We start from the raw sequence: 1,153,433 nt of genomic DNA, 5'->3' as shown, positions 1-1,153,433 counted from the left end.
TAGGAGGGGGGCATAAAAAAGTTATTTTAAAGGCTGATCAGAGTTCAACTTTAAAAAAAAGTGTAATATAAAGGCTGATTCATGTTTGAATAAATACAAAACTGCATTAAGTGGTATTTTTTTTTTTTTTTATCTGCCTGAAATTTATGTTTAAACTCCTTTTCAGGCAATGCATCTTTTTACTTTGTTAATTTTCTGTACATGAATGGATGTTCTGCTAAGCAATTATTATTCGAGTCACAGTTGACAACAGTGTTTACATAACTATACGATGTGGGATAAACCAAGCCATTTCACACTTTTTATTTTGAGGATTAGTACAGTTTTCGTTTATTTCTTCCACTTATACGCTCTGAATGACAGTCTAGCACACAGTTGGCAAGAACCTTATATTGTTATTGTGTGTTTTGCTCAATTTGTGTTTCCTACTGGGCTACAAAAATAAAACCTGAGAATGCATAAAATGAGCAATTTCCTGGCACATAATTGTTAGTTTTATGTTTCTTAAGATAGTGCTTTTTTATATTTAAAAGACTTTGACAAGTACCTGTCTGTATATGCTTTAAATGCTGGGTTAACAAGTACATTTAAGCTTGCTTTATACTTGATAAAACTGAACACTCAGATTTGCACAAAAAAACATTTGCAAAGTGAGAATGTTTATTAGCATTTTATTGAAGGCAAAAGCTCACAAAACTTTACCTAAGGTTAAAATGAAACTTCCCCCAATAAGTGAGGCCCAGAACGAAAAAGACAAAGAAGAAGTAGTGCAGGGCCGAGCATGACAGTTAGCCAGATTCAGGTAGGGGCGCGTATCTTTAAGGCGGCGTAGCGTATCGTATTTACGCTACACCGTCTTAAGTCAGAGAGGCAAGTACTGTATTCACAAACTTGCCTCCTAACTTACGGCGGCGTAGCGTAAATGGGGCCGGCGTAAGCGTGCCTAATTCAAATGAGGATGGGGGGCGTGTTTTATGTTAATGTTTGGTGACCCAACGTGATTGACGGTTTTTAAGAACGGCGCATGCGCCGTCCGTGTACATATCCCAGTGTGCATTGCTCCAAAGTACGCCCCAAGGACGTATTGGTTTCAACGTGAACGTAAATTACGTCCAGCCCCATTCACGGATGACTTACGCAAACGACGTAAAAATGTTAAATTTCGACGCGGGAACGACGGCCATACTTAACATTGACTAGGCCAGCTATTTGTTGGAATAACTTTACGCCGGAAAACGCCTTACGTAAATGGCGTATCTTTACTGCGACGGGCGCACGTACGTTCGTGAATCTGCGTATCTAGGCTTTTACATATTCTACTCCGAACTCAACGGAAGCGCCACCTAGCGCCCAGCGTAAATATTGCACCCTAAGATACGACGGCGCAGGCCGTCGTATCTTAGATAGGTTTAAGTGTATTTCAGTTTGAGCATACACTTAAACTTAGGACGGCGCAGATTTCGAGTTACGTCGGCGTATCTACTGATACGCCGGCGTAACTCTCTCTGAATCTGGCCAAGTATGTTTAGGGGACACAACATATGGGCTAATAGGAAGTACACAGTGGGGAGGTAACTGAGAGGAAAAGACAGAGGGGGAGTGGCATTATTTAGGAGAGAGGCGGGACCAGGCAGGGGAACAGTAAGCTGGGGAAGAGAAGAGAGGAGGCAGTTTTTCCCACCACCCTCCCTATATGATGTTGGCGTGTGTTTGTGTGTTTTCTTTTTTTCAGGAGCGTTGGAAGATGGTCGTCATGACAGCTAAAGGATTAGCAGTGTTTTTGTTGGTCTTTGACGGTGGCAGTAAACATATGTGATGGAAAGGGGTGGGGGGCTCATCGGTAGTATGTGCCCCTCCGATGTATTCCACCAAAAAGGTTGATGGAATACTGTAATGGTTGCACTGCGGGACGGGGGTTGTCTCCGAGCTGATTATACGGCTGGAAGCCTATCATGCTATAAAGGCCCGCAGTGTATTGGTGGTATATATGTTGGAGTTTTGGGTGCCGTCAAAGATCAACAGACTGGGGTTAAACAAGTTGATTACAGATGTTATATTTTGTTATATTTTTGATATTGGAGATATTTATTTTATAGTGTGTTAATAAAATAGGCTGTTATGGCCATTAAAACTCCAAATTAAGGTGTGGTCTCATCATTTTAAGAGGGTAAGAAATGGGGGTGTTGGAGTGCAAGTGGTATCGCAGTAAGAGGTAGGTTGGGTACCTCTAGACACACTGGTCATGCTTTCTTTTTCTTTAATATATAGTGAAGAAAGATTATAACCCCCGTTAAAGTTTTATTGTTGTCTGTTTCTCCATTATTGATATTTCTCTTCATTACCTGTCTCAGTGTCATTTGCTGTCTTGGTGTCACAGAAAGTGAGGGGAAATTCAACATACAACAGTTGTCACTTTTTTATAAAAAAAACACTTTTATGAAAAAACAATAGAAACATATATTATAAAGGCATTGGCCCAGATTCATGTAGGGCGGCGTAACTTTGTGTGAGCGTAGCGTATCTTATTTACGCTACACCACCGCAACTTAGAGAGGCAAGTGCAGTATTCACAAAGCACTTGCGTCCTACGTTACGGCGGCGTAGCGTAAATGGGCCGGCGTAAGCGCGTGTATTTCAGTATAGGCAGGTCGTGGGCGTGTTGTATTTAAATTAAGCGTGACCTTATGTAGATGCATGGCCGAACGAACGGCGCATGCGCGCATGCTCAGTATCACATCGAATTTACACCCTAAGATACGCCGGCTCAATGCCTGTGACGTGAATGTAACCTACGCACAGCCCCATTCACGTACGACTTACGTAAACAACGTAAAAAGATACGCTTGTTCCGACGTCCATACCTTGCATGGGCTGCGCCACCTAGAGAGCAGCTTTATCTTTACGCCGGCGTATGTCTTACGTAAACGGCGTAACTAATTGCGACGGGCGTACGTACGTTAGTGAATTGGCGTATCTACGGCATTTACATATTCTAGGCGTAAATAAACATACACGCCCCTAGCGGCCAGCGTAAATATGCAGCTAAGATACGACGGCATAGGAGACTTACGCCGGTCGTATCTTAGCAACAGATAAGCGTATGTTAGATTGAGAATACGCTTATAGATACGACAGCGCCACATTCGGACTTACGACGGCGTATCTACTGATACACCGTCGTAAGTCTTTGTGAATCTGGGCCATTGTATTTCTAGTACTTTAATACAGCCTCATATCAGTTACAGGGAACTTCAAGTCCCAGTTGGACTGGCCGCTTGTAGTTCACAATTAATATAATGCCATTATAGAACATAGAATTTCTATGTTCTATAATGGCATTGTATTAATTGTGAACTACAACTGGGACTGGGCCCCTACCTTCACTAAATAAGTTAAACTAACCCACATGAGACCGGGACCCATCATGGTCACCCGGCCGTCCCCAACACCTGATACTGTCTGACAGCACAGCATACATATGATATCACTGACCTGACCAGGCAGTGCCACACCTGTGACTGTCACCACCTTGCAGGCCGGCTATACCCAGGAGTTAGGACACAACACAGAGCAGACAGACCCCGTTCTGAAACCGGCGACTCACTGTGGGAGGAGCCTGCTGCCTGCATGAGAGGAGCGACACTACAAGCGGCCCGCCGGAACCCCCCTCAGCTCAGCACCCGGGGCAGGCCCCCCCGGTTGTTACGCCACTGATGGGGAAACTTGTTTCAGAAACAACTCCTAAAGGTTGGATTTCCCCTCACTGTGACAAGAATTCCCCTCCTTTTTTGTATCCAGGACAGGAAATGAAGGGAGAGCTGTCAAGTAATAAAAAAGACAACACTATACCCAATAAAGGTTCTGAGCTTACCCTACTTTGTCTATACCTAAATTTTAATTTGCCTCCTGATTCACCTTAAAGGGGTTGTAAAGGTTTGATTTTTTTTTAATTACAAACATGTCATACTTACCTCCACTGTGCAGTTCGTTTTGTACAGAGTGGCCCTGATCCTGCTGTTCTGGGGTCCCACGGCAGCTGTCTCGGCTCCTCCCCGCCAAATCTAACCCCCTCTGGGAAGCTCTTTTCTGAGGGGGTTACCTTGCGGGCACGCTCCCATGTCATACAGTTGGCATCCATAGACGCAGAGTGTATGACTCCGTCCCACCCCCCCCCCCCCCCCCCGGCGGCTGCATCATTGGATGTGACTGACAGCAGTGGGATGCCAATGGCTGCACTGCTATCAATCTATCCAATCAACGGCCAGACTCTGTGGAGAAGAGGATGCCAGGGGACGCGCACAGCAGGTGAACGGGCTCAGGTGAACGGGACACATGACAACGAGGTGTTTATTCACCTTAATGCATAGGATGCATTAAATTGAAAAAACATGAACCTTGACAACCACTTTAAGCACACAGAATAGTCCAGTTAAATAGCTTCCATATCTAGGAAATTAACCAACTATAGACCACAGAGAAAAATTGCAAATTAGGGGACATCCCCTGGGTGGTTAAAGGATCAAAATATACATATCATCTTCTTAATATTTATATGCAAAGGAATGTGGCATTGTTATAAAAGAACATGTTCTCTCAAGAATATTTGCACCAGAACATCCAGACTCAACCAGAAGTATTTTTTTCTCGCAAACAGATGTTAATTATTAGACATGTGCACACTGAAATATTTTGTTTTTCGCAATTTCGTTTTCGTCCGAAAAATACATTTATTTAGTTACTCCCGAAATTAGTTTTTATTTATTTTGTTTTATTAAAAAATGCATTCGTCCGAAAATCCAAATTAATTAAGGTTGAATCTGTCATTGAAGGCTTATGGTGTCTGTCGAATGTTATAAGAAGATTCAACGGAGCAGCTAAACTGTATGTTGAATCGTACATTTCCGGTCGAATGTTCCGCCTACAAGCTATAGTAGAATTCTAAAGTTGTATGACACTAGTAATAATTAAATTTATAAATTATTATTACTAGTAAACCAACATTCAAATTCTTCTATAGCCTATGAGCCGAGCATTTGACTGTAAATGTACGATTGCGGCATCGTACAGTTTAGCTGCTTGTCGAATCTTCTTAGAACTTTCGACAGACACCAAAAGCCTTCAATGACAGATTTGACGTTTGTATGTTTTTCACTGCTTCGTTGAATCTTCATCGTTCATGTCGAATGGTCTACTCCAACACTGTCTCTATAATGTCGAATTCACCTTTAGCTGCTAAGTTTTATGGGATTCAAGATGTTGTAATTCATACAAGAATTTCTGATGTAGCAATATATCTCCGATGTCCCCTGAGTGTTTTTTGTTATGTTGAGTCCTCCTACTATTTCAAGTGATGACCTGACCTGTAACTGGACCTAATAGTACACAACACACCAATAGCAGCAATATGTTTTTTTAGGGCATAAACAAACCCTAGAGATGAATAATAGAAAAGCAATAGGAAGAATGATAGTGGAGCCCTTCAAACTCAATGGTGTAGTGTAGTGCTCAGCCTTCAATTGGAGGTATTAGCAAGCCAACAAGTAAAGGTCTTCAAGAAGTCCCTATCAAGCAGCTAAGTACAGACAATGAGGTCCCTTTATGTAAGGAACTACTGAGTGGTAGTACCCTCAAATTGTATAATTAACATTCAACACACAGCAGGGTTTCCAAAGAGCCTTCCACTAAACTGACATCTGACTATAGTCCACCCAAGCTTTGTCTTTTCCCTTCATGGCCCCTCCTGCGGGCCAGATGAGGGTTAAGTCACAACAGGTTTTCCTGAAGCCTTTCTGTCCTGAGTCTCTCTGAGTCGCCTCAGCAGCAGTTCCCCAATGAGGAACCCAGAGTGGGATCAAACAACCCTGATCTCTGTCTTTCTCTGGTGCAAACTGGGTTTCTCACCCGTCAGCGGCCTATACACACCTGGCTCATTTTTTGCCTGGATGCAATGGATGTGTTTGGCTGCATGGTTAGTGCCCTTGCTGCCCATAAAACCAATCAACCTTCTTGAGCTGTTCATCAACAATGGGTAGCAGGTTACATCTGATACAGTGTAATTAGATACACTATATAGCCGGATGGCCAACAAAAATTAATAAATCTGTGTTCTCTCAGTTATAACATATGTGTGTTGTAAAATGGAAATGTTACTTTTTGTTTTCAATAAAAAGACTCTGATTTAGAAAAAAAACAAAAAAAACAATGGGTAGCAGAAACAGACACAGGACATAACACAGACTTGATGATGCCCCAGGCTGGACGGTTCTCACATCATAAAGGAGCCACTAAATTCAGGGACTGTAGCCCTAAAGCTATTACATTGCTGTCAATCTACACACAGTTTTAGTAGTTCACCTACTTTCCCATTTATCTTTCCTCACAAAAAGAACAATAAGTTTGATCTGGCTTTTATTGTGAATTACAATAAAGTAAATATCCTAACTTACGCCAACTAACCAAACTGGCTTTAAAGTTTTATAGAAGTCATTTAAAGCCAAGCAACTACTGAAAGTATCAAAATAATCACAGTGATGAATGTACCGTGACTTTAGCAATCTGAGGGTGGAAAAGGTGCAAAAATGTCATTTTGCTAAATAAGACAGCAAAAGTGTGAAATTAAATCCCAATAAGGGAGTAAAGTATAACATTGCTTTTTACTATGCTGGCACAAAATGAAGCAGCAAATTACTTGATGAAAGTGATATGTTCTACTTGTCTTGTACACTGCAGAATAGTGGTGACCCAAATTAAGCCTTCTACCGCCTTATCTGCAAAATGTTTCAAACAGAAGTCTTTCTGTTAGTGACAACAGAAGTAAAGCTTAATTAAAGTAACAGAACTACAACAAAAGAACTTTCAGATGCGATATGATGATACAATTATTGACAGGGTTATCTGTTAGTAAAATTACTTTGGAATTTGGTCAGGAGAACTTACAAAAACTCCTCATTTGTTAACAAAATTATATACAGTAAACGATTTAACTACTTCACAAGCCATGTTTTGTGGGTGGCACCCAGGCTTCTTTGAATGTGTCCACCGAGAGCAGCTGGACAGTCCCCAAATACACAGGTTCTAGGGTCCCCAAGGTTCTCTGCTCAATCTGTACCATCCAGAGCATGGATGGTACCCTTTCTTGCCATTCTCCTTACTGTGTATGTATAATCCTCTCACTTCCAGGAGTGCTCACACATTAAGCCCCGTACACACAATCAGAATTTCCGATGGAAAAAGTCAGACGGACATTTTCCATCAGAAATTCCGACCGTGTGTATGCCCCATCGGAGTAATTCCGATGAATTCCATCGGAGTTTAGAAAGAGAACATGTTCGCTTTTACTCCGATAAAATTCCGTCTGAATTCCGATTTGATCGTGTGTACGGGGCTTTAGTCTAAGCACCAACTTCCAAGACTTGGCAGCCAGATTTTCTTTCCCCATCCAGGCATTGGCTCTAAATATAGGCACTTCACTTTCTCTTAAATATTCACACAGAGGTTAATTGATGTACTTAAACTTCTTTTACTTAATAACTTTAGCCATAACAGCATACAGTCCAAATGACGTCACATACGGTACATACATCAAGATAATGACCAGAACATGCACAGTTCCAAATAATAGATTGGCTAATTAATTGAATACTTCTAGCCAGGAAATGCTAGCAAAGTTCAGTTTAAATTAGGCTTTATCTATCTGTTCTCCATTAGCTGATACTTAGCTTACAGCTACTTCTTCCCTGAGGAGAGAACAAAGGGAAACACCAGCTTAGGGTTAAGAAGCTTTTCCACCCCCCAAGTGTGCTGCTCACTGTTCCTCCAGAACCTGGATATGGGAACCCCTCTACTGCCTCTTCCCTGGATAGGGGATAGCAAAAGCACCTCCAGCAGAACCCCCCTGTCTATTGGATTTCTTGGTTGTCAAGACCAAGTGGGTCAGCCCCACCTACCTTAAATAGGACCTCCCATAATGCTCCAAAAATAGGAGGAGCAGACTGTGGATGATATGTTTCTTTAAATGCAACTCTTTAGTGCATCTCTGTTGTACTTCTTCCTGTGTTGTGTTTCCTGTTCCTGCTTGGTGTTTCAGTAAACATGGCTTCTGTACAGTAACGTTGTGTTCTGTCTCCTTACATAGATCATATCAAACACAGACCTTATAGGGGGTCTGACCCAAAAACCAGCTTAAACTACCGTGAACTATGTTCCACTTGCATACAGGTTTTCCCTGTATATTGACCAAGTTCCAAGATTTTAATTACACAATCCGCAGTGCGTAGAGGATTTGAGAGTTATTTATTTCATCATGGTAACCCCTGCCATTTTTTTGTAATGTTCCTCAGCTCGAGCAATTTAAATGTGATGTTTCTCTCCTCCTATCTAGACATAGAGGTTCATTTACTAAGGGCAAATATACTGTGCACTACAAGTGCACTGCAAGTGTAGTTGCTCTAGATCAAAGGGGAAGCTCTGCTGATTTCTATCATCCAATCATGTGTGTAGCGCTCACCCCCGAAGGAGCCGCTGTTTAGTTTGGGATCGGTCTATTTAAGTTACCTTCTGACTTGGTCTAGGGGTGGTAGCTGGGAGTGTGAATAAAGAGCAAGTGTCCAGACGTCAATTGAGTTTTCAATGCTTTATTTCAAGGCCCAACATGGCCAACATCAACATGACACACAATAGAGAAAAGTTGGTGAGCGTAGAGAAACTTTAGTATCAGGCCTTGGATATGAAAGAGAGCAAGCCTGCTCTCAGCAATAATGTAACCCAATTCTTCGCCACCACAATCAGGGTGGGTAAAGTGCCCCCGGACAGGCGTCTATCACAGGCCTGGCAGCCAGAGCGCCACTTAAGGATTCACTGGGAGGAACAGGCCTCTGCCACAGGCTTGACAATTTGAGATTTGTGAAATTAGATTGAGCGAATCCTCCCAGTCAGTTCAGATAGTGTCACCCACTGACAGCTTGAGCATACCTGTCATGCAGTGTGGTGACCGGATCCCCGATGGTTCGTCTAGGCCTCCTGGACAACCTCTGATTCTAGGCTCTCCCGAGCCAATCCCCCATCACACAGCTCCCGGCTTAGGATCCTCTCAGCAGAGGGTCTGGGACCCAGCCAGCCGCTGGGGCCCCTCGCTAGGTTGGAGTGAGGCTCCGCAGGGTGCATGACCTCAGTAGAGCATGCCACGGTGGCGGGGCCAATGGATGCGCGTACCCTGAAGGTGGATACCGCACCTGGAACTCGGGCCCCGCACAGAACAGAACGGCCCACAGGAGGCTGCCCAGATATATCCCCTCCCAGCATGCCCAACGAGGGAAGAACTCCTCTGATTGGCTGCTGGGAGAAGGTGGGTCTGTCAGAACCTCTCTAGCGCCAGCTGCCGCCCGGGGGTGATAACGCACCCCCGGAGCGCAGACTGACCCACAGGACAATTCTGAAATTGGCAACAGCCTAAATTTCCATAAACTGTGAATGGGAGTAAACTAATCCTCCCATTCCCCACTAACTTTTAGCGTAGCGTCCGTACTGAAAAGTAAGAGGGCGCTACATGTGAAAAGTATATCCACCAATCCACCAAACCAAACCAAACAGGTGTACTTTTGCACTCGACGGGCGCATGTCTGGGCGTATTTATGCCCTGGGCGTAAATGGTGGGCCGGCGTAACTTAGGAATTATGCTGGGCGTAGTCGTGAGCATGCGCAGAGGGGCGCGGGACATGCGATCACGTGACGGCGCATGCGCCGGTGTTTGGGCCATTCATTTGCATGGGGTCACGGTTCATTTAAATGGATCACGCCCACTTCCTTCCTACTTTGAATTACGCCGTCTTACGCCGACGAATTTACGCTACGCCGGCGCGAAAATGCACGCATCTGATTAGAGAATACGGAGCTTGCCTCTCTAAGTTACGTCGGCGTAACGCATCTGAGACGCGCTACGCCGGCATAAAGATGCGCCGATCTACGAGAATCTGGGCCCATATGCGTTATTTCTTCATCTCAATGGACAGCATACCATTGACAGGATGTCAGCATTTGCTTACTTATCATGTCGTTCAGCATTTTGGAGAGAGAAATGGCAGCACTGTGTGAACAGCGAGTCTTGCCAGCCAGAAATACTCAGAACAAAGGATTATCTTCACATTTGACAGTGCTGTTCCAAGAACCAGTGCTGTGAAAGGTATTGAGTGAAATTCTCCTCTATAGGCTGAAGTATTATATCAGGATGGCATCAAAAGACAATGTGCGGCATGCTCCAACAGTCGACCAAAGACCTATAGTTATAGTCAGCATGCTGTGTGAACACATGGTCATGAGAACATATGGTCATGCAGTGCAGACAGACAAGCACACATGCCCAATTCTTGCACTGGCACTAGCAGGTGTATTTAAGGAGCAGAGGTGAAAAAAGGATTAGCTGGGAAATCTTCAGCTATTATTCTTAGTCCTTAATCCTGTTGTATGCTTACTCTTTGCTGTCCTGGCTTGCCTTTGGATCTTCTTCTATTCCCATCATTGCTAAACTGACTTAACTTTAGACATGTCTTTACTTGCCTGCCTGTTGCAGACCTTCCCTATCTTGGACTTGCTTCTACCTTGCCTCTCTGTTGCTGACCTGGTAAGTTTATGACTACGGTTTACCTCTACTGATTTCCCAATATGACCTTGGCCTGCCTCCTAACCAGGACTCTGTTTGTTACCTTACCTGTGTTTCTGCTGCTTGTCTCCATGATTCGGCTCTTCTCAGACTACATATGCAGCCTGCTGATCCAATCTGTACCTTGCTTTCTGCAGTGACTACTTCTGCAGCCCTGCACTTCAGGGACATCCATCAACCATTCTTGCCTCCTGTCTTCAAGATCACTTCACAGCCAAACCACCTCAAGAGCCTGATACAAGAAGTGTGCACCCATGTCACTCTGTGCTCTTCTCATCCTATGTCTACTATATCAGAGGTGTTGGAGCAGAGATGTTAGGGAGACCCCATCATCAGTTTGGCCTTGAACCAGGTGCATGATATATATTCGTAATTCCTGGTGGCTATATGAAGCTGCAGGGGAGCAAAGCAAAGGTAGGCATGTTACAAATTATTATACTCAGCGCTGCTCCAATATTCTTAATAATGAATAAATTCACCTTCCAGCAGGACAACGACCCTAAACATACAGTCAGAGCTACAATGGAATGGTTTAGATCAAGGCGTATACATGTGTTAGAATGGCCCAGTCAAAGTCCAGACCTCAATCCAACTGAGAATCTGGTTATGACTAAGGCCTTTTAGGCTGAAACGCGTCAACCTTTCCTATTGCGTTTGTCTACTGTGGCTTGTCAATAAATACGTCAATTGTTTACAGCAACTACCGGAGTGCAGATCATCTTTTCTTCAAGGTCCAGACAGACTGAAAATCTGTGGCAAGACTTGAAAATTGCTGTTCACCGATGCTCTCCATCCAATCTGAAAGAGCTTGAGCTATTTTGCAAAGAAGAATGGGCAGAAATGTCACTCTCTAGATGTACAAAGCTAGTAGAGACATCCCCAAAAAGACTTGCAGCTGTAATTACAGTAAAAGGTGGTTCTACAAAGTATTGACTTAGGGGGAATACAAATGCACGCCACACTTTTCAGTTATTTATTTTTAAACGAGAAAAGCTAAAATTTCTGGGGAAATTGTGTGAAGTGTTCTTGCCCCCACCAGTAGTCTACAACTGGAGTGCGTGGAGTAACTGGGTGGAGTGAACACTTAATAATATATATGTGAAATAACAGTAAGTGGTCTTGCTATGCAAGAAAACTTAAAGTGGAGTTCCACCCAGGAAAAAAACATTTGCCCAAAAATCTTAAAAAAAATTGAAAAAAAATGTGAAAAAAATAAATAAATGATACTCACCCGAAATACCTGTTGCTATGCAGAAGTTTGTAATCTGCCTCTTCCGTAGCCGCGGTCCGTCTTCTTCTTCATCTTCTCCTAGTGAATGGGGTGCGCTGCTTTCTGGGAACTGTGTGTGTTCTCAGAGAGCAGCCGCCCATTCACAAGTCGGCGCGAGACTCGCGCATGCGCAGTAGGAAATTGGCAGTGAAGCCGTAAGGCTTTACTGCGTGTTTCCCCTAGTGTGAATGGCGGCGCGGGACCTGCATGGGATCGGCATCGGGGGGGGCCATCAGCGTGGGCAAGTAGGACAGGTAAGTGTCCTTATTAAAAGTCAGCAGCTACACTGTTAGTAGCTGCTGACTTTTAAAAAAAAAATTTGCGGGTGGAATCCCGCTTTAATATATATGTGAAATAACAGCAATTGGTCTTGCTAAGCAAGAACACATAATAATATATATGTGAAATAACAGCAAGTGGTTTTGCTATGCAAGAACACTTAATAATGTATATGTGTATTAGTTGGTCATGGGGTGGTCATAATGTTTTGTCTGATCATGGGGGTCATACTGTTTTGGCTGATCATGGGTGGTCATCAAGTTTTGGCTGATCATGTTGTGGACATAATGATTTGGCTGATTATGGTGTGGACATAATCTTTTGGCTGATTATGGCGTGGGCATAATCTTTTGGCTGATCATGGGGCAGTCATAATGTTTTGGCTGATTACGGGGGGGGGGGGGGGTCATAATGTTTTGGCTGATCATGTTTTGGACATAATGTCTTGGCTAATCATGTTGTGGACCTAATGTCTTGGCTGATCATGGGGTGGGCATAATGTTTTGGCTGATCATAGGGTGGACATAATATTTGGCTGATCATGGGGGGGGGGGAGATAATGTTTTGGCTGATCATGGGGGGGTCATAATGTTTTGGCTGATCATGGGGTTGTCAGCTTTTGTCAGCTCCCACTCTAGTTTTGAACATTTCGCCATTCATTCTATGTAGTGTAAAAACTGTGGAAGGAGTAATGCCGCATACACACCATCACTTTATGTGATGAAAAAAAACGACATTTTCTGTGAAGTAAAAAATGACGTTTTTGAAACTTAAATTTTCAAAGACGAAGTTGCCTACACACCATCGTTTTTTCACAATGCTCTAGCAAAGCGAGGTTACGTTCACCACGTTTTTCCATTGAAGCTCTCTTCATAACTAGCTTCTGGGCATGCGTGGGTGTAAAAACGTTGTTTTATACGTCGTTTTTTGCTACACACGGTCAATTTCTGTGAAGTAAAAAATTACGTTTTGAAAAACGACACATAAAATTGAAGCATGCTTCAATTTTTTTTGGTCGTTTTTTAGAAGACATAAAACGACGTTTTCCCCCACACACGGTCAATTAAATTGACGTTTTTAAAAATGTTGTTTTTTTCCATCGCATAAAGTGATGGTGTATACGCGGCATTAGGGTGGAAATGTTGGCAATAATAAGAATAATAATATATATGTGAGATAACAGTAAGTGGTCTTGCTATGCAAGAACACTTAATAATATATATGTGAGATAACTCGCATTTTTCGAGTGGATTTTGAGGTCTTGCGAGGAAGGGATGCCTGGGAGTAGGGGGGGGGGCGAGCACCGCAGGCAGCCTGTGTGTAATGGGAGTCCTTCTCCTAGTGACCACGGAGGGGGAAGAGAGTGAGAGCCGCCCGGGTGTTTAGAGCACAGCGCGAGGATAACAGTTTATATTTAAATTGCTGTGTTTCCCGCCGCTCGCTATCAGATCCAGCCCCGCCTCCTGGTCCTGGAACTTTGATAGACCAATGTCCGATCCTGGTGACAGGTGATCTGTCAATCAAAGTTCCACAGCCAGGGGGCGGGGCTGAATATGACATTGAGCGGTGGGAACACGGCAAGTAAAATGAAAACTGTTATCCTGTGTTCCCCACACTGCATTTGGTGAACACGGGCTGCATTTGGTGGACAAGGCTGCATTTGGTGAACACGGGCTGCATTTGGTGAACACGGGCTGCATGGTGAACATGGGCTGCATTTGGTGGACATGGGCTGCATTGTGAACACGGGCTGCATTTGGTGAACACGGGCTGCATTTGGTGGACACAAGGCTGCATTGGTGGGCATAGGCAGCCTGCATTGGTGGGCATGGATACAGTTGTTGTTAATATTTATTTTTATAACTTAATTCTGCATAAAACATTTAAGTGTCATTTCATGAGATTTATGAGGGCGTGTTTAGGGGCGAAATTAGGGGCGGGGCAGGCTGGGTGGGGCAACTGGTGGCGAGTAAGCCTTGAGGCCTGGCTAGTAGCTCAGGAGTTGAAACACCTGATTATATTTTATGGCGCTATACAGTACAGACCAAAAGTTTGGACACACCTTCTCATTCACAGAGTTTTCTTTATTTTCATGACTATGAAAATTGTAGATTCACACTGAAGGCTTCAAAACTATGAATTAACACATGTGGAATTATACATAACAAAAAAGTGTGAAACAACTGAAAATATATTTCATATTCTAGGTTCTTCAAAGTAGCCACCTTTTGCTTTGATTATTGCTTTGCACACTCTTGGCATTCTCTTGATGAGCTTCAAGAGGTAGTCACCTGGCGCAGCACCCCATCACTCTCCTTCTTGGTCAAATAGCCCTTACACAGCCTGGAGGTGTGTTTGGGGTCATTGTCCTGTTGAAAAATAAATGATGGTCCAACTAAACGCAAACCGGATGGAATAGCATGCCGCTGCAAGATGCTGTGGTAGCCATGCTGGTTCAGTATGCCTTCAATTTTGATTAAATCCCCAACAGTGTCACCAGCAAAGCACCCCCACACTATCACACCTCCTCCTCCATCCTCCTCCATGCTTCACGGTGGGAACCAGGCATGTAGAGTCCATCCGTTCACCTTTTCTGCGTCGCACAAAGACACGGGGGTTGGAACCAAAGATCTCAAGTTTGGACTCATCAGACCAAAGCACAGATTTCCATTCCTTGTGTTCTTTAGTCCAAACAAGTCTCTTCTGCTTGTTGCCTTTCTTTAGCAGTGGTTTCCTAGCAGATATTCTACCATGAAGGCCTGATTCACACAGTCTCCTCTTAACAGTTCTAGAGATGTGTCTGCTGCAAAAGGTGGCTACTTTGAAGAACCTAGAATATGAAATATATTTTCAGTTGTTTCACACTTTTTTGTTATGTATAATTCCACATGTGTTCATTCATAGTTTTGATGCCTTCAGTGTGAATCTACAATTTTCATAGTCATGAAAATAAAGAAAACTCTTTGAATGAGAAGGCGTGTTCAAACTTTTGGCCTGTACTGTATATGCACATGTAATAAATATACCTGCAAAAAGCTCTCCCTGCAGCAGCAAAGAGCTGCTGTGATCTGATCTAAAAGTGTGCAGGATGAAGGAGCTGAGCTGGGGAAATGTATACATTTGACAAAGGCAGCAAAAGTATTTGCTCTACATCAGTAGAACATTAACCTAGACCTGTGACCTGCACACATTCTAAAATGTATTCATAACTCAATACATAACCCAGATATCAAGCTACTACTGAAAGTTTATATTCACTCTTGAAACTATTTTAAAACATATTTATTGGGAATGCATATCCTTTTTTTTGTGTTTCTTTTAGATATACAATAATCAGGTTGGATAAAAATCAATGAATTAAAAAAAAAAAAATGTTTGATTGAATTTAAATCTGAGTCTTTTGGATTTCTATCAAATCTATTTTAATAAAATGCTTTTGAAGTGAAAATCTATTTAACCACTTAACGACCGCGCTGTAGCCATCATTCGGCTCGATAACTCTGGGAGGGCGTACATTAACGTCCTCCCAGAATCTTGCTCCTGTGCGCCCCCTGGGGCACGCACCCGGGAGCATCACGGATCACGGTAAATGACTGCTGACAGCTGACAGGTGTAATGTGTGGTATGCATATGCTGTGTGTGAGAAATAACTTGCTAAAATAAAACATTTGTGGAGAAAAAAAATCTTGATTTTGAAAAGAATTGTGGGAAAAAATTACAACTTCAAAAAAATCACCATGCCTCTTACTTTGGAATATCTACTTTCCAAAAAGGTGTCATTTGGGGGGTATTTGTACTTTTCTGGCATGTTAGGGTCTCAAGAAATGAGATAGGCCGTCAGTACTTCAGGTGTGATCAATTTTCAGATATTGGCACCATAGCTTGTGGACTCTATAACTTTCACAAAGGCCAAATAATATACACAGATGTGGGTTATTTTTACCAAATATATGTAGTAGCATAAATTTTGGCTAAAATGTATGAAGAAAAATTACATATTTGCTAAATTTTATAACAGAAACAAAGAAAAATGTTTTTTTTACAGAATTTTCAGTCTTTTTTCTTTTATAGCACAAAAAAAAAGAAAAACCCAGCGGTGATTAAATACCACCAAAAGAAAGCTCTATTTGTGTGGAAAACAAGGACAAACATTTCATATACCGTATTTATCGCAGTATAACGCGCTCCCACGTATACCGCGCACCCCTAAAGTGGCCCCCAATCCTGTGGAAAAAAAGTTTTTTTGTTTCTTTTGTACTTACAGTTTTGGTGTCTTGCGTGGCGTCCATCGGCGGCCTCGTCGGGTCCGGCGTCCTTCTGCGGCTTCAGGTGTCCTCTTCGGCGGGTCCGGCGTCCGTCTTCGGCGGGTCGGGTGTCCTCTTTGGCGGGTCCGGCGTCCTTCTGCGGCGTCCTCCCTGCTCGTTTCCCGCGCCGAGTTTGAATACTGCGCCGACATATACCGAGCGCAGTACACTCGTGTATCGTCGGGCAGGCTCGGCAACTGTCACGCTGACGTCCTGTACGCTCAGGACGTCAGTGCCACAAAAGCGCCGAGACTGCCCGAAGATACCCGAGTGTACTGCGCTCGGTATATGCCGGCGCAGTATTCAAACTCGTGATTTTCAGGGCAAAATAGTGCGCGGTATACGCCGATAAATACGGTAGGTATAGTGATGCATGACTTGTCATTCAAAATGTGAGAGCACCGAAATCTGAAAATTGGTCTGGTTAGGAAGGGGGTTTAAGTGCCCAGTGGTCAAGTAGTTAAAGATAGTTTTCTATTTAAGATACATTAATAATTTTTTTTCAGCATGAAATGGAGCTTAGTTATGTAGCACGAGGCTGTATATTCTGCCATATTAAATTTTTTGGTAAACTTATTCAATGAATCCAAGCTCTGTAAGCTAAGATAACAACATGTATTCACACAATTTCACAGTGACCATGAGATAAAACAAAGTTCAAAAATATTCCTTTATCTCATTGTTTTTCAAATCTATGTACACTAAAAACTGTATGATTGAATCAGTTCTGATATTGCTGTTTTACTAACCCGACAGCTTATTTTTTTAAATATGAAACCTTCATTGTATTTGCAAATATTAAAGATTCTAACTACCAACAAGAATGAGTCCTTATATTTAAAGAGCACCTATCAATTCAAATCCATCATGGCAGCGCCTGTTAGCGGGCATCAACTCATCTGCTGTCACCACGTCCCTCACCTCGTTGTGTAATGGCTGCATCACCAGCCGCCCAATGAAAGTGAATGGGACTGTCGGTGAATCAACAGCGGGTCATAGGAGGAGCCGCTGCCAGACAGAGATGACAGTTGCTCTTTAAAAATTATGATTTACATTGAGTGGATTTAAACCAAGCCTTTTTACTAGTGATTTTAATCAACTTGATTTAAATCAAATCCACCCTGCAAGCAATAGAGATCCACTTGGTATCTTTATACCAAACTTTTACCACTCTTATCAATGTGTGTTAAAGCCAATCCTCTAGGCACAATATATTTTTCTTTACAAATAAACAATCTCTATTACCTTCTTTTAAATGATGCCAATGGTTGTGCTTTACTTGTTGATTGCTCATGGTAAACAATGCACTCTCCGTCTGATTTCTTATACCATCAATTGTTTACAGTGCAATTCAATGTAAATCGGTTTTATGCTGTGCGTACTTGCACATTATGGCAAACGCTCCTGTGTCACGCTGCAGATTTATTTACGCTTTAACATAAACAGAATGAGTGATGCTGAATCAAACACAGAGCTCCATCTAGTGGTCCATCTGCAAATTGCTGAATTTATTTCAATAGTAAAACTGTAAAAATGTGAAAGTCACTTCAAGGTAAAAGCTGCAATAACGCCTTGAAATGTGTGATCAGCGCAAAATACATTGTAGTTTTCTTTTAACTTAAGATCCCTGACTGATTATTTAAAAGTCTCATCTAGCCCTGTTACTCTATTTATAGATATAAAGATATGTCTATTACTAGTTAATAACCTGCTCTAAATCCATATCTCAGATTCTTGGCTTTCCAATATACAAGCCACACTCTTATCATCTCAAAAAATGTGCCCTGATTTAAAGTTTGCTTTCCATGAATATCTTTGCTGCATACACTCCACTGAATCTTATGTCTTTGATAAGCTCTGGATAAGCTTCAATCAGCTTCATATTTAAACAGATTCAACTTTAATTTTCTTGTTGTACTTAAACATAAAGAAATCAATTTCCTGTGGTAATCTGTTTGCTGCTTCACAGGATATTGAACGTTGTTCTTATTCTGCAGAATTATTTTACACGTTTCCTAGATAAGCATAAACATTGTTTAAAGAACCAGCAATCATGAAATATAAGATATTTTATATAAAATAATTATTTGTATGTAAAAGCAATGATACTATTAATACCTTCACTATAGTTTGCATTAAAATGTTATAATTCTTTATGAAGAAAATACAAAGTTGAATAAAAATGAACAAGGAAACATTATGAATACAATCCTAATAAATAATAATGGCAAATTTACAAAAACTAATTTCTTGCGTGGCCATCTGGACATGTCAGGGTGGCACTTGGGCTCCCTATATTTATCTTCAGGTCTAATTAGCTGCTGAAAAGTTTTTGTATTTATCTATGAATGGCAAATATGTTCTTTGTAGTTTTCTTTTTATCACAGCTTCTTTCTTTATTTGCCAAGCTCATTGGTTTTCTATGAGCACTATGCATGCACAACCACGCATCCAAAATTTCAAACAGGTCAGCTACATACACTATATTACCAAAAGTATAGAAAAGCCTGCCTTTAGACGCACAAGAACATTAATGGCATCCCAGCCTTAGTCCGTAGGGTTCAATATTGTTTTGGCACACCCTTTTTAGCTATAACAGCTTCAACTCTTCTGGGAAGGCTGTCCACAAGGTTTAGGAGTGTGTCTATGGGAATATTTGACCATTCTTCCAGAAGCACATTTATGAGGTCAGGCACTGATGTGGATGAGAAGGCCTGTCTCGAATTCATCCCAATGGTGTTCTATCAGGCTAAGGTCAGAACTCTATGCAGGCCAGACAAGTTCCTCCACCCCCAAACTCGCTCATCCATGTCTTTATGGACCTTGCTTTGTGCAGTGGTCCAAATCATTTGGTGGAGGAGGGATCATGGTGCAGGGTTGTTTTTTTAGGGGTTGGGCTTGGCATCTTAGTTCCAGTGAAGGGAACTCCTAAGGCATCAGCATGCCAAGACATGTTGGACAATTTTATGCTCCCAACTTGGAGGGAACAGTTTGGGGATGGCCCCTTCCTGTTCCATATATATATATATATATATATATATATATATATATATATATATATATATATATATATATATATATATATATATATATATATATATATATAAAAATGAAAATAGGTGCGCATCCAAATATATATGCAAGACAAAGTACAAATTAAGGTCTGTTAATGAATAAGCAAACTAAGATTGTATTAGTGAAAACACTAATCAAAAAATGATGTCCATATTGAACAGTGTCCATATTAAGTTAGCTGCAGACTGTGATCAAAAATGCAGGTATACAATCTTCATCAAGTACTTCCACTAGGCAGATGTGAAATGATGGAAAAGTGGCCGCTTACCGGATCAGTTGGATCTCTATCACAGAGATTATGAGGGCTCAACACACAAAGTTCACTCTAGTAATGGCAGTTGGTCTCACTACTAAGGGAGGAGTGAGCCCAAAAAATGTGGGCTAACTTTACGGGTTCGTTTTTTCCCCCAAAAAATTGTATTTGAAAGACTGCTGCGCAAATACAGTGTGACATAAAATATTGCAACAACCACCATTTTATACTCATTTACACACCAGGCCTTTGATGTAAAGGTCAAATTGTTACAATGTTTAGACTTAGGTAACACTGATAAAGAATGTTCTGATACTTGGCAGACTGGCTAGATTTTACAGTGGCTTCAGCAGAGCAGAGAGAATTCTCTGCATAGAAAAATCGGGAAATACTTTGTCAAGATCGCAATGATGAAAGAAATTGCGATAACGATTCTTGACAATTAATCGCGCAGCTCTACTTTAGGTAAGTGGCTCTCCCAGTCTGCACTAAAAATTACCACGTCATGTAATTATGCAGATGCATATGCTCGGTGGGGTTTAAGGGCGACCCATCATCCGCTGAAAAGTGGCCAGTGCCCCATGTAGGCCAAATGGCATCCTGTTATATTGCCGTGCACCTCTTTACAAGAAAAACAAGCAGCGCCAATCTAAGTGCAGCAGTATTGTAACATATTTAATTTAGTAGTAATTCACTCACTCTGAACAGGACAAAGGCAGGCACATCTTTGTGAATTTAAGATGAACAGGGATCCAAAACGATCATCCAGGCAGTGCTGTGGTGTCTTGCTCGGCGGCACCAGTGGTTTCCCATGTCACGGGCTAGAGCATACAGGGCGCAGGAGGAAGCCTTCACTCAGGAAGTCCCTGGGAGGAAGCTATGATGTGCAAGTGTTCGGAGCATGTGTGCTCCTTCATCAGGCATAGAGTATGGTACAATACTGCAGAAGTTAGATTGGAGCTGCTTGTTTTTTCTTGTATTCTTCCCAGAGGTTCTTCTACTCTTCAGTGTGCTGCCTTCTCTGTTCCAGCTATACTCCCTGTGGTAATCACACAGGCTATGGACTTTTCTTAAAAACCCTGCACCTCTATCAGGAGTCATTCCTAACATCATTTTATTAATTTATTGACTCTGCTGCTCATTTGTCAGAACTTTGGACTATATGTTCAGAATCATAACATTTTAATAATTCCTTTATTACCCCAGATGACACGGCTTTGCAAGCTGGAAATACCTTAGCACAAAAATTATTGTGTTTCGTCTTCTCTTTAGCACATTCCGTAAGTTGTATTTGCCAATACCCCTTGGTAAGATTCAGAGTGGTGATATAAAGAGCATATCCTAGATACTCAATTCGCTCATCTACCCTGGGCATTGGTTAAGTGTCAAATTTTGACACCTCATTTAGCTTTTGGAAATCGTTACAAAATCGGATGTGCCCATCCAGCTTTGGAATAAGGAGGATTGGACTACACCACTCACTATGTGATTCTTCTACAGTATTACATCAATATCCAACATCCTCCTTATTTCGATTATTTGGAGTTGAGCTTCTAGAATGCAATAGGGTTTTTTACATAGGTGTGTGTTGGTTACACCCACCAACCTCCCTTGTGCATATGCACACTGACAACTGACACTGACAAACTACTTTAATTTGAAAGTCTCTTTAGTTCACCCCAGGTCTCATTTGGTCTATGCAAAGTGATAAAGGTGTTACACTACAAGCCATAGATTCGGTTGGTCAGCAGAGTGGTTGGTGAGTTGAGCTATGGAATGTTCTGTTGTTGTCTTTGATGCATTTGCCCTTCTGTTGGAAGGCAACATGGTTTAAGATCATAGTTCTGGAATTTATATTTAAAGCTTTGTAGCATATTAGAATCTTCATAGAAAAAGGGCTTGTCTCCAGCCCACCTGGTGTGATACAAGCTTCAAAGAGAGGAGAAGGGCTATCTTGGCAATATCTGATTGGACAGAAGGCATGTGGGGGTGGTTATGGGTGAGAGGAATGGATGTTAAAAGCACACAAAGAAGAGTAAGGCCGCGTACACACCATCAGTCCAAACCGATGAAAACGGACTGAAGTTCGACCGTGTGTACGCCCTATCGGTCTGTTGTCCTTCGGTCCAAAAAAAAAGAACTTGCTTTAAAATCGAATCGATGGACGGCTGACCGATAGGTCAAAACCGATGGTTAGTACACAAAAGCATCGGTTCAAAACCCACGCATTTTCAGAATCAAGTCGACTTGCTTGGAAGCATTGAACTTCGTTTTTTTTCAGCACGTCGTGTGTTTTACGTCACCGCGTTCTGACCCGATCGGTTTTGGAAACGATGGTGTGTACGCACATCAGACCATCAGTCTGCTTCAGCGGTGAAACGATGAAAACGGTCCGTCGGACCATTCTCATCGGATGGACTGACCGTGTGTACACGGCCTTAGAGTCCTCTTGTCCCCTTTTGTTCCTGGCCTGCTCATGTGAGCCTTTGGCTCGTTCCCTTTTACCATCCTGAACCCAGTCGATGAAACTATGTGTGATAAGTATCTTTGATGTTCTTTTGTATATATACTCTGCTGTTTAATGTGCGATGTTCGTATATTCCTATTTTCTTGGGAAATAAATGATATATTGTTTTTACTAGCAGCAGTGTGTTTTTTCATAACTAACTTTACATTATTGTACTTATAATCTTAAAAGACTAGCTAATTATAGGCGTAGACAAATCAATCCATTTATGCAATAGATAGAGGGAATCCGTAAACACCTTTCGGGATAATAATTATATATCCCGTTCTACAACCTTGTATGGCACTTGCCATTTGCCAGGTACCAGCACGAGCACTCTGTCACCGTAGTTAAAGGTTCAGATCTTGAGCGAATAGTTATACACTCTCTAGGCTGAGCCTGTTGCAAGTGTGATTTAACAATGGGCATCACCTTTCCAATCCAATCCTTCATTTGAGCAATATGCTCCAGTACTTTTGAGTGGGGTTGCCTCTTGTTCCCAGGTCTCTTTTGCTACATCTAATAGGCCTATCGGATGTCGGCCATACAGCAACTCATACAGGGAAAAGCCGTGGAGGTTTGTGGTACCTCCCGTGTGGTAAACATGGGGTAGGGTCGAGAGGGAGTCCCAGTGCCTACCATCTGCTGCTATCACTTACTTTAACATTCCTTTCAGAGTTTTGTTAAATCTTTCCACTAGACCATCTGTTTGTGGGTGGTGCACAGAAGTGTGTAAATGACAAATTTTAAACAATTTACACAATTCTTTAGTAATCTTAACGTGAAGGGCATGCCCTGTCCAATTAACAGCTCCAGAGGAATACCCACGCATTAAAAAAAAATACTTTTGGCTGAGAGGTTCCTTAACGCAAAGGTCCCCAACCCCCGGTCCGTGACCTGTTGGGGGGCACGCCACAGGGCAGAGGGATGGTTGCAGCTCGATCTTTATTGGCGGCAGCTTATATTGCCGCCCAGGCTCCGCCTCTTGTTGTTTTTTCCTCTTTCCCTTTCACGGGAGCCGGTCTTCCCAAAAATGGCAATGGAGACCAAATCACCAGAGCGGACCCCGGACCTCTAGCGGCGGCTCTGGCGATACAGCAGCAGCACAGAGGTCTCATAATGGGCCATGCAGGAGACATCCTGCAGTCAGGCCACACCACATCATTCACTCAGAGCCTGGCCAAATCAAGACCCAGGCAGGCTGTTGGTCGGCAGCAGGGGCCCTGTATGTGTTTGTTGTGCCCTGGGCTATTGACAGGGGGCAGAGCTTCACTCACTTGCCCACTGCTCGGAACCCTGCTGTGCGGCAATTGAATATAATAGCTCTTCTTTGTAACCGGCAGTGGGGTGAGCAGCAGGGGAGGAAGTGAAGCTCTGGTCCTGTCAATAAGTGGCGGCTGCTCTCCTCCTTCTGATGCCCTGGGGCACAACAAACACATGGATGCAGGAGCCTGATGATCTGAGGTGCTCGGTGAGCTCTGTGCAGTGATCCACTCACTCATAGTGTTTCCATAGGAGTCTCTGTGCATTCAAACCTCTCTGCTAATGATCTGTAAATACAGATCATTAGCAGTGAGGTTTCACTGCACCGAAATTCCTGTTAAAACCCTATAAGTGAGTGGCAACAATATCACCCAGCTCCCAGCGCCACCAACCAACCCCCCCGGTCCCTGGAAAAGTTGTTCGCGTGATACCGATCCCTGGCACCGAAAAGGTTGGGGACCACTGCCTTAACGGGATTATCTCTGGGTACCGGGTGGCATAGTCCAAGACAACTAGGATATACTGGTGCCCCCTAGCGAACTTAACCAAGGGACCTACTATATCCATGGCAATCCTGTCAAAGGGCATCTCAATGATGGGTAAAGGTACCAGTGGACTCCAGAAATGTGAGACCGGAGCAGTGAGCTGACAAACTGGGCACAACTCACAATACAATTTCACATCTTTGTGTAAGCCTGGCCAACAAAAGTGTCATATTTTATCCAAAGGATATTCACAAACAAACAAAAAGGCCTCTTGCCATAAATCAGAATGTAGACTTCTGTTCTACTGAGCCTTACTGTGTCTGTAGTCCTTGGTTTAAGGTAAACTGTATCCCGACTTGGTTACAAACAGCCATGCTCCTAGTTGCCTCCTAAGATGGACACACACACACACTCTCCTCAAGAGCTAGGACCAGCTGCCTTAATCAAGACATAGGAAGAAAACATCAAACTGCGGTACATTGATTTGGAAGTTTGTCCCACCCAGAGCGCCATCAGATTCCCAGTAAAACCAGCACTTTACTAATACAGGGTAAATAACTATCTTTCTTTACCATGAAATCTTTGCTGGCATTACCTTAGATTGCAAATCTAAGAATCTGTGGAGGAACAAATATCCCATAAACCACTTTTCCTGAATTATTATTTTTTCACAGACACCCTGCTACTATATACTGTATGTTAATACTGTGTGTGTGTATATATATATATATATATATATATATATATATATATATATATATATATACATACATACATATACACAGTATATATATAAGGGCTAGGATGGATCACATTTATGATATATGTCTGTTCAATCACTTAAAAAGTGTGGACTCCAACTCTTACATTAGCCTATTCCTGACTGGTTCTCTTTAAACAAGATTTTAACTGTCCATAATATCACCTTGCCCTCAGTTTTACCCCTTTTACTGCTTTGTTGTTTTCTCTGAAAGTCTTCACACCTTTGAGACCAATGATTTTAGATAAGTCGTTCCCTTATTACTTAAATGGACTTCAGAGAATAAAAAGAAAAAGTAACAGTCAACACAATAAAAATACCTATATTTTGCAGTTTTCCCCTGTGCTAAGTAAATTGTGTATACATTTTAACATGTATGCTTTATTTTTTACTATCTTCAGAATATAGTATATTATAGGTGTAGTAAAAAAAAAGGGTAATTGTTTAAGTGTATGAAATACTTTCTTTGGGTATTTCCTGGAGGCATTTTTGTTCTCTTCCTTTTGTTTTTGTGTAGTTAACAATTATTGCTTTGAAAAACAACGTTTTATTGCAGGACATTTGTTGGCTATTTTGTTCCGTTTTATGGGGACTAGAGAGTGCTGCCAATAGCATATTAAAAAATTGCTGCCTTTTTAAAGTAAAAGGTTACATTTTTTGCTTCAAGAGTTTTGTTTCTGAGAACCAGATGATTTTATACTGTACATAAAGAGAATAGTAGTATAGTGTTGTAGAAATAAGGGCTAGGAAATAGGCCTTGATCCCAGAGAAAGTTAGGGAAGCAATAAGACCATAGCACAGTCAGCTAAGTTAGTAAAAATGTAATTTCCCCATTGGAGCATCCAAGTAAACAAAAAATGTCTCTAGTACCCTAGAAACATTAGAACGTGTCTCAATTACTGCAACCCTCTCTCGTTGGTCTACCACTACACTGGATATCCCCCTTCAGTCTGAGGCCCCGTACACACGACCGAGGAACTTGACGTGCCAAACACATCGAGTTCCTCGGCGAGTTCAGTGTGGAAGCCGCCGAGGAGCTCGGCGGGCCGACTTTCCTCATTGAACAAAAAGGAAATAGAGAACATGTTCTCTATTCGGCCCGACGAGTTCCTCGACGGGTTCCTCGCTGAAAAGTGTACACACGACCGAGTTTCTCGGCAGAATCCAGCTCTGACCGAGTTTCTGGCTGGATTCTGCCGAGAAACTCGGTCGTGTGTACGGGGCCTAACATGAATGTTGCTGCAAGACTCATTTACTTTACTAACCTCTCAGTATTTCCACATCTCTCTGCCAATCCTTCCACAGGGGTCCCATCACCCGATTAACCACTTCAGATCCCACCCATAGTCAAATGACGTCCACAGATGGGATCTCCCATCCTGGGTGGACGACATAGGATGTCCTGGGCTTCCCGGCCGTCTAGGGAGTGCGCCCGCAGCATCGCTCGGGACCCGGTGCGTGTGACCGGAGGCCGCGATGTCCACTGGGCACATGCGATTGCCCGCAATCAGGGCAGGAGCGTGGATCTGTGTGTGTAAACACACAGATCCATGTCCTGTCAGAGGTGAGGAGACCAATGTGTGTTCCCAGTACAGAGGAACACCGATTGGTCTCCTCCCCTTGTGAGTGCCCTCCCCCTACAATCATACAATATATCACTTGCAATTATACAGATCCAAAAAGAATGAGCTGTATGGTACAGGTCCAGTAAGGTGGCACGTGAAAGAAGGAGATGTACTCTGCAGTGCTACACACGTCAGTTGTATTAAGCCAACGGTCCCAGACTTTGCTATATTTTGCAGGGCACCCTCTATTGATGAAGATGAATTCTTTATAGGGCAATGTGCTATTAACGTCAGTTTTCCAGTCAGATAATCTAGGGTGGGCATCACTGAATGGTGGACCGCAGGCCAAATGCGGACCGCCTCACTCTCCTATGCGGCTTGCCGCGGTACTGCCGTTTAGCAGCCTTTTCTTCCCACTGCATCCATAATCCAGGCTCACACAGAGCCGACAGAGGGAGGCGGGACAGTTTTGAATAGAGGGTGGAGCTGCTGGAGGTAAACAAGCAGGTGATTGGCTGCTAGGATGAAGGGCGGTCTTAGCAACCAATCACCATCTTGCAACAACCCACCCTCCATCCAAGACATGCCATGTCTGCCTCCGATCTTCGGTCTGTGCAAGGTAAGTGAGGGAGGGGGCAAAGCTACAGGGAGTGAGGACAGGACACTAGTCTGAAAAGGAGGAAAGTGTGTGCTGACTCATATGAGGACATTAAAGTGGAGTTGTTGAGGGCTGTGATGTGTGGTGGGCTGAGGACATGGGGAGGGGCTGAACAGAATGTGATGTATGGGGGTGATGTGAATATTACAGTGGGGGAGATGATGTGGATATTACAGTGGGGGAGATGTGGACATTACAGTGGGGGAGATGTGGACATTACAGTGGGGGAGATGTGGACATTACAGGGGGGGGCTGAGGACTGTGATGTGGGGGAGCTGAGAAATGTAATGTGGGGGCAATGAGGACAGTAATGTGAAGGGGGCTGAGGATAGTAATGTGGGGGAATAATGTAAATGGGGTCAAAGGACAGTACTGGTGGGGGGGGGGGGGGGGTTGGTGTCAAGGAAGTGTGAGAACATTACTGGAGGAGGGTGTTATAAAGGAGGACCTGAGGACCCTCATCAAGAGGTAGAAGATTCTGATGTGCACTGGGGACTGAGGATGCTGATGTAAGAATGGGTTCAGATCTGTACATGTGCACTAGGTGCACACGTCATGGGTAGGGCAGCCCATTTTAATGGGCTGCACTACCCGCAAGAAACACGGAGAAAGACGTCTTTGATGTCTTTTCCAAAATAGTGTGGCAGCAACATGTTCAGACCTCTGCTGGAAGAAAATTTTGCTGACCAGACCTCTGTTAATTGTATTTCATTACCCCTGATCTAGGGGGAGCCTGTCTCATCCAGAGTTCAGCCATAGTTTTCCTGGCAGAAGATAGGATCTCCTGCTTAAACGTTTTGGTATATTTGTCAGTGTCAGCGTCTGGGAAAATACCCAGTAGGCATGGTTTGGGGTCTAGGAAAATCTACCACTTGTTTCCAGAAGCCCTGTATGTAGGGGCAGGACCACAGAAGGTGATAGAATGTGCCTGTTTCTCGACTACATAATAGACATGTGGAGGGTTGTCCCTGGGTGAATCTCGCTATTCTTATAGGTGTGAGGTATGCGCAGTGTAGGATATATATTTGGGTCAGTCTGTCAGAGGGCTTGGGCGAGACAGCTTTACATGCGTCTAATGCCTCACTCCAGTCCTCATCTTCCAGGTTTCCTAGGTCTCCCTCCCATCTTGATTTTATATTGTAAGCTATTTTAGTGGATGAGGGAGTATGAAGCATATTATAGAAAATTGATATTCATTTCTGGGGATCTACACTTTTGACTGTCCATTATAGGATTAGAAGTAGGGTTAGGTAACGATTCTGGAAACTTGGAGCGAATTGCATGTCGGACCTGTAGAAATCAGAAAAACATGCAATTCGAGAGTGCGAATTCTAGCTTTAATGTATCAAATGTTTTTAATGTGCCGAAAGTAAGTAAGTGTGATAGGTAGAAAATTCCACTTCTGCACCATGTTTCCGAGTCCGGTATAGTCAAGAATTCCTGTAGTGTCTTATTATGCCAGATGGGAGAATAGTCGTTATGTGTAGGTATGGCTAGTTTGATGGAGGCCAGTCTCCATATCTTCCTATAGTGGCTTAATAGGGAATTGTGTTCCTCTGATTTAGTTGTACCTTCGGCACCAGCCGCTGTAGCGCAGATGGGGTTATTTGTCAGTTGGGCCCAGGTGGGGCATAGAAGCAAAGTAAATCTTTTTCTGTCAGTCTTATCTATATGTTGGGATGCTGGGTAGTATAGAGCGAAGTCTGGTAGGGCCGTACCGGCCAGGTCAGTGGGGTTTTTAAGTAATCGCCATGCTAAGTTATGTCTATTTTTCCCCCAGACAATGGGTTTGAGAATTGCATCCATGGAGGTGTATCATTTTAATAAGGTTGATACGGCCCAGAATCTCGAGAGGGAGACGCGCCCATATTTGTGTTTTGGATTTGAACAATGGTTCCACATTGAGAGAGACATAATCAAATCAGGGGGCTTGTTAAGGCTCACCCCCAAGTATTTGATACTATTTACGCACTAGAGGCAATCGGGTCTGGAATTCAGTCAGGGGAGCAAAATCGAGTGGGAGAATTTGTGACTTTTCCCAATTAATTTTGAGTCTTGAATAGTTCGTAAGGTTTCAGCCAGGGAGGGGCCTGAATCTGCTAGATATAGTAGCGTGTCATCTGCATACATGCTTAATCATTCTTCTAGGTCGCCCACACGTAGGCCTTGTATCTCTGTATAAGGTATTTAGTTGAAAAAATTACTGAAGGTCCGCTTTAAGGAGCAGGTAAAGGGGTGAATTGAAATCCCTTCCTAAGGCACACGTTACATATATGGGCAAGCTGAATGTACCAAGTACAACAAGCCTACCGGATTTTACTTGAGATTATCACTAGCGGCTGGCAAAAATCCCTGTCTTCTTCCAGCGGGGACATCCCCCCCTCCTTTCCCAGAAAATACAATGGCTTGGCAGGAGGGATTCTAGGAGTTTTTCAGGCTTCAGGCTTGTCATTGCATACACCTATAGCAAAGGCATTATTCAACATTGGTCAAAGCTGCACATTTTGTTTTTATCTACAGGCACCCTTTACATGCATAGTGTTTTGGCAAAGGTGAATTATACTATTGAGCATCTAAATATGGTGGGGAATGCTGCTGATTTTTAATGTTCACTTTGTGTAACCTCCCTCCCCTCACCTCATTTGATGTTTTGTCATACTGTCGATTACAAGAGGTTGTAGAGGCTGAAAGGCTTATCACTACTGAACCTCAGCCCTTTAAACACATACGCACATTACAGCCAAAACAGACATACTTTAGGTCTCTTTTACATGCATTCTTGGCAGGACTGGTGTAAAGATTGTTGCCGCCCCCGGCTCCACCCCCGACCCCACCCCCTTTTCCCTGCCCAGGTATACCCCAAATGCAGCCCACCAGCGCCCATCAAATGAAGCCTCACCAGCCCCCATCAAATGAAGCCTCACCAGCCCCCATCAAATGAAGCCTCACCAGCCCCCATCAAATGAAGCCTCACCAGCCCCCATCAAATGAAGCCTCATCAGCACCCATCAAATGCAGCTTACCACTGCCCCTCAATGAATGTTTGCTTGCTTCCATTATTTTGGGAGTCGGGACACAGACACAGTCCTCCACCGCCGCTGCGCCTCTGACACTATGTGCGAACGGTGTTGTCACTGCCTGCTGATGCTGAGACTTAGTTTCTTGCTGCAGAGAGAAGAGAGTAGGAACACCAGTGGCCGGGCACCTTAGGCAGCTGCCGCCTAGTGGTAGCACCAGCCCTGATTCTTGGCCCCTCAACCTGTTGCAATAGCTCTGCCCCGACACATAATTTTAGTCCATCACCTGACTGAGAACTCCCTTAAATTTTAGCCCAGGATCCCATTTTGTCTAAAACTGCTTCATGATAAATGATGGGTTTTGTTTGCTTTTATCCATTTATATGTAAATAAATATTAGGAAATGTGGTCACGATGCCATGCATACAATAATTACAGTCTGATGATTACAACTATTTAGGAAGAGCAGCCATTTGCATTTACTGCTGCCTAATTGCAGTTTGAGAATGATGGCATTACATTTTAAATCAATTTACATTGCTGTAGATCCCAAGAAATGGATCATTAAAAGGACTTTAGAGGTTAAATGCTACCCGGAGATGAGGAACATGAGAGATTTGATGTCCTCCTAGTTGTAAACATTGCTTCCAGATGGTGCACAAATGACACTGTGACAATTCTGGATAAAGTATTTTTAGATGAGAGTGGAACAGAAATGACTGACAGCACTGAACAATACACAGGCAGGTGGTCTGCTAAATGATCAAACAAATGTTGTCTAGCTTACTAATGGTGAGCAGAAAACAAACTTGATTTAGTGAAGAATGTGCAATAAAAATATTTTAGTACAGGCAATCGGTTAGGGCTGGTTTTAGAGAAAATTGAACCATGAGCCAAAAATGGAAATATGCAGAAGTTATATACTGAGTAAGATGGTAGTATGTGCATGTGGGGGGGATTGCAACGTTGAACCAGAACGTTCCGATAAATGGCATTCCTCGGTTTGCGCTGACAGAGAGAGCCGATCGGCGGCTCTCCCTGTCAGAGGGGGATCTGTGCTGATAATCAGCACATTGATAATCAGCACAGCCCCCTCAGATGTACCAATCACCTGCCAACCAATGTAACAACATTAAATTCTGCCAGTGCCCACCACAGTGCCAATCACTGCCCACCACAGTGTAATCACTGCCCACCACAGTGCCAATCACTGCCCAGCAGTAACACCTGTCAGTATTTATCAGTACCTCATCAGTGCTGCCTATATCAGTGCCACCTGTCAGTGCCAATCAGTATCGTCTATCAGTGCAAATCAGTGGCCATCACAGCCGCCTGTCAGTGCCCATCAGTGCCGCCTATTGGTGCCCATCAATTCTACATATCAGTGCCTGCTCATCAGTGCCCGTCAGTGAAGGGAAAAACAAAATTTTATGACAAAAACTAAGAAAAACTTTTTTTTTTTTCAAAAATGTTGGTCTTTTTTAGTTTGTTTAGCAAAAAATAAAATTCCCAAAGGTGATCAAATACCACCAAAAGAAAGGTCTATTTGTGGGAAGAAAATAATAAAATTTTTGTTTGGGTAGTGTTGTATGACCGCACAATTGTCATTCATAGTGCTGAAAATTGTCCTGGGCAGGAAGGGGTGTAAGTGCCTGGTATTGAAGTGGTTAATGGGATAATAATGAAGCTGCTTTGCTGGTGATACAGATGTAGTTATGCCAAACGTATTTTAAAAAGGTATTTGTTTTGTAATGATATAAATAATATTAATATTATGGTTGTTGTTTGATTTTTTGGGGAAGTTACCACAACACCATTATCCCTGAGTTTTTAAGACACAACTATGTTGGTGTCCCAATGTACCGTATATACTAGAGTACAAGCCGAACCGAATATAAGCCGAGGCACCTAATTTTACCACAAAAAACTGGGGAAACGTATTGACTCGAGTATAAGCCTAGGGTGTCCATCTGCATGCCTCACTGTGTCCATGACTAGACTGATGTTTAACATATGGAAGGGGTGCCCAGCTTTGAAAAATTGGTGCTCCCTAGCCTTAGGTCCCCCAGACAACAAACTTTGCACACATGTAGAGGAGAAATTGAGCTACATGTGTGCCAAGTTCCGTGTCCAGGGGACCTACGAAAGTCCGGTACAAGGTCCCCAAATTCACCAGAGAAATGACCGTTTAACATGGGAGTCTATGGAAGGGGTGCCTGGCTTTGAAAAATCGGTGCTCCCCGGACAACAAACTTTGCACATTTGTAGAGAAAGAGTGGGGCTACATGTGTGTTTGGAGTCCAGGGGACTTATGGTCGGCCGATACCGGGTCCCCAGATTCTGGAAGATCAAGCGCAAAAAGGTGACTCAAGTATAAGCCGAGGGGGAAATTTTAGCACAAAAAAAATGTGCTGAAAAACTCAGCTTATACTCGAGTATATACAGTAACTATGTTGGTGTTTTTAGTGTAACTGCCTACTCCCAAACGGTCATTTGAAGATCATGAACGGTCTGAAAATCCCAGGTTGAATGAAAAAAATAACTAACAGATTCCCACTACAACAGTAACAATGTGATGTAAGGATCTCCCCTGCCACGTTATTTTATTCTGACAAGGGGGACTCCCCACCCCAGCAAAATAGATAGATCAGCGCTTGCAGCCATTGGCTGCAAGCAGTGATCGAAAACAATAAGGTGAACTGTCAGCGCAAAAGACTAGTGCGTAAAAAATATATAAATAAAATATGGACAGAGGATAGATCTAAAAAACACAGTCACAGTTCTTTAGTCCATGTTCTAATATGTGGTGATAACCAACCCTTTTAAAAAAAAAAAAAAAAAGGGGGGGGGGGGGAAATGGATAAGGCCCCTTTCACACCTGCGGACAGTATATCCGCACGCCCGCCTCCGATTCTGCAGACGGAGGAAAACCCTATTTTTTCCTTCCATCTGCGGATCGGATGAACACGGACAGACAGACATTACTGATCCGCCCCGTGTGAAAGGGGCCTAAGGATGATGAGAGGATGGTAGGCGGCAGCTGTCCTCAGAGAAAGCCGGCTCTGTAAGGGGAAGACAGGGGAACAAAACAGGAAGTGCCACCTAAGTGCAATCTGTTAGTTACAATTAATTGAGTTTAAACTCAATAAATTGTGACTAACATATTGCACTTAGGTGGCGCTTCCTGTTTTGTTCCCCTGCAAACAGTGATCGAATTCCGTTTTTTTTAGCATGACCGTTCAACTGACAGCAGTTCACACAGACCGAAAGTCGTCCAGTTCCTGCTTAACCGGCCGATTTTTAGTCTGTGTAAGCCGTCCAGAAAATGTCAACACCATAATAACTAATAATCTGTAGAAAAACCCTCGGACCTCATAAGTCAGTAGGTGGAGCAAGAAGAAGAATATAAATCTGGAACTTCTACCCCTCATAACAACCACCAAGTGTCACTTATCAGCTGGCTTCTGGGGATTACGTGCACGTGTCCTTATGTGGAGTCTCTCTGCTTTCCAGGATCCTCGCTGAGAGCAGGCGGCTCTTGTGCAGTTGGTCCGCGTCTGCTTATGGACTATTACACAGAGACTGTCAGTTCGCTTTATATCCAGCTTGGATTTCTGGACTCAGGAGAGCAACCACAGCCTCTATGGATGCACTTGTTTTTACCTACACAATGGGGGTTATTTACGAAAAGGCAAATCCGCTTTGCACTACAAGTGCAAACTAAAAGTGCAAAGTGCACTTGAAATTGCACTTGGAAGTGCAGTCGCTGTAAATCTGAGGGGTAGATCTGAACTGAGGGTTATCATCCAATCATGTGCAAGCTAAAATGCTGTTTTTTATTTTCCTTGCATGTCCCCCTCGAATCTACAGAGACTGCACTTCCAAGTGCACTTTCAGTGCAATTTCAAGTGCACTTTGCACTTGTAGTTTGCACTTGTAGTGCAAAGTGGATTTGCCTTTCGTAAATAACCCTCAATGTGAGTGTACTACATTCTTTTTTAATAAATGGTGTATTATTAGGGCCAGTGCGCTCCCTTTTACGCTTGCCTTGGATCTAGAAAGCAACTACCCTCACTAGCAGTATATGTAAGTGCACCTTATACTGTCAACAATTTGTAGTTTAATCAAGTGAAATAATGCTGCACTAGGATTTGCCTTGTGTTCTCTAGTGGTACTGTGTGCCCACTAGCTGACTGATGACTATCATTGCTTTAGCTCAGTGGTTCTCAACTTGGTGGCAGAGCTTTTTTGCCGAGGAAAACGGTCGTGTGTATGTTTTTCATCGAGAAAACTGTCGTGGAACTCGATGAGAAAAAAAGAGAACAGGTTCTCTTTTTCCTCGATTAGAGTCTCAATTTCCTTGTCGTGCTGGTTTTCGACGAGAAACACGTTCGTGTGTATGCTTAGAAACCCGCACATGCTCAGAAGGGTGGCGCCAGTGGAATCAAACTTCCCCTTTATAGTGCTGTCGTACATGTTTTACGTTACCGCGTTTGAGAACAACAAGATTTTGTCTTGACAGTGTGTACGCAAAGAAAGCTTGTCAAGATTCTCGACAAGCCTAACAGGGAACTCGCAGAGGAAAACGATGTTTCATTTACGACGAGTCGTGTGTACGAGGCCTAAGTCCCCTCCACTCGTACAGTATTAAAAGTCCTTATGGTATATTTTAGGATGTACCACTCTTTGTTCTCCTTTGTTTGTCTTTTATCTCTCTTTATCCTAATTTCTTGTCCCCCCCCTTTCTTGCCAAGTTCCTTATTCTTTCTCCCCCTCTTTTCCCTTCCATGTATTTTCAATTTTTTTTCCTTTTCTTACTCATTGGTGGGGGGAATGGGATGAGTGGCAGTGCTGGTGTGTGGTGGGATCAGTGGCAGTGCTGGGGGGAGTTCTGATCAGCCAACTTAGGTGCTCTTGATGAAGGTCATCTACAGATCTGAGAACTGTAGTGGGGACTTTTAATGGCAACTCTAATCACAGGTAGTGTTACTCACTGTGTCTCCAGCTCTGTGGTGTCTCCAAGTGACTCCTTTGCCAAAATCGAGATATAGGGTCTCCTCCAGCCCCTCCCACTTCACATTCCTCACCAGTCAGCTGACCTCTAGTCATGCCATGAACTAAATGGGCGGCAGCAAAGAGGCTGAGTGGGCGGCCACAGGCTCCAGGACAAGCCCAGCTGGGCGGCCGGCCACAGGCTCTAGGGACAGCCTTGCTGGGTGGTCACGAAAAGGCTGGGAAAGCAGTGCGCGCTTCAGGAACAGCCCAGGATTTGGTGACCCCTGGCAAATAGTCATTCGATCCCTGAGGGGGTCCCGACCCCCAGGTTGAGAACCACTGCTTTAGCTGATCATATTGAATGCTTTATTTAAAGAGGATCTTCGCCCCCCAAAAAATATTTTTCCCCCCCAAATACCTGGTTTGGTGGTCATGCTTATTATGATGGAATGTTGGCTCAAACTTTTGTTGTATACACACAAAATTCCGACCGTCGAGAACGCGGTGACGTACAACACTACGACGAGCTGAGAAAAATTAAGTTCAATGCTTCCGAGCATGCATCGACTTTTTTGTGCGTCGGAATTACATACAGGCGATCAGAATTTCCGACAAGAACCAGCTCTCAAATCTTTGTTGTCGGGAATTCCGATGGAGCCTACACTTGGTTGGAATTCCCAACCAAAAGCTCACATCGAACTTATAAAATAATTCTTCCCCCTTGCTTCTGCATACCCTTTGTACTTACCAGATTTTAATTTGCTCCAGTCTCATTATGTGATCCTGCAGCTCCGGCTTCTCTGTGTCAGAGAGTGGCTGCTGCAGGGGAGAAGATGGAGCTCCGAAGCATTGAGCCATGGGAGCCTAAGAGGGATGTCACAAATTTCAAGTTGTTGTTGAGCGTTTTTCTCTCATAATGTAGATTGCCAGTAGGTGATTTAATAACTCAGAAGCAGAAGATTAACTTCAGCTTTCTAAAAACAACCTTCCATCTGCGATTATTACCGTATTTGCCAGCGTATAAGACGACCTTTTACACTTAAAAATATGGCTCAAAAATCGGGGGTCGTCTTATACGCTGGATGCAGACTGCGGGCGTCCATTCTTTTAAAGCCGCGCCTCCTCCTCGTGGTGTTCTACGATGGGTGGACCACTCAGTTTCCCAGCAGAGCCTGTGTTTAGTGTTCGGCCTATGACGGACATCGTCTCGTCCTCGGACGAGAGGACGTCCATGATTGGCGGAACACTGAACACAGGCTCTTCTGGGAAACTGAGTGTCCTCCTATCACGGAACAGCTAGAGGAGGAGGCTCAGCTTTTAACAAAATGGACGCCCACAGTCTGACTCACTCTGCCAGGCATAAAGGAATGAAGATCGGCGAATTGAGGTGAGGCAATGGCACAGTAAGGCAATGGCACAGTGAGGTGGGGTTAGGCAATGGCACAGTGAGGTGAGGCAATGGCACAGTGAGGTGAGGCAATGGCACAGTGAGGGGAGGAAGGGGGTCGTCTTATACGGCGAGTATATCCCAAAAACAACATTCTAGCTGGAAAATTAGGGGGTCGTCTTATACGCCCAGTCGCCTTATACGCCGGCAAATACAATATTATTTTTGTATACTTTAGAACCTACCTTCCTACCATCTTTTCTAGAGATATAGGTATTACAAACACTAACCTTAACATATTCAGAAGACAGTCAGCTATGACATTTTCCTGTGACAGGTTTTCTTTATTTTAAGACAGGGTAACCCTTTAAATTGGCCAAGAGGAGCAAATCGTCACAATCTGGTCCTGTAAAACTGAAGATCACTCACTAGAGTCACATTGTAACAATCAACGTATCCCCTATGAATCAAAGCACATTTTATTCTACATAACCTCAGATGTCATCTGAGAACAATAATGCCAAAACCGAGTTTAACTTCTGAAGTTCATCTAGAAAAATAATTAAAGCTAAATTTTTACAAACTGCCAAAACAAAGTGTGGCATTGGTTCCCCCAAAACCAAATGAATTGCTTAATGCTACACGTCTATTTCCAGACTTCCACGGTTGGGCTTTCAGAGGAATATAATTAAGGTCGAACTCTGGTTCTGTCCTATCAAGGTTTAGAGTAGGTGGTAAAATTCGATGATAACAAGACAGAACTGTAAAAGATGCTTCAATAGCACCTGCTGCGCCCAGCAAATGACCTGTAGCACCTTTGGTTGCAGAGATTGCTAATGAATACGCATGTTCTCCAAAAAGTCTTTTGATGGCTCTGTTTTCAGCGGCATCCCCAAGAGGAGTAGAGGTGGCATGAGCATTAATGTAGGATATATCTTTGAAATGTAGCCCTGAATCCGCAATGGCTGCTTTCATGCACCTAAAAAAAAAAAAAAAAAAAAAAAAAAGTTAGGACAGGGACTCTTAAAAAAAAATATATATATATATATATAGATATTTTTCTGTGCTATATTTCCATGCCCATATTACACATAAGATTTGTAGATGCACCCTTTGGGCTTATTCTCATGGGTGGCCAAAGGGTGGTAAAAATAGGTGGCTAAGCTGCCCAGCTTAAAGTGGAGGTTCACCCAAAATATACATTTTTAACATTAGATTTAGGCTAATTAAGTGGAGCAGAATCGGGTGTTTTTTTTTAAATCAATGCCGTACTTACCGTTGTAGAGATAGATGTTCTCCCGCCGCTTCCGGGTATGGGCTGCGGGACTGGGCGTTCCTATTTGATTGACAGCCTTCCGACCGTCGCATACAGCGCGTCACGAGTTTCTAAAAGTAGCCGAACGTCGGTGTGCAGGCGCCGTCAAGAGCCGCAACTGGTGACGCGCTGTATGCGACCGTCGGAAGGCTGCCAATCAAATAGGAACGCCCAGTCCCGAGGATCATACCCGGAAGTGGCGGGAGAACATCTATCTCTACAACGGTAAGTACGGCATTGATTTAAAAAAAAAATACCCGTTTCTGCTCCCCTTAATTAGCCTAAATCTAATGTTACAAAAAAAAAATTCGGGTGAACTCCCGCTTTAATTCTACAGTTGCAGCCAGATTTGTTTGTACACATGCTGCAGCCGCCATGCTTTGCTTCTTCACCCCGGTAAAATTGAAAGCAGTTGTAAAGGCTGAAGGATTTTTACTTTCATGCATTCTATGCATGAAGGTAAAAAAAAAAAAAACTTCTGTCTGCTGCCAATCATAGCAAGTGAGCCAATGAGGAAAGAGCAGGGAGCGGGGCAGAGCCGCGGCTCTATGTGTTTTATGGACACATAGAACAGGGCTCGGGGGTGAGCATGCAACAGTGCCCCCGTGGCTTGCTATGGGGGCACTGGTCAAGGAGGAGCCAGGAGCACCAGTGGGGGACCCGAGAAGAGGAGGATCAAGGCTGCTCTGTGCAAAACCATTACACAGAGCAGGTAAGTATTAGGGCTGCATGATTCTGGTCAAAATGAGAATCACGATTCTTTTGCTTAGACTAAAGATCATGATTCTCAAAAAATTTATGCCAGAACCCCCCCCCCCCCAAAAAAAAAAAAAAAAAATAAACCTGTGATTTATCTGAAAAATATGAATATATAAAAAAAGAGACCAGTGATATGTCTATAATGTTAAAGATCAAATAACTCCTATGAAAAAAGCAGAATCAAACTTTGATTCTGCTTTTTTCATAGGAGCTATATGGTCTTTAACATTATAGACATATCACTGGTCTCTTTTTTTATACATCAGAAGCAGTACTGCCAGCAACCATTGGGTGGCGCATGGATACACACAGTTGTACAGAACTGTGAGAAGGATGAATACATCACAAGCAGTACCGCCGGCAACCACTGGGTGGCGCATTGAAAAAAACTACTGCAGGCTGCTGACGTCGGTTTTGATATCGGCGGCTTTTGCGTTCCACGCTGGTTACGTGGAACCAGCGGTGAAAACAGAAGAATCGCCGGTCATCCCGCGGGGAGAATCGAAATCGCGATTCTCTCCGCGATTAATCGTGCAGCTCTAGCAAGTATGAGTTTTTTTTTTTTAACCACTTAAGGACCGCCGCACGATGATATACGTCGACAGAATGGCACGGCTGGGCACAAGGGCGTTCATGTACAACCCCTTTAAGAACCCAGCCGCGGGACCCGATCGCCGCCGGTGTCCCACGATCGGGTCACAGAGAGGAAGAACGGGGAGAGGCGAGTGTAAACAAACGACGATCAGTGACGTCACATGTCCAGCCACGCCCCCCTACAGTAAGAAACACACAATAGGACACACTTAACCCTTTTAGCGCTCCCTAGTGGTTAACCCCTTCACTGCCATTGTAATTTTCACAGTAACAGTGCATTTTTATAGCACTTTTCGCTGTAAAAATGACAATGGTCCCAAAAATGTGTCAAAAGTGTCCGCCATTAAGTCGCAGTCACGAAAAAAAAATCGCTGATCGCCGCCATTACTAGTAAAAAAAAAAAATATTAATAAAAATGCCATAAAACTATCCCCTATTTTGTAAACACTATAACTTTTGAGCAAACCAATCAATAAATGCTTATTGCGATTTTTTTTTACCAAAAATATGTAGAAGAATACGTATCGGCCTAAACTGAGGAAAACATTTTTTTTTATATATTTTTGTGGATATTTATTTCAGCAAAAAGTAAAAATATTGCATTTTTTTTTAATTTTGTTTGGGAGCCACGTCGCACGACCGTGCAATTGTCAGTAATAGCGACACAGTGCCGAATCGTAAAAAGGGGCCAGGTCCTTTACCTGCATAATGGTCCAGGTCTTAAGCGGTTAAAGCCGAACCTTTAATACCACTTTAAATTGGCTTGCAGAATCTGACAGGTAGCCCAGCCTGTAAAATGTAGGAACATACTCCAACTTCAATTTGGTGTGTGGCGGGATATTTTAATTGAAAATTCCTCTTGAGATTAAAAAAAGTAGACATTTAGGAGGATCCCTTCTGAACACCTGGCAGTTGCTGCTCTATCGCCCTCTGAAAAGTGACCCACCACAGATTGCATTTCAAAGGATGGTAGATACTGCTGCCCATGTGAAAGCATTTGTGTGCTGTACACCAGTGCAATCAGCATCTTAGCTGAACAATGCAGGAAGAAAACTCATGTAAAGATCAACTTTTATGGAGTAATAGTGATTGTTTTGCTCAAGGACTTAATGCAGTCTGTGTCCACCTCTGTTAAACTTCATCTACATATCCTATGGATTCCGTGGTTAACTATTCACACAGGCGGCTGCTGGCAAGAGTGTGCAATTCTTTCTGATGGAGAAACTACTGCTACGCATGCTCTTTGTGCAAACAGCAATGGCCAGAAACAGCATGGTACCCTGTAGGAATCAATGGGTGGTGCCGCTGCTGCTTACATGTGATTATGGCCTCTGACCAGCCCAAGACATACAGTTTGGGGTTTATTTACTAAAGTTAGAGAGGGCAAAATCAGTCACAAGAAAAAACAATCAGCTTCCAGGTTTTATTGCTAAAGCTTAACCACTTCAGCCCCGGAAAGGTTTTACCCCCTTAATGACCAGGCCATTTTTTGCGATACGGCACTGTGATACTTTAACCAATTAAGCCCCGGACCATTTTGTTGCTAAATGCCCAGGCCAGGTTTTGCAATTCGGCACTGCGTCGCTTTAACAGACAATTGCGCGGTCGTGCGACGTGGCTCCCAAACAAAATTGGCGTCCTTTTTTCCCCACAAATATAGCTTTCTTTTGGTGGTATTTGATCACCTCTGCGGTTTTTATTTTTTGCGCTATAAACAAAAATAGAGCGACAATTTTGAAAAAAATGCAATATTTTTTACTTTTTGCTGTAATAAATATCCCCCAAAAACATATATAAACATTTTTTTTTCCTCAGTTTAGGCCGATACGTATTCTTCTACCTATTTTTGGTAAAAAAAATCGCAATAAGTGTTTATCGATTGGTTTGCGCAAAATGTATAGCGTTTACAAAATAGGGGATAGTTTTATTGCATTTTTATAAAAAAAAAAATGTTTTACTACTATTGGCGGCGATCAGCGATTTTTTTTCGTGACTGCGACATTATGGCGGACACTTCGGACAATTTTGACACATTTTTGGGACCATTGTCATTTTCACAGCAAAAAATGCATTTAAATTGCATTGTTTATTGTGAAAATTACAGTTGCAGTTTGGGAGTTAACCACAGGGGGCGCTGTAGGAGTTAGGGTTCACCTAGTGTGTGTTTACAACTGTAGGGGGGTGTGGCTGTAGGACTGACGTCATCGATCGAGTCTCCCCTATAAAAGGGATCACTCGATCGATACGCCGCCACAGTGAAGCATGGGGAAGCCGTATTTACATACGGCTCTCCCCGTACCTCAGCTCTGGGGAGCGATCGCGACGGAGCGGCGATAAACGAATAGCCGCGCCGTCATCCCGGATCGGTCCCCGAGGTAAGCCGCACGCAGCGGGGGGGGGGGGGGGGTCCCGATTGGACCTCTCACCTGCTAGAAGGCAAGGACGTATATATACGCCCATCTGCCTGTCCGTGCCATTTTGCGGACGTAAATAGTCGTGCGGCGGGCGTTAAGTGGTTAACTGACAATTGCGCAGTCGTGCGACATTGTACCCAAACAAAATTGATGTCCTTTTTTCCCCCAGAACTATCTTTTGGTGGTATTTGATCACCTCTGTCATTTTTATTTTTTGTGCTATAAACAAAAAAAAGACTGACAATTTAAAAAAAGTAACTATATTTTAGCAGGAACACAAGATCTCTCTCTTCCTGTCTTACAAAACGACGGTCTGCCTTGTTTACAGACCGCAGTTCTGTCTCTCTTCTGAACGAACCTGGGTGGCCCATTGCCGCCGCTGGACCTGCTGATTGGCTCCGGCTGTGTCCAATTACAGCGGGAGCGGGCCGCCCTGTGTGCCCCAGACCCGGAAGTTGCCAACAACATACAGGAACGTTGATTCACACAGCCGTGCCACCCTGCTGCAGTATATGTGCAGTGGACACATACAAAAGTAGTTAATTTAACAAGCTGATTGGTTTCTCTCCAGAATTGTGGCTAATTTTGCCCTCTCTAGCTTTAGTAAATAAAACCCTTTGCGTCAAATATGGAGGTTCTGGATGCATGCCAACTGGATTAAGCCAATTAGCCAGTGTGTATGCAGCCATGGTACAGAGTGCTACTGAGCCCAGATGAGAGTTTTGCCACGTCTGAATGCTGCAGTCTAGCCACCCATCTGAAGAAGACCTAGGACAAGACTTTTAATGAAGGACTCACTGCTCCAGGTGCCCGATAGGAATGTCCAACCAAGTGCTAGCCCCTGCCCGCCTCCGTGGGTAAGTAAATAAAAGAAGAAATGGCTGCACATCGATTGAAATCCAAAATGTCGTTTATTGATCACCAAGATGACATCAAAGGACACCAACACACAGGTCTTGTAGACGCGTTTCACATAGTACACTTGTGCTTATTCATAATGATTAAGCACAACTGTACTGTGTGAAACGCATCTACAAGCAAGACCTGTGTGTTGGTGTCCTTTGATGTCATCTCGGCAGGGCTTTTTTTCAGCAGGAACGCGGGGGAACGCAGGTCCGCCACCTCCAGCTCTGAATGTATGTAATGGTGCTCGGAGGTGGGGTAGGGGGTGGAACCAAGGAACAGTGCTCGGAGGTGGTTAAGGAGTGGAACCAAGGAATGGTGCTCAGAGGTGGGTAGGGGTTGAAACCAATGAATGGTGCTTGGAGGTGGAACCAAGAGATGGTGCTCGGAGTTGGTAGGAACCAAGGAATAGTGCTCGGAGGTGGGTAGGGGGTGGAGAAAAGCAATGGTGCTCGGAGGTGGGTAGGGGGTGGAGAAAAGGAATGGTGCTTGAAAGTGGGGAGGAGGTGGAACCATAGAATGGCGCCTTGGAGGTGGAACCAAGAAATGGTGCTCAGAGGTAGGTAGGGGGTGAAACTAATGAATGGTGCTTGGAGGTGGGTAGGGGGTGGACACAAGAGGTGACTCAAAAGGAGGGAGTTCCTGCACCTATTCTCTGAGAAAAAAAGCCCTGCATCTCGGTGATCAATAAACGACATTTTGGATTTCAATCGATGCGCAGCTAGGACAAGACTTTATTGCTTTACCATTCCTATCACATCCATAACTATTATTTGATGCGTACAATTGTAGATGATGATTCTAATGATCAAAGACTGATCTTTGCACATCTACACATGAAACCTGTGTAAGATAAGCTTGGGCCTGCAGTGAAACACATAACAAGGAGCGTCAGAAGAAGCCGTCCTTTCAATAAAACCATAGCTGCTGGAGGTTTTCATTAGCCTGAAAGCTTCGATTCCTGGACTATTCTCAGCATTATAGATTTATTCCTGGGTGAAAGATTGCAATCTTTTCCAAGAAATTGCTGCTTTTTGAGAACTGCATTTTGTATTCTGCTGTGGTTCAGAGAGAAGGCTCGATTACACATGAAAAGGAACAGGGCCAATTAAAACACCGCACAAGAAACTTAAAAAAAAGTGAATGAAAGTTTTGTTTCCATGGAAACAGCAGATATTTGTATGCAGTGGCTAATACACAAGACTAAGCTAGAGAATATGGATTCCACCAAGACTACAGGGCATAAGGAAGAACTGGAAGAGCAGGTGGAATCAGGTGCCCTGAGGATGAAACTATGACGGGACAGGAATCTGATGAGTTCCATCAGATTCTGCATTGATACATTTGTGCAGTGAGCTTGAACAGCTTACTATACAGGGATGGACAAGCAGCTTTAATGCGAGACAGAGCATGTCTTCTGCGTTATATCCTGCTCGTCTGTCCATTTTCATTTTGGAGCCTTAGGCCTCGTACACACGACGGGTCATACAGACGACCGAACATGTCCGACAAACAGGCTTCCAGCGGACATGTTTCTTAGAAGGCTAGGAAACATTTGTCCGCTGGAAACCTGTCCGCTCGGCCGGGAATCCGGTCCGGTCGGCCGTACAGACGACCGAACATGTCCGCGGAAACTGGTCCGCGGACCAGTTTCAGCAAACATGTTCGGTCGTGTGTACGAGGCCTAAGGTCCCACTTTAAAGTGGTTCTAAAGGATGAAGATTTTTTAACCTTCATGCATTCTATTCTATGCATGAAGGTAAAAAAAAAGCTCCCTTAGTGCCCCCCCCCCCTGATACTGAGCATGCGCCGTTCGTTCGGCCATGCATCTACATGGGGTCAAGCCTCATTTAAATACAACACGCCCCCTACCAGCCTACTTTGAATTGCGCGCGCTTACGCCGGCCCATTTACGATACGCCGCCGTAATTTAGGACGCAAGTGCTTTGTGAATACGTAGCGTAAATACGGTACACTACGCCCGCGCAACGTAGAGCGGCCGTTCCTTGAATCATAGGCCATTAACTTTAGCTCTCTGTCCGCTTTATAAACTTTAAAAGAGAAGTAAAGTTTTTTTGTATGCAGGCCAACTAATCAGCTGATCGATTATGTAAATAGTTGACAACAATTAATTAGTTGTTGATTAATCGATTCGTTGCTTTTCGGCCCTCAAAGGAAGGCTGCAGATAGGTACAACTTACACAGAGATTATACAAATCTTCCTACGTATCACCCGAGACCAGCCACTTCTCTAGGTACAGGAGACAGTTTACAACCACTTTAAAGGGGTTGTAAACCTACATGTTTTTTCACCTGCATTAACCACTTCCGGACCGCCTCCTGCACATATACGTCGGCAGAATGGCACGGCTGGGCACAAGCACGTATATATACGTCCTGTACTTGTACCCAGCCGTGGGTCGCGGGTGCGCGCCCGCGGTGCGCTCCCTGGTCCGAAGCACCGGGACCGCGGGTCCCGCGGACCCGATCGCCGCTCGAGTGCGGCGATCGGTCCCCGGAGCTGAAGAACAGGGAGAGCCGTGTGTAAACACGGCTTCCCCGTGCTTCACTGTGGTGGCGTATCGATCGCGTCATCCCCTTTATAGGGGAGACACGATCGATGACGTCACACCTACAGCCACACCCCCCTACAGTTGTAAACACTCACAAAGTGAACCCTAACTCCTACAGCGCCCCCTGTGGTTAACTCCCAAACTGCAACTGTCATTTTCACAATAAAGAATGCAATTTAAATGCATTTTTTGCTGTGAAAATGACAATGGTCCCAAAAATGTGTCAAAATTGTCCGAAGTGTCCGCCATAATGTCGCAGTCACAAAAAAAAAAATCGCTGATCGCCGCCATTAGTAGTAAAAAAAAAAAAAAAAAAAAAAATGCAATAAAACTATCCCCTATTTTGTAAACGCTATAAATTTTGCGCAAACCAACCGATAAACGATTATTGCGATTTTTTTTACCAAAAATAGGTAGAAGAATACGTATCGGCCTAAACTGAGGAAAAAAAAAATTATATATGTTTTTGGGGGATATTTATTATAGCAAAAAGTAAATAATATTGCATTTTTTTCAAAATTGTCGCTCTATTTTTGTTTATAGCGCAAAAACTAAAAACCGCAGATGTGATCAAATACCACCAAAAGAAAGCTCTATTTGTGGGGAAAAAAGGACGCCAATTTTGTTTGGGAGCCACGTCGCACGACCGCGCAATTGTCTGTTAAAGCGACGCAGTCCCGAACTGTAAAAACACCTTGGGTTTTTAGCCAGCATATTGGTCCGGGGCTTAAGTGGTTAAAGCGGAGGTTCCATTACAAAAAAAAAAAAAAAATTAAAAGTCAGCAGCTCCTAACACTGGAGCTGCTGATTTTTAATAAGGACACTTACCTGTCCTAGCCGCCAGCGATGTCGGCCCCCGTCGAGGCCGATCCTCGATCCTGGCAGCTCCAAGCACCGCCATCCACAGTAGGGGAAACAGGTAGTGAAGCCGTACTGCTTCACTGCCCGTTTCCTATTGCGCATGCGCAAACAGCGCGGCACTTTGTGAATGGGCCGGCTGCTTTCTGGGACACACACAGTTCCAAGAAATGCAGCGCTCCCCATTCACAAGAAGACACGAGTGTAGGAGGAGTAAGAGAATCCACCGCAGAGGATGAAGAGGCAGATTCGGCACTTCCGCATAGCAACAACTATTTAGGTGGAATTTTTTTTTTTCAGGTGGAACCTCCACTTTAAGGTGAAAAAACACCTTGCAGTGTCCACCAGCGCGTCCCCGCCATCCTTCTCTCCACAGAGTCCCGGCTTTGATTAGATAGATTTAATTTCTTTTGTGATTTTATGTCTATAACTGCTTTTATGATATTTCTACACCAATACATTTTTCTAGTTTTTCATATTATTTGTACCGTGTGCCTTTAAAACCCAACCTATTAGTTTCTAGCCAAATTCAACATTATCGGGGCGGTGGCACACTCAATATTGGTACATCCGTAGTATCACCCTGCGATTGATGCACGTTAAAATTAGGCTTTTTTTCTTCTCAAAGATCTTCTTTCGTTAGATAGCAGCGCAGCCATTGTCTCCCGCTGCTGTCAATCAAATCCAATGATGTGGGGGGCGGGGCAGAGTCATACACTCTGTGTCTATGGACGCCGAGTGTATAATTTCAGGAGCGGGCTCGAAAGGTAACCCCTCAGGAGAAAGCTTCCCAGAGGGGGTTATCTATTGCGGGAGGAGCCGCAAGAGCCACCGTGGGACCCCAGAACGGGTGGATCTGGGCCACTCTGTGCAAAACGAACTGCATAGTGGAGGTAAGTATGACATGTTTGTTTTTTTTAAACGCGAACCTTTAGTATCACTTTAAAGTAATATTAAAGTCTTGTATTTTTTTATTTTTTTTTGTTTAACCACTTAAGCCCCGGACCAATATGCTGCTAAATGCACAAAGGAGTTTTAATAATTCGACACTGCGTCGCTTTAACAGACAATTGCGCGGTCGTGCGACGTGGCTCCCAAACAAAATTGGCGTCCTTTTTTCCCCACAAATAGAGCTTTCTTTTGGTGGTATTTGATCACCTCTGCGGTTTTTATTTTTTGCAATATAAACAAAAATAGAGCGACAATTTTGAAAAAAATGCAATATTTTTTACTTTTTGCTATAATAAATATCCCCCAAAAACATATATAAAAAAAAAAATTTTCCTCAGTTTAGGCCGATACGTATTCTTCTACCTATTTTTGGTCAAAAAAAATCGCAATAAGTGTTTATCAATTGGTTTGCGCAAAATTTATAGCGTTTACAAAATAGGGGATAGTTTTTTTGCATTTTTATTAATTATTTTTTTTTTTTACTACTATTGGCGGCGATCAGCGATTTTTTTCGTGACTGCAACATTATGGCTGACACTTTGGACAATTTTGACACATTTTTGGGACCATTGTCATTTTCACAGCAAAAAATGCATTTAAATTGCATTGTTTATTGTGAAAATGACAGTTGCAGTTTGGGAGTTAACCACAGGGGGCGCTGTAGGAGTTAGGGTTTACAACTGAACTTGCTTACTCTAATTTCATTGCACACTGTGAGATTCTCAAATTGTGCTTTAGAAGCTGCAGCAAGTCCGATAGAGCCAAGCCCAACTCATTTCCTGGCTGGAACTTAAATACTGTGGCCCAGATTCACGTAGATCGGCGCATATTTGAGCGGGCGTAACGTATCCTATTTACGTTACGCCTCCGCAACTTAGACGGGCAAGTGCAGTATTCTCAAAGCACTTGCTCCGTAAGTTGCGGCGGCGCAGGGAAAATAGGCTGGCGTAAGCCCGCCTAATTCAAATATGGAACAGGGGGGGCGTGTTTTATGTAAATGTTATGTGACCTGACGTGATTGACGTTTTTAATGAACGGCGCCGTGGACATATCCCAGTGTGCATTGCTCCAAATACACCGCAAGGACGTATTGGTTTTGACGTGAACATAAATTACGTCCAGCCCCATTCACGGACGACTTATGCAAACAATGTAAAATTTTCAAAATTTGACGCAGGAACGACGTCCATACTTAACATTGGCACGCCGCATGTACGCCTCCATATAGCAGGGGTAACTTTACGCCGGGAAAAGCCTAACGTAAACGGCGTATCTGTACTGTGTCGGCCGGGCGTACGTTCGTGAATTCGCGTATTTAGCTGATTTACATATTTCTAGGCGTAAATCAGCGTACACGCCCCTAGCGGCCAGCGTAAATATGCAGTTAAGATCCGACGGCGTAAGAGACTTACGCCGGTCGGATCTAATACAAATCTATGCGTAACTGATTCTAAGAATCAGGCGCATAGATACGACGGCTCAGACTCAGAGATACGACGGCGTATCTGGAGATACGTCGTCGTATCTCCTTTGAGAATCTGGGCCTGTGTGTAATTTTATTTTAAACATTTATTTAGCCCATTGACTCTCCTGTTGCTGCCTCCTACAAATCTCTTTGGGAACGTGATCTCGCAAACTCTATTGACCCTGAGGAGTGGAGTAAGGCCTGGTCCTTCATTGCAAAATTCTCTTTTAACACTGCTACCCTGGAGGCTGCCTACAAGGTCCTTCTAAAATGGTATTGGCTCCCGTATAGCATGTTCAAACCTATCCTAACAGTGACAGGTGCTTTAGGGGCATCATCCATATATGGTGGTCCTGCTCTCATTTAATGAGGTTCTAGTCCAAGATTTGTGGGCTCCTCTATACCTTGTTCCAAAAGTTCTGACGGGCCTGAAAAAAAACCCTCTGTCTTAATTGCTGTGGTGAAGAGCATTTTGACTGACCTCATGGTTAACGAAAAAATGTTGAGTGTTCTACATGACTCTAGCACAAAATTTCCTAAAGTACGCTGCTGGTCTTATGCTCTCCCCACCCTGCATCCGACCAGTCTGGGCATCCTATAATTGACTTTACCTAAACCCCTTCCCTAACCCCTTTCTACTCCCCCCTCTCTTTACCTCCTCCTTCCTACCCCCCCCCCTTTTTTTATTTTTTGGCACTTGGCTTCCACCCCTGCCTCCCTATGGTACTCTCTTAATCCCTTGAACTTTGATCACCTTCGCAGACCCACGGCCTGTGCTGTGAGGTCAACATTTAGCCATCTACCCTATGCAATTGTTACGTTATCTGTGTATTAAACCCAGGGCTTTTTTTCCTCAGAGAATAGGTACAGGAACGCTCCCCTTCTAAATCACTACTTACCTCTGCCCCTACCAACCCCGAGCACCGCCCCTTTGTTTCACCCCCTACCCACCTCTCAGTACCGATCCGTTTAGAGAATACAGAAGCAAATTTTATTTTGTGGTGCTTTTGTATGGTATAGTTTGATAATAACAAGAAAAGTAATAAAATAAATCCTCTGCAGCCAGTGAAAATAGACCCCCCACCTCAGCAATAATAGATCCCCCAGCAATATAAGTTCCCATAGCAACAATAGATCTTCCAGCAATAATAGATACCCCCGTCAACATTAGACCCACCCCGTCAACATTAGACCCACCCAAGCAGCAATAGATTCCCCAGCAACAATAATAGACCCACCCCAGAAACACTAGACCCACCCAAGCAGCAATAGATTCCCCAGCAACAATAATAAACCCACCCCAGCAACAATAATAGACCCACACCAGCAACAATAATAGACCCACACCAGCAACAATAATAGACCCACCCCAGCAATAATAATTTACCCCCAGCAACAATAGACCACCTGTTACAAAATATCACCCCAGCAACAACAACAGATTTCCCAGCAGCCAGCAACAATAGACCCCTCCCTCATCAATTGTCCAACCAGCAACAATAGACCCCCCAAACAAAAATAGATTCCTGGCAGAATACCCCGGTACCCATTGCCATTACATATATTCAGTGCTAAAGGTGCCGCAACTGCGTTCCCCCGCGTTCCCGCCGAAAAAAAGCCCTGATTAAACCTATGTTACTATTTTTTGCTTTCTTATTGTGATCCCCCTGCATGGGTGACCAGTTTTGTTATCACTAATCTTTCACTAGAAATTATTGTATCAGAAACATTTTAGCATGTTGATGAGAGGGGAAAGGAAAAAACAGGAAAGGCAAAAAATAAGCAGATTACATTTTAGCTGTAGACTGCTGATTCAAAGCATCAAGGAAGTAAAGACTAAGGTATGTCTGACATCCCACATTTACCTGAATGCACCGTCACCCTCTGGACTAGGAGCAGTTATGTGACAAGCATCGCCTGACAGTCCATAACCCAGAATTTCGGCATAGATTTTAGCATTCCTCGCCAGTGCATGTTGATATTCTTCTAGTACCAGCACAGCTGCTCCCTCTCCCATAACAAATCCTTCTCTTTCAGGATGGAAAGGTCGACAAGCCTGGTCAGGAGTTGCATTAAAGCTAGTACTGAGTGCACGAGCCCTTGCAAATCCAGCAACTGACAATGGGCTGATGCAGGACTCTGTTCCACCAGCAACCATAACATCAGCATTCCCATGGGTGATAAATCTAAATGAGTCTCCAATAGCATGAGCTCCTGTGGCGCAAGCGGTTGATACGGCATGATTTGGTCCTTTAAGTTTGTATTTAATACTGATGTGCCCCGCAGCCATATTGATTAATATCCTCGGAACAAAAAAGGGACTGACTTTGTTATACCCCTTTGCTTGAAACAACATGGCAGTCTCTGTGATGTCATCGAGAGGTACCATGCCCATGCCTATCGCCACCCCAGTAGACTCTTGTTCTTCTTCAGACTTTGGACTCCAGTTTGCATCGATCATTGCTTCCTCTGCGGCTGCTAAGGCCATAATCGTTGCAGATGACATTGCCTTTGTATCTGAACGGGAAACATATTTTTCTTCACTAAAATCCCCTTCTGCATGACCTCTGGGGACACGAGCAGCTACTCTGCAAGGGATATTTTTATACGCATCTCCTTGAAGAGCGACCATTCCACTTTCTCCTAATATGAGTCGATCCCATGCCAGCTGTGTGCCAACGCCAAGAGGGGACACTATTCCAATACCTGTCACAACAACTCGACGATGACACTTTGTTGATGTATCATTACTCAAGCCTCTTTTCTCAAATAAAACACATCTAAAAGCATTACGAAGCAATGAGTAACACTGACAGGTTCTTACTCTACTTCTCAGATGGGAAGCCATGAGTGGTCTTTACACATATGCCTGAAAAAAAAAAATCACAATCAAAAAACATTTTATACAATACGGATACAGTGCATCCAGAAAGTATTCACAGCGCTTCACTTTTTCCATATTTTGTTATGTTACAGCCTTATTCCAAAATTCATTAAATTCATTATTTTTCTCAAAATTCTACAGATAACATCCCATAATGACAACGTGAAATCAGTTTGTTTAAAATCTTTGCAAATTTATTAAAAATACAAATCGAAAACAATCCCATGTGCATAAGTACATTTGCCATGACACTCAAAATTGAGCTCAGGTGCATCCTGTTTCCATTGATAATCCTTGAGATGTTTCTAAAACTTGGAGTCCACCAGTGGTAAATTCAGATGATTGGACATCCTTTGGAAAGGCACACACCTGTCTATATAAGGTCCCACAGTTAACGTATGTTAGAAGAAAATGGGGGATTTTTGGGACTTTAAGGCCCCTTTCACACTGAGGCGTATTTCAGGCGTTTTAGCGCTAAAAATAGCACATAAATAACGCCTGAAATAATTCTGCCCCAGCATTCTCAATGTGAAAGCCTGAGGGCTTTCACACTATGGCGATGCGCTGGCAGGAGGAAAAAAAAAATCTCATGCAAGCAGCATCTTTGGAGCTGGTATAGTAAATCAATGGGAAACCACGGTAATACATGCCGGCAATGCGCCTCTGCACCACCACACCTCCATTGTCCCGTGTGAAAGGGGCCTCAATGAAGCACATCTGTGCCTCCATCCCGGGTTTGTATGAAACAAAGGAAAGGAAGATTGGGACTTTGAATGAGGTTGACAGGTTAGGTCAGAGTAATAAAAACATGTTTATTAACATATTGGATATAAATGCATATCTGTCAAGTCTCTGGTGTGAGGCCGGATTGCTGAGAGGGCGCCCCTTGCGGCTAAGTGCACCGCACCCCTGGGAATGAGACAGGGAGTGCGGGGCCCAAAGGTGCACGGATTGCCAGTACTGCTGCTGACTAGGTAGATGCAGGCAAGGTAGCTGGGGTGTGCTGGAAGAGCGGACTCAGTAGCCATGCAGGGAAGGGTTCAGGTGTGGTACCATAGGTAAACCAAGAACGAAGTCTGGAGCCAGGCCAAGGGTCATACACAGGAATCAGTCCAAAGGAATTTATAAGAACAAGCCGAAGGAGCAGAAGATATAGAGCAGTCAGCCAAGCCGCGGTCAGATGCGAGGAGATAAGCAGAGTCACAGGTTCAGACATAAGCCAATGGTCAAGCCAGAGATTCAGGATACACAGGATACAGGAGACACAGGGAACCAAGGACAATCCAGCAATTTGGGTCAGACAGTGGCAGCCTTTTATAGGCCAGCAGGGGGATCCACCTGTCACATGATGTGCCTCTGGTGGCCATTTCTTCTACTGGCTATATTGCCAGTACTTCCACGGCCATTTCCCTGACACAGCCTTCGGCCATTTCTTCTACTGGCAAGATTGCCAGTACTTCCACGGCCATTTCCCTAACAATATCAATCCTTATAACGGTGCATATTGTGTATATAATAATGACACATGATATAATGCAACCAAGAAAAAATTGTCATAAATTAATGAAAGTACATGACATAATCAAATGTATAAAAAGGTAATTAGACATAACAATATGAATTCATGTATATACAGTACAGACCAAAATTTTGGACACACCTTTTCACTCAAAGCGTTTTCTTTATTTTCATGACTATGAAAATTGTAGATTCACGCTGAGGGCATCAAAACTATGAATGAACACATGTGGAATTATACATAACAAAAAAGTGTGAAACAACTGAAAATATATTTCATATTCTAGGTTCTTCAAAGTAGCCACCTTTTGCAGCAGACACATCTCTAGAACTGGTAAGAGGAGACTGTGTGAATCAGGCCTTCATGGTAGAATATCTGCTAGGAAACCACTGCTAAAGAAAGGCAACAAGCAGAAGAGACTTGTTTGGGCTAAAGAACACAAGGAATGGACATTAGACCAGTGGAAATCTGTGCTTTGGTCTGATGAGTCCAAACTTGAGATCTTTGGTTCCATCCCCCGTGTCTTTGTGCGACGCAGAAAAGGTGAACGGGTGGACTCTACATGCCTGGTTCCCACCGTGAAGCATGGAGGAGGAGGTGTGATGGTGTGGGGGTGCTTTGCTGGTGACACTGTTGGGGATTTATTCAAAATTGAAGGCATACTAAACCAGCATGGCTACCACAGCATCTTGCAGTGGCATGCTATTCCATCCGGTTTGTGTTTAGTTGGACCATCATTTATTTTTCAACAGGACAATGACCCCAAACACACCTCCAGGCAGTGTAAGGGCTATTTGACCAAGAAGGAGAGTGATGGGGTGCTGCGCCAGGTGACTACCTCTTGAAGCTCATCAAGAGAATGCCAAGAGTGTGCCAAGCAGTAATCAAAGCAAAATGTGGCTACTTTGAAGAACCTAGAATATGAAATATATTTTCAGTTGTTTCACACTTTTTTGTTATGTATAATTCCACATGTGTTAATTCATAGTTTTGATGCATTCAGTGTGAATCTACAATTTCCATAGTCATGAAAATAAAGAAAAGTCTTTGAATGAGAAGGTGTGTCCAAACTATTGGTCTGTACTGTACATCGGTTGGTGTGGCAGCGCAAGAGGACTATTCGATAAAGAGTATCAAAATATTCAGGTATGATAGTATTGAGCATCGTATCTGGGTATGAACTTGTTTAAAACGTGTAGCTACATCCTATATGCCCGACGCGTTTCGTGTTCATTAAAACTTCCTCAAGGGCGGGTGCTATCACGTATTTACATCAAGGTATGTGGTATGGGTGAGGCCAGGGTCAGCAAAATGGTCTCTCCCAGGAGCTGAGGTAGTTGAAAAGCCCCAAAGCAAAAGGGAGTACATGCACCCTCCCCAGACCATAGACATCCTATCTCCATAATAAACAGAGTATAATCGTCAAAAGATGATGATTTTGGGTGTAATCTTAGATGCGTGCAAACAGCATAGGGGCTCCATAATGTGCTGGAAACCCTGTGCTGTTTGCACGCATCTAATATTACAGGCATCGCTAATCACCTGGCCAATACCATCCCTGCAGTGAAGCATGGTGGTAGCAGCATCATGCTGTGGGGATGTTTTTTCAGTGGCAGGAACTAAGAGACAGTAGTAGTCAGGATCACCGGAAAGATGAATGCAGCAATGTACAGAGACATCCTTGATGAAAACCTGCTCCAGAGCGCTCTGAAGACTGGGACGAAGGTTCATCTTCCAATAGAACAACGACCCTAAATACACAGCCAAGATAACAAAGGAGTGGCTACAGGACAACTCTATGAATGTCTTGAGTTGCCCAGCCAATGCCCAGACTTGAACCCGATTGAACATCTCTGGAGAGATCTGAAAATGGCTGTGCACCGACACTCCCTATCCAACCTGATGGAGCTTGGAGAGGTCCTGCAAGAAGAATGGGAGAAACTGCCCAAAAATAGGTGTGCCAAGCTTGTAGCATCATACTCAAAATGACTTGAGGATGTAATTTGTGCCAAAGTTGCTTCAACAAAGTATTGAGCAAAGGCTGTAAATACTTATTGTATTTTCCTTTTTTATACATTTGCAAAGATTTCAGACAAACTTTTTTCACATTGTCATTATGGGGTATTGTGTGTAGAATTTTGAGGAAAATAATGAATTTAATAGATTTTGGAATAAGGCTGTGACATAACAAAATGTGGAAAAAGTAAAGCACTGTGAATACTTTCCGGATGCACTGTAGAAGTTAGACAGGTCTGTAGCCAGTGGAGTTCCAACAGGGGGGCGGGCGGCCTGTCCTGGGTGCCACACTTTAGGGTGGGGGTGTCAGCCTGGAGGTGTGGAGTGTGGGATGATCCGGAGAGGAGATTACAGCAAGGCTATCTTAATGAGCGGGTGCCCCTGCACTTTCCCAGCTTTGTAAATATCTATCGGGTCGGCAGGGGGCCCAGCCGTGTGGGGGGAGGGCAGCTGCCTGTCTCCCCAGTCATCCAATCAGGTCAGGCTGTCCGTGGGGGATCTTCAATATCTCCTGAGGCAGCCGGAGTTGGTGGGCGGAAATTTAAGCCGTGGCTTTACAGCCTTTTGAAGGCCCAAGCTTCCTTCTGTGACCTGGAGCCATCAGATGGTGGCCGTTGGCATTTCAAGTAAAACAGCATTTTCTAATGTGTGTTTTTTTTTACTGTTTTCACTGCCATCTCCTTCCCTCTAATTAGAACCCCCAAACAAAATTAAAAAAAGTGTATTTTCCCCCCAAAAAAGTGCGCTTGTAAGACCGCTGCGCAAATACAGTGTGACAGAAAGTATTGCAACGATTGCCATTTTATTCTCTAGGGTGTTAGAATAAAAAAATATTCATTGCCACTGCGAAGAACGGGGAAGGTGCGTTTACACACACCTCTTCCCGTTCTTCAGCTCCTGTGACCCGATCGCGGGACACCGGCGGCGATCGGGTCCGCAGGTCCCGCGGCCACGGAGCTCCGGACCTACGACTGGGCACTTAAAGGGGACGTACAGGTACGTGCCTGTGCCCAGCCGTGCCATTCTGCTGACGTAAATGTGCAGGAGGCGGTCCTTAAGTGGTTAAATACATTTGTAGAATTCCTTTGGGCTTTTCCTACTATCTTTTGCAATCTGTTGTTCGTTTGGAATTTTTGCGACCTTAATTTCCTTTTTTACATTTTGTGCTATATTCTTTATAACATTTAAATGATGATAGTGTTCCTTCTATTTTATACTTTTGCAGGTAAAAAAAAAAAAAATGCGGATTCATTTATTTTGGAGCCTGTAAAGCATTACACCTGCCATCAGTGGATCACTAATGCCGTTTAGGTCTCCTTCAGACCTGTTAGGCCCCGTACACACGACCGAACATGTCTGCTGAAACTGGTCCGCGGACCAGTTTCAGCAGACATGTTCGGTCGTGTGTACGGCCGACCGGACAGGTTTCCAGCGGACATTTGTCCAGACGACCGTTTTCCGGCGGACAAATGTTTCTTAGCATGCTAAGAAACATGTCCGCTGGAAGCCTGCCCGTCGGACATGTTCGATCGTCTGTACAGACTCACCGTACATGTCCGATCGGCCGCCATCCCTCGCATGCGTCGAAGTGATTTGACGCATGCGTGGAAGCTTTGAACTTCCAAGGCCGCGTACATCGCCGTGTCATCGTCACGGCGAGGCCACATCATCGCGTATCGTGTACGCGCGGATTTCTGTCTGATGGTGTGTACAACCATCAGACAGAAATCTCTGGGCGGACATGTCCGCTGAAAACGGTCCGGCGGACCGTTTTCAGCGGACTGTCCGTCCATCTGTACGAGGCCTTAGTGTATCTGTGTGCCCATACGGGCAAGCAGATACAATCTGACAGGAAGAATCCATAAACTATCATGGTGCTCCATAACACTGTGGTAGTTCGTTGAGAACTACAAGCCGACAGCCACAAAGGATGTTGGGGCTTGTAGTTCTTTCACACACAGAGCTGTGTGTATGTATGACGTGGAAAAGCTGAAAGCTAAAAATTGTCCTGGGCAGGAGGGATTCGGTATTAAAATGGTTAAATACTCTTCCAGCCTTCCCATAAACCTCTCCCCCAGCAGACTCCTTCCATTTAGGTGCAAACCATCTTTAGCATATAGATTGTACACCAATGACAAGTCAGTCCAGTGCTCTAGAAACCCAAATCCTTCCCTCTTACACCAGGTCTTTAGCCATGCATTCAATTCTCTAATCTCCCCTTGCCTCTCCTGTGTTGCACATGGCACAGGCAATATTCCAAAGAATATCACCTTGGAGGTCCTTCCCTTCAACTTGCAGCCTAGTTCTTCAAATACATTTTTAAAGGGCAAGTTCGCCTTTACAGATAATCTGTAAGGTGAAATTACACTGGACCCCCCCCACCCCAGTCCCACTGTACCAAAGTCCCATGATCCCCCACTGTCAGACACCGGGACACAGCTTCACCGGCCTGGGATTTGAAATCCTCCTGGCTTTCTCTCCTCTAGCGCTGGACAGGATGGGCCAGATGGTTTCTGATTGGTCAGCGCCATCCATGTGACAGTACTGACCAATTAGAATGCCTCCTATCAGTACTAAGGATGAGCTCTAGCATGTTCGCATGATACACGTGCAGAGCCCGCCAGGAAGTCTGCACGGCGCTGCGCTAATCACAGCCAGGGAGACATTTCCCGATCTCTGCAGCCGAGCATCGGTACAATGTCTCCCTGGCTGTGATTAGCGCAGCGCCGTGCAGACTTCCTGGCGGGCTCTGCACGTGTACCATGCGAACACGCTGGAGCTCATCCTTAATCAGTATACGCTGAGAAGTACAGATAGGAGATTAAGCCCCGGACCGGTGAATCGTGATCCCCGTTACTGACAGCGGAAGATCGTGGTACAGTGGGACTGGGGGGAATGGGATCACCTTACAGATTATCTGTAAAAGGAGAATTTACACTTTCCATTTAGGCTGGATTCACACATGTGCGGTGCAAATTCCAGCTCCGTTTCCTCTGCGAAGAGAAAAAACAGCTGTTCAGCGGTTCCTCTCCATTGTAGGATCAGCTGAGCAGGGGGAGGTGTAGTAAGGAGTAAGGATGAGCTCCGGCGTGCTCGCATAGAACACGTGCAGAGCCCGCCAGGAAGTGAGCACGGCGCTGTGCTAATCACAGCCAGGGAGACATTGTCCCGATGCTCGGCTGCAGGGATCGTGAAATGTCTCCCTGGCTGTTATTAGCACAGCGCCGTGCACACTTCCTGACGGGCTCTGCACGTGTTCTATGCGAACACGCCAGAGCTCATCCTTAGTAAGGAGGGGGAAAGAATGCCTGTTCACAACCGAACGTATCTGCGAATCAGGTGCGTTCCCATAAAAGAATATGTGTCTGCAATTCACACCGCACAGCCTAGAAAACCCACGTTTTTTGTGCAATGCGGAGTGCGAATGCAACGCACATATGTGAACCAGATGTGTTAAAACGAAAAGATTTAAAAATGTTACGCGAATTGGATGCGGTGTAAACCGCATAGGTGTGAACCAAGCCTTACACCTGATCGCTGGGATTTCAAACTATGCAACATGCGGGAAGCATTTGCGATGCCATTACTTCTAATGGCCCCCCAATTGCGCCACGATTTTGCGGAGATTGTTGCGCTGCAACCGCTGTAAATCGCAATGCTGTCACCCAAAAGAAGCTCATGTTCCTTTTTCAGCAACAAGCATTGCATATTGCCAAACGACAATCGCAGCGCGATTGGGATACCATTAGGAAGTAATGACATCGCAAACGTGTCCTGCAGCGATTCTGAATGCGATCAGGTGTGAATGGAGCCTGAGGGAGACAGCAAACCATTCAGTTGAGGCAAATTTGGTGGCAAATTATTCAATCAATCCTCCAGGTTATAGAATTCTCTATTATCACCAACTGTCTGGGACTTTCTGCACTACCCTTACCACCCCTACTAGATCGGCTGTTAGGGGTAGAAATAGTGACATCGAGGGCTGCCATCTCCACATCTTCACCCAACTTGAAACTCCATGCAACTATGCCATGTATACATGTAGACAGGAAGTAGCAGCAAAGAAGCTGTAGGGGACATCAGCAATATTGAAGTAACAGATGATGAAAAGAGTGTGCTTAGTTATAACAGCAAGTGAATGTGTGTGATAGACAGAGCCATAGATAAGGATGTCATGAGGTTTGGATTTCCACCTCCTATAAGGTAGCCCAGTGACGGGGAACACAGGAGATGGCAGTCCCTGTATAGAGGAGAAGGATACAGAGAAATCATGTGTGTTTACCTGGAGGAGGAAGAGGACTGCGTGCTCCGTTCTCTCATCACTTCCGCTCCTGCGCAGTGGCCGGTGTGTCGGCTCTTCCTGTTCCAGGACTCAGCCTGCTCCTCTTCCAGAGCCCAGGATGGCTTCCAATCAATCCTCCGCCGTCACCGAGCTCTGCCAGAACGGACGGCAGGTCTTCCTGGACGCCTCTCAGCTCCTCCTCACCTATGCCGACAATATACTGAGGTGAGGCGGACTCATCCCCGGACTGTGTGCGCGCTCCGGTCATCTGCCGGTGTTACCGGGCGTGCTGTGTGTCCTGACCTCTGATGAACGTGTCACTGTTCTCATTCACAATAATAACATAGGGGAAATGTCCGCATTTCTCTGCTACAGGGCTTATCAATACTGATCAATAGATACAGATCATCACCTGAATCATCCCACATCACTTCCCATAGAGGAGGATGGGGGGATCATCCCACATCACTTCCCATAGAGGAGGATGGGGGGGTCATCCCGCACCACTTCCCATAGAGGAGGATGGGGGATCATCCCACACCACTTCCCATAGAGGAGAATGGGGGATCATCCCACACCACTTCCCATAGAGGAGAATGGGGGATCATCCCACATCACTTCCCATAGAGGAGAATGGGGGATCGTCCCACACCACTTCCCATAGAGGAGAATGGGGGATCATCCCACACCACTTCCCATAGAGGAGAATGGGGGGGATCATCCCACACCACTTCCCATAGAGGAGAATGGGGGGGATCATCCCACACCACTTCCCATAGAAGAGAATGGGGGGGATCATCCCACACCACTTCCCATAGAGGAGAATGGGGGGGATCATCCCACACCACTTCCCATAGAGGAGAATGGGGGATCATCCCACACCACTTCCCATAGAGAAGAATGGGGGATCATCCCACATCACTTCCCATAGAGGAGAATGGGGGATTGTCCCACACCACTTCCCATAGAGGAGAATGGGGGATCATCCCACACCACTTCCCATAGAGGAGAATGGGGGGGGATCATCCCACACCACTTCCCATAGAGGAGAATGGGGGGGATCATCCCACACCACTTCCCATAGAGGAAAATGGGGGGGATCATCCCACACCACTTCCCATAGAGGAGAATGGGGGATCATCCCACACCACTTCCCATAGAGGAGAATGGGGGATCATCCCACATCACTTCCCATAGAGGAGAATGGGGGATCGTCCCACACCACTTCCCATAGAGGAGAATGGGGGATCATCCCACACCACTTCCCATAGAGGAGAATGGGGGATCATCCCACATCACTTCCCATAGAGGAGAATGGGGGATCATCCCACACCACTTCCCATAGAGGAGAATGAGGGGGGGGATCATCCCACACCACTTCCCATAGAGGAGAATGGGGGGTCATCCCACACCACTTCCCATAGAGGAGGATGGGGGGGATCATCCCACACCACTTCCCATAGAGGAGAATGGGGGATCATCCCACACCACTTCCCATAGAGGAGAATGGGGGATCATCCCACACCACTTCCCATAGAGGAGAATGGGGGATCATCCCACACCACTTCCCATAGAGGAGGATGGGGGGATCATCCCACATCACTTCCCATAGAGGAGAATGGGGGATCATCCCACATCACTTCCCATAGAGGAGAATGGGGGATCATCCCACACCACTTCCGATAGAGGAGAATGGGGGGATCATCCCACACCACTTCCCATAGAGGAGGATGGGGGATCATCCCACACCACTTCCCATAGAGGAGAATGGGGGGATCATCCCACACCACTTCCCATAGAGGAGAATGGGGGGATCATCCCACACCACTTCCCATAGAGGAGAAGGGGGATCGTCCCACACCACTTCCCATAGAGGAGGATGGGGGGGATCATCTCACACCACTTCCCATAGAGGAGGATGGGGGATCATCCCACACCACTTCCCATAGAGGAGAATGGGGGGATCATCCCACATCACTTCCCATAGAGGAGAATAGGGGGAGTAATCCCACATCACTTCCCATAGAGGAGAATGGGGGGATCATCCCACACCACTTCCCATAGAGGAGAATGGGGGGATCATCCCACACCACTTCCCATAGAGGAGAATGGGGGGATCATCCCACATCACTTCCCATAGAGGAGAATGGGGGGATCATCCCACACCACTTCCCATAGAGGAGAATGGGGGGATCATCCCACACCACTTCCCATAGAGGAGAATGGGGGGATCATCCCACACCACTTCCCATAGAGGAGAATGGGGGATCGTCCCACATCACTTCCCATTGAGGAGGATGGGGGATCATCCCACACCACTTCCCATAGAGGAGAATGGGGGGATCATCCCACACCACTTCCCATAGAGGAGGATGGGGGGTCATCCCACACCACTTCCCATAGAGGAGGATGGGGGGTCATCCCACACCACTTCCCGTAGAGGAGGATGGGGGGGGGGGATCATCCCACACCACTTCCCATAGAGTAGAATGGGGGATCATCCCACACCACTTCCCATAGAGGAGGATGGGGGGATCATCCCACACCACTTCCCATAGAGGAGGATGGGGGGATCATCCCACACCACTTCCCATAGAGGAGGATGGGGGGATCATCCCACACCACTTCCCATAGAGGAGAATGGGGGGATCATCCCACACCACTTCCCATAGAGGAGGATGGGGGGATCATCCCACACCACTTCCCATAGAAGAGAATGGGGGGGATCATCCCACACCACTTCCCATAGAGGAGGATGGGGGGATCATCCCACACCACTTCCCGTAGAGAGAAGTGGGGATCGTCCTACACCACTTCCCGTAGAGGAGAATGGGGGATCGTCCCACACCACTTCCTGTAGAGGAGAATGGGGGATCGTCCCACACCACTTCCTGTAGAGGAGAAGGGGGGATCGTCCTACACCACTTCCCGTAGAGGAGAATGGGGGGATCGTCCTACACCACTTCCCGTAGAGGAGAATGGGGGGATCGTCCCACACCACTTCCTGTAGAGGAGAATGGGGGATCGTCCCACACCACTTCCTGTAGAGGAGAAGGGGGGGATCCTCCCGTAGAGGAGAATGGGGGGCCATCCTAGGATAGGGGAGGAAAGAAAAGCGGGGAACAAACGAAAGGTAGACGAGCAAAGGGTAGTAAGAAAAGGTAAATTGGTAGGAGAAAGTGGGGGAGAGATAAAGAATGAGGAAAGTAAGAGAGGGGGGAGGGGAATAGAGAAGGACAGGAAATAAGAGGAAATGGAGAGGGCAAGGAAAGGAGGAAGAGTGTGAAAGAGAGAGGGGGGAGGGACAAGGGAAGAGGGGAAAACATGAAGAAGAGAGCGAGGAAGGGGAAAGGGGGTGATGATACTATGTATAACACCTGATGAAGCGGCCCATGCCACAAAACCTGTAGAGCCTTTACAGTACATCATGAATCATATGCCTTCAGCATTCCTCTGAGGCTACTATGTGACCAATCAGACATCATGTTTGTATAACTTACTGTCTGAGGTTATCATGAATTGCTGTTTTATCACACATTGTGCAACTATGTCTATTTAACAATTTTGTACAATTTGTTTTTATATTTTTTAATATCTTTGTTCAATAATTGGGTACCGAGGTAGTCCATTACTCTTCCTACTTGGGTTCTGTAGGGGTCACCCCTAGTTCCTTTTCCCTAATAGCGTTTTTACCATTGGGAGGACTAGAGTCCCCATCGTTGGTACCATTGGAAGGACTAAAGTCCCCATCGTTGGTACCATTGGGAGGACTAGAGTCCCCATCGTTGGTACCATTGGGAGGACTAGAGTCCCCATCGTTGGTACCATTGGGAGGACTAGAGTCCCCATCGTTGGTACCATTGGGAGGAATGGAGTCCCCATCGTTGGTACCATTGGGAGGACTGGAGTCCCCATCATTGATGTCAGTTGGCAGAGTAGTGTCCTTTATCAGTGGTTACACTATCCAAAATGGAAAACATGGTTTACCTTTAGCGTTACTTTATTACCACTGCTGACATTCACTTCCTTTTACTGCATACAACTTGCATGCTACCAGTTAGGCAGCTTAGGTTGGACTTTCCCTTCAAAGGAATGTGAGAGGTCTGCTTTACTACTCTACTCCAAGCACTGCCGTTATAAGGAGGGAAGGCGTGGCTTGTGTCCCTGCTGCGTGCTGACATAGGGGTTGATTTACTAAAACCGGAGAGTGCAAAATCTGGTGCAGCTGTGCATGGTAGCCAATCAGCTTCTAACTTCAGCTTTTTCAATTAAGCTTCAACAAAAAAAAATACCTGGACAGTGATTGGTTCCTAGGCAGAGCTGCACCAGATTTTGCATTCTCCACTTTTAGTAAATCCACCCCCATGCATCAAGTAAACATCCTGTATTTTAAGTTTGTGACATTTGCTTTAACTCAATTGGGTAGATTCAGTAAGATCGCCGCAACTTTGCGGCGGCGTAGCTTAAGGAATTTAAGCTACGCCGCCGTAAATTAGCGAGGCAAGTACATGATTCACAATGTACTTGCCTGCTAAGTTACGTCGGCGTAGCCTAAATCGGCGGGCGTAAAGGCGCCTAATTCAAATGTGTGTTAAGGGGGCGTGTTGTATGCTAATTGTGCTTGACCTTACGTTTTTGAAGTTTTTTTTTTTTTACTGCGCATGCGCCGGGCGACTACATTTCCCAGTGTGCATTGCGGCTAAGTATAATTTTTCTTTTATTCTAACAGGAGTCCAAATGAGGAAAAATACAGATCCATAAGAATTGGGAATACAGCATTTGCTACCAGACTTTTGCCAGTCCCAGGAGCTGTTGAATGTTTATTTGAAATGGGATTTGAAGAGGTAATTCTTAGTTGTAGAGTTTATGGCATTAATGTAAAGTGACATGACTTGTCTGCTACAGTGTCAAGAAAAAGTATGTGAACCTATTGGAATTAACTGGTCATTTGCCATAAAATGTGATCTGATCCTCATCTAAGTCACAGTGTGCTTAAGCTGATAACACACAAAGCATTCAAGTAGCTAGATTCAGTAAGAGTTAGGTCGGCGTATCAGTAGATACGCCGACCTAACTCAGAATCTGCGCTGACCTATGTTTAAGTGTATTCTCAAACAGAGATACGCTTAAACATATCTAAGATACGACGGCTTGCGCCGTCCTATCTTAGGTTGCAATATTTCGGCTGGCTGCTAGGTGGCGCTTCCATTGCGGTCGGTGTAGAATATGTAAATCAGTAGATACGCCTATTCACAAACCTACGCCCGGCCACCACAGTACATTTACGCCGTTTATGTAAGAGATAGGCCGCCTAAAGTTAAAGATGCCCCCTAGGTGGCGTAGCCAATGTTAAAGTATGGCCGCCGTTCCTGCTTTGAAATTCGAAAATTTTACGTCGTTTGCGTAAGTCGTCTGTGAATAGGGATTTACGTCCACGTCAAAATCAATAGGCCCGTGCGGCGGACATAGCCGCAATGCACACTGGGAAATGTAGGCGCACGGCGCATGCGCAGTTAAAAAAAACCGTCAAACATCTATTCAGATGAAGGATCGGCTCTACGTGATTCTTAGTCTGGCAAGGGGATACAGCTGTTGTGGCTTTTACGACTTGAGACGAGCCCGCGTCCCTGGGTCAACCCCCCCCATCTTTCCTTGGCTGTTTCTTTTTCCCATGTCTGTCTCTCTTTGTGTGCGTGTGTATATGTGTGTATATATGAGTATGTTTTTTTTCTTCCCCTTTCATTAAGACGATATGAGTATTGGACGGCCGATAGACGCGACAGAGCGCCATAACACCCCCCCCCCCGCACATTTGATGACTCTGTTGCAATGCGGAAAATATCTAAGGGGGTTATTGAACTGATGACTGGGAGCTTTAAGTTAAGGGCCTCCTAAGTTGGGTTATCTACTCCAGTCTATGAGTCCAGCTGTGTCTGAGATTTATATGTGTAAACTTTGCGTGTAAGTTTAAATTGTGTGGTAATGTTGTTATTGTATGTATGTTACTATAAAATAAAATAAAAAACTATATTTGAAAAAAAAAAAAAAAAAAAACGTCAAAAACGTCAGGTCAAGCCCCATTAACATAAAACACGCCCCCTCAGCTAAATTTCAATTAGGCGCCCTTACGCCCGCCCGCTTTAGGCTACGCCGCCGTAACTTAGCAGGCAAGTACTTTGAGAATCATGTACTTGCCTCGCTAACTTAAGGCGGCGTAGCTTAAATGCCTTAAGCTGCGCCGCCTTAAAGTTGCAGCCATCGATGTGAATCTAGCTATAAGTTCTTATGTCTTTATTGCACACACCCATTAATCATTCACATTGGTGAAAGAAAAAGTAAGTGAATCCTTGGAGATAATAGGTGCTCAACCCTCCTTTGGCAACAATGACTTATAACAAGCCTTCCAGAGGAATTTTTGACCATCCCTCTTTACAAAACTGCTTCAGCTCTGACACATTTGTAGGATGTCTGGTGTGAAGGGCTCTAGGTTTCTAATAGACCTGAAAATGTGTCAGATGCTGTGAGATTTAGTGAGATTAGCTTTTAAAGGGGTTGTAAAGGTACATTTTTTTCCTAAATAGCTTCCTTTACCTTAGTGCAGTCCTCCTTCACTTACCTCATCCTTCCATTTTGCTTTTATGTTCTTATTTCTTCTGAGAAATCCTCACTTCCTGTTCTTCTGTCTGTAACTCCACACAGTAATGCAAGGCTTTCTCCCTGGTGTGTAGAAAGCCTCTTGAGGGGGGAGGGGGCGAGCAGGCAAGTCAGGACACTCTCTACTTTGTATGTTAGTGGGCGTCCTGACACGCTTGCTCGCCCCCTCCCCCCTAAAGGGGCTTTCTCCACACCAGGGAGAAAGCCTCTCATTACTGTGTGGAATTACAGACAGAAGAACAGGAAGTGAGGATTTCTCCGAAGAAATAAGGACATTTAAAAGCAAAATGGAAGGATGAGAAGTGAAGGAGGACTGCACTAAGGTAAAGGAAGCTATTTAGGGGGAAAAAAAGAAATTTCCTTTACGTAGTGATCTATGCAACTCAACTTTCACCAGTATTGCAACAAGTCCCAGGGTTCTGGAGGGGGCTCAGCATTCTCACCATGCGGGGGACCTGACATTTAAATTCAGATGTGGGGACAGAGATATGTTGCTGTCTGATACTAGCTGCCCGCTAGGAAGAAAATAGGGAAAGTTGTCACCCAAAGTGACAACAAATTGCGCTCACCAGATGGCTCTGGCCAGCAAGTGACCGTAAAGCATAAAGTTAATCCTCAATCCCTGGAAACCATTCAACGATCTCCTCCCAAGCGATCGTTCACATGTGTGGTGAACCAGGTCGAATGAGAGCGGGAACAGCCAGATCAAATCTTTAGTATCTATCTTCCACTTCAATCACCCACATCTGCAAAGTAAGCTCTGCCAAACAAAGAGCCTGGGAAGGAAGATATAGTGTAGTATCGCTTGTTTATTGTTAAAAATGTCACTTTATGTTGCGCAACAGTCATCCCACCACAGGGGTCACTGTGGCTGAATTTGGACCAAATTTACCAAATCAACCAGAACTTGCGCTCTGTAAGCGTACAACTTGCCAGTAAAAATGTGCAGCAAATTAACAAGACTTAGGGCCAGATTTTTGTACATCCGCGTAAAATTGTGCGGGCGTAACGTATCTGATTTACGTTACGCCTCCACAACTTACACGGGCAAGTGCTGTATTCTCAAAGCACTTGCTCCGTAAGTTGCGGCGGCATAGCGTAAATCGGCCTGTGTAAGCCCGCCTAATTCAAATTTGGGGCGTGTTTTATGTAAAACTACTGTGATTGACGTTTTTGTGGAACGGCGCATGCGCCGTCCGTGGAATTTCCCAGTGTGCATTGCTCCAAAGTACGCTGCAAGGACGTCATTGGTTTCGACGTGAACGTAAGTGACGTCCAGCCCCATTCAAGGATGACTTACGCAAACGACGTAACTTTTTCAAATTTCGACGCAGGAACGACGGCCATACTTAACATTGGTACGCCGCACTTATGCCTCATATAGCAGGGGCAACTATACGCCGGGAAAAGCCTAACGTAAACGTCGTAACTTTACTACGTCGGCCGCGCGTACGTTTGGGAATTTGCGTATCTAGCTAATTTGCATACTCGACACAGAATTCGACGGAAGCGCCACCTAGTGGTCAACAAAAAAATGCAGTTAAGATCCGACGGCGTAAGAGACTTACGCCTGTCGGATCTAATGAATATCTATGCGTAACTGATTCTAAGAATCAGGCGCATAGATACGACGGGTCGGATTAGGACTTCCGACGGCGTACATGGCGCTGCGCCGTCGTAAGTCCTTTCAGAATCTGGCCCTTATAATTTGACACTGCCACAAATTTGTACAAGTTATCCTTGCTATCTGAATTACAGCCCTTTATATTCAAAGAGCCCTTTGGCATTGCCACGCTGCACAGAAAGTAGAAGACTCATCGTTGATTACTTTTAGTAAACAAGGATCTAGTATAGTAGGGCCCAATTCTACACCCCAAGTACCAATGCATGATTTAGTGCAGGGGTCTTGAACTGACGGCCCTCCAGCTGTTGCGAAACTACAAGTCCCATGAGGCATTGCAAGGTGGACAGTTACAAGCATGACTCCCTCAGGCAGAGGCATGATGGGACTTGTAGTTCCACAACAGCTGGAGGGCCACCAGTTTGAGACCCCTGATTTAGTGACTGATTTGGCAGTCTAGCAAATAAAGAATAAATAATATAGCACAGATAATTGCGACACTAATCCATATTGTAATTGCATGTTATTATCAATTACCTTTCCTGAGAGCGCATTGCAATATGGCTACCTGGGGTTGTTCTGTACATAGACTGTGTACTGACCACTCCCCGGAAACATTTCCTCATTAATGACCTGCAGCTGCCACACCTGACAGTTAATTTTGAAACCACTCTCATTGGACACACTAGTACAGAGGCACAGACAAACACATGTATTTCTGCACAATAACAAAAGGTAGAAATCTGCATCAAAGTTTGTTATAATCCTTGCAATGTACATCGATCACCCAGAGAGGAATGTTTTTTTCTCAACAAAAGTGGAGTTACACTTTAAAGTGGAGTTCCACCCATAAATATAACATTACATCAGTAGTTTTAAAAAGAAATGTCATTAGTTCTTTAAGGAAAATTTTTTTTTTTTTTAGATGCCTTCAAAGTGTTGTTGCTAGGCAGAATAGTTAATCTTCCCTCTTCCTGCACCTAGGTGCTTAAGCTTCCTAACCTACAATGCACAGACTCCTGGGAATGTAGTGGGTGTAACTTTCCAGGAGTCTGTGCACTCCCCAGTCTCAAAGAATCATGTGACTTGGACAGTACAGGTGCTGAAACCTGATCTGACACTGCTTGTGCAGCACTGAGCATGTGCGAGATCTGCAAGGCTGAAGTCATACAGTCTGGCTTCATGATGCCCACACTTAAGATGGCCCCAGTCAATTTCTATTTTATAAAGTGTCTAAATGCTGTAACAACCTAACAAAACGGACCTTAGTTTACAGACTAACTTTACTAGAATACATTAAGCTTGTGTATTACAGGGGTATTTATATATAAAAAGTGAAATTGTGGCCGGAACTCCGCTTTAAGTATTTTTTTTTCTATAGTGATCAGAGGGCTCATCTTTTCACTCTTTTGTACCCTGATGTCCAATAGTGTTATTAGTTTAGAGTTAGACCATGCTCCATGTAGCTATTTGCACACATAAGGAGTTGTAGTGGAAGTCATGGTTTTAGCTATCATGGAATCCTACAATACTGTGTTCTCTCCCCCCTCAGTCTTTGTTTCTGTACAGTAGTTCATGCCAGGTCAGGGCTTGGGAATTGGTGATTTCTTCCCTATTTTCAAACCCATCCAAGGATGGAATGCAATATCTCCATGCTGCTTGTGCCTGATCGGCTTCCTGTTGAATGGTGCCTGAGTGGTTCCAGGGCCAAGGACAATTGGGGAGCCAAGCTGCGTCAGCAATGATCTTTTTCTGCCATTTTTAAGGGTGACAATCTGACCTCCGCTGTAGGGGTTTGATCGTTCCAGCATATTGCCCACAGATGAATTTTGTATTGTTAAAGAGTTCCCAACAGCTATAACCCTGCTTTATGGTTTCAGGATGGCCTGTGGAGTCACCCTTGCATGCACGCTCCCAGGCAGTACTAGAGTTGAATGTCCTATGTTAGCATGATCCCCGACCAGAAATTCAGGGAAGCTGCACTGAGGAATCTGGAGTCGGAGCCAGGAGATAATGAAAATTGTTAGTTCTGTGGCACAAATATGAACAATATAATGTACTGGGCAATGTTTTCCTGGTTAATGGGAAATGATTTGTTAAACAAAAGTGTAGTGTGAAGTGCCAATTCAACAAGCAGTAAAGTAAACAAACTGACCCCTGTAGCTGCAAGTACTCTGAAGTGAGTAATCTTCAAAGATCACAACAAAGAATATGATGTTTATAACAAAGACTCTGGTTTCTAACAGGTTAGCAAAATCTGATGTACAAATTTGGCAGACTGCCACGTTCAGTCTGTCTTGGAAAATAAGTGGAGATAAAGTATGATTTTAGTGTGTGATGAAGTTTGAATATTAATTTCTCCACAATGTCTAGAGCTACAGAGGTCAGTGAGGACCTGTATTAAAGTGCTTTTACTGCTTATTCAATATGTAAGTATTTTAATGTGCATAGTTTGCAAATAGGTGTACTTTAAATTCTGAGACACTAGAATCTAGAACAAGTATGCAGCCAATTAAAGGGGTAGTAAATGGCCCAACAAAAATCCTGCAAGACAATAGCATAATGGGCTAGTATGTATTGCATACTAGTCTGTTATGAATTTCCTTAGAATGAAGCTCCTGCAGCTCGCCCAGTCACCGCTGAGGGGGCTGACATGTTCCTTCTGCGTTTCTTCCGGATTCACTGGCTTTGTCGCTGTGATTGGCCGAAATCACGATGACTTCACTCTCGCACATGCGCGCAGGAGTTCTCTTTTTTCCGGCAAGATCCGCCGGGACTTCAAAGCGCAGGTTTAGGAGATATTAATTTTACCTTATTATAGGCTTACCTAGAGGTAAAAATGACCAAGCGGGGCATACAACCACTTTAAGTGGGATCTCCTGGTCTGTGTACTTGTTATCTGTCAATGGTTCAACGTAATAAAAGCTGGATAATTAGCTCGACAGCCAGACAGTTGGCATTTTTAAGAGGTCCGCAATGCCAGGCTACATATTTTTGTCAAGATCGGTTATCCTTGGATGGTATTTTGCTGTGTTCCTCAGCCTTTAACAAGTCCGTTTTTAAAGACTTGCTCTAGTATAAATATTTGATGAGACATAAAATCGCATACAAAGACTGTTCATTATACAGCCATGGTCTGATAACCCAATACCTTTGTGACTTGCAGTGTCCTAGAAATTATGTAAAAACGCAGCCTTCTTGTTGCTAATTGCCAATTAAGCATGCAACTGAGCTGCCCTTGTCATTACATACAAATAACGGCCAAAACAATGATTCCAGTACAAAACCTGGTATGACCGAGATATAAAAGCTGCCATAGCAGAGCTTTCTCTCTGAAAGTCCTGGTTCACATTCATGCAACGGCACCGCACACACTAATTCCCAAAAGTAGTTTCTGTACTACGTTTGGCGATTTCATGGTGCAATTTCCATTGAGATCTGTGCAGAAAACTGCACAGATCTCTCTGAGATCGGGACTGACGTGGGAATAAAAGCGTGCGAGTTTCCTTCCCGCAGTCAGTGTGAACCTGGGCAAATTGATAGTTATCTGGTTGCCATGTTGACTTTCTTTTGGGTCAGAACAAGTACCGTATATACTCGAGTATAAGCCAAGTTTTTCACCCCTTTTTTTGGTGCTGAAATTGCCCCCTTCGGCTTATACTCGACTCGAGTCACCTTTTTGAACCTAATCTCCTGCACTTTGGGGAGTTGGTACTGGCCGGCCGTAGGTCCCCTGGACGCCAATTTTGGCACACATATAGCCCCACTCTTCCCCTACAAGTGTGCAAAGTTTATTGTTCGGGGGGCCTACGGCTGGGGAGCACCGATTTTTCTAATTCGGGCACCCCTTCCATAGACTCCCATGTTAAACAGTAATTTCTCCGGTAACTTTGGGGACCCGGTACCGGCCGGCCATAGGTCCCCTGAACTTGGCACAGATGTAGCCCCAGTTCGTTCTCTACAAGTGTGCAAAGTTTGCTGTCTGGGAGACCTACAGCTGGGGAGCACCGATTTTTCAAAGCTGGGCACCCCTTTTTTATACTCCCATGTTAAACGTAAGTCTAGGCATGGACATAGTGAGGCATGGACACAGTGAGGCATGCAGATGGACACCATAGGCCAGGCCTCGACAAAATCCGGGCGCCAGGTCGCAATTGCGACAAGAAATTGTGACCTGGCGCCTGGGGAAGCTTAGAGCTGCAAAAGGCCGCAAAGCCGCAGCCTCAATTACCGGCCAGCGCGGGGCGCGATCGTGGCTGGCCCGCGCCCGCTGGTAATTGAGGCCGCGGCTTTGCGGCCTTCACAGAAGGAAGCTGAGGCCTGCAGAAGGAATCTAGGAGTGGCCATCTTGTGGTGACCGTTGGCATTACAGGTTACATTACATTACAAGTAGCAAAAAACAGCAGTTCTAATGTGTTTTTTCACTGCCATCTCCTTCCCTCTAATTAGAACCCCCAAACATTATATATATTTTTTTATTCTAACACCCTAGAGAAAAAAAATGGTGGTTGTTGCAATACTTTCTGTCACACCGTATTTGTGCAGCGGTCTTACAAGCGCACTTTTTTTGGGAAAAAATACACTTTTTTTAATTAAAAAATAAGACAACAGTAAAGTTAACCCAACCTCACACGTGTGGTTTAAATACCGTTTACATATGCGGGCGCTACTCACGTATGCGTTCGCTTCTGCGTGTGAGCTTGGCAGATGGGGTACGTTTTTTGGCTCCTAACTTTTTTAGCTGGCTCCTAGATTCCAAGCAAATTTGTCAAACCCTGCCATAGGCTTATACTTGAGTTAATAAGTTTTACCATTTTTTTTGTGGTAAAATTAGGTGCCTCGGCTTATATTCGGGTCGGCTTATACTCGAGTATATACGGTATACAGATATGGACTTGTGAATTTTCTCAGATTTTCCTAATCTACACCCCTGTTCTTCAGTGTAACAGCATTTTCAGTTCAACAGCCCCGGTATATCTCTCGGGATAGGTTTACTGCATAGTAAAACTACAGTACCAAAATTTAGCAGACACGTACAATCTGTATTCTGAAATGAGACCGAGACAGTTCTCTTGTTTCTGAGACTCTGTGGGCTTGATTTACAAAATCTGGTGCAGCTAGCTGTGCATGGCAGCCAATCGGCTTCTAGCTTGTTCAGTTAAGCTTTGACAATAACATTTTAAAAACTCCAATTTTAGTAAATCAGCCCCATCTGTGTGCCTTCTACATTGAATGTAATTATTGGCTTGTTGTGTTTGGAGCTTTGAGCATCACATGCTTATAGCAATAGAAAACTAACCAGTTACAGCGGTATTCAACCCAAAAGCAAACATTTATTATATTGCAGCTTACCAATTCTTAGATGTGATGGCTAAATTCGTTTTCATTTTTAGGCTTTCTTTCCTTCATTTTTAACAGAACACGCTGTTCTGTGGATGTAGTAGTTACAGGGTTGCAACAATTTACTACTGACAGCGTTGCTTAATGTGGAGCTTCAGTCAGAAAATTAAGTTCCGATAAATCACTTAAAGCGGTGTTCCAGCCTTGGAAAAAAAATAAAAGCCAGCAGCTACAAATACTGCAGCTGCTGGCTTTTAATAAATGGACACTTGCCTGTCCTGGAGTCCAGCGATGTCGGCACCCGCAGCTGATGTTTACATCAGCTGTCGGGTGCTTCGCCGCCATTGCGGGTAGGAGAACCCGGCAGTGTAGCCTTTCGGCTTCATGCCGGGAAACCTACTGTGCATGCGAGAGGCCCAGCTCCTCTCTCCTATTGGCCTGGCGGCCAGGGGAGAAGGAGGGAGCCCCGCGGTGACGTCACAGCTTCGCGTCAGGGACTCCCGGAAGTGGGAAAAGATACCTGTCCATACTAAGTATGAACACCGACCGCTCTCCTCCCCTAGCCAGTCCCAACCCCCTACAGTTAGAACACACCCAGGGAACACGGTTAACCCCTTGATTGTCCCCTAGTGTTAACCCCTTCCCTGCCAGTGACACGTATATAGTAATCAATAGCTATTTTTAGCTCTGATCTCGTCCCAAAATAGTGTCCGATCTGTCCGCCGTATTGTTGCAGTCCTGATAAAAATTGACATTACTAGTAAAACATTTTTTATAAAAATGACATAAATCTATCCCCTATTTTGTAGCCGCTATAACTTTTGCGCAAACCAATCAATATATGCTTATTATTTGTGGGGAAAGAAGGACATACATTTTGTTTGGCTACAACATCACACGATCGCGCAATTGTCAGTTAAAGCGACGTAGTGTCGTATCGCAAAACATGGCCTGGTCAGGAAGGGGGGAAATCCTTCCGGGGGTGAAGTGGTTAAAAAGTGTTAGCTGGAGTCTGGATTCAATTTGTTTAGTATATCTAAATCTGCTAGTGCAACTAACACTCCCCTCCCCCTAGATTACAGTGCTGCTGTGCAAAGGTGCCCCTGTTCTCCTTCATCCAGAGTAGAGGCACTCTAATACAGGAGGTGTGTTACTGGCCAGATCACCAGGTGAAAAAAGCCTAAAAAGATTAAAGCAGCCGCCACTTCTAATGATTGGTAAGCTGCAATCTGTTACGTTTTCGAATTTGGGGTTTAATATGGCTTTGACGTCTTACCAGTGAAATGGCTAGTTCCTGTTATCTTGGCTTGTAACTGATGTAATATTTGTTGATTTTGCAGGGGGAGACACATCTTGTGTTTCCCAAAAAGGCATCGGTTGAGAAAATGCGGAAAGTCAGAGACTGTATAGAATCAGAGAGGAACAAGCGGATGGCGGGGTCAGAGCCAACTTCCCCAGCTGCTTCAAGTAAACCACAACCATCCAACCCCAACCCCCACCCCAACCTGGAAAGCAGACCCCAGCCTACAGCAGAAACTCCCTCCAACTACACGGTAATGAGTTTAAAGGGTATGCTAAAGTCTAGGTTATAACTACTACAGGTTTCGGGCATTATAATCAGATAAGAACAGTTCTGGAGGCACATTTGGCCTAAGGGTATAAAAGAATGGATTGTGTTCTCTGCCTATTTTCATAAAATGAAGATTTCTGATGGAAGTGGGACATGTAGACATTGGAGCTGCACGATTAATCATTAAAAAAATAGCGCTCTCTATTCAATCCCCCCTCACGATCTCTATGCAGCATTTCCCCGATTCATTCATGTAACAAGTGCAGAGAGTTCACTGCTCACTTATCTGTCAAAGAAAAAAACAGGCAGCCTGCGCTGGGAGAAAACTATAAACAAAGTATTATTTAGTTCTTTTAGAAATCAAAGGGATGAACTTTGGTCTGTAAATGAGAGCAGTTTACCAAATTAAAGACTAAGGGGCAGATCCACGTAGCGCAGTGCATTAATGCGCCGGGCGTAGCATATCTAAGATACACTACGCCGCTGTAACTTACTTTTTTTTGGTTTGAATCCTCAACGAATTTGCGCTGTAAGTTACGGCGGCGTAGTGTATCTTTAGCGGCGTAAGGGCGCGGAATTCAAATGGGTGTAATGGGGGCGTGTTTTATGTAAATACGTTGTGACCCGACGTAAACAACGTTTTTTTTTAACTGCGCCGTCCGTGGGGGTATCCCAGTGCGCATGCTCGAAATTAAACCGGAACCAGCCAATGCTTACGACGGTGATGTCATTCTACGCAAATTCCTATTCGCGAACGACTTACGCAAACGACGTAAAAAATTCAAAATTGTACGCGGGAGCGACGGCCATACTTAACATTGAGTACGCCTCATAATAGCAGCTTTAACTATACGCCGGAAAAAGCCGAACGCAAACGACGTAAAAAAATGCGCCGGGCCGACGTACGTTCGTGGATCGCCGTAACTAGCTAATTTGCATACTCAACGTGGATTTCGACGGAAACGCCACCTAGCGGCCGCGGAAAAATTTCAGCATAGATCCGACGGCGTACTAAGACGTACGCCTGTCGGATCGATCCCAGATGCCGTCGTATCTGAGATACGATGCGGGAAATCTAAAATTACTTTTGTGGATCTGCCCCTTAACCTTTTTCTGACACTTGTTGCTTACAAGTTAAAATCAGTATTTTTTTTTGCTAGAAAATTACTTGGAACCCCCAAACGTTATATATTCTTTTTTTTAGCAGAGACTCTAGTGCAGGGATTCTCAAACTACGGGCCTCCAGCTGTTGTAGAACTACACATCCCATGAGACATTGTAACACACTGCCATTCACAGACATGACTAGGCATGATGGGAATTGTAGTTCCTGAACAACTGGAGGGCCGTAGTTTGAAGACCCATGCCCTAGTGCAGTGATGGCGAACCTTGGCACCCCAGATGTTTTGGAACTACATTACCCATGATGCTCAACTGCACTGCAGTGTGCATGAGCATCATGGGAAATGTAGTTCCAAAACATCTGGGGTGCCAAGGTTCGCCATCACTGCCCTAGTGAATAAAATGGCGGTTGTTGCAATACTTTGTCACCCAGTATTTGCGCAGCGGTCTTTCAAACGCATTTTTTGGGGGGAAAAAATACACTTCAATAAATTTAAAAAGAAAACAAAACCGTAAAGTTATCCCAATTTTTTTGTATAATGTGTAAGATGATCTTTCACCGTGAGAAAATCTTCTAAGCAAAAAAAAATAATGGTTCTTATTTTAGGCAGAATCGTGCAGCTCTAGCAGACCTCTTCTTCAGTTTTCAAAAGGCTGTACCAAGCTTCATGCTAGTCTGCTAAGTGTTTTAGTGCCATTTCAGCCTACCTCACTATAACCTGGTTATTCTTTCTGATTGCTCCCCAAACTCTTCCCCATAGAAGCTGTTAGCAAAGAAATAAGATATAAGGATACTTTGTTTTCATAGGCTCTCGTGTTCTTTGCTCTGACTACGTGGAAAGCTTTGTGGTTCCATACAGCCCACCTTACTATTACCTGGCTGGTTAAACCTTTCTAGTGAAAACATAAATACTACTACAAATACCGTGAAGCAGGGATAAGAAACAAAGAGATCTTTAGTAAAAAGCAGCCCACGTTGTTAGACTCGCATATTTAACCCTTTGATTGCCCTAGATGTTAACCTGTACAGTTGTGCTCATAAGTTTACATACCCTGGCAGAATGTCTTTTTTTTTAAAATCATAATGGCCACAGAAAGTACCCAAATAACCCCGTTTAAAAGTTTACATACCCCAGTTTTTTGCAAAAATTAGCAAAATTGTTACATAGCAAACATCATATAGGAAGTACATTAGCCATATCTTTATGTTCTAATTGTTCAATGATTCAGTCTGGATTTACAGTATTAGTACATACCCCAGTTCTTAAAGCGCAGTTTCCTGCTTGCAGCATGTTTGGGGAGTTAGAAAAATGCACCTTCCTATTGAAAGCAATGTAAACCGCGCTCACAATGCGTTTTTGGTGTGGTTTTTGGGTCATGTGTTCTTTTGAGTCGTTCGCCCCGACTCTATGTAATCAACAGAACTAATGAAGAGAAATCTTAGCCACTGTACACCATACAAGCCCAACGTGTAATAAGTGATAACAGCCTCCATCCAGGCCATGCCCCCCCCCCCCCCGGTGCTAGTCATGGAAGTAAGATTAATTAAGTGGTAAGATAAATTTAAAATACTGCTTATATTAATAAAAATACAATATGCAATCACAAGGGTACCATTCTTCCTGGTTTTATGTCACTTCTGATCTACGATCCCTCAGACTGTTATATCTTGCACCACATGACTTCATCAGGGGAAAATGGTACCCCTGTGGATTGCATATAGTATTTTTATTAATGTAAGCAGTATTTTAATGGTAATAAAGCATTCCTTTTACAATACTACACTATAGGGGGCATCCTGTTTATTATAACATTGCATGGAAGTAACCATACATCATGTGGGTAAGACGCCCTTAAAGAACCCAGCACCCTATTACCCTGGAGCAACACCTGACTGGATATGAGCGCTCTAGTGAGTAGAAGGCCACACTACAGGTACACGGAGGACCAAGCTGGATGTGATTTTTACAGGTGTTGTATATCACTCCATTAAGGTGAGGGCACTGAGAGCACAGTGGTGATTGGGAAGAGGTGTTTTAGAAGCATATGAAGATTTTTGGATGTGAATCTCACATTATGCACTTTTGATGAACTGCCATTTTTATGAACTGATATATTACTAATAATTGGTGTGTATGAAGTACATTATTATTATTAAGTTGGTACTTGGTTGTTTTTCATTATGTTTCACATTTATAATTTTGAGAATGGTAGCGCAGCACACGTTTACTTTATTTTATTCATGTATTGTGCAAACACAATTTTGTGCAAACACAATTTTGTGCATGCAGCAACCCACAGATTATTTGGTGGATTTATTGGGTTTATGTTTATAATTTGAGGGTTGTCACTTGGTAGGGCAGAAGTTACTCACTAATGCAATTTGGTCCATGTGTATATATATATATATATATATATATATATTTGGACACAGGCACAATTTTCTTTTTTCAGGCATTTACCAAAACATATTGAAGCTATAGTTATATAATGGATATGGGTTGAAAGTACACACTCTCAGGATTAATTTGAGGGTATGTAGATCCAAAACGAACGAAGGGTTTAGGAATTACAACTCTTAAGAATAGCCACTCCCCCTTTTTCAAGGGACCAAAAGTATTTGGACAATTGAATCAAAAGCCGTTTTATGGCCAGGTGTGGGCTACTGCTTTGTTATTTCTTCATCATTTAGGCCGGTAAAAGGTCTGGAGTTGATTCTAAGTGTGATATTTGCATTTGGAATCTGTTACTGTGAACCTAAATCATGTGTTTAAAAGAGCTGTCTATGCAAGTGAAACAGGCCATTTTAAGGCTTCAAAAAACAAAATCCATCAGCACGATAGCAGCAACATTAGGAGTGACCAAATGGTACATTCTGAGGAAAAGAAGATCGCATTGGTGAGCTCGGCAACATAAAAAGGACTGGACGTCCTTGGAAGACAACAGTGGTGGATGATCACAGGATCCTCTCTATGGTAAAGAAAAACCCATTCACAACATCGACAAATGTAGGACACTCTAAAGAAGGTGGGCGTATCATTGTCAAAGTCTACAATCAAGAGAAGACTTCAGGAGAGCAAATACAGAGGGTTTACCACAAGGTGCAAACTATTCATAAGCCTGAAGAATAGAAAAGCCAGATTAGACTTTTCCACAAAAATATCTAAATAAGGCAGACCAGTTCTCGATAAGCATTCTTTGAATGGATGAAACTAAAATTAATCTGTACCAGAATTACGGGAAGAAAAGGTGTGGAGAAGGCTTGGAACAGCTCATGATCTAAAGCACACAACGTGATCTATAAAACATGGTGGAGGCAGTGTGATGGCATGAGCATGCATGGCATCCAGTGGCACTGGGTCATTGGTGCTTTTTGATGACGTGACAGAAGCAGCCAGATGAATTCTGCAGTGTTTAGCGATATACTTCCGGCCCAGATTTAGACAAATGCAGCAAAGTTGATTGGACGTGCTTTAGAGTACAGATGGACAATGATCCAAAACACACTGCAAAAGCAACCCAGGAATTCATTTGTCCAATTACATTTGAGCCCCTGAAAATGGGGGGTGATTGGGGTGCTGTGTATAAAAATGGTTGCAGTCCCTAAAATTTGTAGTTGATATTTATGTGGAACCCCTTGAATTAAAACTGAAAATCTGCACTTAAAATTCATTTGGATTGTTTAATTTTAATTTTATTCTGGTGGCATACAGAGCCAAAAGTATAAAAATTGCGCCTGTGTTCAAATAAATATATACCCTGCTCCTGTTTGGTAGGCGCTATTTGTAAATTTAAGTTATCTGAGCTGTAGTTTAGCTCGGAATGATTATGTAAAATTATTGGTTTCTGTTCCAGTTCAGCTGCGTTGCACATTTTCCACTTGACTGTAGGTGTCGCTGTCACCACAGGACAAGGTTGGAAATGCAGCGGGCTAAGTGTATTGAGTTTCTTTTCCCAGAAGCCGCCCAGTGGGCATGGTCCCCACCGCTGTGAATTCTGGGAGAGGGTACTTAAGGAACAGACACTGTTCTGGCGGAGTCTTCCGATCCTGACCTGATGGCCCTCCTGGCCTCAGGGATGTGTTAGCAGTTTTTCAGCCTCAGGGCCTGCTGGGCCGAGGCTCCGCTACTGAGAGTAGGCTCAGGAGTTTCTGGGGCCTACTGGTCCAGGGGTGGTCCTGTGCTGTCTTGCCTGTGGGAAGAAGCCGAACAATTGGGGACTTAATTGGAGGACACATCCTGGCCAATCTACCTCACAGTGCTGCCGGCTGGCTGAAAGATCCTGGTACTGTGTAGCTGTGTCTTTGGAACTTTGCAAAGTGTGTGTGTGTGTGGTTACACAGTCCTGTGGCAGAGGACTGTGCAACGACTCGATGGCACTCATCAAGTCTGTGGCAGAGACTTTTGAACGAGCTTTGCACTAGCTGCTATGTCAGTGAGAGAGGTTGCTGAATCCAGTGTGGAAACGGTTTGTTCTCTGGATCCAAGAACGTACCCATGATCCACAAAGCAAGGTACCTGAATCTCTCTTAACCCTCCATCCCTCTGTCTGAGTATGTTTAATAAAATCTTGTAAAAAGAGACTAATTGTTGGTGCAAACATTTGTGAATAACCGGTTAGGGAGGATCCCTAAGACGAACGTGGTGAACGGTAAGGTAACGCCAGGCCCGAATTCAAACCAGCGGCCCCTTCGGGGGTATTGAGATAGATAGAGATATATATATATATATATATATATATATATATATATATATATATATATAATGGTATATACAGTGTTGCATTACCATGCAATTACCAGTTAAAGTAGCCCAGCGGTAAATCGCAAAAAAATGGCCTGATTTTGAAGGGGGCAAAAAACTTCTAGATCTGATTAAAGGAGTTGTAAAGGAAAACATTTTTTGGGCTGAGATGACTGTTTACAGGGTATAGAGACATAATAGTTAACTGATTTCCTTTTAAAAATTATTAAAAATAGATAAAAAACAATCATATAATGTACCTACAGTTTAGTTTCGTTTTTGCCTGTTGCTTCCTGTCTCTCTGATGTACAGAGCCAGAGAGCCAATAGAGGGCAGTGATGGTTTGTAAAACAAAACTGGATTGGTGCTGAGGGGTTTTAGACACACAGTAATCGCACCTCCTTGATTAGTGACCACAGTGAGAAATCTCCCAGTACTGTGGTGATCAGGAAACCGACAACCAGGAAGTGTCCAGAACAGAGAGGAATTGCAGCAACATCAAAGCAAAAACGAACAATGAGGACATGAAACCAGAACTGCAGTAAGGTAAAGGAAGCTATTTAGCTAAAAAAAAAAATCCTTTAGTGACCCTTTAACTGCTGAAATACCAAATACCTGTAGACTGTGAAGTGACTTTTTAGAACAATAAAAAAAAAAATGGTTGTACGCTCCTGAAAGACGATGCTACAAGGTACTTGGATTTTAATTGGGAGCAAATTTATTGCCTATTCACCCAGGAGTAGCCTCAAAACCGGAGGTATTGTATACGTTTGGGAATCCTTATCTTCACCCAAATTATGTGACAATCCAATGTGGAATCTCTCTACTGACCAAGAAAGCTCCCAATTTGGGTTGGTCTGTGTCCATAGTGCAAGCATCATGGTAGTTTATGCCAGGGGTTGACAAATTTGCTTGGAATCTAGGAGCCAGCTAAAAAAGTTAGGAGCCAGAAAACGCGCCCCGTCGCGACGAGCTTGCGCGCAGAAGCGAACACATACGTGAGCAGCGACCGCATATGTAAACGGTGTTCAAACCACACATGTAAGGTATCGCCGCGATTGGTAGAGCGAGAGCAATAATTCTAGCCCTAGACCTCCTCTGTAACTCAAAACATGCAACCTGTAGAGTTTTTTAAACGTCGCCTATGGAGATTTTAAAGGGTAAAAGTTTGACGCCATTCCACGAACAGACGTAATTTTGAAGCGTGACATGTTGGGTATCAATTTACTCAGCGTAACATTATCTTTCATACTATTAAAAAAAATGGGGATAATTTTACTGTTGTCTTATTTTTTAATTAAAAAAAGTGTAATTTTTTCCCCAAAAAAGTGTGCTTGCAAGACCGCTGCTCAAATACGGCGTGACAGAAAGTATTGCAACGATCGCCATTTTATTCTCTAGGGTGTTAGGATAAAAAATATATATAATGTTTGGGGGTTCTAATTAGAGGGAAGAAGATGGCAGTGAAAATAGTGAAAAATTACATTAGAATTGCTGTTTAACTTGTAATGCTTAACTTGTAATACCAACGGCCACCACCAGATGGCGCCAGCTTACACATCTGGTGGTAATAACTTGTAATACCAACGGCTCACCACCAGATGGTGCCAGCTCACAAAAAAAAAAAAATTTTTTTTTTTTTTTTTTTTGCCCCCCCTTCCAAGCCAAGTCGCCAGGACCCTATTTCTAGTCGCCATGGCGACCTGGCGCCCGGGATTTGTCGACCCCTGGTTTATGCCGGTTAACATCTGAGCATTTTAAAACGCAGAAAACTAGTATTTCTACACAAAAATAAAACGGATTAGGTCACTGTGTGCAATTTGATGTGAATTTGTATGGCTCTCCAGTTTGCAATGATATTTTTATTTTTTTATTACTAGACTTCTGAGATGCGATTTTTGCAGACACTACAGTCAAATGCACATCATGTGCTTGTTTATGAGCGATCTGAACTTCAACAAAAAGCTCGAGACCAGATTCCTGTATCAGAACTGCAAGCAAGAGCTCAGGAAAAACTGCTGCAAGCGAGAAGTCTCGAATCTGGTAATACGTGTAAATGTTCATATCAATATATAGCTATAAAAATGTTGGTCTCCAAAGACATAATTTAAGAATGTTTGTTTTATTTGTAGAGTCCACTATCAATGAAGACGATTTCCTCATGTTAGAATTATTACGCTGGTTTAAAGAAGACTTCTTCCATTGGGTAAACAGTCTGCCCTGTAGCCAATGTAATGGACAGACTGAGACTAAAGAGTCGCTCACCCCATCAACAGATGATCTTCGATGGGGGGCAACAAGGGTGGAAAATCATTACTGTAATAAGTGTAATCACATCAACAGGTTTCCTAGGTGAGGATTACAGTGTCTGTGTATGATTAATCTATCTAGAATGCAGCGGTACCATGAAGTCCTCTTATTTCAAATACACTTTTTATTTCAGTTTAAAAAAAATTATTGAATATTTTCATGACATACAAAATGCAAATACATGGTGCATAGAAATAAAGATGGTCAAAACAAACCTGCACCCAAGTATATAAACTTGTAAATCACATTTGAAGGATCTAGACTAACATCGCAAACAGGCTTGATCAAAAAGAAAGTTCACATATTCACCCCACCCAGAACACCTCAGCGATAACCACACCGAAGAGTAATGAAAATTGCCAGAATGGGTCGAGGTCCGAGGTCCCAATCACCCGAGCACCCCAACGGGAACTAAATACTTATTTTTCTATCTGGTTCAGGGATGGTGGTGTTTCATTGTGAGGTGCCCTGTGCAGAGAAGAGAGTGTGTGAATATTTAACACTTGGCTCCTAAACAACTATTAAACCCCTCCCCCTACATTACATTTGAACCTTTTAGCTGCCAGGTTTGTACGGCGTACGGATCCTACAGCACCACTTCCAGCTGGCCAGGTCAGTACACAGCGTACATTCCTCCTCCTATAATCTCATGGACCTTGAGCTTATAGCAAAACTGTTCAGCATACTCTGCTGAACAAATAGCTCTGATTAGCAGTTGACAAGCCGCTGATCAGCGCTATTCACCTAAAATGTGAGCCACCAATGCCGCTGCTTCCCTGTGTCTCCAGCCTCTTCACCTCCCACTACTGTTCTTGTGCTTTTTTTTTTGTCCCCTTTCCCTGCTGATTTACCTGTTGTTCCATGCATTCCTGTGCAGGCAGTACCATTGATTTAATTTGGGATGTAGCATCTGCACAAACCCAGCCAAATGTCCCAATTTGACATCCGTGTGGATCTGCATGTCCCTGAATTCATACTTTCTGCATTCAGGATTGGCATTCTGTATCTTTTCTTATAACCCCCCCCCCCCCCCCCCCCCCCCCCAGCTGCCTTCTGGGACCTGTGTGTGTTCCAGAAGATGACGGGCCATTCAGAAAGTGCAGCGTGACTCACGGGTGTAAAGTAGCAAACCGGCAGTGAAACCTACAGGCTTCACTGCCAGTTTTCCTTTGTTGCAATGCCACCGCCTGCATGTGGGGGGGGGGGGGGGGGGTCGAAATTGCGGACTCCCTGGACAGGTTAGTGTCCAAACATTTATACTCAGCAACTACAGTATTTGTAGCTGCTGACCTTTTTTTTTATTTTTATATTTTTTTATTTTTAGAGGCTGGAACTGCCTGAGGTTCATTTACTAAAGGCAGATAGACTGTGCACTTTGCAAGTGCAGTTGCACTCATTTTCCCCAGAGCTGGTAAAGCTTAAAGTGGAGTTTCACCCTTTTTATTTTTTTATTTTTTTCGCCAAAAATCGAAAAATTAATAGAACTGCCTGTTTCCCTTAGTGAGGATGGAGGCGCCAGGACCGAGCGATCGCAGGTGACTAGGACAGGTAAAGTGTCCTTATTAATAGTCAGCATCTAGAGTGTTAGTAGCTGCTGACTTTTAAAAAAAAATAAAAAATTGCAGGTGGAATCCCGCTTTAACTTTGTAAAGAATACCCCTGAGGTGCAAAAAAAAAAATGTTTTTGCTTGCACATGATTGGATGATGGCAATCAGCAGAGCTTAACTACATTTCCGACAACAATTGTCCAATGAAGCATACAGACGGTCGAATTATCCGACAAAACACATCCATCGGACAATTGTTGACGGTATATCCGATTGTGTGTACGGGCCTTTAGAGGTTCAGTGTTAAGATAAAGGGTCCTTTCACACTAGCGGACCGTTCGTCCGCTCATTACAAGTCCGTTAACGGACTTGTAATGAATCCCTATGGGATCGCGTCCGTTAGCGGATGGAGCATCCGCTAGCGTTCGCGTCAGTCAGGATCCGCTTTTCCGAACGGAAGAAACCCTATTTTTCTTCCGTTCGGCGGAATGGATCGGATGCAGACGGACAGACGGTCCGTCTGCATCCGATCCCCCATAGGGGAGAGCGGAGCAGAGACAGGGCGGTCTCTGCACTGTGTGCGGGGACCGCCCTATCCGCCGACAGCTCAGCGGGGATCCCCGCTGAGCTTTGGCGGACACACGGAGCGGACCCAGAAACGGTCCGCTCCGTGTGAAAGAGCCCAAAGATTTACTGAGATTAAATTACACACAGGTGGATGCTATTTACTAACTAGGGGACTTCTGAAGGCAATTGGTTCCACTAGATTTTAGTTAGGAGTGTCAGAGTAAAGGGGCTGAATACAAATGCACACCACACTTTTCAGATATTTATTTGTAAAAGATTTGTAAAATCATTTATAATTTTCCTTCCACTTCACAATTGTGTGCCACTTTGAGCGTTGTTAAAATAAATCTACTAATGTGTATCCAATTTTCAGATACAATAACCCAGAGAAGCTCTTGGAGACCAGGCGGGGTCGCTGCGGAGAGTGGGCTAACTGCTTTACATTGTGCTGCAGAGCAATGGGACTAGAAGCAAGATATGTATGGGACAGTACAGGTAAGTGCCGGTAGTACGTAGCCCTTAATTTTTTTTTTAGTACTGTACCTGTTACGTAGTATGATGTAAAGGAAAGAAGTCAGTATTTCCAATGAATCTGCTTTAACAATTAAATAATCCAGTTGATATTTAACATTTTGAAATACATTTCCATAGGCACAAACCATATAAAGTGGTTGTAAACCCTTACAGACCACTTTGACCTACAGGTAAGCCTAGATTGAGGCTTACCTGTAGGTGCAACAAATATCTCCTTAACCGAAACGGTTAAGGAGATATTTCCAAGAAAAACTGCACCGCCGTAGACACATGTGCACATGTGCGGGAGTGACGTCATCGCTGCTCCGGCGAGTCACAGCGCTGGAGCAGCAATACCTGGAAGTCACTCTGGGTATCATGACGGCAACAGAGGACGACTGCTGCAGGGGCTTCGTTCTCAGGTAAGTAATTCATAATGAGCTAGTATGCTATGCATACTAGCTTATTATGCCTTTTGTCTTGCAGTTTTTTTTTTTATTTATTTTGTTATTAAAGAGAGGGTTTACTTACTCTTGAAGTCCTGTGTTTTATTGCATGGGTGGGTGTTAAGGGTTTATTATGTATTTCTTCTTTTGCCTTCAAATTTTAGAAACTTCTATTCACAAAGGATACCTAAAACAATAAAAAAAAAAAAAACTTACATTAACAGTTTTTTTAATAGGTTTGCTAAGAACTTTAAACAAAATATTAAAATGTGACCAATATAAAGTATGTGTTATAACAATTTGGCTGCAAAAGTGGAAATGCACCTTATTAACTCCTTTGTGTTTACCATAGGGCACACTTCCAAGTAAATATCGTATTTTCATTTGAAAATGAATTCTGTTTTAGTTGTATTCTATGTAAGCCAATGTGTATACTTGCAGTATTTTGCAGGACTGTTACCATGTGTGTGTTTTTTTTGTTTTGCGTTTGCCACTATTTGTGCATTGACAAAAAGTAAATTTAGTGGAATAAGACAAGTAAGTGCATATTTTTCACATCCTGCAGATCATGTCTGGACTGAGGTGTTCTCTTCATCTCAAAACAGATGGCTTCATTGTGACCCGTGTGAAAATGCTTGTGACAAGCCTCTCTTGTATGAGGTTGGATGGGGAAAAAAGTTGTCTTACATCATTGCATTCTCCAAAGAAGAGGTTTGTACAGCGGTATTTTATGCCACGGTAATCAGTTGCTTATCATGCAGTCGCTGTTTTTACATAAAGAAAAAAGTGTATCTATTTGTTAATACACTTGGAACCAAATATCACTATTCAAAGCGGAGCTCCACCCAAAAGAGAATATTCTGCTTTAAGGCCTCCCCCTTCTCCAAATTGCACTTTTTTTTTTGGGAGGGGGGGGGGGGTTCGAGCAGGTTACTGATGTTGCCTAGGCCAGTGTTTTTCAACTCCAGTCCTCAAGGCACACCAACAGGTCATGTTTTCAGGATTTCCTTTAGATGAAACGGCTGTGGTGATTACTAAGGCAGTGAAACTGATCAAATCACCTGTGCAAAATAATGGAAAGCCTGAAAACATGACCTGTTGGTGTGCCTTGAGGACTGGAGTTGAAAAACACTGGCCTAGGCTATCCGAGTGGAAGTTCTCCTCTCCGCCTCCTTCCCGGCAGTCATCTGGGAGATGGCACAGGCCCCAGAAGACTGCGGGACCATTCGCAATGTGCAGCACTGCTCATGCATGCGCTGTGAAGCCGCAAGCTGGCACAGCCAGGTGCCCACAGTTCAGATTCTGGGGACAGAAGACGGAGGGTAGGGACTGCTCGGGTGAGCACATTGCTGCTGACTTTTATTAAACACAAAACTGCCTTAAATCAAGACATTTTCATATATTCATGAATTATTGCATACAAAGTCAGAGAATCAAGGTTTAAAACCTTTGCCTGCCCAATGCTATCACATAGGGGGCTTGTTATCCTCCTAGTGATAGAAATAAAGTTAAATGGGGAAAAAATAGTAACATTTAGTACAAGTAAGTAACTCTATCAGCCTGCGCAAACCCACAGATTCAAATGCGCGGACGGGGTGTAAAGGCATTTAAAGCGTTGCCTAGTGATGTATTCCTTTTCCACCATTCTTTGGGTACACTCAGTTCTAAGGATTGACACCTTTGGTAACTGTTTATGCTACACTATATCATCTTTTATTTTGTACAAAAAATAGGGTATTAAATTGCGTTCATGTGCATAAAAATTGCAAGCTTTATTTTTTATATATTTTTATTTTTTTTATTATTCTACAGGGTCTTTCAGAAAATATATCATGTTCTGGGGGATTAAGTAATTTTATAGCAAAAAGACAAACCATATTTAAAAATATATTTACACTGATAAAATAGGGCTTTGAAAGTTTATCTAAATTGAAAAGCAAAAATCAAATACTTTGCAGTTTCCGGTCCTTGATGTGGCGGCTGCATTATTTTTTCTTTTATTTCAAGACTATTTTGTTCTTTTATTTTCCCCTGGTGATCCTGAATGTAAAATCCTTCCTATCCTTGAGTGGCTACATTTATTTAAAGTGGTTGTAAACCTTAAATTTGCACTTTTACCTACAGGTAAGCCTATAACAAGGCTTACCTGTAGGTAAAAAGAATATCTCCTAAACCTGTACGGTTTAGGAGATATTCCCCTCGCAATGCGGGCGGCGCATGCGCAGGAGGGATCCACGGCGGAAGATCCGGCAGCCGCCGGACCTTGCCGATTTTAAATCTCCCGCGCGCATGCGCGGGAGTGACGTCATCGCCGCTCCAGCCAATCACAGCGCTGGAGCGGCGCCGCTCCAGCCAATCACAGCGCTGGAGCGGCGATACCCGGAAGACACGCCGGAGCAAGATGACATCTCGCTCGGCGTGAACCAGGTAAGTGTCGTTCACCTCGTTTTGAGGTAAGTATTTCATAATCAGCTATTATGCGGTGCATACTAGCTGATTATGCATTTTGCCTTACAGGTAAAAAAAAAAAAAAAAATTATATATGCGGTTTACAACCGCTTTAATCATTTTATCTCTGAAAGGAATTGTAGCTAAACACACATTTGCCTTAGTTCATTTCTGTTAAATGGGGACTGATGTGATTAGTAGTTTACACAAGAAAGATACCATTGTATATGCTATTTTCTCAATACACAGGAAGTGACACGAATGCTGCATTTCTGGTAGGATCAAAGGGTACTTTCTGTACTTGCTAAAAATATTCTTTGCCTGAAAAATTAAAGCTAATGCAGTCCAAGGCCTTATTTTGTTGTTTGAACTTGGATACACTTTTTAAATGATGGCAGTTTGATTTTGGAATGGACAGTGTACAGAAACAACAATATGATTTTAATAATGGTGGACATATGTACATTATGGTTATACATGATATATAATCGATCTAAATAAATTTTAAAAAAATGTATGCATGTATGATATGTACTTGAAAGTCTCTGTTTTTTTAATATTATTTCCAAATCCTTTTAAAAAAAATGGATGTGATGCCTAGAACTATCCTACCAGGGACTCATTGAACTCAGTATTGCCATGGTAACCATTGAGCCCCTCGAAGAAATGTGTACGTGTGATAGAGCGCCAAATGCTTTAGATGCAGGTCATGTTATATGTTGTTTGTGACATGAAGAATTTCATGATGATTTGTGCCCAGTGACATAAAAACAGTCTGATTGCTCTGTAATCATTGCAGGTGGTTGATGTCACTTGGAGATATTCGTGTAAACATGAAGAAGTCATCTTGCGGAGGAAGGAGATTCGAGAAAGTTGGTTACGGGAAACGACTTCTGCTCTCAACAAGACGGTAATACATTTTTAAAAATTCTTTCTCTTTTACCATAAGTAATTATAGATCAGTTGAATATTGCAAGCAAATTATTGAATACAAAATAAAGATAAATAAACCATGTATTATGAATTGCTACTTTGTTGCCATTGGGATGCCACCAAAAAATGATATAATCGCACTTGGGCACCAAAAAGTCAAATGAACTAATAGGAGCTGCTGGCACAATATTGCAGAAAAACAATATGAAGCCCAAATATAACATACACAGTGTAGTGCTAAAATGACGTTATTATCACAAATGCAAAGGTATTCATATAAAATATTTTCCAGGCAAAAAATTGTATAGAAAAGAGGGAAAAGTCTACCAAAATATTAAAAATGCTCAGAGGAGGATGTGCGGAGGAGGAAGACCATCACCTTCACCCTGCCTCTTACCATAATGATTGGACCCACCCAAAGGAATGATCAAAAAATGCTGTTTAAATCCTCATTTTAACATGGGGAACATTTTAAGATTGTAAAGAATGAAGGTAAGTAGATTAGGCCCACATCCCAAATTTCGAACAAACAGAAGAAAATCCCACCTTATGGGACTTTACAGGCCTAAATAATATTATATAATCATCATAAAGAGGTAAATTGTCATATACAAAATCCATACAAAGTTTATCAAATAAATTGTTAAAGAAGCAACAATAAATAGCTGGTGTACATTCAAGTCAACAGTGCAAGGAATAAAAGTGCGTACAGTTATACATATCCCCTGGAATGCCGTGTTGGTGTAGATGGCCTGCCAACTTCTTACCTCATCAGCACTCTCTAAGAATCACAATTTAATACAAAGATTAAAGAACTCCCAGGATGATCGGAACGAGGAAAGGAAGCATCTCCTAGTGTAGCAAATTTTATAAAACCATTTATTATTAAAAGTTGAACTCTCACTTTATATTAAACTAGCATGTCATAAATGCCACTGATGTTTCCAACCAACAAAATGGCCGCTACATCCTGGTGCACGATGATGTCACATGCCATGACGCCACTCCACACGTTTTGTCATTAATGACGTTTTAAATATTATGGATTCTCTTGGTGGACTTTCCCTTTTTCTGTATTCTATACAATTTATTGGCCTGGAAATAAAATAAAATAAAAAAACAGGGACAGAAGCTAAACTCTAGGCACATAGTTAAATACGAAGCATGGACACAAACGCGTAGACTGCTTTACCTGCCAAAGGATTCCACATTTTGAGACAGTTTTGTGATCCAGACATCCATATAAAACAGCACATCCAGATTATGTTGCAGTTAAAAAGGAACTTCATCCCCATTTATTTATTTATTTTAATCCCTGCCTAAGTGATGATTTGATGAAGTGATGATTCAGATACTCCTCCACCCAGTGAATCCAGCATTTTCCTGCTGAGATCCACTTTTCTGATTACATCGCTAAGGTCCCGCACTGCCATTTTCTTTGACGTCGTTGGAAGGCTGCCATCTCTTTCAGGTTCAGACAGACACCCCCCCCCCCCTTCCTTTTATGAATGGAAAACTATGCCTTCTGGGATATGCATGTTGCACATCCCTGGAGACATAGTCTTCCATTCAGGAGCACTGCACATCGTTCATCTAGGTGAGAATGGAGAGTGGGGCAAGGGCCAAAACATGTACACGGGGGGGGGGGGGGGGGGGAGATATTTATGTAGCTGGGTAGTTTGGAGAGGAGGAAAAATAATTTTCAGGATGAAGAACAGCTTTAAGCTGTACAGAGAGATTCAGAACCCATCCCAGCCTGTAATTGGACTACGAAGAATTAGCAGCAATTTAAAGTATTCCATCTGTTCTTCTCTCCTGTAACCATGTTGACTGACAACATTGTTCAAATTAAAAAAGCCCTACGTCTCACCGGTCAGTCCAGTCATCTCTAATCATTACCCGATGCGGGGGGGGCGGAGCCACTCTGTCCCATTGGGGTGGCAGGGTTGGTGTCTGGCGTCAACCAACATCCGGGTAGGTAACTCTTTATCTTTTAGGCAGGCGACCTGGTGCTATCTTCCCACAGGTCTTGGAAGGAAAGGAATTTCTGGGAGATCTAAACCACGTGTTGTTCCAATCTGTATGATGTTCACGAGATTGGGTGGATGCCCTTCCATGATACCATTACTGTTAATACAATTGTCTGTTGCATATACGTTTATGGCTTTCTCTATACCTGATCATCTATTTGTTGGTGAGCTTTCTGGAAAAAAAAACAATAAAAATATTGAAAATAAAAAGAGCCCTACGTGGCTCAATGTACTGCCCCTCCTTGTACTTGTCTATGTGCTGCTTAACTATTAAGACAGGTTCCCATGTCAGTTGTATGTATAAAAAAAAAACAGTTTTTTTTTATTTTTTCATTAGTTTAGTAAAAAATAAAAACCCTAGTGATTAAATACCACCAAAAGAAATCTCTATTTGTGTGAAAACATATTCTAAACATTTAAATTGGGCACAGTGTTGCATGACCGGGCAATTGCCTTTCAAAGTGTGACAGCGCTGAAAGCTGAAAATTGGCCTGGGCAGGAGAAGGGTGGGGGGGGGGGATTGGAGTGCCCAATATTAAAGTAGTTAAACTACAGGTTTGCTTGAACAGACTATAGAATAATTAATATATACATTTTTATGGCCTTATTCATTGTCTTGTTAATACTTTTATCCAAACTGGAATGACATTAAATGATTACAATGCTATTGATGTCAAACATTTGTATCAAATTGATTTCAAGATGAAATAATAATTGTGTTGAAACTGTAGAGGCAGCAGTCCTTACCAGAACCCAGGAAGGAAGAGATCCTCAGGAGACTAATCGTGGAGATTGTAGAGTTTATGTCTCCGAAGACACCAAACCCTGGAGAGCTTGGTGGCAGAATATCGGGATCTGTAGCCTGGAGGGTGGCACGAGGAGAAGTTGGTGTGCAGGTACCTGTGAAATGTTTTCTTTCGTTCAAAATTGCACATTACAGCTGACCATAGACAGGCAGATGTCTCCCTGAAAAAATGATGAATAGGTGAGACCCCCCTTCCGTACTGGGTCCTACTACTGTCACTCGTGTGGCTCACTTGCAGTTCAGTATTGCTGCTTTTGGGCAGCCTAACTGAATCAATTTTTTGCAACAATATGAGGATTTATAGGCAATGCATCAAATAGACTTTGTGAATGTTAAACTTGAAGTGGATGTAAACCCGATTCATGAAATTTGAGCTGGGCACATATATCTGCAGTATTTTGTTATCTCTTTTCAATGAGCTAAGTTTTTATAGCTCTCTTCTGAATGGTTCCTCTGTTATCAGCCTGAGAACTCCTGACATACTTTTACTTTTTAGACAAAAGCAGCCTGAATGTTTTGTCAAAGGAGGTTGCTAAAATAGATTAGCAGAGAGCAGCTCCTATTACAAAACAGCTGAGAGTCTCTGCCTATGGTGAGAGGGGGTGTGTGCCTTTCCTCAAATCAGCAATTTTAGCTATCTTGGTTGTATGCCCAGACATCACACTCCGTGTTAACCAGGAAGAGAAAATCTCCTAACACAAACTCAACTTTGTAAACAGTATATAAATGTGAAGATAGCAGATATACATATAACACCTATGTAGGGTGATTTGGTTAATCTCTGTGTATCATCTGAGGCTGTTCACTTCACTGGGTGTATGGAGGGTTTACTTCCACTTTAAAGTGAACATGTGGCCAGACATTGGACATTCAAATGTTTACCTATACAGTAAGCAGTAAATCAGTTTGAAGCAAGCCCTAACTAACCTGTGTAGCTGCCGGCATTGCTGGAAAATAAAAACTTCAGAGCGGAGACACTGTAGTCATGCAAATTATTCCCTCAGTTCCCCCATACCAGAGTACCTACAGTGTGTTCATATTTGAAATTAGATGGCTGTTGAGTCACTTGCTGGGAGGGGGATCAGAGTGGGTTGAGCAACTGTGTGAATTACCCAAGTACCTCTGCTGTAAAATTTGAGGATGAGTTGCTCAACAGTGCCTGCAGGACCGAGGTCAGTAAGGTCTTGCTTTTAAGCTGATATAGAGCTTGTTAGGAATATGTAAATAGTTGAAGGTCCGAAGCGAGGCGGCAGGTTTGCGTTGAATCAAACCTTTATTTTGCCAGTGCAGGTAGTTCAATGGTACAGTAGGTTCACTTTGATGCTGCCTCCCCTTCTGTCCCACCAGCACAAACTCCTTTACTTTGCTCCCCATGCCACCATAAGCAAAGATAATCATTAGAGATGCACTGATACCGTTTCGGCGAGTACGACTCTGTGTCGGTCAAGTACCGATACTTTGCAATGCGATTTGCGTCTAATACAAAAGTAATAGAGGCAAATCGCATTAGTTTTGAACTGGACGTGGGCAAAAAAAAGGTTTAAAGCAAGTGGCTGGTTCCTCAATGCTTTACCATTTGAACCTGGTTCCCACTACACACACACACAGAAAAGAAACCCCACCTTATTTAAAGGAGAAGTTCTTCTTTGTAACATATTAAAAGCTACGCTTGTATTTAGTGTAGAACATGTAACCTGTTCAAGTCCCTACCCCTGATCCCTCCCTCCCTGTGACAGCGGACGGGGGTGTCTATCCCTGCACCTGCTGTAAATTTTTAAAAACGTCACGGCTGTGCATGGTTCTACCCACACAGCTGCATCATTCATTGACAGATTCCTGTTAATGTATTAACTATGAGTACCATCTTTTCTCACAGCAGACAGACTTTTAGTTTCATTGGGCTGTGGAGTTGCTGATGAGCGATCTTGTAGTCCACTGACGTGTCCTGTGGTTTTTAAATAGAAAGCCTGTAGACACATACAGGCTAAAAGCTGTCTGTAGGAGTCCACACTCTACAGTACATACACATGATCACATGTGCAATCCTTTCCAGGCTCCTGCAGGTAAAAATAATAAATGCACTTTTTTTTCCTGCAAAAATGTGTTTTATTTTTTTCTGTACAAGCGAATGTGACCTTTTAAAAATAAAAACGGCAGTAGAGCACACCTTTTTTAGAACCTTTTAATCTGCTGTATCCTATATGTAGATCAAACCATTGTTTCTAAGACAGTGTTTGGATCACTTCTGACCTCCCAGACGAAGAAATAGGTGAAACACTGAATCATACAAGGTTGGGATTTTGGTTAAACATGTAAGCCGTACAGAAGTATAAAAAAAGGAACAAATGGTTTCAGACACTACAACAAGAAAGTGTGTGGAAGGATCATCAGTTCTTAAGAGTATAATCAAAGTTCAGATGGATGTGGTCAGCAATTTGTAAATTGTAAATACTATGATTTTCTTGTCTTGTTACTAGACCAAGAGCGTGGCATTTGTTCCCACTGAAAAAGAAAAAGCTGCTAAACGTTTTCATCTACAGTACAACATTGTAGATGATCAGTACACACGAGTCTCAAATGGCAACGAAGTGATTGCTGGCTGGGAAAATGGAGCCTGGGTAAACGAGTCCATACACAGGAAAGTAGAAAATGACTGGAAAATGGTAAGTGTTAACTGCATACACAAGTGCTGCCATTCAGTTTGTCACCTTTTTTTTTTTTTTACAAACGCTACTATGTCACTATGGTGACATTATACTGCTCTGTCTGCTGATCAGACGCATGAACTGATGACACTATTCCAGTGCAACAGCCAATGTCTCTGTTCAAAATCCACAACAGTACTGTTATAGTGGCAGTAGGTAAAAGAAAAAAATCTGAAAACCAGAGCAAGTAGTGTCACTATAGTGGCATTGTGCTGCTGTGGCATTGATTACATAATACCGCGTCCGAACCTACAAGGTTTTACTAGCTCCCAATCTAACATGTGATCAAGCTTTATTAGTGCAGCCACTCTGATCACCTCTGATGTTGGGCATCTGTGGCTGGGCTGTAAAAGTCTTTCATGTGGGATAATTGGGAGGAGTGGCAGAATGTGTTTTGGGGTGTAATTCTAAGTATGCCTATGCTTTGTGTGTGGGGGGGGAGAGACTATGTTAAAATGGCAACTTTATGAAAAAACAAATTTTATTTAATTTCTTTATTTTCCCCAAAAGTTGTGACAAAAAAAATTACAACCTCCAAAAAAACTCACCATATCTTTTACTAAATACCGTGCACTGTCTATTTGTACTGTCCTTGATTTTTAGGACCTCAAGAATCTAGTGTCAGTCGGTACATTAGGACTGATCAATTTTCAAATGTGTGTGTGTGTGTAATATATGCACACACACAAACACAATCTCACAAAAGTGAGTACACTCACATTTTTGTAAATATTTTATTATATCTTTTCATGTGACAACACTGAAGAAATGACACTTTGCTACAATGTAAAGTAGTGAGTGTACAGCTTGTATAACAGTGTAAATTTGCAGTCCCCTCAAAATAACTTAACACACAGCCATTAATGTCTAAACCGCTGGCAACAAAGGTGAGTACACCCCTAAGTGAAAATGTCCAAATTGGGCCCAAAGTGTCAATATTTTGTGTGGCCACCATTATATTCCAGCACTACCTTAACCCTCTTAGGCATGGAGTTCACCAGAGCTTCACAGGTTGCCACTGGAGTCCTCCTCCACTCCTCTATGATGACATCACTGAGCTGGTGGATGTTGGAGACCTTGCGCTCCTCCACCTTTCATTTGAGGATGCCCCACAGATGCTCAATAGGGTTTAGATCTGTAGACATGCTTGGCCAGCCCATCACCTTTACCCTCAGCTTCTTTAGCAAGACAGTGGGCGCATGCTCTGCTTCTGTATGTCACAGTACATGTTGGCATTCATGGTTCCCTCAATGAACTGTAGCTCCCCAGTGACATCAGCACTCATGCAGCCCCAGACCTTGACACTCCCACCACCATGCTTGACTGTAGGCAGACACACTTGTCTTTTTGTACTCCTCACCTGGTTGCCGCCACACAGGCTTGACACCATCTGAACCAGATATATTTATCTTGTACTCATCAGACCACAGGACATGGTTCCAGTAATGTCCTTTGTTGTCTTCAGCAAACTATTTACAGGCTTTCTTGTGCATCATCTTTAGAAGAGGCTTCCTTCTGGGACGACAGCCATGCAGACCAATTTGATGCAGTGTAGCATATGGTCTGAGCACTGACAAAGTATAATTTCTTCAGTGTTGTCACATGAAAAGATATAATAAAATATTTACAAAAATGTGAGGGGTGTACTCACTTTTGTGACATGCTGTATAAAACGTGTGTGTATATTATATATATATATATATTTTTATTTTTTTTGTGCGAAAGTTATAGAGTCTGCAAACGACTATATTTCCCCAAAGAAATGTAGCAGAGTAGATTTTGGCCCAAATTTATGAAGAAAGAGTACAGAAGCAGATACATTTTTATTTTCTAGGCTAGTAGTAATTCTTTAACATTACCCCTTTTATAATATCACTTTATTTTTCCCTTTTATTGATTGGGAATTTTCAGTGTTTTTAACACCATTTTTAATTTTTATTCTATAAATCCTTTCTTTGGTGGAGGGATTATAGTATTTGTGTGTCGTAATATGGTTTTGACACTAGGTGACATTTATGTCGATTTTCTAGTATCCATTATTTGCCGGCGTTCATAAAGAACACACATGTAGTTAGCCCTCCATCCTATGGTGGCGCTGTTCTGTTTTTTTGTAAGGGTATTTACCTATTTTGGGCACTGCAGCCAGCAGTTAAGATGGTGCGGCCGCTCTATTTATAACCCATCCCTCAGACCATGTCATCTGTGATGAAAAGTATAGTGATGTCACCATGCACAGTGATCCTATTGGATGGTTGGGATCAAGTTTGGTGCGAGCCCTAAGGCCTCGTACACACGACCGAACATGTCTGCTGAAACTGGTCTGTGTGTACGGCCGACCGGACCGGATTCCCGGCCTAGCGGACAGGTTTCCAGCAGACAAATGTTTCTTAGCATGCTATGAAACGTGTCCGCTGGAAGCCTGTCTGTCGGACATGTTAGGTCGTCTGTACGACTCACCGGACATGTCCACTTGGCCGAAAGCCCTCGCATGCGTCGAAGTGATTCGACGCATGCGTGAAAGCATTGACCTTCCAGGGTCGCGCACGTCGCCGCAACGGCACGGCCACGTCACCGCGTTCGCTGTCCACGGGAAATTTGGTCTGATGGTGTGTACAGCCATCAGACCAAAATCCGCCAGCGGACATGTCCAATGAAAACGGTCCGCGGACCGTTTTCATCGGACATGTCCCGTCGTGTGTACGAGGCCTTAGGAATGCCTTTTGATATTACTGATTTGCTAAGCTGTTTTGACCCTTTAACAATGAGTGTGCATTTTTGACTTTATCAAAGCATGTTTTACACTATGAGAGTGCTTATCTCATTTTATTTCTGAACGCTTTGGGGACACTAGTGACTGGCTCAGACTGAGGAGTCGGAATGGTTGGAGGGACACCTTAACCCCCTATGCGCTGTATTGACCTCTGTAGTACAGAGGTCAATACTTTCTGGTAAGAAGCTGAAATACACTTTTGGCTGGGGAGCACTGCACTTTACCTTTTGTAAATAGTCCTCACAGACTTTTCACCGGGTATTTCTCATCAGTGTGTGGCAGAAGCGTCTTATTCTGTTTATTCTCTATTTTTAATTGTGGACTCTGATAATTTTTTGGATTATGGTTTCTTTTTTATTTTTTTTATTTCACATCACTTGTTGTCACTTACATTTTTTTAATCCTTGTGTTTATATATATATATATAAAAAATCCTGTTGTGATTAAATGCCACTAAACAAAAGCTCTATCTGTCTCAAGAGAAATATAAAATGTATTTGGGTACAGAGTGTTGCACGACGGAGTAATTGTCATTAAAAGTGTGACAGTGCTGAAAAATGGCCTGGACTGGGAGGGTGTGAAACAATCTGGTCTTCAAGTGAGCAAAATGTAAAAAGAAATCCGACATTCGTGCAGATTTCCCCATGTTTTGTCTTTTTGAAAACACTGCATTTACAGAAAAATTCCTTTTGATTCAGCCTAGAAATCCAGCGTGTATACAGACATACCCCACTTTTAAGTACACAGTGAGACCAGAGCATGTATGTAAAACGAAAATGTACTTAAAGTGAAGCAATCCCTTATTTCACTTTTGGGGGTTCAGGGGCTGTATTAGGGGGATCACGGCCTATAGTGGAGGGCCATGGGCTGTAGTGTGGGGGGGGGGGTCAGGGAGTGAAGTTTATAGTACTGTATAGTAATCCACTTACGTTTAGGCAGCAGTTCTGGGCTGGCTGGCAGGACTTTGCCTCTTCACTTGCGGTTTCTAGTAATAGCGACAACTTCAGGTGGCAGCTCCGCCTCTTCCAGACCATACTGCGGCTGCTACGGGAATGTCTGTACTTTCACTCACGGCTTTGTCCGTGCTCGCATGTGTACATAAAGTGAGTGTACTTAAAGCAGGGTATGCCTGTAGTTTCTGTAGTGAGCTGCCACTGCCTTTGCACTGAAATCCCAAGCAGTGTTTCAGTCCTGCTTGACTTGCCTGATGGACAATGGAACAGCCCCCAAGCAGAGGGGTTCTATTGTTCAGCTGGAACAAACTCGACAGGGCTGTTTGGGATCTGGTACCAAGGTGATATAGTGATCACCTGATTGGCTGCAATTCAGACTGGTTAACCATCATCAGTGTGGACCAATCTGTCAGTGACAGTTGGGTTTGACATCTAGCAGATGTGCAAAGTGTCAGTTGGTACTTGTTGAAGGGATAATGTAAAATAATTTCAGGAAAATAATCTACAAAATTGCAGATAGGAAGGGTTAAGGCTGCATTCACACCTGAGCGTTTTGTCGCCTGAAGCGCGACACCCCAAAACGCTAGAAGGGAAAAAATACATTATTCTCTATGGAGATGGTTCACATCTCCACTACAAAACGCTGAACACCTGAAGCCCAAACAAGTTCTGGACCCTCGAATTTGGGCGTTTGGGCGTTTTACATTGGTGACCCTAGACCTGTAAAAAACGCTGCGTTTTGTCGCGGCAAATCGCGGTAAAAACCGTTGCGTTTTGTCGCGGTGCAAAACGCTACGCTCAGGTGTGAATGCAGCCTTAAAGTATGTTGCTTATTTGGCCAGTAATTACCATTACTATATATCCTTCATATTAAGGAGACCTCTATATTTGGTGCACCAGTCTGCTTGTTTCCCAAAAATTGCGTAGGGCTACATATGTAAGAATATTGTTTATATCTGTGAAATTGTTCATTGCAGACCACTTGCTATTTAACAAAGCTTGATGTTTTTCAGGTATATTTAGCTCGCAAAGAAGGTACTACATTGGCCAAAATTGGTTGGAAGGTTGAGTGTGCATCAACTGGACTGAGAGTGAAGAGTATAAGTGTCCGGACAAGCAGCCAGACCTACGAAAGTGGTTCAATAAACTGGAAGCTGTATTCTGCAGACACGCAAGTGGATGTTAATCCTGGTAACTTTAATTATGATTCTGTTATAACAAAAAAACAAATGCATAATCATTAGGAGATGGGTATCACATTTTAGTTTAATTTTTACCAAAAAAAGCTCTGGGAGTTGCAATAAACACTCTGGATGTGCAACACAACATACGTTATTTCATAAATCCAACATTCACAATACATGTAAAAAAAATACAAAAACATTTATATACAGTGCCTTGAAAAAGTATTCATACCCCTTGCCTTTTTTTAAATGTTGTCATGTTGCAACCAAAAATGTAAATGTATTGAACATCTCACAGAGCACTGTTCAATCCATATTCCGAAAATGGAAAGAGTATGGCACAACTGCAAACCTACCAAGACATGGCTGTCCACCTAAACTGACAGACCGGACAAGGAGAGCATTAATCAGAGAAGCAGCCAAGAGGTAACTCTGGAGGAGCTGCAGAGATCCACAACTCAGGTGGGAGGATCTGTCCACAGGACAACTTTTAGTCGTGCACTCCACAAATCTGGCCTTTATGGAAAAGTGGCAAGAAGAAAGCCATTGTTGAAAGAAAGTCATAAGAAGTCCTGTTTTCAGTTTGTGAGGAGCCATGTGGAGGACACAGCAAACATGTGGAAGAAGGTGCTCTAGATCAAATCTGAACTTTTTGATCTAAAAGCAAAACGCTATGTGTGGAAGAAACCTAACACTGCACATCACCCTGAACACACCACTGTGAAACATGGTGGTGGCAGCATCATGTTGTGGGGATGCTTTTCTACAGGAGGACAGGGAAGTTGGTCAGAGTTGATGGGAAGATGGATGGAGCCAAATACAGGGCAATCTTAGAAGAAAGCCTATTAGAGTCTGCAAAAAACTTGAGAATGGGGCAGAGGTTCACCTTCCAGCAAGATGACCCTGAACATACAACTAGAGCTACAATGGAATGGTTTAGATCAAAGCATGATCATGTGTTAGAATGGCCCGGTCAAAGTCCAGACCTACATCCAAGTGAGAATCTGTGGAAAGACTTGAAGTGCTTGCTGTTCAGACTCTCCATCCAATCTGACAGATCTTGAGTTATTTTGCAAAGAAGAATGGACAAAAATGTCACTCTCTAGATGTACAAAGCTGGTAGAGACATCCCTAAAAAGACTTGCAGCGAAAGGTGGTTCTACAAAGTAGTCAGGGGCTGAATACAAATTTACGTCACACTTTTTACATATTTATTTGTAAAATATTTTGAAAACCATTTATCATTTTCCTTCCACTTTACAATTATGTGCCACTTTGTGTTGGTCTATCACATAAAATCCCAATAAAATACATTTGCGGTTTTGGTTGTAACATGACAAAATGTGTAAAGTTCCAAGGGGTATGAATACTTTTATTAAGGCACTGTATACACTATATCACCTAAAGTATTGGTACGCCTGGTCTGACCTCACAAATGCCCTTCTGGAAGACTAGTCAAACATTCCCATAGACACACTCCTAAACCTTGTGGGCAGCCTTCCCAGAAGAGTTGAAGCTGTTATTCCCAATACCGTATTTGCCGGCGTATAAGGCAACTGGGCGTATAAGACGACCCCCTAATTTTACAGTTTTTTAAAGATTTTTTGCCTGTATTAACCGTATAAGACGACCCCTATTCCGATGCTTCATATTTCTTTCTTCTGGAGCCATATTCTTCTTCATTCTTGCTGGAGCTGAAGCCAATCACGGCGAGCAATGTATTCTACTGATGAATACAAAGCCTGCTTGGATTGGCAGAGGCTGTAACATCATCAGCCCACGCTTCTCTGACTCTCAAAGCCAATCCGAGCAGGCTACTGTATGTAGGCACTCGGATTGGCAGAGGTTGTTACCCCAATCTGAGCAGGCTCTGCATTCATTTGAATACATCGCTCACCGGGATTGGCTAATCGGTATATACTGTATGTAGCCAAAGCTACATACAGTATTGCCACACATCCAGCAGGCATCCGAGCAGCTGACCCAGCGTATAAGACGACCCCTGCTTTTTGGCCAGGTTTTTTAAGTGTAAAAGGTAGTCTTATACGCCAGCAAATACAGTACTTTTGGTAATGTGTGTGTATTTAATGATATTTTATTAGCCATTCTATGTAAGGTTGGACCCTTTTGGTCAAATAGATGGTTCCTCAGCCCCCTACAGTAGCGGTGTGGAAGCACGCTTTTAATGTAGCTCTCCCGCTCTATAAATTGACCTATACTAGTCCCAACTGCCCAAGGAAATGAATCAAAACATGGTCCAATTGGATAGATGCAGAAGGAATCACTGTTTGATAATACCCATTCCTAGTCCAACACTAGTCCTTTGGGGCCATGGCTTGAAATGGATTTGGCTCCTCTATGCAATTACTTATTGTGGTATGCTGTGATATTATTGGATGTTGTCTTTTGCTTTCCCGTTTTCTTCCTTTCCTCTCCTCCCTACTTTTTTTTTAACGTAGACAGGACTTATGGAACTATCTTACTGTATTTCCTAATTGTTGATACCGCAGTACCCATTTCATGTTCGTTCTATGTATTCTGTAATGCTGGACCTGTTCTATATGTAATATATCACTAAATATTCTTGCTGGCAACAAATCTGCTTACAGAATAAAGAGAACAGGGATGAACCTATCAGTGTGCTGCTGCTTCCTGTAATGTCCAATCAGCAGGCTGAAGGATAACAGGTGACTAAAGAATGAGATCTTCTGCCGCATTAATAAAATTGAGTCACCTATCAATAACACAACTTCAGAGAAGAAGGCTGTTGGGACTGTGCACATAGGGATGCTTTCAGCCCAATGTGCAATGCACAACTAATCGGTTTCTTTTAGGACATCATTTGTGCGAGTTATTTGAATAGGATTCCAAGATTATGATATTTGCCTAGAGCTCTCTCTTTTATTAGCTGCATACAAGGAGATCATTCCTTTTATGGCTCTGGACAGCTGCAGTTACTAGTACATAGAGATCTAGAACCATTTAGCCAACCTGCATACAGGCATATAATACTTCCTCGATAAGAAAACATTGATCATGCAGTGAAAGAATATCATTTGATGTCAGCCTGGAAACTGTACCATTAAAGCGGGAGTTCACCCATTTATAAAAAAAAAAAAAATTCTCCCCTTAGCTTCCTGCTCGTTCGGTCTAGGGGAATCGGCTATTTGTATTAAAATATGAGCAGTACTTACCCGTTTTCGAGCTGCATCTTCTTCCGTCGCTTCCGGGTATGGGTCTTCGGGAGCGGGCGTTCCTTCTTGATTGACAGCCTTCCGAGAGGCTTCCGACGGTCGCATCCATCGCGTCACTCGTAGCCGAAAGAAGCCGAACGTCGGTGCGGCTCTATACTGCGCCTGCGCACCGACGTTCGGCTTCTTTCGGAAAATCGTGAGGCGATGGATGCGACCGTCGGAAGCCTCTCGGAAGACTGTCAATCAAGAAGGAACGCCCATTCCCGCAGCCCATACCCGGAAGCGACGGAGAGGATGCATCTCGTAAACGGGTAAGTACTGCACATATTTTAAAATAAATAGCCAATTCCCCTAGTAAAAACGAGCAGGAATCTAAGGGGGAAAAGTGCCCTCTAAGGGTGAACCCCCGCTTTAAGTCATACAAGGGTCAAAACTGATCTATGGGAGGCAGCAAAACAAATCCACTTTAAAGAGTGTTCACTGAGGATGCCTAGCTTAATCAACTATATGACCGTGTCATTTTTATTTATTTTTTCAGATAAAAACCTCTGCTCCTACCCAGATTTTTTAAATGCTACAGAAGTTGTGTTGGAAGCTGAATTATCTGGCGGAGAAGGAAGTTGCGCATGGCAACATACACAGCTGTTTCGGGAGAGCCTGACTGACAAAGAAAATATGATGGAAATTATTGTGACCTTTAAAGACACCTAGGAATTTTTACTTAGCCATTGTTTTTAATTATTAAGGGACTGGTTGGAAACATTTTAATTTTTGAAATTTTAAGTATGCAAGGTGTTTGAGGTTTTATTGGTTCAAGATATGCAAATTATCTTCCTAAAGGTATATTCCCCAAGAAGCGCATATTATATTACATTAACATGTTCTGAAATGTACTTTTTTATCATCCGATTATGTCTACGTCTGCCTTGTGGTAAATGGTTACAAACTGTGGCTTCATGCATGAAACTGGAAGAAGGTCTGGGTTGCCTGTAGCAACCAGTTATCTGTCATTCCTCCATTGCAGTTTATACAAAAAAAAATTCCGTGGACATCTGATTAGTTGTTATGGGCAAATGCCTCCGCTGTTGATATCCTTTTGATGTATAAATGTAATCCATTGGGCCTTTTGTTTGAAAAGGGCCTGTGTTGTCTATCACAACCAATAAGATTCATTTTTGGTTTTGGCAGTAAAAAATACGACCGCTTGAGTACCAGTGAGCTCTACAAGCCAAATAGGCTTGTTCACTTATTGCACATTTGAATGCTATTGAAGTTTAAGGGCCAGTTCACACCAGACACAGTTCGTTCAGTTCCGTGTTCTTTATTTCTGCACAAAATGCATGCACAGTGTTTTCCATGTATTCCAATAGCTCTAGTTCACACCATGCAGTCAGTTTCTACACCGGAAACTGATTGCATGGTGTGAACTAGAGCCATTGGAATACATGGAAAACACTGTGCATGCATTTTTAGTGCAGACAAATCTGTACGGAACTGCGTCTGGTGTGAACTGGCCCTAAAGCAAACTTGTACTGTACCGCTATTTCTGACCTCTGAGTTGTGTTTGTCATTTTGATGCAGTGGCTTCAGTACATTCTGATGACTCTCCTGATGGGTTACCTGGTTCTAGGTCAGTGGCTTACACTTATCAGTAAAGCCCCGTACACACGGTCGAACATGTCCGCTGAAACTGGTCCGCGGACCAGTTTCCGCGGACATGTCCGACCGTGTGTACGGCCTAGCGTACACACGGTTAAGAAACTTGTCCGCTGGAAACATGTCCGTCGGACATGTCCGATGGTTAGTACACCTAATCGGACATGTCCGCTGGTTATGACGTGTAACCAGCGTCCCGAAATCCTGCGCATGCGTCGAATTGATTCGACGCATGCGTGGAAGCATTGCACTTCCGTGTTTGAGAACGTTGGTGCCTTCTACGTCACCGCGTTCTCTGTCCGCGGGGATTTTGGTCTGATGGTGTGTACACACATCAGACCAAAAGCTCCCAGGAGACATGTCCGATGAAAACGGTCCGTGGACCGTTTTCATCGGACATGTCTCCTCGTGTGTACGGGGCCTAAGCGGTCAGATCAGGTTTACTTTAAAGCCTTGTTGAACTCTCCTGTAAAATGCTGCAAATAGAATAGAAAATGGTGAGTAATCAGACAGTCTTGCCATTCATTCATGGAAGAATTGCAGTGCTAAAAATATTTAAACACCTATAGTGTTTTAAAAAAAAACATACAAATAATGAAAAAGTCCAAAGTGAGTCTCTGTGCAAATGAATACGGTAATGCGTTCAAGGTAGTCCCCCACCTGAAGTGATTCATTCACCCAGTGTCGCCTCCACCAAAAGCAGAAAATCGCACTCACCAGATGTAATTGCTGTCTAAGGATCTAGAACAGCAATTTTTGCATATTGCAGGATCAAGATCATAAGAGGTAGGTAGTTATCCTTTCCCCATAGCTTCCAACTATGCAGTATTGGTGAATAAGCATTTAAAAACATGTATAAAAAAATTGCTGCTAGATGCACTTGCATAAAAAGCCGCCAATCCAACAAAGGAAAATGGCGGCAGGACCTCAGGCATCAAACATCATGTATGATGGTTAGTAAACACTTACGACCGGGCCCCAGGTAGTGGATAAAAGTAAACCTCTAGAACTGTTTCGCGCACACGTGCATCATCGGGAGTATACATTTTATACTAATTGCAGTCAGGGTGCCATTGTTTAGCCTGTAGAAGTCTGTGTCCCTCCATGGATATGCCTCCCCAGACCATCACTGGTCATGCTGAATGATGTTACTGGCAGCATAAAGTTCTCCACGCTTCTCCAAACCCTTTTACACTGTCTCATGCTCAGGGTGAACCTGCGCTCATCTGTGAAAAGCACAGGGTGCCAGTGGCAGACTTGCCAATTCTGGTGTTCAATGGCAAATGCCAGTTGAGCGCCACGGTGCCAGGCAGTGAGCAGAGGGCCAACTAGAGGACGTCGGGCCCTCAGACCTCCCTCATGAAGTCTGTTTCTGATTGTTTGGTCAGAGACATTCACACCAGTGGCCTGCTGGAGGTCATTTTGTAGGGCTCTGGCAGTGCTCATCCTGTTCCTCCTTGCACAAAAGAGCAGATCCTGCTGGTGGGTTTACGGCCCTGTCCAGCTCTCCACGAGTAACTACCGGTCACCTGGAATCTCCACCATACTCTTGAGAATGTTCTGGGAGATACAAAAAACCTGCTGGCAATGGCACATACTGTATTGATGTGCCATCCTGGAGCAGTTGGACTGCCTGTGCAACCTCTATAGGGTCCAGGTATCGCCTCAAAGCTAGTGTGACTTTAAAGTGGTTGTAAACCCTTACCTGTAGGTGCTCGAAATATCTCCTAAACCTACACGGTTTTGGAGATATTTACAGTTCCCGTACGAGGATTTCTTCTGCTCATGCGCCGACGTATTCAGCGCATGCGCACTTTAGAAATCCCACACCGTGCCATTCCAAGTAAAGGTGGCTCCAGTGCGCATTCCTCCACCTATAAAACCATTCCTGTTTTAGAGGTCGTCTCATTGTTGCCCATCTAGTGCACCTGTTGTTAATCAGTTTCAGCTGCTTTGATGTTACTTAACTGACCAGATGAATATCTCAGGATTTCAACTGACTTGATGCTATACTCCTGATTAAAAAGTGTTGCCTTAGATTTTTAGAGCAGTGTGTTTTTAGCGTTGCAATTCTTTCATGTTGTCTGTTTTAGTGCTAGGTGTATATCTGGACTAATTGCATGAGGCTGTTTATACCACTAAGCGCAACGCTGACATAACACCTATTCTATTTTGGCTTCATGCTGCAGAGAAGGACTGGTGCCCTGTGTGTGGAAGCAGTGGCCTCTCTGCAGCAGTCTAACACTCTTTAATCAAAGTTAGAGCTCTAAACTAAGGCATCTTCATACTCCCTGCTCAGTGGAGATCTTTAACTCTGACTACATTGGGTGTATTGGAGATGGATAGCAGTGGTCCTCTGCAGCAAGCTATTTTACTATGGTTGTAGCTTTAGTAGCTAAACAAAAGGTAAGACTTCTATTACTGAATGTTCTACTGCACCTGCAATCCATTCGCAGTGTTTCACACGGGAGTTCAGGTAGATTTTACTGACAAAATAAGAAGATATACATGTCATTTCTCTTGCATTTTATTACTTTTTTTTTTAATACAAATCTGGCAATAATGAGTTATTTTAAAGTTGTTCTATTGTCCGAAAGGATTTTTACCTTAAAGTGATTAGAGGAAGAATTAAACCACTCCCCTCCCAAAAAACCTCTCTTGCTCTGTGCAATGATGTTTTATGGACACATAGAGCAAGGCTTGGGAGTGAGCAGGCACGAGTGCCCCCATAGCAAAAAGCTTGCTGAGGGGGCATTTAGCAAGGGGAAGGGGCCAGGAGTGCTGGCAGGGGGGCCTGAGAAGATGAGGATCAGGGCTGCTTTGTGCAAAATCACTGCACAGAGCAGGTAAGTATAACATGTTTGTTATTAAAAAAAAAGTATTATCACTTTAACTAATTGGGGACCTGAGGGATTTGCCCCCTTAATGACCAGTGCATTTTTGCGATACGGCACTGCGTCGCTGTGGTATTTGATCACTTTTTTTTTTTTTGCGCTATAAACAAAAAAAGACCGACAATTTTGAAAACAAAAACAATATTTTTTACTTTTTGCTATAATAAACATCCCCAGAAAAAAATGTAAAACAAAATGTCATCAGTTTAGGCCAATATGTATTCTAATACATATTTTTGGTAAAAATAAATCGCAATAAGCGTATGTTGATTGGTTTGTGCAAAAGTTCTAGCGTCTACAAAATAGGGGATATATTTATGACAATTTTAATTATTCATTTTTTATTTTATTTTTTTACTAGTAAAAAAAACTGATTTTTAGCGGGATTGTGACGGACAGATCGGACGCTTTATTTTTTTTGGGACCAGTGACATTTATACAGTGGCTAAAAATGGCCACTGATTACTGTATAAATGTCACTGGCAGGGAAGGGGTTAACACTAGGGGATGATCAAGGGGTTAGGTGCTCCCTAGGGAAGTGTTTTTAACTGTTGGGGGAGTGTAGTTACTGGAGGAGGAGAGAGATCGCTGTTCCTAATCACTGAGAACAGCAGATCTGTCTCTCCTCCCCTAACAGAATGGGGATCTGTCTGTTTACATTGACAGATCCCCTTTCTGGCTCTCTGGAGCGATAGCGGGTGGCTGGCTGATGTTGCGGCCGCAGGCCACGCACATCGGCTCCGACGGCGTGTGCCCCCTAGAGCTCTTAAAGAGGCTTACGTACAATGACTGTGATTCGCCCCGGAAGGGCCAACCTGCCACAGTACAACTGCGGTGGCTGTTCTTAAAGCGGTTAAGCAAAACCACATTTCACTGTTTTTATTCCATTTGATTTTTGAGAGACTTTTTTATTTGGTTTAGCAACCTGTTGTTTACGGTTCTCCTTCTGTTTATCTGTCTTGGATTTGCAGTGTGTCTATGAGATAGATAGATTTTCCTTTTCTTTCTGTCTTTGCTAACCTGTTTCTCTCCAGGGGTTGCCAAACTCCAAGTATAGCCAGCCACAGACTGATTGATATTCTGCATGAACTGGCCAAACTTTGATCAATCTATGGGCAGGCTGGTTGTACTGACGTCTATCTTGAGTACAACCAGCCTGTTGAGTTTTTTCATGAGATTATAGCCGGCGGCAGCAATCATTATATTCTAATGGTCGGAAAACCTCCACAGGGAGGGATTCCCCATCAACACAATTAGTGTTGATGCGGGAAATCAAGTTAAAATTGCTTAACGTATGGCCAGCCTAACTGGTTGAAGAATCATGCTGGAAGTGCTGGACAAGAACAAGTTGCCTATTTGATCTGTAATTTGTATTTTAATGTACAAAGTAATAATTGCTGAAGGATTTTGTAAATAATGTCCACAGGTAAAAAAGTTTAACTAAGATGTTACAGACTCAATATCACTGTTTTTCGGAGCCATAATTTAGGTTCCAGCCTGGAATTTTAGGATACAGACTGCAATATCACAATAAATTGGATAAATATGCACATAGTTCCGTCTTGTATATTTAAATAAATGTCTATATTTCTACAGAGTGTAAAATGTCTTCTTTATTTTGCCCTATGTGGGCACTGCAAGGCATGAGTGCTAATTACTCTTCTGAGGTGCTGCTCCAGTTTTGGTCGAATGAAACCTTTATTGTGAACCTGTCCTTTGCTTATGTGTAGCAAAGCAGGGGTTCACATACATGCCCCTCCTTACATTTTTTAAAGCTGAACTCTAGGCACTGAAAACTTAAAGTGTTACTAAACCCAGTAATATGAAAATAGTTCATCCACAACAGTGCCACAGCTTACAATTCTTCTTTTTACATTAAAATACTGGCACTATATACCTTTTTGGCTGATCTGTATACCACGGTCATGTGATAAACTGCAGGGTCTGTCTGAGTGCAGAGTGTCCAGGTAGGAGGAGATTTCCACTATAGTTTGTGTCCATGTGCTGTCATGGGAGGCAGATCTTACATGAATTAAGATGTAACATCCCACCCACTGTGTTCTTTCTTAGTTACTGGGCATGGAGTATGAGGGAGGGACTGACTGGACTGTCATTTAGGATCTGTATACACACCCATACGTGTGATGTCATACCATGTGACCTAAAAAGATCAGCTCAACAAGGAAATGTTCTCTCCAGCAATAGAGAACAAACTGAGCATGTGCAGCAGAACTACCCTTACTGTGTCTTATCTGGCCTTGCCAAGAGAGACCCTGTAGGAGGGGGAGGATATGTCCATACAGGATCAAAGAGCCTTTTTACACAATACAGAGTAATAACTCCCTAAGTTCCACAGTGAGTATAACAAGCATGCTATTCTGCATATACGGACAGGTTTTGCTGTTGTGGGTTTAGTAACACTTTAACGACAGAGGATATAAATACATGCTGTATGCACCAAATGTCTTTGCAAAACCAAGAAATTACTTTGCTTGCAGAAAACTATAGGGAAGGGAATGGGTGCATATACGAGGTCAGGCACCTTGTGAAAGGTGAAAAGCGGCATCAGCGACTGGTCTACGTTATTAAGGCAAAGTGAACAGATCTATGCAATCATGTACTGGCAGACGATATGGACAGAAACCTTTAGGGGGCACTGATGGACATGTTAGAACTTGGGATGGACAAAGTTGCCAGCACCTTGCAGAGCTCTCCCACCCAAGCAATGGCTTTGCTGTCCAAAAGCCCAACATGCCCTCCTCCACACTGCCCCTGTCAACAGCACTGGTCAGTAAAATCGACCACTGACCAATCGAAATTTCAGTCAGTCTATAGGCAGGCCGGTTATACTGAAATTGATCTATCAGTTCAATTCAGTACAACCAGCTTGTTTATTTTTTTCAACCTATGGTTGAAGCAAAGAAAATAGTTTGATGTATAGCCAGCCTCAGTTAGAACACTGTTGGTCGATGTAATGTGCAAGGGTGCTTGATGGGCACACTTGATTCTCCAAGTTGCTGCCAACACAGGGTATTTTAAGCTTTGCTGCAGCACTTAGAAAAGGAAAAAATAAATAAATAAGATCAGCTTATTTATTACTAGCAGCCTGACTGCATTACAGTAATAAATACAAAGGCTTTAATTACACTTTAGGCAACACATTCTTTTGAAAGGGCTGCCAATGTACCAGAATGCACCTGAAAATCTGCATGCATCATTTTGATTCACATAGCCCATTACTATGCATGGTGGTGCATGTAAATGGCACCACAATCCAATATGTGGTGCATTACCCACATTTCCGCAGCAAATACATTTGGATGGGTCCATAGAATAGTGAATATTCGCTTATAAAACCATATCTCGGGGAGGAGCCTGAAAATGGTACCTGCTAGGAGCTCAGTGAGATTCTCATCTAACCCATGAAGAGAGAAGATTTATCCTTGCAAAACCCCCCGCCAAAAACAGACAGTCTCTGGCCCTTACCCTGCCCTTGGTGCCCCTGGTTCTGTGTGGAGGAGGTGGTGGATGGCCAGAAGCTCCGGTGTTCGGTGTCTTGCTCCTGAGCGGAGAAGGAGTGTGCTGGCGCAGCTGAGTGACCTGACGCTCTGACTCGGAGGGTGCAAAGGCATGAGTGAGTCGAAGGAGCCCTGAAGGTGGCTCGGAAGCAGCGAGGACCTCTGTCGGGAGACTTGGACTCGCGCTTGGGCAGAGCTTGACCCGAAGAGGAGGCGAGAGCCTAGCATCCCTGCTGCTAGGAAGACACTGAGGGCTAAGAACGAAGGAATACAAAGACCAGGAAAAACAAAAATGGCTCATATTTAAAAAAAACTAAGAAAAAACCTGTCATACTTGCCTCCACTGTGCAGTTCGTTTTGCACAGAGTGGCCCCGATCCTCAACTTAGGATGCATGAAGGTGAAAAAACATGAGGGTATAGAACCCCTTTAAGGAAAAACGCAACAGCTAATAACTTAAAAGTGTAAGTAAACACAGAGGAACCCTGGGACATTGGCCAGGAGACTAAGTGGAAAAAGTCCTGTCTGTGGATTTATAATGGACACCAATAGAGTATGTGGAGTTAGGCCCCAAAATGTCCCAGTGGATTAAAACCATATATAATTTGATTAGGGTCATTTGGGTAGTTTCTGTTATAATTATGATTTAAAAAGAGTTGATTGATAATAAATGGCTTCAGCCAAACACAAACCATGAGTGAAAGAAACGTTTTTGTGTTTTTAATTCATATTCTCTGAAAAATGGCCAAGAAAATCATAAATTCTGCCAGGGTATGCAAACTTATGAGCACAACTGTAAATTCAATAGAAACAAACTATAAATGTTTGGCAAGATGGTGCATGACACCGGAATAAGTACATAAATATGAACCAGGGAAATCCCACTTGTGTTGGAGAGGATGTAATCAAAAAGGCACGATGTCCCACATATGGTGGTAGTGCCCGAAGATAAGGGAATACTGGCATGAGATACAACAGTATGTGGGGGAGATTATGGGGTTAGAGATTCCCAATGACCCATGGTTTTATTTATTCCACAATGTAAACATCACAAAAAACAATACAAGAATGCAGTTATTCCACATTTAATAAATGCAGCAAAAGGGGTAATGCCAAGTAAATGGTTAGACCCGGAGAGACCCACAGTTAGGTATTGATTAAAAGTGAAAAGTGAAAATGTCCAAATTGGGCCCAATAAGCTATTTTCCCTCCCTGTTATGTGACTCATTAGTGTTACAAGGTCTCAGGTGTGTTAAATTTGGTGTTATCGCTCTAACTCTCTTATACTGGTCACTAGAAATACAACATGGCACCTCATGGCAAAGAACTCTGATGATCTGAAAAAAATAATTGCTGCTCTACATAAAGATGGCTTAGGCAGTGATGGCAAACCTTGGCACCCCAGATGTTTTGTAACTATACTTCCCATGATGTTCATGCACTGTGCAGTGTAACTGAGCATCATGGGAAATGTAGTTCCAAAACATCGGGGGGGTGCCAAGGTTTGCCATCACTGGCCTAGGCTAAAAGAAGATTGGCAAGACCCTGAAACTGAGCTGCAGCACGTAGCCAAGAGCATACAGCGGTTTAACAGAACAGGTTCCACTCAGAACAGGCCTCGCGGTGGTCGACCAAAGAAGTTGTGTGCACATGCTCAGCGTCATATCCAGAGGTTGCCTTGGAGAAATAGACATATGAGTGCTGCCAGCATTGCTGCAAAGGTTAAAGGGGTTGGGGGTCAGCCTGTCAGTGCTCAAACCATACGCCGCACACTGCATCAAATTGGTCTGCATGGCTGTCGTCCCAAAAGGAAGCCTCTTCTAAAGATGATGCACAAGAAAGCCCACAAACAGTTTGCTGAAGACAAGCAGACCAAGGACATGGATTACTGGAACCATGTTCTGTGGTCTGATGAGACCACGATAAACTCATTTGGTTTCAGATGGTGTCGAGCGTGTTTTTGCATGATCAGTAATCTTTTCAATACTAATGCCGAAATTTCACGATTTCTGCCAGGGTATGCAATTTTTTTAGCACATTTATAAAATAGCCAAAAAAGATTGGTTGAAAACAGAAGAAATCTTAGGTCCCAGAAAAAAAAAAAAATATATATATATATATATATATATATATATATATATATATATATATATATATATGTGTGTTAAATGCTTCCCGCCATTTTGCCATTGTAAAAAGACAGTTGGACAGGAACTCTATTGTTCTGGGAGGATGTCATATGATGTCCTTCTGAGAACGTGCCTCGCGCAGCCCCTCCAGCGTGATCTGTCACCCGCTGTGTTCGGTGGACTGATCAGTGTACACTGTCCCGCTGCCGGTACCATGTGACCAATTACAGCAGATCACATGACAGTTGTAAATAATTAATGGCTTCTATTCATGCAATTCATTGTATAGAATTGTGTTTGCTAGCTGTGATTGCTCACAGTAATCACAAGTACAGACAGGGCCAATCACAGCCCATTTGTACCTTGTAATTAACTGTGGCCAAAAACAGCTAATCACAACAATACACTGATTTGGGTTATTTCTACCAAAGAAATGTAGCAGAATAAATGTTGCTCTAAATTCATGAAGAGAGATTATTTATTTGCAAAATTGTATAACAGAAACAAAGAAAAGCTAGTTTTTTTTTTCATTTATTTATCCAAAAATAAAAACCCAGTGGTGATTAAATACCATCAAAATAAATCTCTATTTGTGTGAAAGAAAAGGATAAAAATGTCATATGGGTACAGTGTTGCATGACCGTGCAATTGTCATTCAAAATGCGACCGCGCTGAATGCTGAAAATTGGCTTGGGCAGGAACTGCAAGGGGGTAAAAGTGCTCGGTATTGAAATGGTTAAACATCCCTGCACATGTAAGGATTACCTCAGCAGCGACATCTTTTGATTAAAAAAACATAACGCCCTTGCTGTACATGAACTTACTACAAACATAATTAATGAATAAATGTTTATCCTAATACCAATATATTAAAAGCTATCTCTAAGGCCCCATACACACGATAGAATTTATCCGCGAATACGGTCCAGCGGACCGTTTCCGCGGATAAATCCTCTCGTGGATTTCGGCGGATTTTCATGCGATGGTGTGTACACACCATCGCATTGAAATCCGCGCCGAAATCCTCTGGCGATGACGTGTCGCGCCGTCGCCGCGATGATGACGCGGCGACATGCGCGACGCTGTCATATAAGGAATTCCACGCATGCGTCAAATCATTACGACGCATGCGGGGGATCCCTTCGGACGGATGGATTCGGTGAGTCTGTACAGACCAGCGGATCCATCCGTTGGGATGGATTCCAGCAGATGGATATGTTGTGCATGTCAGCAAATATCCGATCAGCTGGAATCCATCCCAGAGGAGATTTCTCCGCGGAAACAGATCCGCTGGCCTGTACACACCATAGGATCTATCCGCTGAAACCCATTTGCTGGGATTTATCTGCGGATGGATTCTATGGTGTGTACGGGGCCTAAGAAAAATTGTAAAAACACAAATCTAAAAAAATTGTCTAATATTAAATACCATCCATCATAAATAAGTAACAAAAAGGCCAAGGCATTAATAGTTTGAAATAAAACCATTAATAACGAATTTTGGACTCTTTTCTCTAATAATCCTTTTTTTTCAGCTTAATACTCGGGTCCCCTTTTAAATTCTTGCACGTTTCTCCATCACTTAAAATTCAGGACATTTCTGCATTAAAGCTTTCTTTATTGAGGACTACAATATCCCCAACTTTAGGGCAAGTAAACCACAGTTTATTTATAAGAAGGCTCCGGGACTTAGAAATAAAGTGGTGCCTAATCTCATGGACCCCCCTCAAAAAAAATAATGTTCCTAGATGTAACTTGTTTCTTTAGATGTGGCAGGTGCATCTGTTGCAAACAACTAATAGAGGTAAGAGTAAAATGTTATTGCATCAAAGAGATCCAAAATATTTCACGTTTTATGGTATAGATAAGGTCTCCCAACACTGGAGAGGATCTAACCTTAAAAGAGACATCTCACAAAGGGAAACCAGGTAGATGTAGGTGATGGATACCCTCAGCTCCAGGGGTTTCAATGTAGTGTTAGATTTGAATTGTTTTATATAAAACTATTAATGCCTTGGTCTGTTAGTTTTTTATGAATGATGGTATTTAATATTAAAGGATAATTTACATTTGTGTTTTAATCTTTTTCTTACTGATATATTTTAATATATTGGTATTAAGATAATTATTCATTATGTGTGTAGTAAGTTTATGTACTACAAGGTCATTATGTTTTTTAACCACAAGATGTTGCTGTTGAAGTAACCCTTACATATGCAGGTATTCTTAACCACTTAAGACCCGGACCTTTCGGCAGCTAAAGGACCTGGGCAGTTTTTGCGATTCGGCGCTGCGTTGCTTTAACTGACAATTGCGCGGTCGTGCGACGTGGCTCCCAAACAAAATTGGCGTCCTTTTTTTCCCACAAATAGAGCTTTGTTTTGGTGGTATTTGATCACCTCTGCGGTATTAATTTTTTGCGCTATAAACAAAAATAGAGCGACAATTTTGAAAAAAAATCAATATTTTTTACTTTTTGCTATAATAAATATCCCCCAAAAATATAAAAAAAAAAAGTTTTCCTCAGTTTAGGCCGATACGTATTCTTCTACCTATTTTTGGTAAAAAAAATCGCAATAATCGTTTATCGGTTGGTTTGCGCAAAATTTATAGCGTTTACAAAATAGGGGATAGTTTTATTGCATTTTTATTATTATTATTTTTTTTTTTACTACTAATGGCGCCGATCAGCGATTTTTTTCATGACTGCGACATTATGGCAGACACTTCGGACAATTTTGACACATTTTTGGGACAATTGTCATTTTCACAGCAAAAAATGCAATTGTGAAAATCACAGTTGCAGTTTTGGAGTTAACCACAGGGGGCGCTGTAGGAGTTAGGAGTGTAGGAGTGTGTGTTTACAACTGTAGGGGGGTGTGGCTGTAGGACTGACATCATCGATCGAGTCTCCCTATAAAAGGGATCACTCGATCGATGCAGCCGCCACAGTAAAGCACGGGGAAGCCGTGTTTACATACGGCTCTCCCCGTTCTTCAGCTCCGGGGAGCCATTGCGACGGAGCGGCTATAAACGAATAGCCGCGCCGTCGTCCTGGATCGCTCCCCGCGGGAATCCGACCGCCGCATGTAGCGGGGGGGGTCCCGATCGGACCCCCGACCCGCGGAAAGGCAGGGACGTACAGGTATGCCAATGTGCCTGTACGTGCCATTCTGCCGACGTATATCTACATGCGGCGGTCAGGAAGCGGTTAAATAACTATCTATCTACTAATTGATTAATTTGGTTCTGGTATTGTGCTTCATATAAAGTCCCACCATTCTCCCATTCCCCTTTACATTTTTTTTTTCTATATTCAGGGATGGAGACATATGAACTCTGCAGCAGTCGTTAAAGTCCCAACAATTTTATTAATGAATATTTTGATAAGGATTATATAACTTCTGTGGGACTTTACTTTTGTACATTTGTTATATTATGAAGCACTTTTTATTACTTGACACATGGATTTTTTTTTTAAAGTTGGCTATGAATTGTTTATGAGTGTGATTTAAAGAACTCTATCTTTTACTTCCCAAAACAGCAGATGCATTGTGTATGTAAGTGAATGTCAGCCACACTGTCAGTCTATGTATAATCTTCCTCCTTTAGCCGTATACAGCAAGTTTTTGTGTCTGTGATGTCACTCCTCCTCATGCCTGAATTTCAAGGTTAAACCGGCCACAACCAAGTGCTCCTCGCAAGATTTCTGTCAGAGGAGTGAAAAGAATTATCATAAGAGCCAAGGAACACTTGTGGAGAGCTTCAGAAAGACCTGGAATCAACAGGTACAATCAGAGGCGTATCTAGTGAAAATGGCGCCTATGGCAAGCACTGAAACTGCGCCCCTGTCGAAACATTTGAAACCCATCTTTCAGATAACCTTAACAAAAAAAAAAACAGCTACCAAAACTAGCGATATTTATTTACCATCCCTTGTGATACCTTTGGTAGTGACAAATCCTCTTTATGGAAAAATCTGGGGTTTATTAGACCCCTGATCCCTCCTCTGCCCTCCAAGGCCAGGTAAATGCAGAACCAATACTGGAAGTGATGAAATCTTCATCACTTAAGGCCTCAGTTTTCACAGACAGTTTTCACAGAGGAGAGGGAGAAACTGATGTTCCTCCTTCTTCTTTGTGCGCTGCCAATACGACCAGATGGAATGGGAGAGCCTGGGAGAACAGGGGAGTGCTGTGGCTGAACGCAGCAGGGATAGCACTGCCATTGTCCATTAGCAAAGGTGCTGAAAAGTAGTGTTGCTCACGAATATTCGTATTGCGAATATTCGGCTCGAATATAGCATATTCGAGTATTCGCGAATATATCGAATTTCGCGGCCAATATTCGCTATTCCGAATATTCGGATTTTTTCAATTTTATTTTTAAAACAGATCACATCCTAGTGATCTCCATCGACGTCTAAAAGCATTGCTGGTATGATTAGAGACACTGGGCCGAGTAGCTGAAGCGATCATTTTATATTGCCGAATATTCGCAATGCGAATATTCGGCAATAGGAATATTGCGCGATTATTTTCTCCGCCCTTCTTTTGCATCAGAGCCAATCAGAGTTCTCCTACCACAGTTGTCGAAATTCCGCAATCAATTTCGCATTCGCATTTTGCGAAATTTCGATAAAATATCAGGAATATTCGATTTCAGAATGAGCCAATCAGAGTGCTCCTACAGCAGTTGTCGAAATTCCGCAAACATTTAATTTCGATAAAATATCACGAATATTCGATTTTAGCTAATATTTCTCGAATATTCGGCTATATATTCGTGATATATCGCGAAATCGAATATGGCGTATTCCGCTCAACACTACTGAAAAGGAGATCCTGCCTATGCTCGGGAGGAGGGAAGAAGAGACCCTCAGACCCTGGTAACTGCCTTGCTGCCCAGCCACTTATCAGCGCCCCCTTCATATGGCACCCAAGGCACTTGCCATGGCTGCCATACCCTAGATACCCCACTGGGTACAATTGTTTCTCAAAGAACACAATAAGTAATGCACTCAATGGCCATGGCCTGTATACACGCTCACCATGCAAGACTCCATTGCTGAAAAAACAGCATTTGAAGCTTGTTTAAAGTTTGCTGCACAACATTTAGACAAGCCTGTGAAATACTGGGAGAATTTAGTCTGGTCAGATGAGGCCAAAATTTAACACTTTGGATGCCATAATACACACCATGTTTGGAGGTCAAATGGCACTGCATATCACCCCAAAAACACCATATTAACAGTGAAGTTTGGAGGTGGGAACATCATGGTGTGGGGCTGCTTTTCAGCATACGGTACTGGCAAACTTCATATCATTGAAGGAAGGATGAATGGAAAACTGTACCAAGACATTCTTAATAAAAATGTGCTGCCATCTACCATGATGATGAAGAAGAAACGAGGGTGGACATTTCAGCAAGACAATGATCCCAAACACAAAGCCAAGGAAACTCAATTGGTTTCAAAGAAAGAAAATAAAGCTGCTAGAATGGCCCAGCCAATCACCTGACTTGAATTCAATAAAAAATCTATGGAAAGAACTAAAGATCAGAGTTCATAGAAGAGGCCCACAGAACCTTCAAGATTTAAGGACTGTTTGGGCCAGATCCACAAAGAAATTACGCCGGCGTATCTATTGATACGGTGCGTAATTTCTACGATCCCCCGTCGTATCTTTGTTTTGTATCCACAAAACAAGATACGACTGAATGTGGGCTCGATCCGACTGGTGTACGTCTTAGTACGCCGTCGGATCTTAGGTGCATATTTACGCTGGCCGCTAGGTGTCGCTTCCGTTGATTTCCGCGTACAATATGCAAATGAGCTAGATACGGCGATCCACAAACGTACGTCCGGCCGGCGCATTTTTTTACGTCGTTTCCGTAAGGCTTTTTTCAGTGTATAGTTACCCCTGCTTTATGAGGCGTACGCAATGTTAAGTATGGATGTCGGGCCAGCGTCAAATTTTCCGTTGTTTGCGTAAAACGCTTGCGAATAGGGCTTTGCGTAGAATTACGTTCATTGCTGCGGGTTAATTTGGAGCATGCGCACTGGGATACCCCCACAGACGGCGCATTCGCCGTTCAAAAAATACATAATTTACGTGGGGTCAAGTATAATTAACATAAAACACGCCCACATCTTTATCATTTGAATTCCGCGCCCTTACGCCGGCAGATTTACGCTACGCCGCCGTAACTTTAGAGGCAAGTGCTTTGTGAATACAGCACTTGCCTCTCAAAGTTGCGGGTGTGTAGCGTTACTACGATACGCTACGCCTGCCTAAAATTACGACGCGCTACGTGGATCTGGCCCAATGTGTGAAAGAATGGGTCAAAATCACACCTAAGCAATGCTTGCGACTAGTTTCTCCACACAGGAGACGTCTTGAAGCTGTCATCACCAACAAAGGATTTTGTACAAAGTATTAAATACATTTCAGTTTTGATTCTCAATCAGAAATGGCACGAGACAGGGGTGCCCACTTTCACGTATTCTTTTTGCCCTGGTGCTAGAACCGTTTCTGCGCACTGCACGGGCGTACACTGATATCAAAGGACTGACAGTGGGTCCTACGGAGCACAAGCTTTCGGCGTACGCCGACAATGTGCTTTTCCATCTAACGGAACCCCTGATCTCCCTGCCCAATCTGATGAGAGAACTCCAACACTTTGGGTCACTCTCTAATTTCAAAATTAATTAAGCAAAGTCAGAGATACCGCCCATCCAGGTATCACCCTATCTGGCTGACAGGTTATGAACTGCCTTCCCATTCACCTGGACTAAATTGTCCCTCAAATATTTGGACCATAGGCGTGCGCACAGGGTGTGCCCAGGCACACCCTAATCACCCTACTGCCCTAGCACCTCCCTCTACCCCCCGCACTGCTGCCCACTTCCCTCTTCTCCCGCTGGCTGTTGTTGCTGGGATGTTTTAGGATGAATGGGGGAAGGGGCTGATAAATATGTTATTTATTGGCCCCTTCCCTTTATGAATGAAGATAGTGAGCGATCCGTAGGTAGTGTTTGAGCTTTGGGGTGCACACCCTAATGCAATAGGCTGCGCAAAATTATGATTTGGACATATGGCTGACGGACAGATATGTCTATCTGCAACGTAGAGAGTGGTCTGACTCTCCTGTAGTCCAAGGGAGGGGGCGAGCACGACACTCCACACCAGGGAGAAAGCCTTGCATTACTGTGTGGAGTTACAGACAGAAGAACAGGAAGTGAGGATTTCTCAGAAGAAATAAGGACATTTAAAAGCAAAATGGAAGGATGAGGTAAGTGAAGGAGGACTGCACTAAGGTAAAGGAAGCTATTTAGGGGAATTTTTTTTTACCTTTACCTGTGTTTTTTTACATCGGTCCATGATATGTCCGATAACCACTTCCCGACCGCCTTACGACTATATGCGGCGGCACTTTAAAGATGGATATCTCGGTAACGACAGCAGCTGCTGCCACAACCGAGATATCCATCTTTAGTGTGAGCGGTCCTGTAAAAGATAACGGTGGTCTCCGTGGCAGATTCGCCGCGAGATCACCGTTATCGGCAGCGGGAGAGGGGTCCCCCCTCCCGCCGCTCTCCCGCGCCCTCCGCCGCTTACTAGAGCCGTCGGTAGCGGCGGAGGCGATCGGGTCCTTTCACATGCTGTGTGGGGATGCGAGTGAGGGCAAGATGGCCCCCACCCGTCCCCATAGCATTGCTGGGCGGAAGTGACGTCAAAACGTCAGTCCCGCCCATGCGTCTTAAAGAGACATTTTTTTGTTGTCATTTTTTCAAATGACAAAATTTCCATTTTTTTTTATTTTTTTTGCATTTAAAGGGTCACTAAAGGAAAAACATTTTTTTGCTGAAATGACTGTTTACAGGGTATAGAGACATAAAAGTTAACTGATTCCTTTTAAAAATGATTAAAAATAGATTAAATTCTATCATATAATGTGCCTCTAGTTTCACTTTCGTTTTTTAAACTGGTTTCGTGTTCATGTGAAGTAAAGAGACCCACAGAACAAAAACAAACAAATCCAGGGCAGTGTTTTGTTTTTAAAATGAATCTGATTGGTTCTGAGGAGTTTTAGACACACAGTAATGACAGCTTAGACCACAGTGAGAAATTCCCATGAGTATTTTCATAAGGAGCCAGACAAGCAGGAAGTGTCCAGAACAGAGCAGAATTACAGCAACTTCAAAGCAAAAACGAACAATAAGGACATGAAACCTGGACTGCAGTAAGGTAAAGGAAGCTATTTAGCTAAAAAAAAATGTTTCCTTTAGTGATCCTTTAAGTCTAAATATGAGATCTGAGGTCTTTTTGACCCCAGATCTCATATTTAACCACTTGCTGACGGCCGTACGACTTTGTACGGCCTCAGCGCGGCTCCCAATTTCTAACAGGCCGTGTTTTTACGGCCTCTCCTTTACACGTTCCCCGCGCGCGCTCCCGAGCGCGCGGCGGGGAACTTCTGTACTGGCCGTGTCCCTTGGACACAGCCAGTCACAGATCGCCGTGAACGGCCAATCGGAGCGGCCGTTTCCTAGGCGATCTGTGCGGCCAATGAGAGATGATCTCATATGTTTACATATGAGATCATCTCTCATTCCCGGCTCTCGCAGACAGCGGTGCTGTCAGGGGAGAGAGGAGACAGATCTGTGTCTCTTGTACATAGAGACATAGATCGGTCACCCCCCCAGTCACCCCCCCTCCCCCACAGTTAGAACACTAATTAGGGTACACATTTAACCCCTTCCTCACCCCCTAGTGTTAACCCCTTCCCTGCCAGTCACATTTATACAGTAATTAGTGCATATTTATAGCACTGATTGCAGTATAAATGTGAATGGCGCCAAAAATGTGTCAAAAGTGTCCGATGTGTCCGCCATAACGTTGCAGTCCCAATAAAAATCGCAGATCGCCGCCATTTCTAGTAAAAAAAAAGCATTTATACAGTAATTAGTGCATATTTATAGCACTGATTGCAGTATAAATGTGAATGGCGCCAAAAATGTGTCAAAAGTGTCCGATGTGTCCGCCATAACGTTGCAGTCCCAATAAAAATCGCAGATCGCCGCCATTTCTAGTAAAAAAAAAATTTATACAGTAATTAGTGCATATTTATAGCACTGATTGCAGTATAAATGTGAATGGCGCCAAAAATGTGTCAAAAGTGTCCGACGTGTCCGCCATAACGTCGCAGTCCCAATAAAAATCGCAGATCGCCGCCATTTCTAGTAAAAAAAAAAAAAAAATAATAATAATAATTCTGTCCCTTATTTTGTAGGCGCTATAACTTTTGCGCAAACCAGTCGCTTATTGCGATTTTTTTTTTTTTTACTAAAAATATGTAGAATACGTATCGGCCTAGACTGAGGATTAAAAAAAAACGTAAAAAAAAAAATTGAGCTATTTATTATAGCAACAAAGTAAAAATATTTTATTTTTTTTCAAAATTGTCGCTCTATTTTTGTTTATAGCGCAAAAAATAAAAACCGCAGAGGTGATCAAATACCACCAAAAGAAAGCTCTATTTGTGGGGAAAAAAGGACGTTAATTTTGTTTGGGAGCCACGTCGCACGACCGCGCAATTGTCAGTTAAAGCGACGCAGTGCCGAATCGCAAAAAGTCCTCTGGTCAGGAAGGGGTTTAAGTGCCCAGTAAGGAAGTGGTTAAGAGGACCTGTCATGCTTTTTTCTATTACAAGGGATGTTTACATTCCTTGTAATAGGAATAAAAGTGATCATTTTTTTTTTCCAGTGTAAAAAATAATAAAATAAATAAGAAAAAAAATGTTTTAAAGCGCCCCGTCCCGACGAGCTCGCGCGCAGAAGCGAACGCATACGTGAGTAGCGTCCGCATATGAAAACGGTGTTCAAATCACACAAGTGAGGTATCACCGCGATCGTTAAAGCGAGAGCAATAATTATAGCCCTAGACGTCCTCTGTAGCTCAAAAAATGCAACCTATAGAATTTTTTAAACATCGCCTATCAAGATTTTTAAGGGTAAAAGTTTGACGCCATGCCACGAGCGGGCGCAATTTTTAAGCGTGACATGGGTATCATTTTACTCGGCGTAACATTATCTTTCACAATATATAAAAAAAATTGTGACAAATTTATTACTGTCTTATTTATTAATTAAAAAAAGTCAATTTTTTCCATAAAAAAGTGCGCTTGTAAGACCGCTGCGCAAATATGGTGTGACAAAAAGTATTGCAATGATCGCCATTTTATTCTCTAGGGTGTTAGAAAAAAAATATATATAATGTTTGAGGGTTTTAAAGTGGGAGTTCAGCCGAAATTTTTTTTTTAACATTAGATTGATGATTGCTCATTTTGTCAAGGGGAATCTGGTGTTTTTTTTTAAATCGAAGCAATACTTACCGTTTTAGAGATAGATCTTCTCCGCCGCTTCCGGGTGTGGGCTGCGGCACTGGGCGTTCCTATTTGATTGACAGGCTTCCGACGGTCGCATACATCGCGTCACGAGTAGCCGAAAGAAGCCGAACGTCGGTGCGGCTCTATACGGCGCCTGCGCACCGACGTTTGACTACTTTCGGAAAATAGTGACGCGATGTATGCGACCGTCGGAAGCCTGTCAATCAAATAGGAACGCCCAGTCCCGCCAACCCATACCCGGAAGCGGCGGAGAAGATCTATCTCTAAAACGGTAAGTACTGCTTCAATTAAAAAAAAACACCCCATTCCCTTTCACAAAACGAGCCTCAATCTAATGTTAAAAATTAACTTTTTGGGTGAACCTCCACTTTAAGTAATTTTCTAGCAAAAAATATGTTTTAGTCATGTAAACACCAAATCTGAAAAACACCCACAGTACTGAAGTGGTTAAGTTAAATCATTCAGGAGAGGTTGATGTACATGAAGCCTTAAAATAACAGTTGAGAGTTACAATTTAAATACTTCTGTAGAAGTTGCAACCGTCAACAAATGGATTATCGGACACACACAGTGTTTTGGGGGAAAAAAAGTTACAAAGAGAGTCTGAAAATTGAGAGATACAAAATAACATTTTTAATTTTGTATTTATTTGGTTCCATTCATCTTCTTGTCACAGCAACAAGTTTAGATCTGCATATGAGGTCAGTTCAAGCAAAACTAAGAAAACTGCAATCAGGCAGAATGTTTATTGTAGAAGAGAAATGGAATGTTTATTTGGCAATAAAATACACCTACCTGCCTGTTACAATGATAGAATGTGTACACTGAGCTGCACACTTTAGTTTACATTCACAGATAGTATGTATGTGTCGGGGGGGGGGCTGCACTCCTGCGCAGGTGTGGGGGAGACGTCATCTCATGTTGACCAAGTGAAGGAGGACTGCACTGAGGTAAAGGAAGCTATTTAGGAAAAACAATTGTCCCTTTTACAACCCCTTTAAGGCTGCATTCACACCTAGGCGTAGGCAATAGCGGCGTTTTCCGGCGCGTATTCATGCTAATATGCGCGTTTGAATACAGCGTTGTCCGACGTTTTTGTACTTTGACGTTTTTTTTTTTTAGCCAATAGGAAAAACTATCATCTTTTCATCACTTGTTGCTATGTTGGTAGATTTTTTTAATCTTCTGCATGGGCGACAAGTTCTATTGACGAAACGCCCGTAGCAAACGCCCGTTGTCGCGCAAGTCGCTTGAATCGAGTGTTTCCATGACTTTCTATGGGAAATGGAAACGCTCAAATACGCGCATATCGCGTGACAAAAAAGGGTCCGGAACTTTTATTGACTACATGCGATGCGCATCAGGCCATGCCCATAGCCTTACATGTATTTTGGTCCCTCTGGCGTTTGTGCGCGTCGCGCTACAGGCGACAAAACGCCAAGGTGTGAATGGGCTCTAAGGCTAGGTTCACACTGCTGCGAATTCAAAATCGCTATTTTACCGCAATTCGCAGAATGCCTGTCTATAGAGCTGAATTTAAAACAACAAAACCGCGCTGCCACAACACAGTCCTCAGGCAGCGGCTAGCGTGTGATAACAGAAAAAATTGTTATAGAGCTGAATTTGCATCGCACACGGATCAAACTCGCACAGGAGCCCTTTTTCCCTGCAGCTTAGATTCGCACCGCACTGATGTGAACTGCACTAATGGAAAACAATGTTATTTTAATGACTTGCAAATTTGAGAAATAGCAATAGAATTCGCAGCAGTGTGAACCGCGCCTAAAGCGGAACTTCAGTCATTTTTTCTGGTTTCCATCTATTAAATCTTCTGCCCTTGTGGTTTTAACTTTCGATAGTATTTTTTTTTTCCTGCCACTAAATACCTTTTACAGCTCACTTCCTGTTTCTTGTCTGGTCATTAGCCTAGCCGGTGATGGAGAACCTTGGCACCCCATATGTTTTGGAACTACATTTCCCATGATGCTCGTGCACTCTAGTTGAGCATCATGGGAAATGTAGTTCCAAAACATCTGGGGTGCCAAGGTTCGTCACCACTTACCTAGGCTTATGACATCATGCACAGCTCTCTCTCTCTCTCTCGTGAGAGTTTACCAGACAGGGAGTCATAAGAGGGCCAATGAGAGCTGCAGAGCTGGAGGTGCCTCTGTGTAAATCCAGGAAGTGAACAGGCAGCAACTTCAGCTGCCCACAGTTTAAATGGTTGCAGCCAGACTTAGCCAGTGGAGATTTCTGCAAGTACAGAATGACAGTATATATAAAATAATATGCAAAGTGGTTGGAGGGAAGCTTCAGAATGGCAAAGATGTTTTTATTACAAATGATGTGAGCAGACTGCAGTTCCTCTTTAACCGCTTAATGACCGCCGCATGTATATGTACGTCCACAATGGCAAGTAGAGGCATATGGGCGTACATGTACGTCCCCGCCTTTCCGCGGGTCCGATCGGGACCCCCCCCGCTACATGTGGCGGTCAGAAAACCCGCGGGGAGCGATCCGGGACGACGGCGCGGCTATTCGTTTCTAGCCGCCCCCTCGCGATCGCTCCCCGAAGCTGAAGAACAGGGAGAGCCGTATGTAAACACGGCTTCCCCGTGCTTCACTGTGGCGGCGTATCGATCGAGTGATTCCTTTTATAGGGAGACTCGATCGATGACGTCAGACCTACAGCCACACCCCCCCTACAGTTGTAAACACACACTAGGTGTACCCTAACTCATACAGCGCCCCCTGTGGTTAACTCCCAAACTGCAACTGTCATTTTCACAATAAACAATGCAATTTAAAAGCATTTTTTGCTGTGAAAATGACAATGGTCCCAAAAATGGGTCAAAATTGTCCGAAGTGTCCGCCATAATGTCGCAGTCACGAAAAAAATCGCTGATCGCCGCCATTAGTAGTAAAAAATAAATAAAAAAAAACTATCAACCTATTTTGTAAACGCTATAAATTTTGCGCAAACCAATAGATAAACGCTTATTGCGAGTTTTTTTACCAAAAATATGTAGAAGAATACGTATCGGCCTAAACTGAGGGAAAAAAATGTTTATATATGTTTTTGGGGGATATTTATTACAGCAAAAAGTAAAAAATATTGCATTTTTTTCTAAATTGTCGCTCTATTTTTGTTTATAGAGGAAAATAATAAAGACCGCAGAGGTGATCAAATACCACCAAAAGAAAGCTCTATTTGTGGGGAAAAAAGGACGCCAATTTTGTTTGGGAGCCACGTCGCACGACCGCGCAATTGTCAGTTAAAGTGACGCAGTGCCGAATTGTAAAAACGCCTTTGGGCATTTAGCAGCATATTGGTCCGGGGCTTAAGTGGTTAAGTAACGGAAAGAGCGGCACGTTGATTGGATGGTTTAGGTTTGTCAATGAGATTGTATGGTGTATGTGTGGCTGATGAAAGGGGCTCCAGTCTGATGGGATTTCTCTGATTATCTCCATGTAGAGATATATTTTCTATTTATAAATGAATGCTGATGACTGCAGGGCCAGGCCTGGGGAGGTGATCATGTCAGGGTTGTAGAAGGGACACGCCTCTCCGTTGCTCTGCTGCCCATGTCGCCCGCAGTGCTCCCTCTATTGTCCCCGCTGTCCTCCTGCTCTGTTATGGCACTTGCACTCCTTTACCCCCGCCGTGACATCACCGCACAGCTCCCGCCCCCCTCTCTCGTACAGTACGCGCTCAGTCTCCGCCCAGATAAGCGGTGACGTCAGGCGCTGGGCCGCACGCCATTGGTGGCTCGGCGTTCCCGGGCCCCCCGTGTGTAAGTGCGGAGAGCGGAAGCGGCGCTGTGTATTGTCTGCGGGAGGAAGAGGAGGGGGAACCGGGGGGTCAGCAGCACCGCACACCGAGGCTGTATACAAGCGGCCTTCGTCATTCATGCGACCCCTCCACATGACGAGCCCCCGCCAGCCGCACTCCGCCGGCCTGCTCTAGCACGGCCTTTTTTTTATCCTTATTTATTAGACCGTCCTGAGGAGCGGCGGCCGAGTCCAGGCCGGGCACACTGAGGAGAAAGCAAGGAAGGCCCCGGTGTCCTCTCATCTCCGGGGAGATACGAGCTTGTCTTCTCTTCATTCATATCCGTCTTCACTGAAATTGTCTTCCGGGAGGAAGATGTCCAAATCCAGTGGAGGAGGTGGCGGAGGCGGCGGTGGAGGAGGCGGCGGCGGAGGGGGCAGCGGAGGACTAACCTGGGTGGTAAGTGTTGCAGGCCTGGGCTCCGGGGGGATTGGGGGTTGCCCGCCGGTGAAGGGGGCCCCACCTTGTGGTGGGAAGAGGGAATGCATCATCAGATGTCTGCATGGGGTATTCCTCATCACCAGCCTAGAACAATGGGGGGATCTCCTCCATTCTGCAGTTGATGTCTGGGATCAGCCTGTGTAGCATTATAGTGATTGTAAAGGCTTTGGGACCATTATACATCTCTACTGTGTGCAACAATCTTACAGAGTGGTCCCCTACCTCCTCTACCGGAGACCCCCGCCTGTGCTTCTCCTCACAAACTGTATGCTGAGGGGGTGCATGCCTCATCTGGGCTGTGTGCATCTATATACACACACAGCGTTGCAAGCTCCTTCACCACATCAGTAAGAGCCAATGGCTGCTTGTGTCTGCTTTGAGAGGAGAGCGGGGCTGCGGTTAGGGACAGCGCTGGACTGTGAGAGGACTAGGTGTTTACGGATTGGGGGAGAACGAAGTAGCTGGCAGTTTTTTTTACCGTAAAGATGAGCTCCAGGCGCCACCCCCTAAAATAAATACTGTAGCTGCTGACTTTTAATATTAGGGCACTAACCTGTCCAGGAATCCATTTTTCAGTCGGGTGCTGGTCCCGCCATCTTGACTGAGGGAAAGCGAAGCCTTGCGGTTTTTACTGCTCTTTGTGAATATGGGGGGGGCAAACTTTCGACTGTTTTCAGCGGCAAATTGAGCCAGAAGTGGGAGCAGGTACCTGTCAAAACCAGGTAACCGCCCCCCCCCAAAGGGTGGCAAATGTGACAGCGAGGGGTTGGCGGGGTATAGACAAGCAGAGCTTTTTCTTTCGGATGGAGCTCCCCTTTATTGTAGAGCAGGGATATGCAATTAGCGGACCTCCAGATGTTGCAAAACTACAATTCCCATCATGCCTCTGGGTGTCATGCTTGTGGCTGTCAGAGTCTTGCTATGCCTCATGGGACTTGTAGTTCTGCAACAGCTGGAGGTCCGCTAATTACATATCCCTGTTGTAGAGAATGTATTAAGGTATAAAGAAAACACTTAGACTTTAGAAACACTTGGGGCCGGTTCACGCTGCTGTGATGCGGATTCCATCGCATGTTTCCCGGGCGACAGTTCACACACTCAGTTCGCACATCGCAGTGCGATCTGCAAACTCGGATAGCGTGGGTGTCCACGTTCATGCCATCCGATTCTGCTGTGGACAAAAAAAGGGTCCTGTGCGCGTTTGATGAAAATTCAGCCATACAATCTTTATGGCTGAAATCGCATCGCACAGAGATCGCATGTGATTTTGCAGTGCGAATCACATCCGATCTCTGACACCGCACCAGTGCGAACCGGCCCTGAGAATAATCCTACAGACCCGATCTTGTTTGTAACCCGGGACCACCTGTATTTACCACCTCTGTGCAGTTTTTGGATCCTCCTCTTATCTGGTCCCTCTTTGCTGCTCCTCCCGAGTGCCCTTTCAGCTCTCTATGGGGGCACCCGGGTCAGAGCTCCATGTATCCATTCAGAGACAGAGACAGAGCCCCGACCTGGACCCACCCCCTCTCTCCCCTAATTGACTGACTTCGACAGCTGCTGGAGCCAATGGCACCTCTGCTGTGTCTTAGCCAATCATGAGGAATCAACTTTTTTTATGACATTTGGGGCCTTAACCTCCCTGGCGGTATGATTCTGTCTGGAATTTTGAACCAAAAGCGGTACAATTATTTTGCAAGGAAATTCAGCGTTTTATACTGTAGGCCTGTAATTCTTAGGAATAATTCACTTAAATCTGACCAAACAAGAGTCTAGTAGGCATCCCGGGCATGAATTTTTTTTTAAAAACAAAATTATAAATTATAATATAATAAATAATAATATAATTAAAATTATTCAATAATGTAATCAACTCAAAATCACTGAAATTTGCTCAGTTGCAGAATTGTCGCTGTCATTACTTTTATTTTTTTTATGACGAATTTCCCCACAAATCGCTATCGCACAATTCTGCAAGTGATTATAATTTATTATCGCTGTTTTTTAGCTGCTCTAAAACCATTTTTGACATAAAGAGACACTTTTGGTTGCTATGGACAAGCTACAGTTTGCAGGCAGAAAGAACAGTTTTTATTATATAAAAGAACATGTAGGGCACTGGACAGACCACTAGGGACAAGGGGGGTGTGTATTTTTTACATACAGTACTGTAATCTATAAGATTACAGTATACTGTATGTAATGTGTTTGTTTACTTTTTTGAATTTGGTGCCGTTCTCCGTCCCCGTGCGTCGTAACTTCGCAGGGACCGGAGATCGGCTGCACACGGGGACACTGTGCGAATCGAGCGAGGTCCCGCTCGCTCACACAGCGGAGAGGCATCGCTGGATCCAGGGACAAGGAAAGTAACTTGCCAGGAGAAGGTAAGCCGCACCGCTGCAGGCTCTGCACAGCTACCCCGAGCGTGACTCGGGGTTACCGATAATGGCATAGAAAAACCACCCTGAGTCACGCTCGGGAACACCGCTAAGGAGGTTAAGTGTGGCCCTCGACATCAAAGGGCCACCCATAAAATTAAGTGAGTATTCAATGTCTGAGACAGAAGACACAACAGGAGATGGTCAGAGAATGAGGGCATGATATAGGAGATGGTCAGAGATTGCAGATCTGGTGCAAGGCATGGTCAGATCCTGTAAACATGCTGTAGTAGTTTAGAGACTGAGGACATGCTTCAGGAGACAGTCATAGACTGGGGACATATATGAGACCACTAGAAATCACTGCTCCAATAGGGAAACACACATTAGTGTCTGCAAGGAACCCCAGAGGCACCAAGGCTCTATGGAGTTGTCCCTTGATGACGCTGACCCATGGTTCAGCACCGGTAGTTTTCCAGGTTCAGTGACGCAATCTCACTTCCTATGAACCCAGGCGGTCATGTCACAGTCCCTGGGGGGGGAGAGGCCAATTTTATTTTTTTTATAATCAAATTTTTTTTATTGTTATTAACAACAGCATTCTACTTTCTTATGTTACATCATCTATATAATAAACAGTCAAACATTACATGAGAAAAGTTGATCTAATCAAAAGCATTATCCGTTATTTTACTCCCCCATAACAAACAAACAAAAAAAAAAATCAAAGAGAAAGTCAAAAATAAATAATTTAACATTCACCTCCCTTCCTCCAATTTTCCCATAGCTACGGTGGAGTAAGTCTGCTTTAACCCTATACCCCGGGCGAAAAGAAAAACAAAGGCAAAATAAGGGGGGAGAACGGGAGCAAAAAGAGAAAAAGGGAAGAGAAACCTCCACCATCCTATTGTCAAAGAGGCCTCTAGTGGCCATTGTGTCTGGTCTTTTTGTGTGGAAAAAGATTAAAATTGTGCCTTGTGTTTGGCTATTAATGGAGAGGCCAATTTAATGCCAAACTTGGCCCACAGAACTAGCACACGAGTGCTCACACACCATTGCATGCGCACCATTCTGTGCAGGACCATCAACACTAGAGGTGAAGAGGTAGGAAGGAGCCAGGGCCTCTTGTAAAAGGGTTTTGGGTAGGTGGTTCCGGAAAGGGGTGTTGCAGTATAGGGGGCAGGCTGGGTTTGGGCCGTAAGCTTGACATGGGTATCAGTAGATGTCTGTTGGATCCTAAAGATGGTCCTGTCCGCTGAATGATCACCAAGTCCCCAGTAGCAGTGCTACTTTTTTCCTTCTGAACAATGAAAAGGAGGTTGGTCAATGGTCATTGCCTTCACTACCCTAATCCGTGTCCGCTGGTGGCGCTCAATTCGGTTCCATTAGGCAGTATAATGGGCCAAATTACAAGGTCCTTGCTGCTCAGGTGTAAAAGTCTCCAATTATTCAGCCACACGTGCTGCTGGAGTACATATAAGATGTCTCCTAATTGCTTCTGTCATTATCTCTAGAGACATTAGGCATTCACATATGCACATTTTCTTTTGAATAGCAGCAATACCCACCTGCTCTGCAATGCACCACAGCATACAATGTGCTGCTAAAAAGCACTACATTTTTATTTGAGCTAAATTTCCGCCTGTGTATTTTGGAATGGAATGTCTAACACGGTGCATGAAAATGTGTGCACAGCAGCACGGTGTGGTAAAGTGTGAAAACCTGCAGAAACACACACTTTTCATGCAGAATGCCGACCCTTCAGTATTTTTCCTTCTATTAAATATTCTGCCCTTGTTGTTTTAACTTTGAAGAGTAAAACATTTTTTTCTGCCAGTAAATGCCTTATACAACCCACTCTCTCTTTGTCTGGTCATTGGCCTAAGCTAGGCATAGTACATCATACACAGCTCTCTCATGCGTGTGAGAGTTTGCTAGCAAGGGAGGTGTGGGATCAGGAGAATGGAGGAGGGATGAGTCATAAGAGAGCCAAGGAGAGTTGCAGAGCTGAATGAGGGTGGAGATAATGTGCAGGCAAGCAGTGGTGTGAGTATGTATGTGTGTGCGCCTCTGTGTAAATCCAGAAAGTGAACAGGCAGCAGCTTCAGCTGCCCACAGTTAAAATGGATACATCTAGACTTGGTGGAAGGAGATTTCTGCAGCATATTTGGCAAGTAGAGAAACGCAGTACAGTAAGTCCCCTACATACAAACATTCTACTTAAGAATTTTCACAGATACTAACATGTCCAATTGACCAATCGTGTAAAGCTGGGTACACCCCTTTTTTCTTTTTTTCATTCAACCCAGCGGGCTGAATGAAAATAACCTGACAGATCGCCATACCAACACAAGCAATGTTGGTGCAGTGATCTCCAATGCTGTGCATTTGTGTTCTGACAGGGCCCCCCCCCCCCCCCACCAGAACACCCTGATCAGCGTTCGCAGCCTTTGTAGGCACTGATCTTTGCTGGACTTGAGAACAAGTTGAATTTACGAACAAGCGTAAATCTTTTGTAAGTAGGGGACTTGCTATATACAGTATCTTACAAAAGTGAGTACAGCCATGGCCAAAAGTTTTGAGAATGACACAAATACTAATTTTCACAAAGGCTGCTGCCTCAGTTATTGAGATGGGAAATTGCATATACTCCAGAATGTTATGAAGAGTGATCAGACGAATTGCAATTAATTGCAAAGTTCCTCTTTGCCATGAAAATTAACTTAATCCCATAAAAAAAATTCCTCTGCATTTGTGAAGAAGGCTTCAGGGTGCCCAAGAAAGTCCAGCAAGCGCCAGGACCGTCTCCTAAAGAGGATTCAGCTGCGGGATCGGAGTGCCACCAGTGCAGAGCTTGCTCGGGAATGGCAGCAGGCAGGTGTGAGCGCATCTGCACGCACAGTGAGGCGAAGACTTTTGGAAGATGGCCTGGTGTCAAGAAGGGCAGCAAAGAAGGCACTTCTCTCCAAAAAAAACATCAGGGACAGATTGATCTTCTTCAGAAAATATGGTGAATGGACTGCCGAGGACTGGGGCAAAGTCATATTCTCCGATGAAGCCTCTTTCCGATTGTTTGGGGCATCAGGAAAAAGGCTTGTCCGGAGAAGAAAAGGTGAGCGCTACCATCAGTCCTGTGTCATGACAACAGTAAAGAATCCTGAGACCATTCATGTGTGGGGTTGCTTCTCATCCAAGGGGGTGGGATCACTCACAATTTTGCCCAAAAACACAGCCATGAATAAAGAATGGTACCAAAACACCCTCCAACAGCAACTTCTTCTAACAATAGTTTGGTGAAGAACAATGCATTTTCCAGCACGATGCACCGTGCCATAAGGCAAAAGTGATAACTAAGTTTGAGGATGGCCAACAGATGCTCAATAGGGTTTAGGTCTGGAGATGTGCTTGGCCAGTCCATCACCTTTACCCTCAGCTTCTTTAGCAAGGCAGTGGTAATCTTGAAGGTGTTATTATGTTGGAATACTGCCCTGCGACCCAGTCTCTGAAGGAAGGGGATCATGCATTGCTACAGTATATGTTGGCATTCATGGTTCCCCCAATGAACTGTAGCTCCCCAGTGCCGTCAGCACTCATGCAGCCCCAGACCATGACACTACCACCACCATGCTATACTGTAGGCAAGACACTTGGCTTTGTACTTCTCACCTGGTTGCCGCCACACGTCTCACACCATTTGAACCAAATCAGGGTCCGCGCAGAGAGAGAAAGCCGACCCACGCAGAGAGCTCGCGCGGCAGGTCCACAGAGAGCCGGCCCACGCAGAGAGAGCCCGCGCGGCGGGTCCATGCAGAGAGCTGTGGACCTGCCGCGCGCGGGGCGCTGTGTGTGTGTGGACCTGCCGCGAGCGGGGCGCTCTGTGTGTGTGTGGACCTGCCGGGCGCTCTGTGTGTGTGTGTGGACCAGCCGGGCGCTCTGTGTGTGTGTGTGTGGACCAGCCGGGCGCTGTGTGTGTGTGGACCTGCCTCGCGCGGGGCGCTGTGTGTGTGGACCTGCCGCGCGCGGGGCGCTGTGTGTGGACCTGCCGCGCGCGGGGCGCTGTGTGTGTGTGGACCTGCCGCGCGCGGGGAGCTGTGTGTGGACCTGCCGCGCGCGGGGAGCTGTGTGTGGACCTGCCGCGCGTGGGGCGCTGTGTGTGTGGACCTGCCGCGCGCGGGGTGCTGTGTGTGTGGACCTGCGGGGCGCTGTGTGTGGACCTGCCGCGCGCGGCGCTGTGTGTGTGTGGACCTGCCGCGCGCGGGGCGCTGTGTGGGGACCTGCCGCGCGCGGGGCGCTGTGTGTGTGTGTGGACCTGGCGCGCGCGGGGCGCTGTGTGTGTGTGTGTGTGTGGACCTGGCGCGCGCGGGGCGCGCTGTGTGTGTGGACCTGGCGCGCGCTGTGTGTGTGTGGACCTGGCGCGCGCTGTGTGTGTGTGGACCTGGCGCGCGCTGTGTGTGTGGACCTGGCGCGCGCGGGGCGCTGTGTGTGTGGACCTGGGGCGCTGTGTGTGTGGACCTGGCGCGCGCGGGGCACTGTGTGTGGACCTGGGGCGCTGTGTGTGTGTGTGGACCTGGGGCGCTGTGTGTGTGTGGACCTGCCGCGCGCGGGGCGCTGTGTGTGGACCTGCCGCGCGCGGGGCGCTGTGTGTGGACCTGCCGCGCGCGGGGCGCTGTGTGTGGACCTGCCGCGCGCGGGGCGCTGTGTGTGTGGACCTGCCGCGCGCGGGGCGCTGTGTGTGTGGACCTGCCGCGCGCGGGGCGCTGTGTGTGTGTGTGTGTGTGTGTGGACCTGCCGCGCGTGGGGTGCTGTGTGTGTGGACCTGCCGCGCGCGGGGTGCTGTGTGTGTGTGTGGACCTGCCGCGGCGGGACGCTGTGTGTGTGTACCTGCCGCGCGCGGGGCGCTGTGTGTGTGTACCTGCCGCGCGCGGGGACCTGCGGGGCGCTGTGTGTGTGTGGACCTGCGGGGCGCTGTGTGTGGACCTGGCGCGCGCGGGGGCGCTGTGTGTGTGGACCTGGCGCGCGCGGGGGCGCTGTGTGTGTGGACCTGGCGCGCGCGGGGGCGCTGTGTGTGGACCTGGCGCGCGCGGGGGCGCTGTGTGTGTGGACCTGGCGCGCGCGGGGCGCTGTGTGTGTGGACCTGGCGCGCGCGGGGCGCTGTGTGTGTGGACCTGGCGCGCGCGGGGCGCTGTGTGTGTGGACCTGGCGCGCGCGGGGCGCTGTGTGTGTGGACCTGCCGCGCGCGGGGCGGTGTGTGAGTGGACCTGCCTGACGAGCTCCCTCCCTGGTCGGACCTGCGGGGCGAGCTCCCTCCCTCTCTGCGGACCTGCGGGGCGCTCTGTGTGTGTGTGGACCTGCCGCGCGCGGGGCGCTGTGTGTGTGGGGACCTGCCGCGCGCGGGGCGCTGTGTGTGTGTGTGGACCTGGCGCGCGCGGGGCGCTGTGTGTGTGGACCTGGCGCGCGCAGGGCGCGCTGTGTGTGTGGACCTGGCGCGCGCTGTGTGTGTGGACCTGGCGCGCGCGGGGCGCTGTGTGTGTGGACCTGGGGCGCTGTGTGTGTGGACCTGGCGCGCGCGGGGCGCTGTGTGTGGACCTGGGGCGCTGTGTGTGTGTGGACCTGGCTCGCGCGGGGCGCTGTGTGTGGACCTGCCGCGCGCGGGGCGCTGTGTGTGGACCTGCCGCGCGCTGTGTGTGTGTGTGTGGACCTGCCGCGCGCGGGGCGCTGTGTGTGTGTGTGGACCTGCCGCACGCGGGGCGCTGTGTGTGTGGACCTGCCGCGCGCGGGGCGCTGTGTGTGTGTGTGTGTGTGTGTGTGTGTGTGTGTGTGTGTGTGGACCTGCCGCGCGCGGGGTGCTGTGTGTGTGGACCTGCCGCGGCGGGGCGCTGTGTGTGTGTGGACCTGGCGCGCGCGGGGCGCTGTGTGTGTGTGGACCTGGCGCGCGCGGGGCGCTGTGTGTGGACCTGGCGTGCGCGGGGGCGCTGTGTGTGTGGACTTGCCGCGCGCGGGGCGCTGTGTGTGTGGACCTGCCGTGGCGGGACGCTGTGTGTGTGGACCTGGCGCGCGCGGGGCGCTGTGTGTACCTGGCGCGCGCGGGGCGCTGTGTGTGTGGACCTGGCGCGCGCGGGGCGCTGTGTGTGTGGACCTGCCGCGCGCGGGGCGGTGTGTGAGTGGACCTGCCTGACGAGCTCCCTCCCTGGTCGGACCTGCGGGGCGAGCTCCCTCCCTCTCTGCGGACCTGCGGGGCGCTCTGTGTGTGTGTGGACCTGCCGCGCGCGGGGCGCTGTGTGTGTGGGGACCTGCCGCGCGCGGGGCGCTGTGTGTGTGGACCTGGCGCGCGCGGGGCGCTGTGTGTGTGGACCTGGCGCGCGCGGGGCGCGCTGTGTGTGTGGACCTGGCGCGCGCTGTGTGTGTGTGGACCTGGCGCGCGCGGGGCGCTGTGTGTGTGGACCTGGGGCGCTGTGTGTGGACCTGGCGCGCGCGGGGCGCTGTGTGTGGACCTGGGGCGCTGTGTGTGTGTGGACCTGGCTCGCGCGGGGCGCTGTGTGTGTGTGGACCTGCCGCGCGCGGGGCGCTGTGTGTGGACCTGCCGCGCGCGGGGCGCTGTGTGTGGACCTGCCGCGCGCGGGGCGCTGTGTGTGGACCTGCCGCGCGCGGGGCGCTGTGTGTGTGTGTGGACCTGCCGCGCGCGGGGCGCTGTGTGTGTGTGTGTGTGTGTGTGTGTGTGTGTGTGTGTGTGGACCTGCCGCGCGCGGGGTGCTGTGTGTGTGTGTGTGTGGACCTGCCGCGGCGGGGCGCTGTGTGTGTGTGGACCTGGCGCGCGCGGGGCGCTGTGTGTGTGTGGACCTGGCGCGCGCGGGGCGCTGTGTGTGGACCTGGCGTGCGCGGGGGCGCTGTGTGTGTGGACTTGCCGCGCGCGGGGCGCTGTGTGTGTGGACCTGCCGTGGCGGGACGCTGTGTGTGTGGACCTGCCGCGCGCGGGGCGCTGTGTGTACCTGCCGCGCGCGGGGACCTGCGGGGCGCTGTGTGTGTGGACCTGCGGGGCGCTGTGTGTGTGGACCTGGCGCGCGCGGGGCGCTGTGTGTGTGTGGACCTGGCGCGCGCGGGGCGCTGTGTGTGTGTGGACCTGGCGCGCGCGGGGGCGCTGTGTGTGGACCTGGCGCACGCGGGGGCGCTGTGTGTGGACCTGGCGCGCGCGGGGCGCTGTGTGTGTGGACCTGGCGCGCGCGGGGCGCTGTGTGTGTGGACCTGGCGCGCGCGGGGAGCTGTGTGTGTGGACCTGGCGCGCGCGGGGAGCTGTGTGTGTGGACCTGCCGCGCGCGGGGCGCTGTGTGTGTGGACCTGCCGCGCGCGGGGCGCTGTGTGTGTGGACCTGCCGCGCGCGGGGCGCTGTGTGTGTGGACCTGCCGCGCGCGGGGCGCTGTGTGTGAGTGGACCTGCCTGACGAGCTCCCTCCCTGGTCGGACCTGCGGGGCGAGCTCCCTCCCTCTCTGCGGACCTGCGGGGCGCTCTCTCCCTCTCTGCGGACCTGCGGGGCGCTCTCTCCCTCTCTGCGGACCTGCGGGGCGCTCTCTCCCTCTCTGCGGACCTGCTGGGCGCTCTCTCCCTCTCTGCGGACCTGCGGGGCGCTCTCTCTTTCTGCGCGCGGAGCCGTGCAAAGATAAAAAATTGCGATGATCGCCATTGTATTCTCTAGGGTCTCTGCTAAAAAAAAACATATATAATGTTTGGGGGTTCTGTGTAATTTTTTTAGAAAAAAAATTATGATTTTTACACGTAGGAGCGAAGTGTCAGAATTGGCCAGGTTGGCAAGTGGTTAAATACTACGTTATGTATATATTAACGGAGCCTTGGTAGCCACCCAAGCTGCATTTCAAACCCGTTCATCTCCTTTACATGCAAGATGATAGGATTCGTTTACACAGCTAAGATTGTGTTTGCTACTTGCTGTGATCTGAACTGAAAGCAGAGATACTGCATTTCTGGCAAGAACAGCAGCTATTTGGCACTCGTTGTGAAGGGCCTAGCAGATTTTTCTCAGCCCATTGCTCTCTAGGAAGATGCTGCTTGTCTATGGTCAGTCATAATCTGGTGCTCAGACTTATTGTATATAACCAAGAGTGTAGCCTTAAATGGTTTCAATGTAACCCTGCTTCTCTCCTTTGCAACCAATGCTTTTCTGATTTCAGTATTTTTTTTGAACTGCCAGGTGCTTGTTGTTTTTACTGAGTTTACATTGTATTCTCCAAGCTCTTATGCACCCACCTGCATTATTATAACTGTAGCACAGTGATTACAATATTAATTTATATGGGTACACATTGTATCTGATTTCCATTTCTTAAAGTGATGTACTGTAGTTGAGTCTGGTGCACATTCACATGTCCTTGTACGCTGAATACTCTTGTAATACCTTGGACATCAACATTCAGACTGGAAGCGGGCAGTCGGTGCAGCGATTCTTACAGATAGGTTTGCTGTTTGTAGGAAAGAACAGCGATGCCCCATCGGTAAGCAGCTGTTCCTTCATTATCCACCCCCTTACCACCTTGACCATGCTTATTGATTTGATAGCCGTCCGGTAACTTTTTCATGGTACTTGAGGACTTTAACCACTTAAGCCCCGGACCATATTGCTGGTCAAAAACCAGAGCACTTTTTGCGATTTGGCACTGCGTCGCTTTAACTGACAATTGCGCGATCGTGCGACGTGGCTCCCAAACAAAATTGGCGTCCTTTTTTCCCCACAAATAGAGCTTTCTTTTGGTGGTATTTGATCACCTCTGCGGTTTTTACTTTTTGCGCTATAAACAAAAATAAAGTGACAATTTTGAAAAAAATGAATATTTTTTACTTTTTGCTACAATAAATATCCCCCAAAAATATATATAAAAAAACTTTTTTTCCTCAGTTTAGGCCGATAAGTATTCTTCTACATATTTTTCGTAAAAAAAAACGCAATAAGCGTTTATTTATTGGTTTGGCCAAAAGTTTTTTTTTTTTTTGGCATTTTTATTATTTATTTTTTTACTAGTAATGACGGCGATCAGCGATTTTTTTCTTTCGGTAATGCGACATTATGGCGGACACTTTTGACACATTTTTGGGACCATTGGAATTTTTATAGCGATCAGTGCTATAAAAATGCATTGATTACTATAAAAATGCCACTGGCAGGGAAGGGGTTAACACTAGGGGGCGAGGAAGGGCTTAAGTATGTTCTCTGGGTGTGTTCTAACTGTGGGGGGTGGACTCACTAGGGGAAATGACTGATCGCTGTTCATACATTGTATGAACAGACGGTCAGGCATTTCTCCCCTGACAGGACCGGGAGCTGTGTGTTTACACACACAGCTCCCGGTTCCCGCTCTGTAACGAGCGATCGCGGGTGCCCGGCGGTGATCGCGACCGCCGGGCATGCGCGCGGGAGTCAGGAGCGAGCGGGGGGCGCACACGCACCCCTAGTGGCCGCTTCGCAAGGTGACATAGAGCTACGAGCTCTCGCGCAGGAGAGCCGACCTGCCGCCGTAGAACTGCGGCGGCTGGTCGGCATGTAGTTAAAAGGCATATCCTGGTCATAAATACACAGAGATTTGCCAGGATGTCTGCTTTATTTTGTGTGAATACCTAAGTAATAGGTAGTGGAAGAGCTGAAATAGTTTAAACCATCCTGCCATGTATTTGGAATCTGCAGCAATGCATACTCTGCTAAAGAAGACCATGAATTACCTTTTTCGGGCTGCCAAACACTGTTCATTCATGAGAAATGTTCTCTTGAAATGTGCTGAGATACTAATACTTGAGTGTGATCCTCTGGGTCCTCCAGAGCTTTCACTGGTTCTTCTTACCACCTTCCTGGTCATTGTAGGACACAGTGGTGACAGGTCAGCAGGGGGAGATACAGGAGACTGACACGCCTCAATGTTTGATATCCCAGCAGACTTTAGGGGATCATTTCCCACGAACAGAGTGGTATTCTGTGGTGGGACAGCTGGAAATTTAATTTTTTTTAAGGCCCCATGTACACGGGACACTGCTAAAGGTACGTGCAGTTTGACACTTTTTTCAACTGCCCCTTAACTCTTTCAATGTTATCCCCTGTGACCATGTACTAGAGCTGCACAATTAATCGTTTAAAAATCGTGATCTCAATTCAACCCCCCTGATGATCTCCAATGCAGAGTTTGGCGATTCTTTCATATAACAAGTGGAGAGACTTTATCTGCTCATTTAGCTGTCAAAAGAAAATATCTGGGCAGTCTGCCAAGTTTAGATCAAAGGAATAAACGTGTGTAAAGAAAATATCTGGGCAGTCTGCCAAGTTTAGATCAAAGGAATAAACGCGTGTAAAGAAAATATCTGGGCAGTCTGCCAAGTTTCTTAACAGGAAGCATTGTAACTAATCCCTCCTTCTTAGATCAAAGGGATAAACTTCTGTGTGTAAAGAAACAAAGTTTGTAACAACACGAAACATTGTAACTAACTTCCTTCTTGGAGCAAATGTCTCTGTGTAAATGCAGGAAGATTAACCACTTAAAGTCCAAATCTTTTTCTGACACTGTTTCTTAAAGGGGTTGTAAAGGAAATATTTTTTTTCCTTAAATAGCTTCCTTTACCTTAGTGCAGTCCTCCTTCACTTACCTCATCCTTCCATTTTGCTTTTAAATGTCCTTATTTCTTCTTAGAAATCCTCAATTCCTGTTCTTCTGTCTGTAACGCCACACAGTAATGCAAGGCTTTCTCCCTGGTGTGGAGAAAGCCTCTTGAGGGGGGAGGGGGCGAGCAGGCGTGTCAGGACACTCTCTACTTTGCAGATAGAGAAAGGAGCTGTGTGTTAGTGGGTGTCCTGACACTCTTGCTTGCCCCCTCCCCCTTCAAGAGGCTTTCTCAACACCAGGGAGAAAGCCTTGCATTATTGTGTGTAGTTACAGACAGAAGAACAGGAAGTGAGGATTTCTCATAAGAAATAAGGACATTTAAAAGCAAAATGGAAGGCTGAGGTAAGTGAAGGAGGACTGCACTAAGGTAAAGGAAGCTATTTAGGGAAAACATTTTTTCCCTTTACAACCCCTTTAAGTTAAAATCAATATTTTTTGCTAGAAAAATACTTGGAACCCCTAAACATTATATATATATATATTGCTGCAATATTTTATGTCGCGCTGTATTTGCCCAGCTGTCTTTCAAATGCAATTTCTTGTGGAAAAAATACACTTCAATGCAAAAAAAAAAACGAAACAGTAAAGTTAGGCCAATTTTTTTTGTTTTAATGTGAAAGATGATGTTACGCCACGAGAATCGTGATATATCTACTAAATAAAAAAATCGTGATTCTCATTTTAGTCAGAATCGTGCAGCTCTACCATGTACACAGTCTCGTTTATTGCCGTTTTTAGGCAGTTGCGTTTAACAGTGTTTATTTGAAAGCAAAAAAAATCAGTTCATAGGCAGATTTCCACGTGGTAACCCGCGTTTAGCCGCATTTCGTTTATAGGCGTTTTTCGTTTTTGCCCATTTAATCTATTTTTATTTTTTTATTGAAGCGCTTCTAAACGCGGCATTTAAACGTTGCAAAACGGGCGTTTTAAATTACTAGCTGTCAAATTTAATCATTCAGGCGCCATTGTAAAAGCGTCCCGTGTACATGGAGCCTTACAGAATGCATGTCTGCAGATTAAAAAAGTATATGTTTAACTTTTTCTGGTAAAATGCTGCTTTTACAGTGACTTGAAAAGGTATTCATACCCCTTGAAATTTTCAGCATTCTGTCATGTTATAACCACAAATGTAAATGTATTTTTTGTGATAGATGAACACGAAGTGGCGCATACAGTGGGGCAAAAAAAGTATTTAGTCAGCCAGCAATTGTGCAAGTTCTCCCACTTAAAAAGATGAGAGAGGCCTGTAATTGTCATCATAGGTATACCTCAACTATGAGAGACAACATGTGGAAACAAATCCAGACAATCGCATTGTCTGATTTGGAAAGAATTTATTTGCAAATTATGGTGGAAAATAAGTATTTGGTCACCTACAAACAAGCAAGATTTCTGGCTCTCACAGACCTGTATCTTCTTCTTTAACCACTTAAGGACCGCCTCCTGCACATATACGTCGGCAGAATGGCACGGCTGGGCACAAGCACGTACCTGTACGTCCTCTTTAAGTGCCCAGTCGCGGGCAAGCGCCCGCGACCCGGTCTGAAGCTCCGGGACCCGCGGACCCGATCGCCGCTGGAGTCCTGCGTTCGGTCCCCGGAGCTGAAGAACGGGGAGAGCTGTGTGTAAACACAGCTTCCCCGTTCTTCACTGTGGCGCTGTCATTGATCGTCTGTTCCCTGATATAGGGAAAGGCGATCAATGACATCCAGCCCCGCCCCCCTACAGTTAGAAACACATATGAGGTCACACTTAACCCCTTCAGCGCCCCCTAGTGGTTAATTCCCAAACTGCAATTGTCATTTTCACAGTATACAATGCATTTTTATAGCATTTTTTGCTGTGAAAATGACAATGGTCCCAAAAATGTGTCAAAATTGTCCGATGTATTCGCCATAATGCCGCAGTCACGAAAAAATCGCTGAACGCCGCTATTAGTAGTAAAAAAAAAAATTATTAATAAAAATGCAATAAAACTATCCCCTATTTTGTAAACGCTATAAATTTTGCGCAAAACAATCGATAAACGCTTTTTGCGTTTTTTTTTTTTTTTTTTTTTTACCACAAATATGCACAAGAATACGTATCAGCCTAAACTGAGAATTTTTTTTTTATATATATATATATATATATCTTTTTTGGGGGTATTTATTATAGCAAAAAGTAAAAAATATTGTTTTTTTTCAAAATTGTCGCTCTATTTTTGTTTATAGTGCTAAAAATAAAAACCGCAGAGGTGATCAAATGCCACCAAAAGAAATCTCTATTTGTGGGAAAAAAAGGACGCCAATTTTGTTTGGCAGCCACATCGCACGACCGCCCAATTGTCAGTTAAAGCGACGCAGTGCCGAATTGCAAAAACTGGCCAGGTCCTTTACCTGCGTTATGGTCCGGGTCTTAAATGGTTAAGAGGCTCCTCTGTCCTCCACTCATTACCTGTATTTAATGGCACCTGTTTGAATTTCTTATCAGTATAAAATACACCTGTCCACAACCTCAAACAGTCACACTCCAAACTCCATTATGGTGAAGACCAAAGAGCTGTAGAAAGACACCAGAAACAAAATTGTAGACCTGCACCAGGCTGGGAAGACTGAATCTGCAATAGCCAAGCAGCTTGGTGTGAAGAAATCAACTGTGGGAGCAATAATTAGAAAATGGAAGACATACAAGACCACTGATAATCTCCCTCGATCTGGGGCTCCACGCAAGATCTCACCCCGTGGGGTCAAAATGATCACAAGAACGATGAGCAAAAATCCCAGAACCACACGAGGGGACCTAGTGAATGACCTGCAGAGAGCTGGGACCAACGTAACGAAGGCTACCATCAGTAACACACTACGCCGCCAGGGACTCAGATCCTGCAGTGCCAGACATGTCCCCCTGCTTAAGCCAGTACATATCTGAGGTTTGCTAGAGAGCATTTGGATGATCCAGAAGAGGATTGGGAGGATGTCATATGGTCAGATGAAACAAAAGTAGAACTGTTTTGTAGAAACACAACTCGTCGTGTTTGGAGGAGAGAGAATGCAGCCAAAGAACACCATACCTACTGTGAAGCATGGGGGTGGCAGCATCATGCTTTGGAGCTGTTTCTCTGCAAAGGGAACAGGAAGACTGATCCATGTACATGAAAGAATGAATGGGGCAATGTATCGTGAGATTTTGAGTGCAAATCTCCTCCCATCAGCAAGGGCATTGAAGATGAAACGTGGCTGGGTCTTTCATCATGACAATGATCCCAAACACACCGCCCGGGCAACGAAGGAGTGGCTTCGTAAAGAATATTTCAAGGTCCTGGAGTGGCCTAGCCAGTCTCCAGATCTCAACCCCATAGAAAACCTAAAAAAGACTCGAGACTGGGGTGGAGGTTCACAATGACCCTAAACATACAACCAGAGCTACAGTGGAATGGTTTAGATCAAAGCATATTCATGTGTTAGAATGGCCCAGTCAAAGTCCAGACCTAAATCCAATTGAGAATCTGTGGTAAGACTTGAAAATTGCAAGCGCTCTCCATCCAATCTGACAGAGCTTGAGATATTTTGAAAAGAAAAATGGGCAAAACTTTAATTCTCTAGATGTGCAAAGCTGGTAGAGACATCCCCAGCTTGCAGCTGTAATTGCAGCGAAAGATGGTTCTACAAAGTATTGAGTTGGGGGGCTGATTACAAACGCACACCACACTTTTCACATATTCGAAAAAAAAAAAACATTTATAATTTTACTTCCACTTAAAATCCCAATAAAATACATTAACATTTTTGGTTGTAACATGACAAAATGTGTAGAATTTTCAAGGGTATGAATTTTTTTTAAGGCACTGTATATTCCTTCATGTGACCAAAAGCCTACTCCTTACTGAAGGGAACAATTAGCCAATCGGGACACTGATGCTCTCTAGGAACAGAGATCATATGATGAAATGCCTACGTTTTATCCTATGTGAACAGTGCTATAAGGAAGTTGGACCCTCATTTTCTTTAGAAACACATTCATTTTAGCTCTTGTTTTGAATGTAATGAAGCTTCATGTGTGTTGAGGGTTGTACTGTATATGTTTCTTTGGAAGTGTGACAGGAAGTCAGGTAAATCTGTGGGTGTTGTCACAGATGGGACATACATTTCTGCCTTGTTTGAGGCCGTTGAAAAACTTCAGCTGTTCAGAATGAGGCAATTAAGGCCTCTATAAGTAGTCCAAAGGATTACCACTAATGGGCTGCATCATTCCTAAGGCTTTGTGAGTAGGAGATCAGCGTACTGAAAGTCTCCTGAGAAGGTGAGGAGAGGATTGATTTTTCTGTGTGATAAAAATCAAAAGACTATTGTTTTGTGCTATATGTCCAGCACTGTCTGCCCAGCGCTAGGCTGTGTTAGACTTCATAGATAGGTTCCTGTGTGGAAGGTAGACGCCCAAAGTGGCTAGGATTTATTTTATGTTTGATTTTGTTTATGCTGTTTGGATGCTTGCAATTGTTTTCCAGCAAGATGGAAAAATAAACCAAAAACTTTGTTTTCAACCGTCTTCGACTGCCAGTCTGTGTAAATTCAGTGTGTGGTGAACCCACCCAAGGGGTCACACACCCCGCTACCGAGCTAACCCCTCACAGAAGCTTGACAGATTCCAAAGCTTCATATGCTTGTATAGCTTTTTTCATGTAGTAAATAGATTTTGTCACCTTGAGTTTAAGAATGATTACTTGTTTTCTCAATCGTCTAACTTCTGGGATGCTCTGAGGTCTTCTGAGGAAAGTGTTTTTGTTACCTGGCAACCACACAAATTCCAACTATAATAAAACCATGCTTGTTTAGTGAATTAGGAAATCTGTTCTTTCAGATTGTTTCATCTGTTATACTGTATTATCTATGGATGCTGTTACTTGGACCTCTGTAGATAAATGATCAGGAGGGAGGTGAAGTTTCTCATTTCTGGAACGCAAAAAGAAGAGTGCAAAGTGCAATTAAAAGTGAAGTATGGGTTTTGAAAAATAAAAAACAAAACAAACCTGCATACTCCAAAACTGCATCTGTCCCTCGCTGCCTTTAAGACCGAGAACCAAGTATTTAAAGACCGCTGATCGTTTGGTCTTCATTGAGCAAAGAGCAATGACTGTCAGAGCTGGTTCACACAGGGGCAACTCGTCAGGGACCCGTTCTGTACATAGGAACCGTTCTAATAGGAGAGACTCAAGTTGCTCCGACTTGGAAAAAGGTTCCTGTACTACTTTGGGGGCGACTTCCATTGACTTCAATACAAAAGTCATTTTGCAAGTCGCCTCTGAAGTTGTCCGCACGTCGCCTTGCCGAGTCGCGTGGCATGTCGTGCCGCCCCCAGTGTGAACCATCTCCAGCTCTCTGCTCTGCCCCTCTAGTACTCACTGAAGCGCAGAGCTGTGGAAAGGGCTGGATCGGCTGTTTCAGGCTCTCAGTGGCACGCACTGCCGCTCAGGTATCTGGGTGGATCCCGACATTAAAGTGGACCTTCAGAAAAAAAATTCAACTTTCCATCTATTAAATCTTCTGCCCTTGTTGTTTTAAGTTTGGAAAGTAAAACTTATCTTTTTCTGCCAGTAAATACCTTATACAGTCCATTTCCTCTTTCTTGTCTGGTAAAAAGTCTAGGCTTATGACATCATGCACAGCTCTCTCTCTCACTCTTGTTATGCCGCGTACACACCATCACTTTCTGTGATGGAAAAAAACGACACTTTCTGTGAAGTAAAAAATGACGTTTTTGAAACTTCAATTTTCAAAGACGAAGTTGCCTACACACCATCGTTTTCTCACAATGATCTTGCAAAGTGAGGTTACGTTCCACCACGTTTTACCATTGAAGCTCGCTTCATAAGTAGCTTCTGGGCATGCGTGGATGAAAAAACGTCTTAGAAAACAACGTTTTTTGCTACACACGGTCAATTTCTGTGAAGTAAAAAGTGCACTTTTGAAAAACGACACATAAAATTGAAGCATGCTTCAATTTTTTTTGGTCGTTTTTTACAAGACATAAAACGACGTTTTCCCCCACACACAGTCAATTAAAGTGACGTTTTTAAAAACGTCATTTTTTTTCATCACATAAAGTGATGGTGTGTACGCGGCATAAGAGTTTGCCAGGAAGGGAGGGGGGATGAGTCATAAGAGGGCCAATGAGAGATGCAGGGCTGGAGGTGTGCCTCCAGCCCTGCGTAAATCCAGGAAGTGAACAGGCAGCAGCTTCAGCTGCCCACAGTTAAAATGGATGCAGCCAGACTCAGTGGAGATTGCTGCAGCATATTTGGCAAGTTCAGAATCACAGTATATATATATGCAAAGTGGTTGGAAGGAAGCTTACAAATTATGTGAGCAGACTGCAGGTCCTCTTTAAAGTCAGGGTCTCTCAAGAGTCGGGACCAGCCGATTGACATCAGTTGACAGCAAGTCATAGGAGTGCAGAATGAATTCACCATGTGACCTACAGGAGAAGTAGGGCCAAAAGAGCTTTGTCTACACATTTCCTTTAACAATAATAACCTACTTTCAGTTCAGTTTTTCACAAAAAATCATTACAATTTCCCCTTAAAGTGTCACAATGTACAGTATACGATTTCCTATCATCTGTGCCCAGTCTTGCCACACAGATTTAATCCAGCTCTGAGCAATCCTCTTTTATTGTTCAGTGAAATAAAACAGACTTGCAGAGAAAAACCTTAGTCCATTCCGCCCCCTTGCTGTGAATGACAGGTTATTTACATATCTCATGCACTAGCCCCACTCCTTTACTTAAGTCATGTGGTTACCTTTCTGGATTTTGACTGGATGTTAGTGATCATAGCAGAATTTAGTGTAAGGGGAGTGTAAAGGTGGGCAGGCTTCTTTTTTTTTTTTTTTTTTTAGCAGTGAGCAGAGAACTCTCTGCACTGAATCTGGAAAATGCTGTGTTAAGATTGCGAGGGGGTTAGAATTGCGATCTCCATTCTTTAATGATTAGTGATGCAGCTCTAGATATCAGTCTGCTGTGAATATTACAATATAACAAACATGTTATACTTACCTGCTCTTTGCAGTTGGTTTTGCACAGAGCAGCGTGGATCCTCCTCTTCTCAGGTCCCTCTTTTGCTGCTCTTTGCCCCTCCCTCTTATGGAGTGCCCCTCAGCCAGCAGCTTGCTATGGGGGCACTCGAGCCGAGTCACAGCTCTGTGTATCCATTCAGACACAGATTCCCGACCCAGGACTGCCTATTTCTGGTCTGGGTTTTCAGAAGTTTGATGTTCAACTATTCTTGCGTTTTTGGTGTTATAACTTTTTAAAGAAACCACAATGGTCTGACTATCAAATTTTTTTCTATATCTTCTAGCAGGTTCGACAAAATTCGGGTGCCACGTCGCAATTGCGTCAAGAAATTGTGACCTGGCGCCCGCCGGTAATTGAGGCCGCAAAGCCGCAGCCTCAGTTACCGGCCGCCGAGGGCCCGCCACAATCGCGCAGCGGGGGAGAGGATCCTGTGTCTCTGTGCTCCCCCGCCGCGCCCGAGACTGCCGGTAATTGAGGCCGCGGCTTTGCGGCCTTGTGAAGTCCCAAGCTTCCTTCTGTGACCTGGCGCCATCTGGTGGTGGCCGTTGGCATTACAAGTAAAACAAGTTCTAATGTGTAATTTTTCACTATTTTCACTGCCATCTCCTTCCCTCTAATTAGAACCCCCAAACAGTATATATATTTTTTATTCTAACACCCTAGAGAATAAAATGGCGATCGTTGCAACACTTTCTGTCACGCCATATTTTCGCAGCGGTCTTACAAGCGCACTTTTTTGGGGAAAAAATACACTTTTTTTATTAAAAAAATAAGACAACAGTAAAGTTATCCGAATTTTTTTTTTTAATATTGTGAAAGATAATGTTACGCCGAGTAAATTGATACCCAACATGTCACGTTTCAAAATTACGTCCGCTCGTGGAATGCCGACAAATTTTGACCCTCCATGAGCGACGTTTAACAAATTCTACAGGTTGCATGTTTTGAGTTACAGAGGAGGTCTAGAGCTAGAATTATTGCTCTCGCTCTAACGATCGCGGCGATACCTCACATGTGTGGTTTGAATAGAGTTTACATATGCGGACGCTACTCACGTATGTGTTCGCTTCTGCGTGCAAGCTCATCAGGACGCGGCACGTTTTCTGGCTCCTAACTTTTTTAGCTGGCTCCTAGATTCCAAGCAAATTTGTCAAACCTTGTCTTCTAGTGCTTGTTAGCTCACCCAAAAATGGAACTTCCGCTGTCTGTATCCCCCTCCGGTGTTGCATTTTGCACCTTTCAGGGGGGAGATGGGAGCATATACCTGTCTAATACAGGTATTTGCTCCCACTTCCAGCGAAAGATTGCCATGTCTGGCCCGGCCTGTCTTCTGGGAGACACACAGGTCCCAGAACATAGCAGGGACCACTCAGAGCGTGTAGCGCATGCGCAGTAGGGAACCAGGCTGTTAAGCTGAAAAGGCTTCACTTCTTGATTTCCTTACTAGCAATGCCGGCGCCTCCATCTCGAGCCGAGGGGAAGGATCGGCTTGGGGTGAGGAAATCGCAGGCGCCCTGGACAGGTAAGTGTTCTTTTAAAAGTCAGCAGCTGCAGTATTTGTAGCTGCTGACTTTTATTTTTATTTTTTATGCGGAACTCTTCTTTAAGGAATAAACATCTAACTTCACTTTTATCTGTCTGCCTGTGTAACTGCCTGTCTTGTAAAACTGTTCTTTGAAGTAGAAAAAAAAAATACTTTGTGAGAATGCTTCTCATTGTGTCCCATTTCTGGCTTTCAGACATTGTTTGATAATCAGAACAATGCAGCGAAAAAAGAAGAAGGTGAAAACGTCAGTAACAACAAAAATGATTCTTCTAAGAAAATGTCTGTGGAGAGAGTCTACCAGAAGAAAACTCAGCTTGAGCATATCCTCCTCCGACCTGATACCTACATTGGATCTGTGGAGCCTGTCACACAGGTATATATATATATCTGCCTTTAATGTAATCTTTTGTGGTAAATCTAGAAGTGTTCCCCCCATTTTGAATATCTCTCGTCGTTTTTATGCTTTATGGTTCGTGCAATTTTTGTGCAATATACAAAGAATGAAATGTGTTTTAAAGCAGTCCTAAACCTAAAATATAAGATAACCTCTAAAACTAGAAATTGGTAGCGCTGTGATCATCAAACTTATACATTTAATTATACACATCCATCAACAGTAATAAGTCCACCACATGCCTGTGTGAATGAGAAACTCAAAATTCAGCATAAGATGCCTTTCAAATCCAATAAAGTTAGGTAAAACAGGCATATCTTCCTACATCTTCCTGTGCTTCAATGTTCCACCTCTTCCCACAGATAAACTCTCCAAACAAATATGTCTCTCTTGTTAGAGATCGCCACACTGCGCTCTAGTTATCAAAGCTGCTGATTGCTCAATGCCTCCTGGTTCTTGTACCCCAAATCTCCCCTCAGATGGGAATTCGAAAAAACAAGGCTCCAATGGAGTGATATCGTAAAAACAATTCACTCTTTATTAAAGAACAAAACTAAAATACATTATTGTAATGCACATCAACTCGGCTCTTAGGATTAAACCAAAGTGAAAAGCAGTCATTCTTAGTGCACATAGAACGGGAGCCTCTGCCCGAAGTATCGGTATCTCATCCACAACCGATACGTCATTTCAGGTATGCCGCTTATGCCTCAATCGGTTTCTGTACAATCATGCCCCAGCGCATTTCGTCCTTCCATCTTTTTCCAGGAAATAGCTGGACAGCATGGCAGCCCAATATGTATGCCCACCTCTCACCAGGTAACCCTTCCATCACCAAAGCCCTCTGCAAAAATGACATATGAACAATGTTGCTCCCCACAAATACATAAGCAAGAGGGTAAACCAAACATAAGAGATTGGCAACCCAACTACCGACCCAAATACAAACATTGATAAAACGTATACTCCATAAAAACCCAACAAAATGGTTAATCTTAAAAATGTAACCCATTCATGATTGCCTCTAATTACGCGCATATGTACTAATCACTTTATAACCTATCATTGTATCACCAAATAAAGGTCAAAAAAATCAATACAATCAACGTTCTAGAAAGTCAACAGGAGCCAAAAAGATTTCATATATTATAGAATTAACCACCAAAACAGACAGTAGATATTATTTACTAATAAAACTATTTATATTTATCTCTATATTAAATCTGTTCGGACTTAAAGCGGAGGTTCCCCCTTAAAAACAACTTTTTTTTATTCCACTGGCCCCCCACATTACAATCGAATTAAGGCTATTATTTTTTTTTTGCTGCGGTACATACCTTGATACAGCATCTTCACCCGTGCATCCGGGTTGCGAGTCCCGCGGGAGTGGGCGTTCCTCACATGTGTTTGATTGACGTTTTTCGGAAAAACGAGCTCCCCCCCGTCGCGTAAGCCACGTCACGATTGGCGAAAGGAGCCGAACGGCGATGCGCATGCGCAGTATAGCGCCGACTCGCCGTTCGGCTCCTTTCGCCAACCGTGACGCGGCTTACGCGACAGGGGGGAGCTCGTTTTTCCGAAAAACGTCAATCAAACACATGTGAGGAACGCCCACTCCCGCGGGACTCGCAACCCGGATGCACGGGTGAAGATGCTGTATCAAGGTATGTACAGCAGCAAAAAAAAAATAATAGCCTTAATTCGATTGTAATGTGGGGGGCCAGTGGAATAAAAAAAAGTTGTTTTTAAGGGGGAACCACCCCTTTAAGAATATCAGCATGTATATCCATTTAGTTTTCCTCTTTGAAGAGGTTCCTAATCCTGTTGCAACCCCTCTAGGGGGATAAACTGTCTACCCCCTAAAACTGCAAACATGTGGAGTCCCTATTGTAAAGTTCAAGGAGTCGTTATGCTGCCTATACCCATCTATGATTTTTTGCACATGCTCGGCTATGCGTTTTTATGAAGGCTGCTTTGTCCACCCAACATATTGAAAGCCACAAGGGCACTGTAAAATATTAACGGCGCTAAAAGTGCCTGTTAAAATTAAATGTGTAGCATTACACAAAATTAAATCAGAAATGAATGGTCTAGGAATAAAAAGTGCTCTGATACCTTCTATTTAATCTACAGTAACTACATCCTTTACATTTATCATATGAAGAAAAACATTTCCAATCCAGAAAGGTCATTCTCCTACTGGGAGGGTCTAATACCTTCCTAACAATCCTGTCCCCACAGTTTGGGGCTTTTCTATAAATTCAGATCTTTAGGTGGCATACACAAAATAGGCCATTGCTTGTGGAAAATGGATTCAATCTCCCTATATTGTGAATGGAAGTCAGAAATAAACTCCATTGTTGGTCTCGTGTATCCCTATCTCGTAAGCATGTCTCTCTGGAGATAGATATCATGAAGTTAGGGATACACAACGAGACCAACAATGGGGTTTTAAATGTTTTTTCTTAACACCTACATCTGAGGCCGCGTACACACGACCGGTTCATCTGATGAGAATGGTCCAACGGACCGCTTTTTTATCGGTCCACCGCTGAAGTGGCCTGATGGTCTGATGTGTGTACACACCATCAGTTCAAAATCCGGTCGTGTCAGAACGCGGTGACGTAAAACACAACGATGTGCTGAAAAAACGAAGTTCGATGCTTCCAAGCATGCGTCGACTTCTGAGCATGCGCGGGTTTTGAACCGATGCTTTTGTGTACTAACCATCGGTTTGGTCCGATCGGTCAGCGGCCATCGGTTTGATTTTAAAGCAAGTTTTAAAATTTTGGTCCGAAGGACAAAAGACCGATGGGCCGTACACGCTTTGGTTTGGACCGATGAAACTGAACTTCGGTCCATTCTCATCGGTTTTGACCGATCGTGTGTACGCGGCCTAAGGGACAGCTTCTTTTGTTGAGAAAAAAAAAACAGCAGACTTGCATTACAGCAAGATCACCTAGTGAAAATAATAGGATAAAAGCCTAAAAAAAAAGAAAATGAATGCAGCCATCACAAGAATTAGTAAGATGAAATATAATAAATGTTTGCTTTTGGGTTTAAGTACTGCTTTAATTCTAAAAAAATAAAATTGCCAGTTTTTTTTTATGTGTTGATGGATTGCTGCGATGGGGTCCTTTTTAACCTTATGTATAAGAGTTTAAATCTGTGGTATTGGGGACTTTGCAAAGTATTATGATAGTTTGAAGCACTATTTGGGAGTCATCAATTGTAATCTCTGTAGGGTGCTCCACTCTAGGCACAGTTTTTCAATAATGTGTTGCTGTCCTAACTCTGCTTTCAGCCCACCATCAGCTAGCAGCTAGCAAGGACCTGAAAAGTGGTAGTGTGCAAGAACAACATTTGTTATTCATTCTAGAAGAAACAGATATTCTATTAATTGTCCCTGTAGTGTCACAGAAGTGTTGTTGTGCTTTGCTCAAGTCTTAATTTCTTCTACTTGAAGTGGTCAGCAAGTACGTAAATTGGATTTGCTTGCTACTTTAGTATGTTTCAAAGCGCTATGGTTTGTTTTTATGCCTGTCCTTATTTTACAGTAAGCCAAAGTATGTTGTGTGTTGTCATTTAATCTGGACAATGTGTGTTGTCTTTTATTCTAGCCAATGTGGGTTTATGATGAGGACGTTGGAATGAATTGCCGCGATATTACTTATGTACCAGGATTGTATAAAATATTTGATGAGATTCTTGGTGAGTTTTATATATATCTATGAGGTTTATACCATAGATATAAATTTTACTTGAAAGGATGTTTGAGGGGATTTTTTTTTTTTTTTTACTACATCTCTTTTTTTTTTTATCCAGACGAATAAAGCAGATATTTTTTTTTTTTTACACTTGTATTAAGTGTTAAACATTGGCAGCAATTTTGCCTTTAGCCATGGAAAAAGAGTTCCACATTAATGTTCATGTTTTTTAGTACTAAAGCCAATTTTCAATTATGCATTGTGTTCTTGGGTGTATTATGTGGCGACTTTCACTGCAAGAAGTTGTTCCATTTTTCAGTAGAATAAGTAATATACAGTCAGTATACAAAAATATAGGTAAAGAACAAAACATGATGAAACAAAACCTCCACCTTTAGCAAAGAATAACAATAACAGGATCATATGATTATAATTCGGCCTGGATTTAACAAAGTTAACCTAGAATTGAGTAGATATTGAATTATGTGTATCATCTACAATAAATGTAAGATCTAAAGACAAAAAAAAATATTTTTTCTTAAAGCGGGAGTTCACCCATAAAACATTTTTTTCAAAGAATCCCCCTAGATTCCTGCTCGTTTTGTCTAGGGGAATCGGCTAGTTGTTTTAAAATATGAGCTGTACTTACCGTTTTCGAGATGCATCTTCTCTGTCGCTTCCGGGTATAGGTCTTCGGGAGCGGGCGTTCCTTCTTGATTGACAGTCTTCCGAGAGGCTTCCGACGGTCGCATCCATCGCGTCACTAGTAGCCGAAAGAAGCCGAACATCGGTGCGGCTCCATACTGCGCCTGCGCACCGACGTTCGGCTTCTTTCGGAAAATCGTGACGCAATGGATGCGACCATCGGAAGCCTCTCGGAAGACTGTCAATCAAAATAGGAACGCCCAGTCCCGCAGCCCATACCCGGAAGCGGCGGAGAAGATGCATCTCGTAAACGGTAAGTACAGCTCATATTTTAAAACAACTAGCCAATTCCCCTAGACAAAACGAGCATTAATCTAAGGGGAAAAAGTGTTATGTACGGGTGAACCCCCGATTTAAAGGTATACTTATCCTTTAAAAATGTTTATATTTTGCTAAAGCAGAACTCCTAGGCGCATAGATGAAATGCATATACAAGGGCCTTTTTACCTGCCAGAAGATTTGTATTTCTGTCTGTCAGGTCCTGAGATGTGCACAGCAATATCTAGCAGGATAGGAGGCCTTATTTTCACAAGTTTGCGACTGGAAAAAAAATAGAATCAGTCTGCTTTCCATCATCGGTATATTGCTTTATCGGCACATGTCCACTTTAGTATAACTGATTAGCTTATTGTGCTGCATGATTCCAGTCTGAGATCTGATGTATAGAGGATTGCAAAAGGCTCCTACCAGTTTAAATTTGGGTGCTTACATTGCTTGCAATAAAAAAAAGAAAAGAAATAATGATGTATGGAAGAGCTGCATTCATTTGTGTATTTTATATATTTCTGTAGTTTCTTTCCTAAAACTCCTTTAGCGCTAATGCCACCAATTGAATCTGGTGTTGGTGCAGCCTCTGATTTCCATTGGATCGCCCTTATTTTATGTTTCAATTGAAGTAACACAAATTTTGTTTTTTCACCCTTTTCCCTGTACTTTGCTTTAGAAGCATGCATATATGTAACAGCACCTACATATGCAACATGTTACATGTGCTGTAGAAGACCATATTCCATTTGACAAAATGTGAAAGTATTTACCATTTTTTTAATTACAAAACGTAGAGGCATTTTAACACTATTGTTGGACTTTCATAGATGATACCAACTGTTAATGAACAGCATTTATGACGTAACCATTTTCTTTCTTTGCGCTAAACACTTTTTTTCATTTTACAGTCAACGCAGCTGATAATAAGCAAAGAGATAAAAATATGAATTGCATAAAAATTTCTATTGATCCGTAAGTAAAGAATATATTTTCCATTATTTGCAGTGATTGGCAGTGTTGCATGCTGTTTTGACCTTCATGATTGTTCATAATGATATAAAAATGAGAGGATAAGCATTGGAAATGGGTTATGTTCAGTGTTCTAAAAATGTTTTTGTTTACTATTCAAAGCAAATTATATGATCCCTGAAACATCCTCATTTTTTATTTATTTTTTCCTTTCTCATTTAACCGCTTCCCGACCAGCCGCTGTCATTATACTGCAGCAAGGTGGCTCGATTTTGTAGGCTCGCGCGCCATTGGCCAGCGAGTCCGGCAGACTTCATGTTTGCCAGCCACCCACGATCGTTCCCCGCAGTGACAACAGAAAACAGAATGATGATCTGCCTGTGGCTTCACTGTCGGGTTCCCTTACCTTGGGGGGCCTTGCTACAGGGGGCACCCAAGCCGAGTCAGAGCTCCGTGTATCCATTCAGACACTGAGCCCAACCTGGCTCCACCCCCCCTCTCCCCCTCTCCCCTGATTGGCTGACTGACTTTGACAGCTGCGGGAGCCAATAGCGCCGCTGCTCTGTCTCAGCCAATCAGGAGGAGTGTACTGGGTGGCTGAGGGGGGAATTCTGAACATCCCTGGAGAGAGAAGGAGCTCAAGTAATTGGGGAGGCTGCTTCACACAGAAGCTTTTCAGAAACCTTCCACAGAAGGTCCTAGAATGCCTAAAGATAAAAAACATTCTGCCTTTGCAACTCCTTTAAGGATGCTGAGCATTGCATTAACATTGCAGATTTTTCATTGCAACGATAGGTCAAACTTTTTGCTTTTTATAATTCTACAGATCTCAGTTTTTTTAAAGTCTTGGTTTGTGTATTAGACAAGTCTAATTTCTGCTTCTTATTTTAGTGACTCCAACATCATCAGCATTTGGAACAATGGTAAAGGTATCCCAGTAGTAGAGCACAAGGTGGAAAAGGTCTATGTCCCAGCTCTGATTTTTGGCCAACTCTTGACCTCAAGTAACTATGATGACGAAGAGAAAAAAGTTACAGGCAAGTCATTTTATCTTAATCATGATTCTGAAATCAGTTTAGCCTTTCCAATTGAAAATAATGTAAAATGTCATCCAGCAAATTCCTTGAGCTTATTTTTTATTTTTAGGTGGTCGTAATGGCTACGGTGCTAAACTTTGCAATATATTCAGTACAAAATTTACAGTGGAAACAGCTTGCAAGGAATACAAACACAGCTTTAAACAGGTATGATTGAGTCAAAGCATGTAAAGTTTAATTTGAAATGGGGGGAAATGTATACATGATAATGTGAAAGACTATGGAAATCCCCAAAATAGATAAAAGAATGATTTTCTGTGTTTCATAATAGACATGCCCCCCTCCTCCAAAAAAAAACATTTGAATTTATATGCAAAAAAACACAACCAAATTATCTGAAAAATATAAAAGATGATGTTATGCAGAGTAAATAGATAACTCACATGTCACATGCACACCCCCCATGCAGCGGTGGCAAACAACGTACATTTTACTATCCATAGGCTTTGCTTTAAAAGCCTTTTTCAGGTTACCACTTTAGATTTACATAGGAGGTCTAGTGCTAGAATTGCTACCCATGATTTGATATTCACGGTGATACCTCACATGTGTGGGACGATCGCGTTTGTGTGCAAATGTATTCGCCTTTGCACGCAAGCATGTGGCGGGGGCACCTTCATTTTATTATTTATTTTTATTGTTTTTAATTTTACACTGTTGCTTTCATTTTTTTTTTTTTTTACAGACACAAGGAATTTAACTACTTGCCGACCGCCCACCGCCGTTATACGTCATCACTTTAGAGATGAATATCTCGGTAACGGTAGCAGCTGCTGCCACAATCGAGATATTCATCTCTTCTGTGGGCGGCCGTGTTAACGATAATGGCGGTCTCCGCGGCGAATCCGCCGCGAGATCGCCGTTATCGGTGGCGGGAGAGGGGCCCCCCCCCCCTCCCGCCGCTGTTCCGCGCCCTCCGCCGCTTACCGGAGCCGTCGGTAGCGGCGGAGGAGATCGCGACCATCCGGCAGCTGAGCGGGGACGAGACTGAAGGAAAAATCTCCTTCGCCCGTCCCCATAGCTCCGCTGGGCGGAAGTGACGTCAAAACGTCAGTCCCGCCCAGCGTCTTAAAGAAACATTTTTTTTTTTGTCATTTGAAAAAATGACATTTCCAAATTTTTTATTTTTTTTTTGCATTTAAGCCTAAATATGAGATCTGAGGTCTTTTTGACCCCAGATCCCATATTTAAGAAGACCTGTCATGCTTTTTTCTATTACAAGGGATGTTTACATTCCTTGTAATAGGAATAAAAGTGATAATTTTTTTTTTTTTTTTTTTTTCAGTGTTAAAAATTGTAAAATAAATAAAAATAAATGCGAAAAGCCAAAAAAAAATTTTTTAAAGCGCCCCGTCCCGACGAGCTCGTGCGTAGAAGCGAACGTATACGCGAGTAGCGCCGACATATGAAAACGGTATTCAAACCACACAAGTGAGGTATCGCCGCGATTGTTAGAGCGAGAGCATTAATTTTAGCCCTAGGCCTACTCTGTAACTCAAAAAATGCAACCTGTAGAATTTTTTAAACGTCGCCTATCAAGATTTTTAAGGGTAAAAGTTTGACGCCATGCCACGAGCGGGCGAAATTTTTAAGCGTGACATGTTGGGTATCATTTTACTTGGCGTAACATTATCTTTCACAATATATAAAAAAATTGGGCCAAATTTATTGTTGTCTTATTTTTTCATTTAAAAAAGTGAATTTTTTCCAAAAAAAAGTGCGCTTGTAAGACCGCTGCGCAAATACGGTGTGACAAAAAGTATTGCAATGACTTCCATTTTATTCTCTAGGGTGTTAGAAAAAAAAAATATATAATGTTTGGGGGTTTTAAGTAATTTTCTAGCAAAAAAAAATGGTTTTGTCTCGTAAACACCGACTCTGAAAAACAGGCCCGGGGCTAAAGTGGTTAAACATCCTTGTTGCAGCAATAGGTGTGTGACAAGTACTCTCTATGGAGGGATCTGGGGTCAAAAAGACCTCTTCACTTAAAAGTATTTAAAACACCAAGGTCTGTGTTTTTGAATGCTTCCGATTTTCAGAAAATGATGCCATTGACATCCGGGTAAACCAGAAGTGATGTCATGTCATCGCTTCTGGGTTACTATACTGAACAGAAGCCGATTCAGGCTTTGTCTTGCCAGCTGGGTAGTGGGGTGGGAGAGCCTGAGCAAGCCGTGGAAGGCAGTGAGGGGGGGGGGGGGGCTAGTCCCCTATCGCTGATTGTAATGGCAGTTAAGCCGCTCGCCTTGCTATTACAAGAGAGCGGACCACTAGCTCTAAAAAAGGTACCGGCATCATCCCAGTACAACCACTTGATGACCATGACTGGTTGGCAGATGGTTATTTTTAGGAGGATTTAGAAATGTTTCTTAAATCTAAGAGACCACTTCAAACAAAAGTTAGAAGACAAAGTATCAGGTAGTGTGCCAAGCTGAATCGCACAAGGTATGAGTGGCCTAAAACTAATAGGTATGACCAGCATTCCCACTTGGTGATGTGGATTCACTAGTGGTGGGTGGTTCCTGACTGTATGTCACTTCACCCACTCCACTTGACATAAGGTTATGGGCCACCAGGATGTGATATGTCTGCTCTCTGGCTGAAAGAGGGCAACTGGTTAGAATTCTTGTGATCTTTTGTATAATTTTGTTATTTTTTCTGCTTTGTTCTACCATCAACCTTCATATTAAAATGCTTTTTACAGTATTTAGGTAGGCATTTACACACTAGCACATAATATTTTAATATCCAAACTTTCTGCCCTCTATCCAGATCTGGATGAATAATATGCAGAAAACGACAGAACCCAAAATCAAATATTTTGATGGCGATGACTACACATGCATTACATTCCAGCCTGATTTGTCTAAATTTAAAATGGAGACTTTGGACAAGGATACTCTGGCCCTGTTAACAAGGCGAGCCTATGATGTAGCAGGTGCTTGCAAAGGTGTGAAAGTCATGCTCAATGGAAAAAAACTTCCTGTAAGTATCTTTCATTTATCCTAATTTGTTTTATGTATTCAAATTCATACTGATACTCATTAACCCTTCTGATGTTTTGTAGGTGAATGGATTCCGCAGTTACGTAGATCTATACGTAAAGGAGAAACTAGATGAAACTGGCGTTGCACTGAAAGTAATTCATGAAGTTGTAAATGACCGATGGGATGTGTGTCTCACACTAAGTGAGAAAGGCTTCCAACAAATCAGTTTTGTAAATAGTATAGCTACCACAAAGGTAGGTACATTCTTGTGTGCATTCACTCTAATTTGTCTTTGCAGTTTATTTCAGATGATAAATTGCAGGACTTGCTGCTGCAGTTTTCTCAGAGCCAAAGAATGTTTATGGTTGTACTTTGCAGTGTAAAGATTGCCTTCAGCTGTTCTGGCCTTCCATCCTAGTCTGTTGTAACTTTAAAAGTGGACTTTGCACAAAAATGCAAAGTCCACCCCCTGTTCAATAATCACAAAAAAAGAAAAACACCACCTTGCTTCTGGATGCTTCCTCTCACTGGTGTCAATGATCCATCCCCACAATGATCTGAATCCCAAGTCTCATGAGGATGCTATTACACTGTGCTCTTAAGAGCATGTTCTTACAGGATTTGGGATTCTCAACTTCCCTAAGACTCTGCAGGAGGACCAACTGATGTTACTACGGGAGCCTGCTGGGAGTAAATTAACTACTGTATTTATTGGCGTATAACACTCACTTTTTTACCCTGAAAATAGAGGGTAAACTGTGCCTGCGTGTTATACGCAGGGGGCTGTGGAAAGTTTTTTTTCCCCTGAAACTTCCCTCTTAAATTTAGGGTGCGTGTTATATGCCGATACATACGGTAGTTATGATTTTCTTCCAAAGGGTTTTTCTTTTCTATATTGAAGAGTTTTGACAGCAGCGTGGTGGGCAGTCACATAAGTATATCTTGCATTTAGAGGTTTTAATTTTACTTCTTCATGAAAATCTTCAAAATGGTATGTTAAGTCTAACCTAATTCTCCCTGTTAATTAAAAGAGAAGTATGTTTTTATTTTTTTCTCGCCCCATCATGCTTGCCTAGGTGGATGTTACATGTGTCCCCAGGTGCCTCTGCACTGAGAACCGAGCGATCGAACACCGCCGATGGCTCGGTTCTCACAGCTCCCCGAGCACAGAGCTTCTGACTGTCAGTCGGCAGCTCTCCTATCTGACCCCACACATCCCCCCCGCGCTTGCTCACTGGAGCGCTGAGCTGTGGATGGGCGCTTGAGCGGCCATCTCAGGCTCTCAGCGGCTCGCTGAGACTGGTGTCAGGCCAGGCACCTGGCGGATCCGGACTTTATTGTCTTGATAACGCGGTACCTGGACTGATTTCTGTGACGTCAGCAAAGAGCAAACTTCAGACCGCTCTCTGCTGAAAACTAATCACAGGAGTGCAAAACAAATTGCACTCCTGCGATCCATAGGAGAATCCCAGCCAGCCAAACGAGCTTAGGCTGGACTTTTCCTTTAAATGTTGTGTTTATGCCCCCAAAGGGTATATTACATAATACTGCTGAACTTCATGACTTTCATTTAATTTCTATTTATCTACCCTTGTTGTTCACTCTCATTTTTAAAATAGTAAGGTAAATTCATTTGCTGACATCTTAAAAATAGCTAGTGGCAGTGTTACTTAAAGGGGTGGTTCCCCCTAAAACACATTTCTAAGAATACATTCGTAAGACCCGTTACACTGCGGGTAGGCTGGCTTTTTTTTTTTTTTTAGTACATACCTCGATCTCGGCGTTTCGTCCCTTGTCAGTGGGCGTTCCTAGTTGATTGACGTTCCTCGGACGGGCGCATACGTGACGTCACGACTTTCCGAAAGAAGCCGAACGTCGCTGCGCAGGCGCCGTATAGAGCCGACTCTATACGGCGCCTGCGCAATGACGTTCGGCTTCTGTCGGAAAGTCGTGACGCGCAGTATGCGCCCGTCAAAGAAACGTCAATCAACTAGGAACGCCCACCGCCAAGGGACGAAACGGCGAGATCTCGGTATGTACGAAAAAAAACAAAACAAAAGCCAGCCTACCCGCAGTGTAACGGGTCTTACGAATGTATTCTTAGAAATGTGTTTTAGGGGGAACCACTGCTTTAATTCCTTGTGCTACACTGCAAGCAGTGGGGGTTTTGTGGTGGTATTCTTTTCCTACCCGTCCCTTCTAATTAGTTACATTATAATACATTGAATACATTGTACCATGGGGTCTTTTAGTGGTGACTACCCCGCTAGTGTTGATAAAGGAGTCATTTTATGAAGGACAGAGCCTACTCCTGTTATTCCCCAAAACTCTGGAATTCTCTTCCCAAGAACATCAGATTCTCCACCTTTTAACCACTTAAGGACCAGAAGGATTTACCCACTTTCTGACTAGGCCATTTTTTTGCGATATGCCACTGTGTTATTTAGCTGACAATTGCACAGTCATGCAACGTTGTACCCAAAGAAAATGTATGTCCTTTCCCCCCCCCCAAAAAATAGAGCTTTCTTTTGGTGGTATTTGATCACTTATGCGTTATTTTCTTCTGGCTTTAAACAAAAAAATATATTTTTCTGCTATAAAACCTACTCTATAAACATATTTAAAAAATCTAGTATCTTCATCAATTTAGGCCAATATGTATTCTGCTACATATTTTTGGTAAAAAATCCCCAATAAGGGTATATTGATTGGTAATTTTTAATGGGACTGTGACATTGTGGCGGACAGATCGGATACCTACCTGACATTTATGACACTTTTTTGGGAACCAGGTGACATTATTCCAGTGATCAGTGCTAAAAATATGCCCTGACGTACTAATTAAACTGTCGGGGAAGGAGTTAACATCAGGGGCAATCAAGGGGCTAATTGATTTCCCTGTGTGTGTTTATTAACTCTATGGGGGATGGGCTGTCTGGGATAACACACGAGATCCTGTAGCATCCCCTGTCAGAACGGAGATCTGCCTTGTTTAATTAGGCATATCCCTGTTCTGTATCAGCAGGGAACGATCATGCACACCACAGAACCTCATGCACGAACCAACATATTTCTACTGCGATTTGCACAGCGGAGCCAGCTTGCCTCAGTATAACTGCGGTGGCTGGTCGGCAAGAGGTTAAAGTAGAACTATAGGCAAAACTTAGTAAGGGAGGGTTATAACACCTGTCAGATTTTTTTGTCTTCGCCATTTGTGAAGATTTCCCTTCACTTCTTGTTCAAAACAGGAAATAAGAGGAAATCCCTGCAAACTAAGTGAATCCATTGGGGACCCCCAGGTCACCGGAACTATTGTCCCTTTTGTAACATTTCACCTCTCTTACTTTTCTGGGGACAACCCAAAATGTGGGCTTTTCTTATAATTCAATCATAATGGTAAGCAGGAAAAATGGAGAGAGTGAATCTCCTTAGACAGCAATAAGAACGGACAGGCATTCAAATCCCTCTCCCCTCTATCCAAAAACAATGATTTACCTTTATTTATACTCTATTCTCTTTAAAATCAAATGAAAACGTCCTTCTTTAGGCAAGCCTTCACATAAATGTCCTTTACTTGCTTGTGTACCACTTGTTTTTTTTGTTTCTTTTGTCAAGCGCTTTAAAAAGGTACAAATTAAAGGTGCTATATAAGATATCATTATTATGCCTTTCAATTTTGTGGCCAGGTCTAGTCATAATTGTTAATTAGTAAGGATTCAAAATCATGCCATGGAAGGTTTATATTGTGATTATGCTTTATTTCCTTTACCTACTGTCCACTGTAATAATCTGTGGGCTTTTTGAGTAGTTATTACAGTATTTATGTACAAAATCCTTTATTAATATAAAAAATGTTTGCTTTAAATGACCACCAGGTCCAACCTTTATGTATTTTGGGGTGTGTGCATGCATTATTCAGTGAATGTTTTTAGCTTGGTCTACTAAATCCACTAAAAATTTGGAATGCAAAATAATTAGCTTCTCTTTATTTATTGTTTCAGGGTGGTAGACATGTAGATTATGTAGTGGATCAAATAGTGTCTAAACTTATCGAGGTTGTGAAGAAAAAGAACAAAGCTGGAGTTTCTGTGAAGCCATTTCAGGTACGGTATAATCCCTCTGAGTGCTCCGTCTTTTAAAGCTGATTTTTATAGCATCAATTGGATGCTGCCAGGTTGAGTCTTATCTGTTTCTGCACAGGGTTGCTGTCTCCGTTAAGTCCAGTTTCTCCTCAAACTCCCCTCCCCTGAAGTTTATATCAAACTCCTAACCGCTCCTGTTAAATTCTACACTAGATAAGTTTAGAATTTTTAGAGAATTACCCCCCCCCCCCAATTAACTACTGCAGGCCCAGAAGGATTTACCCCCTTACTCTTGCCCAAAGCAGAGTGATGTCACCAATGTCATTTTTTGGGTTCCAAGAAGGCGTGTTTGTAGTAGTAGTAAGGTGTAGAACTAATGTTGCCTTTTTTTTTTTCAGGTGAAAAATCATGTATGGGTTTTTGTCAATTGTTTGATTGAGAACCCTACATTTGACTCTCAGACAAAAGAAAATATGACCCTCCAAGCAAAGAATTTTGGGTCAAAGTGTCCGCTATCTGAAAAATTTGCAAAATCGGTTAGTATGTTTTAAATATTTTATAATGAATATTAATGATAAACTCAGAACCTTATAGTGTTAGTGGAATGAACTGTCTGCTCTCAATCCACAACTAGATAGATTTAAACTTTTATATTTCTGAGCATGTTTAACCACTTTCCACCCAAGACGGTCATATGACGTCCATGACTTTGAGTGGAGATATCTGAATGATGCCTGCAGTTGCAGGTATCATTCAGATATCTTTTTCAGCCGGCGATTCCCTGTACCGTAAGAACAATCCTAGCGTTTGGTCAGCCGCTTGATTGTTTTTGCAGGTGGCGGGAGGGGACGATACCCGGCCACCACCCTCTGGTGCTGCTACCAGCTCGCCCATGCAATCGGCGAGCTGGAGAAGGAATCCACCGGCGCCAGAAGTTTACCATAGAGAATATCGGAGGCCAGATGGTCCCTGGCAGTCTCTGACCTTGGGAGGCATGGGCATGACGTGATGTGAACACTGCCTGGTACTCTGCTGGAAAGGCAGAGTCTTTCCAGCCTAAAGGAGAGATGTGGGGCCTTATAGACCCCACATCTCTCCATAAAGAGGACTTGTCATGCCCTATTCCTATTACAAGGGTTTGAATTAGATTGAATTACCTATAAAAATGTTTAAAGTGTGGCCTATGGAGATCTTTAAGTACAGAAGTTTGGCACTATTCCACGAGTGTGCGCAATTTTAAAGTGTGACATGTTGGGTATCTATTTACTCAGCGCAACGTCATCTTTCACTATATATAAATAAATCGGGCTAACTTTAGTGTTCTTTTTTTTTTTTTTTTTTTTATGGAACACATTTTTTTCCCCCCCAAATAAACGTATTTGAAGAATTGATGTGAAAATACTCTGTGACAAAACAATTTGCAATGACCGCTATTTTATTCCCTAGGGTCTCTGCTAAAAAACATATATTATGTTTGGGAGTTGTGTGTATTTTTCTAGCAAAAAAAAATCATTTTTTTACATGTAGGAGAGGAGTGCCAGAATAGGCCCGGTATGGACGTGGTTAAAGTTCATTGACTGCTATAAAGCATCAGACACCCATTATAATTTTGCGCCTTTGGATAAAAGTGGTGTGTACAGAAAACGCACGCAAAAATTAAATCCTGTGCTAGAATGTTAAAACATACTTTGTACATGTATCTTTTTGATTCTGATTATACTACAAAACGGGAGTTTATGTTTCTTTGCCTTGTTGTGTGCCTAGGCTTCCAACTGTGGAATTGTGGAAAGTATTCTGAACTGGGTGAAATTCAAGGCTCAGACCCAGCTGAACAAGAAGTGTTCGTCTGTGAAACACAGCAAAATTAAAGGCATTCCCAAACTGGATGACGCCAATGATGCTGGTAAATTAATCCATATTCATTAATGATCTTCACTACAAGTTTTAATAAAATGCCTATTTGTACCTTAGAACAAAGATTGCAGCTGGGGAATGATTTGGAATACTATTTTCAGGTGTTCTCAAATTTGTGATTTTTTTTTGCAGCGTACATTATTGTAACAAAAAGGTGATAGTACATAAGCAGTTTTCAAGCCATCAGTTTAAAGGACAAAAACGTAACTGATCTGAGCATGAAGAAGACCTTGCATTGTTGTTCCACTAATATAAAAATATTCATAAATAATATCCTGTTTAATGTTAAAGCGGCCTACGGCCAGACGTTTTTCTTAAAGTTTTAGATAAACTTGTAAGGTTTAAAAACGTATTTTTTTTTTCTTTTTCCATTTGGGAGATTTGCTTTCATGCAAAAGATTTAATTTCCAAATATGAAAAGGTTTCTTCACAGTAAGAGCTGTAAAAATGTGGAATAGACTCCCTACAGAGGTGGTTCTGGCCAACTCAGTAGATTGCTTTAAGAAAAGGCCTGGTTACTTTCCTAAATGTACAGAATATTGGTATATAATATTGGGTACTGACATTTATAGGTAAAGTTGATCCAGGGAAAAAAATGGAGGATCAGGAATGAATTTTTGTATCAAATTGGATCATGCTTTGCTAGGTTTTTTTTCGCCTTCCTCTGGATCAACTGAGGGAGAAGGATTGTGTATATAGGATTGTATGATATATATATTTTTTCTTTTTTGGTTGAACTAGATGGACTTTTTTCAACCAGACTATGTAGCTTGGGAGTTGAGCCTGAATGTGTAAAATTTTCAATAGCCATTTCTCAATACAGTTGTTATATATATATATTTATTTTTATATATATATATATATATATATATATATATATATATATATATATATATATATATATATATATATATATATATATATATATATATACAGTTGGACTTTGGATTACGAGCATAATCCATTCCAGGAGTATGCTCAAAATCCAAAGTACTCGCATATCGAAGTGAGTTTTCCCATTGAAGTCAATGAAAACGAAAATAATTAGTTTCCGCATTGACTTCAATGGGATGCAATACCGAATGGCGCCGAAAAGGTCTGAGGACACTTCGACTCGTTTCCTGCACCCCCGTACCTCAGGCCAAATGAGGTACTGCAGGCCAATGTTCGGCTTTTCTCGGCTCCTGCACCCCCGTACCTCAGGTTAAATGAGGTACTGCAGGCCTATTTAGCTTTAATTCTGCTCGTCTTGTGAGTCAACACTCACAAACCGAGTCAGAATTTTTTTTTAAAAAGTTGTTCGCAAATCAAATGCTCTCAAAGCAAGTTACTCTTAAACCGAGGTTCCACTGTGTGTGTGTGTGTGTATATGTATATGTGTATATATATATGTGTGTTTGTATATTTTATATATACAGGCATACCCCACTTTTAAGTACACAATGGGACCAGAGCATGTATGTAAAACGAAAATGTACTTAAAGTGAAACAATACCTTTTTTCACCTCTAGGGTGTAGTGGGGGGTCAGGAGCTGTGGTGGGGGTGTCAGGAGCTGTGGTGGGGGTGTCAGGAGCTGTAGTGGGGGTGTCAGGAGCTGTAGTGGAGGTGTCAGGGGCACACTGGAACAGGGTGGGGTATGCTCTCAGAGCTTCAGCTCCTTCTACTGCGGCTGCAAAATGTCTGTAAAGTACTTGTAAGGCACTTTACATACACTCGCAGGTATGTCCTTACTCGCGAGTGTATGTAAAGTGAGTGTACTTAAAGCGGGGTATGCCTGTATATATATATATATAAATACATCTCCAGTCTATAAACTTGTAAGTGAGTGAATCATTTCATGTGCAGCTACCAGATAGTTGTGTTATGTGCTGATATATATTAGGGTGGACATAATTCCATATAATAAAATATTTTAGAGGTCGTTTCATATATAAGATGGATGATTTTTTGTGCAAAAGCCGCCGATATCAAAACCGACGTCAGCAGCCTGCGCCGCTGGATAGATTCCTGAGCTTCAAGTCTCACAGTTCTGTACAAGTTTGTATCCATGCGCCACCCAGTGGTTGCCGGTGGTACTGCTTGTGATGTATTAAGCCTTCTCACAGTTCTGTACAACTGTGTGTATCCATGCGCCACCCAATGGTTGCTGGCAGTACTGCTTCTGATCTATAAAAAAAGAGACCAGTGATATGTCTATAATGTTAAAGACCATATAACTCCTATGAAAAAAGCAGAATCAAAGTTCGATTCTGTTTTTTTCATAGGAGTTATATGATCTTTAACATTATAGACATATCACTGGTCTCTTTTTTTATATATTCATATTTTTCAGATAAATCACAGGTTTATTTATTATTTTTTTTTTTTGGGGGGGGGGGGGGTTCTGGCATAAATTTTTAGAGAATCGTGATCTTTAGTCTAAGCAAAAGAATCGTGATTCTCATTTTGACCAGAATCGTGCAGCCCTAATGGACATTATTAATAGTTTCTTAGATCGCTATGTTTCTAATTCAAAATAGTCTTTGTAATCTGTAGACAACTGTTTTTTGTATATCATGAATTAATACACTGTTGTAATTTTGCTCCTTTATTTTTCATTTGATTCAGGTGGCAAACATTCCCTGGATTGCACTCTGATTCTGACAGAAGGAGACTCAGCCAAAACTTTGGCTGTATCTGGTTTAGGTGTCATAGGGCGAGACAGATATGGTGTGTTCCCTCTGAGAGGAAAAATCCTCAATGTACGAGAAGCATCACACAAGCAGGTAATTTACTGATACACCTCTACCTTCACATTAAGACCTGTCTGCACAAGTTATTATATGTACACCTTTTGTATTTGTTTTTGCTTTGTACTCAGCATTTAAGTACCCAGACCTTAAGGCTACTTTCACACTGAGGTGCTTTACAGATGCTATAGTGCTAAAAATAGCATCTGTAAAGTGCCTGTAAATCACCTCTCCCCTCACTCGGAGGGCTTTCACACTGGAGCGGTGCACTGTCAGGACGCTCAAAGTCCTGCAAGCAACATCTTTTGAGGCGCTGTAGGAGCAGTGTATACACCACTCCTACAGCTCCCCTACCCATTGAAATCAGTGGGCAGCAGCGTTTTGCGGGCACTTTTTGGCCATTAGCGGGGGTTAAAAGCGCCCCACTAGCGGTCGAAAAGCACTGCAAAACTGATGTCGAAGCCCACCCCAGTGTGAAAGTGCCCGAAATGTGCCTCATCATCGTGCTGTGCACTATATTGTCATTTATTATGTGGCTACATCCACATGTACCTTACATTTAAAGAATAAAAAAAAAGTGGTTTCCCTGGGATTATAAAGATGGCCCCTATATTCTTTTAATAAGTTATGAATTTTATTGTTACTTGGTATTTTATTGTACTTTTATCACAGATGTAATAACATATATCGTGGCTTGGCGCACCCCTGATGAAAGTAATCCTGAAACATGTTGGGTGCTTTTTCTACACATGAGTGCCAAGATGTTTGTTATGCTAACAAGTATTTATATTGACAAGTCCAATGTTGCCTGTTGGTTGTTTCATCTGTAAACCGTAAACACAAAAATATGAATATAGTGGCTTCCTTTATAATCCCAGGGAAAATAATTTTTTAATACTTTAATATAGGGATGATAGTAATGCCCACCTTACAGTGAATAAGTTATTTTTTGATAATACATTCAAAGGTCCACAATTTTTTTTTCCTCCCTAGTGAACCAAGTGTATATAACGCTTGGTTCTGTTCTGATCTGTGGCCCAGTTGTCCTATATGCTGGCTGTTGCACCACCCCCTTTTGAAGCCCAAATTATGGGCTTTGCTGTGGGGGTAGCACAGCCAGCAAAGAGCCCCACCCCCTCTAAGCTGAATGATCTGTCACTATTCTGAAGGATCAATCAGTGCTGCTTGTTTATAATAATAAAATATAATTTAGAGCTTTGGCTCTGTAAAGTATCTGCACTAATGTGTACAAACTTCTGCAGATGCATTAAACAGCTGCTAATGAGCAAGCAGCATGGTTCAATCATTTATAACCATGAAATCACTCAGAGCGGCTGCTCTCTGCAAGATCTATCAGGTCTGCTTCTTTACATACACAGCCTGACTGATGGATTAGAGTGCTGTGTGAGCTTTCTGAATAAACGATCAGCAATGTCAGGCTGGTGCCATGTATAGTACATCCCAAACATAAAGTTGAAAGTGTACACATTGCTGTGCCATCCATCAGCCAGGTTGTGTATGTGGTAAAACAGCCCAGATAGTCACAGTGCTGCCAGCTGTTTGGCCTGTTATTGTGAATGGCAACACCAGTCTTTGGAGGGGCTCCTGCTGCCAGAGACAAGAGAGGTCAATCACAAATCTGTCTCCTTTATAGCAGCATTATCGTACAGAGGAGAGGAAGCCTTCCAAGCATGCTGTTTATAAAGGAAGGACTGGATTTGATTTGAAGTACTTGGTCTACATCACATGACCCTTAAGTAAATTTCACAGACTTTCCATACCACTTCCACTGAAACTGTTTTAAAGTCACCTTGTTCTTTCCGTTTTCTGACTTACTCCAGCATGCTTATGTCAAAATAGATATTTAAATTTTCATGCTGCATCTGCCACAGACAGTGGTTAATTGGCCAACTCTTCATTGTTGATCCTGGGGTCATTTCAGAAAAAGCCTCATCTTTAAGCTGAAAACTACTACAGTCCACCTCCCTTACTTTTTGTTATTTCGTATTGGTAACCAGTATGTAATGTCTTCAGAAGCTTTGCGCCAGAACCCGCAATTCTACATTTTTCTTTTGTGCACAACTGATGCGTTGCTTTTAGTGGTCCACTACAGACCACAATTTACAGACTTGTATTATGTTAATGAGCTGACATTAACATGTTGACATTTAATTTTACTTACCCACAGATCATGGAGAATGCAGAAATCAACAACATCATTAAAATTGTTGGATTGCAATACAAGAAGAGCTATGACGATCAAGAGTCCCTCAAGTCTTTACGTTATGGAAAAATCATGATCATGACTGATCAGGTAATATTGGTGCTTCTGGAAGGATTCAATATGTTTGGGTCTTTGCTAAAAATACATCTCCCATGGTGTTGGTGCAGGAATTATTTTGAAGGATGTCGTTTCTTATATAACTCCCACCACATATTACGTGGCTCCAAGACACTCAGTTTGGCAGCTATGATCCTGAGCACTATAAAGCTTCTGTCAGCCTTCCTCTCTAGCTGAGCCAGGACATACAGTCACAATTTAATGTCATGTCCTTTTTGAGACCAAGGAGAGGGGGAAAGTTTTTAATAATGAAGTGACTGCTCTGGGCTTCAGCAGAATAGCTAGCTCCAGCAAGAAGAAATGGGAGCAATGCTGGAGGCAGTTGAGTACACATTTTATTTTGGTTCCACAATTGTTAATGTGGAATATATGTTCTTTTGTGAAAGAACATTAATTGTTATCAAACTGTTATGGGTAAGGTTCTACTTGGTTTTTACTATTGGAATTCAGAGTTAAAATACACGGTATTGTGATATCTATGAGGAAAATTAGGAGTACATTATATTTTTGGCACATCAACAGATATGTTTCTGTATTTGCTGTATAGCAGCTGGGATTATGTAAAAAAAAAGCCCTTGCTTCTGCTGACATAGGCTTTCTGTCTGTGGCAGCGAAATTGTTAAGCCCAGTGAAAGTACACAAAGCTCACTTCCTTACATCTGTAAAGTACAAAATTGGGTAACCTAATGTAAACTTTACCTTTTTTTTTTTTGCATATTATTTTGTTACTGAAAAAATGGATTGGATACACAGTTGACACTAATAACCCAAGACATAAAAATGTGTGACTACCACCTTATTTTTCTCCATGCTCTTTGCTTTCAGAAAATGTAAAATGTTTGGGAGGCTTTAACTATTCTTTAGGCATATGGTGTGCATTTTAACACAGTATTGTTCATTGACTTGCACGTTAAGATCTTGATCCCTTTGATATAATGGACAATACACATGTTATGTGGTTTACAGGACTCTTTTTGGGTTGGTTAATTCAGTACACTGATGACACTGATTATTAATTATTTTATTCTGTATACAGGATCAAGATGGATCCCATATTAAAGGATTACTCATCAACTTTTTCCATCACAATTGGCCATCCCTGCTGAAGCACAGCTTTCTTGAGGAATTCATTACTCCAATTGTTAAGGTATCTAATAAGTCACTTCCTTGATTCCGAGTGTGTGTTTTAATAGTGACTGTATTTAACATAGACAAATCTTTCTTTTAAAAGGCAACAAAAAGTAAGCAGGAACTGGCATTCTACAGTATTCCTGAGTTTGAAGAATGGAAAAAACTAATTGAAAACCAGAAACTATGGAAGATAAAGTACTACAAAGGTGTGTGCATACATTCTTTGTCTTTTTGCCTCTTTAAGTGCTTTTATTCCTTTATTTTCAACTGGTGATCGGCCAATAACACGCCTCTAGTGTTATGGTGGCTATATTCACTCCTGAGGAGCAGCAGCATAGCCATCCTTGGACCACAGCAACCTCCCAAAAGAAAACCTGCAAGACAAAGGCATAATGAGCTAGTATGCATCGCATACTAGTTCATTATAAAATACTTACCTCAGAAAGAAGCCCTGCACACCGCTGACACAGCCGACATCTTTCCTGGAGGGAGTTCTGGGTTTGCAGGCTCCGTCACGGACCCCGAAGAAACTGCACAGGCGGACATTTCTTCAGAGCGCATATATAATTTACGTCATTGGCGCAGGTATACAGTAAATATCTCATAAACGGTGCAACTTTAGGAGATATTTACAGTACCTATAGGTAAGCCTTATTATAAGCTTACCTATAGGTGCAAACAATAGAGGAAGTTTACTTCCTCTTTAACCACTTAAGGACCGCCACCTGTATATTTACGTTGGCAGAATGGCACAAACAGGCATAGGTACGTACAGGTACGTCCCATTTAAGATGCGCTCGCGACCCTGCCGCCTTCTCAGTGAGTCTGACCGCAGGTCCCGTGGACTTGATCGCTGCAGGGATACCCACGATCGTCTCCCGAATAGATAGAGCGTGGAAATGCTTATGTAAACATGCATCTCCCCGCTCTGCCTAGTGACAATGACAGTGATCGCCGCTTCCTGTAATCGGAAGCGGTGATCACTGTCTTGTCACACACAGCCCATCCCCCCCTACCGTTAGAAGCACTCTTTAGGGCACACTTAACCCCTACAGCACCACCTAGTGGTCAACCCCTTCACTGCCAGTGCCATTTTCACAGTAATCAGTGCATTTTTATAGCACTGATCACTGTAAAAATACCATTGGTCCCAAAAAAGTGTCTGTCATAATGTCGCAGTCACAATAAAAATCGTTGATTGCTGCCATTACTAGTAAAAAAAAAAAACTGCAGAGGTGATCAAATACCACCAAAAGAAAGCTCTATTTTGTGAGAAAAAAAAGACGTCAATTTTGTTTGGGAGCCACGTCGCACGACTGCGCAATTGTCTGTTAAAGCGACTCAGTGCCGAATCGCAAAATGTGGCCTGGTCTTTGACCAGCAAAATGGTCCGGGGGTTGGAAGTAGTTAATGGGAGTTAGGAAACGGTTAACTGATTGGATCACCAAGTAATAAACTGTGAGGGACTCAGAAAAACAAAGACTGTTGAGTTAATACTAGTGACAAACTATATTACTCTAAAAATTACTATAAACTGTCGTTTTTGACTTTGGCCATAGTTACACCTCAAAAAGCTTAATGTTTTCTTAAAAAAATAAATAAAAAGGTTTATACTCCTGTGCCAGTTTTATGTTTTTTTTAAATGTACACTTTATTTTTTTTATTTGGGAACACTAAAGTAACATAGCTATTAACACAGCTCCTTATTCAGATATATGCTTAATTTGATATTATGCAGCATAACATTTCATGTACATAGCATGCTTGATAAATATACATCTCTGTAAACAAGCTTAGATTTGGGTAGCCAATAGATGGACATCACATTTTTTCTCCTTCATGTGTACTATAAATAATGAAGGCAATACCTGGATTTTTTTATTTTTCTGTATGAAAGAGGTGACTAACTTTTCTTTGTTACTCAGGTTTGGGTACCAGCACTGCAAAGGAAGCCAAGGAGTATTTTGCAGACATGAATCGTCACCGTATTATGTTCCGCTATGCTGGGCCAGAGGACGATGCAGCTATTACTTTGGTAAGTGCAATGCCAGCATGTTTACACTACTGGCCTTCAGATGTGTGCATTCCTTTATGACTAATGCCCTTTCACACTGGGCGCAGGAGGTGTGCTGGCGGTATAGCGCCAATATACCGTAGTTTTTACCACGATATTCGGCCGCTAGCGGTGCGGTTTTAACCCCCGCTAGCGGCCGAAAAAGGGTTAATACCGCCGGCGCTTTCAATGTGGAGGAGCGGTAGCTAGCGCACCACTTCAGTGTGAAAGCCTATGGGCTTTCACACTGAAGACTGCAGGGCAGGAGTTTTTCAGGCGGTATTTAGGAGCTATTTTTAGCGCCAAACCGCCTGAAAAACATGTCAATGTGAAAGGGGCCTAAGTCACTTTCACCTTTTAAAATGGTTTTCCACCATCGGGGTTTAACCTGTTCTTACCTCTGCGTGAAGATTATATTCAATGTCTTTTTTTCATCCATGCCTTTACAGTTGTTCATTTCGAATTAGTTGAAATTGAAAACCTGTCAGGGCTTTTCAGAAACAAATATGATTGCAGCTTTCTATGGAAAAGATTATCCACCGTAATGTTATTCAGAAAAAAATGGGCTGTGACTTGCGTATAAAGGGTGTTAATACCTATTTAGACAGTTAAAATAAAAAACGAAGGTTCATCCTTCAGTTACGGCATACCCAGACATGGCCTATAAAAGGGCGAAATTTGACTGGCAGAGAAAAAATTAAAATATCATGTTTTGATCTGAAGAAGGGCATTATCGTCATACCCCAAAACTATTAATGGAACACTTGTTAGATTTTAACCACTTCCCTACCGAGTCATTGTGAAATGACATCGGCGGGAACCCTCCCTCTCTCCGAGTGGACGTCTTATGACGTCCTGGAAGGCTAGGGGGTGCACACGCCCGTGGCATCGCTCGGGACCCGGTGCACGCGCCCGGAGGCCGCGATGATTGCCCGCAATCACGGCAGGACCATGGCTCTGTGTGTGTGTGTAAACACACAGAGCCATGTCCTGTCAGAGGAGACCGATGTGTGTTCCCAGTACAGAGGAACACACATCGGTCTCCTCCCCTTGTGAGTCCCCCTCCCCCTACATTTAGAATCACTCACTAGGGAACATATTAACCCCTTGATTGCCCCCCCTAGTGTTAACCCTTCACTGCCAGTCAAATTTACACAGTAATCGGTGCAGTTTTATAGCACTAATCGCTGTATAAATGTGAATGGTACCAAAAACGTGTCGCGTCCGATGTGTCTGTCGCAATGTCACGGTCACAATAAAAATCGCAGATCGCCACCAATACTAGTAAAAAAAATTCAAATAAATAAAAATGCCATAAATCTATCCCTTATATTGTAGACGCTATAACATTTGTGCAAACCAATCAATAAACGCTTATTGGGTTTTTTTTTTTTTTTTAACCAAAAATATGTATAATATGTACCTGTCTAAACTGAGGATATTTTTTTTTTTAATTGTGATATTTATTAAATCAAAATGTAAAAAATATTGTGTTTTTTTTCAAAATTGTTGCTCTTTTGTTTATAGCGCAAAAAATAAAAACCGCAGAGGTGATCAAATACCACCAAACAAAAGCTCTATTTGTGGGGAAAAAACATAAAGATTTCATTTGGGTACAGTGTAGCATGACCGCGCAATTGTCATTCAAAGTGCGACAGCGCTGAAAACTAAAAATTGGTCTGGGCAGGAAGGGGGTGAAAATGACCTGTATTGAAGCGGTTAAGAATGTTTGGGATTTTTTTTTAACCTTTTCATGAAATTTTAGGTGCCATCATACCTTTTTATCTTTCTGTATGTGACCTTTAGGGAAGGCCTGCACTATCATTAACCACTTCAATATAGGGCATTTTCACCCCCTTCCTGCCCAGACCAATTTTTAGTTTTCATCGCTGTCACACTTTGAATAAAAATTGCACACGTGCGACGTGGCTCCCAAACAAAATTGTCCTTTTTTCCCCCCACAAATAGAGCTTTCTCTTGGTGGTATTCGATCACCTCTGCGGTTTTTATTTTTTGCGCTATAAACAAGAGAAGAGCGACAATTAAAAAAAAATATATATATTTTTTACTTTTTGATTTAATTAAAATCACAATTTAAAAAAATGTATATTTTTTCCTCAGTTTAGGCCGATATGTATGCTTCTACATATTTTTGGTAAAAAAAATCGAAATAAGCGTATATTGATTGGTTTGCGCAAAAGTTATAGCGTCTACAAAATAGGGGATAGATTTATTGCATTTTTATTTATTTTTACTAGGCGGCGATTAGCGTCTTCTTTTTTTTTATTGTGACCGTGACATTGCGACTGACATATCGGACACTTTTGTGCTATAAAACTGCACTGATTTCTGTGTAAATGTGACTGTCAGGGAAGGGGTTAACACTAGGGGGCGCTGACAGGGTTAAATATTTTCCCTCTGGAGTGATTCTAACTGTAGGGGGCCAAGGACTCACAAGGGGAGGAGACCGGTCTGTGTTCCTTTGTACTCGGAACACACATCAGTATCCTAACCTCTGACAGGACGGGTCCCGAGCGATGCCAAGGGCACACGCCCGGACGGCCGGGAAGCCCAGGACGTCATATGACGTCCACCCAGGATGGGAGATCCCATCTGTGGATGTCATTTGACTATGGGCGGGATCTGAAGTTGTTAAGTACTGATGTGCACTTCCCCCTCTTAGTTGTAAAATAGATATACTCACTGGCCACTTTATTAGGTACACTTTGCTAGTAGCAGTGGTTTTGCACAGAGCAGCCGTGATTCTCCTCTTCTTGGGTCCCTCACCGGTGCTCCTGGCTCTGATTTAGCAGCAGTGTGCCAATGACTCTGCCTCTCCTCTCCTCTCTCCTCTTCGCATCGCTGGATCAAGATCAGGCTTAGGTATTTGGGGGGGGGGGGGGCTGCGGGGGAAAAAACAACTAGTTAAAGTGGAGGTTCACCCAAAAACAAAATTTTTAACATTATATTGAGGCTCATGTTGGGCAGCAGAATCTGGTGTTTTTTTAAAAATCTAAGCAGTAACGTTTTAGAGAGCGATGTTGTCCGCCGCTTACGGGTATGGGCTGCGGGACTGGGCGTTTCTATTTGATTGACAGGCTTCCGACGGTCGCATCCAGCGCGTCACAATTTTCCGAAAGTAGCCGAACGTCGGTGCGCAGGCGCAGTATAGAGCAGCACCGACGTTCGGCTTCTTTCGGATACTCGTGACGCGATGTATGCGACCGTCGGAAGCCTGTCAATCAAATAGGAACGCCCAGTCCCAAAGACCATACCTGGAAGCGGCGGAGAAGATCTATCTCTAAAACGGTAAGTACTGCTTCGATTAAAAAAAAAAAACAGCCGATTCCCCTTGACAAAATGAGCCTCAATCTAATGTTAAAAAAAAAATTTCGGGTGAACTCCCGCTTTAAAGCACAAAATGAAGGCAGCTGTATTCTGGTAATTTTCCCAACCAGAAAAAAAAACATTATGAAAATCCTCATTGACCAACTTGTAAGAATCTGCCTTTAATTTCTTACAGAGTGAGGCTGAAATAGGACAATGCCAATTTCTGTTTTCCAAAATGTCCAGACACTTATGCTTACAGTTGTCCATACCCACAGTGTTTCCTTTGTCAGCAGGTTTAATGGTTATTAGTTTATATTCGCAGTGCAACCTGTTTTGGTCAGATTTGAGGAGCTGATACCTCAAACGGGAATGGCCTCAATTTCCCTGGTCATGTGTTTAAGGTAGAAATGTTAGGGTTGATACTCTGAGGGAGATTGAAAGATAAATCCCCCAAATTTCCAAGACCCGGGAGAATGGGCCAGATTCACGTAGAATTGCGGCCGTGTAACGTAACCCGTTTACGTTACACCGTCGCAAGTTTTCAGTGTAAGATCCACAAAGCACTTACCCTTAAACTTGCGGTGTATCGTAAACACGTCCGGCGCAAGCCCGCCCAATTCAAATGGGGCGTTTACCATTTAAATTAAGTGCGCTCCCGCGCCGGATGTACTGTGCATGCTCAGTTTTGAAATTCCCGCCGTGCTTTGCGCGATGTGACGTCATTTTTTCGAACGGCGACGTGCGTAGCGTCCATTCGTATTCCTGGATGTCTTACGCCAAAACAAAAAAAAAAATGAAATTCGACCCGGGAACGACCCCCAGCGGCGGCCGAAGTATTGCATCCTAAGATCCGACGGTGAAAGTCTTTTACACCTGTCGGATCTTAGGGCTATCTATGCGGAACTGATTCTATGAATCAGCCGCATAGATACGACGGTGTATCAGGAGATACGCCGTCGTATCTCCTCTGTGAATCTGGCCCAATATTCTTAGTTCACTCTGGGATGGCAAATAGTCACTTCTCTGAATAAATCTGATCTGTGAGATCAATAGGTTTATTTTTATTGAGTAGTATCACTACATCTTGCAAGCCCTTAAAGTCTGAGACCAGTCTACAGTATCACATTGAGATTGACTTTGGGGGGACTTTTTAATCATGCAACATGTATAATATCAATTTGTGTGCAAGTCAGATCTTACTCTTGGTGATAACAGTAAACATGACAAATGAAGAGAGGCACTAACAGGGACACAGACAGCAATAAAAACCTGACAGGCGTTCTAATTGCTCTCCACCCTATCCAAAACGATATATATATATAAAAAAAAAAAAAAACGTTTTGCCTTTTAGTTGCACTATTTTCCAATTACATAGGCCAACCTGCGCAAGAAGTAAATTCTCACTGCATCTTAAAGTGGGCTTCAGCATCATATACAGCAGGGCAAGTCTCTTTCCAAGTCGTTCTATTTATAACATTCCAAGCTGTAAAACTATCATTCTTCCAATTACTCAAAGGACTGTAGGTCTTAACAGGGATTATTAAAGCGTAAATTACATCTATTGATGAGACATTTCTTAGCTTGGCTCATAGGTAAAGTGATTGTAAAGACTTGTGTTTTATATATATATATAAACGGTTATACTTGCCTCCTCTGTGCAGTTTGTTTTGCACAGGGCTGTCTGGATCTTCCTCCTTTTCGGGTCCCTCTACACTGCTCCTGGCCCCTCCCTCCTGTCAAGTGCCCCCACAGCAAGCAGCTTGCTATGGGGGTACCTGAACCTAGTTGCAGCTCCCTGTGTCCATTCACACATGGAGCTGCTGTTCAGAGCCGGCCCCTCTCTCTCTCCTGAATGGCTAACTGACTTTGACAGCCGCGGGAGCCAATGGAGCCACTTCTGTGTTTCAGCCAATCAGGAGCAAGCCCTGGACATCACTGAACAGAGATGGGGCTCCATTAAGTGTTAGGGGGTGCAGGGGAGACTGCTACACATAGAAGGCTTTTTATCTTAATGCATTTAGATAGAAAACCTTCTGCCTTTACATCTACTTTAATGGTACATTTTTGATCTGTTCTCCAATCTCAACCTCTCCAGGCTTTCAGCAAAAAGAAGATTGATGACCGGAAAGAATGGCTCACAAACTTTATGGAAGACAGACGCCAACGCCGATTACATGGATTACCAGAGGTTAGTGGGGCAAAAAAATATACAGGGTACGAATGAGGAGGATACCCATTTTTCCACCTACTAAGCATTTTTTTTTTATCGCTTCCAGCAATTCTTGTACGGAACTGCCACAAAGCACTTGACATTTAATGACTTCATCAACAAGGAACTCATCTTGTTCTCAAACTCTGATAACGAACGTTCGATTCCATCTCTTGTTGATGGTGAGTATAAAACTAGTAAATTAGGTAATGAGCTGTAGAATTTTCAGCCTTTGCGTGATTGTGACAGACATGACTTCTGTAGTAGCTCATAATATAGTGCAGTTATTGAGGGTCTGACGGTAGTGTTTTTTGACCTGGTTAATGTGGAACTTTAGTCAGACAATTAAGTCCTGGTAGGCTGGCCTCTTGCAGCTATAGCAATGCAAAACGTGTAAAAATACGTTTAATGGTAGGTTTATTTTAACATTAATAACATTTATATAATTCAGGAATTATAATAAAATTCAGGAATGCGCACAGTCTCATGCTGCTCTGCACATGCTCAGTTCTCTATTCTCGGCACTGTGCCTAAAATCGCAGTCACTAGAGGCTGATCACTTGATAGTGTAATGCCCTGTACACACCATCACTTTATGTGATGAAAAAAAATGACGTTTTTAAAAACGTCACTTTAATTGACCGTGTGTGGGGGAAAACGTCGTTTTATGTCTTCTAAAAAACGACCAAAAAAAATTGAAGCATGCTTCAATTTTATGTGTCGTTTTTCAAAACGTCAACTTTTACTTCACAGAAATTGACCGTGTGTAGCAAAAAACGTCATTTAAAACGACATTTTTTCACCCGCGCATGCCCAGAAGCGAGCTTCAATGGAAAAAGTGGTGAGAACGTAACCTCGCTTTGCTAGAACATTGTGAGAAAAACGATGGTGTGTAGGCAACTTCGTCTTTGAAAATTGAAGTTTCAAAAACGTCATTTTTTACTTCACAGAAAATGTCGTTTTTTTTCATCACATAAAGTGATGGTGTGTACGGGGCATTAGAATTTATTGTTGCTGAAGGGGGAAGAAAGCAACCAGAAGGAAACACAGATTAGGGAGAGAGGAAAATGGGAGAGGTGACAGGGCAAACTCTGCTGCCAGGGAGACACAAATAAGTTCTGCTTAAGCAGCCCATAGATCATGCAATTAAAGGAAATTACTTGATTCCCCCTTTAAGCGAGCATTCCTAATCTCCTATAGTTACCTGTAAAGAAGATGCCTGGGAGCCAGAAATCTTGCTGATTGATAGGGGATCAAATACTTATTTCACTCATTAAAATGCAAATGAATTTCTAACTTTTTTAAAAAGCGTTTTTCTGGATATTTTTGTTATTCTGTCTCGCTGTTAAAAAAAAAAACTACCTTTAAAATTATAGACTGATCATTTCTTTGTCAGTGGCCATTTTTCCCTCAGACACTCCAAGTGCTTGCACCTTATGCATGTAGTAATGTTTTATTTTTTTCCCCCATTCACGGTTGAGGTCACTTCTAGTGGTTGTGGTGTTTTTATTTTTTATTTTATCTATATGCATCTATATTGTAAAACTCAGTGCTAATCTCGTTCATTTATATAGTGGGTTTTAAGGGATCTTTTTGCATTATATCACACAGGATTTAAGCCAGGACAAAGGAAAGTGTTATACACTTGTTTCAAAAGAAATGATAAGCGGGAAGTGAAAGTTGCTCAGCTGGCTGGTTCAGTTGCTGAAATGTCTGCCTATCATCATGGAGAGGTATGTTTCTGTTCAGTCTGATACTTTTGCACTAGCCATGGTTTTCACATTATAACACAACTTTTTATGCATTTCAGCAAGCTCTGATGATGACCATTGTAAACTTGGCACAGAGCTTTGTAGGAAGTAACAACGTGAGCTTGCTACAGCCCATTGGTCAGTTTGGTACACGGCTACATGGTGGAAAGGATGCTGCCAGCCCTCGTTACATCTTCACAATGTTAAGGTGATTGCCATTACAATATAATTGCCTGTAGTTGCTTTGAAAAGCCTGTGCTGCATGTGTGAGTTAATTATCTTTTTCTTGTAGCCCTCTGGCTAGATTACTCTTTCCCAATATGGATGATAACTTACTCAAGTTCCTGTATGATGATAACCAGCGAGTGGAGCCTGAGTGGTACATGCCAATTATTCCTATGGTATTGATTAATGGCGCAGAAGGCATTGGTACTGGATGGGCATGTAAACTTCCCAATTATGACACCAGGGAAATCGTGAATAATGTCAAGAGGATGCTGGATGGCCTTGATCCTTACCCTATGGTAAGCATAGTGCAGCAGCATTGATCTATGTGGTTACTCTTGTGTAGACATCTTGTTTACATTTTAGTTTGTTTACTGGGTTTACATGCATTTGTAAATTAATCTTTAAGTATATTTCCAACTACTTTAATCTTATTTAACCTTTTCATGCCTAAACCTATTTCTGACATTTGTTGCTTACATAAAATCCGTATTTTTTGCTAGAAAATTACTTAGAACCCCCAAACATATATATATATATGTATATATATATATATATATATATATATATATATATATATAATGTGTGTGTACAGGTACGTGATTGTGCCCAACCGTGCCATTCTGCCGACATATATCGGCGTTAGGCGGTCCATAAGTGGTTAAACATAGAAGGATCTGGCAGAGGATTTATAATGAATCACTTACCTAATGTAAGCATGCAAGAAATAATCGGCTTACTCTGTAGAGTTGATTTACTAAAACTAGAGAGTGCAAAATCTGCTGAAGCTCTGCATGGTAGCCAATCGGCTTTTAACTCCAGCTTGTTTAATTAAGCTTTAAAAAAATGGAAGCTGTTTGGTTTCTATTCAGAGCCGCACCAGATTTTGCATTCTCCAGTTTTAGTAAATCACCCCTGTATGGCCTTACTGTGCTGATGACTCAAAATGTGGAAACCCAGAAAGTCGGCAGTGACAACCTACATATTTTGCTTATAGCAGATTTTTATAAAGGCAGTACCAGGATAAAAATAAATATGGGAGATTAAAGGAGAAGTATGGGATGGGTTAAAGAACTAGTACATATCACATTAGTCACATATCAGCGAGTCTTTTTATTTTTAGTTTTTACAGCATGTGCACATGAACTTTCCTTCAGCTGTCAAAAACGGTCCATTTTCAGTTTGAAAAGTTTTAGGGGGTGTGTACATCTTCATTAACACACCCCCTGCCTCTGTCCCCCCTCATCTAAGAGGCGTGAATGTGCTGATAGATAGGGAGCTGGAGGAGAGAGAAGTGAGGGGGGAGCAGCTATGCTCTGTGAAGTCTCAGAAACAAGCAGAGGGAGGAGAGAGGACATCAGTCAACCAAAATGACAGGGAAGGGGGTGTATCCAGACTCTATATTCACACCATTGTCTGGCTGATGATGTATGGAAGTCTGTAGAACCTCCCACATGTATTTATCTTGATTTTAACAGACTAGGGGCACTTCTGAGAGGGCTGGAAAGGTTTATAGATATCAGCAGCTCACATAGAATAGATGTAAGCAAAAAAAGGAAACCCATACTTCTCTTTTTAATATGTGTATAGGTACATAAAGCACTATGATTTCTTCAATCAGTAGTAAATCTCACCAAAATCAAGCTTGCAGCCAGAGAAGTATTGAGGCATGCTTACTTTTGTTTCAGCTCAATGACTAGTAGTAAAGCTTAGGGTGAGGATGTTGGCCCCAGAGCGGCATCACTTATGGTTTGGTGGATTGACATGTAGACCGTTTTAGGGCTCTTTCTCACGGGACGGATCCGTAATGATCCACCCCGTGAACCTCCGCTTGCTCAGCAGGAATCGCTCCGTTGATCCCCGCTGAGCAGGCGGATCCCGCACACTGGGCAGTGACCCCCCTGTCAGATCTCCGCTCTCCCCTATTGGGGATCGGATGAAACGGACCGTCTGTCCATGTTCATCCGATCCGCAGACGGATGGAAAAATAGGGTTTTCCTCTGTCTGCAGAATCGGAGGATTTCGGACCCAGAAGAGATCGGGTGTCAGCGGATGTTCATGTGGTCAAGTTTCTGGTTGCAATGGCAACTTGGCCTGCTCTCCTCCAATGATCAGCCTTGTGCTGACATGCCAACCATTCAACCCCCCCCCCTCCCACACACACACAGCCATTCACTGGGAAGACCAGTTTGTGGCTGTTTTTCCACCTCTAGCTTACTGAGCTCCTTATGCAGTTTTACAAGGTGAGGGTTCACATATGCTTTAAATGTGTTCATTTCTGCTCTTTGACTTCTCACTGATATGTTGTGTCTTCTGCAGCTTCCAAATTACAAGAACTTTAAAGGTACTCTTCAGGAGATAGGCCAGAATCAGTATGCTGTGAGCGGGGAGATCTATGTGCTTGACCGGAACACTGTTGAAATCACAGAACTCCCCGTCAGGACGTGGACTCAGGTATGCGACACTACCTAGCATGTGGCAATGGCTGAGTACTAATTTTGGCATGTTAATTTATCTAAATAAATGAGACAATTGTGAGAAAGAGGGGCTATGCTTTGGAATTCTACATTTGGCAGTCCCATAAATACATGTATTTACCTATGTGTATTTATATATTGTTATTAGGAATGGTAATGTGTGTTATCTGTTCACAGGTGTACAAAGAACAAGTTTTGGAGCCTATGCTTAATGGGACAGAGAAAAACCCAGCTCTGATCAATGATTACAAGGAGTACCACACTGATACAACTGTGAAATTTGTTGTCAAAATGACAGAAGAAAAGCTAGCTCAGGCAGAAGCTGCTGGATTACACAAAGTGTTTAAACTTCAGGCTAGCCTTACATGCAATTCTATGGTAAGCATTCACAATGGAATCTGTAACAAACTCATTAACGCAGTAAGATTTCTATTACAGTTTTTTGGTTTTGTCTTAGTATGGCTCAGAAAGCATTACTGTGCAAATACTTGAGTATCCAGAGACGCAACATTCAATTTTTTTCTTTAACTTTTGGAAAAAGTTGGGATGGGTTAGAACCCATAACAAACTATGAGGATCTTGCAAGCGACCCTAAATAAAGATAGTGATAATGACAGCTGCTGGCACTAATCATGTCCCATATAATCATGTAGTAACATATAAATAATATAGAATTTTTGTGCTGCACTATATCCCTAATATTCTGTTTATAGCAGCAGTAAGTTTAAAGTGCCAATAGTAAAATTGTGAAAAATCAAATAAATCACGTAACTAGAGTAAAGTATACAGAAAATACTGCAGTGGCATATCCTGTGTCATGTGTCACACTAACAAAATCTCACACCTCAAATTCATAAGAGTAATAACAGCAAATACTTATAGAAATATATATATAATCTATAGTGACACAAACGTGAAACACAAAGTGCTATAGTGCATACAAATTGTGACGCCCCGATCACATAGGATCAGTTCAACATATATGATATAAAAGTCCTTATCAAACATATAATTGTCACTTCATTGATAGACGTGATCATAAAACGTGTTGCGGTGTCCACACTCAGGTGCTCCCCACCCTTGGGTAATAGCCGCTCACCTCAGAGCGTGTGACTTCACATATAAATTTGGTCAAATCACGCATGTGAATCACCTTAAGGATTCTAGGTTAGCTGCAGGATCCCAAACTGCTCAATGATGCGGTCTCCTCACATAAACAGTAAAAAGAAACTCCATAGTGTAATATCGTTTTCACCCAGTCCAGGGTACTCACATGAATTCGGTTCGTCGGTGCACCGCTCTGTATAATTATTATTATAATTCCTTACACTAAAGTATGCTATGATGACTAACATCCAGTCAAAATCCAGAAAAGGTTAACCAAAGATTTTACCCTCCATCATGAACAGGTTAAAGTACAATTATCCTTATCTCTACAGGTACTGTTTGATCACATGGGCTGTCTGAAGAAATATGAGACTGTACAAGACATTCTGAAGGAATTCTTTGATCTTAGATTACATTACTATACTCTGCGCAAAGATTGGTTAACTGGAATGCTGGGTGCAGAGTCTGCCAAACTCAACAACCAAGCAAGATTTATTCTTGAGAAGATCCAAGGAAAAATCACAATAGGTAAGAGTGTACTCTGGTTGTGGTTAAATTCTGCACCTCTACACTATGCTAATAAAAAATGTTGGTTGTTTTCAATATATTTTAAATACTGCAAAGTCTTCTGTAAGTATGCCCTATTGGGCCAGATTCAGAGAGAATCGCCTATCTTTAGGCGGGCGTAGTGTATCTCAGATACACTACGCCGCTGTAACTTAGAGCGGCAGGTCCCGTATTCAGAAAGAACTTGCGCTCTAAGTTACGGCGGCGTAGTGTAAATTGGCCCGGCATAAGCCCGCCTAATTCAAACTAGGCTGGTAGTGGGCGTGTTGTATGTAGATGAATCGTGACCCCACGTAAATTACGCGCTTTACGAATGGCGCATGCGCGCACATGCTAAGTATCACGTCGAATTTCCTCCATAAATTACTCCGGCTCAATGTTTAGTCGTCGTGAACGTTACCTACGCAAACAAAGTAAAATACGACGCTGTTCCGACGTCCATACCTAACATGACTTACCCCTGCTTTATGAGGGGTAAAGTTACGCCGGGCCGACGCCTTACGTAAACGGCGTATATAGATGCGCCGGACGCAACTACGTTTGTGAATCGGCGTATCTAGGTCATTTGCATATTCAACGCGGAAATCAACGGAAGCGGCCAGCGTAAATATGCACCCCAAGATACAACGGCGTAGGAGACTTATGCCGCTCGTATCTTGGCAACCGTGAGGCATATCTGATTCTTTGAATCAGGAGCCAAGATACGACGCCTCACACTCAGACTTACGACGGCGTATCTGGAGATACGCCGTCGTAAGTTGTTTCTGAATCTGGCCCTATTAAGTATATCTCGACATGGTTTTTTTTTTTTTTTTTTTTTTTTCCACTTCAGACTTAACCATTTACCGGAGGAAGGTAGCGAGACTTTCCCGCCATTCATTTGCCCAACAGGTCTCCTTCTGGTTTCGCATCATATGTGGGATTTTTTTTTTCTTTTTCTTTCCCCCTTTTTTTTTTCTTTTTCCTTTTTTTTTAACACTTTAGTACCTTCCACCTCCCCTTCCCTCCCCACCCCCTGTACCCCCAGTTACCTTTCTGTATCTTATATTCAATCTTATTTTCTATCTTGTTGTTTTCTTAAATTGTTTCCCGCCCTGAGAATCTAAATTATCTTACAAAATCATACCCTAAGCCCTATGCACCCATTAACTCCGCAAATACCATGGAATGTTTGAACTCTGACCACTTCGACCATGTCATTTCATATTCCTCTAAGCCATCTATGTCACTTAGCCTTAAGTATTCTACATTTTGAATGGAGTTTATTTTGTTGCACCATTCTTTAATGGGGGGGACTTTCCTTGTCTTGCCAGTGACTGGCTATCAGACTTTTAGCAGCTGTTAAAAGATGGGGTAAAAGACTTTTTTGATATTGTTTCATAGGTAATCTGATCCTTTGGTGCAAACATCCCCATGGATCATCTGGAATCTCTATATCTGTTACTTTGGTGATTAATTGTCTAATCCTTCTCCAGAACCACTTAATTTTTGGACATTGCCACCATATATGCGCCAAATCTCCGATCTGTCTACATCCTCGCCAGCACAATTCTGAGGCTTCTTTCTTATATTTATGAGCCTTGTCTGGGGTGATATACCATCTCGTCAGGCATTTGTAATTTAGTTCGATTATTTTACTATTAGCTGACGAGGTATGCACTCTTCTCCAAATTTGTTTTAATTCAAGGAGACTCAAAGAGGATCCCAATTCTTCCTCCCATTTTTTGATATATGGTGGAATGTCCAAATGACCCACTTCTATTAGACATTTATACATTTTTGAAATAACTCCTTTCCCTGAATCCCCCTGGAGACTTATGCCGCTCGTATCTTGGCAACCGTGAGGCATATCTGATTCTTTGAATCAGGAGCCAAGATACGACGCCTCACACTCAGACTTACGACGGCGTATCTGGAGATACGCCGTCGTAAGTTGTTTCTGAATCTGGCCCTATTAAGTATATTTCGACATGGTTGTTTTTAGAGCCTGTTCATTTTGTAATCTACTTTTTGAAGCAACTATATATAAAATAAAAAGTGAGTTTGAAAATAAATAAATACTTATTTTGCTGGTGCAGCAAAGGGCATTCTGATGTTGTTTTGGGATAGTGCATATTAGACTTGCATCTTTTTTTCTTTGTAATCTGTAATGAATGCATGTGACACATTCAATAACCTGTATGTTTTCCTATCTAGAAAACAAATCAAAGAGAGAACTCATTCAGATGTTGGTGCAGAAGGGTTTTGAATCGGACCCCGTGAAGGCTTGGAAGGAAGCACAAGAAAAGGTACAGCATTTTTGTAAGCATAAAATAAGTTTAACCATAAATTAAGAGCTTATTTCGTGTTAGCTGTACATAGAGTGGCACATGCATTGATATTCTTGCCATTTTCTCATAGGCTGCAGAAGAGGATGATCTTCAGGATTTAAATGACAGTGGTTCCACGAACTCAGGCTCTGTATCAGGGCCTGATTTTAACTATATTCTCAATATGTCTCTTTGGAGCCTGTCCAAGGAGAAGGTGGATGAGCTCCTTAAGCAGAGGGACGTGAAGGTATGATTATTACATGTACTAGGTCAACTGGCACACTGATTGCTTATAAAACCTTTTGGAATACCCTTAAAGGCATAGCGCACGTTGTGAATAAAAAATAAATGCACCCACCTGAATGAAAAACTGTGCCTTTAGATTATTTTTTGCATCAGAGCCTGCAAAGCATTGCATCTGTGATCGGTGCATCACAGATGCAATGCACAGGCTATTCTAGACTGTTCCCCATCCCCAGATGACTACCAAGGTTACAGAAGAGCTTCAGTTATGGAGTTGAAGGAAGTGACCTCAGTGCACTTGTGCTCCATTTAGATCTAGGAGTCCCTCTGCCACAGTGGCAAGTGTGACTTGTAATCTTCCCATTTAAAGATCCCTTAAATGGACCTGTGAATGAATAATGCAGCTCACCTAAGTGAATCATGCTAAATTTTAATGAAGAGTGCTTCCAGCAGAACCACCCTGCGATATACATAAGCGGGGGAGCTAGTTTGCAAGCGGGGGGCTGGCTCATGTTACACACTAAACATGGGTGTAACATGAAATATGGTTAGAAAGGTGGACTGTTTATTTAACTGCTTGCCGGCCAGCCGCCGCAGTTATACTTCGACAAGTTGGCTCGGCTGCATGAATCCCCATCCTGGTACGGCAGTCCGTTTACTAGCTTTTGCGGGTGCATGCCCTTAGACTGAGAGGCTAAACAAGGTGGATCCCCTTTCTGACAGGGAAGGAGAGAGAGAGATCAGCTGTTCCTAGTGATCAGGAACAGAGATCTCTCTTCTCCCAGTTAGTCCATCCCCCTGACAGCTAGAACACACACTGAGGGAACACATTTAAACCCTTGATCACCACCAGTGTTAACCCCTTCCCTGCCAGTGCCATTTATACAGTTATCAGTATACAGTGATCACTGTATTGGTGTCACTGGTCACCAAAAAGTGTCACTTAGGGTCAGATTTGTCTGCCGTAATGTCGCAGCCCCGTAAAAATCGCAGATTGCTGACATTACTAGTAAAAAAAAATAACAAGTCACTAAATCTTCCCCCTTGTAGACGCTATAACTTTTGTGCAAACCAATCATTATACACTTGCGATTTTTATTTTATTTATTTTTTTACCAAAAACATGTAGCAGAATATATATTGGCTTAAACTGATGAATCCTTTTTTTTAAATACATTTTTTCAGGATACGCATTATAGCAGAAAGTAAAATATATATATATATATATATATATATATATTTCAAAATTTTCGCACTTTTTTTGTTTATATCCCAAAAAATAAAAACTGCAGATGTGATCAAATACCACCAAAAGAAAGCTTTATTTGCGGGAAAAAAGGACATAAATTTTGTTTGGGTACAATGACGCACGACTGCTTAATTGTCAGTTAAAATTATGCAGTGCCGTATAGCAAAACATGGCCTGGTTATTAAGGGGGTAAATCCTTCCGGGGCTGAAGTGGTTTAAGGACCCATTCACTGCATTACAGATTGATGGAGGTTGCCTTACTTTTTTAATGTATGTTGCATTGCATGTCAATACACATTGATGTGTACTGGCTTGCATTTGCCTTGAATTCAATATAAATTGCATCTGTTAAATCAGAGGTATATTTCCAGCCTTCCACTTGTACTGTTCTTTCTTTTATAGCAGGATTGTTATATTTGTTATTAAAAATAAACATAGTTACAATTATAGTGATTTTTTTCAAAATTTCCAATACTTTTGGTGTCTCTACCCCATAAGCAGCAGCAAAACTTTGCTGGTTAAGTATTGATATACTTAGGCTTTTAAGACAAACAGGAATCTGTCTCTTTGACAGAAACTTCTCACATCAATATTTTTATTTTGTAAATGATATACTTGCAATGAAGTGCAAGATGGCATTCTTTTGTTTGTTTTTAGTTTTCACATCCCTATAGACTAAAATTCAAGGAATAACTTTTGGTTTGAGGGGAGCCCCAGATGAACACTCTGGGGGGTGGCCACCTACCCATTTATAGATACTGTATGTAGAGATGAAAGGAAAACAGTTATAGGTCTATTTCCCTTGGTGTTTTGATGCTGTACTGTGTAGCATCTCTTAAATATACCATTCTAATTCACAAAATTATTAGTTTATCTATCATACTGAGGGAAAAAAAGAGCTGCAGATAGGCCAGAAGGGTCTGTGAGTGAATTCATATGATTACAGAATGTCGGTTTTTTACTTGTGTTTCAGGGAAAAGAGCTGAATGAATTGAAGAAAAAATCTGCATCAGACCTGTGGAAAGATGACTTGGCAGCTTTCGTTGAAGAGCTTGATGTGGGTTTCCATTTTTCTGTGCCTTGTGAGAAAATTAAAACTGAACACCACTAATTTTTTTTTTTCTATTGAGTGAAGTAAAGCATAGCTGTGTCCCTTTTTGGTCAATGCTTTTCTCCCTGACTGGTGGGAAATCAACTGAAGTGCAACCATGTCAGTTTGTGCGGTTTTAAGCATTCCAAATAACTAAATTGTCCGTTATTACATGGTACAATTGACAATGTTGTCATCAAGTCTTTAAGGGAGTGTAAATAAGGTCACCAAAAATGTAATGGTACATTTTTATATTACAGATTTTACAATATAAAGGAGTTTATGTATATATGCAGTGCTGGGACAAGGTCATCTAGAGCCCAGGGTGAACATGCCAAACTGCCCCCCTGCCCGCATTATGTGGCCGCAAAAATCTCCCTCCCTTCCCATTAAAAAAAAAAAAAAAAAAAAAAACACCAATCTGCATGCTTATCCCCTAAACATAATTTCTCTTCCTCCCAATACAAACCCGCCCCTGCAAGAAAAAAAAAATTATACCCTAGCACAAATCCCCCCAATCATTTCAATTAGCACTGGAGCCTGGGAACACCACCAGCAAGTGTCAGGAACAGATGAATACATTTTAGGCTGCATTCACACCTCCGCGACAAGATACGCCTCGTATGCGGCGTATTTTGCCGCGAGTGTGTAACTTTTTTTTTTTTTTTTCCCACAAAGCCTTCCCATTGCTTTGTATGGCCGAACGCCAATGCCGCCTGAAAAAAAGGGTCCGGGACTTTTTTTCAGGCGACAGGCGTACGGCGTCTATGAGATGTGAACCATCTCCATAGACAGCAATGGGAATTCTCCCCTCTAGCGGGAAACAAGCGTCCGGCGTCGGGCGTTTTGTCGCCTAGATGTGAATGGGCTCTTATAGAGGAGTGTTAAAAATGTTGTAGTTTTGCTCCTGCCCATAGGAAGAGAGGGAATACTTTGTCCCATTCCATATTTTCTGACTTTTAATTCCTGTTCCCACTTTGAAAGTAATAGAGGTGATTCTGGGTATGACTCCTTCAGCAAAATCTGGTATAGCTGTGAAAAGGTGTGGTCAGGCTTAGAAGATTGGGATAACAAAGATTAAATATTAGTATAAGGTCGCGTGAGAGAGTCAAAGGACCATGTGCCCAAATATTGTTGCAATTGAGTATACTATAACCGTGTACTTGATGAGTTGTGACATATTGGGAGAATTCTGGAATAGGTGACAAGGGTTCGACCATAAAGGGTGTGGGATATATATATATATAGAGAGAGAGAGTAAAACACAAAATTGGATTTGTATCCGAAGAATAAAAAAGTGTTTATAGCTAAAGAAAGACGCATACAAAGGACTGTTAGAATGTACTACATAACAAACTATTGCCTCTGTCACTTAATGTTTGTTCTTATTTTCTTTATATATCTGTAGAAAGTGGAAGCACAGGAAAGGGAGGACGTCGCAGCCGGCTTTGCAAGCAAAGCAATAAAAGGGAAAGTAGGGAAACCAAAAATGAAGAGGCTGCAGCTAGAAGAGACCTTGCCTTCAATGTATGGCAGAAGGATCGAGCCTCAGATTACTGCAATGAAGGCTGATGTCAGCAAAAAGCTGCTCAAGAAGAAGAAGGTAAGCCTGCTCCCTTTAACCAAGTGAACACCATGCACCACTTTTTTTTAATTCTTTATTAATAGTTGTATGTTAGGATCTTTGACATTCAGAATTGATACATACTGTATATCATTAAACTTGTGAATAATCCTAGATTGTTACACATTGCTACAATTTGTGGGTAGTATCAACTATCACATGTTGGTCCCTTAGAAGCCATGCACAATTTAAAGTCACAGTAAAACAATTGACACCAGCCAGTAACTAAATGTTGTTCCTGTGCTGTAAATTGCCTTTTGGGAATATATAAGGTAGTTTTATTTTCTCATTTGCAGGGAGAAATGGATTCTTTAGCGATAAAACTGGAGTTTGATGATGAGTTTGGCACTACTCCAGCAGAGGGCGGTGAAGACTCTCAGACTACTACTCCAGTGAAGCCAGTAAAGCCCAAGCGAGAGAGGAAAGAGAGAGAACCTGGTATGCAAGACTATCCAAATATTGTCAAAAGCTTGAAGCTGGTTGTACATCTACACAAACAAGAACATTGATTACTGAAACAATAAGTGATTGACTCTGCTAAAAATTGCAGACTAGTGAAGAATTGGCTGTTCTATCATTTACCAGCTCGTTCACACAATCATTGAAATGTATAAAATGCTTACAGTGCAGTTTACATGTAGGTGATTGAATGAAAGTTATTATATAAAGAAGCACCATTTTAAATTAGATTGCCAGATAATAAATGATTAAATTAGGAAATGTGAAGAACAGTGATGATGTGTAGTAACCTATAGCAAAAAGATATCCAAAGTAATTTGTTTTCCATGGGATACCTAATGCTTGCCTTGTTCAAAAAGCCTGATGATTTTACTAACAGAGGGATATAGTCTGTACATGTCATTTAATGTTTTAGAAAGGGTGTTTTGTTCATGTTAAATGGAGATAACAGGAATCTGATGTTATTCTACAAAGTATCCAACCGTTCTTATTGTCCTCGATATTCAGCCTTTTCCAGCTGCTGCTCTTGACATATTAATTTGTGAGGTTCATACTTTTCACTCCTGTATGCTCATTGCAGGTAATGGATATTAGAGTTGTCCTGTAATTTGTAATGTTAGTCACTGGTCTCTGTCCCCCCAACACCCCACAGATTATTATTATTTTTTTAAATATTGCCATGTTTAAATGCTTAACCTTTTTTATTTTTCTGTGATCACTTTTATTAGACTATAATACAGCTATTAAAAATATAATGCAGCTTTGTGGTTATAACAAAGTTATTTTTTTTTCTTTTGTAGGATCTCGAGCCAAAAGGAACTCTCTTACTCCAAAAACCCCTATTAAGAAAGGAAAAAAGAGGAACCCCTGGTCAGAGGATGAGTCTAAGTCAGACAGTGATTTGGAAGAGGCAGAAGTGATAGAACCCGTGGTCATTCCCCGGGATTCCTCATTAAGAAGAGCAGCCGGTGAGTGTTTTAACTTTGTTCAGCGCTTACTAGTTTGATAGATACTTATTTCTCAATGATCCAATGTATACTAATTCTGTTGAAATGCCTGCCACTAGAACCTTGTGTTTATTATTGGTGAAAATATGTAGTCATTGAACAGACAATGTTTAGTTAGTTTTCTGATGGGTAAATATCCCCCTTTGTGTTCCACAGTTCTTGCATATCTCTGGTATAGAAAAATGCTCTGATGTATTTTCTGAAGCAATGCAGCTAATTGCCTGAAACTTTGTGAACAAACAATACCTGCGATTTATAGGCCAGAGTAGGACAATATAAAAGTCTGTAGGTATCTGTTATAGTCCCTTGTAAATCCAAATGTATATGCACTAGTGGCAGCCTTACATAGAGTGAGCCAGCTCTGGTGAATCAAGATAAGGAAACAAGAAGAGTAAGCGCCTTCTAAGTGCAAAAAGTGTATTCAGTTTATTAAGTCAAAGGGTTAAGAACACTCACAAGAGGTAAGATCAATACACGTTCATCATAGATAAGCACCGTTTTAGGCCATCCGGTCCATAGGAGCCACTGGTGGTGGTGAGGTTGTCGGATCTAGCAGGGGAAGTTGAGGCCACCGACTTGTGTCCCAGGAATGCCACACATCGATCTGGAGCATATCCGGAATGCAAAATACGTGGAAAATTAGACCTAAAGGGGATTTGAAAAGGCAGAAGGTTTTTTATTTTTATGCATTAAGATAAAAAGCCTTCTGTGTGCATCGGCCCTCCTAATACTTACCTGAGGTCCCTCTCTGTCCAGCGATGTCCATGAGTGTCTCAGCCATCTGCGATTCTCACTCTCTGATTGGCTGAGACAGCAGCGGCGCCATTGGCTCCCTCTTTGGTCAATTAAGTCAGTTAGTCGGGGGAGCGAGGGGGCAGGACTGTGTTAGGGCTCCGTGTATGAATGGACACAGGGAGCCGTGACGCAGCTCAGGTGCCCCCATAGCAAGCCGCTTGCTGTGGGGACACTGAACAGGAGGGAGGGGTCAGGATCACAGAAGAGGTACCCGAGAAGAGAAGGATCCAGGCTGCTCTATGCAAATCCACTGCAACAGAGCAGGTAAGTATGACATTTTTTTTATAGGGGAAAAAAATTTGCCTTCACAAACACTAAAGGGTCCCGATTATCAAATGGAAGAAAGAACCATAAGGGCCCCCTTTCAAATCAACCTAAGCAAGTCCATCCAACAGAGAAGGACAACACTGCTCCTTCTCTGTTGGATGGCATGCGGCCATTCCACTCTTTTTGTTTCCTTATCTTGCGTTACCAGTGTTGACATGGGTGACACCAGAGTAGGACATCTTACCTGTACTATTGACACCTGCAAAATATAGAGGGTTATGTATAGAAAGTCAATGTGTAGATGTCTTTAGCAGCCCTAAAAAATTTCACTAGCCTGCTCGCATTTTGCGAGTGGAATTTAGTGCAGGGCGAGTGAGGAGCAGGGACGGACCAAGCTGACAGTTTCCTGGCTGATCACTTCTGGCAGAAGCAGTGCGGCCATCAGAGCGGCCCAGAGGGGGGGGGGGGGTCCCTACCAGAATCGATCAGCCAGGAAGTTCTCAGCCAGAGGACACAGAGGGGCAGGGACGGACTGCACTGGGGCCACTTTGAGCAAAGAGCTGAGGCTGCAGCACTCCCCTCCCTCTCTCTCTCTCTCTCTCTCTCCTCCTCCTCTTGTGTATCACACACACAGCGGGCATCTCCCGCTGTGTCACGGAGCTGGGTCTGTGTTTGGCGGCAGGGTGTAACAAGGTCCTAGGACCCCCTAGACCGGCTTGCGTGTTAGATTGAATCAGTGTTCTGCCTTTCAAGCAAGCTGGTCTAAGGGGCGGGACCTTGTTACACCATGCTGCCAAACACAGACCCAACTCCGTGACGCATAGCAGGACATGCCCGCTGTGTGTGATCCATTATCCAGGGCATGGTGAGTCTGTATTGATGATGGGCACAGTGAATGCTGCATTTGATGGAGCACAGTGAATGCTGCATTTGATGGGGCACAGTAATTGCTGCATTGATGGACTGAGGCTGCGTTCACGGGCACAGTGAGGCTGCGTTCACGGGCACAGTGAGGCTGAATTTAATGGACACAGTGAGGCTGCGTTCATGGGCACAGTAAAGGCTGCATTGATGGGCACAGTGAGAGTGCATTTATGGGCATAATGAGACTGCATTCATAGGCACAGTGGGGCTGCAATGATGGGCACAGTGAGGCTGCATTCATGGGCACAGTGACGCTGCACTGATGGGTACTGATATGCCTTATGTTAATATTGTTAAAGTTGTTGTCAATATTTATTTTTGAAACTTAATTCTGCTTTAAACATTTAACAGTGTAATTTCATGAGATAATTTATGAGGGCGTGTTTAGGGGCAGGGGGTTGGGTGGGGCAACTGGTGGCGAGTAACTCTTAAGGCCTGACTAGTGGATCAGGACTTGACATTTTGAGCCCTGTCTTTAGCATTTGCACAGACACAACTGCATTGTTTTGTAAAATTAATATCTCTCATGATCGTCATCTCCATCTAGGGGCCAAAATGTGTTTACGCCCCCTAATGGCCATAATGCATTTTTTTGTGTGTTTCTTGAAGTCATTCAGACACTGCATTATGGCCACTAGATGGAACCGACGACCATAGACGATAATTATATTGCAAACAATATGGTGATGATTTGTTGTACTTTTGTGAATGCTGAAGACATTTGCTTGGGACATTTTTTAGGAGGACACCCCATGATGTCATGAACTAAAAGTAAAATACGGCCCAGGATGCTTGTTTTCACTAGAGTAGAGGAATTGGTGCACTGTGAGGGTGAAGAATATATAGACTCCGATCTGCTGTATTTCTCTGCTTATTCTGTAGAGCACATGGAAAGGATCTGTGTGAATATAAGTTTAATTTGTACAGTTGTGTTAACTTTTCTATTTTGACTGCATGTCATCATGGCATGTATTCATGCAATTCCTGTTCTCAGCAGCTGAAAGACCCAAGTACACCTTTGACTTCTCCGAAGAGGAAGAAGCAGATGATGATGAAACTATTGGTGCCAACAATGAGTTAGACGACTTTAAGCCCCAATCATCCCCGGTTCCAAATAATACAAATGATGACGACGATGCCCATTCTGACAGCCCAGAAAAGGATGAATATGATTTCTCTTCTATCAAATCATCCACAGAGTATGTATCTTCCATCATTAAGATTCTGTTAGCAGACTCAGATTAATTTGCTGTTGTACCTATCCAACCTCTCTGGTCTCTCACCTACAGAAAGACATCGGAAACTCATAAGAAAAAACAAGCCGACACATTTTCTTCTTCGTTATCTAAAAAAGTGCAGAATGGTAATTTACCTTTTTATTGTCCTTTTTATCAATCTGTTTAGTTGTGGTTTTAAAATAGTAATCGCTGCCCTTTTTACTATTTTCCTTAGAAGATAGCTCTAAGTTTAATAGCGGAGATGATGATGAGGATGATGATGAGGATGATGATGATGAACCCTTCTCAAAATACAGCTTCAAATCTACTGATAAAACATCCAGCACACCTACAGCAAAGAAAGGTAAAGATAAATTGCTAGTCAGATACTGCTTTGGACAGAAAGAGGACTCGTGTGAACCTGTTCATGACAAAGTCTTAGGGGCAGATCCACAAAGAGAGTACGCCGGCGTATCTACTGATACGCCGGCGTACTTTCAAATTTCCCACGTCGTATCTTTGTTTTGAATCCTCAAAACAAGATACGACGGCATCTGGGTTAGATCTGACAGGCGTACGTCTTCGTACGCCTTCGGATCTTAGATGCAATTCTTCGGCGTCCGCTGGGTGGCGTTCCCATCGTAATCCGCGTTGAGTATGCAAATTAGCTATTTCCGACGATCCACGAAAGTACGAGCGGCCGTCACATTCTTTTACGTCGTCTCTAGTCGGCTTTTTCCGGCGTATAGTTAAAGCTGCTATATGGTGGCGTACTCAATGTTAAGTATGGCCGTCGTTCTCGCGTATAATTAAATTTTTTTTATTTTGTTTGCGTAAGTCGTCCGTGAATCGGGCTGGACGTAATTTACGTCCACGTCAAAACAATGACGTCCTTGCGACGTCATTTAGCGCAATGCACAGCAGGAAATTTAGGGACAGCGCATGCGCAGTTCGTTCGGTGCGGGGACGCAATTAATTTAAATGAAACACGCCCCCTACTCACCACATTTGAATTGCGCGCCATTACGCCGCGAAAGATACACTACGCCACCGTAACTTACGGCGCAAATTCTTTGTGGATTCGAAGCTGGGAACAGTAAGTTACAGCGGCGTAGCGTATCTCACATACGCTGCGCCCATGCAATTGTTTGTGAATCTGCCCCTTAAAGTTGAAATTTAAGCTGCTCATCTTTAACTTGCCTGTTTCTTCCTTTTCGCTTCTCCTTAATATGCCAATAACATTTTAAAATAAGACTTCTCTGTTTTCAATTCATACAGCGGGTAAAATAAGTATTAAACAGGTCACCATTTTTCTAGGTAAATATATTTCCGATGGTGCTATTGACATGAAATTCTAACCACAGGTCGGTAACAGCCCATGCAATCCATACATACAAAGAAACCAAAACAAATACGTTCAGAAAAAAAGTTATGTGTAATAAAATGGAATGACATGGGAGTCGTGAACACATGAAGAAAGGGAGGTGCAAATAGGCATGGAAAGCCAAGACACCAGCTGAAATCTATCATTAATTAGAATGCCCCTTCTCAGTGCAAATTAATATCAACTGATGGCCTATAAAAAGTTGTCTCATTACCAAGGTATCGCACAAGAAACCTCTCATGATGGGTAAAAGCATAGAGCTCTCTCAAGACCTTCGTAACCTTATTGATGCAAAACATACTGATTTGCTTTAGTTACAGAAGGATTCCTAAACTTCTGAATGTTCCAGTGGGCACTTTTGGGGCCATATTGCAGAAGTGAAAAAAAAACATAATTTCATCATAAAACGGTGCTCCTCGCAATATTTCTGACAGAGAAGTGAAAAGAATTATCAGAAGAGTTGTTCAAGAGCCAGGGATAACTTGTGGGGAGCTTCAGAAAGACCTGTAATTAGGTACAATTGTAAGTAAAGTAATTCACTCAATGGCCATGGCCTGTATGTATGCTCACCACGCAAGACTCCATTGCTGATGAAAAAGCATTTGAAGCTTGTTTAAAGTTTGCTGCACAACATTTAGACAAGCCTGTGAAATACTGGGAGAATTTAGTCTGGTCAGATGAGGCCAAAATTGAACTCTTTGGATGCCATAATACACACCATGTTTGGAGGTAAAACAACACTGCACATCACCCCAAAAACACCCCCATACCAAGTGAAGTTTGGAGGTGGGAACATCATAGTTTGGGGCTGTTGTTCAGCATATGGTACTGGCAAACTTAATTTCATTGAAGGAAGGATGAATAGAAAAATGTACTAAGATATTCTTAATGAAAATCTGCTGCCATCTACCATGATGATGAAGAAGAAACGAGGGTGGACATTTCAGCAAGACAATGATCCCAAACACAAAGCCAAGGAAACTCAATTGGTTTCAAAGAAAGAAAATAACGCTGCTAGAATGGCCCAGCCAATCACCTGACTTGAATCCAATAGAAAATCTATAGAAAGAACTAAAGATCAGAGTTCATAGAAGAGGCCCAAAGAACCTTCAAGATTTAAGGACTGTTTGTGTGGAAGAATGGGCCAAAATCGCACTCATATGCGACTAGTTTCTCCATATGGGAGGCGTCTTAAAGCTGTCATTACCAACAAAGGATTTTGTATGAAATATAAAATACATTTTGAGTTGGCGTGTTCAGTACTTTTTCCCGGGGTCATTCTGTTTTATTACACAACTTCATTTCTGAACTTATTTGTTTTCTTTGTTTGTATGGATTGCATGGGTTGTTACCGACGTGGTGAAAATCCCTTTATCAGCACCTCTAGAAATATATTTATAAAAAAAATAAAAAATGGTGACGTGTTCAATGCTTATTTTGCTGGATTTACCTTATTTTAGACACCGATTTTTATCACCAGCTTCTCTGTGAAATGAGGACAGCTCATGGCTGACCGGGGTGGGGGTTGGGGCTAGCAGGTTGCCTTACATAACTTTCTGAAAACCTCACAAGCAACCATGCATTAGTAACGCATAGGCTCATATTAGCAAATGCTTTTGTGCAGATGTTTTTGTTTCTAAGCCATGTTAAGGTGGAAGCTGACTTTGGCTGTCAAATGCTTTTGTGCAGATATCTAAAGTCAGAATAATTCTTTCAATGTGTTTTACAGCCAGAACTTTTAGATGCTTAGCTTCTGCTATCTACAGTTCAAGGTTTACACTATGAGACCCCCATGCTAAAGCAAAGATTTGTCATTCTGAATACTATTGCATTTCAATCCTGGTGGTAAAAATTCGCCACAGGTTTCCTGTGTCTTGGATTCTCAACAGCAAGAGTTCCCTGTCCTATTTCTTGACCTTGTTCCTGTCCACCTAGAATTTTCGATTTACCCACCCATCTTTGTGTTCCATGATATTTTCTCAAAATGTAAATATGTAAAAGGTAAAAACAAAAAACGGAGGTCCAAGACCCTTTCAGGATTTGTCAGGTGATTTGGTGGGAAATTTTCTGTGAATAAGATGATGTTGCTTTGACCAATCAATATTTTTTTTTGTCTTATAACTTTTTTTTAGAAGATACCAGCAAATATAACAGTGATGACGATGAACCTTCCTCTCCCCTCTACTCATCAGCCTTTAGCTTCAAATCTACAGAAAAGACAACCAGCAAAACATCAACAAAGAAAGGTAATTTAATGCTTTGCATTTAGGCTTCCCTGTGCTCCCTTCACAATTTAATCACAGCTTTAAGAGTTTTAGCACTGGGCAGAGAACTCAAAGGGGTTGTAAAAAAATGTTTTTTTACCTTAGTACATCCTATGCGGGGGCTGACTGATACACTCGGTGACTATGGCCACCAACTGTATCACACAGGTGCGCGCCCGCAAGCTAAACCCCTTGGAAGAGCGCTTCCCAGAGGGGGGTTAGCTCTTGCGGGGAGGAGCCGAAACAGCCGCCGAGGCTGTCGGCTCGCTCTCTCCTCTCTTCCCCTCCTCTCCAGCTGATGATAGCATGAGGGCACGGCCCCCCGCCCACTGGAGCTGTGAGCCCGAGAGTAAAGAGAGCCGAGGAATCAGCTGAGCGCCGGGAGCGGAGCTCATATAGGTACAGATCAGAAGTTTTTTTTACATGACACAGGCACAGGGACACTTGTTATTATGGTACAGAGGTGATAGGATTACCGTATTTATTTGCAGTGGGTTAACAACTGTTTTAACTTTTCTTGACGGAAACCCTTGCCACTGGATGATTTTTTTTTTCCTTTAAATTAGAAGAACCTACAAAATTAATTAGTGATGAGGACGAGCCTTCCTCCCCCTTTTACTCTTCAGCAATCAGCTTCAAGTCTTCAGAAAAACCAGCCAGCAAAACATCAACAAAGAAAGGTAAGATGGGGGGCTTCAGATTTTAATACCAATGGGGGATATATTTGTGAGTAAATGTGTTAAAAATATTCTGGGAACAGCTTCATGAATTATACCAGTAGTTCTGTCTTGAGGTGTCCATTTCTCAACAGTTTTTTTTTCCGCTTTAGTGTGGTCTGGTATTAGTTTTTGGGCCCAGGGACTGAACTTGGTCGTTAGTTTTGCTCTGTAACTTACAGCTCTTTCATTTTCACACACAGCAAAAACCCCCTCAGATGGAACGCCAAAACAAAGACGACCTCCAAAGCCAAAGAAGTCTGATGTTTTTGTGAATTCAGATTCCGACTTGGAGTTTGGCTCCTCAAAGAAATCTACTACTCCCAAAGGTAACTGGCAACAAATTCTTCAAAAATCTTTGCATAAAATATGAATAGCTGTAACTGAGCCACGTTGGATGCTTTTGCTAGTTACCACCAATATCTGCATCTCTCTAAATACTAATTGAGTTAATGGTTTTAATTTCACTGAAGTTCCCCTTCTCCCCATTATTTACTATTATCTAGGGACTAACCATTTGAAGGCCTAGGTTCTTGTCTTGTTAATGCTTAGCGGTTTTATTCTCTGTTCTGGTGCCAGTTGTCCCTAGTACCCCCAAGTTACACCTGCTCAAGAAAGCACATGGACAGGTCCGTCTGAAGTTTGCTAATGGACATCTGAATGATTCAGAGGAGAACTGGGTGAAAGTGTTGTGGTCAGATGAGACCAAAATCAAGCTCAATCAATCAGTGGTCTCCAAACTGCGGCCCTTTGCGTGCCTTTATCCGGCCCTTGGAGCACTATCCCTCCCAATGATATGAGATACTAATCTGCCATCTGACACCACTAATGGGGCACTATTCCTCCCGGTGATACCAGCAATGGGGCACTATTCCTCCCCCTAATACCAGATGTTTACTCCCACTGATGCCAGGAAAATTTTCTCTCCCGCTGGCCAAAGTCCGGCCCTCCAAGAGTCTGAAGGACAATAAACCGGCCCTTTGTTTAGAGACCCCTGATGTAAATGATAGCTGAATTTTAGCATATGCCTATTGAAGTACTCCAGTAGGGTCCATGTTTTCACACAGTATAGATCAGGGGTGCCCAACCAGCGGCCCAGGGGCAAAATGTGGCCCACGGGGCCCTCTGATATGGCCCGCGACCTCCTGCTCTGGGATGGAATACAATAGAATAGAATACTGTTATTAAAGGTAAGTTTATTACTAAAATCACAGCATATATATCTGTTCTGCAGTGGATACTGGGTTGCTTTTAAACTGACTACCTGCACTGAGCCATAGACTTCTATTACCTGCAAGTTTGGTGAGCTTTCTGAAAGTGCACCACACCTACAGGATATAATAGAAGTCTTTGGTAAAGTGCAGGTGAAATATGCTACACTTGTGCGGGTAAACAACAATGCATCAGTGTGAAAGCAGCCTTAGGACCCTTTCACACAGTCAGTCAGACCCAGTCGGACCCTCCATTAACCTCTAAGGAGGGGCAGATGTAAATGGATTTGTGTCTGTTTACAAGCGCCTACCTCCAATCCGATCTACTAAAAAAATAAGAGTAGAGTGGGCACTATAGAGTAAAGTGGGCTGCCATACACCCACTCCGCTCACTGTGGCCCGCAACCGGTTACCAAGTCGCTTAAGTGGCCCTCACTCTTCAAAAGGTTGGGCACCCCTGGTATAGATGTACCCACATTACCACTCTGTATTGTATATGTTCAAATAATGAAGCCATGCTGTATGAGGAAGTGCACACACAAAACCCTTTCCTACTCCCATCCCACAGTTGCACGCCTGTTTTTTTCTAATGCTATAAATGTCACTTTCAGGAACCTGACATTTTTAGAGCTAATGAGGTGTTGTATTTCTTGTGTAGTTCTCGTGTAGTTGACTTTGAAATTCTTGCTATAGGCCACTAGGAGGCATCATTGTGTTACAGATAAGGTAATGTTGCATGTGTGTTCTTTGTTTTAAAGCAAAAGGAAGAGGGAAGAAAAGGAAAACATCAGGTTCAGAGAACGAAGGAGAATACAATCCTGGGAAGAAACCCCCATCCAGCAAAGTACGTATTCTGCTAATAAAGAATGAGCACACTTTCAGACCAAGAACACTTGTTCTTTTTGCACTGTCCTCAGCTAATCAATCACACCATCCCTTTCCGAAGATGCATATTCGCTTGACACAAATCATGTTAAGGTAGCGTCTGTGTCAGGGATCCTCAAACTACGGCCCTCCAGCTGTTGTAGAACTACACATCCCATGAGGCATTGTAACACACTGACATTCACAGACATGACTAGGCACGATTGGAATTGTAGTTCCTGAACAACTGGAGGGCCGTAGTTTGAAGACACATGGTCCCAGACTATTCTGTCAAAGACCAAAAAAAGTTTAATTGACTTTGATAGTGTTGTCTTGGGCCTCCCAAGCCTCCATAAAGCCCGATTGCAGATTTTTTTTAATTAGTTTTGTGTTTATTTTTACACCATTACAGTTACTTTACCCATTTTTTTTTTTTTTTAACATCATTCTTTATTTCAAAAGTTTAGACATTGGAGAAGAATGTAGCGGCCAAAATTAAATTGTGTGTTTTGATGTACCTTTGTACACAAGCTGTATGTTTCAGTTGTCCGAAATTGCATTCTATCTGTCCTGTTAATGCAGACCTGATGATAATGCATTATTACTTGCTGGAAAAGTCAATATTTGCACATTGCCTGCCTCTGTGTGTGGATTTGTCATTTTGCGATTGGAGGAGAGGTCGGTCACAGCTGACAGGTCACATGACCAAGCTGGCTTCATTTACCCCTCCCCCCATATTCATATTAACCACTTTACACCCGGAGTGATTTAAAAAAAAAATCACACATAAAATAAAAAATTTTGTGCCAGAAAATAGCTTAAACCCCCATACAATTATGTATTTTCTGAAAGAAATAAAATGGTATTGGTTTCAATTTTTTATGTTTGATATTTTCAGAATTAACACATTTTTAGGTAAAAAATACACTAAAATGTATTTTAGGTCACACAAACACAATATACTCTGCCCACTTTTAACTTCCGGTTCTGAGCTGGAAGTGGGAGTGGGTACCTGGCACCACTAAAAGGTGCCAAATGGCAGCGGAGGAGGGGAGAGACAGGGCAGACAATTTATGACCCTAAAATGATTGCTCTCACTCTGTTTACAGAGATAAATGTGTGGTGCAATCGCTACATATTTTTCACATACATGTGTACTCACTTGTATGCCATGAGCTTGTTTTAACCATATGGAGTCCAGGACTTATAAACAGTCTAAGGACAGGAAGTGGAAAATAGCGTGTCGGTTACTTCAAAGTCTTGAAGCTAGCAGGGTGCCAAGTTTATAAAGCACAGTGCTGCACTTTAGTAATAATATCACACTCAATGATATAGGTGCAGTAAGGTCATACCACTGCTTATTAATTGGCGCCCTTGGAGGGCATCTAGCAGTCGGAACAACTGTTTTTAGATTGTCCCTTTAAATATTTAGATCAGCCGGTTTGAAAATATCCAGGAAGCCCTGCTTTCTTTGCCTCTGATTAACTGTCTGACCAAAATATTCTAAGACCCCTTTCACACTGAGCCATTTTGCAAGCGCTATTGCTCTAAAAATATCACCTGCAAACCGACCTAAAAGAGCTGATGCGGTGCGCTAGCAGGACGGTATAAAAAGTCCCACTAGCTGCATCTTTGGAGCGGTGTGTATACCGCTCCTGCCCATTGAAATCAAGGGGACACCACGGCTATACCGCCTGCAAAGCGACTCATCGTTTTAACCCTTTCTCGGCCGCTAGTGGGGGGTAAAACCGCTCCCGGTAGCGGCCGAATAGCGCTGAAAATCAGACGGTAAAAATAGTGGCGCTTTGCCCCCACCCAAGTGTCAAAGGCGCCTAATTACAATGTGCAAATGTAATTTTTGTTGCATGAACTGGGTCTTTTACCATTATAATTGTATAATTTTTAAAACACTTCTCTGCCACTGTTTTTATTTCAGAAATCAAAGAAAACAACCGCATTTGACAATGATTCAGACGTGGACATTTTCCCACCAGAAACTGGAAAAGAAAGTGCGACACGGCAGCGTCCTGGCCGGGCCAGGAAAGAAGTGAAATATTTTGCAGAATCTGATGATGAGGATTTTGCTATGTTTTAGTTATGTGCCCGAAGAGCACCAAACTGTTTTCCAGCAAAGTATCTTGTGTAGTCCTCTCGTCCCTCCTGTTGGCGACTTTTGTACATTGTCTTATTTTATGTGATGACGTATTTGATGTTTTTTATTATCGTCGTAGGCATTTTAACATTTGTTGTTACACATACAGTTTTCTGCTCTTTTTTACTCATGAAATGTCATGTACTTGTATCAATTTGGCTTGTAGAAATGTTTTAGACTGCCGTGCTCAAGCACACATTTTAATTGTCTTGAAAAAAAAAAAAATGCAGAAAAAAAATAACAGAGCAGCCCTGCTTTTTAAGATGAAGAGAAAACATTAAAAAATGGAAATACAATAGACTTTGTTTTTTCTTAGGGAAATAGGGAAGCTGCTACAGAAAGAGTACTAAAGCAATAAGACCTCATCCTGAACACAACACTGATAATCTACCTCTCCTTAATATCTAGCTAGTTCTCTGCTGAGGAGGGCTTATCCTGTTGCAGTGCTGCAAGCTTTAAACTCATGTTTGGCTTTGGCTGACCACTTCTTCCTCCTGCTTTCTTTGGTCTGCATTTACATTAGGATCTGGTAAATGATGGTATACTGGATCTGCATGCTGGCAGTTTGGAATTCAGAAAGAAAATTCTCTAATGTCACTCAACTCCCGCAGAGACTCAGCCACAGGGACAACACATGGGTTCGGGCTCATAAAACCCCATCCATTTCAACCTTCATTTCGTGATTAACCCCACAGGGGGATCCACTCACTTGGCAATGGCAGATCACAGAAGCAAGGGAGCTCGGACAAAAGAGCCAAATGGCATCTGTTCAATAATTGACCTACAAGAAACTCAAACCACACTCTGGGTAATAGCTGCCACCTTGTCCCGGAGCAATTTTGACACTGCTCCACTTATCTGGTTCTAGCTCCCTCTCGGGCAAGCACCATGCAGCCTTTCTAGGTCTGATTTTTATTTATTTTTTTAAAACCCTCAGCACTTCACTACACATTTCTATTCCACTTGACAGGATTCTGAATTTTGTGGTTTAAAAGCCTGGTCTGCTTAAAGTGAAGCTCCACCCAAAAGGGTAAGCCACGCTTTAAGAACTGGTTACTTTGTCAATTGGCACTTTTGAGGAGTAGAAGGAGGTGGGGGATCTGGTACCTGATTTTGACAGGTACCTGCTCCGACTGCCTAGGCACTTGACAGGTCCCAGAAAGACTGCGTCCACCACTCACGATGCGCAGTGTGCATCCGGCTGTGAAGCTGCAAGCTGTCACAGTCGGGTGCCCATAGTGAAGATGCTGGCACCAAGGAAAGTAGACAGCAGGTCAGACCAACTGGGGAAACTGCTGGATCGTGGGGCAGTCAAGTGACTGTTTTTACAAGTCAGCAGCTACAGTTTTTGACTCCCAAGCTTGCCTAGAAGCCCATCTCATAATGAAGGGAAGTCTATTGGCATTTGCACTAGTCTGGATCCAAGATCCCCTCACCCCTGGGTCCAATATGTAACTTCAAAATAGACCCATCTCTGCCCACTTTTTGGCCTTAAAATCTGCCAGCTTCAGGGCCAAATGAAAGCCGACCTAATGACAGCTTTGCACAAACTTAAAGGATCACTAAAGGAAAATATTTTTTTTAGCTAAATAGCTTCCTTTACCTTACTGCAGTCCTGGTTTCATGTCCTCATTGTTCGTTTTTGCTTTGAAGTTGCTGTAATTCTGCTATGATCTCCACACTTCCTGCTTGTCTGGCTCCTTATGAAAAATCTCATGGCAGCTTTTCACTGTGGTCCAAGCTGTGTGTCTAAAACTCCTCAGAACCAATCAGATTCATTTTAAAAACAAAACACTGCCCTGGATTTGTTTGTTTTTGTTATGTGTCTCTCTCTACGTCACAGAAACATGAAACCAGTTTAAAAGTGAAAGTGAAACTAGAGGCACATTATATGATTGATTTTTATCTATTTTTAATCATTTTTAAAATGAATCAGTTAACGTTTATGTCTCTATACCCTGTAAACAGTCATTTCAGCAAAAACATTGTTTTCCTTTAGTGACCCTTTAAGGGCATAAGGAGTGTGGTTTTTTTTTCCCCCCACTTCTTTTGTAAGATCATTTTTCAAGGTTTCTTTTCAAATTCAAAAACCAAATGGGGACATTGTTCCCAAACTGGACATTTCTAAACAGATTTATTTATGTACCAAAACTCCTGACTTACAATGAGATCAAACAAAAGAAGGTAAACTGCGCCAAATGTTAGAAAGTACACATCAGTCCTTAGGATGACACAAAATTAGTGTATGGGCAGATGTATAGCATCCCAAACATACACCAGTATTAAGCAGTTAAATGAATATCCAAGGAAGTCCATAAGCTGTACAGTGGTCCGTAATAAATTCTGTGTAATGACACCTCAGTGATTATCACAAATAAAGTGCCCACCACAGTAAACAAATGGCCGCTTACCAGAAGGCAAGCACAAAAGCGCATTCGGCTATTACCCAGCCGCGGCCTTTGGCTTGGATTCAGAGAGGTTTATAACCAGAAAGCAGACTAACACCCGAGATGTTCCTTTACCAAGTCATTGGTCCTTCAACATATCATACGGTCTGTGATATAGTTTAAGTATCATGGGAAGAAAGGAGAAGGACCATAGTGTAGTACTGTCTTAGATGGTTTAATATTAAAGGTAATGTACTTACAGAAAAGTAGAAAATAAAACACAAGACGAGTCTTTGCTTCTTTCTGACAAGGGGAATATATGCCATGAGTAGACCTACAAGATGTCTATCTACACATCCCTATCTTCCCTTCACATAAACAGACCTTTTCAATCCAACATATTCAAAATGTGGAACAAGCAACTATATGCATGCTTCTGTCCAGCCAGACAAATCTCTCCCTGACATGGTAGAGCTCTAGTCTTTCCTTCACATTCCCTGGAAAGTGGTGACAGCAGATGCCAGCCTTACAAGCTGGCATGGAGTTTACTATTCCCTGACTGTCTAGGGCAGAGGTCCTCAAACTACGGCCCTCCAGTTGTTCAGAACTACAATTCCCATCATGCTTAGTCATGTCTGTGAATGTCAGAGTTTTACAATGCCTCATGGAATGTGTAGTTCTGCAACAGCTGGAGGGCCGTAGTTTGAAGATCCCTGGTCTAGGGGACCTGTGAAACTTCTTTTTACTTATCTGTAAATTACTTATCTTGCAGTACAGTACAGGATACAGATCCTCCCATTGGTGTATTGATCACTTTTATGGCTTGCTAAAAAAAAACAAATTTTTGTTTGAGGGTGGTGTTATACAAGTACACTCTAGTGAGGCATTTTTTTTTTGCTAGCTTTCTGTAGCGCTACCCCCAAATGAGCCACTGGTAAGGATGGGTACGCTCTGTTCTTGGCCTCGACCTTCTCAAAGGGCTCAGCCTCACTGACACACCAGGTTGATTGCACTACACACAACATTGTGAGAAAATACTGACAGTAACTCAAAGTACACAGCAATAATGCAGCACAGAAACTGACACCTAGTTTGTTAGTAAAAGCAAACCTAATATTTATTGGAGCACATCACGGGACACAGAACAACCATAATAATGACTATATGGGTTATATGCCACCTATAGGTGGATGGACACTGGCAGATAGTCAAACAGGAAGTCCACCCCTATATAACCCATCCTACACAGAAAGGACCTCAGTTTTTTCAAAAGTGTTTGTAAGGTGGAATGGTCACCAATGTGATACATGTGCTCTTGGAGCATACTTGGAGGTCTGGGTGGTTCAATTTAGGATCAAGGACTTCATTCGGATCCATTTGAAAAATCTATCAGTCAAAATGGATGGTACCCAAGCCTCATTGGAAGAAAAGATTCCTCAAGGTTTTGCCTGTAATGCAGCCTTATGGCGCTGGACCCTGTGTAATGGAACCCTGTGCAGTGTTTGTTCTGACCAAGGTGCTTTCCTGCAGGGTGCTATACAGGTCCAGGGCAGTGGACCCCACATTAAGGGGGACCCAGTCCCTGAAGGTCTTTTATGACAAAGCTCTCTGTGATGGGTGAATATTGGACTCCTGTTATGTTCAGAGTCCTGCAGCAGGAATGGTAAGTCTGCATTTTTGCAGTTTCTCTTTAAAAAAAAAAGAGATCTGACTGTCTGTTCTCCTAGTGGGCAGTTTGCTGTTTAATAACGCAGGCTTGCTCAGTATGGCCTATTTTATATAGGCAGGAAGTGGAAGGGCTGGCTATGGTGCCATGAGGTCCACAGCTTCAGCAGGGCCTCTTGAGACATGATACCAGTGAAATGTCAGTACTTACTATGGGAGATCTGTGTGGCCAGATTATATACTGCTTAATCCAGGGGGTCTATACAACTGTATGTCAGTACACCCCCAGCAGTGCACTTTAAAGTGTTGGGTCTCCAGAATACTGTGCATTTGGCACAAAAATAGTATGGGGCATGGTGCAGTTGAACAGGTGCCTACTTGCAAAACTTCAGAATAATGTGCATTTGGTCTGCAGGAGCTTACTTTTAGTCTGAAGCAGGAAAAGGCTGCATGACATGCATATGTATGTGCTAAACTAGTATGCGGCCAAGTGCAGTTGGGCAGGTACAGCATAGTATACATGCTTGCAAACTTGCTGCCTAAACGCATGCTTGAATAACACATGTTTTGCATAGATGTTGCATACATACATGTGGCATAAGGCATCGGTGCACTTGAAGGAGATGTGTCTCCAGAATAGCATGCATTGGGTCTGCACAAGCTTAGATTTGGGCTCTCCTTTCACACTTGAAAGTCTGACATTTTGGCCACATCTTTGATGCGATTTTGCAGTGACGTGAAGCAGTGCCTGTGTAATATTGAGGTCTATGGACCTCAAGTCGTTTCAAGGTCAGACCGGAGTGGTGCAGGGGCTGCTTTTAGGTCGCTGCGACTTGAAGACGCACAGATGTGAAGGGTACTCATTGGAAATCATGGGGTGTGACTTGTCAGGCGACCTTGCAGTCCCAAGTCACAGGACTGGTCGCACAGGTGTGGAAGAGGCCTTAGGCTGTTGAAACAGCATAGAGGTGGCATTGGATGCCTATGTACTTGGCTAATCTTGACTAAAACTAGTATGGGTCCAGGTGCAGTTGAGCAGGTGCAGCTTAGTATACATGCTTTCTTACTAGCATAGAACACAAGCCTGCATAGGCACATGTTTGCAGAGGGCCCCGTCCCGTGGCCCCTACGCCTGACAAGCGGGTGGTGGCCAGCATGAAGCCCCCCAAGGCTGGCTGCAATAACGCGTTTGCGTGTTGCGTAGACGCAGATTTTTATAAGCATATGTTTGTATAGACTTGTGGGCATAAGTGTGTATGCATGTTGCATAGATATATACGTCTTTGCGTGAATGCATGTTTGCATAAATACATGGTACATAGACACTAGGGATGAGCTTCGTATTCGAGTCTAACTCATGTTCGACTCGAACATCGTATGTTCGATCGTTCGTCGAAATACGAACAGAACGGGTCGTTCGCGCCAAATTCGAGTTATGTTTCACAGACCATAATTCACTGCGGCATCGCTGGCTGATGATTGGCCAAGCATGCACTATGACCCGCATGCTTTGCCAATCACAGCTTGCAAAAAACGGAGAGCCATAATCGGCCAAAGCCAGGGTGGCTTTGGCCAATTATGGCTCAGGGGGTTTAGTACACGCCCCACACATTTTTTGCAGGTAGATAGAGCAGGCAGGAAGTCAGTTAATGTTACAGTGTGTAGAGGATATATATACATCCCAGGTGTTGTACATATATTTATACACTGTATAGTTTAGCTAGATCAGTTCTTCCTAATTTACTGGCAGGCAGGTGATTGTGCTAGCTGCAGTATTCTTATGTGGTTTATTGCCTGTGTCCTCTGTAGTTTGTACCTAAAGCTACTTGGTGTGTACTGGCCGTGTGCTCTGTAGTTTGCACCTAAAGATTCAGGAGCAGTGATTTTAATGATGCTTAAATTAAAAAAATAATTAAAAATTCCTTTAAATATTGTACCTGCTGGGTGTCTATTGTATACCTGTGAAAACGTCTTTGAGAACCCGGGTCTTGCCCGAGGGAACATGTATCAATGGAAAAAAAGTTTTAAAAACGGTATTTTTTTCAGGACTCAGGACCGTTTTTAAAACTTTTTTTCCATTGATAGATGTTCCCTGGGGCAAGACCCAGGTTCTCAAAGACGTTTTCACAGGCATTACTATAGACACCCAGCAGGTACAAAATTTAAAGGAATTTTTCATTTTTCATTTTTTTTTTTTTTATTAAAGCATCATTAAAATCACTGCTCCTGAAAAAACGACAGTTTTTAAAACTTTTCTTCCATTGATACATGTTCCCTGGGGCAAGACCCGGGTTCTCAAAGACGTTTTACAACAATAACTTGCATATTAGGCTTTAAAATTCGAACATTCGAGTCCCATAGACGTCAATAGGGTTCTAAATGTTCGCGCGAACGTTCGGTCCGTTCGAAGGTTCTGGTGCAAACCGAACAGGGGGTGTTCGGCTCATCCCTAATAGACACATGTTTGCATAGATGCATGTTGCGTAATTCATGTTGCATAAACACCTTTTTATAAATGCATACTTGCTTATTCCGTAAATGCAGGTCTCTGTGGGCACGTATTGTGTGTTTGCATGGACACGCGTTTGTGTTTTGTCTAAACGCATATTTGCTTAAGCACATACCTACATTCTTCCATAAACTCATGCCTCCATAAATGCATATTGCTTAAACGCATGCTGGCATGTTTTCATTTGTACTGCATACGCATATGTTTAGTTTGAACTGTATGCATATGTACTTAGTTGCATTAAACTGTATTCATATGTGCTTATTTTTCCTAGAACTATTTACATATGTGCTTATTTGCCTAGAACTATATATATATATATATATATATATATATATATATATATATATATATACATATGTGCTTTTTTGCCTTGGGATACATACATATGTACTTATTGCCTTAAGCTGCATACATAGATGCATGAATGGCAAGAATACTTTTATACCTGCATGTTTGCATACCTGGTGTCATGGTCTTACCTCTTTGCAGGCTTCTCATCACTGACATGTGCTGGCGGCCATCTTGCTTCATGGGGTTCTTGTAACCTGCCTCACTCTGCGGCTCCTCCTTCCCACTGGGAGGAGCTGGCTGCTCTGCATATATATATGACGGCAGCTGCAGCACTTCCTTGCTTGGGCCTCTCGTCTGTTACCCCTTCTGTGATTGTGCTGCTTGTTCCTGGTTACCGACCCGGCTACGGACGTTACTTCTGGGTCCTGATCCCCGGCTTCGTTTCACCCCGTCTCTGGTTACAGACTCCGGCTTGGCTGACCTTCTCTGGCTATCGACCCTGGCACTGTTGGACGACTCTTCTGGCGGTTACGATCGTCAGCGTGGACTTTGACCTTGCTGTTTGGTTTTTAATAAAGATCCTCTTATTCATTTATCTGTTTTGTACATCTGATTCATGCTTCCATGACACCTAGGTACTTGCATACTTACTTACCTATGGGGTTGTATAGCGGTAGACCAACATTGTCTAGGCCTGTTTAGTACTTGAATATAAGACTGCCCAGGCTTCCCTCCTAAGTGAGGGAGGCATCTGAGGGTCTGTTCAGTGATGACCTCTCTGCAAGAGGTAGTTTGCGGGGACCATAATCATCAGGAAAAACAGCTTCATGAGCTGGGTTGTTTCCAGCCTCATCAAAGATTTCTGTAATTGCAGTGGAAAGTCAACTGTTTTCTTTTTTCTGAGGTTTACAAAGCTCCTAGCTCCGGTGCTGGACTTGCTAAAGATGCAGGGGTGTCAATCTCAGTATACCTCAATAATGTTTGCTTAGGAAGCAGTTGGTGCAGATTTTCCTTCAATACATTTTGCAGTAGGAAGCTGTATCTAGGTCGAAGCACATTCCTTATGTACAGTCCTACTCCAGGTCTTGGTAAAGGATCATTCTCTTTCTGTCGGGAACATGAAGATCAAGGCATTGAATTGCAGAAGGGCTCTGTTCTCTGGGTGTTGCACAGCTAAAGATTGGTGGTTGATGGTTTGGAATATAGAAAGATGGAATTCTTCCCTTCAGGTATTGGAAGATAATAACCACTGAGGCTGGTTTCTCCGTTTGGTTTGAGGGCGGCTACAGTTCAGTGGACTTGGTCTCCACAGGAGACTATACTGTCCATAAATATCTTGGAGCTTTTGACCAGTAGTCCTTGCTCTGGATTATGGTACAAACCAGATATAGGTTAAAAGCCTCTGCAGGGGCATATATATATATATATATATATATATATATATATATATATATATATATATATATATATATATATATATATATATATATATATATCTATACATATATCAACCACTATCGTCAATGCATATTCCAGGTATAGAATAGTGGCAGAGGGAACTCTGCAGGTGAATCTACTAGATTCCAAGTTCTACAACAGGTTGGGACAGGTTTTGTCAGGGACGAGGGTCCCACTGGCAATAGGGGTAGATGCACTGGTAATGCCTTAGGGACCAGCTCTCCCTTATTTGACGCTTTCTCTGTTTCGACTTCTATCACATCTTTTGCTAAGAATCCAGAAGGGGTAACACTGATAATAATGTTAGCCAAATTAGCCCAGGAGGGCTTGGTACACTAACATAGCAAGTCTTGCGGGGGTCGCTCCTGGGACACTCCCAGTCCAGTGGGACCTAATTGTCTTGAGTCCTGTATCTCAGCACTGTTGAGCCCCTGGAAACCAGCTTTGGGGGAACTTAAATTACAGGACTTGGAAATATTTTTTTGCCTGGGGTGAAGCCAGGAAGTGGCACCTGCAGAAATATGTGAGTGGGAGATTTTCTTTTTCTTTCTCCAATCAGTAGACATGTGCACACTGAAATATTTTGTTTCGGAATTTAGTTTTCATCAGAAAAATACATTTATTTAGTTACTCCCGAAATTCGTTTTTACTTATTTTGTTTTGTTAAAAAAATGCATTCGTCCAAAAATCTGAATGAATTAAGGTTGAATCTGTCAATTGAGGTTTATGGTGTCTGTCGAATGTTCTAAGAAGTAGCTAAACTGTACGACGCCGCAATCGTACATTTCCGGACGAATGTTCCACCAGCAAGCTATAGTAGAATTCTAATGTTGAATGACTAGTAATAATTAAATGTATTTATTAATTCTAGTCAACCAACATTAGAATTCTTCTATAGCCTATGGGCATTTGACCATAAATGTCCGCTCGCAGTGACTGCTTAGTCAAATCTTCATGTCAAATCTTTTCTATCTGTGTTGACTAATAGAGTTAGGTTAGGCACATTCAACCGCAGGTTCGATAGACACAGATCGCTATTGTCATGTCGAATCTTCTATCTATATCGAACTGTTGTCGCAACAAAATGAAAATAAAGCATTTTTTATGTCGGATCTTTCGGATTCTGTGCGTTCGTTATCGTTTGTTAAAACGAACGCGAAAATGCATTTGGATGAAAATTAATGCACATGTCTACCAATCAGTACCCGAAAGGAGATTGGCCTTAAGTACCGTTAAGGGTCAGGTTTCGCCCCTATACATTGTTTTCCAGAGGCTGTTGTTTCTCACTCCTTGATTCATACTTCATACAGCGTGTAAAGTAGACAGTCCTGCCTGTGAGGCAATTTTTGTGTCATTGGGACTTGAATTTGCAGAGGCCACTTTTTGAACCAATCAGGGGATTCTGTTGGTCCTTTATCTCGGAAAGTGACTTCCTTGGCTATGACTTCACTAAGTGGAGTGTCAGAGTTTCCAAGGAGCCGTTCTCGGTCTCACATTATAAGGTGATGTTGCATCCTCATCCATTTTTTGCCTAGAATGGTGTCTAGTTTTCACTTAAATCAAGATGATGTCTTGCCTTCTTTCTGATCCTCAGTCGGCAGGAGTTAGATCACTGCATACTCTGGAGGTAGTTATGGCTATCAGAATTACTTGATTTTTCGGTACAGGTCAAGAAATCATAGTTTGTTCTGCCAGTAGAGCCCAGGATGAGTAGGAGGCATCCAAATGAACTATTTTCATTGGATTTTCCAGTTAATTATTTGACCTTATAACTTGAAAGGGCAAGGTCTCCCACCCCTTTTTTTTGTAAAAGCGTTTGCTACAAGGTGTGTGGGGGCATCTTGGGCCATCTGCCATCAGGTGTCAGCGGCTCAGGATTTAAGGCCATTACATAGTCTTTTGTTCATACATTCACAGGATTATACCAGATAGATATCAAAGCCACGGAGGATACTGCTTTGGCCACATTATGTTTTGAGCGGCAGAAGAAGTCCTTCTCAGGTGGCAGATTCTGTGATTGTGTTTCCTTCCTTTCAAGGGCATTGCTTTAGGACATCCCATATAGTCATTATTATGGTTGCTCTGTGTCCCGTGATGTACGATAAAGAAAATAGGATTTTTCCATCATACTTACCTGTAAGATCTTTTTCTTAGAGTACATCACGGGACACAGAGGTCCCTCCCATCTTTTTTGGGATATTTATTGCTTTGCTACAAAACTGAGGTTCTTCCTGTGTAGGATGGGTTATATAGGGAAGGACTTCCTGTTTGACTATCTGCCAGTGTCCACCCACCTATAGGTGGCTTATAACCCATATAGTCATTATTATGGTTGCTCTGTGTCCCGTGATGTACTCCAAGAACAGGATTTTACAGGTAAGTATGACGGAAAAATCCTCTTATTGTCACCCAATAAAGTTGATAACAAAACAAGCAAGAAAAAAATTAATAACAATGATAATAATACACTTTAGCATAGGAGTGATTAACAACTAGGACAAGGCCTAAAACAACATTTGCCATTCAGATCAGCATAAATGGTAACAATGCCACCTGAAGTGCAGCAGTGAGCAGTATTAAGACTTGATCTATAGGCTCTGGCCTCTGGTATACACCCACAGATCTTAAGAATTGAGCTCAGTCATTTTCAAAGACTTTGTTTCTAATATTTAGGGACTCGTTAATGACTGGAATGGTACCACTGGATTGGTGTAGGTCCAATGTGGTGCCCATATTTAAAAAGAGATCAAAGTTTCTAGGATGTAACTATAGACCTGTTAGTTTATCTTCTATAGATACTGGAAAGTTTAATAAAAGACCACATAAATGAGTTCTTGCTGGAAAAAAATATTTTAAGCAACAAACGGCATGGATTCGTGAAAGACAAAAATTGTCGATCAAACCTGATTTCTGTTTATGAGGCGGTAAGTAAAACCTTGGACATAGGGGTGGCTGTGGACATGGTATACTTGGATTTTGCAAAAGCGTTTGACACGGTTCCCCATACAAGACTAATGTGTAAGGTAAAGTCTACAGGATTGGAAAAATCAATTTGTAAATGGATAGAAAACTGGCTAAAAAATAAATAAAATTTAGAGAGTAGTGGTTAATGATTCTTACTCTGAATGGTCTAATGTTATCTGTGGGGTACCCCAAGGTTCAGTTTTGGGTCTGGGAATAAATGTACCATTTCTGTCTTTGCAGATGACACCAGCTATGCAGTGGAATAACGTCCTTACAGGATGTCTCCAATTTACAAGCTGACCTTAATGCACTGTCTAATTGGGCAACTAATTAGCAAATGAGGTTTAATATTGATAAATGTAAAGTTCTGTACTTGGGGGCTGAGAATATGCATGCATTATACAGTACTTACTAGGGGGGAGTACAACTGGGGCAATACATAGTGGAGAAGGATCTGGGGGTTTTGGTAGATCATTAGTTTAATAATAGCATGCAATGCCAGCCGAGCAAAGTCCTTTCTTGTATTAGGAGAGGTATGGACTACAGAGAGCAAGATTTTATTTTCCCCCTGTTCAAATCATTAGTAAGACCTCATCTGGAATATGCAGTTCAGTTTTGGGCTCCAGTTCTCAAAAAGGATATCGGGGAACTGGAGAAAGTGCAGGGAAGGGCAACCAAACTGATAAGAGGCATGGAGGAGTTCAGCTATGAGGAAAGATTAGAGGAACTGAATTTATTATCTCTTGAGAAGAGGAGATTAAGGGGGGATATGATCAACATGTACAAATACATAAGTGGTTCATATAGTGAACTTGGTGTTGAGTTATTCACTTTAACTACTTGCCGACTAGCCGCCATCGTTATATGGCGGCAGGTTGGCTCCCCTGAGCGAATCGCCGTAGCTGTACAGCAGCCGCTTTAAGGGGTATAGGGGGCACGCGCCCCGTCGCGTGTCGTCGAAGCCGATGCATGTCTCTGGCAGACGCGATGTCTGCCGATGACCCACGATCACGCCTGAGAGAGGGAACACTTAACCCCTTGATCGCCCCCTAGTGTTAACCCCTTCCCTGCCAGTGACATTTATACAGTATTTAGTGACTATTTTCCTGGGCGAATTACAAGTGGTGTCTCTGGGGGGCCGAATTGAGCCATGGCTATGTATGGCTTAAAAATTGCACCGCATTTGCACACTCCTCCAAGCCTGAAAGAATGGCATATGTTGCTACCACTTTCCTGCAGCGGCAGCTATTCACACACCGAATCAGTACATTCTTGCAAGCGGCCACCCCTGGTTGATGCTATTTGGACTTCTGAATGTAGCCTTAATGCAATTTTCCTTTCCAAGCTTTCCCTTATTCAAACATAGTTTCCCTCCCTGATGTGTCATCACAAGGTTATTGTATAGATTAGAACACAGCTTGGGGGGAAGTGTTGGGAAAGGGGGGGGGGGATTTATCACCTAGTAAGGAGTTGATCTGTAGGGTTGCTGGGAGCAATCTACTGGTAGGCTGACATGAGGGAAAGCCAGGAAAGATATGCATGGCAAGTATATGAAAACAATTTGATTTAATTAGGGCTTGTTCAACAGGCATTTGTTACTTCTTGTTGGAAGAGTATAACTGTACATAGTAATTCCACTTTTGTTGAGAAAAAAGCATTCCCCCATGATTTATGTACTTTGCAAGGATTTTAACAAACATTGTTGCAGTTTTGTTACCTTTTGTTATTCTGAAGAAACCCCTGTGTGTTTGTCTGTGTTCATGCGGGAAAGTGAATCTAATGGGAGTGGATTCATAATTATCAATCAGCTGCAGCACCTACAGGGCACTAAAGAAGAATTTCCTATTGGGAGTATCTCACCAAAAATATATTTTGTGCTTGGAGTTTCAGTGTTTTGCTTAAAAGGCTCCTATATGATGAGACTCTCCCTTGATATAGCATATGTCCAGCTCAATTAATGCTGGTACTACTTATATTACCCAGTTTTATTTATCAGGTGAGATAAAGTCCAATTTCAGGCATCCCCCCGCAACAAAAAGAGCTAACGTCCAAACCATCTGTAAAGATAGGAAGATCTATGGTAAATCAATCCAGATATCCTAATAATACCACACCCCTAAATGAAGGCAATAGGTAAATACCCAATACCCAACAAGGTTAAAATCTTTGCGAAACATGTAGAGCTTAAAATATTGTTACATTATAGTTTAGTCATGCATGTCTATTATGACACGTTTTGACATCTATGACCAATATTGGAGACATCTAGTTGCCACTGTAGTAGTACTACAGTTTTTTAAAGATTTTAAATTTCTATGTATTAATTGTTAATTAAATTTATCATTTATTTTCTTAAGATTGGTACCTAGAAATAGAATTTTTAATCTCTATACCATACAATCACAATGATAAAAAACATATTTTACTGATAATGCTATTCACCTCCTTTGTGAGAGGCATTTGTGGGTTTTCTGACCATCCCACCTATCGTGATTGGTTAGATATCTACACAATAGCATATATTATTTTTTTTATAATTGCTGAATATTATTTCAGGTGTTTAAAATCTTGCTTATAATTTCAATGTTTTAGCTAAGTGCTAAATTATGTATGGATTGCAACCTTATTGTTGCTGTACAATGTAGATCCAGTGTTAGTATCCTGATGAAGTAAGCACCACTGAAACAAGTTGAGAAAAAGGCTTTGGGTCTTAGAAACATCTGAAGCAACAATATGCATAATAAAGATTATGTAAAATTATAAGTGAAAAAGAGTGTAAATCTCCTGGATGGTCAAATCATTAAATAATGTGAATAAAATGATCTGCAAAATATGTTTTTTTTTTTTTTTCATGAGAAAATAGTGATTGTACGATACAAAGTTCTAAAGTTATGAATTTTGTATTTGCTCCAAATATATAATTGATGTTATACCTAAAAATTCCTAATCAGTACTGTATTTGTGTGTATTTCTATATCGGGATGTTGGTACATCAAAATATTTTTTTCTCTGGGTCATAGTTTTCGTGCACTTTACTGGTGAGATCTTCTAATAGGATATTGTGGATCTGTTCAAAAGGAGGTATTTGAAGGTTCAAAAGTACCAGATTTAATGATAGCTATTGCGACAGCTTGGAAAAGCCCCATTGTAGACTTAACATTGCTAAAACGGAAATTAAACTGGATCATGTTAAATGAGAAAATAGTGAGCGTTTTAAATGACAAACAACCCCTTTTTGAAAAGACGTGGTCTCCCTGGCTCACTTACTTACAGGCCCCTGCGACATAGAGATGCCTTTTCAGTCGATCGATCAAAGATTCCCGGATGGACACACCCTTCTCTCTTCTTTCTTCTCCTGTTTCTTCTTTCTTCTATCTCTAGTGCCTTGCCCTTGTGGATTCTCTGAATTTCCCCCCCCCCCCCCATCCCCCCTCCCCTTTTTTTTTTTTTTTAAAACCTAGACCTTTTCTGTAAAGTTGGGGACTAAGGACTCCCCTACCGGGGTCATTTAGGTTTAATATATGCTGAAGGTATCTTACTTGTTATGATTTTGAGCTGCCCAGATCCTCTAGTTGTGAGTTTACTCGTCCCTGACTCCTACGAAGTGACTCAGCTATCTTAACTATCTGTAAAATGTGTTGTCTGATGGAGAATTTGGGCTCCGAGGGACTTCAATATCTAAATATTGGTCATTGATTGGCCTTCAGTATTAGTTATGTTATGTAGAGGGGCCGCAATTCAGGATCCATCCCTCAATTTGGGTCAATAATGGTTCTATATTTAGTATAGCAAGCATTTGTAGTAATGTGATATTGTCTATATGCTTGGATGCCTGCTCATATGTTACCCAGTATCATTTTCCCTCCTACTTTTGTTTGTTATGATTGAAATTATTTTTCACCCTTTTTTTTTTTTTTTTCTCTGATTGTTTTCTCCCCTTTTTTTTTTTCTTTTTATTACGACTTACTATGTGCAGAGCATGCGAGGATTGTTCGCTGCTCTCTGTGTTGACGCATATAATCTTTACTTGAAAAACAAATAAAAATCATTGAAACAGAAAAGTACCAGATTTAGATCCCAGGAAGATATCGGAGGTTGAAGTGTAAGATTAAACCATGCCACACCTTGTAAAAAGGTCTTACAAAGAGTGTGTGAAGCCACAGGCCTTTGAAACAGAAACCTGTCACTTAAGAGAACTAAGAGCCAGATGCTCATCTAGAACAGGGATATTCAATTAGCGGACCTCCAGCTGTTGCAGAACTACAAGTCCCATGAGGCACAGCAAGACTGACAGCCACAAGCAGGACACCCACAGGCAGAGGCATGATGGAACTTGTAGTTTTGCAACAGCTGGAGGTCCGCTAATTGCATATCCCTGATCTAGAACATGTTGGAGGAAGGCCAGTGTGCGAGGAATAGGATATTCTTGAGTGTTGAGGTGCCTGCTTTTGCACCAGATAAAATAGGCCTTCCAAGTACAATGGTAAATTATACAGGAAGTACATTTTCTTGCTTTGAGCAAGGTGGGAATGACAGAATCAAAATTGCTTCTATTCTTTAGGACCTGGGTTTCAACAGCCATGCCATTAAAACCAGTGACTGAGAAGCAGGTTCAAATGGAGGGCCTTGTGACAGGAAGTCTGGCCTGTTTGGAAGAGGTCAAGTCTTGTTGGCCAGGAATCTGAGTATCTCTGTTTACCAAGTTCTCCCAATCAATTTGAGGCAATAGGAATGATCGGAATCCATTCTGTCTATTTTGCAGTTGCAGTCAAGGGAGAAGCTTCACTGGAGGGAATGCATACACCAGACTGAACTGGGTCTAGGGAGTGTCCAGGGCATCTCTGGATCTGGTCACAAACCTGTCCAGTTTCTTATTGAATCTGGAGGTCATGATATCCACATCTGGTGTTCCCCACTTCTAACAGACCTTCAGAAGATCTCATGTGAAGGGACCATTCACAGAGTCTAGGCGATGGAACTCCAGGTATGTAGATGACTGAGAGTGTTGATACATGGTTCTCTGTCCAAGAGAAAGTCAAACGTGCCTCTTTTAAAGCTGCCTGACTCATGGATTCCCCATTGGTGGTTTATATAGGCCACAGTCATGGCGTTTTCTGACTGTATTCTTATTGGTTGACCATGTAGGAGAGGGGTCCAGCATAGGAGAGTCAGCTTTATGGCTCTCTGTTTCACCAGAATATTGGTGCCCTGGACAGTTAGGGAATTGTAGATCCCACCAGCCTGACTGGCTGGAGTGCGTCAATATTACCTCCCCGGGAGAGGATAAGAGCATTTTAACAGATTCTAGAGGTGAATTGAAAATGCACTATACCAGTAAAGTTTTGCTTGGCTGGACAGAAGTAGGGGTTTATCCAGAGAAGGGATCTATTTGTCCCATGTCATGAGAATGTTGATCTGCAAAGGTCTTGGAGTGAAACTGAGTGAAGGTGGCCACCATGAGGCCCAGAACCCCTATGCAGATGTGAATCAATGGATGCCTGACCGACCTGAGGGTCTGACAGTTGGACCTTAGAAAGACAATCTTTTCCTGGGGAAGAACATTTTTTTCCTGGGCTTAAATCAGTCCCAGATACTCTGGCGTCAAACTCAATTTAATTGTGGGTTGCATCAGCAGGATAGTTTCCCTCATAAGGCGGGTTATATCTGGTGTGTGCTATGAAAAGAGTGCAGGGTTCAGGAGTGTGTTTTGTACAGAGTGCAGCATTCAGGATTATGCTACATACAGTGGGAAGAGTTCAGGAATGCACTATGTTCAGAGTGCAGAGTTCAGGAGTATGTTATGTACAGAATGCAGGGTTCGGGGTGCGCTATGTTCCGAGTGCAGAGTTCAGGAGTGTGCTACGTTCAGATTGCAGGGTTCAGGAGTGTATTACATAGAGTGCAGGGTTCAAAGGTGCCCTATTTACAACAGGGATCTGTTAGATCTGGAAGCTTCTGAGAGCAAAGCTGTCCCTTGCAAGCACAAAAGGCTTCTGTGTTTACAAGTGACAGTGGGGAATAGGAGCATAGGGCAACAGCTTGAGGAGGCAGAATGGATTTCTGCCACATTCTGGCTTCAAAACTGGGTGCAAGGGCCATATGATAAGGCCTTCTGGTCTTGTGTTTGACATTTGTGCTCTGGGCGATGAAAAGGCAAGAAGCAGAGTTATTGACGTTGATTACCCATCCAAAATTTTGAAGGAGCCAGATCATTCTTTGATCGTTAATACACAAGACCATCGCTGAGAAGTCTTTCAGCAGCAGATCATATAGTATATAGTATATCATGGGATAGTAGCTATCCCATGATATAGATGGCCTAAAATCTTAGCAGGGACAGTAGCAGAGCAAGCAATTTTGTGAAGATTCTTGGTGTGGAAAAGAGCCTGAATGGCAGGGCGACAACCAGCAAAGCATAGAAAACAGTGTCTGGGAATGATGAAGATGTGAAGGTAAGTAACATGGATGTCCACTGATGTCAAAAAATTGCCGACCTGACAGAAGTGATACAAGATCTTGCAGGCTCCAAGCAAAATTTGGGGACACACAGATATCTGTTTAGAAATTTTAAGTCCAGAATGGGGCTCATACCTTTGTTCGGTTTTGGGACTGTGAATAGATTTGAGTAAAACCCTTTGAACTTTTCTTTTGCTGGAACTGGGGATTAACACTTCTCGTGCCTGAATGATTGCAAAGCAGTACTCAAGTCTGCCTGTTTTAGAGGCGAAGCTGGCAAATTGGAGGGTAGAAATTGAGAAGAGGGATGGGATAGAAATTATATTTTGTAGCCCCTGGAAATAGAAGATTGGACGCAGAGGCCTGGAACATCTCTGATCCAGACTGATGCAAAGGCCAACAGAGGCCCCCCACTCCAAACAGTGGGGGTGCCCCTTCACAGTGAAGAGGGTTTGTGAGTAGGCTCTGAAGGATTGGGGGTCCAAAGCTTGTAATGAACTTGCCTTTGATTTTGAGGAGGACACCTGGGAGAAGGGAAAGAACCTCTTTCACTGATAAGAGGTAGTAGCCATAGAAATAGTAAGCTTAGGCTGTTTTTTATGGGGTAGAAGTATAACATAGTGATGTTTTTTTATTTTTTTATTATTATGATTAATCTGATACCCCTTTTTCTTTTATCTCTGTAGTACTCAGTATGTATTGTCTTCATTGCTTCTGCCTAGGCAACACTTGAAATTAACTTTGTATGCTTAATATTCTCTTCATGAAAATTTAAAAAATATTCAGTGTGTCCTCAGCTAAAAACTGACAAGACAGCTGAGATTTGTAGTTCTGCAATAAAAAAAGCAACAGCTTATATAAGATACCACGCTTCCTGGCTATTATCTTATCTTTCCAAATGAAATAGGACATGTTCTTCCCTCCTTCTGTTCACAACCAAACTCTATGCCAAGGAGGCTACACTTCACAATCCAGACGTAGTGTGTCTCAAAATCTGAATGTGCATACATTAGAGCTGCACGTTTAATCGTTAAAGAATCGAGATCACGATCTTAAAAACAGCATTTTCTCGATTCGGTGCAGAGCCGTTCTCTGCTCACTGCTGACAGCTGTCAAAAGAAAAAAACAAAAAAAACACTGATTGGGCAGCCTTTGTTCTCCCTGTCTGACCCTCCTCCCGGAAGTGTTCCTCGGAAGTAATCACGTGACCTGTCACGTGACCTGTGAGGCTGGAACAGGCTTCATCCTGATGGCCACAGGACAGGCCTGAAGACTCCACACATTCTGCTTTCTTCACTTCTAAGCAGCCCATGGATGAGCCTTCTTTCCTTACCTTCTTGTGTGTTTTGTACAATGTGTCATTAAAAGAACCTCTAATACTGCACTTAGGTGGCGCTTCCTTTCTCTACACCTCTTTTGTTTACCACAGAGTCAGCTCTCTGAGGACAGCAGCCGCCATTGAACAGCCAAATCACCTGCATTTTTAACCATTGAACTGCCTGTTACTACTATTTCCAATAGACTAATCACCATACCCCTACCCATACATGTACTTTGTATCTGCGCTGACAGTTACCTCTCCCTTTGTGAATACTGCACTTGCCTCTCTAAATTGCGGCGGCGTAGCGTAAATAACATACGCTACGCCTGCACAAACTTACGGCCGGCTACCTGAATCTAGCCTTAAATCTTTTTCTGATACTTAAAATCAGTATTTTTTGCTAGAAACTTACTTAGAACCCCCAAACATTATATATTTTTTTCTAACAGACCCAAAAGCATGAAATAGCGATGGTTGAAATATTTTATGTCACACTGTATCTACCCAGGGGTCTTTCAAACGCATTTTGTTGGGAAAAAATACGCTTTAATGAATTAAAACAAAGACTAAACAGTAAAGTTAGCCCATTGTTTTTGTATAATGTGAAAGATGATGTTACGCCCCGAGAATCGTGATCTTTATTCTAAGCAAAGAAAATTGTGAGTATCATTTTAGCCAGAATCCTGCAGCTCTAGCATACATTATGTAAGGATTCTAAAGTGTAGCCATTATTCGGTTTTAAGGGAAATGGTATGTGCCTTTCTCCTTGTACTTGGTGATTGTAAGATATATTCTGCTATGGGACAGAAAGGAACCCCTCATTACATATCCCACTCAGCTGTAGCCTCGGCACTTTTTGGACTGTACACAATGGCACCATGTCAAAGCAGATCTAATAACATATATACACCTAGGCTGAAAAGTCGACATGACAAGACTTCACTAAGCTAATGCAACCTTCAGCAGGAAAGTATTGTAAGCTATGGTTTTTCCGTAATGTTTCTTCATCTACTGTATGTACCTGTTATTGGGATATCCAGAGCAGGACTGTGTCCTCTCATTAGCAACTGAAAAAAAGAGACCTTACACTTACCATAAAATTGTTTCATTTTGTTTCCCATATGAACCCTCTTTTTATCCGTTTCCTGAAATGTCATTGCAAGGCAAGTAGATGTGGCCTGTAATGTTTTTAGTACACAACTTGTACAGAATGCAAGTTCTCCTAGTTCTTTAGCATCATAGGGAGCAGGATCTATGTCAAACCATCTACTAGTTTCTACTATGAGCTCCATTAAAATAACAATTTTTTAATCACACTCATCAAAGAATACTTGGAAAGATTTAAAATAAATATATTTTATTCTTTGCCAGGAGACTCCATGGAAAAAGGTAAACAGTATATGAACATAGAAAGCATTGTTAAACAATCTCATGTACAAACTGAGCCAGTGAAGAATACATCACAGACTTGCTAAAATATTGTCCCCCCCGCCCTCCCAAAATTTCTACTAGTGCTTTAAATGAGACCTATGAACACTTTTTTTTTTAAATGTGTTAACGTCTACTGTGGCATCACTGTTGCTGTGATCCAAACATCGAAAAAAAAAAAAATTGGGCTTTTAGTGTTTTGAAGTGTGGGGCTGAAGCAATATACTATAGCCACATTGTGCCAGTTAAATGGGACAGCCACTGTAATGTATGTTCCATCTCCCTTGTACCTGGAAACAATGTACAGCTCAGTCCTTATGGAAATTCCTCACATACGTTCATACAATGTAGCAGCTTTAAAGCTGTGTACTGATTAAGTACTGCAAGTTACACCATGTCCTGCCATCAAAATACACACCAATCATGTTCTTGAGTTTTGCAGACTTCTATTAAGTAGAGCTGAGCTCTTAGGCACAGAAGAGATGTATCCTGGTAAATCATAAGGGGAACGTTTTATGATAAACCCACTCATAAGTAGTGAATCACACACAAACATTTTTCCGATGGCTTGTGAACAAGTAAACATGAAAAAAGAAACAGACAAAAAAAAAACAAAAAAAAAAAAACATCGTAACACTGGAAAGTGCCTTTGAGGCTACAATTACTGCAGTAATGCACCTGTAAATATCCGTCAAGACAATCACATCTGTTTGATCCACCTTCATAAAGTGACACTGACAACTCTACAATGAAATGTCTTCTAACTGAACAGGCAGTTACTCCGATACAAAACAGTCTTGAGATAATGTAGTGAGCGCTCTTCCATGTAGAGTGAAGTAGAGAAGAAACGCAATACATCGGTGGGCATGTTATGACCTAAATGACAGCGATCCTCACGTGGGTATGTTCAACAATCCATTTTGTTACCTTTAGTCTTGATCATTTTATGTATGCAAGACAGAAGGAAAGCACCAAACATCCAGCAAAGAGCATGGTAAATAGATTATGTACAAAGTCTTCCAAGATCATGCAATCTGATGATCACAAGAGAAAATAGATTTCACTTTATTTCTTGTTCTGTTAAATGGCTGCTTTAGTGTTTTTCTTTCTTTTCATTTTGTAATGAAAGAGTCCAGCGAAGTTAAGAATGTAAACAGCAAAAGTATATAGGTATATATAAATCGGAACCAACTTGGTCTTTTCTTTTTTTAGGGTTCAGAGTCTGCAAATCCAGCAGTGGGGGGAAAGTCTGCTCCTTGCTTGTCATCCCTGTGTGCATATAATGTTGGGAATGTCTGAGGTGGATGGGAGGGTCCTATTGCACCTGTGCACATTTGCTGACCCGCTCCTCATCTGCAGTGGTTGAGATGCTGTGACTGTGCTCTGGTGGACTCTCGCTGGGGCTGCTTGCTCCTGCCTCGAGTCCCTCTGAGTTCTCCAGCATTTCCTGAATAAGAGGTGGCATTGATCCAGGGATCTCCAGCTTCAGTGTGATAACACGTTCTGCACCTACGAGAGAAGACACCAATTTTATACACTGATCATTAGGATGCATATTCCTTTATGAATGACCAGGACATTCCCCTACATGTAGCAAGGTACCAGTTTTGCAGAATTTGTTGTGTCCTGACCATTACTTAAAATTGAAACTCTAATGCAGTGGTTCTCAACCGTTCTAGTGCCGTGACCCCTTGATAAAACATTTCACAAGTTGTGAGGACCCCTAACAGTAGAATTTTTGTAGCGTGGGTTTTCAGCACCTAAGGCCAGACAAGTAATTTGCGTCCCTAACCCACGGACATTTAGGGATCCCTGATGCCGCGTACACACGATCATTTTTCGGCATGAAAAAAAAACAAAATTTTTCAGCTTGTCCAAAAAACGAAGTTTTTCCAACTTCATCATTAAAAACGATGTTGCCCACACACCATCGTTTTTGAAAAATGATGAACAAAGCGTGGTGACGTACACCGTGTACGACGGCACTCTAAAGGGGAAGTTCTATTCGCCTTTGGGCTGCTTTAGCTGATTCCGTGTTAGTAAAAGACGATTCACGCTTTTTTGTCTGTTATGCCCCATACAGACGATCGTTTTTTGTGATGAAAAAAAATGACGTTTTTGAAAACGTCATTTAAAATGATAGTGTGTGGGGAAAATTTCGTTTTATGTCTTCAGAAAAACGACCAAAAAAAAATTCGAACATGCTCGAATTTTTTGTGTCGTTTTTCAAAATGTCATTTTTTGTGTCAATGAAAATGATAGTGTGTGGGCAAAACGACGTTTTTAAACCCGCACATGCCCAGAAGCAAGTTTTGAGACGGGAGGTAAAACTACCATTCATAATGGAGTAAGCACATTCATCACGCTTTAACAGACAAAAAAGCACGAATCATCTTTTACTAACAAGTAACCAGCTAAAAGCAGCCTCAAGGCGAATAGAACTTCCCCTTTAGAGTGCCGTCACTTTGTTCATCATTTTTCAAAACGATGGTGTGTATGCTCCATCGTTTTTGAAAATGAAGTTTCAAAAATTTCGTTTTTTTTCATCACTTCAAACGTCATTTTTTTTTCATCACAAAAAACGACCGTCTGTATGGGGCATTACAGCGTGATGAATGTGCTTACTCCATTATGAATGGCAGTTTTACCTGAACGAGCGCTCCCGTCTCATAACTTGCTTCTGGGCATGCGCGGGTTTAAATTGTAGTTTTTGCCCACACAGGATCATTTTTAACAACAGGAAAAATGACATTTTAAGAAGCCGAAAAATGAAGTGAAGCCCACACACGATGATTTTAAATTACGTTTTTAAAAACGTCGTTTTTGTTCATGCCAAAAAAATATCGCGTGTATGCAGCATTAGTCCCTTACACTCGTACAGTATTAACACCCATTCTGGTACATTTTCGGATGTACCACTCTCTCTATGTTCTCCTTTCTTTCACTTTTATCTCTCTATCTTAATTTCTTTTCCCCCCCATCCCTCTCTCTAGTCATCTTTCCTGTTCTTTCTCTTATTCTTTCTCTCCCTTTTTTCTTTGTTCCTCTCCCTCTTTTCCTTTCCCTTCCATGTATTCTCTACTTTTATTCCTTCTCTTACTCCTTGGGGGGGGGACTTTAAATGGCAACTCTAATCACAGGTAGTGTTACTCAATGTGTCGCCAGCTCTGTGGTGTCTCGCAGCAGTGACACCTATGCCGAAATCAGGAGATAGGGTCTCCTCCAGCCCTTCCCACTTCACATTTCTCACCAGTCAGCTGACCTCTAGTCTCTTCCCCACAGCCATGCTGTGAACTGAATGGGCAGGCAAGGGCTTCAGGAGCAGCCCAGCTGGGCGGCCACAGGCTCCAGGGACAGCCCTGCTGGATGGCTGTGAAAAAGGCTGAGAGTGCTGCAGGCTTCAGGAACAGCCCAGGATTTGGTGACCCCTAGCAAATTGTCATTTGACCCCCAGGTTGAGAACCACTGCTCTAATGCAAGGGTTCTCAACTAGGGTTCCTCCAGACTAGGAGTTCCTTTAGCAATGAGCAATTTCTGCCTCTGAGGCTCGGTTCACATCTGAGCACGCTGTATCCTGGCCTAGGCCAACAAGGCCCCGGCCTAGGGCATCACTTTGCAGGGGGGCAGCACGGAAAGAGTCCCTGCCAAATTGTGCTACACTGTTAGTGTAATGCAAACTGCTTCTAATTTTGACTGTCTTATCAGACTGGACCACAAACCTTCCTCACTGTGTTATATGTTTGTGTATTTGGCATGGTTATATCTTTTTAGTCCTCTCCATAAAATTTATATAAATGTGTGCTTAAAGTAGAACTATAGACAATTTTTTTTCCAGTTTGGATAGAGTAAGGGAGGGTTATAGCCCCTGTCAGTTTATTTTTTACCATCCCTGACCCATTGCAGAGATTTCCCTTCACTTCCTGCCCCATAGCCAAACAGGAAGTGAGAGGAAATCTATGCAAATTAAGGGAATCCAATGCCCTCCCCATCCCAGGCCCTAAGAACTAGTGTCCCCACTTGAAAATTTCAGGGTGGGTCTTAAACAGAAAGGGGTGTGGTCTTGACAGAAAGGGATGGGTCATATTTAAATTAGGGGGTGCACGAGTTTAGTCAGGCCTAGGGCAGCACAAAACCTAAATACACTACTGCATATGAGCTGCATGCGGCTCCCAGCATGGGTCCAGTGTGTGCTGGTTCACAGTTTCAGGTCCGATTTCAGGCTGAATTCAGACCAAACCATCCAGTATAAATGAAAAATACAATATATACAGTATATATAATATGAAGCACCATACAGAAGATGATATTTTTTTTTATTTTTTTTATAATAAACATTTTTAAATAAAATATATGTTTATTTGGAGGGAAACAAAAACCAGAAAGGGAAAGCAAAACCTCATGGGGGTACAAAGAATAAATTACACCTGTGGTTCCTGGCAACCTTTCATGATTATTCATTCTATATGTGTTTTTTTAAATTGGGTGAGTAAGGTTTTCATGAGATTCTCCTGGATGTCACACCTGTGGTCCCATTTTTTCATTTTCTGTCCCCCCATGAGGTTTTGTTTCCCCTTTATGTTTTTTTTTCTCTCCAAATAAACATATATTTTATTTTCCATTTTTTATTATAATATATATGTTGCTTAATATTATACTGTATATATTGTATTTTTCATTTAAACTGGATTGGTTGTATATATCATTCTTTATGTCGGAGTGTGTGTTATTCATTTCAGCTGGCCAACTTCAAGCGTGAATCCTGAAGACGCTATTTCTTGTGAAACGCGTCAATTCCAAACACTTGTCTGTAAAATGGTGTATCATTATGTCATTTGATCGAATCAGTATGTTTTTCTGATATGTTTTTAAGAGATGTTGCTACTTTTTAAAGAATTTCAATAAATATAGGGGCAGATCCACAAAGATATTACGCCGGCGTATCTCTTGATACGCCGCGTAATTTCAAATTTTGCGCGTCGTATCTTTGTTTTGTATCCTCAAAACAAGATACGATGGCATCTCGGCTAGATCCAACAGGCGTACGTCTTAGTACGCCGTCGAATCTAAGCCGCTAGGTGGCATTTCCGTCGAATTACGCGTCGAGTATGCAAATTAGCGATTTACACGTTTTTACGAACGTACGACCGTCCGGCGCATTTTGTTTACGTCGTTTGCGTTCGACTTTTTTCGGCATATAGTTAAAGCTGCTGTTATGAGGCGTACTCAATGTTAAGTATGGCCGTCGTTCACGCGTACAATTTTGAATTTTTTACGTTGTTTGCGTAAGTCGTTCGCGAATAGGGATTGGCGTAGAATGACGTCACCGTCGTGAGCATTGGCTTGTTCCGGGTTAATTTCGAGCATGCGCACTGGGATACCCCCACGGACAGCGCATACGCAGTTAAAAAAAAAACGTTGTTTACGTCGGGTCATGACGTATTAACATAAAACACGCCCCCATTACATCGATTTGAATTCCGCGCCATTATGCTGCCAAAGATACACTACGCCGCCGTAACAGGATTCGAAGAAAAAAAATAAGTTGTGGCGGCGTAGTGTATCTTAGATACGCTGCGCCCAGCGTATTAATGCGCCGAGGTACGTGGATCTACCCCATGGTATTTTCTTCCCATTTTGGCACATTTAAAGTCCTTCATCACTTTGGGGGATTGTTTTCTGGGGAATAGCCCCCCTTTCACTATCCCTTTTCCCATTTGTACAGATAGGACTATATGGGATGATGTCACAATGTGGATTGAATTAGCCTATAGTCCTGCTTGCACACTAAAACTATATTATGGATCCATAGTAAATGTTTGCTTTTGGGTTTGATACCGATTTATAGCAGCCCAGAATTTCTTTTAGCATTAGCGTTTAAAAAAGGGTTTCCTACCTGCCACACACATTTCCCAAATATCTGACACCCCATAAATTATGATTATAGCCTTGAAGCAAATCTCTGACCTAGCTTTAGCACCCCAAACGCCGCTCGATTGGCCCGCTATTCATCAGGCGACCATTGTGGTAAAATAGAATCGTGAGACCCCTGTCCCCAAAAGACGCTCCTGTACTTCTTTTGGGCAACAGGTGCCCCACAATTCTGTTTTGCATGTTTTTACCGCGATGGTCGCCCGACGAATTGTGGGCAAATCGAGCCACGTTTGGGGTGCTATTTAAATTGACCGGCAATGCTATTAATCTATCCAATCAGGACCCGAGACACTGGCTGAAGCTGGTGTGCTCATTCCCGTCACTGGAAAGACCGGGTTCATGTAAGTAAAAGGGGGGCTCCGGAGGGGCTGCTGCACCACAGGAGGGTTTTCACCTTAATGCATAAAATGCATTAAGGTGAAAAACCTTGAGGGTTTACAACCCCTTTAACATAGCATGACTTAGAAATTATTTTTTCAATTGCTGATTACCTTTAGTACTTTTTATTTGCTTATAAATCATACTTGGCATTCCCTGTGTATCTAATGTTAGGAGGGGACTGGGGTGCTTGCCATTATTACCCTGCATATTCTGTGCTGGTAGATCTATTAGTTGTAAAATAGATTTGAATGCTGTCTGTCCTGCATGAAAAACTTTCGGTGCACTTTTTAAAAATGCGCCAAAACCACAGACCATAATAGAAGTCTATGAGAAAGCGCAGCTAACCTTCACAAAATGGTGGGGATACACTGGGCTGCAACCAAAGCACAGCGGATCAGTGTGAAGCTGCCCTTACTGATTTATGCCAAAAACATCCTCATGCATTACAGTGACCTCTGTACATTAACACACAGTGCTACATTCTTTAACCACTTCAGCCCTGGAAAGGTTCTACCCCCTTAATGACCAGGCCATTGACAGATCTCCAGAAAATGATCGGTGGGTCCTGGCGGCCATTGCGTCCGCTGGACCCACTTATTGGCTTCCACTGGGCCCCAGACCCAGGATGAGGAAACAATGTACAGCTAGCAGTATATGTATGGCGGGCGGTCTGGAAGCAGTTAAAAATAATTCTTAATTTTTCAGCTGTTAATTTCATTGTCCTTCTCTGTCCTGCAGATGGCAAAACATACTGAGCGTTGGAAACTCAGGATCAAGCATTTGTCTTCAAGGTTGAGCACATGATGCATGACGCTAAGCTGTCACTCTGACAGCATGTCCAAAGTCCGGCCCGCGGGCCAAATGCGGCCTCCCTGGTGATTTATTAAGCCCCCCCTGGGGTTCTGGATATATATATATTGTTTGTGGCCCCCAGGGCCACAAAAGATGTATACCATATTTTTCGGCGCTGCCTCGGAGGGGACAGGACGAGCACCATCAGATTATATGAAGAGAATCTCCTGTTCACTCATCGGTGTCTGTAATAGGAAGTCCAGTCTCCTGGGATGCCATTGGATGACTGTTCTGTCTATCATAGGAGGCGAGACTTTATATTAAAGAGGTAACTGAGATTCTCCTGTTTGTAATCTGTCGGCAACCCTCCCCGTCCCCTCCGAGGCTGCAGATGGGCATCAATCAGGCTGCACGGATGGCAATGGTAAGGCTGCATTCATGGCACATGTGAGGCTACATTCATGGCACATGTGAGGCTGCATTGGTTGCAATGGTAAGGCTGCATTGGTTGCGATGGTAAGGCTGCATTCATGGCACATGTAAGGCTGCATTCATGGCACATGTGAGGCTGCATTCATGGCAATGGTAAGGCTGCATTCATGGCAATGGTAAGGCTGCATTCATGGCACATGTAAGGCTGCTTTCATGGCAATGATGAGGCTGCATTCATGGCAATGGTAAGGCTGCATTCATGGCAATGGTAAGCCTGTGCGTGTTATACACTGATAAATATGGTATATCCAAATAACACACCCAAGCTCATCCTTAGTCCTGAGCAGCGCTTGGGGATTCGTTGGGGCCACAAAAGAGATATATATACAGTGTATCCTAATAACACGCTCAAGCTCATCTCTTCACCACACACAGTCACAAAGGCAAGAGAATTATTGTTGGGCCGTGTATTAGTTGCTCGGACGAACACACTTAGACCGAATTTTAATGGTTCAAAGAATGTCAAGCAAAATGTTCGGCCCTCACGCATGTTCACTTCATCAAATCTGGCCCTCTTTGAAAAAAGTTTGGACACCCCTGGCTTAGCGTAAGAGAGAGAAAAAGGATGGACTGCACATGCATGGGTGGGGAACGAAGCCAAGTGCTTGAATGTGAGCACTGCATGTAACTGTACCGAGGATGCTGTAATGCCTGGGGATGCTTTTGGCAACAGTCAGTAAAGATAAACTGACCCTCACCTTTTTTACCTATTGTCATATCTATTCCAAGTCATGGCAGCTACCAATAGAGTTCTATATATATATATATATATATATATATATATATATATATATATTACTGCTCCAAAAGAAGCAAGTACAAAAGAAAAAAACTATTTAAAAAATATATATTTTCAGATATGCTGTGTTAATAGGAACACAAACATATAGCGAAGTTTCTCAAATTTGACCGCAAAGGTGGAAAAACACTTTGGGTAATGACAAAGTTATCACCATATAAACAGGCCCAGAGTGAAAACTTGCACTGGGGAAAAAAAGGTTTGACAGCTGAAGTGGTTAAAAATGAATTGCTGCACAATACCTACAGCCACAGAGGTCAGTGAGGGCTTGCGTAAAGGAGAAGTATGGGTTTAGCGTTTTTCCCCCATTATACTTACCTAGGTGGATGCAGCATCAGTCCAATCAAATCATTCTCTGCAGCTATTACCTTTTGTACCACTGTTGGCGCTATATAAATCATGTATAACCAGTTCCCGACCCCCGCATGTATATGTACGTCCACAATATGGCACGTACAGGCACATGGGCGTACACGTACGTCCTCGCCTATTAGCGGGTGGGGGGTCCGATCGGGACCCCCCCCGCTACATGCGGAGGTCGGGTCCGCTCGGGGAGCGATCCGGGACCACGGCGCGGCTATTTGTTTATAGCCGCTCCGTCGCGATCGCTCCCCGGAGCTGAAGAACGGGGAGAGCCGTGTGTAAACACGGCTTCCCCGTCCTTCACTATGGCGGCGCATCGATCGCGTCATTCCCTTTATAGGGAAGACACGATCGATGACGTCATTCCTACAGCCACACCCCCAAACAGTTGTAAACACATACTAGGTGCACCCTAACTCCTACAGCGCCACCTGTGGTTAACTCCCAAACTGCAACTGTCATTTTCACAATAAAGAATGCAATTTAAATGCATTTTTTGCTGTGAAAATGACAATGGTCCCAAAAATGTGTCAAAATTGTCCGAAGTGTCCGCCATAATGTCGCAGTCACGAAAAAAATTGCTGATCGCCGCCATTAGTAGTAAAAAAAAAAAATTAATAAAAATGCAATAAAACTATCCCCTATTTTGTAAACACTATAAATTTTGCGCAAACCAATCGATAAACGCTTATTGCGATTTTTTTTACTAAAAATAGGTAGAAGAATACGTATCGGCCTAAACTGAGGAAAAAAAATGTTTTAATATATGTTTTTGGGGGATATTTATTACAGCAAAAAGTAAAAAATATTGCATTTTTTTCAAAATTGTCGCTCTATTTTTGTTTATAGCGCAAAAACTAAAAACCGCAGATGTGATCAAATACCACCAAAAGAAAGCTCTATTTGTGGGGAAAAAAGGACGCCAATTTTGTTTGGGAGCCACGTCGCACGACCGCGCAATTGTCTGTTAAAGCGACGCAGTCCCGAACTGTAAAAACACCTTGGGTCTTTAGGCTGCATATTGGTCCGGGGCTTAAGTGGTTAATAATAATATTCACTTTGGTTAGTAATTATAAGGTGACCCTGTGTTCACTTAAAGGGGTTGTAAAGGATTTTTTTTCCTTAAATAGCTTCCTTTACCTTAGTGCAGTCCTCCTTCACTTACCTCATCCTTCCATTTTGCTTTTAAATGTCCTTATTTCTTCTGAGAAATCCTCACTTCCTGTTCTTCTGTCTGTAACTCCACACAGTAATGCGAGGCTTTCTCCCTGGTGTGGAGAAAGACTCTTGAGGGGGGAGGGGTGAGCAGGACGCCCACTAACACACAGCTCCTTTCTCTATCTGCAAAGTAGAGAGTGTCCTGACTTGCCTGCTCGCCCCCTCCCCCTCAAGAGGTTTTCTCCACACCAGGGAGAAAGCCTCGCATTACTGTGTGGAGTTACAGACAGAAGAACAGGAAGTGAGGATTTCTCAGAAGAAATAAGGACATTTAAAAGCAAAATGGAAGGATGAGGTAAGTGAAAGAGGACTGCACTAAGGTAAAGGAAGCTATTTAGGAAAAAAATTTAACCTTTACAACCCCTTTAAATTTTGCCATTATCAACAAACAACATTTTTAATTTTTTTCCGATAACTTTACAAAGTAAACTTTATAAACTCCTTGGGTAAAATCATTCTCAAGGTCATCGGCTATACTTTACCTTTTGCACTGATGCTGCGAAGATCTGTGATCTTCATTAAAATCTTTGGAAACATATGGGGCTTGTTGGGTCTTCTCTTCCTGATATAAATTTTCAGTGCTTCCAGTAATGGCTCTTGAAGCTTATCTACTTTAGCCGGCTCTTCAAGGTCCTGACGGTCTAGATTAGTAACAGAAAAAGTGACATGTTTCAAGTCGAATATCTTGGTGAATTATTAGCACTTAACATTTCTTGACATTCGGGTCAGGCTCAGGTTAGCCGCTAGATGGCAGCAGTCTATAAGCCCCGACGCCGCAAGCCCGGCCATCTGGCTCAGCGAATTGTGTTGCATTAGAAGACAGAGCTATATTTGGCCTGCTGACATCTGAGTGCCTTTCAGGTCTAATTCTTTATAAAAATATTGCTTGGATCTCTGTTACTACATATACTTCTTCACTTCAGCATGTACTATTCTCCCTTGATAGAGCTTATCTGTACTGAAACAGTTTCTATATATTACATATGGGGTTCTCAAGGTTGTAAGAGCTTTAATACATTACGTGCAGCCAACCATTTCCAGCACAAGTGGCACAGTGAACGAGCACTGATTGCCTTTCATTCTTGAGTCAGAACATAGTGCTTGGGTGAATTCTTGCTGCTTTTAATTTGTGCCTGCTACAGGAACTGCTGGTAAATAAAGTACTTGTCGTAAGCTTGACCGTGGCGCAGTTTTATGCGCTTTTAGATCTAAACATAGATATAACATTTTCAATATATTTTCAATAAGCCAGTGCAGAGACTTTGGGGCAGATTCAGGTACCTGCGCGCCTAGTTTACGGCGGTGCAGCGTATTGTATTTACTCTACGCCGACGCAAGTTACAGGAGAAAGTGCAGTATTCACAAAGCACTTGCTCCGTAAGTTGCGGCGGCGTAGCGTAAATGGGGCCGGCGTAAGCCCGCGTAATTCAAATGTGGAAGGCGGGGCGTGTTTTATGCTAATATGTGATGACCTGACGTGATTAACGTGATTTATGAACGGCGCATACGCCGTCCCTGTACATATCCCAGTGTGCATTGCTTCAAATGACGTCGCAAGGACGTCATTGGTTTCGACGCGAACGTAAATTACGTCCAGCCCTATTCGCGAACGACTTACGCAAACAATTCAAATTTCGAAGCGGGAACGACTTACGCAAACAACGTAAAAAACTACCGCCGGGCGCACGTACGTTTGTGAATCGGCGTAACTAGGTAATTTGCATAATCTACGCCGAAAACGACGGGAGCGCCACCTAGCGGCCAGCGTGAGAATGCACCCTAAGATACGACGGCGTAAGAGACTTATGCCAGTCGTATCTTAGGCTAATGTCGGCGTATCTGAATACAGAAAGAAGATACGCTGGCGCAGATTTGAATTTACGCGGCGTATCTATAGATACGCCGGCATAAATTCTCTCTGAATCTACCCCTTTCAGTCTACTGCTGTCACATGAATGATTTTCTCTGATAAGTCTTTGTGGATCATTGCACTCTGCGCATCATCCCTGTCATTCTAAAGGTCCGTACACACGATCAGATTTTCCGACGGGAATTGTGTGATGACAGGTTGTTGTCAGAAAATCCGACAGTTTTGTACGCTCCATCGGACAATTGTTGTCGGATTTTCTGCCAAAAATGTTGGATTACATGCTTTAAAATTTTCCGACAACAAATGTGTGTTGTCGGATTATACCATCGTGTGTACAGAAGTCTGTCAGACAAAAATCCAAAGTACAAACAAGCAATGCTAACCATAACACAATATTAGCAGAAGTTGCCCAAAGGGTGGCGCTAAAGAGCTGAAAAACCACATAGTTTCATGTTTGTAGGCTGACAATTCTTTGTCGTTTGTATGCAAGACAAGTTCGCCGCCAACGCCCTTCAGACAAAAGCCCTACGCTCTGTCCACAGAAAATCCGATCGTGTGTATGAGGCTTTATTAAACCTGTATGCATGTGGTGTGCTGGTTGTGTGTCTGGCAGCTCTGAATATGGGGGTCACATTGGCTGCATGTCGACATGAGAAATATACCAATTAGACCAGGGGTCTAAAACTGTTGGCCCTCCAGCTGTTGCGAAATTACAAGTCCCATGAGGCAGTGCAAGGCTTAGGCCGCGTACACACGGTCGAACATGTTCGCTGAAACTGGTCCGTGGTCAGCGGACAGGTTTCCAGCAGACAAAAGTTTCTTAGCAAGCTAAGAAACTTGTCCGCTGGAAACATGTCCGTCTGACATGTCCGATGGTTAGTACACCTAATCGGACATGTCCGCTGGTTATGACGTGTAACCAGCGTCCCGAAATCCCGCGCATGCGTCGAATTGATTCGACACATGCGTGGAAGCATTGCACTTCTGTGTTTGAGAACGTCAGTGTCTTCTACATCACCGCGTTCTCTGTCCGCAGGGATTTTGGTCTGATGGTGTGTACACACATCAGACCAAAAGCTCCCAGGAGACATGTCCGATGAAAACAGTCCACGGACCATTTTCATCGGACATGTCTCCCCGTGTGTACTGTACAGGGCCTTACAGTTATGCCCTGTACACACGATCGGTTCGTCTGATGAAACGGACCAATGGACCGTTTTCATCGGACAAACCGATCGTGTGTGGGCCCCATCAGTTTTTTCCCATCGGTGAAAAAAAATAGAACCTGTTTTAAATTTTTCTTATGGTTAAAATAATCCATCGGTCAAAAATCCACGCATTCTCAGAATCAAGTCGACGCATGCTCGGAAGCATTGAACTACTATGTTGTTGTGTAAAGGGCATAACACGCTTGACTCCCACAAGCAGAGGCATGATGGGACTTGTAGTTTTGAAACAGCTGGAGGGCCGCCGGTTTGAGACCCCCAAATTAGACAGAGGTTTATTTAGGTGACGTTAGAGCACATATTTTAGTGTTCTGTAATTTTGTGAGCTTTAATTCAAGCTGTACAGCCGCAAGTTTCTATCTTCTGTCTTTATGCAAAGCATGTGAAACTCCAAATGAAAGCCTGTGCTCAGTTGGGTAGGAAAGTCCACAAGGGACAGCATTAGCTTTACTGTGAGCCATACTTAAAAATACAATGGGGCAGATTCAGAAAGAGATACAATGGTGTATCTCCTGATACGCCGTCGTATCTCTGAGTTCTGCCGGTCGTATCTATGCGCCTGATTCAGAGAATCAGTTCCGCATAGATATCCCTAAGATCCGCCACGATACGTGACGAATATGCAAATGAGGATTTCCGCCGATTCAGAAGCGAACAACTGCCCGGCGCATTTTTTTTTTACGTCGTTTGCGTTTGGCTTTTTCCGTCGTAAAGTTACCCCTGCTATGTGCGGCGTATCCTATGTTAAGTATGGCCGTCGTTCCCGCGCCGAGTTTTGAATTTTTTACGTCGTTTGCGAATACGGATGGACGTTCACGTCTAAACCAATGACGTCCTAGCGACGTCATTTAGAGCAATGCACGCTGGGAAATTTTACGGACGGCACAAGCGCAGTTCGTTCGGCGCGGGGACGCGCCTGATTTAAATTTTACACGCCCCCTACCCGCGGAATTTGAATTCCGCCGGGGGATTTACGATACGCCGCCGCAAGTTTACAGGCAAGTGCTTTCTGAATAAAGCACTTGCCTCAAAAACTTGCGGCGGCGTAACGTAAATGAGATAGGTTACGCGAATCTAAAGATCCGCTCACCTATCTGAATCTAGCCCAATGTGACTACATTAATTCATTCTGCAAAGGGAAAATCCCCTTCTGCATTAGCTTAGAGAGATATTAGATGTCAGTAAGGTGCGCCATAATAAAATAAAAACATAAGACCACAGGCCACGTGCTTTTATGCAGGTCACGGAACTCCGAACTGACTTCTTGCATCCCAATAAACTGGTGTAGGAAGCAGATTGCCGATATGTTCAGCTGCAGATTGAAGGATGCAGATTGTGACAGACAGACATATGTTGCTAATGACCATGAGTGATCCTCATACACAATGACAGATAACGATCGAATAGTACCACATGCCTGGGTATTTTCTTAGATAAAGTAAGCATCTCTCTGCGGAACAAGACAGGCCCACCTTGGAAAGCTAGGCCCATTGCAAACCTATGGGTAAAAATGGCTAGCACTTTAAAGGGGGTGGTGTTTGCATGGAAAGTGGCTTCAACAAAACTGGTCATGAAAGAATTAGCATGTAAGCCAATTATGACCTCTTCTGTTGAAAATACCAGTTTCCTGTCTACAAAGATGATGCTTTGCATGCAATGCGTTGGGTCTCTGACCAAATGAAAGTGTAGATATACAGAATCTGACTTTAATATGCAGCATGCTTAACCTCATCAATACCAGGCACTTTCACCCCATCCTGCCAAGGACAATTTTCAGCTTTCAGCGCTGTCACACTTTGGATGACAATTGCGCGGTCATGCTACACTGTACCCAAACCAAATGTTTATAATTTTGTTTCCACAAATAGAGCTTTCTTTTGGTGGTATTTCATCAGCTCTGCGGTTTTTATTTTTTGCTAAACAAATAAAAAAAGACCGAAAATTTTTAAATAAATAAAAGTTTTTCTTTTGTTTCCGTTATAAAATTTTGTAAATAAGTATGTTTTCTCCTTCACTGATGGGGACTGATAAGGCAGCACTGAAGGGCACTGATAAGGCGGCACTGATGAGGTGGCACTGATGGGCATTGACAATGGGCACTGTTAGGTGCAACTGATGGGTGGCACTAATATGCAGCACTGATGGGCTTTGATAGGCGGCACTGGTGGGCACTCATGGGTGGCACTGGTGGGCACTGAAAATAACACAGGCATGTAACACTGTAGCTAATTTCCTGGACATCACAGTCCTGGGGGGTGCCCGATGGATGGAACGGCTGTATCTGCGTGTTTGGGGAGCATTGGTGGATTCCGAAGCTTCCTGGGTCCGTGGAATGTGCTGTCGGGCCTCCCTGACAATCCTCCTTGGGATGTGATGTATGGGTAATGGCCTGAAGAAGGAGCGCATGCTCCGCAAACGTGTCGCCATTACGTGTCGCATTTACCCACACATCAAATCATGGAGGTGATGTTAGGGAGGCCCGACAGCGCATTCCACAGATCCAGGAAGCATCAGAATCCACTGACGCTCCCCGAACATGTGGAAACAGCCGTTCCATTCATCAGGCACCCCCAAGACTGTGATGTCCAGGACCTTAGCTATAGTGCTACATTAGGGTGACCACATTTCCAAACTACCATTCAGGGACACCCCCCTTCCCAAAAATCAGCTTGTGCTGTAACGAATCACAGCAAAGTGATTGGACACAAGAGCCAGGATTTATGATTTCTCCAATCACAAGCAGGGGGCGGGACTGTGCTCTTCCAGGCATTCCCGGCCAGGACAAGTACTGTCAGTGAGTAAAGTGGTGATGTGGCAGCCTTTTTTGGGGGCATCAGATTGGCCCGGGGGTTGGCTGTATCAGTTTCATTCTGGGGCACTGTATTGTCCTGGAATGAACGTGCCCGGGACAGACCTGCAAAATGCGGGACTGTCCCGGGCAATCCGGGACATGTGGTCACCCTATGCTACATGCCTGTGTTCTTTTAACTTACATGAGTAACACTCGCTTTTATCTACATTAAACGTTCTTCATGCTGCACTTAGAAGGCGCTTGTGTTCTCTCTCTTGCAAAAAACATATGTAATATAAGGTTGATTGTTGACTGAAGGCATACCTAAGCCAATGAATCAATGTCATCTGAAGTTTCACAGCAGATTTCAGACATTAAAACACATAGAATACAAAAATAGTTTTGATTCTTAAACTGGAGAAGCACATGGGAGAGGTCCGATTACTGGTAAGTGGCTCACCTTCACAAATTAAGCAGATGGCACTGAGCAGGCCAGTTTCTGTGTCATCCATATCCAAAGGTAGGAGCTGGTTGGCAAACGTGAACACAAGGTCGGTGAGTGGACCAAACCCAGCATTGTGCATCTGAGTTCGGTTGAGTGTAAGGCCATCTGAGAAAGTCATTGTGTCCTGCTCTGGAGTATATCTTGTGCAAATTCGGAGAATCTATACAGAGACACAAAACAAGAGCAGATATAAGAAACTGAGATATTATAGTTGTACTCACACGGCAGCAGATGGGACTGGAAGAAAAACAATCTGGGTAGCTCTCAAAACCAAGACAGAAAAAGTTAAATATAATGCTAGAAATGATTTCTGTAAAGGTTGTTGATAATCGAAGCTCATTGAACATGCAGAGCTGTTGGCATACTGAGGCCTCGTACACACGACAGAGTTTCTCGGCAGAATTCACCGAGAAACTCGGTCAAACCCGGATTCTGCCGAGAAACTCTGTCGTCTGTACACTTTTGGCCCGATGGAGCCGCCGAGGAACTCGTCGAGAAAATAGAGAACATGTTCTCTATTTTCTCGTTGTTCTATGGGAGAAGGCGTCCCGCCGAGCTCCTCGGCGGCTTCATCCCTGAACTCACCGAGGAACTCGACGTGTTTGGCACGTCGAGTTCCTCGGCCGTGTGTACGGGGCCTGACAGTTCTGCTGTTGTCTTGTGGTTCAAAGTCATCTAGTACTGGGGGAAGAGAGAAGATCTGATGGACCACTTGGCCTATTCCGCCAGTAGTCCTCTATGTTGTAAACAGAAAAACAAACAAGGCGCCTCTAAGTGCAGAAATATAAAACTTTTAATATCCCCTAAAGGGGTTAAAAACACTTACAAGATGGTGGATGAAGCAGGCATGTAGCAGGTAAGTGTGTCCAGAAGATGTTCCAGTGGCAGGGCAGTCCCAGTCTGATGATAAAGCTTCCAGGGAAGTCCACAGGATAACAGCCAATTTGTGCTGTGAGTGTTTAGAGAACACAATGGTGATGGAGCCTGGGGAGGACATCATCCCCAGGCTCCATCACCATTGTGTTCTCTAAACACTCACAGCACAAATTGGCTGTTATCTTGTGGACTTCCCTGGAAGCTTTATCATCAGACTGGGACTGCCCTGCCCTGCCACTGGAACATCTTCTGGACACACTTACCTCCACCATGCCTGCTTCATCCACCATCTCCGGACCGTATCCGTGGATAAATCCTCTGGCGGATTTTGATCTCCTGGTTGTACTAACCAGGAGATCAAAATCCCCGCGGAATTCAATCCGCGGTGACGTGTCGCGCCGACGCCGCGATGATGACGCGGCGACGTGCGCGACGCTGTCATATAAGGATATCCACGCATGCGTCGAATCATTACATTTCTGCACTAAGAGGCGCCTTGTTTGGTTTTCTGTTCCCATTAGAGATCGCTTGTCTCCCTGAGTGCTGCCTAAAGTGTGTGAAGATCTGCTACCCTCTCCAACACAGACTATCTGTCAGGATTCAAATTCTTGGAGCGCCCTGGATATACACATTTTTCTGGGTCTATGTTGTAAAGTGGTTGTAAAGGTAACTATTGACAAAAGCATTTTTTAAGAGATGTTGGCAAACATTTTTTTTTTAGATAAAAAAAAAAAACTTGCCTGTAGCTCTTTATTATTCTGTTGATATGCAGGTTACAGACCTGCGGGTGGGAGGTTACAGAGCCGGGCAGACCTCATTGCAGGAAATTATAGGTGCCAGCTTTTTCAAGGTGATGAAACACAATCATGCCCGGCAGCATTGTGTCACTTCCCCCTTTCCCCAGCAAAGTCCAGGGATGCAACTGGCAATCAATGAAGGAGAGACCACTTAAACCTGACCACGGAAGGTACAAACACATTGTGCAAGCATAAAGTGCGCTTTTATTTAAATACATGATGGCAGAGGATGTAAACTGACCATGCTAGCATGGATCGGCTTCCATACAAGCGTGGTCAGTTTGCTAACAGGCCGTCAGGAAGCGGCAGGATCAACCAGGTAATCAAGAATCACTGTTAGCACAATTAAGAAGATTTTCACCGCTCCAGGTGAGCCCTATAGACAATCAGGGACGGTCGGATTACCAAGGTGCTGGCAATGCACGTAGCAGTAGCAATAGGAGGAAGGAGATGGACAGCCGCACTCCGAAATAACTTTTCAAAAAAGTTGTCTTTTATTTTCAAGCAGGAACATGCATAATCACCACAACCATAAACCAGGACAGCCGACTAGTTTCGCACTCTTGCTAGTGCTTAATCATGGCCATGATTAAGCACTAGCAAGAGTGCGAAACTAGTCGGCTGTCCTGGTTTATGTTTGTGGTGATTATGCATGTTCCTGCTTGAAAATAAAAGACAACTTTTTTGAAAAGTTATTTCGGAGTGCGGCTGTCCATCTCCTTCCTCCTATTGCTACTGTTAGCACAATTAACATTCTGTTATTATTAAACAAATAACAATACCTTAAAGTGGATGTAAAGCCACTCTCATCCTTTCTAAACTACTGCCATAGTGCTGATCTATAAGGATATACAAGCCTCCTGCATGTATCCTTACCTGTCAAATGTCTCCCCTCTGTCTGTTATAAGAACTGAAAAACTGCAGATTTTGTGGGTGGATCTGTTGTCTGGAGCGCTGTGGGTGGAGTCGTGATGTAAGTAGACTCCCCGCCCTCCTCTACACTCCCCTTGTCAACATGCATTTTTTCCTATGTATTCCTTACACTAAATTCTGCTATGATCACCAACATCCAGTCAAAATCCAGAAAAGTAACCACATGACTTCAGAAAAGGAGTGGGGGTGGGAATTAAAAAATAATGCCTGGCTCCAAGATAGTGCACGAGATATGTAAATAACTTGTCACTCACAGCAAGGGGGAGGAACGGACTAAGGTTTTTCTCTGTAAGTCCGTTTTATTTCACTGAACAACAAAAGAGGATTGCTCAGAGCTGGATTAACTCTGTGTGGCAAGACTGGGCACAGATGATAGGAAATCTTATACTCTACATTGTGACATAAATCCCCCCCCCCCCCATCCTTGTCCCATTGTCCTAAAGGGAGCACAGTCAGCAACTGATAGGTGTTATAATCCTTCTCCACTCTATCCCAATTTTTTTTTACAATGTAGAATATAAGATTTCCTATCATCTGTGCCCAGTCTTACCACAAAGAGTTAAACCAGCTCTGAGCAATCCTCTTTTCTTTTTTCAGTGAGATAAATGGACAAACAGGAGAAAACTTTTGTCCTTTCTCCCCCCTTGCTGAGTGACAGGTTATTTACATATCTCATGCACTAGCTTGAGACAGGCATTATTTTTAAATTCCCACCCCCACTCCTTTTCTGAAGTCATGTGGTTACTTTTCTGGATTTTGACTAGATGTTAGTGATGATAGCCGAATTTAGTATAAGGAATACATAGGGGAAAATGCATGTTGACAAGGGGAGTGTAGAGGAGGGCGGGGAGTCTACTGACATCACAAATCCACCCATCGAGCTCCAGACAACCGATCCACCCACAGAATCTGCAGTTTTTCAGTTCTTTTAACAGACATTTGACAGGTAAGGATACATGATGGAGGCATGTATATCCTTATAGATCAGCACTATGGCAGTAGTTTAGAAAGGATGAGCGTGGGTTTACATCCACTTTAGGCCTTGTACACACAATCGGATATATATTGGACAAATTTGTGGAATTTTGTCTGAAGGGCATTGGCCGTGAACTTGTTCTGCATACAAACAGCAAAACTTTGTCGGCTAACAAACAGAAACTATGTGTTTTTTCTGCTCTTTAGCGCCACCCTTTGGGCAACTTCTGTTAATGTTGTCTTATGGTTAGCATTGCTTCTGAGCATGCGTGTTTGTACGTTGGATTTTTTCCCGACGGAACATTATTTTCCATTTCCTATACTGGAAGACAAATTTAACATCAAGTAAAGCCATTGAGAACCGCCAGGGTGCCCAAAATGGCACTCCAGGGGTGATGTTAGGAACGAAAAACATATTGAATAGATAATAGTTGTATCGTATAAACACAGTCAGTAATACCAGCTCCATAACTTTTAGAAATTCACATACTGATATCACAGATGTAAATGCTTCAAAGAAAATAGAAAATAGCATGGAAAAATATATGTATAGAGTGCTCTGCGTCTTAGTTGTCAGTTAAACAGAGGAATATGGCGGATATATACAATTCAATAGCCTTGTTATATAGACAATACAAGTGGATAGCTGAAATACTACAGTCAGAGACTCCACTAAACTGCTAGAAGCTCAGGATTTGATTGCTGCCACAACTAACTAATTACATAAGACTTTAACCACTTCAGCCCCAGAAGGATTTGCCCCCTTCCTGATAAGGGCATTTTTTGCGATTCGGCACTGCGTCGTTTTACCTGCGAATTGCGCAGTCGTGCTAGATTGTACCCACACAAAATGTATGTCCTTTTTTCCCCCACAAATAGAGCTTTCTTTTTGTGCTATTTGATCACCTCTGCGGTTTTTATTTTTTGCGCTATAAACAAAAAAAAAGACTGACAATTTTGAAAAAAAAACACTATTTTGTACTTTTTGCAATAATAAATATCCAAAAAATAAATAAAAAAAACGAATTTCTTCATCAGTTTAGGCCGATATATTTTCTTCTACATATTTCTGGTAAAAACAAATGCAATAAGCGTATATTTGATTTGTTTGTGCAAAAGTTATAGCGTTTACAAAATAGAGGATAGATTTATGTAATTTTTATAATAATTTGTTTACTCGTAATGGCAACAATCTGCTATTTTTATCAGGACTACGAGATTGCGGCAGACAGATCAGACACTTTTGACACTATTTTCGGAACAGTGACATTTCTACAGTGTTCAGAGCTAAAAATAGGCACTGATTACTGTATAAATGTCACTGGCAGGGAAGGGGTTAACACTAGGGGGCGATCAAGGGGTTAACCGTGTTCCCTAGGTGTGTTCTAACTGTAGAGGGGGGATGGGACTGACTAGGGGAGGAGACCGATCTGTGTTCATACTTGGTATGAACACATGATTGGTCTCCTCTCCCCTGATAATAGTGAGAGGAAATCCCTGCAAATTAAGGGAATTTCTTGGGGACCCCCAGGTGTCCCCATATGAAGATTTCCCCTCTATTACTTTTCTAGAGATAACCTAAAATTTGTGATTTTCTTTTTTTCTCAATGATCATGATAAACAGGACAAATAGAGAAGGCGAATCTCCCCAACGGGGGTACAGACAGCAATAAAAACTGACAGGTGTTTTAATCCAGCACAGTGGTGCAGTGAGTAGCACTTTCGCCTAGCAGCAAAAGGTTCGCTGGTTCGAATCCCAACCACGACACCATCTGCCTGGAGTTTGCATGTTCTCCCTGTGTCTGCGTGGGCTTCCTCCGGGTACTCAGGTTTCCTCCCACACTCCAAAGACATGCTGGTAGGTAAATTGGATCTCGTCCAAATTGGCCCAGTATATATGTATATATGTGTGTATGACTGTGTGTCCTTAGCATGTCATGATCCTACGGGGTAAAAATGACCGCACCAGCCTAGCAGATACTGGCTGGAAAAAGCGCCCAGAGGCGATTCAGTTCGCATGCGTTGCGCTATACAAGTCATTCATTCATTCAATCCCTCTCCACTCTATCCAAAACTAAACTAACATCACACGTGTCTTGTATTTAGACAATATTTGCTCATCCTGAACATTACACTTAAAGTGTTTGTTAACTCAGTCCTGCAAATCACTGCCAGACCCTATATTATAGCAAAGCATACCACACTGTATAAGTGTTTTATTAAAACAAGGTATCTAAATACCTTTTTAGAGCGATCTTCGGGCTGGTCACGTGACTCACAGCTGATGTACACCACCGGTACAGGTCTACTGCAGGAGGGCCCGGGATCTCCCTCTGATGTCAGCCAGGGAGGTGACATAGCCACTCAGTCCCTCCTGCAGTAGCCCTGGAGACCGGCTGAGAGTCACGTGACCAGCCTGAAGATCACTCTAAAATGGTATTTACATGCCTCTTTTGAATAAAACACGTATACAGTTTGATATTCTTTGCTATAATAGAGGGGCTGGCAGTGACAATGTGTAAACTTGTATTTCTGCTAATCACGACCACAAGGTGGGTTGTGATAGAGACACAGACACGGAGCTGACAGCCTGGGAGGAGCGGGTGAGGGGGAGAGAGCAGAGCAGGGCTGTGAATGACGGAGGGAAGTACTCTGAACACGGTGGTCAGAGCTCAGCAGCCCTGATTATTGTGGTCAGCACAGAAAGAGGGACACAGAAAGTGGCAGGATCAGTCAGTTTTTTTTACAGTTTAGAGAGGGGCGGATTACACAGCACCACCACTGTACTGTTTAATCTGCTTTAAGGGACCTTTTTTTTAATAATTTTTTATGAATCTCGGGAGATGCTAGTATCCAAGCTAGCTGGTCTTCTAAACCCGACCAGAAGGCCACTTCATCCCTTCACAGTGTTCTGTGAATGTGAAAACTACAAGTAACAGCATTTACAGCTGTTGGCTTGTAGTTCTCAATGCACCACCAGGGCGCTGTTTAGTGTTCTATTATTTCATTGAGTCTTCCTGTCAGTCAACAGCCTGCCTGTATTGGAGGTATTGGCAGACAGCTACACAGACAGTCTGCAGGACAGTGGCATTACACCCACAACCTGCTGATCATGGGTACAATGCTTTACAGGCTCCTAACTAAAAAAAAAAGAGAAAAATTATATTTTTTACCTGCAAATTTTTTTTTTGGAAAGGTGAACTTATCCTTTAAGCAGTACTTGAACAGTAAGCACTATAACAATACATGTTTGGCATATGATCCTTGTAATTTTTTATTTCCTTAGGAGAAATCATCATGTGATAGGAATGAGTGCCAAACAACGACATACCTTTTGTTACCTTCCAGAGAGATTTGGGGTGGGACAAGGTCTTTTAGATATTTTTGCATACGTATTTGCAGTTTGCTGAGTAGTTGAGGCTTATTGACACCTTTCCACATACTGTACCATAGCCTGATTGTGTCTCATCACATAACAGGCTACGATCACTGATGTTCTGCCCTGTCTTCATTCATCAGTACTGATGGACCACTGGTAATAACAGTAACACTGCATAAAAAAGGTGGCAAGCAAGAAGGTCACATCACTAAATAATGTAAGGTGTATTGCTACACAACTTCATCTGCTGGCACAGCACAAAGAAAAAGAAAGGGCAGCAACTTTACACAGGGCAGAGGCCAGCATTAAAGAAGCAGTGCTGCCATCCCATTTACTGTGTGTGATTATTACCAACCAATAAAGCCTGCTTTCCAGAGCTCTTTTAGTCATCTTCAAAGCACATGTTCTAAATTATTATTGTAGGGTTTACTTAAAAGTAATCTTGACACGATCTTTGTGTTTTTACGTCTGCTGTCCCTTTTATCATGTTAGTATGCCATATATACAGATCTGTTGATTTTACATTTAGAGGCTATTGGCATATAAAGTATGACTGACAGCCTTTCTGATGATAACTGCTGAGATAAAATATATTACAGGATAGGTCACTTGGAGAGTGTATTGTTTTAAATGGTGTGAACAGCCTGGGTGATAAAGGAGGACAGTGCAGCACTTATAAGAAGGAAGCATAGAAATAAGCTTTACAGAACAGTAATACGTATTGATGATATAAGTACCTTAAAGTGTTACTAAACACAGGACCCTGCATTCACTATATCTGGACTCAGAACATGGGAATGCAATAGTTTTAGTAAATATAAACTGCTAAATTATTATTTTTTTGTCAGCAGTCAAAGCAGTCTTGTGACTTCTATCAGTGTCTGGTTAAAGCCTGTAGGAGGAGTTTTCTTTTTCTCCTGATTGTCCTATGAGGCTGCAGGACCCCTGTCCCTCTGTCTGGACAGTACTGATTGGCCCTGTGCTGATCACATGCACTCTCTAAAGGAAAAAAAAACCTCTCTAGCAATACACACCAAACTGAGCATGTGCAGCTTGTCCCCTGGCCTCTGTTCTATCAGCAGATGGATTGGGGACAGTAAAAGAAAGGGAGGATCAGAGAAGACATGATCAAACAGCCTTTTTACACAGTGCAGAGGATTAACCCCTTAGGTTCCACAGTGAGTATAACCAGCATGCTTTACTGCATATACAGACCGATGTTAATGTTGTGGGTTTAGTAACACTTTAAGCTTATGAAATTCTATGGTTCTATAGATCGCCTTTTAACCTACAGCAAAAGTAACCTTGTTCTACAATTTTTTATTGTGTTTCTCAAAATTGAATAACAAGGGGTGTGGAAGATTGTACATAGAGAAGCACATTGATAATCATATAGAAACGAAGGCACAGCAGTTGAGGCCGATATGAAACAACTAGCCCGTGGGAACACAAGAAAAGGTACACAAGATTTCTTCATAAACTGGAAATAGGTTCAGAGAATATACAAATCTAGTAACATTATGCCACATAAGGCAAATCAGTGGAGAAATGTATTGCCAATGTATGCCTCAAAGAAAGTGGAAATGGGGAAAAAAGCTCCAACTCCCAGGGCCGGGGTGGGGGGGGGGGGGGTAGGAAGACAGAGGAAAGGGGTAAAGGAGGGCTACCTACCAGTTTAAGTGGCCTAAGGGGAAGGAAGAACCAGGGGGAAAACCAAAAGTTACCTTGAAGACGAACAAGATAGCAAAGGTCACAATGTTGCTTTTTGGCACCAACAATAAGCAACGTTTTCTATCACATGAGGATATCATTGTGGAAACCTTCCTGCTCAGTTCCATAGAGCTGACACTATTTCTGAAATTCCTTAATCTGGCCTTTTAGTTTCTTCTTTCTATTTTAATACAGGTTAAAAATCACACTTACAGTGTTCCATAGAATATGCACCTTTACAAATTGCATCTAAGGCCTTGTACACACAGGCAAACATGTCCGATGAAAACGGTCCGCCGGACCCTTTTCAGCGGACATGCCCGCCTGGAGATTTCTGTATGATGGCTGTACACACCATCATACAGAAATCCGCGCGTACACGATACACGGTGACGAGGCTGCGGCGACGTGCGCGGCCCTGGAAGTTCAATGCTTCCACGCATGCGTCAAAGTCATTCGATGCATGCGAGGGATGACGGCCGCTCGGACATGTACGGTAAGTCTGTACAGACGACCGAACATGTCCGACGGACAGGATTCCAGCGGGCATGTTTCTAAACATGTTTAGAAACATTTGTCCGCTCGAAAACGGTCTGGCGGACAAATGTACGCTGGAAACCTGTCCGCTCGGCCGTACACACGACCGAACATGTCTGCTGAAACTGGTCCGCGGACCAGTTTCAGCAGACATGTTCGGTCCTGTGTACGGGGCCTAACAGGGCGATCAGCTTGCTCAAGGGACTCGCTTGGCTGCCACTACCTCGCATGCGTTCCACTGCTTGTTGGACGAGGCGTCACTAAAGAACTGAAATCTTGAATGTTGGCGTGTTTCCCACCTCCCACAGGGCGTTATCGTAGATTTTATTTCCTTAGTGACATCACATCCGGCAATCAGTGGAACACATGCAAGGTTGTGGCTACCAAGCGAGTTCCTGGAGCAAGCCGCCTTGCCCTGTTACATGCAATTTGTAAAGTCTTATATTCCCTGGAATACTGTTAGTGGGATTTTAACCTTTTTAAAAATAAACAGAACATACTACACTACACAAATTCTCTCCTTCCGTGTATGAGTGGTGACGATACAGACCAGTGTTTCTCAACTCCAGTCCTCAAGGCACCCCAACAGGTCTTGTTTTCATGCTTTCTATTATTTTGCACAGGTGATTTGATCAGATTCACTGCCTTAGTAATTACAACAGCTGTATCATCTGAGGGAAATCCTGAAAACATTACCTTTTGGGACGTCTTGAGGACTGGAGTTGAGAAAACACCAATATAAATCATAGACATCCATCGCCCACATAGGAATATTTCGGGGTGGGCCTGCAGTTACATCTCCGCGCTCACCAGTCTTAAGTGAAATAGATCCACATGCAGTATTGATAAGGGGTCCATACCATCTGGTGAGTAGAGGCACAAAGAGGGCTGTGTGGAGCAGTATATCACCGTGTGATCATTTGGAGCACTGCAGCACTTTAGAGTTTAAATTTTTTGCACTCCAGCACTTTGAAAGAAAATACTACTTTGATTCTTCTTTGGGACTATCAAATATGGATTTTTTTGGACTTTATAATTACATTTATTTGGAATACATGATTATCATTTATGCACAGTTGTGGCACTGAAGTTAATTGTCTATTAATGTGATGAGTATGTAAGGGGGCAAGGAGTGGTTTAAGCGGAAGTTTTTCACTTTGGGTATTGCTAAGGGGTCCATTACATTTGGTGAGTAGAGGCACAAAGAGGGCTGTGTGGAGCACATATCACCGTGTGATCGTTTGGAGCACTGCAGCACTTTAGAGTTTCATTTTTTGCACTCTAGCACTTTGAAAGAAAATACTACTTCGATTCTTCTTTGGGACTATCAAATTATTTTATTTTTTTGGACTTTTGGATTTTTTTGGAATACATGATTATCATTTATGCACAGTTGTGGCACTGAAGTTAATTGTCTATTATAGTTATGAGTATGTTGAAATTAGCAACTACTGTTTGTGTTGTGGTTTGCTGTATATAGTAGTAGACGTTCGTTCAAAACATTTCATTTCTAGAACATTCATTTGTTTTAATGATCAATTTTGGGGACAAAACAATGTTTCTTTTGGACTGCTGTGATAAGAAAATCAGAAGCAGCAGGATGGAACAGTGTACATAGTTTTCATTTTGGAAATCCACTCATTCCAAAATCAAATGTTAAATACAAATGAAAATTTAAAGCACTTTTCAACAAATTTTAGCAGGTCATTAAATGCACTTTTTCATGCAAATGTTTTGCACAAATGTTTTTTAAAGCCTCGTACACATGATCAGACTTCCATCGGACAAATCCGTGGATTTTTGTCCGAAGGGCGTTGTCCGTGAAATTGCTCTGCATACAGACGGCAGAAATTTTTCAGCCAACATACACAAAACTATGTGTTTTTTTCAGCTCTTTAGCGCCACCCTTTGGACCACTTCTGCTAATGTTGTCTTATGGTTAGCATTGGTTTGGAGCATACGTGTGTGTACACAAGATCAGATAATCCGACAGAACACATTTGTTGTCGGACAATCTGAGTGCATGACCAGTCAACATTTGTTGTCGGAAATTCCGACAAGCATACAGACGGTCAGATTATCTGACAAAACAGGTGCCATCGCCCAATTGTTGTTAAAATATCCGATTGTGTGTACGAGCTTTAAAGTGATTGTAAACCCTTTACAACCACTTTAGCCTACAGGTAAGCCTTTGATTAAAGCTTACCTGTAGGTGCTTGAAATATCTCCCAGACCTGCACAGTCTAGGAGATATTTGCAAATCGTCGTAGGGCGACATCTCATGTGCATGCGCCGGAGTTAGAAAGGGTACACTGTGCAGTTTCTATCTCGGGTCATGCCGTTAAAGCGCCACGCGACTCCGGCCCCGGAAGGAAGAGGGGTGAAGAATGTTTGCTACTAGCGAAGGAAGACAGGGACACTGCGGGCTTCTCCTGCAGGTAAGTGTCACGTAATGGGCTACTATGCGATGCCCATTATGCTTTACCTTTGCAGGGAAAGAAAGTGGAACTAATACCCATCAGGGTTTACTTCCTCTTTAATATTGCATAGCCAGCTTTACAGAGAACACTTTACATCAGTCCCTGACCCTCTACAGTAACACACATACAGGTCACATTTGTATAAAAATGTATTAACCTACCAGTATATTTTTAATTATGAAAAAAATAAATCACCTTCCTGAGAATCAAACTCCAGACCACCCTAGGACTGCACAGCCATTTAGCTATAGCATTACCTATTGGAAAGGATTTAACGGATTTGCAATAGTGAATAATGTCTGCTTTTCAATTGTAGATGAAAACAAAATGACAAGAATAAGCTGATCCTAGGCTTGTGGCTACTAGCAAGGTGTTAAATCACACAATAGCATGGCAATCAATTGCCAAACTGAACAGAACCATCTTCATTCTGAATATACTACAAAATCCAACTGTCCACACTTCCAGAGACTATGGCCCGGATTCACAAAGCACTTGCGCCAACGTATCTCCATATACGCAGCGTAAGTGCAAATATGCGCCGTCGTATCTATGCGCCGGGCCCACAAACTAAGATACGCCTAAAAACAGGCTTCATCCGACCGACGTAACTTGCCTACGCCGGGGTAGAGTGGGCGCATATTTACGCTGGACGCATTTGGCGCTCCCATTGATTTTCTATTCACATATGCAAATGAGGGAGATATACGCCCATTCACGAACATACGTGCGCCCGACGCAGTGCGCGTAAAGTCATACGTCCGGCGTAAAGTTATGCCCCATAAAGAAGGTGTAACTCAGCAGCATCCATGCAAAGGGCTGCACCAGGGAACACAAGCCAACGTATTTAACGTAGTTTATGTAGGACGTGAATATGACTAGGCGTAGGTTACGTTCACGCCGTAGGCAGTGATCCGGAGTATCTTATGGAATAGTAGCGTCGTGATACTGAGCATGCGCACTGGGATGCGTCCATGGGACGGCGCATGCGCAGTTCGTTATACATATCTGTCTGGCGCTCGGCCCATCATTTGCATGGCTCACGCCCACTTCCACCTACGCCGGCTTACGCCTAGGAAACCCAGCGCAGTTTTGGCAGCACTGGCTTTGTGAATTCAGTGCTTGCCTCTCTGCGCTGCGTCGGCATAGCGTACAGGAGATACGCTACGGTGGCATAAATGTGCGCCGCTGTCTGTGAATCCGGGCCTATCTGTTTTCTCTTTATGTAAGTGAGAGTAAAACTCTTCTTGTGACCTGTAGACTCAGCAATTTGTTTTATATTAAGAACTAGGGATTACATAGGCAGACCTACAGAAAGTGGTGTATTTTTAAATCCCATGTCTCAGACTTTTTGTTAAACTAGTGTAGCTAAAATATGTGGACTGCTGACAAGATGGAAAAATGATGGCTGTTCAATCTTTGCTTCCAGATGCGGTGTGCAGTGGAATAAATTGGATTTGATTCAAGGAATTCAGCTCTGGCAGGCTGATGAGCAGACCTGTAGACCTTGGCCATCTTCTGCTCAAATTCCAGGTAAATATTGTATGTATCTCACACAGTATCTGTATCATGGGATCACAGTTAAACGTAGGCCAATATTGAATAGCAACAAACATATATGAAATGATGTAAATTATAGGGATATCAAACTTCACTGGGGGGGTTTCTATAGTCATACAAAATCCTGCAGGCCAATTGACTTTATAGAGACCACAGACCTTCTACATACAATACATCCCACCCAAAAATACTACACCCATCTTTAAATAGCTGCTTTACTAAGGCACACACTGTTTTACATTAGGACATACATACATTTAATAACAGTTGTTCAAACACAATAGTGTCAGTCTGTATATACTGTAGGGTCTTGACTGTTTACACAGAAATATTTTACAGGGGTGCCATAGGTTTTAAATAGAGGGGTGGTATTATACCCTAGACCAGTGATTCTCACCCACCAAGCCTTGACCCAGTACCAGACTACAGTCTTCTTCTTGCTGGGCCCTGGTATCTGTTTGCCCTGATAGCTAGACTAGGCTTTTTAAACCAGGGTGGCCAGGTTTCTTCAGGGGTGCCTTGACAAAATGCCTAAAACATTGCCCAAAAGCTGTATACAAGCCAGCGGGTGGATCAAGTCTGCCTTTTTTTTTACACAAAGCTACAGGGTTTCATTGTGCACCATTACAGCCTTTAAGACACCGTCTAGCCATGACGTCATTGGTTGATAGGGAGCAGGTTGGCCACAGCATCCTTATTTGCTCCTCACCTACCCCTCTCCGTCAGCACTGGGGTGAGGGAGAAGATAAATACTGGAATACTAGTCATTACCAGTGATCAAAGGTGTGTTTTCTTTGGAAGAATACATCACCTCTAATGTTGTGTCCTACATGTGTGAATGTTGCTGCATTATGTAAAAGTATTAGTTTAATCTTTTACATTTCAGAATGGGGTGCCTCGGGATTGTGCATAATTTTAAAGGGTGCCTTGACCAAAAAAAGGTTGAGAAATGCTGAACTAGACTTTAGCTGCTGGAGCATCCTGCACTTCCACCACCTCCTGGGCTCAGCTGTTCAATTTCTCCCTTTCACGATCTCTACTCTACCCAATGTGTCCCTCACAAATAGAGGGTTGATCTCCAGGATTATTCAGCCTTACTCCTTAGATGTTCCTCCACTTCAAAGGACTTGTATGTCATGTAATCACAAACACAGCTGACATAGTGCTCTCTGCTTTAAAACGTATTATTTAAAACCGCTCGCTCACCACCGCGGCTGCGTAATGTCACAGGCTCGGATCCTCCCCTTAGCATCTGCTGAGGAAGACCAATCAGAGGTCGATACGCGTGCAGAGGGGAGGATCCAAGCCAGTGAGGTCATGCAGCCAAGGTGGTGAGCGAGCGGACGCTCTCAACACATAAGAAGGGTTTTTTGTTTTTATATCTAGTAAGTGCCTTCTTTTAGCGGGGTTTCAAATAAAACATTTTTTAAAACAGAGAGCACTATGTCGGCTGTGTTTGTGATTACATGACATACGAGTCCATTGAAGTGGAGGAACATCTAAGGAGTAAGACTGAATAATCCTGGAGATCCACCCACTATTTGTGAGGGACACTTTGGGTGGAGTGGAGATTGTGAAAGGGAGAAATTCAACAGCTAAGCCCAGATAGAAAGGAACGACGTTTGGGGGTTCATTTGAGTCTTCCTGACTCATCCTTGAGGTGAGCAGATAAAATAGCTGGTGGTGGTGTTCAGAAGCAATACAAATTATTGAGAAGCACAGTTATTTGATAACACTGGAGCACTACTATCAAGATTTATATTGATTTATGGGACATATAGTATGATTTTTTTTATGATTTTTAATATTGCATGTTTAATTAGCATTAAGTACAGCATTGCATTATCACTGTAGTAGCACTGCACTGTGTGTATGGGTATATATATATATATATATATATATATATAGATAGATAGATAGAACTCCAGTACAATATGGCATAACCCCCTTGGGGGCCTATGTATTTAAAAAAAAAAGAACCTCTAATGCCTTGTTTCCACTGAACGGAACGCTTCGGGTCAGTAGATTTGGAACGGTTTGGAACGGACCGGTCTATTCTCGTGAGCGTTTCCATTGCAAATCGGACCGTCGGGACCATACAGGATTTAGAAAAAATGCCTAGCACGTCCACCAATCAGTGGAATGTATTGCATCTCCGCCCTAATGGAACCGTTCCATTTTCTATGGCCCCACATCTGAAGCAGGACCCAGAATGGTCCGGTACGGTTCGGTTTTATGGCACACTTTCATAATGGAAACACCCAAAATAGCGTACCGAACTGAACCGTACCGAACCGATACGCTCAGTGGAAACGAGGCATTATATCATGATGCTAATCTTATCTTGAATGACATAGAACTGCATATGGTACAAATGAAAGGAAAAACTTGCAAATTTTATCAAAACATAAAAAATGATGTAGGATTGAAATGTGAGCACAAGCGTTAAGCTGGATACACGGATCAAAATTTGTCCAGTTCAGCAGTGGCCATTCATTTTTTATCTGTGTTGAACCAACAGAAAAATTCAACTAGACCATTCACATGATAATCTGATTGTACAGTCTTCTTCACAGAAAAATCAATGTACAACAAGGGCCTGCCTGACTGGATAGCTTAGGTCCCTGGATGCATGTGGCGCCTTGGTACTTGTTGCGGAGCACTTGGGCCCCAGCAGTCGGAAGTCGGAATGTCAACTTGTAAAGAGGTCAGTGGTCCTTGCAGTCTTATGTACCACTACCCCCGGAGGAGCTGCTGGATTGTTTTGGGCGGCATGTTACCTCTATATCCTCGCCGGAGGAAACCCCGGACCAACATGGTCCTGGAGCCAGGAACATTTGAACACGCACCCCTGGCCAGGAGGGCCATACACGGGGGGTGGTGGGACGACAGACCCAGGATCGACGACGACCCCAGACTAATGACGTCTGTCCCTCAAGTACTCCTCCCCAGCATGCACAGCGGGACGATCAACTCCCTCTGATTGGCTGCCGATGCGGAAAACCCAAAACGCCTTGACCTGACTGCTGCCACCCTTGGCCTGGGGTGGTAACGGCACCCGAGACAACAATAGTGGTCACTCACAGTACAACCATGGCTGGAACAGAGGCCCAAATTTAGTGGAAAATCATACAGTCTGAGTCAACTAACTCTCAGACTACCCCCTAAATTTAAAGCAGCGCCGGCTAGAAAGTAGCAGGCCGCTACATTTATAAACTATGTCCTCAGCCCCCTGTATCCTACAGCATGTACTATCTGACTGTAGCCACTTATAGTCTTCTGTAGCATTATATATTTGGAATATTACAAGCAGCCCCTTGGTGACGATAGGGGCCGTAAATTAGGTCTTCTATACATCGTAGGTTGACCGCCACTGGTTTAGGTAGGCACATAACATAGTTTTGTTAAATTTACAAAATATTGTACAGAAAGCAGGTTGTAACATGTGAGACCAGCTTTAGACAATACTCATGGCTTCCAGTGCATGCTGGGAACTGCAAGTAATCTACAATCATGGAGCCACAGCTATGTAATGCAGTCTGGTACAGATGAGAAAGTGTACAGATGACTTTGCCCTAAAATACATAGCAATGAATTATCTTGAACGTACTGTACCGTTATTAACTATTATTCTGGCACAATTGACTGGAGAAGTCTCTTCCCGCGATAATGAATAGTGGAAAATCAATAGCATTTTACACATTTCAGCACTAATAAAATTAGAAAATGTTATGCTTTAAAGCAGGCACAATGACTGTAAAGCAGCAATAGAGGGAAGATGAACAGCCAGCCACTGAATGAGAATTGACCTCATTATTATACTCACACATAGTAGAAATAGACATTTATGTTGTACATCTTGTCACATGGAAGTCAAATGCTTCATATTGCCATAAAAAGTCTTTTGTTGATAAGTCTAACATTTTTTTTTTTTTTTTGACGAAGATGAAATTTTCCCAGGCTAATTAAAAATAGCATATGGCATGTGATAGACTAGGAATGATGATAGTGCAGACAATCACAAGCATCTTGCTAAAGGGCTTTGTTTTTACCAATATAAAGGGTATTTATGAAAACCAGAGTTGGCTGGTGTCATGCCGCCAGTGACTCTCACACTAGAACGCTATAAGAAGGCAACAAAACAGCCATATATAGTACAGGAATTTATTTTCCTGATAAAGCACACATCATGCAATACTATTCATTGCAATGTTGATACATAACCGGAATATTGAGACTTGGTAGATGGCAGGTCTGGACAAAATGCCAGAAGCAAGGTAGACGATATCCCTGACAATTAATCGCAAAGATCTTTCCTCGGCATTGCGCCGTCCCTAAATGACTGCTGAGGGCACTATATCACCTTTCAAGCGAGATACTAGATGAGGACGAGTTTTATGAGATTACCACACACTTGTATTGAGAGCACATGTCTATACACTAAGCAGGCAAGCCCAGTTTAGTCTTATTTAACCACTTCAATGCCAGACACTTTCCCCCCTTCCTGTCCAAGCCAATTTTCAGCTTTCAGCGCTGTCACCATTTATATGACAATTGCGTGGGCATGCTACCATGTACCCATAATTTTTTATCCTTTTGTTTCCACAAATAGATCTTTTTGTGATATTTAATCACCTTTGGGGTTTTTATTTTTTGCTAAACAAATAAAAAATTAAAAAAGACAGAAAATGTTGAAAAAAAAAAAAGTTTTTCTTTGTTTCTGTTATAAAAATTTGCAAATAAGTATGTTTTCTCCTTTACAGATTGGCACTGATGAGGCTGCACTGACAGGCACTGATGAGGTGGCACTGATGGGTACTGATGATGGCACTAATATGCAGCACTGATGGGCACTCAGGCAGCACAGATGGGCACTCATAGGTGGCCCTGATTGGCACTAATAGGCGACACTGATAGTCACTGAAAGGCTGCACTGATGGGTACTTATGGGTGGAACTGATAGGTGGCACTGATGGTCACTGATAGGTGGGCACTGATAGGCATGGTTGGACACTTATAGGTGGCACTGGACACTGAAGAGTGGCACTAATGGACACTGATAGATGGCACTGATGGGCATCACTGCTATGGAGGCAAGGGCGTGTTCACAATTGACTACATTTCTAACGCCTAACAAATGCTCCTATAGCCTGCTTTTAATGCTAGTTTGAACTCAGCCTTAATGATGGGAATGCATTAAGGTAAAAATGTTCTGAACCACTTTAACGAATTCATAGCTGCCTTGATTTGTATAATTTCAGTATTTACATTTTTTGTTCTTGGGTTTTGAACACTAACCATGTTTATGTATACTGTACGTAAAAAAGTATAATGCCAAGACATGGCTGACCTCATGATTCATGTCCACCACATATATTATACACAGAAACAAGCAGATTTCAGGTCATATGTTAACTGGCATGGGTACATTGATGATTAAGCTGATGTTAATACATGTAAAATGCATACAAATTGATGGCCATACTGTTTTGCTACTTTCTTCAACATGCTGCAGGAAAAAAAAAAATGGCATTCAAGTGTTAAAGTAGTTTCTTCAGTTTAAATTAAATTCACTACTTACTGATGCTACCAAACAGACTGTAAATATAACCCTTTCTACTTGTAGGTGGCACATCACCAACCCAGAGCCACTAGAAGAAATGGGTGACTTCTTAAAAAGTTAGTGTTGAACCCAACAGTTAAGATTGTGTCTCTTTGATTTTGATTGCTATATCCCCATTGGAATGTGGCCATTATTCTTGTATACTTTTTTCCTCCGAGCTACGCTTGTACACAACTCATATCTGCTATGAAATTCTTGCTACTTAATTTTATCTTTTGCCACAATAAAAAAAGTTAGTGTTGACTATTAACAAATGTAACTGACTGTATGCCAAAAAAGATTTTTAAGTAAAACAATGCAATGCGCTGCAAGTGTCGTGAGAATGATACAAACTCTGCAATGTATGCCGCTATAAATATGAAAACATACTCCTGCAGTGTTTTTTTCAATTTTATTTTGTGTCTGATCATATAAGACTTCCTAACTGGCGGTGGGAGAAAAGAATAAAGTCACAGGGCAAGATGGGATGGCAAGCTGTTCATATCCAACTCAAGTGAATAGGCCCAAATCAGGTCAAGCCTGAAACTTGGCAAATCAATTCATTACTGACATGTGACATGTTTGAAGATTATCTGCAAACTATATACTGACTACATTGACTTCATATACATAAATGCATATAGATTAGTCCAAGTCTGTATACTGACTCCCAGTGGCGGCTGGTGGCAAACAGTATGCCAACACACCCCCCGCCAGCCGGTAGCATTTACCCCATCACCGGCGGCTCCCCCTGCTCGGCTGCGTTTGCCTCCCGTTCTCCTGCTCTCCACTGGTCTTCACGGCGGAGGCGGCATCCGTTTCCTCCCTCCACCTCGGCGACCAATCAGGAGTCTTTTCTTTTCGGCCAGCCGGAAAACGGGTCTCACACCCGCTTCTGATTGGCCAGATTGTGGAACAGTGTTTCAACAGCGAATATTCATTCACTGTTGTAACACACATGGGTGTGATGGGAGCACATTCTCTGTGACTCGAGCCCACCATATTTTGAAGCCTATTAGAGGCCCTGGCTTTAATCAGGGGCTTAAAAAAAAAACCTGGTCACTGTAATTCATGTGCCCGGTGCCTTGAAAGGGGCCGGACACATGAATAGGGGGTGACTGCAGTGGCCGTGGATCCATTACACATAGGGGTTGGCGTGAAGAGAGGGTGTGGGGCCCGTGCGCCCCTAATGGACGGGACGCCACTGCTGGCTCCCCTTGTGAGGCTGTGACAAGGTTGCTAAAATGTTGCCACGCTATGTTGTAGTTGATGCATATTACTGCAGTACAGCAAAACTGTTTTCTGCTGTTAGTTTCTATGGGCCAGATTCACAGTGGAGATACGACGGCGTATCTGCTGATACGCCGTCGTATCTCTGTTTCTATCTATGCGACTGATTCATAGAATCAGTTACGCATAGATAGCCAGAAGATCCGACAGGTGTAATTGTTTTACACTGTCGGATCTTAGGATGCAATACCGCGGCCACCGCTGGGGGGAGTTTGCGTCGTAAACCAGCGTCGGGTATGCAAATTAGGAGTTACTGCGATTCACAACGGATTTTCGCGTTCGCTACGTCGCCACTAGTCTAGTTTCCCGTCGCAAAGTTAGTCGTCGTTTTAGGTGCCCTAACTTTAGTCAGCAAGCGTATTGCTGTCTAAAGTATGGCCGTCGTTCCCGCGTCGAAATTAAAAAATCAACGTTGTTTGCGTAAGCCGTCCGGGAATACAGAATTACGCTACGCGTGTCGCCGTTCGAAAAAATGACGTCACGGCGCGCAATGCACGACGGGAGTTCGGAAATGGAGCATGCGCGGTAGGTCCGGCGCGGGAGCGCGCCTAATTTAAATGGCACACGCCCATTTAAATTGGCCCGCCTTGCGCCGGAGGCCGCCGGCGTAGGTTTTCATCGCAAGTGCTTGGTGAATCAGGCACTTGCGATGAAAAATTGCGGCGGTGTAACGTATCGATGATACGTTACGCCGCCGCTCTTCTATGTGAATCTGGCCCTATGGGTGTAACAATGACAGGTCCTCTTTAGGGTCTTTCCACAGAAACAGAATAGTGTTCAGTAAGCACATTTTAGGGTATATCATAATAAGATCTCTTTTTACATTCAGGCCCAGAGACGTGCTGCCGGGAGCTTCGTTACGGTCCCCCCTTCACCGCCGGCGCCTCCATTGCAATTGTGGGAACCCGGCTGTGACAGCTTTTGCGCGAATGGTGCAGCGCTCCCTGAGTGGACAGGCGATCGCCTGGGACCCGTCATGTGTCCCAGGTGATCGCCTACAGGGAGGGGCCGCTAAAAAATAATATGACGTATCGCCTTAGTGGTGCCTGGGCGGAAGGAGGAAGTGGGGAAGGAAGTCCCACTCCTACTGAAGCTCCTACTCCCCCCCCCCAAGAAAATTACATGCCAACTGTGGCATGTAAGGGGGCGAGGAGTGGATTAAGCGGAAGTTCCACTTTTGGGTGGAACTCCGCTTAGAAGTGGTTGTGAAGCTTACTTTTTTTTTCTAAAACAACAAACATGTTATGCTTACCTGCTCTGTGCAATGGTATTGCACATAGTGGGCTAGATTCATAAAGGACATACGACGGCGTATCTTCAGATACGCCGTCGTATGTCCGAATGAGCGCGGTCGTATCTATGCGCCTGATTCATAGAATCAGTTCCGCATAGATTTGGCCTAGATACGAGCGGCGTAAGTCTCCTACGCCGTCGTATCTTAGGGTGCATATTTACGCTGGCCGCTAGGGGCACTTCCGTAGATTTACGAGTAGAATATGCAAATGAGCTAAATACGCCGATTCAGAAACATACGTCCGCCCGGTGCATTGATTTACGTCATTTACGTAAGGTTTTTTTCGGCGTAAAGTTACCCCTGCTATATGAGACGTAGCCAATGTTAAGAATGGACGTCGGGACAGCGTTGATTTTCGTCGTTTGCGTAAGTCGTACACGAATAGGGCTGTGCGTAAGTTACGTTCACGTTGAAAGCATTGACTATTTGCGACGTGATTTTCGAGCATGCGCACTGGGATACGTTCACGGACGGCGCATGCGTCTTTCGTTAGGAGCATCAATTACGTGGGGTCAAGGCTCATTATAATACAACACGCCCACTGCCTGGACAATTTGAATTAGGTGGGCTTACGCCGGCCCATTTACACTACGCCTCCGTAACTTAGGACGCAAGTTCGTTGTGAATATGGTACCTGCCTCACTAAGTTACGGCGGCGTAGTGTATCTGAGATACGCTACGCCCGCCTAAAGATAGGCAATTCTATCTGAATCTAGCCCTGTGTCTCTGAACCTCCTCTTCTGGTGTCCCCCGTTGGTGCTCTTGGCTTTTCCTCTTCTCGAAGCGTCACTACAGGAAGCCGCTCTCTCCCGCTGCTCTCAGTGAAAAGTGGAAGAGAGAGCAGTGTGCTGCACTTGGGCACAGTGCTGGTTCAAGATAGGAATCAGGTAAGCATTTAGGGAGGTGATGGGGGCAATACAACATACTGGGATATTTTTTACCTTAATGCAGGGAATATATAAAGGTAAAAAAAATGTCCTGCCTTTAACAGTGTAGTGTAATCCAAAGGAGAGAAGTATTTTGCTTATCATCTAAATGTTATACCAGCACCACATCCCTATAGAGAACATTTAGACAGAAATAGGGACATTTTGGGGATTTTTTAGGTGCAAATTTACAAGATTATTTAAAAAGAAAAATATTTATTGAAAATTTTAAATGGACATGTGACATATGAAAATCTAATCATACAGTACAGATGAAAAGTGCAGACTGAATAGTTCTCTACATGTTTCACCATGAATAGTAGCTTCCTCAGGAGAATTTATTTAGTGCAGTGTAATGATAACTACTTTCAGAACATGTAAAGCATGTCCAACTGTATGCCAATCCTGTCTATAACCCACTTTCTTCAATCAATCCCCAGCAGGTCAGGGGCATGGTGCTGCACTTTACTTTCACATAGTAAAATGGGGCTGGGCGTAGGTGACGTTCACGTCGAAAGCATTAAGTATTTCCCATGTAAAGTATGTGCAAAGATGGAGAATTTTGATGGCTCATTTTCAATCTGCTGATTTTCTGGGAAATTTCATGATTGCGACCGATCAAAATCATACTTCTGATCTTTATAAATAGTGGCAAAGAAAAGTACCTTCTCTATGAAAACAAAAAAATGTTGGAATAAAAAGACATTGCTAAAAATTATCCTTATTCTTTTGCAGCTATTATGCCATACTGCAAAAACAGACTTAGCACAGCGTAAAAGCAATGTTGCAGGAAAGAGAATTAATGCTAAACCAGCTCAGCATACTAATGGCACTTTAGCCGCTATAGAAAAAAGATTCCTTCTAGAAAAACATGAGACCATCTCATGCAATGAAGTAATTATTTGTAAAGATGTATGATATATAAGATGAACAAAAGAAAATTTTGTGCAACAAACACAGTTTCACAGATTTTAAATCCAGACAGCAGCGGATCGGTATAAAGGAAAGTGACAAAATAGCGCAGTATTACAATTGCTCCATTATTATCTAATTACTTAACTCAAATAGATCATAAATGTTTAATCTCAAATTAAAAAGCAAGAGTTGCGTGTGATGGGAAGATTATTGAGCTATAAGCAAAGAGCAGACGGTAATGGAAGTGTGGCAGGCATGCAATTACAGGTAAATTAGGCAATGACATTGTTCATAAGCATCACAAGGAAATTATGCTGTATTTCCATTAAACTCTCCTCTAAAAAATGAAGAGTCATGAAAAAAAAACATTATCATTAAAAAAAACACAATCTCTCTCAAATGATTATTGGTAAATGTGGAAATGTGGACTTAACAAAGTCTAAAGGTATGCACGCAAAAAACATAAAAGATATTCATTGACCAAAACCTGCAATTTTGACAAGTGACAGATGGGCAGTACAAGAGACTGCTTCAGTTGGGCTGTTAAATTGTATTTTTCTTAAAAAATGTTTTTATCATTGCACGTAAAAGCTGGCACTCTGAACTCTTATTCTAGCTGTACGCTTTTATAATTCAATTAGAAAATGTCCGTTTGCGAAACATTTATAAAGGTTTGTGTGATCGGCTATCATGTGATGGTGAAAATCAAAGGAGAAGGATGGGAAATATTTCTTGTTTCTTATCTGACCAACCAAAATTCTAACCGTAAATGTGAATCCTGTTTAAAAGAGAAGTTTAGGATTGAAAAAAAAAGAAACAATCGCCGTGGCCGCGCCGATGATGCGGCGACGTGCGCGACCCTGGAAGGTCAATGCTTCCACGCATGCGTCGAATCACTTTGACGCATGCGAGGGCTTTCAGCCGAGCGGACATGTCCGGTGAGTCGTACAGACGACCGAACATGTCCGACGGACAGGCTTCCAGCGGACATGTTTCTTAGCATGCTAAGAAACATTTGTCCGCTGGAAACCTGTCCAGTCTGCCGGAAAATTGTCCAGTCGGCCGTACACACGACCAAACATGTCCGCGGAAACTGGTCCGACGGCCCAGTTTCAGCAGACATGTTCGGTCATGTGTACGGGGCCTAAGAGAACTGAGAGATCACAGTTGGCGCCCAACGAGTAGGGAAACATGAAGAACATGACAACCACCAATCACACTACCTAGAAGCTTTGATCCAAACTGATTTTGGATAGACTGCTGTTTCCCTCAGATAACACAAGCACAGTGTGCTTCTGCTGAGTCTGCAGACATACATGTAGGTGTCCCAGACTTCATGTCGCAATCAGATAATTTCTCAATATCTAAGTGCAGCCTTATGTCAATCTTAACATGGCCATATCCCACTATTAGCCGTCCTTATTTATCCATTTCCTTTTTAGAATAACCACATGGTACTCAGCCTAATATTATGCAACTCATAAAACTAAAGATAGAAAGTTAATGGGCTTCATTCACTTAAATGCTTCACAAGGCACATCACATGCTTCAATTACAGGGGCTATGATGGATAACATACCTTGCTGTACACTATTTGTACACCATTAAATGTGAACAGCTCAACTTTTTTTGTAGTTTTGAATTGAATGGGTAATGGTTTAAAACCTCAAATTTGTCATGCTTTCTGTGTCTCAATGGGGGAGATTTTTTTACACTTCCTGTATAGCTGCTGGGCCAGGAAACACTACAACAGAAACTTTCTCATATCAGGAAAGGGTTAGAAGCTGCAAACTCTTCCCCCCCCCATTTCATTCATTGTTTTTGTGGTCACAGGGACCGGTAGTGAGGTATACAGCTAGATTGAGAGAGAGTTACGCCGTCGTAACTCTGAATCAACTCCGTCGTAAATTTAAGCGTATTCTGGAAACCAGATACGCTTAAATTAGGCTAAGATACGAGCGGCGTAAGTCTTCTACGCCGTCGTACCTTAGGGTGCATATTTACGCTGGCTGCTAGGTGGCGCTTCCATTGTTTTCCGCTATGAATATGCAAATGAGCAAGATACGCCGATTCACGAACGTACGTGCGCCCGTCGCAATTAGTTACGCCGTTTACGTAAGAGATACGCCGGTGTAAAGATAAAGCTGCTCCCTAGGTGGCGCAGCCCATGCAAGGTATGAACGTCGGAACAAGCCTATCTTTTTACGTCGTTTGCGTAAGTCGTACGCGAATAGGGCTGTGCGTAAGTTACGTTCACCTCGTAGGCAGTGTTCGACGTATCTTAGGCATTCTATCCGACGCATGCGCATTGGGATACGTCCACGGATGGCGTAATTTACGTGGGGTCATGCTGAAACACGCCCACCTCTTCCTCATTTGAATTAGGCGCGCTTACGCCGGCCCATTTACGCTACTCCGCCGTAACTTAGGACGCAAGTGCTTTGTGAATACAGCACTTGCCTCTCTAACTTGCGGCGGCGTATCGTAAATACCATACGATACGCCCGCACAAAGTTACGCTCCCCTACCCGAATCTGGCTAATAGTCTCCATCTCAACAGGTGGTGTAATTTAATGTGATCCTATGTTCACATAACTACAACCTACCCCAGCTGCACATATTATTTTTGCACCCACACTTCTCAGTTTTACCACCAGAAAAGAAGAGAGGACAGTGCTGAGTGCCAAAGCAACCAATAACCAATTATCAATGTTGTCATGTGGGAGGAGGGGGAGCAAATCACATTCTCCCCATACTCCCCGTAGCAGGCATTAGACTTTGCTCCCAATGGCCAAACAGAGGGGGGTGGATGGAAGGCGAGTATGCTAGAATAAAGAACAGGTTCACTTTGCTTTTACCCACACAATCACATTCCAGGTTTTATGTAGGACTAGTTGGACAGCTGTATCTGCTAGTCATGCCCAAGGATGTTGCTTGTTGCACTGAGATATCCCATGCTTATCTGCAGTGAAATAGAGCACAACGGTTTCTCAAAGAGAGAATTCAATTACTGACATCTGCAGACTTGTTCGAAAAAATGACCTAATTTGCTGTACAAGCCACTTCTTTAAAAATGTGCGGGGTAAAAGAATGCTTCATTACGGGTGCACTCCTGTGTCCACTGGATAGGTATTCAATTGTTTACCCCATCATCTTCTAGTTAAAATGTACAAGGGGTACAAACATTGGTTGTGCATTACATCAATTTGCCATTAAATGTAGCACAATAAAAAATATATATATTATTTTAGGATATACCCATCTAATTGAATTGAGGGTGCTCTTTTCTATTTTCTAGTAACTATTAATGTAGTGTTAATCATTGAAAAAATGTAATTCGAATATTTGACTTTGTTGGAGGATATTAATGTGCACCTGTCATATATGAAAATGTAAGCCGCCTGTGTAGCAAGTGGCTTCACATATTTCTATTAGCATGATACCCCTCCATGAATTAATTCAGGAGCTCCTCAATCTATATAATCAATTTTAGAACTTAAAGCGGTTGTAAAGGTTTGTTTTTTATTTTCTAAATAGGTTCCTTTAAACTAGTGCATTGTTGGTTGACTTACAGTGGCGGTGCGTCCATAGGGACGCAGGAGCTCCGCCCCCTCTGGCTCGCTCACAGCCAGTATAATTTTCGCCGCTGCCGCCCACCATACAGCTGACTGACTGTGTGGAAGGGCCTATCAGGGCCAGCGGCTGTAGTCGGCTTCCTGAAGCTCATCCTCGGGACGTACCGGCCGTGCGTCCGAGGATAAGACTGACAGGCATCTCAGCCAATCAGGTAACCTGATTGGCTGAAGCGTCATCGAGGGCGGGACGAGGGACATCGAGGGACGTGGAAGCCATAAAGGTAAGTGCCAGGGGGGGTACTGGGCACGGTGGCTACAAGTGGGGGCACAGTGGCGACAAGTGGGGCCATAGTGGCTACAAGTGGGGGCACAGTGGTGACAATTGGGGGCACAGTGGCAACAATTGGGGGCACAGTGGCAACAATTGGGGGCACAGTGGAGACAATTGGGGGCACAGTGGCTGTGTTTGATGGCATAGTGGTGACAATTGATGGCGCAGTGGCTGTGTTTTGATGGCATGGCACAGTGGCTGTGTTTTGATGGCATGGCACGGTGGCTGCGTTTTGATGGCATGGCACAGTGGCTGCGTTTTGATGGCACAGTGGCTGCGTTTTGATGGCACGGCACAGTGGCTGCGTTTTGATGGCACAGTGGTTGCGTTTTGATGGCACAGTGACTGCATTTGATGGCATGGCACAGTGGTGACAATTGATAGGTACAGTGAGGCTGCAATTGTTTGCGCCCCCCCAAAAATTTTGAGCACCAGCCGCCACTGTTCACTTACCTTTTCCTTCGATTTCCCTTCTAAATGTTTTTTTTCTTTGTCTGAATTTCTCACTTCCTGTTTCTCTTCAGTAAGCTGTTCTGGCTGACTAACCCCCAGCCAGAACAGCTCGGATGATGGGGGCAAGCTTACTGAGGAGAAACAGGAAGTGAGAAATTCAGACAAAAAAAAAAAACATTTAGAAGAGAAATTGAAGGAAAAGGTAAGTGAACCAACAATGCACTAGCTTAACCACTTGCTGCCCACCGCACGCAGATATACGTCTGCAGCATGGCATGGGCAGGCAGAAGGACGTACCTGTACGCCCCCTTTAAGTAGCGGTTGTTGCGGGCGCGTGCGGAGAGATAGAACAGGGAGATGTTAGTGTAAACACAACATCTTCCCCTTCTGCCTAGTGACACTGTGAGGCCTCGTACACACCATCGAACATGTCCGCTCGGAGATTTCGGTCTGATGGCTGTACACACCATCAAACCGAACTCCCCGCGGACAGACAGCGCGGTGACGTGTTGGTGACGCTGACGCCACCACGTCACCAAACCAGAAAGTAAAATACTTCCACGCATGCGTCGAATCCATTTGACGCATGCGGGAGATATCTGTCCGCTGGTTAGGTGTACTAACCAGCGGACATGTCGGACGGACGGGTTTCCAGCCGACAAGTTTTAAAGCATGCTTTAAAACTTGTCTGCTGGAAAAACCTGTCTTCTAGGCTGTACACACGGTCGGATCAGTCGGCTGAAACTGGTCCGCGGACCAGTTTCAGCAGACATGTTCGATCGTGTGTACATGGCCTCACTGATCGTGTTCCCTGTCATCAGAAACACGATCAGTGACATGTCACAGCAAGCCACGCCCCCCTACAGTAAGAATCACTCCTTAGGGAACACTTAACCCCTACAGCGCCACCTAGTGGTTAACCCCCTTCACTGCTAGTGTCATTTTTACAGTAACCAGTGCATTTTTATAGCACTGATCGCTGTAAAAATGACAATGGTCCCAAAAATTTGTCAAAAGTGTCCGATGTGTCTGCCATAAAGTCGCAGTCACGATAAAAAATCGCAGATCGCCACCATTACTAGTAAAAAAAAAATATTAATAAAAATGCTATAAAACTATCCTCTATTTTGTAGATGCTATAACTTTTGCGCAAACCAATCAATAAACACTTATTGAGAATTTTTTTACCAAAAATATGTAGAAGAATACGTATCGGCTTAAACTGAGGAAAAAAATTATAATTTAGATCTTTTTTTGCATTTTTTTTTTCAAAATGATTGTTCTATTTTTTTTTATAGCACAAAAAATAAAAACCGCAGAGGTGCTCAAATACCACCAAAAGAAAGCTCTATTTGTGGGAAAAAAGGACATAAATTTTGTTTGGGAGCCACGTCTGTATGCAATTTCAACACACAAAAAAAGGCATAGAACTTTATTTTCTCGGCTCGTCGTAGTGTTGTACGTAATCGCGTTCTTGGTAGTCAAAAGTTCACTGAACTTTTGTGTGACCGTGTGTATGCAAGGCAGGCTTCAGAGGAATTCCGTCGGGAAAACCATTCTTTTTTTTTTCAGACGGGACGCTCATGTGTACGGGGCATTAGCCTTTACAACCACTTTAAGTTAACAAAGCTATAATATGTCACAATATGAGCTTACTTTAACCTGCCTGGCGGTATTCCCGAGTCTGACTCGGGGTTAGATTTTCCTGCTGCGAGCGGTAACCCCGAGTCAGACTCGGGCTTGCCTCGCTAGATCCACAGGCTTGGTTTACTTACCTTGTCCCTGGATCCAGCGATGCCACCGCGCTGTGTGAGCGAGCGGGACCTCGCTCGATTCACACAGTGCCTCTGTGTGACGCCGATCTCCGTTCCCTGCGACGTTACGACGCACGGGGACGGAGAACGGCGCCAAACTCAAAAAAGTAAACAAACACTTTACATACATTATACTGTAATCTTATCGATTACAGTACTGTATGTAAAAAAAAACACACCCCCCTTGTCCCTAGTGGTCTGTCCTGTGTCATGCATGTCATTTTATATAATAAAAACGTTTCTTTCTCCCTGCAAACTGCAGATTGTCCATAGCAACCAAAAGTGTCCCTTTATGTCAAAAATAGTTTTAGATCAGCTAAAAAACAGCGATAATAAATTATAATCACTTGCAGAATTGTGCGATAGCGATTTGTGGGGAAATTCGTCATAAAAAAAAAAAAATAATGACAGCGACAATTCTGCAACTGAGCAAATTTCAGTGATTTTGATTTGATTACAATATTGAATAATTTTTATTATAATTATATTATTATTTGTTATAATTATTTATTATATTATAATTTATAATTTTGTTTTTAAAAAAATGTCATACCCGGGATGCCTATTAGAATCTTGTTTGGTCAGATTTAAGTGAGTTATTTCTAAAAATTACAGACCTACAATATAAAACGCCAAATTTCCTTGCAAATAATGGTACCGCTTTCAGCATGTTTTTTCTGAAAGAATCATACCGCCAGGGAGGTTAAACAACAGACTGTATAGGATACTTTCTCAGTCTCTACAACTGATGTTTTTAATGGTTTGAAAAATGCAGATTGAGGAATGCTGGGGAATGGAAAGAACATTTTAATGAAAATAAGTGACCACACTATGAATATGGGACAGTTGGCTTCCCTCAGGAGGCTCTGTCTGCTACTATCCTTGCATGCTCTTTAGTCTGTAAAATCTGTGGAGTCCCTTCTCTGTCACCTTGTGCATGACAGAACATGCTGGCACAAATAAATGGCAGCAGTAACTCATTGATATGGGTGCTAGGAGTCTGTCTCCCTTTAGTGGTGCCATGTGGCCACTGAGGGGTGGGATGGTAAGCAGCATTTGCTGCATTCCCATGGCCGGCATAAGAATGGTGGCACAGAAGAGAATCAGCAGATCAGTCACACATTCCAGCTGGCCTGACCATGCAAAGCACTCCCTTTCTGCCCTAACAAAACTCTTCATTTTTCACCGGGGCTGTGGCGCTCCTCTCACAAGAAAAGGCCAACAAAGGCGAGGCGCAGAGATCTGTGAGATCTTGTTAGCCACTGTGAGGAAATCAAACACTGGATGTCAGACAGAGCGGCCTGAAAGAAGATGACAGTGAGGTCAATAAATCATAGGGGGTCACTGAAAGGTGCGGGCCTACGTAGAAAAATACATCTCAGTCACAATAATATGAAAGCATTCAGCCATGTAACAGCCTCATATATACGCCCCACAGCTTTTGAATTTTGGCCCTGGGAAACTAGAGCCAAGATTGACCAAATATACATATATTCTTATAGGTCAGAAAATGAAGGGCAAAATGATGTTCTTATTCCCAGGACATGGGGACATGCTTTTACATGGCACTTTTACACAATTAATTGTTTTAATATAATACCTATTATTTTCAATGCAATTTTCTGTGATTAATATTATTATAATTATTATTTTTAGCATATTTCTCTGTAATTCCGTACACACGATGAGAATGGACCGATGGACCGTTTTCGTCGGTTAACCGATGAAGCTGACTGATGGTCAGTCGCACCTACACACCATCGGTTAAAAAAACGATCGTGTCAGAACGCGGTGACGTAAAACACAACGACCTGCTGAAAAAAAACGAAGCTCAATGCTTCCAAGCATGCGTCGACTTGATTCTGAGCATGCGTGGATTTTTAACCTACCAACGATCGTTTTTTTAATATCGGTTAGGAATCCATTGGTTAAATTTAAAACAAGTTGGCTTTTTTTTTAACCGATGGTTAAATAACCGATGGCGCCCACACACGATCGGTTTTGACAGATGAAAACGGTCCATCAGACCATTCTCATCGGTTTAACCGATCGTGTGTACGCGGCATTAGCTGTACTCATAAGCTTTTTTTTTTTCTGTGGAGGGTATGATTCATATTTTCACTGTTTTGCATTTGTCTGTGTTCCAACACTGAATTACCAAACAGAAACTAGACAATTTAGGCAAATCATTTAAATACCAGGTGGGTAGTTTTATCCTAAGTGTATATGTTGTACACACAGATCCAAGCAATCAAAATTTACTTTTAAAGCGACTCTGTCAGGAAGTACACCAAATTAAACTAAGCCCTGTCTAAGGCCTTGTACACACGACCGAGGAACTCGTCGGAAAAGACACATCGTTTTCCTCGACGAGTTCCTTGTTAGGCTTGTCGAGGAACTCGACAAGCTTGCTTTGCGTACACACGGTCAACACAAAATCTCCTCGTTCTTAAACGCGGTGACGTACAACACATACAATGGCAGGGGAAGTTCGATTCCACTGGCACAACCCTTGGGGCTGCTTTTGCTAATCTCATGTTACTACGTGTTAAGTAAAAGTTTGGTAAGAGACGATTTGCACTTTTCAGTCTGTTACAGCGTGAAAAATGTGTTATCTCCATTACAAATGCTACTTTTACTCCCGTCTCATACTTTATTCTGAGCATGCGTGGGTTTCTTAGCATACACATGCTCGAGTTTCTCGTCGAAAACCAGCCCGACGAGGAACACGACGAGGAAATTGAGACTCCTGTCGAGGAAAAAGAGAACTTGTTCTCTTTTTTTTCTCGTCGAGTTCCTCGACAGTTTCCTCGATAAAAAACGTACACACGACCATTTCCTCTGCAAAAAAGCTCTGCCACCAAGTTTCTTGATGGATTCTGTTGAGTTTCTCGGTCCTGTGTACGAGGCCTTAGATGATCTATGCTTACCATTCCAGCAGCATGTATCTCAAAACTCTTCTACGTTGCAGATCTCCGACTACTGCATATATCTGACACTTCCAGGTGTGTCAAATACCTGCAAACCCTGCCGCATGCTTAGTTTGTTCCTGTTGACTCTTTGCTAGAGTGATGAACCACAGTACACAGAAAGGGGAGCAGGTATTCAACACACCTGGAAGTTCTGGATACATGCAGTGGCCAGAAATCGGCAAAGCAGTGGATTTTGAGATATAACCCACCAGAAGTTAAGTATATATTATCTTCTTTCACAGGCTGGGCTAACTTTCGTTTACTTACTGACAAGGTCTATACTGTAGAACTATAGTTCACAATCCAAAGACTGCCACTTGGAACTCATTTTTGCAGGGACATTTTCCTCTGGATCTAGACAAAAGATAACTTTAATGCAAGGCTGGCTACCAGTGTACCAGAGGCTTCCAGTGTAGTACAAGCTGAGTAAATAGGTACATAGTTAGTCTGGATGAAAAAAGACAGAAGTCTATCTAGTTCAACTCACAGAGAAAAAACAAAAAACATACGCAAATCAAAAGCCTCCATACACTCAATCCCATACCCAAAAAACAATAAAGCATGATCAATTTTCTCAAAAAAAAAAAAAAAAATTACTTCCTGATCCTCCGAGAAGCAATCGGATATTCCCTGAATCAACTTTACCTAAATATAGCCATGATCCAGTTATATAGGGCCAGATTCACAAAAGGGATACGACAGCGTATCTGCTGATACGCCGTCCTATCCCTGTTTCTATCTATGCGACTGATTCATAGAATCAGTTACGCATAGATATCCCTAAGATCCGACAGGTGTAATAGTTTTACACTGTCGGATCTTAGAATGCAGTACCGCGGCCGCCGCTGGGGGGAGTTCGCGTCGTAAACCAGCGTCGGGTATGCAAATTAGCAGTTACGGCGATCCACGAAACTTTTTCCCGTCGTTACGTCGCCGCAAGTGTTAGTTTGCTGTCGCAAAGATAGGGCACCTTTTACAAAGTGGAAAATTACTCCACCATGTAAAAGTATACCCGTCTTTCCCGCGTCGCTTTTTAATTTAAAAAAAAAAAAAACAATTCACGTCGCGATTCACAAAACGTTGGCGCGTCGTAATTTTGCGCAAAGCACGTCGGGAAATTTGCGTCGGGAGCATGCGCAGTACGTCCGGCGCGGGAGCGCGCCTAATTTAAATGGTACCCGCCCCATTTGAATTGGCCCGCCTTGCGCCGGACGGATTTAGGATACACCGCCGCAAATTTCCAGGTAAGTGCTTTGTGGATCGGGCACTTAGACAGAAAATTTGCGGCGGTGTAACCTAAATCGGTTACGTTACGCTGCGCCCGGGCTACGTGAATCTGGCCCATAATGTACATTTAGGAAATAACCCAGGCCTTTATTTAAACAATCTGCTGAGCCGGCCAGAACCAGCTTTTGAGGGACTCCATTTTTCATTTTCACAACTCTAAGGCCCCTTTCAGACGTGAGGATCCGTACCTTTCTTATTCGCTTGCTCAGCGTGAGATTGCTCCGTTGATCCTCACTGAGCCGGCAGATGACAGGGCGGTCCCCGCACACTGTGCAGGGACCGCCCTGTCAGATCTCTGCTCTTCCCTATGGGGGATCGGATGAACACGGACCGTCTGTCCGTGTTCACCTGATCCGCTCTGCAGACGGATGGGAAAAATAGGATTTTCCTCCGTTTGCAGAATCGGAGCATAGCGGACAGCGATGAGATCGGGTGTCAGCGGATGTTCATCCTCTGACACCCGCTATCTCATGTGATACATGTATGAAAAAGCAGACATAAGAGCTGCACGATTCTGGCCAAAATGAGAATTACAATTTTTTTGCTTAGAATAAAGATCACGATTCTCGCAGCGTAAAATCTTTTACATTTATACAAAAAAATTGGGCCAACTTTACTGGTTAGTTTCTTTTAATTCAGGGGTGGCCAACCAGGGGGCCACATGTGGCCCGCGAAGCCCTCTGATGTGGCCCGCAACCTCCTGCTCTGGAATGGTGGTTTGGCATGCAAAGATCACAGGTTGCCGACCTGCCATACCACAGCATCAGTGTTGTGATATGAAGCTGGTGGTAGAGGAAGAAAGTGGCTGTGGAGCTTTTGCCACAGGCGGAGTCTATGGAAAAGTTCAGCTAACCCTCAGGATAGACACAGCTGGGTAAACCGCAGCACATCTGTGTGAAAGCATTCTTGGGCCCTTTTGCACACGATCAGCCCGACCAAATGGGACCCTAAATTCACCTCTACAGAGCGACAGATGTCCGTTTTACGCCCATCTACCTCCAATCTGAAAAACATTTGTCCCCTTCCATCTGGGCAGATTTGAGGGCCTATAGAGTAGCCGGGACCTGTCATGCGTCCGCTTCGCTCATTGTGGCTCACGACTGGTTACCAAGGTGCTTAAGTGGCCCTCGCTCTTCAAAAGGTTGGGCACCCCTGTTTTAATTCATTAATTTTTTCCCAAAAAATTGCATTTGAAAGACCGCTGCGCAAATACAGTGCAACATAAAATATTGCAAGAACCACCATTTTATTCTCTAGGGTCTTTACTAAAAAACATATATATATATAATGTTGGGGGGTTCTAAGTAATTTTCTAGCAAAAGAAAAATGATTTTAACTTGAAAAGAACTGTCAGAAAAAGGTTTGGTATTTAAGTGGTTAAAGGTTCCTAATTTACATACAGAAGTCTATTCCTTTGATGTAAAAGTCAAATTGATACAATGTTTAGACTTAACATTCCACAGACTGCCCAGACTTTGACTTTTGACTGAGAGCAGAGAGAAAATTCTTTGCATACCAAAGATTGTGAAACCCTGTCTCAAGATCGCAATGGGAAAAAGATTGCGATAACGATTCTTGACGATTAATTGTGCAGCTCTGGCGGACATACAGTCCGCATGTGTGAAAGGGGCCTAAGGCTCCATGCACACTGTTTTTAAAAAAACGCCTGTTCTCTTGGGAGTAAAAAACGCTCATATAGAGCGTTTAGGAGAGTTTTAATTTTTTTGCCAGTAAGCTCCAATCAGTAACACGAACCGGAAGGGTTTTTTCCTGCCTCTAAACGTTGAGCTCAAAATATGCCTCTAAACATACTAATGTACATGGACACATAGGATAACATTGAGCTGTTACTACAAGCAGAACACAAAGTTTTTTAGCGTGCATGGAGCCTTATGCCGCGTACACACGATCATTTTTCGGCATTAAAAAAAAAAAAACGTTGTTTTTCGGCATGTAGAAAAAACTTTGTTTTTCCAACTTCATCATTAAAACGATGTTGCCCACACACGGTCGTTTTTTAAAAATGCTCTAGCAAAGCGCGGTGACGTACAACACGTACGCCGACACTATAAAGGGGAAGTTCCATGCGGATGACGCCACCCTTTAGGCTGCTTTATCTAAATTCCTGTTAGTAAAAGACGATTCAAGCTTTTCTGTCTGTTACAGCGTGATGAATGTGCTTACTCCATTACGAATGGTAGTTTTACCAGAACGAGCGCTCCAGTCTCATATCTTGCTTCTGAGCATTTTAGCCCACACACGATCATTTTTTACAACCTGAAAAACGACATAGTTTAAAACGTCGTTAAAAAATGCAACATGTCCGAAAAAAATTGTTGCCGTTTTTCAGAACCCGAAAAATGATGTGAAGCCCACACACGATCATTTTAAATGAATTTTTTTTTTAAAACAACGTTTTTTTCATGCCGAAAAATTATCGTGTGTACGCCGCATCACTGTGAAGAAGCCTCTTCGTATTTGAAGGTTAAATCTCTTCTCCTCCAGTTGTAAGTAGAATAGGGGTTGGTTTTAGTGCTAGTTCACACGGATGCAGTGCAGGAAACCGCATATGATTCGGACAGGAATCGCACTGCATTCAAGACCATTCATTTTGTATGGCTCCAATTGTACTGCACCCACATGAAAAAGGTGCATAAACCTTTTTTTCCCCGCACTGGAATTGGATTGCATGGGTGTTCAAACATTTAGCCAATCGCACTGCATTTTTGGGGTGTTGTTATTAACATTGACACCCGCAGAGGTTCACAAGAACAAAGTGTAATGCGGTGCTAAAAAAGGAATCGCTGCAAATGCTGCACAGTATCAGTGTGAACCGAGACTTTGGGCTTAATTAGGCCCAATGCAGAGGTTAGATTAGGTGGGGGGGGGGGGCTAAATATTAGGGATGCATTTTAACAGATGGCTAGGTGCTAAGGTTTAGGGTTCCCTTTATTGGTTAACTGTTAAGGGTAAAGGATAAGCTGTTTTAGAGAAAATTAACCTATTTATAGAAAAGCCACAAAGACAAGGCTATATTTAGATATAATGTTGTACTAGGCACAGCTGACTGGTGAAGGCCATTGGTGAGTCATATAATCATTTTATAAAAAAACTTTTGTTAGGCTGCTTAAGGCTGGGTTCACACTTTTGCAAATTGGAGTCCTGTGCATCTTTTGGTTCATTTTAGGTCCAAATTCAGACCAAAATTCTGTCTAAAATCGGACCTGAAACAGTGAATGGGGAGCTCCATGCTGCGTAGTGAACCCAGCCTGAAGCTGGGTTCACACTATGGAACGCACCGGCTCGCAGAAGGAGTCCGATGCATCCCTGTTCACTGTTTCAGGTCCGATTTCAGCTGAATTTTTGACTGAATTTGGACCTGAAATGGACCAGAAGATGCACAGGAGTCCAACATTCGGGCTGAAATTGGACCTGAAATGGACCAAAAGAGGCACAGGGCTCCTGTGCAATTCGCACCAGAGCCACTGCGGAGATGTGTGAACCGGCTCAATAGAGAGCCATTCACAATCTTCTGCTATGTGAATTGGATGTGGGGAAATCCAGCTTTTGTAAAGTCCCGCAAGCGCACCACCTGGGTGTGAAAGCATCCATTGCAGAGAATGGGAGGCCGTTTTCAGGTGCTTTACAGGCGGTATTTCTAGCGCTAAAACACCTGAAAACTGCCTCAGTGTGAAAGGGGTCTAAAGGGTGCAAATGTTGAATTTTTATTTTTGCTCTATATTCTATAATCTGTGTCATCCTACTATATGGCTACCAGGTCTCCCTATTACATCCCTAAGGCTCCATTCACACCTAGGCGTATTGTCGCCTGTAGCGCGACGCTATTGCAGCCTGCAATACGCTGTAGGGGTGATTTTACATTGTCGGCTATGGAGATGGTTCACATCTCCACACCGAACGCCGAAACGCCTGAAGCTCAAAACAAGTCCCGGACTTTTTTTTCAGGCGACTATCGGCGTTCGGCATAGCCGACAATGTTCATTACCCCTCCTGTGTATGTTACCGCAGCGTATTTTACCGCGTTTTGTCGCGGTAAATCGCGGGACAAAACGCTGCAATTTGTCACGTCAAATCGCGGTAAAATATGCCGCGTTCAGGTGTGAATGCAGCCTAAACAAAAAAATCTTATCTGTTTCAATATATCAGTCAGCCAGTCGCATAATGAACATTGGAAATAATTGACAATAAGGACATTTGAACCCCCCTCCTCCTCCTCCTCATCTTCTACTGAGTACTTTCTGCTATTTAGATCTATTACATTACTAACATAACTATAGTTTTGTTCCAAGCAAGTTCATCTATTGTTCCTGGGAAGTAATAACAAGCTGATCTGATTTAGTTCAACACAGTTGTGTAATCACATAATATTTGCCAGACTCTTTATAATATATCATTTTCCCATCTACACTGAAGAGGCAACTCATCCTGCATTACAATATCTATGTAGCTGCATAAAAAAGAGAGAGCAAAACATTAAACTACTATTCAAATAATCACAATAACTTAAAATGCATGAAATAAATTAGCATAAAGAGAGGTTTAGTAATAGGGTTATCTATACATCCATGCCAGCTGCTGGCACTCAGTAATCATTTCTGCCATTTCTAAAAGTACGGTATGTTGTATATGAACAGGGCGCTGCTAAATATGAGTCTTCTTTTACTACACAGTTGAATTAGTTGCACAGCTCCCCCGAGCTATCCTTCTCTGTCCAGCAGTCTTGTTACAGTTTCAAGTCAAATAGCGAATCGCACGATGCGCATTTGATGTTATGTATGATAAGGTGACGAGGAATTTATCTCTTGTATCTATTTTATTGCTTTGGCAACAGTTCCAGCTTTTTGTAACAATTCCAGGAGTCTCTTATTGGCAACAGCCTTTAATGTGATGTGTGAGCTACCTATTGTCCACCATGTCATTTGATCTGGTGATATATCAGTTTTGTATGAAGACTTGTAGACTATTACTTTCTAGCTGTCATGTCTTTCCCTCTGTGTGCAGCTGCTGACTTATCACAGAGGGGGCGCTGTCCTAAAGGGCTAGTATGCATGTTGCTCAGTATTTTAGCAATGCATCCACATAACAGCCCCCCCCCCCCATATGTTCCCTACAAAATGTTCTAGTGGTTTCCTGTGTCTCCCAGAGTGGATTCTTCTAGGGTTCACACAGGGCTGTCTTAATGAGAGGGCACACCTGGGCACTGCCCAGGGGCCCCAGCTGCACGGGGGGCCCCTGTTTCCCCCCAAAGCAGCTGGTCCTTGAGCCCACGCTGCCCAGAAATTGGGGGGCCTCATGATGGCGCTAAGAGTGATAGATACACAGGGGGAGGCCGTCTGCCTCCTACCTACTTGATGTCTGTTTACCTGCACTGTCATTGCAGGGGCCCCAGAGCATTACTTTGCCCAGGGGCCCATGATGCTATCAAGACGGCCCTGGGTTCACAGTGTCCATCCAGTCTGTACCCAGTTCATCTGTGACTCTAGTGATCAATGTTGCCAGTGATTCCAGCCTTGTGTCCCCTGTGTGCCCCAGTCTGCAACCAGCTGTGTGATCCCAGTGTTCCCCAGTCAGTATCTTGCTCTAGTAACCCCAGGGCTGGACTGGGACAAAAATTTGGTCCTGGACTTCATCCAGACTGGCCCACTTTGACAGGTCTCTCCCACAGCGGCCGGACAACTCCCGTACCCCCCCCCCCCCCGGCCACCCAAGCCCTCTCTTCACCTTCACTAGCCACTAGCCGTTTTACTTTATTAGAGTAGAACGGCTGGTACTGGTACTCTTATAGGCAGTACCAGTTGGGAAGCTAGACATTATTTCTCCCGGGGCAAAGAATCAGTTTGGTGCCCCCCCCCCCCCCTTATGGGACAAGATTAGGCAAACGTGAGAAACTCCCAGGTCGCTGTCACTGAAGCCGGCCCACTGAGCCATCGGCCCACCGGGAAACTCCCTGTAGTCCCAATGGCCAGTCCATCCCATCCCATGCATTCCTGCCAGCATCCAGTCTCTCTACCACCATGTCCCCCCCTGCTCTTGTCTGTTACCCGCTTCTCTGCACCAGCCTGTGCTTCTCCTCTGCTCATCTGTGTGTTCCTATACATCTCTGATGTGTTACTTACAGCATAGCTCCCACCTGTCCCTGATTTCGAGGGACTGTCCCTGATTTGGAGCAATGTCACTCATTCCTCCTCATTTGTCCCTCATTTTGATCTGATCTATATAGATGTATATAAAATGCACTTTTTATCTATCAAATGTGTTTGCCAGTGCTAAACCTTTCATCTGATTTCTACATTTCTGCATTTGTAAATCCCAAAAGCCAATATAAAGGAATAGTAGTGGTAAAAACAAACACTTGTGGGTTTAACCAATCTTGTTTTTTGTACAGTTCTTCTTTAAGGGGCATGACAAGGGTGTATGTACTATGCCTGCATACTTTTGCTGATAGGTGTCCCTCATTCACATCTCAAAAAGTTGGGTAGTATGCCTACAGGTTTGTGCATCCAATGCCCCAGAGCTGCAAAATGTGTTTATTTCCTGTGTGCTTTTAGAGTGGTACCTGTGTCCTGCCAGTATGTGCTCTTCAGCTCCTGTGTGATTCCCCGAATGTTTCTGCTAGCCACTTGTAGCTGAATCCACATCTTGATTCAGTGATCCCATGCATCTTTGCTTGCACCAGCTTCATGTGATCCCTGTGATTCTGTACACCTCTACCCATTCCCAGTGCCTTGTGTGCCCTCCCGTCTGCTTGGACTTTGTTACCCACTCATCTCTGAATCCTGCACACGAGCACTGCTAAGGACTCTCTCCAGTACATCTTTGCTCTCTTCCCAGTGGATTCCTGCTTAGGTAAGTCAGAGGGCAGCAACCTGGACATTGCCTGCAGCCAAATTAATACTATAATCCGGAGCTCTGGTGAAGACATGGCGGCACCTTAGACTCTGCACCTTAGTTCTTCAAATGGCTCTCACTCCAGCTGACATGTGAGCACCCTGGGTTCTCTCCATCAGTGCCTTCAGGTATTCAGCCCATCCCAGACTCCTAGTAGCTACCTGTGTCCCCTCCATGACCAATACCACTGCCTAGTCTCAGTCACTGCTACCAACTACCAGTTGCCCCGTCCGCTTCCATGTACACTAACTGTTAGGCCCCGTACACACGGTCGGACAAAACCGATGAGAATGGTCCGACGGACCGTTTTCATCGGTTCACCGCTGAAGTGGCCTGATGGTCTGATGTGTGTACACACCATCAGTTCAAAATCCGATCGGGTCAGAACGCAGTGACGTAAAACACACGACGTGCTGAATAAAATGAAGTTCAATGCTTCCAAGCATGCGTCGACTTGATTCTGAGCATGCCCGGGTTTTGAACCGATGCTTTTCTGTACTAACCATCGGTCTGGTCCGATGGGGCAGCGGTCCATCGGTTCGGTTTTGAAGCATGTTTTAAAATTTTGGACCGAAGGAAAACAGACCGATAGCCTATACACACGGTCGGTTTGGTCCGTCTCATCGGACCAAACCGACCGTGTGTACGGGGCCTTAGCATCTCCGCTTAATGGCATGGGTATCCTACAACAGTTTGCGGCTACCTAAGCCATAATAAAGGTGCCACGTTCCCAAAGTTGGACTCCCCAATTAGTGGTTTGTTCTACATTACAGAGAATGCACTGGGTGGAGGCTAACACCATAATTTAGCTATGTAAAAGCTGCAGCAGTGCCAGGGAGTAAACCAAAAGTTAATATATTACAAACGTTCATAAACCAAATAGCCCATTAAATACATAGGCATTACAAACTCACATTTGGAGACCCCAATAAGCCATGTGTGGACAGCGCTGCAATCAGTGGGAGAATATCCCGAACAGCCCAGACGAAAATAAACTGTAAAATGGTGGTGAAACAGTGGAATACCGCTGAAGCCGGAAATCGGGGTCTGGGCGTGATGCAGAGTTTCCCTTTGGTGGCCATCTTTCCCTATATAAAAGGAGTTATGACAGTAGTATAGATGCTGATTGCCTTTACTATTGTGGGGAAATGCTGCTTGGCTCTGTTATCTACAGTAGGTGTGACCTTAGTCCTTTGTTTTATTTGCATGCTACTTGTAAAACATATTTTGGGGAAGGTTTTGGCCTCTTCCGTTTCCCATATTTTAAACAAAATTTTCCCCATTTGGTTTTTGTCTGTTCTCTTTTCATAGTTGGGCCCGCCTTTGGCTTATCTCCCAGTAAAGTGCCCCTACTTTTTGGCTTTTCTGTTCTATCTATATCAATCTTTTTAGATTTAACACATGTAAGCTGTGCACCTCCAGTAGTGTTTCCTTGTCACATACATGCATCTTTACCATGATTGGAGTTTAAGTATACTACTCTTAGTAACGTCTAAATTCATTTTTATGATCCGTCAGTACTTAAAGGACCATACAAACAGAGGTTCACCGGTTTACCACCATTTTACAGCTTTTCCCCCTTTTTTTTAAAGCACTGTAAACACAGAAAAATACTTTTTGATCCTGCAAGGAACTGAGTGAATTCTATTTTTCCAGTGGTGAGCTGACAACACTACCTCTACTGCACTGAAATTGCAACATTGCCAGCCCAGTCTGAGTTCTCCTGTATTTGACTACAGAAATCTTCCCCCTGCCCTCATCTCTATAGCACGAGGGGGGTCCTGTATTAGTCTGTATTAGTATTGTCTATTAGATGCTGGCAAAGCAACACTGTGTATGTTTTATTTAAAAACAAGCAATGTAAATACTGTATATCGGCTGTCTTCAGGCCGGTCTCAACACTTGCGGTCGCTTTCCAGCTCTGATAGATGTCTTCTGTGGGAGGTGCCGTGATCTTCCTCTGACGTCAGAGGGAGATTACATGGCCACTCATTGTCTCTGCAGAAGACACTCATCAGAGCTGGAAAGCGGCCGCGAGTCATGTGACCGGCCTGTGAGAGCTGATATACAGTATTTACAGTTTTCGTTTTAAATAAAACATACACAGTGTGCTATGCCAGCCTCTAATAAAGAGGCTGGCAGTGACAAAATATATATTTTAATATTAAAATAATAGCGGTGGGGGGGGGGCGGCCTGGAGACAGACAGAGAGTGCGCTGACAAGGAGGAAGGGGGGAATGAGGGGGAGAGCAGAGAGCAGGCAGCCTATCACAGAGGGAGGTATGTCGACCACAGTGATTAGGGCGGAGCTACCCTGGTTATCGTGGTCTGATTAGAGAGGGCATACAGGAAGTGGTAGGTTTAGTGTTTTTTTTATAGTTTAGCACAAGCGCTGTGCTGTGTAATCTGCTTTAAGGGACCAGAATCGAAAAAAAATAAATTGGGTTAACAAACGCTATAAGGCTTGATTCACACCTATGCATTTTTGGTGCTTTTTGCACTACAGCCCATTTTAATGTGGAACACATTTTGTAGAGCAAGTCTGAAAAATGCAAAAAGCTCTAAAAATGCATAGGTCTGGATCAAGCCTAAATGTGGTGGCGATATTAATTTTCATTTTTATTTGTTTTTCCCAATTATTTTCACCTGGTGATCTGGCCCATAACACACTTCCTATCTTAGGCTACTTTCACATTGGGGTTGGGTGTGTGATTTCGGTAATTTTATAGCAGCATTTTTTGTCCGCTAGTGGGATGCTTTTAACCCCCACTATTGGTCGAATAAAGGGTTAAAAGCGGCCGCAAAGAGCCACCGAAGCACTGCTGAAGCGCCTCAATGGCAAGGGTGGTGGAGGATCGGTGTATTCACCGCTGCCGCACCGCCCGAAAGATGCTGCTTGCAGGACTTTTTCTTTTGTCCTGCAAGCGCATATTCCAGTGTAATAGCACTCGGGCTCTTAGACTGGGGCTGTGGGGGAGGCATTTTCAGGCGCTATTTTTAGCCCAAAAGCATCTGAATAACACCCCAGTGTGAAAGGGGTCTTAGGGTACCCCCAATAAACTGGAGGAGCAACAGAGATACCTTTGGACAGTAGCTTTAGCAATCTGGGGAGGGGATAGGGTTAGATGTACTAGCAGATTTAGATGAACTTGACCAACAAATTATAGCTGAACTCCTGCTAACACTTTTTAAAGCGGAACTAAGCCCTCCTATCGTTTACAGCGAAGAAAGCTGCCATCTTACCCTTTAGTTGCCATTAGTGCTGCACATGTGATCAGCTATGATTGGACGACATGACATTTTGGTTGAGAGCTAACATAAGTACACTAGTAACTGTAACCATTATCATTACGGCATGCCTTAAATGTAACTGTTTTGGGAAACGGTTAAAGTGGTTCTAAAGGATAGAAAAACCATTGCACAGACCAGGTAAATAGATTTTTTTTTTTAAATACAATTTTATCCCTTACAATTGCTTAAAATTGGTGGAAACTAAACCCTCCTACCCTTTTCAGGCAAGAAAGCTGCCATCTTAGCCTCTGTTTGATCTGTAACTGCCATAGTGCTGCACATGTGATCTGTTATGACACCAGCCATTAGATGGTTTAATGGTTTGGTTGAGAGCACAAGGAAATGTGACAGTTAGCATTCCCAGGCAGTTGCAGCAACAGTATTTTTCTTTCCCTTCGGGATAAAGGTGTTACAATGAATAACAGCTAGCCATTGTAAGCACCCTTGTCAGTGTTGAATGGCTTTTGTCTCTACTCTTGCTTACTCTACTCTTACTCTACTCCAGTTTTGCTGCACATCTAGGCCTGAAAAATAACAGCTTTACTGGCCAGATCACCAGTTGGAAATAAAGGGAAAAAAAGCCCCCAAAAAAGGAAACTAATGCAGCCACCACATCTAAGATTTTTTTTTTTTTAAAGTGGGTTTACACCCACTTTCAGCTGCAATATATTACATTTCTGTTTTGGGGTTTAATAGTACTTTAAGAGCTCTCTGGATTTCTAGATTTCTGCATTTTTAGCACTTTTTAAAAGTCATGGGGAAATTTACGGAATACGTTTTTTATTTTGCACAGGCATATATACACTTTAAAAACAGTCCAGTTATTTCAGGAAAATCACTTATATTGCTATGCAAATTCTTCTTCTTATATGCTTGTTTTTGTATTGATTTCTATATAGCTGCCACAAGGATCATGCAATTCTAGAAAATGTTATGCGATTCATGTGGTCTCTTGAATCAGTGATGACTTTCCATCGATGTGCTTCAAAAGTCCTTGAATGAAGATAATTAAAAGGTAGTATTTAGGTGTTTTGATACGGTTTCTATGTTGCACATGAAACGTGATATTTCTTGTCTCATGGATATAACGTCTGCTTAAATTAAACTCATCTTTAAAAGTTAAAGTGGAGGTTCACCCAAAAACTAAATTTTTAACTTTAGATTGAGGCTCATTTTGGGAAGCAGAATCGGGTGTTTTTTTTAAAATGGAAGCAGTACTTACCGTTTTAGAGATGGATCTTCCCTGCCGCTTCCGGGTATGGGCTGCGGGACTGGGCATTCCTATTTGATTGACTGGCTTCCGACGTCCGAAAGTAGCCGAACGTCGGTGCACAGGCGCCGTATAGAGCCGCACCGACGTTCGGCTTCTTTCGGCTACTCGTGATGCGATGTATGCGACCGTCAGAAGCCTGTCAATCAAATAGGAACGCCCAGTCCCACAGCCCATACCCGGAAGCGGCGGAGAAGATCTATCTCGAAAACGGTAAGTACTGCTTCGATTTTAAAAAACACCTGATTCTGCTTCACAAAATGAGCCTCAATCTAATGTAAAAAAATTGTTTTTCGGGTGAACTCCCGCTTTAAGATTTTTTTTTTTTTAAAGAGAGTGCAGGAAGTGTTAGAACTTTTGTTAGGGATTTATTACTATCTACATTCCAAGTATTTCTTACAAAAAAACAAGACAGAGCTAAAAGCCTGACAGGGGTTGTAGTAATTTCTCACTTTATCCAAAGCAAGTTTTCTGGGTTTACACTTTAAATATTCTTTGAACTCTAATTTTCCATTTTACCACCTTGACACCTAACTACAGTTCCTGTAATCTTGCTCCTTTGACTATACTCGTGCCTGTACTCTGGGCCAGCTTTTGAACAAAGTCCACGCCAGGAATCTACCACTCTGCCTTCCAGAATAATTAGAACTGAAATACTTTGCAGGTATTGGAATTGCTTTCCGTTACGTTACCCACAGACACTTTACCAATAAGGTGCCACTAAAAGATCTTGAAGGCTTTTGAAGGACATGATAGAAATGATCTGGTATAAATGCGTGACAGGTTTAGGGAGAAAACAATAAACCTCTAATGCGGCATACACACGATCGGATTTTCCGTCGGAAAAACCTTGGATGGTTTTTCCGACGGATTTCCTCTCAAGCTTGGCTTGCATACACACGGTCACACAAGTCCTCTGAACTTTCGACTGTGAAGAACACGGTGACGTACAACACTAAGATGAGCCGAGAAAATTAAGTTCAATGCTTCTGAGAATGCGTTGAATTGTTTCCGAGCATGTGTCGAAATTTTACGTGTCGGAATTGCTAGACGATCGGATTTTCTGATAGGAATTTTTTTTTCGTCGCAAAATTTGAGAACCAGCTCTCAATCTTTTGTTGGCGGAAATTCCGACAGCAAAAGTCCGATGGAGCGTACACGTAATTTCGGACCAAAAGCTCACATTGGACTTTTCTTGTCGGAATTTCCGATCGTGTGTACGCGACATAATGATCTAAATCAACACAAAAAAGCTGAATGGTGACAATATCTCACAAATATCCAGTACGACTAAGCCCAATTAGGGTGAAATGCATGGCCAGGATGCAGGTACTGATAAGGCCCTGTACAGACGAGCAAACATGTACGATGAAACCGGTCCGCCGGACCGTTTTCACCGTACATGTCTGCCCGGGGATTTCTGTATGATGGCTGTACTCACCATTATACAGAAATCCGCGCGTAAACAATACGCGGGGCGTGGCCGCGACGATGACGCGGCGACGTGGCCGGCCCTGCCAGTTCAATGCTTCCACGCATGCGTCAAAGTCATTCGACGCATGCGAGGGATGGTGGGCGCTCGGACATGTACGGTAGGTCTGTACAGACGACCGAACATGTCCGAGCGTACAGGATTCCAGCGGGCTGTTTCTAAACAAGTTTGGAAATATTTGCCCGCTGGAAAAAGGCCCGGCGGGCAAATGTACGCTGGAATCCTGTCCGCTCGGGCCTACACACGACCGAACATGTCTGCTGAAACTGGTCCGCGGACCAGTTTCAGCAGACATGTTCGGTCGTGTGTACGGGGCCTTAGCTTACCAGCAGATGTGGTTGATCTGCACTGTATTACCAAAAGTGTTAGGACACCTGCCTTTACACATACAAACTTTAATGGCATCTCAGTCTTAGTCCATAGGGTTCAATATTAAGTTGGCCCACCCTTTGCAGCTATGACAGCTTCAACTCTTCTGTGAAAGCTGTCCACAAGGTTTAGGAGTGGGTCTATGGCAGTGTTTGACCACTCTAGAACACCTTTGGGATAAATTAGAGCGGAGACTGTGATACAGGCCCTCTCGTCCACATCAGTGTCTGACCTCACAAATGCGCTTCTGGAAGAATGGTCAAACATTCCGCACTCCTAAACCTTATGGACAGCCTTCCCAGAAGAGTTGAAGCTTTTATAGCTGCAAAGGGTGGGCCAGCTCAACATTGAACCCTAAGGCCTCGTACACACGGCCGAGGAACTCGACGTGCCAAACACATCGAGTTCCTCGGCCAGTTCAGCACTGAAGCCGCCGAGGAGCTCGGCGGGGCGAGAGCTCCCATAGAACAACGAGGAAATAGAGAACATGTTCTCTATTTCCTCGCCGAGCTCCTCGTCGGCTTCCTCGGCCGAAAGTGTACACACGGCCGGGTTTCTCGGCAGAATTCTGCCAGAAACTCGGTCGGAAGCTGAATTCTGCCGAGGAAACTGGTCGTGTGTACGGGGCCTCAGGACTAAAACCGGGATGCCATTAAAGTTCATGTGCGTGTAAAGACAGGTGTCCCAATACTTTTGGTAATATAGTGTATGTGGTGTGTGCCCCCTAATTTTGCTATTTTGATTGTTCCATGGAGTGAGACGTGCTCCTAGGGGGGCTGACACCCACTGTGGGAAGAGAGCCAGTGGAAGGACGAACATGAAGCATTTGAACGTCACAATTTTTTCCCTTTAATTAATGTTATATTAATGATGATAACCATATATTGTAGGTTTGAAACAATCATAACATATTAGGTTGCGCCACTTAGTAAGAAAACTAGAGTAATAAATATATACATTGTCGCTTCATTGAAGAATCGCACAAGATCTCTATGGTTAATGCCATTATCGGAAGTCGATTAGATTACTGTAACGCTTTGTACCTGGGTTTACCTAATAACATCATGCACAAACTACAGATTATTCAGAATGCCGCTGCAATGCTACTCACGGGTGTTGGTCGTCGTGACCACATCACGCCATCGCTGAGAGCCCTGTATTGGCTACCCGTGAAGGAACGGGTTCTGTTTAAGACTGGTTGCATGGTGCACAGGGCTACCCATGGCAAGGGGCCAGTGTACCTGCAGGAAAAATTCACCAAGTATGTGCCTAACCGTACCTTAAGGTCGGCTAATTCGGAAACGTTGGTGATCCCTAAATTTCGGAAGAAAAAATGCGGAGGGAGGACGAGTGCGGTCCAGGGAGCACAGTTTTGGAACTCCCTGCCTCTAAAATTAAGGCTTGAGAATGATCTTTTTAAGTTCAGGATGCTTCTAAAAACTGAGCTTTTCAGTCAAGCCTATGGAATTACATAGGTTTTTATAGTTCTTTGATCTGCTAACCATTTTACATTTTGATCTGTTCTGCTGCCTGTGTGTTTTTTTTTTTTGGTTGTTGCTGTATTGTTGTTCTCGGCGCATCGAGGCCTACGGGTAACTGACTACGTTTTGTACCATTTTGTACTTTAAAGAATTTTAATAAATAAATAAATATATAACAGTATGAATATGACTCTCATGCTGGCATGTAAGCATGCATGTTCCTATTTTGAGAATTCTCATCCACATGCTGACCACTTCCAATAAAGTGACTGTAGAGAAGGGTGGAAAAAAGAGCAGTTTACCCAATAAATCACAGCATGCGTATCAGATTAGTAGGGAGGCGGCGTTGACTTATCGTAATAATATAATGATGACAGGCATGCAATCAGTGATATATAGTTATGTCTTGTGGGGAGAGACCACACACAGAAGGGCTGTAATAAGAGTGTACAGTATGAATGAATTCACAGGGACAGAAGACCTCAGGGCAGTCTCAATAGAACAGAACATAGTTTTACACTGTTCCTCTGTTTATGCCATATATCAATGTCAGACATGAGAGCCTATTCTCTACTGCTCCTGACTCCAGATGAAGAGGAGGGCAACATTGTCACTATGTTCTAAGAGGAGAATCTGTTTGATTTTTTTTATGTTAAACTCGGAGCATGATTAATAACAGCTACTATGAACTTTCCAGGTTACAGGATACCTCAGGGGCTGTTAATCATTATAATTATTAGGCCCAAACTAGAGAGGGTTGGTGTTTCACATTACGCTGTACTTTTTTTAAATTCAATTTCACTTGCACTGAAAGGCCCCAGTGTATAGTAAACATAACTTAATTTACTGAATTAACAAACAACTGTAATACCGTAAGAAAGAGAAGTGGAATCCAAGTCAAAACATACTTACTTCTTTAAAGGTATCATCCCAAAAACATATTTAGATCAAAGGCACCCACCAAAAATAAGGGGCCTCTAAATGTATACAGGAGGACGATTATTACTCAAAATTACAACTTTTACATACTTAAAAAATATATTCTTTAATTTTACCTTAGTAAAATAATTTTACATTTCATAAAGTACACTTCAGGTGAACTTTAATACACAATTGCAATTTGCGCAAATCATGATCCCAACTAGTATTTGTTTCAACCCTTTTTTAACATGGTCTGCCACCACTTCTCCAGGGCTGGGTGAGTGACATTGTGCATATTCAAATTCTGTTGATTTATTGACTTAATAGATTGAAAGCAGGTAGGTAATACCTTTGTCTCAAACAGCCTAAGGAGGTCCCACAAAAAAATGTAAACAATACAGAACTAAACATCTACCCGCTTGTAATCTATTAGATCATTTTGCAATTGTGTTTTTGGTTTATATTCTACCTCTTGTGTACATTTAACGATCCTGTTTATATTGTTGGTGCCTTTGATTTAACTAAAAAGCGATGAAATTCTAACTGCTTTCAAATTATGACACTGCAGTGATTTCAAAGTCCAGACAAATTTGTTTTTGGTCAAGTGCGAAAAGGTAAAAAAGATAATTATTTTTTTATTGATAAGTAAAGATATATTAGGTGATGGACCTTTGCTTCACATTATCAGAGGGAAACCAGGTAGATTCCAATGTACTGGTCGATAAGTGAGAAGAGACTAGATATAAAGTCAATATAGTGAGTGCTCAACTCCATACCTGAGGGGAAAGCCTCACTGACAAAAGCCAGAGAGATCAGTTTTGATCACTGTTTGTAGAGATGTATAGCTAAAGTGTTCCAAGACAACTACGGTGTACGAAGGGCACACTAACTGCCCAAGATGCATTGGCTATAAACGACTTTAAACAAAAAACACATCCATTAGCCACATTGATCCACCCATCTTTTGTGATTAAGATTCGCCCCTCCAATGTGTACTCTAGTGTTCCCTTTATTGATATTTTATTACATTTTTATTGATGTCCGATGTTGGAAAGATCACTGGGGCAGGTACAGAGTTGAAAAATCTCAAATAGAGACAACAACAGCAATAAAAAATACTTTTTTTAGTAGGGTGGAGCAAGGTTAGAAAACCACCATTACTCCTATCTACAGTATTTGCCAGTTTGAAAATTATCAATATAATTATCACTAAAATAGCTTTCCAGCAAGGAACACAGTTACCTACATAGATAATCTGAGGAAAAACATTCTATGAATAATGAAAGGCACCATCAGGCTTATTCTATATGCCAGCAAAAACAACACTAATCTCAAAAAAACTGAAAACATCCATTAGCTGATATGACCACAGGTAATTGAAATCGTATAACCCATATATATTAATACAGTTTGAACACAATTTTTATGCACTGCAACAAATTACTCTATAATCTCAAATTAATGGCTTCACTATTGCTATTCACTTAAACATGACACTTACACATACTATGCATAATCACCATCTTGCTTATGATAAACAATATGCATACGCAGTAGTACAAAAGCTTAACACATTTTTGCATGACACCTCAAAGAAATGTAGGTACTGGTACATAGATATGTATTAATTGCTTATTTGCGCTATAACAGTAGCAGAGTGCATAAGGCTTATGTTAGCACTCATGCTACATTTGAAACAATATCCACTTAGCATAGACAGTACCCTAAATGGAATGGAATGGACATGGGTTAAAGCGGCATTACAACTAGGAGAGAGCAATGGACAGTTGAATATGCTTGCTTGATGAGAACAGTAAGGCCTCATGCACATGGGCATCAAAATACTTGCATCTGGATGCTTCTGGAGCTAATATCTAAATGCATTTGAAAGAAGGTGACGATTTTCTGTGGCAGAATTCACACTAGACATTCAGGATCCTTGTGTGAATGAGCCTAAACAGTACATGTCTGTCTGGGGTAAGCACTAAATGGAGAGCAGTTGAACCTGTTTGCTTGATCTAAACATTGAATAAAAGGCAGCTGGACATGGCTACCTAAAGAAAGCAGTTGGACACATCTGTCTCTGGCAAGCAATGGTCTCACAGTAGTAAGACATGTCCACCTCAGGTTGTGCTGAGGGCATTGCAGTAGGACATGGTCACTTAGGAAGACGAGGAAGGTAGTTTGCTTGGTATAAAGGTTGAAGACACAGCTGCTCAATGTACTGAATGATTGGAAGGAAGGCTTTAGGATGTGTCTCCTTAACCGCTTGCCGTCCGGTGCACGCAGATATACGTCTGCAGCATGGCACGGGCAGGCAAAGAGACGTACCTGTACGTCCCCTTTAAGAAGTGGTCTCCGTGAGCGCGCCCCGAGGACTCGATTGCCACGGGCATACCCACGATCATCTCACGGAGACATAGAACGGGGAAATGTTAGTGTAAACACAACATCTCCCCGTTCTGCCTAGCTGACACTGTCACCGATCGTGTTCCCTGTCATCGGGAACACGATCAGTGACGTGTCACAGCAAGCCACGCCCCCCTACAGTTAGAATCATGCCTTAGGGAACACTTAACCCCTACAGCGCCACCTAGTGGTTAACCCCTTCACTGCCAGTGTGATTTTCACAGTAACCAGTGCATTTTTATAGCACTGATCGCTGCAAAAATGACAATGGTCCCAAAAATGTGTCAAAAGTGTCCGATGTCGCAGTCATGATAAAAATCGCAGATCGCCGCCATTACTAGTAAAAAAAAAATATTAATAAAAATGCTATAAAACTATCCCCTATTTTGTAGAATCTATAACTTTTGCACAAACCTATCAATAAACGCTTAATGCGATTTTTTTTTCTTACCAAAAATATGTAGAAGAATACATATCGGCCTAAACTGAGGAAAAAAATGTTTTTTTATATCTTTTTGGGGATATTTATTATCACAAAAAGTAAAAAATATTTTATTTTTTTTCAAAATTATCCCTCTATTTTTGTTTATAGCGCAAAAAATAAAAACCGCAGAGTGGATCAAATACCACCAAAAGAAAGCTCTATTTGTGGGAAAAAAAGGACGTCAATTTTGTTTGGGAGCCACATCGCACGACAACTGTGCAATTGTCAGTTAAAACGGCGCAGTGCCGAATCGTAAAAAAGGGGCCCGGTCATTTAGCAACAAAATGGTCTGGGGCTTAAGTGGTTAAAGCAAGCACTGAACACAAGGCAATATTACATGACCACTTAAAGCAAGTACTAAAACAGAAAAAAGGAGCACTTAACAGATTTCTCCTGAGGGAGTTCACTACTGAATACAATAGATGTAGGCACCATTCCACATCTCTGTAAGGGGCACAGAATCTGTATTTTTACCATTATTACAGTATGCAATGGCTTTTCAGTTTTTAGTCACAGTTGGGATGAGCTATTTAAACTAGAAATATAAATAACATATGATACTAAGGAACTAACATATCAAGATAACAAGTTAGGCCTTAAATAGGAGGTACAAATCTGAGTGTTAATGTTGGTTCTTTTTGTGGCAACAATCCATAAACTCCATAAACTCAAAGCCAAACCATGAAAATTCCTGCTGTTAACATATATATATATACTAATGCTATTAACATGTAGATTTTCTACTTAATCATCATGATACAATATAGAGATATGAATATAGCCAAAGATAAAACATTTTAGTACAACTAATTAGAAAAGGTAAAATAAACAGTAATACTCACCAAAATATCCAGACATGCTGCTTTTAGAAGCGTGATCTGATCTGCAATGGTCAAACTGGTAAATCCAGGTAACCTCTTTGCAAATTCCACTATTTTAATAATGCACTTTGTTGCAAGTTCACTAAATTTATCCCAAAGCCCAAGGTCTAGCCGAACACGGTGATCAGCACTGGAGTTCTGCAGAAGCAACATTTTAAGAGAGTTAGCTAAGTCATTTTTGCAGAAAAGATATATTAAGATATATACAAAGACGTCATATCTACTTTGAAAAATACACTTGAATCTAATGGTACTCTTCATTATAGGCTTGATCATTATACTGCAATTAGTCTATACCTGAAACAGTTTATGATTGCAGCTGTTATGTAATTACAGCCCATGACGAAACACGACGACGAAACATGGTGGGGTTTGTCATTCCAGGTCAACTAAATAGTTTACTCAACTGAGCTTATTCAACTCAGTTTAACAGCAACATAATCATATACAGGATATCCAGTATATATTCACCTTTTCACGTCAATTTTATTTCTACAGTACATAACACTTAACATGATCAACAAAGATTTTTCACTTCGGTTTAATTCTATTATAAAATATAGAACAATAGTCACATACAAACATATTGATGAGTATTGTGAATCTGAACAATGTACATAGTAATTACAGATATTTTTATAAATCCATACAGTATATGATTACACAAGGTTCTCCACCATCAGAACAAATACACACGATCATTTTTCGGCATGTAGAAAACAACTTTTTAAAAAATGTCATTTAAAATGATCGTGTGTGGGCTTCACATCATTTTTCGGGTTGTAAAAAACGACAAAAAAAAAAAATTCGAACATGCTGCATTTTTTAACGACATTTTAAACAATGTGGGCTAAAACGATGTTAAAAACCCGTGCATGCTCAGAAGCAAGTTATGAGACGGGAGCGCTCATTCTGGTAAAACTACCGTTCGTAATGGAGTAAGCACATTCACATCACGCTCTAACACGAAATTAGATAAAGCAACCAAAAAGGGTGGCGTCATCCGAATGGAACTTCCCCTTTATAGTGCCGTCGTACGTGTTTTACGTCACCGCGCTTTGCTAAAGCATTTTCTTTTAACGATCGTGTGTGGGCAACGTCGTTTTAACGATGAAGTTGGAAAAAAACGTTGTTTTTTCTAGAGGCTGGAAAACTTCATTTTTTACAAGCCGAAAAATGATCGTGTGTACGCGGCATAACTCTACACAGCCCCTTCAAGCAAAATTAGAAAGGGCACAAAAGACACAGGGTTTAGGATGGGGCAATAACTAGGTCATGTAATTATAAAGTCAGTCATTTATCTATGGCACAAAAAGTAACTGCTGTAATCAACAGTACAAATACGTAATTTTACATACAGGACAACTTAAGCCCTGGTTCACACTGGGTACGATTTGGAACGATTTGAGATGCGATTTGACATGTCAAATCGCATCTCAAATCGGCGGCAATTGTCGGCAATGGCACTGTCCTAATCAGTGCGACGCCGCATCTGCGATTTCAAAAAGTAGTTCCTGTACTACTTTTTGCGATTTCGGGACGCGATTTACATTAAATTGCGGCCGAAATCGCGGCAAAATCGCGGTAAAATCGCGCATTTTACCGCGATTTTGAATTCGCAGCAGTGTGAACCTAGGCTAAAGATTATAACTGCTGCTACTAATGACTATAGCTTCTACAACCACTATTATTATTTCTGTGGTTATCATTAGCATTAGTGGCTAGAAAAATCATTTCCCTTGATAAACTCATATGCTATGTCTACAGCTTTTTTTCACCATGGGACACAATTCATAATCTGAGAATCTGTACATAGAGCAAGAGAAATAATACTATTTGCAATATATATTACTTTGCTAGCATACAATATTGAGTACTAGGTGGCACTGAGCTCCAGAGTTGTCCTGTCACAGATACATAGCGAAAGGAGTCATTGAATAATGTTTAGGATCAGTTCAATAGGAACTAGTGACATTACTGTCATGGAGCAGATACCTTGGAATCTAAAGCTGAACTCCCGGAATTCAGACATTTTGAAAAATGTGCTGGATTCCTAGGTGCTAGGTCAAATGAGGTGCATGCCTCTTCATAGACTTATCTCTTTAACTTACAACTGATATTTTTACTAAGAGTTGGGAGCGCAGCTATTGCTATACTTCTGATGCTCCGGTGCTGGACCTTCTGGCTGCAGGAGTCAGATACAGCCAATGTTTCTGCCCAATCACAGAGCGCTTTGTACCATGTGAACTCATTTACAAAATACAAAGGCTTCTGTGAATAAACAGCAGAGGGGAAGGGGTTGGCTTAGATGCTGTGTGTAAGAAGCAATAACTGTAGACCTAGAGCTCTGTAAAACTGTCATATGTAAATTAAAGAGAAAAGTCCACAAGTTGCATCTCATTGGCCTTAACTCAGAGTTTGATAGCACATTTTACAAGGTAACTGAATGCCTGGAGTTCAGCTTTAATAAGAAAATCTTTTAAAAAGTACAACTGACATCTGGAGGGCCACTAAAAACAAACCTGAAATACACATATGGGAAAATTATTACCTGCCTAACTATTTGGAAATCTGTTCAGTCAATCTTGTGCAGCACAATACCTTGATCCCCACTCTACTGAATTAACAATGCTGGAGCAGCAACATACTAAGGTAGCCCATAGATGACTAGATTTTTTTCCTTCCAGCATGGGTAGAAGGAAAATAAATCACTTGATCCCCCCCCCCCCCCCCCCCTTAACACAGGCAATGTTATTGGGGAATCTCTCCCACAGCACTATTATGTTCTGTGGGTGCGGGGAGTGATCCATGTATGGCCGGCTTAACAAGGTCATCCCTAGCATTCAATCAGCACACGTGCACTGCAGTGAGTTTGATTGGCACAAATCACTCTCATTCCCAATTTGAAAAGCATTGAATAACAGGCTGATATAAGGACAAATTCAGGTTTATTAATGAATAAAAAACTGTATTCATTGGGATTTTTTATACCTGTCTAGAGTTGAGCTCTAAAGAATTTTAGCTGCAATTTGCTGTTTAGAATTACTTGCAATTCAATAATGAACTATAATACCAGATTGATTTGAAAACATTTACAGCAAGAACTAGAAAATATACCAGGTAACTATCAACTGGAAGATTCACTAGGTACATCTCTCATTCATTAGTGTTCATTCATCCCTACTTCATTATTTAGGCACAAAAATTATCGGTCGCTATTAATTCATAGCACAGTTTATAAAAACGAATAAGCAGTGCAATCATTTCATCTAAACTTTGCTAGAGCAGAGTGCAGTTGGACTGAGCTACCACACTTCAAAAAGTGATGGTGGCTATCTGAAGTGAATCTAAAGTCAAAACAAGTTGTTTCCAGTTTTGGATAGAATGTAGTAAAATGTTAAAATCTCTTCAGGTTTTCAGTTCTGTATGCGGCCTGGAAAGATTTAGTCTCTTTTTGCCCTATTGACCATTGCCATCCCAGAAACTGATGGGAAAGCCAACATTATACAGGCATACCCCACTTTTAGTACACAATGGGGTTTATTTACTAAAGCTGGAAAGTGCAAAATCAAGCTCACTTCTGCATAGAAACCAATGACTTTCCAGGTTTTATTACCAAAGCTTAATTTAACAAGCTGGGGTTAGAAGCTCATTGGTTCCTATGCAGAAGTGAGCCTGATTTTGCACTTTCCAGCTTTAGTAAATAAACCCCATTGTGTACTTAAAGCGGGAGTTCACCCATAAAACATTTTTTTCAAAGAATCCCCTTAGATGGATGCTCGTTTTGTCTAGGGGAATCGGCTAGTTGTTTTAAAATATGATCCGTACTTACCGTTTTCGAGATGCATCTTCTCCGTCGCTTCCGGGTATAGGTCTTTGGGAGCGGGCGTTCCTTCTTGATTGACAGCCTTCCGAGAGGCTTCCGACGGTCGCATCCATCGCGTCACTAGTAGCCGAAAGAAGCCGAACGTCGGTGCGGCTCTATACTGCGCCTGCGCACCGACGTTCGGCTTCTTTCGGAAAATCGTGACGCGATGGATGCGACCATCGGAAGCCTCTCGGAAGACTGTCAATCAAAATAGGAACGCCCAGTCCCGCAGCCCATACACGGAAGCGGAGGAGAAGATGCATCTCGTAAACGGTAAGTACAGCTCATATTTTAAAACAACTAGCCGATTCCCCTAGACAAAATGAGCACGAAGCTAAGGGAAAAAAAATGTTATGTACGGGTGAACCCCCGCTTTAGGTGGGGTATGCCTGTACAGTTGTTATTGGACCAGGAGGTAAGGGGAAATCTTATCTAACCCTATTGGAGACACATATTCCTGTCACAACTGTTAAAAAATGTAATAAAAAGGGATATCCCCTTACTTTGGCAAGATTTCCTCTTACTGTGGCGAGATTTCCCCTTATACCCTATTGTGTCTCTGGGACAGGAAGTGAAAGGTGAGATTTTCAATGGGACAGACAGCAAAAAAAAGCAATTAAAAAAAACTCCATACACCATTAAAAAAAGGTTTTGGCTCAATAATACTTTAAGACTTTAAACCTTTTTTATTAAATCTGGGGCTTTATCAATCTAATTCCTGGTAATTAGCTGTGCTGCATGCTCTAAATGTGCCCAGTCCAGGCTTTCATTATTCTGCAAGGCAGATATTTGCACTGCAGCAGAAACTGGACAGTTAACACTCTGGTATAGGAAACATCCATCTATGTGAGTAAGTGTTCTAGATATTGGGCCTATTATGATTATGATGGCACTAGGTATAAACTTGCCTATGTGTAGTTGTAGAGGTCCTGCCGTGTCAAGTTCAGAGCAAGATGGATGCATTGAAACAGCTTCACCAACAATTACTTTCCCCTCCTTACTGCGTATAAAGCTGTCATTTCCATCATATAAAAGCCCGGCCATGGCAGCTGATAAAAATCAAAGCTTTGTGATGAGAGTGTGCAGGTTAAGGACTCTTCTGTCACAAGATTTATCAATGCAAAGCAATGGCTTCTGAAAAGCTCTTTTTCTAGAGTCGGGGGGTAGCAGGTTAACAGTCGCCTCTGTGCCCGTTAAGACATTCCTCCCAGTAAGTGAGTCTGTACATTCTTCAGATTTATTTTATTTAATCCTGAAAGACCTGGGCAAAATGCAGCCCATCAAGAGGAAATGAGATCAGGGAAGGGAAAGAAAAATCAAGATGTGCAGTCATTCGGGCTGTAATTAAATTTAATAGCCAGTTTATCCAGTCCATAGAAATAGTGCATGGTAAAGAGATACACAATGCAGAGCCTACAGCAGGAAATCATTTGGCAATAGTTTATCCATCTGGAAAAAAGACATTGCATGAAACCAGCAAGTGTGAACAAAATATTCATCAGTATTATATGAGATTACTTTATCATGCCATTGAGTTTGACACATATTCTATTACACATAATGCACAGTGTCCCACACAAAATGCAAATGTAATAACCATACCTAGAAGAGATATGGAAAAGGGAAAATGTCTATATTCCACATAATCTGTTGTTGTAATGCAGTGTCTAATTCCAGCACATTAAGAAATATAACATATACGTGTCTGCTTATTTTAGAAAAGCCCGCTGTGGCTTGTGACACTTTAGTAGGTGCTATTGTCACAGAGAGGCTAGATGCCTTAATGGAAAGTCTTTTTGCATATATTACTGATGTATGGGTCTAGGCAGAGTAATTCAGCTTGTAGAGACATTATTATTTTGCATGGTATTACTTGACAGAGAATGTAAATACACCTCATTTCTATTAGATGGTTATTGCATCTACTTTCGCTAACCCGTGTGTTGCCAGAAAAACAGCATAACAGAAATTCTGACAAATACATTTACTTATTTGGATGTTAGAATGGTTTAAGCAATGTGGCCTAGAGGGCACCAAAAGTAGCAGTTCTTGGACCTTTCTCATTAGGCTTTTTCATGTTCTGTATATGAAGTCTGAAGATCACAGATACGAAGGTCAATTAAGTCCTTCAGTGAAATTATAATATATTAATAGTCTGTTGCTAGTGGAAAGGTTTTTCACCTTTATGTAAAAAAAATAATAATTGGGAACTATTCATACCCATTAATCATATCTGGCAAGAAGGGTCTACCTGTGAAGAACTCCTGTGATTTTGCATGCAACACTTTCTACAGCTGAGAAAATGAAAAAAAAAATCTAAAAGAAAGTATCTGTATTTGAATTGTAACAAGAATATCCCAAAAATCTGCTTTTTAAATCATTACTAGGATAACCCAATCATGTCCCAATGCTGGCTGCGCCTGCCCACCAATTTTCCGATTCTACCGCCCATCAGACCCGATGCACAAAGTCCAGAGGGGTGCTCTGAAACACCTCCTCACCTCTGTAACCGAGGTAAGCTGAACGTGTCCACTCCAACCCCTCCTGGCGTGTAATGAGATTGTGCAAGCTGAGCCCGTGGAAGGGGGTTGTAAAGGGGACATATTTAAAATGACTTGGTACAAAACTCTGGAGGGGGTTGTGGGGGCACTGGGCTCCAGTGGCAGATTTAACAGTACAGCCTGCAACTAAGAAAGCTCAGAATATGACTGCTTGTACATTGCTTCATTCTGGGGAGACCAAGTTTGGTTGCTGAACCTGAGATGAGCTGAGACTATGCCCTTTGACTGTCAGTTGTAAACACACTGAATACTCTTTGACCATTATAAATACTGTCTGGGTTGAACTTTTGTGCCATAGGCTGGAAAGGGCAGAAATTATGTACAGCTTTAGCTCATCCTTTGTTCTTCGGGTTGAAGAATTCCCTACAAACCACTGATTGTATTTAAAGCAATGTAAGTTTGGGTAGGACATTACAGTAAATTGGGGTTTCCTGTGTTGCTCTGGCCTTCCCATGCAGCACATACCTCACTTGACCATTAACTAGAACATGATTGGCTGGCCAAACTTTAGTCCCACCCACCAGATGCAGACAAGGTCTCTGACTGCCCAACAGTGGACTCAGGACAGGGCTGAGGGAAGATGGCTGTGTGTGCTGTTGCACAGCTGCCTGCTGAGAAAGCTTCAAGGGGCACATGACAGCAACTATAAGAGACTGTGTTGCAGGAGAGAGAGAGAGAGAGAGAGAGAGAGAGAGAGAGAGAGATGGACACACTCTGTTGCTCTGTAGAGGTGCTAAAATAATTGCTGCGCATTGCTGCCCCAGATAGAGGCTGACCACTGTAAGTACTGTGCTGTTGTGTTCAATGGTTCTGCTTCCACTGCTGGGGGAGTGAGCCTGCAAGACACATGCAAAACACATGCTGCTGCGGGGAGATAGACTATCTGCTGCCTGGAGAAAGCTACAGAGGACTTTGCTGTGGAGACCCATGTAATTGCAGTACAGCATTTGGGTTGACTATTCTGGAGAGCCTAAGGCCATGTGTGCTGTTCCTGTGTTACTGCTACAGAGTGAGTGGTTGGCTGCTGCACTCTTCCGAAACTGTGTCACTGTATGGGAATGTCAAAGTATGCGGCAGTTCCAGTTTCTTTGTTGTTTCAATATTCTGTTACCTACATCTGTCCAGGGACTTTGTTCTACTTTATCACCACTCTGGGGGGTAGAGTGATCTAGGGCTGGGCGGTGAACAGGAGGACTTTATCACACTTCTAGTTTGGTGACAGGCCTATTGGCCACCATAGTGTGTTACTGTTGCCATCCATGATCTGCAAGGAGTTGTGCCAAGAGGGGAGTTTTTCCTTATACATAGGATTTGTGCCCAGTTGGAAAAGAGAGCTCTTTCAAGAAGAAAGGGCCCCAACAGTTGTTAGCCAACTGCCCATTGGTTAGGCAGAGCATATTTACAGTATTTAGGCTGCACTACTGTTAATATTTCTATTGGCATTGTCACTGACATTTCACCCTAGTGATACTTTACAGTGTCAAGGTTAATGGCATTCTCTTACATTGGCCTAGTGCATTAAGGCTGGAGGGGAACAAACAGTATTAGAGTACCGTGTATTGTGATCTGATACTTAATCTGTATCACCTTAAAACGGTTGTCTAACCCAACTTCCTTTACATGGCATTGCCTTTGTTAATAAAGCCCAAACTGTTTCCAGGTGTGTCTGTATCATTCAGATCCAGGTACAGGTTAAGTTATCACAGGAGCAGGATAGGAGGACCCAAACATATCCAGTGGCTCCTACAGGCGTAGCGCTACACTGGTAAATTTAAAATCTGGGGTTTGAAATTTGCTGATCTCAGACCCTATTGTCCTTTTTAGGAGAACAGGGCCCTTTTACATTAGCACAACTATTTTAGTTTTCTTTTAAGCATTAAATGAAGAGCCCAGAATCTTTGAGTCCACAGACCCCCCAGAATGGTAAGCCAAAACAATAACACCACCAAAAGAGCTGTGACCCACCACAGGGGTGTGTCTCCAAGAACAAGTAATCTCCCCCAGAATTTGAAAGTGAATCTAATGGGGGTAAGTGAGCAACCAGAAACATGTCTAGAATCCCCCCCCCCCCCAGGTTAAAGCTTACGATATCATCATTAACAGTAAATATCTGAACCGTGGGTGGAAGTATTCCCATGTTGCTAGCCAGGGGGAAGCAGTGGACCTAATCCACAATCTGGACCATGTGTATTAGGTGTATCATCTTGCCAGCGGCCTGCAAACACTGGCGCAGCAATGTATTCACATGCCGCTAGCCAGGGGAAGTGGTGGACCTAATTTTACAATCTGGACCAAGCGTATTTGGCATTTCACCTTGCCAGCAGTCTGCAAACACTGGCACAGCAAACATAGCTTCCTTGTATGAATAGTTGTGCAGTTTACATATACTGTCGCAGGGTTTAGTAATATCACTCTTTTTAGGGACCAGGACTCTAGGGGCACTGTCAAATGCAATAGGGCAATTTGATGTGTCCCTCAAAATAGATTTCAAGATGACACTAAGTATTGGCTTTAAATCCCTTTTTCAGTGGCTTTTGGGAGTCTGTTGATTATAATGTTAGAGTGGCAGATTCTATTTTAAATAAAGTTGCAATAAAAGTTCTTCAATTTTGTGTTCCTGCCTGTTTGTTTTATCCCTAAAGGCTTGAAGAGAAGACAATAATCCCCACATTTAGTTTACAGGACAAAAACTCTCTTTCATATACAGTACTGTTTATTGTTTCAACCTAAGGCCTCTAATGGATCAATATTTGCACTGCTTTGGGATTTGGGGTACCCTATGGAGGAATTAAGCGGTGATCTGCTGTGTGAATAGTGGGGTGAAGTAAGATTCACTGCTCCTAGATCAGGGGTGGGCAATTATTTTTTCGATGGGGCCACATGAGAAACTAAAAATATTTTGGAGGGCCGGGCCAAAAGGCTAAACTCAATACTGCATAAAATCAAATTGTATTTCTTTATAAAAAGCAGTAAATATCATTGTTGGACAACTGGTACGAGTACTTGTTATAGACATGGCACAGGAGGGGGACAGAGGCTGGGGACATGGCACAGGAGGGGGACAGAGGCTGGGGACATGGCACAGGAGGGGGACAGAGGCTGGGGACATGGCACAGGAGGGGGACAGAGGCTGGGGACATGGCACAGGAGGGGGACAGAGGCTGGGGACATGGCACAGGAGGGGGACAGAGGCTGGGGACATGGCACAGGAGGGGGACAGAGGCTGGGGACATGGCACAGGAGGGGGACAGAGGCTGGGGACATGGCACAGGAGGGGGACAGAGGCTGGGGACATGACACAGGAGGGGGACAGAGGCTGGGGACATGGCACAGGAGGGGAACAGACGCTGGGGACATGGCACAGGAGGGGGACAGACGCTGGGGACATGGCACAGGAGGGGGACAGACGCTGGGGACATGACACAGGAGGGGGACATGACACAGGAGGGGGACATGACACAGGAGGGGGACAGAGGCTGGGGACATGGCACAGAGGCTGCAAATAAATTATCATATCACTTGTTCACATCATCAGTATGCTGTGTCTTCCTCCTGTGCCCCTTTCACCTCTCCACAGATCTGACCTGTGGAGAGGTGAAAGGGGCACAGGAGGAGGACACAGCATACTGATGATGTCTAGGTAGGATAGCACTTCACACTCTGCTGCTGGACTGAGGAGGACTCACCAGACAAGGCCAGGGCAGTGGCACTGAGGGCAGGCAGCAGGCGTCGCGAGGAGTCCTACTCCAACGAAGAGAGTGGAGACCAGGGTCCACTCCAGGTCCGGGCACCAGCATGGCGGCTGGCCGACTGCTACAGTCAGTCGGGCGGGCAGAGCAGGCAGGCAGGCGCACTGGTCGGTCTCTGTCTGCCTTCACTCAGTCCACTCCGTCACAGTGGGGGTGCGTCTGCAGTGTGTCCACTACATCTGCTGCTGTGTGCTATCCCGCCGGTGCCGCTCTCCACAGAGTCCACACATTCTACGATGTTCCTCAGTTTCCCCACGCTGCTCTTTTGAATAGGCTGGCAGCAGTGTTGTTAGCGCGAAAATGCGCTTTGATAATTGGCTGCGCGGCGGGTGGTGGTGGGCTGGGCGGTCAGAGAGGGCGAGGCTATGCATAATGTAGGAGGACTAGACGCTGCCTGCGCTGCGGCCCACATTCGGATCTTTTTACGGGCACATTTCCCTTATTACGGACTTTTACGAACAGGGAAAAAGTGCCTTTTATTTACGTACTGTCCGTAATTCTACGGACGGTTGGCAACACTGCCCGGGGGCCGGATTAAAAGGTCCGCCGGGCCGTATACGGCCCGCGGGCCGTAGTTTGCCCAGGTCTGTCCTAGATAGTATCAAGTTTTTCCTCAGTCCCAAGCATGTCTGAACTGGGCTGGCCACAAAATGTGACTTCACACTCCAATGGCCAGACCACACCCTTGATTGCCAGTTGTTCCATTCACACAGAGGTAAACATATAAAAGCTAACTACAATAATCAAGTGCTAAAATGATATTTAGTGCTAATGTTTTAGTTGCTATCTAAAATTTTAAGACAGGTCACCTTGAAACCTGCCCTAGTGCACACAATAATATAACTGTGATGCCAAAGTGGGCTTGGCTTGATGTTGTTCCTTTTGTATTTTATTTCTTTTTAATGTGGCAGTTCACATTAATTTCATAAAAACTCTCTCCAGCAAGCCTGCTACTTACATCATCTTAGTGTTCTGCTAGGACTATATTAAATTAATTTGACATTAAAATTCAGTAAATAGTCTTTGGTAAATAAAGGTGCTTACATTCACAGAACACAACAGTTACCGTACATTTTTGCAAACAGCAAGCCACTACTGGTCTGGCACTGAGAGGTATGGTGCCAGACTCCCAAAAATGGATGTACTTTCAAAACTGTATATGTCATTTAAAGCTAAACTCCTGATAAACAGCTAAGTACTTCATAATAAGGGAGCTATTTGATGTACCAAATAATTTGGATTTTTGTTCACCCATTTACACATCCCTGCACAACAGTCAGAGCCAGTACAAGGGGTGGGCGGGAGGGATGGGTGCCCTGGGTGGAGTGTGAGAGGGGGCGGGTTGTTAGCAGGCATAAGAGTATCATTATCCTATGCCGGGCATCACTAAATAGCGGCCCTCTGTCCGCGTCCGGCCCGAGCTGCTGCTCTTTCTGGACCGCCGCGATCATGCCATTTAATCGCCGCTTTTGTCCCCAGCCTCCTCCGCTATCATTAGCAGAGTAGAGAGGAGCGGACGGCAGGAGGCGGTACAATTCTGCACTGGGGGCAGGACCAGCACTGCATGGAGGGTGGTAGCTGCCTGTCACGTTAATCGGGAGGTGATTGGCTGCTAGGAGGTCATCCTAGCAGCCAATCACCAGTTCGCTAATATGAAAAGACAACCCTGCAGCTCCTGTTTCCCCCACCCAGTGCTGCTGTGCCTTCAGTTTAGAATTGTCCCACGGCTCCCGCCTCCTGTTCTCCGCTCTGTGAAAGGTAGGAGAGTGAAGGGAGGACAATATATGGAACTACTGTGAAGGATGGGAAGCAGGGGAATGGGGCAGTGCTGTGTGGAGGGGTCATGTAAAGGGGTAAATACTGTGTGGGGGATATGGAGAGGGATATGGAGAGGGGCAATACTGTTTGTGGGGTCATATGTAAAGGGGCAATACTTATTTCTTAAAAATGGGGGGGGGGGCAGTTTGCCATCTTCGTCCTGGGCACCAAATGGCCTTGTCCCAGCACTGACAACAGTGCAAAAAACCTGGTGACCTGATTTTCTTCACTGCAGTTGAACACATCTGGGTCATCTCCCTGTTCTTAGTCTGTTACTGGACTGCAAAGAAGTCCAGTAACAGACAGACTCTGTAATCTCTCTGCTCTCTCCTCTGGTCAAGGTTGTTCTTTGTCAGCACATGTACATGCAGAAGAGCATTGGTGACCCTCTCTCTTACAATATGGGTGATGCTGTAGGGATTAGAGGTCGCAATCAAGTCAAACTCAGGTATTTATTATTAATTTATCTATATACGTGCTGTATTTTTGAATTTGCCTGGAGTTCAGCTTTAAAGTTATTTAAAAACTTAAACCATTGCTTAGAACAGTAAATATCCATTTAGGAGATCTAGGAAATCAGTGCAGAACTGGGAAATAAAAGCATTCAAGCATACCACATTAACAAACTGATATTTTTATGGATTATCAACAGTATAAACATTATTAGGAACTGGAAAAAATTAGGAGTTAGCATATGTATATATAAAATTAGATGCCATTCTGACTTTCTATTAAATATAGCTAAGTGACTGCTCAACAGGCCCCACAAGCTTGACGCCATTCACAAATACTCTCATTTACATGTGTCCCCTGGTAACCTCTAAAGTTGCCAAAAAGTTGGTCAAGGCTTTCTGGTAATAAAGATACAACCATTAAAAAATACTTGTGACAACCAATTACATGTCAAAGCGTACTTGCTAAATATTTGCTGTAATACATAATTCAGCGGAACGTTGACCTTTGTCATACAGATAGTTAAAATCAGAAAGTCATTTGAGTCTGTCTTCACTACATGGTTTATCAGACCATCAATGTGGAATACACAAAGAGGTCCCAAGAGAAAACTGCTTACTTGGCCCCAGAATTAATTCCTGTTATTTAACAGTATGTCTATATTGATTGTTTTGACTAAAAGCAAGGGCAAGCAACGACCATTGCGAAAACACACAAAGCAAGTTTCCCTGCGCTCAGCATTTTTTCTTATTGTCACACCTCCAGTCATATTTGCATGGCTTTCTCAGAATTAGCAATCACGGGAATATGTCATTCCTTTGAAAATATAATAATCTCACTTATCAATGATAAATGAAAGACTAGAAGATCGGTCATTGTCTACATTACACAGGCTCATCTGTGTCTTCATTTAAAATCTGTAGACTGCCTGCATGTCTTCAAAGGACACTTTTTTTCCTATTTAAATAAATTATTACCCTTACAAAATAATGTTCTGCATTGCAAGAAGTGGAACTCAAGCACGGTGCTGGCATTTCACTAGCGTTTTACCTGAATAATTTAAGCTTTTAAATTCTTGATTACACCTCATGCTTACGTATCAGAGCACAATCCAGAGAGTATTATAGCTTGCAAAATGAGAATGGCAAACTCTATCTTCGACATCTATTGCTCAGTGCTTGAGCTGGAAGGGTGTAGTGTTTCCTAACGGAGGTCATTCTTTGGGCGAGTGTGTGATAGTGCCAAACCACAATCACAGCTAGGACACACGCACACTCAAACATTAGTACAAATACACATGGTTTAGGAACAGCACACTGGCAGGTCAGGACCCTGTCACAAGTTAGTAATTAAAAATTGCAGTTATGTTTTTGTATTCATCTAGTCTAGATAATAAAGGGTGCCTAAATAATTAGAAGCAGGAGGAAGGTTACTAAATGTATTGGGCCTCTAAAGTAAAATATGAATGAAGGCCCCACAAACAGCATAAACAGAAGTCTAGCCCAGTAGTGGTGGCATGTGCCTCTGGAGCCTAATGCTGTGATCATTCCCCCCAAACTACAGCATAGAGGGAACCCCTTTGTCTAGTTGTGACACAGCAACACTAGATACCAATGAAGCAAAGAGGAGGACCTGTGCTACCAAGGAAATTTATTATAATTCTGGTAGAGAACCCTCCTAGAGTATAGAGGCTCAGTTCCCCCGCCACTTCCTGTCCTGGGTTTTCCCAGGACGACGTCAACTTGTGACAAAACGCATAAGGAATTAATTGTGGCCTCTTCAATAAACTATATAATATTGAATTTAAAACAGTACCATCATCCAAAATCTAGTTAGATAAAAAAAAAGGACTCGAGGGACCCCGAGGACCCAAAAGAACCCCAGGGAAGAAAGCGGGCAGAGAAGACTATTCCGGTACAGGATGAGTAGGTAAACTCAGAAAAGGGCGGATATATCAAAAAATATGTAAATTTATTAATATAATATTAAAAAAATAAAAACATCAAACATTGAGGACAATTAAAACAATACACATATTGTGACGACCGATCAGATCACTGAAATTGCAGTCCTCAAGAGGAGAAAACGCATAAGGAGGAAGGATGTGCTGACCTCACCGCATTTGCACAGGTCCCGAAAGGACAGGCTGCTGTATTGAGCCGGCCGGCTTATCTATTACATGCGTGTTTTGGCACTTCTTGTAAGTGTAACCATTTTTGTTATAATATTAAAACGTAAAAGATTTTACACTATGGAAGCCATATTTATTTTTGTGGTTCTTATATGATTGGGTCCTTCCTGAGTGTTGGATGCGTTGCAGTGTGATCCCCCTGAATGAACCAAGGCCCTGGCTGGGTTCACAGCCACAAGTGGGAAAGACTTCCTGTAAAAGTCATAAGAAGTTGGTAGGTGGCCATTTTTTAGAGGTGGAGGCCTTCTCTGAAATACACACACCATTCTGGTGAATGTTTAAGTGCACTGTGGGATTCACTAGATTTCATATCAACATATGGACTAATTTGTTACAGTGTGTCTACATTTGTTTATTCCTTTTTTATTCAATACATAGCCCAACCTTAATTTGGGCTATATGTATATAATAGTCTGTCTCTGATGCCAGAGATGTTTCATTACTGAGGCCTCGTACACACGACCGAGAAACTCGTCGTAAAAGAAACATCGTTTTCCTCGACGAGTTCCTTGTCAGGCTTGTCGAGAATCTTGTCAAGCTTTCTTTGCGTACACACTGTCAAGACAAAATCTTGTCGTTCTCAAACGCGGTGACGTACAACAGGTACAACAGCACTATAAAGGGGAAGTTCGATTCCACTGGCACAACCCTTGGGGCTGCTTTTGCTAATTCTCATGTTACTGCGTGTTAAGTAAAAGTTTGGTAAGAGACAATTTGCACTTTTCAGTCTGTTACAGCGTGACAAATGTGCTATCTCCATTACAAACGCTACTTTTACCGAAGGTGCGCTCCCCTCTCATACTTTATTCTGAGCATGTGCGGGTTTCTAAGCATACACACGAATGTGTTTCTTGTTGTAAACCAGCCCGACGAGAAACACGATGAGGAAATTGAGACTCGACGAGAAAAATTGTTCTATTTTTTTCTCATCGAGAACCACGACAGTTTTCTCGACGAAAAACATACACACAACCGTTTTCCTCGGCAAAAAAGCTCTGCCACCAAGTTTCTTGATGGATTTTGTCGAGGAAAACGGTCGTGTGTACGAGGCCTCAGATAAAGCAGTTTCTAGATGTAATCAGATTTGTGTATGGCCAAAACCAGCAAAAACTCAGCTAAATAATGTTTTGGCCGGACTATCCTGTAAATGTACTGTTTTTGCATCCCACTGGTCTGCTTTTTCTATTTCAGGCATTTTTGTTGTACATCATTACATAATCAAAATCAAACCACACAATCCAGTATGCCCAAAAAAATTGAAAATCTTGAATTTCCAAAAACAGGAGAAGGGTGACACCTCATATATACAGTATCTCACAAAAGTGAGTACACCCCTCACATTTTTGTAAACATTTTATTATATCTTTTCATGTGAAGAATTGACACTTTGCTACAGTGTAAAGTAGTGAGTGTACAGTTTGTATAACAGTGTAAATTTTCTGTCCCCTCAAAATAACTCAACACACAACCATTAATATCTAAACAGCTGGCAACTGTGTAAATATTTTGTGTGGCCACCATTATTTTCCAGCACTGCCTTAACCCTCCTGGACATGGAGTTCACCTGAGCTTCACAGGATGCCACTGAAGTCCTCTTCCACTCCTCCATGATGACATCACGGAGCTGGTGGATGTTAGAGACCTTACGCTCCTCCACCTTCCATTTGAGGATGCCCCACAGATGCTCAATAGGGTTTAGGTCTGGAGACAGGCTTGGCCAGACCTTTACCCTCAGCTTCTTTAGCAAGGCAGTGGTCGTCTTGTTTGGGGTCATTATTATGTTGGAATACTGCTCTGCGGGAGGGGGATCATGCTCTGCTTTAGTCACAGTACATGTTGGCATTCATGGTTCCCCCAATGAACTGTAGCTCCCCAGTGCCAGCAGAACTCATGCAGCCCCAGACCATGACACTCCCAGCACCATGCTTGACTGTAGGGAAGACACACGTGACTTTGTACTTCTTACCTGGTTGCCGCCCCACATGCTTGACACCATCTGAACCAAATAAGTTTGTTTTGGTCTCATCAGACCACAGGACGGTTCCAGTAATCCATGTCCTTAGTCTGCTTGTCTTCAGCAAACTGTTTGCAGGCTTTCTTGTGCATCATCTTTAGAAGAGGCTTCCTTCTGGGATGACGGCCATGCAGTGTGCGGCGTATGGTCTGAGCACTGACAGGCTGACCCCCCCACCCCTTCAACCTCTGCAGTAATGCTGGCAGCACTCATATGTCTGTTTTCCAAAGACAACCTCTGGATATGATGCATGAACACGTGCACTCAACTTCTTTGGTCGACCATGTCGAGGCCTGTTCTGAGTAGGACCTGTCCTGTTAAACCACTGTATGGTCTTGGCCACCATGATGCAGCTCAGTTTCAGGGTCTTGGCAATTTTCTTATAGCCTAGTCCATTTTTATATAGAGCAACAATTATTTTTTTTTAGATCCTCAGAGAGTTCTTTGCCATAAGGTGCCATGTTGAACTTCCAGTGACCAGTATGAGAGAGTGAGAGCGATAACATCAAATTTAACACACCTGCTCCCCATTCACACCTGAAACCTTGTAACACTAATGGGTCACATGACACCAGAGAGGGAAAATGGCTAATTGGGCCCAAATTAGATATTTTCACTTAGGGGTGTACCCACTTTTGTTGCCAGCGGTTTCGACATTAATGGCTGTTTGTTGAGTTATTTTGAGGGGATAGCAAATGTACACTGATATACAAGCTGTACACACACTACTTTACATTGTAGCAAAGTGTCATTTCTTCAGTGTTGTCATATGAAAAGACATAATAAAATATTTACAAAAATGTGAGGGGTTTACTCACTTTTGTGAGATAATGTGTATGTATAAATATATATATATATATATATATATATATATATATATATATATATGTATACATACATAGATACACATATACACACACACACACACACACACATACAACACCTTAGATTAGTAAATTATGATATATATTGTGCAGAAAACACTATCCAGATTTGGAAGGATGGAAGGAAGGAGGGTTTAGGACAATGCTTTAAAACTATAATCAGACCTGCCAACAATATTGGCCTTACAGTAAGGCCCCTTTCACACTTGTACGATCTGAAAGTTGCGCAACTTTGACACGACTTCAAGCAATGCCTGTGTAATTTTGAGGTCTATGGACCTCAAGTCGCATCAAAGTCGGACCAAAGTAGTGCAGAAACTACTTTGAATTTGCTGCAACTTGAAGTCACACAGATATTAACGGTACTCATTGGAAATCATAGGGTACAACTTGTCATGCGACTTTGCAGTCCCAAGTTGCAGGCCAAATCGCACAAGTGAGAAAGGGGCTACCCATTGTTAATGATCAGAGGCTGGTTAAATTGACATACACATTCGATAGTCTACGGGCAGCTCAAATGTGATGAAGCCATGACTAACATATACGACAGCAGGTTTAAAGCTCAACTCCTGGTAGATATTTTTTTTTTAAAAGACACTAATGTATACACTCATTTAAAATCAGCAAAATCCCAAACTTTTTATTTTGTTATATGACATTATACTATGCATCCACTCAGGAGCATTCCAAGGCTATGTGTTGCCTTGGGGCTAATCCGAACTCAAGTGCTAAACTCAACCCACGTCCTCCATCCTTGTGCTGTATCCTTTGTTCAAAAACAGCAGGAAACAGCTGGGACTTCATGACATCAGTTAAAAACATTGCAGGGCATTTATTAATTTGTCCTGATGCAAGACAAACAGAAGAGGTAAAACATTATGAGACAGATTTACTATCAGGTTGCAGCTTAATTTATTAATTCCTCCCTCTGCTGGTTTAAAGTAAAGTACTCTGGCCCGGATTCACAAAGACTTACGCCGACGTATCTACTGATACGCCGTCGTAAGTCCAAATGTGCGCTGTCGTATCTATGCGCTGATTCTTTAAATGAGATACGCCTGAATTTTGCCAAGATACGACCGACGTAAGTCTCCTACGCCGTCGTATGGGTGCATATTTACGCTGGCCGCAAGGGGCGCTTCCGTTGATTTATGCATCGAATATGTAAATGAGCTAGATACGCCGATTCACGAACGTACTTGCGCCCGTCGCTGTAATCGACATCGTTTACGTAAGGCGTTTTTCCGGCGTAAAGTTAAACCACCAAAAAGCTGGTTTAAGTCGTTTAGGGTATGGACGTCGGAACTGCCGTCTGATTTTACGTCGTTTAAGTAAGTTGTACGTGAATGGGGCTGGGCGTAGGTTACGTTCACGTCGAAAGCATTGAGCCGACGTTTCTTAGGGAGTATTTGCGACATGATTCTGAGCATGCGTGCGCATGCGCCGTTCGTTCGGCCGTGCATTCACATGGGGTCACGCTTCATTTTAATACTACACGCCCACTGCCTTGCTACTTTGAATTAGGTGGGCTTACACCGGCCCATTTACACTACGCCGACGTAACTTAGGGAGCAAGTGCTTTGTGAATACTGTACTTGCCTCTCTATTTTACGTTGGCGTAGGGCATATGAGCTGCGCTACGCCCGCTTAAACATACGCCGCTCTACCTGAATCTGGCCCATAAAACCTGCCTCTGACCACTTCATAACTGTGCACGTTTGAAGTTAAAATCTGTCTTATCTACAGTGGTAATGCTGTTGCAGGCCTTTGAATAACTGCCATAGTTTGCTGTCTAGGATTTCAGGCAAAGAAAAAGCAAATACATACAAAATTGGTACATAAATACGAGACAGGTTAATATGAAATAGCTGTGTGTCTACTTTTGTGATAATTTGGGTAAGAAATTACTCCTGTTGTCTCTTGCCTCCGCACTGACTTTGCTATCATATTTCATTAAAAAAATGGCCTTGCATTTAGTGCTCAAGGTGTGCACTCAAAATATAACCAAGGAGTGAAATAAAGCAAACCCTTCTCTTAGCACCTGAGTTTCATAGGCTCAAATATTACTGCCTAGCCTCAGCTAATTATCACTTGCAGAACTGAAAGAGCAGTCAGGTCTTGAATTTGAACAAGCATCTTTTTATGCAAGAACTTAATGCAATACACTGAAAAATGTTATTGCATGATATAGTTTGTAGAACATTACTATACAGGTGAAACTCCAAAAATTTGAATACCGTGCAAAAGTTCATTTATTTCACTAATGCAACTTAAAAGGTGAAACTAATATATGCGATAGGCTTATTACATGCAAAGCAAGATAGTTCAAGCTGTGATTTGTCACAATTGTGATGATTATGGCTTACAGCTCATGAAAACCCCAAATCCACAATCTCAGAAAATTTGAATATTGTGAAAGGGTGCAATATTCTAGGCTCAAAGTGTCCCACTCTAATCAGCTAATTAAGCCATAACACATGCAAAGGGTTCCTGAGCCTTTAAATGGTCTCAATGGTTCAGTAGGAATCATAATCATGGGAAAGACTGCTGACCTGACAGTTGTGCAGAAAACCATCATTGATACCCTCCATAAGGAGGGAAACCTTTAAAAGGTAATTGCAAAAGAAGTTGGATGTTCCCAAAGTGCTGTATCAAAGCACATTAATAGAAAGTTATGTGGAAGGGAAAAGTGTATAAAGAAAAAGGTGCACAAACAGCAGGGATGAGCGCAGCCTAGAGAGGATTGTCAGGAAAAGACCATTCAAAAGTGACCATTTTACAAGGAGTGGACTGAGGCTAGAGTCAGAGCATCAAGAGCCACCACACACAGACGGATGCTGGACATGGGCTTAAAATGTTCACTCCTGAACAATAAACAACATCAGAAGCATCTTACCCGGGCTAAGGAAAAACACACCTGGTCTGTTGCTCAGTGGTCCAAAGTCCTCTTTTCTGACAAGAGCAAATTTTGCATCTCATTTGGAAACCAAGGACCCAGAGTATGGAGGAAGAATGGAGAGGCACACAATGCAAGATGCTTGAAGTCCAGTGTGAAGTTTCCACAGTATGTGTTGATTTGGGGAGCCATGTCATCTGCTGGTGTTTTTCCACTGTGCTTCATTAAGTCCAGGCTCAACGCAGCCGTCTACCAGGAGATTTTGGAGCACTTCATGCTTTCTACCGCAGACGAGCTCTATGGGGATGCTGACTTCATTTTCCAGCAGGACTTGGCACCTGCCCACACTGCCAAAAGCACCAAAACCTGGATCAATAAACGTGGGATTACTGTGCTTGATTGGCCAGCAAACTTACCTGACCTGAACCCCATAGAGAATCTATGGGGCATTGCCAAGAGAAAGATGAGAGCTCAAACAATGCAGAAGAGCTAAAGGCCGCTATTGAAACATCCTGGTCTTCCATAACACCTCAGCAGTACCACAGGCTCTGCCCTCTGTCGTAAATGCCACGCTACACTGAGGCATTAATTTGTGCAAAAGGGGCCCAAACCAAGTACTGAGTACATATGCATGCTTATACTTTTCAGAGGTCCGATATTGTTCTATGTACAATCCTTGTTTTATTGCTTGCATGTAATATTTAAATTGTCTGAGATTGTGGATTTGGGGTTTTCATGAGCTGTAAGCCATAATCATCACAATTATGACAAATCACGGCTTGAACTATCTTGCTTTGCATGTAATGAGTCCATCTCATATATTAGTTTCACCTTTTAAGCTGCATTAGTGAAATAAATGAACATTTGCACGATATTCAAATTTTTCGAGTTTCACCTGTATATGTGTACAGAAAACATATTCTCATCAAAAGAATGGTACCACTAGAGATCTGCAGAGCTCTCAACTCAGCTGAGTGTCAACCAAAACGTATTGAATCTTGCTTCAACATGAGCAATCAGACCAACTTGTGTATGACTTTATTAACCACTTGCCGACCTCCTCATGTAAATATACGTCAGCAGAATGGCACGGACAGGCACATGCACGTACCCGTACGTCCTCTGCTTGACGTGGGTCGGGGGTCCGATCGGGACCCCCCCACCCGGTACATGCGGAGGTCGGTAAGCCTCGGGGAGCGATCCGGGACGACGGCGCGGCTATTCGTTTATAGCCGCTCCGTCGCGATCGCTCCCCGGAGCTGAAGAACGGGGAGAGCCGTGTGTAAACACGGCTTCCCGTGCTTTACTGTGGCGGCGCATCGATCGAGTGATCCCTTTTATTAGGGAGACTCGATCGATGATGTCAGTCCTACAGCCACACCCCCCATAAGTTGTAAACACACACCAAGTGAACACTAAATGTTACAGCGCCCCCTGTGTTTAACTCCCAAACTGCAACTGTCATTTTCACAATAAAGAATGCAATTTAAATGCATTTTTTGCTGTGAAAATGACAATGGTCCCAAAAATGTGTCAAAATTGTCCGAAGTGTCCGCCATAATGTCGCAGTCACGAAAAAAATCGCTGATTGCCGCCATTAGTAGTAAAAAAAAAAAAAAATGCAATAAAACTATCCCCTATTTTGTAAACGCTATAAATTTTGCGCAAACCAACCGATAAACGATTATTGCGATTTTTTTTACCAAAAATAGGTAGAAGAATACGTATCGGCCTAAACTGAGAATTTTTTTTTTTATATATATGTTTTTGGGGGATATTTATTATAGCAAAAAGTAAAAAATATTGCATTTTTTTCAAAATTGTCGCTTTATTTTTGTTTATAGCGCAAAAACTAAAAACCGCAGATGTGATCAAATACCACCAAAAGAAAGCTCTATTTGTGGGGAAAAAAGGACGCCAATTTTGTTTGGGAGCCACGTCGCACGACCGCGCAATTGTCTGTTAAAGCGACGCAGTCCCGAACTGTAAAAACACCTTGGGTCTTTAGGCAGCATATTGGTCCGGGGCTTAAGTGGCTATATCTAGCATACCTGTGTTCAGACTTACCATTATCATCAACACTATTTAAAGGTCATCTACATTAATACCAAAGAAGAAACAGAGAAAAAATGGCTGCACATCCAGAGGTACCGATTGCCCTTTTATTGATCACTGTATTAACACCAAGGACACCAAAATAGAGTCATGTTTCACGCGTTTCACACATTCATCCTGTGCTTAATCATTACGTAATAATTCATTGGTAATGATTAAGCACAGGAAAAATGTGTGAAGTGTGTCTACGTGACTCTATGTTGGTGTCCTTGGTGTTATCAAAGTGATCAATAAAAGGGCTATGGGTACCTCTGTATGTGCCGCTGTTTTTTCTTTGTTTCTTCAAGTTTACCACGGAGGCAGGCCGGGGCTGGCACTCAGAGAGGTTCCATCTAGGCTTGATACTTCCCCCTCGAGCAGCGGTTCCTTTTATTTACATTAATACCAAAGGTCTACCCAACATAAACAATCAGATCAACTTGCATATGACTATATTAAATCCAGCATACCTGTGTTTAGAATAATTTTTTGGATTATTTTGTTGGATTGCACAGATTTTTGCCCTCTGTCGTAAACTATAGGGGTCTTAACTAAGGAGGAATATCATCCAACGAACCTAGGTTAATAATTAGCAGTGATTTGGGCAGAATATATGCACAGAGTATAAATGAGAGGAAACTCTGGTGCACATCTTCTTCATCTTCTTCCTGGAGAACAAGTAACAGGAATTTTACCATCACATTTATAAATCATGACTAGCGGTAGATGAAAGAAAATGTAATTCAACATGTGAGAACAGTGTCTTATGTGCAGCAGTTCCAAATCATTAGCAGGTAAAACCTACCGTAGTGTATTTCCCAAGCTGACATAGGGAGGGGAAGGTTTCTTGATGCGCTTTTTTGATTTTCTCTGTCAGGTCATCGAGCTCGGCTGTCATTTCGTAGTTCTCTATGCACTCCTGTTTCAATGGTTCTTTCTTCTTTTTGTTTCTGTCATTTCTGACTGCTGAAGAAGAGATGAAGAAACTTCAGACACTGGCTACTGAGCTCAAAAACTCCCTACAACTGAGCCCGAGTGTGCGTGAGCAAGGCTGTTTACTCTGTGTATTGTATAAATTTTGAAGTAGATACATAGAAAATCGTAGTAACTGTGCACACTAACATGAGCAACAAATGAGGGAAGAAGGTTAACATTTTTCTGTGCCAAGATTTGAAATTATATCTGTGAGGTCTACAGGAGGTGGTAATCCTAACCTGAAGCTTATACTCGTTCATCACTATTACTAAAGATGAAAATAATAGACAAAAACTCCTAAGTGTGTAAATTAAAAGGAAACATTATCACACATTTAGACTCTACCAAGCCAACCACCATACAACATAGTTGCCATGTTTTGGTTGGCACTTGTAACATGAGGACACACAATTTAGAGGAATGTGTAGTTTTGCCAATAGTCCCTAACAAGGAAGAAAATGGGACTGAAAGATTCCTCTGACAACGCATTGGGAAGGAGGGACACTAGCAGTCAGTATAGATTTGTTTAACTGACTGCTTGGCTTCCCCAGAACAGTCAGCTGATGGTCCTGCTTGGAGAATATAGACATGAGGTTGTCTTCAAGTCAGAATGAGAATGTCCAAATCATGTGACTGTCATATGTGTGGACAGCCTATTCCACTAAATTCGAGGCCACTTTCTCAAAATTTAAGAAACAAGTAAACACATTTAACCTAAAAATTACATAAGTGAAACATTTTCCAAAACCCTACTAATTTTAGTTTTTTTTTGCATAAACAACTTATTACGTTTTTGCAAATAATACAAAAGGAAAAAGGGTTCCATGTACCCTTCATATGAGTAGGTATTAACAGCATGGCTTAAACAAGAGAAAAAAATATATAAGAAAAAAAAAAGACATTCTGTTCAGGAATCCTTACAAGAACCTGTTAAATCGGAGTTCCACCCAAAAATGTAACTTCCGCTCCGGTGTCATATTTGGCACCTTTCAGGGGCGAGCAGATACCTGTCTAATACAGGTATTTGCACCCACTTCTGGGCATAGATAGCCTCATTATCTGCGGGTATCTACGCCACTTTCCCCCCCCCCCCCCCACTGCCTTCTGGGATACACACGGGTCCTAGAAGACAGCAGGGACTATTCGGATCGATCAGCACGACTCAGGCATGCGCATTAGGGAACCAGGAAGTGAAGCCGCAAGGCTTCACTTCCTGATTCCCATACCAAAAATGGCGGCCGAGAGATGGGTTGATTGCAGGTGCCCTGGACATGTAAGTGTCCTTATTTTAAAAGATAGCAGCTGCAGTATTTGTAGCTGCTGAAAAAAATCGGCGGACCTCCGCTTTAAGCATAAACAGCATATGTGCGGGTGATACTACTGATTTATAGTATATACTTTCACTAAAGAAAATGGCTAATGGTCACTGGTAAGTTTTTTTTTTTTTTATCCTAAAATGTTTATTAACCTGCAACAATATGCGGCTAACAATGTGAAATATCAGAATTTCTGTGCTACATATAAAGATATTTCAGTTATTAACAAGGCCATTTTTTCCATCTTGGTTAGAGTAGGCAATCCGTCTGCAATTTTTTTGCCATCTTTGTCCCACCAAGACACTGAATGTGAGAGGTAATCTCTTGAAAGTGAGAGAAATTACCTCCTAATATGATAGCCATCAGGACAAATTCACATCTGTGAATCTCCCAGCAGGGATAAATGACTTTAGATACATTTTAAGGATGCTAGGTTTTAGGTTACCAATTCATCTAATTACTTTTAGAAATAGGTCAACACAAACATTTAAATATTAATTTTTAAATAAATAAAACTGTTAGTGCCGGTTTACACATGGGCAACACGACCTCCAGTGTGACTTTGCGAGACGACTTCAGTTTATCAAACAATAATCAGCTCTGTGGGAGGGAGGGGTTTGACTGAGAAAACAATTTTCTCTTCCTGTGAAGTTGCTTCAGTTAAGACAGAGATCCGACTTTGGAGGCAACTTCCATTAAAATCAATGGGTACAAGTTGCCTTAAAGTAGTACAGGAATCTTTTCTGAATTTGGAGCGACTTCAGTAGTGTACATTAAGCCGGCTCTCATTCACTTCAATGGAACTTCTCATGTTGCGCGACTTGGGGGCGACACAAGTCGGATCCCAAGTCGCTGTAGTGTGAACCGGCACTTAAGGATAGTTTATGAATTATTTTCCATAAAGCAATCAATTCAGCTTTACTTTCTCTGTCTCAGGATAATTATTGAACCTGAAATTCAAGGTTAAGTGTGATTTAATGAGGCCATACACTGTTCGAATCTTGGCTGGTTCAGCCGAGATTCGAACCATGTTTGGGTAGGCTTAATGTACTAAGTTGATCGATAGATTATCTTGGGTACAACCAGCTTGCTGGATTTTAAATACGATGATTGCTAGTGGCTGGTATGGTTGCTAACAAAAATCATGACTTCCTCTGTGGTTGCAGGAAAGACATTTGCACCATATATGGCTGGCCTTAAAGGGTCACTAAAGGAATTTTTTTTTTTTAGCTAAATAGCTTCCTTTACCTTACTGCAGTACTTGTTTCATGTTCTCATTGCTCGTTTTTGCTTTGAAGTAGCTGTAATTCTGCTGTGATCTCCACACTTCCTGCTTGTCTGGCTCCTTATGAAAAAACTCATGGGAGCTTCTCACTGTGGTCTGAGCTGTGTGTCTAAAACTCCTCAGAACCAATCAGATTCATTTTAAAAACAAAACACTGCCCTGGATTTGTTTGTTTTTGTTCTGTGGGTCTCTTTACTTCACAGAAACATTAAACCAGGTTAAAACCGAAAGTGAAACTACAGGCACATTATATGATAGAATTTAATTTATTTTTAATCATTTTTAAAAGGAATCAGTTAACTTTTATGTCTCTATACCCTGTAAACAGTCATTTCAGCAAAACATTTTTTTTTCCTTTAGTGACCCTTTAAGTCTCACAGTTGCTGTCCTGTCAATTGCTTGACCTCAAGCTGATAGTGTGAAGGTGTATTAATCTTTTTAATAGAATTGCAAAAAAGGCTCAGCTATTTGACGATATTGTAATGCACTCCCTGAGGAGACAGCAAGTGTTACCAATGTAAGGTAATGCAACTGACAAGGATTTGACTGTGAGACCTCAGGGTCTCCTCGAATATGACTTCCAGCTTTGAGAGTTCATTATCATGCAAAGTAAGTAAAGCTAAATAAATAGTAACGTGTATGTCAACTTCTCTTTATTGCTCCATTCTGGTCTGATAAATATATAATTGAAGGTGTTCTGAAGGTGCAAAAAAAATAAAAACCTGTTAATTAATACTGAAATCCAGTGAGCTTCCTATAATCTCTGACTGTGCTGCACTGAAATTTCAAGCAGTGTTATCAACTCTGCCAAGTTCAACTCCGGAACCCCTCTCTCTATGTTATGGAGATGAGAAGAGGGGGGATGTTCTGTAACTGCAACACACCTCCTGTCTTAAAGTGGGGGTTCACCCTAAAATTAACTTTTTGGCTAACCTATCTCTAGCCTTAATAAAGGCTTGTAGCGTTGTCATTTTTTTTTTATGTGTACACTTACCTGTCTTCAGCCGTACTTCTGGGTCTTCTTCCTTGCGGGGAGTGGGCGTGTCGCTCCTTTTCCCCGATGGGGAGCTCTGCATAGATGATTGACGTGCGCGTCATCGCCTTCCGAAAATATCCGACGGGGACTCGGCTCTTTACGGCGCCTGCGCCTGCCGTGTAGAGCTGACTGCGCAGGCGCCGTAAAGTGCCGAGTCCCACTCGGATATTTTCGGAAGGCTATGACGCGCACGTCAATCATCTATGCAGAGCTTAGGAACGCCTACTCCCCGGGGGAGCGAGAACCCGGAAGCCGGTGAAAACGACGGAAAAACGTAAGTACAGACCGAAAAAATAAAAAATCCAGCATACTGTTAATGTCAGCAGTATGCTGGATATAACAGTCTATAGTTTTTTTAGGGTGAACCCCCACTTTAAGGTCCGTACACACGATCGGATTTTCCGTTGAGAACTGTGTGATGACAGGCTGTTACCGCCAACAAATGTGTCTTGTCGGATTATCCGGTTGTGTATACAGAAGTCCTACGGACAAAACTCCAAAAGTACAAACACGCATGCTCGGAAGCAATGCTCACCATAACACAACATTAGCAGAAGTTGCCCAAAGGGTGGCACTAAAGAGCTGAAAAAACACGTAGTTTTGTGTTTGTTGACAAAAGTCCTACAATTGGTCCGCGGAAAATCTGATCGTGTGTATGAGGCTTTAGGGTGCTTACGTTACACCAGTCAGGAGAGCTCTAAAAGCCGATTGGAAGAAAGAGACACCCCCCTTCACACAGAACACAGGAACAGAGCTAAGGCTGTCAATCAGCTGGAGCTCCCTCCCCTGTCTCCATTTTTACCTTGGTGTCAGGAAAACTTGTCAGAAATTACATCTTGCTTATAGGAGGAGGAAGGAGGCAGCGGGCAGAAATTACCTTTAGTGCTCAGGATTTAAAGAAGTACACACTATAGAGGGATATGCTTTGTTCCTATTTAATGTCTGAGGTTTACATTCACACTCCCGTGTTTGTAAAGAGCCACAGACAGAGACAGCCTCATCTTGAAACAGCACTCTCGCCTTCCGGCTGTTATTATTATTCACGATTTATATGGCACCAACAGTTTACGCATCGCTTTACAATGTAGAGGGAGGACAGCACAATTACAGTACAATTCAATACAGAAGGTATTGCTCGTAGAGCTTACATTCTAAAGGGAGGGGGGGTGAAATAAAAGGTAATAGCGTTAGACTGTTAGACTGACATCTGGTTTCCCTGCAATTGGCACTTGCACATGTGATGTAAGCAGTGCCCGCTCCCCAACAGGAAGTGGCACAGAGACTGTACCGCAGCTGTAATTTCTAACAAGGTAAAAAAATCATTTTGAACCAAAATTAGATATTAAAACACTGAAAGTTCTGATATAAACATTGATCTAGGAGGAACAAATGAGGGTTTAATACTACTTTAAATGTGCCCATAGTTATGTTCCTTTATGTTTAGGATATGCAATTTTACTATGCCAAGCATTTACAAATATGTGATTATTGGCCCAGATTTGTGGACTCTAAAAGATGATAATTAAGTCGTTTACAGTTTGACCAAGATATTTTGAAATGCTGGCATCCCCCACACACAACAGGATCGAAGGTTTTAATGAACTATGAAGCCACAGTTTAGGTGATTTTCATTACATTTAACTCTAATTTCCCATACATTAATATCACTATCACAGTAAGGATGTTGGCTTTTGGGATTAGAGCGTAGCCTTATTAGCCAACTGACAGCTTCCCTGAAACTACTTAGCTCAATAGCTCTCTGCTGCCTTTCTCGTACACACATTATTTAGGACAATCTTATGAACGGCTGCCAAGGACTCCCAGATACGAGGAAATGATTCACCCGGGAATCACTTTTCTGCTTGTCTGCTGCGGCTACCACTTTCCTTGCAAATCCTTTTCTGTAAAACCGGATCTGAAAATCCAAAACTCCCAAGCATATCACAAAACAAACATTTCCATACATTGTGTTCAATACTTCCAGACAACTGCTACTTGTCTCAAACTCTGATCATCTGTTCTTTCACCTTTCAGTGTATTTAGACATATTGGGCCAGATCCACGTAGCGGATCGTATTTTTATGCAGGCGTAGCATATCCTAGTAACGCTACGCCGCCGCAACTTTGAGAGGCAAATGCTGTATTCACAAAGCATTTGCCTCTAAAGTTACGGCGGTGTAGCGTAATTCTCCCGGCGTAAGGGCGCGCAATTCAAATCTATGTGATGGGGGCGTGTTTTATGTTAATACGTTGTGACCCTACGTAAATGACGTCCGTGGAGGTATCCCAGTGCGCATGCTCGAAATTAAACCGGAACAAGCCAATGCTTACAACGGTGACGTCATTCTACGAAAATCCCTATTCGCGAACGACTTACACAAACGACGTAACATTTTCAAAATTTGACGCGGGAACGACGGCCATACTTAAACATAGGATACGCCTCATATAGCAGGGGTAACTATACGCCGGAAAAAGCCGAACGCAAACGACGTAAAAAAATGCGCCGGCCGGACGTACGTTCGTGGATCGCCGTATCTAGCTAATTTGCATACTCGACGGAAACGCCACCTAGCCAGCGTAAATATGCACCTACGATCCGACGGCGTACCAAGAGGTACGCCTGTCGGATCGAGCCCAGATTCCGTCGTATCTTGTTTTGTGGATACAAAACAGAGATACGACGCAGGAACTTTGAAATTACGCTGCGTATCCATAGATACGCCGGCGTAATTCGTTTGAGGATCTGGCCCAGTATTATTAATATTTAGGTACTTATATAGCGCCGTCAATTTACGCAGCGCTTTACATATACATTGTACATTCACATCGGTCCCTACCCTCAAGGAGCTTACAATCTAAGGTCCCTAACTCACATTCATATACTAGGGTCAATTTAGACAGAAGCCAATTAACCTACCAGCATGTCTTTGCCATTAGTTTGTATATTATTACTTATGTTTAGATTAAATACTGATTTTGCAATACTGATATCTGAACTCAACCATAACTGCAAAATATACATTTCTTTAATGTCTTTATATTGTTATACTTTCCAGGGAATACTATATTGTCAAAACTTTTTTCCTTTCCAATAAATCAAAAAAAAATCTAAATTTAAAATCCTATATTAATTTCCACATTGAATTTCAATTATGTTTAGCCTATTCCAATTATTCTGAACAAGCTCAAAGTTTTAAAACGTACTTGTGGCACAGCAAAAATTAGCCACCCGTCATATTTAGCAGGTGTGTTCACCTGAATGGGACCATTGCATCCAATAGTAATTATGGTACAGCTTTTTAGGGGTTAAAACAGGCAGTGGGGAGGCAAAATAACACCCTCCTCAAGTGTCAAATGCCCTCTGAAAAGCCTTTCACCACAGATTGCTCTTCAGCAGGCAAAGCTCATGTAAATGAGCCCTTACTACTTTGAGTTGTAGTCACTATGCCCTGTGAGATTTCAGATTTCACAGAGCCTGCCTTCGGAACTGCAGAGGTGCTGAGAGGAAGAGTTTCAGGAGGCAGTCAGTATAGGAATCACATCAGCAAGGTACCATGGGATATATAGTCCTTAGAAGTTGAAAAAAGCAAAGGAAAATCTGCAAAGCATGCAGGAAATCTGGGAAGTTGCGGAAAGAGATTGGCCAGCATATAGGCAGCATTCCCAACATGAAAAGGAGATTCACAAGTAAGATTATATTGGCTCTGCAAAATAACTACTGTTTGTTTTGCTATTACAATGCTAATATATGATTAAAAGTGTATGCTGTGACCAAAGATAGCTTGTAATTTGGGCATAAACAGCCATGATCAAGGGTCAACCATTAGTCCAGATTTTAAGAGATCATTGGTAACGTTCTTGCGTTCACACAAGTCCAACTTTCTGTCTAAGTCCTACTTTATGTATACTTGTACATCTACGAGTGTGTAATTACTGCTATCACAAAGAAAAAACGTACTAGCTAAAACTAAAATTGACTTTGACAGTTGGAACTGAACTGGACTTGCTTGTAGAGTTAGGTGAACCATAGCTGGGGGAAAAAGGGCACAATGACCCACCTCAGTACAAACATTACTTTATATGAGGCAATAGGGTAGCACCCTGTCGCAAATAAAACCAGGAACGCACTAAACACCAATGTGCAATGAACTCTGTAGGTGTTCAATGACACAGTAAATCACGGTTGAGAGATCAAGACCTAAAAACAAACACACTGGTTATATATGTTCAATTGATTTGGCAACTCATTCTATGATCATCAAAAGATAAATCTTGGAAAGGTGGCTCCCTGACAGTGAACACATGTCTGCTCTTTGAAATATCTTTATTGGCTGTCAGGAAAAGTCAGTGCAACAGCAACTGAATCAAATGCAAACACACAACTGTTTTTAACATGTAGGGCAGGGATGTAAAACTCAATTTCATCGTGGGCCGCAACAGCATTATGATTGTTCTCAAAAGGGCCGGTTGTATCTGTAAGATTAGATGTCCAGCACATCCCATGTCAAGAGCCACCCCACCATCAGAAGTTCCCCACCATCAGAGTCCCCCACTCTCCCTTACATCACAGTGCACCCCCCTTTCCTTATGCTGCTGCTGGGAAGAAGTTGGATGCATTGCTTGAAAGCAGAAAGTAGGGGTGCGAGGGCCACATGAAATGGCCTGGAGGGCCGGATTCGGCCCGCGGGCCTTGTGTTTGACACCTGTGATGTAGGGTAAACTCTGGACAAATTGACAGGAGACTGAAGAAGGTAAATTCTTGAGAGACCCGCTTCCAAAAGTGCTCAAAATATATAATTTCATCAAAACACAAAAAAGTTTGTTAAGTGTCCAGTATTGTTTAAAATGAAAGAGGAAGTAAACTTCCATATATTGTTTGTACCTATAGGTAATCCTATAATAAGGCCTACCTATAGGTACTGTAAATATCTCCTAAATGTGCACCATTTAGGAGTTATTTACTGTATATGCAGTTGATGACGTCATCGGCACATGCACTCTGAAGGAACATCCACTTGTGCAGTTTCTTCAGAGCCCTGTGCTGTGACCACCAGCTCCCACCAGTCACCAGGGCTTCAATTGCGATGCATACTAGTACATTATGCCTTTACTTTTGCAGGTTAAAAAAAAAAGAACTAAAAAATAAACACCACTTTACTTCATCTTTAAAGGTTTGACTGGGTAAACCTGAATATAGTTGCCACCCTAGCAAGCAATATGAAAGACCACTGCTAGCAGTTCTGCCTTTAAATACTACTTTTAAACACTATACATTTCAGAGGCCATGCATAATGATGACCTTGTGGAACCAATTAATGGTGGACATAAATCATCAAAATCAGACTGCTACTGTAAATATTAATGGCTGTTACAATTAATTTTTCTCCCAGGCTCAGCCAAAAGTGTGTCTACGTTTACATCTCAATTATGTTCCCACACCTATTGATTTCTATGTTTCTGCCAGTTTTTCTAGCTAATCAACTAGTTATATTTGATGCAAAGATATATATATATATATATATATATATATATATATATATATATATATATATATATATATATATTCATATTGTGAATGCATATTTTTATATATGTCATTATGCTGATTCCACTGGATATACCAAAGCAGCAGCTACTTAATTATTTTGATTTACTGTACTGTGTTAGATAAGATAAATGTTTATTTTTTGCATAAACTGCCATATTTCAGTTCCCTTTTGCACACTTGCAAATAGTTTTAATAAAAGAGCGCGCCGGGGTAAATCTGTTACATTCCTGCTGGCTTCATCAGATTATTGCTGAGATTTGTAAGTAAAAACCATCCATCTGGCCTCACCAGCCTTGCTTTTACACACACTCAATACTACAGAAAATTAGATTATTCTGATTAAAACAAAAAAAGTGAAAAATGCACCAAACATTTCCAAGACTGATAATCCATCACTATTCCCAGCCCGACTGTAATAAAAATAAATCAGAAGCCGGCATGTTTGAACCTAATTTTTTAAGCATGACATTTTCTTCTGTGTTTCTTTCTTAAATGTCACCACATTCTACGAGACTGAGTGATTTTGTCCCCAGGGACAGTCAGTCATTTCAGAGTCTGTGGCTACAACTCAACAGCCAGGGCTCATTCTGTTTCTCAGACATCACTTTCATCAAAGGTACAACAGATCATCATCAAAATGTTAATATCAAAAGAAGGTAGTACATATGGCCTATTAAAGGGTCATCAACCCAGGCTAATGAAGTAGTCTAAACCTACTAGACTTTTGTCTGTTAACATTATTAAAAAAAGAGGAATGTGAGTAATGAAATAGAAAGCCAATGATAATCCGGTGGACTTAATGACCCTGAACTATCAGACTGACCCATTTCCTTTCATTCTCTCCTAAGATAAGCGGTACTGGCAGGGTATGCCATCACTGCTTATCTCCTTTCCTCTCCCCATTTCATGGACATGGGCATGTTCAGCTGAGCCAAACGTTTCTGTTGCTTGGCCAACTGCCCTTCTGTGCCCATGGTAGTACTATGTCCACGACCCTTCATCAAGAAACACCTATCAAGAGTCCACTGCCCCTGGTATGGCAAGGAGAAATGTAAATAACCTTAGAGAATTGTTGCTTGAATTCTAGGACTCCCTTCACGATTTTTCTACTTTTTAATTCTAAAGCACCGTGTCTCTTCTTGTTTGCTGAAGGCAGTAGGTAAACTAAGGCAGGCCATACAATATACACATTTGAGGTGGATGGGGGAATTACTCCCGCTGTGCTATTGTGTTCACATGGCGGGGAGCCTTCCCCGCTGTCAGAAAATAATGATCACAATTACTGATAAATCAATTTCTGTACAACCAGGGTGCCCATACATGGATCAAAATTGTATTGGTCCCTGCTAAACCAGCCAAATGTCGGTCCATGTGTGGCTGGCTTATGTGTGCTGGAAACCAGGATCAGAACCAGGATTAGTTACTTACTATTCAGGTAAGATTTGACTCAGAAATGAATGTAAGTCCATGTCTGAGGCCAGAATTCTTTACAACCCCAGTCTTTCAACAGTGTTCACTGAAAAGTGTGCCTGGGCAGAGTACCTGGCTGAATAACTCAGTTAGTGGAGGTGACAACATTTGTAGGCCACTGTCTAAATACAGTACGTTACTGAACAAATTTAACTTTATATCTGAGAACACAGACCCGTACTTCTGTTGTTCGGCCACCATTTGCTTTATTCAAAGAATCTGTATCCCATGTCACTTCCAGATTTCACATTCAAGACAATAGATGACATGAATATTTTTGTCTATACTGTTAATATTCACTTTTGCTGTCCACAAACATGCTGCCTTGATTGCTCAGCCCCTCTTAGAGCTCGTTCACACATGCATCCTGTGTTTAAATGGCGTTTAAGAAGTGTTTTTTAAAGCCTCATAAGCACCCTGCTATGAATATTACAATGGGCATCACACAATTCAGTAAACAAAGGTGCAGCAGGGTTGTGTTATGTAAAAAAAACTAGGCAGCAGTGGAAAAAAATTGGCCCTGCTTACTGCAGTCTTCAGGCCGAACACAGTGGTCCCCTGCATTTACTCCTTAGGCCCCGTACACACGACCGAACATGTCTGCTGAAACTGGTCCGCTGACCAGTTTCAGCAGACATGTTCGGCCGTGTGTACGGCCGACCGGACAGGTTTCCAGCGGACATTTGTCCAGTCGACCGTTTTCCAGCGGACAAATTTTTCTTAGCATACTAAGAAACATGTCCGCTGGAAGCCTGTCCGTAGGACATGTTCAGTCGCTGACTCACCTGACATGTCCGATCGACTGCCATCCCTCGCATGCGTCGAAGTGATTAGACGCATGCGTGGAAGCTTTGAACTTCCAGGGCCGCGCACATTGCCGCGTCATCATCGCGGCGACGGCGCGGCCACGTCCCCGCATATCGTGTACGCGTGGATTTCTTTCGGATGGTGTTTACAACCATCAGACAGAAATATCCGGGCAGACATGTACGCTGAAAACGGTCCGGTGGACCGTTTTCAGCGGACAGTCCGTCCGTCTGTACGAGGCCTTAGATGGCACTTTGATAAGGGATGGGGAGGGCATTATGCAGGCATTTGTTGACTACTACTCACACTTGTATTCTCCTATTCCCTCTATGAGACGCAGGTCCTTACTGACTTTCTGGAAAACGTCCAGATTCCAGTACTAAACAAATTGGAGAATGGGGGTAGTGGCGCTGCCTCCCCTTACAGACAAGGAGGGGAAGAGAGGGAAAGATAGGACCCTCAGAAATATGTATACAGCGAGCGGCCATAGCGGCTCACTGTATCACTCGGCCCTGCCCCTCGGCGCGCCGCGTCACTGAATGTGATTGACAACAGCGCCAATGGCTGCGCTGCTCTCAATCCATCGACTCTAGCCAATCAGCGGACAGGCTGAGCGGGGAAGAGGATCTCGGGACCACACGGGACTTTCGACGGGTCAGGTAAGTAAAACGGAGGCTCGAGGGGGGGGCGGCAACATCAGATGTTTTTTCACCTTAGTGCATAGATTGACATTTACAATTCCTTTAAGCTTTACTATAAAGCAATGACTTTGTGTGTATTGTGAACTGGAACCATTTACACAATTTTTTCATGACATACCCTCCTCGCTAAAAGCTTATAAACGTATCGTTACTCCACACCCACTGAATGCAGCTAAATGTCTTATCCTGAGGTATTGAAGACAAAATATCTGCCCTACCTTAGAAGATTGGCGGAGGGAGGTCGAGAGGCTTATGGAGGCAGAGAGATGGGTTTGTACAAGTCAGCAAAGGGAACAACAATTCTTGGACATCTGGTCTGGGTGGATGTATTATTCCTCAGAATTGGAGAAGTGTGATTAATCATCCCTGTTATATTAGAGTCCTAGAAACAGCAATGATATTGATTGATAACCTGGGAGGGCAACATTGCCCCTGTCTGCCAAGGGTCGCCCCTATATACAGCTACACATTTTCAGTCAGCATTTTGTTAGCTTGTTTTGTGACCTAGCTATTGGTTGAGACACTTGCACAGAATTTTTTCTCTTTAAAGTTCTCAAGAGTTATTGAGAGTTGCGCTTGTTTGTTGGAGGTTTCTATTTCTATCTTCCTCTCCCTTATTCCTTTTTTTTTATTATTTCTTTCCTTTGTCTTGTTCCCACTTCCCTCTTTTTTTTTCTAATTTATTTTTCAGGGGTCTGGCCTCCTGTGGCGATCAGAGAAATACACAAGCCCAGTTAGCATCACTTTCATTGTATTACATGTAAACAGAAGTGTTCTTACCCGTAAACAGAAGTGTTCTTACCCGTGTGGTCTAATCCAGGATGACTTAAGTTATGACTAATATTGCTTGAGCAGGTTTTAGCTATGGACCAACTGTAGGGGTGGGGATTCCTTTTTATAGTTATAATGAATGCACAATGTGGGGTTGATATGAACATTGTTCTTATCAATGGGCTGTACTAATGTTGTTCAGCAGTGATGTCTGCCTTACAAGTAGAATGTACCATGGTTGGTTTTACTTGTATGTTCTTGTCTTTATTTCTGGTATCTTTATTCACTTTGTATGGCTTTTTGGAAAATACTAATAAATACTGATTATACAGATGAAATATCTCTGACTGATATTATATATTTTTATTATTTATTTTCTGTATGATCCCTGCTTTTATCCTGAGGTTATTTGCACAGTTATTCCTAGAAGGAATGTATTGCCAACTTGTACTACTTCTATTGATGTTTGCTGAATGTTTTTTTGTGATGTTATGATATCTTGGTGGGGGGGGGGGGGGGGGGCAGAACATAGGAATCTTCTACTTGTCCTTATATTTCTGATATATGGGGGTATCACCTCATTAGCTTTGTCATTTACTCTTTTGCGGCAGGAGGTTTTTATAGGCCCATGTTCTGTGGGGCAAATGTTTAATTCTGTTTGTTTTTGTTATATTTTCGTAATAGTTTTGTGTTTCCGCTACAGCAGTTTTTTACATTATTGTATAATTGTCAAAACATAAATAAACTATACTTTGCAAAAAAATAAAAAAAAATTAGGCAGCGTGCCGCTTTCAGGAAGCATCTGTGTTTATCAGCTGCCTCCATAAAGTTCAATGGTAGCCCGCCATAACCGCACCTGTAGCATTTACGACATGTTAGTGAAGCATTTGTAAAGTGATAGATGGGTGCTGGGGGGGAGACAGTAGAGGTTCTTGCATCCTTGCATGCACTAAGAAATAATAGAGAACTAGGACAGAGCAGCTCCAGGCATGGCATGTTGGTACAGAGCAGCCTTGTGGTAACACCATTTGCTTCTGTGTGCAGTCAAAAATAGCAAGCCAGGCATTGAGCATTATTGTCAAAGGCAAAGATTTTTTGTGTCAGCTTAGTGTTGATTCCAGCAAGAGTCTGTGACAGAAAGCGACCTCACCAGCAAGCATAGGTACATGGATAAGACGTTGATGGCAAGTGTCACGAAGGCAGATATTAATGTATCAGTAGGCAGATTTAAAGCCTTATATTGAGACAAATATCAGCAATGGAATCTGCTCATTGCAAATCACATGGCAGGGGGCTTGACAAGGTAATCGTCTTCAGAAATGGCAATAAAGAGAAAACTTAGACATGACCTCCACAAAGTTAAAAGAAGACGTTCTTCTGCTGACAAAGGATGCCTCTCATCAGTTGTGGCTCGCGTCTTTTGAAGTCTAACAATCTCAAGAAGAGCATCAAATGCAGACACCTTCCTGCAGGTATAATTAAAAAATCTTGGAGGTACGCAAGCAATTTAAGGTAAAGGTGATGGAAATGCCCCTTGGAAATTCTCTGTGAAACAATGGAAATCACCCAATACAGGTGAAACACCCTCCTCTTTTTATGCTGGGCCATTTGTTCCTTGATTATCTTGAAGTGGACCAAGCCCAGTGTCAAAGAGGTTAGAGTATATGAACCAATCTTACAGAGAATTAAAAAAAAAATGCCTGCTATCACACTACAACCTAACCACATCACTTTTATGGATGCTTGACAAGCTTTCTTGATGCTTTTTCAATGCTTCAATAACACTGCAAAAAGGTGCTAAAAACATGTTATAAACGCTTTAGGAATGTTAATAAGTGTTACTTCGTTCTTCATAATCAACACACTTGTGAATGAGCTCTTAAATTGAAAATTATACAACTGAAATTTCACCCTACTCGTCAACAAATATATGATTTTATGGCTAATGGCCTATTGTTTTTTATATAGATAATTGTAATAAAGTTATTGTACATTTTTATTGTATTTTTGCTGATGATTTACATACATTGCCTTCAAAGTACATTGCCTCCAACCTATATATTTGAATGTACGTTTTGATTTAGGGATGGCGACAATGTAAAACCAAACCACTTTCACTATTTTTGGATTTGTAACTCTATAAATGTAATTCCTGTTCACGATTTGCCTAGTGTGCGCCTCAGATTTAAAGCATAACACAAAAAAAAGGGTCCACAAAGTGAATGCAAAAAGCAATAATGTGTGCTAATTGCAATCTAGAGCAACCATATTTTAGAATGGTAGTCAATTTTTATGTTGACTGGACTGAGTGGTAAGCATTACATTGCTTAGCTGTTTTTAAATATATTAAAAATAACAAAAAAGTATAAGCATAATATAAAAATCCAAACTTTTACAAGGTGTTTTTTTATTGCCTCGCCTACACTTGTATGACAGGTTGACTTTTCTGTTACTTGGCTCTCCTCTGATTTAGCAGAAACAAGATCATGGTATTAAATGGCAATCCACAGTAGTAATTAGGAGGTTGGCTTAAATGGTGCCTTTTTGTCAGTCAAGGTCAAACTGCCTCAAATCCTCCTTTGACCTGGGTCTCATATATATTATTTATATTACTTTCCACAGCCTTGCAGTTTTGCCAGCACCGTGAGGTTCAAATTAAATCCTTTAACATCAAGACATAAATATGATTTGGAGGGTGGCAACATGGATATAAGAGTTTAACTTGTTTCTGGGAAGTTCCTGAGATAAAATGAGGCTTTTAACTTGTGATTCAGGGAAAGGCTTGCTGGCTTCAGAGGCTGCTATTGAAGTACTTGCAGGGGAATTTCTTCTTGTGAGAGAAACAGCAGCTCATCACATGGAGTTAACTCCATAAAATAACGTTTTCTACTTGGATTAACTGACCCAGTTTTCTTGGCTCAGAAATGGAAACAAAGGCTGTAACTTGGAAGTCAGATGACGTCTGAAATGGAGTAAAGAGTTTGTGTGTTTTGCGTGGCTTTCTAGATAAGAAGCTGTCCTTTTCTATCTGATACCTTCGGGATCCATTCGGGAAAATAAATTCAAGGCTGCAAACAGTAGTAAGAGATAAACAGATCAGTATGAAGGTCACAAGAACGTTTAAATATTACAATTACCTATATTATTTTAATTTTTTTTTTGTGGCCCTTTGACTTTTGTGGTATAGAATTATAGATTAGCTATAATTACCCTATTTTACCCTCCTTGTGACGTTATCAGTCTGTGCATACAGGTATATGAATTGTATGAAGAGCTAAAGGCACATACTGTACAGAACATGCAAGCCAAATAGTTACAAGAGGATGCTACAGGCCCACATCAATCCTGCATTCAGAACCTAGCACATCTCTTATAGCGAAAGGAAGAAGTGTGGTCCAGAGTTATTAGACTGAAACATACTGTATTAGTAAAAGCATCTGAATTTAAATATTAAAGTGGTTGTGAAGATTTTTTTTTAATAAAAATAACAAACATGCCTATAATTACCTACTCTGTGCAATGGTTTGGCACAGAGCAGCACCGATCCTCTTCTTCTAGGGTCACCCACCCCTACTCCAGGCCCCTCCTCTTCATTGGGTGCTCCCAGGGAAAGGTGCTTTCCCTGGGGGTACCCATGCATGCTCACTCCCGAGTACCGCTGCTGTGTTCGTTGGCACAGACCGCGGGACTAGGCCTAGCCCCCTGCTTCAGTGCCACTGGATTTGATTGACAGCAGCAGGGGGCCAATCTCTCCCGCTGCTATCAATCTGTCCAATGAGGAGAGAGATAGCGGCAGGAGCCTCTGTGCTCATGCATATCGCTGAATCGGGCCCAGATAAGGAAAAGGCGGGGTCTGGGGGGCAGCTGCAGCAGAGAAGGTTTTTAAACCTAATGCGTATGCATTAAAGGGGTTGTAAAGGGGTATGCATTAAGGTGAAAACACCTGGCAGTGACTGGCCCCCCTGCCCCCCCCCCCGTTTTTCTTACCTGAGCCCTGGAATTTCCCACGGTGGAGAGGCGCTGTCCCTCTGCCCAGGGTTCTCGGCTCTTGATTGAATAGATTGATAGCAGCGCAGCCATTGGCTCCCACTGCTGTCAATCAAATCCAATGATGAGTGTGCCGGGGGCGGAGCTGAGTCCTACATTCAGCATCTGTGGACGCCGAATGATGGACTCGGGGGCGCGCCCACAATGTGACCCCCCGGGAGAACTTTTCTTCTATAAAATGTGCTCTTTTTTACTTCACCAAGTAAATTTGCCAACCGCTCACCATAATATTAGACCCCGATATTTCAAACGTCAAATTACACGCAGTAATTCACAGTGCAGCAGGATGAGTGAGACTCAGTAAAATGACAAACGTCCACCGCCAACACCCTATACTAATCAAGGCTTACCAGAAGGATTGACCTCAAATGCCAGAGGCCAATATTCTCTCTTGTATGGATATTTCAGAAACACCAGCCAATGCTGTATTCATGGATGATGATGTGCAAAGGATGATGTATAAATATTCTCAAAAAAAAAAGATAATCATATACACCATCTGTGTGGATTGTATGGGACAATTAATTTAAAATGTAGTAAAAACAGTAAAACACATATACAAAAAATGCCATAACAATAAAATTGAGCTTCTAAGAAGTCCACAAATAGCACCAAATAGTAAGTGTGTGCGCACGCAACCTATGTAATGTAACAATGTCAGTGTCCTAAGCTCCTACTGACGTATTCAATCACAAGAGGATGTGTTAAGGGGCAATGCAACGACCTCTTGTGATGCAATGATAAATAGGTACTTAATGTATTGAGATCTGCATTAGATACTGCTCCATGTTCTATTAAAGAATACCTGTCATTGTAGGAATATTTAGGCTGCCACTACTAACCTCCTCCTAAAAATGGCAATTCCTAATTGTTTCTGTCTTCAATAGTTCAATAACTCAGGAAAAACATGAAAGTCTGAGAAATGTCAGAATCCCTTATCTTTATACTTGTTCCGGGTCATATATTCCGAGCCTACATATTTTTCTTATGCCAGGTTATCTTTAATCTAACCCAGCCAGCCATGCAACCAGAAAATGTGTTTACAAAAAATAGTAATAATAAAATCTTTCACTCCTACAAACTTCTGAGTTGACAATGCTGAATTTACCCCATCAAAGCCATTTTCATCAGTAGAGGATCCCTGGTTACTTGGCCAAGTTTCTAGATCAAGGGGAGGCAACATTCAGCGCTCCAACTTTTGTGAAAGTACAGGTCCCAAGAGCAATGGCAAGACTCTTAAGCCTTGTACACATGACCGAGAAACTCGACGGGCAAAACACATCGTTTTCCTCGTCGAGTTCCTTGTGAAGCCTCGTACACACGGCCGAGGAACTCGACGTGCCAAACACATCGAGTTCCTCGGCCAGTTCAGCACTGAAGCCGCCGAGGAGCTCGGCGGGACGAGAGCTCCCATAGAACAACGAGGAAATAGAGAACATGTTCTCTATTTCCTCGTCGAGCTCCTCGTCGGCTTCCTCGGCTGAAAGTGTACACACGACCAGTTTCCTCGGCAGAATTCAGCCAGAAACTCGGTCGGAAGCTGAATTCTGCCGAGGAAACTGGTCGTGTGTACGGGGCCTTAGGCTGTCGAGGAACTCGACAAGCCAAGTTTCTCCATTCCCATCAAGGAAATAGAGAACTTGCTCTCTTTTTGGCTTGTCGAGTTTCTCGACACTTTCCTCGACGAAAATGTACGCACGACCGGTTTCCTCGGCAAAAAAATTTCTTGCCGAGAAACTCGGTCGTGTGTACGAGGCCTGACATAGGAATTACCCCCAGAGGAAGACATGTGATGGGATTTAAACTTTCAACACAGCTTGATTGTCAAATGTTCTTCCGCTGTTTTAGATACATCCAAACCTACGTTTGTCTTAACCGTCAAACCCAACAGAAAGGAGTGAAAAAAATGATTTGCCTCTTCAGCCTCTACATAGCTCCTTCGTGCAGCTTTCTAGGAAACCCATGTCACCTATAACAGAAGTTAGCAGTTCCTTTGAAGGCCAGAAATCACACAATATCTCACACAACCTGCAAACAAAATGACCTAAAACCAGATCATATTTTTGTCCAAAGGGTCGAACCCAACAGAAAAAAACTGAAAAAAATTATTTTCCCCTTTAAATTGTAGGTATGACCACATAATCCTATTTTGTTTATCATTGGAAATGCATACAAATAGGCTAAACACAAACAATCTTTATTTGCTATAACAATTATTTTCAGCATTGACAGCCTATGAGAGTCACGCGGTTGAAAATAATCATTATGGCGACTAACACGTGCATTATAGTGAACTGAGATCGCTATCACAAATCGGTACTAAAAACCAAAACACAAACATCATCACAAATACTAACTGAGCTGCTGTTATCGCTCCGGACTAAATGTATGGTGGTCCAATCACGGGGTCTTTGATCTTGTCGCACTAATTTCTGAAAACCAAACGAACTATGACATTGTAATTGTATGCCTATTTCATCCACAGACTCTCTCAGTAAAGGGTTTGACCTTTCCAGACCTTCTATTTGTCATTTTCCAAGTCACTCTGATTCATTATGGCAGAGTGTCCCTTCTCAAGTCAAGCATTTAGTATCAATATATTTAAATATGTATATAAAAATCATCCTTTTTGTGACACCATTAACATTTTACTACAGTATCATTTATGCCCTATTACACTGAACAGATTTTTGATAGCTACCTAAAGTGTTCCATATTTATATTCTCCTGTCACTTTCAATAAAATCTGAAGCCATTGTTTGGTGCTATGGTATCTCAAGACAGATATCCAGACGTCATCCAGTAGTACCCCTTTTAAACAATACAATATATATGTAACATTTGGAATATAGAAATACGAATATTGTGTAATTGAATGTATGATTACAGATAACCTCACTGTAAAAATACGAACTAGTTGTCATTTTGACCCTCTTTCTTCAAGATTTAGGTTGTTTCAAAAAGTATGCAAAAAGCACACAAAGACAAAAGATTAGCATAACAACCAGACAACTAGATTTTTGTAAAAGGTCTCTAAAGTGGTACAAATATAAAGAGAAACATCCATTTAAATGACGATGTACTTTTCTAATTAGTCTAACAATCCAGAAGAGACATTTACTGCATAACAAAACCAATGTAAACAAAAGCAGAAAAGGGAACATAATAATTACACAGACATAATGCTGCTATAACAAATAGTCTCAAGGATCACAACCCTTCTTACTGCTCACAGGAATTGATAAAAAATATCTCAAACAAGTGTACAAAGCTTCTCTCAGGCTTTTTTTCTCTGTGTTACATCTTTTCTAATAGCTGGTTATTTGGGAACACACAATGAAATTAACGTGTTACTAAACCTACAGCAGTAAAATCAGTCTGTATATGCAGTAAAGCTTGCTTGTTATACTCGCTGTGGAACCTAAGGGGTTAATCCTCTGCATTGTGTAAAAAGGCTGTTTGATCCTGTCTTCTCTGATCATTCCCTTCTTCCACTGTCCCCAATCTAGCTCCTGATAGTACAGAGCCGTTGGAGTCACTCTGCACATCCTCAGTTTGGTGTGTATTGCTAGAGTTTTTTTTTCTTGAGAGGGTGCATGTGATCAACATGGGCCCAATCAGCAACATCTAGACAGAGGGTCAGGGGTCCTGCAGCCTCATAGGACAAAAGAAAAATACCGCGCTAATAACAGTCAATAAATTGCTAGTAGAGCTGCAACAACGGAGTGTTAATACAAACACAACAGCATAGAACAAAGGAAAAAAGTTGTTGCGCTAAAAAATAAAAAATCTAAACAATAAAATTGAAGAAAAATTTTGTTATAAAACCAGCAACCCAAGTCAATACGGGATTAGAAAGAGGATAAGCTGAATCCTAATACATCCACAGAAATAAAGTTCAATAGGAGTAGCAATGTTGAGGAGCAAAAATTAGGAAAAACACCTTGAACCAGTGATAATTGGAGGCTTACCGAATGGCAAGCAATGTGAGCTTGCGGCTGCAAACCCCAGCCAGGGCCTTTAAACTGATCCTTGCAGGTAAAAAGGAAGAGGATTCTTGAAGTCTCCACCGAAAACCAAAATTATTGGACCGTATCATAGGAAGAAAGCATTCAATAGTGAAGTATGTTTGGTCAGCACACATAAAAGGTAAAAAGTGACTTTAAGTACCACCATCACCAGCACCCTATAAGTAGGAGGCTTACCAGAGCATGTATGAACATCAGCAAGTGGCTAAAACCCTAGCCTGGGCCTTTAATTGCTGGGCTGTATGATAGTCCTACGTATCCTCCGTATTCAATGGGTACATAAAGGGAGTGATAAAGCCCACATAGTGAAGTTCGTTTTAAACCATGCGTTTAATAGTTAAAAATTGCACTTACAGAGTCACAATGAAAATAAAACAGAGAGAAGTCGGCCGGCTCGGAACAAACGCCCGTCCACTCTACACAACACGTCCTGCGTCAGCACGCTGTCCATAGGACAGTCAGAGTAAAATGAAAACTGCTCCTACAAGGTTTAACCAGACACTGATAGAAGCCACAAGACTGCTATATACTGCTGATTAGAAAAGGTATTTAACATGTTATATTTACTAAAATAATTGTATTTCCAAGTTCTGCATACTGTGGGAGACCAGATATAAGGAATGCAGGGTCCTGGGTTTAGTAACACTTTAAGGCTCGGTTCCCACTAATGCAAATTGGATGCGAGTTTCCCCGCATCCAATTCACATATCACAAGTAATACAAGCAGTTCTTATTTACCAACAAAGACACTTAATATTAAGATACCGTAAGTCTGAATGGACTTTAAGTACACCAGTGATGAGAATTGAGCAGGCTTTTTTATCAAAAATGACATAACGCCCCATGTGCGCATGTGCTTTCTCTCCTTCTACCTTGTGAAAAATATTTTAGTTCAATGGGATAACAGTGTAGTATAGCTTTCTCCAAAAAAATAAAAAAATAAAAATAACACATTTACTACAAAAAGCTGAAAGATAATACATGACCAAAATATCCAAAAAATATATATTTAATGACTGTGCCCTTCTACCATTACCCCAAGGTGAAAACAATTAAAACCCATTAAAATATAACCAAACATGTTCATTGGAAAGAACCAAAATAGGTTGATATAGCTGCTATCTCAGAAATTGGCAAAAAGGTCTCAGTGATTAATGGAACAAGTACACTGGCCCAGATTCAGCATAGCTTGCGCTTTATTTGCGCGGGCACAGGGCAACGATTTTGCCCTGCGCCCACGCAAATATTTTGCGCTGCCGTCGATTCACGGAGCAGTAGCTCCGTGAACTGCGAGGGCGCGCCGGCAAATTTGCCCGGCGTAAGCGCGCGCAAGTTAAATGATCCCGCCGGGGGCGGGAATCATTTAAATTAGGCACGCTCCCGCGCCGAGCGTACAGCGCATGCTCCGTCGGGAAACTTTCCCGACGTGCATTGTGGCAAATGACGTCGCAAGGACGTAATTTGCTTCAAAGTGAACGTGAATGGCGTCCAGCGCCATTCACGAATCACTTACGCAAACGCCGTGAAATTCAAATTTCACGGCGCGGGAGCGGCGGCTATACTTTAGCATTGGCTGCCCCTACTATTAGAAGGGGCAGCCTTGTGCTAAAGTAGCCGTACGGAAACTCCGTACCTGGCTTGCGCGGGGGGCCCGTGCAAGCTTGTGAATCAGTGGTAGTATGCAATTTGCATACTACACGCTGATACACAATGGGAGCGCCCCCTAGCGGCCCCCGCAAGAATGCAGCCTAAAATCTGCGAGGCATAAGAGCCTTATGCCGCGCAGATTTTAGGCTGCAGCCGGTGTAACGATGTTCCTGAATCAGGAGCACTCGTTACACCGGAGCAAGTCAGCAATTGCGCCGTGTAACCTATGGTTACACGGGCGCAATTGCTTTCTGAATCTGGGCCACTGTGTCCATTTCTGAGAGTAAAACATTATACAGACTATAAACTGTGATTATTAAAGCGGTTGTAAACCCGCATATACGTTTTTTTTTTTTTTTACACCTGCAAGGCAAAAGCCATAATGAGCTAGTATGCACCGCATATTAGCTCATTATGAAATACTTACCTCGGAACGAGGTAGGAAACTTACCTGGTCCACGCCGAGCGTGTCTTCCGGGTATCGCCGCTCCAGCGCTGTGATTGGCTGAAGCGGCGATGACGACCCACGCGGGAGATTTCACTCCGGCATGGGTCCGCGGGGCCGGCCCTTCAGCCCGTACAGGTTTAGGAGCTATTCTTTATACCTACAGGTAAGCCTTATTATAGGCTTACCTGTAGGCAAAAGTAAAAAAAGTGGGTTTACAACCACTTTAAGTTACAGGGACATTGTAGACAAAAAAAAAAAAAAAACACAAGATGGAACTATATCGAACTCAATGGAAACACGAAAGAATAAAGCTGGCCGTAGATGTTTTTTAAAAAAATTTATTCCGCCTGCTGAAAATTAATAGATATTTCCATCTACACAAGCGAGGCGGGTGAAGAAATTTCCCCCCACTGAAACATTAGGGGTGATTTACTAAACCCGGAGTGCAAAATCTAGTAAAGTTCTGCTACAGTTTGTTTGTCAAAGTTTAATTGAACAAGCTCAACTTAACTTAATTAGCTACCATGCACAGCTCCATTTTTAGTAAATCAACTCCACTGTATTCTGATGGCAGAACTCTAATGATCGACATCTGTCAAACAGGGACGGCCACACATGCTGATCTGGCCAAATTTTGATCCATCTTTAGTCAAATTATCTTGACACCTATCATTTATACCGGGGATATGCAATTAGCGGACCTCCAGCTGTTGCAGAACTACAAATCCCATGAGGCATAGCAAGTCTCTGACAGCCACGAGCAGGACACCCAGAGGCAGAGGCATGATGGGATTTGTAGTTTTGCAACATCTGGAGGTCCGCTAATTGCTTATCCCTGATTTATACCTTTCTGTTGGATAATCAGTAATATAAACTAACCTAATCAAAGCAAATTAAACATGGCACAAAAACAATTGCACGTACTCTCGTCTAAGTAGAATACAGTAGTTCAGATGCAGCATACATGAGCAATAAGTGTCCTAAAGTCCCTATTAAAAAAAAAAAAAAACGCACACCAAAATACCTTTTTTTTCACATTTCTTCTGTTTGTGCCCTCCCATTTCCTTAATTCTTGCCTAGGCAAGAGTGACGTACACAGCTGATTTCAGAAACAACAGCCAATGCAGTATCCAAGGATGATGATGCGCAAAAGGATGATATTTAAATATTCTCCCAAAAATTGGATTAAAAAAAATACACCTACAGTGTGAATTGTATGAATCAATTTATTTAAAGTGTATTAAAAACAATAAAACTAATATACAAAAAATGCCATGAGAATAAAACTGAGCTTCCAAGGAATACTCAAATGGTAGCACCAACAGTAGGCACGTGCGCATCCAACCAATTTAATTTAATGACGAAAGCTCCCACTGATGTGTTCCATCACAAGCGGATGTGTTTTCGGGGCAATGCCTCTTAAGACTTCCTTTTGTGATGCAATGATAAATAGGTACTTATTGTATTGAGATCTGCATTAGATACTGCTCCATGTTCTATTAAAGAATACCTATCATTGTAGAAATTTTTAGGCTGGCACTGCTAGCCGCATCGTAAAAAATGCTAGTTTTACAGTTGTTTCTGGTTCAATAACTCAGGAAAAACATGTGAAAGTCTGAAAAAAGTCAAAATTCCTTATCTTTCTACTTGTTTTAGGTCAGATATTCCAAGCAAAGGAAGCCTACATATTTTTCTTATGACAGGTTATCTTTATTCTTATCCAGCCAGCCATGAAGCCAGAAAACATATTTAAATAATAATAATAATAATAAAAAAAGCTTTCTCCCCCACAAACTCCTGAGTTGACAATGTTGAATTTACCCCATCAAAGCCATTTTCATCAGGAAAGGATGCCTGGGTACTTGGCTTAGTGCAAGTTTCTAGATCCAGGGGAGGCAACATTTGGCGTTCCAACTGTTGAGAATGTACACGTCCCAAGAGCAATGGCAAGACTCTGACATCCATAGGAATTACTCCCAGAGCCAGATGTGTGATGGGATTTAAACTTTCAACAAAGCTTGAGCGCCAAATGTTGTACCTCTGTTCTAGATACATCCAAACCTACGTTTGTCCTAGGGGTCGAACCCAACAGAAAGGACTTAAAAAATGTATTTGCCTCTTCAGCCCCCTACATAGCTCCTTCCTGCAGCTTTCTAGAAAACCCATGTCACCTATCCCAGAAGGTAGCAGTTCCTTTGAAGGCCAGAAATCACACAATATCTCACTCCACCTGCAAACAAAATGACCTAAAACCAGATCTCTTTCTGTGAGGGAAGTGAGGAATCAGGTGCCATTAGGGGACTAGGTGCTAGAATGCAGAAGAGACAGCCAGCTCCAGATATGTATGAAACCAAGATAGTGGAATGGGACAGAACCTGTATTGGAAGTGGTGCAAAGGCAGTTTTTACTTAGTACAGTACATTTCTACTGGGACTGTAAAGAAGGCACCACAAATGATCTTACATACCATCACAATTGTCCCAGGAGTCCTAAACCAGAGGTGCTCACTTATGCAGGACCAATCAGTTCCATGCCTCATTACTGGTCAGGTAGGCTACCCATCACAGTAAGGTTCCGGTATAAAGATCCTGAGGTAGGAGGAGGCTCCAAAGGAATTATGTAAAGGTATCTGTAGGCACTTCAAGGTGTCTAACAGTATACAAAACCTGGAACAAAAATTGTTTCTGGACGGCCGCACTCTGAAAAAATTGTAGCCTTTATTAAAAGAAGGACAGCACTACAAATCACAGCAACATAAAATAAAATCCACGTCCAGGAAGAAGCTACGCCATTGGCTACGGCGAAACGCGTCGACGTCACCACCTGACGCTGCCCATGTGACCTGTCCACATGATCGAATCCAAACAGGAAGGAAAAACGGAGGACTGCATAGACGGAGACGGAGATTGAGGCATCTCTACCGGGCTATTCAGCCCACTCACTGGAACCGGAGTATTCCTAACTCCCCTCCCAACCGAGCCCCCTGCACTCTTGGGCGCATCAATCGGGAAATTTAACCAGAAGACTGCTCAAACAGGTTATATCACCCTGATCATTCGATGAATGAATGTACAGCCACACAAGGTCTGTAATCATCTCTTATCATTTACGTTCTTACTGGAGTAATATGGATGCTCATATTTTTTGAAAATTCTGCAAGCATCAACATCGCTGCTGCTATATATTGTTTAGGGGGTTTATTGCTCAATTAAAACATCAAATACAAACTCCACAATCACTGGAGATTGAGCAAACACTCTTACATAACCCTTCCTAAGTATCCTAGTAGGGAAACGCAGTAGTGCTGATATTATACTATCCAATTGAATACCTGTGCATCTCCAGGTACCTAATACTCTCTGATTAACAGCACATTGCATATTACTTATAGTGCAATCAAATTAACTGAACATATAATCAGACTGTTAAGGCTACATTAAGAGCGAGCGAATTCATTCGAATGACTGCTGACATGTTACAATCTACAACAGATTGATATTAAATACTGAGAATCGATGCCATTCCTGCAACTTTTATGAGAGGAAGTTTCCCTCACATCTACAGTGAACTTACCATCAGCTCACTAGACAATTCTCCTACCTGTCGGCACTATCAATTAACCCACTGCAGCTTCATAACCTCAAAATCCACACTCCCCTCCCGTCCCCTCCTTCCTCCCTTTTTCCCTCCCTCCCCCCTACACCTTTTCAGGGCTCAGTCATTGGTTAATACACCATTAGGGCCACAATTTGGAAAACAGTAATCACCACTCATGAATACCGTTACATTCCATACCATCTAATATACATTGTATTATTGTGTCGACAACCAATGACAGACCCCGACAGTGTCCGGACAGTGTCAAGCGTTAATGTTGTCTATTGTATGTCTTGTATGTTATGTGTGGTCATGGTCAGATATTAATTACCCTATATTATTTTTTCCTTTTAACCGTGTTGTGATATTTGAATGTGATTCTACTTTGATTAATTAATCATTTAAATAAACTTTTTGATACACATCATATGTTTATTATTATTAGGATCAGGATCATTATAGTTTGGCTACATGTAACCTCTTTTCTTTTCAAGACCTTACCTAAGGTCATTTTCTATCTCCTCTTAGCACTATACTGTTTCCCTTTAATTTTTGATATATGCTATGGTTACGGCCTCACTCCCAACATTTGACGGGCGATCCCATCTACGTTCACTATCCACTGCATCAGACTTGCATATATCCCCCTTCTCCCCCCCCTACCCCCCCCTCTTCCCAAATGTTTATATAAAATAAAACCTGACTGCTATGACTAAGCACTAGTTTCAGTGCGAAACGCGTTAGTGGTCGGGTTTTATTTTATGTTGCTTTATTAAAAGAAGGACGGCACTACAAATCACAGCTGAAAATCGCACTGAAACTAGTGCTTAGTCATAGCAGTCGGGTTTTATTTCATGTTGCTGTGACTTGTAGTGATGTCCTTCTTTTAATAAAGGCTACAATTTTTTCAGAGTCTGGCTGTCCAGAAACAATTTTTGTTCCTGCTTTGCTAAGTGCATTGCCTGCACCTGAGTTGTCTGCAACAGAGGATATTCATCTGGGTTCCCACCTGGAGCGGCTACTCCCTTTTCCCTCAGTATACAAAACCTAATATGGGCACAGGTATACTTCAAGGTGCCCAAAATACAAATTGTTGTATTACATTGCTGGACTGTTAGGGGCAGATCCACGTACCTGCGCGCAATAAAACGACGGGCGCAGCGTATCCAAGATACACTACGCCGCCGTAACTTTTTTTTTTCGAATCCTCAAAGAATTCGCGCAGTAAGTTACGGCGGCGTAGTGTATCTTTGGCGGCGTAAGGGTGCGGAATTCAAATGGATGTAATGGGGGCATGTTTTATGTAAATACGTTGTGACCCCACAGCGCATGTGCCGTCCGTGGGGGTATCCCAGTGCGCATGCTCGAAATGAACCCGGAACAAGCCAATGCTTCCGACGGTGACGTCATTCTACGCAAATCCCTATTCGGGAACGACTTACGCAAACGACGTAGAAATTCCAAAATTCTACGCGGGAACGACGGCCATACTTAACATTGAGTACGCCTCATAGCAGTAGCTTTAACTATAGGCCGGAAAAAGCTGAACGCAAACGTCGTAAAAAAAATCACCGGCCGGACGTACGTTCGTGGATCGTCGTAACTAGCTAATTTGCATACTCAACGCGGAATTCGACGGAAACGCCACCTAGCGGCCGCCGAAAAATTGCAGCTTAGATCCGTACGCCTGTCGGATCTAGCCGAGATGCCGTTGTATCTTGTTTTGAAGATACAAAACAAAGATACGACGCGCAAAATTTTAAATTATGTGGCGTATCAAGAGATACGCCGGCGTAATACTTTTGTGCATCTGCCCCTTAGTTGTTAAACAAACATCCTATGACTGAAAACTCATCTCTTTGCACCACCCTATAAACGTCAACAAGGAGAAGGAGAACATTAAAGACATAGTGATCAAACACCTTCATAGTTATTCATATCTTGAACAAGAGGTTTTAAAAAAGATAATTCTAAAGTAATTAGTGTTCTCTATACTGGCCTTTCATGTTTTCCTAACAAGAAAAAGAAGACATGCTACACAGCTAATTAAATGCAGGTCTGTAGTAACATTGACTTTCTTGTATTGATAAAGTACAAATGAAAGTGGGTCAGTCAGTTTGGCTTGGCTATTCTTCAAACCTCCATTTTAACTGTCAATCACTGTGCCAACTGGGCTTAAAATCCCTTCAATAATAAAACACATTGAATGTGTTCAGTGTAAGAAAGCTAAGATCTCATTCACTTGTAATCCCAAGATTTATGTTTACCTCCCAAAGATACTTAAGTATTATTCCTTGTTATTTAAACAAAGTTACTGTATATGTGCGAATACACAAAGCTTGTTATGTATTCAGGATGCTGAGAGAGAAATCCTGAACTTAATTAAATGCTTATTACCCTTAGGCATTGCCTCCAGGGTTCCAGTGTGTAACTTTTCAATGTCAGCCGTAGAATTTGCTTTGTACACGAGTAGAAGAATGGAGAAAAAAAAATGTTACTTCCAAAATGAATAACAGCATTTGGAGAAGATCTTATGGAGTTAAGGTTGCTATCAACATATTTCTGTGACAGTTTTGCGGCATTCATTTGGTTCAAATGTTAGGCATAAGCTCAATTACAGTGTACACTGGCTACAGGGAAATGCACCCATTTGTGTGACAACAGTGGACATTAGTAATGATCTATTTTAGATTTTGACCAGGAAAAAATTGGAATTCAAGTTTCCCTTCAGCAAAGAATAGCATAGCTTTAACATTGTATAGGGTAACACGTCAGTCTGAGAGATGTACAAATAATGACATATTTTATGAAAGTGACAGCTCTAAAGGGGACACCTTGGCAGCTATGAAGAACTAAAAAAAGATGTTTAGGTTCAACAATATGACCTTTAAGCCAGTCACATACATGGCTGCTACTTGTAAAACCTCTCTTTTTCAAAATGTCTTCAATTTTTTAAATGAAATCACTAAACCTAACATCTGATCTTGTAAATAATTATAAATTAAGGTTAACAGAGTTATTGATTTATTTTGTTCTACCTGCTATTTTATACTTAATAGCTCACAGTTCTTTTTGATCTGGGGTTTGAATTATTTGTTTTTATTATTATTATTATTATTATAATTTTTATTTGGATTGATTTATTATGGGGACCAAAACGGGACAGCTGTTTAATGTCTACAAAAGCTGAGATACACATCAAAGCACAGCCCACTTCTTATATTTACTGCTGACTGGAGACTTTGCAACACAGAAGTAAACCTAAAGTAGAACTAAAGCAAAAAATAAATAAAAAATCATATTGGACAAAGTAAGGGAGGGCTATAATTTTTCATTGGGTTCCATTGGGGCAATTTCCTTTTACTTCCTGTCCCATACTAAAAACAGGGAGAACAAATCCATCCATAGGAAGGGAATCCCTGGTTGTCACCAGGATCTCCAGATCTAATGTCCTCTATTTCGGTTCTGGGGACAACCCCAATAGGGAGGGTAAATCTCCTTAAAGGGGGCACAGACAGCAATAAAACATGGCAGGTGTTCTGATCCCTCTCCACTCTATCCAAAAAAAGTTTCCCCTTCAGTTATACATTAGGGCAGTGGTCATCAACCCTGTCCTCAGGGCCCACTAACAGGCCAGGTTTTATGTATTACCTTGGGGAGATGCAGACTAGAATACTGCAATCACTGAGCAGCAAATTATATCACCTGTGATGTATTTCAGATATCTTGCAAAACTGGCCTGTTAGTGGGCCCTGAGCACAGTGTTGATGACCACTGCTTTAAGGCACAGTGAAAGCAAATGGTCCCCTTTCTCAAAATTATACACAACTAGTACAAGAGAACCTGGCTCATCTTTAAAGCAATGACACTAACAGTACCCCAGCAAAATAGGAACTAGAGGGTCCAAAGCTTCTCATGGGAGCATTCAAAATAAAGCATGCACTTCACAAAGTTCTCAAGTTTAGTTAGCACTAGCCTGCATCTTGGTATCCAACTCAAGGCACACCTTCTCTACTGGATGCTGGAGAAAGCTATAAACATTAAAGTGTAGCTGGATATTAGGGCACAATCCAACTTCAGAATTATCTTTCTTGTGAAAGACTTTTCTGTATTCATGGCTTAGAATTGCCCAGCTATGCATCTTTATGGCAATAAAGGAGGAAAGGGGATGATAGAAGAACACATTTGATGTATTATTTTACCATTTTTTACCAGCATTGGGGCATGTGCACAAGTGTTCACAGACATAAGTAATACTGTGCTTGACCGACAATCATATCTAGGGAAACGTCTAGGAAAGATACCACAGATACCCCAGTTGCCCAAGACAGCAATTTTACTGAAAAACTGTTCACAGAATGTTGTCTGAAGCTGGCCTTATAGTAAATGCTTTACAAACATAGGTAATTCAAGCTGAGCATATGATGAACATGCAAACCCTCAATGTAACGGCAAACTATTTTGTAGATGTTCTAGTATGGGCAGCTGAAGGTTAATTATAATATTGCTAACTGTGAAAGCTAAGCTTTGCCCCAACACCTCTCTATTTGTCAATGAAGTTGATCCTTTGCATTATCTTGTTTTGGAGAGAGTAGGAAATGATTAAGAACCAGTTGGGGAGAACCAGAACTTTTTTTATCTCTTGATATCTCTTCTTTTACTCTTGTTGGAGAAAAGAACATATCTCTTCTTTACCCCAACACGTCTACCGCTCTGTTTGTCAGTAAAGTCAACCATCACATTAACATACCAATACTGTAATGAGGTGGAAGTGGACAGAGCATGCTCAGAATCATTGAACTTAATTTTTCTCGGCTCGTCGTAGTGTTGTACGTCACCGCGTTCTTGACGTTTGGAATTCCCGTCAACATTTGTGTGACCTTTTGTATGCAACACAAGTTTGAGCCAAAATTCAGTCGTAAAAAAAAACCACGGTTTTGTTGTCGGAAATTCCGATCGTGAGTATGCGGCATAAAGGAGATATTTTTTCACTGCCTGTCCAAGAGACACAGCAGAAAGCAAGAGGAGATTTCTTCAACATGAGATATCCCCTTTTGACCACTGTCATCTGTTCGGGATTCACTTTTGCAAGATTTTTCCTTACCTCCTTTTTCTGTGACAATACAAAAATCTTGGTTTTCACATTATTTTCTGTACCAAAAATGATGGTTACCTCCAATGGCAAAACTAAGAAGAGTTATTCAACGGTATCTTTTGTCAGATATATTTGGTTATAAAAATAATTAGGCCCCTTTCACACTGGGGCAGGAGGCGCAGTGGTGGTATAGCGCCGCTAAAAAGAGCAGCGCTATACTAAAAATTGCTTTCTGATTTTGATAATTATTCATGTAAGTGATTAAACCTTCACATCCCTACATACATTTACAACACTCGAGGTCCCATCCCACCTGCACACAAAACACCACTTGTATCGGTCTTCTATTATATTACAGGAGGTAAGGGGCCATCTCTTTTTTTGGGGTGGCAATATTTTTATTTCGGAAAGAAAATATCTGCAAGGGGTACCTCTTAAAAAGCCTGCCATGACAGAACTATGTAGATTGTCATAATTTACTTTCTGGGTTAGTTACTTGGAGTCAAGATTGTATAGGTCATTACCCTGAAAATTAATTAAGTAAAAAAAAATCTGAAATTACTTGCTGCGTACTTGTCTTTGGTCTGGGACCCAGAAATGAATGAAGTCAAAGGATAAGTGTGACAGGCATGAAGCTAGGTCATAAGCAACAGGTTTTGTTTAAGTTATCCATTAATGACGTTTAAAGTGGAAGAGAAGACTGACTATAAAAGGTGTAAAAATTGTTCCCTTTCCCCTCCTCCTACGTGTGTTTCCTAGCCTTTATAAACTAGATCAGTGGAAATACCTTTTCTTTTATCTGCTCCAATGCAGTCACAAAATTGAGAAACTCTGGCTCTTCTGTGTCAGGGAACATTTGACAATGCATTCCATGAGCTGTGACCTCACCTGCTGGCTCCCCCCACCCCAGTTGTTGGTGCTCCCTCCCCTGCTCTCTGACACAGGGAAGCCTGAGCTTCTGTATCTTGTGAGAAAAAAGGGTATTACCAATGTTCTCATTTTAACCTCCCTGGCGGTATGATTATTTCAGATTTTAGGTGCTGAAAGCGGTACCATTATTTTGCAAGGAAAATTGGCATTTTATACTGTAGGCCTGTAATTCTTAGGAATAACTCACTTAAATCTGACCAAACAAGAGTCTAGTAGGCATCCCAAGTATGAAAAAGTTTGAAAAACAAAATTATAAATTATAATATAATAAATAATTATACATAATTATAACAAATAATAATATAATTATAATAAAACTTATTCAATAATGTAATCAACTCAAAATCACTGAAATTTGCTCAGTTGCAGAATTGTCGCTGTCATTACTTTTATTTTTTATGACGAATTTCCCCACAAATCGCTATCACTCAATTCTGCAAGTGATTATAATTTATTATCGCTGTTTTCTAGCTGCTCTAAAACCACTTTTGACATAAAGGGACACTTTCGGTTGCTATGGACAATCTACAGTTTGCAGACAGAAAGAACAGTTTTTATTATACAAAAGTACATGTAGGGCACTGGGCAGACCACTAGGGACAAAGAGGGTGTGTATTTTTTACATACAATATACTGTAATCTTATAGATTACAGTACTGTATGTAATGTGTTTGTTTACTTTTTTGAATTTGGCGCCGTTCTCCGCCCCCGTGCGTCATAACGTCGCAGGGAACGGAGATCGGCAGCACACAGGGACACTGTGTGAATCAAGCGAGGACCCGCTCGCTCACACAGCGCGGCGGCATCGCAGGATCCAGGGACAAGGTAAGTAACTTTGTCTCTGGCTGCAGTGAGGCGAGCCCGAGTCTGGCTCGGGGATACCGCTCTTGGTACAAAAATCTTACCCCAAGCCAGACTCGGGAATACCGCCAGGGGGGTTAAAGGCTTTGCAGCATAGGTAGCAAGAGTGGGGAGGGAACATTTTCTAGCACCACTTACATTAAGCCTTTACTTTCACGTCAAGCCATAATCTCACACAAATACATAGATAAGCTTTGTATGCTTGTTGACGAGCTGAATTACATGCCAACATCTAATACTAAGAGAGAAAACTGAGAGATGGCCTCATCAAAATTCTCAGCTACAAGTGCTTTGGCCAAACAAGCCAAACAATGGTGTTCACTACCCAAATTGATTCCCTGGCCAGTTATGGCCTTATGCCGCGTACACTTGGTCGAAATTTCCGACAACAAATGTTCAATGTGTTCAACTGTGTGGGAAAATCTGACCGTGTGTATGTTCCATTGGACATTTGCTGTCAGAATTTCCGACAACAAATGTTTAAGAGCTGGTTCTCAATTTTTCCGACACAGGAATTCCCAATAATAAAATTCCAATTGTCTGTAGCCAATTCCGACGCACAAAAATCCTACGCATGCACGGAATCAATTTGATGCATGCTCGGAATCATTGAACTTAATTTTTCTCCGCTCGTCGTAGTGTTGTACGTGACCGCGTTCTTGGCGTTTGGAATTTGCAACAACATTTGTGTGACCGTGTGTATGCAAGACAAGTTTGAGCGAACACTCTGATGGAAAAAAAATCCATGGTTTTGATGTTGGAATGCCCGATCGTGTGTACGTGGCATTAGGGTCAACAAGACAGTAAAGAAACTGGGGAGCATTGAACTCATCACTGATCATGTTAAGTACTGTTGACCTTTAGAGTGCTGCATATTATTGATTACATGCCCGATGGTCCCTTTCTTGCCAAGTCCTGACATGGAAATAGCTCTTTGTCTGCCACATTGGTAGATTTAGAAAAAGTGTTGAGCGATTTCTGGGGAATCTACTGTAGTTCTTAGAAGAACACAGCACAAGAGTGTGAATGAGGGTAATGAATCGTTTTTCTATATGCAGTCACAAATTAGAGAGGAGTTCACTGAAGGAACAAGATAAAAGGCGCCTGTAAGATGCTTCTCTGTTTGGAGTTAACATCATATTAATAAAGAAAACAACAGTATTATTTTCTTTACCGGTTTATTAATTGCTCAGTGAAATACTTTTGTGAAGCACAACAAGCAGAAAATGAATTCATGGGCTATTAATCTGTCATACATGGTAGTGGAAGAAAGGCTCATTAGATGGGTTGATACAATTACTGCTATTACATAACCATCGTTACAGAACATAGAGCAAATTATGAATAATATTGTTCAATCTTTCTTTCCCTGAAAGACTTTGAAAGCCGGCAAGGGAGTGTAGTTTTGTATGGAAGAAAATGAAACCAAGCCATTGCAGATGAATGAACATATGTTCTGGGTAGTTCAGAACAAAGATGGACAACTGTACTGTGTACATCCTATGACGCTCGGATTGATGAATTTTCAGTATTTATCTTTTTGCCTTCCTTTTTCCAATATTTTTTTTTTATTGAAATTTTCACATGACACAAAACTTTGCACCAAGGGGGTTCTAAAAATGCAACCTTTTTCTAGTTATTAAGGGAAGATTGGACATTGATGGCAAACATCCCTGCTCAATGCCTAGCTTGAAAGTATCTTTAATTGTTATGCTCATGTGTATTCCTTACACATACAGTTACCAGAGAAAAACTGCTTATGTAGAATTTCATTTTATGCATTTCATGAATGGGTAGTTTAACCACTTAAGGACCGCCTCCTGCACATATACGTCGGCAGAATGGCGCGGCTGGGCACAAGCACGTACCTGTACGTCCTCTTTAAGTGCCCAGCCATGGGTCACGGGCGCGCGCTCCTGCGTCCTGGTCCGAAGCTCCATGACCGCGGCCGTGGGACCGATTGCCGCCAGAGTCCCGCCATCGGTCCCCGGAGCTGAAGAACGGGGAGAGCTGTGTGGAAACACAGCTTCCCCGTTCTTCACTGTGGCGCTGTCATTGATCTGCTGTTCCCTGATATAGGGAAAGGTGATCAATGACATCACACGTACAGCCCTGCCCCCCTACAGTTAGAAACACATATGAGGTCACACTTAACTCCTTCAGCGTCTCCTAGTGGTTAACTCCCAAACTGCATTTGTAATTTCCACAGTAAACAATGCATTTTTATAGCATTTTTTGCTGTGAAAATGTCAATGGTCCCAAAAATGTGTCAAAATTGTCCAATGTGTCCGCCATAATGTCGCAGTCACGAAACAAATCGCTGGTCGCCGCCATTAGTAGTAAAAACATTTTTTTTTATAAAAATTCTATAAATCTATCCCCTATTTTGTAAACGCTATAAATTTTGCGCAAACCAATCGATAAACGCTTATTGCGATTTTTTTTTACCCTGTCTTAACTGAAGCAACTTTCCAGGAAGTGAAAATAGTTTTCTAAGGCAAAACTCTCCCTCCCACAGAGCAGATTATTATGTGATTGGACACTGGCAAAGTCACGTTGTAAGTCGCTCCAAGTAGCGCTGAAGTCGCACTCAAGTTGTCTCGGTTTGCCCCAGTGTGAACTGGCACTAAGAGGTTTCATTATTATTTTTAATTGCACCTTATAACATTGGATGAGTTTGGGTAGGGGTGTTGTCACTAACAATTATTATTATATAAGAAGAGGTTTACAGTCCTAATATCTAATAGTGTTTTGGATGATTTATTGTTTAACTTATGTGGAGGAGGGTTCCACCACTATTCATAAGAATGTATACATTATAAATAGGGTAGCTCTACATTTTATGTACTAGACAGCATCTACATAGCACCGATGACTCCCTAATATGACCACACTGGGCAAATCAACAACCAAGAGTGCAGTCACATGAGGGAAAGGGGAGTGAGTCACATGCTCTTCCATACCTGAAAGTACCAAGTAGTGTCTTTTCTCTCTTCATGGGCTAAGCATTTTCTATAGTCACCAGCACATAAATGACCATGACAATGAATGACAAAGGATCCCCATTGATAACGTCAGCCTATGACGAAACGCGTCTGGGACGTGCATTCAGTGACGCTACCGCGCTCTATTCGAACGAGGAAGGGCTCTCGTTGCCGGCCGGGACTTGTTTTTATGCTTGCTGTTTTTAGAACAATTGTAAGTACATTCTTTTATATTTAATAAACACCCTTAAACGGTATCACACTATTAGTCTGTTTCTATTCTGGGGAACTACGTGATCTCTGAGTGGAAGGGCTGCCACTTTCTCTCTGTGTGGAGGATTGGATTCGCTGGGCAGCTGGCTCTTCTCCCCTGGATATTTTTCCCTTGGATGACTGTGATTAGGATTCCTCTGGATTGGTTATCAACATAAGAGCGGTGTATCTTGCTTAAGGCTATTCCCTCTTAGCTATCCGGTAAGAGGCTATCTATGTGGTGGTGGCTTCACTGATTTGTAATACCTCTCACTGTGGTGTCATCAGAATCCAGCTGTACAGTTTCTTGCTGCATATTCAGTGTCTTTTTTTTAATCAGGACATTTATTTTGGACTAATTCATTTACCAGTCAATTTTTCAATATCTGATTTTATGTTTTAATTTACATTGAATATTTTTTCCAGTTTCATAGCTGGCTATTAGAGTTGGCGCAGTTTTTCTTTTCCTATGTAATTTATGTGTATATGCACTGTTTATTGCTGCCTTCGGTGTTAACATACCTACATATATTTTTCTTCATTTATTTAGTTTTTGGTTAGCGCAAATTTTGTTGTTCCTACAATGAATGCACCAACTACTTTAAATAGTGAATTGCAAGCCAACAAAGTCTCACCATACTATAATCAAAGTTCTTCCCACCACAAAGTGGTGCAACTACAGAAAAAAAAATCATCCGTTCAGGAGAAGTTAGGGCTCATGCACACACAACGTTAAAAACGCCAGTGCTAGAGCAGTGCTAAAAACTCTATAAAGAGTGTTTTTAACCACTTAAGGACCAGCCCATGTACATATACGTCCACAATATGGCACGTACAGGCACATGGGCGTATGGGTACGTCCTCGCCTATTAGCGGGTGGGGGGTCCGATCGGGACCCCCCCCGCTACATGCGGAGGTCGGGTCCGCTCGGGGAGCGATCTGGGACCACGGCGCGGCTATTTGTTTATAGCCGCTCCGTCGCGATCGCTCCCCGGAGCTGAAGAACGAGGAGAGCCGTGTGTAAACACGGCTTCCCCGTCCTTCACTATGGCGGCGCATCGATCGCGTCATTCCCTTTATAGGGAAGACACGATCGATGACGTCATTCCTACAGCCACACCCCCAAACAGTTGTAAACACATACTAGGTGCACCCTAACTCCTACAGCGCCCCCTGTGGTTAACTCCCAAACTGCAACTGTCATTTTCACAATAAAGAATGCAATTTAAATGCATTTTTTGCTGTGAAAATGACAATGGTCCCAAAAATGTGTCAAAATTGTCCGAAGTGTCCGCCATAATGTCGCAGTCACGAAAAAAATTGCTGATCGCCGCCATTAGTAGTAAAAAAAAATAAAAAAATAAAAATGCAATAAAACTATCCCCTATTTTGTAAACACTATAAATTTTGCGCAAACCAATCGATAAACGCTTATTGCGATTTTTTTTACTAAAAATAGGTAGAAGAATACGTATCGGCCTAAACTGAGGAAAAAAAATGTTTTTATATATGTTTTTGGGGGATATTTATTACAGCAAAAAGTAAAAAATATTGCTTTTTTTTCAAAATTGTCGCTCTATTTTTGTTTATAGCGCAAAAACTAAAAACCGCAGATGTGATCAAATACCACCAAAAGAAAGCTCTATTTGTGGGGAAAAAAGGACGCCAATTTTGTTTGGGAGCCACGTCGCACGACCGCGCAATTGTCTGTTAAAGCGACGCAGTCCCGAACTGTAAAAACCCCTTGGGTCTTTAGGCTGCATATTGGTCCGGGGCTTAAGTGGTTAATGAAAAAACACCAAAAAACGCTGTAAAACGTGGCTAAGAGCAAAAAAAAAAAAAAATGTGTTTTTAGCACTGCTCTAGCACTGGCGTGGTGCACCCACCCCTAATGTTAGAATGCCTAAAAATGTGAAATGCGGCTAAACAGAGCTAGCCGTGTTTTTTGGGCGTTTTTACAGCTTGTTTTTACAGGCAGGTCACATGAACTAGAAGTAAGATGATAATTTCTGCTTGAATGTGTAGGCCTGGATACTATTATTTCTTGTCTATCCTGACTTTTAAATCATTTTTTTTTTATTACTATAAAGTTCACTTAGTTAGAGCTGAGTCTCTATAACCTCATGTTTTTACCTTTCTTTCCGTCTGATTTGCTCCATATCTTTGTGAGAGCTTTCTACTATCGATTCATTGTTCATGTACGATTTAGTGTACAAAACTTGCCATACTCAAAATGATCTTGATAATATTTTTTAGGGATGATTGGGGGGGATTTCTGCTAGGAGGGAAATGTGTGTGTTTAGGGGAGATTTGTGCTATGATGAGGGATTGGGGGAGATAAATTTGTTCTGGAAAGGGGGGGGGATTTGGAGTGTGGGAGGGAGATTTGTGCTTGGAGGGGAAATTTGAGAGGGAAGAGGATTTGTGCTAGGAGGGGGAATTTGTGCTTGGGTCATATGGTAAGAGAAAGGATTTCAGATGGGGGGGGCAAAGATTTGTGATGGGGGGGCAGGGGGCAGATATATACTAGAAGGGTGGGAAATTTATGCTTAGAGGGTGTGCATGCAGATTAATTCTCAATTTTATTTTGGTGGGAGGGGATTTACCCTGACACATAATGCTCATGCACAATTTGGCATGTTCGCCCAGGGATCTAGATGACCTTGTCCCGGCACTGCTCACTGGCACCATGGTCTGTCCCTTTCTGTTAGGCCCCGTACACACGTCCGAGAAACTCGACGAGCAAAACACATCGTTTTGCTCATCGAGTTCCTTGTGAAGCCGCCGAGGATCTCGGCGAGCCAAGTTTCCCCATTGACTAACGAGGAAATAGAGAACATGTTTTCTATTTGGCTCGACGAGTTCCTCGTCGGCTTCCTCGGCCAAAAGTGTACACACGACCGGGTTTCTCGGCAGAATACGGCTCCGATCGAGTTTCTGGCTGAATTCTGCCGAGAAACTCGGTCGTGTGTACGGAGCCTCAGGCTTCACTGTTTCCCCAGGTACTAGTGTGGACAGCTGCACTACCAGTTCACCCAGATGAAGCAAGTACACCCTTCTTACCCACAGAAGGAAAAAATGACTATTCATACATGAGCCAAGGAACAGTTATGTGTGGGTGAATTCATAAGCACACACAGAGATTTCAAATGGAAATTCTCAACAACCAATGGCCAATTGCTCCCTTTACACATAAAAAATATAAAATGTGTTCACCACACATGCGCTACAACAGAATGTCAGCTGGGTCAGTCATTTTTACTCTGTTGGCCTGTATTCAGGTGTGAAACGCAAGCTACTTTTTACCCTAGAAAGTCGTTAAAGTTTTATTTTAAGACCTAAAAGAAGAAACTTTTAATCACAGCTTTGTAGATTAAAGCACATACACAAAGCCATCCAACAAATCTTTTCCCACCTCTGTCTTTAGAGAGCTCAAACTGACTAAGGGCTAAAACACATTAAAATGAATTAAGCACAGCAGTTGTTTAAGTAAAATGGTGCAACATGTTAATTGAATGAGTTACCAAGGGGATTTGTTATTCGGTGTAATCCTTTGAACAGAAGTAGTCCTTTTTTCTTTCGTTCCTATGTTTGTCCTTTAGCTGGCAAAATAATTAAAATTCTGCAATTGCTCTGCTGGTAAGGATATACATTATTGGAATTGAAAAAGCCAGACCTGTAAAGAATATTTAATCAAAAGTGCTCTGTCGCAATAAGTTGCACTGCACAAATGATCCTGTACAGACACTAGAATTTTTGCATTTTAATCTCTTATGAGAAAATGTAAATAGGAATAGCCCTGGAATGTGTCCCTTGCTCAGCAGTTCCGCAAAGTACCAAGTCAATGACTGCTATAGTATCTTAAACAAAACTCTGTCAATTGCACAATATTTTGTACTCATCAGATAACTGAAGACTTGCAGCTTAGGGTGATACATGGAGCTATACAGTACTGTATATATTCAGGATAAATGCTTCTCTTTCTTAGGGTTACCACCTCAACCCTTTAAACCCAAACGCATATGAATTACACAGGTTCTTAAGCTAATTTTAATGCAGATAAGGCACCAAGTGAGTGTAATTATCACCTTAAAGCGGAGTTCCACCCATATAAAAGTCAGGAGCTACAAAAAGTGTAGCCATTGACTTTTAATAATCAGACACTCACCTGTCCCACGGTCCAGCGATGCGGACAAACAAAATCCTGCTCCTCTCTCCCTCCTCTCTGTGGCGCCTGCATCACTACTGTGGGCGTCCGGCTGTGGCTTCACAGCCGGGCACGCACTGCGCATGCACGAGGGGCGCAGTCACACAGGGGCGGACTGACCATTGAGTCACTCGGGCACTGCCTGAGGGCCCCATGCCACTAGGGGGCCCCATCAGGGTTGCCAGGCTCAGTAAAACCAGGGACAGTATGTAAAAATTTCTGTTTTTTTTGCATCTGTCTCTGATATGTCCGAAACCGACACGCTTTTGATGTGAAAATCCCGAGATTTTAGCTGCCCTGCCTCTGCACTGCCTCCTGGCGTGGTGGCCATCTGTAAGCCCAGGGGCCCCATAATCTTCTATTGCCCAGGGGCCCCATGAGTCAGTCCGCCGCTGGTGTCACAGAAGATTGCAGGGAGGGAGGGGGAGAGGTGATCTTCCTTTCGGTGCCACAGAGCCCCGGGAGGAAATGCCTCTAAAAAGAGGGTATCCGCTCCCCCCTCCCCCCCAAAAAATGACATGCCAAATGTGGCATGTCAGGGGGTCATGGTCAATTAAAGCGGAAGTTCCATTTTTGGGTGGAACTCCACTTAAATATGCCACAGAACCTGTGTAATTCATATGTGTTCGGGTTTACAAGGATGAGGTGGCAACCTTACTCTTGTTCCTACTGCTAAATTATGGCACAACATTTGCAAGCTTTCTCACTGTGTTAGCATGACTAAATAGCATAGCTCCCAACTGTCCCTGATTTCGAGGGACTGTCCCTCATTCGGAACAAAGTGCCTTTGTCCCTTTTTCCTCCTCATTTGCCCCTCATTTTGGTCTGATCTATATAGTTGTATATACAATGCACTTTTGATCTTTCAAAAAGTGTTTGAAAGATAAACCATTCATTCAATTTCTAAATTGCTGCATTTGTAAATTCCAAAAGCCAATATAAAGGAATAATATGGTAGAAAAAAAAAACAAAAAAACACTTGTGGGCTTAACCAATATTTTTTTTTGTACAATTCTCCTTAAGAGGGTTGTGGCAGCAGTGAGTGTGCCTTATGCCTACATAGATTTGCTATTAGGTGTCCCCCATTCCCTTCTCAGAACATTGAGAGGTATGAAATAGCCCTAACTTTTAAAAAAAACTCTAGGCTTTAGAAGTGTCCACAAGCAGGCTGCAATACTTTCCTTAAATCTATAGCTGTAGTCCAAGTAATTAAGACGTAAACAAGATGTCTTTGCTCAGTCTTCTGGGTTCAATAAGGTCTAGCAAAGACTGAGGACATACCGTGAGTGCAGGGTGTCTTAGGCCTGCCCCCTGAGAGGACATTACCCAGGAACCTGTATTTACTGTATAATGCTGCATATCCCACCCTTGGGGGGAAGAAGTTGAGGGAAAAAAACATTAGGTAGACAGAAAGCAGGGAACGGGTAATTCCCCATCAGATTTCTAGAGTTATGCCGCGTACACACGATCAGGCTTTTGTCCGGCCAAATCACATCAGAATTCCATCAGAAAAAAATAGAACATGCTCTATATCTAAACTCCGATGGAATTCATATGGGGCTACACACAATGGGAAAATCTGATCATGTATATGGGGCATTAGAGATATCCCACATCAGTAAACCACTGATCATGCTGGATTCAGCATGCAAATGTATTGTGCCGTACAAGTAAAGGCTTTCCACTGCAGCCAAGTCTCCCTTGCTCTAGTTTGTTAGCCATTTCCTGTCCATATACACTAACTCCAGCATCAGCTGCTCTGGAATTCCTTCCTGAGAGTAACTACATTCAATTTGCCTGCACAATGTGTACTGGCATGGCGGCTTGTAGTGTTAATCAGGAGTGGGTGTAAAGGGGGAAAGATGCAAGAGAGTTGTCACCCCAACAAGAACCCAAATAAGAAATGGGAGCACAATCTTTTATTACAAGTTAGCCATATACACCTCACCCTTTCCAATTGCCTATTATTCAAGCCTATCTCAGGGATTTCTATCCCTCACACTACAATATTAGTGTTTCCATATACTGGCTTTTTCGCCTTTCATCGAAAATCCCCTTCAGTACCGATCACCCAACTGAAAACCAGAGTAAATACTAATAATCTTATGGAAAAAAATATTCCACACATTATATAACACCATGCACTTCTATAACAAAAAAATTGGATCCTTGGTTGAATCATTCTGATGTACTATTTCGACTTTTAAAGAACTAAAATTATTATGTGACAAGAAAAAAAAAAGTTGCATACGTGAATATATTGAAAACAACATTTGAAATTATATTAATTGGTTACAACATATTATTTTAGATTTTACTAATCTGCTTAAAGTGATACTAAACACACACTGTTTAATTTCCATTGTACCTTCTATTTCTGTATGTGGATGATGGTACTGTAATTATTTTAATTTTAAGTGCATTTTTTCTAACCGATATACAGCTGCCACATGACCCAGCGCTTTCCCAGCCTGTCTGCAGGGACATTTTTAGCAGGAGGAGCTTCTAGTCCTCTGCTGCTTGTCACATGTTGGAAAAAATATATAAACAAAAAACATCCTTTGGAATGTAGAGTAAAAAAAAAACTATTAATATCAATAAACTGTTTGAAACTCTCATACACATTTATATTAACATGGTGTGGACGGATTTTTGCCAGTCACAGGCTGTCACAGCCTTCCAGCCTGTGTCTTAAGCCCTGTACACACGGCCAGGAATACCGTCGGTTTGAAAACCGTCAGTTTTCCAGATGGGATTCCTGCCAAGCTTGCCTTGAAAAGCCATGTATACACAAGGCCACACAAAAGACCCGCCGTTCTTTTGAATGTCAAGAACGCGATGACGTCAAAGACTACGACGAGCCGGCTAAATTACGTTCTATGCTACCGCGAATGCGTCAAATTGTTATCGAGCATGCACGGTTTATTTCACCTTCAGGTAAGCATACAGACGACTGGTTTTCTCGGCAGGAAACACTCTGCCGGGAATCCCGACGGGAATATAGATAGCAGGTTCTCTATTTTTTTCTGGCAGTTTTCCTGTGGAGAAAACTGCTAGGGAGCATACACACGGCCGGGATTCCCGGCCAAAAGCTCTCCTGGCAGTTTTCCTGCCGGGAAAACCGGTCATGTGTACAGGGCTTTAGAATAAGAGGCAGGTGAATCCTCCATCAATCTACATGTAATATCCTGCCCCCCATTGTATTAAGCTGGTCAGTGGGCATGGAGAAGGAGGGAAGGTGTGGACTGTCATTTACTACTGTGTATACGCCCACATGTGTGACTCTATAGTCACATGGGCTGCTTAGATGTGATAGGGAGGAAATGCTCAGCCTAGAAACTCACTGAAAACTGAGCATTTGGAGAGCAGCCAGCACTAAATTAAAGTTTATTTGAGAACTTGGACAGAAGAGGGGAATATAGAGCAGAATACAAAAAATGAATCTCATAGTGACTGAGTATGAACAGCATGTAATACAGCATTTAATGAGAGTTTTTTAAGATGTGTGTTTTAGTGGCTTTATGTTAATAACAACCTAAGGTTGTGCATTTAGAAACATTTTTGAAATGACTGCAACTACCTGATTTATAGTGCAATCTTCGCTGGCTCTGAGCACATCATGGCACTCTTATATTTATTTTAGAGAGTTACAAATGGTCAGCAAAGTGGCCAAACCTCAACTATCTGTATTTACTATAGACAGCACCGCACTTATGGTGAAATAAAGGCTCATAGTAAAACATGCGCTGCGTGCTTGGGACTGGATAAATAGAAACATACTTAGACAGAGACATCCACATCATAGCAGACTTGGAATTCTGAGCCTAGAATAATATTGCAAAGAACAAAGCAGCGTCATCCACCACTAAAACAATACACACTTACAAACAACAAATGGAACTCATTAAAGTGATAAACGTGGAAGAATCACAAATTTAAACACAGAAAATCACCAAATGCTGCCTCTCAACTGCTTTAACAATAATTAAGAATAAATTAGCTAATCAGTCAAGTATTTTATAGCAAAGGCTTCAACCACAGGGAACAAACCTCATCAGTGGTCATAACTGATCCCCAAAAAAATAGTGATACAATTTAAAATGTGTACAGGCTCTGATTTTTTTTTTCACGCAATCACTATTAAAATATTTTATATTTAAAGCTTCATACCTCCCAAATGTTCCTAAATTGACATATCTTAACACCCATAAGAGGTGCCAATTGAGTGTTGTTGTATTCCAATGTGGGCTGATTGAAGTAGCTTAGCTCAAGAAAATGTAAAAATAACACTAACTAATTCAGCAATAAATTCATTGAAATTATTAAATATGTGTTTGTAGTGGCAAAAGTACCTAAACTTTTCTTGGGATTTGTCTCTTGTAATCACTGGATAAGGCAAGAGCAGCACTAGGCCCTAAATCCCCTGAATCTGTATTGCCCACCGCTGACCACCTAAGGTTTCTAACAGGAGAAGAGATCAATAAGCTCATTAGTGTGCTGCTGTTCCATAATTGTTTAGTCACAGTCTGAGGCATATCCCATGTAGTTTAGTCTGCAGGGAGGTTACACGGAAATTGGGATCTGGCAGTGCTCAATGGCAGGGGTGACTGGATTAAAGGCATTGCTGAAAGAAGTACAAATCCTTCACCAGGTAAAAAAAGGATCTATGGGGTTTATTTACTAAAGGCAATGAGACAAGTGCAGTTGCTCCAGAGCTTAGTAAATGAGGTAAGGTTTTCCTTTACAAAGAATACCCAATCATGTGCAAGGAAGAAAAAAAAGCATTTTTGCTTGCACATGATTGGATGATGGAATTCAGCAGAGTTTCTGCTCATTTACTAAGCTCTGGAGCAACTGCTCTTGTAGAGAGAAAATGCATTTTTCAAAGTGCACACTTTAGTAAATTAAGCCCATTGCATCTTGGCTAAGATTATGGCTGCCTGCTTGGGTCCTGATTTTCGAATGGGCAACAGTGTGGGTGTATGGGCCTGCTATAATCAGTGGAGGAACAGAAGCCAATCATTGTAAATTTTCCCAACCAAATTGCTTTGATAACCTTGTATATCATTATATCACACCTAAATACAAACTACCGTATTTATTGGTGTATAACATGCACTTTTTTCCCCTGAAAAAAGGGGGCAAATCATGGGTGCATGTTATACGCCGACAGCGTACCTTGGAGGGGAAGGAGGGAGACAAGCGCTACCGCAATTCACAAGCCGTTTTTCTCGGCTCTCACGTCACACACACATAGTCCCGCCTCCACAATCGGAATTGGACCAGTGTTCTGTCTATCACAGGAACTGGTCCAAAGCCGAAGCCGATGGTGGAGGCGGTACTGTGTGTGTGACTGCAGAGTGAGAGCTCAGTAAACAGGAGTTGACGGCTCAGTGATTTCCTGCACTGTCCAGGCTGCATTGATAGTGAGGCTGCAGGTGAGCATTGAGGCAAAAAATGGGCATTGATCAGGCTGCATTGATGAGATGGGCTGCAGATGGGCATTGATCAGGCTGCATTGATGAGATGGGCTGCAGATGGGCATTGATCAGGCTGCATTGATGACATGTGCTGCAGATGGGCATTGATCAGGCTGCATTGATGACATGTGCTGCAGATGGGCATTGGTCAGGCTGCATTGATGAGATGTGCTGCAGATGGGCATTGATCAGGCTGCATTGATGAGATGTGCTGCAGATGGGCATTGATCAGGCTGCATTGATGAGATGTGCTGCAGATGGGCATTGATCAGGCTGCATTGATGAGATGTGCTGCAGATGGGCATTGATCAGGCTGCATTGATGAGATGTGCTGGAGATGGGCATTGATGAGATGTGCTGCAGATGGGCATTGATCAGGTTGCATTGATGAGATGTGCTGCAGATGGGCATTAATCAGGCTGCATTGATGAGATGTGCTGCAGATGGGCATTGATCAGGTTGCATTGATGGGAGAGGAGGAGGCTGCAGATGGGCATTGATCAGGCTGCATTGATGGGCACTGACCCTTATTTTAATTCAAAGTTGTTTATTTTAAAAAATATGTTTTTTTTCCCTGAAACTTCCCTCCTAAAATGAAGGTGTGTGTTATACGCCGATAAATACGGTAATAAAAAGAATGCATTTTACTTCTTGGGAATTTACAATTTTGTTTTTATAGTTTTGTAATATACTTTGTTCAGGTTCATTTGGGAGGTATAACACTGTTCATTGTAGAATATGTTTAAGTGTCACTGGTGGGAAAAGACTAGACGTGATCCCAAATCATTTCATAAAAGCAACATATTTTGTCTTTGTTACTGATACAATCAAGAATACCTAGCAGTCAACTTACATTCTTTGGACATTCCCACTTCAAAGCACCTCTGTAGTCTGCAGTACTGGCAGCGATTGCGTGTCACTTTATTGATAACACAGTTCTTTTCTCTGTGACACGTGTAAACCATGTTCTTCTGAATACTCCTCCGGAAGAAGCCCTGGAGTGAGACAGGCAGAAAGAGTCACATGAAACACCCATTTGCTATACTATCCACAGATTGCCCTATTTAGCTAATTAAACGTCATTAAATGGATATGCTGGATAATGTGACCCTTCAAAACCCATATGAAAAATTAAAGGCTTTGTATCGTTTTCCTTGCTGCTTAGAGTGAGCTGCTTAATTTAACACTGAAGTATATTGAACAGATTATGATGTGCAGCAAGGAAACTGATACAGGGTCTAAGTACCTGTAGAGAAACGGTATGATACCTTCTGATGGCCAGATGGAAAGGAGTTTAGGTAAAGTTTAACCTGTCCAGGAAAATGTAGGTATTGCAGCAGCATTGCCTAACGCACAGACTGATAAGTGCCTTACAACCTTTAATTCCCTATACAGAGTATTACAATGGCGTGCAACATACTCAAGCGTTTTAAATACCAGATAAGGATAACATGGCGTACATGACCATTATGGGCTAATCACGTCCATGGTTGGGACGGAAGACGTGAGTACCTGATGTCCATCCCTGCACAATCAGTAATTCAACCTACAGGGCAACAAAACTTCTGAAAACAATTGTGCCTAATACCTCCTAAAAAGATAGGGAATAATTTAGAGATCTGAACATATTTAAATATTAAGACCAAGTACCCAAAATTTTATAAAATATGAATGAATACCTACATAAAAAGATACATTGGTTTATTCAATATATTTAGAATATACTGTATTTTTGATATTTACATAAGGCAGAACTCTATTTTAGGCTTGGTTCACACTGCCGCAACTTAGGGCCGACTTGTGGGACCCCACGTCACATGACATGTGAAATCCCATGTTAGTCAATGAGAGCTGTCTTAATTAGCACTACTGAAGTCGCTCCGACTTTAAAAAAGGTTTCTGTACTACTTCAAGGCGACTTCTGACTTGTGCCCATAGACTTTTTTTCTTTTATTTCGCAAATGGTCAAGTAGAATACAGTGCCCATAGACTTCAATGGAAGTCGCCTTAAAGTCGGATATTCAGCTATATGGATCCAACATTACAGGAAGATTACCCATGCAGTGCATAGCATCTTCCTGTATGCTGTTATCTTCGCATACCTCCACAAGACAAAGTCGCTTTAAAGTAGTACTCAAGTGGCCAGCAAATGACCAGGGAGTCGCTTGGCAAAGTTGCATCGTAAGTCACATGACTTTCAGGTCGCAGTAGTGTAAACCAAGCCTAAATCTCTTGTTGTATCAGAGCTTGTTTTTTTAGTGTTCATTAGTAGAAACTAATTGCGCTTGCTCAAGAGTTTTCTCCCACTGCTCTGCTTGTTAAAAACATATATACCTAAACATCCATTCCCAACTTCTTCCTCACCCTCTCCATGCAATCTATATCCTCTGCTACAGACCTCAGATCAGCAGGCAAGGAATGGTCTACACTGGGTTGCATGAAACTTCTATTGTCCACAAGCCCACAAAAAAAAAAACAATTCAGTTTTAAGGTCTTTGCAGAAAAAGCTGTGTGCGCACACACAGTAAGATAAGACCCGCTGGCTTCATATTAGCACTTATCCATCTTCTACTAAGCCAGCGGGCATTAATGCAATGTGCACGTGCAACCATTTCTCCATAGAACCATAGAACCCTTCCTTCTTCTAGGCTTGTGGAAAATAGAAGAGCCACCTGCACCCAGTATAGAATCTTGCTGATGGATAAAGTATCTAGCTGACCTTAAATCTACAGTAGGAAGTAAAGAGAGTAAGAGACAGGTAAGAGTATAGCTATTGGGTCCTAAATTACATATATGATGTAATGTGGTCTAATATTAATGTAGGTTTGGAGCATAATATACTGATACTCTTGGCCTGGATATATATCTCATATTTTGATTTTTGATTAATATTTTTGATTAATATTATATATATATATATATATATATATTTTTTTTTTTTTCATTAAAGATTGTTGCTATTCCCTTTTTGTCCTGTGTGTGGTGCCTGGTCTAAACATGCAGTATTGTACTACAAATGATATTTTACTAACAGTATGTTGTTATAGGTAATTCAAGTACTATTGGTCATATGTCTGGGTCCTGAAGAAGCCAAGTTAATGCCGAAACATTGACCGTACAGACAACACCACATCATACCCCTATATGGACTATATTTTCCCAATTTGTACATGTTATTTTACTTGCAAACTTTTTATATATAATACTTTGTTGGGTTTTATTACAACTTTTTAATTTTTTTCTAATAAAAATTACTTTTATCTTACATGTCTACTTTCTGTGGCCGATATAATCCATCATTGTAGGATACTGCCCCCCCCCCCTGAGTATTTATATTAGTTTCATTACATCTTCATTCTCTTATATATCATCTGGCCAAACTTTGCTTAGGCATTTAGTGGCATCTATATGAGGAGAGAGCTGATGTACTTTTATAAAGCATGGTTGCCAACCATGAGAGTGGGAGGCATATTTATCTGATGAGTTATTTTCTGTTGGGAAAGGGATCACCTACACACATTAGGAGGTGTTTGTTTCGGTTTGGAAGATATCACTAAACAGGGAAGACTGGAAACACGGTTGGTCCTAGAGAATAGCATTTGGTGGATTTTACCAGCACAAGTGACACTGGGTGGACTCTTTTGTCATTCTTGTTATTTTTAGATAAAATTTTTATGTATTTTATCTCATGTAGTTTTATTTTACTTTAAATCCTGATTGCATTGATGGATACGGAAGTTTGTATATCACAGCGCTAGTGTTAGAGTGACAAATATTTTTGTTGTTTTTGTTATAATTTAGGGTAGCAGCAGTGAACAGTAATTATTTTATGGCATACTGGAATATATTAATTATTTATTAAGATATACACACAAGGGGGCAGATTCAGATAGAGATACGACGGCGTATCTCCTGATACGCCGTCGTATCTCTGAGTTCCGTCGGTCGGATCTATGCACCTGATTCATAGAATCAGGTTCCGCATAGATCTCCCTAAGATCCGACAGGTGTAAGTGACTTACACCGTCGGATCTTAGGCTGCAATTCCAGGCTGGCCGCTAGGTGGCGTTTCTTTTTTTTTTTTTTGCGACGAATATGCAAATGAGGATTTCCGCAGATTTAGAAACGAACGACCGCCCGGCGCATTTTTTTACGTCGTTTGCGTTAGGCTTTTTCCAGCGTATAGTTACCCCTGCTATGTGAGGGGCATCCTATGTTAAGTATGGCCGTCGTTCCCGCACCGAGTTTTGAAATTTTACGTGGTTTGCGTAAGTCGATTCAGAAAAGAGCTGGACATAAGTTACGCTCACGTCGAAACCAATGACGTCCTTGCAACGTCATTTGGAGCAATGCACGCTAGGAAAGTTTACGGATGGCGCATGCGCCGTTCGTTCGGCGCGGGGACGCACCTGATTTAAATTTTATACGCCCCCTAGCCGCGGAATTTGAATTCCGCCGGGGGATTTACGATACGCCGCCGCAACTTTAGAGGCAAGTGCTTTCTGAATAAAGCACTTGCCTCAAAAACTTGCGGCGGCGTAGCGTAAATCAGATAGGTTACGCGGACCTAAAGATCCGCTGACCTATCTGAATCTGGCCCAAGGAGTCAATTAGACTCTCTCTAGCGCAGAGTTTATTTGTATTTTATAAGCAGGTCATGTTTACGCACCTGTGCGAATGATTCGATTGAAAACAACGAAGCTGCATTCAGATCCACAAATTAAAAATGCTTGTATATGCATTTGTATTATGGCCATGTGAATGAAGCCTTATAGAGGTATCAAGTTGGTTGCTTTGATAAGGAAGTGTTTGTATATTTGACATCCAAGAAACGTGTTGAGCTATACCACATTCCACGGCAAAAGCCGTGAACAATATGTATGGAAAGGCATGTATTAAGCGACTTAAGCGGGCGTGGAATGATACATTTAATCCTTCACTTTGTACATATGCCTTTTGTAACTAGATTTAGCTGTACATGGCACTTTTATGTGGGTCGGGCTACACAATGCTTGGTTAAAGTTCTTCAGGATACACACACATGCATCAACTGCAAATTACATAAAATCTGAATAAATTATAAATTCACATAAAACAGATGCAGTACTAACTAAATCAGAACATAATATTGGGTTGGGCTTGGAGGAGCAAAGGTTAAAGCTGGAGATAATGATTTTGACCTGATATTAAACTAACATTCTTTATTGCTGTCTGAAGAATGTTGGGAGTGTTTTGGTAAATTGTATAAGGGATTTTAGCTCAGCTTTGGCAAAAATCCCTATTCCAATTTACATCTTATCCTCTGATATGGGATGAGTAAGGTCATTCATTTGTTCTGGAAGCCCTGACAAGTACAGGTAGAACACTGACTGTCTTATCGGCTTACGTTCTTAACAACATAACACAGCTCAGCTTCATTTTGTATTCATAGTGTTTAAACTGAGCCAGCATAACTCCTCTATTGATGAAACCATCACTGCGTCTCAGAGTGTCATATCTTTGTTTTCAGTGGAATAAATGGGAGATCTACGCTTTTATCATAAGAATTGCATTTCAGCCAACAGCTCGTGTCTACCTTGCCTTCCATGGTGACACAACCCAGCACACAGTTGCAATTTTATAAATCATTTTAATAAAGCAAAAGTGGTTCTTGGAACACCGCTTGCTGAACAAAATTTCATAATCCCTAACATTTGAAACCTGAGGCCTCGTACACACGGAAAAGACACATCATATTCCTCGATGAGTTCCTTGTTAGGCTTGTCGAGAAACTTGACAAGCTTTCTTTGCGTACACACTGTCAAGACCAACACTCGTCATTCTCAAACGCGGTGACGTACAACACATACGATGGCAGGGGAAGTTTGATTCCACTGGCACAACCCTTGGGGCTGCTTTTGCTAATCTCATGTTACTGTGTGTTAAGTAAAAGTTTGGTAGGAGACGATTTGCACTTTTCAGTCTGTTACAGTGTGACAAATGTGCTGTCTCCATTACAAACGCTACTTTTTCCGAAGGTGCGCTCCCGTCTCATACTTTATTCTGAGCATGCGCGGGTTTCTAAGCATACACACGAACGTGTTTCTTGTCGAAAACCAGCCCGACGAGGAACACATTGAGGAAATAGAGACTCCCGCCTAGGAAAAAGAGAACTTGTTCTCTTTTTTCCTCGTCAAGCTCCTCGACAGTTTTCTCGATGAAAAATGTACACACGACCGTTTTCCTCGGCAAAAAAGCTCTGCCACCAAGTTTCTTGTTGGATTCTGTCGAGGAAAACGGTCATGTGTATGAGGCCTAACAGTTTTTAAGCAAAAGACAAACCCCTTGCTGCATCTCCAACCATGCAGACAATGAAGAATTCATTGGTATATAAAACATTTTCACACATTAACAAATGGCTACAAATATCAAAAAAAGTTTCCAAAAAATACAATTACTTTTCACAACTGATTAAAACATAGGTCTACCCCTTCCCACATATTTTTGATGGGTTAAGGGTTTTTTCTCCTAATTTGTCCTTTTTTATGGAATATGTAATAAAAAACATTTATCTCTAGCAATATTCATTCTGAGAGGAGGTGTGTTGGAACTTATAAAATCCCACTTATTGACCTTGGTGTTCTTCTACTTTTTCACAACTGTTTGGTACTAGCTTTCATTCAGAGGTCCTAAATGGTGTACACAATAACTTTTAGTAGTTAAACAATATATTATTGATACAGATCTATTTATCAGATCTAAAAGAGGGACAATTATGGAGGAAAGTGGGCCTAGGGATTTGGTTCCATAGAAGGGACAGCTATTTGGGTATTACTATTTAGATAGAAAACGGCAAACTGGAATATGACCTAAGAAACTCCACCACAGCTTCCTATTATTTCAGCTACTTTTTTCACTGCAGCATTTATTGTCATTAAATATATTGAGTCCTGTGTACTTAAAGCGGAGTTCACCCAAAAGGGTGCCTCCTCCCCCCTCCGCTGACACATTAGGCATCTTTTGGGTGGTAGCGGGTACCTGGTTTTGACAGGTACCTGCTCCCACTCGCAACTGAGTATGCTGTGGCAAAGTAAGCCAGAAGTTCAGCCCCCTACTCCTTCCCCCGCAGCTGGCCCATTAACAGAGCACATGCACACCAGGAAACCGGCTGTGAAGCCACAAGGCTCTACTGCCTGTTTTCCTGAGCCCAGATAGCAGCGTTAGCACCTGAAAGATGATTCAAGAATGGGCTCAGGTGAGGACACCGCTGGTGCCTGGACAGGTAAGTGCCCGAATAGTAAAAGTCAGCAGCTACAGTATAAATCTTGGCTGAGATTTCAGAAAAAAAGGGAAGGATATCTGAAGTTATACTTTGCAGAGCTCAGTGAGGAGAACTCTGAGAGCTGATTGGAGGAAAGGGGCACACCCCCTCCACACAGCACACAGGAAGAGAGCTGAGACTATCAATCAGCTCAGAGTCCCTCCCCTGTCACCTTTATTTCTCTTGGTGTGAGGAAAACTTGTCAGAAATGATTTATGTTGATAGCAGAGGAAGGATGTAGAAGACAGAAATTACATTTAGAGCTCTTAATTGAGACAGATACACACTCTAGAGGGGTATGCTTTGTTCACATGTCATGTATAAGGTTTACAACCACTTTAATAAAAAAAAGTGCACCACTGTCTCAATAATATAATATCTCTTAGGCCTCGTACACACGACCGAGAATCTCGTCGTAAAAGAAACATTGTTTTCCTCGACTAGTTTCTTGTTAGGCTTGTCGAGAATCTTGTCAAGCTTTCTTTGCATACACACTGTCAAGACAAAATCTCGTTGTTCTCAAACGCGGTGACGTACAACACGTATGACGGCACTATAAAGCGGAAGTTCGATTCCACTGGCACAACCCTTGGGGCTGCTTTTGCTAATCTCATGTTACTGCGTGTTAAGTAAAAGTTTGGTAAGAGACGATTCACACTTTTCAGTCTGTTACAGCGTGACAAATGTGCTATCTCCATTACGAACGCTACTTTTACCAAAGGTGCGCTCCCGTCTCATACTTTATTCTGAGCATGCGCGGGTTTCTAAGCATACACATGAACGTGTTTCTTGGCGTAAACCAGCCCGACGAGAAACACGACGAGGATATTGAGACTCCCGATGAGAAAAAAATGGACATTTTTCTCGTCGAGATCCATGACAGTTTTCTTGACGAAAAACATACACACAACCGTTTTCCTCTGCAAAAAAAGCTCTGCCACCAATTTTCTTGATGGATTTTGTAGAGGAAAACGGTCCTGTGTACGAGGCCTTATACACACAAATTAATCACAAATTAATCAGATAAGGTAGCATTAAAGGAGAAGTCTAGCCTGAGTTTGTTTGGCTGGGCTTCTATTATGGGTCACAGGAGTGAAATTTGTTTTACACTCCTGTGATCCGTTTTCAGCAGAGAGCTCTCTGTGGACATCACTGGAATCAGTCCAGGAACCGCGTCATCACGACAATAACGTTTGGATCCGCCAGGTGCCTGAATTGGTGCCTGCTGAGACTGAGACATCCCCTCCCCACCCCTTCAAAGCTCAGCGCTCCAGTGAGTGTGGAGGAGCAGAGAGCAAAGCTGCTGATTGACAGTCAGCAGCTCTCCTCTCTGGGATATGTGAGAACTGAGCCATCAGCGATGTTCGATGGCTCAGTTCTTAGTGTAGAGATGCCGGGGGATAGATGCTGCATCCACCCAGGTAAGTATAAAAGGGGGAAAAAACAAAACCTTACTTCTCTTTTAACTGTGAGGCCCCGTACACACGTCCGAGGAACTCGACGGGCAAAACTCATCGTTTTGCTCGTCGAGTTCTGTGTGAAGCCGCCGAGGATCTCGGCGAGCCAACTTTCCTCATTGAACAACGAGGAAATAGAGAATATGTTCTCTATTTGGCTCGACGAGGAACTCGTCAGCTTCCTCGGCCGAAAGTGTACACACGGCCGGGTTTCTCGGCAGAATTCAGCTCCGATCGAGTTTCTGGCTGAATTCTGCCGAGAAACTCGGTCGTGTGTACGGGGCCTAATGCTATATAATTGCAAAGGGAAAATACATAAGCGGTTTTGGGAACATGCGTGATTGTGGCACTTGAATAAACAAATCAATGGCTTATGATAAAAGAGAGTCAGTACATTCAGATGAAGCACAATGACTTTGGTGAGGCTGCTCTCAAAACACAAGCTTGGTACCCTTTGACTATGGGACCCAACATTTGGTAACCACTTGTACAAAGTCCAATAAAAGTGCCAAACCTATGAACGAAGAGTCTAAAAGTTTGAAATATTTGTGTTCATTCAATGACAATATAAAACATCCAATATGTTTGGTTAGGATGAAGGAAAAAAGCTGGGACAGCCGCACTCCAAAAAAACTCCTCCTTTAATTAAAAATCACAAAATACATGCCACAGCAAAAAACAGCACAACAAAAGAAAAGCTGACGTTTCGCACTATGCCTTAGTGCTTCTTCATAGCTATGAAGAAGCACTAAGGCATAGTGCGAAACGTCAGCTTTTCTTTTGTTGTGCTGTTTTTTGCTGTGGCATGTATTTTGTGATTTTTAATTAAAGGAGGAGTTTTTTTGGAGTGCGGCTGTCCCAGCTTTTTTCCTTCATCCTAACCTGCATTTTGATTGCACTGCCTGCACCCTTGGCTCGGACCACAGTAATCAGATTACCTGGTTCTCTTTGAGCGGTTACCCACTCTCTCATCCAATATGTTTGGGGTTCAAAGAGCCCTAAAGAAGGGGGAGATCTGTGAGCCCACGAAACACCTCTGTTTTTTTATTGTTCTGTTGAATGAACGCCAATATTAAAAGCTTTTGGACTTTCAGTTCATTAGCTTGATGCATTAATTGGACGTAATATAAGCAGTCTTCAATCAGTGCCTGGCTAGTAGCACGTGCTACCTTTGAGAGTCAATGTATTACCCCACTATCTATATCAACACACATAAGATTTCCGTTATTTAAATGAGAATGGCCACTGCATGCCCTTTTTTTACTGCCATAATGCCAACATATGCAATATACCCCCCAGAATACAACCAATGTAACTTATTGGCAGCCTGGTGTGGTCAGATTAGTGTAACATGTTCTCCCAAAAAATGCCGTGGCTTCCTTCCAAGAATATCGGCAAATGTTCAAGAGATATCTCTGTCTTAAAATAATTTCCCTAAATTATGTAAAAGTTCACAATTAAGGAGACCCGTCTTTACAGCCTCTGTCAGTTCTATAGTCAAATAGTCAGACATCTTAAATAAATCACAAAAAAACTATATAATTTAAATGGCCACAATCGGTTAATGCAAGCTTTCTGTGAATGGCTTTAAACTCTCAAACCCATTGAATCAAATGACAAATGGCTTACATCTACAGCAAAATGTATTTAATGCATATTCTGTCTAACTGTATAACTTGTTCTATTATTCTTAAGTCTAAAGATAGTTTTAAAGTATACGCTATTTTTATTTTTTACGTATTTCCCATGCACAGACAATATTCAGAATAAGCCATTAGCAAATGGTAAGTACCGGTAATATCTATAGCTACTTATCTTTATTTTGCTACAAACGCTGCTTCTTTGCCGTGAAAAATAGCCACCAAAAGGTACCGATGTTGGTTTATTTTCTGGAGGCGTCCCTGATGGGCAGTAAGGAGAGTATAATTTAGAGAATATCTGCTGAAAAGTACACATTTGTTGATAACTGTAAAACCACCTGCTAAATATAATGGTACTTAGCTCTGCTAAATATTTCACAGTAAGTATCAATAAGCTTCACTGCCAAAAAGAGCTGTAAGTCATTATAAAATATAAACCAATGCATTTCATAATTCTTCACAGCTAAGGAGCAAATTGGCCTCCCGGCTTTATTGCGTGCTCCCTAGAGTGGCCTGCCTTGCATTGTCTGTGTATATCACAGTATGGATGAAGTCCGCAGTGGGCTTTCTTGCCTCTACTTTATTCGATGTATTGCCTCTCTATTCTTTAGACTATTATTATGCAGCGAGAAATCACAAAGTGCCCAGCCACTTCCTAAAGGTGTTTTTTTCCTATCATGTAAAACTAGATTAACCGTACCATTTCACACCTTTGTGGAAATACACTTTACATTAAAACATTTCTTTTATAATGCCTGAAAGTTACTTCAGGTATATATTTTTTGCAATCAGTATATCCGGTAGATTGTGAGCAGTGCAGTGGCTAGCACTACTGACTCACAGTGCTGGGATTCTGTGTTTGACTTTCATCAGGAAATGACCTACATACAGTTTTGTTTTGGAAATTCTGAGCTTGCTTTTGGTCCTCTGATTTCATTCTTAAAAACCATGGGCCAGATTCACAGACGAGATACGCCGGAGTATCTACTGATACTCCGGCGTATATTCAAATTTGCTGCGTCGTATCTTAATTTGTGATTCACAAACAAGATACGACGGCTTTTGGCTAAGATCCGACAGGCTTACGGCTTTGTACGCCTTCGGATCTTAGGCTGCAATACTTCGGCCGCCGCTGGGTGGAGTTCGCGTCGTTTTCCTGCGTCGGGTATGCTAATGAGCATTTACGGCGATCCACGACGGTTTTCGCGTTCGTTACGTCGTCGCTAGTAATTTTTTCCCGTCGCAAAGTTAAGCCTCGTTTTACATGGCTTAACTTTACACGAGCCATGTTAAAGTATGACCGTCGTTCCCGCTTCGAATTTCAAATTTTTTTTTTGCGTAAGACGTCCGGGAATACGAAAGTACGTTACGCACGTCGCCGTTCAAAAAAATTACGTCACTTCGTGCAAAGCACGGCGGGAATTTCCTAACGGAGCATGCGCAGTACGTCCGGCGCGGGAGCGCGCCTAATTTAAATGGTACACGCCCCATTTGAATTGGGCGGGCTTGCGCCGGACGTGTTTACGATACACCGCCGCAAGTTTACAGGTAATTGCTTTGTGGATAAGGCACTTACGCTGAAAACTTGCGGCAGTGTAACGTAAACGGGATACGTTACGCCGCCGCTAGTGTACGTGAATCTGGCCCCATGCACTTAGTGTAGCTAGTAGTAGTTATTTCAATTTAACTAGACATTTCATAATCCTTTCAAGTGTTTCCCTCAGTTCTAATTAACCCATTTGAACTTAGGAAGCTACTTGGATGAGTAGTGAAAGGTCTTCAACATTAGAGAACAAATCTACGTAACTATAACTACTAGCAATACCATGACCTGAATGAATTGAAGTGGACCTTGCAGTCCACAGCAACTAACTTCCATACTGTCCCCCCACCAAACTATTCTAAATCGTTAGGCAAAAAAACAAATACAAAATTATACAATATTCACCTTAGACCTGGGCTTTCTGATATCACAAAAACAAGAGCTTATCACTTAGCGCTGCCATGGGATCCTGAAAAAGCTCCTGCACTGTGCAGAAATAAATTCTTGTGAAATTTGGATTCCTCAGCTTTCTCAGGACACCGCGGGAATGCTTGGTGTCTGCTTTAAAAACCTTTGCAAACACTTAAAGCGGCTGTATACCCGCTAAACTTTTTTGTTTTTTAACCCTGTAAAGCAAAAGGCATAATGAGCTAGTAGCTCATTATGAAATACTTACCTTAGAACGAGGCATCAGTAACTTACCTGGTCCACGCCGAAGGAGATGACATCTTGCCTCGCCATGTCTTCCGGGTATCGCGGCTCCAGTGCTGTGAGTGACTAAGGCCGGGTACACACGAGAGGACCGCTTCCACGGATAAATCCTCTGGCGGATTTTGATCTCATGGTTGTACTAACCATGAGATCAAAATCCCCGCGGAATTCCGTCCGCGGTGACGTGACGCGCCGTCGCCGCAATGATGACGCGGTGACGTGCGCGACGCTGTCATATAAGGAATTCCACGCATGCGTCGAATCATTACGACGCATGCAGGGGATGGATTCGGACGGATTGATCCGGTGAGTCTGTACAGACCAGCGGATCAATCCGTTGGACAGGATTCCAGCGGATCGATTTCTTAGCATGTCAAGAAATTTTGATCCGCTGGAAATCCATCCCCGGGGACAAAAATCCGCGGAAACAGATCCGCTGGATCGTACACACCAGGGGATCTATCCGCTGGAGCCGGTCCACGGATCAATTCCAGCGGATCGATCCACTCGTGTGTACGGGGCCTAAAACTGCGATGTTGTCACTTCCCGCTCATGCGCACGGGAGACTTCTTTCCGGCAAGGTCTGGCGTCTGCCAGTGTTCTTCTGAGATGTGTCCCCCTGGCGGAAAATGCCCGCTCTGGACTGCGCAGGTGCAGCACTCTAGCTCCGAAAGTTACTGAACATGAAGAGCTGGGCATGAGCTGGAGACTGCGCAATGAACATGGCATAGTGACAGTCGTTGCCACACGCTGCCGATACTCGCTCCACTCTGCAAGGGGGGGCGTGTATATTACAATTATATCGTGTAAGGGGCGGATGCCACAAACTTGCCCATCAACAGTGCAAAACTTGCCCTACTTTTCATACACCCGCCCCCCCTTTCAGATGATATAATAGTAATACACATGCCACAGGGGGCGTGGCGTGTGTATTACTATTATATGGTCTGTAAGGGGGGCGGGTGTATGAAAAGAAGGGCGAGTTTTGCACTGTTGATGGGAGAGTTTGTGGCATCTGCCCCTTACACAATATAATTGTAATACACCCGCCCCCCTTGCAGAGTGGAGCGAGCATCGGCAGCGTGCGTCAGCGTGTGGCAGAATATTGTGCTCAATGCGCATGCGCCGTGTCCAGGCGATTGAGAGGTGTGTTGAGGTTCGTAAATTTTCGTAGGTCCGCTACGCCTGTGCAGGGCAGAGCGGGCAAAATCCGCCGGGGAACAATTCACGGCAGGACACCGGGCCTTAAGCCGAAAATCTCCTGTGCGCAAGCGTCGCTGCATTCAGCTGCTCATTGCCACTGAATGCAGGTCTAGGAGATTATTATAGGCTTACCTGTAGGTAAAAGTTAAAAAAATCCCTATACAACCGCTTTAATGGTACTACCTAGTTTAACTGGCTTGTATCTCAACTGTGCCTAATACACGGTTGTATGACTGTGCCAATGAGGCATGCTTAGTCTGATCCTGCACCAATTTAAGCACTGCCTAAAATGATTAGGCAAGGATCACATTGTACTTCTAACCTTCACAGGCAACTATTATCTCGCTAGGAGATTTTATAACTTTCTAGTGAATATATGAGTGACTTTATACATTAAAAAAGGTCAATGTGTTTTAAAATTGCAGTTAACATTTGTACATTGTACAAACTGGATTTAGATTTTATATGCTAGAAAACAATATTTGTATAGACGTCCTCATTGCTTAGAAGCCCTGCTGAGCATATGAACCGGTTCAAAAACATTCCTGCAACTTTTCGCATCAGTATTTTAAGTCAACAGAAATGTCTGTAATTATATAAAAGCAGAAGACAATGATTTTATGAAGGTCGTGGAGCTCTAAGTCATTGAACCCTGTCTATCAAACCGAAAAACCTTTATTACAATTGAACAACAGCACATCCGCTTATTGGTAAAAAGTCATAAAAGGGTAGACCTTATTGAGTTAGTAGATGGGGCTTCATCTAATTGAGGTATAGTGTTATGTCTGTATAAATGTAATGTTTTGATGAAAAGGTACGTTGCTTGGAAAGGTACAATCTACCTAGTGCTATAAGAAATTTAGGTTGCTAAAAAGGTTGCAAAAATAAATAAATAAATAAATATTACAACCTATGGTGGTTTGCAATAACCTACGCAGGGATCTCCAAACTACGGCCCTCCAATTGTTGCAGAACTACACAACATGAGGCATTGTAAAACTCTGACATTCACAAACATGACTAGGCATGATGGGAATTGTAGTTCCTGAACAACTGGAGGGCCATAGTTTGGAAACCCTTAACCACTTAAGCCCTGGACAATTTTGCTGGTCAAAGACCTTGCCACTTTTTGCGAATTCGGCACTGGGTGGCTTTAACTGACAATTGCGCGGTCGTGCTTCGTGGCTCCCAAACAAAATTGACGTCCCTTTTTTCCCACAAATAGAGCTTTCTTTTGGTGGTATTTGATAAAAAAATGCTATATTGTTTACTATAATAAATATCCCCCAAAAATATATATATATATATATATATATTTTTCCCTCAGTTTAGGCCGATACGTATTCTTCTACATATTTTTGGTAAAAAAAAAAAGGAGTAAGCGTATATTGATTGGTTTGTGCAAAAGTTATAGCGCCAGATTCAGGTACCTGCGCCGCGGCGTAACGTATCCCGTTTACGTTACACCGCCACAAGTTTTCAGCGTAAGTGCTTGATTCACAAAGCACTTGCCTGTAAACTTATGGCGGTGTAACGTAAAGGCGTCCGGCGCAAGCCTGCCTAATTCAAATGGGGCGTGTACCATTTAAATTAGGCGCGCTCCCGCGCCGGACGTACTGCGCATGCTCCGTTTTGAAATTCCCGCCGTGCTTTGCGCGAAGTGACGTAATTTTTTTGAACGGCGACGTGCGTAACATACTTTCGTATTCCCGGACGTCTTACGCCAAAAAAATAAAGTTAAGCCATGTAAAACGAGGCTTAACTTTGCGACGGGAAAAAATTACTAGCGACGACGTAACGAACGCGAAAATCTTCGTGGATCGCCGTAAAACCTAATTTGCATACCCGACGCTGGAAAACGACGCAAACTCCACCCAGCGGCGGCCGAAGTATTGCAGCCTAAGATCCGAAGGCGTACAAAGCCGTAAGCCTGTCGGATCTTAGCCAAAAGCCGTTGTATCTTGTTTGTGAATTACAAATTAAGATACGACGCGGCAAATTTGAATATACGCCGGAGTATCAGTAGATACTCCGGCGTATCTCGTCTGAATCTGGCCCTTAGTGTCTACAAAATAGGGTATATAATTATGCCATTTTTATTATTATTTTTTTTTTTACTGGTAATGGTGGCGATCTGCGATTTTTATTGTGACTGTAACTTTATAGCGACTCACATGCCTGACAAAGGGGTCCTGCGTGGCTCCGAAACATTGCACTCTCCTTGTGTTGTGATCATGTGTGCTGGCAAATATTCTCATTGCGACTTTATAGCTGACACATCGGACCCTTTTGACACATTTTTGGAACCATTGGCATTTTTACAGCGATCAGTGCTATAAAAATGCACTAGTAGTGTGAAAATGACACTGGCAGTGAAGGGTTTAACCACTAGGTAGCGCTGAATGGGTTAAGTGTGCCTTGGGATGTGTTCTAACTGTAGGGGGGGTGGGCTATGTGTGACATGACAGTGATCACAGCTTCGGATTACAGCAAGCTGTAAACACTGTCCTGTCACTAGGAAGACTGGGGAAATGATTGTTTACATTAGCATTTCCCCCTTCTTCCTCACGGTGACACTATCGTGGGTACGCCCGCGAACATGGAGTCCGCGGGTCCCGTGGTCGGAGTCATGGAGCTTCCGGCGCGTGCACGCTCACAATGTCGGCTTCTTAAAGGGGATGTATATATACGTCCTTCTGCCTGTCCGTGCGATGCTGTCGATGTGTATAGTGCGTTGGTCGGCAAGCAGTTAAACAACCCTTAAAGTGGTTGTAAACCCCTCTAACCCACTTTAACCTACAGGTAAGCCTAGATTAAGGCTTACTTGTAGGTGCAACAAATATCTCCCAAACCTAAAAGGTTTAGGAGATATTTGCAGAAATGACAGGCGCCGATGTCTACGTCACTGGCATTACCAGGGTTAATGCCGTGATTTCGCACATGTGCGGGGACCTGCCGGTCCCGCGTGCATGCGCGGGAGTGACGTCATCGCGGCTTCAGCCAATCACAGCGCCAGAGTGACGATAACTGGAAGAAGAAGCAAGGAGACATGGCGGCGGCGGAGGGGAACGAGGAGGACTTCTTCTCTGGTAAGTGCCACATAATGAGCTGGTATGCTATGCATACTAGCTCATTATGCCTTTCTCTTGCAGTTTTTTTTGTCCCTGTTTTTTTTTTTTTTTTAGGGGGGGGGGGGGTAAACTTCCTATTTAAACATCAAACAAAGAGAACTCAGACTACCTTAGCTTTCCATTCTCACTATGACTGGTGCCATGGTTAGAACAAGCCGTTTCTCTTTGCCTTGTATAATTAAATAGGCTTATTTGTCCCCCTATAGTCAGGGTGTCCCAGCCCAGCATTACAACGCTAATTTGCTCCTGTTATTCTCAATGCTATAAAACAATAAATGTATACCAATCTGACCACAACCTCTACCCCTCGCAACTAACAAGCCACGTTGCCTTCCACTCCCACTGTGTAATGCATGTTTTATCTTCCTTGAAAAGCGTGAATTCAAGCATGAACTGCACAAAGTGCCGCTTCTATTCTTCTCCATAAGTCACTGCAATGACATATTAGCTAATTAATGTCAACTGTTAGCAAATTAATTAGACATACACTTTCAGAACCATTGCAAATATTTTTCAAGATAACTACACTGACTTTTTTGTCAGACACTACCTCAGATAAAACAAGACTAATGAACACAGCGAATATCCATGGTAATTAGAGCTTCACAAAGACAAATTATGACACTGGAAAACGAGACTGAAATATATCTGGCTTTAGATTTGGCCTTAAGGTCTGTCAGAAGGTTAAAATACTGCAGCTTAATAAAAATACAACTGGGATACAGCCATAGCTAGTATGTGAAAACGAATATTGTATTACAGCTTTACAGAATCTCATTTCCATAAAGTGCTTATGTTTTCAGAACTCTGCAGTAAAAGAAAAACGGAGCAAATGAAGTGCTTGTTATAACATCCTTACAACATAGCAGAATGGCAAGCAAACAAATACACAGATAAAATACATTATTAGGTACGCCATGTTCAATTGCTTGGTAACACAGCTAATCAGCCAATCACACGGCAGCAACTCAATGCATTTAGGCATCTAGACGTGGTGAAGTTCAACCCCCGGCATCGGAATAGGGAATAGGGACTTTGTGTCCGGCCTATAGCAGAATGAAGGCCGGGTGGTGGTTGGGTTATCCTGACTGGAGGTCTTTTGACGTCCAGCAGTATAACAGCCACCACGTGCCCGTGGGGGCACGCATCACGGCGATCGGTGGTGCGGTGTGTCAGTCTGACACACCGCACCACAGATCTCGGTAAAGAGCCTCCAACAGAGGCTCTTTACCACGTGATCAGCCATGTCCAATCACAGCTGATCATGATGTAATCAGGAAGAGCCATTGATCGGCTTTTCCTCACTTGCGTCTGACAGACACAAGTTGAAAAGAGCCGATCGGGTGCTCTCCTGACAGGGGGGTCTGGGCTGATTATTTATCAGTGCAACCCCCTCTTGGATGCCGGAATGGACCACCAGGGATGGCCACCCCACTGGACCACCAGGTATGCCACCTAGACCACCAGAGAAATGCTAATCTGTGCCCTGGCAGCTGCTAATCAATGCCCAGGAAGCTGCCAATCAGTGCCCATCCACAATGCCTGCCAGTGCCACAAGGTATGCCTATCAGTGCCATCTATCAGTGCCTATCAATGCCACATATCAGTGCCCATCGGTGCCGCCTATCAGTGCCCATCAGTGGTGCCTATCAGTGCCACTGATTATTACCCATCAGTGCAGCCTTTTAGTGCCCAACAATGCCAAGCATGAGTGCCCATTAGTGCCACCTATCAATGCCCGTAAGTGCTGCATATCAGTGCCACCCATCAGTGCCTATCAGTGCCATCTCGTCGGTGCCACCGTATCAGTGCCCGTCAGTGCTGCCTTATCAGTGCCCATCAGTGAAGGAGAAAACATACTTGTTTACAACATTTTATAACGGAAACAAAAGAAAAACGTATTTTATTGGCATTCATATGGTAGATTTAGATTTTGAAGTAAACAGCATGAAAGCATGGATTCCTCCTGCCTTGTATCAACAGGTGGTGTAATGGTGTGGGGGAAATTTTCTTGGCACACTTTGGGCCCCTCAGTACCAATTGAGCATTGTTTAAACGCCAATACCTATCTGAGTATTGTTGCTGACCATGTCCATCCCTTTATGACTACAGTGTACCCATCTTCTGATGGCTCCTTCCAGCAGGATAATGCACCATGTCATAAAGCTTAAATCATCTCACCACTGGTTTCTTGAACATAACAATGAGGTCACTGTACTCCAATGACCGCCACAGTCACCAGACCTCAATCCAACAGAGCGCCTTTGGGATGTGGAACAGGAGATTCACATCATGGATGTGCAGCCGACAAACCTGCAGCAACTTCGTGATGCTATCATGTCAATATGGACCAAAATCTCTGAGGAATGTTTCCAACACCTTGTTGAATCTATGCCATGAAGAATTAAGGCAGTTCTGAAGGGAAAAGGGGGTCCAACCCGGTTCTAGCAAGGTGTACCTAATAAAGTGGCCGGTGAGTGTATATATACTTGAACTGCTTTATATTCCAATTCTGCTCAGCGAGTCTTGTGGTTCATATACTGTACCTATTCCACATTAAACAGCAAAACATGTGGGAAAAGCAGCACTGGTGCAAGTCTTATGTTTCCAGGTGGCTAATAAAGCCAGACAATATTAAGATCTGGCTGTATCAGGGCGGATTTGATTTAAATCACTCGTAAAAAGGCTTGATTTAAATCAACTCAATTTAAATCATCATTTCTAAAGAGCAACTGTCCCGCAGCGGCTCCTCCTCTGACCCGCTGTTGACTCACTGATAATCCCATTCATTTTAATGGGACGGCTGGTGATGCGGCAGTGACACAACAAGGTGAGGGGCGTGGTGGCAGCAGGTGAGTGGATGCCCTCTAACAGGCACTGCCATGATGGATCTAAAATGACAGGTGCTCTTTAAATGAAAGGACTTATCCTTGCTGGTAGTTAGAATCTTTAATATTTGCAAACAAAAATAGAATAATAAGCTATCAGGTTAGTAAAAGAACGATATTAAAACCGGTTTTAGGTTAATGACACATAGTTGGAGAGCTACTAAAATAATTTTATTTAATAAAAACAATAACATTGCCAGTTCATGTTACCTCAGCTTGCAGAGCTTGGATTCATTGAATGAGTTTACCAAAAATGTACATATTGCAAAATATATAGGGCCAGATTCACGCAGAAGTGGGGCGGCGTAACGTATCGTAGATACGTTACACCGCCGCAAGTTTTCATCGCAAGTGCCTGATTCACAAAGCACTTGCAATGAAAACCTACCCCGGCGGCCTCCGGCGTAAGCCCGCGTAATTCAAAGGGGCGTGTGCCATTTAAATTAGGCGCGCTCCCGCCCCAGACCTACTGCGCATGCTCACTTTTGAATTTCCCCGCCGTGCTTTGCGTGAAGTGACGTCATTTTTTCGAACGGCGACGTGCGTAGCGTACTTTCGTATTCCCAGACGTCTTACGCAAGAAAAAATTTTTTTGAATTTCGACGCGGGAACGACGGCCATACTTTAACATGGGCTGTGTAAAGTTAGGGCAGCTAACTTTGCGACGGGAAACTAGACTAGCAGCGACGTAGCGAACGCGGAAAACCGTCGTGGATCGCCGTAAGTACTAATTTGCATACCCGACGCTGGTTTACGACGCGAACTCCCCCCATGGGTGGACGAGATACTGCATCCTAAGATCCGACAGTGTAATTCAATTACACCTGTCGGATCTTAGGGCAAACTATGCATAACTGATTCTATGAATTTTATACCCAACATGTCACGCTTCAAAATTGCGCCCGCTCGTGGAATGGAGACAAACTTTTACCCTTAAAAATCTCCATAGGTGACGTTTAAAAAATTCTACAGGTTGCATGTTTTCAGATACAGAGGAAGAATTATTGCTCTCGCTCTACCGATCGCGGCGATACCTCACATGTGTGGTTTGAACACCGTTTTCATATGCGGGTGCTGCTCACGTATGAGTATGCTTCTGCAAGCAAGCTCAGCGGGACAGGGTGCTTTTATTTATTTATTTCTGTATTTACATGTCAAATCGATGGCATTTGCCGACAATGGCACCGTCCTAATAGCAGATACGGCACTGCACCGATTTCAAAAAGTAGTTTCTGTACTCCTTTTTGCGATTTCAGTCCGAGATTTACATTGACATCTGTGCAGAAACGGCACAGATGTCTCTGTAATCGAGGCCGAAATCGGGACTGACAAGCGGGAGTTAAATCATGTGAGTTCAGCTGAACTCACACGGCTTCACTCCCGCAGCTCAGTGTGAACCTGGGCTTACACTTAGTTGTAAACCCTGTTATGCCACTTTTACCTACAGGTAAGCCTATACTAATGCTGCATACACACGATCGTTTTTCGTCATGAAAAAAACGAAGTTTTTCAGCATCTAGAAAAAACTTTGTTTTTTCCAACTTCATCATTAAAACGACGTTGCCCACACACCATCGTTTTTTAAAAATGCTCTAGCAAAGCGCGGTGACGTACAACACGTACAACGGCACTATAAAGGGGAAGTTCGATGCGGATGACGCCACCCTTGGGGCTGCTTTAGCTGATTTTGTGTTAGTAAAAGACAATTCGCGCTTTTCTGTCTGTGAGGCCGCGTACACATGGTCGGACAAAACCGATGAGAATGGAACGAGGTTCAGTTTCATCGGTCCAAACCGACCGTGTGTATAGCCCATCGGTCTGTTGTCCTTCGGTCCAAAATTTTAAAACATGCTTTAAAATCGAACCGATGGCCCGCTGCCCGATCAGTCCAAACCGATGGTTAGTACAGAAAAGCGTCGGTTCAAAACCCGTGCATGCTCAGAATCAAGTCGACGCATGCTTGGAAGCATTGAACTTCGTTTTATTCAGCACGTCGTGTGTTTGACGTCACCGCGTTCTGACCCGATCGGTTTTTGGAACGATGGTGTGTACGCACATCAGACCATCAGGCCACTTCAGCGGTGAACCGATGGAAATGGCCCGTCGGACCATTCTCATCAGTTTGGAACGACCGTGTGTACGCGGCTCCCGTCTCATAACTTGCTTCTGAGCATGCGCGGGTTTTTAACGTCGTTTTAGCCCACACACGATAATTTTTTACAACCCGAAAAACGACATTGTTGGGCGTTTTTCAGAACCCGAAAAAACTTAATTTTTTCATGCCGAAAAACGATCGCGTGTACGCGGCATAAGGCTTACATGTAAGTACCATGAATATCTCCTAAACTTGCACAGCTTAGGAGATATTCACTGTATCCGCATGTGCCGACGTCATCGGCACATGCGCACTGAAGAAATGGGCCTCTCATGCCGTTTCTTCAGTAGCTCCCGCGCACACGCTACTTAATGCATCAGAGAGGGTATGATTTTATAGCACCAATATAATCTGAAACCTTACAACAGATGTTTTAGGAAAGAATCATTGGAATGAGAAAAAAAAAAACCATAAAGAGGTAAATGTAAAAGTTGTCATTGTGACAAGAATTATGTTACCAAGTAGTAAAAGATATAAAGTTACACAAGCTGTAAGACTGCGCCAACCACCTGCAGACATGCTAATGATCAAACAATGGCAGCATTGTCTTCAAACAGAGGTCACTTCTTATAGAGACAATAACAAGGTTTATCCAAGCTTCTATCCCAATTTAAGTCAACATGCCTTACGAAAGTCACCTGCAACCTGATCAACATTAACCCAAACACAAGAAAAAGAGGACTTATGCAATCATATGGATAATGGTCAATATTAAATACCCCGTAACAGAACACTGAAAACACTGCAAAGCGGAAGAGTGATTGTTCAATATTAATTCCCTAGAGACCATTACCTAGACCAATATTATTAATTGGTTACGTTTTGTATCCATTGCCTTTATAATCACTAAAAGAGAAATTATAGTCTTGTTTTATACTTTTATTTTATTAATTCATTACATTAGGTACTAAAAATGAGGCAGCTTAGGCTGGCCATACAAGGTTCGAATCTCAGCCGGTTCAGCAGAAACTCAGACGAGATTTGAACCATTAATAGGCAAGCTGAATGTACCAAGTTGATCGACTGATCAACTTGGGTACAGCCAGCCTGCTGAATTCTTTTAAGGTTATCGCCTATGGCTACTACCATGTTTCCCCGAAAATAAGCCCGGGTCTTATATTAATTTTGTCAGCCAAAAACACACTAGGGCTTATTTTTGGGGTAGGTATTATATGCTGTCTTCTCTCCCCCCTGCCTGTCAGAAATCCCCTGTGGAAAAACCTAAAATTTACAGCACCGCATATTGCATAATGTGTATGTCTGCAATTCAATTGTGCCACATACCTTCTTCTAGTGCTGGGCGCATCTGTAACCCTTTGAAGCTCTCTTCCCCTCTTCAAGCACTGCAGAGGGAGGGGGGCCCGAGATCCCTTGCTGACAGCTTGCAGAAGAGCAGAGCAGCCTGACATCAGCTGATCGCTGCTCGGCGATTCTGTTTCCCGCCGAGGCTCTAAGGAATGCAGACAGAGGGGGGCCCGAGATTCCCCCTGACAGCTTTCAGAAGAGCAGATCGGCGTAACATCAGCTGAGCGCTGCTCGGCAATTTCTTTGCCCACCGGAGCACTTATCCCAGCTCCAAGGAATGCAGAGGGAGGGGGGCCCGAGATCCCCCGCTGGGAGGAGAGGGGAAGAGGAGAGCAGCGCGAGTACAGCTGAGAGCACAGGGAGGTCAGCGCTATACCAAAAAGTATTTGGCACAACTACACTATATAATAGCGTAATATAGTGGACTCTAGTATTTCCCCAGCACTCTAAACTAGGGCTTATTTTCGGGGTAGGGCTTATATTGCAGCCCTTCCTGAAAATCGGGGTAGGTCTTATTTTCGGGGTAGGTCTTATTTTTGGGGAAACACGGTATAGCCGCTAGCGATAATCACTGTGAACAATGGAAAAATATGTGGAAAGGCACGGCACCTAACTGATAGTAGCTGATTCAGCTTAATACTCAGGGATCATAAACCCAATAAAATATATCAAACAAAATGCAGCAAAAAGTTGTGGGTGTTCAAGGGTGGCCCCACGGTAGGTCTCTTGGAACAAATGACATATGTATATTAAAAAATTCATACCTTTATTACAAAACATAAAAATGTTTTAATTAATCCTCTAGGCTTCTAGGGGATATGCACCTAACATGTATTATTATTATTATTATTATACAGGATTTATATAGCGCCAACAGTTTGCGTATTTGTATGTTATATTTGTAGACCTACCGTATTTATCGGCGTATACCGCGCACTATTTTGCCCTGAAAATCAGGGCAAAATCGTGGGTGCGCAGTATACGCCGATACCCGCTTTCCCGCCATGAGTTTGAATACTGCGCCCGCATATAGCGAGCGCAGTACACTCGTGAATCTTCGGCCAGTCTCGGCGCCTCTCGTACTGACGTCCTGACGTCCTGAGCGTACAGGACGTCAGTGCGAGAGGCGCCCGAGCCTGCCCGAAGATTCACGAGTGTACTGCGCTCGCTATATGCGGGCGCAGTATTCAAAGTCGTGGCGGGAAACGAGCGGGAGGACGCCGCCGAAGATGGACGCCGGACCCGCCGAAGATGGACACCGGACCCGCCGAAGATGGACGCCCGACCCGCCGAAGATGGACGCCCGACCCGCCGAAGACGGACGCCCGACCCGCCGAAGAGGACACCCGACGAGGCCGCAGAAGGACGCCGGACCCGACGAGGCCGCAGATGGACGCCGCGCAAGACATCAAAACTAAGTACAAAACAACAAAAAATCTTTTTTTCCCACAGGATTGGGGGCTATATGTAATGTGCTGGGATGTGATCTAAGTGCTGGGATGTGATCTATATGTAATGTGCTGGGATGTGATCTAAGTTCTGGGATGTGATCTATATGTAATGTGCTGGGATGTGATCTAAGTGCTGGGATGTGATCTATATGTAATGTGCTGGGATGTGATCTATATGTAATGTGCTGGGATCTGTATGTAATGTGCAGGGGGCTTTGGAATATAAAAGGGGCTGTTGAAAGTTTTTTTCCTAAAACTTCCCTCCTAAAATTAGGGTGCGCGTTATACGCCGGTGCGCGTTATACGCCGATACATACGGTAAATTGTCGATATTAGGCATCTTGTTAGATGAAGATAGTTGAAACCCTGAGGAAGTGACTGTGAAACATGTAGGAAATATCTAAAAATGTCTCTGATCAGTGCCTTAATGCTTTTACTTGTCACTTGATAACTTCTCTATTAATTGAAAAAAAAAATTAGTTTTGTAATGAAGAATTTTTTAAGGTACATATGTCATTTGTCGTAAGAGACATACTGAGAGGCCATCTTTTAGACATTTACACCATGTATGGCCTGTCTTATTAAAAATTTAAATCAGGCAAAGCCAAACAGGACAAGTAGCTACTACTATGCTGTCTCTTAAGCTAACCGATGGTACTCTGGGAATCCTTATTTGTGTATTTAATGTTCAATTATAGAAAAAAACATTGTTAAATGTTAGGCCCCGTACACACGACCGGATCTATCCGCTGGGATTGATCCGCAGATCAGTTCCAGCGGATAAATCCGGTCGTCTGTACGGCCTAGCGGATATTTATCCGCGGAGATTTCTCGGGCCGATCGATTTCAAGCGGATATAAATTTCTTAGCATGCTAAGAAATTTATCCGCTTGAATCGGGTCCAGCGGATTGATCCGGTGGTCTGTACAGACTCACCGGATCAATCCGTCCGCTCCCCTCCCTCGCATGCGTCGTAATGATTCAACGCATGCGTGGAAGTACTTACATTCCAGCATCGCGCACGTCGCCGCGTCATCATCGAACGGCCCGGCGGACCGTTTCCAGCGGAGATCCCCTCGTGTGTACGGGGCCTTAAACAAATATTAAAACATAAAACAAAATATAAAACCAGTTTAAAAACATAAATTATAAAACCCATAATTAAAATTATGTTAATGTCTTGTGCCTGGGACTGAACTTGGGTCCTTCTGTCTTTGGGCTGCAGCTCTGTTCACTTTGCCACTGGGGCACCTGAGTCTTTCAGTATACCCTTTCCATGGCACCTCTGCTCCTAATACCCTCTAGCCCCACCTGTCTTCCAGCTGCCATCAATCAACAATCAGATCAGCTAAAATTGCAGCACTTCCCATGGACTCTGCCCATTTGTTGGATTTGTTTCCCTGGATGTGTGATATTCTGCTGATCTACTAAACTTCTGGGCTTTGACCTCTGCCTGTTTCCTGGATTACTCTCTTTGCCTGACAATTCTACATTACTCTACCAGCCTGTGTATGACCCTACCTGCCTCCAACAACGCTTCTGGATTCTGACTTTGTGCCTTGCTGTCAGCCAAATCTCCACTCTGGACTTAGGGCCCTTTCACACAGTGCTTTCCGTGTGCGGGCTCTGCTTTAGCTCAGCGGGGATCACTCTGTCGATTTCCGATGAGCAGGCAGATGACAGGTCTGTCTCTGCACCCTGTGCAGGGACCGACCTGTCAGAGCGCCGCTCTCCTCTATGGGGGGATTGGATGACGACGGACTGTAGAGTCCGTTGTCATCAGATCCGATCCACAGACAGATGGAAAAATAGGGTTTCCATCCATCACACTTTTGTGGATCGGAGCGGGTCGGATGTCAGCGGTGACATCCGTGGCTCCATAGAGCTGCATGGAGCACCCGTAGAGGTCCACCTAAAAAACTGACAGGCAGACCTGAACGGTCCACCCATGTGAAAGAGCCCTTAATCTTTCACGGGTACTGTGCACCAATGCAACATATTTTACCTACTTAGAAAATCACTTTTGTAATTATACATGCTCACATGCATATAGTCAAGGGAATGTACAGCTGAGCTGTGCTAAGTAAAAAGGTTGCACTGGCAAAGCAACACTTTTAGGCATGCATGAAAAAAAGGTATGTAATGTCTAACAATGCACTTCTCTTATTTGCCCCCTTTTGCTTTGCATAGTATACCATCAAGAGAAATTTGTTATATCTGTTACATAAGTGCAAAAAAAATACCCATCAATTATGTCTGAAATTCAGAGCTATCCTGTGTGCTGTGCACACTTAAGCTGGCCCTACACTGGCCATAAGCACTGCTGTGTCACATAATTCACAGAGCCTGCATTCTGAACTACAGAGGAGTTTCAGGAGGCGGAGTCAGTATGGAATCACTGCTTGCAGGCAGCAAGGCACCATGGGATATGTAGTCCTTAGAAATTTAAAGTAAACAGCAGAGGAGAAGCTACAAGGGCAGTAAGTTTTGGAAAGAGATGGCCACCAGACATGCAGAACTCACAACATGAATTTTTCAAGTAAACATATTAAATTGTCGAAAATAGCCAATCTGTGTGTTGTTATTACAATTCCGATGTTAAAAAAAATGAAAGTGTATGTTGTGACCACACATTTTCCTTAAATTAATCAAATGATATGGGTGACAGCTGTCATGGAAAAACGAAGCAAAAGAAATAACAGGCCATTCATGTTTTACACATAGGGAAACATAGCAACCCATTAAATAAGCTTTACTGTGCTTGGCTGCCATTCATTCTATACACAGCTCTGAGAGAAAATGATGCAAAGACATTGGCAGTGGCCACTCTGCCCTCCGCTGCATGCATCACACAGGGCATCTGATAACCTGCCATCTTTAAACCAGTAAGTAAGCACTGCAAGTATAGCAAACTGTCTAATCTTCTAATCTGGTGTTCTGATCTAATGTCGGGATTCTATTCTTCCTCAAAGTCAGATATTAATTATACATTCTCCAGCTGGTAGGGATTTACTGACTGTATATGTGGCAGAAAAATCACAGGAGACACAGATTTGTGCCTGTTCAGGATAAACACCGCGACTGCTTTGTGCACTAAAGACCAACAACATGGAAGTGTATGTCTAGCTCCTATACATAGTGGGCCAGATTCACGTATCTGGGCGCATCTTTGTGCGGGCGTAGCATATTCTATTTACGCTACGCCGCCACAACTTAGACATGCAAGTGCAGTATTCACAAAGCACTTGCTCCGTAAGTTGCGGCGGCGTAGCGTAAATTGGCCAGCGTAAGCCCGTCTAATTCAAAGTAGGCTGGTAGGGGGCGTGTTGTATGGAAATGAATCGTGACCCCACGTAAATGACACGCCTAATGAACGGCGCATGCGTGCGCATGCTCAGTTTTTACGTCAAATTTTCTCCCTAAGTTACGTCGGCTCAATGCTTTGTTGACGTGAACGCAACCTACGCCCATCCCCATTCACGTACGACTTGCGCAAACGACGTAAAATACGACGCTGTTCCGACATTTCCGACGTCCATACCTTAACATGACTTACCCCTGCTTTATGAGGGGTAAAGTTACGCCGGTCGTACGCCTTACGTAAACAGCGTATATTAATATGCCGGGCGCAAGTACGTTCGTGAATCGGCGTATCTAGTTAATTTGCATATTTATAATGGGAACGCCGAATGCGTCCAGCGTAACTATGCTCCCACGATACGCCGGCGTAGGCAAGTTATGTCGGACGGCTGAAGCCAAGTTTTTGGACGTATCTCGCTTTGTGAATCGGCGTAAAGATGCGACAGCGCACATTTGAAATTACGGTGGCGTTAACGTATATTCTTTCTGAATCTGGCCCAGTATGTCTTATACACAGCATTTTTCCTGAACAGAGCTTCAGCTCATTTACTAAGCTCTGAGGAGAATACCCTTGCAAAGTACAACTTCACTTGTAAAGTGAACAGCCTATTTGCCTTTAGTAAATCAACCCCAATATCTGAGTCTATGTTTGCAGTAATGTCCTGTGCTCAGCTACATGATAACATTCAGACTGGAAGACGAGGAGACAGCATCAAAAGCCAAATCAGGATTTCAACTGTGCTGAGAGTCTATTAAATGGAGCTTCCTGATTGGATGAGAAAACACAAGGTAGCCCTAACCAGGGAGCGGCTGCTCCATTATTATCCAATCACAGCTTTGAGCAAGTTTTATTGCTTTGCCTGCAGGGGAATATAGTAACTGATCAGGTCCAAGCTATGGTAGAGAGCCTGTAAATTGAAGCACAATATTACACATATTTTGGCAGGTAAAAGTTCACTTCATGTTAATGTTATCAAATGGTCCATGCCCATATTACCACCTGCACAGTTACAGATAAGGATGATTGTGTCTCAACTTTACAGGAAAAACATTCTGTGCCAGTGCTAATGAAAACTTAACTGGTATTTTATTCTTTTTCTGCATCAACATGACATGTACTAGGCTGGCTGCCATGGATGATCTGGTTTCATAGGCATCACTTATCTGCAAGTTTATAAACTTGTCCATGCAAGCATGACATTCAGTTACATGTAATGCTTTGTTTCACTCTATGGGCTCTCTGACTGAGTATTTGGCGCTAATGTTCATCTGAGAGTCCAGCTAACACAGTGGTTATGTTGGATTTTGTATTTGCAGTACCATTGTTAACCTTAACATACATTTTACCATTGTATTTAATTTTTTCCTTAGGTTTTGTCCTGTGAAGAATTAGAAAGCCATAACATGTAAAATGTATTGATATATTATAGGTGTCTAATTCCAGTGTGTCAATTGTTATATTCATGTGGATGGCACTGTAGCAGATGATGGATGAGCATTTATTTCCCCCCTTGAAATGTTTATTATCACTGGAATCGAATTAGTCCCTTTGCTAGGATGGAGGGTTATTACTTGCTTGGCTGTGGCATTAAAATGTCACTTTGGTCTGGGCTAGGTTATGATACCAAAAAAAGGCTTTTCCACCTGTAATACATCACATGGAAAGTCACCAGCACCAAATTTTAGAAGGCTCCTGTCATGCCTGGACAGAAATCTAGCAGATGTCAAAAGGATGACATGTCTATCAACATCTGTAAGTCTCAAGAAATTCCAGAGGGATGCTGAACCTTAATAAATAAAATGTAAAGCCTACTTAAAGTGGATGTAAGCCCCCACATATACCCAGTGAAGTGAACAGCCTCAGATGAAACACAAGGATGAAACAAATCCTGCTACATACGTTTTACATGTATATCTGCTGTCTTTAGCTTTATATACTGTTTAGAAAGTTCAGATCGTGTTAGGAGATTTTCTCTTCCTGTTCAACACTGCAGTGAAACCTGGACATACAGCCAAGATAGCTGATTGGAGGAAAGGCACACACCTCCTCTCCTAGGTAGAGACTTTCAGAGCTGATCGTTGAATAGTTCAGGGATCTGCTAATCTATTTATAGCACCCTCTTCAACACAAAACTCCAGCTGCATTTATCATATGTAATGGAGAACTTGTCAGGAGTTGTCAGGCTGATCACAGAAGAACAAAGCAAAAGACAGCTACAGGACAGTGCTTTGAAGAGAGATTACAAAACACTGCAGACATATGTGCCCAGGTCAAATTTCATGAATCAGGTATGCATTCCAATTGCATCAAAAACAGTCTTACATTTTGTTTACTTTCTAATGCATCCACAGCCTGCATAGAAAAGCCTGTCCTATTCCTGCATATGTCAATTTGAACCTTTGCTTTGTGGGGATGCAGGGATTTCATTGCACACCTACTACTGAGTTAGAGACAAATTTTTCCAATCATGGGGAAACATGAGCTTTGCTGATTGCAAAGCTAAAGGTCTGATAAGGCGGATATGTAGGACCTCTGAAATGAGAGTACTGTTTTCCCACTCCGCAGTTGCTGGCAAAAGCAGGTATTTTCTACTCAGGCTGTGGCTGCTTTAGAAAGAAAACAATCTGTAATGCCGCGTACACACAACCATTTTTCATGTCATGGAAAAAAACAACGTTTTTCTCAACGTGATTCCTCTCAAGCCTGCCTTGCATACACATGATCGTGATAAAAAATGCTCGAGCAAAGCGCGGTGACGTACAACACTTACGACAGCACTATAAAGGGGAAGTTCCATTCGAAAAGGCGCCACCCTTTGGGCTGATTATGCTAATTTCCTATCTCATAACTTTCTTTTGAGCATGTGCGTTTTTGCCCCGTCGTTAAAGCGTACACACGACTGTTTTTCACGACGAGAAAAACGCGAAAAATGCTCTGGAGCCTACACACGACGTTTTTAATGACCAATTTTTCTCGTCATGAAAAACGGTCTTGTGTACACGGCATCAGACATTGAGCACCTTACGTTTATATTTCCTCTTTCAGTTATCTTTCATTTAAAGCGGAGTTCCAACCACAATTGGCATTTTTTAAATGTATGTCCTTTCATCCTGCATTTTTATAATATAAATCAGGTCACTTACTATTTTACAATCCGCCGCCGATCCGCATAGATATTCAAAAAAGATAGTTTATAAAACTATGTCCACACCGTTGCCATTTTGCTTGTGGGCATTGTGAAGCCTACAGGCACTTACTTCCTGGAAGTCTTGGATGGGGAGTGATAATTGGACAGCGCACTGCATCCTGGGAAATGATGACACACATTTCCCAGGAGCATTAGAGGGAGATGATGTCAGAATCCTAGGTGGTTTCAAAGGCAGATTTCATGGGACCGCATAGCAACAGGCATTTCCAGATGAGTAAAAAAAAAAAAATTCTTTTTTTTTCTTTTTTAGTCGTAAGCTACAGTTTAAAGCAAAATAGTTTTTTTGATGGAACCTCCACTTTAAGTCCGTAGTCCCCTCATCAGCTGGAAAGTATGATCTGTAGCTTTAGAACATTACAATGTATATTATAGCATTTTAGATAATTGGGGTCCATTGAATATAGTCAACTACTATACTAATGGCTAAAAAGTTTTACTAGTATAGTAAAGAGAGCCCTTTAAGAATTGGTTTGAAATTTAAAACTTTGCAGAATTGTGGCTAAGTGGTTAGCATACCTGCCCTGCATTTTTAGTGGCCTGGGTAACTCCTGCCATAGATTCTATCAGCATGGAGTCGTATGTTGTTGCTGTAGTTGGGTGGGATTCCTCTAGAGCACATATGTCAAACACAAGGCCCGCGGGCAGAACTCGGCCCTCCATGCCATTTTATGTGACCCTCGCACCTCTTTTGCAGCTGTAGTATCCCCCTCATCTACGCCCCCACCTTGTGTCAGCATTCAACAGCAAAGAGGAGGACAAAACTCCTCTGCCAGATCCTGTGCTTCTCTGTGCAGTAACAGAGAGGCTTATCTCTGCCCCCCCCCCCCCCACCCCGCCGTCTCAGCAGGGAAGAGGACAGAATTCCTCCTACAGATCATGTGCCCCTCTGTGCAGCCGCAGCACTCCCTTGTCTCCGCATCCCCTGGTCTCACATTTAACAGACTCCAGCAGCTGAATCCAGCACCCCCTCCTCGGATCCTCCTCCAGACCCTGCACTGTCTGCCTCCCAGCTCCACCCCTAGCTTCTTCCCTGCAGAAACACAAGGTAAAGAGGGTATAACGTAATATAAGGGAGGCTAGGGGAATCTTGACATCTGATATAGGGGGGGGGGGGGGACATCTGCTTATAATTATTATGAGAATATTACAATTTTGTGCCAGGAGGGTCGCAAACGGCTGCTATCATCCACAAGAAACTTTTTTGGGGGCTACTCAGACAGAACACCACGGCAGATACAACCACCCCTTTAAAGGCAACCATAATGCTGATGCGGCCCATGATTAAATTGAGTTTGACACCCCTGATCTAGAGTCCCCTACTATAGATGGCATCAACATAGAGTTGTATGTTGTTGCGGTGTTTGGGTGGGTTTCATCTAGAGTCTCATATTATGGATATTATCAGCATGGAGTACTGTATGTAGTTTGTGGGCCGGATTCAGAAAGAGATACGACGGTCGTATCTCTGAGTCCGGCCGGTCGTATCTATGCGACTGATTCAGAGAATCAGTTACGAATAGATATCCCTAAGATCCGCCAGGTGTAAGTCTTTTACACCGTCGGATCTTAGGCTGCAATTCCAGGCTGGCCGCTAGGTGGCGCTTCCGTATTTTTACGCGAGGAATATGCAAATGAGGATTTACGCCGATTCAGAAACGAAAGACCGCCCAACGCTTTTTTTTTTTACATCGTTTGCGTTCGGCTTTTTCCGGCGTATAGTTACCCTTGCTATATGAGGGGTAGCTAATGTTAAGTATGACCCTCGTTCCCGCGCCGAGTTTTGAAATTTTACGTCGTTTGCGTAAGTCGTTCGCGAATACGGCTGGACGTAATTTACGTTCACGTCAAAACTAATGACATCCTTGCGACGTCATTTAGAGCAATGCACACTGGGATATGTACACAGACGGCGCATGCGCCGTTCGTAAAAAACATCAATCACGTCAGGTCATCACACATTAACATAAAACACGCCCCCCCTTCCACATTTGAATTACGCAGCCTTACGCCGCAACACATACGCAACACATACGTTACGCCGCCGTAACTAAGGGAGCAAGTTCTTTCTGAATAAAGAACTCGCGCCCAAAGTTAGAGCAGCGTAACGTATCAGAGGGCGGGCCGGACAGATACGCCATTGTATCTGAATCCGGCCCTGTGTGTTTGAGATGGCTTCTTATAAGTCCTCTCTCAATCTATGTACAAGTAAAACCTTGATTTGAGAGTAACTTGGTTTGAGAGGTTTGCAAGACAAGCAAAATGTTTTAATACATTTTGCCTTGATATACAAGCGATGTCTTGATATACAAGTAGTGTCATGTCACAACTGAGTATAAAAAAGAAGAGAGGAACCTCTAAGTGTAGCAATATGGTTACATTTAACGAAGGTACAACATTTTGCTACACTAATGCCGCGTACAGACGGTCGTTTTTTGTGATGAAAAAAAACGACGTTTAAAAACATGAAATAAAACGACGTTTTTGAAACTTCATTTTAAAAAACGACGTTGCCTACACACCATAGTTTTTTCAAAATGCTCTAGCAAAGTGCGGTTACGTTCAGCACTCTTTTCCATTGAAGCTAGCTTCATAACTTGCTTCTGAGCATGCGTGGGTTTAAAAACATCGTTTTAAACGTTGTTTTGCCCACACACTATCATTTTAATTGACACAAAAAACAACGTTTTGAAACGTTGTCGTTTTTCAGAAGACACAAAACAAGGTTTTCTCCACACACGGTCATTTTAAATGATGTTTTCAAAAACAACGTTTTCTTTCATCACAAAAAACGACCGTCTGTACGCGGCATTAGAGGCGCCTCTCTTCTCTTTTATACTCTGTAGCTCCTGCTGGATTTTGCTTCTAATCCCCTTGTGAAGGCTTCCATTTGTCGATGGACATTTTATCGTTACACAACCTTGCTATAATCGTTTTATATGGACTATAAACTGAAGGAATTATGAATAAATGGTTGTGAAACGAATCATTTGAGCTTCCATTAATTCTTATGGGGAAATTCGCTTTGCTATACAAGTGCTTTGGATTCCAAGCATGTTTCCGGAACAAATTATGCTCGCAATCCAAGGTTTTACGGTACATGGATAAAATAATGTTCATGAAGTAAAGGTATCTGATATGTGCGTTAATGTCATTAGTAAAGTAAAGAATCCATCTCTGATCAATACACAACACGCGGTAATAAAGATAATACTAGCGAGGCTTTTATCTGTCAAACAGCAAAAAGCAACTCCTTGTTTGAATCATTGCCCCTCATCTTGTTATCTTAATGTGCAAGAGATCAAGTGTCATTCCTTCTCTGCTCATTTACAGATTGCAAGTAGAAAAAAAACTGAAAGTTGTGGGCATAAATTATTCAAAATCTATTGTATTAGTGTGTGTTCTTTGAACATTCGCCACTGGCAAAGGAGGCCAGATTATTTTTCACTTTTAATTGTGTGGATATCTTATCCACTTTGTGGAAAATGAAGAGCGATACCTGAAACCATAGGTGCCTCGAATCGAATAAAGCAGCTTCTTGTGGCTTTTATTTAAAGCCAGAGCAACTATTTCTAAGATGTAACTTTAATGCAGGAAGGGCGGCCCAGACCTGCCCGCTATTTACTTTTTGCAGGGCTTGTCTGTTTGTGTGTAGAACACAGGCAAGGTTAATGTGGGGCTCCATTGGCTCCCTCTTACAAGACTTGAGGTGAATGACTACAGAGGATTACAGAATTCCACCAGGGTACAATGGGACGCATTGTGTATACACTACAGTTCAGACCAGCGGGCTTCTTCCACTGTTTTCAGTGTATTACAAAGACATAAAAATCCTCTGTGATGGCTGTGCTAACACCAGCGAGATAACATGTTTAATGAGTCAACATAATGTGCAATATTTCCCGCTGGGACTGACAGCTATGTGCACAATACACTTCTTTCCAGGCTTTCTGATACTTTCTTCTCCTTTCTTTCAGATTTAGGCTGCTTATCTGCAGACATTTTTAATTACATTTTTTTTTTATCATGATACATTTACCGTATTTATCGGCGTATAATGCGCACCCCAATTTTAAGAGGGAATTTTCTGGAAAAACATTTTTTTTTAGTCCAAGTAGTAAATGCAGTTAAAATTTAACCAGCCTAAGGCCCCGTACACACGACCGGATCTATCCACTGGGATTGATCCGCGGATCAGTTCCAGCGGACAAATGCGGTCGTCTGTACGGCCTAGCGGATATTTATCCAAGGAGATTTCTCGGGCCGATCGATTTCAAGCGGATATAAATTTCTTAGCATGCTAAGAAATCTATCCGCTTGAATCGGGTCCAGCGGATTGATCCGGTGGTCTGTACAGACTCACCGGATCAATCCGTCCGCTCCCCTCCCTCGCATGCGTCGTAATGATTCGACGCATGTGTGGAAGTACTTACCTTCCAGCGTCGCGCTCAAGTGCAAAGTCAACCTTGGTAGTATTTTTGGACTGATCTTCAGTTGCTAGTTGTAAAGTACTAAGATCAACAGCAAATTGTACCTGTACACCAATTACCTCCCACACATAAGGTGTGGACAAAAAAAAAAAAAACGCCTGCAAAGGGATTTTGTAACTACTTGGTAGCGGTAGCGCGTACTTATGGCATACCATAGGGAAAGGAGGGGGACGAGCGCCCACCAGAAATCACCGCCGGAAATCACAGAGCCGTCATCTCCACTCGGCGGCTGTCACGTCACACACGCACAGTCCCGCCTCCGCCATCGGCATTGGACCATCTCCTGTGACAGACAGAACACTGGTCCAATGCTGGTGGCGGTGGCGGAGGCGGGACTGTGCGTGTGTGACGTGACAGACGAGTGAGAGCCGAGAGGAGATGACGACTCGGTGATTTCCAGCGGGCGCTCGTCCCCCTCCTTCCCCTCCGAGGTATGCTATCGGCGTTAGAGGTCGACCGATATATCGGTCGGCCGATATATCGGCCGATATTTGACCGTTTTTAAGAGATCGGCATCGGCCGATTATTGTAAAAAAATCGGCCGATTTTCGGCTGCCACACTAAGTCCCGCTCCACCTCCAGCAGCACAAGAAATGAATCCCTCAGCCACGCTGCTGGTAGTCTGCGCGCCGGCCCCGCCCCCCCCTTTACCTCGGCGGGCTGTAGCAGAAAGCAAACATGTCACAAGCCCGAGCAGCTGCAGTAGTTGTCTGTGCGGAGATCACACTTGTAATGCTTCCTGCATGCTGGGACGGTGGCGGGATTACTGAACATGGGCTCTAGGCTACAGCTCCAGCCGTAGCCTAGAGCCCATGTTCAGTAATCTCGCCACCGTCCCAGCATGCAGGAAGCTTTTGTGATCTCTTCGCACAGACAACTACTGCAGCTGCCGAGGTAGGGGGGCGGGGCCGGCGCGCAGGCTGAGGCTACCAGCAGCGTGGCTGAGGGATTCATTTCTCGTGCTGCTGGAGGCTGGCAGCCTGATACTGGGGTAATGTACAGTATTCATATTATCTATGATAGGTGCCTCGGCTCTCTAGTGATAGTACTCTACTCACGTGGGAGCTCACAGGTGTCATCCAATGGGCAGTGCTGGAGGGAACAGTGTGTACATGTCAGAGCACACCCCTCTCCTGTATACAAACTCATATACATACTCCTGTATACACACACATTTTATATATATCCATCCCCCACCCACGGCCAGCTCCATCCATCCATCCACCCCCCTCTACAAAGCATCTCGCACCCACGGCCAGCTCCATCCATCTCATCCTCCACAATGCATCCCCCACCCACGGCCAGCTCAATCCATCAACCCCCCTCTACAAAGCATCTACCCACCAACGGCCAGCTCCATCCATCCACCCCCCTCTACAAAGCATCTCCCACCCACGGCCAGCTCCATCCATCCACCCCCCTCTACAATGCATCTCCCACCCACGGCCAGCTCCATCCATCCACCCCCTCTACAAAGCATCTCCCACCCACGGCCAGCTCCATCCATCCACCCCCCTCTACAATGCATCTCCCACCCACGGCCAGCTCCATCCATCCACCCCCTCTACAAAGCATCTCCCACCCACGGCCAGCTCCATCCATCCACCCCCCTCTACAAAGCATCTCCCACCCACGGCCAGCTCCATCCATCCACCCCCTTCTACAAAGCATCTCCCACCCACGGCCAGCTCCATCCATCCACCCCCCTCTACAAAGCATCTCCCACCCACGGCCAGCTCCATCCATCCATCCCCCTCCACAACGCATCATCCACAGCCAGCTACATCCATCCACCCCCCTCCCTCCATCCACAGCCAGCACCATCCATCTCTTCCCCTCCACAATGCATCCCCCACCCACGGCCAGCTCCATCCATCCATCCCCCTCCACAATGCATCCCCCACCCACGGCCAGCTCCATCAATCCACCCCCTTCCCTCCATCCACAGCCAGCACCATCCATCTCTTCCCCTCCACGGCCAGCAACATCCAGCCATCCCCCTCCACAACGCATCTCCCACCCACGGCCAGCACCATCCATCTATCCCCCTCCACAACGCATCCCCCACCCACGGCCAGCATCATCCATCCCCCTCCACAACACATCCACCGCCAGCAACATCCAGCCATCCCCCTCCACAATGCATCCCCCACGCACAGCCAGCACCATCTTTCCCCCTCCACAGCGCATCTCCCACCCACGCCCAGCACCATCCATCCTCCTCCACAATGCATCCCAATCCAAAAATCGGCCCAAAATATCGGCCGCAAAAATCGGCATCATATATCGGCCATCGGCTGCCCCGATTTCGAAATATCGGCATCGGCATCGGCCAGAGAAAAACCCATATCGGTCGACCTCTAATCGGCGTATAGCGCGCACCCGTTTTTTCAGGGGAAAAAAGTGCGCGGTATACGCCAATAAATACGGTACTTATTTTTTGGTAAGTTTTACAACAGTTTTTTTAGGCTGGCCAATAATATCAGGAAATTGACCCACCATATTGAAGCACATGCTTGCACACATTAAAGTGACCCTCTTGCTGGACCATTCATTTTAAAGTGCTTGTGCTGTCTAATCTGCCCCCCTCTAAACTGTGAAAAACCTGCCTGATCCTGCCACTTCCTGTGTCCCCCTCTGACCACGATAACCATGGTTGTTGAGCCCTGACTACTGTGGTCAGTTTGCGTGCCTCCATCATCAGCAGCTCTCCTCTGTCCCCCTAACCCCCTCCCTGCCTGTTAGCTCCTGTCTGTGTCTCTGTCTCTGCCCCTCCAACCCTCCTCCTGCCTCTATTATTAAAAATAAAAGATTACAAATTGTCACTGCCAGCCCTCCTATTATAACTATGCAAAACACAGGGTAAATGTGTGAGCAGAGAGGGACTGTCATCCACCGGCTCAGCGGAGATCAGTGAATAGATCTGCCGCTGAGCCATCAAGAGCAGGTGGACTCCGCCTGTGTGGAAGAGGCCTAATGCCGCGTACACACCATCAGTCCATCCGATGAGAACGGTCTGAAGGACCTTTGTCCTAGGTTAACCGATGAAGCTGACTGATGGTCCGTCACGCCTACACACCATCGGTTAAAAAACGATCGTGTCAGAACGCGGTGACGTAAAACACAACGATGTGCTGAAAAAAACGAAGTTCAATGCTTCCAAGCATGTGTCGACTTGATTCTGAGCATGCATGGATTTTTAACCGATGGACGTGCCTACTAACGATCGGTTTTCTTCTATCGGTTAGAAATCCATCGGTTAAATTTAAAACAAGTTGGCTTTTTTTTAACCGATGGTTAAAAAACCAATGGCGCCCACACATGATCGGTTTTGAACAATGAAAACGGTCCATCAGACCATTCTCATCGGTTTAAACGATCATGTGTACGCGGCATTAGTGAGAGAATAGTATTCCCCTTTGCACTTACCCCCACATCTACATAAAGGTTATGTAGGGAGATGAGAGAAGGAGCAGAGGAGCTTGGCCAACACAGACATTGGCCAACACAGACATTAATTAAACCCAGGAGAGGAGAGTATTATGATCTGCAACTAGTACAGGGACTAAGCTTCCCTGGAGTAGTCAAATTTTATTTCAGGATCAAAGGGACACTGCAAGTAAATAGAAAATAAGTTATGGTAAGGTATAATACTGCAGGTAGACATATAAAATACCCGAATTTTCTGTGTTTTATCTGCAGTTTTGTAAGTTTGTGACAAGGTATCCTTAAAGGTGAACTCTGCAACTAAACAAAAATTACCCTTGCACCACTAGGATTCAATGTTTGTTTAGTCTAGGGATCCAGGGGCAGAGCTTTTTTTCTCAAAAAATAGGTGCAGGAACTCAACCACGACCCCGTTCAGATTTTACAAACAGTAGAAGGGTCTTAAATGGGCATTAAATACCAGGATTGCATTACACACAGAGTGCAGAGCTGTCACTTGTAAACACAGAAACCAGACTTCTGTGTTTACAAGTGATTGTGGTGAGCAGGCACCAAAGGGTCTGAGCCAGAGGTGGTGGAACTGAGTTCCCCCAAGTTCCCCCTGAAAAAAAGCCCTGTCCAGGGGTAATGCGTATTACTTACCCTATTCAAATAGCCTGGTAGGTTCCAGTGCTTTTCCTTTCTACCTGAAGCTCCAATTTTCGGCCAGGCTTTAGGTAGTCTCTTTGCTTCATCACATACGGTGCAAGGTTATCAATCCTGAATTGTTCGTGGAGTAGGCAAGCATGGAAAGAGCACCTTACGGAGTGCTCAACCAGGGACCCTACACAGCCAGGCATAAGGTCAAAATTACACCTTATACAAATTAGGAGGAGAACATCCAAGATTAGACGTTCTACTGTATGTTGCTGGCATGCTACAAATGCAGGATACCTAATTTATTTTCTGCTTCCAATATTAATTTATATCTACAGTCAATTTATTTATTTATTTTAACAAACAGGTCCCCCTGTGTGCTATGATTGCTTTTCTTTGTTTTCCTTTTTTATTTTTCACCTAAGTTTTACAAAGACACCTGAAACCCTCTTTGTAACCCATGTGACATCATGACGAGGGCCTACAGTGCTCTTCTGGCTGCCGGAGTGAAGAGGAGGAATGGAAGATTGTAGGGTGTTTTGCATAATTTCCTTTAGATGTAGGGCTCCCGGTTAGGCTCGGTTCACACTGCTGTGACTTGGGATTCAAATCGTGAATCGTGAAATCCCATGTTAGTCAATAAGAGATGTCTTAATTAAGACTACTGAGGTTGCTCTGACTTCAGAAAAGGTTCCTGTACTACTTCAAGGTGACTTCTATCTATACTTCTATCAAAGTAGAACTCAAGTTGCCAGCAAGTCACCTGGCAAAGTCGCACCGTAAGGTAACTTTCAGGCATTGGCAGTGTGAACCGAGCCTAAGAGCACACTCACCACTCTTCCCAGGCAACATGAACAGTACTATGCTGTCAGTCACAACACTTGGGGTTGGAACTAGAAATGACCAGCAGTGCCTGGCATTGGGAAGGAGGGTTTTCAGTGGTATCAGCACCAAGAACCCTCCTCTGCCTGTGTGATAATGTACGGCCTAACAGGGTGACACCAATGGAGTGATTTTACTGTACACCAGGGGTAGGCAACCTCGGCCCTCCAGCTGTGGTGAAACTACAAATCCCATAATGCCTTTGCCTCTAGGAGTCATGCCTGTGATTGGTAGGGTCTTCTAATGCCTCATGGGACTTGTAGTTTCAAAACAGCTGGAGGGCCGAAGTTGCCTACCCCTCTTGTGCACGGACCTGTGCTGAAGAAGATACAAGGCACTGACAGGATCATTTGATATTAATAAACATATTAATGTACAAACAGAAGATAAAAAAATATATATTTTAAAATTAATGTTTTCTGTTTTTAATGCCATATTTAATTGAGAATTTTTTTAAACTTCCTATAGGTATACTTAAATTTCTAGGGCCTGGAACTTTTTAATGTTACCTTTTTTGTAAAGAGGTAAGGTACTTTTAATAAAAGTCTCCTAACCTCCTCTGATTCCTTCCTATCCCTTGCCTATTCATCCTTATTTAGCCCCTACGCCAATTACTTCAGAAAAATAGTCACAACCTGCCCCAAGCTGAGGCTTTATTTACATCATTTGACCCCAACTGTCTTCAACACTGTCTTTTCAAGCATCCTTTGAAGATGGCCCTACACCAGTTGATGAGGCACTCCCTGTGAAGACATGACCAGTGGTAAAAAGTGTTTCAGACAAAAGATGAAAACAAAACCTTGGCACAGAGCAGGCTTACTTTATATAAGTGGATGGGAAGAGGATTATAGGACAGGATAGGTTAGAATGGCTAGGGAGGTAAGGCTATAGTACTTTAAGTTTAAGTACCCTTACTCTTTAATACTAGCTAATGCAGGCCCTTATCATTAGTAACTCCTAGTTGTTAGTTGCATCTGTTGATATATTTTAAAAGCTGTCTGAAAGTACCTGGAAGTGGTATAAATTGCTTGAAAAATGCCATGTACTTGACAAAATGTAAAAGGATCACACAGAACAGAATTTAACTAGATGCAAATGGAGGCTCGCCTTGTGCACATAACAAATACATAGACAATCAAATATTCAAAATCTCAAATATATAAACCACAACCCCACAGATAAATGTATATTATCAATCACTAATATAAAAAAATGGATTACATAAAAATATGTATAAATTGGGTATCCTTATGCAAGATAAATAATAGATATTCCATGTGCTAAAACATCTCAACATTAAATAAAATTCTCATGCTCAAATCATTAAGTCCACAAATCAGTGTGTTACCAATTATTGTGTCCATAAAAGTTAAAATGAATGAGGGTGACTATCTATTCTCCAATACCAAAAAAGTGCTGCACCACGTGCCAATAAATACTTCACTCACCAAATCAATGAGGCTGACCAGCAGCCTACAAGCGCTTTAATTTAGATCCAGGTTTTCAAAGAGACATCGTCTAATGTTTTTCTGGTACTCATTAGCAGTTCTCATATGATGGGTATGAAAAATAAGATCCCCAAAAAATGGAAAGTATATAGTGTAGTCATTTTATATTAAAGGAACTAATTAAAACCATGTCTCCACACAAATGAAAGGTGCCTTTGAAAAGGCACCAACAAAAAAGACACCATAACAACTTTTATGGACCCGGTAATTGGCAACACACGCTGATTTGTGGACTCAATGATTTGACCATTAAAATTATATTTAATTTTGAGATGTTTTTAGCACATGGGATATCTATTATTTATCTTGCAAAAAGATAACATTTATACTTATTTATATGCAGTCATGTTTTTTTTATATATTAATGATTGATAATATACACTTATCTGTGGGGTTGTGGTTTATAAATTTGAGATTTTGAATATTTGATTGTCTATTTATTCGTCTATATCAGGGATATGCAATTAGCAGACCTCCAGCTATTGCAAAACTACAAGTCCCATCATGCCTCTGCCTCTGGGTGTCATGCTTGTGGTTGTCAGTCTTGCTATGCCTCATGGGACTTGTAGTTCTGCAACAGCTGGAGGTCCGCCAATTGCATACCCCTGGTCTATATAATAGAACACATTTGCATTTAGTATATATATATTTAGGCCCGGATTCAGATACATTTGCGTATTTTTCGGCGGGCGTAGCGTATCTCAGATACACTACGCCGCCGTAAGTTACGAAACGGAGCATGCGCAGTAGGTCCGGCGCGGGAGCGCGCCTAATTTAAATTGTACCCGCCCATTCGATTTGGACCACCTTGCGCCGGACGTATTTACGATACACCGCCGCAAGTTTCCAGGTAAGTGCTTTGTGGATCTGGCACTTAAACTGAAAACTTGCGGCGGTGTAACGTAAACGGGTTACGTTACACGGCCACAATTATACGAGAATCTGGCCCAGAGAGTCTGAAAGGAAACAACTTCTGCCCTGTTCTTTCTAAACCCTATAGTTCTCTGGCAATCTAATATATAAATACTAAGGGCCGGATTCAGTTACAAGTTACTCTGAGTGTGCAGGGTCGTATCTATGCGCCTGATTCTTAGAATCAGTTACGCTTAGATTTCCCTAAGATCCGACCGGCGTAAGTCTCTTACGCCGTCGTATCTTAGTGTCATATTTACGCTGGACGCTAGGTGTCGGTTCCGTATATTTACGCATAGAATATGTAAATGAGGGGCATTCCCCCTTTCAAAGCACAGCAGCTAAGCGGGGGGGGGGGAGATCACTGTACTAACATTGCATAGTTAGTACAGTGGCTCCTTCCGAGCTTCTCTGTTTGTTTTTCGTTCAGCCTGCTGAGTTGAACAAAAAAAAAACTGAATTGTTTGTACTAGGCACTAATAATACAACCATACACCCCCCCCCATCTATAAACCCCTTTTGATTATACCTCCCAACAAAAAAGTGGCTATGGTTAAATTACACTGAATATTGGCCATGGCTTAATACAGTGATTAGAAACAGCTAATAAACACCACTTTGGAATCAGCTCAAATTAGGCCCCATTCACAATGGAGCACTGAGGACCATAAACCGTGACTCCAGCCGCCTAAACAAATGGCCAGTTCAAGGTGCCTCAGCGCCCCTCTGTGAATTAAACCTTAAAGGGTCACTAAAGGAATTTTTTTTTTTTTTTTTGCTGAAATTACTGTTTACAGGGTATAGAGACATAATAGTTAACTGATTAATTTTAAAAATGATTAAAAATAGATAAAAAAACAATCATATAATGTACCTGCAGTTTAGTTTCGTTTTTGCTGTTGTTTCCTGCTTCTCTGATGTACAGAGACAAAGAGCCAATAGAGGGCAGTGATGCTTTGTAAAACTAAACTGGATTGGTGCTGACACACAGTAATCACACCTCCTTGATTAGTCACCACAGTGAGAAATCTCCCAGTACTGTGGTGTTTAGGAAACAGACAACCAGGAAGTGTCCAGAACAGAGAGGAATTACAGCAACATCAAAGCAAAAACAAACAATGAGGACATGAAACCAGGACTGCAGTAAGGTAAAGGAAGCTATTTAGCTAAAAAAAAAAATCCTTTAGTGACCCTTTAAATTCGCTAACTGTACACACTACTTTTTTCCTTGCATGCATTGCCTCCATGTACACATCACCCCCTCCTTCCCTTGTCACCCTTGTACACATTAGTCACCTTCCAGAACACGCTGCCCCCCCCCCCCCCTATACAGACTGTCCCCATGTACACATTGCCAAGTGTACACATTGTCCCTCCTACTGTACAAATTGCAACTCCCCCTCACATGCCCCCCTACCCCCCACCCATATACATTGTCCCCCTTCCTCCTGCACACTTTGCACACTGTCACAGATAATCTGAGACACCTAGTAGCTGGCATATTGCATTTTGCATTGATTACAACACCTTGCTCAATAATACAACCATACAACCCATACAAAAATAACAATATACTATATATATATATATATATATATATATATATATATATATATATATATATATATATATATATTCTCTCAATAATATATGTAACACCTCACTTAAATAATACAACTATACCCACACTCCACTCAATAATATAGCCATACAGTCCTACAACAATTCAACCATATAATAATACAGTTAGAAAACCAATTAATGCAATGCAATAATGGGGTAGGGTAGCCGAGGCCAGGCCTAGGCTGAACACTAGAAAAGAGAAGCTTGACTTTTTTTCCCATTTGCATCAGGGTACAAAAATGCAATGGGTGTCCCCTTAGCAAGCGGCTTGCTGTGGGGGCACTTGGCAGGAGGGAGGGGCCAGAAGCACCAACGAGAGACCAGAGAAGAGGAGGATTGGAGCTGCTCTGTGCAAAACCACTGCACAGAGCAGGTGAGTATTCATGTTTGTTATTTTTAAACAAAACAACAACAAAAAAAATAAAACAAGACTTTAGTATCACTTTAATTTCATGCATTTCATATCTGGTGGTCTTCTAAATGTTACTTTACCTTACAGGCAATGCATGTTTGTGGGTATGGAATCAGAGGATGAGGCAATACAATTATTGTAAACCTGGAAGTATATGGAGGCTGCCATTAGTGATTTCTTTCTCTAAAAATGCTTTGTGCCTAGATGTCATCATGACTACAGGTTTTTGATAGCTTTGACTTAAGGCGGAACTGCACTGCATCTAAGCACCACAAACCAAATACACTATCGAATTCATGTTTAATATCCACTGATGTCTCTATGCTTTATTTTGTTGGCAAATCACTATGAAAAAAACACCTCACTAGCATTTCTGGCTGTGGCCATCTTTAGTAAGTGCAGGTGATTTATGTAGCATCTGCCCTTAGCCCAGGCATGCAGACAAGAGGGTGTGCTGAGAAAGCCCCCCCCCCCCCCCCGAAAACTTCTGGCATGTATGACAGCATTTGTCTAGGCCTGGCCAGGAGGTAACTGAAGAAATGTAAATAAAAAAGGTTTAAAACAAGTAAGTATGATATACCTTCCTATCTATTTACTAATGCTAGCAGCATAAGGCCGCGTACACACGGTCGAACATGTCCGCTGAAACTGGTCCGCGGACAGGTTTCCAGAGGACAAAAGTTTCTTAGCAAGTCCGATGGTTAGTACACCTAATCGGACATGTCGGCTGGTTATGACGTGTAACCAGCGTCCCGAAATCCCGCGCATGCGTCAAATTGATTCGAGACATATGCGTGGAAGCATTGCACTTCCGTGTTTGAGAACGTTGGTGTCTTCTACGTCACCGCGTTCTCTGTCCGCCTGGATTTTGGTCTGATGGTGTGTCCGCGGACCGTTTTCATCGGACATGTCTCCTCGTGTGTACGGGGCCGTTTTCATCGGACATGTCTGCTAGCAGATTTTGGTCTGATGGTTGTACACACCATCAAACCAAAATCCCCGCGGACAGAATACGCGGTGACGTGGCGGCGACGTGCGCGAACCCGGAAGTTCAATGCTTCCACGCATGCGTCGAATCACTTCGACATCATGCGCGGGTTCTCGGGCCAGTGGACATGTCCGATGAGTCGTACTGACCATCGGACATGTCCTGCGGACAGGCTTCCAGCGGACATGTTTCTTAGCATGCTAAGAAACATTTGTCCGCTGGAAACCTGTCCGGTCGGCCGGAAAATTGTCCGGTCGGCCCTACACACGACCGAACATGTCTGCTGAAACTGGTCCGACGGACCAGTTTCAGCGGACATGTTCGGTCGTGTGTACGAGGCCTCAGGATTAAAAATAGATTATGTTGATTGAAAGTGTGAAGTTGCACTTTAATACGGATTTTCCAATCTACTAGCCTATTCTAGTTCAGTGACTCAAAAAGGATTTTAGCTAGAGACAATCAGACAACTACCATTTTCAGGTCAGCATTGGCAGCCTCCACGTTTCTCTCTGTACAGTCTTTCCCTTAATCACAAAAACTGTGAGCAAGTTCTTTGCTAGTACATATCTGTGCTAGAAACCACACAATAATAAAGTACTGTATATACAGGGCCTTAAATATAAAACATTTTAACAGCAAACAAATCAAAAACATATAGAATATTTTAACAGCTAAATACTCAATTAACATTTCAATGCAACTATATAATCCTGTAGAAGAGGCTCAGCTTTGACTTCAGACCCAGCTTTGACTTCAGAAAGCCCATTCTGAATTATGTATAAAGAAATCTTAAAATTCAGCATTATTTTTTTTAGATGTAGACTTTTAATTAGTGAATTAGAATTTTTCTAGCAGTCAAAAGAATGCAAGTCTAATTAAAATACTTAGCACTCCCTAGGACAATCTAAGCGTTCTAAGGGTAATGCTTTACATTTTATGCAAATAAAAGATTAACAATGAAAAGGATGAAATGCAGTCTGTCCATCAAAAGTCCAAAATACATTTAAGAGTAATGCCTGCCTACTGCGAATAAAGTAACTATTTCCAATAAAATATGGATATACAGTAGTAGCAGACTAATGCAAAATGTCAAAATAAAGCAATGACTGACAACATTCGTATTTGCAATTTATGAAAACTCCAGCAAATGTATTTGGAGCATACAGTATATCAATAAACCACATAAAATATTCCCACCATCAATTTTAATTGGAAGAAAATATCAGTCATGATTTCCTTTTACTCAAGCATTTGTATACAGTTGCTATACTTTATACAGTATATTTCATAAAGCCAAATATAACTAAGGATTGAGAAAACTCTGACTTTTTTGGGCACATAATAGGAGGAAACCTTTGTTAAAAAGTTATATATTTTATTACAAAGAGATCAAAAACATAGAAAACATACAAGCAACATGCTATATGGACACAGTCAACAAATACCCAATAATGCAAGTACAAAGGGTGGATCATGTGTATAAAGGTAAGTACTCATAGATTGTAAGGCCCCATACACACGACCGAACATGTCCGATGAAACTGGTCCGCGGACCAGTTTCATCGGACATGTTCGGTCGTGTGTACGGCCTAGCGGACAGGTTTCCAGCGGACAAAAGTTTCTTAGCATGCTAAGAAACTTGTCCGCTGGAAACCTGTCCGTCGGACATGTCCGCTGGTTAGTACGTCTAACCAGCGGACCGAAATCCCGCGCATGTGTCGAATTGATTCGACGCATGCGTGGAAGCATTGAACTTCCGTGTTTGAGAACGTTGGTGCCTTCTACGTCACCGCGTTCTCTGTCCGCGGGGATTTTGGTCTGATGGTGTGTACACACATCAGACCAAAAGCTCCCAGGAGACATGTCCGATGAAAACGGTCCACGGACCGTTTTCATCGGACATGTCTCCTCGTGTGTACAAGGCCTTACTGTCTAATAGAAAACAGGTTTGATCCAACCATGCCTTCACACTTGCTTGATTATATTTTTATATATTGTAATGCATGTTCCTTTTTTTTTTTTTTTACCAGTATGACTAACGTTTTCTAGTTAACATTAAGAAAGCTACATTTTTATTTCCCCATGTCATTCTACTAGGTGTTATCAATTATCTATTGCAAAAATGACACCTCAAACCTGTTTGCTATGAACTACGCCTCCTCCCTTAGGTATTAGAAATTAGGCAAATTCTATACACATCCTAAAAGAATGTCTAAAAATGGGAAATCTAAAGAAGGCGACCAGCGTGGTCATCCAATTTCATGGACGCTTTCCCATCGGGCGTCCTTTGTGACTGTTATGTCCTTCGGGCACAGCTGATCACAGATAATGGTAAAGGGCCAATCACAGCGGCCATTTACCATGTGATCAGCTGTGTGTAACAGGCACCTTCGCACCGTAATGCGTTCCATGCTGGAACACATACGGCGACCACGCGATGACGTCATCGCCCGGCACCGCGTGCGTTACAGCCTGGAAAGCGGAAGTTTCTCCATACACCTGCCTCACACCTATAAAGAGAACAGCGTGCATATTGCATTATGTTCTATTATTGTCAGCCGTAGCCGGCCACTCTACACTACAGGCACCATCGATCCCCAAATTACAAACTGCCTTGCTGCACTCTATGTCCATTTAACTACTGCCTTCACTACATCCATGCTGCCATTGCCAGGGACACCCTAACAGATCTTCCTTGCTGACACCCTGCACTACGGAATACCTGGCTGCTAAAATACAACAAGACTGATGTCCTGCAAACGGATAAGTAGCAATTGTTTCACTTGTAGTGCTTCAGGATTAACTGCTACATATATTGCATCTAAACAATTGCTGTATTTAACTCTGGTTTGCTAAGTATTAACATACTGCTTGGGACTGTCTGTTGTGTTTTTGACTGTTTGCTGTGGAACACCTAAAAGGGACATACACTTTCAAATTAGCTGAGCTATATTTGCCTCTCTTAAGCAACTATTAGTTGTCCTCACTATTCCTATTTACTACATGCTTGACATAAGTTGTTACTTGTTTATGGGCCCATGCCCTAAGTTACTGAACATGTTCGCCTTAACTTTTCTTTGCTAAGGGTTGAGGTTTTTTTTTTTTTATACCTGCTCCCTTAGTGGCCTAATGCATTTCCTTATGTTAGAGTGATATGATGTAGAGAACCCCCAAACTCCTGTTCTCTAATTGGAGTGACGCCTGGGGTCCAGTACTGATAATCACTTGCATACAGAAGTGCATTGGAATCTTCACGTGCATTGTAAACTTTTAACGCTAGGGGTTGGATGCATGTTGTAATACGTCCTCCTTTAGTAGCTCAACGCATTCCTTTATGTGAGAAAGAGATGATGTAGAGAACCCCAAAACTCCTGTTTTCTGATTGGCGTGACGCCTGGGGTCCAATACTGAAATCTCACATAGAGAGGTGCATTGAAATCTCTACTAACCGCAGTTGTGGTTCACTCCGTTCACCATAGTTTGTGAGACTGTGTCTAATCACAGCTGATCATGTGTAAACAGACTTGCCAGTAATCGACAGTCCTTTTCTCACACGCTGTGTCTGTGTTAGGAAAGGAGTGCCGATAGCTGGCAAGGCTGTCAGTACATTGTTTACACTGATAAACAGGGCAATGATCATTAGTGCCCTGATTATCAGTGCAACCCTATCAGTGCCAATCATTACAGCTTATCGGTGGCCATCAGTGCTGCCTATCAGTGCCCATTGGTGCCTCCTCATCATGTCAGAAAAGAGGAAAAATTACTTATTTGCAATGTTATAACAGAATCTGGGAAAAACTTTTTTTTTCACCCAAAATTTTCAGATTTTTTCGTTCATTTAGCAAAAAATAAGAAAAACCCAGTGGTGATTAAAGACCACCAAAATGATAACATTTTTATATGGGTGCAGTGTTGCATAACCGCGCAATTGTCATTCAAAGTGTGATAGCGCTGAAAGCTGAAAATTGTGGTCAGTACAGAAGTGGTTAAAGTAGGTTTTCCAGGTGCTAGATAATCTGTCTCTCATGTCAAAGCTCTCTAAGCTCTTTGAAAAAAAATATTCTCAGTCTGTGTTTAGTCTGCCTGGATACAGTGACATAATTGACCCTTTCCTGAATCTCGTATGCCGCGTACACACGATCAGGCTTTTGCCCGGCCAAATCTCATTGGAATTCCATCGGAGAAAAATAGAACATGTTCTATATCTAAACTCGAATGGAATTCATCGAAATTTCCAATGAAAAAACTCAGATGGGGCTACACACGATCAGAATATCTGATGAAAATAGTCTGTCTGACTTTTTCCATCGGAAATTCCGATCGTGTGTACAAAGCATTAGTTTACTTTATTGGCTTGCGACAGCCAATAAAAAAAAAAATTACACAAGTTTTTACCCCTGCTAATTGGAGATTGTTAAAAAACAGTGCCACGGAAATAAAAAAAGCAGCACACAGATACTGTCAGAAGGGCTAGCAAGAGGAATGAGAGAGTCAGGACGCTCTCTACGTTACAGATAGAGAAAGGAGCTGTGTGTTAGTGGGCATCCTGACTCTTCGGTAGTCCAAGGGAGGGGGCGAGCACGACACTCCACACCAGGAAGAAAGCCTTGCATTACTGTGTGGAGTTACAGACAGAAGAACAGAAAGTGAGGATTTCTCAGAAGAAATAAGGACATTTGAAAGCAAAATCGAAGGATGAGGTAAGTGAAGGAGGACTGCACTAAGGTAAAGGAAGCTATTTAGGGAAAAAAAAATTCCTTTACAACCCCTTTAAGACATACTAGTATCATTCTCTGCTCATTCTAAGCAGCCTTTACTTGAAGGTTTGATGGTTCTGGACATCTGTAGCATTTTGAGCAAGCAATATATAAATATCTGTTTACGTATAAGGAAAATAAAACAGTTTTCAGTTTGCTTCTTGCACTCAGCAAGATAAAATAGGTGCCACCCAAGCCAAAAAGCAAATTAAAGAATAAAATATATATATACTAAGCTAATATCATTCCAGCACTTGATAAACAGTGGTCAGCATCATATGTGAAATTTGTAGGTTTCATTTCAACCCTGTCAAGGAAAATTTGTACTAGATGAATCAAGTAAATGCTAAAATATCTTCTATGTCACCAACCTTATTTGTTCTCCTGCTCCAGCTTTAGCTGAACTCTTGACCCTTTTGGTAATCAGTGCTGTGCTTTGATAGACAATTATGGTTTAATGCGGAAATCAAGGCACCAGAATAAAGACATACCGTTGTTTAGTTGAGACCCCTGGTACCACACGTAAAACCTTAAGATCTATGCAGTCCTGTAGTCTGACCTCTGGAAAAAGCTAACGGTCGTTCCAAACCGATGAGAATGGTCAGACGGGCCATTTACATCGGTTCACCGCTGAAGTGGCCTGATGGTCTGATCTGTGTACACAAAATCGTTCCAAAAACCGATCGGGTCAGAACGCAGTGACGTCAAACACACGACGTGTTGAATAAAACGAAGTTCAATGCTTCTAAGCATGTGTCGACTTGATTCTGAGCATGCACGGGTTTTGAACCGATGCTTTTCTGTACTAACCATCGGTTTGGACCGATCGGTCAGCGGTCCATCGGTTCGATTTTGAAGCATGTTTTAAAATTTTGGACCGAAGGAAAACAGACCGATGGGCTATACACACCGTCGGTTTGGACCGATGAAACTGAACCTCGGTCCATTCTCATCGGTTTTGTCTGACCGTGTGTACGCGGCCTAAGGTGCTTTCGGCATGCACAGGCAGCAGGGAGGCTTAAAAAGAGAAACTATACTCCATTGCCTATAGCCACCTACTGCCCTCTAGAGTTAGACCGGAGGGGGTAAAAGGCAGATGAGTACCGTATTTATCGGCGTATACCGCGCACTTTTTTACCCTGAAAATCAGGGCAAAATCGTGGGTGCGCGGTATACGCCGATACCCGCTTTCCCGCGCCGAGTTTGAATACTGCGCCGACATATACCGAGCGCAGTACACTCGTGTATTGTCGGGCAGTATCGGCTCCTCCCGCGCTGACGTCCTGGACGTACAGGACGTCAGCGCGAGAGTAGCCGAGCATAGCTGACAATACACGAGTGTACTGCGCTCTGTAAGTGTCGGCGCAGTATTCAAACTCTGCGCGGGAAACGAGCGGGGAGGACGCCGCAGAAGGACGCCGGACCCAACGAAGAGGACACCCGAAGCCGCAGACGGACGCCGGACCCGACGAGGCCGCCGATGGGCGCCGCGCAAGACACCAGAACTGTAAGTACAAAAAAAACTTTTTTTTCAACAGGATTCGGGGCATACGCGGGAGCGCGCTATACCGCGATAAATACGGTACCTAAGGCAAGGCTTTGAAACTGTTTCTTGGGAAATGTTACTGTGTTCCCTGTTTTTTGTGATGACTGAACATAAGTGCTATAAACCTTGGTAAATTATTATTATTTAGGTACTTATATAGCGCCGTCAATTTACGCAGCACTTTACCTATACAATGTACATTCACTTCTGTCCCAACCCTCAAGGAGATTACAATCTAAGGTCCCTAACTCACATTCATATATTAGGGCCAATTTTAGGCAGAAGCCAATTAACCTATCAACATGTCTTTGGATTGTGGAAGGAAACCAGAGGAAACCCACTCAGGCTCAGGGAGAACATGCAAGCTCCAGGCAGGTAGTGTTGTGGTCGGGATTCAAACCAGCAACCCTTTCACTGCTAGGCAAGAGTGCTACTCACTACACCACTGTGCTGCACACCTCAAAGCCCAATGACAGTTAACAGAAGTTCAAAAGTATTTGCTTTTTTTCTCCAAAGGGTTTGGTTTTATTTCCCAATAATGTTGATGAATTGAAAATCAGGCTGCTTTCATTAAACCAGAAATAATAGACATTTAATTATTGTGGACAATGGGTATATTTATGTACCTGTACAGTATATCTGTGACCAGGGCTTTTTTTTCTCAGAGAATAGATGCAGGAACTGCCCCCTTCTAAATCATCCTTCGTCTCTGCCCCCTACCTACCTCTGAGCACTGTCACTTGGCTCCACCCCTTACCCACCTCCCAGTACTACCTCTGTTAGAGAATCATTTTGTGCTACTAAGTAATTTGTATAGAATTTGATAGAACCCACCTCAGCAACATAAGACTCCCCCAGCAACAACAGACCATACCACAGCAAAAAAAAGATCCCCAACACAACAGACCCCCCCCAGCAACAATGGACCCCTGCAACAAAATACCACCCCAGCAACAATAGACCCTCCAGCAGCAACAACAGATCTCCCAGAAGCCAGCAACAATAAGACCCTCCAGCAGCCAACAATAGACCTCTCCCTCAACGATAGATACCTTCCATCAACAATTGACCCCCCCCCCCAGCAATATAAGAACCCCCAGCCAGCAACAATAGACCCCTACAAAAAATATAAAAAAAAAATAGATCCCCTCCAGCGACAATAGATCCCCCAGCATCCAGCGTCTGTGACCACTTGGACTACCAAACACAGCATGAAGTATTGGTCAGTGTACTTATAGGCAGTGGCATAGCGTGGGGGGTGCAAGGGGGGCCACTGTCCCGGGCGCAAAATTTAGAGGGGCGCTGTCACGAGTGTGGAGAGGAGGGAGCGCCAACAACAGATGGGACATAGGAGCATATGCACAATGTCACCACTCCAGGCTTTACCAGTCATTATCAAGCACGCTCTCCTCTTCCCTACAGCCACCGCTGTCTCACACAGTGTATCATGTGACCACACTGGAGCTAGCTGAAAATAGGCAAGTCCATGGGTCAGGGGGGCGAAAATTACTTGCCTTGCCCCAGGCACAGAAAACCCACGCTACGCCACTGCTTATAGGCCAAGGTCCTTCTATCACCCCTCTGTTTCAGGTGGATAAACGGCACAATATGCACCTAATGAGCACTTTTAACCAGTTGAATACTATACCACTTTCAACTGTCCTATCCCTCCACCATCATCATAAACAGATTTATTATTTTTTTTTACAGGTACTTATATGGCGCCATCAATTTACCTATATATATATATATATATATATATATATATATATATATATTTGTACATTCACATTAGTCCTTACCCTTGGGGAGTTTACAATCTAAGGTCCCTAACTCACATTCATACATGCACATACTAGGGCCTATTTAGACAGAAGTCAATTATATATCAGACAGGAGGCTCATATCTTATGCATTATCTTTCTTTAATAATGCCCATAGCAGAAATACAACTTTTTCAGTGATTTCAAGTACAAAAAACGTTTTAACTGAAGAAAAATAAAACTACAATACCCAGCAGCCCTCAGGCTGGGTCTGCCAATCATGAGGCAGGACAGCCGGTATATAAGGGGCTGCCCCCTTAGAACCTTCCTCTTTCTTTCTGCTCATGGCAGAGATAAGTATTTCTATGTGATATTGTTTGTTCTTTCATGCTGGTAATATCTTACTTTTATAATATCGTTTGTTCTTTCATGCTGGTAATATCTTACTTTTGTAATATCGTTGGCCCCGGGACTAGATCGACATCTCGATCAGCCTGGGAACTCTAGGTTAGGTGGTATGATCAACGACGGGTTGATCCCGTACAGGCGTCTACCGGTAGTGACCACCTATCTGGCGGATTCTTTTGTAGCCAGGAAGTCCTATAGCCCCCCTAACGTCTATCGCTCTGCGATTTCAGCCTACCGCTCCCTTGTAGACTTGCTACCGGTGGGTAAACATCCATTGGTGTATCAACTGGGAAAGGCGTTCAAGTTTCCACGCCCATCACACCCAAGGTTTCAGCACTCTTGGGAGGTGACCGAGGTCCTGACCACGCGCTCGGACTGGGGGGACAATCTCCCTCTGTCTTGAGGTTATTGTCCTTTAAGCTTACTGTCCTCTCGTGTCTGATTCCGTCAAACGTGTGTCAGGCGCCTCGGCGTTGGACATATCCAGGTGTCGGATCTCGCCTCGGAGAGTCAGGCTTTTCCGTCGTGCGTGGGACAGCGACGGGACTCAATCGGGTTCTACCCGTTCTTCTCCGCGCATCCACAACTGTGCGTGCTCCACTGTATACAGGCTTCTGAGTCCTTGACGGCCCCGCTGCGATCTTCGCATTCTCCCAACTCCTCATTTCCTACGTTAAACCTCAGCTTCCGGATTCCTTGGCTACGTTAGCCAGAGGGCTACGGTCGGTCATGGAAATAGCAGGGTTTGACATAACCCCGTTGGTTGCCCTCTCCTCCAGTGGAGCGGTGGCTACTACGGACGTCACCTCGACCGGCTCCCTCTAGGACCTACGGCTAGCGGCGGACTGGTCGTCCCGATCATCTTCCGCCAATTCTGCTTCAGACCGGAGGAACACATATCTATGTCAGTTTTGTAGTTGTTTCATTTGTTATCATTTATATATATATACATGGTTAAAGCTTTGAACTTGCATAAGATATGAGCCTCCTGTCTGATATATAATTCGAGATTTTCCTAGCTTGTGACGGAAAATATTAATTATATGAAGACAGGAGGCGAGTATCTTCCCTCCCGACCCAACCCTATCACGATGTTGTTTATCTCTTGTTCTAGGCTGTTGAATCACACATCCCGCAAGTCGGAGGCTGTTACGTCCCGGAAGTTCGTTTTTTCGCTATCCCCATTGGGATTGATGTTCCCGTTTCGATCCACGGGTTTTAGTTCACCGCAGACCGAATATGGAGGCTCCTACTGCGTTCCAGATCCGGAGTCGAGATGCCGTCGGCTGAATCCTGTACCGAAGTTCCAGTTTGTCAGGCCCGGTGTTTCGAACTGTTTGCTGTTCCAGGTTCCCTGCCGATTCGCCTCAAGAAAGAGGAAGGTTCTAAGGGGGCAGCCCCTTATATACCGGCTGTCCTGCCTCATGATTGGCAGACCCAGCCTGAGGGCTGCTGGGTATTGTAGTTTTATTTTTCTTCAGTTAAAACGTTTTTTGTACTTGAAATCACTGAAAAAGTTGTATTTCTGCTATGGGCATTATTAAAGAAAGATAATGCATAAGATACTCGCCTCCTGTCTTCATATAATTAATATTTTCCGTCACAAGCTAGGAAAATCTCGAATTAACCTACCAGCATGTCTTTAGAGTGTGGGAGGAAACGTATCCACCAAACTGATCCCAACTAAAGCCGGCCATAAACGGTTTGAATCTTGGCCAGCTCTTCAGGAACCAGCTGAGATTCGAACCATGTATGGGCAGGCTCAATGCGCCCAAGTTGATCGATTGATCAACTTGGGTACAACCAACCTGTTGTATTTTACATGCGATCATTGTTAGCGGCTATTATAACCGTTTCTTAGTGGAGATGGCTCTCCCAGCCAGGAGAACACAACAGCTTCTGACTGTGTTGATGAAGGAAAGAAATTCACTCTGTCTATGGCCAGCTTTAGGCTGGCCATACATGTTAAACATTCTTGTACAATTTTCTTTTAGATTTACCAAAAAACATAGAATATGAGGTCAAATCTAAACAACACTTTCAACTGTATCCAATTAGGAAGGCCCTTGCACTACATAGTTGAAGATAAATCTAAAGAAAATTGTACAGAAAATTGTATGAATATACTATAATGAATTGCCAGCCTGAGACTAAACTGAATGCCTCCACTGCCAAGCACAGAAAACTATGACAAAAATGGAAAACCTACATAGATGTTAAAGCAGGGCTGTGGAGTCGGTAGATAAATGTTCCGACTCCGACTCCTCCGTTTTATGTACTTCCGACTCCGACTCCCCGACTCCGACTCCTCTGTATTAATATGCGAATGTATTTTATACATTCCTTGAGTGAAAGAAACGCAACCTACCACAGGACTACTGGCTGGGAAGCCAACAGTCTACTGTATTTCACAGTTTAAGCAAAAGACAAACACAATGAAAACAATCAAGTGACTGGATAGTAGCAGCAGGCATAAACATCAGGAACAGGATCTTTACCAGTTCAAAAATACAAACCACATTATTTGGTTGTTTTAGAACAAAAACAAAGCTTATCTATAATGAACCAAAAACAAAATCTGCAAAACCTAGAAATGGTTTATATTAATCTTGAAATGTAGTTCTAGGCTTAGCAAATGCAAATAAATTCAATGTAGAGTTCTAAGGAAGAGAATTGCCTCTGCCAGATCCTCTTTCATAGAGGCTCTTAAGTCAGACTTTATTATTTTTAGGGCTGAAAATAATCTTTCGACACTGACTTGGATGGGTGGCATTGCAGTAACTATTCTGGCCACATCACTAACGATCTCTGGATAAACAAGGATGGCTTCTTCAACAGTAAGTTTTGATGAGCGATCATACTTTTCAACTTCTTTTAGTGCTTTATAAAACTCCTGTTGGAATTTTTTTATTTGGACACTTACTGGTTCTCTAACATGCGTTCCCTGTAAAAGCAGAACACAACACTATGGAAAGTATAAGTATTGCAGCTCCTAATTGTGCGTTGCGTGCCATATAGTGAAGCACATGAAAAGCATGCTTCTTCACGGTCACTTAACGTGTTCGTTTTGCGGTTACGTGAGGCACTGCATGCATTGGTCTTTATTCTTACAGTAGAGAAGTCATTAATTATAACTTTTTGTGAATTGGGACATTTAAACTTGCTTTTTTTTTTTTTTTATTCCAATCTAAATTTAGTAGGAGTCGGAGTCGGAGTCGGAGCATTGTTTGCCGACTCCGACTCCAGGTACCCAAAATTTCCCCCGACTCCGACTCCTCGACTCCGACTCCACAGCCCTGTGTTAAAGCGGAGGTCCACACAAAAATGGAACAGCCGCTTTTTAAGACAGGTATTTGCACCCACTTCCGAGCATAGACCACCACATTATCTATTATCTGCCGGAGTCTACGCCATGTCCAGCGCCCCCCCCCCCCGGTGCCTTCTGGGAGACACACGGGGGCCCAGAAGACAGCCGGGGACCAGTGGCATTGCACAGTGTGAGTTGCACATGCGCAGTAGGGAACCAGGACGTGAAACCGCAAGGCTTCCCGATTCCCTTACCGAAGATGGCGACGGCAGCATCTGAATACTGAGGGACGGATCGGCCTCGGGTGCCGACATCACGGGCACGCTGGACAGGTAAGTGTCCTTATTTTAAAAGTCAGCAGCTGCAGTATTTGTAGCTGCTGACTTAAAAAAAAAAAATAACAATTTGTCTCCCTCCACTTTAATGTAATTATCTTTTGCTTCCATTCTTGTCTACTGATTTTGCCCCTAAATATTTGCCAATGCTTCATAAGATCCACGGTGTTGGCAAATGGGCTCTGTTATTGTCAAACCTCTCCCTGATCTGTATTTCTGCATCCAGTACCTTTAGCAAGTATAATGCCGCGTACACACGGTCGTTTTTCGGCATGAAAAAAAAACAAAGTTTTTAAAAACGTAATTTAAAATCATTGTGTGTGGGCTTCAGATCGTTTTTCGGCTTCTGAAAAACGACAAAAAAATTTTTTCGAACATGCTGCATTTTTTAATGTTGTTTTTTCAAATGTCGTTTTTCGGGTTGTAAAAAATCATCGCGTGTGGGCTAAAACGACGTTTTAGAAGCACATAAGCGAGTTATAAGACGGGAGCGCTTGTTCAGGTAAAACTACCATTCGTAATGGAGTAAGCACATTCATCACGCTGTAACAGACAAAAAAGCGTGAATCGTCTTTTACTAACAGGGAATCAGCTAAAAGCAGCCCAAAGGTGAATAGAACTTCCCCTTCAGAGTGCCGTCGTACGTGTTGTACGTCACCACGATTTGTTCATAATTTTTTTTAAATGATGGTGTGTGGGCAACATCGTTTTTAATGATGAAGTTGGAAAAATTTCGTTTTTTGGACATGCTGAAAAATTTCTTTTTTTTTCATGCCGAAAAACAACTGTGTGTACGCCGCATAAGGCCTCATGCACACTGGATGTTTTTGGACAATTTTACAGCAGCTGTTTTTGGCAGTAGACGTTTTTTTCTACAGTCAATAAACTCTCCATCATGTTATCCTATGTGTCCATGCACACATAGGCTGTTATCAGCAGTTTTGGGCAGTGGCGTTTTAGAGCAGTAAAAAAAAAAAAAAAACTAGTGGGTTCTGAGAGACGTTTTTCAGCTGTAAAAACGCTCTAACGCTGATAAATGCTGATAAACGCTCAAAAGCGTCCATTGAAAAAAATAAAATAATTCTTCAACCAAAAAAGGCTAACGTGGAAAAACGCTAATAAACGCTAAAAACGCTATTGAAAAAACGTTGAAAAAAGCTGAAAAAATTCACTGCAAAGCTACTGGCGTTTTTATAACGTTATTTTAACGTCCAGTGTGCATGAGGCCTAAATATGAAAAAAAAAAAAAACAACAATAAATAAGTGTATTAAATTTATTTTGAAATAAATAACACTCTTTTTAAACATAAGAATATTATATTTGCTAAACCCAAGAGCAGGAAACTATTATTTTTGTAATAAAAGTTTCTACAGATTTTCCAATTAAAAATGAGTACCCACTCATGACGCTGATCTGTTCTTAGTATTTTGTATTTTGGTTGTTTTTTCATTGCATCAATGGATGTAATTGGGTCATGAAAAAATCCCATTATTACTGACATTACAGATTCTATTCTTAGACATTAACATAACTGCAGATGAGTTAAACAAAACGTGTGAGAACAACAAGGCGATAAAGGGCAGATACAGCATTTTGTAAAGTATTTTCTCTGTATACTCTTTGATGCCATTTTATGTTATTGTATTTAAAGAGAAACTGTCAACAATTTTTTGCTTTCTTGTCACTAAACATCAGGTTATTCGACACAATGGTCAGTTACTAATGCTCCCTCCTTTGTGCAATTTTACCTTTCAGATGTAGAGATGCTACCACTATTTTGTGATGTCTCTTATGCCCTGTACACACGATCGGTTCATCCGATGAAAACAGTCTGATGGATTTTTTCATCAGATATCCGATGAAGCTGACTTTCATCAGTCGTGCCTACACACCATCGGTTAAAAAAACTATTGTTTCAGAACGCGGTGACGTAAAACACAACGAAGTGCTGAGAAAAATGAAGTTCAATGCTTCCGAGAATGCGTCGACTTGATTTTGAGCATGCATTGAGTTCTTAGTTTTTTCACTGATGGATAAAAAAAACGATGGGCCCACACACGATCGGTTTGTCTAATAAAAACGTTCCGTTTTCATCAGACGAACCGATCGTGTGTATGCGGCATAACACTTCCAGATACACTATCTCACAAAAGTGAGTACTCCCCTCACATTTTTGTAAATATTTTTACGGGATACATAAAACACACAAAGTCAGCGCTCGATGGAAATAGCATTAAAATTAAAACTTTTATAGTCTTCAAGTAGGTAACCAAATAAATATTGCACTGGAGATAAAATCGATGTAGCTACATAAACTGTAAAAACGGTGTGAATAATACCAAGCGGTACCAAAACCAGTCATAAAAACATGTAGCCAAGTATGATATTGGTATAAAAATGTGTACAACGATTCCACTACTGAATCCAGATGAGGAGAGATTAACATCAGTCCGTCGGCATGTAGATGTCCCATGAAGGGAACTATCACAACTCCCAGTCGATGGTTGTAGAATCCCAGGTTGATAGAGGGAAGTGATAGAGGAAAGTGTAACAGCCCTTGCGTGTGGCAGATAGTAAGGTCCCGCCGTCATGGAGATATGAAGGCACAGCAAAGGAGCCCTTTAGATGGACACGGCAAGCCCCGCCGTTGTTCGTGACATTACTGGATCTCCGACGGAACTCTCTGAAGGACCAGAAGCCAGCGGAGAGGTGAGTACCAATCAAAAGAATTTTAATCGATCAAAAAGATTTTGATCGATCAAAAAAAATAAAGATTAATCGATTAATTAAAAGTTAATTTGCACAGCCCTAATCTTTTCATGTGACAACACTGAAGAAATGACACTTTGCTACAATGTAAAGTAGTGAGTGTACAGCTTGTATAACAGTGTCAATTTGCAGTCTCCTCAAAATAACTCAACACACAGCCATTCATGTCTAAATCACTGGCAACAAAAATGAGTAAACCCCTAAGTGAAAATGTCCAAATTGGGCCACTTAGCCACTTTCCCTCTCCAGTGTCATGTAACTCGTTAGTGTTACAAGGTCTCAGGTGTGAATGGGGAGCAGGTGTGTTAAATTTGGTGTTATCGCTCTCACTCTCTCATACTGGTCAATGGAAGTTCAACATGACACCTCATGGCAAAGAACTCTCTGAGGATCTGAACAAAAGAATTGCTGCTCTACATTAAGATGGCCTAGGCTATAAGAAGATTGCCAAGACCCTGAAACTTAGCTGCAGTACTGTGGCCAAGACCATACAGCGGTTTAACAGGTTCCACTCAGAACAGGCTTTGCCATGGTCGACCAAAGAAATTGAGTGATAGGAAAAGAAAATGCCACTCCAGGTGAGTGATGCAACCAGGTAAGCTTGAGAACAGACTCCTCCCAGGGGTGCTAGCCTCGGCTCACCGACAGGGCAATTTGGATAAAAAAGAATGGATGGCTGCACACCGAGGTAGTGATGAATCTCTTTATTGTAAAATCTGTGACATGAAAAACACCACAGGACAAGCAAACAGGTACAGGTAGATGCATTTCACACAGCGACGCTGCGATTATTCATTACGAAGAAGTTGAGTGCACATGTTCAGCGTCACATCCAGAGGTTTTCTTTGGGAAATAGATGTATGAGTGCTGCCAGTATTACTGCAGAGGTTGAAGGAGTGGAGGGTCAGCCTGTCAGTGCTCAGACCATACGCTGCACATTGCATCAAATTGGTCTGCAGGGCTGTCATGCCACAAGGAAGCGTCTTCTAAAGATGATGCACAAGAAAGCCTGCAAACAGTTTGCTGAAGACAAGAAGACTAAGGACAAGGATTACTGGAACTATATCCTGTGGTCTAAAGGGACCAAGATAAACTTATTTGGTTCAGATGGTGTCAAGCTTGTGTGGCTGCAACCAGGTGAGGAGAACAAAGACAAAAGACAAGTGTGTCTTGCCTACAGTCAACCATGGTGGTGGGAGTGTCATGGTCTGGGACTGCATGAGTGCTGCTAGCACTGGGGAGCTACAGTTCATTGAGGGAACCATGAATGCCAACATGTACTGTCATATACTGAAGCAGAGCATGATCCCCTACCTTCAGAGACTGGGCGGAAGGGTAGTATTCCAACATAATAATGACCCCAAACACACCTCCAAGATGACCACTGCCTTGCTAAAGAAACGGAGGGTAAAGGTGATGGACTAGCAAAGCATGTCTCCAGACCTAAACCCCATAGAGCAGTGGTCATGAACCCTGTCCTCAGGGCCCACTAACAGGCCAGGTTTGAAAGATAATTGAAATACATCACAGGTGATATCATTTGCTGCTCAGTGATTTCAGTATTCTAGTCTGCATCTCCCCAAGCTAATACATAAAATCTGGCCTGTTAGTGGGCCCTGAGGACAGGGTTGATGACCACTGCCATAGAGCATCTGCGGGGCATCCAAAAACAGAAGGTGGAGGAGCGCAAGGTCTCTAACATCCACCAGCTTCATGATGTCATCATGGAGGAGGACTCCAGTGGCAACCTGTGAAGCTCTGGTGAACTCCATGCCCAAGAGGGTTAAGGCAGTGCTGGAAAATGATGGCAGCCACACAAAATATTGACACTTTGGGCCCAATTTGGACATATTCACTTAGGGGTGTACTCACTTTTTGTTGCCAGCGGTTTAGATATTACTGGCTGTGTGAACAGATTGCTATACTAAAGCTAAGGTGGGACTTTAAATGAGGCAAAACCTAGTCTATACCTCCATCCCTGGTAAGTTGAATAAGGAGACTAAATGTTTGGGACTCAATGAACCAACTAAGGTCAACATATTTATTAATTACAAAGAAGGCATGACACACACAAATATAGAGTGGATGGAAAAAATAATGGCTGTGTGTTGAGTTATTTTGAGGGGACAGAAAGTTTACACTCTTATACAAGCTGTACACTCACTACTTTACATTGTAGCAAAGTGTCATTTCTTCAGTGTTGTCACATGAAAAGATATAATAAAATATTTACAAACATGTGAGGGGTGTACTCACTTTTGTGAGATACTGTATGTCACTAGTTTACAAGACAGCTGAACGTGAAGTCTCACAAAAGTTCATATGACAGCGCAGTTATTGTGATAGTCTTTTGGGTGATACAAGCACTTAAAGGAGTTCTCTGACCTAAAACTTTTAACCCCCGCTGTGCCCGGCTGTAAAACTATACAAAATAAACTTTCACTTACCTGCCTACGATCAGTATCTACTGATACGCCGGCGCACTTTCAAATTACCCGCGTTGTATCTTTAGTTTGAATCCTCAAACCAAGATACGACGGCATCTGGGTTAGATCCGACAGGCGTACGGCTTCGTACGCCTTTGGATCTAAGATGCAATACTTCGGCGTCCGCTGGGTGGCATTCTCGTCGTTTTCCGCGTCAGGTATGCAAATTAGCTATTTCCGACGATCCACGAACGTACGCGCGGCCGTCGCATTCTCTTACGTCGTCTCTAGTCGGCTTTTTCCGGCGTATAGTTAAAGCTGGTATTTTGCGGCGTATAGTTAGACTTGCCATGTTAAGTATGGCCGTCGTTCCCGCATCGTAATTAGAATTTTTTTTTTCGTAAGTCCTCCGTGAATCGGGATGGACGTAATTCACGTCTAAGTTAAAAAAAATGACGTTGTTGCGACGTCATTTAGCGCAATGCACGGCGGGAAATTTAGAAACGGAGCATGCGCAGTTAATTTGGCGCGGGGACGCGCTTCATTTAAATGAAACACGCCCCCTAATCGCAATTTGAATTCCGCTGCCAGAGATACACTACGCCGCCGTAACTTACGGCGCAAATTCTTTGAGGATTCAAAGCAGCCAAAAGTAAGTTACAGCGGTGTAGCGTATCTCACATACGCTGCGCCGATCTATTTCTATGTGGATCTACCCCGCAATGTCTACATGTACCTGCCTGTTCTCAATCCCCTGAACAATGTACACTGAGCTGTATATACAGCCGGAAAAAGCCAGGAAGAAGATGCCGGTGCCAGTGAGGGACTTTGTGGATGTTGGACCGTTAGAACAGAGGTAAGTATTTTCACCTTTTTTTACACTATGCCAGTTCTAAAACATGCCCTAAAATTAAGAGAGCAAATTGTTTATTATGCAAGGATTATGGTAACCTTGCTAAATTTTTTATTTTTCCAGGAGAAGCAAATAATTTTGAAGGAATTGAATTAAAAAGTGATTATAATTCCCTCTTTAATAAGGCTTTTGTTTTTGCCAACTAATGAGGGTGATAAATGTGAAATTTACAAAGATCTGTGTCCCTCTTTATAACAATTACATCTGTACTGAGGTAAAATAAAGTATTCCAGAGACATTTTACAAAAGAATCTCCCACATGTTGATATCTGGGAGGGATTACAGGGATAGATATGGATATCTTTGGAATTATTAGACATCCCCCACCTTCTATACAAAGAAAGAAATCTAAAACTTTTCCCTCTTAAGTAATAATAAATACACCAAAGTGCCCACTTTACAGTAGGGCTGTCATATACTTGTGTTCAAAATAACGAAAATAATCCCTTATAGTCCACCATAAATAGTCTAATGCCGTGTATACACAACCATTTTTAAAGGTCTAGAAAAAACAATGTTTTTTTTCGACGTGATTCTTATCAAGCCTGCCTTGCCTACACATGTTCGTGAAAAAAAAAATGCTCAAGCAAAGCACGGTGACGTACAACACGTACGACGGCACTATAAAGGGGAAGTTCCGTTCAGATGGCGCCACCCTTGGGGCTGTTTTTGCTGATTTCGTGTTAGTAAACGTTTGGTGAGAGACGGCTGTCGTGCTGTCTCCATTACAAACGCTAGTTTTACCAGAACGAGCGCTCCCGTCTCATAACTTGCTTCTGAGCATGCCTTTTTTTTTCACGTCGTTAAAGCCTACACACGACCGTTTTTTCACGACACGAAAAATAGAGCATGTTCTACATTTTTAATGCCCATTTTTCACGTCATGGAAAATGCTCTGGAGCCCACACACGATCGTTTTTAACCCCTTCCCGACCTCCGCATGTATATATACGTCGGCAGAATGGCACGTACAGGCATATTGGCGTACCTGTACGTCCCTGCCTTCTAGCGGGTGGGGGGTCCGATCGGGACCCCCCCGCTACATGCGGCGGTCGGATCCGTCGCGATCACTCCCCGGAGCTGAAGAACAGGGAGAGCCGTATGTAAACACGGCTTCCCCGTGCTTCACTATGGCGCTGCATCGATCGAGTGATCCCTTATATAGGGAGACTCGATCGATGATGTCATTCCTACAGCCACACCCCCTACAGTTGTAAACACACACTAGGTGAACACTAAATCCTACAGCGCCCCCTGTGGTTAACTCCCAAACTGCAACTGTCATTTTCACAATAAACAATGCAATTTACATTGCATTTTTTGCTGTGAAAATGACAATGGTCCCAAAAATGTGTCAAAATTGTCCGAAGTGTCCGCCATAATGTCGCAGTCACGAAAAAAAATCGCTGATCACCGCCATTAGTAGTAAAAAAAAAAAATTAATAAAAATGCAATAAAACTATCCCCTATTTTGTAAACGCTATAAATTTTGCGCAAACCAATCGATAAACGCTTATTGCGATTTTTTTTACCAAAAATAGGTAGAAGAATACGTATCGGCCTAAACTGAGGAAAAAAAAATTATATATGTTTTTGGGGGATATTTATTATAGCAAAAAGTAAAAAATATTGAATTTTTTTCAAAATTGTCGCTCTATTTTTGTTTATAGCGCAAAAAATAAAAACCGCAGAGGTGATCAAATACCACCAAAAGAAAGCTCTATTTGTGGGGAAAAAAGGACGCCAATTTTGTTTGGGAGCCACGTTGCACAACCGCGCAATTGTCTGTTAAAGCGACGCAGTGCCGAATTGTAAAAACCCCTTGGGTCATGTAGCAACATATTGGTCCGGTCCTTAAGTGGTTAATGACATTTTTAAAAAAACTTCATTTTTCACGTCATGAAAAGCGGTAATGTGTACGCGGCATAAGAGATAGTGATCATGGTGGGGCGTGGCTACATGGCGACTATTTTTGTTTAATAGCGCAAAAAATAAAAACCGCAGAGGTGATCAAATACCACCAAAAGAAAGCGCTATTTGTGGGGAAAAAAGGAAGTACATTTTGTCAGTTAAAGCGACGCAGTGCCGAATCGCAAAAAGTGGCCTGGTCCTTTAGCAGCAAAATGGTCCGGGGTTAAACAACATCTTCACAAGGAGGAACGCATTTCACGCTGATTCAGTGCTTAATCATAGCTATTGCACAATGTCTTATGTAATATATCGCATCAGATGTCCATGTAATAAAATCAAACCCATCTTCATCTATATGAACTTTATACACAGGTATTTTTTAATGAAACTTCTGTGGGTGTTGGAGTGAGCCTGAGCCCTGGCCTTGACTGAAATAAGTGACGGGATCCATGTCAAGTGTATACCCTGAGGATTTTTCTTTACATTGACTTTTTTTTCAAATACAATCCTCATATCAACAGGCTGCTTCAACAATATAAAAGTATATTAATAAATGGCATTCAATTTGCATCACATTGGTCATCGTGATTGGAGACTGATGAATGGAGTTTGGAATATATTTTCTCTCATATAATCAATAATTGTTGGAGTGTACTTATTTTCTCTCACATGTGACTGCAGACATGTACAGCCAAAGGATTGCTTGAACTGCAAATATTATTCCATTATTAATGCACTGCACTTATACTTCCCTGCTACTGCTTGGAATTTACTTTTTCATAGAATTAATAGACTCAGCCTGCATTTGATTAGAGATATATGAATGCTGTTTGGAGCCTTTCTCCATACAACTGAAAACGAATGAACTGACTGAAATATTCAGACATATAGATACAGTATTGAGTACACCCCTCACATTGTTGAACCAAAATCTGAACCAAATAAGTTTATTCTGGTCTCATCAGACCACAGGACATGGTTCTAGCAATCCATGTCCTTAGTCTGTTTGTCTTCAGCAAACTGTTTGTGGGTTTTCTTGCGCATCATCTTTAGGAGAGGCTTCCTTCTTGGAGGACAGCCATGCAGACCAATTTGATGCAGTGTGCGGCATATGGTCTGAGCACTGACAGGCTGACCCCCCCCCCCCCTTCAACCTCTGCAGCGATGCTGGCAGCACTCATACATCTATTTCCCAAAGACAACCTCTGGATATGATGCTAAGCAACTTCTTTGGTCGACCATGGCAAGGCCTGTTCTGAGTGGAACCTGTCGCTGTATGGTCTTGGCCACCATGCTGCAGCTCAGTTTCAGGGACTTGGCAATCTTCTTATACCCTAGGCCATCTTTATGTAGAGCAACAATACTTTTTTTCAGATCCTCTGAGAATTCTTTGCCATGAGGTGCCATGTTGAACTTCCAGTGACCAGTATGAAAGAGTAAGAGTAAGCGCAATAACACCAAATTTAACACACCTGCTCCCCATTCACACCTGAGACCTTGTAACACTAACGAGTCACATGACATCAGGGAGGGAAAATGGCTAATTGGGCCCAATTCTGGCATTTTTACTTAGGGGTGTACTCACTTTTGCTGCCAGCAGTTTAGACACTAATGGCTGTGTGTTGAGTTATTTAGAGGGGACAGCAAATGTACACTGTTATACAAGCTGTACACTCACTACTTTACATTGTAGCAAAGTGTCATTTCTTCAGTGTTGTCACATAAAACAGTTTTATAAAATATTTACAAAAATATCAGATACGGTGGCCCGGATTCTCAGAGGACTTACGACGGCGCAGCGCCATGTACGCTGTTGTAAGTCCTAATCCGAGCCGTCGTATCTATGCGTCTGATTCTTAGAATCAGTTACGCATAGATATCCATTAGATCCGACAGGCGTAAGTCTCTTACGCCGTCGGATCGTAACTGCAATTTTCCGCTGGCTGCTAGGGGCGTGTAAGCTGATTTACGCATTGAAATATGTAAATTAGCTAGATACGCGAATTCCCGAATGTACGCGCAGCCGACGCAGTAAATTTACGCCGTTTACGTTAGGCTTTTTCCGGCGTAATGTTGCCCCTGCTATATGGTGGCATAAGTGCGGCGCAACAATGTTAAGTATGGCCGTCGGTCCTGCGTCGAAATTTGGAAAAGTTACGTCGTTTGCGCTAATTTCTCCATGAATGGGGCTGGACGTCATTTACGTTCACGTCGAAACCAATGACGTCCTTGCGGCGTACTTTGGAGCAATGCACACTGGGAAATTCTACGGACGGCGTATGCGCCGTTCGGGAAAAACGTCAATAACGTCGGGTCACAGTAGATTTAATTAAAACACGCCCCCCTCATCCAAATTTGAATTAGGCGGGCTTAGGCCGGCCGATTTACGCTACGCCGCCGCAACTTACGGAGCAAGTGCTTTGAGAATACAGCACTTGCCCGTCTAAGTTGCGGAGGCGTAACGTAAATAGGATACGTTATGCCCGGGCAAAGATACGCAAATGTACCTGAATCTGGCCCTGTGTGTGTATATATATATATATACACAACAGCACACACACAACAGTGATCCATACTGGTGGCTTAAGCGTGGAGTGATGAACGTAGCCAAGTAAGCATATAAGTGGATGCACTAAAAGGTTACTATCTAGAAGCCCATTAGGTGTGCCCACAACCTCCACCCAATGACTTTGGAGCTTAGGGCAGAACCATAGTAGGTGTGTCAGAGACCCCGAATTACCACATCTGGAACATGCCGGCACAGATCTTAACCCAATAGCACACAAAAATTTTGAGGTCCTGTCCCTATGAAGAATGAAAAGCTGGATATAGTGTTTGTACGAAAAAAATTGTGCGACCAAGACCACGCATGCTTGGAAGCGAAAGAATACAATGCAATACATTGCTTCCGAAGTTGTATTCTGTCTTACGAAAATTTTTTGTAACTTTAGTTCGATATGTATGCAAAAAACAAACAAAAAACAGACGACCATTCGCCCGATATTCTTATCATGTGTACTAGACTTTAGATTTTTATCTTGTAATAAAATAAATCAGCAAGTTGTTGAGGCCTGCAGACTCCGAACTGAGAGCATTGCCAGCTATGGAATGTCGCCTTTTCAATGCTCAGAACAAGAGACAAGCCTTGAACAGACAGCGGCATTTGCCAAAGCACCAGTTTCTCTTCACCCGGAACAATGTCTCCTTTGTGTGGGCAGCATTAGACATCACTGGGTCCTCTTTCTGCAGACCTTGCTATACAGGATGCTAAGTGTCAGAGACACGGAGACTGCGACAACTTCTGTGATAATGGGTGCTGCTCATTTTGTGGCTGTGTTGTGCCAATATGTGGGAGATGCATGTTACTCCGAGGTTAAGAGACCGAGCATAGGAGACTTATGGCTGCCCATTATACTGTGTAAAGACCTCCTAAACTATGCAGAATTTCAGGGCATCATGCAGAAGGAATGCATATTAGATTTCAGTCATTTACTGTGGTGTCAAATGATATAATGTTTGTATGCTACGATACAATTTTATTTCAGACTACAGTAATCATTAAAGGGGTTGTAAAGGTTTGTTTTTTATTTTCTAAATAGGTTCCATTAAGCTAGTGCATTGTTGGTTCACTTACCTTTTCCCTTCTAAATGTTTGTTTTTTTCCTTGTTTTCTTTATCTGAATTTCTCACTTCCTGTTTCTCCTCAGGAGGCTGTTCAGTAAGCTGGTCTGACTGACTTTCCACCGCTCGGATGATGGTGGAAAGCTTACTGAGGAGAAACAGGAAGTGAGAATTTCAGACAAAGAACAAAAACATTTAGAAATGGAAATGGAAGGAAAAGGTAAGTGAACCAACAATGCTCTAGCTTAACCGCTTAAGGACTGCCTCCTGCACATATACGTCGGCAGAATGGCACTACTGGGCACAAGCAAGTACAGGTACGTCCTCTTTAAGTGCCCAGCCGTGGGTCGCAGGCGCGCGCCCGCGACTCGGTCCGAAGCTCCGTGACCGCGGTACCCGTGGACCTGATCGCCGCTGGAGTCCCGCGATTGGTCCCCGGAGCTGAAGAACGGGGAGAGCTGTGTGTAAACACAGCTTCCCCGTTCACTGTCATCGATCGTGTGTTCCCTTTTATAGGGAAGCACAATCAATGATGTCACACCTACAGCCACAACCCCCTACAGTTAGAAACACAAATGAGGTCACACTTAACCCCTTCAGTGCCCACTTGTGGTTAACTCCCAAACTGCAATTGTAATTTTCACAGTAAACAATGCATTTTAATGCATTTTTTGCTTTGAAAATGACAATGGTCCCAAAAATGTGTCAAAATTGTCCGAAGTGTCCGCCATAATGTCGCAGTCACGAAAAAAAAAAAATCGCTGATCGCCACCATTAGTATTAAATTTTTTTTTTATAAGAATGCAATAAAACTATCCCCTATTTTGTAAACGCTATAAATTTTGCGCAAACCAATCTATAACCGCTTATTGCGATTTTTTTTTACCAAAAATAGGTAGAAGAATACATATCGGCCTAAACTGAGGAAAAATACTTTTTTTTATATATTTTTGGGGATATTTATTATAGCAAAAAGTAAAAAATATAGAATTTTTTAAAAAATTGTTGCTCTATTTTTGTTTATAGCGCAAAAAATAAAACCCGCAGAGGTGATCAAATACCACCAAAATAAAGCTCTATTTGTGGGAAAAAAAGGACGCCAATTTTGTTTGGGAGCCACGTCGCACGACCGCGCAATTGTCTGGTAAAGCGACGCAGTGCCGAATTGCAAAAACTGACCAGGTCCTTTAGCTGTCTAAAGGTCCTGGTCTTAAGTGGTTAAAGGAACCTTTTTTAGAAAATAAAAAACAAACCTTAACAACCCCTTTAACAACACTGAGCACAATGTTTTCTTATTAGTCAAACATGGCCATAAACTAATCATATTATAACATCTGCAACCCTTTTTAATCGTGCCGAAAATGGAAAATTAAACCTTGAACAGCATACAGGAAGTATATACAATATACCGTACTCTACCTGCTAAACATTAATATTCCTCAATCAAGTAAACTGTACCAGTTCACCCCCTTCTTTTTTGTCTATAATCTCATGGAACACACCTGCGTTTGATGTTGGACTACTCTTCTTGCCACCAATGATATTCAAATCTGTCTTGGAAGTTTGCATACTTTGTAAAGGAGGATGGATTCTAGTACACCTGTCATGGGAGAAGCATGGAAGCTGCCACAGCTACGCTCCTGAAAATGCCAATAACCAGCGCTAGTGGTTGCTTGTGTTCAAGTTCAGTAACTTTGAGGCAAAGACTGGGAACAAGCAAGCCGTAAATGTGTATCAGAAATGTGTCAGAATTTGTTATCACTATACTTGTTCCTGGTCAGTGATAAAGTGACTGTCAAGAGAACTAAACTGGCCATAGATGGAGTGAATTTAAAAAAACTCAAAATGCAAACTGCAACCTGCATAGGTGTGAATCAGGCCTACGTCAACAGAACCCTGCCACCAAACACAGCTAGCCAGATGAAAGGTTTTTTTTTTTTTTAGCAAAACAAAAAACTCATTCACTCACTTGTAGGATAGTGTTTATCTGTATTTCAGAAATAATTCAAAATAACGTCATGATTAGGTTTACACAAGAATTTTTACATTTAGGGGCAGATCCACAAAGAAATTACAGTAGATACACCGGCGTAATTTCAAAATTCCCGCGTCGTATCTTTGTTTTGAATCCTCAAAACAAGATACAACGGCATCTCGGCTAGATCCGACAGGCGTACATCTTCTTACGCCGTCGGATCTAAGCTGCAATTTTTCTGCGGCCTGCGCAGTTCCAAAAAAACGTTGAGTCTCGGCCCACAGAAAAGGGTGGAAGAGGTGGAGATTGCCGAATCAGGAGGTAAGTGGAAGTGCCTCTTCATCTCTTCTCTATACATAATGAGCCTTTAACCATTTCAATATAGGAGGGCTCCACTGCAAGGGTGGATTTTTAAATTTTCCTGGAGTTGGGCTTTTTATAAAAAAAATAGGGAATATACATCTTTAATTAAAGCGGGAGTTCACCCAATTCTTTTTTTTTTTCTATTTTCCCCCTAGCTTCATGCTCGTTTTGTCTAGGGGAATCGGCAATTTGTTTTAAAATATGATCCGTACTTACCCGTTTTCGAGATGCATCGTCTCCGTCGCTTCCGGGTATGGGTCTTCGGGAGCGGGCGTTCCTTCTTGATTGACAGTCTTCCGAGAGGCTTCCGACGGTCGCATCCATCGCGTCACTCGTAGCCGAAAGAAGCCGAACGTCGGTACGGCTCTATACTGCGCCTGCGCACCGACGTTCGGCTTCTTTCGGAAAATCGTGACGCGATGGATGCGACCGTCGGAAGCCTCTCGGAAGACTGTCAATCAAGAAGGAACGCCCAGTCCCGCAGCCCATACACCGGAAGCGGCGGAGAAGATGCATCTCGAAGACGAGTAAGTACGGATCATATTTTAAAACAAATTGCCGATTCCCCTAGACAAAACAAGCATGAAGCCAAGGGGAAAAGGTGTTGGCTATGGGTGAACCTCCGCTTTAAGAAGTCTGTACATTTGAAATTAGGCAAGACCGAATATTCAGATTCTTGCATAAACCCAATTTTTACTGATTGCAGGTTTACAATTACAGGTGCCAACAAGGGATTAAAAACCCCACCACAGTCTTTCACTTCCTAATTACAAAATGAATAAGAAACAACTCATGGGTCACCATGTATGACCCATCTGACAGCAAACGCCATAAAAACATCACATTCCTGCTTTAAATTCTTAGAATATGATGCTTTTCATTAGTTTATAAAAATGTATCAGAGCAAAGATCAGAAACTATGACCATTAGCATTTTACCTTTATGAGTTAACAGCACTTTGCTGTGATATTTGGCCATTGTGGGTTACAAGGGGTGCAACATATTACTGCCACAGCAAGCACAAATCAAATCCAAGGTTAAGAAGCTCTATTGCAAAGGTCTTTTATTACCCTTTTGAACGGAGTTCAACTTTTCTTTAATTGCTTCATACAGAGGCGTAGACTGGACATCATAACTTATTATAATTGAGGCACACCATGATGTTGTCTAATTTGAATAAATATGCAAAAGCATAATTGGTGTAGAAAATATGTACATCATCATAAGAATTCAGTACTTGAAAATGACAGAATATGATGATAAAGCTTAGAGGATGGGTAACTAAGGTTTAGCTAGTTGTGTACAGTGGCAAAAATAATTATTTGATCCCCTGCAAATTTTGTACATTTGCCCACTTACAAAGAAATGAAGGGTCTATAATTCTTTTTTTTTCATAGGTGTATTTTAAATGATAGAGACAGAATATCAACCAAAAATCCAGAAAAAAATATCCATACAAATGTTATAAATTGAGTTGCAGTTCAGTAAGTAAAATAAGTATGTGATTCCCTACCAACCAGCAATAATTCTGTCTCCCACAGACTGGCTACAGTATGTGCTTATGGTTGGGTTCACACTTGTCCGAAAAACGCTTCGACATTGGGAGCTCATGTCACGTGACGTGTTAAAACCAATATTTCCCTATGAGACCTGTCTTAACTGGTCCGACACAAGTCGGTCCGACTTTGAAAATGCTTCCTGTACTACTTTGGTCCGACTTTGATCCTACTTCAGCTCATTGAATATCATTGAAGTCGGACCAAAGTAGGATCCTTGTCCTAACCATCCGACTTTTGACATCCGACATGGTGATTACAACAGCAGGAAAGGGAATTTATCTTACACTGGGATTATTTTGATTGGTCAAAGAACTCAGACTATCACAAAGTCGGATCAAAGTAGTATCCTGTTCATGAAAGTCGGATGGATGTCGGATCAATGTAGGACTGATGTTGCAGAGGAAAGTAGAATGACTGTCTTGTAGTATATGGCTGGGTTCACACTATACTACACAACTTTCATCCTACTTTGCTCTGCGACATTGGTCCTACACTGATCCTACATTGGTCCTACATTTATCCTACATCCATCCGACTTTAATGAACAGGTAAACGACGTATCTTCATACGCTGGGCGCACGTACGTTCGTGAATCGGCATATCTAGCTAATTAGCATATTCAACGCGGAAATATACGGAAGCGCCACCTAGCGGCCAGCGAAAATATGCACCCTAAGATACGACGGCGTAGGAGACTTACGCCACTCATATCTAGGCAACTATGGGGCGTATCTGATTCTATGAATCAGGCGCCGAGTTGCGACGGGCCGCACTCAGAGTTACGACGGCGTATCTGGAGATACGCCGGCGTAACTCCTTTGAGAATCCGGGCCTAAATTTCTTTGTTATTGGGCAAACTTACAAAATCTGTAGGGGATAAAATAAATATTTTATTCCCACTGTCTGTTACTGTAGATGACAATCTAAATAGGAGGCCAAATATTATCAGTGTTATAAAGCCTGATTTTAAACAATGCTCACTTACCTTGCATCCCTCACATGCACTGACTCCATAATGATATCCAGATGACTTGTCCTGACACACAAAACAGGGTTTGTAAATTCGAGGAGGAGGGGGAGGGGATGGAGGACTGGGCACAAGTTCTTCTGAACTGGTACTTTGTGTCTCAATAGCTGTAAAAACAAAGAAAAATAGAGAAAACTCTTTAAATATTTATAGCAAGAATTTTGGTAAACTGCAAGCATGGTGTTATCACAGCTAGCAGGCAACAGACATTAGGACATGCACAAGTTTAGGTTTGTACGTAATTTTTATTTTACAGATCTGAACACAGCTCTACGATAGACAAGGTTTTCTGCACATGGTGTCGTTTAGCAGCATTTTGCAGCACTGAAAAGAAAAGAAAACCTTAATCCCACATTCCAGGGTGCGTATGTGTGTTTTATGAGCTTAAAAGCATACACTGTACATTTGTTACTATTATATCATTTTATGGGCACTTCTACAGCTGAGCACTTCTGAACCTGAAGTTCAATGAGATATAGGGATCGATTATGGAAACCGGAGAATGCCAAATCTGGTGCAGCTGTGCATTGTAGCCAATCAGCTTCTAACTTCAGCTTGTTCAATTAAGCCTTGACCAAAAAAAAACAGAGCTGCACCAAATTTTGCCGTCTTCAATTTTAGTAAATCAACCCGATAGCATGACCATGAACCTCTAGATATTTTATATAATGATAATGGAGTCCTGAATCCTGAGACTGCTCCGGCATTCAAATATTAACCGTGTTTTCTAATCAAGAAGAGCTCTACTATAGGTTGGCAAGGCTTGCATATCACAGTGATGGGCTAACAGCAATGCAAAGAAGGTTTGTGGGTTGATATTTTTATACCAGAGCACACCCAAGACTCAGGGCATCCAACAAAAAAGATTTTAGATATTTTTTTTAAAGAGAGGCACATAGAAGGTACAAGCACACATCTGTGGAAACCTACAATAGCTTGTGGTTATGGCTGAAAGCAGGGTCATTCTGACAATCGTAGCTCTGATACTCCCTCTACCTCTTTGACTTTATCTCCTATCCAAACACATTCCAATTGGCCCATTGATGTAATTGGCATTATGTCCTGGCCAATAGGAACACGTAGAATACAGGAAGGAGTGGATAAGCTTTAAAGCGGGAGTTCACCCGAAATTTTTTTTTTAACATTAGATTGAGGCTCATTTTGTCAAGGGGAATCGGGTGTTTTTTTTTAAAATCGAAGCAGTACTTACCGTTTTAGAGATAGATCTTCTCCGCCGCTTCCGGGTATGGTCTTCGGGACTGGGCGTTCCTATTTGATTGACAGGCTTCCGACAGGCTTCCGACGGTCGCATACATCGCGTCACGAGTAGCCGAAAGAAGCCGAACGTCGGTGCGGCTCTATAGGGCGCCTGCGCACCGACGTTCGGCTACTTTCGGAAAATCGTGACGCGATGTATGCGACCGTCGGAAGCCTGTCGGAAGACTGTCAATCAAATAGGAACGCCCAGTCCCGCAGCCCATACCCGGAAGCGGCGGAGAAGATGTATCTCTAAAACGGTAAGTACGCTTCGATTGTAAAAAAAACACCCGATTCCCCTTGACAAAACGAGCCTCAATCTAATGTTAAAAAAAAAGTTTTTTGGGTGAACCTCCACTTTAACAATATCAGGAAGTGCCTTTCAGATTGGCCTGGAGTTTGGCTGTAAAAGCAAGGTCTTGCAGATTGTTGCAGTCTTTCCCCCAAAAAGAGAAAGCATAATGTGACGGGAGTCACTTTGGTGAGGGGGCTTGTGGAACTCAGGTTACCTTGGAGAGCACTGGAAGCTCCTTATCCAGCTCCCCCAGCTCCTCCTATGTGTAAGTTATCCCTGTGTCTATTAGGGGCACAGGGTGATCGAGAAACCCAGTCTGACCTCAAGAATTTACAAAGATAAAGTCCACCATTCATCAGAGACCATTGCTAGATGGTTTGAGGTGGGGTGGAGCAGCTCTCCCTGCTGATTGGACAGTCTACTGATGAGAAGTTTGAATATCACAGTATGCCTGTGTTCAAATAAACAGTTCATGTTCAGCAGCCAAAATGAGTACTGTCTAGTTCTTGGTTGTCAGCGGTTGCTATATCTGATAGCTATATTTAGACTGGAGGAAGCGGAACATGACGAAAGCACTCAAGTGAAGTGTGGATGTTTCATTACACATAATTTTTATGGACTGAGGTTTTCCTGACCCTGCCGGTAACATTTACCTCTACGAGTGCTTTTGCTGGCCAAAAACAACTGAAGACAACCTATCACCAACAGTCTATACACTTTAGATTGTCCTGATCCATTCTGTTTTGGCAATCAGAAGCAATAAAAACTCAATGCAGATAGATGTAGGAATCTTCTTAATGTGCTTGTGGTGGGACTGCAGCCTCTTGCCAAAATATTCTGTATATTCTACAGTGAATCATCCCTCTACAGCTCCAATGTGTTCAATGGGCTTAGGCAAAGGTATGAATAAGCAAACAAACTGGCCTGACTTTTCCCAAACTCATACTGAGGGCCATTGGGAAAAGAAGGGTAATCAAAAACAGCAATTAGAGCTGGCCATACACATTTTAACCTGCCATGTCAGTCACTTCCCACCTGACATCCTTTGATTACAAAATTGGAGGAGCTGGGCAGAAAATTCTCTTCCGAACAGTAGCTCCATCCAATCAGATGCAGCTGCCATTTAGGTATTTTGACAGTCTATATTTTGGATGGATTCATGTTTTGTTTTGTTTTTTCATTTACACTGCTGGAAAAGTTGCTGCTTCTGGGGATGTTTCAGAGTGGAGAGTGGGGGAAGGAGCTGGTGCAGCTGAGGCTGCAAAGAAAGCGACTTGGGGAATCTCTGTCCTCAGTCCATTTCTCTGTCTCAAAAGTGAGACATCAGGGGTCTGTTTATTTCACCAAAGCCCTCCAACGTGGCTCCTAAAACAATTGTAAAATAATATGGTAAAAAAATAATAGTTAAAAAAAATTAAAATAATAATAAAAAAAATAAAAGACTGACACCATCCACTGCTTTTCTGAACCTGTCCTCTGCCCTACTGACAAAGTTCACTGCCCTACTGACACCAACCTCTACCCTATTGACATGTCCACTGCTCTACTGACTGACATCATCTACTGTCCTACTGTCCACTGTTCTACTGACTGACATCATCTACTGCCCTACTGATGTCAACCTCTGCACTATTGACATGTACACTGGTACACTGCTCTACTGACTGACACCATCCACTGTCCCACTGACACCAACCTCTGCCCTACTGATACATCCACTGCTCTGACACCCTCCACTGCCCTTCTGAAACTGTGTTTTAATACATGTTTACATTTATGTATAAGAGTGTGTATGTGTGTATATATATATATATATATATATATATATATATATATATATATATATATATATACACACACTGTGACAGTAGGAGATGCTGTCACTGTAAAATGTATCGTTTGGTGGACACAGTGTATGCACATTTTCTTTGCACGACTACAGAGCGTAGATGTGGACTGGAGAAGACTGCTTTTGCAGCTTTCTCTAGGTTTTGGTATTTCGTCATGGGGCTCTGTAGTGTGGAGATTCCATAGTGTCTTGGGTGGGACGGGATCTCCAACCCTGTATCCAGATCTTGTGGATGACCAGCAGGGTGTATGCTCAGGTGAGCACAGCCCTTATAATGAGAGTGTGGGAAGACCTCAATGGGGTCCCAGTTGGAGATGGCTCCAAACCAAGAGAGACAGGAGGTCTTCAGGAGTCAGAGAGGCTGTATAAGGCAGCCAGAACGTTTGTGACTGCAAGAGGCAGAGCTAAAGGGAAGACGTCAACTTTGAGGAGTCCGGTGGTCTGGGTGACCAGGATAAAGTGCAAAAGTACTGCTACAGATACTGCTACAGAGAGCCAGGTGGGCTAGCATTTTCTGTTCTGTGTATTTCATGGAGAAGAACCCCTGCGCGGGAAACCTTTGTTGGGACATTTATTTTTGCCTGTTCAATAAAAATGGGCTACCATGCCCTAAAATATAGTCCCTGACTGACTTGAGTCAGTGGAAAAACACCCCCCCCCCCCCAACATTACAACACATATACACATGTGTTTGAGTTTTGGAGTGCACATCTGAATGCAATTGGCTGTGCACACCTATGACAGTGTGAGACGTGCTATACCTTATCCTACACAGATGTCCTTAGTGCATAGGGAAGATTGCTTGAATCCAAAAAAAAAGCTGCTTCCACTGTGTGGACGTGATAAGTATAATTCAATTTACAGTCTGTATTGCAATTTTTGGAACCAGACAATTCTACTGCTGTTATTGTTGTGGTAAGTAATCAGGAAGGTAGCGGGAAAAGAGGAAACCGCTCTCCCCATGTTTCCAGTCTTGACTGGAAAGGAAACTATTCTATTCTGCTACATAAACTGCTTATTTACTCAGAGTATTTTGCTGTATGACACTTATTTCCATTAACTGTTACAGGACGAGGGCCGCATGGAACAGACCAAGGACAGTCGTGCTGTTGATGCTTTGAAATGGTTAAAAAAAGAGCTTAGTGGAAATCCCCATAATCCCTAGATCAAGAGTTGTTTCATAATGTTGTACTGTGGACTCTGAGCAAACAAACGTCCACATAGGTACAAAAATACAAATGCTATATTGCAGAATCAACATAACATACTAGTACTGTATAACTGTATATAATAATGTATTCTAATAACTTCTTCCTCTACAGTCTTATGACTATAAAAGCTATAAAAAAAGTTGAACAAAAGCAGCAATATAGCTTGTTAATATTTAAAGAATAGCGATCCTCTCTATATATATATGTTGAAATACATTACATAAACGGAACACATAACTAAACATTGTTAGTTGTAAATATATAAATAAATCTATACAGTCCTCTAATTATTTTTCCGTGTTCTACACAAAATGGAAAAATTCAGGTTAACGTTAAATACATGACTTAAAGTATAACTAAAGGCAAAACTTTTTTTTTAAGTTTTTGGATAGAGTGGAGAGGGATAAGAACGCTTAGCAGTTTTTATTGCAGTCTGTGCCCCAGTTAAAGGGGTGTTCCAGCCTTTTTTTAAGTTTATTAAAAGTCAGCAGCTACAAAAAGTGTAGCTGCTGGCTTTTAATAAACAGACACTTACCTGCTCCACGGTACCAGCGACGACCTTATGGTAAGCCCCTCTTTTTGGCTGAAATACACCTGAAGCACTTCCACCTTGAAGCCATCTGCATGCTGTTCCTCTGTCCCCTCTTGTGATATATGTTTGGGCATTTCCTGTTTTTTTTCTGCAACTTGGTACCAATAGGTTCCCCTGAGGAAGCTATAAGTGAAACGCGTAGTAATCCCTTGGCACATTGATTTCCTGTGGGGCCCTGATATGTAAGACCTTCTGCATACACCAGCTTTAGAGTCCATCATATCTATAAGCATACCTACAGGGTTTCCTAAATGTTCATATAGGTTTCACCTAGGTGGAACAACACCACACTATTTTGTTATATATTTCAGTATTCAATTTTTTTGCAAATTATTTTATAGAATTTTTCATTAGCACACAAAATTAGCCCACACAGGGGCCAAACCTTTGCCCACACAGGGGCAGTTCCTCTGATGCAGCAACATACCACAACAGGGCACAACATACAACATAAACAAACTGACTTATACTATAACCCCAATGTGGGGAGAAGTTTAGTTCAGGAGAATCTGTGCTCAAATTGGTACCGACATGATAAAGCAACATGAGAATAGTTGGGTCAATAAACTAACAGACTCGAGATATATTGTTAATCTAGGAATTGGTTACTGCATCGGTTGCCATGGTATTATCATCTAGCCAACAGGTCCAAACCTTTTCAAATTTTTGTGGACAACCCCTGCTCGAGTAGGTGGCTTTATATAAGGGCACACTGGCATTCACTAGGCTTTTCCAGAATCTGACAGAGGGGGGAGACGATTGTTTCCAGTTCATCGCAATGGCCTTACGAGCATAGTACAATAGCAGGGATATGAGTATTTTCCTGGCTCTGAGCATTGACATTTGTTCCACCAGCCCCAGCAGACAATATTTAGGGTCATGAGGAACACGAGTCTTAGTGACCTTAGCAATCACCTGGAGTACTTCTTTGCAATAATGTTCGATAGCTGGGCAAACCCAAAAAATTTGGAAAAAGTCACCCAGTTGGTAGGAGCAACGCCAGCACGCCGGAGAATGTGCCAGTGACATATGGTGCAGCCTGTGAGGTGTGTAGTGGGCTCTGTGCACAGTTTTGTATTGGACCAGCTTGGCCCTAGCTGAGACCAGAGGGGAGTCCCAAATCTCCATCCATCGTCCTCGTCCAGCCCCGGTACGTCCCAAACACATTTCCTGCGGAAGGAGGACAGCTCGGGGCTGGCAGCAACCTGTAGAGGGACCTGTAGAGCTGAGACGTGGGTTTCTCTAAGTCCTTCACCCAAAGGGTGGATTCGAGCTCCGAGTATGCCAATTAAACTGGTTGGCATAAGAACTGACACATGTAGGCATGAGCGATTCGAAGACACATTAAATTTGGTGCTTAAAACGTGACCAGTATTAAATTTTAATATGTTTTTTACACAATGTTAAATAAACTTGGATTTTTATTCAACTAAGTGCTCTCTTTTTCATCTTGGGTCTACTGGTGGCTACTGTACCAATTAAAAGTCCATGTTCATCCTTGGTTTTTCTTTTTTGCGTATATTTAGTTATGGTGCCACACTCTGACCAGTTTCCGCGGACATGTTCGGTCGTGTGTACGGCCGACCGGACAATTTTCCGGCAGATTGGACAGGCTAAGAAACATGTCCGCTGGAAGCCTGTCCGTCGGACATGTTCAGTCGTCTGTACGACTCACCGGACATGTCCGCTCAGCCGAAAGCCCTCGAAGTGATTCGACGCATGCGTGGAAGCATTTAACTTCCGGGTTCGCGCGTCGCCGCGTCATCTTAGCCTTCACGTCTTCGTCACGTCACTGCGTATTCTGTCCGCGCGGATTTTGGTTTGATGGTGTGTACAACCATCAGACCAAAATCTCCGAGCGGACATGTCCGATGAAAACGGTCTGCGGACCGTTTTCATCGGACAGATCCGCTCGTGTTTACAAGGCCTGAGTCATGTCTTAAACACTTTTTATGACAGTTCACCTTGTATCACAATAATTTAGTATTGATATATAATATAATATGTCATTAACTGAATGAAGGCTAATTCCAAAGCACACAGTGACAGGTACACTTTAATAGAAAGCAGTAGCCTTTCTGGCATGAGTCATTGGCCCCATGGATAACATACAGGAGGACTTTTATGTGGTGTACTATTAAAATAAATAAATGAATTATTCTGGAATGAAATCAGCCATGTGCGCTATGTCAGTGTATTCCTTCGCACATCAAGTCCAACAGAACAGCTTCCTAATGCAGCCCAAGGGAGCATTGCAACGTGACATTCAATAAAAAGTGCTCAATTCTTTGTAGCTTAGACACAAGTAGATCTGGAAAACACGACTATCAAGGAATAGAATTAGCATGCTTCTGACTTTTACATATCTTAAACATCTTCTCCAGGGCAGCGACCAATCTGAAAGTCCTACGTGGACACAATACAGGTTTTTTCTTTGGCTTCTGTAAACATATTCGCTATATTTCAATATAAATTATATATAATTGCGAAGAAGCAGATAAGAACATCCACTGCTAAATAGAATATCTGCATTGACTAACAGATGCTATGCTTATTACTGCCAGGACACTATTTGCATAGAGTTTGCATGTGCTTATTTGTGCATTTTCCCTTGGGATTACCAAGGCAATCCTAAAAAGATTAGATAAAAAATATCTCCATCTGCCATACTGATTTCTATTAGTAAGGGTACTATTAAGAAGATTCTTAGGGGTTAATTTACTGGAGGCAAATAGGCAAAGTGCAGTTGCTCCATTGCTTATTGAATGAGGCAAAGCTTCACTTTGCAAAGAATACCCAATCACATGCAAGGAAAACTGAAAAAATAAATAAAAATATTGCACAATTGCTCTGGAGCAACTAACTGCTCTTGCAGAGTGCAACTGCTATAGTCTATGGCCCAGATTCACGTAGCACTTACGCCGATGTATCACAAGATACGCCACGTAAGTGTCAATGTGCGCCGTCGTATCTATGCGCCGTGCCCATAGAACTAGATACGCCTGAAAATAGGCTTCCTCCAAACCGACGTAACTTTCCTACGCCGGCGTATCTTGGGCGCATATTTACACTGGCCACCTCATTGCAAATATGCAAATGAGGGACATATGGCGATTCACGAACGTAGTTGCGCCCGGCGCATCATATACGCGGTTTACGTAAGGCTTAAGTCCGGCATAAAGTTAAGCCTCATAAAGCAGGTGTGAGTCAAGTTAAGGTATGGACCAGCCGTCGTATTTTACTCAGTTTACGTAGTAGTACGTGAATAGGTCTGGGTGTAGGTTACGTTCACGTTGTAGGCAGTGATTCGATGTATCTTAAGGAGTATTTCCGACGTGATTCTGAGCATGCGCACTGGGATGCTTCCATGGGACGGCTCATGCGCCGTTCGTTCGGCCCATCATTTGCATGGGGTCACGCATTATTTAAATGGATCACGCCCACTTCCACCTACTTTGAATTAGGCCGGCTTACGCCAAAGAATTTACATTACGCTGGGAGCAAGTGCTTTGTGAATACTGTGCTACGCCGGCATAACTATGCGCCGAGGTACAAGAATCCGGGCCTATATGTCTTTAGTAAATCAATCCCAAATTGATAGCTTTTTAAAGCTCTTCCATGCCCTGAGATGGTTAATTTAAAGTGATTCTAGGGCTCGGTTCACATTAGTGTGACTTTGGTGGGACTTTACACTCAAGTCCCATCAAAGTAGTGCAGGAACCTTTTCAAAGTCACTGCAACTTTAAAGTGGTTGTAAACCCTCACATATACCCAGTAAAGTGACTGACGTCAGGTGATATACAGAGAATAAACAAATCTTCCTACCCAAGTTGTACCTGTTTATCTGCTGGCTTCTCTTCTCTACATTTGTTCAAAGTGCAGAGTTTATGAAGTTTGAGTAGGCAACAAAAAGAGGTTGGAGGGCTGAAATTCACTCTGCAAAGCTCAGTGAGGAGAGCTCTGAGAGCTGATTGGATGTAAGGCACACCCCCCCCCCTTTACTCAGCACACTGGAACAGAGCTGAGGCTGTCAATCAGCTGGAGCTCCCTCCTCCATCACCCTTTTTTTCTTGGCATCATGAAAACTTGTCAGAAGTCACTCATGCTGATAGAATAGGAACGGGGCAGCAGACAGGAATTACACTTAGGGGTGTAGCTTCTGACTTTTAATAAACACACACTCGCCGGTCCCACGGTCTAGACATGCAGCCGCTCAAATCCTCACCTCTCCCTGGTGCCGGCATATCAAATGTGGGCACCCGTCTGTGACGGCTTGCACATGCACGAGTCACGCTGCACCTTAAAGCGGTGGTTCACCCTCAGTGACACGATTTTACCATCGAGACAGGCATTGTAGCGCGAGCTACAGTATGCCTGTCCCGATTTTTTTACCCCCGTACTCACTGTGTACTCGTACATTATAGATTTCGGCTCCCGTGGGGAATGGGCGTGCCTATGGAGAGGGAGGATGATTTACGGCCGGCCCTGGCACGTCACTCTCCCCGAAGACAGCCGGAGTAGGTCTCGGCTCTTCACGGCGCCTGCGCACAGGCTATGCGCAGGCGCCGTGAAGAGCCAAGCCTATTTCGGCTATTTCCGGAGAAGCGTGACGCGCCAGAGCCGGCCGTCAATCATCCTCCGTCTCCATAGGCACGCCCATTCCGCGAGGGGAGTCGGTATCTTCGATGTACGAGTACACGGTGAGTACGGGGATAAAAAAATCGGGACAGGCATACTGTAGCTCGCGCTACAATGCCTGATTTTATGGTAGAAGAAAAAAAAATGTTTTTTTGGGGTTTATAGGGTGAACCCCCGCTTGAACAATGGTCAGGTAATCTTCTGACCTGGGTCCCAGAAGATTGCAGGGAGGAAGGGGGAGTGGAGAACTTCCGCTCTAGTCACCTAGTCGGCCCTTGCAGAAGTGGGAGCAGTTACCTGTCAAAACTAGGTACCTGTACCCTCTCCCCCCAAAAAATGACATCCCAAATGTGGTAAAGGAGGGGGAGGAATGCTTAAAGCGGAACTTCCCCTTTTGGGTGGAGCTCCGCTTTAAGTTGGAGCTGTGGACAGTGGTGCAGAGGTAAGCTGTGGGATAGCACCAAAACTTGGATGGGGGGTGGGGGATGCAGAGTTGGAATTTGAACAAGGGGAAAGCTGTGAATGTAGGTGCAGAGGTAAGCTGAAGTTGGGGAGTGTAGGTGATGAACTGTGGACAGGGAGGCACAGGTAAGCTATGGGATAGCAATGAGACTTGGATGGGGTGTGGGGACTGCGGAGTTGACATGTGAACGAGGGCAAGCTGTTGATGTGAGTGCAGAGATAAGCTGAAGATGGGAAGTTTAAATGATAAACTGTGGACAGGGAAGCAGAGGTAAGCTGTAGGACAGCAAGCAGCCTTGCATAGGCTGTGGGGAGGTCAGAGTTGATATGTGAAAGAGGCGAGAGCTGTGGACGTGGGTGCAGAAATTAGATGTAGCAGGAAAGGGGGTCAAAAAAGTGCAGAGTGTGAACAGCACTTAGCTGTGGACAAGGGGTGAAGAGGTGAGCCACCATGTTTACTTCACTGCTGCAAATTAGACTTGTGGCAGATCTGCTAAGCAGCTCTCAATGCACTGTACAGGCAGGAGGCAATACCAAGTGTTGGAAGTAAGGCCCGGTACACACGAGCAAACATGTACGATGAAACCGGTCCGTCGGACCGTTTTCACCGTACATGCCTGCCAGAGGGAAGCCATTTAAAGGCTTCCACGCATGCGTCAAAGTCATTGGACGCATGCGAGGGACGGCGGGCGCTTGGACATGTACGGTAGGTCTGTACTGACGACCGTACATGTCCGAGCGGGCAGGATTCCAGCGGACGGTTTTAAAACACGTCCAGGAATATTTGTCTGCTGGGAAAAGGCCCGGCGGGCAAATGTTTGCTGGAATTCGGCCCGCTTGCGCCTACACACGACCGAACATGTATGCTGAAACTGGCCCGCGGACCAGTTTCAGCATACATGTTTGGTCGTGTGTACAGGGCCTAAGAGACAGCTGGGGAGAATAAGGAAAACAGAGGCTGCAGATATAAGCTGAGGCAGAGCGCTGAACATTGAAACTGGTGGGGGAATAGCTGTGGATTTGGGTGCAGAACAATCAAATACATATGCATATACATCAATAAACATTTACAATGTGGGTTCAGAGCTTAGCTGGAGTTGGGAGGACAAGTGATGAGCTGTGGACAGGGGTGCAGAGGTAAAGTGTGGGATAGCAAAAAGTTGGCACGTGAATGAAGGCAGGCTTTGGATGTGGGTGTGAATGTGAGCTGGTGTGGGGAAGGGGTGCAAAAGTACTTAGCAGTGGAAGGGGGTAAAGAGACCATCTGTAAACAGGAGAGCAGAGGTGAACTGTGGACAAAGGATGCATGGTGACCTGCAATGTTTACTTCATTGCTGCAAATTAGACAGGGGTAAAGATGTGAGTTGTGAATGGGGGGTTCAGAAGTGAGCTGTAAAAGGGGGTGCAGAGGTGAGCTGTGGACAGGGGTTGCTAAAGTGAACTGTGGATGGGGGGTGCAGAGGTGAGCTGTGGGCAGTGGATGCAGAGGACAATTGTTGATGGGGAGGTGCAGAAGTGAGCTGTGGCTAGAGGGTGCAGAAGTGATCCATGGACAGAGGTGCAAAGGTGAGCTTTAAAAGGGGAGAATAGCTAAACTTTGGATGTGTGTGCAGAAAAGTATATGTAATGGCAGTTTAATTCTTATAAATGCTTATAGTGAGGTTTGTACATGTTAGACTTTTGCTTATGACACAATAATTAAGATATTTGAGGGGTACAAAGACTGTGCCATACGTTAGGCCCCGTACACGCGGTCGGTTTGGTCCGATGAGAATGAACCGAAGTTTATTTTCATCGGACCAAACCGACCGTGTGTATAGGCTATCGTTCTGTTTTCCTTCGGTCCAAAATTTTAAAACATGCTTCAAAACCGAACCGATGGACCGCAGCCCCATTGGACCAAACCGATGGTTAGTACAGAAAAGCATTGGTTCAAAACCCGCGCATGCTCAGAATCAAGTCGACGCATGCTTGGAAGCATTGAACTTCGTTTTATTCAGCACGTTGTGTGTTTGACGTCACCGCGTTCTGACCCGATCGGATTTTGGACTGACGTTGTGTACACATATCTGGCCGTACGGCCACTTCAGAGGTGAACCGATGAGAACGGTCTGTCGGACCATTCTCATCGGTTTTGTCCGACCATGTGTACAAGGCCTAATTCTAACACAGTGAGTAGGCTCACATTTTAAGCTTTCCCATAGTAAACGTTACCCAACAGTGCCCCGAATCTTTTACAGTGATAGCATTGAATTCAAACAGCTGTGTACAAATAGCAGGGAAGATCTTTTCCCTGTATCCCCAGCATGATAAAATTCACCACTACACAGTACAAAAACATACAAAAAACAGCTTCAAAAAGCATAATAAACTTGAAACACAGACGTGTAGATGCAACCTAGTAACTCTTTTGTAAAACACTTTCAAGCAAGTTCATAAAATGATGGCACCAACCTTCTGGAATGTACTCAAAAACATCAAATCATTCTGCACTTGCAGACAGAATTGTAATGTACTACTATTTAAGTCTCCATGTCTTCACTATCCCCATTCTCCTACAATCATCTTGGCATGATGAACTGCCCGATAAAGTGCTTGGTATGTGAGTTAATTCCATTCATCACATTTCCTTAACCCCTGTGTAACCTCCCATGATGAGCTCACAATGGAAAACAGATACAAGATGCCGTAAGCTTGGCAATATCCCAGCACACTATATGATTTCAACAAGTATGAGGTTTGAATGGAAGCTGTCTTCAGATACGTGTGCTGGTAACACAATGGGGTGTGGTTAGCGTATATATCAAAAAATAAGACACAGCGCCCGGCCATGCCCGCAGTTATACATCACGCTTGCCTGTTACCTCTACACAGTGCATCATGTATTTCCTCTTACATATCTATAGTCTCATCAAATTGAAAAGCTTGACACTGGCTGGAAAATTAGACCCTAGGACAGGAATAAAGACAGATCACAGAGGGGGCTGATCGATCACTCCGAGTAATAGATGGTTTCCTACATCACCCGCTGCTCTTGTATCTCACACTCCCTTATTACCTGCAGGCATAAGCTGCACACAATCCAAGAGCTCTTTTGAGTTGTTGAAAGCACGTTGTACGTGTTGAAGTAAGGACATTCTTCTACAGAAAACATGTCGACGCGTTCCACTCCCTTGGTGAAATGAGTAGAGTCCAATATCACTCCCTGTCTTTTGTGTGTCAACAAATTCCTCCCTAGTGTCTGTGCTGTATCTATATCACCCTTCTTAACACTGTGCTATGAAAAAGGAAAAAATCCCAGCAATGTCATTTTGTCAAGATACTAAACAGCAGTATTTGAGCAGTTATTAATACAGGAACATAAACCAACACAGGTATTATCTGTAATATATGAATACCTTCTCCCAAAGAACATCTGAGGGTCCTATCCCCACCTCAATTCGGTTAGAAGAAGACCTAATATTTATAACTAGATGGGAGGAAGAACTGGGAAGGATCATTCCCAGATCGGAATGATAGGAAAAGGGGGAAGGCAGCCTTTGCTCCCCTTTTCCTCATGGCAAAGCGATGGATCCTACGGTTCCAATTTTCCCTGAGGAGCAGTTTTTCCTCAGGTAAATTGGCAGGCTCTTTTGCCCTGCAGTAACCTCTTACTGCAGGGGAATTTTGGCGGGCTCTTTGCTCGACAGATGACCTCTGCAGCTGGGGTAGAAAGCCCGGGAAAATCCAGTTTGAACTGGCCAGAACCAACCCGGTTCTGGGCTTTTTAAACAGGGTTCCGAGAGCTCAGGCTCATTCGCCTCAGAAGACTTAGGAGCTGTGGTGTTCTTCCCCCCCCCCCTCTCTCTCTTTTTATAATTTTGTCGCGGTGTTTTTTATGTGGTAGTGTCACCTTTGTCTTATCAAAGGGGGACAAGCTTTTCATTTATATTACATGAGGATGTGTTATGATAATAATATTATTATTAGCTGATGCTATGGTATTTGTTTGATGCTGGGTAATTGTATTGGCAGCCTGAGCCGTAGTGGCTAGGTTAGCTTTAAGGCTTATTTTAAGGTTATTTATTTATGTAGATATTTAAATTATTTATTTATTTATTTATTTACGTTTTGAAACCAATAATAAACACTCGCGGCCTTTTATCATCCAACAAGTTGTCTGATGTCTCTTATTTTAGTTTAAGTATTAAGGGTATGTTCCATCTGCTTTCCCATGGAAACAAGCTTTCCTTATAGCACATAAGCTATCAATATCTAGTAGATACCAGGAAAGAAACTGCAGAATCTTAACAAGATGGTACAAATGCCCAGTAGATATGCATACAATTAATAGTGAAAATGATGAGACATGCTGGAGATGTCATAATGCAAAAGGTGCAATGTCTCATATATGGTACTACTGTCCAGAGGCGTTGATATTATGGACTAAGATTTATGATATATATCATAAAATTACGGGGATTAAAGGGGTTGTAAAGGTAAAAAAAAATTCCCCTAAATAGCTTCATTTACCTTAGTGCAGTCCTCCTTCACTTACCTCATCCTTCCATTTTGCTTTTAAATGTCCTTATTTCTTCTGAGAAATCCTCACTTCCTGTTCTTCTGTCTGTAACTACACACAGTAATGCGAGGCTTTCTCCCTGGTGTGGAGAAAGCCTCTTGAGGGGGGAGGGGGTGAGCAGGAGTGTCAGGACACTCTATACTTTGCAGATAGAGAAAGGAGCTGTGTGTTAGTGGGCGTCCTGACACTCCCCCCCCCCCTTCCTGCCCAGACCAATTTTCAGCTTTCAGCGCTGTCACATTTTGAATGACAATTGTGTGGTCATGCAACATTGTAACCAAATGACATTTTTATCATTTTTTCCCCACAAATAGAGCTTTCTTTTGGTGGTATTTGATCACCTTTGTGGTTTTTATTTCTTGCGCTATAAACAAAAGAACAGGGACAAGTTTTTAAAAAAAAAATATTTTTTTTTTTACTTTTTTGCTATAATAAATACCCATTTTTTTAAAAAAACAATTTTTTCCCTCAGTTTAGGCCGATACAAATTCTTCTACATATTTAGCGATTTTTATCGTGACTGCAATATTGCGGCGGACACATCAGACACTGTTGACACATTTTTGGGACCATTCACATTTATACAGCGATCCCTGCTATAAAAGTGCATTGATTACTGTAAAAATGTGACTGGCATGGAAGGGGTTAGCACTAGGGGCGATTGAGGGGTTAATGTATTCCCTAGGGAGTGATTCTTACTGTGGGGGGAGGGAAGTGACTGGGGGAGGTGACCGATGGTTGTCCCTATGTACAAGGGACACACCATCGGTCCCCTCTCCCTGACAGGACGTGGATCTGTGTATTTACACACACAGATCCACTGTCCTGCTCAGTTACTGGGCAATCGCAGGTGCCCGGCGGCCGCACGCGCATCGGGTCCCCAGTGATGCGGCGGGTGCACGCCCCCTAGTGGCTTTTTTTTTTCTTCTTAAGTGTATTTTGTGCGTGTACTCGAGAGAGGAGCCGGACTGCAGGAGTTGGGAGTAGGCAGGCCTCCCCCAGAGGCATTCTGCCACCATTCTCCATGCCCCGGGTGGCAATGGCGGGGGTGTGAGTGGGTCCTCCCACACAGCCCGCCCTACCTGCTCCGCTTTGAAGCCCAACGGGGCAGAGCGACTCCCTATAAGGGAGTGAGAGGATCTAGCCCGCTCAACCACCCCCGTTAGTCCTTCGCCTCTCTTTTTTAGAGACCGCGTGGTCAAAGTGCGTGCTAGTGGCTTTTAAAGGCGCAATGTCATATGACGTCCGCCCAGAACAACAGGGTCTTCCACCCACCGTCTTTTGGCGGGTGGTTGACAAGTGGTTTAAGAACAAACTCTAAAGACATGGCAGCAATGGGTAGAGTTTAGAGCCTCCACACTAATATCAACATACATACATGTAGAGTTTCATACCAGGGAACTCCCCCTCCCCTTTTCCTTTATTGGTATTGTCTTGTGTAAAATGTATAAATAAAGATTATAAAAAAAATAAAAAATACTAAACAGCAGGGCTAAGTGATAAGCGGGAGAATAAATTACCATAAAAAAGGCTTCCTTTATGACATCCTACAATTGATAAGCATGGCTTATTTAACTCAAAAAGCTAAGACTTTTGCAAAATCCTCAAAACAAAAGCCCTCTTGACAATTCCCAACATGTCTGGAATTTTTTTTGTGAGGTTAAATAAAGGGAGAGCTCCTTTGTGCCACCAGAGCAAGGGTTAATAAGGTGCGGCATGCTCGGAGTAAGAGCGCTTTCAGGATTGTAAGACCACGCTGGGACGTAGACGCGTTCTTGCTTAATTCCTGATTAGAAGCAGCAGGCACTTTCAAATATATCCTTTTTCTAGTCAACAGCCCTATAGAACGAAACATTTCGCGTATTTTTTAATACATGGTCAAGGCGGCTGAGCCTTGAGTTGTAAAGCAAAAGGCATTTCCTGCATGGCCCCGGGGCGACGGCGAGCAATGAGCTCACAATCCCTGGTGGGAAGGAGCAATTTGAGCTAATTAGGGTGAAAAGCGGAGTTGTCTTTGGTCAATACATTCTCTCTTGGCACCAAAAAAAGAGTCGGCGCGGACTTTCTATTCTTTTAGTGTGTGCGTACGCTTCTAGAGTACATGGCCTGCAGCTCACAGGCATTAGGCAGAAAGTCAAAGGAAACGCCAAAGTTCAACCAAAGTACAAGTAATTAGAAACAGATTCTCTGCAAGTTTAAATGTGCAGAGCATTGTGCGAGTTATTTATATGACGCCAACTTGGAGGGGAAAGTATATATACATTTAACGTCTATCAGAAAAAAATACGTTTCGTCTTCAGTCTAGTGAAATGTTGGATTGAAGGAAAAGTGATGTACTTAAGAAAATCTGCTATTCTTAGAACGTTCCTCGTAGACAGCTTTATAACGCTCCAGAGTAAAATATAACGCAAGGTTTGGACTTGGCATCAAGTCTGCAAAATAGGAAGAGTTATTTGGAAAAGTGAAGTCATGATTTGGTCGGTCTGGGGAAAAGGTATGTGATTTGCAGTTGGCTGAAACGGGGGGGGAAGGTGTGAGATGGAGAACTTCCAGCCTTGACTTAGGAATAACCTAGCCGTGACCCCTAGGAGAAGGGTACATGACCCGGTCATGCCGGAGGTCGGCTACGAACTGTCGCTGGGCTATGAATCCCTGCTATTCTCACCAAATACATGCAACAGGTGCAGATTGGAAGAATGTTACTGAAGGAACAAAGGAACAGAGTAGGTAGAAGCTTGAGTCTGCTTTTTCCCAGCCATGGATAAGAAACTAATGAAAGATTCCAGCTTTAAATGATTGATTGCAGGCAAAATGAAAAAGCTATTTTCTTCATCTCTAGGGATTACACAAAGTCACACACCAACACTATAGAAAACAAGTTTACACAATATAAGCGTTTGTAAAGTCTTATTTTTTTTTTTTACTACACATTATACAATTTTCTTCACATTATACAAAAAGCAAGAGGGTAATGACGTGCATCCCTAAATCAGAGATAAGAAAGGGTTTTGAGTGAGGCACAAGACACGTGGTAGGAGAAATTATGTAAATTGTTTAACAGCTTCAGCCCCGAAATATTTTCCCCCTTAAAGCGGGGGTTCACCCTAAAAACAAATGTCTAACATTAGAGTCAGCATACTAAGGACATTAACTTTCTGCAGGTCATTTTTTTTTCTCCATACATACCTTTATATTCTGATTTTGTCCAGGGCTTCCATGTTCTGATGACTGCGGGACTGGGCGTTCCTATCCCTGCCTCAGGGTTCTGATGACTGCGGGACTGGGCGTTCTTATCCCTGCCTCAGGGTTCTGATGACTGCGGGACTGGGCGTTCCTATCCCTGCCTCAGGGTTCTGATGACTGCGGGACTGGGCGTTTCTATCCCTGCCTCAGGGTTCTGATGACTGCGGGACTGGGCGTTCCTATCCCTGCCTCAGGGTTCTGATGACTGCGGGACTGGGCGTTCCTATCCCTGCCTCAGGGTTCTGATGACTCCGGGACTGGGCGTTCCTATCCCTGCCTCAGGGTTCTGATGACTGCGGGACTGGGCGTTCCTATCCCTGCCTCAGGGTTCTGATGACTGCGGGACTGGGCGTTCCTATCCCTGCCTCAGGGTTCTGATGACTGCGGGACTGGGCGTTCCTATCCCTGCCTCAGGGTTCTGATGACTCCGGGACTGGGCGTTCCTATCCCTGCCTCAGGGTTCTGATGACTGCGGGACTGGGCGTTCCTATCCCTGCCTCAGGGTTCTGATGACTCCGGGACTGGGCGTTTCTATCCCTGCCTCAGGGTTCTGATGACTCCGGGACTGGGCGTTCCTATCCCTGCCTCAGGGTTCTGATGACTGCGGGACTGGGCGTTCCTATCCTTTGGTTAGATGATTGACGGCTTGTGAAACAGTTCCCCTGTCGCACAATGCGCGTCACCAGATTTCCGGAAATAGCCGAGCTGCCAGTCGGCACTATACGGCGTCTGCGCCCGCCGTGTAGAGCTGACTGCGAAGGCGCCGTATAGTGCCGACTCGCAGCTCGGCTATTTCCGGAAATCTGGTGACGCGCGTTGTGCGACAGGGGAACTGTTTCACAAGCCGTCAATCATCTAATCCAAGGATAGGAACGCCCAGTCCCGCAGTCATCAGAACCCGGAAGTCCTGGACAAAATCAGAATATAAAGGTATGTACGGAGAAAAAAAAATGACCTGCAGAAAGTAAATGTCCTTAGTATGCTAGATGTAATGTTAAAAAAAAAAATTTGGGTGAACCCCCGCTTTAACCACTTGCCGCACGCCAATTTACGTTGGCAGAATGGCAGGGGCAGGCAAATGGGCGTACCTGTACGTCCCTATAAATTTGCCGCCGGTGTGCTGCGGGAGCGTGCCCGCAAACTCGATGTTCGCCCGCGAACATGTCACGGAGCTGCAGAACGGGGAGATGTAAACAAGGCATTTCCCTGTTCTACCTAGGAACATGACAGGGATCTACTGCTCCCTGTCATCGGAAGCAGTGATCTCAATCATACTGTAGTGAGACCAGCCCCCCACAGTTAGAATCACTCCCTAGGACACACTTAACCCCTTGATTGTCACCTAGCGTTTAACCCCTTCACTGCCAGTGTCATTTATACAGTAATCAGTGGCTATTTGTAGCTCTGATCGCTGTATAAATGACAATGGTCCCAAATTAGTGTCAAAAGTGTCCGATGTGTGCGCCATAATGTCGCAGTCCCGAAAAAAAATCGCAGATTGGGCAAGTCGTGAATGTCTCCAGGCTTTTTTATGGCCCTACTACATGAGCAATTTAGTACCAAGAAATGTATATGGCCATACTGTGTTATGACTGATTGTGGATTATTATTATTATACAGGATTTATATGGCGCCAACAGTTTGCTCAGTGCTTTACAGAATGAAGGCAGACATTACAGTTACAATACAATTTGGTACAAGAGGAATCAGAGGGCCTTGCTCGTTAGAGCTTATTGGTATTAATTAGCATTGTACTGTGCAAGAGTTGTATGGTCTCATAAAGATAGTGAACAATTATAATTTTCATAATTTAAGTTTATTAATAGCAATTATAAATATTTTTTACTTGACAGATTTTACTGCCATTGGAGGCTCTGTTGGGGAGATTCCCTCACCACCGTCCTGTAAAAAGGTTGTGCTCAGAATAGGAGAAGAGGAAGCACGGGAAATTCTATCTAACGGCGTATACACACAAAAGTATTATTATTTTATTGTAGAACAATGCTGGAATCTCTGTCACTTTTATATTGTTGCCTGTTTTCCTGTTACGGATTGTCCCTCACTTGCTCTTTGGTAAAACATGCTTCCCATAACAGAAAGTGAGGGCACATTTCTCTAATGGAACCCCGAATACCAGTAAAACCAGACAGGGGTTCCAGCTTTGCCCCATACACTTTAGAGTGAATTTAAATAACTTCTATTCAAATATGCATTTTTGGTAAAGCTTTCATTTTTTATTGTTTTATATAAAATAACAAACATGTTATACTGTATGGTCTGTAATTAAATTTTTTGCATTAGCCCCAATCCCCATTTTCTGAGTCCCTGCAAACCCCCCCCCCCCTCCCCTACCACCGAGAGCCCCCATAGAAAGCCGCTTTATATGGGGGAAATCATTGTGGCTTGCCCTAAGCCATCCTGTCTGCATCTATTGACAGAGAAGGCGTGGCTCAGCTGCCCCCCCCCTCCTTAGAGGGATTAATTGACAGCAGCAGGAGCCAATGGCTCCCATTGCTACCAATGTGCCCTGTAAGGACAGAGAGAGACGCTGCTCTCCTTGTGAAAAAATTTCATTTAGCCATATTCACGTGTGGCGGCGTATCTTTATGCCGGCGTAGCGCATCCTATTTGCACTACGCCAACGTAACATAGTGAGGCAAGTACTGTATTCACAAAGCACTTGCTCCCTAAGTTACGTCGGCGTAGCGCGAATGGCCCGGCGTAACCCCGCCTAATTCAAAGTAGGCATGTAGTGGGCGGGCTTCATTTAAATTGACTGTGACCCCATGTAAATGAGGGCCATTCGTACGGCGCATGCGTGCGCATGCTCAGAATCACGTCGCAAATACTCCCTACGTAACGACGTCGGCTCAATGCTTTCGACGTGAACGTAACCTACGCCCAGCCCCATTCACATACACTTACGCAAACGGCGTAAAATACGACGGCTGTTCCGTCATCCATACCTTGCATGGGCTGCGGCATCTTTTTGGTGGTTTATCTTTACGCCGGCGTATGTCTTACGTAAACGGCGTATCTTACTGCGACAGGCATACGTACGTTCGTGAATCGGCGTATCTAGGTCATTTGCATATTCAACGCGTAAATCCACATACACGCCCCTAGCGCCCAGCGTAAATATGCACATAAGATACGACGGCGTAGGAGACTTACGCCCGTCGTTTCATAGCAACAGTGAAGCGTATCTCAGTTTGAGAATACACTTAAAGATACGACGGCGTAAGTCTTACTGAATCCGGCTAATTGTGTGTACAATAATAAGCATAACATACATGTTAATGAACAAGTATAAATGAAAAGGATAAACTTTTGTAAATACATGGATAAAAAAAAAATACAAAGCATAACACGAGTTACAGAATATACTTGAATGAAATGGTGAAGAGATTTTAAATATGGTATAATATAGTTAAGATAATCAGCCACTCATATAATGACAGTTGTGGGTAAGCAAAGTAAAGGCTCGTACACACGGTCGGATTTTTTGACAACAAACTTCAAAATGAGCAGGTTTTCAAAAATAATCCAACCGCGTGTACGCTCCATCGGACAAACTTTGTCGGTTTTCATCGGACAAATGTTCGCTCTGCAAACGGACAAACTTTTCGGAAACAAAAGTCCTACGGTGCAAAATCTTATCGTGTGTACAGAAGTCCATAGTACAAACACGTATGCTCAGAACCAATGTTAAAATCAACCAACAATAGCAGAAGTTGACCAAAGGGTGGCGGTAAAGAGCAGAAAAAACACGTGATTTTGGGAAAGTTTGCTGAAAAAGTCCTGCCGTGTGTATGCATACCATGTTCACGGCCAACGCCCTTCAAACAAAAATCCACGGAAAAAGTTTGTTTGGGGGCGTGACCTGGACATGGCCGTGTGAAGTCGTGTTTCACCTGAGCTCCCGGCCTGAGCCTTCCTCTACCGGCTAATGTATCATCTGACCAGGCATGCAATCGACCAGAAAGCTAGGAAAGAAAGTGCCTACCCGAGTGACCCGCTCTGGAACCTCCGCGGGTGACCTACATCGATATTTCGAGACCCAGCAGCACTCCTCTGCCGGGGCCCGCGCCACAGCGCCACGAGGCACTGCAAAGAGACCTCTGACACAGGACCACGTACAGAGGGCAGAGGCCCCCTGCCCGGACGCCCTGGACCCAGCAGACAGCCAGGCATCTACTACACTCCCGGACCAGGGCACCATGGACGCTTCACCGCAATCCACGGAGAACCCGCAGTCGACCCAGGCCATGTGGGCCCTCCTGCGCGCTCTACCTACGAGATCCGACATGGAGACCCTTATCCTCAAGTTAGAGGAAACTCACCGCCGGGACTTCCAGGAGGTGAGGAAGGAAGTCTCCACGCTGACGGAGCGCGTGACTACAGGCGAGACCTCGATGACTGCGCTGGAGCTCCGGGTGGCGAACCTAGAGAGATCCAGAGACCAACACAGAGAGGCGGCGGCTACCCTCCAACTCCACCTGGAGGAAATCGAAGACCGGAGCCGCCGCAACAATCTGCGGATCCGTGGGATACCGGAGACGGTGGAGACGGAGGCATTGGGAGAGAAGCTGCAGGAGCTGTTCCGCTCCATCCTAGACGAGCCGACCGTGCAAGTGGAGCTCGATAGAGCGCACAGAACTCTGGGCCCGAGGCCGACCGACCCGGATAGGCCCCGCGATGTGGTGTGCAGGCTCTTAAGATTCGCCCAGAAAGAACAGATCCTCCGTAGAGCCTGGGAGCAGAGAGAAGTACTCCTGGAAGATGCACAAGTCAAAATCCTCCCGGATCTCTCGAGAGCAACCCTGCGACGCAGAGCCATGCTGCGACCTGTCCTGGACCTGGCGAGACACCAAGGCTACACCTATAGATGGGGGTACCCACTATCAGCTACCTTTCGGAAGGATGGCGAGGCATTCACGCTGCAGACACCAGCGGATCTCCCGGCCCTCTTCAGGTTTCTGGGGGCGGAATCGATGGAGGTCCCCGATTGGCTTCAGCTACTCCCACGACCAGCCGGCAGATCGGGCCCTTCACTGCACAGAATGGCGGCGCACCCCGGGCAGCAAAGAGGCAACAGAAGACGACAACGGGCGCCATCTGGAGAGGAGAGACGTGAGTAGGCCTGTGGCCGACACCCCATGATCACAACACTTCCCCTTATTTTTCTTCTGACTCCTCTGTTCACTCCCCATTGGATCCCCACCTAGTGCCCCAGGTGCCTGACATAGCCCCCCCAAAAAAGTCGAGCGAGCCACTTGAGATACTCTAGAACTCTGAGCTCCGCCGGACCGCTCCCCACTTGGCCCGGACCCTCAGGCCTTGCCCACACTCCTCCTGCCGCAGGCCACAAGATGATACGCCATGTCTCACGTAGGAGGGAGCGGAAATTAAAGATAGCGCACCACGCTGTGCATACCGGTGGGCCCCCGCGTTGATAGGACGTGCCCTGAAGGAAACCACTCCTGAGCTCTGCCCCCCCTGTAGTACTTGGCCACCTTTTTTATTATTATTTTTTCATGTCCGGGAACGGTGGGAACTGTGGAGCCCGGGCTACAGTCGGCTTCCACCCCTGACACCCTGTGAGCTCCCGACACGAGTAGTCTGACGGAGGATGATTCTGGCGACCACCTCACAGCGAGAGAGACGCTCCGGGGGAGGAGGGGTGATGTTTGGGACGCTTTACGGAGCTGGGGGGGAGAGGGAGAGGCACATGACCCTCACACTGTAACTGCTTTTTTAATGAAGACGAGGGTGGAGGGAGAGAATGGGAGATGTTAACGACCCCACATACGGTGATCGGGGGAGTGTATGACTGTTAGTCGGTTCCTGTGGGCGGATGTAGTTGCTGTGTGCCCCTCCTATTTCCGAGGGACTCCAGGATCTCATACCGCACCCTGCAATGTTAATATAGGCTATAATTGTTTGTTATTTTGTGTTCTAGCCCTGAATTTACTGCACTTACCTGTTTTATTTGATTGCAATGCTGACATGTTGATTGGCCGGTGGGGGTTGGCAGGGCCGGTGGGCTCGCTTCGCCGGCTCTGCTCAACCACCTACCCAATTAGGACCGTGCTCGGTAACCAGCGACCTGCTGGAGAGCACTCTAGCCCGTTTGGCTAAATTAGAATCTCTACTCTGTGCCGCACACCCTTGTGACGGCCTACTACTCTAAGTTTTCTCTCTTTCTCTCTTTCCGGGGCGGTAATAGCTCCTTATCCATCTGGTTCTCACCTCTCTTCATCCCCCCCCATCCGTGGCTCGTCTTACCCGAGTCCTGGGAAGCGCCTCTTCTACTACCCTTCTGACCTACCCCTCCCCCTACCCCCGGTGACTCCATCTTTTCCTTCCCCCCTTCTGCGGACATGGACGAGCTGAAAATTGTCTCACTTAATGCCAAGGGCTTAAACATCCCTGAGAAAAGGAGGATGCTACTGAATGATATGCGCCGCCTGCGAGCGGACGTTGTCCTGCTACAGGAGACGCATTTTAAGGGTGACCAATACCCGATGCTGAAAAACAAATATTATCCCACAGTATATCACTCAACTTATGAACTGACCAAGTCCAGAGGGGTGTCTATACTGATATCTGCCAAGGTGCCTTGGACGCACGGCGACGTGAAGCTAGACAAGGAGGGGCGGTTCCTATTCCTGAAAGGTAGGATAGGGGAGACGAAAATTACATTAGCGAACATCTACGCCCCAAACGACAGACAAGATGCATTCCTGACAAAACATATAAAACACTTGACTAAATTCATGGAGGGTCAGCTGGTGCTAGGGGGCGACTTGAACATTCCTCTGTCACCTAGCGAGGACACCTCTACGGGTCTCTCCTCGACCCCTGGAACCCAGCGGAAAACCATCCAGACACTACTTCACTCCAACAGATTACTAGACGCGTGGCGTTTGTATCACCCTGGAGAGAGGGATTATACCTTCTTCTCCAGACCCCATCAGTCCTACTCCAGGATTGATTACTTCCTGATCCCTCACAGACAGTTAGCAGCCGTTAAGGACACCACGATAGGTTCCATTACATGGTCTGACCATGCCCCGATTACACTGGTTTACGCTTTAACAGAAGGGCAATCCGCCCAGAGACACCCTTGGCGGCTGAACGAATCTCTCTTACAGGATCATGACACTATGACTGAAGTGGTTAAGGAATTAGGGCATTACTTTGTGGAGAATACTACCCGGGACTGCCCTCTGGAAGTGGTGTGGGAGGCCCACAAGACGGTCGTCAGGGGCATACTCATCAAACACGGAGCTCGACTAAAGAGAGCGAGGTCCGAACAATTAACTGCTCTTCTGGGTAAACTTCAGACACTAGAACTACAACACAAACAGGCCCAGACGACGCAGCTAAGCATAGAACTAGATAACACCCGCAGACAGGTCACCGATATATTGCAATTTAAAGCCAAAGCGGCTCTGCAAATATGTAGACGTAAAGTCTACGAATCCGGCGACAAATGCGGACGGATGCTAGCCCAAAATATTCGCGAGCAAAACAAATCCTCCTACATACCGCACATTATGTCACACAACAATCGGAAGATATCGACACCCCAACACATCTCCAAAGAATTCAGAGACTTCTACCACAATCTATATAACCTGACCGCTGCCCCCCCGACCCCTGACACAGACCTGACAGAGACCTACATAAACTCCTCACAGATGCCGGCATTGACCGCGGAGTCGAGAGAAATCTTGGAGGAGCCGATCTCCCTCGAGGAACTTACAGCGGCACTTAGCACAACCAAACCCGGTAAGGCTCCGGGCCCTGACGGACTAACTACTGCCTACTACAAGACCCTTCTTCCCTCATTGGGGACCCACTTAGTGTCCCTCCTTAACAACCTGAGCACAGGGACGAAACTGCATATCTCCACATTACAAGCACAGATAGCTGTGATCCATAAAGACGGGAAGGACCCGGGACGGTGCGGTAGCTACCGCCCGATATCACTATTGAATGCTGACCTTAAATAATTTACTAAAATAGTAGCAGCCAGACTCCAGCGACATTTACCAGACTTGATACACCTCGACCAAGTAGGCTTTGTCCCGACTAGGGAAGCCAGAGACAATACTGTCAAAGTGTTGAATCTGATCCAAGTAGCCACGTCATCAAAGACCCCTTGTGTCTTTATAGGCACAGACGCCGAGAAGGCATTTGATAGGGTCAGCTGGCCATTCATGTTTGCCACCCTGAGACACATAGGTCTAGGACCAAAGATGTTGAGCTAGATATCGGCGATATACACAAACCCGACAGCAAGAGTCAGGGCAAATGGTACACTCTCGGAGCCGTTCCCAATCAACAACGGCACCAGACAGGGCTGCCCACTCTCACCCCTCCTGTTTGCTCTGTCCCTGGAGCCCTTTTTGCGGCACGTGAGACTAAACCCAGACATTAGGGGGGTTGAGGTGGGGGATGAGCAACACAAAATATCAGCATATGCTGATGACATGCTCTTCTCGCTAACATCACCTGCAGTATCGGTTCCCACCTTAATGGAAGAATTTGATAGATATGGCCGTTTATCCAACTTAAAGATCAACTTCACGAAATCTGAAGCGATGGGGGTGGGAGTAGCCAAATCACAATTAGACAGTCTTAGAAGCAACTTCCCCCTGAAATGGACGGATGTGGCCCTTACATATTTGGGCACGCGCATCCCTCCAAGGCTCTCCCAAGTATACAAGTTGAATTTTTCACCCTTACTTAGGTCCGTCCAGACTCTGCTGACCCAGTGGACCTCGGGGTTCCACTCCTGGTTTGGCAGGTGCTCCATCCTTAAGATGACCATCTTGCCAAAATTCTTGTATCTCTTGCAAGCCCTACCTACACAAATACCAGCCGACTTCTTCAAACGAACACAAACTGCATTCGCGACGTTCCTGTGGGCCGGAAAGAGCCCTAGAATCCACAAGACAATCCTTTCCCTCCCTAAATCCTTTGGTGGGATGGCGATGCCAAACATCAAAACTTACTATCACGCTGCTCATCTGAACCGTCTTATAGATTGGTGCAGACACAAAGACACTAAAATTTGGCCTAGACTGGAACAATCGCAATGCGAGACCCCTCTGGACCGAGCGCCGTGGTGCCACACAGCAATAGAAAAAACGACTAAAAGCCACCCGGTAATAGGTACCACCATTACAGTATGCGCTAGGCTACTGACACAAACGCACATCTCGTCGGGGATCTCACCATTACGCCCAATACTGGGGAACCCCTCCTTCGAACCAGGCATGAGAGATGCGAAATTCTCCGAGCTGAGAGATATTGGCCTATTCCAGGCCTCTCATTTTAGTGTGGCAGGCCGGTGGAGATCTCCCTCAGAGCTGATGGCTCCAACGGGCCGATTCCATCTAGATTTCTTGCGAGCACATCAACTCAACCATTTTCTAAAAACATTTACTCCCCCCGCCCGAACTGACCGACCCCTTACGGACTTTGAAGAGCTATGCTCAGAATCGGGCGTGCTACCGCATGCCCTATCCCTTATTCACACCATGCTGATCACACCATCAGCGGATTACCAAATCCCAAGTATAGCTAAGTGGGAGCGAGACCTGGACTGTAAATTCTCTTCCGGGCAGGTAAAACACATCCTCACGTTTGCACACAAGTCATCGATCTGCACTAAGATGCAGGAAACCAACTATAAGATCATGACGAGGTGGTACAAGACCCCGACTCTCTTGCACAAGATTTTCCCGACAACATCAGACCTCTGTTGGCGATGCCATACAGAAAGAGGCACACTGCTACATGTCTTCTGGACATGCCCAGCTCTTCGTCCATACTGGGATGAAGTACGGAAAATCTCGCAAAACTTTACCGACAGGGAGATACCCGACGACCCAGCGTACTTCCTACTACACGCAAACAATGTTCCTTTGCGAGTATATAAGAAATCGGTCATACGCCACCTTCTCGACGCCGCCAAGGCGTGTATTCCAATATGTTGGAAGTCTCCACACCCCCCGACGGTCCCTATGTGGCTGCGGAAAGTGGACGATATCAGCAGATTGGAAGACCTGGTCCTCACAAGTCAAAATAGAACCGAGACATACTCCAAGACCTGGCAGCTCTGGAATATGTTTAAGTATTCGGAGGAGGGTCAGGCCCTCAGAGGAGGTCCGTAGCGACCGCCGACGGACCTTATCGACCCGACTGCTTCTGACATGCTGCATGTCCCTTTCTGTCAATGGGCCTCCTCAGACATGACGGATGTCCATGTCCGCAGACTCCCCTTCCCCCCCCCCCCCCCCCTACACCTGTTTTTTCTCTCTCCCCCCACCTTGCAGGGATCTTCCCTGCGCCTCTCTGCTATTCCCCTTAATATTCTTTCTAAACCTTTTCTCTTAGGCTGCACTAGCTTATTTCTCTTAAAAAAAAAAGGAGCGGAGGACGGACCCGCGGGTCCATGGTGATTTGCCTGCCTGATGCGTAGTTGGACAACTGATTATCTGTATGGAAACATGCGAACAAAGTAGATATCCTGTCATACGGCAATGTAATAGATGGGACGTATGTCCCTCCCTATCTGTAATGAGTCTCTTCGTATTCTCCTGTCCACAAGCAGCTGTTTAACCTGTATTTTTTGCCACTGTGGCCCCTGTGGGCCTGTTACCTGTTCTTAAATAAATAAACATTTTTGGAAAAAAAAAGTTTGTTTGAAGTCCGATCGTGTGTATGAGGCTTTAGAGAATCATTACAAAAATGGAAAATAATGGGTGAGACGCTGCGTTGAATCGAGTTTGGACTCACGTAAGTATAAAGGAGTAAGGGGAGGGATGCTGTGAAAAAAGAAGGTTTCTTACCTTTAGGCTTTTTTTTTTTTGCTGTTGTGATCTGACTTTCTGTTAGGGGGTGACTACGTTCGTTTTCCATGGTCTCGCTGTATTAAGGAACATAGCTACACTCTCTTGCTCCCAAGATGGACACAGGGGCCCGGATTCAGATAGAATGCTCTATCTATCTGTGGGCGTAACGTATCTTAGATACATTACGCCGCTGTAACTTTGGGCGCAAGTTCCGTATGCAGAAAGAACTTGTGCCCTTAGTTACGGCGGCGTATGTGTGGCGGCGTAAGCCCGCCTAATTCAAATGGGGACGTTGTGGGCGTGTATTATTAAAATTTAGGATGACCCCGCGTTTTTGACGGGTTTTTTTAACGGCGCATGCGCCGTTCGTGAAATATCCCAGTGTGCATTGCTCCAAAGTACGCCGCAAGGACGTATTGGATTTGACGCGAACGTAAATGACGTCCAGCCCTATTCGCGAATGACTTACGCAAACGACGTACAATTTTCAAAACTATTTGTGGGAGCAATTGTCAGTTAAAGCGACGCAGTACCGAATCGCAAAAAGGGGCAAGGTCCTTAACCTGCATAATGGTCCGGGTCTTAAAGGAGTTGTAAAGGAAAAAATTTTCTTGCCTAAAATTAATGTCTGCAAGGTAGACAGACAGAATAGTGTAATGATTCTGTTAAAAAATGAGTAAATACCTATTAAATTCCTTCATCTATATCACCTCCGGCATTCTAGTTTCTGTTCTCTCATTCACTTCCTGGTTTGCAGCGCTCGTTCATGTAAGAACTACATTTCCCAGTATGCATTGCGGCACGCCCAGTAAGTCACACCTCCTTGAAGTTTCTAACATGTAGAGAGCGTCCTGCCACACAGATGTAGTTCCCAGGAGGGGGCGAGCACGTCACTGACCACCGCAGTAAAGCCTCCCTTCACGGTGGTCAGTAACAATCAGACAAGCAGGAAGTGAACAGAACAGAGAAGAAATAGAGCAACTTCTGAGCAAAAACGAACAATGAGGAAGTGAAAAGAGGAATGTCTGCAGGTAAAGGTTGCTTATAATGAAAAAAAATGTTTTCCTTTACAACCCCTTTAAGTGGTTAAGGGGTTATGTGGATAGATTGTAAGCTCTAAGGAGCAGGGCCCTCTGATTCCTACTGTATTAAAGTGTATTGTTGTTTTAATGTCTGCAATCAGTAATAGGCTTTAATTTGCTATTTATGGAACAGGGTCCTTAAAGGGCATGTAATGTAACATTATTTGATCTGCTAAACATACCAGTAAATATGTTTTATCATAGCTGTTTGATCATTTTAAAGAAAACGGCTGATCTTGCCAGAAATCTTGTCAGTTGGTAATTTCCTGTGTTCTCTGACTGTGCTACATTCTTATCACTTACTTAGCTCATAGTTATCTCTGAAAAATGCAGAACTCCACCCCTCTATGTTTTGGAGAAGAGTAGAGGGAGGGGGGAGGTTGTAATGCTTTGTTTCTGATATCCCGATGCATAGGATTAGGGTGAGTGAGCCTTGTCACCCTAAGACAGGATCACACATAAAAAAAAAAAATGCAGCCACCACATTTAGGGACAAGTAAGCTGTTATTAAATGAATATTTAAAGGATAAGTTCACCTTTGGAAACATGTTACATGTTCCACCCGTTCCCACTGCTGCAACCTCTCCCCGACCAGCCACCTGAAGTGACAGCGAGCCGGGGAACACAATAAAAAAAAGACCTCAGCTGTGCAGGGCTCCGCCGCGTCATTCATTCACAGAGTTCTGTGAATGGGAGAACTACCAGAACTGACAGCCTTTGCGACTGTCGGCTTGTAGTTCTCAATGAACTACCAGGGCATTCTAGGTAGTTGTTTCTTCCTGTCGTGTAACTGCCTGTGTTCCGTCAGAATAGGCGACCCGCCAACATTGGTAATGGAAGTGACGTTCTGTCGCTGCCATCTTGCTACACCCCGCACTTCTCCACAGTAATGATACACCGAGAAGTGGGGCAAGCGGACATCTTGTTACACTCAGCAGAGTTTTGCATTTTACAGTTATTTTTAACACAAAATGGAGCTTATGTGCTTAAAGTGGATGTAAACCCAAATTTTGTATTTATTCTTTGCTGTCACAATGTAGAGTATAAGATTTCCTATCAGTCTTGCCACAAAGAGTTAATCCAGCTCTGAGCAATCCTCTTTTATTTTTTTTCAGTGAGATAAACGGACAAACAGGAGAAAACTTTTGTCCGTTCTTCCCCCTTACTGTGAGTGACAGATTATTTACATATCTCATGCACAAGATTGAGACAGGCATTATGTTTTAATTCCCACCCCCACTCCTTTTCTGAAGTCATTTGGTTACTTTTCTGGATTTTGACTGGATGTTAGTGATCATAGCAGAATTTAGTGTAAGGAATACACAGGAGAAAATGCATGTTGACAAGGGGAGTGTAGAGGAGGGCGGGGAGACTACTGACATCGCGACTCCACCCACCGAGCTCCAGACAACAGACCCACCCAAGAATCTGCAGTTTTTCAGTTCTTATAACAGACAGAGGGGAGACATTTGACATGCAGGAGGCATGTATATGCTTATAGATCAGCACTATGGCAGTAGTTTAGAAAGGATGAGAGTGGCTTTACATCCACTTTAATTTAAATACAGTATTTGGAAATCTGACAGACTGTTTACATGTTGAACTTTAAAATCAGAGGTGTTCTGTCACATTAGCAAACCTGTGAGGTTAGCAGGTTTGCCGTTGCTTTTAAAATGTAACATCTAAACAGTCCGTCGGATTTCCAAATACTGTATTTAAGTATATATGCTCCATTTCCTGTTAAGAAATAACTGTGGAATGCAAAACTCTGGTGGGTGTAACAAGATGGGCGCTTGCCCCCTTCTCGGTGTATCATTACTATGGAGGAGTGTGGGGTGTAACACAATGGCAGTTTGCCCCCTTCTCGGTGTATCGTTACTATGGAGGAGTGTGGGGTGTAACACGATGGCAGCTTGCCCCCTTCTCGGTGTATCGTTACTATGGAGGAGTGTGGGGTGTAACACAATGGCAGCTTGCCCCCTTCTCGTTGTATCATTACTATGGAGGAGTGTGGGGTGTAACACGATGGCAGTTTGCCCCCTTCTCGTTGTATCATTACTATGGAGGAGTGTGGGGTGTAACACGATGGCAGTTTGCCCCCTTCTCGGTGTATTGTTACTATGGAGGAGTGTGGGGTGTAACACGATGGCAGTTTGCCCCCTTCTCTGTGTATTGTTACTATGGAGGAGTGTGGGGTGTAGCAAGATGGCGGCGATGGAATGTCACTTCCGTTACCAATACTAACGGGTCGCCATATCTGATGGAACACCTGCCTGTATGAGGTACGCGCAGTTTGTAGGAGTCCAGCATTTGACATTGCTTCCGCCCTGCTATGGTATGGAGACGGGTGGGCCCATCTTGCCCACACTAGTATCCATGCCACAGAGGAAGAAGGACCCGATCGCCTCCACCACTACCGACGGCTCCGGAGAGCGGCAGGAGGGGGGCCCTCTCCCGCCGCCGATAACGGTGATCTCAAGATGAATCCACCGCGGAGACCACCATTATCATTTACAGCACCGCCGCCTGAAGAGATGGATATCTCAGTTGTGGTAGCAGCTGCTGCCGTTACCGAGATATCCCTCTTCAAAAAGACAACATATATAGTCGTGCGGCGGGGCTTAAGTGGTTAAAGGGTAACTCCAATTTCGTGGGAAATGAAATTTGCAAACAAAAAAATAAAAATAATAATACAACGTAAACAATTGCGACACAAGTCATGTTGTTATTGAATGTTATTAAAAAAAAAAACTTTCCCTTTCAATCTGCAGCTCTGTAATTTTCTGTAAAATGCAATATGGCTACCTGGAGGAGTTCTGTACACAGAATGTGTTATTTCCTGCTTCTGTGATTGGCTGACTGATTTTCCCAGAAGTCTGCACTAAGATACAAATCGGATTTTGAGCATCCCCTGCAACAAAAATTTTATTTTTGGTGAGATACGCTCCAAGAGAAATCGTGTCTAAAAGGGACGCAGACCCTGAAGCTTGTCTCAGGTGCAGCAGCTGATTGATAATTATAAAACCACTCCCACTCTGGACAAATAAACAGCTATTCCTTCAGAATAATAAAGGTAGGAATCTGCAACAAAGTTTGTTAACCACTTACGGACCGCCCGCTCTCGTTATATGTCGGCAATTTGAAGAGGAATAACGTTGTTATGGTAGCAGCTAGCTACTATAACCCCGGTATCCTCTTCTTCAGCGGGCCGTCCGCTTTCCGATAAAAGTGGTCTATGCGGCGGATTATTATTTTTTTTATTGTATGTTTGTGTAAATATGAGATCTGAGGTCTTTTTGACCCCAGATCTCATATTTAAGAGGTACTGTCATGCTTTTTTTTCTATTACAAGGGATATTTACATTCCTTGTAATAGGAATAAAAGTGACACAATTTGTTTAAAAGAACAGTGTAAAAATAAAAAAATAAATTTAAATGCACCCCGTCCCGCCGAGCTTGCGTGCAGAAGCGAAAACGCATATGTGAGCAGCGCCCACATATGAAAAAGGTGTTCAAACCACACATGTGAGGTATGGGTGCGATCGTTGGAGCGAGAGCAATAATTCCAGCACTAGACCTCCTGTTTTTTAAAAGTCGCAGATGGAAATTTTTAAGGGTAAAAGTTTGTCGCCATTCAAAGAGCGGGTGCAACTTTAAAGCGTGACATTATCTTTCACAGTATAAAAAAAAACATTGGGTTAACTTTAATGTTGTCTTATTTTTTAATTAAAAAAAGTGTATTTTTTAGCAAACAAAGTGTGCTTGTAAGACCACTGCGCAAATGCGGTGTGGCAAAAAAGCCCCGTACACACGACCGAACATGTCTGCTGAAACTGGTCCGCGGACCAGTTTCAGCAGACATGTTCGGTCGTGTGTACGGCCGATCGGACAGGTTTCCAGCGTACATTTGTCTGCCAGACCGTTTTCGAGCGGACAAATGTTTCTAAACATGTTTAGAAACATGCCTGCTGGAATCCTGTCCATCGGACATGTTCGGTCGTCTGTACAGACTTACCGTACATGTCCGAGCGGCCGCCATCCCTCGCATGCGTCGAATGACTTTGACGCATGCGTGGAAGCATTGAACTTCCAGGGCCGCGCACGTTTTCATCGGACATGTTTGCCCGTGTGTACAAGGCCAAAGTATTGCAACAACCGCCATTTTATTCTCTAGGGTGTTAGAAAAAATATGTATAATGTTTGGGGGTTCTAAGTAATTTTCTAGCAAAAAAAAGATTTTAAACAACAAATTTAAAAAACAGGCCAGTCCTTAAAGTGGATGTTAAACCAAATTCATGAAATTTGAGCTGTGCACGTATATCTGCAGTATTTTGTTATCTTTCTTCAAAGAGCTAAGTCCCGTAGCTCTCTCCTGAACCGTTCCTCTGTTATCAGCCTGATAACTCCTGAAATTTCAGTCAGGGGAGGTTGCTAAAATAGATTAGCAGAGAGCAGCTCCTATTACAAAACACCTCAGAGAGTCTCTTCCTATGAGGAGAGGGGGTGTGTGCCTTTCCTCCAATCAGCAATTTTAGCTATCTTGGCTGTATGCCCAGACATCACACTCTGTGTTAAACAGGTAGAGAACATTTTCTAACAATCTGAACTTTCTAAACAGTGGCCCGGATTCAGAGAGCAATTGCGCCTGCGTAACCATAGTTACGCAGCGCAATTGCTGACTTGCTCCGGCGTTACGAATGCTCCTGATTCAGGAACATCGTAACGCCGACTGCAGCCTAAAATCTGCGTGGCATAAGGCTCTTATGCCACGCAGATTTTAGGCTGCATTCTTGCGATGACCGCTAGGGGGCGCTCCCATTGTGCTCAGTGTATAGTATGCAAATTGCATACTAACACCGATTCACAATGTTGCGGGGGCCCTGCGTACGCAAGTTACGGAGTTTCCGTACGGCGTCTTTAGCGTAAGGCTGCCCCTTCTAATAGTAGGGGCAGCCAATGCTAAAGTATACCTGCCGTTCCCGCGTTGTGAAATTTGAATTTCACGTCGTTTGCGTAAGTGATTCGTGAATGGCGCTGGACGCCATTCATGTTCACTTTGAAGCAAATGACGTCCTTGCGACGTCATTTGCCGCAATACACGTCGGAAAAGTTTCCCGACGGCGCATGCGCTTTACGATCGGCGCGGGAACGCGCCGAATTTAAATGATTCCCGCCCCCTGCGGGATCATTTAAATTGCACGCGCTTACGCCGGGCAATTTTGCCGGCGCGCCCTCGCAATTTACGGAGCTACTGCGCTGTGAATCGAGGGCAGCGGCGCAAATTTGCGGGGGCGCAGGGCAAAATCGTTGCCCTGTGCCTCCGTAATTTATGCGCAAATCTTACTGAATCCGGGCCAGTATATAAATGTGAAGACAGCAGATATGGATGTAAAACTTATGTAGGGAGATTTGTTTCATCCCTGTGTATCATCTGCGGCTGTTCAATTCACTGGGTGTATGGAGGGTTTCCATCCACTTTAAGTGTTTACAATCCTTGCTATGTACACAGAGGGGAATATTTTTTTTCTCAACACAAGTGGAGTAACTCTTTAAGTTTACTACTATTACCAAACAAGTATTCTATGGGAACAGCTTGGTATAACCAAATGCTTGGCCAATCTGTGGCTGCACAAGGGCATGGCAGAAACATCTGTATATAAATATTCTAAAAGCTGATGAGGACTGTACTGCCGCTTATGCTGGATGACAACATGCACATTAGCACATCTGAAGAACTCTCCAGAAGAACAAAAAGAATGTATCAACAAGCAGCATCTTTTGGGAGTACCGTCTCAAGGGCTTATCCCAAATAACCAACTCAAACTTAAGGAGAAATACTTTATTTTCTGTGCCTGACAGATCTATGTCTTCCAACGTATGTGCGTGGGCTAACGCCGAGATTTTGCATGTCGTACTTTACTGAAGAAAGGTATTACCGTAAAAGCGGAAGAGGAGAAAAATAAATTACATTCAGATTACAGGTAGTCACAGTCCTTCATACCGGATTCTCTTTGGACATCAAAGGCTGAGTTTACAACTTTTCTTCCATATGCTGCATAGCTTCTCCCAGATGGCAGAAAAATCCTTATTTATGCTATTCTATCTATTGACAGTCTAACTGACAAGTTCCCCCTCCCCATAATTCATCTGCTGTTACTAGGAATAAGAAAATGTACTGGATATATACCATATGCCTGGAAGAAAACATGCAATATATAACAGACAGAAATAGAATCTATAGTGAAGCCAGATACTGGAAATCCGTTAGAAATGATGGCCAGTACGCTGTATTTTGTCTTGGGTGGAGACCTTGATTCAACTTCATTTTGTATATTATAAGCCGGCTTTAGACAATTTGATTCAACCCATTTATTGGCAGGCTGAATGTACCCAAGTTGGTTGATTGATATACTTGGGTACAACCAGCCTGCTGGATTTTACATGCTATAAATACCTGCTAGCAATAATCACTGTGTGGAGTTCCAGATCTTCCCCCTTAGGAAGATACGAAATCCCTTGTATCGTCACATGTAGGGGAGGGGACAGGATGATGTAAAAGGCAGCTGAGCTACTGTACCATACAGAGGACGAACGTACGATCCCAGCCATTACCCGGTGTTTTTAGGCAGTATACAGAGCGGTGCACTTAACGCACCTAACCCATGTGAGTACCCAGCATTGGGGTTTTATTTGTCTATACCAGGGGTGTCCAAACTTTTTTCAAAGAGGGCCAGATTTGATGAAGTGAACATGCGCGAGGGTCGACTATTTTGCCTGACATTCTTTGAACCATTAAAATTTGGTCTAAGTGTGTTCGTCCGAGCAACTAATACACGGCCCAACAAGAATTCTCTTGCCTTTGTGGCTGTGTGTGGTGAAGAGATGAGCTTGGGCGTGTTATTTGGATATACTGTACATATTTCTTTTGTGGCCCCAACGAATTCCAGAGCGCTGCTTAGGACTAAGGATGAGCTTGGGGGTGTTATTTGTATATACCGTATTTAATCGGTGTATAACACGCACAGGCTTACCATTGCCATGAATGCAGCCTTACCATTGCAACCAATGCAGCCTGATCGATGCCCATCTGCAGCCTCGGAGGGCAGAGGGAGGGGACGGGACGAGTGTCGACAGATTACAAACAGGAGAATCTCTTGTTTCCTCTGTGGCCTCTTTAATACAAAGTCCCGCCTCCTATGATAGACAGAACAGTCGTCCAATGGCATCCCAGGAGACAGGACTTGCAATAGAGACGCTGCTATGTAAACAGGAGATTCTCTTCATGTAATCTGACGACGCTTGTCCTGTCTCCTCCAAGGCAGCGCCAATAAATACAGTATATATCTTTTGTGGCCCTTGGGGGCCACAAACAATATGTATATCCAAATCCTAAGGGGGGCCACATTAAATCAACAGGGGGGCCGCATTTGGCCCCCGGGCCGGACTTTGGACATGCCTGGTCTATACAATAAAGTTTTAAACAATATTATGCCATGGAGTTTCTTTTTACCATTTTCCATGTGAGGAGACAGCGCCAGTAAGCAGCTTTGAATTTTACACGCATGAATTTTAGCCTGCCTAGAGTTTCTTTTTACCATTTTCCGTGTGAGGAGACAGCGCCAGTAAGCAGCTTTGAAACAGAGAGCCTGGAGTTTCTTTTTACCATTTTCCATGTGAGGAGACAGCGCCAGTAAGCAGCTTTGAAACAGACAGCCTGCCTAGAATCCCTAAAGTGATTCATAAGCGTGTTTGACCAAAATTAGCTGTGAGGTCACACGCTCAGAGGTGAGCAGCCATTACCTGAGGGTGGGGAGCACCTGAGTGTGAACACCGCAGGAAGCTATTTGTCACATTTTTTTTAACTCACTAAATATATATCAAAAGAACTTTATATCAACTACATTGGACAGATTTTCCATCTTGAATTAGAATATCACTGTTTTATGCATTACAGCACTTTATGATTCACGTTTGTGGCACTATAATTATCTATGTATCATATCCTACTGTGTGGCACTATATATTTACGTATTTGATTTATTTGCATAGTATAATAATTTACATTAATATATACCATATATACTTGAGTATAAGCCGAGTTTTTCAGCAATTTTTTTTGTGCCGAAAAAGCCCCCCTCGGCTTATACTCGAGTCTGCCTCACTGTGTCCATCTGCAGCCTCATGCGCCTGATCTCTCGGTGCTGTGACATGCAGTCAGTCTAGTCAGTGGCAGTACAGTGTAACAAAGTCCCACCTTCTCCCCGTCCTCGTCCATGATAGGCGGAACACTGACTTACTGCTGGGAAACTGAATCAGTGTTCCGTCACGGACGAGGAGGAGGAGGCGGGGCTTTGTTACACTGGACGGCCGCCAACTAGACTGACTGCATGTCACAGCACAGGTGTTCTGGAGATCAAGATACATGAGGCTGCAGATGGACACAGTGAGGCAGGGAGATGGACACAGTGAGGCAGGGAGATGGGCACAGCAAGGTGTATTTTTTTAGGAAAATCTTTAAGGATAGAAATATTTGGGCCACCTACATTGACCTCCCTTTCTGAAAATGCTAGCTGCCTGGCTATTATGCTCAATACTTTTTGAAGTCAAGTATGCAGATCAGTCATTCAAGCTTCACTTGCTGTATGATTGTCCCTGGTCAAAGACAGCCAAGCAGCTAGCATTTTTAGAAGAATTCGGAAATAGCAGCACAAATATTCATCTTAGTAAACACTTCTTATGCCTCGTACACATGATTGATTTTCCCGGCAGTCATAAGTCCGCCGGGAAAACCGAGGGGAAAAGCAAGAACCTGCTTGGCTGCTTTTTTCGTGTACACACGGCTGGTTTTCCCGACAGGAAAACTGACATGACAGCTTTGGTCGGGAAAACCGGTCGTGTGTATGCTCCACTGCAGTGTTTCCCATAGGAAAACTGCCAAGCAAAAAAACGATAAGAATCGTGGCGGGAAAAAAAGAGAACAAGTTCTCATTTTTTTGCTCGCAGTTTTCCTGTCGGAGCATTTCCCGACCATTTCCCTGTTGGGAAAACTGATCATGTGTACGAGGCATTAGGCTTGATTCATAGCCATGCATTTTAACCACTTGGGATCCGCGCTATGGACGAAAGACGTCCACAGCGCGGCTCTCAAGTGCCGAGTGGACATCTTTGGACGTCCTCTTGTTTACATTCCCCGGGCGCACCGCTGGGAGCGCGCAGCGGGGAAACACTGTGCCCGACGCAACGCTGGGGAGCCGATGCGTGTGCCTGGCGGTCGTGATGTCCGCCAGGTAACCGCGATCGGCGGTGACAGCAGCGATGTGGAGCTCTGTGTGTAAACACAGAGCTCCACGTCCTGTCAGGGAGAGAGGAGACCGATCTGTGTCCCTTGTACTTAGGGACACAGCATCGGTCAACTCCCCCAGTCAGTCCCCTCCCCCCACACAGTTAGAACACACCCAGGATACACATTTAACCCCTTCCTCACCCCCTACTGTTAACTCCTTCACTGCCAGTCACATTTATACAGTAATTAGTGCATATTTATAGCACTGATTGCTGTATAAATGTGAATGGTCCAAAAATTGTGTCAAAAGTGTCCGATACGTCCGCTGCAATATCGCAGGCCTGACAAAAAAAAAAACGCAGATCGCCGCCATTACTAGTAAAAAAATAAAAATAAAAAAAATCATAAATCTATCCCCTATTTTGTAGGCGCTATAACTTTTGCGCAAACCAATCAATATACGCTTTTTGCGTTTTTTTTTAACAAAAATATGTAGAAGAATACGTATCGGCCTAAACTGAGGGAATTTTTTATTTTTTAAAAAAATAATTGGGATATTATTATAACAAAAAGTAAAAAATATTGTGTTTTTTTTTCCAAAATTTTCTGTCTTTTTATGTTTATAGCACAAAAAATAAAAATGGAAGAGATGATCAAATACTACCAAAAGAAAGCTCTCTTTGTGGGAAAAAAAATGATAAAAATATAATTTGGGTACAGTGTTGTATGACCGCGCAATTGTCATTCAAAATGCGTCAGCGCTGAAAGCTGAAAATTGGTCTGGGCACGGAGGGGGTTTAAGTGCCCAGTAATGAAGTGGTTAAGGCACATGTGTTTAAAAACATTGGAATGCATGACACTGCATGTCAACATACTTTATAAAGCAGGGTGCAATGTACAACAATGTGTGTGTTTTTTTTACAAGCATCGACATGCGATGTAATGCATGTTACAACACATGTTTTTTTTTTTTTTTTTTTTATTAATTTCACCTAAAATTGCCGTATAGAGAAAGAGGTGTGATGATGAATGTACCATGCCAAGCCAGCCAAACATGAAGACATCAGCATATCACACAACTGCCAAAGTTGGTGGGTGGACACTTCCTCCCTTGGAAGTTGTGGTCATGTTCCTTCCAAATACGTTACATCACCCCGAGTCTACAAATGTGCTGATGTAGCTAGAATCAACATTTATTGGGCCAAACAACATATTTCCAGTCATTGAGCTGCTGTTCCTGTGTCAGTCTTGTCCTGATGTTCCTTAGTCCCCATACACACTATTAGGCCCCGTACACACGACCGAACATGTCTGCTGAAACTGGTCTGCGGACCAGTTTCAGCAGACATGTTCAGTCGTGTGTACGGCCGACCGGACAGGTTTCCAGCGGACATTTGTCCAGCCGACCGTTTTCCAGCGGACAAATGTTTCTTAGCATGCTAAGAAACATGTCCGCTGGAAGCCTGTCCGTCAGACATGTTTGGTCGTCTGTACAGACTCACCGTACATGTCCGATCGGCCGCCATGCCTCGCATGCGTCGAAGTGATTCGACGCATGAGTGGAAGCTTTGAACTTCCAGGGCCGCGCACGTCGCGGCGTCTTCGTCACAGTGACGGCGCGGCCACGTCACCGCGTATCGTGTATGCGCGGATTTCTGTCTGATGGTGGAAATCTCCGGGCGGACATGTCCGCTGAAAACAGTCCGTTCGTCTGTACGAGGCCTTAGAGTTTCTGCAGATTTTTGTCTTCAAATTTACCAAAACTATATAATATGAGGTCCAACCTCAAGAGTTTCAATTTGTATGCAATCAGGCAGGCCCTTGCACTACATGGTTTTGGTAAATCTGAAGGCAGAAAATCTAATATCGTGTTTGGGGTCTTAGTCCACTTTGCATATGTCTAGTGCTTAGCCATGGCCAGAAGTAATACTCTCATTTTGTATTATACCTCACTACAGTTACATTTGTAGCACACTGTCCTTTCTGATCCTGGTAGTGTATTGTGGTGGTCAGTGTTGTGCTGTGGAATGGCAAAGCTTTATTGCCAATCACACCTGATGTCTCCTACATCCATCAAGAACAGCCTTCCACAGTTTGATCAGTTTTATAACATTTTCACGTTCTACTCAATCGATTCGCTCCAAAATGCTTGCTCCCTAATGCCGCGTACACACGATCGGGCATTCCGACAAGAAAAGCGTGGATTTTTTTTCCAACTGAATTTTGGCTCAAACTAGCGTTGCATACACACGGTCACACAAATGATGTTGTCGGAAATTCCGACCGTCTAGAACGCGGTGACGTACAACACTACAACGAGCCGATAAAAATGAAGTCCAATGATTCAGAGCATGCGCCAAATTGATTCAGAGCATGGGTGTTTTTTTGCGCGTCGGAATTTCACACAGACGATCGGAATTTCCGACAAGAACTTTTCCCGTCTGAAAATTTGAGAACCAGCTCTAAAATTTTTGCTGTTGGAAATTCCGACAGAAAAAGTCAGATGGGGCCTACACATGGACCAAAAGCTCACATCAAACTTTTCTTGTCGGAAATTCCGACTGTGTGTACATTAGAAAAGCCTAGCAATTATACAGTTCTATCAATGCTTATTACCACCCTGCACCAATTCCAAGGTCATGTTTTTGTTTTTTTTGTACTCCAACAACAGAGACTGGTTTAGCCAACAACTAAGGCCCCGTACACACGACCGAACATGTCTGCTGAAACTGGTCCGCAGACCAGTTTCAGCGGACATGTTCGGTCGTCTAGACGTCCGACCAGACAATTTTCCGGTGGATCGGACAGGGTTCCAGTGGACAAATGTTTCTTAGCATGCTAAGAAACATGTCCGCTGGAAGCCTGTCCATTGGACATGTTCGGTCATCTGTACAGACTCACCGTACATGTCCGCTCGGCCGAAAGCCCTCGCATGCGTAGAAGTGATTCGACGCATGCGTGGAAGCATTGACCTTCCAGGGCCGCGCACGTCGCCGTGTCATCGTCGCGGCGACGGCGTGGCCACGTCACCGCGTATCGTGTCCGCGCAGATTTCTGTTTGATGTTGTGTACAACCATCAGACAGAAATCTGTGAGCGGACATGTCCGATGAAAATGACATGACCGTTTTCATCGGACAGTCCGTCCGTGTGTACGAGCCCCTAGGGGTCTCCAAACTGTAGCCTGTGGGCTGAATGCGGCCTTTGCTTGCCTTTATTCACCCCTAGGGGCACTGTTCCTCCCACTGATATAAGGCACTGTTACTTGCACTGAGACAAGGACCCTTTCTTCCACTGACAACAGTGGGGCACTCAGCCTACTGACACTTAGGCCCCTTTCACACGGGGCGGATCAGTAATGATCCGCCTCCGTATGCTCAGCAGGAATCGCTCCGTTGATCCCCGATGAGCCGGCGGATGATAGGGCGGTACCCGCACACTGTGCAGGGACCGCCCTGTCTTTTCTCCGCTCTCCCCTATGGGGGGATCAGATGATCGCGGGCCATATGCCCGCGTTCATCCGATCCGATCCGCAGACGGAAGGAAAAATAGGGTTTTCTTTCGTCTGCAGAATCTGATCATTGCGGAGGCAGACGAGATCGGGTGTCAGTGGATGTTCATAAGCCTAGGCTAATGACCAGACAAGAAACAGGAAGTGGGCTCTATAAGGTATTTACTGGCAGAAAATAAAAGGTTTACTATCCAAAGCTAAAACAACACGGGCAGAAGATTTAATAGATGGAAAGTTGAAAAAAAAATGACTGACTGTCCGCTTTAACAATCCACTGCTTTTCCTAAAATTTGTACAGATAAAATGAATTCATTGCCAGGCTGCCAGGTAGACACTGAAGCAGCTAATGTTACATGAGCCAATTAATTTCATGCCAGCTGCACGGTATGATACTAATTGATCTATGGATAGCCTTGAAAATAATGTCCATTTACATGAACAATTAGTGTGACTAGAGAGGGGTTGGATAACACTGATAACCCTTTAGACTCCACAGCTCGCCCCTACACCACTGAGCCAAACCCAAATAATATCTGTATTTTGTAATACACAGGTTTCTTATTAAAGTGGACCACTATGCAAGAGTATGAAAACCCTAGAAAGAGCAACCCCCCCCCCATTACTGCTGATAATTCTGCTGAAACAAAACAAAGGACATCAGGAAGTATGTGGCCATCCACGTAAGACGTTAAATCTATTTACACTGTGAGAGGAAATCATCTGACACTTGTGGGTTACATTATAACTCATTTCAAAACCACAAACCAATCATGTTCCTCATTTTCAATCATCCTGAAGTGGTCAAAATATACCCTCTACCTCTCACATCCCCGTTCCAAAGGTAATACAGACAAGCACATCCATGAATCATATGTAACCTTTCTTACAACCAGACATTTATAACTGCTTTAGCCCCAGAAGATTTTACCCCCTTCCTGACCATAGCACTTTTTACAATTTGGCACTGCGTCAAGCAACTCTGTACCCACACAGGTTTTTTTCCCCCCACAAATAGAGCGTTCTTTTAGTAATATTTGATCACCTCTGTGGTTTTTGTTTTTTTGTGCAAAAAAAGAGCGACAATTTTGAAAAAAATATATATTTTTTTGTACTTTTTGCTATAATAAATATCCCCAAAAATGATATAATTAAAAACCGAATTTCTTCATCGGTTTAGGCCGATATTTTTTGGGTAAAAAAAAAAAATCGCAATAAGCGTATATTGATTGGTCTGCACAAAAGTTAATGGGCTAGATTCACATAGATCAGCGGATCTTTAGATCCGCGTGATCTATGTGATTTAAGATCCGCTGCCGCAAGTTTGAGAGGCAAGTGGGTAATTCACAAAACACTTACCTCCAAACTTGCGGCGGCGGATCGTAAATCCCCTGGCGGAATTCAAATTCCGCGGCGTCCCCGCGCCAATTTAAATGAGCATGCGCCGTCCGCAAATTTTCCCGGTGTGCATTGCTCCCACTGACGTCGCTAGGACGTCAGTGGTTTCGGCGTGAGCGTAACTTGCGACGATCGGGTTTCAGAATCGGCGTACGCAAACAACGTCAAAAAAAAATTGGCGCGGGAACGACGGCTATACTTAACATTGGCTGCGCCTCATAGAAGCAGGGGTAAGTATACGCCGGGAAAACCGCTACGTAAACGTCGTAACAAACTGCGTCTGGCCCGCGTACGTTCGTGAATTGGCGTGTCTCGCTGATTTACATATTTCTCAGCGTAAATCAGCGAGAACGCCCCCCGCGGACATTTTTAAATTGCAGTTAAGATCCGACGGTGTAACACAGTTACACCTGTCGGATCTTAGGCATATCTATGCGTAACTGATTCTATGAATCAGTCGCATAGATACGACCAGCCTAAGTCAGAGATACGACGGCGTATCAGGAGATACACCGTCGTATCTCTCTGTGAATCTAGCCCATAGTGTCTACAAATTATGGCAAAGATTTATAGCATTTTTTTTCTTCTAGTAATGGCGGTGATCTGTGATTTTTAGCGGTACTGCGTCATTGCGGTGGACAGATCGGACACTTTTGACACATTTTTGAAACCATTGACATTTATACAGTGATCAGTGCTATAAAAATTCACTGATTACTGTGTAAATGTCACTGATAGGGAAGGGGTTAACACTAAGGGGTGATCAAGGGGTAAACTGTGTTCCTTAGTTAGTGTTTCTAACTATATAGGGATAGGACTGACTGGGGGAGGAGATATAGCGCTGTTCCTACTTAGTAGGGACAAACGATATGTCTCCTCTCCCCTGACAGAACAGGGATGTGTGTGTTTACACACACAAATCCCCATGCTTCCTCTAATGCCGCATTCACAGGTAGCCACCAGCGATCGCACCCACCGGCAACGCGCATCTGGTCCCCTGCCATGCAGGGGCGCGCGCGCACCCTATAGCAGCTCCTTAAGGGGACAACATACCCATACAGGGTTTCACCCAGCAGAACCATTTTGCTGACGTATATCGGCGTGAGCCGGTCGGCAAGTGGTTAAAGCAGTAAGGTTAATTTTATTAATTAATACATTTACATCTCTATAGTTCTTTTCTCCCTGGGGAATTATAGAGTTATCTACCACTGGAGCAGATGATGAGGTAGCTATGGAAAAAGAAATTTAAAAAAAAGTGCAACCCAATTAATTAATTGTTAAGGAAAAAATATTAAAAATTTATCCAATATCCAATATGGGATATCGACACAAAATGAAATAAATTAATACTTTCCGGCAGCAAAAATTTGAGAGCTGGTTCTTAAATTTTCCTACAAGAAAAGTTCTGTGTGTGCAATTTCGACGCGCCAAAAAAAAAACGAATGCTCGGAATCAAGTCGTCGCATGCTCGGAAGCATTGAACTTAATTTTTCTCGGCTCGTCGTAGTATTGTATGTCACTTGACGGTCGGAATTTTGTGTGACCGTGTGTATGCAACACAAGTTTGAGTCAAAATTGAGTCGGAAAAAAATCCACGGTTTTCTTGTCTGAATTTCGGATCGTGTGTACACAGCAGAAGAATGAGATACCAAGGCTTTGTACACACGATGAGAATATTGCTCAAATAATTGTCCATTTAATTTTTTTGCATGCTAGTCTCGAATAGAAAACAAATAGGTTACGAAAATTCTCGTATGCCAAAATACAAATTTGGAAGTGATGTATTGTATAATGTATTCTTTTGTTCCCGAGCATGTACGGTCTTGGTCAATCAATTTTTGTTTTGTACAAATACTACGCTAATTTCATGAAACTTGTTTGTTCTGTTATTTTACGAGAATTTTTTTTTGACTACAGAGGTTGAGGAATGGCTTTGGATGTACTGTATAGCTGTCTTCTGATCCAACTGTAAATGGTTGGATTGGGTGACAGAAGATGAAAAACGAAAAAAAAAAGCTGGTTGTACATTGTACACATTTCCTTAGGTTCCAGTCAGTGAGAGGCCCTGTCATCCATCTCCCGTTCGACATCCCTCAATTGAAAAATCAAAGGAGCTGGACTAAAAATTGTCTGCTTGCGTATTTTGACCATCAGCTGGGCTGGCTGACAAAAAACAATGGATACAGCTTTAGATGTGTCCTTCCACTCTGTATAGGGTGAACGGAGAAATCAGTTATTATTTTTTTTAGTTCATATCAGTGAATGGCCTGCTTAAATGTTCAAATATGAATGAATATCTCCGCCCTCCGGTCATCAGGGGACGTTAACGCTATTAGGTTAGACTCGATTAACGAGTCCCTTGCGCTGTATGCAGATGATTTGCTCCTGTTTCTTAAAGACCCAGGTGCTTCCCTGCAGGCAACGTTGGACATTCTTAATCAGTTTGCTACATTCTCTGGGTATAAAGTGAATTGGAGCAAGTCGTCTATTGTGCCGCTAGATGAGGGGGCGAGGGCAGGAGCTAACCCAAATCTCCTGTTGCAATGGGTCCCATCACTTAAATATCTGGGGGTGAAAATAACTGCAAATGTACAGGATTACGTTTCCTTTAATTTACTCCCCTTACTGGCGCTTCTCAAGCAGAAGGTTTCGGCTTGGACTAAGTTACCCTTGTCCTTGATAGGCCGGATCAGCTTGCTCAAAACAAACTTCTTCCCATCATTCTATACTTTCAGATTTTGGTTTTGGAAGCAGCTCACCTGGGGTCATATGAAAGTCTAAAGCCTCTCACACACGCTTGGTTTTCTCTGCAAGAACCAGCAAGAAAACTGTTGGCAGAGCTTTCTTGCCGAGTAAATCGAGCGTGTGTACGAGGCTTTCAGGTTTCTCATCTGGAAATTTGGCCAGAATCTCGACGAGAAAAATCGAGATCCTGCTCTCTATTTTCTCGTCGGGATTCTTGTCGGCCTGTTTTTCGACGAGAAACCAGAGGGTGTGTATACTTACCTGTCACTGTGGAAACCCGCGCATGCTCAAAATGACTTTGACGCATGCGCAGTAGCTTTCACGGCATAGGTAGGGTAAAGCAAGATGGCGGCGACGGCATAGAATGTGACGAGCGCATGCTCGTCGTACGCGATGACGCCCCCGCGTTCCTGCCTTTCAAAAGAACAGCGGTTCTTTTGAAAGGACTGTGTGTACACTCGGGCGGCAAGAGATTCTTGCCAAAAATCTTGTCAGAAAAAACAACGTTTTTTTCCTGACGAGATTCTGGCCCGTGTGTACGAGGCCTAAGACTGGCTCTATATAGGGAAACCAAATCTAACAATAATTAAAATCTGGACTGTTAGTGCGTCCTAAGGACAGGAGTTGAAAACCACTGCCATAGAGGGTTCCAATGTTTCTGAATATCCCTGTAATTGTGGCAAATGTTTGAGATAAATGAATATTATTTAATAAATGGAAATGGAGCTAACTGGACGTTATTCAATGACGTGAGCATATCACCTTTTGGGTTATCAGGTAATACAACGTAAATCATTTAACACATCAACAAAAGTCACTGATGACAACCAATCAGTGAGTGAATAACCAAATAACCAAAAAAGAAACACACCACTCTTTATTGAAATATTAATAATGTCTCTTCACCTCTTGCCCCCCATCTCCCCATTCATCCCCCCCCCTCCACTAGGGGCATTAGAGCCCTATCCCCCGGTGTTCCCCATAGAGAATACAATGGGAAAATTAGACCTGGAGGCAAAATGGGAAGGAATATGCTAGAAGAAGTACTGTCTGAAGATGTCTCCTCTTTTAACTCTCTTAGTGTAAGGGGTACTTATTGAGACCATGTATGTTGTTAGTTTATATGTTGATTTTATGCTGTATTTATTGTACTGTCTGGAAAAAAATTATAAAATAATTTTTGGAAAAAATAAATATTAATAATGGGGCTGAAAATTTCCCATCTTTTCCCCAATGTCATCCACCCTAAGCCGGGTTTAGAACTTCTGCTCATACATAATTTATTAGTTAGCAGTTTAACATAGAAAAACCTTGTGATGGTCTGATTGTTTTCTAACTTCTGCCCATCTTCTCTGATTACATTTAAATATCTATCAAAGGCTGAAAAACTGGAAATAAGATTTTACACATGGAGAAACTGTACAAAATGTGTATGTAATATGTCTGGGCGTTGTGCCATTCACTGTTTACTTTCATCTTATTCCATAAACTTTTCAGAATGAGGCAAAATATCAAATTCCCATTAAAATGGTCAGTAAACACCCTAGGATGTCAAAGAGCTGAATGTTATTTTCCAGTGCTCACAATGTTAGTGGGAAATGAAAAATCAATGCACTGAAACGTGATTCTAGTGAAACATTACAAATGCACCACACTGCCAAGATTGCTGGATTACGGCACAAGTACAGATGTTTCACTCCGACTATCACAAAGCTAGATTTTTATCCAAACTAAAGCTTTCTACTATGATAGTGGCACTTTCAGAAGTTGGCCAACCATCCACCACCTGTTTCTCAAAAACAAGCAGCCTTGCTTGTAGTAACGCTGTACACAGCTACTACAGATTTATGCACATTTTTACTTTTTAGTAAACGTCTTCCTTGCTGCTGGCAGAGCTCTCAGCCAATAGCTGAGAACACTGACCAGAATGTTCTGGCAGTCCCCTCTGCCAGAACACAATAGCACATCACATAGTTAGTACATCGCCTCCTCCTGAGAATTTTTTTCATTCAGTTCTACTGGGTTGAACGACAAAAAAAAACCTAACTGTGTAGCAGACTTTAGATGCACTAAATGCAAATATAATGCCGCGTACACACTGTAACGGTCACCACCGTTTACGATATTCCCATTCCATCAACCACGACAGCTTATCCGACAGTCCGACAATCCAGCAGACACGATCCATCCCATTTCCCAGAATAACCGAGACAACACAAGCTCTGGTCTCTGGTTTCAAAATGTATGAACGCTTTTAATGGTATCTTAGCTTTCTTATATACAGTACAAGCATGTTAAAGTTAATCACAGGGACAAAGAAACTCTCCACCCCCAATATCACACAATGGGGCTTCAGTACACATTCAGATGGGCTAATTACTAATCATCCCCCAGACGCCCCGTCTCCGCATTAGAGGGGTTAATTACTACAGCTTGACAAGTTTTCCTCACCTGTTACACAAAACACATTCCTTTACTAAACATAATTGACATTCTAATTCCCTACCCCTGAAAGGAGACATCTGACCCTTCAGATTTAGTTAGCATCACACAATGGACAATGGAATGTCTTTCAGGAGTCTACGCAATTAACACCTCAAAAGCATGTGTCCCCCCAATGAATGAAAACACTCCATTTGGAGTCAGACTGTAACAACCTGTAAAATTCCAAGATATCCTGCAAAACATGAATTATCAGTAATGTCCCATCTCATGTATATTATAATTAATATTTCTCAGTCACCCTATGCCCAAAAGGGGCACAGGATGACCCTAGACCCAAGAGTCATTAGTGACGCTGGCACAGGAGTACCCCTTCACCCTTCAAAAGTCTCTGGGTGTCATGGGTCATTCTGTTACACACACGATCATTTTTCAGCATGAAAAAATAAAAGTTTTTCCAACTCCATCATTAAAACGATGTTGCCTACACACCATTGTTTTTAAAAAATGATCTAGCAAAGCGCGGTGATGTACAACACGTACGACGGCACTATAAAGGGGAAGTTCCATTTAGCTGATTCCGTGTTAGTAAAAGACGATTCACGCTTTTTTGTCTGTTACAACGTGATGAATGTGCTTATTCCATTATAAACGGTAGTTTTTCCAGAACGAGCGCTCCCTTCTCATAACTTGCTTCTGAGCATGCGCAGGTTTTTTACATCATTTTAGCCCACACACGATCATTTTTTACAACCCGAAAAACGACATTGTTTAACCACTTAAGACCGGGACCTTTAGGCAGCTAAAGGACCCGGCCAGGTTTTGCGGTTCGACACTTCGTCAATTTTACAGACAATTGCGCGGTCGCGCGATGTGGCTCCCAAACATGGTGTCCTTTTTTCCCACAAATAGAGCTGTTGGTGTTATTTGATCACCTCTGCGGTTTTTATTTTTTGCGCTATAAACAAAAATAGAGCGACAGCTTTGAAAAAAATGCAATATTTTTTACTTTTTGCTATAATAAATGTTATGTATGACCTAATATGTGTTTCTAACTGTAGGGGGTGTCGCTGTAGGTGTGACGTTATGGATTGTGTATCCCTAAAAAAGGGATCACACGATCGATGACGCCGCCACAGTGAAGAACGGAGAAGCTGTGTTTACACACAGCTCTCCCCGTTCTTCAGCTCCGGGGACCGATCGCGGGACTCCAGCGGCGATCGGGTCCACGAGTCCCGCAGCTTCGGACCGGGTCGCAGGCGCGCGCCCGTGACGCACGGCTGGGTACTAGCACAGGACGTACCTGTACGTGCATGTGCCCAGCCGTGCCATTTTGCCGACGTAAATGTGCAGGAGGCGGTCTTTAAGTGGTTAGAACAACGTTAAAAAATGCTGCCTGTTCAAATTTTTTTTTATCGTTTTTCAGAACCTGAAAAATTATGTGAATCCCACACACACGATCATTTTAAATGACATTTTTGAAAAACAACGTTTTTTTTCATGCCGAAAAATGATCGTGTGTACGCGGCATAATGCTTTGACAATATTGGTACAGGAAGTACTATTACTTTAATGAGGAATTATAGACAGAGGGTACATTTTCAGGCTAATACTTAGTAACAATGAAGCGTTCCAGAATATTCTGTGGCATAGAAAATATTCACTTTTTAGGTGTTGGTCCACTTTAGGGATACCTGTCTGTTCAAACCTACAGAACCACTGCCGGAAATATGTTTTATTCTCACTATATGAACATATGCCCTGGTATAAAGGCATTGGGAAAGACTGTTAAAAAACATAAACAAATGACAACTATCTTATACGTATCAAATAATACATAAAAAAAACATATTAATGTACTATTGTAGAACTGCAGCACTCAATGTATTCCACCAGATAGCTCTGATGGCTGTTCCAAGACAGAGAGTTCTGCCCACATGTGAATGTTGCTAATAATATTCATGAAAGTCACTTCTATTACACTACACATCATTTCTTCAGCTACCTGCTGTTACATTATTAAATATCTTTTCTGCCCATTTACACTGATCATTCTTGTTCTTTCCTGAGTGTTGTCATTACTCCACCAACATGCTTTACTAAGGTGTCATTAGATTATATGTTCGTGGTAAATACAAGCAAATATCTGTGCTTTGCAGTTCAGGTCTGATCTTAGCACCTGGCCTCTGGGAAATCATGTAAGTAAGTGGAAAGGCATCATTTTAATTTCAGTTTCTTGTTTATTCCATTGAACTAAACAAGGGCAGTATTTTTTCACCCTTGATGTCAACAGGAAAACATATACAGTATTTTGATTAGAGTTGTGGTTCTATTGCAGAGGTAAGTAGGAATCAAAGGAACAGTGGTTAGTAACCTCAAGCCTTGATTTATCCATATATTCTAAAAATTGCTATCTTTGATTGCTTACAAACATACATGAAAAATATATTATAAGACTCAACAATATCAAAACATTTCCAATAGTGCAACCATTGCAAACACTGCTATCGGAAACAAGGCCATACTGGTCAATCTATTACATACAAAATTAGTGAAGCGCTCAAATTAACGTGTATGAAAAGACAAAAGTGGAAAATAAAGGACCTAGGTCCTCCAAATATAATGGCCACCCAAAGTGGCAAGAGATCCAAAAGGGAACGTGTGATGATCAGAATAATGAATATATAAACCGATGAAACGGTATCATAAGCAAATATAAATACACGTGATATGTGAGGCCTCGTACACATGACCGAGGAACTCGACGGGCAAAACACATCGTTTTGCTCGTCGAGTTCCTTGTGAAGCCATCGAGAAACTCGACAAGCCAATTTTCTCCATTCCCGTCAAGGAAATAGAGAACATGCTCTCTTTTTGGCTCGTCGAGTTTCTCGACAGTTTCCTCGACGAAAATGTACACACGACCGGTTTCCTCGGCAAAAAAATATCTCCCAGCAAGTTTCTTGCTGGTTTTTGCCGAGAAACTCGGTCGTGTGTACGAGGCCTTAGGTGGAAGAAATTAAAGCCTGAAAATAAAATGATGCCACTCAATGTTCATAAATGAATCAACATTCAGTGTATAATAGTCCACTATAGGGAATGAGTCCCATAAGTTGAAAGGTCACCCATGAAAGGACGCAAAAAAGTTTTCCCTAGTTGTGTGGTCCGCCACCACATAGTAAGATTGGCAAGTTTACTCGAAAGTGTGTATTGAGTCAATCATGCAGTTATGAGGAACCACCTCAACAATATCCCGCACTGTCAGAAAGACACAGTTTACGATGCTCAGTTATGAATGGACAGTCAGTGATCACTGACTCTGTTCATTCAGAAAAGGAAGGAACCAGTAAATGACATACAGTATATACCGGGGTCCTTCCTTCGCTCTCCAATCTGACAGATCTGGGATGAGGGGGGACTGGTGGAGGACCCGAAGACCTGGAGGAGCACACAGAGGACCTGGGATGCTGGAGGAGGACCCGGAAGAGGACACAGGGAGCCAGAAGAGGACACCGAGAACCAAAGGGGGACCCGGGAAATCAGTAGAGGACCCGGGGGAGCATACAGAGGACCCTGAAAGCCGGAGGAGCACAAAGAGGACCCGGGGAGCCGGAGGAGCACACAGGGGAGCCGGAGGAGCACACAGAGGACCTGGGGAGCCGGAGGAGCACACAGAAGACCCGGGGAGCCGGAGGACACTGGGAGCCAGAGGAGGACACGGGAAACCAGTGGATGACTTGGAGAGCCAGAGGAGGACACAGGGGACATTTGAAGGGGGGGATCGGTGTGTCGGTGGGGGTGGTTATAAGCACCAACCTCCCTGTACAGCTTTCAATAAAGCACCTGACAGCCACAGGAGAGAGAGGAGGAAAACAGACTGTCAGTTGTTTTATTGAAAGCTATACAGGGATATAGCTGCCCCACCGCTGCACTGGTATCAGATTAGGCTAAGGAGCATTTTCACGAGTACAAGTACTCATGCAAATGCTTGGTATTGGCACCAATACCGATACTAGTATCGGTATCAGTGCAACCCTACCAAGTACTGATTTTCTTTTCTTTACAGAAACAGACATGCCTTTTAAAGTTTATATGAAAGGGGGAAAACAGTATAGCATTTCAGCATTTCTTATGTTTTAGACCTTTAGAAAAGCTAAAAGTACATCAAATTACCAGTTCATCTGCCAAAAATCCAATATGCTCCAACTGCCTGTTTCATCTGACAATTCAGAATCTTTTCTGCACTGAAATCCCAACCAGCACTATCAAACCTGCCTGCTTGGCTACATAACTCTGCCTATCCTCTACCCCTTTGTCTCTCTATACATACATATTTAGATTTCCTTATAAGCAAAACAGTGCTATTGCCTTAACTGCCAAGAAATTTCCCAAACACCGGTTGATTTACTAAAACTGCAGAGTGCAGCTGTGCATTGTAGCCAATCAGCTTCTAACTTCAGCATGTTCAATTAAGCTTTGACAAAAAAAAAAAAAAAAAACTGTAAGCTGATTGGTTTCTATGCAGAACTGCACCAGATTTTGCACTCTCCAGTTTTAGTAAATCAACCCCAGTGTGGGCAGGAAAATGGCTCTTGGGAGATGTAGCTTCAGGAGGCATGCATATGTTAATAAGGACAGAAGTCAAAGCATCTTCTCCACTATTACTCCTGCAACCTGGTTATTGTGTTAATAAAAGCTGTTTCTTGCTACAAAAACAAGGTAAAGAAATAAATAATAATGAGACTTGCTCCATAGGGTTAGAGGGGGGTTTGGGATTAAATCTGGATTATACTTGGACAAAAGCTTTAACTACATAAAATCCATAGTTTAGGGCACATTTTCACCCGATGAACTTGAAAACAAATGCATTAAAACTCTCAACAGTAAAGTGCACTGCTATGCATCTTTTTTGGGCATACTGTAATTACCTGACATGCATAGCAAAACATGCATCAACACAACAAAAATGTAACATGAAGGTTTTTTTTTCCCAATGCAATGCATGGGTAAGCATGTGTTCTAATGTCCATGCATTATGCTGACTTTATAAAACACAAAGTGTGATGTTTAGTAGGGCTTAGCTTTACTTCCATAGCATACTAACACTCTTGACCAGGATCTCAAATTGATCACAAAGCTAAATTTAATAGATGATGAGGCAAGTGTGACATCAGTAGGTGATATGTAAGGGGCAGCATTGTATTTAGCACTGTGGTCTTGAAGACTGGGTCCATTAGATACACAATTGATACTAAACAGTGTGGATGTCATGAACGCACGCCTCTTAGACCTGCAACAGGGCTCAGGCGCATCCCAGTCAGCAGGATTCCAACAGTAAACAGACATGCGCCAATGCGCATGAGCCGATCATGGAGAGCATACACACGCGCACAGTAACGCTGCCTTGGCGCCCAGTGGCCTATAAAAGGGGGCTCCTACTGCTCATCCGTTGCTGTTTGATCTGCAGCTTATCCTGAGACCTGATCCTTAATCTGCACCTGATCTGATACTGACCCAGCACTCTGACCTTGCTGTCTCCAGTCCTGACCTTTGGCTTCCTTGACCCTGCTCTGTCTTACCTGTCTGCCCGTTGCCTAAACCAGCCTGAACTCTGACCATCCCTTGTCTGCTGCTTCTGCCTGAACTGATCCTCTGTGTACGACCTGGCTTGTCTGACCCCTCTCCTGCCTGCCATTTGCACCTGTGTGCACCTTCTGTTCCCTGGCGCACCAGTATCCAGCTGACCTGCACCAGCTGACCTGCATCCCGCTAACCTGCATCCCGCTGACCTGCATCCCGCTGACCTGCATCCCTCTAACCTACATCCAGCTAACCTGCATGCAGCTGACCTGCACCCCCTGCACTCCAGCCGACTCCAGACTCTCTCAGTGGTTATCATCTCCGGTCTTAGAGTACCCAGCAGGCATTCATACCTCACTGTGCTCCTACAGTCACTGTCCCAACTCCAGTGACTCTGGAACCAGGGCTGTATGAGAGGCCAGGCTCATCTCCAAGGTACGTGTCAGTGGATAGAAGAACCTCTCCTGCTTCATGTTGAATTCAAAAAGTTGCAGTACCAGTGGCTGTTTGAATACCCAAACAGTGGCTGTATCTGATTGGACGCAGGCACTGTTCAGCTGATGATTTTCCACTTGGCTCCTTGTAATTTTCAATCAAAGTCAGTCAAACCGGGTGGTGCCAAAAGTCACTCACAGCTTCTATTTTGGTTAATTTAACCATGTTTTTCCATCTTGTGCTCTTTTGCAGGCCTAGACTAGTATGAAGAGAATTGTGTAATCTGCTGAAGTTATATAAAAAAATAAAAAGGAAACAGCCAGTCCCATATTATAAAAAGTCCAAATATTAAACTCCATAACATTAAAGTACATCTAATGTTTTTTTCTTCTCTTTTAATAGCATAGGGAGCGGTTTGAACACGTGTAAGGTTTTTAGGCCGGCCATACATGGTTTGAATCTTGGCCCGTTCAGCTGAAACCATTAATGGGCAGATCAACTTGGGTACAACCAGCCTGCCGGATTCTCTTGTGATTATCGCAAGTGGCTGCTATAGACGTCTTCTAGTCTTCTACCAGCAGGGACAGCTTCCCCCACCCCGCCCCTGCTTCCAGCAGGAGGGATTCCCGCATCAACAACGTCTGTCTGGGGAATCAAGCATATGTCTCCCCATGGTTGCAGGAAAGAAATTTGCTCTGTGTATGGCCAGCATCTAGCATATTCCCACTTGGGAGATTCACCTTCTCTGCTCATCCTAGTGACCGTTCTGTTGTCACCACAACAAGAATAATGGGGGAGTTCCCTCACTTTGGAGACATTTGCTCTAACTTCATGTTGTGTCCTATGGGGCAGGAAGTAAAGGGAAAATAAATGGGACACAAACACAAAAAAGAAAACTAACACTCCCCTTCTCTAACCAAAATTAAGTTTTATTTCTGAATGTAAAATATAATTAGAGCAAGGTATGCTATTTTGTATTATTTATTTTATTTTATTTTATTTTTTTAATTAAAGGTGCATTTTATTTGGACACCCATTTCTTGGAGGTTAGAATTATTATTTGCCGCTGACTAAAAAGGTAATAGCCAGATTAGCTTTTGCATCAGATTGTTGACAGCAAACGGGAGTGAACATGGCACACCCAAAACAGAAAAGTGTTTATACAGTTGAGAGACAGGCATGTCTATTGTTTGCAAAGATAAGCAGGGCCCCAGCGAACAATTAAACCTTTCAATAAATAATCTGTAAGCACATTCCTTTGATTTACTGTTATTTGATACAGCAGTTAGTTTCAATGGGGCAGTTAATATTGATCATGTTAAGCACTGCAGACAAACATGAAGCACTTCTAGAATTCTATGGATTACTGCTCTTTATTCTGTCCGTCTTTTAGGTTACTTGTAATAGCTGGGAAATTTAAAGTCAATAACTCCAATTAGTGTTATATGCCCTTCAAATTACAAACATGAAATGTTCCTGTTTTTTAAAGGAAATAAATTCTAATATTGCCAGACTCAAAAATATGTTTTTAAGAAAGGGGATCCCATTCTTCTATACAACATGTAATTGTGTAACACACATGAGTTGATTCTCTTGTCTATGAAGGACTTCAAAGTACATCAGGCCAACCTCATGTAGAGGAAATCTGTATTATTTTGGGTATTTTTTGGCAGGTGTCTTACCTTTGGCGTAGTATTACACAGCTTGACCTCTTATAAAGAACAGATACATGGGAATCAAATCAGATTCCAGTAACCAAGATGCCCTTTTTTTTTTCAATCTCTAGTAACAAAACATTTCATCATTCAATTGTAAAGATCATCCAATATGCATCCATAGCTTAGCAGAGCACAAATGTCCTTTACCCTTATATACACTCTGAAGTGGGGATCTTCAAACTACGGCCCTCTAGTTGCGGAACTACACATCCCATGAGGCATTGTAATACTCTGACATTCACATACATGACTAGGCACGCTGGGAATTGTAGTTGCTGAACAACTGGAGGGCCGTAGTTTGAAGACCCCTGCTCTGAAGTCAATTCCATTTTCATAGGTCCAAAATTTTCCTATTTTGGAGGGGCTGACCTTCTCATGAAACCAAATCCTTCTGACATCATTCCTTCCTCTTTTTAGTCTTGATCTATACAATTAATCTACCCAAACCTTTATCAAACCTGTCATCTACCTCTAAATTATTATATTTTTAATTTTGAAACCTAGTATGAAAGAAAAGAATTGAAGAAACAAGCACTTGTGGGTATAGTCAATCCTTATTTTATCAATTGCTAGAGGTCAGCATAACTCTAAGCATGAAGGGGTAAGCATTTTAAAAAACGCCAGTCTCCCCCCCCCCCCCCAAAAATTTTTTTAAGTCAGCAGCTACAAATACTGTAGCGGCTGACTTTTAATGTAAGGGCACTTACATGTTCAGGGATCCACCGCTGTCCTTACCCGAGCCCATTCTTCAATCAGCTTTGGGTCCAGGCGCTGGCATCTTCACTAAGTGAAACCGGCAGTGAAGCCTTGCGGCTTCATAGTCGGCCTCCCACTGCACATGTGCGAAAAGTCCTGCAGTCTTCTAGAACCTGTGATGTGTGATGCAGCGATCTGACCAGAAGAAGGGGCATGACCAGGTACACCCCCCCCCAAAAAAAGGGCAATTAAAGAGGAGGGGTGGTGAAAACAAGCAGAACTTCCCCTTTTGGCCGAAGTTCTGCTTTGTGCCAAATCTTCTAGTTGGAAAAGTTGAGGCTTCTCTATAGCGTGCATTCAGGGTTGGGGTGTCCTTAGGCACAGGATTGTTAAGACATCTGCACTTAGGGAATATGGTTTATGCATGTATTATCTTGGCATGTTCTATTTAAAAGACAATCCATCTCAGTAAATTAATTCATATTACTGTATATAAGAATAATAATTTTCTAGGCAACTGCTTCAGTGGTGATTAAATTTGAAAGTTTTATTCAACCAGCAATAAAAATAGCATGCATGTTGTATTGCTGAATGCACAAATGTAGGAAACACATGTGAGGTACAAAAGGAATAGCTAAGTTGGATTTCTGAACAGGTCACCCTTGCATGTGGCACATGGGTAAATCTAAAATTAATAAAAAGTATTGATATTGTATTACAAACCAAATTATTTAACTAAATTGTTTCAAATGTGTGCTTAGACTTCCAGTATATTACACTACTGAGTTTTAATATACCGTATTTTCTGGCGCCGGTGACAGTCTCCGTGCTGCGAGCGTCAATGATTTAAAAGCCGCTCCTTCTCCTCAGAGTGTCCTGTGATAGGCGGAACACAAATCTTCCCAGCAGCGCCTCTGTTCTGTGTTCCTCCTATCACAGATGCCTTCTCATCCTCGGACGAGATGAGAAGACGGAGACTGTCACGGCCTGGTAGTCGATTCAGAAAAACGTGAGTGATTGCACTGTTCGCACAGTGGGGGGCAAGTTCAGGCACAGTGGGGGGCAAGTTCAGGCACAGTGGGGGGCAAGTTCAGGCACAGTGGGGGCAAGTTCAGGCACAGTGAGGGGCAAGTTCAGGCACAGTGAGGGGCAAGTTCAGGCACAGTGAGGGGCAAGTTCAGGCACAGTGAGGGGCAAATGATGGCACAGTGAGGGGCAAGTTATGGCACAGTGAGGGGCAAGTGATGGCACAGTGATGGGCAAGTGATGGCACAGTGGGGGCAAGTGATGGCACAGTGGGGGCAAGTGATGGCACAGTTGGGGAAAGTGATGGCACAGTGGGGGCATGTAATGGCACAGTGAGGCATGTAATGTAATGTAATAAATAATAAATTCCACTGCGCTACTGTGAGTAAACAGAGTAATGAAAAAGTGATGTGTAAATAATACCTGAGGCAGCTATATCTAAAAGGTGTTCACATAACACAATAAGAGAAAACAAACTGAATAAATGGTGATAAGCGCTCCAGGTATGTGATGGAACACAATACAGTATATGAGCAAATGAATAAAACACAATCAAATAAAAAGGGGGTGAGTGACCAAACTCAAAAATGTGCTGTGCGTGTCAAAGTGAACACTGGAATTAACTGAAAAGCAGTAGTGTAAGGACACCGTGAAACACTATGGGGGTGTCGCGTCCCCTGTGTATCAAGAGTCACTACAAAGTGCACATGTGCATATAAATAATGTAAAAGGATAAATGGTGATAATAGGTAATCCCTAGATAGATCTAAAATAGGCAGCAATATTGATGGTGATATGACAGTCTATTGGTGAGGATGGTGGAATGTTCACATATGACAATTCCTGTATGCAAGGCAGTGATATGGGGATCCTTATTGGTATTGTAGTTCCCTTACCATGAAGATGCTATATGTACGCATATAGGGATATCCCTCAGGGTTTCCAAACGCCTATTCCCTTGGGTCACTCAATGCAGGTATTTTCAGCAGGTATATGCCTTGAAGATGTTGATAGTATTGGTCCTCCGGGTCTCCAATTACTCGGTTGGCTGCAGCTGCTGCATCGCTCCAAAAGGGGTCCAAATGGTGGTATTCCAATGGGTAAAGCAATGGGATAAGGAGAAAAAATTGCCTCCGATTGTGTAGTGGGTTTAGGGATCCAAAAATTATTTATTTAAGAACATATAAAAAGCAGGTGATACAGAGGATAGCTCAGACGGCGGTTAGATATTTCCAAACAGCGCTGGTGGATACAGTGCAGACGTGGCATTTGAAATTACCGCCTACGTCCTGTGGCCTCCGGCTTGTGTGAGTGATTTCCTCGGTCTCGGCTTGCGACTCCCTACGGCGTTACGTCACGCACCTCGTGACTTCATCAGGGGATTGCTATTGGCTGTCGGGCCGCCGATTAAATACGCCCAAACCGGAAGTAAACAAGCTTCCATTTTCTTGTAGTCCATGTAGGTGGACAAATCTTAATTCAATGAGGATGGCTATAGGGACGTGTTACTAATAATAGCAGTAGTAGGTACCTCGAAGGATAATAGGCATCACATTTGATATGTATAATAGGTGCAGCTCTGCTAGGCTGAGATATCATATATAAGGTAAATTATGTTTAAAAATGTGCAATCTCACCGCCATCAGTGAGAGACAATAAGAATCGGTCATTTATATTATAAAGGATTACTATTTAGGTAACAACAAACATGTAATTAATTTTAACCAGTAAAATGCTGTTACTGTCGGGAAGGACAGCAATCAATAATTTAATAAATGGCATAAAATAAAATTAAAATTAAAATTAAAAGTTATTGGGTTAAAATAGTTATGTAGGGCAATATATAGCTTATGTTGAGGTATATTACTCACATAGTGTTGAATGGTTATTCAAGTATCTCCTGCCCAGATGGGCAAATGGAAGAGGACATATTTATTTTAATTGATATATAGTGGTGAAAACGTATATAGGAATAGGAGTCGTAGGTGAGTAGGGGTCATAAGTGATGGGTTGCCGTCCTGGCTGGGAAATTAGCTAGTAGACACATAAGGACTTATATCTCGTTGTGTAGGGATCCTAGCTCCAGGTTATGGATGTAATGTCAATGGTGAAAGACCAAATGTCTTTTCAACTAAGTGAGAGAGGTGTGGTAGACACCCCACTTCCATTGACTCCACATAACCATATGGTACCCATAGTTACACTGATCCCTTTAAAATAAGCTCAACCGACACTCCCACAAGCCTAAGTCCATCAGGACCAATTAAGTGACATATGAAAATAAGTTATAATGAAATCACAAATAGACATATATCAGTGCATATAGAAGATACTGTATGGTGCTAAAGTGCAGAATGAGGTTGATCTTTAAAATGGTCTAAAAATTATTTAAAAAGCAATTCAAGTCAAAGTCAACATTCATACCTCCTGGGGTAAGTGTATTTAGTGTATGTATCCAGCGTGACTCTTTCTGACTAATGACACGTATTTTATGGCTCCCTCTCCATGATGCTTTATATTTTTCTATGCCCCAGAATTGCAGCATAGTGGGGTCCTGGTTGTGCACCTTTGCAAAATGGCGTGAAACGCTGTGTTTGGGGAAGCCTTTAGTTATATTGCGTACGTGCTCTTCCATTCTAAATTTTAACTTCCTTTTCGTCCTGCCCACATATTGCAGGTTACAACTACATTGGAGCACATAGATAACACCCTCTGTGTGACAACCAATGAAGTCTCTGATTTGGTGGGTTTGTCCTGTTTTAGTTCCACTGAATTCTAGTCGTTTGCCTTGAAAAGGCTTTGCATGTCTGCAAGCAAAGCAATTTCTGCACGGGTAGAATCCTTTTCCTTCAAAAAATGAGAACATAGGTTTGGGGGGCGAGGCTATTACCGATTTCACCAGTATGTCTCTTAAGGTGGGGGCCCGTTTGTAAATGACTTTGGGTTTATTTGGGAGGATTGTCTGAAGATCTTTGTCGCCCAATAAGACATGCCAGTGTCGTTGGATGAGTTTCTTGATTTCTCTGTGTTGTACATTATAATCTAGTATAAGACATGGTGCCGCATTATTTGGCAGTTCTTGCTTGGCTGTCTTATTCTCCAGCATAAGATTTCTGTCAAGTTTTTGTACATCCCTTACTTGTTCTTTTAGCCAGGATGTGTTATACCCTTTATCTTCAAATCTTTTCCCAATGAATAGGGCCTGCTCGCTGAAGTCTTCTTCCTTGGTGCAGTTTCTTTTAAGCCTGACTAGTTGACCTTTCGGGATGTTGTAAAGCCATGGTTTGTGGTGGCAACTTTCTACCGACAGATAGCTGTTAGTGTCAACCGTTTTGAAGTAGGTTTTGGTAATAATTTTATTACCCTCCAGTGTTATGTTTAAATCCAAAAAGTCCACTCCTTTGGTGTCTATTTTCCAGACCAGTTTGATGTTCTTCTCGTTATTATTCAAGCTATTCATGAATTTCTCCAAGCTCTCTTTGCTGCCGTTCCAAAGAATGATGACGTCATCTATATACCTTTTATATAGTATAAGCTCTGCCGGCATATGTTGGTAGACGGCCGATTCCTCCCATTGGGCCATGAAGGCGTTGGCTATGCTGGGGGCGAACTTGGCGCCCATAGCTATGCCTATGGCCTGCTTATAATAGGTCTGGTTGTGCCAAAAATAATTAAATTTGAGGCAAAACTCCAAGCATTTAATCAAATACTTGCGTTGTTGGCACATCAAGTTGCTGTGTTTGCGTAGTAGCCACTTGGTAGCATGGCATGCATCATGATGGCCTACAATGGTATAAAGCGACGCAACGTCAGCTGTGGCAAGTATGGTAGTTCCTTCTGCCACAGGGATGGTTGCTAGAAGTTGCAGAATGTGCTTAGTGTCTTTTAGGTAGGCACGCGTATTTTGTACTGGTGTTTGAATAAAAAAGTCAATATATTGGCCCATCCTAGATGTAAGTGATTCGATGCCATTTACTATAGGTCTTCCAGGCGGGTTATCTTTGGATTTATGTATTTTTGGCACTGTGTATATTACTGGAGTTCTACAACATTCAGGTACTAGATATTTAGCCTCTTTTTTGTTCAAGATATTTCTTTTAACACCTAGGTTCACCACCAATTTTAATTCCTTTTTGTATGTATTGGTGGGATTGCCTGGTAGTTTAATATAGGTCTCCTCATCAGACAATTGGCGGTCTATTTCTCCCAAGTACTGTGCTTTAGTCTGAATGACTATTGCTCCCCCTTTGTCCGCCGGGCGGATAACCACATCTCTCTTTTCTACAAGTGATTTGATTCCCTTTTTTATATGTGTCGGATCATATTTCTTTTTGACTTCCAATGTTTCCAGGTCTGCAAGGACTAGCCTTTTGAAGACCTCTATATGATGGTTGTCTGACACTTGTGGGTTGAAGATAGAGTTGTTGCGTAACGTACTATGTGTTACGTCGTTGCTTGATGGCTGTTGTGTGGAATGTGGAAGTTTATCGTTAAGGAAATATTTTTTCATGTTGAGCTTTCTAATGTATTTTCGAATTCCAATATACGTGTCAAATTTATTCAGATTTTTGATAGGTGCATGTTTAAGCCCACGATCCAGAACTGCTAGTTCTTCAACTGTCAGTTCAGTGGGAGTTAAGTTTACCACGTTCTCTCCTCGTCTTTTCTTTTTCTTTTGTTGTCCCTTTCCTGCTCTGTTTCCCCTCTTATTTCTGGACTTGGTCTTGTTGTGTTTTCTTGTATCTGTCTCCTGGGGGAGCAGTGAGGTTCTTGCATTGGTCTCCGTGGAGAGTGATCTCTCCTTTCCCTGTCTAAAAAAGAGGACCGTGGTGCTGTATGTTGGTAATAATCATGACCTAATCGTGAGTCTTCATAATGCTGGTCTTGTTGTCCTCTGAGTGGTTCAAATCTATTGTGAACCACAGTAGGGGTTCTGTTGTACCCCCCATAATATTCAGATGACTGTGGAGGTCCATTATGAAGACTCACGATTAGGTCATGATTATTACCAACATACAGCACCACGGTCCTCTTTTTTAGACAGGGAAAGGAGAGATCACTCTCCACGGAGACCAATGCAAGAACCTCACTGCTCCCCCAGGAGACAGATACAAGAAAACACAACAAGACCAAGTCCAGAAATAAGAGGGGAAACAGAGCAGGAAAGGGACAACAAAAGAAAAAGAAAAGACGAGGAGAGAACGTGGTAAACTTAACTCCCACTGAACTGACAGTTGAAGAACTAGCAGTTCTGGATCGTGGGCTTAAACATGCACCTATCAAAAATCTGAATAAATTTGACACGTATATTGGAATTCGAAAATACATTAGAAAGCTCAACATGAAAAAATATTTCCTTAACGATAAACTTCCACATTCCACACAACAGCCATCAAGCAACGACGTAACACATAGTACGTTACGCAACAACTCTATCTTCAACCCACAAGTGTCAGACAACCATCATATAGAGGTCTTCAAAAGGCTAGTCCTTGCAGACCTGGAAACATTGGAAGTCAAAAAGAAATATGATCCGACACATATAAAAAAGGGAATCAAATCACTTGTAGAAAAGAGAGATGTGGTTATCCGCCCGGCGGACAAAGGGGGAGCAATAGTCATTCAGACTAAAGCACAGTACTTGGGAGAAATAGACCGCCAATTGTCTGATGAGGAGACCTATATTAAACTACCAGGCAATCCCACCAATACATACAAAAAGGAATTAAAATTGGTGGTGAACCTAGGTGTTAAAAGAAATATCTTGAACAAAAAAGAGGCTAAATATCTAGTACCTGAATGTTGTAGAACTCCAGTAATATACACAGTGCCAAAAATACATAAATCCAAAGATAACCCGCCTGGAAGACCTATAGTAAATGGCATCGAATCACTTACATCTAGGATGGGCCAATATATTGACTTTTTTATTCAAACACCAGTACAAAATACGCGTGCCTACCTAAAAGACACTAAGCACATTCTGCAACTTCTAGCAACCATCCCTGTGGCAGAAGGAACTACCATACTTGCCACAGCTGACGTTGCGTCGCTTTATACCATTGTAGGCCATCATGATGCATGCCATGCTACCAAGTGGCTACTACGCAAACACAGCAACTTGATGTGCCAACAACGCAAGTATTTGATTAAATGCTTGGAGTTTTGCCTCAAATTTAATTATTTTTGGCACAACCAGACCTATTATAAGCAGGCCATAGGCATAGCTATGGGCGCCAAGTTCGCCCCCAGCATAGCCAACGCCTTCATGGCCCAATGGGAGGAATCGGCCGTCTACCAACATATGCCGGCAGAGCTTATACTATATAAAAGGTATATAGATGACGTCATCATTCTTTGGAACGGCAGCAAAGAGAGCTTGGAGAAATTCATGAATAGCTTGAATAATAACGAGAAGAACATCAAACTGGTCTGGAAAATAGACACCAAAGGAGTGGACTTTTTGGATTTAAACATAACACTGGAGGGTAATAAAATTATTACCAAAACCTACTTCAAAACGGTTGACACTAACAGCTATCTGTCGGTAGAAAGTTGCCACCACAAACCATGGCTTTACAACATCCCGAAAGGTCAACTAGTCAGGCTTAAAAGAAACTGCACCAAGGAAGAAGACTTCAGCGAGCAGGCCCTATTCATTGGGAAAAGATTTGAAGATAAAGGGTATAACACATCCTGGCTAAAAGAACAAGTAAGGGATGTACAAAAACTTGACAGAAATCTTATGCTGGAGAATAAGACAGCCAAGCAAGAACTGCCAAATAATGCGGCACCATGTCTTATACTAGATTATAATGTACAACACAGAGAAATCAAGAAACTCATCCAACGACACTGGCATGTCTTATTGGGCGACAAAGATCTTCAGACAATCCTCCCAAATAAACCCAAAGTCATTTACAAACGGGCCCCCACCTTAAGAGACATACTGGTGAAATCGGTAATAGCCTCGCCCCCCAAACCTATGTTCTCATTTTTTGAAGGAAAAGGATTCTACCCGTGCAGAAATTGCTTTGCTTGCAGACATGCAAAGCCTTTTCAAGGCAAACGACTAGAATTCAGTGGAACTAAAACAGGACAAACCCACCAAATCAGAGACTTCATTGGTTGTCACACAGAGGGTGTTATCTATGTGCTCCAATGTAGTTGTAACCTGCAATATGTGGGCAGGACGAAAAGGAAGTTAAAATTTAGAATGGAAGAGCACGTACGCAATATAACTAAAGGCTTCCCCAAACACAGCGTTTCACGCCATTTTGCAAAGGTGCACAACCAGGACCCCACTATGCTGCAATTCTGGGGCATAGAAAAATATAAAGCATCATGGAGAGGGAGCCATAAAATACGTGTCATTAGTCAGAAAGAGTCACGCTGGATACATACACTAAATACACTTACCCCAGGAGGTATGAATGTTGACTTTGACTTGAATTGCTTTTTAAATAATTTTTAGACCATTTTAAAGATCAACCTCATTCTGCACTTTAGCACCATACAGTATCTTCTATATGCACTGATATATGTCTATTTGTGATTTCATTATAACTTATTTTCATATGTCACTTAATTGGTCCTGATGGACTTAGGCTTGTGGGAGTGTCGGTTGAGCTTATTTTAAAGGGATCAGTGTAACTATGGGTACCATATGGTTATGTGGAGTCAATGGAAGTGGGGTGTCTACCACACCTCTCTCACTTAGTTGAAAAGACATTTGGTCTTTCACCATTGACATTACATCCATAACCTGGAGCTAGGATCCCTACACAACGAGATATAAGTCCTTATGTGTCTACTAGCTAATTTCCCAGCCAGGACGGCAACCCATCATTTATGACCCCTACTCACCTACGACTCCTATTCCTATATACGTTTTCACCACTATATATCAATTAAAATAAATATGTCCTCTTCCATTTGCCCATCTGGGCAGGAGATACTTGAATAACCATTCAACACTATGTGAGTAATATACCTCAACATAAGCTATATATTGCCCTACATAACTATTTTAACCCAATAACTTTTAATTTTAATTTTAATTTTATTTTATGCCATTTATTAAATTATTGATTGCTGTCCTTCCCGACAGTAACAGCATTTTACTGGTTAAAATTAATTACATGTTTGTTGTTACCTAAATAGTAATCCTTTATAATATAAATGACCGATTCTTATTGTCTCTCACTGATGGCGGTGAGATTGCACATTTTTAAACATAATTTACCTTATATATGATATCTCAGCCTAGCAGAGCTGCACCTATTATACATATCAAATGTGATGCCTATTATCCTTCGAGGTACCTACTACTGCTATTATTAGTAACACGTCCCTATAGCCATCCTCATTGAATTAAGATTTGTCCACCTACATGGACTACAAGAAAATGGAAGCTTGTTTACTTCCGGTTTGGGCGTATTTAATCGGCGGCCCGACAGCCAATAGCAATCCCCTGATGAAGTCACGAGGTGCGTGACGTAACGCCGTAGGGAGTCGCAAGCCGAGACCGAGGAAATCACTCACACAAGCCGGAGGCCACAGGACGTAGGCGGTAATTTCAAATGCCACGTCTGCACTGTATCCACCAGCGCTGTTTGGAAATATCTAACCGCCGTCTGAGCTATCCTCTGTATCACCTGCTTTTTATATGTTCTTAAATAAATAATTTTTGGATCCCTAAACCCACTACACAATCGGAGGCAATTTTTTCTCCTTATCCCATTGCTTTACCCATTGGAATACCACCATTTGGACCCCTTTTGGAGCGATGCAGCAGCTGCAGCCAACCGAGTAATTGGAGACCCGGAGGACCAATACTATCAACATCTTCAAGGCATATACCTGCTGAAAATACCTGCATTGAGTGACCCAAGGGAATAGGCGTTTGGAAACCCTGAGGGATATCCCTATATGCGTACATATAGCATCTTCATGGTAAGGGAACTACAATACCAATAAGGATCCCCATATCACTGCCTTGCATACAGGAATTGTCATATGTGAACATTCCACCATCCTCACCAATAGACTGTCATATCACCATCAATATTGCTGCCTATTTTAGATCTATCTAGGGATTACCTATTATCACCATTTATCCTTTTACATTATTTATATGCACATGTGCACTTTGTAGTGACTCTTGATACACAGGGGACGCGACACCCCCATAGTGTTTCACGGTGTCCTTACACTACTGCTTTTCAGTTAATTCCAGTGTTCACTTTGACACGCACAGCACATTTTTGAGTTTGGTCACTCACCCCCTTTTATTTGATTGTGTTTTATTCATTTGCTCATATACTGTATTGTGTTCCATCACATACCTGGAGCGCTTATCACCATTTATTCAGTATGTAATGTAATGTAATGGCACAGTGAGATTTGAAAAAGCCTGTTTCTGTCAGCGGTTCTGGCTCCCCCTCAGCTTCCAGAAAGACTAGTAGGAAGGGGGTAGTCTTATATGGCGAGTATATCCCAAAACCAACATTTTTCCTGGAAAATTAGGGGGTCGTCTTATACGCCCAGTCGTCTTATACACCGGAAAATACGGTAATACAATTTTTTTTCAAGATGCCTAATATGGGAGGGGAAGTTTTTCTTCTTCAAAATAATTAAAATAGCATTTTACACCACTAGCATTTGTCACTGTATATTAAGAAATACACATAAACATGTTGTCTGATTAGGACACAGAACACAGAGTACTTTACAAAGCAGTTTACTTTTTCTCAGCTGCAGATCCCATCTGTAATGAAAGTGGAACTGATTCAATGAATAATAGACAAACAATGGAATCAAGCGCTCACCAAATGGGATGTAAAGATTAAAATACACGCATTAAAAAAAAAAATCGTAAGATAGCTGTGGGATGGATGTGGGGGGCAGGGAGGGGGAAGAGTCAGTTGTAGCTATCTTAAAAAAAGGGGAATGATATAAGTTCAGTCCATAGGAAGTTCATGGAACGGTAAGGCATAAAAATGCGTATATGTACTATATACTCTTGTTGAGAGGGCTGCCAGCTGCCAAGAAAAAGCAATTTCTGAAACAAAGTAAAGGGAAAAAAAAGCGGCGCCCTCTAAGCGTAGTATAAAATTTATTAGAGAAACACACAATGAATAATATACTGTACATTATGACTTCATGTTTAATGAGCTCTGGTGGTTTACATTATGTCTGGAGAGCAGTGATGTCATACCTCTAAACATGAATTTATAGTGTCACCTGTAAAGGGTAATGCATTAGGGAAATCAGTGACCGGGACAAAACGTATTATTGTTGTTTTGTACAATGTGTCTGCAGAGCAACGGAGTAAAATTCAAAATGATCCTGAACAGGAAAATTATAGTAGGAGTAAAAATTGGAATCATAATTGATAAATAAAGTTTATTTTATTATGTTATTAACTATTATATAGAATAATGAACATCTTTAAATGGCAAGTCCAGAAAACACAAGGCTCAATTCTAAGTGGAGTTTGGTCAGTTGAGTAAAGCCGGCCAAAGATGTATCGAAATACTTCTGGTTCAGCAGGAACTGGCCGAATTTCGATCAGTGTATGGACAGGCTGGTTGTACTGAAGTCAATCAATTGATCAACTTCAGTACAACCAGCCTGTTTTTCGTTTGATCACTGCTGGCAGCTATAGCTACAAGCACTGATCATTATATTCTGATGGCTGGGAAACTTCCCGCTGTCAGAATATAATATCTCTGCGCATAGTCCATAGAAAGGAAAAAAAATAATTGCATAATGCTTGGCATTACTCTTTGGCTTCTTAAAAAGGAAGTAAACTTCCTCTGCTGACATTTACCTATGGGTAAGCCTATAATAAGGCCTACCTATCAGTAGTGAAAATGTTTCCTAAATGTGCACCGTTTAGGAGATACTTACATTAAATACAGCCAGTGACATCACTGGCACATGTGCTCTGAAGGAACGGCCACGGGTGCCACGAACGGCGGAAGTGATGTCACCACGGCTTCAGCCAATCACAGCATCGGAGCCTGCGAAGCTGGAAGAAACTCCGGGGGAAAATGTCAGTTGTCTCAGCGTTGTGTGCGGGTGCCGCTGCAACAGCTTTGTTCTAAGGTAAGTATTTCATAATCAGCTAGAATGCTAGTATGCTCCTTGATGAATAAAAAAAACCTGAGGAGCTCGCTATACAGCAATCTCCCCTCTGAGCTATTGTGTTCTGACTGGGGAACAGCCCCTGCCAGATAACACGTCAGTCAGTGCTCTCAGCCATTGGAGAGATGAGTGGATGCCAATTGGCAGATCATTTTCAGTCATGCCCCTTCAATAGAAACCGGACTTCTGTTAGATAGGCTGCCATAAACACGGACTGAATGTCGCCCATTTTCTGTTGAACTGGCCAATACCGGCTGAGATTCGGCCCGTGTGTATTTAGACTTGCCATACAATTTTCTTGTACAATTTTCCTTTAGATTTATCAAAACCATATAATATATGAGGTCAAACCTAAACCCTTTCAATTCGTATGCAATCAGGCACGCCCTGGCACTACATAGTTGAATAGAAAATCTAAAGAAAATTGAATAAGAAAATTGTATAATGTTTGGCCAGCCAATAATTTCTTATAGAGTCAAGCGTTATCCCCCTGGCATTAGTGCTGTCCCTACACATCTTTGAATTGTGAATGTTCCTGAAAATATTGATGCATTACTTTTCCTCCAGTTGAAGTCTCCATTAGGCAAAATACTGATCCAAAAACCATGACCATCATGTAAAGGCCTGATCTGTAGGTGTTATTTAACCTCAGCAGAGAAAACTCAGGTCTCCTACCTTGCCAGAGAGGGCTAATAGAGCTGTGTAAATAGCAGAAACGGTTGGACAGAAAAGGGTGGCATATTGCAAATGTGGGCATAGGCCTAAAAGACCAATACATAATTTTTTTTTTCATAAACCTATAAACATATACATTAGGTTTAACAATGCTGGTAATGCATCTACATCTACACGTTTAAAGAGTTTAGCAAACCATAGCTATTAAAAGAGGGTAGAGACACAGGATATAATTCCCAATACACAGGTGACCTTCCATCCATTAATCCATAAAAGTAAACTACTAATGTAATTTTGTTACATCTCCTTTTGCCTAGCATGATATCTAACACAAAGTAAAAGACTGAGGCCTCGTACACACGACCGAGAAACTCGATGGGCGAAACACATCGTTTTGCTCGTCGAGTTCCTTGTGAAGCCACCGAGGATCTCGGCGAGCCAAATTTTCCCATTGCCGTCAAGGAAATAGAGAACATGTTCTCTTTTTGGCCCGACGAGATCCTCGGCGGTTTCCTCGTTGATAAGTGTACACACGACCGGTTTCCTCGGCAAAAAAAAAACCCAGTTTTTGCAGAGAAACTCGGCCGTGTGTACGAGGCCTGACACGTAAACTTACTTACACATCCAATATCACAATAAAGGCATTGTTACCTGAAAGGAATATTTTCTATGTTTAATGCCTGCATGCATACAGAGGAGAGAATGTGATGATAGAATGAAATAAAGGGCATCATGTCATCTGCAGAAACGTTGCCGTCCTAGAACATGGTTTGTGGGGCCTTTCTACAAATTTCGGACCGTAAAAAAAAGTTTGATCATTGTTAGTTCTTCTACATAATTCATACAATGTACCTTTTTTCTTCTGGGTATATAGATCCTTTGAAGACCAAGAACCAACTTGACTCCTGACCTGGACTGATCTTTAACAGTTTTGGTCAGAGTTGTAATACTGATCTTGAGTTTAGGCACATTGGCTGAACTTCTGAACTGCATAGGATACAAAAGAAGTGCTGAGAATCACACACATGGGCAGAAGTGGTCATCATACAGCCACTTTTATGATCCCACCCATTCAATTTAATGCAATGATTTTCTACAAAGTAACTTAGATCTTGAAAGGGCCTTCTGCTATTGAGCAGAGTTTTGGGACATATGGCTTATAAGTAGATACAATACATGTATGTCAGTATGTATTTTGTTGCTATATGAGTATTACCGAGGAATACATATTATATATATATATATATATGATTCCGATTGGCACTAGCTGGTGAAGCTAGATTTCACCTTTTGGGGACTGTTTAGACCCCACCGAGGTTGATCAAGCATACCAGCCTTGCACATTCTAAATATCTTATATCAGTCATATTGAGGTACCGTATATGGACTGCTCAGAATAGTTCACTAGAATATTGTTTTTAATTTTATTTATATATATATATATATATATATATATATATATATATATATATATATATATATATTTTTTTTTTTTTTTTTTTTTTTCAATAAAAGGAGATATACACAAATGCGTTATATATTTTAGTGAGAGACCCTTTAGATATGTTTTTTTTTTTTTTTCATTTTCTTGACCACTGATCCAATATTACAAGCTGCTATCAACCTCCTGAATATGCCTCAACCCATTCATAGGCTTGTGACTGCTAATTTAGGTGTAAAAAGACCTAATGTACCCCAAATGTCGGTAAATTTCAACAGTTTTATATGAAGCCTGGAAGATTCTTAAACAATTGCCTACACTGTGTATGAGAGGGAGCAGCCTACTATTCTACTCATACAGTGTATGAGAGGTGGCTGCAGACTCCCACCCATGCTTTGTATGAGACGGCTGCAGACTCCTACCATATTTTGTATCAGAGGCGGCTGCAGACTCCTTCTACCGATACTGTGTAGGAGAGGCGGCTGCAGACTCCTTCTACCCATACTGTGTAGGAGAGGTGGCTGTAGACTCCCTCTTCCCCATTTTGTGTATGAGAGGTGGCTGCAGACTCCTTCTACCCATACTATGCATGGGATGCAGCTGCAGATTCCTTCTACCCATACTGTGTATGGGAGGCAGCTGCAGACTCCTTCTACCCATACTGCATATGAGAGGCGGCTGCAGGATCCATCCACCTATACTATGTTTGAGATGCCGCTGCAGATTCCTTATATCCATACTGTATATGAGAGGTGGCTGCTGTCTCCTTCTACCCATACTGTGTATAAGAGGTGGCTGCAGACTCCTTCTACCCATACTATGCATGGCATGCAGCTGCAGATTCCTTCTTCCTATACTGTGTATGAGATACAGCTGCAGTCACCTTCTACCCATATTCTGTATCAGAGGTGGCTGCAGACTCCTTCTACCCATACTGTGTATAAGAGGTGGCTGCAGACTCCTTCTACCCATACTATGCATGGCATGCAGCTGCAGATTCCTTCTTCCTATACTGTGTATGAGATACAGTTGCAGTCACCTTCTACCCATATTCTGTATCAGAGGTGGCTGCAGACTCCTTCTACCCATACTGTGTATAAGAGGTGGCTGCAGACTCCTTCTACCCATACTATGCATGGCATGCAGCTGCAGATTCCTTCTTCCTATACTGTGTATGAGATACAGCTGCAGTCACCTTCTACCCATATTCTGTATCAGAGGTGGCTGCAGACTCCTTCTACCCATACTGTGTATAAGAGGTGGCTGCAGACTCCTTCTACCCATACTATGCATGGCATGCAGCTGCAGATTCCTTCTTCCTATACTGTGTATGAGATACAGCTGCAGTCACCTTCTACCCATATTCTGTATCAGAGGTGGCTACAGACTCCTTCTACCCGTACTATGTTTGAGCTGCCGCTGAAGACGCCTTCTACCCATATTGTGTATGAGAGGTGGCTGCAGACTCCTTCTACCCATACTATGCATGGCATGCAGCTGCAGATTCCTTCTTCCTATACCGTGTATGAGATGCAGTTACAGATTGCGTCTACCCATACTGTGTATGAGAGGCAGCTGTCTGCTATTTCACCCCTGTGTCTGAAAGGGGGCTGCCAACTTTGTTTTCACTAATCTTGCATATGAGAGCCACTGCAGACATTCTATCCATACTGTGTATGAGAGGTGGCTGCAGTCTCCTTCTACTCATACTGTATATGAGAGACGGCTGCTGACTTTTACTACCCATACTGTGTATGAGATGCAGCTGCAGTCTTCTTCTACCCAAACTGCATTTGAGAGGCCACCCATACTGTGTATGAGAAGAGGCTGCAGACTCCTTCTACCCATACCGTGTATGAGATGCAGCTACAGATTCCTTCTACCCCTACTGTGTATGAGAGGCAGTTGTCTTCTATTTCACCCCTACTGTGTCTGAGAGGGGGCTGCCGACTTTTTCTACCTATGTAGTATGTATGAGAGGCAACTACCCTTTTTTTCACTAATGTTGCATAAGAGAGCCACTGTCTTTCATACACAGTATAGGTAGGATAATACTTATTCTACCTATTACATGTTTGAGAGGTGACTTGGTATTATTCCACTTCTACGGTATATGATAGCTGCCTCTTATACACAGTATGAATGTAACATTACTCCTTCTACCCATATTGGTCAAGTAAGCCATTTAGGAGTCCTTCTACCCATACTGTGTATGAGAGGTGACTGTCTTTTTCTTCTACCCATACTGTGTAAGAGAGGTGACTGTTTTTTTCCTTCTACCCATACTGCGTATAAGAGGAGGCTGTTTTCTCCTTCTACCCATACTGCTTATGAGAGGTGGCTGTCTACTCCTTCTACCCATACTGTCTACTTCTTCTACCCATACTTCGTATGAGAGATGACTGCCTACTCCTTTCACCCATACTGCATATTGGTCAAGTAAGCCGTATAGGAGTCCTTATACCCATACTGTGTATGAGAAGTGTCTGCCTACTCCTTTCACGCATACTGCGTATGAGAGGTGGCTGTCTACTTCTACCCATATTGCATATGAGAGATGGCCATCTTCTCCTTCTACCCATACTGCGTATGAGAGGTGGCTGTCTTCTTCTTCTACCCATACTGCGTATGAGAGGTGGCCATCTTCTCCTTCTACCCATACTGCGTATGAGAGGTGGCTGTATTCTCCTTCTACCCATACAGAATATGAGAGGTGGCGGTCTTCTCCTTCTACCCATACTGCGTATGAGAGGTGGCCGTCTTCTCCTTCTACCCATACTGCGTATGAGAGGTGGCTGTATTCTCCTTCTACCCATACAGCATATGAGAGGTGGCTGTCTTCTTCTTCTACCCATACAGCATATGAGAGGTGGCTGTCTTTTCCTTCTACCCATACAGCATATGAGAGGTGGCTGTCTTCTCCTTCTACCCATACAGCATATGAGAGGTGGCTGTCTTCTCCTTCTACCCATACAGAATACGAGAGGTAGCTGTCTTTTCCTTCTACCCATACAGCATATGAGAGGTGGCTGTCTTCTCCTTCTACCCATACAGAATACGAGAGGTGGCTGTCTTCTCCTGCTGCCCGCTATTCCATTGATACTATGCATTTGAGGCAGCTCCCTACTCCTTCTACTTATAATATATATGAGGGACAGCTGCCTGTTTTTTCTACCTATAATGTGTATAAGAGGCAGCTGCCTACTTTTTCTACCCATATTGTGTAATGCTGTTTTTGAATGACATCAACATATACATGTGGTTTACATGTATTCACTTTGCTAACCACAAAAGACCACCTTAAACACATACTTCTATTTTCTTTAATCTGCAAAAGGTCAAGAACACAAATGAAATCACGCGTCTTGCAATTAAAACCATCACGATCTGACAAATAATTAAATAATTATGCTTCCCTTCAAGAAATCTCTTCTGTAACCCATGGAAATACAGATCTAGATTAAAACATCAGGATCAAAATTTTCACTCTTATTCATTTCCATTTCAGTTAATTATAGCCTGGAGCTTTGTAGCAGTCCAGGCTCTAGTCTTTTGAAGCCTGGAATGGCCTACAGAAAAGCGTTTTTTCACAAGTGCAGACTTTGATGAAAAAAAATAAAGGTGATTCGGCTTGCAGTTTTAATGGTTTAATTTGACAAGCGATTGCTGTAAAGCGCTGTTTTGATGCAGGACCCAAAGATCCTTGAGAGGGAGGACTAATATGTTAAATGGGACAGAAGTAAATGCAGCACAAGCAAATTTAGTAAGTCCTTACCACTTGTAAGGCATATATATCCTGAAGGTTAGTTCATGTAGCAATTATGAAGGAAAAGTAACAGCCTCTAGATTTGCTAATATAACAGCTCATCTCAGGTAGAAGCGGCTATTTCCTTGCCACATTTGCAAACACCAACGCATTATTATACTAGTACTTCATACCGCTGTATGGATCAAAACATTTGCCATAGTAAGGCTTTATAACAAACTCCTCCGAATGTAATTTTGGCACGCTGTAGCTATGGGTGGTTCACTACACACTTGTATAAGACTTACAATAATGAAAAATTGTGTAGCGTATATTATGAAAACACACCCCTTGGCATTTTAACTACAAATCCAACAAATTTAAAGACAAAACACAGAAATAAAACACTCAGATTTAATTGTAATTTACTCTTTCAGTTTTATATGTTACATAGTCATTCTCCCCTTTGCAACACTCATAATAGGAAGATGTGATCATTTATAGTATAACGCTTACAAAAAGTCAAATGCAATACACAAATAATGACACTACAGGAAAAAAAGGCGACAACGATGCTCGTATGCATCTTAGGTCAGTGGCACCTAGATTTACGCCACAGCATACATACAGTTAGCTAAAGGCCTCTTGTTGGAAAGTGTATTGCCATTCAAAAGTTAGAAGGGTGTATGCTATGTTGTGTTTTTTTTAGCTAATGTCACAAATACATCATAGCTGAAAAGTGGACTCCTTTTTGTAAAAGGATCCTGAAATAAGTCAAAGTAAAAGGAATGGAAATGGGTCAAAGCCTGGATATGTGGATATACTTTCAACGACACAGTATAACCATTTTATACATGAAATATAGCTTTCGTCCCATTTTGTACAGTGCTCTTAACGGGTACACAGTCTATAATATATATATATATATATATATATATATATATATATATATACACACACACTCCATTTATATCAGCATGTTTGTAGTTGGCATCCAACTCATTAACTTGCACTATTTTAAGGGTTTATTGGCATTCAACATAATAAAGATATTATATAATATACTACGCAAATACCGTACATTCTACGTCTCAATTACTATTTATTCTTCAGGTATGTTTAAAAAATATTGGACTTTCCTTGGGTAAATAGTGTTCTTCCCAAAATTCCTCAAGGTTCTATTAGACTCCACCAGCACAGATACCCTATCGCAAGGAAAGGGCATCTTAGACATTGGCCTCTACTCTTATCTCCATAAGCATGGCTTTAAGTTTCTGTATCACCAAGTTTAAACATGGTAGGTATGCAAAAATGTATACCCTTCTGCATATGTGTAGTTTTATTTTAGCAATTTTATTTTATTTCTTTAGTACCACTGTTGGGACTTGGAGATGAAAAAGAGAAAATACATACCGGTTCAAAGATGTGGTTATACTACATTATTTTTTTATTGCGATCTATATGCAGCATACACCCCCTACAAGATTTGCATGCCTTAAGCAGTTTTATGCTGGCTTTCTTGACGTAATGGTTAATTATCGCATTAGGGATGTAGATTTCAAGATCAATAACTGGCTTAAAATATATATAAAATATGAGCATCATATATTCTCATGTATCTCTGGGCATGACTAACAACTCTTTGAAGTATGTCAAGCCAGGGCTTTTTGTTTACAACATACTCTGGCTACTAAAAAAGGAATATATATCTAATATGTAAAATGCCCTCGCTTATACCAACATTCTTAAACATAAAACAGTTTTCCCTGTAAGTACAGTACATGTTAATCCTAAATTTTGTATATATGATATCACAGTTCATACAAGGTCTTGAAAGTATCCCATAATTTTCACCCGTTATCAAAATCAATACAGTGGGTGGAGAAAGCAAATTTAAGATGGTGTCTGTTTGTGTTTTTACAAGCGAAAGGATCTATAGATAACAGATTACTGATGATGATATTAATACGAGAATAATAATACACGTAACACTACATTATAAAAAAGAATAAAAAAACAGTAAAGTCCTACACATATTTTAATACTCATCTGTCCAAAGTTTAGGACACAAAAAAAAATGATACCATAAAAAAAAGATGTTGCTGTCCAAGTAATAGTATGATCGATAGCTACCACAGCAGAAGCATTAGTGAGCTAAAAATTTCCAACCATTATTTTCCGCAACAAAAAATAACTACAGGTATAAATCTCTGCTTCCCGGCATAGTAAAAAAAAAATATAAAGGATAACAGGGTGAGTGTAAAAACACCTCCTAAAAGCCCAGCATCCATAGTAAAAGTTTACTTTACATTCCACCATGCTCCAACAAGAGCTGTGCATTTTGCATTCCCCATAACTTTTGAAGACTCTGAACTATAAAATAAATATGTCAATATTTCACTGTAGTAATCCAAAAGGCATAGGTTCCTATGTTTTATCTATACAACTGAAGCATCAGCCATAACTCTCCCTGGAAAATTAGAAAACCATTCTAAGAAAATAAATAAAGTCTAAATAGATTTTTATTTGAAGTGTCTATTCTTTAAAAATGTAACGCTGATGTTTACACCGGGCATGTAAGGCACATGCAGCAATAGATTAATAATAAAAATCTGTATACAATTCACAGCAGTAAAACAAGGGAAAGTTATTTGATACACTACACAATTTTTATTCTATTAATAAGCCTAGATACTGGCAACAGTAAGCAATACCAAAAACAGTAAAAATACACTATACATGGATAACTATTGAAATGTTTTATAAATAAGAGGCCACAAAGCCAATGACTTTACAGCGGGTATACCTAAAATAACAGTGAACACAACAGATTTTAATTTTCCCACAATGCTTTCCATTTGTTAACATTCCAGATATGTGCGAGATATCGTTATCGTTAACCATCGTCCACTCAAATGATACATTTCTCCTAACATTAAGAAACAATCTAATAACTGGAAATTGGATTAAATAGCAATGTGTTAATATTCATTTTACAACTGAAGATCATATATAAGGGGTCTGCCTTAAATTGGTAAATGGCCCTGTACCTGTAAAAAAAATGCAAGATATGAGTGGGTTAATCCCATTAAAACTGTATTTTAAGTGTCTTTTTTTCTTTTGCCATGGATTTAGTGTTTGGATCTGGTCCAAAACACTTGCACAAGCCAAATTGCGCTGAAAAAAAAAAATCTGTTTATATACTCTCTTTCACGAAGGCACTAGAAAATAATTTATGTAGAGGCCGGATTTATAAAACACCAAGGGAGTGGTGTGGAGGAGGAGGCAGCACACACATTGAAATGCAATCACACATTAAAAATAGGTAGTTTGATAACATAATCAGAGGGCAAGAGGCTTCGCAGACATTCCATAGCTTCTAAAAGGCAACTTTACAAAAAGCCTGAATAGGAACAATATCGTAGGCTATCATTTAGCTTCCTGATGTCATGTGGACAACTGATATGCCGAACACTTTCACTGTTTATATAGACACAATTCATGTTTACCCTGATTAACGCCCCAAAGGCCATACTTCCTCTTAGATAAAAAAAAAAAAAGCATAAAACAAAAACATTTAGAGTGTCCTTTAGGTGACCAGCAGTCAAAACCTTTTTGAATTGAATACGTATTATATGGAAGAGAAGAACCAGGGCTATTTTTTTAAGACTTCCTAAGAAATGACAGCTCATGCTTCTCTGTTATCATTGGCAAAGACTAACATACATAACAAATAAAAAAAAAAGGAATAAAACAAAAACATTTAGAGGATGAGTGTCCGTCCTTTAAGTGACCAGCAGTCAAAATCTTTCGAATTCAATACATATTATACGGAAGAGAAGAATCAGGGCTATTTTTTAAAGACTTCCTAAGAAATGACAGCTCATGCTTCTCTGATATCATTGGCAAAGACTAACACACATAACAGAGTAAAAAAAAAAAGGAAAAAAAAAAAACATTACGTGTCCTTTAAGTGGCCAGCAGAAGAAACCTTTCAAATTTAATACATATTATATGAAAGAGGGCTATTTTTTAAGACTTCCTAAGAAATGACAGCTCATGCTTCTCTGTTATCTTTGGCAAAGACTAACACACATTACAGATTTTTCTTTTTTTAATCAAAGAAAAAAGGATTGGTGACATGTAGAAACCATGTTGTCATAGTTAATTGCAAGCAGGAGAAATATGCAATGGTGGCCACTCAGATCCAGAAATTTTGTTTTATGATCACGCATTTAGATGGAAGGAGCTAAATTTCATTTAGTCGTACAGAGCACAGGGTGCTCATAAAGCGGAAAAAAAGGTAACAACATAATTGAAGGAGCAATCCACAGCCGAGGTGTTGAACACTGTGCTAAAACCACTGTGATAAACAGCCTGGCAATTCATCTAAATCAGTGTCAGAGCAAAGCAGCATCCTGCAGGCTCCTTTTTTTTTTTTTTGGAGCAGTGAATGGCTTGTGAAGTTCTAGTGCCTTTGGTCATTTCTCAAAAACTTGAAGCCTGGGTGCTAAAGCCTTACTACTGTTTACAATGTGTGTGCTCCCCAGCACCATGTCAAGATCAGATAACGGCACTTTTGCAGACCACATGCAAGAAAGCTCCTTCTCCTCCTTCACAAAACCCTCCTACTATAGATGGAAAAACCACTGACTGTATCTTGGGGCATGCCTGTAATTGATGGCTGAACACTGAAGTCTCCAGCAGCCAGGGTTATTTAGCAATGCTGAAACTTTGAAAGTCAGGGCAAAGCAAATTTAAAGGTGCTAAGGTCAAGCTTAAGAATTATGGCTTTGCAAGCAGCCAACAGCGATAAAGGCGAATATAGTACATTTGTTATCCTACTGCTCCCATCAAGCAGTTAAATATACAAGCACAACAAAAACATTTTCTTTAGTTGACGCCTACGAAAAAAACACTTTTTATTCCAACTGTTATTTTTCCGTAAAAAAAAAAAAGACCCTAGGTAAAATTAAAGAAATTTAAATTAAATAAATGAGGATACACAAACACTTTCTATCCCAACTGTTATTATTGCGTTCAAAAAACAACCTTAGGTAAAATTAAAGAAATTACAATGAAATACATAAGGATACACAAGTATCCTCTCATCTGTGACTACAACTACTAAAAAGGACCTTAGGTAAAATGAAATAAGTTCCAATGGAATAAATAATGATACACAAGTATCCTCTCATCTACGACTACAACTACTAAAAAAAAACGACCTTAGGTACAATGAAATAAGTTCCAATGAAATAAATGAGGATACACAAGTATCCTCTCATCTACGACTACAACTACTAAAAAACAAAACGACCTTAGGTAAAATGAAATAAGTTCCAATGGAATAAATGAGGAACATCTACGACTACAACTACTAAAAAAATACCTTAGGTAAAATGAAATAAGTTCCAATGGAATAAATGAGGATAAACAAGTATCCTCTCATCTACGACTACAACTACTAAAAAAAGACCTTAGGTAAAATGAAATAAGTTCCAATGGAATAAATGAGGATAAACAAGTATCCTCTCATCTACGACTACAACTACTAAAAAAAGACCTTAGGTAAAATGAAATAAGTTCCAATGGAATAAATGAGGATAAACAAGTATCCTCTCATCTACGACTACAACTACTAAAAAAAACGACCTTAGGTAAAATGAAATAAGTTCCAATGGGATAAATGAGGATACACAAGTATCCTCTCATCTACGACTACAACTACTAAAAAAAACGACCTTAGGTAAAATGAAATAAGTTCCAATGAAATAAATGAGGATACACAAGTATCCTCTCATCTACGACTACAACTACCTAAAACTGGTCCAATAAGAACAGAACACACTTGTGTTGTGCTATTGGATAAAATGCAATAAAGAGGCAGTAAAGGTAAAATACACTTTATAAATAAATATGAGTTTTGGATTTTATGTGGTATAAGCCAAAATAAGTGAACTATAAAAGGGGCGTAAATCATACTGGCGTTTGAAGCACTGCTTAAGAAATGACAGCTAGTAAACGTAAATCAATATTTACAGGTAAATATCAATTTGACTTTTTTTATATATATATAGTCTAGTGCGCAAAATACAACCTGTGCGTGATCAGGTAAAACGCACGTAGTAAAAGTACACGATCATTTACAGTTAATTATTAATTGCACTTGTCAGCTGCACTTGAGATAAATAAAACAAATAGGAGTGCCTTTTATTAGCTGTCATTTTTGGAGTGGAGTTCATTTTTAACGGCATGCAGCGAGAAGTAGCGAAGGGGAAGAAAATAAAAGCAGACAGGCTGGTAAGTGGACCTACATTGAGCACTGTGCCGGTGTTGGTGCTGCCATTCTGTCTGTCCCAATCCGCTGAAGCATGCTTTGAGAGCTTTTTCCTGTAGCATGCAAGAAGATGGGCTCGCAGTGTAGAAATCCAGCATTTGCCCAGGGCTCACTGCTAGAACATCCATACAGTCAAACATGATTTCCCCCCTATACGAGATGCCTGGAAAAGTGCTTTTCCTTTAGGTGCACAGGAAAATGGCATCGAAAAGTACACCCAACTCCATCAAACTCTGCCCCTTTTTTTTGGCACGTAGGCTGTTGGTCTATTTCCCAGACCAGAATCATGAATTATGACAGACAACACAGCTAAAAGCCTGTAATTGATCCAAATGATCATTTACTATTTTCCAAGCTTCCCAGCCATTCCAGCTAAGCAGAAGAAGAGGGGGGGGGAGAGAGGAGATGAAGAAATCCAAGCTGTCAGCTGCAGGCTAAAACCTCTCGAAATTCCTGAAGGTGCTTGCAGGCTGCTGGAGCAGATCGTACGCCCGTACCCGCTCTCTGGGTGTAAGTGAGCTGAAAGTCTTCAAAAATAACAACATTTATTCCATCTAGCACTCGGCGTCCCCCCCTTCCAAAGCGAATAGATCCTTCTGCTTTTGAACAGCTCACTTCCTACTACTTGTGTCACACAAAATGAAAGATTGGATTGCCTAATATATGCGAGTGAACTCTCCATGAACCCTTCCCAGGCTGCTAACCTTCAAATGACCCAAACCGGTCTGACATCACCAACTCCCAGGATTCTCACACAGCTTAAAGACTACCAGCAGCCCTGCAGAAACAGACAGGCGGAGAGAGAAGCAGGCTGCTCGGCAAATGCTCAGCTTTATCATGTGTTGTCCTCGGCTCCACATTCTGACAGTAAATGCGCTACTTGAAACAGGAAGATAACAGGAAAACGTGCGCGCTGGCTTGATGTGTCAATCCTGACCTGTCAAGAGGTTTATTCTGCTTTAATTGTGCGCTCTGAGCTAAAAAACAAAACAAAAAAAAAATGCATTTGCCCTGGATTTGATTTTTTTTCCGAGCTGCTCCTCTAATAGAGGGATTGTAGAAACATTGGGAATTTTAATTTTGCCAATTTTACCTTTGAGATTTTAGCTACTTGTTATGGAATAAGAGATGTAACTCTTGGTTGACTTTTGATTAATTTGCAGTAGATTGATTTCAATCAAGGTATTTTTTTTTTTTTTATATAAGGGGTTAAAATCTTTGCAAACAGAATCCCACGTGTAGCTAGGCAGAATTCCCGTAGACTGATGCCCGGAAAACTAGGGCGATGACTAGGTGTCGTCCTGGTGTGTAGGACTTTTGTAGGGGGCGCTACCGAGTACTTTCAGCCTTTTGGAAACACTATTGTAAATAGAGATTGTCTAATTTACTGGATCGTTTCTGTACGATTGTCACCAATCATTTTTTTTTTATACAGAGATTCCCATGTGTAACTCCAGTACTAAGATTCCCGTACACTGTCCGATCCCAGGAATACTATAGAGTCATCCTGATTTGTAGGATATTTGCAGGGGACACTAACGAGTACTTCCAGCCTTCGGAAACACTATTGTAAATAGAGATTTTCTAATTTACTAGATCATTTCTGTACGATTGTCACCACCCATTCCTTTTATACAGAGAATCCCATAACTCCAGTCTCAAGATTTCCTTACACTGTCTGATCCCAGGAATACTAGGGCAATGACTAGGTGTCATCCTGCTGTATAGGACTTTTGTAGAGGGCGCTAATGAGTACTTCCAGCCTTCGGAAACACTATTTTAAATAGAGATTTTCTAATTTACTAGATCATTCCTGTACGATTGTCACCACCCATTCCTTTTATACAGAGAATCCCATAACTCCAGTCTCAAGATTTCCATACACTGTCTGATCCCAGGAATACTAGGGCAATGACTAGGTGTCGTCCTGCTGTGTAGGACTTTTGTAGAGGGCGCTAATGAGTACTTCCAGCCTTTGGAAACACTATTGTAAATAGAGATTTTCTAATCTACTAGATGATTTTTATACGACTGTCACCACCCATTCCTTTTTATACAGATAATCCCATGTGTAACTCCATTCTCAAGATTTCCATACACTGTCTGATCCCAGGAATACTAGAGCAATGACAAGGTGTCGTCCTGCTGTATAGGATTTTTGTAGGGGGCGCTAATGAGTACTTCCAGCCTTTGGAAACACTATTGTGAATAGAGATTGTCTCATTTACTAGATAATTTCTTTACGATTGTCACAAATCATTTCTTTTTATACAAAGGTTCCCATGTGTAACTCCAGTCCTAAGATTCCCATACACTATCCGATCCCAGGAATACTAAGAGTCATCCTGATTTGTAGGATATTTGCAGGGGATGCTAACGAGTACTTCTAGCCTTCGAAAACACTATTGTAAATAGAGATTTTCTAATTTACTAGATCATTTCTGTACGAGTGTCACCACCCATTCCTTTTTATACAGAGAATCCCATGTGTAACTCCATTCTCAAGATTTCCATACACTGTCTGATCCCAGGAATACTAGAGCAATGACAAGGTGTCGTCCTGCTGTATAGGATTTTTGTAGGGGACGCTACCGAGTACATCCAGCCTTTGGAAACACTGTTGTGAATAGAGATTGTCTCATTTACTAGATAATTTCTGTATGATTCCTTTTTGTACAGAGAATCCCATGTGTGGTTCCAGTCTCAGGATTGCCATAGACAATCTGATCACAAGAAGACCAAGACACTGATTAGGTGCAATTCTTCTGTGTAGGGGGCACTAATGAGTGCTTCCAACCACTAGAAATACTATTCAGAGATTTTCTAATTAACAATAATTTCTGTAGACTGTTGCCAATTATTATTTTTTGTACAGAGAATCCCAATATGTAGCTTCAGTCTCAAAATTCCCATAGACAGTCTGATCCCAGGAATACGAGGGCAATGATAAGGTATGATCCTGATATGTAAAATCATTGTAGGGGGCGCTAATGAGTGCTTCCAGTCTCTGGAAACACTATTGTTAATAAAGATTGTCTAATTTACTAGATCATTTCAGTATAATTCCTTTTTTGTACAGATAATCCCATGTGTAGTTACAGTCTCAGGATTCCCATAGACATTCTGATCACAGGAAGACCAAGACAATGACTAGGAGTGAGCCTTCTGTGTAGAAATTTTGTAAGGGGTTAAAATCTTTACAAACAGAGACCCACGTGTAGCTAGGCAGAATTCCCAAAGACCGATCTCAGGAAGACTAGGGCAATGACTAGGTGTCATCCTGCTGTGTAGGACTTTTGTAGGGGGCGCTAATGAGTACTTTCAGCCTTTGGGAACACTATTGTAAATAGAGATTTTCAAATTTACTGGGTCATTTCTGTATGATTCCTTTCTGTACTGAGAAGCCAATGTGTAGTTACAGTTTCAGGATTCCCATAGACATTCTGATCACAGGAAGACAATTACAGGTATGATCCTTCTGTGTTTAACATTTGTAGGGGGCGCTAATGAGCATTTTCAACCATTAGAAACACTATTCAGAGATTGTACAAAAAGGAATGATTGGCAACAGTCGTACAGAAAGATCTAGTTAATTATAACTGCGTAGATCTATTACCAAGATTCCCATAGACAGTCTGATCCCGGGAATACAAGGCAATGACTAGGTATGGTCTTTATGTGTAGAATTATTGTAGGGGGCGCTAATGAGCGCTTCCAGCCTCTGGAAACACTCCATAGATAGGCATTAAGGGATTTAACGCCTATCTCCAAGGTTAAAACAATAACCCTTCCTTGCAGTGGGACTTCCATCGCACTTCAAGGATTAAACGCTCATTTATGTCTAGGGTACTGGAAAAAAGCACATTTACTATCCTGATCTTCTGCTCTCAATATGGCATCCCTCTGCATCCTAATATCGAATGAAAGGCTATGACATGCTGGAGAATAGGGGAGTAGTTGCTGCGGGTGTCGGTCCCACACACCTGTCTGGGGAATGTCTGGGGAATTGAGGGATCTGGTAAGCGCCCTAAACATGAACAAGAATTTAAACCTTGCCGTACAGTAGCAGCCTCATCGCAAGGGAGGATTACTGTTTCCCCTGGTCATCAGCTTTAAAAGAGAAGTATGTGGGGCAGATCCACATACATCTGCGTGGGCGCAGCGTATGTGAGATATGCTACGCCGCTGTAACTTACTTTTCTTTTCTTTGAATCCTGAAAGAATTTGTGCCGTAAGTTACGGCGGCGTAGTGTATCTCTCGCGGGGTAAGGGCGCGGAATTCAAATTGGGCAGATAGGGGGCGTGTTTCATTTAAATGAAGCGCATCCCCGCGCCGAACAAACTGTGCATGCATCGCTCATCAAAACTCCCAGGGTGCATTGCTCCAAATAAGGTCGCAAGGACGTCATTGTTTTCGACGTGAACGTAAATGGCGTCCAGCCCCATTCACGGACGACTTACGCAAACAACATAAAATTTTCAAAATTACGGGAACGAAGGCCATACTTAGCATTGAGTACGCCACCAGATAGCAGCTTTAACTATACGCCGGAAAAAGCCGAACGGAAACGACGTAAAAAAATGCGATGGCCGCTCGTACGTTCGTGGATCGTCGGAAATAGCTAATTTGCATACTCGACGCGGATTACGACGGGAACGCCACCTAGCGGACGTCGAAAAATTGCATCTAAGATCCGAAGGCGTACGAAGACGTACGCCTGTCGGATCTAACCCAGATGCCGTTGTATCTTGTTTTGAGGATTCAAAACAAAGATACGACGCAGGAATTTTGAAATTACGTACTTTCTTTGTGGATCTACCCCTGTGTTTTTTTTAGATTCATACTTATCTAGGTGGATGCAGCGTCAGATCGATGAGGCAGCGTCTCTGCACTGAAAACAGAGGCACTGAACATCGCCGACGGCTCGGTTCTCAATACTCCCCAGGAGGAGAGCTGCTGACTGTCAGTCAGCAGCTCTCCTGCTCTATTCCTCCACACTCACTGGAGCACTGAGCTGTGGAGGGGCGGAGAGCGGCCATCTCAGCTGAGACTGCCATCAGTCAAGGCAGATGGCGGATCCAGACTTCTGAAGTCGGATAACGCACTGCCTCGACTGATTTCAGTGACGTCAGCGGAGAGCGGACTTCAGACCGCTGAAAACGGGTCACAGGAGTAAAAAATGAATTGCACTCCTGTGACCCTTAGGAGAAACCAAGCCTAAAAAGCTAAGGCTGGACTTCTCCTTTAGGTGTCAATTGCCCATTTATCGCCTTTATATTTTGAATCACACCAAAGAATTTGAAGCAGACAGGACTGCCAACAATAAGTGCCTTACCTGAACTTTATGAGCCACAGAACCTGAATAACTCATATGTGCTAGTTAAAGGAATGAGCTGGAAGCCCTGGCATCAGACATGGGGGAGAATGCTGTGTGGATGCCTTACAAACCTCCATTCTTGTCTATTAGGGAAGTCTTAAAGGGGTGGTTCCCCTAAAAATAAACTTTTAACATTGCATTTCCCACATTAATGACAATTAGAATCGGCTGGTTTTATTTAAAAAAAACGTCCGTAAGTACCGTTTGCTATAGGCGTTCTCACCGCCACTTCCGGGTACGATGGTGGGGATGGGCGTTCCTAATTGATGGACAGGCATCCGACCAACGCATACATCGCGTCACAAGATGCCGAAAGAAGCCGAACGTCGGTGCGCATGCGCCGTATAGAGCCGCACCGACGTTCGGCTTTTTTCGGCGTTCGGAAGTGGCGGTGAGAACGCCTATAGCAAAAGGTACTTACGGATGTTTTTTTTTAATAAAACCAGCCGATTCTAATTGTCATTAATGTGGGAAATGCAATGTTAAAAGTTTATTTTTAGGGGAACCACCCCTTTAAGCCTTCCATACATAATTTATTTGTTTCCATTCAACCAACGGGTACATTGGTTGAGATCTGTTTTCAGTTTTCTGCAAAAAAAAAAAACTGGCTGATCTTGCTGCTCTCTTCCACAGCTCAGATGGGAGAATCTGTCCACAGGACAACTATTAGTCGTGCACTTAAAGTGGTTGTATAGGTGGTTTTGTAACTTTTACCTACAGGTAAGCCTATAATAAGGCTTACCTGTAGGTATAAAGAATATCTCCTAAACCTGTACGGTTTAGGAGATATCCCCCCGCAATGCGGTGCTGATTGCAGTGGCGCATGCGCAGCGGGGATCCTCGGCTAAAGAGCCGCCAGCCGCCGGACCTTGCCGGTTTGAAGTCTTCCGCACGCACGAGCGGGAGTGACGACATCGCCGCTCCAGCCAATCACATCGCTGGAGCGGCGATACCCGGAAGACACGCCGAGTCAAGATGATCTCACTCGGCGTGTACCAGGTAAGTTCTCTTCACCTCGTTCCGAGGTAAGTATTTCATAATGAGCTAATATGCGGTGCATACTAGCTCATTATGGCTTTTGCCTTTCAGGTGAAAAAAAAATTATCGCGGGTATACAACCGCTTTAACAAATCTGGCATTTATGGAAGAATAGCAAGAAGAAAGCCATTGTTGATAGAAAGCCATTAAAAAGTCCAGTTTGCAGTTTGTGAGAAGCCATGTGAGGGACACAGCAAACATGTGGAAGAAAGTGCTCTGGGCAGATGGGACTAAAATTGTACTTTCTGACATAAAAGCAAAACGCTATGTGTGGCAGAAAACTAACACTGCACATCACCCTGAACACACCCTCCCCACCGTGAAACATGGTGGTGGCAGCATCATGTTGTGGGGATGCTTTTCTTCAGCAGGGACAGGGAAGCTGGTCAGAGTTAATGGGAAGATGGATGGAGCCAAATATAAGGCAATCTTAGAAGAAAACCTGTTAGATTCTGCAAAAGACTTGAGACTGGGGAGGAAGTTCATCTTCCAGCAGGACAATGACCCTGAACATACAGCCAGAGCTACAATCAAATGGTTTAGATCAAAGCATATTCATGTGTTAGACTGGTCCAGTCAAAGTCCAGACCTAAATCCAATTGAGAATCTGTGGCAAGACTTGAAAATTACTGTTTTTTGAGCCACAAATATTTGTAAAGTATACAATGTGGCCTTCGTACTGAACATTTTGGGCGCCCCACTACTAACATATATGTGAAATCTATCAACAGTTTATTTGGTGACAAAGAAACACATCTGGCACCAGCTTAAAATTGCATTGTTCTGCCTAGTGTTACCAATCTGTCGTGTTTTATTATGTGCCAAGCTAAGTACCTCTTGCAAATTTCTCTACACCCCCTCCCCCTTTTTTTAAGATGTATTATTTGGAGTTTACAGATCACTGTCATTTTTAGTCATTTAATGCTCAGGAATGATGCATCTTTTCTATTTGTCTCAAGCTATAGTCCTTTGATTTCACAAAGCAGCATTCATGTCCAGTGTGGTACGATGTTAGCAGATAACCATTAATCCATGATAAAGGGGAAGGCAGGGGTGAGAAGTCACATATGCCAAATTTAATCAGAGCGCACTGCTTTTTCTTTATTAGAACAATAAGAAGGCAAACAATCAAGGGCAAGCCAGCAGCAAGCGTTGGTGTTAATATCACAGCACATTTTGCCTATGGGGGTGAGCCTTGTTGTGTGTATCCCTAATCACCCCTCCCCCCCCCTCCCTCCACAGTCCCCTTCAGGACAAGAGGCCACTGTTGTGGCATCGATGAAAGCCATATTTTCTTTCTCACTACTACAGCATGGAATAGATGTATTCTTCAAAATAAAGCCTGCCACTTCAAAGGGCCGTTTTCTAACACTTAACTTGTAAACTGACTTCTGTCTTTGTGGCTTCTTGCAACCCTAAGCACTGCTCATTATTACCACCTTTACTGCCGATGCACCCGGCACTGTGCAATAATTATTACTGTTGTGTCTACGATTAACATTGCTGTTTCCTACATCTGTAACCTGTTTTATTTTTGAGTGACTCTATACATCCAGACATTTTGGCCTGGATTCACAGACAGCGGCGCACATTTATGCCGCCGTAGCGTATCTCCTGTACGCTACGCCGATGCAGCGCAGAGAGGCAAGCACTGAATTCACAAAGCCAGTGCTGCCAAAACTGCGCTGGGTTTCCTAGGCGTAAGTCGGCGTAGGTGGAAGTGGGCGTGAGCCATGCAAATAATAATAATAATAATGTTTACAATTATATATCGGCAATTACAGCGTTGCCGCTGTGTCTAAGCGCTGATAATGGTTGTCATTATTACCCAACTCAATGGTACTCATTTTACCGAACTCGGAAGGATGAAAGGCTAAGTGGACCCCGCCGGGATCGAACCTGCAACCCTTGGGACACAGGGAATCACAGACTGCTGCAAAGGAGCATTAGCCCCCTGCGCTTTCTTACCAGCAAGGCGTTACCCCATGCAAATGATGGGCCGAGCGCCAGACAGATACGTATAACGAACGGCGCATGCGCCGTCCCGTGGACACATCCCAGTGCGCATGCTCAGAATCACGTCGGAACTACTCCCTAAGATTCGTTGGATCACTGCCTACGGCGTGAACGTAACCTACGCCTAGTCATATTCACGTCCAACGTAAAATACGTCGGCTTGTGTTCCCTGGTGCAGCCCTTTGCATGGATGCTGCTGAGTTACACCTCCTTTATGGGGCATAACTTTACGCCGGACGTAGAACTTTACGCGCACTGCGTCGGGCGCACGTACGTTCGTGAATCGCCGTATCTCCCTCATTTGCATATTTGAATAGAAAATCAATGGGAGCGCCAAATGTGTCCAGCGTAAATATGCGCCCACTCTACGCCGGCGTAGGCAATTTACGTTGGTGGAATGAAGCCTGTTTTTAGGCGTACCTTAGTTTGTGGGCCTGGCGCATAGATACGACGGCGCATATTTGCACTTACGCGGCATATCTGGAGATACGTCGGTGCAAGTGCTTTGTGAATCCGGGCCATTATTTCTATGTATTGTTGTGTGTCATCTGACTGTGGCCATAGATGAGCAGATATCTTCCCAAGAATTACATCTTCTTCCTTGCATGAGTCATCCAAAAGCTGGTCATAGATGGATCGAAACTCAGCCTGTCCAACAGGGACTGACCACATTTTAATCCATGTGTGGCCACTCCCGCTCAGGAAAAGTCAATCTAACGACTGACTTCTGTCAAATGGGTTTGTTGTAAAATTCCTCTCAATCAGCGGCCAAGCAAGCCAGAGAGTCCCAGCTGTCAGAACACAATGGGGGTTATTTACAAATGGCAAATCCACTTTGCACTACAAGTGCAAAGTCCACTTGAAATTGCACTGAAAGTGCACTTGGAAGTGCAGTCGCTGTAAATCTGAGGAATAGATCTGAAATGAGGGGAAGCTCTGCTGATTTTATCATTCAATCATGTGCAAGCTAAAATGCCGTTTTTTATATTCCTTGCGTGTCCCCCTCGGATCTACAGCGACTGCACATGAAAGTGTACTTGTAGTGAAAGTAGATTTGCCATTCGTAAATAAAAAAAAAACCAATGTCTCAATGGGGAAGATTCCTCTATCCGCTCTGATTTAAGGGGGAACACTGAGAACTCTGATGTACGGAGAGGACTCTGATGTAAGGGGGAACACGGTGGCCTCTGGTGTAAAGGGGAACTCTGATGTAAGAGGTGCTCTGAGAAACCTGATTTACCTTAGTGTACTCACTCAGAGGCAGGAGCGAGAAGGTGGGGGGGACTTCAGTCAGAGAGAGGGATGGATGGTGAGCTCACTCACCCCTTGGCAGTCAGCACCTCTCATCCAAATGTATCTGAGGCTACTGGACTTCAAATTTCCCGCCCCCACATTCCCTTTCTGAGGCCCCGGGGATTGGAGTGTGGACAGACACAGAGGTGTAGGAGCGGAAGTAAGAGGTGCAGATCAAGCTCTCTCTCCTCTCCCGTATGTGTTGTGTTTGGGGGGGGGGGGGTTTAGTGCTGGCTTTGGGAAGTGTGAAAGAAAGTGTAACAGACGCTCTCAGCTTAGACAACTGCAGCCAGCAACCCTGTTGGGGAGCCATAGTCCAGTCAGCAATGTGTCCGGGTTTCAGGCAATCTAAGACCCGGACACATCATTCCAAACCCGAAGTGTCCGAGTGAATCGAAGACAGGTGGCAACCCTAATTGTGTGGCTGGAGGAGTGATCCATCTATGACCAGCCTCACTCAAAAATTCTTGCCCGAGGGCCGATCCACACCAGGAATCACACAGGAACACGCTGCGCATTCCTGTGCAATTCTCATGTGGTGCAGTGCGCTGTGATTTGAGCCCATTCATTGGGTTCATGGCTCAAATCACACTGGACCACACCAAAAGTAGTGCATGCAGAAAAGTTCAGGATTTAAAAACAAAACAAAAAAATGGTTATAATCACCTAGGTGGATGCAGCATTAAGCTGATGCTGCATCTGTCCCCCACCGGCTCTGTATTGAGAACTGAGCGTTTAAACACCACTGATCGCTCAGTGCGACCCCTCCTCTCTTAGCAGAGATCCGTGACTGTCAGTCAGCAGCTCTCCCCTCCAGTGCTCACCGGAACTATAGAGGAGGCAGGAGGGGCTGGCTCAGACTCTCAGTGGATCGCTATGAGGCTGAGCCAGGTGCCGGTCCATGTATCTGGGTGGATTCCAACCATATGATCGTGATCTTTCCAGAGCCTGAACCGCTGAATGGCACCTGCCTGCTGTTGGGGGAAAACAGGTAACAGAAGTGCAGAACCAAAAAGCTTTGTCCATACTTCTCATTAAAAAACACACTGCAACTGTATCGCATGTATCATGTGATCTGGTGCAGGCAAACGCACTACATTTGTGGTGTTGTTAACCTAACAACTGCAGTGCGTTTTGAATGCGGTGGAGAAAACAGACATGGAACGCGCGTTTCCACCACCATGTTCTGGTGTTAACGGGTGGACAAGCCAACAGCTATGGATCTTTCACAATGATTGCCTTACTCACAAAATTTGGAAAATGCCCCTATATGACATCACAGGCCTATAACTTCCTACTGTGTTTATATTGTCCTGCAGCACATGAGAGAGGATTTTATATCTGCAAGTTATTGCTTGTCTTTACCTCCACCCTTCTAATAAGCAGCCTTATGCCCCGTACACACGCTCAGGATTTTCAACGGGAAAAAGTCAGTTGGGAATCCCGACGGGAAAAAAGAGAGGCAGTTTTCCCGTTGGAAAAACTGTGAGGGAGCATATACACGGCCGGGATTCCTGGCCAAAAGCTTTCATCGCAGTTTTCCCGTTGGAAATTCCGGCCGTGTGTATGGGCCATAAGGGCACACTAGTGTTTTTCATAAGCTCAGAAAAAATGCTGGATGAAAAATGCTGATAATAGCATTTTTATGCCAGCTTCTAGTAACATTTAGAAGCTTTTAGGAACATTTGCATTTTTTTTTGCATTTTTGCAGTACATAAAGAAAAAAAGCTAAATAAAAATCTGTTAGTAGCATTTAGAAGCCATTATGAGCATTTTGGAGCATTAAGCATTTTTTTCTGCTGGAAAAACGTTTGAAGAAACTCTACAAAAAATATTTTATTCTGCGTCTAGATTCTGAAAGCTCAAAAAATGCTAATAGCCTAAAGTAGTGTGCATGGACACATAGGAAAACACTATCTAGCTTCTATAACAGTTTCTAGGAGCTTAAAAAACACTAGTGTGCATGGAGCCTTAACCAGTTAACCACCGCCCTATAGAAGAAATACGTCTACAAGGCGGTTGCTTAACTCTGGGAGGACGTCCATGGACGTCCTCCCAGAATCGCGCTCCGGCGCGCCCTCTGGGGTGCGCACACGGGAATGTCCGGATCACGCTAAATCGCCGCTGATAGCGGCGGTTTCCACGTGATCGCTCCGTCCAATGATGGAGCGATCACTTGTAAACAAACCGGCGTCATGTGATGACGCCGGTTCCTCCCTCCCCTCTCTATACCGAACGGTACACTGTGAGAGAGGAGAGGGGAGAGAGCGGATGCAGCAGCAGCTGCTGTGGGCTGGATCTGTGACAAATGCAGTCACAGATCCAGCCATCCATCCCTGCCCCAACTCTGCAATACCCCACAATACTCTGCAATACCCCAAAGTACTTTGCAATACCCCACACTACTCTGCAATACCCCACAATACTCTGCAATACCCCACAATACTCTGCAATACCCCACAATACCCTGCAACGTCGCCTATGGGGATTTTTAAGTAGTGGCGCCATTCCACGAGCGACAGGGTGACATGTTGGGTATCTATTTACTCGGCGTAACTTCATCTTTCACATTTATGCAAAAGAATGAAGAAAAAATACTAAATTTGCTAAATTTTATAACAGAAACAAAGAAAAATCATTTTTTTTACAGAATTTTCAGTCTTTTTTCTCTTATAGCGCAAAAAATAAAAAAAACAACGGTGATTAAATACCACCAAAAGAAAGCTCGATTTGTGTGGAAAAAAAGGACGAAAATTTAATTTGGGTACAGTGTTGTATGACTAAGTAATTGTCATTCAAATTGTGAGAGCACCGAAAGCTGAAAATTGGTCTGGTTTATGTGCCCAGTGGTCAAGTGGTTAATAAGCTAACCAATGGACCCAAAGGCCAGATAACTGTAGTATGAAGTTAACTTTTCTTCATCACATGATACATAGTTATTATGTGTAGATAGTTTGAGGGAGGTGGGGTTTGAGAATTTGAGAAGTAACATTTAGTACATTCTATAATACTGATTACATTACACTATTCTACCTTTCTTTTTTCTGCTTCATTAATAACATTGGACACAAAGCAATGTAATGTCTGGTAGGGGTCAGAAGTCAACTTTAAAAAGCTTAATAGTTCAAAGGGTTGTGGCAAACATTTGACATTTGCACTGTATTATTAGGGGGATTGTTTGGTCTGTAAAAAAAAAAAACTTTTGCTAATGTGATCAGCTTAACCACTTATTGACCATATTGCTGGTCAAAGACCAGAGCACTTTTTGCGATTCGGCACTGCGTCGCTTTAACTGACAATTGCGTGGTCGTGCGACGTGGCTCCCAATTAAAATTGGCGTCCTTTTTTTATCACAAATAGAGCTTTCTTTTGGTGGTATTTGATCACCTCTGCGTTTTTTAGTTTTTGCGCTATAAACAAAAATAGAGCGACAATTTTGAAAAAAAATAATATTTTTTACTTTTTGCTATAATAAATATCCCCCAAAAATATATAAAAAACATTTTTTTTTTCCTCAGTTTAGGCCGATACGTATTCTTCTACATATTTTTCGTAAAAAAAATCGCAATAAGCGTTTATTGATTGGTTTGCGCAAAAGTTATAGCGTTTACAAAATAGGGGGTATTTTTATGGCATTTTTATATATATATTTTTTTTTACTAGTAATGGCGGCGATCAGTACTATCTGTACTGCAACATTATGGCGGACACTTTGGACACATTTTTGGGACCATTGGCATTTTTATAGCGATCAGTGCTATAAAAATGCATTGGATTACTATAAAAATGCCACTGGCAGGGAAGGGGTTAACACTAGGGGGCATGAAGGGGTTAAGTATGTTCCCTGGGTGTGTTCTAACTGTAGGAGGGGGTGGACTGACTTGTGGAAATGACAGATCTTCTGTTCATACATTGTATGAACAGAAGATCAGCATTTCTCTCCCTGACAGGACCGGGAGCTGTGTGTTCACACACACAGCTCCCGGTCCTCGCTCTGTAACGAGCGATCGTGTGTGCCCGGCGGCGATCGCGCCCGCATGGCACGCGCACGGGAGTAGGGGGCGAGCCCCTATTGGCTGCTGGGCGAGGTGACATATAGCTACGTGCTCTCGCCCAGCAGAGCCGACCTGCCACCGTTTAACTGCGGCGGCTGGTCGGCAAGCAGTTAAAGTGGTATTAACCGCTTGCCGACCAGCCGCCACAGTTGTACTGCGGCAGGTTGGCCCGACTGGGCGATTCGCCGTCATTATACGTCGGGTTCGTACACGGTACTCTGTGGATGTGCGCAAAAATGTATAAGATAGAACCGGGACGGCCGCACTCCAAAAATAAAAATTTGTTCCTTTTAATAAAAACTGGTCACAACATGGATGTCACAGCAAAAAATCAGGAAAAGGGGCTAACGCGTTTCACACTCTCATACAGTGCTTATTCATAGCTATGAACTATGAATAAGCACTGTATGAGAGTGTGAAACGCGTTAGCCCTTTTTCCTGATTTTTTGCTGTGACATCCATGTTGTGACCAGTTTTTATTAAAAGGAACACATTTTTATTTTTGGAGTGTGGCTGTCCTGGTTCTTTCTTATACATTTTTGCATACTATTGCAGTGCCCGCACCCAAGTGTTTGGACTCCACTTTGCTGTTCTCTGGGACCTCTGAGCGGTAAACTTTATTTCTCTGTGGATGTGCGCGCCTGGCCATTCACTAGCGGGGGAGCCAACCAGCAGGCCCGGTGGACTTAATGCCTACCGGCCACCCGCGATCACTCCAGAGAGAGGCAGAACGGGGATCTAAACAAACATATTCCCTTTTCAGTCAGGGGAGTAGAGTGAGATTGTCTGTTCCTCTGCTGTCAACCACAGCCAGTGAGCTAGTAAGCCAATGAAGAGAGAGGGGGTGGGGCTGAATGAAGACGCAGAGCCGCAGCTCGGGAACGAGCCTGCTTGGGTGCTCCCATTGCAAGCTGCTTGCTCTGGGGGCACTCAGCAAAAGGGACAGGCCAAGAGCACTGGCAAGGAACCCAAGAAGAGGAGGATCAGGGCTGTTCTATGCAAAACCACTGCACAGAGCAGGTGAGTATAACATGTTTGCTTTTTAATATCACTTTAACGCACAGGAAAATGGTGTAGCAGCTACATGTACATGGCTCAGAACAATTCCTATGTTGATACAAATTTTAGCCACACTTATTTAATTACATTTTAAATGTACATGACAATCACATAATACGATATTGCAAACTTCAATGTGTGCAAGTAACAGGAAAGAAAACACACAATTATCCTGGCAACAATCATTTAACCATCAAGATAAGCAATGATTTCTGTTTTCTGTCAAGAACACGGAACAGCAACAGAGATGTCCTTTGGGGAGTCTTCTTACATTACTCTACGCCTGCTATTATTCAAACAATGCCATCAAGAAGCATACCAACGTTTTTTGTTTGTTTTTTTTGTTTATACTAATACCGTAACAAAAAAGCTCTACATATATGAGTGAAAGACCTCATGCACGCTGGATGTTTTTAACGTTACTGTTGCGTCTATGTGTCCATGCTGGCGTTTAGTGGCAGAAAAAAAAACACTATGGGGTAGATCCACGTACAGCGGCGCATTATTGCGCCGGGCGTAGCGTATCCAAGATACACTACGCCGTCGTAACTTACCTTTTTTTTTAGAATCCTCAAAGAATTTGCGCCGTAAGTTACGGCGGCGTACTGTATCTTTGGCGGCGTAATGGCGCGGCATTCAAATCTCTGTGATGGGGGCGTGTTTTATGTAAATACGTCGTGACCCGACGTAAACAACTTTTTTTTTTTAACTGCGCATGCACCGTCCATGGGGGTATCCCAGTGTGCATGCTCGAAATTAACCCGGAACAAGCCAATGCTCACGACGATGACGTCATTCTACGCAAATCCCTATTCGCGAACAACGTAAAAAATTCAAAATGATACGTGGGAACGACGGCCATACTTAACATTGAGTACGCCACCATATAGCAGCTTTAACTTAACGCCGGAAAAAGCCGAACGCAAACAACGTAAAAAAATGCGCCGGCCGGACGTACGTTCAAGGATCGCCATAACTAGGTAATTTGCATACTCAACGCGGAATTCGACGGAAACGCCACCTAGCGGCCGCCGAAAAATTGCATCTTAGATCCGACGGCGTACTAAGACGGACGCCTGTCGGATCGACCCGAGATGCCGTCGTATCTTGTTTTGAAGATACAAAACAAAGATACGACGCGGGAAATTTTAAATTACGCCGGCGTAATTCTTTTGTGGATCTGCTCCTATAAGCGCATCTAGGAGCAGAAAAAAGCATTTGATGCATCTAAACATGTTTTAGCTCCAGGTGCGTCGAGTGCTTGAGTGTTAATTTATTTAAATGGCCAAAATAATAATAATAATGTTTTACAAATAAATATGTGAAAAGTGTGGTGTGCATTTGTATTCAGCCCCGCTGAGTAAATACTTTGTAGAACCACCTTTTGCTGCAATTACAGCTGCAAGTCTTTTTGGGCATGTAGAGAGTGACATTTTTGCCCATTCTTCTTTGCAAAATAGCTCAAGCTCTGTCAGATTGGATGGAAAGCGTCTATGAACAGAAATTGTCAAGTCTTGTCACAGATTCTCAATTGGATTTAAGTCTGGAATTTGACCGGGCCATTCTATCACATGAATATGCTTTCATATAAACCATTCCATTGTAGCTCTGGCTGTATATTTAGGGTCGTTGTCCTGCTGGAAGGTGAACCTCTGACTCTAACAAGTTTTCTTCTAAGATTCCCCTGCATTTGGCTCCATCCATCTTCTCATCAAATCTGACCAGCTTCCCTGTCCCTGCTGAAGAAAAGCATCCCCACAACATGATGCTGCCACCACCATGTTTCACAGTGGGGATGGTGTGTTCAGGGTGATGTGCAGTGTTAGTTTTCCGCCACACATAGCGTTTTGCTTTTAGGCCAAAAAGCTAAATTTTGGTCTCATCTGACCAGAGCACCTTCTTCCACATGTTTGCTGTGTCCCCCACATGGCTTCTTGCAAACTGCAAACGGGATTTCTTATGGATTTCTTTCAACAATGGCTTTCTTCTTGACACTCTTCCATAAAGACCAGATTTGTGGAGTGCACGACTAATAGTTGTCCCAAATGAGCTGTGGATCTCTGCAGCTCCTCAAGAGTTACCATGGGCTTTTTGGCTGCTTCTCTAATTATGTCTCTCCTTGAGCAGCCGGTCAGTTTAGGTGGACGGCCATGTCTTGGTAGGTTTGCAGTTGAGTCATACTCTCTCCATTTTCGGATGATGGATTGAACAATGCTCTGTAGGATGTTCAAAGCTTGGGATATTTTTTTTTATAACCTAACCCTGCTTTAAATTTCTGCACAACTTTATCCCCGGTCTGTCTGGTGAGTTTCTTGGCCTTCATGATTTATCAAGTAAACATTTAATGCCGCGTACACATGGTCGGGAATTTCCGACAAGAAAAGTTTGATGTGAGCTCTTGTTCGGAAATTCCGACCATGTGTAGGCTCCATCAGACTTTTTCTGTTTGAAATTTCCAACAGCAAAAATTTGAGAGCTGGTTCTCAATTTTTCCGACGGGAAAAGTTCTTGTCGGAAATTCCGATCGTCTGTATGCAATTCGGACGCGCAAAAAAAACATGCATGCTCGGAATCAATTTGACGCATGCTCGGAATCATTGAATTTAATTTTTCTCGGCTCGTTGTAGTGTTGTACGTCACCGCATTCTTGGCGGTTGGAATTTTGTGTGACTGTGTGTATGCCAACATTCCGTCAGAAAAAAATCCACGGTTTTCTTGTCGGAATTTCTGATCGTGTGTACGCGGCATTACTGTATGGTCAGTGTTAGAGAAACCCCATTTACTTATAGTTAGTTGGAGGAAGAAGGCACCTTACATTGGTGTTTAGTGGAAAGAATGCTCTGTTACGTTGGGGTCATTGGGAAGAATGCTCTCAACATTGGTGATCAGTGGAGAAGCCCCCTTGCATTTATATTTAGCAGGGTAAGGGCTCCTTTACATTGGTGGTCAGTGGAGAAGCCCCCTTGCATTTATATTTAGCAGGGTAAGGGCTCCTTTACATTGGTGGTCAGTGGTAGAAGTGCTTTATTTACATTGGTGGTCAGTGGTAGAAGTGCTTTATTTACATTGGTGGTCAGTGGCAGAAGTGCTTTATTTACATTGGTGGTCAGTGGTAGAAGTGCTTTATTTACATTGGTGGTCAGTGGTAGAAGTGCTTTATTTACATTGGTGGTCAGTGGCAGAAGTGCTTTATTTACATTGATGGTCAGTGGAAGAATGGCCTTCTTACATTAACTCCCTAGTGCTGATAGTATGCATACTATATATGTGGCCTCCTGGTGGGTGGGCCTTAATGCAGAGCGGCCGCATATATGCAGCCCCATGCAAACAACTTCTAGCTTCCAGCACGGTAGTCAGTGGAGATCGGTAAGCTCCAGATGCATACTTGCGATCGGGAGCTTTCCGAGTATGTGGCAGCCAATCTGTGTAACAATACAATTGCTGTTATTTTTACTGGCGGAAACGTTACCCACTTCATTTAAAGTCCCGGGGCGAATCCTTTTGTTTTGCCAATCTGTGTAAATGCATTTTTGCTAATTTGTTTTAAAAAATCAATGGGCCAGATTCATAGAAGAAATATGCCGGAGTATCTACTGATACTCCGGCGTATTTTCAAATTTGCCGCGTCGTATCATAATTTGTGATTCACAAACAAGATACGACGGCTTTTGGCTAAGATCCGACAGGCTTACGGCTTTGTACGCCGATCTTAGGCAGCAATACTTCGGCCGCCGCTGGGTGTAGTTTGCGTCGTTTTCCAGCGACGGGTATGCAAATTCGCTTTTACGGCGATCCACGAAGGTACTCGCGTGCGTTACGTCGTCGCAAGTCGTTTTTTCCCGTCGCAAAGTTAAGCCTGCTTTTTCAAGGCTTAACTTTACACCAGCCATGTTAAAGTATGGCCGTCGTTCCCGCGTCGAATTTTAAATTATTTTTTTTCGGCGTAAGTACGTTACGCACGTTGCCATTCACAAACACGTCGGGGCGCCGTAATTTAGCGCAAAGCACGGCGGGAAATTTCCAAACGGAGCATGCGCAGAACGTTCGGCGCGGGAACGCGCCTAATTTAAATGGTACACGCCCCATTTGAATTAGGCGGGCTTGCGCCGGACGGCTTTACGCTACGCCGCCGAAAGTTTACACGCAAGTGCTTGGTGAATCAGGCACTTGCGCTGAAAACTTGCGGCGGTGTAACGTAAAGACGATACGTTATGCCGCCGCATTTGTACCTGAATCTGGCCCAAAATTTTTAAGTTTACGAATTTGTGTTGGGCCACATTCGTAGCCGTCTTGGGCCACAGGTTGGACACTCCTGCTCTAGACAATAAATAAATAATAATAATATTATATATACATACATATATATATATATATACATACATTGTATATTGTAAGTTGTCACCAGTAGGGCCGGCCCTCCTGTCCCTCTTGCCTTGATTATGTATTGTAACTGAACTGACTCCTTTCATATTTTAAAGCACTACTCAAACTGTTGGCTCTAAATAACCCCTGTATAATAATATTAAAATAATATCAAGAATCTTTTTAAAATTCATGAACTGTAGCAGAACTATTAAGTTTAATCAGTATGAAAACAAATGCAAGCCCTCTGAATAGATAATCATATGAAACATATATAAACTACGTATGGTTTATTTTAGGCCAATATGTGCGCTGGCTTGGCAGTAAGTGGGATAATGCTGAAACACTATAGCTGTAATCATGATTAACCTCGGAGGAGACAATGGTGTGATCTGAACATTCCTGGCCAGAAAGTGGAATTTTAATGGGAAAGCTGAGATGTTTATCAGTGAGACTTTGTTGATGTCTGAGACACTGCTGATAGTACTAATAACAAAAACAAGACCATAGGAAATCGAATGTGCTCAAAATACTAATACTGTTCTGAATCAGTGGTGTAGCGTGGGTTGTCAGCGCCCGGGGCAAGGCAAGAAATTTGCACCCCCCCTAACATATGGACTTTTAGCACTCCCTGAGTCCCTTCCCTTCCTACAATAGTACTGACCAGCCAAATTCCTACAATGACCCCTACACTAACCTCTACACTGACCTACATGATACCTAGACTGATCACTACACTTACCTAACTGTCCACCGCACTGACCTACCCGATTCCAGTGCTGACCACTACACTGACTAACCTGATTCCTATACTGACCACTACACTGACCTACTTGTCCACTACATTGACCACTACACTAAACTGTCCACTACAATAGACACTACACTGACCACACTACACTAAACTGATCACTACACTGACCACTGCAACACACACTACACTGACCACTGCAACACAGACTACACTACACAGACCAGTGTAGTGTAGTCTGTGTTGCAGTGGTCAGTGTAGTGTAGGCTGTGTTGCAGTGGTCAGTGTAGTGTATTCTGTGTTGCAGTGGTCAGTATAGTGTGTGTGTTGCAGTGGTCTGTGTTGCAGTGGTCAGTGTAGTGTGTGTTGCAGTGGTCAGTGTAGTGTGTGTTGCAGTGGTCAGTGTAGTGTGCGTTGCAGTGGTCAGTGTAGTGTGCGTTGCAGTGGTCAGTGTAGTGTGCGTTGCAGTGGTCAGTGTAGTGTGTGTTGCAGTGGTCAGTGTAGTGTAGTGTGTGTTGCAGTGGTTAGTGTAGTGTAGTGTGTGTTGCAGTGGTCAGTGTAGTGTAGTGTGTGTTGCAGTGGTTAGTGTAGTGTAGTCTGTGTTGCAGTGGTCAGTGTAGTGTAGTCTGTGTTGCAGTGGTCAGTGTAGTGTAGTCTGTGTTGCAGTGGTCAGTTTAGTGTAGTCTGTGTTGCAGTGGTCAGTGTAGTGTAGTCTGTGGTCAGTGTAGTGTAGTCTGTGTTGCAGCAGTGGTCAGTGTAGTCTGTGTTGCAGTGGTCAGTGTAGTGTGTGTTGCAGTGGCCAGTATAGTGTAGTCTGTGTTGCAGTGGTCAGTATAGTGTGTTGTAGTGTTCAGTGTAGTGTAGTCTGTGTTGCAGTGGTCAGTGTAGTGTGTGTTGCAGTGGTCAGTATAGTGTGTGTTGCAGTGGTCAGTATAGTGTGTGTTGCAGTGGTCAGTGTAGTGTAGTGTGTGTTGCAGTGGTCAGTGTAGTGTAGTCTGTGTTGCAGTGGTCAGTGTAGTGTAGTCTGTGTTGCAGTGATCAGTATAGTGTAGTCTGTGTTGCAGTGGTCAGTATAGTGTGTGTGTTGCAGTGGTCAGTGTAGTGTAGTCTGTGTTGCAGTGGTCAGTGTAGTGTGTGTTGCAGTGGTCAGTGTAGTGATTGAACCAGCATTATTGACAACAATGGGCAGCAATAATATAACAAAAGTTAAAAAAAGTCTTCTGAAGCCCGTTTGATTACGAAACGCGTAAGGCAGAGTTAGGCAGTGACGCTACGTCCAGGTTCTACGCTAGCTGGAATGCAGGTGGATCGCAAGCCGCGGTTCCCAGCAGTGGCGCATATAGAACACCCGGAGGCGTGTTTTTATTAGCTATCGTATAGCAGTTTTTATATATTTTTTACTTTTGTTATATTATTGCTGCCCATTGTTGTCAATAACGCTGGTTCAATCAGCAGTGTTGGGCCAAATAAAACCATTTATTACTACACCATGGAATGTGCTTTTTCTTATTTTTTCTGAGGATTACTACATCACATTGGAGGCCCTCCATCTGGACGGAGAAGGGAACTAGTTGGGAAAGAGCAACCTTGGGAAGTCTGCATTATATGCGATACACCCCCAGAGGGGTAGTAGGAGCTGGTGAGTGGGGACCCTTGAGGGGGAGCACCGGAACCACTTGCGTACACACCTGTGACATAGAAGAACCTTCCTCACTATAAGAGCTTGCACTCCCAATTCCCGGTTGGATTCATGGAACTTTGACTATTTCTGATTATTAAGCTAATACTCTAATGCCGCGTACACACCATCACTTTATGTGATGAAAAAAAATGACGTTTTTAAAAACGTCACTTTAATTGACCGTGTGTGGGGGGAAAACGTCGTTTTATGTCTTGTAAAAAACGACCAAAAAAAATTGAAGCATGCTTCAATTTTATGTGTCGTTTTTCAAAAGTGCACTTTTTACTTCACAGAAATTGACCGTGAGTAGCAAAAAACGTCGTTTTCTAAGACGTTTTTTCATCCACGCATGCCCAGAAGCTACTTATGAAGCGAGCTTCAATGGAAAAACGTGGTGAACGTAACCTCACTTTGCAAGATCATTGTGAGAAAAACGATGGTGTGTAGGCAACTTCGTCTTTGAAAATTGAAGTTTCAAAAACGTCATTTTTTACTTCACAGAAAATGTCGTTTTTTTTTCATCACATAAAGTGATGGTGTGTACGCGGCATAAGATTGACTCTGGCACTTAGTGCTAAGTGTATATATCTTTCCTTTATATACAATTACGTCCGATATATATACTAACACCTGTACCGTATTGGATGTGGATGGTTGTGTTATACCCTCATTTATTGATTATTTATTGATTATTTATCGATCATTTGTGTGGATTTGTACACTTATACTTTTTCACTCTCTATATATATATTTTTCTAATATCATATATATATTTTTATATGGTTTCTTACACTATTTGGAATTACTTAGTCACATATATATTATTGTGTATCACGTTTTGTATGTGAGGACTTACACATTCCCACTTATAGATCCCACAGGGATTGTGTGGATTTTTTTATTCACACTTTTTGAGTAACAATTGGGATTAATATAGGCATTTTGCCTTTACCCCTTCTTGCACATTAGACACATTTTGTCTTCATTAGACCTCTTTGCAGAGGTCAACCCTAACACTTACCTGTGTTGTATATAGGGTAGGTAGCGCCACCACCCCTTTCTTTTTACCTTTTTCTATGCAACTCTATTCAAAACTATTGTTTGGGCACAAACATACAAAGACCCTACAGCCCCGTACACAGAATGTCGGCTTCTGTCCTTCTGTCAGACAAGCATGCTGGAAAACCAGCAGCCGAACGGCTCCCGACCAGAGCTCTCAGCCAATGGCTGAGAGAGCTAACTAATGTTCTGGTGGTGGGGGCATTCCCCTGTTGGAATACAATAGCACAGCAGCTTCGACTGGAGCTGACAGTTTTGTTTCGTAGAACCAAAACTATTATTGTGTACCAGGCTTAAAGTGGTTGTAAACACTTGTTTACAACTTAATGTTACAGGTAAGCCTATATTAACCACTTCCAGACCTTAGGTGTTTTTCAGATTTGGTGTTTGCAAGACTAAAACAGTTTTTTCTGCTAGAAAATTACTTAAAACCCCCAAACATTATATATTTTTTTTTCTAACACCCTAGAGAATAAAATAGTGGTCATTGCAATACTTTTTGTCACACCGTATTTGCGCAGCGGTCTTACAAGCGCACTTTTTTTGGAAAAAAATCACTTTTTTTAATTAAAAAATAAGACAACAATAAATTTGGCCCAATTTTTTTATATATTGTGAAAGATAATGTTACGCCGAGTAAAATGATACCCAACATGTCACGCTTAAAAATTGCGCCCGCTCGTGGCATGGCGTCAAACTTTTACCCTTAAAAATCTCGATAGGCGATGTTTAAAAAATTCTAGAGATTGCATTTTTTGAGCTACAGAGTAGCTCTAGGGCTATAATTATTGCTCTCGCTCTAACGATCGCGGCGATACCTCACTTGTGTGATTTGAACACCGTTTTCATATGCGGGCGCTACTCGCGTATGCGTTCGCTTCTGCGCGCGAGCTCGTCGGGACGGGGCGCTTTAAAAAAAAAATTGTTTTGTTTTCTTATTTATTTTTATTTATTTTATTACTTTTTACACAGAAAAAAAAAAAAATGATCACTTTTATTCCTATTACAAGGAATGTAAACATCCCTTGTAATAGAAAAAAGCATGACAGGTCCTCTTAAATATGAGATCTGGGGTCAAAAAGACCTCAGATCTTATATTTGGGCTTAAATGCAAAGAATTTTTTTTTTGGGGAAATGTTTTTTTTTTAAATGACAAAAAAAAAAAATTGTCCCTTTAAGAGGCTGGGCAGGACTGACGTTTTGACGTCACTTCCGCCCAGGAGAGCTAGGGGGACGGGCGAAGGAGATTTTTCCTTCAGTCTCGTCCCCGCTTAGATGCCGAACGGTCCCGATCGCCTCCGCCGCTACCGACGGCTCCGGTAAGCGGCGGAGAGAGCGGGAGAGCGGGCCCCTCTCCCGTCACCGATAAAGGCGATCTCGCGGCGAATCCGCCGCGGAGACCGCCGTTATCGTTTACCAGACCGCGCACACTAAAGATTGATACCTTGGTTGTGGCAGCAGCTGCTGCCGTTACCGAGATATCAGTCTTTAAAAAATGGACGTACATCGTCGTGCGCAGGTCTGGAAGTGGTTTTAAGGCCTACCTGTAGCTAACAAGGATATCTCCTAAACGTGCACAGTTTAGGAGATATCTCTGTATTTGCATGTGTCGATGTCATGCGGCACATGCGCACTTAAGCCAACTGAAGCAACGGTACTATGTGCAGTTACTTCAGTTGTACTGTGCCGTCATTGCGCGCATGCTCGGGAGTGACGTCATCGCGGCTCAGGCCAATCACATCGCCGGAGCCACGAGACCTGGAAGTCACTCCGGGACAACATGTCGGCGGCCAGAGGGGGAGACGTGGACCGCTTTGGAGGCTTCGATCGGAGGTAAGTAAAACATAATCAGCTAGCATGCTATGTATATGCATACTAGCTGATTATGCCTTTGTTTTGCAGGATTTGTATTTTTTTTTCATTTTCGAACTGAGGGTTTACTTCCTCTTTAACCCCTTGCCGACCAGCACATGACGATATAAGTCGGCACAATGGCATGACTAGGCAAATGGTCGTACCTGTACGACCCCTTTAAATCGCGGCATAGTGGGCGCATGCTGCATACTCCCACCAGCGTGTCCGCGGGAGATGTAAACAATGCCTAGCAATGTTCTGCCTAGCAACATGACAGAGATCTACTGCTCCCTGTCATCGGGAGCAGTGATCTCTGTCATATTGTAGTGACACCATTCCCCCTACAGTTAGAATCACTCCCTAGGACACACTTAACCCTTTGATCGCCCCCTAGTGTTTAACCCCTTCTCCACCTGTGTCGTTTACACAATAATCAGTGCATTTTTGTAGCATTGATCGCTGTATAAATGACAATGGTCCCAAAATAGTGTCAAAAGTGTCCGATGTGTCCCCCATAATGTTGCAGTCACGATAAAAATCGCAGATTGCCGCCATTACTAATAAAAAAAAATAATAATAAAAATGCCATAAATCTATCCCCTATTTTGTAGACACTATGGGCCAGATTCACAGTCAGCGGCGTAATTTTGTGCGGGTGTAACGTATCCGCTTTACGTTACGCCTCGGGCAAGTGCTGTATTCTCAAAGCACTTGCTCCGTAAGTTGCGGCGGCGAAGCCTAAATCGGCCGGCGTAAGCCCGCCTAATTCAAATTTGGATCAGGGGGGTGTGTTTTATGTAAATCAACTGTGACCCGACATGACTGACGTTTTTGCCGAATGGCGCATGTGCCGTCCATGGAATTTCCCAGTGTGCATTGCTCCAAAGTACGCCGCAAGGACGTAACTTTTTCAAATTTCGACGCGGGAACGACGGCCATACTTAACATTGGTACACCGCATTTATGCTTCATATAGCAGGGGCAACTATACACCGGAAATACGCCTGTCGGATCTAATGGATATCTATGCGCAACTGATTCTAAGAATCAGGCGCATAAATAAGACGGCTCGGATTAGGACTTACGACGGCGTACATGGCGCTGCGCCGTCGTAACTCCTTTCTGAATCTGGGCCTATAACTTTTGCGCAAACCAATCAATATACGCTTATTGCGATTTTTTTTACCAAAAATATGTAGAAGAATACGTATCGGCCTAAAATGAGAAATAAATTTGTTTTTTTATATATTTTTTGGGGATATTTATTATAGCAAAAGGTAAAAAAAATATTGCTTTTTTTTTTTCAAAATTTTTGCTATTTTTATGTTTATAGCGCAAAAAATTCAAACTGCAGAGGTGATAAAATACCACCAAAAGAAAGCTCTATTTGTGGGGAAAAATAGGACGTCAATTATGTTTGGGTGCACGACCACGTAATTTTCAGTTTAAGCGACGCAGTGCCGTATCGCAAAAAGTTCTCTGGTTAGGAAGGGGGTAAATTCTTCCAGGGCTGAAGTGGTTAATCATTTTGTACAGGAACTGCTACATGTGATAAAAGAGCAATGATAAGTGTCACGTTACTACTCCAACCGCAACCACAGTACTAACAGTAAGGCCCCGTACTCACGACCAAACATGTCTGCTGAAACTGGTCCGCAGACCAGTTTCAGCAGACATGTTTGGCCGTGTGTTGGCCCGAGCGGACCATTTTCGGGCGGATCGGACAGGTTTCCAGCGGACAACTGTTTCCTGGCATTGCTTTAAAACAGTCCGCTGGAAACCTGTCCGCCCGGACATGTACGGTCGTCTGTACAGACCTACCGTACATGTCCTGCCGCCCGCCATCCCTCGCATGCGTCGAATGACTTCGACGCATGCGTGGAAGCATTTTAAAGGCGGGCCGCCCACGTCGCCGCATCATCGACGCGGCGACACCGCGGACACGCCCCGCGTATTGTTTACGCGCGGACTTCTGTTTGATGGTGTGTATAGCCATCGAACAGAAGTCCCCGGGCAGTCCCCGGCCAGACATGTCCGATGGAAACGGTCTGCAGACCGTTTTCATCGGACATGTCCTGCCGTGAGTACAAGGCCTTAGACCTACTGCGCATGTACTTGTTAACGTCTCTCTGTAAACAACTCAGCTTCAACTTTCAAAGTCAATGCTTTTAAATGATTAAAAAACAAATGCTCACATGCTATATTAAGGAACATAGCACATAAGCTGGGGAGTACTTTTATCTTTAATAAGTGTGTATATATACATTGCTGGGGGTGAAAACCGAAAGCTACACACATATGCACACAGGTCTGTGAACAATGCAACTCCTGAAAGATCTAGGTAACCTAAACCTTGAAGCTGTTGCTCACATTTCAAAAGCAATTTTTTAATTGACCAGAGACAGATTAGGAACACCTGAGGATAAGACGCGCGTCCTTGCACTTTACTTTCAACTTATCATCGATGAAATAAGAATACCTATATGTAGGTCAAAAAATATTTCACTTTTGTTTTTAGCAATTTCAAGTTATTAAATTCTGTTTTTGATAAAATATGAGATACGGTATGTTAAATACTTTCCTCAACTTGGGTTTAAGCCCTTTCATTGCTAATGTGCAGTTTGGCGCTCAGGGATGCCATGAATGGTCAGGTTGAGAGTTAAAGTAATAAAGGTTGTTTGAAGGCATTCGTTTGTAGTACAATGTTGAGTTTAATTAATAACTGCAGGTCACCGAGTCTAAAGGGGAAACATGTCTTGTTATAATGTTCTGCAAATATTACCATTGAGCTTCATGTAATCTAAAGCCGGCCATTGACAGATAAAACTTTGGCTAGTTCAGAAGGACCATTTACCCTCAGAATAAACACAGCTACTTGTTTTTGAATACTTGCCGCAGATAGGCAACACAAAGAATTGAAGTATGAAGGTAGGCAGGTGCAGTCTGTAGTCCCCACTGTAGGTGGCATTGAACTGAAGTGGCAATGCAGAAGGGAAGGAAGTCACAAGGAACTTGGTTCTTCTATGACTTTATGTCTGATTGGACGCTGGCGCCCCATGTGACCTTGGTGGCCATCTTGGGTCAGAGCAGAATTTATTTAAAGTGGTTGTAAACCCTCACATATACTCAGTGAAGTGAATAGCCTCAGATGATACGCAGAGATGAAACAAATCATCCTACAAAGGTTTTAGAGGTATAGGTATATCTGCGGTTTTCCCCTACACCGTTTGAGAAATGCAGATTGTATTAAAAATCTTTCTTCATCTTTCAGCAGTACATAGAGGTGGGTGGAGAGACTTAACTTACACTGTGTAAGAGCTGATTGGAGGAAATGGACTCACCCTCCCTTCACATAGGCAGAGGAACGAAGGAAAAATGAGAGCTGTATTCTGAATAGACAAGCTCCTTACTTACCTCCCTCTAAGCACTCTCCCCAACACTAATGTTTAGCTTTATGTTATCTCATGTGTCGGAGAACTTCTCAGAAGTGACTCATGCAGATAACAGAGGAACAAAGCATCAGAGAGAAATGACACTTAGAGCTTTGGAGAGAGTCAAGATACTACTAATGCCCTAAACCGCCCCCGCGAACTGTTCAAGCTTGTCACCCAGACCATGAATCCGGTCTGTTTGGAAGCCCCCAACTCTGACACCCAAGAATTTTGCAATGAATTATTGGATTATTTCATTAACAAAATTGAAAGGATCCGTGAAAGCATTCAGCAAAACAGTACCCCCCTCAATCTTCCCCCTAGACCCACACCCAACTCTCACACAAGTTGGCCGCAGTCAACGAGGTTTGTCCTAAAACCCATCTCTATTGAAACTACCAAAAACATCATTGACTCCTTGCGTAATAGCACGGCGCCTAATGACATTATCCCCACCAAACTGCAGAAGGAATGCGCCGATATTCTGGCACCACCTATCAAGCAGCTTATAAATCAATCATTTAAGGAAGGCTTGGTAACCACCCTGTTGAAACAAGGCACAATCAAGCTGATCTTGAAGAAACCCACCCTCGACCCCAAGGCCCCTAAACATCGTCGTCCCATAACAGGCCTGAACGTCCTCTCCAAGGTAATGGAGAAAGCAGTGGTACAACAGCTGCAACAGCATCTAGATACCCATAATTTGCTCGATCCTTTTCAATCGGGTTTCCGTCCCGGGCACGGAACGGAGACAGCACTGCTCAAAATATGGGACGATGCTCTCGAGGCCGCAGACGAAAGAGAATCTTGTCTTCTGGTTCTGTTGGACCTAAGCGCAGAATTTGACACAGTAGACCACAAACTCTTACTGATTCGGCTAGTTGAAGTAGCCAGAGTCACGGAAGGTGATTTATCTTGGTTCTCCTCCTTTCTGGAAAACCGATCACAAACAGTGAAACTTGGTCCTCTTACTTCTGAAAAACGCATGGTGTCATGCGGGGTCCCTCAAGGATCCCCCCTGTCGCCGGTACTGTTCAACATCTATCTTCGCCCCCTCTTTGAAATCATCAGCACCCAAAAACTACTTTATCACTCCTATGCAGATGACACACAACTGTATTTTCACATCTGCAACAAAAAGGATCATCATTTCGGTCTAGAGAAATGCCTCTCTTTGATAGAAAACTGGATGACAAAGAGTTATCTTAAACTCAACAGGGCGAAAACAGAACTTCTTCTGTTTCACGCCAGTCGTAAGAATCAACCAGCAACACTCTGGACACCTCCGCCCATTCTGGGCCAAATCATCACCCCTAGCACCAAAGTCAAAAGTCTCGGGGTCATCTTTGACACCTACATGACAATGGATGCACAAATAGGGTCAGTAGTCAGCGGATCTCACCATCTGCTGCACCTACTATGCAGACTTATCCCATTCATTCCCAAAAAAGACATAGCAGTCATAGTGGGAACAATTGTGAACTCCAGCCTGGACTATGCAAATAGCCTTTACCTCGGACTCCCAAAGTACCAAATCACTCGTCTGCAGGTCGTTCAAAACTCGGCCGCCAGACTGGTGACTGGGAAAAACCCTGGGAATCGATCTCACCTTCACTGAGAACCCTTCACTGGTTGCCAGTAAAAGATAGAATTGCGTTTAAAGCACTCTGTCTGATACACAAGTGCATCCATGGGAAGGCCTCCCAATATCTATGCGAAAAAATAAAAGCTCACAACCCCAATCGCGTTCTGTGATCCACTAACCAAAATCTACTCCAGATACCCAAAGCCAAATACAAGTCCAAAGGAGAGCGAAGATTTGCGCTCCAAGGTCCCAGACTATGGAATGCTTTACCAACCAGCATTCAGTTGGAGGAGAATCACTGGACCTTTAGAAGAAAGATCAAAACTCATCTCTTTTGATATCAAAAGAGACAGGAACAGCGAGCGCCCAGAGGCGATTTAGTTTGCATGTGCTGCGCTATATAAGTTCTTCACTCACTCACTCACTACCAATACATGTGCTTAGTTCAAATTTCATCAATGGGGTTTACAACCACTTTAAGGCTCCGGCTCTTGGGTTTGGCATGCTTTTTGTGAGTGGCTAGTGTAGGGACTGGTTCTCCTTCTGGAAGGGGCAGTATATGGCGTCAGAGAAAGGTTCCTGAGGAGTAGGGAAAATGTAGGTGCTATACTGTTCTCTCCCGCCTCTGCGTGTTTTCTTTGCAGCTGGTGCACCATGTTGCACCCTTCCTACACTTGGCAGCAGTTAGCAGGATATGCCCATCTCCGCAGCTGGTGCGGAAAGAGGAGCAGGGACCAGTATGGCACTCTTAGAAGTGGCCTTGGCTCTAGTGCCCAAGTTTATCAGGTCAAACATCTCTGTATCAGAGTGGGAGGAGAGACTGGAGAGTGGCGCTCAGCTGTATCAAGTGCCTATCCACCTGATTGTGGAGCTGACCATTAACTCCTTAGAGAATGATGCTCGCAGAGTAAGGTGGTGTTACAGAAAGCGGGCTAGCCTAGAACAAATTGTGGCATGCCTGGTAGGCCTGCTTGGGGAAAATGTGACAGTTACAGAACGCAGTGTTTTCATCCAAAGGCAGCAGGAGGACGAAAGCCTCACTCACTTTGCGGTAGCTGGAGAAGAAGCATGTGCATGGATATGTCGACATAAGCACGTCAGATAAGTTACTGCCAAACCAGTTTGTGGTAGGGATGAAGGCACAACCCTTCCTCACCTTTAATTACATTGTCATGGAGGCAGTTGTGCAGGAGAAGGTGGATGCGCAAGTGATTGTTGCTTTGACAAAGAAACATGAATCATTGTATGTAAAGGAGGAGCCTTGGCATCTTCCCCCCTGTCAGCCATGCAGACCGCCATCAGGAAGCTAATGTGGAGACCGCTATGGAGAGACCCAGATGAAGACCGGAAGTCAATCCAATCCTAGTTATGAGAACCGCAACAGCAAATGTTTTACCTACTGAAGCCAGGCAGGCACCAGGTACCTGTGTTTTTCTTCTAATCTATTTTGGGTTTGTGGAGGCCCAGGCTGAGTTTGTAAGCTGCTGCCAAATTACCTACTCCCACCCCTGTTCTATGCTTGCTATTTAAAAAAAAATTGCATGCACACAGAAACCAGCGGATATCCGCACATGCACACAAATGTCACCAGCTTATGATGGATGGGCACTGTAGTGCCCCACAGCATTTGTGCACTTATGCCGACATCTGTCTTGGCTTACTAACACACTGCCTAGTCTATAAGACCCCAAATCTCTCCTTTGCCGTAGATTGGTGTTTTTGAATACTTTTAAATCATGGTCAAAATATTTTCAAAAAATTGTGCAGTTGACATCCAGGTAAACCAAGTGATGTCATGTCGTTGCTTCGGGTTACCATAGCAGAGACCCGATCAAAGCCAATAACGGCTTTGTATGGGTCTCTGACTAGGCGGTGGATGTGCAGGCTGGTAGCTTGGGTCTCCCAGTGGGAGGCAGGGGGGACATCCCTTCCTAATCATTGTAATAGCAATCGAGCGGCTAGTGACACTTTTCTAATTTGTAGCAAATGCCAATGCTTATGTGTGCTTCATGTCACGGGGGGCCGTAGTGCCACATGTGTGCAATCAATGGCCCCCACGGTGCATGGGAATCCTGCAATTTGATAGAAATCCGCCATTGCCTTCACCCGCAGATGCTCCTGTGTGGGTTTGATGATGTGGTGGGCCATGCGTCTGAGGATTGCGGGGACAACCTGGTGCACACATCTGCTCATTGTGGATTGTGACATCCCAGCCACTACTCCACTTGTACGCTGAAAAGATCCACTTGCAAGAAAATGCAGTGTTGCCAGTACCTTGACCAGTGGCTGCACTGCATGTGCACGATGTGTCTTGTCTGGGCCTATGTGTGCATGGACACACAGGATAACATGATGGAGAGTTTAATGACCGTAGAAAAAAAATGTCTACTGCCAAAAACAGCTGCTGTAAAAACATAAAAAAAATGTCCAGTGTGCATGAGGCCTTAAAGTCACAGTATTTTTTTTTATTAATAAAATAAAAAGCTGTACTTACCTGTTCTGTGCAATGGAATTACACAGAGCAATCTCTTACCGCCTCTTGCCAGCACTGCAGGAGGCAAACCGCATTGCACAAGTGTGAACTTTATAAAATTATCATTATAAAAATCTAAAGCATGCCAACCGTGGTTCCTCCTACCGGCAAAAACATCACTACACAGCACAATAGTGACGAAAGGCCAATGGGAGGAACCACAACGGAGTGAGTAAGCTGTGAGCATATAGTACAATATTACACCAATACAAAAGCACAAACTACACAAGCGCATCAGCAATAAGGACCCAACTGGGGCAGCAGGCTGTTATCATGCAATGTACATGTGCCACCCCGGGTAGCTGTGCCATTGCAGGCTGTGGGCTGTTGGTTTCACAGAAATCCAACGCTGCAGCAGATGTCTCATTGCCACCTGCTCTCAATGAGACTTCTATCCGTGTATGACCAGGTTTATGTTAAACCACCTAGCGTTTTAGTTGAGTAGCTGAAGCAGATTTATAGACAGTTTTTATTCATAAATCACAGTTCTAGGTGTCAAGACTAAAAAGCTCTATATAGTTCAGACTGACTAGCTTTCAAAAGTCAAAGTAATTTGCACTTTATCCATAATATACTACAGGGAATATCCTTTACTTATCCACCTATATATTATAGCTATTTAATTCAAGTATGTCTTAAGCTTTTAACTGGAAAAAAAAAAAATTAACTGTAATATATACTAGCAGTTGCTTAAGATCCTGCAATTCATTTATTATTCATTGGGGGAAGGCATAAAAGGTATTCCAGAAGAAATACATTGATAAGTACTGTATGGAAAACTGAAAGTTATCTTCCTGGTAATTACTGAAATGCCTAATAACGTTCTTATTGTAAACAATAAGCAATTCAGTAAATCTGTTATACATTTCCTGCAAATCATATTAGGTCGCCCTTTACCCATCCAGTCCTAAGTGGAAGTCATTCGTTTACACAGGTCATTTCTTTAAGGGCCTGTTCATGGAACCCATGTTCTGGAGTAGGTGTCCATATTAAAGCGGACCTTCAGTCATTTTTTCATCTTTCCATTCTATTAAAACTTCTGCCCTTGTTGTTTTAACTTTCTGCAAGTAAATACCTTATAATACAGCCCGCTTCCTCTTTCTTGTCTGGAAAAAAGCCTAGGCTTACGAAATCATGGACAGCTCTCTCACTCTCATTTTGCCAAGAAGGGAGGGGGGATGAGTCATAAGATGGCCAATGAGAGCTGCAGGGCTTCAGAGCTGGAGGTGTGCCTCTGTGTGTCTGTGTAAATACAGGAAGTGAACAGGCAGCAGCTTCAGCTGCCCACAGTTAAAATGATTGCCCACGTTCTGTACCCTTTCTGTATTTCTTTGTTGGAAAATGTAATAAACCTTATATTTGCAAAAAAAATTGCCCACAAAATATCGTCTGGCCAATAGGAGAGCGCAGCGTGACTTGCGCATGCGCAGTGCACGCCCGGCCTTAAAGCCGTAAGCTGTCATGGCTGGGTGGCCACATTTACTATGACAGCACCAAGGAGAGGAGGGGGAGAGGAGCGACTGGGTGGCCACATCATGGGTTTATTAAGATTCAGCAGCTATGCTTTTTGTAGCTGCTGACTTTTAAAAAAACTAAAAAAGGGTGCAACTCCGCTTTAACCGCTTGCCGACCAGCCGCCGGCGGCAGGTCGGCTCAGCTGCGCAAAATCACGTAATATTACGTGATTTTGCATTTCAGCCACTGGGGGCGCGTGCGCGGCGGGCGTGATCACTGCCGGGCACCCGCGATCGCTCGTTACAGAGCGAGAATCGGGAGCTGTGTGTGTAAACACACAGCTCCCGGTCCTGTCAGGGGGAGAAATAACTGATTGCATGTTCATACAATGTATGAACAGTGATCTGTTATTTCCCCTAGTCAGTCCCACTCCCCCTTCAGTTAGAAAACACCTAGGGAACATAATTAACCCCTTCCTCGGCCCCTAGTGTTAACCCCTTCCCTACCAGTGGCATTTTTACAGTAATTTTTAGAGAGTGCCCCCCATTTCCTCGCTGGTGAAGCATTGTTAGCTGTCAGCAGATACCTGTATCCTGAGAGGGGTTCTAACTCTTCCCCATTTTAAACAGAACTATGAAAACATTTTGACTGGACATACACTTTAAAGCTGAACTCTCTGCAAAATAAAAGTATTTGGTATAAGTACCTGAATTTGGTCTGGTAGCACTCCCTGTACAGCAGAACTGCAATGTAAGAAGCAGTATAAGGAGTCAATCAGTTCATGTGTTGCCAAGAAGCATGCTGATTGGTGGAGGCAGCAGAAAACCGAGAGACAGAGTAGAGAGTAAATCAGTCTGCTGCTTCTATGCACACTGCTGTGGCAGTGGCAGGTCCAGGACAACCAGGTCTCAGAGAAAGTGGGCTGAATGATGCTGTTCCCAAAACTGAGGACATCTAGTGGCAGAACTAAAGTAATCCGGGGGGATCTCTGAACTGAAGCTAAATATTGCAGCAAGCAATGATTTTATTTAAAGTGTTACTAAACTCAAGACCCTGCATTCATTATGTCTGGTCTCCCACAGTACACAGAACAAGGACATGCAATATTTTTAGTAAATATAAACTGCTAAATACCTTTTCTCATTAGCAGTATATATCAGTCTTGTGATTTCTATTAGTTCCTGGTGAAGCTTGTAGGAGGAGTTTTCATACTGCACTGAACTGTCCTATGTAACAGCAGCGCTCTTGACCCTCTGTCTGGACAGTGCCGATTGGCCCTGTGGTGATCACCTGAACTCCCAAAAAAAACCTCTCTAGCAATACGCACAAAACTGAGCATGTGCAGCTTGACTCCCAAGTCTCTGTCTTATCCAAACTTGTCCAGGGGGATAGTGCAAGGAAGGAAGGATCTGTGCATACAGGATCAAGCAGCCTTTTTACACAATGCAGAGGATTAAGCCCTTAGGTCTCATGCACACAGGGCATTTTTACAGCTGCTTTTAGCTGTGTCAGACATTTTTTTTGCAGGTAAAAATGTCTCTTCATGTTATTCTATGCACACACAAGCTTTTAGAAGCTGTAAGTGGTATAGGTGTAAAAGAAGCTGTAAAATAAAAACAACGGGGGTTATCCACAAAGCCGCGGCGCAACGTAACTTTTCGGATTTAAGTTACTCCGCCGCAAAATTCCCAAGTTAGGTGCCGATCCACAAAGCACTTACCTGGAATTTTGCGGCGCTGTAACTTAAATCCGTCCGGCGCAAGGCGTTCCTATTCAAATGGGCGAGTCCCATTTAAATTAGGCGCTCTCCCGCGCCGGACGTACTGCGCATGCTCCGTCGGGTAAATTACCCGACGTGCATTGCGCTAACTGACGTCGCTCCGACGTCATTTGCTTAGACGTTAACGTAAATGGCGTCCAGCGCCATTCACGGACGTCTTACGCAAACGACGTAGAATTTAAAATTCGACGCGGGAACGACGGCCATACTTAACATGGCTTAAGACAACTAGGGCTTAGCCCTAGTTTTACGCGGCGGAACTCGACGTAAATTTAGAGCGACGGGCCCGTCGGAGCGTTCGTGGATCGCCGTAACTGGTCATTTGCATATTCTACGCCGGCCGCAATGGCCTCGCCACCTAGCGGCCGGCCTAGAATTGCATCCTTAAGATCCGACAGTGTAATTCAATTACACATGTCGGATCTTCGTCCTAACTATGGGAAACTGAGTCTGTGGATCAGTTCCATAGTTAGGACCAGGGATACGACGGAGTAACAGCAGTTACTCCGCCGTATCTCTTTTGAGGATCTGGCCCAACATGTTCTAAGGACCGGCGTTACAGCTGTAAAAACATCTGACGCTGGTAAAAGCTGCTAAATGCAGCTTATGCTGGATACAGCCGCGTCAAGCATCGTCAAGTGTTTTTTTTTTTTTTTTGACACGTCACATCAGAAGATCTTAAAAAAAAACTGGTTCCTCCCCAAGAGCATACCAGACCCCTCGGCTGATATGGATTTTTAGGGGCAACTTTTTTTTGCCGTGGAGTCCCCCCAAAAAATCCATACCAAACCCTTATCCGAGCATGCACCCTGGCAGGTCAGGAAAGGGGGGGTGAGCGAGCGCCCCCTCCTGGATCATACCAGGCCAGATGCCCTCAACAGGGTGGGGTGGGTGCTTTTGGGCAGAGGGGGCCCTTTGCCTCACCACAAAACACCTTGTCGCTGTGTGCCATTGCTTATATAGCCATGGGTTGGGGCCACCCAGTGACATCATCAGGAGACCTGCCCCTTGTGATGTCCCTGCCCAGGGCATGATAGGGTGGTGAGGTCATAAGGAGAGGTGCATCTGAATTACGTCATCGGGTGGCCCTGTCCCATGGCTATATAAGTAATGGCACATGGCGGACCCAGCATTACAGCGGGAGAGAGCGTTGGGAGAACATCCGAGGAAGAACAGAAGGAGAAGACAGCGGAGAGAGGAGAACCGGCAGAAGGAGAAGATAGCGGAGAGCGGAGATCCAGCAGCGGAAAAAGACATCAGAACCGGAGGATGAAGTTATCGCCGGAGGGAGAAGAAATCAGAAGCTGCTTTAAAAAATTACTTTGTCAAAATCCTGTGTACTGTTTTCATTTTTTACACTTTCTTTTTAGGTGAATGGGTAGGGGTACAATGCAATTTTTTTGCGCCCCTTAAAATTCATACCAGACCAAGGGGTCTGGTATTCTCTTGGGCGGGAACCCCACAAGCCGTACCACAAGTCGGATCATCGTGATCTGACTTATGGTGCGACTTCTATTCAAATCAACAGGCTTTCATAGGGAACCATTGGTTTTGAATAAAGGCAGAGAAACACTGCTAAAAGCTAGCGCGGCTAAACATGCATTAACACCAATGCAAAATGCTACTAAAAGCACATTTTACAGCCGCTTTTTCCTGCCATTGGTAGTGGCTTTGCAGCTTGTTTTTTTCTAACACCCTGTGTTGCCGCGCACACATGATCGTAAATTCCGACAGGAAAAGTCTGATGCAAGCTTTTGGTCGGAAATTCCGACTGTGTGTAGGCTCCATCAGAATTTGTCTGTCGTAATTTCCGCTGAGAAAAAAATGAGAGCTGGTTCTCAATTTTTCAGACGGAAATAGTTCTTGGAGGAAAATCTGATCGTCTGTATGCAATTCCGATGGAGAAAAATCCTACGCATGAACGGAATCAAGTCGACACAAGCTTGGAAGCATTGAACTTAATTTTTCTTGGCACGTCGTAGTGTTGTACGTCACTGCATTCTTGACTGGCGGAATTTGGTGTGACCGTGTGTATGCAACACAAGCACGGATTTCTTTTTGGATTTTCCGATCGTGTGCACGCAGCATTAGGTTCCACATGGAGTTGAGTATAATGAGTAACACTTTAACTTAAGCCTAGGGTCACATTGATTCGATTTAGCATGCGATTTGACATGTCAAATTGGCGGCTTTTGCCGCCATCCGTATTGGTGCAACGCCGACAGTTTCTGTACTACTTTTGGCAACTTCGGGTGCAATTTCAACAGACATCTGTGCAGGCACCTGCACAGATGCCTCTAAGGCCTCGTACACACCTCGCAAAAACCATCAAGAAATTTGCTGGGATTTTTTTTTAGCCAAGGAAACCGGTCGTGTGTACATTTTTCGACGAGAAAACTGTCGAGGATCCCGTCGAGCCAAAAAGAGAGCGCGTCTTCTTTTTCCTCGACAGGAATGGAGAAACTTGCCTTGTCGAGTTCCTTGACAGCCTAACAAGGAACTCAACGAGGAAAACTATGTGTTTCGCCCGTCGAGTTCCTCGTCGTGTGTCACGTACCTGGGTGAAGTCTGAAGTGACGAGGTCAGCCTCTCTTGAATCTCCGGCCCTGGTCCCACTGAGAGTGGAGACAGGGGAAACCAAGGGCCAGGGGAGACACGAGTGCCCGCAGATGTAAATCCAGAAGCCCGCAGCAGGTGATGCGAATCTTGAAAAGCAGGAAGTCGCAGCAGGTTGCAGAGACAAAGTCGCAGCAGGTTGCAGGGACGAAGTCGCAGCAGGTTGCAGGGACGAAGTCGCAGCAGGTTGCAGGGACACAGTCGCAGGTACCCGGGAAGCAGAGCGGAGCAAAACAGGAGACAGGAGCGTGGTCACATGGGAAGCCGGGTTCAGCAGCGAGCGGGCAGCAAGGCACAAAGTCATCAGGCAGGAAGCAGGGTTGCGTGGGAAGCCGAGATCAGAAACCAAGAGTCAGAGATGAAGCGAGTCCAAAGCGAGGTCAAGGAAGCCGAGGTTCAGTAACCGGAAATCAGGAGCACAGGAACAGGCACAGGAAACAGGGACCGGAACCGCTGAGATCCGTCAGCACTAGGCTGGGGTCAGTGCACCCTTTAAATAGGCCATTTGGCGCCAAGGACGCGCGGGCGCGCTCCCGTGCACGTGCGCGCGTGCATTTTGCTGCGAATTCGCGGGGACAACTCTGACAGCTCTCTTACATCGTGTGTACGAGGCTTGTCTTCTTTTTCCTCGACGGGAATGGAGAAACTTGCCTTGTCGAGTTCCTCGACAGCCTTACAAGGAACTCGACGAGGAAAACTATGTATTTCGCCCGTCGAGTTCCTCGGTCGTGTGTACGAGGCTTGAAATCGCCCCTAAAGCCGGACTGACATGTGGGTATGAAATTGTTTGCAGCAGTGTGAACTTGGGCTTACTTAGCTATTATTTGCATTGTATTATTTTTGGCTGGCGTTCTGCTCTTCAAACATGTTGTGGCCGTTTACTGGAGCTAACAGCACACCATCATTATACAATTTTTTTTTGATCAAAACCCTTCCTCGCCTTCTACATGTGGTATCACCGAGGTAATATAAAAAATAAATTCAATTTATTTCTTCTGTTTTATTTAGCTTAGAGCAATCACAAAGATATGTGTAGAATGAGTAGGAAACAATGCTGAAACCGCTGAAATGCAGAACTCTATGTTATTTACACAGGCGAAGGCCTGTTATCTCACATACGATATCAAAGCCATATATTTAGATGTAAACGCCAGCAGCCATAATCACAGACCTTAAAAGAATGTATCATAAAGTAAACAGTCATAAAATCTGAAATATCTCCTTCATATAATTGTGGCAACAACCTGTCCCGGGTAAGTAGTAAGTAATATGTTTGTTCTAGATGTTAAAAGCACACATAGTGAATGCTTGCACAGTGAGTGGCTGCGGGTGCGTGCTTTCAGTAGTGCGAGACGTGCTAGACAGGTGCTTATATAATGCAAGAAATATAAACAAAGAACTGTATGAGCAGCTGTATAAAATGTTTAGGATTCCACTGTACCTCTTTCCAGGTATGTACAAGGTATAAATACAGTGAGGTGTAACAAGTGCAGGCAGAAGGAGCAGCGTGAGGATAAGACAAACCTATATCATAAAACATGGCTGTTTGGCCTTGTAACACAATGAATAATGGAGAAAACACAGCTGCTGGAGTGACATAAAAAGGATTTTTATTGCAAGTTTCAATACCACCTACCCATTAATCACCCAACTCCTTCCTGAGATCTGTAGCTCCGGCAACAACTAACAGAAAAGAGAACGAGATTCAGCTGAGGAGGCAAGCAGACAAAAGGGATGACAATGTCCCCTGTCAACTGACGCAATGACATCACCTTCGGTAAACTAATCAGTTATTAAAAGAGAAGTGCGGGAATGTAAAAATAAAATAAAAACACCTGCTGTAGCATCGGTTAAAAGCTGCAAGCTGTCCCCCTACAGAACCTGAGAACTGAGCGGTCACGTGAGCACTGATCACTCAGTTCTCGGTCTTTACTGAGCAGAGAGCAGAGACCAAATTTTCCAGACGATTCTAATTCAGTTTGGTTGAAAAAGATTGACCGATTCAAATTCTGTGTGATAGCTGGTTGTTAGGCAGTGGACCGGGAAGCCGGCCGCTGCGTCATTAGCAACCAATGAGTCATCAGCTGTCAGCGGGCTTCCCCGCTGAAAGCTGACATGTAAACAAAAGAATGCCGGCAATAGAAAAGTCAGAAAAAAAACAGTGTGGGATCCCCCCCCCCCTATCCATACCAGACCCTTCGGATTTTAAGGGGAACCCCATGGCAAAAAAAAAAGAGTTATAGAAAAGTCCATTGTGGAAAAGTTTGTACATATATCAAGAAGTGGGGTCCGTGAACTCCTCCAAGCTTGTTAGTCAACGGGTTTCGCATTAAATTGATTTATCAGGACAGAAATGGGTAGGTGCTGATTGGCCCTGAACATCAGGTAGTGGGCATCACCACATAAGACAGACTAATGGGTTAAAAACATTCCTTCAACAGGCTGAAAATCCAAAGGCTCTCAGCATTTGCCAGCCCAAGCTAGGGCCCTCAGATTTGGTGAAATCCGCCCTCTCTGGTAAACGGGACAGTGATATTTTCTATTCAGAGTATAATGGTGAAGATAAATTAAAGCTCAAGGTAACGAATGGGGATTAAATGACTTGAACATATCGGTTCAGATCTAAGTATCATACTGTAGATGAAATAAGCCTTCAAAAGTGCTACAGAGGCAAAAAAAAATCCATTTTACGTGTAGATATAGCTTGCTAAGTACCAGATATTGCTGAAAAAGCCTTGTCACTAATGTATTTAGGACCAACTCGCTTAGAGGCTCACTACATGGAGGCAACACAAAACCCGGTAGGGGGGAAGGCACCTGGAAATTCCAGTAGGGAAGGTTCCCCCATAGGTTCACACAGCATGAAGAGGAATCCCCATCACTGGACTGAGGATTTCTATAGGATCCATCTTCGTGCGCGATGTGGGACATTCTTAATTAGAGGTAAATTAGGTCACTAAGGCCTCTTTCCTTCGATTTGACTTCTAAATGTTTTTTTTTCTTTGTCTGAATTTCTCACTTCCTGTTTCCCCTCAGTAAACTTGCCACCATAATCCGAGCGGTGGTTAGTCAGTCAGAACAGCTTACAGAGGAGGAACAGGGGGCCAGATTCACGTACTTGCGCTGCGGCGTAACGTATGTCATTTACGTTACACCACCGCAAGTTTTAAGCGTAAGTGCTTGATTCACAAAGCACTTGCCTGTAAACTTGCGGCGGCGTAACGTAAATCCTTCCGGCGCAAGCCCGCCTAATTTAAATAGGGGGGTGTACCATTAAAATTAGGCGCGTTCCCGCGCCGAACGTTCTGCGCATGCTCCGTTAGGAAATTTCCCGCCGTGCTTTGTGCGAAATTACGGCGCCCTGACGTGTTTTTTGAACGGCGACGTGCGTTACGTCCTTTCGTTTTCCCGGACGTCTTACGTAAAAAGAAAAAAATAATTTGACGCGGGAACGACGGCCATACTTTAACATGGGCTGTCTAATATACACCACCTTCGTGGATCGCTGTAAACAACTAATTTGCATACCCGACGCGGAAAACAACGCAAACTCCACCCAGCGGTCACCGAAGTATTGCATCCTAAGATCCGAAGGCGTACAAAGCCGTACACCTGTAGGATCTTAGCCAAATGCCGTTGTATCTTTGTTTGTGAATTACAAATAAAGATACGACGCGGCAAATTTTAAAGTACGCCGGAGTATCAGCAGATACTCCGGCGTACTTTTTCTGTGAATCTGGCCCAGGAAGTGATAAATTAAGACAAAGAAAACAAAGAAAGAAAACATTTAGAAGGGAAATGGAAGGAAAAGGTAAGTGAACCAACAATGCACTAGCTTAAAGGAACCTATTTAGAAAATAAAAAACAAACCTTTACAACCTCTTTAAGCCAATTAGTCTGAGTTTCGGACATCTGCCTACTACAGTGTTATACTCATATTTGCCGCTAGTGGGCTGGATTCACGTACCTGTGCTTGTTCTTACGGCGGCGCAGTGTATCGCATTTACGCTACGCCGCCGTAACTTACAGGAGCAAGTGCAGTATTCACAAAGCACTTGCTCCGTAAGTTGCGGCGGCGTAGCGTAAATGGGGCCGGCGTAAGCGCGCGTAATTCAAATGTGGAAGGGGGGGCGTGTTTTATGTAAATCTATGATGATCTATGATGACCTGACGTGATGCGCCATCCGTGTACATATCCCAGTGTGCATTGCTCCCAAGTACGCCGCAACGACGTATTGGTTTCGACGTGAACGTAAATTACTTTCAGCCCTATTCGCGAACGACTTACGCAAACGACGTAAAAAATTCAAATTTCGAAGCGGGAACGACGTCCATACTTAACATTGGCTGCGCCTCCTAATAGCAGGAACAACCTTACGCCGAAAAAGCCTAACGTAAACGACGTAAATAAATTGCGCCGGCCGTACGTACGTTTGTGAATCGGCGTATCTAGGTAATTTGCATATTCTCCGCCGAAAACAACGGAAGCGCCCCTAGCGGCCAACGTAATATTGCACACAATTATACGCCGCCGCATTCAAGTTACGTCGGCGGAGGAAGCCTATTTTTGCAGCGTATCTGCCTTTGAGAATCGGCGTAACGATACGCCGGCGCAGATTTGAAATTACGGAGATACGCCGCTGTAATAGCTACCTGAATCTAGCCCAGTACCTTCAATGACACCTCCTTACACACTCTGCTGAGTTATACAAAATAAACGGACACCTAACAAATGTTTCTAATAACAGATAATGATCATCATTACTCTAATGGGGAGAGAAGAGCACCAAGCATGTTTCGTCCAGCTAAATCATGTCAATTTGTATTGAACTACTGTACATTGTCCTCCAGTATAAACAGTTCTATTATTTCCTTTTAATCCAAGTACTTCTCCAAGGATCTCTTCACAGAAAAACTGTCAGCGGCCTTTTGTGCGTCTCATATGAACATACACATAAAGCTTTAAGAGTTACTACAAACACGATATGTACGACATGTCTCACAGCCATCAATATCAACATATTACAGCTTTAAATTACAGTGTAACAAAGGATCCTATGTACCCTGGGTGAAAAGCCTTATTTTATCCGTATTGGATGGATACTATATATAACACACATGAACGACAAGGCAGGTCTATAAATCTGAAGCAAACCATACTTGCCATAAATACTTTGCTTTCTTAGGGCATATTGTGTTTACATGAAATCAATTTTAAAAGCAGCTCTAAATAATTAGCAAACATAACACAACAGTGATTATATTCTAATTAAATACAGAGCTCAAAGATCCTCCTTGACTTTGTAACATCCACCCAATGCCATGAAATGTATTTGCTGATTTGTTTGTTTTAATTTATTTTAGATTTAAGGCTTTCTAATTTGTAAGCAGTTAAATAAATTAGACAAGGACACATTTATTTAAAGGAATAATTTTAAGTAAAGGGTAATCAGATATATCGTAATAAATTATTGTTTGGCATCTTAAACAACTGTGTTGTAGTCTATTATTTTATTTTTCTGACTGCATTTTGTTCCGTTTTTGTTTTTTATTATTTATTTATTTTTATTTTAGTCTGTTTATATTTTAATAGATTTTTAAGGTTTGCCGCTGGTTAGGCCCCTTTCACACTGACACATTTTTCAGGCGGTTTAGCGCTAAAAATAGCGCTGCTATACCGCCTGAAAAAATCGTGCCCTGCAGTCTTCAGTGTGAACGCCGAAGTCCTGCTAGCCGCATCTTTGGAGCGGTATAGGAGCAGGGGGCCAGATTCTCAGCAGAGTTACGACGGTGTAACTCAGGAAACACCGTTGTATCTCTGTTTTTTGACCCGGGTATCTATGCGAGTGATTCCTAGAATCATTTTCGCATAGATACGGCCAAGATCCGACAGGTGTAAGTGACTTACACTGTCGGATCTTAAATGTAATTCGCCGCTGGCCGCTAGGTGGCGTTTACGTTCAGGTCTCATTTGACTATGCAAATGAGCCTGATACGCCGATTCCCAAACGAATTTGCGTCGCGTAGTCGTCGCTTACGTCGTTTCCGTAGGCGTAAGTTTACCCCTGCTATATGAGGGGTAACCTTACGCCAGTCCGCCGTATGCCATGTTAAGTATGGCGTCGGGTCCGCGTCGTCTTTTCCCGTCGGGTACGTCTTTTCCTAAGTCGTTCTTGAATACGACTTTACGTCAATGACGCACAAGTCGGCGTCATTGACGTTTTCCGTTGTGAGCTGGAGCATGCGCACTGGGCTATTTTTAGCCCGGCGCATGCGCAGTTCAATCGGCGCGGGGCACGCTTAATTTGAATGCTAGCCGCCCCCTTCGAATTACGCGGCCATACGCTGGGCCATTTACACTACGCTGCCGCAAATTACGGAGCAAGTGTTTGGGGAATACGGCACTTGCTCCTGTAAGTTGCGGTGGCGTAGTGTAAATGGCTTACACTACGCCAACGCAGATTCTTACAGAATCTGGCCCAGGGTGTTTACCGCTCATACATCGCTCCTTCCCATTAAAATAAATGGGAAACCGCGGTAATACTGCCAGCGAGCTGGGGTATACCGCCATCGCACCTCCCGTGCCCAGTGTGAAAGGGGCCGTATTGGAGCAGGGTGTTTACCACTTCTACACCGCTCCTTCCCATTAAAATCAATGGGAAACCGCGGTAATACCGCCTGCAATGCGCCTCTGTAGAGGCACATTTCAGGCGGTATTAACCCTTTTTCGGCCGCTAGAGGGGGTTAAAACCGCACTGCTAGCGGCCGAATACGATGGAATAGCGGTGCTAAAAATCGTGCCGCTATACCACCACTGCACCTCCCGTTCCCAGTGCGAAAGGGGCCTTAGGGTATTTACGGTTCTCTCCATTTTCAGATGGAGAATGGTACCATCTACAGCTGCTATCCACGATTCCCAAAGCATACACAACCTCTCGAGGGAAGACATTTCTCAAATTCAAGATGATGTGATTGATCTAATGTCTTCTAAAATAAGTATGGCTGACAAGCCATCTTAAAGCGTTTGTTACCCCAACACTTGATATTCCTCTATATGTGCCTGCTGTAGCATGCACATGTATGAAAAAGTATCCTATTCTCTTTGTATTGCTTCCTTTATATGAAATCAATGGTGTTCCTACTAGTTCCTATTAAAAACTGACCACATTAAGCAGGAGAGGACACCATGCTCAGTTCTCTAGCTGTGCTGGGAACTCAGTATGCTCTCCTCCAGTGATCAGACTTGTCCTGACACCCCCCAACCTGCACAGCCATTCACTGGGAAACTCAGTGTGCTTTTGCTTCTCTTCCTCCCAGCTCTTTTGCAGCTGAGAATAGAGGGAATGTAATCACTTATTAAATAGGGCAAAACGTTATTTATTTTTTTATTCTATTTTTTATATCTATACACAAATGTTTTTTTTCATTTAGTTTACAATCACTTTAATACTACACTACAAAATTTTGACCAAACTAGAGACAGAAAATTATAAAATTGGCGAGACTGATAAACAAGCATTTTTAGTTTGCTGGATAAAATTGTATTCTTTTAACTGATAGAATATTCTGCAGACTAGTCAATGTAATTTATTTTTGAGATCAGGCGAATGTTAAAAATATCCATAATTGAATGAATGAATGAATGAATGAATGAAAAACTTATATAGCGCGGCACATATAAACTAAATCGCCTCTGGTGATTGTGACAAAATATACAGAAAAGGCTATGGCTGGTGCTCATATGAGGTTCTTATAAGTGAATCTGCAGATAAATAGAAAGTAATGCCGCGTACAGACGATCTGAAATTCCGACAACAAAACCGTAGATTTGTTTACATACGGATGATGGCTCAAACTTGTCTTGCATACACACGGACAAATGTTGTCGGAAATTCTGAACGCCAAGAACTTGGTGACGTACAACACGTACGACGGCACTAATAAAGGGAAGTTCAATACCAGTCGTGTTAGTAGAAGTTTGGTGAGAGACGATTCGCGCTTTTCAACCTTGTGCTTTTCAGTCCGTAACAGCGTGACGAATGTGCTATCTCCATTACGAACGCTAGTTTTACCAGGCCGAGCATTTCCGTCTCGTACTTGATTCCGAGCATGTGTGGAATTTTGTGCGTCGGAATTGGCTACATGCGATCGGAAACCAGCTCTCAAACATTTGTTGTTGTAAAATTCCGACAGCAAATGTCCGATGGAGCATACACACGGTTGGATTTTCCGACAACAAGCTCACATCGAACATTTGTTGTCGGAAATTCCGACAACATTCTGATATGTGACCAACCAACAATCAACTCCAGTATATTCACTCTAGATGGTGGTTAAACCTTTAGGCCTCATGCACACTGGACGTTAAAAAATCATAAAAACACCAGTAGCTTTGCCGTGAGTTCAACTTTTTTCAAAGTTATTGCAATAGTGTTTTTTTGCTTTTTTTGTGTTTTTCCGCGTTACCGTTTTTAATGTTTTTTTTTTTAAAGACATTTTTTTTTTTCAATGGATCAAAAATGTTAAACGCTGGTGAGCGAAGTTTTTGAGTGTTTATCAACGTTTATCAGCGTTTATCAGCGTTAGAGTGTTTTCACAGCTGAAAAACGTCTCTAAGAACCCACTCGTTTTTTTTTTACTGCTCAAAAACGCCACTGCCCAAAACTGCTGATAACAGCCTATGTGTGCATGGTCACAAAGGATAACATGATGGAGAGTTTAATAACTGTAGAAAAAAAACGTCAACAGCCAAAAACAGCTGCTGTAAAAAAGTCAAAAAACATCCAGTGTGCATGAGGCCTAAAGTGTCAGCAAAAGCTAATAGACTTTAGTTTCCGTGCAGTTACACAGTCTGTAGGCTAAGGCTTCCTATTCCCCCCCTCCCCCATTATCGCCATACTCCCCCATCCACAGCACTGACACAGGGGAGCCAAAGCTTACAAATCATATTGGCATTATGGTGGCACAGAAGCTGATTTAAAAAAAAAAAAAAAAAAGATATTTACACAAACCTGGGTATGAGGAGGAGGGAGGTAACATTTAAAATAAGCTAACCAATAAAATAAGCCTTTACTTCCACTTTAACCAGGATCTGGAATAATCATACCAAACACCCTTCAAAAATTCTAAGGTAAAAAACCTTATCTATACAGCAGCCCCCCCCCCCCCCCCAATACTTACCTGAGCCCCCATTACGAGCCAGCGATGTGCATGAAAGCTTTGGCTATCCAGGGACTCTCCCTCCTCATTGGCTGAGACTCAATCACAGCCAGTCAGCCAATGAAGAGAGAAAGGCGGCAGGGCTGAGCCGTGGCTCTGTGTGTGAATAGACACAGCTTGGGAGCGCACCTGCTTGTGTTCCCCCATTGCAAGCTGCTAGCTCTGGGGGCACTCGAGGAAGGAGCCAGGAGCTCCTGCGGGGGAACAAAGAAGAGGAGGAATGGGGCTGCTCCGTGCAAAACTGCTGCACAGAGCAGGTAAGTATGACATGTTTTTTTTTTCTATTACCTTTAATAACACTTTAATTACAGATTTGATTCAACAGCAAACACTGTGGTTACAATGTATGGCAAGAAAGCAAGAGAGTAAAGTGGAGCTTAATTTTGTTTTTAGTTTGGATAGGGTTAGGAAGGCCTAAGATGGGTATGCACAACCTGAAAATTGGCTGGTTCAGCAGATACCGAATGTGTACCACTGTTTGTTCAACAAAAGCCAGTCTAGTGACCGGCTTCTGTCAAACAGTGCTGCTGGAAAACCAGAATTCATTCAGTGCTTGCAGCCAATTGGTGCAGAACTGATTTGTGTATTCTAATGTGGGAGATCAGATCTCCTGCTGTCAGAATACAATAGAACAGCAGGAAAGAGCCCTGCATCAACATCATTTGAGTTGATGTGGGGATCTTTCAGTGTTTTTTTTTCCGTTTAAAGTGGATGTAAACCCACCACTCATGATTATGAACTATTGCCATCATACACATGTAGATATGTATACATGCCTCCTGCATGTATCCCTACCTGTTAAAAGTTACCCCCTTCTGCACTCGTAGCCTGGCAAATCTCCAGAATCGATAGCTGGGTTTATGTTCCGTCGCTCAGTGACGTCACTAGACTCCACGCCCACCTCTACACTCCCCCTTGGCCAGGCAGCATCGCAAGGACGAACCTAGCGCTTGTTATGTGAGAAGTGCGCGCAGGGAACACAGAGCACGTTCTGGGCAGAAGCAGAGCGTGCTCACGGCCCCTTGTGACTCCTGCGCATGTGCTACACTGTTAGAACACAGGCTGTAGTGGAGATTTCGAGATAGCTGTGGTAGTAGCTGTGAGACGAAGTGATCTGGGTCTGCTCATGCATGAGATAAGGAAATGAGCTGCCACTCACAGCACAGGAGAAGAAACCAGAACACATTTATCTGTGTGTATTTTTTTTTTTTTTTACCAATTAACTCTCTAACTCATTAACTCTCCATAGCAAGACTGGGCATAGATGACATGACATCCTCTACTCTACCAGGTAGAAGTATTAATTAAAAAAATTAATAAATCATGTTTACATCCACTTTAACCTGCTGGATGTGTATACCCAGCTTTAAAAAAATGAGAAGATTATCTACAAAGGGAATTCCATCAATAGGAACGCAGACAGCAATAACAAAACATAGATTATACATTTCTTATAGTCTAAAAGCTAAAAAAAAATGTTGTTTCAAAGATGTCTGATATTTTTTCTTCTTGTGGCTCCTCCTACATGACAGGTATTACTTTTGGAATGCTGCTACAGATCTTTTTAATTTTAATCTACAAAAAAGAAAAACAAATGGAAAATACACCAGTGGTTCAGAAGGTGCATATCGAAACAGATCATAACAGTGGATAGGCGGATCACCGTTACAGTGGCATATAAAAGGTTTGCTCATCTCTAATGACAGCTAACCACACAAAACATGTCAAGTTTTCTTTTTCAATTATATTTCATTCTCCCAGTGTTGAACATAACAAGTAAAAACTGAATGGTCTGTTGCCCACTCAGCAACCATTAGGAAGCTGTTAGTTTAAGTGTCTGGCCTTGGAAGGCTGTGTGTCAAGCTGAACTATCTGTCATGAAGGGTTATACAAATAGTGGAGAAAATGCTAGTTCAGTGTGATGCCCGAAAGGGTGACATATATCCTACAACTGGTTACTGAGGACATCAGTCTTATCAATGGGTGGGAGAAGGTACTCGGCAAGATAGTGCTTCTGTGATTTATACTGATGAGATTCCAATTTATTCTTCAAGCCTTTATAGTCATCAGAAAATACTTTGCTATGCGGCTGGGGATGTAATAATTTCACATCCTTTCCCTGCAATTCTATTATGCCATCTGGTCCCCCAGCTCCTATGTACCCATGCCTGTGTAAACCATCTGTGCTCCTTCCTTGCGCATTTATATTTACATTAATGCAGCAAACTGCCTTCAAGTACTTAGCATGCTGCTGAAGACACAGTGAAATTTCTGGCTATAGGTGTTTATTTCTAGAACAAAATAATATCCAGGATATGTGGACTTCAGTCGTTAATAAACTATATATCAGAGACCCAGAAGGTCAATTTGTCATTATACTGGAACTCAATAATTAGACCCGCACGTGTAACAGGAAGTGAGGTATCGGAAAGCAAAAAAAAAAGCCAGAAAGGGGTGCTAACCCTGAAAGCTGACAGATAAAGATTCAAGTTCATTTTAAAGATACAGTAATGCTATTAGCAGCACAGTGGATAAGTGGGTAGCACTTCCGCCTTGTAGCACTAGGGTTTCCGCTTTAAACTTCAACCTTGACATATGCTATGAGGAAGGCTTAGGCCGAAACGCATTTGATTTCAAAGATGTTGTAATTACTTTAGTGCAAAATAAAATTTCATACGAAGGAGCGATCTTGTGCCGGCTTTTGATTTCTATGGATTCATGTTGGACGGGATTGCCAGAGCACCAACACATAGCCCATCAGCCTTTAATTGTGGTAGAGCTTGGATAAGTTCTTCTACCCAACCATGACACTACCTGCCTGGAGTTTGCATGTTCTCCCTGTGCCTAGGTGAGTTTCCTCCCACCCTCCAAAGATGTGCTGGTAGGTTAATTGACCAGACTATGTGTGCATGTGAATTAGGGATCGTAGATTGTAAGTGTAGCACTACCCCCTGTACAGAACGCCAGGGTTGGGTCCTGGATGGGTGCTATACAGCACCACTATTTGGGCTATGGTCCCTTTAAATAGCGGGAAGAGTGTTCAGGGGGTCACCCAAAGTGGGTGAAGGATTCCAGGTAAGAGTTAATCCAGAGAGGACTGTCTCACAGTTCTCTCGGTCTTGATAGAGTAATTTGAGGGAAGAGAAATTTGGGAAAGAGCCTCCACTCCTAAACACTGGAAGCCAGCACACAAGGTGTTAACACTCCCAGAGAACCACCCATTTAAACAGGAAGTGGTGCTGAAGGTGTGTGGAGGAGTGTGGGGATTGCACCTGTGAAGACAAGCTGGGAGTCTGATAGCTGCTGTTCAGAATACAGTGAGGACTTTTTGGAATACAGGGGGCGAAGACCCGTCTACCAACGAACTGTATGTGTTTTGTTTTGACTTATTTTTGGTGCTGAAGATAAGCAGACTTTATTTGATGCTGAAGCTAAGTGGACTTTTCGTTTATAGTTTTCCTTGTGTGCTGAGAAAAGCCTTATTTTTTTGTCGACCGATGAATAAAAGCCTTTTTATGTTCAGCTTGAACGGCTTGTGCACTTAGTCCCACCGAGCTATAGCCCCCGAACGTTACACCCCGTAGGAGCTGCTGGTTAGTTGTGGGCCTTGCATGTCACCGAAAGGATCAGGGGAAGGTTCAGGCGCACAAGGCAGATGACTGGGGAATTGCTAAACTTCAAAGTCACACTCACCACTTTCCCTTAAGTGGGTATTGCTCACCCGGATAGGCCCCTCTCACCTGGCCTAGCAGCCGGGATGATGCATGGACAAGAATAATCTCAGTCTCTGCCACAGACTGGTTGCAAGTTCAGATGAGGGATTCCGGAATCCTCTGCCACAGGATTTGGTACCCGGAGATCCAGCCTTACAGTTCTAGAGCCTTTAAGCCAACCCGGCACACTGTAAGGTATTGTAGGCTACGGTCCTCCCCTGGCTTCCTCCATTGAGTGGCTTCCTCCCACAGGACAGACAGCACAGGATCACCTCCATGGTGTAGGCCCCAGTCAGGGTAACTGGGCCTACCAGGCAGAAATGCAGCCTCTGGCCAGCATGGTCCCGATGCTAAAAATCACATAACGACACATACCTCGCGCCAGGAGGGCCACGAGGAGAAAAAGGCTCCGTAAAATGGTGTCTGCAACTTAAGTATCCTTCCCCAGCATGCCCAGCGGGGATATCACTCCCACTGGGCTGTCTGTTCCCGAGGAAAGACACCCAATACACCATGGCTTGCCTTAGTTCCAACATTGGCCTGTGGTGGTATCGCCACCTACAGGCAAACAAAGGGAAATCCCTCCAGGCACAGCCATAGCTGAAACAGAGGCTGATTTCGCCCCAATTTACAAAGTCTGAGCTAAACTACCAGCTCAGACACCCTCTAAATTTGACATAGTGCCTGGTCATCAGGAGCAGGGCGTTACATAAGCTTCTTGAGGGCAGGGACTGATGTAAATATATATGTAAAGCTTTGCATAAATTGACAGCACTATATGAGTACCTGTAAATACTTTTAGTTGACAGGTCAATCTGCTGCGCCACATGAATGTCAGGGTGAATCTTAACTTTAGGACTAGTGATCAGTATTGCCGTTGGCCTCACTGGAGCAGATCTTTCTCCATTATTGCCATGGTCTGCACAGTGTATCTGTGTGGAAGTAGCCACCTTGATGGAGGCATGGCTTTGCCTTTACTTGTCAGAGCTGTGCCCCATGATGATTGTTGATATGATAAATGGTGGGGGATATCTAACGGTAGGAAGCACAGATCCACAGAAGAGATGAAGCAGAAGCAGGAATATGCATGAACTGCATGGTCCTCAGGTACAGTTTCTTTTCCCCAAGAGTTATTACAACAGGGACATCACAGGATTTTATGAGACTAGCAGTCAGAGGCAGCAGTGCCTTAGATCTCACACTGCTGATATACAGTTATGGGGTGGTGGCCACAGGAATATCTGGATATGCCTGGAAATACTATGCTATTTTTTAGGATACATTTTTTTTAAAAGGTTGGTTTTTATGGGTACTTCTTAGGCAACATTAAAGTGATTCTATAGGATGTTTTTTTTTTTTTTCAAATAACAAACATGTTATACTTACCTGTTCTGTATAATGGTTTTGCACAGAGCAGTCCCAATCCTCTTCTTTTTGGGTCCCCCATCGTTGGTCCTGGCTCCTCCCCCCTGCTGAGTGCCCCCAATAGCAAGCCTCTTGTTATCGGGGCACTCAAGCAGGCTCACGCTCGAGCCACACTCCTGTGAATGGTGCCTGCCCATTCACACACAGAGCGAAGCTCAGCCCTGCCCGCCCAATCTCTGCTCATAGGCTCACTGGCTGTGATTGAGCCGTTGCTATGTTAGCCATTGAATAAAGATGCTCTCATGCACATCTCTGGATCGAGAAAAGGCTCAGGTAAGTATAAGGGGGGCTGGAGGGGAGTTACACCCAGAAGGCCTTCAGAACCGCTTTAACATTTTTAAATGTTCCCTATAAGGTAACACATCTTCACTTTTTTTAAATTCAGGTCCACAATAAATGCAACATTTTATAATTCCAGTTGTGTCTGTACCATAGATACTAATGCAATATGAAAGCCAATTTGCCTTTTGTGAAGCTTCCTGTTATTCTAGTGTCTGCTAGACTCTATTGATATGCAGGGATACCCTCATGCCATTTGAGTCCTACAGAATCTGACACAGTTAGAACTAGATCTGATCTGAACAGATTACAAGAATCGTCCATTAAAGGAGTTGTAAAGGGAAACAAAAATTTGCCTAAAATTAATGTCTGCAAGGTAGACAGACAGAATAGTGTAAGGATTCTGTTAAAAAACTAGTAAATACCTATTAACCACTTGAGACCCATGCTATAGACAAAAGATGTCCACAGCGCGGCTCTCAAGTGCCGAGTGGACGTCTTTAGACGTCCTTTTATGTGCATTACCCGCGCGCGCCACTGGGGGGGCGCGTAGCGGGTAAACACTGTGCCGGTGCATCACTGAAGAGCCGATGCGTGTACCTGGCGGCTGCGATGTCCGCCGGGTACCCGCGATCGGCGGTGACAGCAGGGACGTGGAGCTCTGTGTGTAAACACAGAGCTCCACGTGCTGTCAGAGGAGAGGAGACCGATCTGTGTCCCTTGTACATAGGGACACAGCATCGGTCACCTCCCCCAGTCACCCCCCTCCCCCCACACAGTTAGAACACATCCAGGATACACATTTAACCCCTTCCTCACCCCTAGTGTTAACCCCTTCCCTGCCAGTTACATTTATACAGTAATTAGTGCATTTTTATAGCACTGATCGCTATATAAATGTGAATGGTCCCAAATTTGTGTCAAAAGTGTCCGATACGTCTGCCGCAATATCGCAGTCTCAATAAAAATCGCAGATCGCCGCCATTACTAGTAAAAAAATAAATAATAAAAAAAAATCATAATTCTGTTCCCCATTTTGTAGGCGCTATATAACTTTTGCGCAAACCAGTCGCTTATTGCGATTTTTTTTTTTTTTTTACAAAAATACGTCGAAAAATACGTATCGGCCTTAACTGAGAAAAAAAATTGATTTTTTTTTAAAAAAAAATTGGGATATTTATTATAGCAACAAGTAAAAAAAATATATATTTTTTTTAAAATGTCGCTTTTTTTTTGTTTATAGCGCAAAAAAAAAAAAACGCAGAGGTGATCAAATACCACCAAAATAAAGCTCTATTTGTGGGGAAAAAAGGACGTCAATTTTGTTTGGGAGCCACGTCGCACGACCACGCAAATGTCAGTTAAAGCAACGCAGTGCCGGAAGCTGAAATTTCGCCTGGGCACGAAGAGGGTTTATGTGCCCAGTAAGCAAGTGCTTAAATTCCTTCATCTATATCACCTCCGGCATTCTAGTTTCTGTTTCTCTCATTCACTTCCTGGTTTGCATCGTTCGTTCATGTAAGAACTACATTTCCCAGTATGCATTGCGGCACGCCCAGTAAGTCACACCTCCTTGAAGTTTCTAACATGTAGAGAGCGTCCTGCCACACAGATGTAGTTCCCAGGAGGGGGTGAGCACGTTACTGACCACCGCAGTAAAGCCTCCCTTCACGGTGGTCAGTAAAATCAGACAAGCAGGAAGTGAACAGAACAGAGAAGAAATAGAGCAACTTCTGAGCAAAAACGAACAATGAGGAAGTGAAAAGAGGAATGTCTGCAGGTAAAGGATGCTTATTATGAAAAAAAAAATCCTTTACAACCCCTTTAAGTAAAGACATGCAAAGAAGTTTTGATCCTGAGAAAGGTCAGTGCAAAAAGTCAATTAGTTTAATTTCAATGTGTACAGCTATGAGTGTTATAAACTCAATAGTGCATAATTTATATGCACAGGCAGAAATTGTTGAGTCAGCAGCTTGTGTGTACTGCTTTGCATTGCATAGGCTAGTTCTATATTTATGAGGCTTTCAGCACTGGCTGTACATGATGAGCATTTTTATAATTCTAGCATAAAAAGATCCGGTTTTGATTCTGCTTACATTTTAATTAAATATGGCTGATTGAAATGTGGATTATGTAAGTATCCAAAGTGCCATATTGTGTAGAAGCAAGATTTAATCAAATCTTTGTAAGAATTTGTTTTAGCAATAAATTATATTTATGTTTTGCCGCATGCTGTTTATTAAAATGAAGCATTGCGTCAATCTGTAAATAGATTTTTTTCTTGATACTGTCCTGTGGAAAATAGATGTTTGCTTATGATATTTATTGAAAATGGTCCACCACATTTAGGGCTAGTTTGATTCTCCCAGGGGACAAGAACCTGAGTTAGGCCTCGTACACACGATCAGTCCATCCGATGAGAACGGTCCGGTAGCAGCTTCTTCTATGTGATAGGGATCACTGCCCTTGAAAATATGTGTATAGAGAGTCTTCCAATATTGTCACACAACAACAGGATACTAGCATTCAGCAATGTCCCTGCTGTGAACCAAAAAAGGTCATGGTAGAGATAATTCATACACGCGAGGTATCCACAGAGCTAAATTGTTCTGTAATACAAATTATTCTGATGAAACTGTTCAAAACTGCATTCTGAAGCTTTCCTCCAACCACTTTGCATATTATTTTATACATACTGTGATTCTGTACTTGCCAAATATGCTGCAAAAATCTCCCCCGGCTAAGTCTGGCTGCAACCATTTTAACTGTGGGCAGCTGAAGCTGCCGCCTGTTCACTTCCTGGATTTACACAGACACACAGAGACACACCTCCACCTTTGCAGCCCTGTAGCTCTCATTGGCCCTATTATGACTCATCCACCTTTCATTCCTGGCAAACTCTAACGAGAGAGGGAGAAAGATGGAGAGAGAGAGGGAACTGGAGGGAGGGAGAGAGAGAGAGAAAGAGAGGGAGAAAGAAAGAGAGAGAGGGAGAGGGAAAGAGAGAGGTAGAGGGAAAGAGAGGGAGAGAGAGAAAGAGAGGGGGAGAGAAAGAGGGAGAGAGGGAGAGAGAGAGAGAGAGAGAGAGAGGGAGAGGGGGAGAGAGAGAGGGAGGGAGAGAGAGAGAGAGTGAGAAAGAGGGAGAGAGAGAGAGAAAGAGGGAGAGAGAGGGAGAAAGAAGGGAGAGAGAGAGAGAGAGAGAGGGGGGGAGAGAGAGGGGGAGAGAGAGAGAGAGGGAGAGGGAGAGAGAGAGAGGGAGAGAGGGAGAGAGGGAAAGGGAAAGAGAGAGAGAGAGGGAAAGGGAGAGAGAGAGAGGGAGAGAGAGAGAGAGAGAGAGAGAGAGAGAGAGAGAGAGAGAGAGAGAGATACCAAATACCACCAAAAGAAAGGTCCATTTGTGGGGGGAAAAAAGACACGCAAAAAAGGTAACGCAGTGCCCTATTGCAAAAAATGGCACGGTCTTGGCCTTACAGAGGGCAAGTGGTCAAGAAAGATATATGAGTGGTGATAGGAATTAATAGAGTGGGAAAAAAAAACATCTCATTTGGGGATGTGAAGTTCTTAAAGGGGTTGTAAAGGTTTTTATTTTCTAAATAGGTTCCTTTAAGCTAGTGAATTGTTGGTTCACTTACCTTTTCCTTCTATTTCCCTTCTAAATGTTTTTTTTCTTTGTCTAAATTTCTCACTTCCTGTTCCTCCTCAGTAAGCTTGCTCATCCGAGCCGTTCTGGCTGGGGGTTAGTCAGCCAGAACAGATTACTGAGGAGGAACAGGAAGTGAGAAATTCAAGAAACTATTTAGAAAAAAAAAAAAAACCTTTACAACCCCTTTAACAATTTAGCCATTTAGCCTTATCATTTAAGTTAGCACTACGGTACATGCCAGACCTATACGATATCATTGACCCTTACCCTTACTTACATCTAATGCTGCGTACAGATGACCATTTTTTATGACGGGAAAAATTACATTTTTTAATTATTTTTCTCGTCGTTTTTCACAGTCGTGTGTAGGCTTTAACGGGAAAAAAACGTGCATGCTCAGAAGCAAGTTATGAGACGGAAGCGCTCCTTCTGGTAAAACTAGCATTTGTAATGGAGATAGCACATTCGTCACGCTGTAACAGACTGAAAATCGCAAATCGTCTTTCGCCAAATGTTTACTAACACAAAATCAGCAAAAGCAGCCCATCTGAATGGAACTTCCCCTTTATAGTGCCGTTGTACGTCACCGCGCTTTGCTTGAGCATTTTTTTTTTCACGATTGTGTGTATGCAAGGCAGGCTTGACAAGAATCATGACGAGAAAAACTAGGACATTAAAAATGGTCATGTGTACGCGGCTTAAAGCAGAGGTTCCGCGGGTTGTGGAATTTTTCTTACTATGTGCAATGCTTAGTAATGTAGATTGCAATATACCACTCACCTGCTAGCCGCTTGTACGTCTATCCGTTCGTTTTCCGTCAGAAATAATAACTTATAAAAACTAATCCTGGGCTTTTCCACCTTGCTTGTGGGCACTGTGAAGCCCACAAGCAAAGACTTCCTTGATTCCGTGATGCGATGCCCCCATCATGCATCACGGAATCTCGCACATGCGCTGTGTTGACGGTGAGCAGCGTGAGCCTCACCGTCAACACTTCCTAATTACCATCATTACTATGACAACAGGTGACATCATTTAGGATACACGAGAGATAACGCGGTATTACAGTACAGCGGAGACATCGCGTACAGCCGGGGAAATCTAAAGACACGCCCACTCCCGCAGGGAATAAAACCCGGAAGCCACCTTAAAAGCTTCAGAAACAAGGTAACAAGCCGATGCTGCTTCTCTAGATAATCCCAACGTTTGTAATAACTGACGCATTTTCTTTTTCTTTTATAGGTCTGGATTCCTGCTGATTGGACCGTTAGGATCACCAATAACTCACCAATAACAGCAAGTATTTTTCAAAACTATTATGCAAATAAGCTATCCTATGCCAGCATTCCATATGTGTTGGTTGGGGACATTCCATGCCCCTCCCTTCACATTTATGGCATAGGAGAAAAAAAAACAAGGAAATCTAGATATATTAAGGCTGGTGGTATGAGTGAGACGAAGTTGATATTAAGGCCCCTTTCACATTGAGGAGTTTTTCAGGCGGTACAGCGCTAAAAATATCCTGCCTGAAAAACTCCTTCACTGCAGACTCAATATGAAAGCCCGAGGGCTTTCACAGAGGCGATGCGCTGGCGGGAGACAAAAAAATCTCGTGTCAGCAGCATCTTTGGAGCGGTGAGAGGAGCGGCATGTACACCGCTCCTTCCCATTGAAAACAATGGGAAACCGCGGCAATACCTCCTGCAATGCGCCTCTATAGAGGCGCATTGCGGGCGGTATTAACCCTTTATCGGCCGCTAGCGGGGGTTAATACCGCACCGCTAGCGGCTGATTTCCGCGGCAATCCCGGCGGTATAGCGCCGCTATTTTTATTGTTATACCGCCACCGCGGCTCCCTCCCCAGTCTGAAAGGGGCCTTAGGGAGAACCTCCGCTTTAAAGCTTGCTGCGGTTTCTAGTACGAAGAGATATATAGAAATCAATCAACTTTCATACAGTTTCATAGTAAGGCCCCCTTCACACTGGAGCGAGAGGCGCGGTGGCGGTATTGCGCCTCTAAAAATAGCGGCGCTATACAGTCGGAATTGCGGCGGGATTCAGCCGCTAGCGGTGCGGTATTAACCCCCGATAAAGGGTTTCCCATTCACCGATGGAGAAAACGTTTGGTTAACCAATTCTCCAGCTCCCAGAGTGTAAAATGATCATTTGATCCTTAACCAGAAACGTACAAAAAGATCTAATAAAGGAAAACGACCACAATAAAGGGCTTATCTCTTTCTCTGTTATTGATTTGCTCTTCATCCTCCTTTATCTCTTAGAAGAATCTATATATCTGGACTATGAGAACATTTCAGACTGGATACAAATCAGCACTTAGCATGTCAAAATATGGCGGGGGTGCAGTATGCAATCCACAAATGCAATGGGACTGCGATCTAGTTACTATGGAGATAACCGGCAAATTATATGATTTTATGCTGTCCTTATTAAGCAGTTGCACTTAATATCCAGCTTCTCGTTACAGTGTAATTATCTGTTATCTACTTAGCACAGATCATGGTTTGTATATTATGAGTCAGTGCGCCGCCATCAGTGTAACATTTAAAGGCCTGCTATTGTCTATTCAGTAATGTCCTTCTCTTTCTAGCAGAGCATGCATACTGATAATGTTAATACATAGATCAAAGTCCAGGAATGTGTTTTTATTGTAGCAGATAACCTGCCATAGCTGTGTCCCCGACATATCTGTCATCGCCCCATGTATTACACGTCCAAACATCTGCAAATCCCATCATTGTATTCTAGGCAAGCAGGTGGGAGGGTTAAAGCAAGGGAGCATATTAATCACCCGATATTTATTTCCTACATAACACATGGGAAATCAACAGAGGGGTAAGAGAAAACTCTTATAAATAACTCACGTATAATGTGAAAAAACACGCAGCTCAGGGCCTAAAAGAAGTACATTGTCTCAAGGATTCCCCACCATTAATATTGCCTAATTAATCTTCAACACAAAGGTTGATAACGAGGGACTTCACAGGTGAGCTGTTAATGCTATCATTTAAATCAGCGCTAATAGACAGTCACATGACACGCGAAGAGGAATAGGCTGACCCTTTGGCCAACGCTGTGTAACAGTAGGCGCGTTCCATTTCAAATGAAATGGACACACCTGGAAATCTGTGGCTAATTAGAAAGTGATAATGAGCCCATTGATCAAGTAGACTCAAGCTTGTCACTTAGATCACTGAACAGAGGAAGGCTGATTTGTATTTAAATACATTTACAGGATGGTCAGACCTCTAAAAGGAAAATTAGACATTTGAAGAAATGGTGACAATTGGAATATTTTACACTTTCTCCTATTATGTGTATGTTGTTTGCAGTCTACTGAATATTTAAAGCGGAGTTCCGGCCACAATTTCACTTTTTAAATGTAAATACCCCTGTAATACACAAGCTTAATGTATTCTAGTAAAGTTAGTCTGTAAACTAAGGTCCGTTTTGTTAGGTTGTTACAGCATTTAGACACTTTATAAAATAGAAATTGACTGGGGCCATCTTAAGTGTGGGCATCATGAAGCCAGACTGTATGACTTCCTGGATTTCAGCCTTGCAAATCTCGCACATGCTCAGTGCTGCACAAGCAGTGTAATAGGTTTCAGATCAGGTTTCAGCACCTGTACTGTCCAAGTCACATGATTCTTCGAGACTGGGGAGTGCACAGACTCCTGGAAAGTTACACCCACTACATTCCCAGGAGTCTGTGCGGTGTAGGTTAGGAAGCTTAAGCACCTAGGTGCAGGAAGAGGGAAGATTAACTATTCTGCCTAGCAACAAAACTTTGAAGGCATCTAAAAAAAAAAAAAAAAAATTCTTAAAGGACTAATGACATTTTTTTAAAACTACTGATGTAATGTTATATTTATGGGTGGAACTCCACTTTAAATACAGTATCATCAAGATTTGTATGCTGTAGAATGTTGCAGATTATTCTACTTGCTATATAATGCTAATATTAGATATTTAACTGGTTAAGATCCAGACCATTATGCAGGTTAAGGACCTGGCCCCTTTTTGCGATTCGGCACTGCGTCGCTTTAACTGACAATTGTGCAATCGTGCGACGTGGCTTCCAAACAAAATTGGCGTCCTTTTTGTTCCCTACAAATAGAGCTTTCTTTTGGTGGTATTTGATAACCTCTGTGGTTTTTATATTTTGAACATACTCTTATATAGTACCGGGGGGCCGGCAAACCCACTCCCACTTCCTCAATTCTCTCCTAGGTAAGAATTACATTAATGTTGCCCTTTCCTCCACCCGCAACCCCCTGGGACACATCATACGTCTCAGGAGGCTTCGGGAACAATCTCATAGCGCAGCATTAACTTGCCCATGTGAAGTGGGTACAAAACAAAAAGAAGTCACAGCCGACTGCCACAGACAGGATGCTGGGGATTCAAAGATCGTTGAAGAACTGGCCTAGTGAAGACAGCGTTGGACTCCTTGACTGAAGAGTATCTGTTTCTTAAAAGTCAGCAGCTACAGTAATTGTAGTTGCTGACTTTTAATATATATTTTTTTTAAAGACTGGAGTTCCCTTTTAACTAGATGCCGACCAGCCGCCGGAGAACTCTCCTACGCGAGAGCCCGTAGTATAATGTCGGCTCTCGACGCGGGCACTAGAGGCGCGCGCCCCCCGCTCGCTCCCGACTCCCGCGCGCGTGCCTGGCGGTCGCGATCACCGCTGGGCACCCGCGATTGCTCGTTACAGAGCGGGGACCGGGAGCTGTGTGTGTAAACAATGTATGAACAGCGATCAGTCATTTCCCCTAGTGAGTCCACCCACCCTACAGTTAGAACACACCCAGGGAACATACTTAACCCCTTCCCCGCCCCCTAGTGTTAACCCCTTCACTGCCAGTGGCATTTTATATAGTAATCAGTGCATTTTTATAGCACTGATCGCTATAAAAATGCCAATGGTCCCAAAAATGTGTCAAAAGTGTCCGAAGTGTACGCCATATTGTCGCAGTACCAAAAAAAACTTGCTGATCACCGCCATTACTAGTAAAAAATGTTTTTAATAACAATGCCATAAAACTACCCCCTATTTCGGGGATATGCAATTAGCGGACCTCCAGATGTTGCAGAACTACAAATCCCATGAGGCATAGCAAGACTCTGACAGCCACAAGCATAACACTCAGAGGCAGAAGCATGATGGGACTTGTAGTTTTGCAACAGCTGGAGGTCCGCTAATTGAATATCCCTGCCCTATTTTGTAAACGCTATAACTTTTGCGCAAACCAATAAATAAATGCTTATTGCAATTTTTTTTTTTTAGAAAAATATGTAGAAGAATACCCATCGGCCTAAACTGAGGAAAACATTTTTTTTTTATATATTTTTGGGGGATATTTATTATGGTAAAAAGTAAAAAATATTATTTTTTTTTCAAAATTGTCGCTCTATTTTTGTTTATAGCGCAAAAATTTAAAACGCAGAGGTGATCAAATACCACCAAAATAAAGCTCTATTTGTGGGAAAAAAGGACGCCAATTTTGTTTGGGAGCCACGTCGCACGACCGCGCAATTGTCAGTTAAAGCGACGCAGTGACGAATCGCAAAAAGTGCTCTGGTCTTTGACTAGCAATATGGTCCGGGGCTGAAGTGGTTAAGATAGATATGTGATTATATCATACCCCCTTTTTTTTAGATTCTTATATTGTTAAATACGTATTAGCTATTAGAAGAGAGGATGCAGATTTACTTTTATTTTATACCTGCCTTATATTTACTTCCAAAAATATTTTCATGGGGAATGTATATATTTTTTTGACAATTATCTGAACCCAAATTGTGTATTTGATGCAAATACATGTGGGGGATAAATTATACATTTTTTAAATGGTCTCAACATGTTAAATTGTAGGGTAAATGTTGAATTACCTACATTTTTTTTTAGGAGGAAAAAATGATAGTTTAGAAATACTGAGAAAATGAAGACTGTAGGCTGATATAATCTGGTTTATTTTGACAAGCAAATAGAAAATATTGATGAATAGGAAGAACTAGTCCATTAAATTCAATGAAGTGTAGTTCCTTTACCCACAATACAAAGCTCTTTTGCTGATGTCCCTGTACTGATTGTACGCGCTTACTCCTCTACCCTTATCTCTACATCTTTATGAAAGTCGGACAGAAATAGCAGCAATCCTAATGTTTAAAGGCACTGAATGTTCAGAACATTGAAAAGTTTGAAAATAAAAGGTTGTCTGGCTGTTCAAAATGTTTTGAATTACTGGACTGAAAAACAGCATGCAGCCTGTAAAGTCATAGCTCCTTATGTGCATATGTTTTTTCTTTTTGGTCTGTGTGCGAAAAGAATGGCTCCAAAGCCATTGGAAGGGAAAGCTAGATTAAATGATCCTATCTTTATGCTATATAGCTAACATTACTAAATTAGAAGGCTACATATTGAACTTTTTAGGTATAAATTTCAATATTTCTAAATTCTTCTGGGTAGATTCAAGTAGATTGGCTTAATTTTCTACGGGCGTAGCGTATCTCAGATACGCTACGCCGCCGTAACTTAGTGAGGCAGGTTCTGTATTCACCAAGAACCTGCGCCCTAAGTTACGGCGTCATAGCGTAAATCTGCCGGCGTAAGCGTGCCTAATTCAAATTGTGAAGAGGTGGGCGTGTTTTATGTAAATAAAACATGATCCCACGTAAATGACGTTTTTGACTAACGGCGCATGCGCCATCCGTGAAAGTAACCCAGTGCGCATGCTCCAAATAAACCCGCAAAAAGCCAATGCTTTCGACGTGAACGTAAATTACGCACAGCCCCATTCACAAACGACTTACGCAAAGACGTAAAATGTTCAAAATTCGACGCGGGAACGACGTCCATACTTAACATAGGATACGCCTCATATAGCAGGAGTAACTTTACGCCGGAAAAAGCCTAACGTAAACGACATAAAAAAATGCGCCGGGCGGACGTACGTTGGTGAATCGGCGTATCAACCTAATTTGCATATTCCTCGCGTAAATCGACGGAAGCGCCACCTAGCGGCCAGCGTAAATATGCAACTAAGATACGACGGCGTAAGAGACTTACGCCAGTCGGATCTTAGCCAAATTCCGGCGTATCTTGTTTTCTGAATACAGAAAAAAGATACGCCGGAGCAACCTAGAAGTTACGCGGCGTATCAATAGATACGCCAGCGTAACTTCTTTATGAATCTACCCCTTAATCTTTTCTGAAGCTCTATAGTAGACTTTTCCCACCAATATGAAAATAACACATTGCATCTCACTGAATGCCCCATAAGGCTGGGTCTGGTGTGAATTTCAGGTCTGTTTTAACTGCAAATTTCCAGAGTAGCTGTTTAGTCGTTAAGCTGGGATTTAGATATGGTTCTGATGCAAATTGTAGAAGCGGGTGGCCGTCGGCATCCTTAAAGGGGTTGTAAAGGTATTTTCTTTTCCCCCCAAATAGCTTCCTTTATCTTATTTCTTCTGAGAAATCCTCACTTCCTGTTCTTCTGTCTGTAACTACACACAGTAATGCAAGGCTTTCTCCCTGGTGTGGAGAAAGCCTCTTGAGGGGGGAGGGGGTGAGCAGGAGGGTCAGGGCGCTCTCTACTTTGCAGATAGAGAAAGGAGCTTCCTTGGCTGAAAAGAATAGGAGAGTTTAGTTCCACTGGCATTAAACACTTAACACCTATCACTTAAAGTGGAACAAAATCCACTGATTTAACTGTCCTTCAAGACAGTTTCATTTGAGGCACGACAGAAACTGTCACATGTGTTTGCTCTCTCAACTAAACTATCAAGCCATCAAATGGCTGGTGTCCTAAATAATCAGCACCATGGTAACTGATTCTATGATGGCAGCTTCCTTGGCTGTAAAAGATAGGAGGGTTTATTTCCACTTTAATCTTCACAGTGCCACGTTAAAAGAAACTGACAAACTGCAATCACCAATGAATACTGAGCTGACTCAGAATAGGTTAAAGGAGTTGTAAAGGAAACATTATTTTTTGCTGAAATGACTGTTTACAGGGTATAGAGACATAATAGTTAACTGATTCCTTTTAAAATTGATTAAAAATAGATAAAAATCAATCATACAATGTACCTCTAGTTTCGTTTTTGCATCTAGTTTCGTTTTTGAATCTAGTTTCGTTTTTGCATGTTATCCTGCCTCTGTGCTAGACAGAGCCATAATGCAGTGATGGTTTGGAAAATGAAACTAGAATCTCCCAGTACTGTGGGCATCAGGAAACAGACAACCAGGAAGTGTCCAGAACGGAGAAGGATTACAGCAACATCAGATCAAAAAAACAAACAATGAGGACATGAAACCAGGACTGCAGTAAGGTAAAGGAAGCAATTTAGCTAAAAAAAAATTCCTTTAGTGACCCTTTAAATTTCAAGGCTGTTTTTCCCTTTACTGTCTACCGCTCTACATGAAAGAGATTTAATAAAGAGTGCCACTTTAATTTCCAGCACTTGGGATCATACACATCATATTATAAAGCCTTAAGGGTTTAATGATAAAAAAAATCTTCAAAGCATATGGACAGCCATCCATTACAATTATTAAAATAGATTGTTATGCATATCAACATCATAGATACAGTACGTATAAAGATAACTGACTACAATCATGTGACGGCTGCTGACTATATGATCCTGAAGAAGTGTATAGTGTTCCTGAAACACGTCAACGCTGTTCTGAACATATTCTTTAATTGTTTAAATACAATCTAGGATGTGCTACCTGATGTGATTGGTGATCACAAATTGTACGTTAATGTGCACCACAATCTCTTTTAATAATTGGAATGGTCGGTTGTCTATACACTTTTTATAAATAATATTGACTTTTGTAATATAATGTATATGGTCGCAAGTGCTGGGAACTAAGGGCCAGATTCTCGTACAATTGCGGCGGCGCAACGTAACCCGTTTACGTTTCACCGCCGCAAGTTTTCAGTGTAAGTGCCTGATCCACAAAGCACTTACCCGTAAACTTGCGGCGGTGTATCGTAAACACGTCCGGCGCAAGCCCGCCCAATTCAAATGGGGCGTGTACCATTTAAATTAGGCGCGCTCCCGCGCCGGACGTACTGCGCATTCTCAGTTTAGAAATTCCCGCCGTGCTTTGCGCGATGTGACATAATTTTTTAGAGCGGCGACGTGCGTAGCGTCCATTCGTATGGAAATTCGACCCGGGAACGACGGCCATACTTTAACATGGCTCGACTAAAGTTAAGCCATGTTAAAGCAGGTGTAACTTTGCGACGGGAAAAAATTACTAGCGACGACGTAACGAACGCGAAAACCTTCATTGATCGCCGTAAATCCTCATTTGCATACCCGACGCTGGAATACGATGCGAAATCCCCCCAGCAGCGGCCGAAGTATTGCATCCTAAGATCCGACGGTGTAAGTCAATTACACCTGTCGGATCTTAGGGCTATCCATGCGGAACTGATTCTATGAATCAGCCGCATAGATAGGACAAGAGATACGACGGCGTATCAGGAGAAACGCCATCGTATCCCTTTTGTGAATCTGGCCCTATAGCCCCAATCATTTATCCCAAAAAATCTAACCCCTAGCCTAAAATATATTCCTATCTATATTTATCAACAATAGTTTCCAAAGCAGCATGACACCTACACCAAGCCACAGTGGTGCTTGCAGACAGTTATTTTCTATGTAACCTTGAGTTCTAACAATGCACCGGAGCCACTGCCAAGTTAAAAAAAAAAAAAGAATTTTGATAAAATACCATTAAAATGTGAACAGTAGATGGCAGATAATAGGCTTTGAGCACAGTAATGGGATTTGTGCAAGCAATGAAAGTACACCATGAACTATATTTTTCTCTGATCCCTTCCCAGATGTTGCCTGTAAAATCAGTTCTTCCCTAAATCTAAACAGAATTGTTCTTAGTGAGCAATTTTTTCCAGATCAAAAGGTGTACATTGTTCATCTAAACAATGAATACAAAACCTGAAATATCAAGGAATGCTGCAGTTATGTTAGCATGGTTAAAGGGACCCTCTTCTAAAACTTTCTATTTTATGACACACACACAAGGTGCACAGGCAATCTAACCCTGAGGCCCCGTACACACGACCAGTTTCCTCGGCAGAATTCAGCTTCCGACCGAGTTTCTGGCTGAATTCTGCCGAGAAACCCGGCCGTGTGTACAATTTCGCCGAGGAAGCCGACGAGGAAATAGAGAACATGTTCTCTACTTCCTCGTTGTTCTATGGGAGCTCTCGGCCCGCTGAGCTCCTCGGCGGCTTCAGGGCTGAACTGGCCGAGGAACTCGATGTGTTTGGCACGTCGAGTTCCTCGGCCGTGTGTACGGGGCCTAACTTTTGTTTTTACTCCTAGTTCTAGGCCTCAGTGCTACAGTGGGGCAAAACTTATTGAAGGTAGAAGGTAGGAACACACTATGGGCCAGATTCACGTAGCCCGGGCGCAACTTAACTTTTCCGATTTAAGTTACACCGCTGCAATTTTTCCAAGTTAGTGCCCGATCCACAAAGCACTTACCTGGAAATTTGCGGCGGTGTATCCTAAATCCGGCCGGCGCAAGGCGGGCCAATTCAAATGGGGCGAGTCCCATTTAAATTAGGCGCGCTCCCGCGCCGGACGTACTGCGCATGCTCCCGACGCAAATTTGCGCGAAGTTACGATGCGCCGAGGTTTTGTGAATCACGACGGGTAAAACAAAGTTGCGTCGGGAAAAAAATAGTTGTGCCGGGAAAAAAAAAATTTGACAGCGACGCGGGAAAGACGGGTACACTTTTACATGGTGTACTAACTTTACACTTTGTAAAAGGTACCCTATCTTTGCGACAGCAAAATAACACTTACGACGACTTAACGAAGGGAAAAAGCTTTGTGGATCTCCGTAAGTGCTAATTTGCATACCCGACGCTGGTTTACGACGAGAACTCCCCCCAGCGGCGGCCGCGGTACTGCATCCTAAGATCCGACAGTGTAAGTCCATTACACCTGTCGGATCTTAGGGCTAGCTATGCGTAACTGATTCTATGAATCAGTCGCATAGTTAGAAACAGAGATACGACGGTGTATCAGTAAATACGCCGTCGTATCTCGTTTGTGAATCTGGCCCTATATTTCTTGCATAGCCAAAGGTATTTTTCTGTGCTTGCAGTTTAATGGGATAAAACATAGAAATGTGCATATATTGCAGAGATGTACAAAATGTATTTTTAATTTTGCCTTGACATGTGCTTTAATTATGCAAAAACTTGATTTAAGAGAAAGAAACTGGGGGAACTGAAGTCACCTAAAGATGACTGCATTTTATTACTGAGGCCAGTTTTGTAAGTTATTATTAGCAAAAGAGGCATCGATAATGATCAAGAGCAGTCCATTCCATCCCACATATTTTCGGTACTGCAGTAGAAAATGTATATTTTTTCATGTGATTGATTGCTATGAGCACAATGATTGTAATTTACATCACAAGCTTTTCATTAATAAGGGGAAGATAGTGCTGCGCTGTAAGCGGGGGATGGGAAAGGTGAAAAAAGGAAGTGCAGGGTGGTCTGTCTGTGATTGGGAACAGTACAAACAAATTAGCATCAAAACAATCAGTGAACTGACTGACAGAAGTATGGCAATTCAACTTCGTAAATTCTTCTTGATATAATGAAATACACACTAAAATAAGTGATAAAAAGTGCAAATAAAGATATACAATGTGTGTAACACAACACCCAAATAACTGTGATATGCTCAGTAGTAAGCTTGTGATGAAAGCTTTTCATTGCTTGTTGGATATTAAAAAAAAAAAATGTAACAGCATGATTATGAACTCCTAACATTATCACTCAAGTAAGATGGTCAAAGTCAAATAGGGGCAGATCCTCAAAGAAATTACGCGGTGTATCTCTTGATACGCCGCGTAATTTCGAATTTTGCACGTTGTATCTTTGTTTTGGTATCCACAAAACAAGATACGACGGCATCTGTGTTAAATCCGACAGGCGTACGTCTTCGTACGCAGTCGGATCTTAGATGCAATTTTTCGGCGTCCGCTAGGTGGCGTTCACGTCGTAATCCGCGTTGAGTATGCAAATGAGCTATTTCCGACGATCCCCGAACATACGACCGGCCGTCGCATCTTTTTACGTCGTTTCCGTTCGGCTTTTTTCGGCGTATAATTAAAGCTGCTATATGGTGGCGTACTCAATGTTAAGTATGGCCGTCTAATTTTAAAAATTTTACGTCGTTTGCGTAAGTCGTCCGTGAATGAGGCTGGACGCCATTTACGTTCACGTTGAAAACAATGACGTCCTTGCGACGTTATTTGAAGCAATGCACCCTGGGAGTTTTTACGGACGGCGCATGCGCAGTTCGTTCGGCGTGGGGACGCACTTCATTTAAATGAAACACGCCCTCTACCTGCCCAATTTGAATTCTGCCGCGAGAGATACACTACGCCGCCGTAACTTACGGCGCAAATTCGTTGAGGATTCAAACCAAAGCCAGGTAAGTTACAGCGGCGTAGCGTATCTTACATCTGCGCCGGGCGCAGTGTACTGTATGTATGTGGATCTGCCCCAAAGAGACCATTAAGTGATTTATACTATATACACAACCACGTATCTGGAGGCCACAGTGCTAGAATTCCAGATGTGCAATATACAGCACATCTAGAGACTACATTTATCTTAAGGAAAATTGTAATGGATGTAGTTCAACTTTATATTTGTTTTAGGTTTATCCTTTTAACTATATAGGCATCCTGATGGAGATTACCAGTGGCCATGTTAGCACTAGTCTAGAGCAATGTTTTTAAATAGCAAATATATGCAGTTCTTTAACAAACTAAATGTATTTCATTAGATTTACATCTACTTGTATACATTATAAAGAAATCTCAAAGACCTAAAGGTTTCAGGCATTGTTTCTCTGTCTATAAACCTCTTAGGAGGAAAGAGAAGTCACTTTCCATTTCTACTGTGAATGCATTTTAAATGTTTTTGAGCTTTAAACAAAATGCTATTTTTCAGGCAGAGATGAGGAGATACAGCGAAACATATAAAATACAACTAAAGCTCCAACTGCTGGCTGAATATATAAGAATGCGTAATATTCATGTTTACCTGACTAAAAAAATGTATATCTTTTGGTTCTGACCATAAGAAAGAAACACAATAAAACCACTCTGCATTGTTAAGCTATCTAGCTTTATATCTCAACTACAAATGAGATTTAAATAACTTAGTACTATAAGATTACGTTTTTGTTGACTGTTCCTTTATTTAAAACTCACTGATTTTATTGGCATATAAGGCAATCTTCAGGGTCAGTTGTACAATAAGATTACAGATCTCATAAGTAGTTCTTTCTGATACATCCAAAATACTGCAGTGCAATTTGGCTCTAAAGCAGTAAGACGTTAACATTTTTTAATTAGTAAAATTAGTAAGAAACTACTGTTTAATAAATGATAAATTGTATTAGGATTGTCTTTAGTTCTAATGAGATGTGAGGTATATAACTGTTGACAAGTAAGATCAAGGATTGAGGTAATGCTCTTTAGGTAGATGTCAGCTGTCAAAGAGGTCCTTACAGTCTTTGTTTATATTCTGGTCTGTAATATGCCTGTCGCATTTATGTATATTGGTGCATCTTTAAAAGTAATTTCCTAATCAAAGAACTGGAAGGTGTAGTCCTGTAAAACACTGTCTCTGAGATCTATTGTTAAAAAAAAAAACACTGTCTCGAGGAATATATGCAGGGGAAATGGAAAAGAGGAGAGGAAAGGAAAAAAAAGGGGAGGAAAGGAAAGAGAAAAGGACAGAGGAAAGGGAGGGGAAAGGGAAGGAAAAGGAAAGGAAAGGGAAAAGGAAAGGACAGAGGAAATGAAAGGGAAAGAGAAAGGAAAGAGGAAAGAAAAAGGGAAGGGTAAAAGTAACGAAGAAAGGAAAGGAAAGAAAAGGAAGGGAAGGAACAGGAAAAGCAAAGGAAATATGAAAGGAAAGAGGAAAAGAAATGTGAAGAAGGAAAGGAAAGAAGAGCGTAAAGGAGAACAGAAAGAGGAAAAGAAAAAAAAGAGGAAAGGGGAAAATAAAGGAAAGGATAGGAGAAGTAAAGAAAGGAAAGAAAAGAAAAGAGGAAAATAAAGGAAAGGCAAAAGGGGAAAGGGGAAATTAAAGCAAAGGGCAAAGGAAATTAAAGGAAATGAAGGAGAAAAGAGGAAAGGAAAGAGAAAAGGGGAAAAGGAAAGAAATTAGGAAAGGGGGGAGGATAGGGAAAAGGTAGAGGAAATAAAATAGGAAATGGGAAAGGGTAAAGTAAAGGAAGGGGAAGGGAAAGGTCAAGGAAAGGAAAGAAAAGAGGAAAGAAAAAGTGGAAAGGAAAAAGAAAAGGAAATGGGAAAGAGAAGAGGAAATAGGAAAGGAAATAGGATAGGAAATGAAATTAAAGGGAAAAGGTAAAGAAATGGCAAAGGGAAAATGGGAAAGGAAAGAAAAGAGGAAAGGGGAAAGGAAAGGAGAACAGGGAAAGGAAAGGAAAGAAAAGTTTAAAATGCCAAATAAGAACATCACATTTTGTAGTTACTGCTGATATTTGAAGTTAACATTCTTTTATATTGCAACAAGAGTCTGTGTTCTGGTTGTGAAGATTTCTCTATACTTCTGGTTTTGGTGATGAAACAGGAATTCAGAAAATTCCACCTCTGGCAACTAAAACAGAGAAAAGCATTCACCCTTTGACAGCTGTCAGCAGATGGATTTCTCCTCATTTTCTGACAGATACCTTTGGGACAGGAAGTGAGGGGCAACTTATGAAACAATGACAGGTAAAGCCCAATTCTAGCCAAAACATTTGATTTTAGTTTTGGATTTGGTGCAGAAGGGATACAACCCTTAATTACTGTTGTGCTCTGGACAAGAAGGCTAAAATATTCCAAATGGGGACTCAGATAGGTTTTAAAATTGCTGTCCCTTCCCCAGTTAATCCAACATTAAAAAAAATGTTTGCCCGGAGTTGGGGTTCAAACTGGCTAAAGTTGACCAATTGACGTAGATGAAATATTTGTGTTTGCACATTTGATTGTTTGACATATGACATCATAGAATGATCTGGTTATGCAGAAACATGCAGAATGTGGACATTTCTTAATGGTGGAGGGGACACTCCCAGTGGCTGGGCTCTTTCTCATAGGCTACAGAGCGAGGAGAACTCACAGGGGGCAGTAAGGGGACCCGTTCCCTAGAAGATTATGAATGGGACATCTTTGATAATGTGGTCTCTAGTGGTTGCCAACACCCCTGGTAAACAGGAAAAAGTGGAGATTCCCCCAAGGTGGGGCTTTTGAGGCAACAGTAGTTAGAGTAGTCAAGATTGATACAAAAATATAATCGTTTAATAATGAGCAAAAGTTATATACATATATGACATGGTAGTTTAAAAACAACACATAAGGGGGTGTCAATTGAAAAAAGGGAAAAGGAGAGAGTCCACAGTACGAATACAGGGCCCTACGCGTTTTGGGCTTCAGGGGCCGAAGTATGTGTGGAGTCAAGAGTCTATTTAACAACTTTTCTAGAAAAAACAAACAAAATAACATATATGTTGAAAATGGTAACATACAATGGAGAAATAGCAATATACATATCAAATGGCACAGATTAACCACTTCCATACCGGGCACTTACGCCACTTCCTGCCCAAGCCAATTTTCAGCTTTCAGCACTGTCGCACTTTTTTTTTTTAATATTCATTCTTTATTTATCTTTTTTCTTTTGCACATTCAGTTATTTAGCATTTCATTCAATAAAATCAGGAACAGAAATTATTCCGCATATATATCATCATCTTATTACAGAATACAGAGAGTATGAAGAGTGGAATCATCTTAACTAACTTTCTGATATAAAGGGAAAACACACAGAAAGAGGGAGGTAGAAAAAAGTTTTTTTTCGCCATTAGGCCTGTAGCTCTACTCCCTTGGTCCCTTATCTCCCCTCCCCGGTGAGGTTTCAAGGTTACCCTTAGTTTTTTTTGGGTTATCTCACATATACTTTTGTCTTGCGATATTATTTTAAATTATTCTCCGCCCTTCTATGGTACTTACCCTCTAGAGAGGAACATCCCTTCTTTCCAACCATGGTTTCCACATCTCCTCAAAATCCTTAAGATTGCCTCTTTTTATATAGACTGCTCTTTCTTTACAAATCGTCTCATTTACTATCCTGATCCAATCTCTTATTGCCGGAGGTGTTGTCGCCTGCCATCTTGTAGCTATTAATTTCCTGGCTTGGAACAGGCATCTCAATATTACAACTGTTGTAGTCTTCTTCTCCTCCCGTTCCTTCCTATATCCCAATACACACAGTGTGGCCTCCGCCTCCAAAGGTGTTCCGAATGTATTGCTTAGATAGTTTATCACTCCCTCCCAGTATCGGAACAGCTTTGGGCAGCGCCACATCATGTGTATTAGGTCTCCAGTCCCTTGGCATCTAGGGCATTTATCGTCTATTCTTCTTCCGTATTTAAACAAACGTTTAGGTGTATAATAGGCTCGATTTATCAGCATCAGATGGGAGACCCTCTGTGGAGGTGAGACCGAGACCTTCGGTCCCATCTCCAAGACCCTCTTCCACTGATCCTGTGTTATTTCCCCTATATCCTCCTCCCATTTCTCTCTTATTTTTGGAAGACTAGTACCTATATTAACCTTTTTACTTATCTGTCCGTATATCTCCGAAATGAGTCCCTTAGTTGATCCTGCCTTAACCAAAACCTGGAAGAGGGGCGTTTCACTCCATTCTGGGGTTTGTGACCCAAATTGGGCCCCAAGGGCATGCCCCACCTGCATGTAGGTAAAAAATGAGTGTTGCGGTATATCAAATTCCTCTCTCAGGTCCAGGAACTTCCTATACCTATCCTCTTTATACAGTTGCCTCAACCTTTTAATACCCTTTGTTTCCCATGTCCTAACTTTTCCTATCTGGAGGATTTCCTTCAATTTAATATTATTCCACAATGGAGAGTATTCAGTAAACCCGGTGTATCCCATCAGCTTTTTAACCGTTTTCCATATTTTAGTTATCATTTTTACTGTTGGGTTCCTGTGACTAAAGGAATCTGCCTCTAGCGCTTCAATGATGGTATCATGAGGAACCCCATTTAGCAGTATCTTCCCATTAGGGGTACCTCCTCCCGGAACATTGTAGTCAATGTCATCCTCCTATTTGTTGCAATTGTGCCGATAGGTAGTAAATCTCGGGTTGGGGGACTGCAAGTCCTCCTTCCCCCACCGGGAGCTGTAATGTACGGAGACGGATCCTCGCTTGCCCCCCTTTCCATATAAGCTCTCTGAAGAGAGTTTCGATTTTATTAAACCACTTTTTGCAGATCCACGTTGGAGAATTGTGCAGTATATATAGCAGTTGTGGTTGCCAACTCATTTTTATTAAACTGCATCTGCCGGCGACTGACAACGGAAGCCGTTTCCAAATATGGATTTTTTGTTTAAATTTAGCCAATAACGGGGTTAGGTTTTTATGAATGTATTGATTAGGATCTTTCGTCACCAATACCCCCAGATATCTCATTGTATCTACCACCGTTAACTGTGGCATTTCCAATATCGCCGTTTCTCCAAGTGGATCTATCGGGAGTAGCTCGGATTTCTCCCAGTTTATTTCTAAACCCGTAAAGCTCCCAAATTCTTCTACCAGACTCATTGCCTTTATCAATGATTGTTCCGTATCCCCCAGGAAGAGGAGAATGTCATCGGCATATAGCGCGATTCTTTCATCTCCCATCTTCCTCTGAAATCCGGTTATCTCAGTACTTGACCTTATGGCTATTGCCAACGGTTCCATCGCTAGGGCGAAGAGCAGGGGTGACAAGGGGCACCCCTGTCTCGTCCCCCTCTCAAGAGTGATCTTTTTCGAAAATTCGTTATTAATTTTTAGTTTAGCACTAGGATTGTCATAAAGCATTCTTATCAGCCTAATGAATGTCGGGCCGAATCCAAATTTACCCAGAACCCTCCAAATGTACCCCCATTCTACGCTGTCGAAGGCTTTAGTCACATCTAGTGACAATACAGCTCTTGTTCCCTCATTCTGTGTCGGGGTCTGTAAATTTAAAAATGTCCTTCTGATGTTCATGCTGGTAGATCTATTAGCTATGAATCCTGTCTGGTCTGGATGAATTAACTTTGAGATTAGCCTGTTAAGCCTTGTTGCCAAGACCTTAGCTATTATCTTGGCATCAGAGCATAAGAGGGATATAGATCTATATGCCGCAGGGTCCTGAGGGTCCTTCCCTTCTTTTGGTATAACTATAATAGTTGCTTCCAGCATTGAAGCAGGGAGTTAACCTTCTATGGTCGCTCCATTTAGTACTTTTATGAGCTCTGGTAGTAATATTTCTCCATAATATTTGTATATTTCTGTCGGGAGTCCATCTGGGCCTGGCGACTTTTGATTTGCCATATCTGCTACTGCCTGCTGAATTTCCCCGAGTGATATTGGGATTTCTAACTCCTCCCTTTCCAGTTGTGTTATAGACGGGATCTCTAGCCTCTCCAAGAAGTCCCATTTCTTTTCCCATCCCCACCTTCTGTGTAGTATAGAGTTTTTGGTAATATGCCTGGAAGGTCTGTACTATCTCTGGGGTATCTGATGTTATTGCCCCTCCTATTACTCTAATGGACCGAACATCGGAGGGGGAAGAGTTAGACTTCACCACTTGCGCCAACATCCTTCCAACGCTTTCACCCTCTGCAAAGGAAGACTGTCACAGAAAGAGTCGTCGAGTCTCAACCTCCCTTATGGTTACCAGCTTATATGCTTGTTGTTTCTCTAGCCATATTTTCTGCTTCTCCGATGTTGGATCCTCTACATAGTTATTTTCTGCCTCCATTACCTCTCTACGGGATTTTTCCTCCCCCTCCCTGTTTTTTTTATTACATTTTGCCACCTGCTGGATCAGGATACCTCTAAGGTATGCCTTGAGAGCATCCCATAATATCCCGGTACTTGTAATACCTTCATTAAAGTCTACAAATTCCCTTAATTTAGGCAAAATCTCCTCCGACTCCTTTATTAACTCAAACCAATACGAATTGATTTTCCACTCTCTCTGGGTTTTTTGTCCACCTAAATTTAAAGTTAAAATCATTGGGGAATGGTCAGACACACCTCTTGGCAGATATATTATCTTTCCTATAATCTGTAACGCTTTATTATTCCCAAGGGCCATGTCTATCCTGGAGAGTGTGGAGTGCGTGCTTGAATAGCAGGAATATTGCTGAGCGCCCGGGTTCCTCACTCTCCACATATCTAGTAGACCAACTTCTTCCATAAATTGGCTCAGACGGGTCCTCTCTCTAGGAACTGGGTCTAATGGTGCGGGAAACCTATCAACCTTTTGATCCAAAACCTCGTTAAAATCTCCTACTATCAGAACCGGTGTTTCCTCCTTTCCCAGTATAAATTCATTTAATCTAAGCATAACATCTATTTTAAAAGGTGGAGGAATATAAATATTTGCTATTACATACATTTTGTTGTCAATTGTACAGTGCAAAAAAACATATCGGCCATTTTCATCTATGCTGGTGTGTCTGCAGGAGAACCTCACTCCAGCTCTCACTAAAATGCTTACTCCTCTGGAATATGTGGAGTGTACTGCATGATACTGAATAGGATATCTTTTACTCTGTAGTGAGTAAGTTGTATTCTTTGTTAGATGTGTTTCCTGCAGACATATCAGCTCTATCCCATTTTTTTCCATCATAGAGAGCACTGAGGCTCTTTTGGCTGCTGTCCCCAGGCCCCTGACATTCCATGAGCCTAAACTCAACGTTTTACTTTGCATTTAACAGTATGTAGTATATCATGAAATGTCAGGGGTATCAATCCCAAAGACGATTACATAGTTAAACTTTACCCTAAATTTCTTTGTTTTATATTGTGATTGACTCACGCCTATTTCTTTTTTACTGTGTCTATTAAAAGGTATAACCCAACATCCCAAAAGAGTGTATATACAATCAAATATTATTTCCATGCAAAAAAATGTTTTTCAATTCTATTTTCCTGTAACACGCTTTCCCCCATTGTGTATTTCCTGCCATTTCTCAATTATCTTATTCCTTTGTGCATTGTCATTATCATTACCTTCTATACTCTCCTTCAATTCGTGTTTTACATGTATTTTACTTATATTAATGAACACTTTATTCCTGTGTATCGTGCACCTATCCTCCCTTCCCCTCCCACCCATCCTCCCCCTCTCCTCCCTCCTCCCTCCCCCCTCCTCCACCTATCCTGGTGTTCCCCTGAGGGCATTCCAGTGACCGTCTCCCACACCATGTATTCCTCACTTTCACTCCCTTCCCATTCAAAAAGCTATGCTCGTCTTCCTTCCCCCTCTCCTCCCCCCTGTTTTTAATTTTTAATTTTCTGTTTTCCTGAGGGAGAGAAAGCAGGGCGAAAAAGAGAAACAGCCCAAAAACAAAAACAAAAAAAAAAGGGAATATCTCTTTTCCCCAACTCCCCCCCCCCCCCCCCTCTTGCTCAGGTTATCTACCACTTATCCTTATTCTCATCCAGCCATCTCTCTACACTCGCCGGGGTATCAAAAATCTGAGTCCCACCCTTTGTCACCACCCGTAGCCTTGCTGGGTAAAGAAGGGCATAAGTCAACCCGTGTCTCTGTAATACCCGTTTAACTGAAATGAACTCTGCTCTCCGTTTCTGTAATTCTGGCGAAAAGTCAGAATACAATGATATCTTAGTATCCTTAAAAGAAATGTTTCCCGCCTCTCTTGCTGTCCGCAGCAGTGCAACTTTATCTCTATAATTTAGGAACTTCATAAGGAGCGGCCTGGGGTGTCCCCCTGCTGGCGGAGCTCTAAAAGGAACTCTATGTGCTCTTTCAATAGAGAATGTCGTTGAAAATGTCTCTCTTCCAAAAATTTCAATAAACCATTTTTCAAGGAACTCTATGGGGTTGGAGCCCTCACTCTTTTCTGGCAATCCCACCAGCCTAACATTGTCTCTTCTGAGACGATTCTCCATCTCATCCATCTTTGATGCGTATCTGCTCATCTGCTCCTTCAGATTTTTCACCGCATTTATTAATGGGTATACATCGTCTTCCAGCTGGCTTGTCCTTGCCTCCAGAGCAGAGGTCCTTTCCGCTGTTCTTTGCAATTCTTGGCGGACCAGTACCAAATCCTCTTTTACCGCTTTCATCTGGGCACAAAGTTCTTTTAGTGCGCTCTTACATGCGTTCACAACTGTAAATACATCCTTTAGTGTTGGTTCCGTTTCCAAGGGTAAGCACGTCTCAGCTGTTACCGCCGTATTCTGTTCCATCACCTCAGGGTTTTTATTTGATGTTTTAATTGTTGACATTCCTGCTGATCCCTGTATAGTAGTAGCTGCTGACTGTCCTTGGCTTTTTCTGTCAGTCACCCCACCCTGTGTTTTAAGTTGCGCCGTCTTTTTTGTTGACGTAGGCGTCTGGGCAGAAGAATGGGCATATGACTCCAGTTTAGCAGCAGCTGCCGGGTGTTGAGAGTTCTTCTCCTTTGCTGAGCGTAGCTGCTGCATCTATGCGATTTATATTTGCAGAGCAGATGCCCTGCACTTTACCCTGTTTTTTGTAAGGAAACAGGTATTTCACTTATGCCCAGCTTTTTGTTAATGTTAAAAGTCCAAAAAAAAAAGCAGCTTCTTAGGGCCAAGAAAAAAAAAAAAAAAAGGCCAGCAAGAAAGAAAGCGTGCGTCTCCCTTTTCCCCTTCTGGGTAGCAGCGATATAGGACGATTGGTCAAAAAAGTATGGTTTTTGTTGCTTTAAAGGAAGAAAAAGTTTTCTTTCTCTTTCCCCTCCCTCTGTTTGACCTCTATTTCAGCACCCAGATGAGGGTAAATAATGAGGAGCAGATCAGCATCACCGTATCCCCCTTATAGGTGACAGTACCAGGGGCACCAAAAGCACCAAAAGCCGAGTGTCTCGCAGACAGCTCCCACAGGTAAAAAACAGCCAGACAATAGCACCATTTCCCATGTATGGATTAAGGGGGTAAAGGGATCCCATTCATCCGTGCTGCAAGATTTATCAAGCTCTCTTCTTAGTTCAGTGATCAGTTAATCCTTCTCAGCATTTAATCAGTCCATGTATCAATGCGTCAATTCACCATACAATTCAGTTCAGTTCAGAGCATAGTATACCCCTTCATCAATATTATGCTTGATAATGCTGGGTTACTCACTTTTATGCTGTTTCTCCACGGCTTTTCCCTTTTAAAACAAATCCGGCTTCAGGCTACCATCCACTGTAGGTTTACTTTTCAGGGGCTGCTGTCTTCCGGCTTGAGCGCATCTCCTGTCCTTCCTCCTCCCTTTCTCCCGTACTATATTGGGCTATAGAGGGATATATAAAACCAGGTTCGGTATGGGGGGGGGCGGGAACCTCCAGTGGTCCCTTGGGTATCACCCCCTGGTTGTCTCCAGCACCTCCTTCCCCTCTCTCACCGTCTCTCAGCCAAGACACGCCGGGATTCACAGAGCCGCTCACGTGGTCTGGTCTAGTCAGGTGACCGCCGCTCTCCAATCGCGGGCTCCGCTCACTGGCTGCAGCCGGACCTCCACCTCCACCTCAACCTCCGGATCTCCTCCACTCTCAGCGCTGCCCCCAAGAAACTCCAGAGAGGACACCCCGAGCAGGCGGGCGGGCGGGCAGGCACAGGCAGCCACAGACCTCCAGAGGTCCCCGGACCCTAGATCATCGGCAGGTAAGTCACCCAGTCAGCGGCACCTACAGCAGCAAGAGCGGGGCATAGGCTTCAGCAGTCTAACTCAATATTTCCGGCCAGCTTCATATGCAGGGAGTAGAGGGGTTGTGGAGGACTCAGCATACACCTCTCTCCGTCTCACATGCCATCCTCACTCGCACTCCACACTCCTACATCCGGTCACACCCCCCACCTGAGCACTGTCGCACTTTGAATGACAATTGCGCGGTCGTGCTACACTGTACCCAAACAATTTTTTTATCCTTTTGTTCCCACAAATAGAGCTTTCTTTTGGTGGTATTTGATCACCTCTGCGGTTTTTATTTTTTGCGCTATAAACAAAAGAAGAGTGACAATTTAAAAAAAAAACACAATTTTTTACTTTTTTATTTAATAAATATCACAATTTTTTTTAAAAAAACGTTTTTTTTTCCTCAGTTTAGGCCGATATGTATTCTTCTACATATTTTTGGTAAAAAAAATCGCAATGATCATATATTGATTGGTTTGCGCAAAAGTTATAGCGTTTACAAAATAGCTGATAGATTTATGGCATTTTTATTTTATAAATTTTTTTACTAGTATTGGCGGCGATTTGCGATTTTTTTACTGTCACCGTGACATTGCGGCGAACACATCGGACACTTTTGACACGTTTTTGGCGCCATTCACATTTATACAGCGATTAATGCGATAAATATGCACTAATTACTGTATAAATGTGACTGGCATTCAAGGGGTTAACACTAGGGGGTGAGGGAGGGGTTAATATGTATACCTGTATTGTTTTATAACTGTGGGGGAAGGGGGGTGACTGGGGGAGGTGACCGATCTATGTCCCTATGTACAAGGGACACAGATCGGTCTCCTCTCTCCCCTGACAGGAAGTGGAGCTCTGTGTTTACACACAGAGCTCCACGTCTTGTCCCTGTAGCCGCCGATCCCGAGTGCCTGGCGGACATCGCGACCGCCAGGCACGTGCATCGGCATCTCGGGGACGCGCCGGGCGCGCGCCCCGCCGCCGGCGCGCTCGCGCGCCCCCCAGTGGCCGCAAGAATACAGGACGTCAATTGACGTCCTGTTGAATATTCAGAGTCACTGTGGAGCCGTCATTTGACGATGGCCCGGTACTCTAGTGGTTAAAAAGCATCATACCACCCAAGACGTTTTTGCAGCTCTGCACACCCCTTGATGGGACATCGCGGGCAGGACGCAGAAAAAAACCTCAGATGGTGAAGAGAGGAGTGGAGACTGGCATCCTATATTAAATCGCAGTGTAGCAAGACCTTTGGCCAGAAGTGTCACAGCGTAAAAAATTGTTATTTAATTTTACCTGTCCCAAAGATAAAAGGACAAGATAATATAATAAGTACTAGGCAATAAGTGGCTCATGAAAAATTGAACCAGAGAACTATATATAAAAAAAACTTTTGACTCCACACATACTTCGGCCCCTGAAGAAGGAAACCCGAAACGCGTAGGGCTCTGTATTCGTACTGTGGACTCTCTCCTTTTCCCTTTTTTCAATTGACACCCCCTTATGTGTTGTTTTTAAACTACCATGTCATATATGTATATAACTTTTGCTCATTATTAAACGATTATATTTTTGTATCAATCTTGACTACTCTAACTACTGTTGCCTCAAAAGCCCACCTTGGGGGATTCTCCACTTGTTCCCTAGAAGATGGGCTGGGAAAAATGTCCAATCCCCCAGGGCAGGAATTTGGTTTTCCTCATAGGCCCCGTACACACGACCGGATCTATCCGCTGGGATTGATCCGCGGATCAGTTCCAGCAGATAGATCCGGTCGTGTGTACGTCCGAGCGGACATTTCCCAGCGGATAAAAATCCAGCCGACGGATTCCCAGCGGATAAAAATTTCTTAGCATGCTAAGAAATCTATCCGCTTGAATGCAGTCCCGCGGACTGATCCGGTCGTCTGTACAGACTCACCGGATCAGTCCGTCCGCTCCCATCCCTCGCATGCGTCGTAATGATTCAACGCATGCGTGGAAGTATTAACCTTCAGGGTCGCGCACGTCGCCGCGTCATCGTCACGGCGACGGCGCGGCCACGTCACCGCGGATGTATTCCGCGGGGATTTCGATCTGATGGTGTGTACAGCCATCAGATCCAAATCCGCCAGAGGATTTATCCAATGGAAAACGGTCCGGCGGACCGTTTCCAGCGGATATCCTCTCGTGTGTACAAGGCCCTAGAGGGAACAGTGACTTTGATCCATTACTCTGCGGTATGGCTTGGGAAGAGGTGTTTGGAATTAAGAACGGGGAGTAATTGATGCAATATTCAAATAACATTTTTGTCTGAAGTTTGGCTTCAATTATGACTATAACAGGATATAGATCTCTATTTATCCCCATGAGTTTTTGAGAATTAAGACTCAATGGGGGTTATTTACAAAAGGAAAATCCACTTTGCACTACAAGTGCACTTTCAAGTGCAGTCACTGTAGACATGCAAAGAAAATAAAAAAAACAGCATTTTAGCTTGCACATGATTGGATGATAAAATCAACAAAGCTTCCCCTCATTTCAGTTCTTTAGCGACTGCACTTCCATGTGCACTTTCAGTGCACTTGTAGTGCAAAGTGGATTTGCCTTTCGTAAATAACCCCCAATATCAGAAGGGATTTCTTTAATCACTGTTAAAGGGGGTACAATTTTTTTTTTTCCTAAATAGCTTCCTTTACCTTAGTGGAGTCCTCCTTCCTTCACTTATTAAATGTTTTCTTCAGCTCTGTGTATACAATGGAGCATGGGGGGGGAGCTCATGTCCAAAATGGGGGTGGGAGTGACACAGCCTCAAATCCACAATGGCTCAAAAGTGATATGGTCCAGAAATATTTAGACAGAATAAAGGTGGATAAAGCACCTGGACCTGATGGCATCCACCCACGGATCCTAGGTGAGTTGAGCTCTGTCATTTCAAAGCCACTGTATCTAATATTTAGGGACTTATTAAAGACAGGAATAGTACCACTGGATTGGCGCAGGGCCAATGTGGTGCCCATATTTAAAAAGGGAACAAAGTCTTTACCAAGTAACTATAGACCTGTTAGTTTAACTTCTATAGTTGGGAAGATACTGGAACGTTTAAGAAAAGACCACATGGATGAGTTCTTGCTGGAAAAAAACTATTTAAGCAGCAGACAACATGGATTCATGAAAGACAGAAGTTGTCAGACAAACCTGATTTCCTTTTATGAAGAGGTAAGTAAAACCCTGGACAGAGGGGTGGCTGTGGACGTGATATATTTGGATTTTGCAAAAGCGTTCGATACAGTTCCGCACACACGGCTCATGTGTAAGGTAAGGTCTACAGGATTGGATATATCAGTTTGTAAATGGATAGAAAACTGGCTGAAAGACAGAATTCAGAGAGTCGTGGTTAATGATTCTTACTCTGAATGGTCCAATGTTATCAGTGGAGTACCCCAAGGTTCAGTGCTGGGACCCTTACTTTTCAATATATTTATAAATGATATTGGGTCTGAGATCAAAAGTAACATTTCTGTCTTTGCAGATGACACCAAGCTATGCAGTGGAATAACATCCTTACAGGATGTCTCCAATTTACAAGCCGACCTCAATGCTCTGTCTATATGGGCGACTAAGTGGCAGATGAGGTTTAATGTAGATAAATGTAAAGTTATGCACTTGGGGGCTAAGAATATGCATGCATCATACATACTAGGGGGAGTACAACTGGGGGGGTCTGTAGTGGAGAAGGATCTGGGGGTTTTAGTTGATCATAAGCTCAATAATGGCATGCAATGCCAAGCTGCGGTTTCCAAAGCGAGCAAAGTCCTTTCTTGTATTAAGAGAGGTATGGACTCCAGAGAGAGGTATATAATTTTGCCCCTGTACAAATCATTAGTAAGACCTCATCTGGAATATGCAGTTCAGTTTTGGGCACCAGTTCTCAAAAAGGACATCGGAGAACTGGAGAAAGTGCAGAGAAGGGCAACCAAACTGATAAGAGGCATGGAGGAGCTCAGCTATGAGGGAAGATTAGAGGAACTGAATTTATTCACTCTTGAGAAGAGGAGAATAAGGGGGGATATGATCAACATGTATAAATACATAAGGGGTCCATACAGTGGACTTGGTGTTGAGTTATTCACTTTACGGTCAACACTGAGGACAAGGGGGCACTCTTTACGTCTAGAGGAAAAGAGATTTCACCTCCAAATACGGAAAGGTTTTTTCACAGTAAGAGCTGTGAAAATGTGGAACAGACTCCCTCCAGAGGTGGTTCTGGCCAGCTCAGTAGATTGCTTTAAGAAAGGCCTGGATTCTTTCCTAAATGTACATAATATAACTGAGTACTAAGATTTGTAGGTAAAGTTGATCCAGGGTAAATCCGATTGCCTCTCGGGGGATCAGGAAGGAATTTTTTCCCCTGCTGTAGCAAATTGGATCATGCTCTGCTGGGGTTTTTTGCCTTCCTCTGGATCAACTGTGGGTATGGAGTTGGGTGTATAGGATTTTACTGTGTTTTTTATTTTGTTTTTTTATTTTTTGTGGTTGAACTGGATGGACTTGTGTCTTTTTTCAACCTGACTAACTATGTAACTATGTAACTATGTAACTTACCTCATCCTTGGATTTTGCTTTTAAATGTCCTTATTTGTTCTGAGAAATCCTCACTTCCTGTTCTTCTGTCTGTAACTCCACACAGTAATGCAAGGCTTTCTCCCTGGTGTGGAGTGTCGTGCTCGCCCCCTCCTTTTAACTACAGGAAAGTCAGGACGCTCTCTACGTTGCAGATAGAGAAAGGAGCTGTGTGTTAGGGCTCTTTCACACGGAGTGCCCGTTCAGGTCCGCCTGCCAGTTTTTTAGGCGGACCTGAACGGGCGCTCCGTGCTCCTCTATGGAGCCGCGGATGTCAGCGGTGACATGCCCGCTGACATCTGACCCGCCAAAGTGTGACGGAAGAAAAACCTACTTTTCCATCCGTCTGGCGGATCGGGTGAACAGGGACATATGGTTCGTGTTCATCCGATCCCCCCATAGGGGAGAGCAGAGAAAAGACAGGGCGGTCCCTGCACAGTGTGCGGGGACCGCCCTGTCATCCGCCGACTCAGCGGGGATCAACGGAGCGATCCCCACTGAGCAAGCGGAGGTTCACGGGGTGGATCATTACTGATCCGCCCCATGTGAAAGGGGCCTTAGTGGGCGTCCTGACTCTCCTGTAGTCCAAGGGAGTGGACGAGCACGACACTACACACCAGGGAGAAAGCCTCACATTACGTTGTGTAGTTACAGACAGAAGAACAGGAAGTGAGGATTTCTAAGAAGACATAAGGACATTTAAAAGCAAAATCGAAGGATGAGGTAAGTGAAGGAGGACTGCACTAAGGAAAAGGAAGCTATTTAGGAAAAAAAAATTCCTTTACAACCCCTTTAAGTCGTCTTGCTGAACAATTAGGTAGATTCAGTAACATTGACCTAACTTTGCGGCGGCGTAGCTTAAGGAATTTAAGCTACGCCGCCGTAAGTTAGCGAGGCATGATTCTCAATGTACTTGCCTGCTAATATACAGCGGCATAGCCTAAAGCGGGCGGGCGTAAGGGCGCCAAATTCAAATGACTTGGAGGGGGGCGTGTTTGATGGCAATGAGGCTTGACCTCACGTTTTTGACGTTTTTTTTCACTGCGCATGCGCCTACATTTCCCAGTGTGCATTGCGGTTAAGTACGCCGCACAGGCCTATTGATTTCGACGTGGACGTAAACGACGTAAATCCCGATTCGCGGACGACTTACGCAAACGACGTAAAAAATTTGAATCTCACGGCGGGAACGGCGGCCATACTTTAACATTGTTATTCCATCTAATAGATGGAATGAATTTAGGCCTGCTAATGCCTTACGGAAACGGCGTAAATCGACTGCGGCGGCCGGGCGTACGTTCGTGAATCGGCGTAACAACTCATTTACATATTCTACGCCAACCGCAATAGAAGCGCCACCTAGCGGCCATCCAAAATATTGCAATCTAAGATAGGACGGCGCAAGCCGTCGTATCTTAGATATGTTTAAGCGTATCTCTGTTTGAGCATACGCTTAAACATACGTCGACATAGATTCTGAGTTAGGTCGACTTATCTACTGATAAGTCGGCCTAACTCTACCTGAATCTACCTAAATATCTCTATAAAGATGGTTATTCAAAACCTTTTTTTTACCTTCTTCATATTCCCTGTTTGTGTATGGAAAATGTATAAGTCTTTTCCCACAGGCCCAATACAAATAAACAATCCCTCAAGCCCGACATTCATGAAGGGGACAGGAATTTTTATTGGCCCACCCATTGCAAAAATGTTAGCCGCTTTCCTGTCACGGAAGGCAGAAACAGTGATTCAGCTTATAATAATCCCAACGAGGGGAAGACAACAATATGTAAAGGCAGTTATCCATCCCCCTCACAACAGGTCTCATTCCCTCTGGCTGACATCTTGAGCAGAAGTATATTGACCAGATTAATATGCATGGAAACAATTCAAGCAATGTAATCAGTAAACTCTCCAAACAAGCGCTGCCCATATGTTTAAACACACATTAGAACGCCATAGAGTTCTTGGGTTGTGTAACGCATTTGAGCAGCGCCAATAGCAGGATGAATAATGTTTACGTTATGCACATTTTTGTTATATTTCTACTGTCATCAGCAAATGGTCAGCTTCCTTCCTGAACTTTGTACAACATCTGCTAATCATCCCCACACATCATCCTTTCATTTGGTCTATCACTCAAGGCCTGTAATCCTGTCTAGGGTGAGGCCTTGCTAAGTTCACTACAAGTTACTTAGGAAACCTAAAAAAAATTCTATATGAAAAATGGAAGGAGAAAAAATCCCAGCTGTGTTTGTTTGCACAATTTAGCTGTTCCTTACTCCTTTATCCCCTATGAATCAGAATGCTGGTTTATTTAATATCTCATGCAGTTTCTAAAAAAAGAGCTGTCAGAGGAACGGGTCCCCCTGCTCAGATGGTCGCACAGCCTGTGTTTAGTTGTCTTTTATGAAAACATCGGAAAGGAGCAGATTTGTTTTGTTTTTGCTGTCCGTCTCCCTTCTCTTCCATGAGTAGTATTTGTCTGGAGTGTTACTTTGCTTTTACATTGATACAAGAAAACAAACAAGCCCTGGAAAAGGCATACATCTTGAAGTCATTGTGTCTGCATAGTGCAGCCTTCTGACCCGCTACAGAGTTCAATGGAAGAGCACAAGCAGGAGGCCTGTGTATTGGATTTCTTTCCAATTCTGCCCTGTGGCAGAATAGACAGCAGCTTGTGGTGAGAGGAATGAATTTAAGACATGGATCCCGACATATTTGCAAGGTTTCGTTTTGATTTCATATTTGTAAAAATTTGCCCAAACCACAGGTTAAACGTTTCTCTATGGCTACACCCACGTTGTGATGACAGAGCTCGCTTCGCTCCAGCTATGTCTGAGGCCTGCTCTACTTACGCCTCTTGTTCCACTAGGACGCAATCCCTCTAATATTTGTGTTTTATTTTTATCTTTTATTAGTTAGCAGCTATGTTTTACTTTATAGCTCATTCACCACTTCAGCCCCGGACCATTTGGCTGGCCAAAGACCAGAGCCCTTTTTGCGATTCGGCACTGTGTTGCTTTAACTGACAATTGCGCAGTCGTGCAACGTGGCTTCCAAACAAATTGACATATTTTTTTCCCCACAAATAGAGCTTTCTTTTGGTGGTATTTGATCACCACCGCGGTTTTTATTTTTTGCGCTATGAACAAAAATAGAACGATATTTTGGAGAAAAAAACTATGGGGCAGATCCACGTAGATCGGCGCTTCTCTCCGCCGGGCTTGGCGTATCTAAGATAAACTACGCCACCGTAACTTTTTTTTCTTTCGAATCCTCAAAGAATTTGCACCGTAAGTTACGGCGGCATAGTGTATCTTTGACGGCGTAAGGGGGCGGAATTCAAATGGATGTGATGGGGGCGTGTTTTATGTAAATACGTCGTGACCCGACGTAAACAACGTTTTTTTTTTTTAACGGCGAATGCGCCGTCCGTGGGGGTATCCTGGAACAAGCCAATGCTTACGACGGTGACGTCATTTTACGCAAGTCCCTATTCGCGAACGACTTACGCAAACGACGTAAAAAATTCAAAATTCAACGCGGGAATGACGGCCATACTTAACATTGAGTACGCCTCATAATAGCAAGGGTAACTATACGCCGGAAAAGGCCGAACGCAAACGACGTAAAAAAATGTGTCGGCCGGACGTACGTCCGTGGATCGCCGTAACTAGCTAATTTGCATACTCAACGTGGAATTCGACGGAAACGCCACCTAGCGGCCGGCGGAAAAATGCACCTAAGATCCGACGGCGTACTAAGACCTGTCGGATCGATCCCAGATGCCGTCGTATCTTGTTTTGTAGATACAAAACAAAGATACGACGCGGGAACTTTAAAATTACGCGGTGTATCAATAATATTTTGTGGATCTGCCCCTATATTTTTTACTATAATAAATATCCACCAAAAATATATAAAAAAAAAATTTCCTCAGTTTAGGCCAATATGTATTCTTCGACATATTTTTGGTTAAAAAAAAAAATCTCAATAAGTGTTTATTGATTGGTTTGCACAAAAGTTATAGTGTCTACAAAATAAGGGATAGTTTTATGGCATTTTTATTAATATAGATTTTTTTACTAGTAATGGGTTTTATGTGCTATAAACAAAAAAAGAGCAAACATTTTGAAAAAATAAAGCAATATTTTTTACTTTTTGCTATAATAAATATCACTAAAAATGATATATAAATCTCATCAGTTGTACAAGATTTGAACACTGTGGGGCAGATCCACAAAGAGAGTACGCCGGCGTATCTACTGATACGCCGACGTACTTTCAAATTTCCCGCGTCGTATCTGTGTTTTGAATCCTCAAAACAAGATACGACGGCATCTGGGTTAGATCCGACAGGCGTACGTCTTCGTACGCCTTCGGATCTAAGATGCAATTCTTCGGCGTCCGCTGGGTGGCGTTCCCGTCGTAATCCGCGTTGAGTATGCAAATTAGCTATTTCCGATGATCCACGAACGTACGAGAGGCCGTCGCATTCTTTTACATCGTCTCTAGTCGGCTTTTTCCGGCGTATAGTTAAAGCTGCTATATGGTGGCGTACTCAATGTTAAGTATGGCCGTCGCTCCCGCGTATAATTTTTATATATTTTTTTCATTTGCGTAAGTCGTCCGTGAATCGGGATGGACGTAATTTACGTCCACGTCAAAACGACGTCATTTAGCGCAATGCAGTTCGTTCGGCGCAGGGACGCGCTTCATTTAAATGAAACACGCCCCCTACTCGCCGATTTGAATTACGCGCCATTACGCCGCGAGAGATAGACTACGCCGCCGTAACTTACGCCGCAAATTCTTTCTGGATTAGAAGCAAACAAAAGTAAGTTACGGTGGCGTAGCGTATCTCAGATACGCTGCGCCGGGGCAGATCTTTGTGGATCTGCCCCATAGCGTCTACAAAACAGGGGATAGTTTCATTGTATTTATATTTTTTTACTAGTAATGGTGGCGATCTGCGATTTTTATTGTGACATTGCGATGGACATATCGGACACTTTTGACACATTTTTGGGACCATTCACATTTATACAGTGATTAGTGCTATAAAACTGCACTGATTACTGTGTAAATATGACTGGCAGGGAAAGGGTTAACACTAGGGGGCGCTGAAGGGGTTAAATATGTTCCCTGGGAGTGATTCTTACTGTAGGGGGAGGGGACTTACAAAGGGAGGAGACCGATCTGTGTTCCTCGGTACTGGGAACACAGCATCGGTCTCTTCACCTCTAACAGGAGGTGGATCTGTGTGTTTACACACACACAGATCCACACTCCTGCCATGATCACAGGCAACCGCGGGTGCCCTGTGGACATCGCGGCCGCCGGGCACGCGCACCGTGTCCCGAGCGATTCCACGGGCGTGGGCCGCCTAGCGGCCGAGAAGCCCAGGACGTCATATGATGTCCACCCGGAGAGAGACAAGGTTTCTGTCTACATCATATTACTATGGCTCGGTAGGGAACTGGTTAAATATGTTGATCTTTGTCGGATTTTTTAAATGCATATACACTTAGGGCCAGATCCACAAAAGGGATACGCCGGCGTATCTACTGATACGCAGGCGTATCCCTGTTTCTATCTATGCGACTGATTCACAGAATCAGTTACGCATAGATATTCCTAAGATCCGGCAGGTGTAATAGTTTTACACTGTCGGATCTTAGGATGCAGTACCGCGGCCGCCGCTGGGGGCATTTCTCGTCGAAATTCCCGGTCGGGTATGCAAATTAGCACTTACAGAGATCCACGAAGCGGTTTCCCTTCGTGAAGTCTCCGTAAGTTGTTAGTTTACAAACGCAAAATTAGGGCTACTTTTACAAAGTGTAAAGTTAGTACACCATGTAAAAGTAGACCCTTCTTTCCCGAGGCGATGTCCAATTTAAAAAAAAAAAAAAAAAAATTCCCGCCGCATCTTTTTTTTTCCCCGACGCAACTTTTTTTACCCGCGCGATTCACAAAACTCGGCGCAACGTAATTTCGCGCAATGCACGTCGGGAAAATCGCGTCGGGAGCATGCACAGTACGTCCGGCGTGGGAGCGCGCCTAATTTAAATGGGACTCGCCCCATTAGATTGGGCACGCCTTGCGCCGAACAGATTTAAGTTACACAGCCGAAAATTTCTAGGTAAGTGCTTTGTGGATCGGGCACTTAGGTAGAAATTTTGCGGCGGTGTAACTTAAATAGGAAGATTTAAGTTAAGCCCGCTTGCTGTGGATCTGGCCCTTAGAGAACACACGCGACCAATGAAAAATTTCACAGTGTCTCTTTACTGCACTTTTTAAAATGTTATCTTGCCAAAGAAAAAAATTCCACTCTTCACAATCACACCTTATTCATGTCATCAGTTTTCATCAGCACCTATATGTGTGAAAAACTATTTTCAAGGATGAAGCACACAAAAGGGCAAACTTGGAATCAAATGATCTGATGAGCACCTTTAGAATTCATTGAGAATTGCTACTATATACATCGAACCAGATATTGCTGCGTTAGTTTATCACTGGTTTTATGTTGCCCTCTTTAATAAAAAATAAAAAAAACATATTATAAAAAAAAATCAGTTTTGTTACTCAGAGAGGTATATTATCTACTGTATATCAGTAATCGTTCATTTACAATCTGCCTGACTTTTTCTGATCATTAGCTATCCTTATAGTTAGTGTATTTTATGTAGGGCCGAAACAACTAATCGATTAATTGACAACTAATCGATTATGAAATTAATCGATTACTATTTTCATAATCGATTAATCGGCCAGTAACTTAATGGGGTTAAAAAAAAAAAACGAAAATTAGCCCTTTATAGTACAAAAAGAGCAAATAATCGCTACTGTAAATATTACTTTCACTGTTCCACAGTAAAAAATTAACCCTTTACAGTGGCGATTATTTGCTCTTTTTGTACTATAAAGGGCTTATTTTAGTTTTTTTTAACCCCATTATGTTACTAAACGGCCTGGTTCACACCTATTTGTTTTTTGGTGCTTTTTGCAGAAACACACTACAATTCATTTAACATGGTTTTCTATGGGATAAGTTTACATACCTCCCAACTGTCCCTGATTTCGAGGGACTGTCCCTGATTTGGAGCAATGTCCCTCTGTCCCTCATTCTCCTCATTTGTCCCTCATTTTGGTCTGATCTATAAAGATGTATAAAAATTGCACTTTTTATCTATCAAAAAGTGTTTCCCAGTGCTAAACCTTTCATCTGATTTCTAAATTGCTGCATTTGTAAATTCCAAAAGCCAATATAAAGGAATAGTAGTGGTAAAAAAAGCACTTGTGGGTTTAACCAATCTTATTTTTTTGTACAATTCTCCTTTAAGGGGGCGTGGCAAGGGGTGTGTCCTATGCCTACATACTTTTGCTGATAGGTGTCCCTCATTCCCATCTCAGAAAGTTGGGAGGTATGCGTTTACATCTATGCTTTTTTTCAGCTGCTGCGTATTTGGAAAGGGTCAAGGACTTTTCGACGCAAAACGCTGCCTTTTTGGTTCAATATACTTCAATGGAGAAGCTGCAGAAAAGCATGTAATGTGTTTTTGCAGCATTTTGTGTTTTTTAATCTGCAACAACAAATTGGCCAAAGAAAAAAAGCATAAAAAAAAAAGAAAAAACTCAAATTGCAGCAAAATCACGTGCGCAAAAATCAAAACACACAGCAAAAAGCACTGCAGAAACAGATCAAAAGCAAACTGCATAGGTGTGTACCGAGCCTTATGCTGGTCACACAAATTCATTTTCAGATGAGAATATTCATACGAAAAATCTTTGTACATTCGCTGAATGAAAGAATGTTGTTAGAAATTTTTACTTGCTTTTAACCACTTAACCCCCGGACCATATTGCTGGTCAAAGACCAGAGCACTTTTTGTGATTCGGCACTGCGTCGCTTTAACTGACAATTGCGCGGTCGTGCGAAGTGGCTCTCAAACAAAATTGGCGTCCTTTTTTCCCCACAAATAGAGCTTTCTTTTGGTGGTATTTGATCACCTCTGCGGTCTTTAGTTTTTGCACTATAAACAGAAATAGAGCGACAATTTGAAAAAAATTATTATTTTTTACTTTTTACCATAATAAATATCCGCCAAAAATATATATATAAAAAAAAAAAATGTCCTCAGTTTAGAGCGATACGTATTCTTCTACATATTTTTCATTAAAAAAAATCTCAATAACGTTTATTGATTGGTTTGCGCAAAAGTTATAGCGTTTACAAAATAGGGGGTAGTTTTATGGCATTTTTATTCATATATTTTTTTTACTAGTAATGGCGGCGATCAACGATTTTTTTTCGGTACTGCGACATTATGGCGGACACTTCGGACAGTTTTGACACATTTTTGGGACCATTGGCATTTTTATAGCGATCGGTGCTATAAAAATGCATTGGATTACTATGAAAATGCCACCGGCAGGGAAGGGGTTAACACTAGGGGGCGGGGAAGGGGTGTGTTCTAACTGTAGGGGGGTGGCCTCACTAGGGGAAATGACTGATCGCTGTTCATACATTGTATGAACAGAAGGTCAGGCATTTCTCCCCCTGATAGGACCGGGAGCTGTGTGTTTACACACACAGCTCCCGGTCCCCGCTCTGTAACGAGCAATCGCACCCGCACGGGAGTCAGGGACGAGCGGGGGGCGCTAAGAGAGCCGACCTGCCACCGTAGAACTGTCTGAAAATTCCTTTCACTAAGAAGTTTTCTATTTCTAAAACCTCTTTCAACTCCGTGTACCGTTGCAGACATCTGGAATCTGGCTCCACCCATTTTAGGAGAATGACATATGTAACTCAGGACCTACCCAACAGCCTTAATTCAAATATGTACTAACCCACTGTTTGATCAGAGTCATACCATGCCCGCCATACTTTTTCAAATTTCTTTCCGCAACCTCTAGATATATATGTCGCCTTGATCATTGAGTTTACCAGCCCCTTCCAGAAAGCTACATCGGGTTTTTTTCCCAATGAAGCAAGATGGCCTTCTTCCCATAAAATAGTAAGTAAAGTTCTGTGAGCCCTTGACGGAACCACCTCCTCCACCAAACCCAGGAGACACACACTGATTGTCAACAGAACCGGTACCTTCAGTACCTCAGCTATACAGAAAGTGACCCCAGTCCAGAACAGCTGAATTTGGGGACAACTCCAAAATATATGATGCACGTCTGCAGGTGCAAATAAGCATCACCAACACTCTGGGGCAACAGATGGGTAGATCGAAGCCAACCTAGCAAGGGGTATAATACACTCTATGCAGGAACTTAATGCTTTCGACGTGAACGTAACCTACGCCCAGCCCCATTCACGTACGCTTATGCAAACGACGTAAAACTGCAGGCGCTATTGCACTAAAAATAGCACCTGCAAACCAACCCTAAACAGCCACTGCTGTGTCTCCAGTGTGAAACCCTTGTTGGCAAGCACAGAGGTAAGACATTTCTTTTAGGTGGTGACCAGGTTTGCACACATCTCAGGAGGGATTTTGGTCCACTGTGCTTTACAGATCTTCTCTAAATCTTAAATGTTTCTTGACTGTTGCTTGGCAACTCAAAGTTTCAGCTCCATCCATACATTTTCTATTGGATTAAGGTCTGGAGACTGACTAGGCCACTCCATGGCCTTAATGTGCTTCTTGAGCCACTCCTTTGTTGCCTTGGCAGTATGTTTTGGGTTATTGTCATGCTGGAAAACCCATCCACGACCCATCTTCAGTGTTCTGGCTAAGGGAAGAAGGTTCTCATCCAAGATTTTTCCAATATATGGCCCCATCTGTTGGCCCCTCAATGCGGCAAAGTCGGCCTGTATCTTTAGCACAGAAACAACCCCAAAGCATCATGTTTCCACCTATAACATTACATTTGTATCATGTGTTTTTCTGGATTGTTGGTTGATATTCTGTCTCTGTCATTTAAAATACACCTATGATAAAAAATAAAGACCCTTCATTTCTTTAAAGTGGTAGTAAACTCTGTACTACCACTTTAACCTACAGGTAAACCTATAATAAGGCTTACCTGTAGGTATAAAGAATATCTCCTAAACCTGTACGGTTTAGGAGATATTCCTCCCCGCAATGCGCCGCTGACTGCATTGGCACTCCAGCCAATCACAGCGCTGGAGCGGCGATACCCGGAAGACACGCCCAGGAAAGATGACATCTCCCTCGGCGTGAACCAGGTAAGTTCCTCTCACCTCGTTCCAAGGTAGGTATTTCATAATCAGCTAGTATGCGGTGCATACTAGCTGATTATGGCTTTTGCTTTTCAGGTTTAAAAAAAATAAAATAATTACAGCGGGTATACAACCGCTTTAAGTGGGCAAACTTACAAAATCTGCAGGGGATCAAATAATTATTTTCCCCACTGTAAATTCTGTATAACCAGCCTACGAACTATTGAAATTAAAACGGAGCTCCATCCTAAAGTGGAACTTCTGCTCATCGGATTCGGAACCCTCTCCCCCTCCGGTGTTTACATTTGACACCTTTCAGGGGGGAGGGGGGTACAGATACCTGTCAAAGACGGGTATTTGTACCCACTTCCGGGTGTTCTCCCTGCAAGGATTCTGCGGGTAGTGCGTCACTTCCTGTCCCCGCCCGTTGTGTTCTGGGAAACACTCAGCTCCCAGAACACAGCGGGAACCCGTGAGGACGGCGCTGCACGACTCGCGCATGCACTGTAGGGAATCGGGCAGTGAAGCCGCAATGCTTCACTTGCTGGTTCCCTCACCGACGGCGCTGGACTCCAGGACAGGTAAGTGTCCTAAAATTAAAAGTCAGCAGCTGCTGGCTTTTAATATTTTTATTTCCGGCGGAGGTCCGTTTTAAGAATCTACTGGCCTAGAGGAGAGAGAAATAAAAACAGAGGCCCAGATTCACAGCCGAGATACGACGGAGTATCTCAGATACTCCGTCGTATCTCTCAGAGTATCTTTGCGACTGATTCATAGAATCAGTTACGCATAGTTAGCCCTAAGATCCGACAGGTGTAATTGTTTTACACTGTCGGATCTTAGGATGCAATACCGCGGCCGCCGCTGGGGGAAGTTCGCGGCGTAAACCAGCGTCGGGTATGCAAATTAGTAGTTACGGCGATCCACAACGGTTTTTCGCGTTCGCTAAGTCGCTGCTAGTCTAGTTTCCCGTCGCAAAGTTAGTCGTCGTTTTTGGTGCCCTAACTTTACACAGCAAACGTATGTGCTGTATAAAGTATGGCCGTCGTTCCCGCGTCGAAATTTAAAAATGTTTCCTTCTTGCGTAAGACGTCCGGGAATACGGAAGTACGCTACGCATGTCGCTGTTCGAAAAAATGACGTCACTTCGCGCAAAGCATGGCGGGAAATTCAAAAGGGACCATGCGCAGTAGGTCCGGCGCGGGAGCGCGCCTAATTTAAATGGCACACGCCCCTTTGAATTACGCGGGCTTACGCCGGAGGCCGCCGGCGTAAGTTTTCTCGCAAGTGCTTTGTGAATCAGGCACTTGCGATGAAAACTTGCGGCGGTGTAACGTATCTACGATACGTTACGCCGCCGCGATTCTACGTGAATCTGGGCCAGAGCTCTTTTCATAGATAGATGTGTACCAGATCTAAAGCTACCAGGAGATACAAAGAATTACACGTAATGGGTACTACAAATTACACTGTTTGTAATATTCAGAATAGATATGCTTATGGATCTGACTTGATGAAATTTAGAGAAAAACAGAACAGTCATATACATTGCATGTCTTTTAAATGCAGGTAGTTGAGCTTTCAAATAGTATTTTCCTCCCACACCCAAATATACTGATGGAATTGCCTGCTGCTGATCGGTGCAAAGCGGAAACATATACACTCTGCACATGATTCAAAATGCATAGATAGCTGACAGGAAGCCCCATCATCATACTCAATAAGATAAGTTATACTTAAATGGGAAGCCATTGCAGCAGCTTGTAGTGCACAGGAGAAGCCCATTACAGAGGGAATTGTACCAGCTGCATGAACTAAACAATCCCACCAATTTTATTTTATGTCAGCTCCAGCTTCATATATTCTGTATGTTATCAATACATGTAATAATAGTATTAAATATTCATTTGCTTTATTTCTCATGTTTATTGATATTTCACGTGCCTTTTTTTACCTCTTCCTCAGGTTTACATACAGACCAAGCTGCCAAATCTGACAGTGTTGTGTTGGAACACATTTAAACCAGTGGCGGCTGGTGCTCAAAAATTTTGGGGGGGCGCAAAGGAAAAAAAAAATTGCAGTCTCACTGTGCCCAAACGCAGCCACTGTTACATGCCATCAAACGCAGCCACTGTGCCATCAATTTGCACCACTGTGCCATGCCATCAAATGCAGCCACTGTGCCATCAATTCGCACCACTGTGCCATGCCATTAAACACAGTCACTGTGCCATGCCATCAAATGCAGTCACTGTGCCATCAATTTGCACCACTGTGCCATGCCATTAAACGCAGTCACTGTGCCATCCATTGTCACCACTGTGCCATGCCATTAAACGCAGCCACTGTGCCATACATTGTCACCACTGTGCCATTCCATTAAACGCAGTCACTGTGCCATCCATTGTCACCACTGTACCATGCCATTAAACGCAGCCACTGTGCCATCCATTGTCACCACTGTGCCATACATTGTCACCACTGTGCCATGCCATTAAACGCAGCCTCTGTGCCATCCATTGTCACCACTGTGCCATGCCATTAAACGCAGCCACTGTGCCATACATTGTCACCACTGTGCCATACATTGTCACCACTGTGCCATGCCATTAAACGCAGCCACTGTGCCCTTTAATGGTCGCCGCTGTGCCAATTGTCCCCACTGTGCCCTGTAAATTGCTTTCTTCCCCCTCCGCCCGGCACTTACCTTTACTGGTTTTAGGCATCCACGTCCCACGATGTCTTCTCCCGCCCTCGATGACTGACAGGCGTCTTAGCCAATCAGGTTACTGGTAGCCAGAACCGGGCAACCTGATTGGCTGAGACGCCTGTCATCTTATTCAGGGGGCGTACAGTCTGTGCGCTCCGAGAATAAGCTTCCGGGACCCGAGGGTTGTATTGGGAAAACAATTGGTTGTGAGTGTCACCGGCGCAAAAGAAAATAAATAAATAAATAAATGTGAACTGTGATCTGCTGCAGTACTGTGTGCCCTTAGTGGGGGTCAATAGTGCTCTAAGAAGAAAAATGTTACTGCGCTGATCTAATTATCCAGAGGTATTTAATCTCTGGGAATATGGACATAAGTGAAATATCAGGGCCACAATGTACCCAATCTTAAGTGTGAATAACCTGAATACAAACAATAAAAAATATAAGAAATATATGAGACATACAAATGTGACACAGTGATTTCAAACTTAAATCATATATCTAGATCAGTGTGTCAGCATACAATCCATATGCCACAGTGCTTCTATGAGAAAAATGGCTGTTGCTGCTACTGACCAACCAAATAGTGAAAACAATACGAAAGATATTACAAAAAAATATATTATATATATATATATATATATATGTGTGTGTAAAAACCCAATATGCGGTACGCCAACTGCACCGTGAGTTGTCCAATAACCAATATTGGAACAAAATAAAATAAATATCAATAAAAGTGAAATAATTATCAAACAACCATACAAATGTGCAATGTGCTGGCTGCACTTAAAAATAGTCCAAATGACAGGCAATCTTGCTCTTATACAATAGGTTCCAGCAAACACAAGGTTCAATGTTGGTAATGCTGTATACAGGAAAGTGCCGCTATCTCTTCCACCCGACAAAGATGTGCCACCATCACCAATGGTTAAAATCAACACTCACCAGACCCCAGATATTATTAGGCTCCAAAGTGGTGTCTTTTCTTTGTCCGTCAGTGGGTGTTGCCTCCTTTTCCCTTTTACAAGGTGTCATCAATTCCTCAAAAACAAGGGGCTCATCATGGTGTAGTATATTAAAATATGTATTTATTTAAAAAAGGTAAAAAAATATAACACTTACAATATAAAGTGCCTCTGACCGGCACTGAGTGTCTTTGGCAGTGTCAACCGTTAAAAGCCGCTGACCAGCATTTAAGTGGCGTCCTAAGAGGTGTGCTTGCCCCGCTGTGCTCCGCATGTATTGCTACAAGGGGTCCGTGCGCGCTGGTGTGCTGCACCCTCAATGTGTGTGTCCAAACAGCCTCTACGCGTTTCGCTAGTTGCGTCGTCAGGAGAGCTGTGGACACTACTGTTTAGGCTGTATTTATACCCCTGTGGATTCCCTGAAATGCTGCAAGGTAGTCACAGGAAACAGGAAGTCTTCCAGCCACCATCTTAGCTGGTGGTGCAGGAAGTTCCTGTTCCACCATTTTGGTTCCTGGATACCTGGCTTTTTGCCAGTCCTGGCCATTCACAGGAAACAGGAAGTCTTCCGGCCGCCATCTTAGCTGATGGTGCCGGAAGTTCCTGTTCCACCATTTTGGTTACTGGATACCTGGCTATTTGCCAGTCCTGGCTGTTGTTACTGGGTGTCAGCAATAAAAATATAAATATAAATATGCCCAGCAGCCAGGGTGGCTGTATGTGTGGGGCGCTATGTGCGCTGCTACCTCCGTTCGTTTGTGCACCTCCCCCCACCCCCGTGTGCGGGCGCTTGTCGCCCTGTGTGTTATTCCCTGTATTATCGCCGTTACCGGAAGTGTCCGTTCCGCCATTTTGGTTACTGGCATCCTGTGTTAGTCTATGCCTATTTTAGGTAATGGCTAATTCCCCACACAGGATGTAATATTGGTTATTTTAGCTACTGGCAATAGTCCCTGTGTAGCAGTCACCGTCTCTGGTTGACGCTGCCAGGGACACTTTACAAAAAACAACATTTTATCACCTATATTACTGTAAGTGGTCAAAAACTATGTTTACTAAAAGTTTTATTTACTAAAAATTAATCAAACACCATGAGGCCATAAAAAGCAGGAAACAAATACAGTTTTCATTTTTCTGCTGCAGTGGCTGCCATTAAACGCAGCCACTGTGCCATCCATTGTCACCACTGTGCCATACATTGTCACCACTGTGCCATGCCATTAAACGCAGCCTCTGTGCCATCCATTGTCACCACTGTGCCATGCCATTAAACGCAGCCACTGTGCCATACATTGTCACCACTGTGCCATACATTGTCACCACTGTGCCATGCCATTAAACGCAGCCACTGTGCCCTTTAATGGTCGCCGCTGTGCCAATTGTCCCCACTGTGCCCTGTAAATTGCTTTCTTCCCCCTCCGCCCGGCACTTACCTTTACTGGTTTTAGGCATCCACGTCCCACGATGTCTTCTCCCGCCCTCGATGACTGACAGGCGTCTCAGCCAATCAGGTTACTGGTAGCCAGAACCGGGCAACCTGATTGGCTGAGACGCCTGTCATCTTATTCAGGGGGCGTACAGTCTGTGCGCTCCGAGAATAAGCTTCCGGGACCCGAGGGTTGTATTGGGAAAGCCTATCAGAGCTGTTGGCTTTGATAGACATTTCCGTACAGCCAACCAGCTGGCGTTATTCAGATGGCCGGACATTGAGCGCCGACCATCTGAATAACAGCGAAAATAACATAGATTCGTGCAATGCATGAATCTATGTTATTTGACTCAGTGGCGGTGAGAGCCAGAGGGGGCGGCGCTCCAGCGCCCTCTATGGACGAACCGCCACTGATTTAAACAAAATATGCAAACCATGTGAATAAAAGGTGACCATTAAAACCATCTTTGGAAGAGTTATAGTCTGTGCCAACCCGTGCCGCCATCATCTTTTGTGGCAAGCTCAGTTTACATGGAACAATATTACTGGATCCAAACTATACCCATTTAACCATCAAATGCCAGAAATTCAGTGATTAGAAGGCACTTTAGAATTTGACAGTTTAAGAACAGAGGTGAGTTTCATGGCAAGAAGTAGTTTTAACCAGTGCTGTGGAGTCGGAGTCGAGGAGTCGGAGTCGGAGGAGATTTTGGGTACCTGGAGTCGGAGTCGGCAAACAATGCACCGACTCCAACTCCGACTCCTACTAAATTTAGATTGGAATTAAAAAAAGGCAAGTTTAAATGTCCCAATTCACAAAAAGTTATAATTAATGACTTCTCTACTGTAAGAATAAAGACCATTGCATGGGAGTGCCTCACGTAACCGCAAAACGAACATGTTAAGTGACCGTGAAGAAGCATGCTTTTCATGTGCTTCACTATATGGCACGCAACGCACAATTAGGAGCTGCAATACTTATACTTTCCATAGTGTTGTTTTCTGCTGTTACAGGGAACGCAGCGCCCATGGGTAACCTAGCCTCTCACTGATAAGGGATTAAAGGAACACTAAAGGTTAATTTTTTATTAGATCAATTGATTGCTGTAAGCTAGAGCATTTAAATATCACTTACCTCGTTTTTCCTTTTGACCTCCAAAATACAGTAATCCAGGTTTGAAAATGCCATTTCCTGTCTCTCCTCTTCTTGCTTTCCACCAGCATCTGAGCCGTTTTGCATGGTGGAAAGCAGAATGTGCTCAACCCCTCCCTATGACTACAGCCCTGTGTGAAGATTCTCTCTTATCCCTCACAGGCATGCAGGCTAAGCCTAATGGGAACTACAGTTCCCATTAGGCCGTGATGTAGCAAGAATGAATGCGCACCGCAAACCAGGAAGTCAGTGAGAATAATAATTCAGGAGTGCTGGAGGTTAATAAAACAGCTCGATTTCAACAGGTATCAAACTAGTTATAATGCAAAACATTACTTTTTACTTTATCAGCTACTGTCAGACTTTAATTTAAGAGGAAAATATTTTTGTCTTTACAACCCCTTTAAGTAAATATGTTTTTTTGCAGGACTAGAGACACTTGTACAAGTGAAGGGAATGTTCAAGTTCAAGACTAAAGCTGTAAACCATTGGAAAAACTGCTGTCATTCAGCTAAGGCTATAAAAACTTGTAAACTCAGATTGTTAGCTTAAACTTTAAACATGGCTATAGGATTCTACTAGGGAAAATACATTTGCATATTAATACAGAGGAGTCGGAGTCGGGGAGTCGGAGTCGGAAGTACAAAAAACTGAGGAGTCGGAGTCTGAACATTTATCTACCGACTCCACAGCCCTGGTTTTAATTTAGGTCAAACTGAGCCTAGGACCCAGGGTGCTGCACAGGGACATGGGGATGGCTTTGATGCTTATGCTTAACATGGGTATTTGCAGACACCACAAGGAGCTTACATTGCAACCTAGAAACATTTCAGCAAAGGTCAAAATAAGTTTTACTTTAAAAATTTCAACAACCCTACATTCCTTGTTCTGGCAGTTGATAACATTTTCTGAATCCTAGTACAGTTAGGTACTGCTGAGCAGCTGTTAGAGATTCAGTTAATGCTCTTGATTTGTAAGCTCGGTAGAAGGTATGATAAGGTCTACATCTCCTTCTAGCATGCCCAGTTCCCTAAGAAAAATCTATGTAACTATTTTTGAAAGTCATCAGTTACAGAAGAATAGCCACATGCTCCTCCACCCCCAGGCTCACCAGCCAGTTGACTGGCTGATCGGGTACAAAGTGCTAATTGTAGGAGGCAGGGTGGGGGTAATGTTATGTGTTCCCCCATACCCAGAAGCACAGATCTTTCCACTAGGGCAGGGGTGCCCAACCAGTGGCCCGGGGGCCACATGTGGCCCGCGGAGCCCTCTGATGTGGCCCGCGACCACCTGCTCTGGAATGGCTGGTTGGCAAGCCCATATTGCAGGTTGCCGACCTGCTATCCCAGAGCATCAGTGTTGTGAATGAAGCCGGCGGTAGAGGAAGCAAGCAGCTTTTCAGAAAGTGAACCACACCTGCAGAATATAATAGACATCTATGGCAAAGTGCAGCTAACCGGTGGGAAAACCACAGGAACACTGCGCCACACCCACGGTGTGGGTAGACCGCAGACCAGAGTGTAAAAGCAGCCTTAGGCCCCTTAGACCCAATCGGACCCACCATTCACCTCTGTGGAGTGGCAGATGTAAACAGACTTTTGTCCATTTACACCTGCCTACCTCCAATCCAATCTGCTAAAAAAAAACAGAAGTGGATCCATCTACTTCCATCTGATTGGAGCAGAGGTAGAGTAGATTGGGCTATGTCTGTGTCTGCTTTACATATGCAGACTGGACACAGACCTGTCATCTGCCCACTCCGTTCATTGTGGCCCACGACTAATTACTAAGTCGCTTAAGTGGCCCCTGGCCTTCGAAAGGTTGGGCACCCCTGCACTAGGGCTTTGGGCATTGCCCTCTTAGGTAAAGTAACGGGATCACTCAATAACTCATCCCTCCCTCTGCTTATACTTCTCTTACCTTCACTCTCCTGCTTAAAATAGCAGGTATTTTCGGGTATAGGGGAGCATGTGTACAACGTTGCATTTCTCCCATTCCTACCATGGCAAAATGCTGGGACATTAGCCAGTCCGGGGGACTGTTAGAGGCAATGTGTGGAATCAAAGCCCTTTCTTAGATCCAGCTTGTCTTACTTAAAATGTATCCAGACTTTTTTTACTTAGCTCTGTCGTGTAAATGGGGCAACGCATCATTGTACACAGAAGTAAAGCGGAACAAGGGCTTGCCCTGTATGGGCAATGTACAGGTTTATTTTAACTCCAGAAAGATAAAACAATAATTAATGCAATAATAACTTTATATATATATATATATATATATATATATATATACAGGTATATACAGTGAGGAAAATAAGTATTTGAACACCCTGCTATTTTGCAAGTTCTCCCACTTGGAAATCATGGAGGGGTCTGAAATTGTTATCGTAGGTGCATGTCCACTGTGAGAGACATAATAAAAAAAAAAATTCCAGAAATCACAATGTATGATTTTTTTAACTATTTATTTGTATGATACAGCTGCAAATAAGTATTTGAACACCTGAGAAAATCAATGTTAATATTTGGTACAGTTGCCTTTGTTTGCAATTACAGAGGTCAAACGTTTCTTGTAGTTTTTCACCAGGTTTGCACACACTGGAGGAGGGATTTTGGCCCACTCCTCCACACAGATCTTCTCTAGATCAGTCAGGTTTCTGGGCTGTCGCTGAGAAACACGGAGTTTGAGCTCCCTCCAAAGATTCTCTATTGGGTTTAGGTCTGGAGACTGGCTAGGCCACGCCAGAACCTTGATATGCTTCTTACAGAGCCACTCCTTGGTTATCCTGGCTGTGTGCTTCGGGTCATTGTCATGTTGGAAGACCCAGCCTCGACCCATCTTCAAAGCTCTAACTGAGGGAAGGAGGTTGTTGCCCAAAATCTCGCAATACATGGCCCCAGTCATCCTCTCCTTAATACAGTGCAGTCGCCCTGTCCCATGTGCAGAAAAACACCCCCAAAGCATGATGCTACCACCCCCATGCTTCACAGTAGGGATGGTGTTCTTGGGATGGTACTCATCATTCTTCTTCCTCCAAACACGGTTAGTGGAATTATGACCAAAACGTTCTATTTTGGTCTCATCTGACCACATGACTTTCTCCCATGACTCCTCTGGATCATCCAAATGGTCATTGGCAAACTTAAGACGGGCCTTGACATGTGCTGGTTTAAGCAGGGGAACCTTCCGTGCCATGCATGATTTCAAACCATGACGTCTTAGTGTATTACCAACAGTAACCTTGGAAACGGTGGTCCCAGCTCTTTTCAGGTCATTGACCAGCTCCTCCCGTGTAGTCCTGGGCTGATTTCTCACCTTTCTTAGGATCATTGAGACCCCACGAGGTGAGATTTTGCATGGAGCCCCAGTCTGAGGGAGATTGACAGTCATGTTTAGCTTCTTCCATTTTCTAATGATTGCTCCAACAGTGGACCTTTTTTCACCAAGCTGCTTGGCAATTTCCCCGTAGCCCTTTCCAGCCTTGTGGAGGTGTACAATTTTGTCTCTAGTGTCTTTGGACAGCTCTTTGGTCTTGGCCATGTTAGTAGTTGGATTCTTACTGATTGTATGGGGTGGACAGGTGTCTTTATGCAGCTAATGACCTCAAACAGGTGCATCTAATTTAGGATAATAAATGGAGTGGAGGTGGACATTTTAAAGGCAGACTAACAGGTCTTTGAGGGTCAGAATTCTAGCTGATAGACAGGTGTTCAAATACTTATTTGCAGCTGTATCATACAAATAAATAGTTAAAAAATCATAAATTGTGATTTCTGGAATTTTTTTTTTTGATTATGTCTCTCACAGTGGACATGCACCTACGATGACAATTTCAGACCCCTCCATGATTTCCAAGTGGGAGAACTTGCAAAATAGCAGGGTGTTCAAATACTTATTTTCCTCACTGTATATATATATATATATATATAGGATCATACAATTAGTATAGGTCCCTAAATCTTCATAAAAGCCTCCTGTAACCTCCTGCACAACAGCAATAAACGGGGCGGGCAGCCACACTGGCCCAGCTGCAGTGTACATGTGCAAAAAAAAAAAAAAATGTTGACAGGGGGTTGAGAGGAGTGATGACCTTATCAATTTGCTTCTGTTCCTTTACTGTCCAATTAGCAGGTTGGTGGAGTGTTCTTGACCAAGCTATGTTGCTGTTAGGCCCCTTTCACACTGGGGCGGGAGGTGCGTCGGCAGTAAATCGCTTTACAGCTAATTTTGCGGCGCTATTCGGCCGCTAGCAGGCGGTTTTACCCCCGCTAGCGGCAGAGAAAGGGTTAAAACCGCCCGCAATGCGCCTCTGCAGAGGCGCATTGCCGGCGGTATAGCCGCGGTGTCCCATTGCTTTCAATGGGCAAGGGCGGTGAAGGAGCGATATACACGCCGCTCTTTCACCGCTCCAAAGATGCGGCTAGCATGATTTTTTTTTTTCGGGCCTGCCAGTGCACCGCTCCAGTGTGAAAGCCCTCAGCCTTTCACACTGGAGAAAAAAGCAGCCGCTTTTTCAGGTCGATTTGCAGGCGCTATTTTTAGCGCAATAGCACCTGCAAACCGCCCCAGTGTGAAAGGAGTCTTACAGTGGAAATTTTTGACTTAGGTCCCTTTCACACAGGGCAGCGGAGGTACGGTGGCGGTATAGCGGCGCGATTTTTAGCGCCGCTATACCGTCGTACTTACCGCGGCATTCGGCCGCTAGTGGTGAGGTTTTAACCCCCGCTAGTGGCCCAAAAAAGGGTTAATACCGCGGTTTCCCATTGATGTCAATGGGAAGGAGCAGTATAGGAGCGGTAAACACCCCGCTCCTATACCGCTCCAAAGATGCGGCGCATGGGAAAGCGACCAACCACCAAGTGCTATGAGGTAGAAAAGAGAGGCCCAGGTCTTTGGCTGGGCATGGTACTCACGTATTTAACCCTTAGAGAGATGTAACACTGCTCCATTCACTTTGTTCAGCTAAAATAAAGATTACAAAGAATATTTTTTATTTACCCAGACACCTTCAAATGTATTTATATAGCAATGACCGGCAGCGATTGGACAACATAAAGCAGCAAAACGCTTGCCATTGCAGTTTCTCCACACTCACTTTAAATCCTATTAACCAAACAATTATATTGTTTTCTTTACATTGCAGCCAATTTATAATGAATGATTTGGCATAAGAACCAATCAAATCTTAACCGGCAGACCTGTAATGTGCAGGAAGACGGCTAACCTGGAGTGCAGGCTGGGAGATTTAACGGCCCATAGCTTACTTAACACCCCTAATAATCAGATCACATCACAGACTGGAAGCCTCGTGGCAAAAGTAAATGATTGCAAGGCTTCTAAGTGTGCCCATTACCTTGCTCTAACTAACAATAACAAGATAAGAAACAAAGTAGGTTATTAGTCTAAGCCCTATTCTTTATGGATTTCCTGCCATTCCTAGGTAAGATAAAACCACTAAACAGACGGCATGTCACCTTTCGCCAAAATAGGTTTAAGGTTATATTTTACACTTGCTGCAGAGAATGTCTTCCAAACACTATCAGAGGAAAATATAGAAGAGTACATTTACAGTAGATATGTTTGTTTGATTTGGGCATATTATGATCAATGGGCATGTTATAGTTTATGCTTAGAATAGTGGCAGTGCCATACCATATACAATATATTACGGTTACTACTGCCGTGTTTCCCCGAAAATAAGACCGGGTCTTATATTAATTATGCCAACAAAAGACGCAGTAGGGCTTATTTTCGGGGTAGGTCTTACCATGTGTAAACTCAGTAAAAATGCTTGTAAAATCCTATAATCCACTCTATTACAGTAGTATATAATTTACAATGTGTGCGTTTCTGTAATATAATTGTGCCAAATACATTTGTTATAGCGCCGCCCTGCACTTCTGTTTTCCGCCGGAGCTCTCTTCCCCGCAATTATATTACAGAAACACACACATTGTACATTATATAATACTGTAATAGAGTGGATTATAGGATTTTACAAGCATTTTTGTAACTAGGGCTTATTTTTGGGGTAGGGCTTATATTGCAGCCCTCCTGGAAAATAACGCTAGGTCTTATTTTCAGGGTCGGTCTTATTTTTGGGGAAACAGGGTATATGCAGTATAAGTAGACGTGTCACAAACCTGGGTAATTCAAAAATGCACAAATTAGGGTTACCTGCAGGGAAATCAATGTTAAAAAGATCCAGAGATAAATTATATGTTAAATCGGATGTTCACTACATCTGAGCACCACTATTTAAAGGAGAAGTCCAGCCTGAGCTTTTTAGGCTGGGCTTCTCCTCTGGGTCACAGGAGTGCAATTCGTTTTGCACTCCTGTGACCCGTTTTTAGCGGAGAACGGTCTGAATTCCGCTGACATCACTGCCATCAGTCGGGGCAGCACATCATTCCAACTTCCAAGTCTGGATCCGCCAGCTGCCCTGATTGATGGCAATCTCAGCATCTAAACGACCAGCTTAGGCGGTCTCTCCCCGCCCCTCCACTGCTCAGCGCTCCAATATACACTTTTTTTGCAATTTATTTTTAACAAAAATATGTAGCAGAATACATATTGGCCTAAACCAGTGATGGCAAACCTTGGCACCTCAGATGTTTTGGAACTACATTTCCCATGATGCAGAGTGCATGAGTATCATGGGAAGTATGGTTCCAAAACATCTGGGGTGCCAAGGTTCGCCATCACAGACCTAAACTGATGAATACTTTAGTTTTGTTTACATTTTTTTTTTTTTGGAAATGTTTTATAGCAGAAAGCAACCCTTTTTTCAATTTTTTCTGAATTGTTGCTCTTTTTTTGTTTATAGCGCAAAAGGTGATCAAATACCACCAAAAGAAAGCTCTATTTGTGGGGAAAAAAGGACATCAATTGTGTTTGGGTACAGCGTCGCACGATTGCGCAGTTGTCAGGTAAAATGATGTATCGCAAAAAAAATGGCCTGGTCATTAAGGGGGTAAATCCTTCCGGGGCTGAATTGGTTAAAGGTAAATGAGAGATCTGTTTTTTTTTTTTACCCCAGATCTCTTAAAGCGGAGTTCGGGCCACAATTTCACTTTTTAAATATAAATACCCCTGTAATACACAAGCTTAATGTATTCTAGTAAAGTTAGTCTGTAAACTAAGGTCCGTTTTTTTAGGTTGTTACAGAATTTAGACACTTTAAAAAATAGAAATTGACTGGGGCCATCTTAAGTGTGGGCATCATGAAGCCAGACTGTATGACTTCCTGGATTTCAGCCTTGCAAATCTCGCAAATGCTCAGTGCTGCACAAGCAGTGTCAGATCAGGTTTCAGCACCTGTGCTGTCCAAGTCACATGATTCTTTGAGACTGGGGAGTGCACAGACTCCTGGAAAGTTACACCCACTACATTCCCAGGAGTCTGTGCGGTGTAGGTTAGGAAGCATTAAGCACCTAGGTGCAGGAAGAGGGAAGATTAACTATTCTGCCTAGCAACAACACTTTGAAGGCATCTAAAAAAAAAAAAAAATTCGTAAAGGACTAATGACATTTTTTTAAAACTACTGATGCAATGTTATATTTATGGGTGGAACTCCACTTTAACAAAGAGGACCTGTCATGTTTATTTATATTACAAGGGAAGTTTACAGTCCTTGTAATAGGAATAAAAGTACAGCGTAAAAAAAAAAAAAAAAGTTAAATAAATGAGAAAAAAAGCTTGCATGCAGAAGCAAACGCAGACGTAAGTGACGCCTGCATATATAAACGGTGTTCAAAACACACATGAGAGGTGTCACCGAGATCCTTAGAGCGAGAGCAATAATTCTAACACAAGATCTCCTCTGTAACTCTAAACAGGTAACCTTTAAAAATGTTTAAAGCGTCGCCTATGGAGATTTTTAAGTACCGTAGTGTGTCGCCATTCCACAAGTGTGCACAATTTTAAAGCATGACACGTTATGTATCTATTTACACTGCATATCATCATATTTCCCATTATACAAAAATAATTGGGCTAACTTTACTGTTTTTTTTTTTGTTTTTTTATTCATTAAAGTGTATTTTGCTACGCAAATACAGTGTGACAAAAAATATTGCAACGACAGCCATTTTATTCTCTAGGTTCTCTGCTAAAAAAAATATATATATACAGTCCTGATCAAAAGTTTAAGACCGCTTGAAAAATGGCAAAAAATCATATTTTACATTGTTGGATCTTAAAGGAGTTGTAAAGGTAAAAGTTTTTTTACCTTAATGCATCCTATGCATTAAGGTAAAAAAACATCTGACAGCACCGCCCCCCCCCCCCCCCCCCGAGCCCCCGTTTTACTTACCTCACCGTTCGAAAGTCCCGGGCGCGTGCTTGTCGTCCTGCTCGGTTCCCAGCCTGGCCGTTGATTGGCTAGGCTGGGCGGATTGATAGCAGCGCAGCCATTGGCTGGCGCTGCTGTCAATCACAGCGGATGACGCGGCGCGCCGGGGGGCGGGGCCGAGTGATACAGTCGGCGGCTATGGCCGCTGCTGTATCACGGGAGCGCTCTCGCAAAAGCTTTCCACCATGCGAGGGAGCTCGCATGAACGTGGAAAGCTTTTGCGAGGAGGAGCCGAGACAGCCGCCGAGGGACCCCAGAAGACACGGATCCGGGTCACTCTGTGCAAAACGATCTGCACAGTGGAGGTAAGTATAACATGCATGTTATTTAAAAAAATAATAATTGTACCTTTAGTGTTCCTTTAACAAGGTTCCAAGTAGAGCTTCAACATGCAACAAGATGAAATGAGAGTGAGGCCCCGTACACACGTCCGAGGAACTCGACGTGCCAAACACATCGAGTTCCTCGTCGAGTTCAGTGTGGAAGCCGCCGAGATCTCGGCGGGCCGACTTTCCTCATTGAACAACGAGGAAATAGAGAACATGTTCTCTTTTCGGCCCGACGAGTTCCTCGTCGGCTTCCTCGCTGAAAAGTGTACACACGACCGAGTTTCTCGGCAGAATCCAGCTCCGACCGAGTTTCTGGCTGAATTGTGCCGAGAAACTCGGTCGTGTGTATGGGGCCTTAGACAAAACATTTTTTGAGCATTCAATTAATTGAAAATAACGAATAAACTGAAACAGCCTGTTTTTCAGCTGATCAAAAGTTTAGGACCACACCTCCAAAAAAAAACTAACCCCCCCCCCCTAAAACAGAAATCCAACTTCCAAACATGAACTCAGTAATGAGTAGCTCCGACGTTATTGTTGATCACTTCAAAAATTTGTTTCGGCATGCTTGATGCAAGCGTTTTCATGAGGTGAGTGGGAACATTTCTCCAAGTGGTGAATCTCTTCAGTGTGAATCTACAATTTTCATAGTCATGAAAATAAAGAAAACTCTTTGAATGAGAAGGTGTGTCCAAACTTTTGGTCTGTACTGTATATATATATATATATATATATATATATATATATATATAAAATGTTTGGGGGTTCTAAGTCATTTTCGAGCAATAAATACAGATTTTTACTTGCAAACAACAAATGTCAGAAAAAGTTCTGGTCTTAAAGTGGAACGGTTGGGGCCGGTAAAAATGTGGTGAAAACAAGCTGGCACACACCTTGGGCCAGATTCTCGTAGGAGCGAGTAATTTTGTGCGGGCGTAACGTATCTGATTACGCCTCCACAACTTAGACGGGCAAGGGCTGCATTCTCAAAGCACTTGCTCCGTAAGTTGCGGCGGCGTAGCGTAAATCGGCCGGCGTAAGCTCGCCTAATTCAAATGTGGGATAGGGGGGCGTGTTTTATGTTAATGTACTGTGAACCGACGTGATTGACGCTTTTCACGAACGGCGCATGCGCCGTCCGTGGAAATGTCCCAGTGTGTATTGCTCCTAATACGCCACAAAGGACGTATTGGTTTTGACGTGGACGTAAATTACGTCCAGCCCCATTCACGGACGAGTTACGCAAACAACGCAACATTTTCAAATTTCGTCGCAGGAACGATGGCCATACTTAACATTGTTACGCCGCACTTACGCCACCATATAGCAGGGGTAACTATACGCCGGGAAAAGCTTAACGTAAACGGCGTAAATGTACTGCGTCGGCCGGGCGTACGTTCGTGAATTTGCGTATCTTGCTGATTTACATATTTTCGCGCGTAAATCAGCATACACGCCCCTAGCGGTCAGTGGAAAAATGCAGTTACGATCCGACGGCGTAAGAGACTTACGCCTGTCGGATCTAAGGGAAATCTATGCGTAACTGATTCTAAGAATCAGGCGCATAGATACGACGGCACAACGCAGAGATACGACGGCGTATCTGGAGATACGCCGTCGTATCTCCACTGAGAATCTGGCCCCTTGTCAAGAAAATCGACTGTTCATCACAAGCAGAAGCTACTGGGCTCATTCACTACACATTCAACTAAAGTACAAATAAGAGGCTTAAATTAGTTTATCTGCAAAGGAAAGAAGGAAAAGGAAGGAGACACTTCCCGTGAAGCCACATACAGGTGGAATGCAAACATAGCATCATAAATCTTTCACTAAAGGGGGTATGTAAACAAATACAATGTCAAGTGCGCCATTCTCATTTTACTGTTTTCATGAACTGTGTATACAGGACCAACTATAACAATTTCCCAGACCTTTTTTTAGCAACACTAAAAATATAAAACATTCATATCAGTGCCATCCAAGAATCAGCAGACGGAAGCCATTTATTACAGGCATTTATACAGCACCTGACATGCCATACACAGCGCTTTCCATAGTGTACATTCATTTCAGTTCCTGCTCTTACGGAGCTTACAATCTAAGGTCCTTATCTCACGTATATGTATACAAGAGCCAATTTAGACAGGAGTCAATTAACCTAGCAGCATGTTTTTGGATTCTGGGAGGAAACCAGAGAAAACCCATGCAACTACAGGGAGAACATGGAAACTCAGATTAAAATCAAACGCCTTAAAGTGGAACTTCAGCTCAAAACTGAAGTTCTGCTTTTTCTATTCATCCCTTCCTTCTCTGACAGTAATGGAAACTTTTTTTTTTTTTGGCAGTAGGTACCTAGTTTTAACAGGTAAACAATTGTGAATACATTGTGCACTGCAAAATAGGACTTCCCAATAATGTATCACGAAACTTCAATAAAATAAAGTAAGCTGACATAAAATGCAGTCAGGACCTGATCCTGGTCAAATAACGTAACTAGTGACACAACGCGTCGGGAGGAGTCCGTAACGTCACTTCCGGTCATGTGCAAACTGGAAGCGTGGTGAGGAAAAACTATCTTTGTCTCACTGAAGTGTATAAATTGGCAAATTGCGGTATGAATATTATCCTCTTCTTTAAATAATATTGCATGGAAACTTGGTCTCTAAAAGGGACCCCGAATGTGAAGGCTGGAGGTGTTTTTATATTAAGCGCAAGTGACCTATTGCATTTAGGTCCATGATTAAAGGAGTTGTAAAGGCAGAAGGTTTTTTATCTTAATGCATTCTACACTATGTGTAGTAGGAGCCTCCCCAGCACCCCCTAATAATTTACCTGAGACCCATCCTTCTCCAACGATGTATACAAGTGTCTTAGCCATCCAGGACTCTCCTCCCGATTGGCTGAAACACAACAGCGGCACCATTCGCTCCCGAAGCTGTCAATTAAAGTCAGTTAGCCAATCAGCAGAGAGAGAGGGCAGGGCCAGGTCGGGGCTCCGTGTATGAATGGACACAGGTAGCTGTGACTCAGCTCAGGTGCCCTCATAGCAAGCTGCATGCTGTGGGGGCACTCAACAGGAAGGAGGGGCCAGGAGCAGTGAAGAGGGCCCTGAGAAGAGGAGGCTCCTGGCTGCTCTGTGCAAAACCAACTGCACAGAGAAGGTAAGTATAACAATTTTTTTTTGTTTTTCTCGTCTTTTAAACAAGACTTTACATTCACTTTAAATGTGATTGCACTTATTGGTGGAGGACCACACTGGGGGCTGGAGCACACATATTTAAGCACGCCATTGCAAGATAGCCGACACTAAATTATTTGCACAGTGAAAGCTTTTTTTTTTATGAACTATAATTTGAAAGACTCACTTGGGATTATTATACACTATATTGCCAAAAGTATTGGGACACCTGCCTTTACACGCACCTGAACTTTAATGGCATTCCAGTCTTAGTCCGTAGGGTTCAGTATTGAGTTGGCCCACCCTTTGCAGCTATAACAGCTTCAACTCTTCTGGGAAGGCTGTCCACAAGGTTCAGGAGTGTGTCTATGGGAAATGTTTGCCCATTCTTCCAGAAGGGCATATGTGAGGTCTGGCACTTTATGTTGGATAAGAAAGCCTGGCTCTCAGTCTCCACTCTAATTCATACCAAAGGTGTTCTAACGGGTTGTGGTCAGAACTGTGTGCCAGCCAGTTAGGTTCCTCCAAACTCACTCACCCACACTATATTGCCAAAAGTATTGGGCCTCCCCTACATATCATTTGGAGGGGGGGGGGGGGTTATGGTTCAAGGTTGTTTTTCAGGGGTTTGGCCTGGCTCCTTAGTTCCAGTGAAGGGAACTCTTGAGTCAGCATAACAAGACATTTTGGACAATTTCATGCTTCCAACTTTGTGGGAACAGTTTGGGATGGCCCCTTCCTTTTTCAACATGACTAGGCACCAGTACACAAAGCAAGGTCCATAAAGACATGGATAAGTGAGTTTGGGGTGGAGGAACTTGGCTGGTCTGCACAGAGTTCTGACCTCAACCCGATAGAACACCTTTGGGAAAAAATATAGTGGAGACTGTGAGCCAGGCCTTCTCGTCCAAGAATGGTCAAACATTCCCAAAGACACACTCCTAAACCTTGTGGACAGTCCTCCCAGAAGAATTGAAACTGTTATAGCTGCAAAGGGTGGGCCAACTCAATATTGAACCCTACGGACTAAGACTGGGATGCCATTAAAGTTCATGTGCGTGTAAAAGCAGGCATGACGATTCTTTTAGCAATATGACTGGTTATTTTAGCACATTATATGTATAATATTTGAACCTGCCATGGTTTTTGAATATTAGGAGTGTTATTTAAGCATACAGTATGATCCACACTGGTTTACTAGTTCACTTTATTATTATTATTATTATTATTATTATTATTATTAATAATAATATCTGATTAAAAGGGACAGCGCACCACTATTATACACCACCATCTGCAATAGTTTTGACAAGTACCTGCTCCCACTTACGCTTTGTTTCATGCTCCCAATTCCACTCGGCTTGCCTAAGCCAGTGATTGTGAACTTGGCACCCCAGATTTTTTTGGAACTACATTTCCCATGATGCTCAACTACACTGTAGTGTATGAGAATCATTGGAGATGTAGTTCCAAAACATCTGGGATGCCAAGGTACGCCATCACTGGCCTAGGTGATCCGAGCATAAGTTTGGACCCCTTCTTCCCTGCTTTGTGGCCTCCTGGGACACTTCACAGGACCCAGAGGGCTGCGGACCATTCACAGTGGGAGTGGGAAGTCGGCTGTAAAGCCGCAAAGAGTCCCAGTTGCCTTCCCAAATTCAATATGGCGGCGCCAGGAACCCCAATACTGGTTAGAACTGGCTCGGGTAAGCACAGTGCTGGATCCCTGGACAGTTGGGTGTCCATTTATTAAAAGTCAGCAGCTACAGTACAGTATTGTAGCTGCTGACTTTTTTTTTTTTTTTTAAATCACAGAAGATCATTTTTAATGCTGCAAGGCCAAAGTGCTATCCACTGAGCCATTGTGCTGCCTAGTACGCTGTAAAAATTGGTATTGCCCATCCTACAGCTGGCTTGTGTGTACACAGAGGCCCGGATTCACGTAGAATCGCGTATCTTTCTGCGGGCGTAACGTTTCCTATTTACGTTACGCCTCCGCAACTTTGACAGGCAAGTGCCGTATTCTCAAACCAAAGTTGCGGTGGCGTATCGTAAATAGGCCGGCGTAAGCCCGCCTAATTCAAATGTGGTAGATGATGGCGTGTGTTATGTAAATTTTATGTGACCCCACGTAAATGACGCTTTTTACGAACGGCGCATGCGCCGTCCGTGAAAGTATCCCAGTGCGCATGCTCCAAATTAACCCGCAAGAAGCCAATGCTTTCGACGTGAACGTAAATGACGCCCAACCCTATTCGCAAACGACTTACGCAAACGATGTAACATTTTCAAAATTCAACGCGGGAACGACGTCCATACTTAACATTGGTACGCCTCATATAGCAGGGGTAACTTTACGCCGGGAAAAGCCTAACGTAAACGGCATATCTGTACTGCGTCGGCCTGGCGTACGTTCGTGAATTGGCGTATCTAGCTGATTTACATATTTCTAGGCGTAAATCAGCGTACACGCCCCTAGCGGCCAGCGTAAATATGCAGTTAAGATCCGACGGCGTAAGAGACTTACGCCGGTCGGATCTAATACAAATCTATGCGTAACTGATTCTAAGAATCAGGCGCATAGATAGGACGGCTCGGACTCAGAGTTACGACGGCGTATCTGGAGATGCGCCGGCGTAACTCGTACGAGAATCCGGGCCAGAGTGTGTAGGTGTATGTTTATGCACATTCTTGTATGCATGCATTCACTTTAGTCAAAGCTACAAACACACCCACAAAGTATTCCGTATTTGATTGTAGTTTCTTAATGACTATTTTTCTATATGAATTTTATCCCACTATATGTCTATAACTCAGCCTGGTAATAAAGATAAAAAAAAAAATGCTAGAGATAAACCAGCACAGTATTTTCACGTACAAAGCTCTGTGCATTAATAATGTGAGCATCCTATGACTGGCTTGCTCTCTGATAATGGACTGCCTACACATACATTTTCAAGGGTAATGACACTCTTGCTTATTAAAGACCTCCCAGCTGAAGGGGCAGCGTATTATGAACTGGATGATCCATTCACTTTCTTGCATGTGTTATTCAGTATTTTATGCTAAACTAGCAATACACCATCCATTTTAGTACAATGATCCTTATGTTCAATAAAAGTGAAGTGCTGCATCGTAAATCATTACAGCCATTTATTCTACATTAGACACAGGAGCCATTATATTCCATAATCTATTACAATAAGGTGGATTTAAATGCACCCTAAGGAACCTCTATAATAATGTGAGAACCAAATATAGCAATTAAGAATAAAATATGCTTTAACATAAAAAAAAAAGTGAGCTTGTTGCAATGACAGCTGGGCAGTAAGGAAAGGATTGGCATGCTGGTAACAGAAGGACACCGATCAGTAACAGGACCGAATGATAAATCAGATTACTTGTTTACAGTTCTGTACTTGCAAGATGTTGGGTAAAAAAAAAGATATTCCTTGCTCAAACTAAATGAGGGTCCTTAACCCCCCCCACCCCCTTTTTTTTTCTCATGGAGCAAGGGTTGTTAACCAGGGGTACCAATGCTCCTTGAGGGTATGTGAACCAAATGATGAAGGTATGGGACGGAATGTATGAATCATTTTTCAAAACTGTGTGAAAAGTGTATATCCGCTTTTGCAGCCAAATTGGAATAACACCTACAATACTTTAACCACTTCAGCCCCAGAAGAATTTACCCCCTTCCTGACCAGAGCACTTTTTGCGATTCGGCACTGCGTCACTTTAACTAACAATTGTGCGGTCGTGCGATGTGGCTCCTAAACAATATTGGCCTCCTTTTTTCCCTCAAATAGAGCTTTCTTTTGGTGGTATTTGATCACCTCTGGGGTTTTTATTTTCTACGCTATAAACAAAAAAAGAGCGACAATTTTGAAAAAAAAAATATATATTTTTTACTTTTTGCTATAATAAATATCCCTAAAAAATATAAAAAAAAATAAAACATTTTCTCAGTTTATGCCGATATGTATTCTTCTACATATTTTTGGTAAAAAAAAAAAAAAAAATCGCAATAAGCGTATATTAAAGTTAAAGGGCCAAATCCTCAAAAGAGATACGACGGAGTAACTGCTGTTACGCCGTCGTATCCCTGGTCCTAACTATGGAACTGATCCACAGAATCAGTTTCCCATAGTTAGGACGAAGATCCGACATGTGTAATTGAATTACACTGTCGGATCTTAGGATGCAGTACCGCATCTGCCGCTGGGGGCATTTTGCGTCTAAATGCCGCCTCGGGTATGCATATTAGGACTTACGGAGATCCACGAAGCTTTTTAGGTTCGTTTTTTCTCCGTAAGTTATATTTTGCAAACGCAAAATTAGGGCTGCTTTTACAAGGTGTAAACTGTTTACACCTTGTAAAAACAGACCTTTCTTGCTCGCGACGCGATTTTTTTTAAATTTCAATTTTTTTTTTTGGCGCCGTATCTTTTTTTTTACCCGACGCAACTTTATTGTCCCGTTGCAATCCACAAAGCCCGACGTAACGTAATTTCGCGCTATGCACATCGGGAAAATGACGTCACGAGCGCGCCTCATTTAAATGGTAATCGCCCCCTGGAGAAGAGGAACGCCTTGCGCCGGCGGAATTTAAGTTACACCGCTGCAAATTCCCAGGTAAGTGCTTTGTGGATCGGGCACTAACTTGGGAAATTTGCGGCGGTGTAACTTAAATGGAAAAAGTTAAGTTACGCCGCCTGGCTGAGGATTTGGCCCAAAGGGTCTACAAAATAGGAGATAGTTTTATGGCATTTTTATTATTACTATTTTCTTATTAGTAATAGCGGCAATCAGCGATTTTTATCGTGACTGCGACATTATGGCGGACACATCGGACACGTTTGACACTATTTTGGGACCATTGTAATTTTTACAGCGAACAGTGCTATAAAAATGCACTGGTTACTGTAAAAATGACACTGGCAGTGAAGAGGTTAACCAGGAGGAGGCGCTGTAGGAGTTAAGTGTGCCCTAAGGGAGTGTTCTTACTGTGGGGGGGCGTGGCTGTGACGTCACTGATCATCGTTCCCTAACACAGGGAACAGACGATCAGTGACAGCCACACTAGGAAGCACAGAGAGAGGTTTGTTTACACTTACCTCTCCCCGTTCTTCCTCTCTGTGACCCGATCGCGGGACAACGGCGGCGATCGGGTCCGCTGTTCCCGCGGGGACGGTCACGGAGGAGAGGACCGGGTCGCGAGTGTGCCGGCGGCGCGCTGGCCACCCACGGCTAGGATCTTAAAGGGGACGTACATGTACGCCCTTGTGACCAGCCGTGCCATTTTGTTGACGTATATCGTTGCGCGGCGGTCCTCAAACGGTTAAATTACATTTTTTTTTTTTTTGTTTGTTTATTGCATTTTAGTCTAAATATGAGACCTGGGGTCTTTTTGACCCCAGATCTCATATTTAAGAGGACCTGTCATGCTTTTTTCTATTACAGGGGATGTTTACATTCCTTATAATAGGAATAAAAGTGACCCAAATTTTTTATTTTTTTTAAAACAGTGTCAAAATAAAAAAGTTAAATAAATAAGATTTTTTTTTTTTTTTTAAAGCGCCCTGTCCCGACAAGCTCGCAACGCCTGCATATGAAATCGGTGCTCAAACCACACATGTGAGGTATCGTCACAATCGTAATGCCTCGTACACACGACCGTTTTTCATGAGAAAATGCAATTTTTTTAATTGGTCGTGGAACACGATCGTGTGTAGGCTCCAGAGCATTTTTATTTAGAACCTTCTCTATTTTTTCTCGTCGTCATGCGATTTAACGACGGGGAAAAAAACATGCATGCTCAGAAGCAAGTAATGAGATGGGGAATTTAGCATAAGCAGCCCAAAGGGTGGCGAATGGAACTTCCCCTTTATAGTGCCGTTGTACGTGTTGTACGTCACCACGCTTTGCTCGAGCATTTTTTTTTCACGATTGTGTGTATGCAAGGCAGGCTCGAGAGGTATCACGTCGAGAAAAACTTAGTTTTTATTTTTCAATGACATGAATAGCGGTCGTGTGTACGCGGCATAAGAGCGAGAGCAATAATTCTAGCCCTAGACCTCCTTCTCTGTAACTCAAAACATGCAACTTATAAAAAAAATTAAACATCGCCTATGGAGATTTTAAAGGGTAAAAGTTTGTTGCCATTCCATGAGTGGGCGCAACTTGAAGCGTGACATGTTGGGTATCAATTTACTCGGCCTAACATTATCTTTCACAATATAAAAAAAATAACTTTACTGTTGTCTTAGGGGCAGATTCACAGAGCAAGTACGCCGGCGTATCTACTGATACGCCGGCGTACTTTCAAATTTCCCGCGTCGTATCTTTAGTTTGAATCCTCAAACCAAGATACGATGGCATCTGGGTAAGATACGACGGCATCTGGGTAAGATCCGACAGGCGTAAGGCTTTGTACGCCTTCGGATTGCAGATGCAATACTTCGGCGTCCGCTGGGTGGAGTTTGTGTCGTTTTCCGCGTCGGGTATGCAAATTAGCCTTTTCTGACGATCCACGAACGTGCGCGCGGTCGTCGCATTCTCTTACGTCGGCTTTTTCCGGTGTATAGTTAAACCTGCTATTTTGTGGCGTATAGATAGACTTGCCATGTTAAAGTATGGCCGTCGTTCCCGCGTCGAAATTTTAATTATTATTTTTTTGCGCAAGTCGTCCGTGAATAGGGATGGAAGTCACGTCTAAGCTAAAAAAATGACGTCGTTGCGACGTCATTTAGCGCAATGCACGGCGGGAAATTTAGGAATGACGCATGCGCATTTCATTCAGCGTGGGGACGCGCTTCATTTAAATGAAACCCGCCCCCAACCCGTCCAATTTCAAATACGCCGCCAGAAAAACACTACGCCGCCGTAACTTACGGCGCAAATTCTTCCTGGATTCGAATTTACGCCAGGTAAGATACGGCGGCGTAGCGTATATCTGATACGCTGCTCCTGTCCAAATGTATGTGAATCTGCCCCTTATTTTTTTATAAAAAAAAGTGCGCTTGTAAAACCACTGCGCAAATACGATGTGACAAAAAGTATTGCAACGGCCGCCATTTTATTCTCTAGGGTGTTAGAAAAAATATGTATAATGTTTGGGGGTTCTAAGTAATTTTCTAGCAAAAAAAAAAAAACTGTTTTTAACTTGTAAACACCAATTCTCAGGCCCCGTACACACGTCCGAGTAACTCGACGGGCAAAACACATCGTTTTGCTCGTCGAGTTCCTTGTGAAGCCGCCGAGGATCTCGGCGAGCCAAGTTTCCTCATTGACTAAAGAGGAAAAATGTTCTCTATTTGGCTCGACGAGTTCCTCGTCGGTTTCCTCGGCCAAAAGTGTACACACGGCCGGTTTTCTCGGCAGAATACGGCTCCGATCGAGTTTCTGGCTGAATTCTGCCGAGAAACTTGGTCGTGTGTACGGGGCCTCAGAAAGAGGCTCGGTCCTTAAGTGGTTAAACTTGTGAGAAACGTACACACCCTTACAATACCATGGAGATTGAATGTGAAAATCGGCTCACTGTTCACAAAGCACAATGGCAGTGGAATGTGTATTCTACACAATAAAGTGGCATAATCATAGGAGAACCATTTACACAGAGAATGTCAGTGACATAAGGTTTCCAGGGCCAGGTGGTCTGGCAGTGATGGAGTAAATTAATAAATGTGTCTTTGCCTGCAGTCAGCTCCGCTATTATATGTTTACGTCTGTACTGTCATTAGTTCTATGGACAGATGGCCATGAGAGAATAGTCTTTAAGGAAAACTAAAGCTAAATAGAACTAAAGCAGGGAAAATACAAGAAAAATCCCACTGTTGTTTTGATGTATAAACATAAATTCTTTTATACGCCACTCCTGGCTCATATTAGGGATGCATCATGCAATGGGACCAGTGGTGACTCATATGTCCAGATATCATTTTATCATTTCAAGTAAATGTGCTCAGAGATATTAGATAGTGGTTGTTTATACAAAAAATATTTGACTATGACAAGGCCTTTGAGGGCTTGTGTACATGGAATTTATGTTGTGCTGCTGATGGGTTTGTAAAGCATAGGAACTGTCTTTATTTTTTTTTTTTAATCCTTTTGCATGAAGTAGCACTAACATCTGTTTACGGATCCTTTAACATATTGTTTTGCATTTAAACTGTTTTAAATCTGAAGTTAAAGGCTAAGTTCACCTTTTTTTTTCTCTAAATTCCAGCTCCCCTATGTACCAATATAGAATTAATGTACTTATTTTGCACAAAAAAAAAAGAAAAGCTTTCCATTAATTCTACACACTTACCTCACTCTTCATAGCTGTTTAAAAACACTGCTTCATTACTTCTGCCTTACTTCCTGGACAGACTTCAGGTCATGACACAGGAAGGAGTTGACCAGCTGAGGGTAGATGATGTAGGGTGTGTGCTAATTAGATCACCTGGTCGGCTCCTTCCTGTGTCATGACCTAAAGTCTGTCCAGGTGTAACAGGCGCTCCGCGAGCCTGTTACTTCCTATAGTGACGGGCGCTTTCTGCGCCGTAATGCGTTCCATGCTGGAACGCATCCGGCGCTGCAGCTTGGAACGCGGAAGTCTGCCACGAATCGGCGCTTCTCGTTTGGAATCAGTGCTATGCACTGCACCTGCATGTGACTGTTCACTGCCTATAAAGGCATCCATTTCAAACACAAGCCTTTATTATTTATTATTTTCGGCCGTAGATGGCTAGGCTACAACCAACCCACAGCTCCCTGTAATCCCTGGATTGCCATCGCTTCCCATACTGATACACCGCTCCAGGCAACAACTACTACTTTGGTGCTGTTACATCTACTGCAACAGAGAGCTATTGCTGGGGACAACCTTGAGGCCTTCCTTGCTGAACACCTTACACCATGGAATCCCTACTTCCTACATTGAAGCCTACAAATGGATAAGTAGCTATTGTATCACTTGTAGTTCTAAAGGAAGATCTGCTGCTTGTGTTCTTTCTAATACAATTGCTAATACTTATTATGCCTTGTGGATATCAACATACTATTTGGGATAGACTGTTGTGCCTATGGCTCATTGCTTAGGAATATCTTAAAGGGACATTTACTTCCAAATTACCTCAGCTATAATTGCCTCTCAAATGCAACTATATTTACCTGAACTATAATTGTCACTCTTACGCAATTATTAGTTGTCTCAAAGTACCTGAGCTATATTGCCTCCCAGATGCAATTATTAGTTGTCGCTACAACGCCTATTTACTATGTGCTGACATAAGTGCTACTTCTTTATGGGCCTATGCCCTAAGTTGCGCAACATGTTCGCCTAAACTTTCCTATGCTAAGGGTTGACATATTTCATACCTTCTCCCTTAGTCGCCTAATGCACAACGATATGTAATACTAATAATTACTTGCATACAGTTGTGCATTCGTATCTTTTAGTACATACTATAATTTTAAACGCTAAGCTCTGGTCGCATGTTGTAATGCGTCCAAGCTCAGTAGCTCAACACCTATCTTTATGTGAGAGAGAGATGATGTAGAGAACCCCCAAACTCCTGTTTGTGTGGAGTGACGCCTGGGGCCTAATACTGAATTCTCACATAAAAAGTGAATTGAATTCCTTGCTAACTGCAGTTGTGGTTCACTCCGTTCACCAATGCCGTTACACCAGGAAGTAAAGCAGAAGTAATCGAGCAGTTTTTTTTTAACAGCTATGAAGACAGTGAGGTAAGCGTGTGTAGAATTAATGGAACGCTGTTTTATTTTTGCAAAATAAGTACATTAATGCTATAGTGGTACATAGTGGAGCTTAGCCTTTAAAGAGGAACTTCAGTCTGCTCACATAATTTGCAATAAAAACATCTTTACCATTTCGAATCTTCCCTCCAACCATTTTTTTATATTATTTTGCATATACTGTGATCCTGTACTGCCAAATATGCTGCAGAAATCTTCCTTCACTGAATCGGGTTGCAGCCATTTTAACTGTGGGCAGCTGAAGCTGCTGCCTGTTCACTTCCTGGATTTACACAGACACACAGAGGCACACCTCCAGCTCTGCAGCCCTACAGCTCTCAATGGCGCTCTTATGACTCATCCCCTCTCCCTTCCTGGCAAACTCTCACAGGAGTGAGAGAGAGAGAGCTGTGAATGATGTCATAAGCCTAGGCTTATGACGAGACAAGGAAGACAAGGAAGAGGACGTTGGTTGTATAAGGTATTTACTTGGAGAAAAAAAATGTTTTACTATCCAAAGTTAAAACACGGGCAGAAGATTTAATAGCCCCATAACTTTAGTCACATCATTTACCTATACTGAAGGACAGGGCTGCTGATATAAATCATAGGGCCCCGCACAGCCTAGCTGACAGGGCCCCCTTACTCTGAAAATATAAAATGCTATTTTTACTACAATGCAATGGGCTATGCTTTGCGGACATGGAAGAAATTATACCCCCGGCGAACAAGACCTATTCAAGTAAATAGTGGCACGGAGGCGATCGTACCGATCCCTTCTTGATTCAGGATGGTGTGTTTGTTCAGGATGGTGAGCCCCCTGTTCACCATCCTGTAATTGCCCCCTGGAAGCACTGTGCGGAAAGGGCCACACAGGTGTTCCAGACAGCAGGGAGCGCAGATTCTAGAACCGATCCCCCTGCAGCACAGATGGAGGGAGAAAATAAAAGTAGAAGCACCGCACAAGAGTCACAAGTGTCAGTAATAAGGCAGTACTGCCACCCTCCTGCTCGGAAGGTGCCTGGGCCCCCCTTTTGAACCGATGAGGCCGGAGCCCAGTACAGGAGTCGGGCGTCCCACTGGGACGAATACAATAGCTCAGCGACAGATATCGCTGTACTAACATCGGTTTGTTAGTGCATGATCTCCTCCGGAGCTCTTCAGTTTATTTTGTTCAGCTCACTGTATTGAGGCTGGGTTCACACTGAATGCAGGTTTTCTCAATGAACCAATTCACAAATCTCCGGGTGGCCATGGAGCACATTGCACAGGGCCCTGTGCGTCTTTGGCTTCATTTTAGGTCTGAATTCAGGCAAAAATGAGTTTTTGATTCGTCCCTGGAACAGAGAACAGGGATGCATCTGACCCCTGCTGTTAGCCATGTTGGCACACAGTGTGAACCCAGCGGATTCCTCCCCCCCTCCGGTGCCACAATTGGCACCTTTCAGGGTGTGGGGGGGGGGCAGGATACCTGTCTTTGACAGGTATCCTATTCCACTTTCGGGAGTCCGGCCCGTGCCCATGACGTCAGCGCGGGGCTCCCTCCTCCCTCCCCCAGCCGCTGGGCGCAGTATGGTTCCCGGGGAAAAACCCGAAACACTGCTGGGTACCCTTACTCGCAATGGCGGCGGCAGCACCCGACAGCTGATAGAAACATCAGCTGTGGGTGCCGACATCGCTGGATTTCAGAACAGGTAAGTATCCATTTATTAAAGGCCAGCAACTGCAGTATGTGTAGCTGCTGGTTTTTAATTATTATTTTTTGGACTTAACACAGCTTTATTGAAAAAAAAAACTGATAGTGTGTACCAGGCTTAAAGCTGTAGCACTAAAAAGAAAAAAAAAAAACTCAACTTCAGCTTTAAAGTAGATTAAACCTTTATTGGAGGTAATTTAGTTTACTATGTGCTATAAATCCTGTTTTTACTACTGCACATAATTGTTTTGGACCAACATCCTGATAACCGTGGACCATGCCTGCACAATTTGTATTGGCACAGCCGCTTGTAGTCTCCAATAGGCAGGCATGTGTAGGAGAATGCAGGAGTACATTTGGGAGACAGTTATCACCCTATAACAGAAAGTGTCTGAACAAGGAACATCATGGCAGAATAACCAGGTATTATAGTAATGAACGCTGCAAATTTAAATACATTGATAAAAAAAAATTATAAAAAACATGAAAAAGCTTAAATTATCATAGTGATAGGGTTTAGGGGTGCTAAAGGAAATTTTGGTGCCGAAACCGAAAATCGAAAATGCACTTTGCCGAAAATTATAGTTTTTAAAAAATAATTATATTTTTATATAGAATTGTATTGTATTCAACTTTTTAATTAATATCATCAATTTAAATTAATATTAATTCATTGTTGGCCATTATTGGCACCTTTAGAGCAAGAAAAGCTCAAGAAAAATGCAGTCTCTAACCATCTCTTGTATCATGTCCACAGTCTCTAACCATCTCTTGTATCATGTCCTCAGTCTCTACCCATCTCTTGTATAATGTCCTCAGTCTCTAACCATCTCTTGTATCATGTCCTCGGTAGTGATGAGATCTGGCGTGTTTGCACAGTGCACGTGCAGAGCCCATCTGGAAGTCTGCACAGCGCTGTGCTAATCACAGGCAGGGAGACATATTCCTGATGCTCGGCTGCAGAGATCGGGAAATGTCTCCCTGCCTGTGGTTAGGGCAGCGCCGTGCAGACTTCCTGGCGGGCCACAGTCTCTAACCATCTCTTGTACCATGTCCTCGGTCTCTAACCAACTCTTGTATCAAGTCCACAGCCTCTAACCAATCTCTTGTATCATGTCCACAGCTTCTAACCATCTCTTGTAAACTTAAATACACTGCTAATAGTATTAGCAACATTTCCAACAGACATGATACAGGAGATGGTCAGAGACTGCAGACATGATACAAGAGATCAATGCAGCCTCACCAGTGTCCATCAAATGCAGCCTTGCCAGTGCATGTTAAATGCAGCCTACCAGTGCTTTTTAGATGCAGCCTACCAGTGCCTGTGGATGGAGCCTGCCTGTGCACGGATCAGAGCGGCGATCTCCCACTGTGTCAGGGAGCTAGATTTGAATTGCTCGAGTCGAAGCGGCATGGCCACCGCTACTGCGCATGCGTAATTATTGGCGCAATTATGGGCAATTTTTTCTTTCAGCGACATGCCGAAAACACAATTTTCGGCCAAAATGTTTTGGCCGCCAACATTTCGTTGCATCCCTAGTTTACATAGATCTACTTGAATTATTCTATGTGGTGAATACGAATGCATTGTAAGCATACATCAAATTAATAAAACACGTTACATGTGTAGTTAGAATGCAATCCATATTTCCCTGAAAGCACCTCAAGGCATGCCTTTTGGTGGCTGCATTTGACAGCCGATTCTGACACCAGTATACATTTTCACTATTTTTTTATGTCCCTTTATGTAAAAAACTGAAAAATATGTTGGCGTTATATAAATCCTCTAAAATAAAATTCTCCAGCTCCCCCCCATATCCTCCTCTGTGTTCTCTGTGTGTTTTAGTCCGGTCCCACTCTGTGTCCTCCTCCGGTTCCCCCCGTGTCCTCTTCCGTGTACTCCTTCGGCCTCTGTCTCCTGTCCATTCATCTTCAGCATTGTAAAAAAAAAATAACAAAGAAATATCAATTGTAAAAAATAAAATTGTAAAAAAATAAAAATAAAATGCAGACACAGTCCACACCTCATCAGTGCCCATCAGTGCTGCATATTAGTGCCACTGTCACATGACATTAAAAAAAAAAGTATTGGTAATCGGTATCAGCGAGTACTTGAAAAAAGTATCGGTACTTGTACTCAGTCTTAAAAAAGTAGTATCGGTGCAACCCTAACGTTACAAAGATGTGTACACTCCTCCATACCAGTTGAAATAATATAAAGTATCAAAATATCACCGAATGAGTCTCTTGGCATTTGAAAAAATTCATGAAATTCTGAGTCTCATAAACAGCCTTCTGGTCTGAAATGTTATTGTTTGCCCTACAGAAAGAATATATTTCAAAAGAACATTTCAAACACAGCTTCAGATTTTGCCTTGTGCAAAAGTATTAAGTTATGCTTGAATGTTCTGTTTTCAATATTTTAACCACTTGAGACCCGCGCTATAGACAAAAGACGTCCACAGCGCGGCTCTCAAGTGCCAAGTGGACGTCTTTGGACGTCATTTAAAGTGCATTACCCGCGCGCCACTGGGGGGCGCACAGCGGGTAAACACTGTCCCGGCGCATCGCTGAAGAGCCGATGCGTGTACCTGTCGGCCGCGATGTCCGCCGGGTACACGCGATCGGCGGGAACACAGCAGGGACGTGGAGCTCTGTGTGTAAACACAGAGCTCCACGTGCTGTCAGAGGAGAGGAGACCGATCTGTGTCCCTTGTACATAGGGACACAGCATCGGTCACCTCCCCCAGTCACCCCCCTCCCCCCACACAGTTAGAACACACCCGGGATACACATTTAACCCTTCCTCACCCCCTAGTGTTAACCCCTTCCCTGCCAATCACATTTATACAGTAATTAGTGCATTTTTATAGCACTGATCGCTGTATAAATGTGAATGGTCCCAAATTTCTGTCAAAAGTGTCCGATATGTCCACCGCAATATTGCAGTCCCCAAAAAAATCGCAGATCGCCGCCATTACTAGTAAAAAAAAAAAAAAAAAAATCATAATTCTGTTCCCCATTTTGTAGGCGCTATAACTTTTGCGCAAACCAGACGCTTATTGCGATTACTTTTTTTTTTACAACAACAATACGTCGAAAAATACGTATCGGCCTTAACTGAGAAAAAAATAGTTTTTTTTAAAAAAAAAATGGGATATTTATTATAGCAACAAGTAAAAAATATATATATATTTTTTAAATTGTCACTCTTTTTTTGTTTATAGCGCAAAAAAATAAAAAACGCAGAGGTGATCAAATACCACCAAAATAAAGCTCTATTTGTGGGGAAAAAAGGACGTCAATTTTGTTTGGGAGCCACGTCGCACGACCGCTGAATTGTCAGTTAAAGCGACGCAGTGCCGGAAGCTGAAATTTCGCCTGGGCACGAAGGGGGTTTATGTGCCCAGTAAGCAAGTGGTTAAAGCAACACTGAAAATTGATGCTGTTTATACGCGTCTCAAGTCCTTTTTCCAGGGCTAAAAAAAACTCCTCTACAACTTTATTTTTTAATCACAGCCCATGAATGAGATGTGTGGGAGTTTATGTGGATCGAGTTTTCCATGTAAAATATTTATGACTGGCAGGCAAGAGAGAGAGCTCATGAGTCCTCTTAATTAGGAAACCTCTCCCTGCATGCAAAAATAGATTAACACATTGTGCAAACATCACAAGAGCCCAAGATAAATGTAAAATCACAGAGAAAGAGGTGAATAGGTATGACTACTGTAAAAGAAAAACTCCAGGGAAATCAATGGTTTAACCAGTTATTGCAGAAAACAGTTGCATTAAGGATGGCTGACTGAAAGCCTGTAGCACACACAAGCTGTCTCATTCACATCCCTTTGGGCAACTAATTAAAGAAAATATTGTCTTTGCATTTTTCACATTATAGATCAAATGTCAAACAAGCACAGAATTAGCATTCTCTGCTAGCGTGAATCTCCATAAATTACACCTTTTAAAGAAAAGACATAATGTATCTGTATAACCAGCTTAAAGCAAACCTGTGGGCAGCTTGGAGATGGTCACTAGCTGTGAAATTTGGCAGTAGGCCTCTTATAGGAACTTACATGCAGGTTTATTTTATCCCCAGAGTGTCTTAAAGTGGAGATCCACCCAAAAAATGGAACTTCCACTTTAAAGAAAGGTGACATGCCCCCTGACATGCCACATTTGGCATTTCTTTTTTTTTGGGGGGGGGGGGGTCGCATACCCTCTTTTTGTTCCAGCTCCCACTTTCTCCCTAAGTCACCTCTCCCCCTCCCTAATCATCTGGGACACGTCACAGGTCCCAGATGATTGCTCCGCCAATCACGGTGCGCAGTGTGGCTCGCGCATGCGCAGTGTGTGTCTGGCTGTGAAGCCACAGCTGGGCGCCCACAGTGACATTGCCGGCACCGAGGAGAGGAGGGGAAGACAAGCAGGGCTTCGTTCCCCCACATCGCTGGATCCTGGGACAGGTAATGCCGCGTACACACGGTCGTTTTTCGGCATGAAAAAAAAAAAGACGTTTTTAAAAACGTCATTTAAAATCATTGTGTGTGGGCTTCACATCGTTTTTCGCCTTCTGAAAAAATGTTGTTTTTCGGGTTGTAAAAAATTATCGTGTGTGGGCTAAAACAACGTTTTAAACCCGCGCATGCCCAGAAGCGAGTTATGAGACGGGAGCGCTCGTTAAAACTACCATTCATAATGGAGTAAGCACATTCATCACGCTGTAACAGACAAGAAAGCATGAATCGTCTTTTACTAACAAGGAATCAGCTAAAAGCAGCCCCAAGGCGAATAGAACTTCCCCTTCAAAGTGCCGTCGTACGTGTTGTACGTCACCACGCTTTGTTCATAATTTTTCAAAAAGGATTGGTGTGTGGGCAACGTCGTTTTTAATGATGAAGTTAGAAAAACTTCGTTTTTTGGACATGCTGAAAATCAAAGTTTTTTTCCATGCCAAAAAACGACCGTGTGTACGCGGCATAAGTGTCTGATTATTAAAAGTCAGCAGCTGCAGTATTTGTAGCTGCTGACTTTTAATATATATTTTTTAGGTGGAACACCCCTTTAAGAACTCCAAAGCTCTATTATGCATACAACAACCAGACCTTACCAATGTGCATCTGTATTGGTCCATGAGGCCACTTATCACATTTAGATACCAATAGAAAGGCAAAAGAGCAAGAGGGGGGATTACTATTTGCATAATAGAAATGCCCAGAATCTGAGGCTTAATGGAAAAAAAAGTGTATAAGCATCCCAAAATCTTGGGGTTCACGGTATTCAGTATATAAAGTGTACTTGTATATAAGCAACTCAGAATTTAGGGGTTCGAAGTGCTCTGGAAAAAAAAGTAAATGTGTATTAGCATCCCACAATGTACTGTAGTGCTCTGGATTTACGGTAAACGTACATAAACCTAACCACGGCACTACCTGCACAGAACACTTCCACCTAGCAGCACTGGGATCATTGGTTCAAATCCCAAACATGACCCTACCTGCACAGAGTGTGTATGTTCTAGGTTTCCCCCGGGTACTCCGGATTGCTCCCACACTCCAATGACATGCTGGTAGGTTCATTGGCTCCTGTACTAAATTAGCCCTATTATGTGTATGTATGAACGTGAGTTTGGGACCTTGGATTGTAAGCTCCTTGGGGGCAGGGACTGATGTGAATGTACAACATATATGTAAAGCGCTGCATAAATTAACGGTGCTATATACAGTAAATTCCTGTAATAAATAAAAATAAATAAGCATCCCAGAATTTAGGGATTCTCTGGAAATAAAGTAAACGTGCATAATAATTCCAGAATTTAGGGGTTCAAGGTGCTCTGGAAATAAAGTAAACATGTGTATAATAATTCCAGAATTTAGGGGTTCAAGGTGCTCTGGAAATAAAGTAAACGTGCATCGTAATTCCAGAATTTAGGGGTTCATGGTGCTTTGGAAATAGTTCGTGAAAAAAAAATGCTCAAACAAAGCGCGGTGACGTACAACACGTACGACGGCACTATAAAGGGGAAGTTCCATTCAAATAGCGCCACCTTTTGGGTGGCTTTTGTTGGTTTCGTGTTAGTAAAAGTTTGGTGTACTTGCGCTTTTCAGTCTGTTACAGCGTGACGATTGTGCTATATCCATTACAAACGCTAGTTTTACCAGACGAGTGCTCCCGTCTCATAACTTGCTTCTGAGCATGCGTGTTTTTTTCGTGTCGTTAAAGCCTACACAGGATCATTTTTCATGACGTGAAAAACGACAACGTGAAAAACGACTCGAAAATTTAGAGCATGTTTTAAAATTTTAATGCCCATTTTTCACATCATGAAAAATGCTCTGGAGCCCACACACTGTCGTTTATATAAAAAAAAAAAAAAAAACATTTTTCACGGCATGAAAAACAGTCATGTGTACGTGGCATAATTCTAAGCATTCATATAGCTTTGCGAGCACATCCTAATTGACACACTACTACAATAGAAGTTAATAGAGGAGGTTGCAGAGCTTCAACACATGTCAAATTTTTTGCCCTGCTATGCCATGAGGCAACTCGACCACATTTATGTGTACAGCTCTATCCACGCCCCATTTTAAATACAGTGAAGAGCATTGCGGTTGGGGAGAAGCAAAAATGGAGCCAAATCTCTTGTTTTTGCTGCCTGTGGGAACAAGTATTCATGACGTGAGAGAAATGTGTTGACTGCCATTGCTAACATTCTGAAAATGCTACTGTCCTAGCTTCTACTGACTCTGGCATTAATAATTTTTGATTTGTTGATCTGGAAGAAGCATGCAGATCAGCGAATTTGGAGAAAAGTGAGAAGTTCCATTTTGCAACTCGTCGTAAATGAAACATCGTTTTCCTCGTTAGGCTTGTCGAGAATCTTGACAAGCTTTCTTTGCGTACACACTGGCCCAGATTCAGGTTCGACTTGCGTGGGAGCAAGTGTGATTTGCGCCGCGCAAGTACGGATTTGCTCCCAGGCAAATTTGCGGGTGACCCAGAAAGCAAGCTAAGCCTGAAATGTGCCATTTTTGCACGGAGGCAGTTTCTCTGCCCCGGCGCAATTTTGCTCAGGGAGCAACTTGCGCTCTCATGGTTTTCCCTCAGCAAATATGCAAATGAGGAACTGCCACTGATTCATAAACTTGCGCGTGTGAGGAGCATTTTGCTCCCAAAGCGCGCAAGCTGTTTGGCCGGGGCAAATTTGCACTTTATAAAAGCAGGGGCAAGTTAGCAACAGATGGCCACAGGTCAGCTGGAGAGCAACTACAGCAGCACCAAGACGGACGAGCTGAACAAGCAGAGCACCCACACTTTCTGGATCTCACATCTGTGTGCCAACATGCCAGGGGCAGCTACAAAATAAAAAAAAGCTCATAATCTGAGCATCAATAAAAAAAAAAAAAAAAAAAATCTGAGCATAACCAAAAAACAAGCTCATAATCTGAGCCACCAAAAAAAAAAAAAAATGGTCATAAATGATTTTTTTCTTTTGGACATCCTTGGTCCAAGGGTGCCCCGGCTCTGGCTCCTCAGACGCCGTGGTGGAGCATGGGGTGCGGATGGAGGGGGGGGGGAGCATCAACCCCTACTTCATCTCTCCTGGCAGGTGGTGCCTGAAAGCCCTCCATGGCGTTGGCCAGGCGGTTGAGGACGGTGTTGGTCTGTCCCAACATCCTTATCTGCCATGTGGTGGTGATCCTCAACTGCCGTCGGGTAAGTCTCCCCTCCTCCCGCACAGCAGCAGTGTTGGCCTCCACCGCACCTGCCAACCTGCTCACCTCCGAAGTTAATAATGCAGTGGCATCCTGCTGTTCAACCAGACAGGTCACAATGGCTGCGCAGTTGCCACTAACATCCTCCAGGGTCTCATTCTGTCGGTCCCCCCGGTCAGCATGGAGGGTGAGGGCCTGCTGAACAGAGGAGGAGGAGGATGCCAGGCTGTCCGCCACCTGCCTCAGGTCTCCCACCATCTCCCCTATATGGTGGGTCTGCCGGGCCTGCTCCTCCTGCAGACCCTCACGGAGGCTGGAGGGTACACCCCTAGTTTTAGAAAGAGCCTTCCTTGGAGGAGAGGCTGGGGCACGAACTGAGGGAGCAGAAGGGGAGGGGGTCACACAGGAGGGAGTGACACTGGAGGGGGGGACACTGGACTGGAGGGAGGGACACTGGAGGGAGGGACACTGGAGGGAGGGACACTGGAGGGGCTTGCCCTGGAGGGGGATGATGTTATGGTCGGGGGGGTGGTGGGTCGGTCAGGGATGGTGGGATCCTCCTGGAGGGACACTGCTTCCTCCAGATTGAGGATAACGGCCTCCTCCACCACTTCCTCCTCCCAGATGGACTCTGGCCGATATCCTCCTCCACCAACATGCCCAGGATCTGCAGAGGGCCTGACTGCACCCCATGATGTTCTGGGGATGGCGTGGGTCGCCCTACAGCCGACGACGGCCCAGCCTCATCATCAACATCTGTGGATGACACAAAACAAAAATGTTGCTGGAGCAACACACTTATCATATGTTCCCTTCTACCCCCTCCCATGATACACAGCAGATATGAGAAACAAAAACTTGTTACATGTTCCCTTCTACCCCCTCATATGTTCACTTCTACCCCCTCCCATGATACACAGCAGATATGAGAAACAAAAACTTGTTACATGTTCCCTTCTACCCCCTCATATGTTCACTTCTACCCCCTCCCATGATACACAGCAGATATGAGAAACAAAAACTTGTTACATGTTCCCTTCTACCCCCTCATATGTTCACTTCTACCCCCTCCCATGATGCACAGCAGATATGAGAAACAAAAACTTGTTACATGTTCCCTTCTACCCCCTCATATGTTCACTTCTACCCCCTCCCATGATACACAGCAGATATGAGAAAAAAAAAACTTAGCAGTCCCCAACAGTGGAGTCATAGCCTGGCAGTCCCTCCACCTGCTCCAGCGCTAGACTCTGAGAGATGACCTCCTCCTCCGGATTGAGTCGTACAGAACAGGCTGGTCCTCCTCCGGTGCCCCTGCTGTGCTTTTTAATGAGGACAAATTTGTCCCGGACGCAACGCCGCATGTCCGTGAACTTTTTCTGGATGTCCATCCAAGTCCGGTCCTCAAAGCCCAGGGCATTGATGTCTAAGGTTATCGCCTCAAATATTGCCCTCCTTTGGGCTACGGTAGTATTTTGGCGTTCAGTGCCATACAGAACAGCAGTATGGTGCGTCAGTGCCTCCAGCATGATCTCCATCTCCGCTGCCACAAAATTAGCCTTCCTCTTTTTTTTTTGGCCGGGAGGTGCCATCTCGCAGCAAAGGGCAAAATTACCTTGCTCAGGGGGGGGTGGAACAAGCAGGATGTAATTTTGCACAGGACCTGCGCAGGTCTGTCCCTATTTATTTGCTCAGTGCAAGCAGTTGGGCAAAATTTGCCCTGAAAATAGGCGCAAACCACTGCTGAGTGGAAAAAAGATCATTTGCATAGGGCACACCCACTTTCACTTGCGCTGCCTTACGCCCTGATTTTTGCCTTACAAAGGAGCAAGTTAGCAGACAAAAGGAATCCTGAATCAGGTGGCAATCTTTCCAATTTGCCCCAGCGCAGAGCAAATCAGCTGCTCTTCACATGTGCAACTAATGGGCAAATCTACCTGAATCTGGGCCACTGTCAAGACAAAATCTCGTCGTTCTCAAACGCCGTGACGTTCAACACGTACGCCGGCACTATAAAGGGGAAGTTCGATTCCATTGGCGCCACCCTTGGGGCTGCTTTTGCTAATCTTGTGTTACCGCGTGTTAAGTAAAAGTTTGGTGAGTGACGATTCGCGCTTTTCAGTCTGTTACAGCGTGACGAATGTGCTATCTCCATTACGAACGCTACTTTTACCGAAGGTGCGCTCCCGTCTCATACTTTATTCTGAGCATGCGTGGGTTTCAAAGCATACACGCAAACGTGTTTCTTGTCGTAAACCAGCCCGCCGAGAAACACGATGAGGAAATTGAGACTCCCAACGAGGAAAAAGAGAACTTGTTCTCTTTTTGCTCATCAAGATCCACGACAGTTTTCTCGACGAAAAACATACACACGACCGTTTTCCTCGGCAAAAAAGCTCTGCCACCAAGTTTCTTGATAGATTCTTTCGAGGAAAACGGTTGTGTGGACGAGGCCTCAGTGTCTCAAAGCAAGAGGGTCAGTAAAAAGGTGACAGATTTAATTTAAGTGCAGCCAAAAAAAAACATAAGAATTGGCACAAGGGGAAAAAAACTTACAGTCAAGTAGGATGTGTTTCTTGTGCTGATCTTTGTGATTTTTATGTTGGCTGCACTTAGTCTTTATGGGTAAATGTACATGTACTGCCAAAGACCGTTCAAGGTTGGCTTCTGTGGTGATCAAAGCCATTGTGCCGGCTGCTTTTGGGGTTCTCTGGACCTTTACCCAATGGGTATTTTGGTAACTGCAATGAAAAGCACTATGTTTAGAAAAACTGTGAATATACACTTCAGGAGTGCTCCTGGCATGGTTCAATGAACCCTAAATGTGGCAGGGGGAGAGGGCAGCTTCAGCTCATGTTGGCCACTCTCTTATTGCCCATGTACCCTTATCCTAAAGGTATCCATAGACATGAGCTGGTAATCACACAAAACTGTCCCTAGAATGTGTACATATTTAGAGGAAAGTTACAGGTGCAACTATAGAAGAACATTTATACATAGTATGCTTTACAAAGAAAAGTTGAAAATTAAAGGGGTTGTAAAGATTCATTTTTTATTTTATAAATCGGTTACTTTAAGCTAGTGCATTGTTGGTTCACTTACTTTTTTCTTTCGATTTCCCTTCTAAATGTTATTTTTCTTTGTTTTCTTTGTCTGAATTTCTCACTTCCTGTTCCTCCTCAGTAAGCTGTTCAGTAAGCTGTTCTAAATGACTTTCCACCGCTCGGATGATGGTGGAAAGCTTACTAAGTAGAAACAGGAAGTGAGAAATTCAAACAAAGAAAAAAAACATTTAGAAGGGAAATCGAAGGAAAAGGTAAGTGAACCAACAATGAATGCACTAGCTTAATTTAGAAAATAAAAGACGAACCTTTACAACCCCTTTAGGGGGGAATCAGTCTCCCCGGTCTTGAGGTCCCTCCACTGGCTGCCCGTACAGGACCGGGTGACATTCAAGACACTCTGCCTCACCCACAAATGTATACAGGGTAACGCTCCCCAATACTTAAGCGAGAAAATAAAACCCTAAGTCACTAAGCGCGTGCTCCGGTCAACCAACCAAAACCTTCTCCAAATTCCTAAATCCCGCTACATTTCGAAGGGAGAACATAGATTTTCGGTCCAAGGACCACGGCTCTTGAATGCTCTACCCACTACCATCCGCTTTTAGGAAAACCATCGGGCCTTTAGAAAAAAACTAAAGACCCGCCTCTTCTGAAAGACCGGTACGACTCTGGATGCCAAGCGCCTTGAGGCGATTAAGTTTTCATTTGTTGCGCTATACAAGTTACTCACTCACTCACTCACTTTAATTGTAATTGTTTTAGGTGAATACAATAAATACTACAACTAGCAACATGGACAGCTGATAACCTAATACTTGCAACACCTAACTGATCCTCAATCTGGTTACCCAGTGACTGTAATAAATTAGCAGGTCTCAAAGGAACCTGACAACCTAAATCCATACAGACTGAATTTTTAAACAAGCCTGATTAAAACTGGACCGTTAGTCAGCATATTCACACATTCATTAGGCAGAATAATGTATACTTTTTACAGTGGACAAGTAAATTACTCTAGGTACCCACAGGCATTTTGCTCACACCGGTTTGAAACTTGATGGATTTTGGCAGCCTCTAATGCATACCAGGTCCCAGCCTCATCTTGAGGTTTATTGCTCCTAATTTTGGCTGCCAGCAAAATTTATAAAATAGGTCAGGGGACACATGTTTGGGCCTTGATAAGCAACATCTTTTTAGATGATGTTTTCTAGTGGTTGGTTAACCAACCAGCCAGAGAATAATCCTTTGTAAACTGCTTCTGGTGAGGACAGGTTCAGTGGGACAGAACTACAAACTGTTGTTCTATCAGCAAAAAGGATCAACGTTTACAACTACCTTGAATTATGTGACTTATAATCAACCCTAACATAATTATAAAAGGGGTGAGTCTTAGTTAATAGCAGTAGTGCATTATGTTGTCAAGCATCTACTTATATATGAAATATGAGAAAGGTCACTCAACTACAACAGTTAAGGTCTATTGAAGTGAAGGTGAACAGAGAGACTAATATATATCAATGTCAATACTTTGACTATCAGAAGTAGTCTTCCGTAGTAAAGGTGTACATCACAGGACTCAGCAATTTCATCTGTCCACTTTTTTTTGTCTGAATCTTGTGAATCAAGATGTTCGAACTGGAGCAACTGAGTCACAGATAGCATTCCCCCTCTAGTGTCCTCATAGATCTGTTATTTTGAAGCCATTTAGCTAGATTCAAATAGACCGCCGCATCTTTGCGGCGGCGTAGCGTATCGTATTTACACTAAGCTGCTGTAAGTTAGCTAGGCAAGTACTGTATTCACAAAGTACTTGCCTGCTAAGTTACGGCGGCGTAGAGTGAATAGGCCGGCGTAAGCGCGCCAAATTCAAATAAGGATGTGGGGGGCGTGTTTTATGTTAATTAACTGTGACCCGACGTGATTGACGTTTTTTAAGAACAGCGCATGCGCCGTCCGTGTACATATGCCAGTGTGCATTGCGGCAAAGTATGCCGCAAGGACGTATTGGTTTTAACGTGGACGTAAATTACGTCCAGCCCTATTCACGGACGACTTACGCAAACAACGTAAAATTTTTAAATTTCGACGCGGGAACGACGGCCATACTTTGACATACATTGACTAGGCCAGCTATTTGATGGAATAACTTTACGCCTGAAAATGCCTTACGTAAACGGCATATCTTTACTGCGACAGGCAAGCGTACTTTTGTGAATAGGCGTATCTAGTGATTTACATATTCTACGCCAAACTCAATGGAAGCGCCACCTAGCGGCCAGCCTAAATATTGCACCCTAAGATACGACGGCGCAAGCCGTCGTATCTTAGATAGGTTTAAGTGTATCTCTGTTTGAGAATACACTTAAACTTAGGACGGCGCAGATTCCGAGTTAGGTCGGCGTATCTACTGATACGCCGGCCTAACTCTTACTGAATCACCCTAATTGTTCCTAATTTTTAGAGACGCTTTAATGACTGGCTTGATACCATTAGATTGGTGTAAGGCCAATATGTTGCCTATATTTAAAAAGGGATCAAAGTCTTTTCCAAGTAACTACAGACCAGTTAGGCCCCATACTCACGACCAAACATGTCTGCTGAAACTGGTCCGCGGGCCAGTTTCAGCATACATGTTCGGTCGTGTGTGGGCGCGAGCGGGCCGAATTCCAGCAAACATTTGCCCGCCGGGCCTTTTCCCAGCGGGCAAATATTCCTGGACTTGTTTTAAAACCGTCCGCTGGAATCCTGCCCGCTCGGACATGTACGGTCGTCGGTACAGACCTACCGTACATGTCCAGGCGCCCGCCGTCCCTCGCATGCGTCGAATGACTTCGACGCATGCGTGGAAGCATTTTAAAGGCGGGCCGCCCACGTCGCTGCGTCATTGTCGCGGCGACACCGCGTCATCGACGCGGCGACACCGCGGACACGCCCCGCGTATTGTTTACGCGCGGACTTCTGTACGATGGTGTGTACAACCATCGTACAGAAGCCCTCTGGCAGACATGTATGGTGAAAACGGTCCGACGGACCGCTTTCACCATACATGTTTGTTCGTGTGTACCGGGCCTAAGTCTAACTTCTATAATGATGTCAAACAAATCAGTAAGCAAAAACTTTGGTGTGGCTGTAGATATTGCATCATTGGACTTTGCAAAAATGTCTATTACAGTTCCCCACACAGGGCTAATATGTAAGGTAAAGTCTATAGGTTTACAACATTTAATTTGTAAATGGATAGAAATCTGGCTAAAAGATCGTATTCAGAAAGTAGTGATTAATGATTCTTACTCTGAATGGTCTAAGGTTATTATTAGTGGTTTCCCCAAGGTTTAGAGTTGGGACCTTTACTTTTTAACCTATTTATAAATGATATAGAGTTTGGGAGTAATGGTACCATTCCAGCATTTGCAGATGGCCCCAAGCTATGCAGTGGAAAAACATCCTTATACTTACAAGCAAACCTCAATGCACTGTGTAATTGGGCAAATAGGAAACAAATGAGGTTTAATGTTGACAAAAGTAAAGTTATGCACCGGAGCTAAAAACATTTATGCATCATACATTCTAATGCCTTGTACACATGATGGAATCTAATCCGATGGATTTTTCGTTGGATATCCGATGAAGCTGACTTTCATCAGTCTTGCCTACACACCATCAGTCAAAAATCAGACCGTGTCCAACTCGGTGACGTAAAACACTACGACGTGCTGAGAAAAATTAAGTTCAATGCTTCCGAGCATGTGTCGACTTGATTCTGAGCATGCGTGGATTTTTCTCCGATGGAGTTCCACACAGACGATCGTTTCTTTCTATCGTTTTTTTATCCATAGGAAAATTTTAAAACATGTTCTATTTTTTTTCATCGATGGAAAACAAACCGAAGGGGCCCACACACGATCGGTTTGTAAGAGAAGGACAGCTGGGGAAGTCAATGGTGGAGAATAATCTGAGTGTTCTGGTGGATCAAAGACTTAATAATAGCATGCAGTTTCTAAAGAAAGCTTAATATTTTCTTGTATTAAAAGAGGTACAGACTGCAGAGAGAGAGAGAGAGAGAGAGAGAGAGAGAGAGAGAGAGAGAGAGAGAGAGAGAGAGAGAGAGAGAGAGAGAAATATCATTTTTTTTTCGGTACAAATCATTAGTAAGACCTCTTCTGAAATACGCAGTTTAGTTTTGGGTACCTGTTCACGAAACAGGTGAACAGGTACCCAAAATTGCCCCAGTTCAAGTGTTATCACACGAAACCGGTCGGGCACATACATTGGCCCCAGCCATTCCTATACTGTGCTATTTTTTCTTATACAGAGACTTTTTACTAGTTTTTAATTTTTCCTTTTTTTCCCTTTTTTGATGTTGTATATGCATTTTTTTTTTAGTGTGTTCATGTTTGGTTGTTCACTTGCTTTGAACAATAAATTTTGTACCATTTTTTACACTATGAGGAGGTGTCCTTTCTTCCTTTTTTTATTTTGTATATGGTGAGTCCATCCCATGTCCATATCAAGGAAGCAGTGATTCATCACATCCATGACCAGGATTTGAGCCAGGATTCGACTACCGTGGAGAATCGCAGTCCAGAGCCATTGAGAGAAGCTGTTTCCCCATTCCACTGGGTTGATCATGCGTATCTGACCCATCACTTTACGGTGCTCCTGGGTCCATCACAGCTGGTAAGAGTATTAAATCTTTTCTTACCTTGTCAATTGTGAATATATCTGAATACGATTCCAGATACGGTGATATTGGGAAGGAAACAGACAACAACTCTCATACATGCTCTGACGGCTCCACTATATCTGGATGGACACTATATATGCACATTGTATTGTGTTTTCATGGTCACTATTAGTGGTTTACACTGTGGACTTTATTATTATGATTATTTTTCACAGCCCCACAAGTTAGGTGTGATTGGATAAATTGCACAATTCTTTCATTTTTTATAGCCTTACCTACATTGGTTAGTGCTCTACATTGTTTGGCGCTGCACTTTATTTTCACATTTTTACACGATTAATTCCTTTGTTGTGTTGGCTGCCACTTCGGATACTACACTTTGGATGAGCGCAGTATATTTATATAATTTTTGTATGCTTGTTTGGATTACCTATATTGCTGCTCTTTCACCGATTGTTTGGTTTTCACATTTATTTTTATTATGGATGTATTTGATTATCGGACCAAACGATCTTTAAGCACAGAGGGGGTGTTTACTATTTTAAACACAGATTCTGAAATAGGAGGCCTCTTTTTAAGGTTGGAAAATCTTATGACTTCAGAATTACGCTTAGAATGGGACATATCGTTCCTGGAACAATATGTAAAAGAATGCATGGTCCCTAGGGGTCTTAGATGGGACATCCATCCCCAACAGGGTGACCCTGATTTGGAGTCATGGTTTCGTTTTTTTAATGAACAGGGAATTTCCCTTCTTAATTTTTTAATGGAAAGGAAAAAAGCTAGAATGATTAACATCGATAGGGAAATCAAGGAGATCAAAGAGAGGCTTTTGCCACTTAAATCCACATCAGAATATATTACACTATCCACAAAAAATAATATTGGGGAACTGTAGAAGGCAACCAAGCTGGTAGGAATGGAGGACTTCAACTATCACGAAAGACTGGCCAAACTGAATTTATTCTCTCCTGAGAGGAGACGATTGAGGGGTCTGATCACCATACTATAGTTTATACTATATGTATAAACATATAGGTGGTCCATATGGTGAAATTGGTGTAGAGTTACTCACTTTAAAGCCAATACAAAGGACAAGGGGACACTGAGATTTAACCTTCACACATTTTGAAAGGCTTCTTCACAGTAAGAGCTTTGAAAATGCAAAATGACCAGCTCAGCAGATTGTTCTAAAAAAAAAGAGCTGGATGCATTCTCAAATGAACAAAATACAACTGGATATTATCATAGGTAATAACACCAGAGATTTTTGATCGAGAAAATATCTAATTGCTTTTGGTGGATTAGAAAGGAATTTATTTTTCCTCCACTGCAGCAAATTGGATCATGCTTTATAAGGGTCTTTTTTGCCTTCCTCTGGAAGATTCTGTATACGGAAATGTTCGATTTATTTATATTCTATTTTTCTATTGGTGGAACTAGATATTTTTCAACTCCGCTATTTTCATATGGACTACAAATGTGTGTAAAAAAGAACCCAAAAATATTTCTATAAACTATGCCATACACTTTGGTGGAATGTCATAACTGGCAGGAAAATGTCCTTGGAGGCATTTAGGGCCAGATTCACAGCGGACTTATGACGGCGTATCTCCACGTACGCCGTCGTAAGTCCGAATGTGAGCCGCCGTATCTATGTGACTGATTCTTAGAATCAGTTACGCATAGATTTGGCCAAGATACGAGCGGCGTAAGTCTCCTACGCCGTCGTATTTTGGGTGCAATATTTACGCTGGCCGCAAGGAACGCTTCCGTAGATTTACGCGTCGAATATGTAAATTAGGTAGATACGCCGATTCACGAATGTACTTGGGGCCGCTACGCCGTTTACGTAAGGCTTACGTCCGGCGTAAAGTTACCCCTGCTATATGAGGCGTAGGTAATGCAAAGTATGGACGTCGGCAAGCATATCTTTTTACGTCGTTTACGTAAGTCGTACGTGAATGGGGCTGTGCATAGGTTACGTTCACGTCACAGGCATTGGGCCTGGCGTATCTTAGGGCGTAAATTCGACGTAACACTGAGCATGCGTGCGCATGCACCGTAAGATCGGCGCGTCATTTACGTGGGGTCACGATTGATTTACATACAACACGCCCAACTCTTCCACATTTGAATTACGTGGGCTTACGCCGGCCCATTTACGCTACGCCGCTGCAACTTACGGAGCAAGTGCTTTGTGAATACTGCACTTGCCCGTCCAAGTTGCGGAGGCATAGCGTAAAAAGGATACGCTACACCCACACAAAGTTACGCGCTCGTTCGTGAATCTGGCCCTTAGTGTCTAATAAAGTTAATGAAAAAATAAGGGGCTGCGATCCCATCCTTGAGAATTGATAGTAACCTTAAATTAAAGGTACAATGCAGATAGACTGTGTCCCTTGTGTCTATTTAAATGGTAAGTTTTCATGTTTGACTGGAAGTACCTTTAAGCACAGAGAACCTGCTGAGACTCTTGATGTAATCAATGAAGAATCCTTTTTGGCTTCAATTGCCCAGCACAGTGAATCCTCTGATTAAAAGAAAATGGTCTCCATGTTATTTGCTTATGTGCAATTACATACATTGAATGAAGCTTAATGATACTGTCAGCTTCATTAATAGGTGCTTTGGGAGTTAAATTTGTTAAGGAAACAATTAACCAGGGTTTTTCTTTTTCTTTGCTATCTTCGAGCCCACATCTGCACACACCTCTCACTGAAGACAGATCATCCTAGCATGCAAATTGAATAAGTGGAGGGGATCCCTATATGTTTTCATTAAAGAATCTATTTTTTCCCCCAATTCTACGGAATAATAGTAAATGACAAGTGAACTTCATGTGAACTATAGGTCATGAAAGGATTTAGTATTGGCATTTTTAATCTAAAAAGTCTGGTGCCAGAAAATCAATATGTTTCAGTTGCAGCATTCGAATGCAATTTTCTTCATGTAACAGACTGAATTTTTTTTTCTTCTTTTTTTTTTTTTTTTTTCTTTTTTTAAATAATGAATAATTCTGAGCCCCTCCATGAAACAAGCAGCTGTATTACAAGGTAATGACATCAATAACACATTACATGTAAACAGAAAATGAACAAAAAAATCATTCATGGCCCCTTTGAAACGGGTGTGCTTTTCATCAGTGCGATTACAGGTTCCATTCACATTATCGGATTGAACCATGCTGCATAACCAAGGTGCTGACAAGCCTTGATTACCCAATAACTCCTGTATTCCTTTCAGGCAGGTTCACCGAGAGGACAGGAATGCAAGGCCTTCCTGTGGGGCAGACTGCCTTCCACAGAGACCAAGTCAATGAAATCCAATGCCCTCACACTTCTGTTCTCTAAACTAAGCTTTGCATTTCCTGCTAAGCAATTATGACTTTTCCTTCTTTGTTCTCCTACGGGTTCTGATAACAATTAATTGTGCGTGAGAGTAGCCAATCTAAACATTTTAAACTTCTTTGTTCAAAACACTGCAAGAGGACGCTTGATCCCTCTACGTTCAACGTCTTCTTGTTTCCCATGCGGTTACAGTGTCAACAAATCCACTTTTTTCACAGGCGTTTAGCAAAGAGCGGAAAACGAATAGAGCGTCCAAAACCTGACAACTCATGCAGCACTCTCAAAGTGTTTAACATTCGTAAATATTATTAAACACGGGAGAACATAAGTGCACTCCACTTGAAAGATAGACTGTTTGGATGGTCCTGCTCTCATTGAGTCTCAAGTGGGATTGTTTTTCAAAGTCACTCAGGAACTAATGAAAGGGAAAGGAAACTTACGGTATTTCTTGCCATGCCAAGAAGATAAACAAGACCTGCTGCTGACTTTGGAATTTGAGGATCATGAATTCAAAGAATATCTAAGGAACAATGTCCGATTTAAATACTATGTAAAAATAGAACAGAGATGGGTTTTTTTCTTGGTATCCAAAGGATGTACAACAAACAGTACAGCAACCTGCGAAGCTTTTTTTTCAGCAAGCAAATATTTGCAATGCAGCTTATTTTAAAGTGTATGTATGGGCAAAATAAAAAAAATAAGAATATCTATAAATAATATCTATAAAGTGTGTGCACATATTCCCAAGTTTTATCCATTTAAAGTGGAGGTTCACCCAAAAAAACTAATTTTTAACATTAGATTGAGGCTATTTAAGGGGAGCAGAAACAGGTATTTTTTTTTAAATCGATGCCGTACTTACCGTTTTCGAGATAGATGTTCTCCCGCCGCTTCCGGGTATGGGCTGCGGGACTGGGCGTTCCTAATTGATTGACATCCTTCCGACCGTTGCATACAGCGCGTCACGAGTTTCCGAAAGTAGCCGAACGTCGGTGCGCAGGCGTCGTATAGAGCCGCACCGACGTTCGGCTTCTTTCGGCAACTGGTGACGCGCTGTATGCGACCGTCGGAAGGCTGTCAATCAAATAGGAACGCCCAGTCCCGAAGATCATACCCGGAAGCGGCGGGAGAACATCTATCTCGAAAGCGGTAAGTACGGCATTGATTTTAAAAAAAAATACCCATTTCTGCTCCCCTTAAAGTGGATCTCCCACTCAAAAAAGTTTTTTTTTTTTAAGGCTACTTAAATAGTTAATAGCGCTGCTTATCTGGACTCACGTTTCTGGTGTCCTACAACCGCTCCTCTGGCATTCTGCCTGCAATGTAGACTTTTATTTCCCTGTTCGTCCCGTTTCCATTTTAGCTGTGGGCATTAGAAGCCGACAAGCAGGCACTTCCTCGTTGCCGTGACGATCGATCTCATGCATGCGCACTTGCAGCAGGGAGCCGCGGCGTCAGCGTCTTCCTGGTCCCAAAATCACACAATGTTTGCTGAACACAAGGGAGGTATGAGATAAGGCTCCCACTGCTCTGGGACGGGAAATGATGCAATGCCCTAGAAAAACCTGAGAAAAACCAGTAGTGTGCAGACCGGAAGGAGGACGAATATATATGGAACTGTAAATATTTGAGAAACAAAAAAAAAAGTTTGTGCAATGTTTAATAGCAGCAGTAATCTTATGATTATGTTGAAATTCAGGTGGAGCCTCAATCTAATGTCCAAATTTTTTTTTCGGGTGAACTCCCGCTTTAAAGCTCTGCAAGTACATACAAAAATACCTTTCTTCTTCCAGCAATCCAGTGTGCTCCCAGCTTTCTTTTTGAACTGACAAAACAGTGCCTTTGCTACACCGAAATCCCATCCATTGTTCTTAGCTCTACCTCCTGAGCTACAGATCTCCATCCCTACCCTCCCTGTCCCTCTCCACATCTATACATTGATTTAATTCCCAGAAAAATAAAGCTAGTACCTTGACTCCCAAGAGCCTCCCGAACACTGTAAGAAACTGACTTCCCAGTAGAGGCCGCTGCAAGAACTTTACAAGCTTGGTGATGTCACAAAGTGTAATAAAAGTTGTTTCCCACTACAGGACAATGGTAAACCCACAACAGTAAAATCAGTCAGTATATATAGTAAAGCATGCTTGTTATACTGACTGTGTAACCTAAGGAATTAATCCTCCACATTGTGTAAAAAAGGCTGATTGATCCTGCCTTCTCTGATCCTCCCCTTCTTCCACAGTCCCCAATTCATCTTCTAAAAGAACAAAGCCTTGGGAGCACTCTGCGTGTGCTCAGTTTGTTGTTATCGGGAACCATGAATCAAGCTGAGACAGAAAATGCACAAAAAATCACACCTTTTAATGTAATAGTAAAAATGGTACAGATCAGTAAACGTAGTCAAAACATATGCCAGAGATCGGAAGCCAAAGTAGATAGTCAAACAAGCCAGTAATCCGGAAACCAGAGATCAGCATAGTCGGAGGCAGAAAAACAGGATAGGAACCAGAAGAGATGTCAGCCGGGTAAAGTCTTTCACAGGAACACAGCAGAGAATTTCCAAATATGTTGATCAGGTGAAGGCACAAAAGGAATGAACAAGGCAGTTTAAATAGTCAGAAGGGGTTGGCTGTAGGTGGGACTGATGAGCAGGAAATGATCACCAGGTGAGCCACTGTGGAACGATGCGTGCTGGCAATTATCTGACAGCTGAGCAGTCTGAGCAATCAGAGGAATTAAGCGAATACTTAGCATTAGTAAAAGCCAAAATAATTTTTTTTTTTTCTGGTCCTCCTTTTTTTTGTTACATTTTTTTTCCTGTAGCGGTTGACTAAGAGTTGTGTATGCATAGGCTGCAGGCTTCTGGGACACATCACATATCTAGTAGAAGACTGTGGGACCATTCACAGAGTGCAACACAGTGTGTGCATTGTTGGAAGCCGGTTGTGAAGGCTTCGCTGCTGGTTTCCTCTAGTCAAGATGCCAGTGCCTCAAATAACTGTCCTTATATTAAGTATTTGTAGCTGCTGACTTTGAATTTTCTTAAGGAGGAATTTTATTTCCCTCTCATGACCCCTCCTCCATCCTTACCTCTATAGCTATGTTCTGCACAAAGAAACTACTCACAAGCCCAGCAATCCACCAGTGTTCTGTTGGGATCTTCTACACAATCGTCCTGTGGCTCAATCTCCTTATTACATCATCAGGGCACACCCTGTCTCTTCCAAGTTTGTTCAGCCATCCTCATGAAGACGTATCATAATGGAGCCAGCTGCGAAAAAACAGGATGAGGCAGGCGGTCCTAATGGGGCATGACAGGGCACGGTGCATGTGCAGTAGAGTACCCTGAGGCCTCCTTGATGTATGGAGTAGGTATCCCAGGAGGTTGCAATTAAATTATCGTATTTTTTGCTCCATAAGATGCACTTTTCCCCCCCCAAATAATGGGAGGAAATGTCTGTGAGTCTTATGGATACCTTGTATACCACGTTACTGACCTGCCCCCTGTGTCATCCACTCCAACTACTTCATTGGTATTTGCTCTGTCCTCTGGCACAGCGAGTGACATCATTGTGAGTTGCCACCCTGCACGGTGTCACTGTGGGGAGATCTGTAACAACCCCTGGTTTACCACATTCATCTACGGGACCACACACGGCTCCCCCACCCTATCCATCCACTCTGTCTCCGGATCTACTGCACCACCACTTACAATGGTGACAGTGACGAGCATAGAGACACATCCAGGACCTTTCCATCTGAGGACAGGCATGGTCACACAGTCATTGGGACTTGTGGATAGAGACTGGCTCACTGGGTTGGCAGATCCTATGTAAGTTTACCACATTAATTATTCAATAAACTACCTTTTTTACATGGAACATTTAGGGGCTGTTATCCATTACAAAATCTGCAAGGCTGTCGTTTTATTTTACCATATCTAAATTGAGACCATTTGGTTCAGAATATTTTTTTTCTTGTTTTCCTCCTCTAAAACCTAGGTGCGTCTTATGGTCAGAGGCGTCTTATGGAGCGAAAAATATGTTTATATGTCCGTCTCACCTAGGCAAGAGAACCAGGATGTGTGGAGATGTGTTCCCCCTAAAAAGATATAAAAAATTATATATATATATATATATATATATATATATATATATATATATATATATATGTATATATATGTCTGTTAGTGTGAGAGGAGGGAGGTTGTAGTGGATTAAGACAAAGTTGTTGGGGAGGGTGAATGTTCACTTTAACCACACAAAAAAATAGTATACAGGAATGAGATAAAAGAGAATAAAACTGGATACAGAAGAAAAGATTTGGCACAAACTATATAGGAAGGGTGACACTGATAGAACCACATTATGTCTTTGCAGGAAAAAAAAAACTAATATAAACTGGCCCCTATAACAACTTGAAAAAAGATTTTCCTCTCCACTCTCCAGAACTGTTTTTGAAATACACGCACACCATCAAACGCATGCACTGAGTATAGATGCCATGTTAGAACATTCTCAAAGCACAAACAAGATCACGGCATTTGGTAAATATTTGGAGGATGAATGATGATAGGTGACCTCATGTGCACAGTAAGCCACCGATAAGCATAATTCACCCCTATTTAGGCTGCATTCACACCTAGGCGTAGGCAATAGCGTCGTTTTCCGGCGTTTTTTTTAGGCGTTTTTTTCGCGCGTATTCATGCTAATATGCGCGTTTGCATACAGCGTTGTCCGACGTTTTTGTACTTAGACGTTTTTTTTTTAGCCAATAGGAAAAACTATCATCTTTTCATCACTTGTTGCTATGTTGGTAGATTTTTTAAATCTTCTGCATGGGCGACAAGTTCTATTGACAAAACGCCTGTAGCAAACGCTTGTTGTCGCGCAATACGCGCGTATCTGGCGTTTTACATTGATTTCAATGGAAAACCAAAAACGCTCAAATACGCGCATATCGCGCGTATTGCGCGACAGAAAAGGGTCCAGAACTTCTTTTGACTACAGGCGATGCGCGTCAGGCGCATCAGCGTTCAGATGTGAACCATCCCCATTGACTTTCATTGCTTTTCGTCCCTCTGGCGTTTGTTCGCGTCGCGCTACATGCGACAAAACGCGAAGGTGTGAATGGGGTCTAAGTGTTGTTGTGACATAGAATAACATGACCTGTGTGGGGAGGATGCTGCATGCTGCTTTGGTTAAGGATATGACCTCCATCTCTGCAGGAGATCGGAATACAGTGTTTTAACTTATGTTTAATGCTAATGTTAGACATCTCTGTTCTGAAAAAAGGTTGCTGGCACAAAGCAAAAATGGAGCAAAATATGGTTTAGCTTCATATTAAACTGCACATAATTATTTTATGACAATTTGTTATTGTAGCCTTAATTAACATAGCTTTATAAATAACAGCCCATTACCATTTACTGCTGGCGTAATTGTAAACAATATTAGAGGTGATTTAACTTTCCTTTAATGTTACTCATCCACATGATGGCATTTTCCTAAATACAAATTACACAACAGCTTTCCTGATGTATTGAAAGGGGGAATTCTCTTGTTAATAAGGCCTGTGTTATACTTGTGAGTATGAACCTATCAAAGTATAGTAATTGATGCATCAGGCAAGGTCCAATACGCTTTGGGCCAGATTCTCGTAGATCTGCGTATCTTTGCGCGGGCGTAACGTATCCGATTTACGTTATGCCTCCGCAACTTAGAAGGGCAAGTGCTGTATTCTCAAAGCACTTGCTCCATAAGTTGTGGCGGCCTAGCGTAAAAAGGCCGGCGTAAGCCCGCCTAATTCAAATTTGGAACAGGGGGGCGTGTTTTATGTTAATAACTTGTGACCCGACGTGATTGACGTTTTTCACGAATGGCGCATGCGCCGTCCGTGGAAATCTCCCAGTGTGCATTGCTCCTAATACGCCGCAAGGACGTATTGGTTTTGACATGAACGTAAATTACGTCCAGCCCCATTCACAGACGAGTTACGCAAACGACGTAAAAAATAAAAAATTTGACGCGGGAACGACGGCCATACTTAACATTGGTACGCCGCACTTACGCCACCATATAGCAGGGGTAACTTTACGCCGGGAAAAGCCTAGCGTAAACGGCGTATCTGTACTGCGACGGCCGAGCGTACCTTCGTGAATTCGCGTATCTAGCTGATTTACATATTTCGACGCGTAAACCAGCGTACACGCCCCTAGCGGCCAGCGTAAATATGCAGTTACGATCCGACGGCGTAAGAGACTTACGCCAGTCGGATCTAAGGGAAATCTATGCGTAACTGATTCTAAGAATAGAATAGATACGACCGGCCAGACTCAGAGATACGACGGCGTATCTGGAGATACGCCGTCGTATCTCTTTTGAGAATCTGCCCCTTTGTATTTATTATTTTAGTTTTTTTGATATATATATATTAGTGCTGTCAAGCGATTAAAATTTTTAATCGCGATTAATCGCATTAATGTCATAGTTAATTCACGATTAATCGCGCCAAAAAAATTTTTTTTGTTTTCTTATTTATTTTTAATTTTTTTATAATATTAAATTGTGTTTTTTTAATTTTTTTACATTTTGATCACTTTTATTGCTGTCACAAGGAATGTAAACATCCCTTGTGACAGCAATAGGTGGTGACAGGTACTCTTTATGGAGGGATCGGGGGTCTAAAAGACCTCCGAGCCCTCCTTTGCACTTCAAAGTATTCAGATCGCCGAAAACGGCGATTCTGAATACTGTGTACTTTTTTAAATCCGGCGCCATTGGCAGCCGAGAAACCCGGAAGTGACGTCATGACGTCGCTTCCGTGGTTTCAATGCGGAGACTGAATCAAAGCCGCTTACGGCTTAGTGTCAGTCTCCGCCGCCTGGACACAGAAGGCGCCGGATGGAGGATCGGGTCTCCCGGTGGGACGGGAGGCCCGGTCAGAGCGGCGAAAGGCGGCGGGAGGGGGGGGATGTCCCCTCCCGCTCCTCCGGCATAACAACCGAGCGGCTTTTAGCCGCATCGGTTGTTATGTTTGGATAGCCAAACGCCCGCTCTAAACAACGGTACCGGGATGATGCCTGCGGCTGCAGGCATCATCCCGGTATAACCCCCGAACGCCGCCTCATTAATCGCGCGATAAAAAAATTGACGGCGTTAACGTGGGTTTGCGTTAACGCCGTTAATAGCGCGTTTAATTGACAGCACTAATATATATATATATATATATATATATATATATATATATATATATATATATATAACAAATGTAAATTTCAATATCAAAGAACTTATTTGGGCCCATCATACACTTTCGTTTTATAACGTCAGCACTGTATAATACAAACAATATATATATTTTTTTAATTCAATATAATCTTCTTTCATGTTGGAGTGCTGCGTGTCTGCTGGTCATCTCTTTCCACAACTTCCTGTGTTCCGTCAGATTAGGGGCCCTGTCAAATCTTGTAACGGAAGTAATGTTCCGTCACGGCCATCTTGGTACACTCTGCACTCAGCCACACTAATGCCGCGTACACATGATCGGAAATTCCGACAAGAAAACCTTGGATTTTTTTCGGACGGAATGTTGTCTCAAACTTGTGTTGCATACACACGGTCACACAAACTTCCGACAGTCAAGAACGCGGTGACATACAACACTATGACGAGCTGAGAAAAATGAAGTTCAATGCTTCCGAGCATGCGTCGACTTGATTCCAAGCATGCATGTTTTTTTTTTGTGTGTCGCAATTGCATACAGACAATCGAAATTTCCGACAAGAACTTTTCTCTTCTTTCTCTCTCAAATTTTTGCTGTCGGAAATTCTGACAGAAAAAGTCCAATGAAGCCTACACACGGTCGGAATTCCCGAACCAAAACTCACATCAAACTTTTCTTGTTGGAAAATCCAACCGTGTGTACGTGGCATAAGCCTACAGTCTAAAGTCGCCAAGCGGACATCTTTTCACACCCACCGGAATCTTGCATTTCACACTTATTTTTACCACTAAACTGAGCTAATATCACAAAATACCGTATTTAGAAGTCTGTGAGATCGGCAGGCTTGCTGCTGCTTTTAAAATTCACTCAGCACTCCGGTGCATCCTCGTTCACCGTTTCAGTTCCAATTTCAGCCCGATTTCGCACTAGTGTGAACCCAGCCAAAGGCCCCATACACACCATAGAATCCATCCGCTGAAAAATCCCAGCGAATGGGTTTCAGCGGATAGATCCTATGGTGTGTACACTCCAGCGGATCTGTTTCCGCGGATATTTATCCCCTGGAATGGATTTCCAGCGGATAAATATTTGCTGACATGCTATCAAATCTATCTGCTGGAATCCATCCCAACGGATGGATCCGCTGGTCTGTATAGACTCACCGGATCCATCCGTCCGAAGGGATCCCCTGCATGCGTCGTAATGATTCGACGCATGCGTGGAATTCCTTATATGACAGCGTCGCGCACGTCGCCGCGTCATAATCGCGGCAACGGCGCGACACGTCATCGCCAGAGGATTTCAGCGCGGATTTCCATGCGATGGTGAGTACACTCCATCGCATTGAAATCCGCGGAAATCCTCAAGAGGATTTATCCGTGGAAACGGTCCGCTGGACCGTATCCGCGGATAAATCCTCCCGTGTGTATGGGGCCTTAGTGTTTGGCATTAGAGCAAATATACATTTTTCATCCCCTTTAAGCATAGGAGGTTATTGTTAATAAGAATAATTACTATCTGCATTACTACTATTTGGTCACTTTAGTGCCTTGGGCTAATTATCTTGCTTTCTTTCAAATAGATTTTTCTGTGCAGTTGGTGAAAGGACTAAGTTAAAAAGTTTAATCAAGTTAAAAATATCGATTATGGCTTCACACTGTTGTGCTTTGGCCGCAGTGCAGTGTACCCTCATTTACATTCGGTTAAATCATGGGCACACTGTGCTGCAACCAAAACGCAGCCAGGGCAGTGTGAAAGCACCCTTAGATCTAAGCAGACTGTAAACTAGCCACATGTATTAAAACTACTCTTCCAGTTATTTTTTCTTACATTTTCATCATCACATTTTTTTCCATTATCAGGTTGTAATCGTGTTCCTGTGTGAACCCAAGATTGTCATAGTGACTTCAGACTGGGTTGACACAGGAGCGGTGCGGGGGAAACCACATGTGATTCAGACAGGGATAAAATTGAATTCCTGTTTAAAAAAACATGTGATTATTTGCGGTGCGATTGAGCCCATTCATTTTGTATGGGCTCCAATCACACTGCAAAGGTATGGGCACTGATAGGCGGCACTGACAGGTGGCATTGATGGACACTAATAGATAGTACTGATGGGCAGCACTAATTGGGCAGGAACTGACAGGTGTTAATGCTGGGCACTGATTGGCACTGTGATGAACAATGATTGGCACTATGGTGGGCACTGATTTGCACTGTGGTGGGCACTGATTGGCACTTTATTGGGCACTGACAGGAGGTTATGATGGGGCACTGACTGGCAGCTACTGGGCACTGATTGGCAGCTGATGGGTACATTTGATAGGGGCTTGGCTCATAATAAATGTGCTGATTATCAGCATAGAACCCCCCTCTGACAGGGAGAGCTGCCGATCGGCTCTCCCTGTCAGCGTGAACCGAGGATTGATGTTTACCGGCACTTCCTGGTTCACACGATGATCAACTGTGATTGGTCACAGCTGATCAAGTGGTAAGAAGCCTCTTTACCACGATCATAGATGCGGCGTGTCAGACTCATGGGCGTGCGCCAGCATGTTATCCTCTTGGACATCATTTGATGCCGAGTCAGGATAACAGAACCACTTCCCGGCTGTCAATCTGCTATAGGCCGCTGGGAAGTGGTTAAAGTGTATTTTTTCCACCCAAAAAAATGCGTTTGAAAGACCACTGCGCAAATACAGTGAGACATAAAATATTGCAACAAACACCATTTTATTCTCTAGGGTCTCTGCTAATATATATATATATATATATATATATATATATATATATATATATAAATGTTTGGGGGTTCTAAGTAATTTTCTAGCAAAAAATACAGATTTTAACTTGTAAGCAGCAAGTGTCAGAAAAAAGGTTTAGTCTTTGCCCCCGTTCACACCTAGGCGTATATACGCCTGTAGTGCGACGCCGTTGCAGCCCCGAGACACCGGAGGGATGATTTCACATGCACCTCTATGGAGATGGTTCACATCTCTACGCCGAACGCCTGCCGCCTGAAAACAAGTCCCGGACCTTTTTTTCAGGCGGCTTTCGGCGTTTCGGCATAGGAGATGTGAACCATCTCCATAGAGGGGGTAAAGGCTGCATTCACAATCGCAGGGTTTTGTCGCCGCAAATCGCGGTACAAAACGCTGCAATTTGTCGCCGCAATTCGCGGGACAAAACGCAGCGATTTTGTACGCCAAGGTGTGAATGCAGCCTTTAAGTGGTAAAACTGACCTAAATTACAGACCGAAGTTCTTCCATTTGATCTAAGAACAAAATGTTTGTTTATAGTTATCTACGATGTTGAGATAAACTTGGCAGGCTGCCTGTATTTAACATTTTTTTTTGGTCAGCTGTCAGAAGTGTGCAGAGAACTTTCTGCACTTGTTACATAGAATCGGGAAATGCTGTTTTAAGATCGGGAGGGGAGTAGAATTCTTAACCATTAATCGTGCAGCACTACTTGCCTGTAAAAAAAGAAAAAACAGTATCGGTGCAACCCTAGATTGTGATAGAAGTGTTGTCATCCTCCCAGGAATCAGTCACAGTGACAATAAAAGCTCATGAGCATAAAATACAACACAGTAAGCAACTGGAGGGCTTAGCATAAAACATATCACTCTAGATACAATATAATACATTTTCCATTAATGGTGTTATTCTGTAACACAAACTCTTGTAACTTTATTATGAAACCCTGCACACAAAACATAGAAGTGAATATATAAATGCAAAGTGACAAGATAAAACCAAGTACAAAAGAACAGAAATCACAGCTTGAAGCAAAGGAGACTCATCACGCAAGAACGAGGTGAGAGAAATGCGGCACATTAGGATTAAAATGTTGTGAGAATGAAGACAATATGCTTAAAATGGCAGAAAAGTGACTGAAGATTGCAAACAACATAGAAGGGTTGTATTTTGGATTCTCTAAAACTTCATTCCTGGTATATGTATGAAGTAGAAAGAACGTTGTCACTGTGATAGCCATAAACAGAGGTGACATTTAAACATCAATCACGTTCTAGAAAGCACTACTCTAAAAGCAAGATTTACCCAATACAACAAGAAAAACTGCAGGTAAGGAGCAGCCTTTGAAATATTATAATCTGTGCTGGTCTTTAGTAGTTTGGTATTTGGAGCCGAAGGGAGAAAAATATGATATGCCATTCAGTATGGTTTTTCCAAACTTCAACTTTTACTAGAACGCCCTGAAATCAGACCAATGTTTGGTGATTAAAAAAAAAAGTATTAAAACATATCTTAACCCAAAAACCCAAAATAGAATACAGTCATGTAACGGCACCCCAAATTGGACAGGGGTTAAAGCCGTTTAGGATATTCCATTCCCGAACACAAGGCAGCTACCGACACTCTACAGTCAGGCAAATGAACCCCAATAACAAGACACACAGCTCTGTTTGAGGTTCCACAGGAATACACCCTTTATTGAGAAATACAGCTCTTATATACAATTAGGATACTGAAGTAACCAAATGAACAATGACCCAACTCCACCCACAACATCACACAATGCTTACCTAATGAGCCCCAATACACATCTTTTAGTAGACATCCTGACTCCAGCTCCTGGCCTAATTTACATGAGCTAATTAACTACAGCTGATGACTCATACACCTGACCTTTAGGCAGCCTTCTAACTTATAAACAGTAAAAATATTGCTGGCGCAAGTGAAAAATATATATTATATTGTGTTATTATAGGTGGGTTTGCTGCAATCAAGAAAGAAAGGGTCAGAACACCTGTTGGTGTCTGGTCCTTTAAGAAATATGTGTGGTAAGTGAATTGCGCTCCCCTTCTTTTTCCTTTTATTTATCACCACCTATTTCTAGGTACTGATTAGATTATTAATCATCAATACATAACACTTCTATTTAAATCAACAAATGTGCTAATATTCTTCTCATTGGGAATACAAGTGCACCCAAGGGGGACGTAAACCTATATGCAACTTTACGTGAATTATGCGGTATACATAGTGCTCATATAATGCTATAGTACCCTTATCCAATATAATAAAGGTGATTGCCCACCTGAAGGCAAACAAGTGTTATACAAAAACCCCAAAAATATATAAAACAATATTATAGAACAATATATATGGTGAAACAACACATATATATGACAATTCGATGGAGGATTTCAAAATAGATCCTCTATTCATTAAAGTCCCAATGTGCTGATTAGATATTAGATATCATACTTTCTAAGAGCTTCTGGGTTCCACAGGCCCTTCCGTTACAAGTCATATCATAGCTTACCAGTCCTTAGATGTAGTGGCTCAATTCATTTTTTTTAAACTCCCCCAGTGTGTCTATGGAGGAAGCCATGGCTCTCACCCAGGCTAGACTGTAGCCACCCTGGCGGTATAATTATGTCCAATTTTTGTCACTCAAATCGGTACAATTGTATTGCATAGAAATTTGGCGTTTTATATTGTAGGCCTGCAATTCTTAGGAATAACTTAAATCTGTCCAAACAAAAGTCTAGTAGACATTCCGGGTATGATAAAGTTTAAAACACTAAATCATACATTTTAATATAATAAATAACTATAAATAATTATAAAATAACAATATAATAATAGAAAAATGAATTTTCCCACAATTCACTATCACTCAATTCTGCAAGTGATTCTAATTTACTATCGCTGTTTTCTATCTGGTCTAAAACCACTTTTGGTGTAAAGGGACACTTTTTGGTTGCTATGGACAATCTCAAGTTTTCAGGCAGAAAGAACAGTATATATATATATAATATAAAAGTACATGCAAGGCACTGGACAAAGCACTAGGGACAACAATTAGGATTCCTGTCCAGCAGTATCTGCATCAGCAGTCAAAATAAGAACATCACTGCAGAACCCTGTTCTGTCTGAGCAGTCTCCAATAAAGTTTCTTGTGGGTGATACAAGCGGTGGGAGACCCTCATTTTCAGACTTGCATCAAGTGTGAGTGGGCCCCTCTGTCGGTCTGCATCTGCCCTTCACAGCTTAAGTTTTAAGTCATTACTAAAACCAGTAATAGTTGAATGCAGAGGCAATTATTTATTATAAGTACCGTATATACTCGAGTATAAGCCGACCCGAATATAAGCCGAGGCACCTAATTTTACCACAGAAAAATGGGGAAACGTATTGACTTGAGTATAAGCCTAGGGTACACAATGCCCATCTGCAGCCTCACTGTGCCCATCTGCAGCCTCACTGTGCCCATCTGCAGCCTCACTGTGCTCATCTGCAGCCTCACTGTGCTCATCTGCAGCCATTTGCAGTCTCACTGTGCTCATCTGCAGCATCACTGTTCCCATCTGCAGCCTCACCGTGCCCATTTGCAGCCTCACTGTGCCCATCTGAAGCCTCACTGTGCCCATTTCAAGCCTCACTGTGCCCATCTGCAGCCTCACTGTGCCCATCTGCAGCCTCACTGTGCCCATCTGCAGCCTCCCTGTGCCTATTTGCAGCCTCACTGTTCCCATTTGCAGCCTCACTGTGCCCATCTGTGCCTATCTGCAGCCTCACTGTGCCCATTTACAGCCTCACCTTGTTTACAGTCTACCGCTGTGTCATGCAACAGTTTGGCGGTGTTCTGTCAAACAGCGGCCGCCCACTGTAACAAAGCCCTGCCTCCTCCTCGTCCATGATAGAGGGAACACTGATTCAGTTTCCCAGCATTCTATCAATGTTCCATCAATTACGGACGAGGAGGAGGCAGGGCTTTGTTACAGTGGACGGCCGCTGTTTGACAGAACACCTCCAAACAGTTACATGACACGGCTGGAGAAGTCACTCAAATATAAGCCAAGGGGGGCTTTTTCAGCATAACAAAATGTGCTGAAAATGTTGGCTTATACTCGAGTATATACAGTAGATACATTTATAGACTTACACATACAACCAGCACTTGAGAGCAACCATAATGCTGATGCGGCTCACAATGAAATTGAGTTTGACACCCCTGCTTTAAGCAGTATATCTCTAATAAGGAACATAATTACCCTTCCAAGTATTCCAGTCATTTTGTTTACTGTAATCTGATGTTTCAATACATTATCTGACAGTTATCTAAAATATCAAACTATTTTCCCTTATTTGAAACCAAACTCCTTTTTTTCTCGCCTCCATAGGCTGCGTTCACACTGTGCTGTGCGGGCTGCGTTTGCCCAGGCACACCAGCCTATTAATCTTTCCAGAAATCGCAGCGAACCGTACTACAATGCGGATCTAACTGTGGGTGTGTTTTCCAGTGCGGGTGACGTGCCATTATGATTAATGGCACCCGCCCGCGGGTCTTGCATTTTGTGTGCAGGTGGTTGCAGTGGATTCCACCACAGAAGTGTGAACGTAGGCTTATTGGTCTTCCTTTGGTCTGACATGCAGACATCCTAAATAAGCCACAATTTAAGTGTTATTAAATCCTAAATATAGATTAAAAAAAAAACGTATAGTGTTTTAGGCACCGCCACTCTGCACCATGCTTGCATATCTGCTATATTCTAGCCTGTGGTTGCTGGGAATTACTCGTCTATAAATTTCTTCTTTCCTGGTTCCTGTCTTCTGGTGTCACCTTCCCATTGCAGGGTCCCCCAGCGAAACTGTTGGGTGTGCACTCCCAGCTGACAATACACAGCAGGAAGCTTATATCCACAGCAACACATATTCCCAGAAAGCAGCCCACCCCTCCTCCTTGAATGTGTGCACAAGGCATGTGCGCCCCTGCCAGGGATGCCAACCTACCAATTTGAAATTTACTGACACGGCACCCAAAATTCACTGGCACAGCCAAGTTTTTACTGGCATTTTCAAAAGGTACACAATTTGTTTTAAGTGCAAATTTCAGTATTTAGGCGACAAACTAGTATAATATGCAATTAGCAATGGGATTAAGGTAAATATTAAGGCAAAAAACATATAGCTGGATTCAGGTACACGTGCCTAACGTTAGGCAGGCGTAGCGTATCTCATATACGCTACGCTGCCGTAAGTTAGAGAGGCAAGTGCTGTATTCACAAAGCACTTGCGTCCTAAGTTAAGGCGGTGTATCCTAAATGTGACGGCGTAAGCACGCCTAATTCAAATTGTGAAGAGGTGGGCGTGTTTTATGTAAATAAAGCATGACCCCACGTAAATGACGTTTTGAACGAACGGCGCATGCGCCGTCTGTGGACGTATCCCAGTGCGCATGCTCCAAATTATGCCACAAAGACTTATTGGTTTCAACGTGAACGTAAATTACGCTCAGCCTCATTCACGGATGACTTACGCAAACAACGTAAAATTTTTAAAATTCGACGTGGTTCCGACGTCCATACTTAACATTGGCTGCGCCATCTTTTTGGTGGAATATCTTTAGGCCTGAAAACGCCTTACGTAAACAGCGTATCTTTACTGCGACGGGCAAGCGTACGTTCGTGAATAGGCGTATCTCGCTGATTTACGCATTCTAGGCGTAAATCAGCATACACGCCCCTAGCGGCCGGCGGAAATAGACAGCTAAGATACGACGGCGCCGGTGGTCGTATCTTAGCTAGATTTAAGTGTATATCAATTTGAGAATACACTTAAATATACAACGGCACAGATTCAGAGTTATGCCGGCGTATCTACTGATACGCCGGCATAACTCTTCCTGAATCTGGCTAATATTTCTTATTTTATTTTCAATATAGTAGGTGATACTGACAATAGTGTTCAGCAGCATAGATGATGATGACACCTCACCGACATGACACGTCCCCTCCTGAGTCACAGTGACAGTCTTTCTCCATGCCCAGTGGTCTCTTCAGTCCACTCCAGGTCAAACAGCACTGACAGTCCTGTTCTTGGCTTGCCTTGTTCCCTTCCCGCAGACCCGCACACAAGGCTCTGGCCGCTTGGTTCCACACCCTTGCACCATAACATCACACGACGAGCGTCACAGACATATTTTTTCTGGCAACCTTTTTTTGTCGCTGGCATTTACTGGTAGGAGAAAGTGCCTGTTGTTTACTGGCTGCCAGTAAAAATACTGGCTGTTTGCAACACTGGCCACTGCCCAGATATTTTGAGGAAGCAGTGCTGTGAGCCTGGACACAGCAGCAGTGAATAAGAAGTGATATGTACCAGGAACCCTTAAAGGAGTTCTTTAGGATGTATTAATTCAAAGGGTTTATTACCACTTTGCCTTCCAGAAGTCTTATACTACAGTAAACATTTCATCCAACATCTAATTAATTGTATTTGTTATCTCGAAAAGCTGGTATAAAAAGTGTTAACTTGTGGGTTTAACCAGTCATTGTCGGCATAATAATTTTCAACATGGGCGATGGCAGGAGTATGTCTTTTGCCTATTAACCTTGAATTAAGACCTCTTGCACACAGGACCATACAGCTGTGGTGCATCCCTATAGGGCAGTGATGGCGAACCTTTTAGAGCCCAAGTGCCCAAACCGCGAAACAAAACCTACTTATTTATTTCAATCATCATCATCAATCATTCATCGGACATGTCTGCTGGGATCATTTGATCTGATGGCTGTACACACCATCAGACCAAATTCCCTGCGGACAGAATACGCGGTGACGACGCGGTGACGTGGCGGCAGCGATGACGCGGCGACGTGCGCGAACCCAGAAGTTCAATGCTTCCACGCATGCGTCAAATCACTTTGACGCCATGCGCGGGTTCTCGGGCCAGAGGACATGTCCGATGAGTCGTACTGACCGTCGGACATATCCGACGGACAGGCTTCCAGCGGACATGTTTCTTAGCATGCTAAGAAACATTTGTCCGCTGGAAACCTGTCCGGTCGGCCGGAAAATTGTCCGGTCGGCCCTACACACGACCGAACATGTCCGCGGAAACTGGTCCGCGGACCAGTTTCAGCGGACATGTTCGGTCGTGTGTACGAGGCCTTAGGGACCAAATTCGCTGAGAATACAGGGGTTAGGAATGCGTGGTGCTCAGAATGCACTGTGCAACATGCACTGACCTACCTGACACATACACTGACCTTCCTGACCATTACACTCACCTACATGACACATGCACTCAACTACCTGACCTTTACACTCACCTACCTGACACATACACTCACCTACCTGAGCATTACACTCACCTACCTGACACATGCACTCACCTATCTGACCATTTCACTCACCTACCTGACACATGTACTCAACTACCTGACCATTACACTCACCTACCTGACACATGCACTCACCTACCTGATCATTACACCCACCTATCTAACCATTACACTCACCTACCTGACAGATGCACTCACCAAATTAATACATTTATTTTGAAAAAAAAAATAAAATCTGTAACTGTAACTGTACTAGGGCTGCAACTAGTGATTATTTTCATAATCGATTAGTTGGCCGATTATTGTTTCGATTAATCTGATAATAGCCTTAAAATTTGTTGTTGGGCAGATTACAAAACACAAATTGCCGCAAAAACACATTACATGCTTTTCTGCAGCTTCTCCATTGAAGTATATTGGGCCAGATTCACATACATTTGCGGCCGTGTAACGTAACCCGTTTACGTTACACCGCCGCAAGTTTCCAGTTTTAGTGCCCGATCCACAAAGCACTTACCTGGAAACTTGCGGCGGTGTATCGTAAATACGTCCGGCGCAAGGCGTTCCAATTCGAATGGGCGGGTACAATTTAAATTAGGCGCGCTCCCACGCCGGACCTACTGCGCATGCTCCGTTTCGTAACTCCCGCCGTGCTTTGCGCGAAGTGACGTCATTTTTTCGAACGGGGACGCGCGTAGCGTACTTCCGTATTCCCGGACGTGTTACGCAAACAACGTTAATTTTTACATTTCGACGCGGGAACGACGGCCATACTTTATACAGCAATACGATTGCTGTGTAAAGTTAGGGCAGGTCAAACGACGACTAAAATTGCGACGGGAAACTAGAGTAGCGGCAACGTAGCGAACGCGAAAAACCGTTGTGGATCGCCGTAACTGCTAATTTGCATACCCGACGCTGGTTTACGACGCGAACTCCCCCCAGCGGCGGCCGCGGTATTGCATCCTAAGATCCGACAGTGTAAAACAATTACACCTGTCGGATCTTATGGATATCTATGCGTAACTGGTTCTATGAATCAGTCGCATAGATACTCTGAGAGATACGACGGAGTATCTGAGATACTCTGTCGTATCTCGACTGTGAATCTGGCCCATTGAACCAAAAAAAAAAATAGCACTGTTTTGCATTAAAAACTCCATGCCCTTCCAAATACGCAGCAGCTGAAAAAAAATCATGGATGTGAACGTGTCCCATAGGAAAACATGTAAATGAACTGTAGTGTGTTTCTGCAAAAAAGGCACCAAAAAGGTGTGACCCCAGGCCCGAGATGTTTAGTAACATAATGGGGTTAAAAAAAAAAAAAAAAATAAGTACAAAAAGAGCAAATAATCGCTACTGTAAGGCCGGGTACACACGGACAAACATGTATGGTGAAAGCGGTCCGTCGGACCGTTTTCACCATACATGTCTGCCAGAGGGCTTCTGTACGATGGTTGTACACACCATCGTACAGAAGTCCGCGCGTAAACAATACGCGGGGCGTGTCCGCGGTGTCGCCGCGTCGATGACGCGGTGTCGCCGCGACAATGACGCGGCGACGTGGGCGGCCCGCCTTTAAAATGCTTCCACGCATGCGTCGAAGTCATTCGACGCATGCGAGGGACGGCGGGCGCCTGGACATGTACGGTAGGTCTGTACTGACGACCGTACATGTCCGAGCGGGCTGAATTCCAGCGGGCTGTTTTAAAACAAGTCCAGGAATATTTGTCTGCTGGGAAAAGGCCCGGCGGGCAAATGTTTGCTGGAATTCGGCCCGCTCGCGCCCACACACGACCAAACATGTCTGCTGAAACTGGCCTGCGGGCCAGTTTCAGCAGACATGTTTGCTCGTGAGTATGGGGCCTAAGGGGTTCATTTTTTTACTGTGGGACAGTGAAAGTAATATTTACAATAGCGATTTGCTTTTTTGTACTATAAAGGGCTAATTTTAGTTGTTTTAACCCCATTATGTTAATGGCCGATTAATCGATTATGAAAATTGTAATCGATTAATTTCATAATCGATTAGTTGAAACTGTACATGTGCACTCCACAATAATCTCACCTGTCTCCAGTCTCCCTGGCTGCTCATTCCCGCCCACAAGTCTCCTCTGATTCCAGCCTTGTGTTTTCTCAGTCACGCCAAGCACGTCACTTCTGACCCCAGAGATTTGTGGGAGATATAGTTTGATGGTGGGTGCGTTGTGCATTAGACAGCTTCCATGATTGGATTTCCACCCGCATGTCACCCATGGCCACTGCTTTAGTCACGCCTACCTTGAACACATCACCACTGGCCTAGAGACCTGTGGGAGATGTAGTTCGATGTGGGGGGGCGGTGCGCGATTGGATGTCAGTGTTTGCTTTTCTAATTTTTCCTGGCGTGCCCACAGAGAGGGCTCAGCGTGCCGGCAGTGGCACACGTGTCATGGGTTCGCCATCACTGCTATAGGGCATTTTAGTGCAGTGTCCAGCCCCACCACAGGTAGCCTGTCAAAGTCTACCGTAGGCTGCAGCTGGACAGGGCTAAACACTGTACGGAGTGGTACTGGCATACAGAGCCCTGTGAGTTCAGAGATGAAGGTCTGGATAACAGGAGACCTGCAGAGAATGATGCACAGCAGCTGGGTGGCCCCATGTGCAAGGGGCTTAAAAGGTGCCCCTTTTTTTATTTCAGAAAGCTAATATCCTCAAGTACCAGACGTGAAGTATACATTGCAGCGAGTAGGTATTGGAGTTATTATTGCAAAATGTGATTGGGTTTACAAAACAAGAAAAACGTATGCAGTGGAACCTTGGATTGCGAGTAACGCAGTTAACGAGCGTTTCGCAATACGAGCACTGTATTTTAAAAAATCCTAACTCGGTTTGCAAGTGTTGTTTCGCAACAGGAGCAGGATTCAGGCCAAAGCGGTTTGCAGTACTGCGTTTGGCCTGAGGTGGGGGGGTACCGGAGTTGATCGGCGCAGTTCGGAAAGGCTCGAGGACAGTTCGGCTAACCTCGGGAACGGAGTCTTTCTGAGGTTTGCCGAAGTCAGCGGAGGTGTCCTCAGGCCTTTTGTTGCGTTTCTGAGGCTCTCCAGCACTCCCCACCTCTGGCCGCATGCGGTATTGCATGCCATTGAAGTCAATGTGGAACAAATTATTTTCATTTCTATTGACTTCAATAGGGAAACTCGTTTTGATATGCGAGTACTTTGGATTATGAGCATTCTCCTGGAACAGATTATACTCGTAATCTGAGGTTCCACTGTACTTGGCTAGGATGATACAGCATCTAACCAATGCATCTGTCCCCTAGTAATTTTACTATAAGGGTGCTTTCACAATGAGGCGTTGGCAATAAAGCGCCGTTATTTTTAGCGGCGCTTTACCGTCGTTTTTGAGGAGGTTTTTGGCCGCTGGCGGAATGCTTTTAACCCCCGCTATCGGCCGAAAAAGGGTTAAAACCACCCGCAAAGCGCCACTGCATCGGCTCTTTGAAGGCGGTTCGGCGGCACCGCCCACACATTTTAATGGGCAAGAGTGGGTCTCAGGCGGGCGGAAGGTGGTTAAAGCTGCCTGAACTCTAGACAGATAGAGAAGCCACAAATGAATGCACCTCTGTATTTAAAATACATCCTTAAAGCGGAGGTCCGCCAATAATTTTTTTTTTTTTTAAGTCTGCAGCTACAAATACTGCTATTTTAAAATAAGGACCCTTACCTGTCCAGCCCTCCCGCGATGTCGGTACTCGAGGCCGACCCGCCACTCGGTCCTCGGATGCTGCCGACGCCATCTGTGCAATCCAAATGGTCCCTGCTGTCTATGCCCAGAAGTGGGTGCAAATACCTGTATTATACAGGTATCTGCACCCCCTCCCCCCTGAAAGGTGTCAAATGTGACACCGGAGGGGGGAGGGTTCCTAAAAGTAGAAGTTCCATTTTTGTGTGGAACTCCGCTTTAAATGTATGTTTTTTTAACCACTTCAGATCCGCGCTATCGTCAAAAGACGTCTGCAGCGCGGACCTGAAGTGCCGGGAGGACGTCTTTGGACATCCTATTGTTTACATTACCCGCGCGCTGGGTAAATAAATCATAAATCTATCCCCTATTTTGTAGGCGCTATAACTTTTGCGCAAACCAATCAATAAACGCTTATTGCGATTTTTTTTAACAAAAATATGTAGAAGAATACGTATCAGCCTAAAACGAGGAAATATATATATATATATATATATATATATATATATATATATATATATATATATATATATATATATATATTTTTTTTTTTTTTTTTTAAATGGGATATTATTATAACAAAAAGTAAAAAATATTGTGGTTTTTTTTTCAAAATTTTCTGTCTTTTTCTGTTTATAGCGCAAAAAATAAAAATCGCAGAGATTATCAAATACCACCAAAAGAAAGCTCTATTTATAGGGAAAAAATGATAAAAAATATAATTTGGGTACAGTGTTGTATGACCGCGCAATTGTCATTCAAAATGCGTCAGTGCTGAAAGCTGGTCTGGACACGAAGGGGGTTTAAGTGCCCAGTAATGAAGTGGTTAATACAGGCAGTACCTGCATTTTACTTTACTGTTATCAGCCTCTTGCACAGTCCTGTACAGTAAGGTGACCAGATTTTTAAAATGAAATCCGGGGACATATTTTTTCTTTACTAGTAATGGCAACAATCAGCGACTCTCTGCCCGTCGCCGCCCGCCTCACAGCCTCTCAAGTCTTACTCTTTGGGCCCTGGTGACTTGTCGGTATAGTTCCCCTATCAAGATGGTTCCTGTAGGGACTGCGCAGGCGCAATCCTTGCCAACGGAAATCTCCGAACCTCGGCGGGCATCCAGGCTCATTCCTTAACATCCCCGTGGATTGGAGGATGTTAAAAAAAGAGCCAGGAGGTCGAGCGAGCGTAGCGAGCCGTCCGAGCGAAGCGAGGACGTGAGGCCCGACTGGCCACTTACCTCAAATTCCACGTCGCCCTGGAGGTTCGGTGATTTCTTTCGGCAAGGATTGCACCTGCGCAGTCCTTAAAGGAACCATATCATAGCCAGAACCATATCGTCAGATCACCGGCTACTACTGGATGGGGAGCGGATAAAGATCACTCCGCCAGGGAAGGCAAGGAGATAGGCAGGTGGCTGGCCAGAATTTGAGCCAAGGCAGAAGAACATGCGAGTGGAGCTGAATGGGCATGCGCCCCGAATCTGAAGAAATATTCCCTCCTCTCTGACCAGCACATGATCATCAGAAGGGGGCACAGATAATGGGAAAAATGCTAGTAGGCACGGCGGAGCAGGGGGGTGTAATTCTAATTTTTTTATTTTAATTCGGCACTGACTGTCTTTGAAATTGCCCCTGTCCCCTATTAAATCCAATCTGGGTACAAAACCAGGGACAGACTTGGTCTGGGGACAGTGTCCTTAATCAGGGGACTGTCCCCTGAAACTGGGGATGTCTGGTCACCCTACTGTACAGCAGACCTAACACAGAAAAGCAGCACAAGGAACCAATCAGCTGGGCTACAGTGCAAACAGTATGTTAATATGAGGAGAGAGCAGAGTGCTGCTTCTCCTTTTACTGAAGGTGCAGGTGGGAAGGAGAACTGTACATGTTACAGAACTACTGGAGAAAATCGGTGTAATTCTCAGAAATGGATAAATCCCTTAGCAGATAAAGCAGCTCTAATATACAGTATATATTTCATCTGTGTCTTTAGCTCTTTCCCTGATGTTCAGTATTAATGTGATTTTGACAGGTATGTACAGTCATTTTTCAATTTGCTCAAGACTGTATTTTAGGTACAGATTTGTAGATCGGCGGTGTTTTGAATATATGTATATGAGGAAACGCAGTCAGTCTCCCTGCTAAAATACTACTGAGACTAAAATCAACAGGAAAAGTCACATGCGGCCCCTACTCAATAAAGAATACAGATTTTTATGTAAATCTGTCATAAAGCCTTGCAATTCAAACTGAGCTTATGTTGGAAAAAATGCATAAGCAGTGGCTACCTTCCGTGAAAACCACAAGTCAAACTGATCACAATTTTCAGACAAATAGGTCCAAAGTTTACGTTTGCAGGAATGGAGTTTATGCATTTTTTCATTGCATGTTTAAATTGCTCAGGCTTATGACAAATCTACTTTACATATAGTAACCCACAGAAATCAATTAGAATTAATTCTGCTGTGCATGAGCAGTTGCCATGGGTTAATGCACTTAACAGTTCGCTATCTTTATTAAAGAAGGTGTTCTGCATGTTCTGACTGAAAAAAAGGGGGGAAAATAAGGCACAAGAAGTATTTTAAAGAAACAGAGTCACTTTGACCATTGATAGCAAAGTGGTGGCCTTTGCTCATAGTAGTCCACCGGCCAATTTAGGCCTCATGCCAGACATCTCAAGTCTCCCGCGAGGTGCAGGAGTCTCCCGCATTTCTGCGGCGGCTCCCGCACACTCGCAATCGCCTCGCGATCAATCTGGAATGCACGGTGCGGCGGGGAACAGCTGAGATTGGCGTTTACAGCTGTTCCCCGCCGCACCGAACATTCCCAGCAGTTTCTTCTTTTTTCTCCTCCCCCAGCCTCCGGCGTGTCCTTCTCTGCCCCCCCTTCACCGTCGGCCCTGTGTTCTTCTCCGCACCTCCTGTCCGCCACCAGCTCCCCTCCCACCGGTGTTCAAGAACACTGTGAAAGATGTCTGAATACATGAGTATAGAAGGCAGTAAAAGCAAATGTTTTTCTGATACAGACGATATAAGAACAATCATTGTAAGCTGCCCCCTGGTAGATCCCATATCAAAGAGTACAGACAGACCCACCCCTCTCGGATTCAGTGTCATTGGATTGGGGGTAAAGGACTAACCACACCCCCAGACTATCTATGGCCACTGAGGGTCACATGAAATGTGCAGTGCCCTCTCCAATTATACAGCAAACTGGCGCCATATTGCCTGCTTGAGAGTCTTCGCCTGCGCCGTGTCGTGTACAGAAGGGGAGCACAGAACCTGCGAGGGAACCCGTGCAGGAAAATAAAATAAATTATTATTCTGGTCAATGAAATTAATTAAAGCCCAAGCACTTGATGCCTGTAAATGTGCCTAAACTCTTGTTAAAGCATTAGACACTTTTACAAGCGTCAGCATAGGTGTGCGCAGCCTATTGCATTAGAGTGTGCACCACAAAGTTCAAACACACATGCACAGTAGAGCAGTGGACGGTGTCAGTAGAGCAGAGGACAGTGTCAGTAGAGCAGCGAATGGTGTCAGTAGAGCAGTGAAGGGTGTCAGCAGAGCAGAGGATGGTGTCAGTAGGGATTAAATTGGTGTCAGTATTGTTTTTGTTTGTTTTTATTTATTTAAAAAAAAAAATTAATTATTTTGTGTAATATTATTTTGGCTTATTTATTTATTTTACAATTTGTTAGGATCCCCATTGAGGGGCTTTAGCTAAATAGCAGAGAAAGGAACTGAGGACAGAGATTCCCCAGTCCCTTTCTCTGAAGCCTCAGATGCCACAGGGGTTCAACTAGGGAATCTGCATTGCACAGGGTGATTAGGGTGTGCCCAGGCACACCCGGCACACCCTGTGCGCACACCTTTGAGCATCAGGCGTTATTTTCTGCCAAAACGCTGCTCCTGTGTGCATGAAGCCCTACTTTTTTTCTAGCCTACTCCTATTAATCTGAACAAAGTTTATAAATTAACTTTGTGACAATACTCACACATTTACTTCATTAAATTCTGTGAAACATATTCACTATGTCCTGTGGGTAGGCACTGCTGTGTCACAAAGTCTGTCTTCTGAACTACAGAGGTGCTGAGAGGAGGATTTCCAGGAGGCAGGGTCAGTACAGAATCACTACTTGCAGACAGCAAGGTACCATGGGATATATAGTCCTTATAAATTGAAAGTAAACAGCAGAGCAGAAGCTGCAAATCACGCGGTGGATTCAGGAAGTTGTGAAAAGAGATGACCAGCAGACAGTCAGCACTCGCAACATGAAAGGAGATTTTTTTTTAATTAAGCTTACATTAGAATATCAAAAATAACTATTGTTTGTATTACTACTACAATAATTGATGTTATATAATAAAAGTTTATGCTGTGACCAAACATTTTCTTTAAAGGAGAAGTACAGCAAAGCTCTTTGGCTGTACTTCTCTTGTGGATCACATGAGTGTAGTTTGTTCTGCACTCCTGTGACCTGCGTTTTCAGCCAACAGCGGGCTGAAGCCCACTGTCGGCAAATGTCACAGGGCCGGTTCAGGGTGAGGAAAGATTGTGACAATATGGTCGGGATCTGCCTACAATGTTTGACCGGCACCTGGCTCAGCCTCTCAATGAGCCGCTCCTGCCTTCTCCACAACTCAGCAGTGACTGACAATCACCAGATTTCTGCTCACGAAATCTGCTCGGTTCTCAGTTTTAGAGCTGGTGGGGAACAAATGCAGCATCGGACCGATGCTGCATCCACCTAGGTAAGTATGATTCTTGAAAAAAATAATATCCACTCTTTTAAGCATACTTATATGTGCTCATAAGCACACTTCCAAATGGCACTAGGGTCCTTGGTTTGAATCCCAACCATGACTCCACCTGCACAAAATTTACATATCCTTCCTGTGCCTGTGTTCCCTCTGGGTACATCAGGTTTTTTCCATACTCCAAAGACATGCTGGTATTTTAATTGGATCATGTTTAAATTGGCCTGTGTATGCATGAATGTAAGTTAGGGACCTTATATTGTAAGCTCCTTGAGGGCAGGAACCAGGGCTCAAGTCCTGCGGGAACGCGTGGGAACGGAGTTCCTGCACTTTTTTCACAGCAATAACTCAGTTCCCTTTGCAGGACGAGAGCAGCCGAGCCGCCCGTGCCAATCCTTCACTAAGCGGCGATGCCCAGCTCGAGTCACTGTCAGGGGCAGGCGATCCTTAGTAATCCTTTATGTTACTGGCCGATTCCTGTATATGGAATCATCAGGTAGTGTGCGGGTATTCCGTCACTTCCTCGATGCCGCAATGTCGCCTGGGAGCAAGTTCTTTCTAAATCCCGCGATAACTCGCGGCAGAACTCCGCAATGTCTCTTGGGAACAATGACAAAAGCTCCCAGGAGACATTGCGACATCGAGGAAGTGACGGAGTACCCGCAACCTACCCGATGAATCCATATACAGGAATCGGCCAGTAACATAAAGGATAACTAAGGTACAGTGGATCGAAAAAAACAAAACAAATGTGGTTTAGTAATTATGCATATGAGCGTATCATTTTTTTTTAGGTGGGGGAGTGGATCTTGGGTGGGAGTTTCCACACGTTTTTCCCCAGGACTTGACCCCTGGCAGGAACTGATGTAAATATACAATAAATGTTAATCACTGTGAAAATTTACGGCACTATATAGGTACCTGTAATAATAATGGACTAATTCTACCATTTAAGAAAAAATTTATTCCAATGTTTTTTTTTCATTAGCATTGCTGTTTCAATAGCACATCAAGTCCAGTAAGAAAATACGAGAACATGCTTTTTTTTTTCCAGTATTTTAACACTTCTCGTCTTCAAAGTGCAATATGTAAGTGCATGTGTGACTTTTGGCAGTATTTTTTCACAACTGCCAGAAGTGCTCATTAATCCTAAAAGAAGATTTAGTTCACAGGATGAAAAGTAAAAAAAATAAAAAATCACATTAAGTATATAGAGACATGTCTGCCTTAGAGCTACTGTTAGAAGCTTTTCAGACTCCCACTTCAAACAATACCCCATATTTTTAAGAGACTGAGGCTAACCTTAAGAAATTACACCTACACGTCTTCTGCCAGTATCTTGTTTTGCTATGTCCTGGTTTTTTAAGCAAACAACTGTGACCAGCCGTTTGGTAAAAGCGGACTTCAAAAGGCTCCACTACTTTTCTAAGCGTGGCTAAACCTAAGCCATTCTACAATATTCTCCCTCCGATAAGTGGCCTGGAAGGCATTTCTCTGAAATGTGATATGCTCTCCAAAATAGCAAAGGGATTAGGAATCACAACACAGTTAAATTTAATTTGAAAAAGAAGAATAGTGATAACTCAACAAGAGAAAAAGAAAAAAAAACAACATTTAAAATCATTAGAGCTACAGGTTAAACCTCGGAGTTAGGAACAAAATGGGCACCCTTTCAGGCTTCCCTTTAATGCCTTTGAATGTAAACTTTGTTCCAGGGACCATATTTTCTCTCCCTGATCTTTAAATGGCAATAAATTAGACATTGGACAGCCATACAAGCTGCTACTAGATGTGAATGTGAATGTGTCTGTAGAAAAGACTTACTTTCAATCAAAGTCCATTGAAAGAATGGTTGGGTTTTCTAAAGAAGCATGTTGTGCCTATTAACCAACTTACAAAAGAGGCCATTTTCCTGATTTATGGGAAGTTGCTATAGTGATCTTGTTGCGCAGACTGGCAGGTGAAGTCTGTACTTACCATTCCTCAAGGTTAGTCTTCATTATAAAAGAGAATACACTGCAATGCACTGCATTGTGCACAATTTACTAAACAAATAATGTAAACTGGAGTCCCTGGAGTTTTTGCCGGTATGTAAAGGCTAAAATGAAGAACAGGAGATACTATAAATATATTCTTATTTATATGAAAATTAACATTCTGCATTTCATATGAGTGATATATGCTGAAAGATACAGTATAGAATTATGTGAAATAAAAAATAAAATAAATAATGCATTCATGTCACAGCAGCAAATATAATTTAAAACATAAAACAATATCTTCATTTCCTTGACCCTGACGTCTTGGTGATGTCAATGCTTTACCACTTTTATGTCATGGCGATGGAGTATTGATCAGCACACACAGTAGCATTGCTTGTCTCCTGAGCACTTCCACTTCCAAATAAAGGAACATAGTTGGTCGGTAGTGCGAAACGGTATATGTTTTACCCATCTGGGTGACCCTAGTTTAACCGCTCTGGAAGAGAAAGGACAACTAGGAGGTCATCAAAGCGCTTCCTTAGCCATAGGAACACATTCTGTATTATGACAGGAGCAGACCCTTCCCCCATGGGAAACTTGGCTCACCCCATAGGATCATGGGAAATAAAATTCCCCATATTATGAGACAGACAAAAAGTGGAAAATGTATTTTTCAGGCAACATTGAATTACACCTCACTAAGTGCGGGAACTTATAGAATACATCTAGAGGCATCTTTCTACATAATTATATATAAAAAATAAAAATAAAAAATTAAAATAAATATTAGGATCACTATTTATTTGGGTGATCTTTAATTCAGCAATTCAGTGTAAATTGGCCTGTATACATGGACATTTTTATTTATTTTTTGGTAATTCCTTTATTTTCCAAAGTAATGTGCGTTTAACAGTAAAGGTATACACTAGTGACAGATAACGTAATCAAGTAGCAAAAAAGGGTCACACAGTCCAAGTTATATAACAACAAGCCCAGATCTGCAAATTACAGGTGGTCACGAAAAAACATTACGGTTTCGGAGATGATTATCCATGTGCAGAGCTTGGGAGACAGGCAGGGCAAATACAGAGAAGACTCAAGACATAGAGTCATAGACAACAAAGCAGTATAATAAAAAAATGTAGAAAAAAAATAAAAATAGAATTTTTACAATATATCGGGGGACATTGCATCCTGATGGACCACTTAACCCGGAAATGGGACAATGCAGTGTGATGTAAGCAGGGATACGCACCATGTCAAGATAATATAGCCCATTACCGAGCCAAGGATACGTGGAAGGGGGGGGTTAAAAGAGGAGAAGAGGGTTTGGGGATCAGACGTGCCCCGAGGTTGCGAAAGAAGAGGGAGCAAAAGAAAGAAAGTCTACAGCAGGGGTCTCAAAGTACCGGCCCGCGGACAGATTCCAAATGGCCCGCAGACAGAGCCAATCCTGGGCGGGTGCACGGTGTGCACCGCACAGCGGCTGGGAGCTTTCTCTCTCTCCTGTGTCCTCGCTCCTGCATGCTGCTGCAGCCCAGCATGCACAGCAAAGGAAACACAGTGCAGGAGAGCAGTACATAGCAGAGGTAGTATCCGCCCATTGCCCAGCCCACCTAGGCTCTGATGATCATTCAGAGCTGTGCTTCCTCATAGGCTGTGCCCGAATCCACTAGGCCACCTTAGGGCGGGAGATCATGGCGTTCTCGGGTGCCCTATCCACTAGGTCTGTGTTGAGCCAGGACCTGACAGGAGGAGAGGACTTGGGAGGCAGAAGATCAGGCCACCATCTGACTGCCAGGAGGAGAGGTAAGTCCTTAGTGGGGTGACTGGAGTTGAAAGTTTTGTGAAGTGTTGGGGGTGGTTTGTGAAGTGTTGGGGGGGTATTTGTGGAGTGTAGGGATAGTGCTTGGGGTTAATGCCCAAGGTTAATAGTGCATCTGCTGACACCAGTGCTGGGGGTTAATAGTGCGTCCATTGATACCAATGCTGGGGGTTAATAGTGCGTCCGCTGACACCAATGCTGGGGGATAATAGTGCGTCCGCTGACACCAATGCTGGGGGTTAATAGTGCGTCCGCTGACACCAATGCTTGGGGTTAATAGTGCATCCGCTGACACCAATGCTGGGGGTTAATAATGCATCCCGACACCAGTGATGTTTTTGAAGTTTGAAAGTTTGCATGCAACCCCAATGGGATATCAAAACTTGTCTTGTGGCCCTCTGAGCTTGAGACCCCTGGTCTACAGGTAGGGCCTCTCGCCCAGGGAATAGGACTAATTCCAGAAGGTCAGCCTGATTGCGCCATCTCCTGAAAATAGTCATCTGTGTACACAAAGTGGATCCAAGGTCTCGCGGAAAGTCTCCAGTTGCCTTGGCAGAAAAAAATGCTCATATAGGCCCGGATTCACAAAACACTTGCGCCGACGTATCTCAAGATACGCCGCGTAAATGCAAATGTGCGCCGTCGTATCTGTGCACCAGACCCACAAACTAAGATACGCCTAAAAACAGGCTTCATCCCGCCGACGTAACTTGCCTACGCCGGCGTAGCATGGGCGCATATTTAGGCTGGACGCATGTGACGCTCCCATTGATTTTCTATTCAAATATGCAATTTAGGGAAATACAGCGATTCACGAACGTACGTAAAGTTAAGCCCCATAAAGGAGGTGTAACCCAGCAGCAGACATGCAAAGGTCTGCACCAGGGAACACAAGCCGGCGTATTTTACGGAGTTTACGTTGGACGTGTGTGTGGCTGGGCGTAGGTTACGTTCACGTCGTAGGCAGTGATCCGGCGTATTTTAGGCAGTTGTTCTGACGTGGTTATGAGCATGCGCAGTTGGTGATACGTATCTGTCTGGCGCTCGGCCCATCATTTGCATGGGGTCACGCCTCATTTGCATGGCTCATGCCCACTTTCACCTACGGCGACTTACGCCTTCGAAACCCAGCGCAGTTTTGGCAGCACTGGCTTTGTGAATTCCATACTTGCCTCTCTGCGCTGCGTTGGCGTAGCGTATATTATTTGCGCTACGGCGGCGTAATGTGCCCCCGCTCTCTGTGAATCTGGGCCATAGTGTTTTTGTACAAGCGTTTAGGCATATTTAGAAGTTTTTTGTGTTTTTTGTGCCAGAAAACGTCTCTCAAAAACACAACCCAGAAGGTTTTTTTTCTACCTCTAAACGCTGAGCTTAAAATATAATTCCTAATGCGTAAGGACACATAGGATAACACTGATCTTCTTCTACAGGCAAAACGCCAAAATTCTGAAGAAGCAGCTTTTCTTAAATACTGTAGCTGCTGACATTTAATGAGGACACTTATGCCGCGTACACACCATCACTTTATGTGATGGAAAAAAACGAAATTTTCTGTGAAGTAAAAAACTACCATCGTTTTTTAACAATGCTCTAGCAAAGCGAGGCTACGTTCACCACTTTTTTCCATTGAAGCTCACTTCATGGGCATGCGCGGGTTTAAAAACGTTGTTTTAGGCCTCGTACACACCACCGGATCTATCCGCTGGAATTGATCCACGGATCAGTTCCAGTGGATTGATCCGGTGGTCTGTACAGACTCACCGGATCAATCCGTCCGCTCCCCTCCCTCGCATGCGTCGTAATGATTCGACGCATGCGTGGAAGTACTTACCTTCCAGTGTCGCGCACGTCGCCGCGTCATCATCGCGGCGACGGCGCGACATGTCACCGCGGATGAATTCCGCGCGGATTTTGATCCGATGGTGAGTACAAGCCATCGGATCCAAATCCGGAGGAGGAATCTCCGCTGGAAACGGTCCAGCGGAGATCCCCTTGTGTGTACGGGGCCTTAAATGTCGTTTTTTGCTACACACGGTCAATTTCTGTGACACAAAAAACGACGTTTTGAAAAATGACACAAAAAATTTTTTTTGTCGTTTTTCACAAGACATAAAACAACGTTTTCCCCCACACACGGTCATTTAAATTGACGTTTTTAAAAACTTTGTTTTTTTTCATCACATAAAGTGATGGTGTGTACGCGGCATTATAGTACCTGAGAGAAAATGAAAAGTGGCCGCACACTGCTGATACCATTCAATAGAAGTCCTTTATTCCTGCAAGATGGGACAAACAGCAGGGCACTTACCTGCCCCAGAATCAAGAGCTGTATTCACCCAAGCCGATTCTTTAATCAGCCTTGGGTCCCGGCGCTGGCCAAAAGCTCTCATGGCAGTTTTCCCTACGGGAAAAACAGTCGTGTGTATGAGGCTTTACAGTCAGCACAATTCACTGCAGGGCAAAGTCACGGGTTCACTTACTTGCCACCCTTCATAGCTTCACTTACCTACCTTCCTTTCCCTTCACTCACTCACCACCTTACTGCTGACAGGAAAAAAATAAATACTTCTGGATATGGTAAGCATGTAACCCAACCTCTTTTCTTCCATCTGGCAGAGCTGCAGCTTGGTGATTGGTCATGCAAACCACCGAACACGAAGACGTTGGCATCCTTACACAAGATATCTAATGGCAGTCAAACAGAGTAGAATGGGAGCAATAGGAAGGTACATTTGTGGAGCTGAGAAGGGGAGCAGTTAAGTAAATCTGTTGCTTTGCCTTGGCTCGGCAAAGTACAGGTTCACTTTAACAACATGCAAACAAATTGAATAAATCCTCATATATGTCTCGCGCATTAAAGGGGTTGTAAAGGTTCGTCTTATTTTCTATATTGGTTCCTTTAAGCTAGTGCATTGTTGGTTCACTTACTTTTCCTTCGATTTCCCTTCTAAATGTTTTACAGGCAAGTGCTTTATTCACAAAGCACTTGCCTGTAAAGTTGCGGCGGCATAGCGTAAATCACCCGGCGCAAGCCTGCCTAATTCAAATTAGGCGGGTAGGGGGCATATAGAATTTAAATTAAGCACGTTCCCGCGCCGAACGTAATGCGCATGCGCCGTCCCTAAAATTTTCCGACGTGCATTGCGCTAAATGACGTCGCAAGGACGTCATTGGTTTCGACGTGAACGTAAATGGCGTCCAGCCCCATTCACGGACGACTAACATTTTTACATTTCGATGCGGGAACGAGGGCCATACTTAACATTGGTTGCCCCTCATATAGCAGGGGCAACTTTACGCGTCGCAAATCTAACGTAAACGTTGTAACTTCACTGCGTCGCGTATTTTGCTAATTTGCATACTCGACGGGGAAAACGACGGAGGCGACACCTAGCGGCAAAAAAGAAATTGCATTTAAGATCCGACAGCGTAAGAGCCTTACGCCTGTCGGATCTAATGGATATCTATGCGTAACTGATTCTAAGAATCAGTCGCATAGATACGACGGCCCAGATTAGGACTTACGACGGCGTACATTGCGTTGATCCGTCGTAAGCCCTTTGAGAATCTGGGCCATTGTCTTTAGATTCAGGAGGAATGTGAGCAGCATGCTCCACAACATGAGACTATTAACCCCTTCCCGCCGACGGCCTCCCGTCCCTTTAAAAGCAAGGGAGGTGGACATTCGGGTCATCGCTGTGATTGGCTGTCACTCTCAGCACCTCAAGTTGTTTTAACAGGCCTGCATATATGCGGCCGCTCGGCGCTAAGGCCCACCCACCAAGCGGCCACATATATGTGTGTGGCCGGCATCAAGGGGTTAATGGAGGTTTATTTTGGTTCTAAAGCGAGAGAATAGCAAAGAAGAGTTAGGAAGAAATCTGAGAATTGGAAATACACTTTAATTATAGTCAACTGTAATTATTGTCCCATCATTTGCTTGCCCTGTCTCTTTAGAGATCTAGGTGTCTGTGATGTTGGCCAGACCACCCTTGATTAGAATGTCTTTATTTCAATGCTGGTGACACATCAGTCATACATTTTACTCACATCACAAGCATCAAAGTTTACTGCTAAAACCTTTCGAAAAGTTGTTATTTTTAGGTGAAAACTATGACAAGAGGAAACGTTTTGTACATATCAAGCCTGTGAAGGAATGATCTCACCTCAGGCTGTGGATTTTGGACACATCTAAGAACCCTTGTAATAATTTTTGTTGAATGCAATAACACCTATTGAACACTGCCAGGAGACTGAGTGTTGCCCTGCTGCTGAACTCGTAACAGGGCTAGGTTTAGCCCATTGCACCTCATTTTCAAAAACATGCTTGGATGGAATTAGGTTTTCTTAGAGGAACGTATCAAGGTTAAATTCAGCAGAGTTTCACAGATTTCCTTTCTCAGTCACAGTACTCTAGTATTAGAAAATTCTGTAATGCTGAGGAATTCGCAATATCGGAATTTTTGACTAAGACAGACTTGGACAAGTTCAGATGACGCAGCACTTCAGCTGTAGGTTGATAAGGACGTGCTGAAACTTGTACTTTCAAGAAACCAGCAAAAGGCTGTCTAGAACTACTCTGCACCTTATCAAAACGTACCTATGTAATGAATGTCAGTAATCGCAAAAGATCCTACATGTGAAATTGGTCCAGTCAGCTCTAACTTTCAAGTCTGCAGGGCAGGTTAGAACATGAAGAGAAGAAAATTATTCACAAGGCAAAATGCGTTTCTCATCTTAGCTTTTCAGTTCCAAGATGGTCCCATGCTGAGCTCCCTAATGCCGATGTTTCACATCATGGTGGCAGCCTGTGGCCATGCACTTCAAGCAAATTACATTTGTGTATATATATATATATACCATGGGCTAGATTCAGGTAGGGGCGCGCATTGTTACGGCGGCACAGCGTATTGTATTTACGCAGCCGTAAGTTAGAGAGGCAAGTGCTGTATTCACAAAGCACTTGCCTCCTAAGTTACGGCAGTGTAGCGTAAATGGGGCCGGCGTAAGCGCGCATAATTCAAATGAGGATGAGGGGGTGTGTTTTATGTTAATTCTTGGTGACCCGACGTGATTGACGGCATGCGCCGTCCTTGGATATTCCCAGTGTGCATTGCTCCAAAGTACGCCGCAAGGACGTCATTGGTTTCGACGTGAACGTAAATTACGTCCAGCCCTATTCGCGAACGACTTACGCAAACGACGTAAAAAATTCAAAATTTGACGCGGGAACGACATCCATACTTAACATTGCGTACGCCTCATAATAGCAGGAGCAACCTTACACAGGAAAAAGCCTAACGTAAACGACGTAAAAAAATAGCGCCAGGCATACGTAAATTTGTGAATCGGCCTATCTAGGTCATTTGCATATTCTACACCGAAAACTACGGAAGCGCCACCTAGCGGCCAGCGTAAATATGCACCCTAAGATACGACAGTGTAAGAGACTTACGCCAGTCGGATCTTAGGCTAATGTCGGCGTATCTTGCTTTCTGAATACAGAAAGAAGATACGCCGGCGCAGCTTTGAATTTACGCGGCGTATCTATATATACACCGGCGTAATTCAATGCTGAATCTAGCCCAGTATATATATATATATATATATATATAACTACTTAACCCCCGGACCATATTGCTGGTCAAAGACCAGAGCACTTTTTGCGATTCGGGACTGCGACGCTTTAACTGACAATTGCGCGGTCGTGCGACGTGGCTCCCAAACAAAATTGGCGTCCTTTTTTTCCCACAAATAGAGCTTTCTTTTGGTGGTATTTGATCACCTCTGCGGTTTTTATTTTTTGCGCTATAAACAAAAATAGAGAGACAATTTTGAAAAAAATGAATATTTTTTACTTTTTGCTGTAATAAATATCCCCCAAAAATATATAAAAAAACTTTATTTTTCCTTAGTTTAGGCCGATACGTATTCTTCTACATATTTTTCGTAAAAAAAAATTGCAATAAGCGTTTATTGATTGGTTTGCGCAAAAGTTACAGCGTTTACAAAATAGGGGGTATTTTTATGGCATTTTTATTAATATATTTTTTTTACTAGTAATGGCGGCGATCAGCGATTTTTTTTCGTTACTGCGACATTATGGCGGACACTTCGGACACTTTTGACACATTTTTGGGACCATTGGCATTTTTATAGCGATCAGTGCTATAAAAATGCATTGGATTACTATAAAAATGCCACTGGCAGTGAAGGGGTTAACACTAGGGGGCGGGGAAGGGGTTAAGTATGTTCCCTGGGTGTGTTCTTACTGTGGGGGGGGTGGCCTCACTAGGGGAAACACTGATCCTCTGTTCATACATTGTATGAACAGAAGATCAGCATTTCCCCTGCTGACAGGACCGAGAGCTGTGTGTTTACACACACAGCTCCCGGTCCCCGCTCTGTAACGAGCAATCGCGGGTGCCCGGCGGCGATCGCGCCCGCCGGGCACACGCACGGGAGTCGGGGGCGAGCGGGGGGCGCGCGCGCGCCTCCGGCGGCGCGCACGCGCCCCCTAGTGGCCGCTCGAAGAGCGGACGTATAGCTACGGGCTCTCGCCCAGGAGAGCCGACCTGCCGCCGTATAATGACGGTGGCTGGTCGGCTAGTGGATATATATATATATAAGAACACAAACTAAAAATGTTCCCCTTTAACCTTTTGCCGACCGCGCCATAGCAGAAATACTGCTACAGCGCGGTCGAGTTATTGTGACAGGACGTCCCTGGGACGTCCTCGTGCACTTCCGCGTTTGCGCGTCCCCTGGGGCGCGCTCGCGGAAGTGTCCGTGCTCGCCGGGTCTAGAAGACCCGGCGCATCACGGATCACAGTAAATTGCCGCGAATCGCGGCTGTTTACCACGTGATCGCTCCGTCAAATGACGGAGCGATCACTTGTAAACAAACCGGCGTCATTTGATGACGCCGGTTCCTCCCTCTCCTCTCTGTACCGTTCGGTACAGTGCGAGAGGAGGGGGGGGAGCGCGGGGTGTCAGCAGTGCTGTGGCTGGATCTGTGACAACTGCAGTCACAGATCCAGCCATCCCTCCCAGCTCAGCTATCCCTGCCATACCCCATACTCTGCAATACCCCATACTCTGCATACTCTGCCATACTCTGCAATACCCCATACTCTGCAATACCCCATACTCTGCATACTCTGCCATACCCCATACTCTGCAATACCCCATACTCTGCAATACCCCATACTCTGCATACTCTGCCATACCCCATACTCTGCAATACCCCATACTCTGCCATACCCCATACTCTGCCATACCCCATACTCTGCCATACCCCATACTCTGCCATACCCCATACTCTGCAATACCCCATACTCTGCATACTCTGCCATACCCCATACTCTGCATACTCTGCAATACCCCATACTCTGCCATACCCCATACTCTGCCATACCCCATACTCTGCCATACCCCGATACTCTGCCATACCCCGATACTCTGCCATACCCCGATACTCTGCCATACCCCGATACTCTGCCATACCCCGATACTCTGCCATACCCCGATACTCTGCAATTCCTCGATACTCTGCCATACCCCGATACTCTGCCATACCCCGATACTCTGCCATACCCCGATACTCTGCCATACCCCGATACTCTGCCATACCCCATACTCTGCAATACCCCATACTCTGCAATACCCCATACTCTGCAAAACCCCATACTCTGCAATACCTCGATACTCTGCAATACCCTGCGCAATACTCTGCAATACCCTGCGCGATACTCTGCAATACCCCAATACTCTGCAATACCCCCAATACCCCAATACTCTGCAATACCCAAATACTCCGCAATACCCCAATACTCCGCATATATAATGTTTTGGGGTTCTATGTAGTTTTCTAGCAAATAAATTGTGATTTTTCCATGTAGGAGAGAAATGTCAGAATTGGCCTGGGTGCTCCAGAACGCCTGATGGCGCTCCCTGCATGTTGGGCCTCTGTATGTGGCCACGCCGTGTAAAAGTTGCACACATGGGGTATCGCCATACTCGGGAGGAATAGCAGAATGTGTTTTGGGGTGTCATTCGTGGTATGCATATGCTGTGTGTGAGAAATAACCTGCGAATATGACAGAAACAAGTTTGTTTGTTTTTTTTTTACAGAATTTTCGGTCGTTTTTCTTTTATAGCGCAAAAAATAAAAAACCCAGAGGTGATCTAATACCACCAAAAGAAAGCTCTATTTGTGTGAAAAAAAGGACAAAAATTTCAAATGGGTACAATGTTGTATGACGGAGTAATTGTCATTCAAATTGTGAGAGCACCGAAAGCTGAAAATTGGTCTGGTCAGGAAGGGGGTTTAAGTGCCCAGTGGTCAAGAGGTTAAAAGGCCACACTGCTTTTGTTAAAAATTACAATTAAGTTTCTGGTTAATCTGCTGCTAGCCAGGATGCTCTGAAACTCCAGGCCATTTTATGTGGTCCTCACACCTCTCATGCAGCTGCAGGAGAATTCCAGCCCTCATTTGGTCCTCCTCCAGACCCCTACTTTCTGCTTTCAACAATGCACCCAGCTTCTTCCCAGGAGCACTATAAGGAAAAGGGGTGCACTGTGATGTAAGGGACTCATCTTCTGATGGTGGGGTGGCTATTGACATCTAATGTAAGGAGAGGGGATGCGCTGGACATCTAATCTTACAGCTACAACCGGCCCTTTTGAGAATCATAATGCTGATGCGGCCCACAATGAAATTCAGTTTGACACCCCTTCTCGAAAAGAATGCAAACATGGCTTTCTTGTATGAGAGTTTTTTTTAACAGAGCTCCCAGAGAGATTTCATTTTCTGTTCTTTAGATTAGCTCGCCATGGCCCGTTGCTGGATCCTCCCACTCAGCAGTTAGCGCTTTAAGTGTTGTAAGTTGTTTTAAGTTTAGGATAAAGTAGGGAAGGTTTCAAAGCTCCGTCCGTTTTATTTGTTTCTGCCTGTGTCCCATAAAGTGTATTTTTCTTTGCTTCCCATCCAAGAGACGCAACCGGAAGTGCAAGAACATCTTCAAAAAGAGTGAGGAATTCTCCACTTAGACAGTTGTCACCGGAAGAAGTATCACCACTGGAAGATTTACCTTTCGTCTCGATCTGGTGACAACTGTAATGCCGCGTACACACTATCGGAATTTCCAACAACAAATGTTCGATGAGAACTTGTTGTCGGAAATTCCGACCGTGTGTAGGCTCCATCAGACAATTGCTGTTGGAACTTCTGACAGCAAAAATTTGAGAGCTTGTTCTCAAATTTTCCGACACACAAAATTTAACGCATGCTCGGAATCAAGCAGAAGAGCCTTACTGTCTTGTATGTCACCACGTTCTTGATGTTTTGGAATTTCTTACAACATTTGTGTGACCGTGTGTATGCAAGACAAATTTGAGCCAACATCCATTGGAAAAAAATCCACGGATTTGTTGTCCGAATGTCCGATCGTCTGTACGCGGCATTACATTTTGATTTCCCATTACTTTAGGTCTAGTTGATAAAGGTCACCAGGACAAACAGAGTGGGTGAATCTAAACAACACAGCAAAAAAAAAAAAAAAAAACTTGGGAAGGTTTCTAATCTACACTGTTGAAACTATCAAGAAAAATTCAATCAATCAATTTAACAAGTGGCTGGGGGAAGTAGGAACTGGGTGGAACCCATAGGTAAGTTTTAATTCAAATGGCAACAGGTAGAACTCTCCAATGAAGATACTTAAAAACCTTGCATTTACAGTGAGGAAAATAAGTATTTGAACACCCTGCTATTTTGCAAGTTCTCCCACTTGGAAATCATGGAGGGGTCTGAAATTGTCAGCGTAGGTGCATGTCCACTGTGAGAGACATTATCAAAAAAAAAAAATCCAGAAATCACAATTTATGATTTTTTAACTATTTATTTGTATGATACAGCTGCAAATAAGTATTTGAACACCTGTCTATCAGCTAGAATTCTGACCCTCAAAGACCTGTTAGTCTGCCTTTAAAATGTCCACCTCCACTCCATTTATTATCCTAAATTAGATGCACCTGTTTGAGGTCATTAGCTGCATAAAGACACCTGTCCACCCCATACAATCAGTAAGAATCCAACTACTAACATGGCCAAGACCAAAGAGCTGTCCAAAGACACTAGAGACAAAATTGTACACCTCCACAAGGCTGGAAAGGGCTATGGGGAAATTGCCAAGCAGCTTGGTGAAAAAAGGTCCACTGTTGGAGCAATCATTAGAAAATGGAAGAAGCTAAACATGACTGTCAATCTCCCTCGGACTGGGGCTCCATGCAAAATCTCACCTCGTGGGGTCTCAATGATCCTAAGAAAGATAAGAAATCAGCCCAGGACTACACGGGAGGAGCTGGTCAATGACCTGAAAAGAGCTGGGACCACCGTTTCCAAGGTTACTGTTGGTAATACACTAAGACGTCATGGTTTGAAATCATGCATGGCACGGAAGGTTCCCCTGCTTAAACCAGCACATGTCAAGGCCCGTCTTAAGTTTGCCAATGACCATTTGGATGACCCAGAGGAGTCATGGGAGAAAGTCATGTGGTCAGATGAGACCAAAATATAACTTTTTGGTCATAATTCCACTAACCGTGTTTGGAGGAAGAAGAATGATGAGTACCATCCCAAGAACACCATCCCTATTGTGAAGCATGGGGGTGGTAGCATCATGCTTTGGGGGTGTTTTTCTGCACATGGGACAGGGCGACTGCACTGTATTAAGGAGAGGATGACCGGGGCCATGTATTGCGAGATTTTGGGCAACAACCTCCTTCCCTCAGTTAGAGCTTTGAAGATGGGTGGAGGCTGGGTCTTCCAACATGACAATGACCCGAAGCACACAGCCAGGATAACCAAGGAGTGGCTCTGTAAGAAGCATATCAAGGTTCTGGCGTGGCCTAGCCAGTCTCCAGACCTAAACCCAATAGAGAATCTTTGGAGGGAGCTCAAACTCCGTGTTTCTCAGCGACAGCCCAGAAACCTGACTGATCTAGAGAAGATCTGTGTGGAGGAGTGGGCCAAAATCCCTCCTCCAGTGTGTGCAAACCTGGTGAAAAACTACAAGAAACGTTTGACCTCTGTAATTGCAAACAAAGGCTACTGTACCAAATATTAACATTGATTTTCTCAGGTGTTCAAATACTTATTTGCAGCTGTATCATACAAATAAATAGTTAAAAAAATCATACATTGTGATTTCTGGATTTTTTTTTTTGATTATGTCTCTCACAGTGGACATGCACCTACGATAACAATTTCAGACCCCTCCATGATTTCCAAGTGGGAGAACTTGCAAAATAGCAGGGTGTTCAAATACTTATTTTCATCACTGTAGCTATCTTGGATATGATCGTTTTTTCTCACAAAATGCATTTGCACATTAAAGTATCTGAATACCCTAATAACCAGTAACAAAATACTGTATCTGATTTTTTTCATACAGCCAAAATGTAACTAGTTTAATTTTGGAAAGAGTGGAGAAGGGTTAGAACTTCTGTCAGGTCTTCATCATTACTGTATGTGTCCCTGATGGAAAAACCTTCTCTTAATTTCCTCATCTTGTGACACCAGGGCAAGAAATCAGGAGGAAAAAAAGCATGTGTATCAAATATAGAGATTGTTTCACACATATGCTCATCTGGCTTTGGGACTCTGAAGCGGGTGGATCTCAACAAAACAGAATGAAAAAAAAATCAGAAAGGAGAGCAAAGTTATGTGACCTGATAAAGCACTCCTCCAGTGACAGAACTCTCTCTGAGCCGTAGAGAACACTCCATAGGGCTCCACACAGTAGGCCCATTTTTATGAATGGAATGGACCACAGTGTTAATATCAAAGCACAGTGTATGGGAGAGTGGATATAGTTTGCGTTCTCCATCATAAATGAACTCCGTAGAAGCAATAGAGAGGTTCCACTCTCAGCCACACTCTACTAGAAAAAAAATGTTTTTAAATTGTTGCCTTTGTCCTCATTTACAAGATTTTACATCAAGTTCAAACTTTGGCACTGGATGAGGGGAGACCTCTCAAATTTAAACAAAGTCACACATAAAATTTTGCCTCCATAATTACCAAAATAATAAGGTTTGGATGAAGTTTTGCCTTAACCCCCTTAGAGGTATCCCGAGCGTGACTCGGGGTGGTTTTTCCATGTTAGGATCGGTATCCCCGAGTCACGCTCGGGGTAGATGTGCAGAGCGTGCAGCGGCGCGGCTTACCTTCTTGCTGGATCCACAGACAGGGAATTACTTACCTTGTCCCTGGATCCTGCGATGCATCCCCGCTGTGTGAGCGAGCGGGACCTCGCTCGATTCACAGTGTCCCCGTGTGCCTCCGATCTCCGTTCCCTGCGACGTTTACGACGCACGGGGGCGGAGAACGGCGCCAAATTAAAAAAAGTAAACAAACACATTACATACAGTATACTGTAATCTTATAGATTACAGTACTGTATGTAAAAAATACACACCCCCCTTGTCCCTAGTGGTCTGCCCAGTGTCCTGCATGTACTTTTGTATAATAAAAACTGTTCTTTCTGCCTGCAAACTGTAGATTGTCCATAGCAACCAAAAGTGTCCCTTTATGTCAAAAATGGTTTTAGATCAGCTAGAAAACAGCGATAATAAATTATAATCACTTGCAGAATTGTGCGATAGCGATTTGTGGGGAAATTCGTCATAAAAAAATTTAAGTAATGACAGCAACAATTCTGCAACTGAGCAAATTTCAGTGATTTTGAGTTGATTACATTATTGAATAATTTTTATTATAATTATATTATTATAATTATTTATAATTATTTATTATATTATAATTTTGTTTTAAAAAAAAAAATCATACCCGGGATGCCTACTAGACTCTTGTTTGGTCAGATTTAAATGAGTTATTCCTAAGAATTGCAGGCCTACAGTATAAAACGCCAAATTTCCTTGCAAAATAATTGTACCGCTTTTGGTACGTAATTCCAGACAGAATCATACCGCCAGGGAGGTTAAAGGGGTTATAAATGTTCCTTTTCTATTTTCTAAATAGGTAGTGCATTGTTGGTTCACTTAACTTTTCCTTTTGATTTCCCTTCTAAATGTTTTTTTTTCTTTGTTTTTTTTGTCTGAATTTCTCACTTCCTGTTCCTCCTCTGTAAGGTGTTCAGTAAGCTGTTCTGACTGACTTTCCACCGCTTGCATGATGGTGGAAAGCTTACTGAGGAGAAACAGGAAGTGAGAAATTCAGACAAAGAAAAAAAACATTTAGAAGGGAAATCGAAGGAAAAGTAAGTGAACCAACAATGCACTAGCTTAAAGGAACCTATTTAGAAAATTAAAAAACAAACCTTTACAACCCCTTTACACATACTCATTTATAAAAACATTAATTATGACACCCTCACCCTGCTGTTTCCTAGAGTGTTAAAGACCCTGCACAAGACACCACAAAAGGCGTTTATGGCAAAATCTACTGGCACTTGACTGGATTTAGATGAGATAACGTTTTACTTTGTGTCCCACAGCCTTTTGGAACATACATACACGCTAAAAGAAGCTGCATGTGGTGCCTGTCAGGATTACTGCCTGACAACACATGGAAAATAAAGTCTTATGTTTAACGATACAAAATGCCTTAAGCCTGGGAGCTGATCATGAGGAAAAGCAGGTGTTGTATTCTGGCTTATGTCTACTTTGTTAGAGTCAAGGCTGCACACATGGAACAAATAAACTATGTTTTTCTATGTTTCTTATCTGCACTACAAGTGTCGGGAGTGAGACACATGGAATAAGCGCAAATCATGTCTTCAAGTAATGTCATAATATGAAGTACTCATCTTAAGGTCTGTGATTCAGCTCCACTTACAATAAGAGCCCGTTCTATAAACAGAAATACTGGGCCAGATTCACAAAAGAGATACGACGGCGTATCTCCTGATACGCAGTCGTATCTCTGAGATACGATTGTCGTATCTATGCGGCTGATTCATAGAATCAGTTACGCATAGATAGCCCTAAGATCCGACAGGTGTAACTGTGTTACACCGTCGGATCTTAGGCTGCAATTCTAGGCCGGCCGCTAGGTGGCGATTCCATTGCGGTCGGCGTAGAATATGCAAATGACTAGTTACGCCGATTCACGAACGTCCGCTTTGCCCGTCGATCTAAATTTACGTTGTTTCCGTAGAGATGCGTCGCGTAAAACTAAGCATGCCCTCTAGGTGGTCTAAGCAATGTTAAGTATGGCTGTGGTTCCCGCGTCAAATTTTTAAATTTCACGTTGTTTGCGTAAGTCGTCCGTGAATGGCGCTGGACGCCATTTACGTTAAAGTGGAAACCAATGACGTCCTTGCGACGTCATTTAGCGCAATGCACGTCGGGAAATTTTAGGGACGGAGCATGCGCAGTACGATCGGCGCGGGAACGCGCCTAATTTAAATGGTGCCCGCCTCATTTGAATTAAGCAGGCTTGCGCCGAGCGGATTTACGCTACGCCGCCGCAAGTTTTAAGGTAAGTGCTTTGTGAATCAGGCACTTACGCTGTAAACTTGCGGCGGTGTAACGTAAATGGGATACGTTACGCCGCCACAGCATAACATAGTTCTATGTGAATCTGGCCCACTAAACCCAAAGGATCAAGAGCAGTACACACTGTTCTAAATAGCTACAGGTTCTGCATGGTAAACACCTTTGTAAGCTGGATGGATGGACAAACACCAACCTTATTCAAAAACATCTTTCAAAAAGTTAAAGTGATCTGTACAGATTACTTACATTTTGTGATTGTAGGTACAGTATATAAGTGTCTCTCAATTTTCTTATATGGGAAACAAGAACACCGTTCGGCACAAAGTAGGAGGGCAAATGACACTCAATAGGAAAGATTGGTAAACAAACAACTCCTCTCACCGCTCCAAAGATGCTGCTGGCAGGACTTTTGGCGCGGTCGTGCCAGCGCATCGCCTCAGTGTGAAAGCCCTCTTTTTTGAGACTGCAGGGCAGGAGTTTTTCAGGCGGTATTTAGGCGCTATCTTTAGTGCTAAACCGCCTGAAAAACTCCTCAGTGTGAAAGGGGCCTAACGGTAATAAACTTTCCCTCTGCCTGCGGCAGCACACTTTCTTCTCTGTCTTTGCCAGGAAAGAAGGTCAGTGTAATAGGGAAAACAGCAGAAAAAATGTTGTCAAAAAAATCTATTTTTTTTCCACAGCTTTGCTTCCTTTTAGGTGGCTATGGACTAGGAAATATCCTTGCACCATTCCAGGTGGTGGATATACAAAGGGTCTTCAAAACTTTTCCGCACTTTTATATATATAATTTAAAAAAAGTGCGGGAACTTTTTGAAGAACCCTCATATTTAAAAATTCTCTTCATACAGTATGTGGCCACATTCTGTTCAATACAATGAGCTGTCTGATTTTTCTTAAAGTGGAGGTTCACCCAAAAACGTAATTTTTAACATTAGATTGAGGCTCATTTTGTCAAGGGGAATCGGGTGTTTTTTTTTAAATCGAAGCAGTACTTACCGTTTTAGAGATAGATCTTCTCCGCCGCTTCCGGGTATGGGCTGCGGGACTGGGCGTTCCTATTTGATTGACAGGCTTCCGACGGTCGCATACATCGCGTCATGATTTTACGAAAGTAGCCGTACGTCGGTGCGCATGCGCGCCGTATAGAGCCGCACCGACGTTCGGCTTCTTTCGGCTACTCGTGACGCAATGTATGCGACCGTCGGAAGCCTGTCGGAAGCCTGTGAATCTAATAGGAACGCCCAGTCCCGCAGCCCACACCCGGAAGCGGCGGAGAAGATCTATCTCTAAAACGGTAAGTACTGCTTCGATTAAAAAAAAAACACCCGATTCCCCTTGACAAAATGAGCCTCAATCTAATGTTAAAAATAGTTTTTCGGGTGAACTCCCGCTTTAAAGCAATTCTTATTTGACAGAAAACACAGTACCAGAAAAGTTGAAACTTAAAAACCAAAATGTATCCCACTAACTTTAGGTCATATGATATTCATAAATTTAATTACCGTAATGAACCTCGGGGTAGTTTTCCTCTGTGATGTTATCATACAAAATTCACATCATGAAAGACTTGTGAAAAAAAATCACATATTCATTTATTTTTTATTTATTTTTAAATCAGAAACACCAGGAACAAATAAATGAATAGAAATAAATAGATCTGTAAAAGAGAAAATAAAAAAGCAGCTTTGCTGCAATACTTATTATCAATCCAGTGCTTTTTATTACAGTAAATCCTTTAATACTAGAACTTGTCAGTCTTCCTGGTTAAATAACAGCCTTCTATCCTGGAGGATAGAGTCCAGGCCAGTGGCGGCTGGTGCTCAAAATTTTTGGGGGGGCGCAAACAAATGAAAAAAAAAAAAGACAATTGCAGCCTCATTGTGCCCATCAAAGGCAGCCACTGTGCCCATCAAATGCAGCCACTGTGCCATGCCATCAATTGTCGCCACTGTGCCATGCCATCAATTGTCGCCACTGTGCCATCAATTGTCACCACTGTGCCATGCCAAACGCAGCCACTGTGCCATCAAACGCAGCCACTGTGCCATCAATAGTCGCCACTGTGCCATCAATTGTCACCACTGTGCCCATTAATTGTCACCACTGTGCCATGTCAAATGCAGCCACTGTGCCATCAAACGCAGCCACTGTGCCATGCCATCAATTGTCGCCACTGTGCCCACATCAATTGTGCTCACTGTGCCCACATCAATTGTAGCCACTGTGCCCACATACATTTTCCCCACTGTGCCCACATCAATTGTAGCCACTGTGCCCACATCAATTGTAGCCACTGTGCCCACATCAATTGTCCCCACTGTGCCCACATCAATTGTCCCCACTGTGCCCACATCAATTGTCCCCACTGTGCCCACATCAATTGTCCCCACTGTGCCCACATCAATTGTAGCCACTGTGCCCACATCAATTGTAGCCACTGTGCCCACATCAATTGTCCCCACTGTGCCCACATCAATTGTCCCCACTGTGCCCACATCAATTGTCCCCACTGTGCCCACATCAATTGTAGCCACTGTGCCCACATCAATTGTCCCCACTGTGCCCACATCAATTGTCCCCCACTGTGCCCACATCAATTGTCCCCACTGTGCCCACATCAATTGTCCCCACATCAATTGTCCCCACTGTGCCCACATCAATTGTCCCCACATCAATTGTCCCCACTGTGCCCTGTAAAATGCTGCCGGTCAGATTGCCACCCCCCCGCCCAGCACTTACCTTTCTGGGGTTCGCCATCCTCCTTCCACGGTCCCTCGATGTCTTCTGCCGCCCTCGATGACGCTTCAGCCAATCAGGTTACTGATAACCAGAATCAGTGAACCTGGTTGGCTGAGGGGCTGTACTCGGAAAGCCTATCAGAGCCGCTGGCTCTGATAGGCACTTCCGCACAGCCAACCAGCTGCCGTTATTCAGATAGCCGGCGCCCTATGTCCGGTTATCTGAATAGGCTGGCCACAATAACATACACTCATGCAATGCATGAGTGTATGTTATTTGCGCAGCGCTGCAGAATGAAATTTTAAAAGCCTTAAAGGGCTCTTTTGAATGGCACGAACGCGGTGACATCATCGACTACGACGAGCATGCGCTCGTCACATTCAATGCCGTCGCCGCCATCTTGCTTCACCCTACCTATGCCTTGGAAGCTACCGCGCATGCGTCAAAGACATTTTGAGCATGCGCAGGTTTCCTTGGCGACAGGTAAGTATACAGACACTTGGGTTTCTCGTCAGGAAAACACTGCTGAGAATCACAACGAGAAAATAGAGAGCAGGTTCTCTATTTTTCTCGTCTAGATTCTGGGCAGTTTTCTTGCCGAGAAACCTCAAAGCCTCGTACACACGCCGAGAAAACCCTGCGTGTGTACAAGGCTTAAGCCCTATAAGATGCCCATTCAATGATTAAACCACACACATTTTACATCCCCATAATTTTGAAGAAGTAGCGATAATACATTTAGAGTGCTTTTCCCCATTGTTATGTTCAAAATGTAATATAATTTCCTCTAAAATGACAAAAAGTAAAAACATTGTACAATATACAGTATATACAGTATCTCACAAAAGTGAGTACACCCCTCACATTTTTGTAAATATTTTATTATATCTTTTTAGGTTACAACACTGAAGATATGACACTTTGCTACAACGTAAAGTAGTGAGTGTACAGCTTGTATAACAGTGTAAATTTGCTGTGCCCTAAAAATAACTCAAGACACAGCCATTAATTTCAAAACTGCTGGAAACAAAAATTAATACACCCCTAAGTGAAAATGTCCAAAATGAGTCCCAATGTGTCAATATTTTGTGTAGCCACCATTATTTTTCCAGCACTGCCTTAACCCTCTTGGGCATGGAGTTCACCAGAGCTTCACAGTTTGTCACTGGATTCCTCCTCCACCATTCCATCATGACATCACAGAGCTGGTGGATGTTAGAGACCTTGCACTCCTCTACCTTCTGTTTGAGGATGCCCCACAGATGCTCAATAGGGTTTAGATCTGGTGACACGCTTGGCCAGCCCATCACCTTCAGCTTCTTTAGCAGGGCAGTGGTTGTCTTGGAGGTGTGTTAGGGGTCGTATCGTTGGAATACTGCCTTGCGGCCCAGTCTCCGAAGGAAGGGGATCATTCTCTGCTTCAGTATCTCCCAGTACATGTTGGCATTCATGGTTCCCTCAATGAACTGTAGCTCCCCAGTCCTAGCAGCACTCATGTAGCCCCAGACCATGACACTACCACCACCATGCTTGACTGTAGGCAGACACACTTGTCTTTGTACTCCTCACCTGGTTGCCACCACACACGCTTGACACCATCTGAACCAAATCAGTTTACCTTGGTCTCATCAGACCACAGGACATGGTTCCAGTAATCCATGTCCTTAGTCTGCTTGTCTTCAGAAAAATGTTTGCAGGCTTTCTTGTGCATCATCTTTAGAAGATGCTCCCTTCTGGGATGACAGCCATAAAGACCAATTTGATGCCGTGTGCGGCATATGGTCTGAGCACTGACAGGCTGACCCCCCCACCCCTTCAACCTCTGCAGCAATGCTGGCAGAACTCATAAGTCTATTTCCCAAAGACAATCTCTGGATATTACTCTGAGCACATGCACTCAACTTCTTTGGTTAACCATGGCAAGGCCTGTTTTGAGTGGAACCTGCATTTTTAAACCGCTGTATGGTCTTGGGCACCGTGCTGCAGCTCAGTTTCAGGGTCTTGCCAATCTTATTATAGCCTATGTCATCTTTATGTAGAGCAACAATTTTTTTTTTAGATCCTCAAAGTCTTCTTTGCCATGAGGTGCCGTGTTTAACTTCCAGTGACCAGTATGAGAGAGTAAGAGTGATAACACCAGATTTAACACACCTGCTCCCCATTCACACCTGAGACCTTTTTTTTTTTTTTACATATCTTTTATTTTGTTTTCTCCAACAGATAACACAAAATGTTACAACTGTAAATACATATTCCACACATTTTCATCTATCAATACCTTTTTCCTAGACCATCTTCACTCCTATTGCCATCTCATCTTAATCTCCCTCCCTACCCAAAAAACCCCCGCCACCCCAAAACAAAAAAAAACCCCGATCCCCCCCCCCCCTTCCCCTCCCTCTCTCCTCTCTCGAGATGTAGGGCTCAGACTTCTGAGTTCTTTCCCATCCACCTCTACCTTGGTTCCTTCTCTCTAAAGTTCTTACTTTTCCTCCAACAACCCCTTTCCTTCTTCTGATCTAATAAATACCTTCCACCCCGACCATGTTTCTTCATACTGTATTTTCCTGTTCTGCGCTGAATGCACCAAATCCTCCATTGCCTCTACCTCCTCAATCCTAAGCCAACCTGCAATAGATGGCGGGCATACATCCCTCCACCTCAACGTAACTCCTACCCTTGCCGCGTTTATCATATGGCACACTACCGACCTCCTATACTTCTGTACTGGTATCTTTGAGCTATGTAACAGGAAGAGAGCAGGATCGTCCGGAATCAATTCTTCCGAAAATTTTTGAGAGATTCTTCTCACCTCCTCCCAGTAATGTCTCATTTTTTGGCATGACCAAAAAATATGAAACAAAGTTCCTTGTTCTCTACCACATCTCCAGCACCTTTCATCTGCTTCTTTATCAAATTGATATAATCTTTCTGGAGTGTAGTACCATTGTATAAGGAGCTTGTAATTAGCTTCTTGCATTTTTGAGCATACCGAAGAGTTGACTGCCAGGTATATTATTTGTTTATGCTGAATTGGGGTGAATATTCTCCCCAAATCTTTCTCCCATTTCTGAATACCTGGTATCACAAATTCCTCCGCTGGCATGTTCAAAAACCCATACATTTTAGATAATGTCCTTGATACTGGTTCTACCCCACTACAGCATCTTTCCAATATTGTCAGTTGCCTATGGAATTCTGTTACCGGGCCCAAAGATCTTAAAAAATGGCTTACCTGAAGTGCCTGCCATATTGCAAGTTCAAATGTACCTCCTACTTCTGTCAGGTCCCCGATTGATGGCCACGCATTTGACCTCAAAAAATCTGAGACCTGACAGAGGTTCTTTTCTTTAAACTTTTCTTTTGTATTTTTTTCCATCCCTGGAGTAAAATTAGGGTTACCTATTATAAGTATCAATGGCGATTTACTTGGTGTATATTTTCTTATCTTCACATATTCTCGCTGAGATTTGCAATGTGGGGCCTATTATAGGATGTCTCTTGAGGTATCTGGGAAGAACCGCGTAACACCAAGGTGCTCTAGCCAAAGGTATCTGACTCACATACTGCTCTATGTTTACCCAGCGTTTAGACTCCCCATGTCTACACCAGTCTACCAACCTAGTTAAATGCGTTGCTCTGTAGTATTTTATTATATTTGGGACTGCCATCCCTCCTACATTTTTAGGCATTCTCAGCAATTCTTTTTTAATTCTGGCTTTTTTCCCTGCCCATATAAATTTCATGAACAGAGTATTTACCTGTCGAAGGAAGGTCATTGGTATGGAGATTGGCAGTGCCTGAAACAAATACAATACCTTTGGCAAGATACACATTTTAACTATACTTCCTCTCCCAAACCAGGAGTGCATTCCGTGTCTCCACTTTTCTAACAATCTTCGTATTTCATTGTACAATGGGGGAAAGTTCAACGCATAGATATTTTTGATATCTGATGATATATATGTGCCTAGATATTTTAATACCTTCCCCCATTTAAACCTAAAATTCTGTTTAATTATGTCCCCCATAGGTTCTGGGATCGCCACCTTCATTGCTTCAGATTTTGTGTTGTTTATTTTCAAATTAGATATTCTACCATATTCCTCCATTTCTCTTACGAGGTTAGGGAGTGATACGTGGGGATTTGTCACTGAAAAGAGCAGGTCGTCCGCATATGCTGCTACTTTATGTGTCTGATCTCCCATCTGAATACCCTGGATATCTACATTTTGTCGAATCCTATTTAATAGGGGCTCTAGTGTAAGGGCAAACAACAAGGGTGATAGGGGACATCCCTGTCTTGTTCCATTTGTAATTTTAAAAGAAGGTGATATTACTCCATTAACCCTTACTGAGGCACGTGGGCATGTATATACGCTCATAATCCATCTGACCATCTGTTCACCTATTCCCACCTGTCTCAGTACTTCCTCCAAAAAACGCCAGCTCACCCTATCAAACGCTTTTTCTGCGTCGGTGTTCAAAAACACACAGGGGATTTTTTTTTCTCCAACATAATGCACCAGGTTAAGTATTTTAGTCGTATTGTCTTTAGCTTCCCTTCCTGGGATAAATCCCACTTGGTCCATATCTACTAACTCTGCTATCCATGGTTGAAGCCGAGACGCTATTATTTTGGAGAAAAGTTTGAGGTCTGCGTTTAACAATGAAATAGGCCTATAACTGCCACATTCGGCCGGATCCTTCCCCTCTTTAGGAATGACAGTAATATGGGCCAGAAGTGCCTCCGGGGGGAATACCGCCGTGCCTCCGATTGCATTAAAAAACTTTGCCATCTGTCCGTTTAATATCATGGAAAATTCCCTATAATAACTTACCGAGAATCCATCTGGACCGGGAGATTTCCCTAACTTCACTTTCTTTAAAGTTTCCCCTACTTCCTCTACAGATATAGGACTCTCTAACTTCTTTCGGACTAGAGATGGCAGTCTAGGTATTCCTGCCACAGATAGATATTCCTCTATCTCCAGCTGTTCATCACCTTCTGTTGGTAAATTATATAACGCTGAGACCTTTTAACACTAATGAGTCTCATGACGTTACTGCTAGCATACCGGAAATCCTTATACGCCCTTTTTTATCCTTATATCCCTATAATTACTTACCACATTCTGACCCAAGCCTTGCCCTTTAGACCTACATTCCTCTCACCATGCCTTAGAGCCCATTCACACGGGGGCAACACGACTTCTAGCACGACTTTGGGAGGCAACTTGGACACAACTTGAGTATGAATCATCAGGCAACTTACAAGGCAACTTCAAGTTGCCTCCAGGACAGTACAAGGCAACTTCAAGTCGTCTCCAGGACAGGAGGCTTTCCAGTGGCCAATCAAACAACAATCAGCTCTGTGGGAGGGAGGGGTTTGCCTGAGAAATGTATGTTATCTTCCTGTATTGTTGCTTCAGTTAAGACAGTGATCCGTCTTCTGAGGCGACTTCTATTGAAATCAATGGGTACAAGTTGCCTAGATGTCGGATTGAAGTAGTACAGGAACCTTTTCTGAAGTTGGAGTGACTTCAGTAGTGTACATTAAGACGGCTCCCATTCACTTAGATTCATTTTCTCGCCCGCGCGACTTGCAGCAACTTGGGGCGACTTGAAGTCGGATCCCAGGTCGCCCCAGTGTGAACCGGCTCTCATGCAATATCTTGCCAACATATCTTGTTACTTAACACGATGGTGCTTTTTTTTTATTTGTAAACATTGAATACTGACAAGGAAAATGCCTGCACATTTGTTGTTTTTTTGTTTTTTCCTAGACAAATAAAAATAAAATATCTTTGTCTTTTATAGCAAACAGCAGAAAATTTACCAAAATTGAAGGGTAGTTTAACCACTTGAAGACTAAACCTTTTCTGGCACTTTTTGTTTACAAGTTTAAATCAGTATTTTTTTGCTAGAATTTTTTTTTAACCCCAAACAATATATGTATATAGGGAATAAAATGGCCATTGTTGAAATTATTTATGTCACACAGTATTTGCACAGAGGTTTTTCAAGCACAATCTTTTTGGAAAAAAATGCATTTTAATAAAAAACAATATATACCTAAATGTTTTTTGTATATGATGAAAGATGATGTTACCCTGAGTAAATAGATACCTAACATGTCACACTTTAAAATTGAGCACGCTCGGGGAATGGCAACAAACTATGGTACTTAAAAATCTCAATAGGTGATGCTTTAAACGCCTTTACAGGTTACCTGTTTGGAGTTACAGAGGAGGCCTAGCACTAGAATTATTGCTCTCACTTTAGCGGTTACGGCGATACCTTACATGTGTGGTGCGGACACGATTTACGTTTCTGTGCGTTTCTGCGCATGAGCACAGAGGGATGGGGGGTGCTTATTTATTTATTTTGACACTGTCCCTTTAGTTCTATTTTTTGATCAAAAAGACCCCAAATCTCTCCTTTACCTTTAATAGTAAAAGATCAAAAAACACTACGACATCACTTCGGAAAGCGATCTAGTGGCTAATGAGTCGCTCAGATCGCTTTTATGAGAAAGCCAGCCGCCAGCTGAAAAAAAAAAGATACTGGGGGGTTATGGCTGATAGCTTCAGCCATAGCCCAGGTAAATCGCTTACAAAACGCAACGTATATACTGTGATTTTAGGTCTGCCTTTTAATAGATATAGTTCTAAACCAGTGAATTTTACACTCAAATGTTCACTGCAACTTCCTAGTGCATGTTTTAAATAACAGTCAATAGAATAATTAACCTGTGGATGTTTGGTGAATATTCACTGCTTTATAAATAGTCTCTTAAAGCCGGCCATACATGGATTGAAATTCGGTCTGTTCAGCAGGGACCAGCCAAATTTTGATCTATGTATGGGCACCCTGGTTGGGTGATGTGTGTAAAACCAGCTTGTCAGGTTTTTCCCAAACAATTAGTTCCACCTGTGATAGCCCGAAACACTGTGTTCTGCCAACAGGGAAGGCTCCCCACGCTCTTCGTCAGCAGAATACAATAGCGGTGCGGAAGGAGTTCCCTCATCAACACTGACTGTGTGACCCATGGTGGAAAGAAAGAAAATTGTATAATCTATAGCTTGCTCTTTATCAGGGGAAGATTTACCAAAAGGCAACGTAGGCTTGTGCCTATAGGTGGCAAAACATACTGTCATTGACCACACATTACAAATTTTCTTCAGCAGTAGAAATATAGTTATACCTTACAAATTTATTTACATAGGCACAAAAGTTTGCTAGCGGATAGATTTAAATAGTGTGGATAGAGGCATCTTCTGTGGTGGCTATTGTTTTTAGACAGCAATGGTGCATGATGCTGTCCAAAGACCCGAACAGTGACCGTATCTAATAGTCAATGCTCGGCCGACACTTTTCACCCTGCTCCCTTGATTTTTCAACGTTTCTCAAGCCAGGTGGTCCGAACAAGACCATCCATGGCTTGAATTGTAGCCGATTCATCAGGAAATTGGAGCTGTGTATGCCCAGTTTAACATGGGTAAGAACAGTTCAACAAGGTATTTTACATTTAAAGCAGTCAGCATATGGGGCTTCCTTTGGGCACCAAGTGTTGCTTGCCTAATGCCGCGTACACACAACCGTTTTTCATGACGAGAAAAATGCTATTTTTTTAATTGGTCGTGAAAAATGGTCGTGTGTATGCTCCAGAGCATTTATCGCGACGAGAAAAATGGGCATTAAAATTTAGCCTGCTCTTTTTTTTCTCCTCATTTTTCACGTCGTCGTTTTTCTCGTTGTGAAAAGCGTCGTGTGTAGGTTTTAACTACGGGGGAAAACAACACGCATGCTCAAAAGCAAGTTATGAGAAGGTAAATTTGCATAATCAGCCCAAAGGGTGGCGCTATTCGAATGGAACTTCCCCTTTATAGTGTCGACATACGTGTTTTATGTCACCGCGCTTTGCTAGAGCATTTTTTATCACGATCGTGTGTGTACAAGCCAGGCTTGAGAGGAATCACGTAGAGAAAATTGTTTTTTTTTCCATGACATGAACAACGGTCGTGTGTATGCGGCATAAAAGTAGGGTTGCACTGATACTGAAATCATGATGCAACGGTATCGGTACTTGTTAACGGCGAGTACTTGACCAAAAGTATTGGTACTCGGTACTCGCTAGTACTAGCGAGTACCAATACTTTTGGTCAAGTACTCGCCGATAACAAGTACCGATACCGTTGCATCATGATTTCAGCCCATACAAGATGAATGGGCTCAAAATGCATGCGATTCTTTGCAGTGCGATTTGAGCTCATTCAAGGCACTATCACAAGACTGGGTTCACAGAGGAGCAGACGGGAAAACCACATGCTATTCGGACATGAATCACAACGCATTCCTCTTCAAGTCCCATTGGATTCTTTAGAGTGCAATTTGAGCCCATTTATTTTGTATGAGCTCAAAAAGCACCGCATAGGTATCCGTTTCAGGTATCAGAGCATTTGCAGTAGAAGTAGAAGTGCTCGTGCAAAGGCTTATAGTATCGGCACCAATACTGATATCGGTGTAATGCCGCGTACAGTCGGTCATTTTTTGTGATGAAAAAAAAATGACGTTTTAAATCATGAAATAAAACGACGTTTTTGAAACATCATTTTCAAAAACGACGTTGCCTACACACCATCGTTTTTTCACAATGCTCTAGCAAAGCGAGGTTACGTTTCACCACTTTTTTCCATTGAAGCTCGCTTCATAACTAGCTTCTGGGCATGCGCGGGTTGAAAAACGTCGTTTTAAACGAAGTTTTTTGCTACACACGGTCAATTTCTGTGAAGTAAAAAACGACGTTTTGAAGAACGACACAAAAAATTCAAGCATGTTCGAATTTTTTTTTGGTCGTTTTTTTGAAGACATAAAACAACGTTTTTGCCCACACATGATCATTTTAAATGACGTTTTTAAAAACGTCATTTTTTTTCATCACAAAAAACGACCGTCTGTATGCGGCATTACCCTACCCAAAAGATGAAGGTATAAAAATCCAGGGGCCGGATTCAGATACATTGGCGTATCTGTCCGGCCTGCGTAACGTATCTCCGATACGTTACACCGCTCTAACTTTGGGCGCAAGTTCTTTATTCACAAAGAACTTGCGCCTTTAGTTAAAGCGGCATAGCGTATGTGTTGCGGCGTAAGGCCGTGTAATTCAAATGGGGATGTAGGGGGCGTGGTTTATTTAAATTTCCCTTGACCCCACGTTTTTTACGTTTTACTTGAACAGGGCATGCGCCGTCCGTAAAATCTCCCAGTGTGCATTGCTCTAAATGACGTCGCAAGGATGTCATTGCTTTCGTCGTGAACGTAAATTACGTCCATCCGTATTCACGAACGACTTACGCAAACGACGTAAAAATTTAAAAACTCGGCGCAGGAAAGACGTATATACTTAACATTAGCTACCCCTCATATAGCAGGGGTAACTATACGCCGGAAAAAGCCGAACGCAAACAACGTAAAAAAAAACGCCGGGCGGTCGTTCGTTTCTGAATCGGCATAACTCCTCATTTGCATATTTGTTGCGTAATAATACGGAAGCGCCACCTAGCGGCCAGCCTGGAATTGCAGCCTAAGATCCGACGGTGTAAGACACTTACACCTGTCGGATCTTAGGGATATCTATGCGTAACTGATTCTATGAATCAGGCGCATAGATACGACCGTCGGAACTCAGAGATACAACGGCGTATCAGGAGATACGCCGTCATATCTCTTTCTGAATCCGGCCCCAGGCCTTCAATTCTGTAATCAATGGTGTAATGATTGTGCTCCGCTTCTACTTTTCTGGAAAGGACCACAAAGAACGCTGCGATTACAACTTGTTGTTCCAAAAGGGAAAGATGTGACACTACTGTCATCCTCCAAATACAGCTCTGATAGAAGAGAAACCCTGGAAACATGAAGAACAAAGCTTTGCTGGCACATGGTATCCGTACCCGCAATGTAATTTTATATCACCAACATGATCATTACTCCTCATTAAATAAGTAATAGATATCAATGGATGCTCTCAGATACTCACATTATAATCCCACATGATCAAATGCAAAACACTCAGACCTAGGCTTGCATCTTGCAGTTGCACATAGTAATTATTAAAGAAAGTAATTACTTTAATATACACATTAACTCCCAGTCGTTAAAATCCTCCAAAACACAGCGACATGATGGCTTAGGCTATTAGAAAGCTTGGCAGTCACCCAACACCAACAATAGCTTCTAATTAATTGATCTCACCTCTAATCTGCTATTGTTAGCCTAGTGCTGATCATTTGTTTGGTCTACAGATCCTATTGCTCCTTTCATTTGATTGTATTTGTTACTGTACCCTCTGTATCTCTTTCAATTAAGCACAGGTTAAGTGGTTCAACCGCAAGAGAATAGGAGATAATGGCACCAATAAAAGTAATCTCTTTAATTTGCTAAATGGATTACAGGGAAACCCCAGCCAAAGTGAAGTCATACTGAAGCTAGTGGCCTTGACTTGAACTATCTAATGTTTAACCTTGTACATGCCAAATGCTGTGTAATAATGTCTAGAATACACTCTGTCCATGTTATACAGCACAGCCAGATGCTCCATCGGACACCTTCCACCATACAAAATCATAAAAGAACTTGGGGCCATATTCCCGTAGATTTCTGGCGGGCGTCGCGTAAGCCATTTACACTACGCCGCCCCAACCTACAGGAGCAAGTGCTGTATTCCCCAAACACTAGCTCCGTAGTTTGGGGCGGCGTAGTGTAAAAGGCCCGGCGTATCCCCGCGTATTTCAAAGGGGGCGGCTTATATTTAAATTAAGCGCGCCCCTGTTTCGATCGAACTGCGAATGCCCTGTGCGCATGCTCAAGTTCTCGGCGGAAAACGTCAATGACGCCGACATGTGCGTCATTGACGTAAAGTCGTATTCAAGAACGACTTAGTAAAACCACGTACCGGACGGGAAAAGACGACACGGACCCGACGCCATACTTAACATGGCATACGTGGGACTGGCGTAAGGTTACCCCTCATATAGCAGGGGCAACCTTACGCTTACGCAAACGATGTTAGTGACGGTTACGCGACACGATTTCATTCGGGAATCGGCGTATCAGGCTCATTTGCATAAACAAATGAGACCTAAACGTAAACGCCACCTAGCGGCTGGCAGGGAATTACATTTAGGATCCGACAGCGTAAATGACTTACACTAGTCGAATCCTAGCCTAAATCCGGCGTATCTTGTTTTGTGAATACAAAATAATGATACGCCGGCGGGAAATTCGATTTACGACGGTGTATCAGTAGATACACCGGCGTAACTTGTTTGAGAATATGGCCCTCGATCTACTCTGTACTTGGCTTTTCTCTATTGACTTCATGCAGTGATCACCTGAGGTTGCATTTTAGTTATGTCCAGTAGTTACTGATTTACCTAACAGACGTATTGTATTAATCGATCTTTACTTGTAACATGCTGTGTGTACAAACTGCAGGATGTGCCTGGATTGCCAAAGGTTTTTGGTGCTTCCTGTACTTCCAGGGGGTTGTGTCAGGTAGAATACACTACTTTTAGCTGATGATTTTATCTGACAATGGAAGTCAGCATAATGTCAGAGTTAATAAAATGCGTGCGAGATCCTTGGCAGAAGCAGATATTTTTAACTGGCTTTTTATATTTTTTATATACTGTCTAATATGAACTGTGGGGTATCCAAATTCATGAATGAGGGAGTGTGTACGCTATGAAAAATAGCACTACCCTCCAACTCACATACTACTGGCTTGTCCCTGTGTTATTGACTTCTTTGTATGGAAGGCAATATACGGTATGTATTTAGGCCCCGTACACACGTCCGAGAAACTCGACGAGCAAAACACATCGTTTTGCTCGTCGAGTTTCTTGTGAAGCCGCCGAGGATCTCGGCGAGCCAAATTTCCTCATTGATTAACGAGGAAATAGAGAACATGTTGGCCCCGTACACACGACCGAGTTTCTCGGCAGAATTCAGCCAGAAACTCGATTGGAGCCGTATTCTGCCGAGAAACCCGGTCATGTGTACACTTTCGGCCGAGGAAACCGACGAGGATCTCGTCGGGCCAAATAGAGAACATGTTCTCTATTTCCTCGTTACTCAATGGGGAAACTTGGCTCGCCGAGATCCTCGGCGGCATCACAAGGAACTCGACGAGCAAAACGATGTGTTTTGCTCGTCGAGTTTCTCGGACGTGTGTACGGGGCCGTTCTCTATTTGGCCCGACGAGATCCTCGTCGGTTTCCTCGGCCGAAAGTGTACACATGACCAGGTTTCTCGGCAGAATACGGCTCCGATCGAGTTTCTGGCTGAATTCTGCCGAGAAACTCGGTCGTGTGTACGGGGCCTTAGCCTCCCTAGTATTCTTCTTTGCTTGCATGTCACTTTATTATTGCCAAGAAGACTTTCAGGAAAAAAAAACACATACAATACACCTAGTTCCAAACAGGAACAAACTGATAAAAACATGTGTACAGAAAACTGAAACAAATACCCAGGAAAAGAATACTACAAGAAAATGCAGAAATGATCGGTTGGGTCGCAAAGCTCTGGATGACAGCCAAATGAGGGTGTGACTTTGGCAGAGGATCCCCAGATGGAAAATTCAACCCAATGGCTGGCCATAAACATAGCGATGTGATCTAGTGCAGTGAACATCAACCCTGTCCTCCACTATCAGGCCATATGTTATGTATTACCTTGGGCAATGCTGTATCCTGGCCTAGGCCAACAAGGCCCAGGCCTAGAGCAGCACTTTGCAGGGGGGCAGCACGGACAGTGTCCCCGCCGGCTTGTGCTACACTGTTAGGCAAATTAGTTTAGCGCCCCCATAAATCGCCCGCACTGCTTCCAGTATGTGGGCGGTTGGCATTCTGCAACTGTGGGGGGGGGGGGATAGATTCCCATTGCAGAGATTTCCCTTCACGTCCTGTCCCATAGCCAAACAGGAAGTGAGAGGAAATCTATGCAAATTAAGGGAATCCATTGCCCCCCTCCCCCCAGGCCATCAGAACTAGTGTCCCCACTTGAAAATTTCAGGGTGGGTCTTAAACCGCAAGGGGTGTGGCCTTGACAGGAAGAGGTGGGTCATATTTAAATTAGGGGGTGCACGAGTTAGTCAGGCCTAGGGCAGCACAAAACCTAAATACACCCCTGACCTTGGGGAGATGCAGACTAGAATAATGCAATCACTGAGCAGCAAATGACATCACCTATGATTTATTTTAGTTATCTTGCAAACCTGGCCTGTTAGGCCCCTTTCACACGTACGGACAGTATGTCCGTATTTCATCAATCCGTTTTCGGATGAAATACAAACATACATTAATCCCTATGGGATAGCAGGTGTCAGCGGATCTCGTCGGTCCCCGCTATGGTTCGATTATGCAGACAGAGGAAAATTCTATTTTCCATCTGTCTGCAGAGCAGGTCGGGTGAACACGGACAGAGGGTCAGTGTTCATCCGATCCCCCCATAGGGGAGAGCGGAGATCTGACAGGGCGGTCCCTGCACAGTGTGCAGGTACTGCCCCGTCATCTGCTGGCTCAGCAGGGATCAACGGAGCGATGTCCGCTGAGCAAACGCATAACAAAGGTACGGATCCTCATGGGATCTGTACGTGGGAAAGGGGCTGTAGTGGGCCCTGAGGAGAGGGTTGATGACCACTGATCTAGTGATCTGACTATTGATTTATTTTTGTGTGGAAACCACAATGCTGCCAAAGACATGGTGGTTTTGATTGACCACAAGGAGATCATAATTGCCCTGATCGGACGATATTGCCAAATTTTGACTTTATAATCAACCAAATTGTAGTGGTCAAGTTCTTTCTTGAATTTGTATTTACACTTCCCAGTGGATGGAAAATGAGAGAAAATTACTATGTATGACTAGCTTAAGACCCCTTTCACATTGGGGCATTTTCAGGTGCTTTTGGGCTAAAAATAGCACCTGTAAAGCGCCTAAAAAAGGCTTCCCCTGTAGCCCCAGTGTGAGAGCAGAGTGCTTTCACACTGGGGCAGTGAGTTGGCAGGACGTTAGAAAAAGTCCTGCAAGCAGCATCTTTGGGGCGACGGAGGAGCGGTGTATACACCACTCCTCCACCGACCCTGCCCATTGCAATGCGTGGGCAGCGCATCAAAAGGACTTCAGCAACCATGCTTTTCAGTCGCTTTTAACCCTTTCTCCAGCCGCTAGCGGGGGGTTAAAAGTGCCCTGCTAGTGGCCGAATAGCACAGCTAAAATGACGGTAAAGCGACGCTAAAACTAGCGGCGCTTTACCTCGAACGTGGATCGCCACCAGTGTGAAAAGGCTGTAAGGGATGCTTGTACAAAACAGGTCTGACTGCATCAGTCATATAAAGGAATATTTTATCAATAGGCGTGTTGCCTTTTAACAAGCCAAGGCTGACTATTGATGGAAAGATTTTCTAAAAGATGCAGCAAAAGTTTCAACATTTGTTCAGGTTATAATCTCTAGAGCAGGTTTTTTTAACCGGGGTGCAGCAAAAGAGTACTCAGGGGTGCTGCGGACGTATCCCGGTCTGATCGCTACTCTGCATTATTTCCCTGCAGTGCGACTCTGCGAGGAGAGCGAGAGAGCACAGCCCGCTCAGCTCTCCCCTCCTCCCAGCAGCTATGTGTATTATTGCCAGCAAAGCAGAAAGCTGTGTGGGCCGCCCACTTGCATCCTACCAACCGATTACATCATCGGTTGTTAAGGACATGTCCAGCAGCACTACAGCTTTCTGCTTTGCCAACAATAGTACACATGGCAGCAGGAATGAGGAGATAGCCGTGCGGGCTGTGCTCCCTCTCTCTTCGCAGAGTCGCACTGCATGGGAGTTAAAGGGGTGGTTCCCCCGAAATTAATTTTTTTTAAAAAAATAATCCTTTCTCCCGCTTAGTACATGTACAATAATGTACTCACCCGTCCCAGGAATCTAGGCGCCAGCATTCTTAATTCATCAGAAAGTAAACTTTATAAAATACAGCGATGGACGTTTCTATCTTAGCTCCTGGCATTCTGAAGCCCTATGCTGGAAAGAAATAGACACGCCCAGCCCCACTCAGACAGACCAGGAAGTGCCTGCTTCACAGACCATAAAGAAAGGTAAACAAACGTTTTAAAATGTTTTGTTTGGCGAACGGTTTTTAGGCTAACTATGCCCTTGTGTTTAAGGTTAAGTTGTTAGATAGGTGGAACCTCCACTTTAACACACAGCCCACACGCTGTACGAGAGTTAAGCACAGCCCTCATTTTTTCTTGGAGGGGGGATCTTGGGGGGTGATTTGAGAGGATTCTACTGGGAGAGGGGATTGGGAAGGGAGGTTGGAGTGGGGTTTGTTCTAGGAGTGGGGATTTGAGAACAGGGGGATTTGTGCTAGAAGGAGGATTTGAGGGAGTTTGTGCTAGGAGGAGGAATTTGGGGGGAGGGGGTTGTGCTAAAAGAAGGAATTTATAGGAGTTACAACCTGAGATCAGTGAACTTTTCCTCACAGACTATATTTTAAGACTTGTTCACACCAGGTGCATTGAGGTAACACGTGCGAAATCTTAAATGTTCCTGTACCACCCAAAAATGTGCTGCCTTTTGCTGTCGCATATGGGTGCCGATATTTCTTAATGATACCCCCACGCATCTAGCAAATGTGTGTACATTCGTGTCCATTAAAAAATGCAAAATGCATTAACATGCAAATAAAGTGCGTGCTTGGAAACCTCCTGGTGTGACTGAGCCCTCAGACTGGTGTGTCCTGGGATGGTGCACAGTTCTAAAGTTTGAAAAACACTGCTCTAGAGCACAGTCAGTTAGTGGTTAGTACTTCTGCCTTGCCACACCAGGGTCATTGGTTCGTATCCCAACCAAGACACTCCCTGTATTATGTCCTACTTAAATTGGCTCCAGTATGGGTTTATGTATGCATGTGGGGCAGAGACCAGTGACAGCTCATGCTCAATTTTCCTTGGGGGGGCGGCCCACAGCCCAGCCAGCCAGACACCCCCCAAGTCAGCCAACCAACCACCCCCACCCCGGCACTCGCTCGCTTGATTGATCGCTGCTTCCCCCCGTTGTTCAATCACCGCATCGTTTGCCCGTCGCCCGCCAGCCCCGCACTTACCCCATCCATGTCGCGGCTTTAGCGACTTCCCCTCTGCATCTCCTACCAAGTTCCGGTGGTCGCTTCTCCTCCTGGCCAATTAGGACTTAGGATTCTCAGGCAAATGGGTCTTAGGACTCCAAGCCAATCGTGTCTGAGGACCCGCTTCCTGATTGGCTGGGAGAAGAAACAGGAAGACATTAGCAAATATTAATTCACCAATGTCACAAAACTGGGCTTTTTGAAGCCAATTAGAGCCTCAGGCTCTAATCAGGTGCTTTGAAAAAAAAAAAAAACATTGGAATCCATGCGTCCAGTGCTCTGCATGTAGATTAGGGGCCGGGTGCATGGATTAGGGGGGTGGCGCCCCTGCGCCCTGCATGAGCGACCCCCACTGGTACAGACTTTAGATTGTAAGCTCCAGAGGGACAAAAGGTAATTGCTAGAAAATTGTTGGCAGTATATAAACACCTGTAATAAATACATCGACAATTCATCCAATATTTATTCTGCTAAACAAATAAGGTTTTTATGATGAAAGGCATTCTAGTTAAACACTGTGGGCCAGATCCTCAAAAGAGATACTCCGACTTAAGTGCTGTTCAGTCTGTGTGTAACTTTGGAAACGATCCTCAAAAGGCTTTTTCCAAAGTTAGACAGAAGATCCGGCATGTGTAATTGAATTACACTGCCGAATCTTAGGATGCAGTACCGCATCCGCCGCTGGGGGCATTTCGAGTCGAAATTCCGTTGCTAGTATGCAAATTAGCACTTAAGGCGATCCACAAAGCTTTCTAGCTTCGTTTTTGCGCCGTAAGTGTTATTTTGCAAGTGTAAAATTAGGGCTCGTTCTACAAAGTGTAAAGTTAGTCACACCTTGTAAAAGCCCATTCCAGCGACGGCATTTGGTATGCTTTCCCGAGGGAGAACTCCACGGCAATTTGTAAAAACAAAACCGGCATGGGTTCCCCCCCAGGAGCATACCAGGCCCTTAGGTCTGGTATGGGTTGTAAGGGGACCCCCCCTACGCCGAAAAATCGACGTAGGGGGTCCCCCTACAATCCATACCAGACCCGTATCCAAAGCACGCTACCCGGCCGGCCAGGAATGGGAGTGGGGACGAGCGAGCGCCCCCCCCCCCTCCTGAGCCGTGCCAGGCCGCGTGCCCTCAACATGGGGGGGTTGGGTGCTCTGGGGCAGGGGGGCGCACTGCGGGCCCCCCCACCCCAGAGCACCCTGTCCCCATGTTGATGAGGACAGGACCTCTTCCCGACAACCCTTGCCATTGGTTGTCGGGGTCTGCGGGCGGAGGCTTATCGGAATCTGGGAGTCCCCTTTAATAAGGGGGCCCCCAGATACCGGCCCCCCACCCTAAGTGAATGGATATGGGGTACATCGTACCCCTATCCATTCACCTGGAGGCAAAAAGTAAAAGTTAATAAACACACAACACAAGGCTTTTTAAAATATTTTATTATTCTGCTCCGGACGCCCCCCCTGTCTTCGTTATTAGCTCAATTACCAGGGGGGGCTTCTTCTTCCACTCTCCGGGGGTCTTCTCCGCTCTCCGGGGGGGGTTTCTTCTTCCGCTCTCCGGGGGGGGGCTTCTCCGGACTCCGGGGGGGGCTTCTCCGGACTCCGGGGGTCTTCTTCCATCTTCTCCCCTCTTCCGCTCTTGACTCGGCGAACCCCGGTTCTTCTGCAGCTCTCCGGTGCCTTCTTCTTCAGCGCTGGCTGCCTGCTATGTTTGTGTGTTAGCTCGATTTCAAACAGGCAGCCAGCGCGGTCTTCTGTGGCGTCAGGGTCTTCTCTTCCTTTCTTCCGATGTTGCCTCGTCGCCTGTTGTCGCTGTAATGATGGAAGCGCGCCTTGCATCACATTTATATAGGCATCACCGTCCCATCATGCTCCGGCAGGTACCCACGTGGTGGGTGCCTACCCACGTGCACCCACCACGTGGGTACCTACCGGAGCATGATGGGACGGTGATGCCTATATAAATGGGATGCAAGGCGCGCTTCCATCATTACAGCGACAACAGGCGACGAGGCAACATCGGAAGAACAGAAGACCAGAAGACCCTGACGTCACAGAAGACCGCGCTGGCTGCCTGTTTGAAATCGAGCTAACACACAAACATAGCAGGCAGCCGGCGCTGAAGAAGAAGGCACCGTAGAGCTGCAGAAGAACCGGGGTTCGCCGAGTCAAGAGCGGAAGAGGGGAGAAGATGGAAGAAGCCCCCCGGAGTCCGGAGAAGCCCCCCCCTGGAGAGCGGAAGAAGAAACCCCCCCCCCGGAGAGCGGAGAAGACCCCCGGAGAGTGGAAGAAGAAGCCCCCCCTGGTAAAAGAGCTAATAACGAAGACAGGGGGGGCGTCCGGAGCAGAATAATAAAATATTTTAAAAAGCCTTGTGTTGTGTGTTTATTAACTTTTACTTTTTGCCTCCAGGTGAATGGATAGGGGTACGATGTACCCCATATCCATTCATTAGGGTGGGGGGCCGGTATCTGGGGGCCCCCTTATTAAAGGGGACTCCCAGATTCCGATAAGCCTCCGCCCGCAGACCCCGACAACCAATGGCAAGGGTTGTCGGGAAGAGGTCCTGTCCTCATCAACATGGGGACAGGGTGCTCTGGGGTGGGGGGGCCCGCAGTGCGCCCCCCTGCCCCAGAGCACCCAACCCCCCCATGTTGAGGGCACGCGGCCTGGCACGGCTCAGGAGGGGGGGGGGCGCTCGCTCGTCCCCACTCCCTTCCTGGCCGGCCGGGTAGCGTGCTTTGGATACGGGTCTGGTATGGATTGTAGGGGGACCCCCTACGTCAATTTTTCGGCGTGGGGGGGTCTCCTTACAACCCATGCCAGACCTAAGGGCCTGGTATGCTCCTGGGGGGGGAACCCATGCCGGTTTTTTCTTTGAAAATTGGCATGGAGTTCTCCCTCAGGAATGCATGCCGCTGTCATTTTTTTTTTTCCCCGACGCAACTTTAAGCCGTCGCGATCCTCAAAACTCGGCGTAACGTAACTTCGCGCATGCGCAGTACGGCCGGCGCGGGAGCGCGCCTCATTTAAATGGGACTCGCCCCATTTGAATAGGAACGCCTTGCGCCGGCGGAATTTTAGTTACACAGCCTGAAATTTCTAGATAAGTGCTTTGTGGATCAGGCACTTAGGGAGAAACTTTAAGGCAGTGTAACTTAAATTGGATTTTTTAAGTTACGTCAGGTTTTTGTGGATCTGGCCCCGTGTTTTTTATTCAAAATCATGTGGCTGCGTTTGAATAAAAAAAGATGCATTTAACAAGAAAAGGCTGCATTTGACCTGCTTTGTCTGCAGTTTAAACGCAATGCAAAGCAGGTCAAACACAGCCCCCGAACTATCACGTGTACTACTCAATTAAAGTCAATGGGATTTTGCTGACCTGCATTTCACATGCCTTCCAAATGTGGCAAACCCCCACCTGTCGACATCATTTCAAATACAATTTATATATATATATATATATACATCACAGCTCCATTTAAAGCCAAGAAATTAAAGCGGTAGTTCACCCTGACCCACATGATGTTACCATCGAGACAGGCATTGTAGCGCGAGCTACAGTATGCCTGTCCCGATTTTTTTAACCCCGTACTCACCTCGTAGTCGTCCATCGTAGATTCCGGCTCCCGCGGGGAATGGGCGTGCCTATGGAGAGGGAGGATGATTGACGGCCGGCCCTGGCACGTCACTCTCCCCGAAGACAGCCGGAGTAGGTCTCGGCTCTTCACGGCGCGTGCGCACAGGCTATGCGCACGCGTCGTGAAGACCAAGCCTATTTCGGCTATTTCCGGAGAAGCGTGACGCGCCAGAGCCGGCCGTCAATCATCCTCCGTCTCCAGAGGCACGCCCATTCCCCGGTATCTTCGATGGACGACTACAAGGTGAGTATGGGGGGAAAAAATTCGGGACAGGCATACTGTAGCTCGCGCTACAGTGCCTGATTTAAAGGTAAAAGAAAAATTTTTTTTTTTTTTCCTGTCGATAGGGTGAACCCCCGCTTTAAAGAAGTACTTTAAAGTGGTTGTAAATAGCAATCTTTTTTTTAATTAAAATAAAAAGATGTTATATATGCATGCTTCCTTGCCGGGTGCTGTGCATCCACAGACACACACAGGGTGGCTCAGTCATGCCCCCCACTCCATCCTTACAGGATTTAACCTTTCTGCAGCAGGAGCCAACGGCGAGGGATTTTTTTTTACCTAAATGCATTAAGGTAAAAAACTTTTTGACTTTAGAACCACTTTAAGTAAAGAAGGGGCTTACGACTTACCCATGTGACAACATTGGCCATACAACTCCAGTGACTTGTTTACAGTGGCCTTTGCTTCCACTCACTGAATGTTAGAGTGGTTGAGCAAAAGTAAGGTAAAGCTGGCCATACACAGATCGGAATTTGGCTGGTTTAGCAGGGACTGGCTGAAGTCCGATTAGTGTGGGGCCATTGTAACTTGACAGAAGTAAAAAGTTTGTTCTTGATCGGCTGACTGACTGTAGCTGTTAGAATACTACCTATGTCCCAGCAAGGAAGGATTCTTCCATCCACCTCGTTTTCCAGCTGGCTGAAAAAAAAAAAAAATAAGGCCGGCCGTACACGGTTCAAATTCATTAACTTGGTTATAACCAGCCTGCTGGATTCTCTTGCCAGTATCGCTAGCGGGTACTATAGCTGATAGCGATAATCAAATCACTGTGTTCTCCCTGCGGGGATGGCTCACAATGGGGATCAAACAATTGCTCAGCAGGAGGAATTCTCCATGTCAGCACTGTCTGTGATGGGGGAATCATGGTTTGCAGAAAATAAATTTGCACAGTGTATGGCCTGCCTAAGGCCTCTTTCACACAAAGAGTATGATCAGATCTGCCTGTCAGTCTTTCAGGCGAACCTGATCAGACAGTCCATTCACCCCTATGGACTGGCAGGTGAAAACAGACTTGTCTCAGTTTACACTTGCCTACCTCCAGTCCAATTAAAAAAATGGAAGAGGAGTCTATCCCCTTCCGTCTAGGCGGCTTACCCCCTGCATCTCCTCCCAAGTCCCGGCAGTCGCTTCTTCTCCTGGCCAATCAGGACTTAGGACTCATGTCCAATCGGGTCTTAGGACAGTCAGTCAGGTGTAAAGAGACATTTACTGCCAGCTTCCCATAGATTAGAGGGAGTTCTGTGCGGACTGAGCGGACACTGACCTTTCATTCGCCTGCTCTGCTCTAATCAGCGGGAAATCAGCAGACAGATCCCCTGCTGATCAAAATGGAGTCTGCCCTGTGTGAAAGGGGCCTAATACTGTGTGGCCAGCTTTAGTATATTTGTCTGTAGTAGTCTGCACAAACAAAAACATGTTACTTTGCACTGAAAGGACAAAGCACAGATTCACTTTAAAGAACAATCACTGGCAGATATAAAATACAAACATTTAATCCAGTTAAGAATTTCTTAAAGTGTATTTAAGAAAAAAATTTAATTTTTTGGGTTGGGTTAGTTAGTGCCACTGTTTCCCGCGTACACACGGTCGAGCATGCTTCAATTTTTTATGTCGTTTTTCAAAACTTCGTTTTTTGTGTCATTTAAAATGATAGTGTGTGGGTAAAACGACGTTTAAAACGACGTTTAAAACAACGTTTTAAAACCCGCGCATGCTCAGAAGCAAGTTATGACGCGAGCTTGAATGGAACAGAGTGCCGTCGTACGTGCTGAGCGTAACCGCGCTTTGCTAGAGCATTTTGAAAAAAACAATGGTGTGTAGGCAACGTCGTTTTTTAAAATGAAGTTTGAAAAACGTTGTTTTGTTGCATGATTTAAAACGTTGTTTTATTTCATCACAAAAAACGACCGTGTGTACGCGGCATCAGGTTTTTATTTCTGTCTGTGTATTCATTAGAGAGATTCACTCTCTTTAATTGTTCTGAACACCAATCACATGGAATGAGATTGAGAATAAATCCAAAATTTTGAGTTGAGGAATAGAGGAGAAATCTTCCATTGGAGATACTCTTTCCTTCTAAACAATTGTCTGAGGCTTCGTATACACCACCCAACATGTCCGATGAAAACGGTCCGCGGACCGTTTTCATCGGACATGTCCGCTGGGATCATTTGGTCTGATGTGTGTACACACCATCAGACCAAATTCCCCGCGGACAGAATACGCGGTGACGTGGCGGCGACGATGACGCCGCGACGTGCGCGCACCAGGAACTTCAATGCTTCCACGCATGCGTCGAATCACTTTGACGCATGCGTGGGATTTCGGGCCAGCGGACATGTCCGATAAGTCGTACTGATCATCGGACATGTCCGACGGACATGCTTCCAGCGGACAAGTTTCTTAGCATGCTAAGAAACTTTTGTCCGCTGGAAACCTGTCCGCTAGGCCGGGAAACTGTCCGGTCGGCCCTACACACGACCGAACATGTCCGCGGAAACTGGTCCGCTGACCAGTTTTAGCAGACATGTTCGGTCGTGTGTACGGCCGACCGGACAGGTTTCCAGCGGACATTTGTCCACCCGACCGTTTTCGAGCAGACACATGTTTCTTAGCATGCTAAGAAACATGTCCGCTGGAATCCTGTCCGTCGGACATGTTCGGTCGTCTGTACAGACTCACCGTACATGTCCGAGCGGCCGCCATCCCTCGCATGCGTCGAATCACTTAGACGCATGCGTGGAAGCATTGACCTTCCAGCATCGTGCGCGTCGCTGCGTCATCGTCGCGACACGTCACCGCGCTGTCTGTCCGCGCGGATTTCTGTCTGATGGTGTATACAACCATCAGACAGAAATCTCCGAGGGGATATGTCCGCTGAAAACGGTTTTTCAGCGGACTGTCCCCTCGTCTGTACGAGGCCTAAGAGGGGATTTCCCTCAAGTTTAAAAGATGTCCTCTCACTTTTTGATGTGTCTACAGGACAGGAAGCCAAGGGAAATCTCCCCACAGAAACAGAGAAGGCAATACTTTGCTGTGCAACTTCAGTCCAACTTTGATCGGACTTAAAGCAGAGGTTCACCCTAAAAACATTTCTATCAGACCAACTTCCTTATACTTGTAACAAGCAGAGTCCATTTTTTTTTTTAGGCTGTACGTACCTTGTAATCTCTCTTATCAATCTGGCTTCCCGGGACTTCTCCCCGCGGGAGTAAGCATTTCTCTGCCGAGGAGGATTGTCATCTGAGAGGTCGCCCTGATGATTGACGTCCGTTCCCCCCGGCGGATAAGGCCTCGCCCCCCCGGATTGAGTAGGTGCGCACGAGTCACAGCGTTTCCGAAAAGATCATGCAGAGCTGCGAGTCAGCTCTATACGACGAGTTTAGAACCTTTTCTAAACTCGGAGCGACTTGTGTCGGATGAGTTAAGATGGCTCTCATAGGGAAATGTGACATGTCATGTCATGTCATGTTGTGCTCTCACAAGTCGGACCCCATGTCGCACCAGTGTGAACCGGGCCAAAATCCAAATGTAGAAATAAACAGGTTTTCCTTTAGTTATACTTTCAAATCAATTACATTTTAAAATAAGTAATATAAATACTTAAATCCTTCTTTAATGGATTTGACATCCTGAACTTAGGAAAGGGAAGGGTCAGCATTGAATGGTGTTCTAAAATAGCTTGCTGCTGGGAGAAGAGAGCAATGAGAATTGCGTACTGTGAAGATTACTGTAATCAACACGTAGTGAAAGAAGGACAGGGAGGGTCATTGACCAAGCTATATTGTGTAACCGTAAAGTAAAAAAAGTCACCAACCTGGTTATGCATGGTGTCAGGGTACTTGGTTCACAAAACCAGTAGTCAGCAGATCCCACCATCTTCGTAGACTCATCCCGGAAGAAGACACAGCAGTAATAGTCGGAACAATCATCAATTCCCAACTCGACTACGCAAACTCCCTCTACCTAGGACTACGTAAATACCAGATTTCACGCCTACAAGTTGTACAGAACACACCAGCAAGACTGGAAACAGAGAAAAAAAACCTGGGAATCAATCACCCCATCCCTGAGGACCTTACATTGGCTAACTGTAAAGGATCGGGTCACATTTAAGACCTTCTGCTTCACCCACAAATGCAGACAAGGAAACGCTCCACAATACTTATGCGAGAAAATAAAACACTACATCCCCAATCGCATTCTCCGATCAACTAACCAAAACCTCCTCCACATTCCAAAGTCCCACTACAAATCGAAGGGAGAACGAAAATTTGCAGTCAAAGGACCATGGCTATGGAACGCGCTACCCACCGACATCCGAATAGAAGAAAACCATCGGGCCTTTAGGAAAAAACGTAAGACCCACCTCTTCTGAAGGAACAGAATGACACCGGATGGAAACAAGCACCTTGAGGCGATTTAGTTCGCATTTGTAGCGCTATACAAGTTATTCACTCACACAAAACTGGTTAAGCTACAAATGTTTTAGCATGTAGGTCAGTTCACAAACACGCCTTTTAACTGTTAATTAGATCTTTGCCTTGGGTTCAGTTTTAACAGTGCTGCAATAAACACAAATGCAGTATTTAATCAAACAAACAAAATAAAAAATTGGGCAGAATTAGAAAAAAGTTAAAAGTAGAAAATATAATAAAAAAATAAACAGTTATTGGCAAACCTTCTGTAAGACCCCTTTCACACTGAGGCATTTTCAGGAGCTAAAGGGCTAAAGAAAGTGCCTGTAAAGCACCTGAAAAACACCTCCCCTGCCTGAGTGCTTTCACACTGGGGCGCTAGGCTGGCAGGACGTTAAAAAAAGTCCTGCAAGCAGCATCTTTGGAGCGGTGGAGGAGTGGTGTATACACCGCTTCTAAACCGCCCCTGCCTATTGAAACCTGCAAAGCGCTTCGGCAGCGGCGCTACGTCGGCGCATTTAACTCTTTCTTCAGCCGCTAGCGGGGATTAACCACTTCATTACTGGGCACTTAAACCCCCTTCGTGCCCAGACCAATATTCAGCTTTCTGATACATTTTGAATGACAATTGCGCGGTCGTGCAACACTGCACCCAAATTATATTTTTATAATTTTTTTCCCCACAAATAGAGCTTTCTTTTGGTGGTATTTGATCACCTCTGCGATTTTTATTTTTTTGCGCTATAAACATAAAAAAACAGAAAATTTGGAAAAAAAAACACAATATTTTTTACTTTTTGTTATAATAATATCCCAATTTTTTTAAAAAAAATGAAAATTTTCCTCAGTTTAGGCCGATACGTATTCTTCTACATATTTTTGTTAAAATAGTATATTAATTGGTTTGCGCAAAAGTTATAGCGCCTACAATATAGGGGATAGATTTATGATATTTTTTTTTTTTTTTTTTTTACTAGTAATGGCGGCGATTTTTTTGTCAGGCCTGCGATATTGCGGCGGACATATCGGACACTTTTGACACAATTTTGGGACCATTCACATTTATACAGCGATCAGTGCTATAAAAATGCACTAATTACTGTATAAATGTGACTGGCAGTGAAGGGGTTAACACTAGGGGGTGAGGAAGGGGTTAAATGTATTCCCTGGGTGTGTTCTAACTGTGTGGGGGGAGGGGCCTGACTGGGGGAGGTGACCGATTGCTGTGTCCCTATGTAATAGGACACAGATCGGTCTCCTCTCTCCCTGACAGCACGTGGAGCTCTGTGTTTACACACAGAGCTCCACGTACCTGCTGTCACCGACGATCGCGGGTGTCTGGCGGACATCACGGACGAGCGATGCGCCGTGCACGTTGTTTCCCCGCTGCGCGCCCCCAGCAGCGCGCACAGGGAATGACAACAATAGGACGTCTAAAGACGTCCACTCGGCACTTGAGAGCCGCGCTGTGGACGTCTTTCATCCATAGCGCGGATCCCAAGTGGTTAAAAGCCTCACGCTAGTGGCCGAATAGCACTGCTAAAACTAGCGCCGCTTTACCGCTAACGCTGCCCCAGTGTGAAAGGGCTCTAAGGGTCCAAGTACAACACATAACAATTTCTTCTACCACATGACAAATGTGGTTAGTGGCAAATGTGTTTTTGAACAGGTTTATGTAAAGTTCTACATAATATTTTTTCTCATAGTGGAGAGAGAATAACAAAATCTGATGACTGTTTTTCGTTAATGTTTTTAGCGCTGTGTTTACTTCGGTTTAATTAAGAAGGAAAAAAGTGAGGTAAACAGATAATTAAGGTTACTCTCTTCATTACTGATGCCTATACACAATTAGTGATGCCAGCAGTGCTCACACAGCGTTACCTCTGTAATCTAATTAGATATATCACCAGTTGTCTTATTCTGGAGCACAGAAGTACATTATTACTATTGGAATAAATGAGCTCCTGAAAGTGTTTTTGTACTCAAATGTGTTCTCCACCCACAAAGATTTCATTTTAATTTTCAAGATAAGGAAAATAAGCACAAGAACAAAAGGAACACTAAAACATCACAACATTGTAGTGATACGGATATGAATATATATTTGAGAAAGTGCTGAATGCTTATTGGTTAGTGAGAGTTGGTGGTAAATATCAAGAGCAACACTCTCATTGTGTTATGTATGACTTTTAGGAGACAAGTTTTGTCTCTCCGATATATTCAGGTTATGGTAAACCAGGGTTTGACAAATTTGCTTGGAATCTAGGACCAGCTAAAAAAGTTAGGAGCCAGAAAACGAACCCCGTCCCGACGAGCTTGCGCGCAGAAGCGAACACATACATGAGCAGCGCTCGCATATGTAAACAGTGTTCAAACCACACATGTGAGGTATCGCCGCAATTGGTAGAGCGAGAGCAATAATTCTATCCCTAGACCTCCTCTGTAACTCAAAACATGCAACCTGTAGATTTTTTTAAACGTCGCCTATGAAAATTTTAAAGGGTAAAAGTTCCACGAGCGGACGCAATTTTGAAGCGTGACATGTTGGGTATGAATTTACTCAGCGTAACATTATCTTTCATAATATTAAAACAAATGGGGATAACTTTACTGTTGTCTTATTTTTAATTAAAAAAAGTGTATTTTTTCCCCAAAAAAGTTCGCTTGTGAGACCGCTGCGCAAATACGGCGTGACAGAAAGTATTGCAACAATCGCCATTTTATTCTCTAGGGTGTTAGGATAAAAAATATATATAATGTTTGGGGTTCTAATTAGAGGGAAGAAGATGGCAGTGAAAATAGTGAAAAATAGTGAAAAATTACATTAGAATTGCTGTTTAACTTGTAATGCTTAACTTGTAATACCAACGGCCACCACCAGATGGCGCCAGCTCACACAAGGAAGAGCTGGGGACTTCACCCAAAAAAAAAATGTTTTTTTTTTTTGCCCACCTTCCAAGCCAAGTCACCAGGATGCTATTTCTAGTCACCATGGCGACCTGGAGACCGGGATTTGTCGAGCCCTGTGGTAAACACTGGACAAGTCTAGATAGCTTCATAGTCCAGGATCATCCGTTATGTTGATGAAGTTTAAGGTCTTGTTCTTTCGGCTCTTAAAGGCCTTCTTCTGTTTTTTTCCACCATACTGTAAATGATGGCTTTTCTGCATCCTTAATATATTGAATTACAACTACTGTACGCATTCTATTGGCTTATTGTATGTGAAAAGCATAGCCATAACAATGATTTGAAACTAATATTTTTTTTTTCTAGTATTCAACGTTTTATTGAATATAGTCCATTTGTATAGTACAAGATGAGTGTGACATGCAGTTAAGTTAGTGCTAAGATGGTGAACATTGTGGGACCTCAATAAGAGTTCCCTGTTTCCAAATGCTTGTGGCAGATTTTTTTTAGGGTGTCAGTGTGCCTAAAGCCCCATACACACGATCGGACTTTTTGACAACAAACTTCAAAATGTTTTTCAGGTTTTCAAAAAAATCCGACGGTGTGTATGCTCCATCGGACAAACTTTTTTGGTTTTCATCGGACAAAAGTTCGCCTTGCAAACAGACAAACTTTTCGGCAACAAAAGTCCTACGGTGCAAAGTCCTATCGTGTGTACAGAAGTCCATCGGACTTTTGTCCAAAGTACAAACACGTACGCTCAGAACCAATGTTAAAATCAACCAACAATAGCAGAAGTTAACCAAAGGGTGGCGGAAAAGGGCAAAAAAGAGCAGAAAAACCACGTGATTTTGGGAAAGTTTGCTGAAAAAATCCTGCCGTGTGTATGCATACCAAGTTCATGGCCAACGCCCTTCAAACAAAAATCCACCGAAAAGTTTGTTTGAAGTCCGACCGTGTGTATGAGGCTTAAGAGATGCGGTACCCTATCAAAATAATTATGGAGGGTGGATTCAGAAGGTAGTGAGGAGAAGGGGACAGTATGAGGCAGATGGAGGTTCTTCCAAGCCCCTGGAGCTGCCTCAGATTCAGAAACTGGCCCATCTGAGTACATAATGTAATAAAATCTGTTTAGGTTATAAGGTGATTGTATTGGTCAGAGTAGTGAACAGTAACCAGGCGTACCAGATGAATCAGAATTTTTCATCCTGATTGTGGAGCCGTCTCTTATTATAAAATGTTTACGATATTTTTGTGCGCAGTGCTTCCTGCTTTCTGACCTAGACCAGAAAGAGATTGGGCTCCTTCTGGGATCCTCCAGGATCAGCTGCCAGGGCACAAGCATACTGAGAGATTCCATGCGTGCACAGATGTACCACAAATGGTTAGGGTGTGGAAGAGACCTGCGCCTACACAGGATGTTTCTGCGCATGTGCAAACAAGCTGCAAAGCACCAATCAGGTTTGCTGGCAGAAACAAGCACATGTGTACATTAATGTGTAAAAGTGCACTCGTACATGCGCAGATTTGCCACAGCTCTCTACTAGGTCTGCACAAGATAACAAAAAATGGTGGTACTGAAGAGGGGCGTAAGGATAACAACATCCCCTGGCGGAAGTTCCACTTTAAGCGCTCCATGTAAAAATGTTCCTTCTGATTTAGAATTACCTTCTCCACTTTTACCGGATATAATTCATTATATGTTCCAGTCGCCCTCTACCACATGGTCTGAATTTACTAGTTTTAAGTAGGGGTGCAACGGATCGTCACCGATCCGTGATCCGAACGGGTCACCCCGTTCGGATCGGCACACCACGCGATCCTGTGAGCGCTCCGGAGCCTCGGCCGTAGGAACGTCCCCGGCTTCGGCCTAGCCCCGGAGCGGCGGCCATCTTGCTCCACCCCAACCAATCACAGATCGGCTGTGATTGGTTGGATGGGATGTCCCGTCTCTGCTCACTGATTGGTGCTGGCTCTCCTGTTACCGCCTGGCCCGCCCCTTACCTAGTACTTACTTTGACTGTAATATGGAATGCTCACATGAACTGAGATGTGGCAGTGAGGTCGCGGCTGTCCTTGCGGACATGGTCTAGCTGTCAGATGGTCACGATCGTCCAATCGACGAGTTTTTGACCCAGGGCTTAAGGGTTAAAGAGGGGGGATAGCCCCCCTTGGGAGCTTCTTCTATTGTGTTCAGCACAGAGACCTGAACCTATTAACCTCTGCAGAGCTGGAAGTTCAGTGCCAGAAAGAGGACCAGACCGGCCCCTGCACAGAAGATTCTACTGGATCCAGCAGCCTGAATGACGTGGGACACCATTCATTATATGTAAGCTAGGTCACTAAAGCTATAGGGGAAAATAAAAACCTTTTTTAGATAAATTTCACATTTAATGGAAACCTGTTAGGATTGGTATGACTTAAAAAATGTGTGGGTTCTGATTACCATATAGAGCCATTGGCCCAGCTAGAGCCTAGACTTGAATCCGACTTTTTTTCATAAATCATTTTTTTTTTTTGCTGATCCGAAAATGATCCTATCCGTGACTCCAGATCCGAGGATCGATCCGATCTGTGAGTTTTTTGATCCGTTGCACCCCTAGTTTTAAGTGAGTATTTTTTCTTTATCTTCTACTTTTCTTTTACATTACTGAGATAACACCTTGACACCTTGTTGTGATCTGGGTGCTAAAATCTTCTCAAGTAGACTACTCACGTTTATACATATCCATATTTCCTTGTATCTTTTAATTCATCATTTAGCCTGGGAGCTCTATGATCTTGGGGCGATTGGTTCTTTCTCCCCTCATTGGCGGTAGTCTTTTTTGGGAATCCTGATGTGGCAAGTTCTCCTCCCATTGGGACAGGTTCTTGGCAATGTTGTGTACATTATCTGTTTATACTGTTACATGTATTTCTGTAATATTTTGTACTTATATTATCTCTTCTTGTATCTTTGCACAGTATTTGCTGATCGATTAATATATCCCCTGATGAAGCTATTAGTCAAAACATGTTGGGCTAATACACAAATATGAAATTCTCCGCCAAGATCAAATATTTGTTTTTCTGACGACCTTGATTATTAAATGTTGAATATCCTCAAACAAATCAGCTCTGTTGTACTTTTTAACGCTATACTCATTCAAATTTCTTACCTTTTTTTTAATATTTGGTTTCCTATATTATCTGTAAGCACCGTGACAGTGCAGTGCACTTGTAGTGCAAAGTGTAAATAGCCTTTAGTAAATCAACCCCACAGTTCCTAAAAAGCAATAAGAGTGCTATGAAGGTGCAAGCAAGGAACAAAAATGGATTTGACAGGAGGGTGTTGCCAATCTGAACTGCAGAAATAGAATAGGGAATAGTCAACCACTTCCAGACCCGCTCATGTACATATACGTCGTAATTTTAAAGATGGATAACTCGGTAACGGCAGCAGCTGCTGCCACAACCGAGGTATCCATCTTTAGTTCTAAGGGTCCTGTACACGATAACGGCGGTCTTCGCGGCGGATTCGCCGCAAGATCGCCGTTATCGCCCCCTTCCCGCCGCTCTCCCGCGCCCTCCGCTGCTTACCGTTGCCGTCGGTAGCGGCGGAGGCATCTTAAAGAAACATTTTTTTTTTTTTGTCATTTGAAAAAAGTACAGTTTCAATTTTTTTTTCTTGCATTTTAGTCTAAATATGAGATCTGAGGTCTTTTTGACCCCAGATCTCATATTTAAGAGGACCTGTCATGCTTTTTTCTATTACAAGGGATGTTTACATTCCTTATAATAGGAATTAAAGTGATCACATTTTTTTTTTCAGTGTAAAAAGTAATAAAATAAATTAAAATAAATAAGAAAACAAAATATTTTTTTTTTTTAAGCGCCCCGTCCCGACGAGCTCGCGCGCAGAAGCGAACACATACGCGAGTAGCGCCTGCATATGAAAACGGTGTTCAAATCACACAAGTGAGGTATCGCCGCGATCATTAGAGCGAGAGCAATAATTCTAGCCCTAGACCTCCTCTGTAACTCAAAAAATGCAACCTATAGAATTTTTTAAACGTCGCCTATCAAGATTTTTTAGGGTAAAAGTTTGACGCCATGCCACGAGCGGGCGCAATTTTTAAGCGTGACATGTTGGGTATCATTTTACTCAGCGTAACATTATCTTTCACAATATATAAAAAATTGGGCCAAATTTATTGTTGTCTTATTTTTAATTAAAAAAAGTGAATTTTTTCCAAAAAAAGTGCTCTTGTAAGACCGGTGCGCAAATACGGTGTGACAAAAAGTATTGCAATGACCACTATTTTATTCTCTAGGGTGTTAGAAAAAAAATATATAACGTTTGGGGGCTTTAAGTCATTTTCTAGCAGAAAAAACTGTTTTAGTCTTGCAAACACCAAATCTGAAAAACACCTAAGGTCCTTAAGTGGTTAAAGTCAGTTGGAAAGCACTGGTTGTATGGGATTATCATGCAAACAAGACTATAGTCATAAATGCATAGGTTTAATTTTGCAAATTATGCACAGTTAACATAAAACGTTAGTTATCAGGTAAAACACCAACAATTACAGGCTGGGTTAAAGACTTATTCTTAGTAGTGTAGTATCACCTAGATGTGACAGCTCACCAGGGACATCTCATGTAACGGTGAAAAGAAAACATGAGAGGCATATTATGTGCCGTTTTATTATTTTCATTTCCCATATAAAGTCAGATAATTTGTCATTCTAACTGCTAAATTACTGGGACTGTAAGCTGGAGATCCCTCCCATGTGCTTTTATAGGAAGCTTGAACGAGGACAAATTTGTTTTCTGACCAGCAGAGGTGAAACCCATTACTGTACATCTGCGCCAGAACTGCTCATTTCTATATTTTTGCTTAGAGGATTGTTCTTTTCTTCCCCGAGGTGTCCGTTAATCCTGTTGATACAGGCATAATACTGCATAATGTAGAGTTATGGCCACCCAGACTGTTACATTTCACAGAAGTAAATCTGGACTAAACGCATTTTATTGTTTGTGTAGTTGGCTTCCTGTCTTTCTATTTTATGTCAGGGGACTATGAGAAAACATATGTTATTGCTGCTGGACAATGTAGACCAATTTAAAAGTGACTTTATGTGCCTTGCAGAAACTGAATTATATGAGCTAGAACTTTGTTCTCATCCTGTAAAAACAACACAGCATATTTAACCTAGTTCTTTTAGGTATATCAGCATAAAACCTTGGTCATTTAGCTAACCACATAAAAACTGCTGTTACCATAAGATAAGCTGGGAGCAAGTGCTTCATGATGATCTCTGCTGAATTTTGAAGCTATGCTTTAGTCTTAAAAAAGATTATAAATACCACAGCACTCACGATGAACAGTATTGTATATAGACACACAGTGCCGCTACATAGTGAAGTATATATACATGGGCATTCCCTCTGGAAGGAAAGCTGTTACCAAACATATCCTATCTGTGCGAAACAGCTGTGGTGCCAAGAGGTACTAATATAAGCATTAGCTGGGTAGGTAACTATAAGTAAAGTATACGTGGAGCTAAATGCATTACATTTTCTTTTATAAAAATTAGGTTCAACAACTTTTCTGCTCTTGGAATTGGAAATATTTCCATAGGAGGAAAACTAGACGGATCAGAATTTACTTGAACCAAAATCTTCAAGTACCAACGTGAAGCATAGTGGACATGAAATAAGTGTGAGGCCTCGTACACACGGCCAAGTTTCTCGGCAAAAAACAGCAAGAAGCTTGCTGTTTTTTTTTTTTTGCCGAGGAAACCGGACGTGTGTACACTTTTCAACGAGGAAACCGCCGAGGATCTCATTGGGCCAAAAAGAGAACATGTTCTCTATTTCCTTGATGGCAATGGGAAAATTTGGCTTGCCGAGATCCTCGGCGGCTTCACAAGGTCTTTGACGAGCAAAATGATGTGTTTTGCCCGTCGAGTTTCTCGGCCGTGTGTACGAGGCCTGACTTAAATAAATGTTATTTTTTTACCTACCTGCTTGACTCTTAGGGCCCTTTCACACGGTTCGATGATAGGTCTGTCTCTGCACATACTGTGCCGCTCTCCCCTATGGGGGATCGGATGACGACGGACCGTAGTGTCATCCAATCCGATCTGCAGACGAATGGGAAAATAGGGTTTTCCACCGTCACACGTTGGCAGATCGGAGCGGGTAGGATGTCAGTGGGCACTGACATTCGTGGCTCCAAAGACCTCTATGGAGCACCCGTTCAGGTCTGCCTAAAAATCTGACAGGCGGACCTGAACGGTCCATCCGTGTGAAAGAGGCCTTACGGATATGTCTTTTGCCTTTCTAGGAAATTGAAATAAATTGAAGCCATAGCAATGTCAAAGTAAAACTGATATAATAAACATTTGATCCCCATTGTTTCCCCAATTCTTTATAACTTGCAACTGATAAAGCATCAGACTTTAAAGCGGAACTAAAGCCATTGATTAAACATTTTCAAAAAACAGTTACATTCCCAGCCCGTGCCAGGAATATAACTGTTGTACTGAAGTGAAGTGATGAGCGCAAATTAACATCTAAAAGTGAAAAATAAGACAGTCAAAACTGATAATCTCAATCTATAAAGTGAAGGGATCAACCTGTGTGAGATCACTTAACAAAAAAAAAAAAAAAGGGGGACAGTGTAAAAAGTTCTGCAGTGAACCATAACAAGTCCAAAATTGTGAATAAAGTGTAGCAAATAATTCAACGACTCCTGCCCATGGACGACAATGCAAACAATCTGGATGAATCTTTACAGAGATTGAGCTCACAGAGAGCTTACCTCCAACCAGTAAACATTGCACGTAAACAAATTCCTCAAAGGCACTGGAGTATTTCAATTTGTTTACGCGCAATGTTTACTGGTTGGAGGTAAGCGCTCTGTGAGCTCAATCTCTGTGAAGATTCATCCAGATTGTTTGCATTGTCGTCCATGGGCAGGAGTCGTTCAATTATTTGCTACACTTTATTCACAATGTTGGACTTGTTATGGTTCACTGCAGAACTTTTTACACTGTCCCCCTTTCTTTCTTTTTTTGTTAAGTGATCTCACACAGGTTGATCACTTCACTTTATAGATTGAGATTATCAGTTTTGACTGTCTTATTTTCCACTTTTAGATGTTAATTTGCGCTCATCACTTTACTCCCATACTTTTGTTTTGTTGTTAGCACATATTAGATTTGAGCAGCATTTTTTGTACACCGGTTATTCATTCATATTTCACTGTTGGCTAGCGCTTTAGTTTATTTATTTTATTTTTATAACTGTTGTATTGGTTGTGCTCTCAACCAAAGTATCAAACCATCAAATGGCTGGTGTCATAACTGATCACGTGCAGCATCAATTGAAAATCAAATACTGTATAGACCAAGATGGCAGCTTCCATGGCTGAAAACAATAGGAGGGTTTAGTTCAGCTTTAAAATTGATCTCCAGGAAGGAGCTTTATTACATACAGTACTTACATTAGTTGGACTTGGCTCAACACGAGTATGCATATCTCATACCTGATGAGCTGCTAGGGAAGCTGACAAGCACTGTAATAGTCGGTGCTACTACAGTGATATCTGCTATCTGCCTGGGTTCTGTACAAGCAGCTTCCCTACTACACACTGACAACTGGGGTCACTCACTCTGCACTGCTGCCATTCATAGAATGCCTTATATTTTTTTCAGTGAATACAAGACATATGCTGATTGGGCGAGATAGAGAGGAGCGGTAGAGATGTTCTGATCTCTAGAGTGCAGAGGGGATTCCACTTGCACAGATCCTCACCAGAACCCAAACGATCACAGCTATCACTCCAGTAGTGCTGACTACCACAGAGATTGTCAGCTTCCCTAGTGGCCCATCAGGCATGAGATATGCCTAACTAGATTGTGACAAGCTGAAACAATGTAAGCATGCAATAAAGAACATTCCTCAATTTTTGCTTTAAATCTACACTGCACAGTTTTGTTTCAACTTAAAAAATGCCACAAAAAGATCAGCTGCCAATTGGAAATGAATTACTAGGAAGAAATATTGGTGACTGCACTGCTGTTTCTAGCAGCTGGAAACAACCCCTGGGGTATTAACTGTGAAACAACAACCTTGGAGCAAGGCTGTATGTGTCATGTGTGTTCTGACACCCCTGTTCAACACTCTTGGAAAGTCAAATGTCACTAGAGTCACGAAAAAATAACAGTTTAATGATCTTGTAGATCACATAGAAAATCCATAAAATTCAGTGATTGAATAAAATAATTGCTATAAGGAAATTGGCTTGTACCAGATCCACCAATGATCAGATAGAAAAACAACCAGTGGCTGAGACAGCCTACTTGCCCACATGATGTCATAGTGACGGAACCTTCACTACCAAGCTTGCATTCCACGGCTCCACCATCCTCCGAGGCTTCCATCTGGTCCTTCGTTCCAGCGCAGCTCTGTGACGTCTTTGTCGGCCGCCTCTTTCGACACAGTGCATCCACAGAGTGATCACTGCAGGTTGCTCCATGCACTCTAACCATCAGTGCCATGAGTGGTTACCGCAACAGCAGCCCAGAAATTCCCCATTACCCCTGAGTGTGACCGGGCAGTTATATCCTTTGTGATCCCAATACAGCTGAGGACCTATCCTTCACATCTCCAAGCTCTAACGAGCAGGGCCCTGTGATCCCTCCTGTATTGAATTGTATTGTGACTGTATTGTCTTCCCTGATGTTGTAAAGTGCTGTGCAAACTGTTGGTGCTATATAAATCCTGTATAATAAAAATAATCTCCACATGTGGGCAAGTAGGCTGTCTCAGGTACTGTTTTTTTTTTTCTATCTGTTCATTGGTGGATCTGGTAGTTTCCTTATAGCAATTATTTTATTCAATCACTGAATTTTATGGATTTTCTATGTGATCTACAAGTTCAATAAACTGTTCTTCTTTAGTGACTCTAGTGACACTTGACTTTCCAATAGTTGTCAGAACACCCAAGACAACTTACAGCCTTGCTCCAAGCTCTTTATAGACTTCAACCCTGCTCAGGATTAGCAGTGTTCCTCTGAAACTCAGAGGAGGTGGATGTACAGATCCTCATCATATCCATAATTATTCATGCACGACGTGTTGGCTTTAATTTCAGAAGAACTTTGCTATGAGTTAGGAAAACACCACAATCCTAGTCTAAAGTTTGATTTTATATGTGGTGTACATTTTTCGAAAAGTGTGTGGTGGGTGGAGTACGGCCAAATGTTATAATCAATGTTATTTAATTTAAATTATACTAAAGTAATCTAATATCTGTAACGATACAGAGGTTCAGCGTGGAGTAGCACCGAAGATATTAGCTATATTTGTATCCTTATGAATCATTTCTTTCTGTTTATATTTTTAGAAGAATGCATAAAGAAGAAAAGGAAGGTGAAAAAGTGAGCATTCGATCACTTATTTATACAAGACACTCCAACAAAGTGCGCAGCTGTTGGGAGTGAAAACATGACATGTACATTCTCCTTCTGCTGCTTGATGGATGTTTTTGGAAATTTAAAGCATGACCTAATTGAATGACAGCACCTTTCAATTACAAAGGCACATGTACTTTCAAAAATGTTAGAATGTATCTAAAAAAATAAATTTCCAACGACATATGAACACTCAACAGTACACTATTACGCATCACTGCTTTCTTTACAAAATATACAGAACTGAGATACTATCAGTTCCCTCATGCATTCATAATGACATCGAAAACACCACACTGACATCAGTTAAACACACAAAACATACATAATGATAGGTAGAGTGACCTCTGCTGCCTCTTGTCAATCAAATTATGTTTTTTTTTTTAAGTTATGCTTTTGACCGAGGTTGCTTATGTAGCAACCAAAAGGGAACATTTTAAAATGATCAAGTAAGTAGACAATGAAAAATATTTATAAACCATTTTAAAGAAAGATAATGCGGGGTCGTGGTTTACTTACTGGACTGAAATGCTGACCCAAAAATTACACAGTCATGGTTGGCAGCCGAATCATTGCTGGTCATCTAGTATCTTTTTTTGTTAAAAGCAGTCTTTGCACTCCAGGAAAATGACTGTGCTTGGCTGAAAGAAAATTCCAAATGATGTTCTCAGTCCGCCGCAGGCATAAAAAAAACGTTCCTCAGCTTCTCTTACCTTAAAGATTGAGTGTAACTATGTAATTTTGCATCAATTCACTATTTTTGCCCAGGAAGAATACGTGGATCAGTGAAGATGCCTAAACAAAGATGGCACCAGCCTTTTGAAAATATCTGTAGATAAAGGAATTGGGTTGATCGGTGCTGGGTTTAAACCTTGGGGGGCATTGGGGGGCCTGAGGCACTTCAAGTTTGAGTGCCCCTCAACACAGGAATTTAATTATATAATAAAATTTAATTAAATTATATGACAAATAAATAAGTGAACTGAAATGAATGATAAATCTTATTTTGGGAGTCAGCAGTGAGAGAGATAACAATATACAGAATTTCAGAGACAAGAGAGCGAGCATCATCGAGCTTAGATACCTTTTTTGCTGAGTTCTCTGTAAAAACTTTCCAAGCATTATGGCAAGTCCCCTCTCTTTTTTGCATGTGGAAAAAAGTGTGCGACATTGACAGGCACACATGATGTGGCATGTATAAATCCACATGATGAAAAGTTTGGGAAATGGAAAATCACTTGTGGGAAGTCTGATTAAAGGATTCGGGACATGAAAAAAAAACCAATGGTTAGGAGCCGACTTCACTGCTACACTTGATGTATTCATAGTACATGTACATACACTGAGGAATGAAGGTCCCCTACTCTCTATCGAGGACTCTCGTGGGACACTCAGCTATGTCATTCGGGCCGAATTCCATCCAGGGCCATGCCTGTCCTGAATTTGACCAATCTTGAATTTTTGGGTAAAACTTGCCAGCAAAGGTTTACCCTATTTGAGATTACGAAGTGTTGGATTTTCCCCTCGACATGTCCGTGACATCTTGAATATGGAACATATAAAACAAAAAACACATAAGGTAGAGAAAGCTTCACTTCCAAATGTAGGGATTTTTACGTGAGATGCTAGTCGTTGTATTAAGGTAAGCACACCAAACACATAGGTTAGAAATATATCAAAAAGTTTAATTTACATATAAAAAAAATGTATAAAATAATCGTTGTATAAATATGACCACAGTAGTTACAGAGAACAAGAGTAGAGTATAGTATGCAGGTTTCCGACTAGTTTCGCACTTTCGTGCTTCATCAGGGCTTTTTTTTATATGTAAATTAAACTTTTTGATATATTTCTAACCTATGTGTTTGGTGTGCTTACCTTAATACAACGACTAGCATCTCACGTAAAAATCCCTACATTTGGAAGATAAGCTTTCTCTACCTTATGTGTTTTTTGTTTTATATGTATCTTTTGATGGGATTGTGAGTCTTTGCTAATCGATTTGGGAAACCTTTTCACCTACCTCCTTGTTCTTTTTTTTTTCTTGAATATGGAAATAATATGAGCTGAAATGTAAAACATCTGCCAGAAGTCCTCATCCCTTTCTTTGCCTCTGAAATCAGGCTTAGCTCTTCTATATCCTGACACTCGCACACACTTTGGCAAGAAAAATTCATAATAAAAAACATTTTATAACTATTACTTTTTTTTTATAAAAGAAGGCTGGGGTCCCCTGCGGCAGGGGAGGCCAGACCAATTGCCCCTTTATAAATCTGGCACAGGGGTTGATTTACTAAAACACTGGAGAGTTCAAAAACTGGTGCAGCTGTGCATGGTAGTAAATCAGCTTCTAACTTTAGCTTGTCCAGTTAAGCTTTGCCAAAAAATCCAGGCAGCTGATTGGTTTCTATGCAGAGCTGCACCAGATTTAGCATTCTCCAGTTTTAGTAAATCAACCCCATTGTTTAGCATACCTGAACTTGCCATAAAGAATATACCTGAAGGTAAGTCCTCTTTAATGCATCTAAAACAAACTACTACAGTATAAGCATTAAAATATTTACAGAAAAAGAACATATACTGATTTGCTCGCTCTTGTAATTCTTTGCCATTAGAGGCATTCAATGTTAAGTGCTTAAAACACTTGAGTACATTCTAATTTCTCTATATGGTTGCTTTATAAGGAAACTTGGAACAAAATGGCAGAAATTGGCATTTTGTCTCTAGAACAGCTGTACGAGATTTTATGGCTATCCAATTAACACTACATGAACATATTCCCGAGTCAGGGAGAGATAGATTTCTCACACTGGCCTGGTTTGAAAAATGTACTTGTCCCTAACAGCAAAGACATACAGTAGACTCTTTTGAACTCCTAAAGTGCCCATATTTTAATTTTAATGCAGAATCTGAGGGGAGAGCTATGTTAGAAGAGTAATAAAGGACAAGTTATTGTATGTGCCGCTTCATTTCCAAATAGCTGAAAAGATTAATGCACTCATCTGCATTACCCTGTACAGCTACTCTCCAATGAAACATACTGAACACTAACTTGTCCTTTATTGCTTAAATAACATATATGCTGCTAATTTTACACTGTCCTTACCTGATATATATACACACACACAAACTTCATTGAAATGTAATTACCTGGAAACATTTGCCAGCATTTCACAGACAATTCATTTTGATTTGAAAGCCAGCGAGAGCACAGTCTGTTCCATCGGAGCATCAGAAATGCTGAAAGCACGGCTTTTTGTACATTCTTGGAAATATGAGTACAAAATACCACCACTCATTGTATTACTATCTCCAGCGTAAATAAATGTAGTGGATGGTGATGTGGACAGAACATTTTACTAATCTATTATGATTATATAGTTTAAAGCATTTCTAAACCCAAAACCAAAAATATAAAACATTGCAGATTACTAGTCTCTATATGTGGTGGCTGCCGTATTTTAGCCCCCCCCCCTTTATTTTGACTTGGTAATCCTGTGAACAACACACTTCCTGTCCCTGGGTGGTCGCCTTATACTCACTTCTTACTGGCACATCCTCCCAAGGAGGCAGGAAGACAGTCGGCTATGTGTAAGCTCCAACTGGACATTACATTGGCTTGTCTTTCTTTGTTATTAATGGTGGAATAGAATGGTGGGAGAGAAAAATAAAGATAAAGTATATGCTGAAAAAAGCAATAAAGTAAATGGGGCCAGATTCAGGTACAATTGCGGCGGCGCAACGTAACCCGTTTATGTTACACCGCCGCAAGTTTTCAGTGTAAGTGCCTGATCCACAAAGCACTTACCTGTAAACTTTCGGCGGTGTATCGTAAACACATCCGGTGCAAGCCCGCCCAATTCAAATGGGGCGTGTACCATTTAAATTAGGCGCGCTCCTGCGCCGGACGTACTGCGCATGCTCAGTTTTGAAATTCCCGCCGTGCTTTGCGCGATGTGACGTCATTTTTTTGAACGGCGACGTGAGTTACGGCGTTCCGTATTCCCGGAGGTCTTACGCAAAAAAAAAATTTAAATTCGAAGCGGGAACGACGGCCATACTTTAACATGGCTCGTGTAAAGTTAAGGCATGTAAAATTATGACTAACTTTGCGACGGGAAAAAATTACTAGCGACGACGTAACGAACGCGAAAACCGTCGTGGATCGCCGTAAATGCTCATTAGCATACCCGACGCAGAAAAACGACGCGAACTCCACCCAGTGGCGGCCAAAGTATTGCATCCTAAGATCCGACGGTGTAAGTCAATTACACCTGTCGGATCTTAGGGCTATCTATGAGGAACTGATTCTATGAATCAGCCGCATAGATAGCACAAGAGATACGACGGTGTATCAGGAGATACGCCGTCGTATCGATTCTGTGAATCTGGCCCATGGTTCTTTGAGACCCAATTCACTTGCACTACTGAATATAGAGATTTCCTAAGATCTCAAAATGAACCTCAACTCTCTCACACTTCTCAATTCACTAATCTAAGAGTTTGAATGATACCTTGTGAGACAGTTTATTTTAACTAACATCAAGAAATCTGGCCGGCACCACTGTCACTCCTAGGCGTTCACTGGAAGGCAACCCTGGACCGGAACATCTGGCGTTGTGAAGTTACCAAGAATGCGCGATGCATTTCAGAGCCCCATGGTTGGACACATGCGGTCCATCCCTTCCAGGCCTGACATTAGTCTTGTTTTCTTTTCCCTTCTACTTAATGCTTCATTCTCCTTTTTTTCTATCACTTTATACCTCGTTGTGCTTAATTTTCTTAATGGCACAGTTATACAAAAAAGAGAGACTGTCCCTCCAACGTTAGGAGCATTGGTTAACAGTCTTGTTGAAATGGTTAAATAAATGTTAATAAAAGGGCTAAAACACCCTTCCTGCTCTAGTTTTCTCATCAGGATTGCTTACATTACCAAACACTTAGAGGTTTGGTCATCCGATTTCTATTTTGGGGTAGGGGTTTAAGAGTTCAGATGGCCCTAGGCTTTTGGTCATGTGAGGCAGCATTTTCTCCAGGAAATATAAATATTTCAGCTAGTCTTTATATATTCCTGCAAGTTTTTAATATAGTTTTATCAATTCAGAATGTATTTATGGTTTTGCTCTTTGAACTTTATAAATGTCATTGTGCAATACTTTGTTTTAACATTTGAGTAAATGTCTGCCTAATGAGGATTTTAATGGGTAAATTGAAATCTTTTAGTATGTAAATCTGTTTTCCAAAGCCCCTCAACCTCCTCAAACTACAGCTTGATTCCCATTGCTTGACTTGTCCCAATTGAAAATAAACATACATTCATAGATTATCCTTATATCCGAACTGCTGCATCTGACTTTGCCAAAAATGCACTGCAGTGAAATGTGTAACAATGGCTTCCAGACCAAGATAAAACTTAGAGGCTTCAGGATGGAAGACCCCTCTCTATTAGTTTATGGAATAGTCAGAGCAGATAGGGATACAAGCTGAATAAATTCAAGAAGTTTAATTCCACAACTGCAAATGGAAGAAATTTGATTATTCACATATTACAGACTTAGCATAGACACATTAGCATCAATATATGTTTGGTAAAAATAAGCATCATTTTATCTTCAGTCGTCTTCTATCTTTCACCTGGCTTACTCTTGTTAGCAACCTTGGCTTATACCTTTAAGTTTGTCTATTATAAAGCTCCTGCAATTTACATTATCCTTGTAATGGCATAATGGGCTATTTCATACTGCTCCATAAAATGCTTCAAAACGAGAGACATTCATAAACACAAGTACCAAACATAACAATTTATTATGATGTTTTACTTGTTCTATCTTTTAAAGTCCCTAAACACTCACCATTAAGCTAATGGAAAGATGTAACTGCCAGATGCTTTGATAACAAATCTTGCTTAACATAAAAGTTAAAAATGAAGTGATTTAGGGACCGGAGATAATTAAGTGTTGAGGTCATAGCTGTCCTGAGTGTGTACTTGGAAGGTATTTAAAGAACTACAGTATACAACCATAAATTGATGTACACTGTCCAAAGCTCTTAGTACGTAGAAGAAAACATTTAAGAGACGTAAAACATTAATATGTGGCATGTGTTGGCAACGTACACAAGTAATCCTATTCATTCACTAACACAGCACAAGGCACACCGTTCGTAAAGGCCGGAACCAATTAATTTACTTTGACTTGCTGCATCTTCACAGTTTCCAGATTATAGAGCTACAAGGAGGTTAAGAGTCTTTGAGGCAATTTATTACCATATATCCTATTTTTTATGTATGCTTTAGATTTAAATAAACAATTGCACCGGGCAAAGAATAAATGAAAAGCATTGTTGCTTTCCAACCCCTGGTACAGAGTTTGTTATCCATTTATTAAAAGAGGTATAACTTCAATAGGAATTTTATGGAGAAATGTCATGTGAACTGTGCTAGCTTGTACTAATTTGCAGCTGTAATTTTATGAGTTTGCTGACACATCCTAAGGCCAGTAGCAAAAGTGACTGTAAGGAGTTCCGCTGCATAAATGGAAATGTTTAGGCTATACAAAAGTAGTAAGCTACCAATTTGTAATGTATACAATGTTTAGTAGAGAAGAAGAATATAGAATGAAACACATCTACTATTGTTATCAATTGCCACATTTCTAAACTGGGGTGCTGTTTGAATTCCCTTGGGGTGTCCCAAACAGGGGAAGCAGTGGACTTGAATCAGCATCATGTGCTGCCATGAGGGGGCTCTGATGTATAGGGTGCATCTAATGTGATGAGAGGATTATAAGATGGGGAGATGCTGCTGATTTGATTGGTGGGTGGACTCTGACATGATAGGGAAGACTGATGTGATTAGGGTGGGGTGGGGGGAGACTCTGACCTGATGGGGAGCAACTCTGATGTGATTGGGGGGGGGGGGGGTGGACTCTGACAGGATGGGGAACCTCTGATGTGAAGACGATTGTGTGAATTGTCTCAGAACAAGGTTTCCCATTAATGGTAAGTAACATTTACATTAATGACACCTTGAGATTTTGCATACTTTTAAAATCTGCAAATAGGTTGAGAAATGCTGATCTACAACCTTGAAGCCAACCCATTTAATCAACGTGAGATGTAATGCTATAAAAGTCACTCTCAATCAGCATGCTGAATTATTACTTGTGTGTGGGAGATATACCACCATGACCAATGACGTGTTTCTGCTGTTAGATTTGTTGGAACGAATACCAAAATCATTCTGTTCTACTTAAGATGCCAACCTGCCAACATTTAGGACAAATGTATTCACTGGTTGCTCCAGTCTCCCTCCAAAAAATTAAAAGTCAGCAGCTACAAATATTGTAGCTGCTGACTTTTAATATAAGACACTTATCTGTCCAAGGATCCAGCACTGTCCTCACCCAAGCCAATTCCTCAATCTCTTTTGTGTCCAGGCACAAGCATCCAAACTAAGGCCCCGTACACACGACCGAGTTTCTCGGCAGAATTCAGCCAGAAACTCGATGGGAGACGTATTCTGCCGAGAAACCCGGTCGTGTGTACACTTTGCGCAGAGGAAACCGGCGAGGATCTCGTCGGACCAAAAAGAGAACATGTTCTCTATTTCTTCGTTAGTCAATGGGAAAAGTTGGCTCAGCGAGATCCTCGGCGGCTTCACAAGGAACTCGACGAGCAAAACGATGTGTTTTGCCCGTCGAGTTTCTCGGACGTGTGTACGGGGCCTAAGGGAAACCTTGCGGCTTCACAGCCAGTTTCCTGTTGCCCTTTGTGTATGGTCCCGCAGTTTTCTGGGACCTGTGATGTGTCCCAAAAGGGATCGCCATGATGGAGGGTCAGAGAATGCAAACAAGTGGAACTTCCCCTTTTGGGTGAAGTTCCACTTTAATCAACATTGACTTGATCAAACTACATGCCATATAGGAAATCACTCAAAGGCATAATGGGCTGGATGGGGTCTCCTAAAATCTGAACTGTGAAGCATTCCTGGTCCATGACCAAATGCAAGTGGCTTTAAAATGATTCCACAATCATATGGAATTAATGGTGAGTTAGTCCACCTGATGAAGGCCACGTATTCCAAAGCTTTGTACTGGAAAGCTATGAACCTTACACTAAATGTAATAATCCCACACAGTGCAGTCTCAGGGTTATCTTTGATTAACCCATAGATTCTTGCCACATTACATTTCAAGACAGATCCCAGACAATTGTACAAATAGATCTGTAGAATGTGCATTTAGGAACCGGAATGGAATCATGCTAATTCTAGGTATGACTCCTGTTCTACTTCCAGAGGGCTGTGGGAAAGTTTGTTAAACTCAGAAGCCCTCTGTAGTGTTTGTTTCTCTTTAACGGGAAGTTTTCAGAGTCAAATTTTAGAATACAATGGAATATCTCAATAATGCTCTAAAATAAATTCAGCGTTCATCGAATCTTGTTTTGTCAAAGTGCCCATTAACACAGTACAACCGCCAAAACAAATACATATGTCAATACAGATTAATTCTAGCTATTTCCTTAAATTAACATGATAGCCTTCATTTGTTAGCCAGATGAAGACCCTAGGGAGACATACAGACTGAAAGGGAACTCAATGCAATGATTTAGTGCAGGGTTATATTATTAAAGATATATAGCATACCCTTTTCAATAAAAAAAAATCTATGAAAAAAGAGACAACAAACTGGTTGTGCTGGAAAAGCAATTTTTTAAAAGTATCCATCTAAAAAAGTCTGAAAATTATGAATTGCTTCATTGAACTTTGTTAATCTTTGCCCCTTTTACCACAAAAACTAACTTGTGAATCTGCTTATTTATTTTCTTTTAATTGTCATGTTATAGATCTAAAGTTCTATATAGGCTTTAACATGTTAATACAATTTTAAAAGTAAATTTCAACATTGTTTTAATTTTCAGCTTTTATTAAAATAATACTTAGTGATCCTGCCATTAGGGGCCTTGTTAAGGGACTTTCCATTATAGAGTGACATTACTGTTAATATCTCTAAATTACACTCCTGCATTGTCATACAGATTTTCCAAGAGGCATACATATTGTATGTCCATTTCAACATATTATGACAAAGTCCATGCAGCCACTGCTTCATAAAGCTCATGTCGACCAAAAATGGCTGGAGTGAGACTGCAGAAGATCAGCAACACTGGGATACAACAAAAGATGAAAATTGTGAAATGTAATTTATTTTAAAAAAAAGGCAACTGTTTATGATACTTTTTTTTCTTAAGTCCCGTTGTAAACAAACTCAAAAACGTAACACCCGGTGCAAGAAAACGTGTGCACACAAAAAAGTACATATGGTCCTCCTCCAAAGACAAAGGACCCTTTCCCTGATCTCCCAGGGTGCAAGTCTCCTGACAGGGACTGGGATACTCACTGGTTCACCTGGCCTAAACAAGGCAGACCTCTTTCTTTGGGAGGCCTGCCGAAACAGACCAACCTCAAGTACTAGGTGGAGAATGGAGACCCCATGAGAGAGAGAGAATCAGACCAGAAAGCCATGTACCTTCCCTCTTAAGACTTTTAGTGCAGGCCCGAGGACCTACATCCTACAAATTAGATTGTGAGAAAGTGCATACTGTGCAAAAGTAACAAAACACACATCAAAAAGAGGGAGTAGGAAGTGGAAGTGCATAGTGCTATAGTCCAATACCATGGAACGCCAGGAATAAAAAATTACTCTGGTCCTAGCCAAAAGGCCCAGTCCTACAGGCAGGTGTGAAAAAAGTGTGTGCATGGTGCAGTGACCCTGGTGCCGAAAAACTCAAAGTGAGTGTCCCAATCATGAGAATTAAAATCCTGGACTGCCACCCCGAGGCACATACACCACAGGCTTCTTTCAAAGCCTGGCCCTCAGCCAGACAAATGCAGCCCCATCCCTACCAGAAAGGCATCAGAAATTAGACAGCTTAGAGAGAGCCTTGCCTTCAACTGAGGATAAGCCTGGTACACCAGACCAGATTCAACACACAAAGAAAAAGGCTCTCCCACCGCCATCACCATGCCTTAACTAATTATATCAGAAGGGATACTTGCCAGCACCCCCACCCAACAGGAGACACCAGCATTTTGCCTCCCAAAAACTGAGAAAGAACAGATACTACACTTTTATCTTAGCCAAAAGGCAGAGGAGTTTATGATACAAAATGCTTTATCAAACTAAGGGTCCATTCACACTAGGAACTGTATGTGAATCACACAAAATGACGCTGGATGTTCCTGTGCAATTCACATGCAGTTCTGTGCAGTGTAATTTCAGTCCATTTATTTTGAATGGGTTGAAATCGCACCACACTAAAAAGTGATTCATTCATTCATTCACACCAAAAAGTAGTGCATGCACTAATTTTGGAGGCGCACTGCAACTAGATTGCATGGTACATTTGTATTAGTGATTAGGTGCGGGCAAATGCACTGCATTTGCAAACTGTTGTTGTGTCGTTGATTTTGCACTGATGACATATTTTGCATGAGGTGTAGGAAACAGGCACAGAACACAGGTTTTCTGTACAGCATTCAGTTAAGCTAGCCACACCTGGCTCAATGGTTTGTCAGCACCACTCAGGTTGAAAAAAGTTGATTTAAAAAAAATGACAGAGCCAGATGCAAAATTGTCAGCAAGAGACTTCATCCAATGAGGAGCAATCACTGTTTGGGTGTATTCAGTCAGCCCCTGGTGCTGGGGTAGTCTAAATACAATAGCCCGCACTTCCAATTCCTAAAAAAGTGTGGATGAAGGAATAATTGATTTCTCTAATTCAGCCTGTGGTATTGAACAAGAGGAATCTAATAGTGCATGGCTAGCCTACCAACTTACTAGTGTATGGCTAATCTACCTACTTTAAAGGGAATCTTACACTTAAATGCATGTTCTGCTTTTTCAATAGTTGACCACCTTCCAATCTAAAATCTCTGCATTATTCCTGTGTGTTTTATACTTGTGGCACATAGGATGATATCACAATCCTTTCAGGGAAATCCTGGAAATGGTGAGAATCATAAATCTTGCATGAAGATGCCACTGCAGGAGTATCCTCCGGCAAGATTTGGAATACTCAGGCCCCGTACACACGGTCGGACCGAACCGATAAGAATGAACCGAAGTTCAGTTTCATCGGACCAAACCGACAGTGTGTATAGGCCATCGGTCTGTTTTCCTCCGGTCCAAAATTTTAAAACATGCTTCAAAACCGAACTGATGGACCGCTGCCCCATCGGACCAAACCGATGGTTAGTACAGAAAAGCATTGGTTCAAAACCCGCGCATGCTCAGAATCAAGTCGACGCATGCTTGGAAGCATTGAACTTCGTTTTATTCAGCACGTCGTGTGTTTGACGTCACCGCGTTCTGACCCGATCGGATTTTGCACTGACGGTGTGCACACATATCAGGCCGTACGGCCACTTCAGAGGTGAACCGATGAAAATGGTCCGACGGACCAGTCACATTGGTTTGGTCCGACCGTGTGTACAAGGCCTTAGTGTTCCCAAGGATTGCATTTGACACATTTTGACATCACCCTCCCCTGCATGGTATGGGGGTGCAAGGTAAGTATGTTTTTACATTTCTTAAACATGCTCTGGTGTCCCTGCTTGCACAGCTTCTCTACTTATGCTGCTGTTCTGTACTGCACTGTGTATTATTATTATTATTATACAAGATTTATATAGCGCCAACAGTTTGCGCAGCGCTTTATATCAGGGAAGACAGTACAGTCACAATACAATTCAATACAGGAGGGATCAGAGGGCCCTGCTCGTTAGAGCTTACAGTCTAGAAGGGAGGGTCAAGTGGATCAAAGGGTAGTAGCTGTGGGGGATGATCAGATGGACAAAAATGTAAATACAGTTGTTAGGTGTGGGTAGGGTAGACTTCTCTGAAGAGGAGGGTTTTCAGGGATCTTCTAAAAGCCAATAGAGAAGGAGAAATATGGACAGATTGGGGTAAGGAGTTCCATGGGCTTGGAGAGTCTCTGGAAAAGTCCTGGAGACGAGCATAGGAGCAGGTGATGAGAGAGCTAGAGAGCAGGAGGTCTTGAGAACAACGAAGAGAACGATTAGGTTGGTATTTAGAGACTAGGTCAGTGATGTAGCTGGGGGCAGAGTTGTGGATGGCTTTGTAGGTAGTAGTTAGTATTTTGAATTTAATTTGTTGGGCAAGCGGAAGCTAGTGGAGGGATTGACAGAGAGGAGTAGCAGAGACAGAGCGGTTGGTAAGGTGGATGAGTCTGGCAGCAGCATTCATGATGGACTGAAGGGGGGATAGAGTATGCAGAGGTAAGCCAATGAGGAGGGAATTGCAGTAATCAAGGTGAGAGATGACCAGGGAGTGAATTAATAGTTTTGTTGTGTCATTGGTTAGAAAGGGGCATATTTTGGAGATGTTGTGGAGGTTGAGGCGGCAAGATTTGGACAGTGATTGGACATGAGGCTTAAAGGAGAGTTCAGAGTCCAGGACTACTACTAGGACCTGGGCATGTGGGGATGGGCTGATAGTTGTGCCATCGATTTTGACAGAGAGATCAGGGGAAGAGGCACGTGATTCAAATCACACTAATGTGGTCTTTAGCCGTTAGTGTATATATAAGGCAGGACTCACCAAATCCTAAGTGCCAGGTCGCCATGCCGACAAGAAATTGCATCCTGGTGCCTTGGCTACCACCTGAATGCTCTACCGGATAGTAGGGAGAAAGCAGAGACACACGTTCGCTCTCCTCCGATTCTTGTTGCTAAGAATGTAATCTAGTGCGATGTGCATTGCATTACATGCCGTGGAGATCAGGGAAAACCCTGTATGTCTCATTAAAGAGAACTAAAAAAAAATCATCACATAAGAAACTTTTTGTCCCCAATTTGAGGAAAAACAAAGTTAAAGGAGAAGTATATCCAAAGCTCGATTGGCTGTGCAGCTCCTATGGATCACAGAAGTGTAGTTTGTTCCGCACTCTTGTGACCCATTTTTAGCAGACAGCAGGCTGAAGCCAATCGAAGCTCCGGCAAAATCGTGACAAAGAAGTCGGGATCTGCCCACATGCCTGGACCGGCACCTAGCTCAGCCTCTCAGCAAGCTGCTGAGAGCCTGAGCCTTCCGCTCCTGCACCCTCCTCACCCCAGCCCAGTGCTTTAGTGAGGGGGGGGCAGAGCAGAGCAGAGCAGAGAGCGGTGCCTGACAGTAATCACATCTCTGCTCAAGGAAAACCTAGCAATCAGGGCAATCAGGAGTGTTTGATCTCTCAGTTCTTAGTGTTAGAGCCAGCGGGGGACCAAAGCTGCATCCACCTAGGTAAGTATGATTCTTAAGAAATAAAAAAAATAAAAACATACTTCTCTTTTAAGTAGGGCTGCGGAAATTAACGATTAATTGGTCGATTAATCGTTAATTTCTTTGATCGATTAAAAAAAATTTGATCGAGGAAGATCCGCGGAGTGAGCTCCGCGGTCTCGCCCATAGGAAAGGCCGCGGCTTCGGCCTAGCTCCGGAGCCGCGGCCATCTTGGTCCACCCGACGGCAGCTGAGTAGCGGCGCGCTGACGTCATCATCACCCACCTGCCTGCTTGTATCATCTTCCCTTGCGCACCGCACGTGTCCATCAGCTACTCTGTGGACGGGTCTGCCTGCCTGATGTATAGTCAGGTAAGAGTGGACAACCATCCTGTGTGTGGTAACATGGGGGCAGATGTATATATTCCTGGAGTATGGGGGCAGATGCTTAATTTATACTTATGAGCCGGTGTATGGGTATTCTTGCAGTATGGGGACAGATGTGGATATTAAAGCATGGGGACATGTGTATATTACAGCATGGGGGCAGATGCTGTAATATACACATCTTCCCCCATGCTTTAATATACACATCTGCCCCCATACTGCAAGAATATACACATCTGCCCCCATGCTTTAATATACACATCTGCCCCCATACTGCAAGAATATACACATCTGCCCCCATACTGCAAGAATATACACATCTGCCCCCATACTGCAAGAATATACACATCTGCCCCCATACTGTAATGTACACATGGGGGCAGATGTGTATATTCTTGCAGTATGGGGGGCAGATGTGTATATTACAGCATGGGGGCAGATGTGTATATTACAGCATGGCGGCAGATGTGTATATTACAGCATGGCGGCAGATGTGTATATTAAAGCATGGGGGCAGATGTGTATATTACAGCATGGCGGCAGATGTGTATATTACAGCATGGCGGCAGATGTGTATATTACAGCATGGCGGCAGATGTGTATATTACAACATGGCGGCAGATGTGTATATTACAGTATGGGGGGCAGATGTGTATATTACAGCATGGGGGCAGATGTGTATATTACAGCATGGGGGCAGATGTGTATATTCTTGCAGTATGGGGGGGAGATGTGGATATTACGGTATGGGGGGAAGATGTGGATATTACAATATGGGGGCGGGAGATGTGGATATTACGGTATGGGGGCAGATGTGGATATTACGGTATGGGGGGAAAGATGTGGATATTACAGTATGGGGGGAAAGATGTGGATATTACGGTATGGGGGGGGGGAAGTCATGGATTGTGGAAACCAACTAGTGTCAAGTGATTGTATATAGTGTATACCACATTTACCACTGACTAATGCAGAGTTGCAATGCAAGGAGATCAGCTAAAAGTAGTTGTATCTGTATGTGCGTTAATTAATCGAAATTAGTCGATTAATCGATTAAAAAAAAACCGATTAATCGAACACAAAAATTTTAATCAGTAACAGCCCTACTTTTAAGTAAAACATTTATTGTAATAATGCTCAATAGATGACCTATAGGGGGCTTTTAAAGCTTTGTCAATGGAAAATATAGGGTACTGAAGTTTGTCGCCATTTCATGGGTGCATGCGAAGTTAAGGTTTGATATGCTTAGTATCTATTTACTCAAATTTATTTTTCTATTTTACGAAGAATGTGGGTAATTTATAAAAATGTTGTGCCCCCTAAAAATTAACTTTAATGTGTTTTGTACTAAAATATTGTGGTGAAGTCTTTGCGATAATATTGTGTGACATTAAAAACTGGATCTACCACTATTTTATTCTCTAGCGCACAGGTGTCAAACTGGCGGCCCTCCAGCTTTTGTGGAACTACAAGTCCCCTCATGGGCCTTGCAAGGCTGAGAGTTACAAGCATAACTCCCACATTCCCTACGTGCACAGACAAGCCATGGCATCCATCCAGCAATATCTGAAGAGGCATTAAATGTGAGAAAAATAACAAAATAGATCAGAAAAAAAAAATGAACAGAAATAATTTAAGAGATAACGTCCAGCCTACTGGCTAGAAGACATTTGCCTATCAGTAAGCTTTGAGATGACCTTACACCGTGGATCTACCATTATGCTCTATATTGCCTCCTCCCCAGGACATACACATCACGATAAACTAACCTCCCCAATATCTTTACTACGCAGTGACCTCCACATCACATTACTGTAACAACACATCTTCTACTTCTCAGTATGCAATACAGGTACAGCAAGAATATGGGAGTCATTTTAACTACTTGGCCCTGAAATGTAGTTGAATATTATTCCTTGTTGCCTTCCATTTACTTGAATGGCAGGTGACACAATGACAGGAACTGCAGACGCACTTTTTGTCAGCCTTCCCCTGTATAATTTTGCATTAGCAGGAATTGGCTGAGCTTGCCAAACCACAAGTTCTCCTTTTACCTGTCAACATGAATTGGCTCAAGAATGATTCTTCTAATGCATACACACATGTTGACCTTTTCCATAAATCCCTTTTCACTTGGCGAGTGTCTATTTTAGGGTGCATGTATCTGTCCGTTTCGGAGCACAGATTTATTGTAAGATCTACTATAAACATATTAATGTTATCAGCAATGTAATACCTGTGTCTGTTTTGGTATTTATACAGTCAGTCATTTAATGAAGAGTAAGATTTAGAAATGTAGACCTTTGTTATAGAGTGCATTTAGTACTTTAAAGTGCCAGTACACATTCATCTTGAACAGGACAGTCATTTCTTCAATGGGGTGCTTGTCCTTCAAAGCTCAGTGCCCCCTGGTGAGCATTTAGATGTATTTCTTGCCATTATGTGTACAAAAATATTTATTTTTCTACATCAGGTACAGACTGTCTACAGTACCTAAAATAGAACTAGGCAAAACATTTTTTTTTTTTCATTTTGCATAGAGCAAGGGAGGTTATAACCCCGGTCAGATTTTTAATTTTTTTTGCCATCTGTGTTCCATTACTAAGATTTTGTTTCACGTCTGTCCCATAGCCAAACAAGAAGTGAAGCCTCATACACACGATCAGTTTTCCCGTCGGGAAAACTGTGAGGAGAGCTTTTGGCCGGGAATCCCGGCCATGTGTATGCTCCTCGCAGTTTTGGGAAAACTGCCTAAAATCCAGTTCTCTTTTTTTTTTCCCGCCGGGAAATCCGGCGGACTTTTGTCCGGCGTTTTTTGCCAGTTTTCTTATGGGAAAAACTGCAATGGAGCATACACACATCACAGTTTTCCTGTTGGGAAAACCGGCCGTGTGAAGGGGAAAGACTAAACCAAGCAGGTTCTCGGCTTTCCCCTCGGGTTTCCCAGCGGTAAAAAGTCTGCCGGGAAACCCGATCATTTGTAAGAGGCTTGAGAGTAAAATCCCTGCAAATGAAGGGAATTCCTTTGGGCCCCAGATCACCAGAACTGGAAAATGTCCCCTCTATCACTCTATCACTTTTCTGGGGACAGCGCAAAATGTTCTTTAACTTTTACTTTCAAAGATAATGGTAAACAGGACATATAGAAAGGGTGAATCTCCTTAACGGGGGCACAGACAGCCTTTGGTTATACTTTAAAACCGCTGGTCTGACATGACCTCAAAAATATATATATATTTTTTTTACAGTTATTTTTACAGATTTGGAATAACAGGATTTTTTGTTACTCACCGTAAAATCCCTTTATATGAGTTCATTGACGGACACAGCTGCTTCTTCTTTATCCATGACCAAACAGGGTTTTATAGCCCCACCTACAGGAGTAGGACACTAGGCAGAAAAAAACTCTTATCTGGCTATAAAAACCCCCTCTCTGCTGTAGGCCTCCAGTCAGTCACAAGGATTGTCAAGGAGAAAAACTTCATAGAGGGGTGGGCGCTGTGTCCGTCAATGAACTCAGAGTAAAGCCCCATACACACTATTCGTTTTCCTGCAGGTTTTTCTCTTCAGGTTTACCAAAACCATCTAATATGTTGTGGGTTATGATACAAATAATAATAATAATTTAATATTTACTGGAAGAAATATAAAAGTCCAGTAGGCCTCAAAATTTACGTGAACTATTGTAAATGGAAGCCTTTCAGAAAAGAAAAAAAAACACCTTAGCTCAAGTATCCAAGACATTAACAATTGAATTAGCTATCTACCGTATTTTCCAGCGTATAAGACGACTTTCTGGATGCAAAAAAATGCATCCAAAGTCGGGTGTCGTCTTATACGCCGGGTACGGTCTCTGCCATCACTCACTTTTTTGTGAATAGGCGGTGCGGTGACAGTCTCCGGCTGCTGCGAGCGTCAGTGATTTAAAAGACGCTCCTTCTTCTCAGCGTGTTCTGTGATAGGTGGAACACAAATCTTCCCAGCAGCGCCTCTGTTCTGTGTTCCTCCTATCACAGATGCCTTCTCATCCTCGGACGAGATGAGAAGACGACCGTGATAGGCGGAACACAGAACAAAGGCGCTGCTGGGAAATTTTGTGTTCCGCCTAACACAGGACAGTCTGAGGAGAAGAAGGCGCGTCTTTTAAATCCTTCTCAAAAATATTCCGATTGCACACCTTCCGGAAAAATGGCCAAGTAGTAAAAGGGTGCTGAAACGATCACCGGCTGGGAACCGGAAAGCAAATCATATATATATATACTCGCCAGCACACCAGGAATCATAACGTCCAAAGATTTAATGCATATCTATTATGTCAAAAAGAGCAACGTTTCGAGGCCACGCAGGACCTCTTCCTCTGCCTGACGAAGAGGTCCTGCGTGGCCTCGAAACGTTGCTCTTTTTGACATAATAGATATGCATTAAATCTTTGGACGTTATGATTCCTGGTGTGCTGGCGAGTATATATATATATCTTTTAAATCCTTGACGCGCGCAGCACGGAGACTGTCACCGCACCGCCTGAAAAAAAAGTGAGTGATGGCACTGGGGGGCAAGTTCAGGCACAGTGAGATTTGAAAAAGCCTGTTTCTGTCAGCGGTTCTGGCTACCCCTCAGCTTCCAGAAAGACTAGTAGGAAGGGGGTAGTCTTATACAGTGAGTATATCCCAAAACCAAAATTTTTCCTGGAAAATTAGGGGGTCGTCTTATACGCCGGAAAATACGGTATAACTTTTACGAACCTTGTGTTGAATCAGAAACAATGATGTTTTTCGCAACCAAACAAGAGATGTTTAGGGAGACAATCCTGCCATAGGAATATTTCTACAGATAGCTAAACTGACCACCTTCTAATTTTTATGAGCCCTTGGTGGAAACGAAAGACCAGACCTGATGTGTACTCAGAATGATTTGAACAATGGTATCAAAGTAGCTGAGAGTGGTGTTTTGAGCTCTCGGTATGGGGACTTTTTGTTCAAGAAAACTTTGCAGAGAAACTCATTGTGAATAGATTTTAGTAAATAAACAGTATTGACTCAGCTCTCTCTTAAACAATAGCAGAAGAACCCAGTTAATCACACACCAAGGGACAAAGACATGCATCTATCTATGATATGGACATATCCTATGATACAAGTCAGAAATATTTTAACCCCCCTGACGGTAAACACGAGCGTGACTCGGGGTTGGTTTTACATGTTAGGATCGGCAAACCCGAGTCACGCTCGGGCTGGACGGGCTTACCTTTCGCTGGATCCACAGGCTTGGTTTACTCACCTTGTCCCTGGATCCAGCGATGCCACCGCGCTGTGTGAGCGAGCGGGACCTCCTCGCTCGATTCACAGTCCCCGTGTGACGCCGATCTCCGTTCCCTGCGACGTTACGACGCACGGGGACGGAGAACGGCGCCAAATTCAAAAAAGTAAACAAACACATTACATACAGTATACTGTAATCTTATAGATTACAGTACTGTATGTAAAAAATACACACCCCCCTTGTCCCTAGTGGTCTGCCCAGTGTCCTACATGTACTTTTATATAATAAAAAATGTCATTTCTGCCTAAAAACTGTAGATTGTCCAAAAGTGTCCCTTTATGTCAAAAATGGTTTTAGATCAGCTAGAAAACAGCGATAATAAATTATAATCACTTGCAGAAATGTGCGATAGCGATTTGCGGGGAAATTCGTCATAAAAAAAATAAAATAATGACAGCGACAATTCTGCAACTGCAAATTTCAGTGATTTTGAGTTGATTACATTATTGAATAATTTTTATTATAATTATATTATTATTTGTTATAATTATTTATAATTATTTATTATATTATAATTTATAATTTTGTTTTAAAAAAAAAAATCATACCCGGGATGCCTACAAGACTCTTGCTTGGTCAGATTTAAGTGAGTTATTTCTAAAAATTACAGGCCTACAGTATAAAACGCCAATTTCCTTGCAAAATAAATGTACCGCTTTTGGTACGTAATTCCAGACAGAATCATACCGCCAGGGAGGTTAAAATACCTAGATGTTATTGTAAGAGACTTTGTTAGAAGAAAGAAATATATATATCTGAATTTAATTTGAATTAGAAGTGTTTTATAGAAGCTAATCAACATTATGAAAGATGTCAAATTGTGATTAAAAAAGTATATGAATTAACCTGTAACACATTTTCATTGAACGCAACGCATATCAAAATGATTCATGTATCCACATTAATAGTCATAGCAATTGATTGAGGGATATAACCTGTGCATGTTTAGAAACAACTGTTTTTAAAAGATATACATTTATGAAGGAATATGGAAGCATGTTATGTAGGATTCAAAAATATACTAATTGTATTGTATATAATATAAACTTACCAGAATGTGAATATGTGTGTGTATATCATATGTAGATAGTCTCCCCAATAATATAAATATTAACGTAAAGAGTTAATCTCACAATAAAGGTGAGACACCTGGTGGTTGAAAGTGATATTACTTAAGGATCTTTAAGTCCAGAGAACAGTTAATAATTAAGTGGTCAGCCAATAGAAACCCGACATGTCTTGACAGTACCTCCCATTTCTGCAACCCACCTATGAGATAAGGACACATATGGGCTGGGCAGAACTTAGTATAATTTTAGAGTCTTATTGTCCTGATGGATATAAATGGAGGAAAATTAGATGAGGATCAGGGTCAATCGATCAATGAAAAAGGGATGACTGGAGGAGGAAGGACCCATATAGGGATGACTCAATACTGACTCCGATGGGGAGGGGCACACTAGCACAATGCATGAGGACATATTCTTATCCCATGAAGATCCATAGAAAGCCACTGCAGCCATTTAACTCTGGTCACTTGCAAGTAGGAAATAGCCATTTTGGAATGGGTAATTATGTAATTTTTGATTTTATATTGAATCTATTGTTGTTTTCCAAAAATATTGAAGTATTAAAGCGTTGGTTTCCTCCTAAAACAAATTTCTAACAATACATTCGTAAGACCCGTTACACTGCGGGTAGGCTGGCTTTTGTTTTTGTTTTTTAGTACATACCTCGATCTCGCCGTTTCGTCCCTTGGCGGTGGGCGTTCCGAGTTGATTGACGTTTCTCCGACGGGCGCATACTGCGCGTCACGACTTTCCGACAGAAGCCGAACGTCATTGCGCAGGCGCCGTATAGAGTCGGCTCTATACGGCGCCTGCGCAGCGACGTTCGGCTTCTTTCGGAAAGTCGTGACGTCACGTATGTGCCCGTCGGAGAAACGTCAATCAACTAGGAACGCCCACCGCCAAGGGACGAAACAGCGAGATCGAGGTATGTACTAAAAAACAAAAACAAAAGCCAGCCTACCCGCAGTGTAACGGGTCTTACGAATGTATTGTTAGAAATTTGTTTTAGGGGGAACCACCGCTTTAATGTTGTTCTCTCAAATATTGAAGTATTGAATATCTTGCAATTACGATTTGTTCTCATTAACTGGTAGATTTTTCTCTAAAGAGTATCGTTTTCATTATATTTTTCTTTTTACATAGCTCCAATTTTATTGACAAAACAAACGTCCAATATATTTCACATTGTTAACCACTTACTTACCTGCAGTATAGTAACGGTTGGACATGTGAAATAGATGCTTTTGTTTCATTGTCATTTACACAAAGTTATTGAAACCACATTGAGAACTTATCATGGCACAAATGTCAAGTGTACTGCATGCCCATTTTGGGGGTATTTTTATTGATTTTCAAGTCGTTCATGTAACGCAATTGGTATTTTAATTTCATGTAAATATTCATATTTTTGTCAACCAATAAATTAGCTATTTTGTATAATCATACGTCTCCGTGAATAAGTTTCATATTATAGACTATGTCATATAGATTGACTTGTATTCAAAAATATCTTCGTTAAAAAATAATTCAAAACAAATACTGTGCGGGTAAAAAATTACCTTAAAAAAGCACAACAAATATGAGGTCAAACCTTAAGAGTTTCAATTTGTATGCAATCAGGCAGGCCCTTGCACTACATGGTTTTAGTAAACCTGAAGAGAAAAACCTGCAGGAAAACTGATAGTGTGTATGGGGCTTAAGGGATTGTATGGTGAATAACAAAAAATCCTGTTTTATTTAATGCTCCTTGATGGACGCAGCTGCTTTTTCTTAATCCATGATCAAACAGGGATATCCCCAAGCAGTGCCACAATGAGGGGTGGGCAGATCAATGGAGAAAACCCCCAGGGCAATATGACAACACACCGACCACCCCAAAAGGTGCCCAAACAGCCGCCTGCAAAACTTTGTGGCCAAACTAGCAGCGGAAAACGTGGAAGCTGCATAAAAGCTTTATAGAACATAGTAAACGTATGCACAGAAACCAGGTCGCCACCTTACAAACTTGAGAAACAGACACCTGATGTTGGAACACCCAGGAGGCGCTCACCGCCCTGGTGGAGTGCACGGTAACAGGGAAGGGAGGTTCCTGTCCCTTAATTGCATAAGCTTGCACAATCGTCTGCTGAATCCACCAGTAAATAGTAGCAGAAGAAGCCGCCAAACCCTTCTTTGGACTTGGCGTAAATGAGATTGTACTGATCCCATGGTGCCACTAGCGCACCTGACACATCTGCCAGGGAATCCAGCGATGTTGCCAAGAATCTTGGAATCTTTCAGTTGAGACAGGATTCCAGAAGATGCACGTCTGGCGTGCCCCAGCGAAGGCAGAGCTTATGGAACACCTCCTGGTGCAGGGCGGCAGAGCCCGACTCTGGCTTAGAACAGTCCGAGGAAGGGGGTGATAGTGGGGGGGGGTGCTTCCAACTAGCCCTGCATCTGAATGCTGCCTCTGCGCAAGAGACGAATGACTCCAGGACAGCTGACAGCATGTCTACAGGAACAGAATGATCCACAACCCCCCCCCCCCCGGTGTTCCGTGCTGTGCTCTCTTTCCCCCGTGTTTCGTGCTGTGCTCTCTTTCCCCCGTGTTCCGTGCTGTCCTCTCTTTCCCCCGTGTTCCGTGCTGTCCTCTCTTTCCCCCGTGTTCCGTGCTGTGCTCTCTTTCCCCCGTGTTCCGTGCTATCCTCTCTTTCTCCCATGTTCCGTGCTGTCCTCTCTCCCCCACCGTGTACCGTGCTGTCCTCTCTCCCCCCTCAATTTGTCAGGATGGAGAGCGGAGGTAGGAGCCGCTAAATCCGGCTCCTACCTTTTCAGAATTAACAGAGTCAGTGATCACTGACTCTGTCCATTCATATAACTGAGCATTGTAACCTGTGTTTACGATGCTTCAGTTTATGAATGGAGAGGAGCTTCTCTCCATTCATTTCAGCTGAGGCTGCAGAGAAAGGGACTGGGGAATCTGTGTCCTTAGTCCCTTCATCTGTCTTAAAGGGGAGATGTCAGAGGTCTGTTAAGACCCCTGATATCTCTCCAAAGACCCCCAACAGGGCTGATTAAAAAAAAAATTGCAATAAATATTTAAAAAAAATAGAAATAAAAATAAAATGTAAAAAAAAAAAAAAAAAACACTGACAATCCACCCCCCCTAAAAAACACAAAAAATCACTGTAAAAAATACTGTCACATGACATAAAAAAAAGTATCGGTAATCGGTATTGGCGAGTACTTGAAAAAAGGTATCGGTACTTATACTCGGTCTCAAAAAAGTGGTATTGGGACAACCCTAGTAATAACAGTGACCAATGCAAGTTGGGAACTGACTACACACATGCCATAGCATTGCTTCTAAATGAAGGAGCACAGGGGGCATAGCAGACAGCAGCAATATTAGTCTGGGGGAGGGGGGTATAATGCCACATACACGCGATCATTTTTGGGTTGTAAAAAACTTAAGTTTTTCAGGCTCTAGAAAAAACGAAGTTTTTTTCAACTTGATCATTAAAACGGTCTTGCCTACACACGATCGTGAAAAAAAAATGCTCTAGCAAAGCGCAGTGACTTACAACACGTACGACGGCACTATAAAGGGGAAGCTCTTGGGGCTGCTTTAGCTGATTTTGTGTTAGTAAAAGACGATTCGCACTTTTCTGTCTGTTACAGCGTGATGAATGTGCTTACTCCATTACAAACGGTAGTTTTACCAGAATGAGCGATCCCGTCTAATAACTTGATTCTGAGCATGCGCAGTTTTTTTCACGTCGTTAAAGCCCACACGACCATTTTTTACAACCCGAAAAACGACTACGTTAAAAACGTAGTGAAAAAATAGAGCATGTTCGAATTTTTTTTTTGCCCGTTTTTCAGAGCCCGAAAAAATGCTCTGAAGCCCACACACGATCGTTTTAATGACATTAAAAAAAATCGTAATTTTTTAGAACCCTGAAAAAACGGTTGTGTGTACGCGGCATAAGGAGTTACAGAAAACAGTTTTCTCCTTTTGGGACAAAGGTTTTACATAAATAAATTAAAATGTATCATTGTAAGCACCCCTTTCAGTGTTAAATGGTTTGTCCCATCTCTGTAACTGATACATTCTGCTGGAGGGATTGTTCTATTGAAAAACAACTGACTTGCTGGCCATATTACCAGATGAAAATAAAAGAAAGAAAGCCTTAAAAAAATAATTACTGCAGCCATCACATCTAAGAATTAGAAAGCTACACTATTATAAATGTTTGCTTTTGGGTTTAATACCGCTTTAAGATTGTTATCGTCAATGTAATAGAGAAGTCTGCTATGTAATCACTATTTAATCAATGTAGTGCATGCTTTTAAAAATGACTCATTGCCACAGAGTAAAATGGTGTTAGAGATCAGAAAAGAAATTCAGAAATACTCTCAACTATTCTGCTATTACAGGCTGCCTGCCAGTGGGCATCAAGCATGCATGAAGAATGCTTGAAACCGTGCCCTGCTGAAATTAACCTTTTCTGCTGCCTGCATAAGTACAATATGCACAGCCACTAGAGACAATTTTATTTGAAAGGTAATAGCATTAATCTACAAATAATGTATATCATACAGAAACACTCATCAAAAAATGAATTTAACAAATGTGTTAAATTACTGCATAACCAGTTTCTAATTTAAATGGAAGTGAATGCAAACAGCTAAATTCACGCCTGAAATATGCAAGTGTGGATTGTCATATCTGCTGAAAAAATGTGTAATTTTTTTTTTCATCTGGTTTTCTAATCCAGACATTCCTGTGAGACAAGTGGTTGGAAACCTGATATGAAATATGAAAAAAGCAAATCCTTCTATAGTGTGTACTTGTCTCAATTAGGAGCACTAATTGTAATTTCTGTCTGCTGCTTCCTTCCTCTGCTATCAGAGAAAAAAGGTGACAGGGGTGGGAGCTCCAGCACACATCTTGTGATTAACAGCCTCAGCTTTGTTCCTGTGCGCTGTGTGAAGAGGGGATGTGTCATTTGATTCCAACCAGCTCTCAGAGCTCTCCTCACTGAGTCATTTTGGAGTCACCCTGGAGTCACTTTGGAGACCCCCTTGGAGTCACTCTGCACATGCTCAGTTTGGTGTGTATTGCTAGAGAGTTTTTTTTTTGGGAGGGTGCATGTGATAAGCACAGGGCCAATCAGTACTGTGCAGACAGAGGGTCGGGGACCCTGCCGCCTTATAGGACAGTCAGAGTAGAAAGAAAATTCCTCCTACAAGTTTCAACTAGACACTGATATAAGTCACAAGACTGCTTATACTGCTAATGAGAAAAGGTATTTAGCAGTTCATATTTACTAAAATAACGTATTTATCGGCGTATAACACGCACAGGCGTATATCACGCACCCTAACTTTAAGAGGGAAGTTTCAGGGAATAAAACATTCCACAGCCCTCTGCGTGTAGCACGCAGGCACAGTTTACCCTCTATTTTCAGGGTAAAAAAGTGAGTGTTATACGTCAATAAATACAGTAATTGTATTTCCACGTCCTGTGCACTGTTGGAGACCAGATATAGTGCAGGGTCCTGGGTTTAGTAACACTTTAAGGGGGAGGGGTGGGTAATGGTGGGGAGGAAAGGGATCTGCATTGGAGGAAGTACTGTAGGTCTGTACTGGAAGAGGGTAAGTAATGGTGGGGAGGTAAGGCATCTAAACTGGTGGAAACTGAGGGGGTCTGTACTGGTGGAAGGGGGATGTGTGCTGGTGGTGAGGTAGAAGGTCTGTACTAAACAGGGGGGTCTGCACTTTTGGGAGGGAGCGAGTCTGTACTGGTGAGGGGTCTATCCCGAGGGGGGCTAGGGCTGTGTGGGAAATCTGTAGAGTCACGAAGAAGGAGCCAGTGTGAAAGCTCCAAAACACACCATGCCCCCTCCTGATGTCACATTCCAGTACTGCATTCCACGCTGCTTCTGGCAGCGTGACGGATGTCTGCAAAGCACCTCCACACCGCTGGCTGGCTAGTAGACATGCGGATTGAAGAATCCAGAGAAGAGCCTCCTACTGGGTGTCTCATACATGTGATGAGCCTGTTCACACATTCTCTCTTGTAAGTGTTTTTAACCATTTTGGCTATTAACCAGTTGCCGACCGTGTCACGCAGATATACTGCGGCCCAATGGCACTGCTGGGCGAAATCACGTACGTGTACGTCCTACCCGTTTTTTGGCCACCAGAGGGCGCACGCGTGCCCATTGCACGGCGGGGAACCCAATGTGAGTGGCCGGCGGGCATGATCGCCAGCACGGGGATTTGTGTGTGCAAACACACAAATCCCTGAGCTGTCAGAGGAGAAGAGCCATATTGTTTCTTCCTACGAAGTAGGAAAAACGATATGGCTTCTATCCTAGTCATTCACATGCAGAGGGAACACACATTTAACCCCTTGATTGCCCCCTAGTGTTAACCCCTTCCCTGCCAGTGACATTTACTCAGTAATCAGTGCATTTTTATAGCACTGATCGCTGCATAAATGCCAATAGTCCCAAAAAAGTGTCAAAGGTCTCCGATTTGTCCCTCGCATTGTTGCAGTACCACTAAAAATCACAGATCACCGCCATTACTAGTAAGAAAAAAAAAATACAAGACAATACAATAAATATAACATAAAAACAACGTACAGACTAACAACATATATGGTCTCAATAAATACCCCTTATACCAGGAAGAAAAAAACAAGAAAGAGGAGAGGAGACATCTTCTACCAATACTACTACTGGAGTTTCTCCCTTCCATTATACTCCCATGTCTAATTTTCCCTTTATATTTTCCATGGGAGACATCTGGGGACAAGGCCATAATACACATGGTGGAGAGGAGAAAAAAGGAGAGGGAGGGAGAGGGGGAATGGGTAGAGAAAAAAGAAAAAAAAAGAAAAGGGAAGTCGTGAAAAGTGAGGGAACAAAGAAAACTTGTTCTAGAGGGAGCAAATTTCCCTTATTGTGTATCTAGTTAAATGTGGAGAAAAGAAAAAGAGAGAGAAAAAAACAACAAAAAAAAAAAGAAAAGGGAAGTCGTGGAAAGTGAGGAAACAAAGAAAACTTGTTCTAGAGGGAACGAATTTCCCTTATTGTGTATCTAGTTAAATGTGGGGGGAAAAAAGAGAGAGAAAAAACAACAAAAAAAAGAAAAGAAAAGGGAAGTCGTGAAAAGTGAGGAAACAAAGAAAACTTATTCTAGAGGGAGCAAATTTCCCTTATTGTGTATCTAGTTAAATGGGGGGGGGGGGGGGGGAGAGAAAAAACAAAAATAAAAATAAAAAATTATTTAAGAAGGGGAGTACACAGAAAAAACAGTTCCCCTATATTGTGAAATAGCCAAAACCAATAAAAAAAATGTATTTTATTTAAGAAGGGGAGTAAAAAGAAAAACAGTTCCCCTATATTATGAAAAGTAGCCAAAAACAAAAAGGAAAAAGAAAAACAAGGGGAGTTAATTCCCCTTGTTGTGTATACACATAAGTGTGGGGAAAAAAAAAAGATTATCATAGGGGGAGAAAAATCCCCCCTATTGTGTAGAAACTACTACTTTTTGTGAAAAAAGAATAACTACATGGGGGATATTTCCCCTTATTATAAGTGTACTCAGAGAGAGATAAGAGAAAGAAAAAAAACAAAGGGGGGGGCATACAGGAAGGAGTTCAAAATACCCATCTCCTCTATTCCCCTCCATTCCCTCCCCCCTCATCCCCCCCCCCCATCACCCCCTCCAGCCCTATACTCCCTCCATCTCCTCCAGATCATTTCATATCTTGGCACGGAGTCCACATGAAAGGACCACAGTTTCTCCATCATTTTCATTTTATCGATTTCTTGGAGCCATTCCCCTATCGAGGGTACTTCCTTTTTCCTCCAGTTCCTAGGTATTAGTGCTTTGGCTCCGTTCAATAAGAATGGGACCAAGGAACCTCTATACTTTTTCCTAGACATATTCGTAGTATGGAACATACATTCCCACGGATCATATTTTATCTCATATCCACTTATTTTATTTACCAACACCAATATCTCCCTCCAATATACCTGTATGAGGGGGCACTGCCACCATATGTGGGCATGGGTACCTTCCATCCCACACTCTCTCCAGCATAGGGGGGAGGCCTCACTATTCATTCTGTGTAATTTCATTGGGACATAATACCATTTAGTGAGTAGCTTATAGTTGGTTTCTTTTACTTTTGCATCCATCAATGTAGCCTGAACGTAGTCTAATACCTGTCTCTTCTTTTAATTAGGTATAGTTTGATTAAGTTCTGCTTCCCAACTTTCTATTATTTTCACTCTCCCTGGTTCCATCTTGATTGTCAACATTTTGTAAATACTTGATATTCCCTGTCTTCCCATTCCTCCTTGGGTCATACATTTTTCCCATTGATTTAATTCATTCATAGCTCGTAGGGGTTTTGGCAAAGTGCTTACAAAATGTTGTCTGTGTCTCCACCTATCCCCTGGATACATCCCATATTTTTCCTGGAGTTCTACCACTGAACACAGTTCACTACCCTTTATTACATCCTTCAATTTCAGAGTGTCCGAGGTTGCCCACCTCAGGTACATCCCCCCTCCCTTACCCGGAGGGAAGAAATCTGTCCCCGTAAGTGGCAACAGTGGACTATTATAAAGCCATTTTTTGGTCCTACAGACCTTATCCCATATTCTGAAAGTTTCTTTTGTCATTACAGGAATATCCCGAGGAAATCCTCTGTATTGCCTCGGTACCCATATTGCATTTCCCAGCTCTTTTTTACTTAAACTTTCTTCAACTTCCACCCACTTCTTTCTACTTCCATCCTTACCCTGGGCCCAGTCTATAATCCTCCTTAATACCGCCGCCTCATAGTACCTTTTAAAGTCTGGCAACTGTACTCCTCTTTCCTCTTTAGATCTAATCAGGGTCTCTGCTGCTATACAGGGGTTTTTCCCCCTCCATATAAAACCCCTTATTATCCTTTCCAAGACTTTAAAGTACATTTCTGGAATTTTTATCGGAACTTCCTCTTCTTCTGTCTGAAACTCCACACAGTAATGTAAGGCTTTCTCCCTGGTGTGGAGTGTCGTGCTTGCCCCCTCCCTTGGACTACGGGAGAGTCAGGACGCCCACTAACACACAGCTCCTTTCTCTATCTGCAACGGAGAGAGCGTCCTGACACTCCTGTAGTCCAAGGGGCGAGCACGACACCAGAGAGAAAGCCTTGCATTACTGTGTGGAGTTACAGACAGAAGAACAGGAAGTGAGGATTTCCCAGAAGAAATAAGGACATTTAAAAGCAAAATCTAAGGATGAGGTAAGTCAAGGAGGACTGCACTGAGGTAAAGGAAGCTATTTAAGAAAAAAAAATTGTACCTTTACAACCCCTTTAAGGGAAGTGTTCGTCTGAACCATAAACTGCAATTAGCACCATTCCAGGAGATCAGTGAATGATAAGAGCTCCAATGAAGGTCATAAACAAAAGAAAGACCCTCACATGAAATATCCCCTCATAAATATATAAGTACAAAACATAGCAATCAATGAAGCTTTGGAAGTGTAACCGAATGTGCACTTCACCGTTTCAGCCAGCCGGCGTATGAATCTGTATGACCAAGTAGCGACCGTAATCACTTCCTTGTTCCAGATCTAGCAGCGGTGGAGCGCATAGGTCACTTCACTACCGGTGTGTGGTGTGGGTCATGCCCTTAACACAGGGTTTGACAAATTTGCTTGGAATCTAGGAGCCAGCTAAAAAAGTTAGGAGCCAGAAAACGCACCCCGTCCCGACGAGCTTGCGCACAGAAGCGAACACATACGTGAGCAGCGCCCGCATATGTAAACGGTGTTCAAAACTCAAAACATGCAACCTGTAGATTTTTTTAAACGTCGCCTATGAAGATTTTAAAGGGTAAAAGTTTGTCGGCATTCCAGGAGCGGACGCAATTTTGAAGCGTGACATGTTGGGTATGAAATTACTTGGCGTAACATTATCTTTCATAATATTAAAAAAAATGGAGATAACTTTACTGTTGTCTTATTTTTTAATTAAAAAAAGTGTAATTTTTTCCCACAAAAGTGCGCTTGTAAGACCGCTGTGCAAATACGGCGTGACAGAAAGTATTGCAACGATCACCATTTAATTCTCTAGGGTGTTAGGATAAAAAATATATATAATTTTTGGGGGTTCTAATTAGAGGGAAGAAGATGGCAGTGAAAAATGGTGAAAAATTACATTAGAATTGCTGTTTAACTTGTAATGCTTAAAGCGGGGGTTCACCCTATCGACGGAAAAAATTATTTTTTTTTCTTTTACCTTAAAATCAGGCATTGTAGCGCGAGCTACAGTATGCCTGTCCCGAATTTTTTACCCCCGTACTCACCTTGTAGTCGTCCATCGAAGATACCGGGGAATGGGCGTGCCTATGGAGACGGAGGATGATTGACGGCCGGCTCTGGCGCGTCACGCTTCTCCGGAAATAGCTGAAATAGGCTTGGTCTTCACGACGCGTGCGCATAGCCTGTGCGCAGGCGCCGTGAAGAGCCGAGACCTACTCCGGCTGTCTTCGGGGAGAGTGACGTGCCAGGGCCGGCCGTCAATCATCCTCCCTCTCCATAGGCACGCCCATTCCCCGCGGGAGCCGAAATCTACGATGTCCGAGTACAAGGTGAGTACGGGGTTAAAAAAATCGGGACAGGCATACTGTAGCTCGCGCTACAATGCCTGTCTCGATGGTAAAATGTGTCGGGGGGGGGGTGAACTACCGCTTTAATGCCCCGTACACACCATCACTTTATGTGATGAAAAAAAACGACATTTTCTGTGAAGTAAAAAATGACGTTTTTGAAACTTCAATTTTCAAAGACGAAGTTGCCTACACACCATCGTTTTTCTCACAATGTTCTAGCAAAGTGAGGTTACGTTCTCACCACTTTTTCCATTGAAGCTCGCTTCATAAGTAGCTTCTGGGCATGCGCGGGTGAAAAAACGTTGTTTTAAACGACGTTTTTTACTACACACGGTCAATTTCTGTGAAGTAAAAGTTGACGTTTTGAAAAACGACACATAAAATTGAAGCATGCTTCAATTTTTTTTGGTCGTTTTTTAGAAGACATAAAACGACGTTTTCCCCCACACACGGTCAATTAAAGTGACGTTTTTAAAAACGTCATTTTTTTTCATCACATAAAGTGATGGTGTGTACGGGGCATAACTTGTAATACCAACGGCCACCACCAAGTCGCCAGGACACCATTTCTAGTCGCCATGGCGACCTGGCGCCCGGGATTTGTCGAGCCCTGCCTTAACATAATTTATACTGATACTGTACACTTTATATAAGCAAAAGGCAAACTTCCAACACCTATGACAAGCTTGGTTACAATGTTGCTGTCTTTGGTGCCTTCAAAATTGTTCAATATAGCAGAGATCAGGAATATCAGGGCCCAGGATAGTTGGCTACCTTTAAGACTATTGGTTCTAAAGCCATTTGCAGAGAATTCACAGACACTTCAAATGAAAGGTACGCAGGCTTATTTATCCTGTGCTATTTGTGCTGGGTATCTTCTGCCATCTTTATCCTTCAAAAGAAAAAAGCACGCTCAATGCTGCAGGCTTGTGTTTGAAAAAGAATAATACATCACAGGTGCATTATATTGTGCTATGATTACTTCGACTCACAACACAAAGGGTTTACAGCACAGAGCAGAAGACACTAAATGAAAGTGAGTCTTTCCTAATGAGTCACATATTCAAGTACTTGGCATCCTGATCTTTGTATTCCATTCAATACACTTAGTCACGGCCACATGGAGTACTACTATTCTTCTTTGAACCCCAGATGTTCAGATAGAAATTTAACAAAATGGTGAACAAGAAAAGATACTCTTCTGAGAATTTCAATGGAGATACCAAAAAAAAACAAGCTTTCTGAGCAGATGAGTTGATTGTTCAACCAACATGGTGAAGTACAACCTTGTTGCGCATCATTTACTTCAAACCTTTTGTATCAGTTACATATAGTAGAGGCATATGCATTTGGGTATTTTTGTGGCAACTCAGTGACTTTTTTTTTTAAATACTCTTTATTAAGCATTTTGAAATAAAAATGCAAAACAAAGCCTATTGGGCATACCTAGGCTTATGGTGTAAACAGAAGGCATAAAAAGAGAAAGAAGGGAAATGAAAAAAAGGGGGAGGGGGGGGGGCAGTAATTAAACTATTTACTTGGCAACCAAGATGTCTGATTTGGATTAGGCTCATTGGCATAACCAAAAATGGCACCGCCCAATCTGCTCCACCCTACAGATGCTCTCATTAGGTTAGTAGAATGAAATCAGGAAGGGGGGCTAGTTCCGTGGAGGTATCCCCAGAAGGGTTTGTTTCCATAGAGGCAACCCAGATATCCCATGTTTTGGTGAATTTCCCAGGAAAACCCCTGGACTCATAAGTGAATTTATACAGCCATGACTAAGCACTAACTGTAAGTGCGAAACGCGTCGGCCATACTGTATTTTGTTGGTTGCAGTGACTGTATGTACAGTTGAAAAATAAAAGACAACTTATTTTAAGTGATTTCGGAGTGCGGCTGTCCAGTTTTCGTCCTTTCATTGCTGAATTTATACAGCGGTATTGCTGAGTTGACCATAGTTTTCCAAAAATCATGTGCAGGTGCCATTGGAGACTTCCAGTTGAGCAGTATGGCCTTGTGGGCATAAAATAATAACCACCCTATCAACATTCTCATCAATCACAAATCATTCCTTCGTTTCCAGAGACCACATGATCGAAAATGACCTCAGTGCCACTCAAAAAAGGCACTATTCTATAGTTTTTACCCTATTTTTCTATATTTGGTTGTGGTGGGGGAATGGAAGGGAAAGCACTTTAGGATTACAATCAGAGGCGTAACTAGAATATTCAGGGCCCTACTGCAAGAAACCATGAAGGGCCCCCACCAGGGTTGTTTCTAGAGCACATAGCAGTGAAGAAAGTCATACATTTGGGCAGGCATACACATGTATATAATATACGTGTGTATAAATATATATATATATATATATATATATATATATATATGTATTGTTACATATCTAAGTGCGGATCCCCCCTTACATCACGGTCCCCAGAGAGTCCCCTTTACATCAGGGTCCCCAGAGAGCCCCCCTTACATTAGGATCCCCAGGGATCCCCTCCTTACATTAGTGTCCCCAGAGGGCCCCTTCCTTACATTGGTGTCCCCAGAGAGCCCCCCTCTTACATTGGTGTCCCCAGACAGCCCCCCTCTTACATTAGTGTCCCCAAAGGCCCCCCTCTTACATCAGTGTCCCCAGATGGCCCCATCCTTACATTAGTGTCCCCAGAAAGCCCCCCTCTTACATTAGGGTCCCCAGACAGCTGACTCCCCCCTTGCAGAGGTTCCCCTGTACCTGGCTGGTGGAGGTGGAAGGCGGCGATCGGCAGCTCTATGGTGTCCACAGGCAGGGGGATCTCCTTGGGGCTTGTAGTTCTATCTCTGAATGTATACAGCGGAGGGGGGATGAGCCTCTTAACCCGGGTATGTATCAGCAACAGTGTACAAGCAGAGTGAAAATGAAACTGATACCTGCCCGGGTCAGAGGATCCTCCCCTCTGCTCTCCACTGTATACACTGACACTCAAGAGAGATCTACAAGCCCCAGGGAGATCCCGCCGCCCACACAGGCACCATAGAGCTGCAGATCGCCTCCTCCCACCTCTCCCCACTGCACTCTAAACGGCCAGCCAGAGATGCAGGGGGAGATGCTGGTTCTTGGGGGCCCCCCACAGCGGTATAACGGAAGGGTCCAGTTGCAAGTGCGACTGCAGTGACCCCTAAAGTTCTGCCACTGATTACAATATTTATTAATGATAAACTTTCTTGAAAAAAAATATCCCCAGGAGGAAACAAAGGGTAGAATTCATGTAAAGTTGTAGGCTGTATCACAATGAGTAAAGACCATTCTATAATGCAGACCTCCAACCAATGTACCTTTACCTAGTGTATGCTGTCAATCACAAGCTGCCCCAGGTTACAGTATCAGAAGCACTGGAGGATGTGCACAATGTGTGGACCCCTCAAAGTCCAGTCTGCATTCTTTTATATTTACTGTATAAATGACAGCACATTGTCTATTGCACAAAGTACATACATAATACATAACACATACAAACATATGTGATCATATCCTGGAGGAGGGGGGCCTTGTAAAAAAGCAAGAGGAACTAGAACAGGCTCGGGATGCATGCACAGAAACTCAGAGCTTCGGCTTAAAAACAGCTTAACACAGCTTTAGGGCCCTTTCACACGGGCGGATCAGTAATGATCCGCCTCCGTGTGTCTGTCAGCTCAGCGGGGATCGCTCCCTAAGGCCTTGTACACACGGCCAGACATTTCCGATGAAAACGGTCCGCGGACCGTTTTCATCGGACATGTCTGCTGGGATCATTTGGTCTGATGTGTGTACACACCATCAGACCAAATTCCCCGTGGACAGAATACGCGGTGACATGGCGGCGACGTGCGCGAACCCGGAAGTTCAATGCTTCCACGCATGCATCGAATCACTTCGACGCCATGCGCGGGTTCTCGGGCCAGCGGACATGTCCGATGAGTCGTACTGACCATCGGACATGTCCGACGGACAGGCTTCCAACGGACAAGTTTCTTAGCATGCTAAGAAACTTTTGTCCGCTGGAAACCTGTCCGCTCGGCCAGGAATCCAGTCCGGTAGGCCCTACACACGGTCGGACATGTCCGCGGAAACTGGTCCGCTGACCAGTTTCAGCAGACATGTTCGGTCGTGTGTACGAGGCCTAAAATCCCCGCTGAGCCGTCGGCTGACAGGGCGGTCCCCGCACACTGTGCAGGGACCACCCTGTCTTTTCTCCGCTCTCCCCTATGGGGGGATCGGATGAACACGGACCGTATAATCACTGGAGAGGCACATCACAAACTGCTGAAGGAAGGCAGTCTTTCTTCCCAATGCATGTCATGTGATTCCAGACACATTTACCAAAGTAAGTGAGTCAGAGATTGGAGGTGAGGATAATAGCAGCAGGCAGTCTGGCGAGAATAACTTATGGCTTTTAAAGTAAGATAAACTAAATGAAATTTCTGTATTTTGGATAATTAAAAATTTTCCTGGATATATTAATGGAAAGGATTGTTCTACGTTTTTGCTTGTAATTATATTAACATGTTACTCCCCTATTACAGTCCATTTCAGATAGAAGATGGCAACAATTTAGTAGTAGTTCCTGTATATTATTATTATTATTATTATTATTATTATTATTATTATTGATGATAATAATAATAATAATAATAATAATAATAATAATAACCGCTTTTGCCATTGAGCTTGGCACGTCTCCCTGCATTTCTCCAGGGAGTGACAATGGGCTGATGACCAGCACCAAGTTACACACAATCCAGCTACAGATGTGTAATGTGATCCTGGAAAAAATACAAGAGGAAGAGAGGAAGGCAAACACTACTATATAAAATAAAGCATAAATAATGTATATCCAATTATACTTGCTCTGATCAAAGTTGTCCACTGTAAAATAAGGCTGACCTTTGCGCCTTCATGGAATTCCCTGAACTTTTTCTGCCTGTCCCTAGGTGCATAGGCATTGCCTTTCTAGAAATCTCTCCAGACTTTTCAAAGAGAATTTTATTAAAAAAATTAAAATAAAACAATTCCCCTTTTCCCTTTCCATAGGAACATGGCCCACTTTGCGCAGTTACTCTCCAATGTAAATATATATACGCTTGTGCAAATAACTTATGTAGGGTTATATTTATATTAGGAATATTCAAATATGAATTCATGTACAGCTGGATGAACCAAAGCAGAAAAAGAAAGATTTGTTCCCGTTTTGTCAGTTTCCAATCTCAGATTGGATAAGGGACTTAGCATCCATATATATCTTAACTGTGATTTCATGGAGCAGTTACTGTATAATGTGGGTTTGTTTTTCTCCATGTTTTAGGTAATACTGAATGTGAGAATCTTCTGCATTTGAACTGCTTCTTTTCCCATACATGTTGCACTACCCTTGTAGGAGCTGATTGTAATTTTGGGGCCTATGCTCTCTAGCCCTAGGCAAGGACTCACCTTCACTAAGGCCCCGTACACACCAGCGGATCTGTCCGATGAAAACGGTCCACGGACCGTTTTCATCGGACATGTCCGCTGCCGCATTTTGGTCTGATGGCTGTAAACACCATCAGACCAAAATCCCCGCGAAAAACAAATGTGGTGACGCGTGGTGGCTGCGCCGATGACGCGGCGACGTGCGCGACCCTGGAACGTCAATGCTTCCACGCATGCGTCGAATCACTTCGACGCATGCGAGGGATGGCGGCCGATCGGACATGTTCGGTGAGTCTGTACAGACGACCGAACATGTCCGACGGACAGGTTTCCAGCGGACAGGTTTCTTAGCATGCTAAGAAATTTTTGTCCGCTGGAAAACGGTCGGCTGGACAAATGTCCGCTGGAAACCTGTCCGGTCGGCCGTACACACGACCAAACTTGTCTGCTGAAACTGGTCCGCGGACAAGTATCAGCGGACAGATCCGGTCGTGTGTACAAGGCCTTAGAGTGCCAGAACACATTGGAACTCCCAGCAGATGTACAAAGATTGCACACACTGTCCTTTAAAAAGATTGGCAGACTGTATTGGCAGAATAAAACTACAAATATAACAAACTAAATTGGTACATCAACATCCATGCACATAAACACAATAGAATAGAATGCAGTGCATCTGTCAGGAAAGGGTTCACCTGCTGGTGGCACTGTGGCTCCCAGATCTATAGGCTGCAGTTCCGGGGTCCACCAGCGGGTGTCCCTCAGGAGCCAGAAGCTGAGATCATATCATGCAATCAGTCATCACCTGATGCTGGTTGCAGGAAGTGTATTTAAACCCTGTGCATGCTCTTCTTTACTGCCTTGGTGTTGTCTCCATGTGCCCCTGTCCTGCGTTCCAGTGTTCCTGTATCCTGAATCCCGTTTCCTGGACCCTGCAGCCTGATCCCTTCCCACTTGCTCTTTCCATCTTCTGTTGCCCTCTCCCTGTCCTGTCTTGCTCCCAACTAACTCTGCTTGATCCTCCGTGTATGACCCTGGCTTTGTTACGATTTGCATTCCCTGCTTGTTGTATATATTTGATTTAGGCAGTTGTTCATTGTGTGTCACTGTTTGTTTGGTTCTCTGGTTTGTTTTACACAGTTTGGTATTTTGGAGGTGCGTTTACATTTATGATGTTTATTCATCTTTTAACCACTTCCCGACGGCTGTACGACTTTGTACGGCCGCAGGGTGGTTCTACTTCTCTGAGTGGCCGTCTTTATACGGCCTCCGCTCCTCCTGGCCACTGGGGGGCGCGCGAGCACCCGCCGCATCACTGGGATGCCGATGCGCTTGCCTGGTGGCCGCGGTGTCCGCCAGGCTCCCGCGATCGGCGGTTACAGAGACAAGGATGTGGATCTGTGTGTGTAAACACACAGATCCACGTTCTGTCAGGGAGAGAGGAGACAGATCTGTGTCTCTTGTACATAGGGACACAGATCGGTCACCTCCCCCAGTCAGTCCCCTTCCCCCACAGTTAGTAACACTATGATCGGTACACATTTAACCCCTCCCTCACCCCCTAGTGTTAACCCCTTCAATGTCAGTCACATTTATACAGTAATTGGTGCATATTTATAGCACTGATCGCAGTATAAATGTGAATGGTGCCAAAAATGTGTCAAAAGTGTCCGCCATAATGTCGCAGATCGCCGCCATTACTAGTAAAAAATAATAATAATAATAATAATTCTGTCCCCTGTTTTGTAGGCGCTATAACTTTTGCGCAAACCATTCGCTTATTGCGATTTTTTTTTTTGTTTTACCAAAAATATGTAAAATATGTATCGGCCTAGACTGAGAAAAAATATATATTAAAAAAAAATTGAGCTATTTATTTTTTAGCAACAAGTAAAAAATATTATTTTTTTTCAAAATTGTCGCTCTTTTTTTGTTTATAGCGCAAAAAAATAAAAACCGTAGAGGTGATCAAATACCACCAAAAGAAAGCTATATTTGTGGGAAAAAAAAGACGTAAATTTTGTTTGGGAGCCACGTCGCACGACCGCGCAATTGTCAGTTAAAGCGACACAGTGCCGAATCGCAAAAAGTCCTCTGGTCAGGAAGGGGGTTTAAGTGCCCAGTAAGGAAGTGGTTAAATAAATTATATCTTTTTACACTGTATTTGTGCCTGAGATCCTCTGTGGCAGTCCACACATTTCTGGTGACAATATTTACAATAATGGCGCACACTGACGGAAGATAAAATAATTTTCCATAAAAAGTCCTTTGAGCTAATAGCTCTAAAATGAGAAAGCCGAAGCCGAACTCAAATGCATGGAACAGAAACAGAAACAAAAAACAGGCACCACTTAGAAAGACTGTAAACTTTAATGTAAAAATAGCATCAAAGCACTCACATTGAGATAACTGTGTACAGGCATGTAGAGGGGGTCCAGATGACAGTCTATCCTCAGCCGAGATGTGTGGTCCCTTGTCGCTGTAGGACCTGTTCGCTGAGCTGGTGCTGCTTGTGAAGGCGCATGCACCGAAACGCGTTGCATCTTGGTCCACGGGTGTGACGTCATTCCCCCTCACGCCGTTGCGTCCCAGCAAAGACCCATCGTTTGCGCTCCAGCCCTCGGTCTGGTAACCGCAGAGCCTACCCGGAAATCGCCCTTCGATGAACAACGCACTGGCTCCTTCACAAGCAGCACCAGCGCAGCGAACAGGTCCTACAGCGACAAGGGACCACATATCTCGGCTGGATCACCTCTACATGCCTGTACACAGTTATCTCAATGTGAGTGCTTTGATGCTATTTTTACATTAAAGTTTACAGTCTTTCTAAGTGGCGCCTGTTTTTTGTTTCTGTTTCTGTTCCACACATTTCTGGTCACATCTGTTACGGACAGCATCCAACAGAGGTACCTCTAAAGTCAAGCTTATGAGCCTTGTAGTTGCAGTAACCTTAAAGGGTCCTGGAATATATATCATTCAAACAGACATGGGGTGGACATTTTTAAACAGATACCTATATGTAGACCCTACTGGACCTGTTAAAGCCACATTGGACACTCTTTACATCTGGAGGAAAGGAGATTTAATCTCCAAATACTGAGCATTTTTTTCACAGTAATGCCGCGTACACATGACCATTTTTCATGACGTGAAAAATGCAATTTTTTAAAATGGTCATTAAAAACGACCGTGTGTAGGCTCCAGAGCATTTTTCTCGACGTGAAAAATGGGCATTAAAAATTTAGAACATGCTCCAATTTTTCCCGTCGTTTTTCACGTTGTCATTTTTCACGTCGTGAGTAGTGTGTAGGCTTTAACGACGGGAAAAAAAGCGCGCATGCTCAGAAGCGAGTTATGAGACGGGAGCACTCGTTCTGATAACAAAACTAGCATTTGTAATGGAGATAGCACATTCGTCACGCTGTAACAGACTGAAAAGCAAGAAGACGTGAATCGTCTCTCACCAAACTTTTACTAACACAAAATCAGCAAAAGCAGCCCAAAGGGTGGTGCCATCCGAATGGAACTTCCCCTTTATAGTGCCGTTGTACGTGTTGTATGTCACCGCGCTTTGCTTGAGCATTCTTTTTTCACAACCGTGTGTATGCTAGGCAAGCTTGACAAGAATCACATCGAGAAAAACATAGTTTGTTCTAGGACATTAAAAATGGTCGAGTGTACGCGGCTTTAGAGATGTGAAATAGACTCCCTCAAGAGCTGGTTCTGTCCAGCTCAGGAGATTGCTTTTAAAAAAAGACCTGAATTCTTTCCCAAATGTACATAATATAGCTAAATACTAAAATTTTTAGGCAAAGTTAATCCAGGGAATATCCGATTGCCTGTTGGGGGATCATGAAGGATTTTTTTCCTCTGTTGGAGCAAATTAGATCATGCTTTTCTGTTTGTTTTGCCTTTCTCTGGATCAACTGTGGATATAGGATTGTATAATTTTTTTTTTCCCGTTCATTGGTTGACTTAGGCCTCGTAAACACGATCGGTTAACCAGAGGATAATGGTCTGATGGACCGTTTTCATCGGTCTAAACCGATCGTGTGTAGGCCCCATAGGTTATTTAACCTTCGGTTAAAAAAAAGCCAACTTGCTTTAAATTTTAACCGATGGATTGCTAACCGATAGGTCAAAACCGATCGTTAGTACGCACAACCATCGGTTAAAAATCCACGCTCGGAATTAAGTCGACACATGCTTGGAAGCATTGAACTTCTTTTTTTTAAGCACGTCGTTGTGTTTTACGTCACCGCGTTCTGACACAATCGTTTTTTTAACCGATGGTGTATAGGCACGACGGACCATCAGTCAGCTTCATCGGTTAACCTATGACAGCGGTCCATCAGACCGTTCTCATCGGATGGACTGATCGTGTGTACGAGGCTTAAGATGGACTTTTTTTTCGACCTGACTAACTATGTAACTATAAATATGAAAAAGAAACTTTGAACTAGCTGGAGGCATTATGTCTAACAGATGGCCCGGAAAATCTTTGGAATCTTTTAGAGTTTTTATCAAGGCTAGCAAGTTCAACCAGCTGTTCCCTGATATCAGCTCGATATAAGTATAAATGGGGACCACTTTCCTGTCCTATGATCACGGTGGAACTACTCAACTTCCAAAAGCATAGCAGCTCATCAGAGGTTAGGTATCCAATACTTCTTTACCTAGAGAAAGCATTACTTTGCTATCGCCCTCAAAACAGCATTCAGAGAACACCATAAAATAAAACATAGTCAATATGTGTAATATATGATCATTTGAAAATTAGCAATCACACAAGGGCATCCGTATGCCATGTAACAACACTTGTTTCAGGGGTATAAGTTTAATAATGCTGCTACTGCCAGGCTTCATTTTATCTTCCCATATGGATATAAAACAAATGAGCTTGCGTTATTGAGCTTTCTAAATCTGTCATGCTCCAAGAAAAGCTTTTAATTCCTGTCATTTTTTTGCCATTTAGCTTCACAATTTGATGGCCGTAAAGCATATAAAGTAAGATTTTGTGTCTGGCGTCACTTCACGCGTCCAGCGCGTTATTGTTATGAGTTGTTCTAGCTGGAAATGGGAGTGTTCAGGCAATCTGAGAGACATCAACAGCATTAAAATCCTGACACATGATCCACAATCAGTAAACTGTTGTTTTGTGTTAGCAGCTGCTGGGTGAAATTGATGTGGCTGATCATTCTCCTCCTATTGTCTCATAAAAGTTTATTTTTGTCTTTCTGATGTTTATTTTTGCAGCGACAGCTGCTTCTTGATCTTTAAGATGGGAAATAAAACATCTTTTTCCATGTATTAGTGTGAAATGGAATGTGGCAATAAGAATGTATTTTAGATTTTTACAAATATAGAACATTTTATAAAGCTCTTTATCCACAGTATATCTGGATGCCGTCAATACGATATTATTTTTAGCTGCAGTGTATTGGCATTGGACAAGAATTGGCTTAAATGAAAGGACTAAAATAATTCCATTGTGTGAAACTGCATCAAACTTAATACACTCTTTATTTCTTAAAGTGTTATTTCACCTTTACCAAAAACTGCGTATTCAAGTAAGGGGCTCCTGTAACTGTGCAGCTTTGACCACAGTTGGATACCGGCCCTGCTATAGCTGAAAGCCATTTACGTACCTCCTGAAACCTGGCCGAAATATTTCCAGAAATAGCATCATTCCATTCTGCCTTGTTGCTAAGGCCCCATACACACGAGAGGATATCCGGCGGACCGTTTCCAGCGGATAAATCCTCTGGCGGATTTGGATCTGATGGCTGTACACACCATCAGATCAAAATCCCCGCGGAATACATCCGCGGTGACGTGTCGCGCCGTCGCCGTGACGTTGACGCGGCGACGTGCGCGACGCTGGAAGGTAAATACTTCCACGCATGCGTCGAATCATTACGACGCATGCGAGGGAGGGGAGCGGACGGACTGATCCGGTGAGTCTGTACAGACGACCGGATCAGTCCGCTGGACTGGATTCCAGCGGATAGATTTTGTAGCATGCTACAAAATTTTTATCCGCTGGGAATCCGTCGGCTGGATTTTTATCCGCCGGGAAATGTCCGCTCGGACGTACACACGACCGGATCTATCTGCTGGAACTGATCCGCGGATCAATCCCAGCGGATAGATCCGGTCGTCTGTACGAGGCCTAAGACTTTGCTAAGACAATCCCATCATCACTGGAGCAAGCTTCCAAACAAGTGGTCCACTACCCCCCTCCGCCATAGCATCGCTACGCTCACAGCTACTTCCACAAGGAACTGGAAGAGCATGACTGACAATGTCCTAGCAATGTCCTTGCAACAAGGAAGAATGGGATGATGCCCTCTCTAGGGATTTTTTGGTCAGGCCTAGAGAGGTACATAAATTGCCTTAACCTATAGCAAGGACATTATTTTACTTTGGTAAAAGCTGCATTTTTTTTTTTTTTTCTAAAGGCACCCCTTAACTGCATAGGCAGTTTACTGGTAAAGGTCAATTAACCATTCACAGGAAACAATGTGCAACAAGTGTCCATTCCTGACCTCTCTTGTTTAGTTGCCTAGCTGTCATACTGACCCTCTTGCTTCCATAATGCGAGTCACTGAACTAGAACAGATATTTAGATAAGAACTTCTAAGTATCCCTTTGACTTTCCAGACTTATGCCTCGTTTCCACTGAGCGGATCGGTTTGGGTCGTTTAGAATGGAACGGGTTTGAATGGTCCGGTCTATTCTGGTGAGCGTTTCCACTGCAAATCGGACCGCCAGGGCCATACAGGTTTTAGAAAAAATGCCTCTCATGATGTCACACTAGTGCGACGAGAAACGTGATGCAGCGTCACTCAGCGTCAGCCAAACAACAACAACAACAATGGAGGTCATTCAGCAGCTCGTCTTTTCTCTGCTAGCCTTTTGGTTCTTTATAGGCAAAATTCATACCGCACTGTATGAGAGAAGGTTGCGAGCGGCAATGAGAAACACAGCCGAAAAGAGAAGAAAACTTTTAGCTTGGATGTGTAGCCGGGAGGAGAAGTATACATTTGTGCTGCTAAGACAAAGACGGCAGCGCTATAGGGTAAGCACAACTGACTGACTTACCTGAAACACACACACACACATACACTGACACACTGAAACACACACTGACCTACACACACACTGACCTACACACACACACTGACACACACACACTGACCTAGACACACACTGACACACAGACACACACTGACACACAGACACACAGACACACACTGACCTATACACACACTGACCCACACACCCTGACCTATACACACACTGACACACACACTGACACACACTGACCTATACACACACTGACACACACACACTGACACACACTGACCTATACACACCATGACACACACACACACTGACACACACTGACCTATACACACACTGACACACACTGACCTATACACACACTGACACACAGACACACACACTGACACACACACACTGACCTATACACACACTGACACACAGACACACACTGACACACAGACACACACACACACACTGACCTATACACACACTGACCCACACACCCTGACCTATACACACACTGACACACACACTGACACACACTGACCTATACACACACTGACACACACACACTGACACACACTGACCTATACACACACTGACACACACACACTGACACACACTGACCTATACACACACTGACACACACTGACCTATACACACACTGACACACACTGACCTATACACACACTGACACACAGACACACACTGACACACAGACACACAGACACACACACACACACACTGACCTATACACACACTGACCCACACACCCTGACCTATACACACACTGACACACACACTGACACACACTGACCTATACACACACTGACACACACTGACCTATACACACACTGACACACACACACTGACCTATACACACTGACACACTGCATTTTTTACAGATGCTTCTCCTTTTGGCAAAGCAGCGCCGCCGACCAGTGATTTGGGCTTTCCCTCGTGCCAATGAGTGGTGGAATGTGACCGTCCCAGGATTCACCCACAGACAGTGGGTGCAGAATTTAAGAATGTCAGAGGAAACCTTCTCATTCCTTTGTGCAAAGCTACGTCCAGTGATGGAAAAGAAAAGCACCAACTTCAGAGCCTGTTTGCCTGTAAGGAAAAGAATTGCCATTGCACTTTGGAAGCTGGCTACCAACAGTGAATACAGGAGTATAGGTCATCTTTTTGGTGTCAGCAAATCATCAGTGTGCCGGTGTGTGCAGGACTTCTGTAAGTCTGTGTGCACATTGCTAGCGCCTGAAATTGTTCATTTTCCTAACAGGGAAAAGCTCAAAGACATGGCTGAGTACTTTGAGAACAGGTGGGGCCTTCCACAGTGTGTTGGTGCTATTGATGGCTCACACATACCAATAATAGCACCACAAGAATACCACACTGACTACTTCAACCGAAAAGGCTGGCATTCCATTATCCTCCAGGGAGTAGTGGATGGCAAGGGACTATTCTGGAATGTGAATGTAGGAAAGCCTGGGAGTTTGCATGATGCTCGGGTTCTCCGATTGTCAACATTTTGGGATTGGGTTGGCCAGGGAGGCCTGTACCCTGTTAGCACTAAGAACATTTGTGGGGTGAATGTTGGCTATTATGTGCTTGGGGACTCTGCCTATCCTTTACAAAATTGGCTCCTGAAACCATTTCCTGACAATGGGCGCCTAACAACAGAGCAGCAAATCTACAACAAAAAAACATCCAGGGCACGTGTTGTAGTGGAAAATGCGTTTGGAAGACTTAAGGGTAGATGGAGGTGTCTTATGAAGAGGAATGACAGTGACATTCAACTTACCAAATCCATGGTCCTGTGCTCTTCACAATCTTTGTGAAAGTCATGGAGAAGACTTTGACCAGGATTGGAATACATCTCCAGAAGAGCCAGTACCAGTAATAGCAGCACAGGATATGGAAGAAGAGTGCAGTGAAATACGTCAGGCTCTGATGAGGCACCTTAACGTTAACGTTGTTACCGTGAATAATTAAAATCTTTAATTACTTTTTGCTAAATGCTAAATAAAATCAGACATACTCAGAGAAGTCGTTCTTGTTTTTTATTCCACAAAAAAAATCATCTTCCTACATATTTTGTAAAGGCAAAATTTTGATAATGTAGAAACATTGTTTACAATAAAGAGCTTGTAAAGGTTTGTTTTTTATTAAGCTAGTGCAGGGATATGCAATTAGCGGAAATCCAGCTGTTTTGCAGAACTACAAGTCCCATCATGCTTTTGCCTCTGGGTGTCATGCTTGTGACTGTCAGAGTCTTGCTATGCCACATGGGAATTGTAGTTCTGAAACAGTTGGATATCCACTAATTGCATATCCCTAAGCTATTGCATTGTTGTTTTTTTCTTCAATTTCACTTCCAATAAATGTTTTTTTTTGTTTTCTTTGTATGAATTTCTAACTTCCTGTTCCTCCTCAGTAAGCTGTTCAACAAGCTGTGCTGACTGACTAAACACAGCTCAGATGATGTTGTCAGGTTTACTGAGAAGGAACAGGAAGTGAGAAATTCAGACCAAGAAAAAAAACATCTAAAAAGGAAATTAAAGGAAAAGGTAAACCAAAAATGCCAAGTATATTCGCAATTACATCTACAATGCAAAAATGAGAAGAAATTAAGCGATCGGGGGTGCCCTTTGTTGAAATCCAGGCTCCACCGTCCAAGGGGGGTGATAACGCAAAGGAGGCAGAAGGGAATCAAAGCAGCAGCACAAAGAAAGCCATGTGCAGCAAGGAGCAAATGTGTCCAATCTTGTGTGATCGCTGATGGCTCAAAGGAGCCTATTAAAAAAAAAAAAAATCTAACCTTTAAAACCCACTCTAATTATATATTTTTAAACGTAAACATGGGTACAGGTCCTGTGCTGCATGAAAGGCACTAATGTCTGGGTGGTGACCTGGGTTGACGATTGGCTCCAATCACTTGAACAAGCTGACCAAGGACACCGAGGAAGGCCTGGTTGAAGGTAGCCAACTGCTCCATCTGCTGCCGGGCAATTTCTGCCTCCTGGCGCATAGCTTCCTGTGCATCCTGACGTAGTGCTTGAAACCGCCTCTCAGAAAGGTTATCCATTCTTTCCAGCTGCCTTTCTTCTGCTGCCCGCATATCCTCCATGACTGTGCGCAGATCCAACTGTAACCTTCTCCTTTCACCTGTAATATACAAAAGACCGAAATATTGCTTTTGGTAACATCTGCCAAACCAATACTGTAAGCTCCTTTCTCATCTGCCCCACACTGATTCAATGCCACACCTCTGTTCCCCCTGCTCATCTGCTACACCAATACACAGCACTGCTCATCTGCCCACTGCTGAACCCCCTTCTCATCTCTTCCACCACTGTACCTGCTGCTAATCCCCCCCTTCTTATCTCTTCCACCACTGTACCTCCTGCTAATCCCCCCCTTCTCATCTCTTCCACCACTATACCTCCTGCACATCTCCCCCACAGCTGATCTCCCCCTTCTTATCTATTCCAACACTGTACCTCCTGCACATCTCCCCCACAGCTGGTCCCCCCCTTCTCATCTATTCCAACACTGTACCTCCTGCACATCTGCCCCACTGCTGTTTTAGTTTAAGAAAATGCACAGTTAAAAATTACTTTATTATCATCATGTCTTACCATTGTGCCTTGGTGCATTGGGAGTACTCTGTAGTTGGCTACTCTGTGGTTGGCTACTCTGTGGTTGGCTTGAGGAAATACTGCTGCTGTTGCTGCTGAAAGACATTGAAGGTCCATCTTCTGATAAGTTTGATGCATCAGTGGAGAGTCCATCAACTGTTTCTGAAAATAAACATATGGTTAGATATTATATTTTAAATGGTAAGCAGAGCGATATTCTAAGCGAAGTTTTAAAAAAAAAAAACTTACCAAAGGGGTCTACCATGGATTCGAGAATTACAGTTGCAGAGTCCAGACCTCCCTCCCTGCCTTGGTTTGCTGGCCGATGACCGTAAATGGCGTCCATGGCGTCGTACCACCTCCAAGCAGTTGGACAGTTTCCACTACGGCTGTTGGCGTCCTTAATTTTTTTATATTGTGCTTTAAGCTTTTTAAGCTTTGCCCTACACTGGCCCGACGTCCGTTCAAATCCCTCGGCTGCCATCCGCTGAGAAATATCTTTATAGACCTTTTCATTTCTCACTGATCCATCAAGCTCACTCTGAATAACGCCATCGCCGATGATTGCTAAGAACGTAGATAGTTCCTCAGATAACCAGACCCTGCTGTTGTTTGCTGGCATCCTTCTACTTTATATGGACTAATAAGGCGACGTGGTGATTGTTTGGCGCTTTGCTTTGACGTCAGCATTGATGTTTTCTGACCACCAATCAGTGGAAAGTACTGTGTGACGCCAGTAGCTCCGCCCTAACCGTACCGTTCCATTTTCTATGGACCCACATGAGAAGCAGGACCCTGAATGGCGCGGTACGGTTTGGTTTTATGGCACGCTTTCATAATGGAAACACCCAAAATAGCGTACCGTACCGAACCGTACCGAACCGATCCGCTCAGTGGAAACGAGGCATTACATACTGTACTTGTCTGTAGCCCAGAAAGCACTAAAGACAGTGGAGGTTGATTGGCGTGCACTGCGGCATCGATTGTGAATGCTAAATCAAATAATATTTTTGCTATATTTACAATGCTTCCATAATGCACACAGATATGTGCGCACAGACTACAGCATATGCACACCAAATCTAATAACAACTGGTTTAGTATACAGCAGGGTAAAATAAGTATTCAACACGTCACCATTTTTCTAGGTAAATTTATTTATTTCTAAAGGTGCTATTTTTTTTATTTTTTTAAACAATTTTTATTGAGTATACAACAGATAATCAAGCACAAACAGGTACAAGACTGAGTACACAAATGAGTATACACTGTAAGGCATATGAGCAGATACAAATACAATCACGTAGAACAAATGTGATACAGCCCAGTGAATATGCAACACAAAATGTTTATTTTCACCACATGTCGGTAACAACCCATCCAAATAAGTTCAGAAATTAAGTTATGTGTAGTAAAATTGAATGACACAGGAAAAGGCGTGGTATACGCTAACTAAAATGTATTTAATTCTTCGTACAAAATCCTTTGTTGGTAATGACAGCTTTAAGACGCCTCCTGTATGGGGAAACTAACGTATTTTCTGGCGTATAAGACGACCTTTTGCATCTAAAATAATGCCCCAAAAGTCGGCGGCCATCCATTATTCAAAAGCCACGCCTCCTCCTCAGACTGTTCCGTGATAGGCGGAACACTAATTTTCCCAGCAGAGCCTCTGTTCAGTGTTCCGCATATCGCGGATGCCTTCTCATCCTCGGCCTCGGACGAGAGGACATCTGTGATGGGCGGAATACTGAACAGAGGCTCTGCTGGGAACATTAGTGTTCCACCTATCACGGAACAGCCTGAGGAGGAGGCGTGGCTTTTGAATAATGGATGGCCGCCGTCTGTACTCTGCAAACAGGAGAAGGTAGGGAGATTGTCGAGACAGGGAATGGAATGGTACAGTGAGGCATGTAATAATTGCACAGTGAGGCATGTAATAATGGCACAGCGAGGCATGTAATAATTGCACAGTGAGGGATGTAATAATGGCACAGCGAGGCATGTAATAATTGCACAGTGAGGCATGTAATAATGGCACAGTGAGGCATGTAATAATGGCACAGTGAGGCATGCAATAATGGCACAGTGAGGCATGTAATACTGGCACAGTGAGGGGTCGTCTTATACGGTGAGTATATGCCAAAACCAACATTTTAGCTGGAAAATTAGGGGGTCGTCTTATAAGCCCAGTCGTCTTATACGCCGGCAAATACGGTAGTCATATGCATTGCTCAGTTGTGATTTTGGCCCATTCTTCCACACAGTCTTCAAGTCGTGAAGGTTCTGTGGGCCTTTTCTATGAACTCTGATCTTTAGTTCTTTCCATAGACTTTCTATTGGATTCAAGTCAGGTGATTGATTTGGCCATTCTAGCAGCTTTATTTTCTTTCTTTGAAACCAATTGAGAGTTCCCTTGGCTTTGTGTTTGGGATCATTGTCTTGCTGAAATGTTCACCCTCGTTTCATCTTCATCATCATGGTAGATGGCAGCAGATTTTTATCAAGAATGTCAATTAAGTTTACCAGTACCGTATGCTGAAAAACAGCCCCACACCATAATGTTCCCACCTCCAAACTTCACTGTTGGTATGGTGTTTTTGGTGTAGTGCAGTGCCATTTGACCTCCAAACATGGTATGTATTATGGCATCCAAAGTGTTCAATTTTGGCCTCATCTGACCAGACTATATTCTCCCAGTATTTCACAGGCTTGTCTAAATGTTGTGCAGCAAACTTTAAAGCGGAGGTTCACCCATGGAGAACACATTTTCCCCATAGCTGGATGCTCGTTTTGTCTAGGGGAATCGGCTATTTGTTTTAAAATATGATCCGTACTTACCCGTTTACGAGATGCATCTTCTCCATCGCTTCCGGGTATGGGCTGCGGGACTGGGCGTTCCTTCTTGATTGACAGTCTTCCGAGAGGCTTCCGACGGTCGCATCCATCGCGTCACGATTTTCCGAAAGAAGCCGAACGTCAGTGCGCAGGCGCAGTATAAAGCCGCACCGACGTTCGGCATCTTTCGGCTACTAGTGACGCGATGGATGCGACCGTCGGAAGCCTCTCGGAAGACTGCCAATCAAGAAGGAACGCCCGCTCCCGAAGACCCATACCCGGAAGCGACGGAGAAGATGCATCTCGAAAACGGGTAAGTACGGATCATATTTTAAAACAAATAGCCGATTCCCCTAGACAAAATGAGCATCCAGCTATGGGGAAAAGAGTAAAAAAAACACAAATGGGTGAACTCCCGCTTTAAGCACGCTTCAACATGCCTTTTCTTTAGCAATGGAGTCTTGCATGGTGAGCGTACATACCGGCCATGGCAGTTAAGTGCATTACTTATTGTTTTCCTTGAAACATTTGTACCTGCTAATTCCAGGTCTTTCTGAGCTCTCCACAAGTGGTCCTTGGCTCTTGGACAAGTCTTCTGATAATGATTTTCATTCCTCTGTCAGAAATCTTGCGAGGAGCACCTGGTCGTGGTCGATTTACGGGTGAAATTATGTTCTTTCCACTTCTGGATTATGGGCCTAACATTATTCACTGGAACATTCAGCAGTTTAGAAATTCTTCTGTAACCAATGCCATCAGTATGTTTTGCAACAAAAATGTTGCAAAGATCTTTGCTTTTACCCATCATGAGATGTTTCTTGTGTGACACCTTGGTAATGAGACACCTTTTTATAGGCCATCAGTTGAGACGGTACCAGCTGATATTAATTTTAACTGACAAGGGGCAGGATTGCTTTCTAATTACTGATAGATTTCAGCTGGTGTATTGGCTTTTCATGTCTTTTTGCACCTCCCTTTCTTCATGTGTTCAATACTTTTTCCCTGTGTTATTCCATTTTATTACATATAACTTAATTTCTGAACATATTTGTTTTGGTTTCTTTGTGTGTATGGATTGCATGGGTTGTTACCAGCATGTGGTTAACATTTCATGTCAATAGCACCCTTACAAATATATTTATCTAGAGAAATGGTGATGTGTTTAATAAAAAAAATTCCCGCTGCATATTGCTTTTGTGTCCACATGTATAAAGGGAAACTATAGCCCTCAGGCTTTCACACTGGAGTAGCACTTTCAGGGCGCATTGCAGGCGCTATTTTTAGCGTTATAGCCACTGCAAAGCGCCTCAGTGTGAAAGGGGTTTAGGGCCACTGAAACGATACTGCCTCCTGTCACAGCAGTGCTTTTCCATACACACAGAAATGTTGTCAGAGCACAGCCTGCACCTCCTCCCGGCTCTCACCTCCTCTCCGCTGTTGTCATTTACACCTGTAGCATTCACTGTCACTACTCCTTTAGCTAGTTCCTGCCACTGTAGCTATGAGCTTTAACAGGGCAACCGCCCTCCCCATCGCAGCACTCCAGCAATGCAGCTATTAAAAAGACAGCTGCTTGATAACAAGTGCATGCCTTGGCTCCAAGCACTTGCATGAGACAAGTGGCAGCAAGAGGAAAAGGAAACTGACACGACCCACTTCCCTCGGCATTCATCTTGCTGTCACTTCTATCAGGCAAACGCTTAGAGCCTTAACAAGTTTTTCAAGCAGCCTTCTCTTTGTTAGATGCATTGTTGGTTGGAAGTGAAGACCCTATTAGATCTCGTAGCTAGTCTCACAAAGCACGTAGGAACATGGGGCAAAATACTATGAGGCAGAATACTAAAGAAAATTGTGAGGCCCCGTACACACGACCGAGTTTCTCGGCAGAATTCAGCCAGAAACTCGATCGGAGCCGTATTCTGCCGAGAAACCTGGTCGTGTGTACACTTTTGGCCAAGGAAACCGACGAGGAACTCGTCGAGCCAAATAGAGAACATGTTCTCTATTTCCTCGTTAGTCAATGGGGAAACTTGGCTCTCCGAGATCCTCGGCGGCTTCACAAGGAACTCGACGAGCAAAACGATGTGTTTTACCCATCGAGTTTCTCAGACGTGTGTACGGGGCCTGAGAGTTCTTCTTTAATCTGGCTGCTTGGATCTAGGAAAGTTCAGATTATAATCTGGTGGATTTTGGGTTCACTAATTGACTTGACTTGTTGAGTAGATCTGCACCTAAATTATTTCTCCTGTAAAAGAAAGATATTTACCTTCCTCTTCGCTAGCTAGAACTAGATTCGGTATTGTAATATCTGTAGGTACAATTTTTTTCATAGCATTAAGAATTATAAAAAAAAAGGAAAGCTTTAGTTATCTGGAAAAAAGAACGCAAGAACAGCTTCAAGATGTCTGTCAAACAGTAAGCAAAACTATAAAATTCATCTCCAGCACACAGAGATACTGAGCAGATCACTCCAATTCATTAGGAAAATTCACAGCAGTCAGATAAAGAAGATTTGTAGAGATTCCAGGTCCCATCAGTTTTGAGAAAAGTACTACTTAAAAAAGAAATATAGTACTTGTGGAAGAACAATAAATCTCTCCACTCCTATAAGCAAAGCAGCATACAAGAGAAACTTTCCAACAGGGATTGCTACAGTGTTAAAAATGAGATTACAATCTAACACATCAGCCTAAACTTAAAATAAGCAAAAGATAACGTGCAACATCCTGGATACAACACATTTTCTTTCTGTATATGTACTACATATATACACGCGGTATTACTTATAGTGCATATATATATATATATATATATATATATATATATATATATATATATTAGGGGTCGACCGATTATCGGTGCGCCCGATATTCACTTTTTTTGTGCAATCGGTATCGGTAACAAATTTACCGATATTACCGATAAGGCTTCAAGTGGTTGTACCGGGTTGATGCCTGCATACTGCAATCATCATCCCGGTACTTTACCTTAGAGCAGATGGTTGGCTTTCTTGTAATAACAACCGATGCAGCCAAGCAACGGGAGGGGACTCCCCCCCCCCCTTCTGCTACTCAGCCCGGGAGGCCCAAGTGACCAGCTGGCACGTCCGTCGTCTGGCCAGAGACCCGAACAAAGAAATTGCTTTGTTCGGGTCTCAGATTTAGTAACCCAGAAACAATGTCATGACATCACTTCCAGATTACTGGTATCCTAAAGGCGCGTGTTTTGAAAAATATAAAGTATTCGAAAATGCCAAGCTTGGCGTTTTGAATACTTTTAAGTGCAGTGGAGGGTCTTATAGCAGGGCTCGACAAAACAAATCCCGGTCGCCAGGTCGCCATGGCGGCTAGAAATAGGGTTGTGGCGACTTGGCTTAGAGAGAGGGCAAAAATTTTTTTTTTTGAGAGCTGGCGCCATCTGGTGGTGAGCCATTGGTATTACAAGTTATTACCACCAGATGTGTAAGCTGGCGCCATCTGGTGGTGGCCGTTGGTATTACAAGTTAAGCATTACAAGTTAAACAGCAATTCTAATGTAATTTTTCATTATTTTCACTGCCATCTTCTTCCCTCTAATTAGAACCCCCAAACATTATATATATTTTTTATCCTAACACTCTAGATAATAAAATGGCGATCGTTGCAATACTTTCTGTCACGCCGTATTTGCGCAGCGGTCTTACAAGTGCACTTTTTTGGGAAAAAATTACACTTTTTTTAATTAAAAAATAAGACAACAGTAAAGTTATCCCCATTTTTTTTTATATTATGAAAGATAATGTTACGCCGAGTAAATTGATACCCAACATGTCACGCTTCAAAATTACATCCGCTCGTGGAATGGCGACAAACCTTTTACCCTTTAAAATCTCCATAGGCGTTGTTTAAAAAATTCTACAGGTTGCATGTTTTGAGTTACAGAGAAGGTCTAGGGCTAGAATTATTGCTCTCGCTCTACCAATCGCGGCGATACCTCACATGTGTGGTTTGAACACCGTTTACATATGCGGGCGCTGCTCACGTATGTGTTCGCTTCTGCGCGCAAGCTCGTCGGGACGGGGCGCGTTTTCTGGCTCCTAACTTTTTGTCAACCCCTGCTTATAGACACCAGATCTCTCCATAAAGAGTCCCTGTCTCTGCCTATTACCGTCACAAGGGATGTTTACATTCCTGGAGACAGAAAAGAAAGTGATAAAAAAAAGTAAAAAGACAGTGTAAAAATAAAAACAAAATATTTAGAATATCGGCACTTTATCTGCCTTAAAGCTGAAAAAATCAGTATCGGCCCTGAAAAAAAGATATTGGTTGACCCCTAATATATGTGAACCTAAGCAAATAATCAAACCAATGGAAGGCAGCCCATGAAGTATGCCAAGGGGTACCAGGTAGACCACAATTTTGCAAAGGTTTTCAGGGCTAAAGCAAGGAGGAAGACAACAGGTAGAAAAATGTTGCCATGTTGCGGTATTGCACCCTTTATTTCTTTATTCCAATTAAGGGCTAAGTCCATGTTTAAATCATGTCTCAGGTCACATCTATACCCACGCGGCTGCATCATTCCAGTTCAATGTTTACATGAAATGAATACAAGTCCCATCTGACACAGCAGAGCACACCTCCCTCACTGCTATAAACTTACTTCCTATATTACTTCCTTCAATAAGTAAATGCACAACGATCATGAGGTTTAACATTGTTGTATTTACAATTTTTTTGAAAAAGGTAGACTTATGCCGCGTACACACGATCGGTCAAACCGATGAGAACGGTCTGATGGACCGTTTTCATCAGACCAAGCCGATCGTGTGTGGGCCCCATCGGTTATTTATCCATAGGTTAAAAAAAAGCAATCTTGTTTTAAATTTAACCGATGGATACCTAACCGATAGATCAAAACCGATCGTTTGTAGGCACATCCATCGGTTAAAAATCCAGGCATGCTCAGAATCAAGTTGACACATGCTTGGAAGCATTGAACTTCGTTTTTTTCAGCATGTCGTTGTGTTTTACGTCCCCCGCGTTCTGACACAATCGTTTTTTTACCCGATGGCGTGTACGCACATCAGACCATCAGTCAGCATCATCGGTTAACCGATGAAAATGGTCCATCAGACCGTTCTCATCGGTTTGACTGATCGTGTGTACGTGGCATTAGCCTTTACCACCTCCCTACCATCACATTGTTAAAAAAAATGGAAGAAGGAGGTGAATGTGTGTTTCTGGAGTTCCATTTATGAAAAGACCTCCAGAAACCTCTTGGGCAGCCTGCATCCCTCTCTAGGACTGTGATCTAAGATGTCATCGGACAGCTCAGATCACAGACACACAGTAGATCTGAGTGACTCTGTACTTTGTGATCACTGTGATGGCCAATCACAGTGATCACAAATGTATTGATACTACTGTTACAATTTTAGAGCCTCAAGAAATGCGATGTGTACGTTTTTATCAACATTTTCTGTGTGTACAGTGTTGCATGACAAAGTAATTGTCCATCAAACTACTACAGCAAGAATGGCTTAGTAAAAAATGGGTACATACAGACTCAAGTGGTTAATAAAGATCTAGACCCAGTCACTAAAATCTCATATAATCTTTACATTCAAAGAGTATTTTATAAAAAATCAAAATTTTCATTAAAAAAATCGATCCTTTTAAAAAGGTCATTGTTCTGAAACCTCCTCTTATAGGATAACAATTGTCTGTGCGTTATCACCCCATCACAAGCAATTCTAGTAGAGTATACGTGGTTGTGCCCTTGCTCACTGTGCAGGCATGCTCTGTCAGGCCGCGTACACACGACGGGACATGTCTGCTGAAACTGACCAGTTTCCGCGGACATGTCCCACCGTGTGTACAGCCTAGCGGACAGGTTTCCAGCGGACAAAAGTTTCTTAGCATGCTAAGAAACTTGTCCGGTGGAAACCTGTCCGTCAGACATGTCCGATGGTTAGTACACCTAACCATCGGACCGAAATCCCCCGCATGCGTTGAAGTGATTCGCCGCATGCGTGGAAGCATTGAACTTCCTGGTTCGCGCACGTCGCTGCATCATCGTCGCCGCCACGTCACCGCGTTTTCTGTCCGCTGGGATTTTGGTCTGATGGTGTGTACACACATCAGACCAAAAGCTCCCAGCAGACATGTCCGATGAAAACGGTCCGCGGACCATTTTCATCGGACATGTTCGGTCGTGTGTACAGGGCCTCAGTGTCCCTATCAGGAAGCCCAATCCTGAGCAACGTCTTTCAGCTGCTACTGAGGCACAGGAAGACAGGTAGACAGGAAGTGGCTGCGACAAAGCCGGAGAAATTAAGCCTGTGTGACCAATGTAATTGCGTAGCTTGGCCTTTTTTGATTTTGTAAAGCCTCGTACACACGACCGGTTTTCCCGTTGGGAAAACTGCCATGAGAGCTTTTGGCCCGGGAAAACCGGCCGTGTGTATTCTCCATCGCAGTTTTCCCAACAGGAAAAATGCCGGGAAAAAAAAGAGAACCAGCTCTCTTTTTTCCCGCTGGAATTCCCAGCGGTTTTTAACCCGCCAGTTTTCCTATGGGAAACACTGCGATGGAGCATACACACGGCCAGGATTCCCAACCAAAGCTCTCATAGCAGTTTTCCTGTCTGGAAACCCGGTCGTGTGTATGGGGAAAAAGTTACCAAGCAGGTTATCCGTTTTCCCGGCGGTAACGGAAACGGTGACGGAAACCCGTACGTGTGTAAGAGGCTTTAGTCAGGTTCTCTTTTTTGTACTCTTGTAATGTTGTGAAAAGCAATAAAAATAGAATTAAAAAAAAGGCTGAGCAAAACTTACCTGCAATGGCTCTTACCTGGAAATTACGGTGATTGACCAGCTCTCTGATGTTCATGTTTAAAGCACCTGTTGTACACCACAAATGTTTGTGATAGCGGATGCTACCTTGTGTGCTCTTACTTGTACCTGTTCTGGTAATTACTGTGTATGACCCAGCTTGCTCTGCCCCTGCTCTTTCCACTGTGATTGTGTACTGTCTGGGCTCTGATCTACTTGTGTATAACCTGGCTTGCCTAGACTACGCTTCTGCCTGACCCTCCTGTGCTATCAGACTCTATGATAATACTTGGCTTGCTCTGGCCTGCTCCAGATACATACTAGTCTAAGTGCTGCTCTTCTTACATCTGCAGTGGTGCACCTCAAGCACCAGCAAGCCTGGTTTGCAGACATTCCTGCTTGTGGTATGTGCTATTTATCATTGAATTATCTGCAAACTAAAAGTCATGGACTTGGGTTTTTATCTTTAAGGCCTCATGCACACTTAAGCTCAAAAACACCTGTTTTACATGGGTATGACTTTTTTTTCTGCCTCTAAACGCCCCACTACATTTACCTAAATGTTCATGCACACATAGGCAATTCAAACAAAACCAAAGAAAATTCCCAGCTCAACTAAGACTGCAACCAACCAAATTATCCTCTCTGACGGTATGCGTTAAAAACGGGGGTTTAGCGTAAACACATTTGCAAAAACATGCGTAAGCTGCAAAGCCTCTTCGCGGCACCCCAGTATTATCTGCAGTCCTAACCAGTGGCAGCCTGTCCATTAGGGGTGCCCAGGTGCCGCCACCTGTCTCCAGCCACCCCCGCCTATATGCAGTGGATAGATTCATGCAAAGCATGAATCTATCTATGGCCTACGCGGCTGCTCACTATTCATGTGTCCGGCCCCTTTCGGATCACCAGGCATATGAATTACAGCAGCCAGCGGGAGGCAGAGCATTGCGTCTGGAGCCCACCCAGGTGTGTTGCAACAGTGAATGAAAGACCGGTGCGCTTTGGTGCGCTTGCGGGACGTTAAAAAAGGCCTACAAGCAACATCTTTGGGGCTGTTTGGGAGTGCTGTATAAAGCACATCCAAAACACCCCACCCATCAAAAAAGCACTCAAGCTTTCACATTCGGCGGTTCGGAGGCAGTTTTCAGGCACTTTACAGGCGCCATTTCTAGCGCTAAAACGCCTACAAACTGCCTGAGTGTGAAAGGGGTCTTAGTCATATGAGTGTCTGTGTACATTTTTTAACATTTCTGGCACCAAAACAGTACATGATAGATAGCCATTCACAAAGATCTCCAACCATGCCATTTTTCATGGTCAGTAGAACAGGAAGAATACAAGGTGCCAAGATCTTCTGTTTTTTGGATAGTTCCCATGAGTTTCCCAGTAGTTGCAGAACCGACATCTTAGCAATATTTGCTTTCATGTTTATTATTATAATAATTTCATGTATATTGAAATTACTTCCATTGATGCTGCAATCATAAGGAAAATGATGTTAAAAACTTTGGTTGTCCTTAATAACATTGCAGTATGTAGCATTCACTAATATATATGTAAATGATATAATACCATAGCTGAAACAATTTGAATATACACCAGCTGTTTCCAGACCCCTAGGAAATGCAATTCTGATTTGCGTACTTCATTTTCTGACCACACTCTCAGCATGCAACAGCCTAAGAAGCAAAAGTATAACTTATGGACAATATGTTTTACATCTAGAATATATTACTGTCTTTCTATGAACTAGCACTCTAATGATGATTTTTTATAATAACTAGCAAAAGTGTGCCATTCCAGGACAGGCACAGTTGGGGATATTGTAAAAAAATTTTTACGAAGGGTATGAAATGGAGCAGCGTGTAGAGGGTATGACAGCATGCAGTATGTACAGTGGAGGAGTAGGGGGGTATATAAGAAAGAGAAGTATGTACAGAAGAGAAGTGTAGTGGATATATAAACGGGCAGTATGTGCGGGAGAGGAGTGTGGAGAATAAGACAAGGGCAGCATGTGTAGGAAAGTAGGTCGAATGGTACGACAGAGGGCAGTATGTGCAGGAGAGAAGTGTTGTGGAGGGTATGACAGAGGGCAGTATGTGCAGGAGAGAAGTGTTGTGGAGGGTATGACAGAGGCAGTGCATGGAGGAGAGAAGTGTTGTGGAGGGTATGACAGAGGGCAGTATGTGCAGGAGAGAAGTGTTGTGGAGGGTATGACAGAGGCAGTGCATGGAGGAGAGAAGTGTTGTGGAGGGTATGACAGAGGGCAGTATGTGCAGGAGAGAAGTGTTGTGGAGGGTATGACAGAGGCAGTGCATGGAGGAGGTTAGAGGATATGACAGTGGTCAGTGCAGGGAAGGAGTGTGGAGGGTATGATACAGGGCAGCATGTACAGGAAAGGAGTGTTAAATGTAAGACAGCGGGCAGTATGTACAGGAGAGGAGTGTGGAGAATAAGACAAGGGCAGCATGTGTAGGAAAGTAGGTTGAATGGTACGACAGAGGGCAGTATGTGCAGGAGAGAAGTGTTGTGGAGGGTATGACAGAGGGCAGTATGTGCAGGAGAGAAGTGTTGTGGAGGGTATGACAGAGGCAGTGCATGGAGGAGAGAAGTGCTGTGGAGGGTATGACAGAGGGCAGTATGTGCAGGAGAGAAGTGTTGTGGAGGGTATGACAGAGGCACTGCATGGAGGAGGTTAGAGTATATGACAGTGGTCAGTGCAGGGGAGGAGTGTGGAGGGTATGATACAGGGCAGCATGTACAGTAAAGGAGTGTTAAATGTAAGACAGCAGGCAGTATGTGCAGGAATGGAGTGTGGAGGGTATGACAGCGGGCAGTATGTACAGGAGAGGAGTGTGGAGAATAAGACAAGGGCAGCATGTGTAGGAAAGTAGGTCGAATGGTATGCTAGTGTCAGTATGTGCAGGAAAGAAATGTGAAGGGTATGACAGAGGGCAGTATGTGCAGGAGAGAAGTGTTGTGGAGGGTATGACAGAGGGCAGTATGTGCAGGAGAGAAGTGTTGTGGAGGGTATGACAGAGGCAGTGCATGGAGGAGGTTAGAGGATATGACAGTGGTCAGTGCAGGGAAGGACTGTGGAGGGTATGATACAGGGCAGCATGTACAGGAAAGGAGTGTTAAATGTAAGACAGCCGGCAGTATGTGCAGGAATGGAGTGTGGAGGGTATGACAGCGGGCAGTATGTACAAGAGGGTCTTTTTATGGAGACATTTGAGAGGTAGAGAGGTAGCAGCATTACTGGAAGCTACAGGCTGCTCCTCCATCTTTAGGTTGGCACGCACCGCATCAAAAAGACACAAAACTGACTCTCTAAGTGGGGGAGTTCTGGCAGCTAAGTGCAATACCCAAGGAACAAAATCATCTGGCAAGGATTTTTTTGACTATTCATTGGACAGATCTGGAGGTTCTTTCACGGGGCAAGGCCTGTTGGTATGCTTATGAGAGTCAGCAATCAAAACTGCAATTTGGCCAATTCAATTCTACATTACTGCAGTAACATCCTCTCAGGCCTCGTACACACGACCGAGGAACTCGTCGTAGACACATAGTTTTGCTCGACGAGTTCCTTGTCAGGCTTGTCGAGAATCTTGACAAGCTTTCTTTGAGTACACACTGTCAAGACAAAATCTCGTCGTTCTCAAACGCGGTGACGTACAACACATACTACGGCACTATAAAGGAGAAGTTTGATTCCACTGGCACAACCCTTGGGGCTTCTTTTGCTAATCTCATGTTACTGCGTGTTAAATAAAAGTTTGGTAAGAGACGATTCACGCTTTTCAGTCTGTTACAGTGTGACAAATGTGCTATCTCCATTACGAACGCTACTTTTACCGAAGGTGCGCTCCCGTCTCATACTTTATTCTGAGCATGCGCGGGTTTCTAAGCATACACACAAACGTGTTTCTCGTTGTAAACCAGCCCGACGAGAAACACAACGGGGAAATTGAGAATCCCGATGAGGAAAAAGAGAACTTGTTCTCTTTTTTTCTCGTCGAGTTCCACGTCAGTTTTCTCGACAAAAAACATACACACGACCATTTTCCTCTGCAAAAAAGCTCTGCCTCCAAGTTTCTTGATGGATTCTGTCGAGGAAAACGGTTGTGTGTACGAGGCCTCAGAGGAAGGGGCCAAACCCGAAGGAACTAAACAAAACTCTGGAATGTAGATACTCAAACGGGAAAACTTTCCAGGTTGTCATTGGTGTGCCAATAAAAGCAAACACTGCAGGCCATCCCACTTGGTGGCGTGACATCAGCTTGTACAGTCCCCACCCTGTTTGAGCTGAAGTCACCCTGTCTGGTCCACTAGTCAGCTCGGCAGCCTCTGGAGTGAGTTTATTGCACCTTTATATACTTTCCACATGGATTGCTTATTTTATGTACTACTGGTCATATTTTAATAAAATACTACACTATATTCTATTTCTGTGTGGGCTGCATGGTGTGACCTTTACATGCAAAGAAAAGATCAACGGCACCTGAGCTGTGGATGTGAATATCAATCGACAAATATATTCGATGTGTACCGTATTTATCGGCGTATACCGCGCACTTTTTTGCCCTGAAATTCAGGGCAAAATTGTGGGTGCGCGATATACGCCGATACCCGCTTCCCGTGCCGACTTTGAACTACGGCGCCGGCATATACCGAGCGCAGTACACTCGTGTATAGTCGGGCAGGCTCGGGTTCTCTCGCAATCACGTCCTGGACGTGACCGCGAGAGAAGCCGAGCCTGCCCGAGTATACCCGAGTGTACTGCGCTTGGTATATGCCGGCGCAGTAGTTCAAACTCAGTGCGGGAAGCGGGGATCAAGCGGGGAGGTATATTTCTACAGTATTTATATATTACACATACATACACACGCACATGTGTTTGGGCTTTGGGGTGCACACCCTAATGTAATAGGCTGCGATCACTTATGGCAACATGTGTTAAAAATATGTAAACGCATGTTAACACATGTTTTTGTGTTCTTCCGTTGACACTTGATTCCAATGGAAAACGCATAAGTCCAAAAATGATGTGAACGCTGTATCAACATAAGGAAAAAGCAAACTGCTATTATCTAATGTCAGGTTAATAGCAATAAATGACCTAGTCAAATATTTAACCTGTGCTTTCCTTGATTTACATGAAAGTAATATTGCAGACATTAAAAGAGTTAAATGAGGCATTTTATTTGTCATCTATCTCTCACGCAGTCACGCTGACTTTGAGAATGCTCATCCTAGGTAGCGTGGCACATCAAAGGAAGCACCTGACACACACATTTGTCTTAGTTTAAACAGCGGTCAATGTAATGTCAGAAAAGGTCATGCTACAATACCTTGTTTCTGATTGATTTTAACAACTGAAAATCCATATGGCCTTGTATTGACATTAACAGCCTTGTATGAGTTACTCATCATGTTGAGGCTAAACTTCATGTAAATGCATCAGGAGGAGAAAAAGAGTTTCTGACTAAAGGTCATACAAAACAGCATGGAATATGTCCTCCTAGAACACCTTCACAGTTAAAGTTACATTGTGCTCTCCAAAAATGACTGCTAGCATTTTGGTGCAGCCAAAGCTATTTGGTCAGACTTATATGGATCACAGCAGTGCAGTCCGTTCTGCACTCTTGTGATCCGTTTTCAGCTGACAGCAGGCTGAAGCCCGCTGTTGGCTGACGTCTCAGAGCTAATCCAGGCTCTGAAAACATCCCCATCATATGGTCGGTATCCGCCCAGAAGCCTGGACCGGCACCTGGTTCAGCCTCTCAGTGAGAGAGCCTAGGCCAGCCCCTCACGCCCCCTGCACATCCAGTGCTCCAGTGAGCACTGGAGGAGAAAGCAGAGAGCCGGTGACTGACAGTCCTGGCTCTCTGCTTAGAGTGGCAGGGGAAAACTGAGCGATCAGTGGTGTTTGATCGCTTAGTTCACACTACAGAGCCGACAGGGGTCAGATGCAGCATCAGATAGATGCTGCATCCACCTAGCTGAGTATGAATGCTTGTTTTTTTTTCAAATCCTCACGTTCACTCCGCTGTATAGCAGATTCACTGCTACAAGGTGCCCACCCTGTGCAAGATCACATATACATACACGTTAGGGCTGCACGATTCTGGTCAAAATGAGAATCACGATTCTTTTGCTTAGACAAAAGATCACGATTCTCTCACGATTCTCAAAAATGTAATGCCAGAATCCCCCCCCCCCCCAAAAAAATAAAAAATAAATAAACCTATGATTTATCTGAAAATATGAATATATAAAAAAAGAGACCAGTGATATGTCTATAATGTTAAAGATCATATAACTCCTATGAAAAAAGCAGAATCAAACTTTGTATCAGATTTTTTCATAGGAGTTATATGGTCTTTAACATTATAGACATATCACTGGTCTTTTTTTTTATACATCAGAAGCAGTACTGCCAGCAACCATTGGGTGGCGCATGGATACACACAGTTGTACAGAACTGTGAGAAGGTTTAATACATCAGAAGCAGTACCGCCGGCAACCACTGGGATACAAACTACTGTTGTGAGAGAAGCTCAGGCATCTATCCAGCGGCGCAGGCTGCTGACGTCGGTTTCGATATCGGCGACATTTGCGTTTCCACGCTGGTTACGTGGAACCAGAGGTGAACACAGAAGAATCACGGGTCATCCCACGCGGAGATCGCGGGCGGGGAGAATCAAGATCGCGATTCTCTCTGCGATTAATTGTGCAGCTCTAATACACGTGTTCTTGCACTTCCACCTTCAGGGGTCACGTGTGTGGCACAAGCGGGCTGTTTCTTCTGTGATTAATCATATCTGCTGGATGTCCGCCAGCACCCGCCGTTAATTGGTAAAAAACACAGAATGGCGATCTGTAAACAAGGCAGATCTCCGTTCTGACATGGGGAAGGGATGGATTTTGTGTTCCTGCAAAGCAGGGACTAAAATCCATCTCTTCCCCTAGGAAAAGCAGCACATACAGTACACAAAAACACTTGCTAGGCACACAGTTAACCCTTTGATCGCTCTAGATGTTTAACCTCTTCCCAGCCAGTGTCATTAGTACAGTGACAATGCATATTGATTTGATCACTGTATTAGTGTCACTGGTTAATGCAAAGTGTCAAAAATGTCAGTTAGTGTCCCATTGTTCACTGCAATATAGTCCAGCTACACATGGTCGGAATTTCCGACCAAAAGCTCACATCAAACTTTTTTGGTCGGAAATTCCGATCGTGTGTACGCAGCATTACTCATAAACCAAGGTTCCACTGTATTTATAAAAATATAATTTTTTTTTTTTAGGGCTGTGCAAATTAACTTTTAATTAATCGGTTAATCTTTCATTTTTGTGATCGATCAAAATCTTTTTGATCGATTAAAATTCTTTTGATTGGTACTCACCTCTCCGCCGGCTTCAGGGAGTTCCGTCAGAGATCCAGTAACGTCACAGACACCGGCGGGGCTTGCCGTGTCCATCTGAAGGGCTCCTTTGCTGTGCCTTCATATCTGCATGCCGGCGGGACCTTCCTATCTGCCACACGCAAGGGCTGTTACACTTCCCTCTATCACTTCCCTCTATCAACCTGGGATTCTTCAACCATCCACTGGGAGTTGTGATAGTTCCCATCATGGGACATCTACATGTCGACGGACTGATGTTAACCTCTCCTCATCTGGATTCAGCATTGGTATCGTTGTACACATTTTTATACCAGTATCATACTTAGCTACATGTTTTTATGACTGCTTTTGATACCGTTTGGTATTACTCGCACCATTTTTACAGTTTATGTAGCTACATCGATTTTATCTCCAGTGCAATATTTATTTGGTTACCTACTTGAAGACTAAAAAAGTTTTAATGCTATTCCCATCGAGCGCTGCCTTTGTGTGTTTTTTGTATCCTGCTATCCATTTTTCCAGTTGTTGGTAGCTGCACTGGGAATCAGCCTGCAAAAAGATCAGCTAAAAGTAGTTGGATCTGTATGTGCGTTATAATTAATCAAAATTAGTCGATTAATCGATTTAAAAAAAAACGATTAATCAAACAGAAAAATTTTGATCAGTAACAGCCCTATTTTTTTAAATCATCAATTTCGGTTTTGGCCAAGTGCATTCTGAATTATTGGTTTCGGTACCGAAAATTTTATTATAGTGCACCACTAATGATATGACCTTTACAACTTTAGGTCATAACTTAAAGAAAAAAAATGCGCTGAAAAAAAGGGAGCGTTTCAAAATTTGGACTAAAATTAAAAAGTTTGAAGTAGAGGTCAATACAAAGCAGAAGAAATCCTGAAGGTATCTAAATTCTGTGGCTTAAAGGAGGAATATTTATCATGCGTGTGCACAGCAATCCTCTTCATCCTGCGAGGAAACAGTGACGCAAAAGTAGAGGATTTATCTACGGACAGATCCGTTAATCTGCTCCTTATGTTACATTTATATGGCGGCCTGTCATCCCAGGACAGGTGGGACGGTTGATTAATCACCTTACTTGGAGTAATTAATTTACTGATTACATATGTTTGAGGGGCAATTACTTTGAGAAGGGTGGTTATCCGTCAATGGAAATATGAATGTTAAACAGAGTTTGATTTAGTGAAGTGCACAGAATTCCTGACATTTCAATGGTTTACACAATGTTATCAACAGATCAAGGAACACATCTCCTAGTGAGAACCAGTTTACTGACAGTGAGCTCACTTGGCCTTTCCCCAAAGGCTTCACGGTGACAACTGATTCATAATATAAGCTTAGAATCCAGTTAACTAAATACACTTTAAAAGGGAATGTATTGTAGTTTTCTATATAATTATTTTATTAAACTTTTTTTAAGGCAGGTATATATGAAATATTGCATTGATACTTTGCTCTCTGCTGTTGAGCCAGCAAGTGAAACTTTAGGCTCATTTTCACAGTTTAGGAACTTAAAGCGGAGTTCCGGCCACAATTTCACTTTTTAAATATAAATACCCCTGTAATACACAAGCTTAATGTATTCTAGTAAAGTTAGTCTGTAAACTAAGGTCCGTTTTGTTAGGTTGTTACAGCATTTAGACACTTTATAAAATAGAAATTGACTGGGGCCATCTTAAGTGTGGGCATCATGAAGCCAGACTGTATGACTTCCTGGATTTTAGCCTTGCAGATCTCGCACATGCTCAGTGCTGCACAAGCAGTGTAATAGGTTTCAGATCAGGTTTCAGCACCTGTACTGTCCAAGTCACATGATTCTTCGAGACTGGGGAGTGCACAGACTCCTGGAAAGTTACACCCACTACATTCCCAGGAGTCTGTGCGGTATAGGTTAGGAAGCTTAAGCACCTAGGTGCAGGAAGTGGGAAGATTAACTATTCTGCCTAGCAACAACACTTTGAAGGCATCTAAAAAAAAAAAAATTCTTAAAGGACTAATGACATTTTTTTAAAACTACTGATGTAATGTTATATTTATGGGTGGAACTCCACTTTCATTTAATTCTCTGAATAAAAAGCCTTGTATTTACTGGCTCCAGTAACTCCTTCCTTATAGTGCATCTCAGTCCAAAGTTTTAAACAAAAAAATGTGTTGTGCCTCCAAAAGCAAGCAGCTCTGCTGTGCTTTCTTCTTAGCTTACCCACAGTGCTATGGGAATCCTCTATCATGTTTTAAATGTTCATTTGTAAGAATACAGACTACAACTTTTTAAAGAAGGTTCTTCTAAAGACAGCTTATGTAAATTTAATATTACTGTATGCACAAAGAAAATGCCTGGCATTGATGATAAATATATCCATAATCTATCTATCTATCTATTTATCTATACACACATATATATATATATATATATATATATATATATATATATATATATATCTATATAAATAAATCTCTCTCTCTCTCTCTCTCTCTCTCTCTCTCTCTCTCTCTCTCTCTCTATATATATATATATATATATATAGAGAGAGAGAGAGAGAGAGAGAGAGAGAGAGAGAGATAGATTTATCTATCTATCTATCTAGATTTATTTATATAGATATATAGATATATTTATATATCTATATCTATCTATCTATCTATCTATCTATACAGGCATACCCCACTTTAAATACACTCACTTTACATACACTCACGAGTAAGGACATACCCCCAAGTGTATGTAAAGTGCCTAACAAGTACTGTACAGACATTTTGCAGCCGCAGTAGAAGGAGTTGAAGCTTCGAGAGCATAGCCCACCCTGTTCCAGTTTGCCCCTGACACCCCTACTACAGCCCCTGAGACCTCAACTACAGCTCCTGACAACCCCACTACAGCCCCTGACCCCCTACTACACCCTAGAAGTGAAAAAAGGTATTGTTTCACTTTAAGTACATTTTCGTTTTACATACATGCTCTGGTCCCATTGTGTACTTAAAAGTGGGGTATGCCTGTATATATATATATATATATATATATATATATATATATATATACATACATATGTATATATATATAAATAAATCTAGATAGATAGATAGATAGATAGATATATCTCTCTCTCTCTATATATATATACAGTATATATATATAGAGAGAGAGAGAGAGAGAGAGATATCTATATGGATAGATTTATATATAAACAATGTGAGCAGGTCTATTTATTAAATAATAATCTGCAAAGCAATCCCCAAGTGAGAGTGCATTAACATTCAATCTGTGCAAATGGGGGTAAAAAAAAAACTAATATTAGGCTGTTTTCTGTGCTGGTTGATTTTTTTTTTATATTTAAAATGTAAAATACTGCAGTTGGCCACTAGATGGGGCTAAGAATCATAAGAAAATGTCTATGATACTTAGTGCCAGCTAGTGGCCAAATGTGATACTTTTCATTTTAAATCAATGGAAATCATTCAATAGCACTGGAAATAGCCTAATAACATTTGTTTTTGCCCCCATCCACATAGAACAAGTGTACACGCACTTTTATTGGGTGAATTGCTTTTTATGCATTTTTTTATACATACACCTCCTAGTGCAGAATTTTGGTAACATAAAGTGGATCTTCACTTACCTGAGTGAATTGACTTCGCTGCACTTCTCCCTCCCCGCAATCTTAAACACTAAGGGCCAGATTCACAGCAGAGATACGACGGAGTATCTCAGATACTCCGTCGTATCTCTCAGAGTATCTATGCGACTGATTCATAGGATCAGTTACGCATAGATAGCCCTTAGATCCGACAGGTGTAATTGTTTTACACTGTCGGATCTTAGGATGCAATACCGCGGCCGCTGCTGGGGGGAGTTTGCGTCGTAAACCAGCGTCGGGTATGCAAATTAGTAGTTGCGGCGATCCACGACGGTTTTTCACGTTCACTACGTCGCTGCTAGTCTAGTTTCCCGTCGCAAAGTTAGTCGTCGTTTTTGGTGCCCTAACTTTACACAGCCCACGTATGTGCTGTATAAAGTATGGCCGTCGTTCCCGCATCGAAATTTTAAATGTTTTTGTTCATGCGTAAGACGTCCGGGAATACGGAAGTACCCTACGCGCGTCGCCGTTCGAAAAAATGATGTCACTTCGCGCAAAGGACGGCGGGAATTTCAAAACGGAGCATGCGCAGTAGGTCCTGCGCGGGAGCGCGCCTAATTTAAATGGCACACGCCCCTTTGAACTACGCGGGCTTACGCCGGAGGCCGCCTGCGTAAGTTTTCTCGCAAGTGCTTTGTGAATCAGGCACTTGCGATGAAAACTTGCGGCGGTGTAACGTATCTACGATACGTTACGCTGCCGCGATTCTACGTGGATCTGGCCCTCACTTTTTATTCTTTGTGTACTTTTTTTATTTCAACCCCCATTGACATTGTTTTGCCTCCTGGGATACCCTCATCACATATCCCAGGAAACTGCAGGAGAGGACGGTGGGAGGAACTGGCACGTCTCATTGTGGGTCAGCTGCCTGAACCCAAAAGAGACAGCTGACCCATAAGTACCAAGATGGCATAGTGGGACCTAGGCTGTGATAAGTGAGCAGCAGGTTGCACCAGAACAACAATGGATCTGCAGCACAGGTGAGTATTTGGATCAAGGACGACAGCTAAAAAAACAAGGGGGACTGAAGTACCTCTTCAATAAGAGAAACACATTTGTGGGCTACTCACTAGAAACACTGCCACATAGATGACAACTGTGCAGAGTGAATTTTGAGAAACGACTGTCTCCACACATAATATTACATTTTTTAAAGGGGTTGCATTAAGCACATCAAAATATTATCTCTGTCCCAAGATAGGTATACTGAAATCCAGGAATTGAGCTCCAAAAAAGAGAACTCCAACATTCTCCAATGGGGCAGAAAAAGTTTTAGTGAACCTGCCCATGTTACAGTGTGTAGCTCCAAAGCCCCATGAGCCCAGTTTGACCCAAAGAAGTGACAGTAGGTCTGAAAATACATCTGTGTAGGTAGCAAGGTAGCAACTTTCTAATGACGATTGCTTTATGAACTGAGGCCTCCTTCTACTACAGATAATCTTGTCCATCTACTCTTTATGTTTTATTCCTGTTTTTATTAGTTAAGTGTTACTAATCCCAGGACCCTGCATTCACTATATCTGGTCTCCCACAGTATATAGAACATGGAAATGCAATTGTTTAAGTCAGGGCTCGACAAATCCCGGTCGCCAGGTCGCCATGGCGACTAGAAATAGGGTCCTGGCGACTTGGCTTGGAAGGGGGGGCAAAAAATAAAAAAAAATTTTTTTATTTTTTTTGTGAGCTGGCGCCATCTGGTGGTGAGCCATTGGTATTACACGTTATTACCACCAGATGTGTAAGCTGGCGCCATCTGGTGGTGGCTGTTGGTATTACAAGTTAAGCATTACAAGTTAAACAGCAATTATAATGTAATTTTTCACTATTTTCACTGCCATCTTCTTCCCTCTAATTAGAACCCCCAAACATTATATATATTTTTTATCCTAACACCCTAGAGAATAAAATGGCGATCGTTGCAATACTTTCTGTCACGCCGTATTTGCGCAGCGGTCTTACAAGCGCACTTTTTTGGGAAAAAATTACACTTTTTTTAATTAAAAAATAAGACAACAGTAAAGTTATCCCCATTTTTTTTAATATTATGAAAGATAATGTTACGCCGAGTAAATTGATACCCAACATGTCACGCTTCAAAATTACGTCCGCTCGTAGAATGGCGACAAACTTTTACCCTTTAAAATCTCCATAGGCGTTGTTTAAAAAATTCTACAGGTTGCATGTTTTGAGTTACAGAGAAGGTCTAGGGCTAGAATTATTGCTCTCGCTCTACCAATCGCGGCGATACCTCACATGTGTGGTTTACATATGCGGCCGCTGCTCACTTATGTGTTCGCTTCTGCGCGCAAGCTCGTCGGGATGGGGCGCGTTTTCTGGCTCCTAACTTTTTTAGCTGGCCCCTAGATTCCAAGCAAATTTGTCAAACCCTGGTTTAAGTAAATGCAAACATGTTAGTAAATATAAACTTCTAAATACCTTTTCTCGTCAGAAGTATATAGCAGCCTTGTGTCAGTATATAGCTGCCAGTGTCTGACTAAGCACTGGTTGAAGCTTGTAGAAATAGTTTTCATTCTCCTCTGGCTGTCCAATGATCCTGCATAACCCCTGACCCTCTGTCTGGACAGTGCTGATTGGCCCTGTGCTGATCACACCCTCCAAAAAAAAAAAAAAAAACCACTTGGCAATACCCACCAAACTGAGTATGTGCAGAGTACCTCCAAGGGTTGGCGACAGCAGATGGACTTGGGACAATAAAAGAAGGGGAGGATCAGAGAAGACAGGATCAAACCGCCTATTTACAAAATGTGCAGTATTAACCCCTTAGGTTCAACAGTGAGTATAACAAGCATGCTCTATTGCATATACAGATTTTACTGTTATGGGTTTAGTAACACATTAAAGTGGATGTAAACCCGATTTTTTTTTTTTTGCTGTCACAATGTAGAGTATAATATTTCCTATCATCTGTGCCCAATTCTGCCACAAAGAGTTAATCCAGCTCTGAGCAATTCTCTTATATTTTTTAAGTGAGATAAACGGACAAACAGGAGAAAACTTTTGTTTGTTCTTCCCCCTTGCTGTGAGTGACAGGTTATTTACATATCTCATGCACTAGCCTAAGACAGGCATTATTTTTTAATTCCCCCTCTTACTCCTTTTCTGAAGTCATGTGGTTACTTTTCTGGATTTTGACTGGATGTTAGTGATCATAGCAGAATTCAGTGTAAGGGGAGTGTAGAGGTGGGCGGGGAGTATACTGACATCACAACTCCACCCACCGAGCTCCAGACAACAGACCCACCCACAGAATCTGCAGTTTTTCAGTTCTTATAACAGACAGAGGGGAGACATTTGACAGGTAAGGATACATGCAGGAGGCATGTATATCCTTATAGATCAGCACTATGGCAGTAGTTTAGAAAGGATGAGAGTGGATTTACATCCACTTTAAGGCTCAAGTCAAGGTACAGATTCATAAATAGAAGGTTCAAGTTACCTTAATCATGTTAAAGCATATGCATTTTTTTTTTTTACTTATCACAACTGATCAAGCATTAAAGACAATGGGCCAGATCCACAGACGAAGTACGCCGGCGTATCTACTGATACGCCGGCGTACTTTAAAATTTCCTGCGTCGTATCGTTGTTTTGAATCCTCAAAACAAGATACGACGGCATCTGGGTTAGATCCGACAGGTGTACGTCTTCGTACGCCTTCGGATCTAAGATGCAATACTTCGGCGTCCGCTGGGTGGCGTTTTCCGCGTCGGGTATGCAAATTAGCGAATTACGACGATCCACGAACATACGCGCGGCCGTCGCATTTTCTAACGTCGTCTGTAGTCTGCTTTTTCGGGCGTATAGTTAAAGCTGGTATTTTGCGGCGTATAGATAGAATTGCCATGTTAAGTATGGCCGTCGTTCCCGCGTCGAAATTTGAATTTTTTTTTTTTTGCGTAAGTCGGCCGTGAATAGGGATGGACGTAACTCACGTCTAAGTTCAATAAATGATGTTGTGGCGACGTCATTTTGCGCAATGCACGGCGGGAAATTTAGGAACGACGCATGCGCATTTCATTCGGCGCGGGGACGCGCTTCATTTAAATGAAACCCAACCCGCCCAATTTGAAATACACCGCCAGAAATACACTACGCCGCCGTAACTTACAGCGCGAACTCGCTGAGGATTTGAAAATGCGCCAGGTAAGGTACGGCGGCGTAGTGTATCTCTGATAGGCTGGCGCCAATGTATTTCTTTCTGGATCTGGCCCTATCTGATTTGTATTTAGGATAGGAGTTCAGACCTGGGTTGTAAGTACACAAGTCTTGCACAAACACGGGCATAAGAATGAAGTACTGTATGACAAAATCACCTAATAGAAGAATAAGGCTGAGGTACTGTAGCTGTTACCACTGTATGCTGGTACTGCAGGCGCAATGCTAACCATAACACAACATTAGCAGAAGCTGTCCAAAGGGTGGCGCTAAAGAGCTGAAAAACCACACAGTTTAGTGTTTGTTGGACATTTCTTTGCCGTTTGTATGCAATACAAGTTCACGGCCAACGCCCTTCGGACAAAAGTCCTACGCTTTGTCCAATGGAAATCTGATCGTGTTTATGAGGCTTTAGAGTGCCCCCTCAGATGAAGGAGCACAGAGGGCACCTTTGGACAGCAGCATTGTCAGTTGGGGGGAGGGGAATGTTAGATGTACTAGCGTATTTACATACAGTAACACACAGAAGCATAGCTCCAGCTAATACTTTATGACAGCAAAATGTTATCTTTTCCTTTTGGGATAAATGGTTGTGGTTTGGTGTTAAATGGTTTGGCCCATCTGTGTAATTGCAGGAGAGCTTGTGTTGTTGAAAAGCACCAGATGAAAACAGAAAAAATGCCTAAATAATTAAAATAATGCAGCCATCACATCTAAGAATTAGTAAGCTGCAATAAAATAAATCTTTGCTTTTGGAATTAATACTGCTTTAAATATATGGTTGATTATTCAAGCTTATACCATTCATTAGCCATCACATTCACAATATTGTTCTTACATTAACCTTGTTTTGTAAAGAGCTTTGAGTCCTTGGGGAAAATGGCGCTATAAAAATAGAATTATCATAATTTATACATTAAGTAAAAGGCTCCCACCACACTATATCCAGCAGAAGAAAGGGAACCAGCTGATACTTACAACAACTGTTGATAGGTGGGTAGACTTTGCATCCCAGCATCAGAAAGAAAGACACTTGCAGGCTAGCATTTTTGTATTCTTTATTGAACAAACAGCTACAGTACCTGTCTGCGAGATTGTGTTTCCAGCACGACGGCATCGCACTGATTCTCGTGACAGGGATCCGACTTGGATTCCCGCCAATTCTAGCCGCAGCATTTGGTATGAATCATAAGGGGAAAAACTCCACACCAAATTGTAAATAAAAAAACAGCATGGGTTCCCCTCCAGGAGCACACCAGGTCGCACACCCGGCATTACAGCAGGAGGGAGCGTCGAGTCAACATCGGAAGAAAAGAAGAAGTCAGAAGGCCGCAAAGAAGACCGGGCTGGCCGCGACTAGTAAGAGAGCTTCAAAGAAGATAGCCGCGGCCAGCCCCGAAGAAGACACCAGAGAGCGAGCGGGAGAAGAACCGGGGAGTGCCGAGACGACGCCGGAGAGCAGAGAAGACGGAAGAAGACCCCCCGGAGAGCGGAGAAGACCCCCGGAGAGCGAAGAAGACCCCCGGAGCTGACTAATAAATTATTTGAAAAACCTGTGTTGTGTGTTTATTTTATGACACTTTTCCTCCAGGTGAAAGGCTAGGGGTATGATCAGCCCCCACCCGCAGACCCCGACAACCAAAGGCCAGGGTTGTCGGGAAGAGGCCCTGTCCATATCAACATGGGGACAGGGTGCTTTGGGGTGGGGTGCCGCAGGGTTCCCCCCTGCCCCAGAGCACCCACCCCCCCCATGTTGAGGGCATGCGGCCTGGTACGGCTCAGAAGGGAGGGGGGGCACTCGCTCGTCCCCACTCCTTTCCTGACTGGCCGGGCGGCGTGCTCGGATACGGGTCTGGTATGGATTGTGGGGGTTCTCCTTACAATCCATACCAGACCAAAGGGCCTGGTATGCTCATGGAGGGGAACCCAATGCCGTTTTTTTATTTAAAATTTGCCGTGGAGTTCCCCTCATGATTAATACCAAACGCCGCGTCTAGAATTACCGGGAATCCAAGTCGGATCCCGGTCACTTCTATGTCGGCTTGTTCTCATCGCGGCGAGCCGACTCAGCGCTGGCTTCCGCGACGGAGCTCATAGGTGATCAATCTCGCCGAGAGAGGGAGCGAGATTGACACAATATTGCGGTACCCTACTGTACTCTGTGCACATTCGATACAGTTGCCGCCACCTTGCTGCACCCTACCTATGCCTAGGAAGCTATCGCGCATGCGTCAAAGTCATTTCGAGCATGCGCGGGTTTCCACGGCGACAGGTAAGTATACGCACTCTCTGGGTTTCTCGGCAGGAAAACACTGCCAAGAATCACAACGAGAAAATAGAGAGCAGGTTCTCTATTTTTCTTGTCGAGATTTTAGGCAGTTTTCTTGACGAGAAACCTGAAAACCTCGTACACACGCTCGGTATACTCGGCAAGAAAGCTCTGCCAGCAGTTTTCTTGCTGGTTTTTGCCGAGTAAACCGAGCGTGTGTACGAGGCTTCAGATGTGTTTCTAAGTAAGTCCAACATATATGAGAATCCATGCCTTTGATATGTTATGAGCGATCCATGTCTTTATTCAATCTTACTATCTAACTGTGTAATGTATATTGTGTATGTAGAGTCAGCCTGCCAATAGAATGAGCAGATGGGCACAACATTCACCTGTGTACAATTCCAACCTAGCAAAACTGTATCATCTTCACAATCAGGCTGGGTTCACACTGCCACACGGAGCGGCTCACAGCTGGGTTCTGGTGCGTCTCAGTTCACTGTTTAAGGTCTGATTTGGCTGATTTCAGGCCTGAAACGGACCAGAAGACACAGAGGACTCTTGTGGATTCGCTCCGGAGATGTATGAACCAGCTCCATAGACATGACATGACATGCGAATTGTATGCGGTGAAACTTGCATTCCAATTCGCAGTAGTGTGAACCCAGCCTTAGACAAATCAGGTGCTTCAATACACTGTACAAGCATATGGAAAAATAATAAACGCTACTTATAAGCATCGCAAATTCACTTCTTCACAGCTTCCTACCCAATGGTACATATCCAAACAGAGGTACTTATGTTACTTACAATAATTAACTTTAGAAAAAAAGTTCAGATATTTTGTAGATAATATATCTTAAAAGGAAAAACACTCCAAAATGTATAATTAGAGACATCACACTCATAAATGTTCTCTTAAAATACACACATATATGCATTTAAAGGGTATTGACATTTTCTGGGTGCTTCAAACAAAAAGGAAGGACAGCAGGAGTACCTAGCAATATATAACATTGAAAAGTATATACAGTAAAAGCTTGGTTTGAGAGTAACTTTGTTTGAGAGTGTTTTGCAAGACAAACCCACATTTGTTATACATTTGGGCTTTGATATACAAGCGATGTCTTGATATACAAGTAGTGTCATGTCACAACTGAGTATAAAAGGGAAGAGAGGCACCTCCAAGCAATATGGTTACATTTAATGAAGGTACAACATTTAGCAACACATTGCTACACTTAGAGGCGCCTCTCTTCCCTTTTATACTTTGTAGCTTCTGCTGGATTTTGCTTCTAATCCCCTTGTGGAGGTTCCATTTGTGGATGGACATTTTATGGTTACACAACCTATCACATTGCTATAATCTTTTTATATGGACTATAAACTGAAAGACCTACGAATAAATGGTTGTGGAACGAATCATTTGAGTTTTTATTATTTCTTATGGGGAAATTTGATTTGATATACAAGTGCTTTGGATTAAAAGCATGTTTCTGGAACAAATTATGCTTGCAATCCAAGGTTTTACTGTATATATATATAACTATAATTTGTTCCAAGAAACATGCTTGTAATTCAAAGCACTTGTATATCAAAGCAAATTTCCCCATAAGAAATAATAAAAACTCAAATGATTCATTCCACAACCATTTATTCGTAGGTCTTTCAGTTTATAGTCCATATAAAAAGATTATCTATATATCTATATATAGATATATAAATATCTATAGATCTATATATCTATATATCTATATATATCTATATATATATATCTATATATATATATATATATATATATATATATATATATATATATATATTCATCTACTGAATAGTCTACCGATGTAGATCATATGCATAGTCTACTGATGTAGACTAAGCAAACATGCAAGAAGTGTTGAAAAAAGTGCATTCATACAAAAGTGCCACTTCAGATAATAGTCCAACATTTACCAAAAGCTTGGCAAGTCTAATATAATCTAATCTAATATAACATATATAATAATAATCTAATATAAAACAATCTAATATACTGTATATATCTATATATATATATACATATAAATATATATATATACATATATATATATATATATATATATATATATATATATATATATATATATATATATATAGAGATATATATATAAATATATATATATATATATATATATATAGATCTATATATCTATATATCTATAGATCTATATATTTATATATATATATATATATATATATATATATATATATTCATCTACTGAATAGTCTACAGATCTACTGACGTAGACTACGCAAACTTGCAAGAAATGTTGAAAAAAGTGCATTCATACAAAAGTGCCATATGTAACTTCAGATAATAATCCAACATTTACCAAAAGCTAGGCAAATCTAATATAATCTAATCTAATATAACATATATAATAATAATCTAATATAAAATAATCTAATATATACTGTATATATATATATAAAAATAATTAGTAAAGACGCATTTCTGTACCCCTACATAGCCAGCAAGCACGCTTTTAGCCTTCGTTACGGAAACCACTGAGAACGGCAATAGGGGCACAGAATTTATTTTTTATTCTTTGTGTTGTTTTTGTGCTGTTATATATCTGGACCAGGTTTAGAAGGCAATAAATAAAATAAAAAGGAACAAATGGCTTTACCAGCCAACCTATCCAAAATTCTTCATGACGTTCACCTTTGATGGTATAAAACCACAAACTATTCAGAACATTAAATTATCAGTTAAGTATCAAAAATGATGTTATGTTACACTTACTTGCAGGAGACGGGGTGCTGCAACTACTGGTGGGAGGATGACCTTGAAATCCATGAAGGGCCGGCAGCGGGAGTCCACCAATGACGGGAGGAAAGAGAAAGGGATAGTGGCTTGCTGGATAGTGACTCATATGTCCGTTCACAGCTGGTAGAGGACATGAACGACTGCTGGTTGTCATATTAAAATATCATTGTGTACAATACCTCATCTAGGAATAGAATGCACCATCCCTTCCAGCTGACAAATAACTAGTTATTTGTTATCAAGTGGAAACGCATTAAAAATGTATACAGAAATTCAGCTTGCTTGAGGAATGATTCCGGTAACAATCACATAAGATCTGATGAATGTCTACAGCTGCAAGTTGTGCGGAGACAAAAAAATAAAATTTCCTGGCTTAATTCTGTGCTTCCAATTCCGCTGAATTGTCACTTTTATCCCCGTTTTGGTTACAATGAAGTTATATTTATTCACAGATCCATTTCTAGATGAATATCTCAATCTAAAAGAGAACAAAAAGTAAATATAAGCTATAAATACATCAAAATCTTTTAGAGGGAGCATCAAATATAATAGACTGCTTGCTCTTTAGTAAGACAATTTAATGAGTACAAATTTTGAAAATGGAAATTGTGGCAGTTTGTAAAAAAAAAGACAAAAGAATGTGAAAGCAGAAAGCTATTTTCATTAATGCATTTGCAGCCGTGATAAACAAATCACATAACGTCTTGGGAAATATCTGCTGTCTTGTGCATTCTTCAGGAAGGGAAGAGATGCCTTACACATGAAACAATGACCTAGATTTACTAAAATGATGAAAAGAGAGTTAAGGACTGCTAAACCTTGGTCTCCATAGATATGCCTGAGCCAGAATTTCACACACGTTCTTAGCCTTCCAGGATGATGAGATGTCTGGATTTGGCTTAACCAGCTGAAAACATACTACGAAAACATACTACTACTAGTAATAATTTTGATCAACTATTATTATTAATTTTATTTTTAACAAATTGTACCGGTTGAAAAACCTAAACAGACACCACCAGACCCAACATTTCTGGGAAAAGCCTTAAAAAGGACATGAATGGTGAAAGCTGTGCCCAAAAAGAAACAGAGGTCACAGGCCTAGTCATCGGGTATTGCCTGTGGCCTTTCCCAGCTGGTCTTTGCCTACTACTGACTTTTACACTAGATAGAGGCAGGGCTTTGCTTCCTCATGTCAGAACTGCCCCCTTGATGACTGGTGGGGTAAGGGACCAGAAGCTGCAGGAGAGGTGGAGGAAATAAAGATCCACAGAATGGATGGCGCAGAAGCAGGGACGTGCACTTTAGGTCATCAGGTACAGCTTCCTCTCCAGCAAGGAAAACAGTACAATTCACAGTAGTGACATCACCCAATATCACTCCAAATCAGATGAGATTTGTAGTTACATGCAGTACCCTCTCACACTGCAGATATACCTAGGCATGAGTCCCTAGGCACAATCATGTGCCAGGGTATACACTTAGACTTTTTAGAAAGACATCACAGCAAAGGGTAGATTTCTAGGGTGCAAGGGTTAAAGTGATATTTTTTATTTTTAATGACAAACATGGTATACTTACCTGCTCTTTGGAATGGTTTTGCAATGAGCAGCTCTGATCCTCCTCTTCACAGGTCCCCCGCTGGCACTCCTGGCTCCTCCCCTTGATCAGTGCCCCTAATAGCAAGCCGCTCTTTATGGTGGCACTAATGCATGCTTGCTTCCGAGCCCCGCTCTCTCATTGGCTCACTGGCTGTGATTTACAGCAGTGGGAGTCAATGGCTCCCGCTGCTGTATCTCAGCCAATGAAGAGAGAGACCTGGGACAGCCAAGGTTCCCGTGCACATAGTTGGATCGAGAATGTGCTCAGGTGAGTATTGGGGGGGGGGGGGCTGTGGGGTAAGCAGCACACTGATGGCTTTTTACCTTCATGCACAGAATGTATGAAGGTAAAAAAACTTTAGCCCTTAGAATCACTTTAAAGTGGTAACTCTCTGAGAGGCAATAGCCTAAGACGTCACCAGTCCATGCACTGTGCCAATCCAGGGCTTCCATGTGCATGTGCGGGAGTGATGTCTTTGCAGCCTCGGCCATTCATACAGCCAGAGCCCGTAAACGCGGAAGGGAGACTGGGTTACGATGGAAGCACTGCCCGAGTTGTGACCTATCTGCTACCACCCTATGTACAGCGCCCACCAGCACCATCCACCCATCTGCTACCAACCTATGTACAGAGAGAGTCCACCAGTTCTATCCTCCCATATGCTACCACCCTATGTACAGGATCCACCAATTATATCCTCCCATCTGCTACAACCCCCTGACCTCTCCAAGGGTGAGTATGGTTTGAAGATCTAAGTAGAGATCTGGATGCATTAGGCCTTCATGCACACTGGACATGATACAACAAGCCAGTAGTGTGAGCTGTAGAAAACTGTAGCTGTAGAATTAGTTTTTCAGCATTTTTTTATAAAATTTATCTCCCACAAAAGCTTATGGCTCAAAAACGCTGATAAATGCAGAATAGCCAAGTTTTTCAGCGTTTTTTATCTTTTTTCAGCTTTATTCAAAGTTTGAGGCCCCATACACACAAGAGGATTTATCCGCGGATACGGTCCAGTGGACCGTATCCGCGGATAAATCCTCTCGAGGATTTCAGCAGATTTCTATGCGATGGCGTGTACACACCATCGCATTGAAATCCGCGCCGAAATCCTCTGGCGATGACGTGTCGCGCCGTCGCCGCGATTATGACGCGGCGACGGGCGCGACGCTGTCATATAAGGAATTCCACGCATGCGTCAAATCATTACGACGCGTGCAGGGAATCCCTTTGGACGGATGGATCCGGTGAGTCTGTACAGACGAGCGGATCCATCCGTTGGGATGGACTTCAGCAGATGGATTTGTTGAGCATGTCAGCAAATATCCATCTGCTGGAAATCCATCCCAGGGGAGATTTATCTGCGGATAAATATCCGCCGGAGTGTACACACCATAGAATCTATCCGCTGAAACCCATTTGATGGGATTTATCTGCGGATAGATTCTATGGTGTGTACGGGGCCTAAGGCCCCATACACACGATAGAATTTATCCGCAGATACGGTTCAGCGGACCGTATCCGCGGATAAATCCTCTCTAAGATTTCAGAGGATTTCAATGCGATGGCGTGTACACACCATCGCATTGAAATCCGCGCTGAAATCCTCTGCCGATGACGTGTCGCGCCGTCGCCGCTATTATGACGCGGCGACGGGCGCGACACTGTCATATAAGGAATTCCACGCATGCGTCTATTCATTACGGCGCGTGCGGGGAATCCCTTTGGACGGATGGATCCGGTAAGTCTGTACAGACGAGCGGATCCATCCGTTGGAATGGATTCCAGCAGATAGATATTCTGTGCATGTCGACAAATATTTATCTGCTGGAAATCCATTCCAGGGGAGATTTATCTGCGGATAGATATCCGACGGAGTGTACACACCATAGGATCTATCCGCAGAAACCCATTTGATGGGATTTATCTGCGGATAGATTCTATGGTGTGTATGGGGCCTAAGAGTTTTTACAGCAGAGAAACACCTCTCAAAACCCACTAGTTCTGGGGTTTCTTTCCAGCCAGAAAATGCCCCAGCCAAAAACAGCCTTTGTGTGCATGGACACATAGGATAACATGCTGGAGAGTTTATTGGCATGCGTGGTTTTCTGCCCGTTGGAAAACCATACAGATGAACAGATTTACCGCTCAGATTTTTGGCCTGACAGGAAAAAAAGAGATCCTGATCTCTTTTTTGTCCGGAATTTTTCCCATCGGAAAAACTGCGATGGAGCATACACACGGCCAGGATTCCCGACCAAAAGCTCTCATAGTAGTTTTCCCATCGGAAAAAACACTTGCGTGTACGAGGCATTAGAGTTCATACGCTCCTTTTCAGTTTTTATCTGTGGGTGGATTTCAAAAGTAATTTCATGTTTAAAGCGGAGTTCCGGCCACAATTTCACTTTTTAAATATAAATACCCCTGTAATACACAAGCTTAATGTATTCTAGTAAAGTTAGTCTGTAAACTAAGGTCCGTTTTGTTAGGTTGTTACAGCATTTAGACACTTTATAAAATAGAAATTGACTGGGGCCATCTTAAGTGTGGGCATCATGAAGCCAGACTGTATGACTTCCTGGATTTCAGCCTTGCAGATCTCGCACATGCTCAGTGCTGCACAAGCAGTGTAATAGGTTTCAGATCAGGTTTCAGCACCTGTACTGTCCAAGTCACATGATTATTCGAGACTGGGGAGTGCACAGACTCCTGGAAAGTTACACCCACTACATTCCCAGGAGTCTGTGCGGTGTAGGTTAGGAAGCTTAACCACTTCCATACCAGGTACTTACGCAGCTTCCCGCCCAAGCCAATTTTCAGCTTTCAGCACTGTCGCACTTTGAATGGCAATTGCGCGGTCATGCTACACTGTACCCAAACAAAATTGGCGTCCTTTTTTCCCCCACAAATAGAGCTTTCTTTTGGTGGTATTTGATCACCTCTGCGATTTTTTTTTTTTTGCGCAACAACTAAAAAAAGGCTGAAAATTTGGAAAAAAAAAATACGTTTTTATTTTTTTCTGTTAATTTTTTTGTAAATAAGTTTTCTCTTTCAATTACGGGCACTGATATGGCGGCACTAATGGGCACCGATGAGATGGCACTGATGGACATCGATGAGGTAGTACTGACGGGCACAGATGAGGTGGCACTGATTGGCGGCGCTGGTATGCGACACTGATGGGCACACATAGGCGGCACTGATGGGCACACATAGGCGGCACTGATGGGCACACAGGCGGCACTGATGGGCACACAGGCGGCACTGATGGGCACACATAGGCGGCACTGATGGGCACACATAGGCGGCACTGATGGGCACACATAGGCGGCACAGATGGGCACTCATGGGCGGCACTGATGTATACTTATGGGTGGCACAGATGGGCACTGCTAGGTGGGCACTGGGCATGGATGGGCACTGTGGGGTGGCGCTGATGGACACTGGGGTGGCGCTGATGGACACTGGGGTGGCGCTGATGGACACTGGGGTGGCGCTGATGGACACTGGGGTGGCAGCACTGATTGTTGCCAGTCAGTGCCCATTTGTGGGCACTGACTGGCATATTTTTTCTTTATGCTTTTTTTTTTTTTTTTTACTTTTTTTTTTTTCTGTTTTTTTTTTTTTGCCCACCCTGGTGGTCCAGGGTGGGCATCCCTGGTGGTCCAGTGTGGCGATCCGAGGGGGGGCTGCGCTGATAACCAATCAGCGCGAACCCCCCCTGTCAGGAGAGCCGCCGATCGGCTATCCTCTACTCGCGTCTGTCAGACGCGAGGAGGAAGAGCCATCAACGGCTCTTCCTGTTTACATCGTGATCAGCCGTGGTTGGACACGGCTGATCACGTGGTAAAGAGTCTCCGCCGGAGGCTCTTTACCGAGATCGGAGATGCAGGGTGTCAGACTGACACCCCGCATCACCGATCGCCGCGATGCGCGCCCCCACGGGCGCGCGCGGCATGAAATCCTGCAGGACGTTCTGGAACGTCCTGTCAGGATTTCATAACCACTTCCCGGACGTAAATCGGCCATAGGCCGGGCGGGAAGTGGTTAAAGAGTCACTAAAGGAATTTTTTTTTTTTTTAGCTAAATAGCTTCCTATACCTTACTGCAGTACTGGTTTCATGTCCTCATTGTTCGTTTTTGCTTTGAAGTAGCTGTAATTCTGCTGTGATCTCCACACTTCCTGGTTGCCTGTTTCCTTATAACCAAGCTGTCATTACTGTGTGTCTAAAACTCCTCAGAACCAATCAGATTCATTTTAAAAACAAAACACTGCCCTGGATTTGTTTGTTTTTGTTCTGTGAGTCTTCCCGACTCACCTCTCACCCGGAACTTCATGTATGTACCTTTAAAACCGAAAGTGAAACTAGAGGCACATTATATGATAGATTAAATTCAATTTTTAATCATTTTTAAAAGGAATCAGTTAACTTTTATGTCTCTATACCCTGTAAACATTTCATTTCAGCAAAAAAAATTTTTTCCTTTAGTGACCCTTTAACCACTTCCATACAGGGCACGTATACACCTTCCCGCCCAAGCCAATTTTCAGCTTTCAGCACTGTCGCACTTTGAATGGCAATTGCGCAGTCGTGCTACACTGTACCCAAACAAAATTGGCGTCCTTTTTTCCCCACAAATAGAGCTTTCTTTTGGTGGTATTTGATCACCTCTGCGGTTTTTTTTTTTGCGCAACAACTAAAAAAAGACTGGAAATTTTGAAAAAAAAATACGTTTTTATTTTTTTCTGTAATTTTTTTTGTAAATAAGTAAGTTTTCTCTTTCAATTATGGGCACTGATATGGCGGCACTGATGGGCACAGATGAGATGGCACTGATGGACATCGATGAGGTAGTACTGACGGGCACAGATGAGGTGGTACTGATTGGCGGCGCTGGTATGCGGCACTGATGGGCGCTGATATGCGGCACTGATGGGCACTCATAGGCGGCACTGATGGGCACATGGGCGGCACTGATGGGCACACATAGGCGGCACTGATGGGCACATGGGTGGCACTGATGGACACTGTGGGGCGGCACTGATGGACACTGTGGGGCGGCACTGATGGACACTGTGGGGCGGCACTGATGGACACTGTGGGGCGGCACTGTTTTCCTTTTGTTGCCTGTCAGTGCCCATTTGTGGGCACTGATTGGCATCTTTATTTTTTTTTCCAGACTTATTTTTTTTTTTTTTCAAACTTTTTTTTTTTAGACTTTTTTTTTGCCCCGTTTTTTTTTTCTTCCTGCCCTTCCCTGGTGGTCCAGGGTGGGCTTCCCTGGTGGTCCATGTGGCGATCCGAGGGGGGGCTGCGCTGATAAACAATCAGCGCGACCCCCCCCCCCCCCTGTCAGGAGAGCCGCCGATCGGCTCTCCTCTACTCGCGTCTGTCAGACGCGAGTGAGGAAGAGCCATCGACGGCTCTTCCTGTTTACATCGTGATCAGCCGTGATTCGACACGGCTGATCACGTGGTAAAGAGTCTCCGTGAGAGACTCTTTACCAAGATCGGTGTTGCGGGGTGTCAGACTGACACCCCGCAACAACGATCGCCGCGATGCGCGCCCCCGGGGGCGCGCAGCGGCTCAGAATCCTGAGGACGTCATATGACGTCCAGTCAGGATTCTACAACCACTTTGCCGACGTCAATTTGTCATTGGCGGGCGGCAAGTGGTTAAGCACCTAGGTGCAGGAAGAGGGAAGATTAACTATTCTGCCTAGCAACAACACTTTGAAGGCATCTAAAAAATATATATTTTTTCTTAAAGGACTAATGACATTTTTTTAAAACTACTGATGTAATGTTATATTTATGGGTGGAACTCCACTTTAAATTTGAGTGATCAAAGCTTAGAATTTGAACCGTGAGGAATGGAGTGTATTGCATTTTGCTCGTAGTAAAGTTCTCCTACTGTGCAAGTTGACAAGTATCCTGTGCCTTTATATTCATTGGCAACTGGCAGCACTTCTAATACAGAATAGAACATTTTTTTCTCTAGTATCTGAATATGTACTGACACGGAAGACACCGATCATCTTTCTCATGCTATAAGCAGCAAGTCCCACAAGATTACTAAGTTGCCTGTGCCTTCTGGAACTATGAGGCCCATGTCAGCACCTATCTCTGTCCATAGACAACATAATTGTTGTCAGTCTCTGTCTTCACTTATTGAAGACACTTCATGTTCATGTCACTCATCTCTGCCTCCTCGCCTTCTATTTATAACTTATAATTATATGTGTACATGGTGACAACCATAACTGCTAGCTACATACGTGGACTGGGCTTACTGCTTAGTAACACTTTGCAATGACTGTGAATAGGTGGACTGGTCTGGCATGCAGATGATTATAGAATTACATGATAAAGAATCTGTAAAAGTGAATAAAAAGCAAGCACAAAAATATGAATAAAAAAAATGCTTATATTAATAAAAATGAGTGCTTATAAAACAAAATACATTGTAATGCTGCGTACACACGATCGGAATTTCTGACAACAAAACCGTAGATTTTTTACAGGCGGAATGTTGGCTCAAACTTGTGTTGCATACACACGGTCACACAAATGTTGTCTGAAATTCCGAACGTCAAGAACACAGTGATGTACAACTCTATGACAAGCCGAGAGAAATGAAGTTCAATGATTCCGAGCATGCGTCAAATTGATTCCGAGCATGCGTAGGATTTTTGTGCGTCGGAATTGCATACAGACGATCAAAATTTCCGACAAGAAAAAATTAAGAACCACCTCTCAAACATTTGTTGTCGGAAATTTCGACAGCAAATGTCCGATGGAGCATACACACGGTCGGAATATCTGACCAAAAGCTCACATCGAACATTTGTTATCGGAAATCCCGACATCATACTCCATTTTGGGGAGCTTTCGGTTTAAATTCAACATACAGCTTTGTTTGTAAGTATCTCAGAGTGGGGCTTTATTAGTTTCCAATTTTTTATTTTATTCTCCTGATTGAGTCGAGAAGCCAGGAGATCCACGTTTGGCGTGCCCCATCTCCGGCAAAGTAGCGGAAACACATCCGGGTGTAGTGACCATTCTCCTTGGTCCAACATCTGGCGACTTAGGTAGTCTGCTTTTCAGTTTTATACGCCCAGGATGTATACAGCCGACAGGGCCAGCACGCTCCACTCTGCCCATCGAAGGATGTGAGCGACCTCCAATGCTGCAGCCGAGCTTCTTGTTTCTCCTTGATGGTTGACATACGCCACCGCCGTGGTGTTGTTCGACTGGATCCTGACTGGATGTCCCTGAAGCCTCAGAGACCACATGGAGAGGCACAGTCTAATCGCCCGAAGTTCAAACACATTGATCGGCAGACAGGATTCCTCCTGCGTCCATCGACCCTGTGCCATCTAAACACCCCAGACACCCCCCCAGCCAGTCAGGCTGGCGTCCGTCGTGATCACCGTCCAGTGAAAAGTAAGGAACGACTTCCCGGACTGAAGGGCCGGAGATCTCAGCCACCAGACCAGGGAACCCCTGACTGGTTGACTCACCCGGATTTGACAATCCAGGGACAACGGAGACTTGTCCCATTTGGACAGGATTTCCTTCTGCAAGACACTAGTGTGGAATTGAGCATACGGTACCGCCTCGAAGGTGGTCACCATGAGACCCAAACTCGCATGCAGAAGTACACTGTCGACCACCTGCGGGATGCCAACATCTTCACCGCCGACTGAAGAGTCTGCAACTTCTCCAAGCAGAGATAAACTCTCGTCTCTGAGGAGTCCAGGATTAAACCCAAGTACTCCAGGCACTGAGTTAGCACCAACACTGACTTCTGTAGGTTCAGTACCCAACTGAATTCCTGAAGAGTCTGACTGGTGATTGCCATATCCTCCTCTAAGTTTGAGCCCGAAGCAGCTCTGAGCAGGAGGTCGTCCAAGTAGCCCACAATAGCGATTCCTTGCTGTCTCAGCAAGGCCAGAATCGGAGTGAGCACCTTGGTGAAAACCATTGGTGCTGATGCCAGGCCAAAAGAGAAAGCCACAAACTGGTAGTGGTTGTCCCCTACTGCAAAGCGCAGAAACTTCTGATGCCTGGAATATATGGGGACATGCAAGTGTGCGTCCTTGATGTCCAAGGACACCAGAAAATCCCCCGGATGGAGTGCAACAACCACAGAGCGAATTGATTCCATCCTGAATTTTCGTATCCTCACAAAGGCGTTGAGGGCCTTGAGATCCAGGATTGGACGGACCCCATCCTTTTTCGGGACTACAAACAGTTTGGAGTAAAATCCCTGAAACCTTTCCGGCAGCGGCACAAGTACTATTACCCTGCGCCTCAGCGGGTCCTGCACTGCCCCCAATAGGGCGTTTCGATGAGCCGGAAGAAGTTGAAGGTTTGAGGGAAAGAATCTGTTTGGTGGGCAAGACAGAAACTCTATCTTCTTCCCTGATGAAACCACTGCGCAAACCCACTGGTCGGAAAGCAGGGAGGTCCATCGAGCTGCAAACCCGCAAAGGCGACCCCCCACATGAGAGACGGGCGGGGGCAAACCTTCATGCTGTCGCAGATTTGTTCGCAGGCTTGTTTTGCTTGTGAATCCAGGGACACTTTTGTCCCTCAGCTGGCCTGTTGTCAGCCTGGGAACGCTTACCTGCGGGCCAGGACTGACGAAAATACCGCTTCTGAGCAGAGAAGGAGGGCCCTGGCCTATGCCGTGGTTCCTTACCCTTTCTGGATTGTGGGAGTAAAGTACTCTTACCCCCAGTGGCATTCTTAATAATATCGTCCAGCGAGGCTCCAAATAGTCTCTCACCCTGGAAGGGTAAATCTGCCAGAGCCTTCTTGGAAATCTGGTCCGCGGACCAGCATTTTACCCAAATCAGGTGACGTAGTACCACAGCAGATACTAAGGCTCTGGAGAGCAAGCGAGCTGTATCCAAAGCTGCATCGCAGATGTACGTAAGGCCCTGCACCAGCTGGTCAGCCAACTCCACACAGACCGGGGAAGTCTGTTGCTTCCCCAGCTCGCGGTGCAACAATTTTGTCCACTCGGTAAGAATCTGTGACACCAGGGCCGTGGCCAATACTGGTCGCAATGCTGACCCCAGCATGGTGAACATGGACCGGGCTACCGCTTCGGACCTCCTGTCAGTAGGGTCCTTGAATGCAGGGGTCCCTTCTACCGGAATTGTGGTGAACTTGTTCAACCTAGACACCGGGGGGTCCACAACCGGGGGGGATGCCCATTTTTTCAAAAGGCTTTTCTCAAAAGGGTAATGGACCGCAATGCGTTTTGGGACCGCAAAGGTCCTCTGCGGCCGTTCCCATTGCTTGTCTATGAACTTATCAAAATAAGTCACATAAGGAAAAACCTTTGCAGTGCGGGTCAACTTGCGGGACCCAAAACAGACCCACACCTCAGCAGATGCCCCAGTCGCATCCTCCAATTTGAGGGTGATAAGTGCCCCCATAAGTGCGCCTTCTCCTGCGATGCCCCTGACACGGAGTGCTGTTTGGCTTTGCTGTATTACATGTTTTTTAACCATTTAACATGTCTGCCTAGTCCTCTCCTGAACATAACCTACTGTCAAGATTATTTGGACCTGTGTCCGTCCATGAACGAAAGAGAAAAAGCCTCATCTGCAATCCCAGTATGAAAGCCCGAATGCTTTCACACTGGGGCGCTGCGCTGGCAGGACGTAAAAAAAAGTCCTGCAATCAGCTTCTTTGAGGCGCTTTAGGAGCGATATATACACAGCTCCTAAAGCGCCACTTCCCATTGAAATGTATGGGAAGCGCCCCGCTTTTAACCCTTTATTCGGCCACTAGCGGAAGTTAAAAGCTCCCCGCTAGCGCCTGATAGTTTTAGTGGAGCATACCAGCGTTTTTCGGGCACTGGCAGTGTGAAAGGGCTCTTAACCTTACCTCTGTAGGCCATTTTGTGTATTTTCGGCCTTCATTTATAACCAGACCCTTGTTGCATTTTTATTTTCATGTTGTGATATAAAACACTGATTTTATTAATTCACATAGAGTCTTATTGGCATGAAATGCAGAACAGCATGCATGCTTTTTAAAGACAATTTAATTGGTTGTTTTGACATCTATTTAGTATCAGATTTTTGTGAAAGTTTGGTGTTTAGTTGCAGACAACAGATTGCCTGAGGTGATATTTCTATTCTGCCGTACAGCAGTGAAGGAGAACTTTGGGGAATACTTGTGCCAAATGAAATGAAACGGAAAGGTGTTATTTTTAGGTCTACTACACATAGCCATTTACATTAGATGTTCCTACAAGTGTGTTATCATAATGTGCAATTTGACATGTCAGTTATGTCATGTGCTATCATATACATGCATTAGCATAAACAAACATTTCTACTTGCACAAGCTTTTTACTCTCCTTACTATGTAATCCCAGAAAATGCTGTTTTGTGTCCACGACTACAAATGTAACATGAAGCTACAATGATTTCATGTCAGTTTTATACATTATGTTAAAGCGGAGGTCCACCTAAACAAAAAATATTAAAAGCCAGCAGCTACAAACACGGCAGCTGCTGACTTTTAATAAATGGACACTTACTTGTCCAGGGTGCTCGCGATGTCGGCAGCCGAAAAGGAGCAATCGCTTGTCTCTCGGCTGCACCTGCCGCCATCCTCGGTGAGGAAATCAGGAAGCAAAGCGTTTTGGCTTAAGTGCTTGGTTCCCTATTGCGCATGCGCGAGTCTTGCTGTATTGCATGCAATAGAAGTTAATGTGGAACTAATTATCTTTGTTTCTATTGACTGCTATGGGGAAATTCACTTTGATATGCGAGTGCTTTGGATTACAAGCATTCTCCTAGAACGGATTATGCTCGTAATCCTCGGTTCCACTGTAGTTTCAACAGTTTACAGTGCTTTCCAATGTAGAACGGGGGCAGTACAATTACAATACAGAAGAGACAGGAGGGCCCTGCTCATTGGGCTTACAATCTGTATGTATATAATATACTGTGTGTATATATATATATATATATATATATATATATATATATATATATATATATATATTGTATAGCGTATGGGGGAGATTTTCTAAAACTGGTGCACACGGAATCTGCTGCAGCTGTGCATAGTAACCAATGCAAGCCATACATAGCTCAAATTCTAAACAATGTATCGATCGAAAATTCATGCGTTTTGTAAAACTGATGGTACCACCATTGATTTCGATATTCGATCAGCCAAGCCTTTAGCCTGGGTTCATACTATTGCGAAGACAGACGTCACATGTGATTCACACCTGCGCTGCTGTGCCAATCACATGCGATGTCTGTGCAATGTGAGTTCAGCCATACAGTTGTATGGCTGACTCACATTGGATTTGCATAAAAAAGAGGCAGGGACTTTTTTTTCCCGCACTGGAATCGGATCGCAGGGGTGTTCACATCCATGTGATCTGATTCCTGTCCGAATCCACAGTTCACATATGGAATCGCAGTAGTTCACATATGTGCGATGTGCGAGATCGCTTGTGATTCGAACCGCACTGCAGTGCAAATCACATGCAATGTCCGTGCAATGTGATATCAGCCATACAGATAGTATGGCTGATATCACACCGCATTCGGACCAAACACGCAGAGGACCCTTTTTTTGGTCCGCACCAGAATCGGATCGCATGGGTGTTAACACCTATGCGATCCGACTCATATCCGAACTGACAGTTCGCAGTGCGATATACGAGCTGAGATGGGGGTGTCATTAACAATGTATTGACACTCCCCTGCAGTTCGCATATGGCAATGTAAACTGCCGTGCGAGTTCAGCTGTATTCACACAATTTCACTCCTGCTTGTCAGTCCCGATTTCGGACACGATTACAGAGACATCTGTGCAGGCCGAAATCGCAAAAAGAAGTACTGAAACTACCTTTTGAAATCGGTGCAGCGCAGCGCATGCGGCGTCGCACTGATTAGGACGGTATCATTGCCGGCAATTGCAGGCAAATTGACATGTCTGTGAACCATGGCTTAAAGTGGAGGTTCACCCAAAAACTAATAGGTAGATTCACAAAGAGTTAGGTTGGCTTATCTACAGATAAGCCGACCTAACTCTGAATCTAAGCCGACCTATGTTTAAGTGTATTCTCTAACAGAGATACACTTAAACATATCTAAGATAGGACGGCTTGCGCCGTCCTATTTTAGATTAGATTGTTTTGGCTTACCGCTAGGTGGCGCTTACATTGCGGCCGGACTAGATTATGTAAATGAGAATTTACGACGATTCCCGAACGAACGCGAGCCCGCCGCAGTCGATTAACATCGTTTCCGTACGTGATAGGCCGCCTAAAGTTATTCCACCTATGAGGTGGAATAACAATGTTAAGTATGGCCGCGTTCCCGCCGCAAGGTTCGAATTTTTTACGTTGTTTGCGCAAGTCGTCCGCGAATCGGGATTTACGTAGTTTACGTACGCGTCGAAATCAATAGGCCCGTACGGCCTACTTAGCCGCAATGCGCACTGGGAAATGTAGTCGCCCGGCGCATGCACAGTGTAAAAAAACTTCAAAAAACTTGAGGTCAAGCCTCATTTCCATACTACACGCCCCCCTCCCATTCATTTGAATTAGGCGCGCTTACGCCCGCTCGTTTTAGGCTACGCCGCCGAAAATTTTAAGGTAAGTGGTTTGAGAATCACTAATAGCCTAAATAATTTACGGCGGTGTAGCCTAAAAAGACTAGGCTAGGCCGTCCTAATTTTAGGCCAACCTACGTGAATCTACCTATAAATTTTTAACATTAGATTGAGGCTCATTTTGTGAAGGGGAATCTGGTGTTTTTTTTTAAATTGAAGCAGTACTTACCGTTTTAGAGATAGATCTTCTCCGCCGCTTCCGGGTATGTGCTGCGGGACTGGGCGTTCCTATTTGATTGACAGGCTTCCGACGGTCGCATACAGCGCGTCACGATTTTCCGAAAGTAGCCGAACGTCGGTTCGCAGGCGCCGTATAGAGCCGCACCGACGTTCTGCTTCTTTCGGCTACTCGTGACGCGATATATGCGACCGTCGGAAGCCTGTCGGAAGCCTGTCAATCAAATAGGAACGCAGTCCCGAAGACCATAGCGGCGGAGAAGATCCATCTCTAAAATGGGAAGTACTCCTTCGATTTAAAAAAAACCACCTGATTCCCCTTCACAAAATGAGCCTTAATCTAATGTTAAAAATTGTTTTTCGGGTGAACTCCCGCTTTAAGGTCAAATTTCAAAATCAATGGTGGCACCATTGGATTACAAGAAGCACAAATTTGCGAGTGACATCACAGCACTTCCTATCAGTACAGAGGCCCAGGCAGAGCTATTGCACCTCTGTCCATTCTCTTCCTACAGGAGCAGATCACAGCCAGCAATAGGGGTGTCTGGATCTCCTCTACACTGACCAGATCCAGGCCCAAGATGAAGAAATAATATGAAACAAAAAATAGTGAATAAAAAAGTGTCAAAAATAAATGTAAAAATCTATAATAAGTAAAAAAATAATCCTTCTACAAAGAATCCTTAGGTCGTATCAATGTTGTCAGATGACATGGATGACATTAGGGTTCACTGTGCATGCACATAAGTGAACGCAATTCCATTCGAATTTTTGGTCATCACATCACCTGTGGAAAAAGTGCTAATATGTGCTCTTGTCAACCTGATTAATCTATCTTTTTTTTATCTTTCCTTTTTTATTTTAAATAATTTTAACAATACATACCAACACATTTACAACACCCATAAGGTACAGAAAAAAACATATTATCCAAAATAACAAAAATTTACAAAAAGAAAAAAAAAAATATTAATCTTTACGCTAACAATTTACACAAAGTATTTTTTTCGTAAAATGCTTACATTGCTTTTCAGCTTTACTATTCTGCTACGACTACGTTACATAAAATGTGTTCTAATGTGATATACAAAACAAACTGCTGTTTAAGATGATATTCGGCAGTATATAAATGGGGGGTGCACATACTACTTAAGGCAATTCGCAATCATGGGTGGAATCGCATGGCGCGTTAGGGTGTCATTCATTCTAAACTGACCCCCAAATGCAGTGCGATTTTGCCGGGATTGTCCAGCAAAAACGCACAACTTTAAAATTCATGTGACGTTTGTTGCTCAAAAAAGGAGCTTATGGGCTCTTTCACACGGGCAGGTCCGCCTGACAGTTTTTTTTGCGGACCTGAACGGGTGCTCCATGCTCCATGCTCCTATGGAGCCGCGGATGTCAGCGGTGACATGCCCGCTGACATCCGACCCGATCCGCCAAAGTGTGACGGAGGAAAAACCTACTTTTCCATCCGTCTGGCGGATCGGATCGGGTGAACACGGACAGACGGTCCGTGTTCATCCGATCCTCCCATAGAGGAGAGCGGAGAAAAGACAGGGCGGTCCCTGCACAGTGTGCGGGGACCGCCCTGTCATCCGCCTGCTCAGCGGGTATCAACAGAGCGATCCCCGCTGAGAACGCGGAGGTTCACGGGGTGGATCATTACTGATCCGCCCCATGTGAAAGGGGCCTATGGGTGACCAATGTGCATAGGGCAGCCTATTGAAGTGAATGGGCTACCCTATGCGTAACACGCGGAATCACGTTAAGATGGCATAATTTAACATTATGCAAAGTGTGAAAGGGGCCTAAAAGTTGTGGCTGCAGAAATTTCAGAAAAAGGCAAGTTTTTTTCATTTTTTACTACTTGTTCACAATAAAAACCAAAGAAATAAAATATATGCTGGATCAAATTCTTCCATATATAATTGATTTGTTACTCTTGTAAAAAGTGCACTTAAAATTGCACTGAAAGTGCACATGGAAGTGCAGTCGCTGTAGATCCGAGGGGGGACATGCAAGGAAAATAAAAAACAGCATTTTAGCTTGCACATGATTGGATGATAAAATCAGCAGAGCTTCCCCTCATTTCAGATCTACCCCTCAGATTTACAGCGACTGCACTTCCAAGTGTACTTTCAGTGCAATTTCAAGTGCACTTGTAGCGCAAAGTTGATTTGCCTTTCGTAAATAACCCCCAATGTGTGCAACAGATCCAAATGCAGACATGCGTTTGGATCCGTGCACCCGCTACTGCATGCATGCCAGATTTCTACATGCGACTGATTCTTTTCATCTAAAATAGCAAATTGAAAAAAAAAAATGTGGAGGGCAATACTTATCAGGAGACAGAGGATTTCAACTAAAACTGCAGCACATGGAACACTTTGCATTAATTGTAAGCAATGTCCCTTGTGCTGATTATTTATTTTAACCCTTGTCCCACCCTCCTATTAGAGATCTGTGGTTGACTAGTAAGGAACAGTCACTGCCTAGTGGGACAGAACATGGTCAGGGTCTATCTGTGCATTCAGAACATGCACATTACACCTTGGATCTTCCCTGCACACACACAAGGTCACAGAACTATACACAGCACTTCCACAATGAACTACATGATGGTATGTGCACCAGCAACCTGTGAAAATACAATTATAAAGGGTTACCTTCACCCAAGACCAGGCACATGGCCTCTCCTCTTCTTCTGGCTCTGTGTGCATTCTCCTCCTTCCAGATGGGTTGATCATTCAGTACAATGCAGAGCAGGCCTCCTGTCTACAAACAGCGCCACCTAGCATACCTAGCACACAGCAAACCAAGACACCAAACACACAGGGGGGTGATTCACTAAAACTGGAGAGTGCAAAATCTGGTGCAGTTCTGCATAGAAACCAGCTGCATAGAAACTGCACAGAAATTGGCTTCCAGGTGTTTTGTCAAAGCTTTTTTGAACAAGCTGAAGTAAGAAGCTGATTGGCTCTGCTGCACTAGATTTTGCACTTTGGGGTTCAATCAACCCCATTATTTAACCCACTATCCTGGCAGTGGCACATCTTTAAGGCTGCATTCACACCTGAGCGTAGGTCGTTAGGTTGTTTTTTCCGGCGTTTTTTTTTCCGGCATTTTGTTGCGCGTATTCATGCTTATTTGCGCGTTTGCATACAGCGTCGTCCGACGTTTTTGTACTTCAATGTTTTTTATTTTAGCCAATAGGAAAAATGATCAGCTTTTCATCACTTGTGTAGATGTTGGTAGATTTTTTTTATCTTCTGCCTAGGTGAAATGTTCTATTTATTAAAGCGACAAAACGCCTGTAGCAAATGCTCGTTGTCGCGCTAGTCGCTTGAATCGAGCGTTTCCATTTCTTTCTATGGGAAATAGAAATGCTCAAAAACGCCCAAAACGCCAGATTCGCGCAACAAAAAAGGGTCCGGAACTTGTTTGAGCTTCAGGCGTTCGGCGTCAGGCGTTTTGGAGTGGAGATGTGAACCATCTCTATAGGGAATAATGTATTTTTCAGGCGACAAAACGCTCAGGTGTGAATGCAGCCTTAGGCCCCGTACACACGGTCGGACAAAACCGATGAGAATGGAGCGAGGTTCAGTTTCATCGGTCCAAACTGAACGTGTGTACGGCCCATTGGTCTGTTTTCCTTCGGTCCAAAATTTTAAAACATGCTTCAAAACCGAACCGATGGACCGCTGCCCGATCCAAATCGATGGTTAGTACAGAAAGCATCGGTTCAAAACCCGCGCATGCTCAGAATCAAGTCGACGCATGCTTGGAAGCATTGAACTTCGTTTTATTCAGCACGTCGTGTGTTTGACGTCACCGCATTTTGACCCGATCGGTTTTTGGAACGATGGTGTGTAGGCACATCAGACCATCAGGCCACTTCAGCGGTGAACCGATGAAAACGGTCCGTCGGACCATTCTCATCGGTTTGAAACGACCGTGTGTACGGGGCCTTAGAGTATACAGGGACACATATAAATGTATCATTTTTAGTTATAGTGTAGTTACATTTTACCTAAAGTAATAGATTTGGCTTTGTGGTGAGTGCTCCTAGGTAGGGCTTTGGTGGACCTATTTAAAGTGACACTGAACGATATCCTTATTCTCTAAAAAATAATCCACTCACATCCACCACTTAATGGCCCTGCATTTTGTTTTTCTTAGCCCTGGTTCACACTGGTGCGTTTTGACATGCGATTTGACATGTCAAATCGGCAGAATTTGCCGGCAATGGCACCGTCCTAATCGGTGCGATGCTGCATCTGCGGCGCTGCACCGATTTCATAAAGTAGTTTCTGTACTACTTTTTGCGATTTTGCCACACAATTTACATTGGCATCTGTGCAGAAACCTGCACAGATATCTTTGTAATCGCAGCTAAAATCGGGACTCAGGCCTCGTACACACGACAGAGTTTCTCGGCAGAATTCAGCGAGAAACTCGGTCAGAGCCGGATTCTGCCGAGAAACTCTGTCGTGTGTACACTTTCGGCCCGATGGAGCCGCCGAGGAACTCGTCGAGAAAATAGAGAACATGTTCTCTATTTTCTCGTTGTTCTATGGGAGAACTCGGCCCGCCGAGCTCCTCGGCGGCTTCAGGGCTGAACTCGCCGAGGAACTCGACGTGTTTGGCACGTTGAGTTCCTCGGCCGTGTGTACGAGGCCTGACAGGCAGGAGTGAAATGGTGCAAGTTCAGGTGAACTCGTACGGCTTAATTCCCGCAGCCCAGTGTGAACCTGGGCTTACTGTGTGTCCTTTTTCCTCCTTGTAATGTCCCCTGTGAGCTCCTGTACCTCTCCTTTTCCATATCACTTTGTGTTGTTTGGACTTGTGTGGTCACCTATGCTGTTCTATGACCCTACAAATCCCAAAATACATAGAAGCACCATTCACTAGAGAGGGGATCAGACCAACAATCCTCTCGCTACCAGGGGACAGGGTTGTTACATATTTTGTTTAAAAAAATCCCAATAAGTGTATATTGATTGGTTTGCGCAAAATTTATAGCGTCTACAAACTATGGGATAGCGCTCGAGAGCCAAAGACGAGGATCACATACAGGCAGGGGCGGACTGACAACTCGTGGGGCCCCCGGGCAATAGGAGATTATGGGGCCCCTGGCAATAGGAGATTATAGGGCCCCCGGGCAATAGGAGATTATGGGGCCCCTGGCAATAGGAGATTATAGGGCCCCCGGGCAATAGGAGATTATGGGGCCCCCGGGCAATACATTTTGGGGCCACACAGTATACACACACACACACACACACACATACAGTATATATACACAGTATACACACACTGAAAAGGTACTGGAGAGGCGGGACAGCTGAAATCTTGGGATTTTTAAAAAAACATAGATTTTTACATATTGTCCCTGCTTTTACTGAGGCTGGCAACCCTGATTGGGGCCCCCTAGTGGCATGGGGCCCTGGGCAGTGCCCGAGTGCCCAAATGGTCAGTCCGCCCCTGCATACAGGTACGTGATTTTGAGCTAAAAGGCCGACCTGCCGCAATAAATGTACGTGGGTGCGGTCATTAAGTGGTTAAAGCAACACTTAAGATAAAAATTTGTTTTAAAAAAAAATTAAAAACATGTTATACTTACCTCCACTGTGTGGCTCGTTTTGCACACAGTGGCCCAGATCCACGTCTTCTGGGGTTCCTCGGTGGCTGTCATGGCTCCCCCTCCGCAAGAGCTTTCCACCTTCATGCGAGCGAGCGAGCATGGTGGAAAGCTCTTGCGGGCGCGCTCCCGTGATACAGCGGCGGGCATAGCCGCTGACTGTATCACTCGGCCCCTGCCGCGTCTTTGGATGTAATTGCTATCAATGGCTGCGTTGCTATCAATCCGTCCAACCTAGCCAATCAACGGCCAGGCTGGGAACCAAAGAGGATGAAGGGGACGAGCGCGGAACTTTCGAGGGGTGAGGTAAGTATAATGGGGGCTCGGGGCGGTGCTGTCGGATGTTTTTTCACCTTAATGCATAGGATGCATTAAGGTGAAAAAACTTTTACCTTTACAACCCCTTTAAAGCTGAAGTGCAGGCAAAACTTTATTGAGACATTATCTAGGTACCAATAAGGTACCTTAATGGTAGGTGCCCTACTGATGTCTGCTGCTTCTTTATTGAAAAATGTTCCCTGTGGAGCTCCACCATTCCGAAAACGTCTTGTATTTGTAGCCATGCCCCCTGGTTGATAAATGTAGTGGTTCACCTCACACCCTGACCAGCCAGGCATCCATCTCTCAATCACTCAGAGACATAGAACAGTCCATAGCTTTGTTTTTGTTTTGTTTTTTATTGAGGGGATTCAATTGGGAATTATGGGATGGACACAAATATTTAGTGCAAACTTGCTCGGGACTTTTATATACTCTCCAATATATACACTTCAGCCTTCTCTCCAGCACTAACGCTTGCTTAAAGGGGTTGTAAAGACAAATATATTTTCCTCTTAAATTAAAGTCTGACAGTAGCTGATAAAGTAAAAAGTAATGTTTTGCATTATAACTAGTTTGATATCTGTTAAAATCGAGCTGTTTTATTCACCTCCAGCACTCCTGAATCATTATTCTCACTGACTTCCTGGTTTGTGGTGCGCATTCATTCTTGCTACATCACGGCCTAATGGGAACTACAGTTCCCATTAGGCTTAGCCTCAATGCCTGTGAGGGATAAGAGAGCATCTACACGCAGGGCTGTAGTCAATGGGAGGGGGTGAGCACATTCTGCTTTCCACCATGCAAAACGGCTCAGATGATGGTGGAAAGCAAGAAGAGGAGTGACAGGAAATGGCATTTTCAAACCTGGATTACTGTATTTTGGAGGTCAAAAGGAAAAACGAGGTAAGTGATATTTAAATGCTCTAGCTTACAGCAATCAATTGATCTAATAAAAAACTAACCTTTAGTGTACCTTTAACCACTTCCCGCCCGGCCTAAAGCAGAATGACGGCCGGGCAGTGGTTCTGTTATCCTGACTGGATGTCATATGATGTCCACGGGGGTACGCAGTGCGGCGATCGCTGGTGCTGTGTGTAGCTCTGACAGACCACATCTCTGATCGTGGTAAGGAGCCTCTGACGGAGGCTCCATACCACGTGATCAGCTGTGACCAATCACAACTGATCACAGCGTGAGCCAGGAAGTGCCTGTAAATGACTTTCCTCGGTTCGAGCTGACATGGAGAGACGATCAGTAGCTCTCCCTGTCAGAGGGGGGTCTGCGCTGATAATCAGTACATTGATTATCAGTGCAGCCCCCATGAGAGGTGCCAATCAGCTGCCAATCAGTGCCTATCAGCTGCCAGTCTGTGCCCCATCAGTAACGCCAGTCAGTGCCCATAAATGTGCCAATCAGTGCCCATAAATGTGCCAATAAGTGCCCCATTAGTAATGCCTGTCAGTTCCCTTCAGATACCAATCAGTAATGCCTGTCAGTAGCTCCTCATCAGTGCTGCCTATCCAGTGCCATATATCAGTGCCCATCAGTGCCACCTACCAGTGCCTTTGAGTGCCCATCAGTGCCACCTATCAGTGCCTATCAAATCATCGCCCATCAGTGCCACCTATCAGTAACCATCAGTGCTGCCCATCAGTGCTGCATATCAGTGTAGCCTATGGGTGCCCATCAGTGCTGCATATCAGTGCCGCCTATAAGTGCCCATCAGTTCCCCCTTATCAGTGCCACCTCATCAGTGCCCATCAGTGCAGCTTCATCAGTGCCCATCAGTGAAGGAGAAAACAAAATTTTAGAACAGAAACAAAGAAAAACTTTTTTTTCAAACATTTTCAAACTTTTTTAGTTAGTTTAGCAAAAATAAAAACCCCAGCGGTGATCAAATACCACCAAAAGAAAGCTCTATTTTTGGGAAGAAAGTGATGAACATTTATTTTGGGGACTGTGGTGCATGACCATGTAATTGTCATTCAAATTGCAATAGCACTGAAAGCTGAAAATTGTCCTGGGCAGGAAGGGGGGAAAGTGGCCTGTATTGAAGTGGTTAAAGCGGAGGTCCGGTAAAAAAAAATAAAAGTCAGCAGCTGCTAACACTGTAGCTGCTGACTTTTAATAAGGACACTTACCTGTCCTAGTTGGCAGTGATGTCGGCCCCCGCTGAGTCCGATCCTCGATCCTGGCAGCTCCAGGCGCCGCCATCCACAGTAAGGGAAACAGGCAGTGAAGCAGTGCGGCTTCACTGCCTGTTTCCTACTGCGCATGCACGAGCAGCGCGGCGCTTTGTGAATGGGCCGGCTGCTTTCTGGGATACACACAGTTCCCAGAATGCAGCGCGCCCCATTCACAAGAAGAAACCGAGTGTAGGAGGAGGAAGAGAATCCACCGCGGAGGATGAAGAGGCAGATTCGGGACTTCCGCATAGCAACAGCTATTTCGGGTAAGTAAACTTTTTTTTTTTTTTTATCATTTTTTTTTTTTTTTAGATTTTTGGAAGAAAACACATTTTCAGGGTAGAACTCCGCTTTAAGACCTCTTTAACCTTCGCTCCTCAAGAACATCACTTGCTGAACACCGTTACTCTTCAAGCACTTCACTCGCTGCAGACTGTTTCTCCTCTAGACTAGCTAGCACCGCATGGTTAGGCCTGACACTTACTCAGCTAGGCCTCAATGAACTGCCTTTTGTGGGCAGGGCCCCTGTGGTGTAGAAATTGTTCAAGTGCTAGCTATTCTCAGTTCAGCTACCAATCCCAGATAGCTCTCTTCAGGCCCTGCCAGCCAGCTTGGCTGCAATGACCTCTCTCCACTGCCCTTTCCACAGTCCCCTCTTCTGGTTTTCACCCATCTCAAACTGAAAACTTCCAGTTCTCTCAGGCGTGCCTCCCCAGTTCTCCTGACTGTGCCTTACTCACCAGCACTTCACTTGCTGTGACCAGTTGTCCTCCCTGGAGTCTCTTAGCAGTGTTCTCTCCCGCTGTTCTCCACTTGCTCTCTCTTGCTCTCTCCTCCAGGATCTTTTCTCTCCTCTCGGATGCACCCGAGCCCCAGCCCAAGGTCGCCCCCAGTACTGGGGAGCTCCCTGTGGACCCCGACATCCTCCACACTCTCTCACTCCAGCTCTTCCACCTGACAACTCCTCCCCAGATGGGCTGACCCCAGCTATTTAAGGAGGCCTGCCCCTGCCAATCCAAATTGGGGATTGGTCAAGGCTCCTCAAGATACCCCAGGCAGCTCCACCTCTCCTCCCCTCCTCTCCTTCCAGCACTTTCTAGAAGGAAGAGGGAGATGACAGTGATGCTACCTGTGAGTCACCCAGCCCTGCCCTAGGCCACTCACAGCCCAGAATTAAAACAAACAGGCCTAGCCCCCTGCTAGGCCTGCCTAAATGTATCTCACTCTAGCACCTACCTAACTAGAGGGTGCTACATATTTCTTAAAAAAAATGCAAGGTCATTGGACAAGACAGGATTTCCAGTTACAGAACAACTTCAAACTTCAGCAGTGACTCCACCGAAAGAAGCTGCATATAAGTACATTTTTTAAGAAAGAAGGAGCAGTTAACAGTGGTGTACACATCATTAGAGGTACACTATTGTTACTAGGGTTGTCCCGATACCGATACTAGTATCGGTATCGGGACCGATTCCGAGTATTTGCGGGAGTACTCGTACTCCCGCAAATACATCCGATACCAAAATAGAATACTTCCCCCCCCCGCCGCCGACCCCGCCGCCGTCGCCGTTACGCCGCATCCCGCCGCCGTTACGGCCCATACCGCCCCATCCCCGCTACCGCCGACTGGGTAATACGGGCGGGGAATATTACAGCTTTGAATAGCTGTAATGATTTGCGCCGCGTATAGACACTCCCCCTTGCTCGGGTGAACTGTCCAATCCCGAGCGAGGGGGAGTGTCTATACGCGGCGCGAATCATTACAGCTATTCAAAGCTGTAATGTTTCCCGCGTATTAACCAGTCGGTGGCAGCGGGGATGCAGGTAAGGGGGATATGGGGGGGAGACATGGCTGCATGGGGAGAGACATGGCTGGATGGGGGGGAGACATGGCTGCATGGGGGGAGACATGGCCGGATGGGGGGGAGACATGGCTGGATGGGGGGGAGACATGGCTGGATGGGGGGAGACATGGCTGGATGGGGGGGAGACATGGCTGGATGGGGGGGAGACATGGCTGCATGGGGGAGACATGACTGCATGGGGGGAGACATGGCTGCATGGGGGAAGACATGGCTGCATATGGGGGACATGGCTGGATATGGGGGGACATGGCTGCATATGGGGGACATGGCTGGATATGGGGGACATGGCTGGATATGGGGGGACATGGCTGCATGGGGGGACATGGCTGGATATGGGGGGGACATGGCTGGATATGGGGGGAGACATGGCTGGATATGGGGGGAGACATGGCTGGATATGGGGGGGACATGGCTGGATATGGGGGGACATGGCTGCATATGGGGGGGACATGGCTGCATATGGGGGGGACATGGCTGCATATGGGGGGGGGACATGGCTGCATCTGTGGGGGGACATGGCTGCATTTGTGGGGGGACATGGCTGCATTTGGGGACACATTTAAAAAAAAGTATGGGTATTCGGTATCGGCGAGTACTTGAAAAAAGGTATCGGTACTCGTACTCGGTCCTAAAAAAGTGATATCGGGACAACCCTAATTGTTACTAATAAAAATTTTGCCCACACTTCAGCTTTAGGAATCAGCGCTAAACTGGTACAAAGTGATAAGCTATAATGATCTCATAATACTGTTAGGAACCCTCCTTTTTTCATATTTGCAAAATTTAAAGTTTGCAGGGCCCTAGATTGTTGTATGTGGTGCATTATAATTAGATCTGTTGGTGTTGTGGAAGAATATAATACCCAAGAAGTGTTCATTATAGATTGAACTATATAAATATAATTATGCCGCGTACACACGATCATTTTTCAGCATGAAAAAAAACGTTGTTTTTCAACAAGTTTTTCCAACTTCATCATTAAAACTACGTTGCCCACATACCATCGTTTTAAAAAAATGATCTAGCAAAGCGCGGTGACGTACAACACGTACAACGACACTTTAAAGGGGAAGTTCCAATCGCCTTTGGGCTGCTTTCGCTGATTCCGTGTTAGTTTTTTTTTTTTTTTGCCACGTCAGACTCTGCTCACGTATGGCAGCGAGACTTAGCTCACGGTTCCGACCGCCCATAGCATCTCTCTTGTGGCTTCGCATCATCCGTGGGGTTTTTTTTTTTTTTCTGCTCCCCCTCATGTTTATCCTTTTTTTTTTTTTTTTTCTTTCTTTACGTATTGTTTGTTTGGGTGCTTTTTCTTTTATACAATTACAAATTTGGCATTTTTTACATCATTATTTATTCTTTTCCGGATTAACCAGTCTAAGTGCGTTTCTTACTGTTATAACATGCCTAGTCCCCTCTTTTTTTTTTCCCCCCCCTCCCCCCCCTTATCCGCCTACCCTCCCACCCCTCCCTCGATCTGTGTGCCATGCAGTCTTCTATTTTATTTCTTACCTATCTGCTTCTGTCATTCCCTGGACAAACTTTTCTGCGGATTTAAACGCTTTCCATTTTTCCCAAACCATCCTGTATTTGTCTTCTCCTCCTGTCTCTCTACAGGCAAGATACTCCATCTCTTCTATATACTCTACCCTTTCTATCCACTCTTTGATTGATGGCCTCTTTGGAAGTAGCCAGTTTTTTGGGATCAGAGCCTTTGCTGCATTTAGCAGCACTGGGACCAGAGTTGTTCCATATTGTTTTTTGTTTTTTTCAGTTCCGTGAAACAAACAGGGCAGCGGGCTACAGGGGATCCTCTCCCCTGTTATTTCTAAAGTATATTCCAAAATTTCTTTCCAATATTCCTGTATTCTCGGGCAGTCCCACCATATATGCAAAGTTGTTCCTTTTTGCTTACAATTTCTCCAGCATAGCTCAGAGTTATTTGGGTGAATCTTACTAATTTTTGATGGGGTCAAGTGCCATCGGACCATACATTTATAGTTCGCTTCTATGGTGGTCATATCTGAAGCATGGTTATATACTGCACCTATCATTTGTGATATATCTATCCTTTTACCCAAATCGCTTTCCCACTTTTCTAAAAAGGGGAGAGTTTCCAGGGTCTCAAGCTCCGTTAATATCCCGTATACTTTTGATATACCGTGTACCAGGGGTTTGTCTGTATTGCATATTTTTTCTATTGGGTGCAGTGTCTTGTCTTCCCTGATCGGTTGTGGTAGTGTGCTCACAAAGTGTTTTAACTGCAAATACTCCCACTCACTCATCTTTTGTTCCCCATCCCCTATATTTATATCTTGTCTTAATTTAATTTTTCCCCTTGTGACAATATCTTTTAATTTTTTCTCCCCCAGTTGCTTTCCAAAACGTGTTCCATTACCTGGTGGAAAATAATTTGTGCCTACTAATGGGATTAATGGAGAGTTATACTCCCATTTTTCCCGTCTAAATATTGTGTCCCATATTCTAAATACATTCCTTGTTATACTATGTGTATTTGTGCCCAGTTCCCTCGTTTTTGGTGGTATCCATACGTTTCTATTTAATTGTGTGCTACTTAATATTTCTTCCATTCGTACCCATTTTTTTTTTGTGTGTATATTTGTCCATTCTACCAGCCTGGCTAGATTAACAGCAAAGTAATATCTTTTTATGTCGGGGAGCCCCAACCCCCCTCCTTTTTTTTTCATGCTCAGCAATGAATAGTTTAGTCTGGCCTTTTTACCTGCCCATATATATTTCAAAATTACTGTTTTGATTACTTTAAAAAAACTTTGCGGTATTTTTATTGGGAGCATTTGAAGTTTGTATGTAATCTTCGGTAATATCATCATTTTAAACGCATTGATCTTACCTATCCAAGAAATGTGTTTTTTTGCGAGATTTTTCAGGTCTTGTCTAATGTCGTTAATTAAGGGGACAAAATTAACCAGGTAAAGTTTTTCAATGGTTGATGTAATTTTTATTCCTAAGTACGTTATAGCTTCTTTTTCCCATGTAAATGGAAACTCTTTCTGTAGTTCTTCTGCTTCTCTTTTATCTATCCCCAAATTCAAAATTACTGTTTTTATCGGGTTTATTTTAAAATTTGATAGTTCACCGTATCTTTTTATTTCCTTTATGATATTAGGGAGGGAAACTCTAGGTTTGGTCAAGTATAGGAGTATGTCGTCTGCGAACGCCGCCACCTTATGTTCTTCTTCTCCCACTCTCACCCCCCCTATCTCCGGGTTTTCCCGGATTTTTGCCAGCAATGGTTCCAGTGCTATTACATATAGGAGAGGTGAGAGTGGGCACCCCTGTCTAGTTCCATTTTTCATTTCGAACACAGACGACATACTTCCGTTGACCTTCACCCTTGCCGTCGGGTGGCTATATAAATTCTTTACCCATTTCATGAACCTTGGTCCCAAGCCTATATTTTGTAAGGTTTCCATCATAAACCCCCAGTCGACTCTGTCAAATGCTTTTTCAGCATCTACAGACATGAGTACGACTGGGGGTTTCTTTTTTAAATCATGTTGCAACAACAACAGGGTCCTTATGCTGTTGTCTCTCCCTTCTCTGCCTGTTACAAAACCCGCCTGATCTGTGTTTATTAATTGCGGCATAAAGCTTTTTATCCTCGTTGCTAATATTTTCGCATATGCCTTCAGGTCGGCATTTAGCAAAGCTATTGGACGATAGTTGGAGCACAGAGTTCCGTCTTTTCCTGGTTTAGGGATAATAGAGATATTTGCTAATAGGGATTCTTTTCTTATTTCCTCTTCCTCTCCTATTTTATTAAAATAGTTACACATTTCTGGGACTAGGAGTTCTTAAAATTTTTTGTAATATATAATCGGCAAGCCATCGGGACCTGGACTCTTGCCGCACGGTGTTTCCTGGAAAGCTCTATATATCTCATCTTGAGTTATTGGAGCTTCTAAGGATTTAATATCGTTTTGAGAAAGTTTAGGTAATTTCACTTCTTTTAAGTATTCCCTAATTTTCTTTTTTCTCATATTTTCCTGCTCTGTCGTTTCGTTGGTTTTTATTGAGTATAATGAGCTATAAAAAGTCCGAAAAGATTCCGCGATTTCAGACGTCTTATATTTCACAAGGCCATCTTGATTTTTTATTTTTTCTATGTAGTTTTTTTTTTTTTTTTCCTTGGATATTCTAGCTAAATATTTCCCTGGTTTATTCCCCCACTTATACCTCTCTTTTCTAACATTTTTGAATTTGTCCCTTGTTTCAACCTTCATTAAGTCTCTGAGCTGGACCCTCTTTACAACAATTTCTTGGTAAATTTCGCTTTCTCCTCTCTCTTTATGCATTTGCTCCAATTCGGCTAGCTCAGTTGTTAATTTTTTCATGTTTAATTTTCTTGTCTTTTTTTTCCCCGCTCCTATCGCAATTAATTTCCCTCTAATGTATGCCTTGTGGGCCTCCCATACGGTAGCTACCCTTACTTCAGGTGTATTATTAAGGGCGAAATATTGCTCCAGATCTGCTCTCATTATATTGTTTACCTCTTTATCTTCTATAAGTTCTTCGTTTAAATTCCATGATCCCATTCTTTGCTCTACCTCTTTGCATCTAATTTTCACCATTACAGGGGCATGGTCTGAGATTGTAGTTACCCCTATTGAAGTTTTAATTACTTCTTCCAGTAACTCATGGTCTACCATTATATAATCCAGTCTCGAGTATGTTCCGTGCACAGAAGAATAATAGGTATAGTCCCTTTTATTTGGGTATGTAATCCTCCAGGGATCTATTAGACAGTAACTGTGCATTTTCTTTCCTAATATTCTAAGTTGTTTAATGTTTCGCCTCTGTGCCCCAGACGTACTATCAAGTTGATAGTCCATTGTGAGGTTGAGGTCTCCAGCAAGTATTACGTGTCCTATTTTAAAATCCATTAAAGCATTCAGAATCCCCCTCAGATATTTATGTGGTTGGGTGTTTGGACAATATATGTTTGCTAGCGTGTATTTTTTTCCTTGGAGTACACCTTTTAGAAACAAGTAGCGACCTTCCGGGTCTACCTTCCTATCTTCTACTATAAAAGAGATATTCTTCCCTATTCCTATGGCGACCCCTTTAGCTCTCTTCTTTGGGGAGTCCCCATAGTACCAAGTGGGAACTGCCCGAGAATACAGTCTAACATTTGAATCCAACGTTATGTGTGTCTCTTGTAAAAAAATTATTTCAGCGGAGTACCTTTCGACCTCTCTTAATACCATATGCCTTTTTTCGGGGCAACTGAGACCTCTTACATTATATGTTAAAAAATTTATATTTGTCATATCTTTCTCTTTTTTTTTCTGTCTTTCTCAGGTATGTTCTTTCTTGCTGCATGACACACAGATCTATATCCCCTTCCCCCCCCCACCAGGCCCTCCTATTTTCCCCCTCCCCCCTCCCCCCCTCTCCCCTTCTCCTGTCTCCCCCCCCCACCCTCCCCTCCCGTCATATCTTGCCCCCCTGTTCTTCATGTGGGGCTTTCTCATCGCCTCCCCCCTCCCTCCCCCCTCCCTCCCTTCCCCCCGATCGATCCCTGACCCTATGGTCTTTTAGAGCTTTTTCTATTTGGCGCTCCAGGCGCTCTTTTGCTCCTCGGGCTAAGGTGGAGTTCTATTTTAGCCCGGTCTCCTACCCCCCTATACTGGGGAATTGGGGAAGGAGTGCCCTCCGGGTCCGCCCCCTCTCCAGTCCCGCTCCTGTAGCTTACTGTTTTGAACCTCCCCGTCCCTCCTCCCCCCCTTTCCCCCCCCCCCCCCCACTCCGCCATCTAACATTTTCAGTCCTTTTTTGGTGTTGGGATATCTAATCTCTGACAAAATTCTGGCACTTCCTCTAAAAACCTCAGTCTTGCCGAGATACCGTTTTTCCTGCCTATCAGGCAGGCTGGGAAACCCCAATTATATTGTATATCATGTTCCTGCAAGACTCCTAACAATGGTTTTAAGCTTCTTCTTCTTTTTAACGTCTCTTGTGACAGATCTTGATATATTTGAATATTATGCTGATCGAATTCTAATGGCGACTTCCCTCTCAGTTTTCTCCATAGTTGGTTCTTCTCTTCCCAACTTTCAAATCGCACTATAATATCTCTAGGGTAATCCTGTGCTCTCTCTCTAGCACGTCTTATCCTATGCGCACGTTCTATTTTTAGTGGGGAAGTTATTTCTCTCTCTAGTATTGGATTGCAAATTTTTCTTATTGTTTCTGGGAGATCCTCAGCCTGTGTCGTTTCTGGAACTCCGCGTATTCTTATATTCTTCCTTCTATCCCTATTTTCTTGATCTTCTAATTTATACGCCTGTTCTCGTTGATTTATTTTTAATGCTTTTATTTCATCTTCTAATTTTTTAACTGAGGTTATGTTGTGATCGACTTTTTTCTCAACTTCTTCCACTCTTTCCAATATGTGCCCCATATTTCTCTCCATTTTTTCCATTTGCGTTTTAAGTGATCTTTCTAAAGCGGCAAACATTCCTTCCATTTCCTTTTTTGTTGGCAAAAGTGTAATGTCCTGCATTTCTTCCCTGTCTCCCTGTTCCAGGTCCATCTCTTTGTCTGTTTCTCTATCTTGATCTGTTTTTTTCTCTAATAGTGACTCTGAGAGAGTTTCTGAGTCTGTCAAGATATTAACAGTCCCTTTTTTCTTCTCTTTTTTCTTTTCCTTTTCTACCTGGCCTCCTCGGGTTATTGATGGTTTTTCTATCTGCTGATTTTCTCCATTTGTCCCATGGGTCACAAATTTGCACATTGGGCCTGGACTTTGACTTAAGCGGGGGACCTTTGGGATTGCCCCGCCTTTTACTCCTTTTCCCCTTGTGGTCATCCTTCGCCCCCTTTCAGTCCTGCAGTAGTCCTGATTGCTTACCCGTGCTTCTTGCTGCGCCTGAGTTGAAACTACAACGCTTTACAGCAAATTCTATAGAAAGACCCCTTTGCACTTATGGGAGGTGTATGCTGCACGGAACAATGCCCTTTGGTATCACGTTTTAAAGTTGATTTGGTATTTCTACTTTTTGGCTTTGGTTTTAAGTTGAAGACCTTCAGAGCACCCAGCACGTATATTAACCCCCCTCTTCTGTCGGTCTCCAGTGCGCATCGCACTCAATGACCTCCTTTTACAGGTTTTCAGGGCTTTTTAGTATGGTTAATTATACTGTTTGCTGTGCTTTAACCGTTGTGTCCGTCAGTTTTTAATTACGTTCTCTGCCAGGCCTACGTGTACTTATATATTATAAATATTGCAGTATAATATAAAAAGAGTCCAAGATGTGTTACATCTATGTTGTCAAATAGAAGGGAAAAAAAAAAAAAATAGGGAACATGGAGAGAGGGAAAAAAAAAAAAGGAAATTCTCCCTGTCTCTCTCATCACTCCCAATGGGCAAAAGGGGGATGTCACGGGGGGGCCGTCAACAAAGCTATAGAATTACCAGCATCCTTATAAACACATCTCGACAAGCACAGGAAATGACAGTAATGCACTCATGTCCCTTGTATCTCCTCATTGCCTGTCTTCATATCAGTCCCATCCAGTTACCAGTTCCTCTAAAGAAATGTCCCATTGAAATTTATGTATATGTATACTTATTTTTTTTTCTTAGTTCTTTAACTCGTAAAAAGGACGCTGTACTCACCACTCTGCTACTTGCAATGAGCTCAAACATGTACTCACCAATCTGGTAATTTTCACGCAGGGAGAGGAAAGGATAGGGTCTGCTGTAATATGTTTCCCTGTGTCCCTGGACCTACTTTTGATGACATTGGCGGTGGGCTGGATCCTTTCCCATGAGATTTTTACTGCAGGGTTGCCTGGCGCCGTGTCTCCCCTTCCCTCAGCCTCCTCTTCTATATTACTGCCTGGAGGGGGGGTGCGGCGGGGAGGTGCGGCTCACCTCAGCAGCTCAGCCACCCATACGCTCCGTTGGAGGGAGACATATCAGCCTGTTACCTCAGGGGGGGCTCCGGCCCCCGCTCACCTCTGGAAATCCCCCCCCCCTACTTCGCGCACTGTCCCGGAGCACCTTCCTCTCGTCACTGCACGCCGCTGCAAGCCACTGCCGCCGCCCAATCAGCCAGCGCGATCAAGGAAGCCGGGAAAGCCGCACTGCCTGCATGTTCACAAGCAGCGCGTCAGGCTAACCCGATCGAGGGGGGTGAGGGGGGTGAGGATCCGATCCGATCCGCTCCGCTCCAGGGGTCCGAGACTTCAGCCGGGGGGGGGGGGGGTGGAGGGGGACGACCTAGCGGAAGGAACAGAGAATCCGGCTCCTAGACATCCCCGGTCCTCAGAGCGGGTTGGAGAGCGAGCACCTCCGTCTAGCTACTCCTCCGCACTGACCGCGCCATCTTCAGACTCCTCCCTCCTCCATCGTCAGATTCCGTGTTAGTAAATGACGATTCACGCTTTTTTGTCTGTTACAGCGTGATGAATGTGCTTACTCCATTATGAACGGTCGTTTTACCAGAACGAACGCTCCCATCTCATAACTTGGTTCTGAGCATGCGTGTTTTTTTTTCCGTCGTTTTAGCCCACACACGATCATTTGTTACAACCCGAAAAACGACATTGTTTAAAACGATGTTAAAAAATGCAGCATGTTCTAATTTTTTTTTTTGCGTTTTTCAGAATGATCATTTTAAATGACGTTTTTGAAAAACAACGTTTTTTTCATGCTGAAAAATGATCGTGTGTACGCGGCATTAGTCTAAATTTATTATGTTCAATATGCACATCTGACAAACGGGACCAATGTTTTCTTATTAACAACTAACGGTTTAGACAACTACACTGTCATATTTGCTACTATTTATTTTACTTCTTTATTAAACTGGGATTCGTGTTATTTCTTAAAGCAGAACTAAACAGATTGATTTAACAGTTTCAAAAAACAGTTACATTCCCAGCACGTGCTTATCCTCTCGCCCAAACTGTCAAACCATCAAATGGCTGGTATCTGGCTGGTGTCATAACAGATCACATGTGCAGCATCATGGCACTTGAAGATCAAACAGAGGGCAGCTTCCTTGGCTGAAAACGTTAGGAGGGTTTAGTTCCGCTTTAAAGCCCAACAGAACAGCTTAAATTAAATACAATACATTCCAAAGGTGTAGCACTGGGGCTGCTGGGAATGAAAGTCTCCCTTGCTAGAGTACAGAGGCTGGCAAGTTCCAAGCACACCGAAAAATGTAAGCTCAGTCTAGGGGATGTCTTTTTGTGTATTTATTGCAGAAAACTTGAACAGAAGGGGGATATGGCTACATGTCACAGTAAGAAACAAAACAAATCTGTATCTCTGCTGAGGCAAATGTATTGATCTGCAATTAACAAAATGTAAAGTCTCTACTTTTTAGAGATCTTTAGCTCTGACTCAGCAGGGAGTGTGTTGGACGGTGCCATTGCAGAAAATAGCCTCCGATTTGGCCCAATGTGAACAATCGGGCGAAAATCGGTCGTTCAGAAAGTTCTTTCGTTTTTCGAACAGTTAATGGGCACAAAATCGATAATCGTTGGGACGTTTTTGAGCCGAAAAAGCGAAGGACAAGTTTGGAAATTTTCTGCGTGTTTCCCGTCCGAACTTTCTGCACTAGGTATATGTAAAAAAAACAAAACCAATTTTTTTAAATTATGTCCACTGAACGATTTATTGGTCATTACATGATGGCACTATCGTTTGCGCTCACGACCGAATGTTCGTTTTTTCTAAAGTTCGTTCGCCCGATTTTTCGTGGAGTGTATGGCCAGCATAAGGGTCCAGGAAAGAACAAGCTTATAGCATTAAATCATCAGCATGAGGGGGAAAAGGATACATTTCCTCATTCTTACCACCACCAGTGAACACTCAATTCAGTGTAGTGTTTTGTCACTGAACAAGGAAATAAGCGATAGGGGTAGTAATGTATAGACATGTGCAATTCATTTCATTACGAATTGAAATTCAAACTAAATTTGCTTTATTCTGGGATTCAGAGGTATCCAAATCTCTATATCACAATAGCAATGAATTTCAACAAATCCAAAATAAATTATAAGGAAATGTATTAGTTTCATTTGGATCCAAAATATTGTAACATAGTGAATAATCCAAATTGATTAGGATTCATTTAGTTTTTATGCTGCATTAACATTTTTCATTATTATAAACAAATATACTACATATGAACGGGAAAAATAATGCAAGAAATACGGTAAGGTATAAAAGTGAAATAATATGATGATTTCTACTTATTGTGTTTTATGTTGGATGGAAGTGAACTAACCGGAATCTCTGAATCGTACCATAATGAATGAATCTGAAATTAACTTTGTTATGTTATGATTTCAAGATTCTGACAAATCCACCTCTATCAAACCCAAACAGAGAGCATAAGTAATCCCCCTAAGGGCCCTTTCACACGTACGGACTGTATGTCCGCATTTTCATCCATCCGTTTGCGGATGAAAACGGGACATACATGGGTCCCTATGTGATTACGGGTGTCAGCGGATGAACATCCGCTCACACCCGTAATTTGTCCGCCTCCGCAAAGATCCGCATTTGCAGACGGAAGAAATCCTATTTTTCTTCCGTCTGCCGGATCGGATCAGATGAACACAGACATACGGTCCGTGTTCATCCGATCCCCCATAGGGGAGAGCGGAGGAAACACAGGGTGGTCCCTGCACAGTGTGCGGGGACCGCCCTGTCAGCTGCCAGCTCAGCGGGGATTTTACGGAGGATCCCCGCTGAGCTTTGCGGACACACGGGGCGGATCATTACTGATCCGCTCCGTGTGAAAGGGCCCTAAGTAGCAAATTAAGAAGGTATTTTCTGTTAATTGGAGTCTTACGGCCGGGGGTCTGTTGGTAGTTTGCGGTATTAATCTTTGGCTGGTCTGCCATGTACCTGGAGTACCTTTATTACCCCTTCACTAAGAATCCTGAATTTACCTTTGTGATGCATAATGTTTAAAAATTAACACATAAAAATGTATTAAATGTACTACCTACTATATTTGTGTCACTACATGAAATCATTTTCCAGAAAATATTCTTCTTGGATGCTGTGTATAGTCATTTCTAACACAAGGCAAGGTAAATGCCAACAACTAACAAGAGACATGACTGTCTCATGAGCCACTCTTGTCCATAGTCTGGTCCTATAGCTCAACCTACACCACCACCTATATTAAAAAATTTGAGGAACATGTTCTTGATCAATACTCCTGCGAATGGCTCTGATCATATCTTGTACTACAAAACACTGGAAGATCCAATTCCTTTAGATTTACACAACCTAAACTATTACTACAACTCTTTCTGAAGATAAGATGTTTTTAGACGCAAACAACATAATATGACACCCATACAGAAAGCATCAATTCTTTGAAAAGCCTAAGGATAGAATTAAACTGTCTCAAAAACATGAGAAGTCAGAAGAGAAAAGCAAAAATCAATGTTAGTTAATCTGAAACACAGCCTTTCAGACTATAGCAATATACTAAAACGATGCAAGCACTTCCACTTAACAGGCTTAAAACACACGCAATTCTTTAAAACAAACTAGATCAATCAGAATAACGTCTTACAAAAGCCACTTGATAATAATGAAAAACAACAATACAGGAGGACTTTTATTGCAGTTCTTCATTATTGTCAAATGACTTTTGGGATGAGACCAAGGCCTTGCAAAAAGAAACCACAGCTAAAGTAAAATTTTACCCTCGTGTCACTACCTGGCGAGATAATCCTGTGTTTAGACCTAGAGGCATACACTCACATGGAGAGTATTGATCTGAATGCAGCAATGATCTCCCTGTGCCCATTGCTTCATTGCGGACAAGAGAGCATTAATCAGAGAAGGAGCCAAGAAGCCCATGGTAACTCTGGAGGAGCTGCAGAGATCCACAGCCCTGGTGGGATAATCTGTCCACAGGACAACTCGGGTGTCCGGACCACTGACAGGTATGCTTGCTGTCATCCGGGGACCATTTGCAAAAGAAGTTTACTGGGAGGATTCACTGTCCTTATTTTAAGTCCTCTATTGAACTTGGCCTGTGGCGGGGGCCCTAGAGACAGGTCTGTGTGAGAGACCTGTTCCTTTCCAGTACTATTCAGAGTGACGCTCCGGCTGCCAGGCCTATTATAGGGGTCTGTCCGGGGGCACTTTACCCACTCCGAGCAGAGTGGCGACGTGTATGCATTCGGTTTAATGCCGAGCAGAGTATTGCTCAGTTCTATATCCAGGCCTGATACCGCATGGTTCTATTTCTTCCTTCATCAACCTTGACCTTCCTAATGTATGTTGACGTTGGCCGTGTTTGGCCTGGACAATAAAGTATTGAAAACTCTCTATTGGATGTCTGGACCTCCACTCACTGTTGCTATTCTCACAATTACACCCTTAGACACTGCCAGGGTAACTTAGTAGGCCGGTCCCAAATCATTTAGCGGCTCCTCCGGGGGTAGCGCTACACTCACATTTGCTAAAAAATTTAAAACATGTGTTCTGGGGGAAGCTATGCATGGGCCTGGCAGGGTCACAGCTGGGTCTCTACGATCAGGCTATAAGGGCCACAGAGAGAGGACATCTGTCTGGCTGGGAAGGTGCTGTGGACAGCTGCAGGTCAGCTGCAAGATGGAGACTGTGGAAATCAGCGTAGGGTATGTACCGAGGGGGTGGAAGTCGGCAGCCTGTGGTGAGTCTGAGAATGGTGACTGATCAGCCATGTGGAAGTGGCGGGAGGAGTCTGTAGCAATCAGCTAGCAGGGTGCAGTGCAGGGATGGTAGTCCTGTCAGCAGGCTGGGATGGTAGAGCTGATGTCTGGGATTGAACCGGGGCTAGAACCGGAGCGGTGTGGTGGCAGTGTTCCAAGACTCGCAGGTTCCAAAAGAAGGATGTGGGTAGCGTGGCTACATGTTTTGGGGCAATAAGGACTGTCAAATGGGCTTGACCAATGGGCTTGAGTGCTTATGAAGGCAAAAGGGTAGGGGGCTAAGCTGAGATATGCAAAAAAAAAAAATTAAAGAGGGAGAACTGGGTAATCCAATTTGAACATGGCAGATCCTCATATATGCTGTTGATGATTTACCTTCTGGCAGAACACAATTAGAAGTTGCTAATTAATAAAAGGGACAAAGTTGAGATCTTTATGACTAGGGATGAGCTTTATGTTCGGGTCGAACATGAGTTCGACTTGAACATTAGCTGTTCACCGAACAGCGAACGATTTGGGGTGTTCGCGGCAAATTCGAAAAAGCCACAGAATACCCTTTAAAAGTCTATGGAAGAAATCTAAAGCGCTAATTTTAAAGGTTATTGTCATAAAACGTGTTTGGGGGACCAGGGTCCTGCCCCAGGGGACATGTATCAATGCAACAAAAAGTTTTAAAAATGTCAGTTTTTTCGGGAGCAGTGATTTTAATAATGCTTAAAATTAAACAATAAAAGTGATATATTCCTTTAAATTTCGTACCTGAGGGGTGTCTATAGTATGCCTGTAAAGTTTCCCGTGTTTACAACAGTCTCTGCACAAAATGAAATTTCAAAAGGAAAAAAAGTAATTTAAAACTACTCATGGCTATAATGAATTGTCCCCGGTAATACAGATAAAAGTCATTGAAAAATAAAAAATAAAATGCACTTCAGGTCTGGTATGGATATTAAGGGAAACCCTGTGCCAAATTTAAAAAAATAAATGGCGTGGGGTTCTCCCCAAAAGTCCATACCAGACCCTTATCCAAGCACGCAACCTGGCAGGCCGCAGGAAAAGAGGGGGGACAAGTGAGCGCCCCCTCCTGAACCGTACCAGGCCACATTCCCACAACCCTTGCCCGGTGGTTGTGGGGGTCTGCGGGCGGGGGGCTTATTGGAATCTGGAAGCCCCCTTTAACAAAGGGTACCCCCAGATCCCGCCCCCCATGTGAATTGGTAATGGGGTACAATGTACATTGTACCCCTAATATTTCACAAAAAAGTGTCAAAATGTTAAAAAAACACACACACACACCAAGTTGGCACAAGTCCTTTAAATAAAAAAAAACTCCAGTGCTGTAATCCTTCTATGATCCAGGTCCCGGACCCGCTGATATGAGCGATACCGCCTCCACCGGAGGCTCCCGGCCGAATGAACCGCGAGCTGTATGACAGCTCTTTTATAACTGAGGGCGGGGCCACCCGTGACATGTCAGAGGGGGCGATCCCACCCCCTCTGTGGGGGGCGGGGTCACTCGGCATGGGTGGCCCCGCCCCTTCGGTTATAAAAGAACTGTCACACAGTTTGTGCGTCATTTGGACAGAGACCCTCCAAAAACACAAGGAGCCCCCACCCATAAAAAAAAAATAAAAACATTTAGGAGGGAGGGGATGAAATAGAAAAACAATAGCGACTTTTAGGAAAGGGTAAAGGCCCACTTTAAGAACAGTGAAGTGAGCCTGTGATCACTTTAACCACTTGCCGACCGCGCACCGTCGATATACGTCCACAAGGTGGCTCTGCTGGACGAGAGCACGTAATATGACGTCCTCTCTCCCAGCCGCCACTAGGGGCGCCCGCTCGCCCCCGACTCCCGTGCGTGTGCCCGGCGGGCGCGATCGCCGCCGGGCACACGTGATCGCTCGTTACAGAGCGGGGACCGGGAGCTGTGTGTGTAAACACACAGCTCCCGGTCCTGTCAGCAGGGGAAATGCTGATCTTCGGTTCATACAATGTATGAACCGAGGATCAGTGTTTCCCCTAGTGAGGCCACCCCCCCCCACAGTAAGAACACACCCAGGCATACTTAACCCCTTCCCCACCCCCTAGTGTTAACCCCTTCACTGCCAGTGGCATTTTTATAGTAATCCAATGCATTTTTATAGCACTGATCGCTATAAAAATGCCAATGGTCCCAAAAATGTGTCAAAAGTGTCCGAAGTGTCCGCCATAATGTCGCAATACCGAAAAAAAAATCGCTGATCGCCGCCATTACTAGTAAAAAAAATATAATAAAAATGACATAAAAATACCCCCTATTTTGTAAACGCTATAACTTTTGCGCAAACCAATCAATAAACGCTTATTGCGATTTTTTTTAATGAAAAATATGTAGAAGAAAACGTATCGGCCTAAACTGAGGAAAAAAAATGTTTTTTTATATATTTTTGGGGGATATTTATTATAGCAAAATGTAAAAAATATTAATTTTTTTCAAAATTGGCTCTCTATTTTTGTTTATAGCGCAAAAACTAAAAACCGCAGAGGTGATCAAATACCACCAAAAGTAAGCTCTATTTGTGGAAAAAAAAGGACGCCAATTTTGTTTGGGAGCCACGTCGCACGACCGCGCAATTTTCAGTTAAAGCGACGCAGTCCCGAATCGCAAAAAGTACTCTGGTCTTTGGGCAGCAATATGGTCCGGGGGGTAAGTGGTTAAGATCCATATTTCCCTGTACATGACTTGCAAATCTTGCGGCCCAGACTTTATTGTTTAGTCTAAATAGCGATACAAGAACTGGCAGAAAATAGCAGCATCACATGAATTGAATACAAAAAGAAATGAAGGAATGGTGACATGGTACAGATCATCCTTTTATCTTATAGAGACATTGTTAAAAGGCTAAACAATAGTAATGATAGCAAAGAGAAAAAATAAAGGTAGGAATGTGTGGACGTCTATCGCTTCACATTTTATTCTGCTTTTATCCCTTTCTTGGTAAAAGCAGGAAGGAAGCTGCAGCACAATGCTGGTCTTTTATATGCCTACTTGTCCAGATGAAAGTTGGCATTATGTTCTCTTTCCTTTGCATTTGATTTTTTTTCTTATAAAGTGGAGTTTTTCAAAGTGAAGTTCTTTGTTAAAAGAAAATCAGGTGTACTGCATTTATTATAAGAATTTGAACAAATTTCACTGCCGAATCCAGCCCGTTTATGCTCCCAAGATATTGCAAACACCTTTTCCTTACGGGCTGCTAATAGCTGAATCTGAAGAAAATGCGATATTCTGCAGGGAAGATAGGGTCATCGCTTGGTAGTTCAGTTTATACTATAACAGGAGCTCAGTGAACCTATTAATCTTATTGTATCCTCCTGAGTTTTTGTAAATAGGTATACAGTAACTGAGGAATGGTTAAGTAGTTTGGTTGCATTTACTATAATTCTAGCTTTCTGTAGTTTGCAGAGCATAGTTTATTAAAGTCTAAATTCATTCAAAACAATAGAAATTTTCCTGGAAGACGTCACATATGACAAAATGTGTCGGGTGGAGCTACATGCTGACGTCATCACACAGCCAGAAGTGACCCAGGAATTGTTTCTTTCTTTCATTCTATGATGGCTAGAATTGTTTTTTTTAATGCGCAATTACATACCTATATAAGGTGTCACTAGATTTTATGCTACATGGACATGCTCTTCATTCTCTTTTTGAGTATATGTGGCTGGTGGCTGGAGTTGGTGTTATATGAGCAACTGGATTATGCATTTACTCTAAGGAGGAGCTGGTGAGACATGACCGATGTGTGGATTCTACACATGCCTTTTATGACTTCTCTATTATAAGGGGGTCATGTTCATTTGGTAAGCAGGGCCAGCCTCAGTGGGGTACAGGCAGTACACCTGTAAGGGGACCGGAGGTCCCCAGGGGCCCGGATGGCAACCCGTTTTTTTTTTTTTGTAAGGGGTCCGGAGGTCCCTGGAGAGCCCAGGACCCCGGGTGTTTTTTTTTTTATTATTTATATATATATATATTTTTAAAGGGCCCAGAGGTCCCCAGGGCCCCGGGTGATAACCCCCCCCCTTTTTTTTATAAAATAAAAATAAAAAAAATAATATTTATTTGTTTCTTTTTATATATATATATATATATATATATATATATATATATATATATATATATATATATATATATATACATATATTAAAGGGCCCAGAGGTCCCCAGGGCCCCATGTGGCAACCCCCCTTTTTTTTATAAATGTTTATTTTTTTATATATTTATTTATTCATTTTTTATTAAAGTGCCCAGAGGTCCCCAGGGGCCCAGAGGTCCCCTAGGACCCCGGATGGCAACCCCCTCCCCCTTTTTTTTATAAAAAAATTACATTTTTTTAATATTTCTTTTTTTTTTCTTTTTTTTCTTTTTTTTTACATATGTATTTTTTTTATTAAAGGGCCCAGGACCCATAATTCCTGATGGTAACCCTGTTGGTAAGCCTGCATGTTTGGTCATCTGGTGGAGGATTTAATTTGCTGTATCCCCACCGGGAGACTTTCCATACTGGTTATAGTTATTGTTTTATCTTTCTATCCAAGTGACAACCATAATCACAGAAATGAAATAAATACCCATATTTTGGGTTGTCACTAGAGCAGAAAAAGTGGAAAATCTTCCAATGGTGAAACTAGTTCTGATGACAACCAGGGATTCCCTCACTTTGGAGGTATTTTCTTTCACTTCCTGTTTTGGCTTTGTAACAGACAGTAAAGGGAAATCTCCCTAATGGGAAACAGTGACAACACACAAAAAAGACGTACCCTTTGCCTTTAGTTCTACTTTAACAGAAATATCTACTCTTACCAATTCTATTCAAAATTTTAATAGAAAACATTTTCTGTTGGATTTCAGCTTTAATTAGTGTAACAAAATAAAATGTTTTTTGCTCTGTGATGACTCATTATCCTTTCATCTTTCTTTCAGAGGGAGAGGGAGCAGAGGGTATTTACTGGGCAACTGTTCCTTTTAGTAAAATAAATAAATAAATAATTCAATAGGCATTAGGCATCATAATGAATAGCTTACTTACAAGAAATAAGTATATCTTTGGCCTTCATTGTCTGTAAGCAGTGTTTACTTCCCCTACCATAGGCTTCAGGATGTGTGCTGATCCTGCCAACAAATAGGAGAATCTTTCTTGTGATGGCACACCAGTAAATGTTGGATGCCAACGGTGGCCATAACCCTGAAACAAGCTTAGTTTGGAGTTACTGCCTGGAGGACAATAAGGGATCTGTTTATCAAGATTAATATTCATAGAAGATTAATGATTTTGTGTAATTTTCTATGTATTTCCCAAGATTGTTAGCTCCATCTAGTGGCCCTAATGCTGTATTTTCTGAAATACTGCAATCAGGAAAATTGTGGCCACTAGATGGAGCTGTTGATCATAAGAAATACATAGGAATTTACATTTCACAAAAAATTAAAAACATTACTCGGGTTATTTGTGACATTTGCACAAATGCTGGGACATTTGCACAGCTATTTTATTTAATTTTGTATGTATTTCCTATGATTGTTAGCTCCGTCTAGTGGCCCTAATGCTGTATTTTTCTGAAATACTGAAATCAGGAAAATTGTGGCCACTAGATGGAGCTGTTGATCATAAGAAATACATAGGAAATTTAATTTCACAAAAATTAAAAACATTGCTGGGATTATTTGTGATACTTGTACAAATGCTGGGACATTTGCACAGCTATTTTATTTAATTTTTTATTTATATTTTATAAAAAAAAACTCTGAGTATCATCATTCTTTTACATGATGCTGCTACCTGCCAGGGTTGCCAACTTTCAGTAAATTTACAAACAGTTCGTAAAATCCGTAATTTTTGCAGCTGTCCATAAATGTCCATTATGGACGTGTAGTCTGTATGTCTGTAATGGACATTTATGGACAGATGCAAAAATTAAGGATTTTACAAACTGTTTGTAAATTTACTGATGGTTGGCAACCCTGCTACCTGCCTTCTTTCAGCAACTTTTTAAACTGGTGAAAAAATGAAAAAGCGAAAATATGTAGCAAACTAAAGGTTCTGGTGGGAACGAGGTACAGGAAGAGAAAATTGGAGGCACAAATGAAAGATTACAATAAGGGCTCTTTCACACGTCCGTTCAGATTTTCAGATCAGTTTTTTTTTCATCAGTTGATCCGTTTTTCCATCAGTTTTTCGTCAGTTTTTCGTCAGTTTTTCATCAGTTTTTGCATCAGTTTTTCCATCCGTTTTTTCATCCGGTTTTTTTTTTTTTTTTTGGGGCTTTTTACATAGAAAAACGGATGTTAGCGGAACGGATGATAAACGGATCATCCGTTAACTTCCGTTTTTCCTCCGTTACGTTTTTTAGACGGAAGAAAAATAGGGTTTTCTTCCGTCCAAAAAAACGGAACTGAACGGATGCTAACGGACGTTAGCGGATGCTCATCCGCTAACGGACGCTAGCCCATAGGGAAGCATTGCGGTCCGTTAACGGACGTCCAAAAAACGGACGAACGGAACGGACGTGTGAAAGAGCCCTAAGGGCTCTTTCACACGTCCGTTGAGTTTTTCAGATCAGTTTTTTTTTCATCAGTTGATTTGTTTTTCCGTCAGTTTTTCATCAGTTTTTGCATCAGTTTTTCCATCAGTTTTTCCATCCGTTTTTCCATCCGTTTTTTTTTGGGGCTTTTTACATAGAAAAACGGATGTTAGCGGAACGGATGATAAACGGGAAGCAACGGGTCCGTTAACGGACGTCCAAAAAACGGACGAACGGAACGGACGTGTGAAAGAGCCCTAAGAATGATAAAAGAGTAAGTTCTGACTCTTCTGGACTGAGGTTAGGCATAAAGGTGCATTCAAAAGTGTGAATACACCTTTATGCCTGTCCTTAGTTCAGATCAGTAACTGAGAACTCACTTTTTGATAATTCTGAGGCCGCGTACACACGGTCGGACAAAACCGATGAGAATGGACCGAGGTTCAGTTTCATCGGTCCAAAACGACCGTGTGTATAGCCCATCGGTCTGTTTTCCTTCGGTCCAAAATTTTAAAACATGCTTCAAAATCGAACCGATGGACAGCTGCCCGATCGGTCCAAACCGATGGTTAGTACAGAAAGCATCGGTTCAAAACCCGCGCATGCTCAGAATCAAGTCGACGCATGCTTGGAAGCATTGAACTTCGTTTTATTCAGCACGTCGTGTGTTTGACGTCACTGCGTTCTGACCCGATCGGTTTTTGGAACGATGGTGTGTACGCACATCAGACCATCAGGCCACTTCAGCGGTGAACCGATGGAAATGGCCCATCGGACCATTGTCATCGGTTTGGAACGACCGTGTGTACGCGGCCTTATTGTACTTTTTGAATTTGCGGCTCCAGTTTTCTCTTCCTGCCCATATCTCATTCCCATACTATCAGATAATAATAATAATAATAATAATAATAATAATAATAATAATAATAATAATCAGTACCTTTAGTTTACTATACTTACCTCTTTTTATCTTTTAATTTTTTTTACCAGTTTAAAAAGATTTCCTGTTGCTAGGTTAAAGAAGGCAGAACAACAGTGATTATTTGCGAGAACCCCAGCGCAGGTGTGAATGCACTCTAAATGGCCAGTTCACACCAGACACATGTAGCGCTACCCCCTCAGGAGCCGCTGGTTGATTTGGGATCTACTCTCTTTTGCTTAGCTCACCCCTATTTAACTGGCTCGAACCCTCCCTTGACACATCAGAAGTCTGGTGGGAATATTATAACCCCTGCTGGGCTGGGGTCACAACAGCAGGCATATAATATTCAATGACAATGTAACAGTGATATTACCTGCTTTACAGATGGTCCCTCCAGACGAGAAAAATACACTTCACACAGTAGTATATTTAAACCAAAAGAATGAGTTTACTTTAGGTGAACTCGAAGAAGACAAGAATAAGCTTAAATCATAAATGAGCAACTGTCAGACATTAACACAATATGATTTCGCAAGGGCCCTTGCGGGTATCAGTAATGACAATAATGAACCGGTCTAAGCTAAGAATGGTACCATTTAATTAAACTAGTGTAGGCAATCTATGTTTGCGAGATCCCTACTAGTGGGCAATCCTGCGGAACAGCTAAAGAATGTCTCTAGACTAAGGTTCACGTTGCGGCCGGTTGGTGCACGTTAATTTATAATCCACAAGTGGTAAACAATGAAAAGAAGTTAGTCAAACAAAGGATCCTGAACAACAATGTTGGTAAACTGATCGCTCGTCAGGGTCAGTCACTTCTGTATAATAACTATGAAGTTAGAGGGCCTCTAAGTTTCAGCTAGAGGCCCAAAACGTGTCTCCGGCTTGTAGGGTGGCACTAAGTTAACTGTCTGGAAAAGGAGGATTGGAAGTTGAGCATGTGCTCTCTCACTTCTCTCTTTAGAAGGCGCGGTGGTGAATCCCTGCTCCACAGCACAAGGATCCCGGACAAGGGTTTTTCACTGCTTCAGTTGTCAGCTGGGTTGCCTCTCCGATCTCCCGAAACACGGGCTGGATACTGGAGTCTTGCTTCCTTCCCAATGGCTGGTCTCTCAGTGGATTTAGGCCCAGGCTTCAGGCCTAACAGCACGGCTGTGCTGTAGTCAGCAGCTCCGCAGAGGAGAAGAAGCAGGTCCCGAAAGAGCGAGATCAGCCACTCCCTTTCCTTAAGTAACCTCCCCCATAAGTCTGTGCGGAGGTGTCACATGTTCCGATAACACAGGGCATTGTGGGATGTGTAGTCTGTTTCTCCTCAGAGTCAATGGAGTCCATATCTCCCGCTACTTGCAATCCCACAATGCATAACTTCTTAAAGGTATCGTTCATATTTACAAACGAGAGCAAAGTTCCAGCGGAGAGTCAGGCCTGTCATTAGACTCTGACAGGATGACCCCGCTACACACAGTTCCGTTCAGTTCCGTGCGCATTTTTTCTGCACTAAAAATTCATGCACAGTGTTTTCCATGTATTCCAATGGCTCTAGTTCACACCATGCAGTCAGTTTCCAGTCAGTTTCCGGTGCAGAAACTAACCGGAAACTGACTGCATGGTGTGAACTAGAGCCATTGGAATACATGGAAAACACTGTGCATGCATTTTGTGCAGAAAAAAAGCACACGGAACTAAACGGAACTGCATCTGGTGTGAACTAGCACTAAATGACTTAACGGTACCCAGATCTGAATTTCCCATTTAGAGTAGCCTACAGAAAAATGAACGCAGTTCCTTTCAAGCCTTCCTACTCAATTTACCTCCTAGATCTGAGAAAGACATACCTATGCACAGAGCTTTTTTTCTCAGAAAATAGGTGCAGGAACTCAACCACGACCCCGTTCAGATTTCACGTACAGTAGAAGGGTCTTAAAGGGGCATTAAATACCAGAATTGCATTACATAAAGCGTGCAGAGTTCAGGGGGTTACAAAGCTGTCACTTGTAAACACAGAAACCAGACTTATGTGTTTACAAGTGATTGTGGTGAGCAGGCACCAAAGGGTCTGAGCCAAAGGTGGTGGAACTGAGTTCCCCCAAATTCCCCCAGAAAAAAAGCCCTGACTATGCAAGGTCTACTGTGACACAAACTAACTGAATGACTGTAAGAGCTGGTAAAGATAATGTATTTCATCCTCTATGAGGAATTTCATCTAATATTGTAATTATATAGTGGATTTATATTTGAGCTTAACACAAACAAGGACATTTTTTTTTTTAGTAATGTATATTTTTGTTGGCTAGTGTCACACAAGATTAACATTTCTGTCCATCTGTATGGTCGCACTCTAAAATAAACTTCAATATAAATAAGTTGAATGTCTAACACATGTTCAGCCTAATCCTCTCACTTAAATCACGATAGACATATGAGCAGCCACCCATCCATTCACTGTAACAGCAACAGACAGAAAGCAGCCATCCTTAGCTCATTCCTAAAATGAATAGTGAGGTTGTGGCATACTTGGCAATCTAGCTTTACAGGAGCTTTTTTTTATCAGCAATCATAAATATAAAATCCATTAATAATAACCTGTTTCCTGCTTTGCAGATGGTAATTATAATGTTGTGCAAAATAACACTGTGCCTAACCTATCTCCTACTGCGTTCATGGAACCCGGTCAAGAGTCAGCCATAGTATGTTCAAAATTAAATTGGATCTCTCAGTAATAAATAATACAAGCATGAATACATTTCTGTCGTATCCCAATATAAAGCAAGAGTATATTTATTTCAACTGTACCTTTTGTAATTAAAAAGCAGTCCTTTAGCTTTAGTACATTTATTTTGCCTAGGCTAAGATGGTGTCATAACTTTGCTGAGGGCAAAATTGATTTTCTCAGTCTCTTCTCTCCAAGTGATCAGATTGCAAGGTATAAGTCATGTATGAACACTAATAAGAACTGCACAGGCACCAGGATTTACATGATTGTATCATCTCTGAGCCAGCATCTTAGGTAGGCCATAGGCTGTGCACAGTTTGCACAATTACCCCATCAACACAGACAGTGCTGACAGGGTAATCCCTCCTGCCGAGACATTGTATTCTCCCAACGGGGTCGGGGGAAGCCGTCCCCTCCGGGAGAAGACAGTGATTATTGCTAGTGGCTTTAGCAGCTGCTAATGATGATCGCAAGTAAAATCTGTCAGGCTAGTTGTACCCAAGTTGATTGATCGGTCAACGTGGTACATTCAGTCTGCCCATACACAGTTCTAGTCCTGCTGAACCGACCGACATTTGAACCATCTATGGCCAATCTTAGTCCAAGAAGGAGATGCTGACCCTGGATAAGGCCTAAATAAAGATGGGCTAAATACATGGGAGTAACTGATTCCCTTTACGTGTCTTGATAGTTCTGATTGTGTTTATATCCAGACTGCCTGCAAGTACTCTCTCTCTCTCTCTCTCTCTCTCTCTCTCTCTCTCTCTCTCTTTTTCACCACTTATTTCCTTTTTTCTTCTTTCTACCCCACCCTCTTCACCTCTCCCACACTTCTCCGAGTTGTTAGGGAATTGATCCTAGGCATCACGTATATTGTAGTGCCTGTTGAAGGGCTTTTCCCATGTTAATGTCGTACGACGACGTAAGCAGTACGAGATTTCACAGCCTACTTCAAACGTTAGTTGATAACTTTGTCACCGCTACCTCTGGCAGAAGATGTGCCTTAGGGGGGGCCGGTGGGTGGGGGTCTGTTCTCTTCCTCCCAGCACAGTTAGTACCCATTAGGGATGCGGGGGGGGGGTTTGGGACTGGACTCACTCCCAGGGGTCCACGGGGCATAAAAACTACTGTACCAGGTATTTTTAAACAGGCGCTCTCGCTATCAGACTTACACGAGGGGTAGCTAACCCTATTGCGATCTGTAGTGTGGTCTTGTACTGTTGTCACGCCTGCTTTGTTATGTCGTGTATGAGTTTTGGAAATGATAAAAAATTTGAACAACAAAATGTGCCACATTAGCCCAGGCCACTTAAAATACTGTGCAATTTAATGCTGTCCATCTGAGTAAGAATGGCCCTATTTTATTAAGTATTAAATAGCATCATCTGTCTGAAATATGTTCCGGCTGTCAAATAGAGAAGAACAATGTTTGTAAAATAGGGCGATTGTACATGGTCTTATTGTGTTCCTATTAGGATATTACATTCAAGGAAGTAATCAGTCATTGCTCGGGCCATCAGTCAGTTCACATAAGGCAGTACAGCTGAAGCAGAAAGAAAAACAGGAAAGACATCCACATTATCTTATTAGTAGTTAATGGATATATGTGTAACTACAAGAAGAGCAGAGGACAATTTGTTTTAATAATCACTTATATCTATAACAAGAAACTAAGTATGTTAATCAGGAAATGCGATTGTGTATCAGTTGAATAATATAACCTTGGCTCTGCTTAGAGAACCTGGTATGGTCATAAACACATTAAACTAACATAACCCTCTAAAAACAGCCACTAAAAAGTCCCTACACATACCTTTAGCTGTCTTTAACATGTGCCCAAGGAGATCCCCTTTGTGGCAAACATGGCATACAATGAACTAGCTGGAGCTTTGGCATGCCAAAAGGCTTATTAATAGTGCTCTACAGTTTTGTCTTGGAGTTTGGACTAAGCCTGAACATACCGTGTTTCCCCAAAAATAAGCCCGGGTCTTATATTCATTTTGGCAACAAGAGACACAGTAGGTCTTATTTTCGAGATAGGTATTACCATGTGTAGCGCTACCCCCGGAGGATCTGCTGGTTGTTTTGGGAGGCATGATTACCTCATGTCTCCCCCGAATTCCTAGGGGTGAATGATGCGTATTGCATTTGGTAGAAGTAAAAGGAATGTCCGCAACAGGTGCTCTTTGCTGTGCTCTTTATTACCCAGCCGGGTAAAAACAATAAACTTGTGGTGAGTAAAGTAAAGTTGAAGAATAAAGAAGAACAGCAGATTCAGGCGTGATAATAAGGAAACAGTCCTGCTCCCAAGTGTAACACTTCTATGTGCCACTCCTACCCGGACAGGCCTCTCTCACTGACCTGGCAGCCGGAGTTTCACTCGAACATTTGTAGGATAAAGTCCCTGCCACAGACCCTCCTTGGTGAACTTGAACTTGAGGAAAGGTCTCTGCCACAGACCCTCCTTGGTGAACTTCAGGGAGACACCTCTGCCACAGGCCCACTCTTACTTGTAGTTACGGAGGCAATCCTCCTTAGATGAATTACGCCTGGATCTCCTTCAACTTGTCGCTCAGGTACCGACTGACAGATGATCAATCCTTCAGTGTCTGGCTACCTTGATCCCCGGTGGTTTATCGAGGCCCTTTTGGATCGCCAGCCTCTCAATGGCGCTCCTCAGACGGACTCCCCACCGAACAGCAATACAGCTTGGGATCCTAAAAGGTGGGAACCCAGTCGATCACTGGGCTCCCGTTGCTGTTCAGATGCTCCAGGCCAACATGGTCCCGGAACGAGGAACACCGCGTGGCACGCACGCCCTGGCCATTTAGGCCACAACGCCGGGACGTCGTGATGTGGTCACCCTAAAGGTGGTGCCACACTCGAAGAAGAAGACCCAGAACCAATGGTGTCTGCCTTATAAATACCCCTCCTCAGCATGCACAGCGAGGCCAAACCCTCCTGATTGGCTGCTGGGAAAGAGCACCCAAACCTTGACTCTACTGCTGCCACCTGCAGCACCGGGGTTGGAAGAACACCCCAATGCAACAGAATAGCCTACAGCACAGTCAAGCTGAGACAGAGACCCTGTCCAGGACGATAGGACAGTCAAAATTAGAAGCAGCGCCCCCCCCCCCAGAGATGCAGAATCCAGGCCGCCTGTATACCGGAAGCAGTGGGTGGCTTTATGAGGGCCATAGGCGTGCACACAGGGTGTGCCAGGTGTGCCCAGGCACACCCTAATCACCCTGTGCAGAACAGATTCCCCCTTCTGACATGGCTCCCTCCTTCCCCCCACAGCACTGCCGACTTCCCTCCTCTCCCACCGGCTGTTACTTTGGATGTTTTAGGATGAGTGTGGGAAGGGGCCAGTAAATATGCCATTTACTGGCCCCTTCCCTTTCTGAATGAACATCGTGAGTGATCGGTAGAGTGTGTTTGAGCTTTGGGGTGCACACCCTAATGCCAAAGGCTGCGCACACCTATGAGGGCGCTAGACTAATTTGCCTCTCAGCCCAGTCCGCCCCATAAGACTGGAACTACATTAACAGCATAGTGCAAGCCAGTGGGGACTCTTTCCGTGCTGCCCCCCTGCAAAGTGCTGCCCTAGGGCATTGTTGGCCTAGGCCAGCATACAGCGTTGATCGGTTGCAAAGAACGCGGCAGCCCGGCACCTTTACAACCGATAATTGTTGGCTTTATTTTGGATGAATCCAACTGTCGGTGGGGGAATCCCGTTGACAGCTGAAAGAACTGAGCCTGGAAGTATCGGTTTTGGAGCATTTTCCCAAGTACTGATACCCCTGTCCTGTAGCGGTATCGATGCCACCAAACATAAAACAACATATTCTTTAATCATTCAGAATGAGTCAAGCAGACAGTACTCCAGCTACAAGGTAGGGGATACAGGAATTGGCAAATCTTCAAAGACGCATAATGGTGTCACTCTTTTAGCTATACGCTGGGGTTAATTTACTAAAATTGGTGAGTGCAAAATCTGGTGCAGCTCTGCATTGTAGCCAATCAACGTCTAAATTCAGCTTGTTCAGTTAAGCTCTGCCAAAAAAAAACTGAAGCTGATTAATTTGTATTCAGAGCTGCACCAGATTTGGCACTCTTCAGTTTTAGTAAATCAACCCCATTGTAACAAGTGTATGAGAATGACAAGACCGACTCAACAGAATTATTAATATTTTATTAGGTAGGCCAGTACACATACACACATTTCAGTCATGCTTTTAGCTAATTGTGCGGACTTCTAGTTTAACGAAGCGGCAGCCAAACCTGTTTAATTACGGTAGTCAATGTTCCTTGCTATCTTCAAAACATTTTATGTTGAATTGACTCTATCATAGTTCTGATAAGGCAATGAGAAGGCTTATCAGTGCTGTGCTGCTCATTTTGTAGATTACCCTCTTACAGACTGACATTTCACAGAGCACAATGTTTTACTTCATCTTTATTGGGCCACTCACTCCATACAGCTCTATTAAATTATGCTAACAATCTTCTTCTCTGTTCATTGTCCTTAGATTTTTTAATTACATAAAGCACTGCTCTTTTCGCTGCAGCTCTGTAGAAATTCCTATTTTCCCAACAAATCGTAGATAAGGGTTGATTGTCTCCACTAGATTGGAAGTAGCAATTTAATCTGATTTCTCTGTTTTGCATTGAGCTAAACCACAGGATGGATAGCTAAATGGAAAATTGTTTTAGATGTGTATAATGAGTGTGGATGTGAGGTTTGTATGCTGTTTAGCAGCACAAGCCGCTGTACCAGCTAAGCTGAAGCCATGTTCCTCCAGAGTGTTATAATGCATATAAATAAAGAAATATATTAACACAAAAAGCCAAACAGTTCAGGGCTGATTCTGACCTGAATGCTGCCTGTGATCAGCCCCTGGCGTCGAAAGCCAATGAGATAAAACTAATGAAGGAGTTTAAATGTATCTGTCATAGCAAGATATACAGCATTCTCACCCTTCGTGTCTATTAATATGGGTTCTAGTCCTTTTATGCGACAGAGTCTGGAGAAAATGTGCAGAAACACTAGACATGTTCCTTTGAAATGCATAGCCATGACTTGACATTAATCATGAAGTAGCTGCACAAGCAATAACCTTGCCAGATCCCTCCACTTTTAAGTATAAAAAAGGATAGCTAGTCAAGAAAAGGAAAACATATTTTCAAACTGTTAAAAGGGCCTGAAGGGTTTGTGCATGATTTTTATGTCAGTACTTTGATTCTCCTCTGAGTGTTTCTAATGCAAAGACTGAAGTATCTTTAAAGTACATGCTCAGGTTTTAACAAAATATTCCAACGCTTTAATTCCAAGGTCCGCTGGTTCTCAGGTCCATACAGCTGGACTCCGCTGGCTCTCAGGTCCATAAAGCTGAACTCCGCTGGCTCTCAGGTCCATACAGCTGGATCCAGTTGGCTTTCAGGCCCATACAGCTGAACCCCGCTGGCTCTCAGGTCCATACAGCTGGACCGCACTGGTTCTCAGGTCCATAAAGCTGGACTCTGCAGGCTCTCAGGTCCATACAGCTGAACCCCGCTGGCTCTCAGGTCCATACAGCTGGACCCCACTGTTTCTCAGGTCCTTACAGCTGGACCCCAATGGCTCTAAGGTCCATACAGCTGGACCCCGCTGGCTCTCTGGTCCATACAGCTGGACCCTGCTGGCTCTCAGGTCCATACAGCTGGACACAGTTGGCTCTCAGGTCCATACAGCTGGACTCCGCTGGCTTTCAGGTCCATACAGCTGGACTCCGCTGGCTCTCATGTCCATACAGCTGGCCCCGCTGGCTCTCTGGTCTATACAGCTGGACCCCGCTGGCTCTCTGGTCCATACAGCTGGACCCGATGGCTCTCAAGTCCATACAGCTGGACCCCGCTGGCTCTCAGGTCCATAAAGCTGGACTCTGATGGCTCTCAGGTCCATACAGCTGGACTCTGTTGGCTCTCAGGTCCATACAGCTGGACCCCGCTGGCTCTCTGGTCCATACAGCTGGACCCCGCTGGCTCTCAGGTCCATAAAGCTGGACTCTGCTGGCTCTCAGGTCCATACAGCTGAACCTCACTGGCTCTCAGGTCCATACAGCTGAACCTCACTGGCTCTCAGGTCCATACAGCTGGACCCCGCTGGCTCTCTGGTCCATACAGCTGGAGCCCGCTGGCTCTCAGGTCCATAAAGCTGGACTCCACTGGCTCTCAGGTCCATACAGCTGGACCCCGCTGGCTCTCACATCCATACTTACCTCCTTAAATGACTGTGGCCTACCGTGCAGTTTGCAGCCCAGCCACAGCATATCCAGTGCTTGGCTGCCTATGCCTGCGTTCTGTCATCTCATCTCATGACTTGAACTGGACCTTGATTCTGCTAAAGTAAATCCCCTTTAAGTCAATAGATTTTTGACTGTCAATCTACAGACAGCAGTGGGGGCCACAGCTACCAGTGCAGGTAGATGAGAAGGGGGGGGGGAAGAGTCAGCTGTGCATATTGAGGGGAGAGATCAGTTATTTTGGGTATCAGACATCATTCCTTCTTTGCCAATTGGCTTGGCTCTGTTTGGAGACACAGGTTGCCATCTTGCTAGAGGTACAGAGCTTAGATCATGTCAGAGCCCCCAGCAAAGAGAAAAATTAGCAGCAATATTGATATCACCAAATCTCACTGCAAATTTCAGTCTAACAGTCAGGCCTCGTACACACGACCGAGGAACTTGTCATAAATGAAACATCGTTTTCCTCGACGAGTTCCTTGTTAGGCTTGTCGAGAATCTTGACAAGCTTTCTTTGCGTACACACTGTCAAGACAAAATCTCGTCGTTCTCAAACGCGGTGACGTACAACACGTACAATGGCACTATAAAGGGGAAGTTTGATTCCACTGGCGCTACCCTTGGGACTGCTTTTGCTAATCTCATGTTACTGCGTGTTAAGTAAAAGTTTGGTGAGAGACAATTCGCTCTTTTCAGTCTGTTACAGCGTGACGAATGTGCTATCTCCATTACAAACCCTACTTTTACCGAAGGCACGCTCCCATCTCATACTTTATTCTGAGCATGCGCGGGTTTCTAAGCATACACACGAACGTGTTTCTCGTCGTAAACCAGCCCGACGAGAAAATTGAGACTCCCGACGAGGAAAAAGAGAACTTGTTCTCTTTTTTTCTCGTTGAGTTCCACGATAGTTTTCTTGACGAAAAACATACACATGACCGTTTTCCTCTGCAAAAAAGCTCTGCCACCAAGTTTCTTGATGGATTTTGTCGAGGAAAACGGTCGTGTGTATGGGGCCTCAGAGGCAGTAGTGCCTTAGGTTTCACACTGCAAATATACAGCAATGAGTCTGTAAACACAGGAGTGCCTAGGCACACTCACACACCAGGAAGTGCTCTGCTTTTTTTTCCAGGGGGAATTCCGGGCAAAAAGGAGATTATTAAGGACAAAGTTTAGGCACAAATAACATTTTAATATTGTAACGGAATGGCCCGTGATGCCCAGAGACTTTTGAAGGATGCAGGGTACTTCTGTGCCAGCTTAACTAATGACTCTTGGGTCTAGGGTCATCCTATGTCCAATAGGGGCATAGGATGACTGAGAAATGATATCATGAATTACATGAGATGGGACAATAATGATAATTCATGTATTGCAGGATATCTTGAAATATTACAGGTGGTTAATTCTGACCCCAACAGGTCAATAGCAGAGTGATTCATTCATGTGGGGAAACACATACTGTTGAGGTGTTAATTGAGTCTGGCTCCTAAGATATTTCATTGTGCTATGCTAACTAGCCCTGTATTGTGTGAAAGTTCTATTGATGCTAATATGTGTTGTGAGTTAACACACTCCAAAAGTACTGATGTCTGCCATGTCAGCTATAGTAATTGACTCCTGTAGATTCGGTGCCAGAAAGTCTGACCTTTCAGGTGTAGTGGATTAGCATGTCAATTATGTTTACTAAAGGAATGTGTTTTGTGTAACAGGTGAGGATAACTTATCACAGAGCCAGACCGTCTGGGTAATGATAAGTAATTAGCTCATCTGAATGTTATTATCTAACGGAATGTGTATTGAAGCACCCATTGTGTGATGTTGGGGTGGAGTGTGTCATTGTCCCTTTTCTTACTGCAGCATGCTTTGTAACTGTATATAAGAAAGCCATGTGCTTCTATTAAAGTGTTCATTAGTTTTGGAACCAGAGAACAGAGCTTGTGTCTCGTTTGTCTGGGGAAAATCCAATGGGTCCTGTCTGCTGGATTGTGGAGTGTCGGATAAGCATGTCGTGGGTTGGTGGAATGGAGTATCGAAAAACGGTGTTGACCCCTGACCGTTACAAATATGTTCACTAGAACAAAGCAAATCTTACTTTTTGAGTAATGGTCTAGTTTAGTAATAAACATTCTCCTCTATGAGAGCCAACAGTCGACCCTTTGCCAATGACACTTGTGAACTAATCAGCACAATCCAGCCCATCTTAAAAAAACCTACCCTAGACCCTAAGGACCCAACTCATCGCCGTCCCATAACAGGCCTAAACGTTCTCTCCAAGGTAATGGAGAAAGTAGTGGTAAAACAGCTGCAACAGCATCTGGATACCCACAATCTACTAGATCCATTACAATCAGGCTTCCGTCCCGGACACGGAACGGAAACAGCATTACTGAAAATATGGGACGACGTACTTGAAGCAGCAGACGAAGGAGAATCCTGTCTCCTGGTTTTACTGGACCTAAGTGCCGCCTTTGACACGGTAGACCATAAACTGTTACTGACGCGACTGGCTGAAGTAGCCAGAGTCGCAGAAGGTGATCTACCATGGTTTTCCTCTTTTCTTGAAAACCGATCACAAACAGTGAAACTGGGATCTTTCACGTCAGAGAAGCGAACGGTGTCTTGTGGAGTCCCCCAAGGGTCCCCCCTGTCACCGGTGCTTTTCAACATCTATCTTCGGCCTCTCTTTAAAATCATCAGTAGCCAAGAACTACTTTATCACTCATACGCAGACGATACGCAATTATATTTTCGCATCTGCAACAAAAAGGATCATCATCTCAGGTTAGAGAAATGTCTCTCTTTAATAGAAAACTGGATGACTAAGAGCTATCTTAAATTCAATAGCTCTAAAACAGAACTTCTCATGTTTCACGCCAGCCGCAAGTGTCAACCGGCACCAACCTGGACACCCCCGCCCATTCTGGGCCAAATCATCACCCCTAGCTCCAAAGTCAAAAGTCTCGGGGTCATCTTCGACACCTACATGACAATGGACGCACAAATAGGGACAGTAGTCAGCGGATCTCACCATCTGTTGCGTCTACTACGCAGACTTATTCCATTTATCCCTAAAGAAGACGTAGCAGTCGTGGTGGGAACAATTGTAAACTCCAGACTGGACTATGCAAACACCCTTTACCTCGGACTCCCAAAGTACCAAATCTCTCGTCTGCAAGTAGTGCAAAATACGGCTGCCAGACTTGTGACTGGGAAAAAACCATGGGAATCAATCTCACCGTCGTTGAGAAACCTTCATTGGTTGCCAGTAAAGGACAGAATTGCATTTAAAGCACTCTGTCTGACACATAAGTGCATCCATGGGAAGGCTCCGCAATATCTTTGCGACAAGATAGAACCCCATAATTCCAATCGCGTTCTGCGATCTACCGACCAAAATCTGGTCAAGGTACCCAAAGCAAGATACAAGTCCAAAGGAGAAAGAAGGTTTGCTTTCCAGGGTCCTAGACTATGGAATGCTTTACCAGCCAGCATTCGGCTGGAGGAAAACCACCTGGCCTTCAGAAGGCAGATCAAAACTCTGCTCTTCTGATGTCAAGAGACAGAAACAACAAGCGCCCAGAGGCGATTCAGTTCGCATGTGCCGCGCTATATAAGTCTTTCATTCATTCATTCATTCATTCATGTCATCACTGTATCAGTTCTGACATCAGTTGTAGGTTGAAGGCTCTGTAGACAAAAATTAGAACCTTTAGCCTGCTTGTGAATGCTTCCACTTTCAGTGGTTGCAATGTTCATCAGAGATGCCTTCTCTTTAATAGTGCAGATGTCAGAAACCGTTACACTATTGTAGCGCCTGTGTACTTTATAGTACCGGTGCTAGTTACATTTAAGGTTAGATCAGAGTGTAGTTGGACTCTGATCCAGATTGTTAAGTGCAAAACAGGGTCTCTGTCTCAGCGTGGCTGTGCTGTAGGCTTATCTGTTGCAGTGGGGTGTTCTTCCAGCCCCGGTGCTGCAGGTGGCAGCAGTGGATTCAAGGTTTGGGTGCTCTTTCCCAGTAGCCAATTAGGAGGGTTTGACCTCGCTGTGCATGCTGGGGAGGGGTATTTATGGGACAGACGCCATTGGTTCTGGGTCTTCTTCGTCCAGTGTGGCACCCACCTTTAGGGTGGCCACATCATGGCATCCCGGCGTTATGGCCTACCTGGCCGGAGCGTGCATGCCACGTGGTGTTCCTGGTTCCGGGGCCATGCTAGCCCGGAGCATCTGAACAGCAATGGGGACCCAGTGAGTGACTGGGTTCCCACCTTTGAGGATCCCAAGCTGTACTGCTGTTCGGTGGGGAGTCAGTCTGAGGAGCGCCATTGAGAGGCTGGCGGTCCAAAAGGGCCTGGACAAACCACCGGGTATCAAGGTAGCCGGACACTGAGGGATTGATCACCTGTCAGTCGGAACCTGAGCGACAAGTTGAAGGAGACCCAGGCGTAATTCATCTAAGTAGGGATGTCTCCAAGAATTCAATCCGGAGAGGACCTGTGGCAGGGGTATCTTTCTGAGGCTCACCGAGGAGGGTCTGTGGCAGAGACTTTTTCCTCAAGTTCACCAAGGAGAGTCTATGGCAGAGACTTCATCCTAAAATTGTTCGAGTGATACTCCGGCTGCCAGGTCAGTGAGAGAGGCCTGTCCAGGTACACTAAACCCACTCCGGCAGGAGTGGCGCAGAGAAGTGTTACGCTTGGGAGCAGGACTGTTTCCTTACCATCACACCTGAATCTGCTATTCTCCCTTCTTCTTCAGCTTTACTTTCCTCACCACAAGTTTACTGTTTTTACCCGGCTGGGTAAAAAACAGCACACCAAAGAGCACCTGTCATGGACATTCCTTCACTTCTACTATATGCAATACACATCACTCACCCCTAGGAATTCGGAGGAGCCATGAGGTAATGTGCCACCCAAACATCCAGCAGCTCCTCCGGGGGTAATGCTACACTATTAAAAAAAATGTAAAACAGATTTTTTTACACAGCATTTTTCTAAAAACTTTTTATAGATTAAAAATCGTATATGTCTTTAAATAAGAACACAAACTAGTCGGAGAGTTATTGTTAGGTTAATCAACACTGCTGATGCTGCTATATTTGGCCTCTGTATCTAGACCAGCCTTTCTCAACCAAGGTGCTAATGAGCTATTGTCTTAGCATATAGGGGAATATAGTAATCTAAACATTTGTTGAACACTAGGGATGATCTGAACACCATCCGTTCGGTTGGAACCAGAACCTTCGAACGGACAGACCTTTCGCGCAAACATTTAGAACCCCATTGACGTCTATGGGACTCGAACGTTCAAATTCAAAAGTGCTCATTTTAAAGCCTAATATGCAAGTTATTGGCGTAAAACGTCTTTGAGAACCCGGGTCTTGCCCCAGGCAACATGTATCAATGGAAAATAAGTTTTAAAAAAGGTTGTTTTTTCAGGAGCAGTGATTTTAATGATGCTTAAATAAAAAAAATTCAAAATGAAAAATTCCTTTAAATATTGTACCTGCTGGGTGTCTATAGTATGCCTGTGAAAACATCTTTGAAAACCCGGGTCTTTCCCCAGGGAACATGTATCAATGGAAAAAAAGTTTTAAAAACATTTTTTTCTGGAGCAGTGATTTTAAAGATGCTTAAATAAAAAAATAAAATAAAAATGAAAAATTTCTTTAAATATTGTACCTGCTGGGTGTCTATAGTATGCCTGTGAAGTGGCACATGTTTAGAACTGTCCCTGCACAAAATTAGATTACTATAAGAAAAAGGTAATTTAAAACTGCTTGCATGTCTGGTCCTTGCAATATGGATGAAAATCATTGAGAAAAATAGCACAGACACAGACAGTACACACACCGCGTAGCTTTAGGTGCACACTGCAGAGGACACGGGCAGTACACACTACGTAGCTTTAGGTGCAATCTGCAGAGGACACAGACAGTACACACCAAGTAGCTTTAGGTGCAAACTACAGAGGGCAAAGGCAGTACACAAACCACGTAGCTTTATGGTGCACACTGCAGAGGACACAGGCAATACACCACGTGAGAATACTGCAGCTAGCACAATCACCTGCCTGCCAGTAAATTAGGAAGAGCTGATCTAGCTAAACTATACAGTGTATAAATATATATACAACACCTGGGATGCATATATATCCTCTACACACTGTAACTTTAACTGACTAGCCTGCCTGCCTGCCTGCTCTATCTACCTACAAAAAATGACACTCTCTCTGTCTCTCTCTGTTCTCTCTTAACCACCGCAACACACTACACAAGGCCGACCTGCAGGCGGCCTTTTATAGTGTTGGGCGTGTACTAAACCCCCTGAGCCATAATTGGCCAAAGCCACCCTGGCAGGTGTAATTGACTTACACCGTCGGATCTTAGGATGCAGTACCTCGGCCGCCGCTGGGTGGAGTTCGCGCCGTTTTCCTGCGTTGGGTATGCTAATGAGCATTTACGGCGTTCCACGACGGTTTTCGCGTTCGTTACCTCGTCGCTAGTAATTTTTTCCCGTCGCAAATTTACACCTGCTTTAACATGGGTTAACTTTAACTAGTCGAGCCATGTTAAAGTATGGCTGTCGTTCCCGGGTCGAATTTCAATTTTTTGTTTTGGCGTAAGACGTCCGGGAATACGAATGGACGCTACGCACGTCGCCGTTCTAAAAAATGACATCACATCGCGCAAAGCATGGCGGGAATTTCTAAACTGAGCATGCGCAGTACATCCGGCGCAGGAGCGCGCCTAATTTAAATGGTACACGCCCCATTTGAATTGGGCGGGCTTGCGCCGGACGTGTTTACGATACACCGCGCAAGTTTGCAGGTAAGTGCTTTGTGGATCAGGCACTTACACTGAAAACTTGCGGCGGTGTAATGTAAACGGGTTACGTTGCGCCGCCGCAAATGTACGAGAATCTGGCCCATACAGTATACCCGCTAGAGTGCTAGCTTTGTCTAAAGGTGATGATAACTTCCACACTAGTAATAAAGTTTCTGTCGTAAATTCTTGAACTCATGAGCTGAGTGCTGTTAACAGTAAGTTGTGTATAGGTATATGATATGAGGAATGGCAAACATTTATTATTCCATTATTGCTCTCCTACATTATGTATCTGCAAATACCACAATGTATAATGCGTTACATTATGTATGTTTCTGTAAATTTGTGGTATTCCATCTATGAGCTTTGTGGAGAAATATACAGATCTAGTGATTCTAAGTGATAGTACCAAATAAAATGTTGCATTTTATTGGCTTTAGGGCTGTTGCTTTTGTTGAATAATTGATCATATTGTGAACCCTGTGTGTTCCAGAAACCTAACGCAAATTTACATTTCTCAAGGACACACCAAACAAGTTCTGGATATCTGCAGTTTTGTATCTTTTGATCATCCCCCCCACCCACTTGCTTTTATCACATTTTAAGTATGCAAGCTTTCTAAACTTGCAGATTTTGGGTCAGACAGATCTTAGCAGCCAATAAGCTAATGCACATAAAAATACCTAACTTTTCTGATCCATGTCTATTGCTATTAGTAGATTTTCTGTGGCTCTCTGAAAGGACCCAAATTAGAATGATTGGCTCATAGTACAACTGTACATTAATGTGTCCACCCTTGCACATGAATGGCTCTGTTGTACACACAGAACATCTTGGATCATTTTGCAGCTCTGGAACAAGAGTCAGGGGTAGAAAAGTCCAGTGGTGGTCCATCCATAAGGGGCACAAGGCACCCCCCTAATCTTTATGCGGTGGCCCCTGATCACCATGCAAGACGCCAGACGCATAGATTCCTACAGGGGTTTTCTTTTTTGTGAAACACATGATTAGAGCCGGGGGCTCTAATTAGCTTCAAAAGGGTTGGGCTTGAGGTGCTCAGCGCAATCACTTGTGACAATAGCGAGTCAACATTCGCTATTGTCTTCCTGCTGGTCCTCCTGGTGAATCAGGACAGGAAGCGGGTCCTGAGATTGGATTGGTTTAGGAGGAGAAGCGACCAGATTGGCTGGGAGGAGAAGCCAGGAAACCTGCCAAAGCCACCTGAGACCTGGATGGGGTAAATGCGGGGCTGGTGGGCTTGTTAGCGGGGCTGGGGAGCGGTCTTGCGAGCGGGTTTGTTTGCCCCGTCAAAAAGTGGCCTACCATCCGCCACTAGTAAAGTCTTACTAAACGTTTGCCACTTCAATACTGGGAAATTTTACCCCCCCTTCTGCCCAGGCACTGTACCCAAACTACACTTTTTCATTTTGTTCACACAACTAGAGATTTTCTTTGGTGGTAGTTAATCACCACTGGGGTTTTATTTTTTGCTAAATAAAAAAAAAAACTGTTATCCATTTTTAATGGGGTTGTAAATCTCCCTGTTTTTTCACCTTAATGCATCCTAGATTTGCCGGTCCCCCAGCCCCCCGGCCTACTTACCTGAGCCCTTGAAAGTCCCACGTGGAAAACGCGCTGGCCTTTCAACTCTTCTCAGCCCGGCTCTTCATTGGATAGATTGATAGCAGCGCAGTGTTGCTGTCAATCAAATCCAATGACGTGGCCGCTGGGGGGCGGGGACGAGTCCAACATTCGTGTCTATGGACGCAAATGCTGGACTCAGGAGCGCACCCGCAATGTATCCCCCTTGGGAAAGCACTTCCCAGAGGGGGGTTATCTGATGCGGGGGGGGGGAGCCGAGACAGCCTCCGAGGGACCCCATAAGACGTGGATCGGGGCCACTCTGTGCAAAACAAGCTGCACAGCGGAGGTAAGTATGACATGTCTGTTATTTAAAATAATAAAATAAAATAATTCGAACCTTTAATATCACTTTAAATCATGCAACACAAAATCCTGCTATTAACATTTTTTCACAAAAGTCTTATTTATCTATATAATTATGGCTCCACTTTGCTAATAAGGGCTCAGCTTCTCAATTTTGAGACTGATGCCGCGTACACACGGTCGTTTTTTGTGTTGAAAAAAAAAGTCATTTTTAAAAACGTCATTTAAAATGACCGTGTGTGGGGAAAATGTCGTTTTATGTCTTCTGAAAAACGACAAAAAAAAAAATGTGAGCATGCTTCAATTTTTTATGTCGTTTTTCAAAACGTCGTTTTTTGTGTCATAAAAAATGACTGTGTGTAGGCTAAAACGACGTTTAAAACAACGTTTTTAAACCCGTGCATGCTCACAAGCAAGTTATGACGCGAGCTTGAATGGAACAGAGTGCCGTCGTACGTGTTGTACATAACCGCGTTTTGCTAGAGCATTTTTAAAAAACGATGGTGTATAGGCAACGTCGTTTTTTAAAATGAAGTTTGAAAACTTTGTTTTTTTTCATGCTAAAAAATGACGGTTTTTTTTCATTACAAAAAATGACCGTGTGTACGCGGCATTAGAAATAATAAAAATGTATCAAGATCAATAAGCAGATAATACAATCTGTGTGCAGTTTCTTAATAGAAAATAAACTATCATATTAAAATACTTTTGCATGTACTTTTTGGGCCTCATGCACACAGGTTTATGAAAATAAACAGCATATTTTCGGCCAGAATTTGACAGATAGAACATCTTAAAAGGTACAATATGGATACAAGCTCACACGTTCATGGCATTTGAGTGTTAGTGCATTCTACTGGTCAGAATATGAATTTATTCTAGCCTCTGAAATACATTTACCCACATAAGCGCATTTCTGTGCAATTTTGTCTGCTCGATTGCTCCTTTCAGAAGGTGCCTTTGGGGCATTTTTTTTTTCTGCCTGTAAACACTCCTTTTGCAATTTTCCTGTACACGTTTATGTGTGCATGGCCACCAGTGGCGGCAGGTACTAAACATTTTTGGGTGGACAGCAAACAAACCCCCCCATGTACGCACTCACCCCTCCAGTGGTCACAGCACCTCAGCTTCCCTGCCTTCTCCTGCCGGCTAACACAGTCTTCATTAGATCTGCCTCCTGTCCTGATTTGCCAGGAGGAGAAGCTGAAAACCGGTTGTGAATATTGATTCGCTTAGGCCGCGTACACACGATCAAGTCCATTCGATGAGAACGGTCCGAAGGACATCGGTTAACCGATGAACCTGACTGATGGTCCGTCGTGCCTACACACCATCAGTTAAAAAAACGATCGTGTCAGAACGCGGTGAAGTAAAACACAACGGCGTGCTGAAAAAAACGAAGTTCAATGCTTTCAAGCATGCGTCGACTTGATTCTGAGCATGCGCGGGTTTTTAACCGATGCTTTTGCATACTAACGATCGGTTTTGACCTATCGGTTAGGCGTCCATCGGTTACATTTTAAAGCAAGTTCTAATTTTTTTGACTGAAGGTTAACTGACCGATAGGGCCCACACATGATCGGTTTGGACCGATGAAAAGGTCCTTCAGTCCGTTTTCATCGGTTTTGACCGATCGTGTGTACGCGGCCTTAGGATTGAAAAGCAGTGTTAAAAACACTATTTGTCATAGTAACTAGCTTGAGCAAAGATAAATTGGTTTTATGTTTTTTAATATCGGATCATTCTCAAGGACACTTTAGTGGTACAAATCCTTTGGTTCATTAATGGTTCTTTGTACTGAAGGCATTTGTTTTGAAATGGTTATTTAAAATAATTAAAACATAATTACGCTGGAACATAAAATATGAACACATTTCAAGTAAATTGAACTACAAAGCTGAATAACAGAATTTATAGCTTAACCCCAAATTTACTGTCATAAAAATGAATGAAATAAATGGAAGGTGTGCAATATGGATTGTATGCAAACTGTTGTTTGCTGAAAAATAACCATGGTTATTTAAATATATTATTACTGTATATACTCGAGTATAAGCCGAGGCACCTAATTTTACCACAAAAAATGGGAAAACTTATTGACTCGAGTATAAGCCTAGGGTGTCCATCTGAATGCCTCACTGTGCCTCACTTTGCCTCACTGTGTCCATGTGCATGCCTCACTGTGCCCATGCCTCACTGTGTCTGTGCCCATGCCTAACTGTGCCCATGCCTCACTGTGCCCATGCCTCACTGTGTCCCTGCCTCACTGTGCCCATGCCTCACTGTTTCCATGACTAAACTTAAGTGCCCGGCTTTGAAAAATCGATGTTCCCCGGCCGGAGGTCCCCAGGCAGCAAACTTTGCACACTTGTAGAGGAGAACTGGGGCAACATGTGTGCCAAGTTTGGGTTCCAGGGGAAGATCAGGCGCATAAGCCGAGGGGGGCATTTTCAGCACCAAAAAATGTGCTGGAAAACTTGGCTTGTACTCGAGTATATACGGTAATGTTTAGTGAGAATTCTAGCTTTATACATCACTGCATTTTAAAGTGCTAATCCACCGTCACATATGCATTGAAGTGACTAGCCTCAGGTGATACACAGTGATGAATTAAACCCTCCTACATTCATCTGCAGCCCTCTATTCCATCACAACATTCCAAAGTACACAGTTTGGATGGTATTTCTCAGCTTTCAGGAAGAAGGATGCAGGGATCTGATGTCACATACTGCACAGGACACAGCACAGAGCTGAGTATAAACTGGGACCTGAGTGGAGAGGAAGGATGATTTCTGCCTCACAGTTCACTGGAAAACATGAACATCTGATGTTGTCAATCACCTGCTGGAGGCAGGGGCATCACCAAGGATTGCCAGGTGTCTGGAAAAACTGTCATTATCAGAAGTGAGCTTTGCAGATAGCAGAGAAAGGAGAGTGCATATAGGATCCACACTAAGGTGTCAATTTATGATATGGAGATACATCACATCACAGCTCATCTAACATGCTAAGCAGTTTATGAAACTGAGATGAGGAGCGGAGATGTTCTTCTCTTCCCTTTTCTTATATTATGTTATTTTATATTATCTTATCTTCTCGAATCAAAGCTGTCAATGATTTCTACATAAACAGCCAGTTTATGAAGTTGAGATCTCAGCATCTCACTGGCGATCTGCGTGTAATATTTCCATCCCTTCTTCTCCAGCCCAGAGGTAGGCTTAACCTCTTTAGCGGTATCCCCGAGCGTGACTCGGGGTGATTTTTCCATGCTAGGATCGGTATCCCCGAGTCACGCTTGGGGTAGATGTGCAGAGCGTGCAGCGGCGCGGCTTACCTGCTCGCTGAATCCACAGACAAAGTTACTTACCTTGTCCCTGGATCCTGCGATGCATCCCCGCTGTGTGAGCGAGCGGGTCCTCGCTCGATTCACACAGTGCCCGTGTGCCGCCAATCGCCATTCCCTGCGACCTTACGACGCACGGGGGCGGAGAACGGCGCCAAATTAAAAAAAGTAAACAAACACATTACATACAGTATACTGTAATCTTATAGATTACAGTACTGTATGCAAAAAATACACCCCCCCCCCTTGTCCCTAGTGGTCTGCCCAGTGTCCTACATGTACTTTTGTATAATAAAAACTAATCTTTCTGCCTGCAAACTTTAGATTGTCCATAGCAACCAAAAGTGTCCCTTTATGTAAAAAATGGTTTTAGAGCAGCTAGAAAACAGCGATAATAAATTATAATCACTTGCAGAATTGAGCGACAGCGATTTCTGGGGAAATTCTTCATAAAAAAATAAAAGTAATGACAGCGACAATTCTGCAACTGAGAAAATTTCAGTGATTTTGAGTTGATTACATTATTGAATAATTTTTATTATAATTATATTATTAATTGTTATAATTCTTTATAATTCTTTATTATATTATAATTTATAATTTTGTTTTTTAAAAAAAAATCATACCCGGGATGCCTACTAGACTCTTGTTTGGTCAGATTTAAGTGAGTTATTCCTAAGAATTGCAGGCCTACAGTATAAAACGCCAAATTTCCTTGCAAAATAATTGTACCGCTTTTGGTACGTAATTTCAGACAGAATCATACCGCCAGGGAGGTTAAGCACGGAGAACGTAAAGAAGCTGCTGTAGTGTGAGGAGGGAGGTGATTTTATAGACTTTCATCTTCAGGCTACATTCACTCTACATGTAGAAGAAATTGGTGTTCCCACTTGCGTGTTACGTGTTTTTCGCACTTTTCCACACATCAGGCATACGGCAGCCTATTCACTTGAATGGGCTGCCCAGTGTGCGTTAAAAGCACCAAACAAGCTCCAGCACCTTTTCAGGCATTGAGTTTTATGGTTTTTTTTACATGAATTTTTGCACTTTTTAATGCACATTGAAGCCCATTTGGCATTTTTTAACACACATTTTAGTTCGTTTTTAGCGCACATTTTTGCATGTTTTTTAAATGAATATTTTGGCACTTTTTGAATACATATTTTGGTGCATTTATAGATGCATATTTTGGTGCTTTTTAACATGTTGCCACAATTTGCATTTTAGTGCTTTCTTTTACATACATATTGGTGTGTTTTTTTTAAACGGGAATTTTGCCACTGTTTTTAAACATTTTGTTGGTTTTCCTAATGTGCAGTTTGGCATGGTTTATAACATGCATTTTGAAATTTTTTAACATGTATTTTGGTGGTTTTTTTTAGGATGCACATTTTTTTTTCACTTTTTAACACGCATTTTAGTGTGTTTTTTTAGTAATTTAGCAATTTAGTAATTGAGTAATTTAGTGCTTTTCTTTAATGTGCAGTCTGTTGCTGAGGATATGTTGATCTGTATAGCTGCTGGAAATAATCATACTCAAGCAGTATTTCTCCAAATCTTGAATAAACTTACTAAAGCTATCAATGTTTTAAATAAAGAAAAAAAAATATATACCGGTATATAAAATGAAAAGGCAAAATTATAGTGAGAGTTTTCCTCAATAGAGCTGAGTAAAAGGCATTTTACTTTTGTTTTTTACTGACACTGTTTTTTATTTATATTGCGCTTGGTATGCATTGAATATGGGACTTGTATATGGCACAAGGTGACCGACTGATTATTAGCAGTATTTACATAACGAAAACGTTGGTACTCAGTTTCGGTATTTATATTATTACAATTCTACCTACAGATAGTTCATTTTCAAGGTATATAATTGGAGGAAGAGTTGGCGGCAAGTCTGCTTCCTGATGATGCCCTGGATGTGGTGAAATGTGTAAAGGAGGGACTTTTGGTTGTGATGTCAGTTTTTCCATGTGGAGCACACACTGGCCCAAAAGTGGCATGGAGAAGCGGCACTTCCTATAAAAGTACCAGCTGGCCATTACAGGTGCCAGGTGTTACTGCCATTTGTAAGTGTGTACCATTTTAAAATGTTTGGGGATTTTATATAAACATGTTGTGCTATGATGGTTTCCCTTGTCTGGGTTTTATATGACATAACATGTGAAAACAGAGTTAACCTGTTCCTGTAAGTTCTCTGCAGGCCACAAAAGTGAAGGAGAGCAGGGTCTATTAGTGAAAATTAGTTATAAACTGGCATTTATTGACCTGCTCATGATAAAAAAAGGGGTCATTACCTGTTTGTGAGTGAGCACCACTTAGGGGACCCAGTTTACAGGCAATAATAATAGTGCTGATCTTCTTTGAATTTATAATTTGGTGACTACAGTGTATTAAAGTTTACACGTTTTGCAGCAACAGCTGAGTGCACGTAGATATTTTTATGGAGCAAAACATCAGACTATTTTGGAGTTCAAATTGTATGTAACACCTAGTGCAGGTGTTTTTGATTGGAATTTTGGCTGCCCCTGCTCTTAGCTATTTCAGGGTTTCCCACCTGCAGCTATGGATGTATTCAACCTCATACAACATAGAAATAATAATGTGGAGGAATCCTTTCTAAGTAACATCAAGGAGCATAACATTAGCATGGTTTTAATCAGCTAAAACATGTAATGGATAAACAAGTGAGAACCTGGTGGGACCTCGTTACTCTTGAAAAATATGTGGGAAATAATATGACCCCCAGGAGACTCAGATGGGATGTTAATTCAAACGATGGATTAGGTGACAAAGAGTTAATGGATAAATGGTACAGTTTTTTTTTTCAATCAATACGAAAGAAAGTTATTGGATGCAATAACATAGAAGAGAAGAACAAAACTAGCAATGATTGATTAAAAAATCTCTCAATTAAAAGAAAACATGGTACCATTTATTTATACAACGGAGTACAAGGAAAGATCTAAACAGTTGCAGGAATTCTTAACTAAAATAGATTTGTATACTAGAAATAATTTTTTTTTTAAGTATCAAAGGGGCATGAAAGACTATAGAGACCACAGTATACAGTAGAGTTGTCCCGATACCACTTTTTTTAAGACCGAGTACAAGTACCGATACTTTTTTTCCAAGTACTTGCCGATACCGATTACTAGTACTTTTTTTGTCATGTGATGCACTGATAGATGGCACTGGCTGATGGGCACTAAAAGGTGGAACTGACTGATGGCTGGGACTGATGGCTGGAAGTGGCACTGATGAATGGGCACTGATAGGTGGTACTGATTATGCAGCACTGATGAGTGGCACGCACTGGTGGTTGGCACTGAAAAATGGCGCTGAAAGGTGGCACGCACTGAAAGATGGCACTGATAGGTGGCACACACTGAAATATAGCACTGATAGGTGGCACCCACTAAAAGATGGCACTGAAAGGTAACACGCACTGAAAGATGGCACGCACTGATGGATGGGCACTGACGGATAGCTGGTACTGATGGATGGGCACTGACGGATAGCTGGTACTGATGGATGGGCACTGACGGATAGCTGGTACTGATGAATGGGCACTGACAGATGGCTGGCACTTATGGGCAGACACTGAAATAAATGACATGAGAGGAAAAAGTAACCTAAACAATTTTTCTATGTTGCCTGCGATACCCATCTTGATACACCCTGCACTCAGCCACATAAAAGCAGCAGCGGACATCTTGTTACACCTAGCCCGAACTATATGAGCTGGGTGTAACAAGATGTCAGCTGCTGGCTTAATGTGGCCGAGTGCAGGGTGTACCAAGATGGGCGTCGGGACTCGGGATGCTCAAGCACTGAGCGTCATGGAGCGTCACTTCAGTTACCAAATGTGATGGCTCCGGTCACCGATGGATGATGCGGCTGCCCCCTGCACCCCTGCCAGCTTACCTGCTTGAGGACTCACTCTCCACACCGCCCGCTGACTCTGCCCGCTGACTCCGCCTGCTGACTCCGCCCGCTGACTTCCTATTCCACACTGCCTCTCTCTCCCATCCCAGGCATCGGATCTGGCATCGGGAGCATTTGTGCAAGTACAAGTACTCGCGCAAATGCTCGGTATCGCTACTAGTATCGGTATCGGGACAACCCTAGTATATTGTACTATATAAATGGCAGGAGGATCAGGAAGCCCTGGCCTCCAAAGAATCTTTAGTTGAGAGGAAGCTAGTTCTGCAGGGAAAAAAGGAACAATTATTGATAGAACCACTGGAAATGAGTGGCAACAAGTAAAGACACTAACGGAAATGAAAACAGGATCCAGAATCAAGACTTACCACTGAGGGATAAATCCCCAGGAGCACGTTATAGAATAACTCTGGACAGGAACAGTTTTCCCACCCGGCCCATAAGGGGTTGATATTTTTTTTTTCCAAAATATTTTATTGGTTTTACAGGAAAATCTTATAACAAAGACAAAAGAACTAGGGTACAATGCCTAGTCCACAAAGAATTGTACATAGTCCAGTGGTATACAGCGTTAACATACAGGTAAAGATATTTCACAGACTTGTTTGATTGTTGGAATAGTTTAGGACTATAAGACAGACCTCCAGGGAGAGGCAAAGGTAAAGATAAAGATAAGTAAAGGCTAAAGAAAGAAGTAGAGAGAGGGAGGAGAGCAAGCAGAGATCTTTATACATTCTAGATACACCGTAGTGAGAACCATAGCTTTAACACCTTGAAGCACCATATATGAAATTGGCTCGTTAGTAAGAAATAGAGGGCAATGGGGGGAGGGGAGGAAAATGACAATATGATATCACAGTACCTCGGCTGAGGGGTGTTCACGTAGGTTGGGGAGTCGTAAAAGCAAAGGAACCTGAGGATAAGGCATTCTTTTCTGGTATAGATAGGCAATGCATGATGAAAGCTGACCACTTTAGTTCAAACTGAAGTTTGGAGTGGTTGGGGGAGGAGAGAGTATCCATATTTTCTCTGAGTAGTAAAATTTTCAGCTCTTTTATCGTGGCTAGTATAGAGGGAGGGGTTGAAGTGATCCAGTGTTGGAGAATCGTCCTGCGAGCCGTGAGCAGGGCTAGAAGTATCCATTGCCGCGTGTGTCTGGGCAGGCGGTGGTATATGGAAGAGTGTGGTTCAGTGTGGGGGGGGCAACCAAAAAGTAGGAGTGTCGGGTCCATCACGGGGCAATACTGAGTCACTCTGGATACTAGGCGAGTAACCGACGCCCAGAATAACGCTATTGTTGGACAGTTCCAGAGTCTATGTAGAAGCGTTGGTTTGATAGTTAGGCACCAGGGACAGGCCGGGCCTATGTCAGGTGCTTTTGCTGCAGAAAAAGGGTAGTACGCCCTATGGATGATCTTAAATTGGGTCTCTCTCCAAGACTCATTTTGAATGATAGACCTGGTAAGATTGTATCCATTTATAATGTCCTCCACTTCCACGGTACCTGGCAGGTCTTTGGCCCATGACGACACAGAGGTTTTTTGTAGGGGTACTGAAAGTTTACCAAGCAGTGGAGTGTATATGTCCGAAATTGAGTAGGTGTCATTTTTAATAAGGGTATCGATGAATGATGTTCGGAGGCGAACAGCTTTATTCGGGCATATTTTGTTTATAAAGGCTACATATTGCATGTATGGGAAGTAGTGGCTTTGGGGAAGACGGAATTCCAGTGACAGCTGGGAGAATGGTTTGATAGTGCCTGAGGGATCCTGGAAAAGGGAGTGAATCTTCTCTAAACCTTTGTCCCTCCATTTAGAGAAGGGCTCGTACTGGAGACTGGGTGTAAACATAGGATTCCCATAAATCGGGAGGTGCTTAGAGAATAGTGGAGGTAGCCCCAGTTTTTTTCTGACTTCTCGCCAGGCCACTAGGGTGTCTCTGAAGAGCAGGTTGTGTTTGATTGACACTGGTAATTTCTGAAATGGGCTATGAAGTATAGCCGCTAGACTAGAAGGCCTGACCAGTGATGACTCAAGATTAAAGTTAGAGTATTTAGAGGAACCCAGTATCCAGTCCAGCCCGACCCTCATGAGGCAGGCCAAATTATATAGCCGTATATTGGGGAGGCCCACTCCACCCTCACCCTTCGGGAGAAACATTTTGGTCAGAGCTATTCTCGGCTTGGCCCTCTTCCAGATAAATTTGGTTATGGCTTTGTTTAGTATTTGGATATCTTTATGTTTCAGCAGTAGGGGCAATGTCTGTAGGGGATATAATAGACGGGCAAAACTGACCATTTTAAATAATGCGCATCTCCCGAAGAGAGAGAGAGGAAGATCCGTCCAAGTTTCAAGTTCACCCACTAACCTATCAATCAAAGGAGGATAATTCAGAGTGTATAGAGAAGACGGTGTTTTGCCAATTCGCAAGCCTAGGTATGTTATATATGTCTTCGCTATTCTTAAAGAAGAGGGGGGGTGGACGTGGCGCTGGGGGGTAATACCTAAAGGGAGAATCTCGCTCTTTGAGAAGTTGATTTTGAGTCCCGAGCACTTACGGAAGTTCTCAAAAATATCTTGTATGGCCGGTATGTCCGTGTGGGGAGATGATGTAAATATTAGTATGTCATCTGCGAAGAGAGCAACTCTTAGTTCCTCCTGCCCTATGTGAAGACCATGCAACCGGGGGGATAGCGAAAGGAGGCGAGACAGGGGTTCTATAGCGAGATTGAAGAGCAGAGGGGAAAGAGGGCACCCCTGTCTCGTTCCTCTGTGTAGACGGAAGGGTGGGGACTGTAAGCCTGCTGCAGTGACCGTGGCGGAGGGGGCTGAATATATGTTTTGGATGAAGGAGTAGAACGATCCCTTCAGACCCAAACGTTGCATAACCAGAGAAAGCCACTCGAAACTAACGTTATCGAATGCTTTCTCCGCGTCAAGGGTAACTATTGCCGTATCTTCAGAGGGGTGTGTCTGTGCGTATTCGAGGGCCATCAGTACTTTGCGGATGTTGGCCGCGGCGGATCTGCCTTTTGTAAATCCTGATTGGGCGTTGTGTATAAGTGATGGCATAATATCTCCCAGTCTGGTGGCTATAATCTTAGATAGTATCTTGGAGTCTATATTTAGTAGTGAGATGGGGCGAAAGGATCCTGGGTCCAGTGGGTCTTTCCCCTTCTTTGCAATAAGTTTGATATTGGCCAGATGGCCCGTAGGAAGATATGGTCCCCCTGCCCAAATGTGATTGAAAACCGTGTGGAGAGTGGGTAAAAGGTCTGGGTTTAGGAGTTTGTAAAATTCGGGTGTGTACCCATCTGGTCCAGGCGCTTTTCCATTGGAGAGACCACCCAATGCCCGTTTAATTTCTGCTAGGGATATGGGCGCATTTAGTTGTTCTAGCTGTTCGGGGTCTATCAAGGGAAGTTTGGTGGTTTTTAACAGGGTTTCGGCCAGATCCCTATTCACCGGTTCCGCGCTATATAATGTGCTATAAAAGCTTTCTAATGTCTTATTGACGTCTTTGGGTGTTGTGGATAAAGAGCCGTCGGGGTTCCTGAGCTTGTCAATGTGTGTCGGCGTATAGGGGCCCCTAGTGAGTCTGGCTAGAAGTTTGCCTGCTTTGTTCCCAAATTTGTGGAAGAGTAATTGTGTTGCTGATTGTTTTATCTTTTCCACTCTTTCCGCCCAACTATCAAATTTTTCTTTGGCTGTTACCCATTCCTTAAAATTGCTGTCTGTGCGGTTGTTATTTAGGTTTTGCTGTGCCATGCGCAGTTGGTTATTAGCTGCCACGAATTGCCTTTGTGCGTTCTTTTTGTATCCCGCTGCGTATGAGATAATCCTACCTCTCAGGTAAGCTTTACCCGCTTCCCAGAATAGGTTAGGGTTGTCTATGTGTTGGGCATTGTCTCGTGAGTATTCCACCCAAGCCGCGGTCAGCATAGCTTTAAGACCATCGTCATGGGCTAGAAAAGCTGGGAATCTCCATTGAGGGGGAGAAGTAGTTGGCCTATGATAGTTGAGTGAAATCGCGATTGGGGAGTGATCAGAGATCACCAAATCATGTATGATCGTGTCGTGTATGCGCGGTAAGAGAGCGTGTGTACACAAAAAGTAATCAATTCTTGCGAAAGTCTTGTGGACCGGTGAGTAAAAAGTGAAGCCCGTGTCTATGGGATGTTGCAACCTCCACGTATCAATAAGGTTCGTTGCCTGTGTCATGTGCCATAGTGGGGTGGGTCGGGAGGAATGGGTTGATCGAGATTGTAGTCTAGGTCCGGACCTGTCCTCCTGGTCATTGAGCGTTGAGTTGAAATCACCCCCCACAAGATGGGGGGTGGGGTCATGTAGTTGTAGTAGTGGCGTCAGTCGTGAGAAGTATTCCTGGTCAGGAGAGTTGGGGGCGTAGATGTTGGAGATCTTAATGTCTCCTGAGGGGAGTCTAAGATGTATAGTTATATACCTCCCTTCTGTGTCACTGGTGGTAGAGATTAGATCATAGACCAGGTTTTTATGAATCAAAATGAGTGTGCCTGCCTTACGGTTGATCGAAGTCGATCCCACCACTTTCCCTACCCACAGTTTTTTCATTCGAAAAAAATCCTTATCCTCTAGGTGTGTTTCCTGTAGTAAAGCTACATCTGCCTTTAAACGTTTAAGGTGCCTGAGTATTTTCATTCGCTTTGTCGGTGCTCTTAACCCTTTGACATTTCAGGAAATTACTTGTAGTTGGGTCATGGTGAGTGTGGTGTGGGGATAAAGATGTAGATATTTATAGTGTTCTTACCCTGATTCTTGGAGGTGTTTTCAGGTGTGGATGGTAATAGGAAGCTTTCGAGCTCACATTTGCATTGGTAAAACCGTCTTCTCATGGGGAAAAGAAAGGTGTCAAGAGAGACGGAAAGGAAAAAAGAAGAAAGAGAAATTAACTTCATCACAACCATACAATAAACAACTGACTTCGCTTTTTTCCGTATGTACTCTCCCCACCGGACGTACCGCTACACCGCCAGTAGGGGGGGCTAATTGTACTGGCATAGCCGTATTCATGTGAAAAACCTCGCAGACGCCTGTGTACTAGTCTCGGACTGGTTTTCCATTAATTGTGATTGCGGGTTATCTTGTGATGAGAGTACATCCCTACTGAATGCTATACAAACCTGACACTTCGGCATCAGCCGTAATTATAATACTAGCCCTGCCTTTAAACTATGAGGTGAGCAGGTTCGTCTGAACAAGTGCCCTCGGCTAAATAAACAATATTGCATAAAAACAGAGGAAAATAAAATAAAGTAAAACTGTAACAAATTAAATGATCTAATGATCGCAATGCCATAACAGACTGCAGGTAATCTGCCGGTTTTGTAGCATGACGCTTAGGGTAATAAACCCAGGATGAGCATCTGGGTGTCAGAACGCGCCGCAATGGACCTGAAGTACTGGCATTAAAATAACCCCTTAAGGAAGTGGGGACATAAAGAGAGCCAATAAAGGATCAATACAGGCGATCTGTTGGTATCCCAGAAGGAGTGGGGGAAAATCATCCGGAGCCTTGATGTTCAGATGTCTGCGTTTGCTTAAGGCGTTTTGGTGGTTCCTTACGCGGGCTTCTCTGATCTCTTGGGCCTTGTTTCACTCGATCTGCGTATGTGCTTGATGGCTCTTGTACAATGGACAGCGATTGCAGGAATGCTCTGGCCTTCTCAATCGATTGAATTGTGAGCTGTTTTCCATCCGGAGCTTGTAAGCGTAGCACCGCTGGGTAGGCCAACGTGAAGCGGAGACCTCTTTTATACAAATCTGCACAGATAGGCTGAAAGTCTTTCCTTTTGCGCGATACCTCTGCCGAGTAATCAGCAAATAGTAGAATTTTGTGACCCTCAAACTCCAGCAACCTGGATTTGCGAAAGGCCTGAAGCATCTCCGTTCGGTCAGCATAGTTTAGGTACTTGGCAATAACGGGTCTGTGGCGGGCCTGGTCTTCCGATTGCGCGCCAATGCGATGCGCTCTTTCCACCACGCATCTGTGATTGAGGCCTAAAATCTGCGGCAAGGCCTCTGAACAAATGTCCATCAGGGAGCCCTGCTTGTGTGACTCAGGGAGGCCTATTATATGTAAATTATTTCTCCTGGAGCGATTCTCGAGGTCTTCCATACGTTCGTGTAGGATTTGTTGGTCCTGGGTGAATTGCTCCAGGGCCGTCTCCATGCTGTGGTGATCTTCCTCTACCGAGGACACCCGGTGCTCTATTGTGTCCAGCCTCGTGGAATGCTCTCCCAGCTCTCTCCTGAGCTGTTGTATGCCCTCCGCTACCGCCCTGTCCACCGCCGCTGTGATGGTGGGTGAGAGCAGCGCAGCCACTGCCTTTGCAATCCGTTCATGGGTGCTTGCGTGGTCAGGCATAGCGGGGAGTGAGGTGTCCATACCTTCTGGTTGTGGTCCGCTGTCTAGCTGAGGGCTGAAGGAGCCAGGCTGAGGGCCTCCGTGCGTCGAGGTATTGCCGCGTGTGATCTCTGCAGCGGCCATGTTGCCCGGAGTCGAGGCCTCCACTGTCGGTTCCGTGGCGCCCGGTCCTCTGGCCGCTCGGGCTTGAGTGAGGTATCTCTCCATCCGCCGGGGTTCCCGCGGGATGTGGGGATGTATAGTTCTGTGGTCCGGGGCTATGCCGGGGCTTTGTAAGCAGAATTATCTGGCGGTGAGTGCGGAGCCTCCGGAGCTAGCGTCTCCTACATACGGCGCCGGAACCGGAAGTCAAGGGGTTGATATTGAGGAAACATTAGAGGGAGATACCCCACATATTACAGATGGCGGGGGGGGGGGAATGAAGAGAGTGGAAGGAACCAAACAAGATCAGCAGGGAGTCTCTAAGAAATTACAGAAAATGGAAAGGTACAGACAAAAAGGAAGTAGGGCTGTACAAAGAAAAAGAGAATTTTAGATGAGGGGATTTTCAATTTAAGTAATGAGATGTGATTTCTCAATTAAAAGGGCCTCTTACAGGTTAACGATAGATGAATTCTAGTGACAATAGATATTGTCTCTCTGTACTCTAATATTAAACAAGAAGATGGGTTGGAGGCAGTAAAATTGGCCCTAAAGTAACTGTCTCATTAACCCCCCCCCCCCATTGTGGACGTATTAAAAATGGTGATGGAAAACAATTTTTTTTTGCTATCAAAATCTATTTTTTTAACCAGATAACAGGATTTGAAATGGGCATCAAATGTGTTACAAGTGTAGCATTATTTTTTTTTAACAAATAGAAACAGGAGAAGATTTATAATAACTGGCCTCATATTCATGGGAGCAGTTATTAATGAATAAAGTGAAGGATACCGTACAAACAAATTGATAAAATGTTAAAAGGCACTAGTTTTAGACATGTGCGGTTTGTTTAGTTCCACATTTAAATTCAGACAAATGTTTTGTTATTTGGAAATTCGGACGTATCACAATTAATTAATTGCAATAGTAACACATTTAAAAGAATCCAAAATAATGAATCAAAATCTGAAAAGTTTTTAAATTGAATTCAAATATTTTTTGAATCAAATTCAAATTAGAATTGTTGTAGAATCAAATTAGAATTTTTGAAGAGAATAAAATAGAATTGAACATGAAGGAATAGAATAGAAAATAATAGCATAGAATAGAATAGAAAATAAAAGAATAGAAAACAAAATTGTAAAACAGAACAGAATAGAAAATAAAAGAATAGGAAAAAAATTAATTGGAAAAAAAAGGTGAACTAATAAAATAAAGGAATAGAGTAAAAAATAACAAAATAGAATAGAAAATAAAAGATCAGAATAAAATAGAATAGAAAACAAAGGAATAGAATAAAATAGAAAGAATATAACCATCTTCTGAAACTCAAATTTTAAATAGAACTACATTTGAATTTGAATAGAACAAAAAAGAATAGACTAGAAAAGAATAGACTAGAAAAGAATAGAATAGAAAATGAATAAATTAGAAAGAATGTAACCATTTTCCAAAATGTGAATAAAATAAATTCGAATTTGAATAGAATAGAAAATAATACATTATAATAGGAATACAAATAATAAAATAATAGAACTGAGTAGTATAGAAAAGAATAGAATAGAAAAAAACTATAGAATAGAAAGAATATAACCACCTTCTGAAATTCGAATTTCAAATAGAATAAATTTGAATTCAAATAGAATAGAAAATAAAAGACTTTAAATAGTTTTTAATAGAAAAGAATAGCATAGAAAGAATATAACAAATAACCGTTTTCCGAAATTCAAATAAAATAGAAAAGAATAGAGTAGAATACAAAATAAAATAAAATAAAAGTATGGAAAATAAAAGAATAGAATAGAAAAAAAATAGAATAGAAGAGAGAGAGAGATAGAGAGAGAGAGAGAATAGAACCATGTTCCAAAATTCTAATTTCGAATAGAATAAATAAGATTTTGAATGGAATTTGAAAATTTTTAATCAATCCAAATTTGAATAAACAAAACAAATTTCGAAAACAAATTAAATTAATTAAGCAAATTCAACTAAACAAATTCACAATATTCAGAGCCGTTTTCAAAAGCATAGCATCTCAAACCATTTCAGAATTGATAAAGTAGTGAAACACTGGATAGGATCTAATTTTAAACAAGGACTTTCCAAAAATGAGATAAATGAGTTAGACACTTGGGGGCAGATCCACATACATTTAGATACGCTACGCCGCTGTAACTTACTTTTGAATTCTTTGAATCCACAAAGAATTTGCGCCGTAAATTACGGCGGCGTAGTGTATCTCTCGGCGCGTAATTCAAATTGGCGGGTAGGGGGCGTGATTCATTTAAATGAAGCGTGTCCCCGCGCCGAATGAACTGCGCATGCTCCGTTTCTAAATTTCCCGCCTTGCATTGCGCAAAATGATGTCGCAACAGCGTAATTTTTTTAACTTAGACGTGACTTACGTCCATCCCTATTCACGGACGATTTACGCAAAAAAATAAATTCAAATTTTGACGCGGGAACAACGGCCATACTTAACATGGCAAGTCTATCTATACGCCGCAAAATACCAGCTTTAACTATACGCCGGAAAAAGCCGACTAGAGACGACGTAAGAGAATGTGACGGCCGCGCGTACGTTCGTGGATCGTCGGAAAAAGCTAATTAGCATACCCGAGGCGGAAAACGACGCAAACTCCACCCAGCGGACGCCGAAGTATTGCATCTACGATCTGAAGGCGTACGAAGCCGTACGCCTGTCGGATCAAACCCAGATGCCGTCGTATCTTGGTTTGAGGATTCAAACTAAAGATACGACGCGGGAAATTTGAAAGTACGCCGGCGTACTCTCTCTCTGGATCTGGCCCATTAAATCTGCATAGTATGAACGTATTGATATATAAATATAGATTTATATGAATAGATATAAAAATATGTAATCTATATATATATATGAATATAGATTTGAACTGCTTTATTACTAATTTATAAAGGTATAGTAGGACAATTTTAATAATTTTAATTGAATTTAATTTAGATTTATTAAATGTGCAGTCTTGTGTATGGTCATGTTGTTGCATCTAGTAATCTGGAGCATATCCTGCTCTTAGGCTAAACTACGAGGTTTTTAAATAATTGCTGTGTGTATTATCAAATAGTTTTTAGGGGGAAGAATCATTTTTAGAGTACTTTTAAATTTGACCACTAGATGGCATAACATCACATTGGTATTGGTATTTTACTTTTGTTTTATCATCGATGGTGTTTTTAATAACATTGCCCCTGGTATGTATTAAAAATGGGACCTGTACCTGGAAGGAAAAGACCAACTGATTATTAGCGGTATTTACATCATAAAAAGTTTGGCACACAGATTTAGTATTTATATTAATAAAATTCAGCATACAGATTACGTTCTGAGGTATATACAGTAATTGGTGGAAGAGATGGAGGCCAGTTTGATTCCTGATGATGCCCTGGATGTGGCGAAACACATAAAATTAAAGGAGTTGCAAAGGACATTTTTTTTTTTGCTGAAATGACTGTTTACAGGGTATAGATACATAATAGTTAACTGATTCCTTTTAAAAATGATTAAAAATAGATAAAAATCAATCATATAATGTACCTACAGTTTCAGTTTCGTTTTTGCATGCTGTTTCCTGCTTCTGTGATGTACAGAGACACAGAGCCAATACAGGGCAGTGTTGGTTTGTAAAACGAAAATGATTGGTGTTGAGGGGTTTTAGACACACAGTAATCACACCTCCTTGATTAGTGACCACAGAGAGAAAGCTCCCATGACTTTTTTCATCAGGAAACGGACAACCAGGAAGTGTTCAGAACAGAGAAGGATTACAGCAACATCAGAGCAAAAAAGAGACAATGAGGACATGAAACCAGGATTGCAATAAGGTAAAGGAAGAAGGAAGCTATTTAGCTAAAAAAAAAAACCTTTAGTGACCCTTTAAGACTTCTGGTTGTGAAATCACTTCCGGCATTTGGAGGGCACACTGGTTCCATAGTGGCATGGAGCAGCGGCACGCCCCATACAAGTATCGGCATCTCAGGTAGGAAGTAGATGTACAAGCCGACCCGAATATAAGCCGAGGCACCTAATTTTAACACAAAAAAATGGGAAAACGTATTGACTTGAGTATAAGCCTAGGGTGTCCATCTGCATGCCTCACTTTGCCTCACAGTGTCCATGTGCATGCCTCACTGTGTCAATGCCTCACTGTGCCCACGCCTCACTGTGCCCATGCCTCACTGTGTCCATGACTAGACTGATGTTTAACATGGGAGTCTATGGAAGGGGTGAAAAATCGGTGCTCCCTAGCCGTAGGTTCCCCAGAAAACAAACTTTGCACACTTGTAGAGGAGAAATGGGGCTACATGTGTGCTACGTTCCGGGTCCAGGGGACCTACAACCGGCTGGTACTGGGTCCCCAAAGTCACCAGAGAAATGACCGTTTAACATTGGAGTCTATGGAAGGGGTGCCCAGCTTTAAAAAATCGGTGCTCCCCGGACAACAAACTTTGCACATTTGTAGAGGAAGAGTGGGGCTACATGTGTGCCAAGTTTGTACCGGGTCCCCAAAGTCCAGGAAATCAGGCGCAAAAAGGTGACTCGAGTATAAGCCGAGGGGGCATTTTCAGCACAAAAAAATGTGCTGAAAAACTTGGAGTATTTATAGTAACTTGTTTTGCCCACAGTATCAGTAGTATAAAAAATATTTTCATATATCTAAATTCACAGCACATTGTTCTTAAAAAAGAAGCTACATGTAAGCCATGTTTAGTGCACTTTTGAGCAGGCGGAAAAAGCAGAAATCTATCCTATGTCTTTATATCTATCCATGCTGAGCAATCAGTAGTAGTATGCCTCTTTTTATTTATATATGTGCCAATTTTAAATAGAAGTTGTACGCTGTTCCAGGGAGTTGGGGAGAAGGCATGGCAACACCCAGAAGGCATGTATCATTATGTATTAACGTCGAAACATAAATTGCTGCATGTCCTAGTACGCTTTTCTAGGTAAAAGGTTCCCCTTGAAGTACTTCAGCCCATCGCTATGATGAAGATCAGCTGAAAGTACATCTGACATAAAACACGGGCCACATTACTTTTCCCTGTATAAATGGTCATGTGGAATGTGCTGTACTAATAATATACTTATGGACAATTGCATGCTTAAGTATGCAATTTTATATAATGAACACAGCTATTGAAGGCTGCAATAGCCACATTATGGTTACAGCTTTAAAAACCTAAGGTAAGGAGCATATGGAACAACATATTGAAAATGGCTTTAGGAAAGTGTAAAAATAAATAGTTTTCAAACAGAAGAAATGGAACAGTCTGCTTCCTTATTACTAATCATTTGGAATTTGATTAATTCAAAAGTTCCTTTTCAATAAATCTAATGGCATGTTTAAAGTAATGTACTCATTAATCATTTAATACAATAGCCATCCTACAGTAATCATGTTAAGGAATACCAATTTCACTTTGAACTCTGGAGGAAAAAAATTCATTTTTTTTTCATATACTGTATTTGCATGCGTATAAGACGACTGGGCGTATAAGACGACCCCCTAATTTTCCAGACAAAATGTTGGTTTTAGGATATACTCGCCGTATAAGACTACCCCCTTCGTACTAGTCATGCCTCGCCTCACGGTGCCACCATAACATGCCAGACTGTGCCCCATTACATGCCAAACTGTGCCCCATTACATGCCAGACTGTGCCCCATTACATGTCAGACTGTGCCCCATTACATGCCAGACTGTGCCCCATTACATGTCAGACTGTGCCCCATTACATGCCAGACTGTGCCCCATTACATGCCAGACTGTGCCCCATTACATGCCAGACTTGCTGTGCCCTTACCTTATCCTAAGACATGCAGAATCGCGGCCGTACTGTAAGTTTTTTCAAAAGCCGCGCCTCCTACGTCTTCTGTTCCGTGATAGGCGTAACAGTCAGCTTCCCAGGAGGCACTGTGTTCAGTGTTCGCCTATCACGGAGGCCCTCTCGTCCGAGGACGAGAGGGCCTCCGTGATAGGCGGACACTAAACACAGGACGAGAGGGCCTCCGTGATAGGCGGACACTAAACACAGTGTCTCCTGGGAAGCTGAGTGTTCCGCCTATCACAGAACAGAAGACGTAGGAGGCGCAGCTTTTGAAAAAACGTACGGCCGCGATTCTACATGTCTTGAATAAGGTAAGGATGTTAGGTTACCGGCGTATAAGACGACCCCCGACTTTTAAGAAGATTTTAAGGGGTTAGAAAGTCATCTTATACTCCGGAAAATACGGTACTTATTATACACATCATGTAAATGACAGGCTAACTAAATAGCCACTGTCCCATGATTTCATCTGCGTGTCGCAAAACCTCAACGGCCCAAAAAGAACATAATTTATACAGCCTATAGCAGCTGTTGCAAAACTACAAATCCCATCATGCCTCTGCCTGTGGGAGTCATGCTTATAACTGTCAGCCTTGCAATGCCTCATGGGATGTGTAGTTTTGCACCAGTTGGGGGCCACCAGTTTGAGACCCCTGGCCTATAGTCTACCAAATGTTGTCTCATTTCAAATTAATAATAAAGGCCCAGATTCACAAAGGAGATACGACGGCGTATCTCCAGATACTCTGAGTATCTCTGAGTTGTGCCGTCGTATCTATGCGCCTGATTCTTAGAATCAGTTACGCATAGATTTCTATTAGATCCAACTGGCGTAAGTCTCTTATGCCGTCGGATCGTAACTGCATATTTACGCTGGTCGCTAGGGGCGTGTACGCTGATTTATGCCTAGAAATATGTAAATCAGCTAGATACGCAAATTCACGAACGTACGCACGGCCGACGCAGTACAGATACGCCGTTTACGTTAGGCTTTTCCTGGCGTAAAGTTACCCCTGCTATATGGTGGCGTACATGCGGCATACCAATGCTAAGTATGGACGTCGTTCCCGCGTCTAATTTTGAATATTTTACGTCGTTTGCGTAAGTAGTCCGTGAATAGGGCTGGACGTAATTTACATTCACGTCAAAACCAATACGTCCTTGCGGCGTATTTGGAGCAATGCACACTGGGATATGTCCACGGACGGCGCATGCGCCGTTCGTGAAAAACGTCAATCACATCGGGTCATGGTTATTTTACATAAAAACAAATAAAAAACAGCATTTTTGCTTTTACACGAGTAGATGATATAAATCAGCAGAGCTTCCCGTCATTTCGATCTTCCCCTAAGATCTACAGCGACTGCACTTCCATGTGCACTTGCAGTGCAAAGTTGATTTGCCTTTAGTAAATCAACCCCTATGAGTTGAACTGAATGAGGTGCATGTCACCTCATGGACTTATCATTTAAATTTGCATCTGGCAGTTTTATGGAGCTCTGTAAAGATAGCTATCACTATAGTTTTGGAGCTCTGATGCTGAACCATCTGGTCTCAGCTCATTCAGCTGTGGATTCAATGCAGCTGCCGTGTCCATTCCTCTTTTTCTCCTGCCTAATCACAGAAGCCTTTGTATTATTTAAACTCATTCACAAAATACTATGGCCCGGATTCACACAGCACTTACACCGACGTATCTCGAGATACGCCGCGTAAGTGTAAATATGCGCCGTCGTATCTATGCGCCGTGCCCATAAACTGAGATATGCCTGAAAATAGGCTTCATCCGACCAACGTAACTTTCCTACGCCGGCGTATCGTGGGCGCATATTTACGCTGGCCACAAGTGGCGCTTGCATTGATTTCCTATTTAAATATGGTAATGAGGGAGATACGTCGATTTACGACTGTACTTGCGCCCGGCGCATAATATACGTGGTTTGCGTAAGTCCTACGTCCGGCGTAAAGTTATTCCCCATATATGAGGCGCAACTCATGCTAAGGTATGGACCAGGGAACACAGCTGTCATATTTTACGTTGTTTACGTAGTACGTGAATATGGCTGGGCGTAGGTTACGTTCACGTCGTAGGCAGTGATCTGTCGTATCTTAGGGAGTAGTTCCGACGTGATTCTGAGCATGCGCACTGGCATACGCCCACGGGACGGCGCATGCGCCGTACATTTTAAATACTTGTATGGCACTCGGCCCATCATTTGCATGGGGTCACGCCTCATTAGCATGGCCGAGGGAACCCAGCGCAGTTTGGGAGGCAAGTGCATTGTGAATTTGGTGCTTGCCTCTCTGCGCGACGTCGGCGTAGCGTATATTAGATACGCTACGCCGGCATAAATATGCGCCAATGTATGTGAATTCGGGCCAAAGTCTTCTGTGAATGGGCAGCAGAGGGGAGGGGCGGGCAGAGATGGCGTGTGTGACAACACAGTGGGCTTGATTTACTAAAGACAAATAGACTGTGCACTTTGCAAAGTGCAGTTGCACTCTGCAAGTGCAGATGCTCCACAGCTTGGTAAATGAGCAGAAGCTATGCTGACTTCCATCATCCAATCATGTGCAAGCAAAAATGCAGTTCTTTTTATTTTCCTTGCATGTGATTGGGTATTTTTTGTAAAGTGATGATTTACCTCCCTTACTAAGCTCTGGAGCAACTGCATTTTCAGAGGGCAAATGCCTTATGCAAAGTGCAGAGTCTATTTTCCTTTAGTAAATCAACACCAATGTCTTTCCATTGTTTTCTTTGGGAGCTCCAGATGTCGGATGCATCTCCTTGGACTTAAATCATAGTATTAGTTAATATTCCAATCGCACACCTTCCTGGAAAAACGGTTAATAAATACAAAAAAGGTGCTGAAGTGATCACCAGCTGGGAACTACAACAATAAACCATATGAACATATTCGCCAGCACACTACAGATCGTATAAAACATCCAAAAGTTTTCATGCAATGAAAACATCACAAGGATTGCAACGTTTCGAGGCCACGCAGGACCTCTTCGTCAGGCAAGTGATGATAGTATGCCTGCAAATTTTACAAAGTGGTTGAATTACTGGAATTCAGCTTTAAGCTGACCATAGACTAAATAACCTGATTGCGTAAATTTCTTTTGAACTACCATCAACTATGTAATACAAGACCCTGTCTGATTTGATAGTAACTGAACTAATGTTTTTTTGTTCGATGCCATATTTACATTGGCTTGGTAACTCTCAAAGGCACTGATCAGAAATTTTACAATTTGTTTTTGTATAGTGTTAGTGTAGACCCAGCTCGAGACTAGAAAAATAATTACCTTTATCTCCTGCTACAGGGAAACCCTGGATTTCCCATTACTTTTTTTTCCTAGTGACAATGGCCACCATGGCAATTAGAAAAGGTGAATTTTCTCAGCAGGGACAGTGGGCCAGATTCACGTAGAATCGCGGCGGCGTAACGTATCCTAGATAAGTTACACCGCCGCAATTTTTCATCGCAAGTGCCTGATTTACCAAGCACTTGCGATGAAAACTACGCCCGCGGCCTCCGGCGCAAGGCGGGCCAATTCAAATGGACGTGTGCTATTTAAATTAGGCGCGCTCCCGCGCCGGACCTACTGCGCATGCTCCGTTTCCTAACTCCCGCCGTGCTTTGCGCGCCGTGACGTCATTTTTTTGAACGGCGACGCGCGTAGCGTACTTCCGTATTCCCGGACGGCTTACGCAAACGACGTTAAATTTTGAATTTCGACGCGGGAACGACGGCCATACTTTAGACAGCAATACACTTGCTGACTAAAGTTAGGGCACCAAAAAACGACTAACTTTGCGACGGGAAACTTGACTAAGGACGACGTAGCGAATGCGAAAAACCGTCGTGGATCGGCCGTAACTCCTAATTTGCATACCCGATGCTGTTTTATGACGCATACTCCCCCCATCGGCGGCCGCGGTACTGCATCCTAAGATCCGACAGTGTAAAACTATTACACCTGTCGGATCTTAGGGATATATATGCGTAACTGATTCTATGAATCAGTCGCATAGATAGGAACAGAGATACGACGGCGTATCAGGAGGAACGCCGTCGTATCTCATTTGTGAATCTGGCTCATAGTTCCTAACTTCCCACACTCTTTCCAAAACTAAAATAAACTATTGGGTACATAGATTCACATAGACATAAATTGTAAATGAAAACAGACATCCACATTAACATAAAAACATGCAGTCCAAATGGGCATTCATAAACATTTTATGTATTTTTAAATACGGCTGGTATAACTTGACTTCCATGCTTTCATTATAATCCCAGAGTCCCCTGTAGGGGAAAAAGTATTTCATTAAGAGGTACTGTAAGCCAATCACAGCGATGCTGCATTGTATAATGCTGTCAGTCTTATTTTAGGCACCAGAGGTTGGGTGGAGGTACATAAGCAGCTTATGGAAGGAGCAATCAAAGAAGTCAAAATTACAAACAAACATTATTACAAATCAAAATGATTATATCAACAGCTTACATTGCATGTACGGTAATCAGTAGGCTGTAAAGAGTTTGAAAAGTAAAAAAAAAACAAGGCAGTGAAAATTGCAGTTACCATCAGTCTGCCACTGCTCTCACCCTAAAGCAGTACTAAACCTAAAAACAACAAAATGTAATATATTGAAGTTTACGAATTCTTATGCCTCAGGCCTCGTACACTTGACCGAGTTTCTCGGCAAAAACCAGCAAGAAACCGGTCGTGTATACATTTTTTGACGAGGAAACGTTCGAGGATCCCGTCAAGCCAAAAAGAGAGCATGTTCTCTTTTTCCTCGACAGGAATGGAGAAACTTGCCTTGTCAAGTTCCTCGACAGCCTAACAAGGAACTCGACGAGGAAAATGATGTGTTTCGCCCGTCGAGTTCCTCGGTCGTGTGTACGAGGCTTCATACACATGACCATTTTTCTCTGCAGGAAAAAAAACAACGTTTTTCCTGACGTGATTCCTCTCCAGCCTGACTTGCATACACACGTTAATGCAAAAAAAGTCAGACCAAAGCGCCGGGACGTACAACACGTACAACGGGACTATAAAGGGGACGTTCCTTTCAAATGGCGCCACCCTTTGGGCTGCATACTTGATTCTGAGCATGCACATTTTTTTCCCTCGGAAAAGCATACACACGGCAATTTTTCGCGACGAGAAAAAAACTGACGGGAAACACGATGAGAAAAAAGAGAGCTGGTTTCAATTTTTTTTGCAGCTAGTTTTTTCGGCTAGAAAACTGATAGGGAGCATACACACGACCGGTTTTCACGACCAATATAAAAAATGGCAGTTTTTTCTTTGTGAAAACCGGTACAAGGCATTAGATGTGGTGGCTACATCTGCTTTCTTTATTTGGGCTTTTTTCCCTTTATTTTCAGCTAGTGATTATGCCAGTGAGTCTGTTATCTTTCAACTTTCTTTACCAGGACAAGCTGTCCAGAGAAAGTTAGAGAGTTGAGACAAACAATTAGCTAAAGGCAACACAGAGATGAGATGAATTAGAACATCTGTCAGTTTGTATTGTTGTCTGTGCCCCAGTTACCCTCCCTATTTGTCATGTGTACCATTATCATTGAAATTGAAAGTTAAAGAAAATCCCATATTTTGGGTCATCCCCAAAAAAGTAAAGAAAATTGAATATTGAAATATTCCAATGGGGATACTAGTTCTGGTGACCTGGGATCCCCAAGAGATTCCCTTAATTTGCAGAGATTTCCTCTCACTTCCTGTTTGGCTATAAGACAGGAAGTGAAGGTAAATCTCCCCAATGGGACAAAGATGGCAAAAATAAACCTTAATGACGTTATAACCCTCCCGTACTCTATCAAAAATTAAAACAATGTTTTGCCTATAGTTCTACTTTAATACTAGCAGGGGTGCTTACAATGGTTATATTTTATTCATGTACAGTATGTAAAACATTCCGTAAGTAAAAAATCTGTTGCTGTAACTGCTTAAAAACTGTTAAACTGGAGATTATGTTTTTAATTAATTAATTAGTTATGTCAATCTAAATCTGCTAATCTAACACTACCCTGCCTGTAGATTGACAATGAAAAAAAAAGGCCCCCGTGCTATGAGTGAACTAGTATTAATTCTACTAAGAAAACAAAATAAAAGCTGCTCGCCTCAAAGTGCTAGTTGCAGACTTTGTGAAATGTGGGATGTATGTTAAATGGGGGCGCTTAAATCAATAAACAAAATTGTTTGAGTAGCACTACCCCCGGAGGAGCTGCTGGTTTGTTTTGGGTGGCACATTTACCTTGTGGCTCTTCCAAATTCCTAAGGGTGAATGGTGCATATAGCAGAAGTAAAGGAATGTCCTCAACAGGTGTTTTTTGCTGTGCTCTTTATTACCCAGCCGGGTAAAAACAAATAACTTGTGGTGAGGAAAGTAGAGTTGAAGGAAGGAAGGAGAATAGCAAATTCAGGTGTAGCAATAGGGAAACAGTCCTGCTCCCAAGTGTAACACTTCTCTGCACCACTCCTGCTTTAGTGGGTATAGCGTACCTGGACAGGCCTCTCTCACTGACCTGGCAGCCAGAGAATCGCTCAAACCCTTTGAGGAAAAGTCTCTGCCACAGACCCTCCCTAGAATGAATGTCAGGGAGTCACCTCTGCCACAGGCCCTCTCTGATTGTAGTTACAGAGGCAATCCTCCTTAGGTGAATTACGCCTGGATCTCCTTCTTAAGGTCACTCAGGTACCGACTGACAGGTGATCAATCCTTCAGTGTCTGGCTACCTTGATCCCCGGTGGTTTGTCTAAATCCTTTTGGTCCGCCAGCCTCTCATTGGCGCTCCTCAGACGGACTCTCAACGTACAGCTATACCGCTTGGGATCCTCAGAGATGGGAACCCAGTCGATCACTGGGTCCCCGTTGCTGCTGAAATGCTCCGGACCAACATGGTCCCGGAACCAGGAACACCGCGTGGCATGCACGCCCCGGCCAGGTAGGCCATAACGCCGGGGCGCTGTTATGTGGTCACCCTAAAGGCGGGTGCCACACTGGATGAAGAAGACCCAGAACCAATGGCGTCTGCCCCATAAATACCCTCCCCCAGCATGCACAGCGAGGCTCAACCCTCCTGATTGGCCGATGGGGAAGAGCACCCAAACCTTGACTTCACTGCTGCCATCTACTGCACTGGGGTTGGAAGAACACCCCAGCACAACAGAATAAGCCCACAGCACAGGCAAGCTGAGACAGTGACCCTGTTTTGAACATAACAATCTGGATCAGAGTCTAACTACACTCTGATCCCCCTTTAAATTTAAATAGCACCGGTACTTTAAAGTAACCAGGTGCTACATTTGCTATAAGCTAAATTATATTGCAAAAAACAGATAAAGTGCATAGTGCCCAATGAGAGAGTGGGTAACCGCTCAAAGAGAAGCAGGTAATCTGATTCCTGTGGTCCGAGCCAAGGGTGCAGGCAGTGCAATCAAAATGCAGGTTAGGATGAAGGAAAAAAGCTGGGACAGCCGCACTCCAAAAAAACTCCTCCTTTAATTAAAAATCACAAAATACATGCCACAGCAAAAAACAGCACAACAAAAGAAAAGCTGACGTTTCGCACATAGTGCCCAATAATTAATGTTCTTATGTAAACAATACAGTGCCTAAGAAGAATTCATCAATAGACAAAGGGACCGGAAGTGGACAGAAGTACAAACGTGATGTGCCTCGATGTACATTTCGTCTTTTTGACACAACGACGAAAACGTATGTCGAGGCGCATCCCTGTCACGTTTTTACTTCCGGCCACTTCCGGTTTCTGTATACTCAGGCGGTGGCACGCATTCTAATCCACCACAGCGCGAGCGGGAAAGCTGCTTCTCAACCCTACCTGGCAATAGATGCAGATTACCTCCAGTGCAGGAAAGGCACATTTTAAAGTAAGGCTTATGGTTTTAATTACTTTATTTTAATGAAACTGTATTACGCTATGGCCCTGCTTTTCTCTATTTTTTTCAGAATGACATTGCTGTGGAGTAATTACCAGATCCCAGGCATATCCTCTTGGTGTAAACCAGCAAAAGTCCACAGATCCTTCATCATACAAAGCTCAACCTGACCTTTCTTTTTATTTAAAGAGGTCATGGTGATTTGGTGAGTAGGATACTTACCCTTATTCACTGGGTGTTGTCTTTTAAAGTCGTTGGCAGTGGTGATGGTGTAAAGAGTTGCTTCACAAGAATTTATGGACATTTTAAATATACAATATTCTCATTATCCTGTTTGCTGATTTTTTTGATGCACTTTGTCAATTGATGAATTATTCTTAGGCACTGTATTGTTCACATAAGAACATTAATTATTGAGCACTATGCACTTTATCTGTTTATGCTATGTAATTTAGCTTATAGCACACAATTTTGTTTATTGATTTAAGCGCCCCCATTTAACATACACCCCACTGTAGACTGACTATGCCGCTCTCCAAAAGCTCCCACATCTATAGTGGAGACACCCTAAGACAGGAAGTTTTTTTACTGGCCAGATCACCAGCTTAAAATTAATTGGGAAAAAAGCCTAACAAAAAAATGTAACACAGCAACCATATTTAAGGATTGGTAAGCTGCAATATATCACATTTTTGTTTTCAGATTTACCACTGCTTTTAGGAACCCCTGCAATCTCGAGAGGAACCTGGTTAAGAAAGGCTGATGTAGACTGCCATTTACAAAAGGTAATAAAAGTTATTTTTGTTTGGAAGAAAAAAATCTTTAACAACAAAACATAAATCATTTACAGATCCGAGATAAAATCATCAATGCATTCTTTGAAACTTTTAATGGATTATGAATCAAAAGACAATGCACTGAATGCTGCAGGCACCAAAGCTCAAAAAATCTAAAGGCCCTTTGTAAATCAAAGGAAACGTAGACTCATTTGCTGGCAGAGCGGTTAGAAAAGTCACCTAATGTTCTGTTACAAACATCCACCTGATCTTTCACGTGAAACAGTATTTTCATAACAAATGTGGAGAAAAATTATTTGAATATTTTTTTTATAAATATATAATATGTATAAAAGCTAAACAACCTGTAGCCACTGCACCTAAGAGATGAAGCTACTATTTAAAGATGGCAGATACATCTTCCCTGCCCAGCTAATGAAATATGCAACTTTATCTCTACATATAGCCTTTAGCTACTTCCAATGCAGATGCAGGCTATAATGCACTGGTCACTATGCAGTGCACCTTACTGGTTACAAGAATGTAGGTCTCTTTGTACATTTTCCAATCAGGGGCACTGGTTGCTCACCTGAGCTCCATGTGTTAGTTAAGTCTGTATTTACTCTGGAGGTTAATACAAATCAAGCATGTGCGGTGTATGGGAGAAACATTTTGTGGTTGAATTACTAAAGGGAGAACGACTGCAGTTGCCCAAGAGCTTTAATAGCTGGGTGAATAATGAAACCTGAAATTCTTATGTCAGAAAGTGTATCAAAATTAACCAGGCAGCGCTGGACACAAAACAAAATTTAAAACTTTCCACAAATTTCAAACAATGTCCTTGGTAAAAAAAGTCATTATGTGATAGTGTCAATCTCTGATGCAAAAACTGGGATGAAATAATATTTTTCAAAGCAGAGTCCACTTAAACCCAAGATGATGCGTTGGAAAGAAAACACCCCACGCGTGTGCTCATAGAAGATAGAGGGGGGTGTGTGTGAAGAGAAACCCCCTCTTGAGTGTCCTCTTACCCTAGAGTGCAAATTAATCAGTGTATCAGTTGTGCAATCTCAGCTACGATCTCCAGTCAGCTTCTCTGATTTAAACAGGGTTCAACCATAAAAAGAAACAGGAAACAAAAACATAGCGTGATCCTGTTTAAACTTTTTAATCTCCCAATAAAAACATCATCCAGTACACTCACATGAAGTAAACTTTATATCAGCATGTATCACAAGATTACCCACGTCAGGTCCAGTATCACCATGTCCACGTCTCCTACCACTCTCTGCTGGTCTAGCTGCGAGGAGGAGAGCGATCAAAGATGCCGACTGACATTCCACCTGCTTCACTTGGTTCCACCCTGACTAGTTTCGTCACAGGGACATCATCTGAGGGTGGAGCCAAGTGCTGTTCATCACTTCTTTATACCCGCGAGCGAATTGCTCGTTTTAGGCGGCTCATTGGACATCGTTCCCCCGGGTGACAATTATATCGACAGGGGGAACCATGACATACCAATGAGCAGTTCGGGGACTAAAGATTTACTAAAGTGTAGCAATCTTATATACTACACATCGTACTGTGATGAGAACTCAGTGGATCGGACTGTTACCTTCAGCCACAAACAGCGGCAAATGGTTTATACATGCCGACGTTGTGCAAGCCGACAGGAAACGTCATTCTACATAAACACATATCATTAATAAAGATGTCACTATAGATAGTCACATAAAACTGTGCCCATACATGATGGGCACAATCGATCGAGACAAAAATCGGTCGTGACAATAGTAAGGTCAGTATCAAACATAAAACATAATATAAAATATGAGATGAAGATATAATGATGTACAGTAAATCATACAATACATATCATCATCTACATATAAAAATTCTATCAGATTAAATTCAATTACAATCATCCGCATATAGGACGGGTCGCTATTCCCTTCCACTTTAAGGGGGATCAGTACTAAAATATTAAAAATATTCAATATTCACATAAGGGAAGTGGATTGAAAATGAATTAATTGCTAATAATTTCACTCCCTCCTATCTAACGCGTATAACCCTGGAACCGGAAACAATGGTACGGGCACTCTCAACCATACCACAGTTAATAGACATCCGGTAGGGATAATTATAGCAACAACTTCGAATCTAGTATATTAATGGTTGACGAATTTATGATATTCGGATATAACCTTAAATTTAAAAAATATATATATATAGAAAAGATATCAAAAGTTATAAAAAATTGGTATAAAAAATTGGTAAAAAAAGATATATATAAAAAAGGGGATATATATAAAAAAGATATAGGATACATGCTAATCAATAATCACTTATGAAGCAATTCACATCCAATTCAACGTTTAAGCCAAATGGGGTGAGCGTATTCATTAAATAGATCCAACGGGTCTCACTTTTGGAGATTTCTCTCACCATGTTCGAACCCCTCCAACTTGGACAGATACTATCTATGCCCCAAAACTTTAAGCCAGATGGATCTTGTTCGTGGATTTTCTTGAAATGGAGGGAAACACTGTGGCCTTTGTAGCCAATCTCTATATTATATATGTGCTCTAAAACACGTTTCTTTAGTGTCCTTTTTGTGCGACCTACATATATTAGGTTGCATGGACACTGTAACACGTAGACCACGTGAGTGGTACTACATGTGATGAAATCCTTGATTTTGAAATTCAGATTATTCCCGGTTGATGTAAATTCTGTCAATCCTCGAATAGGTGCAGTCACCTTAGCGCAGGTTTTGCACCTTCTGCAGGCAATGAAACCAGCACAGTCCCAAAACATTGTAGGTCTGACTGGTGAATCCAAAACCTTCTTAACCACCTTGTCCCCAAAATTGGGGGCTTTTCTATATACAAAAGCAGGACTTTTGGGCACAACATTCTGTAGTGTTTTGTCCATTCGTAGTATGTGCCAATGTTCTTTAAAAACCTTCTCAATGTATATTGGTCATTGAAATGAAGCCCCACTCATGTTTAGAACTTTTTGTTTGTACCTTGTTTTCCAAACACACTGATCTTGGTATACAACCAACATCACTGATAATTTTATTTAGGGTCGACTCATTGTAACCATTTTGAATAAACCGGGTTTTGATAATTTCGGATTGGGATTGGAAATCTATGTCGGACGTACAGTTTCTCCTTATTCTCATTATTTGGCCTTTAGGGATATTATTGAGCCAATGCGGGTGATGTCCACTAGGAATTGGGAGATAACTGTTCCTGTCAGTAGGCTTGAAGTAGACGTTGGTAGTTAACCTGTCTCCATCTCTTATTAGATTTACATTGAGGAAGTGAATTTTATCCTTACTGAACTCATAGTCTAACACAATGTTATTACTATTATTATTCAGTTCGGTTATGAATGCATGTAATGAACATTCAGTGCCATCCCATAAGAACACAAGATCATCTATATACCTTTTATACATCAATAACTGGTCTCTTTTTTTAGAGAAGACAACTTTATCTTCCCACTCCCCCATGAACAAATTTGCCAGGCTTGGAGCAAACTTTGCTCCCATGGCTACTCCTTTACATTGCGAATAGAAGTGTTGGTTATACCAAAAGTAATTATGAGACAGGCAAAAATCTAAGACCTGTCTCAAAAACACTTTCTGTTCAAACGGTAGGTCATCCCTTTGACATAGGGCCCAGTTAAGTGCCAGTAAGGCGTCTTCATGTTGAATGATGGTGTATAACGAGGATACATCAGCTGTCACAAGGAACACATCCTGTTTATCGGATAGGTCTATTTCACTGATAATTTGCAGAAGGTTCTTTGTATCCCTTAAATAAGCTTTGGTCGTTAAGACACTGGCTTGCAAAAAGGTATCCAAATATTGTCCTAATCTGGCGGTGACTGACCCGATACAATTCAAAATTGGTCGACCTGGTGGTACACTAGAATTTTTGTGTACCTTAGGCAAGGTATAAATGGTTGGAACTCTACAAGAAATAGGAACAAGATATTTGATCTCCATATTGTTCAAGACTCTTTTTTCTGTTCCTAACTCTACCAACTTCTGTAAGTCTTTTTGATACAGAGATGTAGGGTCTGATTTAAGACGAACATATGTACTATCATCTGCCAACATGGTTGCAAGTTGATCGTCATAGAAACTTTTTTCCAAAACGACCACCCCGCCCCCTTTGTCGGCTGGTCTAACTACGATACTCTTCCTCTCCTCCAACATTTTGATGCCATCATACACATGTCAGTGGTTGACAAATTTCTTTGGAACCACTTGTTCAAGGTCTCTCAGAACGAGATTTTTTAAACACATCGACATGTTGATTGGCTGTGTTCAGAGGGTTGAAAAGTGATCGATATTTTAGGCCACTATCCATGCCTATGACGGCTGTATTTATCCTATTAGTTCCGGTTTGTCTATTGTTCAAAAAGTACTTTTTAATGTTGATCTTGCGCATGTATTTATGGATATCCATATACTGTATACTTCAAATTTATTAAGTGTTTTTTTAGGGGCACACTTCAGACCCGACTGTAGGATATTGATTTCCTTATCGGTTAACTCGGTGTGGCTCAGATTATAAATGCCTATTGTTCCGGGTCCATTCTTCTTTTTTTGGACTCTCCTGCCTGACCTACATCCCCTCCTTCCTTTGTTACGGGATTGGGTGGATGCTGATAATCTTTCTCCCTCAGGGGAGGTTTCCACCATCCTTGTTGTGGGGGTGGGGGGTAATGGACACCCAGAGCTTTGTAGATGAGGTAAGGCTTAACTTTGCAAAGAATACCCAATCACTTGCAAGGAAAATTACATTTTTTGCACATGATTGGATGATGGAAGTCAGTAGATTTTCTGCTTTTTCTACAGTCTTTTCCTCTTTAGTAAATCAACCCATTTGCCTCATTAGTGACAGTAGATGGCTGTTGAATTTGTTTCAGCAAGGTGAGCTTATTAATTGGTACTGTATGTGGATCTGAGGAGCTGCCCAGGGAAACATACTTTATTATACTTTGCTGTTTAACCCGTTACTTCTGTCTATCCCAGGGGCTTGTATGTGATATCACCTGGGATAGAAGAGAGGAGGGATGGTGGGGATTAGGGCACCAGAAAAGGTATGTGACAGCAACTTCCCTGCACCGCTCTGCATGTGGAGAAAAAAAAACAGTTCCATAGACTCCTTGTGTTCTGCCTAGGGGACCCCCCGTGCTCTGACCTGGTGACCCCCCCATGCTCTGACCTGGTTAACCCCCAGCACTCTCCTTTGTTGACCCCCCCCTGTGTTCTGCCCTGGTGACCCCCCTGCACTCTTCCCTGGTGATCCCCCTGTGCTCTACCCATTTGTGTGTGATTATCTTCAGTTGGACCCAGATTTGTGAATCAGTGTGCAGAAAAAAAACAAGCCCAAGTTTCACAGTAAATTATATTTTAGTATTTATTCTTATATTTAATGCTATTTCTTAAAAAAAAAAAAATGATATCAACAGCTCGCTTATCACAATGATGTTCCATGAGCCGTAGATCTGAAAACTATTTAAATGGTTCCCTGAGATCTCAAACTTTTTGCCAAGAGTGCCGGTGGAAGACTCCTGAAGAGGAGGATCAGGCTGCTCTGTGCAAAACCTTCTCTTTTATCATATGTTTGTTATGATATGTTTCTCATCATAAAAAAAAAAAACAGCAACGTTGCTAATAAAAAGAGAAGGCACTAGTAAATGCTTTTTACTGATGTTTTCTCTTTTCTCAAAAACAAAAACATATGTCACAATATAATATGTTTCATATAACGTAATTAACAATTTTTGTCCTACCTTAAGTACAGTAATCTGCTTTTCTCAGTCCTGGACTTGTTTATTTCATAGTTAACAGTTTATAACATTAGGTCTTGTCTTGAAAGCTAAATATTCACATCTATGAAAATAGGAAAAAAAGATTTAATCAAAAAGTGTTTTTGTGTAAATATTGACCTAGCAATATTGGGTATCAAATATAATTAACCATGTAATAATGTAAAAATGAAACACAGAAGTTTGATCAGTTTGATATTGATGATTCCCAAGAATCCTGATAACATTACACATTGAAGCAAAACCCCCAAACAATCTAAACACGCTGACAGCTCCCAACTGGAGAAACATCAATATTCTTCATAAAATACATTAATTCATACACATAAGACACATTTTTTTGGAATTGGGAGCTGTCAACATTTTTAAGATTAGGTATCTCTCTTTTTTGGGTAGTTTTTGAGATATTACAGTAATAAAGCAGAGGAGGGTTAGAGCCAATATCCATTTGTTTTGGGGTTTGCTTCAACAAATCAAATTACTCACTTAATTTTTTTTTTCATTTCATGGGTACTCGATTGCCAAAATATCTCACAGCCCTACTACTACATTAAAAACATTATCTATAATGAGAAAAAAAAGCAAAAATACAACATTACAATGGTCCCAATGGTAGGCCAGAAATTGTATCCTGAAGAGTTGCTTACATAACATTTTGGAGAGATAAAGAAAGTGAGTGGATGGCAGTTAGAAACTTGAAACATTGAAACCTGGACTGTTCTGTTAGCAAAAATTACCTTATCCTATCAAATGGTTTTGCTTTTAAGCCTAGCTTATCACTAAATGTGATGGACCACGTTTCTGACCAACAGCAAGGCACAGGAGGTGAGAGGGCACTAAGAGCCATCTCTATGAAATTAAGTTGATATCTGCATATTAAAACAAGGTGGGTTTGGGTCTCCACTAATTCATGCTCTTGCAGACAGTTTTATTTCAAATATCACAAGTATCTGCTTCTATGGTCTTTATGGGTCATTATGAAGTGGGCAATACTTTTTTTGATACTTTAAGCAATAATATTTTAAGATGGAAAAAATGGTGGTAAATGCCAGACACAATCAAAGTGACCTCAGAGATAGATATTTGTGTCTAAAATGCATGGCAATGCATCCCTCAGCACATCCATTTTCATTGATGCATTCACTATGCCCATGCTCCAACTGAATAACACCTCCATTCCTCCATAGAGAAGACAGAGCCCGGCTAGGAAAGTATAGATAGATGCAGCTCACCAATTGTCTAAATGAGCTCTAACATACAGGAAGGCAAAAATAATTAAATAAATGTTACAGCGGGGCATGTGGGTGGCATGCAGGGTTGGTTAACCCAGGGCTCAACATTTCATGTCCTGAGCTACTAGCCTGACCTTAAGAGTTACTCGCCATCAGTTGACCCACCCAACCCCTACCCTACCCCGTCCCCAATTCCTCCTCTAAACACTCCCTCATAAATTATCTAAAAAAAAAATATTGACATAAAGCATATTTTATTGATCTGACTATGATAAATAAAATAAGCATAACATATTATTGGCAGCTATAGGCACTGTACAGATCATTACTGCCTTATTAAGTAAATATTTTAATGCTAGATTAAATCTAGCATTAAAAAATGAAAACCAATGAATAACACTTTCACTGATTTAGGATGCAGAGAAACTTACAGTGAAGAACAGCACTGGACAAGGGAGCAGAGGCTGCGAAAGTTAACTTTTCCTATTAACAAGCTTGTGATTGGTTTCTAGGTGTTCCAAGCAACCAATCACCAGCTTGTTAATAGGAAAAGTAAACTTTGTCAGCTCCTGCTCAACCACCCTCCCAAACCCCACCCCGCCCCTTCTCATCTAGTTCTTTGCCAACTCCCGCTGTATGACGGGCCTTGCTAAGAGAATGACAGGGGAAGAGGCTAGAAGGAGGCTAGAAGGAGAATCGTCTCTCGTTCAACCTCACCTGCCGGGGGCCCCCCCTTTTGATGCGACTCCACGCTCGCCCTCAGCTTATTTCCACTTACCTAATGTAAACAGGTGAGTGGAAATTTTGAGGGCTGGTTTTACCAATAAAAGTAGGATTGTGTAAGTAGGTGACAAAGGCAAAGTGGTGACTTTTTTCTGTACATTGATTGGCCCACTATTTCCCCATCATAACTAATAAAACAGACAGCTCATAAAAGTTTATTAAAAGTGGAGCTCCACCCAAAAGGGGAAGCTCTGCTTGTTTGCTTCCTCCCCCCTCTGCTGTCACATTTGACACCTTACGGGGGGAGCGGGTACCTGTTTTTGACAGGTACCCGGCCCCACTTCTGGGAGACCTCACTGCGGTGAGGTAATCCGGAAGTTTGGCCCCCCTCCTCCTTCCACTGCCGCCATGCCATTCAGAAAATGCAGTGTGCTTTGCACATGCGCAGTAGAGAGCCAGCTCTTAAGTCCAAGGCTTCACTAACGACATCGCTTACAAAGAATGGGGGGCGACAGAGAGCCTATTGAAAAAACATCTGGGGTCCTGAAATTGTGGGATCCCTGAACAGGTAAGTGTCCAAGTATTAAAAGTCAGCACCCACAGTATTTGTATCTGCTGACTTTTAATTTTTGGGTGGGGGGGCTAGACCTCTGCGTTAAGTTTTATTTGTCACAACAGCAAAGTTAGTACCAATAAAACCGGTAAATTGTTCTGCGTAAAAGGCGTTGCACTTTAGTGTAGCCAAAACTCGTGTTAAAGTTCCAGTGATGGAACTCTGTTACAGGTTGTAAATTTAAGCAATAAAGGTTCCAGACACTACAAAGGTTGTGATTAGTTATGACTGGTCAAGAAGATTTAGGAAACATTGGTCTATTAAATATTTAGAATAACAAAGATTATATATTTGATTGGGTCTACGTAAAAATTACAATGGCGTTTACATAAATAACTTACACTCTATTGCCCTCTTAAATAACATCAGTTATACTTTACAACTATTAAATAAGAATGATTAATTTAAGATTCCATTTACAAATAAATACAGTAGATACATGCATTTAAAGAGTTCTTTTATATATTTATTTAACCTCTTCAGTATTACACAAAGCATAGATAAATAAAGCCATCATCTTAATACAGCGGTCCAGTGCATTCTGTTTTCTAACATACAGTCCTGCTGGTGTTCAGTCAGTCAAGCAGCAGAGCAGTCTACAAACGCAGTCCACCATTAAATATTCCCCTTCAAGAAGCACACAGGCACACTCAGCCAGTGTCTCAGAAATGTGAAGCAGCCACTGAGCATTCATGTAGTAAAATGAATCCCGCTCTCTCCAAGCATCTTGCAAAAATCCATCTACAGTAGTTCACTTTTATGGATTTCTTTATTGCAGTTGACATGGGCTTGCCCTGGGGACTAACTTGCTGTTCCATAAAGATCCTTAAATAGGCACTTCTGATGAAACATTTAATCCCAGCACTAGTATCAAATTGCCACTTCTGCCCATGATCGTAATGGTAAAAATCAGTTTGACAATTAATTAATTATATTTATGCTTATGTTTGACTGTTTATTATGCATTCCAAAGTAGTTTAGTGCATTTCTCATTTATTTTTCCATTTATAAACGTTTAAAGAGATTTCCTTTCTTCAAATGCACATGATCAAACATGCTAGAAGTCTGCTTCAGCACTTAGCAGTCCCAGATCACTTCAGTTTCTTTTTATATTTTAAAAATACATAGGCTGCTAATAAAAAAAAAACATATATATTATATATCTATATATAGGTGGCTATGGTGAATGAACATGTTTGAGCTCTGGCAGGCAAATGAATAAATATTTGTTGTGAACTCACAGATCAAAAGAAAGTGGTAGAGAAAACAGAACTCTTTTCCAAACTTACCAATATGACATGACCGCACCCTTTTGAACAGCAGGTTTTGTTTAAAAATGTGATCATATTTTAAACTATTAAATAAAAATTCAACAATTAAACTAAAACACTGATTATCAGATAGATGCAAATGAAGTACCCAACACCATCAAAAACTATGGGCCAGATTCACAGCTGCGATAAGACGGAGTATCTCAGATACTCCGTCGTATCTCTCAGAGTATCTATGCGACTGATTCATAGAATCAGTTACGCATAGATAGCCATAAGATCCGACAGGTGTAATTGTTTTACACTGTCGGATCTTAGGATGCAGTACCGCGGCCGCCGCTGGGGGGAGTTTGCATCATAAACCAGCGTCGGGTATGCAAATTAGGAGTTACGGCGATTCACAACGGATTTTCGCGTTCGATACGTCGCCGCTAGTCTAGTTTCCCGTCGCAAAGTTAGTAGTCGTTTTTGGTGCCTTAACTTTACACAGCAATCGTATTGCTGTATAAAGTATGGCCGTCGTTCCCGCGTCGAAATTTAAAAATGAACGTCGTTTGCGTAAGCCGTCCGGGAATACGGAATTACGCTACGCACGTCGCCGTTCGAAAAAATGACGTCACGGCGCGCAGAGCACGATGGGAATTGTGAAACTGAGCATGCGCAGTAGGTCCGGCGTGGGAGCACGCCTAATTTAAATGGTACACGCCCATTTGAATTGGCCCGCCTTGCGCCAGCTTAGGTTTTCATCGCAAGTGCTTGGTGAATCAGGCACTTGCGATGAAAACTTGCCGCGGTGTAACGTATCTACGATACGTTACGCCGCCACTCACCTACGTGAATCTGGCCCTATATTTTTCTCTATAAATTAACAAACTGCTCAACTCATCCAAGATAAAAGCATTGGAGGTGTGGAATTGCTATTTCTCAGAGATGACATCCTGCGGAGTGACCACACACAAACTTTTTTTTTTACATTTCTGCAAATGAACTTGGTAATAAAGGCATGGGCACATCAGAAAAAAAATTGAAGATACTCTAAAATTGTATGGTGATCATCAATACACAATCCATAAGCCATTCATTCCAATGTAGGATTTAGCAGACTGGGGAGTTAAGAAACAGGTTATGTAGTTGGTAAGTCTGATTACAGACAGCAGCCCATCCAATTCAACATGTATTTTTTGATGGCAATACAGAAATGCATCAGTGTAATATTCCTGGCACATGGCCAATTAGTTCCTGGAACTTTCCCAGCCATGTTCCATAGGTGAAATAGAGAAATGTGACTGGCTTTGACACAAAGTGTGTTCAATGTCCCCATTCAGGTATGCCAGGTCTGGCTGTAGCCCCCTCTTGCAGCAAGCCACCTTCCCCTTTGAACTGTATTTACAGGATTTCTATAGTTCCAACAATTTTTACAGCCCTTTACAAAATAAAGGGAGAAAGTACAGTTACAATACAATTCAAGAAAAGAGGGTTAGGATGGCCTTGCCCATGAATGCATACAAGCTAAAGGCAAGGGCAGGTGATACAAAAGCAATTAAAGTGGTTCTAAAGGGAGAAGGTTTTTTATCTTCATGTTGAAGATAAAAAACCTTCAGTGTGAAGATGTCCCCTCAGCCTTTATAACACTTACCTGAACCCACATCTCTATCCAGAGATGTTGCATGAGAACCTCGGCTGCCAGGGACTCTCCTCCTGATTGGCTGAGACACAGTAGAGGGCACTATTGACTCCTGCTGCTGTCCATCAAAGCCAGTGAGCCAATGAGGAGAGAGGGTAAAAGGGGCAAAGCCACGGCTCCATGTCTAAATGGACACACAGAGCAGTGGCTCAGCTTGGGTGCCCCCATAGCAAGCTGCTTGCTGTGGGGGCACTTGACAGAATGGAGGGGCCTGGAGCAGCAAAAAGAGACCCGCGAAGAGGAGGGTCTAGGCTGCTCTGTGTAAAACCCCTGCACAGAGCAGCTAAGTATAATATGTTTGTTATTTAAAAACAAAACAAAAAAAACAAGACTTTATTAACACTTTAACTGCGGGGGAAGTACTTGTCAGAGAAAGTAAAATGCAGTTATTTGGTGGTGGCAGGTAAGGCTTCTCTAAAAGAGTTTTTAGGGATTGCCTAAAGTCAGATAAAGTAGGAGATATAGGTAGCCATATAGATTTGAGTATAAAGTGCCAGAAGTTGAGAAAGACTCTAGAAAAGTCACAGAGGCAAGCATGGGAGGAGGTGACAAGAGACAGCTAGAGACCAATAGGTTTTGAGAGGAGCAAAGAGAATTATTTGAATGGTATATTGAGATCAGGCGGACTATGTAACCTGAGGAGGAGTTGTGGATGGTTTGGTAAGTCGTTAATATTTAAAATTGTATTCACTTTGTGATTGGGAGCCAGTGAAAGGACTGGCAGAGAGGGGCGGTAAACACTGAGTACGGTGGATACGTCTGGCAGCAGAATTCTTTATAAACTACAAATAACCCTGTGCCAAAGGATATACAAAACAATGTGTATTAACCAGTTCCCACCCATAGGACATCATTTGACATCCTGGACATGATGTGGAGATATCGGGATGATGCCTCCAGCTACAGATATCATCCTGGTATCTTTCTTTTCAGCTGGTGATTCTGTACAATGTGAAAACCATCCTAGAGGCTGATTAGCTGCTGGATTGTTTTTACAGGCAGTGGGAGGGGCAACCCCCGCCCTCCACCAGCGCCTCTCCAGGCTCTCCACTGGAATCAGGAGATTGGGAGATTTTTGGATGTTATGCTTTCCATGGTAGATGAGAGATCTGGGGGCCTTATAGACCCCAGATGTCTTCACGAGGAGGGCAATTAATGCCTTATTTCTATCACAAGGGATGCTTACGTTTCTTGTTATAGGAATAAAAGTGATTAATTAATCATAGTCATAAAAATTAAAAGCACCCCCTCTCCTCATGTGCATATGCAGGTCGCTTCCGCATATGTAAATGGTGTTCACAACAAACATGTGAGGTATCGCTGTGAACATTATAGCAAGAGCAATAATTCTTGCGCTAGACCTCCTTTGTAACTCTAAACTGGTAACCTGTAAACATTTTAAAAGTGTTTCTTTTGGAGATTTTTAAGTACCGTAGTTTGGCACCATTCCATTAAAGTGTGACATGTTCAGTATCGATTTACTCTGCGTAACATCATCTTTTATATTTTTCCCAAAAATCGGGTTATGAATTGTGTTTTTTGGAAAAAATCACTGTGAAAATACTGTGTAACATAAACAATTGCAACGGCCCCCACTTTATTCTCTAGAGCCTCAGCTTAAAAATATATATATATTGTTTGGTTTGAGTAGTTTTCTAAAAAAAAATTTAAAACAATCAATGGTAAATGTTAAAAAGAAGTGAAAAATCTGTTTGATTGAGGCTGTTGTGGCTACCTCCAAGTGCGACACAAGTGAACACACTGAACAAAATCTAATGCAAAATCAGAAAACGTTCTGCTACTTTCAATATGTGCAACCTTAACGCAGAGTTTCAGTCCCTGCCGTAATTGCCTCCAATTCAAATTTAACATTTAGCTAATGACATTAATGTTATCCTTTTAGTTAATGCTTAAATCATTTAAATCTAACCTGATCTAGGAAGCAGACAGTGTCCATCTCTGCTGTGGGCATATAGCCCTCTTGTATTCATATCTGGGAATCGGTGGAGCTGGCTACCCAGCATGGACTTCCCAATCTTGTGCCTGTGCAGTAATGCCACTGCACGGCGCTCTTTTCTCTTAACACGTTGCTATAGCAATGGCGGCATTGGCTGAAGGTTACGCCCTGTTGCTGCTATAGCAACCTGTCAATCAAAGGAATTCCTGGTCCAAAAATAATGTGAGATTTCGGTATTAGGCTATTCCCATGGACTCCTAGGATGGATGGCGCTGATATCCCAGGAGTCCATGGGAATCACCTAGGCGGCCCGGAGTCGGGAGTGCTCCATACAATAAGGAAAATAAGGTATTTCCAAAAAAGAAACTAGTTGCCATTTAAAAACTAGATGAGGATGGGCAATTGAATTGATAACAAGTAAAAAAAAATGTGTGGAACTCTGCTTTAGATTGAAAACTCTGATATATTTAAACATACACATTTCAAAATCCAAAATTAAAAGTTCCCATATGACTATGTTATCATAAAGTGCTCATTCTTTTTAAGAACAAAACAGGTGCTCCACTCAAGGTGCTTCTTGTGTCCCCACAGGGACTCACACTCACCATCCAGTATTGACCCACTACACTTAAACAGATCAATAGGCGATTTTGTGGAGTACACTGACGTTTGCCTTGGTCCTCAGTCACTTGATTTGTGCAGGTTCTCCCTTGTTATTAAACCACCGCTCATGCAATTGAACACCAGGGGAGAAGTCTCATAGCGAAGAACCATAGATTGTGGAGGCGCATGGGTGTATATGTGCAAAAGCAACAGTGGACTCTGGAGTCAGTCATAGCTGCCACAGTTTGGTTGGTATTTAAAGCCTAATATTTAACAAATGTGTTTTCTACTTCCACAAGCAAACCACACTGAAAAGAAATGTAGACATTTTATTTCACCATCTTCTAAAATGAACATGTTACCTACAATCAAATGCATATTTAAATGCCTACATAGATACAACATTTAACCAAAGGTGTGCTACTGATCTATATTTCCTCCTGATGAAGTCCTGAATGTGATGAAGTGCTTCATTACTTCCGCTGTTTGGAATGCACCCTGAATGTGGAGCGGATTGGAGGAGCGGTGTCTCCTTTGGTACACTGGCAGATAATTATGGCACAAGACTTGTGCGTGCATACATTTTACGTTTCTAAAGATTTGAATACATCTTTGGGGTTACGCTATAATTTTTCCCTTTCTTCCTCTCTCCCAGCTTTTCCTTGTGGGTATGTGGAGTGTTAAGCATCTGGAGGATAATACTATCTATAAAAAACAGCAGTTTAAAGCCTTGGCGACCCACCTTGGTGTATACTTATAGGGGGGCAACTCCCAGGGGGTGAGTGCAAACCCTTTGGGGGGGGGGGGGCACAAATAGGGTGGATTGTTGTGGAGGAGGTCTATATGCACAAGAGTATTTTTCTATTTTAAAGCACACAGGCACAATTGAACACTTGCACTTTTTGATGAACTATTTTACATTTAATATTAGTATATACACTTTTATGAGTGTTGCATGAAATGTGTATTTGTCTATATGTGTAATTTTTTGGTGGATTTATATTTGTATCCTTTATAATTGTTTCATTATAGAGTGGATTGGGTAAGTGCAGCTCTCATATTATTATAATATATAATTTACTTGTATAGTCAACCTGTCTATATGAATTGTTTTCAACTAAGCAGGTTTTAAATATGAATACATGGTGATGTGAAAAGCTATTTTACAGGCACAGAGCATGCTTTCTGTGCTTCTTAAACTTTGCTGGCAATTCACAAATGATATAGTTGTAAGCAGTTCAATATCATTTAAAGAATTTGTATGTTTTCATTACCTAGCCACTACTTATACAGGGATTCAACTCTACATTTGGTCTTATAAGTCTACCATGCACAGCTGCACCAGATTTTGCACTCTCCAGTTTTAGTAAGTCCACCCCATAGTTATCACTATTTTATAGCAAGATGTACCATCATCAAAAGCATACGGTAGTTGCCTGGCTGTCAGGCTGATCCCACAGCTTTAGTACTTTCTGAGTCACTAATCATGAACAGGTATGTAAGCAGGTGAATTAAGGGCTCCTTACTTGCATATGTTCTGCGGGTCAGTGACTCTGAAAATACGTAAGTCAAGAGATCTGCATACGTAACAGTTAAGGCAACAAGCATTTTCAGGAGATGTAAAGATGGAGGATGGGACTTATGGTGTATTCCTTATAGATAACCCAATGATTCTAACTAGCACTTACAGACAAGTATTTTTAATAACATATCATTTAATGTGACTCTTGATCTGAATAGAATATGTGCAATGAACTTTTCCTTCCAACGAAAACATTGAATACTCACCTCCTTTGCTGGAGGTGCCTCCAGCCTCTGCAGTAGTGAAGAGAAATTGCCACCTGAAAATTGTGCAAAATTCAATACTTCTGGAAGCGCCGACTTCGTGGTCCGCAGCTGGGCTCAGTGGTTTTTTCCCCTACGTCAGTTTTGTGCCCAGTAGTGATATAGGGGTGGCAGCAGGAACCACAGCACCCAGTGGGGGACAAGGACATTGACACTCCTGGAAGTGTTGGATTCTGCAGAATCTTTAGCAGGCAGTTTCTCTTCATGAATGCAGAGATTGTCAGCACTGAGAGCAAGAGAGGTGAATACCGAATGTTATTTTTTATTTTTTTTGCAGGGAAAAGTTTATTGCACAGATCTGTTATGGTTTTAATACATTAGTGCATTGTAAAAAAATATTTTCTAAGGGCACTGATTCACATCATACAGTTTTACCTATTTATGCGTCTAACTATAGCAAATTGATTTTTGATTGGCTGATGTACTGTATTGCACTTATTAAATTGGTCCTACTATGCTTACCATAATACATAAATCAGTATGCTATAGGCTCCAAGCCTTATTGCTTACATCTTTTTTTTTGTGTTAGGAAAATAGCATTTTACCTTGCCCATACTCACACAACACAAAGACTATAGAAGTAGCCTAGTTGCTGCTCATGCCTGGTATACACTGTTCATGTTCTTGTTTTCTATTCCAAACATTATAATAATTTTGCTATGCTGCACCTGAACAAGGTCATCCTAAAACAGCAGCTTCTTCTGTGATCAATCGTCCTTACATGACAGTTCAAATGAATGAGCACTCGATGCCTGAACCGTTTCATAAAAACAATGTTATGCATCACTGTAAAGCTTATTTGTTCCATTGCCACCAGGGGTGTTACTGGAGGCCATTTTAATTTCTCACTGCGACAAAGAAATTGCCATAGTTTAAGAGTGCTTTAAGTTAAAATGTGACAAACAGTTAAGATGCAGCAATAAAAGACGAGCAAAAACAAAATGTTAAGGTTGAAATGAAACGACAGTTGTTCTTGGCCTCCACATTTTGAAATACATTGAAGCTCATTAAATAACCCAGTGCAAATAGCAACAATTTTCTCGAACACAAAACGCTCAACACATATAGTATATTGAGCAATTTACTGTCATCAGGTCAACTTGTGTTTGAATGTTCTGGGTTAGTACAGGGTTACCTGAAGTGTAGGACATGTCCCATTCCCCACTGGTAGTACTCATTTCCACTAGAGATGTTATACAACAAAGAAAAGAGTTATTGTTAATAGCTGCATGGAAGAATATGTCCAACTAGCGACAGCTGTTATTGACCAGCAATAGGGGCAGTACTGAGTCGAAGCATTTTTTAACCCTTAGCAATCTTTACTCATGTGTGCCTTATCATTTACATTATTGCTATACAGACAGTATTCTTGAAATATTTGTATCACTACAGTGGACTTCTACACTTCCTTCTCTATTTTCCTACTATCCTTTCCTATCCATTTTTATTTTTGTCTATCCTTTTATTTTTATGTAGCATTACCCCCGGAGGAGCTGCTGGTTATTTTTTGGGGGTCTATGCTCTGTGATTAACCCCTTAAAGTGGTTCAAAACCCTCCCTTGACACACCTGGTAATATGGAAGTTGTGAGCCCCAGTAGCTTGTGGGGAAACACAAGATCCTGTTACACTGCAACAGATTATATAAACAAAAGGGGTTGCCTTAAATGAAAGGGGTCTTGCAATATGAAGGACAGGCTGCACACAAACTTCAAGAAAACCAAAGTAATGCTTTACTTTAAGAAGAAACAGAGAAACATGAATAAACTGTGACACTCTATTTGCAGATCCCTGCAATATCAGTAATATCAGTAATAATGTTAAAGTTTAAGTGTGAGCTAAAATGCAATGTCAAATAGACCTGTGTGAGCTCACAGCAAGAGGGGCCCCCTTAACAAAACATGTATATCAAAATGCTCTGTTGCCAAACCTCACCCAGCTCCCCTTCTCTATCTATAATAACAAGTAAAATGATAGAACTGACTACTCAGTCAACGAGCAATGTAATGAATGTAGTGAATATACAACTCTAAACAAATAACCGTTAGATACATGCAATGCCAAGCTGCGGTATCCAAAGCGAGCAAAGTCCTTTCTTGTATTAAGTGAGGTATGGACTCCAGAGACAGAGATATACCGTATTTATCACGGTATAACGCGCTCTGGCGTATACCGCGCACCCCCAAAGTGGCCCCCAATCCTGTGGGAAAAAAAGATTTTTTGTTTTTTTGTACTTACAGTTTTGGTGTCTTGCGCGGCGTCCATCTGCGGCCTCGTCGGGTCCGGCGTCCTTATGCGGCCTCGTCGGGTCCGGCGTCCTTCTGCGGCTTCGGGTGTCCTCTTCGGCGGGTCGGGCGTCCATCTTCGGCGGGTCGGGCGTCCATCTTCGGCGGGTCCGGTGTCCATCTTCGGCGGGTCCGCGTCCTTCTGCGGCGTCCTCCCGCTCGTTTCCCGCCACGACTTTAAATACTGCGCCCGCATATAGCGAGCGCAGTACACTCGTGAATCTTCGGGCAGGCTCGGGCGCCTCTCGCACTGACGTCCTGTACGCTCAGGACGTCAGGACGTCAGTACGAGAGGTGCCGAGACTGCCCAAAGATTCACGAGTGTACTGCGCTCGCTATATGCGGGCGCAGTATTCAAACTCGTGGCGGGAAAGCGGGTATCGGCGTATATCGCACACCCACGATTTTGCCCTGATTTTCAGGGCAAAATAGTGCGCGGTATACGCCGATAAATACGGTAATTTTGCCCCTGTACAAATCATTAGTAAGACCTCATCTGGAATATGCAGTTCAGTTTTGGGCACCAGTTCTCAAAAAGGATATCGGAGAACTGGAGAAAGTGCAGAGAAGGGCAACCAAACTGATAAGAGGAATGGAGGAGCTCAGCTATGAGGAAAGATTAGAAGAACTAAATTTATTTACTCTTGAGAAGAGGAGAATAAGGGGGGATATGATCAACATGTACAAATATATAAGAGGTCCATACAGTGAACTTGGTGTTGAGTTATTCACTTTACGGTCAATACTGAGGACAAGGGGGCACTCTTTACGTCTAGAGGAAAAGAGATTTCACCTCCAAATACGGAAAGGTTTTTTCACAGTAAGAGCTGTGAAAATGTGGAACAGACTCCCTCCAGAGGTGGTTCTGGCCAGCTCAGTAGATTGCTTTAAGAAAGGCCTGGATTCTTTCCTAAATGTACAGAATATAACTGAGTACTAAGATTTGTAGGTAAAGTTGATCCAGGGTAAATCCGATTGCCTCTCGGGGGATCAGGAAGGATTTTTTTCCCCTGCTGTAGCAAATTGGATCATGCTCTGCTGGGGTTTTTTGCCTTCCTCTGGATCAACTGTGGGTATGGAGTTGGGTGTATAGGATTGTACTGTGTTTTTTATTTAGTTTTTAATTTTTTGTGGTTGAACTGGATGGACTTGTGTCTTTTTTCAACCTGACTAACTATGTAACTATGTATAACTAATCATGATGACCTGGCGTCCCAGGTCAAACTTCAACACAGTCTTTTGTTAACAGTTCGTGCACTTGTACGATGGCATGCGGTGGCGCGCAAATAACAATTTATAATCCAAAAGGGTGATAGTAACTGTTAAAAGTTTCCTGGGTAGTCAAACCTTAAAGATGAATATCACCGATCCGCCCTTCCACAATACAATCAGTAGTTTCAGGCAAGTGCCCGTTTCACCCAACTGGTCCAGGCCTTGTCCCTCTACGGTACACCGTCCGATCGGTCAGCAGTCTCCGGTCCTCAGACAGGCCACAGGGTTACTGGGATCTCGTCCGATGACTCCGGCTGAAGCTCCGTCCTTTCTTCTCAAAGCCGCTCCGCCCGGGTGTATGTAGGCTTCAACTGCGGCCTACTCCCTGTGGAGACACACCTGGCAGTGTCCTCCTGGGTTGAAGAGGCGGTCCTGAGAGAGCGCACCAAACACATCCTCTCCCTTAAATTACCTCCCTTAGCAGGCAGTACGGAAGGCAAAGCATCCCGGGGTGGCCCAGCCGCTCTCCGGGTAATGCAGTCCATCACAGGCCAGGGAAAATGGAGTCTCCATGCGAACTCAATTCCCCAACACTCACTGCGGCACCAGGATGAATTGTAAACAACAGGTGGCTCTAACCCAACGCGGCCACAGGAGGGTGCCGAAATCCCTCACGATCAGCAAATGTAGTCTTTTGTATCACATCAGGAAGGGTGATACCCCGCTACATTTATTTTATAACTCATTTTATTTAACCCCTTCCATACAGGGCATTTTCATCCCCTTCCTGCCCAGACCAATTTTTAGTTTTCAGCACTGTTGCACTTTGAATGACAATTGCGCGGTCAAGCAACACTGTACCCAAATGAAATCTTTCGTTCCCCCCCCCCCCACAAATAGAGCTTTCATTTGGTGGCATTTGATCATCTCTGCGGTTTTTATTTTTTGCACTATAAACAAAAGAAGAGTGACAATTTAAAAAAAAAACACAATATTTTTTACTTTTTGATTTATTAAATATCACAATTTAAAAAAAAAATTGCCTCAGTTTAGACCAATATATACTCTTCTACATATTTTTGGTAAAAAAATCGCAATAAGCGTATATTGATTGGTTTGCGCAAATCTGCGATCTGCGATTTTTATTGTGACCGTGACATTGCGGCGGACACATCGGACACCTTTGACACGTTTTTGGGACCATTCACATTTATTCAGTGATTAGTGCTATAAAAACTGCACTGATTACTGTGTAAATGTGACTGGCAGGGAAGAGGTTAACCACTAGGGGGCACTGAAGGGGTTAATATGTTCCCTAAAGTGTGTTCCAACTGTAGGGGGGAGGGACTCACAAGAGGAGGAGACCGATGTGTGTTTCTCTGTACTGGGAACACAGCATCGGTCTCCTCACCTCTGACAGGAGGTGGATCTTTGTGTTTACACACAGAGATCAACACTCCTGCTGTGATCATCGGCAATCGCGGGTGCCCGGCAGACATTGCGCCGGGTCACGAACGGTGCTGCGGGCGCCCTAGACTGCCGGGAAGAAAGGATATCATATGACGTCCACCCGGATCGGGGAGGGTTCATGCCAGCATCATTTTATAATGGCCTGGCAAGGAAAGGGTTAAACAGTAATAAAATACTGCTTTGCGTAATTATACTTCAATATTTCAGGTCCAAGTAAAATAATTAATATGATAAATAGTATTTCCAACTACAGTCATGAATATCTTGATGTAATGATTTATTTACTTTTCTATTTTCTGTTGAGTTTATATAATTTACTTATCGGTACATATATAGTGGACCACAATTTTTTTTTTTTCAAACCTGTTTAAGTTGGATAACTTATTACAATTTGTATAACACAAGATTTGTACTTGATTATCATATTCATTCAATAAAATACTTTGACAAGGGAAATATTTGGCACTAAATCCGAGTAACTGTATGAATATAATGGTGGCACTGCAGTAAACTACCAGTGATTCTGGCTCTTTTCAACAGACATCTGCAACGGTGTAGTTACATGGCTCTCCAGTGATCAGCTGCCACATATATAAATCGGAAAAATTCTTATTTAAAGTGGTTGTAAGTGCAGACGTTATTTTATTTTTTTTACCTTAATGCATCCCCTGCATTAAGGTAAAAAACCCTCTGTGGGCACCCCCCTAAATACTTACCTGAGCCCAATCTTATACCAGTGCTGTGCCCAAGAATAGCAGTGCTGCTCTCTCTCACCTTATTAGACATGGTGGCAGCAGTGGAAGATTGAAAGATTGGCTCCCACAGCTGTCAATCAAATCCAGTGGGGAGGGAGCTGGGGCAAGGCCAAGCTATGTGTCAATAGATGCACATTAGTGCCTTCATAACAAGCAGCTTGCTACAGGGTCTTTGGAAGGGAGGAGGAGCCAAGAGCGCCAGTGGTGGGCCCCCAGGAAGAAGAGGATTGGGGCTGCATTGCACAGAGCAAGGTGAGTATAAAATGTTTATTATTTAAATTTAAAATATTGCCTTTACCATCGCTTTGTCTGAAACATATTTCTAAAACAAATGGAAGGTCATCACTTGGCTTAAGGCACCAGTACAAGTTTTCTACTTACTGAATGTAAGTGTGTGAGTGGGGCCAGGGGTACCCAATGTAAGGAAGAAGCACACACAAATTCCACAAATAGCTAGCAGTTATTGTATTTAAAAGTACACAGGTTTAAGAGTGGCAAGGATGCTTGTAGAAAACAGTAGATAGAACTAGTATAATCTCCAATGACAACAAGTGCAACAATACTTTCAGCAATAGGCACAGTAACTTTTGTAGTAACAAGTACAATTTACTTTCAGAAACAGGCACAATGACAGTTCCCAGTGGAGTGCTGGTACGGTCCTTTCCCTAGCACATTTCCCTAACACTCAAACTTTCTCCCAGGCAGAGCATGTTCCTGTCCTTAATCTATCCAGTTGCAGAATGCTCACCAAACCCTGGCAAGGCCCCCTATTTAAAAGGGCTGCCCCAAACAAGATGGCAGCAGGAAGTTTTTAAGGATTGCAGCGTCCAATTGGACAGCGAGTTTGTGTTGCATCAGCCATTTAAATGTTACCTTAGCTGTATGGAAGAATAAAAGACAGAAATGACTGGTTGATATACTGTAGGGCCTAAAAACAGTATTTCTCTCAGCTTTATAGAAATAAATGTCCAAAACATTGTATGCCCATATGGATAGTTCAGGTTTTTAAAAGCATTTTGTTTCTGTATCGCTCAATGATCAACTTAGCAACAAATAAAAACTGAAAAAAAAAAAACAGTAGAAACTGCATGTGCAAATGTAATCTGATGATCTGAACACATTGCTTTCAAAACTAAGCCCTGGAAAAGATTGCACTTTATAAGTAACAACAGTAATATAACAAAAAAATGTATACAAAATCACAGCCAGTGTTCTTATGGCATCAACAGCATTCAGTGTCCAGCAGAACATAGGGTCAATGTGATATAATTTTTTACAAGCCAACCTATTGCCCCATATCTTTCACCAGCCTCAATTTAGTTTCCATTGTGGAAAGTACTCAGTGAGAACAAAATAAACAGACTTGGCAGCAATTTTCTGAAAAAGGCTGAAGACCATTGATTTAAAAATACACACAGAAAACATTTTGACCAAAGTACAAGCCTACCTATGCAATAAAAACTAGATATCAAACAACGAAAATGAAGAATAACAGAAATATGATTTTTGACTCACCAGTAATCTCCATTTGTTGGGGTATAGTACAGGACACAGACTCTTATTCATAACCATGAAGCTATCCTCATGTGATTGGACACTGGTAAAAAAGCTGCAGGCACATCCTCTATTTGCTATTTGACCACTAAAATTCCCAGCAAGCCTTAGTATTGTAGTAAACAACATGGAAGTTATGAAAAACCTCTGTCCTCCTGCACTGTATTAAGATGCCGGATGCTGAAAAGCCCAGGAAGCACTAACAGATCTGGTCCTTTAGACCAGGGGTCTCACAACTGCTGCCCGAGGGCCAGATGTGGCCCTTTGCTAGCCTTTATCCGGCCTTCGGGCACTATCCCTCTCACTTATATGAGGTACTATTACTTCCACTGACACCAACAAGGAGGCACTATTTCTTCCACTGATACCAATGATGGGATACTATTCCTCCTACTAATAGGGGCACTACTCCTCCTCTTACTGACCACCAACCCTGAGGCCAAATTTATTCTCACTGATGCCAAGCCCAAGACATTTTCTGCCCCCGCTGGCTACAGTCTGGCCCTTCTAAAGTCTGAAAGACAATAAACTGGCCCTTCGATTGAAAAGTTTGGCGACCCCTGCTTTAGACCATAGACTCAAATGATAGCTTGCTATATCTTTCTAGCAATGATGCAGTCTGAGCAGGGAGCCCCTGAAGTTTGTCAAAAAGAGCCCATAGCCGAAAAGTAGGTCCAGCATTGAAGGGACAATCGAATTGCTCTGAATTCCAAGATATTGATGGGAAATGAATATTTCTCAGATGACTAAGTTCCCTGCACAAAAAGGGTTTTTGCCGATAGGCTGGGATTCTTAGTGAGAACTAAAGGGGCTAAGAATATAAACGCAAACTACTCACTAGGGGGTGAACCTCTGGGGGAAACAAGGATGGAGAAAGATCTGTGAGGTCCTGGTAGAAGACAGACAGAGCAATAGCATGCAATGTCAAGCTGCAGCAAGCAAAGCCAGCTTGCATAAAAAACGGGATTTACTCCAGAGATAAAATTGTAATCTTGCCCCTTTCAAAACTCTGGTTTGGCCACATATTGGGTATTCCGTCCAGTTCTGGTCATCTGTCCTCAGAAAGGATGTGCTGAAGTTAATAGAGAGTCCAGAGAAGGGCGACAATAAGACTGGAGGACTTCTATTACGAGGAGTGGCTACAAGCACTAAATGCATTCTCCCTGGAGAAGAGACACACGATAGCAATATACAAATGCCTCAATGATGATCCCAGTGTAGGAAGACAACTTTTTAGTCTCAGGGAGTGTAAGAGGACACAGGGCCACACAATGAGAAGCAGAGTAACCTTAAGTTTCATAGGGGTTTTTTCACTGTCAGGCCAATAAGGATTTGGAACTATCTTCCACAATTGGTGGTGTCAGTGGGGAGTATTGCTATTTTTAAAGGACTCTTGGACGTGCATCTTAGTGAACACCACACACAGGGATATGGCAAATGATTATTGACACTGACACACATACACCTACACAGGTTGAACTGGATGGACTATTGTCTTTATTCAACCTTACCTACTATGAAAGTATGAAACTTTTCAAATATTTGAGGAAAAGGGTTACCCTGACTCCATCACTGGGCTGGAAATCCACCACAACAAGAACAGTCTGAACTTGTGCAGCAGTCCAGGGACCAAGTCTGTTTGTCCCACACTGAACTTGTGCAGTTGCAGTCTGCATCTTACAATACCTCAAAGTAGGCTACTATCATGCCCAAGATTCTCATGCAAGCACAAATTGAGGGTTGACACTGGGACCGGAGGGACAGAAGTTTGCCCTGGAGCAGGAATATGTCAGGTGCAGGTACTCTAATTTGGCTCCAGCGATGACTTCTGAATGTTGAGGATCCAATTAAATCTCTGCAGAGTCTTGACAAAATACCACTGGACACTGGTGACAGAAATAAAGAGGATTAGTCATTTAACAGGAGATCATCCAGGTATCCCACAACATATATCCCCTGAGAACAGAGCTAGGACTTGGTGAAGAACCAGAGTGTTGTGGAGAGGCCAATTGGAAGGACAGCAAATTTAATGATGTGGAGCACCCATAGCAAAATGCAGATGGTGATGTCCACGGAGGTCAGAAGTTCTCCAGAAAGGAGGGAGGCAATGACTGACGTGACCTGGCCTATTCCATGCAGAAAGAAAAAAAGGACAGAGGGTGCACCACACCGCATTACCTTTGCATATTTACAAAGGAGTGATAAAATCAGGCACATAATATGTCCATCATTTGCATCATCCAGCAAGATCTGCTGTATAGTAAACTTGGGTGGGATGAAGGTCCAAAGAAAGCTGGCATGTTTCGAGGGGGAATCCCCTCTTCTTCAGAGCTCTGCAGTGCACTGTAGCCCAGCATATAGGGAGTGTTATAGAAGGACATGGCGGTCATCTCACGGTGCTCCAGGCATAGCTGATATAGGATAATGATAACCAGGAAGACAAAAGCTGAGACTTCATGGAAACCACCCACCATCCTTGGACAGATCATCACCCCAAGCACCAAAGTCAAAAGTCTCGGAGTCATCTTTGACTCTGAAATGTCGATGGATGCACAAATAGGATCAGTAGTCAGCGGATCTCACCATCTCCTCTGGCTGCTGCGTAGACTCATCCCCTTCATCCCAGAAGAAGACATAGCAGTAGTAGTTGGAACTATCATCAATTCCCAACTCGACTACGCAAACTCCCTCTATATTGGACTACCTAAATATCAGATTTCACGTCTACAAATCGTTCAGAACACGGCAACCAGACTGGTAACGGGGAAAAAACCCTGGGAATCCATCACCCCTTCACTGAGGACCCTTCATTGGCTAAGCATAAAGGATAGGGTCACATTCAAGACCCTCTGTCTTACCCACAAGTGCACACAAGGAAACGCTCCTCAATACTTGTGTGAGAAAATAAAGCATTACACCCCCAATCGCATTTGGGTCTAGAACACTACCACATAATTTGTAAGCCATCTTCACTTTGTACCTGCCTAGAGTAGCGAAATCCTGCCTACAAAATCAGGCATGGTGTTACAAAATTCCTCTCTAGATAGGTAGGAGGAACAGTGAATGACCAAAGGGTCAATGGCATTGCCTGTGGAGGGCAGTTGTCAGAACAGACAGTACTAGGACCATTTGGAGAGAGGCTATCACCCCCCTTAAGGCTGTTAGCTGAGTCCAAGCCAGTGATGTCATCTGACCCCTTGACACTGTCCCTATGATTTACTATGTGCAGTGTAAATTGTCCCTCCAAAGGGAAATTCATGATCTTTGCTGCTGCTAAGAAGGAACAGGTGAAGCCTTCTTGGCCAGAAACTGAAGGCTGCTCAATCAAGGTAACATTCAAGGATGAATATGCTGTATTTGCAGGAACCAGGAGTCCAGGTGCTGACCGACATAGGAGCACACCAAGGAGAAGCAAAATGGCACACGCATGTGCGCAGTGGTGCCATACAAATCAAGACCACATGGGTGCAGTAGAACCCCATGTGACAGAGTTTTGCCAGAAGGTGCCAAAAAAATGGCAGTTTTAAAAGCGCCTAGGATGCCCATAACCTAAGGACACTAACAAAAAACTGGGGCTTGCTGGCAGTGGGGGAAATCGTGGAGGGGATGTCCCTGCAGGATTTTTGCTAGTGTCCAATCATCTAAAAGTAGCTGCATATAACCCATAGTTAAAATAAAAATTCTGTCTCCAGTACTGTTCGATTAAGAAACAAGTTTTTGAGTAAGATCTGGTTTGCAAGTGAAAGAGGAGAATATATAAAAGAGGCTTTAGAACATATAGATGGAAAATACAATAGTTATGCCCACAAGAGGTGAGTAGGCAGCAGATGTGTGATTTAGCCTGGCCTGTTGAATTACCCTGTCTGCACCACCCAGCTCAAGAAACTTTAACCACTTCAATACCAGGCACTTACACCCCCCTTTCTGCCCAAGACAATTTTCGGCTTTCAACGCTGTCACTGTTTAAATGACAATTGTGAGGTCATGATACACTGTACCCAAACAGGTTTTTATTTTTTGCTAAACAAATAAAAATAACAGAACATTTTGAAAAAAAAGATTTTCTTTTGTTTTTGTTAAAAGAATTGTAAATAAGTATGTTTTCTCCTTCACTGATGGGCACTGATAAGGCGGCACTGACGGGCACTGATAAATAAGATGGCACTGATGAGGTGGCACCAATGAGGTGGCACTGATGAATGACACTGATATGCAGCACTGATGGGCATTGATAGGCAGCACTGATGGGCACTCATGGGTGGCACTGGTAGGCACTGATGGGCACTGATAGGCGGTACTGCTGGGCACTGATAGGCGGCACTTCTGGGCATTGATGGGCACTGATACTTGGCACTGATAGATGGCACTGATAGGCATCCCTGGTGGCACTGGCATTGGCAGGCTTTGTGGATGGGCACAGAATGGCAGCTGCCTGGGCATTGATTGGCAGCTGCCTGGGCACTGATTGGCATAACCCTGGTGGTCTAGGGTGGCATACCTCATGGTCCAGTGTGGGTGGCCATTCCTGGTGGTCCTGGCAGCATCCTGGTGGTCAGGGGTGGGAATCTGAGGGGGGGCTGTGCTGATAAACAGGAGAGAAGCCGATCAGCTCTCTTCTACTCGTGTCTGTCAGACAAGAGTGAGGAAAAGCTGATCGCCTCATCCTGTTTACTGATGAACGGCTCATCCTGTTTACATCGTGATCAGCTGTGATTGGACATGGCTGATCACGTAGTACAGAGCCTCCGTCGGAAGCTCTTTACCGAGTTCGGTGAGATGCGCGCCCCCACAGGCGCGCAGTGGCTGTTATCCTGCTGGACATCATATGACGCCCAGTCAGAACAACTGAACCACTGCCTGGCCGTCATTCTGAAGTGGTTATTACAAAAATCTATGATTGAATCAAAAATTGTCAGCTGAACAGTGATGGTGTTGCAGGTGTTGCAGCTATGGTACCGCATAGCTACCGTATACCAATTCATTCATTCAGCTATGACACCTGCTATGACAACAGCCATTTGATGACAATTCGGTTGAGAGCTAATGTAAGCACACTAGTAAGACCTCCTTCACATGGTCATTTAGCCACATTCATAGATTCTAGTGGTAAAAATCAGCAGATTCTTCTAGCTGGAATTACAGGTGCATGTGATAAGCAATGGACATTTAGCCACTACAAAGTATTGACAACGCCAAGTGGTTACCTGCAGTAAGGATTTCATTTTGAAGACTATGGCCCAGATTCATAAAGACTTACGACGGGCGTATCAGTAGATACGCCGCCGTAAGTCCGAATCCGCGCCGTTGCAACTTTAAGCGTATGCTCAAACTGAGATACGCTTAAATGTTGCTAAGATACGACCGGCGTAAGTCTCCTACGCAGTCGTATCTTAACTGCATATTTACGCTGGCCGCTAGGGGCGTGTACACTGATTTACGCCTAGAATATGTAAATCAGCTAGATACGTCTATTCACGAACGTACGCCTGGCCGTCGCAGTAAAGATACGCCGTTTACGTAAGGGGTTTTCAGGCGTAAAGATAAACCACTAAAAAGATGGCGCAGCCAATGTTAAGTATGGACGTCGGAACCGCGTCAAATTTTTCAAATTTTACGTCGTTTGCGTAACTCGTCCGTAAATGGGGCTGGCCGTAATTTACGTTCACGTCGAAAGCATTGACGATTTGCCGACGTCATTTGGAGCATGCGCACTGGGATACGTCCACGGACGGCGCAAGCGCCGTTCGTTAGAAACGTCGAATACGTGGGGTCACTAGTATTTTGCATAGAACACGCCCCCAACCAGCCTATTTTGAATTAGGTGGGCTTACGCCGGCCCAGTTACACTGCGCCGCCGTAAGTTACAGCGCAACTTCTTTGTGAATACAGGACCTGCTGCTCTAACTTACAACGGTGTAGTGTATCTGAGATACGCTACGCCCGCCGAAATCTATCTGAATCTAGCCCTGAATATGCATTTAACTGCTTGGTCAATTTGGTCTAACACATTTTTTGTTTTGGGGTTTCAATTTGCTTTAAATGTTCCAGAATACAGCCGAATATTGATAAATAGGACAAATTACCCCCAAAAAATAAACAAAATCAATTGTACAGTTGTCTTCTTACGGGTAGTACATCTAATTTGTGCATAAGATCTTTAAAATGTTTTCACCTGAAAGGAATTTAATTTATCTTCCTTATTAAAAAATAATGAGAAGGCTAGCAATCTGTTATGCAAAAATTGCTAATAGTGCAGGAAATTTCCAGCTAATTTAGAGACATTAAATTTCCTGCAAGTCTATTTATTTCAGAACAGAATTCATAAAAACAAACTGCTTAGTTAATACAAACCCAGTACTGTATAAAACTGTTAGACAACTTGCATGCAAACTGCCATATGGACAATAATTGTTATCTCAAGGGCACCAACACTATTTAACAGTGTGTGCATCAATTTTATAGGGTCAGATATACTTTTACTTTTATTGTTCTATAAATATCAAGCCAAGCATGCAGGCAACCTGACACAGCATAGACAGCCTTATTGTATTGTATATTAGAGTTTACAGAAACAAACGGCTGCAAAGTAGCAGTGCGAAGCAAATGCTAGAAATAACATTTCTTATATCTCTGACAGGGAACATCCGAATGATTGCAAGTAAAGCTAAAAGGTAAAAACAGGTATCAGTGTAAACTGACATGTCTACCGGTATCAACAACCTGGGTCTCAAGTCTCCCTGCACTTCAACCTTCGTCCTGATCCTTATATGCCATTTCCCATGCCTTCCTGATGTATGCATTTTATTTAGTTGACACAGTAAAGGTGGGAACTGCTGCCAAACCCCAGGCATTGGGGGTGCCCAAGACTAACCTATTTTTAAATATGGATTTTTTTTAAACTTTATTTTGTTGATAGCACTTACAAAATGTAAATAAACTATGACCTTGGGGTACCAAGAAGACCACTCTCAGTGCGCATGCTCAGCCTGACAGACAACTCTCATGCCCCGTACACACGATCAGAATTTCCGACAAGAAGCTATGACTAAGCCATGATGTGAAACATGTTAGCTTTTTTGTCCCCTATGTCCACTTTCTATCACTGATTGCAGTGTTGCATGCATTTTTGGATGTTATACAGCTTTGGATTGTATCCTTTGTTCATTTTGTTTCAATAAATCGCCTATCAGAGTGCGGCAGTCCAGGAACATTTCTTTCTTTTTTCCACGGATCAGCGCAGAGTCTGCACCTGTCAGTACTACAGGGCGGGAGCACAGAATAGGTCGCAGGGCTTGGAGCGGTACCCTTTTCCAATAAAAGTTTGATGTGAGCTTTTGGTCGGAAATTCTGACTGTGTGTAGGCCCCATCGGACATTTTCTGTCGGTTCTCAAATTTTCATAGGCGAAAAGTTCTTGTCGGAAATTCCGATCATCTGTATGCAATTCCGATGCACAAAAATCCTACGCATGCTCGGAATAATTGAACTTCATTTTTCTCAGCTTGTCGTAGTGTTGTAGGTCACTGCATTCTTGACGTTCGGAATTTCTGCCAACATTTGTGTGATCGTGTGTATGCAACACAAGTTTGAGCCAACATTCCGTAGTAAAAAAATCAATTTTCTTGTCGGAAAATCCGACCGTGTGTACGCGGCATCAGTGTGAATGCTCAGAAATGCATCACAAACATGCCGGTAACACCATCATGTCCAACGCTGTGCTCCACCAACATTCCACCCCGTCCCCTGGTCTCCTTTTACACACAGCCAGCTCTTGGGCCCCAGATGAGTGTCGGATAGAGCAGACGATCTCGGAGATTAATCTGCTACATGCCTGCTTTTAACTGTGCAAATGTGAGTTGCCCGACATTTGTTCCTAATACATGTTTTAAAAGTCTACACTTCTTCTCTCTCTCTCTCTCTGCGTGTACTTTTCTGCAAGAAGACACCTCATCTGGCATGATAATATCTCTACAAAGCTCTCCTAAGATACAGCTGCTAAACTGGGAAAATTGAAGTGTGCTGTCCCGGAGGACACCATTAAACACCATCTAGGCAGTTTAAAAGAGATAACTTCCCTTATGTAATATAATCTGCATAAGACCTAAGAAAAAACAATGGTGGTAAAAAGCGGGCAGGCCTAGAAGATAACTTGGGGCAGATCCACGTACAGCGGCACATTTATCCGCCGGGCGTAGCGTATCTAAGATACACTACGCCGCCGTAACTTACTTTTTTTTTCAAATCCACAAAGAATCCACGCCGTAAGTTACGGTGGAGTAGTGTATCTTTGGCGGCGTAATGGCGCGGCATTCAAATCTCTGTGATGGGGGCGTGTTTTATGTAAATACTTCGTCACACCCGATGTAAACAACGTTTTTTTAACTGCGCATGCGCCGTCCGTGGGGGTATCCCAGTGCGCATGCTCGAAATTAACCCGGAACAAGCCAATGCTTCCGACGGTGACGTCATACTACACAAATCCCTATTCACGAACGACTTACGCAAACTACGTAAACATTTCAAATTTCTACGCGGGAATGACGGCCATACTTAACATTGAGTACGCCTCATAACAGTAGCTTTAACTATACGCCGGAAAAAGCCAAACGCAAACAACGTAAAAAAATGCGCCGGCCGGACGTACGTTCGTGGATCGCTGTAACTAGCTAATTTGCATACTCGACGCAGAATTCAACGGAAACGCCACCTAGCGGCCGCTGAAAAATTGCATCTAAGATCCGACGGCATACTAAGATGTACGCCTGTCGGATCGATCCCAGATGCTGTCGTATCTTGTTTTGTAGATACAAAACAAAGATACAACGCGGGAAATTAAAAATGATGGCGTAATTCTTTTGTGGATCTGCCCTGTTGTCTTCAGCAGTCAGAGAGACAGAATCCACCTCACAAATGGCAATTCCAAACAAGATAAAGAATGAGAAACAATATCAAGATGGTGGGACTGCTGGAGATGGTGGAAGAGCCTAATCTCATTGATTTTGTGGAACAGTGGCTTATTAACACTTTAGAAATAATTCTTTACCCTCTGTTCTCTATTAAATGGGTACATAGAACACCTATGTGATTTCTACCACCTGGCCATCCCCCCAGACAAATAATGGAAAAAGTCCTAAATTACAAAGAGAGTTTTAGTGAAGCTGGCCAGAGGAAAAAAAAGGCATTGTATACACTGGAGCTAGAGTCTCCTTCTACCTAAACTTCTCTCATCTCTTATTTTCAGAAGTGATGAAACGCTCATCCAATCAGAGAACGCATTGTATTAATTGAGAAAAATATACAGATTTTTGTTAACAGTGGCCATTGCAGGACCTGGAAGACTGCGGTGACCACTGTAGTAGCAGCAACTACTACAGTGGTTCTCTGCTTCCATAGTGGTCCCACAAGTATGGAATATGTATTTTATCATTGGTCCACGTATGCAATCCAAACCATACCTGGAGTTCAGCTTTACACCCCAATTAGATTGTTGACTGGGCTGTGTATATGACAGTCTGGGATTTTTTTATTTAATAATCATACTTACCTAGGTGGATGCAGCATTAGTCCAATGCTGCATTTGTCCCCCCGGCGCCTCTAAGACTGAAAACCAAGCTACAATATCTAACCCTGCCAATGTTCTCACAGCTCACCGAACAGAGAGCTGGTGACTATCAGTCAGCAGCTCTCTGCTCTGCCCGCCGCCCACTGACTGGAATGCTGGGCTGTGGAGGGGACGGAAGCAGCTGGCTCAGGCTCTCAGTGGCTCGCTGAGAGGCTGAGCCAGGTGTCGGTCCAGGCATGTGGGCGGATCCAGACTTTGGCTGTACTTCTCCTTTAAAAAGAGCACCAGCGATAAGATCAGCATTACAGCAAGAACTTTTTATTCTGGAAAAAGTGAGCTCTTATTTAACCGCTTGCCGACTGCCTAATGTAGATATACGTTGACAAAATGGCACGGGCAGGCAAAGCAACGTACAGGTACGTTGCTTTGGATCTGTCCCACGATCGTATCACGGAGCGGCATTTCCCTGTTCTGCCTAGTGACAGGACACTGATATACTGCTCTGTCATCGGGAGCAGTGATCACTGTCGTGCCATTGGTAGCCCAGCCCCCTCACAGTTAGAATCACTCCCTAGGACACACTTAACCCATTCCTCCCCCCTTCCCTGCCAGTGTAATTTACACAGTAATCAGTGCATTTTTATAGCACTGCTCCCTGTATAAATGACAATGGTCCCAAAATAGTGTCAATAGTGTCCACCGCAATATCGCAGTCAGGATACAAATCGCAGATCGCCGCCATTACTAGTAAAAATGCCATAAAACTATACCTTATTTTGTAGACGCTATAACATTTGCACAAACCTATCAATATACGCTTATTGTGATTTTTTTTTTTTTACCAAAAATATATAGAATAATACATATCGGCCTAAACTGAAGAAAACATTTGTTTTTTTTATATATTTATTATAGCAAAAAGTAAAAAATATTGCATCTTTTTCAAAATTTGTTTATAGCGCAAAAAATAAAAACCGCAGAGGTGATCAAATGGCACCAAAAGAAAGCTCTATTTGTGGGAAAAAAAGGACGCCAATTTTGTTTGGGTACAATGTTGCACGACCGCGCAACTGTGAGTTAAAGTGACCAAGTCACAATTGCAAAAAAATGGCCCGGTCATTGGGCAACCAATTCTTCCGGGGCTGAATGGTTAATATGCAAAATGTTTCCTTTAAATTAATTGCCTGTATACGTTTATCAGACTAAAAACTTTTAGGTTGATTCAGTAAGAGTTAGGCCGGCTTATCAGTAGATAAGCCGACCTAACTCAGAATCTACGCCAACTTATGTTTAAGTGTATTCTCAATCAGAGATACACTTAAACAAATCTAAGATACAACGGCTTGCACCGTCCTATCTTAGGTTGCAATATTTCGGATGGCCGCTAGGTGGCGCTTCCATTGCGGTCGGCGTAGAATATGTAAATTAGTAGATACGCTGATTCACGAACGTACACCCGGCCGACGCAGTACTTTTACGCCGTTTACGTTAGAGATAGGCCGCCTAAAGTTAGAGCTAGGCCCTAGTTGGAATAGTAATGTTAAGTATGGCCGCCGTTCCCGCGTCGAAATTCGAAATTTTTAAGTTGTTTGCGCAAGTCGTCTGTGAATCGGGATTTACGTTGTTTACGTCCACGTCGAAATCAATAGGCCCATGCAGCATACTTAGCCGCAATGCACACTGGGAAATGTAGGTGCCCGGCGCATTCGCAGTAAAAAAAAGGCAAAAACGTAAGGTCAAGCCCCATTGACATAAAACACGCCCCCTTACACAGATTTGAATTAGGTGCCCTTACGCCCGCCCGCTTTAGGCTACGCCACCGTAACTTAGCAGGCAAGTACATTGTGAATCATGTACTTGCCTCGCTAACTTACGGCGGCGTAGCTTAAATGCCTTAAGCTACGCCGCCGCAAAGTTGCGGCATCGTACCTGAATCTAGGCATTTGTCATGATAACTATCGTTTACATTTTACCTTCATACACCTTAGATAAGGATGTTAATAACTTTTTGAAGCATCAAGAGAAAGACCAAAGGCTGCAATGTGCATCTGAAAAAATCTTTCAATGAAACCTAAAATTTCTGCCTCTAAATAGATTGTTCTAGTTATATTGAATATCTTTCACAGTAAATGCAATTGACTTTTTAAGGACAATGATGTGTTTTTTCAGAAAAGCCAATGCAATTGTAATCGTGAGAACATATCTCCTGGAGTGTTACAGAATGTTGAATACAAAATTCACTGTCGTTAACTGGGATCATCCAATAACCCGAGTATTCAAAGTAATAAAAGTGTTGGTGGTATTCTTTAAAAAAATATATATACTAGTGCTTTTATATAAAAAGGATAAAATGACCCATAAAATTCAAAGGTGCAAGGAATAAATTAGCATTGTTCCAAAACATCACCATAAATCATTTTAAGGTGGTTTCTTTTGTTTGGCTAACTTTCACAACGCAGTTTGTAAGCGCTGGAAAAGATCACTGGTGATGATTAACAGCCTGCTGTTGGGTTTGCAAGAGATGAAAAAAAAAAATCATGTTTCTAAGCTCAGACCTCAAGTAAAGTAAGAGTGCATGGACTTTTAGGCAAAGCTAGATTAAAAGAGGAGGAGAGGTGACTTTGGTATCACCCAGAGTCATTAATAATATTGAGCAATAAATCAAAGCTTCAGACAGAACAAAGACGAGCGCAGCAAACAAACAAGGGGATACACACACACAACTGAGGCAACACAGGACAAAACTCTTGAAAGCAACAATTGGGATGGCACTGCCAATAAAATGCAGTTGATTTATGGATGTGTTTAATTCTGAGAATCACAGAAAGTTGACATGGTTCACACATGAAGGCTAAATGTGCTCTACATGCCACACGTGACTGTAATGGCAATCAACCACTTTTACTAAAGGCAATACTTATTTGAAGGAATCATGTAAATTAGAGTCCTATAAACATATAATTAAGATAATTTTGTCAAGTGTTAATTTACAATTTTTAGTTTCTCCTTAAACTGACATAATCTTCAATACAAAATTATACCATTTAGCCTGGCACAGTCTACGGCACGTAATCACAGCTTTAGACATTTGTAGCATAAACAAGATATAATTATTATCAGTATAAATATTTATCATACCACCTCTAAAAAAAATTGCCCTAGGTGTACTAGTTTTACCTTCAAAGAATGATCATCGTGAAAGGATACTGTCTCAACAATGTGATCTAGTGTGTACCTATACTGAACCCAATCATGTCCAGGCAAAAAAAAATTGTATTTACCTTGCATATAATTAGGTATTTAAAAAAACACATTATACCAAATTCACTAAGCTAAGTAAACGGTCACTTTTTGCTCTTCCAAATGATCATTCTGAAACGTATGCCGCGTACACACGATCGGTCAAACCGATGAGAACGGTCTGATGGACCGTTTTCATCAGACCAAACCGATCGTGTGTGGGCCCCATCGGTTATTTATCCATAGGTTAAAAAAAGCAATCTTGTTTTAAATTTAACCGATGGATACCTAACCGATAGAAAAAAAAAATGACCGTTAGTAGGCACAACCATCGGTTAAAAATCCACGCATGCTCAGAATCAAGTCGACGCATGCTTGGAAGCATTGAACTTAGTTTTTTTCAGCACGTCGTTGTGTTTTACGTCACCGCGTTCTGACACGATCGTTTTTTTAACCGATGGTGTGTAGGCACGACTGACCATTAGTCAGCTTCATCGGTTAACCGATGAAAACTGTCCATCAGACCGTCCGTTCTCATCGGATGGACCGATCGTGTGTGCAGGGCATTTAGACATTCACTTCTTTAGCTACAGAGATCTTATCACTAGACATTTATTTCAACAAACATTGTCCCATAATATTATATGTGCATTTAACTTATTTTTAAGCGGAGGTCCACCCGAATTTTGTTTTTTTTAAGTCCAGCAGATACAAATACTGCAGCTGGTGACTTATAAAAAATGGACACTTACCTGTCCAGCATGCACGCGAGGTCGGCAGCCGAGGCTGAGCAATTGCTCGTCTCTCGGCTGCCCCCGCCACCATCCTCGGTGAGGGAATCAGGAAGTGACGCATTGCGGCTTCACTGCCCAGTTCCCTACTGCGCATGCGCGGGTAGCGTGGCGCACCCTCACTGGTCCCTGCTCTCTCCTGGGACTAGTGTGTCTCCCAGGAGACAGAAGGTGGGGGACGGGAAGTGGCATGACCCCCACTGGAGTCTATGCCCAGAAGTGGGTGCAAATACCCAGACAGGTTAGACAGGTATCTGCACCCCCCTTCCCCTGAAAGGTGCCAGATGTGACACCAGAGGGGGGGAGGGTTCCGAAAAAAGCGGAAATTCCATTTTTGGGTGGAACTCTGCTTTAATGCATGTTGTTTTCCTGTTAAAGGCTCCCTTGTGTAGACAGCCAAAAGCATTGAAACTGCTTTTATGAGCCATTATCTTGGATGTGATGGCATCCGCCCCAGCAGACTCAGAGCTATTACTCAAGTGACTCTCAATAGTAATAGCTCCTCCTCCAGCTAAAATAAAAAAAAGGTTATGTAGGGAGGGGAGGGGAGGAACAGAGGAGCTGGGCCAGCTTAGGCAGTAATTAGAAACTCCCAGTGTGAGGAGAGGGCAATGACATATAAGGAGGGATATGGCTCCATCTATGAAGGTTTTCTAGCAAGTTCAAAGGCACATTGCAAGTGAAATAAAAATAATTTATGGAAATGAAGAACACTGCAAGTAAGCATTTAAAATACTTGATTTTTCTTTTACTTGCATTTTTTTGTGCTTTTACCTGATTAATTCTTTAATCAACCTTATAAGATTGAATTAGGGGTCTGAAACTACATTGAGTTATGCTCTAGAGTGCTTCACAAGCACCAAACTTAAAGGGACACTAAAGGTTCATGTTTTTTTACCTTAATGCATCTTATGCAATTAAGGTGAAAAAACATCCGACAATACCGGCCCCCGTTTTACTTACCTGAGCCTGTTCACCTGCTGTGCTCGCCCCCGACGTCCTCTTTGCCACTCAGCCTGGCCGTTGATTGGCTAGAGTGGATGGATTGAAAGCAGCGCAGCCATTGGCTTGCGCTGCTGTCAATCACATCCAATGACGTGGCGCGCTGGGGGCGGGCCCGAGTGATACAGTAAGCGTCTATAGTCGCCGGCTGTATCACGGGAGCGTGCTCGCAATAACTAACCACCATGCGAGAGAGCTTGCATGAAGGTGTTTAGTTCTTGCAGGGAGGAGCAGAGACAGCCGCCGAGGAACCCCAGAAGACCAGGTTCGGGGCCACTCTGTGCAAAACAAGCTGCACAGTGGAGGTAAGTATAACATGTTTGTTATTTAAAAATAATTAAAAATGTTGCCTTTACAACCCCTTTAAGGCTCTCTATTATGCAAAAAACACTTCAAAGAAGAAGTCAACACTTCAACGTGTCCCTTTCCATCTCCTGCACCTCACTATCAGCCAGTGAGACTGTATATTAAATTGATCAAAAGGCACTGGACACTAGAGAGGCCAGACCACTGCTAACTTTCTACATAAAATTTGTATTTGCATATTAAAGTGCTTCACATTTTAGGTCCCCCAGAGTGTTCTAGAAGATAACCCAATGTATGTGCAGGCATCATCTTATTAATTTTGATTCATGATGACAGTTAGTAGCAGACTTTCTTTTTTTAATTCTGTCTACCACATACACAATGCTCTTTTTTAAAGTAAAACTAAAGGCAATTTATTTTGCACAGAGTAAAGGAATGATTATAACACATGTCAGTTTTTTTGCCATCTATGTCCCAATGGGGAGATTTCCCTTCACTTCCTGTCCTGTAGGCAACACAGGAAGTGAGATGTAATCCCTCCAAAGTGAGGGGATCCCTGGGGTTGTCACCAGAACTAGAACCAGAACAGTAATAGAGGACTTCCCCTCTATTACTGTTCAGGTGACCAACCAAAATTTGAGATTTTCTTTTACTTTAACCTTCCATGATAACAGTAACAGGACAAATAGAGAGGGCTAATCTCTGAAATTTGGGTACAGACAGCAATGAAAATCTCATGTTTTGCAATCCCTCTCCACTCCCTCAAAGTTTGGCCTTTTTAAACTAGCCCAGGCTGGACCACGTACTTCGCAAGCATTGTATTGAAATGATTCACTCTACTATTTACTTATCTCAGAAAATAGTACAAAATATGCAATATTATACTATTAAAAATGTTAGAAGGAAAACCAGAGTGCATTAAAATTGCCCGGTTTTCAACTTTTGAATGATCAAAAATGACTTTTCTGAAGCATGGTGGGATTTCATGCAGAAAATTAAAGTATAACTGAAGGCTAAAACTCATTTTGTTGTTGTTCTGGATAAAATGCAGTGGGATTAGAACATATCTAATTTTTGTTTGCTACCTGTGTTCGGGAGCATCATGCTTTCTATTTGTTTGGTGACCGTCATTACCAAAAGTGATATAAAGTTCCACATTTTATGTGGTTATCAGAACAGGAATAAAAGGAAAATCTTCAAATGAGGACACTAGTTCGGATGACCCATGGTGACTATTATGGATTTCTCTCACTTTGGAAGAAATTCTTCTCACTTTATGTTTGACATCTAGGACAAGAAATTAAAGAAAATCTCCTCTTTGGGACACAGATGGCAAAAAAGCAAAAAAAAGAAAAAAGAAAACAGGACAGAGGTTGTATCCTCCCGTACTGTATCCAAAAGTAAATAAAAAGATTTTCCTTCAGTTCTACATTTAAATGGAGCTAAAAAACTAAAAATATTGAATTCCAATGGTTCAATGCCTGTGAGGTCCATTGCTGGTCAGCGTATCTTCTCGCCAGCTTTTTCTGGACGCTGGTCTTCAATTGTAATGATTAGAGGTCGTGGGATGACATCACTCCCACACATGAGCAGGAGTGCAGTCATCCCGGCACACAGGCAGTGTGTTGGAATGTAAACGGAGCTGTGCATGCACAGCTTAGTGTACAATCTACAGTGGATTGCAAACAGACAGGTAAGTGCATTTTACTGTGGAAAAGTTATTGCCTCTCTTCTCTGCAATAAAGAACCTACCTGTTTCTTTACTTCCACTTTAAAAACCAATTACAGATTGGGTGTAAAATAGATAAATGGATCTTCCACAGTTATTAAAAAAAAAAACAGCTGTGACTGATATACTCACTTTCAACCAGTGCTATGCCCTAAAGTCTTACCTGGCCAATAGTTCAGCCCTACTAATCCCTTGAATTTGGGCTTTTAAACAACCAAAATTAAGAAGTCATTCACTATATGAGAAGATATGGTATTATCTTTATCGGAGATGCACAAAACACAATGAGCAATTGATGGATATTATTATAAACTGGGCTAATTATATATACTTGGAAAATATAAATAAAAGACAAATCTAGCCATGTTTTCCTTTAAAAGGCATTAAACGTATCTTACATAAATGAGCAAATCTGGTAGAGAGAGGGGGTATAATTCTAAACTGGCAAGGACTTTATTGTTTAAAGGATATGTCAACCCAACATTTCATATTCATGATATGTGCCTGTGCCTATGAAAAAGTATCAAGTTCTATTTGTATTGCTTCTTTTGTGTGAAATACCTGGTCTTCCTGCCAGTCACTCTGCTTTTCTATTAAAAACTGACCAAACTAGTCATGAGAGCACAAAGTGGTCAGTTTGCTGGCTGTGCTAAGACCTCAGCCTGCTTTCCTTTAATGATCAGACTTGTGCTAACATGCCGCCCCCCGCACAGCCATTCATTGTGAAGTTCAGTGTGCTGCAATTTCTCCTCCCTCAGCTCTCTAAATATATTTATAATTTTTTTATATGTATACACAAATGTTTTGTCTTTCATTTCTGCTTTAAATGGAATTGGTTGTTTTACAAGGTGAGGGTTTACATCTGCTTTAAAAAGTGTGATTTTGCTCAATAGATGGGACAGCATATACCGATGCATCTCATAAAATTAGAATATCATCAAAAAGTTAATTTATTTGAGTAATTAAATTAAAAAAGTGAAACTCATATTTTATATAGATGTGTTACACACAGAGTGATATATTTCATGCATTTCTTTCCAGGTATTGGTACATTTGGCAGTGTGGGCAGGTGCCAAATTCTGCTGGAAAATGAAATCAGCATCTCCGTAAGCAGAGGGAAGCATGAAGTGCTGTAGAATATCGTGGTAAAGGGCTGCGCTGACTTTGGACTTGATAAAACACAGTGGACCAACACCAGCAGATGACATGGTTCCCCAAATCATCACAGACTGCAGAATATTTTGCATTTAATTTGGAAAGCAAGGTCCCAGAGTCTGGAGGAAGAGTGGAGTCAGTGCAGCCCTCTACTACGAAATTCTAGAGCACTTCTACATGGTTCCCTCTGTTGACCAGCTTTATGGAGATATGTGAAAACACAGTGTAGCGCTAAAAAACTTTCAAATACACAACATAATATACAGTGCATTGAAGATCTGTAGACAAAAATATTAATTCCTTCTGTACACATTAATATTTTTGTCTACAGACCTTCACGTTTGATTGGTTAAGCAAATCTTTCCAGCTTTATGGAGATGCTGATTTATTTTTCCAGCAGGACTTGGCACCTGCCCACACTGCCAAAAGTACAAAAGTACAAAAGTACAGATACCTGGTTTAATGATAATGGTATCACTGTGCTTGATTGGCCAGCAAACTTGCCTAACCTAAACCCCATAGAGAATCTGTGGGGTATTGTCAGGAGGAAGATGAGCACCAGACCCAACAATGTCGATGAGCTGAAGGCCGTTATCAAAGAAACCTGGGCTTCCATAACACCTGTGCCACAAGCTGATCCCCTCCATGCCACGCCACATTGATGCAGTAATTCATGCAAAAGGAGCCTCAACCAAGTATTGAGTTCACACTATATTGTACTGGGATATACTTTTCAATAAGCCAACATTCATGTATTTTTTTTTTTTATTGGTCTTATGTATATTCAATACATACTGGAATTTGGGTTTTCACTAGCTGTAAGCCATAATCATCAAAATTAAAAGAAAGAAATGCTTGAAATATATGACTCTGTGTGTAACGCATATATATAAAATATATGAGGTTCACTTTTTGAATTGAATTACTGAAATTAATTAACTTTTGACAATATTCTAATTTTATGAGATGCACCTGTATATGTCCTGCCATTTCTTCACTGCCCAATCACAAGCTGGCCTGGGGTCAGACCTATAGTCTGTTGGGAGGTCTAGGGATCAGTTATGCAGTGCCACAGAGAGTCTTACTGAAATCTTATTACAGGTGTCATATTGTCAGGATCACTTAGTGCTCCTGTTCCTCATTCCATTCCAGCATCCGGGGTCTTGGTTATGGCATTTTTCTTGTCTGTCTGTCCACCTGCAGGCTGATTAAAGTGATCAGTCTCTGGGTGGAAACCAAGCCTGTTATAAGGCAGCTCAAACCTCATTTGGGTGCTTGTGATAGAGTGATGCGTGTGTTGGTTCTAAATAAGCTCCCTGTCTGTCTGCCCTGCTTTACTAGTTTGGATTTCCCTGTGTATGACTTTGGACCTGATTATTGGACTATTCCTTGAACTCAGCCTTACTTTTACCTGGATTGTCATAGAACCACATTATCTGTTTGCTAACAGCAAATATCTATTTGATTTGCCCAGATCACATCTGCCCTGGCGTGGTGGCCAGACACTATAGCATTGTGTATAAGTCCTGGGGGCAACTGAGTACTGGTAGGCTTGCTTGCCTTATGGGAAAGAGGGCTGCTATAGGTGAAGAACACAGTAGCCAGCTATAGTGTCTGACCACCTGCGTTGGGGTAGACGTGACACATATATGTATTTCCCCAGTGAATTTAGCTGTTTTTCAAAAGCATTTGTTGTGTTTTTGAGCAAAGCACGTTGTTTAGTAAATCACCTACCAAGTTCCTCCTTCCAAATCTGGCGCACAGGCTGAAAGTTGTCTGACATGCAATGCATGGAAATTCAGAGCTTTTCACATTTAATGGTTATGCATAAAAATGCTAAGCAAGTACAGGTGTTAAGCAGATTTAAAATTTTACCTCCACTAAAACATATTTACTACGGCTCCCAAACGGTTGTCCATATACCAAATCCCTCAATAAAATGTTTCTAAAGCAGCATGTGACAGGTAGGGCTATAAATGTCAGCCATAGTCTAAAGTGCCGTAATTTTAGCTACTTCATCTTTCATACCATATGAGCTTATAATATTCCTATTGTAATATTATCTGAGAAATAATGAAAATATGTATATTCCCATGTAGATTTATGGCTGTATAAAGCAGCAGGAATTGCTCCTTCCTATCAAAATTCAAAGCATCTCACGTACCTGCCTGCATCATCTATAACATTGCTGAGCAGGGGAATGGAGTCCCAGCAATGAATGGGAAGCGTTCCTTGTGATGTGATGATGTAATGAAGTCGTTGGGGATGATTTACACTCCTCTGTTACGGTTCACAGGAGCTTACATTTGCTCACGGTCTCCCGCTTCACTCTAACATAACTCCTTTCTTATTTTGATTTTATAATATTATAAACTCTTCACTTGCAGTAATCAGGTAGATTTACTCTGTCGAGCAAGTAATAATTCTACTTTATTACAGCTTTTGTTGGGAATTGTTTTATTGTGCGGAGTTCAGAGGATAATTCACGAAACATTCCAATACAGAAGCTATGAAACATTAATGTAGCTGCTCCAAGCTGCATACCAAAGAATGGCTAAGGCCTTAGCTACTCTGGATGAGGGCCCACACACATCCATTGTTACTCCTTAATTCTCATTCAAACAAGTATACTGTCTGTAGCATATGCGCCCACAATATATGTTTCCTGTCTGACCTAAAAGATCAAAGTAGCCAACACACATAAAAGAGGAAAACTATTTAGCCGGCTTGTTTGCCCTGTTTTTTTTTTGGACCTGCTTCCTGCTATTCATGAAGGAATATTAACTCCAGGCAACAGGAAAAATCTATTTGAATTGCCAGTACTAATTAGAAAGCTTTGTCAATATGCAAATGTCATGAAGCCCACTCAATTTACCTTAGATTCGAGTAAATTAAATAACAGCTGCCAGACTGTAACTTTTAGCCATGTAATTCTGTATTGTTATATCTCTCTCTGTGAGTGTTTCCATACCAGACTTCCATTAGTAGCGGAGGATCTGAGGTATAAATACATATATTCTGTATATTCAAGAGCCTGGATAACCACTTCACCTCCGGAAGATTTACCCCTTTAATGACCAGGCAATTTTTTTGCAATACGGCACTGCATTATTTTAACTGACAATTATGCGGTTGTGTGACACTGTACCCAAATAAATTTGATGTCCTTTTTCCCCCACAAATAGAGCTTTCTTTTGGTGGAATTTGATCACTTCTGTTTTTTTTTGCGCTATAAAAAAAGAATGACCGACAATTAAAAGAACAAAAAATGAATTTCTTCATAAATTTAGGCCAATATGTATTCTGCTACATATTATTGCCAAAAAAAATCCCAATAAGCGTATATTGATTTGTTTGTCTAAAAGTTAAAGTGTCTACAAACTATGGGATATTTTTACTTATTTATTCTTATTTCATTTTTTTTACTAGTAATGGCAGCAATTAGCGACTTTAGCAGGACTGTGATAATGAGGCGGACAAATCAGACACCTAACTGACACTAATGGAGGTAAATATGTAGCGCTAAAATAGATAAAAGGAACAAAAAAATAAATAAAATAATGAATACAATTGGAGAACTAAGTCCACAAAAGGAACTGATATGATGACAATGTCTGTCACAAATGGATGAAGAATCTCACGGTGAAGATATCACAGGAGCTGTATAAACCATCACAGAGTATATGCCTTCAAACAAATGGTATGTCTTAAACACTCTTACCGGAACCGTTGGACTCGACTGTCAGAGACAACAGATCGATCAGACATGGGTGTTCCAAATCAGCAGGTAAACCGGATATCCAAGGAATCCAGAGGAACTCAGGGTACTCCTTGAGGGAATCTGGATGGAAGTAAACACGAATGGAACCGGTGGACCGAGTTGTTCGCGACCAGTGCTCAGTCAAGCATGGATATTCTTGGACGGTGGTCCCAGCCTCCCAGGAGACTCCTGGGAGGCTGGGACCACCATCCAAGAATATCCATGTCTGACTGAGGACTGGTCGAGAACAACTGGGTCCATCGGTTCCATTCGTAGTTACTAACAGTTCCAGTAAGAGTGTTTAAGACTAGGGCTGTTACTGATTAAAATTTTCGTGTTCGATTAATCGACTAATTTAGATTAATTATAATGCACATACAGATCCAACTACATTTAGCTGATCTCCTTGCATTGCATTAGTCAGTGGTAAATGTAATATACACTATATACAATCACCCGACACTAGTTAGTTTCCACAATCCATGACTTAACTTCACAGTTTACACAAATACGGTTTAAATTCAAACTGTAGCACTGAAGTAAGTAATTTTTTTTATTAAACTTTAAGAAAAACGTATCTCCCCCACTGTAATATCCACATCTCCACTACTGTAATATCCACATCTCCCCCCACTGTAATGTCCAAATCTCCCCCACTGTAATATCTACATCTCCCCCCACTGTAATGTCCACATCTCCCCCACTGTAATATCTACATCTCCCCACATCTCCCCCACTGTATATAGCCCCACTGTATATATTGGAATTGTCTGATTTTACCAGAATAGAAACTACAGCAGGCAAACCCATCCGCAGACGACACAAGCAGGCGGGTGATGATGACGTCAGCGCACAGCTACTAGGCCGCCGATGGGTGTACCAAGATGGCCACCGCTCTGAAGCTAGGCCAAAGCCGCGGCCTTTCCTATGGACGGACTCCCTGAAGACCCAGAAGTCGGCAGAGAGGTGAGTACCGATCAAAATAATTTTGATCGATCAAAAAAATTAACGATTAATCGAGGAAAGCCCTATTTAAGACATACCCTTTGTTTGAAGGCATATTATCTGTGATGGTTTATACAGCTCCTGTGATATCTTCACCATGAGATTCTTCATCCATATGTAATAGACATTGTCAACATATCAGTTCCTTTTGTGGACTTAGTTCTCCAATTGTATTCATAATTTGTTTTGTTCCTTCACTGTTCATTTTACCCTGTTGGGTTCATACGGTATTGTTAGTGATTTATATATATTTCACTGTTTTATCACTTTTAGCACTACAAATTTACCTCCACTTGTCCTTGAATTTTTGTCACATTCTTGTGTAGCTGCTTTCCTTTTTCTTTTTTGCGGGATAGTGCAATAATCACTTCCATTCACAGTGTACTAATGACACAGGCAGGGAAGGGGTTGACATCAGGGGTGATAAAAGGGTTAAATGTGTGCCTAGCTAATGTTTCAGTGTAGTGGGGGAGGTGCTTTTACTAGTGGAAGACATGGATCAGTGTTCCTGCTTTACAGAAACACAGGATCCATGCCTTTTGTACTGACAGAACAGCAATCTCCCTTGTTTACATACTGCCGTTCTTCCTGTGTACCGAATGATCACTGGGTGCTGGCAGGCATAGGGTCTGTGGGACCTGATGATCAGCTCCCACTGTGTAAAGTCAAAGCAGGAGTGAGCCGCCGGCGTCATGCACTCGCGACTGATACCCGGAAGTGTAGGATCACATGTATATATATATATCTGCTATGGGGCAGTCGGCAAGTGGATAAGAATGGGGTGATCCCGGGGTATGCATTATAATAGACATTCTTTTACTCTAGTCTTCTCCTATGTTTCCAGTGTGAGAATGCTCAAAGTGATTGTAAAATAAATGTTTTTTTTTTAAATAAAAAAATGCATGGTTTTGCACAGAGCAGACCCAAACCTCCTCTTCTCAGATCTCTTCTTCTAGGTCCCTTCCTATGGGGTTCACCTGTAGGCTTGCTCCCAGCTGTGCTACCTGCATCCATAGACACAGACAGAGCAGCTCAACCCTGTCCCCACCTCCCTCTTCACTGCCTCAGCAAAGCCTGTGGGAGCTGGGAGAGCCTCTACAGATGGATGACTTTGAGTTTTGAGAGACTCAAATAGTCAATAGATTGATTTGATACTTGAAATAATTAAAAGCTCAAGAACAGGGAATCTCAATGATTTGGAAAAACAAATCAGTTTGCATGGTTGAGCCCAACCACACGTCTAAACCAAACTCAACAATGTCCTATACTCCCACCCCAAACTCTTAAGTGCTCTCTTACAAAGGTTTCAAACTCTAAGTGATTGTTTATAATCATACCCCAATAGTACAGTGCCAATATGATCATAAGGATGTAAAAACAAAAATGTTTAAAACATGTAATATTTGTTTTGGTCACCAGTCAGTATCTCTGATCACCACCACACCAGTCATAAGATGATACTGTATTGCCCTGGTGACCATACCTGCACAGAGTACTGATCTCAACCTGAAAGAACACCTTTGGGATGAATTTTAGCAGAGACAATAAGAAAGGCCTTCTCATCCACATCAGTGCCTGACCTCACAAATGCGCTTCTGGAAAAATGGTCAAACCTTCCCATATACACACTCCCAAACCTTGTGGACAGCCTTCCCAGAAGAGTTGAAGCTCTTATAACTGCAAAGATTAGGCCAACTCAATTTTGAACCCTATGGACTAAGACTGGGATGCCTTTAAAGTTCATGTGCGTTTATAGACAGGCGACGCAATACTTTTGACAATATAGTGTATATCATGAACTGGATCTATGAGAACTTCCACAGACATGTTTCTACTACTTCTCTAAATCAACCCTTCTGAAGACAAAGCATTGAATCAGCCTCATTATCTATGTAGGTTAAGGCCTGTACACATGATCAGAAAAACGTATGAAAAACACTGCTTTTGAAGCGATCGTATTGTGACAGACCCAACTGGACAAAGGCTTTTGGAGGGGACTAGGGGCAAGCCTCCAAGCCACTGATTATGGCCCATGGAGGAGAGCAGGAATTTTGTCTGCTTCTCCCAGTCAGATAATGGTGAATAGCTCAGTTTAGTCTCTGATCCCATGGAGAGAGCAGATCATTCTCTAATGATGGACAACAACATGATGAAGACTGGGAGCAAGGCTTGGATTCATTCTCTGAAAAAAGAACAATAAAGCTTCCCTTCTGGAGTGGATTGAAAGGTGTAATATTAATCTTGTACAGGTTAAAGATCAGAGGAAATATGATGGCCCTCCTCCAGACTGAGTTGGAGAAGCCTCTCCACTTGGGACAGAAATATTTGTCACCAAAATTTCTCAAGAAATCTATAAAGATAAATTATACCACTTTTTCAGACTGCTGGAACATTGTAGGAGTTTTTGTATCATAGACTGCTGTAGACTGTTGCCGAACAGTCTGAGGTGGGATGGGATGGGATCCCTGATCAATCAAAACATTGTCTGGGTGGGCAGTGACCCGAGCCACCTAGGCTTGTCTAGGTGACTAGTTAATTAAATCACTGTTAGCTGTTGGCTGTTCCGTAGGCCTCGTACAGACGACCGAACATGTCTGCTGAAACTGGTCCGCTGACCAGTTTCAGCAGACATGTTCGGTCGTGTGTACGGGCGACCGGACAGGTTTCCAGTGGACATTTGTCCACCTGACCGTTTTCGAGCGGACACATGTTTCTTAGCATGCTGAGAAACATGTCCGCTGGAATCCTGTCCGTAGGACATGTTCGGTCGTCTGTACAGACTCACCGTACATGTCCGAGCGGCCGCCATCCCTCGCATGCGTCGAATCACTTTGACGCATGCGTGGAAGCATTGACCTTCCAGCGTCGCGCACGTCGCCGCGTCATCGTCGTGGCGACGGCACGGACACGTCCCCGTGTTGTCTGTCCGCACGGATTTCTGTCTGATGGTGTGTACAACCATCAGACAGAAATCTCCGAGGGGACATGTCCGCTGAAAACGGTCCGGCGGAAAGACTTGGTAAGAAACATGTATGAATCTTGCCTTGTCAGCTGCTGATCACAGCTATTTATTTAATGAGCACAGTCAGGGGGGCCATTCTACTACAAGTGCATTCTTGCTGAAGCAACCATGATCTTATAGCAGAGTGAAGAACGCAACCTACATAAGGTGAGCTGGCCAGCCACAAGCGGTCCTGTCCTACAGTATGCCTTGCATTGGTGGCGGGGAAAGGGTTAAAGGAAAAATACAAATTTGTTTTAAAAATCAACATCGTAATTACCATAGCACACCTTTTAAATCAGCAATATAAATACTATATATTTTCTCCACTAAGATTTTGCCATGGTCTGCGTAACGTGAAGTAGAAGAAAAGGCAATATAACCAACTTTAAAGGCAGTCTTCCTATTGCTCCTATAATTTATACATACAAATTCTACAAAATCTGAATGTAAATAAAAAGTATTCAAATTTTTTTTAAGTGGTCAAATGGCCACGCAGGCTTTTTCACAGGGCCGACAATACCACTGAATCCTTTGAATCCATCTATAGTTTTAAGGCATTGTTGGCACTGGAAGAATATACATCTACCAGCCACACAGACAGACACCTTCACTGGTGACTGTTTAGAAAAAGTTAAAAAGAAGGCATTTACTTCCAAATTTATTAGGAACTGAAAGCAGGAATAAAGAGAACAGAATAGAGCCACAAGTCCAGCTATTATCTTTTTTTTTTTTATCTGATTTTATTAGTTTTTCCAAACAAAATTATAATAAAACATACCTAAATAGTTCAATACTGTTGGATCTTCTATATATTGTAACAAATACAAAAATAGAACAATGGTATATATAAAAATAAACCAGTATAAATATCACATAGATGCTAAAAACCATATATGAGAGCCACCTAAAGAAATCTATCACAAGGACTAAACGTAAAGTACGTAATGAAAAAAAGACAAAAAAATAGAAAAATAAATAAATCTCTTCTCTTCTCCATGACCCTAGATACTTTACATATAGTAACCTAACTCTCCTGTGAATTATGTAAAACACTCCAAGCGGCCTACAGTATGTATTAGTATAATTTTCCAGTCTATCATGCAAATTGTAAGGACACCTGCCATTGAAGACAAATAACAAGACCACTGTGCAACCTTGGCTGGAAGGTACAGGCAGTGCAGCCCTTTTCAGATTTGGGAATCCCGCCTTTTCTCCCACCCCTTTGTCCATTGGGGATGGTGGGCGTGATTATTTTAGGTGTTCTGGGTGGAGGTTGTACCAGCCACCGGTGAAGAGAAAGGATAATCCTGGACTGCCGAACTCTGATAGCAAAGGATAAAATCCCAAAAACTGCAAAGTAATCCAAAAAATCATGCAAAACAACAGTCAATGATAAGAAGTGAACATACAGGGACACCTGTCAGTGCATCAGGGCAGGAGAGTATTACAGGTGTTCGTAGGGCTTGGAGCGGTACTTCTCTTATTGTACCAGCCATCGCTCTGAGAAAGGGGGCCAGAGCTGATCCCGTCATCCATTGAAATTGGAAAGTGTATTTCTGGGTCTTGTGTTTGTGCCTTTTGTGGTGCCCTCCCATCACACATAACACCACCCCGGGTACCAAGGATAACTTGACACAAATTTGTGACAGTGTTGAATAGTAAATCTGTTAACTGCACATTTTCACTGGCAAGTTGTACACTTGCAGAGCACTTGAAGCACAAGTTCTAGTTTATTTATTTTTTGCAATTTGTCACAAGAGCAAAGTTGCAGTGGTGAGTCTAAAGCAAGAGCTCTTCAAGTCTACAGTATGACAATTCAGCAACAGTGACCCCTGTGGTGGGATGACTATTGCATAACATGACTAACTCAGAACTTGCAGCAAACTTTCAGAATGTGTGAAAAGAAAGTTACTGGAGTCATGCAATGCAATTGTGCAACAAACATATGAGGCTTGGCAAGTCTAGCAATAGCTTACTTAGCAAGTCATTTTCAAACTTGCAGCACAATTACTTGCTATCTAGGACAGTGCACAGAGCAGCCTCCCCTTCTGCCCACCCCTTGTCCCGGCTTTCTGGCAGGATCAACATTTTTTTTGTACTTATCAAGCATATAACATAATAATTTCAATGAAATTAAAACGTGTATATTTCCTGGAACAATCTGAGTTTACTGTAGCTAAAAGTGTATATAAACCCTAACAACGTACTTGCTTTATTTGGCCCCTTTTGTGGTAAATAGGTAATTGAAAGCATTGACCGGGTGCAGGCTGGGTTGGTGACGTCACAATGGATGTCTGCAAACCAAACACTAGGCTTATGATTGTGGCATGGTATTTGCATGCAAAATCCCCTTGGCCAAAAACACCTCCTGAATGAAGCCAGAAAACCACTACTCCACCACTCTCAGATAAGCAACAGCCTTTTGAGAAGGGCAGTAAAGCTGCTGCTGGTATAAACAAGACATAAAAATGCAGCTGCAAAGCACCTTTTGTACCATGGGAAGCATTATCAGTTTTGAGCACTGATGCCATGCCCTGGTGGGTAAATAAAAATGTTATCACGTGCACCAATAGACAGACCAGAGTCACAATTCCTACTAACAATGCTTTTTTTTAATAAATAACAATTGTTGAACCCATAATTCATTGAAGTTGTTCCTTTCATCACCTACTGCGTGTAATGTCAAAGCAGCGATGCTTACAGATTCACAAACCACACGGCATTTGAAAACATCATGCATATAATCTAGAGGAACCCCCCAAGGCGTCTATGAAAACAGTGTCTATTTCAGAGACAATAAAACCATTGAAGTGCATCACATCACCACCTTGTTCTTGCCGCAGCAATTTGGGTTATGATAAGAGTTATAGAGAATGCATATTTTACCAGCATCTCTTTTTTCCCCACTGTGCTCACCAGATCCTTTCCCAGTTATAATGGCCTTGACTTGCCGGTAATACACTTGCCACACTGCACACTTTCGGCATCTTTTTCCTACAGCTGTTCACAGACGGCAATTAAAAACACCTTGTTCCAGCAAAATGTAATATTTAAATGTTAATATTTTCTATGAATGTTCACAGCAGATGATACTTCATACTGAGAGGTGCCTCTTGATTCTTTGCAAATCTCTGATGTACGTTCAGAAGCGTGTTTGTTTGTTCTCTGCAATAATAAGAGTGTTGTTCTCAGGAATGAGAGCATTATACAGCCTGACAGAAGTCTGGGAATTATTTAGATTTACGTTTACATGTTGCTGCACATACATCAAAATTTTAGTCTGCATTTGGGGAAACGCTACATGCATAAGGTCCATGGCTAGGGTGCTAAAAGTTTGGAATTCCCTATGTTTTATTAACTTTTTAATAGTCAAACTATATTCAAACTATAAGATTATATATTTGATGTAGGTGGCCCATACCAGTAAGGCCGCGTACAGACGAGCAAACATGTACGATGAAACCGGTCCCCCGGACCGTTTTCACCGTACATGTCTGCCCGGGGATTTCTGTATGATGGCTGTACTCACCATCATACAGAAATCCGCGCGTAAACAATACGCGGGGCGTGGCCACGCCGTCGCCGCGACGATGACGCGGCGTCGTGGGTGGCCCTGCCAGTTCAATGCTTCCATGCATGCATCGAAGTCATTCGACGCATGCGAGGGATGACGGGATGTACGGTAGGTCTGTACAGACGACTGAACATGTCCGAGCGGACAGGATTCCAGCGGGCTGTTTCTAAACAAGTTTGGAAATATTTGCCCGCTGGCAAAAGGCCCGGCGGGCAAATGTATGCTGGAATCCTGTCCGCTCGGGCCTACACACGACCGAACATGTCTGCTGAAACTGGTCCGCGGACCAGTTTCAGCAGACATGTTCGGTTGTGTGTACGGGGCCTAAGAGAGACCCCTGTGATGGGATGACTATTTTACAATACAATACACAACACAACTGAATTAAAACTTACAGCAGACTTGCAGAATGTTTGCAAATAAAGTTGATCTGTAGTCAATTGTGCAACAAATTGTTTTTAAGGTACCCAAAACATTTTATAAATACACGTGGCTCCTACAAGTAGCACCATTGGATAGATAGGCAATTGCTTTGCCTCTTCCCTTGTCTCTTCCTTCTGCAGTGAAATCACTTCAGCCACTTGTCACTCATGCTGCTACTATAGATTCTGGCACCTCTGATAGCCCTATCAGTCACCTGCTCTACCCACAGCTCTTTATTTTATTTTTTATTTATTTTTTGGACATTTTTATTTATACAATTTTGAAAGTACAACAGCAAAATACTAAGAATATGCGGTACAATTGGGTAGCCAGATACACAATATCAATAAACATTTGTAAACTCCTGACCCTCATTTTACAGGTTACCTTGGGATAAGAGTATCATACAACCTTAAAGTGATACTAAAGTCTTGTTTTTTTTAAGTTAAAAATAACAAACATGCACAGGGCACCCCAGATCCTCGTCTTCTTGGGTCCCTCTTCGGTGCTCTTGGCACCTCCCTCCTGTTTAGTGCCCCCACAGCAAACTGCTTCCTATGAGGGCACCCAAGCCAAGTCACTGCTCCGTGTGTCTATTGAGCCATGTCCCGCCCCCTTTCTCTCCTCATTGGCTGACTGACTTTGACCGCAGCAGGCTATAAAGGCATTGTGCTGCTGTCTCAGCCAATGAGGATGGGAGTCCTGGGCAGCTGAAACACTCCTACCATATTGCTGGATAGAGATGGAGTTCAGGTAAGTATTAGGGGCACTGATAGGGGTTACTGCACACTGAAGACAGTTAGCACTAGGGTTTCAAGGGGTCATAGGTGTTAAAAGCCAGGAGCATGAGCCTGGAACCTAGTCAAGCCCCAAAAAAATAGCATGCAGAGTACAGAGTTAACAGAAAAGATTTATAGAAACAGTGGCCCTATAGAAGGTGTTCAGGCAGAACCAAAATGTGGGCAGGTGCTGACAACAATGTAATGAAATAAAACACCAAAAATCAGCCATATATAATCACAGACATTTTTTGCTTTTGATACAATGAACATTATTAAATGGTATGGATAAACACCCAATATGAATATACCCAGCTGGATTCAGGGAGTGAGTAGGACTGCTTGCCATATGGATAAGATAAATGTCAACTAGAGTTTTTGTAACAATACGAAACAACATAAAATGGTCGGACACAGTGGGGTTGATTTACTAAAACCGGGGAGTGCAAAATCTGGTGCAGCTGTGCATAGAAACCAATCAGCGTCTATTTTTTTTTTTGTCAAACGTTAATTGAAAAAGCTGAAGTTAGAAGCTGATTGGCTACCATGCACAGCTGCACCACATTTTGCACTCTCCAGTTTTAGTAAATCATCCCCTGTAAATTAAAGCATATAAATCATTTAACTTTGTAAAGAGAATTTGTAGATATTTTGTACTATTCCTGGATTCGACATGGCTAGATCCAGTGCAATATTCAATACAAAAATCATGAAACACCAGAGAAATGAAAACAGGCACTTCTGTTTTGATATAAGTTAGATCAAAGAGCGCAAATGACTATATGTTCAGGAAAAAATCTTCCAGGCATGACAAGCCAAGTCCACAAACTGATTGAACTATAAAAACTAGATGGAGACAATGAGATGGATTATTTGCAATCTTTCAGCTGAGTATCGAAGCACAAGAGCGAACAGCAAATATGACCCCATTATACCAAGCTGCAATGGTAGATTTGCATCAGTTTCTCAAGTGAAATGATGTATGGTACATTGTTCTTTACAGAACACGTAACCAAAGCATCTCTCTTGGAAAAATACAGGAACTGTCATTGCTGACCTCCTACTGGAAATGCCAGTTGACTGGCTGTTTGACTATTTTACTGTCTTCAATAATTCAAGACTTCCTGAGTCATTGATTGATTTACTAAAGGCTAACAAATGGTTCACTGTGCAAGTGCAAGTGCAGTTGCCATTTCCAAGGGAAGTTTCCCTAGAGCTTAGTAAATGAGGTAAAGCTTTGCTGACTTATATCATTTAATCATGTACAAGCAAATATGCTGTTTATTTTTATTTTCCTTTTGCATGATTGGGTTTTCTTTGCTAAGTGAAGTTTCATCGCATTTACTAATCTCTGGGGAAAATTGCCTTGCAGAGTGCAACTTCACTTGCAAAGCGAACAGTGTATTTTCCGTTTGTAAATCAACTTTATTGACCTAAAGCAAGCATTCAGATCAGACAAACCAGAGAAAGTCATTGAGTCCTAATCTGCATACTTGTTCAGCATGATATCCAGTCGCATACCATTTTTAAAACAGAAATGTCAGGTATGTGAGATGTTTTTTTCATGGCAGGTTTTCTTTAAGTTAGAAATTTGAGTAAAATGATGTGTAAAATAATAAAATGCAACAATCTGTGCAGTTCAGTAAAAAAACTTATGGGCAGCTTGAACCAGCTAGTCCTGGCCGGGAAGGTGGGAGTTAATTCTGGTGCGGGTTCCTTAGTCATTTTGGCAGGTTCTGCTCTGGGTCTGGCCCACTTGTCCTGTATCATATACAGCGGTCCAGTCAGAGTGGTTGTCCCCCAGAGACAGTCAAGGAAGAGAGAATTCCTGAAGTGTTTGATAGAGTTTCTGCGCAGTTGTGGTTTGCGAGACCCATAAGGGATGGAGAAGGACAACGAGACCCATAAGAACAGGAGACGATTGCTCACTACGGCCTGCATGTAGAGACTCTTAACTTGGGTTTCGTCCTGAAGACACCATTGCTGGATAAATGCGGTTGAAGGGCTATGATTACTGGACTACACTCTTGCAGGTATGCCAGGGCAGCACACAAGCCTATAGTTATAGTTAGGCAGTTAGAAAAGTATAGTGTATTGCCTGTTGAACTGTGAGATGTCTATTTTTTGCACTTTTCCCAAATAAAGTATTGAAAGGTTGTCCTTGCCTGGTCTGAAGTTACTAAAGAGGTGCATCATAAGTAACCGGCATACACATGGTTCATCGAGTGGGTTGTAACACATTGGGGTATGAAGGTATTCATGTGGAATGAAGTAATGTGACACAAGTGACCAAAATGTAACAAGCAGCCTGTCTGTAGCGTGTACCTTTTTAGGTGGCAAAGGCCTCCAGCAGAGAGCTGTTGTCAGCACTCCTTCCACCAGCAGTATGTCTCCCATAGCAATGGGAGTGAATTGCACCACAAAGGTCCCCTATCCAGTATAGGGATACAAAAGTTTAAGAGTTAAGTTAAGTGCACATGTGGTGCCCTTGCAGAGTGCATGGCGGTCCCACTCCGCTACTTGCCAATAGTAGTGGAAAACGCTGGACAGGTGGATGTGGATATCGGCTCAGAGTGTCCTTCCAAAATACATATTATAGAGAAGGTGTACAACTAACAAAGGAATGGTTACAGTGCCAGTGTACATGGTGTACATTCATCTCTTAAGAGTAAAGGCCCGTCTAAGGTTGAGTATTTTCCCATGGCAGCCTCAGCCTTGCCCCAAGGCATTGGTGAAGATGGCACAGAGTAAAGGTACCCCATGTGTGTGTGGTAAAGTGACCCTGTAGAAGTGCCTAACATAGCCAAGAAGAACCCAAGCGGAGTAAGCCTTCCATGTGACCCAGTGCTTGGCACCCAACAAGTTAATGGGAAAATATAGAGGATGTGACAAACAACCACGCTACTGCCCCACCTGTCCACAATAGCTCAGAGCCTAAAATGTCCTTATAGACCACTACTTCAAGTTCTGTCCACTGAACACGGTGAAGAAAAATACCCCATAAAATTCCTCAGCAACCCCTGCTCATCCCCACCATTTAGAAAAAGACATTTGGCCGTCATTGGCTTCTTATAGTTTAATAACAACAGCAGATTTTCTCATTTGTAAATATGCAGAGCAGTCACGTGTCAACATCATGGTGCCTCTGACAACATGCAAGTATAATAGCTAGAGCTATTTTACTGGTAGATTGTGCCTCTGAGTGAGCCTATATGAAATATTTATCCTGTGTGGCAAGATGGCATTTTTAAAGACCACCTCCAGACAAAACTTTTTTTTCTTGTTCTGATGAGAGTAGGAAAATGTTGTAATATTTTATAGAAGTCAAGTGTCCCTGGGTAGATATCCCCACACTTCCCAACCCATAGGTTGTCACTCAGACCAGAGAGGAAAGGAAATTCCCACAAAGATAGAGGGATAAAAGTTGAGTTTTTCAAACCTCCCACCATATTAACAAAGTGCTTCATTGCTATGTGTGTCCCTGTCATAGTGATTTCTAGACAAAATGTTTGTATTTTTTTGTTCCGTTTCGTCTGCACAACAGAAAATTTCGTATTTTTCGTATTTCGTATTTTTTTGTTCCGTTTCGTCTCGTTCCGTAGATTCGTAAAGATTCGTAATTTCGTAAGACTCAAGTTTTCCTATTCGGACTCGTTCGTATTTCGTAAGACGCAAGTTTTCCTATTCGGACCCGTATTTTCGTAACAGTTTTATTTTCGTTTATACTGAATGATTCGTAATTCTGTCTAATTTATTTTCGTTGATTCGAAATTCGTAATTTTGTTAGATAATAATTTTCGTTTAATGGATTTGTAATTTTGTACTTTCGTAAATACATAGCAACACGCGGCTAATCCATATTAAGATATACTTTCTCTTAAGCCCCGTACACACGGTCGGACTTTTTGCCAACAAACGTCAAAATGAGCGTTTTCCAAAAAATCCGACCGTGTGTACGCTCTATCGGACAAAGTTTTTCGGTTTCAAAAGTCCGGCCAACTCCCTTCAGACAAAAATCCACTGAAAAGTTTGTTTGAAGTCCGATCGTCCGAGGCTTTACACTGTACAATGTGCACAAAAGAAATAAGCTGATTGGCTAAGATATTAAGTAATCACTCGCTAACTACACTGCCCAGTGCCCATTCGAAAGATTGATGCAAGTACACAAATTTACGAACAGACAAAGGAAACGGATTTACAAAACACACAAATGAAAATACGAACATACGAATGAAAATACGAACAGACAAAGGATTTCAAATACAGAATGCAAATCGTTCGTTATAGATTTCATTTTCGATAATTAACTTTTTCGGTGTTTCGTATTTTAGTAAGATTGTCCAATCATACGTTCGTTTTTTCGCTTGTTCGTTATTTTGCTCATTTGTAATTTCGTAATTTTCGTATTTTGGTTCTTTCAGCTTTTCGGATGTTCGAATTGATACGAATGTACGATAACTAACAAATTTGTACGAAAATCCATTCGTTACGAACGGGAACGCACATGTCTAGTGATTTCCTCTTATGTCTTATCCTGTTGACAGCTGGATAGGAAGTAAACAGAATCTCCCCAGTGGAGACATAACCTTCCATAAAATTCTCATAAATGGTCCAGCCCTATTTAACTTTATTTAAATTAAAGAAAATATAATACTTTTTGCAGGAGTTAAGCTATAACTGAAGATTATCTGAAGGACTGACCTGAAAATCGAAGTCATTATTTAACGACATGCTATCAAAATGAAAGTGACTTTACCAAGATTCAAATAATAGGTGGAAGATTTCGGTTTAAAGATCATTTAAAGAATAAACACTTCTTGTCTGCACCTACAGGTTTGACGTAGCATTCTCCTGCACTGTCTTTGAACTTACTTATCATGAGCTAACAGAGACTGGACTACGTGCGGATAATACTATTTATTTGTCACAATCTGTAAAGGCTTTTAAAGTTCTGTGACCAAAATCCCCTGTGACCAAACCAGACTGTTGTTTGAAGGTGACAGCATGCTTTGCCTTGACACAATATATACAGCATCAAATTGAAAAGTGACTGAATTGTAACAATTCCCCAATGCATCTGACAAAGTGACAAACATATTAATTCTGAAACCTGGTTTTTGAACTTTAAACAAACACAGATACCAGAACAGCCTGCTTTATGAAGCAAAGCAATACATTTAACCCCCTGTAAGACTGCTCAGGCTAAAACTAGAGTGTTATTTTTCTATGAAGATTTCTTAAGTTTACATCAATTCTTCATAAGGAAAGTGCAAATGATGCGTGATCAATTACTGAGCATTCAACTAATGCTGATTGACAGTGCAGATTAGCACAGAAAGAACTGAAAGTTTGGTTTGCATCAAAGTACCTAAGCTTTTCTTGGTTTAGTTTAGATCCCAGTTAAGCTCCAGGTCTAGGCTTGCCCTGGAACCTAAAACCCATTGTCACTATCTCTCCAACTCCAATCCACAACTATGGCATCGGAACTGCTCAAAAAACGATTACTCTTGCTGCTAACCTGCACTTAAAGTAAATATGTGACTAAAACATGCATACCAAATATTTCAGAAATTCTGAACAAGAAATAAAGATGCTTGAAAACAAGCCATCATTAACACCTATAGCTACAAGCATTGTGGATAATTAATCTTTAAACTTCACAATAAATGCGCTGACATTCTTGCTCCTTGATTACGACTTTTTATTGCACCAGTATTTTTGTAGTCTAGCAGCCCTCTAATGTAAACACATGAAGGGAGGTGGCAACTTATAATGCTGGGCTGCCTGGGTGGGGAAGAATTAATACATGTTCTGCATTTTTGCTGGGCTTTTCTGGGTTCTGCCCTCCACTCTGTGTTGCAAATAAATAGGGGAATGGCTGGGATCAGGGGGTCAGAGTAGGGACTGCATGGCAAAAAAGCTAGAAGTTAACCTATTAAGATGTAACTACCAGCAACCTGCTAGCTCCCAACACAGGAATCTACCTCATACGGACTGTATGCTGGTATGTAAGTCCTCATAAGGCTATGTACTTCTACCTGGAGAGGTATGCCTGGGCAGCCAGGGACTAGTTAGCTGGGGAAAGACTATCTGCATTTTGGAGTGTATTGTTTCAGTGTGATAAGCAAAGCTGTTAAACATTCAAATGCCTTGTCTGAAGTTATTTGTAAAAGGGTGCATGGTAGAACATGGTGTTTTAGAAGAACAATGCCTGTAAAGCGCACATGGGATTGAAGAGGAGGGAATGGCCACCATGAAAGGCTTACTCAACTAAGAAGTTGGAGAAAGTGTGTAGTTGCTATGGGTAACATTAACTGCTAGGAATGTATAGCAGCCAGAGTAGCACAAGGCGTCGGTGACAGGCCCTCCAGTAGTAAGGGGGTTGGTGTTCTGACTCCCTACCTGGCAGTCGGTTTCCACAAAACCAACCGGGTCTGTAAGGCAATTCTGGAAAGCAAGCGAGATGGGATGCAGTGTTACACATTAGGGATTTGTATGTTACTGCACAGCTAGACTTATCTCTAAGCCAGGGTACCGCCTTAATGTTTACTTGCACATGAATGTGGCCCCGCTTGGTTCTGAGCATTGGTGAGGGAGTACACACTAGAGGCACCCCCATGTGCAGGGTGAGTAGGCCCCATCCACACACACAGAATAGGCTTTTTTTTTAACCTAGATGCATTCACATACAGTAGTTGAATTGAACCGTATTTGTATATGACTGTCTTCCATCCCCTCTACCCTAGCTGGTCACCACTCACACTGGGCTATAAGCAAGTCTTCTGGGGCATACCTACTTCATCACTTCTGCCAACCAGACCTACCACAGTGATTCCTGCGTTCGTGCTCAGTGACCAAAAGTGACCTCTCTCATTTCTAAGTGGTCCCAGACATGGCACCCTTAAGGCCCCATACTCACGACCAAACATGTCTGCTGAAACTGGCCCGCAGGCCAGTTTCAGCAGACATGTTTGGTCGTGTGTGGGCGCGAGCGGGCCGAATTCCAGCAAACATTTGCCCGCCGGGCCTTTTCCCAGCAGACAAATATTCCTGGACTTGTTTTAAAACAGTCCGCTGGAATTCTGCCCGCTCGGACATGTACGGTCGTCAGTACAGACCTACCGTACATGTCCAGGCGCCCGCCGTCCCTCGCATGCGTCGAATGACTTCGACGCATGCGTGGAAGCATTTTAAAGGCGGGCCGCCCACGTCGCCGCGTCATTGTCGCGGCGACACCGCGTCATCGACGCGGCAACACCGCGGACACGCCCCGCGTATTGTTTACGCGCGGACTTCTGTACGATGGTGTGTACAACCATCGTACAGAAGCCCTCTGGCAGACATGTATGGTGAAAACGGTCCGACGGACCGCTTTCACCATACATGTTTGTCCGTGTGTACCCGGCCTTACTGTTCCTGAGCACAGTTCACAGCACTCACTTTAAACAAATGAACTGAACTAAGGAGATGACCTATGCCCAGGCATAATTAAAACTGCCAGTGTTATTGCAGCATTAGAAATGGACTGAAATGAGACTTCTGAATTTTGAGAAGCTTTGGGAATGCATACCTTACAGTACAAGCAGCTAGAGAGGTAAGTAATAGTTTGCTTTAAAGCTCCATACTAGTGTCATTAGAAAATGTAAATACTTTAATGTAGGGCTGTGCAAATTAACTTTTAATTAATCGATTAATCTTTAATTTTTTTGAACGATCAAAATCTTTTTGATCAATTAAAATTCTTTTGATTGGTACTCATCTCTCCGCCGGCTTCTGGGCCTTCAGGGAGTTCCGTCAGAGATCCGGTGACGTCACGGACACCGGCGGGGCTTGTCGTGTCTATCTGAAGGGCTCCTTTGCTGTGCCTTCATATCTGCATGCCGGCGGGACCTCACTATCTGCCACACGCAAGGGCTGTTACACTTCCCTCTAACACTTCCCTCTATCAACCTGGGATTCTACAGCCATCCACTGGGAGTTGTGATAGTTCCCTTCACGGGACATCTACATGCCGAGGGACTGATGTTAACCCCTTCTCATCTGCATTCAGCAGTGGTATCGTTGTACACATTTTTATACCAGTATAATACTTAGCTACATGTTTTTATGACTGCTTTTGGTACCGTTTGTTATTACTTGCACCATTTTTACAGTTTATGTAGCTACATCGATTTTATCTCCAGTGCAATATTTATTTGGTTACAGTACCTACTTGAAGACTATAAAAGTTTTAATGCTATTCCCATCGAGCGCTGCGTTTGTGTGTTTTTTGTATCCTGCTATCCATTTTTCCAGTTGTTGGTAGCTGCACTGGGAATCAGCCTGCAAGGAGATCAGCTAAAAGTAGTTGGATCTGTTGGATAATTAATCGAAATTAGTCGATTCATCGATTAAAAAAACAAACGATTAATGGAACAGAAACATTTTGATCAACAGCCCTACTTTAATGTCTATAGACTGTGCACAGGTGCAGTTAAGGGTGCATTCATACTTGTGAATGCACCCTGCCTGCAATTAGATGTGAGAACCCCAACCTCACATTACATGTAAATGGGTGCAATTAGCTGCAAGCAACCACTTATTGCTTTCAATGGGGCTGCCTACTCATAGCTAATCGAAGAAATCCCCACTGGGGTTCCTGCATCAAATTGCAGGCAGGGTGCATTTATGGATGTGAATACACCCTTAACCACTTTACTACCTTTGTATGTTTTAAAACAACAGAGTAGTGGCCCAGTTGCCTGTATATTCGTACATAAAAAATAAGGTAGAAAATCCTGCGCTCAAAACAAAAAAACGATCTAAAAATGAGCAGCAGCTAAGATGTGAGATACACACACACACAAAGGAAAATAAACGAAAATGTTGCCGCGCTAAACAATTGATTATATCATATACAGTGAATATGAAATGACAAACCTTATGTGAAAGCAATAAGTGTTTGATAGCACCATAAAAAATGATGATCCAAAAATAAATGTTAGAGATCTGTCCCAAGATATGTATCATAAGTGGATGTACAAAAACAGTGAAACGTCCAAATAGACAGTATGAATTAAGTTACAATGCATATAGTCCATAAGTCACACATGTGTGCATAGATAAGTATAGTCTTGGGATTAATACGTGTTCTACCACCACCAGTTGTGCACCGAACACCACATAGATTGCACACTTACCAGAAGGCAAGCTAAGTGAGCTTGCGGCTATATACCCAGCCAGGGCCTTTATCCAGGGGCTTCTGGGGCGGCAGCTCCGAGATGGTCAATATGGTGGAGGAGAGATATAGAGCGGATCAAATCCTCCCGACGCATGTTTCGTTATATAATGACGTCGTCCTTGGGCACAGGCGACGCACTGACGCATCGCGTTAAATACAAAACCAGATGAACCAAGTCTCGATCTGAGTCGTGAATGGGAACACCTAGTTACATGCACGGAGGATCAACAGAAGCCGAATCTGCCATGCTGAAAACTGGCTAAAAGGTTAAAAATAAAAAATAAATGAAAACGGGAAAGATATAAACCCATATAACTAGTATCAAGAGGATGACTATAGAAAGTGCAGAGTAAAAAATAAGGTGCATATAAAGGAGGACCTAATGTATATAGTGGGAATTCATAATAACGGTAAAAATAAACACCGTTAAATGGTCAGGACCCAAACAGAATACCTCTCCTCCATAGCAATAAAGGCTAGTACTTAACACACATTACCTGCACATAAAATGCACAGAGAAATATAGGGAAAAAAGGAGATATGGACCAATGATTGTCAAACTCCAAATTAACAAGTTGTTTATATCAAAAAATAGGGCAGCATCAGCATTAACAGGTGTCTAACATCCAGCCACTAAAAAGATTATTATTATTATTATTATTATTATTATTATTATTATTATTATAGGGAAACATGACCCTAGTGCCCCAATGGTGTTAAATGAACTAAATAAAAAAATACACAAAGAATAATAATTGATATACAATATGGATGTATCAAAATGAGGGGTGGATCGAGCATAAATGAGATGACTAATACAGATAAACACCCAGAAAACATAACACTAATGGTCCAACAGAAGCAAAGGGCCCAAAAGGGCATAGATAAAAAATAAAAAATTATAAAATAAATCATAATAGAATAGCATTATGAAACTAAAGGGTGCAAGTGGATATAAGCAAATGATTGTTCACATTCATGGCTCAGATCAAGGCTTTGTTCATCTGAGTGAGTGAGTAAGAAACTTATATAGCGCAACACATGCTAACTGAATCGCCTCTGGGCGCTGAATCGATTCAATGCAAAACCATTCTGGTTTTGTATTTAACGCAATGCGTCAGTGCATCGCCCGTGCCCCAGGACGACGTCATTATATGACGAAACGCGCGTCTGGAGGATTTGTCATGCTGACGTCATCGTGTTTGTGCTTCTGAGTGAACAGGTGTTCGCAAATGTTGCTGTTTTTAGTTACTTATTGATGTAAGTGTGTTTGTATTATTCATTAAATGTACCATATCTGATTTACACTATGGAGAGTTCCATTTCATTTTGTGGGTGACAACTGACCACTATCCGTGAATATTGCACGATCAAGCCAATCTGGCCATCCGCTCTGTATCTCTCCTCCAACATATTGACCATTTTAGAGCAGAAGAACCCCCTGGATAAATGCCCTGGCTGGGTATACAGCCGCAAGCTCACTTAGCTCGCCTTCTAGTAAGCGTGCAATCTATGTGGTGTTCAGTGCACAACTGGTGGTGGTGAAACACATATTAATCCGAAGATTATACTTATGGACTATATGCATTGTAACTTAATTCATACTGTCTATGTGGACGTTTCACTGTTTTTGTACATCCACTTATGATACATATCTTGGGACAGATCTCTAATATTAATTTTTGGATCATAATTTTTTATGGTGCTATCAAACACTTGCTTTCACATAAGGTTTGTCATTTCATATTCACTGTATATGAAATAATCAATTATTTAGCATTGCTACATTTTCGTGTATTTGCTTGTATATTAGTGCCTTAACCTCTTATCCTCCAGATTAGCCCCCTCACCTGCATTCTCCTTCTGTTCAGGACATGTACCTTATCCCTTTCACCTCCTCCTCCCTCTGTGCAATACCCTTTACATTAATTAATTATCTCCTGTATCTAGTGTATCACTACCATGCATCATATTTTAACCTCCTCAATACCAGCACATACAAACAATAATGGTAAAAATTAAATCACCTTGTGTTTAGTTTTCAAAAAAATATTTTTTTCAAAATGTTGGAATTTTTTCCTCAAAAAACAAAACAAAACTGTAATTATTAGATACCATCAAAACAAAAGCTTTGTCTGTCTAAAATACAATATTTTTTTTTTGTATAATAGTGCATTGTTGAATAAGTATCACAGCACTGGAAACTGAAAAATAGTCTGAAGGTTCAGGTTGGTGTTGCAGTATTTTTCCTACTTTTTATATATTAGTTGGTTGAAGATAGTTAGAATTATCTCAAAATTTCCATGAAAATGGCTAGCATTAAAGTAGAAGTCCACCCTAAAACTAAGGCCCCGTACACACGACCGAACATGTCCGATGAAACTGGTCCGCGGACCAGTTTCATCGGACATGTTCGGTCGTGTGTATGGCCTATCGGACAGGTTTCATGGCCTAGCGGACAGGTTTCCAGCGGACAAAAGTTTCTTAGCATGCTTAGAAACTTGTCCGCTGGAAACCTGTCCGTCGGACATGTCCGCTGGTTAGTACGTCTAACCAGCAGACCTTAATCCCGCGCATGCGTCGAATTGATTTGACGCATGCGTGGAAGCATTGCACTTCCGTGTTTGAGAACGTCGGTGTCTTCTACGTCACCGCGTTCTCTGTCCGTGGGGATTTTGGTCTGATGGTGTGTACACACATCAGACCAAAAGCTCCCAGGAGACATGTCCGATGAAAATGGTCCGCGGACCGTTTTTATCGGACATGTCTCCTCGTGTGTACAGGGCCTAAAATCCCTGCATATACAGACATCCATGATCTAACGCTAACCTATCTAACCCTGTAAAGAAGAAATCAGTATACATATCTTTTCTGAAGCTGATCTGACCTGATCTCACAATGAGCTATCAGCCGTGGCTTCACTGTGGAGGCGGTGCAGAAGACACAGCCGAAAACGGAATCCCCATAGTACCTATATGGGTGACGTCACTTCCCATTCATTTCACAGCTGTTGTCAACTGTGTCCGCTGCAGAGCTTCAACCGCTGGAGACCGGACCGAGTCGGCTTCAAAAAAGGTATGCATACTGATGTCTTCTTTACAGGGCTAGATAGGTTTGTGTTAGTTCGTGGATGTCTATAGATGCAGGGATTTTAGTGTTATGCTGCATACACACGATAGGAAAAGTTTGATGTGAGCTTTTGGTCGGAAATTCCGACCGTGTGTAGGCCCCATTGGACATTTTCTGTCAGAATTTCGGAGAGTTGGTTCTCAAATTTTACGATGGGAAAAGTTCTTGTCAGAAATTTCGATCATCTGTATGCAATTCTGATGCACAAAAATCCTACGCATGCTCGGAATCATTGAACTTTATTTTTCTCAGCTAGTCGTAGCATTGTACGTCACCGCGTTCTTGACATTCGGAATTTCCGACAACATTTGTGTGACCATGTTTATGCAGACAAGTATGAGCCAACATTCCGTCTGAAAAAAATCCACAGTTTTCTTGTCGGAAATTCCGATTGTGTGTATGCGGCATAAGGCTGGACTTCTACTTTAAATTAATGTGAAGCCAACGTGAAGCCAACATTCCTAAGGGCATAAAACCTAAATAAAAAAGTGTGAAGAGAGTCATGCTTGTGGCTGTCAGAGTCTTGCTATGCCTCATGGGAATTGTAGTTCTGCAACAGCTGGAGGTCTGCTAATTGCATATGCCTGCTCTAGGGTTACTATAGGTTGGGCATAATGAATGATCCTCTCCTATAAGAAGAAAAGGTTGAAAAACTCCTGGTTTTTGGCCAAGCATAGCCACTATATTTAAAAACGGTTATGATATCAGAAATGTTCAGTTGACGATTCGGATTGTACTGAGTTTAAGAAGTGTTGGAACCCTTTCAAAAGTAAAGATAGTACAGCAAACATACAGTTGGAATAAAAGCATTTCTAAAGCCTATAGAATATAAAACGAATGATCATCCATTTTATTTTTGCATGCTAGTCTCCACATCGAAAACGAATAGGTTAAAGTACAAAATTCTCGTATGACAGAATAAAAATTCAGACGTAATCGAATGTACTGTATTTGTACTGTATTTTTGGACAACAACTGTACTGATTAAACGAAAATCGTACAATCTGGTATCGTGCGAGAAACATTTTTGTGTTTTTCCCTTAGGATAATTTTGGATGAAAGCTATGTAATAACGATCAGATTATTCTATGATCGATTCAAAATGTTTTGTACGTTATTCTGATCGTGTGTACTAGGCTTAAAACTGCAATGAAAACAGGGTGTGGAACCAGCTCAGGATTTGAGCCCTATTTTAGACAGACTCAGCTATAAATGCTGAAAATGAAGTGTGATCACACACAACACAGATTCAAAATCTACAGGGGTTCTGTAAAAAAACGTATAAACCCCTCAAAGCTTAAGTTTGGTAAAAAAAATAAAAAAATAAACAAAAGAAAAAAAAAATATTATCAGTATTATGTATCCCTTGTGCTGTTGCTGTCTCCTGGCTTAGTTGAAATTTTCCTAATCCAATCACTCCTATCTCTGCCACCATAATGTTCTGGTGCAGGGGTTTATAGAGCTTTGGGATCTATGACAGGCACTATGCCCACCCTTTGCGCCCACCATTCATAGAAGTCATGATACAGCATTTACTGTATGAACAAAAAAGATCCAAAAAAAGAGGTAGCAGACTTTTTAATCATCCACCTGTTCTCCATTCATAGAACGTTTTTCATTAATTTAAGTTATAGTAAAACTTATATGAATAGAGGAGGTGAGCACTCTTGATGAGTGCCTGTCATAGCTCTCTCAGCTCCAATAGCCCCCTCCACCCCAAAAGATTACAGCAGCGGGGGTTAGGGAGATTGGAGTGGGAGGATTATGACTAAACCGGAAGGCATCCCATTGATAGTAAGTAATGCCCCTTGTGCTGAGTTTTTAAAACTAAACTAAACTTTAAAGCAAAAAGCTTCACATGGCCCGCCATCACTGACCTCCTGAAAATGCTAGTTGGCTGGCTGTCCTGCTGGCCTACTTGATCCAATACTTCTCAGTCAATCATCTGAAACAAGTATCATAATCCAGAAAAACAGCAAACATTGTGATCTAGCCCCAGCTGTATGAGTATGGGGGGGGGGGGGATTGGAGACTCATTAGCGGGACAATCAAAGTCTCTCCCTTTGTGAGATACATGTGGGAGGAGACAAGAGATTTTACATTGGGTTGGATAAGTCATTACAATACATTTGCAGGGTCTAGAAGCAGCGTTAAACTAGCCTGGTAAACTTTTGTGTGTGCTTTGTTTGCATGTGCATTTAATATTCATTACACCCATAGTATTTATTATCTAAAGAAAACTAATAAAAAGAAATAATAAAACATTTCTGTTTCTGCCAACCTTTGAAACCCCTAACTTAACAATCAGCAGGTTACGTGTTCTTTCCACATATGTTTTTCATTTGAGCTGGAAACAAAAGCTGTCCTGAGAAATATCACTAACACATACACTCACACAGCTAAAAGATATATTAAGAAAAGAAAAAATTAAAACTAGAAATAATTACTTAAAAGAAAAAAGAACATAATCCAGTTTTAAAACCTCATATAAATTTAGTAACAGCAGAGATCATTCATTTTGAGTAATGGGTGCTTTGTTACAGCTACAAAACTTTGTGAAAATCCCTCCATGTAGAATACTTAAAGAAAGAGAATTGTAAAAAAAAAATACTTCATTTTTTTCACTGAATAAGATTCCTTTAAAAGAAAGAAAGCTGAGAGGAAAAGTCATAATTACTAGCTAAAGTATATTTATACAGCAAAAAGAACAGGCACATAAACGTGAAGAAAGGTCTTCTTGAATGTAACTTAGTTTTACACATATTTAAGCTGCTGTTATACTATACTTTTAACAAACTTTAAACAGAACTAAACCCATTAATTTAACTGTTTCCCAAACTAGTTACATTTAAGATATTCCATGAATAATAACTGTCACAGTGGCTTGCGCTTTTAACTGAAATGTCAAGCCATCAAATGGCTGGTGTCAAAACTGATCACATTTGCAGCACCATGTCAACTGCAAATCAAACTGAGGCTAAGATTGCAGCCTTCTTGGCTGTAATGGCTAGAAGGGTTTATTTCCACTTTAATTACAGCCTATTGTCACCGTGATATTTATTGCATTTGTGAGTTTGCATGCATGTGCACACATGGAAGTAGTGAGGTGCCCTGGAAAATGATGCCTCAGGGATGTAAACTGACCTAACTGTGATAATCCAGATACACTGTGTGGCCACAATTTTGTAGACACCAGACACCACCAAAAATTTTGTAGACACAAAGCCAGGTTTATAAAGACATGGTTTGATGAGTTTGATGCGTTAAGAGTGAGGAACTTGAGTGGCCTGCACAGAGCCTTGGCCCAAACATAATATACACCTTTGTGAACTACTGTAGGTCTTCGTGTCCTACATTATACTGTACCTGACCTCACAAATTCCCATAATACCCCTGGTTTTGTAAATGAAAATCAAACAAGCTCAAACATGTGTTTTAGAGTCAATCTGGGTGGGCTACTTAAATGAAACTGTAAGGCCTCGTACACACGATAGGTTAGTCAGAGGTCAATGGTCTGAAGGACCGTTGTCTTAGGTTAACCGATCAGTTAAAAAAACGATCGTATCAGAATGTGGTGACGTAAAACACAACAAAGTTTTTTAACCGATGGTCGTGCCTACTAACGATCTATTTTGACCTATCCTTAGCAGTCCATCGGTTCAATTTTAAAGCAAGTTCCTATTTTTTTTAACCTAAGGTTAACTAATCTATGGGGCCCACACACGATCGGTTTTGAACGATGAAAACGGTCCTTCAGACCGCTGTCCTCTGGCTATCCTATCGTGTGTACGAGGCCTTAGTGAGAGAAATATGTAGTTAACTGTAGTTGACCAGTTTCTTCTGCCATTTGCATGTACATCTTTTTCTTTACTTTTTTTCTGACTTACTGACTAAAGAAAAGTCAGACCTTTGCAAATCTTTTTCATGTCAACAACTGAGGGTCAGCATGACCTCCAGGCCACTAGCATTTTAGGAATGAGAGGTCGGCAATGGCAGACCACATAATTTCCCTCATTACAGCTTTCCTTCAAAATTAATATTGATGTATGGTAAAGGCATCACCATAGATTTAATACTTAAAACACCATTATTGAGGTAACCTCTACAACAATTCTACAGTGAAGGAGGTTTGCTTTGGTAGCTAAAACAATAGCAAAGGTGTGGTTTTATATTTACCCAAACAAATTTTCTTTTTTAAATCAAAAAGGTGTTTATTGAACACGTAATAAACAACAACAATTTCCAATGTACAAGCACAGAAAATGAACTATTGAACTGTTCAGTATTACCATGAAGACTTTTACCTCACAATTATCGCATACCCCTGTCAAACACCACCCCATCCCCCCTCCTCCATCCGTCACAATCTTTTAAGTGAATATACAACACGTACTGCAGTACCTCTTATGGACATTGCAAAATTCTAGACATTACAAGCTCTCTGGGGCTCAGACCAGGTGTGTCCAGCCATTTAGACCATATCCGTTCAAACCTGCCCGGGCATCCCCTGTGTTGGTAGATGCATTTTTCCATAATAAGGGTGTTCCCCATATGGGTTCAAACAAATTTTCTTAATTATACATTAGAGGGACAAGTAATTCAGGTAGATAATACCTGTGGGAAGTTAATTTCATTGCTTTCAATAGCATGGGGATATGCCCCTACCCTCCAAGGCCTGGGCTTCAACAGACAAGCTGTTGAAGACAGCGACCGAGAATAAGGGTGGTAAACTTGTCCTTGGGAGAGAAAATCCAGATGATCTGAAAGGGCCCCCAGAGAGTCTGATGAAGCCTAAATACCCCATCCATTTCCATCCCCATCAGGTCAGATTGCCCTTCATCTTGATCCTGTGGAGCAGGAAGTAGTTTTAGAGGAAGAAAGGCGTAAATCAGGTAAACTGATCCCACAGAGCCACCAGAGTATCCATTCTGCTCAGCTTGTTGTTGAACCTGGAAGCCAGGAGGTCCATGTCTGGCACCATCCCAACAGGATGCTGAGTTGCTGCCATCTGCAGTGAAAATGGGCATCTGGAAATGCTTTGAAGGAGGCAAGGATTATCATTTAAAAGTGGAGGGTGTCAGCTTCTGGACTGTAGCGTCCAAACACAGGAGCAGAGTGTTTTAAATGTTCCCTGTGGAAGGAAGATCCTCAACAGAAAAGTATCAAGGAAAAGGCCTAGGTACTCCAAGCGATGAGCGCTGACTTCTGGAGGATCAGGGTCCTCCTGAACTGGGATATCCTCTACAGCATGGGTCTTCAAACTACGGCCCTCCAGTTGTTCAGGAACTCCAATTCCCATCATGCCTAGTCATGCCTGTGAATTTCAGTGTGTTCTCATGGGATGTGTAGTTTTACAACAGCTGAAGGGCCGTAGTTTGAGGATCCCTGCTCTACAGGGACAGTAAAAGTCTTAATACATAAAATGGCCAGATCCACCAAAGGCAATCATTCACTATATAAAACAGTATGCAATAGTGAGTGTACAGGAAAGGTTTTTGTAGGCTTTTAAGAGAACCCAGGATGGTAACCTTAGCTATGTCCAATGCAGTTTGTTCAAGGCCTAGGCATGTGTGCATTGTTTTAATAAGGACCAAACTATAATCCTTATGTTTTAAGCTTCATGCACACTGGGCTTAAAAAAGTCTGTTCTCTTTGGAGTAAAAAACACTCATATAGAGCATTTTTTGTACAAAGTTTAGGCAAGTTTAGGAGAGTTTTAATTTTTTTCTGCCTCCAAGCTCCAATCAGAAACGCGAACCAGAAGGTTTTTTTTTCTACCTCTAAACGTTAAACTCAAAATATGCCTCTTAGCGTCCTAATGTGCATGGACACACAGGATAACATTGAGCTGCTTCTACAGGCAGAACACAAAACTCTTGTAGAAGCATCGTTTTTTTGCCAGTGTGCATAGATCCTTAAGCCCTGTACACACGATTGGATATCTGATGGAATCTGATTCGATGGATTTTTTCGTCGGATATCCGATGAAGTTGACTTTCGTCAGTCTTGCCTACACACCATCAGTCAAAAATCAGATCGTGCCAAAACGCTGTGACGTACAACACTATGACGAGCCAAAAAAAATGAAGTTTGATGCTTCCAAGCATGCGTCGACTTGATTCTGAGCATGCGTGGATTTTTGTCCGATGGAGTTCAATACAGACAATCGGATTCTTCTATCGTTTTTTTATCCATAGGAAAAATTTAAAACATGTTCTATTTTTTTACACCGATGGAAATAAAACTGATGGGACCCACACAGGATCGGTTTGTCCAATGAAAACAGTCCATCGGTCTGTTTTCAGCGGACAAACCGATTGTGTGTACATGGCTTTAGACTTATGTTAGCATAATGAGACTCCTTACATACCAATAAATAAAACAGGGATAGAGTGCATTCCTTTTCATCCCTAGATGACTGAGCAGCTACAGAGAAATCAGAGATGGACTTTGGAGGAGAGGGCTTATGGCCCCTGCATTCTGGGTCAGCTAAAATGGCTGAAATCTTCCCCATAAACTCAGACATAGCAGCGGAGAATCCGCTGCCCCCCCCCCCATCCAGCTTTCAGCTTCTGTAATGAGAGCCACACAGATGATTAGTTCCAGTAATTAATTCCCTGTTGCACCAATCACCCTTCATGATCACATTTTACTCCCCCTGCTGCCCCAGCCCCCCATTGTGCCCCATTCTCTTTAGCTGCCAGCTTTCCTCTTCTCCCACATGCTCTTAGGTACTACAAGGGGAAGCTACAGGGGATCCGTTCCTGTACATGCCTCCACCCAACACACCGATGTGAATGAACAGGAGCCTCTGTTCAGAGTGCTTTATGTGCATTCACTGTCCAGTGCAGCTGAGGCTGCAGCGAAAGGGACTAAGGAATTTATAAAATAAATAAAAAATTAAGGGCTCATTCACACGGGTTCTCTGACCCATACAAGTTATCTAGCCCATAAGGTGTGAATGCATCTCAACCGCAGGTCCTCATTTGACAAATGTGCAGGTGTGGGTGAGTGGCCCAAAATGTCTGTGTTCGGGGCAGGACACCGGCACCCTGGCACCTGTCAAATTATGACGTGCAGCTGTGTTCGTACAGCTGCTATGTCTCCATAGTAAAGCATAGCCTGCATAAACACAGCTCCATCAACAAAAAAATAAAAGATTCACACTGTAAAGGCCATAGCACCCACGTGAATGAGCCCCAATATGTCATTTACAAACAGAACCTTATTTATTCATTTAAAACCATTTTATCTTTTTGATTTAGCAGTAATTTTGTAAGTTGCTGTATGTTGTGTTTGTGTTAGCTAATAAGGATTAGAAGGGGGGGCTATCAGGCTATATGGGGCCCGTGATTTCTAAAAGCAGCAGAATTAAGATGTATTGTCCTAAACCGTCAGTCGTATTTTCAAAGACATTGGATTTTACAGCCCCACTTCTGGACAAAGTGCATATGAAGAGACATAATTCTACATTTGGGTCCTCCAAATGTTAATCTTTGTGGGACAGGTTCTGGTTAATCAGCCGTTAAGAGCCATACTAAAATTAGCCAATATCTAAGATGGGTAAGCATTACCCTGTCAGGGCCTGACCCCATGTGGTTGTTAAGTAATTTATTCAAAGTCTTCATCTAGCAATACAACATCCATCTGGTTGTGATATGTTAATCTGGTTTAGCCTGCACTTTTATATGAAACACCAGGTGTAACACTTTCTAGGTCTAGAAACATACTTAAGTTATGGTGTGACTTGAGAATAACTATTGAGAAGTTCTGCTTCATTTTTTTAAAAACATTTTCCCACTTTTTTCTGGCAAGCAAAGGCTGCTTCATCCATTTGCCCTGTATTTGACTCCACCATGGTACCCATTAAAAGAAACAACAGTAAAACCCCCTTTGAAACTTTATTCACTCTGGCTGAAAAAGGAGCCAGTGAAATTCTTTGTAACCATGCTTTAATCTAGCTGGAATGCCACAAATTACTTCCACATGTGCTCCCCGAAAACAGTCAATCACAGCTATTTATACTGACATGATACAATCCAAACAATCTGAGCCCTGAATGCTTTGTCTTTCTTACACCATAGCTTTAAATGTAAGTCTTGTTGCATTTGTAGAGTTGTTGAGACAGTCATGCAGAAGTCTGTACAATCAGGACCTTATCAAATGATGAACCACTAAACTTATTTTTAAAACCATGTGTAATTTATTATTATTAAAAAAAAAAAAAAAAAGGGTGTCTTTACAGTCTTATGATTAGGAAGTGCTGCAAAGCTTGTCAACTTGTTGCCAATAGACATGTAAAGAACTTATTTAAAAACTGAGAGTATAGGTAGAGCGTGAACGAGTGCACCTCCTGTTTATGTTTACTGGCTCTAACAATAATGTCACATTTCCTACACTTTGGGGGAGATTTAATAAAAACTGGAGAACTCAGAATCTGCTGCAGCTGTGCATGGTAAACAATCAGCTTCGTCTTTTTTTTCAAAATATTTTATTCATGGGAAACAGGAAAAGGCAGATCCAAAACTTTGCATCAATGTTGTATATGCATCAACATAAACAGGTAAGGCATATATCCAATCCAAACAGAAAGTCAGTGTTAAAGGAACATACACGTCAATGAAGCATTACCAAGAATAATTCCATAATATGCATAATATATATCTTCATGTAGTTATTTATAAAAATCAGCCCGTGAAGAGAGCTATGAAGCTACCCACTCCCGGTTGTTTATACTAATTTGTGGATGAAGTTATGCCATGGTTCATCACAAAGGTAGTAACGTCCGTTGGGCCAGTTATGGACCCAGCAGGGCTTTCCCCCTCAGAAAAAACGAAATTCCACAGTCTCCAGATATTGGAATACTTTTCGTGTTTATGTTGTGCCATTAATATCAAACCTTCCATCTTATTGATTTATTCCACTTTTTAAAGCCAGCAACTGATAGTAGGAGAATGCAGGTTTTTCCAATTCAAAGGTATACAAGATTTGGCATCATTTAGCAGGTGACTTGGATTTTTTATCGATTTTGTCTGGAATAGACACGTGCAATAGGAAAAAGGTCAGGTTGGCAGAGATCTCAAAATCAGTGAACGTCTGAGTAATCCTCTGCACTTATTTCCAGTAGTGATTACGTTTACGGCAAGACCAAAAAATGTGAAGTAGCGTTCCCTTTCCCTCAAAGCATCTCCAACAGTGATCTGTGGTGTTAGGGTAGAATTTATAAGAGGTATGGCATATGATACCACCTTGTTAAAATTTTAAAATTGGTTTCCTCGGTTTTCGTGCAAATTAATGATTTAAGAAGGAACCTAATAATGTTTTGTTTTTGTTTTATTGTGAAAGTGCACCATAGATCTGTTTCCCAGTGCTTCAGACAGGGCAGATCCGATTGTTTGAAAATCCAGTAAGTTGTAGGCTTTGGAAAATACCCTTGGTAGGGTTCCTTTCTCAGAGCAGTATTCCTCAAAGGTGGTCAAATTGCGGCTGAAGCCTCTAGGGTTTGGTAGAGAAAATAGGTATCGGTGTAACTGAAGAGCGCTGCAGAAGATAAGGTGAAAGGGGCCTGTAGCTACCATTAAAGGTGCAATGGAAGGCCATCCAACAGAAAGTGAAATGCTTGGTTACGACCGAATTGGTGTAAGTTCTGGAATGTCTGATCTTGTAATACTGGTAGAAATTGGGGGTTCCCCAATACTAGGAATAGGGGAGAATCTCACGTGGATAGGGAAGCTTGTAAAAAAGGTGCAAACAGAAACACAAGGTGGGTCCCATTAAGGGATGTAGCTTTAACGTATGTGGTATATCGTTGTAACACCATGAGGCTACCAGTAGTGGTACAGTGCCTTGAAAAAGTATCCACCCCTTGAAATTTTCTACATTTCTTTTCATGTTACAACCAAAAATGTAATTTATTTAATTGAGATTGTATGTGATAGACCAACAAAATATGGCACATAATTGTGAAGTGGAAGGAAAATGATAAATGGGTTTCGATTTGTTTTACAAATAAATATCTGAAAAGTGTGGCGTGCATTTGTATTCAGCCCCCTTTACTCTGATACCCCTAACTGAAATCTAGTGGAACCAATTGTCTTCAGAAGTCACCTAATTAGTAAATACCTGTATGTGTAATTTAATCTCAGTATAAATACAGCTGTTCTGCGAAGCCCTCAGGGGTTTGTTAGAGAATCGTTGTGAACAGACGGCATTGTGAAGGGCAAGAAACACACCAGACAGGTCAGGGGCAAAATTGTGGAGACATTTAAAGCAGAGTTATGTTATAAATAAAAACCCATGCTTTGAGCATCTCACAGAGCACTTTTTAATCCATCATTCGAAAAAGGCAAGCAGAGCATTAATCAGAGAAGCAGCCAAGAGGCCCATGGTGACTCTGGAGGAGCTGCAGAGATCCACAGCTCAGGTGGGAGAATCTGTCCACAGGACAAGTATTAGTTGTGCACTCCACAAACCTGGCCTTTATGAAAGAGTGGAAAGAAGAAAGCCAATGTTGAAGCCAATGTTGAATGAAACCCATAATAAGTCAGTTTTCAGTTTGCGAGAAGCCATGTGGGGGACACAGCAAACATGTGGAAGAAGGTGCTCTGGTCAGATGAGATCAACATTTAACTTTTTGGCCTAAAAGCAAAATGCGTGTGTGGTGGAAAACTAACAATGCACATCACCCTGAACACTCCATCCCCACCGTGAAACATGGTGGTGGCAGCATTATGTTGTGGGAGAAACTGGTCAGAGTTGATGGGAAGATGGATGGAGTCAAATACAGGACAATATTAGAAGAGACCCTGTTGGAGTCTGACAAAGATTTGCGACTGGGGCAGAGGTTCACCTTCCAGCAGGACAATAACCCTAAACATACAGCCAGAGCTACAATGGAATGGCTGAGATCAAAGCATATTAATGTGTTAGAATGGCCCAGTCAAAGTCCAGACCTAAATCCAATTGAGAATCTGTGGCAAGACTTGAAAATTTCTGTTCACAGACACCATCCAATCTGACAGAACTTTAGGTATTTTGAAAAGACGAATGGGTAAACGTGGCACTCTCTATATGTGAAAAGCTGGTAGAGACATAACCAAAAAGACTTGCAGTGAAAGGTGGTTCTACAAAGAATTGACTAATTTTCCTTCTACTTCACAATTATGTGCCACTTTGTGTTGGTCTATTAGATAAAATTCCATCAAAATACATTTAAGTTTTTGGTTGTAACTTGACAAAATTTGGAAAATTTCAAAGGATATGAATACTTTTTCAAGACACTGTATGTTCGTTTGAGCTTGCTCAATTTGCGCCCAAAGTTTGGCTGCACAATAACGACGCCAATCGATAAATCTACTGAAATGAGTAGCTTGATAGTACTTCATCACATCAGGGACTGCAAGCCCCCGCGGGTACGAGGGCATTTATGTACCCATATAAACTGGAGAAAAAGGGAATGAAAATTAGAAAGAAAAATTAGAAGGTATCACAATCGACAGAGCTTGAAAGAGGTAAAGATATTTCGTCAGGATGCACATTTAAGGAGGTTATACCTACCAAACCATGAGTGTAAATATGATGCCAAGTCTCTAGTTGGGAGTGGGTTTTGGCCAGTGGGGGAGGGAAATTGAATTCAAAAGTGCAGGACAGGTTAGCAGGGACATACGTCCCTAGGTATTTCAGGGAAATGCCCGCCCATCTGAACCCAAAATTCAATTTCAGGATCTGAAGAAGGGGTGGGAGATCTCAACCCCCATGGCTTCCAACTTAACAAAATTTATTTTCAGATTAGAAATTAGGCCGCATACTTTAAATTTATGGAAGAGGTTGGGAGCAACACCAGTGGAGAGAAAATAGCATATTGTCAGAATAAGCTGATATTCTTTTTTTTTTTAAATACTTTATGTAATTCGACCATGTAACAGAGTAACTATCATATCTTACAACAATCCACAAAAGTGGAACTCTTGCTTATACGCTTCCTCCCCCCCTCCAGTGCCACATTTGTCACCTTTTGGGGGGGGGGGGGATTTTGACAGGTCCGCGGCCCTATCTCCTCCTTTCCCTGACGCCAGGCCATTTAGAAAGCGCAGCGCGCTTTGCGCATGGTCAGTAGGGAACCTGCTGTGAAGCCAAAAACTACATTTAAACTGGTATCCTTATATTGCTGCATATAAAATACAACATGGTGGTACTTAAAGTAATATTAAATATAAAAACAAAAATGTATTAAATTGCAGTTTACCAATTCTTAAATGTGATGGATGCATTTGTTTTCTTTTTCAAGTCTTTCTTCATTTATTTTCACCAAGTGATCTAGCCAGTAAGTCTTTAATTTTTCAACTTACTTTACCAGGGCAAGATGCCCAGACAGTATTGCAGTTAGCAATTGAGATTAAGCATTTACAACTGACAGGAGTGGTTACAATGGTAAACTATTACTTATTTATGTAAAATCTTCATCACAAAATTATTTTCCTGTAATTACTTGTAAATTGTTATCTGGAGTTCAACATAAATGTATTACTCCTTTTAAACATGTTAGGCCTTGTACTCACGACCGGATCTGTGCGCTGGAAACTGTCTGCCGGACAGTTTCCGGCGTACAAGGCTGATTTTTGTTTGGTTCCGCTGGCTTGTACACACCAGCGGACCAAATTACCGTCGTACCGGAACGCGTGCACGTAAACTACGTACGACGTCACTATAAAGGGGAAGACCAAACTTAATGGCGCCGCCCTCTGTTCCTCTTTTGCTAGTTACGGGTTTGCTCGTGTTAGTGAAGGTTTGGTTAGAGCTGATTCGCGCTTCTCGGTCTCCAGGCTTTGACAGCGTGTATTCACGGGTTCAGTGCGTGTGCTTGCGGTAACGTAGTTGTCATTCAGCTATAGGCTAGCAGGTTGTTTCTGCTTTAGCAGTTGCATCCTGTGCGCTCGTATCTGTTTGTCACGCGTTTGTCGCAGGTAGTGCTGGATTTGCGAGTGCTTTCTGTTTGAGTGTGTTCTTGACTGACCAGCCGGCCGGTTTGAAGCCATGATGGATCAGCAGCGTCAATTTTCGCGAGTTGGTGCTGTTTATGGGATGGCTGCTGGATATGTTCATTTTTCCAGTACTTTGGCCAGAAACAGGGGGCGGAGGCGTTTCTGGACCAAGAATTGGTTGCGCCAGCGTGACCAGTTCTCACATATGCCTCTGCTTAGGGAACTCCAGGAGAATAATCCTAATGACTTTAGGAATTTTCTCCGCATGACGGACCCCGTATTCAACAGTCTGCTGGAACTTCTGTCCCCCTATATCATGAGGCAGGACACTGTGATGCGCCAAGCCATCACGGCCGAGCAGAGGCTTATTGCCACGTTGCGGTACCTGGCGACTGGGAGGAGCCTGCAGGACCTCAAGTTCTTGACAGGCATCTCTCCGCAGGCGCTTGGGGTCATCATACCGGACACGTGTGCTGCCATCATCAAAGTTCTGCATGAGGAGTATATTAAGGTAAGTTTCCTGGCTGTAATAATGTTGCCAACTAACTTTATTTTTAATTTCCCAGATATGCTGTGTGTTTAACTAACATTCCCTTTTCTCCCTATGCATGTTGATATAAGCTTTACATGTTTTATTCTTGACCTACCTGCATATTTGTCCCTTACCCAATATTAACCTGTCCAGCATACTATCCTAGGGACAAACCCACCTTGCCATTTTTTAAAACAGGACTTTTTGGTTTTTGTGTCCCCCCCCCTTCAAACTTTTATTGTCCCCATCAGAGGGCTGTGGAGTCTCTTAATGAAGTGGCCCTATATATTTCATTTCCCAAATTCTCCATGCACATTTTTCTAATGCAATTTTAATACTTTGAAGTGTCACAAGGATGCTTGTAGGATGTTTTTGTTCCAAAGTACTAAATCTCTTTTTTTGTTTGTCCCCACAGCTACCCTCCACACCACAGGAATGGCAGTCTGTGGCTTCCCAATTTGCCCAGCGGTGGGATTTCCCGAACTGCGGTGGAGCAATAGATGGGAAACACGTCCGCATTGTGCCCCCACCCCACTCGGGGTCCTACTATTATAATTACAAGGGTTATCATAGTATTGTGTTGATGGCGGTGGTGTCGGCACAGTATGAGTTTCTATATGTGGACGTGGGGAAGAATGGCCGGATGTCTGATGGGGGAGTGTTCGCACGGACTGATTTCTATGATCGTCTCCAAGCTGGTGGTCTGGCATTGCCACCAGATGAAGAGAATGTGGAAGGACTTCCGTTTGTGTTCCTAGCGGACGAGGCTTTCGGGCTTGGTCCTCACCTCATGCGGCCTTTTCCCCAGAGGACCCTCACCTCAGAGAGGAGTGTGTTTAATTTTCGGTTGGCCAGGGCTCGGAGGGTAGTCGAGAATGCCTTTGGGATACTCACCAACCGGTTCCGCCTGTTCAGGACATCGATACATCTGGCGGAATATAAATTGGACACCGTTGTATTTGCCTGCTGCATTTTGCACAACTTTTTACGCAGGCACTCCCAGACGTACCTACCCGACATCGGTTCTGAGGCAAGACTACCCTCAGATCCCCTTCCCGGGCTGGACACTGGTCGCGCTGGCTTGGCCCCCCAATCGGCTCGTGAGGTACGCGACAAATATGTTGAGTACTTCATGGGTCGGGGGGCCATTGCTATGCCAGATCATATTTCTTTCTAATTCGGCCCCCAAAGAAAGGAATATTCTCACAAATAATAAATAATTAGACCATTGGACTTTATACAGTTGTTTGTCATTATTGCTTTTTCTCTTTTTATCTGTCTTCCTGGTTCTCTAACTAACTTCTTCAATTTTACTGCATAATTGATTTCTCCACTTTTAGTAAATAACCACATTTTGCACAGTATTCACTCATCTACAAACAGGGTATTGAGTCTAGAAATAAGAAGCAACTCCATTTGTAAATTTTGAGGTCAAGTTTTTTAATTTTTGCTTGTTCATGACCCCAAAAATTATTTTATATTTTTTTCATTACTCCCTGCTTTTGTACTTAGGAGTCTACAAAAATTTGTATTTTTTTTTTTTTTTTCAGGTAATTCAACAAAAAATATTATGAAGATTATACATTTTTTAACAAGTTCACAGTTTTGTTTATCAAATATAGTTCGATTTATTGTTTACATATATATATATATATATATATATATATATATATATATATAGAATATTTTTGGTGGGGTGTTTACCGCCTTAGTATTTTTTATTCTCGGCATATTTTTTATGCACCAAAACCAATATTTATTACATTTTGTTTTATATATATATATTTTTTTTTTTTGGTGTGTTTTTAAATACGAATATTTGTTGTGGAGATTTAGGAGTCAAATCTCGACTTCACTAAATTCAGTGATTAGAGAGATTTATAATTCTATATATATATCTTTATAATTTTTTTTCGGTGTTTATTCTTTATGGTCTAAACTTTATAGTATCCAAAAATGTACAACATGGTCAAAAAGTAAAAAAATAAAATTATAAAAATATAAAAGCTCACAACAGCAGTCAGTCATGGTGTGCTTTCACACTGGAACACGCCAAAATTTGAAGATACACACATTCAGTGCAAATTCGCCAAATGTCATTGGTTCAACAGACAAATGGCCACATGTGCTATCTGACATCATGGGTGATCAATGTCTGTGTTTTGTGGGAGCAAACCCTTCCTCTCAACTACTTGAGGATGGAGGAGGGGGTTGGACCCACAAAGCACAGACACTAGATATTCTGTGATGGCAGATAGCACATGTTGGCACACTGTGTGTGTATCTTCAAATTTTGGCGTGTTCATTATTAAAACAGTAAAAATGTTTGTGGGGGCGGGGGATGGGCGGGGGGTGTTTCAGTCTTTGACACGGCCCATCATGTCAATAATATTTTTAAAATTAGATTCGATGACCATCATTCTTTGCCGCATATTGTCCATTTCCGTGCTGCATTCCAAAAGGACATTTGTTACATTCTGTTCCATGACAACCATCCTTTCACGCATATTGTGCATTTCAGTGCTGCACTCCATTACCTGCTGAATAATTATAGCAGCACTTGCACGTGAAAATATTGACACACCATCCTCCTCCCCTAAAAAAAAAAAAAATGGTCATTTCCAAAATTTTTTTTCGATGAGGCCTATCTACATATGTTTTTTTTAATCAAGCTAGGGTGACACTGACCTGATGGGCTTCTCCTTTCCACCTCTTCGACATCTTCTATCACTCCTCCTTCTTCCACCACCTCCCCATCATCTTCTATCACTCCTCCTTCTTCCACCACTTCCCCATCATCTTGGACTCCTCCTTCATCCATCAATCCACCTTCTTTCAATTCGCCAAATTGTTCTTCCGCCACTTGCCCTTCATCTGCTATAAATTCTAAGTCCAAAATTACTTCTTCCTCCTCTCTTCCTTCCTCCTTTCTTCCTTCCTCCTCTCCTTCCACATCCTCTTCTCCTTCCACATCCTCTTCTCCTTCCACATCCTCTTCTCCTTCCACATCCTCTTCTCCTTCCACATCCTCCTCCTCCTCCACATGTTGAGATGGAAGATTTTGGCCTTGTCTGGCCCTTTCTGCCTCCTCCAAATGCTGGCGACTTCTTTCCCCTGAAATAAAAAAAAAAAATGTAGACTCATCAGCACACAGATATTGGAGAGCATAAATCGCACACATTGCTTAGAAGAGGCTTTCATTTAGTTACTTTTATCTTTCACCAAACCTACATTTTGGAATTACTTCTATGGCAAGCTCTGATCCTGCCCCTTTTTAGCAAAGTGACACACATGGATGTCCCCCCTAAACAGTATTTCTGGGAGACCCTACCAAAACCCATTTTTGATTTGGGGAGACACAGGTGCTCTGCATTGCAGATGTGAAAACATCTGCTTTATTACCACTGTTTTTAGAATGAATCCTGTTTGCCTTTCCCATTCTCCTAATTTTATTTTTTAGAACTAGCTTTTACACAATGTTTACAAACAAAGTTTTTTGCCAGTGAGCCATGTCCAGGTGTGTTGTTCCTGGAATAACCGAGCCTTTCTGAGAAACTATGTGATGTTACGTGGTTTACTAAGAACACTATTTGTAAATATGTAGGTATTTATGTCATAAAAAATAAATGACAACATGTCTTTAAAATTACAAGCAGGCCAAGGAGGCAGATGGTGAAATATACATGGCAACACATTATTGCAGACAATCACCCACCCCCCCCCCCCAACCCCAATATATATTTACTTACTTTTACGCAGAATTTTAAGTATTTTCTTCATCTGATGTGGCTCCCTCAATTTTAAGTCTGACCAGCGTTTCCTCAGCTGTTCCTTGGACCTGGTGATCCCAAACATCCTCTGCATTCTCCTCGCCACCTTGTCCATAATATGTGCCTTTCGGCGGTTAGGGGTCTTGTATGGCCCTAATTCACCATCATAGTCCTTCTTTCGCATGATGTAAACTAACTCCACCATTTCCTGGAACCGCATATTAGTGGCTTTGTATCTTCTTGGCCTTGATCGGGACGTCCCTGCCTCTGTCCCTTCACTTGTGGCATGAGAGCATCGTGCCCGCTCGTGTGACATCGCCATCTTTCCTTTCCCACAGAGATTATGGGCGTGGAAAAGATGAATTCTTACGCCATGGGCGGAGAAGAGGGCGGCGTTTAATACATACGCGGAGTGTAGAGAATGCAAACAACGTGTTTACGTAGGTTACGCGGAGAATCTTCGATCGCATCCTGAACATACACAGTTAACGCCATATTTCCTAAACTCATTGATTAGGGGCCTAGCAAAGGTGACGAGGGCGGGGTTTAATAAATACGCGGAGTGTTTAAAAGGTGCACGCCGTGATTACGCATCTTACGCGGTAATTAGGCGAGCGTGAGAAACGAGGAGCGAGAGACAGGAAGGTAAGGAAATTAAAAATGGGATCAGCAGAGGCCTGGAAAATGTAGACACATGGGATGGGGGTTTGGGCTGTTGGTTGCACCCTTTTTAAGCTATTCTGTCTATGGGGTACCACAATGTTATTTTGGTATCCAAATGCTTTTGGACAACTCACAAAATAGAGATGTGAACAATGCTGTACCTCATTGACAAGTTTTTTAATGGTGTATTCAGATCAGGCAAAGTATTGTTCAAGTGTTGGTTGTACAGAGGTCATTAGGAAGTGTCTTTTATGTCATCCATTGTCAGGGGCATGAGATTTACACATGAAAGAGTGCCTAGATGAATACTGTAATTTTTCTATATTAAAAATATTTACTGCAATGTTAACAATGGCTCTGCATCTAGCAAATCAATGTTTGGTACAACCAATGCGGCCGAGCTGCCAATCATTGTTTAAACAAGAGAGACTGTGTTTGTAATTAGATATAGGTAATAAATTTGAAGACACATATTATATCAAGGTCAACGCTGATCCTTTTGAATATTTATTTTTCTTTGGTTTATGTTTTGCGAATCTAGACTCCAAAAGAAATATCATTTTTCAAAAAGTGAAATGGACCTCCTACAAACAAAGGAAGCTATAGAGGCCTTACTCCAAAAATATCAGGAGACGCCCATCCTGTGGAATTCCAAGCACTCTTTATATTGTAATAAAGATGTACGAGCGGCAGCACTAGAAGAGCTAGCAAACTATATGCAAACATGGGTGCCAGGATGCACTGCCAACATGGTGAAGGATAAACTTGCCAACCTCAGAAGCACATACAGGAGAGCATACAAAGCTAATAAAAGCAAAAAATCGGGAGCAGCAGCAACACAAGCAAAGGAACCCAAACTGTGGTATTATAAACAGATGGCTTTTTTGCGGGACGAAATGGAAGGCAGGAAAACGATGTCGAGTCTTTCTTCCAACCTTTCCTCCATGCTACCTTCCAGCGGACATTCCCCAGATGACCACAGCCCTGCAGAGTCGGAGGAAGAGGGCCTGGCTGACAGAGATGCAGATCTGCCACCCTTCGATGAGGAGGTATAGTAGTTTCCTCTATATTTCTGGCGTAAATAATTATTGGTGGATTAATGATTTGATATTGTAAAAGAAAAGCCAAGCTGGGAAAAAGCAAAAAAAAAAGGTGTACAGACAAATAGGTGTCAGGGATGACAACTGCAGGGGTCAGAAGTAGAGTGTATTCAAGTAATAATGAACAGAAAATACTAAACGAAAAACATGAAAATGAGTGTGGTTTTATTTAGCGAAATTGTAAAAAATGTCCTTTTTTTTCCACACAGGAAGAAGAGATCAGCCAGGAGGTGGCAGATCCTCAGGTGTCTGTCAGCCAGGAGGAGGCCGGGGTCAGTGGCAGCCAGGAGGAGGCCGGGGTCAGTGGCAGCCAGGAGGAGGCTGGGCCCAGTGGCCTGCAGCAGGTCCCCCCGGCCAGGAGAACCACCACCAGCCAGTCTTCTCCCCCCCAGGTGAGGCCATCAGGCCGAAGGAGGCAGTTGAGGCCTGTGGAGGAGGCAAGCCTCCGCATGATACAGGAGGCAAGCGCCATCATGAGGGCCCCCCTCAACCCCACAGAGGCCTTCAGTGCCTCATTGGCCCACGATTTGAATGAAGGGGAGGAGGACCAGAGAAGACTGGCAAAGGCCCTGATGAACCAGGTCCTTTGGTGGATGCAGAAGGGCCTGCTGACCCCAGACACTGGGCTATGTGACCCGGCCCGGCTTGCGGAACACCATCCTCCTGCTGCCACATCGACCCCACCTGCAAGACCCCGTGTTAGATCCGCTGGAAGGCTGCCTGGAGGGAAGGCTGGAAAGAGGAGGAAACGTTGATTCTCTGCCTTCCATTTCCTTCCACATAAAGGACATATTGTTTGGACTACCACAGTTTGGGTTCCTTTGTTTCTGTGCTGCTGCTTCATATTTTTGGGTTTGGCTCCTGAGGCTTGGAAGTTTATCCTTCACCATGTTGGAAATGCAAGTTTGCATATAGTTTGCTATCTATTCTAGTGCTGCCGTTCTGTTTATTTTTTGTGATGACATTTGCCTAAATAAAAGGCTTTTTGCTTTCATTTGAAAACATGTCTATTGTTTGTTATACTGTGGGGATTATTAGGCAGCAAACCTTTAATAAATATACAATGGGTCATTTACAAAGGACACACTCCTTGGGGGGGGGGGGACATTTGGTGTGCCAACATGGTTTAATATTCTCAAATGAAACACAAAAAAAAAATAAAAAAAATTAAAAAGAAAAAAACATGTTAAAAAAAATTAAACTAAATGGTGACATAACTAGAAACAACAAAAAACAAAAAAAGATGCACATTCCTTTACAAAAATGACTACTATAAATTATGGAGGACCACCAACCAAAACACACGTCTGGCATAGAAAACATTATTAAAGGATTACATCACAAGCAAGAAATGTGACATTTCAGTATGGGACAACTCTATTGAAATTGCATCAGCAAGAGAACGGGGTTATTCTAGCAAGAGAAGAATTAATAAAACGAGGCAAGAAAATGTGGTTTAGTGCGCCTTTTTAAGACATTGTTCTCTTGCTAGAATAAAAGGTTTCTAATGACGAATGTGCCATATCCCAAACAAACGCGAGTTTTACCTGAACGAGCGCTCCCGTCTCCTCATTTGGACTGAGCATGCGCGGGGTTTTTGTACGCTGCTTTTGTGTACAGACGACCGAACATGTCTGACGGACACGATTCCAGCAGACTGTTTTAAAGCAAGACCAGGAAACAGTTGTTCGTTGGAAAACGGTCTGGCCGACGAATGTTTGCTGGAATCCTGTCCGTTACTGCCTACACACGAACGAACATGTCCGCTGAAACTGGTCCGCGGACCAGTTTCAGCAGACATGTTTGGTCGTGAGTATGGGGCCTTAGTCTAAAGCTTGGTACACACGATTGTATTTTCCACTGACAAAGCCTCGGAATTTTGTCCGAAGGGCGTTGGCCAGGAACTTGTATTGCATACAAACGGCAAAGAATTGTTGGCCAACAAATGCAAAACTACGTGTTTTTTCAGCTCTTTAGCGCCAACATTTGGGAAACTTCTGCTAATGGTGTGTTATGGTTGGCATTGCTTCTGTGCATGCGTGTTTGTGCTTTTTGATTTTTTTCCGACGGATTTCTGTACACACACTTGGATAATCCGACAACACACATTTGTTGTCAGAAAATTTTAAAGCATGCTATTCCACATTTGTTGGTGGAAATTCCGACAATTGTCCGATGGATCATACAAACGGTCGGATTTTCCGGCAAGAGCCTGCCATAACACAAATCCCGTTGGAAAATCCGATCGTGTGTACAGAGCTTAACACTACCCTTTCCCTAGGCTTAGAATGCTGCTGTCCAAAGGTATCTGCTTTACTGTATGACCCAGAATTTAGATACCCTAAGACAAAAAGTGTGTTACTGGCTGGACAACCAATCCAGCCTATTGATTAGTAAGCTGCAATATATTATATTTTGGTTTTTGGGTTTAATACGGCTCTAATAATCACATTGAACATATAGTGCAATTAAAGCGGGGGTTCACCCTATCGACAGTAAAAAAAAAAAAAATTTTTTCTTTTACCTTTAAATCAGGCATTGTAGCGCGAGCTACAGTATGCCTGTCCCGAATTTTTTCCCCCCATACTCACCTTGTAGTCGTCCATCGAAGATACCGGGGAATGGGCGTGCCTCTGGAGACGGAGGATGATTGACGGCCGGCTCTGGCGCGTCACGCTTCTCCGGAAATAGCCGAAATAGGCTTGGTCTTCACGACGCGTGCGCATAGCCTGTGCGCACGCGCCGTGAAGAGCCGAGACCTACTCCGGCTGTCTTCGGGGAGAGTGACGTGCCAGGGCCGGCCGTCAATCATCCTCCCTCTCCATAGGCACGCCCATTCCCCGCGGGAGCCGGAATCTACGATGGACGACTACGAGGTGAGTACGGGGTTAAAAAAATCGGGACAGGCATACTGTAGCTCGCGCTACAATGCCTGTCTCGATGGTAACATCATGGGATTGTGGGTGAACTACCGCTTTAACCCAATAAATCAACAAATGTATTGTTGTAAGCTTATACAAAGTACTTTCATTAGAAGAGGGAATTCCTTCTTAACTTGTTGTTTTCTCAAGACTTTTACATGTTTTCACTTATATTGGTCTATATGTTATTTGTACTTTCTAAGGTCTCTGTTCATAACATGGGAACTTAGAAAGGCATGGCCTAGCTCAAGATGACTCCATTCCGACTTCAAGAGACATTATTATTCCCAATGTGTGTTTAATGGACCTAAAAGTCCACCAAACCTCCAATGAGTACCTAGTATTTATATGTTACGTTATAAATTATAATAGTACTTATCACTAATATTTTTAATACCTATTATTGTCCAACAGTGAAGATGGTTAAATATTCTATATCAATGGGGTTCCTATTAATCTTGTCATCGCAAGTGAGATTTTACATTACTCACATGACATTGCCATGGGTGATTGTATAGCTATCCTGGATATTAGATAGGGATTATTACCTATGCCAATTTACCTATAGTTATAATTTAGGGTTTTTTGCTGCTAATGACTTCATAGGAATTTTGCTCAACCATTTCTTTATACTGAAACTCTTTGTATGGTATCACAACAACACAAGTGACTGTACTTTATATTGTATCATTGCAGCACATGTGATTATAATCCTTGTTTAAATAACTAATAGGCCTGGGCATGGGTGTCCGCTGAAATTTTTTCAGAGGGAGGCGCTTCGGCAGCGGTGATACAGTCACATTTAACCCTTTCTTAAAACACTAAGGCGTTTTTAGCGCAGCTAAAACAATGGTAAAGCGGCGCTTTTTAGTGGCGCTTTACCGATAACGCGGTCAGCTGGCAGTGTGAAATAGATCTTGAGCAAATTCAGCTTCACTCCATGCCCATATAAATATAGCCTAGAGAATGTATAGACCCCCCCCTTCAGCACAGACCCCTCCATTCAGCACAGATGGACCCCCCTTCAGCACAGACCCCCTCATTCTGCACAGACCCCTCCATTCAGCACAGATGGACCCCCCTTCAGCACAGACCCCCCCATTCCGTACAGACCCCTCCATTCAGCACAGACCCCCCTTCAGCACAGGCGGAGCGCCCTGCTCCATCGCATTCAGTACCTCAGATCAGCCATCAGCGCGGCACAGGCACAGCAGGTTCCCTCCCCCTGTGTACACATAAACACCGGAGGGGGAGGCGGCTTCACTCTGCTCGCTGTGCCTGTGTGATATCCGGACCGAGACTGCTCAGACAGCCCACTGCCGCTAGACTCTTTAACACCTTCTCGATTTTTCAGGGGGGGTAAATTGCCCTATGGAGCGGATCTCCATGGGCCTGGGGGAGATTTTCCTTTCACAGCAGCATATATTGTACAATTATAGTCCTTAATTGTATAGCCAGCTCATAAAGCACAGTTCAATAAGTAAATGTTGTATTCACAACAGCAGATGTAGTAATCCTTTTGAATGACCAACTCACATAGGACAGTTCAATCAATAAGATTTCACAAAACTGACATGTGGTCCTATGGGGGATTGTATAGCTGTCCTGCATATTAGAAAGGGGTTGTTACCCGATCGAATCTACCTGCAGTGGTAACTAAGTGTATTTAGTAGCCAAAGTCTTCCGTTCTCAGTGATACTTGTAAAGGAATTTAGTTAAAAAGTATCTATAGCACAAAAAATATCTTTGGAAGAATACCATACAAAGATATTCAGTAATATTTAAAGATTTACCCATAAGGGCAAAACGCATTAGCTCGGGGTGGTCTGTAGATAGGAACACTCTGTGTGTTTTAATTGGCTGAATAAACGTCACTGTGTGTGGCATCTTCAATAGGTGTGGAAAACACTGTATAATGAGCTTAGTTTAAATGTAATTTTCCATTTTATAGTTGCACTTAGTTTTCCAGTATACATGGTCTGCCCTCGACGGAATGTTATTTACAAATAAAAAGAAGAATGCGACAGTGGCAGAAAATGTATTTTGAATGTATTGCAGATTTTGACATGTATGACAAATGAACCCCCTGGTAGGGTTTTTAAACCTTAACTGAAACTTACTAAATTAATCTACACAAACATTCATTAAGATTGGTCTCTAATAATAAGTTGGTACATGTAACCACACTGGGCAGTGGGGTACTGCTATATGGTGTATTCAACATACACTGACAGTTTTTTATGTATATTATTAGAAACCTGTATTTTATGGGCCGTGTTAGTTATTCTTGCCATTTCTAAACAATATTGTTACAACTCAGGAAATCTACTACATTTGGGGTCTTATAAAAAAGTGTTGGTTTTATGGGTGCCATTGACTGGGGTATGTTATGGGAAGATGGTCCCCATACTGAAGTTTTACTTTTGGAATAGTATATTGTTAAGAATGTAGTGTACATTAAAGCCTCGTACACACAATAGGTTAACCAGAGGACAACAGTCTGAAGGACCGTTTTCATCGGTCAAAACCGATCGTGTGTGGGCCCCATAGGTTATTTAACCGTAGGTTAAAAAAAAGCCAACTTGCTTTAAAATTAACTATGGATTGGTAACAGATAGGTCAAAACCGATCGTTAGTAGGCACGTCCATCGGTTAAAAACCCACGCATGCTCAGAATCAAGTCGACGCATGCTTGGAAGCATTGAACTTCGTTTTTTTCAGCACGTCGTTGTGTTTTACGTCACAGCGTTCGGACACGATCGGTTATTTGACCTATGGTGTGTAGGCGTGATAGCCCATCAGTCAGCTTCATCGGTTAACCTATGACAACGGTCCTTCAGACCGTTGTCCTCTGGTTAACCTATCGTGTGTACGAGGCTTAAGACTAACATTTGGCAGTGGAATGACAAGAGGGGGAGCCTAGCAACAGGAACGGAGATGATTAATCTTTATTTAAAGTAAGGTCAAGTCCCTATATACTGCCTGAACCTTGGATCTAGATTCTTCCCCAGCCACAAATGGATTAATATGAAGATAAGCCTTGGTACCTTCACAGTGAATCTAGAAGAACAATCAAAGCTCATTTGATTCTGGCCTTAGCAAGAGTAATTAAATAAATAAAGCAGTGGAACATTTCTGCATTGAATTCAGTGATTGAGCAGTGCAGTAAGGAATAAGGGCAGTGAATTACTTGGTTGGGACATGGCATTCAATAATTCGATGGAGCAACATTTTTATCAATCATTTGATTGGGCAAAGAATACATTGATTGGGGCAGGTAATAAATTAAGTGAAGCCCACTGCTTTGGAGGATTCCTTAATTGGGGATAACGCATTTGTTTTGGCAATTCATTTACGGTATCAATTATTTACATGCTAGAATAGTGTATAGATGAAGTGGAACAATTTTTATATTAACTATGGCAATGCATTTATTTAACTGAATCTGTTTTAATACCTTATACAGTCATGGCCGAAAATATTGGCACCCCTGCATTTTTTTATTTTTTTTTCAGATAATGCACCACTTTGCCCAGAAAATTGTTGCAATTACAAATGTTTAGACATTCTCGTATTTATTTATTTTATTTGTATTGGTATTGGTATTGGACACAAAAAAGTGGAGAAACAAAAAGGAAAAATCTGACACATTCCATGCAAAACTTCAAAAATGGACTGGACAAAATTTTTGGCACCCTCAATTTAATATTTAATGGGAGCAGCCAGGAGGCTGTAGAGAGAATTCAGGAGAGACAAGTGCAGCTAGGAAGCTGCAAGGAAAGACGCAGAGCTAAAGTTTACTATCTGCGCATACCATTGGGATGTGTTTGATGGTCAGGAAGACCCTGCAAAGGTACTTGGAGCAGTAAAACTACCCCAAGAGAGCCAGGGGGCTGAGTGTTAAATATTTTGCAGTAATGGTGAGAACACCCTGCAAGGGAAGAGCTATATGTATGAACTTTAAATTGCTTTTAAACAAAAGTGGGCTACCATGCCCATAAAATACAATTTTGGACTGGCACAATTCATTGTAAACGCACCTACTGCTTGAGTTTTTCACCCCAATCTTAAGGGAGATAAGACATATCAGGAGGAAGAACTCTTTAAAATCAGTAGGTAAAGTAGCTTAATGCAACATGTAGATCACATGAGATAATTTCTCAGCTTATGCATAATTCATGTGCAAATTACTTTCTTGCATGTGCATGTAAAGATATTGGTTAAAACACAAGCAAAGTGATGTGTTCTGTAATGTCCTGAAGACTTGCTGTTTAACATCATGTTGTTCTGTTAAAAAAATAAATACAAGATAGTTTTATCAAAGAGAATTAACTTTTAACCACCAAGAGTCTGGATCATCTGCAAAAGTAAATCAGCAGGGAATTAGTAAAACGTGTTTCCCTCAACGTAAATCTAAAAGTTGAAGATGGTTTTATTTCTCTAATTAATTCTTCAGTGTGATGCTTAACTTTTAATCTTGACAGGACTTTCAATCCCCAGACTGGATATGTAAGCCGAAGCAGTTTAAGCATCCTTACACCCCAGACTCTGGATAAGGACAAACCCTGGGAAGACATCTTCTCAAAGTTCTTTACACTCTAAAAACCATTCCACTAGGGCATTACTACAATCCGCAGCTGAAGCCTGGACTGAGGGAGGGCATTATGCTATCCTAGCAGGTCATAGCCAGCCTGGTTGACTAATTACATATTGTTCAATAATATGCTCTTGATAGAACAGTATTTTCTTCAGTATTTTCTTTTCTCCGACTGATATACATCAGTCGAGAAAAGGCTCTTGTAGGTGTTAACACTTAATTCTTCTTAAAACTAAATTTTTTAATTGATATTTTTTGCTTATATAAGCATGTTATATATGTTTCGACTTTAGGTTTTTAATGGAGTGCTAAGGCTTTACAGTCCACAATATTGTTCTACAAAATTGCCTTTCTTGTCTTGTTATTGCCTTTCTTGCCCATGCAGGCTTCACTAGGTTGGGAGAACCATTAGGACCTTTCGCAAAAGATTCAGGATACACAGGCGTTTTGTTGAGAAGGGTGATGACAAACATAGTGTCCCGATGCATTTTCTTGTGTGTCATTAAAAATCATCCGTGGGTTTTTCAGTATGGGTCATTGAGTTTATCCCCAAATTACTTTCCATTGCAGAACATTTCAAGCTTGACAGTGAGAGATGTTCTAAATGTATACACTGGGTACTGTGACTCCAGGGGGCCTAAATCAGGAGACAGAGGCGCATATTGCTCTATAATATTTGGTAATATATATATATATATATATATATATATATATATATATATATATATATATATATTATTTTTTGTTTGTTATACTTTCTGTTATACCCTCTCTTAGAATTTCTTTTTACCACTTCTTCTCTGCATTTCTGGTATTGTGCCCCCCCCCCTTTTCAAATTCCCTATAAGCTGATGACTACTACTATATAATAGTCTTTTTTTTATATTATTATCTCTTATGGACATATTTCTGGGCAGGAAACCTACCATTGTTTTTCCCTGCTTCTATCAAATATTAGTGTTCTTTTTTATATATTTCTAAAATAAATATATTTTAACAATTATATATATATTTATTTTTTCATATATTTTGGAGAGGCTACAGTAACAATGTGTGAGAGCTAATTGGAGGAAGGAACATACCACCCTTCACACAGCAAAAGAACTGTGTTCTGAATAGACAAGCTTTGTTCTGAGCTCCCCCCCCCCCTCCGACACAAATTGATCTCATGTTTCAGGAAAGCTTCTCAGAAGCAACTCATGCTGATAACAGAGGAACGAAGCACCAGAGAGAAACAACACTTTGGAGAGCAATAAGTAAACACTGCATATATTTGTGCTTTGCTCAGATTCAATGACTGAGGTTTACAACCACTTTAAGCTTTAAAGCGTAACTCCACTTTTGTTGAGATTTTTTTTCCCCCTCTGGGTGATCTATGTACATTGCAAGGATTATAACAACCTTTGTTGCAGATTCCTACCTTTTGTTATTCTAAAGAAATCACTGTTTGTTCCTCTGTGCCTCTGTGCCAAGTGGGTCTAATGGGAGTGGTTTCATAATTATCAATCAACAGTGCAGCTGCAGAGCACTAATGAGGAAAGATGCTGGGCCTGTATCCCTTTAGAAGTGTTCCTATTGGGAACATCTAAGCAAAAATTTAATTTTTGTTGCAGAGGATGCCTGAATTTGTATCTTAGGCAAACTTCTGGGAAAAATGGTGAGCCAATCACACAAGCAGGAAATAATGTTTCTGGGGGGGTGGTCAGTACACATTCTGTGTACAGAACAACATATTGCATTGCATTTTCAGAAAATAACAGCGGCTGCAGCATGAAAAGGAAAGGTAATTTTTAATAACATTCAATCACAATCTGACTTTATTATTTTTCTTTATTTGCTATTTTTTTCCCCACAAAGGTGGAGTTAGCCTCTAAGCTCCCCATTTGTCTTCCACTGACAAACAAATAAATATGGAGTATTATAATTTCACTAATTATTATTATTATTTTATAATTAAAGTATTATTATTTTCACTAGCGAGCATTATTCTCCTGTTGGCCACCAATGTTGCACTTGTCCACTGGCCTCTAATCTACTGTACTGTGTGAATTGTTCAGCGGACTCAGCATTGCCTCTGTGATCAAATAAAACATTTTACAAAATTAGCACATGTATTGGGTGCAATGATGTTTTAGCACAGTAAAAGTGCAAAGGGACTAAAAGTTAATGCATTCAATGTATAGGGCTGATAACTTTGCTTGTATGCCCTATAATAACAACTCAAAGAGATCTGCAATTGTAGTGTTACCCTTTACTGTCCAGTGCTAAATCTGCTTAACAGCTGTTAAGAGCTTTTAACAATATCTAAAACAAAGTTTTTCAAATTTTAGGATAATGTTCTTCTATGCCCAGTGATCTAGCACAAGAGGTACAAAGAATGCTGTAAGGAACCTTTGTCTCAATGCCTAACTAATCTATTAAGAAAACTATACCAAATGAAATTAATCTTCTCATATTTGTATAATTATGACTCCAACAAGTCTTCCAGGAACTTCTAATGAAGCAACAGATGGGCCTTTCAAAAAACCTGTCAGAGAAGACTGCCAATGGGCAGGAGAGAGTAGAATATTTGGCATATTTACTGCTTTACTTCAAATACCAGGTGTCTGGTAGCTTAATGCAGCTCAGGAAATAAGGTCTTTGGTCTGGAATTTAAATATAATTTTGTGTGCCAGCTTTCTTTTGGTGCCTCTTAGAAGGCAAATAAATCAATAAAGACACTCTTAAAAAGACTCAATTGAGGGCTGATTGACTGAAGACTCCCAGTCCCAGAGCAGCACTAGATCATGGATGGATGAGAAAAAGCTGTTAGCAAAAGAGACAAATGAGTGATGAAAGACTTAAGATGATCAGGAGAAGGCTAAACACTTGCTGCATATTGAGGACTAACAAGACTGCCTGGGAAAATATTTAATGATAGTTTAGTTTCTTTTGACACTGAAAGAATCTGTATAGCTTAGAGAACAATGTTCTTTCTTGTTTTAGACATTATTAATCTCAGTTTTTCAGTATGCACTGCAAGGTAATGTTAAATGTGTTTTCCAGTTTCACCTTCAATGTGGAAAAACCCCTCCTTCCCTTTTGCTGACTATCAGGTAATGCGCTGAGCCGATTAATTATTTTAAAAGTGCTGTTAAAGTGGTTGTAAACTCTCACATATATCCAGTGAAGTGAACAGCATCAGATGATACACAGAGATGAAACATTCCTCCTACATAGATTTAAATGTTTATCTGCAGTCTTCTCTTTTTTCATCCCTTCAAAAGTGCCAAATTTAGATAAAATCCTTCTTTATTTGTCAGGAGTACTGAGGAGGGGGTGGGGAGCTGCAGTTAGAGCGTTTGTACAGTGTGTATGAGCTGATTGGAGGAAAAGGACACACACCCTTCACACACAGCACAGGAACAAAGGAATGATGCAGAGCTGTGTTATGAATAGACAAGTTGTGTGCTGAGCTCTCCTCCCCTTCACCATTTTATCTCTGGTGCCAGGATAACTTTTTAGAAGCGACACATGCTGAAAATTGAGGAAGGAAGCAAGAGACTCAGAGCGTTGGAGAGAGACAAGTAAAATACAGATATATGCACTTTGTTCAAATTTCCTGTCTGAGGTTTACAGCCACTTTAAGGTCCTCCAAGTCTGCTGCTAAGCATTCGGACATGTTTAGATTGTTCCAGGACAATATAGTTAACATCAAGAACCCTTTCCAATTTAAAGTGTCTCAATACTCAAAACATTTTGATTATAGTGGGGAAAGGTTACCATCCCTGTCAGGTTTTACTGCTATCTGGGGCTCAATTAGAGATTTTTCTCCTCACTTGTTCTGGGGGCAACCTTTTACAAGTAAGGGAAATCTGCAACCGGAAAATGGACAGAAAATAAATAAAAATAGATGACAGAGTTTTTATCATTACCATATTTAACGTAAAAAAAAAAGCATTATTACTTCTGTCTCTGTTGCTGTTAGAGAGATTTTTGCTCACTTCCTGCTCTGGGGACAACTTTTTACTATAAGAAGTGAAGGAATCTCTTCAATGGAGCCTTTGGGGTAGTTATACTGGAAAGGAGTTTTGATCCTTCTCCACTCTATACAAAATATTTTGGCTATAGATACACTTTAACAGAAAGTTGGTAAGCTCCCTGTAGTGTAAGCCTCTTAAATGTTTAATGGCTACTCTCAAATATTTGAGCCACATCTCATACAACCACCCAGCCCCATTAGGATCGGAGGAAGTCCTATAGGTTTTCCAGTTTGTATAACATTGTCAAAAGGGAGGTCAAACATAAAAAAAACAGAAAGTAAATTGAGAGGAACACAACTGTTTCACACAAAGATTTTAAACAGTTGAGGAATGTGGAAAGATAGTGCTGGACCTGTAATGTTATCTTTTTGGTATTGTTGCCTTAAGGTATTGATGGTGTAAATGATCTGGTTCCTGGGCAGGTGGCTTCTACACCCCCGAGGATCTCCACAGTCTCCATGGCTTGCATTGTAATGCAGGGATGGACTGGCCATTGGGACTACAGGGAGTTTCCCGGTGGGCCGATGGCTCAGTGGGCCGGCTTAAGTGACAGCGGAATTCCGTGTCCCTCCGCTCTTCTGTCTCTCCCTCCCCGCAGCGCTCACCTGGGGGGAACAAAGAAGCAGGGGGAGGACCAGAGGAGCAGGGACGATGACATAGGAGCATGGGGGGAATGGGACAGACAGTTGACTCAACAGCTATGGCCTGGGAGTTTCTCACTTCTGCCTAATCTTGTCCCATAAGGGGGGCATCGAACTGATTCTTTGCCCCGGGTGAAAAAAATGTCTAGCTTTCCCACTGGTACTGCCTATAAGAGTACCAGTACCAGTCATTCTACTCTAATAAAGTAGAACGGCTAGTGGCTAGTGAAGGGGGAGAGGGGGCTTGGGTGGGGGTGCGGGAGTTGCCCGGCCGCCATGGGAGAGACCTGTCAAAGTGGGCCAGTCTGGATGAAGTCCAGGGCCAAATTTCTGTCCCAGTCCAGCCCTATTGTAATGTAACAAGAATTGAAACTGAAGAGCCACACCAGTGCGATGAGGTCCATATACAAATGTATTCCATTAAAAGTCAGGGGTAAAATCTAAAAAAGTAGCCAATGCATTTAGGGGGTCCAAGCGCCCCCTTCATCAGGGCTTGACTGGCAACAATGTGAACAAACCAGTAGTGAAATAACTTACAATTGTATTTTTTTCAGTGTGAATTTATTTTAATGGAATAAAGTTGTATCTGGACCTTTTCGCAGTGCTTTCAGTTCTCTGCACAAAAACCTTCTGGACCCCCTACCACAATAAAAAGGCAGGCTTATGCAAACAGATGGGCCTCTTGTACTAAAGATCTGGTGATTGTGAGCTGGGCATTTTAGAATACATTTAATATTGCAGCAAGAAAAGCTTAAATGTATCTTGACATTACAGCCACTCCTTTTTATTTTGTTTTGGATAGAGTGAGGAAGGTTTATAGACTGTCATATTTTCATTGCTGTCTAAGTCCCTATTAGGAAGATTATCATGACAGGAAGGTGTAGGGGGTCTTTGCAATGGGACAATATATTTATACACACCACAAGGCATGCATTATTGTTTGCTGGTTTGCAGTGTGACTGTGTGCTGCGGTGTACTGCAACACTTTGTTAAAGAACATTGCAGTGCTTGCATTTTTAGTTTTACAGTAAAACCTTGGTTTGAGAGTAACTTGGTTTGAGAGCGTTTTGCAAGACAAGCAAAATGTTTTAATACATTTTGCCTTGATATACAAACGATGTCTTGATATAAGAGTAGCGTCATGTCACAACTAAGTATAAAATAGAAGAGAGGAGCCTCTAAGTGTAGCAATATGGTTACATTTAATGAGGGTACAACATTTAGCAACTTATTGCTACACTTAGACGTGTCTCTCTTCTCTTTTATACCCTGTAAAAATGCTTTGATATACAAGTGCTTTGGATTACAAGCATGTTTCTGGCACAAATTTTGCATGCAAACCAAGGTTTTACTGTACTTGTATCTAATTCTATGCACTGCTGCACACTGCATTGCATTACAGCACATTAAAATGTACAGCACAAAAACGCAACAGGTCCTGTTTTTCAAAGCACACCAACACGGTGCGGCAGGTGTGATTTGAAGCTATATGACATAAGTCAGTTTGTCTTGTTCTTGTGTTGGGAAACGCTGCTCTGCACAGCCCAACTCTCTAAAGAGAGTTTAGCTGCATGATACTCCTTTTGTCACCATAAATGTGACAAAAGGAGTATTTGAGGTCTTCAAAAACTACTGCATTCATGGGAAAAAAAAGTGCAGTAAATGTTTACATCTATCAAATATCTATAAAATGTTCCCATATTATTGCAATTTGAATGGAATTGAATAAATATTCAAATCATTTGAGGGCAATTGTTAAGGAAGGAGAGCCATGCCTGTTTCCAGAGAGAAGACCAGTGACAAGGCACACAACTATGATTCCTAGAATAATTAGGAAAAAAACATAAACAGATGTCATTGCTTTCCTTTATGGTTATTAGTACGTAAAGGATTGACTGAGAAGAAAAGTTATAAATCAAGATACGGTCATTAGTGACCAGAAGTCATTACCATCTAATGGCTGATCAGTGACCTGGGTAATATAAATTGCTGTCTGAGACCAGATTTAAGTGGACAAGCATGTACATCATAAAACACTATAACAATTGACATAAACTGACAGCTTATTTAGTCTCTGTAAAAGCAGCTGTCTATCATATTTGTAATAAAAGTGGTCTAGACTTAACGTGTGTCATGCTTAATGTCAATAGCCCAATAAACATACATTAGCATTAATGAATTTGTTATGGAAAGATTAAACGTTTATCCCATCTAGATATGGAGGTCATCACACAGCTATAAGTTATAGCGTTTACAAAATAGGGGATAGTTTTATGGCATTTTTCTTAATATTTTTATTTACTAGCGTTTTTTTCGGTGCTGCGACATTATGGCGGACACTTCGGACATTTTTGACAAATTTTTGGGACCATTGGCATTTTTATAGCGATCAGTGCTATAAAAATGCATTGATTACTATAAAAATGCCACTGGCAGTAAAGGGGTTAGCACTAGGGGGCACTAGGGGGCGAGGAAGGAGTTAATCATGTTCCCTGGGTGTGTTCAAACTGAAGGGGGGGTGGACTGACATGGGGAAATGACAAATCGCTGTTCATACATTGTATGAACAGACAATAGGTCATTTCCCCCCCTGACAGGACCGGGAGCTGTGTGTTTACACACACAGCTCCCTGTTCTCGCTCTGCAACGAGCGATCGCAGGTGCCCGGCGGTGATCGCGACATCCAGGGTAAAGCTGTCCACATAGACCATCCTCTGCACCACTGGCTCTCACCGCTGTCAGTCTACAATCAGAAGACTACCCTGCAGTAGAGCGATCTTCAAGCAAGGCTTGAAGCGCTCGTGGAGTGCAGTGTGGAAGAGATGATGTTGATGGCAGTGAGGAGGGTGGTCTATGTGGACAGCTTTACCCCGGATGCCTGCATACTTAGATGTGCCTGTTTTAACCCCCCTGGCGGTATTCCCGAGTCTGACTCTGGGTTACATTTTCTTGCTGCGATTGGTAACCCCAAGTCAGACTCGGGCTCGCCTCACTGAATCCACAGGCAGTGTTTACTTACCTTGTCCCTAGATCCAGCGATGCCACCGCGCTGTGTGAGCGAGCGGGTGCTCGCTCGATTCACACAGTGCCTCTGTGTGCCGCCGATCTTCGTTCCCTGCGACGTTACAACGCACAGGGGCGGAGAACGGGGCCAAATTCAAAAAGGTAAACAAACACCTTACATACATTATACTGTAATCTTATAGATTACAGTACTGTATGTAAAACATACACACCCCCTTTGTCCCTAGTGGTCTGCCCAGTGTCCTGCATGTTCTTTTATATAATAAAAACTGTTCTTTCTGCCTGCAAACTGTAGATTGTCCATAGCAACCAAAAGTGTCCCTTTATGTCAAAAATGGTTTTAGAGCAACTAGAAAACAGCTATAATAAATTATAATCACTTGCAGAATTGTGCGATAGTGATTTGTGGGGAAATTCGTCATAAAAAAATAAAAATAATGACAGCGACAATTCTGCAACTGAGCAAATTTCAGTGATTTTGAGTTGATTACATTATTGAATAATTTTTATTATAATTATATTATTATTTGTTATAATTATTTATAATTATTTCCTATATTATAATTTATGATTTTGTTTTTAAAAAAAATTCATACCCGGTATGCCTACTAGACTCTTGTTTGGTCAGATTTAAGTGAGTTATTCCTAAAAATTACAAGCCTACAGTATAAAACGCCAAATTTCCTTGCAAATAATGGTACCGCTTTCAGCACCTAAAATCTGAAATAATCATACCGCTAGGAAGGTTAATCATCAACCATGTGAGTTGCTACTTTCATTAAATGTAACCATATTGCTACACTCAGAGGCTCCTCTCTTCTCTTTTATACTCAGTTGTGACTTGACACTACTCCTATATCAAGACATCACTTGTATATCAAGTCAAAAAAAAAAAAAAAAATGCTTGCAAAACGCTCTCAAACCAAGTTACTCTCAAACCAAGGTTTTACTGTATCTTCTGCTCCATAAAATCTCTGGTAAAAATATGAATATAATTATAAAATACAGAGGCTAGTCAAGTAAAATTATAGTAATCAGATAACCTTTGATACAAATAAGCTCAGCTTTGGCCTTTTCTCACACTCATGCATATGCAGTAACCTGCTTAACAGCTTCCAATTATACTTGTTTATTCACACATTTATGTGTTTGATACACACATTTATTTATTTGTTTATTCATTATGCAAAGTGAGGGAGAAATATTCAGAATAGGGATATTTCATGGTCTGTTAACACTCAAAACGGTATAATATGTGCGTTTTTCATTTAAATGCGCCTGCCTAATGTAAACCAAAAAAATTGTAAAGAACCCCACAAGAATCCGCAATATGTATCAATAAAATTTCTACTGGAAATACAGGTGTTGATTCACCAAAGGCAAATAAACTGTTCACTTTGCAAGGGAATTTTCCCCAGAGCTTAGTAAATGAGGTGAAGCTCTGTCGACTTCCAACATATAATAATCGTGTGCAAGGAAAAATGCATTTTTTTTTCTTAATTTTCCTTTTACACTATTGGGTATTCTATGCAAAGTGAAATTTCACCCCATTCATTAAAGCGGAGGTTCACCCGTATATATTACTTTTTCCCCTTAGATGGATGCTCGTTTTGTCTAGGGGAATCGGCTAGATGTTTTAAAATATGAGCCGTACTTACCGTTTACGAGATGCATCATCTCCGTCGCTTCCGGGTATGGGCTGCGGGACTGGGCGTTCCTATGTTGATTGACAGTCTTCCGAGAGGCATCCGACGGTCGCATCCATCGCGTCACAATTTTCCGAAAGAAGCCGAACGTCGGTGCGCAGGCGCAGTATAGAGCCGCACCGACGTTCGACTTCTTTCGGCTAATAGTGACGCGATGGATGCGACCGTCGGAAGCCTCTCGGAAGACTGTCAATCAAGAAGGAACGCCCGCTCCCGAAGACCCATACCCGGAAGCGACGGAGAAGATGCATCTCGAAAACGGGTAAGTACGGATCATATTTTAAAACAACTAGCCGATTCCCCTAGACAAAACGAGCATCCATCTAAGGGGAAAAGATCAAACAATAAATAAATGGGTGAACTCCCGCTTTAAGTTCTGGGGAAAATATCTTTGCAAAGTGTGACTTCCCTTGCTGCATGCATCACCTATTTGCCTTTAGTAATTCAACCCTACAGTGTCTTAAAAAAATCATGCAAATAAACCCTTATAACAATACATTTAGTACTATCCTATTTACCAAAAGACTCTAACCTGTTGGAAACCCATGCTAAGTCATTCCAGATCCAATTTAAGAAGAAAAACTGTCAGGTTTTACTGCTATCTAGTACCCCATTGAAGAGATGCATTATTTGACAGAAATGCAGGGGTGCCAATATATTTTTTTATATATTTAATAGAGTTTAAAAAAAGTGCGGAAAACCTTTTGAAGAACCCTTATACAAGTTGTATGCATGTGTATTCTTACTAGAATCTTAGGCCCCGTACACACGACCGAACATGTCCGCTGAAACTGGTCCGCGGACCAGTTTCAGCGGACATGTTCGGTCGTGTGTACGGCCTATCGGACAGTTTTCCAGCAGACATTTGTCCAGCCGACCGTCTTCCAGCGGACAAAAATGTCTTAGCATGCTAAGAAACATGTCCGCTGGAAGCCTGTCCGTCGGCACGGCCACGTCACCGCGTATCGTGTCCGCGCGGATTTCTGTCTGATGGTGTGTACAACCATCAGACAGAAATCTCCGAGCGGACATGTCCGCTGAAAACGATCCGGCGGACCGTTTTCAGCGGACAGTCCATCCGTGTGTACGAGGCCTTAGTGTGCTTTGTGTATTTCTTCCAGATCTGTGCAGTAATTAGTGTTACACTTTGCTTTTGTGCAGTAACTGTATTAAAGTGTACCTAAACCTAAAAAAAATGAATATATTGCAGCTTACCAATTCTTAGAAATGGTGACTGCAAAAAATGCAAAAAAATACAGACTTTTTTCCCTTTATTTTTGCCTGTTGATCCAGTCAGTAAGTCTGTATTTTTTCAACTTCCTTTAACAAATTAAGCTGTCCAGCAAAATTGGCATTTACAGGTGAGTTGTCTTTTATCTGCTCCCTCCTCTAGTTTTCTGCAGGCAATCTCTTCTTGGTGGGCCCGTTGGGTCCCTCCCACAGCTCTGCTCTCTGCACAGGCTATTTGCAGCACAGTGATGATGTCAGCCCTACTTCTGCAAGGTAATAACTAGGCTTGCAAAGGCATTTTATGAACACAGAGTAGATTTTTGACCTTAATTGCTAAAAAAGAGTACATTTAAATTATTATTTTTTGAGTCCACAGTTCAGCTTATGCTTTAAAGCTGAACTCTGGACACAAAAAAATAATATAAATGTACTCCTTTTGAGAAAAAAAACATTCCTCTCTGGGTGATCTATGTATATTGCAAGGATTTAAAAAAACTTTGTTGCAGGTTCCTACCTTTTGTATTCTGAAGTAATCCATGTGTGTTTGTCTGTATCCAGTTGGGAAAGTGAGTCTAATGGGAGTGGTTAAATAATTATCAATCAGCTGTGCACCTGCAGGGCTCTAATGAGGAAAACTGCTTGACCTGCATCCCTTTAGACAAGATTTCCTATTGGGAGTATCTCACCAAAAATTTAATTTGTATGCAGGACATTCTGTATCTGGGGGGCATTCTATACACATTCTGTGTACAGAACACCCCCAGGTAGCCATATTGCATTGCATTTTCAGAAACTTACAGAGCTGCTGATTGAAAAGGAAAGTGGAGTTACCCTTTAACTGTGTTTCTATGAGGTGCCCACTGAGAAGAATGAAATGGGCTTTTCTCACTGAAGATAAGATAACAACTTATAAGATAAAATACCGGCGTCAAGGAAATATAACCTTTAAATAGTTAAATCTTCATTTTGTCTGGAAATTAATTCTAACCTATGTTGGTCTTTGCGACCTAAACTGAATTATAATGAGATAAAGTAATGAGCTCATGTAAAAAAAAATTGAACAGCTTTGTGAATTGATGCTATTGCGGCACAGTTTCCACTTTTTATTTAGTTCAAACCTGCCTTTTGATAAACAAAGATAACTATTTAAAAAAACAAAACTTTGTATAGTCAAATCACAAAGGAAAACGAATCACGTAAAACACAAGAAGGGTGGTGTCACAAAACAGATACACTGGAGCAGAGGGAGGCTCTGTTTTCTGCTCTTAATTCTGCTCATTAAAGACCAGAATACTTATTAATAAGGGAAAGAACAATGTACACAGAGCAGTAGCCCATAACAAGCCATCACAATTCACTACAGACTGCAGTAAAAGGAAATTATTAATTGGCTGCTATTGACATCACTTTGAACATTACCACTGCTGTTGTGCTACTTTAATAAGTACGCTTCCAAACACAAGAGAACTTAAAGAGGAGTTCCACCTAAAAATGGAACTTCCTCTTAACCCACTCCTCACCCCCTTACATGCCACATTTGGCATGTAATTTTTTTGGGGGGGAGTGGGGGCTTCAGGAGAAGGGGACTTCCTGTCCCACTTCCTCCTTCCGCCGAGGGGCTGGAAAGGCGATTAGCCCACACTAGAAATGAAGACGCCGGCCGGCGAGGGGGAGCGAGGAGCAGAGCCCCGGGGGGCGCATCGCTGGAGCCATGGAGCAGGTAAGTGTCAGTTTATTAAAAGCCAGCAGCTACACTTTTTGTAGCTGCTGACTTTTAATAAACTTATAAAATGGGTGGAAAACCCCTTTAAGGCAAAGTTTAGCAATGCTATTCTCTAATCCTATTTTGGACAGATGGCAGGTGAACAACGAACAATTTGGGGTGTTCGCGGCAAATTCGAAAAGCTGCGGAACACCCTGTTAACGTCTAAGGGAGAAATCTAAAGTGCTAATTTTAAAGGCTAATATGCAAGTTATTGTCCTAAAAAGTGTTTGGGGACCTGAGTACTGCCCCAGGGGACATGTATCAATGAAAAAAAAAAGTTTTAAAAACTGCCGTTTTTTCGGGAGCAGTGAATTTAATAATGCTTAAAGTGAAACAATAAAAGTGAAATATTCCTTTAAATTTCATACCTGGGGGGGTTGTAAAGTATGCCTTTAAAATAGCGCATGTCTCCCGCAGTTAGAACTGTCTCTGCACAAAGTGTAATTTCTAAAGGAAAAACAGTAATTTAAAAATGACTCGCGGCTTTAATGAATTGCCGGCTCCCGGCAATTTAGAGAGAATTCATTCATAAAAAAAAAAAAAAAAAGCGTGGGGTCCCCCCAAATTCAATTACCAGGCCCTTTAGGTCTGGTATGGATATTAAGGGGAACCCCGCCGTCAATTTAAAAGAAAAAATTATGTGGGGTTCCCCCCAAATATCCATTCCAGACCTTTCAGGTCTGGTGTGGATTTTAAGGGAACATCCACTCCAAATAAAAAAAATGGCGTGGAGTTCCCCCAAAAATCCACACCAGACCCCTTATCCGAGCATGTAACCTGGCCGGCCACAGAAAAGAGGGGGGGACAGAGAGTGGTCCCCCCAGCTCCTGAACCGTACCAGGCCACATGCCGGCAACATGGGGAGGATGTCGCCATGTTGATGGGGACAAGGGCCTCATCCCCAAAACCCTTGCCAGGTGGTTGTGGGGATCTGTGTGCGGGGGGCTTATCAGAATCTTGAAGACCCCTTTAACAAAGGGGACCCCAGATCCTGGCCTCCCCCCCATGTGAATTGGTAATGGGGTACATTGTACCCTACCATTTCACGAAGGAAGTGTAAATAATTGTAAAAAAACACACACACCATGGAAAAAGTCCTTTATTAAAAAAAAAATTAAAATATAGCGGTGGTAATCCACTCTCGGTCCCCGCTCCCCGCTCCAACGTTGTCGGTATCCAGCGACAAGTGATCTCCTCTCCAGTCCAGCGATGAGACTATGTATGTCACTACCGTCAGTGTATGTATGTCAGGTAGGTCAGTGTATGTATGTCACTACCGTCAGTGTATGTATGTCAGGTAGGTCAGTGTATGTATGTCAGGTAGGTCAGTGTAATGGTCAGTGTGTCAGGCAGGTGAGTTTAGTGGTCAGCATTGATGGGCACTGGTAAGCCAGTCAGCAACCAGCAAGTGAGCTTACCCCCTACCACCCAGCCCCCAAAAAAAAACATGCCACTACCAAAAACCCCACCCCCCGTTGCCGTCCTTGGACTTCTGGCTAAATGCCCTGGTCTTTTTGCCACCTAGATTCGCCCTTGGGAGGAAACCAGAGTTCTATAGCCACTTCAGTAAGTTTAAAGTGAATATTTTAAAGCAAAATAACCTCAAAACAGTTCAAATATTTGCAGTTAAGAAATGTCAATAGCCTAGTAAAAATCCCCATACCTGTAAATCATTAGACATGGAGAATCAATATCAAGTACCTCCAAACGTGTCTTTACAATAATGAAAAAACAGTTTTTCACTATGTTCTTTGAAATCATGAAGGTATCTGATCCTCTGATGACAATAAAGATAAGTCTGGAACTGGGGAGCTCAGTGCAGTAACAGATGCAGCTGACAAATTTTAAAGGAAGACACACAACGTTTAGTAGTATGCTAAAAAGGAGGTTGTCTGCATTATGGTTTTAAGGCCAAGGTCAATAAATGCAGCTTGATGCTGCACCTCCTTGAATCTGGACACTGAATAGCCATTTAGCACAATCTATAAGCGTCAGTAAAAATAAAAAGTTAAAAAAAATTCCCAATCCATTGATAAACTATAAATACATGTAGAGTTGTATTGAATTTGGAAACAACTTCTGCCACACTGTACAAAGTTGGATCTGACATAAGCTATAGAAAGATATCGTACTACCTTTTCTTAAATTGGTATTTTTAAAAAGTCTGCTTAAATAAATTCAACACATGCCACATCATATACCACTTGTTCTCCAAACAAGCTGAACCCTTTATCAATAAAGTGTATGTAAAAGTCAAAACTTTTTTCTTATTCATAGAAAGGAGAAGAGTTGTCATTTTTTATTTTTTGTTACTGTCTGCGCCCTCTCTGTCCTTATGAATCCAATATTACTATACAAGGTAGGAAGTCCCCTTATTTTGGAAATAATTCCTCTCGCTTTCTGTTGCATCTTTAGGACAGGAAATGAAGGGAAATCACAGGTTTTAACCCTTTTCCCACTCTATCCAAAATTAAATGAACAATAGGATTTTTGTACTTTCCATAAAATCAGTTTATCAGACTCCCTTGAAGAACAAAACATGATAATAATTAGGCAGCCTAGGCTTATACTGCACCCCACAAGAGAATGAAGACTGAAGGCTAGACCCTTTGAGGCTATACTCCTCTCACCTCACTCCTGCTCGGTTCTAGCAAGCTGTCAAAAGAGAAAAAAAACAATGGCATATAAGCGGAGGGAAGAATGTCCATTAATGGACTCTGAGAAAAGTATTTTATGGTATATGCATAAATACTATTTTCTCTATAACCCATTAAGGGACACAGTTTGATGATTATTTTAGCAACCTAGCAATGTATAAAGACAGTCCAAACAAATGAGTGGGCACATCAAAGTAAAACCGATGACCCAACCCAAAAAGAAAACAACATGGCTAAAGAGAAACCTAGGGCAATAAACAAAAACTTGCAGAACCCTTTTTCCAAACTAGTATCTCCCGAGGGTGACACATCGACCTATAGATCTTAGAAAACAAAAGTACAGAAGTTCAGGTCACATCTGTACAGATCTGAAAAAAAAAAGATCTGATACTGAAAAAAGCCCAGGAAGGACTCACCGTTCTGGTGGAGTGAAACGAAATAGGAAAATTAAACACTTCATTCCACAATTGGGAGGCCAACACAAAAATCTTATTCTGACAGAAATAGTGAATCTGGAAGTTGGAAGCCTATTTTAGGATCTTCTGGAAGAACAAACAGATACTCCATCTGGCTTAAAACAGTGACAAATAAGTAAACCCTCATGGCTCTCATCACATTAAAAGAATGGACAGAGATCTCCATGGGTGAACTGCAGTCAGATACAGTGAAGTAACATTTTTTTTTCATGAAGGTGAAAAAGCAGAGATCACTTAGGCCCCGTACACACGACCGGATCTATCCGCTGGGATTGATCCGCGGATCAGTTCCAGCAGATAGATCTGGTCGTGTGTACGGCCTAGCGGACATTTCCCAGCGGATAAAAATCCAGCCGACGGATTCCCAGCGGATAAAAATTTCTTAGCATGCTAAGAAATCTATCCGCTGGAATCCAGTCCAGCGGACTGATCCGGTCGTCTGTACAGACTCACCGGATCAGTCCGTCCGCTTCCATCCCTCGCATGCGTCGTAATGATTCGACGCATGCGTGGAAGTATTTACCTTCCAGGGTCGCGCACGTCGTTCCGCGGGGATTTCGATCTGATGGTGTGTACAGCCATCAGATCCAAATCCGCCAGAGGATTTATCCGCTGGAAACGGTCCGGTGGACCGTTTCCAGCGGATATCCTCTCGTCTGTACGAGGCCTAAGGGTAAAAGGTTAGATTTGGTCTCAATACAACCATGTCCTATGAGAGGTCAAATTGGGCTCCTTACAGTGCACAAAGAATATTTCAGGTGCATGGAAATATAGGGCATCACTGTGGCTGGACTCGTAGGGAAAAATAGGGATGGGTGTTGCAAGCACCTTTGATCATGTATATGTGTACCACCTGAGACATAAAACATTGCATAACAGAATAAGAAATTCTGCCATAGGAAAGGAAGAGGAATTGGCACCCAAAGATCTCTAGGGAGTTTGTTACTACTGGAACTAAAGGTCATTGCATATTTATATATATATATATATATATATATATATATATATATATATATATATATATATATATATATATATATATATATATATATATATATATATATATACAGGGAGTGCAGAATTATTAGGCAAGTTGTATTTTTGAGGATTAATTTTATTATTGAACAACAACCATGTTCTCAATGAGCCCAAAAAACTCATTAATATCAAAGCTGAATATTTTTGGAAGTAGTTTTTAGTTTGTTTTTAGTTTTAGCTATTTTAGGGGGATATCTGTGTGTGCAGGTGACTATTACTGTGCATAATTATTAGGCAACTTAACAAAAAAAAATATATACCCATTTCAATTATTTATTTTTACCAGTGAAACCAATATAACATCTCAACATTCACAAATATACATTTCTGACATTCAAAAACAAAACACAAACAAATCAGTGACCAATATAGCCACCTTTCTTTGCAAGGACACTCAAAAGCCTGCCATCCATGGATTCTGTCAGTGTTTTGATCTGTTCACCATCAACATTGCGTGCAGCAGCAACCACAGCCTCTCAGACACTGTTCAGAGAGGTGTACTGTTTTCCCTCCTTGTAAATCTCACATTTGGTGATGGACCACAGGTTCTCCATGGGGTTCAGATCAGGTGAACAAGGAGGCCATGTCATTAGTTTTTCTTCTTTTATACCCTTTCTTGCCAGCCACGCTGTGGAGTACTTGGACGCGTGTGATGGAGCATTGTCCTGCATGAAAATCATGTTTTTCTTGAAGGATGCAGACTTCTTCCTGTACCACTGCTTGAAGAAGGTGTCTTCCAGAAACTGGCAGTAGGACTGGGAGTTGAGCTTGACTCCATCCTCAACCCGAAAAGGCCCCACAAGCTCATCTTTGATGATACCAGCCCAAACCAGTACTCCACCTCCACCTTGCTGGCGTCTGAGTCGGACTGGAGCTCTCTGCCCTTTACCAATCCAGCCACGGGCCCATCCATCTGGCCCATCAAGACTCACTCTCATTTCATCAGTCCATAAAACCTTAGAAAAATCAGTCTTGAGATATTTCTTGGCCCAGTCTTGACATTTCAGCTTGTGTGTCTTGTTCAGTGGTGGTCGTCTTTCAGCCTTTCTTACCTTGGCCATGTCTCTGAGTATTGCACATCTTGTGGTTTTGGGCACTCCAGTGATGTTGCAGCTCTGAAATATGGCCAAACTGGTGGCAAGTGGCATCTTGGCAGCTGCACGCTTGACTTTTCTCAGTTCATGGGCAGTTATTTTGCGCCTTGGTTTTTCTAAAAGGTTCTTGCGACCCTGTTGACTATTTTGAATGAAACGCTTGATTGTTCGATGATCACGCTTCAGAAGCTTTGCAATTTTAAGAGTGCTGCATCCCTCTGCAAGATATCTCACTATTTTTGACTTTTCTGAGCCTGTCAAGTCCTTCTTTTGACCCATTTTGCCAAAGGAAAGGAAGTTGACTAATAATTATGCACACCTGATATAGGGTGTTGATGTCATTAGACCACACACCTTCTCATTACAGAGATGTACATCACCTAATATGCTTAATTGGTAGTAGGCTTTCAAGCCTATACAGCTTGGAGTAAGACAACATGCATAAAGAGGATGATGTGGTCAAAATACTCATGTGCCTAATAATTCTGCACTCCCTGTATATATATATATATATATATATATATATATATATAGATCTTATTGTCTGCCTATAATTTTGTGGTCATCTTTGACCACAATATTATAGGCAGACAATAAGATCTATGGCCCAGATTCACAAAAGAGATACGACGGCGTATCTCCTGATTTAGTATCTCTGTTTTAGGGTCTTCCTAACTATGCGACTGATTCATAGAATCAGTTACGCATAGTTAGCCCTAAGATCCGACAGGTGTAATTGAATTACACTGTCGGATCTTAGGATGCAATACCTTGGCCGCCGCTGGGGGGAGTTCGCGTCGTAAACCAGCATCGGGTATGCAAATTAGTAGTTACGGCAATCCACGACGGTTTTTCGCATTCGCTACGTCGCTGCTAGTCTAGTTTCCCGTCGCAAAGTTAGTCGTCGTTTTTGCTGCCCTAACTTTACACAGCACACCGATGTGCTGTATAAAGTATGGCTGTCTTTCCCGCATCGAAATTTGAAATTTTTTTGTTCTTGCGTAAGACGTCCGGGAATACGAAAGTACGCTACGCACGTCGCCATTCGAAAAAATGACGTCACTTTGCGCAAAGCACGGCGGGAATGTCAAAACGGAGCATGCGCAGTAGGTCCGGCGCGGGAGCGCGCCTAATTTAAATGGCACACGCCCCTTTGAATTACGCAGGCTTACGCCGGAGGCCGCCAGCGTAAGTTTTCATGCAAGTGCTTTGAGAATCAGGCACTTGCGATGAAAACTTGCGGCGGTGTAACGTATCTACGATACGTTACGCCGCCGCGATTCTACGTGAATATGGGCCTATCTTTCTATCTATCTATCTATCTATCTATCTATCTATCTATCTATCTATCTATCTATCTATCTATCTATCTATATATATATATATATATATATATATATATATATATATATATAAAGAGCTGCATTGCTAAAACTGAGCTCTTTATGTAAAAATGGCCATGAAGGAGTCAAAATGACCCTGCTAGACTGGCCGAAATTCGATCGGTAAGTGGCAATGCCCGTTCGACAGAAGTTGATTGTTAAATTTCTGTCAAACAAACAAGTTGGAAAGCTTTAGCTGATCAGCGGCTGTCAGAATACAATATAGCAGGAGGCGGGATTCCTCTATCCCCTTATTTTATCTGGATGGAGGATTCTATCAATTTTTAATCATTCAGTCTGCTGGCTGAAAAAAAATACTACTCATCTATGACTAAATTAAAGTGCTGAACGTCACAGCTTGCCACTGCCTACAAAGCATCCACAGATATATATATATAATAGCCTCACCTGAGTAGCAGAGTCATGTGGTAACTGGAACATAGACAGGATGTCACTGTCAACTGCAGGACCTGTGCATAGAGAATACCAGTATAAAATTGTGATTACCTGTGCACGCTGATTGACTGGAGAGATTGCAAGAATTTTCAATATCCGGCATGAAGCAACCAGTAGCTCTTGATGATAGAAAGATTCCTCCAATCCAGTCAAAAATAGAGCAAAATGAAAGGAATATTAAACTAGGCAGAACTGAACAGGTATGAGGTGAGAGAGGTTATAGCCTCAAGAGGGCTTGTCTTCAGTCTTCTTGTGTCCATTGCTCCTGTGGGTAACAGTATAACCCTATAGTTGCTTAACCTGCCTGGCGGTCTTCCCGAGTCTGACACGGGGTTAGATTTTCCTGCTGCGAGCGGTAACCCCGTGTCAGTCACGGGCTTGCCTCGCTAGATCCACAGGCACAAGTTACTTACCTTGTCCCTGGATCCAGCGATGCCACCGCGCTGTGTGAGCGAGTGGGACCTCGCTCGATTCACACAGTGCCTCCGTGTGACGCCGATCTCCGTTCCCTGCGACGTTACGACGCACGGGGACGGAGAACGGCGCCAAATTCAAAAAAGTAAACAAACACCTTACATACAGTATACTGTAATCTTATAGATTACAGTACTGTATGTAAAAAAAAACACACCCCCCCTGTCCCTAGTGGTCTGTCCTGTGTCATGCATGTCATTTTATATAATAAAAACGTTTCTTTCTCCCTGCAAACTGTAGATTGTCCATAGCAACCAAAAGTGTCCCTTTATGTCAAAAATAGTTTTAGATCAGCTAAAAAACAGCGATAATAAATTATAATCACTTGCAGAATTGTGCGATAGCGATTTGTGGGGAAATTCGTCATAAAAAAAAAAAAATAATGACAGCAACAATTCTGCAACTGAGCAAATTTCAGTGATTTTGATTTGATTACATTATTGAATAATTTTTATTATAATTATATTATTATTTGTTATAATTATTTATAATTATTTATTATATTATAATTTATAATTTTGTTTTTAAAAAAATGTCATACCCGGGATGCCTATTAGAAGCTTGTTTGGTCAGATTTAAGTGAGTTATTTCTAAAAATTACAGACCTACAATATAAAACGCCAAATTTCCTTGCAAATAATGGTACCGCTTTTAGCATGTTTTTTCTGACAGAATCATACCGCCAGGGAGGTTAAACATCATCAAGTCGTGTCCCTTTAAGGACAATAGGAAAAAAGTTTTGCCAATACATGTACTTTAAAAAGCAGTCTTCGGGCTTCAAGAAACTGCCTGTGCGAAGGCTGAGAAGTACAATCTGGCGAGAATTATGTTATCAATTTTTTGCAGGCAGGAGCAAGCATTTCCCCAGTTGCCTCAATCCCAGTCATCGTTCTTCGGTAACATTGTATCTTTGTAGAAAATCAGAAGACGAGAGACAGCAGCAGGAATGCTGAAAATGTGAAAGACGTGTATTACACACAGCTCAGTAAAAAGAGTCTACAACACAGGATACCAATGTTTAAATAACTGTGCCATCAAAGGGAAGGGTTTTATGCCAGGCTTGGGGTGCACTGTGATTTACTTAAGAGGGAAGAAATGGCAGCAAGTGGTACACTTAGGCCCCATACACACGAGGAGACATGTTTCCGCGGACATGTCCGACCGTGTGTACGGCCTAGCGGACAGGTTTCCAGCGGACAAAAGTTTCCAAGCATGCTTAGAAACTTGTCCGCTGGAAACATGTCCGTCGGACATGTCCGATGGTTAGTATGCTTAATCGTGCATGTCCACTGGTTATTACGTCTAACCAGCCATGATTTCATCGGACATGTCTCCTCGTGTGTACGGGGCCTAACAGTGTGTATGAAATATACTGATGTTCACGGATCACCCTGTTCACAATCCTGAATGAGAAAACTAGTGAGATGCTGGTGTCATTGCATGTGTATGTATGAGAGTAGAGACACCAGTAACTATGATAAGTTCATGTCCTCAATTGCAATCATGAACTTGTTTTAAACCTTTTATTAACATTACAGTAGGTAAAATACATTATTGGTCACCCAAGAAAGTGCAGCCAGGATGTATATTACAAATCCCTGGCAGTAAAATGTTAAAAAAAAAAATCGCTACAACTTCCTTTTTCTCCATCCCTCATTGGCAAACTGCTCTGATTAGAAACTTTGTCTGCGTAGAGTGAATTTTACCTTCCAACGTACGGTACATATCCATTTGACACTGATGTAACCTCTAGTGCTGGTTATGATTCAGCAAATTAAAAAAACAAAAAAAATGCTGACGCTAGGTAAGTACACTGCTTATTTTTATCCTGACTTTGGTATTTCTTTGTTGAGGTTGGAAAACTCGTTTGAGTAACTTCTATTCCATATGCCAGGATAATGGAAATAGGGCAAACTATATAAGTACATGGAACAATCCAAGCTGTTTTTATGAAATTGTCAAAAAGCTAATGTATATTTCATAACATTGGTGACCTGGCCAAGGTTGGGAATCTCTACACATTGTGCCATAGCAAATGTACAAATGTACAGTAAGTATGTAAATTCTAAGCACTACTGTATATGTATATGTATAACTGAACTGTAACTTGGAAATATGTTTCATATATAAAACATTGTCCAGTTTTTTCTTTTCATTGCCGGTTTGCCTTAAAAATCACTTGCCGACCACAAAACGTATATATATATATATATATATATTTACACACTGTGGTTTGCAAGTGGTTTACTGGGATTATGGCTGAAGAGATTTAAATGTTAAGGAGAGATCTTTTTTGACCCCATATCTCTCTATAAAGAGGACCTGTCATCCTTTTTTCAATTACAAGGGTATTAAGAATAAAAGTGAAAATTAAAAGAACGGGGTAAAAAAGAAAATTTAAATAAATAAGAAAAACAATAATTAAAGCGCCACCATACCTCCGTGCTCACGCACAGAAGTGAACGTGAGCTTGTTGCCATTTCACAAGCATGCACAATTTTAAAGCATGACATGTTAGGTATCTATTTACTTGGCATAACATCATCTTTCATATTAAAAAAAAAATGGGGTATATATTGTGCTTTGTTTGTTTTTTTATCATTAAAATTTATTTTTTCCCCCAAAATTATGTTTGAAAAGATGCTGCGCAAATACCATGTGACATGAAAAAAATTACGACATTCGCCATTTTATTTCCCAGGGTCTCCTCTTTAATGTTTTTATATATAATGTTTGGGAGTTATAAGTAATTTTCTAACAAAAAATACTGATTTAGACTTGTAAACAAAAAGTGCCAGAAAAGTGGTTAATGTAATTTACAAATTGAAGCTCTTTTAAATACAAGGAGGAGAATTTATCAAAACAGCAGAAGCCAGAATCTAGAGCTATGCATAGCAAGCAATAGGCTTCTATCTTCAGCTTGTATAGTTAAGCTTTGAAATAAAAGGTAGAAACTGACTGCCATGTCCAGCTGCTCCAGATTCTGGCTGTTCCGTTTTAATAAATTCCACTCAATGTTTTTTTTTTTCATAGAATTTCATAACACTCATTATGTAAAACGTTTGTTCAATATGATTCACATTAAAAAGGATCAAATGTATTCATTGCTCTATACATATATATATATATATATATATATATATATATAGATTCTGATTATTCAAGGTCAACGAGAGCAATCAGCTAAACAGCGTAGTAACAAAGCACATACATATAATGTACATGCAAAAAATAAAAAATAAATATTACATTAACCACTTAAAGTGGTTGTATAGCCTTTTTTTTAAACTTTTACCTACAGGTAAGCCTATAATAAGGCTTACCTGTAGGTATAGAGAATACCGTATTTATCGGCGTATACCGCGCACTTTTTTTCCCTTAAAATAAGGGGAAAATCATGGGTGCACGATATACGCCGATACCCGCTTCCCACGCTCAGTTTGAACGCCTCCGCCGACATATACCGAGCGCAGTACACTCGGGTACATTCAGTCAGGCTCGGCTTCGCTCGTGGTCACGCTCTGTGACGTTTATGCGTGAGAAGCCGAGCCTGGCCGAATGTACCCGAGTGTACTGCGCTCGGTATATGTCGGCGGAGGCATTCAAACTGAGCGCGGGAAGTGGGGATTCGACTCGGAGACAGCGCGGGAGAAGCCGGGAGGACACCACCGAGGCCGCAGACGGACGCCGGACCGGACAAGGCTGCCGATGGACGCCGGGCAAGACACCAAAACTGTAAGTATTAAAATGTTTTTTTACAGGAATTTCGGGTCTACATTAGGGGTGCGCACTATACGCCGGAGCGCGCAATACCCCGATAAAAACGGTATCTCCTAAACCTGTACGGTTTAGGAGATATTCCCCTCACAATGCGCCTCTGATTGCAGCGGCGCATGCGCAGGGGGGATCCTCGGCTAAAGAACCGCATGACGACATCGCCGGCCCAGCCAATCACAGGGCTGGAGCGGCGATACCCGGAAGACACGCCGAGTCAAGATGACATCTCGCTCGGCGTGGACCAGGTAAGTTCTCTTCTCCTCGTTCTGAGGTAAGTATTTCATAATGAGCTAGTATGCAGTGCATACTAGCTCATTATGGCTTTTGCCTGGCAGGTGTAAAAAAATAAATAAAATTGCATATGCGGGTATACAACCGCTTTAACCCCCAGACCATATTGCTGGTCAAAGACCAGAGCACGTTTTGAGATTCGGCACTGCGTCGCTTTAACTGACAATTGCGCGGTCGTGCAACGTGGCTCCCAAACAAAATTGGCGTCCTTTTTTCCCCACAAATAGAGATTTCTTTTGGTGATATTTGATCACCTCTGTGGTTTTTAGTTTTTGCGCTATAAACAAAAATAGAGCGACAATTTAGAAAAAAAATTATATTTTATACTTATTGCTATGATAAATATCCCACAAAAATATATATAAAAATCATTTTTTTTCCTCAGTTTAGGCCGATACGTATTCTTCTACATATTTTTCGTAAAAAAAATCGCAATAAGCGTTCATTGATTAGTTTGCGCAAAAGTTATAGCGTTTACAAAAGAGGGGGTATTTTTATAGCATTTTTATTAATATTTTTTTTTTTACTAGTAATGGCGGCGATCAGCGATTTTTTTTGGTACTGCGACATTATGGCAGACACTTTTGACATATTTTTGGGACCATTGGCATTTTTATAGCGATCAGTGCTATAAAAATGCATTGGATTACTATAAAAATGCCACTGGCAGTGAAGGGGTTAACACTAGGGGGCGGGGAAGGGGTTAAGTTTGTTCCCTGGGTGTGTTCTAACTGTAGGGGGGGGTTGACTGACTGAGGGAAATGACTGATCTTCTGTTCTTTCCCTGACAGGACCGGGAGCTGTGTGTTTACACACACAGCTCCCGGTCCCCGCTTTATAACGAGCGATCGCGTGTGCCCAGCGGCGATAGCATGCGCCCCTAGTGGCCTACGCGAGAGCCGACGTATAGCTACGGGGCTCTCGCGCAGGGGAGCCGACCTGCCGCCGTATAACTGCGTCGGCTGGTCGGCAAGCAGTTAAAGCAATGCTTTGATAAAATTAGCAGTGTACATAGAGCTAGATATAGACAAACAGAAGCTTTTGATAATCATTATAATGGGGCTTTAACAGGAGGTACTCTGTATAAATTTACCTTTGTAACTTTAAGAGTCTTTAGTACTATAGCTTCTAAGGCCTTGTGCACACTGCAGCTAAAAAATGGCAGTTTTAAAGGTATTTTGAAAAAAATATTCTACCTCTAAACACCACTCTATGTTAGCTTATGTGTCCATGCATTTACAAATGTTTAGGCCTCGTACACACAACCAAGTTTCTCAGCAAAAACCAGCAAGAAACTTGCTGGGAGATATTTTTTTGCAGAGGAAACCAGTCGTGTGTACATTTTCGTCGAGGAAACTGTCGAGAACCTCGACGAGCCAAAAAGAGAGCAAGTTCTCTATTTTCTCGACGGGAGTCTGATTTGGCCCGTCGAGATCCTCGACGGGCTGGTTTTCAACGAGAAACTTAGACGTCTGTATGCTAAGAAACCCGCGCTTGCTCAGATTAAAGTATGAGACGGGAGTAAAAGTAGCATTTGTAATGGAGATAACACATTTTTCAAGCTGTAACAGACTGAAAAGTGCAAATCGTCTCTTACCAAACTTTTATTTAACACGCAAACACATGAAATTAGCAAAAGCAGCCCCAAGAGTTTAGCCAGTGGAATCGAACTTCCCCTGCCGTTGTATGTGTTGTATGTCACCGCGTTTGAGAACAAGGAGATTTTGTCTTGACAGTGTGTACGCAAAGCAAGCTTGTCGAGTTCCTCGACAAGCCTAACAAGGAACTCGACGTGGAACTCGATGTGTTTCGCCCGTTGAGTTTCTCGGTCGTGTGTACGAGGCCTCAGAGGGAGAAGTGTTTAGGGGCAGAAATCTGAATGCACCAATCTCTTGTTCAGTAGAGGAGTATTTGAGCAGAAATACCGTAACTCCTGGTGCATCTAAACGTGTGTAAATATGCCTAAATGCTAAGCATGTTCAAAAAAGGATTCATTAATTTTAATGGTCAGAATAAATTAATATTCAGGCCAAAGAAATGAATGAATACCCAAAGGCTTGATGTGTCTAAAAGTGCCTAACTGCATTTGAAAAATGTGGCTTTAGGTGTGTTTTTAACTTTGCTTTTCATAGGGCATGAGATCTTATAAGAGATATGTATTATCACTATCTATGACAAGGTTTCATCAAATAGAAAGTACCTATATGCATCATGAAAATACTTGGACAACTCTCCCCAGGAACACAACCAGTAAATATACTAAAGAGCCTGGTGTGTGTAAGATTTTGGGATCACAGCTTTAAAGTGGTGGTAACCCAAAAAAAAGGATCCTGTTCCTTAAGATCCCATTCACACTGGGGCGTTTTTCAGGCACTTTGGCGTTAAAAAAAAAAAACGCCCGTAAAGCGCCTGAAAGAAGCCTCATCTGCAATCCCAATGTGAAAGCCTGAGTGCTTTCAGAGCCCTTTCACACTGCCAGTGGCAAAACATCAACATATAACAATAGAACTAAAATAAAAAGGGGGGGGGGTAAAGTTCAAACCACCACAGCAATAGAGCCTCAGGGATATAGTACTAAGCAAAAAAAAAGATAATCCAAAATATATAAAAATTACAAAAGTTTATTGCAAATTTGGTATAAATAAACCAATACAAAAAAGCAGACACCTCCACCGTACAACATCTAAAAAGACAACATTGTCTAATCAAAGTGAAGCACCTAGACACCATTCACATAAACTCTACACATGCACATCAACTTGGCAAAATGCTGGTATATAAATGGAAAGAGGGGGAAGGAGGGAGGGCATAAGATGCACCACCTAATGTACAGTTTTGTTCAAAATTATTCAACCCCCCAATGCTGTAAAGGGTTTTAGGGAATTTAGTGTACATTTGTAATTGTATTCAGAATGAAATCCTACAAGGACTTCTTAAAGAACCATATGCAACTAAAATGACATCAATTGGTTTTGTAATACAGTAGTAAATGTTTATTTTGTGAATTCTTCATTTACACAATTATTCAACCCCTTAAAGACTACCACTCTAAAGAACAGAGGTTCATTGAAGTGTTTTCAATCAGGTATTGAAAACACCTGTGGATGTCAGGGAGCAGCAATAAAGCTTAATAAGCAGAAATTAGGCAGCTTTAAAATGACTGTGATACTCAGCTCCTTCTAGACATTTACTGGTGTGGTTACAAACATGGTGAAGTCAAGAGTATGGTCCAGGAAGACAAGAGAAGAGGTGATTACTCTTCACAGGAAGGGCAATGGCTATAAGAAGATTGCAAAGATGTTAAACATACCAAGAGACACCATAGGAAGCATCATTCGCAAATTCAAGGCAAAGGGCACTGTTGAAACGCTACCTGGTCGTGGCAGAAAGAAGATGCTGACTTCGACTGCTGTGCGCTACCTGAAGCGTAGAGTGGAGAAAAGTCCCTGTGTGACTGCTGAGGAACTGAGAAAAGATTTGTCAGATGTGGGTACTGAAGTTTCTGCTCAGACAATACCGTGCACACTGCGTAATGAAGGCCTCCATGCCAGAACTCCCAGGCGCACCCCCTTGCTGTCTCCAAAGAATAAGAAGAGTCGACTGCAGTATGCCAAAAGTCATGTGGTAAAAAAACCACACAATTTTTGGGATTGTGTTCTGTGGACTGTTGAAACAAAATTAGAACTGTTTGGGCCCATGGATCAATGCTATGTTTGGAGGAGGAAGAACAAGGCCTATGATGAAAAGAACACCTTGCCTACTGTGAAGCATGGCGGGGGGGTCAATCATGCTTTGGGGCTGTTTTGCTTCTGCAGGTACAGGGAAGCTTCAGCGTGTGCAAGGTACCATGAATTCTCTTCAGTACCAGGAGATATTGGATGACAATGTGATGCAGTCCGTCACAAACCTGGGGCTTGTGAGAGGTTGGACCTTTCAACAGGACAATGATCCCAAACATACCTCCAAGTCCCCTAGAGCATGGTTGCAGATTAAAGGCTGGAACATTTTGGAGTGGCCATCGCAGTCACCAGACTTAAATCCGATTGAGAACCTCTGGTGGGACTTAAAGAAAGCAGTTGCAGTGCGCAAGCCTAAGAATGTGACTGAACTGGAGGCTTTTGCCCATGACGAATGGGCGAAGATACCCGTAGATCGCTGCAAGACACTTGTGTCAAGCTATGCTTCACGTTTAAAAGCTGTTATAACTGTAAAAGGATGTTGTACTAAGTACTAAGATTGAATGTCACTTGGGGGTTGAATAAAACTGATAATGATGTGAGCACAGAAAAGACATTTGTGGTTATTTCATTATAAATGTTATGTTATATTTGTCTGACCTACACATGCCTCTGTGATTTAATTGTAAGCAGGATGACTGAATGATCAAAATCAATGTCAAACTGGCCAAAACAATCAATTTCAGTGGGGGTTGAATAATTTTGAATACAACTGTAGATACATGGACTCAGCAATAAATGGAACTGATTATGAGCATCAATGAGCAATATAAAAACATTCCAGGTAATATACCTGGATGATCCTGCCTGTTCCTGTGTCCCCCCTGTCTGTGCTGACAACAGTAATCATGGCTGCTGAACCATGATACTGTGGTCAGCTCACTCTCTGCTGTGAGTCTCTCCCACTCCCTTCCTGCCTGCCACAGTGAGAGCGGCTCTCCTTTCCCCCCTCCTGTCACTATTCAGCTGCAATATGCAGCAAAAATGCAAGCATCCCCTCCAGAATATGCTGGCATTAACTACAGTGTATGTGTTTTTTTTTTAAATAAAAAGGCTAATAACCCTTTTCCACACCGCCGCTGTGTGGTCATGTGACTTCTCTTGGCTGGCCAGCTAAAGAGCAGAGGGGGATCGCGTGACCGCACAGCTGCGGCGTGAGAAAGAGGTATTTAGCCTTTTAATAAAAAACAAAAAAACTAAAAAAAACACATACACTGTGTTAATGCCAGCATAATCCAGAGGGCATACCAGTAAAGTCACACTTTAAATGTTCATGGGAAGATTTATGAAAGCACAAGTGAGGAATGGTGAAAATACTGGTGTTGCAGCCAAAAAATATCAAATTCTGAAAATAAACCTGATTGATTGATTTGGGCTTTTTTTTTAAAAAACGTATGCAGTAAAAGGTGATGTAGTAGAGGCAGGAGCATTTACGCTTCTGAATACAAGTGAGACAAATCAACATTTCAAAACAATTTACAGCAGACAACCATAAAACAAACTATTTTTTTTACAAATGCAGACAACTAGTTTCTATACTTACTATGTAAACAATATTCTAGCTGCGTTTAAATTTTTCCACTAACCAGAAGGTTATGCAGTACTCATACAGAAAGACCATTATATTCTTTGACTCATGTACAGTACTATGTATCTCACCAACTCATTTGGAAAATGCAAATGCACCTGCAGTCCTGCGCAGAACAGTCATTCGCAAAACATTAAAATGGCAAACCTGAGGTCTGTATAAGCAAATCTATGTAAGGAGGAGGTTGATGGGAAGCATTGAAGCTACTTTAGTTGCGATTCCAGTACCATTTTCAGTAGGTTCCTTCAGTTGTACTGCCTAGGATGGATGAGGCCCTACATAGGGGCATAGCAGGGTGTGGGATCTGTGTAGGGATGCTTCATAGCAGTGTGCAGGCAGGAAATCGGGTTGGCTAAATTAAGAAAGTGCTGCATCTGTTGCTTTGCTGCAGTTTTAGCATCACATGTACCCTTGCTGGCGATGACACCAAATTCTCCAAACACATTAGGCACCAGATGTAATATTTCAGCTACATTGGCTTCCTCACTCAGGAATTTGACTGTTCCAGATTGAAGTATACCTCTCAGTGCCTTAAAGTCAGTGAACAGCCTCCAGCACCACGTAGCTGGCTCCAAGATTAGCCTTATATACTTCTCCTCTGAAGCCAAGGATCCCTAGATCCTAGGCTGCTGTAATCTGCAAAGTTTGACTCTTTCGATTAAAAGTGTGAGTTGGGAGGATGTAGGGTAGGCACTTGACAGTAGTTGAAAATTTTGAATTTTACAGATTTCAGCAGCCTAGACTGCAGAAAGGAGCTACTAAACGTATGCACAAGCACCACTGAGTACTCACATTGCGGTGTTAGAGCTTTTCCTACACTACATATATATTTAAAATGATTACATAAAAGCAGCAGGCCAAATTATGACTGGGATTGTGGGTGTCAGAGCTCTTTATGCCTATGAAATGTATCTTATAACATTGAATACTGCTGTAGCATGCAATATTTTCATATCCATAAATTAGGAGTGAAAAAACCCAGATTGCTTTGATTCCTAGTTAGCTGGCATATAATCAAGATGAAAACTGTGTTGAACAAAATGAGCAAGAACAAAGTAAGGTGGCAGCATGTTAAAGAGCAGTTTTGAGTCTAATTTATAGCTATGAATATGGGTATGGCAGGCCACAAAGGGTAATTAAATTCATAGAATAAAGTATGGTATGCAAAGAAACTTTGATCAAAGACATTAAGAGATGGCAAATGTATATAAGATTAATATGGGTTTGTAAGCACGATGAATATTAAGATGAACACAAAAGGTTATAACGGAGAATGTGTGATCTTGGATTCTCTTTGCTAGATGCATCTTTTATATTCATGGAAAACATGAAAGGTCTTCATACTTTCTAAGAAAACAATAAAACAAGATGACACCTATACGCTTGGAATATTTTTTCGAAAGGTTCACTCATTTTAAACTGCCAACAATATTGCAGCATACTGTCAGTGTTTGAGGTACTTTATTTGTCGGCGTATAAGGCGACTGGGCGTATAAGACGACCCCTTAATTTTCCAGCTAAAAGGTTGGTTTTGGGATATACTCACCTTATGAGATGACCCCCTTCTGACTCACCGCACTGTGTCCATTGCATACCTCACTGTGCCCATTACCTACCTCACTGTGCCTATTACCTGCCTCACTGTGCCGATCTCCATAACTTATCCCTCTATTCAGAGTCAGACTGTGGGTGTCTATTGTTCTAAAGCCGTGCCTCCTCCTCGTCCTGTTCCATGATAGGCGGAACACTCAGTTTCCCAGCAGAGCCTGTGTTCAGTGTTCTGCCTATCACAGACGTCCTCTCGTCTGAGGTCGAGGACGGGAGGACATCCATGATAGGCGGAACACTAAACACAGGCTCTGCTGGGAAACTGAGTGTTCCGCCTATCACGGAACAGGATGAGAAGGAGGCGCGGCTTTTGAACAATGGACGCCCGCAGTCTGACTCTGCATACAGGTACCAGCGTATAAGATGACCCCCGATTTTTGGGGGATATTTTTAAGTACAAAAGGCTGTCTTATACGCTGGAAAATACGGTATTTAATAATAACACAGTGGCCAAGTGGTTAGCACTTCTACCTGGCAGCATTATGGTTGCCAGTTCAAACCACAGCAACTACCTGCCTGGAGTTTGCATGCTCTTCCTTGTGTCTATGGATTTCTCTTTCAGTACTCCCACACTCATGTCAATCAAGTCATGCTAGCAGGTTAATTGGCTCCTGTCTAAAATTGGCCCTAGTATGTAAATGGAAAAAGAGAACTGTGCCAACTAATAAATATACTCAGCAAGCAAGGCAGGTATAAATATAACAGGATGAACAAAGGTCCAAATAGAAGTAGAACGGACGCCTCAGATATTGGAATCAGGACGAACAACACTCAGGTGCACTTGACATCCGTGGAAACCACCACCACATGGAAAGCAGCTTACCAGATTGCAGATAAACAACAGCAGTGTATAATGATCCAACAGCAAGATGGAACCAGGGTGAACAGAACCACAGTGGGGTTATCCTCAAAATGTGAAGACTCAGATCCATATCAGACGACCGATCCGTGGGTCATAACATAATTGAAAGAAAACCGGACCATAGCATGATAACGTTTAAAAACCAGGTTTAAGAAGTATAAAATCCAACTCACACGTGTATAAACAAATGCCGGCCGGCACAATAGGAGGCCTTCCTCCTTGCGTTGAACGCGGTGATGTCACTGCACGCCGTCCCATACGCGTTTCGTCATAAGTCTGACATTTTCAATGGGGATGTTATGGGACGGTGTACAGTGACGTCACCGCGTTCAACGCAAGGAGGAAGGGCTCCTATTGTGACGGCTGTTTTTTTTCCGGCAACTCGTGACGCGCTGTATGCGCCGGTCGGAAGGATGTCAATCAATTAGCAACGCCCAGTCCCGCAGATTACATACCCGGAAGCGGCGGTGAAAATACGGTATGTACGGCAATGAGATATAAAAGAAACAGCCTAATGTCATTCTGACAACTCGGCTGAATGTAATGTTAAAAATGTTTTTTTTGGGTGAACCCCCGCTTTAAGATGGGAAGTGGACACAGGCAGAAAGGCAAAACATGTCAGGGGTTTCACTCATTCATTAGTCAAAACAAAACAAAATAAATTGACTTCTTTTAATGTATACATGTTCTACATTTTCAATTCCAATCAACAAGATACTAATGCTATCTAGCAAACCATTTCATTGTGCTAAAGCCATAAACTTGACTCAGTGTAATTGAGTTCTGTGTAATTCTATAAAGCCATAGAACACCTTGCAAGGCATTGCAGAGTCAATCATTTTTTATTATTTTAATGGAATGCGTCTGTATTAAGTGAAACACTCTAGCAGTGCTATTTTAATTTTATAACAATTTGGACATTTTATACAGTTAAACAAAAGGGTCCTACATAGACTTATGGTAAACGGATTTTCACATGTATCAATCTGGAATAGAAACATTTTTTTATCACAATTATTGGGCAAATATAAATCGGACTGTTTATAACCGGACTATTGAGAACACACACACATACACACACACACACACACATATATAAATATATGTTCTCCGAAATTAGTATTCGTTATTTTTATTTGATATATATTACATTTTAATAATATTTTTGTATTTTAGATAAATTATTGATGTAGTTAATGTAGTTAATGATTAATATTAATCTATTAGGGCATGCATGGTTGAACATATAATAGGATTAAAGCTGGGTTCACACTGGAGAATACAGCAGGAGTCCAGTGGATCTCCATTCATCATTTCAGGTCCGATTTCAGCCCGTATTTTTGGCTGAGTTCAGACCTGAAACAGACCAAAAGATGCACAGGGCTCCTGTGCAATTTGCAAATCAGGTCCATAGAGAGCTGGTCATAATCTCCTGCTATGCAAATTGGATGCAGGAAAACCGCATTCCATTTCGCAATAGTGCAAACTCAGCCTTAATGTTAGACTGGTCCGTATATAATAGTGGTCTGGATGACATGGCTCCTGTTACCTGTGAGGAAGTCACATGGTGTAATGACAAAATGCATTGGGAGGAGCCTGTGACAACATTACAGAAATTCGAAAGTAGCTGAATAGAGAGGTTAGATCTTAAGGGGACAATGTACTTTTTAAAGTGAACACATTGCTGTGCACTGCTATTATAGTGCACTATTCTTGTACACATTTTTTATTATTTTAATAAGTGTATATTTTAAGAGGTAAAGCACAACGATGGTCTTTTAATCTTTTTGAGTCTAAGAGCTGCAAGAGGGGTGTTGTTTTGTAAAGGAAGTGGTCTGTTGATAAATCTGGAGACAACCAAAGGAGATGGCTGAGACCCATTAAATAGAAAAGTGCACGGTATCCTATCAACATTCTAGGTCAATCTGTTTAGGTGAGCATTCGGAGTGAAAGGTGGTAGAACTCATGTAGGAATCACGGCATAAAAGCACACAGTGGAGTCAATATTCAATAAAAATGCAGACTTTATTTTTGAGCGTGTATATAATTACAGCCTTTCGTTTTTTTGCACAATTTCAGGTGCTTCTTGATCGACATCTATGTGGCTTCATACACAGATGTCTATTGCAGTCGCACCCGAAAACGGCAAAAGTAGAGTAGGAACTACTTTTGCAAATCGGCGCGGCACCATAAAATTGGTGTCGCACAGATTGGAACAGTGCCATTGCCGTCAATAGGCTGTGACTTCTCATGCAATTAAATTTCTCAAATTGCATGACAAATCGCTCCAATGTGAACCTAGGCTAAAGATTGTAACATAATGGATCCATTTAAAAGATTTTTCCCTAGGGAAAAACACTGCGCTAACATGTGAATAAATGTATATAAAAAAACCTAATTGAAGAAGCCGCCAGTACCTATTACTCAAGATACCCAAAGTAAAAAAGACACTCCATGGTGAAGTACTGCAAGATCGCGGGTTTAATAAAAGTTTGGGTTGCACTTACAGTTAAGTTGAATTAAAACGGCATGGAATAGACAGAAAGCGGCGTTTTCGTCCGATCCAGTCCTGTCAGCTGGTCTCCGTGTGTCTGTGTGTCTCCTCGTAAGCGTTATATGAGTTGTATCTGTTCATATATATAGGGATTTTATATGTATATTCCTTTATATATGTGATTTATATGCGTGTATTATTTATATATATATATATAATATATATTTTTTATATATTTTTTTATATAACCGCGATCTTATATTGAGTCTTAACCGCGATCTTGCAGTACTTCACCATGGAGTGTTTTTGTAAATGTTTCCATTATATATGAGCCATATTATTCCATGTGCTGGGGACTGTTGCTGAGGATCTGCCCTTTTCATCCACCTGCTGGAGAAAGTCTGATTGGGAAGACTATAATTATCCCTGTGCCTTACTGACCGCTTTATTAACGGTCAGTGGATCCGGTAAGGAGACTACATCTCACTACCTGGGTGTCCCTTTTTGGTGGAAGAAGATTTTTTCAGTGCACTTCTCTTCTCTTTTCAAAACCATTAACCACTTCACTACTTGGAACTTTCACATTGATATAATATTGGTTTCAAACGTTTGTTTATATCATCCTAGTCACATTTTACTTTGAATTTGTTACATTATTTCACTTATTTTGACTATTATCACTCAATATTTTAGCGCTGTACCTTTCTGTATTTTTTATAATGGATCCATACACAAACAATTCACAATCACATATATAAAGAGTGGAAAACCTTTCATTTTCTTTTGGGGAGGAACTCCAACAGTTTCATTACTGCCCAAAACTGACATCTAACTTGGAAATATAACCATTTGCATATATAACATTAACAGAAATCATGCAACATAGGAGACCTTCTACTACATTTTGAATAATAGACTACAAAGGGATCCTGAATTTTGCTTTAATTCAAAATCTTCATCAAGGTTCCTCTAGTTCTATTTAAATCCATATATTGACCTTTGCAATGGTCTGCTATTTACACTTCACATATGCTGACAGCAAAGTTTCATCTTGCGTTCTTCAATTATACTCAGTGTTAATACAAAAAGTTGACAACTCTTTGATGTACATCTCAAAGCTGACACTTTGATGTTAACTTCATAGGGGGAAACACTTTAATGTCGACATCAGTCCACCTGTTAAGTTACAAATAAAAATTATAATTCAATATATTCTATATTCCATATGCACCTAAGTGATGTTTAATGTTACATCGAAGGATAAATGTGTGAAGTTATGTAAATTTTCCTGAAACTTTCCAAATAGTTACTAGCCGCTTTATCTTTGTTAACTCAATCATCCTTGTCTCTTAGATAACCTTCAAGAAGGTAAGGTAAAGTCAAACTAATTAGCTAAATCCTTTTATACAAACTCATTGTGGTGTAAAACAAGTCAGGCCAAAAACGTTATTAAAGCTGGCTATACGCTAGTAGAAATTATTTTAAAATTTAAAGTTTGTGGAACATATGCAATTTTTTAATAGTTAGAGGGGGCAAATTTAAGTTAATTTTTAACCTCAGGGCCGAGAAATTTCATAGGAGCAGGATACTTTAATGATTTAGTTAGAATTCCATAAACAGGTTTAGGAGCTTCCGACCAACTTACCATTAAAATGAATAGTACTTGGGCAGTACATATTGAGGGGGGCAGTGCAAAACTGGGATGCTTTGAAGAGTGACTGTTGAGTGTTGGGCAGGCTGCACAGTGATAAAGTTGCACTTTAGGTAAATACATTATATTACAAGAATTCTGGGGGTTTGAGAGGGAGGATGAGACTGAAAATAATATGTGCAATGAAAGTGCGCTTTTCTTTCAAGTGCAGTTTTCCTTCTAAATGCCATTATTTATCCATGCATTCAACACAAAATAAAAGATCATAAGAAAAGGAGATTCAAGAAAGGAAGCTAAGTACAATGCCGAATATGCTTATCATTATAATTATAATTTCTTTTTTTTAATGTATTCCAGTAATCCCACATTCTTATAAAAGCTGTCATAATTTAATTTAATGGAAGGTAAACATACTTAAGATGCAAAGACTGCTTGTCAGAGGCCAATGTGTATAAATCATAGAAAAGTAGACTAGAAATACGTGAATTGAGTGGCTGCTAGACATGTGCAGTTTTTTAAGTTACGAATACGTTTTCCGTTATTTTTCGTTATTTTCGTTGATTCGGTAACCAACGAATGAACGAACGGCTTAGCTAAAATTATAACGAATAACGATATTTCCCTAGTTAACGAATATGGAAAACAACGAATATACGAAACTGTTAATGGTAAAAAAGCAGAAACAACGAAAGAAAAAATGAACGAAAACACAGAATTAACGAAAACACAGAACACCCCCCATAAAATCATAATTACGAAAAAATAAACGAAAATGCAAACTTACTATTACTAATAGTCGAATAACGAAATGAAAACAACTAAAATGCCGAACAAAGAATAAAATACGAAAATCGAATCTAACGAAAAATAACTTACGAATCTTCGTAAAACGTAAATGAAAACAACGAATTTTAATAAATAAGGTAATTTCAGTTTCGTTTCTCCTAAAATACTTCTGGACATTGACCAATAGCCACTCAGCCCTGTCCCTTCCCCTGAAGAGGTTTGTTCCTTCCCCCAATGAGCTTCTTTCTCATTATCTAGTGGCTCCTTGACCTTGTGTCTTTTTCTAGGCTAGACTGCATTTCATTCCATCCAGAGTCCAGATAGGGTGTCTTTGGGTAGGTTGCACCGGTTTTGTGGATCTTAGAGCTAATTTGTAGTTGTTATAGAGAACTTCTTAAGCATACTCTAGATTCTCATTCCTAGATTTGTAATTGTAAATATCTCTGACATATTTTAGTTTTCTCCTACGTCAGACTGCATTCTAGACAGGGTGTGTGTGGTGTTGGATTTGTGACTCAGTGACTCACTCATTGGTGACACTTAGAAATTATACATTTATCCTTTTTATGCAGTGCTCACTGATTACTATTCATTTTTTCTCATATTTTCTGCAGTTATTTTTTCCCCTTTTGTGAGACAGTGTAGGACTGTGTTTTATTATCTTGCCTATATATTTTTTTTACTTTAGCATAGCCACCAGTGCCATTATAGTCTAGTACTAGGCCAGCCCAGGCAGCAGCCAGTACTCTACTAAGATATAAATGGTGGTGGTAGAAGTTGATTAGTAGAGCTTTGTTGCATTTTAATCCTGACCAATTGTGTAAGGCCTGATAAATCAACAATCATACTCCGTCCTCAATCCCTTTATTTTTCAGAATACATTATCATTTGTATTTTTTTCTGAAAAAAAACACAATAATAATATTTCTAATATAAAATTTTTTTGTACTTTTCCCACTTATTCTCACATTCTCACCATGAGGAAAGCAACAGAGGAAAAAGTTGAGTGTGACACAGCAACAACAACTTCTGAATATAGGCCAACTGTAACCCCAGATGTTTTTTACAAGACATGCCGGTCACGGGCAGTTCCTGCAAAGGTTGTTGCTAGTGTCCATAATTTTAGGCAGCCAAAACTTGAAATTTTACAGCTTGAGGAGGAGCAAATTGCTCAGCCTCCAGATGTAAAAACAGCACACAATATATTGGAAACAGATAATAGCAGCATCTTTTTTCATTCTCATAGTTCAGTATCTAATCCTAATCCAAGTAGGCACCTGGCAGAACAGGATGCTGCTAAAGTAGAATTACCTGAGAGTCTGACCCTTGAAGGCCTTGACCTTGAAGGAATTGATTTAGATTTTAATATAGAGGATAATGCACAACTTGTAAACCAAATTCATGAGGATATTATATCTATGAGTCCTTACTCCTCTGCCCCTGAGTCCCCTCTGTTATTTCCCGACTCCTCACCTTCAAAAAAAAAATTGCCTGCACCATTACAAACCTCTTCAGGCTTAGTTGTTTTGCCTAAATGTCTTTCATATCCAAGTAGTGCAACTGCCACCATTGTTAGTCCACCAAATTCCTCCAAAGACACGGAAGCTGCACATACCCATCAGCCAGAGGCAATTGTAAAACAATCCTCACCGGCCACTGGGAACCGCAGATCAAAAATATGGGAACATTTTGTTACTGTTGGTGACGGGCGCATGGTGAAATGCAAATTATGTGGCAGGGAAGTGAGCCGTGGGAGAGACATAGCCCATTTAACCAATGCCGGGATGAATTACCATTTCCGTGCACACCATACACCGGTGCTGCTGAGAGAAGAAAGTGGAGTTGCAGCTCCACCTAGTAAAAAGAGAGGAAGCAGCAACACTACTGCTGCCATTAACCCCAAAAGGCTCAACAAGGGGCAGGAAGATGAAGGGACTTCTTGTGTAGTTGACACATGTCGCCCCATTCCTTTACAGCAGCCCACGCTGCAACAATTTCCCAGTTTCCAATCAAGGGGTATGTCTCGTCAACAGTCCCTTAAAATCACCCGTCTGATAGGGGAACTTATAGCAGTTGGGGGAGCACCCTTTAATATAGTTGAAGGACATACATTTAAAAACCTCATGAAGGTGGTTGCACCTCACTATGTTCTCCCCTGCCGTACTACCTTTAGTAGGAAAATTGTACCCTCTTTATATAATTCCTGTGTTGGATTACTGAAAGAGGAGCTGGGCAGAGCAGCTGGCCAGTCTGTCCATTTTACTACAGACTTGTGGAGCGCTCCCAGTGGGCAACATGCCTTTTTGTCATTGACGGCTCACTGGTGGCAGCCCAAGGAGTCACAACCAAACAAACCAAAAGCAGGAATGAGAAGCACAGGTGCTAAGGCAGCAGAACCTCCTGAGCATGGGCAACGCACATTCTTGTTGCATGCTGAAGTCATGGACGACCAGCACACTGCTGTAAATATTTTACGTGCACTTCAGAAAATGGTGGCGCAGTGGCTTGGGGAGGAGTCAGGCACACGGGCAAAGATGGGCTTTATAGTCACTGATGCTGCAGCAAACATGCTCAAGGCAGTGCGAGATGGCAGATTTGTTGGCATTCGTTGCTCTGCACACGCCCTGCATCTCGTTGTGAAGTCTGCTTTGGACGATGAAAGTGAAACATCAAAATTGTCTGCTATCTTAGACAGTTGTAGAAAAATAGCAGCCCATTTTCATCGTAGTGTGAAAGACAGTCACATACTCAGACTTGAGCAGAGTAAGGCTTGCGTTCCACAGCACCGCTTGAAGGTAGATGTAGCCACCCGTTGGAACTCCACTTTGGAGATGCTCGAACGTATCATGGAACAGCAAAAGCCAATACACGCCATGTCAAATGAACATGTTATTGGTGTAGCAAGGCCAATAAGCAGGGAGGAGTGGAAAATAATTAGTCAGGTGGTGGCTGTGCTTAGCCACTTCCGAGATGTAACAGAAAAATTGAGCCTAGAGAATGCAAGTCTGGCTCAAGTAATCCCTCTCTACATCTATCTTATCTTATCCATCTAAGATGGATGGCTTTCTAAACAAAAGCGAGCCCTTGCCTGGCGGCATAGTTCAAGATGTAGCTGCAATTATAAAGAGACTGAGGGGACAATTGAATAGAAGGATGAACGAGCTCATAGAGGCATGCCCTGAGCTAATGCTTGCCTCTATGTGCGATCCACGCATTAAAGGAAAAATGGCAATAATTCAGAGTTCCCTTACCACCTATAGGGATCTATTAATTCAGAGGGTGTTTGACAGTCACCGAAAATTGTTTAGGCCGGCAGAGGGTGAAGAGGAAGAAGATCAGGAGGAGCCTGATAGTGACATTGTGCCACCATCACCTACTGTTATTAGTACAACCACTGCTGAGCATTCCACTAGAAGACCTGACGTTTGGAGTTTGGCATTACATACTTTAGTTGGACCCACAAAAATGCCCACCATGAAAAGAAGCATTGTGTCAGATCATGTTAAATTATACTTGTCTGAACCCCATTTGGCCTCCACTACAGATCCATTAGAGTATTGGGATGAGAAAAGGGGTATTTGGCCTGCTCTTTCTGTGGTGGCACAAGAGCTACTTTCTTGCCCCCCGACCTCTGTGCAAAGTGAGCGTGTATTTTCTATCACAGGAAATATTCTGTGCCCACAGAGGTCCCAGCTGGCCCCACAGCTGATGGAGCAGATGGCATTTCTGAAAGTCAATCTTCCAAAGCTGGGCTACCCAGAACTAAGCTTTACAACAGAATAATTCTAATTATACTACTTCTTAAGTTCTTATGTTTATCAAATCGATAAAGATATTGTTAATAATTTACCTGTTCCAAGTATAGATGGCGATGCCAAAAAATAAATACAACAAAACCAAATATAGTGCATGTCATGATATACTGTATGTACCAAAAGTAATGTTACATGAATACAATATACGATAAAGTATCAATCACAATGTAGATACAGCAAGCATGAGAAGCTGTGATCAGCCACAGTCTATATAATTCAAAGATTTATTTTTTGTTGGGTGGGCAACATTGATTACCTCAACATTTTATTTACTATTTTTTTTTATAATTTCCTGACCCCAGGCCCCCCCCCCAAATAATTCAGAGGTTGTAAACATGAAAAAAGAGTTTATACTGTAAGGGTGATCCTAGCTTGTTAGGCTCTCAATCTCTAACTTTGAGATTTTAGCTTTTGAAATACAAATATTTAATAATGTGGTTGCAAGCCCACTTTAAATAAAATACAAAAATAAAATACGTGCAAGACAAAGGCAAATACCTGCATACTATATCATAATGAGCTAGTATGCATAGCATACTAGCTCATTATGTAATACCACTGATCGGCGAAAACCTCGCTGCGGTGGCCGACACAACGGCTGGCGACATGTAATCCCGCTGTTAAACGTGCAGGTTTAGCGTCTCTGGGCAATCACAGCGCAAAACCCGGAAGTAACTCCGGGCCTACATGCTGCTGCCCGATGATGTGTCGGCCACTGCAGCGGGGGCTTTGATCGCAGGTGAGTATTACATAATCAGCTTCTATGCTATGCACGCAGGTCTGCCAGTCCTGGCATGACCACCTTAAGAAAATGCACGATCGTTCTAAATTATCCCCTAAACCATGAATGGAGGTATTTCAAGCACCTACATACAGGTAAGCATTAATATAGTCTTCCAGGTAGCTAAAAGTACTATATATTTATTCATTTCTGTTGATATATCTATTTTGAATCCTGACATGCACTATGTTTGTTTTTGTTGATTTTATTATTTCCCATCACATCTTACAACTTGCAAACGTTTGAATTGAAGTAGATCTATGCATAAGGGTAATAATAATAATAATAATAATAATAATAATAATTAATAAATAATAATAGTTTTTGTTTACATTCACAAATCCAATATCTACTACCACCGTTTGCAAGAATGTTATCAACCCAAGCTGGGGTTAGTTTGTTTATTTTTCATTCGTTTTTGGAGTAATGTTTTGACTCCTTGGCTCTGAAATTAAGCCACAAAAAAAAAAAAGCTACCATTCCATAAAGAAACCTACTCCACAATTCCACGGCTCGCAATACTCCCACAAACACTGGGGCTCTCCTCCTACTGTGCTCTTGCTGCAGTGCAGACTGCTGCCACCTGCCCTCAAAGAAGAAATATTACAGTTCACGTTTGGAAGACATCTCACCACACTATGGATTTAATCCTGGTTAAGTATGTTGCCTGTGGCACCCTTAAACACGTGAGTGGCTTATCAATTTTCCCCTACTCACCTTCCATCATTCCATTAATTATTTCTTCTAATTTATATCCCTCTCTCTTTTTTTGCAGTTGCAATTTACTGACGTCATGTCTCACATGCATGCCTAACATTGGACCTGGATGTGGATGAGGAGGAAGCAAATAGAAAAACACATGAGGTTTTTTCAGCACTTCATAGTAAGTATTAAGACTAAGAGTAAACCCCACTTAGGATGTTATAATGATATACTTGTATGACTTTTTTTTTTAAATAAATCACATTTATTTGTCATTGTGTGTGAGTGAGTATGGGGTTAGTCTGTGTGTTTAAGGGTCAATGTGAGTATGTCTGTGTTTTTCTGTGATTAAGTGTCTGGGTCAGTCTGGCTTTGTTTACAAGGCACTTCATTTATTGGCCAGTGTGTCTGTCAGTTAAAGTGTGTGTCGTCTTTATGGGTCAGTGTGTGTCACTGTGTATATGTATATTTTAAGTGGGTGTGAGTAAGTATATTGGTGTGTGTCATGGAATGCATAATGTGCAAAAATGTTATTTTGATGTATATATGGAATACAGTTGTGTTACTTATTTTAGGTTTTTTGACATCGAAATAATTTCTTCTATGCCATTGTCAGTGTATCACCTCCACACTTCCCAGAGCTACAAATCTAAACTCATGCTTTATCTTGGCCCTGGTATTTTGATTCCATTCTGACCACCAGGGATCTGAATGCTGCTCAGCTCCATGCAAGGTAAGAACAGGGAGACTGGGAACTGTATTATCTTTTGGAATAGTGATTAAAATTCCATTGCAGCGAAAGCAGATATTTTCTCATTAGTTTACCGATCGGCAGGGATGGACTGGCCATTGGGACTACAGGGAGTTTCCCGGTGGACCGATGGCTCAGTGGGCCGGCTTCAGTGACAGCAGACCGCCGCCCCCCTCAGCTCCTCTGTCTCTCCCTACCCACAGCGCTCACCTGGGGGGGAACAAAGAAGCAGAGGGAGGACCAGAGGAGCAAGGGGGGACGACAGAGGAGCATGGGGGAGGGGACGGACAGCTGATTTAACAGCTATGGCCTGGGAGTTTCTCACTACTGCCTAATCTTGTCCCATAAGGGGGGGGGGCACCAAACTGATTCTTTGCCCCGGGTGAAATAATGTCTAGCTTCCCCAGTGGTACTGCCTATAAGAGTACCAGTACCAGCCGTTCTACTCTAATAAAGTAGAACGGCTAGGGGCTAGTGAAGGGGGAGAGGGGGCTTGGGTGGCCGGGGGGGGGTGCGGGAGTTGTCCTGTCAAAGTGGGCCAGTCTGGATGAAGTCCAGGGCCAAATTTTTGTCCCAGTCCATCCCTGCCGATCGGGTACATTCTCTGCCTAACTCAGCTCTGCTGCATACCATTTGAAGATACAAAATTGCAAAATGCCTCCACGTGTCTTTACAAGATGTGATAGTGGGATACATGTTTTTCCCTAATGTCTACTTATATTGTCCTCCGCCACCTCCCTAGCCCCTCGGTCTATAATTTTTCACCCTGGCTATCTTATTCCAGTATCCACACTCCCACTGCTGTTAGTATCCCCCCCCCCCCCCCTGCTTCCTGTGTTGTTTTACTGTCCAGTGTCCACTAACAGTGGGGAAACATTAAAATATAAATGAATAGTTTAAGGTAGACTGTGTGGGCCAGATTCACATAGAAGAGCGGCGGCGTAACGTATCATAGATACGTTACACCGCCGCAATTTTTCATCGCAAGTACTTGCACTTGCGATGCAAACCTACGCCGGCGGCCTCCGGCGCAAGGCGGGACAATTTAAATGGGCGTGTGCCATTTAAATTAGGCGCGCTCCCGCGCCGGACCTACCGCGCATGCTCCGTTTCCGAACTCCAGTCGTGCATTGCGCGCCGTGACGTCATTTTTTCGAACGGCGACGCGCGTAGCGTAATTCCGTATTACTGGACGGCTTACGCAAACGACGTTATTTTTAAAATTTCAACTCGGGAACGACGGCCATACTTTTAGACAGCAATACGCTTGCTGACTAAAGTTAGGGCACCAAAAAAAAAAGACTAACTTTGCGACGTGAAACTGTGGGAATGGAGTTGGGTGTATAGGATTTTACTGTGTTTTTTATTTTTGTTTTTTTATTTTTTGTGGTTGAACTGGATGGACTTGTGTCTTTTTTCAACCTGACTAACTATGTAACTATGTAACTATGTAACGCGAAAAACCGCCGTCGATCGCCGTAACTCCTAATTTGCATACCCGGCGCTGGTTTACGACGCAAACTCCCCCCCAGCGGCGGCCGCGGTATTGCATCTTAAGATCCGACAGTGTAAAACAATTACAGCTGTCGGATCTTATGGCTATCTATAGCATAGATAGAACAACAGATACAACGGCGAATCAGCAGATACGCCGTCGTATCTACTCTGTGAATCTGGCCCTTAGAGTTTGAAGTTCGGAATAAAATACTATTGTGTGTGGGAAATGAATACATAATAATTTAGCAGATAATGTGATGATGTATATAAATAAATAATAATAATAATAATAATATTAGACCAAAAATAGTTTTATATTCACAAAAAAAAAAATATTTTCATAGAAATTACAAACACACATGCTGGGTAGGTGTAACTTGGCAGCATAAGAAAACGTTTCTACCAAAATCAAGGAACAGTAAAAAGATCGATTCTGCATAATAATTTGCGATGAGATGGGCAGAGGAAGGTCTAGCCTTCATTTTTCAAAACGTCTTTGTTGGTTATATGTTCATCGTAGCTCCCAGGCATTGGAGCAATGTGTCTGGAAATATCTTCAAGTAAACAAAATATACTCTGTCCAATGCCTAATTGTGTTGTTGGCTTGCCCGGGCCAAAATTATTTCAAAACTCTCAGTTTGCTGCCTGCTCAACTGATGGGTAAGCCGGGTAAGCCTTTTGACCTTTCGTTGTAGTTTTCGGTTGTCACACCTTAATTCTATAAGCTCCCTCAGAATGATCTCCTGCACAGTTGGGAAAGGCGGTACAGCAGTAGGTGGCATCAGGGCATGGGGTGGCTGAATGAATGAACCTTGTCCTCTGTGCTCCTCCTCTGGGCCGGGGGAGAAATCAGGAGTCTGGGGAATGATAGGGGTAATCTCTGGCTGAATCTCCAGCCTCTCCAAAAGAAGAACAGGAGAGTGCGGGCTGCACTGTACTCTCCTCTCAGGGTGGTATTGCTGATCTGAAATAGATAAGATAGGCAAAGTTTGATGAATGATGAAAGCGTTCATAGTAATGAATTTATTCAGATTAGACTTTTATGTAGTAGTAATATTGAATAATGGAGCAAATGAAAGATTGAGTTGGGGAGGGGGGATAAGTTGTATTAATGATTGAGAGAAAACAAAAAATCAATTTAAACTTATTTAGGTAAATCTACACATTGCATTTATATCCTAAAGTTAAAAAAATTTAAAAGGTTATTTAATAAAATAACCTTTATAGAAGTAAATAAATACAATATAAAAATTGCAGAAACAGAAAATGCCTTAAACAGAAAATCTTTTTTCTTTATTAGATAACATATTTATCAGCATATGACACGCACATTTAACTCCTGAAAAGCTTTCTGTTAAAGACGGAAGAAAGAGTGAAGATAATGTTGAAGATAAAGTTCTTAAAGGGTCCCAGTAGGTTGCAGGTAAAAAGGGCATATGTCTTCTAAATTTATTATCGTAGTATTTTTGATATCCTACTGCAAAAACCTTTGTAGCGCTTTTATACCCACTAAAAGATAAAAAAATACCTGTAAAGCAAAGGCATAATGAGCTAGTATGCACAGCATACTAGCTCATTATGAGCTAATAACCTTGTAAGTAATTTAGTGTGCCGTGCTAGGTTTGCAGGGCGAATATCTTCTAAACCATACAGGTTGTAGAGATATTATGTATAGATATTATAGGCTTAACGGTAGTTTAAAAAAAAAACGCAAAAGAGCTGTTGAACACCTTTCAATAAGGGCTACTAAATTCAAAATCATTAAAAGAACCAAAGGCAGAAAAAAAATTTCAACACGGTGGAGTTCAGCAAAAAATCTTTGTGATAGGAATGAATCTCTGACATCACAGCCACTCTCATTTATTTCCACAGTTTGCGCAGTCCTCCTTGATATATCAATCCCCCTTCAAATCACAGTGTCCCTTTCACAGTCACGTTCTAAAGGTATGAGGTGTCATTTTTGTACGAATTTTTAAATTGAACTTTTAGGTGTATTACATGAAAATGCCTATGTGTAAATAGGGTACATGATGATAATGGAGTTAGTGCTGTGTCCTGTTTCTTCCCAGATCATGCACTTACCCTGAGGAGGAGCAATGGTCCTGCCAGAAGCCGATGCTGGAGGGTCTTGAATGCAGCTTTCTGTTAAAGACGGAAGAAAGAGTGAAGATAATGTTGAAGATAAAGTTCTTAAAGGGTCCCAGTAGGTTGCAGGTAAAAAGGGCATATGTCTTCTAAATTTATTATCGTAGTATTTTTGATATCCTACTGCAAAAACCTTTGTAGCGCTTTTATACCCACTAAAAGATAAAAAAATACCTGTAAAGCAAAGGCATAATGAGCTAGTATGCACAGCATACTAGCTCATTATGAGCTAATAACCTTGTAAGTAATTTAGTGTGCCGTGCTAGGTTTGCAGGGCGAATATCTTCTAAACCATACAGGTTATAGAGATATTATGTATAGATATTATAGGCTTAACGGTAGTTTAAAAAAAAAACGCAAAAGAGCTGTTGAACACCTTTCAATAAGGGCTACTAAATTCAAAATCATTAAAAGAACCAAAGGCAGAAAAAAAATTTCAACACGGTGGAGTTCAGCAAAAAATCTTTGTGATAGGAATGAATCTCTGACATCACAGCCACTCTCATTTATTTCCACAGTTTGCGCAGTCCTCCTTGATATATCAATCCCCCTTCAAATCACAGTGTCCCTTTCACAGTCACGTTCTAAAGGTATGAGGTGTCATTTTTGTACGAATTTTTAAATTGAACTTTTAGGTGTATTACATGAAAATGCCTATGTGTAAATAGGGTACATGATGATAATGGAGTTAGTGCTGTGTCCTGTTTCTTCCCAGATCATGCACTTACCCTGAGGAGGAGCAATGGTCCTGCCAGAAGCCGATGCTGGAGGGTCTTGAATGCAGCTTTCTGTTAAAGACGGAAGAAAGAGTGAAGAGTCAAGGTAATGTTCATGAAAAAGTCAACAGCTGTATTTACAATTTTTGCCTGAGATATGTCGTATAACTACAATATTTTCTACTATGAAATCAAATATTCAACCAAAAATGGACTGAGGAAATGTAAAATATAATCAGAAGTTGCTGATGTGTTAAAACAGATGTTACATTTCTGGCAATTTTTAAGATTAACAAAATATATGTAAAATATGCTATCAAGTATCTACATATCATTTACTACAACCCCCATATACATAGTACCAGGGCTAAATTAGCTACTAGCCAGGCCTCAAGGGTTACTAGCCAACAGTTAGTTGCCACACCCAACCCTTAGCTTGCCCCACCCCTAATTCAACCCCTAAACACGCCCTCATAAATTATCTCATTAAATGACACAAAATTGTTTTATGCAGAATAAAATATTAAAAAAAAATATTAACACCAACTTTATCCAAAACCACCAATGAAGCCTGCCTGTGCCCACCTATGTAGCCTGTGCCCACCAATGCACCCTGTGCCCACCATGCAGCCTACATGTGCTGCAGGTAAAGAGCGATAAACGCTTTCATTTCAATTGATGTTTTCCCGCTACTAAACAGCCCTGCCCCATGGCCAGGAAACTTTAATTTACAGATCGCCCGTCCTGGGATTGGACAGGATAAAAGTCCCGGAGGAGGGGATGTATGTGGCAGCAAGCGGCGGGGAACACGGCAATGTCAAATCAAAGCTGTTATCGATGTGTTCTCCTCTCTCTTCCCCCCCTGTGATCGATGAGAGAAGGACTCCCTTTCAAACTATGCTGTTGGCGGAGCTCTCACCCCTTTCTCGGCATCCCTCAAAATCTAGTCACAAAATGAAAGCAGGCAAGTTTGAATTTGGAAGGGTGCATACATACTACTACTATACCCACCTTTTGATTTAAAAATCACATTTCTTACATCAGCTTCCTCAGAAGCTGATGTAACCTTCAGAACCTTCAGAACCTGATCAGAACCTTCACATGACAGTTTCCCCTTCACAATTATGTTCTGATCTGAACCCCCTTCACAGTGGTAAATTTCACCCACCTTCACAGCACATGTGAACAGCTGTGTTCTCTGTCCCACCCTGCAACTTGACCCACCTTCACCTAACAGCCCCACGCAGCTCTGCCCCCGTCACAATTCAGCATCCACAGCTCTGACCTTGCTACCTTGCTTGGGCACACAGAACCGTAGACACAATAAATACTATAGTGGGTGGAGCAGAAGTTGCTGAAGTTATCCAGCATAATGTTGTTTGTTAGGGCCGCATAGCAACCAACCAATCACCTGCTGGTTAATTTTAAAAAGTTCTCTTCAGCTGCTCTATTGCTGCCCACTATTTTGCATTGCTATTTTTTCGGCTCACTGTGCATAACGAGCCTTCTGCTCTCGACTGTGATAGTGAAAGCTGAGTAGCCAGGGAGACAGAAACGGCACCTAATTGTCTCAACTGTGACGGTCTGCATGGCACAGTGACTTGGTCCAAGTAGTAAATAGCAGTTCATTAGATATCCTTTGTGTTGGGTACTCACCACCAGAATGTTGTTGATAGGATGTACTTGGAGTTGGAGCTGATCCTTCCAAGGATGATGTTTCTTGATCTGGAAAACATGAATGTAAAAAAATAAAAATAAAAGTCATACATGTGTAGTCATCATAAACAATAAGATAGCTTTACAAATATATTATAACTGCAATATATATAAATTATAATGATATATTTAATTTTCCTCACCACCAGCTCTATGATTTTGACCCCTGCTGCTGAATCCAGGGACATCCTCTGCCAGAAGGACATCTCTTAGCTCCGCCTCCCACTCTCGCAACTTGATAGGCTTTCCTCGGTTTTGTCCTAGTCGAAGCCTCTGCATCTTCTTTGTAACCGTTGCCCGACAATCATAGAACCTGCAAATGTACATAAACATTACAATTACATTAATAAAAAAACAAATGCTTAGATTAATGTTTTTTGAAAACCACATTTCTTTTCACATTGTGATGGTTATATGTATACTGTTCAGCATGTGGCTGTGACAAATAAATTTTTTGGTTACGTTGAACTGTTACTTTTTTGTTATTGACTACAAAACTGTGTATTTTTTACACAAGAGTGAAAGAATATTTTAATATTAATTACCTGTGTCTGACGCCATTGGTGGGCCTGTGAAACTTGGAGACCGCATTCACGGAGTCCCGGACTCGTTCCCAGGCTGCTGACTTCTCAGATGCTGGCACGGATTGGCAGAAGAGTGTCACTTTTTCTTTTGATACTGCAGCAACCAATGCAGCATTCTCCTCTTTGGTATATATGGGTCCCCTTGATTTCTGTCTCTTGGTTCGCTTGTTCTGCTGCACATCTGAGTCCGCACTATCTGACATAGGAGGGGCCACATGTCTCCTTTCTTTGCCATGCTCCCGCTCCACTACACCTCCACATTCCCTTCCATGCCTCGGCTTCACTCCACACCAATCCTCCCCTCCCCGCCTCCTCTCCCCTCCATGCCTTTCCTCCACTACCCTCCTCTCCTCCCTTTCATGCCTCTTCTCTCCTCCACGCCTTTCCTCCACTACCCTCCTCTCCTCCCTTTCACGCCTCCTCTCTCCTCCACGCCTTTCCTCCACTACGCTCCTCTCCTCCACTCCACTACTCTCCTCCACGCCACTCCTCTCTTCCCCTCCATGCCTCCTCTTCTCTCCATGCCTCCTCTTCTCTCCATGCCTCCTCTTCCCTCCATGCCTACTCTCCCCTCCATGCCTCTCCTCGACTCTACTCCTCTCCTCTCCTCCACACCTGTCCTCCACTCCACTCCTCTCTTCCCCTCCACGCCTCCTCTTCCCTCCATGCCTCTTCTCCCCTCCATGCCTCTCCTCCACCACACTCATCTCATCTGCTCCACACCTCTCCTCCACTTCACTCTCAGTCACACCAACAAGTCTCACATCAACACACTGACTAACACCAACATTCTCACTCTCAGTCTCAACACTCACATGTCCATTCTCACTCCTATACATGATTTTAATTGCCCAAAAGATAGCAAACCAGTGAAACCACCACACAAAAACAAGTCGAAATTCGACAAGCCCACCTCTGCCCTGCTCTCTGTTCCTCCCTCGCCAAACCACGCACTCATACACCGTCTCAAAATGGAGTCCAGGGGCGGAGGCTATAAGCCGCGCATCGAAAACGAAAGTAAAGTATGAGATTTTCGAATGGTTAAGATTTGCTGCGATGTACTTACGAAAGTACGAATGATTTACAACACACATTAGCAGCGTTAGCGGAGCAATTCTGACACATTGCGTAAAATAACGAATTAAGGCCCGATTACAAATTTACTAAAACAATCTTACGAAAGTAATAATCAGTCAGTATCAGTAAGACCGTCAAGTAGTCTATCGCAGCCAAGTTAGATTTACAAAATTACAATGAGTAGTGTGTTGAATCAACGTAAAATGTATTTTAACTGAATTACGAATGCACTAAGATCTACTAAAGCACGTTTTTACAATCGAATGAAACAAGACACGAAAATACGAATGATGATAAAACAACGAAGATCTATTTCCTACGAAAATACGAATGCGGCACGATGGTAAATATAATGTAAATACGAATCTAAAAAAACGAAAAATATACCAACGTAAAAACGAATAAACAAATAAATTCATTCAAAAAATACGAACGAAGCAGAATACAAAACATAACGAAAATACGAATCTCGATTCAACGAAAAATAAACTAACAAAAAAAAACGGAAACGGAAAAAAGAGTGTTACGAAAATACTAAAGAGTACGAATACGATAACTAACGTCTTACGAAATTACGACTCGTTACGAATCACGATAAACGAACAGAAACGAAACAGAAATAAACGAAAATTTTTGCTGTGCACATGTCTAGTGGCTGCATCATTTATCAGCTTTATCTTATTTTACCAAACAATTGCCATTAATCACAAATGCCAAAAGAGAGTGAGGAATGAACATCTCCTCTCTGCATATACAGTAGATGGATGTGTTCTTGCAAACTAAGTAAGCCATTTAGCTAGGCACTACAAACAGGACTAGACAAATGTCAGAACTGTTAGCCCAGGTAACATTTTTAGATGGCATAACAGGTGGCACTACAAAGACCAGCATTGTGGAAGCTGTGCCAAAAAAGGCAAGCACCTGACAAAGGATTAATCACCAGTACTGATTGTAGACCTCCTTGCAACCACACTTTTCTCCTTTAGAGACTTTGCATGCTTTGTACCACGCTGTGTGGTGGCAGCTATTTTGTTAGAGGAGCAGGGCTTTACTGTCTTGTGTCAGACCTGCTTTCCAGATGACTTGTGAGGAAATATTCATGACAAAGTAAAAGAGGTTTAGAAAGCACAGATCCAAAGAATAAGGAAAGCAGAAGCAGGAACCTCGGGTACAGCTTTCTCTCCAGCAAGCAAAACAGAGAGAAGCGATATTGTGACATTATCAAATTTCATATTAGATCCTATGCAACTAGTACTTAAAACTGAACTTCAGAAATTCAGTTTCTTTATAAAAAGTTGAAGGCATACTATGAGTTAAGCCCAAGGAGGTGCATGACAATTACTGGACTTATTTCTATTATTTACATCTGACAGGCTTATAGAACTCCCTGGAATACAGCTATCATTGCAGTTCCTGGAGCACAATGCTGGACCTTCTGGTTTTTTATCATCTTCAATAGTAGAGTCAATGCAGCTGCTATGCCTGCTCCTCACTTCCTCCTGCTCAATAACAGATGCCTTTGTATTATATGAGCTTATTCACAAAATACAAAGGTTTCTGTAAATGGAGGTGAGGGCTGGGCATAGCTGCTGTGTGTGTTTCTCTTCTCTCACAGTCCCGGTGTCTCCTCTGGGACCTCAATAGACCTGTCAGATATAAATAACAGAGATAAGTCCAGAAAGTGGAATGCACCTCATTGGACATCATAATGTGCCGGCACTTTTTACAAAGTGGCTGAATTCCTGGAAATCAGGTATTAAACCACTATGTGTTACATGCTTTCAAACTGAAGCTATACAGCTGTTAGGCTCTAGCACAGGAAGCGCGCTGTTATTTTTAGTAGGAATTTGTTATTTGTTTAGGTAACTTCTAAGGCACTATATGTTCCCTGAAGATAAAAATCCACTTTCAGAGATCAGGTCCACTTTAAAGGGAAGTTGGGAGGGAGAGGAATTTGGTGTGGGGTAGATGAGTGCTGTGTGTTAATCTGTCTACTTTTTGTCCCCCAACTGCCACTGTAAATTATAGTATGCTTTAATTAAGCTATTGTGCCATCATCACCTACTACACTAATCTTAGTCCAATAATGGTATACAAAAAATCTTAAGCAGCAGAATAGTTGGATAAAAAAAGTGCATATCAGAGGACTGGAGACACAAATATGAGTATTTATAAAATAATCACCACTTAAGATGCTACTGACTAAACTACGAGAGAGACACAAGGAACATGTAGCACCTGCTTAACCACTTGCCTACAGGGCACTTCACCCCCTTCTTGCCCAGACCAATTTGTATCTTTCAGCGCTGTCACACTTTGAATGACGATTGCGCGGTCATGCAACACTGTACCCAAATAAAAATGTTATCATTTGATCACCTCTGCGGTTTTTATTTCTTGCGCTATAAACAAAAGAAGAGGGGCAAGTTTGAAAAAAAACACAATATTTTAAACTTTTTGCTATAATAAATATCCATTTTTTTTAAAAAACAAATTGTTTTCCTCAGTTTAGGCCGAAACGTATTCTTCTACATATTTTTGGTAAAAGAAAAATCACAATAAGCGTTTATTAATAGGTTTGTGTAAAAGTTATAGGGTCTCCAAAATATGGGGATAGATTTATAGCATTATTATTATTATTTTTTTTGCTAGTAATGGCGGCGATTATCGATTTTTATCATGACTGCGATATTGCGGCGGACACATCGGACACTTTAGACACATTTTTGGGACCATTCACATTTATACAGCGATCCCTGCTATAAAAATGCATTGATTACTGTATAAATGTGACTGGCAGGGAAGGAGTTAACACTAGGGGGCGATCAAGGGGTTAATGTATTCCCTAGGGAGTGATTCTTACTGTGGGGGGAGTGGAGTGACTGGGGGAGGTGACCGATGGTTGTCTCTATGTACAAGGGACACACCATCGGTCCCCTCTCCCTGACAGGACGTGGATCTGTGTGTTTACACGCGACGAGCGCGCGCGCTCCCTAGTGGCTTTAAAGGCATGACGTCATATGACGTCCGCCCAGAATAACAGAGTCTTGCTCCCGCCGTCTTTTCATGGCGGGCAGTTGACAAGTGGTTAATCACAGCCATCTTATGTATCAACGATCCAAGAAGATGAGTTTGCTCCCAATTATTTATCTGGAAGGGGTTTATCAGAAGAAATGTTGTTTATAGAGGCCCACACAAAAGTTCATAACATGTTCATACATGAAACACTACAAATTAATCCTGTCTTAGAGAACTTCAGATTAAGGAACTCTCTGCAGAAAATAATGACTGGTGAAGCATTTATCAGCGAAGCCTACATAAAAACAGCTCTCCACATTTATATGGCCTACCTAGATCCTATCCTGATAGTTCCTTGCAGCTCTCCTGCACGTTCAGCATGCACTGGTCCACCCATAGAACATAATCAACATCTGCAGTGCATGACAATAATAGCTTTAGGAGGGTGATGTTGTACTTTACAAAGAGTCTAGGGGGAAGCTTCGGTTTCTTTTGAAAATAGGCACAAAATGTGAGTAACACTAATCCAGCACAAGGCAGATGTACCTGCAATTGTACTGTTTTTTAGGGGATTATGCGATAGCAAAATTCCCTAGTTATAGCTGTAGCTTCCAGTTAGCACTTAGTGATATTATTGAATCTCGGATCTCGCAAACCTTACAACTACTTAATTAAAGCCTGTTAATGTTTATTTATGATTATTAGTATTTATTTTCCACTCTACATAATTAAAAAAAGAGAAAAAAAACAGTTACAGAGACAAGATTAGCTAATTAACACATCACTGCAACAGAGTATGATGCATGAAATCGCTCAGAGAAGATTCCCTGATGTATCCACAGAAGCCGCTGACAAATTAGATTTTTACAGTATTCTGTTGAAAAGTAAAACAGTTCATGAGTCCATCCACAACATTTATTTTTAATAAGAACATTGCTAAATGCTACACTACCATCTTTATAAAGAGTGGATAATATCACTTGGATTTGGATGTTTTAAAAAAAGAGGGAATAATGGTTTCACAAATGTTTAGTCAAGAGATGGATAAATTAATGTAGAGTTGAACGGTCAATTCATTCTAGGAGCCTGCAGGCACTTTTACATGACCAGGAATATCTAATTCAATTCATAGAATAGGTGAATAAAATGTTAGCTTGACTATACATTTTTGGACACATTGGTTACCTGCATTTAAAGATTTGTTTATCACTTTAATAGGATATAAACATTGTAATAAAAATAAAATATATATTACAGCCAAAAAGTGGGTGAAATCAAAACATTGTTAAAGCACCAATTGGCCTATTGTGTTCATCAATTCACTAATTAGTACAGAGGATTACAAGAAACGTATTATATACAGTCCTGAACAAAAGTTTAAGACCACTTGAAAAATGGCAAAAAAGTCATATTTTACATTGTTGGATCTTAACAAGGTTCCAAGTAGAGCTTCAACATGCAACAAGAAGAAATGAGAGTGAGACAAAACATTTTTTGAGCATTCAATTAATTGAAAATAACAAAGAAACTAAAACAGGCTGTTTTTCAGCTGATCAAAAGTTTAGGACCACATGCCTTTAAAGGCCAAATCTGTGCAAAGATGTGGATTCATTGTCATTTTCTGTCAGGTAGTCACACTTTGTGATGGCAAAGGCAAAAAAAACTCTCCCTTTTTGTACGTGGTCGGGTTGCTGAACTGCATAAGCAGGGTCTCTCATCAAGACACTGGACGATCCTCGACCCAAATTAAGGCCCTTACTGGTGCTGACTGCAGCCCCATAACCATCAGACGGCATCCGAGACTGAAGTGCTTCAAAAACAAAAAACGTCTTCAAAAACCTTGTCTCCTTGAACGCCACAGAACTGCTTGTTTGGACTTTGCAAGAGAGCACCAAACATGGGACATTCAAAGGTGGAAGAAAGTTTTATTCTCTGATGATAAAAAATGTAACCTTGATGGTCCTGATGGTTTCCAACGTTACTGGCATGACAAGCAGATCCCACCTGAGATGTTTTCTACGCGTCACAGTGGAGGGGGCGCCATAATGGTCTGGGGTGCTTTTTCCTTCAGTGGAACAATGGAGCTTCAGGAAGTGCAGGGAAGTGCAGGGGTGTCAAACGGCCGCTGGCTATGTCCAGATGTTGCAGAGAACATTCCTCATGACTGAGGTCCCTCGTGTGTGTGGTAACGACGGTTTTTCAACAGGACAACGCTACAGTACACAATGCCCGCAGGACAAGGGACTTCTTCCAGGAGAATAACATCACTCTTTTGGCCCATCCTGCGTGTTCCCCTGATTTAAATCCAATTGAGAACCTTTGGGGATGGATGCAAGGGAAGTTTACAAAAATGGACAACAGTTCCAGACAGTAGATGGCCTTCGTGCGGCTGTCTTCACCACTTGGAGAAATGTTCCCACTCACCTCATGGAAACGCTTGCATTAAGCATTCCAAAACAAATTTTTGAAGTGATCAACAATAACGGCGGAGCTACTCATTACTGAGTTCATGTTTGGAAGTTGGATTTCTGTTTTGGGGGGGTTTAGTTTTTTTTTGGAGGTGTGGTCCTAAACTTTAGATCAGCTGAAAAACAGCTTGTTTCAGTTTATTCGTTATTTTCAATTAATTGAATGCTCAAAAAATGTTTTGTCTCACTCTCATTTCTTCTTGGAACCTTGTTAATATCCAACAATGTAAAAAATTATTTTTTGCCATTTTTCAAGTGGTCTTAAACTTTTGTTCAGGACTGTATATAAAAAGACATTCAGGTTCCTATACTACTTATGCAAAGCTGGAGAAATTGGTGGACTTTAAAATGGACCTTGCACTTCAAGCAAGGTCAGCTTATTTGGTGTGGTCCTCCTTCCTCTTCCAAACACTTAATTAAACCCTCACATGAAGTCGTAATGATGAAAGGTGTAAGGCAGGACCATACAGCCACCTGAAGGGACATCAACATGCCATCAGGAGGTAACGTGGACTGGGAGGACCGCGAGTGTAGTGTGACACCGAGTTTATTTCCACGCTATCCTGAGTGGCTTATCGCGAGTTTGAATTGATGGCCAGTATTACTAATGCAGGTTAGTAGGTATTTTATTTAAATAAAGCATTTTATACAGAATTACGCTATGTGGGCTGCTTCTTCCTTTTGAGCATGAGTGAACCTATCAACTTATGGTGGCATGGGGACTCTGATGAGGACCTGTTTTTCTGGAAGGAGTTTCCAAAGCCTGTTTTGGAAAATCAGTAAAATTATGGTAAAATAAGGTTGGAGAATGCTGAACCATAAGAAGAGTGGATTTCACTTGGTCACTCTGTTTTTTTAAGGAAGTTATTTGAATTTAAAGATTTACTATTAGTATTTACATTTCTGATTTTGTACTATAAGGTAAACTGTTGATTTCCACTGATCACTGGGTTTTGTGCAAAATAATAGTACCATTTTTATGTTTATAGGATAGCGCTGCCTTGAGGAAACCTTGTGCAAATTTATAATTTTATGGTAGCAGCTCTATTTTGTCTTTTTGCAAAAAAAAAAAATATATATTTATATATTTGTGCAGTAGCACTTTGATTTTTAGCTGTTAATTAATTAAACTGCAAAAAATATAGACTTACCTTTCCCCTGACCACACTGTCAATGAGATCCCAGGAAACACTGAGTAGCCAAAATTTAACGAGAATATGCTTCAGCACAGTGCAGGACTGTCTTCTCAAGAGATCAGTACTACTTAACATTACCCAGGATTCTGCTAGAAGGACGATGATGTCACCCTCGCCTAGAAGCTGTGGACAGAAACCTGGGGAAAAGTAACTATATTATATAACTGTTTTACTCCCTCAACTTTTAGAAAGGGTAAGGGAGCACACTAAACAAATGAACCTTGCTATTTTAGAGTAAGGTCCGCTTTAGTATCTGTATGAAGCTAATTTTCAGAAATATTTGGGCTTAATGTAGTCATGCATGGTGTTAGTTTTGGGGTTTTTGCTTGTTTAGTGAGGGTCAGGCCGTTGTATAAAAAAAAATTGAGACATGTATTGCTACGGTTTTCAAGGGTTTTTTGTTTTTACTGTTAGTCAAAAATATATTTTATAAGGCAACCAAAAGTCAGGAAATTATTCCTAACCCCAATCTCTCTGTACAAGTAATTTGATTTTTACAATAGTCATTTTTTCCAGGAACCAGCTGATGATAAATGATGACGATGAGAAAACTTTCTGCCCCACTCCTAACTTGCATTCTGTGAATGGGCAAGGGGAGAGGGGGCAGCTTAATCAGGGCTCAAGTCCTGCGGGAACACGTGGGAACTGAGTTCCTGCACTTTTTTCACATCAGGAACTCAGTTCCCTTTGCAGGACTAGAGCAGCCGAGAGCAGCCGAGCCACCCGAGCCAATCCTTCACTAAGTGGCGATGCCCAGCTCGAGTCACTGTCAGGGGCAGGTGAACCTTAGTAATCCTTTAGGTTACTGGCCGCTTCCTGTATATGGATTCATCGGGTAGTGTGCGGGTATTCCGTCACTTCCTCGATGCCACAATGTCTCCTGGAAACTTGCTTCTTTCTAAATCCTGCAATAACTTGCTGGCAGACCTCTGAAATGTCGCCTGGGAACAATGACAAAAGCTCCCAGGAGACATTGTGGCATTGAGGAAGTGACGAAATACCCGCACACTACCCGATAAATCCATATACAGGAAGCGGGCAGTAACATAAAGGATTACTAAGGTACAGTAGATCAAAAAAAAAAAAACATGTGGTTAAGAAATTATGCATATGAGCGTATCATTTTTTTTTTTTTTGGTGGGGGAGTGGATCTTGGGTGGGAGTTCCCACACTTTTTTCCCCAGGACTTGACCCCTGAGCTTAATGATACTGTGGCTTCTGTATATGAGAGCCACCACTTTTATAGCTGCAGAGGGCTGCAGATATAGCATGAGCTATACTACTGTATCTGGTCGAATGAGAGTGTAAATTTACAAGAATCAGCAGCAATCCTGACCTTGAGATACAACTCATTATGGGTAACTTTTTTTTTATATCTAATAGATCGGCTTTAAATGTTCTATTTACAAAATAAAGATTCTATACAAAAGATAAAATAAATTGATAAACTTGGTAAAATGGGTAAATTTTAGAAAAATAAAAGAACACTGACCTAAAACCAATATATTTTACCTATCAGTGCAGTAAAACTTCAAAATGTCTTCATATAGCTTGCACGGTATGCTAGTGCTATATTCCTCCAGAAGACTAAAAAATGACTGTGCCAAATTTACCCTAATCAAAAACCTGCAGCAAAAACCATTTGTAATATCACAGAGAAATGTTTTCCCATACCAAAAATGTAATGCATGAAGTGAGAGAGAGGAGAGAGATGGGGATTAATAGAAAGATGTGAACATATGCTTGTATGCCATATAGTTAGCAATTTCGTCTTCTGATGATTACTGTAGAGTTGCCTTTGAAGTGTATCCTTTAGCTTTCCATGCTCAGAAAGCTGTATTTTACATTAGATTCTAATATAATTAGTACTAACATATGGCACAATCAATAGGACATTTGGAATCCGTTTACCATGCCCTTGGGTCTAAAGGCATGGAGTTTTATTGGAAAGAAAATAACAGAACTGCCCATCAAAGTGATATTTTTAACTACAGGACTAGACAATTTTTCCCCGGTGGTCAAGCTTTAAAATCTTTCAAAAAGACAGAAAATGGATTGCATTAAAGATGGAATAAACCTAATGCTGCTTATCAACATCCCTGTAAAACAGAGCAAACTGCATGGGGTGAAATGTGTGCTTTAAGCAATATAAGCACAGTGCATTGCTGTCAACTATGAATGTGCCAGCAATTGCGATCACTGAACCAATATTATGGGAATACAGGATACCATCTCACAAAGAAGCTGCAACCTCATTAAAGCTAAACATGTTTTTGTGTTATTGGTTCAATAGTAGCTCCTTGTGCATATAACTGGATTCTAATCTAGTGATAGGAAAATGTTGTCCTTAAAGAGAACAAAAGACACAAAAAAGAAAACCAGCATTTTATGTTATTGCAACGGCAATTATCATTATTATAACATACAGTAGCAGAGACGAGGGTTGCAATTTTTCAGTTTCTTGTGTAAGAAAAGACCCTGTTATGTTGTTTTCAAGGAATGTGCAAAGTCTATAACACTGGCAGCTTTTCTTAAACAGCCAGCCAACCGCCCCCCCCAGCGCTCGCTCAATTGCTGCTTTCCCCGTTGCTTGATCGCCGCATCGTGCGCTCGTCACCCGACAGGCCCTTTTCGCCAGTCCCACACTTGACTTATCCCATTCAGGTCGCAGCTTCAACAACTTCCCCCCTGTGTCTCCTCCAAGTCCAAGCGGTGGCTTCTCCTCCCGGATAATCAGGACATAGGACTTGCTGCCAATTGGGTTTTAGGACTCCTGGCCAATCGGATCTCAAGACCCCCTTCCCGATTGGTCAGTAGGAAAAACAGGAAAACATAGTAAATATTAATTTGCTAATGTCACACAACTGGGTGGGCTCTGGGCCTTGAGCCCACCCCTTTTGAAGCCAATTAGAGCCTCAGGCTCTAATCATGTGCTTTGAGAAAAAAATCATTGAAATCCACGCGTCCGGTGCCCTGCATGTAGATTAAGGTCTGGGTGCATAGATTGGGGGAGCGGCACCCTTGTGCCCTGCATGAGCGTCCGCCACTGTTCTAGATATAGTAACAGCTTCTTCATATAAGACCTGGAGCAACTGCTTTACTAGAGGATTTCTTGTCAAAGAATTCAGATTCTGAAAAGACTACCACCTGGTTGAACCAGGCGTAACAAAAGAAGCTATATAAGTAAAACTATTTGTTAAATGGAGAATAAAATTCACTTTGCTAACAGGAAGGACAAGAGTGGGTGGGGATTGGAGGAGGAATATTTTAAGTAATCCTGCAGCCAACAGCACAAGGAATGCATTACATTGACTGTATTGTTTTTTGTTTTTGTTTTAAAATTCGGCTTTAACCAGTTCCCGACCCCCGCATGTACATATACGTCCACAATATGGCACGTCCTCGCCTATTAGCGGGTGGGGGGTCCGATCGGGACCCCCCCCGCTACATGCGGAGGTCGGGTCCGCTCGGGGAGCGATCCGGGACCACGGCGCGGCTATTTGTTTATAGCCGCTCCGTCGCGATCGCTCCCCGGAGCTGAAGAACGAGGAGAGCCGTGTGTAAACACGGCTTCCCCGTCCTTCACTATGGCGGCGCATCGATCGCGTCATTCCCTTTATAGGGAAGACACGATCGATGACGTCATTCCTACAGCCACACCCCCAAACAGTTGTAAACACATACTAGGTGCACCCTAACTCCTACAGCGCCACCTGTGGTTAACTCCCAAACTGCAACTGTCATTTTCACAATAAAGAATGCAATTTAAATGCATTTTTTGCTGTGAAAATTACAATGGTCCCAAAAATGTGTCAAAATTGTGCGAAGTGTCCGCCATAATGTCGCAGTCACGAAAAAAATTGCTGATCGCCGCCATTAGTAGTAAAAAAAAAATAAAAAATAAAAATGCAATAAAACTATCCCCTATTTTGTAAACACTATAAATTTTGCGCAAACCAATCGATAAACGCTTATTGCGATTTTTTTTACTAAAAATAGGTAGAAGAATACGTATCGGCCTAAACTGAGGAAAAAAAATGTTTTTATATATGTTTTTGGGGGATATTTATTACAGCAAAAAGTAAAAAATATTGCTTTTTTTTCAAAATTGTCGCTCTATTTTTGTTTATAGCGCAAAAACTAAAAACCGCAGATGTGATCAAATACCACCAAAAGAAAGCTCTATTTGTGGGGAAAAAAGGACGCCAATTTTGTTTGGGAGCCACGTCGCACGACCGCACAATTGTCTGTTAAAGCGACGCAGTCCCGAACTGTAAAAACACCTTGGGTCTTTAGGCTGCATATTGGTCCGGGGCTTAAGTGGTTAAAGTAATGGTCCACCAGGCCTTTGTTCTAACATTATTAATCGTGCTAAATTGAATTTGGGGAATCACATCCCCAATATGATAAACATAGAAATAACTCATTATAAATAATAGGATTTTATAGGTGCCAATTAAATAGACCACATGGTAAATGCTTAAAAGATACTTTATTACAATATATATTAATCATTAAGAAACTGTAAAATAAACTTTTTAGGATATAAAGATGCTCGTAACAAATCCCTTGTACATAGGTCTGTGATATAACCTATAGCTATATGAGGGTGCCCTTGTTGCAATGTTTTTTTGTTTCTAGACCCAAGATGTGCAGTTACAAATAATGTTGTGCAAGTATGCTATTGTACCAGTGACTGAGGCCAACAATTTTTGCTTCTAGCCTGCTATATTGCAACGTTGGGTATATTTTTAGGACAAAGGCACCTTACATAATAAATTGTGAGTTCAATAATGAGCCAATATTTAAGTATTACAACTTTGAGGTATGGTACATATACAGGTGGTTCTCAGAAAATTAGCATATTGTGATAAAGTTCATTATTTTCTGTAATGTACTGATAAACATTAGACTTTCATATATTTTAGATTCATTACACACAACTGAAGTAGTTCAAGCCTTTTTATTGTTTTAATATTGATGATTTTGGCATACAGCTCATGAAAACACCAAATTCCTATCTCAAAAAATTAGCATATTTCATCCGACTAATAAAAGAAAAGTGTTTTTAATAAAAAAAAAAGTCAACCTTCAAATAATTATGTTCAGTTATGCACTCAATACTTGGTCGGGAATCCTTTTGCAGAAATTACTGCTTCAATGCGGCGTGGCATGGAGGCAATCAGCCTGTGGCACTGCTGAGGTGTTATGGAGGCCCAGGATGCTTCGGTAGCGGCCTTAAGCTCATCCAGAGTGTTGGGTCTTGCGTCTCTCAACTTTCTCTTCCCAATATCCCACAGATTCTCTATGGGGTTCAGGTCAGGAGAGTTGGCAGGCCAATTGAGCACAGTAATACCATGGTCAGTAAACCATTTACCAGAGGTTTTGGCACTGTGAGCAGGTGCCAGGTCGTGCTGAAAAATGAAATCTTCATCTCCATAAAGCTTTTCAGCAGATGGAAGCATGAAGTGCTCCAAAATCTCCTGATAGCTAGCTGCATTCACCCTGCCCTTGATAAAACACAGTGGACCAACACCAGCAGCTGACATGGCACCCCAGACCATCACTGACTGTGGGTACTTGACACTGGACTTCAGGCATTTTGGCATTTCCCTCTCCCCAGTCTTCCTCCAGACTCTGGCACCTTGATTACCGAATGACATGCAAAATTTGCTTTCATCCGAAAAAAGTACTTTGGACCACTGAGCAACAGTCCAGTGTTGCTTCTCTGTAGCCCAGGTCAGGCGCTTCTGCTGCTGTTTCTGGTTCAAAAGTGGCTTGACCTGGGGAATGCGGCACCTGTAGCCCATTTCCTGCACACGCTTGTACACGGTGGCTCTGGATGTTTCTACTCCAGACTCAGTCCACTGCTTCCGCAGGTCCCCCAAGGTCTGGAATCTCCACAATCTTCCTCAGGGTCCGGTCACCTCTTCTCGTTGTGCAGTGTTTTCTGCCACACTTTTTCCTTCCCACAGACTTCCCACTGAGGTGCCTTGATACAGCACTCTGGGAACAGCCTATTCGTTCAGAAATTTCTTTCTGTGTCTTACCCTCTTGCTTGAGGGTGTCAATGATGGCCTTCTGGACAGCAGTCAGGTCGGCAGTCTTACCCATGATTGCGGTTTGGAGTAATAAACCAGGCTGGGAGTTTTTAAAAGCCTCAGGAATCTTTTGCAGGTGTTTAGAGTTAATTAGTTGATTCAGATGATTAGGTTAAGAGCTCATTTAGAGAACCTTTTCATGATATGCTAATTTTTTGAGATAGGAATTTTGGGTTTTCATGAGCTGTATGCCAAAATCATCCATATTAAAACAATAAAAAGGCTTGAACTACTTCAGTTGTGTGTAATGAATCTAAAATATATGAAAGTCTAATGTTTACCAGTACATTACAGAAAATAATGAACTTTATCACAATATGCTAATTTTTTTAGAACCACCTGTACTTTGGAAGCTACAACTAGATTTAGTTTTTCAGCCCTTTATTTAATTTACTTTGTATGCCCTCTTTCAGTGGCTCTTTTTGATTTGACATTCTGATTATCTCCCACAGCTCTGGATGATTTTTTAAGCACCCCTCTGTGCAATTTATCCTGTGTCCCCCCTAATTTTAAATGTAAGTGGTTGTAGGGAACAGTGTTGTTCACATTTTTTTATGCAGGAAATGTCTATTTTTTGCTTACACATGTTTCATGTTGTAGATGGGGTACTTGGTGCTTGTCTACTACTGCTCCAGTCCATATATGCCCCTGTCTGGGCAATGACTGTAGTTGTCTGAATCTCATGATCTTTGACACCATGCATTCTCCTTGAGCACACATGACACTGGATTGAGGCTTTTCTAGGTTCTCATAAAGGTTAACACCAAGATTGCAATCAAATTGTTGTTGGTACCTTAGATTCTTGTCAATTCGAATTTCTTCCTAAACAAGCTCATTGAGAATCACATTAAACAGACTACTTATACTACATATAATTGCTTTAACAATTATATTTTATAATGGCATAGGTGAAATAAGTTTACCTGATGGTACAGTTTATTTCACAGACCTATGTACGGGGATTTGTTACATGATTAATAAATATTGTAATAAAGTATGTTTTAAGCATTTACTATATGTTCTATTTAATTGAAACCTATAAAATCCCATTATTTATAATGGGATATTTCTATATTTTTAGTAAAGCTAGGATAAACTCCTTTGACTGATAATTGTTGAAGCATCTGCTATACACTGGTCTCACAGCCTCGTACTATTGGAAAAGTCCACCAAATACGTAAATTATATTTTAAAAAGAGACAGCAATAACATAATACATGGATTGAATACTTTAGATGAGCCTACAAAACAATACTTCTTGCCTTAGCTACAACAACATTAAATAGGGATTGTAACAGAAATTCAATCAGGTATACTTGTACAATGTTACAATGATTAACAACATTTCTAGGAGTGGCCACATTGCTTTTTACCACTATGTTGGAGCAGGTGTAGTACACTATTTGTGTTATGTGTGATTGTACTATGGGCTTACATAGTAGTTTGGCTGAAATATAGGTCAATTTGTTCACCAAGGTAACAGATCAATATGTAATTAGTGTTGATGGCATAGATGCAATAACAGCCACAAGCAGTAAGGATTCCAACTAGATTTGTAACAGGTTAGGATTCTAGTAGCGGGATAAAATGTAATAGCCAAACACTATTATTTATTCATTCTTAGGATATTTTAGTTGAGACAAAGAGCCGCATAAAAATATTCTGAATTTTCAGAAGTCACCTTCTTTCAGTAACAAAGGTGCAAATATAAAACATACATGTCCCTAGGTCTAAATAGAATTAGCACCCGTGTGATGTATTATTTTGCCAGTAATTATCTATTGTCCATTCTCACGTAATCCTAATGTCAAAATATATAACATTTAAATTAACAGACTTTTGAAGCAGGAAAACATTTTGCCTATGTTCTCAAGCAATAGCATTATATTGTTTGTGATCCTTCCACCTGCATGTGTGTATAATTAAGTATTTAAAAAAAAAGTTATATACAGGTATATTATAAAAGATTAGTGCAGTGCAAAAAAATTCAATTGATGCAATAAAGGTGTAAAAAGATGAAAAAACACAACGAAAACTTAAACAAAAAAATGTCCAAATAAACGTGAATATTAGTCCAAAGAAATTGTGTGATGAACAAATTCCAAAATCCACATGAGATTCACTGGTGACGTAAGCTCAAACAATAAGTGATCCCTCCACCACTACAGAATTGGCTACTTTCACCTTAGGGCATGGACTCCTGTGTTACCAGGTAGTCATGCAAGCAGATATCATATATGCAGATGCACCCGATGGCCTCGCTGAGGAAGTTTGTGGAAACGTAACGCATACGGGGAGGAGCACACAGACGTCGCTCGCTGCTGTCCTTTCTGGAAACAAACCTGTCGTTTGTTTGTTTTACATGCTGCCGATCGTTCGGTTCTTTGTGAGTAGTTTTTATGCTTACCCAATACATTTTTGTATTTTGAAACGGAGAGCACTTAGATCTGTTTTTCTTCCATATATGGTGCATTACCTTGCTGCGGACTGCTGAGGGACCTGACATGACATGATATCTGCTTGCATGACTTGGAATTTGCTCGTCACACAATTTCTTTGGACTAATATTCAAGTTTATTTGGACATTTTTTTGTTTTAGTTTTCGTTGTGTTTTTTCATCCTTTTACACCTTTATTGCATCAATTGATTTTTTTTTGCGCTGCACTAATCTTTTATAATACAAAGAAAAAACAAGAAACCGCGCTAGTGTCCTCCCACCCTCTAACCCCAGGCAGCAGCTGGCGTGCGATAACACAAAGGCAAAAATAAACAAAAAAAGCCGCGCCACAAAACAGCCTGTTGGAATACACAGTCTCTAAGCTTGTGATTTTGATCCGTGATTGATTAAATAGCAGTTGTATGTTCACGAGGTAGGCAGATTAGACCCTGGCGATAGTACTTCATACGTTCCACACCACCAAGTGACACATAAACAAAAGTGACCCTCCACCGGAAAGAAGAGCCGCTTACCAGAAGGCAAGCAGTTAGGGCAGATGGCTATAACCCAGCCGAGGCCTTTAATCCTTGGACGTTTTCAACCAGGGAGCCCACTGTCCTTTGAGCGTGATGAGTGTCAGTTAAAGTGATGTTCACAAAGCCAAGGGACCTCAGTCTTCCCATATGTTCCTCCAGTTGATGTTCGGACTCTGTTGCTACCGCACTAGCCCAGAGAAGTAAGTTTGTAAACACAGAATGGATTAAACCAAACCTTTCAAGTGTTTTGAAAGATTTGATCACATCCTTTGAATGACACCAGAGAAAATATACCTCCTTGCTCTCACAGATCAGCACTATCTGTGTTTCCCAGGCAGAGCGAATCTTTTATAATACAAATTTTTTTGATTTTGTGAATTTCCTTAAGTGTTCAGCTTGCATTTATTTGGGAGGAGATTTATTTACACATTTATTATATATTTTTGCGCTGATTGCACCTCTTGCTATTTGTATATGCAGGTATATATACATATATATATATATATATATATATATATATATATATATATATATATATATATATATATATATATATAAAATCTACTGTATATATTTATTTTCTGTAGTATAGTAAACGTATGTACTACTGCTGTAACATTGCCAATTTCAAAATAACAATTATAGTGTTCATTATATGAATTATATGCAAAGTACCAAAGTATTTATATAAATTATATTGACAAGCAATATTTAAAGAGTTTGGGAAAAAAACATATTACACTACCGGGGGTGCTCGAAATATTCATATTTCATTATAACTTTTTGGCTTACTGTAACTGCTTAAAGCAGAGCTCCAGCTCCCCAACCACAACATTTAAAGTAGCTAATGACTTTTAACCACTTGAGAGCCACGCTATAGACGTAAGACGTCCACAGCGCGGCTCTCAACTGCTGGGTGGACGTCCCTGGACATCCTTTTATGTGCATTCCCTGGGGGCACGCAGCGGGGAGAGACTGTGCCCGGCACATCGCTGAGATGCCGATGCGTGTGCCTGGCGGCCGCGATGTCCGCCAGGTATCCGCGAACGCCGGTGACAGCAGGGATGTGGAGCTCTGTGTGTAAACACAGAGCTTCATGTCCTGTCAGGGAGAGAGGAGGCCGATGCTGTGTCCCTTGTACATAGGGACACAGCATCGGTGACCTCCCCCTGTCAGTCCCCCTGCACACACAGTTAGAGCACACCCAGGGAATACATTTAACCCCTTCCTCACCCCCTAGTGTTAACCCCTTCCTCACCCCCTAGTGTTAACCCCTTCCCTGCCAGTCACATTTATACAGTTATCAGTGCATTTTTATAGCACTGATCGCTGTATAAATATAAATGGTCCCAAAAGTGCCCGATATGTCCGCCGCAATATCGCAGGCCTGACAAAAAAATCGCAGATAGCCGCCATTACTAGTAAAAAATAAAAAATAAATCATAAATCTATCCCCTATTTTGTAGGCGCTATAACTTTTGCCCAAACCAATCAATATACGCTTATTGCGATTTTTTTAAACACAAATATGTAGAAGAATACGTATCAGCCTAAACTGAGGAAAAATATATATATAAAAAAAAATGGGATATTATTATAACAAAAAATAAAAAATATTGTGTTTTTTTCTGTCTTTTTTTGTTTATAGCGCAAAAAATAAAAATCCCAGAGATGATCAAATACCACCAAAAAAAACCTCTATTTGTGGAAAAAAAATTATAAAAATATAATTTGGGTACAGTGTTGTATGACCGCGCAATTGTCATTCAAAATGCGTCAGAGCTGAAAGCTGAAAATTGGTCTGGGCAGGAAGGGGGTTTAAGTGCCTAGTAATGAAGTGGTTAATATTAGAACACTTACCTTTCCCGGGATCCCACGATGTCGGAACCCCAGCCGATTTTTCAGTCGGCTGACGGATGCTGACAGATGCTGCCGCTATTTCTTGTCAGGGAAATCGGTTCCCTACTGCACGTGCACTCTGCTCTTTGTGAATGGCCCAGTGGCAAGGGAAGGAGGAGGGGGACTGAACTTCTGAGTGACTTTGCCAGGGCACAGCTACCCGTTCCCCCCCAAAGTTGCCAATTGTGGCAGTGGAAGAGGCAAGGAAGCAAACAAGCAGAGCTTCCCCTTTAGAGTGGAGCTCCGCTTTAAACAGGAGTAGTTTTCATTTTTTTTGTCATTTATTTAAACGTGACACAACAGGTTGGCACTCTTGACATGGGCAAACTCCTGAATTGTGTTATTTACAATATGCCAATATAGCCACAACTTTTGGGGCAAAGAATGCAAGATATGATATATATAATGAAATAAAAAAACGATGTGCGTCTTATATTAAATCTAGATAAACATGTATGAATTTTAGCCTGATAGACATGCCTTACTCACATGAATAATTTGAAAATAAAGTATATGTTGCATCTGGCATACTAAAAAAATCTGTGATAGGCCTCTAACTAATTAATCAGATATATAAACGTTTGTAGCATTACCCCCGGAGGAGCTACTGGTTGTTTTGGGTGGCACATTTACCTTGTGGCTCCCCCGAATTCCTTGGGGTGAATGATGCGTATTGAATTTGGTAGTAGTAAAGGAATGTCCGCAACAGGTGTTCTTTGCTGTGCTCTTGTGGTGAGGAAAGTAAAGTTAAAGAAAAAGAGAGAATAGCAGATTCAGGGGTGATGATAGGGAAACAGTCCTGCTCCCAAGCGTAACACTTCTCTGCGCCACTCCTGCCTGAGTGGGTTTAGTGTACCCGGACAGGCCTCTCTCATTGACTTGGCAGCCGGAGTATCACTCGTACAATTGTAGGATAAGTCTCTGCCACAGACCCTCCTTGGTGAGCCTCAGAAAGATACCTCTGCCACAGGCCCTCTCTGGATTGTAATCACAGAGATACCCCCCCTTGGATGAATTACGCCTGGATCTCCTTCATCTTGTCGCCCAGGTACCGACTGACAGGTGATCAATCCCTCGGTGTCTGGCTACCTTGATCCCCGGTGGTTTGTCGATGCCCTTTTGGATCGCCAGCCTCTCAATGGCGCTCCTAAGACGGACTCCCCCCCGAACAGCAGTACAGCTTGGGATCCTCAAAGGTGGGAACCCAGTCACTCACTGGGTCCCCGTCGCTGTTCAGATGCTCCGGGCCAACATGGTCCCAGAACCAGGAACACCGCATGGCATGCACCCTCCGGCCGGGTAGGCCATAACGCCGGGGTGCCGTGATGTGGTCACCCTAAAGGAGGGTGCCGCACTCGAAGAAGAAGACCCAAAACCAATGGCGTCTGCCTCATAAATACCCCTCCCCAGCATGCACAGCGAGGTCAAACCCTCCTGATTGGCTGCTGGGAAAGAGAACCCAGACCTTGATTCCACTGCTGCCACCTGCAGCTCCGGGGTTGGAAGAACACCCCAGCGCAACAGAATAGCCCACAGCACAGCCCAGCTGAGACAGAAACCCTGTTTTGCACTTAACCTGCCTGGCGGATTCCCCAAAACATGATTCGGGGTGTTTTTTTCATGCCAGGATCGGTATCCCCGAGTCACGCTCGGGGTAGATGTGCAGAACGTGCAGCGGCGCGGCTTACCTTCGCAGCATCCACAGACAAGTTAGTCACCTTGTCCCTGGATCCTGCGATGCATCCCCGCTGTGTGAGCGAGCGGGTCCTCGCTCGATTTACAGTGTCCCCGTGTGCCACCGATCTCCGTTCCCTGTGACGTTATGACGCACGGGGGCGGAGAACGGCGCCAAATTCAAAAAAGTAAACAAACACAATACATACAGTATACTGTAATCTTATAGATTACAGTACTGTATGTAAAAAATACACACCCCCCCTTGTCCCTAGTGGTCTGCCCAGTGTCCTACATGTTCTTTTGTATAATAAAAACTATTCTTTCTGCCTGAAAACTGTAGATTGTCCAAAGTGTCCCTTTATGTAAAAAATGGTTTTAGAGCAGCTAGAAAACAGCGATAATAAATTATAATCACTTGCAGAATTGTGCGATAGCGGTTTGTGGGGAAATACGTCATAAAAAAATAAAAGTAATGACAGCGACAATTCTGCAACTGAGCAAATTTCAGTGATTTTGAGTTGATTACATTATTGAATCATTTTTATTATAATTATATTATTATTTGTTATAATTATTTATAATTATTTATTATATTATAATTTATCATTTTGTTTTTTTTAAAAATCATACCCGGGATGCCTACTAGACTCTTGTTTGGTCAGATTTAAGTGAGTTATTCCTAAAAATTACAGGCCTACAGTATAAAACGCCAAATTTCCTTGCAAAATAATTGTACCGCTTTTGGTACGTAATTCCAGACAGAATCATACCGCCAGGGAGGTTACCAACCTGGATCAGAGTTTAATTACACCCTGATCTACCTCTAAATTTAACTAGCACCGGTACCATAAAGTACACAGGCGCTACACGTTAATTCATCAAAAAAAGGACCTTTAAAGAGATGTGCATACTGTACTGTAAATTCATTAAATATAGTTAATTGAAAAAATTCAAATACGAACACAATTAATAGGGCTCCCAAGTACTCAAAATCCCACATACAATTCATCAAGTAAAGTTCATATAAATTTGCAAAAAGTTGATAAAAACATCTCCAATCCCACCTGATGCTTGTTACGGGTAAATGCGTTGGGCGGAGTTGTGACGTCATCACTCCTGGGTTGGCTGGTGTGTCCCATAGCAGGGTTGAGATTTTATCTTAGCGCTGTTTATGTTTTGCAGACTGTAAGTGCATTATTTTAGAATATATTTCTGGCTGTTTTACGTTATTGCTCTTAGAGCCTTCTTCTCTTTTGTATTTAACACCCCGTTTTGCCGGAGAGAGCTTGATGACAAGCAGCATTGAGATGATTTAGATTCTATGGTGCGGGGACACTGTTGTGATTCCTGCTAACGGGGTAATTGAAATTGGAGGTGAGAGAATCAGCTGAGGGATTCGCTAAACCAAAAAGCGTTATTGATCTGTTATGATTTGGAGATCATTTTGGTCTAGTAAAAGTCTGTGTCATTTACAAGAAACTTTGTGTGATTTTAGCACTTGGCACCTGGAGAAAAGCGCTATTGATTCATTTTATGTTTTAACTTTTTAATGAACTTTTCTTGACTAATTTTATGTGGGATTTTGAACACTTGGGAGCACTATTAATTGTGATTTTTTTTCTCTTTCTCTTTAGAAGTTCTCTCCCTCTCTCTCTCTCTCTCTCTCTCTCTCTCTCTCTTTCTCTCTCTCTCTCTCTCTCTTTCTCTCTCTCTCTCTCTCTCTCTCTCTCTCTCTCTCTCTCTCTCTCTATATATATATATATATATATATATATATATATATATATATATATATATAAAATAAATTAGAGTTCTATCACATCACAGATTTTTTTTACATACCAGGTGCAACATATACTTTATTGTTTTCACATTATTAACCACTTCAGCCCCAGGCCATTTTGCTGGTCAATGACCGGGCCACTTTTTGCGATTCAGCACTGCGCCGCTTTAACTGACAATTGCGCAGGCGTACGACGTGGCTCCCAAACAAAATTGGCGTCCTTTTTTTCCCCACAAATAGAGCTTTCTTTTGGTGGTATTTGATCACCTCTGTGGTTTTTATTTTTTGCGCTAAAAACAAAAATAGAGTGACAATTTTGAAAAAAATGAATATTTTTTACTTTTTGCTATAATAAATATCCCCCAAAAATATATAAAAAAACTATTTTTTTTCTCAGTTTAGGCCGTATTCTTCTACATATTTTTCGTAAAAAAATTGCAATAAGCATTTATTGATTGGTTTGCACAAAAGTTATAGGGGATAGTTTTATGCCATTTTTATTAATATTTTTATCGGTACTGCGACCTTATGGCGGACACTTCAGACACTTTTGACACATTTTTGGGACCATTGGAATTTTTAAAGCGATCAGTGCTATAAAATGCATTGATTACTGTAAAAATGTCACTGGCAGGGAAGGGGTTAACACTAGGGGGCGAGGAAGGGGTTAATTATGTTCCCTAGGTGTGTTCTAACAGAAGGGGGGTGTGGGAATGACTACGGGAAAATGACAAATTGCTGTTCATACATTGTATGAACAGACGATCAGTCATTTCTCCCCCTGACAGGACCGGGAGCTGTGTGTTTACACACACAGCTCCCAGTTCTCACTCTGTAACAAGCGATCACGGGGGCCTGGTGGTGATCGCGCCCGCTGGGCACGCGTGTTGGCACCTGGAGCCCCTAATGGCTGAAATGCGAAATGACGTAATATTACGTCTTTTCGCACAGCCGAGCCGACCTGCCGCCATAAAACGTCGGCTGGTCAGCTAGTGGTTAATAAATATGCACTGAGTAAGGCATGTCTATCAGACTAATATTGCCACATGTTTATCTGGATTTAATATAAGACATTGCATCCTTTTTTAATTTAATTTTAGTTTTAATCCCGTATTCAGGGTTGATTTTGGTGCAGCAGTCTGAGTTATGCCTTAGTTGCCATCTAGTGCTAGGTTTACATTATATTTGTGGTCTTGCATGTTATGTTTAATGATGGGTTCCTTTTCCAATATATATTGATGCAACTTTGTAACAATGCTAATTTGATCAGATTTGCTATGTGCTCTCTTTTAGAATAAAATAAGTATGGTAGAACACAATTAATGGGTTTTCCCATGTCAGGCAGGCCAGACAAATATACTGACATAGAGTATACTATAGATTTAAAGGATTACGGATGGATAGTAAAAACTTGTATACCTATACTCTACATGGGAGTAGGAGGATACGTTTTGTATAATACGAATAGTACAGATAGTTCATGATTTCCCTATGGAATATAGACAATTGTTTTTGCCTTTTTATTGTGTTTTTTTTAGTTTAGAACAATATTCGCTAAAGTTTGGGTACTATTCATCTGTACGCAGTTTCCAGCTTCTTTCACTAATATTTCATGCGTAATTTACTAGGGTGAATGCAAAGCACCAAAATGAGTGTGTTGGTTGAAAGCAGGGCTGTGGAGTCGGTAGATAAATGTTCCGACTCCGACTCCGACTCCTCAGTTTTATGTACTTCCGACTCCGACTCCGACTCCGACTCCTCTGTATTAATATGCGAATGTATTTTATACATTCCTTGAGGGAAAGAAACGCAACCTACCAAAGGACTACTGGCTGGGAAGCCAACAGTCTACTGCAGGGGTCTCAAACTCAAATTACCTGAGGGCCACAAGACAAGTTTCCATATCCCATGGGGGGCCGCATGCAAACTTTCAAACTTCAAAAACAGTACTGGTGTCAGCGAACACATTATTAACCCTGACCACTACACTGCACACTGACCACTACACTACACACTGACCACTCACCATCAGGGTACAGCACATCAGGGCACAGGGCACAGCACACATGAGTGCACAGCGCACATCAGGGTACAAAGCCCAGCACATCAGGGTACAAAGCCCAGCACATCAGGGTACAGGGCACATCAGAGCACAGCACATAAGGGTACAGCACAACAGGCCACATCAGGGTGCACGGCACATTAGGGCAGGGCATATCAGGACAGGGCACATGGCACAGTGCAGGACATGGCACATCAGGGCACAGCACATCTGGACAGGGCACATGGCACATCAGGGTACAGGGCACATGAAACAGCACATCAGGGTACAAAGCCCATCACATCAGGGTACATGGGGCACATCAGGGTACATGGGGCACATGGCACATCAGGGTACATGGGCCACATCAGGGTACATGGGGCACAATCAGAGCACATCAGGGCACATGGGGCATATCAGGGCACATCATGCCGCAAATGGCCCGCGGGCCGGTACTTTGAGACCCCTGGTCTACTGTATTGCACAGTTTAAGCAAAAGACAGACACAATGAAAACAAAGTTTTTTTATTCTAAAACATGATTTTCCTAGGAGAATCCCATAGTCATGTTTAAAGTTTAAGCTAACAATCGGAGTTTACAAGTTTTTATAGCCTTAGCTAAATGACAGCAGTTTTTCCAATGGTTTACAGCTTCAGTCTTGAACTATTGGCCCTCCATTCCCTTCACTTATACAAGTGTCTCACTCTCTAGTCCTGCAAAAAACATATTTATTTAATCCCTTATCAGTGAGAGGCTAGGTTACACATGGACGCTGCGTTCCCTGTAAAAGCAGAACACAACACTATGGAAAGTATAAGTATTGCAGCTCCTAATTGTGCGTTGCGTGCCATATAGTGAAGCACATGAAAAGCATGCTTCTTCACGGTCACTTAACGTGTTAGTTTTGCGGTTACGTGAGGCACTGATTGCATTGGTCTTTATTCTTACAGTAGAGAAGTCATTAATTATAACTTTTTGTGAATTGGGACATTTAAACTTGCTTTTTTTTTTTTTATTCCAATTTAAATTTAGTAGGAGTCGGAGTCGGAGTCGGTGCATTGTTTGCCGACTCCGACTCCGACTCCAGGTACCCAAAATTTCCCCCGACTCCGACTCCTCGACTCCGACTCCGACTCCACAGCCCTGGTTGAAAGGCGTAGTGATCATAGATAAAAAGTTCTTAGCTGAATGCTCTGTTCTGACTTAGAAGGGATGAAGCCAGACACAGTCTACTTATGCCACGTACACACGATCGGTTAAAACGATGAGAATGGTCTGATGGACCGTTTTCATCGGTCAAAACCGATCATGTGTGGGCACCATCAGTTATTTAACCATCGGTTAAAAAAAAAGCCAACTTGTTTTAAATTTAACCGATGGATTCCTAACTGATAGAAAAAAAAACGATCGTTAGTAGGCACGACCATCGGTTAAAAATCCATGCATGCTCAGAATCAAGTCGACGCATGCTTGGAAGCATTGAACTTCGTTTTTTTCAGCACGTCGTTGTGTTTTACGTCACTGTTTTCTGACACGATCGTTTTTTTAACCGATGGTGTGTAGGCGCGACGGACCATCAGTCAGCTCCATCGGTTAACCGGTGAAAACGGTCCATCGGTCCGTTCTTATCGATGGACTGATCGTGTGTACGCGGCAAAACTTTACTCAAAGCCAAAGCTTGCTGGTCAATTTTGGACAGAGAATGGAATGGATAGAACGTCTGAATTTATTGTTCTTGGTGATACCCTGTGAGACTTTGACACACCAGGACAGGTAACGAGAGGAGACTTTCCCATGAGGACTTAACCAGCAGTAATTGCCCGTACACACAATATGAATATCGTACGAAAAATATCGTCCGAAGAAGTACGATAATCGGATCGTTAGTACAGAGCTTTCGAGAGCCAATCATGACAGTTTATTCGATATTATTTTATCGGACATGCACGAAAAATTTTCTCGTACAATACCAGATTATACGTTTTTCATTTAGTCAGTACAGTTGTCGTCCGAAAATACAATACAAATACACTTCAACACATGACATCACTTCCGATTTATTTTTCTGTCGTACGAGAATTTTCGTGACTTTAGTAACCATTTAATTTCTACTTCCGACTATTAAGCGAAAAAAGTCGTACGATCTGTCGTACGATATTCGGATCGTGTGTACGGGGCATAAGTCTTTAAAAGATTCTAATTGTTCTCTATCACACTTTTCTGTTTGCTGTCTTTGTCACTTTTCGAAAAATTTTCCCTCACTTTCAGTGAGAGTGTGACATAATATAGAAGAAAATATCCCTAAAGAGGAAGAAAAAACCCATATCAGATGTTTTAACCCTGTCCTACTCTAACCAAAACTAGAAAGAACGTGTTGAATAACTTTGTCTAGCAGGTGGAATGTTTGAAAAACATTTTTGAAAAACAGACTGCACCTCACTTATTAAAGAATAAATTAATTAACAACAAATTTTTCTGATTTCACTAGATGCTATTAGTCCTCTGGAATTCCATTTGTTATGCCTTCCCATCAGGGTTCTTGTTTTTGCTTCACTTCTCCATAATGCCCCTCGCATCTCTAAGAAATATAAAGAGCAGGTGAATGGTTAAACCTGCCATCGTTCAGGAAAAAGTGATAAATCACAAGTATATTTCATGACTTGATGCTTACTTTAGTAGACACAAGTGCCAATAACCCATCACTATCCAATCCATTCAAGGCAGGTTGTAAAAATTCTATCCAATCTGCAAAACCACACAGCTTTTATGATATCGAAATAAAATAAATTACATTCATGAATATAACATTTATACACAAAATATGTACAAGTCGAGTCCACTGCCGAAGTACAGCGTATGCCCTTCACTAAGCAATTTTCATTTTTTATAGCATCAGATATTTTGTTTCTCAAGCTGTAAAATATGAATAAATTTACAGAATGGCAAGCTGATAGGAAGTAAAGAGATGCGTGAGACTAAGAAATGCTACTCTCTATACTTAGCTTTCTTCTAGAGAGCGAGAGAGAGAGAGAGCAGCCTCTTCTATTAGCTCATTAACACAGCTTAATGGACTCCTAGTTGCCATTGTGCTCCATATTTAATGACGGAATATATAGCTCCTATAAACAAAGGCAACACTGTCCTCTGGATGTGATCATCTAATGGGAAAATACTTTCCCAAACACTGGAATGTGCACACTCAGAGCCATGTGATAAATGTACTTCACAATCCACAGTTTAAAAACGTTAACATATAAAATTCTAATAAAAATGACAGAATTCAAGTCCAGCCAATGAAGATGCTTAAAGAACCCGAACCCGGAAGAAGGGCAGATGAAGATGTTGGTGCTGGCGAGGAAGCAAGGGAAGGTAAGTTAAGTCCTTCCTAAAAATGTATATATTACATGAATCAATAGGGTATGCCACCATTACTGATAATCAACATTCAAGGTATAAAATTCAATACCCAATAAACCATTGTAAATATAATTAAACAATGGGACTATAGATTGCCTGCTGGTCCATGGTTTAGGATTAGATGAGAACAGAGCTTTTTTTCTCAAAAAATAGGTGCAGGAACTCAACCACGACCCCGTTCAGATTTCAAAAAAGGTAGAAGGGTCTTAAAGGGGCATTAAATACCAGGATTGCATTACATACAAGTAGAGGTCAGGGGGGTACATACGGAGTTGTCACTTGTAAACACAGTGATTGTGGTGAGCAGGCACCAAAGAGTCTGAGCCAGAGGTGGTGGAACTGAGTTCCCCCAAGTTCCCCCTGAAAAAAAGCCCTGGATGAGAATAATATAAAAATGTAAATTATAATTTTTTGGCAAAAATGTTTATTCTCTAAAATATTGTATTACTAAACTGTTCTGCCTCAAAATAAATAAATAATATAATTAAATAAATACAGCATAGAACAAAAGTAGCTCTTATTACTGAATGAAAAGGTACTTAGCCGTTCCTGCAGACACTGAAAGGGTTAAAGTGGTAGTAAACTCAGCTTAGTTACTTTTACCTACATGTAAGCCAATAATAAAGCTTACCTGTAGGTAAAATGAGTCTCTCTTAAACCTTGCCCTGTTGAGGAGATTTTAGATTTTTTTACAGACGGTGACATCATTGGCGCATGCACACTGCGATCTGAATTGAGGGCACAGTGAATGTGCCATAAACAAAGAGCTCTGTGCCTGTCGCGCACATGTGCTGGAGTGACAGCATTGCGGCTCGGCCATTCAAATGGCCGGAGCAGGCAAACCCGGAAAGGGAGACCGGACGAAGTTGGAAGCCCTGTCAGTGGCTACAGCGTACTGCTGGAGGGCTTCCTTTAAGAGGTAAGTCTTTCATAATGTGATACATACTAACACATTATGATATTAACTTGCAGGTGAACCGTATTATTATTTTTTTATGCAGACTTTACTACTCCTGGATTAAATAACATCAGCAAGAGGAGTACTGTGCATCTCTCGAAAGGCTGTAACAAGTAACATCAATGACATTGAAGAACAATGTTGGAAGCTGAAGGTCACTATCCTTTTAATCATAGGAAAACTCATAGGAAAGTTATTTGTAAACTGAATGAGCTTAACATCTTATACATACATAGCATACATTCACAGAACTCCAATGTACCTTCAAATATGTATCATTGATAGTACATAACTATTTACTTATGTATTTAGCTAAAGTCATATAACAATATCAAGTCGTTGTGTATTTAGCTGTTTATCTGACGTTTCCGTTTAACCCATTAGCTTAAAGTGGAACTAAACTTATCGATTTAACTGTCTCCCAAAACAGTTACATTTAGTTGTAGTTTTAGTGCAGTTGTAGTGGTTGTTAACCATGGTTGCAAAACCTGTGGCCCTCCAGTTGTTGTGGAACTACAAGTCCATTGAGGCATTGCAAGCCACTGACAGTTACAATCATGACTCTTAAAGGCAAAGGCATGATGGGACTTGTAGTCATGCAACAGCTGGAGGGCCACAGGTTGAGCATCCATGTTGTAAACCCTTACTTATACCAAGTGAAGTGACCGCCTCAGGAGAGAAATAGAGATGAAGCAAATCCTTCTACATACTGTAAGTTGCACCTGTTTATCTGCCGTCATCTCTTCTTTACAGCCTTCTAAAGCACACATTATACACAGCAACTCTCAGAAGTAGAAAGCAGAGGGCGGGGATCTAACATCACACATACTGCAGAGCTAGAGCACAGAGCTCCATGAAACTTGATAGCTGATTGACGGGAAGGGACACACCCCCTCTACAGGCTCTAAGTTATCATATATAACAAAGAATACCTTTTACTGCCAACAGTACAAATCAGTACAGTACAAATCAATAGATTTCATTCAGATTCCATATTATGGCAAACATTCCCTATTATCTAAAGCCACCAAACTTTTATTATATTGCAGCTCAAAAACCATTAAATGCCGTGATTTGGCCAGTAACAAAAGTCCTCTATTAGTGAGACACCACTCTGTATGAATGAGAACAGGAGGCACAGCAAGACAGCACCATTGTCAGCTTGGGGGAGCATAGAGTAAATGTATTAGCAGATTTGAATACACTAACATGTTGAAGCCAAACTTCAGCTCACACGTTATAATCAGTTACAGCAAATTGCTTTGTTTTTTCCTTTTAGGATAAAGGTTTTACAGGAATACATAAAATAAGATTATTTAAGCACCCTTGTCAGTGTTAAGTGGTTTGTCTCACCCATCATCCATTCTGTTGGAGAGCATGTGCTTTTGTAAAACAACAAACTTGCTGGCTGGATCACCAGGTGAAAAAAAGAAGAAGAAAGAAAGCCTAAAAAATAAATGAATGCAGCCATCACATCTAAGAACAGGCAGCAATACAATAAATATGGAACAACAAAAACCGTGCTACTAAACAGATAATACTAAAGGCAGCAGCTGGCGTGCGATACACAAGAAGCAATAAAAAACAAAAAAAGCCGCGCCACAAATTTAAAACATTTTTGATGACAAACTCTGAGAGTATGATGAGGATAAAAAATGATGATCAAGGCAGTCCATATGTAACATATGACAATACTAAGTAGTAGTCCGTGCTGGAATAATTATGTCCCTTTAAGCAGCGGGGTATAACTTCATATAGGTTGATAGACTGGAGTAACAGATCTAGCTTTCCACATCACCAGGTGACATATATGCAGTCAGTGTGAACCCTCCACCGTAATGATAAGCCGCTTACCAGATGGCAAGCAATGCGATCAGTTGGCTATAACCCAGCCACGGCCTTTGGCTCCCCAAGAATCATGGACGGAGCAAAAACGTCCCAAATATGCGATACCAGCCAATCTGACAGGATCATTGAGATGCAATTGGAAAGAAAGGCGCATATAGCGTAATTCCGTAAAAATAACAATTTATTAAAAAAAACGAGATGTACTTACAAACGGAAGAATTAAAACAGCATGTAAGGTAAACAGCGAATGCCGGCCGGCATGAAGGAGCCCTCCTCCTTAGCGTGGTGACATCACTGACGTAGCCTCCCAGACACGTTTCGTCACTACCAGGACGTTGTCAGTGGGGGTTATTTGTTTTTTAATACAATAAATATGCAGCAATATAATACATGCTTGCTTTTGGTCTTAATACTACTTTAAACAAAATATATTGTGGGCGTAATTTTTTTTCTTTCTTCTTCTAGTATTGTCAGGACTAAAAAATTGATTTTTAAAAAATTATTCTAAAAATTATTTGTTAAAAATATTGCTTATGAATACTATAGTCTTTTATCTAGTCATTAGGTGGAGTTGTAGTCTTCCTTTTACATATGAAACATTGTATCAGTTTCACCTTATCTTTAAAGAGTAACTCTACTTGTGTTGAGAAAATAATACTCCCCTCTGGGTGATCTATATACTGTACATTGCATTTTAACAAACTTTGTTGCAGATTTCTACCTTTTATTATTCTGAAGAAATAGCTGTTTGGCTGCCTGTGTTTATGTGGAAAGTGAATCTAATAATTTAATCTAATAATTATCAATTAGCTGCTGCAGTTGCAGGGTTCTAATGAGGAAAGTGGCAGGGTCTGCATACCTTTAGACGTGATTTTGCATTGGAAGCATCTCACCAAAATGCCTTTTGTGTTGCAGGGCTAACTTCTGGGAAATTCAGAAAGCCAATCACACAAGACAAATTACATATCTGGGGGGAGATGACTATCTCACTCAGCCCTGTCTAGGGTCTCTGCATTATCTGACTACATATGCATGCTGACGGGATAGCTGGCTCCCATGGCCGAACTGCACTAGGTTATACTGTAAATGTCCACTGACTCACTTATGACATCACTACAGGAGGGCTCTAGCTAAAAGGGACCTAGCACCTGATTACACTATTTTCTGTTAAGACACACTATTCTGGGACAGAGCTACCTAGTTGCAGACTAGCTGGCTGACAAGTTCCTGTGCAAAGCTACATTTTCTCAATTTATAAGACATCTAAATGGGACTTTCTAGGCAACTACAGAACTATATATACATACAAATTATAGTTAAAAATACAATTCACATCTTTATTTTTACAAATCCTCATTAAAACATCAATCCCTTCATTGGGAGTGTTAAAAACAGTTGAATACACTGATGTGTCATAAGAACAAGAAAGGATCAACATCACATGATTACACCTGATATGATGTTGTACATCAAGTTGTCATTTGCTGTCATAGAGGTAGACCTTCATAGTAAACTTCCAACCAGAATTACCCAACACGTTTTGAACGCTCAACTACAGCACATTCTTCCTCTGGGAAGTACCACATTGGTAACCAACTGTGATTTCATCCTGGACTCCCTAGATGGCACAGAGGAGGAGAGATCCCCATATAATGGAATCAAGAGGAGACACCCGATCTGTTCATAATAGGGCTGTTACTGATTAAAATAAAAATGTTCGATCAATCGATTTATTTTTTAATTGATCAATCTACTAATTTCGATTAATTATAACACACATACAGATCCAACTACTTTTAGCCAATCTCCTTGCATTTCAACTCTGCATTAGTCAGTGGTAAATATGGTATACACTATATACAATCACCCGACACTAGTTCGTTTCCACAACCCATGACTTAACTTCACAGTTCACACAAATACGTTTTAAATTCAAACTGTAGCACTGACGTAAGTAATTTTTTCGTATTAAACTTTAAGAAAAACATAGAAAGTTAGTTTAACTTTAATTATAAAACTTATCTAGTATATTGACTGTCAGTAATGTTATAGTAGGCAAGTAGACATCACTTTAGCCAGTCACGCAGACATTCCAGAGTGTTTACATTTTCTGGAAGCAGACATGATCGCATGTTATTGACAATATACCCTGAAGAACTGAACAGTCTTTCGCACGGAACAGATGTTGCGGATACACAAAGAATTGTCTGCACAAAACTGCTTAGGACAGGAAAACGATGGTTATTTTTGCCCCCTTCCCCTGATGGAGCCTGATGCATCCTCCTGCTCCACAGATGCAAAGGTACCTCAATCCAATGGGTGCAGTTTGCTCGCATCCAGCAGGATAAGTCTCACTGTCCAGGCTGTCCGGTGACGTCAAGAATTTTGATCGATCAAAAGAATTTTGATTGATCAAAAAAATTAAAGATTAATCGAGGAATTAATCTTTAATTTCCCCAGCCCTAGTTCATAATACATCAGGATACGCCCTTTCTAGATGTGTTAAGGCTCCAGTTTCTCATCCGAGGCCAACCTCCACCTACAAGAGCGAGACAACCTCCACCTGCAGCTGTGTGACCAATAAACTTGGCAAACATTTACCTACATTTGAAGTGATGTACTTGGCAACCATTTACCTACATTTAAAGTGATGTACTTGGCAACCATTTACCTAAATTTGAAATGATATACTGGAAACCATTTACCTACATTTGAAGTGATGTACTTGGCAACCATTTACCTACATTTAAAGTGATGTACTTGGCAACCGTTTACCTAAATTTGAAATGATATACTGGCAACCATTTACCTACATTTGAAGTGATATACTGTTCTTGGCAACCATCTACCCACATTTGAAGTGATAAACTGTTCTTGGCAACCATCTACCTACATTTGAAGTGATATACTGTTCACTAAACTTTTCTCAGTTATTCTCTCAATTAAGAACCCTTTTTGTATGCACAGTTTTAACCACTTTTTCACCACTCTCAAAATGTACCCTAGTGTCTTTTGCAGCAAACATCAAATTAACACCGGTCCGCTAAATTTACTATGAGGACCATTGACTTCTTTACCCAAGGTGACCATATTCTCCCTCAATCACCTCTCCAAGGGTGAATATCATCAGTGGAGTTAATCTATCTTTTTAGCAGAGGATTTCCATGCCCTTCACTTTACTCTCACTATTCCACATCTTTTTTGTGAACTGCTGCCAAAAACCGTTAAAGCTGAACTTTAGGCAGATATAAAAATACCAATTATGTGTTCATTAAATATCATTATATGCGTTTTTAAAGCTGATTTGTAGCTATCGCTATTCTAGTTTTGTTATACATATAAGTAATTCCAAGAAACATTCTTAGAAGCTATGTAATATCTCTCAATACCAATGCATTGCTTTACAATGTTTACTACTACAAAAACCCCATGCAGTTCCCATAAGCTGTAGTAAGCATTCTTAAAACATTATTTTTTTGTTTTGTGCAATTTTACAAAAAAAAATCTAATTGACACGTTGTTCAACTTTTAAAATTAGAATTTTTTCAGCACACTAAAGAAAACAATCAACCAAACTAAATGGCGACTCACAATCAACTGAACGTCATAGCATGTTGCTGATTGTCATGCAGGTTCAAACATGTTCAAGGTCATCATGCATACAGTGATAACCTGCTCTGACTGCTTTATTTACTAGGTGGGATCACAGTCTCGTTATTTAATAGACACACCTGCTTGAATTTTCAGTGAAGAAGAAGCAGAGTGCACAGGAAGACATAAGCTCATTCCATTTCTGGCATGGTCAACATGTATTTTTGGACTTATAGAACAGGTATAACAAAATTTGTGTAAAGTCTCTTATTTCAACAAACTTCTTGAACCTCTTCCTATTTCCCCCTAGTATTTTTTTCTGTAAAATGCCAAGAATGTAGCTGGGTGTCAGAGATAGTAGCAAGCAATTTATTACATCCATTGCTTCTTCTTCAGGGGCCTGACACAGGGTTGTCTATCTGAAACTCCAGTGGATATAAGAGCTTAATTCTTTTTCTTTGCTGATGTAAATAGAAAACTTCAGTCAAATGATCTTGCCTGGTCTATACTTACAGGTTGTAAGTATGTGGGGTTGTAACTTTGTCTTGTTCCCATTCGGTATACACATAAAACTGATCAATGTATTCAATCACAGGGAAGCAGTCAGGGGAGTATGGGCTATATAAAATGTTCTTTGCCAGCCATGTAAGTGCCACTTAATATGTAATTAGTACACAGTTTAAAAATAATGTTAGGAAGTAAATAACGGACACTTAACAGAAGTAAATATGTCCAGGCTCATAAAAAGTCTGTATTTACCACTGTCATCTAAAGAGATCAATGTGGCACCATTTGTTGAATTGTTCTTGGTTTTATTAGTGGTAGATAACTAGCTTTCGAATCCTGGTAATGTAGATGCTTTTGCTTTTCTGTTCTCTTACTATAATGCCTAACTTTCATGCTCCCTGCTTCCTATTGTCATCTCTCTCTATTTTTGAAAGCAGAAGGCAGGGTTCATTGAAGAGAGTAAAAGTGAAGTTATTGGTGATGACACAGCTATATGGGAAGGGTGCAGATTGTGGACCAAAACAGTTTTTCGTTAAATGTGTCCCTTGTTCTTTTCAATTTATTGGGACAATTAACTGCATAATGTGGATTTTTTGTTTTATTTTGCCATTTTGATGCCTGTACTGCATGGGCAAAGACTTTATAAATAAACTCCATGTATTTATTACCAAGTTCCTACTGTTTGCTGTGCCTCTTTACCGTGCTGTGTACTCATCCAGGTAGACGCACACAACCTGCTGCTGAGCTGAATCCTTGCATTGTGTATGCAACAGAGCATCTACCCTGACGCAACTTTGCCTCAGAAGTAGGGCAAAGGTTAGGATCATCGAAAACTTGATCCATGGCAGGCACAAAATAATTGAAATAATCCAGGATAGAATTTTCTTGCTCCACATAAGGAGAGGCCTAGGCTAAGGCTTCCTCAGTCAGGAGATTGATAATAAACAGACCCTTTTGCCTCCCGGAAGTAAATGCAGCAAGTTGCATCTCAAAGTATATATAACTTTGATTAGGAAAACCTCTCTAATGGAGACAGTCTCCATTGAGTGGTAGAGACAAACATGCGTTAGTATATACAGCAGCAGTATCTTGGTAACGTATGTCCCACAATTATCTATGAAGCCCTTTCACCTCAATTTGTATATTAATTGTATGTAATTTTTTTCAAGGTAGTTAATACCAAACTCTTGCACCTCAGAAATTTGCTGACGAGAGAAGCCAAAGCTACTGCAACAATGGCCCCCATGTTTTAGGCCAGATTATTCTGTAATGGTATGGGATCAGGCTCAGAGGCCAGTGGCTATAGCAGTAAGGAGGTTCACAGCTAATCAGCTGGAAATATACAAGCAATTCTCCCTAGCGCACAATGTGTGCCTTATCTGAGACACGGGGTCTAAGCAGTAGCCAGTCTTCACAATAGTTCCTGATGGTGGAGATGGGTTTTGCTGCATGCTAATGCCAGGTCACGGCCCTCTGGATTGCCAAGTGGACACATAGGAACCAGGGGTCAGGTAACAAATGAAGCAGACAAGAAACAAGCAGAAATGTAATCTGTGAACAAGCCAAAAGGTCAGTAACAAGTAGTAGCTGAAAGGGATCAGATAGAAGCATGGTCGATGAAAAAGCACAGGGTCAATAATGAGTGGTAGCAAAGAAAAGGACAGCAGCAGGTATGCAAGGAGCAAGATATTGTCTGATGGGAGCATAATAATCTGGCAAACAGGAAGCACAGAGACATGGCGTAAATCAGGAAGTTCATGGGTGGAGCAAAGTGTTCAAGATTCACCAGAATCAAAATACAATGTGGGTATGTTTCATTTACTAGCAAAGTCAATGACGCTCTGAGACACCAATCCCTTTTTATACATACTATGCTCATATAGTGAATTTGTAAACTTACCCCAGGCTGTATCCTTTTAATTTATGACTCATTTATGATGATTTAATTTTATTTATATGACCAACATAAATGGTTTCAGGTTTTCAGATTCCTGAGTATCCACTTATACACTTCTGAGGTTTCTGCGAGCTGTACTTGTTATAACTAACTGGTATACTCCAGTCAAAGGGCTTCTTGAAAAAATGTTGTTTAAATGCAAAGAAGCTATTTTACGGCATGTACAGACCACACATAGCAACCACAGCAAAGTGATGAAGAATGGGAATTAAATAGGATTTAGAAAATGAGCAATGCACAGCAAATGTGTCACAGTTAGCCAATATGAAATAGGTGAACCCGGTCTTTAAACTGACACACTGTTGAATACACAGCATATTATAAAATAAGCTAGATACCTGGGTGCCATTTACTGTTCAGGTGGAAGCCACTTCATTTATGTGGGAAAGATAAAAATTAATAAGAAATAAATGATAGCAGAGTACTGAATATTTAGATGGCAATTTGCATGCCTCTCATGCTCCAAAATGCAAAGTATTATCAGTTAAAACTCGTGTGCTAAGGTCCCCTTTGGCAATTCATCAAAGGAAAGTGGTGAGGAACCACAGGATCTGAACTGCTTTCTAGAGTTGGCAGTGTAATTAATAGCAAGCTGCATTCATCATTCGCAATCAATACCTGGGAGGCATCCCAGGCAGGGATGAGAAAACCTGCATAAGCTATCAGGGTAATAATTATGTGAATTCCAGGATATTATTTCACCATTCTGAACTTTATGCTCTAAGATTTTCACCTGAAGATCTGAGGTGCACTGAGCAAAGCATCTTAAACACTTGCTAATAAAAAGAAAAACTTTTCACGTTCAGATAGAAATAGATCACCTCAGAAAATAATCGCACTCAAGCGGCAGTGAGATTGCTTCAAGTTGCCATGATTTAATATCAGTGTGAGGATAAATGCAAGGAGCAAGTCTGTAGCTTTGTCTTTGCTGTGAAGACAATATTTTGGTGCTGAAAAAAATTAACCGTTCAGGGAAAGAAAAAAAACAAACATATTATTAGTGTGTATGATCTGTAAACTTCTGTCAAACTGGAACCAATACACGAGGACTGCTTGTAAAATGTTATGCGGCCAGGCTTGTGGTCCAGGCCCCCTGCCTAAAAGCATAACCTTGGGCCAGATTCACGTAGATGGGCGTATTTGTGGGCGGGCGTAACGTATTTGATTTACGTTATGCCGCCGCAAGTTTATCAGGCAAGTGCTTTATTCACAAAGCACTTGCCTGTAAAGTTGCGGCGGCATAGCGTAAATCACCCGGCGGAATTCAAATTCGGCGGGTAGGGGGCGTGTTTCATTTAAATGAAGCGCTGTCCCTAAAATATCCCGGCGTGCATTGCTTTAAATGACGTCGCAAGGACGTCATTGGTTTTGACGTGGACGTAAATGGCGTCCAGCCCCATTTATGGACGAGTTACGCAAACAAATTTTCAAATTGCGACACGGGAACGACGGCCATACTTAACATTGGATACGCCACCTAGGGGGCATGTTCATCTTTACGCGGCGTATCTCTTACGGAAACGGCGTATCTTTACTGCGACGGCAAGCGTACGTTCGTGAATCGGCGTAATGACTCATTTGCATATTCTACGCCGAACTCAATGGAAGCGCCACCTAGCGGCCAGTGTAAATATTGCACCCTAAGATACGACGGCACAGGCCGTCATATCTTAGACATGTTTGAGGCCCCATACACACGGCCTAGAAACTCAACGAGCAAAACACATCGTTTTGCTCGTTGAGTTCCTTGTGAAGCCGCCGAGGATCTTGGCGAGCCAAGTTTCCCCGTTGACTAACGAGGAAATAGAGAACATGTTCTCTATTTGGCCGACGAGTTCACCGTCGGTTTCCTCAGCCGAAAGTGTACACACGGCCAAGTTTCTCGGCAGAATACAGCTCCGATCGAGTTTCTGGCTGAATTCTGCTGAGAAACTCGGTCGTGTGTACGGGGCCTAAGTGTATCTCAGTTTGAGCATACACTTAAACATACGACGGGCTTAGATTTGGAGTTATGACGGCGTATCTACTAATACGCCGGCGGAACTCTTTATGAATCCGGCCCCTTGTCTGTAACCTCTATGTAAATTACACTGCATTGGTCAAGTATCCACCCATGGCTATGACTGGATGGTGAAGGAGCAGCAAGCGCATTCCTGTGCAATGTAACAGGGTCCTGATTGGCTAAGACTTCTGCCCCTTCATTCTCCAGTCTAAGTGCAGCTGCACAATGTATTTCAGGAGGCTGGCTGCAGGACATATTTAGGAACTTATGCTAGTTGCAAAAATATTGTTACCTATTTTGAATGATTACATAGATTTAATACATTGCGTTTTCACATCTGTTTGGAGCTTAACAAATGTAACATTATTGCGCATGAAATATAATGCTATTAGATTCCTATTAGATTGTAATTCCTATTAGATTCCTATTAGAGCAGGGCCCTTGTAATCCTCTTGTATTGAATTGTATTGTAACTGTACTGTCTCCCTTTATAATGTAAAGTGCTGTACAATCTGTCAGCACTATATAAATCCTGTATAATAACATTAATTACTTCACAGATTTTATGTCTATGCGGGATCTAGGACTATTGCCCAATGGGGAATGATAAGGATCTGCTTGTCGCCTTAGAGGAACAAAGCTGTGTCTATAGAATGCTGACTCTATCTACACTAAAAACAATTAAGAAAATATTCCAAAGATAGAGCTGCATTCTCTAGTATGTTGAATTACACTTTTTCATATGTCATGTAAAGAAAATAGTCCTTTGTGCATATGAACTTTTAGACCCTGGACTTGCTGAAAAACAGTGTCTGGCGTGCTTTCGCGGTTCTTGGAAACTGCTCCCTGGCGCCCAATGCAATATACAGAAACACTAGGTTAAGCATCAGCTTCAGGCAATCTTAATATGAAGTCAAACTGCAGCATCTGTCCACTTTTGAAGCTGGAGTCCATTCACTTATGTATATCACTCTCTCATGCACACCCCTACTGAGAGACTGTCTGATCTGGAAGAGTTTTTACACATACCCTGGATAAACTTATCTACCCAATATCTAAGGGCCAGATTCACGTAGAAGTGCGGCGGCGTAACGTATCGGAGATACGTTACACCGCCGCAAGTTTTCAGCGCAAGTGCCTGATTCACCAAGCACTTGCGTGAAAACTTACGCCGGCGGCCTCCGGCGTAAGCCCGCGTAATTCAAAGGGGCGTGTGCCATTTAAATTAGGCGCGCTCCCGCGCCGGACCTACTGTGCATGCTCCCTTTTGAATTTCCCGCTGTGCTTTGCGCAAAGTGACGTCATTTTTTCGAACGGCGACGTGCGTAGCGTACTTCCGTGTTCCCGGACGTCTTACGCAAGAAGGAAGAAAATTTAAATTTCGACGCGGGAACGACGGCCATACTTTATACAGCACATACATGTGCTGTGTAAAGTTAGGGCACCTAAAATGACGACTAACTTTGCGACGGGAAACTAGACTAGCAGCGACGTAGCGAACGCGAAAAACCGTTGTGGATCGCCGTAACTACTAATTTGCATACCCAACGCTGGTTTACGACGCGAACTCCCCCCAGCGGCGGCCGTGGTATTGCATCCTAAGATCCGACAGTGTAAAACAATTACACCTGTCGGATCTTAGGGCTATCTATGCGTAACTGATTCTATGAATCAGTCGCATAGATACTCTGAGAGATACGACGGAGTATCTGAGATACTCCGTCGTATCTCGGCTGTGAATCTGGCCCTAAGTCTATAGTACCTTTTCAGTAAATCTGTGTTCAGATGAAAAGCAATTATAGAGCATGCATTTTTATCTAGATCCTTCTGCCTAAGTTTCAGAAAGATAGGTAACACATTAAACCTCTTTGGCTTTCTGTATGGTTCAAGAGATATTACTGATTCAAATACCAAAGAGTTGAAATGTAGAGCCTGATAGCAAGCCAAGTTCAAAGTGGAATTATCCTAAAATGCAAACATATAACACACAGATACAGTATATGACAAAGATATAAATAGGCCAAATGTATTACCTTATATTAGACGACCAGTCTCAACCTTTCTCGACCAGGAGCAGCCATAACAACCTCTTCCACAGTATATGAAATTTTGCTGTATGCACAAAAAATAAAACAGAATGCACATATATTATTATACAGGATTTACTTTATATAGCGCCAACATTTTCCACACATGATAAAATATCTGCTCCTTCAGGTGACATGAAGTAAAAATTAGGCAGACGCTTTCAGGCTTTATTGATGTCTCCGTACCCATCAGATAGCATTCCTTCTCACTTTCCATCCTTCATGAGAACAGGATGTGAGAGTAAATTTCTCCAGAAGGGACACAACAGCAAAAAACACTTCTTTGAGAAGATTGGGTGAAATCTTTCTTTTTATTGTTGTCTGTGCCCTCATACAAAATTAAATGTTACTTTGGTGTCTGTAGTTAATGTGCTAATCTGGATGTAGGAGAGCTGTTGACAAGAAAACCAACTGCAGACTTCTTGCTTTTTCTTCCAGATAACCAGAAGTTTCAAAAAGCTTAAACTGAAAATATCACTTAAGTTACCGCAAGGTACTCCCAAAGTGATCCCTGTGGTACATTTTTTCTTGCTTGTTCTATTCTTGCAGGTTTTAGTTATTTTATGTTTTTGGAAACAGCCCATATTCCAATGTAATGTTATTATACCGCATGCTGAGTTGGTGGATCCTGAGGGGCAATGGTTAATGCTGCTGGACAGGTTTTTGAGTGCGTTTCAGGGAAATACCACTCCCTGCAGGACAAGCCATATAAATTGGGGTTCACTGACTCCCTTGGGGTTTTCTGCCATGTAGCTGCCCTGATGTTGCTCAACTTCATCTTGTGGGAACCCATTAGGATTCCAAGTAGTATGGACTTGGTATGGATTTAGTATGGACATGGACTTAAAGCCACCAGTTGTGGATTTATACTGCCAAGTAAAGATTTACTACCAATTATGGGCTCTTGTCTTGCTAAGGACTGTAATTGACTTTCACACGTAATTAAGGTATGACTACCTCTTAGGACACAATGGAGTGCCAAGGGCACAACTAAAAGGGCATGTAGAGGACTTTGTAAAGAATTGTGTGTCAAAGATGTCTTTTGAGAACTGTTCCATTGTTACCCTCAACTACTTTAGTACAGTAAATGTATTGTTAAGCCAATCTACTTAGTCCGAACCTACTAAAGGGGTGTACATACATCGTATTCAAGAACAGGGCTTATTTAAAGGGGTCAAGAGATGTTAGAGAAGATACAGTATAGAGGTCTAATGAGCAAATAAGCTGGTATAAGGAGTTTATATCGACGTACTAATGGTTATCATACGTGTGTCTAAAGCTTATGTAGCCAACCAGCTAGGAAGCAGGTGACTTGGCATGCAAGACAGAGACTCTGGTAGTAAAGGGGTTGATGCTCGGCCCCTTTACTGACCAGTTCCCTGCATATCAGGACCATCCTCGTAGCACAGAGAATCTAGGGACCTAGCCTTGGAGTCACAAGTGAGGCCTTGGCAGGAGAACAAGCATGACTTTATGAGTAATGTGCTTCCTGTATCCAATAGCAACATGCAGATAATAGTCACTGAGAGTGAGGTGATGGGACTGCTGAGTTGGTGGAGACTGGTACAAGCTCCATGGTACGGGCTCAGAAATGCTGCACACCTGGGGGGAGGAAAAGTCAGAAGTTGTGTCCATAATGCATATTCAGCCACCAGGGCCGACCCTCTATTGGACCCAGGCATAACTATAAGGGGGCAGCACCAGGGCCCTCTTTAACATGGGGCAAATGCCCTTTTTGGGTACCGAAACAGCTGCCACTGGAGCACACGCTGTCTGCACATGGGGGGCCATCCCGCTCCCTATGATGTTACTGGCATTAAGCACAGAAAGCAGGGGAGGGGGTGGGGCTGGGAGCACCACTGACTCTCAGACCCCACCAGATGAATTCTGTAATGGCTGGGAGAAGGCAGAGGCTGCAGGTGCAGCTAAGTAACGGGTTTGGTGTGGGAGTGGCAGCACCGAGATCCCGGAGCGCAGATTGGATGTGGAGTAAACTGTCTGGCAGGTAGGTCCTTCTCTGATTGTCTGACAAGGCTGGACTGATGGCCACTGATAGACTGCACTGGTGGGCACTGATGAGGTGGCACTGATGGACAATGATAGGCTGCACTGATGAGGTGGCACTGATGGACACTGATGGGCACTTATAGGCTGCACTGGTGGGCACTGATGAGGTGGCACTGATGGACAATGGTGGGCACTGATATGCTGCACTGATCGGCACTGATAGGCTGCACTGATGGGCACTGATGAGGTGGCACTGATGGATACTGATGGGCACTGATAGGCTGCACTGATGGGAACTAATAGGCTGCACTGTTGGGCACTGATGGGCACTGATAGGCTTCACGGATTGGCACTGATGAGGTGGCATTGATGGACACTGATAGGCTGCACTGGTGGGCACTGATGAGGTGGCACTGATGGACACTGATAGGCTGCACTGATGGGCACTAATTGACCCTATCCTAAAAGGTAGGGTTCCTGATATTCACTTCCCACATATACCAATGACACAAACAATCTGAAGTTTTAGGATTGTCCAATATTATTTGCACAATTTTTTAACAGGGATAAATAACATTATGTACAATTCAGGACAGGAGCCAGTCTAGTAAAAAATAACACATTATTTCACTCAGAAAATCACAACTGTTATGTGGCAACAATTATTTTTTTAGATACACTGGTAACTAACTGCTTTTGAGTGGTCAAGCCCTACTAATTTATGTCAACTATGTTTTAGGTTGTTAGTCTTGATAAGGAAGGTAATATTTATATTACATGATTTCACTACTGACGAGCACGAAAAGGAAAGAGACACGCCATACTACTTGGAGAACTCCCCATTTGGGTCTGGACTGGCCAGGCCGTATTCCGTCCCTCAAGACAGACACTGTCAGCACATCTGAGACCTGCTCTACTACACAATGCTGTTACGTCCTGTGAGTGTTTCCCCGGTCGGGTGCCTTCCCGCTGGGTTTTGAATTACTGATTAATAATTAATATTAATAAAAGTTCTGTTCTTTACAACTGAAGTCTGTGTAATTACTGTTGCCGAACCACTCTGTACCTCCCCACAAGCAGGGCTGTACATTGCACTTATCCCTCCCACACACAAAAATATCACGAAGGACACACTGTACCTAGATTAACCCATGTGCAAGGGGCCTTACTGTGACATACAACAGTAAAGACCAAAAACATGTTTAGGCATAAACTTGCTAAATGGGCCTTTTTCTGACATTTAATGCTTACAAGTTAAAATCAGTATTTATTGCTAGAAAATTATTTAGAACCACCAAACATTATATTATTTTTTTTATGTCACACCGTTTCTGTCCAGCAGTTTTTTAAATGCAATAAAAAAAATACACTTTAATGAATTAAAAAACAAAACAAATCATAATATATCCCATTTTTTTGTATAACAAGAAAGATGACGTTACGCCAAGTAAATACATACCTAACATGTCATGCTTCAAAATTGCTCACGCTCGTGGAATGGCACCAAACTATGGTACTTAAAAATCTCTATAGGCAATGCTTCAAAAATTTCGACAGGTTACCAGTTTAGAGTTACAGAGTAGGTCTAGTGCTAGAATTATTTCTCTCGCTCAGATGTTTGCAGCAATACCTCACATGTGTGGTGCAAACACTGTTTACATCTGTGGGCGTTATATGTTCACTACTGCGAGCGAGCAGCAGGGATGTTTGTGGTCTATAAAAATATATATTTTATATTTATTTTGTCATATTTTGACTTTTTTTACACTGTTCCTTTGAAAAAAATGTTTTGATCACTTATGTGATGTAAATGTAAACAACCTTTGCGATAACAATACAGCATGACAGGTCCTCTTTATGGAGAGATCTGGGGTTTTTCTTTTATCTTTTGCTTTAAAAAAACATGTCTTTACATGGCTTGAGAACTGGAAGTGACGTTGATGCCGCTCCGGTCCTCCAAGGGCATAGAGATGAGTGGTGGTCAGTGGCGGTGCGTCCATAGAGGGCACCGGAGCGCCGGCCCCTCTGGCTCTCGCACCGCCACTGAAATACATAGATTCATGCATTGCATGAATCTATGTATTTTCGCCGCTGCCGCCGACTATTCAGATGGCCGGATAGTGAGCGCCGGGCATCTGAATAACGGCAGCTGGTTGGCTGTGTGGAAGTGCCTATCAGAGCCAGCGACTGTAAGAAGAAAGTGCAGCACCAAAAACAAACTAACACATAATTAGTAAACTCCATTTACTAGTTTCCATGAGAAAAAAAAACCTAGTACCTTTTAATTGCAAAGCCAAATGCCAACCATTTAAAAATAATGCTGACTCCCAGCGGAGTAACTACAGGGGTCACAATGGTCATAATTGCGACCCAGCCCCATGCTCCAGGGGGCCCATGCAGCTCCCCTGTACACCTACATAGGAGGGGTGGCAGGGAAATAGAGGAACCAATCCAATTAATTTTCCTCTTGCAGGCGCTAAAAGTCCACTTTTCCTCCTCTCCCTCCCACAGGTGTTCAGTGACTGCAGAAAGGGATCGGTTCCTCTATATTCACCCAGCGCCCCTCTTATCCAGGTCCTGCTGCCCCTGTGTGCTCCCCTGGCCCCCCTTGTCAGGCAAAGGGATGCTTTCAGGATAGAGAGTGGAGAAGGGGCCTGTAACTATGTAATTTATCAGTGATAGAGTCAGTGATTGATACTCATCGTTGACTCTGTCTGTTCAAAACTGAAGCATAGTAAACTAAACTATGCTTCAGTTTGTAAATGAATGGGAAGCTCTGTACAGAGCTATTCCTTTCCATTCATTCTGTGCAGCTGAGGCTACAAAAGAAGGAGGTTGAGTGCCTTGTCCTCAATTTCCTTTCTCTGTCTCTAAGCTGAAATATTATCGCACCAAAAGTCCCCTTAATGTCTCCTAATTTTCTTTTTAAATAATTAAAAAATAAAAGCGCAAAAAAAATAAAAATTGGTAAAAAAATAAAAACAAAAATTAAAAATTACTGACCCAGTCCACTGCCATGCTGATCATGTCTGCTGCAATACTGACACTGTCCACTGCCATATTGACAGAGTACACTGCTCTACTGATTGATGCCATCCATAGTACTACACCAGTGGCGGAACTACCAGTGTTGCAAAGGTCACATTTACGAATGGGCCCTGGTATTCTGCCACTGTGGGGGCCCACAAAAATGGCAGGAAGGAGGCCACTGCAGGACCGTTATAAAAGGCCCTGCAATGGAAGTAAAGGGCCCCAGGATCAGTGGAAAGGTCCCCAGACTCGGAGGTAAGGGCCTCGGCTGGGGGTTAGAGAGGCCCTGGAGGTTTTAGTGTTTGTCTGCTGACACTAAACCAGAACTTTACACAGAATAAAAAAAATGTACCTTTTATAGATACATTGTGAACTACGTAGAACCAAAAGAAGGTTTGATAAGTAGTGTGGGGTTATTAATCCATTTTTTGGGGGTTTTATTTTGTTATATGTGGCCAACTGGGGACATTTCCTTTCACTTCCAGTACTGGAGGTACAATAGAAAGTTTTAGGGCAATTTTCCCACTTTAGGACAACAGGGAAGTTGAATCTCCCAAATAGCAATAAAATCCTGACACAGGTCTATCCAAAAAAATATTAACTATAGATGTTTTCAAATTTCGGAAATAGACTGATGTTCTTAAAATTTTACTCAAAATGCACAGCTTTTCTCCAAAGTAAAGTAAAACAAAACCCCCTCTATAACTGTTGCCAATTTTTCCAGGAGAAAAATCAGAACTCCCACGGACAGCCAGCTCAATTACTTGGTTTCTTAGCCTTTAGTAAAAATGCTGGTTATTATTAATATTTAAATTTTTTATTTTTTATTATATCATTGTTTTTGTTTTTACTATCTTATGCAATAAAGCAATTTGTGGCTTTACCACTCTTACTCAAACAAATGCCTTTATACACTGAAAAAATCAGAGAATCTTTTTGTCTTAAAGTCGTTCTAAAGTCAAGTTGTTTTTTTACCTATGCATTCTATTCATTATTGTAAAAAATAACTTCAGTCGCCCCAGCCCCCATACCTAAATACTGAGTCCTGTATAGATCCAGCGCTTTCCTGCCTGCAGGTCTCTCCCCTTTCCCGTCCCGTCAATGGATACACACAGTCTGGCTCAGGAGCAAGCCTGCACATGTGCCAATATAATAAGTGGCTCCCTATAGTGGCTTACAGAGAAGAGGAGCCAAGATTGCTGGCGAGGGACCCCAGAAGAGGACGTTTGGTACCGCTCTGTGCAATACCCTTGCATACATATTTTTTTTCCTTTAGTAAATAAAGTTTAACCTTACAACTGCTCTGTGCAATACCCTTGCACAGATCAGTTAAATATAACATCTTTTTTTATTTTAGTAAAACAAGTTTAACCTTACAACCGCTTTAAGGCTGTTCCTGTTTACTTTGTTACCTGATACAGTTTAAGAGATCCACTATTTCTTTTTTGTTTAGATATGCTTGAAGCTCTGAACAATTGTAATTCTAGCCATTCCCACCATTATAGACACTAAAGCACTGTACACACGGGCCAGAATCTCGTCAGGAAAAAACGTTGTTTTTTCTGACGAGATTCTTGGCAAGAATCTCTTGCCGCCCGAGTGTACAGAACCTCCATTCAAAAGAACCGCGGTTCTTTTGAATGGCAAGAACGCTGTGATGTCATTGTGTACAACGAACATGCGCTCGTCACATTCGATGCCATCCCTGCCATCTTACTGCACCCTACCTATGCCTAGGAAGCTACCACTCATGTGTCGAAGTCATTCGAGGATGCGCAGGTTTCCACAGCGACAGGTAAGTATCCACACTCTCGGATTTCTCGGCAGGAAAACATTGCTGAGAATCACGACGAGAAAATAGAGAGCAGGTTCTCTATGTTTCTCGTCAAGATTTTAGGCAGTTTTCTTGACGAGAAACCTGAAAGCCTCGTACACAGCACGCACAGTATACTTGGCAAGAAAGCTCTGCCAACAGTTTTCTTGCTGGTTCTTGCCGAGTAAACCGAGCGTGTGTACGAGGCTTAACCACTTCGTTACCGGGCCTTTTTTGGCACTTTTCTCCTTTATGTAAAAATCAAAATTTTTTTGCTAGAAAATTTATCAGAACCCCCAAACATTATATATTTTTTTTAGCAAACACCCTAGGGAATAAAATGGCGGTCATTGCAACTTTTTTTCTCGCATGGTATTTGCGCAATAATTTTTCAAACGCCTTTTTTTAGGGAAAAAAACTGTTTCATGAATTAAAAAATAACAAAACAGTAAAGTTAGCCCAATTTTTTTGTATAATGTGAAAGACGATGTTACGCCGAGTAAATAGATACCTAACATGTCACGCTTTAAAATTGCGCACACTCATGGAATGGCGCCAAACTTCGGTACTTAAAAATCTCCATAGGCAACTCTTTAATTTTTTTTACAGGTTACTATTTTTGAGTTACAGAGTAGGTCTAGTGCTAGAATTGTTGCACACGCTCTAACGCACGCGATGATACCTCACATGTGGGGTTTGAACGGTGTTTACATATGTGGGCGGGACTTGCATGCGCGTTCGCTTCTGCACGCGAGCGACCGGGACAGGGGCGTTTTACATTTTTTTTTTTTTTTTTTTACTTAATTTTTTTATTTTTACACTTTTTTTACATTGTTTTTTTTTTTATCACTTTTATTCCTATTACAAGGAATGTAAACATCCCTTGTAATAGGAATCAGTGTGACAGGTCCTCTTTATGGAGAGATGTGGGGTCAATAAGACCCCACATCTCTCCTACAGGCTTAAAAGCATGAAATCGGTGAAAAAAATTTCACCGATTACATGCCGACAGCCGCGACAGCGGCTTTGTTTATTTCCGGGTACCGGGCGTGACGTCATAACGTCGCGCCCGACCCTCCGACGGTCATAGAGATGACTGTGACCGTCTGGTCACCAGTCATCTCTATGGTTCACCAACGAGCGCCGGCTGATTCGCTCTCCGGGCCCCCGATGGCACGGGAGAGCCCGGAGAAGCACCGGATGGCGGTGGGAGGGGGAACCGCCGCTTTGATCATTCTTCTGGTGCACAGAATCGCCAGCTGAAGACGGTGATATCTGAATGATGCCTGCAGCTGCAGGCATCATTCAGATATCACCGCTCAAAGTGGAGGACGTCCTACGGATCTGAAGTGGTTAAGGGGCTTATGTATGAAAAGTATGCTAACAACATTTATTTTTGCTTATAGCAACCATTTAGAATCCTCTGAACAGCAAAAATTATAGCTGGAAGAGGTATTCATGGGCAAAAATAAATGTATTAGCTGGTACTTTTTATACATAAACCCCTTAAGAAAGTGCATAAGGTTGTAGATTCCGTTTTCTTTCAGTGGTTCCTTGGCGTTTAGAATGATGGGAAGCACCTTGTTCCATGTAACCCTAAAGGGCCCCTCCTGAAACAAAATGTTCACATTTTTACATGTTTGGGAAAGTCCTTTTCATAATAGTGACAATAAAGGACACTAAAGCAACAGCTGGACTTAAAGTGGACATTCTATGAAAATAGAAAGCCTGTTTTGCTCACAGCTCCCACCCTCCAAATGCAAATGGCTTTAAAGCAGTTGAAATTGAAAAAAGAAAATACTTAGCTCAGCCTAGCGTTTAATGCCATCACAAGGCATGGGTGACATCACAAAATTCCTGCAATGGGTTAGAGTGAACGCTCATGGAATTTTGAGCACCCAGTTCTCACTAGACATGTGCATTCGTTTTCATCCGAATGCATTTTCGTCCGAATTTCAGGTATTTTCGTTATCGTTTTAACAAAAACTAAAACGAATGCACAGAATACGAAAAAAGAAAGATCCGACATAAATAAATGCTTTATTTTCATTGCAACAACAGTTTGATATAGATAGAAGTAAAATAAAAATAATGGTGATGATGAATATTATTGGCTGATTGTAACCAAAGAGGAGGAGCAGTAAAATAGCTAGAACTAAGTTGACAATTCAACATGAATGACGAAGATTCGACAAAGCATCAAGAAACATACAAACGTCGAATCTGTCATTGAAGGCTTATGGTGTCTGTCGAAAGTTCTAAGAAGATTTGACGGAGAAGCTAAACTGTACAAAGGTGCAATCGTACATTTCCAGTCAAATGCTCGGCCCATAGGCTATAAAAAAATTCTAATGTTGGTTGACTAGTAATAATAATTAATAAATATAATTATTACTAGTCATACAACATTAGAATTCTACTATAACTACCGTATCTATCGGCCTATTGCACGCCCCGGCGTATAGCGCGCACCCCGACCCTTGAAGAAAAATTCCTGGAAAAAAAAAATACTTACAGTCGGTGTCTTGCCCGTCGTCCATCGCGTCCTGCCCGTCGTCCATCGCGTCCATCGGTGGCCTCGTCCGGTCCGGCGTCCTTCTGCGGCCATCGTGGTGTCCTCCCTGCTCGATCCCCGCTTCCCGCGCTGAGTTTGAACCACTGCGCCGGCACATACCGAGCGCAGTACACTCGGGTATAGTCGGGCAGGCTCGGCTCCTCTCGCGTAAAGGACGTACAGGACGCACAGGATGTGACCGCGAGAGGAGCCGAGCCTGCCCGACTATACCCGAGTGTACTGCGCTCGTTATATGCCGGCGCAGTGGTTCAAACTCAGCGCGGGAAGCGGGTATCGGCGTATATTGCGCACCCACGATTTTGCCCTGATTTTCAGGGCAAAAAAGTGCGCGGTATACGCTGATAAATATGGTAGCTTGTAGGTGGGAACATTCGACCCGAAATGTACGATGTACAGTTTCACTGCTCCGTCGAATCTTCTTTGAACATTTGACAGACACCATAAGCCTTCAATGACAGATTAAACCTTAATTCATTCAGATTTTGTGACGAATGCAATTTCTAACGAAAAAATAAAAAAATAAAAACGAATTTCGGGAGTAACTAAATAATTTTTTTTTGGATGAAAACAAAATTCCAGAATGAAATATTTCAGTGTGCACATGTCTAGTTCTCACAGGAAGCAAGGTGACGTTACAGTACCTCCCAAAAGCGTGAGAAGGATTAAGGTACGTTTTTTAATTTGCATAAGCATTATTTTTTAATAGCTTTTTAAAGTGGTAGGTAATGAAGAACTGAAGTATAAAGGACCTTTAATTTTTTTTCATGGGGGGTCTGATTGAACTATAAAAATCTGGCAGAAATATGAGCATCAATGATAGTCAGAGATATCAATTAAACTCACATGTCATCTTTCAAAAATAGCTGATAAAGTAAAAGCTACATCCTTTTGGTACCATGGTAACTTTCGTTCTTCAGCATGTGACGTGTTTGCCTGAGTGCGTCATTTGTGATTTAATCACATTTTCCCCTTAAAGGACCTGTCTTGACAGTTTTCCACAAACAGTTAAACTTCTGGGAAGGAAAGACAAGATTTGCTTTTGATATTAATCTCTCTCAAGATGTCTCTCTCAGCACTTTATGGAGAGCACATAAAGCTGTGGCCAGAGGGAGATTAATACGCATTGCTTCATGTTGAAAGACAGCAAACACGATTCACAGAGTACAATTATCTCCTCTGCTATTTAAATTAGAGATGTTTCATAGGAAGCAGCTGGATGACGAAACTGTGTGCAAATTCTAACCCCTACATCTAAAATGTGCAAATAGGCTTTACAGGTTTACTATAAATATGACCTGTTATTTTAATATTAAGGGATTACAAGATCCTTTCAGTAAGCTAAGTACTAGATATGTATAATTCATGATCTGATGAGTGCAGCATGATAGAATCCACTGGCATGAAGTGCTTGCTATGCCTTGTTATATTATAAATTGTATATTATTCTCAGAAAATTTCAGATTTTCAGCATAAACAAGAAATGCAAATGGCAGCCTACTTTAACCAATACAAGTTTGAGTTAAAATGTATCTAAAGCTAAGAGCAAAAACCGAAAGTATTGCAGATTACCAGCCCTTTGATATGGTGGCTGCATCCAGCTACCTGGTAATATTGCCATTAATTCACTTTCTGTCCTAGGGTGACAACCGTACTAAGTAGGATGGTAACCCTAGGATTACATAGCACCTCCCTCTCTTCTCCATAACAGGCAAAGTTCATAAATATAGCAGGGACTACCTGGACGACCAGCTTATTTTTGTAGAGATGTAATGAAATACTTTTATCATTATGTAGTACTACCCCCGGAGGAGCTGCTGGATTTTTGGGTGGCATATTACCTCATGGCTCCTCCGAAATTCCTAGGGGTGAATGTTGCATATTGCATATTGCATATAGTAGAAGTAAAGGAGTGTCCACGACAGGTGCTCTTTGCAGTGCTCTTTATTACCCAGCCGGATAAAAACAGTAAACCATAAACTTATGGTGAGGAAAGTAAAGTTGAAGAAGAATGGAGGATAGCAGATTCAGGCATGATAATAGGAAACAGTCCTGCTCCCAAGCATAACACTTCTCTGCACCACTCCTGCCTGAGTGGGTTTAGTGTACCCGGAAAGGCCTCTCTCACTGACCTGGTAGCCGGAGTATCACTCGGACAATTGTAGGATAAAGTCTCAGCCACCCTCCTTAATGAAATTGAACTTGAGAAAGAACCTCTGCCACAGACTCCCCTCGGTGAGCCTCAGAAAGACACCTCTGCCACAGATCCTCTCTGGATAGAATTCTAGGAGATATCCCTCCTTAGATGAGTTATGCCTGGATCTCCTTCAACTTGTCGCCCAGGTACCGACTGACAGGTGGTTAATCCCTCAGTGTCCGGCTACCTCGATCGACGGTGGTTTGTACAGGCCCTTTTGGACTGCCAGCCTCTCAATGGCGCTCCCCACCGAACAGCAGTACAGCTTGGGATCCTCAAAGGTGGGAACCCAGTCACTCACTGGGTCCCCGTCGCTGTTCAGATGCTCTGGGCCAGCATGGACCCGGAACCAGGAACACCGCGTAGCACGCACGCCCCGGCCAGGTAGGCCATAGCGCCAGAGTGCCGTGATGTGGCCACCCTAAAGGTGGGTGCCACACTGCACTAAGAAGACCCAGACCAAATGGCGTCTGCCTCATAAATACCCATCCCCAGCATGCACAGCGAGGACAAACCCCTTGGTGCTGCTGGGAAAGAGCACCCAAACCTTGACTCCACTGCTGCCACCTGCAGCACCGGGGCTGGAAGAACACCCCCAGACCCCAGTACAACAGAATAAGCCCACAGCACAGCCAAGCTGAGCCTGTTTTGCATTTAACAATCTGGATCAGAGTTTAACTACACTCTGATCTACCCTTAAATTTACCTAGCACCAGTACTATAAAATACATAGGCGCTACAATTATATTTACCAGACAAAAAGGGGGCAAATTGGAAAAAACTATTGTTGGAGTTTATGTACACTTTAAGAAGAAAAAAATACAAATTTAGAAATTAGGCTTTCCTGTATGATTCTAACAGCTAACCACCCTGTAAATCTATCTAACACTAACCCTCCAAAGCTAACTCTTGCTGTGACACTTCCCTTCCCTTTAACCCTAACATAAACCCTTCCACTAAAGCCCTGTACACACGATCAGTCCATCCGATGAGAACGGTCCTTCGGACCGTTCTCATCGGTTAACCGATGATGCTGACTGATGGTCTGATGTGCCTACACACCATCAATTCAAAAATCCGATCGAGTCCAACGCGGTGACGTAAAACACAACGACGTGCTGAGAAAAATGAAGTTCAATACTTCCAAGCATGCGTCGACTTGATTCTGAGCATGCGCGGGTTTTTAACCGATGCTTTTCATACTAGCCGTCGGTTTTGACCTATCGGTTAGGTGTCCTTTGGTTCAATTTTAAAGCAAGTTCTAAAATTTTTGACCGAAGGATAACTGACCGATGGGGCCCACACACCATCGGTTTGGACCGATGAAACGGTCCTTCAGTCCGTTTCCATCGGTTTTGACTGACCGTGTGTACGCGGCCTAACTCTAAAGTTGGCCATAGATGGGTGTTTTTTTTTCTTTTAGCCGCTTGATGCTAAAATACCACCCTTTTCCCCCCTCCCCCACTTGGACATTATTTTATGACAAGGGGACCCATAGCTTTCAGAATACACTAATCAACAGATACAGTCGCTGATTGGCAAAAGTTTTTCAGCATGTCCCTCCGACAGAAATCAATCATTTGACAGATCAAAATTTGACCGGTTCCATCCAAATTTCTATGGCCCGCTTTACACTAACCATTCCTGTAATACCAATACTAACTGATCAATACTACTACTGACCCCTATAATGCCAGATAACCATAAATTAATATTTGGAAATAATCTGATGGGCAGTGTAATGATTAGGATTAAAGCCATGAGAATTTTGAAGTGATCTATATGGCACACAGTATTATTATAACATGGGGGAAAATGTGTGTGATTTGATCATTGGCAGTAGTTCCCAATCCCGCCACCAGGTGAATCACCAAAGTATCTCTCACACACACCATTATTATGTATTTACCTACTTGATTTTGAGGGATTTACGCTTTATGGGAATCTCACTGAATGTGTTTCTAATAAGATCTGCATAGTGCACTGAAACAGTGCCCAAGCATAATGGTTCTTCCTAGCCCTTGTGATTTTCAATTTGTTAAATGGGTTTCTGTCTGAATACTTTTCTTTTTAGCAGTGGGCTGGCTCTTGGGTGGAGTTATGCACATATCAAAATGCCTTTATGGGTGGGTGTCAATCTGGGGGAGTAATCAAAAAAATTGCACTCCGCTGAAGGCTCAGAGATTCTCTCCTCTCGCCAGGGTGCAGGAGTAGACTCCCAACAATGTAGATTGTAGATGGTTAAGGTTAAGGATGCAACATGCAAAGTCCACCTGGTGTGACAGCTACCCTAATGCATTTCCCTCCATCACTGGAGCTTAATCACAGTTTGCTATGAAGTCTGACAGAGCATTTTCAGCACAGGAGAGAAGCCTGTACAACTGTGCCAGACCAAGGCAAGTCCAGCTTTAAAGTGTTACTAAACCCACGATAGTAAAATGAGTCTGTATATGCAGTAAAGCATGCTTGTTAAACTCACTGTGGAACCTAAAGTGTTAGTCCTCTACATCTCTGATCCTCCCCTTCTTCCACAGTCCCCAAACCATCTCCTGATAGAACAGAGGCTAGGGGACAAGCTGCACATGTTTAGTTTGGTGTGTATTGCTAGAGAGTTTTTTTTTCTTGGGAGGGTGCATGTGATCAGTACATGGCCAATAAGCACTGTCCAGACAGAGGGCCATCAGAGCAGAACGAAAACTCCTCCTATAAACTTTAACCAGACACTGATAAAAGTCACAAGACTGCTCTAACTGCTAATGAAAAAAGGTATTTAGCAGTTTAATTGTACTAAAACTATTGCATTTCCATGATCTGTGTACTGTGGGAGACCAGGTATAGTGAATGCAAGGTCCTGGGTTTAGTAATACTTTAACTGTATTTCTGTTAATGATTTGGCTGGTCTTTAAGTAATGGTTTTCCATTTATAGTATTGTTGCAGTCCATATTGTTAAGAGTCCTATTGTTGGTAGAGACCTGCCCATATATGTGCAGCCTAACATTAAGGCCTCATGCACATATGGTTATTAGAGGTGTTTGACTTTTTTTTATGCCTCTAAACGCCCCCTATGTTAGCATATGTGTCCATGCACACATAGGCATTTAGGCGGCGTTTTGGGACAGGGGTGTTCGGAGGTAGAAAAACAAAACATCACTTTTTCAGGGGAGGATTGTGTGGGTGGAAAAAAACGATTAAAGTGTGTAATTGCGAGTAAATGTAAATGTCTAAATGAGCCTAAACGCTAAGTGCATTTAGTGCTTGAGTGTTCAATTATTCCAAAAGCCAGATTAAATTAATATTCTAGCCAATGGAATAAATGAATGCTCGATTGCTTGACGGTCTAAAAACGCCTAAACGTGTTTGCAAAGTACAGCTTTCGATGCATTTTTACACTTTTTTTTCCTCCCCTCGAGCAAAGGCATCCAAGGAAGAAAAAAACATCTAGTGTGCATGAGGCCTTACAGTCAGAATTGAAGAGCAATTTTTTCATGACTGCAGTGTATTACTTTAAAAAGTATGAATTGTGAGGATTTTCACTAGGAGGGAGAATCCATTTAGCAGCAGATAAAGTATGTAGAATAAATTTCATGGTGGGTTTTCTGGAAAGCTGGAGAGGGAATTCAAGAGCACATCATCAACATTAAAGATATAAGAAACGGAGAGAAACCGCTCTGCACTTCCTAAAGGGTATATCTTCTTCATACAAGTTTCCAGTTAATAGAAACTTTACAGGTATCAACCCAGATTTAGGTGCCTGCTAGTAGTGTTGAGCGGAATACGCCATATTCGATTTCGCGATATATCACGAATATATAGCCGAATATTCGTGAAATATTTGCTAAAATCGAATATTCGTGATATTTTATATAAAAAAATTTTTTTGCGAAATTTCGCTAATGCGAATGCGAAATTGATTGCGAAATTTTGACAACTGTGATAGGAGAACTCTGATTGGCTCTGATGCAAAAGAAGGGCGGAGAAAGTATTCGCGAATATTCGGAAATTGAATATTGGTGATATTTTATCGAAATTTCGCTAATGCGAATGCGAAATTGATTGTGAGATTTTGACAACTCTGATTGGCTCTGATGCAAAAGAAGGGCGGAGAAAGTATTCGCGAATATTTGGAAATCGAATATTGGTGATATTTTATCGAAATTTCGCTAATGCGAATGCGAAATTGATTGCGAGATTTTGACAACTGTGGTAGGAGAACTCTGATTGGCTCTGATGCAAAAGAAGGGCGGAGAAAGTATTCGCGAATATTCGGAAATCGAATATTCGCGATTGCGAATATTCGGCAACATAAAAGGATCGCCTCAGCTTAGCTACTCGGCCCAGGGTCTCTAATCATACCAGCAATGCTTTTAGACGTCGATAGGATGTGATCTGTTTTAAAAATAAATTTGAAAAAATACGAATATTCGGAATAGCGAATATTGGCCGCGAAATTCGAGTTATTCGCGAATATTCGAATATGCCATATTCGTAACGAATATTCGAAATGCGAATATTCGTGAGCAACACTACCTGCTAGTGACAACAGCCAAAGTGTAAAGTTTTCTGCATCCACTTCTGGTGTTTCTCCTTTACATTTTAACCACTCATTTTTTTTTTTTTTTTAGAAAGATTTGTAGGTCAATCTTTCATGGCCATTTCCATATATTGTTCCTTTTAGAGGAGGGCATTTAGAAATTAATAGCAATTAATTAATAGTAATTATTTTGGAATTCCACCCATGTATGGCCGGCTTTAGTCATACCCACCTATGACTGGACACAGCTTAAACATATCAACCTGGTTTTAATTTTTTTGGTGCTGTATGTTCTTGGATTACTTAATAATGATATTTTTTATTCTGTACAAAAGAGCTGACATTTGAAGCTATTTGCCACATGCATGTTTGCCAGATCAAATTAGATTTGCTGTGCTTCTGGATCTCATACTTTACAGTCATAAAACCAGATCCTAAGTAGCCCATAGATAAGTCAGTTTTTTTTTGGTGAAACCAGTTTTTGACTGGCTCCCTACAGCTTTGTGTTACAGTGAGTACAGTGAGTACTGAGATTTGGACCCCAATGCCTACTTAGAAATCCTGCTCATTAGTACAGCAAGTTTAGGTGTTCAATTACAGAGATATACGTAGACCTATTTCTTAAACACAGAAGATTTGCATTCAGAAAATATGTCAGACGCGCATGTCACAATGCCCAGAATGCATGGCCATTTTAGAAAGTAATAGTTGGGTTGAAAAAAAGACACAAGTCCAGCTAGTTCAACCATAAAAATAAATACAATTAAATATAATACACAAAACCCATATACCAAATTACCCACAGTTGATCCAGAGGAAGGTGAAAAACCCCAGCAGAGCGTGATCCAATTTGCTACAGCAGGGGAAAAAATGTCTTCCTGATCCCCTGAGAGGCAATTGGATTTTCCTCGGATCAACTTTACCTATAAATATTAGTACCCAGTTATATTATGTAAATTTAGGAAAGTATCCAGGCCTTTCTTAAAGCAATCTGCTGAGCTGGCAAGAACCACCTCTGGAGGGAGTCTGTTCCACATTTTCACAGCTCTTACTATGAAGAAACCTTTCCGTATTTGGAGATGAAATCTCTTTTCCTCTAGATGTAAAGAGTGCACCCTTGTCCTCTGTGTTGACCATAAAGTGAATAACTCAACACCAAGTTCACTATATGGACCCCTTATATATTTGAACATGTTGATCATATCCCCCCTTAATCTCCTCTTCTCAAGAGTGAATAAATTCAGTTCTTCTAATCTTTCCTCATAGCTGAGCTCCTCCATGCCTCTTATCGGTTTGGTTGCCCTTCTCTGCACTTTCTCCAGTTCCCCGATATCCTTTTTAAGAACTGGTGCCCAAAACTGAACTGCATATTCCAGATGGGGTCTTACTAATGATTTGAACATGGGAAAACTGATATCTATCTCTCTGGAGTCCATACCTCTCTTAAAGCGGTAGTTCACCCTCCTTCACCCCATTATTCCATTACTTTCGGCATCGTAGCGCGAGCTACGGTATGCCGGTCTTAAATTTTTAATCCCCGTACTCACTGTGCTATTGTTGATTGAAGAATCCGACTCCCGCGGGGAATGGGCGTGCCTATGGAGAGGGAGGATGATTGACGGCCGGCTCTGGCACGTCACGCTCCCCGAAGACAGCCGGAGTAGGTCTCGGCTATTCACAGCGCCTGCGCACAGGCTATGCGCAGGCGCCGTGAATAGCCAAGCCTATTTCGGCTATTTCCGGAGAAGCGTGACGTGCCAGGGCCGGCCGTCAATCACCTTCTCTCACCATAGGAACGCCCATTCCCCGGATTCTTCAATCAACGATAGCACGGTGAGTACGGGCATAAAAAATGTAAGACCGGCATACCGTAGCTCGTGCTACGATGCCGAATTTAATTGTCTAATAAAAAAAAACTTTTTTTTTTTTTTAACAGGGCGAACCCCCGCTTTAAAACAAGAAAGGACTTTGCTCGCTTTGTAAACCACAGCTCAATGCGGCCTTCTGAAACTCAATTCCATTAGCTTTACCATCACTGTCATAAAATAAGATGCACAGATTTATACAATTTTAAAGGGACACCTCAGTCAAATCCAAAAAATGAAGCCTTAAAATAAATGCAGGTACCACAGTCTACCTGTCCTGAAATGTTACAATGTTTACAAGAATACAGCCGCTTGTACATGGCACATGCACTCCCTTGGAATGTGAAAATGCAGGAAAGTTTATGGTAGGTGTATATAACCCCCTACAAATATTTATGTGCATGAACCCAAAATGTCAGCAACCCAGCCTCTCAAAACATCTTGATTTTTGCAATAGCTCAACATCAGATCGGCTTATATTTCTCTGGTGCTTAATAAGTTCACTAAAGGTCTGGTAGGAACCCATCATAGTAACAAATAGTAAGTTCTTAAAGTAAATTGCCTGTCATCTGCAGCTATTTCTCACAAAGTTTGTAATGTGTTTCAACCACTTCCCGCCCGGCCTATAGCCGATTTACGTCCGGGAAGTGGTTATGAAATCCTGACAGGACGTTCTAGAACGTCCTGCAGGATTTCATGCCGCGCGCGCCCGTGGGGGCGCGCATCGCGGCGATCGGTGATGCGGGGTGTCAGTCTGACACCCTGCATCTCCGATCTCGGTAAAGAGCCTCCGGCGGAGACTCTTTACCACGTGATCAGCCGTGTCCAACCACGGCTGATCACGATGTAAACAGGAAGAGCCATCAACGGCTCTTCCTCACTCGCGTCTGACAGACGTGAGTAGAGGAGAGCCGATCGGTGGCTCTCCTGACAGGGGGGGGTTCGCGCTGATTGTTTATCAGCGCAGCCCCCCCTCGGATCGCCACACTGGACCACCAGGGATGCCCACCCTGGAGCACCAGGGTGGGCAAAAAAAAAAAAAAAGCCAGCAAACAAAAAAAAAAAAGTCTAAAAAATATATTAAAAAAAAAAGCATTAAAAAAAAGAAAAAAGATTGCAGTCAGTGCCCACAAATGGGCACTGACTGGCAACCTGGCAAAAATCAGTGCTGCCACCCCAGTGTCCATCAGCGCCACCCCAGTGTCCATCAGTGTCACCCCACAGTGCCCATCCATGCCCAGTGCCCACCTATCAGTGCCCATCTGTGCCACCCATAAGTATCCATCAGTGCCGCCCATGAGTGCCCATCTGTGCCGCCTATGAGTGCCCAGTGCCGCCCATGAGTGGCCATCAGTGCCGCCTATGTGTGCCCATCAGTGCCACCTATGTGTGCCCATCAGTGCCGCCTATGTGTGCCCATCAGTGCCGCCTATGAGTGCCCATCAGTGTCGCATACCAGCGCCGCCAATCAGTGCCACCTCATCTGTGCCCGTCAGTACTACCTCATCGATGTCCATCAGTGCCATCTCATCGGTGCCCATTAGTGCCGCCATATCAGTGCCCGTAATTGAAAGAGAAAACTTATTTACAAAAAAATTAACAGAAAAAAAATAAAAATGTAATTTTTTTTTCCAAATTTTCAGCCTTTTTTTAGTTGTTGCGCAAAAAAAAAAAATCGCAGAGGTGATCAAATACCACCAAAAGAAAGCTCTATTTGTGGGGAAAAAAGGACGCCAATTTTGTTTGGGTACAGTGTAGCATGACCGCGCAATTGCCATTCAAAGTGCGACAGTGCTGAAAGCTGAAAATTGGCTTGGGCGGGAAGCTGCGTAAGTACCTGGTATGGAAGTGGTTAAACTACAAAAAAAAACGAGAAATGCTGTCTATTGATACAAAAAAAATAACACAATTTCAAAAAGCAGTATATTATGAATGAGGAAGCTATGTATTTATGTGTGTTGACCAGTATAATATATCTAAAGGTTATCTTTCTTGTAGTGGTAAAAGAAAAAAGTGTGCTTATCTAATATATTAAGTGAAAGCTGCAAACTCAAAATGTTTATACAAACAAATAGTAATATAGGTAAAAGATGGAGTTGCGCTGAAAAATTGTGTCTTAAGCAGATCTTTCTTGTACAAAGAATTTCAACACACAGAATTCCCTGCTGGGGAGATTAACCCCTTTATTTGTCCTGGTGACCATTGCTACTTTGGATACAAATAGATATAGATTCGGACAAAAATAAAAAGTAAATAAATGAAAAACAAATTGTTACAAAAAGGGTAGACTTTAAGGACCACTTGGTCTTCACTTCTATCTATACGTTTCTATGTTACAGAGAAATAAATTAAAGTGATATAAAACACACACTGTTTAATTTATATTGTTCTTTCTATTTCTGTATGTGGATGACAGCACTGTAACTATTTTAATAACAAAAATAATAATATCTACCGTATTTATCTGCCTATAGCGCGCACCGGCGTATAGCGCGCACCCCTAATCTAGAAGGGAAATTCCTGGAAAAAAAATGAATTACTTACAGTTTTGGTGTCTTGCCCAGCGTCCATCGGCGGCCTTGTTCGGTCAGGTGTCCGTTTGCGGCCGTGCGCGGGGTCCATCCAGCCTTCCTCGCGGCGTCCGTCCAGGTGTCCGTCTGTGGCTTCCTCGCGGGGTTTGTCCAGGTGTCCGTCTGCTGGATCCGTCCAGTCCTCCATCCGCACGTTGCCCGGGGTTGCGACGGTGTTCGTTTTGGAATTAGGCTCCAAGACGAGGGGAGCCAGATTTCCTGTTTGTTCTGCTCCTCTCGGCTTCTCTCGGGTGGCTGCGGGCGGAGCGGAGCGTAGCCGAGTGTGCAGTACACTCGGGCTTGGCTCAGCTCTAGGCTGCGGCACTCGGCGCCAAATTAAAAAAAACAAACACAGCTGCAACAGAATCGGCGTATATCGCGCACCCACGATTTCCCCCTGATTTTAAGGGGAAAAAAGTGCGCGGTATATGCCAATAAATACGGTAAATACCTTTTTTCCTATAGCCCTGTACACACGATCGGATATCTGATGGAATCGAATCCGATGGATTTTTTCGTTGGATATCCGATGACGCTGACTTTCATCAGTCTTGCCTACACACCATCAGTCAAAAATCCGACCGTGTCCAACGCGGTGACGTAAAACACTACGACGTGCTGAGAAAAATTAAGTTCAATGCTTCCGAGCATGCGTTGACTTGATGCATGGATTTTTGACTGATGGACTTACACACACACGACCGTTTTTTTTCTATTGTTTTTTTATCCATAGGAAAATTTTACCCCCTAAGCATGTGCAGAGCCTCCACTACAGCTGCAACATTCTCAGCTGAATTGGGGACATGAACAGAAGATGGAGATAGAGACCAGTGGGATCAACCAGGTTTTTTGCAGAATACAGAAAGAAAATCTCATAGTGACTGAGTGAGTATGAACAGCATGTAACAGTTACTGATAGTTTTTTATGATGTGGGTTTAGTGACACTTTAGGGAAAAACCTACTTAAGAGTTTTCATAAGAGCGTGGACATATGTTCTGGCAACGATTGTCTAAGATTTGTCTAAAATAGGATTTTGCGTTACTTTGTACGAGGTGGTTTTAGCTGTATTAGTTCACTTGTAAACAATTGAGTACTATCCATAATACCTTTGTTTTTTGTTTTGTTTGTTTTTTGCACTAGCATCTACATTTTTAAGACAAGCTATCAGGGTGTACCCTGATCTTCAAGGTTCTTCGAGGTTCAAGCAGTACTAACGCACAACATTTTAGAAATATGTTAAAGTGATTATAAATGATCACCTTGTAAAACAACCCATTTAGTTTAAAGTAAAAATGAAAGGCAAAACATTGGTATAGATATAAAAAAAAATTATAAATTCCTTTTCCCTTTTTTTTTATAAGTAATCATATCCTCTCTGTTCTCAGCTGCATAAAAAGATGTGGGAGGAGAAGCAGCAGCACACTGATCTTTCCAGTGACAGGCTGTGCGGGGGGGGGGGGGGATGTGTCAGGACAAGTCTGATCATTAGAGGAGAGCATACTGAGTTCCAAGCATAGCTAGAGAACTGACCACACTGTGCTCTCCTGCTTAGTGTGGTCAGTTTTAATAGGAAAGCAGAGAAATTGGCAGGAACACCAGGGATTTCACACAAAGGAAGCAATTCAAAGAGAACAGGATACTTTCCCATAGAGGAACATAGTACAAAAAATCTCCAGGGGAGAAAAAACACAAACAAACATACATAGCAATGGTAACTAAACTTGGATAGCTACTGAGAACAGAAAGGGAGAAGGCTATGGATATTTTCCCCTACTTCCTGCTCCAATACAGAAAGTGAAGGAAAATCCCCCTAGTAGGGCACAAAGAGAAAGACATAAGGGTTGATTTACTAAAGCTGGAGATTGCAAGATCTGGTGCAGCTGTGCATAGAAACCAATCAGCTTTCACCTAAGCTTTAGGCCCCTTTCACACGTGCGGTCAGTATGTCCATATTTCATCCATCCGTTTTGGGATGAAATACGGTTATACGTGTATCCCTATGGGATAGCGGGTGTCAGCGGATGAACATCCGCTGACACCCGATCTCATCGGTCCCCGCTATGGTCCAATTCTGCAGACGGAGGAAAATCCTATTTTTCCATCCGTCTGCAGATCCGATCGGGTGAACACGGACAGACGGTCCATGTTAATTCGATCCCCCCATAAGGGAGAGTGGAGATCTGACAGGGCGGTCCCTGAACAATGTGTAGGAACCGCCCTGTCATTCGCCGGCTCAGCAGGATCAACGGAGAGATCCCCACTGAGCAAGCAGATGAGAAAGGTATGGATCCTCACGGGATCCGTACATGTGAAAGGGGCCTAACTAAACAAGCTGAAGTTTGAAGCTGATTGGCTTCCATGCACAGCTGAACCAGATTTTGCACGCTCTAGTTTTAGTAAATCAACTCCATAGTCTGATATGGGTTTAAACTATCCCCATTCTATCTGAAACTAAGAGCTTCATCTGTATTGTTTTGCATGCCCATGCCTACTACAATGTAGTTTAGGTAGACGTTGAGGACCCGATTGTTCTGTCTGGCAGGAGTGGCTGGATAACAAGAATGAGTACCAAGCGTTACAAATTCTTTGGACAATTACCGTATTTTTCGGCGTATAAGACGCACTTTTTTCCCCCAGAGATATGGGGGAAAAAGTCCCTGCGTCTTATAATCCGAATATACGGTATGACACTGCCCCACGCCGCCGCTGGCTCCGCCCCCTGTCACCGCTCGCATCTCCTCCCGCCGGAACCTCTGGAAGAGAGGCAGGAGAGCGGGGGACAGACTTTCCAAACCCCCCTGTTCGCCGGGCGATCTTCCGGCTGGCTGGCTCGGGCGGCTCTGTCTTCTGCTAGGTGGTATGACACTGCCCCACACCGCCGCTGGCTCCGCCCCCTGCCACCGATCGCATCTCCTCCACCGCAACCTCTGGAAGAGAGGCAAGAGAGCGGGGGATAAACCTTCCAAACCCCCCTGTTCGCCGGGCGATCTTCCGGCTGGCTGGCTCGGGCTGCTCTGTCATCTGCTAGGTGGAAGAGCAAGGTAAGGTAAGGCTGCATTTGTGGCATCTCTCACTCTGCATGTACTATGGGCAATGGTCACTCTGCATTCACTATGGGCAATGGTCACTCTGCATTCACTATGGGCAATGGTCACTCTGCATGTACTATGGGCAATGGTCACTCTGCATGTACTATGGGCAATGGTCACTCTGCATTCACTATGGGCAATGGTCACTCTGCATTCACTATGGGCAATGGTCACTCTGCATTCACTATGGGCAATGGTCACTCTGCATTCACTATGGGCAATGGTCACTCTGCATTCACTATGGGCAATGGTCACTCTGCATGTACTACGGGCAATGGTCACTCTGCATGTACTACGGGCAATGGTCACTCTGCATGTACTACGGGCAATGGTCACTCTGCATGTAATACGGGCAATGGTCACTCTGCATGTAATACGGGCAATGGTCACTCTGCATGTACTACAGGCAATGGTCACTCTGCATGTACTACGGGCAATGGTCACTCTGCATGTACTACGGGCAATGGTCACTCTGCATGTACTATGGGCAATGGTCACTCTGCATGGGCAATGGTCACTCTGCATGTACTATGGGCAATGGTCACTCTGCATGGGCAATGGTCACTCTGCATTTACTATGGGCAATGGTCACTCTGCATGTACTATGGGCAATGGTCAGACTGCATTCCATGGGCACTGGAAAAATTTTTACTACAGTATTTGGTTCAGAATCTTTTTTTTCTACATTTTACTCCTTTAAAATTGGGTGCGTCTTATATTCCGGAGCGTCTTATACGGCGAAAAATACGGTATGTATGTAAACTGTGTATTCATCTGCTTTCCTGGTGTTCAGTAAGCACTTATATGTAACATTACATTTATAATACACCATATATGAAGGGTGAAAAAGAGCCACAGCATACAGATAATGCTTACAATATGCTTTTGAAACTGTTTCATAAACATAAGCACTTGAAAACGGAGTGCTCAGTGTGTGGCCTTGTGTACTAGAAGCGATATATTAAAGAAAAACATTAAACAGGTTCCATCCCAAAAATTATACAGTAGTAAGCAATTAGAGTGCTTAAGGCCATATCAAAGAAAACTTCCTATTAAAAACAGAGACACATTTGATGTTACTAATTAGGAGACAAACATGCTGAACCATATGTTACCCTTCATTAGCACTCATTACGCTTTGGCAAACTAGTAAAATCTTTGTTATTCATGCCTTCTTTTTTAAAGTAGTATTATTACTGGGTGCACAGAACAACCAGAACCTGATCATTATGTATCTAAAAATATTATAGTAGATGTACCGTAGTTATAAAAAAAGAAAAAGAGATAAGAAGGCTTACTTTGTTATTTCTTCCCTAAAAGCAACTCCAGCTAATAAGTGATCTGCCGATTCTATCCCAGAAAGCTTGTCGGAGAGTTACCACAATGTAATTTAAAGTGCCACTCCAGACCAAACTTTTTAGCCTTATGGCAAACTGGGCAATTGCTAGGTCTTTTTGCCAGGTTGTTTTTACTCTCTATTTCGACTCTCTTCTTGTTACAACATGGAAAAACTTGCAGTTTCCCCTCTTTAAAGAACATTCTCAATATACACCAAAGGGTAGCCAGTGCCACTGTTATGACCATCCCTTAATGGATTCTTAAAAAGAATATATTGGGAATGTACACCAGAGAGGGGAATAGCACAAACAGATCACAATAATGACCTTGGTCATTACTGTAAGGCAGAAGTTCCCCAATGGACACATTGATAGCAATAAAAATCGAACAGAGCATCTAACTATTTACCACTCTATCCAAATTTTCTTTAGCTGGATTTAACCTTTAATTTGAGTTTAATGTATTTTCGATCAGATAAATATTAAACGAATAAGATCGATAAATAGATATTTTTTTTAAAAAAAGTTCACTGTGTTCTATTTTTGTATATTTACAATTATGTTTAATTAGTTTGTAGCTCTGTGGTCCTGTGAGATAAGATATTTTGTTTTATGTGTAGGAGAATGGCAATAGAGCTTGCCTTGACATAGATAGATAGATAGATAGATAGATAGATAGATAGATAGATAGATAGATAGATAGATAGATAGATAGATAGATAGATAGATAGATAGATAGATAGATAGATAGATAGATAGATAGCCTTTTTCCTTTCTTTAGAGCACAGCATATAAAATCATTAAATTCTAAATCTTCTAGATATTTTTTTTTCCAATGAAAATATCAATTTTTTTTAAATAACATTCTATTTAATTATACATTTTAAAATCAAAATGATACAATATCTAATTAAAAGTGGTATAAATCACATATGATTTTATTAAAAAGTAATAAATTGAATGTTCTCAGCAAGTGATCAAACAGCCACTGGTGACCCCATATTGTGAAGCATTTTAAGTGGATAGCTGAGCATCAGTTATCACTAAGCCTTTAGCATGTTTAATGTTTTATCTTGCTTTTCATTACTTGCTTTCACAGGCTCATTAACACATTTATGAAGCAAGTGTTGACATGCCATATCTTCAGGTGTCTAATGAGGGGATAATTTTGATAAACAGGAGTTTGCCTTCCATTTCATTAATTGTTATGTCATCTTTTGCTGATTACCAAGGATATCTCTTGCGGTGCTTGTCAGGTGTTGAGTGTCAGCTTAACAACAAAAGACACCTTACTAGACATCTCTCCCTAAATTCTGCATTACGTCTGAATGCAAATACATGGCAGTTCACCAAGGACAGGAAAGAGAAAGAAATACAAACATTCCAATATCTATATCACTCCTTCTCTTTCCCTAATACTGAACTCACCACTGAATGCTAATACAATACTAATACAATACTCACAAACTCCGAGACACATGTGTGCTCTTATAAATCTAATTTCCATCTTCCATTCCTCATCTTCCTGCCTCTTCTAATTTCTGGGATATGTTCCCTAATCCTGGACCTTCACTATTTAACTATCATGTCCCACTCAGCACCCTCCTTCCTATGGCAGAAGCCACAATGCACTAAATCTAATTTCTATTCTCCTGCTTCCTAGAGCCTCCCCACCCATGAGCTCTTTAGAATTCCCACTTTGTCTGCAACAAGCTCACCCCTGCCCACAATCTTTTATCTTCAACTTAGTTGCCATTACCGAAACCTGGCTTCAAGAATCTGACTCTGCCTCCTTAGCTGCCTCTCCCATGGTGGCCTCTACTGGACTCACTCAGACTCTTTGGAAGAAACAGAGTTGGAGTTGGAATCCTTCTTTCCCCACTGAGCATTTTTCATTTTATGTTTTCTTTTTTGAGGCTCAATGTATGCTTTTTTTCTCCAGTTACTCTGAGGATTACTGTGATTAATCCAGGACCAGTGTCATACTTTCTTGATGTAAATTGTGGTAGTTGCACGCTATTAAGGTAATGGTGTAAGGATTAAAATAAATAAAATAATAAGTAAAACTTGCTGATGACACAAATTGAACTTAAGTGACAATTAACCTTGTGATATTAAAATACCTGTGCAAAATACTGCAGCTGCCACTAATGTGCTACCACAAAAAAAAAAAAAAACAATAATAACTGATATACTGTAGGTGTAGTAGTGCTGTATAACTGGACAAAGATGAGATATGAAAATATCAAACAGTGACAAATTACAGTAATAAATGATAAAGAAGTTACATTGTGATGACACAAATTGAACTTAAGTGACAATTAACCTTGTGATATTAAAATATCTGTGCAAAATACTGCAGCTGTCACTAATGTGCTACCACATAAAAAAAAAAAACAATAACTGATATACTGTAGGTGTAGCAGCGCTGTATAACTGGACAACGATGAGATATGAAAATATCAAACAGTGACAAATGACAGTAATAAATGATAAAGAAATTACATAAAAAAGTCCAAAAATATGATCATGAAAAAAATATATTCCACGTGGTGCATAAAAAAATAGCTTGAGTGATGAATCTTCAAACAAACTTCAAGGAAAAGTCCTCCCACCACGACATAGATTGCTCGCTCACCTCCTTTAGGTGACCCTGCAAGGGGCCAAACCCGCCTATATTGCATATATTCCACTCAGGGAATTGCCAGAAGAACCACAACTGCAGATAAGTACTCCTTCCACAATAAAGCTCCAAACTTTAGATTCACAGTGACTACCGGTATAGCAGCAATACAGTAAAAATGAAAAGAAAGTGCCTCCTATAGTGCAGCATCCGAGGCATTATAAATGAACCACTCCACCCCAGCTAGCATTGAACTCACATTTAATAAAGATCAAAAGACATATAAAACAGACATGACAGTCTCACTCAGTGATAGGAAATCCACCGCCAGGCTTCACCTCGACTAGTTTCGCCACCTACTCACGTTGCTGCCTCTGGAGGAATGAGAATACTTTCTTTATGACTTCTCTCCCTGGCTTCCCTAATTTATCTTCTCTAAAATACCCACTACCATTCTTGATGATAGATATGCTTCTAAAGTGGACAGGGGTTGCCACTATCCCTGTATTGTTGCGCAATCTATACAGTTTCCTTCAAATTACTAGTAGAAGATTTTTTGTAAGGATTGTAGGGTTTTCAGTGAGTTTCTATGCTGAGCATTTACTCCCTATCACATCTGAGCAGTCCATGTGACTATAGAGTCATACATGTGGGCGTATACACAGTGGTAAATGACAGCCCACTCCCTCCCTCCTCTTACATGCCCACCAAACAGCTTAACACAATTGGGGGGGCGGGATATTACATGTGGAGTAATGGTTGCTTCACCTCCCACTTGACACAGACTGGAGGGGCGTGACACAGCCTGAAATTGGCATAAATCCACCCACGACATGCTATTTCCACAAAATACTGAAAATTCGATTTTTTTGTAAGGATCCAGTAACATCCATGTTACTACTACAGCTACTTCTCAACTTGACGACATATTTTGACCAATGACATTCTTTTATCTCCTCTCCCCCTATCTCCAATACTCTTTTTCCTCTCTTGGATCGCAACCTTTTCAGTTTCACACTCTCCCTGTCCTCAAAACTTTTTCCTTCTTAACAACAAAAAGTAAGATCTGTGCCACTTTAACCCTTCATTTCTATATTCCACTACTGACAACCTCTATGACACAATCACACTCCTGTCTTGTGCAGCCCTGGCCAATTCCGTCTGCAACAGAATGCTTATGCTCCCTGTACTACACACATTATTAGTCCCCAACCACTACAACCCTGGCAAACTGATGACACCAGAAGTCTCAAAAGACATAGCCACACTCTTGAGCGATTGTGGAGTAAAATCAAAACCATCCAAGACTTTTTAATATAATATAATATAATAATAAATATGTCCTCCTAAAATATAATTTATTTGTGCTGCCAAACATCCCATGGTCCCTCACAACTACTCTGATCACCTTCCTGCTCTAGTCTATGCTCTAAACGCTGAACTTAAAATATGCCTGTAATAATCCTAATGTACATGGACACATAGGATAACATTGAGCTGCTTCCAAATGCAAAACACAAAGCGCCTATAGAAGCAATGTATTTTAAGCCAGTGTTCTCTGGCATGCCTCTCTAGTCCTTCCAACTGCCCATGTCACTCACCAGCCCTCCTGGCCGCAAACCGGTGGCTCTCTCCTGAAGATTTGTCTGGCAGTACTAGCTCCCGCTGTCCTCTCTGACTCCTCTCTGTGCCAACTGTTCAGATCCTTCATAAGTTCTTGAAGGAATCCATCCTGCACCTGAGTCCCAGGCCCAAAGTCACCTCCAGACTGGGGAGCTCCCTCCAAGGCTCCGACAGCCTAGCGCTCCATCCTCAGTTCCTACACCCGACAACACCTCTCCAGCTGGGCTGACCCTAGGTATTCCAAGGAGGCCTGCCCCCTTCCAATCCTATTTGGGGATTGGTCAGGACTTCCTGAGACACCCCAGACAGCTCCACCTCTCTTCCCTTCCTCTAGAATCCTCTAGACGCAAGAGGGAGGTAACTGTGCTGCTCTGAGCCATGCCCAGCCCACACAGATCAAAACAAGCTTCCATCTAGGCCTGCCTACATTTACCTGTACTGCAAAAATACTCATCTCTAGCACCTACCTAGGTAGAGGGTGCTACAGATTCATCTCCCATCTGATTAGTAAAAGGCTGATCTGCCTTTATTATAATCACCTGAGAAAATCTGTGTTATGTTAATGAATACAGAAGCAAAAATTATCTTCTTAAAAATGAAACTTCTATTTCAGGGGATGTATACAATTTGTCTTGTAGCTCAGTGCAGATCACTAAGAAAAGCAGAAAACGAATCACACTTTGGACATGACCTAAAAAAACACCTCCAGTCTTTTTGCAAAGAAGAGACATTTTGAAATGGAAAGATAATTGTTAATAACATTAAGAGCCCTTTCACACTGGGGCCGCCTGCGCGTTCGCGGTAAAGCGCTGTTCATTTTGGCAGCACTTTGACGCTGTTTAAGCATGAATTTTGTGCTGCTTTTCAGCCACTAGCGGGGCGCTTTTCAGGTGCTTCAATAGCTCTGCCCATTCATTGCAATGGGCAGGGGTGTATTGGGAGCACTGTATACATCGCTCGCAAACCGCCCCAAAGATGCTGCTTGCAGGACTTTTTCTAACGTCCCACAAGCGCACCCCCGGGTGTGAAAGCACCCATTGTAATGAATGGGAGGCAGTTTTACTTTACTTTACAGGTGCTATTTCTAAAGCTAAAATGCATGAAAACTGCCCCAGTGTGAAAGGGGTCTTAATTACAAAATAATGTGTACTTTTTGTATGTGTCATATCACTTCTTCGTAAGTTGAGTCTTCCTTAAAATACTTAAACATTTTGTCAAGTAAATTATAGAACAAGCCAGCATAGATTTAACTTTTCTTCATAATGCTGTATATAATTCTTTCATGAAACCGACCTAGATTTCTTCTCATATATTGGAGTAAAATGCCTATGAATTTTGCAAAGCATTGACAAACCAAGCACAGTCAATGCCAATGGATCTGTCATCTCCACATGTTAATTATGGCAACCAAACGCTTGCCAACAGCAATGCTGTCACTTGGCAGGTATATTCCACTGTTGATAACAGCCCTTATTGTATTACTCCTCTATCTTCTTGCGTCTCCATCCTGGTTGTAAACTCTCTTTGTGTAGCAGGTAAGCTGGTAACCATTATCCAGACTATACCTTGCACAAATGGCACTCTTAATTGTTAGAGAAATAATGTAATTGTACAGGGAATGCTGTTTTTGCTGCAAGAATCCAGAAGAAAGGCTGACATATGGTCCTTAATGAGGCAAATAAGATATGGGGAAATAACAAATGTCAATGAAAATGAAAGCGATTGGCAGCTGATGAGAGCGACAATTCATCAACATATTATTCCCATTTGGGATCAGAGCTTATGGCCCATTTTGACTGTCTGCAAGATGAAGGTTCGAATTCTTCCACTATGAATGTCAGATGCTAGGCAAGCTAATGACAAGTAAAAAGCACTTTCACTGGCACTTCTGATGCTTTTTTGGGCTTGTGGTTTGATTGAAAGATCCAATGTGCCATGTCACATTGTCTTGTCGGAGCATTATTACAAAAAGAAGATGTCTAGCTGGCAGTGAAATGGCAAACTCAAGCAGAGAACAAGTTCATAATATGCTATACAAGCGTAATTCTCTGATATACTCATTCTAGGTTTACAACAGAGTTATACCTGTAAACGCAAAAGCAATACTTACGGAAAAATGTTCCAATTTAAAAATATAAAACAAGAGTTATGAAATATATTATATATGGATAAACTTTTATCAGTATTTAAAATTATAAAACATTGTTCTTTTACATTTTATTGTCCATAAAGATTGTAGAAAAAAAAGTAAGACAAGCTACTGCAAACAGTTCAGATAAAATGCATTTTTTGTAGTAATCATTTCAAAAGAGCCAATGGGTTTTGGGGGTTCCCCTCCATCAATACCAGCAATGGATGTTGGACCCTGAGACTCCTGTGGCCTTACCTGGTGCACAGTACCACTGGCGGGCGTCTTTACCCCGACGCCACCATGGGACCGTATATGGTCCCCCTCCCTCCGGGTTCCAATACCTTGGATCCCCCCCTGTGGAGGTTACTAGTGGCCCGAGAAACCCCTACCTGGGCTCCTGTTTTCGGGGCCCCCTACTTGCACTACAAATCCCTGTATTCAAGTAGGTCCATTCGCCCATGCACGTGCCCCATGGTCACTACACGGGACCCTCTGAGGTGGCGACCGTCCTCCCCGCTGGTCAATGTGGGGGGGTTTTTAGACTCTTCTGATGAAGTGGCGTACAGCCACGAAACTAGTTAAGATGTCGTGATATGACCTTCTACCCACTATGCTTCTCCTCCTCCTGGGGACTACTATACTGGCGATTTGTTGGTCATATATGTTATGTTGATGTTTCAATCATGTATCCCCTTGGTGTCGTTATCGACATTTTTTTACAATAAAATTGTTCTTTATTATTTTTATTTCTTCCTTTTGCACACTACCCACACTTTTTACCAGTACCGCGATAGTCCAACAATGGCCCAATAATTCCCCTCAATTGGCTCTCTGGTTTCGGGGACCCTAGAGCTAAATTCTATATATCTAGATTCTGGATGATGGTACACCCCCCTAAACTGTTAAATATACACACCTTCAGAGGCTATATATCATCAATACCAGCAAGTAATATAGTTAATATAGTTAACATTGCTGTCATAATAGCAAGAGAAGGGCGCACTGACCTAGCACATTACCAAAATAAATGCTATTCCAAATAAAAACGACAATGATTGTACTCACATACAAACATATATAGGCATAGCACAGCAAAAACAGATGCAAACAGTCACCCTCAGGTCAGAGGTGAAGAACCGTTATTGCCGGAAGACCAGTTGGTGATTGGAATCCCTTTGGCTCTGAGAAAGAAGGTTCTCCCTCGAAATGCGTCAACCATTCCAAAAACTGTCTGGTGTTCTGGCAATACCGACAATTATTGTCGTTTTTATTTGGAATAACATTTATTTTGGTAATGTGCTAGGTCGGTACACTCTTGCTATTGTTTTACAGTTCTGAGCATACTCATTGCCCTAAAGGGGGCAGCAAGGCATTGGCCTAGAAATAAGTTGTTTGTACTACACATCCCCAGGCCTACCACTCGAGCGCAGGAGAATTACTTTGAAAGCATTGCTGTCATAACAGGGTTGTTCCTTGTAGTGTAAGTGTGACATTAACCGGGAACTATAAAATCTGTAATTATAAAAATTGCTTCAGACAAACCAATTTATTTGTGCCCTTTTTAACCTAGAGAACTGCCTTACAAAACAAACTGCCACCCCAGATTGGAATACCCACCAACACCAGGGTTCAGTGGTATGCCGCCTCACCTCACTAGCTCATTTTTATTATCCTTTTAATAAAATTATGTCTGATGGTTTTGTTCACCAGGGAAAATTGTCAGTGGTGCCCCTTTTCTAAGTCTATATATATATGACCATGTTTAAAAAATTGTGCCATATCTTATTGGGATACAAAACATTTAGAAAGGTGTACAATGATTTCAACATTTAAAAGTTACCTTGTTCAGCACAACATTATGTCAGTTGCATGTAATTGCCGTATTTATCGGCGTATAACACGCACCCTAACTTTAAGAGGGAAGTTTCAGGGAAAAAAACTTTTCACTGCCCCTGCGTATAACACGCAGGCACAGTTTACCCTCTATTTTCAGGGTGAGTGTTATACGCCAATAAATACAGTACTTGTAACGCACTCCCTCCCCATGTTCCCCTTACAAGTTTTGCAGGCTTGTTTTAGTTTAGAAGATTATTTTTTTTGCCCAAAACAAGCCACTATTTCATGAAAATACAATTATGTTCTTCATTGTATGTACAGTGCATCCGATGTAGTTGCATGCCTTCCAAATTTGAAATGGGAAAGAAAGTGCACCTTTTAACACAATGTGTATAGACAAGGGGGACACACCTCCTGCCACACCCCCAGTTGCATGGACCATTAGGAACTAGTAAGCAAACAAATGTTGGCTAGACCCACAAGTGATTTTTTATCATAATTTTTTTTTTTTGCTTGAATGGTTTTGTATAGTGCAACACTTTTGGTGGTCGACCTGGTTGTAAATCCTTACATATGCACTTCAGTGACTAGCCTCAGGTGATACACAGAGAATAAACAAATTCCCCTACATAGGTTGTACCTGTTTATCTGCAGTGCTCTCTCCTCTGCAGCTTTCTAAAACACACCTATAAAGGCTTTTTCTCAACTCCAGAAGGCAAACTGCACAGTATAGAGAGTAGACCTGACGCTGAGTGTAATCTGGCACCTGAGTGGATGGAATGAACAACCCCCCCAACCACACACACACACACAGTCTTAATATATAGGATTGCTTGGTGTTGAGATAGATGGATGTGACTAATGCAAATAGCAGAGGAGAGATTAGATAGGAACCACACTTGGTGCTTTGGGTTGAGGTTAGTACACACAATAGAGGGATATGCTTTGTTCATTGTTCAGTTCAGAGGTTTACAATCATTTTAAGTATTGCATAGAAGACTACACATATGTCCAAAAAGAGGGACAACTGGGGAGAAAACAGAGACAACGAAATTAAGTTCTGAAGGATGGACAGTCCATCCAAATGAGGGGAAGTTGGGAGGTTTGTAATTGCATTCTTGTGTGGCAACAATTACCTGTTGAACGGGCACCTAAAAGTGGTGTGCACAAAAATGGAGTACATAGTTCTGTACACAATTAAATAGACCTGAGGGCAACCAAGAGGGCATGGATGGGATTTTATCCACATATTCATGCATTGGGTTGGTAAGCGGTTTTCCTTCCTTTCTCTGTTAATGCTCCTCCCCCCTTTGAATGGTGCCCAGATGCCTGCTCCCTTCACTACAACTGTCCGGGAGATCTTTGTCTCAGTTTAGAGTGGCGCTGCAAGTTATACTTGGATAAAATAGACCTGGTTTAAAATAATACAGTATTAAAAAGAAAAAAAATATATATATTTTGACATGAACGCCAGAGGTGGTGGGCACAGGGCACATACATTCCCCTAAATACATCTGTGGGCATTGTGTTATTTTGAATCAAAATACCAAGAAATTATATTCAGTAGGTTAGCATATGCTGTGCAGTATCAGCCTGGTCTGTGCAGTGGATTTGAACAGAGCATCCCAGATCCCCCTTTTCTCAAGTCCCTCTTCGGCCCTCCTGGCCCCTCCCCCATGTTGAGTGCCCCAACAGCAAGCAGTTTGCTATGGGGGCACCTGAGCCGCAGCTCTGTGTGTCCATTCAGACACAGAGCCCCGGTTCCGCCGCACCCCCTCTCTCTCCTCATGGCTCACTGGCTGATTAAAAGCAGCGGGAGTCAATGGCGCTGCGCTGCCATCTCAGCCAATGAGGAAGGAGCGTCCCGGGCAGCCAAGACACTCCTGCAATATCGCTGGATCAAGACGGGGCTCAGGTAAGTAAGAGGGGGGCTTATGGGGGCTTCTGCGTACAAAAGGTTTTTTATCTCCATGCATAGAATGCATGACTTTACAACCACTTTAATGTGCAAAATATATGGTATAAAGAATACACTTATTTCATATACAGCATATATGATGTCTGCACAGTATCAGTTTAGAATACTGTATAAGTTCACCTTCAATGTATATTAGCGCCTCTCTCTGCATTTAAAATCACTGAGCTAGATTCATCATTCTTTTACATCGCCGTATCTATAGATACGCCGCGTAAGTAGAAAGATGCGCTGTCGTATCTATGCGTGCCATTGTGATAGCTAGATACGCCTGAATTCTAGCTTCCTCCGACCGACGTAAGTGTTAGTACGCCGTTGTATCTAGGGTGCATATTTACGCTGGCCGCTAGGGGCGCTTCCGTAGATTTACGCGTAGAATATGTTAATGACCTAGATACGCCGATTCACGAACGTACTTGCGCCCGCTTTGCCGTTTACATAAGGCTTACGTCCGGCGTAACGTTACCCCTGCTATATGAGGCGCAGCCAATGTTAAAGTATGGACACCAGAACAGCCGTCGAATTTTACGTTGTTTACGGAAGAAGGTTACGTTCACGTCGAAAGCATTGAGCCGACGTATCTTAGGGAGTATATGCGACGTGACTCTGAGCATGCGCGCGCATGCACGGATCGTTAGTGAAAAAATTTACATGCATCACGGCTACTTTGAATACAACATGCCCACTACCTTCCACATTTGAATTAGGCGGGCTTACGCCTGCCTAGTCAGGCCCTGTAAACACGAGGGGACATGTCCGCTCGGAGATTTCTGTCTGATGGTTGTACACACCATCAAACAGAAATCCCCGCGGACAGAGAACGCGGTGACGTATACGACACCGACGTTCTCTGACGCGGAAGTTCAATGCTTCCGTGCATGCGTCGAATCACTTCGACGTCATGCGCGGGTTCTCGGGTGAGCGGACATGTCCGATGAGTCATACTGACCATCGGACATGTCTGGCGGACATGGTTACAGCGGACATGTTTCTTAGCATGCTAAGAAACATTTGTCCGCTGGAAACCTGTCCGATCTGCCGGACAATTGTCCGGTCGGCCGTACAGACGACCGAACATGTCTGCGGAAACTGGTCCGCGGACCAGTTTCAGCAGACAGGTTCAGTCATGTGTACGAGGCCTGACACTACGCCGGCGCAACGTATGGCGCCAGATCTTTGTGAATAATGGTCTGGGCGCCCTATTTTACGTCGGCGTAGCGCATATGAGATGCGCTACGCCGGCCAAACTTTACGCTGAGCTACGTGAATCTAGCTCATTGACTTTAATCTTAGAATTAGTACCATTAATTTTCTACCAGATTTTATATTACTTTGACTTTAACTTTTGATGTTAAATTCGAACATGCCAGATTTAGTATTTATAGGTTTCCTTGCCTGCTGTAAATTAGTCAAACATAATTTTTATATAAAATGCACAGAATACATAAAATACACAATAGCTTGAAAACAACACAACCATACAAGCCTCCCTTCAATCTCGCTTAGTGTTGGCCTGGAGTGTAAGCAAGGCCTTACATCACTGCAAGGATGAGAACTGTGGATCTGTAACCCTTTAGTCAGTGCAGCTCTTTAAATGATGGTGGGCCAGCAGAATAATTTCAAATATTAACTTTCTTAGCAGCAGAGAGTTTGACATGCATAAAAACTTGTATGCTGTTAGGAGAGATAGGTTTTGAAAACGATCTAATGGCCTGATGGCCAGTTTAAGTCATTTTGTTGTGGGTGTTGATAAGCCTATACATTATTAGCCACTTATAACACTTACACAAGAGGCAGCAGACATACAGAAGGCAATGTAATCCAGGGGGTGTGTCTTTGACATATGGGGCTAACAGCGGCCTTGTACAACACCGGGTGTCACACACAGGAAGAGCACCAGCTGCCCTTCAAGTCAAAACTTTTTCTGAGGCAAGCATGAGAGAGGGGAGGAATCCAAAGGAAAAAAATATAAATATGCTTATATGAAATTATTATATTGCTGCTGAGGATGGCAAAAAGTGTGGTTGATAACTACAAAGGGAAAGGCTGCCTCTTTACCTCTTTAATCAACAGTCATAGGCCCAACATTCCTAGTTATAAATAAAGTCCTACCTGGACCTATAAAAAGCTGCTGTGGGATACAAACTTCAACATCCATTTGAAATAGACATGCCCTTAAAAATGTACAAGGATAAGCAAAGCTGACATGTGGGCAATGCAAATGATCTGGTTCCCGGACATGCATCTTCTACACACCGCAGGATCTCCATGGCTTGCTTGGCTTGTAGTGTAATGCAACAACAATGGAAATTGAAGCACCACACCACTGCTAAGATGTCCAGTTATATCTATTCCTATAAAAGTCAAGGGGAGTATCCAAAACTACCAACACGTTTCAGTGCCCTCTTCATCAGGCCTTGACTGACAACAACGTGACTAGACTAGATGTAAACTGGACCTTTGAAGTTATTTTTTCCAGTGTAAATACAAACACAAGCCTTGACAGCAGCTAGTCTGGGCAATGTCAGCATAAGTTCAGCCATGGTTTCAGTCAACATTTTATGTATATTTTAAACATTAGACAAGTGCATTCGTTTTCGTCCGAATGCGTTTTCGTTCGAATTTCAAGGATTTCTGCATTAGTTTTAACAAGCGATAGCGAACACGCAGAATCCGAAATCTGAAAGATCCAATATAAAAAATGCTTTATTTTTATTTCATTGCAACAACAGTTGGATACAGATAGAAGATTCGACATGACGGTTGATTGTACCTAACCTAACTCTATTAGTCCAAGATTATTCGACATAGAGAGAAAATATTTGACATAGAGAGAAAAGATTCGATATTATAGAGACATGAAGATCCAAAGAAGCAGCTAAAAACATACGATCGCCGCGAGAGGACATTTATGGTCAAATGCTCCGCCCATAGGCTATAGAAGAATTCTAATGTTGGTTGACTAGTAATAATAATGAATAAACATAACGTTAGAGTTCTCTTCCTCCTAGCACAGTTAGTACCCATTGGGGGTGTGGGGGGGGTTTGAGACTGGACTCACTCCCAGGTGTCCACGGGGCATAAAGTCTACCAGGTATTGTTCAACAGGCGCTCTCGCTAGCAGACTTACACAAGGGGTAGCTTACTCTAACCTTATTGCGATATGTACTATGATCTTGTACCGTTGTCACTTTGCTTACGGCTGCCTTGTTATGTCATGTATGATTTTTTGAAATAATAAAAATGTTGAACTAAAAAAAAAAAATATAACGTTAGAATTCTTCTATAGCTTGTGGGCGGAGCATTCGACCGGAAATGTACAATTGCGGCGTTGTACAGTTTAGCTGCTTCGTCTAATCTTCTTAGAACATCCGACAGACACCACGGGGCAGATCCACAAAGATCTGCCCCGGCGCAGCGTATCTGAGATACGCTACGCCGCCGTAACTTACTTTTTTTGGTTTGGATCCTGAAAGAATTGGCGCCGTAAGTTACGGCAGCGTAGTGTATCTCTAATTCAAATCGGCGAGTAGGGGGCGTGTTTCATTTAAATGAAGCGCGTCCCCGCACGGAATGAACTGCGCATGCGCCGTCCCTAAATTTCGTGCCGTGCATTGCGCTAAATGACGTCGCAAGGACGTCATTGTTTTGACGTGGACGTAAATTACGTCCAGCCCGATTCACGGACGACTTACGCAAACGAAAATATTTTTTTAAAATTATACGCGGGAACGACGGCCATACTTAACATTGAGTACGCCACCAAACAGCAGCTTTAACTATACGCCGAAAAAAGCCAACTAGAGACGACGTAAAAGAATGCGACGGCCGCTCGTACGTTCGTGGATCGTCGGAAATGGGAACGCCACCCATCGGACGCCGAAGAATTGCATCTTAGATCCGAAGGCGTACGAAGACGTACGCCTGTCGGATCTAACCCAGATGCCGTCGTATCTTGTTTTGAGGATTCAAAACAAAGAAACGACGCGGGAAATTTGAAAGTACGCTGGCGTATCGGCGTACTCGCTTTGTGGATCTGCCCCCACAAGTCTTCAATTGACAGATTGGACCTTAATTAATTCGGATTTTCGGACGAATGCATTTTTTAACAAAATTAAATAAATAAAAGCAAATTTCGGGAGTAACTAAATCAAATGTATTTTTGGGATCGAAAACGAAATTCAGAAAAACAAAATATTTCAGTGTGCACATGTCTATTAAGCAGTACAAGCTGCAAGTATAGTTTAGATTGATTGATACATATCAACAGCTACACCATAATGTCCAGTCTAGAGGATATTAAAATATGATAGAGAGGTTAGATAGAAAACTTTTGCTAGGTAGAAATGGTTGCTTAACATAGTTCCAGAAGACACTTGTGTAAGAAGAGTTCATTAAGGGAATAAGAGAATCAACTGTAAAATAGGAAAGACCGGGCGAGGTCATATTTCAAAGAGATGAATATGGTACACTCTATTATGTTGTAATCAGCCTCTCTCTTTCATCCTAAGAATTTAATACTCTCTACTAATTTCCAGACTAGAGAGGAGCATTTTCTTTACCTTCTGGGGGAAAAATGAAATTTAAATTTGGCTTCAAACACTCTGCATTCTCTGCATTATTTGAAGCAGGCAGTATTGATGTTGCTGGCTACTTTTTTCTTCTTGGTAAGAAAAACATTCAAATCCTTGTAATATTTGCTTCCTTAGCAGACCGCACTTAATAGATGGAGCCAATGCTGCACATGACATAGAGGACATCAATCAGACCTGTATTTTATTTCAATTTGTTATGGTTGCTGTCTAAGTGAAAAAATGCTTATATCGTGAAAATGTCTCTGAATATATACGCTCGCATAATGTATTCACGAGGGGGTCTTATATGAGGAAAAACAAATCTGCCTCAATTGCATCTGCATTATTGCAGGATTCACACTTTTTCCTCTTGGGGAGGTTGACGGGAGGTTGAAAATAAAAGTATTATGAAGAACAGTATTACCAAAATACCATGGAGAAGATGAAATAATGGACTGTAAACAAAAATAGTTGCCATTTAATAAAGAAAAAAAAAGTCGCTAACAACATAACGTAAAAGGAAAAATGACTTAGTATTTCCACCAGTACTGAGAAAAACTGTTTATTCAACTACCTGCTTTTATTATGTGCTGAGAATATAGGATAATGGCCCTTACTGTGAAATTAAGTATTACAGAAGCCACATAGGATTCCCACTGTCACCTGGAAGCCCCAACGTGTACTTGTAATTTGAAGTAACAGTAGGAAAATTCATTTTCTCATTCATTGTTAATTTTGAATTAATAACTTTTTTGATCAGTAATTTCATTTTATAAGTCAGGGAAGCTGAGACAACTGTGACTTCATTAGATTCACACTGCATTAGGGCTAAAAATATATCCTGTAAACTTTCTTAAAAGGATAGCTGTACAAAATGTTGTTATGTAATAAGCACAGAGGTCTATGAATGGGGGAAGTACTATATGCTGCATTTTTAGGAAAAGTGTCACTAAACCCACATAAAAAAAACAAAACAATAAATGATGTATTGCATGCTGTTCAAACTCACTTGGTCACTATGAGATGCGATTTCAGTATTCTGCAAAAAACCTGGTTGAACCAGATGCTCTCCATCTCCACCTTCTGTTGTCCCCAACTCAGCTAGGGATTTTGCAGCTCTGAACATGCTCAGTTTTCAGTGAGGTTCTACGCTGAGCATTTCCTCCCTATCACATCTGAGCAGTCCATGTGACTATAGAGTCACACATGTGGGCATATACACAGTGGTAAATGACAGCCCACTCCCTCCCTCCTCCTCCATGCCCACTAACCAGCTAAAGTGGGTGGTGATATTATATGTAGATTAATGGAGAATTCACCTCCCTCATATTCTAAGACACAGGCTGGAGGGACGTGGCATGCCTCTGACTGGCAGAAATCCACCCACACTATGTTATTTCCACAAAATAATAAAGATTTAAAGTCAAATATATATTTGTCTGCCAATTTAAAATAGTTTATTGATATTAATTATTTTTACTCTGTATTCCAAATGCTTTTTTTATTTTGAACATGTGACCAGCAGCAGAGGACTAGAAACTCTTCCTGCTTATTTTTTCTTGCAGACAGGCTGGGAAAGAGCTGGGTCATGTGACAGCTGTATATCAATTAGGAAAAAGGTACTCAGATTTTTTATTTTTTATTTAAATAATTACAGTGCCTTCATCCACATACAGAAATAGAATTTACAATGTACATTAATCAGTGTGTGTTTAGTATCATTTTAAGGCACCTGTGTACCAAAGATAGTCTACCAAATTATATCAGTAAGGTGATGGGCACTATTTTCTTAGAAATAAATACAAACATTTACAGCTAGAGGATTACAGCTACAACGAGTTTGAGATTATGGGGTTGATTTACTAATGGCAAATAGACTTTTTTCGCTTTGCAAAGGACATTGCACTTTGCATAAGGAATCTTACCAGTGGTGGTGCGTCTATAGAGGGCGCTGGAGCGCCGCCCCTCTGGCTCTCACACCGCCACTGACTACAATAACATAGATTCATGCATTGCATTAATCTATGTTATTGTTGCCGGCCGCTGCCGCCGACTATTCAGATGGCTGGACGGTGAGCGCCAGCCACCTGAATAACGGCAGCTGGTTGGCTGTGCGGTAGTGCCTATCAGAGCCAGCGGCTTTCCGAGTACAGCCCTCGGCTCCTGGAAACTTATCTATGGGATGTACGGGTGGTGCATTCCTTAGATAAGACTGACAAGCGCCTCAGCCAATCAGGTTCACCGGTTCTGGTTATCGGTAATCTGATTGGCTGAAGCGTCATCGAGGGCGGGAGAAGACATCGAGGGACGTGGAAGGAGGATGGCTGACCCCAGAAAGGTAAGTGCCGGGCGGGGGAGGGGCATTATACAGGGCACAGTGGCGACAATGGGCACAGTGGCATCAATGGGCACAGTGGCATCAATGGGCACAGTGGCGACAATGGGCACAGTGGCATCAATGGGCACAGTGGTGACAATGGGCACACTGGCGACAAATAAAGGGCACAGTGGTGACAAAGGGCACAGTGGTGACAAAGGGCACAGTGGCAACAATTGGCACAGTGGCAACAATTGGCACAGTGGCGACAATTGGCACAGTGGCTGCGTTTCATGGCATGGCACAGTGGCTGCATTTGATGGCATGGCACAGTGGTGACAATTGATGGCACAGTGGCTGCGTTTGATGGCATAGCACAGTGGTGACAATTGATGGAACAGTGGCTGCGTTTGATAGCATGGCACAGTGGCTGCGTTTGATGGCATGGCACAGTGGTGACAATTGATGGCACAGTGGCTGCGTTTGATGGCATGGCACAGAGGTGACAATTGATGGCACAGTGGCTGTGTTTGATGGCATGGCACAGTGACTGCGTTTTATGGCATGGCACAGTGGTGACAATTGATGGCACAGTGGCTGCATTTGATGGCATGGCACAGTGGCTGCGTTTGATGGCATGGCACAGTGGTGACAATTGATGGCACAGTGGCTGCGTTTGATGGCATGGTACAGTGGTGACAATTGATGGCACAGTGGCTGCGTTTGATGGCATGGCACAGTGACTGCATTTGATGGCATGGCACAGTGGTGACAATTGATGGCACAGTGGCTGCGTTTGATGGCATGGCACAGTGGCTGCATTTGATGGCATGGCACAGTGGTGACAATTGATGGCACAGTGGCTGCATTTGATGGGCCCAGTGGCTGCATTTGATGGGCACAGTGGCTGCATTTGATGGGCACAGTGAGGCTGCAATTGTTTTTTTTTTTTTGCGTTTGCGCCCCCCCAAAAATTTTGAGCACCAGCCGCCACTGCTGCTGACCTTCATCATCCAATCATGTTCAAGCAAACAGTGATTGGGTGATCTTTGCAAAGTGAAATCTCAGCACATTCACTAAGCTCTGGGGGAAATTCCCTTGCAAAGTGGGTAAATGATAAATGGCTTATTTACCATTAGTAAATCCATCTTATTGCATCGGCTAAAGAGAACCCATAGCCACCCCACCCCTCAAACAAAAAACAAAATCACTGGTGTTCAGCTTTAAAAATGATTTAAAATAGGCAAGCACACTTGCACATGCATACCTTCCTAGCAGCTGTTTAGCAGTATTATATGCTTTGCCCCTGTCCATGGTACTGAAAATTTGGTTTTAAAAGCCATTCATTGCTGTGTCACCCACAAAACTGTGTTTTGCATCCATTATTTTATCATTATAGTCATTATTATATAATTTGCATTTATGCTTGAAAGGATCAGCCCACCCAAACTAATATTTCAGATACCTACCAATGTTTTCCAGGTCTTGGAACCTGCTATTACCATTATCAGAGGGTAATACTAAATGCTTGCGGCTGAATTCTACCCAGTGGCGGGACAAGGTATTTCAGTGCCCAGGGTGAGGATGCCAAAATGCGCCCCCCCCCTCTCGCAGAGCAGGGGGTGGAGCTAGAAGCAGCAATTTTGTATGGGCTCATATCTCACCACAAAGGTATCAGTAACTGGTATCAGTGAGTACTTGAGCACAAGTATCGGTACTCGTAATTGCCAGTACAAAACAGGTATTGGCGCAACCCCAGTGTGTACGCATTTTTAGACAATATGTCCAGGTATTTAATGGACTCAAAGACAAAGCTCCTAGGCAAACAAATCTGCAAAGATGAGAATAAAGATAACAGGGAAAACATTTGTCATTGTTAGTACTCATGCACAAGAAAACTATTCTGTAGGTGAGCATACACTATACAATCTGATTGTACAATTTCTACCCAATCTTCGTTAGATTTACCAAAATATTGTAATATATGGACAAACCTAAACAATTAATTTAACTAGTATCCAATCAGGCAGGCTTTTGTACTACATAGTTGGTGATAGATCCAAAAGATATTGTACAATTAGATTGTATAGTGTATTGTAAGCTGGAGGCTGCCCATAAATGAATCAGTTTTGTTTTTTTCAGTCCATGTCCGATCACAGAAAACTGAGCAGATCCCCCCATCCACACAACTAAGGTGGATGAGGGAATCCTTTCTGCTGAGACATCTATGTCAGCGCTGCAGATCAAAGGAAACATTTTTGCTGGTTTGAGAGAAGCTGATCATTAAAATTGATTTCACTTTTAGCAGGAATGACCATAGATGGATTGAAACGTATACTGTTCTTGCTGGATCAGTCAAATTTCCATCCATCTATGGCCAGCTTTATTAGTTCCTGCATAAAATCCCTGTTTTTTTTATGGCTGGGAAGCTGGGGAGCTCACTAAGCCTCCATGTATAGAAGTTCTTTAGGGCTCATTTACATGTGGTGCAGACATGTGTGTCCTGTGCAGAGCTCTCTTTTATCAGCACAGGGATGTACAGGCATTGTGTGTATCCCTGTGTCAGCATCATATTCACTTCTATTGGGACCCGCACCTGTATGTCATGTTAGTATACAGAGGATGTGTCCTTGCAGCCTCATGTCCCAGTAGATAAGAATGGGGTGCTGGCATGGGGATACACACAACACCTATGCAGTTAGTTTTGCACAGAGTAACTCTGATCGCCGTCTTCAGGGGTCCCCCAATGGCGCTCGTGGCTCCTTCCCGCATCGGAAAACCCCCCTAGGAGAAGCCCTGGGGGGTTACCATGCGTGCATGCTCCTGAATCCAGCATTTGCCTGCATAGACACAGAGTGCCGGACTCAGCCCCACCCCTGGCACCTGCGTCATTGGATTTGATTGACAGCAGCAGGAGCCAATGGCAGCGTTGGAAGAAATGGGGTCAGGTCAGAAAATGCGGGGCTGGTTAGTGACAGAAATTTTTCACCTTAATGCATAGGAGTGTTTACAACCCCTTTAACAGCGATATGAAGCATGAAAGTATGTTTTTTACCTGTTAGCTGAATAGATAGTGGTAGCCCAGCTGCACAGACAGAGGAGAGAACATCACTCAGCTTTGCCCGATCAGCTAGAGAGGAGGGGGTCCAAGGAAAAGGACACAGCAGGAGGGGGCACTACACAGAGGAGGAATAGGCTCCAAGAGAGAGATAAAATCAGGAGATTAGGGGGCAGAGCTGGTGATGTCCCTGGACATGGGACATTGTGAAAGTGAAAGCAAGAGTGATAGAGATGAGTGGAGAGGGGGAGAGAAGACCTGTTCAGGAGAGGGAAAGTTGTTTGCATCAAGAATCAATTAAGAAAGCACTGATAGCCGATGTGCCTGCCTGCTCCACTCTATCACTCAGGTACTAGTATAGTGCACGGTGCAGACAGGGGGCGGGTGCTACGATCTAGCCTACATGCAGGGAAAAAGCCGCTCTCTGTCTACTGTGTTACATTTGGCAGCCTGTTCTGTGCTGGACATGATTGTACCCAGCAAACTGCGCCCTCATCCTGCACTAAATCATTCCGCTCAGGGCAGCTGCCCGCCCCGCCCCTGCCTAGTACGGGCCCTGATTCTACCTTTACTATCTGAAGCACTGGTGCCCAGCCTGGGGCCTGCATGAGGCCCTTTGCCACCTTTTGTGTGGTCCTTGGGACCCCTGCAGACACTAACCTGTGTGTCCCTATTGCCATGTTATAGAAGTGATTTTTAGAAGCCTAATTTCCTGGTTTCTGATTTTCCTGAAGCATGTCTAGAATCTCCCTACAAATCTTATAGCATGTTTACCGCCACTAACAGTCTCCTGCAGCTCATCTGCAGTCTCGGACAATCTATTGTTACTGTATGTACACAGCCTCTGACCATCTCTGATATGATATCCACAGTCTCTGCCCATCTCTTGTTATGTACACAGCCTCTGACCATCTCTTATATGATGTCCACAACCTCTTACCATCTCTTATATGATGTCCACAGCCTCTTACCATCTCGTATATGATGTCCACAGACTCTGACCATCTTGTGTTACGTACACAGCCTCTGACCATCTCTGATATGATATCCACAGTCTCTGACGATCTGTTGTTATGTACACAGCCTCTGACCATCACTTATATGATGTCCACAACCTCTTACCATCTCTTATATGATGTCCACAGCCTCTTACCATCTCTTATATGATGTCCACAGTCTCTGACCATCTTGTGTTATGTACACAGCCTCTGACCATCTCTTATGGCATGTCCACAGGCTATGACTGTATCCTTTTTCAAGTGCACAGTCTCTGACCATGTCCAGAGTCTATGACCATCTCTTTTATGAAGACTATCATTTTTATATATTTTTGTGTTTCTGCTGTCTGAATTTTATGTCTGGTCCTTTGGTGATGTCAGGGGCTGCACATGTGCCCCCCCCCCCCCAATATCAAGAAAGTTGACCACCACCGGTCTAAAGCAGATAACATAGCAGAAGGAGTGAAACAAGTTAACAGGTTACCTCTTCAATCTTCTGCTGCTCTTCAGTTTATGGTAAGCAGGTGAGGGATAACAGAGGACTCCACCGCATTCCCTCTACAGTCAAAAACTGTAACAGAGAAACCAGGGTGATCTGCCTGGCTGTGTAAATCTAAGAGCTAGGTTTGATGGAAATGCAAATGCAGGCAGCTCCCTTATATGTATTCAATCTGTGTATAATACTTTTTGTCTGGAGTTTAGGTATAAAGCAGAAATCTAGGCATAAAAACGTTCATCTAAATATACTGCTCAGTAGCCACAATGACTATAAATCAACTTTGTAAGCGCCTTTGTTTCTAGAAAGATTAATACCAGGCTTCCCTTGTTCAAAGAAGCCTAGAATATCAACTGATGGCTGATAGATATTTCAAAAAGGTTGGGCATCGTTTCTAGAAAGTCCTCTCTCTGCTAATGTTCTCCATTTAAAGTGTATGTGAACTTTAACACTGTACTTCTTTTATATGTTCTTTTCTGAGTTGTTAAATATATCATTAACATATATCATTGTGCTCATAAGTTTACATACCCTGGCAGAATTGATGATTTTTGTCCATTTTTCAGAGAATATGAATAACACAAAAACTTTTCTTTCACTCGTGATTAGTGTTTGGCTGAAGCCATTAATTATCAATCAACGGTGTTTACTCTTTTTAAATCATAATGGGAACAGAAACTACCCAAATGACCCTGATCAAAAGTTTACATACCCCTGTACTTAATACCATGTATTGCCCCCTTTAACATCAATGACAGCTTGAAGTCGTTTGTGGTATTTGTGGATGAGGCTCTTTATCTTCTCAGATGGTAAAGCTGCCCATTCCTCTTGACAAAAATCCTCCACACTTTTTCGAAAATAGGCACTCCAAGCTATTTCTTGAGAGGCATGTTGAGTCCGTGGAATATTTTAGATTTTGACATAAATTTTTTTGCACAAAGTTGTCCCTAATGATATATTGCTCAAACATGGCATGGGTATATGTGAAATAACACCCTAAAATACATTCCGATGCTTCTCCTGAGTACGGGGATACAATATATGTGGGACTTTTTGGGAGCCTAGCTGCCTACAGGATCCTGAAAACCAATAACCGCCTTCAGGATTTCTAAGGATGTAAAATGGTGATTTTATTCCTCACTACCTATCACAGTTTTGGAGTTAAATATCAATATAGCACAACCACCCCCCCAAATGACCCCATTTTGGAAAGTAGATACCGCAAGGTATTTGCTAAGAGGCATGGTGAGTATTTTGCAGCTCTTATTTGTTTTGGACAATGAAGAAAGAAAACATATTTTTTTATTTTTTCAATTTTCAAAACTTTGTGACAAAAAACGAGATGTGCAAAATACTAAACATACCTCTCAACAAATAGCTTGGGGTGTCTACTTTCCAAAATTGGCTCATTTGGGGGGGGGGGGGGCTGTGATATATTGGCATTTGATGGCCTCCAAATCTATGATAGGTAGTGAGGAGTGAAATAAAAAATGTACATCCTTAAAAATCCTTAGTTTTCGGGGTCCTGTACACGGCTAGACTGCCAAAAAGTCTCACACATGCGGTATCCCTGTACTCAGGAGAAGCAGCTGAATCTATTTCCACATATATTAATGGCATGTGTGAGCAATATATCATTTCAGTGACAACTTTGTGTACATTTTTTGGAGGGGTTTTGTATTGTCCTACCATTTTAGCACCTCAAGAAATGAGATAGGCAGTCATAAACTAAATTCCAATAAATGTACCATAGTTTGTAGACGCTATAACTTTTGTGCAAACCAATAAATATACGCTTATTGATTTTTTTTTTTTATCCAAGACATGTGGCCAAATACATTTTGGCCTAAATGTATGACTAAAATTGAGTTTATTGTTTTTTTTTATAACAAAAAATAAATAAAAATATTCGTTCTTTTTTCATTTATAATCGAAAAAAAATTAAATTGCAGAAGTAATCAAATACCACCAAAAGAAAGCTCTATTTGTGGGAAAAAAAGGATACTTTTTTTTGGCTAAAGCATTGTATGACCGCACAATTACCAGTTAAAGTAGCGCAGTGCCAAATTCTAATATGTGCTCTGGTCATTAAGGGGGGTAAATCCTTTCAGGGGTGAAGAGGTTAAAGAGGAATTGAAGCTGCCTCTGTTTTTTCATTTTCCTGACCTACAAAGTAAAGGCATAATGCGGTAGTATGCATGGCATACTACCACATTATGTGAAACTTACCTGAAAACAAAGCCCTCATTGTCCCCACTGGAGGCCTCATCCATCTTCGCTGGTCTTCCTTCCGGGTCCACAGACTCCAGCTATGTTACTGGCTGGAGGCGTGTGACTTCACTCCCGTGCATGCACACAGGAGCCGCCGGTCACGCACAGGGCTCTGAAGAAGCGGCACGGGTGGCCGTTCCATAAGAATGCATGCACCTATGACATTGACAGTGGCATATACAGTAATTATCTATGCTTAGGAGATATTTACAGTACCTATAGGTAAGGCTTATTATAAGCTTACCTATAGGTAGAAACAATCCATAATTAAGTGCTACATGTGAAGGGTATAACTGCTTTTTTCCAAGTCCGAGCGTGTAGTGGCTTCTCTCTTTGATCATGTGTCTCGGCTCAAATTAGCCTACTAACACTCTCGGACACAATCCAAACCACCTGAGGGGGCCCATTCGTATCAGCCCTGTACTACCCAATTCTGACTTCCTGGAACGGCAACCTGGAGGTTAGGACCATCCCAAACGATCGGCACCAACCTCCAGATCCCCGTCCATAAAGGGCTAAGATAAGATAGAAGAGACGAGAACAGAAAAGTTAAGAGGGGAAGAGGGAGAGGAGAGTGAAAGAAAAAAAAGGGGATTGACAAAGGGGGACAAGGGGGGGTCCCACCTGCTACCCCCTCCGTCCACTGTTTGCTGCTTACAACAAAAGGGTCCTTCGGAATCCCGGAATGAACCGTCTGAGATCACCTTGTATCTTGACAATGAATTACATGTTATATTGAAACAGATCCTGGTACGATTGAGATCTTGTCCTGTGAAGCGAATATCAGTTCCTCCATTGTTGCTATGCGGTCAGTACATGCCGCCCACTCTTTCATAGAGGGCGGCCGTGTGGACCTCCAATGTATGGGTATGCATAGCCTAGCAGCGTTTATCAAGTGCATCGCTATTGACTTAAAATACTTTCTTTGTGGAGTTTTGGAGAGGTGCAGGAGATACTGTGCTTGTGTAAACTCCAGGGGGAGCGAAGAGATAGCAGTCGTCACCTCATGTACCTTACGCATGTATGGCTGAATTAAAGGGCATGTCCACTGAATGTGGAGAAAGGTGCCCACTTCCCGTTCACAACGCCAGCAGTGCTCTCGCACCGTCGGAAATATCCTGAGGAGCAACTGTTGGGTCTTAAACCATCTAGTTTTGAGTTTGTACCCATTTTCTTGTGTGTTTACATTTAGCGAGCCTTTGTGTATGAGTAAATGGATACGATCCCAACTGGCATCTCCTATCTCCCTGTCCAAGGCCGTTTCCCAGAATGCATGATCCGCACTCAGAGAAGAGTAAGGTTTCCCAAATATGGAGGCATATAGAGCCGAGATTGCGTGAGACTGGGGTGGTGAGCTTGAACATAGGGATTCAAACACAGTGGAGTTTCTCGTGTATTTGACTACTTTCGCTAGGATGTCCAGAAAATGTTTTATTTGCCTGTAGGGCCAGGAGAGGAAGGATTTAGTGTTAGACCGCGCCTCAAGATCTTGTATCTTCAGAAACTTGCTCCTGTGAAAAAAGTGCTTCGTCTGCATTTGTGTGTATGGCCATTCCGATAAAAGGTAAGTCTTTGATAGGCCCGGGGGGAAAACCGGATTATCTCTAATGGGGGTAATCAGGCAATCAAAGTCTAGCAGCCTCTCTTTGGTCATTCAGTGTTTGTTTCAATTAATTTTGCCTATTTACCTGTGTTCTCTGATATTAAGGAACATTGCTCTGCTTTTTGCTTTTTATTTTCTTGTTTCTTTTTATTTGTTATCCCTGTATGCCTGTAGTTAAAGAAAAATATTTTTCAATAAAGAGAAATAAAAAAGACCTTTAATTTTGATCACCATTGAGGAAATTTGGCAGTTGCGAAAACAGTGAAGAATTAGGGCAAGAAAGCAGAAGCCTGACCTCCCAGTAGAGGGAGATGCATGGTTTTAATCACAACAGGAGGCGACATAAGCTGGTCCTCACATGCTTATAAGGAATCTATATAAAGTGTTAGTTCCTTATTACTAAACTACAATGATAAAATGTTCAATAAAGCAGGACATTTACACATGGAACCAAATTAAATTTAAAGTGTAATAAACGTTCATGAATGTTATTAATTACATTTAATGATAATAAAAGCATGTTTCCTGAATTATTGCTCAACTTCCCATCAATATAAATGGTACATGAGTGTCACATCACAATCTGAGTCTCTGTAATGTCGATAGATATTGTCCCTTCGAGACACCTCTGTTTTCCTCCTGACCAATAACTGCCTTTTAATCATGTTAGCCATCTCTCCCTCCACTATTTTTATCCAGACTACTAAACACAGAGGACACATATGGTATACATCGGCTAAGAGTACAACTGACCATTACATTGCTTGCCTGATTTTCAAGTCATTTAGAAGATCACATGAAAACACAGTTTGCAATATGGATGAGAATATGACTAGGATAATTCATTTTGCAAGCACAGCCATCAAACCAGTATTTCAAAACTGTCTGCCTGATTAAATATTTAGCCTAGGCTCATGTAACACAGATTCACAAAGCATGATCAGGGAATGTAGCTTATAAAGAGATTTTTCAGGAAAGGGTTAAAGTCTTTCCTCTTAAAGAAGGAGGATGTTCAACTTATGTCCCTCAGCTCATTAACTTCCACAGGGCAGCAGAAAACCGTTTGAAGTCTCAGATCTCATTTAAGATCTGCTAGATCTTTGCTGCTATAGACTGACTGTTAGGGGAAGTACTGCCATAGATACCTATTGAACTGAATAGGTAGTAAGTATGACAGCAACTCCCATAGCAACCAGTTCAGCAAGACTGGCCATAGATAAGGGCTGAGACTTCAAACAGCTCTTGCCTAGAATGTAGAGGTGAAGACTGTAAATGACTCCAAGGCGCCTTTTTGAAAATGAATCTAACTCTTTCATAGAAAAGCAATGTGGTTGTCTAATGCCGCGTACACACGGTCGGCTTTTGCCCGGCCAAATCACATCGGAATTCCATCGGAAAAAATATAGAACATGTTCTGTATCTAAACTCCGATGGAATTCACAGGAATTTCCGATGAAAAAACTCTGATGGGGCTACACACGATCAGAAAATCCGATGGAAAAAGTCATCAGACTTTTTCCATCACAAAATCCGATCGTGTGTACGGAGTATAAGTCATGAAACATTTCTACTGATGCTGATTCACTGGACATGAACCCAGTCAGCTGGCTGATATTCTCCAAGCATTGAGACGTCTGTATAGGCTGTGTGCTAGGTTTTGGACCTGTATTCTTCTCTGTGGGTCTGAGCTCACAATGGATGCACAAATAGGGTCAGTAGTCAGCGGATCGCACCATCTGCTGCGCCTACTACGCAGACTCACGCCCTTTATCCCGAAAGAGGACATTGCAGTCGTGGTGGGAACAATCATCAATTCCAGACTTGACTATGCAAATGCCCTCTATCTCGGACTCCCCAAATACCAAATCACTCGCTTGCAAGTCGTTCAAAATACTGCCGCTCGATTAGTGATCGGCAAAAAAACATGGGAATCAATCTCACCTTCACTGAGATCCCTTCATTGGTTGCCAGTTAATGACAGAATCACTTTCAAGGCACTCTGCCTAATGCATAAGTGTATTCAAGGTAACGCCCCCCCAATATCTATGAGAAAAAATAAAAGCCCATAACCCCAATCGCATTCTGCAATCCACCAATCAAAACCTCCTCCAGATACCCAAAGCCAGATACAAGTCCAAAGGAGATCGAAGATTTGCAAGCCAGGGACCTCGACTGTGGAACGCTCTACCAACCGCCATCCGATTGGAGTTAGACCACTTGGCCTTTAGGAGAAAGATTAAAACCCATCTCTTCTGAGGTCAAGAGGTTTCCTTACCCGAGAATGGATACAGCGCCCAGTTCAGTTTGCATGTGTTGCGCTATAAAGGTTTCTCACTCACTCACTCAGCCTGGCCAGAGGAATGTAGAGAATTTTGTTGAATCTGACAGAAAGTAATTAAAGAAACCCAAAGTGCAGGTACATTAACTGGATTTTGGGCAATGTCGTTATGGCCGGTTCGGTAGATAGGCCTTGCCTCACCCACTGTTACTTATCTTTCTTAGCTCCTTGGGTGTGGAGGAACACGTAATTTTTTTTCATTCAGCTTGCTAGCCTAATGAAAAAAATAATAAATCAAATCATCTATGACCAGGTTTAGGATCTAAAAACAGTACAACTAACACATGTAAATGCATGAATAAAACTTCTATCATGCTTTCCATGTCCAATGATATTATGTGTACTTACCTATATACATTCAGGGGATTTGTTGTACTAGAATGATTTATGCATACATTTGGCTGGTTTTAACCAGTCTGTTATAAATTATACCAGTAGTTCCTAACCTCATTCCTTAAGTTTCTCCCAACAGGTCATGCATTTATGGTTTTCAGGGAAGCCTACCCCACCTCCACCTAAGAACTGTACCTGAATGTAAACATCCCTTGTAATAGAAAAAAGCATGACAGGCCCTCTTAAATATGAGATCTGGGGTCAAAAAGACCTCAGATCCCATATTTAGACTAAAATGCAAAAAACAAAAGAAAAGAAAATGTCCCTTTAAGAAGCATGGGCGGAAGTGACATTTTGACGTCGCTTCCGCCCTGCTATGCTATGGAGACAGGTGGGGGCCATCTTGCCCTCAATCGTATCCCAGCCAAGCAGGGGACAGGACCCGATCGCCTTTGCCACTGCCGATGGCTCCGGTAAGCGGTGGAGGGGGCCCCCCCTCCTGCTGATAATGGTGATCTTGCGGTGAATCCAGAGACCACCATTATCATTTTCAGGACCGCTCACTGAAAAGATGGATATCTCGATTGTGGCAGCAGTTTCTGCCATTACCGAGAAATCCATCTTTAAAAAAATGACGTATATATACAGTGAGGGGTCCTTAAGTGGTTAATTAAGGACTTATCCCAACAGTGTCTGTGTGTTTTTTTACACTTTCTTTGTGAAATGATAGGGGTACAATGTACCCCATTACCAATTCACATGGGGGGGGGGCGGGATCTGGCAGACCCCCACAACCACCAGGCAAGGGATGTGGGGATTAGGCCCTTCTGCCCATCAACATGGGTACATGGTGCTTTGAGGGCTCACAGACCCCCAAAGCATCTTCCCCATGTTGAGGGCATGTGGCCTGGTACGGTTCAGGAGGGGGGGAGCACTCTCTCGTCCCCCCTCTTTTCCTGCGGCCTGCCAGGTTACGTGCTCGGATAAAGGGTCTGGTATGGATTTTTGGGGGGAATTCCACGCCATTTTTTTTTATTTGGTGCGGAGTTCCCCTTAAAACCCATACCAGACCTGAAGGGTCTGGTATGGATATTTGGGGGGAACCCCACATAATTTTTTAAAAAAAATTGAAGCAGGGTTCCCCTTTATATCCATACCAGACCTGAAGGGCCTGTTAATTGAATTTGGGGGAACCCCCACGCATTTTTTCTTTTTTATCAATGACTGTCAATTACTTTTCTCTGTATTGCCGGGCACTGACAATTCATTATAGCCGCGAGTACTTTTAAATTTCCTTTTTTTCCTTCAGAAATTACACTTTGTGCAGGGACAGTTCTAAGCACGGGAAACACGCGTTACTTTACAGGCATACTATACACCCCCCGAGGTACGAAATTTAAAGGAAAATGTCACTTTTATTGTTTCACTTTAAGCATTATTAAAATCACTGCTCCTGAAAAAATTGCAGTTTTTAAAACTTTTTGTTGCATTGATACATGTCCCCTGGGGCAGTGGACAATAACTTGCATATAAGCCTTTAAAATTAGCACTTTAGATTTTTCATGTTCGAGTCCCATATACTTTAACGGTGTTCGGTTGTTCGAACAAATTTATTGCCCGTTCGCATTTTCTGATGCAAACCATTTGGGGGGGGGGTGTTCGGCTAATCCCTACTTGTCACCCATTATCCAAGCCTCCCAATCCTATGGAACTCCCTATCCCAGTCTGTTTAATTATCTCCTACTCTGTTTTCTTTTAGATGATCTCTTCAGAGAAACGTATCCCGTCCCTACCTAACAACTATACTTTTATTTTCTCCATCAGCTCATCCCCCACAGCCCCCACAGCTATTATCTTTGTATCTTTTGTCCCTCCCCCCTAGATTGTAAGCTCTAGCAAGCAGAGCCCTCTGATTTCTATTGTATTGTATTTTATTGTAACTGTACTGTCTACCCTCATATTTTAAAGCATTGCACAAACTGTTGGTGCTATATAAATCCTATATAAGAGTAAATATTTCCAAACCATGACCTGTTTGAGGTGTTCGAGGACTGAGGTTTGGATTCACTGCATTATATAATTGTGATTTCTCTTTGAAAACGCAATTCCACACATTGGTCTCTGTTTTGTATAGTGTATTCCCGAGGAAATAC

General features: G+C 42.7%; 5 protein-coding genes and 2 long non-coding RNA genes across 16 annotated transcripts; 4 read left to right on the top strand and 3 right to left on the bottom strand.

Moving 5' to 3' along the window:
* Positions 1–36,787: 36,787 nt before the first annotated feature.
* On the bottom strand, positions 36,788–59,085 carry OXSM (3-oxoacyl-ACP synthase, mitochondrial). The gene is made up of 3 exons (XM_040353015.1): positions 59,005–59,085; positions 50,169–51,172; positions 36,788–37,450 (listed from the first exon to the last, which is right to left on the bottom strand). The coding sequence occupies exons 2-3, from the start codon at positions 51,149–51,151 to the stop codon at positions 37,048–37,050; spliced, it is 1,386 nt and encodes a 461-aa protein (XP_040208949.1). The 5' UTR covers positions 51,152–51,172; positions 59,005–59,085; the 3' UTR covers positions 36,788–37,047.
* An 18-nt stretch (positions 59,086–59,103) lies between these two features.
* NGLY1 (N-glycanase 1) lies at positions 59,104–103,795 on the top strand. Of its 2 annotated transcripts, none has more exons than XM_040353013.1 (12): positions 59,104–59,229; positions 63,734–63,848; positions 73,960–74,172; positions 81,934–82,096; positions 82,186–82,405; positions 84,852–84,973; positions 86,003–86,148; positions 88,685–88,795; positions 91,580–91,744; positions 94,131–94,316; positions 99,095–99,272; positions 102,998–103,795. In XM_040353013.1, the coding sequence occupies exons 1-12, from the start codon at positions 59,123–59,125 to the stop codon at positions 103,168–103,170; spliced, it is 1,899 nt and encodes a 632-aa protein (XP_040208947.1). In that variant the 5' UTR covers positions 59,104–59,122; the 3' UTR covers positions 103,171–103,795. The 2 variants fall into 2 exon arrangements, with proteins under 2 accessions (XP_040208947.1, XP_040208948.1); XM_040353014.1 differs by lacking the exon at positions 102,998–103,795 and adding an exon at positions 101,875–102,351.
* Positions 103,796–126,832: 23,037 nt separating this feature from the next.
* Positions 126,833–205,078, top strand: TOP2B (DNA topoisomerase II beta). 5 transcript variants are annotated; one of them, XM_040353012.1, is made up of 38 exons: positions 126,834–127,296; positions 149,158–149,337; positions 152,979–153,069; positions 154,946–155,009; positions 155,898–156,043; positions 156,153–156,250; positions 158,876–159,088; positions 159,171–159,344; positions 163,092–163,193; positions 163,571–163,708; positions 164,937–165,075; positions 167,695–167,852; positions 170,005–170,130; positions 171,194–171,304; positions 171,389–171,494; positions 173,214–173,323; positions 178,767–178,859; positions 178,948–179,062; positions 180,492–180,613; positions 180,691–180,839; positions 180,924–181,155; positions 183,176–183,310; positions 183,511–183,711; positions 184,773–184,968; positions 187,204–187,295; positions 187,408–187,563; positions 189,782–189,865; positions 191,307–191,501; positions 191,819–191,960; positions 192,782–192,949; positions 195,972–196,173; positions 196,264–196,337; positions 196,427–196,555; positions 199,708–199,821; positions 200,409–200,519; positions 200,759–200,884; positions 202,525–202,610; positions 204,567–205,078. In XM_040353012.1, the coding sequence occupies exons 1-38, from the start codon at positions 127,213–127,215 to the stop codon at positions 204,723–204,725; spliced, it is 5,121 nt and encodes a 1,706-aa protein (XP_040208946.1). In that variant the 5' UTR covers positions 126,834–127,212; the 3' UTR covers positions 204,726–205,078. The 5 variants fall into 5 exon arrangements, with proteins under 5 accessions (XP_040208944.1, XP_040208946.1, XP_040208943.1 ...); XM_040353009.1 differs by having other exon boundaries at positions 195,969–196,173; XM_040353008.1 differs by having other exon boundaries at positions 126,835–127,296; positions 200,406–200,519.
* A 20,346-nt stretch (positions 205,079–225,424) lies between these two features.
* RARB (retinoic acid receptor beta) lies at positions 225,425–921,641 on the bottom strand. 2 transcript variants are annotated; one of them, XM_040353005.1, is made up of 9 exons: positions 921,547–921,641; positions 824,856–825,357; positions 439,749–439,897; positions 365,715–365,856; positions 318,179–318,339; positions 294,807–294,983; positions 241,588–241,792; positions 235,723–235,881; positions 225,425–226,773 (listed from the first exon to the last, which is right to left on the bottom strand). In XM_040353005.1, the coding sequence occupies exons 2-9, from the start codon at positions 825,031–825,033 to the stop codon at positions 226,580–226,582; spliced, it is 1,365 nt and encodes a 454-aa protein (XP_040208939.1). In that variant the 5' UTR covers positions 825,034–825,357; positions 921,547–921,641; the 3' UTR covers positions 225,425–226,579. The 2 variants fall into 2 exon arrangements, with proteins under 2 accessions (XP_040208939.1, XP_040208940.1); XM_040353006.1 differs by lacking the exons at positions 824,856–825,357; positions 921,547–921,641 and adding an exon at positions 522,011–522,882.
* A 128,040-nt stretch (positions 921,642–1,049,681) lies between these two features.
* On the top strand, positions 1,049,682–1,057,144 carry LOC120940261. 4 transcript variants are annotated; one of them, XR_005749410.1, is made up of 7 exons: positions 1,049,683–1,050,066; positions 1,050,156–1,050,263; positions 1,050,658–1,050,815; positions 1,053,631–1,053,753; positions 1,054,203–1,054,274; positions 1,055,191–1,055,297; positions 1,057,057–1,057,144. It is a non-coding gene; the product is annotated as an uncharacterized LOC120940261 (long non-coding RNA). The 4 variants fall into 4 exon arrangements; XR_005749408.1 differs by having other exon boundaries at positions 1,049,683–1,050,263; XR_005749411.1 differs by lacking the exon at positions 1,053,631–1,053,753 and having other exon boundaries at positions 1,049,682–1,050,263.
* Positions 1,052,626–1,057,837, bottom strand: LOC120940260. The gene is made up of 5 exons (XM_040353004.1): positions 1,057,453–1,057,837; positions 1,057,051–1,057,220; positions 1,056,848–1,056,916; positions 1,055,204–1,055,263; positions 1,052,626–1,053,294 (listed from the first exon to the last, which is right to left on the bottom strand). Exons 1-5 carry the CDS (start codon positions 1,057,692–1,057,694, stop codon positions 1,052,918–1,052,920), a joined length of 918 nt encoding a protein of 305 aa, XP_040208938.1. The 5' UTR covers positions 1,057,695–1,057,837; the 3' UTR covers positions 1,052,626–1,052,917.
* A 71,865-nt stretch (positions 1,057,838–1,129,702) lies between these two features.
* LOC120940259 lies at positions 1,129,703–1,130,219 on the top strand. The gene is made up of 2 exons (XR_005749407.1): positions 1,129,703–1,129,746; positions 1,129,925–1,130,219. It is a non-coding gene; the product is annotated as an uncharacterized LOC120940259 (long non-coding RNA).
* Positions 1,130,220–1,153,433: the final 23,214 nt, after the last annotated feature.

Source organism: Rana temporaria, chromosome 5, assembly GCF_905171775.1.
Source record: "Rana temporaria chromosome 5, aRanTem1.1, whole genome shotgun sequence".
Classification (NCBI taxonomy): domain Eukaryota; kingdom Metazoa; phylum Chordata; class Amphibia; order Anura; family Ranidae; genus Rana; species Rana temporaria.
The sequence above is the reverse complement of the archived record's forward strand: the minus strand, read 5'-3'. Positions and strand labels throughout refer to the sequence as shown.

Excerpts from the sequence above, each read along its gene's own strand:
- NGLY1 (XM_040353013.1), top strand. The coding sequence starts at position 59,123 with ATGGCTTCCAATCAATCCTCCGCCGTCACCGAGCTCTGCCAGAACGGA. Across the intron at positions 63,849-73,959 it reads TTGAAATGGGATTTGAAGAG|GGGGAGACACATCTTGTGTT; the intron begins GTAATTCTTAGT and ends TTGATTTTGCAG. Across the intron at positions 99,273-102,997 it reads GCAAGTGGATGTTAATCCTG|ATAAAAACCTCTGCTCCTAC; the intron begins GTAACTTTAATT and ends TTATTTTTTCAG.
- OXSM (XM_040353015.1), bottom strand. The coding sequence starts at position 51,151 with ATGGCTTCCCATCTGAGAAGTAGAGTAAGAACCTGTCAGTGTTACTCA. Across the intron at positions 37,451-50,168 it reads GAGGGTGACGGTGCATTCAG|GTGCATGAAAGCAGCCATTG; the intron begins GTAAATGTGGGA and ends TTTTTTTTTTAG.
- LOC120940260 (XM_040353004.1), bottom strand. The coding sequence starts at position 1,057,694 with ATGTCAGATAGTGCGGACTCAGATGTGCAGCAGAACAAGCGAACCAAG. Across the intron at positions 1,057,221-1,057,452 it reads ACCAATGGCGTCAGACACAG|GTTCTATGATTGTCGGGCAA; the intron begins GTAATTAATATT and ends GTACATTTGCAG. Across the intron at positions 1,055,264-1,056,847 it reads CTATCAACAACATTCTGGTG|AAAGCTGCATTCAAGACCCT; the intron begins GTGAGTACCCAA and ends CGTCTTTAACAG.
- TOP2B (XM_040353007.1), top strand. The coding sequence starts at position 127,213 with ATGTCCAAATCCAGTGGAGGAGGTGGCGGAGGCGGCGGTGGAGGAGGC. Across the intron at positions 187,564-189,781 it reads TTAAGCAGAGGGACGTGAAG|GGAAAAGAGCTGAATGAATT; the intron begins GTATGATTATTA and ends CTTGTGTTTCAG. Across the intron at positions 200,885-202,524 it reads GAAATCTACTACTCCCAAAG|CAAAAGGAAGAGGGAAGAAA; the intron begins GTAACTGGCAAC and ends TTTGTTTTAAAG.
- RARB (XM_040353005.1), bottom strand. The coding sequence starts at position 825,033 with ATGACAACCAGCAGTCGTTCATGTCCTCTACCAGCTGTGAACGGACAT. Across the intron at positions 439,898-824,855 it reads CAGCACCCCGTCTCCTGCAA|CTATTGAGACACAAAGTACC; the intron begins GTAAGTGTAACA and ends TTGTTTTTACAG. Across the intron at positions 241,793-294,806 it reads CAGCATGTCTGGATATTTTG|ATTCTCCGAATTTGCACAAG; the intron begins GTGAGTATTACT and ends GTCTCTGTATAG.